General features: G+C 48.5%; 55 protein-coding genes, 4 long non-coding RNA genes, 1 other non-coding gene and 1 pseudogene across 162 annotated transcripts in view; 28 read left to right on the forward strand and 33 right to left on the reverse strand.

Moving 5' to 3' along the window:
• The window catches only part of LOC123603708 (junction plakoglobin), a 24259-nt gene extending 7206 nt beyond the window's left edge, over positions 1–17053 (reverse strand). The window contains exons 1-8 of one of the 4 annotated variants that reach the window (XM_045488859.1): positions 16880–17053; positions 6105–6317; positions 4220–4479; positions 3764–4002; positions 2808–3009; positions 1853–1997; positions 1639–1742; positions 1–208 (exon numbers count right to left, since the gene is read on the reverse strand). The exon at positions 1–208 is cut by the window's left edge and continues 131 nt beyond it. In XM_045488859.1, the coding sequence (XP_045344815.1) occupies positions 1–208; positions 1639–1742; positions 1853–1997; positions 2808–3009; positions 3764–4002; positions 4220–4479; positions 6105–6309 (1363 nt within the window). In that variant the 5' untranslated portion in view covers positions 6310–6317; positions 16880–17053. Of the gene's footprint in view, positions 209–1638; positions 1743–1852; positions 1998–2807; positions 3010–3763; positions 4003–4219; positions 4480–6104; positions 6318–16309; positions 16377–16795 lie in introns of those variants that run through there. The other 3 variants (XM_045488860.1, XM_045488862.1, XM_045488861.1) reach the window with 3 other exon arrangements.
• Positions 17054–27946: 10893 nt separating this feature from the next.
• Positions 27947–34276, reverse strand: P3H4 (prolyl 3-hydroxylase family member 4 (inactive)). Of its 2 annotated transcripts, XR_006714978.1 has the most exons (9): positions 33719–34243; positions 33209–33361; positions 32911–33082; positions 32111–32239; positions 31043–31188; positions 30318–30401; positions 28702–28846; positions 28222–28387; positions 27947–28126 (listed from the first exon to the last, which is right to left on the reverse strand). XR_006714978.1 is itself a non-coding variant. In XM_045488868.1 (8 exons), the coding sequence occupies exons 1-8, from the start codon at positions 34196–34198 to the stop codon at positions 28365–28367; spliced, it is 1332 nt and encodes a 443-aa protein (XP_045344824.1). In that variant the 5' UTR covers positions 34199–34276; the 3' UTR covers positions 27947–28364. The 2 variants fall into 2 exon arrangements, 1 of the variants encoding a protein (XP_045344824.1); XM_045488868.1 differs by having other exon boundaries at positions 27947–28387; positions 33719–34276.
• Positions 34277–34335: 59 nt separating this feature from the next.
• On the forward strand, positions 34336–44872 carry FKBP10 (FKBP prolyl isomerase 10). Its single transcript, XM_045488867.1, has 11 exons — positions 34336–34447; positions 34603–35598; positions 39694–39839; positions 40279–40468; positions 40588–40733; positions 41127–41316; positions 41473–41618; positions 42346–42538; positions 42952–43094; positions 43295–43458; positions 43813–44872. Exons 2-11 carry the CDS (start codon positions 35354–35356, stop codon positions 43996–43998), a joined length of 1749 nt encoding a protein of 582 aa, XP_045344823.1. The 5' UTR covers positions 34336–34447; positions 34603–35353; the 3' UTR covers positions 43999–44872.
• Positions 44873–46234: 1362 nt separating this feature from the next.
• Positions 46235–54614, reverse strand: NT5C3B (5'-nucleotidase, cytosolic IIIB). Its single transcript, XM_045488869.1, has 9 exons — positions 54532–54614; positions 54185–54283; positions 53534–53603; positions 53401–53447; positions 51255–51340; positions 50676–50765; positions 49580–49742; positions 48256–48456; positions 46235–47142 (listed from the first exon to the last, which is right to left on the reverse strand). The coding sequence occupies exons 1-9, from the start codon at positions 54541–54543 to the stop codon at positions 47008–47010; spliced, it is 903 nt and encodes a 300-aa protein (XP_045344825.1). The 5' UTR covers positions 54544–54614; the 3' UTR covers positions 46235–47007.
• An 839-nt stretch (positions 54615–55453) lies between these two features.
• Positions 55454–61126, forward strand: KLHL10 (kelch like family member 10). The gene is made up of 5 exons (XM_045488866.1): positions 55454–55647; positions 57998–58487; positions 59203–59820; positions 60335–60484; positions 60715–61126. Exons 1-5 carry the CDS (start codon positions 55454–55456, stop codon positions 61087–61089), a joined length of 1827 nt encoding a protein of 608 aa, XP_045344822.1. The 3' UTR covers positions 61090–61126.
• A 181-nt stretch (positions 61127–61307) lies between these two features.
• Positions 61308–72684, reverse strand: KLHL11 (kelch like family member 11). The gene is made up of 2 exons (XM_045488865.1): positions 72066–72684; positions 61308–66773 (listed from the first exon to the last, which is right to left on the reverse strand). Exons 1-2 carry the CDS (start codon positions 72608–72610, stop codon positions 65192–65194), a joined length of 2127 nt encoding a protein of 708 aa, XP_045344821.1. The 5' UTR covers positions 72611–72684; the 3' UTR covers positions 61308–65191.
• Positions 72685–74212: 1528 nt separating this feature from the next.
• On the reverse strand, positions 74213–119750 carry ACLY (ATP citrate lyase). 2 transcript variants are annotated; one of them, XM_045488864.1, is made up of 29 exons: positions 119573–119741; positions 114519–114700; positions 113276–113398; positions 111038–111100; positions 110253–110443; positions 109694–109773; positions 108414–108544; positions 107520–107638; positions 105863–105999; positions 105102–105163; positions 103567–103684; positions 101895–102049; positions 101182–101272; positions 99813–99842; positions 97095–97236; positions 96629–96797; positions 94412–94516; positions 93154–93350; positions 88899–88980; positions 87389–87499; positions 83023–83150; positions 82282–82375; positions 79942–80096; positions 78508–78658; positions 78165–78308; positions 76667–76780; positions 76228–76310; positions 75622–75698; positions 74213–74977 (listed from the first exon to the last, which is right to left on the reverse strand). In XM_045488864.1, exons 2-29 carry the CDS (start codon positions 114675–114677, stop codon positions 74883–74885), a joined length of 3306 nt encoding a protein of 1101 aa, XP_045344820.1. In that variant the 5' UTR covers positions 114678–114700; positions 119573–119741; the 3' UTR covers positions 74213–74882. The 2 variants fall into 2 exon arrangements, with proteins under 2 accessions (XP_045344820.1, XP_045344819.1); XM_045488863.1 differs by lacking the exon at positions 99813–99842 and having other exon boundaries at positions 119573–119750.
• Positions 119751–129129: 9379 nt separating this feature from the next.
• On the forward strand, positions 129130–152666 carry ODAD4 (outer dynein arm docking complex subunit 4). 2 transcript variants are annotated; one of them, XM_045488871.1, is made up of 12 exons: positions 129130–129387; positions 130999–131130; positions 131333–131483; positions 132166–132227; positions 132526–132691; positions 134010–134234; positions 134411–134618; positions 141075–141161; positions 142988–143184; positions 145477–145577; positions 149436–149520; positions 151949–152666. In XM_045488871.1, the coding sequence occupies exons 1-12, from the start codon at positions 129274–129276 to the stop codon at positions 152485–152487; spliced, it is 2067 nt and encodes a 688-aa protein (XP_045344827.1). In that variant the 5' UTR covers positions 129130–129273; the 3' UTR covers positions 152488–152666. The 2 variants fall into 2 exon arrangements, 1 of the variants encoding a protein (XP_045344827.1); XR_006714979.1 differs by lacking the exon at positions 145477–145577 and having other exon boundaries at positions 129178–129387; positions 151949–151975.
• A 1308-nt stretch (positions 152667–153974) lies between these two features.
• Positions 153975–160726, forward strand: LOC123603718 (2',3'-cyclic nucleotide 3' phosphodiesterase). Of its 3 annotated transcripts, none has more exons than XM_045488875.1 (4): positions 153975–154122; positions 155314–155983; positions 157693–157832; positions 159209–160726. In XM_045488875.1, exons 1-4 carry the CDS (start codon positions 154120–154122, stop codon positions 159656–159658), a joined length of 1263 nt encoding a protein of 420 aa, XP_045344831.1. In that variant the 5' UTR covers positions 153975–154119; the 3' UTR covers positions 159659–160726. The 3 variants fall into 3 exon arrangements, with proteins under 3 accessions (XP_045344831.1, XP_045344832.1, XP_045344833.1); XM_045488876.1 differs by lacking the exon at positions 153975–154122 and adding an exon at positions 154176–154290; XM_045488877.1 differs by lacking the exon at positions 153975–154122 and adding an exon at positions 154973–155152.
• Positions 159745–189154, reverse strand: DNAJC7 (DnaJ heat shock protein family (Hsp40) member C7). Of its 3 annotated transcripts, XM_045488873.1 has the most exons (15): positions 188818–189079; positions 184771–184929; positions 177469–177557; positions 176595–176719; positions 176010–176123; positions 175286–175360; positions 170924–171042; positions 170271–170424; positions 169575–169739; positions 168663–168754; positions 165533–165606; positions 164993–165139; positions 164364–164516; positions 162761–162823; positions 159745–162321 (listed from the first exon to the last, which is right to left on the reverse strand). In XM_045488873.1, the coding sequence occupies exons 2-15, from the start codon at positions 184797–184799 to the stop codon at positions 162284–162286; spliced, it is 1437 nt and encodes a 478-aa protein (XP_045344829.1). In that variant the 5' UTR covers positions 184800–184929; positions 188818–189079; the 3' UTR covers positions 159745–162283. The 3 variants fall into 3 exon arrangements, with proteins under 3 accessions (XP_045344829.1, XP_045344828.1, XP_045344830.1); XM_045488872.1 differs by lacking the exon at positions 184771–184929 and having other exon boundaries at positions 188818–189154; XM_045488874.1 differs by lacking the exons at positions 184771–184929; positions 188818–189079 and adding an exon at positions 180471–180594.
• Positions 189155–191595: 2441 nt separating this feature from the next.
• On the forward strand, positions 191596–195828 carry NKIRAS2 (NFKB inhibitor interacting Ras like 2). 3 transcript variants are annotated; one of them, XM_045488900.1, is made up of 4 exons: positions 191596–191736; positions 192705–192808; positions 193209–193450; positions 194131–195828. In XM_045488900.1, the coding sequence occupies exons 2-4, from the start codon at positions 192715–192717 to the stop codon at positions 194368–194370; spliced, it is 576 nt and encodes a 191-aa protein (XP_045344856.1). In that variant the 5' UTR covers positions 191596–191736; positions 192705–192714; the 3' UTR covers positions 194371–195828. The 3 variants fall into 3 exon arrangements, with proteins under 3 accessions (XP_045344856.1, XP_045344855.1, XP_045344854.1); XM_045488899.1 differs by having other exon boundaries at positions 191597–191736; positions 192701–192808; XM_045488898.1 differs by having other exon boundaries at positions 191601–191757.
• LOC123603722 (transmembrane protein C17orf113) lies at positions 195769–246539 on the reverse strand. 13 transcript variants are annotated; one of them, XM_045488892.1, is made up of 9 exons: positions 246445–246539; positions 224198–224449; positions 204765–204913; positions 202790–202900; positions 201211–201376; positions 198826–199119; positions 198071–198264; positions 197680–197790; positions 195769–197201 (listed from the first exon to the last, which is right to left on the reverse strand). In XM_045488892.1, the coding sequence occupies exons 2-9, from the start codon at positions 224445–224447 to the stop codon at positions 196965–196967; spliced, it is 1512 nt and encodes a 503-aa protein (XP_045344848.1). In that variant the 5' UTR covers positions 224448–224449; positions 246445–246539; the 3' UTR covers positions 195769–196964. The 13 variants fall into 13 exon arrangements, with proteins under 13 accessions (XP_045344848.1, XP_045344851.1, XP_045344850.1 ...); XM_045488895.1 differs by lacking the exon at positions 246445–246539 and adding an exon at positions 246384–246435; XM_045488894.1 differs by lacking the exon at positions 246445–246539 and adding an exon at positions 231969–232107.
• Positions 246540–248417: 1878 nt separating this feature from the next.
• Positions 248418–256713, reverse strand: DHX58 (DExH-box helicase 58). Its single transcript, XM_045488880.1, has 13 exons — positions 256483–256713; positions 256185–256353; positions 255778–255979; positions 255204–255394; positions 254339–254455; positions 253605–253731; positions 253257–253448; positions 252322–252575; positions 251657–251806; positions 251408–251569; positions 250494–250684; positions 249325–249421; positions 248418–249029 (listed from the first exon to the last, which is right to left on the reverse strand). Exons 1-13 carry the CDS (start codon positions 256500–256502, stop codon positions 248844–248846), a joined length of 2058 nt encoding a protein of 685 aa, XP_045344836.1. The 5' UTR covers positions 256503–256713; the 3' UTR covers positions 248418–248843.
• Positions 256714–257079: 366 nt separating this feature from the next.
• On the reverse strand, positions 257080–266886 carry KAT2A (lysine acetyltransferase 2A). Of its 2 annotated transcripts, none has more exons than XM_045488878.1 (18): positions 264258–266886; positions 263995–264118; positions 263515–263660; positions 263319–263408; positions 262847–263028; positions 262560–262751; positions 261549–261667; positions 261248–261358; positions 261029–261165; positions 260734–260942; positions 260397–260523; positions 259429–259539; positions 258821–258964; positions 258443–258557; positions 258311–258347; positions 258168–258231; positions 257947–258031; positions 257080–257812 (listed from the first exon to the last, which is right to left on the reverse strand). In XM_045488878.1, the coding sequence occupies exons 1-18, from the start codon at positions 264594–264596 to the stop codon at positions 257619–257621; spliced, it is 2526 nt and encodes an 841-aa protein (XP_045344834.1). In that variant the 5' UTR covers positions 264597–266886; the 3' UTR covers positions 257080–257618. The 2 variants fall into 2 exon arrangements, with proteins under 2 accessions (XP_045344834.1, XP_045344835.1); XM_045488879.1 differs by having other exon boundaries at positions 261561–261667; positions 264258–266881.
• HSPB9 (heat shock protein family B (small) member 9) lies at positions 265916–266420 on the forward strand. The gene has a single exon (XM_045488901.1). It carries the CDS (start codon positions 265916–265918, stop codon positions 266399–266401), a length of 486 nt encoding a protein of 161 aa, XP_045344857.1. The 3' UTR covers positions 266402–266420.
• A 249-nt stretch (positions 266887–267135) lies between the features above and the next one.
• Positions 267136–290866, reverse strand: RAB5C (RAB5C, member RAS oncogene family). Of its 2 annotated transcripts, XM_045488897.1 has the most exons (7): positions 290734–290824; positions 287104–287208; positions 271801–272055; positions 270131–270282; positions 269802–269924; positions 268793–268886; positions 267136–268055 (listed from the first exon to the last, which is right to left on the reverse strand). In XM_045488897.1, the coding sequence occupies exons 3-7, from the start codon at positions 271964–271966 to the stop codon at positions 267940–267942; spliced, it is 651 nt and encodes a 216-aa protein (XP_045344853.1). In that variant the 5' UTR covers positions 271967–272055; positions 287104–287208; positions 290734–290824; the 3' UTR covers positions 267136–267939. The 2 variants fall into 2 exon arrangements, with proteins under 2 accessions (XP_045344853.1, XP_045344852.1); XM_045488896.1 differs by lacking the exon at positions 287104–287208 and having other exon boundaries at positions 290734–290866.
• A 1654-nt stretch (positions 290867–292520) lies between these two features.
• KCNH4 (potassium voltage-gated channel subfamily H member 4) lies at positions 292521–310216 on the reverse strand. Of its 2 annotated transcripts, XM_045488903.1 has the most exons (17): positions 309623–310171; positions 307504–307737; positions 307027–307173; positions 306764–306897; positions 305711–305954; positions 305206–305363; positions 302258–302465; positions 301064–301258; positions 300471–300670; positions 298590–298839; positions 297758–298002; positions 297070–297108; positions 296513–296865; positions 296132–296238; positions 295447–295520; positions 293517–294224; positions 292521–292748 (listed from the first exon to the last, which is right to left on the reverse strand). In XM_045488903.1, the coding sequence occupies exons 1-16, from the start codon at positions 309696–309698 to the stop codon at positions 293829–293831; spliced, it is 3060 nt and encodes a 1019-aa protein (XP_045344859.1). In that variant the 5' UTR covers positions 309699–310171; the 3' UTR covers positions 292521–292748; positions 293517–293828. The 2 variants fall into 2 exon arrangements, with proteins under 2 accessions (XP_045344859.1, XP_045344860.1); XM_045488904.1 differs by lacking the exons at positions 292521–292748; positions 293517–294224; positions 295447–295520; ... (1 more) ...; positions 296513–296865; positions 297070–297108 and adding an exon at positions 297115–297277 and having other exon boundaries at positions 309623–310216.
• Positions 310217–312072: 1856 nt separating this feature from the next.
• HCRT (hypocretin neuropeptide precursor) lies at positions 312073–313492 on the reverse strand. 2 transcript variants are annotated; one of them, XM_045488911.1, is made up of 2 exons: positions 313384–313492; positions 312073–312547 (listed from the first exon to the last, which is right to left on the reverse strand). In XM_045488911.1, exons 1-2 carry the CDS (start codon positions 313402–313404, stop codon positions 312173–312175), a joined length of 396 nt encoding a protein of 131 aa, XP_045344867.1. In that variant the 5' UTR covers positions 313405–313492; the 3' UTR covers positions 312073–312172. The 2 variants fall into 2 exon arrangements, with proteins under 2 accessions (XP_045344867.1, XP_045344866.1); XM_045488910.1 differs by lacking the exon at positions 313384–313492 and adding an exon at positions 312885–313203.
• On the reverse strand, positions 313468–319882 carry GHDC (GH3 domain containing). 5 transcript variants are annotated; one of them, XM_045488907.1, is made up of 10 exons: positions 319766–319882; positions 319489–319573; positions 319023–319303; positions 318610–318731; positions 317961–318462; positions 317371–317563; positions 317199–317270; positions 316992–317125; positions 316278–316363; positions 315250–316010 (listed from the first exon to the last, which is right to left on the reverse strand). In XM_045488907.1, the coding sequence occupies exons 3-10, from the start codon at positions 319288–319290 to the stop codon at positions 315792–315794; spliced, it is 1596 nt and encodes a 531-aa protein (XP_045344863.1). In that variant the 5' UTR covers positions 319291–319303; positions 319489–319573; positions 319766–319882; the 3' UTR covers positions 315250–315791. The 5 variants fall into 5 exon arrangements, with proteins under 5 accessions (XP_045344862.1, XP_045344863.1, XP_045344864.1 ...); XM_045488908.1 differs by having other exon boundaries at positions 319023–319334; XM_045488906.1 differs by lacking the exons at positions 315250–316010; positions 319766–319882 and adding an exon at positions 313468–313562 and having other exon boundaries at positions 319023–319334; positions 319489–319759.
• A 5981-nt stretch (positions 319883–325863) lies between these two features.
• STAT5B (signal transducer and activator of transcription 5B) lies at positions 325864–391060 on the reverse strand. 3 transcript variants are annotated; one of them, XM_045488913.1, is made up of 19 exons: positions 390895–391058; positions 352415–352552; positions 348554–348710; positions 347336–347425; positions 345983–346157; positions 342604–342734; positions 342194–342345; positions 341540–341695; positions 340932–341111; positions 340461–340548; positions 340260–340382; positions 338701–338793; positions 336186–336392; positions 335033–335127; positions 334802–334932; positions 333770–333940; positions 329478–329529; positions 329039–329146; positions 325864–328508 (listed from the first exon to the last, which is right to left on the reverse strand). In XM_045488913.1, the coding sequence occupies exons 2-19, from the start codon at positions 352540–352542 to the stop codon at positions 328382–328384; spliced, it is 2364 nt and encodes a 787-aa protein (XP_045344869.1). In that variant the 5' UTR covers positions 352543–352552; positions 390895–391058; the 3' UTR covers positions 325864–328381. The 3 variants fall into 3 exon arrangements, with proteins under 3 accessions (XP_045344869.1, XP_045344868.1, XP_045344870.1); XM_045488912.1 differs by having other exon boundaries at positions 342194–342734; positions 390895–391060; XM_045488914.1 differs by lacking the exon at positions 390895–391058 and having other exon boundaries at positions 348554–348682; positions 352415–352527.
• A 9409-nt stretch (positions 391061–400469) lies between these two features.
• Positions 400470–424584, forward strand: LOC123603732 (signal transducer and activator of transcription 5A). 5 transcript variants are annotated; one of them, XM_045488915.1, is made up of 21 exons: positions 400470–400649; positions 401470–401607; positions 401951–402107; positions 403412–403501; positions 406531–406705; positions 411836–411966; positions 412225–412376; positions 412881–413036; positions 413465–413644; positions 415446–415533; positions 415635–415757; positions 416119–416211; positions 416693–416899; positions 417483–417577; positions 417673–417803; positions 418284–418439; positions 419164–419215; positions 419547–419654; positions 420684–420781; positions 423810–423885; positions 424329–424584. In XM_045488915.1, the coding sequence occupies exons 2-20, from the start codon at positions 401480–401482 to the stop codon at positions 423872–423874; spliced, it is 2385 nt and encodes a 794-aa protein (XP_045344871.1). In that variant the 5' UTR covers positions 400470–400649; positions 401470–401479; the 3' UTR covers positions 423875–423885; positions 424329–424584. The 5 variants fall into 5 exon arrangements, with proteins under 5 accessions (XP_045344871.1, XP_045344875.1, XP_045344873.1 ...); XM_045488917.1 differs by lacking the exon at positions 424329–424584 and having other exon boundaries at positions 400521–400649; positions 423810–424006; XM_045488918.1 differs by lacking the exons at positions 419164–419215; positions 419547–419654; positions 420684–420781 and having other exon boundaries at positions 400539–400649.
• On the reverse strand, positions 423314–492112 carry STAT3 (signal transducer and activator of transcription 3). Of its 5 annotated transcripts, XM_045488922.1 has the most exons (25): positions 491796–492025; positions 482982–483138; positions 454804–454954; positions 453743–453887; positions 452546–452644; positions 446224–446319; positions 445961–446042; positions 445641–445735; positions 445338–445489; positions 442092–442250; positions 441869–441961; positions 440953–441012; positions 436424–436453; positions 436231–436324; positions 436071–436118; positions 433352–433435; positions 432425–432523; positions 431942–432077; positions 430818–430870; positions 430495–430589; positions 430239–430378; positions 429520–429732; positions 426504–426546; positions 426108–426220; positions 423314–425435 (listed from the first exon to the last, which is right to left on the reverse strand). In XM_045488922.1, the coding sequence occupies exons 3-25, from the start codon at positions 454929–454931 to the stop codon at positions 425380–425382; spliced, it is 2313 nt and encodes a 770-aa protein (XP_045344878.1). In that variant the 5' UTR covers positions 454932–454954; positions 482982–483138; positions 491796–492025; the 3' UTR covers positions 423314–425379. The 5 variants fall into 5 exon arrangements, with proteins under 5 accessions (XP_045344878.1, XP_045344877.1, XP_045344879.1 ...); XM_045488921.1 differs by lacking the exon at positions 482982–483138 and having other exon boundaries at positions 491796–492112; XM_045488923.1 differs by lacking the exon at positions 482982–483138 and having other exon boundaries at positions 429523–429732; positions 491796–492054.
• Positions 435250–435322, reverse strand: TRNAK-CUU. Its single transcript has one exon. It is a non-coding gene; the product is annotated as a tRNA-Lys (tRNA).
• A 12050-nt stretch (positions 492113–504162) lies between the features above and the next one.
• CAVIN1 (caveolae associated protein 1) lies at positions 504163–517330 on the reverse strand. The gene is made up of 2 exons (XM_045488927.1): positions 516439–517330; positions 504163–506683 (listed from the first exon to the last, which is right to left on the reverse strand). The coding sequence occupies exons 1-2, from the start codon at positions 516907–516909 to the stop codon at positions 505982–505984; spliced, it is 1173 nt and encodes a 390-aa protein (XP_045344883.1). The 5' UTR covers positions 516910–517330; the 3' UTR covers positions 504163–505981.
• An 18667-nt stretch (positions 517331–535997) lies between these two features.
• ATP6V0A1 (ATPase H+ transporting V0 subunit a1) lies at positions 535998–595338 on the forward strand. 10 transcript variants are annotated; one of them, XM_045488928.1, is made up of 23 exons: positions 535998–536127; positions 538292–538455; positions 552508–552586; positions 554069–554166; positions 554724–554852; positions 560840–560943; positions 561313–561439; positions 563736–563818; positions 564434–564527; positions 568037–568249; positions 568918–569068; positions 570182–570321; positions 570656–570813; positions 571269–571359; positions 575186–575304; positions 576031–576247; positions 576788–576895; positions 577704–577778; positions 581594–581701; positions 582687–582704; positions 587619–587736; positions 588051–588222; positions 593723–595338. In XM_045488928.1, exons 2-23 carry the CDS (start codon positions 538339–538341, stop codon positions 593814–593816), a joined length of 2613 nt encoding a protein of 870 aa, XP_045344884.1. In that variant the 5' UTR covers positions 535998–536127; positions 538292–538338; the 3' UTR covers positions 593817–595338. The 10 variants fall into 10 exon arrangements, with proteins under 10 accessions (XP_045344884.1, XP_045344887.1, XP_045344886.1 ...); XM_045488931.1 differs by having other exon boundaries at positions 560861–560943; XM_045488929.1 differs by lacking the exon at positions 535998–536127 and adding an exon at positions 536433–536451.
• Positions 595339–602459: 7121 nt separating this feature from the next.
• Positions 602460–609149, forward strand: NAGLU (N-acetyl-alpha-glucosaminidase). The gene is made up of 6 exons (XM_045488939.1): positions 602460–602906; positions 604243–604390; positions 605105–605251; positions 605439–605524; positions 606503–606759; positions 607700–609149. Exons 1-6 carry the CDS (start codon positions 602524–602526, stop codon positions 608908–608910), a joined length of 2232 nt encoding a protein of 743 aa, XP_045344895.1. The 5' UTR covers positions 602460–602523; the 3' UTR covers positions 608911–609149.
• Positions 609150–609264: 115 nt separating this feature from the next.
• HSD17B1 (hydroxysteroid 17-beta dehydrogenase 1) lies at positions 609265–611476 on the forward strand. Of its 2 annotated transcripts, XM_045488941.1 has the most exons (6): positions 609265–609771; positions 609879–610046; positions 610189–610368; positions 610474–610567; positions 610977–611154; positions 611243–611476. In XM_045488941.1, exons 1-6 carry the CDS (start codon positions 609675–609677, stop codon positions 611456–611458), a joined length of 933 nt encoding a protein of 310 aa, XP_045344897.1. In that variant the 5' UTR covers positions 609265–609674; the 3' UTR covers positions 611459–611476. The 2 variants fall into 2 exon arrangements, with proteins under 2 accessions (XP_045344897.1, XP_045344896.1); XM_045488940.1 differs by having other exon boundaries at positions 610189–610567.
• A 3242-nt stretch (positions 611477–614718) lies between these two features.
• LOC123603741 (PSMC3 interacting protein) lies at positions 614719–631203 on the reverse strand. 2 transcript variants are annotated; one of them, XM_045488951.1, is made up of 8 exons: positions 630168–631197; positions 629976–630076; positions 629707–629796; positions 627562–627673; positions 626894–627039; positions 626727–626780; positions 626542–626601; positions 625781–626455 (listed from the first exon to the last, which is right to left on the reverse strand). In XM_045488951.1, exons 1-8 carry the CDS (start codon positions 630199–630201, stop codon positions 626399–626401), a joined length of 654 nt encoding a protein of 217 aa, XP_045344907.1. In that variant the 5' UTR covers positions 630202–631197; the 3' UTR covers positions 625781–626398. The 2 variants fall into 2 exon arrangements, with proteins under 2 accessions (XP_045344906.1, XP_045344907.1); XM_045488950.1 differs by lacking the exons at positions 625781–626455; positions 626542–626601 and adding an exon at positions 614719–615144 and having other exon boundaries at positions 630168–631203.
• Positions 616629–620824, forward strand: COASY (Coenzyme A synthase). 3 transcript variants are annotated; one of them, XM_045488942.1, is made up of 10 exons: positions 616629–616733; positions 617161–617871; positions 618505–618719; positions 618972–619103; positions 619228–619417; positions 619502–619566; positions 619751–619835; positions 620005–620102; positions 620192–620338; positions 620440–620824. In XM_045488942.1, exons 2-10 carry the CDS (start codon positions 617172–617174, stop codon positions 620488–620490), a joined length of 1683 nt encoding a protein of 560 aa, XP_045344898.1. In that variant the 5' UTR covers positions 616629–616733; positions 617161–617171; the 3' UTR covers positions 620491–620824. The 3 variants fall into 3 exon arrangements, with proteins under 3 accessions (XP_045344898.1, XP_045344900.1, XP_045344899.1); XM_045488944.1 differs by having other exon boundaries at positions 619231–619417; XM_045488943.1 differs by having other exon boundaries at positions 616723–616780.
• On the forward strand, positions 621413–626172 carry MLX (MAX dimerization protein MLX). 5 transcript variants are annotated; one of them, XM_045488945.1, is made up of 8 exons: positions 621413–621763; positions 622166–622202; positions 622688–622777; positions 623054–623160; positions 623409–623508; positions 623700–623799; positions 624141–624342; positions 625049–626172. In XM_045488945.1, the coding sequence occupies exons 1-8, from the start codon at positions 621428–621430 to the stop codon at positions 625103–625105; spliced, it is 1029 nt and encodes a 342-aa protein (XP_045344901.1). In that variant the 5' UTR covers positions 621413–621427; the 3' UTR covers positions 625106–626172. The 5 variants fall into 5 exon arrangements, with proteins under 5 accessions (XP_045344901.1, XP_045344903.1, XP_045344904.1 ...); XM_045488947.1 differs by having other exon boundaries at positions 621413–621601; XM_045488948.1 differs by having other exon boundaries at positions 621413–621601; positions 624984–625130.
• A 643-nt stretch (positions 631204–631846) lies between the features above and the next one.
• On the reverse strand, positions 631847–654505 carry RETREG3 (reticulophagy regulator family member 3). Its single transcript, XM_045488952.1, has 9 exons — positions 654107–654505; positions 640575–640681; positions 638779–638809; positions 637714–637840; positions 636972–637056; positions 636020–636157; positions 634933–635015; positions 634185–634317; positions 631847–633769 (listed from the first exon to the last, which is right to left on the reverse strand). Exons 1-9 carry the CDS (start codon positions 654343–654345, stop codon positions 633312–633314), a joined length of 1401 nt encoding a protein of 466 aa, XP_045344908.1. The 5' UTR covers positions 654346–654505; the 3' UTR covers positions 631847–633311.
• Positions 654506–654539: 34 nt separating this feature from the next.
• Positions 654540–659515, forward strand: TUBG1 (tubulin gamma 1). Its single transcript, XM_045488953.1, has 11 exons — positions 654540–654792; positions 655081–655193; positions 655415–655582; positions 656566–656634; positions 656912–656991; positions 657427–657553; positions 657789–657875; positions 657982–658131; positions 658519–658671; positions 658763–658924; positions 659114–659515. The coding sequence occupies exons 1-11, from the start codon at positions 654744–654746 to the stop codon at positions 659309–659311; spliced, it is 1356 nt and encodes a 451-aa protein (XP_045344909.1). The 5' UTR covers positions 654540–654743; the 3' UTR covers positions 659312–659515.
• A 3130-nt stretch (positions 659516–662645) lies between these two features.
• Positions 662646–669389, reverse strand: LOC123602921 (annotated as a pseudogene).
• A 7942-nt stretch (positions 669390–677331) lies between these two features.
• On the reverse strand, positions 677332–692410 carry LOC123603751. Its single transcript, XR_006714983.1, has 3 exons — positions 692371–692410; positions 687479–687564; positions 677332–677679 (listed from the first exon to the last, which is right to left on the reverse strand). It is a non-coding gene; the product is annotated as an uncharacterized LOC123603751 (long non-coding RNA).
• A 106-nt stretch (positions 692411–692516) lies between these two features.
• Positions 692517–697846, forward strand: LOC123603748 (tubulin gamma-2 chain). The gene is made up of 11 exons (XM_045488962.1): positions 692517–692795; positions 693074–693186; positions 693407–693574; positions 693888–693956; positions 694966–695045; positions 695457–695583; positions 696186–696272; positions 696379–696528; positions 696916–697068; positions 697160–697321; positions 697449–697846. Exons 1-11 carry the CDS (start codon positions 692747–692749, stop codon positions 697644–697646), a joined length of 1356 nt encoding a protein of 451 aa, XP_045344918.1. The 5' UTR covers positions 692517–692746; the 3' UTR covers positions 697647–697846.
• A 915-nt stretch (positions 697847–698761) lies between these two features.
• On the reverse strand, positions 698762–707309 carry PLEKHH3 (pleckstrin homology, MyTH4 and FERM domain containing H3). Of its 3 annotated transcripts, none has more exons than XM_045488957.1 (13): positions 706674–707307; positions 704654–704709; positions 704233–704312; positions 703939–704130; positions 703697–703854; positions 703469–703589; positions 702380–702686; positions 701618–701825; positions 701272–701399; positions 700859–700991; positions 700205–700666; positions 699716–699907; positions 698762–699150 (listed from the first exon to the last, which is right to left on the reverse strand). In XM_045488957.1, the coding sequence occupies exons 1-13, from the start codon at positions 706833–706835 to the stop codon at positions 698974–698976; spliced, it is 2376 nt and encodes a 791-aa protein (XP_045344913.1). In that variant the 5' UTR covers positions 706836–707307; the 3' UTR covers positions 698762–698973. The 3 variants fall into 3 exon arrangements, 2 of the variants coding, with proteins under 2 accessions (XP_045344913.1, XP_045344912.1); XM_045488956.1 differs by having other exon boundaries at positions 701263–701399; XR_006714982.1 differs by having other exon boundaries at positions 699058–699150; positions 700230–700666; positions 701263–701399; positions 706674–707309.
• Positions 707310–709325: 2016 nt separating this feature from the next.
• Positions 709326–711912, reverse strand: CCR10 (C-C motif chemokine receptor 10). Its single transcript, XM_045488963.1, has 2 exons — positions 711382–711912; positions 709326–710558 (listed from the first exon to the last, which is right to left on the reverse strand). Exons 1-2 carry the CDS (start codon positions 711403–711405, stop codon positions 709491–709493), a joined length of 1092 nt encoding a protein of 363 aa, XP_045344919.1. The 5' UTR covers positions 711406–711912; the 3' UTR covers positions 709326–709490.
• A 77-nt stretch (positions 711913–711989) lies between these two features.
• CNTNAP1 (contactin associated protein 1) lies at positions 711990–727075 on the forward strand. Of its 2 annotated transcripts, none has more exons than XM_045488954.1 (24): positions 711990–712334; positions 713215–713316; positions 713411–713604; positions 714061–714208; positions 714286–714489; positions 715140–715324; positions 715891–716034; positions 716709–716970; positions 717436–717585; positions 717845–718016; positions 718464–718570; positions 718717–718836; positions 719190–719393; positions 719591–719747; positions 719831–719958; positions 720270–720455; positions 720924–721145; positions 721402–721641; positions 722881–723234; positions 723827–723954; positions 724405–724498; positions 724697–724942; positions 725051–725098; positions 725715–727075. In XM_045488954.1, exons 1-24 carry the CDS (start codon positions 712271–712273, stop codon positions 726005–726007), a joined length of 4152 nt encoding a protein of 1383 aa, XP_045344910.1. In that variant the 5' UTR covers positions 711990–712270; the 3' UTR covers positions 726008–727075. The 2 variants fall into 2 exon arrangements, with proteins under 2 accessions (XP_045344910.1, XP_045344911.1); XM_045488955.1 differs by lacking the exon at positions 711990–712334 and adding an exon at positions 712691–712800.
• Positions 727076–727359: 284 nt separating this feature from the next.
• On the reverse strand, positions 727360–757440 carry EZH1 (enhancer of zeste 1 polycomb repressive complex 2 subunit). 3 transcript variants are annotated; one of them, XM_045488961.1, is made up of 21 exons: positions 757383–757440; positions 749490–749581; positions 748746–748866; positions 748304–748405; positions 746149–746268; positions 744169–744289; positions 742977–743153; positions 741949–742051; positions 741299–741462; positions 740823–740914; positions 737252–737432; positions 736545–736741; positions 734933–735024; positions 733998–734038; positions 733389–733514; positions 732168–732346; positions 731552–731647; positions 731046–731127; positions 730511–730591; positions 730013–730097; positions 727360–729736 (listed from the first exon to the last, which is right to left on the reverse strand). In XM_045488961.1, the coding sequence occupies exons 2-21, from the start codon at positions 749492–749494 to the stop codon at positions 729676–729678; spliced, it is 2226 nt and encodes a 741-aa protein (XP_045344917.1). In that variant the 5' UTR covers positions 749495–749581; positions 757383–757440; the 3' UTR covers positions 727360–729675. The 3 variants fall into 3 exon arrangements, with proteins under 3 accessions (XP_045344917.1, XP_045344915.1, XP_045344916.1); XM_045488959.1 differs by having other exon boundaries at positions 748277–748405; XM_045488960.1 differs by lacking the exon at positions 757383–757440 and adding an exon at positions 756641–756903 and having other exon boundaries at positions 748277–748405.
• An 11752-nt stretch (positions 757441–769192) lies between these two features.
• Positions 769193–772223, forward strand: RAMP2 (receptor activity modifying protein 2). 2 transcript variants are annotated; one of them, XM_045488964.1, is made up of 4 exons: positions 769193–769463; positions 769812–769967; positions 770430–770538; positions 770666–772223. In XM_045488964.1, exons 1-4 carry the CDS (start codon positions 769364–769366, stop codon positions 770919–770921), a joined length of 621 nt encoding a protein of 206 aa, XP_045344920.1. In that variant the 5' UTR covers positions 769193–769363; the 3' UTR covers positions 770922–772223. The 2 variants fall into 2 exon arrangements, with proteins under 2 accessions (XP_045344920.1, XP_045344921.1); XM_045488965.1 differs by having other exon boundaries at positions 769222–769463; positions 769902–769967.
• A 3015-nt stretch (positions 772224–775238) lies between these two features.
• On the forward strand, positions 775239–780304 carry VPS25 (vacuolar protein sorting 25 homolog). The gene is made up of 6 exons (XM_045488991.1): positions 775239–775369; positions 775583–775728; positions 776659–776712; positions 777329–777417; positions 778198–778273; positions 779674–780304. Exons 1-6 carry the CDS (start codon positions 775317–775319, stop codon positions 779784–779786), a joined length of 531 nt encoding a protein of 176 aa, XP_045344947.1. The 5' UTR covers positions 775239–775316; the 3' UTR covers positions 779787–780304.
• Positions 780305–780422: 118 nt separating this feature from the next.
• On the forward strand, positions 780423–797010 carry WNK4 (WNK lysine deficient protein kinase 4). Of its 9 annotated transcripts, none has more exons than XM_045488969.1 (19): positions 780423–782054; positions 783459–783631; positions 784621–784841; positions 785169–785326; positions 785800–785888; positions 785985–786201; positions 788149–788413; positions 788663–788784; positions 789012–789070; positions 789163–789280; positions 789554–789670; positions 793869–794006; positions 794583–794637; positions 794741–795336; positions 795416–795476; positions 795576–795984; positions 796068–796267; positions 796434–796531; positions 796678–797010. In XM_045488969.1, exons 1-19 carry the CDS (start codon positions 781284–781286, stop codon positions 796684–796686), a joined length of 3876 nt encoding a protein of 1291 aa, XP_045344925.1. In that variant the 5' UTR covers positions 780423–781283; the 3' UTR covers positions 796687–797010. The 9 variants fall into 9 exon arrangements, with proteins under 9 accessions (XP_045344925.1, XP_045344930.1, XP_045344927.1 ...); XM_045488974.1 differs by having other exon boundaries at positions 796434–796489; XM_045488971.1 differs by having other exon boundaries at positions 794744–795336.
• Positions 797011–797573: 563 nt separating this feature from the next.
• LOC123603759 (cytochrome c oxidase assembly factor 3 homolog, mitochondrial) lies at positions 797574–798697 on the reverse strand. The gene is made up of 2 exons (XM_045488992.1): positions 798443–798697; positions 797574–798097 (listed from the first exon to the last, which is right to left on the reverse strand). Exons 1-2 carry the CDS (start codon positions 798654–798656, stop codon positions 797991–797993), a joined length of 321 nt encoding a protein of 106 aa, XP_045344948.1. The 5' UTR covers positions 798657–798697; the 3' UTR covers positions 797574–797990.
• Positions 798698–798793: 96 nt separating this feature from the next.
• Positions 798794–806494, forward strand: CNTD1 (cyclin N-terminal domain containing 1). 2 transcript variants are annotated; one of them, XM_045488986.1, is made up of 7 exons: positions 798794–799219; positions 802173–802248; positions 802496–802664; positions 803651–803813; positions 804741–804885; positions 805485–805581; positions 806161–806494. In XM_045488986.1, the coding sequence occupies exons 1-7, from the start codon at positions 799051–799053 to the stop codon at positions 806326–806328; spliced, it is 987 nt and encodes a 328-aa protein (XP_045344942.1). In that variant the 5' UTR covers positions 798794–799050; the 3' UTR covers positions 806329–806494. The 2 variants fall into 2 exon arrangements, with proteins under 2 accessions (XP_045344942.1, XP_045344943.1); XM_045488987.1 differs by lacking the exon at positions 802173–802248 and having other exon boundaries at positions 799117–799219.
• Positions 806495–806934: 440 nt separating this feature from the next.
• Positions 806935–819705, reverse strand: BECN1 (beclin 1). 2 transcript variants are annotated; one of them, XM_045488984.1, is made up of 13 exons: positions 819550–819704; positions 819147–819275; positions 815522–815589; positions 814562–814620; positions 814043–814111; positions 813797–813887; positions 813547–813683; positions 813192–813386; positions 812137–812283; positions 809889–810038; positions 809059–809119; positions 808477–808619; positions 806935–807761 (listed from the first exon to the last, which is right to left on the reverse strand). In XM_045488984.1, exons 2-13 carry the CDS (start codon positions 819271–819273, stop codon positions 807593–807595), a joined length of 1416 nt encoding a protein of 471 aa, XP_045344940.1. In that variant the 5' UTR covers positions 819274–819275; positions 819550–819704; the 3' UTR covers positions 806935–807592. The 2 variants fall into 2 exon arrangements, with proteins under 2 accessions (XP_045344940.1, XP_045344941.1); XM_045488985.1 differs by lacking the exon at positions 814043–814111 and having other exon boundaries at positions 819550–819705.
• Positions 819706–827507: 7802 nt separating this feature from the next.
• Positions 827508–834530, forward strand: PSME3 (proteasome activator subunit 3). Of its 2 annotated transcripts, none has more exons than XM_045488989.1 (11): positions 827508–828144; positions 828840–828872; positions 828993–829055; positions 829254–829358; positions 830258–830306; positions 830848–830960; positions 831227–831295; positions 831436–831503; positions 831603–831657; positions 831779–831865; positions 832746–834530. In XM_045488989.1, exons 1-11 carry the CDS (start codon positions 828103–828105, stop codon positions 832824–832826), a joined length of 765 nt encoding a protein of 254 aa, XP_045344945.1. In that variant the 5' UTR covers positions 827508–828102; the 3' UTR covers positions 832827–834530. The 2 variants fall into 2 exon arrangements, with proteins under 2 accessions (XP_045344945.1, XP_045344944.1); XM_045488988.1 differs by lacking the exon at positions 827508–828144 and adding an exon at positions 828632–828735.
• Positions 834531–835044: 514 nt separating this feature from the next.
• On the forward strand, positions 835045–863582 carry LOC123603754 (retina-specific copper amine oxidase). Of its 7 annotated transcripts, none has more exons than XM_045488978.1 (5): positions 835045–836338; positions 856225–857380; positions 861220–861505; positions 862214–862343; positions 862587–863582. In XM_045488978.1, the coding sequence occupies exons 1-5, from the start codon at positions 835907–835909 to the stop codon at positions 862860–862862; spliced, it is 2280 nt and encodes a 759-aa protein (XP_045344934.1). In that variant the 5' UTR covers positions 835045–835906; the 3' UTR covers positions 862863–863582. The 7 variants fall into 7 exon arrangements, with proteins under 7 accessions (XP_045344934.1, XP_045344938.1, XP_045344935.1 ...); XM_045488977.1 differs by lacking the exon at positions 835045–836338 and adding an exon at positions 841567–842928 and having other exon boundaries at positions 856984–857380; XM_045488982.1 differs by lacking the exons at positions 856225–857380; positions 861220–861505; positions 862214–862343; positions 862587–863582 and adding exons at positions 838914–839001; positions 839875–840004; positions 840329–840968 and having other exon boundaries at positions 835045–837494.
• A 15216-nt stretch (positions 863583–878798) lies between these two features.
• On the forward strand, positions 878799–888115 carry G6PC1 (glucose-6-phosphatase catalytic subunit 1). 2 transcript variants are annotated; one of them, XM_045488993.1, is made up of 5 exons: positions 878799–879271; positions 881911–882020; positions 883200–883305; positions 883958–884073; positions 886519–888115. In XM_045488993.1, the coding sequence occupies exons 1-5, from the start codon at positions 879042–879044 to the stop codon at positions 887028–887030; spliced, it is 1074 nt and encodes a 357-aa protein (XP_045344949.1). In that variant the 5' UTR covers positions 878799–879041; the 3' UTR covers positions 887031–888115. The 2 variants fall into 2 exon arrangements, with proteins under 2 accessions (XP_045344949.1, XP_045344950.1); XM_045488994.1 differs by having other exon boundaries at positions 878800–879101.
• A 19489-nt stretch (positions 888116–907604) lies between these two features.
• Positions 907605–912855, reverse strand: LOC123603761. The gene is made up of 2 exons (XR_006714984.1): positions 912181–912855; positions 907605–907702 (listed from the first exon to the last, which is right to left on the reverse strand). It is a non-coding gene; the product is annotated as an uncharacterized LOC123603761 (long non-coding RNA).
• Positions 912856–918823: 5968 nt separating this feature from the next.
• On the reverse strand, positions 918824–927502 carry LOC123603764 (alanyl-tRNA editing protein Aarsd1). Its single transcript, XM_045488997.1, has 12 exons — positions 927350–927502; positions 927069–927200; positions 925124–925283; positions 924376–924433; positions 923790–923946; positions 923578–923694; positions 923224–923354; positions 922561–922627; positions 922327–922418; positions 921814–921868; positions 920709–920803; positions 918824–919062 (listed from the first exon to the last, which is right to left on the reverse strand). Exons 1-12 carry the CDS (start codon positions 927386–927388, stop codon positions 918927–918929), a joined length of 1239 nt encoding a protein of 412 aa, XP_045344953.1. The 5' UTR covers positions 927389–927502; the 3' UTR covers positions 918824–918926.
• A 2720-nt stretch (positions 927503–930222) lies between these two features.
• PTGES3L (prostaglandin E synthase 3 like) lies at positions 930223–935524 on the reverse strand. 4 transcript variants are annotated; one of them, XM_045489003.1, is made up of 8 exons: positions 935053–935524; positions 934562–934675; positions 934389–934455; positions 934185–934283; positions 932331–932420; positions 931123–931176; positions 930591–930618; positions 930223–930415 (listed from the first exon to the last, which is right to left on the reverse strand). In XM_045489003.1, the coding sequence occupies exons 1-8, from the start codon at positions 935058–935060 to the stop codon at positions 930408–930410; spliced, it is 468 nt and encodes a 155-aa protein (XP_045344959.1). In that variant the 5' UTR covers positions 935061–935524; the 3' UTR covers positions 930223–930407. The 4 variants fall into 4 exon arrangements, with proteins under 4 accessions (XP_045344959.1, XP_045344961.1, XP_045344960.1 ...); XM_045489005.1 differs by having other exon boundaries at positions 934562–934697; XM_045489004.1 differs by having other exon boundaries at positions 934562–934861.
• A 69-nt stretch (positions 935525–935593) lies between these two features.
• On the forward strand, positions 935594–944681 carry RUNDC1 (RUN domain containing 1). Its single transcript, XM_045488995.1, has 5 exons — positions 935594–936091; positions 939285–939443; positions 940678–940876; positions 941919–942038; positions 942429–944681. Exons 1-5 carry the CDS (start codon positions 935594–935596, stop codon positions 943292–943294), a joined length of 1842 nt encoding a protein of 613 aa, XP_045344951.1. The 3' UTR covers positions 943295–944681.
• A 4244-nt stretch (positions 944682–948925) lies between these two features.
• Positions 948926–952038, forward strand: RPL27 (ribosomal protein L27). Its single transcript, XM_045489006.1, has 5 exons — positions 948926–949043; positions 949286–949368; positions 950303–950472; positions 951724–951834; positions 951938–952038. Exons 2-5 carry the CDS (start codon positions 949288–949290, stop codon positions 951984–951986), a joined length of 411 nt encoding a protein of 136 aa, XP_045344962.1. The 5' UTR covers positions 948926–949043; positions 949286–949287; the 3' UTR covers positions 951987–952038.
• Positions 952039–953604: 1566 nt separating this feature from the next.
• IFI35 (interferon induced protein 35) lies at positions 953605–964201 on the forward strand. 2 transcript variants are annotated; one of them, XM_045488998.1, is made up of 7 exons: positions 953605–953830; positions 961867–961968; positions 962315–962462; positions 962535–962641; positions 962740–962926; positions 963022–963128; positions 963342–963691. In XM_045488998.1, the coding sequence occupies exons 1-7, from the start codon at positions 953810–953812 to the stop codon at positions 963531–963533; spliced, it is 864 nt and encodes a 287-aa protein (XP_045344954.1). In that variant the 5' UTR covers positions 953605–953809; the 3' UTR covers positions 963534–963691. The 2 variants fall into 2 exon arrangements, with proteins under 2 accessions (XP_045344954.1, XP_045344955.1); XM_045488999.1 differs by lacking the exon at positions 963342–963691 and adding an exon at positions 963714–964201 and having other exon boundaries at positions 953613–953830.
• VAT1 (vesicle amine transport 1) lies at positions 963800–971102 on the reverse strand. Its single transcript, XM_045488996.1, has 6 exons — positions 970488–971102; positions 967303–967510; positions 966729–966899; positions 966528–966617; positions 965518–965759; positions 963800–965367 (listed from the first exon to the last, which is right to left on the reverse strand). Exons 1-6 carry the CDS (start codon positions 970893–970895, stop codon positions 965284–965286), a joined length of 1203 nt encoding a protein of 400 aa, XP_045344952.1. The 5' UTR covers positions 970896–971102; the 3' UTR covers positions 963800–965283.
• A 1230-nt stretch (positions 971103–972332) lies between these two features.
• RND2 (Rho family GTPase 2) lies at positions 972333–978228 on the forward strand. Its single transcript, XM_045489000.1, has 5 exons — positions 972333–972557; positions 973043–973130; positions 973935–974044; positions 974812–974946; positions 975190–978228. The coding sequence occupies exons 1-5, from the start codon at positions 972456–972458 to the stop codon at positions 975442–975444; spliced, it is 690 nt and encodes a 229-aa protein (XP_045344956.1). The 5' UTR covers positions 972333–972455; the 3' UTR covers positions 975445–978228.
• Positions 978229–978590: 362 nt separating this feature from the next.
• LOC123603770 lies at positions 978591–987287 on the reverse strand. 2 transcript variants are annotated; one of them, XR_006714987.1, is made up of 2 exons: positions 987147–987287; positions 978591–978716 (listed from the first exon to the last, which is right to left on the reverse strand). It is a non-coding gene; the product is annotated as an uncharacterized LOC123603770 (long non-coding RNA). The 2 variants fall into 2 exon arrangements; XR_006714986.1 differs by lacking the exon at positions 987147–987287 and adding an exon at positions 982936–985514.
• A 1294-nt stretch (positions 987288–988581) lies between these two features.
• On the reverse strand, positions 988582–1051414 carry BRCA1 (BRCA1 DNA repair associated). 7 transcript variants are annotated; one of them, XM_045489010.1, is made up of 23 exons: positions 1051335–1051414; positions 1049390–1049475; positions 1040454–1040507; positions 1032562–1032639; positions 1031493–1031581; positions 1030781–1030920; positions 1029498–1029600; positions 1028504–1028549; positions 1026772–1026848; positions 1022720–1026157; positions 1022234–1022322; positions 1015962–1016133; positions 1009953–1010079; positions 1007315–1007505; positions 1005817–1006127; positions 1002950–1003037; positions 1000216–1000293; positions 999683–999723; positions 996873–996956; positions 992731–992785; positions 991086–991159; positions 990660–990720; positions 988582–989809 (listed from the first exon to the last, which is right to left on the reverse strand). In XM_045489010.1, exons 2-23 carry the CDS (start codon positions 1049467–1049469, stop codon positions 989664–989666), a joined length of 5622 nt encoding a protein of 1873 aa, XP_045344966.1. In that variant the 5' UTR covers positions 1049470–1049475; positions 1051335–1051414; the 3' UTR covers positions 988582–989663. The 7 variants fall into 7 exon arrangements, with proteins under 7 accessions (XP_045344966.1, XP_045344965.1, XP_045344967.1 ...); XM_045489009.1 differs by lacking the exon at positions 1051335–1051414 and adding an exon at positions 1050811–1050914; XM_045489011.1 differs by lacking the exon at positions 1051335–1051414 and adding an exon at positions 1050454–1050663 and having other exon boundaries at positions 1009953–1010076.
• NBR1 (NBR1 autophagy cargo receptor) lies at positions 1051057–1079573 on the forward strand. 8 transcript variants are annotated; one of them, XM_045489016.1, is made up of 22 exons: positions 1051552–1051649; positions 1052161–1052314; positions 1055023–1055133; positions 1058399–1058461; positions 1059169–1059187; positions 1060908–1060930; positions 1063843–1064037; positions 1064586–1064663; positions 1065093–1065307; positions 1065845–1066012; positions 1066283–1066492; positions 1067876–1068035; positions 1068131–1068421; positions 1069102–1069251; positions 1069727–1069802; positions 1070450–1070560; positions 1070749–1070913; positions 1072313–1072739; positions 1073500–1073594; positions 1074273–1074345; positions 1075055–1075163; positions 1078060–1079573. In XM_045489016.1, exons 3-22 carry the CDS (start codon positions 1055032–1055034, stop codon positions 1078231–1078233), a joined length of 2904 nt encoding a protein of 967 aa, XP_045344972.1. In that variant the 5' UTR covers positions 1051552–1051649; positions 1052161–1052314; positions 1055023–1055031; the 3' UTR covers positions 1078234–1079573. The 8 variants fall into 8 exon arrangements, 6 of the variants coding, with proteins under 6 accessions (XP_045344971.1, XP_045344974.1, XP_045344973.1 ...); XM_045489015.1 differs by lacking the exons at positions 1051552–1051649; positions 1052161–1052314 and adding an exon at positions 1051057–1051295; XM_045489018.1 differs by lacking the exons at positions 1051552–1051649; positions 1052161–1052314 and adding an exon at positions 1051057–1051295 and having other exon boundaries at positions 1074288–1074345.
• A 331-nt stretch (positions 1079574–1079904) lies between these two features.
• Positions 1079905–1088178, forward strand: TMEM106A (transmembrane protein 106A). 2 transcript variants are annotated; one of them, XM_045489021.1, is made up of 8 exons: positions 1079905–1080458; positions 1081290–1081516; positions 1082036–1082099; positions 1083137–1083290; positions 1083789–1083929; positions 1084034–1084077; positions 1084591–1084644; positions 1087694–1088178. In XM_045489021.1, exons 2-8 carry the CDS (start codon positions 1081306–1081308, stop codon positions 1087719–1087721), a joined length of 696 nt encoding a protein of 231 aa, XP_045344977.1. In that variant the 5' UTR covers positions 1079905–1080458; positions 1081290–1081305; the 3' UTR covers positions 1087722–1088178. The 2 variants fall into 2 exon arrangements, with proteins under 2 accessions (XP_045344977.1, XP_045344976.1); XM_045489020.1 differs by lacking the exon at positions 1087694–1088178 and adding an exon at positions 1084988–1086505.
• LOC123603776 lies at positions 1087680–1089248 on the reverse strand. The gene is made up of 3 exons (XR_006714991.1): positions 1089138–1089248; positions 1088610–1088668; positions 1087680–1087875 (listed from the first exon to the last, which is right to left on the reverse strand). It is a non-coding gene; the product is annotated as an uncharacterized LOC123603776 (long non-coding RNA).
• Positions 1089249–1107748: the final 18500 nt, after the last annotated feature.

Below are 1107748 nucleotides of genomic sequence, written 5' to 3' on the forward strand. Positions count from 1 at the left end.
CCGCAGGCTCCGTGATGTCGTCCTTGTCGCCGGCACGCAGGATGGCGTGGATGAGAGCCTCCACGCCGCTGTTCTGGGTCACCAGCGTCTTGTTCTTGCTGTTGTTGCACGTCAGGTTGGACAGCGTGCCCGTGGCGCAGGTGAGGACATTGACGTCATCCACGCTCAGCTGGTTCACCAGTATCTTCAGCACGCTCTCCAGGCCCTCCTGCGGGTTGTGGGGGAGGCAGTGGAGAGTGAGGGGGGATCCCCCACTCCCAGAAGTCTTTTCCCAAATACGTCCGAGGGCAGCAAGATGAACTCACGGTCTGAAGCCCACCCAGCTGACAGCCACTGGGTCCTGCCTGCGTGCCCAGGAATCTTCATCCCTGTGATTCTGCCAACACCCCATGGGAAGGTGGTACTATCAGGGCGGTTGAGGGGCTTGCGCACAGACCCACCGCCGGCCGGCCAGCTCCAAAGCCAGGCCTGACTCCAAGTTCGTGCTCTTCCCTCCACCCCCCTCCTGCCCCTCTCTGCATCCTCAGAGCCAGGCAGGGCCAGGAGGAAGTTGTTGAGGAGGCCACATGCCTTGGTGGCCCAGCTGACCCATTTTTCCCGGCTTCTCATCTTTCTGGGCCTTTGCTGCTGCCCCCTCAGCGGTCCCCAGACCAAATCCACTTTCAGGAAACATTCTTGCCCCAGAAGCCGCACTTCTCCCAGCGGAGCCACATGGGCCTTGTGAACAGAAGGCCCCCAGGCTCTGGGATGACAGTTCTTGGTTCAAATCCCATCTCGGCCAATTTACTAGCTGTGAGCGAGGGCCATCATGTAACTCCCTGGGACTCTGTTTCTTCACCTAACCAACTGGGTCCCACATTCCACCTCCAGTTGTTGAGAGACATAAGCGAGCCAATGTTCACAAGTGCCTAGCAGAGTCCAGCAAGTGGCCAGAGCTGAATAAACAGCCTACGGATGGGGGTGGGGGCCTCTTAGGAACGGTAGTCAGGTTGGAAAGGGAGACCAGGAGTCTTGTCCTAAAACTGCATTTTTCTTTAAGTTGTGTTTTTAGCCAGCAGAGGCCCCAAGCTGTCTCTTGGTATATTACTGTTCTTCGCCACCGGGTCTAGGTCAAAACTATTCCCCTGGTACCATCTGGGAACGTGTGGCTTAGAAACATCAGTGCCTTCATCTATTCTCCTTCCTGAATCTTTTTTTTTTTTTTAATTTTTTTAAATGTTTATTCATTTTTGAGAGAAAGAGAGAGACAGAGACAGAATGTGAGCAGGGGAGGGGCAGAGAGAAAGGGAGACGCAGAATTCAGACAAGGCTCCAGGCTTTGAGCTGTCAGCACAGAGCCCAATGCAAGGCTCGAACTCACGAACCTCGAGATCATGATCTGAGCCGAAGTCAGACGCTTAACTGACTGAGCCACCAGGCACCTCTCTTTCCTGAATCTTTAACAGTGATTAGAACCTTAAGCTAAAGGGATGAGGGTCTGCAGGGTATTTCCAGCCTCAGCCACAACAGGGCAAGACTGCAAAGCCTCAGGCCTCCCACGGCTCCTGAGGTCAGAGTCCCAGACAGGAGCGTGCATGTGGCAAGAGGGGAGGACAAGGTGGCTGAAGAGGTGGACCCAGGCCCGAACGCCTCCCTCACCTGTTTGGTGGCCACGTCCGAGAGATTACGCAGGGTCCAGAGGCAGTTCTGTACGAGGCGAGGGCTGTTGCTTGTCAGGTGTTTGCCCAGGGCCTGCATCCCACCTGGGGCACGGAACAGGGGGCATGTCAGCCACAGGGAGCATGGCTGGCCAAGCCTGGCTGCTGGACAAGGCCTTCACCCCGCCCCTCCTGGCCACATGGGCCATACTCACCAGCCTCCACAATGGCGGGCTTATTGCTGGGACACACAGACAGCACCTTGAGCACGCGGCTGGTAGTCCAGAGCAGCTTCTCATAACTGTAGTTGCGCATGATCTGCACGAGGGCCTGGGGTCCTCCGTTGGCTAGGATGATGAGCTGGGGTGGCGGGGGAGACAGTGGAGAACAAGTGTGAGACAGACAGGAAATACGACAAGGAACAAGGAAAGGATTGGGGGTGACAGAGCTGTCATTACTGAGCTTCAGCCAAAACCCGAATAGCTTTTGTGACTGGCAAAGAAATCCAAAATTTTGAAAAAAGGATAATACACAATGCTGACAAGGATGAGGTGAAATGGTACTAACATACACCACCAACAATGACATTGTAAATAATACAATCCTTTCGGAAAACGATCTGGAAATCTGGGTAAAAGCTCAGAAACATTAAAAATCCTTCGCCCCACTGATGAAAAAATTTTCTATTCCCTGGGGAAAGCTGTGTGCCCAAAGATGTTCATTACAGCACTGTTTATAAGGGTGGAAAATTGAGAGCAATCTAAATGCCCTCAGAAAAAAGTCTCGGGCCTCCACTTAATGGGATGCCATTTGCCCCTACAGAGGGTGCTTTTGAGGATGATACAGCAACAACAAACAAAAAAGAAAACGTAGGAAACAGATGCAAAGTTGCACATTTGCCATGACTACAACCACGGACAAATATGCCCACAGGACAGCACTGCAGGAAGCACGCGGAGACAGCAGTGGCTGTGTGAGGACGGTGCCTTTTTTCCTCTCCTCTTCCTAATCCTCAAAATATTTCAGTTACATAATGAAACATGTACAGCTGCATGTACTCATGTATTTAACCTAAAAATGGTGAGGGGGCAGTGGCCGGAAGCTGCAGCGGGACACAAGGCGATGCGCGGGAAGGCTGCGGCTCTCGGCTGGGGGCGGGGCGCAGCCCACCTTGCTCTCCTGGTTGCCGTAGGCCAGGAGCTGCAGGCAGTCGGTGGTGATGGCCAGGAACTTGGGGTTGTTCTTGTTAAGCAGGGGCACCATCTTCTGCAGCCCGTCTGCCAGGCGCACCGCCATCTTGGCGCCCTCCTGGTAGAGCAGCAGGTTGTGCAGCGTGGTGATGGCGTAGAACAGGACCGACTCCACGGGGGAGCTGGGAGGGTGGGCAGGGGGTTAACAAGAGTTGGGTCCCTGGCACAAATGCAAGCTAACCTCCCCCAGGAAGCCCTCCCCTTACCAACACCCCTGTAGACATAGCCCTTTACTAAAATCTCATTGTCCCCTGAGCCCAGCCCCACTCTTATGCATGGAGCACGCAGCACCGTCCCTCTCCCCACTGGGAGACCACAACTCTTCCCGCTTCTGGGCTCCTAGCCCAGTGCTGAGTGCCTAGTAGGTCCCCTGGACATCTGTCTCTACTAACTAACTACCATATGGGAGGCCGTGTGCTAGAGAGGTCCTGCGAAGGGGGGGGCGGGGGGGGGGGTCAGAGTATCTCCAACCTCAAGGAACTCACAGCCCAGGGTGGAGATAAGGAAGAAGGCCAATCAATATTAACAGGATGGGAAAGATAAAGGTGGCAAGGGACTTTGCACATGCTGTTCCTTCTGCCTGGAATGGCCTTCCCTTCACCTACACAGGCCAAGCCCCACTCATCCGTCAACCCCCTGCTGCTAAAGTGCACAGTGTCTCGCGGCTCTGAGAAATCCTGGACAGACCTCTGCCCTAGCCTATACTGTATCCTAATAACTAATGTGCCAGTTACATGCCTGCCTCCCCTGCTGGGCTGTGAGTAGCTGAGCACCAGGACTGGGCATGGTTCTCTACCTGGCACATAGAAGGGCTTCAGTAAATGTATGAAAGGGAGAGGAAAGCCCCAGTATCCCACAGCAAGCAGGGGCAGTCACCTGAGCATGCGGACCAGGGCAGGGATCCCGCCTGACTTGAAGATGGCAAGGAGCCCCTCGCGGTGGTGGGAGAGGTTATGCAGGATGCTCGTGGTGCAGCGGGCCGTGTCCAGGTCACTGGTGTTCTGCATCGTACGCACCACGGCTGCCACCAGCTGGGGTGAGCCCATCAGCGCCCGCCGCGACGCCTCTTTCTTGGACAGCTGGTTCACGATCATGGCTGCCTTGGTCACTACCACCTGAGCGGTAGAAGGAAGGATGGGAAAAAGTGAGCAGACGGGCCGGGCTGGCTGACACTGGAGACGGAGGGGCCAGGTGACCCCTCCACAGAGCTCGGAGGGACCCGGGTCAGTCTTTCCCCGCTGATGGGGCCCCAGGTAGGGCCATCCCCTGCAGACACCTGACCTTTACCCCCCTCTCTGCCCTGCCCCCACCCTGGCCAGGCCCCTCACGGACCGGGTCCTCATCGTTGAGCAGTTTGGTGAGTTCGGGCAGGGCCCGGGTGGCCAGCTCGGCGTCGTCCTGGTAGTTGATGAGATGCACGATGGCTGACTTGAGCAGCTGGGACGGCTCGGCCAGCCGCTGCAGGTTGGTGGCCTGCCCCTCCACCTGGGTGGCCAGCAGCAGTGAGCTGTCTTCACCTGTCACGCCAGGACACATGGCCTCCCGCACCCGCTTGGCTCTGGCCGTCGTGGACATCTGGTACTCCAGGTCTCCTGGGGGCCAATGGGCGGGGACTGAGCTGCAGGAGGTGGGTTGGGTGGGGGGACACTGGGGAGCAGGGCAGGCCTTGCGGACAGCCCACCTGGGTTCTGTGGCCTCGCTCCCCCCCCGCCGCCGACCAAAGCCCCGGGACACCACTCGCAGTCCCGCCTCTAACAGAGGGGAGGTCACCATCGCCTCAGTTACATCAGCTGTAAAATGGGGTGCCACCTGTTCTGCCCGTCACAGGGAATTCTTATGGGAATTAAGTGAGATAATAGTTGTAAACTGCTCTGCAAAGAAAAGATGTAGTGCAAATGTCACTACAAAACCGTGAGTGAATATTACTATTCACAGGAATAATTAACATTTTTGGAGTATTTGCTATGTGCTTAGCTGTGAATTAAATGCTTTCCTTCTATTTTCTCAGTTAGTCCCACCATACCCCTACAAGATAAGTACTATTATTATCTCTACTTTACAGATGGGGAAACTGAGGCACAGAGCGCTTTTTGGGAGCCCAAGCTGGGGTGTGAACTCAGACAGCCTGACTCCAGAGCCCAAACCCCAACCCAAGGCCCCTCCCTTAACAATCAGGTCGGGGTAGCATGAGACAACCTAAGTCTCCTTTCAAGTCTGATATCTCATGACTCTAATTATATCCTCATCATCTCTAAAGGAGGCAACTCTCCCATTACACAGGCTAGCAAATAGAGGCCCAGAGGGCCAGCCAGTATCACACAGCAGATCAGAGGGAAAGTCGGGACTGTGGGTTTCAGAAAGCAGGAGGTGGGTTCTCAGCTCAGACTGCAGGTTCCAGCCATCCCTGGGTGGGTCCAGGAGTCCCACGGATAGGTGCCCACGCTCCCCAGGCAGCCCTACCCTGGCAAGTGTCCCAATGCCCTGGGGGGAGACAGGCGGAGGCTCCATCCCCCAGTTAGTGGGGGAAGGAGACACTGCTGGGCTTTCCCACCTGGGTGCTGTACTTGTAGCTGTCAACACGACGCCCGGGCCGGCCCTGCCAAGCCTGCTGTCCCGGAGGAGACCCCCAGGGGCAGGGGCTGAGCTCCACCCACACGGCCCACCCTACACCTTCCCCAGCTCCCACAGCTCATCCCGCTCAATGTTCGGAGCCCTGCGGACAGCTGCAGACAGCAGTCCTAGGGCTCAGATACTCCTCTCCCTGAGAGAGGCTTGTACCCTGGCTGGTGTGCATCCCCACTCCTAAGCCCCAGAGCTCAGAGCCAGAAGCCAGGTTGTCACCACCCCCCCCCCCTGGCCTCAGCCTATCTACAGGTCTCCTCCTAGCCCCACCAGGAGTCCTGTCTCTGCATCAAACTTGAGGCTCCTGGAACAAAAGGACCATCTTCCCCTATAGTGCAGGGGTCCCCTGAGGGCAAGGACCACACAGGTGGGCAGAGTCTATGCTTCCCCCTCTGTACTAGAAGTTCAAGAAATAGGAATCTGCCTCCCTCTCAGATGGGGGGCACCCTGAAGTAGCTGTGCCTCCTCCCTCAGAGGCGGGGCCCCCTAAAGTCTGTCTCCTTTGGCCCTGACTTCCCTCCAGTGTCCAGGCTGGTTTTCTGCTGAAATATTTCGATGTAATAGTTTCCATGAAATAGTTCCCAGGGATCCTGACCTTGGCTCTGGGGCACCTGAGTGTAGGTGGTGGTCTTCTTGAGCGTGTACTGGCGCCCGCAGGCCTCATCCTCCTCCATGATGCCCTTGCTACTGACCGAGGGCACACAGGTGTTGGCCCCCGAGTGGATGCCAGAGTCATAGGTGTATGTCTGTTGCCACTCAGTCACCTTGATGGGTTGTTCGATCAGGTTCATCACCTCCATGGTGGCTGCTGGGGACACAAAGGAGGGGCAGGAAATCAGCTGGCTCCAGTGAGGCATCCCATCATCTGGCCCAGCCCCCAGCTTCAGCCCATCCGCAGGCCCAGGGAGGGACCGCCCACAGTAGGATACCCAGGTGTGAGTCCTGGGCTTCGATCTCTGACCTCCAGCCCAGGGTGGAGTGAACCCCATGGGGAGTGGGGCAGTAAGAGCAGTTGCCACAACCCAGCCTTCAGCAGGCTCACCTTGCCGTCCCTGCCCAATGCTCCCAGAGCAGGAGGCACTCGGGGCCTCCGGCAGCTTCTGGGGTTCTGCGGACCCACCCCCACGCACTGGGGCTCCCTGGGAAAGTCTGTGGTGAGGCAGCTGCACTCTGAGCATTGGACAGGAAACTGGGTGGGGCAGGGAAGCAGTCAGACAGGTTTCTCTGGAGAGCCCCGGAGGCTGCTGGGAGAAGTCCAAGGCTCCCTTGGAGATTCTGGGATCTCAGGATCTTTCCTGAAGATGGGGCTGGATCACAAGTGATCCCAGAGGCCCGAGCCCTAAGACCCCTGTCTCTCCAGCATCCCAGTTCCTGCCAGACTTTTCCAGAATTCCGTGCCCCACTGACCGGTTCAAATAACAGCCACATACCAATTCACCTCTCCGCAGAGCCCAGCCCTCGTTTGCAAAATGGGGTAACAGCACCTCCCTCGCAGGTTGTTGTGAGGCCCAGATTGGTGAAGGACCCAGCCTGGTGCCTGGCACATAGTAGGTGCTCCGTGTTGGCGGCCACGGCCATGTATCAGGGCTTCCTCTACCTCAGGGATGTTTTCCCATTTCTAGTCTTCCTAGAACCCAGGCTAGAGATGAGGGGTGGGGCAGGCCTCAGGAGGGGTCACTGCTTTTCAGGCGCCCCTCCTGCTCTTTGCAGGGACTTGGGGACCCTTGAGGTTAATGAATCGCTGGCCCTACTCTGTTCCAGGGTGGTGAATTCCCACTTGGCCCACTTGCCTTCCCTGCCTTGGGAGCTGATTCGGGAGGAGAGGCGAGGCAAGGCGTGCTCTGGTTGAGGGCCGGCCTTGTGCCAAAGCTTTCACTGATGCCTCAGCCCCACAAGCGGGTTTTGAAGCATATGCTCTGCCCCCACCCCATTTACACACGGGGAAACTGAGGCTCCCCAGGTGAGGTGGCACAGTGGAGAAATGGCAGAGCTGGGACCAGGCACGGGCCTGAGTGACCCCCAAGTCTGTGGCCTTTGCACACACAGTGTGGCCTCAGACAGCAAGCAGACCACGGGCCAGTCCACCCATGACAGGGGACAGTACTCAGCACCTCAAACCCATGGTCCCGTCGTGATGGGGGACGGGGTGAGGCCAAGGGTGGTTCAGCTGGTTTAGCCTGACCCCATCCCAGGAACAAAGATCACCAGGGATACGTCTTCCCAGCGCTACCCTCGAGGAGGAGGCTGACTGAGCCTTCGGGCCTCCCTGCCTTTTATGGCGACAAGGGCTCCTTCCCTGCCTGTGAGCACACCTGGAGCAGGCAGAGGCAGGAGCCAGCCCAGCTCCCAGCCGCCTCCTCCTCTCCTCCCTTCACCCCGAGTGACTCAGAGTTTCGAGCTGACAAACAGAAGCAGGCCCAGAACACCAGACAGCAGGCTCCGTGCCACCAGATGCACCCAGCTGCTTCCCAGGCCTCGGCCAAGTGTGGCTATTTCAGGAGGAGCCCCCTCCCCCGCCCCCACCCTAACCACACACCGCCCAGCACTCCTGCCTTCCGGGGTGGGAGAGAGAAAGAAGAGAGAAGTTTGGAGGAGCAAGCTTGTCACTGAGCCGCCATGGGGAGGAGAAACCTCCAGGGAGGGGGCAGGGGACATCCGAGCTCTGCAGAAAGAAGGTGAAACTGTATCAGGATATGCAGTTGCGTTAACCCTGTAAGTGCCACCACGCGGGGGCAGAGGGCTGAGCGGACATCTGGGCACTGAACCTCCGTCGGATCTGCTCCGGACAAACTGGAAATCTCCAGTCCTGATCAGGAAGAATACCCCATCGGAGCCAGAAAGAGCCCCTCCCCAGCAGAGATCGCAGCCTACCCCTGCAGCTTCTGGGCCCAGGCAGGGGGTCGCGGGCCTCACCCTGAACCTCAGGAATCAAACACCCTTCCCTCGCCACCCCCATATCCACCGGGACCACCAAAGTCAAGGCTGGCCATAGGTGGGGCGTTTTGCCAGCAGGCCTGTCACCACCACTCCCAGCTCAGGCTTGGAGCCAAGAGAAGCTGAGGGCTGGGCAGCTGCCCAGGGCCAGAGAGGGGCCACACGGAGGTCAAAGGATCCATGGGGGAGGGGACACTCAGCTGCTTTTACTATCAAATGAGTCTCATGCTTGCCTCAAGGCTACCAGGCAGGCATTTTATTATTCCCAATTTCCAGCTGAGAAGACTAAGGCACCACACTGAGAAAATGGCAGTGTTCCGCTCAAATCCAGGCCTGCCTCACTGCACACCAGCCCACTCAACAGGGCAGCTCCCCTCGCTCCTAACAAGGGACCTGGGGAAAGAGAGACACCCTGCAGTCAAGGAGGGGCAGCCAGGCCCAGGTGTAGAAGAGAAGGCGGCCCAGCTGATCTGGGAGGAACGATGATCCCTAAGATTCTGGGCATAAGGAACCCCGCTTCCCACGACCAACGAGAAGGCCGAGAGGGTGGGCAAGGTGAGAGTCGGGACACAGTTCAGAGCGGATACACTCCAGAACTCTTCTGGAGGAAGGGATCCGGGGAAGAGAGAGCTACTCCGGCAACAGGAAGGTCTAGAAGTCAGATGGCGCAGGCAGGACAGTCAACCCGCCCCACCTTTCTCCTCACCGACTCCCAGGAGAGGCGGAGGAATTCTCCCACAAGAAGCAAAAATGCCGCTTTGGCAGTTCCCAGGGCGGAGGGGGCCACACCCAGCCTGGTGTCGCCCCTCTCCACCCTGGACCTGGAGTGAGACCCGCCACAATGCCCCTGGACAGAGCCAGGGTGGAAGTGGGTGAGACAGACATGGCCCTGCCCAGGCACTCAGGCCAGAGATGGGCAGCGCCAGACACAGGGCGGTTTTCTGAGTTGCATGGGGGGCCTTTGTTGAGCAGCACGATCTATTGTTGGCCACACAGGAGGCCGAGAAGCTGGCTCAGAGGTCACAGGGTGGGGTGGGGGACAGTACAAGGGGCAGGAAGAGAAGCCTGGGCCCTTGATGGGGAGTGCAAAGGAGCCTCCCTCCACTGGTCTACACCGGAATCTGCAAGCAAGCTTTGGACACACCCTGCCCTTCATTCCTGCTTCCTCCCCAGCATGGCCAACCCGGCAGGCCAGCAGTAGGCACTCTAAATCCAACACGGTCCCAGTCCCGGCAGAGTGTGGTCCCAGTCCCGGCAGAGTGTGGTCCAGTCCGGGCATTAAAAACAACTGCCAGCAGCATGATCTCACAGTTCGAGAGTTGGAGCTCCCTGTTGGGCTCTGTGCTAACAGCTCAGAGCCTGATTCCTGCCTCGGCAGGAAGCTGTGACTCCTTCTCTTTCTGCCCCTCCCCCACTCACGCTGTCTCCCAAAAAATAAATAAATGTTAAAAAGTAAAAATACAAATAAAAATAAAAATAAATAACTGCCACCGGGGTGCCTGGCTGGCTTTCAGTGGAGCATGCGACTCTTGATCTCAGGGTTGAGGGTTCGAGCCCCACTTAGGGTGTACAGATTGCTTACAAATAAAATCTTTTAGGGGTGCTGGGGGGGCTCAGTTAGTTGAGCATCTGACTCTGGCTCAGGTCATGATCTCACAGTTCGTGACTTCAGGCCCTGCATCGGGCTCTGTGCTGACAGTGCAGAGCCCTCTTTGGATCCTCGGTCCCCCTTTCTCTCTGCCCCTCCCCTGCTTGCACTCTCTCTCTCAAAAATAATCATTAAAAAAAAAAACAACAACAAAAAAGAAAGAAACCTCTTTTAAAAAATCTTTAAAGAAAATTTGAAAACAAAAAACTGCCACCAGAGCTACCTCAGGCCCCTGCCACCACCAGCACCGCCATCGGGGTTGGGCTGGGCTGGGCTGGGCTGCAGGATGCCAAGTGTCACTAAAAGACCTGGGAACGAGGATAGGAATGGGCCGCCCAAGAAGCGTGCCGGAAGCAGGCTTAGACACACTGCACGAGGGAGCCAGAAGTGCAGGCAGAGCCCTCCAGAAGCTCTCTGGGCCAGTGGCCAGCATCCTATGCAAACTCTGATCACGGGCTCAGACAGTGACAGAGGAAGGGGGCTATGGGTAGGGCAGGAGAGCATGTGAGTCAGGGAAGGGGATCCATCCATCTGGCTGTGTGCCCACGGGCAAGTCGCCCGATTTCCTTAAGCCTCATATTCCTCATCTGCAAAGTAGAGATGATCAAGCCGCCCCTTTCTTCAGACCGTATGTGGATCGTGGATCTAACACAGCCGTGACCACGGAAGCCCACTGTTGGCGGTCAAGACCCAGGGAAGCCTTCTTCTATTAGCAAAGCAAAGAAATGGCAGAGGAGGAGGCCAGCAGAGTCGGGCCTGCTTTTTGGGACCTGGGAGCCAGGACCCAGGGAGATCTGCCTCCCAACCTTAAGCCAGAGCCCCGGGGTGGGGTAGGGGGGCTGGGTAGGAGGAGTTCTATCCGGTCTGGGAGAGGAGGCCAGGTGGAGACACTGCTCTGCCCTCTCCCCTCTCCCCAGTCACATGTGCTGCTTCCTGCAGCCAGGGGCGGTGAAGCCAGTGAGGCCTGGACATTCCCCACATAGCAGCCCCAGGAGAGGCTGGGCTGAGCAGGGTCACAGCCCCCACCCTTCCCCACTGTCTCTGACTCCAGCAGAGATTTGACCAGCCATCCCAAGCAGACAGAAGCAGACCCCAGAAAAGGCCAGGGACAGACATGACTGCTTCCCTTGTGAGCCCTGTCTACCTCATCGGGCTGGGACTTCTCAATTAGGCCTCTCCCCTCAGACTAGGGGCTCCAGGAGGAAACACCCCACCAGACTAGAGGTTCCTTAACAGAGACTGCGGTCTCTCCTTTCAGAATGGTCATCCCAAGCTGGCAGAGACCGAAATGGGTGCCACCTGTGGCCAGGGCACTGGGGACAGGACAAGACAGAGGAGACCATCCTCCCGGATGCTTCCAGAGGATAACCCTCACTTCCAGTCTGGAGGACAGCCCAAGCTGCTGCCCAGGACTGGCTGGGGGTGGGGGAGGCTCAGGTCAGACCGTCCCGGCCCAGCCGCTGTTTGTTTTCTTCCTTCTGGGCTCCTTCCCAAAGCAAACAAACCAGGGTGGGGAAATGAAGGGAACTTGGAGGAGAGGGAAATGCAGGGCCAGGTGGCTTGGCCCTGGGAACCTCCGGGCTCCCCCCCTGGAGAGGGCTCCAGCTGGGGCTCCGGTCTCTGCTGGTGACCCTCTGGGGACAAAAACCTCAACCAGCGGATGACCCCAAACCGGGGCTCCTGGGAATGGAAAAATACTTCACCCAGCCTCAGAAAATAGCCAAGGGTGGACCTGCGCCAGGGACCGTACGGCACACAAGTGCCCCCAGGGGGGACTCGGGCAGCCCTGACCCCAGCTGGTATCCTCTCCTTAGGGGGTGGGTCCCCAGGGTTTCATTCTGTGAGGATCTGCCCCCAGCCCCCCCCCCGCCCCCCCGCCCTTCTCCAGGAAGTACAGGAAAAAAACCCACTATTAGCTCCCTGTTCTGCATTTGCTGGAGAAAACTAGGATTCGGAAGAAGGTTTGGTTAAAACTTTGTTATTGTAGTCCGAGCATGAGATCATCAAGATCGAGGCTAAGAAAGGAGAGGATGCTAAGAAAAAGAGAAAGGAAAGAAGTGTTAGCGGCGGGATCATGGGTGGTTTTCTTTTTCTTCTTTTGTAAACTTTTCTAAACTTTCCAACTGTTTGTTGTTCACAATGATCAGGTATTACTTTTTCAATCAAGAGGGAGGAGGATTCACATGGACCAAATTCCTCCTCACCCCCAAATAAGAAGCAGGCTGATTGCCCAGTGTCATCCCAACTCTCCCTGTCCCTGGCCAGGCCTGCCACTCAGTCCAGTGTCCCCACAGTGGGGAAGGGACGCAGACCTGTTAAACCCATACTCTGCGGGTCACAGAAAGCTGAGCTTCCTGCCCTGAGGTCCCCCAAAGGCTGAGGTGCCGGGAGGCTGAGCAAAGAGCTTTCTCTTCAGGCCTGGCCAAGGAAGTTGCTAGAAATTGGGGCAGTCCATGCCCCCAGACCTCCACCAGATTCAACCGTGTCCCAAGAGAGAGGCCTCAAAATGTCACTTGCAGGGACACAAACCCGGGTGACCTGGCCCAGCCACACTTCTCTTTCTCTTCACAGGAGTCACAGGGCCGGCCGGTTCATGGATACCTGTCCCTCTCACTGCCAGGACTCTCTTCTCCCCAAAGACACAAGACTAGGAGTTTCCCCAGGGACCCCTGCAGACCTCAGACTGGCACCAGAGGTACTGACTCCTGCCTGCCCTCTCTCCTGGGCAGGACGGCCCCCCTCCAGCTCCCATAGACAGAGCCCTGCTTCATCCTCCTCAGAGAAGAGTCTATTCTGATCTTTCATTGCTCTCTCTCACTCAGCAATGCAAGATCTCATCTCTAACAGACAGGAAGTCCTTCCTCTTGTCTAGCCTCCACTCCATCCCTAAGAGCATCAGTCCCAATTGCTCGTGTCCCCAGGGGTGATGGAAAACTGCAAGCCTGGCACCCCCTTTATAGCATCAGCCGGGACTGAGATCATTCTCTTTCCTTCTCGGTCACATCAAGTACCCTCAGCCTTCCATTCTCCAGGATCAATAATCGCCATGTCTTGGGTCCCCTCTGGACCTCAAGGGATCCAGAAGCCCAGTGCTGATGACATTGGAGCCCAGGCTGCACCCACACAGACGGAGGCCCCATTTCCCAGGCCCACCCTGGTGTCAGGTGCCCAGTGGGCAGAGGTGCCAGGAACCAGGTAGCTCTGAGAGGACCGTGACACCAGTGCCTCCCTCAGGGACCAAGGCTCTGGTTGACCCCACTCCCATCATCAGAAAGGCCTGCCTGGCCCCTCAGTCACCTGGCCCCAGAGCAGCCTGGCAGCACGGACTGGTACAATCCTGCAGGACGTGGCCCAGTCCTAAATCTGACTCTCATTTCTGTCTACTCTCCAGGGACCAGCCCCCCCCCCCTTATCTTGGCACAGGCCCAGCCCCCAGCAAAGCAGGAAGCCCCACTTCCTCTACAGGGACAAACCCAGGACAGCCCAGGGTCTGGCCCAGCACAAGCCCAGAGGCAGCAGCAATTTTGACCCCTGCCTCCTCTCTCCCCCACCAGCCTCTTCCAGACATGGCCACTGCCCCTGGCCTTGGGGAGATAGCCCCCTCCCCCAGGAACTAAAACCCAAGCCAGGGAGGTTTCAGAGGGCTGGAGGCTAGGACATGAGTCACCCCCTCCTGACCAACCTGCCCCCACCTTCACCACCCACACATACCTTCCTGGGTCATTCAGAATTCTCCTCTCCCCAAACTCCCAAGCAGAGGCTCTCAAAGAGAGATCACAGATTCATCCCAGGGCTGTAGTGGGGCGATACAGCAGGATGAGATCTGGGCTTGGAACCAGAGGATCCAAAGGCTAGTCTTGGCCCTGCCTAGGTCTCGCTATGCAACCTTGAGCAAGTTACTTAACTTCCTTGAGTTTCAATTTCCTCATCTGCTGAATAGGATAATGATACCTGCCTCTAGGGATAGTCATGAAGTGAGAACAGTTGATGAAAGTGCTTGGTATCTGTAAAGTCCTCCCTTACTTTTTTAGCCACCATTTATCAAGTACTTATTGGGTTGATTATTCCCATTTTGCAGAGATCACCGAGGCTCAGAGAGATGAAGTGACTTGACCAACACCACACAGGTTAATGAGTGACAGAGCTGGGATTCAAACCCAGCTCAGTCCACGCCCAAATCACTGCGCTCAGAACCGCCCTACTGTGACATCTTCCCAACTGTCCATGGACAATCACTCTGTCTCATTCTCAGGTGGATCCTCTCCGCAACCCCTCATCAGTACCTGCCCCGGGAGGGAATCCTTCCTACACACAGCCCTGAAGCCCAAACAGAGGTTCCAGAGGGCTGGAGATGGGGGCGGGGCTGGGGCTGGGTAGAGAAGGCTCCTGTCACCCAAGCTAGGGCTTGATCTAGCAAGAAATGACTAATTGGGGGGGCACCTGGGTGGCTCAGGGGGTTAAGCCTTGGACTTCGTCTCAGGTCATGATCTCACAGTTGGTGAGTTCAAGCCCCAACGTCGGGCTCTGTGCTGACAGCTCAGAGCCTGGAGCCTGCTTTGGATTCTGTCTCCCTCTCTCTCTCTGCTCCTTTCTCGCTCATCCTTTCTCTCTCTCTCTCTCTCTCTCTCAAAAATAAATAAACATTAAAAAAAAAAAATGACTAATTGGGTCCTACCTTTTCCCCCCTCTACCTCCCATCCAGTGAATCACCAGTTTCCACCAGGTACCCCTAGAGATACCTCCTCAGTATTACCTTTTCATCACAGCCACAAACCAGATTAGCTAAACTAATCATTTAACCGATGTAATTATAATGCCTGCCTCTCCTCCACTTTGGCCCACAGAAGAGGGAAAACAGGTTATTTTTGCCCAAATTCCATCTCCTTGTGGTTCCCCAGAGGTATACTACCCACTAGAGCAAAAGAATGGGTTCCCTCCTCCGCCTCCCCCTAACCCAGGGCATTCTATGGGGGCTGGTCTGACCCCTTCCCACTGCCCCAACTACAACCACCAGAGAGGTGGTAGGTCTTCCCAAAGGAGTTAGGCGAAGCAGCCCTGATTCCCCTTCACCCCAGGACCAAGGGAGAGCCTGGCTTTTTGTATTTTCCCTCTGTTCCCCAGGAGGCTGGCATCCAAATCCCTACAAAAAGACCACACTTTAGATTTTTAAAAACCAGTGCTGAAAGCCTGGTGATCTCCAGCTCTGCCCAGGGAAGGGGTTCTCAGGAAACCAGGATGAGGGCCCGTGCTCATGTTGCTCTCCTGAAACCTCCCCCTGCCCCCATACCTTCCTCCTGTCCCACTTTCCCCACGCAGCTCTCTCAGGAAGGAATAGTTGGGGAACGGACTGCAAAAGCCTCCAGAAGGAATGCACCTTCAAAATCCAGAAATCAAATGGAAACCAAGCCCCAAGCTCCACACTCTTCCGCCTCAAAACCCAGCCAGCTATATAACGTGGGGGGATGGGGTAGAGGAAAAAAAAGGCTAGAACAATCGCTCCCCCCACCCTCGTCAATTTGGCCCTGCCCTGCCCCACCCCCATTCCTGGGGAGGGGGGCAAAGCTGGGGAGAAAGCCACTGGCGCCGGGCTCAAGCGAGGGGGTGTGGTGGTCCCCGGAGACAGGAAGAGAAGGAAGAAGCTGCTTCCCCTTTGCCCCCCTCCCCCCACTGCCCCCTCGGGCCCCAGGGGCCCAGCAAACAGGATGGATGTGGGGGCAGGGAAGACAGGGTCAGAGCGCAGACACCAGCCCCGGTTCAGCTTGGCCAGCTGGGAGAGGAGGCCTTGCCCCAAGACGGACCCCCTAAGCCTGGGGAAAGCCCTGGAACAAGGAGGCAGGAAACCCCGCAGTGAAAGCTGCCGTGAATACTTCCTTCTGGAAAGTTTGTTTGGGGTGATTTGTTTCGACAATAAGAGGTTAGAGAAGAAGAGTAGTCCCGTTCCCCTATCGACACTCTGGAAGCAGCAGCTACTGGAAACTGGGCCAGTGAATTTTCCAGCCGTGCACGACCCCTCCGCCCAGACCCCAGTCCGAGCCACGGGTGCCAGACACCAGCTGGGCGCGGAGCCGGGCCCCGCGCCAGTCCCGCTGTCATCGCATCCCACCTCCGCCGGCGCAGCCCTAGCACGGCACCCACCGGGGCGGAGGGAGTCGCCGCAGGTACAGTACCGACGAGGCCCGGGAGCTGGAGGGCAGGGCCTCTGGACTCCGTGTGCTCACCTGCTCCGCAGGTGGGGCCCGCGTCGCTCGGAAAATGTGCGCTCGGCCCCCACAGTTGGGCAAGCCGGGCGCAGACAATAGGGCCCCACCCAGGCCTGGGGGAGTAGAGAGGGAGGGAAAGCGAGGATGACGCGTGAGGTGGGGTGAGAGTGGCCCCAAAGACACCAGCGGCAGCAAGTTTCCCGAACTGTGCATTCCTGACTACAGAGTGAGCCCTGGGACGCAGACGAGCAGGGCAAAGTCTCCCTCGCCAGAGTCGGGGCGAGAGTCGGGGACGCGGCGTCGGGCGAGCTCCACGGGCCCCAGGTCAGGCGCGACCCCACAGCCACCTGCGCTCATCCCTCCCCGCCCTTCTCAGATCTCCAGCTCACGCAGCCCCCAGGGCAATCGGCCCGAACCTCGCGCCCCCTAAGTGGCCGCGCCCAAGGGTCCCAGCGCGCCCCCTGCCGCCGGTGCAGGGTGGCGCTCCCCGGCTCGCGCCCTCACCTGCCCCGTGACGGCGGGGATCGGCCTCTCGGCCGCTTGCCGCCCTTCCCTCGCCCTAGCGATCCCTGCCCCGATCGTCCGCACCTGCGTGTGGAGCCTGGCCGGGCTGGGTAAGGGTCGGGCCGGGCTGGGAGCCGGCGCGGGCAGCGAACTGAGCTCGGCGCGCTCGGGCGGCGGCTGCTCCGGACTCTGGCCAAGGCAGCAACTCAGTAACCGAACAAAAGGCGAAGGGACCTGACAGCCAAGCCACGCCTCTCGCCCCCTCGAAGCTCCGCCCCTAAGGAAAACGCCCACCCGCTGATGAGGGTTCACTGGCTGCCTCCCCTGACTGTCCCATCGAGGGGCGGAGCCTCACGCCCAGTTCTCTTCCACCGCCGCCTCTGTTTATCCGCTGGCCATTGGCCCCAGGGACTGCTAGTCGGCTCTGGGGACGGCCTCCAACTTGAGGTTCCATCCTCACTCCGCACCTATTGGCAGACAGAACGTTACTTCCTCCTGATTGGACAAGGAATTGTCAGTAAGACTAAGGAAAGAACAAATGGGGAGGATGGGGTGTGTCTTGCCCCACCCTAGCTCTGAGCAGGTGAGACTCATTACTCTCCCCTTCCCCCTACCTGTCCAACAGGTGAGTCAGGAGGCGCCATGGGAAAGGACAGACGCCTTCACAGGGCAGCCAACTCAGCGTCAGGCATGATGCTTCTTTGGGCTTATTCACCCTTGCCACAGAGTGGTAATAACATATTTGTATGGCATTTCATAGGCTTTTTTTTTTCTGGGTTGGGATTTTTTTCCCCCCAAATATGGAGCGCTCATGAGATTTAGCATTAGGAGGCCTGGGTTTGGGTTCTGCCACTTAGTAGCTATATGATCGCAAGCAAGTTACCTTCATCTCTCATCCTGTTTCTCCTCATCTGTAAAATGGGTACATTATCTGGATCTCTCTCATGGAGGGGTGGGAATAAAATCAAGGTTTGTGAAATCACTTGGACGACTGCTAAACGTTAGAATTTAATGATATAGGGTTTTTTTTTTTTTTTAGTTTATTTTTGAGAGAGAGAGAGAGAGAGAGAGAACCAGCGGGGAAGGGGCAGAGAGAGAGGGGGACAGAGGATCTGAAGCAGGCTCTTCGCTGACAGCAGAGAGCTGGCTCGAACTCGGGAACCGTGAGACCATTACCTGAGCCGAAGTTGATGATCAACTGACTGACCCACCCAGGCGCCCCCAATGATATGGGTTTTTTTTTTAATTTTTTAAGTTTGTTTATTTATTTTTAGAGAAAGAGTGAGTGGGGGGGGGGAGGCAGAGAGAGAGAGAGAGAGAGAGAGGGAGAGAGAATCCCAAGCAGGCTTCACCCTGACAGCAAGGAGCCGGACTCGGGGCTCGAATCCATGAACCTGAACTGTAAGATCATGACCTGAGCCAAAACCAAGAGTTGGGTGTTTTTAAATTTTCATGACAATTCTGAAAAAAAAAAAAAAATGTAGGACATCTAAATGAACCTCATTTCAAAGATAAGGAAAGTGAGGTTCAGAGAACTCAGGAAACAAGAAAGTGGCCAAGAACCCCATTCTTCTCATTTCCAGGCCCACCAAACACATGGTCTCCTGGTGAAATAATAGCATAGACATAAAATGCGAAAGCAGCAGGGAGGGGTGGGGGGAAAGGCAAAAACAAATAACCTGGGCAGAGACAGAGAACAATGATTTGGAACAAAGATAGAGAAAGTATGGTGGATTTGGAAAAACTCAGGCAGTAGATCTCACAGCCCCCTCCGTGGTAGAAGATTGTGGGCTGGGTATCAGAAAGAACTTCCCCACAGGAAGTTAGGAAGGTGAGGGTCTTTCCTTTCTGTGGTTAATGAGATGAATGCCTGCCGGTGGATGTACAGCATGCTGAGTGTACCATAGACATTCATTCATCAACACTGAAGTCTTGAGCACCAACCGTATGCCAGGCACCGAATTAGACCCTGGTAACACAGAAAACCAAAACGATCCCAACCCTCAAAGGGCTCCCAGAGAGCTAAGTGGAAACAGGTCCCCTTAGCCACATGGAGTGTGTGGGAATTTGCAGGCCGGGGCGGGGGTGGGGGTGGGGGTGGGGGTGTTCAGGAAAAGGTCCTCCTTCAGACAAGTTCTATAGCCCCAAAGTCAGCACCCAGGGTGGTCTGGGTCAAGGCACCCCAGCAGTATCCTTGACCACTTTCCCACCAAAGAAAGGAATGAAGGCCAAAACGGTCTCACTTCTGAGGCTGTGCCATCCAAGAAGCCTTCCTGGAGGAGGCCAGGGAGACCATCAACATCCTTAACCAGATACCATCCCACATGCCAGGGTCACTCCCCTTTGCTTAGTTTCCTTGACTCCCCCTCCTCTTGCTTTTCTAAGTGTCTTCCTCCCTACCTTACCCCTGCCCCACCTGCTCTCTCCCTCCCCTGCTCCAGCCAGGCAGTAGTGGCCAGCCCTCAGCTCAGAATAGAGCTCCCAACCTTAGGGATTCACTTCCTTCCTCTCCCACCTCTCCCCATCCCCTACCCACCTCCCCACACCCACGCCTGCACACAGACACACACACACACTCCCCAGACCCAAGCCTGGCTTAAGTCCTTTCTTCCCCCTTCAGCATACAGGCTGGGAGGACTGGTTGACTACAGAGGGGTGGAAGAGCCTGGTGGAATAGAGGGCCACAAATAGGGCTTCAGAATAAAGCCTCTGTGCGTGTGTGTATTCCCAGAATGTTCCCTAATGTCAGCCTGGAACGTGCTGCAACACGCTGGCCCCAAAGCTAAGCACTCAGGGTGGGACCGGGTGGAGGTAACACCCATAGCAGCAGGAAAGACTGGAATAAGAGCTGTGTCTCCTCCCAGATCAAGGGATTTTCTGCACATTTATTAAGGACCTACTGTGTGCCCACCAGGCACTGAGGAATCATCTGTAGGATACAGAAAAGAATCTGAAAATGATGTTTACTCCAATGAGCTGTCTGTCTAGGGGATTTGGTCTCAAGGGGGGAGGAGGAGCCAAGGGACAGGGATGAGAATCACTGCAACCACTGTCTCCTCAGTAGCTTGAACTTGAAGGAAAGGCCACAAGAACATCCTACCCAGTCCCCTGCCTCCAAGCCTTTAAAGGCAGGGATTTCTCTGACAAATCTCCAGGAAGGGAGATTCTCCAGCCTCCCTTACATGAATACCCTTGTCTCCTTATTCTAAGCTCCTTCTTATGGCTAGCTTCACTTTGTATTCCTGAATTTCGTGTTTTTCTTTTAATTTTTTTTAATGTTTATTTATTTTTGAGAGAGAGAGAGACAGAGCACGAGTGGGGGAGGGACAGAGAGAGAGACAGACAGAGTCCCAAGCAGGCTCCAGGCTCTAGCTGTCAGCACAGAGCCTGACGCGGGGCTGGAACCCACAGACGGCCAGATCATGACCTGAGCTGAAGTTGGACGCTTAACCGACTGAGCCACCCAGGCGCCCCGACTTATTCCTGAATTTTAAACTCATTTCTCTTGCCCAGAGCTCAGTGGAAGCAGACTTCTTGAGCCGCTAGGAACACAAATGGTTAATTCAACTTTGCAGCTCCCTGGGTTCTCCAAGTAAAGAAGGAAGGGGCACCCAGTGACTCATCCCAAGTTTCCCCAGAGACGGAAGTTACTGGCAAAGAGGGGTCTGATGAGGGTCCAGTGTTGGGGCAAGGGAGCTGGTGGGGGATGGGAGGTGCTTCCCTGGGGGAAGGTAAAGCACAACAGCAAGGCCACCCTCCTCAGTTCGTCCTCCACAGACCTCCGGGGCTACAGAAGGAGGTAGAAGGGATGCGGTTGTCTTCTTCGCCCTGTCTCTGCGGGGCCCCTTCCCCACACGGAGGCAGGCAGGGGCTTAGATCTGGACACACAATCTTCTGTCCTCACACCTCAGGGGTATGCATCGATGGGCACAGATTCAGACACACAAACACCAGGCATGTCAGTGCTGTCTCCTTAGCGTGCACACACATGCACTCACACACATCCTTCTTCCCTCCTCTTCCGCTTACGGTGGTCTCAGGGATGGCCACCTCTATAAATGAGGATGGGGTGAACAGATGGGTAGCTAAGCTTCAGGTTGACGATGTTGCCTTCCCACGGCAGGAAAGAAGCTGCTGGAAGTTATTCCTGGTGGGCCAGACTAGAATCAAAGGCAATGCAAAGAGCCAGCGGTATCTTGAGCCTGGGCCTTCTCTCAGCCTTGGGGCAGAGCCATCCATAGCCACAGGGAAGGCACCTCTGCCCTGGGTCCTGCCTCTGCTCTGGTCCTCCCAGGGATGCCCCCCGCCTCCGCCACAGAGGGGTTGGAGCCTACACGGCATTCGTCCCTCTCCCCTCTGAGACCACACTCCGGACCAGAAAGGAATTCCCTACCCACAGTTGACCCTGCTTTGGGAGCCCGCACTTCTCTCATTCTGGCTCCTTCTCCCGACAATGGGCAGCAGGAGCATGCGTGTTATGGGCACACTGAGGCAAAGGGGTGACAGGGCAGTTATGGGGGAGGGATGGACACCGCACGGACATGCCGCTGGGGTATCAACACACATGTGCTGGAAGCCCTTTGTAGCCTGCTGGGTGTGGGACGGAAGGGCAGATGACCCAGGGGCTCAGGGCCAGGGGACCTTCTCCCCAGGCCGCTGCATTCCCATCCTGAGAAGGAGTCAGAACTCTCAATTCCATCCCGGCCTTTCAGATCATCGTGGGGCTATCCTTGTCAAGGTACATCTTACTTAAGGGTGGCAGCTTGGTCTGTAACTAATTGAGATCTCTGTATGTGGGCCTCCATTTGCCCTCCGGCCCCTGCCTGCTGGTGTTGGGGTGGGGGGACTTGCTCACTGTGATCGCTTCAGAGCTGGGGAGAGGACACTGGTGGCAAAAGAGCCTCTAGCTCCCAAGCTCTTCCGGCTGGAGGGGGCCCAGGCATCCTGAAAGCAAGAGCACATAGAATGGTGCCTGGCGCCTGGGGTGGGGGAAGTGATCGTGATCACGGGTTTTTTTATGCTGCCCTTTGTCCAGGGGAGGAGCCTGGAGGCCAGAGACTGCCTACCGCCTGGTCCTGAGGGTGTGTGCCCAGCCAGCCCAGGGGAGGGCTCTTAATTATAGAGGTAGCTCCCAAGACACTTCACTGGAAGGCGTGTGGGCGGGGATGGAATGTCAAAGGGAAAACAGGGAGACAAGAAAACAGAGATAGGGTGGCTAGAAATAGCCCAGGCCAGGGTGAGATACCAGGGGCTGGAGGGGGCGGTGGAGGGAGAGGAGGTGGAAGAGAGAGGGTCAGGACCTCTCCAGGGAATGACTATATCCGGGCAGGTACCCCCTCACCTACACTAACCCCCCACCCTTCAACAATTTACAATTCCAGTATTTCGGGGACTCAACAGGGTGGGCTCCAAGCAGTGGGATTGTATTCTAGAGTTGTGTCTCCCTGGCATTCTGAGTAACCCCTCCTCCCCCTTCTGAGAGTTTGGGTCGGGGGAGGGGGGGGACCTTGCCACCTGAGTCACCCCTTTGCTGTTCCTTGTCTGGGCGACTCCTGGAACAGGCTGACACAGCTGAGGCCCCACCCGCCTGCCAGCCTGCCGGCCCCTCCCTCTCCCAACAAGCCAGGAGAGATGCTTGCCCTGACAGGCACCCTTCCCACGGACAGGCCACCCCTCCCCTGGCACACACACACACACACACACACACACACGCACGCACGCACACACACACACACACACACACACACACACACCCTGATGGCAGGAATTTCTCCCACACCTGTAGAGAGTCCTTGGGAAGAGGAAGGAGAAACAATCAGAGCCCCCTTCTTTGTATATATGGGGAAACTGAGGCTAGAGCCAGGAGAGGAACTTCCCCAAGTCACACAAGCAAATTCCTGGCAGGCCTGGGACTCAAACAAACCTGGTTTCCTGCCCACCAGCCCACCAGTTTAGGTCTTTTCCATCCCAAACAAGGTGGGGTGCAGTGTGTGTGTGTGTTGGGAGGAGAAGAAGACCAATTTTGTGGGAAGTCAGCTCAAAGTGGGACTTGAGGGGAAAAACTTGCAGATTCAAGAGCCAGGGCTGGGGGGTGGGGTGCGGTTAGTGGGGACTTGCTGACCCCAGGGGTCAAAATCAGTAACCTCTGCTCACTGGCGCTGAAGCCTCTGAGGGGGAGGGTGCCACCCAGAGGCACAGCTGAGGGCGGTGCTGAGACCTTTCCCCCACCTCCCTAGTCTCCCTGCCCCAGACTCTGGCAGGGTGGGAACTGGGGCCAGGGCTGGGAGGCCTGTCTTCCCCAGTCCCATCCTGTGGCCACCAGGGAATTTGAGAGTTGAGATCTCTGAATATTTCATTAGCACTTCAGCCTCCCGTTGAAGACGCAGCCAACTTACAGCCCATGGATAATTTATGGCCCCAGAAGAGAGTCTGGAAGTGGTGGGAGGGAGGGGAGGGAGCGTGGGGCGGGTGAGGCCTGGACTGCACTGTGGGAAGGGTGCCGGACAGAAGCCAGATCCATCCAAAGTGTGTGTGTGTTTGTGTGTGTGGGGGGGGGGGCTGCTCCGAGGCCAGGGACATTTCCATTTTTGAGGATTCTAATATATTACAAAAACAAAACAAAACAAAACAAAACCAACCACCATCACCGACCAGGTTTGTCAAAATAATTGTGCTAAAGGTTAAAGTCATACGACAAGCATTTTCTGACTTCATTCGTATCCCTGTGTCTCTGTAACTATGAGCATAACCTCATTTGGAGATACCAAAACCTTTTTTTTTTTTTTTTAAAGATTTTTAAGTAGTCTCTACACCCAATGTGGGGGCTCAAACTTACAACCCCAAGATAAAGAGTCACATGCTCTACCGACTGAGTCAGACAGGTGCACCTCAAAAGCTTTTAATGGGATGTCCTTCATGGCCACGAGGCCTCTAAAAGGCCCCCTGCTCTCCACACCACCACGGCCAGGGAGAGAGACCAGACTCACCACTAAGACTGGCTGAACCTTGCTCCTTCCCGGCTTCCTCCAGGAAGGCCACCAGGATTTGACCAAGTGGTCAAGGGAAAAGGAGGGCATCTCATGTGGCCACTCCTTACTTTGCTCCAGGAACACAGCATCCCATTCTTCTAAAAGAAAAGATAAGGGGCGCCTGGGTAGCTCAGTGGTTAAGCCTCTGACTCTTGATTTCCTTTCAGGTCATGATTTCCCGGTCCTGGTATCAAACCCTGTGCTGGAGCCTGCTTAAGAGTCTCCCTTTCCCTCCCCCTGTGCCCCTCCCTTGCTAGTGCACACACTCTCAAAAAATAAAAATAAAAATAGATATATAAATAAATAATAGGAAAGATGAAAAAGGTGACCCCAAATAGAAAATGTTAAGTTCTCTTGGACTTTGGGAGTGACTTACCTTAGTGAGTTCTTCCCAGATTCAGAGGATTAGGGTGGGGTGTGTATGAAAAAGCAGGTATGTCCTCCCCCTTACCTCAGTTTCCCCACCTGAGTCATGGGTGTGAGAGGCGCTCCCACCCCAAGGGCCGTTTAGGGGACAGAAGAGATGCTATCCAGGTGCCCTGGCGCCCAGTGGGACCCAGGCAGGTGGTGGTTACAGGTGACGTGTCCACAGGTCGGCCCGGGGTTTGGGCCGGGGCTGGCTCTGGTGGGTAGCCTGGGGCCCCAACATTTATTCCCACCTCATCCTCGAGCCATCTTGGGGCCAAGCCAGCCTTCTAGCCTCAGTGGGCCTCGGTTTCCCCATCCATGAAGGTAGGGCCATCTAGACCTGGATGAAGAGCCCAGAATAGGGAAGCTGCAGGGAGGTGGGGGCGCTCGGGCCCTGCAGGTTATGCTGTTGGTACCAGTGCCAACTGGACACGGCCTTCTGCCACAGGGAGTCACCCTCTGTCCCCAGGGGGACCCTACTCTCCCAGAGAAAGGGGAACACCAGGGTGAGACTTTAAGAGCTGATTCTCGGGGCACCTGGAGGGCTCGGTCAGTTAAGCATCCGACTTCGGCTCAGGTCATGATCTCCTGGTTCATGGGTTCAAGCCCCATATCGGGCTCTGTGCAGACAGCTCAGAGCCTGGAGCCTGCTTCGGATTCTGTCTCCCTCTCTCTGCCCCTCCCCTGCTCACGCTCTGTCTCTCTGCCTTTCAAAAACAAATAAAAGCATTTTTTTTTTTTAATTTAAAAAAAAAAAAAAAGAACTGTTTCTCAAACCTAAGGGGGGAATTTTTTCCATTGGAATTCACTGGAATTTTGGAAGAGCCTTGGGACTTTCCCCCTGCATTGGCCGTGACTTCTCAGCATTCAAGACCCCCAAGAGTCTGTACCCGGGCTCCCTAACATGGGCCCAATTACCAGGAGCTGACAATGGTGGGGGAGGGGGCAGGCTCAGGAATCCAGGCTGGGACGCAGAACCTGACCGCCTGCTCTTCCTTCCCCCTCCCTCCCGGAAGCCCTCGCCTCCCTCCGCGGGATGCGGCAATGTGGGGGCTTTGTCCACACATCTTGCCCCAAAGCCGACACCTTTCTCTTTCTCTGAGCAGCACTGATTTGGGGGAGAACAGTTTCAAACCCAGCTCAGCCACCACTCAACTTAAGGAACCTTGGACAAGTTGCTTCTCATTCCTCAGCCTCACCTGTAGCACAAGGGAATTGCTATCTATGTCACAAGACTGTTTTGAGTACCTGCCGAGTGCCCAGCACGTGGTAGGCACTTGCTACATCGTTGCAGTGATGCTCACCTTAGGATGGGGTCTTTCCGGGTCTGGGCACCTCTGTGGCATCTGTCTGGCCCTACTGTGTGAGGTCATCATCCCCCATGCCTTTTTGGCCTTCCCTAACCTTCTACCCATTATACTACAGATGCTATGACTGATGAGGTGCTGGGTGGGGTGGTGGGGGGTAGGGTAAGGAGGGAACAGGTGAGACAGATGTGGAGGAGGCGAGGGCATCCCCACGGGGTGGGGTTGGGAGAATGGGCTGGAGGGCCCACGCTGGGACTCGGTCTCACCGGTTTGGGGAGCTGGCCTGGCAATGGGGAGACGCTGGCATCAGGGAGAGGCGGGAGGGGCTGGTGGCTGCCTAGGAAAGGAGAGCTGAGTAAGGGACACGGGGCTACAGGGCCTGGGCAACAGCCTGGACGTGGGGGGAGCACCTAGGCAGGAGCTGGGGACATCCCCATCACACCCACACTCTGTCTCGCCACCACACGCTCAGAGAAGCCACTCGCAGATGCACACTTAGACACACACAACACACGTCTTAAATGGCCACCCCTCAGGTCTCCCCTTCCCTCCTACCCAGCTCTATTTTCCTGTCTTGATTTATCAGACTAATCGTGTAACTTATTTATTGTAACACCTATTGCTTATTGCATAGCTCCCTGCTGGAACACAAGCTCCATGAAGGCAGGGTGCTTGGCCTGCTTGGCCCACTCTTGTATGCCCAGCAACCTACAGTGGGCTTAGCACATACTAGGTGCTCAATAAATATGTGCGGAGGGGCGCCTGGGTGGCTCAGTCGGTTGAGCGTCCAATTCCTGATTTCGGTTCAGGTCATGATCTCATGGTTTATGAGATCGAGCCCCGTGTTGGGCTCTGTGCTGACAGTGTGGAGTCTGCTTGGAATTCTCTCTCCCTCTCTCCGCCCCTACCCCACTTGTGCGTGCTCTCTCTCTCAAAATAAATAAACTTAAAGCAAACAAACGTGTGCTGAGTGAGCAAACCCCTCTAGAAACACATTCATGAATGCGCACACTCATGTGCAGAAATACAGTCACCCCCCCCAAACTGCCACAGACATTCTCAGACACAGGTACACAGGCTCACAGGCTCACACCCAGACCCACACGTCCACGCAGCACACAAGACACAGACCTTCTCGCTCCCGAACACACACCCTTTCAGACTCACACCCAGCTGTCCAGATTCCAAAGCTCCTACTCACAGCAGGCACGCTCCAGCGCATCCCAGCTCCCCTCCTCCGCAGTGCCAGCCCCAAGGGCAGCCCCTCCCAGAACCAGGGGGCGGGGCCTCGGTGGAAGCTGACAGCACAGCAGCTAGAAAGGGGTGGGGCGGGGCAGGGCCACCCCGGCACCCGGGAGCTCTGAGGAGACGCTGCCACTTTAGACCCACCTACGTGGAGAGAAGGGAGTGAGGTCACCGGTGCCCTCAGCCTTGACCCAGCCCTGCTGCAGCCCGACTCTGGCCTTCCTGTCTTTGTCTCCACCAAAGACCCAGGGGAGGGGTTTGGGGTGAGGCAGAGAGTCCTCCCGGGCACAGAGATGGGCAGGGCCCAGAACAGGTCCCCTGGCCCATCAGTAGGGAAGGCAGGGGTGTGGGCAGTGAGAACTGGGCCTTCCCAGCATCAGCTCCACCCTCCAGTAGCAAAAGAAGCCTCCTACAGCACCTTGCCCCCCGGGGCGGCCTGAAACATGGGGAATCGGGCAGAACTGTTACCTGCCTTGTCCTGGCCCAGGGTCCTTCTCCAGAGAGGCCCTTTTTGCCCCCACCTTCCCACTGTGGAACATGGGGAGGACGCTGGTGAGTCACAGCGCCGAACAGCCACCTGAAATCATCCTTACCTCTGCACCTCAGGACTCTCTGCCCCCCTGGGGCTGAAGCAAGATTGGGCAAGAGGACCTGGCAGTCCCAATGCCACCGTTAGGTCTCATGTTATCAGACTGTGTCCTTAGGGCCCCTCTGGCTGTTCCGACGGAGCCCCAACCTCTGCTGAGGAATGGGAGAATGGGCACACAGCAAGGCAGGGCTTGCTCGCTCAGACCCTAGAGAACCTGGGTCAGTAAATGCCTGAAAGTAAAAACCGGAAGTAAATGTCCTTAGCCCCCTCCCAACGCTCACCACACTCCCTGAGGGGAAGTAATGCTGGACTAGGAAAATACAGCACAACCCATGTTAGAAATCTGAAACCATCTTCCAGGGACCAGGAAAGGAACTGTGTGCTCACGCCCCCTGGTGGCAGATCTGCAATTGCACTCTGCTCTCACCACCACCCAGGGTCCCCCGAGGCCAAAACTGTGCCTTTGGCCCCCTCGCCCACCACTTATTTACAGATGAGAGGAGATGGACGCGGAGGGAGGCAAGGAAGGATCTGCACCCTCAGCCCAGGGGAGCCTGGAACCCAGGTGCTGCAATTCATTCAACAAGAAACTTTTATTGAGCACCCACTGCCAGCGTGCCAGAAACCGCTGGACTCCTGGTCCAGTGCTCTTCGTGACACTGGCTGCCCCTCTGCTGTCTCTGAAATTCAGGCTGAGACCCCAACTTGGAGGAGCAGGAACCTTCTTCAGGAGACTGTCTGGGTGAGGAGAGCCCTGGGGAGGAGGAAGGGCCATCAGCAGCTGTAGCACCACCAACTTGGGGTCCAGAGACCCAGAGAGACAGGAGGGACCCGGGGAGCAGCGCTCACAGGTGGGATCGGATGGGGCCTGGTCAGCTATGTCCATGTTACGTTTTTAATAAATAGTTCTTGCTGCTGCCCAGGCTGGTGAGGGTGGTCCCATTGGGCCCAGGCTTCCCCAGCAATTCAGGGGTGCAAGGGTAGCTCTCTTCTCATGCTAGTTCAGGCTCCAGCTCTGAAAAGGAAAAGAGGGAGCACCAGGTTAGTCCCCCCACCCACTCCCAAAGAGCATCTGGGGGCTGTCCTGGGGGCAAGGGGGCAGGCAGGAGTGAGGCTCCCTAGGACAGGTCTCAGCTGGTCCCGGCTCTGAGAAGGATGCCACCCCCTCACACACAAAGTGGGACAGGGTTGGCTAACAGGCTAGAAGCCCCCCGAGGCGGGAGGTCCTGGCGCTCCGACTGCCTCTGCAGCCCAGTATGTGGATCCTTCTGTGGCCAACCTCCATCCCAGGTCGCATCCCCACCCTCCACCCAGACTCGAGTCACTGACCGGCCTCCGCCTCATCACCCTTGGCATCCGGTTCCTGCCACCAGTCAGCATAGATGCCCTCCTCGTAGTCCCCCTCCCCCTCGAACTCGGCATCGGATGGGGGATCCTTGGGCTCTACAGGCGGCACTGTCTCTTCCAGTTCCATCTACAGCAGCCCCAGGGTAGGGAAAGAAAGGAGGTCACAGCAGGCACAAACCCAGGCCGGCTCCCTTCCTGGCCGAGGGGCCCCCCATCCCATCTCAGCCCCCAAAGCCCCTCCTTCCCCAGTCTCAAGATCCCACACAGGACTGATCTGAGGGTTTCTCCCACAAGGTCCCATTCCTAAACTGCCACTCCCCGCGCCGATGTATGGGGCTCCCCCCACAGAGAGTCAATGTTAGCGTAAGCACTGCTGTCTCCAAGGCCATCCTTTTAAGCATAAATTCCATAGCCATAGCGGATGCTGCTACTCCCTGCATGCTGTCTGCTCATGCAATTTCTTGGCCAGAAACACGGTTGCCCCCCCACCCCCACCCCGTGCCTGGATCGCGCTCGTTGACTCACCAATGCCAGGCATCAGCTCCAGGATTCAGCCCTGGCCGATGACCCTGGCTGGATCTGGAGCCCTCCTCTGGTGCCCCGTGCTGACCTCTCCCGAGCACTGTTTGTGCCTCTCCAACTAGACTGTGAGCTGCTTGAGAAGGGGACTGTACCTTTTCATCAACCTACCCCAGCCCCACACACTGTCTGGCAAACAGCAGGCCACAAATAAGTGTAATCAAAATGGCCACCATTCACCGAGCACCTGCTCTGGGCCAGCTCTGGGGAAGATGCTTTCCATACTTGATCTCATTTCACGGTCACCACAATGCTGTGACACCGCATCACCCTCCCCATTCGAGATGCAGGAACCGAAGTTCAAGAGCTACCTGAGACTTGCCTGGAGGCTGCCCAGCTGGTAAGCAGAGGGGCCAAGTCTGGCTGTCACCAAAGCCGGAGTGCAAACAGCGTAGCCCCTCCCCCATGTGTGATGAGTGGGGGCACGGGTGAGTGAACAAAGTGGGGGATGGATAAATAAAGAAGCGCCGAGCAGCCACACCTCACAGAAATTTGGACTCCCAAACCCTCATTCAGGATCAAGGGATCACACTTCAGTCCTTCCTTCCTGGCACCGGCATTCATTCATTCACTGGTTCATTCAAACTCAGTTTCCCGGTGCCAGCTCTGGGGCAGGTGCTGTGGAAAAGCTGGGGATAACCTGGTCCCCCGTCCCCAAAGCACGAGCCTCTGAGAGACTGGCTGGAGAAGGGATGGATCAGGGCTGCAAGTAACTCCGGGGCCAGGGAGGCACAGAGGGTCACAGTTGGTGTTGCAAGCCCGGAAGGCAGAGCCAGGACATGCAGGGAGGGCTTCCCGGAGGAGCTCCCACTTGAGCTGGGCTGGGGGAGTTATGTGGCAACATTCAGACACGCAGAGAAGGAGAGCATGAGAACACTGAGTGGGGAGCAAAGAGCAGGTATAGATAAGGAGCAGCTGACTGCCCCCGGAGGTAGGGCCGAGCTTTGGCACAGAGGCCCTCCAGGAAAAGATCAAGGGTCCCCGCCATGGCCCAGCCTAGAGAGCAGGTGGCCACTTACCTCATCATCTGGCTGCAGGTACATATGTGCGAACTCCAGCAGTTCCCGAAGCTCCGCTGTCTGATTGTGGTAGAGCGTGGCCTCCTGAGAGGAAGGGGGGGAAAGTGAGGTAAGCCAGAGCCTGCCGCCAGATGGCAGAGGAGCCAAGTTGGGATCTGGGTCCCCCCCCCGCCCCGCACGCTTTTTCAGCTCAAGGAGCAAGGAACAGGTATCAGTCACATGCTGACTGAAAAATCATAGCTGTTTGGAGAGGTTAGGGAGGATTGGGAGGGCTCTGTTAGAAAGAGCTCCTTAATCGATTAGCCATGTCTGCCACTAGTAAGGAAATCGAGGGTGGCACCATTGTGCCCCATGGCTGCCAGTCTTGCCCTAGATTCCCGGGGGTTTCCTTAGTGGGTCCAAGCTAGGGAGTCCCTGGGAAGGAGGGCAAAAGCCAGCAGTGAGAGTGGTGAGGGTGGGGAGGGGAGCAGGTGGTAATGGACGGGTATTTTTGCACCTCCCACAGCCTGGGTGCTGTGCTACCATTCTGTAGGTGAGGCAACGTATTCAGCAAGGATCAGTAATGTTCCCAGGCCCGTTCAGCGGGTGGGGCTGGCTTTGAACCCAGGACTCCAATCACCACCCATAGTCTTTCTTTTCACTTCCCACCCTGCCTTCCAAAGAAGCCAGGATTTTTTTTTTTTTAAAACACCTGTCCCAAGAGTGCCTCCAAAGGCAGTGCCCACCTCCCGGGGCTGGAAGTCCTCCTCCTCCAGGCCCCAGCGAGCCCGGTGGAAGCGGTAATACACCAGGTTCTGCTGCATGACACTGTCGTCAGGGTCGAAGAGCATGTAGCTGGCAGCACTGCGGGCGGCCTGGCGCACGTCATTCACTGCGGGCAGGACAGGAGTGAGGAGTAGCCCCCGCACTTCCCTGCCTTCAGGGACAAGCCCTTCCTAGACCGTCCCCCTTTCCCAATTCAGTCCAATGCTCCTGGCTCCCCAGCTGTCCCCCCCCCCCAGTATCTTTTGGCCCCTTCACCCCACCCAAATGATAATGCAAGCTAGAATGTACTGGGCACTTACCACGCGCCAAGCCCGTGTAACTCATTTAAGCCTCACCATTATCATCCCCAATATACAGACAAGAAATCCGAGGCACAGAGAGGTTAGGTAAACTGCTCAAGCTCACACAGCTGGAGAATAATGGCACTTGAGAATGAGAGCCCAGCAGCCTTGCCCTCAACGTCTTCACCAACGGACCCATGAATGGTCTCCTGGCCCCTTGGTCCTTAGCTCCTCCACTCCAACTCCAGCCTCCATCTGAATTTTGGCAGCTCTGCATGGCAAGAACTCTGGAGTTCGTCAATCCCGGCCCCCGTGGATGCCAGGCTCTCCCCCAGACGAGGAGAGCCATAAATCCTGGTGCTACTTTTCATTGGCCATGTGACTAATGGCCCCTTGAGCTCTATGAGCCTCAGTTTCCTCATCTGAAAAATGGGTCCCGTAATGTCAGCTGCAGGGGATGGGTGAAAGCACCAAGTGAGATCAACAGATGTGGTAGGCCTTTGTAAACTGTCGACTGTGGTGGAGTCGTTGGCTACCCATTTACCCAAGAGGTTTCTGAATTCTCCTAAAGTTGCTCTTTGTTCCTCCCCCTCCTCTCACCTGTTTGCCACCCCCAGCCTTCCCTGCCGTCACGCAGGGTCCTCACATATGAGGGACGGCTCCCCACGACGCTGTAACACTCTCAGGGCAATGCTTTCTCTTCCCCCGCCCCCCCCCCCCCCATCCCAAGCCCACCAGGATGCTCACACTTGTAGTAGGCAAACTGCAGGTAATGATACATGGTGGCCACGAACTTCTCCACGAAATAGCCGCCCACGTTGGGGGTCAAGTTGGCCTCACAGTCCACCTTGCACTGCAGGGACTCTGCAAAGAGATCTAGGGGGTGGGAGGCAGCGGTGAGGAGCTGGTGCCTGCCCAGCCGATGCCACCACAGGAGATAAGGCCAGTAAAGACTTGGCTCAGGTTACAAAGGGCAGTGCTGAGGGCAACTACTGTGGCCTGGGCCGCCTTACCACCCCCGCAGCTCAACCCCCACCCCAAAACCGGAGGGAGTTGGGGCATTCTGAGGCAGATGAGGTTTGGAGGTGGGAAGCCTAGGTAGAGAAGCTCAGGAGAGTTCTTTCTGTCCCCGCTGAGGCACCCCGTGGTCAGGGATCCCTAACCAGGTGCGATTTCTGGCCACAAACTGCCTTCTGCACACACCTGCTGGGCTGTTTCTGTACACGACCACGGCACCTTTGCACCTGTACTGCCCTCCGCCTGAGGCCTGTGAAACCAACGTCCTCAGGCCTTTTTGGGATGTCACCACCTCTCTGCACCAACGCCTAGCACCTTGGACACTCAGGACTGTAGCCTTTCTCACTGACTGAAGACTCCCAGGGCAGGGATAACACCTTACTTCTGTGCACCTCCCAAGAACCTCCTGGGTGCTCCATACACGCGTATGGGATGAATACTTACAGGTTAAGAGGCCTTAGGAGCGCTGGGAAGCAGGGCCCTGTGGGTGAGAGGGTCACCCACAGGGATCTGGAGGGGGAGGGGAATACCTGCTATGGCCGGGTAGAAGTCCTTGAAGTCCACCTGCTCGTGGGCCCCCTCACAGCCAGCCAGACACCGGGCAAAGACGGACAGGTACTCAGCCAGGGCCCGCTCCATGTCCTCGGTGCTGCTGCGGAAGTCTCCACTGTTGTAGAGCTTCACGGCCCTGAGGAACACCGCCTAGAGGGGTGCGTCAGAGGGGTCAGGGAGACCCCCAACACCTCCCCTCCGGTACAAGCCCCACGGGGGGCGGGGGGACGGTGGTCAGGAAGGAGCGTCAGGGCCAGCCCTACCCCTCCAGCCCACCTCATAGGGCTGCGCCTCCAAGTCCGTGAAGGGCTCCTCGGCGGCGTCCAGCAGCCCCCGGTAGTAGCTGAGATACTTGGCGGTTAGCTCGTGCTTCGGGTTCCTCTGGAGGAAGGTGTAGGCCGCGGCCGCAGCCTTCTCCAGCCGGTTAGCCTGCGGGACAGGGACAGAGAGGGTCGGAAGGGCCAGAGATCGAAGCCCTGAGTGCACAAGGGGGCTTGGCTGTCCTTGGTTGTGCGATCGATGCTGCTCCGAGACCGGGCGGAATCAGATGCCGGCTCCGAACGACGCGCCCCAGCTGCGCCCAGGAGACGAGGCGGGGCAGGGGGCGCCAGGGGCGAGGGGCACCCGGCCTAGGGGGGCGAGGTGGGACGGTGGCTCCAGGACCGGGGGCGCGGCGGGGCTGGAGGAGGGCGAGGCAGGGCGGGAGGATCCGGGACTGGGGGAGCCCGGGTGGGGCCGGTGGGTCGCGGGGTGGGGGGGGGGTGGGGCGCAGGGGAAGGCACCCACCTTGAACAGCGCGTAGTGCAGGTACTGGTAGGGCAGGCGGCTCTGGAAGTCGCGCAGCAGCTGCCGCGGCGGGTAGGGCACCTGGAAGGCGGGCAGCGTCCGCTTGCAGCGCCGCAGACAGGCGGCGCGTTCCAGGACGTGGCCGAAGAGCCGCAGCTCGCGGGCCCACTCGTCGCCGCGGCCGCCGTCGGGGCCGGGCTCGAGCCCCGGGAAGGAGGCCGCGGGCGGCGCAGGGCCGCTGCAGTTGGCGTGGCAGAAGGCCTCGCTGTCCCGCAGCAGCCGGTGCAGCCGCAGCGCCGCCTCGAGGTAGCGCGCGCTCTCGCGCCAGCTCTCGCCCTCGTACTGCTCGAGCGCGTGCCCGTAGGCCGCGGCCAGGGGCATCAGGTCCTCGGGCGGGAAGCCCCGGAAGCTGTACTTCTCGTACTGCCCCGCGGCGCTGCCCAGCAGCAGCCACAACAGCCCCCACGCCGCCCGCCCCATGGCCGCGCCGCGCCGGCCGGCTCTCCCGGGCCGAGGAGGCGTCCAGGCCGCGCGGGCGGGCGGGGGCGCCGAGGGGGCCGGGCGGGGGCGCCCGCTGGGTCTTAGCGCCGGGCAGCGACGGCAGGAGGGCGGAGTCGAGGTCTGGGTCAGCTCTCCCGAGGGGCACAGGGCCCACCCGGGCCCTGAAGCCCCTACGTTGGCCGACCTCCTGTCCTTTGGGGGGGGGGGGGGTCTTCCCCTTGACAGATGGTAAGTGGGTGGAGGAACGCTTCCCGCAGGGAAGGGGACCCGCAAAGCCCCTCCGCACGCAAAGACAGTCCCCCACCTTAAGATCAAGACATTGAGGGAGCGCCGCCTCCACCACTCTGCCCAAACCTTGGCATCTGGTCTTCTTTCCATTACAGAGTCCCTCCTGCTCCTTCTCCGCCCCTAGCCCCGAAGCAGTCACTTCTAGTGTCCCTCCGCTCCAGTCCGCGACTCGGAGGCGCACTCCTGGTTTCACCCCGCACACATCACTCTAGCTGCCGCCCACCTATGTCCATTCCCGCGCGGGATCGTCCTGACTGTCCAGCTTTTGCGGGACCACGCAGCTCGATCCTGGAGAGGCCATCGCTGAGACAGTGGGGATGTGGGGCGGGGGGAGTACCGAGACACCCCCTTAGATTCTGGAGCCTCACCAGCCACCTGGAGAGGCCTAGATTTGGGGAGGAGGCCAACGAAAGAAACAAGGGATACTTCAGTCCGGCTTTAGGACCCAGGGGTTCGGGAAAAAAAGACACTGAACTTTTTTCTTTTTTTCTTTCTTTTAATGGGGGTCAGCTCCAACTTCTCCGCTTTCCCGAACCTCCCTCCCAGGCTGAGGCCCCAGGACGCTGAGCCCCGGGAAATAGGGAGGGGGGATCTGGATCTGGAGTTCTTTGTGGTGCATTCCTGGACTCCTACACTCAGCCTTGCCCCCTCCTCCCATTCCACCCTCCGTCCTCCGCCCCGCCAGCTCTTTCTCCCCTGCCCCCATTCCACGTGGACTAGCCAGGGCGGGGGTGGGGACCAAGGACAGGAAGGGGGGGAGCCAGCTCCGGGAGGAGGGGGAAAGGAGGTTGTCGGCGGCGACTCCCTCGCTCGCCCTCATTGCCGGCGGTCCCAGCTCCAGGCACTATGTTCCGCACGGTGCCCCCCAGCCGCACCTTCCTCCGGCTCCCCCTGCTGCAGTTGTTGCTGCTGCTGGTACAGGCAGTGGGGAGGGGGCTGGGCCGTGCTAGCCCGGCCGGGGGCCCCCTGGAAGATGTAGTCATCGAAAGGTACCACATCCCCAGGACCTGTCCCCGGGAAGTGCAGATGGGGGACTTTGTTCGCTACCACTACAACGGCACTTTCGAGGATGGCAAGAAGTTTGACTCCAGGTAATGGGTTGGGTGCCCTCAGACTCGCCCCTCCCCTTGGGGCCAGGCTATCTCTATCCTGGGGATCCCTAATTGCCCTTTTAGGATGTGTCTGCATCCCCTACTTACTCCATGATCTCCTAAACCCTAACACAGCACCCTGAGGCTGGGGGCTCCCAGACATCCATCTTCCCAAAGGTTTCCCTGCCCTTAATTTCAAACCCTCACCTCTTAAAGGACCCCAGTTCCTTTCACAACAAACTCCCCACATTCCCCAAAGTGTTTGATGATCAAGGTGAACTGCTCTATTTACTCAACAGTGCTTTATTTAAAGACATGGCAGGGAGGAGGTTCTGGTCCCCAGCGTTGGGGGGAAGGGCATGGTCCCTGATGCATGTGAATCCTCCAGTGGTCTCAGCCTGGGACCCCCTCCCTTTCCACCCGGGCTGAATCCCTTCTGGTTCCAGCCCCAGGTTTCAGTGCCTTTGTAACCAGAGAAGAGTCAATAGAACTTTTTTGGAGGCGGTGGGGGTTATAAGCAACCAGCATGTTAAAGAAGGGTGAACATTGTAAGACAGCAGGATGGATCTAGGGCATAGCTCCGTGTAGGACAGATAGGGACCCTATCTGTCTACGTGTCACATGGCTGGGCATTGCCCCCCTGGGCTCCCGGAGGGTTCTCGTACCTCCCTCTCTGGGTCTCCCTGCACCACCGCCCCCCCACCTCCCTCCATCTTAGCTCTGCCAGGCCAGTGCTGCCACCCATCTTGCCAGGCTTGGGGTTCAGATCCGATCAGGCCTTTTAGTCTGCTCTGGCAAGTCACTTTTGTTGGTGGGGGCAGGGCAGGGCTGTTCCGTTAAACCTCAGGTCCCAGTCACACCGCATCCTTAGAAGTCAGTCCCTCTTAGACCCTTTCCCAAAGCACACAACTCAGCCCACGGGAAATTAGCTTCCATGGCTTTGGAAGGCAGGCAGTGTGTTAAGAACTTGAACTCCAGAGTCCAAGACCTTGGGTTCAAATCCAGCCAATGACCGTGGACAAGGAATTAGGCCTCTTTAAGCCTCATGTTCCTTATCTGAAAAAATGGAGATGAAAAACAATCTGGAAAATTAAGTCCTCCCTTCCTAAGGCAGATAATAGGGCTTAAGCAAGATGATGAATGAAAGAACTCCACATAGTGCCTGCAAATACCAAGGCAAGTTCAGGGAACATTAGCCTTGACTCTGGGGAGGACTGGGTGCCCTTATCATGTTTAACTGGTAGGGACTTTGTGCAGCGCTTGGGCCCTCACAAGAGCACCGTGAAGGAAGCAGCTCAGTGGGCAGAATGAGGTGTGGACAGTGGCCAGAAGCACCGCCCAAGCCAGGGAGGGGTTGAGAGCAGGGGATGACTTCCTTGGTGGGACTCTAGGAGCCAGACTGGCCCCAGTTTGTGCACTGCTGAGCTTGGAAGACTTTCCTAACCCCTTAACCCCTTTGATCAAAATGAAAATCTCTCAGGGCGCCTGGCTGGCTCAGTCAAAAGAACATGCATCTCTTGATCTTGGAGTCATGAGTTCGAGCCCCATGTTGGAGGTAAACATTACTAAATAAATAAATAAATAAATAAATAAATAAACTTGAAAAAAAATAAAATAATTTAGGGGTGCCTGGGTCAGTTAAACATCCAACTTTGGCTCAGGTCATAATCTCATGGTTCGGTTCTTTTTTTTTTTTTTTTAACGTTTATTTATTTTTGAGACAGAGAGAGACAGAGCATGAACAGGGGAGGGGCAGAGAGAGAGGGAGACACAGAATCCGAAACAGGCTCCAGGCTCCGAGCTATCAGCACAGAGCCCGACGCGGGGCTCGAACTCACGGACCGTGAGATCATGACCTGAGCCGAAGTCGGACGCTTAACCGACCAAGCCACCCAGGCGCCCCTCAGTTCTTTTTTTTAATGTTTCTTTTCTTTTCTTTTTTCTTTTCTTTTCTTTTCTTTTCTTTTCATTTTTGAGAAGGAGAGAGGGCACAAACGGGGGAGGGGCAGAGAGAGAGGGAGACAGGATTTGAAGCAGGCTCTGTGCTGAGAGCCTGTCGCTGTGGCTGGGCTCCAACTCACGAATCATGAGATCATGACCTGAGCCGAAGTTAGAGGCTTAACCGACTGAGCCACCCAGGCGCCCTTCTTGGTTCAGTTCTTGCAGAGCCCTCTAAGGATCTTCTGTCTCCCTCTCTCTCTGCCCCTCCTCTTCTCCACTCCCCCACTCTCACGTGTGCATGTTCTCTCAAAAATAAACAATTAAAACAGTAAAAAATAAAATAATAGAAACAAATTTTAGGGGCGCCTGGGTGGCTCAGTTCGTTGAGCATCCGACTTGGGTTCAGGTCATGATCTCGCGGTTCGTGACTTCAAGCCCCACGTTGGGCTCTATGTTGACAGCTCAGAGCCTGGATCCTGCTTTAGATTCTGTCTCCCTTGATCTCTCTGCCCCTCCCCCATCTGTGCGCACTTTCTCAAAAATAAATAAACATTAAAAAAAATTGTTTTAAATACAAATCTCCCATCCTCCCTTAACTTCTGAAAACTTAAAACTGTAGCTAAAAGCAAATAAAAGCCTGGCGTGCCTGGGTGGCTCAGTTAGTTGAGCCTCTGACTCTTGATTTGGGCTCAGGTCATGATTCCAGGGATGTGGGATCAAGCCCCACATCAGGTTCTGCACTGAGCATGGAACCTGCTTGAGAGTCTCTCTCTTTCCCTCTCTCTCTCTCTGTCTCTCCCTCTGCCCCTCTCCCCAGCTCTCTCTCTCTAAAATTAAAAAAAAAAAAAAAAGCCAATAAAAGTCAAGAGATACAGGGGCGCCTGGGTGGCTCAGTCGGTTGGGCGACCGACTTCAGCTCAGGTCATGATCTCACAGTCCGTGAGTTCGAGCCCCGCATCGGGCTCTGTGCTGACAGCTCGGAGCCTGGAGCCTGTTTCAGATTCTGTGTCTCCCTCTCTCTCTCCGACCCTCCCCCATTCATGCTCTCTCTATGTCTCAAAAATAAATAAACGTCAAATAAAAAAAAAATTAAAAAAAAAAGTCAAGAGATACAAACTTCCAATTATAAAATAAATAAGTCATGGGGATATAATGTATAGAAAATAGTATTGTATTAACTTTGGACAGTGACAGATGTTAACTACACTTATTACGCAGTAAGTATGATCTCATATGTAAATGTCAAATCACTTTGTTGTACACCTGAAACTAAATCTTGTATGTCGATTATACTGCAACAAAAAGTAATAAATAGAAGTAAAATAAAATAAAAATGAAAGCCATGGCAATTTTAGAATAGGTCTTTCCAAAATTGGAAACCAATCCCTACCCTCAGTCAGCTCTGCTTCCCCCTCCTTTCCCTGGAAAAGCCATTGGTGCAGTGGCACAAACACAGAGTTCAGCAGACTGCATATTAGCTGTGTGACCTTGGGCAAGTCATTCAGTCTCTTGTCTCAATTTTTGTCATAAGGAAAATGAAAACAGGGACACCCGGGTGGCTCAGCTGGTTAAGCGTTCAACTTCAGCTCAGGTCATGACTTGTCTGTCGGCCTGGAGCCCACTTCCGATCCTCTGTCTCCCCCTCTCTGCCCTCCCCTGCACACGCTCTCTCTCAAAAATAAATGTAAAATTTTTTTTCAGAACAATGAAAACAGTAATGCCCATTTCACAGGGGAAAGGATTAAGTAGGTGATTGTAAAAGAGGCTAAGCATTTATCTGGCACATCGTCAATGCTCAATAACTGCTCCCTTCCCCTTTATGCCTTACTTAGCACCCCTTTGCTGTCAGCAGATGGTGGTAGCTCCCAGGCCTGCACAGCCCTCCCTTATCCCGGGCAAATAAAAGCTCCTGGCCTCCTGGGGGACTCCTCTTGTGTAACAGCCCATCTTGTTAAGGTGGGAGTCATGGCTGACCTAGGGGGAGGCGTGAAGACGAGACAGGAGCATGTGGACCTACACCTGTGATAGGGAGGGGGCTTGAGTGTGTGTGTGTGTGTGTGTGTGTGTGTGTGTGTGTGTGCGCGCGCGCACCTGTGCATGTATGCGATCAAGGCCCGAGGCCAGTGTCTCCCATCTGTTTCCGCCCTCCCCCAGCTATGACCGAAGCACCTTAGTGGCCATCGTGGTGGGCGTGGGGCGCCTCATCACCGGCATGGACCGAGGCCTCATGGGCATGTGTGTCAACGAGCGGCGACGCCTCATTGTGCCTCCCCACCTGGGCTACGGCAGCATCGGTGTGGGTGAGAAGGGTCGGGGCACCCGCACGGGGATGGAGGAGACAGGAGTCAGAATCGAGGACCCCAGGGCCAGAAAACTGAAGCGCGGAGCAGGAGAGCGACTTGCCCAAGGTCACACTGAATATGCAGTGTGGATAGTGGCAGGTCTGGGACTAGAATTTCAGTCCCCTGGCCCTGGAGTCGGGGGAAAGGCGATGACAAGGCCCTGGGTGGGATCCAAGCTTGACTAGGGAGAAGGGGCACTAGGAGTGGTGGAGGGAGGGGCCGAGCTGGACATTCAAATGTCCATTCCACCCACCACCGTGGGGCTGCAGCAAATGTGGTACCGCCTCTGATACAAGGTAAGGGCCGGAGGGAGTCCTGGGGCCCTAGGGACCGTGGCACGGCGAGGGGTCTGGGGGAGCTGCACCGAACATGAGCTGTGGCTGCTGGACCCTCACAGCGGGGCTCATTCCCCCGGATGCCACCCTGTACTTCGATGTGGTCCTGCTGGATGTGTGGAACAAGGCAGACACTGTGCAGGTGAGCACCTTGCTGCACCCAGCCCACTGTCCCCGCACGGTCCAGGACAGCGACTTTGTCCGCTACCACTACAATGGCACGCTGCTGGATGGCACTGCCTTTGACACCAGGTGAGGGCTGGAGGGAGTCCTGGGGGGCCGGGGACTCTGTGGCATGATGTGGAGGGTGTCCGGGTCCCATCCGGCCTCTCCCATCTCCAGCAGCATCACTTCTACCTCATTCTCTGCAGCTACAGTAGGGGCGGCACTTATGATACCTACATCGGCTCTGGCTGGCTGATCAAGGGCATGGATCAGGGGCTGCTGGGCATGTGTCCTGGAGAGAGAAGAAAGATCATCATCCCTCCGTTCCTGGCCTATGGCGAGAAAGGCTATGGTGAGGGCAGACAGGGACTCGGGGATTCCTCAGAAGAGGGCTGCCGTATACAGTTGTTCAGGTTGTGTACTGCACAAGGGCACTCAGCCAAGGAGGCAAGTAGGGTAGGGGTGAAATCTAGCTCTTGGTGGTGATCTCACTAAGAAGGGGTGCTTTATTCTGATTCACACAATCATTTAGGATGGGCTGGTGGTGGCCCGGGGGAAAATCCAGCTCACGCCTTACAGGGAGAGCAAGAAACAGGGCTGCTGAGGGTATGGAAAGGTCTCTGGAGAGCAGAATTAGCACCTTTTTACAGGGTGCCCACATGGGCCTTCCTGAGTCAAGAAGGAGCCCTGGTTTGTACCACTCCGGTTGTACCACTTGTATGGTTCAAGTCTATCCCTTCCCCAGGGACTGTGATCCCCCCACAGGCCTCCCTGGTCTTCCACGTGCTACTGATTGATGTCCACAATCCGAAGGACACCGTCCAGCTGGAGACACTGGAGCTACCTCCTGGCTGCGTCCGGAGAGCTGTGGCTGGAGACTTCATGCGTTACCACTACAATGGCTCACTGATGGACGGCACCCTCTTTGATTCCAGGTGTGTGGTTGGTTGCGGGGGAGGCAGGAGGAAGGCCCAAGAAGCTGAGGCAGGATCTGGGGTCACCCGGGCCGCAGCTGGAGGTGGCTCCATCCTGCCTGGAAGGGCAGGGGCCCCTTTGACCCCCTGGCCCGCCCTCCCCGCCCTGTATTGCAGCTACTCCCGCAACCACACCTACAACACCTATGTGGGGCGGGGCTACATCATCCCAGGGATGGACCAGGGGCTGCAGGGCGCCTGCATGGGGGAGCGCCGGAGGATCACCATACCCCCCCACCTCGCCTATGGGGAGAACGGGACTGGTAGGCATGTCCCTGTGCTCGCGGTCACCGCCTTGGCAGCTCCACGGACTGCCCCCCCCTCCTCCCCAGCACAGGGCCGGTCCAGCCACCGCTCTGCCCCTCTCGCCGCGAAACCCATCACCCACCCACCTTCTGCCACACAGATTCCATCCTTTTCTCCAGGGGCCCTCCCCTCATTTCTCCCTTCAATCCTGGAGAAGGGCAGCCGACTCCTGAGCTGGGGAGGCGGGGGTGGCTATGGGAGGACAGAAACAGTGTAGTCCTAGGAAGCAAAGAAAGCTGGACTTGACTTATGCTAACTACCTTGGATGTAAATTGAAAAATAAATAAGTTATTAATAAAAAAGAGAAAAGAAAGAAAAAGATGATTGAAAAAGGAAAAGAAAAAAAAGAAAGAAAGAAAGCACCTGGACTTGAGACCCAGCTCTGCTGGAAGCCTCAGTGTCCTCACCTGTAAAATGGGACTAAGGACATTGACCAACAGGGTAAGTTACCGGGAGGTTGCGAGACGATGTGTGTAAAGGGCTTTCTAACTGGCATCGCCCTCCCCTCCCCTCCCCTGCCCCTCGCCCCCACAAGAGGTACTGAAGAAGAATTGACCCTGGGGACGAACACCCCATCCCATCCTCGTTGGAAAACACAGGGCGGGGAAGGTCTAGGGGCCTCCGTGGAGGCCTGAGCAGCCCCTCCTGGATTCTGAGCCGATCCACTCCCCGTTCTGGCCCCAGGAGACAAGATCCCTGGCTCCGCGGTGCTGATCTTTGACGTCCACGTCATTGACTTCCACAACCCTGAGGATCCAGTGGAAATCAAGATACTGTCCCGGCCCCCTGAGACCTGCAACCAGACCACCAAGTCTGGGGACTATGTTCGCTACCACTACAACTGCTCCCTGCTGGATGGCACCAAGCTCTTCTCCTCGTGGGTCCGGGGCGGGGCCAGGGCTGGGCAGGTGGGTGGGCCCAGGCGTGGGGAGTCCCCCAGCACCTCCACTCATGCTTCCCCCATAAGTTCCCATCCAGCGAGCGTGGGGTGGGGCACGAGGAGCTGAGACTCTTTACTGGCGGGACTGGAAGGGTGAGGCTGGCAGTCTGGAGGTCTGTTTGTGGAGGGGAAACCAAAGCAGGGAGAGGGGAGCCCTCCAGGCTACACTTCAGGGGCAGCGGCAAGACGGGGAGGGCGCCCCATCTCTGAACTGTCGGTCCCACGCTCTGCTGTGTGGGGCGGGCACCGGAAGTGACTGGGAAACGGGGAGGGCCGGGCTCCCTAGGGTGTGAACCTGCCTGGGACGAGGATGGGTGCCGAACTGGGAATCTGCTCTCCCCCCGCCCCAGCCACGACTACGGGGACCCCCAGGAGGCTACCCTGGGGGCCAATAAGGTGATCGAAGGCCTGGACACGGGCCTGCAGGGCATGTGTGTGGGAGAGAGGCGGCAGCTCGTGGTGCCCCCGCACCTGGCGCACGGAGAGAGCGGAGGTGAGGGGCAGACTGGTCCTTTGCCCCCGCCCGCCTTGGGCCTGGGCGGTTGGTGGGAGGAGTGAGGGAAGCCTTCCCAATGGTTCTGTAAACATCCCGTGTGCCCAGTAGGGGAAACTGAGGCGTGTGGGCTAGGGAGCACACTGGGCTCAGACCCTGGCCTGATCGGGACGCTTTCCTTCTGTCCTCCCTCCCTCCAGCCCGGGGTGTCCCGGGCAGCGCAGTGCTGCTGTTTGAGGTGGAGCTGGTGTCTCGGGAGGAGGGGCTGCCCACCGGCTACCTGTTTGTGTGGCACGAGGACCCTCCTGTCAACCTGTTTGAAGGCCTGGACCTCAACAAGGATGGCGAGGTCCCCCCGGAGGAGGTGGGTGAGGAGCTCACTCCGTGCGGTCACCCCAACAGAAACCACCACCCCGTGTGGTGGCATGAAGCAAACACAGTCTACGTCTGTTGTCCTGTCTGTGCCTGTTTCTGCCCTTGCGCTGGGTCACTGTGCCTTAGGTCCCCTGTCCCTGCCTCTTCTTCATGCAACCCACCCCACCCCCCCAGTGCTGCCTGTCCTCCACACCCACCCTCTGCCTGGGCCCCACCCGGGCCCCCAGCACCTGCTTTTCTCTCCTCTGTGCCTCCCTGTGCCCCGGGGCCTTTCCCAAGGCCACCCACCGCCACTCAGGCGAGACCCTCACTCCCCTCTCCCCTCGGCTGTCTTGGCTCCTAGTTCTCCGCCTTCATCAAAGCTCAAGTCAGTGAGGGCAAAGGACGCCTCATGCCTGGGCAGGACCCAGAGAAGACCATAGCAGACATGTTCCAGAACCAGGACCGCAACCAGGATGGCAAGATCACTGTCGAGGAGCTCAAACTGAAGTCAGACGAAGACCAGGAGCGAGTCCATGAGGAGCTCTGAAGGGCAGGGGCCTGGGCCCAAATGCAAAGGCCCACTTCTCGGGGGGGGTGGGGGGACAGTGGGCGGTGGGGCTGACCTTCCAAGGGTCACCGTCCCCTGTGCTGGCATGTTGGCTGGGAGCATCTAAAAAGTGGTCAGAGATGACTCTGGTCTTGCCACCAGCCCGAGAGTAAAATCCACAGCACAGACCTCTATTCAGGTTTTCTCTTCCCACCCCACACCCCTCACTTACAAGTTTTGGAGTCACAAAGCCAATCCGGTGATTGGTGGAGTCTAGGGGCTGGATGCGGCCACTGCTGGCCCCTCACCCATACCTCCCCTCCGCATCACCATACAATGAACACGGCCAGCCGAGCTCACCATTTCATTTCCCCAAGCTTCCCTTTTATCTGTACTTTTCCTTGCTGTCCCCAAGCACCCCCCTACAGCCCCCATTTCTGTGTCGAAGCAGCTCCCAGGAGTATGAACCAGGACTGTCCAGACCCTCAGCCTTCCTCTCTCAGTTCTGGCTGGCTTCTAGGAAGGGCCTCCCCCCTTACTTGTTCCCCCACACCTATCCCATCCCCCCTCACTCCATCCAGTAGCAGGCTGAAGGCCCCTGGGGTGCTGCAGTCAGGGCTGGGTTTGCGTTGCCTTTCATCCCTAAGGAAGGCTGCTTTCTCGAAGGGACAGAGAACCGGAAGAGTAGGAAGGGTAACTACTGGGATGGGTCTTAGGGCTATGAAATCCTTGGGAAATCCTGGTTTCAGGGCAGAGTTAAACTTGGAAGAGGGGCTCGTTTGGGGTGAGAGGGGAGTGGACAGAGCTCTGCACACTCAAAAGGCTAAATTGGTGTCAGATCCCTTTCTCCTTTGTGCCAAATAAAAGACTAAACGAAACACCTCAGGCTGTGCTCTTTCCTTGTGTGTATGGCGGGGAGGCCCTCAGACCCAAAGATTGGGGAAGAAAGGGGAACAAAGCGGGCCGTCTCTTCATACCTCATCAGCTCAAGATACTGTATCCCTCGGTCTCAGCCTCCTGCCCCTTGAGGCCTAACCGGGGCCCTCCCCAAGGAAAGGGACCCCCAGTCTGCCGGAGGGAGGGTGCAGAGTGGGCATCTACAAAGGGGCCTGCCAGGAAGGTGTGGAGAGATGATCCGGGTCTCCTAACCATCCCAGCTGAACAAAGAGGTGGTCCCTGACCTCAAACATGACTCAGGGGTTAGATCAAACCGCACAGGTCAGAATCCTCTCTTCCATGTAAACTGTTCCAGTACTCAGCTATCCCCACCTCTCCTTGCTCCTGGCAGCCAGCCTTTCCCACCTGCCGGATCCACCCTCCTGCCTAAAGGAAAGGTAACAGAGTTGCAGTCTGCAGGCCATCTGCCCCTCACCTGCCTGGCTGGACTCTGGCCAGTGCAACAAAAATGACCTGAGCCAAGAGAGGACAGGGGAGCCGGGGAAGCTTGGGAGAGAAAAAGTTGGTGCTGGACTCCCTGGACCGACCTGTCCCCACAAGCACCTGTTTCTTATCCAGCACCCTGAGACACAGGACTTCTCTTCCCATGGCCAGTAATAGACACTCCTGGACCCAAAGCATCCAGAAGGCACCTCCGGATCTGACGGTGGCTACAGACCTGGCCTCGCATAGTAACTGCCCCCTTCCCAGAAGCTAACAGGCCTGCCCTGAACTGTAGCCCGTTTGAAGGCATGATGCAGAAGAAACAGTATGGCTTGGGTCAGGAACACTCAAATCCTGGCTCTAGCTCCTAGCTATGGAGTTTGGGCAAGTTTCTGGTCTTCTTGAAGCCACCCGGAAATGAGAAGTATGCCTGCTTTCAGGGACCTTGTAAAGGATTAAATGGCACGCACCTACAGCAAGCACTACCTGTCCCTTCGGACCTGCAGGTAAACGCAAGTGTCCCACAGCCAGCATCCTCTGCAGCAGGATGAGGGGGTGAATCTCTCGGAGGACAGGCTAAAACAATGCCGGGTGAAACTGACTGCTTTACATTTTGTCTTCAAAAGGTACCCTAGAGAATTCAGTTAGTCCTTGACATCCAAGTCAACAGGGAAGGGACACAGGACAGGAGCTCTGAAGGAAGCCTAATGATGCAAGATGTCAGAGCAGAAATCACTCCCACCTGTCACAGAGCATCTTCTCCCTTCAGGTCCCGGTCTTGACTCCCCTTAATTAAGTCACCCATCTTGGTGGTCCTGGATCCCTCTGAGGATCCATAAAGAGGGAACTCAGCAGATAGGACTGGCCAGATCCCACCAATCCCAGTGGGATTTCAAGTTTAATGGATACCTCAGCCTAAAGTCAAACCGTTCCAGGTCAGAAACACACCCTTCCAACCCCGCCTGCCCACCCTGACCCCCAAGCACGTTTCATGCTCAGAGGGTCTTGTGGGTGAATTCAGTGTTGTTGTTGTTGTTGTTGTTGTTTTATTTTATTTTTTTAAGTGATCTCTACAGCCAGCGTGGGATTCGAACTCATAACCCCGAGATCAAGAGGCACACGCTCCACTGCCTGAGCCAGCCAGGTGCCTGTGAATTCGGGGGTTTTGAAATTCTGTGCCATAGAGCCCTCGTGGCTTCTTGGAGATTCCTGCTCCTCCAAAACCAAGAGGTACGGGCTCTGCCCTGCACCCCCTGAATCAGAACAGCTGGGTTTTTTTTCCCTTTTTTTTTATTTAGATCTGTTTCACACATTAGATTTGTTTGAAGAACAGCTTTCCGTGTTTAAAAATTTGGGGAAAAAAGAACCCCTGGGCTAGATGGTCCCTAGTTAGAGTGGTAACACCCTGCAGGTCCCGTGTTCACCTGGTGGGCCCTCCCACCGCCGGGCAGGGCTTCCCGGAGCCTGGAGCCTGGGCGCTGGGAGGGGAGGGAGGGGCACGGGCTCCCCAGCCGCACCACCCTGGACTGTTCACTGCCCGCCCTGGGAGAAGCAGCGCCCTCGGCAGGACGGCCTCTTGGCGAGGCTCCCACCTCTCCACAGCCCCCCGCGCCTGACCCCGGCCTGCACTCAGGAGCCCTGCATCTCTATCCAGTCCCCGCGGTGCAGGATGTGCTGCAGGAGCCCGTTGACCACGTCCAGCGTCTCGTCCTTCTCCAGCACGATGTCATAGGAGTCCATGTAGCGTTCCCGCCGCTCTGCCACCTGCCCCGGGGAAGGGAAGATCGAGAGGCCCCAGAATGCCCTGACTTCTGCCTCTGCCTCCCTGGCACCTGGGGCAGGGGAAGGAGGGCATCCGAGCTGCTTCTCGACGTTCCAGGGACCTGCCCTTTGGATGGCAGTGGGTACAGGGTGCCACAATTGACCCTTGGGTCAATGTCCAAAGGACAGCACAAGGATTGAAATTTAAAAACCAGATGTACTTCTAACCCATCTGGATTGAGTTTTCCCAAGGCTCAAGCACTCTGGAGGTCTTCAGCCCCTGCTGGCTGAGGGGAGGACTGGTGGCCTTCTAGCCTGACACCATACTGTGCCCCCTTTTGACCATTTCACCCCCTGCCAGCCTCTGGTCTGTCCTTGTGTTTTTGTTCTCTGAACTGCAAACCCACCTCCTGAATACTGACATCTCCTATTTCAACCATATCTTACAGGTATGACTTAGGAGGACTTTAATCAGCTCTACCAGTTCCTAAACTATGTCACTGTGGGCAGATGAACCTCCTTGCCTCAGTTTCCCCATCTGTAAAACAAGGCATATTAGTCTCTACCTCAAAAAGTTGCTGTAGGGATTAAATGGGCTAAAACGCCTGGAACATGGTGGCACCAAATAGTAAGTGCAGGCTCCAGTGACCCTGTCTCTGAGTCCCACTGGCATGCCATGTGCCGAACCCAGCTGTCATCACGGGGTATCTCTTTTGTTTTCCTGCGAACATGGCTCGTAGCTCACCTTAGTACCTCTAATACTTAACAGTGACTAGCACACAGAAGGTGTTCGCTAGGCATTAGTTAACAGGGATTGAAAAAGGAACAAGCCAGGGCGCCTGTGTGGCTCAGCTGGTTTAGCATCTGATTTTTGATTTCGGCTCAGGTCATGATCTCATGGTTGGGTTGAGATCGACCTGCATTGGGCTCTGTGCTGACACGGCGGAGCCTGCTTGGGATTCTCTCCCTGCCCCTCCCCTGCTCACACTCAGGGGCTCACATGTGTGCACTGTCTCTCTCTCTCTCTCTCTCTCTCTCCCCCAAAATAAACTTTAAAAGAAAATCAAAAAAGAAAAAGAAGCAAGCCACTAAGATAGGGTCTGGTCCCATACCCACCTTGTCATTTAAGAAGCCAATCTTGAGAATGTTCTCCACGCCAGGAACCCCATCGGCCATAGTGAGGTCCCCCATGGAGTCCCCCAGCAGGAGGATGTTGGTTTTGCCCTGAAGCTGCTGGAAGTACCCGGAGTTCTCACAAACGGAGCTGTTCTTGTTGTATGTGTGTATGAGCTGGCCCTTGAATCCCTGTAGGAAACCCTAAATAATCAGGAGACAGACAGAAGGGCTACAGGGACCCAGCTAGAGCCAGTGTTCCACCGTCTCTGTCGCAGAGAAAGGGGAATCCTGCGAGCCACAGAAATGCCAAAACCTCGCTGTAGTCTAAACCAGGGGTCGGCAAACTGGGTCCTATAGGCCAGACTGGGCCTGTTTTTCTAAATTACGTTTTACTGGAATACAGCCAGGCTCATTTGTTTCCATCTTGTCTGTGGCTGCTTGTTCTTTCACAGCAGAGTGAATTTACATTGTGTAAATTTACATTGTGTAGTTGTGACAGATCATAAAGTCCACCCCACAAAGCCCAAGATATTTACTACCTGGCCTTTTACAAAAAAAGAAGTTGTTGCCCCTGATTCCAACAAACAAGGACCACCAAATAGTATTGATCACCTACTCTGGCGGAAGCATGAAACCCATGAAACAGGCGCTGTTCAGGCTACATGTGTGCTAACCCCAGCTGCGGGCCACGTCCTCGCCACAGGTTTAAGGGACGAAAATTCCAGCCATTGGTTTTAAGGGGAAGAAGTCAGAGCAAGGGTGAGTTGGAGCAGCTGACCTCTGGCTCTAGGAAAACAAGTCAAAGTCTAAGCCCTTGAGTACCTAGGATGGCATAGGACCTAGGGCAGTGACCATGGGGCCTGGCTGAACCCCGGGGCAGAGAGCTGTCAGCCAAACACCAAAAGGTAGGTCCTTCAGAAGTAACTGTCTCTAGGGGGCGCCAGGATGGCTCAGTGGCTTAAGCATCCAACTCCAGCTCAGGTCATGATCTCACGGGTTCGTGGGTTTGGGCCCCGCGTCCGGCTCTGTGCTGACAGCTCAGAGCCTGGAGCCTGCTTCGGGCCCCCCCCCCTCTCTCTCTGCCCCTCCCCGACTTGTGCACGCGCATGCGTGTGCTCTCTTTCTAAAAAATAAACAAAAACAAAAATAAAGAGGAAATAACTGTCTCTAGCTGGCATAAAGAAAGAAATAACTGCCTGAAGCAAGAAGCCAGCATGCCTTCCCTCCCTTCCCTCCCCAGGTCAGGGCTAACGTTGCGGGTGCTGCCCCCAGGGCTGGCGGTCCCCATCCCTCTCCATCCCAGCCTAAAGAAGATCTGGCTCACGTCTTCATCAAAGTCCATGTAGTTAGACACAATGTGGATGTTGGGGTGGAACACTTTCATCTGTCGGATAATCTCCTCCAGGATATCACCAATGCCCGCAGAAAAGATGAACAGGGGAATGTTGTTCTGGTAAAGGGTGTTGAAGAACGTCTTGTATCCCTCCCTGAAAAGAGATGAACGGATTCCGCCTCTTCCACCAGTCTTTCTTTTCTCCTTGGGTGATATATTTTTAAGTTTTTTCTTTTTAAAAACATTTTAGATTGCGGCATAAAATACATATAGTAAATGGTTAACGTGCACTAATCTTAAGTGTTCGACTCAACTAATATTTACATACGTATACAACCGTGTACTTACTAACCAGATCAAGGTTCCCTTGTGTCCCTTCCCAACCAACACCATCCCCTCTCATTCTCCCTTCATATCACCGCTGATTAGCTGTGCCTATCCTTGAACTTCATATAAATGGGCTTTTGGTTGGTTGGTTGGTTTCTGCCTTATTTTGTTCCAGCAAAATACAACCAGGCAGCTCTCTGGGGCAGCTTCATTGAGGAAACACCCCAACCCCACCCAGGCACTTGCTGGATCTGCATGTGTCTCTACTCTCTTGGCTTTTCATGGCTCTCCCCAGTTAGGACACCCAATCCTCGAGAGCAGGCTCTTCCCTCTCTGTGCCCTCACCCCTCCTCCAGTAAACATGCCAGCAGAGAGAGCTGCACTGGGAAGGCCACTAATGATCAAGCGTCCCAGGCCAGCCAACTCCCACGTCTAGATTAAGAACGCCAGCCACCATGGTGACCCCAGTGTCTTTTTACCATTGGAGAAAATGAGCTAGATGCTGTTTGTTCTAGGAGAGCAAGGCTTGGTCATATTCATAATATATCCACTGGCAATAGACAGCTTCCTAGGATGCACCCAAGGCGGGAAATCCTTCAGCTGTATCCCGAGAGGAAAAGCAAGACCTTCTTTGCAACAGCCACTCATGGTGCTATGTCTCTTCTGGCTCCCCCAGCAACTAACTCCCCTCTACTCCTTCCCAGACTCTTTTTTTGGTGAGCAAACCAGTTTCAAATGGTTTCCAGAGCAAGAAGCTTACCTCAGCATTGCATTGGACTCTCTAACCACCTGGGCGATCTGAAACTTCTGAATCTTCTGCTGGCACAGGAGATCGTGAGCTTTGGTCCACCTAGAAATGGACACCCCACCAAAGACCAAATTCAAATCACTAAGTAAGTAAAGTGTCCTTTCTCTTTTCAGGGCCAAGTCCCCTTCTGGAAGGATTAAGGGAGGCCTCATCCACCACGCCACTTCCTGAAGACTCTGGCTGTCCTTAAAAGGAAGAGGGTAAGAAAGCCACACCACAGCCACAGGAACCAGGGTTGGGTGAGCTAACTGCTGAAGTCAGAACTCTTCTGAATCCCTCCCTCGGTGACCCCCACGTTCTGGGGAACTGGGGCTCCATCCAGCAATACTGGTTCCAATAGGAGAGTTATCTCCCAAAGCACTTATCCCCGCCCCCCAAACCAAGGGGCTTCTACCTCATTCCAAAGACTCTCAGTGGGGCCCCACTCTAGCAGTGGCCACAGGTCGCCCCACTGTGGCTGGACAGTTTGTTCTAATAGGTGGACCAGTCCACCATGAGGGCCAGGAGCGGCTCAACACCATCGTCACTTACCATTCTACCATATGAGGTAACTTCTCTTTGACGGTCCGGTGTGGGTCAATCTCAATTGGGTAATAGTGGTGAAGGAGCGCTTTGAGCTGGAACATCCCAATGAAGACAAAAGCCGTTAGTCTGCATCAAGTTTTCCCCAGCAAAGTCCCACCGATTAGCCTGAGAAAAAGAATCACCTAGAAGACGCAACTCTGTGTAAGGGAGTGACCGATCTGCACAGCTGGTCATCCCATGAGGTCTAAGAATCAACGAAGACCTTTTGCCATCAGGTGAGAAGTTTATTTACTAGGATTTTGTTGTTCTCACTAGCTCAGTCAGCAGGGTTTAACCAGTAAGAAGGGATTAATGCTATATTTCCCCAAACGGGATACACTTTCTCAGGGGGGAGGCGAGGTGACTTTAGGGGGTACGTGGATAAACAGTTTTCATTTTAGTAGTTTTAGATTCATTCTAGTGCATATTAAGGAAAAAAGAAAAAAAAAAAAAACACCCTAGCACATCAAACTCATGCTTTCACAAAGGTTTCTTTTCTAAGTGAACTGCATTCAGATTTTTAATAATAGGCCAATTTACGGTAAAATATGTAGTAAAAATCACCAAGATATGGCAAAAATCATGAAAATGGAAGTAGAAAAATCATAGAAGTCAAGTTTGGGACCCAGCGTGTTAGTGGATAACCAACACAACACCAACATCGGGTGAACCACCTCGCGAGTAGGTACATGTACTTCTTCTTACTAAGATTTCCTTCCACAGGCCAGGAACTTTGGCTAGGGAGGCCACGTCGGGAGCCATGTGTCACACAGAGTCCGTCAACAACAGCACCCAATACAAACGGGAACCGATTGGGTAAAGGATTTTAATTTTAATACAGGCACAATCTCAGAATATTATGAGAGCTAATGTGGAGTCCCTGACCACAGTTCCAAAAGAGAGTTAAGTACAAAGATCACAGACAAGGGGAGAAAGCTCCCGAAATGTATTGAGGTTCTCAATGTGTGCGTTTTTGGGGGTGTGAGAACAGTCTTCTAAAAGCATAAGAGAATTCAACAGAAGAATAGCATTTTTAAAAAAGAAAAAAGATTTCATCCATAAGCTTTGCTTTATGACTTTTTTCAGGAGCTCATCAACACCCAGAATCTTAGTTTTCCCTAGCCTCATTATCCTAGAGAGGGGACCCAAACCTGCTGTCTTATTTGTGGATACAGCTCTCTGGAAGCTGATAAGATCAGACACATGAGGAGCCACAAAAAGTGACTTGCTAAAGGTAATCGGTGTGAGAACTTATGTAAAGCTAAAAGTGTATCTCAGAGAGACAGGTTTTAGAAAAGGAAGAGTTATCTAGAATTTGTTGCCTATCTTAACAGCAAGCAATCATGACGGAGTATTGGAAAAGCTGACCAATATGACAGACCGAAAGACCACTTAGTGTATAACTTAGTGAATTTCCTAACGAAATGAAGCTAAATGACAGAGTTACTCAGCAGCAAGAGCTCAGCAGAGAAACGCACGGCGGGCCCGGCTCTATTCTTTATATCATCAAAGAAATAGCACAATGCAGTCAAGTGAGTTTGGGACAGAATCGGATCTATGGGAAAACCAGGCTCTCCATGTCTTGCCATATGACCCTTGAATGACATGCTTCTCCTTTCCAAGCCTCTGTTTTCAAAAAAATTTTTTTTATGTTTATTCATTTTGAGACAGAGAGAGACAGAGCATGAACGGGGGAGGGTCAGAGAGAGGGAGACACAGAATCTGAAACGGGCTCCAGGCTCTGAGCTGTCAGCACAGAGCCCGACGCGGGGTTCGAACCCAGGGACCGCGAGATCATGACCTGAGCCAAAGTCGACCGCTTAACCGACTGAGCCACCCAGGCGCCCCTGTTTTCTCATCTGTTAAATGGAGGTAATAATGGTTCTATCCACCCCTCGGAGTTGCGGGAGGATTAAACAGAAAATGTTGAAGTCCCTTGTAAACTCCACAGCTAGCAACAGGCATCACATCCATATTCTAACCACCAATCATCACATGTGTTGGACATAAAGGAAACACTACCCCAGTGTATGACACAAGGTCCACCTGAGCCACCAAGAACCATCTGCAGTAGCACCTGATAGCAGTCTCTGAACAAAGGGGGGTGACGTACCTCATTCCGGCACTCCTCACTGATGATCTTGCTGTTATCCAGAATGTCTGCAAAAACACAGAACTCCTTTTATTTGCCACTTAGGAGCCACCATCTTGTTAAGCCCCACATAGCAAGCTAGTATGTGACTTACTGTAAGAAGAAGGGCATCGCTTTCCGTTATATGCAAACCTGCTCAAGGTCATGTCAAAATCAGAAATAACCTAAAGTGCAAAAGAGAGATGCTGTCTACACAGGCTCCTTCCAGTGTAGCCCTGTCTGGTGGGGGAAGATTATGCAAGGCAAAACAGCTCAGGGCCCAGCCAGTGGGCAAAGCCCTGCAGTAGATAGGAAAGGCCAGAGGGGGGAAGGGAGAACTAATCCTAGGTAGTAGCCTGCTAAGCCTGAGGAGGCCCAGCCTCTTGCTGGAGGCTGACAGGACTCTGACTCTTGCCTTGCCATCTCTATGCCCTGGGTCCTTCCCAAGGTGACCTATCTCCATATCTGCAGCTTCCTGGGGAGCCCTTTGGCCGGGCTAGTGTGGAAATAAGGCCTCAGGGCCTGGTGCTGGGTGCTTTCGACCTAATTAGAGGAAGCAGCAGCAGGACATGACTGACAAATTTGAAATCTAGGTTTTCGGGCAGGTGGGCTCTAACCCAGGGCAAATCGGGCGGGGCAGCCTGCTTGCCCCCCAGGCCGCTGGCCTTTTCTAGGGGCTGAGGGCATGCAGTGTCCGCCGCAGCGCCGGCAGGCCCCCTGGGCAGGTCACCTCCCCAGCCGCCCCACCTCGCCCCCCGGGCCGTACCTGTAAGCGGTCTCCCCCGCCCCTGCGGAGGGCGCCCACGATCTCCTGCACCCGCCCGGGCTGCCGCATCAGGACCGTGGCCTTCATCAGGGTGCTCACCTGTCCCGAGACCCGAGAGAAGCGCTGACCCCCGCACCGCGCTGGGCCCAGGGGGAGCCCGGGGCCGGCTCGACAGGCCTGCGAGGCCGGGCGGGGTGCGGGGAGCGGAGGAGGGGCTCGGCCTGGCCCGCGGCGCCTACTGGCCGGGGTGGCGCGGCGCGGCCCAGGCGGCCCGCTGGGGGCCTCGGAGCGCCCCGGGGGTCGGGGCCCGCCCCACGCCCCACGCCGGACGCTTCCTCCCGCCTCACCTCCTCTGCCATGGCGCTCGCTGCCGGGACGACGGCGCCGGGACAACGACCGCCCCGCCGCCGCACTGCGCAGGCGTCGCCGGCCGCCGGTGGCCGAGGGACCGCGGGCCGAGGGCCGGGCGGCAGGCGGGGCCGGGGGCGGGAGGCGCCCGCGCCGGGGAGCACCCCGGCTGAGGGCTCTGTGTTGAGGCGGGTGAGGGTCCCAAGAGCTGGGGTTACCGGGTACCACTGCCTAGAGCAAAACCCCTGGCCGGAGAGGTCGTTTCCCGACTTAAAGTTTGCATGACAAAAAAGCCGCAGGAAAGGAGCGGATCTGAAGGAGCCATAGAGTGATTTCTGGAAAACATCCAGAAGGTCCTTAACCGGCCCCACTCCTCATCACAGAAGAAAACGCGCCGCTGACACAAGTCCGCAGGGCAGGAAGGCCCTGGACAGCTGGGCCAGCGTGAACTCTAATCAGCTTTACTCCCTTCTGCCTCCTCTGACTCGGTTTCCTGGAATTGAGGGTCTGGGGAGACAAGTGCTCAGCAGTGGAAGAGGGCAGCTTGATGCTACACTCACCCAGAACTGGACAACTGAAGCGGGCAACAGGAACTAGAATAAATAAAAACTCTTACATGGTGTGGGTGATCACAGTCCTGTTCTGGATTCAAGGGCTCGGAAGGTGTGGGGTGGCCTTCAGCCTGAATGGTGGGGGAGGGGAGAAGGAAGGAAGACAGGGACAGGAGAGAGTTCCAGAATCTGAGAGCACAATCCTGAGAGTGAGCTCACTGCGAGCCCAGGATCCTGGAACTTGGGCTGCCTGATGGGCCCTATATGAAAGATGTAGTAGGGAAAAGGAGCGACAGCAGGCTAAAGGGGCCCCCCACAACCCTCCCGACACCCTAGGAGAGCAGTCTCTCTCCGCTGGTCCCAGGGTGCCATGGAGATGGAGAGCGCGGCGGCCTCCACACGTTTCCACCAGCCTCACATGGAGAGGAAGATGAGCGCGATGACCTGTGAGATCTTTAACGAGCTTAGACTGGAGGGCAAGCTCTGCGACGTGGTCATCAAGGTCAATGGCTTTGAGTTCAATGCCCACAAGAACATCCTCTGTAGCTGCAGTTCCTACTTTAGGTATAACAGGGTTGCCAAACTAAGCCGAAGGGGTACTTGGGCTTATTCTGAGACATTTTGGTTCATTTCATGTTTCCCAACCTGTCACCTTACATGAGGGACACTGTCAAAACCCTGGGCTCCTGTAGGCTGGTTCCTTTGTCTTCCTGTGTCTCTTCTGAAGAGACACAACTGGGGCTGGGGCCTCTTCTCTCTGGTTTTCAACCGGATTCCAACCAACTATTGGTGGGCCAGGTGCTTTTTTCCCTTTGATTCTCACCCTAGCATACCTTTGGGAAGGCAACCATACTGGATTTCCTACTTAAACCTAGAGGACAGTGCCCCTTCAGCTGCCCCGTGTGCCCCTATCCCAGTAGAGACCATCTCAAACAGGGCGATAAATTAACAAGGATTGAGGAGATGGGAAGGAGGATGCGGGAAAGCATCAAGGAAATATTTACCAGAAGATAAAGGGACTTTAGGCCACAGCCACTGTCACCCAGGAAATGGCAGAGCTATTTTGTTCATGAGCCGAAAATGTTTGAGTAATCAATTCCGATGAACATAGGATAAATGTGTCCCATCTATTGCTAAAAATGCTCATTCATCTAGACCTACAACAGGGTCTACAAAAAGACCAGAGAGTGAATATTTTAAGGCTTGCAGGCCATACGGCCTCTGTCACAATGACTATACTTTGCCTTTATAGTGGGAGGGCGGCCATAGACAATACTAAATGAAAGGGCATGGCTGTGTTCCAATAAAATTATTTACGGACACAGAAATTTGAATTTATTACAATTTCCAGGTGTCACAGAATCTTTGTATTCTGTTCCCCCCATTTAAAAATGTGAAAAACATTCTTAGCTTATGGGCGGTACAAAAAAAAGAGAGGGTTTGTAGACCCCTGCTCTAGAGAAGAATCTGATCCATATTTCTTTAAACCACCTAGAAAAAGGAAGCAAAAATTTATTAGGGTAGGGACTTCTGTCTTGTTCAACAACTTAAAAAGTACCTAGCTATACAGTAGGAGCCCAATACATAGTTTTGGGATCGTACTCATTTGTTCATTCGATAATTATTTATTGAGTGCTTATTTTGTGACGGGCACTATTCTTGGTACTGGAAATGATGAATAAAGAGAGAAATATTTCTGTTCTCATGAAGCTTACCTTCTAGTAGGAGGAACAGGCGTTCAATAAATAAAACACAAAGCAGATTAAGTGCTGGGGGAAAAAGGAAGGTATGGAGAGGAGGGTGGTGATTTTAAATAGGATGATCTCTTTGTGGACAAAATGACATTTGAGCAAAGACTTTAAGGGGATGTGGGAGTGAGAAATGAGGTCTGCCGAGGGGGAGCCTTCCAGGAAGAGGCAACAGCATGTACAAAGGACCAAAAATGAAGCAACTCTGGGTGCATTCAAGGAAAGCAAGGCGAGTGGGACTGGAATGGAATAAGGGGGAAGGTGGGAGGAAGTGGCCAGAGGTATCACTGGTCCCGATCTCAGAGGACTTCTGTGCTCTCTGAGAAGCGCTTTATATAATAATACTCTGAGCCAGAAGGGATCTCAGTGGAAGGTTCTGAGTGGAAGAGGAACATAAACTCGTAAGGAGGTTGGGGTAGAACTGTAAACTCCGGAGGCATCAACAGCAGAAGCAGGGGGATCAGTTAGGAGGTTACTCCCAATCATCTAGGTGAGAGATGGTGGTGGCTTGGACCCAGGAGATAGCAGTAAGAGGTGTGATCAGATTCTGGGTTATGTGTCAATTTAAAAAATTTTTTTTCAACGTTTATTTATTTTTGGGACAGAGAGAGACAGAGCATGAACGGGGGAGGGGCAGAGAGAGAGGGAGACACAGAATCGGAAACAGGCTCCAGGCTCTGAGCCATCAGCCCACAGCCTGACGCGGGGCTCGAACTCACGGACCGCGAGATCGTGACCTGGCTGAAGTCAGACGCTTAACTGACTGCGCCACCCAGGCGCCCCTGTGTCAATTTAATAGTGCTCGTTAAAAAAGCGTTACTGCTCAAGTTTAATTTCCTGAAGGAAGGTAGACTTCAGTTGGGATAGAAGAGACCTAGGTCTTACTTCCAGGTCTAGAGCCCAATTTTTCCATCCACAAAATGGGGGAAAGTTTTAGTTACCATGAGGAGAAGAAGAGTGACCAAAGTCAAAGTTCTTGGCAAGGTTCTCTTGCCCACTGTATAAAGCACGCACTCTACCCTCCCCTTCCCCTTCTTCGCACCAATTTGTTTCCGGCATACTCACTGTGCACTAGCTGGGAAATTTCCAAACTCTCAACAAACAAAGGTGGGGGAGAAACTGGAGAGAAATGTTTCAGTGGCTACTAGTTTCTTTCTTCTTTCCAGAGCTTTGTTTACAAGTGGCTGGAACAACACTGAAAAGAAGGTATACAACATTCCTGGCATTTCCCCGGACATGATGAAGCTAATTATTGAATATGCATACACCCGGACCATCCCTATCACGCCGGACAATGTGGAGAAACTGCTGGCTGCTGCAGACCAATTCAACATCATGGGTATTGTTAGGGGTTGCTGTGAGTTCCTCAAGTCGGAGCTGTGTTTGGATAACTGTATCGGCATCTGCAAGTTCACAGACTACTACTACTGCCCCGAGCTGAGGCAGAAGGCCTACATGTTCATACTGCACAACTTTGAGGAGATGGTGAAAGTCTCGGCCGAGTTTTTAGAGCTCTCAGTCAGTGAACTGAAGGATATCATTGAGAAAGACGAGCTCAACGTCAAACAAGAAGATGCTGTATTTGAGGCCATTTTAAAATGGATTTCTCATGACCCCCAAAACAGGAAGCAGCATATTTCAGTTTTGCTTCCCAAGGTCAAGTTTAGTTATTTTTTTGTGGGATGCTTACTTGCTCATGTTTGGTTCATTTATCCCGGAGGGACTGTGCAAAGAGCCACGTTCAGATGTTTCGCAGATTCCGGGGCCGTATTTACACACACTTACATAGAAGGCCACCTCCTACTATTCTGCGGAATTGTGCAATTTTCTTTGCTCTTGGCATTGCTAGTTCCTTCTGTTATATTCTTTGACCAAAATTCTCCCTGGTAGTGGGGGAAAGAGACGGCAAGGCCTTCAAAAGAATTCTAAAGGGCCTTCTTTTCACCCTTTTTTCTTGTGAGTTTCCCCAAACCCCAGGCAGAAGTGGGACTAGACACCAAACCACGAGTGTTACACACAATTGGAGCCATCCGGGGCTAATTTGTGTTATTTATACAGAGAAACGTAAATATTCAATGACTGAACAATTGCCACAGCCTTTTATGGTCTAATAGTACTGCCCAGTGGCCAAGGAAGGGGCTAGCTCTGTGACCTTCTATCTAGCTCATTGTCAGCATCCAAATGTATATATACCACATCTGAAAAACAAATATTTAAAACTGTGAGCTGTAAACACAAAGTAAACACAAGTAAACAAACACAAAGTAAGATAGGACCCTGCTGCAATTCAAAGGCAGACTGTAAACAGGGAGTTAAGGACATGGGTTTTCCAGGTACCTTCACCTCATCTGACTTTGTGTTTCCTTCTCAGGTTCGCCTGGCCCTAATGCATGCTGAGTACTTCATGAACAATGTTAAGATGAACGACTACGTCAAAGACAGTGAGGAATGCAAGCCAGTCATCATTAATGCCCTAAAGGCCATGTATGATCTAAACATGAATGGACCCTCCAATTCTGACTTCACCAACCCACTCACCAGGCCCCGCCTGCCCTACGCCATCCTATTTGCAATTGGTGGCTGGAGTGGTGGGAGCCCCACCAATGCCATTGAGGCATATGATGCTCGGGCAGACAGATGGGTGAATGTCACTTGTGAGGAAGAGAGTCCCCGTGCCTACCATGGGGCAGCCTATTTGAAAGGTTACGTTTATATCATTGGGGGGTTTGACAGTGTAGACTATTTCAATAGCGTTAAGCGTTTTGACCCAGTCAAGAAAACGTGGCACCAGGTGGCCCCGATGCACTCCCGTCGTTGTTACGTCAGTGTGACAGTCCTCAGCAATTTTATTTATGCCATGGGAGGATTTGACGGCTACGTGCGTCTCAACACTGCTGAGCGCTATGAACCAGAGACCAACCAGTGGACGCTCATCGCCCCCATGCACGAGCAGAGGAGTGACGCCAGTGCCACCACGCTCTATGGGAAGGTAAGAATTGGGAGGGGGCAGACCAGGCCCAGAAGTACTTGTTTGGGGGTGGATGGAAAATAGACGTGGCAGCACCCACACTGCAGTACTGACTCCGCAACTAGTGCCCCTTTGTAACTGTCCTTTTAGGTTTTACTCACTAAAAAGCAATACATGCGGGGCGGGGCACCTGGGTGGCTCAGTCGGTTAAGCGTCCAACTTTGGCTCAGGTCACGATGGTCATGATCTCACGGTTCACGGGTTCCGGCCCCACATTGGGCTCTCTTGTCAGTGCAGAGCCCGCTTCAGATCCTCTGTCCACTGCTCTCCCCCCCCCGCCCCGCCCCTTCCCCTCTCACGCTCTCTCAAAATAAACATTCAACGAAAAAAGCGACGCGTGCACACGTGGGAAAAAGATCCTCAGAGTGTACGGACTGGTATCAGAGGGGTCCCTTTGCCACCACCATGCGTACACCCTTTCTTTCTGCTCCCCAGAGGTAACGATTTTAATAACCATGGGCCCCTCATCACACAGGTCTACATATGTGGTGGTTTCAATGGAAATGAGTGCCTGTTCACAGCAGAAGTGTACAACACTGAGAGCAATCAGTGGACAGTCATAGCACCCATGAGAAGCAGGAGGAGTGGAATAGGCGTAATTGCCTACGGAGAACACGTATATGCGGTGAGTTTATCTTGTACCACACAAAAACGATAGCTCTGGATTTTTTGTTCGCAAATTGGTTTACACTATTATCGGCCAGCATTTGGAAAGCATTATTTTCCATGGAAAATAATGGAAAGCGGGAGGTATGAAATCACTGGTCGTCCCCCCCCACCCCCCCAAGAAGGCCTCTTCCTTGGTGAACAGAAGCAATGGCTCACAGTCAACCATGTTTCCCTTGCCGTCCATAGGTAGGTGGCTTTGACGGAGCAAATCGACTTAGGAGTGCGGAAGCCTACAGCCCAGTAGCTAACACTTGGCGCACGATACCCACTATGTTTAATCCTCGTAGCAATTTTGGCATCGAGGTGGTAGACGACCTCTTGTTTGTGGTGGGCGGCTTTAACGGCTTTACCACCACCTTTAACGTGGAATGCTATGATGAAAAGACAGACGAGTGGTATGACGCCCATGACATGAGCATCTACCGCAGCGCCCTGAGCTGCTGTGTGGTGCCGGGGCTGGCCAACGTCGGGGAATATGCGGCTAGACGGGACAACTTCACAGGATTAGCACTGCGAGATGAAGTAAAATACTCCGCTTCGACAAGTACCCTACCTGTATGAGCCTCTTCATTTAGCTAATAAAGAGTCTAAGCAATAAGAATTACCTCTTTTTTTTTTTTTTTTAATAAATGCAGTGTTTAAACTTGTAAGCGTACTGGAAAATGTTCAACTTAAGGGAGCCAAAGGTTGGATGAATGAGGGAGTAAGAGGGAAGGAAGCAAGCATTTGTATCCAACAGTGTATCATTAAAAGGGAAAAGTCACACGGTACAAACCAGCTCTAAAGAAATATGTTTATTTAAAACTTACATTGAGACAACTGATAGCTTCAACACAGAACAAGATAGTTTTAGGAACATAAAACAGGCTATTTTACAATGTGATGTCTCAAAAGCGTCCTAAATTCTACATCTCCTCTGACTTAAAGGGAGATAGCCAAGATTAGACTTTGAGTAGAGTAGGGGCTTGGATACTGATAGCCCCCAAAAGTCACTGTGTATCAGCTTGAACTAAATATGTATTTTACAAATAACTCAGTGAGCCCTAGCACATGGACCATAGTCTTCAAACATCTAGCAAGCTTAATTTTTCACAAGTGCATTATGAAGGAGGATTAAGTGAACAAGTGCTCTACTGTATGTGCTTCAGTGTCAGACATTCGTAGTGATGCTCAGAGAGTAAGACAAAAGCCCTACGAAGGTAATCAACAAAGAGCAGTTATTTGGCTATCTAATTAAATTCCTTGAAGCGAGATGGCTACTATATTATGTTATTGTTATTGTATTATGTCACTCAACTATGAGCTGTTTGGTTTCCAATGACCAGAGCACGTTATAATGTAGGCATTATAACAACAAAAATGGACTATTCTCAAGAAAGCAACAAACTGGAGTGATGGACTGTGCCAAAATGTTTGATAATTAAAGGAGAGACCAAAGCGTTTCTCAAATATTCTACAGTTAAATGGGAACCTAGAAATACCCTATTTTGCTAATGGAGGCAGGGAACCTACTTCACAATTCTGTAGACTTTCAAAAGACAGGAAATGTGGCCAACACACCCTTTTAATTTAAGCTTAATTTGAGGAAAGTACAAAAAAGTCCCTTTATCCATGTTTGATTAGGCCAAGTAACTAAAATATATGTTTAGTTTACTTGTCTACCTACAGTACAGTGTCTCGTTAGAATTATGAAGCAGAGAATGAAGTATTTAAACATATGACATGCTACACTAGTCAAGAAACAGAGAAAAAAGAGTGCCCTAGAAACTGCCTTACCAGTAGCCTGAAGAGTTTAAAGAGCAAAAGCACACAAATCTTCGATAAACACTATCTTTCCAGCTTCAAACTTCTGTTCTATGTATCTTAAAAGTTTTTGGTCCCAGCAATACTATATAAAACTAAGTGATAAAAACAAAACTGATGTCAATCAATTTTGAGATTTTTCTTTAGCAAAATATTTTGGAGTTGGCACAGCAAAAGCAAAGTTGGATATACAAGATCTACAAGACATCATGCAAACGTCTGCAAGTGAGATGTACCACTTACACACTAAGCTCATGACTGACATTCTCAATATACACCACGGGTTTGTTTTTTTAAAAACCACGGTGGGGTAGGTGGAGGTGGAGGACCTCCATTCCAAGATACAAGTCACGCTAGGGGTTAGGTAAAGGTATTACTTTTTGGTCCTCTTTTATCCTTCCACAAAACAAAAACAAAAGCAACAACAACAAAAGGTTCGCTTGAATACATGTGAAGCTTTTTAGAAGTTTAAATGACCAAACACATTCTTTAAGTTTTTCATCAGAAAGGAAATTTCTTTCCCAAAGAGCCACTTTAGGCTGGGTGTCATAATCAAAACCTTTCCAAATACTCTGGAAGTTATTTCCAGTTTAGAATTTCAGAATGTCAGCCTTGAACAGATTTAAGCAAATCTGGTTTCCTTTCCTATTAACAAGTTAGTTAGGATATTTCAGAGACACAAGTTATTGATGTGAAGTCACACGTGTGAATTCAAATATGAAAATTAGAAATTCAGTAATCAGGAAAACCTGCACACATCATCATGCAAGGAAGGACTTACCCCTTCTTTTCAGCCATGGCCTACGCTGCCTGCTGAGTTAAAAAACAACAGTTTCAATCAAGTTTTCAGAACCAGATTATACCTAAATCTTATGAGTTATAATTTGTCGCATCATGTGAAAAAAGGCCACCCTCCAAAAACTTGGTAGTGACAGTCTCAGAAGACAACTCAGAGATAAGATCCAAAAACCTTACATCACACCTCCTGGACAGAAACTGCCATTTTAGTGAGCTGCTGAGTTACTTCACCACTAAGAAGAGGGAGTTTGCTAGGCGGCATAGTCTATCAGAAATGAGAACATCACTCAACGAGCTTTTCTGCCTCACGTGCATAGACCTCTCACAACTAAGAATGAGCACTTCTCAGAATTGAAATGGCTTTTATTAAAATAACTACAAATGGAAATTGATAAAATGGTAGAGGTGGTGTAGGATAATATATCCTCATACAGAAATAGGACTTGAAGTTTACGACCCCCACTCCAATCTAAATTAAATGGTTTTAAAGCAGATTTCCGACACATTTATTGAAAAACTTTGTCCTAGGCAAAGATACCAACTTAAAATTTTCAGGAAAGCTCTTAGTATAGAGTCCAGGGACTAAATATTAATAGTCTTGCAGCAAATTGAGAGCCAAAATTTCTGGTTGTGCTTTTTTCCTTTTGATGTTTGATACAGTAAGAAGGTTAAGTATAATGGTCTAGGGAAAAAAATAATCACTGCACTTGGAGTTCAACTCCTAAAACAGTATCCTGGAATGTCTAAGAAGATGATATTCTGAAAGAAATAAGAAACATATACATTGGAGCCATTTTGCAAACCATTAGAGCAGGAGTCCTTTATGTTAACTGAGTTCTCATTTGTATAAAACTTGGGAGTGTGTTAGAGAATCAGAAGAATGCATAAGAATAAATAAAAGATAACTAAAGCGATAAATTTTTAAGAGCCTTAATTATGCACCTAAATTTGGTATTCGAGGCTCAGGTAAAGTCTGAATAAAAGTCTAGGGAAACTGGATAAACTACTAGAACAGTCGGGGCTGAGAAACAGTAAGGCTTCTCTTACGCAACATTTCTCTCAATTGTCACTTCCTTCCCATTTTGAGAAAAGTTTCTTTTAGAAAGAATGAGGAGGACTCGATACAATATACTTTAGAGGACAATTTAAAACTGAAGGCATTGTTGTATCGATTGTCATAGGCATTATTTACACTCATTAACTTATCCTCAAATACGCCTGCAACTTCTGAAAAAAGTGTTTACATGTTTTAATGCCTTTGCTCAGTCTACCTAATACTACTACTTTTCTTCTTAGAAAAACAAATTTCATATACATAACGTCCTCTGTATTAAATCAATGAGCTAAAGATCAACACTCTTGCCAACTACCATCATCTCAGAGTGATGGCTCCCAGTCTAGAACAGTTGCTGAAGAAATGGAAAATATTCAAAAAATAATGGGGCCAACCACAAATTTCTCACTAGTCATCTCTTCTAAAAATAAACAAAACAGCATTTCTAGATAAACACATACAACAAAACATCAATGCAAATATTCAGAAACCATCCTGCCGAAACATTGTGCTTTTCCCTTCAAATCTCAGTCTCACTATTGCACATACCTCCTGCAGATGAGGGCTCAATGCGTAAGTTCTGCTCTTTTCAAAACCACCAACCATTCAGGAAAAAATTAAAAGGAGTATCAAAGTAAACGTGCAAATAAAACTGTTGCTTAAAGCATGTTCAAAACATCAAGTCCCTAAGACAAAGGAGTTTTCACTTGTTGGCAGAAAAACAGCCAAGTAACTACACCTGGTTCTTCCACTTGTCATTAATAAGATCTAACTTGGCTAGCACATCCACACAAACCGAAGACAGACAAAGACTGCACACCAACAAAAATTACCACATATTAAATCGTGTTTCCCATTCTTCAGTTTTTAACTGTGTTTCCTTTATATGGGGCAATAATCAGGTTAGGTAGAAAATAAGTTATCGACATACTTTTTCAAGTAACAGTCTGGGGATCTTCAGCCTCACAAGACAGGTACAACTGTTTTAAGCCGCACCTGTTAGAGCACCTAGCATTCAATCTGAGAGCTTGGCACTCTTCGCATGTTCAGGGCATGCCGATGTATTTCTTGCATCTGTCTGATGCGGTCCTTCTGCCACATTAAGTTTTGAGGCATAGGATATCTCTGTGTGCCATGCAAGTACCGGTACGGGATCCTCACGTGGCAAGCAGTGGCTCTACAACGAGGCTGTGGCATGGGAGGAAGAAGCATCCACCGCTTTCTTTCAGCACAATATCGGTAGGCTTCTTTCCGGTACTGTTTGTCGATATCATCGCTGTTTTTCCAGCCTCCAATAATGAAAACATCATCTCTGTAATAGCAGATAGCCGCTCCTTCGATGCTTAGGACTTCGGGAGGTAAGCTCTCAAGGATCTCATCGGACACTTGGCTGGCAATTTTTCTTACTGCCTCTTCATTTTCTAAAGAATAACTCTTGGGACAGCATGATGCCGTCTGGTAAAAGTTTGAATTGACCACAGACATTTGGAAAAAACAGTAATTGTCAATAAGCGGCAAAGATTCCACATCTTGCCACTGTCGAGTCTCCGTATCATAGCAGGTAATTACAGCCTTTAACCCATCTTCGGTGTCCCGGTCCACGGGAGTGCGGGCAGCGATGTACACAAACCGGTCTTCGATGGCTAGTGCTTTGACATCCCGGAGGATCTTTGGTGCTGATTCCAAGTTGTGCCATTTATCAAGCTCAGGATTATAAACAGTCACGTCTTTGAAGCCAGGGCTGAAGTTGCCATGCCCTCCAATGCTGTAGAGCTTCCCTTTGACTTCTGTTAACCCAAAAGAATGCTTTCTTGTCATCAGACTACAAACATGTTCCCACGTATTCAAATTTGGGTTGTATCTTTCCACAGTTTTAGCAAACCCTGGTTCCATCGATCCAGCAACATACACGTAGGACTCTGTTACTGCAACGGCATGTCCATCAAGGTGATTATGAATATGGGGCAGGTTTACCCATCTGTCCTCATCGACAAAATACCCCACACATTCACTTAAATAATCCCCTCCTTCTGACACGCCTCCAATAACCATGATCACGTCCATGTTTTGCCCGTAGCGAGGTAATAATGAGACATGAGAGGCAGGATGCTGGAAGGTGCCAGACTGTATGTTTTCAGCTCTCAGAGCATGCCTCTCCACTGCATCGGCCACTAACTTGACGCAAACTTCATTATTGGCCACCAGCCTCTCTGGTTTGACATGCCGAGTAAGGTAAGTAGGTTTCATCTGGGACAATCTGAGCAATTTAAAAAGTTCTTCAAAGTATCTCTCTCTCTCTTCAGCGTTTCTCTGAACCCACTTCAACACTGTTTCAAAGAGAACCTCTTCAGAATCAACCGTGATTTCCAAGTCCGACAGCCAGTCTCGAATGAGATGGAAAGGTAAAGTATAAAATTCTTCATCCTGAATTACTTTGTGGAAATTTCTCCGTATCATATCGGCAGCTTTCAGAGCAAGTTGGCTCAGAGTATACATGTGAGCTAAGCTATGAATGGCCACACAATTAGAGAGATGAAGTTTCTTCTTGAGAAATTCTCCACAGAATTCTTTTAAACGAATTAACAGGAATCTAAAATCAAGAAAAGAAAAAAGAATTTTCAAATGTGCACATTTTATGTGGCTGCATTCTGAGAACATGTTATACATGTTAACATGTTTATACAAACTGAAATGGTAAGCTTCATCTCATTTTATGCCCAACATCTGAAAAAAGGTAAATCCCCCCAAATTAAAAAGGATGATGCTGAAAAGTGTATTTATTTTTTAATAATTTTTTAAAGTTTATTTATTTTGAGAGAGAGGAGAGAGAGAACAAGCAGGGGAGGGGCAGAGACACAGGGGGACAGAGGATCTGAAGCAGGCTCTGTGCTGATAGCAGAGAGCCGAACGCGGGCCTCAAACTCATGAACCACAAGATCATGACCTGAGCCGAAGTCGGATGCCCAATTGACTGAGCCACCCAGGCGCCCCATTATGCTGAAAAGTATATTTAAAAGCATATATAAAGTCATCTTTATATATATATATATTTTTTAATTATGTATATTATATAATATATATACAACTATACATGATACATGTAACATACACACAGTGGTGCTCTTTTCATTATGTAAGTTTTTCTGGAACATATCCTTTAATAAAAAGTACAACAGTCAGAGAAAGAAATACCATAGGATTTCACACCTATGTGGAATTTAAGAAACAAAACAAACATGCAAAGGGGAAAAAAAGAGAGACAAACCAAGAAACGGACTCTTAACTACAGAGAACAAACTGATGGTGGGGGGGTGGTGAAATGGGTGATGGAGATTGGGGAGTGTACACTTATTATGGTAAGCACTGGGTAATGTACAGACTTGTTGAATCACCATGTTATACACTTGAAGCTAATATAACACTGTATGTTAACTATACTGGAATTAAAATTAATAAGGGCACCTGGGTGGCTCAGGCAGTTAAGCGTCGGAATCTTGGTTTCAGCTCAGGTCATGATCTCATAGTTTCTCAAGTTCGAGCCCTGCATCAGGCTCTGTGCGGAGCCTGCTTGAGATTCTTTTTCCCTGTCTCTCTGCCCCTTCCCCACTTGTGCTATCTCTGTCTCTCTCAAAATCAATTAATAAACTTAAAAAAAAAAAAACAATAAAAAATAAAGTACAATAGTTCCATACTTTATTTTTATTGGCAAAGGCAATTCCCAATCCAAACTTGTCTATGCTATTCCTGTCCTAATCCCTTGTCAGTCACCAGCCTTTTCTTTGAGGCAGGGTCTCAGCAAGATACTTTATTAAGCCTTGACTAGATGGTATAGGAACTGTGGTTCCTGGGAGGCTCTGTCTGTTCAATATCAGAAGGAACAGCAGTGGAGGCCTTGTGTTGAAGGTTTCAATCTCCTCTTCACTAGAGCTTTCTCCTTGGGCAGATGATGGGGGGAGGGGATGGCGAGGAAAACTCAAACAACAGTAACGAACATATGGAAGGGGTCTGGCGTGTTGCTGACTAGAAGTTGTCTGCCCTCCTAAATTCTTTGAAGTTAAATTACATACCACAAGTTTCAGCTAAATCCATAAATCTAGCAGAACTCAGTCCCAAGGATGGCCACTTTGAGACCACTGCTTTAACAAGAGTAAGTCCCCAGAAGTGAGAACTTTAAACAAAATATGGACTTTATCAGTCCAGGCCTCTCAATTCAGGGCTCTCAATTCAACCATTTGTTATTACAGTTATCGCGCTTAGTACCCATCTAACTAGGATATAAAGATGAGTACGACAGGCTTCCTTCACCATCTTCAGGGAACATACCATCTTAGAAGACAAAGACAAGGTAGAGTGGTAAGAGCTCTAGTGACTCTCAAAGATGTCTGGGTGCCAGGGTCACTAGATTCCCAGGCTGCTCGCACCCCCTACCTGGAGCTCCTACCTTTGGCATGGCGCTCCAGATAATTCTGACACATATTCCCTTGGATAGGGTGTTTAGAAACATTGCTCGATGACAATAATAGCTAACGTATACTAGGCATGTTCCATGTGCTAGGCACTTCCTATTATTTCCTTGTAAGTGCCCTTGAAGGTAGGTATGATCGACAGAGTACTCGGGCGGTAGGGAGAGAGCTCTTGCCTCAGAGCTCATGGGTAAGGTTAGATATGACGGTTGCCAGGCACTTAGTGCCCATCACAAGGCAGCTGCTCAAGCAGGTGACAGATGGACAGAAGTTCGACTGCCTGAGATGTTCTCTCCTAACCCCCAACTCCCCTAATAAAGCAGGAGCAAATCTGAAAAATGAGCCCACGTGAGACACAAACATAGCTTGAGTGGGTGCAATGACCTTTCTCTACTCATTTTCATTCAACAAACCTCTCTCTCAAATCTACACCTGCCCCACCCTACCCCACCCTCTCATGAACGATCCAAACTTGGGCTATGAGAAAACAAGCAATCAGAAACTTCATCTTACCACCACCCAATGTGCCTGTAGCTTTACCCTATATTCTGCCTTCCCAGTCCAACTTTTCCATTATTAATACCGATTCTATCCCCTTCTTGATTTCCAGGACTTTGCTCCTGCAAGAATTCCCCCACTCGTGTAACATGAAGTTCTCCTCTTCCACTGATTCATTTTTCTTCAGCACACAAACAAGCTCTAGTATCTCCTATCTTAGATGGGGGAAAAAGACCTCCCTGGACTCTTCTCCAAACATGTCCATGTGTACCATTATTCTGACCCTCTTTTTTTTTTTTTTTTTCCAACGTTTATTTATTTTTGGGACAGAGAGAGACAGAGCACGAACGGGGGAGGGGCAGAGAGAGAGGGAGACACAGAATCGGAAACAGGCTCCAGGCTCTGAGCCATCAGCCCAGAGCCTGACGCGGGGCTCGAACTCACGGACCGCGAGATCGTGACCTGGCTGAAGTCGGACGCTTAACCGACTGCGCCACCCAGGCGCCCCTATTCTGACCCTCTTTATACGAAGACTTAACTTAAATGGCTCCTGCTAATGCCATCAAGGGTCTCTATATTGCCAAATGCAGGGATCACTTACGGTTGACAGTTGACAGGATAGGCTACTCCCTCCTCTACACCTTTTTTTTTTTTTTTTTTTTTTTAAGGCTTCCTGTGAGACCCATCTCCTCTACTGGTTCCTCTTTAACATTTTGGAACCTCAGGGCTCAATCCTGCCCCTTCTCTGTCTACGCTCTCTTCCTAAGTAATTTTTCATCCAGTCCCATGGCTTTAATTACCATCTTATATGCCATATTCCTCCCAATGTTCTTATATCCAACTGCCTATTCAGACATTTCCTGGACCCAAACCAAACTCCTGGTCTTCCCAAACTTGCTTTCCTACACTCTCCCACATCTTAATAAATAAATAACTCCATCTTTCCAATTGCTTGTATCAAAAACCAGCAGTCCTTTCCCTTACACTCTGTATCAAATCCATCAGCAAATTTGTCCCCTCTACCTTCCAAACATATCTAGAACTGAAGCACTTATCATCTTTACTTCTCCTTCAATCCAAGCCTCTGTCACCATTCCAACAACCCCCTAATCTTTTTGCTTCTGCCTTTGCAGCCCCTTCCTCACTGCCCCATCCTTTATTCATCACAGCAGAATTCTTCAAATCACATTTCATTGTTCCTCTGCCCCAAACCTTCCTATTTCATTCAAAATAAGAGCTCAAGTCCTTCACCAGGCCAACAAGCCCTATGGAATCTGGATCCATCCCCCATCACCACCCTGGGGCCTCTCCCACCCCTCTCAACCTGCACCCATTTGATCTAGCCATGCTGGCCTCCCGCTATTCTCTAACATCCAGATAAGCCCCACCTCAGGCCTTTCCACCTGTGTCCTCAACCTGAAGCACTCTTTGCCTCACCTCCTTCAGTTCTTTGCAAAATTTCTTCATGAGGCATTCTCTATCTACCCAATTAAAAAACACAGCTCCTCTCTACGAGCACTTTCTATGCTGAATTTCTCATCAAAGCTGTAACAATCGTCCAACACGCCATCTATTTTAATTATTTATTGCCCATCTACCAGTGTGAGCACAACGAGGAAAGGGACTTTTGTCTGTTTTGTTCACCAGGAAGTCCCAGCACCTTAGAACCCAGTGTCTGATCTGACGCATTAACAGGCACTCAGTAGGTATTTGTTAAAATCATGTTGCTGGTAATATAATACTGCCAAAAGGGAGTCCTCCACATCTCTAAAAATGGCATTCACCTGCCTCCTAACCAGTCTCTGAAGCATCCGTTCCTGCTCCGTACAATCCATTTTCCACTGTAGCAGAATCCTCTTTTAAAATAATGAAATCAGGGGCGCCTGGGTGGCTGGGTCCGTTCAGCATCTGACTTCGGCTCAGGTCATGATCTTGCGGTTGATGAGCTCAAGCCCTGCGTCAGGCTCTGTGCAGACAGCTCAAAGCCTGGAACCTGCTTCAGATTCTGTGTCTCCCTCTTTCTCTGCCCCTCCCCCACTCATGCTCTGTCTCAAAAATAAATAAATATAAAAAATAAAATAAAATAGGGGCACCTGGGTGGCTCAGTTGGTTGGGTGACCGACTTAGGCTCAGGTCATTATCTCGCAGTTTGTGAGTTCGAGCCCGGCGGCGGGCTCTGTGCTGACAGCTCAGAGCCTGAAGCCTGCTTCGGATTCTGTGTCTCCTCCTCTCTCTACCCCTCCCCTGCTCACACTCTTGTGTCTCTCTGTCTCTCAATAATAAATAAACGTTAAAAAAATTAAAAATAAAATAAAATAATGAGATCAGGAAGTTTCTTTACTCAGCTTCCCACCTCACAGTAAAAACCAAATTCCTTATTCCAGAGCATTTCGCAAACCCTTCACCCATTAGACCCAGCCCCATTGGGTATTTCCTTTAGTTCTTTAAGCCGAACTGGATCCTGACTGAGGGCCTTGGCGCTCTCTGCCTGGAATGTTCATCCCCCATCTCTGCATGGCCAGTTCTTTCTTGCCGTTTAGAGATCGGTCTAAACGTCACCTCCTCAGAAAGGTCTCTCCTCTACCAATCACTGTCCTTTCATCCTTTTTAAACGTCAACACAGCGCTGATTACAGGCAGACTTTCTTTTCCATTGCCTTTGTCCCTCCACCTGGAATCTGAGCTCCCTAAGCGCAGGGCGCCCTCGTCAGACCGGCCGCATCCTCGGTGCCCAGCGCAGTGGCCGCCCCACAGCACACAGTAGACGCTCAACAAGCCACAAACAAACGCATCTCGTACGGGCTCCCTCGAGTCCCACCCGCAGGCCCTGCCTCCCCGCCTCCCCCGACCCCTCCCGGGATGCGGCCCTCGGTGGGCGAGCCTCTCCGCCGCCCGGCGCGCGGCCCCCCGCATCCCGCCTACCTGTCGGCCAACTCCAGCACCTCGTGCACGCTGCCCGTGCTGACGCGGATGCGCCCGGTGTACATGTATTCGATAACGGCTTCCACCGTGTCGGGCTCGGGCCCGGGCTCCGAGCTCCACTTGCGCATCTCCACCCTGCCCGAGCGGGACTCCGAGAACTGGCCCGAGAGCAGGGGCGTGAAGTATTCGGTGGCGGCGGCCAGCACCGAGCGGTGGGCCCGGAACTCTCGGCCGCCCGCGCCCCCGAAGCACAAGGTAATGTCGCAGAAGAGGCCTTGGCGCCGCTGCTCGTTCTGCCTCCACGACAGCTCCGAGCAGTGAGAGCTGCACTCGAAATCCTCGGCCTCCGGGCCCGGATCGCCCCCGCTCGCTTCCATTGCAGATATGCCGGGCCCAGACCCGAAGTCCACCGTGCCGCTGCCTCGGACTTCGGCGGCCAGCCCTGCCGATCCGGCGGCGGCCGTCTCCATGCTCTCCATCTCCAGCACCTGAAGAGATGCGGCCGCTGCCGCCGCCGCTGCCGCCGCCACCGCCGCCGCCGCCATCTTGACGCCGCCGCGCCCGTCCTCCGCAGTCTCGGAACGATTCAGCCGTTCTGGTGCGACACAGAGGAATTCTGGGAATAAATAGTGGGCGCAGGGCGGAGCTGGGCGCTGCTAGTGTGCGCACGCGCGGCCGCTCCCGCCCGGAGCCGCGCCACCTTGGAGAGAGCTGGAGAGAGCTGGAGAGGGCTGGGTAGGGCTGCCCCCCCCCCCCCCCCCCGCCGACCTCCCTCCCACGTGTCGGGTCTCCTTCCCGTCAGAGTGGCATTTTGTAGGACAAAAGCCACCCTGGCCCGTCACCCATTGTTAGTGTCTCGGGTGGCGACAGTGTATTTTTAAAGATTTAAAATGGCTTTGGAGTAAACATGAAAAAAAAACTTGAGACCGAGCCCCCGCTCAGTGGACGAGGGCGAGCAAGTTACTCAGTATATCAGAACCAATTCATCTTCTACAAATTGGATAGTATCTGTTAGGAGAACGCTTAGGGATGCTTGTGTTTTACCTAATGTTTGGTCCGTAGTTACTGTTGCAAACATACTTGTTTAAAAGATGAATAAAAGTCACTTTGGGGTTTTATTAAGCAAGGGAGTGGCTCCATTAGATGCATGCTTTAAAATATCACTGGTGGCTGAAGAAATAATGAAAAAGTGGAAGTAGGGGCATTAGTTAGCATATAGATAGATCAGAGGGATAATGAAAGGCTGAATCCATAAGATGGGACAACCAGAGAAGTGGAAGAGAGGAGGACTCTTGAGCTTTTGGCTTAAGCATCTGGGTTACAGCTTTGTTCCTATTCACTGAAAATGGAGAGGTACCGATTCAAGGGAGAAGGCAGGGTTGTTGTTTTTTTTCCCCAACATTTTTAAGAAGTTTTTTTTTTTAGTAATCTCTACACCCAACATGGGGCTCGAACCCACGAACCCAAGATCCAGTTGCATGCTCCACCTACTGAGCCAGCCAGGGCCCCCCTGAGCAGGGGGGTTGAAGCTAGTGTTTTGATTAGTTCTGTGTGCGTGCGTGCGTGTGTGTGTGTGTGTGTGTGTAGAGATGGATGAACATTTTTAAAATGACATGTAGTGAAACAATTAGCACCGTTCAAAGGAATGCAGAGGAAAGGATATGGATGGCATGAGACAGTAGCGTGTCTTTATTGTTACTATATAGTTTATTGAAACCAAACTGATAATACAGAGAAGAGACTGAGCTGGCAGCTGCCAGAATCTTGCTGGATTATAGATGCAAACTGGCTGGAGACGAATCCTTGAACCCACACTTCATTAGCAGACTGATAAATCAGTTGCATAAATACAGAGGACATAGAACACGAAACATTTCACAGCTTTTTTTTTTTTTTTTTTGCTTTGCGTTTCCATTTTAAGATAGGGTTTTTTTTTTTTTTTTTTCAACGTTTATTTATTTTTGGGACAGAGAGAGACAGAGCATGAACGGGGGAGGGGCAGAGAGAGAGGGAGACCAGAACCGGAAACAGGCTCCAGGCTCTGAGCCATCAGCCCAGAGCCTGACGCGGGGCTCGAACTCACGGACCGCAAGATCGTGACCTGGCTGAAGTCGGACGCTTAACCGACTGCGCCACCCAGGCGCCCCTGCGTTTCCATTTTAAACATATGTATGTTACAACTTTACATTTTAAATTACTACTCCACATGTTTTGTGACAATGGCTAAGGATGCAACCGTCCCATCCCCCTGACGTAAACAGAGTTTGGTCTGCAACATAGAACATTACAGTGAGATACCAAACAAACCCTTAACACATAACATACATAAAGATCTTTAAAAATCAGATTAACACAATGTTCTTCAGGTTATGTGAGGAGGAAAGGAAAGTGGGAAAATAAGACATTAGGGATGCTTTAAACTGATAGTACCTTGAGGTCTTAAAAGTTTCATTCTCTTCCTCCAAGGGAAAAAAATTTTAACTAAAGGAAAAAAGAAAGCAACGTCATAACACCCTACAATGAGGAACACTATCCTTACAGTGCTTAGATGCTTCCATATAATAAATACAGCAGGTAGCAGAGCAAAGGTCACAAGTATTGGCTTGGTTTTTATTTCTATGCTTATAAAAAAAGTACTAAGCTTCCTGGTGTGGAATGAACAGTGTTAGCCTGTGGATGTCATCAGTGCCTGTACACCAGCAGCTGTTTACATTCCAGGCCCATTTTCTAGCAAGCTCCAGTGCCAGCCGTGTGCACGCTACTTCCCAGGGGATGAGTTCTTGTCTTCACTTCACTGACATATGGTTCCGGGCTCAGTTACATGCTCATGTGTTCCGGAAGAACATATGAAATATCATCCCAAGGGTGACGATACAGCCCCTGCTTCAGCCTCTTCTGATCGAGATAGTGTCCTGAAATGGGGCAAAGGCATCTTTTTGTTAAGAGTTGGTGAGTAGTCGGGGGCGCCAGGGTGGCTCAGTCGCTTAGGCCTCCAACTTCGGCTCAGGTCATGATCTCGCGGTTCCTGAGTTCGAGCCCCACGTCAGGCTCTGTGCTGACCGCTCAGAGCCTGGAGCCTGCTTCCGATTCTGTGTCTCCCTCTCTCTCTCTGCCCCTCCCCCGCCCGCACTCTGTCTCTCTTTCTCTCTCTTTCAAAAATAAACAAACAAACAAACAAACAAAAAGAGAGTTGATGAGAGATCTGCTAAAAGTTTGGCGAGGGGGAGAAGATGAGGACAGAAAATCTAATACAAAAAAAATGAGGAAGTAAATCCAGATCCACCACACAAGCAGATACCAGCCTGGCTAAAAGGCAACTGTGGGATTTCATTCTGTTTTCCTGGACTAGCAATCAGCCATTTCCAAGAACAAAGGAACCATGGAATGAATATAAAGGGGGAAGTTAAAATAAGAAAGGAAGGATTAGAAATGATGATGAAGATCATGTGACTTCTTTCTAGTAGAAACTTGCCACCCAGGTGTTACAGCTGAACCATTGGGGGGGGCGGGGGCTGGGACCAAACCAAACTCTTAATAACAACAACTACCAACTCACCAATGAAGCCCATACTCCTTCCCAGCACAAAGATGCCATTGAGGGCTCCAATGTCAATATATTCATCAGCTTCCTCCCTGCAAACACACAATCAACCTGTGGTTTTAAAACGGCTCACATGACCCCCCCCTCCTCCCCACGGACAGTACGACTTCTGCCCAGGAACGAGAAAGTAGATCTCTTTGGTATCAAAGGAGAAGAAGGGTGCTCTGGGTGGTAGGACTACAGACAATTTTTGTTTTCTTCTTTATACCTCTCCATACTTTCTAAATCCTCTGTAATGAGCATGTATTGCTTTCAGAACTGGAAGGAAACCGCAAGCAAGCATCAATAAATGTAAAGAAGAAGAAAATGGGTGGCTTAATCGAAGTGTCCAACTTCAGGTCATGTCGTGATCTCACAGTTTGTGAGTTTGAGGCACACATCAGGCTCTGCTTGGAGTGTTGTCTCCTTCTCTCTCTCTCTCTCTCTCCCTCTCCCTCTCTCTGCCTCTGTCCAACACGCTCAATGTCTGTCCGTCTCTTATTTAAATAAATAAATAAATAAATAAATAAATAAATAAATAAATAAATAAATAAAGTAGAAGAAAATGACCACAGAGCTCACCGAGTGAAGGACCCACAGTTTCTAAGCATGTCTACAAAGGCAACTCCGATGAAACCGTCTACGTTCAGGATAAGATTTGGTTTCTGGGAAGGCAAAAAATTCAAAGCACTTCTCATCATTTCTCATTTTTTCTTTGTAATTTTCCACAATTACTACTAGTAATAGAACTACAAATTCTGACCACAATTTAAAAACCTCCCACCAAAACATCATAGCTGGTTAGGAAAGAAAGAGTCAGTTCAATTCCCAATGTCTAGCAAAGGACCCAACACCTAGTTGACAGTATGTATTTGTTGAACTTAGTAGTACAACAGAAATAAAATTTCCCAGAACACCAGATTTGATTTTGGCTGCACAATCAGAAGCTAGGCTGGCTCTTGTTTTCCCCAAGAAATTCACCCACAACAATGAGTTGGAAATTAGGGATATTTTCTTTTACCTTCGAGGTGGTAATCTTCTCGACTTCCAGCGCATAGTCAAGCAGGGGGGTGGCAGGGAAGTGCTGTTTGACATAATCTTTGAGGATCTGCACTCGCATGTCTGGGTTGTTTATCTAGAAAGTGACCCAAAGTTACAGAGGAACCCACCCTGACACTGCCATTAAGAGACCTGTTGGGGGCGCTTGGGTGGCTCAGTCAGTTAAGCGTCCCATTCTTGGTTTCAGGTCGTGATCTCGCTCAGGTCGTGATCTCATGGATCATGGGTTCAAGGCCCGCACTGGGCTCCGCACTGAGAGTGCAGAGCCTGCTTCAGATTCTCGCTCTCTCTCTCTCTCTGCTCCTCCCACACACTCTCTCAAAATAAATAAATAAACTTAAAAAAAAAAAAAAAAAAAAAAGACATGTTTGTGCTCCTGCCACAGATGGACACAAATGTTTATATTTTATCCAGGAGGTGTGTTTTAGGGACCTGATCCATGTGTCTTTTTTTTTTTTTTTTTTTAATTTTTTTTTCAACGTTTATTTATTTCTGGGACAGAGAGAGACAGAGCATGAACGGGGGAGGGGCAGAGAGAGAGGGAGACACAGAATCAGAAACAGGCTCCAGGCTCTGAGCCATCAGCCCAGAGCCTGATGCGGGGCTCGAACTCACAGACCGCGAGATCGTGACCTGGCTGAAGTCGGACGCTTAACCGACTGCGCCACCCAGGTGCCCCATGATCCATGTGTCTTGATTCCATGCAGCACAGATTATGACCCTGCTGTAGGACTTAAGGTTTCTAAAGTCCTCTTGAATCTCACTTGAGCCTCAAAACAAACTGTAGGTTCTCCCTTTTATGTTACAGACAAGGAACTGAGACCTGGAGATGTTAACTGAGTTCAACAACAGGCCTCGGTTTAAGCAGCAGGGGGCTCGGGGCTCACCTACTCTCCAACCAAAAGTCTTAGGTTCTAGCCACGAACCATGCTGCCCAAGAGTTCAGTGGCCCCGGCCTCCTCCAGCTGCAACAAAGTTCTACAGAGTTCTTAGTTTTTAGACTGGCAAGCACTTGTTGGCGTGGGGCAGCAAAGCACCCCTGAGATCTCAAGAAAAGCTCTGCGCCTGCACCATCTGCTAAGAGACCCACACTAAACCATAATCGGTCAGTGGGGCAGGGAAGTGGTTCAGATGCCAGCCAACTCCCAACACCCAGTTCCCAAGCAGATAGCACTGCTCCAGTCCACGGCACAGGGCCTCTTTCAGACAGAACATCACACTTATACTGCCACGCTCAGGCTTCTACGTTCCTTCCTTTCTGGAGTCCATACTGACGTGGTTCTAATGGAAAGCTGTTTAAAGGCATTCTGCATTATAACGGAAAAACAGCTGCCTGATCTTTGACATCTGTCAACACAGCCAAAGCTTTGCACATTGAGAGTCAAGGGCCTGGGTGTTCCCCACTAAAATAATGCCTCCACCTGCATGCAGGTCAGTCCTTAAGGAGAGCCACAACTTACCGATTTCACTCGGTGACCAATGCCCATAATCAGCTTTCCTTCCTTCTTCATCTTGTTCACAAACTCCATGGGGATAATGCCGCTGTCAAAGGCTTTGCTGAACATCTTGGCGGCTGCATCCAGGGCACCCCCAAACCGGTCCCCCTGTAGGACAAGCAAGCCCACATGCCCTGAGCTGGAAGAGACTCCCTCAGCTTCGCAGACCAATCCAGCATGCCCTGAACCGCCCCAGCACGGGGTTTTACACTCTGAGGCTCCTTCTAGGACCCTGTGACAGCCAAGTGCATGTCAGCATAACCATGTGTCCCCTACGGACCTCACCTCCCGGGAGGCCAGTACTCACAATAGTAAGTAGCCCCGAGGTGAGGCTGGAAACCAGGTCCTTCCCAGCCCGAGCACAGATGATGGTGTTGTGAGCCCCAGACACGGCTGGCCCGTGATCCGCCGTCACCATCAGGCACATCTCAATGAACTGGCAGGCATACTTGGGCAACCTAGAGGGGGAGGAAAGGGGCACTAAGACGAGGGTTGGAACAGAGGCGAGCCGCTGAACAGGAGCTATGCTGACCCACAAAGCCAAGCACCTGCTGGCTCCCATGTCTACTACTATATCAAGCAACTCTAGAGGCAAAAACCTCCAATTCTTGAGCAGCTCGTAACTCACTGATAGCAAATACTGCTTTTAATACAGAGTTAGCCACTGGGGGTTGACAATCTCTTCTTTAGACAATGGCTTCCAGCATGAGTCGTTGCAACAGAATTTAACTTGTACTTGTGACTTCCTTCTACGTGCCATATGGAGAAGTGAGACTCCTGTCCCTTTCCCAGTGTAGGAAGCCCCAGGTCTCCTGCAGTGTTCAACCTCTCAACTGATGATTAGGAACGAAGTCTGGGGGCGCCTGGGTGGCTCAGTTGGTTAAGTGTCCGACTTTGGCTCAAGTCATGATCTTACAATTCGTGGGTTCGAGCCCCACGTCGGGCTCTGCACTGACAGCTCAGAGCCTGAAGCCTGCTTTCTGTGTCTCTGTCTCTGCCCCTCCCCTCCCCAAAATGAAGAAACACTTAAAAATTAAAAAAAAAAAAAAAAAAAAAAAAAAAAAAAAAAAAAAAGTCTGGAGATACAGGGATGCAAGAACAGACAGGGAAATCTGCAGAGGTGTTACAACGCCATGAACTTCTCCCAGGAAGGGCCCAAAACTGGGCCAAGAACTATCTCTGCAGCTGAGGGCATGACACAAACCAAGACATTGGGCAGAGCCCAAGGCCACCCCAAGCCAGGGCTCTGTGAATTAAGTATTATTCACTGGCCCCCTTGCCCAGCTGTCAGTCCCAGGGGAGGGCTATGTTTGGGAGTTGCAGAGAACCCAATTTATTCTAACGCTCAGGCTGATAAGAGAGACAACCTAATATATAAGGTACTTCATGCCTATTTAGCAACTCTATCAGGCCTGCACTCTGAGCTACCAGACCCATCCAGACCTCTCTCAAGAGGCCTACATTTACTCTTATTTCTTTAAGAGCGCCAAGGACAGGGGCTGATCCAAGATCCCTGATGAGGTCACTGCTTTCTACTTAGTTGAGACTGGCCTTTCTGTCCTTGGAAGACCCAGGAACAGCCAGTATCTCTTCTGGCCTTGCAATTGATCTGTGGCCATAAAGATTAGTCCTGGACGGATTCCCCAAGGCTACCCAGCCCCCACTCTCTTTTCAGGGGAAAATCCTTAACTCTGAGTCAAAGATGGAAATGTCCAGCCATCTTCTGACCTCCATGCCTCACCTTCTCTGGAACCAGAGGAGGCCGAGGACCCCGCCAATGCCCATCTCTTCCTTGAAGACCTCGGTGATGGGCATGCCCGCGTAGATGAGCTCCTGTCCTCGCTCGTCACAGATGCTGGTCATGAATGAGGCAGGTTTGCGGATCAAGCCCAGCTCCTGAGCAAAGATGGGGGCAGGGGGAAGCAGCACGATATGACCACAGAGATTCTTCCAGGACTGCCTCACTGTCTGCACTGCCAGAACCAAAGTGTTCCAGGTACCGACGCTCAAACTCCTCCCAAGAAAGAAGCACAAAAACCCTTTCGTTGTATCATTTCAGTCATAGAAAATAGGAGTGCCATGCGCGATTTCCACCCACAGGTTCATTTTCGCCTCACAAAGATGTCCCAGCAGAAGCCAACCCAAACTCACCCGGCTTAGAAATGCAAGAGTGAATCTGAAGGGAAATTTTTCTAGCACTCCACGTTCAGCTGCCAAGCCCCCACCAAAACGTAATGAGCAGGGGGCTGTGCAAATAGGGGATTCCCTCAAGATGTCCTTCACCCAGGGGAAGGGACTGAGCTGAACTTCCAGCTTCCAGAGTTGGGGTACCATGGGGACATCGTTGCCAACTCTGCATAAGCCCATTTCTCCAATTATCCCTGATCAATTTTCATTGTAAAATGCCTTTCTGCCTTAGTGTTTGTCAGCTTAAGGGCCATCTGTCTGGCCTTTCTCCACTTTTATCTATATATAGACACATGGAGAATACATAAAGTGTTTTTGTGTACATCGGTTTTTCATAATCGTGATATACTATCTCATAATACTCCATTTACTCAATGAATTTGAGCTCCATAAATGTAGGCACATACATAGATGTGGTTCATTCCTTTTAACTGCTGTATGATATCCTATCCTATGGCAAAACCACAAGTTAGCCGTTCTTCCGCTGATAACCATCAGGTGGAAAAATCTTGAACACATTTCTGTGAATGTGCGAGCACTTCCCTGAAATAGCTTTCTAGATAGGAATTACGCCATCAGGTGTGAGCACTTGTTTTTTCTTTTCTTTTCTTTTTTTTTTTCTCTTTTCTTTTTTTAGTAATCTCTACACCTAACCCGGGGCTTGAACTCACAAGTATCAGATCAAGAGTCGCACACTCCACCAACAGACACAGCCAGGCACCCCAGGTGCCAGCGCTCTGAAATCTGATATTACCCAATGGCCTTTCAGAAAGGGTGGTGCCAAATTCCACACCCACCTTCAAGGAACAAACACACAAAGTTCCTCACACCCATACAAACACAACATATTATCAAAGAACTGTTTCCTTTGTTGACCTCAAAAGGGGAAAACTGGTATCACAGCTTTTACTTTGGCACCTTCTTATAATGAGTGAGACTGAGCATTTTTTCAGGTTGAAAGGCCATTTCCTACCCATTTTTGTAGTGGTCTTTTAAAAACTGATTTCAGGGGCACTTGGGTGGCTAAGTTGGTTAAGCGTCCGAACATCAGCTCAGGTCACGATCTCCGTTTGTGAGTTCGAGCCCCACATCGGGCTTGCTGCCGTCAGCACAGGGCCCGCTTTGGATCTTCTGCTCCCTTCTGTCCCTCCCCGCTCCTGCTCTCTTTCAAAAATAAATAAAACATTGGGGTGCCCGGGTGGCTCAGTTGGTTAAGCGTCCAACTTCGGCTCAGGTCATGATCTCACAGTTTGTGAGTTCGAGCCCCGCGTTGGGCTCTGTGCTGACAGCTCAGAGCCTGGAGCCTGCTTCGGATTCTGTGTCTCCCTCTCTCTCTGCCCCTCCCCACTCATGGTCTGTCTCTCTGTCTTAAAAATAAATAAAACATTTTTTAAAAATAAATAAATAAAACATTAAAAATAAATAAATAAAAACTGATCTGATCTCAGAGAGTTCTCGTGTACTTCAAACATTAGCTCTTCATCTCTGCCGCTTAGACAAGCAGGCAGAGTAGACACTCTACTTCACCCGGAAACCCCTCAGCAAGTGCAAACAACTCTAGGGGGCGTTGTCTGTCCTCAGCCCCCATTTCCAACCAGGCCACAAGGCTGTGGGACATACATGCTGCCCTTCGCCCTCTTGGGCCCTGTATCTGTTTTACCCGTTGGTCAAAGGGGCCAGCTCACAAGCTCCAGCATACAAGGAGGGGCTGGAATCAAAGAATACTCGCTGTGGGTTTTTTCTAATCTATGCCCTTGGAGTAGAGCTGCCGTCGGGGGCATGGTTTGGAGGCCAGAGCAGTGATTATAGGGTTGCCCCCAGCTACTAGGGCAGGGCCTGGTATCCAGGGACTGCAGCCAAATCAACAGGAAACCCACCCCTCAGCGAAACCTACCCTGGCCCAGGAGTAGTCCATTGGCACCGTTGGAGGCGGCACCTCCTGAGCAGGTACGATGACTCCTTTGGCCACAAGATCTTCATACACAGACCTGAGAGGCGGGGGAAGGGAAGGAGAGAAGACATCCATGTGCATTTTATGCTTCTGGGCTCTTCTAAGCCATCCTAGGAACGTTGCTCCATCTAACCCCAAAACTCCAGGTTTCCTAGCTTTGTAGCCCCTCCTGGCAATGCCCTACACCAGGTGGATTCCTAAATGAAAACAGGTTCTGGCCAAGACTCTCCCTCACCCCCCCACCCAACCCCATGGGGCTTTATAGAAAGCTGAATCTGGAGGCCAAGGAAGGACAGAGGGGAGGAAGGAGAAGACACAATGGGTAGCCATTGTTTATCAATCGATTAGGGCTGACACCTTCTAAATGTTTCTATGCTCATCTCTTATTTAAGGGACAGCCAAATAGGTAGGCTCAGAAAGTGAACATGTTTTAATAGCAGTCTGAATGGCCTGTAACTGCTGTGCCTACAAACAAAACAAAAACCGAAAAGAGGGTAAAGATTTCAGACTATCTCAACAGTTACACTCCACACCTAACACCTCTAACACTCCAGCACGCTGACACACTGTGTCACTTCTGTGTCACAGCAGCTGCTATCCTCGGGGGGGGGGGGGGGGGGGGAGGGGGAAGGGGGTGTCTGGAAAGGGAACCGGAGGCTGATGTCCTCCCCACGGTCCACTCACTGGATGATTTCTCCCAGTTCATCGAAGCTTGGGGGCACAAACACCCCTGCCTCCTTCAAAGCCTGGTTCTTGGCTACTGCAGTTTCAGAAGCCTGGTTGGCACAAGCTCCGGCATGGCCAAACTGTACCTGGAAGGCAACGGGGAGCAGCTTTTACCCAGCTTGTGAATCCCTCCGGGGAAAGGCCACAAAGGCTCCGGAATGTCGGTACTGATTACAGGCCGGACCCTGTTAAACACTCTACAGTGAATCGCCTCATTCAAGCCTCACACAGCCTCACTCAACAGGGACGCCAAATAATGCTCAATTTACAGAAGAGGAAACTGAGGCACCAAGAAGTTCAGGAGCTTACTGAGGGTCACACCACTGGTGTGTATGGGAGCCAGAACACAAAGCCTGGCGGCCCAACTCCACAAACACCTGCACTCAGCTCTCCCTGCCCCGCTGGCAGCGGTTGAGGGGGAGGATGGAGAACGGCTGGTAGTTGTGAACCGCTGTGAGAAGTGAAGGCGCAGGCTGGCAACCACAGGTTGAGCTGATCGTCACAAACAGGACCTGACTGTCCTGCGCATACTTTGTATAAAAGAAGTCCAATAAAAAAAAAAATTATCATGTAAAAGTACAAATTCCTAGCTTCTTTTTAAAAAGTCACATTGTGGGGCGCCTGGGTGGCGCAGTCGGTTAAGCGTCCAACTTCAGCCAGGTCACGATCTCACGGTCCGTGACGACTTCAGCCAGGTCACGATCTCGCGGTCCGTGAGTTCGAGCCCCGCGTCGGGCTCTGGGCTGATGGCTCAGAGCCTGGAGCCTGTTTCCGATTCTGTGTCTCCCTCTCTCTCTGCCCCTCCCCTGTTCATGCTCTGTCTCTCTCTGTCCCGAAAATAAATAAACGTTGAAAAAAAAAAATTTTTTTTAAATAAAACGGTTTTAAAAAATATAAATAAATAAATAAATAAATAAATAAATAAATAAATAAATAAAAAGTCAGATCGTGCACCACCAGGTCTATATTCCCACAGGGCAACAATCACCTGGAGCCGATAAGCAATGCCCCCTTCTGCCTGGGCGCACAGTGAGGTAAACTCTAAGCCCAAGGGCACAGGGGGTGACTGGCTACGGGAAGGGAGCAACAGGGAAGAGAAAACCAACGCGAAGAGCTAAGTAATTGTGTCTTTGACCACGCAATGGGGAAAATGAGGTAACGACATGAGATGTACTACAAAGCCCCAGTCAGGGTGGGGTGAGGCAGGTAATCATAAAAATACTTAATCTGTTTGAATAACTACATCCACTCACTCTTCTGTGTGCTTTACTCGCTTCATCTCTCGGTAGCTACGGCTACTTCCAATAAGAAAAGAAATAAAAGTGGTCAATAAAAGAGGTAAAGTAACCTGCCCAAGGCCACACAGGTAGGATATGGTAGCATCTGAAGTCAGGCAATATGGCCTCTCCCAGTGCTCTTACCCACTAGACATAACAAAAGGGGCCTTAAGTGTTGAAAATCAGGTCTGAACTACAGCTCTGGTTAGCAACACCCAACCCAAAAACTTATGCTTTAAATCGCAGGCTCCCAATGCATTCTTTATAGGACTGAACTTGCATGGTGGAAGGGGTGGGAAGGAAAAGAGATTCTATATGCAAACAAATAGAAAATGCTGAGTTCAAGGAAGTTCAATAGGTTTAATTCTGAGATTCCTCAAAGCTAAAATCAAAGTTTTAAAAAGGGAGGTTACACTACATATTCATAATTTATAGAAGCTCTCCTTTCTGGTTGGTTTTTGTTTTGAGGACCACTGCTACTGGACCGGTGTTCTATGGAACACAGTTCTGAAAAGTGCCACCTTGCCAATACCCCTGGTCTCTACTCCCATTGCCCAGTTCTGAATTCTGTCTTCCTGAGGAGCAGACTCTGCTTGCCAACATGTGGAGGTTTTGTTGTATACCTATCTTACCTCCTCTACAGGGCAGAAAGTTCTGCAAGGTCATGTGGCCTGTTTAAGAAATCAAAAATCACTCATTAGCTAGGTAGTCACTGTACTATACTCCATTTGTATACGCCTGAAATTTTGTAATGTTTTAAAAAGTTAATTGAGGGATGCCTGGATGGCTTAGTCCATTAAGCATCTGACTCTTGGTTTTGGCTCAGGTCACAATCTCACAGTTTGTGAGTTCGAGCCCCACAGAGGGCCCTGCACTGGCAGTGCAGAGCCTGCTTGGGCATTCTCTCTCTGCACCTCCCCAGCTTTTACTCACATGTGCTCTCTCTCTTAAAATTAACTTTTAAAAAATTAATGGAAAGGGGCGCCTGGGTGGCTCAGTCGGTTAAGCGTCCGACTTTCGCTTAGGTCATGATCTTGCGGTTTGTGAGTTCGAGCCCCACATCAGGCTCTGTGCTGACGGCTCAGAGCCTGGAGCCTGCTTCGGATTCCACGTCTCCCTCTCTCTCTGCCCCTCCCCTGCTCATGCTGTCTCTCTCTGTCTCAAAAATAAATAAAACAATAAAAAAAATTAATGGAAAAACAAAAATAAAACACCTTGAGGACCTGTCCTATCCCTGGGGTGATGAGCAGTGCCCAGCCAGAAACAGAAGAGTTAGGTCCTTGACCTCTTGGGGGTGTCCTCAGCATAGTAGGGGTAGGGAGGTGAAGGGCTGGTAATGGAGAGCTGGTTAAGAGAAACAATGCAGGGGGAGGGAGGAATTATTTTTGGCTGCTGAGGTGGAGAGAAAAACAGTCCAGAAGGATCATGAAGAGCTTCATGGAATAGGTGAATTAAAGAATGGAAACAAGTATCTGCTAAAACCTGTATGTGCCAGACCTTTCCAATTACTTTATTTAAAAAAAATTTTTTTTTCTTTTACATTTTATTTATTTTTGAGAGAGAGAGAGAGAGAGAGAGAGAGAGAACATGTGGGGGAGGGACAGAGAGAAGGAGACACAGAATCTGAAGCAGGCTCCAGGCTCTGAGCTGTCAGCACAGAGCCCGATGCGGGGCTTGAACCCATGAACCGTGAGATCACGACCTGAGCCGAAGTCAGTTGCTTAACCGACTGAGCCACCCAGGCGCCCCTCAATTACTTTCTTACGTAAGCCACACAACAACCCAGAATCAGCCCCATTTTACACCTCAAGAAACTGAGGCACGGAGAGGCCAAATGACCTGCCCTGGTCACACAGATCCACCTAGAGCTGATTCTAGCATGTGAGAGTAGAGGTCATGTCTGAAAGACAGGCATGATTCTATGACTTGCCCCCTTTCCTCTTATTTACTTGGGAAGAAAGAAAAAAAAAAAAAAACTCGCACCATTAATACTTGATGTAACATATTCTTTCTATACCAACACATCAAGATCTACCTCATTCTTCTCCTGCCTGCCCAGGTTTCTATCACATGGCTGGCACCAGGATGACATACCCTCTCCTGGCCAGCAGCATTCAGGCCGTTCCGCTTTCTGCCCTTACAACATTGCGAGTATCCTTGCACGCATGCTGAAATATTTTTGCATGCAGACCCCAATGGCAAATCTGCAGGAACGGAACCGCTGGTTTGAAGGAGAGGAGCATTTTGCAACTACACAAATACTGCCCCTGTGACGTGGGTATGGAATATCAGAGGGGAAGGCAGGCATTCCAGGGAGAAAGAACAGGGTGACAGGCTTACTGGCAGGAAGGGCGGAGGGCTTCAGCGTAGGGATTATCACTGTTGCAGGAAGGCTTCTGGCCAACTGTTATCTCCATCTGCACACAGCACTTATGGCCTCACACTCAGAGCCTGCCCAACTATTGATCACTCATCAAGGACAAGTGTTTGTTTCCTCAGTTTTGTCATCACTGGATGGGCCATCTTCACGACAGAGGGTCCTGTGAGCTGGAGTACTGGGGCCGCAGCCTGGCTTGCCATACTCAGCAGGAGCCAGGCGACCCGGGAGCATTTCTGTTGGATGCCGGTGACAAGCTGCACTCACTTTATGCCTCCGGGCACTTTCACATACAGCCTCTCCCCACGCCCTGCCCCAGCAATGCGTCTGGGGTGCGTGCTCTCCCTCCTCTGTGTCCCTTTCGCTCAGCAAACTCCTTCTCAGTGCAAGCGTTACCTTCCCTGTGAAGCCATCTCAACTCCTCCAGACAGAAGTGTGCCCCACGCCAAGCAGGGACTCAGAGCCTTGTTCTGGCCTTAATCTGTTGACGACTGCCTCCCCCAACTGGATTTAACCTCCTAGAGAGCAGGACCCTGACCAGACCTTGCAGTAACCAAACAAGTAAATATGTTCATTGCAGGAACCAGCTGCTTAATGAGAGGACCACACGGTTCACCTCGAATGCCCCTCTTCGGGCTTCCTGTCCAGGAGTGACCTGTCCCGGCCGTACCTCAGAGGAGAACATGGTGGCACAGGTCCCAATGCACCAGCAGACCACGGGCTTGGTGATGCGGCCCTCCTTGATGCCCCGGCAGATCTTATATTCCTCAGTGCCCCCGATCTGCCAAGGAACAAAAAAAAGCCCATTAGTTAGTGGAACCCATCCAGAGTTGCTGTGGGCAGCACCACAGCAGGAAAATCTGTTCCAAATCAGGCAGGGCTCAGAGGCACCAAGAGTCCTAACTGACAACTTGGCTAGAAAATGAAGAGACGCTGGCTTTGGTCAAATAATAGCCTGGAAAATTGAGATGGGGTGCAAGAAAGAGTTGTGAAAGGGCAGTGGGTACCCTCTGAAGTCCCTGATCTAACCAGAATCTCATCTGATTGGATCTGACCTGCTCAGAGGCACTGGCAAGGACAGAGGTCCTAGGACTCTCTCAAACTAAAAAAGTACACTTCTGGGACACCTGAGTGGCTCAGTCGGTTCAGCATCCGACTCAGGTGGTTCAGGTCATGATCTCACAGTTCAGGAGTTCGAGCCCCATGTCGACTCTGTACTGACAGCTCAGAGCCTACAGCCTGCTTTAGATTCTGTCTCTCTCTCTCGCATCCCCCCGCCATGGTGCTCCATCTCTCTCTCTCTCTCATTCAAAAATAAACATAAAAAAGCAAACAAAAAAAAGTACACTTCTTACTCCAGCTATGCACTTCCCTCCCAAGAGACCAAGGCCAGCCAAAAGTTTCTTCTTTATGTTTTTATTTATTTAAAAAAAAATTTTTTTATGTTTATTTTTGAGAAAGAGAGAGAGGCTGGAGGAGTAGAGTGAGGGAGACAGAGGATCTGAAGCAGGCTCTGCATTGACAGCACAGAGCCTGATGCGGGGCTCGAACCCACAAACCCACAAACCGTGAGATCATGACCTGAGTCGGATCATGAGACATGAGTCGGACGCCCAACCGACTGAGCCACCCAGGCGCCCCCTATTGGCACTAAAATGTCTTGTGACACCAAGAAGCAAGAACTTTTTCAGTGTTAACAGTGACAACCTCTAAGCCCCAGAGTGTAGGCAGGGAGCGGAATTACCAGGGACCGTCACTTTACGTTATATATAACCAGGGGCGCCTGGGTGGCTCAGTCAGTTAAGCATCCGACTCTTGGTTTCGGCTCAGTTAGTGATCTCACAGTCATGAGTTTGGGCCACACATCAAGTTGTGCTCACAGCATGGAGCCTGCTTCAGATCTCTCTCTCTCTCTCTCTCTCTCTCTCTCTCTCTCTCTCTCTCTGTCCCTCCCCTGCGTGCACATGTACTCTCTCTCTGAGATATAAATAAATGTTAAAAAAAAAAATTAAAATCAATCAAACAAACAAAAAACAGGGACTCAGGTCATGATCCCAGGGTCATGGGACTGAACTCCATGTTGGGCTCCATGCTGAGCGTGGAGCCTGCTTAGGTATCTCTTTCCCTCTGCCCCTCTCCCCCGATCACGATCACTCTCTCTAAAGAAACCCAAAACTCACCTCTCCAAGAACCACAATCATTTTGACACCTGGTGTGTCCTGGTAACGTAGCACGTGATCCATGAATGTTGAGCCAGGGTACCTGGTGACAGCAGAGAGAACACACAGGGTCAGGAGGCTCGGGGAGGTGTGTGTACATGTGTGGGAAGCATGCTGGTACCAGGAATGCTCTGAGGTTCTTCGTGAGTGTGGGTGTCCGGTGAAGGCCCACAGATGCCTCAAGAATAATGGCGGGGGTGGGGAGGGTGGCAAGTAAATGAGGCACAAGGGAAGAGAAAGCGGGGAGGGGAGGTTCGCTTGGCAGTAAGAGATGATTGGAGAGCACATGTTTGGGGGTTTTAAAATATGGCTGCAGGGCGCCTGGGTGGCTCAGTCAGTTGAGCGTCTGACTCTTGATTTCAGCTCAGGTCATGATCCCAGGGTCATGGGATCGAGCCCCATGTCAGGATCCGAGCTAAGCGTGAAGACTGCTTCAGATTCTCTTTCTTTCCCTCTCCCTCTCTGCTCCTCCCTCCTGCTCGCATGTTCTCTCTAAAATAATAACTAAATAAAATATGGCTGCAAATTCTTTTAAGAAGGTAGAACCTCATGCTTCTCTTGCATACGGGTCAGACTTAATGATTAGCTTCTAATAAACAAAATGTGGCAGAAGCGATTCTAGGACAGTGACTTCCATCGCAGGGTTATAAAGACTAGCTTGTCTGGCACTCTGTCTTGAACTGCTCACTCTGGGGGATGCTGGCCATTATGTCCTGAGGACATTAAGCAGCCTGTGGAGAAGCCCACAGAGAAGAACCACCTTGCCAGCCCTGTGGATGAGCAACGTCCACCTCGGGCCCGCCATCAGCATCGCTGACACCTCACACGTCACTGCAACCCACCCCTCCCCCAAGCCAGAAATGCCCACCTGAGCTGCCCTGAATCCTGACCCACGGAAACTATAAGGACAAATGTGGGGTTTTCTTGTTGTTTCAAACCTTTATTCTAGAGAGAGAGAGGGGCTTGATCCTATGACCCTGGAATCATGACCTGAGCTGAGACCAAGAGTCGGACACTCGACTAACAAGCCTCCCAGGTGTCCCACGAGTGTTTTACTATAGTTTGAAGTCACTTGGTTTGCATGATTTTCTTCGAACACAGCAATAGATAATACAGTGTGCCACCTGATGTCCCAGGATAGGCAGGCTATTGCTAGGTCTATATATAGGTCCATATACATAGTTGACCCTTCAGCAATGTGGGCGTTAGGAACGCTAACCCTCCACCACATGCAGTTGAAAATCAAACTACAATTTCTGATTCCCCAAAAACTTAACTACTAATAGCCTATTCTTTTTTTTTTTTTTTTTAAATATTTATTTTTGAGAGAGAGACAGAGAGCGAGCAGGGGAGGGGCAGAAAGACAGGGAGACACAGAATCTGAAGCAGGCTCCAGGCTCTGAGCTGTCAGCACAGAGCTCAACACCAGGCCCGAACCCATGAACTATGAGATCATGACCTGAACCAAAGTCAGATGCTTAAATGACTGAGCCACCCAGGAGCCCCCTAATAGCCTGTTCTTAAAGATTTTTTTTTTTTAAGTTTCTTTATTTAAGAGAGGCAGAGACAGCATGAGTAAGGGAGGGGCAGAGGGAGAGACAGGGAGAGAGAAAGAGAGACAGAGAGAGAGAGACAGAGAGAGAGAGAGAGAGAATCTCAAGCAGCCTCCGCACTGTCAGCACAGAGCCCAATGCAGGGCTCGAACTCACCAAACTGTGAGTCATGACCTGAGCTGAAACTGAGAGTTGGGCGTTTAACCGACCAAGCCCTGCAGGCACCTCCCTAATAGCCTATTCTTAACCAGAAGCCTTACTGATAACAAAAACAGTCAATTAACACACATCTTGTATGTTTATGCATTATATACTGTATTCTTACACTAAAGTAAGCTAGAGAAAAGAGAATGTTATTAACAAAACCATGAGAAAATACATGTAGAGTGCTGTACTATATTTTCAAAAATCTGCATATTATAAGTAGACCTGTGTAGTTCAAACCCACGTTGTTCGAGGGTCACCTGTATTTTTTTTCCTCCTGTCATAGGAGTTTACAAAAGGATTGTTTAAGGCAAAGGATGCTTCTCTACAGATCTTCAAGACCATTTTAAATCCCAAGAGGACAGTGAAACTGCCCAGACTTATTTGAGCCAGAGCCCGTTGTCAGGGAGCACCAGCGCCGAGGGTCCCACAGGCCATAGCCCCCAAGACCTGGGCAAGAGACCTTCCTCACTCGGGAAGTCCATCTGACATGACAGGGGAGAGCCAGGAGATGAACAAGGTAACAGGCTCTCCCAACAGCGTCTGGTTGAGGCAAACAGCAGCAGCAGTAATAATGAATAGCAATGGCTGGGGCACTTGGGTGGCTCAGGTGGTTACGTGTCTGACTCTGTATCTTGGCTCAGATCATGATCTCACAGGTTCGTTGAGTTCGAGCCCCAAGTCGGGTTCTGCATTGACAGCGTGAAGCCTGCTTGGGATTCTCTGTCTCCCTCTCTCTCTGTCCCTCCCTCACTCATACTCTCTCAAAAATAAAATAAACATTAAAAAAAAAAAAAAAGCAATGGCTAACGCATGTTATGGTATTAAGTACTAGGCATTACTCCAAAATAGTACCCTATTGATGACCCTACTAATTACTATTACTGTTCCCACCGGCAAAAACAATGAGTATGCTATTTGTGAAATAAGAAATATCTACTGGGTCCCTGGCCCCAGTTCTTGATGCAGAGCTCCTAAAACCCTTGTAATCTTCTGAGTGACAGGGGTGCTACAGAGAGCTCCTGAGTCTGTTGGAATTTCCCGGGTGACAGGAGTGTCTTGTTCTCACAAGGCAACTTGGTGGATGCCTGCATAGTTCCTGGGTGGGGGCTGGTCTCTAGAAGACCTTGAAGTCATGGGGCGCCTGGGTGGCTTAGTCGCTTAAGCGTCTAATTTTGGCTCAGGTCATGATCTCATGGTTCGTGGGTTTGAGCCCCGCATCAGGCTCCATGCTGACAGCTTAGAGCCTGCAGCCTGCTTCAGATTCTCTCTCTCTCTCCCTCTCTCTCTCTCTCTGCTCCTTGCCCATTCTATCTCTGTCTCAAAAATGAATAAACATTAAAAAAAATTTTTTAGAAGACCAAGACATGATCAGAGTCCTGGAATTTTCAGCCCTACTCACCACTCTATGGGGAAGGGAGAAGGGCTAGAGATTGAATTAATAATCACAATCATACCTACATGATGAAGTCTCCATAAAAATCCCTACAGAAAGGGGTTTGGAAAGCTTGTGGGTTGGGGAATACACCAAGGTGCTGGGAGGGTGGCATGCCCAGAAAGGACATAGAAGCTCCATGTACTGCTCCCTATAATTTGCCCTATGCATTTCTTTTATCTGATTGTTCCTGGGTTCTACAATCCATTCTAGCAAATTACCAACCCAAGAAGTGGGGCGCAGGGACCCCCAGTGTATAGCCGGTTGCTCAGGAGTACCGGAAGCCCAGACTCATGATTGGCATCTGAAGTGGGGGCAGTCTTGTGGGACTGGGCCCTTCACCTGTGGGATCTGGTGCTGACTCCAAGTAGATACTGTCAAAACTGAAATGAACTGTAGAACACCCAGCTGGTATCTGCAGAGAACTGGAGAACTGCTTGGTATGGGGGAAAAAATCCCAACATTTGGTAGCCAGAAGTGTGAGTGTGGTCATGGTAGAGAGTAAAGAAACAGTTCTTCCTTTCAGTATTACCAACTACAGTTAACACCTGCTGAGTACTTGCTAAGTGCCAGGCTACCTTCTAGAAACACCTCACTAAATCCTCCCAACGACTCCATGAGGTGGGTGCTATTGTTTTACCCATGTGATCTGTAAGGATGCTAGAGCTCCAGGGAAGGTAAGGGACCTGTCCAGAACGCCTCCCTGGTAAACAGAGCAACTGGGACTCGAACCCCATGGTCTGATTTCAGAATTGGTCCTGCCAACCCCTGCACTCTGCTGCCTCCCTATGGCCACAACACAGAGACAGCGTACAGAATTACCCCCAAAGCCCAAATACCTTTGAAAAACACCTTTTCCTGTTTTCTTCTGATATTATGCCCATGTCAGACCTGAGACAGGGTAGAGATGGCCCGTTTTATGGACTTAACTCAGTGGTAGCAAGCAGAGATTGGAGGATCCCGCTCCCCTCTCCCAGCCTGCCCCTCCCAAATGTAAGAGGCCCGCCTTGGCCCAGCTGATCACCTGTCCCCGCCAATGGCCACACCCTCATAGACGCCATCTGTGGTCCGAGAGATGATATTGTTGAGCTCGTTGGACATGCCCCCAGAACGTGAGACGTAGGCCACACTGCCAGGGCGGTACAGCTTGGAGGCCAGGATGTTGTCCAGCATCCCACCTGTATTCCCAATCTTAAAGCACCCAGGCTTGATGCCTCCAACCTGCAAGGGCAGAAACAGCAGTCAGGGAGGAAAGGTAAGCTCCCCACAGAGCTCAGGAGAATCCCAAAGCCCAACACTACCTGCTCAACCCCCTCTGGTCAGGACGGGGAGAAAATGTTCCAAGAGAGTTAACACCTACACACTGAGTTTCTGGCTTAAGAATCTCATCTCTCCCGCGTGCGACATTATGCGGAAAAAAAGAGAACCTTACTTGTAAAACACGGCTCACTACTACTGCACGTGCAGATATGTATACTCAGGGTTAAGTCACCTTGACTCTAAAAGGGTGACAGCACCCATTAAAGTGTGAAACACAGGTGTATGCCTCTGCTCAAAATCACCCTTGCCTCTGAGATGAAAGGCCCCTTGCTTCACTAAAAGATCTTAGCTTCGGACAAAATTTTAACTCAACCACTAAGTAAAAACAACAACAAAATAGTCACAGAGCAGTTTCTTTCTATGTTGAAGACCTTTGGGCAAATAAAACCCCTAGGTAGATTTTCCTTTGGTTTACAATTAAAGTAATAAAGATTATGCTATGGTTGTATGGAGGTGGACAGAGAAAATCTCCCAGTTAGCCCCTTAAAACTATAAAAGTGACATGGCCTGCAGAGAGTAGATATGGCCCGTTAAAGTAGATATGCACTTTCAATAGGTACTCTCTGAATCTTTTCAACCTAACAGGGAAACAGAAGAGTCAACAACTTAGTTTTCTGTGGGCCCAGAACTTTATAAGATAGCCTTGAACTTAAAAGGCTTGGGGCAACTGGGTAGCTTAGTCAGTTAAGTATCTGACTTCGGCTCAGGTCATGGTCTCACAGTTCCTGAGTTCGAGCCCCAAGTCGGGCTCTGTGCTGACAGCTGGGAGCCTGGAGCCTGCTTCAGATTCCGGGTCTCCCTCTCTCCCTGCTCCTCCCCCACGCACATGCTGTCTCTCTCTCAAAAATAAATAAACATTAAAAAAGAAAGAAAGAAAGAAAGAAAGAAAGAAAGAAAGAAAGAAAGAAAGAAAGAAAGAAAGAAAGAAAGAAAGAAAAGGGTCTCTGGAAAAGGACACTCACAGTGGCAGGTCCAATGATGGTCACTCCCTTCTGGTCTGCCTTCTTGATCAGCTTCCTTGTGAGGGCCTCAGGGATGCCTTCAGCTATGATGGCAATGGTCCGGATCTAAAGAACAGTCCCTTCCTGTTAACTCTGTGCCTCAGATGAAGCAATGAGGAAGCAACCTATACAGGACCAACCTTCCACGCCCCCTTCCAGGCTCTAAGAACAAAGTAATGTTAACAGTATGCACCCCTTCCTCCCATAGACCTCTGTTCCTAGCCTCATCACTCCAATCCTCTTCCAAAAGGAGAGGCGAGGGGCATAGATACCCGAAACCAATCTCCATTGGTTAACACCACAGTAATTCAGTAACCCGAGCAGGAACAAATGTTTCTGAAAACCCATGACCATCAAAGTGGCTACATTCTCTCCCATCCAAAAACCCTCAAGACTCAGACCCACCTGTCCCCCCAACCTGTCCTGATGCCTGCTCATAAAGCAAGTATCTACGGCTTTCTCCACTGTACCCTCGGAGTCTCCAACTCTATGTCCCAGGGCCAGCACGGGACACGAGCTGCTTCCACACACAGACCAGAGACTGGGCTGGGGGAGAAAGCCAGAAGGGGTAGGGGTGGGGGGGTGGGGAGGAGGGTTGGGCAGGAAAGATCAGGAACCATCTCTATCTGGCTCTCAGGGCCAGCAAACTTTTTCTGGCCTTGTCGGTCATATGGTCTCTGCAGTAACTACTAAACTTTGCCTGTGTAGCATGAAGGCACTCATGGACAACATGTATATGAATGAATATGGCTGTGTTCCAATAAAAGTTTATTTACAAAAACAGAGAGCTAAGTTTGACCCTTAGGCTATAGTCTGTTAACCTTTGCTCAAGAATAAAAAAACAACTCATTTTCAGCAGGTGTGTTTTTGTTTTTGTTTCACTGAGATGGGAACAAAAGTTTACATTCTCCAGTCATAAGCTGAACTAGGCCAGTCTGGGATCAGACAATAATTTTGAACAGAAGAATCAATATCTTAATCTATAAAGGCTCGTACAGAGGGACCTGGGTGGCTCAGTAAGTTGAACATCTGACTTTGGCAGGTCACCATCTCACAGTTCGTGAGTTCAAGCCCTGTGTCGGGCTCTGTGCTGACAGCTGAGAACTTGGGAGTCTGCTTCAGATTCTGTGTCTCCCTCTCTCTCTGCCCCTCCCCGCTTGCGCTCTGTCTCTCTCTCTCAAAAATAAACGTTAAAAAAATGTTAAAAAAATATATAAAGGCTCATACAAATCAGTAACAAAAATGACAAATACCTCAACAGAAAAAAAGGAAGGGAGAGCAACTCGTAAAATATAAATGGTCAATAAATGTTTTTGAAAGTTCATCTTAGTTAATGATCAAAGATACACAAGTTAAGTAGAATGCCTATCACTCGTCAAATATGTGTTTTTATAACGCAAACATTCAAGTGTTGGCCAGGGTACAGGGAAGCAGGCATTCTTGGACTAGTGATGGAGATTACGTCCATACAATTTTTCCGGAGGGCACCTGGGCAGGATGGATCAAACAAAGGCTTTCAAATCTGTACCTTCTGATGCAACAGTCTGACTGGTTTAGACATTTGTGCTGGGGAAATAATTAAGGATATATGCAAATGTTCATCTAAGATGCTCACCATAAGACCTGAAAAAGCAAAACCGATGTTGCCAATAAATATTTATTGATGTAGAAAAAGTAACTGAAAACAACGGATTACAAAATAGTTACATGCAGTATTATTCCACCTGTTGAAATCCAGAAAAAGGTACCGATAAGGATACACTCAAACGTTGGCAACCGTGTTTCTGAGAAATAGGACTTACTTAACTGAAGCATTTATGGTCTTCTTTTTATTTAACAGTATTTAAGTTTTCTTTGTAATAAATATGTAATGACTTCATAAGAAATTGCTTTTGATTCTATTCTTAGAGCCAGTCCTAGCAGCACAGGGAGGTTCTGGCAGAGGTAGATGATCCTGAACGGACTCTTTGTTAGCCCAGGTAAGCAGCCCTGTCTGGCTTGCCCGCCCTCAGTTACCACCCTACCTCCCTAACCCTACCTTCCGAAGATCAAGTGTATCCAACCACTTTCGATCGCCAGCCAGTCCCGAGTGCCAAGCCCTTTAGCCCAGGTGGCGGTGCTGGCTGACACCACTCAAGGGCTTTCCCTGCTTCCCCACCCCAGGACCCAGTGATCTACCTGTGAGTAGTTCATGGTCTCGATGGTACTGTCATAGGCTGAGCGGAGAGAGGCAAAGTTGATCAGCACGTCTACTTCTGGGTGCTTCTTCATGGCATCAGCCATGTTCTTGAACACAGGGATCAGGATCTCCTTGTGACCCCAGTAAAACTTCTGCTTGTGGTCCCCGCTGTGAGAGAGAAGGAGGAGGGGTCAGGACAGCCCCAAACTGTCGGGGCTGGGGAGGGCGGAGCCAAGGGAGGAGCTTCATCTAGAAGGTGGAAAGACAGGGCCTCTGTCCTCAAAGAGTTCCAAACTCTGGGGAAAAGATCCCCCAGGAATACGGATCGCCCCAGTCTGGGATGGCAGGTGCTTCCCCAGCCAAGCGGATAATCTTGCTGGCTCCCCCCAGCTCTTAGTGAGGGGGATGAGATGAGGAAATCCCACTTGGCAGCCATCTCTAGTTTCCCGCCCTGGTGGGACTCACGTGAAAGGGTACACCATGGCGGCCACGGAGGGCTCATCTCGGGAGCAGACGTAGTCAAAGTCCAGCATGCCCTGTACAGCCCGGGTCTGCATGCCCCACACGATGGCCTTTGTGTGGCGGCTGAAGAGGGTGGCACTCTTTCCTGGTGGGCAAAGACACAGCGAGTGCACCCAGAACACACACCCCCGGGGGGCCCTCAGGGGCTGCCACACCCCTCCATGCCCAGTCCAGGGAGGGGGGCTCATCACCACCGCAGAGCAACGTCAAGAGGATGGGGTTCTGAGAACTTGGGGAAGACGTGCCTTGTTTTTTCTGGAAAGAGGGGGCAGAGAGAGCAAAGAGAGCTAAGAGGACCTGCCTGGCTGGTAAAGAGCTAGCAACGAACACAGAAAGGACTCCCATGCAGAGAACAGGTCCACAGGCAGAGAATCCCTACAGGACCTGCTCACCTTCACAGGAAAAGAGTATAATCAGCATTTTGCTTATATGCCAACAAAGGCTTGATAAATTATTTTTAAAGTCACCAAGAAAAAACTAAGCTCTCCTAATTCTAGGTACCTGCAGGATTTTAAACAACCCAACAATCACCACCTCTAAAAAGCTGGACATAAATCAGCTTGGGTCAGGATCCGAATCCTCATGATTCTAGGTCAGTGTAGGTCCAAAGTAGAGGCTGGCCATGGCCTTACTATTTCTACCTGAGGTTCTGGCCTAAGCACACTGGCTCTCAGCACCTCCCCACATTCTCTGTGCTGTTCCTCCTGCCCTCCTCCCTCTGGCCCTTTCCTGATCAGAACAATGCTCTGGCTGGTCCCACAGGGCAGAAAGGAGAGGCAAAAGAAGGGAGGGGAAAAGGGCTCAGAAATGCTTCCATGCCTTGAAGGGAAACGCTCCTTCACCACCCTGCAGGCAGGTGACCGGACTCTCCCTTCTCTGCAAGTCCTGCTGGAGGAAAGTAGCCCCCCAAGGGAGGTTCTCAGCTCCCCCAGGGAAATCAATGCACTGAGCTCCGTGGCCATCTGGTATTAATTAACCTAGTGTACTAGTCTAGTGTGGGCTTTGCTAATCAGGCTCAAGATGTGATTTAATAAATTTAAGATCACTCTCCCAAGGCATGTGGGGTTCTCATCCCTACACAGGCTTGCTTCTTCCCTCCCAGCTGTAAGCTTCCCATTGCACAAGGCTCCTGCTGTTCCAAATACCTGGGACTTACTGTCACCGGACCCATCTGGGTTCTCACAAGACAGGCGATCACAGAACAAAGGAAGCCACCTAATCCGGTACCCTCACTTCCCAGTCCCAGGAACCGGAAGCTTGGAGATGACAAGTGACAGAGATCCTGTCATCTAGCATCAGAGCCAGATTATATACTAATTTAAGGTGCAGCTCAATTGTGCAAAGGAGGAGGGGAGATACAAACCAGAGTGGCCCGGCCCCTCCCCACCCTCGCAGGAGGGGGGCCCAGACGGACCCAAGTCAGAGTGCGAGCAAGCACACATACACACATCTGTCTACCCAAAAGGCTACAGAAAGGGGACAAAGCCTGGAATCTCTACAGGCCCAACTGTACCTCCAGCGTGAAAGGCGCAGAATTAAGAGCACAGAGAAGGCTGTCATCCTCAGCTAACCAGCAGTAAGGGCCTCAGAGAACCCCTGCTGCAGGCCTAACACCCCCAACCAGACGCCCCTGCTGGCTGCACTATTTGTCCTCCTCTCCCTCCCAAGTCTGGCTCAGGAACTAACAATAAGATAAGCCCACCCCTTGGGTGGAAGAGCTCTCAGAACTGGAGTAGACCCCTGTTCTCTCGGCACAGTGCTTGGGTCATTCAGGTAATAAAGGATCTCGCCAGAGACAGGAACCAGAGGGATTAAAGGCAGATGGTCAGAGGTTTGCATTCCTGGCCTTTCCAGGGGGATACCTGACCCTAGCCTAGGTGCCCCTTCCCCTCCCCTTAGCAAGGTATCAAAGGTCATCATCAGAAATTTTTTCCCCCTCCCCTGGAGCAAAATCTCTCATAGCTGTGAAAGTCAAAAAGTCAAGCAGAAGCAGAAGCCCTGACACTTTGAAGCAATGAATCCATTCACTTTAGGCAACAGGTGAATGTGTCTTTGCGTGAACGTGTGAGTGAGCACTGAAAATGTCCCTCGTAAGCAGTGACCTCATTCACCAGACCAAACCCAGATCCCCTCCACAGATTTACCGCACATCCATCCAGGCTTCTACATCTCCCCTTGTCCAGCCTGTCTTCCCCAAAAACCCAGAGAAATCTAAACCCATGGCTGGCACTGAGAGCTCAGGGATGCAGCGGGCAGGGGTGAGGCTTGGCAGGAAAAGAGACCATGAGACCCAGATGGGAATTGGGAGAGCTGAGGCTGCCCTCCGTGCGCCTGTGCTGCCACCACCCTCCACCCCACTTCAGTGTCCATGGCTCCCTCCTTCCCAGGACTCCCCTCCCTCGTCAGCAGGCGCCACCCCTACTCTCCAAGGCGTTGGGCCCAGCTGTTGCTCCTGCGCTCCACACCATGTCCTGTCCTGAGTGTAGAGCCAGAGACAGCCGGCCAGGAGAGTGCTGAGTAGGGGTGGGAGTGACTAAGCAGGGGTGGGAAGGGGAGGGAGAGCAAGGACTAGGACTTGGGGGGGAAACAAAGCACACAGTTAAGACTATAACCCACTAACAAAGCCACACACAGAGCTGGGGCGGGGCAGGGGCATCCTACCTTGCAGGGATCTTGGACTTGGGACTGAATCTGTCAAAGAAAATGACCAAGGCAACTGAGTCACCTGCTGGTAGCTGGAGGCTTTAGAGGGAGAGGGTGGGAAAAGGGAAGGATCCCAAGGACAAGCCTCATAGGGCTGACGCCCTCACCAAGTCTTGTCTATTCCACAATAGACAGGAGTGAAGCCGACCGAAGAGGAGAGAGTGCTGATCAGCACAGCAGAAGCAAGAGAGAGCAAAGGGCCAAAGGGGCAGAGAGGGGGCAGGAGGAGCGAGAAGGCTTGGAAGGTGTGCTGAACACCAAAGCCCCCAGGCCTGGTGGAGGGACAGCTGGCCCCATCACACCCTTATAATGCCAATCCCGTTTTGTCCCCATGAAGCCCAGTAAGAGGATCAGGTTATCGTAGGGTTGGACTTGTCATTCTGTGGACAAAGCTGCTGGTTTGGGGACTGCGGGGAAACAGGGTACAATCTTGAGTGCCTGGAGCCAGTGTAACTATTTCCCAAAATGCCTCAAGTGCAGACTTCCTGTACCAGGAAGGGGCTGCATTAATTAACACTGGCTGTAAGAGCTGGGTGGTGGCAGGGGTCGCATCTGATGAACCAGAGGACGGACAGACACAGAAGGCAAACTGCGGATGGGCTGGTAAATGACGTGTGCTCTTACGGTGGGCTCACAGGAAGGGGGGTCTTTGTAGGAGCCCCAAGAGGTTGGGCGGGCAGGAACCACTGTGAGGGCCCTTGCTCTGCTGGACCAGCTCTAGGCTCCTGCTCTCCACTTAGAAGTGGAGTCTGGGAGGGGCGCCTGGGTGGCTTAGTCAGTTAAATGACCAACTTCGGCTCAGGTCATGATCTCCCGGTTCATGAGTTTGAGCCCTGAGTCAGGCTCTGTGCTAACAGCTCAGAGCCTGGAGCCTGCCTTGGATTCTGTGTCTCCCTCTCTCTCTCTCTTCCCCTACCCCACTCATGTTCTGTCTCTCTCTCTCTCTCTCTCTCTCTCTCAAAAATAAATAAACATTAAAAAAAAGAAAAAGGAAAGAAAAAAAAGAAGTGGAGTCTGGGAGGCCTTGCCACCCCCAGGTATTTCTGTCACCCTGTCTCCTTCGCCACCTCACACACCCCCACGGAAGTAAGGGGACAGAGGGGAAGACAGTGGGGAGCGAGGTGACCCAGGTGCAGCGTGGGGAGCCCACAGAAAGGCTCAGGAAGGTTCAACTCTTCATGTCCTTGTGTCCATTTGGCCCATGTGCCATGCACACTCTTACAGCACAGCCCAAACCATGTTCCGGCACCCCAGCAGGGCCCACCCCAGCAGGGCCCAGAAAGGACAGGCAGACAGGGAGTGCCTGAATCTGCTGGCTGCCACTTACCTTGTGGCATGGCAGGCTTGGCCTTCTTTGCAGGTGCCACCTCATCAGCCCTGGACTCAGAAAAAGATGCCGTCCTACTGGGGGCTGGAGTCTGGGGTGGGACAAGGAGACAAGATAAGAGTCACAAGTAGCAACTGGGAAAAAGAACTATTAGTCCTTGAGCTTTGGAGCCTTATGGCCCCAAAGAAATCAGGTAATAAGAATCCTGTGCAGCACTATCTTCTACTAAGTGCTTGCAAAAGTACTACTACAACAACCCTCTTGAGATAGGAATTAGTATTGTTCTATGTCACAGATAAGCAAACTGAGGCTCTGGAGGGTAAGACACCTGCCAAGGTCTCTCTCTCAACAACAGGATTTGAACTCCAGTCTGATTTAAAAACCCCTGGTCTTGGGGCATCTGGCTGGCTTAGTCTGTGGAGCATGAGACTCTTGATCTCGGGGTTGTGAGTTCAAGTCCCATGTTGGGTAAAGAGCTTACTTAAGAAACTAAACTAAACTAAACTAATAAAACCCGGTAGGCTTTCCATTATACTACCTTGATTGGGCAGAAAAAAAGCCAGCAGAGATCTAGAAACCAACCCGTCTTTCTCCAATGCCCACAGACGACTAGGAACAGAAGAGGGGCACTTGTGTCCTGGATGGGAGGGAGGTAGGAGAGGGTAACAAAGATGACAAGGCAGGTTTTAAGGCAGAGGAGAGGGGGCACCTACCGAGGTACTCCCACTGGCATTAAGGAGGAAGTTTGCAGTGTGGGCCGCTGTGGGTGGCTGGTTGGGGATGGGCCGGTGGCCTAGGGCCATGCCCACAATGGCTGTCATGTGAGTTTCAGTCCCAAAGACATGGATGGGGATCCCAGTAGTCTTCCCTGTGAGGAAAGAAAAGAATCCACCATTCAAGTCTTCAAATAAGTGTCCACGTCCACACTTCTCTGCAAGGGGCCCTGCCTGGCATCTAGTGCCTTCTGCACAAGGCCAATTATCCAGGATAGACCAACCGTCATATTTTTACCACCAAACAAATCTTCATAAAGACCACCTGCTTTGATAAGAGCAAGACCTGGCTTTACCGACACCCTGAAGTGCAGCCACAAGCACCGTCCTGCTGTGGGCAGCGAGACCCTGGCCCTCCCATCCCTCGACCTCAACTTCCGCCCGGCCTGGCCTCTGTGCCTGAGCCTTGGGCTCATTTCCTCGGGGCTCCAGCCCCCCTCGGTCCTCTGTGTGGAGCTCTCTCGTCACTCGCCACCTCCTCCTCCGTCTCCCCTGCCACTTCACTGTACACATCCCTAACGGAGAGGGATCAACCTCTTAGTAAGTGTTTACTTATTTAATGTTCTGTGAGTTTAATGGCCAGACCATGACTAACATTCACCATGCTGTCCCGAAGGCTGGACCCATGGCAGGAACTCAGCTGTGGGTGAAAACGAGGATCTGGCACCCCTTCAGGTGATTGAGGCAGGTTCCTATTTGCCACGGATACCAGATTTGCAAAAATGGGAAGATGGCAAGATTTTGCCCCTCCAATCAAAGGGTATGGCACGCGTCTGTCACCCCTCCAACGCTTCATGTGAATCCCTGCTCCCCACATAAGTGCTCCTAGCAATGAGGTCTGCACTCTGCTCTCTTGTTCTACCAATTAACCGATCGTCCCCATCTCTCCCCCCACAGCCCAAGTGGTCTCCACCCTCCTGCCCCTGAGCCCGAGCTCCACCCAGCAGCCAAAACAACCCTTCTAACCCAAAATCAAGTTGTGCCACTTCCTCAAAGTCTTCCAGAGGCTGCCAGCCCAGGGTCACGGCCAAGGGCTCCCCCATACCTGTACCAGTCCCACATAGCTCCCACTGCCTCCCACCCTTACCTGCCAACACCCTGCCCTTGCTCCCTCGGCCCTGCCTGCTGGTCCTGCACAGCAGCACACTCCCATTCAGGGCCTTGGAACTTGGCCTTCTCTCTGGAGACACTGCTAACTGCTCTCTCCTCTCCTCCAGGTCACTGCTCAAACGTCACCGTTTTGGTGGGGCTTTCACCGATCACCCCATTAAAACCGGCCCTGTCCCCTCCCACGCAAGCTATCCCTTTACTCAGCTTTGTTTGCCTTCATGTCACCTAGCGCCACCTGACATTACTGTCAATGTTTTTAACAGCACGAGGGATTGCTGTCGGTCAAATGTACAGCTGCAACCCCAGTGCTTGGCACACAGCCCACACAGAGCAGGTGTTCCGCAAATATTTGTTAAATGAACAGCTGAATGGAAATGTTTTCTGAGCGATTGTGAAGTTCAGGTCGAGCTCTGCATCAGAGGAGTGCACACACTGGAAGTAGAAGCCAAGTGTCCGAAGACCCGGCACAGAGCGCTGGGGACAGAAAAGGTCGCCATCTTACCGACTTCTCCCATCACCCGCAAGCCCTCCTGATAGTTGGGGCCGCCTCTTCGGACAAAGATCGTGACCTCGTGCTCCTTCAGGGGACCCTGGTAATCTCGAATTGCTCTCACGATGCCCTGGAAGCAGGAAGGGACGACAGACATGTGCCTAAAAATAAGGCAATTATTTATAATCACGATGAACGAACATCCCAGGTGTACCTAACAAGGACTGCTTCTCACGAAGAAGCATGGCAGGCCCCGGCAGTCAAGAATTTCACATGTGTGGACTGGACTACGCACAAGCAACCGAAAGGCCCAGGATATGCAGTCACTTGTGATGTTGCTGGGGCAGCAGTTTGGAGGCCCTGGGAGTCACACCCCTCAACGCACAGGGTGCCGTCTCCAGTCATTCTTGTTATCTCTTATTGCAGCCGGGGCAGGTGGTGGGGATCTAGACCAGGGTCCTATGCAAGGGTTCTCAGAAGTATCAGGATCTAGTCCACTTAAATATCAAAGCCCTACTAAAGCTTCTTCCAGCGATTTTGGAGAACAGCCCTTGCAATGGGTATCAACTCTGGAAACAATTTGGGAGAATGAACAGGTGTGCACCAATGCGGTCTCTCCTGGGTCAGAAGTCTAATTTCCAGGGGCGCCTGGGTGGCGCAGTCGGTTAAGCGTCCGACTTCAGCCAGGTCACGATCTCGCGGTCCGTGAGTTCGAGCCCCGCGTCGGGCTCTGGGCGATGGCTCAGAGCCTGGAGCCTGTTTCCAATTCTGTGTCTCCCTCTCTCTCTGCCCCTCCCCCGTTCATGCTCTGTCTCTCTCTGTCCCAGAAATAAATAAACGTTGAAAAAAAAAAAAAAAAAAAAGAAGAAGTCTAATTTCTGTCCCCCAAGGCATGCCACCTGGTTGCTGTTCCAGAAGTAACCATCCATATCGACAGGGCTGCCTTTGTTATAGGGCTGCTCAAAAGTTAAAATAAAACTGCCAAGGTTCACCGGTTTCAGATTGGTCTGTTGAATCAGGACCCATTAGAGAGACTCTGTTTTTGGCAAGACTGACAAGGCCTGGTCCCCCACTTCATGAGAGCTCAGACTTTCAAGGTGGACATTTATTTATCCATCATTCTCAAATACGCGCTACCAGAAGGGACATTCCCTGAGCGTCGGACAGTACAGAACAAGAAATGGCCTCCTGAGGACTCTCGAGCCAGGTTAGCTCTGTCACCCTTTCTGACCAGCAGTCACACTCAGAACTGTGTGCCCTCGCCCCTGACCTGTGCACAGGGACCAGGCTGACAGGCCTCAGCTGGATGAGCAAGAGCCTCAGATCATCGATCCATTTTCCTCATTCTGACCTTTTGGAGAAGACCCAAATCTATCCCAGCGTCTTCTGCATCCCCAACAAGGGCCCCTGGGACGAGAGCCTCTACTTAGCTAGGTAAGTCATGGAAACCTGCTTCTGCCTCAAACTTTGCTTGCAGAAACCTCCCTTCCTGGCTTTTCCCAAACCCACATTCCCCAGAGACTACACGGTCCCCGGTGGCTGGTTACCTTGAATGTGGCAGCCACATTGGTGAAGTTTGCAATGCTGCCTCCAATGATGAGGATCTTGCCTGTGTTGGGAGTAAGAGAGGTCAAAAAAGGGTTAGAAAAGTAGAACATCCTACCAGAAATCCAACCGAGGGAGTTCTCTCTTCTCTAAGCACGGATCCCTCAACTGTTAGGAGGTGTCAGTGCAGAGGCTGGGTGGGGTGGGGAGCAGGCTGACCTCCCTTGACATCCGTTCAGTCTTAACCAACTCAGCTCTCCATTACCCATGCCACTGAGCAGGTGGTTAATCCAAACCCACAGAACCTCTACGTCATTCCTGGCTGCCACTGAGAAACCCGGTTTAATTTCTGGATACTCCTGGTAGGAATCTCTATTGGCTCAAAGGAAAGGGAACTGGTATGTGTAGCCCCCAAACACTAGACAGGCGGTAAAGTGAAGCTGGGAATCCCACAGCCCAAACAGTAAGTGTAGAAGTGGGCCGCTAAGAACTGAGTTTCTACAAGTCAGTAAGAGCACATTGCTACCTCCTCCCTTGCACCTGCCTACAGGACTTTATGTACATATCACTTCCTTGCCTCCCCGCAGCCTCCATCTGACAGAGGCCACATTGCCCACTGTACAGTTGGAGAAACAGAGGTCCAGAAGCTAAATAGCCCCAGGCCGCAAAAGGAGCAGGACCACAACCCCAGTGCCTCCTCGCCCAAAGCTATTCCCACTGTGGCACAATGGGCCATCCTGGGGAAGGAGCGTGTGCGTCTCACCATCTGGGTGCTTCTCCCGGGTCATGAGGGAGAGGATCGTCTTGGCATAGTCATAGGTCTGCTGCTCGCTGGGGGCGCCTGAGTATTCCCCGTAGTTTGCCAGCTCATTGACACCCCCTAGGTCGCAGATGGTATCACTGTCAGGGAGACAGGGGAAGTCAGTGCTGATTCTGACTCTAGTGGCTGAGGGTGGCAGCCTGGTGCCGATGAGGACACACAGATGCCCCGAAAGCCCCATAGTCAGCTTATGGAACTGACCTCTCGGGCCTCAGACCCTCAAGGTCCACAGAAGTCACACTTGAAGTCGCATCAGGCTCTCCCAGGCAGCACTCTCTGCCAGCCCCCAGCCACAGTGGGGTCCTGGATTGACAACATTAAGTAAAAGGAACAAGGAGCACCTCCCAACACAAAGAAGAATCACATATTCCAGGAGTCCCTCCTTGGCTGCCCAACGAAGTAAAATGGTTGCAACTAGAGGAGGGCTCAGCCAGGCGTGGAAGGGAACGTGGCAGATTACTGCCTAGAAACGAACAGATGTCTACTGTGCTTTAAGTGAAAAACCAATTACTGCAAAGACTGTGGAATATGATCCCAATATTCTTATAAACTGTTGAAGTATGAATACTTATACAGGCATTAAAACAGCTGGAAGGACACACAGCAACGTGTACACTGTGGTGACCTACTAGCAGGAGAGATGGGGAAACAGCCAAGCGATGCTTACTATTGGGTTCTTTTCTGCATTTATTGTATCTCTGCAGGAAGCCCATAGCACTAACTATAAAGATTTTAAAAAATAAAAATAAACAAGGGGCTTCTGGGTGGCTCAGTCGCTTATATGTCTGACTCTTGACTTCAGCTCAGGTCGGAATATCACAGTTCATGGGATCGTTGGACTCTGCTGACAGCACAGAGCCTGCTTGGGATTCTAGCTCTCCTTCTCTCTCTCTCTGCCCTTCCCCCACTCTCTCCCTCTCTCTCTCAGAACAAATAAATAAACTTAAAAAAAAAAATAAGAGGGGCGCCTGGGTTGTTCAGTCGGTTAAGTGTCCGACTTCGGCTCAGGTCATAATCTCACAGTCCATGAGTTCAAGCCCCACGTCGGGCTCTGTGCTGACAGCTCAGAGCCTGGAGCCTGCTTTGGATTCTATGTCTCCCTCTCTCTGCCCCTCCTCCGCTCGTGCTCTGCCTCTCTCTCTCAAAAATAAACATTAAAGGGCGCCTGGGTGGCGCAGTCGGTTAAGCGTCCGACTTCAGCCAGGTCACGATCTCGCGGTCCGTGAGTTCGAGCCCCGCGTCGGGCTCTGGGCTGATGGCTCAGAGCCTGGAGCCTGTTTCCGATTCTGTGTCTCCCTCTCTCTCTGCCCCTCCCCCGTTCATGCTCTGTCTCTCTCTGTCCCAAAAATAAATAAACGTTGAAAAAAAAATAAATAAATAAATAAATAAACATTAAAAAAAAATTTTTTTTAAGTAAGAAAGTTGCAGGGAACAGTGTACAGGGCAGGCTTTTACCAGAGCCCTGCTTTACACCAAGGGAAGAAGATGAAGACCCCCCCCCCACCATCCCCACTCCAAGGTAAGGCAATCTGATCCAGGCTGTGCACACATGGACTCGGGGTAGGCCCAGCTGCCATCCTTTCAGTAGCCCCTCAGTCACCTGTACACGACAGAGGCACCACCTCCGGCGACCATGGTCCAGATCCTCCCCCTGGGGTTCAGCAAGGTCAGCTTCAGGCTCGCCCCACTTTTGGCATCCAGGTCTGCAATGTAAGCTTCCTAGGGACCAGACAGCAACAGGTGGGTCCTAAGCATACCCCCTTCACCAGGTCCCAGCACCTGGGACCCTGTCCCTTTCCCTGAAGACACATGAAGAGGTCCTCCATTGTCTCAAGAGGGTCAGGGAGAGGGGTTGTGCAGGGTCCTAAGTACCTGGGACAAAACACGATGATGTCCTCAAGGACCAGAACCACCCATAGCCACAGTCGCTGCCTGGGGACAAACTTCCCAACTCCTTTCTCTCTGTCCTCAAGTCTCTGACCCTCTGCCCAAGTCCCAAGTCTCACTAGGTCACCCTGCTTCTAAACAGCCCCCAATCCCAATGTCTGCCTGCCTGGTTCACCACACGCCCCTTCTTCCGGCCCAGCCTCTTGCCCTGGCCTGGGTTATGACTCACAGGCCTAATCCTGCTGTGAAGACCTCTCAGATGATGTGGTGGGAAAGAGCAATTAAAATTCTCAGCAAGTGGCCAAGAGAACTACCTTCCCCTGGCAGGATGAGCAAGATCCACTCAGAATTATCAACAAATCAAGTTAAGAGCCCAGGGAGGTTGATTGAGAGAGAAGTCTAAAAGGATTTCTGGCCGGGATTCAGAGGCTTGGCTGACTCCCACCCCCACCTCCTTTGGGGGTTTTAAGAAAATTAAATGGCTCTTGACCTTCCCTTCCTGCCAAATAAACAGCGCACAAGGGGGGCCCGATGCTCCTCTGAGATTAGTCACCCTCCCCCAGGTCCCCATCACGTTCCATCTCCTCCCCAGAGCAGCCAGCCTTACCTCTGGATAAGCTTCCCGCCCGAAGGGAGGAGGGAACTCTATATCACCCCACTTCACTTTGCAGATGTAGTCGGCTGTGGCATCTACCTTGGCCGCCAGGTCAAGGACATAGACGCCATCTTTGGTCACAACTGTGAGAAAAGCAGAGGTACTCAGATGCCAGCACCCCCCGGCAAAGGCGTCTACCACCAACCTCCAAACCCCTCCACAGGCTTCCCCACCACCACCTCCCGGGGTCCCACCCAGACCTAACAACTGCCCAGCTCTGCAAGAAACCGGACGGCCCTTCCACACAGCTTTTCCCCCGTTAAAAGAGAAATCAATTAATTAAGACCACTCCCCTCCCTCCCTGACTTACAGGTAATGTGACAGGGATGTCGTGTTTAGTTGCCATGGCAATTTTTTAACATTTTTTGAAAAGCTACACTCTATGCCTTAAATATCTAACCATTCACCCATCCACAGCCCTACCACTAAAACATAAAGTGTTAAGGTATGAGCTGCTGTTGGGAGGCCCCCCCCCCCACCCCAACCCTTAGGTGTATATATCTGCGTTTCTCGAGGTTGGCCAGGAGAAGCCTTAGTTGCCTGGGGGAGTGGGAAACCACTGGGTACACTGAGCCCCCAGCCAGCAGGATTCATTTACTGCCCATTAACTGGACATCCATCTTCCCTTTACCCCTGGGTCGTTTAACTAATGAAGTCAGCAAACAGCCATCTGGTCCATTAGAGGGGCTGCATCCCCAGCTGGAATCTGGAATCTGGACTTTGCCCTGAGCAGCCCTGGCCAGAGCCAGCTCACGCCACCTGCCTCCCTCACAGCCTGAGGGGCCTGGACCAAGATCTTCCCAGCTTGGGGATCAATGATCGACCAACTCCTGGGGAGTGCTCCAAGGGCCTGAAGAGGAAAGAAGGGCCTGAACGGTCAGACCAGTGAAGGCGCAGCCCAGGTCCTGGGAGAACAGCCTAACCAGGAATAGCCAGGAATAGCCACTAAGCAGAGTCAGATCAAAATGAGGACTTCCCCATCACAGAACAAAATAAGAGCAAAGAAAGCTGGAGGTGGTTAAACAGGAATTATCGTTGTCTTCTGAGAGCTGGGAAATGAGAGACTGCACTCCACGAGCCCAGACATCCCTCTACACACCGCACACCCGGTAGTGCCCTCTACGAGTTGGGGGGGGTCTGGTGTGTCGAACGTCAAGGCCAGGGTTACCACAGGCACTGAGACCCTGTTATAACTGTCCTTTGCCCAGGCCCACGCCAGCAGAGCCAGTTACCAAGGGGGTTGATCTCGAGGTAGGTGAAGTACAGATCCTCATAGAAATTGAAGAGACCAGAGATAAAGCTGGCCAGAATCCTAGAGCGGGGAGGGAGAGAGGGACGGTCAATCTTCAGGGAGGGGGAACAGGCTCGGCAGCACGTCCCAAACCTCCCTCTCCCCGAGGCCATCTCTTACTGACAGCTCCTCTTCCCAAAGCCTGCCCTGCCAACCTCTCGCTTCCCTCTGTAAGCCCTGCTCCCTGGACATCGCTCTTTAGCCACTGAGGCGGAAAGGAGCTGTCAGGCATGCAGCCGGAGGTGTTGGTACCAGACAGACAGGGCCAGTGGGGTGAGGGATGCTTACGGCATATTTCAGTCTGAGCCAGCCTCCTGTCTGCCCCCTGCTCCCCTCCTTGGGACAGGGAGGCGCTGTGCCTTCCCTCTCACCCAGACGCTGGGGCAGGGCAGCGGATGCCCACACAGGGAAGACCACCTTGCTTTCCCTGCCCTGTGTCCGGAGCTCTCGACCTTCCCCGCTCCCCCGCTGCCACCTGCCTGCCCTCCCTCTCACTCAACTCTTTCTTCTCTTCAGGAGCGTGGACTAACAGGTGTTTCTTGATGTCCTCAGCATTCAGTTTCTTGTCCACGCCAACGAGCAGTTTCTGGGCTTTGGTGTCCACGTCGCCCACGTCCACCCCACCTTCATGGTGGAACAGGACATAGTCCCCTTCTCGGGTAGCATAGATGCAGACGTAGAACTCCTCCGCCTTGCAGGGGAAGACAGTACCACGTGGGGGAGGGGCACTGAACTGGCGAGCCCAACCCCTTTGGGTGCGTTTCTAAAACCCTAGTAAAGGGGCACCTGGGTGGCTCAGTCAGTGAAGCATCTGACTCTTGGTTTCGGATCAGGTCATGAGCCGGTTCGTGAGTTTGAGCCCTGAGGCAGGCTCTGCGTTGACGGTGGGAAGCCTGCTTGAGATTCTGTCTCCCTTCCTCTCTCAAAATAAATAAATGTAAAAAGTTACTGTCTTCCCCTCGGGGACAAGAGGAGAGCAGAGGCCATTGCCTAGCTGACAGTCCAGACTCAGCCACTGTGACCCGGTCTGGGGGAGGGTGCCTGCCTTCAAGTCTTTCTCATCCCAGCACCGAGAAGTCCCCTGTTACCAGCCCTGACTCCTCCCTGCTACAAACTAAGCCTTTCCCTTCATCTCTGGACTCCCTGCTCCATGGCACCCTCAGACCCTCAGAGAGTCTGGTCCTTTTCACTTTTCTCCAACAGCTTGATTTCTCCTTTCATCATTTTAGAGTCGACAAACACAAAGTGGGGGAGAAGACCCGGCTTGGAGTCACGTCACACATACCTGACTGTGGGGAACAAAGGGTTCGATCAGAAAGTTCTTGAGGAAGCCTTTGGCCTTGCCAACCTATGGAGATTGAGAAAAATAAAGCTTAGATGGACCAGCGGGTCTTGTCCCCCAGGGCAGGAGGACTGCCCTCTGCTCCCTCTACTTGGCTGTCCCACCGGAGCCGGGGCTCAGGTACTACTGCCACGACATCTGGCAGAGAGAGATTTTCCAGAAACCAGGGCAATGGGGTCACAGACCCTAAGCTGAAGAAGTCTTCACGAGATACTCTTTCACCCACTGCCAGCCACACTGCAGTGTACTGACCTCACACGTTCTTTCTCTGCCTCCTCTGGAGGGTGACAAATGAGCTAGGCTAACAAATGTTGCCCCCACCCCCACAGCACAGACATCAGGACTCCTCTCCCTCCTGCCATCAGTAGCACAAGTTAAAGAGCACAGACAAATCAAGGCTCTCCATCCCCGAGCTCAAGCAGAGAGACCCAGCCCAAGGACAGAAGTCTGGGCCTGGGAACAGCAGGGATGGGGGGAGCGGGGGGCAGGGAGAGCTTGACGGGGAAAACTTCACGCACACTTTCCTGGCTGAGGACAACAGGCCTGCAGAGCTAATCAGTTTGAGTGGGTCCCTGGCGGCTGCCGAGGCGAGACAGCCTTCATCCCAGAGTGTCTCAAAGCCCCCCCCCCCCCGCCGCCCGTGTGCGTCACTGCTGAGTCAGGGACCAGACAGTGATCCCTCAGAGGTAATGAGCCGCTCCTGCTGAGGCGGACACTGTTGCCGGCCCCGACACGGCTGACAGCCCCCTCCCAACAGCAGCTGAGGAGAAAGAACACAAGGACCTCTCTGGGGACACCACTCAGCCCCCAGTCCTGCCGTCCTCTCGCCAAAGGCCTGCAAGCAAAAAGGCCAGTAGGGATCCCTCCGGCCCCAGGTCCACATACAAGTTTAAGAGGCCCTCTTTAGTTCAAGAGCCAAAAACTGGGAAATTACCACAAAGAGCTGATTGGAGACAGCCAGGAAGAGAGGAAGACAGCTTCGTTGTCATCCTCACCCTGCTTCCAGGACGGCCAAAGAAGAGAACAGCTCAGCCCTGGTGACAGTCACCCAAGATGGGGCAAAGCTGTGCATGGACAGCACACCCTTCCCGGCCTCAGGCCCGCCTCAGCCCGCTCCCCCTCGCCTGTTCTCCAGTCCCGTCCAGGAGTAAAAAGGAAAAGAAGTGCAATTTTATTTCTGAGCCTCTCCTAGCCTCCCTAAACCACATTTCACTTCAGCTCTCTCATCTACAGAGTTGACATTAATCACCAAGCTGGGGGAAGCCAAGAACTGAATTTCCTCTTCAGTGTTACCAGTCTCATCCTCGGCTCTTGGTCTAATAACGTCTCTGCCTAAAAGATTCTGCACCTGCCTTCTGCAACTTTTTCTTGCTGGCCCTCTTAGGCATACATGTCACGACAAGCTGCTGTGCCCTTTCTGGAAACGGAAAAGAAAGGACTTCCCAGAATGAGCCTCAGAGTCTCATCTCCGTGATGGGTCTGTTAAAGAAACAAACCATTTCATGGGGCGCCTGGGTGGCGCAGTCGGTTAGGCGTCCGACTTCAGCCAGGTCACGATCTCGCGGTCCGTGAGTTCGAGCCCCGCGTCAGGCTCTGGGCTGATGGCTCAGAGCCTGGAGCCTGTTTCCGATTCTGTGTCTCCCTCTCTCTCTGCCCCTCCCCCGTTCATGCTCTGTCTCTCTCTGTCCCAAAAATAAATAAACGTTGGAAAAAAAAAAAAAAAAAGAAAGAAACAAACCATTTCCGGGGCGCCTGGGTGGCTCAGTCAGTTAAGTGTCCGACCTCAGCTCAGGTTGGAGCCCCACGTCGGGCTCCACACCAACAGCGTTGACCCTGCTTGGGATTCTCCTCTGCCCCTCCCCCACCTGCGCGCCTGCTCTCCCTCTCTAAATAAACAAACAAACAAACAAACCAATAACAGACCATTTCTACCTGGCCATGAACTGGACTGGGGTTACTTTTGTAGCCCATCTTGCCATTCGCTGATGGCAGAGCTGGGAGCGAGCACCAAGACTCGCCCTGCTACCAGGCAGCTCTGCGGGACCCAAGGCTGCAGTGTGGCCTTCCCCAGGCCACAGTGTGGCCGAGTAGGCAGTGAGCCTACAGGGCTGCTCATCTGGAGATGACCACATCCACTTCTGTTCCCACAGCACCTCCACCCCAACCTATAGCCGTACTCACGGTGGCCTCCTGTCCCAGCCGTGGTTTCAGCCAGGACTTAATGCCTTCCAGAGTGAGGTTGACCCCAACGAGGCCCAGCTTTCCACGCCGTTTGATCAGCTGGTCTGGCTTGACCACCAAGTTCTGGAACAAGAGGAAAAGCAAAGAAACGGGAGAGTAAGAGATTACAGTCTGGGGACCCGAAGCACAGGACAGTCTGCATGGCTTCCTATCCACCCATCCATTCTTCAGTGTCAACTCCTGGAAGCTTTTCTCACCTATCCAAGCCTATACCTTTCTTTTGACAACCAGGAATCTGGAGCCATCCGTGCCCCGAATGGGGCCTGGCACAGTGTAGATACTTACCACATACCTGCCGCATGAGTGATTCCCTACCCTCCCTATGCGACATCTTAACTCCACTAAACCATGAAGCCCTCAGAATATGGACCAGCACCTGTGTTCCAAAAGGAAGAACAGGGGGACAGAGCCTTGTGGTGACCAAGGACCTTAGAGGTCTGGTCAATCCCATCCGTGGGCCTGACCCCGTCTACAGGCCCAGCAAGCAGCCCCTAAGCACTGCTCACACGCTGCCAGCCAGGAAATGCGCCACCTCCCGCGGCAGCTCCTTTCATGGGTGGGCTACCTTGCGCTGGGAGGGAATGTGCACCCCCAGAACCCGCTCTCCTGGCCCTGCCCAAGAAGTCTATGCCTCCCAACAATGGTCCCACAGGGACCAGGACAGAGGAGCCTCTACTCTGGGCTGGCTGCCACACAAAGTCCGCAGCACGCTTCCTCACGGCCCGAACACATTCCTAACATGCTGCACTTGGGGCGAGTGGAGCCCACACCCACTTTTACTGAGTACCTACCAAGTGCCAGGTGGCACACCAAATGCTTTCCAGACATTACTGCTAATCTTTATAGCTCACAGGGTGAGTGTTCCGCCCATCTGACAGATGGGGAATCTGCCACTCAAGAGAGGTAAAACAGCTTGCTCCAGGCCACACGGTTAATAGACAAAGAGCTTTGGTCTGGACTCCAGTCAGTCAAGCTCCAAGCCCTTGCACTGTGTTCCCTGCTGGGGCGCCTCAACACGTGGGGCCCGGAGCCAAACACAAAATCCCGCTCAGCCCACTGCATGCTGCCCACTGATGTGGGCAGTCTGCCATCGTGTGACCCGGTGGGACATCTCCACCAAACCGACCATCGCTATTCCTCTGACCCTGGGCCCGGAAGAAGGGCCTGGGGAGGGTGGGCTCACCTGGCTGAGCAGCCAAGGGTGGTCCTGCAGCAGGCGGGCCCAGTCTGTGTCAGGGGTGACCCGGGCATACTTGAACCGGTTCTGGATGGCTGAGGTGGTGCAGATGAACTTGTAAAGGAGTTCTTTGCCCGTCTGCTCCGAAATCGCCTTGGCCGACATGGCCGCAGAGGGACCTGCTCTACCTGTTGGGAGGAACAGGAGCTGGTGGGCAGGGGAAGAGACCCGTGTCCAGCTGCCCCCAGACGGTAGGACCAGATCTCAGCACTTCTCAGGAGGCGGAAGGAGGACTGGCCCAGCAGGAGGGAAGAAAGCGAGATCTCAATGAACACTTCTTCTTTTTTTTTTTAATATGAAATTTATTGTCAAACTGGTTTCCAAACAATATCCAGTGCTCATCCCAACAGGTGCCCTCCTCAATGCCCATCACCCACTTTCCCCTCCCCGCCACCCCCCATCAACCTTCGGTTTGTTCTCAGTATTTAAGAGTCGCTTATGGCTTGCCTCCTTCCCTCTCTGTAACTTTTCCCTCTTCCCCTCCCCCCGGTAAAATTTTGTTGAGTTTCTCAGGATCCACATATGAGTGAAAGCATATGGTATCTGTCTTTCTCTGCCTGACTTATTTCACTTAGCATAACACTCTCCAGTTCCATCCACGTTGCTACAAAAGGCCAGATTTCATTCTTTCTCATTACCAAGTAGTATTCCATTGTGTATATAAACCGCATCTTCTTTATCCACTCATCAGTTGATGGACATTTAGGCTCTTTTCTTAATTTGGCTATTGTTGAAAGTGCTGCTATAAACATTGGGGTACAAATGCCCCTGTGCATCAGCACTCCTGTATCCCTTGGGTACATTCCTAGCAGTGCTATTGCTGGGTCATAGGGTAGATCTATTTTTAATTTTTTGAGGAACCTCCACACTGTTTTCCAGAGTGGCTGCACCAGTTTGCATTCCCACTCAATGAGCACTTTTGACATCAGGGAAGGAGGATCAGGAAGTGAAGGGAGAGAGAAGGTGGAGATAAACAAAGGTGGCATGTTCCCCAGGTCTCTTGGCCTCAACCTTGTCTCTACTTCCTCTCGACAAACCAGCTCACATTCATCTTGGAGCAAAAGGCAGCTGGCTGGGGAGACAGGAATACCAGTGGTATGACCCAAACCCATGTGCTGGTCCCACCCGAGGTCCCACACAGACACTGAAACACACCCTTTGGTTCTGTGACCTACGGGGCGCACAGCCAGAATTGTGCAATCCTGCCCTTACTCCCCTCCCCCTACAGGTTTCGTCTCCCCCACATCCAGACTCACCCATTTCACGCACTTACACTCACCATCAGGCTGTAGGCCAGGCAGGTGAGTTTACTTAACCCCAGGCAGGATCAAACCCTCGAGGAGCAGAGAGTCACCTCAGAGTCCATTTCTCCCAGGACACTAGACTCCCACCCCCGAGTTCAGAGCAGGCACTGGGCAGGGAAACTGTGACCTTCAGTACATCCCACCCGGCCCACTGAGTCACTCAGCTTGCTAATTTAGAGCAAAACAGAGGCCTCTCTGGGGACTACCCTGTACTGGTCACTTCTAGCAGAGCCGAAGCTGGGGGAGGAGGCAGCAGTCATCCCAGGTCACATGGATATAGAAGTCATCTCATACAAACCCTGTGAGGTACATAGAGATTCATAATCCTATTTCTTAGATGAGGAATAGCAGCTCAGAGGAGCTACCATACCTTGCCCAAAAAGCCAAACAAACAAGCAGGGGACCCAGGACTTGAACCCAAATACTCTTATTCCTGCTCCCCAGAAAACCCCACACTCGTCAGCCCGAGAGAAAAGACCATTTCTCCCAGGACCAGGCCATGTCCCCCCCTTCACCTCACAGAAGGGTCTGTGATGACAATTTCTTCATTTTCCGTCCCCACCGCGTTGTCCTGACACACCCATTCTCCCATGGTAGCAAGTTGGGGAGAGGATCAGGGGAAGGGGGAGGGAAAGGAAACCAAGTCATTCAGACTAAGAACTTGGCCTCATCAGGAAAAGTCACTCCAATCTCTTCCACAGAGATCCAGAACTCAAGTTGCTGAATTTGCTGAGAAGAAAAGTCAAGTTCAAATAAAAGAAGGCGGACCCGGGGGACTAGCTGGTTTATACACACAGGAAGGTGGGTCTCCATCCCCAGCTCAGGGAAGGCCAAAGTTTCAGAGGCTACTCTCCACCTCCCTCCCAACCGGCTTGGCTGGCCCCCTCGGCCTCCCAGCTAGTCTCCAACTCAGCACAATGGGTGCTTTCAGTCTGGTGTCTGGCCCAAAGTGGGGTAGCTGGGAAGGGGCTCAAAAGAGATGGTCCCTTTTCTGGCCTTCCCCTGGGATGACTTCCGGCTCCTCCTCAGCAAGAGTTTCCAAAGGTGATGCTTCAACCAGCCCCTGGGTCCTGCAGCCCTCCACCCACCCCCCCCCACCCACTCCAGCTCCATTTCCCAACCTTCTTGACTTCAGACCAGAAAAACTGGTCCTGAAATCAGATGGGTACACCTGCCCCCACCCCCTTCCCAAACAGAGCGCAACCTAGGGCAGATGAAGCAGGGAAAGGAGGCGGCAGCTGCTGGTCGCACTCCATGGTTCAGAAACATCAAGCACCTGTGATCACAAACTCCAGGAGTTTGCTAAGCCTCCCCAAGCAGAGAACAGTCTGACACTACCAGAACAACAACCCCCTCAAAGCTGGCACCTCCCAAAGCAGACAAAGAAAGGGGTAAGAAAAGGGCTGTTCTGCAGCTGAAAAATCACAACTTTCTTGAGTCCCAGGCAAGACAAGAGTTCACTTCCACAGGATGGTTGGAGGGGGGCAGGGGGTGGACACAACGAGGGGATGATACAGGATAGAACAGATTCACCAGCTTACCAAAATAAGATATGCCACCAGAGCACGTTGGCGTAGATGGCTGGGCAGGCCCTTTCAAGGCCAAGACAGGATTTATATGATGGAATAAAAGTGGGGAAAGAATCTGGCCTCTGCATGTTCACCAAACGCAGGAAAGAAGGCTCACAAACCCAGGGAGGGGTCTCGGTGGAGAAAATTCGCAAAATTAATCATTCAGAAGGGTCTTGGAAGTCTCTCTAGGGCAGTGGCTCTTAACCTACTTGAGGCCTCAGATTCCTGAGCGCATGATGAAAAGCCCCGAAAAATGTGCGCCTCATTTCAAGATGCTTATGATTATGACCACAGACCACCAGTTAAGAGCATCTACTGTAGTGACGGTGCGGCTGAAAGTGTATACTAATCTGGATCTGGGGATCCACTCCCCCAGAGTCCTAGGCTGCCTCCTCAGGAACTGAATATGCTCTCGAACTGGTGATAGGTGATTTTAGGACAAAGCTAAGACCCCAGGGGTCCGCTCTGGGGCCCTAGGAACTGTCACCTAATAACAAGTAAAGTGTAAACCATGTGGGGAATATCATGCCAAGGAACCTGAACACACACACAGACACACACACACATCACACATATCCTCTCTCTCCCCTCAAGGGAAGGACTTTATGAGCTGAATGGGGTCTTTTCTGCAGACAGGGTGAGTGACCCAGGATTGAGTTCATCCACAGCAGCCACTGAGAACTGAAGCAGCCCACAGGGAAGGCTGAATGAAAGCAGACTGTTTCCCAGGAATGTATCCCTGGGACATAGCCAGTGCAGAGGAACCACTGGAGATGCTACTTAGGGTCTCCCCCGGGGAAAGACAAAGAGCACTCCTTTATAGGTCAGTATCCATAGGACTGGTTTTTGTGTTTTGTTTTTTCTTTTTTTTTTTTTTTTTTTTGGAGGGGGGGTTGTTTTTAAGAGGACAAGCAATTCCTGGAATAAAGGGAAGAGGCAGAATTCTGTGAGGGTCCCCCTAGTGCAGCAAGCATGTCAGAATGGGATGGAGACACCAGCTGCCTGGTTTCCAAGGGCTCTTCCTGTCATCTGGCCCAAGCTTCTGAAGTTCTCTAAGAGATAAAAATTACCACCCCCCCCCCCCCACCCCCCCCCGGGTAGCTGGGGTCTACCAGCTTTTCCTCAAGCAGTATTTCAGAAATCCAAGATCTGAGCTGGCTGAAAGACCTCAGAGCAAAGTTAGTGAGTGGAAGGCGTGGGCTGGTTGGCCAAACTGGTGCCATGCACTGCTCCTCCCCTCTCCAAAATCCTCCTGCCAGGCCGACCCTGGGGACCACCCAATGGCAGAACTCCTCGCTACTGCACAGTATCTGCCAAGGTTGGAGAGGGCAGCAGGCGCTGGGTCTGGCCCTCTGCCAGGCCCTACAGGAGGGCGGCGGCAGCATCCTCAGCCCTCTCCGGGACCTTGCCTTGGCCAGGCTCGGCACAGGCGTCAGCGCCAGGGGTGGGAGGGAGACGGGCACCCCGGCCATCTGTCGCTTAGAGGCTGGGCCCGACGGCACCTCCTGAGCGAGGAGGGTCCTTCCCGCGCCGGTGCTCCACGGCCCGGTCCTTGCGGGCGAGGCCAGGCCTCGGGCACCCTGGGACAGCCCGGCGCCGCGTGGCCCGCCAAGGCTACGCGCCGGGCTCGCTCCCTCCACTTTCGGCGCGGGACTCAGTCGCTTCTTCACAAAAAAAAAGAGAGGAAGCGCCCGGGCCCGGATAGGAGTGGGGCGAGTGGCCACCGGTGACCCCGATGGGGACAAGAGGGAGGCCCGCTAAAGCCCGAAGAGGCTCGAGGACTGGCCCCGGTCGGGGTGAGAGGGGCCTGGTTGGTGCAAATGCAATTTAGCGGAGGGAAAAGAAGCCAGGGCGGCGGCACACCCTATGCAAACTCCCTGAAACTGGAATGTGGGAGAGTGGGGGTGGGGTGGTCGACACGCTGCCACCAGTCGGGGTTCCGAGCGAAGGCTAACCTAAAGCGAAGTCCCCCCCCCCAAAAAAAAAAAACTTCCAAGCAGAAGCAGGGAGGACGCGTGAGCACTAAGACGGCGCCGGGGAAAGCGGTTCCGGGTTGGGGGAGGGAGGCGGGAAGCTCCTCGGGCAGGTGGAGTACCCCGCGCGAAAGCAGCCGCCCGCCACTCACCTTTCTGCGAAAACCCGTGCGCAGCGCTCCCTCCGCAGGCCCCGCCTCGCCGCCCAGTGCCCGGAGCGCTCCAGCCTCCAGCAGTCGCCCGGGAGCCGGCTTTTGTCCGGGCCCCTGCGGGCTTCTCCCCGCCCCCATCGGCACACGCGCGAGCGGCCCCGCGATTGGTCACACGCGTTCCCTAGCCTGAGCGCCAAGGCTCCTCCGAATTTGCTGCACGGGATAGCTCTGCCCCCGGAGGCGGGACTCAGGGGCTGCTGGGACTTGAAGTCCAGCTGGCGTGTCCGTCCGGAGGGCTGGTGGGCACCGCCTCTCCGGATCCGGTAGGGCCGGGGGGGGGGGGGGGGTGCGGGGGCGGGGCCGGAGGCGGGGCCTCGGGTGGGGAGATGGGCCGGGCTATGCCGGGAGGAGAACGGACGGGGCGGGGGGCGGTGGCCTGATCACTTAGGGGCTGGGCCGACCGCCACTCCGAAGGAAGCGGTGATGGGGGGGGTGAGGGGGAGGGTTGGCAGAACAGGCTGTTGCACAGTTTTAGAGACCTGGAGTCTCCTTCTCTTCCCCTGGGAGAAACTAACCTCCGCATCCCAGCCTCCTAAAATTGGTGACACTGAACACAGTTGCTTAAACCCGCTTTTTCCGTAGCGATGGCAGACTGCTTTTGCATTTGAACGTGGGCTCTCTCTATTGAGCCGGTGGGGCTAGACTGAGAGATCAGGTAAACCTGCCAATGTGGGATAGGGCAGGGGATGAGGTGAGCAGGTGGGGCTAGTTGGGTGCCAGTCACATCGCTTTGCGTCCCACTCGCCTCACCTCCAGGCGGAGCTGAGAATTCAACGGAGAGGTTCTAGCACAAGGCTGGGGTCATCTCTGCAGGTCTCCTTTCCCTTACCCACCATCGCAAGCTTCCACACTGGAATGAATGAACTGTTGCCTCCTCCTTCTCCATTACCTGTGAGACAGGCTATTTTCCAAACCAAAAACTGGGACACCCGGTCTGACAGGTGCTGGTGAATTAGGTGGAGCAGAATATTTGAAATCAAGCAGTCCTGAAAACCAGGACATATATTTACTGCTCTGACATTCTGGAGCTTTCACCCCAGTCCTGAAGGTCTCGGGAGCCGCTCCAGGACCCTAACAGCTGCCTAACTAGCTCCAGGAAGGAGAATCAATGGAGCACTGATCAACTCAGGTGAAGGGGTCAGCCCAGTATGCAGAGAATCACCATGCTTGAGCCACTGCCAAGCACTCCGGTCCCACTGACACACTGCAACAGTGTTGCAACATTCTTGTGGACAGAAACTTTTGGAAGCCCTCCTTCCTCCAATTCAGCTGTAGCCAGGAGTGGGTCTGCTAAAGTCACTCACTGCCCATGCCTGAACTAAGTGATCCCCGATGATGTCACTTTCTGGTTGCTTCCTTCTCAATGGTCCTTTTCAAAGAACAACTCCTCACATCCTCTCTCCTGTTGGTCCTGGAGACTGACCAACAATCAATCTATGGATTGAGCTCCAACCCTATCAAGAATCTCCCCAAAGATCACAAATCTCAGGGAAGTGTCACCTCTCAGTAGGTAAAGAAAACATCTCTTATGAGGGGCCCCTGGGTAGCTGAGTCGGTTAAGCATCCAACTTCTGCTCAGGTCATGATCCCGTGGTTCAGGGGTTCAAGCCCCACGATGGGCTCTGTGCTGACAGCTCAGAGCCTGGAGCCTGCTTCAGATTCTGTGTCTCCCTCTCTCTCTCTCTCTCTCTCTGCCCTTCTCCCGCTCACACTCTGTCTCTGTCTCTCTCTCAAAAATAAATAAACATTTAAAACATTTTTTAAAAAAGGAAAGAAAGAAAGAAAACATCTCCTAGCCTTGGGGGACAGAAATTCCAGGTCTTCAGGGGCTAGCAGGAAGATTGTAGTCAGTGCCCTGATTATCCCTCTGGCTAGAAAGATACAACTCATCCAGAAACAGTCACCCAGGTAGAACATAAACTGTAAGAAATGTTCATCAATTTGGCAATATCGATAAAAATTTTAAATGCACATTCTTTTGCCCCAGCAATTTCATTACGAACAATTTATCCTTCACATATACCTGCATATGTGCACGAAGATGAGCCTCTTTGCTTTGTTCACTGCTGTGTCTCCAGCACATTGAATAGGGCCGGGTACATAATAAATACTCAATAAATATTTGCTGAATGATTAAGTCCCCCATATAGATATTGCTGGGCCCAAATGTGACTAGCCCCAGGTGGGGGCAACAAGAAAGGAACTGTCCAGGGAGTGAGGGGAGGAGAGGTGCTGGCCCGAGGGTCCGTGAGCCAGCCAAGCACTGGGATTTTTCAGTTCTCTGAGTGGTTCAGTGCTAGGTCCTTCCCCACAGCCTTCAACCTCCCCAGGAAATACTCTCTCATTACTCCACCATGTTCCCACAGAGGCTCTTCTGCTCTGAATTGGTCAATTCACAAACGGTGAGATCATGACCCGAGGCGAAATCAAGAGTCGGACCCTTAACCGACTAAGCCACCCAGGTGCCTCTGTTTTTGCCATTTGAATCACCTCTCTCCTCTTCTAGATCGAGCTGGAAGACAAGTCCATGCCCCCCGACATAGGATATGGACACCATCTCCGTGCCTGGATTTCAGGCACACCACAACAGTTTCAGTGGCCTTAGACTATCCAGTGGCTCCCTCCTGGATTTTAATCCACTTTAGCTAATATTCATTGAGCACCTACTATGTCAAAGTCATGGGTGCTAATGCATACTCCTCACAACAACCGCTTGAGCTAAGCGTCATCATTTTGCAGATGGGCAACTGGCCCTCTGCTGCCGGGTCCCTTGCCCTGTCCACTACCACCTGCTGCAGGTGAGAAGGAAGAAAAGGAAATCGTATCCAGTGAGTCTCCCCAACTTGGCTAGAAGCTCCTCAAGACCCAGGACCATGCCTTGTTCCTTTTGGCATCCCCAGGGCCTATAGGCACTCACTGTATACATGACTGAATAAATGCTGCAAAGAACATGTGAAGGAAGGAAGGAAATTGTAGAAGTCAGGGGAAGAGGGAGAAGATGCAGCCAAGATGGGGGGTCCTACCTGAGCGTGCGCTTCTAAACCCACCTGTTCCCTTGCGACAACCAGAGACAAGGGCTTATAGCAGAGGCCCATCATGACCCACCCTGTGAGGAACCAGGGAAGTTCTCACTCCTGCAGCATTCACTTTTTGCCCAGCACTGAGCAGTCTCTAATTGGAGCCAAGGGCCAAGAGCCCGTGTATCCTGGGGTAAGCTCCCCAAGGAGGTATGGCCAGAGCCAGAGCCAGCTTCTGTGCTCAGGAAACATTCTCCAGCCAGCCCAACCAGCTCCTGTCCAGCGTCTTTCCAGAGTCACCCCCCCAACTCTGCCCTCACCCTGTCTTAAAAACTGTCACTGCCTCGTGCTCACCAGGTGTGTTCCTCTTTAATTGCCTCCTCTTTCAGGAGGCACTCCTCCACTTTATCACTTCTTATCCTAAAACAGAACCTACACAGCCCCTCCCCGCCCCCCCCACATTACTTAACCTTGACTTTCACTTGACGTCTTTAACCTTCTCTCTAAATGAACTCATTATTTTTGTTGCTTGTCTCTCTTTGCCACGCTCTGTGTTTGGAAATTCTCTCAAGGGCAGGCAGAAGCAGGAGTCATGGTATGGGGACGCCTGGGTGCCTCAGTCAGTTAAGTGTCTGACTTCAATTCTGGTTGTGATCTTACAGATCGGATTGTGAGTTCCAGCCCCACATCAGGCTCCCTGCTGTCAGCACAGAGCCTGCTTCAGGTCCTAGGATCCTCTGTCCCTCTTTCTCTGCCCCTCCCTGCCTGAAGAAAGAAAGAAAAGAAAGAAAGAAAGAAAGAAAGAAAGAAAGAAAGAAAGAAAGAAAGAAAGAAAGAAAGAAAGAAAGAAAGAAACAGGAGTCATGGTATATGAATGAGAATTGTCAGCCTCCATGAAGCTGTCTCTACCTTGACACCAGTCTTAAGAGTTTAGGACTGTGCTTCACCCTAGGGGGCTTTGAAGGCCTCATCCCAAGCACAGGTTGTGTCTGCCTCTGTCCCTAATAACTTAGGTCCTGCCTTGAGGTTGTGAAGCCATGAGTGCTGCTTATTTAGGCCTCCTTGATCACAGAACCACAGAACATCAGAACCAAAAGAGACCTCAGAAATACCCTAGTCCAATCCTCTTATTTTACAAAGGAGGTGCAGGGGAAACTGAGGCCCAAAGAGATAACCGTACTGTAGATAGGAGGGCAGATGGATTCAATTACCTTGGAAACCATTGGCATTATCCCATAAAACTGAAGAGTCACATGCATGAAGGCCATACAGCTCCACTCCTAGGTATGTACCCAGGAGAATCTCACACATGTCAGGAGATACATGGGAGATTGTCCAAATTTCCTTCAACAGTTGAATGGTTGGATGGGTTGTGATATGCTCATACAAGGAAAAACTTGACAGCTGGGGGAAATGAATGAATTGCAGCCACATGCGATGACACGAATGAATCTCAAAAACATAATGTTGAGCAAAAGAGTGGAACATAAAAGGTGTGTATATAGGATGCTTCAATTTACATAGAGTTAAAAAGAGACAAACCTTGGGGCGCCTGGGTGGCTCAGTGGGTTAAGCATCTGACTTCTGCTCAGGTCACGATCCTGTGGTTTGTGAGTTCGAGCCCCGCATTGGGCTCTGTGCTGACAGCTCAGAGCCTGGAGCCTGCTTCCGATTCTGTGTCTCCCTCTCTCTCTGCCCCTCCCCTGTTCACGCTCTGTCTCTCAATAATAAATAAACGTTTAAAAAAACCCGATACATATAAAGTTAAATCACTTTCCTTACATTTGAAGAAAAAAAAGAGACAAACCTAAATTATATTATTTAGAATGGATACACAAAGGTGGAAAAACTACCAAGAAAAGCAAGGAAATGATTATCACCAAAAACTGCATTCTAGTTCTTTTATTCAATACATATTTACTGAATGCCTGCAGTGTACCGCGTACTATTCTAGACACTGGGGCACCAATGAATGAAATAAGCAAAGATGCTAAGCCTTGTGTAGTTCACATTTCATCAGGGGAAACAGCAATGAACAGGGCAAGTAGGTTGCAGTTTTAAATAGGGTGGTAGGGGGAAGCCTCATTACAAAGGAGAAATTTGAACAAATACGTGAAGGAGGGGAAGGGGTCAGTTAAGTGGCTAGGAGGGAGCATTCCAGATCAATTCCAAGGCATTTGAAGCTGAGAGAACACCCAGAGCCCTGTGAAGGAGCATGTCTGCTATTTTCCTGTTCAAGGAACTGTAAAGAGACCACGTGGCACAGGGAGTGATGGACAGAGTAGCTTTTATTCAGAATGAAATGGGGGACCATTGTAGGGTTTGAACAGAGAGTGACAGGATCTGACTTGTATTTTACAAGGAATATCTGTATATAAGTGTCCCTGGGTCGCTCAGTCAGTTGAGCATCCAACTTCTGCTCAGGTCATGATCTCACAGTTCATGGGTGCAAGCCCCGTGTTGGGCTCTGCACTAGGCAGCTCAGAGCCTGGCATCTGCTTTGGATTCTATATCTCCCTCTCTCTCTCTCTCTGCCCCTCCCCTGTTTGTACTCTCTGTCTCTCAAAAATAAAATAAATATTAAAAAAATAAAAGGAATACATATATTTTTTAATAGGACAACTTTATTTTTTTTACATCCCCCCCCCCTTTTTTAAGTAAGGCTTATGCCTAACGTGGAGCTTGGACTCATAACCCCAACATCAAGAGTCACTTACTTTACCCACTGAGCCAGCCAGGTGCCTCTTAAAGGAATATCCTAACTGCTATGCTGAGAAGGAAGGGAGCAAGGGTTAAAAAAAAAAAAAAAAAAAAAAAAAAAAAAAGAGAGATCTAGTTAAAAGGATATTGCAATAGGGGCACCTAGGTGGCTCAGTTGGTTGGGCAACCAACTTCGGCTCAGGTCATGATCTTGTGGTCCGTTGAGTTCGAGCCCCAGGTCGGGCTCTGTGCTGGCAGCTCAGAGCCTGGAGCCTGCTTTGGATTCTGTGTCTCCCTCTCTCTCTGACCCTCCCCCACTCATGCTCTGTCTCTGTGTCTCTCAAAAACGAATAAACGTTAAAAAAAAAGATATTGCAGTAATCCTGGAGGGAGCCCATGTGGGCTCAGACTAGGGTAGTAACCAGGACGGTGGTGGTTACCTAGGGAGGAGCTAGTGCAGGGATGAGATTGTGATTGAGGAGAGGCCTCACAGCGTGCCCCCTGTTGGCAGTGTTTCTTGACTTGTGTGATGATTACATGGGTGTTCATTCTATAATTATCTAATAAAACTGTGTATTTTATGCGTGTTTTTGTACTTGTGCTATTTTTCATCATAGAAGGAGCTGTAAAGGGAGAAAACGGAGATATAAAGAGGTAACATAAGGAGCCCAGGTAATAAATGGCTGAGATATGTTGGGAACTAATGCCAGTGCTTTGAACCCTAACCAATCCAACCTAAGGCATGGGCCCCAGCCCAGACCACCTATTTCCTGGTGCTGTGGCTTCTGGCAAACCCTGTCACCTCTCTCACCCTCACTGTTCCATCTGTGAAACCAGGAAAATAGTGCCTGGCTCCCTTCTTCATCTGGGTGCTGTCAAGACCACAAAATACTTTGTCACCTGCCCAAAGCACACATTGTTATTGCTATTTAACTGTGCTTTTTTTTTGTTTATGACTTTATTGATACGTAATTGATGTACAATAAATTGTCCATATTTAAAGCGTACAACTTGATGAGTTTTAACCCAGGTATACACCGTGAAAACATCGCCACAATCAAGATAGCGCACATATCCTTCACCACCCCCCAAAGGCTACTTGTGCTCCTAGGTCTTCTATCCCTTCCTGCCCTCTGTCCATATTCCTAGGAAGCACCCTTTTCTTTTGGGCTTAACCGACGAAGCTACCCAGGTGCCCCCGTATTTTCTGGAATTTTATATGAATGGAATCATAGAGTCTTTTTCATCTGCATTTTTTCACTCAGCATTATTAGCTTGACATTTATCCATATTATGTATGTGCCACTGGTTCTTTCCTTTTCATTGCTGAGTCGTATCCCATTATGTGGTCTAATTATGGTTTGTTGATCCATTTACCTGCCAATGGTTTGTTTTTAGTTTGAGGCTATAAAAATAAAGCTGCTATACATGTTTGTGTACGGCTTTGAATTCCCTTAGATAAATTTCCAAGAATTGAGGAATGGCTGAGTCATAGGGTAAGCATATGTTTAACATTTTAAGAAGCTGCCAGACTGTTTCACAGTGATCATACCGTTTTACATTCCTACCAGCGGCGTTTGAGAGTCTAGTTGCTCAACATCCTTGCCAACATCTGATAAAGTCAGTCTTTTATTTTAGCCAGGCTGTGTAGTGGTGCCTGATTGTGGGGTGTTTTGTGGTGGTTGTTGTTTGCTTGCTTTTGGAGATGAAGATTAGTTTTATTGTTAGAAGTTGGTTGGTAAGCTCTGGCAGAAAGAAATTCTTACCTACAAGCCATGCCAATATCATAACACCCATTTGTGAGGCCACCAGCTATGATGGCCACTGCCTGGAGCCCAGATGAAAACTGTCTATGACAGTGGACAAAGGCAGTCTCTGGGGTGTCACTCAGAAACTGAGTGATTTTGACCATGATTGCTCTGGCCCTGAGCTGAAGCACATTTTCCATGCAGATAGCCCCCAGCTGGGCCCGGCTTAGCTTGACGGCCGGGGAAACTGTGGTCTTGATGGCCAAGAGAAGTTTGTCAGGGGTGATATCCTTGAAGTTGCTGCGGCTTCTTCAGCCTGTGGCCGTTAGCCACCTGTGCAATGCCACCATCATGTCCTCAGGTCCTCCGTGAACACCTGTGGAGCACCGCTCCAGCATGGCCGGGCCTGGGGCTCCAGCTCCCCACCTGAATTGAATCAGCTGGCGGGTCAGGTGGCCCAGCACCACCTCTGATTGTGGGCGTTTTTTTAATGTTGTTGTTGTTGTTGTTTTTTTTAATATTTTAAGTTTGTTTTATTTATTTTGAGAGAGTGTGTGTGTGTGCCAGTAGAGGACGGGTAAAGAGAGAGGGAGAGAATTCCAAGCCAGATGTGGGGCTCAATTCCATGGACCATGAGATCATGACCTGGGCTGAAATCAAGAGTCTGATGCTTAACCAACTGAGCCACCCGGGTACCCCGGAAACATATTATTTTTTTATCTTGATATTAAAGACATTCTTGATTACACTTATTTTGAGATAATTGTAGATTCATAGGCAGTTGTAAGAAATAATAAAAAGATTCCAGGTACCCCTCTACCCATTTTCCCCCAATGGTAACACCTTGAAAAACTTGAGCACAGTTAACAGTTAACTTGAGCACAGTTAACACAACATAAAATAGACGCTGATAGGATTCAGTGATCTTACTCAGATTTCCTCAGTTTTCCATGTATCCATTTGTGTGTACATGTGTGTGGTTAAGACCATCTTTTTACTATTTAAACTTCAACAATGATTTATTTAGCTCCTACTATGTGCCAGACAGTTGACTTTTGGAAATACAAGGTTATGACAAGGCCCCTGCCTTAATGGAGGTCACAATCTCATTGGCTTTGGAAGTTGATGTTTTGGGGTTTTTTAATACTTTTTTTTTTAAAGTTTATTGATTTATTTTTGAGAGAGACCAAGACAGTGCAAGTTGGGGGGAGAAAGACAGAGAGAGGAGAGAGAGAGAATCCCAAGCAGGCTCCACACTGCCAGCATAAAGCCGGACACAGGAACCCAAGAACAGCGAGATCATGACCTGAGTTGAAATCAAGAGTCAGACACTCAGCCGACTGAGCCTCAGGGGCCGCTGGAAGTTGACGTTTAAAAAGTAACGTCGCAGGGGTGCCTGGATGGCTCAGTCGGTTAAGCCCGGGACTCGTGGTTTTAGCTCAGGTCATGATCTCATGATTGTGAAATGGATCCCAGCGTCACAGTGCTCTGCTCTGACAGTGCAGAGCCTACCTGGGATTCTCTCTCTCTCTCAAAATCAACTTAAAAAAAAAAAAAAAAAGTAATGTCGCAAAGGCAGGTTGTTTGTTGTAATCTGAAATAATCTAGTCTACCTTGTTGACAGAGAGAGTGAGGGAATGGGGAAAGTCAGGAAAGGCCTCGATCAGACCCTGCCCCTAGCAGGTGCTCAATAAATGGGTTAAAGTAAGGTTCAACCCAACAGTATCTTCCGCTGTCTTTTGCAAACCCTCACATCCTGAATGTGGCCGTACATGGTACACACATCCTTGCCACGTATGCCTTATCCCTACTTGGAATTCTGCCTCCAATCCTCTTCCCACTTTGCTGGCTGTAAATTCTGGACACGATGCAACCTGGGAGAAAACCGACGGAGCAGGCAACAGTAAACACGGCCTAGCGCAGCCGCCTTGCAGCCACCTTGCAGTCACCAGCCACGCGCCGGTCACGCCCTCACCCAGTGCGCTGCTGGGCCGGCGCATGCGCACGCTGGAAGCGGTTGTCCCGGGGACTCCCGCCCCTAAGGAGCGAGGGGAGGGGCCGGAAGCACCTCTACGCTTCCCGGTTGCTAGGAGACGGGGCTTCTACACGCCACACACAGGTTCTCTGGCTTCTTTTCCTCCCTTTCTCTGCTTCAGCGTCACCGCATGCGGTCACCATGTCGGACCCAGAAGCTGACACCTTGCGAAGCACCTTTCCCTCTTACATGGCGGAAGGCGAGCGGTTGTATCTGTGCGGGGAGTTCTCTAAAGCTGCCCAGAGCTTCAGCAATGTGAGTTGCGCTCTGAACGTACCGATTACCCATCACCCCTTCTAATTCCCGGTGACACTGAGGTCCCCGTGGTGCTGGAGGACCCTATTGTTTCTATGATTCAATTGTGCCTAATTGACGCACTACTGGCACCGCTCGGCCATTTTCTACCAATTCTCACTTGCCTTCTGCTGTTAATAACCATTCTCTGCATTAACAGTGACTTCTACTTCTTGCTGAATGTTTTGGGACTCACTGGCCTCTTTCCACAGAGCAGCCTTTATTACCCTTGGAGGCTGCATGTACAAGTGGTGCAATCTCTGGCACACAGTTGCTCACAGATGGTCAGTATATCACTAACGTTGTACATAACCTTAGTATGACTCGATCCACCCCGTCCTACGGTGCTAAGCACAGTATGACCCTATGAGGGAGGTTCTGTTATGAATCCATTTTATGGACGAGGAAACTGATGTAGAAGTGGATTACGTGTCCGAGATTCACTGAACTGGCAAGAGAAAGGATTCAAACCCAGGCAGTCAGATTCCAGGGCTAGATACTAACCACCATACATACTCCCTCACAAGTAAGCTGTTAGATGTTCTTACCACAATTTCTTTTACAACCAATCCTTCTTATTCCAAAGGGAGTGGCAGGATAGCCCTCTAACCAGTCCCAAGACTCCCCCTAAAGTCAAGCTTCTCCACTGCTACCCAAAGTCTTTTGTCCCTTTGGCTCACCAACCACACCCTAAAACCAGAACTGGTTGGCCAGATGGGTTAAGGGTTGAGTTCAGGATCCCTGCCTCCACCCAGTCTCCTCTTTCAGGATCGGATTCCATCCTAGAGAAGCTCAGGCAGAGTGAAAAGAACACCCTGAGGGAAAATAGCTTTGGTTGAGAAGTAGCCTTCTTCTGGAAAAGCCAGTAGCTGCTTCCTGTAAAAAGTAGGTCTTAGAAAGGTGTGAGTAGAGTCTGATGCCTCAGGAAGGACAGTACGTCAAAGCACCTATGATGATTTCAGACAGAAGAGAGGACATGGGGAGAAGTGTTCCATTCTCGCCTTACTCCCCAAATCACAGTTTCAGTTTTGCTAGCATTTTCTTCTTGATCTCCTGAAATAGTGATTCCTTCTCAATAAGGGAGTAAGGAAGAGAGAGTTGGGGAATGGATGCCTCAAGTGGCAGGTGTCCTGAAACCCATTTCGTTAGCCTTCAGAGTGCTTAGCCTCACAAATGTATTTTGAGTGTAGTGCAGCCTTTTGAGGTTTGTAGGTGAACTCAGTAGGCGCAAAAAAATCCTAAGCTTCTGTCACCTGAGTGGACCGGAGGAATCCGAGACGTTTTGGGGAAATTCCATATATCCACAGAGTGGTATCTGCATCTCTCTCAGCCAGTCGCTTCCACAACAGCTAGTGATTTGACCTTGTCTGAGAGGAGCTACGTGCAGACAGTCAAGTTGGCTGAGCGAAGATCAGTGTTATGCTGCTTCTGGTCTGATCAGATCCAGAGACATGTTTGCTGGCCTGAGGAATCCCCCGGAAGCCCTGGCAGGAGGGTTTGGGAGGCCCTTTCCGGTCCCGCTTCTACCTCATGCTGCCCGGTGCCTGTCGACCTGGGTGGTTCGTTTCTTAGGCTCTTCACCTTCAGAATGGAGATAAGAACTGCCTGGTTGCCCGGTCCAAATGCTTCCTGAAGATGGGAGAGTTGGAGAAATCCCTGCAGGATGCTGAGGCTTCGCTCCAGGGTGACCCGACTTTCTGTAAGGTGACTTTACGTATGGGTGGGAGGACTCAGGCTAACCAGATTGCCTAGGGTTTGATGCCGTTTTCTCGCCTTAGGTCACTTATCTAGCTACCTGCCCCTGCATCCCAACCTGGATCCTCAACCCAGGACCCTCTCTGTTCCACCATGCCTAAGTCCCATAAAGCCTTGTCTGTCCACCTCATTTTGACTTCTCTCATTTCAGGGGATTTTACAAAAGGCTGAGACCTTGTACACCATGGGGGACTTTGAGTTTGCGCTGGTGTTCTATCATCGAGGCTACAAGCTGCGGCCTGACCGAGAATTCAAAGTTGGAATTCAGAAAGCCCAGGAAGCCATCAACAACTCAGTGGGAAGTGAGTGACCATTGGACCTGTGCCCTTATCCAGGGAGGCTCTTGGAATCCTTAGGCTTGGAGATACGAGTGAGCAGCCACCACCAGGCCTGCAGGGGGCATGCTTGGATTTAGCTGCTGCTGATTTTGTTGGAGATTAGGAACTGTCTACCCAGAGCACCAGCTCCTGAGCCACTGTACTCAGCTCTGCAACTTCTGGCTCTCCTCCAAGGGCAGGCTGTTCACATTAGGCCTGTCTTCGGCCTGGTTTCATAGGGTAGGTTGGGGTTCTGAGCATAGCCTGCCCTAGGACCTGGCCTCCTCTCTTACCACATCTGCACCAAGGACTGGACTTACCTGTCAGGTTGGTGGCAGGGGAAGAGGGAGGAGAGCACGAGTTTGCCTCCTTGGGTGGGCGGCAGAGTGTGGAAATGCCTGGGGATAGAGAGCTCCTCCAGTGCTTAGGGACTGCCTTCCTTTGGAAATTTGGCGGCCTTGGCCTTGGGCTAGAGGGGGGTGCCCAGCTCTTAGGAGGCTGTAATTCCTTCCAAGCACCCGGGTACCAGTAACCTGCTGGGCTCACTCAGAGCCAGCTTTGCCACAACCTCCACCACCCCCTGCCAAAGGCAGCCATTTCTACAAAAGTAGGTGATAGATCATGCCTGAGGGCCTGGCAGACCTGAGCCAGACTTCTCTCCTTGCAGGTCCTTCTTCAATTAAGCTGAAGAACAAAGGGGACGTCTCCTTCTTGAGCAAGCAGGCTGAGGTGAGGGCCTTGGTTCTGACACCACAGCCCGCCCAAGGAGAAGCCCACATGGGCCTGAGCAGCACAGGTCTCGGTGACCTTCTTACCTGGGGACGGTCAGCTCCTGCCCATCACGGGCGGCCATGGGATTCTGCCCCAGCCCCAGAGAGGTCTTGTTCCCAGACCAGACACACTCCGTGGTTCTGGGTGCACAGAGAGGGCCCTGGAGGAGATGTCTGGGATCATAGACTCTGGGGCCATGACTGGGTACTCTGTGATCCCTGTTGAGGCTCTGTCGGGTGTCATTCCATCTTCCCAGAGTATGAAAGCCCAGCAGAAGCCTCATCCCATGAGACACCTTGTACACCACCGCAAGATAGAGTCCAAGCGGAAGGGCTCGTTGAAGAGTGAGAAGATTGTCCGCCAGCTCCTGGGCGAGCTCTACGTGGACAAGGAGTATCTGGAGAAGCTCCTTTTGGATGAAGGTTTCAGACACTTTGTTTGCGACAGGGAACTTGGGGCCGAAGAAATCTGGGACGGGTGCTTAATGCACGAGTGGGAGACAGAGCCTGTCGTGTAACATGAGCCGATATGCTCCTATGGACAGGTTTTCCTAGCATTCTCATTTACAGATGAGGAAACTCAGGTGCAGAAAGGTTAAGTAACTCACCTAAGGTGGCGCATAGGTAAACAGTGGACTTGAATCTTAAGACGTCCAATTTCAGAACCAGTGCTCTTGGCATTATGGTGCCCTGCGAGGGAACACCAGAGATGTGGGTCCTTGGAGGGGCATCCTCTGAGCCTTCAATTTGTACAACAGGCAAAGGAATCTAGCTGGGACTTGCTGGGGGGAATCCTACGATACTAGTACTCGAATGTTCTGAAACCTCATCTGGTCTAATCCCCCCTTTTATAGATAAGGAAAGAGAGACCCTGAATGGGGAGTAACTTGTCCAAGGTGACAAGCAAGATCATGGCAAAGTTGGCACCAGAGGCCGGCCTCCTAACCTCAGGTCCAGCGCTCTTTCCACCATACTGCTGGCGGTGGAAGAAAATAGGGCAGAGCCTTGAAATGAAATGGGAGGGTGGGAGTCTTGCCGTTAGCTGATAAGCCTAAGCAGGATTCATCCTTGAATCAAATGCCTTTTCTCCAGAACTGACTTCCTGAGGGCATCTGCAGAACGCCCTGCAGGTCTGTGTCTCGAGCAGCTTCACTGCTGGCCCATCTCTGAAAGAGGCCTGAAAACTTCCTTCCCTCCAGAGGATCTTCTGTGGAGGAAGGGGTAGCCTGAAAATTATCCCCAAGAAGCCCTGCAGTTTTGCTACCAGCTCTAACCTCGGATCAGGCAGGCGGGCAGAGCCTGGGCACGCCCCCACTCCCCCACCCCGGCTCCCAGCTTGCACTGACCCACTGGCACCTGGGGAATCACTTGGCACTGGTAACCTGGACCAGGTTGTGCATTCATACTTAGTCTTCTCAGAGGACACAACCTGAAATAAGGGAGCCCTGCGGGTTGGGGTCCTTTCAGAAAGCTATCCGCCAGCTGCCCCTTCTGCTAGCTCCTTCTATCTTGCCATAAGAGGCCTGTGCACTGAATTCGGCACCCTGGGAGTGCCTGGAAAGGGGGCTCTGGCCTCACCTGGGTCCATATAGAGCTACTCTGTCACCTATGTGCCCTTGCTTTCTCCAACTCAAAACAGAGAGCCCCACAGGGGCCCCCGCAGCAAGGATCCCCAGCCAAGAGGAGGTAGCTCTCTTACATGCCTGTTCTAGTTGGTTTCTCCTCACACCCTTCTCCCCAGACCTGATCAAAGGCACCATCAAGCACGGCCTGACCGTGGAGGACCTCATCATGACAGGCATCAACTACCTGGACACCCGCAGTAACTTCTGGAGACAGCAGAAGCCCATCTATGCCAGGGAGCGGGACCGGAAGCTGATGCAAGAGAAATGGCTGCGAGACCGCAAACGGCAGCCCTCACAGACAGCCCGCTACATCCTCAAGAGCCTCGAGGACATTGACATGTGTGGGTAGTGTTCTTGGAAGGGCGAGGCCTTCGCCAGGCGGTGGAACGCAGCACTGTGGCCTGAGACCCTGGTTTCGCTGGCCTATGGATGGTATCCCCTGTGGGGAGGTGGGTTCTCCCCTCAGCCTGAGGAAAGAGGCTGCTCCCGCCTCCATGTCCCCTGTTCCCCTTCCTAGTGCTGAGCAGCGGCAATGCTGAAGGGAGCCTTCAGAAGGCTGAGAAGGTGCTGAAGAAGGTGCTGGAATGGAACAAAGAGGAGGTGCCCAACAAGGATGAGCTGCTTGGAAACTTGTACAGCTGCATAGGGAACGCCCAGATTGAGCTGGGGCAGATGGTCGCAGCCCTGCAGAGCCACCGGAAGGACCTGGAGATCGCCAAGGAACAGTGAGTGTCCAGGAAAAGCTGAGCGGCTGAGGCCCGTGGGCCTGCAGACAAGGGGGGCAGGGGCCGTGCCTGGCCTTTTGCCAGGACTGCTGGTGGGTGAGCTCCTAGGACCGAGGCTAAGAGGCGGACCTAGACTGTCAGCTTTTTTGCCGCAAAGAGGAAGGAAGTGGCCCCAAATACCAGAAAGCTCCCAGAGGTTTGGCTCTGAGGGGTATTTCTATTCTTTATTTTTTTAAGTTTTTATTTATTTATTTTGAGAGACAGAGAGAGAGAGAGAGAGAGAGAGAGAGAGAGAATCCCAAGCAGACTCCACACTGTCAGTGCAGAGCCAGACTCAGGGCTCTATCTCACGAACTGCAAGATCATGACCTGAGCCGAAATCAAGAGTGGGTGGCTTAACCGACTGAGCCACCCAGGTGCCCCAAGGGTATTTCTGTTCTTAAATCATCTCAACAAGCGTATATCAACCCCAGACTTGCCACATGTTGCTAGCATTAAGAACACAGCAGTGACCCAAAATAAGGGTCATCTCCCTGCAGATGTAAAACAAAAAAATGACATAGCTAATAAATGGTAATTGTGGGACGTGTCACAAAGGAGAAGTACAGGACCCAGTGCTATGAGGAGTATATTCCAGGAGGATAGGACTGGGCCCTGGGGAGCACACTTGGTCTGTGGGAGGACCCTGAAGGAGGCCAATGGAAGCTTGATGCTGGAGAGCACAGAGTATTGCCAGGGGAAGAGTGACCAAGAGGAAGCCAGGCGAAATGGCAGGGGTCAGATCGAGCAGGGTCTTGGAAACTATGGTGCTGACCAAGAGCACGGGGCTCTAGAGTCCACCTCACCTGGGCTTTGGAATTGTACCTCGTAGCCAAAACCACAGCCATGGGGCCTTAGGCAAGGGACTTCCCCTGTCCCAGCCGGGTGTCCTCTGTCAATGGGCATAAAAGTAGCCCCTTCCTGATAGGGGGGAAGGAAGAAACCACGCAGAAGTCCATGTAAAGATCTCAGGACAGTGCCAGGTATCCATAATAGTGCGAATACCAGCTATCAGCTCTTCCCAAGACTTGAGGGTCCCTCTCAAGGTGCCATGAGTTTCCAGTCATCCTGAATCTAACCTGTAGAGCCCTCCATGACGTTCCCCTGCTCGGTTCCCATTTGTCCACAGTCTGAGCCTCTCTCCTACCTCCCATTATCCATTTCTGGTCACAGGTCAGGGGCTCGGCTGTCTCTGCCTCCAGCTGCTCCCACACCTCACCTCCAGCGACCTGCATTTCATCCCCCAACCCTTCTAACCCTGTTGACACACTGGCCTTGGCCCCTTGTTGTCTGCGGGTTCAAACCACCTGCCTTCACTTGGCACCCAAGGCCTCTTGTGAACCCACTTCTGCACAGTGCTCCCTGTCACTCCTCCATTTGGGTCAAACCCTATTTCTTCTTCTTCTTCTTCTTCTTCTTCTTCTTTTTAAAAAATCTTTTAATGTTTATTTATTTTTGAAAGAGAGAGAGAGAGAAAGAGAGAAAGACAGAGTGCAAGTGGGGGAGGGGCAGAGAAAGAGGGAGACCCAGAATCTGACGCAGGCTCCAGGCTCTGAGCTGTCAGAACAGAGCCCGATGCGGGGCCCACAAACCACGAGACCATGACCTGAACCGTAGTTGGATGCTCAACCGACTGAGCCACCCCGGCGCCCCTGGGTCAAACCATATTCCTTGAAGGCTCCTGCCTCCCACCCTCTCCTCACTCACCGGAGCCCCATGTGCTATTCGTTCCCAGTTCATCTCTCACTGGCCTTTGCGTACTGAGCAGAAGTATCCCATAGTGGCTGTTCTGGAAGTCGAAAACAACCCAGCAGCTTTGGAGACAGGGCCGGGTTTGATTCCCAGGTTTGATTCCTGGCTCTGGCACTCCGAGGCTGGGTGGATTTGATTAAGTTGCTCATCTCCTCGGTTTGCTCATCTCTGATGAAGGCATAATAATACCGACTCAGGGACTATGAGGATGAAATGAGATATGTGTTGACAGTGCCGTGAATCCAGCTGTCTCCCAGGCCCTGAGGACTTACTTATTACCTTTGCTTCTCACCACCCCTCCCTCCCGAGCCCCAGGCCCGCATAGCCAACCGAATCCCAGGCATTTTCACTTGGGTGTCCCACAGGAATCCCAAATTTAACATGTCCAAAGTGGAACCCCTTATCTTCCTCCCCAACCTCTTGCTCCAGGGTTCTCTGTCTGCGGGGATGGCTCTCTTGGCCACTCAGTCCCCAAGAAGGAGCCCAGGCAGCTTCTCAGATTCCTCCCTCCCTTCCGTGCTCATGCCCAGCCAGCCTACGTCTTGTCTGGGCCTCCTCCTTCCTGTCTCCTCGGTGTTTTTCCATTTCCCTCCCACAGCTCAGTCCAGACCCTCCTCATTTCTAGACTGGTTCCTCCATCCTGGGTTTCCTGGAGCCCACCTGGCCCTTCTGTGCAAAACAAGTCCAGTCGTGGGTCGGGATGAACTTCCAGCTCCCAGTTCTGCTCAGCTTGGTCTGCCCTTCCTGACCTGACCTGTCCTGGCCCCAATTGACCTAGTTCTCTCCAGGCCCCTGGGCGTCTTGGGCCTCAGCCAGCACCTTGTGGCTCTGTTCCTGCAGCCCCTAAAGAGGACTTCCTTCTCTCTAGCCAGCACTTTCTTTATCAGCTCCCTCCTTCCCATCCTTCAAATTTTGTTTATTTAAGACAATTTTTTCAAGTTTATTTGTTTTGAGAGACAGCGAGCATGAGTGAGGGAGGGAGAGAGAGAATCAGAAGCAGGCTTCATGCACTGTCACCGTGGAGCCCAATGTGGGACTTGATCCCGAACCGCGACCTGAGCTGAAATCAGGAGTCCACTGCTTAACCAACTGAGACACTCAGGCACAGGCACCACCACCCCCTTCAAATTTTAAATGTGTGTCCCCTGGGTGATATAGAAATCCCCCTTTAATGTTCCCTCTCCACACTCCATGTGGATCTTGGCTCCCCTTGGACTTTGGAAGGGACTATCATATATCCCTTTCCCTTTCCAGCAGCTGCCACTTAGTGGGCATGTGATAAATGCACGGCAAGTGGCTAAACAAATAGAGGTGCTCTTTTGATAATGTTAGGCCCTTTTTAACACCCATGAAGGGGCCTCCAGTCTTGTTTGTAAGTTCAGGTCCTCCCTCGTTGTAATCAGCAATGCCCCGCATGTGCCTCCCACCTCCAGAGCCTGCCAGCCCTCATTTCTCCCTTCAGACACCCTAGATTGCATGCTTTATCATTGCTATTATTTCTTGTTACACGGTGTTATGAATAAGTTAGCATTCATTCATTCATTCATTCATTCATCACACCATAGCAGAGCACCCTCTCTAGAAGGGGGAGGCTGCCATCGGGGGTGCCATCAGAGCAGCAGGTGCACAATGTGGGTGAAGGTCCAAGGAGAGGCAGGTGGGAGCACTGGCGGGAGCTGAGGGGGCCTCGGAGAGGACAGGTCAACCCAGTGGACCAGCGGAGAGGGAGGAGGGCACCCTAGGCGGAGAGAGAGAAGAAGCAGGGGTGGAAGCTGCGGGGGGTGGGGCGGGACCTATGGGGAGTGGCAGTCTAGATCCCATGCTGAAGAGGACTGAGGGCCGAGTCTGTTTTTACGCAAGTACTAATGTGAGTGTGGTACTTGGTCCAGAGCTCTGTGGCACGGAGAGCAGAACTTGGAAGTCCCCCCCTCCTCCCCCACCTGCCAGGACCACACCCCCCTCACTTCCCTGGGGTCACGTAGACATGTGGTCTTCTGGCCCCTTTGCAATATATTTACCTGTGTATTTCTGTACATAAGCACATACCTAGGATTCTCAAAACAAAAGCAACTCGTTTTTATGTTTTTTAAAAAGCATGTGCCTTGGAAAGGGTCTCGTCCTTTAAATGGCTCCAGAGAAAGGAATTTCAGCACACAACGTACTTTCTTGCACTGTGTCCCTGTGGGCAGACATGCAGGATGTTCCATTTTTGTCATCACGCACAGCAATACAGTGCAACTCGGTGCTTTTGTGTGCATGGTTCTGCGGGGAGAGCAATGGCCTGATGAGATGTGCATGTTTGAAAGGCAGGCTCTGTTCACACTGGGGAGAATGAGTACAAGGTGCCAAGTTTCATGGGGGACACAGGAGCCCGCTGGATGGCAGGGCCTTGGGTGAGGACGAGGGAAAGAGTGGGAGGAGATGCTGGGGGTGACGGGAGCATTGGAGGAGGGTTTGCTTATTTTCTTTGTTGCGGGGGAAGTTTTTGACAGATCAGAGTGTTCGTATGGTGGTAATGGTAAAGAACCAATGTAAGGGGAACAATTGTGTTTTTCTTTATGGAAATATATTACTCTCTTTTCTGTTGTTACAAGAATACTGTACACAATTTAAACAATATGGATAAATAGTTTTCCTCATACTCTCATTTCCCCTGGGTAATCACTGTTAATAGTTAGACTTACATCCTCTCAACTTCTTTTTTTTATTAAAAAAATAATTTTTTTTAATGTCTATTTATTTTTGAGACAGAGAGAGACAGAGCATGAATGGGGGGAGGGTCAGAGAGAGAGGGAGACACAGAATCAGAAGCAGGCTCCAGGTTCTGAGCTGTCGGCACAGAGCCCGACGCGGGGCTCAAACTCACGGACTGAGAGATCACGACCTGAGCCGAAGTCAGACCCTTAACCGACTGAGCCACCCAGGCGCCCACCTCTCAACTTCTTTTAAAAATGCCCACTAAAAAAAAATTTTTTTAATGTTTATTTATTTTTGAGAGGGAGAATAAAGGATGGGCAGAGAGAGAAGGAGACACAAAATCCAAAGCAAGCTCCAGGCTCTGAGCTGTCAGCACAGAGCCCCACATCGGGGCTGTCACTGTCAGCACAGAGCCTGATGTGGGGCTCGAACCCATGAACCATGAGATCATGACCTGAGCTGAAGTCGGATGCTTAACCAACTGAGCCACCCAGGTGCTCATTTTAGGTGCCAAAAAAAGGGCACCTGGGTGGCTCAGTCCATGGAGCATGCAATTCTTGATCTTGGGGTTGAGTTCAAGTCCCACGTTGGGTGTAGAGATTGCTTGAAAATAAAATCTTTAGGGGTGCCTGGGTGACTCAGTCGGTTAAGTATCCGGCTCTGGATTTCAGCTCAGGTACTGATCTCACAGTTCATGAGTTTGACCCCCACATCGGGCTCTGTGCTGACAGTGTGGAGCCTGCTTGGGATTCTCTCCCTCTCCCTGTCTCTGTCCCTCCCACGCATGCTTGTGCTCTTTCTTTTTTTTTTCTCTCTCTCTCTCAAAGTAAATAAATAAACCTTATTAAAAAAAAAGAGAAAAAATCTTTTAAAAACTGCCCACTTTTTATTCATTCACTTCTTTTTTTGGTGAGTGAAAATAACACACGCTCATTCTCTTACAGATCTGAAGGGTAGAGTCGTCAGCCATTGTCACTGGGCCAGAACCAATGTTTTGGCAGGGCTGTGCTCCCTTTATAGGCTCTAGGGAGAATCTGTTTCCAGCCTTTTCCACCTTCTACACTTGTACTCCGTGCACTGAGCGTAACTCATCCATGGCTCCTTCCTCCATCGTCAGGCCAGGGGCACAGCATCGTGCCTCAGGCCTGCATGTTTATTTTTGGCACAAACAGGGTAATAGACCTGTTTGGCACAAACAGGGCAATAGACCTATAATCTGACTTTTTTTTTAGGTTTATTTATTTAGTTTGAGAGCGAGACAGAGCAAGCAGGGGAGGAGCAGAGAGAAAGAGAGAGAGAGAGAAGAGAGAGAAGAGAGAGAATCCCAAGCAGGCTCCACACTGTCAGCACAGAGCCCGATGTGGGGGTCAAACTCATGAACTGTGAGATCAGTACCTGAGCTGAAATCCAGAGCCGGATACTTAACCGACTGAGTCACCCAGGCACCCCTAGGCAGCATGGAGCCTGACTCTGGGCTCGAACTCACAAAATGTGAGATTCATGACCTGAGCCGAAATCAAGAGTCAGATGCTTAACCGACTGAGCCACCCGGGTGCCCCTATAATCTGGCTTTTTAACTTAATATGTGAGGGACTTTTTTTTTTTATACACAAAAATTGCCAGCACTAGGGCACTGGTTTAGATTGTTTCTGATGTTTACCATTATAAAGAGTGCTTTAAAGAATGCCCTTCTCCAGGTAAATTCCTAGAAGGGAAATTGCTGCATCAAAGGACATGTGGTAAGCTCTTGAGTGATTATTCTCTGGAAAGATTCCAAAGGTGTTCATTCATGGCCACAGGGCCCGAGAGGGCCTATGTGCCACAGCCTCGCCTCCTGGATATCATCCCTCCAACCCACCCTACCCGAGTCCTGGAGGCCAGAGGCCCTGTCTTTGCTTCTTTTCAATTCCTACAGCTCGAAGAATGGCCAACTACTAGTGAACAACTTATTCTGCTTCTTCCCCACAGTGACCTTCCTGATGCTAAGTCAAGAGCCCTTGACAACATCGGCAGGGTTTTTGCCAGAGTTGGGAAATTCCAGCAAGCCATCGACACGTGAGTGCTCAGGGCTGTCCCTACCCCACCCTCGGGCCAGGATTCCCCACTTCCCACCAGACTCCCAGCCAGGGGCCAGCATGCCAGGCAAAGAGGCATCAGAAGACCCAAGTTTGCCTCCAGGCTCTGCTAGGTGACCAGGGGCAAGCCGTTTTGTAAGCTCTGAGGCTCATTTGTTAATTGGCTGGAATCAGCATCTTCTCAAAATTTCCCAGTGACAAGAATCCCCTGCAGTACAGGTATATGAATACCTGTCTCTGCACTGGAAATTCTGATTCTACCGGTCTGGGTGGGAGCCCAAGAACCTGGTTTTAACAAAGCCCTCCAGATGGTTCTCACCTTGGGCAAGTTCAGGAACTGCCTGACCTTGGGGATCTCTTCTGAGGCTCTTCTGTGACTCTGGGAAGTCAACGTGGACTCCCTGGGAAGGGAGGCTGAGTTCTCCAGGTGACCCAATCACTGAAGTGTTGATGTGCAACCCTGGGCCAACAGTCTGCTCCAATGGGGCAGCTCAGCCCCGGGGAAACTCCGGAGAGAGACTGGCCCGCCTGGCGACCAGCCTGCATGGAGAGGTTCCACGGGCCCATTCGCTTAGCCCTGAGAGCAGCTGTCCTTCCGGTGCTCAGTGCTGGATCGGAATAGACTCGTTCACCAGGACCCTGTGCTCCAGGCAACTTGGTTTCCTGAATGGCCCCTGGTGTCTATGTGCCAAAAGATGGAGGAGTTTGAGAGTTCACCCACCCATGTGCATCTTTTTATAAGAAAATGTTTTAGGAGCTCCTGGGTGGCTCAGTGCGTTAAGTATCAGACTCTTGGTCTCAGCTCAGGTCATGATCTTACGGTCATGAGTTCATACCCTGCATTGGGCTCTACACTGGGTGTGAAGCCTACTTTAAAAAAAAAAAAGAAAGAAAGAAAGAAAATGTTTTCTAGTAAATCTGTGCTTATTGTTAAAATATTAATTTGGAAAATATGGAAAAGTAGCAGAAAAACTACTCAATCTCACCCCTCCGAAGACAATGATTAACTCTAATCTTGCTCTTACTTTATTGAGGTCTCGCGGTTTTTTTTATTCTAATATTTTCTCGGTATTGATTTTGTCTTCTGTATACTTAATGAGATGCTTCAATGTTATTTTTATGTTATTTTTAAAGATAAAAAATTTTTTTTTTTATGTTTTATATTTGAGAAAGACAGAGACAGAGACAGAGACAGCCAGGAGGGGAGGTGCAGAGAGATGGAGAAAGAATCTGAAGCAGGCTCCAGGCTCCAAGCTGTCAGCACAGAGCCCCATGTGGGGCTCGAACTCATGAACTGTGAGATCATGACCTGAACTGAAGTCACATGCCCAACCGACTGAGCCACCCAGGCACCCCTTAAGATTTTTAAAAAACGGTTATTCATTTTTGAGAGAGAGAGAGAGAGAGTGCATGAGCTGGGGAGGGGCAGAGAAGAGGAAGACACAGAATCCCAAGCAGGCTCGAGGCTCTGAGCTGTCAGCACAGAGCCTGACGTGGGGCCTTGAGATTATGACCTGAGCCGAAGTTGGACACTTAACCCACTGAGCCACCTGGGTGCCCCTATGTTATTTGAAACGCAAGTTTGTAAACATTATCTCCAATTGTATCAGATTCGATTCCGTAAATGTACCAAAATAGCTTTGTTAGTTTGAAAATATCTTCATGCTTATGGCTCCATCCCCGTGTCTGAAAGAGCTGGTAGTTGGAGCACAAGTTCTGTTCTGCCCCGGGAAGGAGCCCTGGCCTCCTGTGGCCGAGTAAAGGGTTTGGGTGGAAAGAGCCGACTCTGGTTCTTCGTGTTCCCAGGTGGGAGGAGAAGATCCCTCTGGCAAAAACCACGCTGGAGAAGACCTGGCTGTTCCATGAGATTGGCCGCTGCTACTTGGAGCTGGACCAGGCCTGGCAGGCCCAGCATTACGGCGAGAAGTCCCAGCAGTGTGCTGAGGAAGAAGGGGACATCGAGTGGCAGCTGAACGCCAGCGTTCTGGTGGCACAGGCACAAGGTATGGGCACAGAGAGGACTGCCCTACCTTTCCCAGCCCTCAGGGCCCGCTGCCATGCCATGGCCAGAAGCTTTACCATCAGTGTATCCCTGGCCAGGTTAATTTTTTTTAATGTTTATTTGTTTAAAAAAAAATTCTTTTTAAACGTTTATTTATCTTTGAGAGACAGAGAGAGACAGAGCACGAGTGGGGAAGGGGCAGAGAGAGGGAGACACAGAATCCGAAGCAGGCTCCAGGCTCCGAGCTGTCAGCACAGAGCCCGACACGGGGCTTAAACTCACATACCGTGAGATCATGACCTGAGCCGAAGTCAGATGCGCAACCGACTAAGCCACCCAGGTGCCCCGTAGTCTGGCCAGGTTAATTCTGACTCTGAGGGTGGACGATAAACCCCTCTGTTTTGCCCAGCGTGTGGTAAGTGCCTTCTTTAAGCTACGCTCAGATAGAGCTTGGGGCACCCCGGAAGCTGGCCCTGCCGTCGAAGAGCTCGGCCACAGACCAGCATAGCACCGTGCCATCGTCAGAAGAGCGCCACTTCCCCCAGCCCTGGTGCTCTGTGCACATGCATTCTAGCACTTACTCACCATGTGAGCCAATGACGAAGGTGTTATCTTCCTCATTTTGCAGACAGTGGGTGGGAGGGGTAGGGGGAACGAGACGCTGAGTGGTTCAGCAGGTTGCTGAGGGACCTTTATGGAGTAACGGAAGTATTCTGAAAGTGGGTCATGGGGATCATCGCACGCCTCCATAAAGTTGCCAAGAATCACTGAACTGTGTACTTACAAATGGTGCGCTTTATAATATGATAGTTACATCTCAATGAAGTCGTAAAAAGCAAGCCAGCAAGGGGCAGGGGTGAGGAGGAATAGATGAAACAACATCGGTGGTAGCTTGATCATTGTTGAAGCTGGGTGAGTAGTGGGGGCTCATCAAACTACTCCATCTACTTCGTGTATATTTGAAATATTTCATAACACAAAGTTGAAAAAGAAATGGCTGCAGGTCACGGGTTAGGACGCAATGAAGCCGCGACCAGAGCTCAGTGCCCTGCCCCGGGTGAGCAGCTGATCCCCAGTGAGGAGGGAAATGCAGCGGGTGCTATAATTAAGGGCATCATCATTCACTCACTCGTACTGCAAATACTTCCTTGGCACCTTCTAGGTGCCAAGTTGGGCATACAGTAGGGATGACCACTGGTAACCGTTTCCTGCCTTCATGTCCAAGGAAGTCACTTTTAGGCAGAAACCTGAAGGATGAGAAGGCACCAGCTGCTCCGAGAGCTGAGGACAGAGCTTGCCAGCCAAAGGGACAGCATTTAGAAGCATTTAGGAGCTTGGCTGATTTAAGAAGCTAGGGGAGACCAGTTCCAGCTGGAACCCCTGGGGGCCGGGGGTGGGGGTGATGAGGGGCAGATCCACAGGGCCTCATGGGCCTCATTTACAAATCAGATTCTTCCCTAAAAATATGGGTAGAAACTTCCAATGGAAGCTTTAAGCTGGGGGAAGTTGTGATGACTGGAGCTTTTCCTGGAACTCTTTCCTTTTCTTAGGAGGTCATGGTATAAGCTCAAGGGGAAATGCAGTGTACCCGTCAGAGCTGACATTGCCCTGAGTCGACTCTCGACTCTCTCGACTCACTTGCCCCCGAGGGCCGCTGGGCCCCTCTCAGCTTCCCCTCTCTGGGATGGAAAAAATCAGATGCAGCCGCCTGGGAGCCACCGAGTTCTAGAGGCCGTGCAGCCCTGCGGGCAGAGCTTGGGCTTTGGGCATTCCGGGCTCAGAACCTTGGGGAGTTGGCCAGTCAGTCAGGGATTGGGTTCCAGCTCCAGCACTAACGAGCTGGGTGAGTGAGCTCAGACAGCGCCACTTCCTCTCTGGGTTCAGATCGCGCAGGTGCAGGGGCTGGACTCCAGCTGCTGGTCCGTGGGTCGCATCCAGCCTTTTGATATTTCCGTGGCCTTCGCAGCGTTTTTGCGCAATTTGAATGAACATTTTTAAAATACGGATTTCCACTTCTGGAACAATCTTAAGTTGGGAGAAGATGGGGTTGTCCCACTGCCCTGGAGTTTCCTCTCTGACCTCTCTGAATGGCCTGCTGTCCAAGACTGAGGCTCCTAGGTTCTGGTCCTTAGTGGTGAGATGGCCCAGGAAGGTGACGGAAAGGGTGGTGCTGGCCAGTGATGCTGCCTGAGGCCTGGGGCTTCTCACTGACCCCGGAAGCAGCCAGGCAGCCGCATTGTGCAACACACAGTGTCACAATCTACCTGTGCCGTGCCTCCTCCCTGCTTTCCAGTCAAGCTGAGAGACTTCGAGTCGGCCGTGAGCAACTTTGAGAAGGCCCTGGAGAGAGCGAAGCTGGTTCATAACAACGAGGCGCAGCAAGCCATCATCAGCGTGAGCTGCCCACCCCCCTGGGCCCTGGCTGTGGGAAGGGGTGGGTGGGCCTCAGCCCCTCAGCCCCTCAGCCCCTCAGTTAGCCAGTCCACAGGTATTTATTACCCACCAACTGCAGGCCACATTCTAGGAGGGATAGTGGCTTTCGAATGCTTGCTACTGCCGTCAGTTTATTCAGCAACCCCAATACTCTTCTTTCTTTCTTTTTTTTAAAGTTTATTTATTTTTAAGAGAGAGTATGAGTGGGGCAGGGGCAGAGAGAGAGGGAGACAGAGGATCTCAAGCAGGCTCCACGCTGACAGCCGAGAGCCTGATGCGGGGCTCGAACTCACGAACCGTGAGATTGTGACCTGAACCGAAGGCAGACGCTTAGCGCCCCTATTTCTATTTGAAATAAACAATAGAGGGGCACCTGGGTGGCTCCGTCGGTTAAGCGTCCGACTTCGGCTTAGGACATGATCTCACAGCTCGTGAATTTGAGCCCTGCATTGGGCTCTGTGCTGACAGCTCAGAGCCTGGAGCCTGCTTCAGATTCTGTCTCTCTGTCTCTGTCTCTCTCTCTCTCCCTCTCTGTCCCTTCCCTGCTCTGCTCTCTCTCTCAAAAATAAACATTAAAAAAAATTTTTTTTAATTGAAGTAAATAACAGAAACGAATGTTTTACAAAACATATTTCCCATTACTATGTATGTTGATATTTCCTATTATATTCTCTTACAGTTTTCATTTTTTCTTTAATGCTGGTTGAAATCTTCTCAGTTGATTTTGGGACTTGACAGTTTGTAAAATGCTGCCTCCTCCAGGAGACAACAAGAAATACAGTGTGACAGCCTCCCACGCCTAGACCTGCACTGCTCACTCTCATTAAGGCGGCCGCCTGCCACATGCTGCTATTTAGATTAAAACGCATTAAGAGTAACTAAAATGTAAAATTCAGTTTCTCAGTCACACAAGCCACATTTCAAATGCTCAGTAGCCACATGTGGCTTGCAGGTACCACATAGCGCAGATCTAGAGGATTCTCACGGTGGTGGAAATTTCTGTTGGATAGTGCCAGCCTAGACTGCAAGCTTCAGGACGCAGAGACCATAGGGGAATCCAGGGAAGCCTGCAGGTGCATCAGGCTGGCCACTGCTCCCAGAACCACTCCAGGCAAATACACACCCTCAGTAGGGTCTGCGCACCGACCCTCGACAACACAGGCAGTTTGGCATGAATCCCCTGGCCTCCCCACCTCCCACTGCCCGCCTAGGCTGCCCCGTGTTGAAACTCCAGAGCTACGACCAGCAAGCACCTGGCTGGACCCCAGTAAGCATCTGCTGGTGTGAATTAAGCAGGGCCCCTGTCCCGGGGCACCTAGGTGGCCCAGTTGGTTGAACATCTGACTCTCGATCTGAGCTCAGGTCTTGTATGTATGTATGTATGTATGTATGTATGTATGTACATTTATTCTCTAGAGAGAGAGAGAGAGAAAGACAGAGTGTGACTGGGGTTGGGGCAGGGAGAGGCAGAGACACAGAATCTGAAGCAGGCTCCAGGCTCTGAGCTGTCGGCACAGAGCCTCAATGCAGGGCTCGAATTCACAAGCCGCAAGATCATGACCTGAAGTCAGACGCTCAACTAACTGAGCCACCCAGGCACTCCTATCTCAGCTCAGGTCTTGATCTCAGGGTGTGAGTTCAAGCCCCGAGTTGGGCTCCATGCTGGGCATGGAGCTTACTTAACAACAACAACAAAAAGCAGGGCCTTGTCCTTGGGGAGCTTGCCCCCGTGGTCAGGAGAGGCCAGGCATGGTAACTAGGGGTACCACAAAGAGCATGGGTGGCCTTAGGGACCAAATTGAAGGTTCAGGCACTCGCGAAAGGGAGCAGGGACCCTGGGAAGTGACAGCCAAGGATGCTGCAGTTGGAAGCGGGCCTCATTCTGGGCTTCGAAGGACCAGGACAGCAGGGTTTGGCTGGGCTGAGAAGGGGTGAGGGCTCTGAAGGCACAGGAGGCCATGGGCACTGAGGAGTCTGTGGGAGGCAGAGAAGAGGTCCTGGGCCTGGGTGCATGGGCTGGCTCACTGTGGCAGGAGTAGGGCCAGAGGACCCCAGACGGTCAGTGGACCAGCTTGGACTCGAAGGGCTGGGAATGGCAGAGGAGAGACCTGATGTACTCAGTTTTTTTAGGACGTGAGCTTGTGGTTTGTGAGGACCCTGGTGGGACTACCCCTTTCCTGTCAGGGGGAAATTGCTCCCAAGAGAGTCCACCATGAGGCAGTCTGTGCCCTCCCTTCACCTGTCCCAGGGCAGCTCAGGCCCGTCATACCGCTGTCTTCTTCCTCTGTTGGGGGGTCAACTCCCCAAATGTGCACCTTGCCCTCCAGAGGAAGAGCTCTCCAGTCACACTCATGGTTTCTCCCACTTGATGTCCTTCTGTGCGATTGCCCTGCAGATGGAGCTTGACAGTTCAGTCCAGTAAATATTTGCTGACCACTAGCTGGCTCTGAGCTGCCCAGCCCAAAGGTGATGGCTATGGTCCTGGCCCTCGGGAAGCTTGCTGTCAGTGGGAAGTTTAAGGCAAAAATCCCTATTCTTGACCAGTGCTGCAGGGACCAGGGGATCTGGAGTGAGAGAGCCCAGGGCGGGAGGCAGGGCTGGGCTTTCCCATCTTGGAGGGTCTGGGGTCGCCTTGAAGGCAGGGCAGTGTTTTGAAAATGAGAGGCACGGGGAAGTCTCGGCCCTAGGTGACACCTCAGGAGACCAGGTCCCTGCCGCCTCACCTTCCTGGACCGGCAGCCCTGGGCAGGAATGTGTACTAGCGGGCAGACCAACGCTGAACAGGAGCATCCAGGCCCGTGGTCTTTCTGCGGATGGTTCCCGCGTGCTTACTGCTGCTCTGCCCGCAACAACACGCACACAGGCTGAGGCCCAGGCCCCTGGGGAAGCTGCAGATGCCCCGGAAGCCCCCTCTGAAGACAGGCCAGCACCCCAGCCCCACCCACGGTGTGTTTCTGAGGCCTCTCCATGGCTCACTGCCTTGCTGAGTGCTTAGAGGCTTTCCACTCTACACTGGCTGAAGCCAAAAGAAGCTTTTGGTAAGGAGGTCAGAATGAGCAGAGGCAGCTCCCAAATACACAGCTCAGCCCAAGGGAGGTGAAGTCCGAGTTCCCCGCAGTTGTGTATCCCCTGCCACTTAGTGTGGGTAATTCCAAGTCCGGAAGTCTAATTTTTATTTTTATTTTTTCAACGTTTATTTATTATTATTATTATTATTTTTTTGGGGGGGGGACAGAGAGAGACAGAGCATGAACGGGGGAGGGGCAGAGAGAGAGGGAGACACAGAATCGGAAACAGGCTCCAGGCTCTGAGCCATCAGCCCAGAGCCCGACGCGGGGCTCGAACTCACGGACCGCGAGATCGTGACCTGGCTGAAGTCGGACGCTTAACCGACTGCACCACCCAGGCGCCCCCAAGTCCGGAAGTCTAAATTAGCCCCAGGGCAGGAGTCTACAGAGGAGCCAGGGGACAAGGGATGGTGGCAAGGCTGGTGCAGAGCCTTGCCTGCTGGGGAAGGGGCCTGGGTGGAGAAAGGGAGCTGCTGATGCCAACAGGGGTTAAGAGAGTTCACCCGGGGGGGGCGCCTGGGTGGCTCAGTTGGTTAAGCGTCTGACTTCAGCTCAGGTCATGATCTCACAGTTCGTGGGTTCGAGCCCCGCGTCGGGCTCTATGCTGACAGCTCAGAGCCTGGAGCCTGTTTCAGATTCTGTGTCTCCCACTCTCTCTGCCCCTCCCCTGCTCACACTCTGTCTCTGTCTCAAGAATAAATAAACATTAAAAACAAAAAAAAAGGGTTCACTGGCTCCTCTCCACCCACAGGCCTTGGATGATGCCAACAAGGGCATCATTGAAGAGCTGAAGAAAACGAACTACAGGGAGACACTGAAAGAAAAGAGGGAGAAAGGTGAGTGCCAGGGGGTAGCTTCAGGATTCTCTTCTGCCTTCTTTTCTGTCAGTCCTCCGCCGCACTTTCCAGCAGCTCCTCCAGTGCCGGGTTGGCACGGCCCACTGAGCGTTCTGGCTGCGGTGCTCCCCTCCCTCTGCAAACCCCAGGCCTTCCCTGGGGCAGGAGAGGTGGGCGGTCCAGCCCTTCTGGGGGGGGGGTGCTCAGAGCCCACACCGTGTTCCCCGAGAGCCCACCCCTGTATTTCTCCAGTTCATTCATCAGATATTTGTTAAACACTTGCCATGCACTGGGAAGGTGTGGGATTTGGGGGAGACAGAGGCTCAGCCCCTGCCCCAGAGGAGCCCACAGCCCGGGGGCGAAGTCAGGTGATTTGAGTTGTCAGCAAATGGGCTCCTGCGGGCGAGCACTACTGACTGGGAGGCATCGCTCTTCTGTGGGCACCAGCAGAGAACTCCGGCTGTCTCTGGGGAGAGCAGGAAGGTTCCAAAGAGGAAGAATCATCTGCTTTAGGCTCCAAAAGATGCCCAAGGGCTTTCTAGGCATGAGGAGGAAGGGGGAGGGCACTTCTGGTGGGCAATAGCAGGGGCGAACACACAGGGGCAGAATGACAGCAGCTTACGCTGTAAGCACGCTTACACTTTGGGGGCTCTTCCTGCATTCCCGCACAGGGTTAAGCATCAGACAGGAAGGATCTGGCTCAGTCCTCGCCACCTTAGGAGTAGCTGCTGGTTTTTTTGGGGAGGCAGTGGAGGCTGAGTGAGGTTGGGTAACCTGCCTGGGTCACACAGCAGTCTGACTTGGAGCCACACTGTCCCCTGCTGCATCACACTGCTCTCCTGGCTGGCATGTTAAGGCAGGGGCCAGGTGAGGGCACGCAGGAGTCTGGCCTCCAGGGAAGCCTCAAAAACCCCCCTTGAAACCTCCCCCCTCACCCACCCCCCAGCTCTAGGAAGGATTGAGGGAAGAGGAGGTGGCTGGAACCCCAGGCCCCACGGTAGTCAGCAGGGATGGGCCCCAGGGGGTTGGGGTGATGAAAGAGGCTGTTCTCCATTCAGTGCTTCCTGTGTGCCAGGCCCTCCTCTAAGGGCTTGATGTGAGCTGACTCTCCTGATCCCTTCGAGAACACTATGAAATAAGTATTACTGGTTTTATGGATGAGGACACAGAGGCAGAAGGGTTCAAGTCCCACCGTGGCTTTCAGTCTCAGGCAGCCTGGCCCAGAACCCATACTGCTACCCACTTTCTGCCTCCCCCTCTGTGGTGGTGTATCATTCCAGCTGCATCGCAGTGAGAGGCAGCCAGGTCTGGGCTCCGTGTCCCCAGGAGGACAGAGACCCTCCAGGCACCAAGGCCGAAGTCCTCCAGTAGCAGCAGCGGGAAGCTGGGTGTGAGGTTTCTGGGCACCCAAGCAGCCAGATCACAGCCCTTTATTATCCAGAGCCTGCCATGTGGTGGCTGGATCTCCCCAGGGAGGGAATCTGCCCCTGCTCCCACAGGCCGTGAGAGCTGCTCTCAGAAGCCGCAGGGGCAATCGATGTGAAGAGATACAGCAGGGAAAGGGCAGATGCACCTTGCAGCTTCCCATCCCCTTGGCGGGCCACGTGCCCGGGGAAGGTATCCTGAAAACCCACTGGGAAGGCCCTGGGGCCAGCGGCCGGGTACGGCTTGGCACTTCCCTCCGGGAACAGCAGGCGGCAGCATTGCACATGTGTTCACCACCAAATGGCGGCCTTTTCCCTGCTGTGAACTTCGGGTATTGGGGTGGGGGCGGGGGGGGGGGGCGTGCTTGTAGGCATCTTAGAGACCAGGGGCTTCCAGAAAGAGAATATGGAGGAACTCAGGAGGGGATTGTGACTTTTCTCTGTAGCTCATAAAAACATGGGGCAAGGATTTGCACTTTGGTTGTAAACATAGCTCTCCAGCTGAACTTCCTGCTAACAGTCTGCTCATATTTTGATAGGGAACCTCCCAATAAATGATGAATGTGTTTCCCAGGGACAAAGAGAAATGCAGAATAAGGGTGCTGGAGAAAAGAACCCCTCTGTGATTTTCCAGTTCCTATGTTATTTTTCGTAGGGAAAGAGAATGTGCTCCGAGGGCAGACTGTCCTGGGTTCAAATTCTGGTCCTGCCATTTATTTATTTGCAGCATGACCACTGGCTGCGATTTCTGTCATCAGTCTCGGGTCCTTTGCGAACTTGAATCACCGACACTACGCAATTCCATGACAACCGAATGGTATCACCTCTGCAGCTCACATGATGTCTGGAACAGGGCTGGCGCTCAGGAAACAATGATCCCCTTTCTCTGCTTTTGGAAAGGCGTGCTATCTCTCAGAAGCACAGGCCCCTATAGGTTGAGGTTCACCCAGGCCCAGAGATGAACAAACTTTTACTTTTCTTCCCTCCTATTTCCTGTTTTTCAGAAGAGGCCATTGCATTGGAAAATAAGATCATGATGGTAAGGGAGAAGGAAATAATGAGAAGAGAAAGAAACGAGCCTGAGAAGGTGATGAAACATTGGGAACGAGAGCCAGTTGAGAACGAGAAAGAGACAGAAGACAAGTTGTCTCAGGAGATTCTGAGGATCACAGCAACTGGACAAGAAGAAAACGGGCAGAGAGAAGTAGGGGGAGCCCGTTCCTTTCAGAGAACAGGGCTGGGAGCCACGGGGCAAGATTCAAGAGACGTTGCCAAGAAAGCATCCGGAGAAGCAGGCGCAGAAAGAGCGGGAAATGTGAGCAGAAGGGACTCGAGAGAAATTTACAGGAGGCCTTCAGAGCTGGACCAGAAACTCTCAGGGGACTTAAGTGGAAAGGAGTCGGAGGGACTGGAGAGGAAAGTTTCAGAAGCCAGCAGAAAAGAGTCAGAAGAAGCGGAGCAAACGGAACTGGGAGGAACAGCAGAAACGACCACAGCAGAAGATGCTGAAGAAATGGAAAAAGATGAAAAAGCAGATGAATGAAGCAGTCAGCAGCTGGCATTAGAATCAGGGGCTTGTGTTCCCAGGGGCTGTGGGGATCTTAAACTGGACTTTCGAGCTGAGATTTGTCTTGAACGGGAGAACATGGGGACTAGGCTCCGCAGGTCACTTCTGCCTAATTCTGCTACTGTTTTCCCTTTTAATAGATACCTTTCATTCTTACAAACCCCGAGTCTGTCATTTTGCCTCCCTTCTCTCCCACAAGAGCCTTAGAGAACGAATAACCCAGCTCAACCCAGCTCGAGGTACCGCATTCAAAGCAAAACTCTGACCTGACCCTGACCAGGTGACAAACACAGACCCCCAAGCAAGGGCTGACCCAGAGCGTGTTCAAGGTGGGACGGGTGGTCCTCTCCCCCAAGCCCTATCCAAGGACCGCATGGAAGAAATGAGAGAGGTGCTAAGAAGAAAGGGTTTCAGGAGGGTGAAGAAACAGGTAAGCTCCAAGGAACCAGGCTAACTTAAAGAGGGGAATAGAGGTATGTCTGTCCAGGCACCGGCCATCTGTTCATCTTGCTGAGTGCCTACTGTGTTCAGGGCACTGTGGGAGGCTTTATGGAAGAAATAATGATGGGACAGCCTCAGCCGTCACAGTGAGGAAGCCCTACTTGTAAACCCTGAAGCCTGGAAGGCAGAAAGAAGTGAATGCTGGCACTGACAGGGGCACTGTGTTCTAGAAACCCAGCTGGAGAAAGTTCCTGCCCAAGTACAGGGAGCAGCCCCAAGTAGGAGTGGCAGCTCGCCTGCACCTGCGCCACTTCCGGGCGGCATGGTCAAGTAAATCAGGCTCCCACAAGCTTGTTTCCTCCTCTGTAGAATGGGTATCTGTCTCCCGGGTTGGTGTGAGGCTTCTAGGGGTGCTTAGCAACAGCACTTGGTACACGGGAAGCTCTCAAAAATCCAACCGAGCTTTCAGTGGCTTCCCAGAGGTGGTAGTGGCTGAACAGCTACCTCAGGGGATAAGCTAGGATTTCACTACGTTATCCATCTGTCCCTTGGCTATTGCCATCCTTGTTCCATTTCTGCAGTCCTTGTAGGTGTTAGGGCTGACGTGACGCTAGCTAGGACCAGGCCCCGACTAGGGTGAGGCGAGTGAGGCATTTCAGATGCAATTTTTCATCAGGTGCCAAGAAACTCAGTAAGCGACATAACAGTATTTTAACATAATATTGTAAAACACACACAAATTAACGCAAACCCCCACGATGAATAAAATACCAAAATTTTAAATAAAGACAGGATCTGCCTTTGCCCTTGCACGACCCTGCTTCCCTGGCTTCACCCTAATCCCGCTGTGGGACCAGGGAAGGGTGACTGCCTCCGTCTTTCTAGAGCTCGGCTGGAACTCTGGAGGACACAGGTGCGCCGCGGCCCAGCTGGGCGCTGGGCGGCCGCTTCCTCCCGCGCGCAGTCAGTTTCGGGTTTCGATTCGCCGCGCCTGCGCCGAGAGCCCCGCCTCGGCCCGCCCCGGCCCGCCGCGCGCTCCGCCCGCGGGCTATATAAGGCTGCCCCGCGGGGGTCGTGCCACCGCTGGACTCCGTGTCCCTCCGCGCAGGCGGGCGGTCCCGGAGAGCTAGTGCCTGCCTAGGCGGCGACGGCGGCGCCCCCCTCATCATGGTGAGCGGGCGCAGGGAGGCGGGAGCGGAGGGAGCGGGCAGGGCCGGCGAAGTACCCTTACGGAAAACGGGAGTGTGGGGGGATTTTCGGGAGGAAGTGCCATGCAAATGAGCACTCGAAGTTCCGGAATTGAGCTCTGGCTTTCTGGGCCGTGGAGTGCAGCCCGAGGTAGGGGAGACGCGAGCCGAGTGGGAGGGCGGCACGGCCGCCGCAGGAGGGCGGGTGCCGGGCGCCGCGGGAGCCGGGCAGACCGAGTCTGGGTCGGGGGTAGCGCGGGGTAGGCATTCCTCGCCTTCTCCGGCCCGCGGGCCTTGTCTGAGAAAAGCGAGGGCCAGCGCAGCGCTCGGAGTGCTGCTGCCTGGGGGCGGAGCCGCTGTGGGAGACCGCGTACCGCAACAAGTGTTACCACTTGTGGCTTTTAGCGGGGCGGAAAACAAGTGGCTCAGGGAGGTGCCGCTGACAAAGTGGTGGACAGAGCTGGATCCTGGACGCAGGTGCCCTGGACCGCGCGGTCCTGGGGCAGGCACAAAGACCACGACTTTGTTGGGGGGGCCAAGGGCAGAGGAGGAGGTGGCAGGCGTGGTGAATGAGGCCCTTTGTGTGGCGCTCTCCTGCCCTGCCCCCCACCAGGCCTTCTGTGGGACCATTGTCCCCCCCCATCCCAGACAAGAGAGTATTATCTGTTGCTGCCCTTGTTCGGAGGAGGGAGGCAGTCTTTGGGTAACCCTTCTCCACCCCCACCCTCCTCTGCACACCCAGAGCCAGGGCAGCTGTGGCTTTGCCCAGACATAGCAGCCCCACCTCCAAAGAGGTCATCCTTAATAGGTGCCAGGAATATAAAATTAGGGTCCGCTCCTAGAACCACAGGCGCACACTTCACGCTTTCCCTTGAGAGGTGGCAGCTGTGGGGGATCCTTGAAGCTATAGCTCCAGCCAGAGGGAATTAAGAGTTGAGGAGCGCCCAGACAAGCTCTCCCCTCCCTCCTCTACAACCAGAAGCCTACGGCTACATACTACAGAGAAGGGAAAGGTCCGAGCTGCCGCTCGGCAGGGTGCCCGCAACCCCGGGGCTGCTTGTAACTCAGAGCTGGGAGCCCCGATTCTTCGAAGGAGGCCAGAGACAAGGGGCGAGAGACTGGCGGGGTGGCCCCAGGCGAGCTGGCTGACTCTGCTCTTCCCCTCCTCACACAGAATAGAAGCTTCTCCCGAAAGAGCCACGCGTTCCTGCCCAAGATCTTCTTCCGCAAAATGTCATCCTCAGGGGCCAAGGACAAGCCTGAGCTGCAGTTTCCTTTCCTGCAGGATGAGGAGACGGTGGCCACACTGCAAGAGTGCAAGACGCTCTTCATCCTGCGAGGCCTGCCGGGGAGCGGCAAGTCCACGCTGGCGCGGGTCATTGTGGACAGGTACCGCGACGGCACCAAGATGGTGTCCGCCGACGCGTACAAGATTAACCCCGGCATTCGAGGAGACTTCTCTGAGGAGTACAAGCGGCTGGACGAGGACCTGGCGGCCTACTGCCGCCGGGACATCCGCGTCCTGGTGCTGGACGACACCAACCACGAGCGGGAGCGGCTGGAGCAGCTCTTTGACATGGCCGACCAGTACCAGTACCAGGTGGTGCTGGTGGAGCCCAAGACGGCGTGGCGGCTGGACTGTGCCCAGCTCAAGGAGAAGAATCAGTGGCAGCTGTCGGCCGACGAGCTGAAGAAGCTGAAGCCGGGGCTGGAGAAGGACTTCCTGCCGCTCTACTTCGGCTGGTTCCTGACCAAGAAGAGTTCCGAGAGCCTCCGCAAAGCCGGCCAGGCCTTCCTGGAGGAGCTGGGGAACCACAAGGCCTTCAAGAAGGAGCTGCGACACTGTAGGTGGCAGGCTGGCCAGGGTGCGGGCGGTTAGCCTCATTTGTGAGCCTCCCTCGCTGGGCACGGGGTGCTGTGTTCCCCGGGACCGCGTGGTGTCCCCGTGTCGGGAGCCGGCTGTGGCAGGCAGGTGGAGGCTCACCTGGTGTGAGGCACAGTGGGCTGTGGGGGGAGGCGCTCCCCGGGGCACCTCTCCTCTCACTGCACCCTTCCTGCCCCCCCCCCCCCCATAGAGACCACTGACCCTGTCTTCGGGGCAGGAAACACAGACAGGAAGTGCATCACCATTTCGTATAACCTTAGAGAGAGGATCTGGTCCCGTTGTCTTCTAACTTGTTTTTAGCCGCAGAACCATCTTTTGAGATAAAGTATTCCACGGAGGGGGCGCCTGGCTGGCTCAGTGGGAAGAGCACCCGGCTCTTGATCTGAGGGTCATGCATTTGAGCCCCGTGTTGGGCGTAGAGATTACTAAAAATATAAACTTAAAATATTCCATGGAATCCTAAGCTGCCCAAAACTGACAGGACTGTTGTGACCTCGTTGAGGATGGGTCCCAGGTCTCAGGCTGGTTTCCCCCCATTTTGGACCATCTTTCTACTTGCAGTGTCCCCACCCATGTTTCTGTGTTACCACTCAGAGGCAGGTGATTTGTAACTGCGCGTTGCTCAGAGACCCTTCTTGGCTTCTAAGGCTGGAATGCTGGGAAACCAGGGAGCCGTGGAGCCTACGGTGACATCGTCCAGGTGTGACCCCTGTGCCCGGAATGGCTTGGCAGAAAAGCACCGGCCAGGCAGGGCTCCTGGTTAGAGCTGGTGGCTCTGCCTTGGAGAGTGGCTGCCTCTTGAAACTGCTTTTACCGTTAAAAACTACAATCCTTTTCTGCCTGCGACACAGCAGGAGAAATGTAATGGGCCTGCTCTCGGGTCTCCCTCCCCTGGGGAGGGTGAGCGACATCCTCGCAGGGACTAGACTCTGGGAGTAAATAGGACAGACCTAGTGACTCGGAAGCTAGCCACAGGCCTAGAGTCTGGAAATTGAAACCCCAGATACTCCAAGTCTTGCCACGTAATATCTCTTCATATCCCAAGCATGGTCTCCTCCACCAAACAGGCCTGCAAGGTACATGCTCTGGTGACCAGGTAACTTCTTGTCCAGGAAGCTCCGAGTGCAGTGGGGCACGACTCGGAGTGACCCTGGGGAAATGGGTGTATAGTCACCCTGATGGTACTTGATATATCAAGACAGATAAGGGTGGATCACTTGCCCCAGGCCGAAGGGCTTGTGAGTGGGCTGGGATATTAATTATGCTCCAACTCCTTCCGTCGTGCCGCACAGTTCCAACACTCCTTTGCCTTTCTACCCTATTTTTCATGACTTGCTTCCCTCTTTCAGACGTGTAGCTGCTGAAGCCGATTCCCTTGGCCTCTGCTGCCTGTCCCTGGGTTATAAGTGCCTTAGTTTTCAAATCTGGAAAAGAGCTATAAAAATCTGCATAACTAACGTGAAGTCCGGGAATTTAGACACCTTTTTGTATCTCTGGCATGGCTGTTTGACCACCTAGTAAATGAGTGAATTATCGTGGATTACTGAGGAACTTCTGTTTGATCTCCAGTTTTTTGTTCTTTCCTCTTGAGCCTCCATGGCTGTGGTGACAGATGTTGGGATGGCCCCTGCTCTCCTGCCCTGACTGCCCCACTCTCTCTCCCTGCAGTTGTCTCTGGGGATGAGCCCAGGGAGAAGATTGAACTGGTCACCTACTTTGGGAAGAGACCCCCAGGCGTGCTGCACTGCACAACCAAGTTCTGTGACTACGGGAAGGCTGCTGGGGCAGAAGAGTATGCCCAGCAGGATGTGAGTGCCCCCCAGGGACACCCAGCTGAGGTGGGGAGAGGGCAGGGTCTCCTGGAGATGGGTGCCGGCTCAAGGCAGGGACCAGAAACCAGACAGCCTCTCAGAAGAAATGGCATCTCCTGCTCCCTTCACCCCTCCACAGGCTTAGTCACACAGATGTCACCTACCCTTTCTGGGGAGCATCCCCCTGCCCAGCATGCCACCGGCCTGTGCATTCACCCCGAAGGCCCGCCCACCAGAGCATTTTACTTTTGATGCCCGGCAGCAGACTCGTGCTCTGGCCTAAGCTTGTATGGAGTCCCGAAGGCCAGGTGTCCCCTGCCCCCAGGGAGCCTGGTACTCTGACGTCCCTGTCCCCGGGTCCTAGGCCTGGTCTTGCCCTGGAGTAGGGCGCATGGAGGGATAATGAGGCTTGTTGGCTTTGAGGTGCCAGACCCCTCCCTCCCGCTCTGCTGCCGCCCCCAGCCTCTGCCGTGTGGTCCTTCCGCAGCAGGTGTCGCCCAGCCGCACACTGCTGTCTCCAGCCTCCCTGGTGTCTCCCCTGCTCGTCTGCCTAGGTTGACGCGGCAGCCATCTTCCTGTTTATTGGTCTCCCCAACTTGCATTCTTTACTTTGGTTTGTGGTAGTGTTCTTGGCACCTAGCACAGCTGCATGAATGAATACGAAACATTGGCCACTACCATCCCAACCACTCATGCACGTAACGGTATTTATTAAGCACCTGTTCTGCGCTAGACACAAGGGATTGTGAGCAAAAGTGGAGACGTGTTTATGGTCAGTCGGGAAAGATGGCCTTTTTCAGAGAATCAGATACAACCAGACATGTAATCAGATGTAAACCAAGGTGTACGGGGTAGATTCTGGTTGAAGGCATTGACTTCTGGCCCCACCCTGTCCTCTGGGATATTGCCTGGGTACCAGGGTGGCTTATTACCAGGATGAACCGAATAGCAATGGCATTGGCACTTGTCACATGCCTGTTACTCTTCTAGAGTCTTCACCCAGATACTCCTTTAATCCAGGCACCGAGGTAGGTTCTAGCATCATCCCTGTTTTACAGGTGAATAAGCCAACACAGCAAGGTTAAACAGCTTGCTCGGAGCCCTGTAGCTGGTGGGCAGGGGCAGGGGGATGGCAGAGTTCAGGGAGTCTGGCTTCCAACTCCGCCCATGTCTGGCACCTCTGGTACCTTGGCTTTGTCACATTAGCCTGAACGGTGTCTGTAGAAAGATGTCCTCCTGGAACACACGGGCTGCGTGCGGCTTTCCCCCCAGGGCTCGGCTGCCTCGTGCTCACCTCTGTCAGGTCCATCCTTGGTCAGCTGTCCACCGCAGGGGCCACCACCTCCAGCTTAGCTGTCGTCCTCTCCCCACAGGTGGTGAAGAAATCCTACGGCAAGGCCTTCACGCTGACTGTCACTGCCCTCTTCGTGACGCCCAAGACTGCTGGAGCCCGGGTGGAGCTGAGCGAGCAGGAGCTGCCACTGTGGCCAAATGATGTGGACAAGCTGTCCCCCTCTGACAGCCTGCCCCGGGGCAGCCGTGCTCACATCACCCTCGGCTGCGCGGGGGACGTGGAGGCCGTGCAGACGGGCATTGACCTCCTGGAGATTGTGCGGCAGGAGAAGGGGGGCAGCCGAGGCGAGGAGGTGGGTGAGCTACACCGGGGCAAACTCTACTCCTTGGGCAGCGGGCGTTGGCTGCTGAGCCTGGCCAAGAAGATGGAGGTCAGGGCCATCTTCACGGGGTACTACGGGAAGGGCAAACCTGTGCCCACGCACGGCAGCCGCAAGGGGGGTGCCTTCCAGTCCTGCACCGTCATCTGAGTGTCCTTGCCGCGGTCAGCCCCTTGCTCCTTACAGGGAGAACAGGGAGAGGGAAGCATGCCTTCTGCTTCATCTTTAAGATTTTCTTTTTTTTTTTTTTTTTTTTTTACTCAAAGTTAACCTTCTTGTAACTTTTTAAAAACTTGTAACTTTTCCTGCCCACCCTCGACCCGCTAATGCCCAAGCTTTCAACACAAGGTGGGGTAGGAGGCACCATTCAGGAACCCAGAGCAAAGCTGCCCAGGCTGAGCCAAGCTGGGCCTGGAACTGCAGCCACAACCCCGAGCCCAGCTGCCTGTTACTGGTTCCCCTGCCCAGAGCTGGCCAGTGGGGTGGAGGGGGTCACCTCAGAGCTGCAGGTACGCAGAGGGCGGTCACTGCGGCTGTGGGAAACCGGCGATGGATTCAGGGTCGGGGGGGAATCCCTGGGCTTAGACCCTGGATCTTAATCATTGCAGCCCCAGGAAGTCTGGGGCTTTTTACCGGAGTAGAAAAAGGGGTGTACGTCCCACCTTTGGCTCTAAGTGCCTGTCCTCTCCTCCTCCACACTGTAACTAGGGAACAGTTGGATAAGTAGGGGAGAAAAGAGAACAGTAAGCAACAGCCACTCCCGGATGGCCACAGGGCTTCCCCCTTCCTGGGATGGGGACGGGCTGGCCATCCTTTCCAGCGGTGTGGCTCTGCTGTGGGGATGGGGAGATCAAAGCCAGAGAAAGTACCTTGGTGGGGAAGCTCCAATCTTGCCGTCTGCCCAGCCCAACTTGCCTCCTTAATGCCTCTGCAGGCCCGTGTGCCTCCTCCAAAGGGCGTCAGTTGGTGGGGACCAAGAGCCAGTTGGGTGGACGCCTGGCTGTTAAGGGCCAAGCCCTGCCTGGTGCCTCCGGGAAGGGGTTTGGAACATCGGTGCCTGTGCTGCGGTTCCTGGGGTGCCCTCTGCTGCCCCCTGCTCAGTAATAGGGCCTTGCTCATTGAGTTGTTACTGGACGAAAGTGCTCGAGTTACTATCCTGGCTTTGCCCAACCTCAGTGACTTGTAAGACTGACAGTGAAATAAACCGTGTTAATCCTGGCCGCGTGCAGTCTCTCTCACCCCTTCTGTGCCCAGCTCAGGCCTCCCTGGGGCCGGGGTTGGCGTATCAGGACTGGCTTTGTCCCGCAGCGTGGGGCCATCGGTCCTGTCTCCCCTCTGCTGGCCGGGCACAGCTGTGGTGAGGCTGGGCAGCTGAACAGTGTTGGCTTTCATGAGGAGGCAGAACGGAGAGAGGCTGATCTTAGACGGGCACAGAAAGTGGGGGCTGCCTGGGTCTGAGGGACGTGGAGCAGAGCCTGTCTCCCCCACTGACTGCAGCAGTGGGCCCACAGGTGTGCCAGCCCAAAGCAAGGAGAGGGCCTTCCCAGCAAGACCCACAGTCCCTAGCCTCGGTCCCTCAGTCCTCTAGGGACCACCCTTAAACACAAGGCAACACCTGACACTGAGGAGTTTTATACAGGCCAGTAGGAGCTTATCAGGCCTACCTCGGGCATCCTGTCACCATGGCCTCGGCGACAAAGGGGGAAGACTGGAAAGAGAGGGGCAGGGGCTCAGAAGGAAGAGAAGCGTAAGTTACCTGTTTGGTCCACAGTCTTTCCCCAGCCATCGCTACTACCGAAGCGCCAAAAGTCTAAGCTTCAGCCAAAGTCTCAAGTGTCTCTGCCTGGACTCCTAGAAAGATTACTTGCAACAAACACTAAACTTGACCCGGATAGCAGGACCCTGACCACTGTTTCCTTCCCCAGTTTGCCTCCCACACAGAAAGGGACACCAGTGGAGAAAGTGAGGAGTATATGCTAAGAATGCTGTCTCTAAGCGTGTGAGTTTAACGTCTGTGCCCCAGGAGCTGCACGTCCCACCTGGAATGGGCCTGGGGGTCAGGGAGGCCAGGATTTTGTCCTGGTCCCCAGCTCCCTTAGCCTACACTGGCAACAGGACAGCAAGGGGGTCTGGGTCAGCCCAGCCATGTTCCATGTGGGCTCTGGACACACACAGCCTCTGGTGATTTGTGGTGGCCCTTACATCAAATAAACCCGTTGTCTGAACTCAACTTCCCCATGACTGACATCAGGCTGGGCCCAACAACATACTCAGGGCCTGCTGGGTACTCACATGCTCAACAGGTTTGGGAGTGGCGGCCAGCATCCCACTGCCATCAGGCCCTAGGTGCCCACATCCCCTGTGGGGCAGCTTGCTGAGCCTAAAATCCATGCCAGCACCAGCTCCGTGCTGGGGGCTCAGCTCTGGCCCACCGAGTCTGGAGTGACACAAAGCAGCTGCCAGAGCAAAGTGCCAGAAAGGGTCAAAACATTTTATTCTCTTAGTTTTTTTTTCTTTTTTAATAAAGTTAAACAGTAAAACAAAAATTCACAAGCTGCCTCCCTGTCCACCCCCCGCCTCCCTCCCCTCCCCGCAGTCTTCGGCGCTGGCTCCCTCTCCTTCCCCCCACTCACACAGACACAGGGCATCCAACTAAGAAAACGAAACTGCTCTAAGGATGGGGAGATGAGATGAAGGGAGGAGGTGAACTGTGCCCACGTTCAAGGTTACACTGAGCAAGTCTCCACTTTCTGGGTTCTGGATGGTTTCCTCTCCTTAGCCAAATTGAAAAAAGAAATTCCCTGGACCAGATGCTGTAAGGGAAAAGAAGGGCTTGTTAGTTGGCTCTGTGTGGGAAGATCACTTTGCTCTGATTATGGGAAAGTCTTCAAGGGCTGCTTCAAGTTCGAACAGAAAAGCTGCCAAGTCAATCAACAGCCTGGGCCTGGGGGTATAAAGGGAGCAGGTGAGCAGCTGTCTGTGCAGCTTCTAACCTTCACTCTTGGAGAGGCCCTGGTACTAGACTGCGTGAATGCCTCCCTGGCCCTGCAGAGGTGTGGCACCAATGGTCCCGAGGCATGGTGCACCCAGGAACTTCCCTACCGCCATCCTCAGCAGCACCTGTGTGGATCGGTACCCTGCTGGATGGGGGTTCTGTCACCTCTACTTAAGGGCCCCCCGACTCTCCCATAGCGGGGAGCTGCATTATGGGCCTGTGATCTGGAAGCTCCCAAGAGCAGCGGGCATACCCACCTTCAAAGCTGAAGCCCCCAGGACCGCCAAAGAATGCCTTGAAGATATTGTTTGCGTCAAAATCTGTGCAGCAAAGTGAGAAACAGGGAAGGGGCAAAAGGTGAACAAGTTAGACCTGTCTGAAAAGGAACTTAGGATGACATGGCAGGTGGGCCCCCAAGCTTTCCCAGACACACCCCTCACCTCCTTTCCCTAAAGTCATTGATGGCGGTGGGCACACGTATCCCCACCCCCATGCCTAATCCCACTCCTGGGACATGTTCCCTACTCCTTCCCAGCGCAAACCTGAAGGAAAGCTTTCTTCACCTCCACCTACTTTGCTGGACCTTCTTCACAACAAGTGGGATGCCATTTGCACTTACCTAAGACTTTCCTCACACTGTCTCTCTATAATGCTGGGCTGCTACTGAAAAGGCTAAAATCTATCACTTCAGTGCTACCAACACTAAATGTAAGAGTAAGTTCTAAGATTTATTGTATTCATTTGATTCCATGCTGTCTAGACTAAATGCCAGAAAAAAAGCACCATGGCTTATGAAGCACCTACTAGGTGCCAGTCGTGGTGCTCGGTACTCTGCATGCCTTACATCATCCCCAGTTTATACTCAACAAAACCAGGTAGGAGCTCAAGTAACTTGCTCAAGATCACATGGCCAGTGAAGGCAACAGAACTGAACATTCCAACTCCTGCCTGACTCCAGTACTGTGCCCTCATCACCAGGCCACAGCACGTCTGCTGCCCCTACCCGCGCCTCCGTTGCTAAAGTCCACAGAGGACGCATCTCCATCAGTTGATCCAGCAGGCACATTGTATCCAGATGCAAATTCTTCCTTGCCTCTCTGTATCTGCTCATCTTGGGCCCCCTAGCTCAGGTAATGGCTCCATCCAGTCAGCCATCCAAAGCCACTCAAGTTCATCCTTCCCCTCTTCCAACACAGACATGAATCAAGCCCTGCCCTCCCACTGTGCCCTCCGATTCTCTCCCCCTTCACCGCACCAAAGCGCCTCTCCTCACCGCCACCACAAATATTCTGCCACCTAACTCTGGTTCATAGTTCCCCTACTTAGGATCCTTCAACAGTGGGGGAAACTTCTAACCAACAGGAAAGAAACCCATATTGCCTACTCTAGCCCCTGCAGGGGGATCCAGCTACTCTGGGGCTTCATGCCTTAGCACCCCCTGCCTCAAACACCCTCTATTCTTCTACATTCAGCCCCTTACAGCTCCCCAACGGTATTATTTCTGCACTTCCAAGCCTTCCCTTGCTAGTGCTTATGTCCTCTGCACCCTGGGCACCCACTACATTTGACTGTACTTGTTGGGATTTCACATACAGGGGTCAGAGGTCAGAAGTGGCTTGTGGGCCAGTTTGCAAAGCCCTAGACTGGGTTCTCAGAGCACAGGGAACCTGTTTGATTCACCTTTGTTATTTCCAGCACCCATCACAGTGCCTCACACGTTACAGGTATTTATCTAGGGTGTGCCTTACAAATCACTATGCATCACTAGCTACTATATAGACTCCCCGTTGGAGTGTCTTAAGAAAAATTCTAAAGATCCACACTGGTCAGGTTCGTCCCAGGCTGCCCCAACCAACTCACCACCCATATTCATGCCCTCCTCATCCAGGTCCTGTCCACTGTCATAGCGAGTCTTTTTTTTGGGATCAGAGAGGATGGTAAAAGCTTCTCCAACTTCCTTGAACTTTTTCTCCTCCTCCTTCTGAACTTCGGCACTGGCTCCACTGTGCCGATCTAAAGGGAGGAGTATAGGAAGAACTCAGGGTCACAAGAAAATAAAAGTTGAAGAGAAAGACCACTTTATGTCCAATTTTAGAATTTGGTACTTCCAAAATTTGGAGGGTATGGAACTTAGCAACACCTTATTACCGATCAGCTGAAGGGCCAGAAACTTTCTTCCTTTCAAAAGTTTATTTATTTTCAGAGAAAGAGGGAGGGAGAGGGGGAAAGAGAGAGCAGGTGAGCACAGGGTAGAGGCAGAGGGGGGAGAGAGAGAATCCTAAGCAGGCTCTGTGCTGTCAGACTGGAGCTTGAGGCGGGGCTCAATTCCATGACCCGCAAGATCACGACCTAAGCCGAAATCAAGAGTCAGATGCCCCATCAACTAAGCCACCCAGGTGCCCCAAGAGCTGGGAACTTTCTGGACCGAGTGCAGCAGGGCCCTCCTGGTTCGTTCTTCCCACCAAGTCCCCTCCCCACACCCACTCTACCTGGATGGTGCATCAAGGCCCGTTTCCGGTAAGCTTTTTTGATCTCATCCTCAGAGGCATTCTTGTCCACTCCCAGAATTTTGTAGTAATCTTTCCTCTTACTCTTCTTCAGTTCCAGCTGTGCATTTTTTAGGAGCTGTTTGTGTTCTAGAAGGAGACATCTAGAGTCAATGGACAAATCTGACTCTGGTTTCCCTTACTAACCCAGATGCCTTGCAGTCAGAAGCCTTGTTAACCATACATACCCGGTGCTTTTATGGTGTTTTCTTTCTGAATATTAAAAAACAAATCTACTCATACTTCAGTTCGGCACATCAGCCTCATTACACATAAAAGGAAGTAAAAGCAATAGGATATAGGGCCAGAAAATAAGTGCCTTGTCCTGCACTTGGGGTCTCTGTTAATTTCTTCCTGGCTGGTGATCAACTAAGCCCCAGGTATGTCCCTGATCTGTGAACCAAACTACTCCTATGTCCAGTTTTAGGGCCTATGAGTAAGACCTCACATTTCCCTGAGAAACAGGCTCTCAAACACCTTTACCTTTTGTTTTCTCCGTCTGATACACTTTTTCATAGTCCCGCACTGCTTCCTCATACTGTTCTGTGTCCATGTAACTGAAAAGGAAATACAGGGCGGTCCATCATCATAAATAGCAATCACCTTCAGTATCACTCTGGGAGAAGAGGCACGGCTCAAGCAAGAGACACACACTTTCGGTTGAGATGCTTCATGAAACAGGAATCCTTAAGCTAGCTGTGAGAAAAAATTAACTACCAGTTCCTCAAGTAAAAAGACACAGGTCTCATGCCACTTGCACCCAACCAGCAAAGTGATACTCTGCTGTGAGCAGAAAGCAACTAAGGGGAGAAAGTTCCTTCTGATTTCAGAGCCACCAAAAGGCATCTGGATTGCCACAGGACAAGGCAATGTGAAGGCTCCTACTTGACTGATTACTTGGGATTAAAACGCAAGAGAAAAAGATCATGAAGTGAGAGCGGTGAATATGGAAAAGCTTTGAAACCTGCAGTGCCATAAACATGCAGGGCCAGCTCCAATCCAGAGTACAAGTGGGATTAGTGAGCCACTAGAAGGATCAAGTTCAAGATGGTGGCTGCTGGCAAATGCCTCCACTAAGACTAATCAATCTGAGAGATGGAGGTAAGTGAGAGAAAAAGGAGACTCTAAACGCAGGCTTGCTTTTATTTCAGGAGTGTAGAAGAAAGGGGGGGGGGGGCTGCCCCAAGATGGGCGGAATCTAGCTTGAAAGGCTGATTGCCAGACCTGTTAAGACCTTCTTTTCCACAGAAGCAAAGTGGCATTTTCCATGTCCCGATGAGATCACTGGTGTCAAGACTGGCCTACCGATTAAACAGACTGTGTAGGAGTTCCAGAGACAGACCCCATCGGCTGGGGAGCAGGAATGACTGTGCGGCACAGCTAGCTGCTGCCCGACAAAGACCAAGTTTACTACACTGCCACCACACATCCATCTTTGCAAACATCAGAACCCCGGTGGGCTTAGAGGCCAGAGCAGAGGGGTGCTGCTGATGTGGCTGGCAAGACAGAGCCCAACTTCTTAGGCATCTCTGATTTTCTGGCAACATCTTGATTTACAATTTTAATTAAACAATGGTGACAAAAACCAGTGCCCTGTGGACACTGGGCACAAATGTTACCAGGAGCTCAGAGAACCCATTTACAGCATGAAGAGTAATATAAGCTGATGGTCCCAGGTGTAGAATGATCTGTCAAATAAGTAACCTTAATGAACTTTCAATGCCCTTTTGGAATGTATTAAACAAGCTTGTATTACAATGATTTACATTTTTACTTAACGTGTTTTTTAAATTCAAGGACATCTTTCCATTTAAATTTTTTTTCTATTGTCATACACCTGAAACAACACTATGAAAACTATACATCTATTTTTTAAAAAGTATTTAAGTTGAAGAAAATGCAGAGAAGTAGAGCTTTAGGGAAAATGGGAAACTACAATGCATGATGGGAGATGTAGCAGAAATCTGGCATCTCCCCGTCTTTAGGGATAAGTTGAGGTAGCAATCAGGACTCTGGTAAGGGTTTGGCCTGAACTAATCTCCACTACTTCACGTCAGTCCCAGCTGCTTGAGGGGACTGTTTGCCAAGTTCTTGGCCAACTGTGCCCCAAAGTGCACGCTGTGCCCCGTGGTGGGATCTCAAAGGCAGAGCCACTCAGAGGACAGTTCTGTTTCTACCACAAAGATAAGCTGTCAGTTGTCTGATTAAAGCCATTTGATTTTTCTTTATTGAACACATATCAAGATAGAATTGTCCACCCCTTTATCTTGCTAACAAACCAAGAATATTCTCTCCCCATTCTCTGTTCAAACACAGCAGAGTATCCACTGAGTTGACACAGTGTCATATATATAGCCACCCCTGCCCCACTAGACGCTTAGGGGATTCTCCTTGTTTGCTCTTTCAGATAACATCACAGTAAACGTGCACACAGCATTCTGGATCTGTTAACATTAGTCTTTGGCTGGATCACAGGGTACTTGCTGTCTTCCAAAGCTTCCATGTTTGCCTGCCAGCAGTCTGCAAACATGAGATGATAGACAGCTAGTTTCAGGATCTATAATACAATTCTGTGTACGTTTCTGTTTAATAGACTTACTCATCTACTTAGAAATCCACTTGGAAAAAAAAAAAGCACCACGTACAGGAGCACTTTTCCTGTTTTCAAAAAAAGTGGATCATTTTGGGAAAACTAAAGGGGAGGCAGGCCACACCCTGCACCAATGAGACTGAGGAGCTTGAAGAATGAAGGGCTCATCAGGCATCAGTAGCAGCACCTCTTTGGATGTGACATTTCAGGACAAGGAACGGAATGAACGAATGCTGGAGAATTAGTATACAACAAATAGGTCTTCCTTCTGGAATTTTAAGATAGAATTGTTCTTCTCTATCTGGGAAATAATCTGAAATAAGAAGAAATGGATTTGGGGGAGGTCTCTCCTAGCCCTTGCTAAGGTTCCTGTCTGCAGAAAAGAGTCTGGTGGGTCCAAGAGTAAGGACATGTAAGCTGGGAGCACCCCGATTCTGAAGGCGAATCCGGGCACTAGATCTAGGCAGGCACATCCTGGCTCCTAAGTCTCCAAGTCACAGAGGTATTTCAAAAAGGGTTTCCTTATACTGCTGGGAGGCTGAGCCAGCTTAAACTCCTTTCTGTCTTCTGTAACCCGGAACAAACAGGAGAAGCAGAACTCTCAACTGTCTCTGTCTTCCTCTTTCAAGCAACATACATTCATTCGACAAAACATTTATTGAGTGAGCACCTACTGTGTGCCAAGCACTGTGCCAAGTTAGAGCAAAAGTGTACAATACAAAATACAATCTCCAAAGGAAATGGATTTAAACTTTAACAAAAGGAATTTGGGTCAGGCATCAGAGGAAACTTACTGACCGTGAGGGGCGTAAGACACAGGCATGGGAGACTGAGGGAGCTGTGCAATCTCCTCGGCTGGAGGTCTATAAAGAGAGTCTAGGGCTGGAACAATCCCACCTAGAGGCAGGGGGAAGGACCAAATGACCTCACAACATCCCTGGGGCTGCTTCAGCATCCATAACGCAATCCCCCTGGCAGGCCGGCAGCAACTCCCTCTTCCCCTCACCCTCCAGCACCACTTACCACTGAGCTCTTCTCAAGTAGGCTTTTATATAAGTGTCATCGAGCTTCACTGCATTTGTGCAGTCTTCTATTGCACCATCTAGTTTCCTAAGCTTCAGGAGAGAGAGAGCAGTCATACTTCACACCTTCGGTGACTGAGGGAGCCCAGAAGCTGTGAGCACGGCTTCACAATTCTAAGAGGATCAGTCATACCAGGCCCCTGTCACACTCATTTCTGGTCATTGAGAAAGCCCTCCAGTATCTCGGAGGGCTACGGACACCGGGTTCAAAACTGGTTTCTCTTCTAAGGGATGGAAGCCAGGCACACTTATGGGCAAGGATAAGCCACCTCTGCCATTCCAGGGTGGTGCCCAAACACGACATGGAAATAGTAAGGGTGGTTCCTGCCCTCCACTCTCCAAAAGGCTAACTACAGGAGTAAGAATCACTGATTTCTGACCACTGGAACGCTACAAGAGCAAGAGCTTGCTCTGGTTTCTCATGGTATGCAGCACTGCAGTGGGCGCTTAGACCATTTTCAGCTGAGCATGCTGGACAAAAAAAACTAAGCCTGCTTCATACTCTAATTTCCTCCAAATCACTCCCGAGAAAGCCATAATCACTTGCTTTGGCAAAAAGCAGCAACAATATTTGCTTAAAAAATTATCCCAAAGCCTCTAGCCATTCCCTTAGTGGAAGGAAGGGATCTTGAGGAAGACCAGATAGGAATATCCTTCCCAGCTGTCCCTCAAGTGCCCTGCAATTCTAGGAAAAAGGTAAAAGCTTGCTTCTCAAAAGGAAGTTCCTAACAAGCTGAGATCTCAACCAAAACCACTATTCTCCTTTCGTGTGGCTTGTCCTTATTAAGCAGACTCCCCAAGATGCCCCTTAAACATATCTCCATAGGCCCCAAGACCCAGACCGAGTGCTTACCTTGGAATTAACCGTACCCCGATTACAGTAGAGTTTAGCATTTGTTTTTATATTGTTAGGGTCTATCCCCAGGGCTTCTGTGTACAGTTCATAGGCTAGCTTGTAATTTCCTTCTTTAAATGCTTTATTCCCATCTTCTTTCTTTGCTTTAAGTGCTTTGGCATTCTACAGGCAAAAGCAAAGGGAGGTTAGTTCACATCCAGGAAATCTCAGACCACCGTACAGAGAGGCCCAAGTCTATTTTCAATTTCTCAGATCCCTGTTGTTTAGCATCTTACAGATCCTTATCCCCCTCCCCTCCAACCCCACCACCTAGGCTATTTGCTGTTCACTAGTGCTTCCTACGGAGTGGACAGGGGAAACCAAGATTTACAAGAGAATACCAATGAGACCTGTGTCACCCAGGGTTTACCTCCACTTCCCAGAATAAGCATTACTATTTTTTCTTTACCGAGGGAAGAAAAAAAAAACATACCTAGTATTAGGAGGATCATATATGATCACATCTGCCTTTAGGCAAATAAAAGTAGTTCTGAAATAATTTCTAAGGAAAGGACCAAGCATCCTGGCAAGGTGGAAAAAGCATGTCCAGCATGCTCACATTTCATGTGGTCCTAGAATCTTCTATTTGTGACTTTCTTAAAGGCTCAAAAAGGAAGCTTTCTTTCCTACTCAGATGTGGGGCCTAGAACTTACTCTGCAAGCCACGCAGGCCTTCTCATGGTCAGGAGCCATCCTGAGAGCCTGTACAAAAAACTGAACCGCCTTCTCAATACAATCTTCATAATAAAGGCAAAGACCTCGTACGTACAGAGCATCTGCGTTGGTAGAATCCATTCGTAGAATGTCACTGCAATAGCCGTAAAGGGACATGCTCAGCTGTGGTTTGGATCTCTCCACCAACGCTAACATTTGTGATTACTATAGCCAGTTTTTCTCCTGACCATGTGTCTAGTATGGAAGTATCCAAAGGTAGACAGATCCCAATACCTTCCCCGAATAAACCACCTATATTTATCTCTAATACACTTCATGCATCTCAGTCTTTATTAGAACAGTGGTTGGTAAATTACAGCCCACAGGACCAAATCCTCCCTGCTACTGTTTATGTAATAAAATTGTATTGAAACCTACCCACATCATCCACTTATCTATCATCGATGGCCACATCTGCACTATAGTGGCAGAGGTGAACAGTTGCAACAGAGACCATATGACCTGCAAAGGACTGATCAGCCCAAGCTGGCCTACCTACAGGACATATGGTAGCTCCTGCTGTAGAGAGCTGCCAGACGGCACCTGTCCAGTGGTATCTGGTGTGTCAAGGCTGAACTGGCCCGACTTCATACCTGGCCACAGACTGTGCTTCCGGATAACGACCTAGCATTGCTAAACATTCTGCTTTGAGGATTTTGAAGCGATGGCAGGCAGGGGCAAATTCTAGGGCACGGTCCATGCAGAAAACAACCTATGGGGAGAAGGAAAGCAAATAACTCTCTTCATTCTGGACTCTACAGAAACATCTTCATTTTAGTTTCGCCACAGGCAACAAACAGATTCAAAGGAAAGTGATATCAGAGTTTAGGAACATATCTAAGTCATTTGATTAAACCACTGAAACAAGGAGAGCAGGTGATCCAAACGATAATGATGACAGCAAACATTAAGTACTTTATATACTGACCCACTTAATGCTCACAACAATTTTATACAGTAATTTCATGAAGTTCCTTATTTTGTTAATGAGAAACTAAATGAAAATGCAGAAATAAAGTAATGTGTTCAAGGTCAACAAAGCTAGTAAGTGATAGAAACAGGATTGGGTCTCACACTGAGACTCCAGAGCCTGTAACTGTAATCACCATGCTAAGCTGCCTCCACACTGAATCATATCCAGTGACTGTGGTCAGAATCACATTCTGCTAATGTAGACTCATTTGCTACTCTGCCTAACTCACCATGTTTAGCCTATTATGTAAGACAAGGATACCCCAAATAACCTGATGTAGATTCATTACTCCTTGTATGATCAGAATGGCTCACAGTTCCTTCCTCCCTGTGCCACCCTTCCACTTCTATCTTAGTACAGAAATATACCAATAAAATGGCGCATTTTAAATGGTCCTAATAGACTTAATCAGAGTACCGCACCCAACATGTTGCTACACAAACTAAAAGGCAAGTTTCTTTCTCTCTCACACACGCACATGGCTGGGATTACTTCAATCTTTCAGCTTGATAAAGACGCTCCATGTATTCCCATTTTCTCTTTAAAAAAATTTTTTTTTAAACTTTATTTTTGAGAGAGACAGAGCATGAGCAGGGGAGGAACAAAGAGAGAGGGAGACACAGAATCTGAAGCAGGGTCCAGGCTCTGAGCTGTCAGCACAGAGTCCAACGTGGGGCTCGAAGTCACAAACCAAGAAATCAGGACCTGAGCCAAAGTTGGACGCTCAACCAACTGAGCCACCCAGGTGCCTCCCCGTTTTTTTTTTAATGTTTGTTTATTTCTGAGACAGAGAGAGAGCGCAAGCAGGGGAGGGGCAGAGAGGGAGACACAGAATCCGAAGCAGGCTCCAGGTTTTGAGCTGTCAGCACAGAGCCCGAAGCGAGGCTCGAACTCACGGACTGTGAGATCATGACCTGAGCAGAAATTGGTGCCCCCCGCCCTCACCCTTTTTCTCTTTTCAGAAGTTTGTTCTCTGAGCTTTCAGTTTTGGGTTAGCTGCTATTCCTGGGAGATCCTTGCTGAATCACCTTCTTGTCCAGTAATAAATGACCCAAAGGAGAAATGTGAAATTAAGGGACACCCATTTCCTCTCAGAATCTGGCCCTGGGGATCAGGAAGAGATGAAGTCTGAAAACTCAGAAGCAGAAATAGGACTAATTCCAGCAAACAGGCAACTGGTTAGGCATTCATATAATGGGATACTACATGCCTCTAAAATACAGTAAAGACGTTCTCCATATATTAATAAAGATTTCAAGGTCTAAGTGGGAGAGGGGGGAAAACAAAAGGTATAGAACAGTATACAGCATTATTTCCTTCCTCTCATGCAAAAAAAAAAAAAAAAAAGAAATCTATGCTTCTCTTTGCTTATATGTGTACAACTAAACTGGAAGGGAACAGAAGAAACAAGAACAGTGGTTACTTTAGTGGGTGAGAACTAGGCAGATGGAAATCAAGTTCGGGGGGGAATACCTATCACTGAGTATCTGTTTCCACTTCTTTTAACGATGAATGGCACCTATTCAAAAATTTTAATTTGAAAATATGTGGAAATAGGAAAACCCCACGAGCTGCTCTGCTCCACTGGGGAGACTCCTTGCAGGGTTCAGAGCAGTGGTGGGGCGCCTCTCTTTCAGGGCACGGGTTACTATCCTGGAAGTCCCAGGACTGTATGAAGTTTTAGGTATGATGTAGAGTCATGGTGCTGACTTTTTCTCCCTTCGGCAGAAAAATAATTGGGGGGGAGGTGAAGCAGTCAAATGTAAGCAGCCACACCCTGCTGCCTTCGCAACGCTCTGTGCGGAGATGGTTCTGCCCATCGGGTCAGTGGAGTGTGAGCCGAAGCTCAGTGCCTCACTTCCCACCCCCTTCTCCCCACGACCAGGGACAGCTGCAGGCAAAGAAGATCTTTGTTTCTTCCAAGTTCATCTGCTTCCCCTGCCAGGATCATAATTCTTCATTTGTGACATCACCATGAGCTACAGTGGGGGGGCTGGGATGTCACAAACAGAGGATTCTGTCACAAACTGGGGATTCTGGCTCCAGAGTGGGCAAGAGAGAAAAGAAACTCAAAAGATTGCCTTTTGAGACAAAGCTTTTGCCTATGTAAACCTCAGAAAACATGACAGAAGGCAGAACTGCTTTCCAAATACACACACACACCAAAAAAACTTATGAATCACTGTGGTTATTACAAAGACACTGTGGTTATTAAAACCAATGGACAGAAGAGGGATGCTGATAAGTTAATGCTGGGACTCTGCATAAGCTAATCAGAAATATTTATTACCAAATAAAAGACCTGCACAGTTTTTGACTTATGAATAATTCTTAACTGTATCCTTTTATCAAACATTTATTGAGTCCCTTTTACAGAAAGCACTGAGCAAATTCTCACATGTTCCCTGGATAATACAAACTTTTTTTTTTTTTTAATTTTTAAAGTTTATTTTATATTTTTGAGAAAGAGCATGAGCACAAGCAGGGGAGGGAGAGAGAGGGAGAGAGAGAATCCAAAGCAAGCTCTACAATGTCAGCACAGAGTCTGACTCAGGGCTCAAACCAACCATGAGGTCATGACCTGAGCCAAAATCAAGGGTCGACCACTCAACCGATCAATACAAACCTCTTTTAAGTGATCCTGAAAACTAATCAGTGGTTTTTAACTTTTTTGGGAGCCATTCACTGTCCCTTTTGAAACCAATGAAAGCTACGTCAAAATATCATCTAAAGAAGGGAATTCAGAACTATACAGATGAGGCATAACCACTATAAACAAGATCTAGAAAGATATCTCAAACTTTTATACCCTTCGCATGTTTTCAGACAGGGCAATCTTTTTGGCACGTTAATTTTCATGGGACTGTCACACGGCCCCATAAAGAAGACTAGTGGGTTTTCATAGAAAGGCCTAACATCAATGGGGCCCCTGGGTGGCTCAGTCGGTGAACCTTCCAGCTTTGGCTCAGGTCATGGTCTCACAATTCGTGGGTTTGAACCCCACACTGCGCTCTGCGCTGACAGTGCGGAGCCTGCTAGGGAGTCTCTCTGCCTCTCCCCCACTCACGCTTTCTCTCTAAATAAAAACTTAAAAAGCAAAAAAGCCTAATATCAAAATGGTACTGATGACAGGTTACATACACTGTTCAAGAATCTAAAAGGAGCCTCTACTTTTTAGTTACAGCTGCATCCAGTTCACATAAAGCAAGAGTTAGAGCTAGCTCCCATTATTTAAATAAAAATGGATTATCCAAACATAATACTTAATTCCAACCAGTGTTTCCTCAATTAGCAGCACACTTTTAGGCTACCATCTTATATCAAAACCAGGAACAAACTCAAGTAAACTATTATTGCTTTTCATCATAAAGCCAAATATTATTAAGAAAATAAGTACCTTGGCCCAAAAAATTTTTAGATGCTGGTGATGATGTGGAGCAACAGGAACTCTCACTCATTGCTGGCGGGAATACAAAATGGTACAGCCATTTGGGTGGTTTCTTGCAAACTTAACATACTTCTACCATACGATCCAGCAACTGCACTTCTTAGTATTTACCCAAAAGGGGTGAGAACTTATGCCCACACAAAAACCTGCACACAGATGTTTACAGCAGCTCTATTCACAACTGTCAAAAATGTGACTGTAACAAACGTACCTCTGGTGGGGGAATGTTGATAATGGGGGAGGCTATGTATGTGGGGAGGGGGGGTAGAGGGAATAGGAGAACTCTTTTTACCTTCCTCTCAATTTTGCCGTGAACCTAAAACTGCTCTTAAAAAAACAGTCTTTAAAAAAGAGAGAAAAAAAAAAGAAAAAAAAAGTCAAAATAAAGTGGTAACTGATTATTCTGGATCTTGTGGACTATACCACACACACACACACACACACACACACACACGCACACGCACGCACACGCACGCACACATACGAAACCTTGTGACAAAGGGTAGGTGAGATCTCCCCATAGTTATACTTTACCTTCCGAAAATCCCGCTTCTCAAAATCCGTTTCTGCTATTTTCTCATATTCTATGACTGCATTAGCATTCTTGAACTATACCAGAAAATCAGATAAGGAAAGTTTTAATGAAGTTATAGGTTCAACAAACACAAAAATTAAGGCTTTGATGAATTATTAGTTCAAGAAAACCAGAACCACAGACTTTACAAATCAAGTTGGTGAAGATGCAGCTAAAAGGGTAAAGCCCAACCTGCACCCTCAGTTTGAACTTAAAGTCAAGAATACAAGAATCATGCCTTGAAAGATATAAAATAAGGGCAAGGCATTGTCAGAGGTCGAGCAGAAGTTTCCAGATTCTCACTAAAATGCAACCAGAGGTAAACAGGGTATATATGGAAACGGAACTAAAACATGTTTTAGCTGCTACCAATTTAATCAGGATTTGAATTTACTCAGATTCTTCAACTTCATTCAAATCAGTTCCTTGCAGCATCTGCCCACCCCCAAGAATCTCAGAAACCCTCCAATTTTCACAGATTCCTAAACCTATAAATCATACTCAAAACTGTCTACATACACAAAATCAAGCCTCAGACAGACTATGAGACTGCCTACAGTTAGCCAGGTGTGGCCGATGGCAGGAGTGAAACTAGCTCAGTTCTTTTTTTCCAGCTCTCAGTTCTGACTTTCAGGTCACTATACCACATTGTCTTTTTCCCTACACACAAGATCAGAACCATACCTCCTGTTGTGCCTGAGCATTTTTGTGATCCAGTTCTAGGGCTCTCTGGAAACTACGACATGCCGCCATGGCATTCCCTAGAGATAGGTGGCATTTACCCTCTCGTAGATGTCCCTAGAAGAAACAGAAAGAGGGAAGAAAAGGAGCATGATTGGCCAAGCACAAAGCAATCAACAGCAGCAAGAAACACCCACAGAAAACCGACATGGGATGAAAATGGCCAGAGCAGTGGTTCTTACCAAGGGAGATTCTGCCCTCCATGGGATGGTTAGATGGTTAGCAATGTTAGAGACATTTTTGGTTGTCACCACTGGGGCCAGGGTGGGGGTAGGGGGGTGCTACTTATACCCAGTGGTTAAGGGCCAGGGATGCTGCTAAACATCATACAATGTACAGGATAGCCCCCCATGACAAAGAATGATCTGGTCCCAAATGTCTACAGTGTCTAGACTGAGAAGCTCTGGGACAGAGAATTTAATTGAAACAACCGGTCCTCCCCAGCTGATCCTTCCCCAACCATTTCTCCCCAGTCAATCCCCCCCGACTGCTGCCTCTCTGCCCCAGCCAAGTGGTCACATCACGTACCCGGACGAAACTGTCATCCAACCTCACGGACTGCTGTGCATCTCCAAGAGCTTCCCGGAACTTTCCAAGCATCATCAAGGTGGCTGCTCGATTCCCATAATAGCTAGCATTTTTAGGACACATATCTACAGGAAGGGCAGAAGAAAGTAAAATACAGCTTAGCCAAGTCACTGCCTCAAAAACTGCGGGGCCATCTCCCTCAGAACTGTATCAAGGCAATCAAACTCTAACAGGAATGCTGACATACTCTGTTTAAAAGGCCATGGCCAAATTTTTGACTACTTGTGCAAATGGACAGCAGCAATGGTGCAACCAATGAAGAAGGAAGTTGCTTAAAAATAATTTACACTTAGCTTTAAAGTGCTCTGATTATCTTTTTAGGATAAAGATGGGAGATGTCAGCATATTCATCTTCTTAATGAATTGTATTTTATGTAATAAGACATGAAAATGAATTTGCATTTGTTGAATTAGGGGTAGAGAACCTGTAAGCAAGTTAGGTGAGAAACATGCTGACATGGGATTAAAATATGCTGGCAAATTGAGCACGGAAGTAGTTAAGGCTTGATAATATCTACAAGGGCCATTTTCTAAGATAGTTAAATGAACTGGAAATGGCTGAGATGCATTTAGCGGTTATCTTTTTGCCATTAGACCTAGAATTTCTGGAATTGCCTTTAAACTACCCATTTGAGCTAGAAAGCGTCATCCCTCATGAAGCCATTAAGTCCAAAAGAGTTCACATGCCATTAAGTCCAAAAGAGTTCATAACAGTTATGAACCCACTACGCCAAAGGCTACTTCTTCGAGAGGGGCTACTTATAATGGTATTCAGCAAATTTATCTTTCAGCATAGGCAGTAGGTCCTTCTCACCTATGGCTTTTGTATAATAGTTATAAGCTTCATTGTAATCTTTCTTGGCATAGTATGCATTTCCTTGTTCCTTGAAAGACTCTGCTTCCCTGAAAAGGAAAGAGAAAGAAGGGCACATTATTTTACACAGGGAATAACCTCTGTAATCTCATGGGAGCAATCTTTGGTCTACAGCTCTGGGCATAATGAGCTGCAAGTTAGTGCGATACTTGAAGGAATTTATAGATTTGTTCGATGCTGTTTTTTTGGGGGGCTTTTTTTGGTCAGATACATTTAAACTAAATGAAGAAAACCTCTCTTGTGTTGCCTGCCTTTCCTCACTATTCTGGCCTACAGTCACACCCCATACAACAGGCAAATTTAGACATCCTCTCACAGAAATTAAAAATTTTTTTAAAGTTTATCTATCTATCTATCTATCTATCTATCTATCTACCTACCTACCTACCTACCTACCCACCCACCCACCCACCTAAGTAATCTCTACACCCAACATGGAGCCTGAATTCGTGATCCCGAGATCAAGAGTTGCATGTTCCTCCAACAGAGCCAGCCAGGAGCCCCAGAATTTTTCTATTTATTTCCTTTCCACTGTGCCACAACTTCTGCCTCTTTAGCAACCATAAAAAATCAGTTACAGATCATTCCATTCTGGGGCAATGACTTCTTAATGTGAAATGGGTCACATCTTTAGAGTTCTAATGATCTGTTCTCTTGAAAACTGGCTCATGCATTTGTCACTGAAAGGACAAGCAGAGCAAAAGCAGGTGGCAAAGGAGTTAAAAGCAGAGCATATTGATGTTTAAGATGGAGGACGGAGTTGAGTGACAGCAGAGACCAAGAACGTGGGTAACAGGGACATACGAGGTACATACAGCCTGCCGGGGATATGCTTTGAGAAGTACCCATCTACTGACACTCTCTCTGCCTATCACATCTGGGTGGGTTCTTACTGCCCCCTATACCGTTCCTACTGTACCTTGTATAACCACCAAGTGGGTAGTATCAGAATTTTTGCCCTACTCCAAGATCCATTTTTTGAAGCTGTACCATTAGACAAATTGTTCTTTCCAAAAGGAACAATGTTATGTGAGAATTATACTCCAGACCAAGGAACTAGAATTAAGACATGACCAACAATGTTTCAGAAGAACTACTAACCTCTATCAAAGATACCCCAAATCATTCTAATGACTCAATTATCTTTGAGTGACAAAGATAATTCTTTACCAAAATGATTACTGCAATATAACTAAGTATCTGAGCATTTTTGCTATAAGGAAGAATCTTGTTTCTTTTTCTGTCCTCTACACACACACACAAGAGAACCCAGTTCAAGGGAAGCAAGGACAAAAGTACCTAGTTCTTAACTTTGGTGATGGTATGGGAGTTTACAGCTTGATTCTACAGACATCAGCATTGGGAAGATTTGTGATTTTTTTACTTACATATTTTAAACTACAAAGTAGCAAAGCTGCTCTCCTTTTAAATTGAGGCCCTCTCCCTTTCTATTCTTCTCCATCACTGTTCTGGCAAGCCCTACTAACATGAAAAGGCTGCCAGAAGAAAGGAGAAAGAAAATGGGAATGATCTACAAATGCTGACAGATTTGAACTGTGATGGACATGAATCTGTTTGAATAATTTTATTACACCAACTGTCACAATGCTGTAAAGAGGCCATCTGCTATTAAGTCCTCAAGAAGGATCCCCCAGCTGCCAGATTTACAGGACCAACTGCAACCTTTCTACATGGCAGACACCATCCTGTAACTCTATAAATTAAGCAAGGCACTATAAAAACTATGAGGAGCCTATCTTTTAAGAGCAGACATGCCAAGAGATCTGAAGAAAGGGTTTCCCCAACCCTGGATGCCAGAAGCTGAGTCAAACTACTGTGAAGACATGAAGTGGTAAATTCAAAGGAAACACTGAAGATGTACCTGAAAAGACCTAGCCTTCTCTTTTAGGCTAGTGGCTAAGAATACGCAAATCCTAGAGGAAAGCCAAAGGCATCCAGGCATGTGAACAGACACTGTATCAGCAGTATAAAACTTGTTAGTCAAAGGTGAAGCAATCTGCAGAGCTACAGAAAGGTGCTCTTTCTTTCCTGAAACACTAACACCCATGGATACAAGGAAGTTCAGCACTGGCTTTTAGTAAAAAGGCAAAGGATGATTTCTGTGGAAAGTCAGTATTAATTACTGAAGTCTGGTACTTTCCATATGTTATCTTCCCATCAGGTGTTTCACATTATTCCCCTTTCTCATAGGAGTAAAATAAGGGGTAGAGATTAAAAACTGGCCCAAGGTCAGGATGTGGAGCCACACCTGTCAGATTTCAAAGCCTGTGCCCTGCGCTATCTCCTACGCTTAGCTTTCTCTCTAATGCTCATCTCTATCTATTGCCTAACTAAGACTTTAAAAATTAATCTGTCTTGCTAGGAACAAGACATGGGCAACGAGCGTGAATTTCTTCAAACTAAGACATAAAACAGCCACAGCGTGTAAAATCCAACTCCAGCACTACAATCTGGATCTAAACAAGCTAAATGACATTCCTAACAATTAGTCACAGAGAGCAGAGCTCCTTTCTCTTTAAGATGCAAGACCTAGTGAACTGGACTTTGCCTCCCCCAAGAAATGCATTTCATTTTAGTAAATGGTGAGTAGATTCCATTCTAGAGCAAACAAAGCGAGTAATGTAGAGTCAGCCCACAGCAGAAAGAACAAGAAGAATTGTGTTGTGACAAGTTACCATGTTTTTAACCTCACACTGCACAGCATCAGGCCAGAATTAGCTATTCCCACACAATTGCCTCATGAAAAGGACTTATTTTCATAGAAACATGGTTGATTAACAGCTGCCTAAACAATGGGCACTTAGTGCTTTTAGGCTGAAGGCTTATTTTTTGCCTCCAGGTCCAACTCCCAAAGTGGAGTCCCTCCTCCATTTTGAACCTCCCCACCAAGTACGCGACAAGCTTTAACCAATGGGCCTGACCCTGTGACACCAGTCGAGGAAAAAGTGGATCTTTGGAATCCAGCATGGCAGCAGCAAGAACTGAACAAGGCTGCATCAGGAACAATTCCAGGGTCAAATCCATTCAAGTCCTGCCCTGGGAGTCTGAGAAAGGGCTGAAGCTTGTTCAAGTTGCCCTTACAGCAAAGGGACTGAAGGATGAGATGTCAAAGGCGTGGGACTGGAAAAGAAGGAGAAGAGCTGGTTAACACCGGAATTGAGGGCAATCTGGCACTGGTATCTGTCACACCGCTTGCTGCCAGAGTCGATGGGTAACAAAGTGAGGTTACAACACGTACCTACCAAAACACATGGGCACTGAGAAAGAAGAATTAGGATTAATTAGGCTCACCTGGACTAACCAAAAAGAGGAAAGGATTCCAAAAGGGACTAATTAAGCTACCAATTATTTTCTAAGGCCACAAAACGAAATTCAGATCAAACCTTGAAATATAATATCACATCAAAATATAGACTTGGCCCTAACTGACCTGATGGAACTATTAATAGCCACACTGTATCTCTAGTGCTTTTTCAGATTTTCAAAGCATTTCCAAGGAAGATCCTGGCCTCCTGAAGTGGTTATGGTGATACTATCACATGTCCTTCGGCAGAGGAAGAGCCGGAGAGGCATCCAAGGCAGCTGCACACGTTCCCTAACTCCAACAGTCTGGTGTTTCTTGCCCACTAGATCCTGTCAGCTGGCATCAAAGTTTTTAGATTAAAACTAATTTATCTAGTTTCCCACCCAATCTCTAAGCAGAATAAGCTTCGCCACTCGGACTCACCAGGAGACACAGGGAAAGAAAGACTCTAACCTCCACCAAACCAGTCCTTTCCCTTTAACAGCCAGCAACAAATTCCTGTGAAAAGAGCCACTGAAAGATTTTCAAAACTCTCTATCCCCTTTGGAGGTTATAGGGAGGGTCCCAAACAACAGGATCGTACCAGAGGGCCCGGCAGGCCTTCTCTCAAACATACAGATAAGCAGACATTCTGCTCTTAGTCTGCTTTGCTTTTTTAAAATGTACTTATTTTTTGGAAATAACTTCATCAAACTTCAGAAAACTGCAGCCTCATAACCTGCTCTTCTACACTACACACGTGTGAAAAATCTGTGTGTCCTCTGATCGTGCAGTTATACTCTCTCTCCCAATTTAGCATCACAGATGCTAATTACTCCAACAAAAGGCCAAGGGAATCATTTGGTATCACACAGGTCTTAGTAGGGCTCAGCATTATGTGATCAAGTCAGACAACTAGGGCTTACAATCACCAGTCAACTTTGCACATTTACAGCTCAGCTAAATTAAACATACCTTAAAACACTGCAGCTGACATTGCGACATGACCCCAATTAGATGCTCTACAAAAATCTTCATTTTCTCTCTAAATATTCCAACTTGAACACTTAAACAAGATCTTTGCCTTAGGCAAACTAGTCTGTCTTTTAGCAATTAAAGAGTTATGCAGAGAATTTTACTCATCCGCTTTCATTAATGCAGGATTCACTGGGTGGCAGTTTTTAAAACATCCTCAATGACTTGGCTCTCTTTGGAACTGTTTCATGTTTCAGTATTTGTGAATTATTAAAAGAGGAATGAGATGCTTCATCACTTGTACCGTATCATTTTAAGATTTAATTACCTCAGTGCATGAAAAATACAGACTAACATAGGTCACTATTCTGTAATATTTGCAACCTAGGAAATACTAATCTGATTTTTGTATGACAAAAACATACCAGACTGCTTTTATCTATTTCAAGTATTTGGCTACAATAATATACTTTTAATAACATTCAATTCTCCAAAAACCATTTATAGTAGTTTAAATCAAAAGAAATGCAGAAGCTTGCTTTTTTTTTTTTTTTTGCATTTTCTTGACGTATTCTGCTACTCTTAATGTGGAAGAAACATCTAAATGCTAAAATTACAACTCAGGACAAGATGACTACTTTTGTTAGAGCAAAGGAGTGTTTCAGGGCCTTTGATTTTGGAGACTATTTTATTGGCAGAAAGAATCTTAGAAAAAAGATATCTAGGGGCGCCTGGGTGGCTCAGTCTGGTTAAACATCTGACTTGCGCTCAGGTCATGACCTCACAGTTGGTGGGTTTGAGCCCCATATCAGGCTCTGCGTTAACAGCTTGGAGCCTGGAACCTGCTTCGGATTCTCTGTCTCCCTCAGTCTCTGCCACTCCCTCACTTGCACTCTATTTCAAAATAAATAAACGTTAAAAAAAAAAAAGATATCTACTAACAATACTTTATATTGCCCATAAATCAACCTTTATGCAATCTTACTATAATTACTAATTCCAAAATGTCACCTTCACTCTGTGATTGTTGCACCCATTTCTTTTTTTCAGTCAAGTTTACTAGTTGCCCGTTGATCTAGAAATGTCTTGGGGCGCCTGGGTGGCGCAGTCGGTTAGGCATCCGACTTCAGCCAGGTCACGATCTCGCGGTCCGGGAGTTCGAGCCCCGCATCGGGCTCTGGGCTGATGGCTCAGAGCCTGGAGCCTGTTTCCGATTCTGTGTGTCCCTCTCTCTCTGCCCCTCCCCCGTTCATGCTCTGTCTCTCTCTGTCCCAAAAATGAATAAACATTGAAAAAAAAAAAATTAAAAAGAAATGTCCTCCACCCTTTAGAATTTACGGGATCTTGGCCAGTCTCCGAGTAGAAATTCCTTCCTCCTTCCCACAGACCAAGACCTCTTGTCCCCGAAGACATGTCATGGGCCTGTTTCATGCTGTACTCTCTCTGACCTCCACGACAATAAAGTAAAAAGAGCCCAGGAGCCTTACTTTTATTCCATCTCACCAAATGAGTAAACTGTTCTTTCTTTTGTAACTAGTCTAGGGATGAAGCGACAAGTTTTATAGGTGGAAGCCACATGACGTGGAACAATTCCACAGATTCAGTGCTTGCTAAATGCAAGTGCTATATGCTGAGTGTGAATAAAGGCTTCATAATGGTCCAGCGAAAACAGAGGGTGGGCTGTCCAATGGCTACCAGTTGGTAAAAGTGGGCTACCCAGCATCCTTTACCCAATTTGCTTTAGAATAAACAGCTTCTGCTTTCACTTTAAAGCAAAATTAAAATACCCAGCCTTCTCCTAAAAAAGAGGAGATCGAGATGAAGAAAACTCATTAACAACATACCAGTTCAAAGTGTTCTCTTTCTGGACATTCGGGGGAAGCCTCAACAGGGGCAGAACCAGAAGGGACCAAGAGGCACCAAGTGGAGTCACAGATACAGGCTACACAAGGCAGTAGCACTCTCTACTGCTCAAGCAGGGAAGGACACCAGGCAACACCATGGAGTTGGCAATGTCTTATTCAGTGGGGGGGGGAAAGGCAAACAACTAATGGATCCATCCAGACGGAAATCCCATTAATGCAGGCAGAAAAGATAGTCATATGAAATAGCTGACTCAACCGTAATACATTTATGCTAGTTCCTTAAATGGGAGGTATCACAATCTGTGGCATCTACCTAATCTTCTTTACTCCGGGGGAGAGGAGACCTGGGGAAACAAGCTTCTCAGAAGCCACTCTTGAGTTCACATGGCATTGGCCTTTCAGCAATAGCCAGAGGCTTGTTTTCATAACACACTCCCAAACCCACCATTTTCTATCCCTTGGTTCCCCATTCTGTGAGATCCACTACTTCCCTCATGGGGACATTAGTACACAACAAAAATCTAGAACTTAGGAACTATAATTAAGAAAAAAGCTGCTGAGGTTTTTTTCTTGGGGGGAGGGGGGGGAGTGAGTGGGTAGAGATGAAAACCAGAGTGCGGAGTCTAGGTTGTCAACTGGTATGTTGCTTCCAGAGTTCTCTTGGTTCCTTATTTTAACAGGAGGTTGACTATCTCCAACTGCCAGAGGAAAAACTCAGGACAGACCAAAAACAAGAGAAAATGCTGCTTGCCTCATACACCCCTCCCCCAAAGGCTAACAATAGAATCAGAAGAAATGGTTAACACTTTGTTGATCTGACAATCTAGCTTCCCCACAAAAACTTTAAGTCACACAACACCAGAATATTAGGTGTCAGAATTAGACTTTGAAAGTCAAATATTCCTCCCCATATTTTCATTCTCAAAAGCCTCAAACATTCATCCCCCTGCCAATGGTGGGATAAAACAGAGGAACTGTTATTTTGATCTGGATGGGGAAGAAAACAAATTGTCAATCCAATAAAATGAATAAACACTGAGATAATTTGCACGACGAATCCGGTCTTACTGCTGAAATTCAGACAGTTTAAAAGAATACCTGGAACGACCTCTAAGTAACTTCCACATCACTCAGCACTGAAGAAAAGGGACCAAACATTAGTGGAGTAAGGGAGAAATGGGCTCTCAGAGGGACTGTGCATCAGACCACAAGGCACCTAGGCAGCCGCTGACCATTGTTCTCCAATCTTCTAAAGTCCTAGAGAAAAAAAGCAAAGGCAAGTGCCCAGTACTCAGCTTTTAAAAACTTTTAAAATACTAGCTTCAATGACTACACTCATCCCTGATTGGCTAGAATGTTCAAAAAGCCTGGGTTTTAAGCCAATCAGAGTTCTGGTCATTGGAATGGACTAGACACCAGAGCAACTGCCACTCAATTTGGCTCAATTTGGTTGGTATCTGGTTCTGGTTAGTATGTGGACCTGAATTAAAGCAGCAAGGATAGAGAGATCCTTCCTCTGTGCTCTACCTTTGCTCTAGTTATGACTTAACAATTTTTTTAAAGATTTTATTTTTAAGTAATCTCTATACCCAATGTAGGGCTTGAACTCGACCCTGAGATCAAAAGTGACACTGAGCCAGCCACGTGCCCCTGATTTAACAATTTTGCCACTTGTTAAAATCAGATTCAATTAATTTGGTTTGGGATTCTGTATTCCTAGGTTTATCTGTTCCTTAACCATGACTTATTTGTCCCGCCTCTCATTTCTTCACCACTGACCCCGCACTTAAGAGTATACCAATATGAAAATGAAGGCTGCAAACAGCGTTTTCACTGATTTGGGTTTAAGGTCAAAGATAATATCCCATTCAGCTTGCAGGCTTACTGAAATGTCTAGCTTCATTTCATGACCTTGAAGACAAAGTTTAGAGAGACAAATGTCTAAGAATTTAAAACAAAGTGAGGAAGAAGAGCTGGGGAAGACAACGAACGCTACAAGCTCTTCGGCTATGGCCACAAACACCAAAATGTGCCAGGAATCTGTAGTAAAATAAATAGCACCTACTGCAGACCCTGGGATATGGATTCAGGGTTCAGTGCTTCCCAGCAGCAATAGGAAGAGAAATAAAAAGCAAACTCTACAGAGCTTACAATCCTGGATACTAAGAAGGGACCTAATGTTCTTGCATGCATTCACACAGATATGGAAAATATTATCAAAGAATCAGAAAAGGATGTTCTGTCTTCTAAATCTATGGCTTCTGTTTTCTTTTAGACCCTACTGTCCAGTCATGCCTGATATACGCTGAGACACAGGAGTGTTTCCTCTGTGGAGGAACAACTTGAAATCCTTCGATATTACCATAATAAAGACTACCTACGGTGACCTCCCCAGCCCAGGAAATGTGACCAGACAGCCTTCACTCAAGACCGGTATTCATACATTACATAAAGCAATCAGCATCTTCCCAGGAAAATGTAAGGCTTGAAATTAAATTAAATTAGCTGAATTGTAAAACCTCTGAAATTTAGCTCTCTGGCTCCCCAAGTAGCTTTATCTGTTTTGGTGGGCAAAGAGAAATAAATAATCTTCATGTTCAGAACCCTGATCTATTTTGGATGCCAACTAATACATCTTTTATTTTAGCCTCTCAGCTGCTATGGAGGAAAAAGAACTCTGTCAGAGTGACAAGCAAAAAAAATTGAAGTACATTTGTTTTCTCTCTAGAGACACTAAAGTTAATGAAATAAAACACGTAGCCCTTTAAAATGCTGCAACCATGAGGCCCCAAGTCTTGAAAGCTCCTCTCGTTTTTGCCGCTGTGGGACCATAACAATTTAGCAGCAGCAGCAAGCCCTTGAACCAAGATGCACAGAAGGAAGGATTCCTTGCTGGACTTCACAAAAACAACCCAAGAGACCCATCAACTCCGGTGTCCCCAAGTGAACTGGTAGTAGGACTGTAATAAGAGACACAAACTTGGCGAAATGACTAACCAAGCCAGATAGTAAAGGGCATCTGTAAGGGATGTTACTATCCCTGCCTTCTGCTATGGGTACACAGCATTCCAGGACACATGAAAAATGTAAAACCACCTTCCTCCAAAACTTCTACATCATCACTCCATTTTCAGCATTGGAAAACCATACATAACATGGTTTTTTCCTTAGATTCCAGTGCTTACTTACTCTCCAAGGATGCCTTATATGGCAGAAAGTCAAACTGTAATTTTTTTTTAAATTTCACTATACTTTCCTTTTGATTGGCTCACATAAGTGATATAAATATCCATTTTTAGCCGTATCTAAAAGAGAGCATATAAATATGTGTAACACGGAAGTCTATTTAGCAAGGATGTATCTTTTCTTAGTGGCAGATAAAACAACTGTGCGTTTTACAATCAATGACATCTTAAATTCCATGTAATAAGGCAGAGTTAACCTACATTGACACCTCTTCTACCAAATACCATGTTTTTGTGTGATGTGGTCACATTACAGCATCACCCATTTTGTGTTTCTTAATGTATCTTCAGGTTCATTTACTATAGTTTTATGTTAGAATATCCTCTAAGGCTGTGTGTTGTTTTCGTTTTGTTTTTGTTTTTTAAGGAAAAGGACCTGCTTCAGATAGAGGGCTTTGAAGTAAAACCCAAATTAGGGACAGTCCCTACATCAGAGATCTATATTATGTAAGAGAAGGTTTTTTTCTAAATTACTACACATAGCCCAAGTCTCTATAGCACCAAAAAAAAAAAAAAAAAAAAAAAAAAAAAAAAACCCGACTGAATTCTTCACAATCCCAAGTAAATCCTTGCAATTAACGTAAACTCGGTATGTACGGGAGGGGGAGGGGGCGGTTGTTTCCCGTTGTGTAGTTCCTTAATGATGCTTAATCCTCAACACCTGAGAAATAGGTACGCTGTGAAAACTCAAAACCAAGAAGAGAAAGAGACTAGACTCTGGTATCCTGCCTTCTCTAATCGTCCCAAGGACTTACTACAACACTGTGCCAAGCCTCTCAGTTCTCAACAGACCTTGAGACACAGGCTGCAGTAAACTACCCTGAAGCTTGATAACTATTCATTCTGCCACCCTGAGTACCTCCCCGTATTTTAACTTGGATAATAAAAAATCCTCAGAACCCTGGTTTCAGATCTCAGGCAGCCAGAATGAAGCCATACAGACAGGGTTTGGTACAAAGATAAGAAAGACAAGGGAAGGAGACTGAGGGCACTGTAGTCAATTAATCTGCAGCTGATAAGGAAAGGGCCCCGCGCTTCCAGAACCATTTCGTTAATTCTCCTTCAGGATTAGGACAAGTATGACTACCCACAACTGTGTTCCAATAACCTGCCTTAGCTGTAGCCAGAATCCAGAGTGTTCTCGAAAACCACTCACTCAGCAGCTCCCTTGGCTAGTCCAGACTGGCAATCTCGAGCCACTGCGGCGGCCCAGCGGTGCCAACAGCGCCCAAGCAGTTGCCTTCCTCTCTGCTGCTTAACTTAAGAAAGAACAGTCCTGGGAAGAATGAGGATCTTACTCCGGAAGGACGGAAGGGCCGGAGTTTGACGTGTAGAGCATGAGACAAACCCCTCACTCTTCCTTCTTTCTCTTTCATCTCCGATTTCTGGGGTACGGGGAGGGGGCACCAGGTCAATAATGGAGACACGCTCGGACCTAGGCTCGTGGTCGCTGGGATACATTACTGAGGAGAGGGAGTGAGGAGAACACGGGCTTCGGAGATGCAAAGTGCTGATAGACAACAATGCACAGAAGTTAACAAGAGCAGGCGGGGGTCGGGGCGATGTAAGAAGTCGTCATCGTCGCCGCGCAGCCTCCCCCACCCCACAACAGACCTCTGGGGTCCCCTCCGAGACCCGGCCTCTACACTAAGAGCGACATTCCTCCCTGCTTGGAAAACCAGGCCGTGCCTCAGCTCTCCAGCCAGGCGGAAGCAGGAGGGGAGGGCCGACCTCCGGGAGCGCCCCTTCAGGGGGTCCATCCGGACTTATCTCAGATGGGGGGGGGGGGGTCGCGGAGGGCGGGGCGTCGCCTCAACACGGGCTGCATCACGGAAGGGACGGGTTTCCCGGGGCCACGGAGCTGAAGGTCGCCCCTTCCACTACCCTGCTACCCGGTTACCTCTTTGCTTCCTCGTCGTCGAGCAGCTCTGGCTCGGTCGCCGCCATTACCACATCGCACTCCGCGGCAGCCGCCATCTTACCGCCGGGACCAAAGAGGCGGGTGGGAGGCAGGCGGTGAAGAGCACTTCCGGCTGGAGCATCGAGCCGCTCGGCGGCGTTGCGCCCAGAGGGGCTCCCTCGGGCCCGTCTACCATCGAGAGGCTCCGCTTGGGGCCAGAGAGGCCTCCCGCCTCCGGAGGTCCACGGTGGTCTCCGTGCCGGGCCGGTGGCCCAGGGACGGTTCCTGTGCGTAGGAGGCGCCACTTTACCCGTGCGTCGGAAGTGAGGGATACAAGAGGGTGATGCCTCTCTAGGCCTGAGCTCTTCTCAGTATTCTGAGAGCCTCGTTGCCATAGCAACTTCCAATCCTAGAGAGTCTCCAGTAAGGTTCAGGAGAGTCTGGGTTGGGTTGGGGACTCGGTGACCCAGGACTCTGGAGGGAAAGAGCCCCCACTACTACCTTCCTGACCTTGGAGTGTGTTCACAGCTTCCTACCGGGAAAGGCAAGAAGAGACACTTTGAGCCCAGTTCCCCTAGCTTTCATCGGCCCTTGGAAGCCCTGCCCAACCAAGCCAGGGGAACGCAGGGCGTCTTCACCCCGCGCCTTTCATCCCCACTGGATCTCCAAGCAACAACTGGTTCATCACCCTAATGATGCTGACCCTTTAATGAGGCTGCTTTCATGTCAGCTGCCTGGGAGTGCCATCTCAGCATTAAGCCTAGGAAGGGTGGCACGGCGCCCCAGACCCTGCCCTGGAGTTTATAAGGCAGCTCTCAGGGTGAGGTCCCTGCTCCATAGTGTCCCCAGTACTCATCCTTTATGGAAACACCCTGCTCGGCACGCTTGTTTTGCCGAATGCAGTCTGGACTGGGAACTCGAACCAATAGTATTCGTGGGTTTGAATAAAACCGGGGTTTTGTGAGGTTAAATTAAATTGGAGGAGTTTGAGGTTAAAACTTTTAAATTGAGAACTAAAGAAGGGGACAAGTGAATTTGGAAAGGATCTACTCCTTTCCTCCAGTAAAATAGTGTCATCCTCAGTAGGCTTCTTGAAAGGCCTCTGCCTATGGCAGTGCTAAGGAAGCAGAAACCACACCCACCACTGGCTAGAGAAGGTTGGGAGAGGCTGGTGGGTGGGAAGAGAGCAGTCATTCAGCCAGCCAGTCATTCACTAGTCTCTCCAAATGGCCTACTTGGGGAGTGTGCTAGATTGGGTGGATACTCACAGACCACCTGCCCTGCCTGCCAATGGGTCACAATCTATGGTCTAATGCAGGAAGCCAACCTGTCTGTGGACCATCTTCCCGCTGTGTGTTCTTTGCATCTAAGCCAATTCATTTACTCCCATAGCTTTCATTTGAGCTGTAGATGACCCTCAACTTTGTCGATATTTCCAACCTAGACCTCTCACTTGTGAGTTCTAGATCTCTATATCCAATTATCTACTGGATGTCTTGTATGTTTCACAAATCCTGGAGACATTTATATTTAAGTCAAGTTTGTCATTCTCTCATTCCTCAACAACAACAACAAATGCTTATTTCTCTTTTCCTGAATTCCTTATCTTGTCAAGTGGGTTCACCAATTGGTCACCGAATTAGAAAGATAGGAGACATCATGAACGCCCCCTTTCTCACTCCTGACTCCCAATTTATCACCAAATCTTGTTGATTTTCCTACCAAATGTCTTCCAAATCTATCTGTCTCCATTCCATACCAAATCAGGCTCTCCTCATTTTTATTTTTAAAACTTGGAATACTACCATAGTCTCCTAACTGGCCCCTTGTCTCATCTCCATTCTTTACTCTTCTGCCAATGACCTTCCTAAAAGCAAAAAATGATCATGTCACTTCACTGGCATAAAACCTATCAATGGCTTTCCACTGCTGTTAGGATCCAGTTTGAACTCTTTGACCTAACACACAAGGTCTTCAATTATTTGCCTCCTTTCCACCAACAATATTGAACCAAAACACTTGTAGTTCCAGAAAAATGCCATGACTTTTGCCATGTTTCCTCCACTCTTTCCTCCCAGACCCTTCAAATCTCAAAACAGGCATAACCTCCTCCAGAAAGTTTTCTGTGATGCCCACTGTCCCTGAAGTCCAATGTTTTTTGCTGTGCTCCCATAGCACCTCCAAAATAGTTTTTTTTTTTTTCAACGTTTATTTATTTTTGGGACAGAGAGAGACACAGCATGAATGGGGGAGGGGCAGAGAGAGAGGGAGACACAGAATCGGAAACAGGCTCCAGGCTCTGAGCCATCAGCCCAGAGCCCGACGCGGGGCTCGAACTCACGGACCGCGAGATCGTGACCTGGCTGAAGTCGGACGCTTAACCGACTGCGCCACCCAGGCGCCCCCAAAATAGTTTTTACCATGCTGCCCTGTAGATATCTAGCTCCTCTAGACGGTGACGTTCTCATGAGCAGCTACCTTGTCTAATTACATTTTTTCTCAGCATGTGGTTTTATATCTGGCACAGAGTAGCTGCTCAGAAGACATCTGACTAATAAACGATTGAATAAATGAAGCGTTACTGCACTATGGTAGCCTTTAGAGAAAGAACATTTGGGCATTAGAGACACCAGCCCCCTGTGTCCAAGTTGCCTAGAACCTTGTGCTCACGTGTGCAGCCAGCCCTGGTGCTGGCTTTCTCCCCGTCATTCTCCCTTCCTGCCTCTGGGGGCGCTGTGTGCCCGGCTCCTGCAAGCTGCAGCCGGAATTGGTCCTGAAGGACGGAAGCTGGGGGGCGGGGCCAGACGGAGCCTGGAACGACCCGGGAGGAAAAGCGGAGTGCTTGTGGCTGTGCTGCCCCTCCCCTGGTCCCCGCGCGCCTGGAGGGGCCCAGCCGGGGTGCTGCGAGGGCTCCGGGAGGTACGGAGGTGGCAGGCCAGGGTCGGTCACCGCATCCGGGCCGCTTTAGGTGGCGGGTCTCTGCCTCCGATTCCCTCTAGGGGCCCCCTCGGGGGTAAATCGGTGGCGGAAGCCCCTCTAGCAGTCTCACTTGGGGTATCCTTTCATTGTGGGGCCCACTATTTGGGCCCCGAGCGGGGAGGGGGTCTATATCGGGAGTTTACTCGAGAGGTCTCTGTTTAAGACACCTCTTGGGAGTGCCCTCTGTATCTGCTCTCTGAGGCAATCCTTGTCTGGGGTTTCTTCTGGGAAGCTTGTGTTTGGAATGCCTTCGACGAGATCTCTGTCCGGGAGGTTTCTGTGTCTGAGCCTCATTTTGGCTTATGAGTTCAAGAGCATCACAGATTTTCTCCTTTTCCCCTTAGATTCTTTCACTCTTTCTTGTGTGATGTTCTTCATCTTAGCCATGGACTTGACTGGGAATTAGAGGGAATTAATTGTCCAGATGAATCATACAGGAAAGCAAAATCCCATTCTCATTAGCTCGCTCTCCAGACGAAGAGCGGCTTAAGACCAATCCACACAATATAGCATTCTTGTTTATTTCTCCATGGAGGCATGGCTCAAGACAGGAAGCTGAGTGGAGCTCCCTCCAGCTACTGGTCTTCCACATCCTGTGCACAGAAAGGAACCGGCCAGTGGTTCCTTTAAACCAAAGACTCTCTTCCCCCTTTATGGCAACAATTACTGAAAACCTGCTCTGAGCCAGTTACTGATCAGGTGCTTGGAATGACAAAGATGAGTAAAGTACAGCCCACTGTCCAGTAGCGGACAGAGACACATCACTCCAATACACCCTGACCACAGTAGGGGACAGACAGTGCTGAATCCCTGAAGTTCTGAGGTTCAGAACCTGGCTCTCAGTTATAGGAGATCTGCCCTCTGTTTTCATCCCACCTCACCCAGTGTGCTTCTGTTCTTCAAGGCAGAAGGCTAAGCATGGGGAAGAGCTGCAAGGTGGTCGTGTGTGGTCAAGCATCTGTGGGCAAAACTTCAATCCTGGAGCAGCTTCTATATGGGAACCATGTAGTAGGTGAGTATTGTCGGGGGTAGGGACATGGTGGAAGAATAAGTAGGATGTGATCATAACATGAAAAGGCTAAAAGCTGCTGCTGATGGTTATTGTACCCCCAAAGAGTGAAATCTACATAACGACCTTAACCCCAGCATATTGAAATCTGGAAAGAGGAAACCCAGTATTTGAGATAGCAAGGAAAAGCTCTCAGGTCACGCTTTTGCTTAGTATGGCGTTAGCATGAGATCCATGCTGTTCCCCAAGTCATCCAGTCCTGCCTGTCAGTCCCTGGCCCTCTGTCCCCAGCCCCACATTCCTTTCTTTCCCTGGCTGATTGGCCTGTTAGGATATAGTCAGTCACCCACGTTTCCCATCTTCCTTCTTTCTACAAACAAGTTTTTTCCTCATTTTGCCCCAGGTTCTGAGATGATTGAGACACAGGAAGACATCTACGTGGGCTCCATTGAGACCGACCGGGGGGTGCGGGAGCAGGTGCGTTTCTACGACACCCGGGGGCTCCGGGATGGGGCCGAGCTACCCCGGCACTGCTTCTCCTGCACTGACGGCTATGTCCTGGTCTACAGCACGGATAGCCGAGAGTCCTTTCAGCGTGTAGAGCTGCTCAAGAAGGAGATCGACAAATCCAAGGACAAGAAGGAGGTGTGTGTGGGGATCCCTTCTCCACCTTTCCAGCCTCATTCCAGCTTCTGGGGCTCTGAAAGACATATCCACGGGTGGGGTTAGGAGAAAGAGTGGGCCCTGGGCTGGCTCTGGGGAGCCTGGCATGGCTGTTTTTCATTCATATCCCAGGAGGTAGGGTAGGAGCTAGAGGGGGGATGGAGGCCACTGGAGGGTGTCTTCACCCCTACAGGTGGCTGTATGTTGAGGCAGCTCAACCAAAGGGGCTTTCCTTTAGTTTTAGAGGTTTCTGACCTAACTTTGGGAGCCCCCACTAATCTTTCTTTATGATGGTTCTTTGCTCTTATCCTTCTGTTCCCAAATCCCCCTTTAAGCTGCAGGTGTTTGGGGAATGTTCCCTCACCAGTTGTTTAGCCAGAAACAGACTGATTGCTCGTAATGAGCAGGCACGGGTGACCCAGGGCTTATAAGAGAACTCCTGGAGGGAGGGCCAGATGGAGGGTAGAACTTAAACAGAGGAAGGAGAATAAAAAGCAACCATCTCCCTCTCCCCAGTCATTGTTTCCTATATAAGAAGAGGCAAAACGTTAGCTGTTGAGACTTTTTCTTCTGTTAGGACTTCTAGGTCGTTGCCAACCCTCACACCCAACTCTGAGGCCCATGGTACATCCTCAGGCCTCTACTCTGTCCCTCTTCCCCAGGTCACTATCGTGGTCCTTGGCAACAAGTGTGACCTACAGGAGCAGCGGCGTGTAGACCCAGACGTGGCTCAGCACTGGGCCAAGTCCGAGAAGGTGAAGCTGTGGGAGGTATCTGTGGCTGACCGCCGCTCTCTGCTGGAGCCCTTCGTCTACCTGGCCAGCAAGATGACCCAGCCCCAGAGCAAGTCTGCTTTCCCCCTCAGCCGCAAGAACAAGGGCAGCGGCTCCTTGGATGGCTGAAGACCTGCCATCCTTCCTCCACCTTCCCAGCCTCATTCCAGCTTCTGGGGCTCTGGGAGATATATCCAGGGGTGGGGTTAGACAAGCTGTCCTTCCCAGGCCAGGCAGCTGGGCTGTCCCAGGCTCAGGTCGCTTTTGCTCCCTCCCAGCCTTGGGAAGTGGAGATGATCTAGGTTAGTGCCCCCAAAGCTCCCTCCCCACCAGCTCTTATCATACCTGCCCTCCATGACCTGGGGCAGTTGTGGTCAATGTCCCCTTCCACCTGCCCTGGACGGGAAGCTGAGCTGCCATGCACAAGTGCCCAGTCTAGGCTCTGGTTCCTGTCACAGGGGTCCCCCACCTGGGAGCTTTCTGCCAGTGACAGACAGACAGACACACACACACACACACACTCATACTCATGGCACCAGACTGGACTCCAGAGGAAGGGCGTCCAGGTATTATGTATGTGCGTGTAGACGTGTGCACATGTGCATGTGTGTGCATGCTGGTGTCCAACTCTGACCCCCTCACCTTTCTCCTGTCCTCTCCTTGGCTGGAAGAAGCCAGCCTCCTGGGAAGTGTAATTTTCTGCTTTAACTCCCCCCCTCCCCCCCCCCCCAATTGTTTTGCTTCTTCTTCCTGCTCAGGGAGCACATGGCCCTTATTGGCTGAGGTGGAAAGGAAGGATGGCTGGGCTTCACCAGCTGGCTTTGGGACCCTGCAAGTCCTTTCCTCTCTCTGGGTTTCAGTTTTCTCATCTGTAAGGTGATGGGAGTTGCTTAGATGATCTTCTGGATCCTCTCCAGCCCTCTGATTTTATAATACCTGTGGCTTGGGGCTGGCTCTTACTGTACCCTTTGCTTCTCCCTCTTCAAGGTGCTATGCCCACTGGCCCTGGAGGCTGAGACACTGCTCTCCCCCAACCACCAGGGGGCAGGCGTGCACTGCCTCTAGCTGCCAGAGCGGCCGCCCGCCCAGTGCCCAATCAGCCCACCTCACACCTGGTGGGGCCTGGCCTTCACCCCTTCCTGTGGTTGTTTTCAGCTGATAGCTGGACTCCTATTTATAAATTACCTGTGTTTATATGCCTGCTGCCATGGTGAAGGCTGGACAAGGTGCTCCTCTAGCCCTTCCTTACCTCAGATGCCTGAATAGAACAAGGCAAACCAATAGCAGCTTCTCAGGAGCTGACAGATCTGTCGGGGCTCAGAAGGGTGGTTACACTTTCAACATGCTATCAAGTGAGCTTGTAACCCACGACTTCCCGTGTCCACGTCATGCTTCTAATGTGCACACCCAGCAGAGATGAGACACCAGAGCCAGAGCCAGGTGACCTCTAGTCCACACCCCTTCTCCCCGGGATGGGAGAGGTGAATAGGGCAGGGCTGGGTGAGTCGAATTAGGGCATCTACAGGCTCGGGCTTGAATTCATTTATTGATGCATTGGACACAATAAAACCACAACTGTTATCAAAAGGTTCCCCTCCCCTCCCCCCTTCTTGTCCTCCCATTGGAAATATCTAAAAAAGGAAAAGATACAGGTGGATACTGGCAAAGTCCCATATTGTGGGGTGACAGAGCAGTGCTGGCGGGTGGGATGGAGGTTGTGACATTAACTTTGACAGCATGAAAATGGGTCTTGAGTGTGTCAGCCTGGATCCCAACACTCAGCTTCACAGTGAGGGGGCAGGATTCTGCTTGGGAGGAGGGGAAGCTGGATTTAGTGCTGGGGACCGGTTTGGGGTGAGGAGCCTGAGGGGAAAGCTCTTCTTTTGGGAGCCCTGGGGGAGGGGGGGGGGTTGGTGTTAGCTGGGTCCATAGTCTGGAGAGATCCAATGCCCACCACCACCCTCCACCCCCAGCTGGGGTTCAGGAGAGATCAGTGAAAGGCTGAGGAGAGAGCTTGTGTGGGATTGATGACCTCTGTTAAAACTGAGCCCAGCCAGAAAATCACCCTCCCCTACTCCTCTCCCAGCCCTGTCTGATCACAGCAGAGGAACCCCAAAATCTCTCAGCCCCAGCCCCACCCTGGCTTTGCTCCCTGCCCCCCCTCCTTTCTCCTCCACAGTCTTCTTCCACTCCCCCAGGGTCACCTTGTCCAGATAGCCTTGAACCCTGTCCAGCTTGAGACCCCATCTGCCACCAGTGATTCTCCAGAGAGTCCAGTGAATGGAGAGGGCCTCTTCTCTAGACTTCTTGCCAGGTTCAAAGTTAAGATTCCTCGGACCTTTGACCATGGGGTTCTAGGTCTCAGGTGGGGGAAATGAGAGCACCATGGGGCTGGGGCTAGGATTTTGCATAGATCTTTGGGATTTCTCAGTTTGCTCCCTGCAAATCAGGCTGGGCGATGCAGGGGAGCCCAGTGCCAGCTTGAGGAGGCTGGGGAGAGGAGGGTTGGAAGGTCTTGGGCCAGGAGGGTTGTAGTTGAATCCGTAGTCCAGACTGGGCAAAGGGCAGCTGCCCTTAAAAGTAGCCCAGCTCTTCCTAGATTGGGCAGGAAGCTTTGGCTGTAAATGGCAGTCTCCTAGGGGATGGAAGAAACTGAGGCATCTCGGGAAGAGGAGGCAAGGACAGCGACTGCTGGGTGCCAAGCCCCGGCCTCCCCAGGAAGCCTAGTAGGGGGCAAAGACGATCGGCCCTGTGGCAGGGCGGACGGCTCCTGCTGGGGTGCGAAACAGAGCCGGGCCCAGGATGGGAGCTGGGAAGAGGGTGGTGGCTGCTGTGGGGGCAGGCCTGAGAGCCAGGGGCCCTGGCAGCGCACAGATGGCTGCGGCAGCGGCGGGGATCGGGCTGGGCAGGAAGCGGGCTGCAAGTGTCTTGGTGAGTTGCTTCTGCAAGGCTAGCTTCGACTGCAGAGGAGAGAGAGAATGGACACAGTCTGACCCAGGAAAATCCCAGCCCTCCCAGGGCCCCATCCTTGGGCGTTCTGTTGCAGGAAAGACGTGCCTTTTAGGGTTCCAAACCTAAACCCTTCCCACCCCCAAAACATCATTCCAAAGGGCTTTCTCCAGCACCTGTCTTCCTGCCCAGAGGAAGGAGGCTATGGGGGGTGGGGGCAGAGATGGTCTCTAGGAGATGCACGCCCACTCCTCGCTCTTGACCCAGAGATTACTATCCTCGGTCCACCTCCCCGGAAATTCCACTGGGCAGATCCCAAGATGGTCCAAAACCCGAGCCCGACTCTCTGCCCAGGCAGCCTTAAAGGGGGGGTGGCTTCCTTCCTGCCCCACCCCCACCAGTCCCCACCAGTCCCCCCCAGCTTGCCCTTCTGGCCCATCCTCTCCCCTCTTGACCCAGGGCCCAGCCCTGTTGCCGGGAGACAGATACCTTGAGGATACTCACAGCCAGCGCTGCATGTTTCTGCAGCTTGCTGTGCTGGCTGGAGGTCTTGGGGGGCTTCCCAGCCAGGCGGTCTTTGTGCCTCCTGCTACTCAGGTGCTAATGGACAGACAGACAAACTGGCAACAGGATAAGGAAGCCCAAGGACCCCTAGATGACTCTATCATCCTCCACTAGCTAACCCTTCCTCACCCATGAGTCACACATCAGACGCATACCTACTGGATACCTACTGGGTATCACCGTGGGAAGGGGAGGTGAGACCCAGCCTTGGCCCCTCCAGGAGCCCACTGCCCCTCCAGCCTCCCTCTTCCTCCCTGGCTCCCTCCTGTCACCTGGGACCGGTCCCACCCCTCAGCCCTGCTCTGGTTTCTCCCACCTGCTTGAGTTGGGTCTCCGAATTGACCTGGAGCTGACACAGGGCACAGTGAAAGGGGGGGCTGGGCCCCTGTCGGCCGCCCTGGCCCCCTGCCACTCTCTTGGCCTTGTGTCCGCCTCCCCGGGGCACAGGGCGGCCGCGGCCCCTTCGAGGAGCACCTCGCTGACCTTCCACCATCCACCGGTGCTTGGCTCCTGAGAGAGAAGGAACGACAGCCCCAGCCTGTCAGCACCCAAGAAGGGCTCCAGGGCAGCGGAGATGCCTCTGAACCAGGTCATGCTGGCTGCCCCCTTAAGCCGCCTGCACACGCTCTCCCCTCCAGCCACCTGAGCGTTCTCTTCCCCACCTCCGCTGGGGCCTCCCAGCTTCTCTTGTCCCCCCCACCCCCAGCCTCCCCAGAACGCCTCCCTGCAGGGGAGCCTTGTGGCTTCCCTTTGCTCCCATCTCAGTGCTTTCCTTCTGGGTCTAAGATAGATGGAGGAGGACCTTCCTGCCTTCTCCCAGCGACCCTTTAGTTCCTGCTGCCACAGACTTCTCTTCCCAATTCTCCCGCCTCAAGCATTAGTGGGAGGACCCCAAATGCCCACCCAATCACAGCTGGACACAACACCTCTGTCATGAAGCCCTTGGGCAAAGTGCCCAGAAACTCCAGCCTGCCTGCAGCTGTGGAGGGGGTCTCCCTGCCCCACTCCTCCCTGGACTTGGGGGGGGGGGCGGTGAGGGTGGTGGGGGAGGGAGAGGGGCACGGAACTGACCTGTGTTGTGAGCCTGAAGCTGGGAGGCGGAGTTCACTGTCACCTTGCACGTGGGGCAATAGAGGCGCCCCTTCTCGCTCCTGCCCTCCCCGTTCACACCGTTTCCCACAGCAGCCACTGCGGGCTCAGGCCCTGGCGCCTCTCTCCCAGGCTCTGGGGAGCAGGGTGGGCAGGAGGAAGAAGAGGAAGAGGAGGCAGCATCCAAGAGATCTGAGTGAGCCGGCTCCCTCGGCGTGGGGTCCAGAGTCAGCGGTGGCTGGAGTTGGGGGCCAGGGGGTGGGGCTGCAGGAACGGCTGGGGAGATGGAACGCATCGGGTTAGAATCATCTGGAGGCCATGATTTTAAGTAGTGACATATTGGGGGTGGCATGGCAGAGTGGAAGCATCCCTGGTGTCGGGATGACCAGCAGTGGGTTCCAGACTCCACTCCCCAACCAACTCACTGGGCAGATTTGGGCCTCTTTAGGCCTCAGCTTCCCCATCTGAAAATGTAGAGTTGGACAGAGTGGTCTCAGATAGCCCTCACAGCCCCGATACTTTACAGTTCTTTGCTAACTGTTAAATAAGCGGAAGTTGCCAATAAGATGTGCTGTTATATTCATAGAGCACTATTCGTAATAGCATAAAACTGGAAACTGTCCAAAAATCCATCAACAGGAGAATAGATTTAAACAAAAAAAGAGAGGGGAACCTGACTGGCTCAGTCAGTAGAGCAGGTGACTCTTGATCTCGGGGTTGTGAGTTCAAGTCCCATGCTGGGTATGGAGATTACTTTAAAAACAAAAATATATATTTTTAAAATTTCTTTAGGGGTGCCTGGGTGGCTCAGTTGGTTAAGCGTCCGACTTCAGCTCAGGTCATGATCTCACAGTCCAGGAGTTCAAGCCCCGTGTCGGGCTCTGTGCTGACCGCTCAGAGCCTGGAGCCTGTTTCGGATTCTGTGTCTCCCTCTCTCTCTGACCTTCCCCCATTCATGCTCTGTCTCTCTCTCTCTCAAAAATAAATAAACGTTAAAAAAAATTAAAAATAAAATAAAATTTCTTTAATGTTTATTTTTGAGAGAGAGAGAGACAGAGCATGAGTGGAGGGAGGGGCAGAGAGAGAGGGAGACACAGAGTCCAAAGCAGGCTCCAGGCTCTGAGCTGTCAGCACAAAGCCCAATGCAGGGCTCGAACCCATGAACCTTGAGATCGTGGCCTGAGCCGAAGTCAGACGCTTAACTGACTGAGCCAGCCAGGCTCCCCTCAAAACAAAAAAACTTAAAAAAAAAAAAAAAAAAAAAAAAAAGACAGCATTGTACGGTCATTAAATGGAGCACTACACAGCAATAAAAAGGACAAACCACAGGTGTATGCAACAACATGGAAGAGGCCAGGCACAAAAGTTCCATGCGATAGGATTCACCAAAACCAGGTGCAATGGATCGGTGGCAAGAAAAGTCAGGATCACCTGGGGGAGGGTGGTTGAATTCAAGTGGTTGATTAGCATCAGCCCAAAATTCACATCTGCATGAAACCCCAGAATGTGATCTTTGGAACTAGGGTCTGTGCAGATGTTAAGTAGTTAAGATGAGATCACAGTGGACTGGGGTGTGCCCCAATCCAATGACTGGTGTCCTTATAAGAAGACCACATGGAGACACAGAGACACGGGGAGAACGTGATGTGAAGACACAGGCAGAGATTGGAGGAATGCATCTACAAGCCAAGGAATGCCACGGCTTGGCAGCAAGTGCCAGAAGCTAGAAGACAGGCATGGGACAGACTCTCCATCTGAGCCCCCATGAAGGAATCAACCCCATCAACACTTGGATTTCAAACTTCTGACTTGAGCCACCGAGTTTGCAGTCATCGATTATGGTAGCCTAGGAAGCTACTACAACAAGGTGGTCACCCGGAGGGGACCAAGGAGGGCTTCTGGGTGCTTGTTTCTTGATCTTGGTATATTCAGACTGGGAAAATTCATCGAGCTCAACACTTGTGATGTGTGCCTTTTTCTGTATGTATGGAATACCCCAACACACGCAAAAAATAATAACAATATGCAGGGGTGCCTGGGTGGCTCAGTCAGTTAAGTGTTCGACTTCGGCTCAGGCCATGATCTCACAGTTCGTGACTTCGAGCCCCACATCGGGCTCTGTGCTGACAGCTCAGAGCCTGAAGCCTGCTTCAGGTTCTGTGTCTCCTTCTCTTTCTGCCCCTCCCCCACTCAACTCTGTGTGTGTGTGTGTGTGTGTGTGCGCGCGCGCGCGCACGCACGCGCCTGCACGTGTCTCAAAAAAATGAATAAATGTTTTAAAAGTAATAATAATATGCAGAAATCTCCCAACCCCTCGCCAGAAACCAGATTTGGATTGGGGAGAGGGGAGAAGAGTTCAGGACTGACCTTTGCTGTGCGGCTCTCCAGGGGATCCACTGGCTGGAGTCAGGGTGGGGGACACCAGCACCCCATCCCGGGCCAGGGTTTGTGGCCTCTGCTTGCTCTTGGCGGCTTCGACAGCCTTGAGTTTTCTGGCATGTTTGTGGCCTTTGTAATGTGCTTCAGCTTGGTTCTGGGGAGGGGAGGACTTGGGGTCACCATTTTTTGCTGAGTCCACATGCCCCATCCATGAGCTGGCGAGGGGCAGGGGGCAGGTCAGAGGGGACAGGGCTCTGGCCAGACAAGAGGTGAATCCTTGTCATCACAGCATTTGTGTGGCCTTGAGGTTTACAGAACTCATTCTCAAACATGAGCCTCCAGGCAAGCAGCCTCTGGCTTCAAATTCTGTCTCAGCCACTTGATGAGCTGTGCATCCCTGGGCAAATCGCCTCACTTCTCTGAGCCTCATTTTGCTGACTTGTAAACTTTGTGATGACAATACTGACCTTGAAGGGTTGTGAGAATTAAAAAGAGAACATGAATAACAGGGGCCTAGTACATACAGCACGTGCTCAACGATGTTAGTTACCAGGTTCAAAAATGCACGAATGGAAAAAATAGAGCAGTCCTCATGCTTCGGGTATGTGCACCCCAGAACATTCATCTCTTTGTTCAGTTTTTCAGCAAATAGTTGTTGAGCATTCGCTCTTTGCCAGGCTCTGTGCCAGGAGCCCAGCATGGAGAAGACATGGTCCTTCCCTCAAAGTGAGGTCTTTCTGTCCATCTCTTATAAGGTTCATATAACCTGAAAGCCTGGAGGAAACCCCTGAATCTGGCCTGTTCGTGTCCTCCCCCCTTCACCTAGGGGTCCCTGCTTGTTGCTCCCAAGTATAGGAAAGACAGGCCCCCATGGCCCCTCCCTAGACCCTTTCACCAGAGCAGATCTCTCCAAGCCCCACAGTTGTCCAGATAGAAGGTAAATCTTCCCTGGGAGGCCAGAATGAGGCTTCTCCACTATCTAGGGGCAGGCTGTGGTGGAAAGTATGTGGGCCTTGGGGTCAGCCAGGCCTGGGCTCAAATCTCAGCTCTGCTACTCACCAGCTGTGTGACCTCAGACAAGTCACTTAACGTCTCTGAGGCTCATTTTCCTCATCTGAAAAGTGGGGATGATAACAGGGCCTCTATCCATCTAACAAGGTGTCATGAGAACTAATTAAGATGATGGGCATGAAAACGTTCAACACGTTAACTGTCAGATGCTTTAAGAACTCAGCTCCAGACTAGGAGCTGATGGTGTCCCTTGGGACCCAGAGCAGGAAAGGTCAGTCTTCTCTCCTGCAGAAGCATCCAGGACACAGGAGAGAAGCGGGAGGGAAATGGAGTCCCAGGACCACTAGAGAGGGAGGGAAGAGGCAGAGGAATTTGGGGAGAGGAGAGGGTGGGATGGGTAAAGGACCAGGAGTGCCTCTTCTGCACCCAGGGACAGAAAATATGGACCCCAATCCCTTTGCCGGCCTTATTCCTCCAGGAAAGACCCCGGAAGCCACTGTCCAGCCCCCTCCCTGCCCAGCCTCCTCCCCAATCTGTTTCCACTACTCCCTCTCACCGCTGAGTTGAACCTCAGGTGACAGATGTTACAGGAAATGAAGAGCTTCTTCTTCAGAGGGGAGGGGACCCCAAACGTGTGGCTGATGACAGCTTTCTGGATTGGGTCCATCTGTGAAGGGGGTGGGAGGGCACAATAACTCTGGGGTCGGCTTGGTGGGGGGAGGGGGCAGTGCAAAATGCCAAAAACTAAAGACTATTGAGGAGGGCAGGAATCAGGCCGTAGGAAGAACTTCCCCATCCTTGTGGATAGGAGACACACAAACAATCTCTTCCCCGGGTTTCTGCTTGGAGGCAGTGGGATGGCCAGGGTGGCCTCCATGATCGGGAGAAACAGAACCATGTCCTGGTGATCACCTTGGCATCTCTTGCAGCCCCTCTGGTCTCTGGTTTGTTGTTGTTGTTGTTTTCCTCATTCACAAGAATCACAACTATTGGGACAGAGTTAGAGGCAGGGAGAAGCAGGGAAGGGACAAAGGGTCTTCTGTTGGAAATCCTGTCCCACAACCCAGCTTTGCGCTGGGCCCATGGGCTGGGACAGAGAAGGCTGATCTCATCAGCTCTGCCACTGTCACAGGGCCTGAGAAGGGGAGTGAGAGCAGGGCTGGGGCAGGTGGGGGGCCGGGAAAGGACAGGCAGCAGCACGTGGAGGCCAGAAGGTTCCCCAAGCAGCAGGATCATTTCTTTGGAACATTAATTTATGTGGTTTCTTTTTCCCTTTTCCTTATTTTAACTATTTTTTTTTTCTCTTCTATCAAACCAAGCCTTCCTGTTCCCTTTTCTCAGGGCCTGGCTTGTTGGACCAACAGCAGAAGTGGTCTCGGCTTGCTTATCAAGAGGAACTTTCTCAACCTTCCTGAGAGAAGAGAACAGAGGCTTTGAGAAAAAAGCATGCCTTCAGAAACTTTCCTGAGAACGGAAAGAGGTTCGAACCCTCACCTAACAGCACCGAGGGCTGGGGGCAGGCAGAGGACAGGAGAATGGCCAGCAGGGCCCCCAGCGAGGAGGGCGACAGAAGCTTTACCCACTCCCAAGGGACTGTGTGCATGAACAGTGAGTGTGTCAGCAAGTGACAGACGGGACTGAAGAACAGGGGACCCTCCCCAAAGGACTCAGGCTCCTTCAGATCTCTGTGTGACCTTGGAGGTTGGAAAGGGGCTCCAAAGAGTGACTGAGACTGAATTTCCCGCCATCTTGTCAGGTAGGGTGGGCTCCTTGATGATTACATTTGATTTTCCAGAATTAAAGAAAGCAGGGAGTTACTCCTTATCACTCATGGAGTGAAGTAAAATTCAGGCTCCCTACACTTTCATTCACACACATGCACACATGGAAATACACAGACTGGTATACACACACATAGCACATAAGCCTACGGGCAGTTACAAATCACAGAGCCATGCAGAAAGATACACACTCACATGCATACGAATGGCACACTTGCATAGACACACAATCACCCAAACCACACAAACACACACACGCTCAGAGGTCACACACATCAAACACATACAGAGTTGACACAAAGACACAAAAATATCTCTCAGATACACAGGCAGACACATTAATTACATACAAGGACCCAGGCCCAAAGAGATGTTTACAAACACACACACACACACACACACACATTCACAACCACAAGGAACACACAAAGACCCACAGACACATAAACTAAAATAGAAGGGCATACCCCAAATGCACACAGACGTACACAGATCACCCATAGATGTCCCTATACAAAAATTCAAGTATAACCTACAGACGACAGGCCCAGCAGGTGTTACTGGAACCATCCTCATTCCCTGGCCCAAGGAAAAGCTGGGCCAGGGGTCCCCGTTTGGGGGGCACCTAGTCACTCTTGGGGATGTCGTTTCTACTTATACCCAGCTTCTGAGAGCCAGCCCCTCTGAGCCCACCTTCCCTGCCCACCCCAAGCTTGGCCGCATGCCCCCACCCGCCAGCCCAGCCCGTACCGTGCTGAAGTTGGGGGTGAGACTGAGCGGGGTGGCGCCATTGAAGTGGAAGGCGAGCAAGTGCTTGAAGTCCAGCGGGGGCTGCAGAGGCCTGGCAGGCAGGGGCAGGGAGGCCAGCAGGGGGCTGGGGGCGCTGGAGGCCGGGCCTGCTGCAGGAGGAAGAAGGGCAGGGTCTGAAATGGGGAGCCACGGGGCTCACATCTACCTCCACAGCCAGAAAAAGAGGCTGATGGGCTTCTCGGGTGTGGAGCTGGGGCAGAAACTCCTGTCTCCCTCTTCACAAAGTAGCACTGGCTAAGCCCAGGGCAATTACCGCCCATTTCTGTGCCTCTCCTCTCCACAACCAGGGGAGCAGAAGCCCACAGTTTGTGGTTCCCAGTCCAGGAGGATGCCCCTCCCATCCCCTATAGAGGTAGCAGAAGTACCCCAATGAATCCCAGGCCAGAGGAGTCCTGACACACACACAGCACCATGGAGACTGCGAGATGCACTGGGTTTCCAGTTTATTGCAAGTTAAACCCCAACCCCTCTTACTAATGCCCACACAGTCACAGCAAGGCTGACACAGGGGATGGGAAACCCATTGGAATCTGAAGGGATGTGTCCTCCCCACCTCCCCACCCCAGCTCTGGCAAGGCTCCAGCTCCTTCTCCCAGGAGGCAAAAAGCCCTCCAGCTCCTGGGTGTGGCCTGAGGCTGATCCTCAGAGTTGGCCCTTCCAGCCCTGTGGTTTTACAGTCTTTGGTCTTAAAGGTCTGAGGCAAGGGCGGGGGAAGGCTCAGAACTTTGGGGAGCAACCAGACTTTGAGGAAGAAAAACATTAGAAATAAATGCAGTCCCTTGAAACTTTTCTGGACTCTGTCATTGCAAAGCCGGAAGAAGTCCTTTTCGATTTTTTGTGTGTTAACGATATGCAAGATAGGATAGATTTATTTTACATTTGTAGATGTGTATATCTATATACACAGCCACATACAGGCAGCCTACCAGTGGGTGGGGGAGGTAGGGCACCACCCCCACCTCCCTTGAACTGGTAGCTTGTGCACAGAGAGGGTGCTGTGCTGTGTCGACACCAAGGAAGTCATCTGCTGTCTAGTCCTATCTGAAGAGAAGAGATGCTGCCAGGCGGGGAGCTAACAGCCAAGGACCCGTTCCTCTTTCCCTCAATCCCTCAGACCCAGTCTTCCTTTCTCCCTCCAACCAAAACTCCTCAGCTTTTCTATGGCCCAAACCTGGGCTGGGTCCAGAGGGAAAATGGTGAGCTACTCCTCCCCAAACTCTGGCAAGGGCAGGAGTGATACTGAGGGTGTCCCCAAACCCAGCATCTCCGTGGGCTCGCCCAGGACCCCCTCGGCACAGCCCTTCCTCCACAGCCCACGGGGCTGGGCTAGTACTCAGCGTGGAGCGGAGGAAGCACGCGGCAGGTGGTTGGAAGGCCACAGTTAGGGGGTCAGCTTGGGTGCAGCACGGTCACCTAGAGTCTGTCTTGGCCCCTAGAGTGCTCAGGACCCCAGGCTGTCTGGGCGGAGGGAAGGGGGCCGCCCTCACGTGAGCTGTGACCCCAGGAGCCCCTCCGCCCACCCACTCTCCAAGAACTCCACGGCGAGTGCAAAGTCAAACTCGTGCAGCGGGGGCCCATCCACGGCGATCTTCACCGCCGGGCCGCCCCGGCCTTCCCCTGCCCCGCTCTGCCCCCACCACCGCAGCTCCCGGCTGCGGCCCACCTTGTCCAGGAGGCCGGCGCCCGCGGGCAGCGCCAAGGCCAGGGCGGCAAGGGCGGCGAAGTCCGGGAAGAGCTCGTGCAGCTCGGAGCGCGCGCAGGCCAGCTTGGCGCACAAGGCCCGCGGGCCCAGCCGCCCGAGGCTGCACACCACGCGCTTGAAGAGCGCGAAGTCGCCCAGCGCCCTCTGGCGCACCACGGCGGGGGCGAAGGCGCGCAGCAGCACCCGCAGTGCCCCCTCGCCGTGCGCGCCCAGCTCCTCGGGTGCCTGCGGGTAGCCGCGCGAGTCGAAGATCGCCGCGAAGGCGGCCACGGCGTCCAGCGAGGGCCCGGGGTAGGAGTCCCGCAGCCCCCGCCGCATGGAGTCTAGGAAGGCCCCCCGCAGCCGCTGCAAGCCCCGCACCGCAGCCTCGGAGTAGCCGACCAGCTCCACGCCGCGGTAGGTGCAGCGCCCACCGCCCAAGTCAGAGCTGGAGGACGCCAGCTCCTGCAGGAAACCCTGGAGGCGCGCCCCACCCGAGCTGCGCAGGGCTTGGAGGGAGGCTGCGGCTGCCATCACCAGGGGTTGCAACAAGGCCAAGTCCGGCTCTTCAGGCTGCAGCACAAGGGTGAGCTTCTGCATGGATGGCAGAGTGTCCAGCAGCAAGTGGGTGAAGGCCACGAAGGTGAACTGGCGCAGGGCGAGGGCCAGTGCCCTGGCTGTAGGGGAGGCTGGAGCAGAGGCCTCCAGTGTGGGCACCAGGCAAGGCCAAGCCTCAGCCACTGCTTCCACGATAGGCAGCAAGGAGGCCCAGGGCACTGGCCGCGGTCCTGCCAAGTCAATAGCTGCAAGGTCCAGTGCTGCCCGCAGCTCAGGGACCATGTGAGAACTGGGGCCACCATGGAGGCGGAATAGGGCATCCAGCACACTTTCATATTCGCTTAGGTAGGCAGGGGGCTCCGGATCTGTCCGGCCAGGGAGGCAGTGTAGTTCGGTGAGCAGCGGGCAGGCGGCCCGGAGTTGTGGGCCCACATGCCCAAGGCGGTCACTGGGGATGCTCGAGCTGAGCCAGGCCAGCTTGGGTGCAGACACGCCGAAGGCCTGCAGGATGTCCAGGAGTTGGCCAGCGGTGGCCTCACCCTCCTGTAGCTCCACACTGCCCAGGAAGGTGGTAGTAGGCTGGCCATCACAGGGGGACACCGAAGTGGCAAACAAGGCCAGACTGTGGGACTCGGGCCAGTCCCTGGTCTCGTCCAACACCAGCCCCACATATGGGGATGCCTTCAGGCGCTGGCAGGCCTCTGTGTGCAAGACACTGGCAATGGCCACCTGGGACAGCCAGGGAGAGAAAGGAAGGGACAGAGTTAGGCTCCTCCTGCAAAGGGGAGGCAGCAGTACTGGGGAAAGAAAGGGCACAGACCTTGGGGGCAGACAGACCAATCCTAGCTTTGCATCTTACTGGCTGTGTGATCTTGGGCAAGTTATTTCACCTCTCTGAGCCTCAGTTTCCTCAGCTCTGAAATCAGGCCACTGCCTGCCTCTAAGCTCTTAAAAGGTTGCTATCAATTGGGGCGCCTGGGTGGCTCAGTCAGTTAGGCGTCCGACTTTGGCTCAGGCCATGATCTCCTGGTTTGCCAGTTCGAGCCCTGCGTCAGGTTCTGTGCTGATAGCTCAGAGCCTGGAGCCTGCTCCAGATTCTGTGTCTCCCATTCTCTCCGCCTCTCCCCTGCTCATGCTCTCTCTCTCTCAAAAATGAATAATTAAAAAAAAAAAAAAAGGGTTGTTGGCAATTACAAATGTTGCTGTGCTTGTAAGTGTAAAAATGCTTTAGGAACCATAAAGATTCTATAGCATTTTATGTGTGCTTTTATGGCATTGCCCTAGTCCGCCTTATTCCTGGGAGTCTCCCTCCACTGCTGCTCAGGGATTAACTGATAGACATGTTCCCTCCCAGTTACATAGAACCCCAACTGTGTGCTCCGTTTGTCTGTCTGTCATCGATCACTCTGTAGGATGAGATCGAACTCTCCCACCCTCACCCCAGCCCCTAGGACTCACACAACTGGTACCTAGGACAGAGCTGCAACTTGCATGCCCCCTGGGGCCACATGGGCGGTACTGGGCTTGAAGTGGGCCAGGGATACACCAAAGGGAATGGAGAAGCCCAGGGTCTGCTCTTCATGCCCTGAGAGCATAGGGACCTAGCTTTTCAGAAGTCACAAATCCACATTTTTATGTGTAATCTCTCACTTTTTCTTTTTTTTTTTTAACTTGGAAATTAACTTAGGTTTTCCAAAAGCACTGTGAAAATCAACAAAATGTATCTGTGGGCCGATCGAGGCTCCAGGCTTGCAACCTCTGGCCTAGACAGCGAGGGAAAAACCTCTGTGCCCCTGAGGACAGGGCCTGGTCTGGCCTCTTCCAAGCTGTGCCCCCAGCAGCTGGCCCAGGGCCTGGCACATGATACGCCTCAGTGAAAGGTTCTGCTGGGTGAAGGTATGAATGAAGCGTTCTGGCTGTTGCCCGGGGGCCTGGCATGCTGGCGCTGTGCCCAGACAGCTCCATGTCCTCCCTCCTCGAGCCCTCCCCCACACCTCTGGCTGCCACCCACCTGCATGTCCCTCACCCTCCTGGGGCTGTAGTAATCGCCATGCTCCGTGCCCAGCAGCGCCTGGCACAGGTTGAACCTCTGCAGCTCAAGCAGGGCAGAGCAGCGGTCGTCGGGCACGTCCTCCTTGGCCATGCAGTACACCGTGGTCAGCACCGCCACTTTGGCCGGGTCCACCTCCACCTTGACGCCCGTGGAGGTGGGGGTGGTGGCCAGGTCTGGGTAGGCCCCTCCTCCCTCAGCTTGGCCCTCAAAAGTGGGCTGGCCCCGGTTGACAGCCAGAGCCTGGCGGTGAGCCCCCGAGGTCACGTGGCGCAGCAGGGCGTGGCGCTGGAAGTTGTCGGTGCCCACGGTGAAGGCGTTCTCAGCTTTGCCGTGCTTGTTCCGCACCAGGGCCTGGCGGCACTCGAGACAAAACATCAGCTTCCGCTCGTAGTCGAAGTCCAGCCAGGGGAACTCCTCTTTCCAGTGCTCGTTAAAGTAACGCTTGCATTTTTTGTTGGAGTTGGAGGCCTCTCCGGCTGGTTTCTTCCCCGGGGGTACCATTCCTGCTCAAGGGGCAGGGCACCCCCGACCCCACCCAAATGCTCTGGTCCCCCAGGCTCCCCCCACACACACGGCAGCACCTCCCTTGACAATGGAAATTGTGGGGGGAGGAGGGGAGCAGCGCGCCAGGCTAATGGGGACCATCCATCTAACTTAGCTGGGAACGGTTATTCCCGCTCTGCCGGTGGGAGACTGGAGATGAAAGAGACAAGGGAGAGGCGTTAGGGGGTCCGCGGCGGGTTCATGCTGCCCACAGAGCACTCCCCAGCTGACGGGTGGACTGCACCTAATGGGGAAGGGCTATTGGGAATGGGTGGGGTCATGCAAAGGGCCATAGAATGTTATCCAAAGTGGGGGAGGTTTGGGGGTCCGCAGCCCACTCTGAGGGTCTCCCTCCATCCAGGACAAGGCACTGACTAACTTTGACTGCTGGAACATGTCAGAACTCAGCTCTGAAAAGACTGGCGTCATCTATGCAACCACATTTTATAGGTGAGGGCACTGAGTCCAGGTGACAGCGGTTCTCAGGGCCCATGAATAATTCGTGACGGAGCCAGGACTCAAACTCAGACCTTGACTCCTCACTCAAGAGGATGGCCAGTGTCTCCAGTCCACCATCGCTTATTTCATCAGAAGGAAGTTAGCACAAAGCTGAGCTCCCGGAGTCACAGCACCAAGGAATGTCCTTTGTTTTCACTGGACCTCCCTTCCCTGAACGTTCACATGGGTGCACTCACACTTACACACACTCCCTGATAGTGGGGTTCTGGGAAGGGAAGCCCAGAAGTGGGGGCCAGACCCCAGACCAAAGGAGCTAGCTGCTTGCCTGTACCTCGCTCATGCTTCCACCGTCCCAGGCACGATGACAGGTGAGCCGTTCAGGACCAGAAGGCCACGTCCAGCCAGCGGCCAAAACCAGCCAACTTCCTAACTGTCCTTCGACCCTGTCCCCACCTCTCCCTGCCTACTAATAACAACAGCAGTAACTACCATTTGTCAAATGTGAACTTCATCGGGCCTTGTGCTAAGGACTTTACAGTGACTCCATGAGAAAGCCAAGATTCTTCTTTCAAGTACTCTGAGGGTGGTATCATCCTCATTTTGAAGAGGAGGAAACCGAGGCTGGGGACTTCAGGTGATTTGCCCAGGGTTCCACGAGCAGTAAGTTAGAGTAAGGCTGAGGCAGAGTTAGAATCTAAGCCCTCCTTATAAAAACAGGGAGGGGGACAAAACAGAAGAGACTCATAAATATGGAGAACAAACTGAGGGTTACTGGAGGGGTGGTGGGAGGGGGGATGGGCTAAATGGGTCAGGGGCACTAAGGAGTCTACTCCTGAAATCACTGTGGCACTAGATGCTAATTTGGATGTACATTTTAAAAAATAAAAAATGAAATTAAAAAAATAATAAAGTAACTCTAAAAAAAAACCAAAAAAAAAAAAAAAAAAGAATCTAAGTCCTCCTGACCCCAAAGGCCATGCTGAGACTCTGGTGACACCTGGATGATACATCTGCCTCCACCTCTGCAGGCATGCCCCCAGATACGTCCCTTGTCCAGCAGCCAGAGGGAGAGCTCAGACACAGATCCCTCTCTCGCTTCCACCTCTTCAGTGGCGTCCTAAATGGTTGCCTGAGTCTACACACCTCACCATGAGCCAGAGGGGCCCTCCCCAGCCTCCCGCCGCTCCCGTCTGCTCGGCCAGCAGCTCCAAAGGCTTACCATTCCCCCCACACACCCAGCTGTTACTTTGCTCCTGCCTCCATCCTCTGTGCCCAGAGTTTCCTATCCCTCCCCATTCCCTGGCTAATCTCCATTCATTCCTGGAGAGCAGTTCTGCATCCCCTCTGCCACCCTGCCCTCCCCTGCCCCCAGCCCCCAGCCGGGGCTGGTGCCTATCCTGTAGCTTCCCATAATTCTCTGCGCATGGGTCTTGGTGATACAATATGGTAAACTCAGGGACTCTCTGTGTATCTCTGCACTTGGTTCCCAGAAGGCTAAGATCACATTTGTTCAGTTTGGGATTCCTAAGTCCCTGGGCATGCACGGCTGGGCATCCAGATGCCTTTCAGCACAAGTTTGTTGTTTAAAAGACTAAAAGGATTTACTTGGGCCCTATGAAAGAACCTCATGTGTCTGAGGCTATGAGTTAGATGATTCTGGGCTCCAAGAAAGCGGTGACTGTCTTGTCCTCCAGATATACCCAGCACCCTGCAAGGGAACCTAGCATTTAATGGGTAAGTACAATGGCAGATGAGCAGAATCCCAGGGGTAGCCTGTTCAGTGCAAGGGAAGGTGCTCTCTGTTGCTACGTGTGGTGAAATTCATCAATTCTCTCCCCCTAGACTGCTCACCCTACCCTCCTTGAAACATGCTTTTCTCTTGGCTTCCAAGACTCTATGTCCCCTGGGTTTCCTTTCCCTCATCAGCACTCCTCCACCTCTGATGACACTTCCTCCTCCTCTTCCTAACCTAAAACCGTCCAAAAAGTTCAGAACCATCCTTGCCAGTCACCCTGAAATAAACAAGCCTAGCCTGAGCCATTCCTCTGGGCTCCATACCTCTCCATCGAACCACGTTCCTGGCTCGTCTAGATGGAATTGTCGATCTGTCCCTACAAATATGCTCCTCTCCCAGTCAGCCCAGCTCAGGAAATACCTGCTCTCCTACCCGGGTGCTGTGGCCAGAAACCTGCCCCTTCAGCCCCCGCTCTCTTCCACCTTCTGGACCCAGTCTATCCACAGGTGCTGTCACTTCCACCTCCACAATCAGCTTCTCACTTGTCTCTTCTCTCCACTGCCACCAGCCTCATCCAGGGCACCTGCATCTCCTGCCTGGACTACAGCAGTCACTTCCTGATGGCACTCTGGGTTTCCACCCACTCTTAACCCTCTCTGAGCCATCTGGACCTATAGCAGCTGGAGGGGGCTTTTTAAAACATACTGCCTAAAACCCCTCTATGACCTCTTGCTCTCTGAGGCCAATGCCAGGATCCCTTTTGAGGTCTGCCAAATGTCCAGGCATTGCTGACCTCTCTGGTGGCCACTTGTGCCTCTCTGCCCTTCCAGCTACATCCCTCAGTTCCTCCAGAGTGCCAGGTTCCCATCCCCAGGGCCTTTGCGCATGCTGTACCTTCTTCCAGAATGTTTCTATCCTCCCTTCTCAATACTTTGCCTGTTTCACTTCCTCTCTGGTCTTAGTTTAGTTGTCGCCTCTTCCCAGGAGACTTCTCTACCCCTTCCCAGGAGGTCCCCTTCTTTTCTGTTGCTGCTTCCTGTTTGTTTCCTCTAATGTACTCCCCACAGTTTACAAATCTGCTTATTTTCTCTGCATTTCTGTTGCTTGGCATCCTCCCCCCACCCCCAGTCTCTCTGTCTCCCTCTCAAGAATGCAGGCTTCCTGAGGGCAGGAAATGTAACCAACTTGTTCACATCTGGACCCCAGAGAAGGGAGCACTGCCTGGCACCCAGCAGGTGCTCCACAAAATTTCAGGAGTGAATGAGTAAGGAAGCACCAGCTTTGGGGCAGAGAGAACAATGGAGTGAAGCCTTGGGTACCTCTTGGGTGGCTAAAACAGCTGCCTTTGACCTCTCTTCCTCCTAAGATCCCATGATTCTGTGTGACCCTATCCAGCCTACCACCCAAGGGATCTTAGGATGGGGAAGAGGTGCAAGTCCAAGGTGGTACCCTTCCAAAGTTTGTCAAGTCCCTTCCATATACCTAGAAACTGGCTATCCTGTCCCATTCTGCAGAGGGATAAAGTTACTAGGGGACCTGGGATGTTTTTGATAAAGGCACAAAAGATTGGTAGGGAGGAAGCATGGGAAGATGGATTCCGAAACTGCTCTGTCAGATATGGTAGCAATAGTCACATGTGGCTGTTCATCAGAATTAGATAAACATTTTAGAATTCAATTCCTCAGTCTCACTAGCCACATTTCAAGTTCTCAATAGCCACACGTGGCTACTGGCTATCGTATTAAATGGCCCGGACAGAGAACATTTACTTCATCCCAGAAAGTTCTACTGGACAGTGCTGCTCGAGAGCAACCCAGCCAAAGCATTGGCATTCCCCTCCCTACCTCAACCTGAAGGAACCAGGCTGGATGGGGTGGAGTGTAAATCAAATGTGACTATATGACCAAAGCTGACCAGGGGTGTGCACCTGTCAGACCCAGGTCCCTCACACCTCTCTCTCCACGCCCTGGCCACCTGGACGTGAGCTGGCACAACTTGTGGGGCCCCTGGGGTGACTATGTGTTGTTCTGCGGTCCCCATTCCACCCTGGCAGGTCAGCCTCAAACACGGTGCTCACCTGGCCCCAGGATGGCAGTCCCCAGCCTCCTCCCTAGTCCCCTCTGGGCCCCTTCCCTTCGGGAGCCCCTAGGAAGGTCCACGCTCAAGGCAGAGGACAGGCGAGGTAGGGGCTCTCTGCTCGCCCTGGGCCGGACACGGAGGGCTGGGGAACTTCCTCTGGGGGGCGCGTGGTGGGGGGGGTTCCCCTCCCCCCCCTGCCTCCCCCCCCTGCTGCCCCGCCCGCAGGGCCCCCACCCGTCTCCCGCCCCCTGCCGCGAAGCTCCTGGAGGGGGCGCCCCGCCCGGCCCGGCCACCGTGCCCGCCGCACACACTCACGGAGACTCGGGAGCCACCATCTTGCGCGGTGGACGCTCTGGCCGCGGTCTCCTTGGGCTCCACTGAGCGACAGCAGCCACTAGCGGTAACCGGGGCGAAGAGGCGCCAGCAGCCGGCGAGGGCCGGGGTGGCGGGCCGGGTGGCGGCGCCCCGGGGCTCACCTGCCCCGGCTGTCGCCCAGCGCGCGCTCGACCTCCTCCGCTGCGGGCGCTGCAGCCGGAGCGACGGAGGCGAGACCTCAGGAAAGGTGTCCCGCCAGCGGGAGGGACAGAGTCATTCATTCATCACGTGCACCGGTCAGTTCTTAGAGGAGCTCACAGGCGAGAGCCAAAACAGGGCGCTAGGAAGGCACCAGCAAAATGCTTTGGGATCACACAGGAGCGCGTGGAAAGCCGTAGGTCTGCGGGGGAGAGTCTATTAGGTTTCACTGCAGGAAAAGTGAAGTTTCACCAGGACAGGGGCATCCCAGGCAGTGGGTGGGCCTGGCCCAAGCTGAAAGTGCAGGGCAGGTTCACGAAGTCACGGCAGAGTGGAGGTATGGAGGGGAGGGGGCGGTGCCTGCGGCTGGAAGGCTCTGCAGTGAATACTGGGGATTTTGACCTTCAGGCCTCGTGGGGAACCTCCGGAGGTGTTGGAGCTGGGAGCTCAATCTTTAATCTAATGAGTTATTTGTAATGGGGATGCCAGAAGGGGAGGGCTGGTGGAGAGAGGAGGGGCATCTTCCTAGAATTCTCAGACGCACGGAAGCCCCTCACCCCTATGTGGGTTCCCAGGGGAGGGAAGGAGAAGGTGGAGGAATGTGGAATTGTGGCAGACCATCCCTCCCAGACCTGCAGTCCAGAGGCCTGCATTGGAGTTCCAGAGGCCTTGGGCTGTACACTTAGTCTATGAGCCTGTTTCCTCATCTGTGAAGTGGGAATTATGGCTGGGTGAGGAGGAAAGGGCAGGACAGGAATGGGTCTGAGGAACAAAGGAACTAGGTGTGGAGGCGATTTGAAGAAGGGGTGCCAGGGCACTTAGTGATTTAGTCTCTCCCTCCAGTCAACACAGTCGCCCAGAAATGCCTTCCAGGCCCTCCTCCCAACCGGGTACACTTTTCTCCCACACAAGGCCTAGGGCACACGTTGATTTGAGGTCAGGACCTCTCCGGTGGCGTCTGGGTACTCCCCCAGCACCCTTCCCACATCGCTCCTCTGTGCCACCCACCGTCTGCTGCTGACATTCACAGTGAACCCTGGCCCCCAGGGCCGCTGGGATGATGCATGAGTCATGTCACATGCACACACATGCGACCGCCTGGCTGTGGGTACGCTCAAATGAAGGGAGACACTGCAGACCCCAAGCCTGCCCCAGGATAGCACCACACAGCCTGGCACCCACGATAGGGTCAGATATGTGTGTGCGAGGGGGAGGGGAGGTCTTCTGTGATGGTCTTTTGCAGCAGAACACCCTCGCTAAGCCCCTCTCCTCCCAACCCTAGCCAGAGGTCCACGGCTGGGACCCACGGCTCATTGGATGGCTGCCTCAAGAGGGTGGGTTATTGCTCTGGTCAAATACAAACAAACTGAGTGGCAGAGAAGAGGCCACCCCTGGGGGTCCACCTGAGGCCGAGGCAGGGGCACAGAGCAGGTGTCTTATGAAATAACATCACTCTGGCTGCCACCCAAGGGAGAAGGTCTGGACAAACCACATCCTGCTGCTTTGCCATCACTTGGAAAGATACACAGAAGAGCACAGGGACTCACACCCCGAGATCCGTGGGCACCCACACAGATGGCAATAGGCACAAACACCACGCACACACTTACACACATCTCCTCGTGATGAGTCCATCTTGGCACACTGAGGTGGGCCCGTACAGAGGTGGTACCACGCAGAGATGGCCAGATACCCATGCTGGCTGGGGGCAAAGGCGGACCCAGAGGCCACGCACAAGGATGCACGTACACACAGACAGGCAAGATCAACAAAGACACAGTCAGACCGCATATACCCAGAGAGACAGACATACGAGGACACCCAGACCCCTACTAAGGGATATGCACATACTACGAAACCACAGGCAGGCAGCGGCAGGTATCGTTACAAAGAGATACGTATATACGAAGATCCATATACAGACACATTTACCCAGAGGTAGGTGCCTGGCGCACACCCTCCCTTACAAAATTAAATGCATCAGACATGGACACAAGCTCATGTAGCCAAACTCGGATTCTCTCTCTCTCGCCGCACCACAATTCATAGGAGCAGATGAGAGGGTCCTCCCTGAGGCGGTACACACACACACACACACACACACACACATGCACGCACGCACGCACGCGCACACACACACACACCCTCAAATAGTGAAGCTACCCTTCCTATCATAGATGAAACCAAAAACTCTGTGAAGAAAATGGGAGGGAGAGAGAGTCAAAGGCAGGGAAGGGGGGGAGGGGAGGGAGGGTTGATTCAACATCTCCTGCCTGCCCACTCCCCTGTAGGCTTAGGATTCCCACCCCAGCCACATTCTCTAGAGCCCCCAGCCACTTCTGGGTCACCCAGCACCTGGGATGGGACGTGTTGATGTTCCAGACTTTCCCCTCTCCGCAGGCTGGAGGAAGACCCCAAGACCAGTCACAAGAGCTCTGCCCCAGCCCCACAGCCTCCAGCCCTTGCCCCCGTGGAAGGGGTTCCCCAAAATACCCCTTAAAACATAATGGCTGTCTCCCTCAGTGTGCCAGACAACCCCTGTGTGGATAGGTGAGCTAGGAGACCATAGATAAAGGTGGGGGGCAGCACAGTGACCCCAGCACGGTGGCTGGACCTCAGTTAGGAGCCACTCAGATTTCTGCCTGTCTCTCTGTCCACTTCTCTCTCTCTGCTGAATTAATAACTCTCTTTTCAACACCCCTCCCCACCCCCAGCACACACACAACCCTCCTTGGAGGCTCCTGGCAGCCCCTTGGAGGCAGCAGAAGGTATGATTTGATACAAGGAACCTCTGGCACAGGCTTCCTGAACATGCATCTGCCCCAAAGTGTCGCTCACCTCCCTCCTGCAGGGAACACCTCCAGTTTCTGAGCTGGCCCTGCCCGCCACCCCCACCCCTGCCTTTGTTCCCAGCCAGAATGGCCCCCCCCCCACCCCCAGCCCAGCCCTGGACCTGGGAAAAGGTACCAAGAGTCAACTGGCTCCCAGAATCTTTCGACAGCCAACTTTTGGGGGCCAGCAGTAGCAGGAAGAGGATAGGGCAGATAGAGGAGAGACCCACCCTTGTCTGAGCCCCCTCCCCACGCTCCGGCATCCTCAGCACTCACCCAGGAGCATTTTCTGCCTTCGGAGGCACCGCAGAGCGCGCCGTCTGAGGAGCAAATGAAACCAGCCAGAGAGTGACAGAGGGAAGGGGTGGGGATGTGAGGGACAGGAGGGGAGGGCGGAGGGAGGGACTCCTGTTGCCGCTGGAAAGCAGTGGGTGCAGGGCCCTTTCTCCCTTTGCCTGGAAGGAGCTGCCTGTTCCCTAGTTTCTCCCATCCTGACCAGGGTGGAAAGCACAGGACTCTTCCTGCCCCCACGGTGGGATATGGGGCAAATGTGGGGACAAGGGACAGAATTGACCCTGCCCATACAGACCTCCAGAAAGGAGATTCTGCCAGCCACTTCTCAGCCTGCCAGAAAGTTCTTGCTGGACTTTGAAGCCTTGCCTCAGGGCTTGCTGCTACAGGAGCCCCCATTCTCCTGTCCAGCCTCACTCATCCTCTCCCCACCGTCCCCTTACATTGGATTCCTTTTGCTGAAGGGGAAACTGAGGCCCGATTTCATCCCAGAGCATTGGCCATGCAGGTGGGGGAAGGGAGCGCAGGCGGCTTGCCCCTCTTAGTCCAGTACCTGGACCATTGGACCTGCTCCCTGGGCAATGCCAGGTGGGGTGGGGCATGGTCATCTGATCAGCTAGAACTTCTGACACCCCTCCCCTGCCCATACCCTTCCCTACCCCTCAGTCTCTGTCTCTCCATTTGCTCCCTCCTCCCCCTCCTCTTCCTGACTGAGGGCCAGCTCTCTACTCACCTGGGCACCTGGTGGCTGGGAGGGGGCGGAATGGGGGAGAGAAGGCAGCCAACCCCACAGCTGGATCCAGTCTGGCATTCCAAGCCCAGTCCCAGCGCTAGCCCCCCACCCCCTCAGCGTCCTGTCTCCGCCAGACAATAACCTGTAATCTCTGGAGCAGCCAGTACAGCCGGCAAAGGGTCTGGGGAGGGGTTGGCGGCAGCAGCTCCCGAAAACAGGTTTGTTAGGAAGAGGCTCTAGGGGGAAGGAGTTGCTTGTTTGGGGAGCGGAAGGAAACTCAAGCCCAGAGCTAATTAACCCACCCAGACACAGACAGAATCTTTGTCTTCTTGAGGGCAGGGATCTGAGCTAAGCCCCCTAATTCTCCACCCAGACAACCTTGCATTTCCTGGTGGTCCCTTGGGGGGGGGGGGTGGGGAGGAAGTGTCCGATGGTCAGGTTCACCCCTGGGGGAGGGGGATGTGATGGCTGTCCAGGGACAGCAAGGGGCACTTCTATCACCTGCCATTTAAGGAGAACAGCAGCGGGAGGTAGTGGTTAGACTGCAAGAAGAACTTCCCAGTGGCCTTGGGGGAGCAGTTTCTCTGAAACATGCACCCAAAGGCCTCGGGATGGGTTGGGGGCACTGAGGAGGAATCGGCAGCCCAGGGAGATACTGAAGCACTGGGGGCACAGGCTGGAGGGCTTCCGGGGCTTCCTGATGAGACTGAAATTAATCCATCTGCGGGGAATGGGGGGTGCGGAGCTCATCAAGCCAGCGACTCAGGCGTGACCTGAGTTCAAGGTCTTTGATCTCTGAGGCTCCGAATGCAGCAAGAGGCTTGTGCAAAGAATCGGAGAAGAGATGGAAGGTCTGATTAGAGCAGGAGCTGGGGGAGGTCTCAGGGTGCAGGGCAGGGGACAGCCTCCGCCTGCCACTCTGATCCCTCCCTGCCCCCAAAGACACAGCATCTATGCCCTGAAATCCATTATAGTCTGAGTTCATCTCTTGTTCTCCTGTCCCCCTTAGTGTCTACCCTGCATTCCCCACTCAAGGCCCCCCTGGCCTGTCTGGAACTTAAGTGATTTCTGAAATCCCCTTCTCTCTGCTCTGGTGTCATATTGCAGTCCTCACGGTGGACCTGGGGGTGGGCCCTGAATTGTATGGCTGGGTCAGTCCTGCCAAGAGAAGGGAGGGATGGATTGGCCTTGGGAGGCTCCCCTCCCCTCCCCAGCTGGGCGAGGCCAAGGAGGAGTTGGCTGGCATCTCCCCATTTTTCAGTGGAGGATACCAAGGCACAGGGCAGAGGAGAGGCCATGGGTTCTAAGCACCGTGGAGTCATCTGGGAGCCAGTCCACCTTCTCTGGACATCCCTTCTCCTCATTCCTAAAATATTAAGGCCCAATATCTTTTATTTTTACTTATTTCTAATTTTTTTTAATGTTTGTTTATTTTTGAGACAGAGACAAGAGCGTGAACAGGGGAGGGGCAGAGAGAGAGGGAGACACAGAATCTGAAACAGGCTCCAGGCTCTGAACTGTCAGCACAGAGCCCAACACGGGGCTCAAACCCACGAACTGAGATCATGACCTGAGCTGAAGTCGGACGCTTAACCGACTGAGCCACCCAGGCACCCCTAGGCCCAATATCTTTTAATAAGTCCTGCTCTCCTCAGCAGCAAAGTGGGTAGGGTGGGTGGGTCAGGCATGCTAGGATCTGAACCCAGCTGGGTATGTTGCTTAAACACCCTAAGCTCCAATATCCAATGTAGAGTGAGGACTGGGGCACCTGGGTGGCTCAGTTGGTTGAGCGTCTGACCCTCGGTTTTGGCTCAGGTCATGATCCCAGGGTTGTAGGATCGAGCCCCGCGTCAGGCTCTGTGCTGAGCGTGGAGCCTGCTTAAGATTCTCTCTCCCTCTGCCCATCCCCTACTCGTGCTCTCTCTCAAATAAACAAGCAGATAAATAAAGTGAGGGCTGAATGCCATCATCTACTCCTGGCTTGGCTGGGTGAGGAGGGGATGCCTTGCTGCACGTGGCAGTGCTTTCCAAACAGCTCAGGTCCTAAGTAGATGCTTACGTGTTCCCTGTGCCAGCCCAACATCCATACTAGAGGCTGGAGCTAAGAGGATTGAGCCGGCAACCCTTTCCGTGGATGTTCAGGAACCACCTAACATTGTTTAGAGGCGTGTGTGTGTGTGTGTGTGTGTGTGTGTGTGTGTGTGTGTGTCATGGTCAGTAGGGTCATTGAGTTCAGCCTTATTGGGGTGGAGGTGCCTGGTGCCCACACTTCCCACCCTGTGGGAGGCAGCGCAAGGAGCTGGGGAGAGATGGCTCAAGACACATTCCTGAAGAATGAAAGGGCTCACTGTGTGGGAGACAGATGGGGCGGAGCATGGGCAGGGGAAGTTGCAGAGGTATCTGGAGAGGGGAGTTGGGGGAGTGTGGGGTACCTGCCACTTCCTCATCCTGTGCCCTGTCCCAAGAGTTCGAGGCTCACCTAGGTGTGGCAGAGTCAGGAGGCCTCTGACCCAAGCATGGGGAAGGAGGCTCAGAGAGGGAAGAGTCCCCCTCCCAAGGGGGAGGGAGCCTCCCCCTCCCAAGGATGGCCTCGGGCACATGAGCAGGAGAGGGTCCCTGCCTCGCTGCCTGTGACGGCCTGTCGCTGTGCAGGCCGCCAGCCCCACAGACCCCTAATCAAAGTGACAGTTCCAGGAGGCCTCCCAGAGTGGCTGTCCCACCCCCACACCTTCAGCATCCTGCCAGGGAAGCGTGGTCCTCCTGGCTGCCGCAGGTCTGAGACCTCACGTGTCTAGGAACAAATCAGTGTGTTAAAGGCTCCTTATACTTTGCCTGGAGCCTCTTGAAAGTTGAGGTGTGACTCTGTTTTTCCGGAGCTGCACCCCAAGGGCTCTCTGTTCTGGCCCAGTCCCCGCCAAGGGCTGGGAAAGGCCTTCCGCATGCCTGAGGTCTTCTTACCCCCACCCCTCACTGCAGGGCAGTTGCTGGCATCCTCTTACGGGGGCCTGCCTCTCCCACCCCAGCCCTCAGAGAGACAAGGAGACAGGAGAGATCCACGGGAGTGGGTGGGTGTTGGGGGGTCACGGCCTGGAATAGACTCAGAAACAATGAGGCCGATGGAGAGCAGGTTCTTGGCTGGAGCCCCTAAATTCCAGGGTTCCTGGAAATCCGAGGACCCTTCATCCCTGCCTGAGGCACGGCCATCCCTGTCGCATGCTCCCACAGTGCTGCTCACTCCCTCAACAAGACGGTTAGAAAGGTCTGGCCCCATGGCTGTCTCCCCCTCTAGACTGTGTGTGTGCCTGACTGTGTATGTTATCAACACATATGCAATCATAAAGATGCAAGGGGTTGCAGGCACCAAGCATGTCTCTGTGCAGAATCCCGGCACGGGCCAGCACAGACAGATGACTGGAGGGACAGTGACTCACTTCTCCAAGCACCATATACCCACCTCTGTGAAGACTGTTATTATCTTGGACAAACTTGTCTGCGTGTGTATTCAGACAACTCTTTTTTGACAGGTAGGTATGCCACCTTTGAAAAATATGAATTCCCAGACACACACTGTATGTCCTCAATTACATGCAGAATCTAAAAAAGCGAGTCTTTAGACTGAATCCAGGTGGCTCAGTCAGTTAGGCATCTGAATCTTGATCTTGGGTCGGGTCATGATCTCACAGTTCGTGGGTTCGAGCCCTGCATCGGGCTCCATGCTGATAGCATGAAGCCTGCTTGGGATTCTTGCTCTCTCTCTCTCTCTCTCTCTCTCTGCCCTTCCCCTGTGCACCCTCTCTCTCTCTTTCAAAATAAATAAATTAATTTAAAAAATTAAAAAGCCAGTCTCATAGAATAGAAATTACAGTGGTGGTTTCGAGGGGCTGGTGGGTCAGAAAAACGGGGAGATGTTGGGCAAAGGGTACAAATTCCCAGCTTTCAGATAAGATCTGGGGATCTAATGCACTGCATGGTGACTATAATTAAAAACACTGCACTAGATACTTAAGTTGAGAGAAGATATTAAATATTATCAACACAGGGACTCCTGGGTGGCTCGGCTGGTTAAATGTCCAACTTCGGCTCAGGTCATGATCTCACAGTTCGTGAGTTCGAGCCCCGCATCGGACTCTGTGCTATCAGTGCGGAGCCCACTTTGTATCCTCTGTCTCCCTCTCTCTCTGCCCCTCCTCCGCTCACACACTCTCTCTCGCAAAAACAAACATTAAAAAAGGCTATCAACACATGCACAATCATAAAGATGCGAGGGGATGGAGGTATTAACCTTATCGTGTATATGTGTAATTGTTTTATAATATATATATATGCATGAAGTCATCACATTGTGCGCCTTAAGCTTACATATGTTCCATGTCAATAATATTTCAGTACAGCTGGATAGAAGTACAACTATGAATCCTCTGAACAGCAGCTTGCACATAGGTTTCCATAAATATCTAATGAATTAGTGAGTGGCTTTTGAGCTCAGACGTATATAGACACACACACACACTTTGGAAACATCCATACAGATACACTCTTACTCAGAGTCACAGCGTTGGCGTCCAGCCCCAAGTGCTCAGGTGGACAGCAGTTACCAGCCATCAGACCATTCCCTGCCTTTGCTTTACGCAGTGACCTCCGCCTGCAATGTCCCTTCTTCCCGTGTGCCTATTCCAGAGTTCAGTACATCCCCCTTCTTTCAGGAGGCCTTTCCTGGTGTCCCCAGGTATAACTACCCTCTCTCCTTTGTACCCACATGTGGCACCCACAACACTCAGCTGCTCTTTCTGTGTCTGTCTCAGACCAAAAGACGGACTCAATCCTGGCGCAGGATGGTGAGGGGTAGGACCAGGATTTGTCTCCAGTCCCCAGCACAGTGCAGGGAACACAATGGGTGACCCATGACTATTCACCAAAAGAACGGGCGGCCTTGGGGCACCTGGGTGACTCTTGATTTCCGCTTAGGTCATGATCTCCCGGTCATGAGATGGAGTCCCGTGTCAGGCTCCACAATGAGTGTGGAGTCTGCTTAAAATTCTCCCTCACTCTCCCTCTGCCCCTCTCCCCGGCTTGTGATCTTTCTCTCTCTCTAAAATTAAAAGGAATAAATAAAAATATAAGAACAGGCAGGCTTGTTACAGCCCTCTGGCAAAGCTGCCTACCTGGGCTGCAAAGTAGGTTTCTGGTGCTGCCCCCAGGAACCAGGCGGAAGTTCTGGCCCTTCCGACCTCCCACACTAGGCCTGGTTCTGAACCTTTTCTCCCTGTCAGCCAGCAGCCTGCCTCTCCTTGCTTCTCCCACGGCCCCTATGTGCCTGTCAGCTGGAATCACCCTCACGAATGCATTCACCCATTTCCCCCAGAAATCTGTCTTGTAGCCAGCGGCCCCTTCAGTGCTTAGAGCCAAACCTCTGCAAAGTCACCCCAGCCAGGGAGAGGCAGAAATCCCGGCCAGGAGTCCAGCCGCCAAAGGAAGAGAGGCTTCCCCTGCCTGTCCCTTAGCTGGAGTGTTCCACAGCTTGCCGAACCTGGCCTTCAGGATCCCAGGACACCCCGCAGGTGAGACCCTTGTCAGATAGCCTATCCCTGCCAGAGGACTCCAGATTGGAGAAATGCTGCTTAGGGGTCCGGCCCCAGAAGTCTCCCCAGGGAGAGCTCCCAGATCCCAACAAGACCTCAAGAGAAGTCTTCAGCCCTAAAGACCCTCAAGATCCTGAAAGACCCCAAAGAGGGTTGTCCAGATGCAAAATAAAACTCTACGGTATCAGGGGGACTTCAGACCCTGAGACCCCCTTGGGGGGATCCCAGACCCAAGACCCCACAGAGAGAGGCCACAGACCCAGTGCCGCTCATGGGGCCCAGACCAAGCCTGTGGGAGCGGCGCCCCTCGACACTGACCTGGCCCGGCAGGGGTCTTTCCCAAGCCGAGCTGCCGAAGCCGCCTCTGGTGGGCGCGCCCCCCGCAGTGCACCTGGGCCTGGGCTGCTGAGTTCAGCTGGATGTTGCAGACGTCACAGAGCGTGTAGGATGGCCGTTTTCTTTCCCGCTTGGGCTTAGGCAGTTCTGGGGGCCGAGGGGGGCACTCAGTAGCTCCAGATGTGGGCGGCTCCTTCTCACCCGGGGGAGATGGGCTCAGTGGCCGCTTCATACCTGAGCAGATAGAGAGGGAGACAAGTGAACCAAGGCTGGGTGTTGTGAATACAGAGAAGGAGCAAGAGGGGTTCAGGACTCAGGAGATACCTGAGTCCCGTGTCCCAGATGAAACTCCCCAGCTTTGGGGCGTCCCCAACCCAAGGGTGGCAAAAGGGAGCGTAACAGGGTCCATTTCAACCAAAGCAGGGTTAAAATACAGGAATATTGGGGCTCCTGGGTGGCTCAGTTGCTTAAGCGTCCAACTTTGGCTCAGGTCACGATGTCACGGTTTGTGAGTTTGAGCCCCTCGTGGGGCTCTGTGCTGACAGCTTGGAGCCTGGAGCCTGCTACGGATCCTGTCTCCCTCTCTCTGCCTCTCTGCCCCTCCCCCACTCATACCTTGTGTGTGTGTGTGTGTGTGTGTGTGTGTGTGTGTGTGTGTGTGTGTGTCAAAAAATAAACATTAAAAAAATTAAAGAAAAAATACAGGACTGTCTGGAAGAGTGTCACAAATGCCTACACACCAAGAGGCTGACAGCTGGGGACTCGGCCGCTGGGCAAAGCTCAGAGAGGAAGCCTGGAGACCAGACTGGGCGGGCACCGAGGGGCAGGCGGCAGTGAGGTTAGGGGAGTCACGTTCGTGGAAGCCAGGGCCCTATTCTGGGCCCCACAGCAGGCGCTGACAGTCCTGATGCAGGCAGGCATGTGGCGCTTTTGCTGCGGCCGCTAGCCAGAGGGGTGACTGCAGAAACCCTACCTCCCTGTGTCCAGTGCCCGGCCGGGTGACATTCACAAACGTTGACAGTGTGTGAAGCCATCCCCACCCCGGCCCCACGTGGCTCCAGATGTCCCTTGCTGTGTTGGCGACCCAGGGCTGTGGCAACAGTTGATATTTTCAGTTGCGACCTGGGCCCTACTGCCTGCGTCTGCTGAACACAGCTTCTCCTCCCTCCCCCCTCCTCCCTCTCTTGCAGACACATACCCCACCCCTCCATGCCCCTCATCTGCCACCCACAGTCTTCCCTTTCCAACTCACTTCTCTGAAATTTTCTTGCCTGACTCCTCAGCCTCTCACTGGCTCTATTCTGGGGGTGGTCGACCCCCTTTCTCACACCGAGCTGTGTTAATTTTCACTTCCTTCCTGGATCAGTGTGTGTGCTCTCCGCCTGTGCTGCATCCTGGGGGCTTCCTGAGGACAGGGCCTGAGCCTTCCTCGTGGGGCCAGAGAATCCCTGAGGTCAGGGACCTGTGACTTCCTCGCCACCCTCGGAAGGAACCAACACTGATGACCCCGTGACTTTGGACCTCTAGCTTCCAGGACCGTGAGGCAATGCATTGCTGTTGTTTGGGCCACCTGGCGTGTGGTACTTTGTTGCAGTAGCCCTAGAAAACGAATCCAGGGAAGGTCTGACTCTTGGGCTTTGGTAGGTGCCTGGTGGTTTCAAGGCAGCCGTCCCAGAAGCCTGGTGGGGTGGCTGGGGTGCAGTACCAGTGACAGGCTCCAGGCGGCGCAGCGAACATCTAGCTGGAAGCTAAGAGGTGGAACTCTATACCCCTCCCCGCAGGGAGGACCCCACTCCTCCACACTTTTTGGGGGAACCAGGCTGCCTCCCCACCCTGAACCACACCAAACCTCCTGTGCACCGTCTGGGGTCCGGGGCACAGTTCTGCCCACAGAGGGCACACTGGAAGGTTACTCCCCTCACCCTGTGACTGACCCCCCTCTTATGCAGCACTGAGCCCCCACCTACATCCGGCTCTCTCTCACCTCTAGGTGGAGGTCATCAGGGTTATGTGGCTGCCTGCCCAAGTCTCTCCCCCCACCTCCCAGCAGGAGGAAGGAGCAGGAAGAGAGTACCAGATGCAAGTGTTTTGGAGGTGTGTGTGGGGGGGGGGGGGGGCGGGGGTCCAACCTGCCAAGGGGGGAAGAGGCTTCAGGGGAATGAGATTTTCCTGGCCATGCCTAGGAGCACGGCCTGCCCACCAGCAAGGAGACAGGGGGTTTTTGAAATCTCGGAGCAATTTATGACAGGCGGGCCGAGGACACGGGCCACGAGAGCAGACAAATATCTGCCATGGGGCTGATTAAACCCCTGTGATATACAGCCTCTGGGCTCACAGGGCCTGCCTGGATTCCGGGGCTAATTGTGTTCCCCCGGCCAGGCTGCTGGCCTGCTGCGGCCTGCCCTGCTTGACCCAGCCTTCCCAGCTGTCCCTTCAGGAGCCACCCTGCTCTAGCCAAGCTCTGACTCCCAGCCAGAAAATGTGGAGGGGTGGGCATTTTTTAGGGCATGTACACATTGGTCTAACCCCAGGCCAGCACCCCCTGCCCTGGCCCCTGTAAAGAAGCAGCACGACTCACCCTAGCTGGACCTACACTTGGACAGGACCTGGTTCACACGTTCTCTTTAACAGAAGAGGAAAACTGAGTCCCACGGTAGGGGAGTGGACTTTTTTTAAAGTACATGAAAAGACAGGGGCATCTGGGTGTCTCAGTCATCCGACTTTGGCTCAGGTCATAATCTCACGGCTTGTGGGTTCAAGCCCCACGTTGGGCTTTGTGCTGACAGCTCAGAGCCTGGAGCCTGCTTCAGATTCTGAGTGTCTCTCTCTTTCTTTCTCTGCCCCTCCCCCACTTGCGCGCATGCGTGCTCTCTCTCTCTCTCTCTCTCTCAAAAATAAGTAAACATTTAAAAAACAATAATTAAAAAATAAAGTACATGAAAAGACAGTGAAGAGCTGTTTCTAGAAGATTCCTTGCCTCCCCCTTTACCCAGCTACCCAGGCCACCTCTTTATAATTACAGCCCTGTTTATTGAGAGCTTACTATGTGCCAGGTACTTTACACATAGGATCTCTTTTAAGCTTCACAACAACCCCATGAGTTGGGCACTATTATTAACCTATTATCCCACTTTATGGATTCGAGAACAGGCATTGAGAAGTTTCACAGCCAGACCAGAACCTACACTTGTCTGACCCTGGAGCCCAAGTCCTCAGCCACTGCCCTATCCCACCTGTCCTTAAGGCCTGCCAAGCCCTCTTTTGAACTTCTGGGTGGGGCAGGGGGTGGTTACATTCTGGGAAGGACTCCTGGGGACACCTGGGGGTGCCCAGCCCCTGACAGGCTGGAGGGCCAGACAGGGAGGTGCCACACCCTGGCAGGAAGGGGCCAGAGCCAGAGAGGCTGGGAGAGGGGGATGTGAAGAAAGGAGAACTGAACCTGAACAGAGTTCTGAAAAAGACCAAGTGAAAGCAGAGAAAAAGTGCATGCATGTACTCAGGTGTCTGTCTGTCTGATTTGCACAGGAAGGGGATAAAGCTCCTTGCTCCCACCTTCCCTGAGAAATAGTTAAGGGCTAATGCGGGGGGTGGGGGGGCGGGGGTGCTGGACGGTGGAGGGGGCCATCCTCTTAAAGGCAGGCTCACACCAGAGCTGGAGAGCTGATGGGGCCAGGGTTGCTGTCTGTCTGTCTGTGTGTCTGTCCATCCATATGGAGCTGGAGGGGGTGGGGAGTGGAGGCAACAGTCAGGCAGGACCCCAGGGCTCCTTCTCCACCACTCTCTTGCTGAGTGATGAATGGACTTGGGACTTGGCTTTCAGTGGGGCCCTCAGGCACTGCGGTGAGGCAGAGCTCTTGGCCTGCCCACCCACAGAGGGCTGGATGGAAAGGGACCTTGGAAGCTATAAGGTACAGAGAAGGGAGTTGTTTCAGATGCAGCCTGGGGAAGGGGGTCCTCAGGAAAGAGCTGCTTTTGCCAGAGGGTTAACGGGAGAGGAAGGTTCTAGGCCTGTCCCCAGCCTTTGGCAGGGCATGAAGGGCTCCCTCACTAAACCCTTAATGAGCCCAATTACACTCTGGTATTTTCCCCCCCGAGTCTGCCAACATCTGCCCTCCCACCTTTCCCAGCCAGGTCCCAGGCCCTGCCTCTGAGCGGGAGCCTGGCTGGCTGGCCAAGCTGGGGCTAGTCCCCGTCCCTCTGGGCTTCAGTTTTCTGTCTTTGGAGAGGGAGGATTGGGCTGGGCTAATCTCTTAGGTCCCTTGCAGGCAGTGTCGCCACTGAAGCACCCAGCAGCTGTCTCTGAAGCAGGGGGTAAAGAGAAGGCCGGGTTGTATCTGTTTCTGTCACCAGAGAAAGGCAGGCGGGTACGGGGCAAGAACTGCCCGCGGTGAGTGCCTACTGCCCTCTGGGCCACTGTACGAACACCCTCTCCGTTAACCCTCACAACAACCCCGTGAGGCTTTACAAATGGGGAAGCTGAGGCTCAGAGTCAAAGAGAGAGGCAGGTGAGTAGGACGAGTTCTCTCCCATTTACAATGCGGGAGCAGGGGATGTACCCTAACAGCCCCCATCCCAGTCGCTCACAGGATCACCAGCAGGGGTAGGGGAACCTGCCCCACCCACCAACCCAGCTGCAGAGAGAAGTGTCTGGAAGAAGAGAGGTCTTGTCTGTTCTTGGCCTAGAAGAGTGTGAGCCTTCCTGGGCCCAGCTGCCCCCCTCAATACCCCACCTCCCCTCTCCCAAGGCTGACACCTGTCTAGGGTGAGCAAGGGGGAATAAGCCACTTCAGTGCATGGCCACCACAGGGTGGCAACCACCCCAGCCATCCTGTGGACTCAGAGAGCTGGCGTCACCCCAGGGTCACACCCCAGAGGAGCCAGAGACCCACACCTAGAGGAGTAGGGTGGCCTGAGAGGCTCAGGAGGCCCTGGGATTGGGCAACAGCTGTTCCAGATGTCAGGGGCCAGGTGGGGGGTTTCCATGAGGCAAACCAAAGTGTCCATGTCTGTCTTCCCTTTCAAAGTGGTGACAGAGGAAGCCCATCAGCTTCTCCTGGGGGTGCCGGGTGCTGGGGATTTCAAGAGTGAACTGACTAAGAGGTGCTGAAAGTCAACACTCAGCCCCAAGGAAAGGAGAGAGAGGGCACGAGAGGAGAGGGAGAGCCATGGTCCAGAGATGAGGTCACCGTCTCCCACCACTTCCCCTCCCCCAGTCTGCCCGGTCCTCACCCCCTATCGGCTGGGTGTCCCAGGGGGGCCTCCTGCCATCCTGACACCCCCAAAGGCAGGGGCTGCCTGTTCTGGGCAGCGATACTCCCTCAAAAGACCCTCAAGCCACCCTCAGGAAGGAAGTCCTTCTTGCTATCTAACCTGCATCTCTCTTTGCAGGGGCCACAGTGGCCACACAGCAGCTGCTTCTAAGATTGTGATGGTGGGGGTGGTAAGGAAAGGAATATTAGCCTCAGCACCCCTTTTCCTAGCCTCCGCTGCCAGGCAAGGCCTGGGAAACCTGACTTGTTGTGTAGGAGATCCCCTATGCCCCCTCCCCCCTCTCTTAGCACCAGGGCCCAGGATCTTGGTGCACTGGCCTCCTTGTCCACAGCCTGTTCTCCCCGTCCAGGCCGAGCAGTAGCTCCCCCAAACCCCGTTCCCTGCCGGTGATCCCACCATCGGCACTCCCAAACTAGGGCTGGGAGCCAGAGGGAGCTGGAGGGAGGATGGTTGGGAGTCCCCAGACTGTTTGAGAGTTGTGGGTGGGAGGCCAGCCAGGAGGGCCCAACCTATGCTGATTGCTGAAAATGAGGCATTGGGCTTGAGAGGGGAAGGGAGGACAGAAAGGCCTCCAATGACTGGGGATCATGAGAGTGGAGAGGGGTGGTGAGTGTGCTCTCTGCACCCCTCAGAAGACAGCAGGAGACCTCCCCTCCCCTACTCCCTCCATTCTATTCTATCCCAGGGGCTGATAAGGGTGGGGTGATTTTGGGGTTCTCTCTAAACTCCTTAGGAAAAGGGGAATGATTTTGTCCAGCTCCCTGTCTCCAGACAATGGTCCCCTCCTTAGAGTGGGAGTCTCACCCTCTCTGCTCTGTGGCTCCCAGCCTCCCTCCCCCAGGGGAAACTGGAAGTCCTTCCTGCCATCACTCTTGCCCCCCTCCCAGCGTCCGTGTTTGGCTAAGCTGCCGTTTTTTTGCCTGCGCCCCCCCCCCCGTCCCGCTGCACCCACCCCCCGCCAACGTGGGGCAGGGTCCTTGCCGCTGCCCGCAGCCCTACACCCCCACCTCGGCGCGCGCAGGCCCCCTCAGGCGCTCAGCCCCAGCGGCGCTCGGTCCGGGATGGGGACGGAGCCCGAGTGCGGGCCCCCGCCCAGCGCCGGCGCTTACCTGAAGGGCGCTGCGGACCCGAGCGGGGCTGCATCTAGCGGCCCACGGCCACCCGCCACCCAGGGCGATCCGGATTCCCGGCTCCTGGAGGTGCGTGGCGGAGGAGTCCCGGACTGCGAGTCCCGGGGCAGCCGCCGGTCTCCCGAGCCCGCCCCCGGCCGGCCCGTGCGGAGCAGGTGCCAGGAGCCGCGCCGCTCCGAGCGGAGCGCAGGAGAGACCCCGGAAAGGAGTTGCGCGGCGGCTCTTCCCAGGAAGAAAGGCGAGGGGGGACCAAGCGGTGCTCCCTGTAAAAGGGCTGGGCCCTTTGGTGAGTATCCTCCCTACTACCCCTGGCCCGCTAGGCATAGAATGCTCCTCAGCGTCTGAGGGGTCCTAGAGCTCCGGGAAGGGAACCCCAAAGTGGCCACGTCCCACTGCTCTGCTGTGATCTCCCCACCCCCTGCAAATTGCCCCTCTTTTGGGGGACAGCTCAGAGAGAAGGAGGAAGCTGACATTCAGGGAGCACCCACTGGGTGCCAGGAGGGATCGCATTCAATCCTCATAACCACTCTGCCTGAATTGGTTTGATCCCCATTTTACAGACCAGGAAACCGAAAAGATTGGGATGTTAACTGGCCCAAAGTCACACAGGAAGTGAGCACCAAGTGGGAGACTCCAGACTGCTCCTAGGATCCCCCTCTGGGGGTCTGGGGCAGGGGGAGGAAATTTCACCCGTGTGTGTGTGTGTGTGTGTGTGTGTGTGTGTGTGTGCGCACACACACACACACACACACACACCTGGGGGTCTTTTCTGATTTCTCCCAGGGAGTCAGTGCATGGTGTCTGGCCCAGAGTGGGGGCACAGTGCAGGAGCATGAAGCCAAGCAGGGGAGGGCAGGGGCTGGAGGCAGGACTTCTGGAGAGTGCTGTTAATGGGGAGGCAGTAACAGGGTCAGAAAATTAGTCTCAGAGGAAGGAGACAGAAATGGTTCTTGTATCCAAAGAAGAAGTGTCAATGCTGCTCACCCTTGGTTGGGGTAGGGCAGGCCTCCTGTGGACCAGGCCTGGAGAGAGGAGGTCCCACCATGAGGAGCCCTGGCCATACCCCGCCCACTGGGGCAGGGCACCTGGCAGCCACTCAGTTTCCCAGAACTGCTTGCTGGGCCTCACACCCACCAACTCACTCCTGTCTTGAGGCCTTTGCTTCTGCTGCTCCCTCGGCCTGGACTCTCCCCTGACCTCTGCAGGGTTGTTTCCTTGTCGCTCAGGCCTCACCTCCAATGTCGCCTCCCCAGGCCCCGTTGCCCTAGCACCATTATTCTTTGCTCCAACCCCTGCTTTATTTCCCTCTTGGCACATCTCCCAAGATGTCATCCTTTTGCTTGGACACTTACCTGTCTCCTCTGTGAGGACACAGTCTTTATTTCCCAGGTGCCTGAGGCACCAGCACAAAGTTGGATGCTTAGCAAACAGACGCCGGGTAGACAGTTACGCATGAGTTCATGTCCACTCTACAAGCAAATCCGCAGTGCGTTGCACACTTCAGCTGGGTGAAGTGGATGCTGTGTGAATTATATCTTAATAAAGCGGCTATTATAAAAAAAAAAAAGCCCATCCGGCAGCACACCCGCCCTCTCACTTGATCCAGTCACACCTCTGTCCATCCCAGTCCACATCCTGTGTGTGTCCACGGAGAATCACAGTTGCTCAGATTTGGAAGGGGTCTGAGAGGTCATCCTGTCCCTTTTGTAACTTGCCAGAGTTACCCTCTGGCCTCTGCTCGCACATGCCAATGACAGGGAGCTCACTGCCTCATAAGACGGCCTATTCCATTGTTGGAGGGTTCTCAGTGACAGAAGTATGGAGGCCTGGGAAGCTGTTTCCCTGTAACGCTCACGCTCACGCACAGGCCCTAGATCTGCTCCTCGGTGGTGCTGAAGGAATGCACACCACCTTCCACAGCCAGCTCAACATGGCTGGCAGCTTCGTCCGAAGGGGTCTCTTCTCCAACTATTGTTCCCCTGACATGGCCACCTCCTCCAGGAAGCCCCTCCTATGTTCTCCCTGGACACCTTGTATTGGTTCCTAACACGGTATTTATCACACTGTATTGACGTGTCTTCCCCAAATCCTGCCCCAGCCACCCCTCTGCACCAAGTGGGGTAGTTCCAGGCTTTTATTTATTTTCTTCCACCCAATACCTTGCATGGTGACCAACTGAGCTGAACTAAGCAGCTTAATAAACATTTGTTTCCAGGGGCTTTATTATCCTAGTCACATCCCTCTAAGCTAATTTAGGCTTTCGATGTCCTCTTTTAGGACAAAAAAAGAGAGAATCACTCCCCTGATCCTCAACCCTGTTTTCTCCTAATGCTGCCCAGTCCTTAACTTTTCTGCACTCTTGAGTCAGCACTATACAGAACTGAGGGTCCACAAACCCCCCCCCCCTGCCCACCCCAGGGCTATTTCACATGATGTGCTGGCAAGTTCAGCCACCCCATCTCGTCACCAAAAGAGTGATTTCTTGAACTGGGAGCACCAGGCCTTATGCTTAGGCTTACTGGCGCTCCGTTTCTACCCAGCCTGTTGAAATCATTCAGCAGGAACACAGGTGCCAGCTTAGTGCCACCGCAAAGACGTGGCTTCACCTAGACACCTGGGAATAACATGCCCCTAAACTCCAACCCCACACACAGACAAAAACATTGCCATTAGTTGAGGCCCTTCTGTATTCTGTATTCTTCCCACACCTTTATCCCTCCCCCAGCCCTGAGGAGTGTTCCTCTTCTCCCTTTGAAGATAAGGACAGGGAGGCTCTGAGAGGTTAGTTCACCCGCTCAAGGTCACACAGCTAGAAAGGGGTAGAGTTGGAACCCATCTGGTTGACTCCAAGGTCTAGGCTCTCTTTGCTCCATGTCATGGTGGCTCTAAAGGCCTGGTGACTTTTCCTGTAACGTCACCTGTGGGGTGAGGAGGAAGGAAGCATGGAAAGCATTTTCATGAGGGCTGGAGGGGCCAGGCCGTGCTCCCTTGCCCACTTACCACTCGTCCAAGGAGGGATTCAGGCCCTGGGTATTGCCTTCCTCTGGCCAGAAAATGACCCTTAGTCTAAATAAAGCTGCTTAGTCTCTAGTTGGGCCACTCAATTCTCAGGGCAGCCCAGTCTCACTCATCCTGTTATCTCCTCTCCCTCTGTCTTGTCTGTGAAGAATGTCCAGCCCTAGAGCAATGCTTAGCCCACCAAAGGCAATCAATACTTATTGCTGGACTTGAGGAAAGAACCGCCCCTCACTGTGAGCACCAGAAATGGAGTGGGTTCCTTACTCTGGCTGTGTGGGCTCGGGCAAGTTACTTTCCCTCTCTGAGCTTCGGTTTCCTCACCTGTAAAACAGGGCCATTAATACATAACAACACACAGGGTGATGTGAGATCATCCCTGCAGAGTGCCTGACGTAATATGTGTCCAATTAATGATATGAGTATCATTAATGAGGTGTTATGGTCCCCGCTTGAGAGACAGGGCAGTGGGCTCAGAGGGGGAAGGGACTTACGTAACCCATGGTACCAGCTTGGAAGCAGCCTATATAGGACAGGAGCCTGGTTGTGCCTGCCTTAAAGGCTGAGTCTTTTCCCCAGCCCCACGGGGCCTTCCCTGAGTGCTCAATAAATTTAATTTCTACCACTAAATGATGAGATGGCTACGCTAATCATCCCTACTAGTGAATAATACCCAGAGCTCCAGCTAAAGCAAAGCCTGTAGCAAAAGGGCTCAGGCTTCTATTCTGATCATGGCCCCAACTAGGTTGGGGTGTGCAGAGTAATTCTGGGCCCCCGGGTTCCAGGAGGGTGAGAGAAGCCTTACCCTCAGGTGGGCCTGTCTCCTCCACCACAGGTCCTTTCTATGCCCACCGAAAGGACAGAATCACTAATGGCTTGAACAAGTTCGCCATGATCCCTCCCCCAACGGGGCCAGCCTTTTGCCTCCTAAAATAGCCCAGAGCCACCATGTGTCCAGGGCGGCTCCCCACTGGTTGCAAATCCCCCTGAAATTAAATCCCCATCCTGCCCCAAGCAGGATGGCACCACCTCCAGCCCTGCTGAGCTCCAGGGCTGGCCAGGCTCCCCCCAGTGGAAACTGGGACGGTTGTCCTTCACGGTGACCGAGACATAAATCCCCAAATAATGAGACAGGCGCTGGGAACACAGAACCAGACACGGTGTTAATTGGTTTACTTCTGGGCAGGCGTGATGTAGAGGCAGTAGCAACAGGCCTCGGTTTCCCAGCCAGTAAAATGGAGTGGGGGGCTGTGTTGACTTCCGGCGTCCCTGGCCGGGGTTTTCTATGCCCTCTGACGGGTCTCCCACCCAGATTCTCCAGCAGCCCTTCTTACTTTCCTAGAACACTAACTTCGCATATGTAAAAGGGAGGAAGTGGGGTCCACTTGTCCCGGTCTCGAGGTAGGGAGACCCAAATTATCCTTACCGTGATCTAGAACCACCTTCTTTCCACTAAAACCAAGCCGAAAGGCTCAGTCCACCTCGGCACGCATCAGGGTGGGGGTGGGGAGGCGGGAGGGCCCAGTGTAGCCTTCCTGCTCATGGTATGAGGCCGGTGATGGATTCTTGGACGAGCATGAGGGCCTCAGTTTGCAGTGATCAGGATGAGATTATCACATTAAACTTTAAAAGTCTTTGCTCAAAAAGAAGCAGCAGCTGACACCCTTGACTCCCCCAACTGCCACCATCATCCTCCCTTGGATCATGGCTGCAGATGCTGGCCACTTGGCGGCTCCACTGCACTGGGCTAGAGGCAGGGGGATGGACAGAATGACCTCTCCAGGCCTGGGCTGCTCCTGAGTCGTGGAGAGATGGCAGGGGGAGGAGCCAGGGGAAAGGGATGAGCCTTGTCTGTGGGAGTAGTTTGCAGGGCCTCGGGGGAGCCCAAGAGACTTGGGATCAGCACTTATTACAACTTCGCCACTTACTATCCTGTAACTGGGGACACGCCCCTTTGCTCCGCACTCAGTATCCTCGTCTGTGAAATGGGGACAGCAGTAACAGTAACTACTACTAACTCCCCTGACCCGAGGCTGACAGCTGAGAAGATTAAATAAGATAACATACGGACAATTCCCTGCAAGCTGGAAAGAGCCATTGCGGTGTGAAGGATGGCATTGTTAGTTACCGCAGGAGGGACGGTGACAAGGCTGCAGAAGGAACTTCCTCACGGCTGTGCATTGGAAACCAGTGGGGCAAGAAGAGAGGGGAGACAAATGGGCCTGGGGGGAACCCCCAAAATGTCACCCACGATGCCCCCTCCCACCCAGCGTGCCCATCCCCGTGTCTAGACTGACCCCCTCCCCTTCTGCCCATCGTCTTCCCTCGCAAGGCTGGCAGCCCACCCCCAGTCTTTCCCAGTCCAAAGCTGTATCCAGCTTGTGTTTGTTGCCAACGCAACGGAAATTATTTCAACCTCCTCACCCAGCTTGGCAAAGCTGCCTGGGTTGTATAGGAGAGGCTGGAGCTGGAGGAGAGGAAGCTGGGAACTGGGGTGCCCACAGCAGGGTGGCCCCCTCCCCAGAATATTAACTTCGATAGCAGTAATCAAGAAGGCAGTCAGCCTACTGGGGGGACTTCCCCATGCTGCCCCATGGGAGGGAAGGGAAAGGCTGAAGGCCCCGGGGTCTCACCGGGACCTTGGCTACCTTCCCTCTTACTTAAAGAGCTGCATTCAGAGCAGGCCGGGAAAGGCCCTGACTACCAGCCAGGATCAACCCTGCAGAAATTAAGATCTTTGGATTTTCCCGACCCACTCTTCATTTCCTGATGTTCTTATTTAGTTAGTTTGTTCGAAAGAATCCTCCCACCCCAGCCCACCCCACCAGACCTTGGGGCCCTTCCCCTTCCTCAGCATAAGAAGCCGAATCCAGAAGGATGGAGGCAGGGAGAAGCTGAAAATGGCCCTGAGATTCCGGGGTCACCCTGAACAGGAGGGAGGGAGAGCCTCCAAGCCCACTGTGGCTGAGGGAGATGGTGGGGTGGCCACGGTCCACCTTGCCGGCCAGGGAGAAGTCCCGACCACATCAAGGTGTCCTCCTCTCAAACTGGCTGGTTGGTGGGTGGAACCACATGGCCGTTGCAGGCCATGAAGGAGGCCTTTCAAAACCAGCTGAGAGGTTCCAAGAATGCTCCTGGGATGGGCTTTGTCAACATGACCCATGCCCCCCTCCAGATCCTCTGTCTGGCTTCCTATAGCAAGGCTGCTCAGTGACCTTAGCCGGGGAGGGGGAGGGGGCATCGTGGGACCTGGGACAGAGACCAGGCTCTGGAGTCGTCAGACTTTGGGCAAGTGGCTTCACCTCTCTGATCTGGAAAATGGGCCCAACGGTATCTACCTCGTGAGATTGTTGGGACAATTAAGAGATAATGTAAGGAGAACGCCTCCCTTTGTGCCCAGCACAGAGTTGGGGCTCAATAAACTCACTAAGGAAACATTTGTCGGACACCTACTATATGCCAGGCCCTCCCTCCATTCCTCGCCCAGGGGACCCAGCACTGAACAACAGTCCTGAGGAGCCCTCATGGAGCTTGCCAGCCAGGGACAATGGTCACAGCCACTAAGTAGCTAACCACACAGGTCAGGGAGGATGAGTGGCCAGGAATAAGCCTCTCTCAGGAGGGGACAGCTCAGCCTAGACCTGGCTGACTTGAGGGACAGGCCTGCCTGAGGGTCCTCGACTGTAGCTGCTCACTGGAATCACCTGGGCAGCTTTGAAAACTTCGGATGGCTGGGCCCCTCCCCAGGGATTCTGACCGGATGGGGCTGGGGTGGCGCTGAGGCAACAGGATTTGATTTAATTTCTGCCCAGGTGATCCTGATGTACAGCCAAAAGTGAGATCCCCTTGCCCTGCACTTTCCCCAAGTGCCTGTCCATGTGAGTATCACCTGGGGAGCTTGTCCGGCATTGCGGGCTGGGCCACAACCTTAGGGGTTCAGATTTAGGGGCCGGGCTAAGGCCCAGCATCTGCCTTTCTAACAAGCACCCAGGTAATTCTGAAGAGCAGACAGGTCTAGCGATGTGTCTAGGAGAGTAAGTCTCAGGTCAGAGCTTGGCACGGAGCGCCCCCCACCACGGACCCCAGCCACGCCCACACAGGACCACCTGCCACATTGGTTCCCACTGCCCCATCTCTGCCCTCAACCTGAGAAGTGCCTCCTTTCTCAAACAGGCAAGTCCCGGGCATGTTCCTAGGCTTATCATGAAGCCTGAAGGTCCCCACCGCTGTGGGCGTGGGGTCTGTTTCCCTACTACCCTCGCTCGGCCCCTGGGCCCAAGCCCCTGTGCCATTCTGTCCATGCTTCATGCCCGGCCAGACCCTGGTCTCTCAGGGGTAGGGCTGGCTTCTCCAACCACATGGCGCTGGGCCTGGCATCCCACAGGGTATGCCTCGTCTTAGCTGAAGGAGTACCAAATCTACCCCAGCCTCTGCTGGGCGCACTTGCCCCCACAACTGAGCCACAGGTGGGAAAGTTGTGACCCGCCCTGAGAGATTCGTGCTCCGCTCCTTCTCCTGGGTCTCTGATCCTGGATTCCTCTTGTGGAGTCTGACTTCTCTCTCTCCTATTTCACCCTTAGCCCTGCCCTACGGGCCAGGCCCTTAGATGGGAGACATGGCCCAGTTGTGCTCCCCAAGGCAAAGGTGTGCCAGAATATACCCCTATCCCTGCTGAAGAATCAGGGTCACCCTACTCCAGGCGCCTGGCATGATGCCCACCCCTTCCTTTTGGGAAGCAACATAGTGTAGCCATAATGCCTGGGTTAAATCCCACCTCTGCCACTTCCTGTGTGACCTCGGTCTGTGCCTTGGTTTCCCCATCTGCAAAATAAGAATAAATAGTACCTCTCCTAGAGGGTCACTATGGGATTAAATGAGCCAATGGTCATAAAGTGTTCAGCAAACAGGCACATGGTAACCACTGTGTGTGTTTGTTAAATAATGTTTAAAAATACATGATTCTCTGAAGGCCATGCTTTCGTCCGTCAGCAAAGTGGGTCCTGACAATGCACCAGATCTGGAAGGCAGGGATTAAGATCCCATTTTATAGGCTAGGAGACTGAAGCTCAGGAGAGAAAGGGACGGTGTCAGATGACACCCAAGCCTCGGGACTGTGGGCACTTCAAGTCTGGTCTCTCCCAGCACCCCTGGGCCCACCTCCCTCACTCCTCAGGCGCCTGCCCTGGCCCAGGTGGGCTCTGTGCCCTGCACTGACAGAGGCCCCTTTGTACCCCTGCCCAGGGCCACACCCTGAGCTCAGAGCAACAGCCAGACAAGCGCCCTGTGTGTTGGTCTGTTTCGCCGCCAGGTCTGCGGTCACCCTGGCCGCTCCAGCCACGTGCTCTGGCTGGGCAGATCTGAGGGTCATCCCCCACCCCTTCCAGCCCCCCATCTCAACCGCGGCAGGGCATCCCTGACCCTCCCTGGGCTGCATTCAGCCAGGAGGCAGACTGGGAGGCAGCCCCAAGGAAAACACCCTCATTCTTGGTCTCCACCCTGTGCAAATTCCAAGTGACCAGACTCTAAGGTGTCTGGGGCCCCAGAAGAAGGGACAGGCAGGAGCTGAGGGGGTGGGGCATGACATGGAGGTTACTCTGGTTACCCTTTCTATCTCCCTAAATCTTTCTTCAATCTGTTTGCTTCTCTTTACCACCTGGACTGGCATGACAACCTCCTCACTGGCCTCCCTGCCTCCACTTCTCCATCTCTCACCTTCCCAGTTTGTTCCCCACGTCCCAGAAGGAGCCTTGCAAAAAGGCAAATCCGATCACATCCCTCTCCTGCCCCAAATCTCCAAAGGCTTCTCCCTCACCTTAGAGAATTCCTATCATAGTCTGGAAGATCTGGCCTCTGCCCACCTCCCCCAAACCCTTTTCCTCTTCCAACCTACCCTTCCACTGGCTTCCTCCCACAGATTAATGGAGATATAAATACAAGTCTCCGCCTAAGAATATTACCGGTAGAGCTAACACTGATAATGGCTAGAATCAGATACAAAAACACTCCTTATTGACTAAAAGGGACAGAAGAATCCAGTCGTGACCACAAATCTTGTTTAAAATTTCAACCTTCCCAAATCGGATGAGTTTACCCAGTCACACAGTGGCTGAGACTAAGGTCAGGAGCCTTTGACTGATGCCACATTGACTGATGGATCAAATCTCGGCAGCAAAATTTATATAGCATTGATGCCAATGAAAATAATTCCAGTAAAATTAAAATGGAATGGAAAAAAATGGAAATGTGTTTAACTGTACCATAGAGGAAAAATTGAAAAATCTGATCAAGAAATTAAATCGGATGAAAAGAGTTCAAACTGGAAACCACTTGCTAAAAACGTCTTCAGTGCTGGTATGTTTGGGTTTACAATGTTTGCATTCAAAACATCCTGGGGTCAAAATGTCCAGGTCAAAAGATCCTGTGCCCCTCTGATGTTTTCTTACCACTCCCTACACCGCTCATGAGAACTCCAGCCACACTGGGCTCTTTCTCTCCCCAGAGCACAGCAAGGTCCCCCTTCAGAGCAGAGCATATTCTCAAAACCCATTCTTTCTGCCTGGAACACTCTTTTCCTCCCAGCTCCTACCTCCCCTACTTGTGGCTGATGCTGAAATAACAGCTCCTGGAGATGCCTTCCCTCACTGCCCTCCTTAAGTCAGATTTCCTTCCTGCCTCCTGGCACTCACTCTTCGCCCTGTCTTATCCCCCCACCTTGAATTCCCAGGGCAACTTCTCCCTGTCTTACTCCCCCTTGGAATCCCCAGGGCAAGCCTAGCAAGTCTAACACATAGTAGGCCCTCAGTAAATATTTGTTGAATGAATGGATAAAACAGTATCACTAGGGTGAGGGGCAGGGGAATGGGTTGGAGCTTCCAAGGGCCCCTGGAAGGGAAAAGGGCAGAGCAGAGACATATCTTTCCATTCTACCTTTATCCCCCCCCAACCCCTTCCCCCCCCCCCCCAACCTGGCCCTCTTACTCCTGACACCAAATTCCAGAGGAGCCTGTTAGCAGGAGAGACAAGAAAACAATACCAGACCTGCTTCATTCATGCTCCTTGTTCAGCTTCCCAAGGCCCAGGTCCCTGTGCCAGCTGGCCAGCTGCCCCCCTCCCTAACCCCGCTCCCACTTTTGGCTGTGGGCCGGGCTATTTGGGGAAACTTCCTGATGTCCCCTCTGGCCTTTCCACCTCCACCCCTCATCCTGAAGCCCCGGAATAGCTGTCCCAGCCTCAACCTAGGAACAGTCGCGTTCCCAATTAGCACCCAGATGGTTGAAACCATGTCTAAAAGCTTCTCCTGTCCCTCTCCCCTCAGGAAGCTGCTAACTAGGGCAGCCGATCTCAGAACGAGGTCACAAGAATGCTACCTGCCCTTATAATCCCCTCCCAACCGGAGAGGAGACACGGGTGGGGACCAGGAGTCTCCATTGCAGGCCAGTGAAGACAGAGGAGATGTGGGGGAGGCTCAAATGCAGGGAGAAGTGGGTTCTTTTTGCCCAACGGGCAGCTCTGGTGCAGGCTGGGGAGTGAGGAGTCCTGGGTTCGAGTCCAGACTCCACCTCAGTGGGGATTTCGTTACCTCTCCAGGCGCTCAGAGGGCAGGATGATGCAGTTCTATGTATGGGTCGGTACCACAATCCAGGAATGGACTTCAGCATCCCAGGGAGGTCATTCTGGGACAGATCTTGGGAGGCCCTGAGCCCATTAGAGCATCATTTCTCTGCTGAAGACTCACGCTAGCTCTGGCTCAAGCCTCAGCTGTGAGAGTGGATAGGCAGGGGGGGGCAGACCTTCTCCCACCCTCTGAAGACCATAGCCCATGTGCTCCTCTTTGGGAATCCCCCGGAGAACCCAAGGGATCCAGTTCCCAATACCCTCCCCTCAGTGAGGGATAGGGGTGGTGAGGGGTGTGGCTCACACCTCCCCAACTTGCCCGTCCAGTGAGGTGGGGGGTAGCCAGCCTCGGATGGAGGAATCACAGACCGAGACCAGGAGGATAGAAAAGTCTGGGGCCTGAGGATAGAGAAGAGGCGAGTGGGACCTGGGGGAGGGCAGTCTGGCCTCTTGCCTAGGCATCTGAACTGGGGAGAAGTATCTGGATTCGGCCCTCACTCCACCCAAGGAAACCTTAGTCAAATAAACAAACAGCCAACACAGCCGCTCCTGTGCGAGAGGCCAGGGCAGTGGCGAGGAGAGGCCCACTGAGGTGGGGATGCCCGAGGAGAGAGCAGGGAGGCTGTTTGGGCAGGCCCCTCGCCCTGGGGCAGTCAGCGGAAACCTCTGGAACAGGGTGGGGAGTAGCCGGTGGTTTGGAGCAGGAAGCGGGGGGCCTGGGGTGGGTGCGTGGGGCTTGGCTGCTTCGAGGGAAAGAAAAGCATCGAGTCCAGCCCCACTCTGGTCAGCGCCTCTGCGGAGTGGGGACTCCAAAGCCCCAACACCCTTCCTTCGGCTCCGGGTCAATCAGATCAACCGGACAGACAAGGGGCTCTCCTCTTTGTCACTCTGAAGCCCTGGCCCTGTTCCCAGTCCGTGACCCTGGGCCTGGTGGCTGAAGAAGGAGTCTGGAGCCAAAGCCCCCCAAGTTCTGAAGTTCTTGACAGAAGACGTGGGGGAGGTGGGCTGACGTCCGTCCTCTCCCGAACCTGATCCTACTCTCCCCCCTCCTCGCCTGGCAGAGGAGCAACCCACAAGCCATAGCAGCACACACACCCCCACCCCCACTCCCCCGCCATGCTTTGTCACCTTCTTCTACACACTCAGAGACACTTGGCTGTCCTGTCCCTCTGGGACACCTCGTGAGAGGAAGACAGAGATCTCAGAGGCACAAACCCGACTCAGAGGCAGAGATGGAGAGCTGTAAAGACAGAAAGATGAACCTGAAAGACGTCTCACAATTGGAGACACAGAAATGAGAGACTGAGGGTGAGGAAGTGTGTGTGTGTGACAGAGATAAAAGGGCAGAGACACGCAGAGAAAAAGAGACTTAGAAAGAGAGAGACAGAGGTGCTCATACAGAGAAAAAGAGAAAGAAAGACACACAGAAAAACAGATGGACCAGAGACAGGGAGGGAGGAGAGACAGAAATGGCAGGCACAGGAGCTGGGGAAGAAGGACTGAGCAGAGAGCACGCGGGGGACACAGGGACAGACGCACTTACACGCTGGGAGGCAGAAAGAGGCTCACAGAGCTACACAAAGACAGACAGACTGAGACTCAGGGCCTGGGGACCCCCCTGACAGATTTGGGGGACCAGAGGTGCCAAATGTCAGGTCCAGTGGGTCCATGGGAAGTCCCAGGAGGGCACTGCTGCCGTCTTCTGTCCCCGGCACTGAAGCGCTGCAGGCATCTGGCCCCCAGCCACCCTCGAGTAAGCCAACCCTTGGCCACTGGAGCTGGCAGGTCACCCAAGGTGAATGAAAAGTCACCGACCGATAGGGGAGGGTGACACCGTGGCTGTGGCGAAGGCACGCGGGTGGCCCAGGCGCACACGTCAGGGCGGGTCTGCGGGGACCCATCCCCGAGATTGCACTCGGAGCCGTGTTGAGCGTGCAACCGTGAGCCGGTGCAAACGGGCACGTGTGCCTGGCCGTGCGAGGGCATCTGAGTGTGAACCTTCGACCAGTGCCAATGAGGCCAAAGCGGCAGGTCTGACCCTCAAACAGCCTGATCACAACGGATGAGCGTCAGAGACGGCCACACAAAGGCCGCGTGTCTCTCTCCCGCGAACAGACGGTGTGTTCAGGTGCCACGGGGCACTCAGCTGTAGTCGAGACCAGTGTGCCATTCGTTCCCGCCGGGGATGACTCCCACTGCCCGGCCAGCTGGCCTCCATGCTCTTCTCCATCCAAAGCCCAAGACCTAAACTTACAGGAGGACCCACGTTACAGACCCACGGCTCCTTCTTGGCTCTGGGCGCGTCTCCCTCTGAGCAGGACAGCGGGAAGGGTGGTGGGGTCCAGCTCTGACCTCCCCCCCGGCTCCCACTGTCACATCCATCCCCCATCCCGCTGCAGCGCCGCTGACCTCCTGGGGCCCAGCAGGGGCCCACGCCCTGCCCCCACTCAGGAAAAAAGCGACCGTGCCCCTCTCATCCATTCCCTCTTAAGCATCACAGGACATTTGAAAGACACTGTCCCACTTTTGGGGTGGAGAATGAGGTCAGCAGGCCCAAGCGGGGACTGCTTGTTAGTGACAGCTGACAGTCTTCATGTCACCTTGAAACTCCTTCCTGGTCCAGGTGGGCGTGTCCTCTGCCCAGTTTCACAGGGCGTGCCGCTTTACTCGGGGGCAGCGCCAGCAGGGAGGCAGGGAGGAAATTCACCAAATACCAGTTTCAGTCACGGATGCTGCCGGGCCCACCCTGAACGCTTGCAGGGCCTAGGGCAAGCCAACAAACTGAATTGAAATATGTTCTAACCTCCCATCTTGACAAGTACACTCCATAACAACCTGGAAGGCCAGGTTCCAACTTAGATTTCTCTGACTCCCGGGACTTTTGCAGGAGAACGACGCTATGGAGGGAGAGCTCCTTTCTGCACCACAAGAGACTCAGGTGCGTGCGTGTGGACACCGAGCCTCACATCCTGGTTCCATCCTTACGCCTGGCAAACAGCTGCCCCTTAGCCATCTGCAGTCGCCCCTGAGGCCGAGGGGTGCACACGTTAGTGGCACGACCTACATTGAGAACAGGCCCGGGGTGGAGGCTTGCAGGGGCTGGGAGCAAGCTGGGTGACCATCTGGGCAGGGACTTCCAGAGTCACAGGTACGGGGAATGTGATCTTGAAGGGAATGCACAGGTTCATCCCCGTGGCCTTCCTGACGCCTCACCCCACAGGGAGAGGAATGGCCAGAGGAGGATGAGAGCGGAGCCCTTGAAAGCACCCAGTGAGGGCAAGGACACTCCCTCCCCTGCCCAGGTTTAAGGGTGCTTACTAGATCCAGCCTTCCCAGCAGCTTCCAGAGCGCGGGCCAGGGACTGAAGCTGCCTTTGGAGGGTAGCTTGGACAATCCCCAAACAGGACTCTCAGTCACTTGTATTATTTATCTTCCTGGAAAAATTTAGTGAGGCTTGATCCCAACTTGTGGATTTCTGGAGGTGGGGAGGGCAGGGAGGTGATGACAAATGGGGCATTTTTTTTTTTTTTCAGTTGGTTCTCTAAGCCAGTCTGTTCCCTTGAGGCTTAGCCCCAAGTGGGCTCCTGCTGCCACTGGTCCCTGACCTGTTGGGGTCCCTCTCTTCCCTCTGGACGCAAAAAACCACGGCGACTGAAAGAGAAGGAGGAGAGGGTCCCTGGGCAGCCCAGAAGAGTCCAACAGGGATCCAGGAGCCAGCAGGGGGCAGGGGCTGGAGGGGTGGTGGTGGTGAAGGGCACTCCTCTCTCTGGCCAAGTTTAAAAAAAACCTTCCAACCCCCACCCCCACCCCCTGCAGATCGGCTTTGCTGTCCTACACGGAAGGGGACACTTACACTTGTTGAGCTCTTACCAGGCGCCAGGCAGTATGCAAAGCGCTCTACATGCGTATTCGCACTTAATCCTTACAGCCACCCTATGAGGTGGGTTCTATTATTATCCCCATTTTACAGGTGGGGAAGCAAACTCAAAGAGGTTAAGTAACTTGCCCAAGGTCACACAGTAGGTACAGGTGATAGAACTCAAGTCTAACTGACCGCAATGACCCCACTCTTTCCACTACAGCACATTGACTTCCAGAAGAGGCAGGCACAGAAGCAGAAGGGATGAAGGTCAGCTATGAGAAAGAACTTCCCAACAATGACAGTTTGTGTGGTGGGAGGAGACAATGGAATGGGGAAACTAGACATACAAAAGAAGCCCTCCCACCTAAGTTGGATCTCCGTCCATGAGCTTGTGATGATCTCTAGAATGTCTTGGGGTCCTGGCTGGATCCAGAGGGCAGCATCCTGACCTCTCTTTTTTTCTACAATCTGGGATCCTCTGCTGTACCCCAGCCCAGCACCAAGGCCCAGAGTCCGACCTTCCCTTGTGGCTCAGAGCTCTGAGCATGACATCTGAGCTGTCAGTCCAGGACCTCCTCTTCCAGGAAGCCTTCCTTGAGTACTAGGAGGCAGGACCCCTTTCCTACAACCCAAATCCCAACACGGAAGGTACAAATGCACCCCACGTCTGCAGTAAGGCTCCCTTCTGTGATCATCTTCTCCGACTGGCTCTGGGACATGAACACAGAAAAGATCTACTCAGTCCCCCCGGCTCTCTGGGTTCCCCAGACCTTCTGGATGATCCCCTGCTCCCTCATCCGCGTTACCCACGTGTATCTGTACCCAGGTGTAACAAATGATGCGGATGCGCCCTGGGTTTATGGGAAAACCCAGGTCCCAGCTCAGCTATGTGCCCTTACCTCATTTACCCACACAACAGAAGCTGTTTGCTTCACCCTATCCCTCCCGAAGGGTGGGAATAGGATGCTACACTTGGATGAGGCACGGGGCACCCGGAGTCCGCGAAAGGGTCCTCACCCGGAGCCCTGCAGTCACCATCCCCGACCCGCTCTCCTTCAGAAAGCTGCGTGCCTAATGCTCTGTCTCCTCTCATCCCTCAGAGCCCACGCCGGCATCAGGGATAGCCAGCCAGGAGCCTCTAAACTTCGCCAGAGTTTTTAGTCCCACTAGCTAGACGCCCAGCGTCGGGGCGCGCAGAACCAAAAGGGTTGTCCTCACCGTCTCGTGGGGCCCCCCAGTTTTGAGACGAGGGCACAGGACAGGTGGAGGGGGCTACCTTGTTCTCCCGCGCCGCCCTCGAGGTCCTCAGCGTGGACCAGCCCGCGTCGCTGACTTACCTGCAGGGCAGAGACGGAGCCCGCCGCGGCCACCTGCTCTCGCTGCGCTCGGGAGCGCCACGGCTCCCGGCTGGCCGGGGGAGGGGGCGGGGCCCGGCTCGGGGGGCGGGGCCGCGGAGAGGGAGCCGCGGCGGAGCCCCTCCCGGAGCCGCGGTCGGGTACGGTGGGCGGGCTTATTCAGGGGGACCGAAAGCGAGGAGAGCTTCTGGGCCACTAGGGAGGGTCTGGAGCTGAGCTTATCGAAGGCTGAGAAGGTAGGATCCCCCCGCTTCGGGCAGCCTCGCCCACATGGCCTGGAGGGAGTGACCATGTGAAGACCCTTCACCAGAAGAAGAAAGCCTAGGAACCCCTCCTTGCCTGAGTTCCCCCTTTCATCCTAGCTCAAGAAAGCTCTCCCAGCCTGGCAAGGTGGGTGAGAGGACACCTCCTCTGAAGTCAGGGTCTCCCATCCAGGGGTCAGCTGTGTAGGGGTTCAGGCCACTGAGGGTGCCCAGGTCATCTTTATCCTCAATCCATCACTCCTTGCAACAACATCCCCTGCCCCCAACACCAGCTCAGGCCCCTCAGCTGTCACTGTTTAGCCCTGGAATGACAGGCGTCCAGACTCCGTGCGTCCAGCCGCATTCAAGGCCATTGAGCTTAGCACCCCTGGGCCCCTGCCACCCCCCCTCTGCCCCCAGTCGCTAATTTTATTGACCTGAAAAAGGCACGTTGCTGGCAGGGGAAGATAACAACTGAAGGCGAAGTGGGGACCGGATGGGCAGAGGACGGGCCCCAGGAGGCGGAGATGTGACAGCAGGGAGAAGAAGGGTGACTCCTGGAACCAAGGCCGAGGGATGCCTCCAGGAGAAGATGAGGAGGAAGAGAGGCCCCGGGGAAAGGGGTTCCCTCTGGGGCAATGGAGGCCAAAAAAGACTGGAACTGGACTTTCAGCCTCAATCAGACAAGAGACAGATCCAAAAGGAGGTGCTGGGGAAAAGAAAGTGCCTTATTTCCATCTACCCTTAGGCAGGACCCAGGATGTAGCAGGAAGGAAGGAGATTAGACGGCAGGAAGGACTGCCATCCTGCTTTCAAATCTCTGCTCTAGCCCCCTCCCTTCCTCTTGAAGGTGACTCCTGCCTGCTGGGCCTCTTACTACAGAAATAGCCCTTTCCCTGAAGAATCAACCTAGATCTTGCCTTTCTTTTTCTTCCTTGTTAAAATGAGAACAGAAAATGTAGGCCTTTACAAGTTCCCCCGCTCCAGTGCCTACCTGAGCACCACCCCTCCAATCCTGGATTCTCAGCCTCTCCCCAGCCCAGGGAGGTGACCCCGGGGCTCAGGAGAAGATGGAGGGGTGTTGCTGGGGTTGGAGACTCTCAGGAGTTGGAGGGGGCAGGGGGACCATTCTGGATGGCTCTCAAATGGAGGCTTGGGGTGCTCTCTCCAAATAAGGTTACCTGAGAGCCATAAAGAGGGGTGGTTAAAACACCACCACCACCACCACCACAACTTTTAACCTTAAAAATATCAGATCAGTGCAGGGGGAAGGGGAGGAGGGAGGAGGGAGGAGGGAGGAGGGAGGAGGGAGGGAATACATGGGAACAAGGAAACTTTTGAGGGTGATGGCTATGTTTGCTGTCTTGATTGTGGAAGACAGGTTAAGATTTATCAAATTAGGGGTACCTGGGTGGCTCAGTCGGTTAAGTATCCGACTTCAGCTCAGGTCATGATCTCACAGCTCATGAGTTCGAGCCCCGTGTCGGGTTCTGTGCTGACAGCTCAGAGCCTGGAGCCTGCTTCGGATTCTGTGTCTCCCTCTCTCTCAGCCCCTAACTCACTTGCATTCTGTCTCTGTCTCTCTCAAAAATAAATAAACATTAAAAACATTTTTTTAATAAAAATTTATCAAATTATACACTGTAATTACGGAGTTTATTTTATGTCATTTATACCTCAACAAATCTATTTTTAAAAAACCGTAACTTTTCTACACCAATTTTCTACTTCTTTATTTTCAATTTCTGAGGAGCCTCCAAAAATAGAAGTGGCCTTGGCAGGGAAGGAATGTCAGGGGGTCAAGGGAAGTTGTGGTGATTGCTAGTTTAGTGGGGCTAGCCTCCTGCCTCAGTTTCCCTCCCAATGCCCCCCAACCCTCACGTCCATCTAGTGCACTGGAGTATCTGTGAGTGTGCAGGAAGACTGAGGCTGAGCTGTGGCTCTCCAGTTGCTTCCTTGGCGTGGGAGTCTCAGCCAGCCTGGGTGCCCGGGTTGTCTGTGGCTGGTCCGCAAAACACCCCGAGCTGGTGACTCAGACAAGAGGGGCCTGGGCCCGGGCTTCGCCCCGTGGAAGACGGCAGCTGCCACGGATTCTCCCGCCCCCTGCAGCCTGAGCCAGGCACTGCAGGGACAGGAGGCTCAATCCAGGGTGAAGTCAGACAGGTTCTGGGTACAGTGTTGCAGGTAGTCAAAGTCAGGCACGAGGAAGGGCACGCGGGACCATTTCTTGGCCTGGACTCTCCCTCGGGGTGTCTCTAGAAGCATGCTGCGAACTTTGAGCGCTGGCAGCTTCACTGACTTGTAGATCATCTGCAGACCCCAGGCCTGAGGGTGGGACAGAGATGGCTGCTTTGGGCCACCATCCTCAGACTGGGCTTTTTCTCCTCAAGTTGGGGGAGGAGAGAATCATGCATCCATGAACGCAGGGCCTGGGTCTCCCACCTCAGAGCCGTCTCCCCAGTCACACTGTGGTTAGACCTCTCTCCTCAGATGAGGGACTCCTGGGGCAGAGCTGCTTCCCCCATCCCCGTGAGGATGTCCTGATGGCAGAGGCTGGGCCTCCTCTCTCAGACTGGGGACTTCTGAAGACTGGATTCAGGGCCATGGCCCCAATACTTACCTCCCCACAGTTCCTGCAGTGAATGGCACCCCCAGGCTTCCAGTCCTTGAAGGTTCTGTCGATGACCACAGGCCCCCGGGAGACAGTGTAGTAGATCCTGGAGGGGAATGGGAGGGACCACAGTGCTCAGGATGCCCCCCACTTAGCCCCCGATCTTGTGCCCTCCTGCTTGCTGGGCCTCCACCTGGACCTTGGGCTTTTCTGACTGCCAAGAGGCACAGAGAGTTCCCAGGGCCAGAAGACCCAACCTTCAATCAGCCCTGTCTGTGCTGCCTCGTTGCATGCCCTCCCACCAAGTTCAGGCCTCAGGACTACCCACCGGGATGATTCCAACTACCCCCCAACAGATCTCCCTGCCCCACCCTTCCATCCCATTCCATCCGCACTCCCAACCCACGCCATCCTTCCGCCAACTGCCAGGGTGATCTTCTAAAAATGTAAATCTGACCTTGACATTCCCTTGCTCAAAATTCACCCAAGACTCCTCACTGCCTCCCAGACAAAGGCTAGACTTTCAGGCCTGACCTTCAATGCTCTCCACAGGCTATTCTGTCTTCTTCAGTCTCATCCTTCATGGCCTTTCCCACTCAAACCAACCAGAATCAGTCCTATCACATCATCCCTGCCTGTACGCATCCCCCCTTCCAGCCCAATCCAGCCTGCAAGTCCTGGTTGAAGTGCTACCTCCTTAAATGAGAGAGCCTGCGTGGAGATCTTTGGCACAGTGGCCTGGCACACAGCGGGTCCCTAATCAATCCTTAATGAATGGATGGACAAATGGAGGGGGGCGGAAGGTTCCCCTCTAGGGGATGGAGGATGACAGAATGGCTCAGGGACAACCAGCCCTTCTGCCTTCAGAGTAGGTAGGACGGCGGGGGTTCGGGGGGAGGAGTTTGTGGCCCCTCAGCATTTGGTGTCCTCAATTCCAGCTCTTGCTCAACCACATAGTGGCTGTGGGAGCCTGGACAAGTCATGTAGCCTCTCTGAGCCTCTGTCACCTCACCTGCAAAACGGGGTGGCGATAAAACCTGTCCGCAGACTCGGTACTTGTCAAAACGCTGTGTAAGCTCGCAAACCCTCAGAGCTCTGTCTGGATGGGAGGGGTTCCCAGTCCCCCATCCTGCCTGTGCCCTCCCTCCCATCCCACCGGCCCCTCCCGCTGGTCTCACGAGAAGTTGGGGTTCACGTTGACGTGGTGGGCGCCCTCCACCTTCCGCAGGTCACTCCCGTGGCCCACGGCCACCATGCAGTTGATGCAGAGAAGCTGCACCTGCTCGGCCAGGAACTGCTGCCGCTGATTCTCCCGCTGGGCTGCCTGGGCGGCCCGCTTGACCAGGGCTGCCTGCTGCAGATCCCGGATCTGGAGTCAGAGGGGGACACAACATAGGTGGGGCCCCTAGAGGCCTGCCCCCCGGAATGTGCTCAGGGAACAAAGGGCTCCTGGAGGCCTCAGATCGTTAGTACCCAGAAGAAACTTTCCTCAACCTTCCCTGGGGCTTTTAGAAGCAGCCCTGTGGAGGAAAAGAGTATGGAACGGGGGCATGGTGGGGGCATGGTGGGAGCAGAGCGAGTGTTGTCACTGAGTCTCTGCCTCCTCTTTGGAGGATTTTGTGCAAAGCTGCTTCTTTGGATCGAACACGGGGCATCACTAATAATTACGCTGGATAACAGGTGTAAACGGGGGCTGTCCCGGGCAAGGCTGGATGATGGTGACCCTGCCTCAGGGGAACAGATTGAAGTCCTGGTTCTGGGCTTATTTTGTACATGTGTCTTTGTCCCTCCCTCCCCCCGCCTGGTGCCAGAAGAGCTGTAAGACAGCTCTCACAGATGCACAAAGTATTTGGTGATGAGGAATTAAAAGCTCAGACGAGGCCTGTTCTCAAGGCGTTTGGAGAAGAACCATTGCCTTCCCTGGCAGCCCCACCCTTGGCCTTTACCCTTCACGTCCATTTAAGCCTTCCCAGGTGGGCCAAGTTAGCCCCCAGAGGAAGAGGGAGCAGGGGTGTGTGTGTGTGCGGAGACCTTCCAGGCAGAGCGTCCTCCGCCCCCCTCTGTCCGCAGGGCATGCAGGCTGCCCACAGACCTTGGCCTGGTACTCGGCCTCATCCATCTTCTGCACGGCAGCCACGGCCCGCTCCATCAAAGTCTCCAGCGCCTCGTTGGTCAGCTCCCGCCGCAGCTCCCGACTGCCTTGGGTCGCCACAAACGAGTACACACTCTGACCAGCCCGGGCACGGCCCCTCGCCTGAGGAAGGAGATAGGGAGGAGCCTGAGCGGGCCTGGGGTCCCACAAGGATCTCTGAGGGCTGTTGGCATCACGGGGTTCACACACCTGGACCATGGAGATCTCGTTGGTCAGGAGCCCATAGCGCACCACCACATTGCACTGGGGGATGTCTAGCCCCTCTTCCGCCACGCTTGTAGCCACCAGGAGGTTCAGGATGCCAGCCCGGAACTTCCGGATCACTTCTTGCTGGTCTCTCTGGGGCGGAGAAAGAGCATGGTAGGCCAGGTGGGTTCAGGCCTGCCCTCCTGGTTCCCAGCCTCACCTGGTTCCGGTTTAATCACAAGCCTGGCCCCTTCCCCTAGGGAGCCTAAGACTCCACTGCTACCCCCAGGGCCTTGCCCATCTTCCCAGGTGACCACCTAACCCCTGTCTCCCCTAAGGACTCCTAAGGATCCCCACCGCTTTACTCTAGAGCTCTCAGGACTTATTCTTCTCTAGCAAGGGACCCCAGACCTCTGATCCTCTGTCCTGAAAACATCCCTTACCTCTTTCCCTACAGATCCACAAGCTTCTGCCTCTCTGCCCCCAGGGACTCCCAGATGGAGGAAACCTTCAGTACTGGGGATCTCAGTGTCCACCTCTCTCCCCCAGTTCTCTACCCTCTGCCTGGGGAGAATCAGTCCCCCATATCTCTGTGCTGAAGACTCCGTCCCCACCCTTTCTCCCCTAGGAACTCCTTCAGCCCCGGCTCCTTTCCCCAAAGCCCACACCTGGGTCATATGGGTGTTCTGGCTGCTGTTCCCAGCCCCAATCAGCAGGTCAGCCCTGATGTCCAGTATCTGCAGGCCCGGCTGCTGCTGAAGCCAGAGCAGGAGAGAGTGAGCGCTCTGGCGGGTCTGGGTGAAGAGGATGCCCCGGCGGCCGTCGGAGCTTCCGAACTGCTCTTGCAGGATCTGTTCTAGCATCTCCAGTTTGGGGTTCTCCGGGCTACGTGTCGCCAGGTCGGCCAGCTCGTTCTTGTAGTCTGCCAGAAAAGCCCAAAACAGAGGCACAGAACTCAGGCCTGGAGGTGGGCAGGGCAATGGGAGAGGGCATGGTTCACAGGGATAGGGCTGCAGGTGGAGAGGGAGCCTGAGGATCTCGGCTCCTAATTCCCCCTGAATGGCACCAAAAGGACATTTAAGGCCGCCCTCTTCCCACCCAGCCAGCCAGGCTTCCACAGGGACCTGCAGTATAGAATCCTTTGCAGACATAGCTCACCCAGCACCCCTCTTCAACCCAGCTACCAGGATGACACTTGACCTTTCCATGCTGACCTCTGCCACCCAGGATTAACTAACTCAACCTCAGGTCTCTTCAGAAAGATCCTTGCCCCCCCCCCCCCCTTCAGCCCCTCAGCCTTGCTGAGGTCTCTTGCCTTAAACTTTACCCTCTGACCACCTCGCTTGCTCAGGTTAAAGGTACCACACACCCCAGACTTTCAAGGGACAGTCCCTGAACTCAATGGCTTTTAAAAAATCTTTGGCAGTATCATGAATTCGTTTTCATAGCTATGTAAACTTCCACAGATGAGGGCATACATCTTTTGCCCTATCCACGGCCTCGACTTTCGGTTAGAAAAATAGGGCCCCAGTACCCTCACTGGCACCCTCCCAACCTGTGTTGACTCCTGTGCCCCGACCAGTACAGTTCCCACGAGCCTCACCATTGAACTGTGCCAGCAGCCAGCGCTCGGCATGCAGGACCTGGGTCTTAGTGGCGCGCTCCCTGTCGTAGAACTCCCGCAGCGAGGCCAGTGCGTCCACAGCACGGACCGTGTGGTGGATGAGCAGCGCATCGTTGTAGCGCCGCAGGTGAAGCGCGTACACCCGGCGCTGCTGGAGCCCGGCCTCGGCCGCTGCAGGTGGGCAGAGGCCTCAGGGTTTGAGCGGCCACGCCCCTTCAGGCCTCCAGCGGCCTAGACTCCGCCCCCCGAGAGGCTAAGCCCCGCCCCAAAGGCTCCGCCCAGGCAGGTCCCCGCCTCCTCGCCTTCCGCGTCCACAGCCCCTCTCACCATCCTGGCTCAGCTCCACCACCTGCTGCTCGTAAGTCTGCGTCCCGAAGTCCCGGCTCAACTCCGGCATATCCAGGCGGTTGTGGATTCGCTCCATGAGCTTCTTCAGCATGTCCCCAAATGGGTCCTGGATGAGAAGAGGGAGTGAAGGGATTCCCATACACATGGGGGAGCAGTGAACACCCAACGGGAGCGCCGATCTCCACGTGAAGCCTCACCGCTCCTGCTGCCCCTGACCCGTGGTGTTTGAGAAGGAGCTCCGGAGGGAGGCCTGCCGGGATGTGAATGAGTCCCGACTGGAGGCAGGGGTCAGGTTGCTGCCCCTGGTTCCTGTTCTGCCTCCACCCGCTACGTGCCCTTGACCTCTGGCCTGAGAACAGCAATCTCCAAGCCCTTGTGCAGCCCTGTCATAGCAGACGCCAGACAGTGTCTGCACCGTGGGAGAGCCTCAGCACAAAGTGCTCCAGGTTTAAAGTTTGCAAAGCACCGGACAGGGTGCTGGAGGGTTTTGACAGGTGCCCAGAGAGGCGTCGGAGTCAAACCAAACAGCAGGCTGTGGGCATGGGCTGCGACTTCCCCATTTCAGAGAAGGGAGAAACAGAGGCTCGGATATAAACGCAAGTAACGGGAAGTCACAGAGCTAGGGGAGGTGGAATCAGGGCTCAACCCCAGGTGACCTAACTTCATGCCAGCACCCCCCCCCCCCCAATGCCCGTATCCCTCCTTCCACTCACCTGGCTGCGCCTGTGGCAGAGGTTGTACTGTTTGCAGGGCTGAGGACTGTGCTCCTGCAGCTGGGGGCGGTAGTTCTGGGGTGACATGATGCGCCACGTGTCCAGGTTGGCACAGAGCTGGGGCAAGAGATGGAGGTTCACCAGACTGGGGTAGAGTCCTATGAGGACAACGGGCAGAACTTTGGGACAGGACAGGTCCCAGGTACCACTGAGCAGGGCCATTGGAAGTGGGGATTCATTTACTCAACAAAATATTTATTGCTCGTCCTCTCTGGGCCCAGTGCTTTTGGAGGCAGCGGGGATCCAGAAGGTCTTATTTTGGTGTCGGGGAGACAGATCGACAAAGCAGGAAAGAATAACAGAATGAGAGGGCTTCAGGCCGCGTTAATGAGCTCTGAGGAGAATGAAACTCGATGATGTGATAGCGTGCAGTGGGGGAGGTCAGGGAAGAACTCTGAAGAGGTGACAACTAAGCTGTTCCCTGAAAGGCAAGAAGGAGCCAGACAGGCCAAGTGCAGGGGGAAGGGCATTCAGGGCAAAAGGAACGGTGACCACAAAGGTCCTGAGAAGGGGGACAAGCAGGACATGCTCCGGAGACCTGGAGAAGGCCTGTGGGGTAGGGGTGAGGGGAGTGTGCGGGGAAATGAGGCTGGGGAGGTCGGCAGGGCTGGGTCGTATGGAACTGTGTAAGCCACAGTAGACAGATGGGAGTCTATTCTAAGTGCAGGAAGAAGCCACTGGAGGCTGCAGCTTCAGTGACAAAGGGGCCCAGACGGTCACTCAGGAGAGCCTGGGTAGGGCTGGTGGGCATGGGGCAGGGCAGGGAGGACTCTGGTGGCAGGAGGGTCATAGGAGCCAAGCTGACCTGCAGGATGTGGTCAATCGCCCCATCAAGTGTGGACGCCCCACCAGTGCCTGGGGAGGCTGTGAGACCCAGCACCTGGGGCAGGGGCCGTGTCCTCTGGAGTTTGTGCTGTAGATACCGGCTCAGGATGATGTTGTAGACGGTGTCTTTGTGCGTGTGGTGACACTCATCCACCACAAGCAGGGAGAAGGCTGGGGGCGAACACAGGGGAAGGCTGTGACCTTTGCAAAGCTTTTCCTCCCCCATCAGCTTTTCTCCATGTAGTCCCCACAGTTCATCTAACTCCTTCCTCCCTTCACAACCCGCAGCCAGGCTCCAGAGACCGGCCGAGGCAGGGATGATTTACCTCCATTTTGCGGATTAGTAAACTGAGGCTCAGCGGTCGGGCTGAGGCTTGCCCCAGATCCTGCATTCTAGCCAGATCTGCTTCTACTAGGGTGTATGCTGGGGTTTGGCGAATGGGGATCCCCTCACTCCCACAAAACATCCCAACAGCCGTACTAGGAGAGATGCCCTGGGGCTGGCAGGTCGAGGTGCCTCAGGTGTGGACTCTTTCCCCTGGCTCAGCCCTCACCGTTCAGCTCCACGTGCTCCTCCTCCTCGGGGCTGGTCAGTGCCATCTGTAGCAGCTCGGCCGTGCAGATGAGCAGGTCATGGCTCCGGGCCAGGTGGCCAAAGCCAGCTCGTGGCCCCATGTCCCCACTCAGGGTTGTAATGGCCCAGCGTTCGTCCAGCATGCGGCTGAACTCCTCGCAATGCTGGGTCACCAGGTGCACCTGGGGGTGGGGAAGGAGTCAGGGAGAGGAGGCTGGATGGGGCGATGGGGAGGAGGCAACGTGACCCCCAGGAACTGGCTGGGGACGGGAAGGGGAGAAAAGCCAGGTGAGCTTAGAGGTGGCCACAGCAGCCCTGGAGATCTGGCGGGCTTTGTGAGGCACCTGAGGAACTGAGACCCCAACGAGGGGAGAGTGGGCTACTCACCCTGTTAACCAGTACGACCACCTTGGCTCCGTCCACAGTCTCTAGATGCCTCTTGGCCACATAAGCAGCTGCCCGGGTCTTCCCAGCCCCCGTGGGCAGCCATATGATGATATTCCTGCCCTCCAGGGCAGGCATGATCACCTCCCACTGGTAGGGTCGCAGCTCCCTTCTGGGAATGGAAGGAGGCTCAGATGACTGGCCATCCTGGCTCCCTCCCCGCTCCTGGCCAGCCCACTCTGGTGCAGAGCTGTCCCCATCCCACTGGAGGGAGGTGGAGCAGGGCACCGAAGGGACCTACCTGGAATCTGATCTGATCATCTGAAGGGGAGACGAGTAACACAGACTACACCTGACCCCTGCCCTGCCAGTTCTTATCTGCACCACCTGCCGAGGCACAGAGGGTGGTTAGCCCCAATGCCTGGTGTTGGTCGCCTGGCCCCGGCCGGCCGGGGTTGTGCTGAGATCGGAAACAGAAACTGAAACTCAGGGGAGGAGCCAGCTCTGTCAGAGATCTGCCTTAGAAATCCCCGTTGCCTGAAAAACCTGCAGGAAAGCACCCTTTCATTCCTCCCGGGTCCTGCCGGCCCCTCCTCCAAGAGTGGTCTCCACCCCACCCCCCACCCTTCTGAATCAGCTGTAACCATGTCCACCCAGGTGAAGGTGGCCCGGTGATTGGGACCGCTGCAGCACCCACACCTGGGCAGGAGTGGAAGTAGGGCTGTGGCCAGGCAGGTGCCATCGTCCCAGGGGCGTGGCACTAGGTATGAGGCTTGTTGGGGAGGGTGGCCCCAGGACAATCTGGGGTTTAATAGACTCCAGCTTGTAGGAGGTACCGGAAACAGGGTCAGCCTGTTCAGGCTATGGACTCTACCAAAGAAACAATCACACAGAGGGGAAAAAGAAAAAAAAAAAAAAAAGCTTTATTGTTCCCTCTGAGGGATTAATGCCAGGAAATGAATGGTCCGCAGGTCCCCCACCCCTGGGGGACAGACAGAACTGTGCAGGGTGAGGCATGGCCACTCCAGTCCCAGTTAACTTCCAAACCCTGAAGCCCCCTCCCACGAGCTAAAAGTGGCAGTCTCAGCCCTCAAGCAAACAGTGGGCCAGGCGAGGCCGAGGCCTCCAGGACTTCGTGGCTCTGCGCACACAGGGCTGGGGGCCACCGGGGCCGGGCAGGGTTTATCCTCTAGCCACCAGCCACTGTAGAGGGGCTGAACCCCAGATCCAGGAGATCCCTGCCCAAGGTCAGATACAACGGAGAGTGGGACAGAGCTGCAGGCTTGGGGGTGCCTGAGGATCCAGAAAGGGCTGCAGGGCCCGGGGCTGGAGTGCTTTAAGCTGAGAGGAACCTGGGCGCCAGGGGCACCCCTCAGGATGGGATCAGAACCCAAGGTGGAGACATTCCAGGTCAAGGCTGCGGTCCAAAGCCAGAGGCTACTTGTCAATGAGGCCACCCTCCTTGAGCTTGAAGTAGAAGAACTTCTCCAGGGCGCTGGCACAGCGGCAGTACTCGCTGTCCGGGGGGTTGTACTCGCGGCAGTTGGCAATGACCCGCTGCAGGTCAGCCACAAAGAGCTTCCGGGTGACGTAGTAGCGGCTGCGCAGTCGCTCCGTCATGGTCTTCAGGTCTGGGGCAGCAGGAAGTAAAGGCATGCTTTTAAGAGGCTGAGGCGAGCGGGGCTGTAGGGTCCAGTGAAGGCAGGAGCAGGAGTAGATTTGGGGGCCAAAGAGGAAGGAAAGGGTCGGAATGGAGTGTCCTCACCAATAGGGAAGCGGATGACCTCATAGTAGTCAGGGGCCTCTGACTTCTTCACAGGCTCCATGAAGGGCCAGGCACTGGGGTGTGACTAGAGAGGAAAGCTGAGCTGGAGCCAGGCCCACTGTGCCCCAAGCCCACCTCGTGACCGCCACCCACCCCAGAATGGGTCATAAAGCCAGAGTCGCTGATGCAGGCACCCCCAGAAGGGAACCTGGTCTTCCCACCTTGATCTGGGCCAGCAAGTTTTTGAGGGTTGTGTAGAGCTGGTCTGGATCCTTCAGCTCCTTCCTGGGGTGAGAGACATCACGTCTGAGGCCCTTGGCCCTTCTGCCTCCCCCAACACCCTCTCCCTCCACACAGCACTCACCCCTTCTCCTTCCCCAACGGCTTCCAGCCTGTCTCTCCTGCAAAGTGGGGAGTGGGTGGGGAGAGCATCCCTAAGAATTTGAGAACACACACCGAGCAGGGTGCCCCCTCCCCCAGCAAGACCCCTGCTCACGAATGCCGGGGACACTCTCCACAGGGATCTGCCTCACACCCTCCTTGAAGCAGCTGAGCCCGGGGTAGACCTTTCGGATCTGGGCTTGTTTGCGCTCAATCAGCTTCTTGATGATCTGAGGGAAGGCAGCGTCTTGAGGGGCCGACTCCAGCCCCAGCGGAAACCCTCCCAAGGGCCACAGTCAGAGGCCCTGCCGCTGAGTCCAGGCGCCTCGCCTCCTAACTTCCTTGGGAGGGAAAGCAAGAACCAAGATCCCGGCCCACCCCAGGCCTGGCTCACACACGCACATACCTGTGGTACACACCCACACATGCGTGCTCTCCCCCACGTGCACACGGTAAGCCCCAACGATGAGTGCACGCACATGTGCACACACACCTCCTTCTGCTTTTTGATGATGTGGGACAGCTCCGTGTAGGGGATCCGGGGATTCAGCTCACACTCCATCAATGTTGCACCCTCATAGTCCTTAATGTAGCCCAGGTAGCGGCTCTTGGGAACCTTGATGTCCTTGGAGAAGCCCTAGGGAGTGGACAGTTATGACCCAATCTGTCGACAAGGCTTTTCCAACTTGAATAGCTCTTCCCCCAGGAGCCTCTGAGGGGCGGTGCAGGCCTTGTCTGTTCTCCCAGGTTCCTGGATCCCCTCCTGTGGTGGCTGGTACAATGCTCTGTGTTGTGTGGGTTCAATCACTCTGTCCCCAGAAAGGTTCCAGGTCAGCTGCCCCTCCCGACTCCCTGGCAATGTTTCCCTGGATGGGAAACATCCCTCCAGCCTGCCCTACTGCCCTCCAGGCCCTCACTCTTCACTGGGGCAGCAGCGCGGCAGGGGGGGAGGAGGGGCAGGAAGATGGGCGAGAAAGATCTCGCAGGTGCTGGATGAAGCAGGGGACATGAAGGGACTCCCATTCCGTCCACAACAGGGGGCTGGACAGAATGACCCCTAGCCCCAGGCAGCAGGCAAGTGTGCAGGGAGGGGAGGGTCACCTGCTTTTTGAAGTAGCCAATGGCGTACTCGTCGGCATAGGTGAGGAAGTAGAGAATGTTGTGTTTGATGTGATACTCCTTCAAGTGGTTCATCAGGTGAGTCCCATAGCCCTGTGGGGGAGGCGAGCAGGGCTTACCAGGGGGGCCCCAGAGAGGAAGGAGCAGACTGGATAGGATGTAGAGACAGCTAGGGGATCCTGGACATACAGGAGAAAAGGCAACTGGCAGAGGAAGGGGAGTTTGTGGGAGAAGGTGAAGGAGACTTTCTGAGCACTTATTCTGGGCCAAGTGTGGTGCTTGGTACTTTACAGACCGACTCTCAAGCCAGTCCATGAGGTAAATATTATTACCTCCATTTTTATAAAAACAAAAAACTGAAACTCAACTATGTTAGGAAACGTGTCCAAGGTCAGACAGCCAGCCACGGTTAAGGCCAGGATGGAAATCCCAACCAGGAAGTTGCCGTCCACGTGTCACTGGTTCCCAGTTCCCAGGCGTCAGAGTTGGGGGGAAAGGGGAAGAGGAATCACAAGAGCCCCACTCAGTGCAACATTTGAACCCTCAAGAGAGTGTCTTCCACACACGTCAAGGCCAGGGAGGCACCCTGCAGATCTGGGTTATGTAGAACAGGAGAACCGGGAACCCTACCAGTGGGTCTGTTGTGACAATTCCAGGACAGAACCCAGGACGATCACCCAGCCCAGGGCTAGTGTAAAAATTATTAACTCCCCAGTGTATGTGAATGTTCTTGTGAAGGAAATTCAGGTCCATTTAAAAGCATTACTGGTTTTGGGCCTCCATCTGTCAACAAGTGTCTTAATACGCAGTTATCAAAGGACAAATGCCACCTTGTGGGGCCCGGAAGAACTGCCTGGCCACTAGAAGAAGGGTTGGGATTATTGCTCTGACCCAGTCCAAACTGAGAAGCAGGTGGCCGGAAGGGGCTGGGGCCAGGAACATGCACTCACCTTGACTTGCTCATTTGAGGTGACAGCACAGAAGACAATCTCTGTGAAGCCCTGGGTGGGAAACATGCGGAAGCAGATCCCACCAATGACCCGCCCATCCTTGATCAAGGCCAGAGTCTTGTGCTTCCTAAGGGGAGAGGGGACAGGTCACTGCCCCTACCTGTTGTTCCCCAAATGCTCCCGGGATCCCCACAGCTTTGGAGGGCGGGGCCGCACTCAGTGCCGAGAGCGGAGGAACAAGTATTCCCACAGGTTGGAGGAAGAGGAGGGGGTGGGGGGACATAGGGGGGCCAAGGACAGGTGCCCAGGTGTGGTTGGGGCTCTTCTGGGGACGCACGGGTCAAAGACGAGGCGGGCGATGTACTCCTTGGGCATGCGCGGCAGCTGGTGGGAGAAGACATTCTGCAGCCCCACGAGCCACAGCAATACCCGCCGGTTGGCCTTGGGCGTCAGTGAGTTGCCGATGACATGGAACTCAATGATGCCGCGGCGCTCCTCTAGGCGGGCCGTCTCGTCCCGGGCTGCGTTGGCAGACAGCAGGCTCGTCTGGGCACCAGAGGAGGGCTGGTGAGCCAGGGCCTCAGGCCGGTGAGGTCCCCTCCCCACACTGGTCAGCGAGCCGGGCTGCCCACCTCAGGCCCCAGCATGGCGGCAGGGTCGGTGATGGTGAGCATGACCTCGTTGACCAACTCCATGGGGATGTCGCCCATCACGCGGAGCCGCTTGGCATCCTCCAGGGTCAGGTTCTCTGGGAGCTTCCTCTTCTCACCTGCCGGGAAGGTTGGCAGGGTCTCCCATGGACAGCAAGAGGTTAGGGGAGGGGTGAATGAGGGCCAGGGGTCAGTACCCACCTGGCATGGGCTCAGCCCCTCCGGAATCCAGACTCAAGGAGCTGTTGCTGCCCCCACCCATGGTGGGGCTGAAGATGGGGGCGCTGGGAACAACTGCCGCGCTGACCGTAGCTGAGTGAGCGAAATCAGGGGGAGCGGGGGGTGGTCAAAGGTGGCGATGGGTCCCACAAAGGGATCCGGGCCCTCTAAGCCCCAGACGCACCCTCCCGCATGTCCCCGCGGCTGCCATCCACAGTGCCTCCTCCCCGGCAGGAGGCCAAGCTCAGCCAGGAAGGCCAAGCCGAAAGCCTACAGAGCCTACCAGGGCGTGTACCTGGCCTGGGCACCAGCTGGGTCCCCTCTGAGGGCGGCATGGTGAAGCCCGACTCCCAGATCGGAGAGTTCGCCCCATAGATCTCCTCCTCCAGCATGGACAGGAATCTGTGGGGAGGGTACAGTCTGTCTCCCAACCCTGTCCTCCGACCCACACAGCAGCCTGGACCAGACGCCAGAAGAACTGGAGGCAGGTCAAAGAAACCGTGTTCTCAGGGGGCTGGGAGCTGAAGAAGAGAAACAACCTTTGGCCTGGGGGCAGGGGGCGGCGGGGAGAGACACTCCCCTGCCTCTCTTGAGCCCCTAGTCAAAAGTAGCAGGACTGGACAATCCAGGACAGAGATCAGAGGCCCAGTCTGCCACGGGGTGTAGCACAGGGCGACCGGGTGTGTGAGCCGGCGCCATCCTGTGCTATGTGGCCAGGCAGGGCACCGAGCCACCCTGCACCTCAGTATCAAAATGGGGGCTCAGAATCTACTCCCTCCTGTCACCTCATATTCCCACCTGGTGGCAGAGGGGGCACTGAAGGGCCTGGATTAGTCAGTAACGGCTTCTCAAGCTGAGCAGCTACGATCCTGGTTTCAAATGAGAGGAAAGTGTTGCAAAACAGAGGAAAACTTTACAGAAAGGTCTACAACAGGAGTGGAAATCGGTTTCACCTCGAGTGTAACCTCTGGTTTCTCGGCAGGCTGTGGTGGGAAGGGTTCTGAGGCTGTGTCCAGGCCCCGTGGGAAATGATTAGTCACATCTACCAGGGGTGTGGGCAGGGGTAATGTTAGCACTCGGGCAATGTACCTGCCATCCCCAGTCTAGTACACGCAAAGGCAAATGCCAGCAAGTTGCATCTGGGCCCCGGACAAGTCTGCCAGGTAGACACCCAGATCCCAGAAGGCTCATGGAGGGAAAGGAGGGACCATTCCAGGAAGCCTTCCTGGAAAAAAGGGGACAACAGGCGGATGTGAACTGGGGCAAAATCCGGATAGGCCAGAATGAGCCTTACTTTGGGAAGTGGGTGAGGATGAGGGTCCTCTTCTCAGGCACCAGCTTGTCCTTTTCCACCCGGAATTTCTCTAGCAGCTGCCGCCGGGTCACAGTGAAGATAGAGCGGAGAAGGCTTCGCCCAAAGATGTGAGTGGTCTCGTAGCGGGGGAGGCTATCACAGCTCTGGGGCACGTGGCAGTAGCAGAGCCATCTGGAGCCAGTGGGGAGGTGGGAAGTGAGAATGGAGACATTGAACCTAGGCTGGGCCTACAAGCCTCTCCTCATGCTGCCCTTGGCTGGGCCTACCTGGTATAATTGACCTTGTAGGTAGCCACGTCCTCGGCCTGAGACCGCTGCCGAAATTGGGCAGGCGTCTCAAGCTTCCAGTAGTTAAGGCAGAGCAGGAACATCTTTGAGAGCTCAAACATCGTCTGCCGCTCCCGAGGGGCGAGGTGACTAAACTTGTATTGCACAAAGTTCAGCACACCCTGAGAAGGGGCGGGCAGGGGACAGAACCAGGAAGGAGACGTGAGCAGCAAGCAGGGGCTTCTAATCCAAACGCTGGTGCTTCCCGAGGGCAGGGTAAAGCTCTCCTCTCATTCTGGGGCTCCCGGTGAAGAAAAACTCTGGCCCACTCCCACCCCCATGTCCACCTGAAGCACAAAACATCCTCTCTTCTCTGAACTTCTCCCTTATTCTCAACTTGACAGGATGGGGAACACAGCCTCCTCAGTCCTCCAAGATGCCCCCAATTCTCTTACCACCTTCCTCATCCCACCTGTTCAATATTAGGCTTCTCAAACGGGGGACTGCCCAGGGAGCCCTCCACCACTGGCCGGGTCATCTGCAGGATGCATTTCCGCAGAAGCTGGAGGAAGAGGAAGAAGGAGGGGCAGAGGTCAGCAGAGCTCAGAGCTGCCGACTCCCTAGCCTTGTCTACCGTGCTCATCCACACTCACTTGGACAAAGCTCACCTTGAAGAGGTAGAAATACACCTGCTTAGTGTCTGTGTCCTCCTCCTTATGAACAGACATGAATAGGTTCTCCACGTCCACCACCATACCCAGTAGCCGGTTAATCTCCTCCTCTGACACATTCTCCAGGTGGGATACGTGGTCAGCTGCAAGGATAGGTGGTAGGGTTGGGAAGAATGGACAGATCACCAGAGCTTCCTGTCCCTCTTCACCACCAGGCAATTTACACCCTCGGTCCCTCCAACCAGCGTGACCAGCAATGAGACTGACTGCTCCTACATCAGTCCTTGGGTGGCCACTGTCTCTTCAGGGCTGGCAAATTTCCTTTCGCTTCCCTTGGGGGATACATGTTCCCAACTCAATCCTTCCTTAGGAGGTATTTTTGGTTCCACAAATGAAGCTCTGTGGCACTTAAATCATCCTGTCCAAGCAGGACCCAGCCTGACCCCGCCCTAGCTCCAAGGGCACTACCTGCCTTACCCAAGGGGTGCTCACAGCTGCGGCATAGCTCGCTCAGGTTGGCAGCTGGCTGCTGTAGGTCCATGCGGGGTGCAGTGGGGGGCTTGGGGTTTTTCCAGCCATTACACTTGCAGGTTTCATTGGCCTGGAGGCAGAAGAATCAGTCAGTAACCCTGTAACCGGGAAGGGGGAGCAGATCCCCAGCCAGAGATTTGCCCCTATTCCCACCCGGGCCCTGGGATGCCCCAGGCCCCGCCCCCTCTCACCCCAGGCCCCGCCCCCACCTTGCAAGCCGAGAAGACCCCTAGCTTCTCAAGCTTCTTGGCGCGCGGCAGCCCCCGGACTTGCGCCTTCCTCTGGCTGGCGCGCTGCTGCTGGCTCAGGCCAGGTCGAGCCGGATCCCCTCCGCTCCCGGTCCCCCCACTTCCTACCCCGGGAGCCCCAGTCCCTGTGCTCCCGGCTGGGGCTGCAGCTGGGGCGGGGGCTGGTGCCGGAGTGGGAGCCGGAGTCGGGGCTGAAGCCGGGCTGGGGGCAGGAGTCGGAGTTGGGGCAGGGGCTGGAGACTGAAGGGGACGGGACTGCGTGGCCGGCGCCGGGGTTGAGGCCTGGGTAGGTTCCGCCATGGCCTCCCCCGCAGCGGAGCGGCGCGGCGCTCCCAGCCCTAGGGCCGCATGGGCAACCGGCGCACAGTGCGCAGGCGTCGCTGCGCCGGGGCATGACGGGAATTGTAGTCTTTCACTGCCGCTCCCTTTGCCTCCGGCTTCCAGACTTTTCTGTCTTGTCTCTTGGTCCCGGACAAGCGAGTGAAGCCTGAGCCATTACCCTAGATTGGCTCCTCCTCACTTCATTCTCTCTTGGAGGCTTCTGGGACAGTGGAGATTGCTGTTTTCTTGGGGACTTGGAGAAGCATCTGAGAAAACAGGCTTCAGTTGAGGGGAATCGTAGGTTCTGCCCACGAGGATGCAAGTGCAGCTCTGGGGACTGGAGTTGTGATGGCTTCCTGGCACATCCCCTCCTGCCCCAACCCCGGCCCTGGCCTGCACTGCGGACACAGACTTGCCCCTATGATGGAGATTAAAACGCAGCAGTTACCTTTCTGAACCTGTGAAGTTGCAAGGGTGGTGTTGTCTTTGGGATACTTCCCCTCTACTCTTTGGTGGACTTTTCTGTATATACGTGATACTTCAGCAATAAAGGATTATTATAAAATCACCGAGCGCCAGGGGTATGGCCATGATCACGAGGGATACTGAGACGGGGATGAGGTAGAAGTAAAGGAGGGCACATCCCAGTGTTTGTGAATGGCTCTCCCCGTAACCCCGTGGGCACCTCGAGGGCAGGGCCCGCCTCTTCAATTTTGTCCCGGAACCCAGCCCTGAGCCTGCCATAGAAGGCCCAGGGTCTGATGAATGCAGGAAACCGGGAAGTCGCGTTCATCTCCCAAGCCCCATCTGTCATCACAGGATTTGTGCACGGTCAGAAAAAGGGGTTTCGGAGAATGTAAGACCCCATGGTCACATCCCGTTGGCTCTGTCCCAGGGGACAATCCTTGTCCTCGGGACAGATTCTTGGAAGGGCAAGAGCGCAGCGGCTCAATCTCGTCTTCGCCCGGTGCTTGCGAGCGCTCCAGGGTCCGGATCGTACGTCCGGCGTCGTTCAGCGTACGTAGGCGGGTCACAGCCCAGAGCCGTGGGGCCCTGTGACCGAAGCGGGGAAGGGCCTGAGAGTGGGGCAGGAGTCAGGATGAAAGCAGCAGCGGTGCCCCATGGTGGCTGACCACCTGGCCTGTGGAAGCAGGATTCGCGTGGCTGACCCCAAACTGCTGAAGCGGGCCGGCCCGGGGTCACTGAGGGAGCCAGGCTGCGCGAGTACCTCCCCGGACGTGCGCGCCGCTGCCCGCGTGCCTCGCGCCACTGCCCTTGGATAGCAGTTGCTCACTCGGATGCAGCGGGTCGGTAGCGGTCTCCCCAGCAGGAGCCGGGTGGCATCCCCCTGTCCCAGCGCAGCCCTCGCTGAACAGAACCAGGTGGCCACGCTACCGGTACGGCTGCTCAGGGACGATTCGGCAGCTTCGCAGAACTTCCCTGTGGAGGATGGCTTCCAGATGAAGGTGGATACCTACGGCTTCACTCCCGACGAGCTGCTGGTGCAAGTGGACGGCCAATGTCTGATGGTGACGGGCAAGCGGCAACTGGAGGGCCGCAACCCGGATGGGGCCGGATACCGCATAGCGCAAAGGGTGCACCGGCAGATGCAACTACCACCGGACCTGGATCCAGCCGCCATGACCTGCAGCCTGACTCCCTCGGGCCAGCTGTGGGTCCGAGGCCAGTGCCGGGCGCTGCCTCCCCTTGAGGCCCAAACAGGACCATCCCTGAGACTCCAGGGCCGTGGCTCTAATAAGAGTCAACCTAGCCTGACCCGATAAACAACCCTGGTGTGCAGCAGCAGTCTTGGCGTTCCGTGGTCTTTTCTTGGGGTCGGGTCAGAGGTCGAGGCATAACGGAGGTAAAGAGGGCTCGGGGAGGCAGGAAAGGAACTTTAAGGTGGTAGTCCACCAAGAATCGGGCCTCTGTGGTCCTGGGAGAAGCTGGGGGCCCGCTCAGTGTGGCCCACTCAGCTTAGCTCACTGCCTGGAGCAGTAGCTCCAGCAGGGAGCAGTAGAGGTCCAGGAGGCTCCACAACCAGCAGAGGGCCCTGACAGACCAGGGACCAGATGGCTTGGACCTGGTGTGGTCTTGGCCTTCTAAACAACACAAGGTTTCAGAGGTCACCTGGGCGGAGGGTGAGAGGACAGAGTCCTTCACAAGCCTGGTCCAGACTAACCGAAAAACCCCAAAGAGGTTGTTTCTGGTGTTTCAGAGACCAACTATTTTCAAATACAAACTGTACATCACCCCAGTAGAATCTGGAGGGAGTGGGGGAGAGGCAAATGCGGGCCCCTCAACTTCAAACTTGGTGAGGTTCAGCCCCAGGTCACTCTCACCCTACCCTACCCCTTAGAGCTGGTAGAGCAAGGGCCTATTTCTCTTGGTTACCATCACCACCAGCATCCCTTCACTTTTGTGGGGTGGGGGGTGGGGGAGTGAAGTTTGTTCAAGTAAGCTGGAGCAGATGCGGTCTGATAAACTGCCAGAGAGAGACAAGGAAGACAAGTGGGAGGTCGATCGATCGGCTGACTATATTGACAAGATACTGATTGGTTACATGTTGAAGAAAACATACAATACAAAATACAGAAAAAGTTGGTTCCATCCCCTCCCACCCACCCCCCCCTTACCCACCCACCCCCAAATACTCATCATCGTGATTTGGTCAGAACAGGGCTCAGAGCCAGAGGTCAGGGTGACGGAGGGGGAGGGAGGTTATGGGGAATGGGTTGGTGGCTGTCACAATAATGCTGTGGTAATGCTGTGGTTTCTCTCCCAGCTGTGCGTCAGGGGGTGAGGGGGGGGGGCTGCAGCCTGATGACAGCCAGCTGAGGGAAGAGCTGCCTCTCCCTTCCCTCGCCCCTTAGGGCCACCACCCAGAACCAAACCCACTCCAAACACAGTAAGGATATGGATGCTCTTGCTGAGTCTGCTAATCAGCAAGAGGGAAAGAAGGGTAACTGCTCCAACCCCCGCCTCCCCACATACAAGGGTGGGGGGGAACAGGGGCACGTGGCTACTACCAGCAGAGGAAGAGTGGGAGAGCAGTAGAAAGGGCTGGAAGTGGGAAGAGCAGAAGATCATATATATTAAAAAAGTGACTTAAGACTTAAAATTGAATTAGTATTTGTACAGAAAGGTGCAGGTGGAATAACTCACTCCGGCCTATGATCAAAATTCTATGGAGAAATCATGGCGGACCCCTCCCCCTGCCCCCCCAGTGGTAGCCCGAGTCGTTAAGTGCGATTGGTTAGAGTGGATTCCAGTCGGGTCGGTCAGGCGGAGGAGGTGGGGGCAGCGGGCAGGCAAGGGGGGCTCAGTTGCTGCAGCACTGGCTCCGGCTGGCTGGGTTGTTCTCCTGGAGGTCCACGCCTCGGTTCCGGCCTGGAGCACCAGCTGCATTCTGGGGCTCGTTCTTGGGAAGCTTCTTAGCTGTTTGGAAGAGGAGGGGAAATATGCACTTGTGGGGCTACCCCAATACTCTTCCAAGTATGCTTGAGTGGAAGCTGGCCTTTGTACCACCCAATCTGGGATAACCCATGGGGGAGCTTCGCTTCTTTGCGCCAGGTGCATGCATTCTGAGTGTTTCAAGAAACTGAGGCAAAGAGGGTGCCTGGGTGGCTCAGTCGGTAAAGCGTCCAACTTCGGCTCAGGTCATGATCTCACCATTTATGAGTTCGAGCCCCACATCGGGCTCTGTGCTGACAGCTCGGAGCCTAGAGCCTGCTTTGGATTCTGTGTCTCCCTCTCTCTCTGCCTCTCTCGCTCTCTCTCTCTCTCTCTCTCAAAAATAAACAAACATTAAAAAAAACAAACCTGAGGCCAAGAGAGGTTAAATAACTTGCCCCAGGACCACAGAGTTAAATGATAAAACAAGGATTCAAACCCGGGCAGGATGCCTCACTACAGAGCCAGATCAACCTAAAGATCCTAAGAAGTGGGTAGGGGGATGGCGATGTAGGGTTTTCAGTGGGTGGTAATCTAAAGGGTCAGAAAGTGAAATGTTGAGACTTTGGCCCAGGCTGTAGAAACTTCCGGGGTGAACTCTCTATATCTGACAGTCAGATAAAGTGACCCCACAGACTTACCACATACTACAAAACAGCAGCCAGGTGATAGGATAGGACCCTGGTCAGGGGAGGGGAGGGGAGGGAAGGAGAGCAACTCACCTATTGCCATGAAAATTTCATTCACGTTCATCGCAGTCTTTGCTGATGTCTCCATGAACAGCAGACTGTTGTCTTCCGCATAGGCTTGTGCTTCCTGGTTTAGATGGAGGTGAGAAAGTGGGTAGGAGGGAAATGATGACAGTTGGCAGGGGCCAGGGCCCAGGATAAAAATCTTCCCTCCTCACAGTCGCCTTACACACAATAGAGACAATGCAGGGATTTTTCAGTCCCGAGGCTCTCCTGCTCTGGGTCCCCCACAAATCTGCACCACACCCAAGGACCCCACTTCACATACAGCACCTTTCAGTTCACAAACACTGGCAGATGTTTTACTCAGGTTTTCCTAAGTCCATTCTGCCTTTTGCCCTTCAAAATCACTAAGCTAAAAAAATACTTCTAGAAAGTTATCCTACAAATGCACATGCACATTTGGAAAAAATACAAAAGCATGTGGATGTTGACCGCAGTGCTGCTTCCAGTCGTTTGCTATTACAAACAACCTACAAGTCCATTGGTTAAGGCCCTGGTAAAAAATACACAGTATTATGGGGCACACCCTCATCGATGTAAAGAAAGGGATTCATTCGCATGGGTGTATTTCTAGAAAAATAAGAAACTGTGATGAACTTGGGGGAAGGGAGACTGAGTGTCTGGGTTGGAGATTTAAATTTCATTTTATGTATCTTCCTGTACTGCGTAAACTTTACCCGTGCGTGTTTTATGTGGATAAAAGTAATTCTTTTTCAGTAAGTTTCATTGAAAAGTCAGTTTACACAAAAAATAAGCGGAAGCTTCAGCTATCCTTATGCATACACACGCCACCAGCCGATGACAAAGAACAAGGAGAAGCAGAGAAGTCCTTCAGGCCCACATTCAAGTCACGAGAGGACAGCAGATGAAAGCGCCCCGGCCTCCCCGCTTGGCCCTCCGCACAGCCCCTGAGCAGCCGAGGCTGAGCCAAGCGTGGAGCCAGCTTACTCCTCCCCACCAAGTCCTGTCCTCCCCCCACCTGGAACTCCACGGCTCTCTTGCTGGCCAGGTCCGCCTTGTTCCCTGCAAGTGCGATGACGATGTTGGGGCTAGCCTGCCTCTGTAGCTCCTTCACCCAGTTCTTGGCCCGTGCAAATGTATCCTGGGGAGACAAGGCCAGAATGTCAGAGAGACAGAGGCGGCATTCTGCCCAGGGCCACTCACTTAGGGAAGCTCGAGCTGGCAGAGCCCAAGTGTCTAAGATGCTACCGCCCTGGAGATTCTGGTGAGACACCCCCAAACGACAGAGGAAATCTGCCCACACCCCATCCAGGAACAAAGTGTTGAGAAGTAAGGGGAAATCTTTACTGTGTTGGTGATGTCATAGACCACGATGGCAGCTTGGGCCCCCCGATAGTACATGGGGGCCAGGCTGTGATACCGCTCCTGTCCAGCTGTGTCCCAGATCTCAAATTTGACTGTTGTGTCGTCCAAACAGACCGTCTGTGTGAGGAAGGCCGCTGTAAGAGGCAAGGTGGTGTTATAAGGCAAGAAGGAGCTCAAGAAGCCATCCCCACATATCTCCCCAGTACTGCATGTGGACTCTTTGCTGAGATGGGCCCAGAAAAGCCCCCAGCCCAGCGGCTGAAGCAGGGTAGGTGGTGTTTGTATGTTTCTGCCATGTGTCAAGGGGACTGGGGGTTGCACAGGCCTTACAGACCCACACTAGGCAAGGGCAGAAGGGATGTCTGCCCGCACCTGAACCGTTTTAGGAGCACCTCCGAGGAGGACTGGCAAGGGGCAGGAGAGGGAAAAGCCCAGGGGAAAATGGACTCCCGAGCACAGAAGGGTGGGCCCACCACTCCCCCCGTCCCCCTCCCCACCTCCCCTCACAGGGGACAGTCAGGCTGGAAGCCTCCATAGTCCCTCAGTTTGCTCCGGCCCAGGGGTGTTACTGGCCTTCGGTTTCCTGAGGACACTCACACACTTAGCTACACTGGGGCCGCCTGAAAGTACACGCTGTTCCACTGCCAGGCGGAGGCTGGGTGGCTGGCTTCCCGGCTGCCCCTGCCACCTCCAGGCATGCTGGCTAGCCTCCACCCCCAGCTTTGACCTTGACCCATTCCTGATTGGCCACCCTGTGGTTCGACCTTCAGGGAACATAGTGACCCTATCTTTGGTCTGAGGAGACAAGGGAGCATGTGGCGCTTGTGCACATGCTTCAGGAGGAGTCCCAGAGCCGGGACAGGCAGGTGGGAGTCCCCTCCCCGCTGGGAACCAGGGGAGGATCCCAGAGAGCTCAGAGTGGAAGCCGGCTCCCTGCTCTGCCCTCCCCCCACGCCCCTGAGGGCCCAGGGTGGGGGAAACTGCCTCACTTCCCTGTCTCCAGCTCCTGACTCGGGTGCTGAGGAGGCAGCAGAGGACTGCTGACTCGGCCCGTTTAGTTTCCAGCTGCCTGGAAACCTCCTACCAAGAGGGCAGAGAAAGGGTGACTCAAGCCCAACGTCCGCCCTGGCCCCTAAGGTTTGTACAGGACACTGAGGCAGGGAACTGAGCCCACACCCTCACGGGCTACATGCTGACCACCAGGAAATCAATGATAGGCTCTGAGCTCGAGGGTAAAGGTCAACTTCAGAAACGCTGGCCCACTCACCAGGCCATTTCCCCATTCTGCAAAGTAGGAGAGGCCAGGACAGATGCACTGCCTGGTACAGTCAGAAGGACCCTCAGAGATCCAGACCGAGCCTCTCCCTTCCAGAGGCCGGGTCAGTAGAAGGCCCGTAGCCAAGGCCGCGCAACAGAACAGTGGCATAATCGGGAGGAGAAGCCAGTTTTGGACTCCCAGCTAAGTCTTACTGGGTGGCGGTGGGGACTCCGGCATGGAGACCAGCTGTTGGATTTGATTCCAGGGCCCAGGTGAGGAAGAGGTGCTGCCACCACAGGCACGTTTAGTCCCTCTGGGCAGGCGGCTCCCTTCTCAACGCCAAGGCATTTCTTTGGCATTCCTGAGGCTGCCCCACTCCCTTGTGCCCACTCACCTCCAATGGTGCTCTCCTGGTACTCATGGAACTGTCCCTTGACAAAGCGGAGCACGAGGCTGGATTTGCCCACTGCAGACTCCCCGAGCAGGACCAGCTTAAACTGACAGATCTTGTTCCCAGCGGCTGGTCCGTTGGGTCGCGCTGCACCTCCCCGACCCGCCATGGCCCGTCCTGCTGTAGTGGTACCAGTGAGCGTGGGGCGGGGGCCGGTGCTGCGCGAAGAGGCACTTAGTGAGGACGGGGGACCTCCAACTGCAAGAGAGATCAGCAGTACTGGTCAGGCCAGAGACTGTCGCACAGCAAGTCCTTCTTAAATCACTCTTAAATCACAGGTCTCTCCCGCTGCCCTCCCTGAGGACCTAAATCCTCCCATCCTGCCAACCCCCTGGCCCCCACCTCCCAGAAGTTAGGAGAAGAGCCCGAACTAGGATGTACTACACATCTATTTGCCCTACAATCATCTCAGCAGTGAAAAGTGGTCTCCCAACTCTAAGTTCATGGTTCTGAGCAAACATATTACTTCCCAATCCCAAGTATCACGTACACACAGGAGAACAATGGGCATATGGCAGCCTGGTGACAGTTAAGTCAACAGGCTCCTTGGAGTACCAAAAAAATCACGCGGGAAGACGCCAGGATCCAGATGAACAAACAACGAACCTGTGGTCCCGTAGCTAAGATCACAGCGCACCTCGGTGCAAAGCCAGAGTGGATGGTGAGGCTGACCAGGGCACAGGGAGTCCAGATAGAAAGCTCATCAGACAAGGTGCTTGGCCAACCTTGTGGGCACTCAGGGACCAGGGACTGGCCAGTGCAAGTTGTATTCAAAATAGCCATTTTGTCCTGCTGTCTCTAGAAGGACTAACTTTCTCAGTCGGAGGCTGGACTGTGCACTGGAATCAAAGTCCCATTTCACTCCTTCATCCCAAACCTCTTCCCCCTGGTTCTCTCATTTTTGATGGACCAGAAGTCTCACACACATTAAAACACAAAACACACACAAAACCAAACACACACCCAAGCCAGAGAGCTCTGCTGGCAGTCAGAATGGCTGCCAAATTTCCCTTTTCAACAGAGACCTCAGTTCCATTCTCTACTGGCAGAGGCAGAAGGTGACGCAGAGAAGGAACAGGGAAGTATGGGAGGGCAGACACAAATGAGGGACACCGAGACCTCGCACCCCAAGCAGCCGGGGTTCCACACTGACATCTTAGTCACCCTGTTAGTGATAGCTTTGGAGGCGCAAAGAAGGATGAGGAGCCTATTTCCAGAAGCCTCTAGAAGACTTATACTAAAAAATACCAGAACGTTTACAGACGAGTACTGTGACGAGGTATTTCATCCTAAACATCTGTATAGCGTCTGAACCTAAGCTGGAAAGAAAAAGCTTTGATTCAACTACCCTTAGCAGAATGGAGTCAATGCAGAGGGGTCTTCAGAACAAGAGCCCAAGGAAGTACAGCCCAGAGCTGCCCCCTCGGCAAGGGGAGTGCATCCCCCTACAGTCAGAGGACGGGGGCGTGAATGAAGAGAAGGGTATCCGTGGGCAGCGATGGGCTATGCTCATGCAAGAAGTTGACGGCAAAGGGCTTGCTTTGTTCAGTCTGAAATCCCTTTTCGCATCCCCGTCCTCCTAGCAACTCATTTAAAAAGTGAGCTTCAGGAAGCATGATTCACTAGCCAGGAAAAACAGTTTCCTTTCTGGATAGCACCAAGGGAAAAGAGGTTTGAACCGGGAGCTACCTCTTCCCCAAGAATACAGGAAGGCAGGCAGTACGGGGGGGGGGGGGGGGGGGAGGAGGGGGGCTGGGGAATCCCTATTAGTAACAAGAAATGCTAGTGCTATGATATTTTACAGTTTTACAGCTTTCTCTTTTAAAAAAAATTTTTTTTAATGTTTACTTATATTTGAGAGAGAGACCAAAACAGAGCATGAGCAAGAAAGGGGCAGAGAGGGAGACACAGAATCACAAGTAGGCTCCAGGCTCTAAGCGGTCAGCACAGAGCCTGACGCGGGACTCGAACCCACAAAGTACGAAAACATGACCTGAGCCAAAGTCAGCTCTTAACCAACTGAGCCACCCAGGTGCCCCTACAACTTTCTCTTTTCACCCCAGTCACTGATATTTGCGAGACTCTCCGGCCCTTGAGGCAGGGTCTGTGCTTCTGGCTTCTTTGAGAGCCTTCCTCATAAGGCCTTACCAAAGAAATCCTTTTCAGAGCCGGCTAGCATTCACCGAGCAATTGCATAACCATCATCTCCCTTTAGCTTTAAAACAATCTCCCACTTTTTTTTCACATAAATAGCCTGCCTCTCAGGTGTTCAATGCCCTGTTCAAGGCCACCCAGCATATAGGTGAAGACCTGGATGCGGGTTGCCTGTGTGCTCCTTTACCTCCTGTGCTCCTGGCCCATCTCCCTGCAGTGGGAAGAATGCTGCAGACAACACCCACCCTGTTTCCGGTCGCTGGCTGAGCGAGACCCTGAGACCTTCTTGTGCGGCAGCAGCCGGCTGGCCTGCAAGGTGTGGCTCCAGCCCACAGTCACAGTGATCTTGCAGGCCCTGACTCCTTCCAACTGTGGGAGGAGCCGCCCAGGGCCAGGCAGGCGACAGCAGCAGAGGGAAACCACAATGGAATTACAAGTTGGTTATTACCACAAATCCACGTGACACATCGTCCCGGCTGGGCGGCAGAGTGTGGCTGGGGCACTACAGAAGGAGGTATGAAGGAGTGGGGAGAGGGGAACGGAAGATCAAGTCCCCGATTCCAACAAAACCAAAGCAGCTGGGGCTGAGGGCTCCTGGGGTGGGAAGTAATCAGCACCCATAAGTCAAGAAATACAGAGATAACATCTAAGTCTTGTCCCCATCGAATCAGTGGGTTTCCAAACCTGCCCAGACAGAACTTGTATTTTTAACAAGCCAGGAGAGACAAGTAACTCTTATCCAGTGGTTCCTGACCTTGTCTGTACTTCAAAATCACCTGTGCAGCCGGCCCCTGGAGGTTCCTACAAAGGTTTGGAGGAGGGCCTGGGATCTGTATTCTTTTTTTTAATGTTTATTTTTGAGAGAACCCGAGTGGGGAAGGGGTGGAGAGGGAGGGAGACAGAGGATTCGAAGCAGGCCCCTTGCTGACCGCAGAGAGTCCCATGTGGGGCCTGAACTCACAAACCATGAGATCATGACCCGAGCCAAAGCCGGATGCTTAACCAACTGAGCCACCCAGGAGCCCGAAGTAACTGTATTTTTTAAAAGCGCTGTAGGTGCTCCCCCCGGCACAAACTGGCAGGTGACATATTCTGCCTGGATATTGATCCTGCCTTCCAGAGGCACATGAGCAGGCACACAAGGCACTTTTTATGGCCTCCGTTGCCTCGTGGTACTATTCCTGGCCCCACTGGCTGATCACATGAACAAAGGTGTTGACCTTCCAAGACAATAAAGACACGGAGGAAGCTGATTTTGCCACAAAGGGCACGCGAAGACATGGGCGTGTTTAGGACAGGCAAAGGCCACGCCCAGAACCCCAGGAAGCTTTATACCCTCCCCTCCCAAGATTAGGAAGCTGAGGATGCACCCAGGCAGGTGGAAAAGGTGAATTCGCACACTGAGCTGGCCTGCCAGCTGGGGGAGGGAATCTCACTGTGGGAATCTTCTGAACCAGAGGCAAGAATTACCCACGGGTACGGGCAGGTAATGGAATTATAACCAAAAATGCCATAGCAAAAATCTTCTTTCAGATAATAATCAAATTCTCTTTAAGAGCTAAAGTTGTAGCCAGAGTTTCTTATAAGATACAGAATGGGCCAAAAGATTTTTTTTTTTTTAAACCAGTTTCTCCAACACCAGGAAAAACACACCAGTAGGATGGATTTCCTCCTGGATATTTTCACGAAGCTGCTAAAATGGGCAGAGCTTCAGACCCATGGCAAAAGACTCACCTTGACGTGACTGCTCCCCTTACGCTCCAAGTCAGAACCTTGGTTTGTTCAGAGGCTATGGAGTATAAGCACCATCTCCAATCTCATTATCTTCATAGGAAATGGAAGAGATCACAAGGACTGGGGGGCACCTGACACTTTCCCCCACAATGTACATGAAAGGGCAGAGGGACCCAAGCTCCTAAATATATGCCCAGCCAGTTCTGGAGCCAAGGGCGGGAGAGAGAGATAAACAGCAAAACACTACACTTACTCTGGCTTTTCTCTGCTCTGGACACTAGAAGGTCAGTGGGTACCAAACTTTTTTTTATCAGAATCACCAGGGCATTTAGAAATAACCCTGACCGGGGCGCCTGGGTGGCGCAGTCGGTTAAGCGTCCGACTTCAGCCAGGTCACGATCTCGCGGTCTGTGAGTTCAAGCCCCGCGTCGGGCTCTGGGCTGATGGCTCAGAGCCTGGAGCCTGTTTCCGATTCTGTGTCTCCCTCTCTCTGCCCCTCCCCCGTTCATGCTCTGTCTCTCTCTGTCCCCAAAATAAATAAACATTGAAGAAAAAAAAAAAAAAAAAAAAGAAATAACCCTGACCAACTGAATTAAAATTTCTAAAAGTAGAGTCCAGAAAATGTTTTTAAAGTAAGTTCCCCCAGTGATTCTAGGCAGCCGATTTATGCACAAGAGCTACAGCTGAGGGCACCTGGGTGGCTCAGTCGGTTGATTGTTGGACTTCGGCTCAGGTCATGATCTTGCAGTTCATGAGTTCGAGCCCCACATCGGACTCTGTGCTCTTCAGCATGGGGCCTGTGCTTTAGGTCTTCTGTCTCCCTCTCTCTCTGCCCCTCTCTCTCTCTGCACGCCCTCTCAAAAATAAATAAACATTAAAGAGCTATAGCTGATACAGGAAGGAGGGAGGAATGCCAGAGACAGAAAGGCACCCTTCCAGATCAGTGCCATGGACAACACAGGTGGATCAGACCGTGGGTGGGGACTGATTCCTGGCTTCATGCAACTACTGAAGCCTCTAAGATGCCAGATGCTGCTGCCCTTCACCCTAGCCTCCACTAGATACATCTCTTCTCTAACCGTGAAGTCACCCACTTCATGCTTTTTGTCCTTCCTGGTAAAAGAGTGAGCAATTCCAGCTGATGGGCGTCTCTCACACTTCCTGTTTGCTTCAGAGACTTCCTCTAGCTGACAGTCCTGGCACAGCCTGGACAGTGAGCTGATTAGGGAAACCAATCAGACTCCGTTGACCAGAGGCTGAGAAGGGCTCACTCAAGGTTAGCCCCTGCGGGGGAAGGACGGAGAACCAAGTGACCCTGCCCAGGGCCCCCTAAAAGGTGGTCCTGGCCAGTGACTCTTCAGCTATACTCTAGATGAAAGCATTCCTGAATATCTAACACCACAAGAGCTGGGCAAGAAACGATGAGAGCAGAAGCAATGTGTTAGCCTGCAGAGAATGAAAAGTGGGGCACAGGAGAAGAGGTAGTTAGGTTCAAAGGTGAAGCTAGAAGACACTAAAAAGCTCGAGTCAGCCAGGGAGATGATTTACCCACAGGATCCAGAACACAGGCCTTCCTCAAAGGGGAAAATCACCACTACCAGCACACAGGACCAGAGGGCAGACTCACAGAAGGACTACCGGGCCTCTGACTGGCTGCAGACTCAGAAGGAAGAAAAATCTGAAGCAACACAAGCCATGAGCCACAGGAGGTACCCACTCACCATTCCCCAGCACAGCTCACAGATTAGGACTTGGGAGACTGGTTTAGTTAGAGCCTGGCTCCACCGTTTACTAGCCGAGTGACCTTGGCCAAGTCAGACAGGCAACTACTGTCAGCTTCAGTCTCTTATCTATAAAACGGTATTGTTTAATACCAATCGCATGGGGTTGTTGTCAAGGTTAAATGAAACAATGCATAGTTCGCGTAACACAGTATTAGGCCGAGGGCGAGGCTCTCGCAAATGACAGGTTTCTTACAGTACTAAGGGCCCAACTAACTAGTTTTGACTCATTGGTTGCCAAAGCTCAAGGTCCTTGAAGACCTCATCCTCCTCTTTCCAATTACAGAGGAAATGAAGTTGAGGTGAGGTGGCCTGCCTGCAGTCACAGTCAGGTGGTGGCAGAACCCAAGCCCAGGACTTGTAATTCTAGCAGGGCTTCCTCGTCACAGATAGAAAACCCGACAATATTAACAGTGTCATCACAGCCACTACAAATAACAGGGGTTCTATGTACAAATAACAGCCTTCTAGGTAGGCTTTAATGGAATATGGCTTTTAACAATGGAAAAATGAGTTCGTATCAAACTGTAAAAAAAAAAAAAAAAAATACTGCTAGACAGGAATATTTTATATTTTGATTTGGGAGGTAGACACACAGATGTACACAAATGTAAAAATCTATCAAGCTGTCCAAGTGAGATGTATAAATCTTACTACGTGTAAGTTACACGTCAATACAGAATGTTTCCGGAATCCAATTTTGCATACAACAGTGAGAAAGTGAAGCTTACAAATGCTATGAAACCATTCTAGCTACCCTGTATAGAAGATATTTTCTGCCTCCTCTTTAGTATAACAAAATTCAGAATAATAAAGACGATCAAAAAGATGGATGCCTGAATTAGAAGAGGACTAAAAGAGGGGAGCCTGGCTGCCTCAGTCAGAGGAGCACGCGACTCTTGATCTCGGGGTTGGGAGTTTGAGCCCCATGCTGGGTGTGGAGATTGCTTAAATAAATAAAAAAAAAAAAACAAAAAAAAAAAAAATAGAGGGGGTGTCTGGGTGGCTCAGACAGTTAAGCGTCCGATTCTTGGTTTTGACTCGGGTCATGATCTCACAATTCATTAGTTCAAGCCCCGCATCTGGCTCTGCGCTGACTGTGCAGAGCCTGCTTGGGATTTTCTCTCTCTCCCTCTCTCTCTGCCCCTCCCCAACGAACGCATGTGCTCATGCTCTCTCTCTCAAAATAAATAAACATAAAAAAAAAAAAATAGAGGGCAGAGAAAGAACAAATCTCTCTCAAAATAAATAAACGTAAAAAAAAAAAACATAGAGGGCAGAGAAAGAACAAAAGTACCCAGCTAACAAGGCGCAAGCTAATAGGATTCAATACAAATAGGACTGCTACACACATACTAAGAATATATTTGCACTTAACTGTGGGCCGAAGAATTTTAAAGTTGCTTAAAGCTTCATAATAAAAAGGGAAGGTGACATTTATGTCTTTTCAGTGAGCAGAAAGGTTAGCACAGTGACGCTGTGCACTCTCCAATCAGTCCAGAGGGAGTCTGCAGAGTCTGCAGGGTTTAGGGGGTGCAGGTTGGGGGATGGAATCAAAGAGAGGGGCATCTTCCCGTGTGACCAGTACTATGGGATTGCAACACAGAGGACCTGTGTCCCACCTGGAGGATAACAGAGGAATCTTGGCCCTGGAAGCCAGAGGCTTAGAAGGCCAGGTTGAGATTTGGGGAGAACGCTGATGGGGTGTGTCAGGCCAGGGCTGGGGCCCCTCATCCCACCACAAAGTAGAGGATTCAGGATCAGGAGAGCTGGCAGCAGGGGAGGAAGGGGTGCCGCATTTACACAGTCACAGTAAGAGGACTGCCTTTCCAGGGGGAAGGGAAGGAAAGCATCCCAGAGAGAGCTGCCCAGGGTGAGCTGCGCCCCCTACCACTGCAAGATGCCCTTGAATCTGCCCGAGCCCTTAATCCATCTCCCTTAACTGGGATCAGTTTCAGCTCACTCCCCTTTCAACGAGAACTCTGCTGGGGCTGGCTGCCTGGACTTCCCCACCACAACGGGGCCCTGACACTGTCCACAGGGGCTCCTGCTGGAGCCACTAACAGCACTAACACCTGCAAAAGGGGCCAGGGTGCAGGAGCTCCAGGAGTCTGAAACCCTAGAGGCACATGACCAAGCGGTCCTTTCCACTCTCCAGGCAGAACCGGGCTCCACAGCCCTTTCTCCTGGGCAGGAAGATGCCAAGGTGAGTGAGGCGGAAGCCACCCTTGAGAGACAGATCCCCAGCTTCCTAGAGCCCTGCCCCATTAAGAACATCAAGAAAGCCTTCCCTGAGCTTCGCGCTGCTTTCTTGGCTCTCGACAACAGACGATCCTGAGAAGCTGACAGAAGCAGACTCAGCGCTAACTTTCAGGCAGAGGATGGAAACCTCCAGCCCCTGTGCCTATAGGGAGGATGACTGATGGGGGCCGGGCTGGGGGGGGGGGGTGGGGGACATCACATATCTGCTGACACAGCTTGGTCACTGTGGGCTGCCTGTACTGTCCACAGAAGGGCCCCAGGAGTCATGGGTAGCTCTGAGAACCTCATTCACTGGTCGTGCTGGCCAACAGAGCCAGACGTTCGGGCGGCAGACAGTGAGGAAGGCCAGACAGACAGGGGACCACCTGCGGCTGCACCAGGCAAAACTCGTCCTGTCTCCTGACTCTAAGAGGCACTAGGGGCCCTAGGTGCTGACACTGACACTCCTAAGAGACTATTCTCCCTAAGGGGACCCAATCTCCCGACTCAGCACACCCCAGTCGGCAGGGTTGGGGTGGACCCTCTGGCCCCAACGGGGCAGCTAAGAAGTCTCAAGCAAAAGCTGGATTGAAGTGTGGTACCTTCTGCGACACAAATCCACAGGCAGCTAGCTACAAGATGTGGTGGGAACAGGACTGAAGCAGAGCAGTGGCTCACGGGCCACCACCCAGCTCTTCACTTGCTAGTGCCAGAGAGAGGATGCGAAGAGAGCCGGCCAAGGCACAGGTTCTTCCCTGCTGTGATCCCAGGACAGAGTGCGAGTTATGTGAAAGCCAGTGAGTTCAGACATGGGAGCCCTGCTGACCCACAAGCCTCACAACTACCCTGTATTTGTTCTGCTGGTGCAGTTACTTAATTAATCAATTAATTAATTAATTTACTTACTTACTAATTATTTAAAAAAAATTTTTTTAGTGTTTATTTTTGAGACTGAGCAGGGGAGGGGCAGAGACAGAGGGAGACACAGACCCGAAGTAGGCTCCAAGCTCCAAGCTGTCCACACAGAGCCTGACACGGGGCTCAAACTCACGAACCATGAGATCATGACCTGAACCAAAGTTGGATGCTTAACTGACTGAGCCACCCAGGCGCCCTCATGCAGTTACTATTTACTTAGGACAGTTCTAGCTGGGATCTCAGCAACGCAGAGCCCATCTTCCCCTCTGGCTCTGGAGGGTCTCTGCGGGGGCCAGGAGCACCAGCCAGGCCAGCTGCCACTTCTGCTCCTGCCACATGCCCAGAAAGATGCCAAGAACCTCTGCCGAATGTCAGGGTCATCAGCCACACCTGTTTGTTGGGCTACTCATACCAACAAGTGACCAGCAACTGACATCCCTCACAAACCCTTCCTGTCTTTACCAAAAAAATGAAAACAAAAGAAAGCCAAGTGAATTCACTGCCCTCAGCTCCTAAAGAGAGAGCAGAGGGCAGAGACCGTGTTTGAGAAGTGAATGGGGAAAAGAGAATCAGGTGTCAGACACCAGCAAACCAAATTCCTCTTGCTCAGACATCACATACACTGTGGTTCAGAGGCCGCCCAACTAACAAGAAACAAGGTCAAAGTTCCCACTGTGAGATCTGAGGGACGAAGGCAACTCTCAAGAGCCTGGATACAAAGCACAGTATTTTAGGCGGGCTTTTTCTTTCTCTTTTTAAACGTTTATTATTTTTGAGAGAGAGAGAGAGAGAGCAGGAGAGGGGCAGAAAGAGGGGGGGTAGAGAGGATCCCAAGCAGGCTCTGTGCTGACGGGAGCGAGCCTGATGCGAGGCTCAAACTCAGGAACCCGAGATCATGACCTGAGCCAAAGTTGGACACTCAACACACTGAGCCACCCAGGCGCCCCTGACTTTTTCTTCCTTAATCTTTGCTGAACAAAATGCAGAAAGAGTGCCAGGTGAAGAAACCAGGCAATGAATGAGTCTAAACAAGTTTCAATGAATGAGTCCTACTTCTACTTCCATGGCCCCAAATTATCATAAGACTGGTACAGGTGGCAAGAGGTTGGAGAACTTGGGGGCTTGAGATGAGGAGTGAAGAGGGTAGAGAAATTGAGGGCACTGTTACAGATGAAAAGGAGCACACAACAACATTCTCCGAGGCTGCACTACGGGTTTCCTTTGTTTTAACAGCACATGATATCAAGCCAGACACACAGTAGGTGCTCGTAAACAGAGACTGCAATACACACACAGTAGGTGGTGAACGGAGCTGCAATACAGGCCTGGTTGGGTCTGGCAAGTGATGCGGCAGTTGAAGGCTTAAATCCACGTCCACCTGCCAGGCTGCTCACACCCCATCACAAGCCACAGCCCAGCCCAGCCCAGCCAAGGAACCTCTTCACTACCTCAGACAGGACCTCTTAGGTTCCTTCTGCATAGGGGCTAAGAGCACAAGTCTTGGAGTCAGACCAACTCCAGTTCAAGTCCCGGAGCCACCACGTACTGGGGTGACCTGGTGTTGTCACTGGACCCATTTTCCGATACATAAGATAGGAAGACTAATGCCCATCTCCCAAGGCTGCTGGGAGACTTGGCAGAGGGCCTGGCTCCAAGCAAGCCCTTCATAAATGTTCCTGGGGCGGGGAAGCCCCTGACCCTAGAGGTCCCTACGAAGGAAGGAGATCCTCAATCAGTATGTTCACTCCCTGTTCACACGTTCCTTCTGCTTGCAGTCTCCTTGGACCCCATTCTTCAATGTCCCTCATTTGGAGAGAATGCTGAACACATCGACTACGGTCTGAATGTCTGTGCACCCCCCCCCCCCAACCGCCGCGTTCATACGTTGAAATCCTAACCCCAATGTGATGGTATCTGGAGGTGATTAAGCCATGCGGGCAGCACGCTCATGATTGGGATTAGTGCCCTTTTAAAGGAGGCTCCAGAGAGCTCCCTTGCCCCTCCCGCCATGTGCGGACATGGAGAGAAGCTGGCCTGGAAGAAGGCCTTCACCACAGCCCGACCATGCTGGCTGCCCCTCTAATCTTGGACTTCCGGCCTCTAGAACTGTGAGAAATAAATGTCCTTGTTTATAAGCCGGGCAGTCTGTGGCATTTAGGTATGGCAGCCTGAACAGACTAAGACGGCGCCTTTAAACAGTGTTCTAGAAAAAGGACCAGTTCACCCTCGATGTCCTGTGTCCTGTCAATAACCCTCACCCTGTATTCTCTGGAGACTGGCTTCCAAAGCCACAAGAATGGAGAGGGGACCACCACTATCCGGAAAAATCAGCAGGGTTGAACCCTCAAACAGGTAAACAATAACCCCTTAAAAAAAAAAAGAAAAGAAAGAAAAAGCCCCACAAGAGAAAGCATCTCAAAGCCCAAATGCCCTTCCTTCCATTTCAAAGCCTCTTTCAGGAAAGGGAAGAAGCAGTTCAGTTGTGGAAGGGGGGGAGGGGGCAGGACTAGGACAGCCGACAAAGAAACCAGAGTTCCTTTTAAAGAACCAGGCTGGAAATGCTAGAGGTTCGGAAATTGGCGTCATTAATCACCACAGCCTCTGAGCAGCTCAGAGAGCAATGTGATGACTAGGAGAGCAGCCAGGGTGAGGAAGGCCACCCACGCCCTCCCCCACTCCCGGGATGCTCTGACAGAGCCACCTGAAGAGGACACACAGGCAGCTAGGAATAGAAGACTAGAGGCTTGTAAACCAACTCCTGTTAAGATCCCAAGTCAGTGTTGCCAGAAGGGCTCAAGTTACACATCTTCAGAGGGCTGACAGTACAACAGAAGGATTTAAGCTATTCAATGATTCAGGACCACAGCTCAAAGTGACAGCCTGCCCTGGGCCTGCCTAGAGCCACAAACCCTCCCAAAGGGGAGGTCTGTTCTTGAATGGCAGCAAAACAACACCGGCCCAGGCCACAGGGACTCCCTTCTAAGGCCGAGTTCTGGAAGGTCTGGCTGGAGCACTTGGCACCTGAAATAGAGGACAGTCATGTATCTTATCTTCCTAAATGGATAGTGAACTCCGGAGCAAACACCAAATCTGACCATTCGGGGATCAGTCCAGTTGTTGGATCAGTCAAAACATCAGGCAGGGGTACAAGAAGTATGAATGGGTGAGTCGAGAAGCAACAGTCTGCTCCTGGGGTCAACTTGCCGGGAGTCTCCCACACACCTTTCCCAGGGGCATCTTCACCTTGTTGAACTCTGGTGTCTTCAGTGACTAACCAGCAAGACAAGAAACTAATTGAACCCAGCCACACAGGTCCGTATCAACATACTTAGAGGAAACAGTTGCTAAAAAAAAAGGCAGTGGTCTTGAAGAGATAGCCGATTCTAGGACTGGGGCAGGAAATATGCAAGGTGAGCCTGGAGCATCTATAGTAGTGACGAAAAATAAAGAAGTGCTCAAAAGGGGCACCTGGGTGGCTCTGGGGTCAAGTGTCTGACTTCGGCTCCAGTCATGATCTCGAGGTTCATGAGTTCGAGCCCCGCATCTGGTTCTGTGCTGACAGCCCGGGGCCTGGAGCCTGCTTCGGATTCTGTGTCTCCCTCTCTCTCTGCCCCTCCCCCACTCCCGCTCTGTTTGTCTCTCTCAAAAATAAACGTTAAAAAAAAAAAAAAGTGCTCAAAAAATGAACCCCCCCCCACCCCAATGATGGGGTGGGTCAAAGGGACCTGAGAGACCTCCCAGTGACCAGACCTGGAACCATCTGAGCAATAAAATAAAGTAGTACTGGATTACAAACCAAAATATAAATATCCTCGAGTCCATACTGTTATAAATAAATGAATAAATCGGGGCGCCTGGGTGGCTCAGTCGGTTAAGCATCCAACTCTTAATCTCAGCTCAGGTCATGATCTCACGGTTTGTGGGATCGAGCCCTGCATCGGGCTCTGTGCTGTAAGTGCAGAGACTGCTTGGGATTCTCTCTCTCCATTACTCTCTCTCTGCCCCTCTCCTGCTCACTCTCTCTCTCTCTCTCTCTCAAAATAAGTAAATTAATTAAATTTTAAAAAAAGAATAAAGAACTGAGGGACAACAAACAAATCTCTCCTATTCCAGAATTCCAAATAATTCACGTAGATACACTGCCCTCGAGGAGAGAAGCACAGGCCCCCACTCGAGTGTGCGCTATACATAATGACCTCCTTCCAAAGAGGACAGTACAGAAAGGGGAGGGGAGACAGCGACTTTCCAGTGGAGAGACCTGACGAACATCACCTCAGCCAGGTGACCAAGGCTGACATCAACAGAGATAAGTCACGTTAACTGCATGTACTCTTGATGTGTGATGAAAGCAGCACTTTACCTGTGTGGTCTTCCTTCCCCTGACTCATAACCCCAGTGTAATCATGAAGAAAACATTAGACGAATCCCAACCGAAAACACACTAAAAAATACCTGAGCAGTATTCTCAAGATGGTCAAGCTCATCAAAAACAAGGAAAGCCTAAGAAACTGGCTCAGCCAAGAGGAGCCTAAGAAGACACACCAACTAAATGCAATGTGGTGTCCGGATGGGATCTTGGAACAGAGAAAGGACCTTAGATAAAAGCGAAAGGAATCTGAGTGAGGTGCGGACCTTTCACGAACAATTACGTATCAAAATTGGTTCACTCAGTGTGACAAATGTGCAACATTGATGTAAGAGGTTAATAGTAGCAGAAAGTAAACAGATGAGAAAACTGAAAGCTGTGCTACCTATGAAGTTTTTCTAAAACTATTCTGAAATAAAGTTAATTAAAAAAAAAAAAAAAAAAGGCAGTGGCTCATCTTGTGGCAAAATGAGATCCAAGGACACCAGTGACCATGAACTCATGTTCCTAAGACAAGTGAACTCTCCACGGAGCCACACTGAGGGGTGCGTGGGAAGAGGAGTGGCAGGAGCCGCATCAGTGGTCCCGAGGTGCCCCACCCCACAGGCACAGGGCCTGAGAATTTGAAGGCCATGGGAGTAGGTCACAGAGGGAAGGCTGCTCTCACCACTCCTGTCCACGCAGCTGCTGGTGCCACTTTCTTAAGATCTCCCCCCTTCACGAATGAGCCCATGCAGATGTGCAAAGCAGCAGCCCCGCGTCAGAGGTGAAGTCACCCCCAGTGATCTTGCTGAGTCCCAGCCTGCCATTGGTGCCACCTCGCCACAAGCAGCCACCGAAGCACAGCTACCGGGTACACGTACTGCAGAAGGTGGCCAGCGGAACTGTGGATGGCCAAAGCCATGGCCGTCTTTCCCCATGAAACCCTTCACTGGAAAGATTGGAGCCTGGGAGATGGCAACCCTCTGGAAATTTAGTCTGTGACCTGTCCCCACCCCCATGTCATCTGCACTGTAACATTCATCCCGTTCACCTGTTTGCTCTCCTGCGTGTGAGCGACTTGTTGGAGGACAGGCCAAAGATATGGGCCAGGCTTCGGGATCCACACTGTGTGAGCTCAGAAAGTGTGTGTTAAAAGACGTGGGCAGACAGACATGTGCTTCAAGGGCACCTATGAATGTCTGCCCTCTTCTTTAACAACCCCAGCAGGGGGCCTTCCACGATGGGGACCATGGGAGGCCTGGACACACAGATAAAACAGGACATGACCCCTCCAGGGCTCAGGCACTAGACAAGGGGTACTAAAACCAAAGTGCAGGGAGGGGAAAAGCCCTCAGCCTACTTAGAGGAAGGGAAGGCTTCACAGAGGAAGTGATGTTCCAACGGCCAACTGGGCTTTAAGAGGAAAAGTCAGGAAATGTGCCTCAGAGGCAGGTGAGGCAGAGAAGAGCCTTGGAGGCAAAGGGAGGAGCACACAGCCCAGAAATGGGACCAGAGGGGAATCCAAGCACAGACTCGATTCTGACCCGACTGGGAGTTCCCCACCATAACGAGGGGATTAAACACAGTACCACCCTCCTGGGGTTGTCAGGAGGATTAAGGAGTCAGGACATCTGAATGGCTAAGAAGGGCGTAGCAAAGCTCAAAAAGTTGCGTTTTTACTTGTATTATTATTCCAATATACAGGAGACGGGGTATTTAATCTGAGAACTACTCTCTTAAAATACCAGGCTATTAATGTGGAAGACTCCTTAAGATATATTCCAATTCTCTGCCATGACTCTTGGAAGCACTATTACCTGGACTTGGTGACATCCCAGTTTATAAATCCTATCCTACAGGGTGCCTCAGGTCATGATCTCAGGTCATGATCTCAGCTCAGGTCATGATCTCAAGGTTATGAGTTGGATCCCTGCGTCAGGCTCTGTGTTGATGGCATGGAGCCTGCTTGTGATTCTCTCTCCCTCTCTGCCCCTCCCCCGCTCATGTTCTTTCTTTCTCTCTTTCTCAAAATAAGTAAACTTAAAAAAAAAAAAGTATTATAAATCCTACCTGAAGCAGTGCTTCTCAAATAGCCCCAACAAAAGCACCCCTGATTAAAGTCAGGGGAGAAGAAATGCAAAACTTCAGGAATCTGGGAATCGAACCCAAAGCAGCCTGCCACAAACAAAATATTGTCTTTAAGTTTCTTGTGTTAGCTTAAACTCATGTAAACTTCGCATTCCAATCTGTAATAGATCCATGACTGTTTTAATACAAAAATGCTTAAAACTAAGATGGAAGTGCCTAGAAGATGCAAAGACCCCTCTTAGTCGGTGGCTTGGACTACCCACAGCACAGGACCCCCGCAGGGTCCAAGGACCCCAGATGAAGAAGCACAGTCATGGCCTTAGCATTCTCTTCTGCAAAATGGGAATCCAACCCACACCGATTCTGACTGGTATCTGTGAGATGAGACAACATGTAAAACCATGAAGCAGAGCACCAGGCGACACAGCCAACACTTATGCTGTGGTACAAATGCTGAAGCAGAATCTTCGGGATGAATTATAATGTGCCTTCGAAACCCCACTGATCCATAAAATTGCTATTTGTGGGTATCTGGCTATCCTGTGCCAGGCACCGGACTAGCTCCTTTACCCCGTTTCTAATTCTGCAAAATACTTCGTATCCCCATTTTACTGGAAGAAACAGAGGCTCAACAAGATCAAGTCACAAGTCCAAGGCCAGGCGGCTGGTAAGTGGGGGAGTCCAGACAACAACTCAGCTCTGGCTGACTCTATAAAGCTGTGCTTTCCACCCTACCATACTACCTCTCTGTTTACTGGGCAAGGCTCAGAAGAAGGATGTCTCTAAGAAGGACTTTCTTCGTGGGGCTGAATTTGAATTTTGACCTTGCTGTTTCCATGTAAATTCTAGTGAAAGGAGCTACTGGTGGACAGCCACATTCTTCCCACCCGCGAGCAGCAAGGGGAATCAGGGGGTGAAGCAGAAGCCGCGCTGCTGGCTCCCAACACCCATAACCCGGCCCAGAGAGACCCCTGAGCCCACTCACTTTTACTTTCATTTTCTAGCCATCACGACTTTCCCAGAAGTGAATGCTACAGATGTCAGCAAACTCCCGCCCCGAAGAGTACTGACTTGGGACTCATAACTACCATGGTCCCCAGAGGCAGAGGAGATGGGGGTCATGGAGGATAGGAAGGTGGTGTGGGGGTGGGGAAAAAAACAGAAGCAGAGGAGGGCATCAATGACACGGACGCTAAAGGGTCTGCAGCGGGGCCCCTGCCTGCTCACCCTGCGTGCCCATTCCTTGAAGCAGCCCGAAGAAGGGCCCACTCTTAGGGAAAAAGAGGCACGTGGATTCCTAAATCCCAAGCCCCGGTTCTACCACCTTCTAACCAGATGACCTAAGGCTAGCTACTTTAAATTCCTTCAGCATCATCTCTAAAATGGAGATACAAAATCTCATGATCTCCCAGGACTCTTGTAAGGAACAGGTATGAAAAGAACTTCGTTTCTTGGGAGGATCATGTGTGAAAAAACCCTGCAGCTTTAAAATGATTTCTAAAAATCCATCGTTATCACCTCTCTATTGCATGAAGGCAGGAAAGGCCAACTAGTTGAAAGAGGCAAGAGAGGAGAGGCTTCTGTGGCACACAGAGCCCTTCCTCTTTTTGCCAAGCAATGTCAGATCTCTGCTTGGACTCTACAATCCCTGGATACCGGAAGCGGCTGCCTGACTACCGGGGGCACTGATGCCTTCCACATCTCTCTGAAAGGGAGAGCTTCTCCTTCAGAAACCTGTTTCAGAATTCTGGCCGGGAGAGCATGTCCAGACAAAGAGGGCCCCCTCAGAAGGCTGGCAGCCTCATCCTGTGACTCTCAAAGAGTTCCAGAAACCACAACCCTCGACAGGGGAGGTAAGTTTGGTCAGAGACGGATGGCCAGTGAGCAGTCAGGCCTCTCCAGCCCTGCCCCTCAGAGGCACAGGCTGACCAGATTAGAGAAACTAGACTGGCCACAGAAGTCTCCAACCACCTTCCAAAGAAGACCACACTAGTGGTCCAACTGTTGACCCCAATAAGGTAGGCTTTTTTGTTGTCCAATAAAAAAACGAAATGAATGCATCCCAGGTCTAGCTCAAAAGTTTGTAGGAGTGAGACACTGGTGACTGACTGTCCAGAAGAAGTCAGAAAGGTCTCAAGGCAAAAAAAAAAAAAAAAAAAAAAAAAAAAAACGTTTAGCACCTGTAAGGGCAGTAAAGACGGTGCAGAACACTGAAGAGCTACAGAAATTCCCAAAGACCGCATGGCCTTTCCTCCCTTCCTCGGATGTGATAGCAAGGGTCGGTCATGGCCTCAAAGAGTCAGGCTACTCTCGTTAAGGTACAGTCTTGGCCTGTACTTTGGCCACATAACAAAGAACCTCCCAGGCTGGCCTGAGACAACAGCCATTTCACACACCTAAGTCCCAAGCACTAGACAAGGATCAGATGTCAGTACAGGCTGCCTCTTGGAAAGGCTGGGGGGAATCAGCCCTTTCTGGCATGTATGGGAATCCCTTGGGCTACAAAAATCAGCACATCAAGAAGCCAGAGGTGCCACTGTGCTCTCACCTTGCTCCTCTATAATCTACCATTTGTCCAAGCCCAGAAGGGACTGGAGAGGCCCTAGGACTAGAAGTGGCATAGACCTGTTGATCAAGGAGATGTGTGTGTGTTTGAGAGTGGGAAAGAGATGAGCCAGGACGCTTTGATTCCAGATTCCTAATTTTTGGTCTTTTCCCTCCGCCCTAAAGACCAACAGACAGCAGTCCTAGGAGGAGCAGTCCCTCTGAAGCAGCTTGGAAACCACTCACGTGCTCTGGGAGGACAGGGCTGAGCCTGGAGCAAGGGGGAGGGGGAGAGGGGGGAGAGAAAGAAGATAATGAATGGGCAGATCCACCCTGATCTGTGATCTGTAGCTAGGATTAAGCAAACCTCAGCTAAATTTTTCAGAGGCAGGAAGAGAAATACACTCAGAAAAACACAACTAGGGAACAACATAACTAGAGGACAGATATGGGGGTGGAGGGGGCAAGACAAGAAGGCAGTTCATCCCTAAAAAGTGGCCAAGACTTCAAATTCTGCTGAGATCCTGGCTGGCTCCCTGGCTCGAGGAAAGAGGGGAAGGGAGGAGCTATGGGAGCCTGTGAGAGTGGAACGCTGTCACCCAGGACCCCTCCGCCCCCCTCCCCCCCAGGAAATCGAGATAAAATTTCCCTAGGGCTGGAGGGGACAACTGTTTTTGTGGGACGGTGTGGGCCGGCGGGGAGAAAAACCGCGACAGACAGCACTCCTCGCCACCTCTATAGAGAAGGAAGACCGCCTCCTTCATACCTAGCAAAGATTCCTCCAGTTCTGGGAGCAGAGGGAGCAGAATTTGGGGTCTCTCCCTCCCACAACTGGACTGGACAGGCCAGAGGAGAGCCCTGGGGGTGTCCCAAGGCTCATAAAGGGCCGGCTAGAGTGGGTAAGAAGGGCCCCCCTTTGGCCCGACGCCTGGGGAGCCCCTTAAGAGGGGGCTACGGGTCGGGGGAGGGGTCACTATCCCCCTAAGCCGGGGTTGGGCGGGAGGAAGTGCTGCCCCGAAGAGGGTTCAACGCGAGCGAGACACTGGGTCGCAGGACAGGCACACTCACGGCGGCTCCGGGGCGGCGGCGTTACTTGGGGCCGGGGCTCGGACAGGCTCCGCTCCTCTCCCCCCGGCGGTGTCCCAGGCTCCGGCCTCCACTTCCGCCTTTCAGCCGCTCCGGATCCGGATCTCCACCTCAGACCCGCCCCTCAATACTCCCAGGTGACTGACAGGGCGGAGAGACCAATGGGAGGCACTCTTGACCGATTTACAGGCGACGCCTGTCGGGGGCACGGGCGAGGCGGGAGAGCGCGCGCGAGGGACGGCGGGACTTGTAGTTCAGAGAACTGGGAGGAGCCGGTGGCCGCCTGGGACTTAGGGTTAGGGTGGAGCCCGCTGCCGGCGAGGCGGAGCCCGGCCGGGAAAATTTTAAAGCCAGGGCTGCCAAACGCGTCACCCTGGGTTCCAGAAGCCCCGAGGGGAGGCGGGTGGCAGAGCGCTGGAAGAGGGCAGACGACTGTGTGAGCAGAATTGGGAAAGGAAAAATATGGTGTGAATGAATAATGCACATGAGGCCGCAGTCCTGAGCACTGGCTAAACCGGAGAAGCCTCTGTCTGCACAGAGCTGCCAAGTCAGCTCTGGGAGCCCGACTGTTGGGGACATTCTGTAATGAGGAAGGTGACGGAAGTGCTATAGGAAGGATTCTCTGGAGGTGAACCAGAGAGATCAAAAGGAGAGCTCCTGCCACTGCTCAGCCGTAAGCCAGGACCCTCCTCCTTTGGCTGAACATCAAGACACACCAGGATCACCTCTACCTCTGCCTCCCCCGACCCCGACCCCGAACCAGCTCCTGTCTCTGATGCCAAATATGGAGCCGGACTACTTCTGCTTTGGCTCTCCCCATCCATAAATATGGATTAGAACCATTTCTGTTTGCCTCCCTCACCTTGACCTCCATATGGATCAGGACTATTTCTATTTTTCTTTTCTTCTTTCTTTCTTTCTTTTCTTCTTTCTTTCTTTCTTTCTTTGCTTCCCTTAATGTGGATTAGGACCACTTCTGTCTCCGCCCACCCCCCTCCCCCAACACGGACCGGTATCTCCTCTGCCTTTGCATCCCACTCCCAGGAATACTACTCAAAACTTGTATGGAATCAAAGCTCAGTCCAGAGACAGCTGTGGGCGTTGTTCCTGTGACACCTGCTGACACCAATCATGCTTTGGAGCCTGAGCTGAAGAATCAACCTGTCTGGGACCGCCTGCCGCAAAACTGCCCACACCTAGTTCCATCTGGTCACCAGAGCGCTGCTTTCTAACAATAGCCGTAACCCCCATCTCCCCACCCCTGCATCCCTGCAGTGATCATCTGAGGAGTGAAAGCTAAGAGGGAAGAGAGGACTTAAGAGAGCAAAGGAGACGGGCAGAGTGGAATTCCTAGCAGGTTCTTGGCTAGTGACAAGCTTTCCCCCCCAGACCCTGCTGTACCTAGCCTGTAGCAGGTACAGGATTGGTTATACAAGATCAGTGGGGCGTCCCACTGGCTACCTTTCCAGAGCTGGAGGTGGGTCTGAGTCAGGACTCTGTGCCTCTCACACACTGTGTCTGAATCTGTGGCTGTCATGGGTGGGAGGAGGAGGGGTATAACGGGCCCGCAGTGACTCATTAAGGTTTCTACCTCATCCCTGGGGCTTCTGGTGGCGTGAAGGTGGTGCCAAGTGGATTGCTCGGCGCCTTTGCCCTTCCTAGAGACAGCAACAGGGCCCTGGGGTGCGGTGGGGAGTGACTGCCCTGTAGGCTCCTCCAAAGCCCTGGAGCTCTCAGACCAACCCCCAGAAACAGCCAGAGCCAACAACTACAAAAATAAAGCATTTATTTCCTATCCAAAAGTGAGCCTTGGGTGTTGGGTGGCAAAGGAGAACGGGAGAACAGGGTGGGTTTGTGAGAAGTCAGGGCCCTGAGTGAGACCGTGTTGGGTGTGGGGAGAACAGGCTCGGAAGAGGTCTGGTGAGGGGAGGGGTAGGGAGTGCCGTGGGGACTGTTTCAAGTTGCTGGCAGCAGAAAAGACCACCTTCAGGGACAGCCTGCGGAAACACAGAAACAGAGATGTTGACAGGCCCAGGGGTAGAAGCTGACATTTCTGGGCCCAGAAAGCACTCTCTGGAGCTCAGGAACCCGGAGAGGACACTCCAAGGCAGGAACTGCAAATCCAAATACCTACAGAGACCAGACAAAGAAGTCAAAGGAGGGAAGCCAGCTAAGTGTCAGGAGATGATCCAGAAATGTGGGTACTGTGAAAAAGTGGCGAGCACAGGCCCCATCGCAAGAGGACTGTGGCCACTCAACACCAGTGGATTATTGCCAGTGGAATGTTGGCCCAGGGTTGCCAGAACGCCCCAAATTTTTTAGAGAAACTGGAATATCTGGATATTTGTGTGAACTCTGATTTTTAGTGTCAGCAACTCATTCGTATTTTACCACACACACACAAATCTGCGAGAATCGAAGAATACATATCTGCGGGCCACCCGTTTGTTTCTTGTGTGGGTTGAGGGATGGGGTGAGCCCCTCCAGCCTGGGCTGGTAGGGGGAGGTCTAAGGAGTCTTGGGCTCCTCAGATGCCAGCTGCGATCTCAAACCTACCTGTCTCAAGGTGACATCACTTCCAAGGTGTCCAGCAGAATCCAGGGGCTGGGATAGAAGGCCTCACAATATCACTAAGCTATCTCTGCTGCAGAATCTGCAATCTGTCCCTCTTGCCTTAGACACCAAGATCCTGCCTGCTCTTGCCTCAGTCTTCGTGGGCTTGATCTGGGACCCTCCCCCAACCCCCGGTGCTCCCTGGTATCTACCTGCCTCCAGATCCTGGGGAGAAAGCAGGACATGTCATCTGCCCAGCCGGATCGGCACTGCATTCTGTCTCATGCCTGTTGGGTTCCACAGCCTCAGGTGGCTCCCCCTCACAGAGGGGAAGGATACGGGAAGGTTTAGAAAAGGGAAGAGGGTCCAAAGTAACCAGGCTTTGTTAAAAAGTCCAGAGAATGCAGAGCCAACCAGACCAGCCGGTGGCTGTTGACCGGAGGCAGGAGGCCAAGGGGCCCAGTCCCTCCCTGGATGGCAAGCAGCAGTGCCCACCCCAGACGGGCCTGGGCCCAGGGCCAGGGTCAGTGGAACGTGTCTGACCTGGACCGAAAGCTGTGCTGCATGAGGCTTGGGGTCGGGGATGGGGCCTCTGGCACTGGGGAAGGTCCCAGAGGCTCAGGCTCTGAGGGGAAGGGGGACAGCACGGAGAGCCTCAGGTTGGAGGGGGCGGCCCCCATCTCTGCTGTCCCCACACTGGCTGGGCAGTGGACCTCAGCAAAAGTAGTATCCTGGAGGCTGGGCGGTGGTCCAGATAGACAGGGTGAGATGCGTGGAGGCCTCAGCTGGGGACCAGGAGGGTCTGGGAGCCGAGCCGAGACTACTGGGTGGACTGGGGGACCCAGCCTAGCCTGTAGCAGGCCCATGATGTGTCGAAGTTCCCGGCTCAGCTGAGACACTTCCTGGTTGAGGCGGGAGATCTGTTGAAAACACAACAAATCGTTTCCCAGATGCCACAACAATCACCGATCTCCCGGGTGCGCCCCCCTCCACTGTGTACAAAACTCTTTCCCAGCCACTCCTGCTCACGGCCACTGCGAGAAAAAGGCAGGGCAGGGGTTATCTTTGTCTAGATGTAAACACTCAGCTTGTTTCCAAAAAGGCTTTGGGACAGCAGGTATTGCTATCCCCTCTCCTCCACTTTTACAAGAGGCAGAAAAATAGGCTCAAAGAGGCCACAAAGCTGGAAGTGACAGACACAGCAGCCTTACTCTCAGGTGACCCCAGCACACAAGCTCAAGCATCTATTCAGTGTTTTGCAAACTTCAGGGAATACGAATCAACCGAGAAACTTGTCAAAATGCAGATTCCTGGGCCCCGCCCCAGCCATTCCAAATTGGGTGAGGCTCAGGAGTCTGCAACTTAATGGTGCTGACAGACACTCAAGTGTGGGAAACACCACCTAGAACAGTGAGCCCAAGCAGGACCGGCCCTCCATCTGGCCCAACAGGGCCTGGTCCCACCCCCCAGCCCCAGGGGCTGCCCTCCTGGGATGCAGATGATGTTTATCAGAACCCAGGGAAGGCCCACTCCCTAAGGGCTGGGCCTGACTGTGCCCTGATGACAGCTCAGAGATCCCCTGGGAGGAGGCAGAGGCAGAGCCTTGGCATACAAGATCTGGGCTCTTCCTGACCAGGGTTTAGACATGAGGATCCAGGTCTCCCAGGGCTGAAGGCCTCTCAGCCTCCCTGTCCTCTGACCCCTAAGTTTGCTGAGCATTCCCTTCCCAGGGCTGGGGAAGGAAAAGGACTTGGTAGGGGGCAGGTCCCCAAAGGAGAGAACCCCACAGTGGAGGAGGGAGGAGAGGCTGTCTTTGCGGGCTAGATAGCCTGAGCCAGCCGGGAAAGGGTGGAGGCAGCAGGCACTGAGTACTTACCTGTGCCAGGGGCTGGGCCAGGCATGTGAGCACTCTTATATCATGCTCAACAACTCTGGCAAAAACGGGTTATTTTTCCCGTTTTTCGATGAGGAAATTGAAGTTTGGGGTGGTTGTGGGACTTGCCCAAGGTCACCCGGCTAGTGTGAATAAGTGAACTCAGGACTCTGGCTCCAAACCCTCAAATGCTCTTACATACGAGGCACATCGCTGATCCCAAGATGCTATCTGCCAAGGTTGGAGGGAAGGAGTCGACCCCAACCTACCTCCTGGTTTAGCCTGCAGACCTTTTCCTTCATCTCCTCAGCCTCAGTGGCCAGTTCCTGGCTGGGCCTGGTCCCTGCAGCCAGAATGGGGTGGAAGGGTGCAGGGTGAGTGCAAGGAGCGGGAGTCTACGGCTTGGGCTGGGTCCCCTCCTCTTGCTGGGCAGGCAGAGAAGAGAGGAGAAGAAGCTCTGGGCTCAGGATGATGGGAAAGCCAGACTCTTCCCTGCCCCTTCCCCTGACCCCTGCCCCAGCTGTACATGCAAAAGCTTCTCTTTAGCATCTGAACACAACATGCTCTTCTCTCCTGCCTTTGTCCCAACAACTGCCTTGCTCCACCCCTCAAACTCCTACCCAACCCTTAAGACCCCCTACAAGTGTCCCCTCCTCTAAGAAGGACAGTTAGGGGTGCCCTCCCCTCCTACCTCAGAGCCTTGTTCCTGTCTCGGTTGTGGCACTTGACACCCTGTTCTGGAATCGTTTATCTGAGGACACAGGTGTGTCCCCCACTAGACTGGAAGCTCACTGAGAGTGCAGGCCAGGTCTGACACATCTATGCTTTCCCAGCACAGAGTCCGGCACGTGGTCAGCCCTTACTACACATGGGATGGACGGCTGAAGGGACGGACGGGTGGACGGATGGCGGGTGAATGGGTGACGGAGAGTGAGGTCTACGGCTGGCCCTTACCTGAAGGAGGGGCCTGTGAGCAGGGCCTAGCGTGCTCATGCCTCCTGCTGAACCGAAAGGTAGGGGCCTCCGCTGTGCTGCCAGAGTCCTCAATGCCATCCACTATCCTGGGATGGGGGCAGTGATCATCAGTCCCATGCGGAGAGGGCAAGGGCCAGAGCAGAGCAGGCGGAGGGTAACTGGGGACAGCAGTGCCAGGGAGCTGGGGAGGAGCAGCAGTCAAAGAGGGGTGGGGTTGCAAGTGTGGTGGGTCAGGAAGGGCGGGTGGGCAGATGGGGCAGAGATAGGAAGAGCACTGGTTGGAAGGCTGGGGACGGAGCCCAGAGAAGGTTCTGGAAGCCAGCAGGGGTATGGGGAAGGCAGGGGAGGCTGGCGTCTCACCGGGGACTGAGGTCCGGAGGTCCAAAGGTTCCCAGTGGGGGAATGAGAAGCTGGGGGGGCTTCCAGGCAGCAGAACCCCTGGGGGGGCCATGAGGGGAGGGGCTGTGGCCCCGGCCAGCCAGGGCAGGGGAAGGGAATGGGGACAGGGAAGGGGAGGAGACAAGGGCTGAGAATGGGGGCAGCTCCTCGCCCAAGAGGCTGACCAGGGAGCCCCGGGGCCGCGCTGGGCTGAGGTTGGGCAGCAGGAGGGGCCGGCGGGGCCTGGAACCACCCCCAGACTCCACCCCAGTCTCGGCCTCTGTGATGGATGGTAGGGTCTTGTCTGAGGAGGAGCCAAGGCTTTCAGAGCGGGGCTGTGGGCAGAGGGCAGCTGATGTCAGGACAGTGAACAATAGGCCCCTTCATTAAGCAACAGCCTTCACTGGCAGATGCAGCCACCCATCCCTCCCCCCGCCTTCTCCCTGCAGCAGAGGAGCCACGGAAAGGTGCCTCCAGCTCCCAGACTCCCCCATGCAACCTCAAACCCCACCCCACACCTCCCAGGAAGATGGTGTTACCTGGGAGAGGCGAGGAGATCTGGAAAAGCGGCTGAGGCCCTGCGGGGACATAGGGGGGATTCAAGCTGACTCACACCTCCCCCCTCTCCTGGTGCAGCTCTTCCTCCCCATCAGTGCTGTGGGCTTTGAGAATGTGGGGCCTTTTTGTGGAACTGAGTCAGAGATACTTCCAACTCCAACTCAGAGATGTCTGAGTGGCAAAGTAAGTCTGAAAAGCAGTGAAAGACAAAGGCCTAGGGTGTAAACTGTAGACCTGGCCCAGAGGCTAAGCCAAAATGGGGTCAGGAAATATTTGGTGAGTGCCGGAGAGGAAACCCAGGGGATGATGCCCAGTTCAGAGACGGACTTGGAGGAGGAGCACGCGAGGGGGACTCTTTCCAAAGTGAGGTCCCTCTGAGGGGTCTGAGGGGGGTGCTGAGGGGTGGCCAACAGGAAATGATGGGTCAGAGGAGTCGGAAGTAGAAGTGGTGAGAGATGGTCCATGGGGTTGGGTGATGGCCAATGAAGAAGGGTCAGGTGGGGGTGGAAGATGTTAAGCGTGGAAGGGACAATGGAAGGGGGTGCCGGGGATTGAGAAATGATGTTCTCCGGGTGGAAGGAGATGCATGAGACTCTCTCTTGGGATGGGGAGGTCTGCCCTGAAGGAGGGGACCTCGGAGGAGGTGGAGGCCATAGGGGGTCTACATACATTGGTGTCAGAGCCCTGGCGCAGGTTGAAGGTGAGGTCCCGGGGCAGGCCAGCCCGGAAGGCAGCCCCGTACTCAGGATAGAGTCTCAGGACCTCAGCCAGCCCTCTGCTGCTCAGCTGCTGCAGGCCACAGTAGGTCAGTGCCTTCACGTCAGCGCTGGTCTTCAGCACGCAGCTTGGGACTGCCCCTGACCCAGGCTCCTGCCCCGGCTCAGGGATATCTGCCCCAATCAGGTCCCCCTTCCCTGTGGGTAAGGGATGGGGATAGTCAGCCGGGGCAGAGGGACCAAGAGGATATCAGCGGGAAGTGGTCAGTGGAGCTGGGGGATGGTTAGTGTGTTTGAAGGGCGGTCAGAGAAGGATCAATCAATGGGATTGGTGGAAATAATCAATGGAGTTGGGAAAAAGTCAGTGGAGAGTGACTGATGAAGTTGGGAGTCAGTAAATGGGAAAGGTCAGTATAATCAATGGAACTAGATGATCAGTAAAGAATGGCCAGAGGGGTCAGCTAAAGGGTAAAGGTCAATGGAGTTGAGGGTCAGTGGGGAAGAGTCAATGGAGTTGGGAGATGGTGCAGCGGGAAAGGATCAGTGGAGTTGGGGGAGAGTCACTGGGGAAGGGTTGACGGGTTGATGGCCCATAGGATTAGGGGAGAATCTGAGGGTATGGTCAAAAGGGGATGGTAGTAAGGTGAAGGCACCAGGAAAGAGGACCCCCTCAGCAGGAATTCCACATACCCACTAGGGTATCCCAGGCCCTAGATTCCTGGCCACACCTAATGCCTCTGGAGGCAGGTTCTGGGGTAGGTAGTAGGTGGTGGTGGGATCCTCACCCAGGATGGCCAGCACCATGTTGTCTCGAAGCACCTCAAGCGAGCCGGAGCAGACGTAGTAGTGTGCCTGCAGGGCGTCCCCACGGCGCAACAGGTACTCGCCTGGAGCGCAGAACGAGGTCTTGATGTGCAGGGAGAGGGCCCGCAGGCAGCCTCTGCTCGCTGCTGCAAACAGCGGCAGCTGCAGGATCTCCCGATTCAGGTGCATAGCGATGTCAGCTCTCAGCTCGTCTGGGAAGTCACGCAGTAACTGCATAAGGGGCATAGGTCATTCTGGCCATCCCCCTGCAGCTGCTACTTGAGTTCTATAAATGTGCTGAGCTGTCTCCAAGGAGAGAACTCCAAAACTTGCCTTTTGCTTTGAAGTTACCTGTGTTTGACCTTCAAGAAGACCTCTGTGTATCAAACCTCAATTTTGCTTGTGTGTGGACCTCTCAACCCAAGTTCAGGAGCAGAGACTAGGCCTTTTCCTATGTATCCACTGCCTGTGACTACACACGGTGGTCACTCACACATGTCCTTGGTTACTCAACCCCGTACAAGGATCGGCCCTGGTGGGTCAGCTTTCAACCGGGAGTCAGGAAACTAGAAGTCAGCTCTGCCCCTAAGTCCTTGTGAACCTTGGGCAATCCATCTGCTCTCTCTGGGCCTCAATATCCCCATCTGTAAAACGCAGGGTTACGCAAGACCTTGAATATTACCAATGATCTCTGAGGAGCCAAACAATGTTCATAGTTCTATCCTCATCTTATGGAGCCCCTAGGCCACTTGGGCTTGCTGACCTCTCCCTCTTGTCCCCATTTCCTCCCCAGGCTCCTCTTCTAACTTTCCACACTCTGCCCGCATCATGGCAGCCAGCTCCATGACTTCCCTACTCCCTGTGAGCCTGGAGCCCTACCTATGGGTCTAGACCTGTATTTTCAACTACTGATGGAACAGCCTCCACCTGGATCTCCCACAGGCACCACACCCTCATCATGGCCTAATCCTGGACTTTCATTTTCACACCTTCCTCCTGTGATGCCCCCATCATGCCCCTTTGCCCAAACCAGGGACCTGGGGCCCATTCTGAGCTCCTCTCCTGCAACCAGCCGATCACCAGGTCCTCCGGCTCCGGCTCTCAGAGATACCTCCTAGATCCTTAGGTCACTGCCCAGCCTAAAAGTTTTGCAGAATACAATCTAAATTCAAGACCACCCATGAGCTGGCCTGACCCACCTCCCCAGTCCTGTCTCTTGCACTCCGGTCTCCCTCCTCCCCTCCACAGCACTCACACACCCAGTCCTGAAGGCTCACCGACTTGACTTTCAGTTCCCTGACCTCCCCTGCTCTTTTGTGTCAACATTTCCGGGTCTGTGTTCCTACTCCTCTTTCTGCCTGGAATGGCCTCTGGTAGCAGGCTGATTTCCTTCTTGCCCCTCACAATGTCCCCTCTTCCGTGCCACCTTCCCTGACTCCTCTAGGCCCAGGCACAACGTCCCCTAATTGCTCTGCCATCCCTCCAGCAGAGTCCTATTCACTGCGTAATTATTTGTTTACCTGTCTGCCTCCTTCACCCAACTGGTGTCTCCCTCAGGACGAGGGCTGAGTGTCATCATCTCTGAGCTCCCTGTGTCCCGCACAGAGGCTGGCCCAAAGCGAGCGCTCAGGAAAGGCTGGCTGAGGGGAGTGGGGGTGGGGGGTGGCATTAGCTAAGGCCTGAGCTCCCTCTCAGCTCCCGTGTTCTAGTGCCAAGGAAAAGGGATGTGGATGGGGGTCGGTGCCTTGCCCCTTTGAGCAGGGCTTCGCCTCCCGGGACCCCAGGCGTCTCCATCCCAACCCCAGAGAGACGGCGACCCCTCTCCCACTCTGACGCCACGCGCCGGGGTCCTGGCACACTACCTCGTTGGCGTCGATGCCGCTGTTGACAGCCCACGTGGTCTGGAAGGACTCGAGCATGCGCTGCTTGAGCGGCCGCGGCAGGCGGTGCACACGGATGAAGTCCTTGAGGTCCTTCATGCGGCGGTGGTAGAGTGAACGGCGCGAGTACATGCGCTGGATGATGGCCGTCACGTTCCCGAACACCACGGCGTGCATCAGCGCTGCAACGGCGGCAGCGGCAGCGGGTTAGGGACGGCCACCCCTCCCGCCTCCTCCCCCGCCCCAGGACCCACCCTGCCTGTGGACGGCTCTGGGCGCCTGGGGAGGGAGGCGCAGGAGAGCCAGCGGGCTTGGGTTGGCGCAGGGAATAGCCAGACCTGATGTTCCTCTCCTGCCCTCCAGCTAGGTCATGAACTTGGGTTTCCCATTCCCTTTGCAGAAGGCCAGCACGGCCCCCCCGGGGACCAGCATGTAGTAGATGCTGAGGAAACGGCTATGAATGAATGCACGACTGTCTGGACGTGGGTGGACATCTTGCCTTCTCTGAGCCTGTTTCCCCATCTGCACGCTGGGCTTAGCGGGGCCACCCCGGGGCATGGCGGGCCCGGCCTCACCGCCTATGAGCATGGTGCAGATGGAGAAGATCTTCTCCGCGTCGGTGTTGGCGCACACGTTGCCGAAGCCCACGCTGGTGAGGCTGCTCAGCGTGAAGTAGAGGGCAGCGATGTAGGCACTGCGCCGCGTCGGGCCGCCCGCCGAGCCATTGACGTAGGGCTCCTCCAGCCGCTTACCCAGCTCGTGCAACCAGCCTGGGGGGGTGGGTAGTGGAGGGAGGCAAGGAGCGGCGGCCCAGGCAGTGGAGAGCTGGCCTTCCCTGAGCTGCCTGCACTTGACTTTGGGCAAGTGTTTACAGAGGCGAGGGGAGGTTTGCACCCGCAGGGACAGAAAATGTCCCCGGTGGTCTGGGCCTGGGACTCCCCACAGTGAACTGGTTACAGCTGCAAACTTCCTAAGCTCCTGAATGTTTGGGGGGACCCTCCTCACTCTAACAGTTTACTGAGCACCCCTGTGTACAGGGTGCTGGAACTTGACCCCACCATTCTCCCTGCCCTGATGGAACCTGCCGTCTGGAGGGGAAAGACACATGAAATAAATGACAGGTGGGCAGTGAGTTACTAAAAGGGAGGTACAGGGCATCCTAGGAGCCATAATGGGTTAGGGAGAGTTAGCTTAGTGGTGATTGCAAGGAATAGAAAAGTCACTTAGGGGAAGAAGGGAGGGAAGACAAAGGGAGAAGATTCCCGAGAGGAAAACAGGTTCAAGGCCGTTGTGAGAAAGCAGTGCATCCCGGGGAGCTGGAAGGAGGCCAGCGTGGCTGCAGCACAGGGCACAGGGAAGAAAGGGAAACCAAGTGGGGAGAGAGAAGGCAGCAGGGCTATGCAGGGTGTGGATTGAGTGGGGACTTTTTTTTTTTTTTTTTTTTTGAGTGTGGACGTTATTTTGAGGGCAGTGGAGAACCACTGAAAGGGTCGGGGGGAGAAGGAGCACTACCTCTGCCCCAAACACCCTCCTGACCATGAGAGTGTTTCCTGTACTGCTTTGATTGCCTGTCACCGGTCTTGCTCCCCTGCTAGGCTGTGAGGTCTGCCCAGGCAGACCCCTGGTCTTCACTTCAGTACCCCCGTGCCTGACCCAGAGGGAAGAATGTGGGGTGGTGGGTGTGGTGCCAGAGGAGGCATCAGCCCGGGGGCCTGAGTGGACAGGGCAGGTGGACGGATGTCAGCGAAAGCCTGGGGTCGGTGGCTCACCGATGTCCCAAAGCAGCGGGTCATTGGCCTCCATCTCCCGGCGCCCGATGACGTACCAGATGCAGGCCATCCAGTGGGCGAGGAGCGCGAAGACGGACATGAGCAGTGTGAGGACCACGGCGCTGCACTGTGAGTATCGCTCCAGCTTCTGCAGCAGCCGCAGCAGCCGCAGCAGCCGCACCGTCTTCAGAAGGTGCACCAGCGATGTCTGCAGGAGTGTGGTGGGGGAGGCTGGGAGCAGGCACGCCTCCGCCTCCTCGGAGCCCCTGTGTCCCCTCCCAGATGCCCTGGAGCCAGGGGAAGCTGCAGCAGGGGAAACCGTCCCTGCTGTCCTGAGAAAGTGACCAGGGAATGTGGCCAGGAGAGAATAATACTAAAACCAATAAAGGCTAACACTTACTATATGTGTACTTGCTTACTTATGTAAGTACTTACTATATGTGTGCCAGGCTCTGGGCTAAGCACTTACGATCCTCATGACACACTCATGCCTTCAGTTCAGTTATCATCATTGTTCCAGTTTGCAGATGAGTAAACTAAGGCTCAGAGGCAGGGGAACAGACACAATGATCTCTGGCCCCTGCTTGAAGCCCTCAAAGTCTTAGGCACAACCAGCTGTGGACAAGACCTGGTTGTTGGCGATGACAGCAGTTGTGATGGGAGCCGTCCTCAACCCACAGAGTAGCAAGGTAAGGCGCGAACAGGCAAGAGGCTTGGGGACAGGGGGAGGTTAGGGGCCATGGCCATGGTGGGTGAGCTGCTGATGAGAGGCGCATACCGAAGTGCTGGGGGAAGGAGAGCAGAAAGTGAAGGAGCCTGGGTTTCAAGGTCTTAGCTATTGTGGGGCTTAGGTGGGGGTTATGGAGCTGGTGGCACCTCGTAAGCATCCTGTGTTAGCTAATATTACCACCACGACTGTTGTCGTTGTGGTCACCAGTGCTTCAATTAGCCCTCCAGATCTTGGACACGAGGAGCAGGTACGGAAACTTACCCTCTCACTACTCTGGGAGGGGGCAGCTTGGAAGCTAGGGCTGGGGGCTCTGGGGCAGCGCCGGGGGAGCTTGGTAGGAGGGCCCTCTCAGAAGCCTCCGCCAGCATCCCCCACAGCCCTGGCCCGGCACGGCTCCTGAGCCACCTCCTGTCCTTTTCTCTAATTTTAGGTGAAGGAGCTGGAAAGGAGGTGGCCCTGCTTCCTCCACATGGACCGTCTCCAGGGCTTAACGCCTGCCTCCAGCTCCCAGAGCTTCTGCTTCCAAACTTGAGTCCTTCAGAGCTTCTCCTAGTCACCTGCCTCTGAGCCCCACTCCCTTGGGGCCCTCCTCTCCTTCTCCTTGGACCAGAGTGTCCCAGGCCTGGCTCCTTCATGTCCGCAGCTCTGCCAGTGCCTACTCATCCTCTATCTTTGCTCTGTCTCCCTCCAGCCCCACACTGCTCCTCCTCTCCCCTTCTGCCACATCATCGAGTTGGGTGCATGGGGTTCCTGAGAACCGGGGTGGTACGTTAGAAAGAGGAATAGACTAGGAGTCTGGAGGCCTGGTTCCAATCTCCTGCCTGCCGCTGCTAGCTGTGTGACCTGCGGCAAGTCACTTAACCTCTCTGAGCCTTTGCAGCTACCTCTGAAAAAGAGAATCTGCCCTGAAGGGTTACTGTGAGGCTCCTATGTGATGATGTGGGCGAAAGGACTTAGTAAATGGAAGATGCTCCTTAAGGTATCAGAGGAGGGGGACTGCCTGGGAGGAGAGACAGGGGATTCTCTGTAGCTCTCCCCAGGACAGCTGTCCGGCTGGCTGACACAGCCTGGTGGGCACGGGATGGGAGAGTGCAGTCACAGGGAGGGGTGGGGAGCTCTGATCGGAGTGGCCGGAGCCTCAGGGCAGACATACACACATGCACGTGTGTGGGAGTGTGCACACACGTGTACCCAGCCAGGAGAAGAGGCCCACAGCCCGTTGGCGGCTAGTTAAATCCGGCTGTGTGTAGGTGGTTTCCCACTATAGCTGAGTGTGGCAGAGAGAGGAGCGCACAGGGAAACTGCTCTCCACCTCCCCACCCAACAGCCAAGGGGGTCTGGGGACACAGGGTGGGACTCCCTCACCCTGGACTCGAGAGCACCTGCTATCTGCTGGCTGGGTGCAGAGCTGACCACTCAGGGCACCTCCGGGCAGTCCCCGGGGAGCTGAGAGGGCCCAGGACCTGGCACTGTCTGCCTCCAAATCCACCCCACAGCCTCTGCCTCCTTGTCTTGGCTTACAACGCTCCCCCCAGATGCTCTCTCCCCATCTTCTGCCAGCCAAATCCTGCTCTCTGTCAAGGGTCTAGCTCTGCTCTGTCTCCTGCAGGAATCCTTCCCAGACCACCCCTGGCCTTTTTCCAACAGCAGTGCTTTGGCCTCCCAGGTGCTGGCTAGATTTCAGATCATTTGTACGCACGCCCACTTTCCTGCCTGGAACTCCAAGGTCGGCTAGCTCCTGCCCAGCTGCCAGCAACACCTGGGCCCCATCTTCCTCTCCATTCACCTCTTCTGTTCCTGCTGTCCCCTCCACCAGTCCTGCCCCCTCACCAGCTTAGCTGCCTGGAGGCTGAATCCTTGTCCCTTTTCCCCACCGTGACCATGCTCCACACAGTGCTTTGCAGACAGCTAAATGCTCATCGGTTGTTTGTTAAATAAAAATGTGAAAAGTACCACTCATTTGGCATCAGACCAATGCCGCCTTGGTAGCCCTAGTTAGCTTTTCATTTGTCTCAGCTTCCCTCAGTGATTGTGAGCTGAGCTCCCCAAGAGCACAGACCCTCCCAGCTCCTTCTGAGCAGCCCACGGCAGGTGTCTGACAACTACATGCAGATGGATGGATGGGAAGGACTGAGTCTGAGTTGGGGTCGGTGCCTTCATAGGAGATGCTGGGCTAATTTGGGAGGCTGGGCTGCAGGGTGGCCTGGGGGTCACTCACCACGGTGATGTTGAAGACATAAAGCAGGTCAAAAGGCAGAGCAGCAATAAGGTCAACAAAGAACCAGGTGGCCAGGTAGTGAAGACCGATAGAACGAGGAGCAGAGACCACCTGGCCGGACTGGGACACATAGGTGGTGCGGAAGTTCAGGATGATATCTGGGGGTGCAAGAAGCTGTTGGTTACTAGGGGGCTTTGTGCCCAGAAACTCAGGCCGAGGGGCCAAGGAAATGAGTAAGCTGGGAACAAGCCTGAGGCCCAGAATGGAGGTGGGGGCAGGGAAGAGGAAGAGAGCTTGGGCTCCTGGCTGGTCTCCAGGGAGGAATGGTCTAAAGGTTGAAGGCTGAAGGGGTCAGAGGTCAGGGCACATGGACCATTAGGACCTAAAGACCCAGAAATGGTTGGGCTCTGAATGCCTGGGTACTGCAGGCCCAGGATCGAGCAAAGGTTGGAGGAGTGGGTCCCTCCAGCCCACCCACCAGGGTATGTGGGGCAGAAGGTCTAACCCAGGATGAAGAGCATCTCCACGGCGATGTCGCTGACAAGGGTGTGTCGGGAAGTGATGGGGGTGTCATCATCGCCCAAGAAGCAGACATTGTAGGGAACGGTGACCGCAACGTAGAAGGTAGCAAGGAGGATGAGGCCGTCCCACACGGCCTTGGGGACGCTGTAGTGGAGGAGGAGGCAGCGGGACCCCCCCACGGAGGCCACCTTGTACTCGGGCACTGATGGCTTTGGCTCAAACACGTTCTAGGGGGAGAGGGGTGGCGGTTGGGGACATTTAAGGGAAAGAGGAGCCGAGGCTTGGGGAAGGGAGAGGCAGCGGATGGGGAAGGGGGGAGTGGGTGCTGCAGGCATGATCACGACAGGAGATAGAAGGTGCAGGGGAGAGGGTCAGGGGCTGGCACCTGACACTTCCTTCCTCTGCCAAGCAACTGCTCAGGCCCCCTGTTGATCGATCATGTTTTGAGAGGGGATGGGCCTTCCCCCTACTTGAGAGGGAGATTACAAATCAGGCACACGCCTTAGCTTGAGGGGTCACTAACATCTCCCTTAAGTTTCTCTTGGTATTTGGGGGCCCTGTGGGGGACGGGGATATCCCAGAGATGAGGGGAGGCTGGCACGACACACCCCATTCCCTGTAGCCCTCAAAACAACACAGAGGGCTGGACAACTGATCCCAAGGCTTTATCAGGGTCCTAGGGCTAGACAGCAGGACCCCACTGGGGGCTCTCTCCCTAGGACCACAGCTTGTGATTTCACTCCTCCCCCGCAAAGGTAACTCTATCATCCAGAAGTAGGTGATGTAATTGCTGCTAGGTCCCTGCCCTTATGATATCATCATAGTAGAGTAATGTCAATCAGAAGGAAGCAAGGGAAATGGGGTTGGAAGATGCGAGGGGACATGATGGGACACAGCAGAGAGTCATACGTGAGAAACGGGTGGACAGAGGAATAAGCCACGGGAGGGAGATCAGATAGGCAGGGAGACGGGGAGACAGTAGCAAGGCTGTCTCAGAATCACAGCTGGGAGACGTTGGGGTGCAGACAGGACTCACATTATTGGTTTTCATGCCTCCCTGGCCCCGGCGGCCAAAATGGCCAGTCAGCCGGTGTAGGACAGTACGGCTCTGCCTCCTGGCAGATCGAAGTCTTGAGCTGGCTCCCCTCCTACCAAAGCCGCCCGAGTTTTCTGTTGAGAAGAAGGGTGCAAGATAAATGGGGGCGCATCCCGTGAGGCCCGGTAGGGAGAGGTCTTGTGTGACCTTCAGCAAGCAAGGACCTCTGACCATTAATGCCTCCTCCCCAGGCCTGCAGTTACCATGATTACTGTCACCATGGCCTCCTGAGGGGCCAAGTCCTGGGCCTCCACTCTGAGTGATGTCCTTGAAGGAAAAGAGGAAAAGCACGACCTCTCCCATCTCATTCTTGATGGGCATCATGTCCAAGAGGCACCAAAAGGCTGAGCCTGTAGATGTGGAGAGGTGGAATGGGAGGGTGAGCAGTCCATGGCACCCCTTTCCCCTTAACCTCCCATGGTTCCTGAGCATAGTCAAAGGGCTTGGCAAAGGTTTAGATCTGGAAAGAACCCCAGAGATTATGTTAGCTGACTCCTTCCCTTCCAGATGGGAGAACGAAGTCCTCGAGAGGATCAGGGATGTACTTGGCGTCACCTAGTCAGCCTGTGGCAGTGGGTGGACCAGCACCCAGACTTCTGCCATGCCAGGCAAATTCTGGATAAGGCACCTAGGCAGGGCTGTGGGGCTGCAGGACTGCAGGGCAGGCCAGGCCTCCTTACCATCCTTTCGATAGAAGCAGATTTCAGCCCGGTGCTCCTGATGGCCCTCCAGGGCCTTGTGCAGCCTCTGCAGTGCTGGCTCGCTGGTCTCCGGACCATAGAGAAAGCGGCAGCTGCAGGTTTTCTGCATGACCTCGGTACGGCCGTAGCCTGTGAGCTCACAGAATCCGTCAGAGCAGTACACAATGGGAAAGCCCCGTGGGCCCTGTGCGTTGGCCAGCAGGAAGTTGCTGTCTGTGGGAAGAAGAGGTCAAGGTTAGGTCAAGGCCAGGAGGGGAGCTTAGCTTCAAGGTGGGTAAGTACCTCCCCCAGGCTGTGGTCAGAAGTCAGAGCCAGAAGCTTCCCAGGCTTCATTTGATTCCTGGGTCCCCTTTGGGATATTCTGAAATGAGAGTGCGAAGAGATAGAACAAAAGGACAAGGACGTAAGGGTGGCCCGGAACCGGCACAGGGATCACTGGGGGGTTGGAGAAGGTCATGCAGTCCTTCTGCCTGCATTCAGGCTGGTGAGCTTATACAGAGGACCTATAGTAGTAAGAGCATGGGCTCCAGCACCACATCCCTGCCGCTTTCCAACCGTAACCTTGGACAAGTTAATGAACTCTCTTCTGTGCCTCAGCTTTCGTATCTGCAAAGTGGGGGATAATATATCTTGTTCACATGGTTGTCGTGAGAGTTATATGAGTTACCTGGGGAAAACAGATCCTAGCACTCACTAAGTGCTACACTGACAAGGTATGACAATACCCCCCCCACCCCCCACCGCCCGCCGCATTCCCACAGCCTGCAAGACACATGCATAGCTGCTACCCTGTCATCCTATTAGAGAGTGGACAGGGCAGAGATTCTGGTGATATCACACCCATTGTATTGATAGGAAACCAAAAGATGGAGATTATCCAAACTCACAAATCCCCTTTGTTGGGGGAGAGAGACAGTGATGAGTAGTGTCCTCATTCTTTGCCTTCCAGGAAAGGTCCTCTTTTTAGCATCTCTTTAGGTAATTTCAGGGGGTCTGTCCCAGTGCTCAAAGTCGGACAGGATTGGGCGCTGAAGTTTAGTCCAGCAACCCCAGCAGCAGAACCTGAGCTGGCTCCCTATGGCTCCAATGTGTGGAGGTCGAAGAGGGGCTCTGTGGGCCATCCAGGGGCAGAGTCTCCACTGAGGGAAGGGGCCTGAGACACAACCAGTACTGGGAGCTAAGAGGGGTGACTGTCTGGGGGTGGAGTGGCTGATGGGGGCTGAAGGTGCTTGGGAGGCTTTGGGCCCTGGGCAGCAGCCTCCCTCTTCCATCCCAGGGCCCGTTGCCCGGGTGATGGGAGCTATGGAAACAAGGGAGGTGTCTGTGGGGGGAGAGTGGGGAGGCGGCTAAGGCCCCGGCGGCTCGGTTTCCGCCCGCGGGTACCGCTCCCGCTACCTTCCAGATACTGGCTAGGGTACCCCAAGGGGGCAGGGGGAGATCTCTCAGCTCCAAAGTAGGAAAAAGGAAAGGCGGGAGAAGTGGCAGAGAAGGAGGAATGTGGCTGTCCAAGGTGCTGAACCTGGAATCCAAGCTGGGGGTGGGTGAGCAGAGAGTTCCCTCCGTCACAGGGACCACCCCCTCCTCCTGCCTCACCTCCCTCAGATGCAGACGCGCCAAGATTTGGGGGCGCGTGACCTTAATCCAAGCAAGGTGCTGCCTAAGTCTGATCTTTTCTCTTTCTTTTTTCTTTTTTTTTTTCCTGGGGAAGGAGATGCTGGAGCCTTCTGGAAGTAGACTCCAGAGCGCCTGACCGCTTCGTCCCACCTCTGCGTCTCGGATACCCCCCCATACGTCCCCAGCAGAGCTCTGCCCCGCAGCGGGAGGCTCCCACGGCCCCCTCCTCCGTTTTGCGGCACAAAAAGCATTTCCTGATTCAGTCACACTCCCAGTCTTAGCCCCCTGCACTCTTGGCCCTTTCCTCGCCTCCCCTCACAGGGCACTGCCAGTCCTGTTCCTTTCCCGGCGACTTCGGGAGTTCCTAGACCGTCAAGTCCACTCTCCCCGCCTCGGGTGTCACCATATCCAAGAGACCCGGCGCCGGCGCCGAAGCCGACTTGGCCCCAGCTCCAACACCCAGCCCCAGCCTCGCCCCACTCACGAGTGCCGTCGAAGCGGGTGGCGATGGTGTCCAGAAAGGTGTTTTGCGGGGCCAGCAACCCCTTCATGACCGGCATGGCCTCGGGGCGGGGGTTCGAGGCGCGGCGCTGGGGGGCGTTCAGCGCGGCGGGGCCGGAGGGGGCGCGCTGCCGGCGGAGCCGGGGCGCCCCATGCGCCCGCCTGCCTCCTCCCCTCCTCTCAGCGCCGCCGCCGCCGCTGCCTCTCGGTTCCGAACCTTGCAGCTCTCGGCTAGGCTTGGCGCCGCCTCTGTCCCCCCACCTCCCCACGGGCCAAGTTCTTTCCCCCGGGCTCGGCCCGCACCCGCCACGTGGCCGGTACGGGGAGGGGCCGCCAGCGACACCCTCACCCTTCTCCGCGTTGCTCCTCCCAGGGGGGAGCGGCCCACGCGTGTCTCTCCCAGAGAGATTTCGGGACACGCCCACCTGGAGCAGAGACCACGGAGGTGGGGCGGGGCTTGGTTGGCAGACACTCCCCTTTCCGGGGTGACCACGCCCCCACGCGTGGTTCCCAGGCGACTCCTTGTGGCTCCGCCCTACGGGTTTCCCCGCGCGCCGCCCACGCTGCGGATGGTGTTTGGTTCACAGTGCCGCCTGCTGGAATTGGGATATTTCAGTTCCCTGCGCTCCAAAGTGTGATAACAAGGTTAAAGAGATTCGTTTGGCCGGCGGGGGGTCGACGGGACGGCTGGAAATGAACTTCTAGAATAGCTTAACCCTCACTCGCGCCCCAGTTTAGGTAGGGAACCTTGGCGAGCTCTGTCTCTGAGTGCAGCCTGGTGGATGAAAAGAGCTTTGGAGTCCATGGGGTAGAATCCCAGCTTTGCTACTCACTGATTGTGTGATTTAGCCTCGTCAAGCCTCCCTTTCCTTATCTGTAAAATTGAGCTAATAATTTTCACCTCATGCGGTTGTGAGAATTTAATAGCATAATGCATGTTTTTGGTACACAATAAGTGTGCTGGAGAGCAATTGTCTCTCTCTTCCTGTAGTCTTGATTTAACCTTCCTTCTCTCAGCTGCCATTCAAGTGGAAGAGAGGCTGGAGGCAAGTTGGGGGCTGAGAAAGATAGTTTCAAGTTAGGCAGAGTCAGTTTGCAAATCTTTAAAGGTGTATTGGTGGTCTTTGAGCTCCATCTTCTCCAAGAGGGAACCAGTGCAGCAGCAAGAAGGACCCAGGTGAGACCAGACATCGGACTTTTTCACTACAAAAGCAGAAAATCACCAGGCGGGGGGTGGGGGTGGGGGGTGGGGGGCAGCTGAGGGTGGTGGCTTAGGGTGGCTGCTTTCCAGAACAAAGCAGCTAAAGCCAGTGAGAATGGGAAGATAGGCTGGTGGTCATCTCAGGCCCTCACCAGTGCTCCTCATCCCCAAGTCTGACCTGGGCATTATCTGGAATGTTAGATTGCTTAAAAGTCCCACATCCTTCTGTGTCTCAACTTTTGGATGTTATATTAGTTTCCTAGGGCTACTATAACAAAGTACCACAAACTGGCTTAAACAACAGAAATTTATGTCTCAGTTCTGGAGGCTATAAGTCCAAGATCAAGAGAAGGCAGGGCTGGTTCCTTCTGGAGGCTGTGAGGGAGAATCTGTTCCATGCCTCTCTTCTAGCTTCTGGTGGGTTGCTGACAATCTTTGGTGTTCCTTGGCTTGTAGATACATCACTCCACCTCTGTCTTCATGTTCGCATGGGTTCCCCCTGTGTGTGTTTCTGTAAGTCCACATTCCCCCTTTTTATAAGGACACTGGTCATATTGGATTAGAGGTCCACTCTACTCCAGTATGACCTCGTCTTAATTATATCTACTATTTCTATATAAGGTCATATTATGAAGTGCTGGGGGTTAGGACTTCAACATATGAATTGGGGGTGGGGAGGTGAATTCGGCTAAAGTTGCAGGAAAATCTTGCCCCATTTCTGATTAAGAACTCCTGCCTCCCAGGTACCTACAGAATGAAGTATAAAGCCTTCACAGTCCAGGCTGCAGGAACCTAAGAGCCTTCCCTCCAGCGTCTCCCCGCGCCCCACACCGTCAACCCCGTGCTGCAGCCACTCGGGAAAATTCATGTTGAATCTCAAATTCTCGGTCTTTTGGGCAAGCTTGGCTCCTCTCCCTTTCCAGCCAGACTCCGCTCCTCTGTGCAACATTCCTAGCTACCTCCCATCCCTGTCTGTCTGTAAAGGTCGAGATACAGAATGACGAGGAGAGAGCATTGAGAGATGAGTCTGCCCCCCCTCCTCCCCCTCCATGCGTGCACACGTGCGTTTCTCTCCGTACCACTGGGCCTAGCACAGTTCCTTGCTCTGTGTTTTGTGTTCTACCAGCCAGAGCTGAGATGCTCCAGGGCCGGGCTGCCAGGCCCTCGGGCTCTTTACAGACTCTCACGCCCCCTGCAGGACGGGATGCGACAGCAAAGGAACAGAGACCAGCTTCACTAACAGAGACTCGTCTTTATTGCCCTTTTTCTGAGGGCTGACACCCGGCGGGCAGCGAGGAGAGGGCAGGGTCAGAACCCGGCCAGAGCAACGGCTCAGACTCCAGACCGTCCCCCAGGCGCCGCAGAGGGAGCGGCCAGGGCGGGACATCTACGCCCGGGGCAGGGGCGCGGCGCTGGCTCTGCGCCTGCGCGGCGGCCCATGGTCAGGATGCCGGCCGCGTGGTTGCCGCTGGCCTGCAGGAGGCGCTGCAGCCGGCCCTGGAGGCCAGGGGGTCCCGGCCGCCGCTTGCCCAGCGTGAGGATGCCGGCCGCGTGGTTGCCCGCGCCGTGCAGCAGCTCGTAGAGGCGGCAGGAGCACGTCTTCTGGCGGCAACAGTCGGGCAGGGGCTGCGCTGCCGCTCCCGGCGACAGGAGCGCGGGCGGTAGCAAAAGCAGCAGCAGCAGCAGCGTCACGGCGGCCCAGGGGACCTAGGGAGACGCGAGGCCAGGCGCTGGGGTGGGGGCAGGGCGGGGGGGGGGGCCGAGGGTTTCCCGCCGCGCCCACCTTCAGCCCCCTGGCCCAGGCCCCGCCCACTTGGTTCTGCTCCCCCTCCCTCCTGCGGTCCTAACACTCTGCGTCCCCTAGTTTCCCGGCCTCTGTCTGCAAGACTGTATTGGAGGGCTCCTCTCTGGCTCTTTTACCTACTCATCTCTCAAGCCCCAGCACACCATCTCCTCCAGGAAGCCCTTTGAGACTCCTGGGCAGAGTGATTCCCTCTTTTCTGGGTACCCTTAAGTCTCTCGTTACCCCCATTAGAGCGCTTACCACTCCACCTGAAAACAGGGTGTGTGAGTCTGCACCGGAAGTTTGTTCACTCGGGGAAACACCCAGCATAGTCCCAACATGGGCAAACCAAGGACTGGGGTGCAGTCAAGGACCGGCAGGATCCAGGTTGTCTTGTCTGCCTGCTCCCTCACAGGGGAAACTGCATTCTGTGGCTTCTGCACCAGTTTCCTACCCTCTTATGGGCACAACTTCCTCACTTGTCAACGGGTTAAGTAATTCCTATAGTGCAGGCTGCCAGGAGGAGGACATGAGAGACTGCAAACAGCACCTGATACATGAGCTCTCAGGAGCTGGGCACAGTCCCATGCTAGCAGAGGCCGACCCTCCGCCGAGGCCCCACCCAGTCCCCTGCCTCAGAGCCCCCCCGGGAAAAGACCAACAGTAGAGACATCTCAGACTTCTTTCCAGCCCCCTGAGCAAGCAGTCTCATTGCCCCCCTGGGATGATGAGTTACCTCTCCATCCCCAGGTATCTTTACCTTTGTAGAGGGAGGGTTCATGGCGTCTGGAGCTCAGAGTGGGGTAGCCAAGAAAGGTGTTGTCTGCAGTGGTCCAAATAGCCAGGAACTTTGAGCCCGTTGACTGTGACCACTGATCAAGGGCCTGGGGTTTATAGTGCTCTGAGGTGGTGCAGGACAGACGGGTACTTGCGTCTACTCTGGGGCCAGACAAAGGCAAGTCTAAGATTAGCTTCCCACAGGGCAGCCGTCTCCAGGTTGGGCCCAAAGAATGGCCGCCAAGGCTCTCAGAAGCGGGAGTTCGATCACTGTGCCCAGGGTCCCCCCCTTGTCTGTCTGCCTGCTCCCTGGAGATGGGGCGGTCTCCGGGCATTAATGAGGCCACCTTGCACCCAGGAATCTGGGAGCACAAAAGAGGCCCTGGCTGGGGCGCTGGCCTGGGACAATGTATGTGTGTTTGGGGAGGGTGGGGGGGGGGGCAACTGCTAATTAGGGCAGGAGAGAAGGCAGCTGTGAGACCCACTCTCCACATGGTGTATGTGGTGGGGGGAGGGCAGCTAGGCAGCAGGCCTAGCTCCTTGTTGCTGTCCCTGGGGTCTGTCAGGCTCCACGGCCCTCTTCCTTAATGGAAAAGTCTTCTTACACCTCTCCCTTCCCCCAGTTCTCTCCTTCCCTCTGCCCCTTCCACGAACCTCCGAGGGGGAAAAGCTTGGAAACTCAACCTGGGTAGGGGGAGGAAACAGCCAAACCTGGTGTTGTTCTTGGACCTGCCCAGTTTCCCTCCTGTTCAGGTGGCCTGGAGTAGGGGATAGAGTCCCAATTCTACCATAGGAGAGAGTGAACGACCCGGGGCGGGGAGGACCGTGCCATCTCCAAGCCAGAGTCTCTTTTATTCAGGGCATGTCCGTTATGCACCTGCTCTCAGCCAGGCCCTGCACAGCACTGGAGGGACAGTGTGCATCAGACATGGCCTAATTTTCCAGGAGCTCCAAAGTCCAGGTGGGGAGGCAACCTAGCATAATGATAGCTTCATGGGAGAAAGGACCCCCAAAAAGGCCTTGCATGCCAAGTAGATTTCCATCAGCTAAGATTGGGGAGGAGGCATTTCACAGAAGGCACAGCTTGAGCAGAGACCTGGAGGTGACAGTGCTTAGCTCATGCAGGATAGTAGGGTGTGGTCATCATAGCTGTGGCTTCCTTCTCAGGGGAGAGGTGGCTGGACAGGTAAGTGAGGGCCAGGGTGGGTCAAAGGGTCTTGCAGGCTAAGCTGATTGGTCTGAATCCTGTGGCCACTGGGGAACCACAGGAGGGTTTTAGCAGGAAGAAGTTGTGGGGTTGATGGGGGGTTGGGTGGCCTGGATGTGGGGCATGGAATCCAGCAGTAATTCAGAGGTAGAACTGGTGACTTGGCAACTGATCAGGAACAGGGACTGTGTTACTTAAGAGGAGCTTGTGGGGCCTTGGGCAAGCCTCACAGCCTCAGGAAGCCTCAGTTTCCCCACTGCTAAGATGGGCAGTTAACCCAAATGGTCTCTGAGATTGCTTCCTGTTGTGATACTTCCTGACTTGCAGTATAGCCCCTGCCCATGGAGGTGATTTGTGGGTATTGGGCCAGACAGGCACCTGTGCTAAGCCAGCTAAGTTGAGGAGCAGTCCTTCCCCATTTACGGTAAGCTTGGAGTGGAGAGAGGGAGGAGGAGTGGGCTCTGGGTCTTCTGGGTTGACCTAGGCCATGGTAGGGGTCCCCAAGACCTACCCCAACCTGGAGTGGAGCGTGGGGGGAAAGCCTTGGTGTCCAGAGCTGAAGGTGGGGGAAGCCAGCCTGCGGCAAGAGCAGGACGAATGAGACTACTACAGTTTCGCCATAAGCAGACTCTGAGTCCAGAATCTGGGTGCAAGTGGTTTATTTGGGAGGTAATCCTACAAAGCACATGAAAACATGGGGATGGGCAGGGTGGAAGGAAAACCAGTAAGAATTGTGTTAATCAGAGGGTTACCACTACGGGCAGCCGGTGCAGAAGACACTTGAGAATTGTACTCAGGGACAGTGACGCTGAGGTCTCTTTCTCTGACTCCTGTCTCTTATTGACTGAGGGTCGCTCCTGGGGAACATTAACAGTTAACACGTCCAGCCTGCCCAGTGACTGGGCCTGGAGACACAGGAGACATCGGCAGTATGTGGGAACTCTAGCAGTGTCCTCCGGAGGGCGCCATGGGACTTCAGGGAGGGCACTGGAGGGGCCAGTTGACATGGGCTCCTCAGAAAGGGCTGAACAGCTTAGACCTCCCTCAGGCCTGGGGTTCTGATGGGCAACTGTCACGTGACACAGAGTCGAAGACCCTGGCCAAGACTTCCCATCCAGAGAGACCACAGAGGAATGTACCAAGTGGCCTATGAGGGGGATGGGGCAGTGGGCAGGCCTCTCAGCTCAGGACACCACCCTTTTCTGCAGACACTGGGCCAGGTGCCTGTGCCTAAGGACCCGGGGCATCTCAGGAGGATAGGGGGACGAAGGGCAGGCTGCAAGGGCCACCCGGAGTTCTCTGAAGGCCCCTTGCCCCACCAGGTGGACTCTGGCAGGGCCCACGCTGCCCCAGAACCGCAAGGACTTGTAGCGGGGAGAGACTTCCTGAAGGCAGTGATCAAGCTGGAAACAGAACGGCCTGAGTAAGGCTGGTGTATAGCTGTGTGGCATGTGGATGAGGGATGCCTGATGGTGCCCAGGGTATGTGTGGTAGGTGTTTCATGTGTCCATATGTGTCTGTGGAATTCATCTCTCCCTTCCCAGAGCCTCAGGGAAGCTCTCCTCCCCGCCCCCCTCCTCCCCATCACTCCACTGCGCCCAGGGCACCTGGAGTCATGCAGGGTAAAGGAGACACGCAGTCCCGTCCTGTCCTATCCCTGTCTTGTTTACCTTGTCTCGATTTTCCTCTGACAGGTTTCTCAGGCCCCTCAGCGCCACAAACACCTCATAGTGGGGAGCCGAGCCCTCGGAGGAATCTGCAGACAAACCCCCATGTTCACACACTTTTGTCAACAGGGCAGCTCCTGGGGCGCCTGGGTGGCGCAGTCGGTTGGGCGTCCGACTTCAGCCAGGTCGCGATCTCGCGGTCCGTGAGTTCGAGCCCCGCGTCGGGCTCTGGGCTGATGGCTCGGAGCCTGGAGCCTGTTTCCGATTCTGTGTCTCCCTCTCTCTCTGCCCCTCCCCCGTTCATGCTCTGTCTCTCTCTGTCCCAAAAATAAATAAAACGTTGGAAAAAAAAAAAAAAATTAAAAAAAAAAAAAAAAAAAAAAAACAGGGCAGCTCCCAACGCCAATGCCGGTGCTCCTACCTGTTCCACCTTACTCTGAGGTTCATGGGAGAAGAGGGATCCCTTGGGAGAGAGGAGGGTAAATGGAGAGGAACCCAAAACCTAATCGTAAATATGAAGCAGGCCGGGAAGGGAAAGGGGGAGAGACTGCAGCAGGAGGGATGGGAGTTAGACCTGAGTGAGCTAGGACTTGTGTTAGGAGCAACCAAAGAGGCCAAGTCTTCTGACCTCTTTTCTAAAGTTCTTCCATCCGCATGGAATGGCATGGGGGGCAGCCAACTCAAGAATGGGGGGCAGGAGCTGATGGAGAAGCTTACCCAGAATGCTGCTCTCCACACAGCTGTGGTCTAACAGTTTCGCCCCTGGCCACTGCCCGACAGCCCGGCCCAGGGCCTCAGAGAACACATCCTCTCGAATGTCTTCTCCTCTCACACTCAGGGCCTGGCCCAGCCTGGGGAGGAGGAAGGAGACAGAGGAGCCTAGGGCACAAGGACAGCCCCTCAGCTCCCCAGGGGGTCACGTACCTGCAGACGAACCTGACGACTGGACACCGATTGTAGGCACCAACCACCTGTACCACATCACCCAGGCAGCACCTGACAGGTGGAGGAGTGCGGGGCGAGGTCAGCCCCAGGGGCCCATTCGCTCATATCCCTGGCCTTCGATAGGGTCCCAGAGGGGTGGGCAGGCGATCACCTGGTAAGGCTGATGTGGTTGGTCAGCACCAGCTCATACTCCTTGCCCTTCTGGGCCTCGGCCAGCAGGACGGTAGAGGTAGCCTCTTCCTGGGCTCCTTTGTTGACTGGGAGCAGCTCAATAAAAGGAGCTCCAGGGGGCAGAAGGTAGAGCCCGCGGGGCTGCTCTGGCCACAGGTTCAGGCCCACCACCCCTGTGGGGAGCAAGCAGCCCTTCAGTGGCCGGTGCCCTTGCTTTCTGCTAGGCAGTATCCCCTCCCCCGGGCCCCCAGGCCCCAGTTCTCTGAGCAGCTGTTCCCACTGCTGCCCTCCCACCCCTCCTTCCTGGCTCCCCCAGGCTCAGTGTGCCACCTCTGAGGCCCTAGTTGGGAGGAGGCGGTGGTTCGGGGGGTGGCAGACCTGGCGCCAAATGCTGGCACCGTGTGAATTTGTGCAAGTCTCTTAACCTCTATGAGCCTCAGTTTCTGCATGTGTATAAACGGAGCTGTTGGTGTTGGGGGGATTAAATGATTAGGTAGGGCTCAGTGTTTGGCAGCTAGCCGTGTGACCTCTGCCCCCTGCCCCAGCTCACTAGCCTTGAGTCCTGCTGACCTCCAGAGGCAGAGTAAGCCGGGGAGAAGAAGGCTAGCCCTTGGCACCACAATGCCTCCAGGGCAGCCACAGCCTCGGCCTGGCCTCCTGCGTCCAGAGTCACCACCACCTGTAGCTTCGGCCAGAGCCGAAGGGCCAGTCCTCGGGGCCCCTGCTCTAGGGCCTCCCGCAACTCAGCTGCCCGTCTGGGGAGAGGCACCCCCGGGTTCCCGGCAGCTATTGTCTCAGCTAGCTCTTCACCATCCGCCTCCAGGCCCACAAAGACGTCCAGGAGTTCGGCTGCCGTCCCACCTTCCAGTGCCCGCAGCCCTGGGGACCTCAGTGCCTTCAGCAGCAGGGCCCCAGGGTGCTTGGCTCCAGGGGGGCTAACCTGGCCCAAGGCACGCCAAGGCCAGGGGAGAGGGCAGGGCCAGGGGGACGTAGGGGTCACACAGGCGGTGCCTCCCGGAGCCAGCACTTCTGGATAGGCCTTGTTTAGGGCTGCCAGACCCAGCAAGGTGGCCTGGAGGGAGACAAGAGAGGGTGTTGGCCCTGGGCCTGAGCCAGTCCCTGAGCCCCCAGTTTGGGGGTTCTTTGCCCACCCTGCTGGGAGGGTTTGGCTGCAAGTAGGGGTCTCTAATGGGGCTAGGCTCCAGCCTTCTCAGTTTACCTGCAGAGAGGCCTCCCCGTAGTACTGGGTTGAGGTAGGAGGCGAGAGCTGCCCCTCACTTTCTTCCTCCTGGGCCTGGCTGGCCTTGGTCAGTGGGAGATGGTTCCGGAAGGTGCTTATATCTGTAGCCCCAAAGACATCATAAACTCGTCCTGAAGCCACAGTTTCCCAAGAGTTTCAGGCAAGATGGGTGAGACCCTTAATAAGGAACCCAACATAGGCTTAGGCTGAGCGGGGCTACTGGGGCCCAGGAATGGAAAATTCATCTTGAACAATCCTGAGCCTGGGTAGGGTCTTTCTTTGCGTTGGGCTGGCGGTAGAAGGTGAGAGGGAATCCTTGGGTTCTGAAATCTGACTATCCTGTGGGGTTTCTATCTGTTTGGGGCCACCTCCCCAGCCCCTTGGAAACACACCTGTGTTCCCCCTGAGGGGACCGCGGGGCCCCTGGGCTCCCTGCAGACACCACTTCAGGGCCTGCTGCTGGCTCTGGCCCGCGTGCAGTGTGCTCTGTTCTAGTCTCCGCTGCTGCCAGGCGGCCGCCCAGCACAGGGTCCCTGCTGCCACACGGTGTTGGAGGCCAGCAAGCCAGGACAGCCTGGCATCTTGGGGCTGCCGCTGCCAGAGCACGGCCAGCAGTGGCAGCAGCAGCAGCAGGAGAAGGAACAGCAGCAGCAGCAGCATCTCCAAGCAGCTCCTGGGAGGAGGAAGGGACCCAAGTTCTGGTCCTGGGGGGGAGGAGAGGATAACCCATTTCTCCCTCACCTTAAGCCCCCTCTACCGCACAAGAAACCCAGGAAAAAGGAAGTCTGGGAAGAGGCCAGGACCCGTCAGGCAGGTGATGCAGAGGAGACAACATCAAGGCCTTGGAGTCACACTGACCTGAGGTTGGACACTGGCTCTGACACTTGGTTAGCTGTAGGGCCCTGGGTAAGTCAGCCAGCTGCTCTGGGCTCCGTTCCCCTGTCTGTAAAATGGGAATAATAACAGCTTCGCAGAAGATATAGACAGGGTTTGACACAGTGCCTGGCACACAGCGGCTGCTCAATGACATGTCCTGCCCACTCCTGGGTGGCTCTGCTGCATCCCAGGATCCACCCTGTCCCCGCTCCGGGCCCCTCCTAAGCCCCGGGGAAGTGGTTCCATGTCCCACGTGCACCTGTCATAGCCCACTTGCGCAGACTCTCAGCACCCAGGGCCCCCTCAGCGGTGGGTATTTGGGTCTCTGTACACAGCCAGTCAGAAAGATGGAGCCGTGGCTTTAAAGGGAGGGGCCCTGATGGGGAAATCCGGTCACGGGCCTGAGGGAGGAGCTGGGGGTGGGGGGTGCTCTTAAAGGGGCAGCTTGCCTAAGGGCCCAAGCCCAAGCTGGCAGGTGGGAGGAAGCTACCGCGGGAGACTTCAAACTCCTGCTGTCTTCAAACTCCTGCAGGTGAAGGAAGAGAAAGCTGAGTGTGGGAAAGAGTTCAGGAAGCAGCTTGAGTTGGGAGAAGGGTGCACCCCAGGAGAGCAGGTTCAAGCTGGAGAACTGTGAAAAAAAAAAATTTTTTTTTCTCCCATCCAGAAACCATGTCCACAAAGATCTACCAGCTTTCTCTCACAAAGGTGGTAGAGAAATAAATCCCCACCCCTGGCATAAGCAACCACAAATCTAGTTGCTCTCCATATAGATTTGTCTGTTCTGGACATTTCATATAAATGGAATCAGAACACATGGTCTTTTGTGCTGGCTCCTTTCACTTAGCATGTTTTCAAGGTTCTTCCACGTCGTACCGTGTAGCAGTAGTTCATTTCTTTTTATTGCCAAATGTATTTCATGGTATGGATATGCCACACCACATTTACTTATCCGTTCATCAGTTGATGGGCATTTGGGGTCATTTCCGTTCTTTGGCTACTATGTATAACGCTATTATGGATATTTGTGTACAAGTTTTTCTGTGGATATATGTTTTTATTTTCTTGCATAAAAATGTGATGAATGCAAGGGATTTACTGCATTCCAATGAATAGAATAGCTGGGTTGCATAGTAGCTCTGTTTAACTGTGTAAGGAACTGTTAAACTGGTTTCCATAGTGGCTGCACCATTTTACATCCCCACCAGCAGTATATGAGGGTTTCAAATTCTCTACATCCTTGCAAACACTTGTTATTGCCCAACTTTTTGATCACAGCTATCGTAGTGGGGTGTGAAGTGACTTGAGTCTGTTTTAATTTGCATGGTCCCCTATGGGGCGCCTGGGTGGCTCAGTCGGTTAAGCATCCGACTTCAGCCAGGTCACGATCTCGCGGTCCGTGAGTTCGAGCCCCGCGTCGGGCTCTGGGCTGATGGCTCAGAGCCTGGAGCCTGTTTCCGATTCTGTGTCTCCCTCTCTCTCTGCCCCTCCCCCGTTCATGCTCTGTCTCTCTCTGTCTCAAAAATAAATAAAAAACATTAAAAAAAAATTTGCATGGTCCCTGATGACCAATGACCAAGCATCTTTTCATGTATCTATTGGCCATTTATACACTTCTATGGAGAAATGTCTTTTCAGATCCTTTACCCATTTTTTATTGGGCAATTTGTCTTTTTATTATTAAGCTGTAAGAGTTCTTTATATATTTTGCAGTCAAGTCCCCTGTCAGATAGATGATTTGCAAATGGATTCTTCCATTCTGTGGGTTGTCTCTTCATTTTCTTGATAGTGTCCTTGAAGCACAAAAATTTTAAATTTTGATGAAGTCTAATTGTCTACTTTTTCTTTTGTTGCTTGTGCTTTTGGTGTCATATCTAGGGACCCATCGTCAAGTCCAAGGTCATGAAGATGTACTCCTATGTTTTCTTCCAATACTTCCATAAAATTAGCTCTTACATTTAGGTCTTTGATTTGTTTTTTCTTGTGGTAAAATATGCCTAAGATTTACCATTTTAACCCAATCAGGTATCCACTTCAGTGGCATTAAGTACATTCACACCATCGTGCAACCATCACCACCATCCATTTCCAGAACTTTTTCTTCTTCCTACACTGAAGTGTGACTCATGAAACACTAAACTCCCCATTCCTCCTCTCCCCAGCCTCTGATGACCATGATTCTATTTTCTGTCTTCATGAGTTTGACTACTCCAGGTAGCTAACAGAGGGCCATCCATACAATGTCTGTCCTTTTATGTCTGTCTTATTCATTCAGCATAATGTCTTCAAGATTCACCCATGTTGTGGCATGTGTCAGACTTTCCTTCCTTTTTAAAGCTGAATGATATTCCCTTGTATGTATAGACCACATTTAGTTTACCCATTCACCCACCGATGGACACTTGTGTTATTTTCACCTTTTGGCTTTTGTGAATAACGCTGCTACGAACATGGGTGTACAAATATCTGTTTGAGTCCCGCTTTCAATTCTTTTGAGTATATACCCAGAAGTGCCGGATCACATGTTTAACTTTTTGAGGAATCTCCGTGGTATTTTCACAGCAGCTGCTACTTTACATGCCTACCTGCAATGTACATGGGTTCCAATTTTTCCGCATCCCCTACAACAGTTGTTTTTTTGTTTTGTTTTGATAACAGCCAATCTAATGCGTAAGAAGTATTTCATTGTAGTTGTGATTTGCATTTTTTTTTTTTTTTTAGAAAAAAATTTTAAGTTTCTTTTTATTTATTTTGGGAGAGATACAGAGAGCAAGCGGGCAAGAGATACAGAGAGAGATGGAGACATAGAATCTGAAGCAAGCTCCAGACTCCGGGCTGTCAGCATAGAGCTCAACTCGGGGCTCCAACTCACAAACGGTGAGATCATGACCTGAGCCGAAATCAAGTCAGATGCTTAACTGACTAAGCCACCCAGGTACCCCATGATTTGCATTTCTAACGACTGAGCATTTCTTGTGTATTTATTGTCCACCTGTATATCTTTAGAGAAATGTCTACTCACATCCTGTCCATTTAAAAATGGGGCACCTGGGTGGCTCAGTCGGTTAAGCGTCTGACTTTGGCTCGGGTCATGATCTTGCATTTCGTGAGTTCTAGCCCTGCATCGGGCTCTGTGCTGACAGCTCGGAGCCTGGAGCCTGCTTTGGATTCTCTGTCTCCCTCTCTCTGCCCCTCCCCGGCTTGTGCTCTCTCTTTCTCTCAAAAATAAGTAAACATTTTTTTTTTTTAATTGTTGTTGACTTGTAGGAATTCTTTATATATTCTGGATATTAATCCCTTATCAGACATATAATTTGCACATATTTTCTCCCAATCTGTGGGTTGTCTATTCACTCTAACAGTGTCCTTTGATGCACAAAAGTTTTTGTTTTGATGAGGTCTACTTTTTTTTTTAAGTTTATTTATTTATTTATTTATTTATTTATTTATTTATTTTGAGTGAGAGAGAGAGCACGAATGGGGTTGGGGCAGACAGAGAGGAGAGAGCGAGAATCCCAAGGAGACTTTGCACCAGGGCGGAGCCCAATGAAGGACCCAACCAACAACTATGAGATCATGACCTGAGCCAAAGTCGGACGCTTAACCGACTGAGCCACCCAGACACCCCGATGAGGTCCAATTTATCTTGTGTTGCCTGTGGTGTCATGGCCAAGAAATCATTGCCAAATCCAATGTCATGAAGTTTTCTATGGTTTCTTCTAAGATTTTTATAGTTTTATCTCTTACATTTAGGTCTTTGATCCTTTTTAATTTTTGTACATGATGTAACATAAGGCTCCAACTTTATTCTTTTTTTTTAAATGTTTTTATTTTTTTGAGAGAAAGAGTACGCCCACGTGCATGCTCAGGAGAGGGGCAGAGAAAGAGGACAGAAGGATACAAAGCGGGCTCCACGCTGACAGGCTGACAGGCTGACAGCAGCAGCCCGATGCAGGGCTCGAACTCCCCAACTGTGAGATCACAACCTGACCCAAAGTCGGACACTCAACTGACTGAGCCACCCAGGCGTCCCTCTCCACCCTCCCCCCCAACTTTATTCTTTTGCATGTGGCTATCCAGTTGTCCCAGCACCACTTGTTGAAAAGACTATTCTTTCCCCATTGCATGGTTTTGGCACTCCTGTGAAAAATCAGTTGACCATGGACACATGGGTTTCCTTCTGGACTCTGAATTCTATTCTATGGATCCATACCTCTATCCTTATGCCAGTATCACACTATGTTGATTATTGTTGTTTTGCACTAAGTTTTGACCTACTGTGACATGTGACTACTTCAACTCTATTCTTTTTCAGTTGGTTATTTAGGAGTATATTGTTTAACTTCCATATATTTGTGAATTTTCCAGGGGTTGTCTTGTTATTGTTATTTGGGTAGTGAGTGGCTGATCATTTTAGTGAGTCCATATACTTCCCACCCCCCACCTCCCTACAGTGCAAAGCCTCTGCTATTGCTCATTCAGGGGGTGCAGACTTGAGTATGCCCAGTCACCCTAGCATGACAGTGATTTTCACCTGTCTCTTTCCCTGACCACACCCAGCTGTTAAGCTACACGAATTGTTGGCTAATCGCTATATATTTTCCAACAATGCTTTGGGGGAAGAAATGGCTCCATAAACTGATCCAATCAAATTCAGGTTTCTTTGAAGGGACAGTTTCACGGCCAGTGTTTGAGATTTGTTCTGACCCCGAGAGAGCTCCTCCTGGCTGTCTCTTTCCCCATCTTTCTCTAGCACACTCGCTAGCCCAGCTCAACCTCTACCTCCGATAAAGCTATCATTCTCCTGACACTTGCCTTTCACAACCTCCAAGGTTTCAGAGAGCACCCTTAAGCTTGAACTTCCCTTGCAAATGAAGTCCGTTCTTTTGAGGAGAGATTCGAAGTTTTCTGTTTCAGAGCCTGCCTCTCTGTCCCGCCCCCCTCCCCTCCTCCGTATCTCTTAGCCCTGATCATTCTTAAGCTGCACACCCACGTCTCCTTGGACATTCCAACGTATCCGGATTTGTACTCAATCTTCCTCCCAACCTGCTCCTCTCCCACATCTTCCCCTACCCATCTCACTGAGGAGCATCTCTATCAATTACTTCCCAAGCCAGAAACCTGGAATTACTCTAGACTCCAATCCTGCTCTCCAGCATTGGTCACAATGTCTGCATAGTAGGCCTCAGGGCCACTGCTGTGGTATCCTCATCTAGAACCTCCTCTCCTCTGACCCACACTGTTGAAACAGCCTCCCCGGATCCCTGCCTTCCTCTTTTGCCTCCCTTCAATCCATCATACACAGTGTCGCTATAGTATTTCCTAGAGACTCTGGCCATTCCTTTGCTTGAAGTCTGGTAAGGTTTCACTTGCCATCATGCTCAGGTGAAGTTTAAACTCTTAGCCTGGCACACTAGGCTTCATCACTGGCCACAGTTCTCAAAGTGTGGTCCTTGCCCCCGTATCACCTGACAACTTGTTAGAAATGCAAATTCTGGGGCACGTGGGTGGCTCAGGAGGTTCAATGTCTGATTTCAGCTCAGGCCATGATCTCATGGTTCGTGAGTTTGAGCCCCCAAAGGGCTCTCTGCTGTCAGTACAGAGCCCGCTTTGGATCCTCTCTCTCTGCTCCTTTCTTGCTCACTCTCTCTCAAAATAAATAAATTTTAAAAAAAAAATTCAAATTCTGAGGCTCAACCCCAGGCCTACTGGCTGGGACACTCTGGAGAGTCGCCCAGCGATCTGCACTTTAGCCAGTTTTCCAGGAGACTGTGATGCAGGCCTGAGCTGAGAAGCAGACGTCACCCTCTATCCAGCCGTATCTGGCCCTCGTGCATCTCCAGCCTCTGCCTGCGCTGGTCTCTCCACCTGAGCGCCTCTCCTAACTCCCATGTGTTCTTTAGGGGTCACCTCAAGCTAACTGGTGCCCTTCTTCCATGTTCTCTTGTATTCCCTTACGGCCTCAGGACAGCTTTATTGCAGCGCGAGCCAATCTCCTATCATGTTTGGTTATGTTTGTCATCTTTCCTGGCCACGATCCTCTTGAGGGCAGAACAATTTCTCCTCCCACTCACAATGCCCAGCTCAGAGCAGGCAATTCGAAATGTGCTTGAAATTTAAGGGTAAGCTTTGTAATGGGAACAGTGTGGAATCAGGAGGCTAGGAGGTACAGATGATCACTCTAATTTTTAAAACATATGAACAGGAAGGTAAGAAATGCCCCCTCTGCCATCAAAGCTAGGACACACTCTCTGAGGCCATCAGTTCCGTTTTTCACAGTCACACTGATGATCGCAAATATTTCCCTATCAAAGCCACCCTCCCTCACCACCTCGATGGAAAAAAAACCAGAACTCAATATTGTCCCTTCAGAGGAAGCCTTTATTGTAACATAAAATACACAATTTTGTGACTGCCCCAGATTGTACACAATACTTTTTTGGTGGCTACATACTAATCTGCCTCAACACTAAAATATGTATCTGAAATAATTTCACAAAGTTTTAAAAAGAAAAATTATAAAAAGTATACTTCCACTTTAAGTTCTATTCACTTTTAGTCTCCCCACCCCCCTACAAAAACCCGGCACATACCACACATTGAAACATTTGATGACTTATGTGTGTGCGTGTCTGGGGGTGAGTGAGAGGCAGAGGAGGTCAAGACTTGCCACTGCCTCTTTTGTGGTTTGCAGGAACAGGGAGAAAAGAGAAAACACAACGCAGATAGCGAGCATACCTTTCAGTCAAACATCTCTCCCATCTATCGGCGCAGCCTCAGGAAAACGGAGGACAGGTCAGCGACCGTACCAGCATGGGACCCCTCTGCTCGGGGCAGCCACGCTCTTCGTCTCCTGTCCCCCCAATCTCCAGTGCCAACCGTCAAGGACAAGCTCTGCCCACAGCACACCCTGGGGCTGGGTCCCTGCCAACGTGAAAGTATGTCAGTCCCGCCCCGTCGGGGCCGCTGAGCTCCCGGCCGGCCTGCCACGGCACTCAGGGCACTCAGGGGCCGGTGCTGGTGAAGTCCAAGGGGCAGGCAGGGAAGGGCTCTTTCTGACTGGGTCCGAGAGCGGTCAGGCCTCCTCCTCCCGCTTCCCCAACACTCATCCTCATGGGTGGAATTTTAATCAAATCTTGAGGGGTATGTAAAGGGCTTAGCGACATCCTATGTCACTGCTGGTATCATGGAAGGGTTGGCCTGCTCCTCAGAGGCAGAGAGATTCTACTGCCTGGCATAGAAAAATAAATCAGTGTATGAAACCAAGCCAGGGCAAACAGCAGCTTTTAAAAAGTCATCTTCCAATAAATAATTTACTACAGAGAAATATTTTCCTTTAACATCAAAACACTGATAAATTCAGAAGTCATTTTTGTAAAAAAAATATGTTTATTTACTCACATGTATAAAAATAAGGTTTTTAGGGCCATTCTCTCCTGGTGTGGTCATTCCTTCTTTTGGAGAAGGGGGCCGGGGGTGAGTGACCTTTAGGCCTACCCCGAAAGCTATACCTGCTTCCCCCTCTTCCCACCTGACTGCGATAGACCGTTCCTTCCTTCTGGGGTAAAGCTATGGAAGAAATCATGGACGTTGTACTGAAGCTGTTTTGTTTGGTTTCTGCAGCTTACCAAACTTCCTAGGAAACCCACTGACTGTGTTGCCCCAGATTACCAACGCTGACACCCAGTGGCCCGTACCAAGTGGGCAACCACGTCGCTGAGCACGCTGGCCCCGGGTTCGAACTGCACCCCCACCGGCCCCTCCCTGAGATGGCCCGTGTGGACAGTGAAGGGAATCGAGGTGACCTGGGTGTGAATGGCACAGGACCTGCCACAGGAAGAAAGGGCTGTGATATCAGATTACGCTGGGAAGAGCAAAACAAGAAGTCCCGATTTAGAAACAAAACACCAGTCAGCCTGTGCGAGTGGCCACCATCAGTAAGCCGTGGGGTAGCCGTGCTCGGGCGGAAGGACGGGCAGACCAGAGGGCAGCTGCCCCGGGTGGCAAGGCAGCTTTCTCAGCGCCTGTGGGTCACAGCCTGGCCTTCCACTCTGGCTGCGACACAAAGGACATCAGCACTGTAAGCTGCGGTTATGTGACCCTCTTTTCTTTTCTCTGGTTCATCAAACGTGTCTGCGCATGTGCACACACACAGAACTGAGGGGCAATTCACACAGTGGATGGAAGGAGGGGGAAGGAGAGAACATGTAGACGGGTTCAGTGTTACTTAAAAAGCAACTACCCATCAGACAACCCGTGACTTCCCTTGCCCCAACAATCACTGTATATCCCCGCTTTTTCCCATCCCTGCCCAGGAAAATGGGAGTCAGGGAGAGGGAAGGAGGGAGGACGGCTTTCTTTTTCAAAAGGCAATTTGTACATTTCAGAGGAAAGCAGAGACAATCACGGTTATATATCAATTGCTTTGCAGACACAGTGACAAATCTCACAGGAGAGGTGCTTTCTCCTCCCTTTGTCCTTCTCTGACTTGAACAGCCACATGTCAAAGTTCAGCCACCCTCTGGACACATGGCCAAATTCCAGGGTTCACGGAACTACTGCCTTTTACACAAGGTTAAAACAACCACAGCCACTGTTTATGGCCCCAGTGCTGCAACTAAACTCTGGACAGCAAGGGGGAGAAACAGCCCAATGTGAAAACTCACCCACACACACACCCACACACCCTCACACTCACACACTCACACACGTTCCCTTCACTGGTGCCACCATGCACAGAAACACTAAAGTCACAACTAGTATTAACACTTCACATTATGAGTATTGTTTCCAAAGAGAAGCGATTCATGGAATTAAAACATCCACAAGAGTAACTCCTCTGGCGAGGACGAAGAAGCTAAAGATGGAGATGGGGGCGTCATGACTGCGCGTGAGGGATCCACTGACTGTCCATAGGTCGGCCCAAGAGCTCTTCCACACGCCGCGCCACATCCATTGTGTCATCCAGATCAAAGTCCCCATCATTGTCAAGGACGGGGTCAGGGCTTGGGAGAAAAAGATAAGAGATAAAGGGAAGGGGAAGGTTGCCCAAGGCCAATGATGAGCCACAGAGACCACCCCAAGCCCCGCACCCCACTGGGTGAACAGCCCAAGATGGCCTGTGCCCTTGGCCTAGGCTTCAGGGGAAAGATGCTCCTGATCTGAACAGTGGGGAGTAGAGTCCTTTGCTATCTGGACGGAGAGGCTCAGGCTAGAACACCCACCCCAGCTGTCCCTAACCCTGGCTGTCCACACATGTAAAGCCCACGTGCTCCTTATACAAAGCAAGAAAAATTTACATTTTGAGAGAGAAGAGTAGTTGACATTTGCCCAACCCTATTCTAAACTACCAATACCTTCTGTTCAAATCTCTGTCTCCCACCTGGGCATATGCTGGTGCCTGGCCTGGGTGGTCTCAGACCTACAGGAGCTCTGGGTCCCTTTGTGCACCAGCCCCCCGGGGCCCAGCCTGAGCCCCAGAGAACACAGCCCAGCCCCAGCTCCTCCCTGCGGAGCCCCAGAGAACACAACCTACTTCTGTGGGTACATGTTATAATGAGCCTGGGGGCACACGGCTGGGGAGGGGGCCTGGTCCATGTAGGTGGCGTTGGCCCCGGCAGAGTCTGCAGACGCATTCACAAACCTGCAGGAGGAACAGGAGAAGCCTCAGTGACCTCAGGGCAGCGGCTGACCTGGGGAGGGCTCAGGGGGCATGTTTACATCTCTTTGGGGTGTGGAAGCACAAAGCGCCCCCTGGGCCTGGGGGTCCGGCTGCGGGAGTGGGGTCCTGGGTCCTAGTCCCATTGAGACTAAGCTCAGTTCCCTCTCCGGGGGCTGAGCCAGGTTTCAGAGGGCCGGGGGTGCTGGGCCCTACAGGGCCTATAAGCGGGAGGGGCAGTGGTGAGGGGAGGAGGGGGGGCGGGGGGAAGGGAAAGGAGGCAGCAGAAGACCAGGGCTGGACCCTGGACACTTACTCAGGGACCACTTGCTTGATCTGTGGCTTCACGTATCCGTCCGCCGCTTTAGCTGCCGAGGGGGGGATGGTGATGAGAACCAAAGTTCTCAAAGAAATGAAAATGCAATCTCCCTTAAGAATCACAGCTTTTCTCATGACAGGACACAAACACCTAATTCTATCTTAGGATCTGATACAAGCACTTAATATTTGAAACTGTTAGGGGGACCTGGTGTAAGAGAAGCCTTAATATTAAAACTGCAAGTTAAGATATCTTCCGAGTTGGCTTGGATGTGTTGATAAATTCTTCAAGCCACAGAAAATGTATGCTCCAGGACAAATCTAAACCAAACATTAATTGCACACTAAGTGTAAAAAGAAAAAATATCTTAAAAGTTTAAAGTCACAGATGTGGCAGAGTGGCAGGATTTGCTTTGTGTCCCAGGCAACAACACTGGGAGGAGATCAGAAGAGAACACAAAAGGGAACACATCGTCAATCACAGAGAGAAGAACACTGTCGTAATTAGAACTTTAGAACTGCCCACAAAAGAAACGGGTTGTCTTGGGAAAAACTGATCTCCTGACCCCTGGAGATCTTCAAATGGAAGGAGTACAAACACTTGTCAGGGGCTGCACAGAGAAATCAAAGAAAGGAATGAATTTGACTTGGTGGTCCCTGGAGTTACTCTGACTCTGAGAATCTCCTCTTTTAGGAAAGGGAGTGTCATGCAGGTGTCTGTGTGCTTTCTACATTTGCGGGTAATCTGATGGTCACTCATCCAGGTGAGTGCTATCCATGCCCTGTGGCTGGTTAAAAGAACGTCCGTGTGTCTCTCTTTCACTCTCCCCAGAATCCCCACTGGGATGTGGGAGGCTAGGGGACAGATCGGAGAGTGGTCTGGTCAGCCATAGTTACCTTTTTAAGAGGCTGACTGTAGAAACCCAGTTAAGTGAGTAGTAGGAATGTGATAGTCTGAAGTCGGTGAATGAAGTCTCATTTCTTGGGTATGTGAGTATGAGAATACATATAATCCTAATGATGTCGGACAATGAAGACGACACTAAGGTCAAGAGGATAAAAAGTTTGTCAGTGAAACAGTCCAAGATAATGAAATGGCACACGGGGCACAAGTTTGCTTGTTACCCTAACCTGCTTCTTCTAAGCCTTCAAATGTCAGGAGCTGCCTTTTTATAATACTGCACGCTTTTTGTGCTTTACAGTTTCTAAAGAATTGTATGGATTGGCAAAAAAAGATAAAACCCAAAGAAATGCTGTAAAAAATAGGATTTAAAAACCTAAACTAGCTGTGCTAACAGAAAAAGAAACCATGGTAGATTTAATCCAAAATCCCGCATAAATCCGAAAAATTTTGGCTTATATTCCCACCTAGAAATAGAATCATCCTTGCAGGGTGGGAAGGCATGATATAAAAGGCTCTATACAGGAAATAGGTTGATGAATGATTAGACTGTATAGAAAATACAAGTTTTGCACTTCAGCAAAATAAAACTTAAATGTTAAAAGAACAATGACATACTGAGAAAAATATTTGCTATATATAGTAAAAGGCTTATTTACTATATAAAAGTTCTTACACCTTATTAGGAAAAGATGGAACCCCGAAAGAAAAATGGACAAGGAATAGAAACACACTTCACAGAAAAAACAGAAACAGCCAGTAACATGGACGTGAAGAAACAGACTCTGGAGCTAGACTCTTTGAGCTCAAACCCTGGTTTTGTCACTTTCTAGCTGTGTGGACTTTGGCAAATTATGTTACTTCTCTGTGCCTCAAGTGCTCCTATGTAAAGTGAGGAGAGTAACAGACGTACCTCCCAGACCTGTTCTGAGGATTAGATGAGATACTATATGAAAGCTGCCCAGGAAGGGCCCAGTGCACAGGAAGTACTCAACAAATGTCAGCTGTTATTACTCTAGTTACAATTTTGCTATTATCATTATGCGAAAAGACATTTGGTCTTGCTTAGAATCAAAGAAATGAAAATAAGAACCAAGACACCATTTTTATGCCAGTCAGACTGGCAAGAATGAAGCCAGTGAACAGAATCTATGACTGGCAGGGGATATGGAGGAGCAGGTGGTCCAACAGACATCGGTGGGAGTGAGGACGGATTCCCCATTCTGGAGGGTGATTCTGCGAAGATCTGTCAAAATGCTTAAAAAGCATGTATATCCTTTGATACAAATTCTACTTTAGGAGTTTATCCCAGGGTAATAGTTGAACAAGATTAATGTACCAGGTTATCTCAATATTTTTTATTTCTTTATTTTTATTATTATTAGTTTTTAAGTCAGCTCTACACTGAACACGGAGCTTGAACTCATGAGCTCGAGATCAAGAGTCACACGCTCCACCAACAGAGCCAGCCAGGCGTCCCCAGCTTATCTCAATATTAATTCACAAGAGAAAACTGTGAATAACTTAAATTGTCGGTCTCAAATATCCTATGACTTCACTCATAGGAGGACTTTAAGATACAAAACAGATAAATATAAGGAAAGGGAAGCAAAAATAATATAAAAATAGGGAGGGGACAAAACATAAGAGACTCTTAAATATAGAGAACAAACAGAGCGTTGCTGGAGGGGTTTTGGGAGGGGGGATGGGCTAAATGGGTAAGGGGCTTAAGGATTCTACTCCTGAAATCATTGTTGCACCATGTGCTAACTTGGATGTAAATTATAAAAAATAAATTATAGAAAAAGAAAAAAAAATTGTCAGTCTCTCAAATCAGTGACATCGAATCACTCACTGTACATGGAATTCCATGCAATCATTATAGTGATGTTGTAAGATTATACTTACAGACCTGCAACTCTGCCTGTGGTATATATAATTTTTAATTTATTTAAATGTTTTATTTATTTTTGAGAGAGAGAAAGCGTACAAGCAGGGGAGGGGCAGAGAGAGAGAGAGAGAGGGAGACATAGAATCTGAAGCAGACTCTGGGCTCTGGGTTCTGAGCCCAATGCGGGGCCTGAACTCATGAACTGCAAGCTCATGACCTGAGCCAAAGTTGGACGATTAACAGACTGAGCCACCCAGGTGCCCCTGCCTATGGTACATTTTTAAGTGGAAAAAAAATCAGATCACAAAAGATGATGGATAATACGACCCAAACCATTTACTGAACTCCAAGCCTGACATGATCTGGCACCCCTATTGCTATGCCCTAACCTCCCACACTTTCCTGCTCATTCAGCTCTGGCCTACTGGGCCCCCCTCATGGGGTTTTTCAAATACACCAGTCTTACTCCCACCTCAGGGTTTTTGCACTTCTCTCAACCTAGAAGGTTTTGGTCTACATCGTTGTATGGCTAGCTTCCTCATTTCAATCAGCTCTGCGCTGACAGCACCTTCTCAGAGACCTTGCCTGACCACTCCACTGAAATGCTACCCCCATCCTCCTCCCAAACCCATCTCTACCCCTTGACTGTGCTTTCTTGTCTTCATAGCATCCATCACTAAATACACGTATTTGTTTGTTGTCCTTCCACTACTAGGTTGTAACCTCCACACAGGAAGTCCCCAACAAGCATCTGGTGACTGACTGAAGAATACATATCTGCACAGACAGGGAGAATATTTGCTACACTTTTTTTTTGGTGGTCAATCTCTGAATGAGAGATGCCATATCTATTTTCTTCTCCATACTTTTCTGGAAATTTTACAATTAATACAGAATACTTTTACACTCAGAAAACAATAAAACCATCTCTGTTTTGAAGAACAAATTTCACCTTTCTAATTTTATTTGATCTAAACTTGTTTTAAAAGCAATTTGAGGGGTGCCTTGGTGGCTCAAGTCGGTTAAGCGTTGGACTCTTGATTTTGGCTCAAGTCATGATCTCGTGGGTTTGTGAGATCAAGCCCTGAGCTGGGCTTCACATTGACAGCATGGAGCCTGCTTGGTACTCTCTGTCTCCTCTCTCCCTTCCCCTCCTTCCACCTGTGTGCTCGCTCTCTCTCTCTCTAAATAAATAAATAAATAAAACATTAAAAAATAAATAAATAAAAGCAATGCGAAAAAAGATAATAAAAGAAATTTGTTCCCTTCAATTTGATATTTGGGGTCAGCAGCAGATATGTTTTCTATATGACTGAAGAATATAGCCAAGGATTTACGACTGCCTTGAATAATACTCAAACAGCAATAACTAAATACTGAATGTGTAGGTTTTCATGCAAGACAGACAGACAGACAGACACACACACACGTACACACACAAAAAACAAAAGAAAACTCAAATCGCAACAAAACCAGATCAGAATGCGAACATTGTTACCAGTGGCAGGCTCGCATGGAACTGGTGTGTAGTATTTGGAGTACACTTCATCTTTTGGCCGATCAGGAAATACGTAGATAAGGTAATTCAGGTCCCCTAAGCGGTCAGCCAGGGACCGGATGGAGAAGTCTCTGGTGGTAAAAGGCATCAGATTCCAAAACATTCTTTCCTCTAGAGCAATAAACAGAATAATCGTGTTCTAAACATGATTTCTGAACAGGAAATCTTAAAAAATCCAAACATGCTACAAATTAAAGACTCTCCGTTAAAACTGTCCCAATAAAGATCTCCATTTAAAATTAACCACAGGTTGTAGTTCAAGTCATTTATCAAAGCCGGGGGGGGGGCGGTGGGAAGCAGGTAATGCATATGGCACTTCCCTAGAGAGCCAATGATCTCAGGTAGTTTCAAGTTCAAATGGTTTTTCGGTCCCTCTGTAGAAGAAATAGTTCTTATGGACTCCAATCCTTGATTGTTGTACAAAAGCATCTGAGTGAGACAGGAAGCCTGCCGACAGCCAGAGGCTGCAGAGAGCTGTGAAAGGCTGGGAATATTTTTAAGTTGCAAAAAAACTAGCAAGCTACTCTTATCTTATGTTGAGGATCAGAGGAAAAAACGGTTCTTGGATGGAAATAATCTGTGGCCATGCCTTTATGTGGATTAGGAGAAAGGAATAATTAAAATGACTCCAACTCATCCAAGTAATTCTTCACTGAAATAAGCTCAGGGTCGAATAAGGCGGCAGACATTTCAAAAGGGAAGCAGCTGAGATTGTGGACACAATGCTGCATTACAGGTAGCCATGTCAGGGTTACACAGTTTCGTTTCTCAAAATCAGTTAACTGTGTTTCCCGTGATATGATTCTACAAGGGCTACCTTAGCAGCAGCAACTGGGTCCTGGTGACACCTTTGCGCTCCCTTCCTCAGAGCTGACCACATCACGAATATTCAGTAAGTCATTTGTCAAAGTAATTTTGCAACAGAAGCAGCTAACTAGAGCCGAGATATGTTTTAAAAAGGGAGGAACTCACGAGAATCAAACTTCCAAGCAATGGTGATGCCACCGATTTCAGAGTCGCTGAATCTCAGCAAGAAGGTCCCATCAGGCTTGTTAATGAGTAGGTCATGGGCCTGTTGCTTGTTCACGAAACCCAAAATGGCCCTGGATTGCAAAGGCCAAAGGAGCAGAGGCAGAGTGTGATGTTTTAACAGAGGAAAGAAGAGCTTCAACCTCTACTGACTTAGGAAATAAGGATTCTCACCCATCATTCCAATGAGGCTTGAGATGTTTTTTTAACACTTCCATCACACCATCAAACCACTGCCAGAAAGTGTAATTTCGTCCTGGCAAATTCTCCTGGTTGGAGATACAACAGTGAACACAAGAAGGCCAACAGTAACACTTGGAACATTGCCTGCATATGATTTAACTGAAAAAAATCAAATGGAAAACAAACATCTACACTGTCAGAATCGTACAAACATACATGCCTGTCCGAGTTTTACCAAATGGTCCTACAATCAAAAAGCTGAAGAGAGAGGAGGAAAGAAGGGAAAAAACAACAGAACGATTACCAACACCCAGTGGACCCCTGCTATAAACACCTCCACCTGGATCTGAGCTGACTTTCTTTGCTGTTTTTGAATTAGGTCATGTAAAACACCTGGGGGGTGGGGGCCGTAAGCAAAGAAATAAAAGTTGGATTTAAAGTCAAAGATGTGGAGCACCTGGGTGGCTCAGTCATTTGAGCGTCCGACTTCAGCTCAGGTCACGATCTCACAGCTTGTGAGTTCAAGCCCCATGTCGGGCTCACAGCTGTCAGTGCAGAGCCTGCTTTGGATACTGTCCCCACCCCCTCTCTTTCCCACCCCTGCTTGCACTCTCTCAAAAATAAAATGCTTAAAGTATACACACACACACACACACACACACACACACACACACACACACACAAAGTCAAAGATGTGATAGGTGACATCTGAATTCCCCGATGCTAGAGGAGAAGTTTCCTCTACCAGCATTCCCTTTTGTGGGCTGAGGGTCTTGGGGGGAGGTCTGGTTTTGCAGGGTCACACAGCAGCGAGCACCAGCGAGTCCATGGGAAACAGCCATGGACTTCTGGCCACAAAAGCTTTACTTCTTTTGAGATATGTTACCTTTTGCTTTGCTCTGTTTCCTTTATAAAGGAAAAAAATGCACTAGCTGCACACAAAGCCCAGCTTCCTTAAATATTCAAAGATCTAGTTTTCTACACAAAAAAAGCTATGTGCTTATCCATCTATTCAGAAACTGGTGATTACGCTGGGCACATTTTATTAGCATCATGAAGAACAAGTGCCCTGGGGCAGGAAGACTCTGGAAGGCATCTGGTTTGGAAGGACTGATCTAATGGCAGCTGGCGGCAGGTCCCTCACCCTGTTGAACTGGGACCAGGACACGGACATGCCATTATAGTCTTCAAGGTGGCTGCTGCTGCTGTTGAACAGTTTCTGTGCCAGGAACACGAGGTTCTCCTTGGTCAGGCCCCGGTTGCTCTGCACTTCGGCCTTGAATTTCATGTTGAGCGCCTCACACAGCTGCGGCCACAGCACTTTGTCGGGCACGGCAAATGGCACCCTGCCCTGCGAGGGAGAGAAGCCAGGATCTTAGGAGAAAACAGTTGCATGATTTATTCATTCCACCCACAAAACAAAAACAGTGATGGCTCAATGTAGTCACACACATTTGTCTTGCTGAGCCTGAGGATAAATTCTAACTTTTACGGCATATGCAGCTCTGTGAGATGCAGAAGGTTCCATTTTGCCTTCTTTACACACAGCCTAGAAGGTAACCTCACACTGTCTATGGTGTTTTGTAAATGAGCTGCTGAACGTACAGTTTAAGCCTACGTTCGAAAGGCTGCAGAAACAAAACGTGACCAAAGGTCTGGTTTACGCCGTAAACCCCGTGGGAACAGAAATCTGAAAGACTGGTTCTCTAAGGGCAGGCAGAAAGAATGGGTGTGTGCTCACACACGTATGTGCACAGGTGTGATCTTTGCCCTCGAACTCCAGCTCAAACTGAAAAAATTTCATGCAGAAGAGTGGAAACTGTGAGTTGGACCACTTTATTCAGAAACAGTTTACAACATTAATTTTTAATAAAACTGTTTTTTTCATCCTATTCGGCCATACTTCCTCCTCTTCTTTTTTCATTATTACAAAAAATTGTTTTGGAATAGGCAATTCCACCACATGATATAAAATTTAAAAAGCATGGGAGGGTATCTGATGGAGTCACTTTCTTAAACCTGTGTCCCACCCAGCAGGCCCAGAGCATGTAATCTAGTTGACCGTGTATGCCTCCACAGGTATTCAATGCTTACCAAGAAACACACATTTTTCCTTTCAAAAATTATAAGTAGTAGCATAAAATCCACATGTTCTGCATCTTCCTTTTGTTCACTTAATTCTATCTCTGCAAGATCTTACTTATAGCAGCACATTCAAGAAATTTCTTTTTGTGGCTGCTAAATACCCCACAGTCTGGAAGAACAATACGATATTTAACCAGGCCTCCGTAGACAGACATCTGTGTGTCAGCCTAGCAATCTTCAGCTATGACAGACAATGCTGCGATGCACGTAAGTCATCTGACACATATGCAAATATATCTGTAGAATAAATCCCCACAAGTGTGTATTTATTTTAAAACAGTGTGAGATGTACGCCAGTCATTAACACAACTGAAAATGTTAAAAATGCTTATTTATTTAGGCCAGGCCTAAATAAACTTAGGCAATTTATTCAGTAATGGCATGCTGCAGGAGATGTCGAAGTCACATGGGGAGCGAGCTTGGCGGGCAGGGAGGGAAGGGAATGAGAGAAGAGGGGCACTTCTATCCAGGAGGCTTATTAGGAAGCAACGCAGGCAGAGAGTTTTGAGAGGAGACTCAAACTCAAGATCTGTAGAATGGGCACAGTAGGATTTCTGCTAAAAACCTCTCCTTTTGCAGCCAAAATATTGTTCTCTAAAGAGGACCATTGAGATAACTCGGTTAGACTCTTCACGTTAGAGTCACGTTAGACAAGCAGTAACTTTTATGTCCTGAATACCTACCATATGGACTACTCTCCACTGTAAATGTACAACATCTACAACTTTTCCTGATGAAATGTTCTGAAAATGCTCAACAAGCACACGCTAGTGGTTTTCTGATAGGATTTGATGTATAAGTCAACAAAACCATATTCATTCCCTCAGACAAAACATCTCGTTCTTGGAGAGACGTGGGATGAATCACATAACCTAAAATTTGGAGCACATTGAATGGCACCCTCATTTATTGGAGGGAAGTTGACAGGAAGCAACTGCTAAGCTAAAGTAACCTCCTGAGAGGTCTCACTTCTGGAAGGAAACTGGGAGTCCCAAATTCCATTCATGGTCTCACCCAAAGATTCAAATTAATATTTACTAAGTATCGACTATATGACAAGCATTTTGTATTTTGTACGTTACCTAATTTCATTTCTTTCTTTTTTTCTTAAGTAAACTGTATGCCCAACATGGGGCTTGAACTCATGATCCCAAGATCAAGATTTGCATGTTCTACTGACTGAGCCAGCCAGGAGCCCCTGAATATTACCTAATTTCATCTTCCTAACAGCACTATGAAGCATTATTATCCCTGTGGTGCAGACACTTAGGGAAACTTAGGCTCAAAGAGGGAAAGTGAACTCCCCATGGTCACAACATGAGGAAACAGTAAGGCGTGAGTTCAGCCCTTGGCCAGACTCCAAGCCTATGCTCTTTCCATTCTCCACATACTCTCTACCCGCCCACTGTAGAAAACTACAGTTTTCTATGCTTTCCTGGGGAAGAACACATAAAAGAGATTCAGGACACCAGCATCAAGATCTTGAGACCCACAAGTTCGAGGGATTGACTCACAGGCTCTGCAAAAGCATTGTCCCAAAGAACAGTGGCCGTCGCATTGTTGTCCTGGCTGCCATGGACAATCACCACCACCGGGAGGGAGAGAGTCTAGAAAGACAAAGGAAAAGGGCTGAGCACCCAGAGCGGCACATTCCTGTCTTGCTTTTGTTTTCCTCTATCACAACATATTCATTCTCTCTTCAAGTTTCAGTAAATGTCACCCGTGAATACAGAATCTCAATGGCTCCAAGAATCACAGGACTTTACACAATGGTGCAATCTTAGAGATTTTTGATATTTTATTTATTTTTTTAACGTTTATTTTTGAGAGAGACAGAGCATGAATGAGAGCGGGGAAGACAGAGATGGAAACACAGAATCTGAAGTGGGCTCCAGGCTCTGAGCTGTCAGCACAGAGCCTGACGTGAGGCTCAAACTCACAAACTGTGAGATCATGACCTGAGCCGAAGTCAGACACTTAACTGACTGAGCCACCCACGCGCCCCTTAAGTTTACTTATTTATTTTCGGAGAGAAAAAGAGAGAACACAAGCAGGGGAGAGGCAGAGAGAGGGAGAGAGGGAATCCCAAGCAGGCTCTACACTGTCAGCGCAGAGCCTGACACAGGGCTCGAACTCACGAACTGGGAGATCATGTCCTGAGCTGAAATCAAGAGTTGGACACTTAACCAACTGAGCCACCCAGGCACACCAATGTTTATTTATTTTTCCCTGTGCAAGCAGGGAAAGGGCAGAGAGAGGGAGACAGAGGATCTGAAGTGGGCTCTGGGCTGATAGCAGAGAGCCTGATGTGGGGGGTGAACTCACAAACCCGGAGATCATGACCTGAGCTGAAGTCGGATGTTTAGCTGACTGAGTCTACCCAGGCATCCCCAGATTTTAGATACTTTAAAAGAGATGTTGCTACGACTTCACTCATATGAGAAATTTAAGATACAAAATAGATGAACATAAGGGAAAGGAAGCAAAAATAATATAAAAACAGGGAAAGGGACAAAACTTAAAAGACTCTTAAATATAGAGAACAGAGGGTTGCTGGAGGGGTGGTGGGAGGGGGGATGGTCTAAATGGGTAAGGGGCATTAAGGAATCTACTCCTGAAATCATTGTTGCACCATATGCTAAATTAAACAATAAATAAATAAATAAATAAATAAATAAATAAATAAGATGTTGCTTGGATATTTCTGAAGGATACACTAAGTTTCTCAAATGGAGAACAAGAGAAAAAAGAAAGAATATAGAGACATTTCTACGAAAAAAGAGCAAGTAACAAATGTCTAAAACTTACTACAAACTGTTACTCAAATTCATCTGGAGTGATGTTTCTCTAGACTCATTCCTACCTATTTCTCCAGCTATTTTAGTTTATTACTGTAGCTCCTAAGAGAATCTAAGAGATACAGTTTTAAGGATGAAGTCTCCCCAGTTTCTGTTCATTAACAGTAAAGACACTATGTGATCAAAACAACTTTTTTCTTATATAAAGTACACACACATGCACACACACACACACACACACATACACACACCCCACAGCTGAGGGAGGCCTTTACCTTGACCTGAAAAACCAGCTCATTTCCACCAACACTGAACTGTGATTCGAACAGGATTGTAAATTTTTCTTCAGTCACTGACTCTGCTCCACGACGGTCAGACCTCTTAATTCGCTTCAAGGACTGCAAAGGAGAGAAATAAGAGGACAAAGCCCTCAAACAACCAGGGAAAATGTGTTCTTCCTCTTCTCCCATCCTCACCATGTTCCTGAAGTGCGCGCTCAGGGTGCCGGTGGCTTGGTGGTATTCCATCACACAGCAGTTGTTCAGGATCTCTCCACTGTAGTCGCTGCAGAGAAGAGAGACACTCGACTCTAAACTCACGCATCTCAGTAAACGTGGGGTAGAAATTATATAGGGGGGGCAATAAAGAACGTTGTAAAAACCGACGTCATTTAGAGGAAATGGTAGCTGCTGAAATATACAAGAAATAAATATACATTAACATAAAGAAATTTTCTTGATTTATCCCTAGTAAATGGAAGATAATCATGTTTCTTTTCACAGAAGAAACTCCTTACACTGTTTCTCTGAGAGCCAGAAGGGGACAGCGGGGCTAATGGGGCTCGTATAATGAATGGCAGAGTCCAGCGTGTGGGCTAGGAGGCCCGAGCACTTCTTCCTGTAGTAAGGACGGAGAAAAGAAGCAGACCGGGGGAAGGGCACACGTACTTGCGGGTATTCTCATTCTTGAGCAGTGACTTGGCCTGCTGCTCACTGATGATGGTGGCCTTCACCTGGGGGGGGTTCATGTGCACGTTCAGCTTCCCGCCCACCAGCAGGCGCACCGTCGCTGCAAACTTGGTCTGGGTCTTCAGGACCTGAGGGGGCTGCTTCTCGATGATGAATGTGCTGCGGGGACACAAGTGACCACACCAGACATGATGCCGGCTCAGGGCACAGGGTCTGGTTCCCCTGTGGAGGGAGGCTGCCGGGGCTCAGCAGGCAAATGAAGGCACATGGCACCGCCCCTGTTCCCAGGGAGGCCACTGAGAGTCAGAGGAGATGGCTGGAGGGGAGGCAGTGAAACGACTCAGCAGCTGGCATGGGCTGCGGGGGGACAAGGGCAGTCCACATGGTATCCACAACAGAAACTGGGCAAGGTCAACACCAAGCAGCTAAAGCAACTGAGGACAGAGCGGGGACGGGGACCCGAGGCAAACAGAGACGAGGACTCAAGCAAGAGCCCACCCACCCCCACCCCCACCATCAGCAAAGCACCGCCTGCCTCCCCCATGCCAACCGCACGGGGGCTGGGTGTGGCCCGAGGCAGGAATTACCTGGTCACCAGGGCTGAGATGATGTCTGTGATGGTGGCATTGACCTCAGCTAGCATCTCCTCCACTGGGCCAGGGATGGGCAGCTGCTGGCAGAGGTGCTCAGCTCTGCGGATCTGCTGCCGGTTCTGCCAGATGATCTCGGCCAACTTTTCGCACCTGCATGGGAGCCCCAGGCCAACGGGAGGACAATGGCATCACGCCATCCCCCAGGCTCGAGGCTGGGAGGCTCCAGTCTGAGGAGAACGCCCCAAGACCCAGCTCCAGCCTCACCCAGCAAGGCTTTGCGCCTAAGCCGCCACTCCCGACCACGACCACGGAGCGGAGCGGAGCAGAGCAGAGCGCCCGCCTTCCAGAAACACAAGAGAAATACACAGAGGCAGCAAGCCTGAACTGGGTCCAATCGGCCCGAGCGTCACTCTGCACACCCAGCCCTGCCCCACTCCCCAGCAGTGACTCCCTTCCTGGGCAGGGGGCACAGACGGGGGCCCCAAAGTCCGCATCAGGAACCAGAACCCCTAGTGAACTAAGTCTTGCCGCAGGACAGAGGGAGCCGGCTGCTCGTGGAAACGCAGGAGGCACAACGAGCAGCTGCTTGCACCACTCCCAGCCCCTGCCGCCCCCTCCTGCCCCCCGCCACCCCCCACACACCATTACCAGGACTGCAGCACATCCAGGCTGCCCTCGGGGGGCCCTCCGTTCCCCGCCAGCTGCTGCCGCCGCTTCCACTGGATCAGTTCATCATCCAGAATGATGGTCTGCTGCTTCCGCAGCAGCTGCAAGGTCTTCTGGTGCTTCTCGGCCAGCTCCTGAAGGCAAGTGGGGAGAACACGCCCAACTGCAGGCCGCGGGAGGCAGGGCTGGGGGCCAGGGACCAGGCCCCAGGCCCAGGCCTTCCCCTCTTCCCAACCTGCTCTGCCCACATGCCCCCCACGGAAGAGAACGATCTGGCCTCCAGCTCTGCTGGGTCCTGCTCTCTTCCTGGCTCTAGCCCTCTCTCGGCTTCCCCGCGCCCCTTGGGATGTGCACCTCAAGGCTTGGGAGGAGAGGACGCGGATCCCACTCACCACACGGTACTGCTGCAGCGTCTGGGCCTCCCGCTGCAGCCAGGCCTCCAGGGACACTTGCTTCTGCTGGAGGGCCGTCTCCCGGCTCAGGCGCTCCTGTGGATTCAGCTGGGCCAGCTGGGCAAACTGAGCTAGAGGAGGGGACAGGACACCCATGACCATCATCTCCCAGCTTCCTGCAGGAAGCCCAGGGGAACGCACACACCTGTTCTGGAGGCCAGACCCTCAAGGGACACATCTGACCGATGGCAAGCTGGGCTTCTGGCAGCCAAGGGTGCCAGAGATGAGCAGGCTCTGGTCTCTGGCCTCTCGCCTTTGATCTCCCCTCCTGGGGGTGTGTAGGTGGAAACCTGAGGGTATAGCTGAGGAGGATCCTGCCCCACGGCCTCCCCTCCCACCTCAGTCTACACAGCTGGCTGCCCAGACCTCCTCACACCACACGGGGTTCAGCTTGGAGCCTCACTGCCTGGTTTGATGTGTGCCCTCACCGTTTACTAACTGGGTGAACTCGTGCATCACGCTTCTGTGCCTCAGTTTGCCCATGTGCAAAATGGGAGAATCCTGGCCCCTGCTTCGGTGGGTGGCTGAGGATTAAATATGTGGGAACACAGAACACGTTCAAGGAACTGCCCGGCACGCACACGCTGTAGGGATGAGCGTGTCCTTACTGGTCAGGGGGTCCCAGGGCAGGCTTAAAGGGTGACAGAGACCAGTAGCCGCTCAGCCCCACCCCACACATCAGAGCCCCCTCAGGGCAGCCCCTGCCTGCTGGCTTTGTCCCATCTCCAGCTTTGTCCCATCCCTGGGAGCACAGCAGTCTCTCCTAGGAAAGAAGGCATTTCTCTAGGTGCTGGGAGGTGCCTAACATGTTTGTCTGTCCAGGTTGGGTCACCGTGAGCTCAGCTGACCAACTGGAAGGAGACAGAGAGGGAGAGACCGGGGGGGGGGGGGGGGGGGGGGGGAGGGAGAGGGAGAGGGAGGGAGAGGGACAGAAAGAGAAGGGGCAAAAGGGAAAAGGCGAGGGAGACGGGGAGACAGAATGCCCAGGGCCCACTGGCAACACGAAAGCAGCAAGATCCTCTCAGGAGAGGGAAGGTTCTAGCACCCAAGGGTGCCAGAGAGGGAGGCAGATTCTCTCCACACTAGCTGCTGGGAAGCTCATCCATGGCAGGAAAGGGGAGTTGGTGAGGCCTCAGTACCCTCTTACAAAACATCTATTATGAAATTCTCAAGACCCAAGGAAGGCAGAAAGTATGATGCAAGGAACACCTGTCTTTCAGTAACCCGGCTTAAAGAAATCAAACATTTCTCGGGGTGCCTGGGTGGCTCAGTCGTTTAAACGTTTGACTTTGGCTCAGGTCTTGATCTCACGGTTTGTGAGTTCTAGCCCCACATCGGGCTGTCTGCTGTCAGCACAGAGCCCACTTTGGAAACTCTGCCCCCCTCTCTCTGCCCCATCCCCGCTTGCATGCACATGCATGCTCTCTCTCTCACAAATATAAACATTAAAAAAAAAAAGAAATCAAACATTTCCACGTTGAAAACTACCTGTACATCCTTCCCTGCTTGCACATCCGTCCCTGCCTCCAAAGGTAACCACTATCCTAAATGCTGGGGTTATTACGCCTTGCCGATCACCTATTTGAATATCCCAGTGTCGGGGTGCCTGGCTGGCTCAGTCCATACAGCATGCAACTCTTGATCTCAGGGTTGTGAGTTCGAGCCCCATGTTGGGTGTGCAGTCTATCTAATTTTTTAAAAAAAGAATATTCCAGTGTCCTTACTTGGGCCTGAGTCAAGAGGAGGTGAGCATCAGCATGTCTTGGGCAAGTTCCTGGCAGGCTGCTGAGGGCCCTCTCACACTGACCTATGTCCTGCCTCATGGACACACAAGCTGTGACACATAGACTAAAGCAACTCTAACAGTCAGGAAAAGCCCAGAGCTAGAAGACAACTGGAAATATGGTTTGGATTCCACTCTCGGGGACTGAGAGAGAAGAATACTGTCCAGGCCTGGAACACAGCAGAGCAGTCTGGAGCCACCTCGGAAATCCTGCCCCCATCCCCAGGGAGGCGGTGGTGAGCCCCACACCTGGGCCCAACCTCCCTATGCAGGTGATCCACTTAGGTCTCTCCTGGCACTTTGCAGAAGCTTCTGGGAGGGAGGCCAGCAGACATGAGGCAATTGTCTGCTCCACTGGATGAAGCTGAGCCTCCCCTTGCACAAATAGATCGATAGTCTGTGTTTCTGATGGGTGAACTTGATACATGCGACTGAACTGACATGGCATGATGGGTACAAACCCAAACCAGAATCAAACCCAAATCCATAAATAGGAAACAGAAAACCCAAGAATAGGATTGGAAGTACTGTCAACCAGTCAAAGGCTTTGGGTAGAACTAATAGCCTGAATTCTCCCATTCCCTAATCTAGGAAGAGGGCCACCCTTTCTCTTGCGTCAGTCTGAGATGGATTCAGATGGAAGAAAACGTGCTAGAATCATCTCATCAACACTTATTCATACCTACTATGATTCAGCCAATGTGCCAACCTCAGGGTACAGAGATAAGACACAATCCCTTCTCAAAAAATTTATAATTAGTATGGAAGACTGAGTTAATAATAATAGCAATATCGCTGTAAAATTGAGCCCACAAGCATTGTGTTAGAGGCGCACATGCTACATAGATGGGTATGTGTCTGTACAGCTGGTCAAGCAGAGGCTTTTCTGAGATTCTCAGCTGGGCATGCTTGCAGGGAGACAAAATTAGTATTAAAGTCACTCTGCCAAATTCTTAACAAGGCCAATAGGGGGCGCTGGTGGGGCTCCAAGCGTCAGCCTCAAGACTGACGTTTTCAGTACTTAAGTACCTAGCAGGATTTATACCAGGAAAGGGACCCTTTGCTTATCAAGGCTAACTGAGGTGCATTAGCAGGCTCTGTGTCAGGACAGCCTCTCTGAATAACTGCACAAAACATTAAAGGTTTGTCACTACAAACACAGCCTTAGCCCTTATACTTTCCCTGCTTGGAGAATTTAACAGTTCAGCAAAGCAGCATTTATGAAACACCAATTATATACAAAAGTCCTGTTTACTAGACTGTGAGCTTCTTCCCACAGGAGGAAATTCTTCCCCAGCAGACCAGGAGCTCCCTGGGTGTGGGAAGCCTGAGTGAGACCCACACTCTCCAAAGGCAAGCTCGTGACTCCTCCCCTTCCTAAGTCTCATCCTCCCTGCCAGATCTTTAGTGCACATGGTCCCGGCTACTCCACAGAAAGGGGAGTGCCTCTGAACAGAAACCCCATTCTCTTCCAGTTTGACCTGAATTTCCTTGTAGCCCTCACAACACACACCGCCCAGGCGGCCCTGGCCTCACCCTGGATCCTCAGGCTCTCCTGATACTGGATGATGAAGTACTCTTGAGTCTGCTGCAGCTTCTTCAGCTCATTCTCTGTGTCCTGTGTGACCAGTCGCAGCTCCTCAAACGTCTGGTTGATCTGGAGGTGTTTCTGGGACATGGTGTCAGCAAGACTTCCAACTGGAGAAGTACCCTGAGGACATATCAGGGGAGGAGAGTGTGGGCGGAAGTGAGCTGGGCAGTGGGGATGGTAGAAAACCTCAGGCCTTGGGGCCCCTGGGTAGCTCAGTCGGTTAAGGATCCGACTTCAGCTCAGGTCATGATCTTGTCATCCATGAGTTCGGGCCCTGCATCGGGCTCTGTGCTGACAGCTCAGAGCCTGGAGCCTGCTTCAGGTTCTGTGTCTCCCTCTCTCCCTGCCCCTCCCCCACTCACACTCTGTTTCTCAAAAATGAATAAATGTTTAAAAAAAAAAGAGAGAGAGAAAGAAAACCTCAGGCCTTAATCTGAAGAAAAAGCCAATGCTAGCACCTACAACCTAGCGAAAACCCCAAAAGCAAAATTGTGAGTCAGAGGAATTGCAAACATCATTTGTGAGAACTGGTGTGGAGGGGAGATAAAAGGAGGGGGAAATAGGTGACCTGACCAACTGTGGCACCTTCATATGCCACAATAGAAAGTTCTTTCACAGTCTGGCCTCCATCAGAGTTGCCCAAACAGGGTCCATCTAATTCCCTTCAGAGATACTAGAAGTGAACACATCCAGGATATACCTGGGTTTTTCTACTAATGATGATGACGCCTCATTCCATATTCACGCACTGATCCAGGGCTATGGACCGTGTGAGGTGCTGGGGACACAGTGGGGAAGAAGGCTGTGTGAACGTACATCATCTGTGTCTTCACTCAAGACCTTATTCTAACTGAGGGAAGAGGCTGAATCTCTCACACATGGTATCATGGAGACCCCAAAGTTCTAGGGCAGGCACAGCAAGGATTTTATGGATCCAGCCATTTAAGTGACCTGGTCTGAGCCATTCCCTCTATGCTTGGCTAAGAGAGGGCTCAGCAGAAATCCCTCTTAAGTAATCTCACCTGAACATGAGCATGCCTTTACTCAAAAACTGTTCAGTTGGGGTTAAATTATTTTGCACTTGTTCACATTGTTTTGTGGTGGTAATCTCACCAAGGTCATGAATCAATTAAGATCAGAGACTAGTGTTGTACTTCTTTTGTGCCCCTTAGGACAATGCTCTGTTTATAGAAACATCAACAGATGCACACTGAGTTGTCTTGAGAGATCTGGGTCCAGAGAGAAGGGGGCAAGGAAGGACTTCCCAGCTCTTCTCCCCACATCCATGGGACACTCACATTGTTGGCTTCGCGGACCAGCCTCTGCTCGTTGTACAGAATATGCCGGATGCAGCGGACCAGCTCCATGGGGCAGCGGTCATATGTGTTCTGAAAGAACCCAATAGCAGACATCACTTTGTTCCACTCTGTGCTATGGGGCCTAACCCTACCTCAGAGCAGGGGTAAGATTTTATGATGAGGGGACTCCTGGAGACATGATGACGTAATCATGAGCAATGTGGCTCCTCCAATACTAATGGGGGACAAGAAAAGCACATCATAGGAAACCCAATTACAGTGAGAAGGTAAGGTTATTTTATTTCTTGCCTCCTAATTTGCCTAAAGTACTAGGGTGTCATTCTTGGAAACAGAATACATAAATTTCAAAAAGGCCACGTAAGAGGAGAAATGACACCACCTCGACCGAGCAGTCAAAATTACTACCCCCAGTGCAAGGAAGATGGACGGTGTATGTCTTCAGATGTGATACCCTGGGAAGGACACAACATCACTTACTCAGGATTCTCATCAGGGATGTGTAACCTGAATCTAATCAGAAGGAGACATGACACAGACCCAAAAAGATGTTCATTTTATCTTTAAAAAACAGATGAGTTGAATTATTTTAAAATGTCAATGTAAGAAAAGGCAAAGAAGGTTGAGAACAGTTCCAGATTAAAGTAGATTAAACAAACATGACAACCAGATGCAATATATGGTCCTGGGCTGGTGGGAAAAAAATGTCCTAGAGGACTTTATTGTGACTCAACTGATTGTTGACAAAATGGAAATACAGATACAAGATTACTGAAAAGTGTTCTATCAATGTTAAATGTACTAAAGATGATAACTGCACTATAACTATGTATAGAAAACGCACACTAAAGTACTCAGGGGCAAAGGGACATGACGTATGCAACTTACTCTCGAGTGACAAAAAAAATGTGTGTGTACGTGTGTGTAGAGACAGAATATGACAAAGCAAATGTTAACAACGGGTGGATCTGGGCATATGTACGGGTTCTTCGTATCAATCCTGCAACTTCCTATAAATTTGAAATTGTTTTCAAATAAAAAGTTTAAAAACAAAAGGCTACAACCACAAAGCCAAACAGTAAGAACTTTATACGGCGAACATGTAAGTCCACAACACTGGGTTACAGAGGAGAAAGAAAATCTCTACGGGAAGCACTGAATGAAGGAGAGGATTAAGTGTGACCCAGCCTTCACACCCACCTGGAGCTGCGTGGCATAGTGCCCCAGCTTGATCTTCAGTAAGAACCCATCTTCCCCCACTTGGTGCTCCGCCTTCTTCTGCAGCTCCTGCACCAGGCCCTCCAGGAGCTGGGTGGCCTTAATGTTCTCCTGTGGATTATCAAGATCTATTGAGTCCCTAGGGGAAAAAAATTACATACATATGTATACATACATGCACATGAGCCTGTATAAATGCAGCCTCAACGCATCACGCCTTTTCTTTAGCTAAAGTGATTTCTTCATAATGCTCACTGCAAATTTTAGGAAGCAGTTCAATTCAAATCGACTAGATGCCTAATCGACTATATTAATCTATCCCTAATCCACTAATTAGCTTAGTGGACTAGATATTTTCTTTTCTTTTCTTCTTCTTTTTTTCTAAACAATGTACTGCCCTTTCTCCTTCCTCCTACTGACTTCTCTGTGCTTATGCTATCTGCTTCTAGAAATGAAGGGAAAAGGAAAGTGCTTCGTGTACTCTGAAGGAAATAAGGGCTCTGATAACTTCCTATTTATAGTTACCCCTTAAGGGTGTAAGGGGGCACAAGGTCAAGAATGTTCTACATGCTTTTTCCAGCCTTGACTAGTTCTATGTGCTAATTCCACATATAGTATTTCTTAAGTAAAGGCAGGTGAAACAACACTACTATTTCTAAGGAGCCCTGGAAATGAGATATTAGGACAGAAAGTGCCTGCAACTATGTACACAAATCAGACATTTCTATCTATCACCAGTTGCAGATCTGGGACCTGCAGGCAGTGCTAACTCTTCTCGTGAGGCAGAGAAACCACTCCATGGACTTTGTATTCATTCAGAGGCACTGAACTGGTGACAGAGGTTGGATGGCTTCTCTCCCTTCCTGCCTTCCCTCTTTTCCCCACTCCCTTCTCCAACTCTTTATTTTTTAAAACAATTTAGGCAACAATTGCTACTGGGCAGTACGAAATCGCTTAACTCAGCTCACTGAAGAAACCGAACAGCTGTCAGATTGAAATAACATTCAATTACTGCTGACCGGTCTGGAGCCAAACGAGATCTAGAGGTAGCTAAAAGGCTCCGTCACCTCGAAACCCCTGAAGTCAGTTAGCAAGTAATTTCAAACAAAGGCACAAACAGGTGTGCCACAACACTGATAATGTAGTTCATCACAAAATACGCCCAAATCTGCACCGTAAGCAAAGACAGTAGAGAAAACCAAATTTTAAATACGTGTGCTCTCTGAACTAAATAAAATATGTACTAAACAAAAGCTAGGAGGAATGGAGGGCAGCTGTACCTCTGTTTTGGTTGGCAATAATGCTCCTTGTCTGAGGAACCCACTCTTGAGAAGATCCTGTCTCTGAGCAAAACTCATGGAAATCAAGCACTGGTTCTGGTACTTAAAAACTTAATTCTCGGGGCGCCTGGGTGGCTCAGTCGTTTGGGCGTCCGACTTCGGCTCAGGTCATGATCTCACAGTTTGTGAGTTCGAGCCCCACGTCAGGCTCTGTGCTGACAGCTCGGAGCCTGGAGCCTGCTTCAGATTCCGTGTCCCCTTCTCTCTCTGCCCCTCCCCAACTTGTGCTCTGTTATGTCTCTCAAAAAATAAATAAATGAAAAAAAAAAAACAAACAATTCTCTGCTTAAAAGAAAAAAGAAAAGAAAGGGAAAAAAAGCCTTTCTTAGCTTAAACATGAAGAACTGAACATTTTTTTATTGAAATCTTTTTTTTTTTTTATTTAAAAAAAAAATTTTTTTTTCAACGTTTATTTATTTTTGGGACAGAGAGAGACAGAGCATGAACGGGGGAGGGGCAGAGAGAGAGGGAGACACAGAATCGGAAACAGGCTCCAGGCTCTGAGCCATCAGCCCAGAGCCCGACGCGGGGCTCGAACTCACGGACCGCGAGATCGTGACCTGGCTGAAGTCGGACGCTTAACCAACTGCGCCACCCAGGCGCCCCTGAAATCTTTATGTTCTTAAGAAAACCAAAATAAATAAAATTCAGGCTTTCCTTCATAGCAACACAAGTCTTTTAACATTCATTCGGTGAGAAACTACATGGGAAATCTACTAAATGAAATTTTAAATCACCAGAAACTTTCTACTAACAGTTTTCTGAACTCTCCAAATCATTAAGACAGAAAAGAAAATGAAAAGGAAATGGAAAAGCACTAAGCAAGGTGCAGCCGACATGCTTATATTGAGCTCTTTTTTTTTTTCTTATCACTTCATTACACGAGGCTGAGATTTTTTAAATTGCCCAGAAAATTGCCTTCCTTTGGTGCTTTCTAGTTTTCAAACAGAAATCTGTTACTAACACATAACCTCAATTATTCCAAGGCAGCATTACTGACAGGTACCCAGCTCTCCCCAGACAGTCGCATAGTGGCCGACTTCTCCTGGGCTCTGCCAGAGAGGACCCCACCCCGCCATGATGGTGGGGGGCCTGAAGTAGCTGATGAGCACGTCAGATCAGACAGACAGGCTGGTGGCCTCGCAACATGCTCCCGGACCCTGAGCAGAGCAGCAACAGCCTGCAATAATGTTGTCAATCTACTACATTATACTAATTCTGAAAGAATTTAAAAACAATTTTATCTCTGCGCATATAAGCAGGAATTCGGAAAATAAAAATAAACACGCTTGTTAAATCTGCCACCAAGACATGACTATTGTTAATATTTTGGTGTACTGGCTTTTAGCCTTTATGGGTATGCATAAACTTTAAAACATAGGGGCATGTGGGTGGCTCAGTCGGTTAATTGTCCGACTTTGGCTTGGATCATGATCTCCCAGTCGGTGGGTTCGAGCCCTGTGTCGGGCTCTGTGCTGACAGCTGAGAGCCTGGAGCCTGCTTCGGATTCTGTGTCTCACGCTCTCTCTGCCCCTCCCCTGCTCACACTCTGTCTCTCTGTTTCAAAAGTAAATAAACATTTAAAAAAAATTTTAAAAACACCAACATCTCCATTGTTAATTTGTTATCAATACATTTTATTAAGTGATATGCATATGCATACCTTAGCTGCCCCATTAAGCACTAAATTCTTTGTGGACATGGGCTTTTCTTTTTTTTTTTAAGTTTATTTATTTATTTGTTTTAAGAGAGAGAGAGAGGGAGAAAGAGTGTGTGCACGAGTGCACGCCAGCAATGACAGGTGAGAGAGAGAGAGGGAGAGAGAGGATCCCAAGCAGGCTCCTCACTGTCAGCACAGAGCCTGAACACAGGGCTCAACCCCATGAACCGCAAGGCCATGACCCTGAGCCAAAACCAAGAACCAGACGTCCAACTGAGCCGCCCAGGCATCCCTGTGGACAAGGGCTTTATCTGTTCCTATCTTACACCCTATAGGCACTCAAAACATATTTGTTAACTGTTGTTTATTAGCAGCAATACTCTAATGCTTTTAGCCAGAGTTTACTAAAGGGGGGAAATCCTATTTTAAAAATCCTAAGAGTTATTCCACCTGCTTAAAATCTAAGCTAGGGTTAAATACCTTCTTATGGGTCATGTCGTTTTTGTTTTTTTTGTTTTTTTTTTTTTTCTTAATGTTTTTATTTATTTTTGAGACAGAGAGAGACAGAGCATGAGCAGGGAAGGGGCAGAGAGAGAGGGAGACACAGAATCGGAAGCAGGCTCCAGGCTCTCAGCCGTTAGCACAGAGCCCAATGCGGGGCTCGAACTCGCAGACTGTGAGATCATGACCTGAGCCAAAGTCGGACGCTCAACCGACTGAGCCACCCAGGCGCCCCCACGTCGTTTTTTAAAAAATGTACAACTTTTAAAGTCTCCATCATGTTTTCCTTCCCATATGCCCATGTTTCACTAAATCTGATAGAAAAAAATTCTGTTCACTTACCAAGCTTGGCTTTCAATCCACTGGGATAAATAATGTCGCACCTCAATGGGGAAATGCTGACCATATAATGCTTGCATCTGATGAAGGGCATCGCCTTGGAGCTGCTGGGCTTGTATCCACACAGCCATGGTTTGCAACCTATTAAACAAACAATCAGTGGTTTGGGTGGGGTTTTTGGTTTTTTTTCCCTTCAGCTTTTAAATCCACTAGACTAAATATTCACAGTTATAAAACCTATAGACAAATGCTTTTAAGCCCTTCTTGGTAGATCAGTATTTTTGAACTGAATTTTAGCTTTAAAAATGTTTCAAAATGTACACATTCAACGTGGCCATGGGAAGGTATATAACTGGGTCTATGAAGCGCTGACTGTAAAACAAACTGAAGTCCTACAAGTAAAAGTACAAAGCCAACATTAGGGGAAGAACTGCCTATAGCTTTGATATCACATATTCTTTACTTTTGTTCCAAACTTGAAGTAATAATAAGCAGTATTTCTGGGGCGTCTGGGTGGCTCAGTCGGTTAAGTGTCCGACTTCGGCTCAGGTCATGATCTCACGGTTCATGAGTTCAAGCCCCACATCGGGCTTGGTGCTGACAGCTCAGAGCCTGGAGGCAGTTTTGGATTCTGTGTCTCCCTCTCTCTCTGCCCCTCTGCCACCCTCTCTCTCCCTCTCAAAAATAAAGAAACATTATAAAAATAATAATAAGCAGCATTTCAACAGGATAAATAATTAGCAAAGGGATTTTTAAAAGAATCACTTGTTTTGGATCTGGTATTCTGACTTTTAAGAAATATAATAAATGTGCTATTTTGAAAAAGACCCAGTAAAAGAAGAGTGAAAATATCTAAAGCATGAATTGAATCCTATGTGTTATTACTAGTTACCTAAGCTGCAATGCTTTACACATAAAGGGCACAGATTTACCTGGAAAAATGCCCCAAGTGTCACTTTCTGAGTTACTGTGAAGGAATTTATGAAACAATCTTCTGTTATAGTATTTAAAAATCTCTCTGACATGAAAACAATACATTCCAGCTAAGAGTTAAAAACAAGAACCACTGTATTCCAATAGTAGGTAGATTTTTAAAACATGCTCTTGACTCTAGAAAAGGTTTTATAAAACTACCAAGATGCCTTCTCAGATTTACCAGAGAATTTTTTTTCAATATATGAAATTTATTGTCAAATTGGTTTCCATACAACACCCAGTGCTCATCCCAAAAGGTGCCCTCCTCAAAACCCATCACCCACCCTCCTCTCCCTCCCACCCCCCATCAACCCTCAGTTTGTTCTCACTTTTTAAGAGTCTCTTATGCTTTGGCTCTCTCCCACTCTAACCTCTTTTTTTTTTTTTTTCCTTCCCCTCCCCCATGGGTTTCTGTTAAGTTTCTCAGGATCCACATAAGAGTGAAACCATATCGGGGCGCCTGGGTGGCGCAGTCGGTTAAGCGTCCGACTTCAGCCAGGTCACGATCTCGCGGTCCGGGAGTTCGAGCCCCGCGTCAGGCTCTGGGCTGATGGCTCAGAGCCTGGAGCCTGTTTCCGATTCTGTGTCTCCCTCTCTCTCTGCCCCTCCCCTGTTCATGCTCTGTCTCTCTCTGTCCCAAAAATAAATAAACGTTGGAAAAAAAATTAAAAAAAAAAAAAGAGTGAAACCATATGGTATCTTTCTCTGTATGGCTTATTTCACTTAGCATCACACTCTCCAGTTCCATCCACGTTGCTACAAAGGGCCATATTTCATTCTTTCTCATTGCCACGTAGTACTCCATTGTGTATATAAACCACAATTTCTTTATCCATTCATCAGTTGATGGACATTTAGGCTCTTTCCATAATTTGGCTATTGTTGAGAGTGCTGATATAAAAACATTGGGGTACAAGTACCCCTATGCATCAGCACTCCTGTATCCCTTGGGTAAATTCCTAGCAGTGCTATTGCTGGGTCATAGGGTAGGTCTATTTTTAATTTTTTGAGGAACCTCCACACTGTTTTCCAGAGTGGCTGCACCAATTTGCATTCCCACCAACAGAGCAAGAGGGTTCCCGTTTATCCACATCCTCTCCAGCATCTATAGTCTCCTGATTTGTTCATTTTGGCCACTTACCAGAGAATTTTTAATTCATTTGGCAGAAACTCTCTGGGATCAACCCGATTGCGGCAGCAACATCACTTTCATGTACACAAGGTAGTAAAACTGAATCTTGCTCTAATACTATGATCCACAGTGTAGAATTTGATGTCAGGCAAGGCTAACTTGAAATCCATCCAAAATGATTTGGCTACTGATTTGCACAATTCTCTTAAGTATATTATGGTTAGGGTGCAGTAAATCAAATCTTGATTTTGTTGAGTACCAGAGACTACACATGTGTGTTAGGAAACAAAAATCCCTTCTCTGTTAGTTGTAGTTGCGCGATCGTATAACACTGAGCTATTTATGGGACAAGTCAGTTAGCCAACAATGAGGTGTGGGGTGGATGCCAGTTACCTATTTTAGACTTGTGCAGTGCTATAGAACACTTGAGCGGTGTACAATTTTATTTAGGGCTTTGGGCATTAAAGCTGGGATCACTGTAAGATCACCCAAGACATCAAATTTCAATGGCTGGGAGTTTACTAGGAGAAAGACTCAGATAAAAGAGCTCTCTCCGGAAGCAATCCCATGTTATAATCCAACATCTGGAAGACATTTAATTGTACAATATAATTTTTAATTAAATGAATCATATCCCAAGATTTTGGAAAATTGGAAAAGATATCAAAGGCTTGTTTTTTGGATAAAAGGTGAAGGGATGGATGGGTTGGGTGGAGGTTCTTAGGCACTGAAGTGTATGGAAGAACAATGAAGGAATGAAGAACATAATTCAGGCACTCATCTCTTTTGGTGGTAAGGAACTGGAAAGAAGTAGGACCTCACTATAGCAGTCTTAATGAGTATGTGAACAATACCAACAGATACAAAAATTTTCTTGAATCTTCCATTCATTAGCTGAACTGACCCAAGAGACAAAAGAACAAAAACTGGGGGGAAACATTGATCTCCTCAGAGGCTCCTTAGGCCACTGAAAGAACGTAGTATTTTCTGGTCCATTGTATCCTCTTGGTCTACTTGACTTTTCTTCACATGATTTATCATTCCCGACATTTATCATATATTTGTTTACTGCCTTCTCACTACGGTGAAATCACCATGAACACAATGGCTTTGTTTTGTTCACTGTTTCTCTTGGGCCTAGAACTGTGCCTGGCACATAAGCATTCTGTAAATTTTTGTTGTTGGTGAACAAATAAATGTATACACACAATTTGGTCAAATACATCAGGTCTTTTTTTTTTTTTAATTTTTTTTTTAACGTTTATTTATTTTTGAGACAGAGAGATACAGAGCATGAACGGGGGAGGGGCAGAGAGAGGGAGACACAGAATCTGAAACAGGCTCCAGGCTCTGAGCTGTCAGCACAGAGCCTGACGCGGGGCTCGAACTCACAGACTGCAAGATCATGACCTGAGCCGAAGTCGGACGCTTAACCGACTGAGCCACCCAGGCGCCCCCATCAGGTCTTTTTAAAGTTATTGTGGAACAAGGTATCAGTATAAAATACCAAGGTGGGGCACCTGGGTGGCTCAGTTGGTTAAGCATCTGACTCTTGATTTCGGCTCAGGTCATGATCTCGTGGTTCGTGGGATCAAGCCCTGCATCCAGCTCTATGATGACAGCATGGAATCTGCTTGGGATTCTCTCTCCCTCTGCCTCTCCCCACCACACTCATGCTTGCTCTCACTTTCACTCTCAAAATAAATAAACATTAAAAAATTGAAGAAAAAAAGAAAAGGAAAGAAATATAGTACCAAGGCCAGAAAAGGGAACAGATTTTACAACTCAGATGAGTCTGTATTAACAATACTCTATTTGTTCCTTAATAACATATGCCACAATGTGTAATTTTACTTTTTAGTTTTTGTTAACTTATTTTTGTTTATCTTCCCCACTGAAGTCTAAGAACAGTGAGTAAAGGGAGGGGGGCCTGGGTGGCTCAGTTGGTTAAGCGTCCGACTTTGGCTCACGTCATGATCTCACAGTTCGTGGGTTTGAGCTCCACATCAGGCTGTGCTGACAACTCAGAGCCTGGAGTCTGCTTCAGATTCTGTGTCTCCCTCTCTCTCTCTGTCCCTCCTCTGCTCACGCTCTGTCTCTCTCAATCTCTCTCTCGAAAATAAACATTAAAAAAAAAAACAAAACAGTGAGTGAAGGGAGCACATTTATTTACTACTGTGTTCCCTAATGCCTAAGTATAATGACTGCCATGGTAAGGAAGTAATCAAGACATATTTGCTAGTGAATAAATACATACGTGGTAAATATTTCACATATCCTGCTGGTTGAGCATATTCCAAGTATCCATTATTGCTTTAAGAAAGAAATACAATGGTAATATGCCATATATATAGGGGTACTATATAAATATCATACCATTGTGTCTTAAGTTTTATATTAGTTTTCACTTATTATCAAAGAGCAGAATGCTGAACTCTTAGAATCTGTCAGAATGTTTTTTATGGTTCTAAATATGAACATGTTGTAATATTTTCTAAAATGCTATTTGAAGAATAGCTGGTAAATATAAGGTGGTAACCACCTTATTTTGATAAGTACAAAATACTTTTAATTTCACTACATAAAAATGCTTTGATAGAGCTGGAGAGTAGATTTTGCCTACTAATCAAAAACATATAAAATAAAGGTACAATAAATAGTACAGCATCATTTTCATTTTACTTTTTAACTAAGAATTATATATGCATGGAATAGAAGATGAATTACTGCAATTGTCATGTAACAATTTAAAATATACAATTTGGAGACAAAACCCACCCCACCCCCACTGTATCAGTAGAACCTAGAACCTAAGTAGCGCTTTCCCTCCTTGTACATGCCCAAACTCTTCACACCCATCATTAAGCTATGCCTACGCCTGGCATGAGCCGAGACCCTGTCCTTTGTCACCAGTATTCATTCTGCCACCAAATACTACTCTACATATGCAGTAACTGTCCTCAATACAGGCTTTCTTTTGCTTATTTACAGGCAGCTCTGTCTTCAACGTGTGATGTTCTGACAAGGAAGTGGTTTGTATCTTTGGTAAATCATCACAGGGGCTTCTCTAAAGACTGGGAAATGGATTCACAATCTTATTTTTAGCCAAAGATGAGAATCAGTTGAGTTTTACTTAGTTGCATTCTTAGTGTTCATAAGCATTCCAAACAACCCAAATTAGCCTTGGATGCAGAATGTCATACTTTCCAAAAGCCTAACGTGCGGAAATCAACCTTATATATTTGGATATATCCTAGGAGTCTCAAATAAAGCAGACTGTCAGGCACTTGTTTAAAAAAAGTTCAAAGTCTAATAGCTCATAATGTTAGTCTTACTGAAAACCATAAAAATGAATGTCCACTAATAAATGGTATGTGTGAGTGGGATTTAGGAATAATCTTGTCTCAATAATAAATACACTCTTACTAGATGCCTTCCCTTTTAAAAGTAAAATATAAACCTTTGTCAAGAAAAATATCACTCTAGGGGCGCCTGGGTGGCTCAGTTGGTTAAGCATCCGACTCTGGCTCAGGTCATGATCTCGTGGTTCATGAGTTCGAACCCCATGTTGGGCTCTGTGCTGACAGCTTACAGCCTGGAGCCTGCTTCGGATTCTGTGACTCTCTCTCTTCTCTGCCCCTCCCCTGCTCATGCTCCCTCTGTCTCTCAAAAAATAAATAAACGTTTAAAAAAGAAGAAGAAGAAGAAGAAAAAGAAAAACATCACTGCCTCTGAAGACTTCTAGAACACTGTGGCCAAGGTCATGGTGCCAAGGTCCTCCAAGCTAAACTGTGGAGGAAGATAAGTATAGAGTACATGACAGTTGAAGGCTCCCAATGCATAAACGCCAATTGAGTGAATATATTCTAGTTTGGGGTGGGAGTGGGAGGCGTTAAAATGTGTGTAGGGATCTGTTGCACTGGGCTTGTGTGCATAATTTTTGTTGTTTTTTTTTTTTTTAAGAGAGGAAGAGAGAGCACGGGCCTGTATGCAAGCCAGGGAAGGGCAGAGAGGGAGAGAGAAAGAGAATCTTAAGTAGTCTCCATGCTCAGTGCAGAGCCCAATGCAGACTTGATCCCACGACCTTGGGATCATGACCTGAGCTGAAATCAAGAGTCGGACGCTCAACCGAGCCACACAGGTGCCCCTCATGTGTACCTTAAAGCATTAAAAAAAAATTTTTTTTAACATTTATTTTTTGAGAGACAGAGAGAGACAGAGCATGAGCAGGGGAGATGCAGAGAGAGGGGAAGACACAGAATCAGAAGCAGGCTCCAGGCTCTGAGCTGTCAGCACAGAGCCCGATGTGGGGCTCAAACTCACGAAGTGTGAGATCATGACCTGAGTCGAAGCCAGTCGCTTAACTGAGCCACCCAGGCGCCCCCCTTAAAGCATTTTGTAACTCCTACTCTCCATCCCACCACAACCACCACCCCATCACATCATATCCCGGGACTAAAGTCTCTAAAATGGGAGTTAGAGTTTTGCAGATCATGGCAAATTCACCTAAATAGAGTTCTGTGAGATTCAACTTCTTGTACCTCTCTGTGCCTCAGTTTCCTTATTTATAAGACAATGCTAATAATACATCCCTTGGGGAGTTGTAAAAATAAGTTAATATGTATAAATGCTTAAAACAGTGCCTGGTTCATCATAAGTTCTCAATTATTATTCTGACTTTACAACCTTAAACTTACAAAGTTGGCTTCCCTCTCCCTGTGTCCAGTTTTTTAATGTTTATTTATTTATTTTAAGAGTGAGTGAGCACACTGAGAGGGCTGTTCTCCCACCACTGAATTAGAACCCCAAGAATTGTGAAGGGTAGTGTAACAAGAGCAAGACTGAGTATAATAAACTCAAAAAAGAAAGAAAGAAAGAACATCCATTCCAATGTGCTTTTCTGACAGAGAAGACCAGGCCAGCAGGAAGTTGTGCCTTTTCCAAGGACACACCTGACCCCTACTAATTAAAGTATGAATTGTTAGCAAAAATATTTTGATTCATCTAATAAATAAAAAATAAATTTCAGAAATCAGATCAAAAAATGAATTAAAATAACATTTACTACTGTTATTATCCACCATCCAGATTTATCATTTACTATCATTTACTGGATATCTACTATATTATTTATAACAGGGGCACCTGGGTGGCTCAGTTGATTAAGCGTCCGACTTCAGCTCAGGTCACGATCTCACAGTCCGTGAGTTCAAGCCCCGCGTCGGGCTCTGGGCTAACGGCTCAGAGCCTGGAGCCTGCTTCCAATTCTGTGTCTCCCTCTCTCACTGCCCCTCCCCCGTTCATGTCTCAAAAATAAATAAACATTAAAAAAATTATATATTATTTATAACAGTAAATGCTTTTATGAATCTACTCATTTAATCCTCACACAAACAGGAGGTAGACACTATTATTATCCCCAGTTTACAGATGAGGAAATCAAGGCTCAACAAATTAAACAGGATTGTAAAATGGCATAACAACTTTGGAAAACAATCTGGCAGTTCTTCAAAGCTTGAATATGGAGTTACTATATGACCTAGTAGTTCAGCTCCTAGGTAAATGCCCAAGGGAACTGAAAGCATTATGTCCAAAAAAATTTGTACACAAATATTCAAAGCAGCATTACTCATAATGGCGAAAAAGAGGAAACAACCCAAATGTCCATCAACGAAGGGATGGATGATATGGATATAAGTGGAAAAATAAAATGGATAAAATGGAATATTATTCAGACATAAAAAGGAATGAAATACTGACACATGCTACAGCATGGATGCACCTTAAAACATTATGCTAAGTGAAGCTAGACACAAAAAGCTACCTATTATAAATTCCATTATATGAAATGTCCCAAACAGACAAACCCACAGACACAAAGAAAATTGGTGGTTACCAAGGGCTGCAGTCATGGGAAGTGACTCTTAATGAGTATGTATTTCTTTTGGGGATGAAAAATTTGCTCCAGGTCCCACACCACTGGTCTGTGTTGGATCTGGGGAGTCTACCGCTTTATCAGGTGGCCTTTGCCCTGAGAACTTGTCGTGGTTTGTCATATTATTTTTTGTACTTTTCTGTATGTTTGTTATATTTCATAACTTAAAAGAAAAAGAAATTAGAGTAAGAAACCTAATATGATAAGGCTCTGATTTGGGCAAAGGCTTGGACTAGTTGGCAGATGAAATAAGAGATACATAAACATTGCTTCTGATCTGAAAGGTCTAAGGCAAGGAATCAGGATTCAAAACTGTTAACTATATCAGCACCATTTAATACTTAAAGACTTTGGACAGAATATAAAGAGCAGTTCCTTAGTTATGTTTACTGCATTACTGTCAATACCAACATTATTACATATACTAAGTGGCGGTGGTCACCTAACCTAGTAGTAGAAACTTGGAGGGACAGAAAAATGTGAAATAGCAGTAACAGTGGGTTAAAACTTTACTCATATTAAACTGAATATCAAGTAAGGTTTGAGTAAAATGATCCCATCTAAAAGTAGGTCAATACCAGAGCCATCTGCTCTTTAAAAAAATTTCTAAACACTACTTTATAAGCAATCAGGAAGGCAATTCTCTAACAAAATCAGATTATTAAACAGATGGGAAGAGAACAGAAAGAATCAAAGCATTTGGCTCACAAAGAAGCAAACAAGGAAAAATTTGCCCAGGCAACATAGAGATGATAATATTCTGGGAAGACAATCAGTCATAAATCTTCATGTCACAGCCAAATCATTACGTACTACTCTGGGAAGAAGAGTGAGAGGAAAGGGGGTGATGGAGAAGCAGAGGAAAGGTAGAGAGAGGGAGCTATCTGTGAAATATACAGATCAAGTCTTAGTGGATTATCATATATTTGAAATGCTCACCTAAATATAAGGCATCTTAGTGAAAAACGCAACCTCAAAAATAAAGAGAGTAGACTCAGACAAGGATCATATCATAGCAACTAAAACCATTAGGTGGTACTTGTTGGGGAATAGGATATTCACAGTCTCAAAGTGTTACCTCACCTATTACTTATTATTCACAAAGGGAAAAGTATATTTTCAGTGGAAGAAAATGATGAACAACCAAATAATCAAATATCCTCAATCATGGAACAAACTGACATTAGAGTAGTCCCCCCGCTTACACGCAGGGCATATATTCTAAGACCCCTCGGTGGATGCCTGAAACTACAGATAGCACAGAACCCTATATATACTATGTTTTTCCTATACATACATACCTATGATAAAGATTAATTTATAGATCAGGCACAGTAAGAGATTAAAAACAATAGCTAAAAATAAAACTGAACAATTGTAACAATGTAGTATAATAAAAGTTATATGAATGTGGTCTAAGTATCTTATTGTACCACACCCATCCATCCTGTGATGTTAATGCCTACATGAGATGAACTGAGGTGAATGACGTAGGCAAGGTGATGTAGCATTAGGCTACTATTAACCTTCTGACAATATGTCAGAAAGGCCGTGGGTAACTGAAACTGTAGAAAGTGAAACTGTGGATAAGGGGGGCTGTTGCATATGCCTCCAAATGTGATCTACTGAAAAGAATACACAAATTAATGTTTCACTTCTACTCATGTAACAGTCAGACAAATCCAAATTGTAAGACTCTTATGAAAGACAGAAAAATGGTAAAGGAGACTAGGAGTGACTGGGTGGCTCAGTCGGTTGAGCGTCCAACTTTGGCTCAGGTCATGATCTTACAGTTCCTGAGTTAGCCGTGCATCAGGCTCTGTGCTGATAGCTCAGAGCCTGGAGCCTGCCTCGAAGTCTATGTCTCCTTCTCTCTCAAAAATAAATAAACATTAAAAATTTTTAGATTAAAGGAGACTAAGAGACATGATAACTACCTAGGGCATAATTTTTAAAATAAACAAAACAAACCACATCTCTAAAGGACATTACTGGGACAATTAAAAATTAAAATTTTAAATTCAAATTGAATTTAAATATAGCCTATAGATTGGATATTACTCTGTCAATATTAAATTTCTTGAGACCGATAATGGCATTGAGGTGACACTGGACTTGTTCTTAGTGGATACATACTCAAGCATCTAAGGATAAAAAATGGTCATGATGGCTGCAGCGGGCTTTCAAAGGAAAGAGGGAAAGGAAGGTGGTGGTAGGAAGGGTGATAAAGGGAAGGTAATAACTGATCAATGTAGGCAAAGTGTACATGAGCGTTCGTTCATTGTTCTGTCCTTTCCATTTTTCAGTAATTTAGAAGTTTTTCAAAATCAAAATTAAGGGCAAAAATTGCAAGAAAGAAAAACAAAAAAACAGAGCAGAGGTTTGACTGTCATCTTGAAATTGTCCCTGGCAGTACATAAAAGTCTGGACTTCTGAGACATTGTGCTGAAGCTGGTAGGACACTGTTATACAAACTGGACTCCTTCATGCCACGCTGGCCTACGGCTCGAATACACGTGCATTATCATCTGTGTTGAAATCCATTAAGCAACCTGAACAACCCATTTGGGAAGAAGCTACATCAATGCCATTTTCCAGATAACTAAAAACATTTTCTGTAGCCCACAAATAATGACTTCTGCATTATGGAAAGTAAGAAATGATGTGAGACTGCCATGTAGCCCTATGTTAGCCTCAGAATTTCTAATAAATGTTTATAGCTGTACCCATCTTATACTGTTAATCAAGACCAACTCATCTTAGAATGTGGCTTTTGGGGGCGCCTGGGTGGCGCAGTCGGTTAAGCGTCCGACTTCAGCCAGGTCACGATCTCGCGGTCCGTGAGTTCGAGCCCCGCGTCAGGCTCTGGGCTGATGGCTCAGAGCCTGGAGCCTGTTTCCGATTCTGTGTCTCCCTCTCTCTCTGCCCCTCCCCCGTTCATGCTCTGTCTCTCTCTGTCCCAAAAATAAATAAACGTTTAAAAAAAAAAAAAAAAAAAGAATGTGGCTTTTGTATAGTTTGGATTAGTTCAGGAAATAAAAATTCCTACCGCAATATACTCAGTTTCTGTACCATTTAAATGAAAGATAATCCCTTCCTTCTTGTTTTGATTCAAAAAGGGCAATTTATTAATAAATCTATATATGTTCCCAATATTTTCCTCATTAAAGTTCACATCTTCCCTCTTACCATTGAGAATTACAGTAGCATTAAGTTTCCATTTAACAAAATTTGCTCTGAAGAGCACCTTACTCTAGGGCAATTCCCAGGGGCAAGCATTAGTTAAATTAGATAATATACAACAGTAAGAAACTGGAAACAACCTAAATTCAACATAGGAGGATGGTTAAACTATAATATATTAATCTGATAGAGTATTGTGTGACAATTTAAATAAAGTAGGAAGACAATATTGAGGTATAAGGCAATGTACATATATTTTTTAAATATAAAGAAAAGAATATTAAATGAAAAGTATACACAATGTGTATGCTAAAGAACAAATAACAGAGCAAGGTCAAAGAGAACTATAAACAGTTGTTCCATTTAGGTGAAGGCATTTTGGTACAATTTTTTTAATAAAGTTTTTGATTTATTACATTTTGTTTAAAATGTAAATTTGAAATATAAATTTAATGAGCATGAGCAATTGGTACTACTCATCCCACAAGAACCAACCACAAAGGGACACACAAAAGACATAGAAACAAATACTTCCTACATGACAATATCCAGGTTATGGCACTTTCTTACAAGTCAGGTAGACTTGATTTAAGTAGGGCATGAAATAAAAATTCAGAATCGCAATTCTTTTTTTTTTTTTTCAACGTTTATTTATTTTTGGGACAGAGAGAGACACAGCATGAACGGGGGAGGGGCAGAGAGAGAGGGAGACACAGAATCGGAAACAGGCTCCAGGCTCTGAGCCATCAGCCCAGAGCCTGACGCGGGGCTCGAACTCACGGACCGCGAGATCGTGACCTGGCTGAAGTCGGACGCTTAACCGACTGTGCCACCCAGGCGCCCATTTGTACCAATTATTAAACAGAATGGAATACACAGAAAACCACTCACAGCAGTGCAAGATTTCCCTTTCAAAAACTACACTTCTATTATCCCTAATGATGCACCTGAACACAACTGGCCTAGGTGAAGGCCCTTGATAGTTCAAAGGTAACAATTCAAGGCTATAGAAGATTATACTTACAAGATCAGATCCTGGAAGGCCTTAGCCATCAGTTCCTCACTGTGCTCCTAGGCCAACAGAACTGGGGGAAAGTCTTCCTATTATGTTGATATTGACTGACTTTGTGTCAAGAACTTACACCCAAAGCCTAAGCAAGGTTTGCACTCCCTCTGGGATTCTTCACTATCTCAGGAAGGTTGAACAAATCAGACCAGTTTCCAAGAACAGAAAAGAAGCACTGTAGGGAAATCTTGCTAAGGAAGCCCTGAGCTAATTCTCCCTCCCTACACCTTTTCTGCACATCAACACTAATGCTCACCTATCAACAGTATCTTTACTATCAACAGTAAACACTAGGAGAGAAACCAATAATATGTTGGAAAAGCACACCTATCCAGTGAACCCCAACTAAATGGAGAACACAGTATTCCGCCCTCTTTTCATGTAGCTGTATTCTTCGCATTTACCAATAATCATAATCAACTTCATTTTTGCTTACAGTTACTTAAATATAAATCATTTCAAAAAACAAAACAAAACAATGAACCTAAATATGCTTTGGTTTGGGGCGCCTGGGTGGCTTGGTCGGTTAAGCATCCGACTTCGGCTTAGGTCATGATCTCACGGTCCGTGAGTTCGAGCCCCGCGTTGGGCTCTGTGCTGACAGCTCAGAGCCTGGAGCCTGTTTCGGATTCTGTGTCTGCCACCCTTTCTGCCCCTCCCCTGTTCATGCTCTGTCTCCCTCTGTCTCAAAAATAAATAAACGTTAAAAAAAAATTAAATATGCTTTGGTTAAAATAAGGGAAGACTAAAATCTGCTCTTTAAGAGAGAAATGTCCCATCAGTTGGTTCCTTTGTTACTCACTGGCTGATAACCCATTTATGAAGCCCGACTGCAGCTTTTGGAAAATGATGTCAGTATGTGGGGTAAAATGCTCACTGTGTTTAAGTAAAACAAGTCCTGTAGGAAAGGTGGTCCCACAATGGATAGCAGGTATGTTAAGAAGCTAATTCTAATTCTGAGATAAAATGACATTTAAATAAAAGCTCACACTGGGGCACCCGGGTGGCTCAGTTGGCTGAGTGTCCGACTCTTGGTTTCAGCTCAGGCCATGATCTCACAGTTTGTGTGTCTGAGCCCCACATCAGGCTCTGTGCTGACAGTGCGGGGCCTGCTTGGGATTCTCTTTCCCTCTCCCTCTCTCTGCCTTCCCCTGCTCAAGCTCTCTCTCTCAAAATAAATAAATAAACTGAAATAAGTAAGTATATAAATAAATGCTCACATCTCAGAAAATCAAAATGCAAAACGTTTGTTCTCTCAGGAAAAAAAGGTTGTCTGGTATAAGAGGTAATACTGATATCAGAACGTTCAACACTAAGATGAGTTAAAATTGTGCACCAAGTAATTGTCCACGTATACCACAGCATTAACATTGGGTCTCTGCAATACAATTACTTTTGCTAAAACAAACTACTTTTTCTGGAAAAGCACTCTCTCTCGCTATGTACTGAGGAGGATATTTCTACACAACTTAGCACCGTGAACTTGAGTGCACAGAACAGAGGCAGTGAAAGCGTAACAGCTTATGCCCCAAGACATCAGCCAGGATAACGGCAGAACCCTCCTGTGCATATATGTTCTTTCACAGGCTGCACTGTTACAGGAAGAAGCAAAGAGCAGCGATTTCCTTCCAAAAGGTCAGCTGCCTCAGACAGACCAAACAGAAAGCAGTTAATTCTTGCCAACTTCCCCTCCTGCTTCTGCAGCTAGTACGCAAGAGCATTTGGTTTCCAGTAAAGCTCCAAAGAAAAACAAAGCAAATGTGACACCCAGAACTGAGGCAATGTAAAGTGTCTCACTTGACTAAATTAAAGACAATAAGATCACACAGAGCTACACTTTTTAAATGGCAATGGAACCGTTAAGAACTACCAGATTTAATGTGGACTTAATATGAGGAAAAGAACAGACTTGGAACCATCCCAGATTTTATACCAATGCTCCAGAGTTCTCCACCTAAAAATAAAATAGTATTTTGACTATAATAAATGTGACAACATATAAGCTCCCTAAGTTGATATAAAAATAAATCTTTAGCTTTCCTTTTCTCAAACTGAAGTCACATCAGTTGCCAAACATGCTAAGGCAATGGCCAGGTTCAATGCTGACAGTCAGCAGAAGCGCATATATGATTATATAGTTTCTTAGATCAGACATGGGGGGAGAAAAGGCTATACGACTAATAACAAAAAGGGGAAGAGGACAGAAAATATGATTTTAAATCCTCTTTAGGTAGTAACCCCTAGCAGTTATGGAGTAAGACTGAATATTAATTCTGTAATTAATTACTGAATAATTAATATTAATGGAATAATAAGACTGAAGTCTTCCCACTCCCAAAGAAACAACACAGCATTCTCATGTAGGCTTCTTTAAATTAAGCAAGCATCCATACTTTCAATCTTCCTAAAGGCAACAAAATTAGACCCTTTTGAGAATAAAAGTGAAGGAGAAGGAAGGAAAAATGAAAACTTCTTTAAGTTTCCTCAACCAGATGGATTCCTGGCTTAACTACCTATGTACAGCCTAGAAGAAAATGTGACGGGTCCTTCGCAAGGGCTCCTACAGCATGTCATAGGTCTCTATGTGGTTTCTACCTCGTTAGTTTCAGATTGTGGTGGCAACGGAGACAGGAGGCTTTTTCTGAGACAAACTCTTGTTCTAAAGATTCTAGGCTTTGATGATGAAGAGAATGTAACCCACTCTTGACAATACCTCGCTTGAAACGAAGAAATTTGGGGTTTAAGGAAAAACTTATTAGTTTGTTACATACGCTATAACCTAACTGCAGTTAGGTTATAAAACTGTTTCATGTTGGAAACAAAAACTGTTTCATGTTGCAACCAAAATAAACTATTAAATTCCCAAGCCTTTCCTATACTTAATCATCAAAACTTAAATAATAACAAAGGAATTAGCTTGGGAAAGGAGAAAAAAGAGGGTCCAAGCCATAGGAGTAATAAGAGTAACTAACAATAGTAATGGCTAACGTTCAAGGAGCTCTTACTACATTATGCACTGCTGTATGCATATCACATACTCATGACAAACATATGAGGCAGTATGATTAGTATCCCCCTCCTATAGATGAAACAGGCTCAAGAGGGAATTTGCCCAAAGTCCTGCGTCAAGCAAGTGAAGGTGCAGGGATTAGCACCTAGGCTGCCCACCTTCGGGGCTCATGCTCTCAACGGTCCACACCTAGCTCCTGACATGATACCTGTGGCCCAAGACTGCTTTATGATAAACACTACAAAATGAATTAACAAAAAGTACAACTCACAAGTAGATGTGAAAAATTATTTGACAATCCAAAAATGCTTTAAATGGGACTCCCCTTTCCTAAAGGTCAGAGAACATCGAGATGACAAACCTTCAAACAAATCAAAAGAAGCCATGTTAGGTGTTTGGGGGCTCACCTTCACCCCTCTAACTCAATCAGAAATCAGCTAAAAGCTTCAGATTGTAAAATGGAGTGGGAGGAGAATAACGAGAACTGTTCTGGAGGTGAGTAACTTTCCAAAGAGGCCAAAACCTAGATCCTGACCACCTGTGGTCAGAAATTAGCACTGTGACATTTCCTATAAGCAGCAGAGTGGTTACATTTGTTACATTTGTTCCTGAATTCCTCAGTTGGGTTTCCCTTAGATACGTCACCACCCATCATCAATATTTACCAGAGATCATCCTAAACTCAGGTTTTTCTGCTGGAAGAAAACATTTCTCATGAAAGGGACAAAATCATTAATACAAATGAGACAACAACTAGTGAAATGTTCTAGGAGGTAAGACAGGATCTTAAAAGCTACTGAAGTCAGTTATCTTGGTAACTGTTTACATTATATCAATAATTACACATCGACTTACCTAACACTGATGCACACATGAAGTTACAAACAAGGTACAAATGATAAATTCCTGCAATAGTTGATACATGCTAATATGACAAATATAGAAACAATTATGTGAGTGTGCACAGTGCACAATAAATATTAATTCAATGTTAGGAGATCATATGGGTTCACTAAGCCATGCCATTAAGTAGTAGTTACTCTGATGTGAAAGACAACTTCTGAATTTAATAGCGCTGTGCAATAAATCAAGGGAAAATCTGGGACAAGGACACCTGGCAATTCCATACTCTTATGAAAGGTGCCCCATACAGTCTTCAATAACTCTAGCTGAAAAAAGAATCAACATAATACTTGTATCCTATGCCTTTTATCATTTTGATCATCCTATTTTTAAAAAGAGGCGATGCTTTATCTCTCTAGAATTAGAATTTACCTTACACTCTGGACATAAGAACCAAGGCAACTTTATCTGTTGTTCAACTACTAGACTATATGTTATCCCAGGGCAGGAACCATGTCTCATTCATTTTGATCTCCTCAATACAGTACATGGTGCATAGTAATCAATAATTGCGTGTTAAATATAATTTTTGTAGAATTCTGTGTTACCAGAAAAACCCTAAATTGGGGGAAATGAATAGTAGGTCAGTTATTTCCTTCAGACGTTATTTTTAACACTGTGGAAGTCATTAACTTGAATCCTTATTACGGGAATAATGGGACTGAATCACACTTTATAGAAACTGTGATGGAGGTTTTGACTCATCATTGGTGCTAATCAAGGTAAATATAATCGCAATGTACCATTCCATAAATATCGTGACAAGTTTGTAAAATAGAGCCAACACCTCATTGCAGCAATTTCAAAGAGAATTACATGAAATATGATGGTGCTAATATTAAGCTGAAATTCCAAAGAAAGCTTCTCCTTTATGCAAACCAAACCATTTCTTTCCTTTAATTATGTGTCAAGAAAGAAGTTGAGTATAAACGGAAGGCACAACGTTTATCAACAATTCGTTCCTTCGGTTACCATGCATACTACCAAAGACAATCCAGAAAGGTTTTATTATTATGCCAAAACAAGATGATGAGGCTCTACATCCAGAATGTAGATTAACGTTAGAAGGATGACTCAGGACTAATGGCATCAGTCTGATAGACACTGAACCTATTTTTTAATCTCCTGAGAATTCTTCAACTATAGGACTGAATGCCAACTCAGGAAGATATTTCTGTAAATACAGCCACCTTTGGCTACAGACTATTTTTTATTTAAGATGTATTTCCATGGAGCAAAGTAAATTTAGTAAGTGAAAATATAGTCTTGAATTGCTATGGATGTCCCCTACCCCTGCCAAAAATGACAAGCTGCTTGCTCAAAAGCTGTCACTAATTAGCAGCTGCTGCTGTAAAGAAAACCAAAGTAAGGCCAATAAAAGCATATTGAACTGCAAGAGGGCCCTATGACAAGAAATAGGAAATGCAAAAATCTACTTATGACCAGTAAACTAGAAATACTGGCAATCTAAATTTGGGAGAAGTGGGGGCAGGGCAATAATGGCAACATATAACCATTAATACTTCTTTAAATGTTTATTTATTTACGAGAGACAGAGAGAGAGGGCACACAGAGGAAGCGCAGAGAGAGAGGGGGACAGAGGATCCAAAGTGGGCTTTGCACTGACAGCAGCGAACCCGATGCAGGGCTCAAACTCGTGAACTGTGAGATCATGACCTGAGCCAGAGTCGAATGCTCAACTGACTGGGCCACCCAGGGGCCTCTATATTCATTAATATTTAAACAAGAACTGGAATATTCCCCCAACATCCTGAAAGCCACAGAAATCCCAGAAGACAGTTATTGAATTCCATGACAAATATTTCCACCTTTCTAACAGGAACTAATCTTGGTTTTGGATAATTTCTCATTGTCAATACTTCTGTCTCTGGCATAGTAACACTTGCATTTGCAGATTAAAAAAAAAGTTGAATTTAAAAAATACCTTCCAGGGGCACCTGGCTGGCTCAGTCAGTAGAGCATGCAACTCTTGATCGCAGGGTTGTGAGTTCAAGCCCCATGTTGGGTATAGAGATTACTTAAAAATAAAAATTTTAAAGTAAATAAATAATCAAAATGGCTTTCATATTCTAATGGCTTCGGCCCAAACTCCGAAGGTTATGAACCTAACTGGTGACCCTCTATTTTACAAGTCGAAAAAACGGAGTCAAGGATAGCAGAAAAGATCTGCCCAGAGTCAGTGAGCAAGGCATACAGTGGTAGAAAATCTCTTTACTGGCTCTGTGTTCTATGTTCTGTTTAGGAGGTTCTAGAACAGTACATACATTAAGATTAAGATTCTACTTAAAATTTAAATTGCACAGGTTGCGGGGCGCCTGGTTGGCTCAGTCGGTTAAGCATCTGACTCTGGCTCAGGTCATGATCTCGCAGTTGGTGAGTTCGAGCCCCACATCAGGCTCTGTGCTGACAGCTTGGAGCCTGGAGTCTGCTTCAGATTCTGTGTCTCCCCCTCCCATGCTCATGCTCTGTCTCTGTCTCTCAATAATAAATAAACGTTAAAAATTTAAAAAATAAATAAAGAAATTGCACAGGTTGCTTTTCAAATCATTCTCCAAGACTATCCCTCCTCTCTCTTTCTTTACCCATCAGACAAATATAAATATACTGGGAGCAGTATATTTCTCTTTTCTCTCAACACACCAGGTTCTGTCCTTTAAAAAACTTAGGGATATTTCCTCCTTCAGTTTAGTTCTCTTACTCTCTTTCTCCCTCTCCTTCCAGGTAGAATGATAGAAAGCCGTGGACTGTTTTATTTATATTTGGGCCATAGCATCTGCTTGTCTCTGCAGCAACTACTCAGGAAAATAATAATGAAAAAGAAAGAAAGAAGGAAGGAAGGCAGGGAGGGAGGAAGGGAGGAAGGAAGGAAGGAAGGAAAGGAGGAAGGAGGAAGGAAGGCATGGAAAGGAAAGGGAGGGAAGGAATGAGAAGATATAATGAGAATAGAAAACAGAAAAGAAACAAGTTATGAACATAATTTTTTAATGAAGCAACAATTAAACCTCTCTCAGAGCTGCTGTCCCTTAGAGTTTGTCTTAATGTCGGTATAAACAATTACAACAATGTACCAGTAATTTTCCAGTTCATCATCAGGTTATAAGAAGAGAACACTTTGCTTTATGAAACATGAAGAAAGACTAATCTCTGCTATTACTGTCAGTGCAGGTTTATCAGCAAGCCCTGGAGGAGATAAGCCTACAGACATAAAGATTAGGAATCACATTTTCAAAGCTTTAATAACCCCCTAGTGGTATGAAACAAGCTGCTGAATTAAGTTGTCTGGATACTTATTTTGTATGCATCACTGGCTAGGTCTAGGTACAAAGCAAAAACTAAAAACTCAGGGGAAAGACAAAAAAAAAAAAAAAAGACACAAAGGGACAAATGTTATATGATTCCACTTATATGAGGTACCTAGAATAGTCAAACTTCTAAAGAAAGTATGTAGAATGGTGGATACTGGGGACTGCAGGAGAAGGGAATGGGGAGTTACTGTTTAATGAATAGAGTTTCAGTTTGGGATGATGAAAAAGTTCTGGAGATAGACAGTGATAGGTGCACGACAATTGTTGCAAGACAATGCAAATGTACTTAACGGAACTGAACTAGTTAAACCGGTAAATGAAATCCAAAGGAAATATAGGGAATTGGCTTTCCCCTCTCGTTTTTCTTCCAGTAAAAGGCATACACTTTCAGCCCTACTGAGGGCTGAAGCGGTCTCTGGATACACACCCTGTCCATTGAGATTAAAGGGGAATAAATGAAATGGAATTAAGGTATCTTCAACACCAGCTAATGTTTTTGGCTGTCTACTGTATCTGTCTACTGTCTCTGTCTACTGTAAACAAAAGTGGATCAAACCCCCTCACAGAAACAGTAAGTATTTATAAAGAGCACCTGTTAGATGCCAGGTTCTGTTCTAGGTACTGAGGATACAGCAGTGAAAAAAACAGACGTGACTTTTATTAAACTTAGACTCTAGTATCAGATATTAAACACTTGAAAATTCAAATAAACACACACTATGCTATACTTCCTAATCTTGGCTTTTAATTTTCTTTCCTTTTTTTTTTTTTTTTTTCCGTTGGGCGTAAAGGATACCACCTGACTATTACAAAATCTTACAAGTAAACACTAAAAGTCTGTGTATTCAAACGAACATTTGGGGAAAAGTTTGAAAAGCACCTCAACAAAATCAGATGGAGGTTGAGGACTGGCTTTTGTGAAAGGCCTGGCAATGTGAAAGCAATTTCTGATAAAACCAGGACATCTGTTCATCCCTGTCGAAAGCTGGTCATCTCTACGGAGCTATGTAGTACATGCAAAACAAATCAGGTCTAATAAAGGATTCCACAGTTAAGATCATTTCAGTGTGGTATTAGTCTAGCTTTTTTTCAAGATATTCAGTTTGATATAGAGGATAGCTTTCCTGCCTGATACAATCAAATCAAATCATTTATCTTTCAAAGATGATTTGCAGATTCCATCTCTACAAGGTACTAAAAATATAGGGCAGAGAGTTAAAAACTCCATAGGACTCAAGTTTCTACCTATCAATGCATAGCAGCACAAGATGGTAGGTGACTAACAAACACTTCGTTTCTTCTTTTTCCCACGGAATAAAATATAGGTCACATTCTACTAAAATAACAAGTACCATTAGGGTGAAAACCTAGGTATAACAAAAATATTTTGAAATACTTGAAAATGCCCCACCTGTTTCTCAATTCAACACAACAATCTTTTGTGCAACATAATGAGTAGAATGAATTTTAAAACAAAAGAATCAGACTCCCTGAAGCACAACAATTTTTTAAAACTTTCATTTTTAAGGAAATATCTTAAATATTCTAAAATAGGCTGTCATACTTGGAAAAAAAGGATTTTTTTCTTTATGGAAATAATCCTCAATTTTATTGAGGAATAATTTATATTCAGTAGACTTTATCAGGATGTTTAAAATACATATATTTAATATAACTAACGTATTTAGACACCAAACTAAAATAAAGGGGTTCCTAAGGCCTACCTAGTAGTAAGAGCTAGAATGTTTTATTGAACATTAAGAAGCCAACTAATATGCCTTTGAGGTCAGCCAGTATTCAAAGCAACATAGAAGTTCCATCCATTTCTTCAAAGGTTCCTTCTACAATCAGAAATCTAAAAAGATCATTAAGATAAACTAAGTAGAAAAGACTGAAGAATGGAAGGAAGCGGGGCTTAGGCATTACTAGGTTCTAGAATCTTTCTATCAAGTCAGCCTTCTGAAGCTCTGTTTGTTCAGTCTTTCACACACAGTTGGAGTTATCATCTCATCTCCAGAGAACAAAAAATTACTCCCCTCCTTAGGTTATCTCCAAAGATTAAACTAACATTGGAGGAGAAATCTCTTTTGAAAGGAAAAAATTTCATCTGTAACCAGAAGATCTCAAATTCCAAGCACCAACTTTATGTACACCATAAAAATGAATAGTAGCTAAGATCAAAAAATTTTCTTTTCTGGGGCGCCTGGGTGGCGCAGTCGGTTAAGCGTCCGACTTCAGCCAGGTCACGATCTCGCGGTCCGTGAGTTCGAGCCCCGCGTCGGGCTCTGGGCTGATGGCTCAGAGCCTGGAGCCTGTTTCCGATTCTGTGTCTCCCTCTCTCTCTGCCCCTCCCCCGTTCATGCTCTGTCTCTCTCTGTCCCAAAAGTAAATAAACGTTGAAAAAAAAATTTTTTCTTTTCTAGGAAAATTCAGTTTAAACAACAACAACAACGACGACGACGACAACACACACACACAGAAGGAAAACAAAATAACAAAAAACTCTACCTAAAAGTGATTTGATAGCTGAGTTATACCTACAACAGAATGAGCTGTTTTATGTTTTAGTTCCAGGGTTGTAGGGTCATAGAGGTGACGAGACAATTTAGGTCAACGCATCAAAGTTCAATACTCAGGCCCTTACACCTTTCTGTAATAAAAACAACAGGCAACTCCTAACATCTTCCCCATATCCTCTTCCTGATCACCTTACAAATGGACTCATGTTCCAAAACTCATTTGCACATGTGTTGTTTGGAACATGGAACATTTTCCCATAGGAACAAAGTTATAGTGAGATGAAAAATACCTAGGTAAACCCCAAAACCTCAGTTGATCTACAATCTTAGAAAACTTAGTTACCCTTTATAATTTTGTTTCTGAAGGAAAAGATGTTAAAATTTCTAGTCAGGAATACCATTAAGTAACAAAATAATTCCTCTACCCCTGTCTATTCTCCAGCCCAGCTACCACACAGCACAGACTAGTCTCCTGTTCTCAAAAAAAGAGAAGGACTTCCAGGAGATAGATAATGCTTCAACCATGCCTCAGGGTAGCAGTTTAACAAAAAGGAAGTGCATATGTGTATGTTTCTGTGTACTATGGAGTGGGGGTCTGGTAGGAAGTTTTAGGAATACCATCTTCTTCAGGTAAGAATAGCTTCTGTTCCCAGAGGGCACGAGATCCTATTTGTTTTTGTTTTTTAGTTTTTTTAATGTTTATTTTTGAGAGAGACAGAGACAGAGCACGAGGGGGGGAGGGGCAGAGAGAGGGGGAGACACAGAATCCGAAGCAGGCTCCAGGATCTGAGCTGTCAGCACACAGCCCGATGTGGGGTTTGAATTCACAAACTGTGAGATCATGACCTGAGCTGAAGTCAGATGCTTAACCGACTGTGCCATCCAGGTGCCCCAATTTCTTTTTTTTAACGTTTATTTATTTTTGAGAGAGGGAGTGTGTGCAAGTGGGGGAGGAGCAGAGAAAGAGGGGGAGAGAGGATCCGAAGCGGGGTCTGCACTGGCAGCAGGGCTGGTGTGGGGCTTGAATTCACAAACTGTGAGATCATGACCTGAGCTGAAGTCGTCAGACGCTTAACCATCTGAGCCACCCAGGCGCCCCAGCAAACCTAAGCTTTTAAGTTAAATTAAAAAAATAAAGTTTTACTATACTTACTGAAATGTCAGAATGAAATTACACTATTTGAGTTGAGTGGACAAAGTATTGTTTTTAAAAAATTACTTTTCTGTTACCATCTCTGTAGGAAGATAGGTTTAAGACTAAATCTAGTGTTATCTTTAATGGAACTACTGGTGATTATCTACCATCTACTCAAAGAATGTGAAATTCACTTTGAGTCAGATTAAAAATCTATCCTAATGCATATTTCAAAGGAAGTCCAGGGGCACCTGGGTGGCTCAGTTGGCTAAGCATCCGATTCTTGGTTTTAGCTCAGGTCATGATCTCACAGTTCATGGGATAGAACCCCACATTGGGCCTGCACCGACAGTGTGGAGCCTGCATGGGAGTCTCTCTCTGCCCCTCCCCCGCATTCTCTCATTCTCTCTCTAAAAATAAATAAACATTAAAAAAAAAACACCTAAAAAAAAAAAAAGAACAAAGAAGTCCATGAAAATTCTCACCTGACTTCTCTGAAAAAAAAATGTAATGATCTGGGGCGCCTGGGTGGCGCAGTCGGTTAAGCATCCGACTTCAGCCAGGTCACGATCTCGCGGTCCGTGAGTTCAAGCCCCGCGTCGGGCTCTGGGCTGATGGCTCAGAGCCTGGAGCCTGTTTCCGATTCTGTGTCTCCCTCTCTCTCTGCCCCTCCCCCGTTCATGCTCTGTCTCTCTCTGTCCCAAAAATAAATAAACGTTGAAAAAAAAAATTAAAAAAAAAATGTAATGATCCAAATAAAATGTCCAATAATTACAACAATGTGGTATATGCAGAGACAAACTGATCTCTGGAACAGGAGAGAGAAGCAATGGATCTGAACAGATATAAGAACTTAGAATATATGATAAGCATGTGCTTTATCAGTAGAGAAAGAAGGAGCTGATGGGAAATGGTGGATTTTTTTCTTTTGATAATTGGCCAGATATTTGGAACTGACTTAGGTTAAAATTGTTAATACATGTAAAACATTTAGCTCAGTGCTTGGCACATGGTGAGTGGCCACTAAATATACTGTTTTCAGGAATACAAAGCTACAATTCCCACCTCACTTCTTACAGAGAAATAGATTCCAGATGGATGGAGAAACTTTATGCAAAAAAACACAAAAACCAAACCCAGAACCACTAAAAGAAAATACAAATGAAAATTTTATAATCTCTCAGTAGAGATGGTTTTTCTAAGCATGTCTTAATAACCAGATCAGAGAAGAAAAAGCTGTTAGACAACATAAAAATTTAACATTTTGTACTGCAAAAAATACTATACAAAGTTGAAAGCCAAGAAGAGAAAAAACTGGGAGGAAATTATTTGTAATATGCAAGACAGAAAGATCTTTGGGAAAACTCAAACAGCTATATAGAAAAACAGGCTAATTATATACAAGGGCTAATCACAGGGGCTCTTGGGTGGCTCACTCTGTTAGGCATCTGACTCTTGGTTTTGGCTCAGGTAATGATCTCATGGTTTGTGGGATTGAGACCTATGTTGGGATTTATGCTGACAGCACAGAGCCTGTTTGGGATTCTCTCTCCTCTCTCTGCCCCTCCACCCCCTAAATAAATAAATGTTAAAAAAAAAAAAAAAGGCAAATCACAAAGAAACAAAATGGCCAATAAACATGTGAAGCACTATCTAACCTTGCTGGAAATCAAAGAAATACAAATATGAGAGACTAGCAAAGATATGAAGGTTACCAACGCTCAGTTATGGAAGATGTGGGGAAATGGCCACCCCCTTCATGAACTAGTTCTTGTTAGGCATGTTGACTGGGGTGGTCTTTTGGGAGGGTGGTTTGGCACTATCTATGCGGAGAGCTCAGCAACCCCACTTGTAGAACTTACATTAAGAGGATGGTACAGTAAATGCAAAAAACACACTCAGACTAAGAATCTGCACCACACTGTTGTCTATAAAGAGAAAAACTGGAAACAACTTAAATTTTTTTTTTTTTTTTTTTTTGAGAGAGAGAGAGAGAGAGAGAGAATGAGAATGCACGCAAGCAAGCAGGGGAGAGTCAGAGGGAGAGACAGAGAATCTCCAGCAGGCTCCATGACCAGCACAGAGCCTGACATGGGCTTGATCCCATGACCCTGTGATCATGGCCTGAGCCAAAATCAAGAGTCCAACGCTTAACCAACTCAGCCACCCAGGTGTCCCCAACTTAAATATCCATGAATAGATATTAGTGGGCTAACTAAATTATGCTGGGGCTATCCAATGGAATACAGACCTTTAAAATGTTGAAGTAGATTGATATTTATTGAGTTCCTGGGGGAAAATAAATCCCTCTTGAGTCCCCAGGTAACAAGATCAGACTAGAGGTTTCTAAGTCAGTCCACATTTTATAAATTTAGATCATCTATCTCTTCTCCATATGTGCCCACCTCCACCACCACCTGTGTTAATGGAGGGCTGGTTGTTTGTTTATATTAGGGGCTTGTAACCTGAGTCCATGGACCTCTTGAAATGTATGCAAAATTTTATGTTTATGTGTATTTTACTGGGAAGAGAGTCAATGGTTGCATTAGAGTCTCAAAAGGTCCCCTAATCCCCAAATGGTTAAGAATCTCTGGCAAATATAGTTTAATGGGGTATCTTGTCTAATTTTGCCTTAAAAGCATATGTGATTATACAGCCCATTCATTTACCAGTCAACAAATATTCACTAAGTTTTATCCTGATTGGTAGCTCAATTACTGGAAAATTTTGGAATAAATTTCTTTACTCACTTTGGAAGTGTATTTATTTTTATTTATTTTATTTTAGAGAGAGAGAGTATGCATGAACAGGGGAGGGGGAGAGAGGGGGAGGGAGAGGAGGAGGGAGAGAGACAAATATACAGGGAGAATCCTAAACAGACTCTATGCTCAGCACAGAGCCTGATGCAGGGCTCGATCCCAAGACCCTGGGATTATGACCTGAGCTGAAATCAACAGTCAGACACTCCACTGACTGAGCTAGCTACTCCAGTCGCCCCAGAAGTGTTTTTAAATACACAGATGTACACAACCTCAAAAAGCCCTCTGTGGGAATGCAAATTGGTGCAGCCACTCTGGAAAACAGTATGGAGGTTCCTCAAAAAATTAAAAATAGAACTACCCTACAACCCAGCAATTGCACTACTAGGCATTTATCCAAGGGATACAGGTGTGCTGTTTCGAAGGGGCACATGCACCTCAATGTTTACAGCAGCACTATCAACGATAGCCAAAGTGTGGAAAGAGCCCAAATGTCCATCGATGGATGAATGGATAAAGAGGACGTGGTATATATACATACAATGGAGTATTACTCAGCAATCAAAAGGAATGAAATCTTGCCATTTGCAACTACACGGATGGAACTGGAGGGTACTATGCTAAGTGAGATTAGTCTGAGAAAGACAAATATCATGTGACTTCACTCATGAGGACTTTAAGATACAAAACAGATGAACATAAGAGAAGGGAAGTAAAAATAATATAAAAACAAGGAAGGGGACAAAACATAAGAGACTTAAATATAGAGAACAAACAGAGGGTTGTTAGAGGGGTTGTGGGAGGGGGGATGGGCTAAATGTGTAAGAAGCATTAAGGAATCTGCTCCTGAAATCATTGTTGCACCATATGCTAACTTGGATGTAAATTAAAAAATAAATTATTGATTAAAAAAAAAGCCCTCTGGCAGCTAAGAGACAAAAAGCAGATTACAGAGTTTCAAACAAAATTATAATGTTAACTTCTGAAGGAAGTAATTTTTCTACAGACTTTTGAATCTTACATATATTTGAACTCCATTAAAGAGGTAACCGTAAGACTTACAGACTTGGAAAAGAAATCTTTGTGAGGATAACCAAGCTCTCAAAATCAGATAAAGACTAGAACACAATCAAGTATCTAGTTCTAAATGAAGAAAGCAATGAATCATTTTGTATATTAATATTCAAATATATTCTACAATTTACTGATGCCATATTATAAAATATATATGCTAAATTTGAGGCCCCAAATTTATAGGATTTTCAAAATATCTCATGATTTGGTAAAAGTGATTCAGGTACATAAAAGAAGAAAGAGAATTATTCTAACTGGTCATAATAATATCACAGTGATAAAACAGATTACAGAGAAAATCAGCAATGATAAATGAACTGAAGCCAAAGGAAAACATAGTTTTGGGTTAAATAAGATTGATCACATTTTCAGGAGGCAGAGGAGGTAAGAATAAGCAAAAAGGAACCATAATATCAACAGGATCTATTTATAAAGGCATATTGAGCAATATGTTTATGGTTTTATCTTTAATACACAAAAATATTTATTTGTCTTTATACATTTGAATTAACTACTTATGGATTTAGGTTTAAAACGCACTAAAAAGTACTATATGATTTCTTTTATGTTTTAGTTTTCTCAAAACTGACTTAAAGTTCTGTCACAGCAAGTTCCATTATGATAAATTACAAGGCACAATCCAGGTGAAGTAAGATTTTTACCAAGTTGTATTATACATAAAGTAAGTTGGGGGCACCTGGCTGGCTCAGTTGGTAGAGTGTGCAACTCTTGAAATTGAGGTTGTGAGTTCAAGCCCCACGTTGGGTGTAGAGATTACTTTAAAAAAATTTTTTTAATTAAAAAAATAAAAAAAATAAGTAGGTCATCTTCTAGGCTTATTATATATAAGCCTATGTATATGTGTATATATTGTACATATACCTATATATGTATACTATATATACATATACACGTACATACATATTGTATATACATACATACATATGTACATATATGTATACATAGTCTTAAAATCATATATAATCTTTAAAAATCATATATATGTGCATATATATGTACATATACAATCATATATAACCTTAAAAATTATATATATGTACATTTTATTGTACATATATATGTATATATATGTATATATGTATACATGTGTGTATATATGTACATTTTATTGTAATATTATTTGCTGCAAAAGTGCTAAGACCTAAATACTTGTGCTCCAGAATTCTCCTAAAACATCAAGTTGTAACTTATTTTCATCTTTCTTCTTTAAACTTCTTAAAATGTTAAAATGCTTTTAAACACCAAATTTAATTACAAAGAAACTACTTAATGTGAATTTAATTAAGGCAGAACACAAGTCTCTTGTATTAGCAATGACATATACCCAAGAGAAAGTATCTTTCACTAGAGATTTCCTTTACCACATACTCCCAAATGAACACATAATAAACATTTAGAGAAGTCATTAAGCATGACTAATGGAATGACAAGGACAAAAATCCATAAACCTAGCAATCTTTGTAGGTATCATCATGACAGAAAAAGCAACACAAAAGCAAATACAGAAAATATACTGAAATAATACAATGTTTAGGGTCACCAGAACTTAAAATAAATTAGACCTAAATTTTTTTTCAAATGTTGAAACAAAACAAACACATCTTCAATATGAAATGAGTGGTAACTTAGTAGAGCTCATACACAGGTAAAGCAATATAATCTCTTTATCACATTTATAAAACAATATAATTCACCATCAGCTTATATATAAAAATATGGACCATTCCAAAGTATAGGAAATAACTCGGTCCTCAAGTCAAATTATTTTAACTCTGAAAACATTAAATGTAATTAGAATGATTTTAATACAGTTCTTCAACAAAAGATGTCATAAACCATACCAAATAAGTATACTAGGCCAAATATTTAACACAAACATCACAAACTACGTATTTTCTGCTCCTAAAAAGGAAATACTAACTGAAAATAAAACAAGTTTCTCATTCTAAATCAACACACAAAATTCATTTTAAAAATAACTTTTTCCCCTAGCTTTATTGAGATATAACTGACATAAAACATCATGTAAGTTTAAGGTACACAATGTAATAATGTGATATACATATATATTGCAAAATGATTGTCAAAATAAGGTTGGTTAACCGATCCAACACCTCACATAGTTACAACTTGTATATGTGTGCCTGTGTGGTAAGAACTTTTAAAATCTCTCTTAGCAACTTTAAAATACACAATACAGTTAACTATAGCCATCATGCTGTACATTACATACTCAGAACTTACTCATCTTATAACCGGAAGTTTGTACCCTTTGGCCACTTTCACATAGTCCTCTGCCCCCTGCCTCTGGCAACCACCCATCTGCTTTTTTTTTTTTTTTTTTTTTATGAGTTTGATATTTTTAGATTCCACAGATCAGGGAGAACATACAGCATTTGTCTTTGTCTGACTTATTTCACTTAGCGTAATGTTCTCTAGATTCATCCATGTTGTCATGAATGGCAATGAAAGATTTCCTTCTTTTTTGTGGCCAAATAATATTCCATTATACATATTTCTCTCATATTTTCTTTACCATTCATTAAAACTAACATTTTTTCTTGACTACAAAGTATTCCCTGTTCATTATTGTTTATTACAGAAAAACGGGAAGATACTAGAAACCACACATACACACACTCAGAATCCTAGAACCCAGAATAATTTTTTAACGCCTACACTTTTTTCCAAGTACAACTTGCATGCGATTGTTTTGCAATTTGCCTTTTCATTTAGTAATATATTGTAAACTTTACCTAAGTCATTAAATATTGTTGTATAACATGACTTGAAATGGCTAAATAGTATTTCATTATTTAAGATATCCTTCAATTTAGTTAATTAATCCTCTAATGCTGAACACTGTAGTTGTTTCCAATTTGTTGTTATTTTCAACAACACTACGAGGAACATCCTTATATAGTAATCTTTGCACATATTTCAGATTATGTTATCTAAATGGAACTGTTAGGTCAAAGGATATGTACACTTTTAAGGCTTTCAATACATGTATATATATCAAACTGCTCTTCAAAAAAAGCACCAATTTACATCTGACCAATGAATATGAAGGTACCAGTTTCTCCACATTCCCAAGCAACATGGCTTTTATTTTTTCGATATTTTTAGTTTTGTAAATCTGTTAACTGGAAAAGTCATGTCATTGTTTTTATTTGCATTTCTTGATCTCTAGTGCAGAACATAATTCTATATGAACATTGACCATTTGTATCTCTTCTTTTTTCATTTTCTCTGTGGGAGATCTTCCTTTTTCTTATTTTTTTTTATAGTATTTAAAAAAAAATTATTTTTGAAAGAGAGACAGACAGACAGAGTGTGAGCTGGGGAGGGGCAGAGTGAGAGGGAGACAAAATTCCAAAGCAGGCTCCAGGCTCTGAGCTGTCAGCACAGAACTCAACGTGGGGCTCGAACTCACGAACCATGAGATGGTGACCTGAGCTGAAGTCGGACGCTTAACTGACTGAACCAACCAGGCATCCCAACTTTTTTTCTTACTTTTGGTATATAGTCTTTATATATAATAATATTAACTCATAACCTTTTGTCATATATGTTTACAGTGTTTTTCTTATTTTGTCATTTATCTTTGGCTTCTGGCATTTTTTCTCATATAAGAAAGTTTTTAATATTTATGCACTTATGTATTTTTTTCCTTTCATGAGTTATTCCATAAAAGCCACAAGGTTGGTATTTCTTATGTTTGCCTTTTTCAAATTTACCAATAGAACAGGAACATAATGCTAAGTTCTTTTCAAACTAGATCTCTCACATTTGGGTAATAAAAATTCAAAACCATAAATTTTGACAATGTCACATTTCTAGGACAAAATTTAAAATGTGTGCTTAAGGTAACAACTTACTTAAGGACCCATTCCTTTCAAATTATGTGCTCTGCTCTGGTATTGCAAAATCAAGAAATCATGCTTCATCACCAACTCAGCATGTAAGTTGTAGCCATGTCATTCAGGAAGCCAAATATTTTCTATTTTGTTTTAATACCTTCAACAGTTAAGGAGGAAGGTAAATCTATACACATAACAATGAATTTAGTGTTTTAACTTGGTGTTTAAACTCGTTACAAGATAAACTCATCCTTAAAATATGCTTAGGATATATATGTTTCAGGGTTTCCATATATCATTACAAAATGGAAACAGTAACAACAACACGAAAGGAAGGAATATGTGCGTTGCATCTCTAGGTATTAGACCTTCCATACCTTTTGGAATAAGGCTCTATTATGTCCAATTTTCACTATAATTCTCCCTCACTTTCTACCAGAAACAGATCATAAATTGTGAAAACATAAATCCACAAGGTAGATCGTCTCATTTTATAAAGAGCTGTATAATGCTGTAGATCTCTAGTTTGCTATTTTTCTCAAGCCTAAAAGATTACCAAAATATTTTAGATACATGAAGCAAAACAAAAACATAGAATTAACATTATTTCTGAGAGAATGGTTTACCTAGTTCAAACTACAAATGACTGTATTATAGAATGCTATATTACAAACCTGATAAATTCTAATTTTTAGTACTTTAACAGATTAAGGGCTCAACGGTTTCTATTTATAAACGTTACAATGACATTTGTGAATGTAGCTTATTTAAAACATTTTCCCCAGGTTGAATTTTTAAGTCCCATTCTTTATAAAAACATAACGATCTGCACAGGTTACAGGCTCTGAATTTTAGACAACACAAAATAGTTTTTTCACAAACTTTCTAATTTACTCTCACCTAAAGGCTGGAAAACCCCACTGAAGGTTTTTAAAAACTCCTCAGACATAGAGAAAAAAAAAAACTGCTTTAATTGTAGGATCTCACTGACACAAACATAAGGAAATTCTGAGTTATAGATACTTCGCATTAAGCTTTTTCCACTGACATTGTAACTTCTGTCAACATTCAAAGAAAATTCAACCCTGGTCAAAGGTGACAGTTTGACAATCCTGGAAGACAACATCCTCTGTTTATTTGAACAAGTTTATACTCTCTGCTCAGGGATTTGAAGTTTTTCTCCTCCCTGACTTGACCTCTCAAATTCAAATCAGCACACTTTAGGGTAATAAATTTTGGCCCCAAGATTTAACTTTACCATCTACCTCCAAGGAAAAATGCTGAGACCATCACATATAAAATGGAATACATTTCTGAGACTAGTTTCCAATGGCCTTTGCATAGCTCTAAAACACAGAATAATTGCTTCGGTTGCCTTAAAAATTAACTTCCCAAATTAAAACTCTTTAGTCCTTCTATCTCAGAAATCACGATTAGTAACTCTAAAAAGCTTCAATAAAACAAGAAGAGGGCTGCAAACCCCTTCAAAATAAAGTTGTAAATAAAATGAGCTGGATACTTGCATTTTCAGTCAACAAACACATGTTACATGCTAAACTGGCATAAATGATCCTTCTGTTTGTAATGACAGGCCAAGGAGATAGCTTATAGCTCTTCTCCCATGATGTATATGGTAATGTTAGTGGAAGAACAACAAAGGAAATTTATAGTTAGAATTAAGACCTTCTCTGTTTTTACATAATTTCCACTAGGATTATATACATTAGTTGGAAAAATACTTATAATTACCTTCATAAACTTTAAAAATTTCTAAATACATATAATTTTTTTTCTATTAAAAACAAACAAGAGTCCATTTGGGAACACAAATAAAGAAACAGAAGTCTCAAAGAAACCAAATGTCCTTTTGCAGTGCAGTGGTCAGGAACACAGTCTCTGGAATCAGCTTGGTCTGTGTCTGGATCCAGCTCTGCCATTATTACTAGCAATGTGACCTTGGACAAGTTACTCAACTTCTCTGTTGCCACTTCTTCATCTTTCATCTGAAAATAATACCCACCCTCTGAAGATATGAGTTAAAACATGGCAAGAGCTTATAATAGTCTCTGCTTGGCACACGGTAAGTGGACAATGTTAGGTATCATTTTTATTATCTTTCTACTTTTAAGTTTTAGACCTAATTTGAAGTACTTTTTAACTAATTTTCTGATCACTTTTTGAAAGAGGGCATAATTATTATATAGGTAACTAGTACATCTTCCCAGATGAGCCCATAGTAGGTAGAGCTATAGCCCACAGTGGTAAATAGTTGTTTTTAATACAAACCATGGATGTGGCTGTTATTAGTAACTCTGGCTTGATCTCCCATATGCAGAAAAAATCCCCTACAAGGGGAAAACAAGCAGTATTAGAAAATACTTGGGTTTGTCCTACACCATTGCAGGGTAAAGCCAAATTCACTTTACTAGCCTGATGGACATTGAAAATATTAGTCATCGGAGCGCCTGGGTGGCTCAGTTGGTTAAACCTCCAACTTTGGCTCAGGTCATGATCTCACGGTTCATGAGTTCAAGCCCTGTGTGGGGGGCTCTGTGCTGAGAGCTCAGAGCTTAGAGTCTGCTTTGGAATTTGTGTCTCCCTCTCTCTCTGCCCCTCTCTCTCTCTCTCTCTCTCTCTCTGCCTCTCTCTCTCTCAAAAATAAATAAAACATAAAAAGAAGAAAAAAAAAAGAAAATATTAGTCATCAAATTAATCCCAACAAATAACAATAATTGTGATGTATTTCCCCTTGTCTTCCCCAACCTTTCTCTAACTAGTCAGAAAGGAAAGTTTTCATATTTTCTGAGAATCTCATTACTGCTCTCAAACCATACTCTATATCTTAGTAGAATTTAAAAAATGAGTCAGCACAAGCACCTCAAAAAACTAGCAGTGCATAGAATGTGGAGATATTTCTCTTCATAACAGAAATCTGTAAAACATTTTTTTAAAAAAAGAGTTAGAGTGCCAAAAGCAATGGAAGAATAAATGGAGGGTGAGTGTCGGAAAAGATCTTGCAAGCTAGCTTCCAAAAGATAAATGTTATGAATCAATATATGTATTTTTCATCTTAAAAGTATTATAATACATGGGAAATAGATGTAATTGTTACAAATAAATCCAGGGAAGAAAATATCCAGTGTGTGACAAATTATTACTCTCCTTTACTGAATATGGGGGGGGGGGGGGGGGAGGAGTGGGAGGTCAAGACACTCTGTATTAAACTCGACTACAAAGTGCACTATGCATAACTGTGCAACATGCTAATGCAGTATTGCCTTCAGTAATGTGATCCAAAATAAAATTTAGGAGAGATAAACTGTCCCTAAACTGCAAACATGTTTGAATCCCAATTTAATTAGGAGTCTATTTAGTCATTTATACTTCTTAGAATAAAGTTAGTTGAGGGTCAGGGAAAGGCCACTTGCTTTAATCACTGGAACAATACTATATGTACTTCTTTCAAGGATGTACTTCTCAAGGCTCCACATAACTTGTATTCCAACATTTATATTAAAGGTGACATACTGTGTAAAAATTATCTGGGAGGGTCAAGGAAGAGTTTTATGGCTGAGGGTGATTTCTCTTAAGTTCTACTACCATACCCTAAATTTGTCCTAATTCTTATTTAAATTCTCCATGACATTCTGTACGACTTAAGTTGGTCAGAAAAACTTCTATAGTCACTAGTTAATAGGCGGGTTCTATATTACATAAGCCCAAGGCAACCCCTCTTTAAAACTCTGACCTTCAAGACCCCACAGAACACATTTCAACTCTTAGTACTATACGTTATGTAGGTACCTGGAAGGAAACGGATAGCTACAGCCCCATTTTTCTGTTCGTTGCACCTTTGTTGTTGTAAGAGTCCTTCAGTTGGGAAAAGATTCAGGAATGTCCTGCCTTCCCAACTGGGTATTTAGTCTGAGTTCGGTAAGGGAGTCATAAAGCAGTACAATGGACAAAGATAAACCACATGGCATCTGATGCTTTATATGTTTAAAATAAAAATGTGACACTACAAGAAAGTTAATATGTGGACCTAATTTTGAAAATACAAACAGGAAGCACCCCCACCCCAATATTACCATTAAAAAAAAAAAAAAAAAAAAGGAAACCAAACCTCAAAGATACCTTCCAAGGAAGTCATGGGTGTGACCAAAACTAACAAAAGTAATAAACGTCATCTAAAACCCTGAAAACACCAAAAGTGAGGGTATTTAACCACCTAAAAATCTAACTCCTGTAAAGTACTCCTCTCTTTGATCAGTAAAAATAGCATAGATTTACATACATAAAGTCTTCTCCAAACTGGCTTAAGTGTTTCAGTAACAGGAACATCATAAGAAGAAAACATCCGATGTCAATATTCTACTTAAAATAAAGACAGAATTATTAAAAATGAATATAATTTTTTTAAAAAGTTTTTATCACTGTGACACTCATGACTTAAATGTACAGAAAACTGTCTGATCAATGGAAACTAGATTGTTAAATTTGACTTTCTTATTCCCAGAAATAAGCATAAAACTGTTGTGTTTCCAACATTGCAGGGGAAAAAATACTTCTGATTTTAGAACATTTCTATTAACAAAGCCAAGACTTAAAGAATTTTTTTTTTCCTTTAACCACTACACAAAATTGGGGACAGTGACACTTGAGAGCTAACTTTTCAAGATAATTTTTATTAAGTTCCGGAGTCAAAGTATTCTGCCACTTTATTATGAACTCAGTAACCTGGAACTGTCAAATTAACTTGTTAAAAGAATAAGTTTCAAATACTCAAAACAAGTTAATAAAAACTGGAAGTTTTTTGCTTCCTTTTTTTGTAGGAATAATGCGGTAATCTACTACACTCTAATAGAAGGGGAAAAAATGTCTCACTTGGTAGGTAGCACATCCAGAGATCTGTGAATACTTTTGTGAGATACATACATGTTTACAGGGCAGTAGTAAGATTCCTTTCATTCTACCTTCAACCTGCAATCTAATCTTGCATGTGCTATTTACCTATTTATAACATATTCCTTTTACAAGACTGCTTCTATCACCTACCTACATAAAAACAAGCCAAATGAACCACCACACGCACGTTCGTAAATATAAACCTAACACAAATCACAAATAACTTGAAAACCAACACTAATATAACTTGAAAAACTTGACATAAGTACCAAAAGAGCAATAATGACACCCTTTGCTAGTCTGGATGTGGTTTTTGTATATGTAAAGAACATTTTAAAAAATCAATTGAGAGCAAGCAAATGAAGACGAAATGAGAAGTTGGGGCACAATAGGAAGTGCTGACCAAAATATTTATGTTGTAACACTTCAAACAATGATAGCACTTCCCACCACCCCCCCCCCCCACCTTCTATCACATATATCACGGAGTACCCATTGAAGAAATACATCCACCTTAAATTTCTTAATAGAATCCATATTAATATCCTGTTGGCAAAAACATGAATGCTGAAAAGGCCAGGACTAGGGAGAAGGTGGGATAATTTATTGAGTTGGGTATACAGCAAAGATTTTATGTAGTTCAGCTCCAAGTTATGCAATAACCAAACTGCTAGTGATAGAAATCAACTTTTTTTTTTTTTTTTTTTTTGCTTCTGAGGTTTTGCTTTTTTGAAAAAAGATCTCTCCATTCCTTCCCTGTATCTCAACCAGGTGCTTGAAATTTTCATCTTCCAAAGGCTACGGAACACAAGCAATCTACTAGATAACGCTTACCTGACCAAAGGTGTGGTGGTGTTTTAACTGAACGTGACAGACATCACAAATTGTCTCATGGTAAATTTTTCTTAAAATTGGCAGCCCCTTCTCCCATTTATACTATCAATTCTAACAACTGTAATCTTCCATGAGATGGAAATTGGTACCAAAACAAATAATAAACCCAAAGCCTTGATATAAAGTCAATCAATAGGATTCCACCATGTGAAATGATCAGAACTGATCCAATGTTCACGGTGTTACGACATAAAATTAGAAAAATGTGAAAGGTACACAAAATAAAATACATTGTTTTCTAACAGCCATTAAATATAAACAATACAATATAAACAAATGAACCATAACAGAAGAATGTTGAAGAAAGAGGCAAAATTATATTATCTTCATCGAACAATAACAGAATTATTTGAGGTAATATACACAACAGCTGAAAGCTTATTATGGCCCAGGCAGCTATCCAACCACTTTGGAAACCTAAGATATCAGTGGATGATAAACATCATTTGAAGACTGAGAAAATGACATAAAGCTCAGTTTAATAATTTGGTGACACACGGCCCTTTCAAGGGGCATTTCCCAAGGACATTCCAGAGACAATTAATGGAACTGTATTTAGGCAAAAATCCACTACTCCATAGGGTTTTGGGCAGAGCACTGATTTAAGAGTCCTCAGACCGACATTTCAGTCCCAGGACGACTGAACAGCTGCGTGAACCGAGCAGATCACCTTCTCCATCTACCTGGGGCCTCAGTTTCCTCATTTGTACAATAAAAGAGAGCGCCATCATTGCCAGGGTCCTTTCCAGCTCTTAACATTCCATGACCCACTTTCAGTACTATGTGTTTGATATAAAGGTCTGACAGGAGCATGGGGGACAAGAAGAAAAAGAACTGGGCATGGTTCTCCGGGAAAGAGAGGATCGCTATCTCTTTTTGCCTTTAACATTCTTGTGGTTTTCACTAATCTCATCTTCCTAAAAGCTGACACTTGTTTTTCTTCCTCGCCTTTTCCATCACTGCTGGCTACAAGTGTCTGCAAACGCCTCTTGCCCCACACAAGTTCTTTCCTCTTTGATCAGCGTGACCATCTTGCCAGATTCCTTCAGCCTCAGACCAGCTTTTGTGACACCACGACTCCCCTTCCGACTCTCCATATCTACCCCGACACCAGGCGCACTTTTTTACTCTTTAGCCCTGGCTAGCAAAAAAAAAAAAGCAAAAAAAAAAAAAAAAGGGCACGCCACATCCCACCGCCTCACGCACCAGCCCGGGCCTTGGCGGGTCCTGATGTGGGATCCCGCACCCCAGAGCCGTATGGAAACATTCGTATTTGTTGTCTTGACTCCTTATAAGGCACTGTTCCTCGAGGCTAGGCGAACACCTCCCACCCCACCGGGCACCCCCCGAGCTCATCCCACCCCCGGGAGTCGCAGATCCTTCTTTCGAAAAAGGAGAAAAAGCAAGGGGACGCCAGCGGCTACTTGGCACTGCAACCCGGAGGTGTGAGGTGGCCCACAGCAGCCCCCTCCGCTGGCGGGGGTCGGCGCCGGGGCCCTTCACACGCCCACCCCGACACACGCGCCCGCACGGTCCCCACACTCCACACCCTCGGCCCGCCACCGCCGCGGCACGACGCCCCTCGCGCGCCCCCAGCGCCCTCGCCCCCTGAGCCCCCCGCCCCCGGCGCGCAGTCACCGAGGCCGCCTCCCGGCCCGCGGAGCGATGGCGGCGGCGCGGCCCTGCCGGGCGTCTGGGCGGCCGGGGCGCGGGGCCCCGCCCGGGCGGGCTCCCCGGCCTCGCTCTCCGGCCCCGAGCCCGGGAGTCTCCCCGCAGCTCCTACCTCGCTCGGCCCCTCGGGCGCCAGCCGCCGCCGCCGCCGCCGCCCGCCCGCTCGCTCGCTCCCTCCCTCGGCCGGGCCGCCGCGCGTAGTAGCCTGCGCAGGGTCCCCGCCCGGGGTGACGGCTCCAGCCGCCGAGTCTCCTCACGCCGGGACCCGCGGGGGCGCGCGCGCCGCTCGCGCACCGAGGCCCGAGCGCGCCCCGCGCCGGCGCGCGCCGCTTCCTGGTTCCGCCCGGCGCGCGATCGCGAGCCCCGTGATCCCTCGCACCGGGTCCGCGGCCGCCCTGGAAGGACCCGGAACCCCTCGGCGCGCCGGGCTGGGAGCGGAGGGGTTGGTGGGGGGGAGGCGCTGGCGCCACGCGCAGCCCCTTGTCGCTCAGACGGGTGGCGTCCCCTCTCGGCTCCCCAGCCGGGTCCCCCGGGGCCACGAGCACATGGTGCTTTGTTTGGGTCGACTCGACCACCACGAGCAGGGCTCGGGCCAGACTGTTGTGGTCGCGTTGATTGGCACCCCCCTCCGCGGCCCGCCACCCGCCCTTCCCCCGGGCTGAGGCCCACGTTCCGGGTCCTATCCCTCCCAGGCCCAGGTCAGAAGTCCACCGCTGCCCCATCAATAATTATCCCGGGTTTGTTCCCTGGAGGGCGTTTCAGCCAGAACTGCCGCTTACCATCCGGGCGGAAAGCCTGAATGGACACAGCGGGAGTTTACACTCGCCCAAGTCAACTGGATCGGTCCACTGTTCCAGAGTGAATGGGGGAGGGGGGGGGCGGCGGGGGGGAAGGGGCGTCTGACACCATCTCCTTCCCTGGGGACTTTTGCTCGCTCCCGCCAGTTAGAGCTTCGGGGAGGGACTGGCTGCGTTATCAAGAGAAGGAAGAATAAGCACCATCACCTTTGTAAGATCCAGGGAAAGGGGTCTCTGAGAGCCTTTTCCATGTAATGGGGAGGGGGTGTGGTATCTGAGAAGGCAGCCTGAGTCACCCACTCTCCTCTGGCTACATCTCTGGAGCTGGCCAACCGTTTCCCTGGCAACCCGCCAAGGGCCAGCACCAAAGCAAGGCATGTCAGATCTCCAGAAACCTAGCTGCAGGGGCAGAAGGAGAAGGACTCCACACATACACCCAGAGCTTCCCTTCCCTACAGTCTGCAAATCTTCACGTCCAGAGATGACCAAGATCTGCAAGGCCCCAAGTTCTCCCATAATCCTCCTTTGGCAGCTCTTCCCAGCGGCCTTCCCTTCCCCTCCAGAATAACACCAGCCACAAAGATCTTTGTGTCTGTAGCTGATCACAAAGTCCTTCTCCCCCACCCAGGCAACTGCTTCTATCCCACACTCTGGGCCAACACCTGGCACAGTGCTTTGCCCAGAGTTGGTGCAGGGCATTTGGAGGCTGGAGCAGGAGGACAGGCTGGAGCAGGAAGCTGGATAGAAGCACCAGCACTGAGCATTCTGGCACCTCTCTGGCAGTCACTGTGCAAGATGTTTCAACACTTGAGCACACTGCATTTCTCTCGAAAGTTTTTGCACCTGCACGCGTGCTGTTCCTCTGCCTGGAATGTACCTCCTGCCTTCGGTGACAGTTGGTCCAGGCAGTGAGAACCTCTCTCCCCCTGTTTCCCTGATGTTCATGCCCCTATTATGGCACCTCTAGTGTTGAAGGACAATCTCTTGTTTATATGTCTCTCTACCCCTGCCAGCACACGATATCCCATGTACCTTTAAATCCACCCCCTGCCCAGCGCAGAGCAGACACCCAATAAACATTTGAGGAACAAACTCTCCACTCTAGGAATAGAAATGGAAACCAGGAGGACTGTGTAGTAATTAAGAGCAAAGAATCTAAAAGCAGACTTGGCTGTCAACTCCTCGAGCTGTGTGATCTTAAGCAAGTTTTTGGCCTCAATTTCCTCATTGTAATGTGGTAATAGTAATAGGACTTACCTTGTAGCATTGTTGTAGGAATTAAGTGAGGTAATATGTGTACAGGGCTTCAAATGCCTTAAAGCACTATACAGCTGTTAACTACTATTACTGTTTTCAGTAAAGGCTAAGATTTACACCACTCTTCCTAGGACTGGTCAGGTCTAGGACTGGATCCAGCTGCCTTGACAGATAGCCGCAGGGTGCCCTGGAGGGTGGGGCAGGTACACCTCTTTATTCCTTCGTCTCATAACCCATCTCTGACTGACCACTATGCACAAAGCTAGATCTGGCTGGCTGTGTGTACAGACACGAAGGACAGAATGTTCTGAGTGACTACCTCAGCAAAACAAGAACATTGTCAACCTGAGAGGAAGGAAGGTCTAACACCTACCTCTCCCTACTTGCCAATCCGGATGAGGTGAGAGCTTCTTCTCTTGGGCCTCAGGGACATAGTCCCCTACGTGGAGGAGACACCAGACTGAGACGTATCACAGAAGGAGTCCTAGAAAGAAAGAAACTGAACAGGAAGCTAGGATCCAGAAAGCCCTACAGAGAGCCCATATAGAAAGTTCTCAGAGACATACCCAGAGATGTAGTGACATCCACTGGAGAGAGAGTTGGTCATCTCTTAGCCAACCCTGTCCTGACCCAGGAGAGAACGACGCTTGGGGAGAGCCTGGAAGTCTGGTGGGTAGCCCTTGTCCATATGTCCAGCCTACTCTCAACCGGGGACTGACTTCAGCCTCCTTCCCTTGCTCTGGAGGACAAGCATGTGGCTACCACAGAAAACAGCTCCCTACTTCACACCTCCCTCAGCCCAGCCTGCCCCCAGGGAGAACGTAGGCCATTTTCTGGAAACATCATTGAAACCACAGCCACAACCCCCTCTAGTTAGAGACCCATGCTCGTGTGGTTTCCTTCTCCAGAATGCTCTGAACCCTGGGAATCAGGCTGTCCCTGGGGAACCACCAGCCACACAGAAGGAAGGACCCTTGTGGGAACTTTTCTTTCATAGGGGCATGACTCCTCCTTATTAAGTCAATACAGGCATTGGACATTCAACGGACAGGAAGGCAGATCTCCAGGGCCTTAGAATGGAGATTTGTCACAGCCAGTGGTTCAGGAGAGGCTTTGTCAATGCCAGGGCTTACCTCTGCCAGAGCGGGGCGGTGAAAGGAGCTGAGTTTTTCAGTTAGATCTGCTTCCAAATCCCAGCTCTGCCAACTTACCAGCTGTGTGACCTTAGTCAAAGTACTTCACTTCTCTGAGGGCCTCATTTTCCCTCATGTGTGAGTCATGGGAAGTAAAGTATAATAGACATTTGCAAATGCATAGAATCTTTCTGGGATGCATACAAGACTGGAGTAATTGTGGTTGCTCCTGCAGAGGGGATCTAGGGGACAGGAAAGGAGAAAGACTAATTCTTCACCATTTTGAATCGTCTGAGTTTTATACCATGCGCTATACTACCTATTAAAATATTAGGAAGGGGCCCCTGGCTGGCTCAGTTGGAAAAGTATGCAACTCTTGATCTCGGGGTCATGAGTTCAAGCCCCATATTGGGTGTAGAGATTACCTAAATAAATAAAACTTAAAGAAATAACTAAAACATTAGGAAAATGAACTTTCTTTTAGTGAAGAAAGTGGGGAGACAATGTTTGTGAAAGTAACTAAGCGTCATGGCTGGCTTGCAGAAAAGGCATTTGATAAATGTGTGTTTCTCTTTCCTTCCTTCAGCCCAACCCCAGCCAGCTTGCTGGGCCAGGAGGGCCTGGGACGGGGGTGAGGTGAGGGTGGGGAGATGGGATGTGAGCAATGGAGGCGCAGGTCCTTAGACTCACCTGGGGATTCTCACTTACTCTCTGTCTTGCCCTTGTGCACCTCACTTACCTGGGCTCCCTTCCAGCCAGAACTAAAGGGGTGGCTGGCTCTCTGGAAAGCCGAAGGGGCTCCCACCTGGCTTCTGGGACAGGGTCAGCCTTCCCTCTCCACCCAGAGCTCCAGGGCAATGCTGCATTATCCGGTGATGGCAGGGCTGACACAGAGGAGAGAAGAGAGCGTCACCCCAGGCAATATCTTGCTGGCTCGCTGGGTAGGATTAAGAACTCAAGGGGCGCCTGGGTGGCTCAGTCGGTTAGGCGGCCGACTTCGGCTCAGGTCACGATCTCATGGTTCGTGGGTTCGAGCCCCGCATCGGGCTCTGTGCTGACAGCTCGGAGCCCGGGGCTTTCTTCGGATTCTGTGTCTCTCTGCCCCTCCCTGCTCATCTTCTGCCTCTCTCTCTTTCTCTCAAAAATAAATAAACTTAAAAAAAAAGAAAAGAAAAGAATTCAAAAGTCAGCCCAGCACCAGACAAGGATAAGGCGGCGGCTGCTGCTGCCATGGGCAGGAAAGCAGGTCAAGTGGGACTAGAGCTGTCAGAGGCCAGGATGAGAGAGGAGAGAGCCTTCTGGGTGCTGTGGGTCAGGATGTGTGAAAGGGAAACAGGGGTCTGTACTAGTGTAAGGGAACCCCGGAGGTGTCGGAGCGTGGAGAAGCCCTGTCCTGTTTGAGGGAACTTCACTAAGCCAACAAATATCTGTGAAGCCTCTACTAGGAACCAAGCAGTGGAACACAGCCCTTTCAGCAACTAGTTAAGAGCCACAAGAAGTGGCCTGAGGTACAGGATTGAGAGCTGCAGGACAGCAGAGGAGAAAATGCCTACTACCTCCACTGGCCAGGGTCCCTGAACACCTCTTAGGTGCTCATCGCTGTGACTGACAATCCTTCACAGCAATCCTACGAGATGGGTCTTGCTGTTCCTCTTTTACAAAGGAGGTGGCTCGGCCCAGAGAGGCGGACTGACCTGCCCAAAGTCACACAGCAGAGCAGGCTTTGTACCAGGTCCAAAGCCTTTGCATTTTTCTCTACACCACACTGACCCCCATGAAAAGGGGGTTGGATGTTACCAGATGGCCAAGGGAGGATGGCATTCCAGGTAGGTGGAATGGCGGGGGCGCGGGGGGCATAGCTTGGAGTGAGAGAGGCCAGTGCACTAGGGGACTGCATGACTGGAGCAGGAGTAAAGGGAAGGCCCATGCTTAGGGTGGATTTCAGCACCAAAAGAAGAGCAGGCCAGTAGCCAGCGAGGCAGGGATGGAGCATTGGCCTGGACATCATTTGGGAGCCAATTTTGGAGGCTGGGAGCAGGGGAGTCGGCAGTGAAGATGTGGGTGGGTTTGTGACATAATACACCAGGGAACAATGAGAACCAGGGACAGGGAGAAAGGAAGCCCCTCTAGTCATAACTAAGGAAAGTGGCCAAGTGGTGGGGGTAGCAGGGAAGGAGTCCTCTCCCGAACGTCCCTCCGAGGGCTTGAGGTCGGCTACTGGGCTGGCTAAGGCACAGGAGATTTCTTGTTGGCCCGGAAGGAGGAGAAATGAGGTGAGTGAGAAGAGAGACCTGGTGGTCTTCGTGGAACAGGATGGGAGCCAGATTCCAGCCAGGGCTCTGCTCAAGACGGCTGGCAGCCCTGCTAGGGGACCCAGCTCTGTGCCCACCTCTCCTCTCTCCACCCCCCAGGCTCCAGGGCTCCAGGACCCTTCTGTGTAGTGAGAAGGAACAGCAAAGGCTGGACTTCATCCTGTTCTCCCGACTGGGGAGGAAATGTGTGCTAAGCACAGACGTTGCACCCCCTCTTCTCCTTGTCCCACAGGTGGCTCTCCCTGGGCAGGTGGCCCGGGCAGCTGGACAGGCTCTCCCTCCCACCCACCCAGTGAGTCCTGAACCCCTCCCGCCCCTATTCTCAGAAACAGAGCAGAGTCGCTGTGCCTCAGGCAGGATGGCCTTGTGTTCTCTGGTAACTTCACTGTAAACTGACTTCCCTGAAGAGGGATAGAGGACAAGGGACAGAGGCAGGAAGGGCAGACAGGCTTCACCCAGGACCCAGCAACTCCTTCCTCTCCCCCAGATTCACACAGAATTACTTACCCTCGGTCCTGCTGTGTCTCCAGGGATGAGAATGGGAACAGCTGGGGACAGCATTTCTACAGGGAGGTACCAGGATATGGAGACGGGAGAGGCAGGGACAGTGGTCTTAGGGGTGCTGTATATGCTGAGTGTGGGCCTGTGCCCTCCCCCCTTTCCAGGAGCTTTGGGGGCGGGGCTGGAGAGAAAGCAGACAATCCCAGCAGAGGCAAGGTGGGGGTGGGGGTGGGGGCGGCGGGAGAAGCCGGAGGTTTAAGCCCAAGGCTTCAGCTCTCCTTCTGCCGGCACAGAGATACTTCCTGGAATGCCTCCAGCTTTCTTGGGAAGGCTCTTCACCCCCACCCTGCCTCCCCTCTGGCTCCCACAAGATGGGAACTCTCCTTGAAGAAGGGACTTGGAGCAGAGGAAACAAAGACATCTCTGTACCGCCTCCCTCCACCCCCAGGGCCAGTTAGGTCAAGGTGACCTTGATCTGTTCTCCCCAGGGAAGGGGGCATGAGCTCAGCCTTCTGGGCTAACCTTGTTTCCAAGGGCAGGCTAGAAACGGGACTCGGGATGACTCTTCCCTTCCTCCATAAACTTAAACCCATCTTCATATAACGCACAGGTCAACAGAGCAGGGGAACGGACTGGCATGGAGACGGTGTGCCTCACTCCGTGCCACAGAACCGTGATGGGCTAGCCCAGCCAAAGGAGACGTCCTCCCTCTGTGGCATATGCTGGGGTTGCTGGCAGTTGAGGAAAGCTATCCCGAGACCTCTCCGTGGGGCCGTCCACTTGGGTCCCGGTGTCAGCTATACACTTACTGGCCAGACAGCTGTGGACAGGTCTCCTTTCTGGACTAATCCAAGGGGATGAATGTGACTCTGCCTCCCTCTGAGGTTGTTGCAAAGATCAGTACAACGATGTTTGCACGTCAACGTGCCACGATTCAGTTCAGGCTGTATGCGTGGTGTGCAAACTACAAACGAGGCTAGGGATTATCGTCATTCCTAATAATATTTTATGGTCAGTCTTCCTTTAGGGAATGTATTCCGTGTGGTTTTTTAAAATCCTTCCTCACTGCCCATGTAATGCTATGTCTTGGAATTGGGAATGAGAGGCAATTAGCAGAGGCCTGGGATCCCAACTCAGTCCAGACCTTAGAAAGTTTCTGATCTTCCTGAACCCCATCCCAGAGGCCTCAGTTTTCTCCTCTATAGTCTGGGCCCCTAAAACCACTAGGGTGCTTTGTGGTGGGAAATAGCAGAGACCAAAGCAGAGGATTGAAAGCAAAAAGAAACCCCAAATTTGACATTTCCGGGTAGTTGTGTTATCCGGAGCCACGACCACAATCACCTCTGCCCCCAACCCAACTTTGACACCCTTCCCTCCTTCACTCCCTTGGGTGGCCTTTGCCCATCCTGGGAAAGCTCCAAAGCTCCTCCTCCTCCCCCACTGCATTGCAAAGGGAGGACAGAGGCACAAGGAAATGGAGAGAAACCCAGACAGAATCAAAGAACCAGAGACAGAACAGACACCTAGACAGAAAGAATCAAAAGGTGGAGAATCAAAAAGCAAGAGGAGGCAACATGCAGCGAAGGACATTGGGATTCAGGGCCTCAAAGGCAGAGGCCAAATGGGGAGAGAGTCAGAGTCAGCGGGGTGGCGGGGGGGGGGGGGGGGGAGAGGGGGGACAGCTGCAGCCACTGGACACAAGGTGGGGGCACAGCACGTGAGCTCACAGAAGGTGCTAGGGCATCTCCACTTAGGCCAACCCTTCCAGTTTTGCTCACTGGCACCTCAGTCCTGGTTTTTTAGGACCCAGGACCACCCTCCTTCCAGTCCAGCCCAGCCCAATCTAGCCAGATGTTTGGTGGGGGCAGCTGCCAGCTGGAGCAGCAGGCCCCTGCAGGCCCTGGGGAGCTGGCTGGACAGGCAGCTGCCTGGAAGTGGGCAGGCAGAGCTCCCACTCTGGATTTGGCACCCCAACAGCACCTTCTCCAGATGCCTAGAAGTGGGTACATGGCAAGGGTGGTCCTCTGTCCTCCAGATGTGGCTCAGAGGACTTGGAACCCAAGGAATCTCCTCCCCACAACTGGCTTACCCATCTTCTGGAAGCCAGAGGCTGGAGGGCACAGAGGCCAAGGTGGGCCCACCCTCCGTGTAGCAGTAGGTTTGGATCTGCCGCTAACAGGTTGTGTGACACTGACCAAGTCTCTTCCTCTCTCCAGCCTCTGTTTCCCCATTTGTAAAATCATCTTTACAGGTCTTCCCAGCTCTGACACTTGACTCTCGTTCCAGGTGGTCTCCTAGCTCTGTGTGTCTGGCCCTCCTCTGCCAAATGAATCGGTCCGGAGGGAGGCAAGAAGCAGGCAGAGGCCATGTGCTTCCTCCTCCGTGAGACTAAGACGCTGCAGCCACACATGGAAACGTGTGTGTGAGACCCAGACATCCCAGCTTCTGCAGCTTGAAACTTGGCTTTTTCCCTGAAGTACAAAGAATGAAAGTGCAGGGGGGGGAGGTTTACTGAGGGGCAAGAAGGTGGGGTGGGGGGGGGGGTAAGGGGGAGGGAATGAAGAGAAAAGGGCAGATCCAAGAAGGCATAGGGAGGAAGGGAGATAGATGAGAATGATTCCCTCCAGGACACATGGTCTTGGCCCAGCTGGGCCCTCCCTTGGTGCTGCCAGTGCCGACTGCCAGGCCGAGGGGAGGCCCAGAGGAGAGGAAAGCTGGGCAAAGGTGATGGAAGGCTTCCAGCCCAGCCTTGCCCAACTCTGCAGGGGCTCTCAGGGAGGGGGCTGTGACCCATGCAAGGCTCAGGGAGGTTGTTCCCTGCTCTGGCAAGGCCTACAGGCAGTTGTGAGATTGTGAGGATTCAAAACAGCCTCCCGGACTTCCCAAACCTTTCTGAAGGTAGGACCAACCTCAGATGTGACTGGGCGGGGTGAGCAGAGGGGCAGGATCATTTATGGATCACAGTCTGCCAACTAGGCCATATGCCCACTCTGTGACCCTGGGCAAGCCCCTTCCCCTCTCCGGACTTCCATTTCTTATCTGCAAAATTTGGGGGAGGGGTTCGAAACATATGACTGCCAAGGTTCTTTCCTGTTTCCACTGCAGGGGCGAGTGCAGGGTGGTGGGAGTAATGGAAGGAGGGGAGGGCAGGGCCTTGGTGGTGAGCCGCCTTCTCTGGAATCCCCAGTCTTTCCCCTCCCTACGGCTTTGCCACTGAGGTCACAAAAAGCTGTGTCCCCAACCCACGTAAACACACATACACACGCACATCCACATTTACATTTAATCTAGAGTCTCAAGATATGACAAAGGCAGAGCCAGAAGGCATCTCCACCTAGTCCACCCCTTCCCTCCTCCCTATTTACAGGTGAGAAAACTGAGGCCCTGAGTTGGGATTTCCAGAGCCCGGGGGTTTCCCGGCACTCCCACCCCCATCCCCGGCCACTCCAGAGCCTGCTGCCCGCCGGTCCGGGGCCGCCGGCTAGGGCTGCCTGGGACTCCCGGGGGACCCCGCCGTCGGGGCAGCCCCCAGGCGCGGCGCCGCCCAGCCTCGCCTCCAGGGGCCCGGCCGCGGCCGCCGCTGCGCACTCGCGGGGGAGCCAGCGACCGAGGGCGGAGGCGGGGAGGGAGCGACAGAGGCTGGGAGGGGTGTTGGCGAGAGCTCGCGCGCTGTGTATGGTCTATCGGAGGCAGCTGACCTTCGAGGAGGAAATCGCTGCTCTCTGCTCCTTCCTGTAGTAACAGCCGCCGCCGCCGCCGCCGCCGCCGCCGCCGTCGCCGCCGCCGCCGCCGCCGGGAGCCCGGGCCGCGAGCGAGAGCCGCGGGGCTGACAGCCTGCCCCGCCGCCGGACGGCTCGGCGCCACCAGGTGGGTGGCCGGCAGCGCGTCCCGAGCGGCGCACGCGGAGATGGGACGCTCGACTCCCGCCCCGGCCCCCCCGCGACCCCGGAGCCGGAACCCGACGGCCGGCCGGGGCGCGGGAACCGCTGTCCCGGACCGAGAGGGAGCCTGGGCGCGGGCGCCGGCGCGGGCGCGGACGCGGGACGCTGGCCGCGGACCGAGGGAGGGGGCCGAGGGTGGGCGCCGTTCCCGCCCGCAGAGGGCAGGGGGCGCTGTCGCGCTGGACAGTGGGAGACCGTGAGGCACGGCTTGGGGTTTGGGGGGGCGGTCAAGGCGGCGTCTGTCACCGCAGCTCTCCCTTCTTAACCATCCCAGCCACGTGCCCGCGGGGACCGAGCCGTTCAGTGGGAGCGGTGGGTGCCGTTGCCCTAACTTTGGTCTGGAATAATACACACCCCTCCCGCCAGAAATGGGGACTCGGGGTTCGAGGCAGGGTGGGGGGTTCTTGCAGCCCTACCCAGAGGGCCCGTGGGCCTCCGCGTCAAGTTTCTCTTTCAGTTTTCTAGCTGTCCCCCTCTGGGGAAGCCCCGGTGGGGCGAGGGGAGAGGAAGAGGGGGAGGGCACCTGACTTTCGAGAGCCCCTCCCCAAGCCTCCGCGGGTTCCTTGTTGGAGGGCAGAGCGGCCTTCCCCTCCTCACCGTCTTTCTTCCCGCACAGGAAAGCTTGTGGGAGGGGAGGGGCCTGGCCTGACCGCGGTCCAGGGACGGGTGGGCATGGCAGGGCCAGAGACAGGCCCAGCCCTTGCCTCTGTCGTGGAGACGCCTCTGCAGCCCTCCGCTCGCCCTAGGTGAACGGACATGGCGGGCTGGATCCAAGCCCAGCAGCTGCAGGGAGATGCGCTGCGCCAGATGCAGGTGCTGTACGGGCAGCACTTCCCCATCGAGGTTCGGCACTACTTAGCGCATTGGATCGAGAGCCAGCCGTGGTAGGTGCCCCTCCCCTGCGCCATGCTCTGCGGGTCCCTACCACCCACCCAGGCCCCTTGACCTTTAGCTCTCCTCTTTGTGGTTTCGAGTGATTCTAGTCCCGTCTGTCCCTCCGTGCAGAAGGGGTGGTGTCCCTGGGAAAGGGGAACAGGGAAATGGGACCCTGGGAGGGGAGAGGGGGTGATTCTGGACTCTGATGCTTATGGGGTTGCTGGGAACAAGGCTTGTGGGTTCTGGAGTGCCCTTAGCCTGGAGCCTGGGATTTCCCAGTACCTCTTGGTGCCTGACCTCTCTGCCCAAGGAAGCACAACAGTAGGCTTCTCTCCTCTGCCCTGCCCCAAGGGATGCCATCGACCTGGACAATCCCCAGGACCGAGCCCAGGCCACCCAGCTCCTGGAGGGCCTGGTGCAGGAGCTGCAGAAGAAGGCGGAGCACCAAGTGGGGGAAGATGGGTTCTTACTGAAGATCAAGCTGGGGCACTATGCCACACAGCTCCAGGTGGGTGTGAAGGCTGGGTCATCAGCAGGGAAGCAGTGTCTGCCTTCTCTTTCCAGCCTCAGAACCCCTGGGTTTTTTCCTGGCCTGGTCACTGACTCACCATGTGACCCTGAGCTAATCGGCAACTTTTCTGCTCTTCAATTTCCCCCACCTCCTCTTTCTAAATCAGACCTGTCAGATTCCCTTACCATACGACAAAGCAAGGGGTAGGGTGTGTTTGTCCCCAGGAAGAGGAAGGTGGGCATTCTAAACAGATCGAGCAAAAGGGATGGAGGTGGACTGAGTCCAGGTTCCTTTGCTGGCGAAAAGAAGACTGACAGCTCCTAGAAAGGAGGGAATGAGTGAGCGGGGGAGGGGCAGAGAGAGAGGGAGACACAGAATCTGAAGCAGGCTCCAGGCTCTGAGCTGTCAGCACAGAGCCCCATGCAGGGCTCGAACCCATGAACTGTGAGATCATGACCTGAGCTGAAGTGGGACGCTTAAGCTGAACCGACTGAGCCACCCAGGCGCCCCCTCCTAGGACTCTTTTAAAGGTGGGAGGACCGCTGAAGTCTGGAGTTGGGTAGGAGAGGAACAGAGTTGCCCTGGAGGCAAGAGCTGGATAAAGGAAGCTTTAATAAAAGATTTAGATGTAAGAGGCACCTTCTCCTTCACTGGGGGTCTAGGGGAGGAAGGGGGAGGAGTATAGAGGAGAGAGAAAGTTTCTGTGGAAGTAGGAAAAAGGTGTAGGTGATAAAATAGTCACAGTCAAGCATTTATTGGAAGTTAACTTGTATTTCTTAGAGAGCTCTTCTTAAGTGCAAGCAGCAGGGTGCCAGGGAAATAAAAAGTCCATCCCAGAAGAGGGAGGAAACAGGAGAAAGCTGGAAGAGGAAAGCAAATAGGAACCCAGGGCCAGGGGTATGGTAGAAAGTACATTGACCTTGGCATTGGATGCCGCAAGTCTTGAGTCATCTGCAAACCCGTTTGCCTCTGGGCAAGTACTTAACCTCTCCGAGCATCAGTTTTCTCATCTGCAAAATGCGGATAATAGTTTCTGTGTGTGTCATACTGTCCATATAGTCAAAGGAGATGGCAGATTGGAAGTGCTTTGTAAACTGTGGGTTTCTAAACCAAATGTGAAGATCTGGGAGGGGAAATCGAGTCAAGGAGAGATAAAGATGTCTGTTGACGGCTCCTGAGGTTTCTCAGGGAAAGCCAAGGCAGAGGCTGGAGGAGAGGAAGGTGGTGGGGAGCACGTGGCACTGTGATGGCATAGTGGGAGTGGCGGGTAGCCAGTGGTAACTGCCATTGGGTTCTTTCAGAACACGTATGACCGCTGCCCCATGGAGCTGGTCCGCTGCATCCGGCATATTCTGTACAACGAACAGAGGCTGGTCCGAGAAGCCAACAATGTGAGTGTCCCATGGGTGTGGGGAGAGGAGCTGGGAAGTCCTTCCACACGCCTTTTTCTCTAGACACAACTGTGTGGGTTTTTTTTTTTAATGCTTATTTTTGAGACAGAGAGAGAGAGAGAGAGAGAGAGAGAGAGAGAGAACAGGGAGGGGCAGAGATAGAGGGAGACCCAGAATGCAAAGCAGGCTCCAGGCTTTGAGCTGTCAGCACAGAGCCCGACATGGGGCCCAAACTCACGGCCGGTGAGATCACGACCTGAGCCGAAGTCAGACGCTTAATCAACTGATCCACCCAGGTGCCCCAACACAACTATGTTTTATAAACGCTGGCAAGACAGCACCAGGGAAATAAGGGACATGGACAAGTGTGAGAAGCAGCAGTGCATGTAGGTACAGTCCTTGGCTTCATGCCCCGGTTGGCCACTTACTAGCAGTGTGACTTGAGCCTCTGTTTTTTCAATTATAAATGGGGATAGTAATAGTATCTACCTTGTAGAGTTAGTGTCAGGATTAAATGAGATACTGTGTGGGCCAGGGATAGACAGACCAGTGAAACAGAAGAGGAAGCCCTACACACACACACACACACACACACCTGGAAATTCAACCCACGTTATAGATGAAATCACAAACCATAAGGGAAAAGATTTATCATTTTTTTTAATGTTTATTTTTGAGAAAGAGAGAGCATGAGCAGGGAAGGGGCGGGGCGGGGGTGGGGGGGGACAGAGGATCTGAAGCAGGCTCTGCACTGACAGCAGAGAACCCGATCTTGCTTAAACGCAAGAACCATGAAATCATGACCTGAGCCAAAGTCAGATGTTCAACCGACTGAGCCACCCAGGTGCCCCAAGATTTGTCGTTTAATAAATGGTGCTGGGGGTGGTGCTCCTGGGTGGCTCAGTTTGTTAACCGCCCAACTCTTGATTTCAGCGCAGGCCATGATCTCACAGGTTTGTGAGATCGAGCCTGGTGTTGGGCTCCGTGCTGACAGTGCAGTGCCTGCTTGGGATTTTCTCTCTCCCTCTCTCTCAGTGCCCCTCCCCTGGTCTCTCTCTCTCTCTCTCTCAAAAAGCAAATAAACATTAAAAAAAAAATGGTGCTGGGGTCAAAATTAGAAATGTTCTCCGGTGGTGCCTGGGAGGAGACATGGGACTGAGTTCTGTGTCTGAAGAGCTAACCCTGGCAAGCTCAGAGAGGCGAGGCCCAGAGAGGCAGAAAGGGCCTCACCCCCCAAACTCTGCAATCATGAAGGCATTGAACACCTGCTCGGACAACAGGGCAAACATTTTATTATCTGCAGTAAAGCCAGATGACTTTCACAAAATGACATCACTCGGTAAAGACCAGAGAATAGTGCCTGGAGCTTATTTATTTGTTGTGGCGGACACCGATTTCAGGAATTTTCCAGTTCATCCAGTAAACATTTATGGAGGTCCTGGCTAGGACTAGAGAAACAGATGAAGGCCCAGTTCCCACCTAAAAGGAATTCAAGAAATGATAGATTCTCTAGGGGTAAGCTGGGTACTAAGGAGGCACATATGGAAAAAGTACCTAACTCTGACTGGGGCAGCCTGGCAGGGGGATGTCCTGAGGACAGGGCCGTCTAAGCTATGGGGGTGGGGGAGGAAAGGGGAAGAAGAAAGACACAGGAGCAAAAGTAACAAAGTATATGTGTGGGCAGGAAGGCAGGAACCATCTTAACACATTTGAAGGATTGCAGGAACCCCCCCCCCACCCCGCCCCATGGTCCTGGGGAGAAGGGGGCCACCTGGGGAACCCCAGTGGGTAAAGCCAGAGAAGAGGCAGAAGGCAGGTCACAGAGTCTTCTGGGAAAACTATTGTGTCCCTTATTGACTTATTGCCACCACAGAGCTATCTGTAAACATATGAATGAATTTAACTCCAATTAAGAACTACCTGTCTATGTACAGGTGTTGTCATGGTCAGGGGGGAAATGATTCCTTCTCCCAACCATCAGGCTGTTCTTGAGAACCTTTGATTTTGGTTCCACCTACCCCTTGGGGATTTTGTGGTACACAAAATAGACAAGGTCCTAGCACCGGGGGAGGTTACATCCTGGTGCATGGGGGCAGACACGAAAGAAAGAAACACATATAAAATCAAGACACTTTCAGATAAGAGTGGTGTTATTTTAAATTGGCCCATCAGGGAAAGTCACTCTGAAAGGGTGCCAGTTGAAATGCCCCCCTTGGGAAGCTTTGGTGCCAACATGTTCCAGAGTAATGGAACAACAAGTGCAAAGGCCCTGAAGCAGGAACGTGTTTGTGTATTTAGGAACAGAAAGTAGCCGGTGTGCTTGGGCAGCAGTGGAACTGGGAGTGGAGTAGGCAGAGGCTATCAGCTAGTGCAGTGGAGGCTGTGGAAGGAGTTTGAATTTTATTCTGCGAATAGTTTACTGGAAAGACCCTGAAAACTTCATCTCCCCTCAGCCAGATGTTGAAAGAATAGATCAGACTAGGTCACCCACATGGCCAGATCCAAGAAAGTGTTATTGATAACCTTCCTTGTAACTCCCCTCAGTTACAAGAATGTCTTGAGTGAGGACACAGATGATGTGTGTTCACACAGCTTTGTTCCCCACTGTGTCCCCAGCATCTCACATGGTCTGTGGCATTGGATCAGTGAGTGAATGTGGCATGAGGGGTCATCATCATTAGTAGGAAAATCCCAGGTTTCCTGCTCCTGGGACATTCTGAGTTTTAGTCTCTCCAAAGAGAGTTTAGGCGGACCCTGTGTGGGCAAGTCTGGTGGAGGCCAGGACCACACGAGAAATTTCTCTGTGCTTTATGAAGTTGCCATAATCTGCCAGGTCACCTGCTTCCCTCCTTTCCAACTCCACACCGATTCAGGCAAATGACTATCCTTCCGACTCAAATTACCCTTACCTCTTACCCTAGATTTGAACTTTGCAGTCCAAAGAATTAGCGCTCCCCAAGGCCTGAGGTTTTCTGCCGTCCTCACCGCCCAGCTCACTGCTGCCCACACTCTCCCCCTAATGTCCCCAGGGTAGTTCTCCAGCGGGGATCCTGGTGGACGCCATGTCCCAGAAGCACCTCCAGATCAACCAGACGTTTGAGGAGCTGCGACTGGTCACACAGGACACAGAGAATGAGCTGAAGAAGCTGCAGCAGACTCAAGAGTACTTCATCATCCAGTATCAGGAGAGCCTGAGGATCCAGGGTGAGGCCAGGGCCGCCTGGGCGGTGTGTGTCGTGAGGACAGGAGTGACAACCACTTTGTGAGCTCCTGCAGGGTTGGGGCAGTGTCAGCGTCTGTCTCCATAGAAACCTTACCCAAAGCTTTAGAGAAGTAATGGCCCCTGTGACTGAGCCCGTGCTATGGGCCAGGCTTCGGGCCAAGCCCTTTGCGTGCATTTTTCAATCCTACCTTTACAACAGCCCCAGGAAGTAGGTAGCTGTATTATCCCTATTTTGCAGATGATAAAACTGAGGTTCCAAGAGAACAAGTAATTTGGCCCAGATTGCTTATAAGTTGTAGAATTGGGGGTGCCTGGCTGGCTTAGTGGGAAGAGCACGCAACTCTTAATCTCAGGGTTGTGAGTTTGAGCCCCATGTTGGCTGTAGACTCTACTTAAATAAATAAACTAAAAAAATAATAATAATAAGTTGCAGAACTGGATCTCAATTACAGATATGTCATAAAATCCCTGCACTTTACTAAATAATATTCTCTCCCTAATTGTCGGTATTCAGTGACTACCTCAGTGAATGAATGAATATGGACAAAGTGTTTCCCATTCAGGGGAGGACTTAGGTTGGGAGTCTCCTCGTTGAACCAGGCTGGGGACAGGCAGAACTCCAGAAATGCCCTTTCTTGAGCCTCCCTGATAGGAGATGGAGCTGGAGGGAAGAGATTACAGTGGAAAATTCTCCTGTCTCCTAGGGCTGTAGTTTGCCAACGGCTGTCATGATAAGCATGTGGGGAAACAAAATTTAACTCAGAGCCAATTAACTTCCGGTATAATTTGAGAAGACTTGAGACAGGGCCCATCTTCCCCAATTCGAGACTGACCCCAGAGCTGTTCCATCCCAACCTAGCAAGAATAGGCAAGTATCAAGTGGCCTTTGCTTTTGTTCCTCTTTCTGTACCCTCTTAAGATAAAACCTTAGGTCATTGACTTTAGACCTTTCTTTTCTGATAGGTATATTTAGAGCTTTAAATTTCCCTCTAAGCAATGCTTTAGCTACATCTCATGAGTTTAGATACGCTGTACATTCATAATTATTCAGTTTGAAGTATTTTCTCTCTTTTTCTAAGAGATTTTATTTTTAAGTAATGTCTACACCCGATGTGGGGCTCAAACTCACAACCTCAAGATCAAGAGTCACATGCTCCACTAACTGAGCCAGCCAGATGCCCAGTTTGAAATATTTTCTAATTTCTTTTCTGAATAATGATTTTACCCACACATTATTTAGAAGTGTATTGTCTCTTAGAAGTATATATTTGGGGTTCCTTTTCTAGATGTCATATCATTGATTTCATTTGCTTTTTATCATTGAATTCCACGATTGTCAGAGAACATACTCTGTATGATGTCAATTCTTTCAAATTTAACGAGACTTGTTTTATGGCACAGCTGATACTCTAGCTTGGTGAACGTATCTTTTGGGCTTCAAAAGAATGTATGTCTCACAGGTTGTTTCATTAAAAAGTAGCAATTTTAGGGGCGTCTGGGTGGCTCAATCCTTAAGCATCTGGCTCTTGGTTTTCCGCTCAAGGTTCCTGAGTTCAAGCCCCACCAAGCTGATAGTGTGGAACCTGGGATTCTCTCTCTCCTTTTCTTCCTGTCCCTCCCCTGCACACCTGTGCTCTCTTTCTCTCTCTCAAAATAAGTAAGCTTAAAAAATATATTATATTTAATATTAGTGGACTAAACACCTCATTTAAAAGCAGAAATTGTCAGAAAGCACATGAAAGCAAGACTCAACTACATGCTATCTACATTTTAAATTTTAATTAAAAAATTATTTTAAGATTTTTTTTTTTAATTTTTAAGTACTTTCTATACCCAACATGGGGTTCGAACTCACAACCCCAAGATCAAGAGTCACATACTCTACCCACTGAACCATCCAGGTGTTCCTACATTGAAATGTTTTAAATGTTTATTTATTTTTGAGAGAGAGACAGAGAGACAGAACACAAGCAGGGCAGGGACAGAGAGAGAGGGAGACAGAATCTGAAGCAGGCTTCAGGCTCTGAGCTGTCAGCACAGAACCTGACATGGGGTTCAAGCTCACAGACTGTGAGATCATGACCTGAGCAGAAGTTGGCCACCTAACCGACTGAGCCACCCCTTAAATTAAAAAAAAAAAAACACACGTATAAAGATATGCTGTGCCAAAATAGAATAAGAAGTCTAGGGTAGTCATATTAATACCTCACAAAGTGTACTTCAAGACAAAAAGTATTATCAGAGATGAAGAAGGACACTTAATAATTATTAAGGTATTAAAAAGATAATAAATTTCTATGCATCTAATAACAATGCTTCAAAATACACAAAGAAAAACTATTTAAAAACTATTTAAATACTATTTAAGCTCTCCTCCTTTCCCTGCCCTGTTAGTTTTTTCAGTACTCTGGGTTCCTCAACAGATTGCCTACATCAAAGTAGATGTTGAGTAAAAGTTGGTGGGATGATTCTAGCATGTTTTCTTCCATCTGAATCCATCTCAGACTGATGCAAGAGAAAGGGTGGCCCTCTTCCTAGATTAGGGAACGGGAGAATTCAGGCTATTAGTTCTACCCAAAGCCTTTGACTGGTTGATAGTACTTCCAATCCTATTCTTGGGTTTTCTGTTTCCTATTTATGGATTTGGGTTTGATTCTGGTTTGGGTTTGTACCCATCATGCCATGTCAGTTCAGTTTCATGTATCAAGTTCACCTATGGGAAACACAGGCTATCATCTGTTTGTGCAAGGGGAGGCTCAGCTCCCTCCAGTGGAGCAGAAATTGCCTCATGTCTGCTGGCCTCCCTCCCAGAAGCTTCTGCAAAGTGCCAGGAGAGACCTAAGTGAGTCACCTGCATAGGGAGGTTGGGCCCAGGTGTGGGGCTCACCACCGCCTCCCTGGGGATGGGGGCAGGATTTCCGAGGTGGCTCCAGACTGCTCTGCTGTGTTCCAGGCCTGGACAGTATTCTCTCTCAGTCCCCGAGAGTGGACTCCAAACCGTATTTCCAGTTGTCTTCTAGCTCTGGGCTTTTCCTAGCTGTCTAGAGTTGCTTTAGACTGTCTGTCCCAGCTTGTGTGTCCAAGAGGCAGGACCTAGGTCAGTGTGAGAGGGCCCTCAGCAGCCTGCCAGGAACTTGCCTAAGACGTGGTGATGCTCACCTCCTCTTGACTCAGCCCCAAGTAAGGACACTGGAATATTCTTTTTTTAAAAAATTAGATAGACCCCACACCCAACATGGGGCTTGAACTCACAACCCTGAGATCAAGAGTTGCATGCTGTATGGACTGAGCCAGCCAGGCACCCCGACACTGGGATATTCAAATAGGTGATCGGCAAGGCGTAATAACCCCAGCATTTAGGATAGTGGTTACCTTTGGAGGCAGGGACGGATGTGCAAGCAGGGAAGGATGTACAGGTAGTTTTCAACGTGGAAATGTTTGATTTCTTTTTTTTTTTAATGTTTTGCTTATATTTGTGAGAGAGAGAGCATGCATGTGCATGCAAGCGGGGATGGGGCAGAGAGAGGGGGGCAGAGTTTCCAAAGTGGGCTCTGTGCTGACAGCAGACAGCCCGATGTGGGGCTAGAACTCACAAACCGTGAGATCAAGACCTGAGCCAAAGTCAAACGTTTAAACGACTGAGCCACCCAGGCACCCCGAGAAATGTTTGATTTCTTTAAGCCGGGTTACTGAAAGACAGGTGTTCCTTGCATCATTCTTTCTGCCTTCCTTGGGTCTTGAGAATTTCATAATAGATGTTTTGTAAGAGGGTACTGAGGCCTCACCAACTCCCCTTTCCTGCCATGGATGAGCTTCCCAGCAGCTAGTGTGGAGAGAATCTGCCTCCCTCTCTGGCACCCTTGGGTGCTAGAACCTTCCCTCTCCTGAGAGGATCTTGCTGCTTTCGTGTTGCCAGTGGGCCCTGGGCATTCTGTCTCCCCGTCTCCCTCGCCTTTTCCCTTTCGCCCCTTCTCTTTCTGTCCCTCTCCCTCCCTCTCCCCCTCTCTCCTCTCTCCCCTCTCTCCCCTCTCTCCCCTTCTCCCACTCTACCCCTCTCCCCTTCTGTCCCTCTCCCTTCCTTGCCCTTTCTCCTCCTCTCTCTCTCCCTCCCTCTCTCCCTCTCCCTCCCTCTGTCCCCTCTCTCCCTTTCTCCCCCTCTACCTCTCTTCCCTTCTATCCCTCTCCCTTCCTTGCCCTCTCTCCTCATCTGTCTCTCCCTCTCCCTCTCCCTCTCCCTCTCCCTCTCTCTCTCTCTCTCTCTCTCTCTCTCTCTCTCTCCCTCTCTCCCTCTCCCCCCCCCTCTCCCTCTCTCCCTCTCTGTCTCCTTCCAGTTGGTCAGCTGAGCTCACGGTGACCCAACCTGGACAAACAAACACGTTAGGCACCTCCCAGCACCTAGAGAAATGCCTTCTTTCCTAGGAGAGACTGCTGTGCTCCCGGGGATGGGACAAAGCTGGAGATGGGACAAAGCCAGCAGGCAGGGGCTGCCCTGAGGGGGCTCTGATGTGTGGGGTGGGGCTGAGCGGCTACTGGTCTCTGTCACCCTTTAAGCCTGCCCTGGGACCCCCTGACCAGTAAGGACACGCTCATCCCTGCAGCGTGTGCGTGCCGGGCAGTTCCTTGAACGTGTTCTGTGTTCCCACATATTTAATCCTCAGCCACCCACCGAGACAGGGGCCAGGATTCTCCCATTTTGCACATGGGCAAACTGAGGCACAGAAGCGTGATGCACGAGTTCACCCAGTTAGTAAACGGTGAGGGCACACATCAAACCAGGCAGTGAGGCTCCAAGCTGAACCCCGTGTGGTGTGAGGAGGTCTGGGCAGCCAGCTGTGTAGACTGAGGTGGGAGGGGAGGCCGTGGGGCAGGATCCTCCTCAGCTATACCCTCAGGTTTCCACCTACACACCCCCAGGAGGGGAGATCAAAGGCGAGAGGCCAGAGACCAGAGCCTGCTCATCTCTGGCACCCTTGGCTGCCAGAAGCCCAGCTTGCCATCGGTCAGATGTGTCCCTTGAGGGTCTGGCCTCCAGAACAGGTGTGTGCGTTCCCCTGGGCTTCCTGCAGGAAGCTGGGAGATGATGGTCATGGGTGTCCTGTCCCCTCCTCTAGCTCAGTTTGCCCAGCTGGCCCAGCTGAATCCACAGGAGCGCCTGAGCCGGGAGACGGCCCTCCAGCAGAAGCAGGTGTCCCTGGAGGCCTGGCTGCAGCGGGAGGCCCAGACGCTGCAGCAGTACCGTGTGGTGAGTGGGATCTGCGTCCTCTCCTCCCAAGCCTTGAGGTGCACATCCCAAGGGGCGCGGGGAAGCCGAGAGAGGGCTAGAGCCAGGAAGAGAGCAGGACCCAGCAGAGCTGGAGGCCAGATCGTTCTCTTCCGTGGGGGGCATGTGGGCAGAGCAGGTTGGGAAGAGGGGAAGGCCTGGGCCTGGGGCCTGGTCCCTGGCCCCCAGCCCTGCCTCCCGAGGCCTGCAGTTGGGCGTGTTCTCCCCACTTGCCTTCAGGAGCTGGCCGAGAAGCACCAGAAGACCTTGCAGCTGCTGCGGAAGCAGCAGACCATCATTCTGGATGATGAACTGATCCAGTGGAAGCGGCGGCAGCAGCTGGCGGGGAACGGAGGGCCCCCCGAGGGCAGCCTGGATGTGCTGCAGTCCTGGTAATGGTGTGTGGGGGGTGGCGGGGGGCAGGAGGGGGCGGCAGGGGCTGGGAGTGGTGCAAGCAGCTGCTCGTTGTGCCTCCTGCGTTTCCACGAGCAGCCGGCTCCCTCTGTCCTGCGGCAAGACTTAGTTCACTAGGGGTTCTGGTTCCTGATGCGGACTTTGGGGCCCCCGTCTGTGCCCCCTGCCCAGGAAGGGAGTCACCGTGCTGGGGAGTGGGGCAGGGCTGGGTGTGCAGAGTGACGCTCGGGCCGATTGGACCCAGTTCAGGCTTGCTGCCTCTGTGTATTTCTCTGTGTTTCTGGAAGGCGGGCGCTCTGCTCTGCTCCGCTCCGCTCCGCTCCGTGGTCGTGGTCGGGAGTGGCGGCTTAGGCGCAAAGCCTTGCTGGGTGAGGCTGGAGCTGGGTCTTGGGGCGTTCTCCTCAGACTGGAGCCTCCCAGCCTCGAGCCTGGGGGATGGCGTGATGCCATTGTCCTCCCGTTGGCCTGGGGCTCCCGTGCAGGTGCGAGAAGTTGGCCGAGATCATCTGGCAGAACCGGCAGCAGATCCGCAGAGCTGAGCACCTCTGCCAGCAGCTGCCCATCCCTGGCCCAGTGGAGGAGATGCTAGCTGAGGTCAATGCCACCATCACAGACATCATCTCAGCCCTGGTGACCAGGTAATTCCTGCCTCGGGCCACACCCAGCCCCCGTGCGGTTGGCATGGGGGAGGCAGGCGGTGCTTTGCTGATGGTGGGGGTGGGGGTGGGTGGGCTCTTGCTTGAGTCCTTGTCTCTGTTTGCCTCGGGTCCCCGTCCCCGCTCTGTCCTCAGTTGCTTTAGCTGCTTGGTGTCGACCTTGCCCAGTTTCTGTTGTGGACACCATGTGGACTGCCCTTGTCCCCCCGCAGCCCATGCCAGCTGCTGAGTCGTTTCACTGCCTCCCCTCCAGCCATCTCCTCTGACTCTCAGTGGCCTCCCTGGGAACAGGGGCGGTGCCATGTGCCTTCATTTGCCTGCTGAGCCCCGGCAGCCTCCCTCCACAGGGGAACCAGACCCTGTGCCCTGAGCCGGCATCATGTCTGGTGTGGTCACTTGTGTCCCCGCAGCACATTCATCATTGAGAAGCAGCCCCCTCAGGTCCTGAAGACCCAGACCAAGTTTGCAGCGACGGTGCGCCTGCTGGTGGGCGGGAAGCTGAACGTGCACATGAACCCCCCCCAGGTGAAGGCCACCATCATCAGTGAGCAGCAGGCCAAGTCACTGCTCAAGAATGAGAACACCCGCAAGTACGTGTGACCCCTTCCCTGCCTTCCCCTCCCCAGGCTCTGGACTGGGATCTCAGATCTATTCTACAGCTAGGGTCCTGGACATTGGGGACAGCCTCCCTCACTACAGCCATGGACCAGTGTCTCTCCAGTTCATCCCGTCTGTCCTGTTGTATACTTTGTTCTGCTTTGACATGTAGTAGGTCAACATGGGTTGCACTGTTTGGTTGTTCAAGTTCTTGGGCTGATCACTGGGACGTAGCTGCAATCCGTGCAGAGTTTGGCTCTGTGGTCTCCCAAGCCAGCAGAGCAGGCCTCAGTCATGAGAAACGTAGTGGGTTGGACAGGAGAGATGTAGGGCTCTGTGGAAGTGAGATTGGTAGTTGTGGGGCAGAATGATAGTCTCTGGACGCAGGACCAGTGAGGGTGGCTAGTGAGAGCATGTGGAGAGAGGAGAGGGAATACCTTCAGATACAGAGAACATGGGCCTTGTCTGGAAGGAGAGCATAGAGCAGGTGGGCGCAGCTGGAGAACCTGGGGTCCAGGGATGAGGGCCGGCCCCCCACAAAGGATTCAGGGAATGAATGAACGGACGAATGAATGAATGAGGGAGTGAATGAGTCGAGTGGGAGACCTGGTCCCATGCGTTGAATGTCTGTTTTGGGTTCTGGGAATGGGATGATAAAGAAAGCGAAGAGGTTCTCACTCTCTTAGAGCTTACAGTTTGGCTGGGGAGGGAGATAGTTATATGCTTTTCGAAATACGGTGATGTCAAAACATGATAGATTCTCGAAAGATAATGAAAACAGAGTGATATCATAGTGTCTGGATAGATGTGCCATCACCACTCGGGTGGTCAAGGAAGGCCTTTCTGAGGAGATGTTTGAGTTGAGACCTAAACCAGAAGGTCAAGTGTTTCTGGGCAACGGGAAGAGCAGGTGCACAAGTCTCGAGGTAGCAACAAGTTTGCATGTTCAGCAAACAGACAGGCAGCATGGCTCGGTCCTGAGTGAGGGGAGAGGAACCCACTGAGACCAGGGAGCTGGGCAGGGTTTGACCATGACCATGGGGATCCTTGTGGGCTATGGTCATGGTTGTTGGTTTTTTTGGTTTTTTTGTTTGTTTGTTTTTTAGAGAGAGAGGGCACAAGCGAGCAAGGGGCAGAGAGAGGGAGAGAGAGAAGCAGGGCTCACCCAAAGCGGGGCTCGAGCTTACCTGATGCGGGGCTTGAACTCACCAACCCTGAGATCGTGACCTGAGCCCATCTGATGCTTAACCAATTGAGCCAGTGAGGCGCCTCTGTTCTTTTTTTTTTTTTAATGTTTATTTTGAAAAAGAGAGAGTGCACGAGTTGGGGAGGGGCAGAGAGAGAGAGAGAGAGAGAGAGAATCCCGTGCAGGCTCTTCACTGTCAGCACAGAGCCCGATTCTGGGCTCGATCTCACGAACTGTGAGATCATGACCTGAGCCGAAACCAAGAGTTGGATGCTTACCCGACTGAGTCACCCAGGTATCCCATGGTTTTTACTTTAAGTGCACTAGAAGCTGCCAGAGGGCCCTGAAGACCCCCACATCAGTTCCAATGCTGAGGGAATTTTTAACCTAATGACAGAGACCCAGACTTTGGGTAGACTTTGAAGACTTTGCTGTACCCTCAGGTTAATGAGAAAGTAAGCCAGAGACACGGCGAGGAACACTCTCAGGGGATGGGGCAGGGGCTGCTGGCAGGGCTTTCTGGCATGAACATCTGGCTGAGGGAGCGCACAGAGCCGTGCTCCTGGCCTGGGGCCCATGTGGCGATGGGGCTCCCCTGTCCTTCACAGCGACTACAGTGGAGAGATCCTGAACAACTGCTGTGTGATGGAATACCACCAAGCCACCGGCACCCTGAGTGCGCACTTCAGGAACATGGTGAGGACAGGGCCTGAGCCCTGGAGGGAGGGTCTGCCCAGGGCTGAGTCCTCATAACCAGCCGCTTCCTCCTCGTCCCCCTCTGACCTCCCACTCTGCAGTCACTAAAGAGAATTAAGCGTGCTGACCGGAGGGGTGCAGAGTCTGTGACGGAGGAGAAGTTCACAGTCCTGTTTGAGTCTCAGTTCAGTGTCGGCAGCAATGAGCTTGTGTTCCAAGTAAAGGTGAGGCCCCGCTTCTGCCAACCCCCTCAGGTCACCCAGAAAGGTGAAGACCCACCTGAGGCCACCTGGCTGGTTTGGGGAAAGCCAGAGAGCTCTGGATCCTCACGTGGTCACGGACCATTTAGCCGTGAGGCTGTCAGAAAGCCTGCTCGCTAGGTTATAAGCTGGCACCAGCCACAGAACTTAGGCCATGGACCAAGAAGAAATGTGTTCTGGGTTTTTTTGTTTGTTTGTTTTTGCTTTGGTTTTGTTGGGAGGGCCTGTGGGTGGGATTGTGGGTGAGGAGCGAGGGCTGGGAGTCTTGCCTACGTGAGGGCAAGGTGGTGGTCGTGTGCCTTCTACGTTCACTCCTTTGCCATAGACTCTGTCCCTTCCCGTGGTTGTCATCGTTCATGGCAGCCAGGACCACAACGCTACCGCCACTGTGCTGTGGGACAACGCCTTCGCTGAGCCAGTGAGTACTCGTGGGACCGCCACTTCTGCCCCCTCCAGGCCCTAGGAGTCTCCCTGCGTCAGCCCCAACCACTTGGGCCCTGCTGGGTGGTCCCCTGCCAACCCCAGGGCCACACCAGAGCGGAGTTGAGGTGACGGGCAGCTGGTGTGAGTGCACTGCCCGTGGCATGTCCTCGGCTCCATCTGGGCTCCCGGGACTCGGGACTGGGATCTCCCGGGTCTGTGAGCTTACTCAGCCTTTGGGCTCTGGTCTCTGATCTTCCTTTGGCTTGTGTTTTGGGTCCCTGATCTGTCCCGGACGCCTGGTCTGGGTCTGTATCACTGCGTGCCTAGCCCCTCTGCCTTTCTTTTGCTCGTGTTTGTGTCGCCTTTTCCGAGTCAGTCTCAGTCCCTTCTTGCATCTCGTGGTATCTGTGTATCTGAGTGTGTTTGTGTAAGTATTTCCTACGCCTTCAGTCTGCCTTTTCTTCTCTCCCTCGCAGGGCAGGGTGCCATTTGCCGTGCCCGACAAAGTGCTGTGGCCGCAGCTGTGTGAGGCGCTCAACATGAAATTCAAGGCCGAAGTGCAGAGCAACCGGGGCCTGACCAAGGAGAACCTCGTGTTCCTGGCACAGAAACTGTTCAACAGCAGCAGCAGCCACCTTGAAGACTATAATGGCATGTCCGTGTCCTGGTCCCAGTTCAACAGGGTGAGGGACGCGCCGCCAGACTGGGACCAGTCTTTCCCCACCTCACAGACAGGTTACTGGCTTTGGCCAGCACCCCATCCTTCACCCCCAACTGCCCTCTCCTACAACCGGGAGAGACGAGGGCTAGTACCCCAAGGAAAGGAGGCAGGGGGCAGCAAGAAAAACACACTCAGCTCTGAGAGCCAAAGCAGAATAATGGAAGGAGCTGGGGGGCTGGGAGTCAGGATCCTTGAGTCCCTGTCCTAGATAGGTTAACTAAGTGGCCAGGCCCTTCCCTTCTCTGTGCCTCAGTTTCCCCATCTAAACCTTTGGGCAGAAATGACTTCGGAGGTCTTGCCCAGCTTGGACAATTCTAGGCACCTCCTACCCGCACCCCTGTGTCTGAAAGGCAAGAGGCAGTTTCCCCTCTCGTCCCTAAGCTACGGGTTGGGGGCCACGTCCATTTATGGACCGCTGGAGTGCTGGGCAGGTAGGATGAGGAACTGGGAGAGGGTATTTGTGAGGACAAGAGGGCACTGTTTCCTGGGCCACCTGTGACAGCGGGGCCACATACCCTGACTTGGGGTATCCTGGGGGCTCTCAGGAGAACTTGCCGGGCTGGAACTACACCTTCTGGCAGTGGTTCGATGGGGTCATGGAGGTGCTGAAGAAGCATCACAAGCCTCATTGGAATGACGGGTGAGAAGCGGAGGGGCCTGGGGGTTGGGAGGGCATGGGCTCAGGGGACACGGGCTGCTGGCCTGGGAGTGACACTGTATGCTCCGTATTTCTAGGGCCATCCTAGGTTTTGTGAATAAGCAACAGGCCCATGACCTGCTCATCAACAAACCCGATGGAACCTTTTTATTGCGCTTTAGCGACTCTGAAATCGGGGGCATCACCATTGCCTGGAAGTTTGACTCTCGTGAGTGCCCTACTTTGCCCACACTCCAGCCCAGGAGCCCTGACGACCATTTCCTTGCTTCCCATTCTCCACCAGGCCTGCATCCTTGGAGGGTTCCCCAGGGGAAAGATCAAAACAGACCTCAAAGTAGAAGAGTGTTGCTCAGAAATACATTCCCTTTCTACTGTTTTCCATTGCGGAGAACCTAAGATCACTGGCCCCATAGCCTCTGGAGTTGCCAGGGGACTTCTTCAGCAGTTCTGAGTTCTCCCTTCTCTGCCCTGCCCTAGTCTTGCTGGTATCGACTTGCTTGGTTTGCCGGGTAGAATGTTCTTGCGGTCACTTACTCGCCTTATGCCCAGGAGCACAAGACAAGGAGGAGGGTCGCAGAGCAGGCTAGTAAAGGCCCAAATGTCTCTGCAAGTCAGATCTCAAACCCCATCGCCCTGACCCTCCTCTTGAGGGCAGTGAGTGGTGGGAATGAGCTTGTCCTTTTCACAGCTGACCGCAACCTTTGGAACCTGAAGCCGTTCACCACGCGGGACTTCTCCATCCGGTCCCTGGCTGACCGGCTGGGGGACCTGAGCTATCTCATCTATGTATTTCCCGACCGACCCAAGGATGAGGTCTTCTCCAAGTATTACACCCCTGTGCTCGGTGCGTCCTGCCCTGATACTCCCGAGCCCTTCCTCAGCCCGTGGGCAGAGCTCTTGGGGGCTTAGGCAGCCGTGACTCCTCAGAAGAAGCCAGGGGCCATTTCCCCCAGGGGGGCTGGGCCCATGGTTTGGTGCCGAGCACGTGGAGAGGGTATCGGGGCTCACAACTGAAGAGGGCAAACAAAGCTTCTGACCCAGCTTTCTCCCCAGCTGGGTGGATTCTCACGTCTGCACCCCTGAAGGAGGAGGCTGCCCCACTGGCAAAGGAAGGGGGGGGGTAATCATACCACAGATAGTGCACAACTCCCATCTTAATCAGCTGCTCTCACGGCTCCCCACCCTCAAACCTACCTGTAAGGGGAGAGTAGGAAGCAAAATGGACAGGTTTTTCTCCTTCAACCTGTCCCCAGTCCACTGTTGGGTTTGCTCCTTTGTGTTGATTCAGTTTCCTTGACAGGGGTGGGGCGGGGAGAGAGAAAGCAAAGGACCAGAAAAGGGAGCAGGAGAAGGGATGAGATTGAAGCCAGAGTTCTGGGTGGCTGTCAGGCTGGGTCCACCAGCAGCTGTTTATGGGAGTCTGTGGGAAATCTCATCCCCGCTGAGGCCCCGCAGTGGTGCGGGTGGGAGACCGACTTCATGGGGTAGGTTCCCCTTCCTGGGAGCGCCCAGACACTTTGGTTCTCATCACCCACCCCCCACCCCCGCCACTTCCCCCACCCCGGCAGCTAAAGCGGTGGATGGATACGTGAAGCCACAGATCAAGCAAGTGGTCCCTGAGTAAGTGTCCAGGGTCCAGCCCTGGTCTCCTGCTGCCTCCTCTCTCTTCCCCCCGGGTTCCCCTCACCGTTCACTGCTGCCCCTCCCGCTCACAGGCCCGGGGGGGCCCAGCACCCCCTGGCCCCCTGAAACCTGGCTCGGCCCTGGAGAGGGAACTGAGCTTAGTCTCCATGGGACCAGGACCCAGGACCCCACTCCCGCAGCCGGACCCCCAGGCCCAGGGGGCGCTTTGTGCTTCCACACCCCAAAGAGATGTAAACATGCCCCCTGAGCCCTCCCCAGGTCAGCCGCTGCCCTGAGGTCACTGAGGCTTCTCCTGTTCCTCCTGCAGGTTTGTGAATGCGTCTGCAGACTCTGCCGGGGCCAACGCCACCTACATGGACCAGGCCCCCTCCCCAGCCGTGTGCCCCCAGGCTCATTATAACATGTACCCACAGAAGTAGGTTGTGTTCTCTGGGGCTCCGCAGGGAGGAGCTGGGGCTGGGGCTGTATTCTCTGGGGCTCAGGCTGGGCCCCGGGGGGCTGGTGGACAAAGGGACCCAGAGCTCCTGTAGGTCTGAGACCACCCAGGCCAGGCATCAGCATATGCCCCGGTACAGGGAGGAAGATCAGCTGGTAAAAAGCATAGAGCATAAGCTGTATATAGCAGGGTCCTCACTCCTGGTGCTGACTAGCTGTGTGACCTTGGGAAAATTATTGAACCTTCCCTCATCTTTAAAATGGGGGCAAGAATACCTTTCACATGGGACTGGGGTCAGGATTGAGGTAAAGCATTTAGCTCAGGTGAGGCTGTTGTAAGGACGGCTATAGACGGGATGGGATGGTTGTTCTTAGGAGTTGAGTGTTAACAGGGTATTAATTGCTTCTCTCTGGAGTTCCCAAGGTAGAGAATTAATTCTCTTCTGGGCTGTGGGTGGCCCCAGCTGGATGTCTCGGTACCTGGGAGATACAAGCTACAGTGGGATGATGGCCGTAGGCTTGAGGGTCACAAAGACTGCAGTGCCAATCCTGACTCCGTTTGCCAGCCAGGGGGCCCTGAGCAAGTTTCCTGCCCTGGCCGAGCCTCAGTTTTCCCCTCTGTAAAGTGGACTAAATACCCATCTTACAGGTGGCTAAGGATTGGGGCAACGTGGTTAAAAGGCCACTGTAGACAGCCTATGACTGAATGGAATGGCGTTGTGGTGGGCAGAACTCCCTGACCCAACTGCCTCGTTGTGCAGAGGAGGAGAGGGACAGGGACAGGGGAGATGAACTCTCTGAGCCCACTCAATGAGCCAACGAAAGTTGAGACTAGCACTTGAGTGTCTCCCGGTGAGCCAGTGACTGACGTTTTCAACTTGGAAATGGTGGTGGTGTCCAGCCAGAGCCGGTCCTATTCCCATGAGGCTGTGGTCTGAGCGGGGAGCGGGCCAGGGCCTGTGACGCATGCCAGCTCCCTCCGACCTCCCGCTCTCTCTCTCTCTACCAGCCCTGACCCCGTCCTTGACCAGGATGGAGAATTTGACCTGGATGAGACCATGGATGTAGCCAGGCATGTGGAGGAACTCTTACGCCGCCCGATGGACGGTCTGGACCCCCGCCTCTCCCCGCCTGCTGGTCTTTTCACCTCTGCCCGAGGCTCGCTCTCGTGAATGCTTGAATCCCCCACTTCTCTTTGGGAACAACGCTCAGTGTGAGGGGTTCATATGAATTGTGATGTTAGCATTGCTGTGCATACTGATGCCTCTGCTGGCAGCACATGTGCAGGTGTGTGTGCGCACGGGCGCATGAGGTGGGCCTGCCTTGCCTTTGCCCTCTGGGTACGTGGTTGCGGCGGCACCACCACCTTTCTCTTCAGATCAAGGCATCCCAACAGCCCGCCGGGCCCATCTCTGTTGTGGAAGGGGGCTCAGCTTCCTCTGCTCAATGCAGGCAAACCTATTCTGCCGCCGGGGCCTTTACTGCCTAGCAGCTGTTTGAATGAAATTAGTCAAGAAGGGGCACGGAGACAGGGAACTGCCTCTAAGCTTAAGTTTTGCTCCTGAGTTAGAAGCTTTGCCTCCCAAATGCGCGCGTACGCTTTTATGTACGTGCATCTGTTCTCATGCACGTGTGTTGGTCTGTTGATTCTTTCGCTCGGGAGGCTGGGGTTCAATTTTGTGTAATATTTTATACTTCACATAATGAATATGGACTCGAGACTTTTTGTGAATGGAGAGCTTATCTGGACCACGGCCCTCACACAGCGCAGATGGGTCATTTGAGTCTGGGTCTGTCCGAGCTGCTCTGAGTATGTAGCTTCTTAGCCTCCTGGCGTCCAGCCAGGGGACTTGGGCGTCCCATCTGTGGTGCTGTTGCCCGGTCCTGCTATCTCTTTTCAACCGCTATCCCCTCCCATGCACCCGGCCCCAACCTTCTTTCCCCGACTGTCTACAACCTTGGTTGCAGGAGAGGAGGGAGAGGGGCAGGGACTGGTCTAGGCCATGGCAGGCAAACAGAGGGCCAGGGACTTTGCAGGGTGGATCCCCTCCCCTCCTGGAAAAAACCTGCAGCGAGACAGCCGCAGACCAGCCGCACGCTGCCTGCCTGTGGAGCCTGGAGTGAGGGGTAAAAGCTGATCTCGTTCCCCCTCTGCCTGGAACAGGCCTCGTCACAGTCGCAGAACGTTGAGGTCTGAGAAGGCCTTGCTCCCAACCTCACGAGCTCCTCCCTCTGGGGCAGCAGGTGGCGGAAGGTCGAGTCTCAGGTTTAAACATCTCTGAAGGAAGGTGGGGACGAGAAGAGGGATTCTTGGGTACTTTGTACATAGGCCACCAGTGTTTTTGAGTAAAGTATTTTTTTCATAAATTTGCTGGTGTGGCTCTTAGTTGGGCAGCCTTGGGTAGTGTGGGGGGCGGTCACTGGAGCCAGTTATTTTCTTCCCTCCCGCGTGGCTGATGCCGTACCCTGTACTCTGCTCCCTTTTCTGTGTGTCAAGGGTGCCCACCAGCCCTGGAACGCCGTCTGTGCTTCTCAGGAGACGAAACTAGGGTTTGAGGCCTGGGGAAAGGTGGGGCAGGAATTCTGGGGTGGAGGCAAAAACCGTGCTTGGGGCTCGCCTTATCAGCTGCTGCTATAAGCAATCCCGAAGTCTTTGGCCCAGGGCCAGGCCAGTGCCAGGGGCAGCAGAGAATCTCACCGTGTTCCCTTCTCCCCGGGCCTCTTCCCGAACACCAGCAGGTGGCACCATCCCGTTGCCACCAGCGTTTTTCAACCGACCAACCGGCGACCGACCGGGAGGGAAGGAAGTTGGGCCAGGAGGATGGTCTCCCCATTTGGACCCCCTGGCACGCTGCCGATCCAGGGGAGGTCGCTGAGGCCCTTGGGGGAGCGGGCTGGGGAGCCAGGACCTGCTGGTGAGGTTTCTTCAGAGCTCAAAGCAAGGGAAGAGGGGTTTGCAGCCTGCCCGAAGGAGGCGCAGGGGCCCAGCGAGGGGGCTGGCGGGGGTGAGGAGGCAGGGAAAGCAGCCGCTTATCTCCCCTTCCATCTCTGCAGGGGGAGGTGGCTGGCTGCTATCTCACCCAGCGGCGGTCTCCATGGCACTCGGCACAAGGGGAGGGGGTGGGGAGACAGCCGAGTGGGCGCGTTGATGTCTGTGAATTATCACCACCGGCTGCCACGCCGCCGGAGGCAGCCAGTTAAGTGCTTACGTCCATCCCCACTGAGAGAACTGAAGAGAAAGTGATAATGGAACAACTGTGGAGGGGAGGCCTTGGGTGGGGTGGGAGTATCTACACCCCAAGCCTCCTTTGGTAGCTTATCTGACCCGAGACAGGTTGGTGCAGCTTGCAAAGGCCCGAGGAGAGAGTGGGGGGAAGGAAGAGGGAGCAGGGAGGCCTCCGCGGAGACCTTTGTGCAGAAAGAGTACAAACCTGGCTCCTCCCGTCACCCCTTTACTTGGAAGCTGCCGGCCGACCTGAGATGGGGGTGGCACCGTGCCCCAGGGCGTGGGCTAAGGTAGCAGCCTGGGAGCAGGGGCAACCTGGGAGCAGGCTCGGCCTGGGTGTGAGGCCCCCCCCCAGAACTCGGGCAGGGGAAGGGGACTCGCCAGCAGCCAGAGGCAGAGCTGCCACGCCCTCAGACAGTTCCTATATAACTTTTATTTCTGGAAGTTAAAGTAGATACAGCAATATACAAAACAAAAACAAAAAAACTCCACAATAATATAAATTTTTACACTATGAAGTATACATTGGAATTTGACGCAGTGACCGGGCCAGTGGCATACAAACCACTGCGCCGGCAGGTTGAGCCATCTATGGGAACCCCTTGGCTGGGCAGGGGACGGGCAGGGGGAGACAGTGGAGAGAAAGCGGGCAGGTCCTGGAGGGCTCCGTTCTTTTAGGGAGGGGCCAGTCTCTGCCCCTCTCAGAACTCTTGCTACTATCAGAGTTAAAACCTGATACACATGCTACCTCAAAGCCATGAACGTTACAATATCTGCTCCAGGGGAGCCTGGATCCTTGCCCCGGGTCCCTCTGATCTAAATCTCTCAATTTCTGAGTTAAGCTTATTATAAACTGAAGAGTGTTGCTGGAGAAGGGAGAGCTCTGTACTACCTCCCAACTGTTTCTAGGCAGGACGACAGGGATGGCCGAGCGCAACCTGTTTGTCTTGGAGAGAAGGTCCTCATCCCCTTAATTCTGAAACTGGTGAGCGTGGGTAAAACAAATAGAGCTCCACAGAAACTCTGACCGACTGAGATAAGGTGGTCTGGGACCACCCAAGCTAGTCGGGCCTCCGGATTGGGGCGGGGTGGGGGGGGGGGTGGACCAAATATCAGAGACCATGAAGTGTTTCGAAATGCACAGTAAATGGGAGCTGTTCTCCCTCATTCGCGGGGCCTCAATGGGGAGGAGATGGTCACCAGCACTGGGGGGGAGGCCAAGGTGCACACCCTCACACGAGGGACAGACTTCGAGTTTATCACTAAGCCTTTGCACCTGGGTTAACCACGTGAAGTGATTAAAGGTGCCTCGGGAAACCACCAAGAAACCAGGATAAAAACCATATTCCCTGAGCTCAACTAGACCCTTGGCTGGGGCCCCACAGTCTGAGTCATGTTCGATCTCTAACTCTCACCTTCTTATTCCAGGATTCCTAAAGCAAACAGGACAAGGGGGCCTTCAGACACTGGAAGGAGCCATACACAAGGGGGGTCAGGTGGAGAAGGAGGAAGGAAGGATCATCCCATCCCTTATAAGGCACCCACAGGAACAACCCGGGCTCTGGAACAGGAGCACAAGTCCAGGCAGACGGGGGACAGGTTGTAAGCACTCCTCTGCGCAGCCTTACCTACTAACAGGCCGACACGTTAAAGGGGAAAATAAAAACTTTGTTTATTAAAAAAAGTCTAGAATGTTTCGGTTGTCCTTCAACCTTCCTATGTCAAAACCAAAGGCCAAGCCACAGCTTCAGATGTCTTTTAAAGAGCTGGATCTGAAGCCCATTTCTGGATTTCTATAAATTATCTGCCTGAAGAAAGCTGAATGCCTAAAGCACCAAGAAGGCTACTGACTGAGTTTTCTTAAATACAGAAAAGGCTATGCCGATACAGTGTTTTTTCGCCCTTGAAAAAAAATTTTTTTTTTTTTTAATTTAAAAAGAAACCTCGGGGCTGTGAAAGTCCTATCTTCTATTTGGATGTTAGCAAGGTTAAAAGTGCAATGTCAGCAGTAGCACAGCTACAGGCAGCCTGTGGCGGCCGCTCGCAGGAGCAGGCGGAGGGCTGTGCGGGCACCGGGAGGCACTTGTCTAACAACGCAAGCTGCTGAGAAAGGAGGGCGGGGGAGCAAGAAAAGACAAGAACGTTTCCTTTCTCCCCCTCTTGCCACCCCTTCCGCATCCCCTGATGGCAGTCTCAGAGAACACGTTTCTTATTTGCATTTAGGTCAAAGCGTATCACTCACATTCATTCATTTCTCTATTGTGAAAAGTGCCCAGGTTGCTCAAAGGTAGCAGGAGTAGGAGATTTAAAAAAAAAACAACAAAACCAAAACAAAACAAAAAACCCAACAAAACAAACAAAATCTGGAAGCACAGAGTTAGAGGAGTTTCAGACGATCTGGGGGTTGGCTGTTTAAGGGGTGGTGGGACACAGGGAGGTGCCTCCGTCATCTCTGTCTGCAGCCTCAGCCCGCCGCTCCTCACATTGGGGAGGTGGCGCACTCCGAGGTCAACTCCATGTCGAACGTGAGGGATTCTGGGGGGGAAGACCGGGAGAGCCAGTTCAGTTGCCTGAGCCCCAACAGCTGGCAGGGCACCCCCGTCCCCAGCCCGAGCCCTTCAAAGGACAGAGGCTCAGCCCACTGCCCCCATGGCCAAGACAGGGTCGGATCGTCCAGATTTACACTCCTCCCTACAAAGTCTTGCCTTCTGGAGGGGCTTGGTCCCCTTCTTCCCTTAACTCGTTCTCAACCGTCCACATGTAAAGAAGATCTAAGGCTGTCCCGTTGAATGTGGCCGCCTGGAAACACAGGTGGCTACCGAGCATCAAAATATGGCTAGTCCCAGTCGAGGTGGGTGTAGCTGTGAAACACCTAGCACGTTTCAGAGACTTAGCACAAAAACAAAAATCTCATCAACGTTTTCTTACGTGTTAAAACGCTAGCGTTTGGGATTTATTGGGTTACAGAAAATGTATCATTAACGTTAACCTCCCTTGTTTCTTTTCACTGGTTTTAATACGGTTATTAAAAAAGTCGCACTTACGTGCGTGGTGCACGTTTGGTTTCCAAGGGACAGCGCGGCTCTAGGACCTCTCTCTACCAGTCTGCGTGGCCAGCTCTGGGCTCTGTGTGTGGGACCGTGGGCCCGGCACACAAAGGGGGCACACTTCCCTCCCAAGGACAAGGTCTGTCGACCAAATACTCACCAAACTGCCCTCCTGCTGAGGGTTCAGCACCTTCACCATTATTTCCAAACTGCATCAATGAATCTAAAGTGCGGGGGGACATCGGCAGGTCAATGGTATTGCTGCAGGTCGTTCTGTAGGAAATGGGGAGCAGCAGGAGGGGAAAGGGCCGGGTTGACAAGACACAATGGAGAAAAAAAAAAAAAGAACAAAACACACACACACAAGCCATCAAACTCTGGTCTCCAACAGAAAAATAAAAGCTCAAGCTTTTTAAACACACAGGGTCACTCTGAGTACTACGCGTAGCCCAGGGCATTCCAGCCCCTCTCAGGGTAGCTCTCACCCAGTGTCCTACTCCCGGGATAACTGAGGACACCAGAAATGAAGGCCAAATTTAGAAGGGAAGCCACTTACGGTGTCACACAGATAAACTTGGTCTTCAGGTATGGGGCAGCACCTGGGAAGAAGAAAACTGGGGCTTACTATGGTGACCCCACTGTGGGTAGAGGGCAGGTGGAAGCCGGCCGCCTCATCAGGGCAGACTTGCCCCTCCCTCCATCCTTGAGCGGAGATGGTTTTGAACCCGTCTCCCCTCAGGGCTGCCCCCTCCACCACTATGTACTATCTGATGTTCTGGGTGCTTGCAGCTGGGTAGTTCAGTTCTTGCTGCTACGCTTTCCAGAGCTGCAGAGACTTCTGAGCACACACCCTTGTCCCACCTGAGCCTAGACCAGTGCCATCTTTGTGTGTTCATTCTTTCCCTAGATGATGTGAACATTTAACTGCCCGTGTGTGGTCTGAGGATCGTATTCTGGCCTGGTCGGCTCTCTTAGGTAACTTCTCTGCGTGCAGGAACGGAGCCTATGCAGTCTGGGCTCCAACACCCCCGTCCTGCTGGGACACCAAAGTCACCAAGTCTTGAAGAGAATATGCAGATTGCTAATGCAGTTCCAAAGCCCAGGGTCACACCTTCCATTCCTATGGCACTGATCTGCCTCTACCACATTTTTAGGTGAGTATAGGAGTAACCCCCCCAGTTGGGTAGCTACACCGCACAAAAAGCGACCGCTTTATAAAGGGAGGCTGGCTGGTATTGCAGCACCGTCGACTCTGGGCTGGAAAACAGGAGGCCAAGGCCTCATGATGTCTTCGGCAGCTAGGAGACCTGGAGCAAAGCACTTTCTACACCAAGAGGGAGGCGGAAGAGGGAGGCATCCATCTCCGTCATTTGTAATTCTTGTTCCATGCTTAGAAATGTGAGGACTGGAATAAATGAACTGTAGGTGCTCAATGTTTACACCAAGAGGTCCAGGAGACTTGGAGATACTGGCACGACATCTGGGAGAGTCAGGTGAACAAATCACTTGGGGGGCATGGGGCCCGGTGGGTGGGCTGACAGAAGCACAGTTAAAAAGTTTGAGGTTTACAGACAGACCGAGGGATCAGCAAGTATGGTGACAATCTGAGAAAAGGCATTGTCAGGGGTCGTTGGACTGCCAACCAAGGTTATTTTTGGCCAAGAAATAGATTCATACGGTGCAGAATCCAAAGATGTACCCAGGCAGGGTTCTGGTGTCTTCTAAATCCACTGTGGCGCAGACCTGAGGGGAGCTGACATCTCAGACAGGAAAGGATTTAGTTCCCCAGTGATTCAGGTAGCTGAGAAAACTAGCTTCAGCCTCAGATTCAGCAAGAGCAGAAGCAAAGGAGAAACAGGACTAAACGCCGAGCTCTGGCTGTGTACAAGGTTGTACATATACTTCATCCAATTTGTAAGGTAAGGGGGTTGTCATTTCTAAAAAGGGACTCTCTCCCTCAAGCCATCGGGAAATACTGTGTGGGGTCTGGTGGAGAAGTAAGGAGGAAGGAAGGGTCCTGGGAAGATCATCTATCCCTGGGGACAAAAATATTTTCATGATGGAAAATGGGAGGAAACGGGCACAGATCCACGTCCCCGAGGACTCCCACTTTAATGCAGGGGCTCCACTGGCACGCCGCCCCTCCCCCCCCATCACCTCGCTCCTGCCACCCCAAGCCCCTCAGTGCCCACTGCATACACCTGCCTCCCTGGGAGGCTGGCAAAGCACTCAAGTCACTAGTTCCTCTCTCTTGTGCTGGGGTGGGGTGGAGGGGGTGGGGGGTCTTGCCCCTGAGAAAACACTAGTGACTCCAAGCAGGAAAGGACCTTGCTTCCCGGTCACACAGGATGGGTGATGATAACAGAGGACACAGCCTCAATTGGGAACTTGGATCTTGAAAGCAATATGAGCCAAAGGGACCAGCACTTGGACCTAAATGTCCTCAGCAGAAGGAACAAAGAGTGTCAGGGCTGATAAACAGATCTCCCAACTGAAGCCCAGCTGGAAAGAAAGATAAGTAGCAGACAGGAAGTGAGAGTTAGCTCTTCTACAGTATGAATAAAACCCAACACCAGAACAAAGGGAAGAGGAAAGTCAATTGCCAAGTAACTCAAGTTCCTTCTTCCAAGTCCCAGTCTTCCCCATCCAAGAAATTCCTCGCACGGGATCTCTGTGAACAGGTGGGAATGTGCGTGTGAGCTCTTTGCACAAAGACAATTTTTCCAAAAGCAACTGGGGTGGAAGCTACCCTCAAAGGATCACTTCAAAGAGCTCTCCAACTAAGGGAAGTTAAATAAAAACAAAGAATGGCAAATCACAGACTCCCCAACAGGATCTGGACAGAGAAGAACCCAGAGAGCCAAATCAGCAAGTGCCAAAGGCACAGACCAGAGGGGCTGCTTCTCCTTGCGGAGGACTAATGGTTACAAGCTTACTATGAAACATTTGCTATATGATTTACACCTGTGCTCTTGCACATTCAACAACCGCTTTATTTCAATAGCTGCATGTTCTCAATCCCAATTCCGCACCCTCCCACCGTTTACAGGCTCCTCTTCAATCACCACGCCCCCCACCCCTCCCCGCTCTGCTCGTAAACCACGTTCCAGTGCTGCTAACACTCATTTCCTCCAGAAAGCCTTTCTCCATCCCGCTCGACACTGCTCACATTGTTCAGCGATGGGGAAAAGGAAACATGCTAGACTCAAGTCTGAGTCGCAAACCTTCCAGTGTAAGAAGCGGTGTGCTGGCAGGGCATCCTGTTACTTAAGAATTCTGTCCTCGCGCTCTCTCGGCAGTATTTTAGATGTTTGGGGTGAGTTGAGTGTGTGTGTCTATTTCCCCGTTTAGCCTGCTGGGTTCTCTGTAGGACAGAGACAAGTGACTTTGATGCCCCTCCTCTCTCCAACCCTAACAGCCACGACCAAAAAGCACTCACTACTGAGTGCTTATTTCCCATAAGAGGAATAAAGGTCACCAGGCTCTTTGGGCAGTGACCTACCTATCCTCCAAGAATCCTGCAATTTCCCATTTTTTCCCAGAAAAAGTGCCCAACGCGGAAAATCAACAACTACCTGGGTCAGCTTCAGGATGCTCCTGGCTTTCTGGTCGACAATACTTTCCAAACGCCTCCTCCTTAGGAATGTCCGGGTAGAGATAAACCAGCGGAGACACGAGGATGTTGGTAGCATCCATGATCTTATAGCCCATGATGATTTCAGCAAACGACATGTTGTTCAGCTGCTGCTTGGTATATGGTTCCACGGACTGGATCTGGGTCTTGCCTGTCATCGGATATGGGAAGGGAGGATAATGGCCAGGTAATCTTAGAGAAAACTACCCGATTTATTTTTTCTTGAAAGGGAATGGCTTATGCCAACTTAGTTCTTGAGCCTCAGATATCCTGCCCAGTCACCTGGCACTATAAAAATGTTCAGCTGGCTTCTGGAGGGGTTACCCAGTTGGGTCGTCAGCAATAATACCTGAATAACTACTTGTATGAGATAGATTAACAGGGTAAATTAGAAAGGAGATGAAGAATGAGATTTAAATCGGAAATATGTAGGCAAATATTAGCTCCTGAAGAAAGCAAAACAAAATTGCCAAACAATCCTCCAGCTGAAAGAATTTGGAAGAAAAGAAGTCACTGAGAAATGTTTTTACAAGTCCAAGGCAGGGGAGTGCAAAGCCCATCTTTGCCCACTAGGGGGCAATAGGTACTTGAAACTAGTAGTGGCCACAGCGGAAGCAGCAACTGCCACCAGGTGGGGCGGGTGAGAGTCAAACTTACCGCTGATGTCCTTCTCCACCCAAGTGAAGGTGACACCTCCTTCTTTGCTGCTTTCACTGAATCTTAGCAGGAAGGTGCCTGGGGGCTTGGTGCTCAAGATGGCCCGCTCCCGCTCCTTACTGATAAAACCCATTATGTACCTGGAGCCAAAGAACAGCAACAAGATCTGGGCTGATGGGGTCCCGCCCCTGGCCTGCTGAGAGCAGGTGACGTGTTACACATGTGCACTCTGCCGGACACAAGAGCTTCAACCTACCCTTCATTCCAAAGAGCCAGGATGTACTTTTTCACAAGATCAATGATATTGTCTAGCCAGACCCAGAAGGAGAAGCCTTTGCCGGCCATGTTTTCCTAAAGAGAAGAATAACGAGAAAGCCAAGTCTACTATCCCAGCCTTTTCCTTCTTAGGGACACAGTGCCACCAAAATCCCCAGGCCCATCTACCCTCAAGTAGGGCCTACGGGCCGCTAGACCACGAGTCTACAGCCTTCAGGCCCAGTGCCGTCCCCGACAACTTCACGGGTGGGCGTCCCTCCCGCTCCCACTCGGCAGCGACAAGGATTTAACAAGATGGCTTACTTTGCAAAATTTAGCCCACGTAATCTGACACCCTGAATAGTTCACACCAGGTCCTGCAAGGAAAAGAATAAAGCAGTGTAACTTCCAGCTTCAAATCAAGGATTTTATTTCTTAAGACAGAACATACATTCATGCACATCTGTGCCACAGTGGGCCAAGTCACCATCGGTTTTCATGTATTTAAAGGTTCCCACCATTGTGTCCATGTATGTGTGCACACACAGGTACACACACGTACACAGATGTACAAAATCCCATCGTGTGATCACCTGCGTTATTGTTTAGACTAGCAGAGGTGGTGGATGACATATCGAGGGTCCGTCCCCCCACCCCCCCAATCTTCCTAGCCTCATGTGGTGGCAGCTGGTGCTCAGGGACCAGCAGCACACAGTAATAAACTGACAGTGTTAGAGGGTCACATTTGGCGGTGGCACAGGATAAGGCTACTTACAGTCCAGGTAGCATGTAAAATAAAACAGTCCACTAAATTTTTTTTTCCCAGAGGAAAAAATAAAAACAAGCCTACAGTTTACTGAAGAAATGGACATGGACGTCAAGCTTTTGCCTCTGTCTTCTAACATGCACTTAAAAAATAGCTTCCTGGGGTGCCTGGGCGGCTCAGTCGGTTGAGCGTCCGACTTCAGCTCAGGTCATGATCTCACTGCTCATGAGTTCGAGCCCCGCGTCGGGCTCTGGGCTGACAGCTCAGAGCCTGGAGCCTGCTTCAGATTCTGTCTCCATTTCTCTGCTCCTCCCCTGCTCGTGTTCTGTCTCTGTCTCTCTCACAAATATGAAAAATAACTTAAAATAACTTAAAAATAACTTCAAAAAATTTTTTTTAATTTAAATAGCTTCCTAAGGTTAGCCAAAGTAGTGCTCTGGAAGGGTGAGGGGTCCAGCCACCGAGAGAAAAGAAATCTGCCTCCCACCTCAGAAATGATCACCAGGAGGCAAGCTTCCCGTGCATCTCTATCTCTACTCCACCCCACCTCCCCAACTACTGGAGCACATGTTTTCAGGCCCCAGGACAGTGTCTGGCTCAACAAATTTTCCTGAATGAACAGTCCCACAGGCCAGACTCCTTCTCTGAAGAGGGCAACAGGGAAAAGGGGGAAAATGCTGACCTAAGAGCTTCTCTGCCAGCGTCGTCAACTGCTCAATGCTCAGGCCTCGCTTTGTGGTGGAGGAGAACTGCCAGCTCAGCACCTCAGCCACTTGATCCCAGGTTCCAATCGGGGGCTTGGTGAAAAAGTTCACGTTCTGTTGAAAATGACACATTTGCTCGTTTATTTAAAAAAAAAAAATTTTTTTTTTAACGTTTATTTATTTTTGAGACAGAGAGAGACAGAGCATGAACGGGGGAGGGGCAGAGAGAGAGAGGGAGACACAGAATCTGAAACAGGCTCCAGGCTCTGAGCTGTCAGCCCAGAGCCCGACGCGGGGCTCGAACTCATGGACCGCGAGATCGTGACCTGAGCCGAAGTCGGATGCCCAACCGACTGAGCCACCCAGGCGCCCCAACACATTTGCTCGTTTAGATGGAGACGATGGTGCTTGGTGACCCACGCTAGGACCGCGACAATGGTTTCCGAAGGATGGGCACTTACCTTGGGGTTGTTGGTCAGCATGTTATACCACAGGATAGATGCCCAGGCATTAGGCATCTGACAGATGTTGGAGATCACCACAACCGGCAAGGAGTGGGTCTGTGGAGAGAGTGGGGAATAAGCTGGGGAGGCAGAGGGCCCTCACAGCTTCAAACGTCTCTTCAGTCAGACCTGCAGGTTTCGAATAAGAGAATGTGCCTTAAATCACACCTACTGCCAGCCCTTAGGGAGGAACTCGGCTGAGTCAGCTCAACGCCCAGAGTGGAGAGAATGCCAAGTGCGGGTCACAGGACACAACAAGGAACTTAAAAAATCTGACGTGCTCAAAGCTGGACTCACAGTCCACAGACTCCCCGTTTATAAAACCTGGGAGGCACTCTCCGAGAATTGAAGCTGCATCTGCCCGTTAAACAGACAGGTCCCAGTAGGCAAAGACTAGGATTCTTGCTTTTCCGGGTATAGCTTTAATTTAAAGATGAAGAAAGTTGATAGAAGAGAATGCAAATGCCATGATTTCCTGTACACTAAAAACAGTGGCTGTCTAAAATGCCTATTTTGCCCAAACATTATAGAGTCCATTATAATTTCTATGCACAGATTAATAATATATTAATTAATTACAATTTCAGCACTTTCATATACTGAAAGCTGAGTACACAGTTGACCCTTGAACAGCATGGGTTTGAACTGCATGGGTCCGCTTATACATGGACGATTTTTCTTGATCTAGAGTACTGTCCTATAAACGTATTTTCTCTTACAATTTTCTTAGCAACATTATCTGTTCTCTAGCTTACTTTATTGCAAGAACACAATATATAAAGCATATACATCATTCTACCTTCTGTAGAAAAAATCCCAACTAGAAGTTCTTGTCCTGAATCACCCCTGCATGCAGCCCTGTCCCAACTCTGTGGCAAAACTCACCTCAAGGTCAATCTTGAGGCCCTGGTGATACACCTCAGTCTCAAAGGTGATCAGGTGCAGCTCCTCGGTGACAATCAGGGAGGCCTACAACGAGAAGGGCACCCTCTTCCTCAGAGAGAATGGCCTTGGATACTAACAGCCATAGCTGAGGAGAGTGAATGCCACAGCCTCATTGCACCAAGAAGGGTGATCCACCGGGAGGCCATGGACACACGAGGGACACAACACTGAGAACACACCCTCTTCAGTGCTACGACCTTCAACCTCATCTTTTACTGGTTTTATTACAATGCTATAGACCCAATAGGTTATTTACCAAATGGGTAAGGTGCACAGAAAATCAAAACAATGAACACCTGTACCCACTACCCAGTTTAAGGAAAAGATCATCACCATGGAGATGCTCAGGATGCCCTTCCCCATGCCCTTCCCCGGTCCCTCCTCTCTCAGATGTAACCGCTATTTTATCTTTTGGGGTTTATCGCTTCCCAGTTTTCCTTTAGGGTTTTACTGTATTTATATCTCTAAATACTGTATGCATTGTTCAGTTTTAGAGGTCTGTGAACCTTACACAAACCATACCCTATATATTCTTTGGTGACTCGCTTTTTGCATCCATGGGGTTGTATGCATTTGCTGTTGTTCATTTTCACAGCTCTAGAGTATTCCATCATAGGACTCTACCACGAATCCTTTATCTACTCTAGCAGCGATGGTATCTGGGTGATATTTAGGGTTTACAATCAGGCTGCTGTGACATTTTGTACATGTCCCCTGGTGCACATGTGCAAAGATTTCTCTATTGTTAAATCCTGGGAGTGGCACTACTGGTTTGTAGAGTACGTTCATTTTTTTATTATGTCCAGTTGTTTTCTGAAGTGACAATTTATACTGCCACCAGCAATATGGCAACCTTATTTTCAGTAGGACTTCTCAATGAATTCTCAGAGACACAATTTCAATTCGTTTTTAAAACACTATCTTTTTCTTAACTATAGAAATAACATATGTCCAGTTTAAAATGCAAATATCACAGGGCGCCTGGGTGGCTCAGTCGCTTAAGCATCCCGACTCTTGATTTTGACTCAGGTCATGATCTCACAGTTCGTGAATTCGAGCTCTGTGTCGGGCTCTGTGCTGACAGTGCAGAGCCTGCTTGGCATTCTCTCTCTCCCTTAAAATAAATAAACTTAAAAAAAATAATAAATCAACTTTAGAATGCAAATATTACAGAGACAGCATAGTCTTAGATACTAACAGCAAAATAAATACATAAGCATTGTTTGGTATACATTCCTCGAGAATGTTGTTGTTTTTTTTAAGTTTATTTATTGGGGCAACTGGTGGCTTAGTGGGTTAAGCATCTGACTTCGGCTCAGGTCATGATCTCATGGTTCATGAGTTCGAGCCCCAAGTTGAATTCTGTGTTGACAGCTCAGAGCCTGGAGCCCACTTCAGATTCTGTCTCCCTCTCTCTCTCCCTGTCCCTCCCTCACTTGCGCGCGTACACATGCGTGAGCTCTCTCTCTCTCAAAAAGAAACATTAAAAAATAAATAAAATAAAGTTTATTTCTTTATTTTGTGGGGGGAAGAGGAGTTACACTTGTGAGTGGGGGAGAGGTGGAGAGAGAGAGACCAAGAATCCCAAGCAGGCTCTGCGCCAACGTGGGACTTGAAGTCACAAACTGTGAGATCATGACCTGAGCCAAAATCAAGAGTCAGAAGCTTAACTGACAGAGCCAACCAGGCACCCCACCTCCCCACCTGGAGAATTTTGTATTGCATATGTGAATAGAACAAAAACAGTATAGTACACTTTTTAAACAAATATGCTAATATTCTACTCGAATTATTTTGCATCTTGCTTGTTCTTTCTTTTTTTTTTTAAGTACGCTCTATGCCCAACATGGGGCTTGAACTCACAACCTTGAGATCAAGAGTCACACACTTTACCGACTGAGCCAGCCAGGCACCCTGCATCTTGCTTTTTCTAAACAAATATGCCACATACATTTTTCTATGTTGTTGTATATAGACTCCTTCACTCTTTACAGTCAAGCATTATAAATGCACTTTTTCTCACTAAAGGCCTGCTACATTTTAGAGAAGAGGAAAGAATGGGCAGGGCACAAATACCAGAAAAAGAATAGACTATCACAATCTTTTAAAATGATTAAAAACTAGTTTTGGTCACATTTGCCTATTTTATTTAAGTTTATTCTTGACACTGAGAATCCCATAATCTGAATCAAATGGAGGAAGAGAATAATAGAAATAAGGGGAACAGGTTTTATTCTTTTTCTTAAATGTCTAATTCAGATTTATTACAACCTTCTATCCCACCTCAGTGAGCAAATCAGGACACCAAAAATGAAGCCAGGCAGTCTCAGCGGGCAGGAGTTGGAAGGGGAATTTGGAAAGCCCCAGGCAAGGTGGAAGCTTCTTTTCCACTAAATGGGTGTGGGTAAGTCAGCCAGGGACTTTCCACCCCTCCTTAAAGATGAGCCAACTCCCAGGACAATCAAGAAAATGCTCCAAGCCATAGAACTCCATGGCAGAGTGACTTCTGACCATGTCATTTTTGACACATGGTGACTTTTCCAAATGACTACAGCTTAACCACAGGTTGGGGTCTCTAATTCAGGCCAATAAGAAGGTTCTTTTTCTCTCCCCATTAAAGAAAACCCTCCCAGTTGGTTTCGTCCCCCAAAAAACTTACGTCACAATTGGCTCGGCCCCCGTTACCACATCTTTGCTCTCTCAGGGTCTGTAGGAAAAGCAGAGAGCACCTGGGTCACGTGAGGCTCCCCCCCCACCCCCACTCCCCTCTCCCTCCGCCAGGTGCCCTTGGAGAAGGGGATCCAGGCTTCTCCATGTACCAGATGTTTGAATTCTGCAGAGAGGCTGCCGTTGTTGGACTCTTCCATGTTCATCACTTTCGTGTTTGTGCCCAGAATGTTAAATTTCCGGGATCTGAATCACAGGAGAAAAACCAACCACACAGGTGATGGAGCAGCCAGAGGACAAAGTCAGATTAAACAGATCAAAAGGAAGCCTTTAGGCTGAACTCACCCTCTGAGCGCTGCAACATCCCCGGAGTCTCTGTTAAGAACATAAACTGGTGTTAATAAGACTGGCCCCGTTTCTTCGCAAAGTCTACTCTATCCATAATGTACTCTGCTGGAAAAAAAAAACCACTGTTCTCCTGGGAATTTCTGTAAACGATTCAATTACATTTTGTACGTGAAATACGACAACCCTGTACAAGCCTGCCCAATATCAATTTCCCCCTCCCAATAGACCCTTGCATCTGCTCAGGTATCCTTCCAGTCCCCGCCTCCAGGGGATCCTGATTGTTCATTAAGTACATCAGAACATAGCACTCCACGGTGTGGTGGTCCCAGGGCGAGGACATGACCTACGCTGTCTCAGACTGGGAAGGAATTACAACACGGGCTGGATTTATTTTCCATAGCTTCAACTGAACATGAGCAAGGAAGCATATGACCTTACTTATACTGCAACTCAGAAGGGAACCTCACAAAGCCAGTGACACTTATGATGGCGGGGAAGGCACACGGAAGATTCTGGGTCCAGGATGACATAAGTGAGTCACTGATCTCACTGTCAGGAACTTGCCCTAACTCTGCATTTCCAGTTATACTGGGCTGCAAATTTCCTTATTATTTAAGCCACACTGGGTTTTCTGTAAAGGTTTACTACTCCCTGTAACTCAAATCGTCCCATTTCATATTAGCTGGAAACAATCTTCCTAGCCTGTCCGGTCTTTCAGCTCTATGTGTTTGAACATACAGCTTTTTATATAGTCACATTTCTCAGTCTTTTCCTTTTTTATTATTTTATTACTTTTTAAAGTGGTTTTTTTTTTTTTTTTTTTTTTTTTTTTTGAGAGAGCGAGAGTGAGAGCGAGTAAGCGGGGAAGAGGGGCAAAGGGGTAGAGAGAGAGAATACCAAGCAGGCTCCACACTCAGTGAAAAGCCCGACGTGAGACTTGATCCCATGACCATGAGTTGGACGTTCAACTGACTGAGGCACCCAGGTGCCCCTATTATTTTAGCACTCTTTTAAAAGTGCTTCTCCATTGCTACATATTCATGAATATAGCTACTATTTATTAAATAGAGTATTTCATGTCGGTTTACAGATTAAAATTGGTCAAATTTTAAACCATTCAGAAGATATCTTTCCATATATCACAGGTTAAAAAAAATTTTTTATTAATGTTTATTTACGTTTGGAGACACACACACACACACACACACACACACACACACACACACACAGCATGAGCAGGGGAGGGGGCAGAGAAAGAGAGGGAGACACAGAATCTGCAGCAGGCTTCAGACTCTGCGCTGAGCTGTCAGCAGAGTCCAACGCGGGGCTCGAACTCAGGAGTGGTGAGATCATGACCTGAGCCGAAGTTGGACACTCAACCGACTGAGACACCCAGGCGCCCCCCCCATATATCACAGTTTATAACTTAAGAGTCCATGTTACCAGGAAATTCTCTCTCATGTTTAACCTATATAGCCTTTTTTTTTTAAACTTTTTTTTGCGTCACAGCTTTGACATGTAATTGATGAATAATAAAGTACACTATTGAAAATGTATTTGGATAAGATTTGACACACACCTATATATACTACACACACCTATGAAATCATCAGCCCAAACAAGGTGATAAACATATCCAACGTCCCCAAAGTTTCCCCAAGCCCATTTGTAATCCATTTCCCAATCCCACACTCCACCCCACCTTTGTCCCCAGGCAATCACTGGTCTGCTTTCAGTCACTATAGGTGCATTTGTATTTCTAGGATTCTATACGAATGGAAGTATGTATTCTTTTTCTTGGTCTGGCTTCCTTCACTCAGTGTAATTATTTTGAGATTTCTCATGTGTGGCTGGTATCAACGTTCAGTCCTCTTTATTGGGAAGTGATATTTCATTTACGGATAGACCACAAATTACGAAGCAACAGTGGAGCAATCGGTCAGCGCAAGCTACTTACAAATATGCCACAAGGTGTCTATTCACTTGCCTGTTAATGGACATTTACGTACAGCCCTTTGCGTGCACATATGCTTTCGTTTCTCTTGGGTTAATACTGAAGAGTGGAATGGTAGGCTTATAGGGTAGGTACATGTTTAACTTTGTAGGAAACTGCCAAGCTCTTTTCCCAGAATGGTTGTACCATTTTGCCATTTTACCGTCATTATGTTATACGTTCACCTATGCTTTTAAGATACATTAGCTGAAACATATAAATACATCTGATGGACAGCAAAACATAAAACTCTAATTTCTCATTCAAATCCCCCCTGCCCCCAATATCAGGTTGTCCCAAAACTACTTCCTAAATACTCCATCCTTTACTAACTGATTTGACATGTCATTTTTAATGTATATTAATTATTTATATAAACTTGAAGCCCATTTCTGGACTCAAGATTTTGCTGCCATGATCAGTTTATTCCTGCCCTAGTAACACACACATTTAGTAACTGAAACTCTGTGATACATTTTAATGTCTGGCAAGGCAGCTTCCCATTATTTTTAGTCACTAAAAAAATGTTTTTGAAAGTGAAATGGTGGTTGCCCGGGGCTAGGAGGATAGGGAAATGGGGATTTGTTGTTCAATGGATGTAAAGTTTCCATGTCGCACAAGGAAGTAGTTCCGGAAATCTGCTGCACAGCAGTGTGAATATACACAATGCCATACATTTAAAAATAATCAAGAAGGTAAATTTTATATATTAATTTTTTATCATAATTAAAAATAACACACCCTTTTTTATTTTCATTATTTATGTTTATAAATATTTTTTTTAAGTTTATTTATTTATTTTGAGAGAGAGAAAGAGCGCACACATACGTGAATGGGGAAAGGGCAGAGAGACGGGGAGAGAGAATCCTAAGCAGGCTCCACACCCAGCGCGAAGCTCTATGCTGGGCTCCATTTTACGAACTGTGAGATCATGACCTGAGCCAAAACCAAGAGTCTGATGTTTAACCTATTAAGCCACCCAGATACCCCCCAAATACATCCTTTAAAAAAAAAAACAAACAAAACAAAACAGGGGCACCTGGGTGGCTCAATCAGTCAAGTGTCTGACTTCGGCTCAGGTCATGATCTCACAGTTCCTGAGTTCGAGCCCTGCATTGGGCTCTGTGCTATGGAGCCTGCTTTGGATTAGCTCCCTCTTTCTCTGCCCCTTCCCCCACTTGCACTCTGTCTCTCTCTCTCAAAAATAAACGTTAAAAAAAAAATTAAAAAACCTTTCTTTGCTTATTTTTCTCATCTAAGATACAACTTGAAAAGCAAGTCAAAGGTTTAAAAAATTCTATTCACATTTTGCTTGGTGCCATATTAACTGAGAAGAATTAACATCTTTATGATAAAAATCCACAATCCAGGAATATGATCTGTCTTATCACTTTTTACAATATCCCCTCCTCATAAAATTTCATAATTTTCTTCAAATAGATCTTACACGTTTCTGTTGTTTATCACAATATATTTTTTACTTTTGTTGCTTATTGTGAGATTATGCTAATATGTGGTTGAAGTTATTAATTTTTGTTTATTTTTATTAAGACTACCACCTTCCTGGGCGCCTGGGTGGCTCAGTTGGTTGAGCGTCCGACTTCAGCTCAGGTCATATCATGGCTTGTGAGTTTGGGCCTCACGTCGAGCCCCTGTGCTGACAGCTCAGAACCTGGAGCCTGTTTCTGATTCTGCGTCTCCTTGTCTCTCTGCCCCTCCTCCACTTGTGCTCTGTCTCTATCGCTCAAAAATAAATAAATGTAAGAAAAAAAAAAAAAAAGACTACCACCTTCCTCAAGTCCCTTATTTCATTAGTAATTATTTTCCAGTTCATTCTCTTCATGATTTCCAGATAAATAATTACATCACCAAAAATTAAGGATACATTTTCCTTTTTCAAACCTCTTCAAAGTATATGTGCATTTTAATTTTTGAAAGGTATTGCCAAATTTTGAAAAGTATGTACCCGAGGGGTGCCTGGGTGACTCAACTGGTTAAACATCTGACTTTGGCTTAGGTCATGATCTTCCGGTTCATGGGTTCGTTTGATCCCCACGTCAGGCTCTGTGCTGACAGCTTAGAACCTGGAGCCAGCTTCGGATTCTGTCTCCCTTCCTGCCCTTCCCCTGCTCACGTTCTGTCTCTCTCTCAAAAATAAACAAACATTAAAAAAAGAAAAAAAAAAAAGAAAGAAAAGGATGTATTCCATTGCGTGGTGAAGTGTGGAACAATAAAAACCGTCAACTTTTCCCCATATAGTCAGGGTTTTATATGACATGCATAAATTACACTTACAAGTAAAAAATTAAAGAAAAAGAGGGACCCAGAGTCACAATAGCAATTGAAACTCATATCTGTACCACTAGCTTTGTGGTTTTGGTCAGCGCAAGGCTTCTGACAATTTTTGTTCAATAAATGAAGCTCCTTGAATGGAAATAGTCTCTAAGTTCACATGGTATCTGTTAAAGTTCTCATTTCTCTGTCTCTCATTTGAAAAAAAGAGAAAAAAAGAGCAAAGATACGGAGTACTTACTTGTCAATGCACACTTTAATTTTAAGCTGATAATTTAACTCAGGGAATTTGACCAGCAATCTATTTCAAAAAAGAGGGGAAAAAAGTTTCTGAGTAAAGGAAAAAAAAAATCAGTTTCAAAGAAAAGTCAGTAGGCTCCCCCAGCAACGTCTACTTGAAGGAATATAAAATTCACAACGCTTTATTTCTAAAAGGTGAATGAAGCACAATCCCAAATCCCTCTTCCCTGCTTAGTGCCGTCTTTGACCTTATGTTGAGTATCACCCCTTCAGGTCAAGAGGTCCTGAAAGAAAGCCTAAGAAATCCGAACTTGGACAAGGTTGTGAGAGATTCAGGGAAGGATAATAAAAGCCATTTCATGAGAAATATTATGGGAATACGTGCTCTGCAGCTGGTATTCCTTCTATTAAACCTGAAACCTAACGCCATACACCGAGCTTCTGAAGAGGGAAATTTCACTACGGAAGGGCAAACCCCAAAGCACCTGTTCTGACTTGGGTGTGAAAGTCACACCCCACCCTCCAGGCTCACCACCCACCTGCTCTAATTACCTGTTAGCTTCTAGATCACTAAGCCTTTCTCTTTCCCTTAAAATCCTCAGGGAAAAGTAGGCTCAGAGAACAGAAAATAACCAGCATTATTTTGCCTCCCTTGCAGGGCAGAAGGAGACACAATGAACTAAGACCGTGGGCTTGACATTTCAGGAAGATGCCCACGTAACCTCGAAAAGAGGTAACCGTTCCTTCACTTCTGACAGAAGAGTCAAAGAGCAAGTTGATATTATGCCAACAAATTCCATACCCACCATACTATCGCCTGTGATGCCTGGAAAGAACAACCCTGGCCACCAACTCTCTTTCATCCTAAGAGCATCTCTCAGTGATGTATCTACCAGAAGAGGAAGGACAGGGCCCACCTGACTTTGGTAGTGAACTGGACGCCAGTCTTGATGACCAATGGCCGGTCGGGATGCATGGGCATGCAGGGCTGCCGCTCAACCACAAAGGCACTGAAAGGCACAGAGAAGGACGGCAGTCCATAAGCTTCCTGGTGAAACGGTCTTTGTCCTGTGCCTCCAAAGTGAAGGAGGTGTATGTGGCGGGGGAGGGGCAGTGATGAGAGAAAGAATTCTAAGTTACCTTTTCATTAAGTTTCTAAACAGCTCCACAATCCTCTCCTCCAGCATTGGCCGGTGCTGTACAATGGGATCCCCTTTGTAGGACACTTTTTGCTGCAACTCCTCCAGTTTCTTAATTTGTTGGCGGGTCTGAAGTTGAGATTCCGCTAACGAGGTTATCCTGCCAATAAAATAAGAAAGCTACCAGTCACCTGAGTGCGGCACCAGTGAGGGTTAGAGAAGGGGAAGGGAATCCCACCACCATGCAGTCCCTTAAAATAAGAAAGGGTCATTTTTTTTTATTGTGGTAAAATATACATAGCATAAATCATTGGCATTAAATAAGGAAAAGTGGCGGTGGGTGGGGGGAGCCTGGCTGGCTCAGGCGGTAGAGCATGTGACAGCTGACCTCTGGGTCAAGCCCTGAGTTCAAGCCCCACGTTGGGCATAGAGCTTACTGAAAAATAAAATAGGGACGCCTGGGTGGCTCAGTCGGTTGAGCGTCTGACTTTGGCTCAGGTCATGATTTCATGGTTCATGAGTTTGAGCCCCGCGTCGGGCTCTGTGCTGACAGCTCAGAGCCTGGAGCCTGCTTTGGATTGTGTCTCCCTCTCTCTGCCCCTTCCTTGCTTGCGCTCTGTCTCTCTCTGTCTCTCTGTCTCTCTCTCAAAAGTAACTAACATTAAAAAAATGTTTAAAAAGTAAAATAAAACAAAAATAAGCAAAAGGGAATTTCTTTATTATTATTATTATTATTATTTAAAAAAAAATTTTTTTTTCCAACGTTTATTTATTTTTTTTTTGGGACAGAGAGAGACAGCATGAACGGGGGAGGGGCAGAGAGAGAGGGAGACACAGAATCCGAAACAGGCTCCAGGCTCTGAGCCACCAGCCCAGAGCCTGACGCGGGCTCGAACTCACGGACCGCGAGATCGTGACCTGGCTGAAGTCGGACGCTTAACCGACTGCGCCACCCAGGCGCCCCATTATTATTATTTTAAATAATACCTTCCTCAAATTTAACATTTCAGAGAGGGAGCTAGGCATAAGGAAGAAGTGTTAAAACATACCCCTAAGAAGCATGAACGGAGTTATCATCAGGAGGTAACAAGCATTAGAACCCAGCAATGGAGAATGTGAAATATGAAATTTGGCACTGTCTTCATCCTAACCTGTCTTTGGACCAAAATGTGGGGACTGGGGAAGGGCTGACAATTAGGTGGCCCAAGAAGATGGGTTTGAGCTCGTTCTGCCGCTCACTGTCTGAGCAATCCTGGCCAGGTCCCTTCACCATGCGGACCTCGATGTCCCCTTGCATGAAAGAAGGGGTTGAACTACATGATTAATAAAGACTAAAAGACCTCAAAGAGAGAAAGTAAAAGATTTTAGGGTTGGGGGGGGTGGTAAGGAACAGGGCAGCTGCTGGGATTTCTGGGCTCCCTGACTCTCCTCTGGCACTTCCATTCTCCTATTTCCAGAACTCAAGCTTTTTGGTTCCCTGATCAGAAAGCACTTAAAACAGCTTTCAGTAAGTTGACAAAACTCAGGGTTAGTGAGGATATGAACAAACAGGCTTTCTCAGGCAGAGCTGTCCTAAATTTCCAATTTCATGCTCTACGTGTCTGGTGGTTCCCCCTTATGTCAAGTTTCTCATAATTTAAGCTGGTGCATCATGTTCACTGTTGGGCCTTGCACATCAAGGATATTCACCAAGACCTGCTGCATGAATGAAAGCAGAAGAGCAGATAAAGAATGATCCCACTGGGGCGCCTGGGTGGCTCAGTGAGTTAAGCGTCTGACTTTTTATCTCGGCTTGGGTCATGATCTCAGCGTTGATGAGACTGAGTCCTGTGTCGGACTCTGTGCTGACAGCACAGAGCCTGCTTGGGATTCCCCCTCTACCTCTCTCTCTGCAACCATCTCAAAATAAATAAACAAACATTAAAAAAAAAGGTAACCAAGGGGCGCCTGGGTGGCTCAGTTGGTTGAGTGTCTGACTCTTGATTTCAGCTCAAGTTGTGCTCTCACAGTTTGTGAGATCGAGCCCCACATAGGGCTCTGTGCTGATGGTGTGGAACCTGCTCGGGATTCTCTCTCTTCCTCTCTCTCTCTCTCTCCCTCTCCCTCTCAAAATAAATAAATAAACTTAAAAAAATTTTTTTAATTTAAAAATTTTAAAAAGATAACCAAAATTTAAAAAGAAGACGGGTGCCTGGGTGGCTCAGTGGGTTAAGCGTCTGACTTTGGCTCAGGTCATGATCTCACAGTTTGTGAATTCAAACCCCACATCGGGCTGTGTGCTGACAGCTCAGAGCCTGGAGCCCGCTTCAGATTCTGTGTCTCCCCCTCTCTCTGCCCCTACCCTGCTCATGCTTTGTCTCTTTCTGTCTCAAAAGTCAATAAAAACATTAAAAAAAAAGAAAGAAAACGTAGATGACTCTCTTTACATATATATGTACAATAACAAACGTCCAGAGGAATGGTCATCAAAATTTTAACTATAGGTACCTCTGAATGATTGGTTTTTTAAAAGACTTTTCCTCTTTCTATTAATTTTTTGTATTTGAATTTTTTTCCTTTATAAAGAGCATGTATTATTTTAGATTATTAAAATAACTAAAACTCAAACTTTAGTCTGTGCCACATAGTTACACCAAAAGCTTTATTTAAGCTATTAAATAAAACATGCTTATATGTAAGAGACGAATCACTGGGTTCTATTCCTGAAGCCAATACTACACTGTATGTTAACTAACTTGAAATAAATTAAAAAAAAATAATAATAATAAATATATATATATATATATATATATATATATATATATTTATATGTACTTAAAATATAGTAACATAAACACAGTTTTATCAAAAAGGTGTCCAGGGGTGCCTGGGTGGCTCAGTCAGTTAAGCATCCGACTTAGGCTCAGGTCACGATCTCATGTGAGTTCAAGCCCCACATCGGGCTCTGCGCTGACAGCTCAGAGCCTGGAGCCTGCTTCGGATTCTGTGTCTCCCTCTCTCTCTCTGTCTCTCCCCTGCTCACGCTCTCTCTCTCTCTCTCTGTCTCTCAAAAAAATGAACATTTAAAAAATTAAAAAAAAAAAAAGGTGTCCAAAAAGGTGAAACTCTTTAGACTCTTAGACTCGATTTGAATATAAAAAGTCTCCACCTTGGAGACGGAGCACCAGCCCCGGAGGCCTGCAGTTACGACCAGGATTTCAGCACAGCTTTCTAGAAAGAAAGGGAAAACGTCTCTGTCATCTCTTACCAGTTTTCTAGGCGGTCGAGGCAGATGTTGGGCGGGCCCCCGATGCACGCAATCTGCTGCCGCCTCTTCCAGTCAGCCAGCTCTTCATCCGTGAGCGTCTTCTGCACATACTCCATGGCTGACAACAGCCCCGCCAACTCACTCACGATGCTCTGGTTGGAAACCCAAACAAAGTCAGAAAACATTTCCTCAGACCGTCTCTAACCACACTCTTTAGTCACTTCCAGAAAAGGAGCTTATTAGAAACCAGGCAAGGTCTGCCACAAGGCGTGGCGGCCGCGCAGGTGAGGGGGATGCTCTTACGCGCCGCATCTGGTCCAGCGCCGTGAGCATCTGTTCCAGCTGCTGCATCTTCTGCCTGGTCACGGACTGGTTGTTTCCATTCAGATCCTGCATGTCTGCGGATGAAGGAAAACCTCCTTGACCTGACGGGATACTGGCACACTTCGCATCTGGCTCCCGGAGGCACCGGTTACCCCCCCCACACACACCCCCACCTCCGTGTGCCAACGCCCGCCCCCGCCCCTGCCACAAAGTCTGAACGGGACGCCAGACACAGAAGTCCTGAAACTCAAGTCACTCACTTTCTACAGCAGATTTTAACGTCTCTAATAGTCACTTGCCTCCTTGACTCTTGAGGGTTTTATAGTTGAAGTCAAAGTCATCCTGGAGGTTCTCTACCACTTTCATTTTCTGTTCTAGGTCCTGTTTAAGACAAAACAAAAAAGAAAAATAGAAGTAAAAAAAAAAAAAAAGATTTTCCCAGGGGAAGAGGGAAAAGAAAGTTTCTGAGAATTAAAATGAAGCCAAAACCTCAACAGAGACACACGCAGGACCCACAGGCAATGTCCCCAAGGAAAGGCTTCCTGCCCACGACTTGCTTCACCTGTACTCGCTTCCGAACATCTTGCAGGTGCTGCTCCAGCATCTGCTGCTTCTCCGTCACCACGGCGGCCGTGGGGTGGTTGGCCTGGCCCCCTTGCTGCCAAATAAGGGAGCGAACACCCGTGTGAATGCAGGAAACGTGGGGGAAAAAAAGCACCTCTGTCCAGTCTCCGTCCCACCCACACCCTTCCCGTCTGGCCGAGGTGCTGCTGTCGCCGTGAGGGGAAGGGAAACAGAGGCAGCGTGCCGGGCGTCATCAGCACGGTGCCCAGGAGGCTCTCCCGTAGTTTTGCCCGTGTCCTGGCCTTTTTTTTTGCCCCAGGCCACACTAAAAAGCCACTCTGTGTCGCCCTAGGAGACCACATGTTGAGCTAAGACATGGTCCCTACCTGCAAAAACTTCATTCTAGGTAACGTATGTTAAAAAATTCAGAACAATTATGACAGCAGATTTTCGATGCCCATTTAGTGTAGGTGGTGCCCGACACGTTTTTGCGGGATGATAAAAAACCACTGTTCCAGAGGCGAAATGCTACATGAAGAGAGAATACCTCAGGGGAGAAGGGAAGGGTGGTGCCTTGAAAAGGTCAGAGAGCCCCTGGAATATAAACGTGATAAATTCTGTCAAAGTAACAGAAAATCTGGGCTCCTGACTGGCTCAAAGGAGCGTGTAGCACTTGATCTCAGGGTGGTGAATTTGAGCCCCATGTTGGGTGTAGAGATTACTTAAGACGAATAAATTAAAAAATTTTTAAAAGACCACATAAAAGCTGCAGTGATCAAGACAGTCTGTGCTGGCATAGGACTGAGGAATCCATCAACAGAATGGGATTGAAAGTCTAGGAAAGACATTATAGACCCAGTTTTTCAAAGCAGAAATTCGCAAAGACAGACTTCACACTGAGTCACCGGATTCTCCTGGCTTTAGGTTCTGTAATCTTGCAAACAGATCTCTATTTGTGCCACTGGCTCATGTCAAGCCCCAACTACTGATCTCTCTGACTTCTAATCTGTTCTCTATACTGCTACCAGGAGTCTTCAAAAGTGATCCAAACATGCCAGTTCTAGAGGGATCCATCCTCTCCCTCTCCCACAGCCCCCATCCAAGTCCAGAGAACACAAACTTCCCTGAGAAGTTTAGGGAAGGCAACCTCCACCCCTATTTATTCTCTTCATAGGGGGAGTGACTCATCTGATCGGTGAGATTAAGAGAAACACTCTGCACTCACAGATCTTCGAAGAACCCAGCATGTTAGCTGGTGCCTCTCTCCTCCACCTCTGCCTTCCTGGGGCACACCCAGGGCAGGAACGAGGGCCTGGTTTTGATCCATCTCTCAGTGTTAAGTGGGTATTAGTCTATGGTCTCTGAAACTCCACACGGATGTATACTGCTCTGCAAACCCAATCTCTCCATCCGAACATCTAACACAGGGGCAGGCATCTGGAATCCCTCATGGTTACCTGCCCAAACTATGTTTTCCAGTCTCATCTGACCAACAGCACAGCGGATATTTTAGTCTGTGTTTGACTGCCACGTCTATTTCTAAATTGCCATTGCACTCAAAGGGGAAAGGATGTGATTGATTACCACCCACAGAAGCCCGCCTCTAGTACCCTTGTAAGAACTACTGGCTCCCCGCTGATTCCAGGTATATCATCTCAGCCCAGCACAGACAGACGTTTCACATAATCTGGTAACAAGCTCAGCCTTCCCTCCCTGTCGGTCACCCCAAACTACCCACTCTTCCCCACATACAGCATGTTTTTCACACTCTACCTCCCCACACACTGTCTGCTCTGCCTGACATGTGCTTCTGCACAAGCACACCTGAACTTATTCACCTTCAAACTCAGTGCCACCATTTGCTCTCCTGTAAAACCTTATTCAACTACTGTAGGCAAGATTACTCACATCTTCCTCTATGTTTCTCTCACTTTGACTGTATACCTTCAATCCCAACTAGACTGAGAGCAATGATTAGCAGGGATCACATCTACTCGTCTTCCTATCTCCTGGTGCTTTACCCATAAGAGACACTTCAAAATATGCCAGATGATGACAACAGAGAAAATAACAGTAGGGCCTGGCTGAAGCCTCAAATATCCAACTTGTAGTTCTAGATCAAGGGCTGCAACTTTTTCTAAAAAGGCCAGGTGGTAAATATTTTTGGCTTTGTGGGTCACACAGGCTCTGTTGTAAATACTCAGCCTTGTCACCGCAGCACGAAGGCAACCACGGACAAGGCATACGTAAATGGGTGTGGCTGTGTTCCCCAAAATTTCGTTTGCAAAATCAGGCATGGCAGGCTAGATTTGAGCCACGGGCATAGTTTGCCAATGCCTGATCTCTAAGATTGGGAACATCCTTAGGGCACCTACCTCTCATGATAAATAAAGTTGGAGCCTCTACCCAAATTGGCTTAAATCGAATATTTTTATCTTATGGGACAGGGTGCAAACATAAAGGTTCTCCCCAACAGAAAGCTCTAGTGATGCCTGGACAACCTCCCTATCTCCAGTGTCTCGAACAGTGAGTGTTATCAGTTACCCTTTCACCCATATCGGAACACGCCAGTTTCCACTTAAAGTTCTTCCGTGGGTTCCCGTTTCTTACAGGAGTGGTGACAGTGATCATGATGGTGACAGTGATTGTGACGGCAGCAGCAGAAAGCAGTTAATGCTCATTTCACATGTGTCAGGCACTGTTCTAAGCATTTTACAGGCATGAATTAATTTAGCTCCATGAAGTAGGAACTATAGTCATTCCCACTAGAGGAACACCCCCATTGCCTGAGGCTCCACAGCAAGTGGCAGAGCTATGGGGCTCAAACCCAGGCAGTCTGGCCACAGGACCCTTGCAGCAAACTGCTCTTCCAAAGCCCAGCTGTTGGGCATGACTAAAGGGATGTTCGCAATATGGCCCTTGACTAGCTGATCATTCCTTATCCAACCAGATGCTGAATTTTCCGCACTCCTCCCAAGAATACACACGTTAAGGTTTCCCTGTCTGAACACGATCTTCTCTCTGCCTGGAGGGCTCTCTCCTCATCAGCCTGGTGCACATGTAATCAGCCTTACGTCTTGGCTCAAACACAATCTCTCTCTCCGTGATACCTTCCCTGACTCCCTCAGTTAGACTTAAATGTCCTTTCTTCTATGTTCCTGCTACATCTTTGTCTTGTAAGAGAAAACAATGGTACACTTATGTTCATAACAGCATTATTCACAAGAGTCAAAAGGTGGATGTCACCCAAGTGTCCCTCAACAGACAAATGGATAAACAAAATGGGGTATACATACAGTGGAATATTATTCAGTCTTTGAAAGGAAGGAAAATCTGACATGTGATATAACAAGGATGAACTGTGAGGAATTACGGTAAGCAAAATAAACCAGTCACAAAAATACAAACAGTGTTATGATTCCACTTCTAATAAGGTCCCCAGAGTAGTCAAATTCACAGAGACAGAGAGTAGAATGGGGGTTGCCAGTGACTAGAATAAAAGGGGAATGAAAAAAGAGCTACTGTTTAATGGGTACAGAATTTTACTTTTGCAAGATGAAAAGCATTCTGGAGACAGGTTGCACAATAATGTTATTGAACTTAACACTACTGAACTATACGCTTAAAAATGGTTACGATGGTGGGGCACCTGGCTGGCTCAGTCGGTTGAACGTGTGACTCTTGGTTTTGGCTCAGGTCATGATCTCACGGTTCCTGAGTTTGAGCCCCACATCGGGTGAGCTCCAGCCCCGCTCCGGGCTCTGACTCTCTCTCCTTCTCTCTCTGAACCTCATGGGATTCTCTCTCTTTCTCTCAGAAAGAAATAAATAGGGATGCCTGGGTGGCTCAGTCAGTTGAGCATGCAACTTCAGCTCAGCTCATGATGTCATGGTTCGTGGGTTTGAGCCCCATGCTGGGCTCTGTGCTGACAGCTCAGAGCCTGGAGCCTGCTTCGGATTCTGTGTCTCCCTCTCTCTCTGCTCCTCCCCCGCACTCTCTCTCAAAAATATAAAATAAAAATTATAAATAAATAAATAAAATTAGATAAAATTCTTAAAATATTTATCCTGAATGCATTCATCTTCCTAAACTCTTGTTAGTTCTAATAGTTTATTTATTTTTCTTTTTTTTTTCTTAGCTTATTTATTTTGAGAGAGAGACAGAAAGAGCGTGAGCAGGGGAGGGGGAAAGACAGAAGGAGGGAGAATTGCAAGCAGGCTCCTGTCAGCATAGAGGTATATGCAGGGCTCGAACCCAGGAACCGTGGGATCATGACCCAAGCCAAAATCAAGAGTCAGATACTTAACTGACTGAACCACCCAGGTGCCCCTCCAATAGTGGTGTTTTTGTTTTTTGTTTCTTTTTAATTATTTCCCTTGGATCTTGTAGGAAGCCCTATCCATCTATAAATAATGACAATTTTGTCTCTATCTTTCCAACATTTATGCCCTCTTTCCTTTTTCTGTCTTACTGTATTGGCTGAATCCTTCAGAAAAACATTAATGGCAAGAGGCATCCTCAATCTTGTAACTGCTTTTAATGAGAATAGTTTAGTGTTCCATCATGTGCATACTGTTCTGTTTGGTTTCTGACAAATATTCTTTATTGTGTTAAGAAAGTTCTGACAGATATTATTTACTGTGTTAAGAAAGTTTCTTACTTCTTATCTAGAATGGACACTACATTTGTTGTCTAACAAAAATGAGGGTTTTTCTTCTTTATCTTACTAATTTAATGAATTACATTAATAGAATTCCTAATGTTGAGCCATCCTTGCACTCCTAGAATATAAGCCATGGTTGGTACACAAACTAGGATACCAAAATCATAATCATTTTCTTTACTTACACTGTCTTTTTGGGGTTTTGATATTAGGATTATTCCAGCCTCATAAAATAAGTTGGAAACATCTCTTTTCTTTCTAGACTTTGGAAGAGTTTGAATGATAACAGAACAATCCACACCATGAAAGTCCGTTAAAATAAAACTTTTAAACCATTGGGCCTATTGGCTTTTTTTGATGGGAAAGGGAGTGTACAGTTTTTTAAAAGTCTTTTTCAATATATATTTATGGTCACTGGTCTATTTAAGTTTTGTTCTTCTTTTTTAGTATATTTTAATTTTATATTTTATTGCATTATAAAATTGTTTGATTTTTCTGTTTCTCCCAGACCACAACCTCCTCTAAAGCAAGGGGTCATGATAACTAGCACAACACAGTAAGATATATCCACACATACACACATAATAGATTGGATGTTATAGATATTTTAGATATTCTACATAGATAATATATTAGATGTTCTAGATAGATATGTCTATCATATATCAATATAAGTGATATGTCTGTCATATAACAACAGAAGTGATGGGGCCAGTGGCATGGAACTGTTTCCCAGTGGAAGTTAGTGTCATGTTCTCTCTATCCCCTAGGCTAACCACATCTCTAGCTCCAGTGAGGATATTCTCAAACGTAAGCACACAAGAGAAATGCACATGAACCTGAATGATTCAGTCTCAAATAATATCCAAGGTGGCACCCAGGAACAGTACCTTATCATACCCTACTCGTGCAAACGTGAACTGGTACAGTCTTTAGAGAAGGGAATCTAGATCTATAAAACTAAAATATATATACCCTTTGACCCAGCAATTCCATATCTGGAAATTTATCATAGAGAAATCAAAGTGCAAACATAAAGTTGTATAGGGAGACACTGCAGTAGTGTTTATAATGGGGGGGAAAAAGCCAGGATGAAGCAAATGTCAAAGAAAGAATAATTGAATAAAGTATAGCAAATCTATACTACAGAATATTATAGAGCAAATAAAGAAAATGAGTTAGCTTTACACTACTGGACTTAGAAGGATTTATATGACATGATATTAAATGAAAAAAGCAAGAGGCAGAGAAGTAAAACCATTTAAATATGATATGTGTGTGTGTGTGTGTGTATTTTCTGTAATCTATATGAGTCTGGAGAAAGGTATGAAACCATATATACCACACTATTAATGTTGGTTTCCTGGGAAGAGATAATAAAGGAAGGGAGTGACATTGCAGATTTTTGTAAAACTCTCTTCCCTGTACCATTGTGTAATGTTAAAAAAAAAAAAAATTTTTTTTAAAGGAGAGTGCATTATATACTCAAGAAAAAAAAATGAATTCTTTTCATTGGATAGAAGAAAAAACACCAAAACACCCACTTCTACCATGGAGGTCGGTGCACGCCCTAACAACTGGGTAAGAGCAAGCACATCTTTGAACGTCAGAAGGAAAGCACACCTTCAATAGTGCTTTGCTTCTTCCCACGGCTCACCTGGGCTGCAGTGGCTGCAGTCTGGAGCAGGCGGGACTCTTCCCACAGGCACCGGGCCACAATTCGGGCAATCTCCATTGGCTTCTCCAGATACCTGCTCTGTAGGTGGGAGAGAGGGATGAAAAGTAGTAGCAGCAGACTAAGGAAATGCGGATCCAATTTTGCTAACTTAAAGCTAACTTCCTGGGGCGCCTGGGTGGCTCAGTTGGTTGAGCATCCGACTTCAGCTCAGGTCACGATCTCGCGGTCCGTGAGTTCGAGCCCTGCGTCAGGCTCTGGGCTGATGGCTCAGAGCCTGGAGCCTGCTTCCGATTCTGTGTCTCCCTCTCTCTCTGCCCCTCCCCCGTTCATGCTCTGTCTCTCTCTGTCTCAAAAATAAATAAATTTTTTAAAAAATTAAAAAAAAAAAAAAGCTAACTTCCTTATAGATTGATGAGCATTACATCTACTATATGAAACAATAAAATGAGGGCCTCAGAGCCTGACCCCCACCAGTGGGAGATGAAGGGGCGAACAGGTAAAAGATTGTCACAATGAGCTGTACACCTGTGACTGAAGACATGTTAGTCTGAGTCTTTGGACAGTATGTTATCCTGGTCAAAGGCAACAGACTTTGTCTAAGAGTATCCAGTTATGGTCAAACATTTAACATTTAAAAATAAGTCACTGGAGCGCCTCGGTGGCTCAGTCGGTTGAGCATCCGACTTCGGCTCAGGTCATGATCTCACGGTTCGTGGGTTCAAGCCCTGTACCAGGCTCTGTGCTGACAGCTCAGAGCCTGGAGCCTGCTTCAGATTCTGTGTGTCTCTCTCTCTGTCCCTCCCCTGCTTGTGCTCTCTCTCTCTCTCTCTCTCTCAAAAATAAACATTTTTTTTAAGTTTCTTAAAAAATGAATAAAAATTAAAAAATAAAAATAACTCATCTTCCTATGAAACCACTAGTTACTGATCATGTTATTAACATGCTAACATAATATAATTAACATAACAATCCTAGCATTACCTCAACAGACAAAAGAAGTAGATTTCAGGTATACAGGTGGTAGGTGGGTATACAGAGGTTTGAGAAAGGGCTACTAGCTTCTCCTTTGATTGAAAGTACAAGATAGGATCTCAATACTTAGCCAAATGAGAAAAGAAATACTTCCTGGACAGAGAGTGAACACCCTACTCTGCGGGGTCAAGTTTCTCATCACACCTGAAGGAACTGCTTGATTCTTCGCAGATTGTGCTGATAGAGAACATTCGATTCCTGTAGGAAACGGCTGTACTGCTGGTCAATCTCACCCAAGAGATTATGAAACACCAAAGTAGCATGTGATTCTTTGCTGGCCGCATATGCCCTAGGAAAAGGAAGAGGGATACAGAATGATTCTGAAACCTACACACACACATGTGCATGCACACGCATAGAAACCACCATCAAGGAGGGTAGAAAACAAGGCAAAGCCGATGCTTTAACCCACTCATCACTTAGATTCACCTTGCTGAGCAACAAGAAATATTATGAATTCAATGATTATTAACAATTATTCTAGATCCCAGTAGCCACTGTCAGAGTCTATACTTATAGAAATATTCAGGTGAAGTGGACAGATATGCTGTTGTGCTTTTAAATTCTTAGCTCTGAGGTCAGATTAGTAGTAGCTAATAAGCAATCCCAGGCTGGCACGGTCTATCTCCATCCTCTCTGCATCATCTCCCTGGCCCCTCACCAAACTCTAGAAAAACTAGGTCACAGGCCGGAATTAAATGAAAATTAATAGGTGGATCTGAACACACTAAAATGAAGGAAACAGTCATTGGAATTCTGTGCCATTATCTCCTCTACGAAAGAGTCTATTTCTCTTATCTGTGTCTCTTCCTATAACTAAAAGGGAATCAGAATTATGGGCCCGAATCTCTACCCATGCCAGAACTTTCATTGAGATAAAAAATATTTGTAGCACATGCCTGGAGTGTCAGAACACACAGAGGATCTCACCAAGTCAATGAGATCCAAATCAGCCTTCAAAACATCCACCACCAAGCAGGCTGCTTCAATGTGCCAAGAGACAGTTGCCCGCACACACTTCTAATACAGAAAACGTTTTTACAAGACCGAGAGTACCTCTTTATCTCCTGATCTCTTTCACCCCACCACCTACACCCCTAAGTTTTTTGGTGAAATAGGTAGCACAGAATGAAGCTACAGCACGTTACGTCTCTTGACTCAAACCAAAACCTGACAATTTGGGGAGTTTCTCAGGAAGGACTTACCAATCTTGACTCTCAATCCAAGGGGCCAGAAACTGCCGCAGCTCCATTGGGAAGCTGTCACTGTACAGCTGATGAAGCTGCTCCAGGTACCGTGTGTCGAGCTGCTGTAGCTGATTCCATTGGGCCATCCTGCGGGAGTCAGGGGTCCCAGCTGTAAACCAAAGTGTTCATATGGTCACTGCAAGCCCAAGTAGGAGTCAATAATCTAGAAACACCCCACCTACCCAACACAGGCATCAGGTCTGTGCCTAGGAATAAAAGATGCTTTGGAAAGGATCCTGCGTGTTTCTCCCCGTGTACAACAATACGTACACATTCACAGTCTCTAACTCTGGAACCACGTCGCAACTTCTTATTGGCTAGGATGTCAAGGTCAGCATGGCCTCTGCCAAGTTCCAGAATCCATTATCTACCAGAAGTATGTGAAGCTGAAATATTACATAACTTCCAGGTTTCCACTTCCTCATCAGAGGAAGAGATCATAATTTCTATTTCTCATGGTTGTTGAGATATTTCCAAAGAACCCAGCCCAGTGCCTGGCACACAACAGATGCTGAACAGATGTTAGCTCCTTCCTTTCCACCCAGTCCCCCCTTTTCAGTGGGTGTACTGGAAGGAATATACACCAAACCCTAAACTAAAACCAAAATGCGGAATGTGGCTGCTCAGGGAGGACGGAGAGCAAAACTCAAGGAATACAGGTTTAAAAGTATAAGCAAGGACCTGCCTGGGATTCTCCCACTCAATGAAAAGTAATTTTGTTTTGAAAGTTCTCATTCCGGGATGAGAAAGAAGAGATGCTAAATACCAGGCATACAAGTTTTGTCCCCAGGCATACAAGCTCATGAATACACCAGGGAAATGCTCGGGTATGAGAAACCAGCCTGGCTAACCACCTTTAGTCTTCTTTCTGAATAGCTTGGGTCACGGAAATATCATTTTTTTTTTCCAAAAAATTTTTAATGTTTGTATTCATTTTTGAGACAGAGAGAGACAGAGCATGAGCAGGGGAGGGGCAGAGAGAGAGAGGGAGACACAGAATCCAATGCAGGCTCCAGGCTCTGAGCTGTGAGCACAGAGCCTGACGCGGGGCTCAAACTCATGGACTATGAGATCATGACCTGAGCCGAAGTCAGACGCTTAACCAACTGAGCCACCCAGGCGCCCCCCCCCCCTTTTTTTTTTGAGAGAGAGAGAGAGAGTGCGAAAGCAGGTATTGGGGCGGAGGGAGGGGGAAAAACAGAATCTTAAGCAGGCTCCATGCCTAGTGAGAGCTGGACAAGGGCTCTATGCAACGACCATGAGATCACGACTTGAGCCAAAATCAAGAGCTGGACACTCAACCAACTGAGCCACCCAGGCACGCCATGGAAACATCAGTACAGACCAAACAGTCTTAAGAAGTTGTAAAAATGACTACGAGTAATAGCCAAAGAGTGACATATGCACAGACCAAAGTATACTGAGATGGTTCTCTGGGATTGTGAGAACATTTAATGAAAGACTGAAGGCACACAAACATGTACACTTATCCAGAGTTCTTTATTTATTTCTCAGAGGAGGCATGAAGAAGCACCCTTATAACTGCCCCTTTCATAAAAATTACGGAGTCAGGGCACCTGAGTGGCCCAGTCAGTTAAGCATCCAACTTTGGCTCAGGTCATGACCTCACGGTTTATGAGTTTAAGCCCCACATTGGGCTCCGTACTATTAGTGCAGAGCCCATCTTGGATCCTGTCTGTGTCTCCCTCCCTCCCTCCTTCTCTCTCTCTCTCTCTCTCTGCCCCTCCCCTACTCACTCTCATTCTCCCTCTCTCTCAAAAATAAACATAAATAAACAAATAAATATTTAAAAAATCATAAAAATTACAGAGCAAACTGGTAACAAAACCAATAGGTCTTGGGGTGCCTGGTTGGTTCAGTTGGTTGAGTGTCCAACTTCGGCTCAGGTCACGATCTCACAGCTTGTGGGTTCGAGCCCCGCGTCGGGCTCTGTGCTGACAGCTCAGAGCCTGGAGCCTGCTTTGGATTCTGTGCCTCCCTCTCTCTCTGCCCCTAACCCACCTGCATTCTGCCTCTGTCTCTCTCAAAAATAAAAATTAAAACAAAACAAAACAAAAAACCAATAGGTCTTCTGTTCCCCAAGCAGCAAGTATAATGGCAGCTAAGTGGTTCAGGATCAGGTTTTCATACAGAAACTAAGAGGCCTGTGCTGCAGGTTCCTTCCCACTTTTGTGGGAACACACACAGAATAACCCACCCGCTACTGCCAGGGTGCAGGATCCCAAAGGTGCTATCAACTGTCAAGCTCTCAAGCATACATTCAGGAAAGCACAGGCAGGACCTTCCCAGTGGTCTTTTTTTTTTTTTTTTTTTTTTTAATTTTTTTTAACGTTTATTTATTTTTGAGACAGAGAGAGACAGAGCATGACGGGGGAGGGTCAGAGAGAGGGAGACACAGAATCTGAAACAGGCTCCAGGCTCTGAGCTGTCAGCACAGAGCCCGACGCGGGGCTGGAACTCACGGACCGCGAGATCATGACCTGAGCTGAAGTCGGCCGCTTAACCGACTGAGCCACCCAGGCGCCCCCCGCAGTGGTCTTTTATACTGAACAATGAACAATCTAAGGAACACCATCCAAAAGAGATGTAATGCAAGCCACATACAGAAACTTGGGTTTTCTAGTAGCCATATTAAAAAACTAAAAAGAGACAAGTAAATTAAAGTTTTTTAAATTTAGTTATTTTTTTTCTTTTGAGGGAGAGACAGAACGCAAGTGGGGGAGGGGCAAAGAGAGGGAGAGACATGGAAACTCAAACTCAAACTCACAGAGAGTGAGATCATGACCTGAGCTGAAGCTGGACACTTAACCAACTGAGCCACCCCAGGCGCCCCACGAGAGCATGAAACTCTTGATCTCAGGGCTTGTGAGTTCAAGCCTCGTGTGGGGCACAGGCTTACTTAAAAAAATAATAAATAATAAAATTAAAAACACTTAAAAATATATAGTATATATATACATATCTATGTAGATATATACATAGGTATATATATCTACGTAGATATACATAGACATACATATCTATCTACATAGAGTATAAAATGTTATCACTTCAACATATAACTGTACAAAAATTAAAGAGATACTTTACATTCTTTCTTTGGTACTGACTTCTCTAAATCCGTTGTGTACTTTACACTTATAGCACAGACCTGAGGTATTTCCCTCCTCATGTACCAAGGGCTTAAATTCCACTGATGAAAAAATTCAACAAAGCAAAGAGATGAGAATTTCAGAATGAGATATTTGCCCCAATCAGACCAATACGTTTCCACAAATAAATTCAATTTTCCAACAGCATTAGAGGGGAATTAAGTAAGTTTCCTGGGTGCTTGGGAATTTTTTTTTTTTTCTAAACAGTGTCTTCTCTCCTCTTAGGAACCTCCCAAACACGTTCATCTACCATGCCTTTGCGGTTGCCCCCTCTCCTTGCCACCCCCAAGACCAACCTGCCACAGGACAGATGCTGCTTGGACAGTGGTACATGTATACCAAACACTGGCTGGAATGAAAGGGGTAGTTGAGGCATTATAACCGTGGCGTGTGTTACCCTCAATAAGAAATCAAAGGCCATTAGGATTCTCTTACAATATTCACATTAGGGCCGAGTTAAAATCTGCCTCAGAACTGAAAGTGTCAAGATCTGCCTTATGTTTCTCAGGATGTGATCTGCATAGAAATCTGTATAATATGTCAATTTATGTAGAGTCTACTGCACACAAATGTGTTGAAACTCTACATTTACATTAATTCAATATGGTGGCCACTAGCCACATGTGGCTAGTGAGCACTCAAAATGTGGCTAGTTCAAACTGAGATATACTGTAAGTGTAAAATGTACAGTGGGTTTTGAAGACTTAATACAAAAAAAAAGAATGTAAAATATCTCACTAATGTTGGGGCGCCTGGGTGGCTCAGTCGGTTAAGCGTCCGACTTCAGCTCAGGTCACGATCTCGCGGTCCGTGGATTCGAGCCCCGCGTCGGGCTCTGTGCTGACAGCTCAGAGCCTGGAGCCTGCTTCCAATTCTGTGTCTCCCTCTGTCTCTGCCCCTCCCCCGTTCATACTCTGTCTCTCTCTGTCTCAAAAATAAATAAACGTTAAAAAAAAAATTAAAAAAAAGTATCTCACTAATGTTGAAATGATAATATCTTGGATGTACTGGGTTAAATAAAATATATTATTAAAATTAATTTCACTAAATCTTTCTACTTCTAATGTGGCTACTAGAAAATTTAACATTACAGGGGCACCTGGGTGGCTCAGTCTGTTAAGCGGCCGACTTCGTCTCAGGTCACGATCTCACAGTTTGTGAGTTCGAGCCCCGCACCAGGCTCTGTGCTGACAGCTCAGAGCCTGGAGCCTGCTTCAGATTCTGTCTCCCTCTCTCTCTGCTCCTCCCCCGCTCATGTTCTGTCTCTCTCTCAAAAATAAACAAACATTAAAAAAAATTTTTTTTTTAATTAAAAAGAAAATTGAACATTACATATGTGACTTGCATTCTATTTTTATTGGATACTGCTGCTCTTGTGTAACCAAAAAGCTACAGTTTTCCTAATAAAGGATTTAAAGAAATAGACAACTTTTTTTTTTTTTTAAGTACACTCTATCCCAATGTGAGACTCGAACTCCCAACCCTGAGATCAAGAGTTGCCTGCTCTACAGACTGAGCCAGCCAGGGACCCCTAGACACTCACTTTTTATAAAATTCAGTGTTATAAATTGATAAAAAATAGACTAATTATTTAATTGCTTATCTTGGATACAAATGTAGAGCCATCACAGTCTATTCCCTGATGTTCCATGTTAGAGCCACAAAGCAACATCCCATCACACCTGCTCAATTAGAGATGAATGTTGAGGTCACACATGAATTGTCTGCATTTTCAAACCATTAAAAAAATTACAAGTTCTTGAAAATTGCCCAATTCATTTCAAGTCCACAACTCAGAGGGGTTTTTGTTGTTGAGGTTTTGGTTTTAGTGGGGAGACAACACAAATGGGATATAGTTAAGTAGTACAATAATTATGTCATTACTTAGACCAGAAACCAGTTACTAGTTTTTTCCCATAAAATTGAAGCAAAAATGACTGACGTTATGCTCTGCTTCTTAGTCTAATCACTCTAGGTAATATCGTAATAGCTATCCTATTTTTTTTTAATCAATGTAAATTGAAGGCAGTGAGCAGGTAGTATTTTTAAGGAGAACATGGGCAAAGAGTCAAATAGTGCTGATCTCCTTACAGGCTGCTTAGCTACAAACCCTATTTCATTAACAGCAGCTACAGGGCAATCAGCCCACATGCTCTTCCTAAGAATTGCATATCCTTAAGAGATCACTAGCCAGATTGTCTATGAAAACCATTGCCAACTAGCTTGTGGCAACTGTTTTACTGGAAAAAGTTTTACAAGAGCCTACTTTATTTCACAATCTCAGTTCTGGTTTTTCAAATCACAAATTAATCTAAAGAGCTCCATGTAAGGTCTAACTAAAGTGTTTCTCATCTGCAGAATAGGGGGAAGCCTGTGATTTAATAACCACTTTCACTGAACAGCAGGACACACAGAAAATGATTTGCACAATTTGAATGCCAAGTATCATTCTGGGTGCACAGGAGAGAAATGAGTTCATTCCATACAGGGGCTGGCTTAGGGCATGACATTGGGCGTCGTTCTCTCAAGGTGTAAGTGCTAACTTTAGGTTAGCAGACAGGAGGTGCCAGCATAGGAGGGGAACCTCAGTGTGATCGTGTTCTCTACAACTTTAGAGAAAAGAAAAATAAAAATGAAACAGTAAGTCACCAAAGACTTTCCGGACTTTTCAAAACAGGAATTTCTCAACCCCTTGGGGATAACTTACCAACAAGTCATAAAGCAAACAGCTATTGTCTAATGGGGAACTTATTACTGTAAAGATCACTAAAAAGTTTATCCAAAGTCACAGTTCTCATTTATGTACTGCATTCTAAGGAAACCAAGAGATGTGTTGAGAAACACAAATCAGGACTGCTTACGAAAGGGATTCATTACATCACTATATAAAACTTCATTTTAAATTCAGATTTGCACTCCACATCCATGCATCCAGTGCGTTTATGAAAGGGGCAGTGGAGTGAGGGGCCAAAGTGAGGAGAGAGACAAAACCCAGGGGCATACAACAATCCAAAACAGAAAGTGATCTAAAGATAATTTCTGTTCCACCTTGCAATGTGTCACAAGATTCTCCTTTGGGTGTTAGCCACAATCTATGTTCGAAATACCTATATTATAAATAGAGCATAGACATATTTTATTGGTTGCCTATTCTAACATCCTCTTTGCTGTTAGAAAAGGCCAGTGACTAAGGCAACCAAAGTGTAAAGTAACAGAAATCCAACAGATAAAATCACCCAGGGGCGCCTGGGTGGCTCATCCAACTCTTGGGTTTGGGTTCAGGTCATGATCTCATGGTTCGTGGGCTTAAGCCCTGTGTCGGGCTCCACACTGACAGTGCAGAGCCTGCTTGGGATTCTCTCTCCCTCTCCCTCTCTAAAATAAATAAAATAAACATTAAAAAAAAAAAAAAAACAAGGGGAAAAAAAAAAAAGATAAAATCACCCATATCCTACCATCCCACTCTCCAGAACTACAATTGCCATGTTCATGTAATACCTTTTAACCTACTCAGAGTGTGTATATATTTTCTCTCTTCTAAAATATTAGGGGTGGGGTGCCTAGGTAGCTCAGTAGGTTAAATATCCAACTCTTGATCTCAGCTCAGATCTTGATCTCAGGGTCATCAGTTTAAGCCCTGCATTAGACTCCACGCTGGGCATGAAGCCTACTTTGAAAATTAATTAATTAACTAATTAATTAAAATATAAGGGGTACCTAGCTGGCTTAGTTGGTGGGGCATGCAACTCTTGATCTTGAGGTTGTAAATTCGAGCCCCACATTGGGCTAGAGATTACTTAAAAATAAATCTTAAAACATTAGGACCATTGTAATTTTACAGCTTTATATTCACTTTTAATTTTTTTTAATTTATATATATATATAGAGAGAGAGCATGTGAGTGGGGGAGGAGGCAAAGGGAGAGGGAGAGAGGGAAAAAGGGAAGGGGAGGAGAAGAGGGAGGGGGAGGGAAGGGGGAGAGGGAAAGAGGGAGGGAGAGAGGGAGGGAGGGAGGGAGGGAGAGAGAGAGGGAGGGAGGGAGGGAGGGAGGGAGAGGGAGAGGGACAGAGAGAGACAGAGAGACAGAGAGAGAGAGACAGAGAGAGAGAATCCCAAGCAGCCTCCATGCTTAGCACAGAGACTGACAAAGGGCTCAATCTCACAACTGCGATATCATGACCTGAGCCCAAAATCTAGAGTCAGACACTCAACCAGCTGAGACACCCAGGCACCCCACAGAGCCTACATTTAAATATTACAACTTTAGGGTGCATGGGTGGCTCAGTCATTTAAGCGTTCAACTTCGGCTGAGGTCATGTTCTCGCCATTTGTGGGTTCAAGCCTTGCATCGGGCTCTGTGCTGATAGCTCAGAGCCTGGAGCCTGCTTCGGATTCTGTGTCTCCCTCTCTCTCTGCCCTTCCCCTGGTCACACTCTGTCTCTCTGTCTCTCAAAAATAAATAAATGTTAAATTTTTTTTTTAATATTACAGCTTTACCTATTTAACCATTTATAATTTAACTATTCATAATTACCTTAGACATTAAGACTCTGCAATTTCAAATTAGAAAAAGATAATTCAAAATAAGTATGCTTGTATAGTAAATATATAATATCGTTGCTTACAAATCCAAATAGTACCTTTATAAGGTTGAAGATCAAGTGTTTGCCTTTATAATAAGTTTATATATAAATCTAATTTTAATTTCCTTAAAAGACAAAATATTAACAGCTGAGTGCCCAATCCAACTACACCTATTGTAATATTCAAATATATTTAGTTACAAATAATAGGATTTGCTTTAAAGTCAGAAACCAACTCCTCCTTGTAAAAATGGACACTGAGATCTAAAAGAACGTGAATTATAGTTCCCTACTAACGTGACAAATTTGAGTATATAGAAGAAGTACTAAATTACTGGGGAGTAGAGCTCAGAAAAGTGAGAAAAAGGACAATTTTTTTATTAAAAAATTTTTTTAATGTTTATTTATTTTTGAGAGAGAGAGAGAGAGACAGAGCATGAGCAGGACAGGGGCAGAGAGAGAGGGAGACACAGAATCCGAAGCAGGCTCCAGGCTCCAAGCTGTCAGCACAGAGCCTGACGTGGGGCTCGAACTCACAAACCGTGAGATCATGACCTGAGCCACAGTCAGACGCTCAACCGACTGAGGCAACCAGCTGCCCTATATCATCCAGTCATCTTTGACAAAAGGATTCCGAGAACTATGCATTACCAAGGTCTCCAGTTATTTCAGATCTAGTAAGTGTCAAGGAATTTCCTTTTTTTTTTTTAATGTTTCTATTTATTTCTGAGACAGAGAGAGACAGAGCATAAGCGGGGGAGGGGCAGAGAGACAGGGAGACACAGAATCAGAAGTAGGCTCCAGGCTCCAAGCTGTCAGCACAGACCCCGATGCGAGGCTCAAACTCACAAACCGTGAGATCACTACCTGGGCCGAAGTCAGTCGCTCAACCAACTGAGCCACCCAGGCGCCCCTCTTTTCTTTTTTTTTTTTTTAAGTTTATTTATCTATTTTGAAAGACAAAGACAGCACAAGCAAGGAAGGGTCAGAGAGAGAGAATCCCAAGCAGGCTCCATGCTGCCAGCATGGAGCCAAACACAGGGCTTGAACCCATGAACCTCCAGATCATGATCTGAGCCGAAACCAAGAGTCAGAAGCTCAACCAAACATGCCACCCAGGTGCCCCAGTGTCAAAGAATTTTTAAAAAATGGACGTATTCTCCATACTTGATTTGGGATCGGCACCATATTTGATCACAAATATCTCAGATGAAAGGCGCAACAATATAAACATAATTCCCTCTAAACTGAAAGTAACACAATTAGACAAGCTTCATCAATTACTCAGTACTCAGTTTATGGTTGAGGCTGCCCGATCACAGGTCTGAGCTCTGGATAAAAACCACAAAACCGACCAAATGTGTGCGTCACTTGGTGACACTTCCACTCCCCCAACCAGACAGACTCCTCCGAGGCAGGGTGGTGTGAGGTCAAGGAGGCTCTGACACTGGATGGGCCTGGGTGCAAACCCTGCCTGCCATTTTATCAGCTATTTCTTTTAAAGACATTACTTGACTACTGAACAGGCTTTTTCTTCAGTAAAATGGGGAAGGACCGCTCTTTTGGAAGACTTATAAAAGTTTAAAAAAAAAAAAAAGAAAAACAAATAAATAACAATGGCTTTAAAGCATGTCCCCCATGCGTTGCTGGGGGTACAGTAGTGCTGGCTTTTTCCTTCCTCCCACAACATTCCTTTCATGGGTACTTCTTATGCTAAATCCACTTCCTCAATGCCCTGGGGAACAGATTAATGTATCAGATTAGCCATGTTAAATAATAAAGTCAGTTTACCCTGCCATGGGTCTTTGTGTCCTATGCTGAGGGAGGGAGTTTGTAACACTGATTTAGTGTAAGTATGTAACAGGAGAAAAGAAAGACAGGAGGGTCCCGTGGTTCTTTGATCAAGTTATCTCCTTACATAGTTCACCTAAGGATAGCTCCAGGTCCTAAAAAGACTAAAGGTGAAAACAACTATGTGATATCCAAATGAAAGAAAAAGATGGAAAGTAAGAACCTTGGTTTAAGAGCAGGCCAAACAACCAATGACTATCACTAAATTTATATGGCACTTACGATGTTCCAGGCACTGTTTTAAGCACTTGCCATCTATTTATTTACTCATTTCATCCTCACGACAACTATGTGACCTAGATATATTTGTATCCCCATTTTATAGAGGAGGAAACTAGGTACAGAATTTTAAGTGATTTACCCAAGATCATACAGGTAGTCATGGCACAGAGCTGGAACCCTAATCCACATAGTCCGTTTTCAGAATTCCTGCTCTTCACCATCAGCCCAGAGTGGGAGTTTTCATTGATTTTTAAGTAACCCATGAGTCAATCATGATATCAAGCCAATGTGATCCTATGGTTTTGTTTTAAGTAAGCTGTCTGCCCAACACGGGACTTGAACTCAAAACCCTGAGATCAGGAGTCACATGATCTACCAACTGAGCCAGCCAGGTACCCCCATCTTATGGTATTTTAAACAGGCACATACAGTGTTTGAATGAAAGAATCTATCCGTCCCATTGTAAGTGGCCCGCATCTAGACTGAATCTCTAATTACATCACAATTTAAACGGTGCACTAAAAAACAAGCACATTCAGAGCAGGCAATCAGTGTGGGGAATCCGAGAACTTGAATGTTTTGCCCAGTAAGAAGACTCGGGGAACAGGAAGTGGGGTTCTAAGAGGGTAAGACAATTACAGAAGTTTGGCTCTTCGATACGTGGAGATCTGTATGTGAAAGGGTGAAACACTTCAGAGCCAGCCAATCTGCTTCCTCGTTAACACCTACCCCAGATCCTGCCCTCTGGAGTATGCCCTCTGCCAACAGAGGTTCCCGACCCTGGCTGCAGATCAGAATTACAAGAGCAATTTTTTTTTTCTTTGAAAGTAGAGGTGCCTGGGAAATCAAACCAGATTTGTCAAAGTGGAATCACTGAGGCAGGGATCCACGTTTTGCTATTTAACATCTCTCGGATGATGCTAACGTGTGGCCACTTTGAGAACCCTGGAGTGAGAGTAGGGATCAGGGTTCAACTCTGGAATCACCTGAGCGGCTTTCAGAAGCCAGATGCTGGCCCTTACTCCGGATGTACTGAATAATAATCTCCAGGCCTGGGATCCAGGCAGTTGTAATGAAGCAGAACACTGCAGTGACTGTATAAAGCCTATGGCATGAGATGAGGTTGGAGAAATATGAACCCTTGTCCAGGGGCAATAAGGAAGTCTGAAAAGTTTTAGGCAGACTGGTGACAATTTGATTTATATTTCAGAAAGATCCCTCAGGCTGCCATAATCAAGGTGAGATTTGGCAGTGGCCTGAACCAGGGCAGCAGCCTCAAAGCTGTTTTGAGGTGGACATCTTCCAGAGATATTAAAGAGGGAGGTGGGAGGGGGCTTGGTGACTGTCTCAAGGGCAAAGGTGACCCAGACAAAGGGAGGAGTAAGGGACAACCTCCCAGGTTCCTGCGGCCTTTGGTGTTCAAATATAGGTTAAATGTTCACCCTGAGAAATGTCGCAGCAGTAACTCTGACGCTGGGAGAGCCGCGGGGCTGGGTGGCCTCCAAAGACTATTCGGTCTGTAAATTACAATCAGGCTCCATCCCCTCAAGACATTAAGATTGCTGCAACCCAAGAATAAATGCTTTGGGGGAAGTAGCACATTGCTATTTAACAGAAAGGGTCTGGGGCTTGTACTCTGACGCACAAACTCTCCCATTCCCCGCCCAGAAAAAGAGTCAGGAAGGGAAAAGAAAATCAGCTAGAAAGCTCAGAGCCAAAACACACATGGGCCATGATGAGAGCTTCTGACTGTCTCCCTGCATGTGCTTGCTTGCCACCAGTCCATTTTCCACATCTGATCTGAATACTCCCCTACGTTAAATCCCTCTGATGACTCTGCATTGTTCTGGGGCCGAGAAACAAAATATGTAAAATCAAAGCAGACCAGCGTTGTGCTTCCGGCACGGATCCAGGTGCCCCCCCTTAGGTGTGTGGGAGCAAGTGGCAGCCAGTTAGCCTCCCTGTGCTTCAGTTTCCTCACCTGTGAGAAAGGACAGACAACAGGACGTCACAGGATCACCGTAAGGACTAAATGACTCAATGTGTAGAAGCACTTAAGACACAGCTGGCACAACATGTTAAGTGTCTGTGTTATTAATGTGACCGATGGCCTGGTGAGCCCTGTCTTTCTTGCCTCGGCTGGCACCAGCCTGCTGGCTGAGCTCCCGGCGCTCGCTCTGCTCTTCTTTTAGCTGCTCAAAAACACCAAGACGCCCCTCACCTCCCACCGGACCCTCCTTCTATCCCTGCCGCCGCCAGGGACCCGAACACCAGGACTCCATAACCGACGCGTAACCACCACCGCTAGATGCCAGCTCCACGAGAGCAGGAAGAGCCTTGGCTGCTGCCCAGTAGCATGTTCTCCCCCACACCCCCCAGCATCCAGCACAGTGCCCGGCTCGTGACAGGTACTCCAAAAACACGCACCGAACGAAAAAACCACGGGGATATTATCCCTCTGTTGAATCAGCCAGATTCTCCCAGGCGAGGACACTGCATCTAGGAAGAGTTATTCTGAGGGCCAGGCCAACCAACCTCAAGATCAAAAGTCGCGTGCTTTACTGACTGAGCCAGTCAGGCACCCCAATTTTCATTTTTATTTTTTTAAAAAAAGTTTTTGAATGTTTTATTTTTGAGAGAGAGAGAGAGAGCGCGAGCATGAGTGGGGAAGGAAAGAGGGAGAGGGAGACACAGAATCTGAAGTAGAGTCCAGGCTCTGAGCTGTCAGCACAGAGCCCGATGCTGGGCTCGAACCCACGAACCATGAGATCATGACCTGAGCTGAAGCCGGACGCTTAACCAACTGAGCCGCCCAGGTGCCCCTATTATATATTTTATTTAAAGTAGGCTCCCGCCCAATGTGGGGCTTGAACTCAAAACCCCGAGATCAAGAGTTGGATGCTCTACCGACTGAGCCAGCCAGGAGCCCTTTGCCAACTCTTTAAAACAGAAAGAATATAGTCCTTGAGAAACAACTGGATTGGGCAAGCAAAGTGTCATGACAAAATTTCCAGGCTGGAGGGCAACTGAAGGGAGATGAAGCGCAAGAGGCTGGTAAAAGCCTGCGGGTCTTGTATCTTTGGACAAAGCCCCAATTACAAAGTCAGAAAAGCATCCACTGATCTGGAATGCTATGCTATTAATATTCTTCAAAGACAGGAAATTGAAATAAACCAGAGAAAGGGAGCTTAAATTTCTGAGTCTCGGTATCACAGACCCATAATATAGCTCACTACTTACTGGAGAGAAGCAAGAACCTTTTCCCAAGTTTATTCAGGCCACTTTCCCCTAAAGAGATATTAAGGTAACCCTGGTCACTTAGTACGCAGCAATGCACAACTGGGGCTGACAACACACATCCATGGATCCTGCGTTAGAACTCCTTCCTTCAAAGTTACTGTGGTTTAGGGCAGAACCTCAAATTCAAAGGGCATTTGTGGTGGTTATAAAACACGGCCCTAACTTCTTTAATACTCCTCCAATTGAGACAAGAGGTCTTTGTCCCCTCCCCTTGAATCTGGCCAAGGCCACGACTACTCCAACCAACAGAGTACAACAGAAGTGTCGATATGCAACTTCCAAGCCTCCCGTCTGATTCTCTTAGAAGGCTCGTTCCCCAGAACCCAGCCAACACCCTGTGAGAAGCCCAAGGCAGGAGAGGCCACGTGAAGGCATTTGGTCTGCAGTCCCAGCTGAGATGAGCCTTTGACTCATCCCAGCCTGGGCATCAGGTCTGTGGGTGAAGCAGCCTCCGGACGATGGCTGCCCTGGACGTTCAAGGCAGCTGTGGGCCCAGACACTGTGCAGCAAAGACAGCCACCCCTGCTGTGCCTATCTGAATTTCTGCCCACGGCATCCGTGGACGTAACAAAACGGTCGGGGCTTTGTGCCACTGAATCTGAAGGGGGTTATTGCATTTGATAATTACAGCAACATCTTTACTAACACAGTGATAGAATACCATGTTTACGGAGTCTATCTTCCATGAGAAAAAGAGTTTGCGGGTTTTTTTATTCTAATTTTTTAAAATATATAATTTACACCCAAATTAGTTAGCATATAGTGCAACAATGATTTCAGCAGTAGATTCCTTAGTGCCCCTTACCCATTTAGCCCATCCCCCCTCCCCCAACCCCTCCAGTAGCCCTCAGTTTGTTCTCCATATTTACAAGGCAAAGAGTTTGCAGTGTTAAAGGAAAAGGCTTCACTGTTAAAACTAGTTTAATAGTAAACCCCTTCTCTCTCTGTGCACTCACTCTCCATCTACAAATTGACAATCCCCAAGTTTACATCCCCAGCCCTATCCTCTCTCACGAGCTCCAGTCTTATACCTGACTGCCTGCCTATTCAGCATCTCCACTTGGATATCTAAAGAGCACCCCAAACCAACCCCCTCATTAAAGACCTCTCCCCGCCAACTTCCCCATTTTCGCAAATGACAACTCCATTTTTGCATGGGCTCAGGCCACAAACCTTGAAAATAAGCCTTGGGGCGCCTGGGTGGCTCAGTCTGTTAAGCATCTGACTCTTGGTTTCAGCTCAGGTCATGATCTCACAGTTTGCGAGTTCGAGCCCCGCGTCGGGCTCTGCACCACTAGTGTGGAGCCTGCTTCAGATTCTCTTTCTCTCTCTCACTGCCTGTCCTGTGCTCTCTCTTTCTCTCTCAAAATAAATAAATAAACGTTTTTAAAGAAAAAGAAAAGAAGCCTCGATTCCAACCTCTCTCCTCTTCCTCTCCCTTCCAACATCCAATCCATTAACAAATCCTGTTGGCTCTACTTTCAGAATGTATCTAGAATGTGAGCACCTCTCACCATCTCCTCTGCTGCTACAATCTTAATCTGAGCCAGTGTCACTTCTCACCTAGCCCACCTCCTACCTCGCTGCCACCATGTGCTAAATTCCTAACTGGTCTTGGTGTGCTCACCCTTGTCCCTCCGCAGTCTAATCTCCACATTACAGATCCTTTCAAGAGAGAAGTCCTATCATTCCATTCTTCTGTTCAAAGCCCACTCAGAAAAAAATCCAAACCCCTACCTCAGCCCACCAGACGACCCATTTTGCTCCTGAAGGCCTCTCTGACCTCCTTTCCCACTGCTCTCCCCTTTGCCCACACCGGTCCCCTTTCTACTTCTGGAACATACCATGCCTGCCTGGAAAGCTCCTTCCCTGGACTACTATGTGGCTCGCTCTCTGACCTCACTCACACCTCTGCACAAAATATCCCTTCACACCACTCCATGGAAGAGAGCACATCTACCCCGGCTGAGTTTTTCTTCACGGTACTCGACAGCCTCCAACATACCATGTATTTTTTATCTCCTTCCGCCACCGCCTGCTAGGGGATGTGAGCTGCACAAGAGCAAAGACTCTCTTTTACTCACTGCTACTTCCCCAGTACCTACAGGATGTTCAAACATTTGTTGACTAAATGAATGAAAATTATATAAGTGTGTGTGTGTGTGTGTGTGTGTGTGTGTGTGTGTGCGTGTTTAATCTGCAACATTCTTCTAGCACAGAGAAGACTGAAATGCCTTAAAAAGCTGATGAACTTCATGGAAGAACATACACTGGTCTTCCTTCAGCATGAGCTAATAGGTGCAATGATTCATGCAGATTTACCAGAAGAGACAAGCAAATGACAAAATTTCCCAAAAGAAGAGCTTATATTAAAACGCAAGCCTCAGAAGAAAAATTTTTGAAATACAAAGCTAGGGACACCTGGCTGGCTCGGCTGGTGGAACATGGGACTCTTTGATCTCGGGATTGTGAGTTCAAGCCCTATAGTGGTCTTAGAGATTACTTAAGGAAACAAAAATAAAATAAAATTTGAAAAAACCTTAAAAAAATAAAATATAATAAAGTTAAACGGATATAGTCGTTTCTCCTTAAATGCAATAATGAGACTTTAGCACCCTGATATCATCTAAAAGAGGGTATATTTCACGGCATGTGCCTGTTGGTAGTTATCTGGGAACCTAAGAAATTACAGCCTAACTTAATATTGACATACAGACACTGAAATAAGGCATCTCAGAAAACAGAAAAACACTTGGATGAGTAAGTTTATTTTGAGATATTCCCAAAGTAAAAGGTCTAAGACCCAACCTACAGTCATAGTAAACTGCTTTACACAGTAAATCAATTGCCTGCTCTTCAATGCTTTGCCCTCAAGACACTTGGGCTCCAACTCAATAACAAAAAAACATTTCTGCTATTGTTGTTCAAGAGCTCTTAAAATATATAAAATCCAACCTGCTCACTTTACAGACATGGAAACAGACCATTGACGTGAGCGTCGGGAACAAAATCCAGCAGGCAGCCTCTTGACTTAGTTTCCGGTTCTTTCCACCACACTATGACTTAAGAGGCAAGGAGTGGATCGAGCCTTAAACTTTATAACTGGAAAAAATGTGGTTAGAGAGGAAAAGACGACTGACTGCAAAGAGAAAATCATCTACCCAGGCAGAAAATGAGGGTCATAGTTGTTATTCTCTTGAAGAGGTATTTTGTTTTTGGGCTTAAAAAAAAAAAAAAAAAAAAAAAGTTGACCACATAAATGTGACCTCACCAGAGAAAAATGCACAGAAACAAAATGCATCATTTCTCAGAGGTTTTCTTTCCTTGTTGCTCAGTGTTACTGAGATATAATTGACACATCACATCATGTTACTTTTAGGTGCACGAACTAATGATTTGATATTGTGAAATGACCACCAGAAGCTCAGCTAATGTTTTTTCTTGAGATGAGAACGTTTAAGATCTATTCTCTTAATAATACAAGACAGTATTATTAACTATGGTCACCCTGGTATATATTATACCATCTCACAGGTTTTCTGGCCCATCTGTGACATTTAAGAGGACACATGTAAAGGTGTCACTGGTTCACTAAACACTTGAGTGCCTCTGCCAAGCCACGAGGGACAGAAAACTGGAGAATTCATAGTCCCCAGCAGAGCAAGAGGAATGTACAACGTCGGGGGCCACACAACTCTAAAACAAGGCAAATAGTGCTCATGGGAGTTGTACAACCTGGTCCGTACTGTCAAAGAAGATATGGTTTTGAAAGAAGAGCAGACATGTAACAAGATAATTACATGTAAATGGAAATTACATGTAAATGGACATGAGAAGGCAGATACTTTACAAGGTATAGAGTCTCTCCAGGAGAAATGGTAACGCTAGAGAGGAAGGGGTAACCAGTCTCAGCACTGGGAATTAGCATGTGCAAACACACAAGTGCTCCAGAGAACATGACATAGGTCTCTTGGTTCACCAGGATCCAAAACCTCACGAAAGTGGTAGTAAAGCAGGGGCAGTGGGTATAAACCCACAAGGACAAAGAATGGGAGATGACGTAACAGTGGACAAAAGCTATCAATAAAGTTCTGGAATCCAGAAAGTGGAGACATGATCACTGACCTAGAACAGCTGAGAAAACTAAATAGTAAGTGCCTGCAGAAGGGATTTCTAACCAGAGGTACACTGTATGACCCCCCCAAAAGTTCAAAGTTGGAGAGGGTAGGTATGGTTGATGGCAGGGATGAAACGTTTAGCTGAAAATAAGAGAACTCGTTGAAAAATCTGTATTATTGAAACTCCCCCAAATAATTACCTCTCTCTGAACCCAGCAAGAGACAGAGTACTTACTGTCTGGAGAAAGCCAAGTACAGACCTGGGGACACCAGACACAGATGAGGGCGAGACGTTCACTGAACTAAAACAACAGAGATTAGGTGAGAAGCTACATACATCAGGTCCCAGAATCCCGGCAGCCAGGGCTTTCCCCAATCACTCCACAGTGAAGCTCGACAAGCACATAAGACCATTCAACTTGAACTGAGAACTAAAAAGTACTACACTTTTTGTTTCAAGTAAGCTCTAAGTCCAACATGGGACTTGAACTCACAACCCCGAGATCAAGAGTCTCATGCTCTATCGACTAAGCCAGCCAGGTGACTCTAAGAACTACCACACTTTTGAAGAAAACCTCCAACGTGAGAGAGAAAGAGAGCGAGACAGACAGAGGGGGGAAGGGAGAGAGAGATGAACACAAGAGGAACCCAAGAATCGGAGAATACTAGGAGCATATAAACATTTCACAAAACTATGAAATCTTCAGAGAGACAAGTTATACACATTAAACAGGATTAGGATGAAAATAAAGATGAAAAAGACAATGATAACTGAAAAAGGACTCTGGAAATTGAAAATGACAGCCAAACTTAAAATTAAGTAGATGGCTTGAAAGATAGAACCAAGGAAACATCCTAGAAGATACTCTAAAACAAAAAAGATGGAATACAGAAGCAGAGGGGAGACAAAACAAAACTCTGATGATCCAATATCTGACCAAGAGGATTCCCACAAAAAGAAAAGGGAAAAATGGTAAGGCAGGAATTATCAAAAGAAAGAATACGAATTTCCCTTTTCAGATGGAAAGGGGCCCATCTACTACCCAGTCCAATGAATGAAAACTGACCCACACTAAGGCACATCCAGTGAGATTGCAACACAGGAAATAAGTTATACAAGCTTCCAGAGAAAAGAACCGGGTCTCTTGGAGAAGATAAGAAATCAGAACAGCATCGACTTTCGGCACAAACACCAAAAGATTCAAAGCCAACTGAGCCAACAAGGCCTTCAGAATGATGAGCAAATGATGTGATGCCTAAATAATCATCCAAGTGCGAAGAAAAATAAAAGATATTTCAGATAACTCAGGTACTCAAAAAACTGACTTTCCACACACCTTTTCTTGATAGCATGTTACTGGAATGTGTGCTTCAGCAAATGAAGAAGACAGGGGATCTGGGAAAAAGGGAATCCAACATAGGAGACCCTGACTGTAGCAGGACAGGGATGGGGGTGGGGGTGATTGCCAAGAAAATAAAGACTAGATGGCCAGTGTGTTTAAGCATTTGAAGTAAACTGCCAGGCATTTGAGAAACCTGCCGGAGCATTTTGGGGAAGTTGGCAGTAGATATAAAGAAAACTAAGCAAGTTTTAAAAATAAAAATATTGGGGCGCCTGGGTGGCTCAGTCGGTTAAGCGTCCGACTTCAGCTCAGGTCACGATCTCGCGGTCCGCGAGTTCGAGCCCCGCGTCAGGCTCTGGGCTGATGGCTCAGAGCCTGGAGCCTGCTTCCGATTCTGTGTCTCCCTCTCTCTCTGCCCCTCCCCCGTTCATGCTGTGTCTCTCTCTGTCTCGAAAATAAATAAACGTTAAAAAAAAAAAAAATTAAAAAAAAAAAAAGAAAGAAAAAAGAAAAATAAAAATATTAACTCCAGGAAAAAACAAATATTTGTATATGAAAGGAAATGCAATCATAATACGCTGCTTGGCTTACCAGTGAGCAATATTTAGTCAAAATAATACACATCGTTGGCAGTTTAGCCCAAGTGGATTAAAACTTATGACCACTCTACTATAAGGGATGGGAAGGAACAGTGGTGGCGAAAGAAATACATCCTCACCAATGACAACAGGAAGTTAAACAGTATCTAAAATTTTGATAGGTCAAAAACGGCAGTGTAAGCACATTACTGAAAAGCACGAAAGTAAATATGAGCAGAAAAAGCCCAATACTTGGAAAGTGGCAATCTGGGAAGCACTCTGCTTAGAAGTAAGGAGGAGTGGGACAGAGGACTGTTGTTTACAATGTAAGTCAACGTCTTCAATTTCTAAATTATTGGTATGCATTTTTGGGTAAGAATCATAATTCTGTTTTCAAGTGAAATGCTTAATGCCAAGATAAAATAAAATGTAGGTACCATCCTTTCATCGTCCCTCGGAAGGAACCTCCTTACTTGACTCATTCGTCCATCTGTTCATTCAGAAAAGAAAAACACACCAGTCAGGAACCAAGAGCCAGGTATGGAGTGACGAACGAAACAGGTCTCTGCCCTCCTTGAGATGGAGGAAGACAGACAAGTAAATAAGGAAGTAATTACCATTTGTGGTAAGAGCAATAATATGACAGGATAGTGAGTGACTGGGGTCAGGCTGGCATGCTCTAGATAGTCAGGGAAGGCATCTTGGAGGAAGTAACTATTTGTCCTGGCTTCTAAAGGAAAACAGACCTCTTGATGTTAAAACCTTAGCTTCGAGTTTCCAGGACCAAAAAGACAGTGTAAATTCAAATGTTAAAATGGCAGGCGTATGCATAGGAATTCTTTTTTTTTTTTTAATGTTTATTTATTTTTGAGAGACAGAGTGCACGCGGGGGAGGGGCAGGTGGAGAGGGAGACAGAATCCGAAGCAGGCTCCAGACTCTGAGCTGTCAGCACAGAGCCCCATGCAGTGCTCGAACTCCGGAACCATGAATCGTGAGATCACGACCTGAGCCGAAGTGCAGCTTAACCAACTGAGCCACCCAGGCATCCCTTAGGAGACTTGGCTGCTCCAACTCCTCACCAAGACCAAAGGCCTGGTCTCCTGCCCAGAGTGGCCTTTAAACTAAAAATCCTTGGTAAAGACATAGATAAATGCCACACTCCCAACCCCATGTTAAGCCGTTGTCTTCTCCCTTTTTTTGGTAAGGTTCCATTTGCTTTTTGCCTCTGTAGGTTTCCCCAGTTTTTTTTTTGAATGCTCAGTTTATCCAGCATTTCTTGGTGTTTTGCACAACAGGGTTTTCAGGGTATCCAGTCTACCACAGAGCTGGAACAGAAGTCAGGATGAGACAACAACAGGAATTTAAGAAAACTTCAGAGGTAACGCTGACAGGATTTGCAGATGACTTGAAGAGAAGCAGGGGTATGAGGAAACAGGGAAATGAAAGAGATTCCCAGATTTGGGGTTTGCACAATTGGGATACATGATGATGCCATTTACTTCGACTGGGGAAAACTGAGTGGGGAGAACAGCACAAGCTTGTGACAAGAAACTTTAAGAGTTGTGTTCTAGGCAAGATGCAAGGGAGACAACACCAAGCTGTCTGAGGGGAAATGTCAGGTAGGCAGCAGGACACAGGGATCGGGAGTCCGGAGAGGCCCAGGTTGGGAGTACACCCCTGGTAATCATCAGAATGGAGATGATGTTTAAAGCCAAAATAATGGATGAGATAACCTGGGGACAGAATATAGAAGAAGGAAGGGAAAGAAAGCCCCAGACGGAGGCCTGAGGTCCTTCAAACATGAGTGTTCAGGTAGAGGATGAACCAGGAAAGGAAGCTGGGAAAGCCCATTAAGACAAAGAAAAACCAGAGGAATAGGCTGTCACAGAAGCCATTTCATTTCAGTTCGTTTTGTGAGAGAGAGAGAGAGTGGGAGCAGGGGAGAGGGGCAGAGGGAGGGAGAGGGAGGGAGGGAGGGAGAGAGAGAGAGAGAGAGAGAGAGATACATTTAGACATTTGAGAAATATGGGCAGCTGCTCAACCAACTCAGCCACCCAGGCACCCCCACAGTGTTTAAAGAAAAAAGGTTATTTGGGGCGCCTGGGTGGCTCAGTCGGCCACCCAGTCGGTGTCCGACTTCGGCTCAGATCATGATCTCACAGCTCATGAGTTCCAGCCCCACATCGGGCTCTGTGCTGACAGCTCAGAGCCTGGAGCCTGCTTCGGATTCTGTGTCTCCCTCTCTCTCTGCCCCTCCCCCATTCGTGCCATGTCTCTGTCTCTCAAGAATAAACATTTAAAAAAATTAAAGAAAAAAGGTGTTCACTTGTGTCCAATATCACTAAAAGGGTGAGCAAAATGGTGACAGAACCCATCCAATGTGGTACTGCAGAAGTCTCTGGTAATACTCCAGCCCACCATACCTAGTCTTTCCATCAATTAGGTTAACGTTTCTGAACCCCAAGACAAATTCATCAAGATCACAAAGGTACTCAAGCCACTCTTGTTACTTTTCTTCCTAAAAGAAAAGTCCTACTGGAAGACTATTTTTTCACTTTTGTCACTTAATCTGACACACACAAAGTAATTTTTTTTTAATTTTTTAAATGTTTTTATTTATTTTTGAGAGAGAGAGAGACAGAGCATGAGCAGGGGAGGGGCAGAGAGAGAGAGACACGGGATCCAAAGCAGGCTCCAGGCTGTGAACTGTCAGCACAGAGCCTGATGTGGGGCTTGAACTCACAAACCATGAGATCATAACCTGAACCGAAGTCGGACGCTCAATCAACTGAGCCACACAGGCATCCCAATAAGTAATTTAAAAGGGCCCAAGAAGAATGACCTCTAGAGATAGTGATTATTCTCCCTCAAGAGATTTAGAAATCTCCAGAATTTCTCCACTATTCCAATCTACCTAGGGTCAGAAATGTTCAGGTCTTAAGGAATCAACACTATCCAACGTATTACATGTAACAGCAGAGAGATTACTCTAAACATAAAGATCAGTATTTAAGTCTGTACTCTGGACTATGGCCCTCTGGCCAGCCCTAGACCCAGGAGGTTCTGAAAATTAAATTTAGGGGGAGGAGGGAGGCAAGTACTTCATTTCATTGTCCTCAGTACACTAACCATAAGCATCCCCAAATTTGTTTCTGTATGAGCTTGAATTCCAGAAGAGATATTTATGCCAGTTAAAAACGTTTTAAGGAAGAAAAATTAAATACATCCAAAATATACATAGAACTCTTAAAACTCTCTCAAGAAAACAACCCAACTTAAAAATGGGCAAAAGATCTGAACAGGCATCTCATCAAAGAAATACCCATGGCGGGGCGCCTGGGTGGCGCAGTCGGTTAAGCGTCCGACTTCAGCCAGGTCACGATCTCGCGGTCCGTGAGTTCAAGCCCCGCGTCGGGCTCTGGGCTGATGGCTCAGAGCCTGGAGCCTGCTTCTGATTCTGTGTCTCCCTCTCTCTCTGCCCCTCCCCCGTTCATGCTCTGTCTCTCTCTGTCCCCAAAATATAAATAAACGTTGAAAAAAAAATTAAAAAAAAAAAATACCCATGGCAAATATGCATATGAAAAGATGCTCTTCATCATACACCCATAGGGAACTGCAAATTAAAACAATGATACCACGACACCCTTATTAGAATGGTCAAAATCTGGGGCACCTGGGTGGTGCAGTAAGTTAAGCATCCAACTCTTGATCTCAGCTCAGGTCATGATCTCACAGTTTGTGAGTTCGAGCCCCACATCGGGCTCTGGGCTGATGGTGTGGAGCCTGCTTGGGATTGTCTCTCCTTCTCTCTGCCCCTCCCTTGCTTGTGCTCGCGCCTGCGTTCACTAGCTCTCTTTCTCTCTCTCTCAAAAATAAGTAAAAAACTTAAAAAACTTAAAAAAAAAATGGTCGGAATCCAAAATACTGAGAACAGCAAATGCTCATTCATTGTTGGCGAGAATGCAAAATGGTACAGACACTTAGGAAGATAGTTTAGCAGTTTCTTATAAAACTAAACATACTCTTAACATATGATCTAGCAATCGTGATCCTTGGTATTTAACCAAATTAGCTGAAAATGTGTATCTACACAAAAACCTGCACATGAATATTTATAGCAGCTTTATTCATAATTGCCCAAACTTGGAATCAATCAAGATGTCCTTCAATAGGTGAGTGGATAAACAAACTGTGGTACACAGAGACAATGGAGTATTAATCAGCAATACAAAGAAACGAGACTATCAAGCCACAAAAAGACAGGGAGTGTTGCTAAGCGAAGGAAGGTACTCTGAAATTGGTACACACTGTCTAATTCCATCTATATGGTATTCTGGAAAAGACAAAACTATGGAGACAGTAAAAACGATCTGGCTGCCAGTGGTTTGGGAGAGGGATGAGACAGTTTGGGAGCACGGGATTTTTTGGGCAGTGAGATTACTTTATGTGACACTGTAATGGAGGATACAAGTCTTCATCCATTTGTCAAAATCCACAGAATGTGTAACAAAGTGAAATCTAATGTTAACTGTAGGCTTCGGTTAAGAATGTATCAATATTGGCTCAAGGGGCACCTGGCTGGCTCAGTCAGTGGAGCTTGGGACTCTTGATCTTGGGGTTGTGAGTTCAAGCCCCATATATAGTATAGAGATTGGGGCACCTGGGTGGCTCAGTCAGTTAAGTGTCTGACTTCGGCCAGGGTCACGACCTCACGGTTCATGGGTTCAAGCCCCACGTCAGGCTCTGTGCTGACAGCTCAGAGCCTGAGGCCTGCTTCAGATTCTGTGTCTCCCTCTCTCTCTGCCCCTCCCCCACTCATGCTCTGTCTCTCTCTGTCTCTGTCTCTCTCTCTTAAAAATAAATGAACTTTAAAAAATTGTATTTAAAAACATATATATACTGGCTCATCAATAGTAACAAATGTACAGCACACTAATGCAGGATGTTCATAACTGAAGAATCTCTGGGGGAGAGAGAGGAGAGGGTATATGGGAACTCTCTACTTTCTGTTCTATTTTTCTATAAACCTAAAATGGCTCTAAAAAATATATGCATATAGTCTATTAATTTTTAAAATGTCTGAGTTGGGAAGCCTGGGTGGGTCAGTCAGTTAAGCGTCCCTCTTTCGGTTTTGGCTCAGGTCATAATCTCATGGTTCATGAGATCAAGCCCCACATTGGGCTCTGCACTAAATTAGCGCAGAGATTGCTTGGGATTCTCTCTCTCCCACTCTCTCTGGCCATCCCCTGAGTACACGCTTGTACTCTCTCTCTCAAAATAAATAAAACAAAAAAAAAAAATGTATGAGTTGATGGGGCGCCTGGTTAGCTCAGTCAGTGAAGCATGCAACTCTTGGTCTCAGGGTTATAAGTTTGAGCCCCACGTTGGCTATAGACATTACTTATACTTAAAAATAAAAAATCTTATGGGACACCTGGGTGGCTCAGTTGGTTAAGCGTCCGACTTTGGCTCAGGTCATGATCTCATGGTTTGTGAGTTCAAGCTCCATGTCAGGCTCTGTGCTGACAGCTCAGAACCTGGAACCTGCTTCAGATTCTGTGTCTCCCTCTCTTTCTGCCCTTCCCTCACTCACACTCTGTCTCTGTCTCTCTCTCAAAAATAAATAAACGCCAAGAATTAAAAAATAATAATAATCTTAAGGAAAAAATAAAAAAACAAAATAAAATAAAATGTATGAGTTGAGCTTTATGAAAAATATTTTTAAAGATAAATCTGACCCATGGGGGTGCCTAGGTGGCTCAGTCAGTTAAGCGTCTGACTTCGACTCGGGCCATGATCTCTCAGTTCATTGAGTTCGAGCTCCACATCGGGCTGTCTGCTGTCAGCACAGAGCCCTCTTTGGATCCTTTGCTCCCTCTCTCTCTGCCCCTCCCCTGCTTGTGCGCTCTCTTTCTCTCTCTCTTTCAAAAATAAACATCAAAAAAAAAATTTTTTAAGAAAATCTGGCCCACAAAGTTTAAATTATATTCAAGATAGAATATGAGCTATCTCCCCATAAATAAAAATTTTCTATTGAGTCTTCTCAAAATGAATAATATACTTGGAAAAATAAGTCACCTCATGTACATCATAGTTTTGCATGATGTAAGCACTCAGAAAAGATGATCTTATCGCATCCACATAAGAGGTTATGAAAAGGCTCAATTACTCATGAAATTATAATTCAACAATGTGAGGCAGTGGACATGGTTTAAAAAGAGAAAGAAAAAAATGAAGAATTTAGAAACATCACTGCATCGGGGGCAGTTCATGATCTAAATTCTAAAAACCACACAGGGATGGATGGATGGATGGATGGATGGATGGATGGATGATCACACCCATGCAGAACCTGACCCGAAGCATGAATTCAGGTTGGATTTTCCAGTCAATCACTCAGCCAAAGAGAACCCGGAGGTGGCTAAGATAATGTAACAATCCTGTCAAGTAGACTTTGTTCCCATTTTACAGATAAGGACAGAAATGTTAAGTGACCACAAAGATAATTATACAAGCAGAACACAAACTTGGGAGTCTTCAAATTCCCAGGCTAGTGGAATCAAATTATCTGTTTCTAAGTCTTATCTCTACTGTGTGATCTCTGACACGAAAATTCCTCCTCTAATTGGTTATACAAACAATTACAAGAAAGGAACATGAGAATTTTATTTACATTACATGCAATAAATCAAAGCTAACTTCATTATAAAGACACGTCTGAAACAGATACGTCTGAAATTTATTATAAAGACGTGTCTGAAAATAATTAAAGCAGCCAGAAACTGTCTTAATATATATAGCCCATCAGTAAAACAAGACTAAACATTAATCTGGTAAAGGTCATGATTCTTTCGGTAACCATAATCCACCACTGATTAATATTAAGGTCCATAAATACCAAGAGTAAACAGAATTAAAAGAAATCTCCAGGGGCACCTGGATAGCTCAACTGGTGAAGCGTGTGACTCTTTTTTTAAGTTTGTTGTTTGTTTGTTTATGTATGTATGTATGTAATCTCTATACCCAGCATGGGGCTCAAACTCACAACCAGGGTGGTATGCTCCTCCCACTGAGCCAGCCAGGCACCAAGAGTATGGGACTCTGGATTTGGGGATGGGGTGTACAGATTACTTAAAATCTTTAAGAAGAGAAACAAATAAAAAGAGAGAAAGAAAGAAATCTTTTTTTTTTTTCTTAGTAAACTACAGTTCTATCGTTTATCTTTCTCTCTAAAACAACAACGATTTCTAAACCCTGTAAACATGACTTCACCAATCTGAAAGAAGACTTTACAGCTTATTGGCCTTTAAAGCGGTGTTTCTCAAACTAAGGACCACCTGCATCAGAATATCTGACTGCCTGTTAAAATGACCTTAGATCTAGTAAATCAGACTCCCTGGGGCAAAATCATAGAGTCTTCTTTTTCTTTTTTACAACAAGTACGGTGGGGGTTCTTGTGCTAAAATCTTTAGACCAGCAGTTTTCAAACTTTTTGCTCTCAGGACCCTTTTATATCCTTAAAAATAAGGACCCCGAAGGTTGCGCCTATCTGTATTTACTGTATTTGAAATTAAAACAGAAATTTAAAAAATATTTATTAACTCATTTTAAAAATAATAAACCTATGTTAACATAAGTAACATTTCTATGAAAAATAACTTTATTTTCCAACACAACAACAACAAAAATTAGTGGAAAGAGTGACACTGTAAAAGTTTTGGAAATTTCTCTAATGCCTGGCTTAATAGAAGACAGATGGATTCTCATATCTGCTATTGCACGCGATCGGTTGCAGTATGTTGCTTTGAAGCACATGAAGAAAATGTGACATCACGCTAGTTGGAAGAGGGAGGAGAGTATCTTAATAGCCTTTTCAGATAATTTTTGGATATTCCTTAACACCACACCCAAATTCAACAAGTGTAGTTTCTTTTCTTTTCTTTTTTTTTTTTTTTAATGTATACTTATTTTTTTTTTAATTTTTTTTTTTTTCTCAACGTTTTTATTTATTTTTGGGACAGAGAGAGACAGAGCATGAACGGGGGAGGGGCAGAGAGAGAGGGAGACACAGAATCGGAAACAGGCTCCAGGCTCTGAGCCACCAGCCCAGAGCCCGATGCGGGGCTCGAACCCACGGACCTCGAGACCGTGACCTGGCTGAAGTCGGACGCTTAACCGACTGCGCCACCCAGGCGCCCCAATGTATACTTATTTTTGAGAGAGAGAGAGAGAGAGAGAGAGAGAGAGAGAGAGAACGAGGAGCACAGGCTAGCAGGGGAGGGGCAGAGAGAGGAAGGCAGATAACCAGAAGCAGGCTCCGCCCTATCAATGCGAAGCCCAACTTGGGGCTTGAACCCATGAACTGTGAGATCATACAAACTTGAGCCAAAGTTAGACGCTCAACCAGCCGAGCCACTCAGGTGCCCCAACAAGTGTTAGTTTCCTTCTTTCTTTCTTTCCTTCTTTTTAATGTTTATTTATTTTGGGGAGAGGGAAAGAAAGAGCATAAGCAGGGGAGGGGCAGAGAGAGAGGGAGACACAGAATCTGAAGCAGGCTCCAGGCTCTGAGCTGTCAGCACAGCCTGACGCAGGGCTTGAACTCATGAAATGCAAGATCATGATCTGAGCCAAAGTTGGATGCTTAACAACTGAACCCACCCATGTGCCCCAGCAAACGGTAGTTTCTTAAAGATTTGATGCAATGTGGATTGCATTCTGTTGGATTTCAATGAACTTTTCATACTCAGCTGCATTGAGATCCATTGGTCTATCCTGCATTTTGAATAGAATGTTTTCCCAAGCATGATTTAGTAATGTACTGCATTAATCATTTGGAAAACACTATTTCAGAGACACATAGACTTTGAGATGTCAACACATTTCATTATAATAAAACTATTAAAAAGTCACATTTGTTTTACCATAAAAAAATTACATTCATTAATATGGGAAAGCCGTCAAACTCACAATTTTTCTTGCGAATTTTCTCAAATTCTGATTTTCATTCGAAAGCTTAAACTTTGTCATTGGCAACAAACATTATCGTTTGTTTTCCTTGAAGAGACAGCTTCTTTTCTTTCTTTTTTGAGAAAATGTCTAACAATATCCCAGTTGGTCTGTCATTCTTTCAAAGAAAAAATGAAAAAAGCAGCTAGTTGGAGACTGTAATTGAAATGTTTCCACAAGAGCTCTTCCTTGAGACAACCATCATACTTCCTTACCCAGCAGAAGTGTTTTTTATACATGCCTCCCATTTCATCACAGAGTATCAAAAAGGCACATTCTCCACAGTTGAAAGATAATGAAATTAATATTGTTTACTGTTGTATCATGGACATTCTTAAGTGAAGTCAGTTTTTCTTTCTGAGAGCGCACTAAGTACAAGAACTAGTGTAAATGCAAACTAAATAAAAGGCACAAATAACATTATGTAAATGGCTTTGAAATTGAACTCAAAGACACCTCCCCACCATCGCCCACCGGGCGCTCCCCCCCCCCCCCCCCCCCCGAGATCTGTGGACCACACTCTGAGAAGTGCCCCTATAGACAACTCAAACAAAAACATCAATGAGCAGCTCCTGCAAGGGAACAATACAAAAACTAAAAAAACGGCTCCTGTCCCCATTTCCCCAAGGACACAAAAGAGGGTGTTGTGTTTTAGGCCTGGCGTGGTAGAAATTAATGGAAGCTGGGCTCTGGCATCACAGGTATATGAACAACACGCTTTCAAAAAAATTGAGTGGGCAGCAGGCACCACGTGAGGGTAGGGGAGTTGCGATATTCCTACCTGCCCAAGTGACAGACTGGAGTTTCATTTAGTGACACAGCTAGGCTTCTCCCTAGATAGAATTAATGCTTCAGAAGAAGAATGTGCATTCTGTTAACAGAAAAGCTACATTTCTAAACAGTATGCGTACGATGATTAAAACATTTAAAGTACAGATGTACAGATTTATTCATATGTGCCTGAAGACAAATATAAGGATATTTACAATATTGTTTTTTCTTTTTTTTATATGTTTATTTATTTTTGAGCGAGAGAGAGTGTGCGTGTGTAAGCAGATGAGAGGCAGAGAGAGAGGGAGACAGAGGATCTGAAATGGGCTCTGTGCTGAGAGCAGACAGCCCAATGTGGGGGTCGAACTCAGGAACCATGAGATCATGACCAGAGCCGAAGTCGGATGCTTAACCAACTGAGCCACCCAGGTGCCCCCACCATATGGTTTTCTGTCTTTATATTTTGCAATCTATGACTATCATTAGATTAAACAAATTATTAAAATAAAAAAAATATTTTAAAAAGGAGGGGGGGGCACCTGGCTGGCTCAGCCTGTAAAGCATGTGACTTTTGACCTTGGTGTCCTAGTTTGAGTCTCATGTTGAGGGGCAACTGTCCTTAAAAATAAAAAAAAAAAAAAACTAAATAAATTATGACACCCACAGCCTGAATACTACTATGCAGGTCTTAAAAACATGAGGCAGACATAAACACATTCACATGGAGTGTTTGATAAAGTGACAAAAAGTAAGAAACAGAGTTATGTGTATAATGTGCTACTGTGGAAAAATTAGATGTGGGTAACTAGCTGCCCCTGGGAAAGAGATTTCAGAGGATACGGTGAAAAGAAAATTCCACTAACTACAAACCTTTTCGTACTGATTAAACTTTTTTTTCCCTAAAATATTGCTTTTACCATAAAGAAACCTGCAGTCTGGGCACCGAAAAACAAGACTGATATATTCTTGCTGCAAATCTGTGGTTAAGACTAGCATTCATCTTTCCTAGGGAAAGGGGAAGTGGTTAAATCCACGGACTGGATGGTGTGTGGGTCTTCTCTCTGCCCCACCTGCAGCCTCATTCTCCCTTGCTTGGAAGATATTCTCACTGGGTATATAAGAATGGTACTCTCATTGTACATCTTAAGGTAAACTGAGGCAGGAGTCTATGGCATCACACAGCTGTATAGAGGGCACTTCTGATCCTTGGGATATTTCTGCAGAAATAGGATTTTTTTTAAAATGAATAAGCTCTGGGGCACCTGGGGTGGCTCAGTCGGTTAAGGGTTCGACTTCAGCTCAGGTCATGATCTTGCGGTTGCCGAGTTTGAGCCCCGCATCGGGCTCTGTGCTGACAGCTCGGAGCCTGGAGCCTTCTTCCGATTTTGTATCTCCCTCTCTCTCTGCCCCTCCCCTGCTCACAACACTGTCTCTCTCTCCCTCAAAATAAAGAAGCATTAAAAAATTAAAAAATTAATTAATTAATAAGCTTTACTTTTTTGAGCAATTTTATTCAAAGCAAAACTGAGCAGAAAATACAGAGTTCCCATAAACCTCCTGTCCCCCAAAAGGCACATCCTCCCCCACTATCGACATGTGGCACCACAGTGGTACACCGAGAAGCAGGGATTTTAGATGGCTCCATGAACCCAGTATTCTCCAACACAGTTATTAGGACCCTAAAGTGTCCCACATGCTTCTAACCACTTACAGTCCACCCTTATTTATGCACTTAAACACAAAAGGATAATAACACACAGAATTTAGAATAAATATTGATATGGCTTCAGAATGCTTCAATTATTCCACCTGCCCCTATCCATAAGACAGTTACCACCCTAACTATGCTTTATTTGTGTTAAAGTTCCAATAAATTCGCTTTCCCTAAACATATTGATAAAACGGGGCCCAAATACAAAACTGATTTGTCAGACAAAATCAGATTAAATATTTATCGTGTCTAAACCACAAGTAGAAAAAAAATTCAAAGGCCGACTATTTTAATGCTAACCTGATGCAATATTGCACTTTGTTTGGTTTACCGGAGAGGTAATTACTCGGCTAACATCTGGGCTTTGGGGTTTTGAGGATTACACTGGTGGGGAGAAAAAGGGAGAACAAAGGAAAGTGTAATGCTTTCCGTTTGGTCAGAAAAAGTGTTTGCTCAGCAGCAAAAACAAAATTAACATTAGAAAAGATGTGAAAAAAACATGCATTTTAGGAAGATTTCACCTAAGCAGGTGCTCAAGTTCAGACTCAAATCCTCCATTTCTCATAACCAGAATGAGTGGTCAGGAGGTCAGGACACCGAAAACTAATAAAATCAATCGACAAAGCGGGAAAACAGGTGGTTAACACCAGACTGGGCAGGGTTTTCCTAAATTGAGCTCACCTTCGCTAATCTAAATCAGTTTTCAGAAACGGCTTCTACAAAAACTACCCAAATATCCCCCTAATAATTTGTGCTCCTCCTCCACAATAGGGAAGCCATTTATTTACCAGAAAGTTTACTTTCTCTTTCAAGCTCTGCTGGCTTCCTCCTGCCCCACATTCGGGCCAGAAGCAACGGGGCGGCCTTTCTTTCCTGACTTCTCGGATCCCAAACTGGAGAGCTAGTGTGAGAAAACCAGTTTCAAGGAGAAGCTGAGTGGTTCTTCTTAACCGCAAGGCTATTCTGAATAACAGATGCGTTTGCAAAGGAAAGTTGCAAGAAAACAAAGCTCTACTCCTCCCGTGAAAACATATGCACTCACACACATACACTACGTTTGCGCGCGCGCGCACACACACACACACACACGCACGCGAAGGGACAAATCACCTCCCAGCCTCAGACAGATCATTCATTCCACTTGGGATTCCGCCACACCCCCAAACCGTGGGCTGCCCCACCTTCCTTGTCCGACTCCTCTACCCCTCAAACCTTCAACATTATCTGTACTTTTGGTGTTAGGAAGAACTCCAAGGGACTGTTAAAATTCCTAAGTGGTAATACATTTTTAATGTGTTGAGTATTACTTAAAATAAATGGACCACAATCACAGGCTCTGGAAGACTCAAAGAGACCTATCACAGGGGCATTCGTGTAAACAGAAATTTACAGTTTGCCTATTCCTTTTACATGACAGACTCCATCTCCTCCACCACAATGTAAATCCCCCTGGTCCCTATTCATTTAGTTTCTTTCCTATTAGCTTAGAATCTCCTAATTACTCCTTCTTTCCTTTGGGTTATTAATGGCTACCATGAATCATAACTTGCCCGACTTTGTAGGTAGATACTGCAGTTTTTAATAATATTAATTATTAGCACTCACATTTTAGCTATCTGCCAGGCACTGTGCAAAGTACTTTCTATACATTATCTTACTTAATCCTCACAACTGCTCTACAATGGAACCTGGTATCTGTATTTTATGGCTAGAGAAACTGAAGCCCACAGAAGTTAAAGCAACTGACCCATGGTCTAAGAGGTGATGGATTTGGGATTGAAGCCCAAGGAGTCTGACCTCATAGCCCATTCTTTCACCTCCTATAGCAACTTTGGACCACGAAACCCTTAAACACACAGCCCAAGCATTTCTACACTTATAAGAACAGTTACCTTAGGACTGCTCAAAATAGAAGTTCCTTGTCCAATGTAGTTGAAAAATCAAAGGTCAGGTAAAAGTTCAGTGATTAGAAAAGACACTTATTCTTATGGATGGGTGTAGCAGACAGAAAAGCCACATGATGCGTTTTTGGAGTGGGGGGGGGAGCAGATTGCCTTCCTTATTGTTCTTTCATTAGGTGATTAAAAAGAAATTTGCAATAAATATGTCCAAGATATACTGGTAAGTAGAAAAAGAAAAAACCGGGAGAAATACAGACCAAACTATTAACAGGATATATATAAAATACACATAGTTTATTTTTCTACAAATTTAAATTGCTTATAATAGCATACTGTTCTTTTGTAAGCAGGACAAAACAATTTAATGAAACATGAACCCAATAATGAACAGAAGAGAAGGGGTAACAGCTTCCTTTCCCCTCCATTCTGTCCTCCTAAATTAATAACTTCCACTTGTAGCTCCCTGGACACCCTATGCTGTTTTAAGCTTCTGCCCATTCTCGTTCCCTGGCCTTGAATACAACTGTTCATTACTCAACTTTGTCAGGAGAATTCCTATTCATCCTACAAAACCCTATTCATAGGTATTCCAACCTGACAGAGCCCCTCTGTGATAGAGCCTTTTTCTCATCCCTGAAGAGAATTAATCTCTCTTCTGGGATATTTAATAAGGACTTAGATTTATGGAGTTCCTGGGGCACCTGGCTGGCTCAGTTGGTAGAGCAGGAAACTCTTGATCTCAGGGTCGTGAGTTCAAGCACCATGCTGGGCATAGAGATTACTTTAAAAAAAGAGGAAAAAAAAAAAGATTTATGGAGTTCTTACAACGTGCCAAGCATTACGCAATATAAAATACTTGCCGATAATAAATTAATTAAAATAAAACAGAACCGTTTGCCAATCTCACCTAAGATCTGCAGTAATCCTAACATGATAAATGAGAACTGAGCAGAACAGAAATTCATTCTTCCATATGCTATTCCTTTTAAAAACTAGAGACTTTTCAAACAGCTGACCACTAACGTCCCATCTGACCATCCTGAAGTGTGCCCTAGCAAGCCAAGGTTCGTACTGACAGATATGTAACCATGAGATTCGTTCTTTTCATCATTCGTTCTTTTCATCATACCAACAAAGACTGAAACAACCCAGCAATGTCATAAAATGTGAATGGTCATTTGCAGCCAATTAAAAACCCTAAAAGACACTTCTGCACTGAAGAACATGAATCTGGTAAGTCAGAACACCTCTCTTTGGGAGCTGGCCCAATTTATAAGGTCAGGCCCAACGACAGCTCCCCCAGGGCAGAAGCCATGTGCGCTGATATACTTTGTACAAATTAACCAATGCCAGGCATGTGCTTGACACATAGTAGGCACTCCACAATTAAACACCAATAGTTGGCCTCAAAAATCTTTAAAAGGACAAAAACAACTTCCATGGTCTGGCATTCAAGGCCTCTGGTGAGTAGATACTCCTCCCCTACTTACCTTACTCATCTATCAGGATTTTGTTGGTGTTGTATCACCATACCTCCTCACCCTAAATTCTTTATCCCTATCAAATTCCAACCATTATTTGGGACCCAGATCAAATCTCTCCTTTGGCAAGAAGACTTCCCAGACCACTCCAGGCCTCATAATCTTTCCTTCCTCTGAAGACCTGTAGTGCTTAGTGCAGCACTGTCTAATAGAACTTTCCAAGATAATGGAAATATTCTCTAGTTGTGCCATATATATATATGTATATACACACACACACACACATATACACACATTTTTTTAAATATATAATAGCTACCTTGTTGGACAGTACAGGCTCAATGTCTCACCAGCTCTTTGAGGACATGCTGCACTGTCTGCATAAAGCATTTATCACATCCCCTCAGTGGACTGCAAGTTCTGTGAACAAAGCCTCTGATTCTTCATAGCAACTTTGCATTGCAAAAAGTAAATATCTGGTGAATCTGTACACCACCTCTGAGGAAACTATAAGGTAAAAAGGTGCTATAGACTCAGCATCTGGAATGCACTACGTCTGCCCCATCTCATATCTGAAAGTCAAGCATAGGCGGGGAGGGGGAGAAAGCAACTTTCTGGAGACACAAATGATCACTGATCAAGCCATAAGGCACTCTGGATCAAATGGCATTTTAGGTCACCACTATCCTTTACCCTACAAACTTGCCTAAATAAGTATCTCTTTCCATTAGCAAATAGCTAAATTCTGATGATAATTATGCTAACTAAAAAGTTACTTCCCAAGTCAGACTCAGATGCAGCAGACGGAAAAATAACCTAAACAAAACCTACTTGTACTTCTTTTTCCACCTGTTTGTTGGCTATCTCCCTTGGAGTCTTCTAGCCTGTCAGTGGTATTTCCCTGTCCAGATATATGTTAGCATTTCAGTGACACTTTTCCCAGCAGGGCCTACAATCGCTATAAATTAAGACCTAATACTTTCTCTTTTATGGTTGACTAATATTCCATTGTGTACAACTGTAACACATCTTGTCAGTTCATCTGTCAATGGACACTTGGGCTGCTTCCCATATCCTGGCTATTATAAATAGTGCTGCAATAAACATAGGGGTGCAATAAAACAAAAAAGACCTAATACTTAACATAGATAATCAAAATAATACAAAATATACTTAAGGACAAGTTCTACCACTATGGCACTCTGCTGCCTTGGGCACGCACCTTGTTCCTTTAGCCTCAGTTTCCTTATCTATAAAATGAGATTAATGTCATGTGAACAACCTACCCCTTGTATGGCAAGTCATAGCTGTGGATAGTTCTAAATACTCTCCCCAAAAGTACTATATACAGAAATAGAAGATTCATGAATTTGCTGGTGGTTCCCTGTGCCGGATATGCTAACAAATATAGTGACTTTAAGATCAACCCTCCAATATCTACAACATTTTTTTTTTTTTTTTTTTTTTTTTTTGTATTCCAGACTTCTTTCTCCCATCCCACTATGCAAATGTCTGAGCAAAAATTCTGCTAGTATTCCAGTCTGGCACATGTAACAAGGAAATAAATGTGTTGACTCAGGGAACACAGACATATTTAATATAAAATAAAACAGAAACTTGGCTGAATCAAGTCATAACACAGTCTAAATCCACATATAAAAGACTGAGATGATTTATAGTTCTGATTTATTTAAACCAATGGTTTACCAGCACAGCCAAGCCAAAAAGTTACAACCCATACCCAGAACATAGCCTGCAGATGCACACATGATAAAAACCAGCAGGTATACATTATGCACATTTTTAATTTAAAAAAAAAGTGTGTCAATACCATACACCCACTTGATATAACACAGATGTACGCTAAACATGGAAAAAGCAACTTGGATGACGGTTTGAATTTTGCTAACTTAAGCCCAACCACACCTCCCAATCACAGGTAAAGTTTGCACACATGGCTTTGCCAAATCCAGCCTGTCTTTGTTTCCCTCTGCGTTTACCCAAGATCTTGGCTCTAAGACAGAAAACTCCCACTCTCGATTGGTTCATTCTGTCCTATGCAATTAAGCAACACCACAATCCAGTAAACGCAAGGGCTCAATTATTTATCTTCTGGCCAAGTTTACCAGGTGTTTATAAAAGAACAATGTCAAGAAGGAAAGAGGTTTATTTCTTTCTAGAACTGGCTTGATAGGGACTTTGTTTTTAGAAGGGGAGGAGGGAAGCAGGGTTTAACCTAGAAAAAAAGACGGGAGGGAATTTAAAAAGAGTACAAGACTGTCAATTTCCCTACAGGAAACTTGATTCTTATGCAATAATCTTACCCACAGCCAGCGGGGCCGTGGGGGGAAGACACCTATTTGTACCTCTAGAGGGGTACAGCTGGTTCCCAGAGGAGAGGGAACAGGGCAAGGCCGAGGAATTGGCTCAGCTGGGAGCCACCGGGCGCGCTGGGGAGCGGGGAGAAAGCTCTTTCCAACAGCCCCCCCCCCGCCCCCGCCCGTGATCTCTGCAGGCGTGACAGTTGCTCCTGTGGCCGGAACGTCCCCAGAGCCCCGGGGAGCAGGAAGTCGGGGGGCTGTCCCTCACTTCTGCCACCCCCACCCTAGAGTGCCCTCGCCCCACTGTTCTCCCCTCGAGCCCATTCTCTCTTCCTCAGCGTCAGCCCTTTCTCCAAAGAACGAAACTTCCTCCCAGCGCCCCCTGTCCTTTCAGAGGCCCGCTCCTGTCATCCCGGGAGTTGTCCCTTCTGAGCGACCCTCGAATCTCCACGTATTTCCCCCCGCCCCACTGAAGTTCGCATCCACAACTCCCCCAAACACTGCAGAGGCTCCCGGCCCCTCCGGCGCCCTCCGGGATCCCCAGACCTGGGGGCCGTCGGGGGGGCGGCCCCACCCTTCACCCCCTTCACCTGTTTCTCGGGCTCAGGCCCGATAGGCCGGGGCTGCGCTTGCGCCGGAATGTGGGTCGCGAGGCTCACTCAGGCCGCCGGGCCTCTCCTAGCAGACGTGGAGAGACAGCGCCGAGCAGGGGTGCTCGTCAAGGATCCGGTTCGGGCTTGCTCGCTCCGCGGCGACGTCGGAACCCCAAACTCCCCCTCCCCGTCTACGCCGCCGCAGCTCCGGAAACCGCTGAATTACAGCCTCTCCAACCAATCCCCGCCTAGCCCCAGCCTGGCACAGACACGCCGCTTCTGCATAATTCATGAGACGGCCAGTTTTCCCGGCCACCCAGAGGCACTGGTGCAAGTACAGTACACCCGAAGCCCCACCCGCTAACCAATGAAAAGAGCCTCTGGGGGGAAGGGCGGAGCCAAGAGTAGACTGGGAACGCCCCAGTGCTGGCTGTTCCGAGCGCTTAGTGCTCCTCCCTCCGCTACAGCGGAGAGGGAGCAGCGGCCTTGGGCACAGAAACCGGGGGGAGGGAGGGAAAATGACCGGAATGTCCTGCTGAAAACTCAGCTGAGTTCCTGGCAATGCGTGACGTCAGGACACTTTAAATGCCCCTGATGCGGCTCTCTTCTGCCCGCTCTCCCTTTTCCCAGCTCTTACCTCCACGTGGGGGCGAGGTTGCGAGCCACTTACCACGTGGGAATCAACCAGTTAGACAATCCCCAGGTATCGCCAGATCCTCAGGGGGCCCAACGCCTGAACTGGGTTTCTGGGGACAGCAAAAAGAACATGGGTGACTCCCGCCTGCTTTGAACTTCAGTTTCTGCGTGAGTCGGGACACACACACCCGGAAACATGACGTGGAAATAGAGTAATTACTAGAGTGCGTGGGGAGAGGGTAGTGGATTTAACCCTGTCCTCCGTTCCGCCGCTTCAAGCATCAAACGCCAACGGCTCGCACATTGGCGGGTTCACAAGAAGGCAGACGACAGTGCATAAGAGGATTGACACATGTACACATTGTTTTTATGGGTCTGAGCTGAAATACTTGAAATTGCCTGTCTTTTTCTTTTTCGTCCCGTCTATTTCAAATCCAAGTTTTACTGCATCGAAGCCAGTAGTTTATAGGAAATACAGACATTTTATCTTACAAAATAGGGGATGTACTTTGCATAATGGAATGGTGTGTGTGTGTGTGTGTGTGTGTGTGTGTGTGTGTGTGTACCCATGCGCACGTGCTGTCACTATCAGGGTTTTTTCCTTAAATTTTTTTTTTTTAGTGTTCATTTATTTTTGAGAGAGAGAGCGCGAGCAAGGAAGGGGCAGAGAGAGAAGGAGACAGAATCTGAAGCAGGCTCCAGGCTCTGAGCTGTCAGCACAGAGCCCGATGCGGGGCTTGAACTCACCAGCTGTGAGATCATGACATGAGCTGAAGGAGGATGCTTAACTGACTGAGCCACCCAGACTCCCCTATCAGGATTTTTTTTAAATCACAGCTATTAATATTCGTACTTATTGTGTTTAATACAAAAAGGTATAAAGATGAAAGATGGTTATGGCACCATCCAGATAAGATAACCCCCGATAAGTTTTTTTCAGTGAAACTTTTCATTTCGTGTTTTTTTTTAAAAATTTTTTCAACGTTTATTTATTTTTGGGACAGAGAGAGACAGAGCATGAACGGGGGAGGGGCAGAGAGAGAGGGAGACACAGAATCAGAAACAGGCTCCAGGCTCTGAGCCATCAGCCCAGAGCCCGATGCGGGGCTCGAACTCACGGACCGCGAGATCGTGACCTGGCTGAAGTCGGACGCTTAACCGACTGTGCCACCCAGGCGCCCCTCATTTCGTGTTTTAATGAAACATGTTCATGGTTCAAAAAATCATACAGTTCAGGAAATTCAAAAATTAAAAATGAACATCTGTTGCCTTCTGCTACCAGTTCTTCACCCCAAGAATGGTTATTCTTAATTTCTGATGAGAAAATCAATGACTCTTAACCTTTGGGGAGGGAGGGAGCATTACAGATCCTTCTGAGAGTCTGCTGGAGACTATGGATTCTAGCCCCCAAAGTACACAGCATGACTTTTACGCACAAATTCTGATGGCTGCCCAGATACCTGAAGCCCAGCCAAAGACTCCTGATTTGGATCTTAGGACCACCTTAAATAATCCAAGTGAGAGGTGAGAACATCTACAAGCACAAGTGGGAAAGTTGCTGATGGTGGAATTGAGTTACCCATTGCCCTCCTGTAGACCCAGCCCAGTATGGAAATTACTGAATTTATCTGATGTGCATGTTTGTGTGTGTTATCAATCACTGTGTTTATTTCACCACAGAACAGATACCCTTATCTTCCATCTCACCTAAACTCTGCTTTAGCTGTACTAAAGCATGCAACTACCATGCAGTTGACTGATGGGTCTGATATTTGTTGCATTATTTACTGCATACAAAGCACCTACGGACTCATTACTTCTCTTCTTTTTCACAATAATTATGTGTAGCAAATAGAAGAAGCCATATTATTTACCAATAGGAAACTGAGGACAAAATAGTGTGATGTTCTCAAGGTCACAGAGATACTCAGAGGTATACCAGGTGGGTTTGGAGCCAGGTTTTTGGACTCCCCATCCCATAGCTTTGTTCCACCCACTCAAACCCTGGCCTCTTCCCCTGACTCCTCGGCAGATGGCCATTGTTTCCCTCACTGCCCTCCCCCACATGCACACATAAAATCTACCCCTAAGCCTATCTGTTCCACCTATAAAACCTCTCTCCAGCCCAGCCACTGGCTTTTCTCCACCCTCTACGGAATCCCCCCAGCTTACAGATGGCAGTTTCTCCCACGTAAGCCAATGCTTTGACCTGAACTTTCTTTTCCAGCCTCCTTCCCTCCATAACAACACCTTAAACTCCCACACTGAATTTATCACCTTCCTCCAAACACGTCAACACCTTCTGTTACCTCACGCTTTTGTAGATCTGCTTCCCTCCTCCTGGAATATCTTCTCTTTCCTCATTCACAACCGGGAAACTCTTCAAAGTGCAGTTCCAACATTACCTCTTCACGGCTTTCCGAGATTCTTCCTGGCAAAGTTAATCTCTTCTTCTGGACTCCTTTAACAGGTTGTATGCCCCATTTAGTACAGCATTCTTCACCTTGTACTTCATTAGCCTACTTCCTGATACACAAAATTAATAATTAACATGTATTAAGTAATTACCATGTTCCAAGAATTATGCTACGCTTTTTATGTAGATTATTGTATTTGATCCTCACCAGAACCCCAGTGAGGCAGGTACTTTTGTAATTCTCGTTTTCAACTGAGAAAACTATGGCTGAGAAAGTGAAAGACTGGTCCAAAGTCCCACAGCTAGCAACTATGGACGAGCTCAGAATGAGAACCAGGTCTGGCTGACTCCAAAGCCTGGACTCTGCCTACATGCTTAAAACATATCCCAGGGGTGCCTGGCTGGCTCAGTCCGTGAGTGTGCAACGCTTGATCTCGAGGTCATGGGTTCAAACCCCATGTTGGGTGTAGATATTTCTTAAAAACAAAAACAAAAACAAAACAAACATATCCCCCCTGAGCTGTAGGTTCCTAGAAGCTTGAACCCCCTTCGAGCTCATTTTCATAATTCCAGCAGCTAGCATCTGGCCCAGTTCTGGGCTAGAACTCACCGAAGCATGAATTAAATATTAATAAACATATTTTGAATAATCATATCAGTAATAGCTAGCCACGGAGTATTTACTATGAACTAGCCACTGCTCTGAACATGTACTATGTAACCCATCTATTAACTCAATCCTTATAATGACCCCATGAGGAGGATAGTGTGATTTTACAGATTAAGAAGATGAGGCTTACCCAAGGTGAAGTGACTTACCCCAAAACATCAAGCTGGTAAATGGCAGAGACAGGATTGAAATCTACGTGAGTCTGATTCAAGAACGTGAATAGCTGCTCTTTCTTGACTATATCCCCAGGTTTAACCCTCCTCCTGGATCCCCAAGGAAGAGTTTAAAGGAGAGGAAAAGTGAGGCTCCCACCCTCCACCCAACAAATAAATAAAGGCAGAATCCCAGCCCCAGCTCGTTCAAGCATATGGTGGTTTATAAACATGTCTGCAAATTCCTTGATACTTCTCCCATTTAAAGGAAGAGTCTGCTTCCACTCCCTCAGTAACTTACTTCTAATAAATAGAACACAGTGGAAATGATGCTGCGTGACTTCTGAGTGTAGGCCATAAAACACGATATAGCTTTCACCTGACTCTTTCCCTGGGACACTCGCCCTTGGAAGTGTTGTGAGGAAGCCCAGGCTACGCGTAGAGGCCACATGAAGGTGTTCTGGCCAACAGTCTAGCTAAGGCCCAGCCGACAGCAGGCATCAGCCATGAATGGAAGCAGCCTCCAGATGATTCCAGCCCCCCATCTTTCAAGCCACCCCAACAGAGGCCAAGTGAAGCAGAGGTGAGTCATCTTTACTGAACCTTACACAGATTATAAATTCATAAGCAAAATAAATGTTGTCGTTGTTTTAAGCCAGTAAGTTTTTGGGTGGTTTGTTACATAGCGATGGGTAGGGAGGATAAGTTTCCATTGATCTCTTCAGAGAGACTCAGGAACTATAAGCTAGATCAGGAACTGAGACTGATCAGACTTTGTAAAGTTCTAGAAACTTTATTTACTCCCTCTTCCCTGGAGGAATTAGCAGTTGAACTCTAAATCAAGAAGAAGGCATGGCAAAGAAGAGATTTAGACAAGAATCTCGGGGGTGGTAAATGGGTGGCGAGTCACTGCAGTGACCAAAGGAGGCATGGGGCAATCTGTGTATGTGATAGGACCCCCGTGGGGCTCGGCAACAGAAGCGCTCACCAGGACTGCCCAACTCCCCCTCACTCAAATAAGAGAAAAGAGCATCTCTTTTTCCTCCTGTCTGAAGAACAGTCCTCCCTCCTCAATATTTTCAAGGCTAAGCTCTTTCCCTGTGCTGCTTAAAACATCATTCATGTCATTCTGTCCCTTCAGTGGCTTCCCATAGGGTTTAGGATAAAGGAGTTCTGCTTTTTCTCATTCCTGTCAAGGCCCTGCCTATCCCACCAACCTGCCTCCTGCCCACTAAATTCCAGCTAGTCCATTTCCCACCTCAGGGCCTTTGCACATCCCATTCTTGTTCCTTCTCCAGCTTTGGCACAACTAGTTCCTCCTCACCCTACTGGTCTCACTTGCTTAGAGAAGCCTTGTCTAACTACTCCCACCTACAGTTGCTCCCAGAGTGTCAATCACTATGTGCTATTTCCTGTGGAACTCTTATCATACTCGTCATTTTATTTACCCGTATACAGTCTCTTATCTGTCAGTTCCAGGAAAACAGATCTTACCTGTTTGCTGCTCCCTTGCCTCCTCAGTGCTGGGCATATACTAGGTGCTCAATAAAGACTTACTGGGGCGCCTGGGTGGCGCAGTCGGTTAAGCATCCGACTTCAGCCAGGTCACGATCTCGCCGTCCGGGAGTTCGAGCCCCGCGTCAGGCTCTGGGCTGATGGCTCAGAGCCTGGAGCCTGTTTCCGATTCTGTGTCTCCCTCTCTCTCTGCCCCTCCCCCGTTCATGCTCTGTCTCTCTCTGTCCCAAAAATAAATAAACGTTGGAAAAAAAAAAAAAGATTAAAAAAAAAAAAGACTTACTGAACAAATAGAAGTGCTCTTGGTCCCACTCTTCCCCTCTCTGAGTTTTATTAATTCCCCTCTGCCTCCTGACCTTCTCCACTTATTCTTCACTTCTGTCTCTGAAGATATTCCTTCTTTCCTATCTCGACCCTCAAGTTATCCCTCTTTCCCATCATGTTCCCCATGTCCCCACCCCCGCTTGTGCTACCAAAGTGGCTTCTGCCCTCTTTCTCCATAGGACTGTGCTCTTGAGGGCCACCAAGAATCTCCTCTTAATCAAAGCTAATGTCTTCTTTTTGTCATTTTATTTAACTTTGCTACAGAATGTGGTACTATCAACCGTTTCCCCTCCTCTCTCCTCGACATATTTTCCTCCCTTGACCATTGCAGCAGTCCATAGAAGCCATTGCATTAACTAGAAAGCTAATGGAGCTAAAGTGAGACACACTGGGTTTGAATCCTGGCTTTGACACGGAATAAACTGTGGAGCCCTGGGCACGTTCCTTACCCTCTCCGAGCCTCAGCACCCACATCTTCAAATAGAGAACATGATTCTGACCTTGGTTAGTTTGCGTTAAGATGTTTGTTTTTTGTTTGTTTGTTTTTTTTAACGTTTATTTATTTTTGGGACAGAGAGAGACAGAGCATGAACGGGGGAGGGACAGAGAGAGAGGGAGACACAGAATCGGAAACAGGCTCCAGGCTCTGAGCCATCAGCCCAGAGCCCGACGCGGGGCTCGAACCCACGGACTGCGAGATCGTGACCTGGCTGAAGTCGGACGCTTAACCGACTGCGCCACCCAGGCGCCCCACGTTAAGATGTTTTTGATGGGGCTCCTGGCTCGCTCAGTTGGTGGAGCATGTGACTCTTGATCTTGGGGTTGTGGGTTTGAGCCCCACATTGGGTGTAGAGATTACTTCAGAAAAAATAAAATTTTTTTTTTAATTTTTTTTTTCAACATTTATTTATTTTTGGGACAGAGAGAGACAGAGCATGAACGGGGGAGGGGCAGAGAGAGAGGGAGACACAGAATTGGAAACAGGCTCCAGGCTCTGAGCTGTCAGCACAGAGCCCGACGTGGGGCTCGAACTCACGGACCGCGAGATCATGACCTGAGCTGAAGTCGGCCGCTTAACCGACCAAGCCACCCAGGCGCCCCTAAAATATTTTTAAATAAAAGAATAAAATGTTTTTGATTGGAAGATACTCTCAAGTTAATTGTGAAGCATGGCAGGTAGAAGCCAGATCCTGGCAGGGTCCACTGCTCGGGCACCCCACCTATGCAGCAATGTGCCCCTGGGCTGGCTATTTAACCTCTCTGAGACTCATTAGAGAAGTTGATGAGTATCCTCATCAATGAAATAGGAACTATGAGAGCATCTCCCTCATAGGTTGTTATGACGATTAGATGAAGTAACAAGCAAAGCATTCAATAAAGCATCCGGCTCATTGCACCCCTTCAATTTATGTTAGCTATTATTATCTTACGCAAAATAAAAAAAATCAAAAAATTGGAGAGACTTATCAGAAAGAAACTGAGATGGCTTCCAAATTTCAATAAAGAGTTGAACAGCCACACCTTGGGAAGAGCAATTTCAGGAACCTCACCAGAGAGGGTTTTTGTAGAACATCTCACTAAAGCTCTACCTTTCCTTTATTATGACCTGAGGCTGCTGCTGAAAATGTTCAGTCTCTGTGGCTGTTGGTTCAAAATTCTAAATTGATGGCATAGAGGATTTCATTGGCCCAGAAAGGACCAGATATCCATCTTGACAAGGCAGCTGTGAACAGGGGCAGGGGTCCTGGTCACCCAGCAGAGACACAGCCCTGGAGAAAAAGGCAGGGACTTTTCTGAGTAGAGGAACATCCAATACCCATCAGAATTACCTGAGATAATGTTTATGGAAGTGCCTTACCCATAAAGATGTCCTTTTCCCTCTCTGACCATCCATGGTCGACTTTGCTGCCCCCACCCCACCATCCCCACGACTTCCTAAGGTTGGGCACTTCTGCCTTTAACTTTTTTTAAAATTTATTTATTTATTGTAAGAGAGAGAGAGAGAGAAAGCGTGGGAGGAGCAGAGAGAGAGGGAGAGAATCCCAAGCAGTCACCATGCTGTTAGTGCGGAGCCCTACACGGGGCTTGAACCCATGAACCGTGAGGTCATGACCTGAGACGAAATCAAGAGCTGGACGCTTAACCACCTGAGCCACCCAGCACTCCTGCTTTTAATTCTAAATTCCATCCTTTTCTCCCTCTGACCCCCCTCCCTTGGCAAACTCATCTATTCCTAGCACCTCAAAGGAACACCTCTCTTCTGACAACTCTTTTGTGCTGAGTCTTATTAGGTGCAGATAAATTACTTGATCTCCTGGGTCTGCAGAAACTTCCTCTGTAAAATGATTCTTACTGTTGCCTCATCTATAAAACAAAACCTCTTTCAGTTCCAACATTCCACAATTCTATTAACTGTTCTTTGGTTATGCCTTCTGCTTTCCTGCCCTCTTTGCCTTTCTGCACACTCTTCCCTTTGCCTGGAGAACTTTCCCTGTCCCACATCACTGCTTTCACTTAATTACCACTTTCTGAGTACCTACAATGTTAATGGCTATCTCTTGGGTCCTGCCTGGCTCTCAACAAGTCCTCCTTTCCTGGGGCTTGCTCCTCTCCCCACTTGCAATCATCTACTGAAATGGGTCCTTTCAGCCACGTCTGTATTACATGATCCTTTCCTCCTGGCCATAGATTATTAAATCCAGGATGAACACGGATGTTAATTGCCTTAATCAGATTTTCTTTGCCAGGAATCTGGAATTTGAAACTGAGAGGCATAGAACCTGGGAGCCCTTAGAGCGGAGTTCCATTAATGTCAGCATGTTAGAGAAGGCTATCCATCAACTCCCTCTCAGAAGTCCCTGGAGATGCCCTGATGCCTATTCTTCCTAACTTAGCCATTCAGTGATCCCTTGGAGTCCACAGGGTATCTTGGCAGCCTTCCAACTTAAGCTCCTTTTTCCCATTTGGCCAATGTCTTTTTTTCCTTATATTTTCAACCAAAGAACCATTAACCACTGTGATTGTATTTGAGACACTGTTAGGCTCTGGTGACACAAAAATCATCTAAAATACTGTCTCAGCTCTCTAGCAACATCTATTGAAATCCTACCCATTTTTAGGATAGCAGCTTAGAAGCCACCTTCCTACTTTAATTGTCCCCATATTCCCCAAGCAGGATTAATCCCTTGCCAGTGTCTTGCCATTGCATTTTGCTTTACCTCTCTTACAGTCATCTCTTTGAGCTCTTTTGTACATCTGCCTTTCCCACTAATTGCAAACCCTTTAAAATCAAGAGCTAGATGTGTTGTTTTTTTTAGTTCTTGGCTTCTAGCACAGTATCACAAACAGATCACTGGGAAAGAACATCTGTTGTTTTGTCGGCCTATCATCCTCTCCCCTGTCTGTTGATAACAGCAACCCAATTTTCATTTGGGAAATCAGCCTTTCTCACTCTCTATTCCACGGCTCTAGAAGTGATACATACCCTAGATTTGGTCAGAGGCACAGTGGTTTGGATCTATGACCTAACAGGGCCAATGGACATCATATCTGTGATTCTGGCCAGAAGGATTTGGAAAGAAACCCTCTTAACTAGGGTTGTTTAGCTGTTAAGCCACAAGCGTGAAGTTATTGATGACCATCTTTACCAGCACATGGGGAAAATCTGATTATTAATAAAACAAACACAGTGGAGGGGCACCTGGGTGGTTCAATCAGTTAAACGTCTGACTGCTGGTTTCAAGTCAGGCCGTGATCTCACCGTTTGTGAGTTTGAGCCCCATATTGGACTCTGTGCTGACAGTGCAGAGCCTGCTTGGGATTCTGTCTCCCTCTTTCTCTGCCCACTCTGCTTGCTCTCTATCTTTCTATCTCTCGAAATAAATAAAAATAAACTTAAAAAACAAAACAAAACAAAACAGGGCACCTGGGTGGCTCGGTTGTTAAGTATCTGACTTTGGCTCAGGTCATCATCTCATGATTCATGAGTTCGAGTCCCACATCAGGTGAGCTTCAGCCCTACCTCGGGTAAGCTCTGCTTCCCTCTCTCTCTCCCTCTCTCTCAGTCTGTGCCCCGAATTGGGCTCCATGCTGACACCTCAGAGCCTGGAATCTGCTTTGGATTCTATCTCCCTCTCTGCCCCTCCCTGGTTTGCACTCTGTCTCTCTCAAAAATAAATGTTAAAAAATGTATATATGTATTTTTATATATACAAATATATACATTTATACATATATATATTTATATTTCTTGGAGTGCCTGGGTGGCTCAGTTTTTTGAGCATCCGACTCTTGGTTTTGGTTTAGGTCATGATCCCAGGCTCATGGGATCGAGCCCAGCATCAGTCTCTGTGCTGAACATGAAGCCTGCTTAAGATTCTCTCTCTCTCTTTCTCTCTCTCTCCCCCGCCCCTCTCCCCTGCTCTTTCTCTCTCTGTCTCTAAAATAAAGGGAAAAATATATATTCCTCTATCTTTACTTATTCTATCTCTGTCTGGCAGTAGTGTGGAGAATGGATTGGAAAAATAATCTATTTTTAAATTATTATTTGAGAGAGAGAGAGAGTGCATGCATAAGCAAGGAAGAGGGGCAGAGGGAGAGAGATTCTTAAGCAGGCTCCACACTCAGAGTGGAGCATGATGTGGGCTCAATCCCACCACCCTGGGATAATGACCTGAGCCAAAAACCAAGAGTCAGAAGATCAACTCACTGAGCCACCCAGGCGCCCTGGAAAGAGAATCTAAAGTCATTTCAAATACTCTGGGTGGGAGCAGATGAAGGTCTGGACCAGTCTAAGACTGACTACAGCTGTTTCCTTCTGACCCCAATGAAAAGTTACCTCTTTGGAATAGGACTTTGAAGGTACCATTTAGAGACCTGATAACTCAATCTGAGACTGTACGGGAACTTCCTTTGATCCTGGGTCACATTTGATGGGCTCCTTCGAGAGACAAAACCCTAGTTTATTGTCTGCTTCTAACCCATGGAAATACTGCTAATGATGGGTGGGCAAGTTCATGACTGGTTGGGGGAAAAAGGGCTTTGTAGCTGTGGGACCTTGGAATTCCATAAAATCCGATTGGTAGGCAGTTGACTCTCTCATCAGTGCCTGAAACCAGCCCTCCTCCTCCCCTCAGCAGCAAGGGAAGAGGAAAAGGAGTAAATTCTGATTCAAGGAAGTTTCGGCCCCACACTGTTACGTAAAGAAGGAATGCCATGGAGCAGGAGCCAGCAGAAATGTGGCTGTTCAGAGAATTAGGACTGCTCTTAACAAAGTGGTGCCCGGAAAAACACTGGGTAGGGAAGTTACAGCCGAGTCATTCTGCTGCTGGTGGACCAGTGAGGGGCATGGCTTCTAGAAGGAAAGGGGTTTGTGTGTGTCAGGTGCTTTACTGTAGGTGGGAGAAGTAAATGATGGCCCCACTACCCCCAGGGCTTTTCTGGTTTCCCTTGTCCTTATTATTCCATAGCTGGGGTCCTGACATCATTCCCTGCTTCTCACAGCTGTACATCTGGATCCCAGAGGAAGAAGGACCCTCTCCTGGCAGGAGGGAAGTTTCCAGGCTCCCGTGCTCTGAATTTTCAGCATCAGTTTTCATTTCTTTTGGTGGGAAGCCAACCCTTTCTGGGAGATTTAGAACTCCAGACTCCACTGTGCTTGTTGCTGGGGGCAGGGGCAGGGGAGTCAAATGCATGGCTCATGAGGAAGGACCCAGCTTGTTTGAGGTAGTGGCAGAAGGCTGGGTTGGAGTCCCAGGAATGACGGTATTTTCATTACGGTGATTCTGATGCGGGCAGAACCCACGTGATGATTTGAGTCCATTGCTCTAGGAAACCCATAACTTGTGGACAAGGTAGAGCAGGCTGCTTACTCATGGGGAAGAGAGGCTGCACAGCGAAATCCGTGCCCATCCCAGGATTTTGGGGAGAATTAAATATGCTGTGTGACTATGACTGGCACATATAACACGGACTGGAATCCTTTCTCTAGGACATTCAGCCCTCTGAGTCAGGGCCTCTGATTTTTCCCCTCCCCAGACTGCCTCCTCTAGGCCTATGATCTGGAAATGTACATTTGGGAGGAAGCTCAAATTGAGTAGAGTAACTGAGTGTGTCTGGAGGGCTAATGCCTTGACATCAGGGAAGTGGATCTAGACAGTACAGGGTTATAGATTCTTATCAGTCAGACTGTGGAACCAGGCTGCCTGGTTTATAATCCCAGCTCTGCCACTTACCGGGGACTTGACTTTACCAGGTACTTGACTTTAGACGAGTCACCCTGTGTTTCTTCATCTCTAAAAACAGGGATGATGGTAATACCCCACTCCCACTCCCCACCCAGGCAAATGAGGCAGGTTTAAACCACTTGTCTGTGGGGCACCTGGGTGGCACAGTCAGTTAAGCATCCACCTCTTGATTTTGGCTCAGGTCACTATCTCACGTTGGTGAGCTCAAGCCCCGCGTCTTGCTCTGCACTGACAGTGCGGAGCCTCCTTGGGATTCTCTTTCTCCCTCCCCCGCCTCCACCTAAACAGATAAATAAATAAATAACTTTAAACCAACAGCCGTCTCCCTTTTCCCCTCCCTGGCCCCCTCCTGTCCTCTGCAACTGAGCCTATGTAACTGCCTTCAGAGAATATAATCCAACGCAGATCCTTTTAGAAAAGCAGGTTTATTGGTCGGGCTGCTCACCAGGACACAGCAACATGACAGGCTCCCCAGAGCCCACAGGAAACTGTATCTGCCCACAACTCAGGCCCCTCAGCCCATCAGCACCAAGGGACCTTGTCCCACAATCCCCATCCTCCCTCAGCTGAAGAGTCTCCAACCGTCCAGAAGAGAGAAGGGAACCAAGAAAACGAGGGGAGAGAAGCAAAGCTTTGTATTGTAAAAAAAAAAAAGTTTGTGTCCCCAGGCTCCCTCCCTCCACCCCTTAAAACAATTAGCTGCAATTCTAAAAAGCAGAGCAGGGAAGAGGAGGCAGAGGAGGTGGGGGAGAAGGAAGCCCTCAGCTCTCTCTGGGCTGTGCTTGAGGGGGAAGGGAGTTGTCCTACCTTCTGACAAGCCACCTTTACTGGGGAGGAACAGGGAGTACTGAAGTGTCCAGAGAAGAACCTGTCAGTGGACTACAGAAATCAGGCTTTCGGACTGGAAGTAGCATCCCTGTCACCACCACCAATTCAGGAGAGGCACCCACAAGAGTAAGGAGGGCTTGACAAGTTTTGTAGCTCCGATACTAGCTCTAGGGAAGGATCTTGAGAAGAAACTGCCAGGAGTGAGCCAAGGCTGGGTTGCTCCATACACTCTCCTCCCCTTCCCCCCTCCAGCTCTCAGCTTGGTGCCCTGGCGGTTTGCACCTTGCTCTCTTTTCCTGGCTGCCTCCCTCCTAACTCCCAGCTCTCCACAGTCTGGTGCTGCCCCCTTCTGGGACCCTCCTTTTCTGGACTTTGAGACATGGGCTGCCACAAGGGGCACCACCATTCACATCTCAGTTAAGGGACAAAGGTGAGGCTTCCCTCTCTCTTGCCTTTGGATCATTGCTTTCTCATAACTGTCCTCCCTCCTTATTCTGAAAATTGTCCTGCTGTCCTCTGAGAACCCCTCTAAGATGGGAGTCTCGTCCTGTGTTTCTCAGGCTGCTAATGAGGAGAATTCTCCTCTCTTCACCCATTTCCACTTTCTACTATTTCCCATTCTCCTTCCTAAAGCCATAGTCATGTGCTGCTGCTGCGGATGCATAAACATGTAAGTGTTCTCCACACCAGCGCCCTCCTTCCCCAGGGTGCTACTTAGCTCCAGGCTTCCTTGTTGGGACGCTTTACAGATACCACCTGTGCTTGACTCTCTTTCCAGAATCATAGCTCACTCTGCCTTCTTCCCACACTGCCCCAGGTTCTCCCAAAAGCTGCTTTTAAGTCCTTCCAGTATGGGGCTTCCGTGTGGGCAAGGGTCCTCTTTGAGATTCACTCTTTCCTTTTATGGTAACTTTGGCTTTGAAGTCTCCAGGGATCAGGATGAGGAAAAAAGAGCTCAGTGAGCAGGAATGACAGCAGTTGGCTGTGAGTGTGAGGTGGAGGTTAGGGGGAAGGCAGCCTACCCCAAAGGGGGGTGGGGGGTGGGGCAACCATGGAAATGACAGCAATTTCCTTTACGATCCCTGACTTGGACGACCAGGACACGGATCACTCCCCCTCTCCATTCCCACCCAGACTATGCCCAAATTGGGGCTGTTTGTAGAGGAGGCTGCCTCCCTCTCCCATCTTAACAGCTTTAAGACTTGGAGGGGTGCACCTTGAGGGGCGGCGTTGTCAATTTAGAAACATCTCAGCCCATTTGGGGCCGAGAGAGAATGCGATAGAGAAAGTTCCGGGCGGGGGGCGGGGGGGGGGGGCGGGAGAGGAAAGGCTTGGGGAGGGGGCAGGGAGAGGCGGGGCGGGGTGGCGCGGCCTCCTGGGCAGAGCCCCGCGTCCGCTCAGTCGCTGTCGCTCTTGTCCACCAGCACGGCGTCCGACTCCTCGGTGATCTCCAGCAGCGTGTGCACGTCGGGGCTGCTCCCGCGCAGCAGGTCGGCCGCCTCGCCGCGCTCCGCGCCGCCCTCGTCGTCATCGGCACCCACCTCCACCATCTCGGTGGCCTTCAGCACCTCCACCTCGCCCTCGCGGATCTTCTTGACGTGGAAGGTGAAGGGCGGCACCTTGTACACCGCCGTCTTGGAGCGCGCGTAGACCACGTGGTCGGGCGTGAAGGACTTGCGCAGCTTGTCTCGCGAGGTCTTGAGCTTCTCGCGCCGCTCGGCGGGGACGAGGCGCGTGCCCAGCTTGTTCATGCGCTTCTCCAGCGTGTGCCGCGTCTTCTCCAGGTTCTCCTTGGTCTTGAGGCGGGTCTTCTCCAGGTTTTCGCGGGTGCGCACCTTGGTCTTCTCCATCTTCTCCTTGGAGAAGGCCTTCTTGAAGTCGTCCACGCGCCGCAGGCCACTGCGCTTGATGCGCTCGGCACGCGACTCCTCGATGACCTCCTCCACCTCCACCGCCTCGTCGGAGGACAGCTCGAGCGCCGCCGCGTCCTCCTCGGGCCGCTCGCCTTCGCCCAGCTCGTCGCCCTCCTTCTCAGGCAGCGCCTCCGCTTCTTTCAGCGACTTGCTGATGCTCACCTTGGCTGGCAGTTTCACTTCATCCTAAAAGGAGAGCGGAGCGGAGAGGTGAGGGGCAGAGCGGAGGGTTGGGCAGGGACGTGGGGGACACTGGACGAACGTGAGGCAGGGTGGGGGTGTTCCTGTGGAGTGCCTGGTAGCCGTGAAATCGGCCTGACTCCTTCATCGGTGTAACCCCAGAGCCTCGACCCTGAGCTGGACACACTGTGTTGGTGTCCAATAAAATGTGTTGAATGAATGTTAACTATGCATACAGGGCGAGGAGGGAACCGAGCTTCCGGTCAGAGATTGGCTTGTAGTGTAATTGCGCTGGGGCTGATTATCTCTGCAGCCCTCCAACCCTGTCCTATGCCCTACATCCCCCCATCTTATAGGAAAACCACTCCTTACCAATTGCGTCCCAGGGAACACAACTTTTAACTTTGGGAATGGGCAGAGCGCCCTCTGGCGCACGGAGTCCCACACTGCTCTAGCCAAGCCAAAACGCAAAGGGGTTTGGGACGCGGTTGAGGGGTGGAGGTAGGAGGGGGTGAGTTCACAGCCAGTGTCAGGTGACCCCCAGGTAGGGTAGCTTGAAGGCAAGATAAAGGGAGTGCGTTTCCCAGGCCTCAGATAATTTCAGAACCAGTTGTAGGGAAGGAGAGCTGTGCTGCGCCCATGCTCCCCACCCTTGACCTCCACATACTGATTTGCTCCAGCAGTGGTCATTCCCCCCGCTTCCCCGCCCCCCCCCCCCATGTAGAAATTGAAGGAGGAAAGAGGAGGAAGCTGGCTGGCTGGCAGCCAAGAGCATGTTTTTTCCCCAACATGGACATTAATGGTTCTGACTTCCCAGCCTTAGAATGGAAGGGAAGCATTACTTTTTCCATTCTTGTTTCTTTTTCCCCCAGACTGGAGCTCAAGGAGACAGGAATAGGGTAGTGGTCCCAGATTCCCTGAGATCTGGAGTTCAGAGCCAGTTCTTCCCTCTTCCCCTGGGAGTACCTAGCACCAACACTGTTTTCCATTCTGGGAAGATTTTCCAAGGTCTTGACTCTGGGCCAACATTTCAGAATCCCAGGATCATCCCCCACAAGAAGGTAGGGGAGGCTGATTATAGAAAGGGAAAGAGGGCACAACCCAGAACATAAACATAAACCCAGATCTCTTTGGCCCAGACTCTTTTTAGGGACTTCAGATGAAGGAATGAGAGACCGTCGTTTTGCAAAGGGTTTTCTGAAGATTGTTTCCCAGAATTGTAAGGAAATCCCATCTGAGAAAAATGAGGCAACATGAGTTGACCCCTCTCATAACACACACACACACACACACACACACACACACACACACACGCCACTTGGTATCTCAGAGCCACCTGCTACAGAAATTCCTTCCCCAGCCCCCAACCTCTTTCCTCTTCCCTCCCATCCACATCCCCGCCAGAGTTTCCTGGTTTACACTGAAAACTAGGAACACCCCCTCCCAACTTCCTTCCCTCCCTGTCAATAGCATTAGCAAGGACAAAGACAGAAAGCTAGCTCCACCTCTTCTCCCAAACTGGGCACAGCACTGCTGGGCATCAAGCCACCTCAAGCTCTCATTACTCAACTACACCTCCCAGCAGGCAAGGTGATCTGGGCTCAGGGCATGCTGGGACTTGTAGTCTCCACCTGCCATAGCTGGCTTGGTATAGTCATTCTGTCCATCCCTCTGCCTCTTATCATTCACAGAGGCATTGAAGGGTGTTTTCCTTGATCTCAGTATAAGAGTGTCCCAACCTGTCTTAACATTCCTTCTAATTTGCAGTTGTACCCTTTGGGTGCCCTCTTTACAGTCACGTCTCTCTGCCTGCTGTTTGAGTCCTCTCTTTTACACACCATTCTACGACTCTCCATGATCGAAACTCTGGGCTACGTCTTCATCCCTCTCCACCCAGCATTTACCTGCAGCTCCACTATCAAAAACATTTCAGCTCTGATCTCTCCTTCACAAGCCTGTCTGACTAAAACCCCACACACGCTCCACCAAAGGGTAGTGGAGAACCCCGCCTTTCACTAAGCTCAGACAATGTGGATGGGGTAGGGAAGGATTAGGGTGATGGGCGGGGAATAATCAGGAAACAGTCCCAGCTGCTGGAAAACAAATCAACATTGTTTCCCTGCCCCACTCCTAGCATCCCTGATACCCCCCTCCCACACCCACTCCTGTCCCTCCCCACCCCCTAAAGGCTGAGCTGACTGGTTTTCCTGGCCTCTGGCTTCCTAGATTAAAGGTGTTTGCCAGCTGAACTTGGAAGTGAACAGGGCTAGGGACAGCGTTGCAGGCTTCTTGTAGCCAGTTCCATCTTCCTCGTTTCTGATGAAAAGTCTCAAATATAACATCAGGGAGTATTCCCAGTGAAAGGAGGTTTATTCTTGGATTTGGAGGTGTCTCCCCCAGTCCAGAAACGTATGTGGGAATATAATAACCCCATTCATTGTAGGTCTCCTCCAGAGTGATGGTTTACACCGGAGGAGCTGCCTTCTTGGTGGAACGTCCCTGGGGATGAGGGAAGAGACAACTCGACCTAAGTCCCTGGACAGTGTCCAGTAGACTGGCTCTGGAAAGGGTATACCACCATGACTTCAGCTTTTCTCCTCCATTAATGGATTTTCTCTTTTCTCCCCCTTTCCAGGCCAGGTTTCCCCTATGACTCACAGCCTTGGAGTGCTGTCTTGGGCCCACCCAGCCTGCCTGTTGCTACAACAACTACCAACACAATTCCAAAGCACCTCCCCTCACCCTGGGCCACACACTGGCCAGGCATCCTTGTCCCACCCCTACTTCCCTGGCAGAGCTCCTTCACCAAAGGAAGGGCCTCAGGCAGGGGGGGAGGTCTCTGTGTGTTCTGTTTTCACGTTTTTATTAAACAAAACCACCACTCCCAACAGGATTGGTTTCCAGAGTTACCTTTAATGACCAGGTCTGAGCAAAAGCATGCATAGATCCCTTTGCCCCCCACCAAGCACACATAGCTCTCCAACCCAGGAAGGCACCAGTCCAGGGTGAGTTTCAGGAGCCCCAGGGAGGCTCCCCGCCCCTTCTACTCCTCTCCCCAACCCTGCTGTATAAACTGAAGATCCTCTGGCTTAGGAAGAAGACTGTAATATGATTATAATTTAATCGAGCACCTATTATGTGCCTGATCCAGGCATTCACATTTGTCAGGGAAAAGGGGACAATGTCATATGGATATAAGTATGAAGGGTGTTTTCCTTGATCTCTTTCTTTCTTAAAAAAAAAAATTTTTTTTTTTTAAGTAAGCTTTACACCCAGCATGGGGCTTGAACTCACAACCCCAAAATCAAGAGTCACATCCTCTACTGACTGAGCCAGCCAAGCGCCCCAGGAGCCTTTCTTAGCTTAGAGCTCTGTCCCCAACTTCTGCCCGGGAATGGCCAGAGAAGACGACTTTGGAGAGGTAATTCAGAGACCTAGGATCTGCTCAGAGACTAAGTTAGAAGAGGGTACTAGACTTGGGGAGAGGTGGAAGAGAGGGAAAGTTGTAAAAACTCAGGATCATTACTTTAGATTACTGAGACAAGGGGTGAGCAAAACCAAAGGCAAAGGGTCCTTTCTGTTAGAGCAGGATTCTCAACAGGGGTAATCTTGCCCCCAAGAGGGTGGAAATGGATTATTGAGGGGAGAGGGGATTTTAGTGCAATAGTTTGTAGTGCTCAGAGTCCGGTGCATACGCAGATACGTAGCATATCTGTAGTATTAAGATTTCGTGGAGGAGGATACTGGGGGAAAAGAACATCTAAAAAGACTCCTTAGAAGGATGGTTATGGGAGGAAAAAAAGAAGAAAGAAAGAAAAAGTTGAGGAAACACTCTTGTACTATAGGGAAGCCAAAGGATCCAAGCCAGAGGCAGTTAAAATGCCCCTCCATCCGGCCTCTCGGAGTTGGCAGCTTTTGGGTGCCCCGCCCAAGGCAGGATCTGGCAAACATAAGGGATCCCTTTGCAAAACATTTTCTAAAAAAAATGGAAAATATCAGTGTAAATGTTTTCCTCAGCTACAGGGAGGGGGTGGACAGGGCACAGAACAGACCCCAGGCCTGGGCCTCCTGAGGGCCCTCTCCAGAGAAGCTTTGAGCCAAGCTGGCCTGTCCCAGAGGAGGAGTCAGAAGGGGAGTGGGAAGGAGAATCAGGTGCCATGGCACAGTTTCATGCAATTTCATGCAGAGCAACACTGGATGCAGCTCAAGGATGGTGTTTGGAGTGTCTGCTATTAAGACAGAAACCAAGAGGTAGGGGAGGGCCCCGTCCCTTCACCTCCCACCCCATTGCACACAACACATTCCCCTGAACTCTGCATAATGCGAGAGCGTTTTCACATGCCCGCCACCCACCCATGCTTGGAAGAGGCCTGCCATCCGGACACTGACCACCGCTAAGCAGTGAGCTGATGGTGGACTGGAGTGACCCCCCATGCCCACATCACCCTGGAGACCCTAAGTGCCCCCACCGGCTGCTGGCTCCTCTGGGGTGGGCAGAGGCACAGGCTCTGGGTAATAGGGTAGTGTCCTAGGCGTCTGGTCAAAGGGTGGGAGTTCAGGCACTGTCTCAGGCTTCAGGTCAAAGGGCTCAGTCTCAGGCAGAAGGTCAAAAGGCACGATCTTGGGTGTGGCCGGGTCAGAGGGTGCTTTCAGCTTCTTCTTGGGCTAAGATGAGGAAAAGGGGTTTAAATGGGGCTTGAGATGGGTGCGGATGGGGTTGAGAGAAAGAGGCCTTAGTGGGCATGCGGAGTTGGAGCTAGTGAGTAGGGGGAGGGGAGTACAACATGTATTAGGATGGAAAGGAACCACATTTTAAATGCTTCATCACAAGGGCCCTGGGGTTGAAAGTGGGACACACTCAAGCCCATGATTAATAAACACAATTTAAACAGATGCCTCTCTCCCTCCCTCTAGAATCTTCCCCAGTCCCATCCTTGGCCTCCTACCTTCTATCCCTACCCAGCTGTGGTCTTGGGATGATGTTATTGAAGGCTGGCGTGAGGGGGTAAGAGGCTGCTGGGGGTGGAAAAGGAGTTCTCTAAGAGGCCAGTTATTGACTGTAGCTGTGGAGGCTCTGATGAGTGAAAAAGAAGGCGAGTAGGGGAACAACTCCACCGTCTTCAGAGTCCTATGCTGCTGATCCCAGTTCTTGTTATTCCCCTGGGGCAGGGTGGGCACTGGGTGCCACCCCGGATAAGGAGAGGGAGGGGCTTGGAAGAGGGATGTTCTGGCTATTTCCCTTTGGCCACATCCCCACCTCTTGCCTCCCTTGCCACCCCTCTCCCTCCCCACGCCTGGGATATCAAAGCCCAAAATGCACAGAGAAATCAGGAAAAAAAAAACAACCTATTTTTATGACAGGTGGGAACCTATGTAGGTCCTACATCCTGGGGACCTAGTGTTAGCTCCTATTCTCCCTTCTGAGGGGCTGAGCTGCCACTCTTGCTTTGGACCATCAGAAGTCAGGGAGAGGGATAGTTAGGGGCATCACCAGACTCCAGTGACAGGGTAGGGGCCTACAGCCACAAAAACAAAGCAGCAGATGCCAGCCCACCCTGTGGAGTACAAGGAGAAGGGGCAAGTGACAGGGAGGCCAAGGAGAAAGCCAGCTTGGTGCTGTCATAACTAGATGCAGAGTCCATGCCAGGGGACACCCCCATACTGGCCAGGGAGCTCCACGCCTTGTCCTCTGCACCCCTCCCCTCCCACTGTCATTCGGCCACTGTCATTGGTCATTGCCTCTACTTCGGCACTATGAGGCTGAGCAACTAATGGCCACCAACCTTAGCCACTCTTAGCCAATATTGCATATGTGTGCACATGTGGATCTACACACACACACAGTAGCCTGAGTGCCAGAACCCTACAGCTATCTCCCTTACAGAATGAAGGAGCCAGAACTAATCCTCTGTTGGAATAACCTGCACCCTGACTTCTGCTGCAGAGCCCGGGAATGGAAGGAGGAATTGGGGAATAGAGAATATAGCAGAAGAAGGGGTACACTTGGATTCTTGCCCCCGCTTTGACCCTCACTAACTTCAGCGACAGTAGGCAAGTGACTTCCCCTCTCTGGGCCTCCACTTCCCCAGCTACAAAATGAAAGAGCAGAAATTGATGATCTCTGAAGTATCTTCCAGCTTAAAAGTCTGTAATGACAGAATAATGAAATATTCACAATAGTATGGTTCAATAAAATGGAACAAACCACCCCTCATCTCTGAGGTAGGTTGCCTAGCAACAGTATCCTTTCATTTCTATCAGTTGCTTACTCTGTGCCATTGCATCCCTTTTTGATTTTGACCTTTACAATAGTCACATTTTACTTACTAAAAAAAAAAAAAAAAAAAGAAAAAGAAAGAAAGAAAAGAAAGGGAAAAAAACAGAGGGAGGAAAATTATTTTCCTTTGGTCTTAGGAATGCTTCCCAAAATACCCTCCTGCTTTGGAGCCAGTGACCAGGAAAAACTCCGCTTTTTTGAGGAAGGATGTGGTAAGCACTCTTCCCGTGGCCACTAGGCTTAGAGGGATGAGAGGGACAAGAGCCCCACATTGGAATATTTGGGGACAAAGCTTATGAGTTCTTCTGGAACGAGGGAGCCCTGATTTGCTTCAAGTCCAGGAAGAAGCTAGAAGTTAGGATTTGGGAGGAAAAGCCAACAAGCCCTCATTCCAGCCTTGGTGCCCTCGCTTTTAAAGCCCATGAGGCTTTAATCCCTTAAGTGCTTCCTGGTTCTATCCTCAAGCCCTTGGAGCAGGTCTGATGGGTCCATGTGTAGGTCACTGTCCTATCAAAACTGCTCCAGAAAATGTTTCTTTCCATTTTAGCCCCCTTTTCTGTGCTCTAAACACTAATAGTATCCAAATCATTGTCAGGAAGAGTTGGTTCTTTAATGATCACTACCCCTCCTGTTTGTGGTGTGCCCACAATCTGCCTGATCTTCCCAGCAGTTAGTTCTCAGTCCGCTGACCCCTAGCCACTAGTAGAATTTGCTCTTTGCATTCACTGGCTGTTGCCTAGCCAGGTGTCACCTGATAGGAAGGGATGCCAAACTGCTAGTTTTTGTTAGGGAGATAGGGAAATGCCAGAGGACAGTAATGACTCAGAAGTGGGTTCAGGGTGGAGGCTCTGATATCCTGGGATGGAGGGTGCTGAATTTCATGGTGGCGGGGTGGGGGGATCAAACATAAACTTAACCTATGAACTCACTGCGCCTAGCAGTTCCTTGAATATGGGGTGAAGCCACATAAGTCATTCCTTTCTTTATCCCCCAGGAAGAAAATATAGGAGGCCAGATGACCTGATCCCACAGCGGGGGCCTTCTCCCTCCTTTCATTCACCCCTCCACCCTGCCCCCAGTGCCACATCATCACCTCCTACATCTGCAGTGGGGAATACAGCATCCCCTCCCCTGTCGCCACTCTGGAGAACTCACACTCTCCCAGGCCTTTCTCCAAGCCTCTCTCTCAGCTTGGCCACCCAAGCATCCTACCCCTCAGCCTGACTACCATAAATGCCGCCGCCCCCAGTCTTCCCTATTAGGTCTGCCAAGGCGCAAAGCTATTTTTACCTCATTCTCTTCCCAGGCGTCCAGACTCAGGGAGGAGCAGCCTCTGCTTTTCCTTTAGCAGCACAGTACCCTACACCCTCACCCCTACCTGGGACATCTGCTCTGCAGCTCAGGGAAGTGCTGTTTCAGGGAAGCCCCACCCCTGTTGCTGGAATCTTTTCCTTACCTCTGAGCTCCTCTCCAGGTTGGAACCATGTTATTTCTTAGTTATCTCTCCTGTGGTTTGGGGACTTAGGTCCCCGGCTTGTGCCATTCTTTCTGCCTCAGCCTTCTGCCTCCCACTGGCCCTGGTTTAGTCCAGATGCAGTCAAAGCCACCCTGTGATTAGACCCCCCTTCCCCCACCCCCACAGACACAAGGTGTATAGAACCCTGCCAGCTGCTAAAGGGAGTCATGGAGATGCCACTGGCCCCTGCACAGGAGTTTTTCTCCTCAGTACCCGCCCTTCTCTCAGCATCTCAACCTTTGACAGGTTTACCTCAAGGCTGAGAACTTTTCCAGGTTCTGCGGTCTGGGATATTTAGAGTGAGGAGGGTAACCTATCCAAGCCCTTCGTGGCAACCTTCTAGCACACAAGGCTCTGGAGAAAAGAGCTGGCTGGCTGTCCCGGACCCCTGGGTGTTCTTTCCTTAGTGCTCCCCCCCCCCCCCCCGTGCTAATCCGATCTCTTTTAAGAATCTTTCACACACACATTCCTTGGAGCAGTTAGAGTAAGTGGAAACAGCTCTAGACAAACATTTTCTACCAGATGGTGCTATATGGGGGGGGGGGGGGCTCACTTCTTGAGCCACTTGGGAGGAGTCCCTGGGCATTGGAAGGAGGGGGAGAGCACCACTTCTGTCTCTGTCCCAACACCACCTCCTCAGGTGCCAGTTCGCCTTTCTCCCTGTGTCTACTGGTCTCAAACACTGCATCTCTCTTAGTTCCTCCTAGAGAGACCAAGGCAAGGACCTCACTGAATCCCAGAGGTTTACTCAGAACCTAGTTGACCAGGCCCTGGTGCAGTCAGTGAAACCACAGATCCCTGACAGGTTTTCTCTCCTAGGGGGTGTGGGAAATCTAGCCTTCCTTTTCCTTACATTCCTTCTGTAGGGAGAGGAAGGGGCAGAGGGAGCATAGACTAACCCCTTCACCCCCTTGGTCTCACCTCCTTGGGGTGGGAACAGCAACCAGGCCTGCAGGAAGCAGAGCAGGCGACACTGGGCACATTCCCGCCCCACCAAAGATCACCAAGCCCTTAGCTCAGACCCACTTCTAATGGGATCGGGGAGAGATAAGCGGAGAGGACCAGCAACACTGAGATTTCCAGGTTTATTTGGGGTTATGATTAAAAAAAAAAAATTTTTTTTAACAGGGCGGGAGAAACCAGGAGAGGTGCATAGGAAGCAACAAGCGGCCTGGGCGGGGCCTGGGGCGCGCCAGACTCCTCCCGCATGTCTGCCTGCGGCTACGCGGTCAGGGAGGCAAGCGGGGTGATTCTCCGCGCCTAGATTGCGGGACCGGCCGGGGCCCTCTTGCACTTCTCACAAAGCACCCCGCTCCCCCTCCCCTCGCGCCTGCTTCCATCCGGCAAAGGGTTCGGGCGCGCTGCCAGCATCCTCAAGGTCCTGAAAGTGCCGGGAGGGCCAGGGGCAGATCGCAGCGAGGGGACGCGGCGGTAGCCGAGGCCCACGCGAGGGCGCGGGGTCCGGGGGCGTGTGCTGGCGGTCGCGTCCCTCGCCTGGCGCAGCCCCCGCCGGTGCGTGCCTGAGCCCTGAATCACCCGCTATATCGGGCGAACAGCGCCGGAGGCCCCAAACCCGGGCCGCGCCGCCAGTGTCCGTTTACAGCGGGCCCACCGGCCGCCAGGGACCCCTGGCTTTACCCAAAACCTCCGCCAAGTAGGTAGACTTGACAGAGCCGAGCTGGGAGCGGTCTGTGATGGGGAGCGTCCCCGAGTCCAGCCCCCTAACTCGGTTGCGAGTTTGTCACCCGAAGGAGGGGGTTAGGTGATCAGGCACGGGGTGCACAGCGCGCCCCTCCGCGCTCCACAGAAATCCGCCACCCACCCCACCCCTCTCTAGCGGCGCTCGCCGGAAGGAGGGTGGGTCCTCCGGGCCAGGCCAGGCTGGCGGGAGCGCAGCACCGCGGGCAGGTCCCCCCACCCCAAGCCCCAGAGACGCTGGGCCGGGCGCGGTCCTTCCCGCCAGCTCACCTGGTAGATCATGACTTTAAAGTTGCGGCGCCGAAGCAGCTCCGCCTCGTTGACCTCCAGCTTCTTGATCTGGCCTGCCTGGCGCTCCAGGCTGCCGCGCACGGTCTTCACGTTGACGCTGACCTTGCGCACCTTCTCCAGCAACTTGCTCACGGTGTTGCTGGTGGTGGCGTGTGCCTTGCCCAGCTTGCTCAACTCGCCCTGGATGCTCTGCACGGCGCCCTCCATCTCCGCCTGCCGTTCCTCCAACTGGGCTTGGGTCAGCTGGATCTGGTCGACGGCGCCAATGATTTTGTCCAGAAGGCTCAGCACCAGCACGCCGTTCACCTGGTCTGACTTGATCAGCTCCTCGGAGCCGGCCCCTGACGGCTCCTCGGCCGCTGGCGCCCCCGTAGGGGAGGACCCCGGGTCCCCGACTTCGGGGTACCCGGGAAGCGGCTGCTCGATGATATGGAGCTGGGTGTCCTCCATGACTACCCGGAGCCGTGCGGGGCCGGCCGGGTGGAGCTGGAGCTGGAGCCCGAGCCCAGGAGAGGAAGAAAAGCGGGAGGGGGAAAAGCGAGAAAGAGCGGAGAGCCGAGGAAACTCGAGCCACGTCCGTGCGCACCGGGACGGTGGCCAGAACTGTGGGGCGGGGAATCGGTGAGCTCCCGGGCTCCAGGGCCAAACCCCGGAATCTCGTCGCCCATTGGCTGGCCCCACCCCAGAAAGGGAGGGACCGGGGCAGAAGGGGAGACCGATGGTGGGGAAGGGGGGCGACCGAGGGGGACCCAAGAGCCGAGCGCCCCACCCTTCCCAGGATGGTTGGAATAGTTGGAGCGGAGACTAGGGCCTCGGCTGCCAGCGGAGGCCGCGCAGCGGGACTGGGGCGGAGGAATGTGAGCTGGAAAGGGAAACAGGTCCTAGAGTGGGCCTCTCCTTTTCCCTCCCGCATTTTTTTTTTTTTTTTTTTTTTTTTTTTGCTTACCCACAAACCCACCTCAGCCTTTGAAGTTCTAGAGCGGGGAGTCAAATAGAACTTGAGATCCTAAAATCGTGTGGAGAATATCATATTTGCCTGTGCACAGTTTTTGAGAGGGAAAAAAATCCATGGCTTTCACAGTATTTTCCAAGGTGCCAATACCTCCCCCACGACCAAGTTACCACCCAGTGTTCTAAAAGTTTGAAGGGTTCTGGGGTGTCTGGCTGGCTCAGTCAGTAAAGCTTAGGACTGTTGATCTTGGGATTGTGAGTTCAAGACCCACTTTGGGTGTAGGAATTACCTAAAAATAAAATCTTAAAAAATAATAATAAAAGCTTGAGGGGTGGTTTGGGGAAGGGAGAACTTAGATTAGGTGGTGAGGGGCTGTGAAGTTCCTCTATGTTTCTCTTAGAAATATGCTAACAGAGTAGGAGTGAGATGGACAGTAAAATAGGAAGCAAAGCCTTTTACCAACCTCTCACTCTCTTTAAAAACCACTTTTCCGGGGCACCTGGGTGGCTCAGTGGGTTGAGCATGGGACCTTGGCTCAGGTCATGATCTCATGGTTTATGGATTTGAGCTTTGCATTTGTCTCTCTGCTGTCAGCTCGGAGCCTGCTTTGGATCCTCTGTCCTGCTCTCTCTGCCTCCCCTCCCCCAAATAAACAAATATTAAAAATAATCACCTTTTCCTGTGTTTCTCCCTGCCAGAGGCCTAGCTGACATTAACTTCAGAGAGCAGGACCTAGGAGTTTATCTACCTCTCTGATCCCAGAGACTGGCCCTTAGCAATAAGAGAGATCATCAAATCCCACCTCCTCATTTGACAGACAGGAACACGAGGGCCTAGAAAGGGCAAGTGACTTGCCAGAAGTACCCACAGGTTAGCCTTGGCTTGGTGCTTGGTGCTCTAATCAGGCCCCTGGACTCCTCTCTTGCTTTTTCTACCTTAACACTCTACCTTTCTTTGAGACAGGGATAGGCAGACATGGCCACCCATGCATGCTGGTTTTGAGCACGCAGTCCTGAGTATTGACTACAGATATATTTCCAACCGTGATGGGTACCAAGGACCAGAACCAAGGAGGACTCAGAAGTCTAGAGAAAAAGAGGCTGCCCGTGCTCCCCCATTTTGCTCTCCAGCACAGCACTAGACCATGAGTTCCCTGGAGTGACACCAGCCCTCTTTCCCCCAGAAAAGCTACAAACCTTTTCCCTGGTTAGGAAACCAAGCTTGGGTTTCCCCAGCTGGATAGATGATGGCCTTGGCAAAAGGTCACTTCTAGTCTGGCATGCATTATCATTAGGAAGAGTGAAAAACTGCCCAGTGGGGGCCTTAGACCACAACAATCCATTCAGAGAACCCACCAAGTCAGAAAGGAGCTGAAGAGTTCAGTGTATCTGGGACAGTCCAAGATAGCCCCAAGGACTAGCAGATATATATCTGCAAGAACTGACAGATTACCAACTTATTTTAGAATTTAAGAGAAAATGTATTATAGCAGTTTAAGTTGCTTCTGTTGAGGATTGATAAGACTTCTAGAAAAAAGAAGAGTGACAGTAGAAAACTTTATAGCCCTTCATAAGGTTCTTATTTTTTTTAAGTAATCTCTACCCCCCAATGTGGGACTTGAACTCACAACCCCGAGTTACATGCTCTTCCGACTGAGCCAGCCTAGTGGCCCAGTTTCTTATTTTTTTTTAATTGGTTAGATTATTTTCACAGGTGACATACAAGATACAGATTTTGAATAGGACACAAAGAAATGGAGTGAAAAGAACTTTTCTTTCTACTCTTGTCTGCACAACTAATTTCTCTCCCAAGAGACAAACTGTTACTATTTTCTTGTGGAACCTTCTATAGAAATACATATTTAAATATACTGCTACATATGTATGCTCAGCACTTTGCTTTTTTCAGTTAATAACATACCTGGAAGATTGTTCCATGTAGCGTGTAGAACTGACTTGTTTTCCAATGTATGGATGTACTAATTTCGCCAATTCTGTATCAAAGAAGATTCAGACATTACGATTTAAACCTCACAGCAGATGAGGGAGACACTGAAGAGGAGTTTTAGTGGTTGATTTTGTGGTTGTATGCTTTCTAAAAGGAATTAAGTCTATGCCATTCTGGCTTTCACATTAGGAAAATATTTCTGTTCTTCAAAAAGGAATGTCAGTGTTTGTGGATGAGTCAAATTATGTCCCGGGATAGTCCAGTGAATACATCTCTGACTCATCTGACGCCTTAACAGAGAATTTTGCAGAAAGGGCCCTACCCCTGCATTCCAACCTCCAAGAAACGTGTGCATCAACAAGTTTCTCTGCTCTTCTTCCTACTAGATGTCAGCTAAATCCAACAGGGGGCGTGCTGAGCCTTCTTGCATTGGCTTTATCAATCCTGATCCCAAGAAATGGAGCCCAAGAAGAGCCTTACCAGAGAGGGCTTCACTCCATTTCAGTGAAAATAATCACTTTCTCTTCATTTGCAATTGTGTTCAGTATGCCATCGCTTGCATTCAGGGTTGATGCTTTGCATTTTCCACTGCTGTCTCTACTTGCTGAAAGGCATGCTGTTCCATTGTGTACTTTCAGCTGCTGAGGCAGTCTGTAAAAGGGATGGAGAGATGGAAACAAACAACCCTTTGGCCCAGAAAAAGAACACGGGGATAACAACCACGTCAGCCACTGTAATCTCACAGAGCTCTGTCATATTCCTCCATCCATTCATTTGTTCAGAAAGTGTGACTACTTCACATGAGCCAGCTACCAGACTGGGGACTTTAAGGAGATTTAATAAAGCCCAGTCCTTCCGGTTGAGAAGCTCAAAGTGTAACAAGGGCGATATATGCATAAATAATTTCTTATACAAAGTGGAAAATGCTCCAGCAGTTCAAGGAGTATTGCCACCACTTTCTGGGAGAGGGGGGAGAGGTTCACAGAGGGGAGAGTCTGTAGGTGGAAAGGAGAAAGGGTACACCCTCCCCACCTCACCCTGCAGCAACTACGCTTATTGTGAAAGTGTGGGGCTGGGGCGAGAGATAACCAGGCATTGTTCATCTCTTACTGTGGTGCTGCCATAGGTCTTATGAGTATATACTTAGGGAGATCCAGTAAGGTGTGAGGGGCACAGTGTGCAGTATGTTCCATTCAGTTTTGGATCCCTCCTGGGAGCGATCCTGGGTAGACAGTATGTTTTGTTAATAATAAGTGGTTGGGATGAATGTGTCTTCAGGAGCTGGCTCGCAGCTGCCACAGACAGCAGCGATGTTTTTCTCCCGGGATTTATAGGCACTATTCTTGTCCCTCCGACATAAACAAAAAATGCCTATAGTATTTGTATATTTCTCTGCCTCAAAAATTCCTTCCTTTCTTCTCCTTCAAACATTAATGTATAGGGTAGCTTTCCTGAGCCAGAAAACAGTCAAAATTATTTTTTTTTAATTTTTTTAACGTTTATTTCTTTTTGAGACAAAGAGAGACAGAGCATGAATGGGGGAGGGTCAGAGAGAGGGAGACACAGAATCTGAAACAGGCTCCAGGCTCTGAGCTGTCAGCACAGAGCCCGTCGCGGGGCTCGAACTCACGGACCGCGAGATCATGACCTGAGCCGAAGTCGGACGCTCAACTGACTGAGCCACCCAGGTACCCCTCAAAATTATTTTTAAGTGTAATTTATGCGTAGTTTAGTGCAAGAAACCATTGAAAGGACACAGCAAATTTGCTGTGGGGGGAGAGTTTTTAGTCTCAAGGAAGCAGTGATGCGGCCTAATAAACATCAAGAAAATAAATTAATGGAAATGCCCTAAAACCTCTCCTCCTTCTCTGCCTTCATCATGCACTGGTCTCTTATCCTAAAAATAAAAAACAAAAACACACAAACAAACAAAAACTGCAGTCTTAATTGGTTTTACCTTCCTGTCTCCTCAAGTTTGGGTCCATCTGTTTTCTACTGTTCAAATTTAAGTGTTTTCTAGAACTGCTGCTACAGATCCCTCACCCCCAATTCAGTTCTTAAACTTTTGCTATTTATCCAAAAGTATGGCTTCCTCTCTACTACAAGAGCACTTAAAAGTCACTAATAAACTCCATATTCTACCTATTACCTCTCCTTTTCTAATTTTATTTGAACCCTGCAGCATTTAGCACCACTGACCAGTTTGTCCTTGCAACTCCCCCTCCTGACCCTTGTGAGATTTTGTTCGTTAACTTGTGTCTTGTCCCATTTGCTATTTTTTCTTCCTTTCATCTTTTTCTTTAAAAAAAACACAGTTTTTAAACTGCTCCAAGAAAAAGTAAAAACAAAACAAAACAAAAAACCAGCTTTATTGAGATACAATTCACATTGCATAATTCACCTATTTAAAGTGTACAACTCAGGGGGCACCTGGCTGGCTCAGTCGGTTACGAGTCTGAGTCTTTTTTTTTTCTTAAAAATTATTTATTGAATATATAAAAAGGAATATAGACCTGGAAGCACATCTAAAAATGGATTGATCGAGAAGATTTAAGCATCCTTATCCTGAAATACTTGCTGAATCCCTGGATAATATTTTAATTACCCTTTAATGGTAATCATAGATTTTAACACCAGGTCTTATTTGCATCTTCGAATGTTTTGATGGAATAGTTTTCTAAGATAATTGAACTGTTTAAGCCCATCTCTAGTGGAAATGAAATCATTTTTTATTTTCATGATACCTATGAGTTAGCGTCTGGATATTGTCCCATGAAATCTTTAGTAGACATCCTGACATAGCTTTAAGGGAAGCTGATATTTTCTTTCTTTTTTTTTTTTAATTTTCTTTTTTTTATTTACATCCAAATTAGCATATAGTACAACAATGACTTTAGGAGTAGATTCCTTAATGCCCCTTACCTATTTAGCCCATCCCCCCTCCCACACCCCCTCCCATAACCCTCTGTTTGTTCTCCATATTTATGAGTCTCTAATTCTGTCTCCCCCTCCTGTTTCTATATTATTTTTTTTTATTTAAAAAAAATTTTTTTAACGTTTATTTATTTTTGAGACAGAGAGAGACAGAGCATGAACGGGGGAGGGTCAGAGAGAGGGAGACACAGAATCTGAAACAGGCTCCAGGCTCTGAGCTGTCAGCACAGAGCCCGACGCGGGGCTTGAACTCACGGACCGCGAGATCATGACCTGAGCCGAAGTCGGCAGCTTAACCGACTGAGCCACCCAGGCGCCCCTATTTTTATTTCCCTTCCCTTATGTTCATCTGTTTTCTCTTAAAGTCCTCATATGAGTGAAGTCATATGATATTTGTCTTTCTCTGACTAATTTCACTTAGCATAATACCCTTCAGTTCCATCCACATAGTTGCAAATGGCAAGATTTCATTCTTTTTGATTGCCGAGTAATACTCCAGTGTGTGTGTGTGTGTGTGTGTATACATATATATATATGTATGTATACACACACACACACACACACACACACACACATCTTCTTTATCCATTCATCCATCGATGGACATTTGGGCTCTTTCCATACTTTGGCTGTTGTTGATAGTGCTGCTATAAAAATGGGGGTGCATGTGTCCCTTTGAAACAGCACACCCTTATCCCTTGGATAAATACCTAGTAGTGCAATTGCTGGGTCGTAGGGTAGTTCTATTTTTAGTTTTTTGAGGAACCTCCATACTGTTTTCCAGAGTGGCTGCACCAGCTTGCATTCCCATGAGTCCGAGTCTTGATTTCAGCTCAGATCAGGATCTCACAGTTCATGAGTTCAAGCTCCAGATCAAGCTCCACACTGACGTTGCAGAGCCTACTTGGGATTCTCTCTCTCCCTCTCTCTGCCCCTCCCCCGTACTCTCTCTCTCTCAAAATAAATAAGAAGAAATTCTTTATGTTGGTTTATATATTTGTAATTGATCTCTTTCTTTATATAAGTAGCAAAGTATGCATAGAAAAACATTGTTGGGGCGCCTGCGTGGCTCAGTCGGTTGAGCATCCGACTTCAGCTCAGGTCATGGTCTCACAGTCCGTGAGTTCAAGCCCCACGTCGGGCTCTGTGCTGACAGCTCGGAGCCTGGAGCCTGCTTTGGATTCTGGGTCTCCCTCTCTCTCTGCCCCTCCCCTGCTCATGCTCTGTCTCTCTCTGTCTCAAAAATAAATTAAAAAAACATTTTAAAACGTTAAAAAAAAAAAAAAAAAGAAAAGCATTGTTAATTTACTTTTCCAGTTGTTTGGTTTCAGGTAATGCACATCAAATATGTTTAAATTGATGAGATCATAATGATGCTAAACAAACAAAAAACTCCTTGGGAATCACCTTGGAAAATACTAGAGAACCAACTAATTATTCTACTAAAAACTTGAAATAAAGAGAAATAAGCATTTATCCTGCCTTTTCTGTTTGAATTGTACCTCAGAGTAACCAAATATTTGGTGAGGGAAAATTCTTAGTAGTGGCTCAGTCAGTAGAGCATGCAACTCTTGCTCTTGGGGTCATGAGTTCAAGCCCCATGTTGGGTGTAGAGCTTACCCTAAAAAAAAAAAAAAAAAAAAGAACTTATTTATAGAATAATTTCAGCTCATAAATGAAGGTGGAGCGATGAAATGTCACCATTTTGTAACCTCTAGTAAAATAACGATTTAGATAATGATCATTAATGCCTGCTAAAACTCTGACATGGAAATGAATGGGGAACTCTATAATTGTTGTATCAGTCTAACAACACCTAAGCCCCATGTTGGGTAAAGAGTTTACTTAAAAAGGGGAAAAAAAAAAAAAAAGGAAAAGCCAGTCAACCAATTACAATGTATGGATCTTATGTAGATCCCGATTCAATCAAACATTGTAGGCAAAACAAAACAAAACAAAAAGGTTTATGAGACAGTTGGGGGAATTTGAATATTGATATTTGCTGACATCAAGGAATTATTAATAAATTTTAAAGTGTGATACTGGCATTATGGTTATACTTTAAAAATAATCCTTGGGAGTGCCTGGTTGGCTCAGTCAGTGGAGTATGAGACTTTTTTGTTTGTTTGTTTGTTTGTTTTTTATTTTTTTAAATTTTTTTTTAACGTTATTTATTTTTGAGACAGAGAGAGACAGAGCATGAATGGGGGAGGGTCAGAGAGAGGGAGACACAGAATCCTAAACAGGCTCCAGGTTCTGAGCTGTCAGCACAGAGCCCGACGCGGGGCTTGAACTCACGGACTGCGAGATCATGACCTGAGCCGAAGTCGGCAGCTTAACCGACTGAGCCACCCAGGCGCCCCGAGTATGAGACTTTTGATTTGAGGGTTGTGGGTTTGAGCCCCATGTTGGATGTAGAGATTACTTTAAAATAAATAAAAATAAAAATAATCTTTAGAATTAAGAGATACATACTGAGTTATTTACAGTTGAAATGATATTTAATCTAGGATATGATTCAAAATAAGTCCGAGGGGAGTGGATAAGCATACAGATGCAAGCAGGTTGGCCATGTGTTAATCATTGTTCAAGCAAGGTGATAGGTGCGTAGAGACTCATTATATTACTCTCTCTACTTTTGCCTACATTTGAACTTTCCCATAATAAAAAATATGAAGGCTGTTTTGAGGATGAAATGTGTTCATATATGTAAAAGGACATGTCAGAGTTGCATGTGCATATGCAAAGTTGACATATCATCGGTGGCAAAAAATGTGCATAACACTTTTCCCTATCATGCACTTGAACCAGTCAAGAACTGATGGTATTCAAGACAACTTTCTGTTAAACCCATTCTGTGGCACACAAGAAGACCTCCCCGACTCCTTCCTTTCAACTTTCCAGTTGGAATCAAGAGCAGATCTTCAAAACAAGACACTCAATAAGTACAGTAAGTGTTTAGCAGCTGTGCACATTTAAGCAAAGCCATTTAATTTGTGAAATCTGGCCCTTTTCCCAGGAAACCATATTTCCATTTCACAATGTAACAGAGCAGGAAGAATGTGAACTCTTGTTCCGACATAGATTCCTTGTGTTTCACTCAGATTTCCACATTTTCATTGTGCTTTGGGTGTGAGAGTCCAGCTGTGCGTTGGTGGAGTGACTCATTTTTCCAAGACACATATTTCCATGAATCCCACAGGCCACTGATTGGTGTGAAAGAGCAGTCAGCACAGATTTGGTTCCTGGATCCATCATATGACTTAAGAGAGATGATTTAAAGTTTTTCAATGGGCTTATATTGTAAGAAGCAATTCAACCATTCAGATAATTCGTGTTCCAAAACATTTAGCATTTTCAAGTGGTTATTACGAGCAGCTATGTGATACTATAAGGGTATGCAAAGGAAATAGAAGCATAATATATGTCCTTTGGGGGTTTAATAATCTCATTGAGGGGCACCTGGGTGGCTCACTCGGTTAAGCGTCCAACTTTGGCTTGAGTCACAATCTCACAGTTCGTGAGTTCAAGCCCCGCATCGGGCTCTGTGCTGACAGCTCAGAACCTGGAATCTGCTTCCAATTCTGTTTCTGTGTCTCTCTGCCCCTCCCCTGCTCACATTGTGTCTCTCACTCTCAAAAGTAAATAAACATTAAAAAAATTAAAAAAAAAAACCAATAAGCTCATTGAGGAAATAAACATGCAAGAAGTAGAAAGATTCCCAAATAAGTAGATGATATCCAATACAAATGTATATGAGATATATCCATCAATGTTTAGGAGTTCTAGAGTAAAAGAGTGATCAAAATGACAAGAGGCTATCCGGAGAAAAGTTTCATTTACAAAATTTTTAAATTATTTAAAATTTACAGAAAGGTTTTTTTTAAGTACAAAAAAAAATTTTTTTGACCCATTTGAGAAGAAGTTGACAACTTGATGTCTTAATCACCCAAATACCTTAGTATGCATTTTCTGCATTCTGATACATAACCAGAGTACAACCATCAAAATCAGGCAATTAACTTTGATACATTTCACCATCTGATTCTCAGCAGCCTATCAGATTTCATCATTTGTCCCAATAATGTTCTTTATAACTCAATGATCCAATCTGAGATCACACTTGGAATGTTGTTGTCACATCTCCTCAGTCTCCTTCAATTAGGGGCACAGTTCCTCATTTTTCCCTTGACTTTCATAACTTTGACCTTTTGACCTTTCTGAAGATTACCACACAGTTATTATGTAGAATGTTGCTTGATTTGGGCTTGTCTGATGTCTCCTCATGATGGATTTAGGATATTTATCTTGGGCAGGAATAGCACCATAGGAATGCTGCGTTCTCATCGTCTTCAATCAGGTGCTACATGGTTTTGATTTGACCATTGCTAGAGATGTTAACCTTGATCAGTGGTGAGGTGGTGTCTATCGGACTTTTCCTGTGTGAAGTTACTCTTTTCCTCTTTGTCATACGCAAGTTATTTTGTAGGGTGATATTTTGAGACTAAATAAACATTCCACATTTCAATGTCTTGAAAAGCACCAATTACCACAACTTACCCAATAGCAAATAGTTTGGATAGCTCTAGAACTATTAAAGAAATTTAATTTATAATTTAAAATATAATATAATTTAATTAAAAAAGGAAATCTCCAGGTCCAAGTGGTTTTAGTGAAGAAATCTACCAAACATTTAAAGACTAGAAAGCTTCTAAAATTCACTCACCTTGGGGTGCTTGGCTGGCTCAGTTGGTAGAACACACAATTCTTAATTTCCACATCATGAGTTTGAGCCTCATGTTGGTTGGAGAGACTAAAACAGATAATAATGAAATAAAATCCACTTACCTCACAGGTTTTTACTCAAGTCTCTTGTTGTCAATAGCTATACATATTGCCAGAAAATTTTAAGGTTCCAAAGTGTGTGTGTGTGTGTGTGTGTGTGTGTATTTGTGTGCACACGTGTATTTTTTAAAAATTTTATATTTCAGTAATTTCTACACCCAATGTGTAGGCTTGAACTCACAACCCCAAGATCAAGAGTTGCATGCTCCACCAATTGAGCCAGCCAAACACCCCCAAGTATATTTTATTTTTTAATAGAAATAATTGTTCACCTGTATTCATAATCTCGAAACCTCCAAGCCAAAAGAAACTTGTAACAAAAATAGGGGCTCAAGGCGGTGGGGAGGGGGGTGGTGGTGCCTGGGTGGCTCAGTTGGTTAAGCGTCTGACTTTGGCTCAGGTCATATCTCACGGTTCGTGAGTTCGAGCCTCACATCAGGCTCTGTGCTGACAGCTCAGAGCCTGGAGCCTGCTTCAGATTCTGTTTCTCCCTGTTTCTCTGCCCCTCCCCCACCTGCACTCTGTCTCTCTCTCTCTCTCTCTCCTTTAAAAATAAAATAAAACATTAAAAAAATTAAAAATAAATAGGGCTCAAGGCAATATCCAACTGAAGGTTCCCTTTTGGGAACCTCTTTCTCCTTCTCCTAAGAAAAGTTTTCTTCTCTGCAGATCATGCCCTTGTACATTCTCCCTAAAAATGTCCTGCAGGCTCCCTTTCCCACAACTCCCTCCTTAAAATACCACACAAACCTGGTAAACTGCTATATAAAACAAAACAACTCAACTGTAAAGCATAGCAAATCTCCAGCCTTAAATAAGGATGTGATCACAAATACAAAAAACCTACATCAGTTTGTCACAAGTTAAGAAAGTGCATTTCCAATTTTATTTTCTTTCTTTCAAAAATATTTATTAAGTAAGGGTGCCTGGCTGGCTCATACGGTAGAGCATGCAGCTCTTGATCTTGGGATCATTGAGTTCGAGCCCCATGCTGGGTGTAGAGTTTACTTAAAAAAATTATTAACTATATATCAAGCACTAAGTGGGCAATATGACCGTTCAAGTTAAATACATCCCTTGACCACTGATCCAACCAGATCCTTTCTACTGGAATTTTCCAATGCATTTCTTCATTCCAGATCTCGCCTTCTTTTTCCAAGTTACTAGAAACCCAATACAGAAACATTTGCCAGATTCTCTACTTCAGAAATCTCCTTGAACCAGTTTCTTGTTTCTCTGACAAATATTTCAGGCCTGATGTCACAGAGGGTCTTCTCTGCCCTATGTCAATCAATCCTTTCCTTTCTTGCCATCTCAAGTTTTCTGAATTAAAAAAAAATTTTTTTAGCATTTATTCATTTTTGAGAGAGAGACAGAGAGAGAGAGAGAGAGAGAGAGAGAGAGAGAGAGAGAGAGCATGAGTGGGGGAGGGGCATATAGAGAGAGGTAGACACAGAATCCGAAGCAGACTGCAAGCTCCAGGCTCTGAGCTGTCAGCACAGAGCCCAACGAAGAGCTCGAACCCATGAACTGCGAGATCATGACCTGAGGCCAAGTCAGACGCTAAACCAACCCCCATGCACCATCCCCCCGCCCCAAATTTTTTTAAATGAAGAATAGTTGACACACAATGTTGCATTAGTTTCAGGTGTACAACATAGTGATTCAACAACTCTATATGTTATGCTCTGCTCACCAAAGTGTAGTTACCATCTGTCACGATAAAATGCTATTATAATATCATTGACTATATTCCCTATGCTGTACCTTTTATTCTCATGACTTATTTATTCTATAACTGGAATCTTCTGTCTCTTACTCCCCTTCACTCATTGTCGTGCATTCTCCCCACCCCCATCTTCTCTGGAAGCCATCAGTTCTCTGTATTTATGGTTCTGTTTCTGCTTTTCAATTGTTTATTTGTTTGTTTTTTAGATTCCACATATAGTGAAATTATATGGTATTTGCCTTTCTCTGTAAATTTCATTTCATCAAGAGCTTTTTTCCATGACATTCTTAACTTTCAAAGTTAAGAGGTTCATTGCCCCATGTGTTGGTCACAAGAGTCTTGAGGGTTACATAAAATGTCACATGCCTCAGGCTCATTCATATCTCCTTGTGGATGTAATCACTAGCAGAGCTAAAGGAAGCTGACATTTCTTTGAGCTTCAAAGGAAGCCTCAAAATCTATTATGAAGGGATTTTTACTTTTTACCAAAAGACTTTTATCTTAAACATTGAGAGGCTTTGAAAGCAGAAGCAGCGTGTTATTTTGGGGAACAAAGGGTGAAACGGCAAAAGGGACCACTTCTATGGAAACACGCTGCTAATCAGTATTTCAAGAATGATGGTCAAAGGTAGATTATAAGTCATCTAAAGGTTGTGGCAGGGGAATTCTCTCATTCAACACTAAAATCAGTTCCTGGGGCACCTGGCTGACTCAGTCGATGAAGCATGCAACTCTTGATCTTGGGGTCATGAGCCCCATGTTGGGCACAGAGCTTACTTTAAATACATACATACATACATACATACATACATACATACATACATACAATTGGTTTAAAATGAGTTCCATGGTAGAATAGTTTAAGAACTAGAGTTCATTTTGGGGTGCCTGGGTGGCTCAGTCAGTTAATCGTCCGGCTTCGGCTCAGGTCATGATCTCACAGTTCATGAGTTCAAGTCTTGCATCTGGTTCTGTGCTGACAACTCAGAGCCTGGAGCCTGGTTGGGATTCTGTCTCCCTCTCTCTCTGCCCCTCCCCCGCTTGCACTCTGTGTCTCTCTCTCTCTCTCTCTCAAAAATGAATAAATGCTAAAAAATTTTTAAAAAAAGAACTAGAGTTCATTTTTACACAAAAGGGAAAAACAAAAAATCATTTTACTAGACACAAAACCATCATTAAACTGAGCAACATCTCAGAGGATGCAGACAAGCGAAAGTAAAATTTTATTTTATGTTTTTAAACAACTCAAATTCCTTTTTTTTATTTTTAAAGTTTTTATTTATTTATTTTGAGAGAGAGAAAGTGCAAGCAGAGGAGGAGCAGAGAGAGAGGAGAGAGCTAGAATCCGAAGCAGGATCTGCGCTGCCAGCAAGGAGCCCAGTGAGGGGCTCGAACTCATGAACCACGAGATCATGACCTGAGCTGCAGTTGGATGCTTAACCAACTGAGCCACCCAAGCGCCCCATGAAAGTAAACATTTTTTTTTTAATTTTTAATTTTATTTATTTATTTATTTTTTTAATTTACATCCAAATTAGTTAGCATATAGTGCAACAATGATTTCAGGAGTAGATTCCTTAATGCCCCTTACCCATTTAGCCCATTCCCCCTCCCACAACCCCTCCAGCAACCCTCTGTTTGTTCTCCATATTTATAAGTCTCTTATGCTTTGTCCCTTTCCCTGTTTTTATATTATTTTTGTTTCCCTTCCCTTATGTTCATCTGTTTTGTCTCCTAAAGTCCTCATATGAGTGAAGTCCTATGGTATTTGTCTTTCTCTGACTAATTTCACTTAGCATAATAGCCTCCAGTTGCAAATGGCAAGATTTCATTCTTTTCGATTGCCGAGTAATACTCCATTGTATATATATACCACACCTTCTTTATCCATTCATCCATCGATGGACATTCGGGCTCTTTCCATACTTTGGCTGTTGTTGATAGTGCTGTTATAAAAATGGGGGTGCATATGTCCCTTCGAAACAGCACACCTGTATCCCTTGGATAAATACCTAGTAGTGCAATTGCTGGGTCGTATTTTTAGTTTTTTGAGGAACCTCCATACTGTTTTCCAGAGTGGCTGCACCAGCTTGCATTCCCAGAAAGCAAAATTTTAAATCACAATTTTCCTGTTTGCTGCCAACTACTTGCAGGTGAAGAGTTGGAAAATTACACAGACAAAAATTTTCTTCCCAAGGTTGGTAAGCAAAGTGTACTAGGTTGAATTGTAATCCCCCAAAACTCATGTTCACTCAGAATCTGTGAATGTGACCTTATTTGGAAAGAGCGTGTTTGCAGATATAATCAAGTTACAATGAGGTTGTAGAGGATTAAGGTGGACCCTGATCCAATAGCTGGTGTCATAAGAAGAGAGAAATTTAGAGGTGCCTGGGTGGCTCGGTCAATTGAGCATCAGACTCTTGATTTCAGCTCAGGTCATGATCCCAGGGTCATGGAATCCAGCCCAGTGTCTGGGTCCTTGCTGAGCATGGAGCCTGCCTGGGATTCACTCTCTCCCTCTGCCCCTCTCTCCCACTCGCGCTCTCTTTCTTAAAAAAAAGGGGGGGGGGATTTGAATCTACTGACACACAGAGCAGAATGCCGTGTGAAGATAGAGGGAACGACAGTAGGGATGCACCTACAAGTCAAGGACTGCTGAGGATGGCAGGCAATGACTACAAACTAGGAAGAGAGAATGAAGGATTCTTCTCTAGAGCCTTCAGAAATATGGTTTCAGCCTTCCAGTCTCCAGGACTGTGAGAGAATAAATTTCTGTTATTTAAACCACTCAGTTTGTGCTAATTTGTACAGCAGCCCTAGGAAACTAATACAGGAAGCATATGGAAAGGAGAGACACTGAGTAAATATGTATTTCAAAACACTTGGCTTAACTTTAATACTCTCCTGTAAGCCCCATCTAGGAATTTAAGTTGGATGAACAAACATGAGCTGACCTTTCAATACTGGGACTTTGGACAATTGTGGTGCATTCATTCAAACTAAAAAATAAAGGGAAAAAAAGAAAAAACATTTATTTTAATCATTCCACTATAGTTACAATTCTTGAAGATTTTTGAGACTCTGCAAGATCACTGCCTCTGTTGTCTGCTTTGTCGTGGTAGTGAAGAACTAATTTTTGTAGATTTTATTGAAACATTTTCAAAAATGCTAGGCAGCTCAGTTTAAGACACCCAGAACTGCATTACTTGCTAAGCTTCATTTAGAATTGCTCACATTTTCCATGGATGTGTGATCAACAGCATTTTATATTTGATCTCGTTGGACATACGCTGCACTTGTTCAACAGAAAGACGAGCACAGCCCAGAAGATCCTTTCATCTTCTTTCTTTCCTCCAGAAGCATACAGGTAATCAGAGATAAAATCAACATAAATGCTTGATTATTCTGGATCAAAGTATTTCTTTCATTTTTGGGCTAAGTTGGTGTATTTGCCTCCTATGATGAAAATAGAATCTGATTTTGGTCTAATATTAGTACTATTTCTCTTCTATTTCATTAGCCTTTGTCTCCTCTTCTAAACAAAATTCTACTATCCTTCGATGCCCATCTTGAATGTCATGTCTTCTTAAAGCCTTCTCTAGGGCCGGCCAATAGGGCCAAATGGTAGCTCTCCTCTCTGGGTTTCCATAAGCTTTTGTTCTAATCTCTGCTATCTTACATATGTTACATTACAGTTAGTTGTTTGTCTGACTCCTCTGATGGACTGTGGGCTCCTTGCTCATTTTTGCATTTCCAGCTTCCAGCATTATGCCCAGTATATAGCAAGCACTTAGTAGATGTTTGCTGAAGAAATGATGGATTTTTGATGACTGAAAGCTATTTTTAAAAGTATTCTTCATCATGGAACTTAAAGAGTGTTATACCTCATAGGTATGCTTTGATGCAGAAAAACTTTGAGAACTGTAAATGGAATACAAACATTAGCACTATTGTGCTGAACTTGATCCTGCAAAGTTGGCACTGACTCCTCACACCTTTTTTGATTTCTAGCTTCTGCTCTGAACCTTTCCCAGCTGTCCCTCATATCTCTGTTATAAAAATAGAAGAATCTGTTACAAGCTCTCCTCCCCACCGGTAATGAAGTCCATAAAATAAAGGGGATAAAGAAAAGAGGCAGGGGGTGATCATATTCTTTTTTGTCTGATACCTGTGTTTTTTTGTTGATAGTAGATTTCTATTAGGAGGCCCCCATTTCTTTCAGGGTCATTCATTCATTCATTCATTCAAGAAATAGTACTTACTATTGAATGAGTAGGCCCGATGCTAGGGGAGAAAAGGAATTTATAGTTTGGTGATAGAAAAAAAAAAAAAGCCAGGTAGAAAGTACTGTGTTTTCTAAAAGAGACACAGACAAGTCCATGAGAATTTCAACGAGGAAAATGAAGCTCAAGAACCAAATTGCTCAAGTTCACACACCTTGTAATCGTTAGAGCTGAGGTTTATTTCTCTTAAATTTGACACTAGATGGAATAAATGGAGGAACTGAGATACAAGCCTAGGTCAGGCTGGTACAAAAGCCTGTGCTCTGTGACACTACACCATGCTGCTTCCCATTGGTTCCTGCTTTAGTCATCTGAAAGAGGCTAACGGACCTACTCTACTAGGATATCAGCAAAGAAAATAAAAAGGGTAAGCGGGTAGAGGCAAGAAACAAATGCAGGACACACAATTAGCATGACATAGCAACTGACTAAATGTGGAGAGAAAGAGAAAGAATGGAATTAGAGATGGCTTAAGCTTGGAACCTGGGTAGCCAGGAAAACAATAATGCCATCAGTAGGATTAATGATCTCAGGGAAAGGGCCAGTTTTTTATTCAGTGAGAGTTCTGATCCTTCGAAACTCTGCTGTCATGTCACCTCCTCAATGTAATCTTTTCTGAGATTCTCAGGTCCATTATACGGTATTTTGTATCTCAATGACAGTAAGGTAATGGCGATGATAATTAACAGTTTTTGAATGCAGACTGAGGGCTAAGTGTGTACTAAGTGCCTTTTATTCCTCACAATAACCATGTGATGTAAGTATTATTATTAACCCCATTTTACAGAGGAGGAAACTGGGGCTTAGAGAGTCCTAATGCTATAAGTATGAAATGGCAGGGGCACCTGGGTGGCTCAGTAGGTTAAGCAGCCGACTTCGGCTCACGATTTGTGAGTTCGAGCCCCACATCAGGCTCGCTGCTGTCAGCTCAGAGCCCACTTTGAATCTTCTGTCCCTTTCTCTCCACCCCTCCCCCACTTGTTCTCTCTCAAAAATAAATAAACATTAAAATTTTGTTTCAAAAAAAAGTATGCTTGTTACATAATAAGTATGAATCATTGCACTCATCTCTCTCCTGTAATTACTGGAACTTTCTTTCTCACTGAACTGTGAACTCCTCTAGGATGGGAAGTGTGTCTGTTCCATTTTTCCTTTCCCCAGCAGCTGGCACCACGTTCGCCACAGGTTCGGCCTTCGGCAAGCATCTGTTGCCTGAATGGCATTATTCAGGCGGCTTGAAATTCCATCTCTGAGCCTAGGAGAAGGGAGGTGGATGGAAAAATAGGTATGAGTTCCACACATAGACATTTACACCTGACAAGAAGCAGGACTGCCAAGGTAGAGAGCATGGAGGGAATAGAACACTGGAGAAAGATTGATGGCAGGAGATGACAGAAGCCAGAAAAGGGACTTGAGAGGATATACTTTCAAGGAAATCATGAGAAAAAAGAGAGTTCAAGGGGATTGAGGTGAGTCCAGATGAAAGCCTGTCTTAAAGGTGGAGTATGAAAAATTTGTGGTTAGCAAGCACCTGACTCTGAGGTTTAAAAAAAAGGGGGGGGGTGCTTTTTTTGAGTCTCATAAAAAGGAAATGATAGTCATTGTGTAATAGTATTCTAAACCTTGGCAGGCTTTCAAGTGTGAGTCTCTATCTGCCTTGCCGGGAAAGTTGAGACAGCTAGGGGACGTTGAAGATCACAGGAAGATCACATTGAGGACCATGTTGAAGATCACCTCTCCAAGGTGCTACTTCTCAACTAAATCGTAATGGAGTCGAGTTATATCTTCACTCACAATATGAGATAGAAAATTCAAATAAAACGTCCATTTTTTGCCCTTCATTATTAGTTTTAGGCTGGTAAAGCAGGATTGATGCTGTCTGTGCCAAGTGGACAAAATTATCAGCATCAGGTTTTTATCCTAAGTATCTTCTTCACCACACTTCAATCTCAGTAGGGTTCCACCACCCACAGAGACTGAATAACCGGTTTCCCAAGTTTTTCCTGATGGAGCTCTGGTTACTACCAATGATTTGGGATCCCTACTCCTCCTTAGGGAGTCGATATCAGTATTGAAAAAGGCGTTTTTTATAAAGAGTAGGTAGCACCACTTTTGCGTTAAAAAACCCCAAACTTTAAGTTATTCTTCTAAGGTTTTTGAGGAATAGAAAACTCTTCAGTGGTCAAATGGGCCCGCAGGAATCTTGCCGAACAAGATAAAAATTTACTGTCACAACACATGGTCTTATGGGGATTTTCCCACTAACTGGAGGAAAATAGAGCCTGGACGCTTGGTGGAGGGACTGAACCAAGCACTTTCCTAAAAAGGGCTTTTCCACACTTAGGTGAAAGAGCCCCTGTTCAAGGCTCTACAACGGATCTGGCACCTTGAGCAAGGTGTTGCTCACTCCGGGGCTTAAATGTTCTCTTCTATAAATTAAGGGTAAAGGGTGCATGTGTATGTAGAGGAGCCTGGACTGGAAGCGCTTTTAAGCTCCTCTCCAGGTCTCTGGTCATTTCATAATGATTTCTCCCCTTCCTTTATGTTTCTTCTGTCGAAAAAAAGCTGTGAATTCTTCGGATATGAAAAGAAAAAAAAGCAGGCAGCCTCGCCTCAAGGGTAAGTATTAGGGAGAAGGGATTCTGAAGGGCGCGGGGACTCAGGGCCTCCAGCACCCGCACCAGCAGGCCCCACTGGAACCCCCGCCCCGCGGGACCGGGTGCCACGGCCGCGCGCACAATATGGCGTCAGCACTCTGGGTCTTGCCCGCGCCCCCGCGACTCTGCACTGCGGCAGCCGGCCGAGGCTCCACCCCATTGGCTGACTGCAATGAGGTCATCATGGGGGCGGAGCCAGCCGCTACGCGGGGGCAGGGCTTTGCGGACGCACGCACGTCGAGCGCAGCTGTCCCGAGCCGCGGAGGCTGCGGGCTTGGTCTGGGGCGGCTGCTTTGGCTGCGGCCCGGTCCGCGGCTGAAGGTGAGCCGGGGATGTAGGTACAGCGCGGCAGGGAGCGGCCCCGGAAGGGCACAGGAAATCGTTCTAACAGCCTCGTCGCTTGTCAAAGGAATTAGCAGGGATCTTAGGTCTTTGAGAGGAAATGGGGTTCACCCCTCTTTGGGCGCCCCTCTTGTGGGCAGAGGAATTGGAGGTTCTCTCCTCTTTGGAGGCCCTGATCCCTCCCCCCCATTTAAGGTGGAGGCGGAGGAACTGAAGGTTATTGGGTAGGCAGAAGAATTTGGGGGGCTTCTTAAAGGGGCTCCCCATTTGAGGGTTCCCCCCTTTTAATCGTCCCTTCTGGAGGTAGGTGTGCCTGGGCTCAGAGAATTCCTGCTTTCTCACTGGGTAGACAGGAAATGAAGCAGGTGAATTTGAGTACCTCGTAGGAGACGAGGACTGGATGACAATAATGAGGCAGGCGCCGGGCGCTTTATTTGTATTCATCTTGTGCAGAATTACTGTTTCTTCATATTTTGTTTTGTGACATCGTCCCACCCCAGAATCGCTTTGGCCTGGTTTTCTGTTTGGCTCCAGTGGGGTAGAGATGTTCTCGGGAGACTTGTAATCATTAAAGAACAGAAGCAGGGAGGCAACTCTGGAGGCTGTCATTATTGACAGCCCCTGAACTATGCTGATCAGGCATAATTTTACCGGCTTTAGAGGCTGTGGAATCTCTCCTTGTTTGGGGGGAAGATGTGGGAGGGTTGATAACAGCTGTTTTGAGTGACTCAGGTATAGACGATTTTAAAGTCAAGCTACGTAATCTCTTGAGAAATCCTTGCTTATATATGAGTGTGTTATTGTGTGCCTTGAACATCAAATGCACAAAGGTTTTGTCATTCAGATTTCTCAAAATGTCTTCCAGCCTTGCAGAGTAGCTCTTTTTTGATGCCAGTTTCACCTATCATTATGGATGCCTTCGTGATACTAAAAATGCTGTATGGTGTGCTGAGTTTAGATACTGTGCAGTCTGTGCCTTACAATAGCTGATTGCGAACAAATAATTGCAGTTTCAGGACCACTGATAGCGCCATTGTCTTTCATACCGGGCGAGAATAAGACAGCCCTAAAAGAAATCTTTATTGGCTTATGTATGAGAAGCTTTAACAGATGGAAGAATGTAATTAATCTTGAAGGATGGGGATAAGAAACGGAAAGCTAAGGAGGTGGCCAGTTTATACCCTGTGGCTTGATAAAAACTGCTTTGTCATTATCAATGTACTCCTGGCATGCTGGACTTGAAATCCAGCTTAATATGCAAGCTGGCTTTTTTTTTTTTTTTTTTTTAAGTAGGCTCCACACCCAACCTGGGGCTTGAACTCATGACCCTGAGATCAAGAGTCACGTGCTGTACCCACTGAACCAGCCAGGCGCCCCTCTCTCTCTCTCTCTCTCTCTTTTTTTTTTTTTTTTTTTTAAGTAGGCTCCACACCCAACCTGGGGCTTGAACTCATGACCCTGAGATCAAGAGTCACGTGCTGTACCCACTGAACCAGCCAGGCGCCCCTCTCTCTCTCTCTCTCTCTCTCTTTTTTTTTTTTTTTTTTTTTTTTTTTTTTGTAGATAATGCTGATGTGTTTAGATTCCTTAGGGAGAAAATGGTGTTTTCTGAGAAGTTGGAAGGTTAAACCCTTTAAGGTAGCCTTAGTTCTAGGGTAGTGCTGGGACTCTGAGAGTTAGAAATGGGCAGTAGAGTGTAGAAAACTAATTTCAAGGGAGACATCCTTTATGAGAGGGTAATCTAGGTCTCTTCTGTTTGTTTCCTGACACAAACCAAAAACAGGTTGTGTGGTGTGAACACCACTGAGTCATAATACCCTGTCCAGGGTATTTAAAGAGCTGTTTGGGAATCCCAGTTCCTGTTTTTAACCTGGATACATTCTTATGTATTGAGATGCCCCAAAGTATTGTCATTTGATCCTGGTGTTGACTGCAAAGGAAGTGACTTTTCATCTGCAGGAGAGGATTTAGTAACAGTCTTTTGCAATTTCTCCTTTCCATCTTTCTAAGCAGGATGTTAAAAATCTGTCTGCAAGGGGTAGAAGATATGGAATGCAAAACAAAAGAGCTTTACTGCAGTGTTGTTTGCTCTTAGCCCTCTTGGTAATATCTGAGGTCATTCAGTTTTCTCTTTTTGCTTTAGGTTGGAGAGAAATCCATACACTCCATTGACTGGCACTTTCTGCCACCATGGGGGAGCTTTTCCGGAGTGAGGAGATGACGCTGGCCCAGCTTTTTCTACAATCAGAAGCTGCTTATTGTTGCGTCAGTGAATTAGGAGAACTGGGAAAGGTTCAATTTCGTGATGTAAGTAGTTGTGGGGCTGCTTGTTGAATACCGCTAAACTCTGTTTTTTCTTGTCATGGCTAATTGCCTTATGATGAATGTTGGGTTTTATTTGCAAAAATAACATTATAGCACTGGCTGACTGTTGGTAGAGTGTACATTTCGAGTTGTCTCTCTAGAGGTGAGAATGTTTGTGCCAAAATTTCCATGATATTACTAGTTCCCCCTTTGCAAATAATCCTATACAATCTCAAGGTAATTGATTGGGATGTGGGTAGAGGACACACCAAGGCTTGCACATTGCTTTTGGCCTCTTTAACACCTGTGGCAGGTTATTTAAAAAATGTCATAGCTCTTCCATACAGTAGGACATGTTTATTACAAAATCTGATGCATCAACGTACAGATATATGAGTAAGTATATACTAAATATCCATTATTTTGAAGCATTATGCTGAGCACTTAGAGAAGATATCTAAAGAAAATCAGCAGTCTAAGAGTATAAAAAAGTATGCCCTAAGGGTCTTGCAGTCTGCTGAAGAAGGCACAACATACCCTGTTGAAAGGAAAGAGGAGTTAACAGTTCCCTAATTACGCATCTCAAAGCTCCATGTACTTTCACTGATAGCATTCACGGTAGTTGTGGTTTTACATTCACTAGTGTTAGTAGTTGATTATCTCTGTCTTCTACTGTCATCTTAGGATGCTGAAGACAATCATTGTATCCTTTGTGTCCACATACAGGATACTGTCAGCATTTGTTGGAATGAATAGGTGACAGAGGAGTGGTCAGAATGGGGTGGGATTAATCAATATTGGCTTCCTGGAACTGGCACACTGAAATTACACAAATAGAGTCCAGTGACATAGTATATTTTTTATTATCTTTGAACCTTCTTACGCCTTCCCTCTTTGAATGTTCTCCTACCTGATTCTGATTCCTTTTCTTACCATTCTGAGGGCTCACTGTTATCTTCCACTAACCTCTCTTATCTTCTCCATCTTGGCTTTCTGTGTCATTATTCCTCAAGCTCTCTCCTCTGCTCTGTCTGGAGAAGCTTGTCCATAGCCACATCTTCCTTTACCACCTTTTTTGATGACCTCATCTATTCTCAAATCTTCCATCTTATTCATTGAGCCCCAAATCTATGTCTCTGGCTGTGACAGTTCTCAAACACCATCCGTAAATTTACAACTCTCTAAGAATTTTGTCATTTCTACTTCTCATGGTAGCCTGTCTAAATCCCAGCACCTTACCTTCTCCCAAACTATTTCTTCATCCTGACTTCCTAAGTTTGAGCTAATGTATTGATAGTCTTCCAGTTTTCTAGATTTGAGACCTAAATCAAACCTAAGTCACCCTTAATTTGAAACCAAAGGAAGTTGGTCCTACAGTGTCTCCCCCTTCCTAACACCCATTGTATCTATTCAGCATTTTTTTTTTTTTTTTTTTTTTGAGGGAGAGAGAGGGTGGGAGGGGCAGAGAGTGTGGGGGAGAGAGAATCCCAGGCTTTCAGCGCAGAGCCTGACATGGGACTCAAACTCACGAACCGTGAGATCATGACCTGAGCTGAAATCCAGAGTTGGATGTTTAACCGACTGAGCCACCCCTGTGCCCCTCTCTTCAGCATTCTTAAATTTTACTTATGATGTATTGCAATCAGACAAAAAATTATAGGGAATAACATAATGAATACCTCCATTTCTACTGTCTACTTAAGAGATAAACATTCATGTAATTGAAGGCTCCCGTGTAGTCTTCCTGCATGCTATTTCTCTCCCCACCTCCCCACAGGTAACCTTTGCAATGATTTTTGCCTTTTTTTTTTTTTTTTTTTTTTTTTTAAGTAAGTCTATGCCCAACATGGAGCTTGAACTCATGATCCCAAGACTGAGAGTCACATGCTCTACTGACTGAGCCAGCCATGTTTGAGCCAGCCATGTTTTGCTTTTATCATTCCCATGTATTTTTATTTTTTACTCTTGCTACATATGTGTGTATCGCTAAATAATAATGTATACTAGTATGATTTTGCATGTTTTAAAACTATATGCATGGCATATTGTATGTATCTTTCAGCGCTGTGCTTTTGAAATTCATTATTTGTGAGATTTGACCACCTGTTACAGGCAGCATTAGTTCATTTCTTAAAATTGCTATATAGTTATTGTAAGAATATATACAGTTTATAATTTTTTCCTTCTGATGAACATTTAAGTAATTGCAGTTCTTTGTTATTACAGTGTTGCAAGGAAGATTCTTGTATATGTCTCCCGGTATACATGCGTGATAGTTTCTCCAGGGCAGTGGTTCTCAAAATTTTTGGTCTAAGGTCCTCTTTACACTCTGAAAACATGATTGAGGATCTAAAGAGCTTTTATGAGTTATAGCTGTCAATATTTATTGTATTGGAAATTAAAATGAAGATATGTTTAAAATACTTATTTAAAAACTCACAATAATAAACCTGATATGTGTTATCATAAGTAGTATTTTTTTTAAATAATTATATTTTCCAAAATAAAAGAATTGCTTTGCTTTTATATTTTTGAAAATTTCTTTAATGTCTGAATTAATAGAAGGCAGCTGGATTCTCCTATCTGCTTCTGCAGTCATCTGGCTGTGATGTATACCATGAGCCTCTGGAAAACTTCACTGAATATTCATGAGTGAGGATGAAAAAGGCAAATGATGTTTTAGTGTTACTGTGTAAAGAGTATTGATTTCACGGACTTGTTGCTGCTCTGGGGATTATAACTAAGAGGGGCATTGCTGAGCATCCTGTGCCTCTTTAACTGTTAGATGTTGTGAAGTGCTGTATTTTTGTTGTTTTAATTTGAATTTTCTTGATTAGTATGCTCAGTATCTTTTTATCTGGTTATTGGACATAGTGGGTTTCATTCCCATGAATGTCTTATCCATATCATCTGCTTGTTTTTCTATTGGGTTGCTTACCTTTTGCTTACTGACTTACAGAATATGTAAAAGTTCTTCATGTATTTTTGGAAGCTAATCTTTTACTAATCCTTTACTGATAATTTGCCTTGTCTTTTCCCTTTGTTTAAAAAAAATTTTTTTTTTAACATTTATTCATTTTTGAGAAACAGAGTGTGAGTGGGGGAGGGGCAGAGAGAGAGGGAGACACAGAATCTGAAGCAGGCTCCAGGCCCTGAGCTGTCAGCGCAGAGCCTAACACAGGGTCCGAACTCACGGACTGTGAGATCATGACCTGAGCTGAAGTCAGGTGCTTAACTGACTGAACTGCCCAGGCACCCCTGTCTTTTCTCTTTGTTTATGGTATATGTGGTCACACGTAAAATTAATTGTTCTTTTTTGCTTATTAGTATTTTTTCCCTAAATTTTTATTTTTAAAAATTTCAAAGCTGAATACTCTGCAGTCGATTCACCACTTGTTAACATGTTGCTACGTTTGATATAATCTTTTTTACTGCACTATTGAAGAGTAAGCTGTTTCTTCCTTTCAAGTCCTTATTCTTTTTTTTCTTATTTTGCCGTGTACCTTAAGACCTTTACTAACAGGCAGAAGAAGAGTAACGGCAAACTAATACTGGTTAGGATTGTGTTCAGCTATATGTAACTGAAAACCCAAGTGATAGGGGTGTACTTTCTCACGTAACACGAGGCCCAGCTTCACACTATCACCAGTGTCCTGAGATCATCCTGTATTTCTTTTTGGCCATCCTGGAGCATTTGGCTTTTGTCCTCGCAGAGGACCACCAAAGCTCCAGGCATTGCATGCGTATTCTAGGCAAGAAGAAGGAAGTGCAGGGAGAAAGGAGAAGTACTTCTATCAGGAGAAAAAAAAAAAAAACCCAAAAAACAACTTTCTTAGAAATCCTCAGAAGAGTTTCCTAATTTTTGTTGACCAGAATTATGGCATAGTCTAGCTGTAAGGGAGTCTGGGAAAAGAGGCTTTTCAGCTGAGTAGTAACTGCCTTAAATGAACATTTTTTAAGTTTATTTATTTATTTTGAGAGAGAGAGAGGGAGGGGCAGAGGGAAGAAGAGAGAGAATCCCAAGCAGATTCTACATTTTCAATGCGGAGCCTGATGTGGGGCTTGATCCCATGAACTGTGAGATCGTGACCTGAGCCAAAACCAAGAGTCATATGCTTATCTGACTGAGCCACCCAGGTGCCCCTGGGGTTTTTGTTAATAAGAAGTGAGGCTATGTATGTGTCACATGGCATTCTTGTCTATGCTCCCGACTTTAAGGGGAATCTTTGTTTGTTTGTTTGTTTCTTTCTTTCTTTCTTTCTTTCTATAATCTTTACATTCAATGTGGGGTTGAACTCAATGACCCCGAGATCAAGAGTTGCATGCTCTTGCAACTGAGCCAGCCAGGTACCCCAATATTTCACAATTTTATTTATTTATTTATTTATTTATTTGTTATTTTCAAGTAGGCTACACACCCAGCACAGAGCCCAACTTGGGGCTTGAACTCATGACCCCGAGATCAAGGCCTGAGCTGAGATCAGGAGTCAATGCTTAACTGACTGAGTCCTCCAGGTGCCCTATTATTTCACAATTTAAATAAGATGTTTACTCTTAAGTTTTTGGAAAATTCTATTAAATTATTCAGATTCCTTTGAATTTCTGATTTTCTAAATTTTTTTTTTTTAATGTTTATTTATTTTTAAGACAGAGAGACACAGAGCATGAATGGGGGAGGGGCAGAGAGAGAGGGAGACACAGAATTGGAAGCAGGCTCCAGTCTCTGAGCCATCAGCCCAGAGCCTGACGCGGGGCTCGAACCCACGAACCGTGAGATCGTGACCTGAGCCAAAGTCGGACGCTCAACCGACTGAGCCACCCAGGCGCCCCTGAATTTCTGATTTTCTAAAGTTATTGCCACAAATGATTGCAAAATTTTATTGAATGCCTTTTTCTTCATTTGTTGAGGTTATCATGTTTTTTTCTGTTAATCTATTAATTTGGTAAATTACATATCCAGATTTTTTTCCTACTGTCTTTTTTAAACAGCTTTACTGAGATATAATTTGTCCATCCGAAGTGTATAATTCAGTGATTTTTAGTATATTCACAGAGTTCTACAACCATCACCACAGTCAGTTTTAGAACTTTCATTACCCTGACAAGAAATTCTGTCGCCATTAACACTCACTGCCTGTTTTCGTCCCAATCCCCCTCCTCCACTTCTACCCCCTGGAAACCACTAATCTACTGTTGCTGTGAATTTGCTTATTGTGAACATTTCATGTCAGTAGAATCCTATAATATGTAGCCTTTTGTGACTGACTTCTTTCATTTAGCATGTTTTCAAGGTTCATCCATGCTTCAGCATGTATCTTTAACTTTATTGTATCTATTTTTCATTTGAAAATGGGCAACATCTTAAAGTGGGTGGTTTCAGTATAAGATAGAGCTGTTGCCTATCTTCTCTGCAAAACATACCACCACTCTGGGTTTTAGAGAGGATTGAGTGGGACATTTTCCTCGCCCAACTTGTTCAAAATCTTGTGTGACTCATCTGTCCCCCCATCCACTCTTCTCTTTGACATGCTTCTCTACTCTTTAATCCCTTGCCGTTTAACACTTACAGTCACAATGATAGTTTGCATTTTTTTGTTGCCATATTGAACATTTTACATTATTATTTTAGGCATTCCTCGCAGCAACTCTGAGAAGTAGAACCTACTTTTGAATAGTGGAACTTGCCATTCTCATATTATAGACTAGTACCCCAGGCCACAGATGAAAATATCTACCCAAGACAGACAGATCTGTACCCCCAGACTACTTTTTCTTAAGTTTATTTACTTATTTGTGGGGGGGGGGGGGGCCCACACAAGTTGGGAGAGGGGCAGAGAGCGAGGGAGAGAGAGAATCTGAAGCAGGCTCTGCCCTGTCAGTGTGGAGCCTGATATGGGGCTCAAGCCCACAAACTGTGAGATCATGACCTGAGCCGAAATCAAGAGTCGGGCACTCAACCAACTGAGCCACCTGGGCACTGCTGTCCCCCCCAGACTGTCTGACTCTGCTGCCTATGATCTTTTTAATTGAGATAGGCAAAAAAAAAAAAAAAAAAAAAGTCACCATTTTACAATGTACAATTCATTGGTTTTTAGTGTATTTACAGGGTTGTGCAACCATCACCACTATCTAACCAGAACATTTCATCACCCCCCAAAAAAGCCCTGTATCCATTAGCAGTCACTCCTCATCCTCCCTTCCCCTAGCCCTGGCCAACCATCTAGTCTATCTCTGTCTCTATGGATTCTCCAGTTCTGGACGTCATACGTAATTGGAATCATACAATATGTTGCCTTTTGTGTCCTGATTCTTCCACTTAGCATATTGTTTTCAGGATTCATCAAGATTGTAGCACGTATTAGGACTTTGTTCCTTTTTATGGCTGAATGATATTCCATTGTATGCATATACCGCCTTTTCTTTATTCATTCATCACTTGAACATATTGGGGTTGTTTCCATTTTTTGACTATTGTCAGTAATGCTGCTGTAAGCATTTGTGTACAAGTATTTGTTTGATTGCTTATTGCTTTTGGGTGTGTACTGATGGGTGGAATTGCTGGATCATATGTTAATTCTATGTTTAGTTTTCTGAGGAACCTCCAGGAGACTGCTTTTTACAGCAGCCACACCATTTTCGTTCCCAGCAGCAACATACGAGGGTTCCAATTTCTTCACATCCTCACTGTCACTTGTTATTTTTCATTTAAAAAATTTTTATGATAACCATGTTAATGGCTATGAAGTGGTATCTCACAGCAGTTTTGATTTGCATTTCCCTCATGGCCAATTATGTGGAGCATCTTTTCATATGCTTATTGGGCAATTGTATAGTTGTTGGGTTTTGTTTGTTTTTTTGTTTTTTTAATGTAAAATCATCCTTGCAAGCCTGTGTAAAGTCAACTCGCTCCTGAGGTGTATTTCAAAAGAATTTGGGGATTCAGTTTCCTAATATTGTATTAGGATTTTTTTCTCTTACACAGTAGTCCCCCTCCTTATCTATGGAGGATATGTTCCAAGATCCACCATGGGTGCCTGAAACCACAGATAGTACTAAACTGTGTGTGTGTGTGTGTGTGTGTTGTTTTTTACTATACAAATATACATGATAAACTTTAGTTTATCAGTTAGGCACAGTAAGAGATTAACAACAATAATAAAATAGAACAATTGTAACTATACTGTAATGAAAGTTATGTGAATGTGGTCTCTCTGAAAATAGCTTTTTCTACTGTACTCACCCTTCTTGTGAGGATGTGAGATGATGAGATGCCAATGTGACGAGATGAAGTGAGATGAATGACATAGGGGTTGTCATGTAGCGTTAGGTTACTGTTGACTTTCTGACTATATGTCAGAAGGAGGATCACTTGGTTCTGGACCACAGTTGACTGCAGGTAACTAAAACTGGAAATAAGAAGGGAGAGACTACTGTATTGATAAGTGATACCGGCTTGTAATTGTCCTTTGTCAAACTATTCTCACCCTGTATCAAGCTTATACTGGCCGGTCTTATTTGTTAGTTGAGGAGCGTTCCTTCATTTTGCCTCTGGAATAATTTTCTAAAGATTTGGGTTTATCTAGTCTTTAAAAGATTAGTACAGACTATCTTTACACCTTCTAGGCCTGATGTTTTTACTTCTTTATTATTTATTTATTATTTTTCTTATTTTTAAAGTAAGCTCTATGCTCCATGTGGGGCTTGAACTCATGACCCCAAGGTCAAGAGTCCCACGCTCCACTACCAGCCAGGCGCCCCTAGGCCTGATATTTTTTAGATGGATATATTTTAACTGTTGAAATTTCTTTACTGATTATAGGCTTATTCTGTTGTTGTTTTTTCCTTGTCAGTCTTGGTAAATTATATTTTTCTAGAAAATTGTTTTATTTATTTCTTTTAATTTATTTATTTTTTAATTTACAGCCAAGTTAGCATATAGTGCAACGATTTCAGAAGTAGATTCCTTAATGCCCCCCTCCCAAAACCCCTCCAGTAACCCTCTGTTTGTTCTATGTTTATTATTTTTGCTTCCTTTCCCTTATGTTTATCTGTTTTGTATCTTAAATTGTTCATATGAGTGAAGTCATGTGATATTTGTCTTTCTCTGACTAATTTTGCTTAGCATAATACCCTCTAGTTCCACCCACATAGTTGCAAATGGCAAGATTTCATTCTTTTTGACTGCAGAGTAATACTCCATTGTGTATGTATACCACATCTTCTTTATCCATTCATCCATCGGTGGACATTTGGGTTCTTTCCATACTTCAGCTGTTGTCGATAGAGCTGTTAAAACATGGGGGTGCATGTGCCTCTTTGAAACAGCACACCTGTATCCCTTGGATAAATACCTAGTAGTGCAATTGCTGGATCATAGGGTAGTTCCATTTTTAATTTTTTGAGGAACTTCCATACTGTTTTCCAGAGTGGCCGCACCAGTTTGCATTCCCACCAGCAGTGCAAAAGAGATCCTCTTTCTCCGCATCCTCACCAACATCTGTTGTTGTCTGAGTTGTTAGTGTTAGCCATTCTGACAGGTGTGAGGTGGTATCTCATTGTGGTTTTGATTTGTATGTCCCTGATGATGAGTGTCGTTGAGCATTTTTTCATGTGTTGTTTGACCATCTGGATATCTTCTTTGGAGAAATGTCTATTCATGTCTTTTGCCCATTTCTTCACTGGATTATGTGTTTTTTGGGTGTTGAGTTTGATAACTTCTTTATAGATTTTGGAGACTAACCCTTTATCTGATATGTCATTTGCAAATATCTTTTCCCATACCGTTGGTTACCTTTTAGTTTTGCTGATTGTTTCCTTCTAACTTAATTGCATTATCATAGAACATTGTATAGTGCCAATTCTTTTCTATTTTTCTTTCTTTTTTTTTTTTTTTTTTTTTTTTTTGAGAGAGAGCAGAAGCAGGAGAGGGATAGAGGGGAAGGGAGAGAGAGAATCTCAAGCAGGCTCCACGCCCAGTGCAGGGCTCTATCCCATGATCAAGAGATCATAGCCTGAGCCAAAATCAAGAGCTGGATGCTCAATTGACTGAACCACCCAGGTACCCCAATATCAATTCTTTACTGAGATTTGCTGTATGACCTATTTTGTGGTCAATTTTCATAAAGAATTCTTTTTTTTTTTTTTAAGTTTATTTATTTTGAGAGAGGGTGAGAGCAAGCATGGGGGGGGTGGGGGGGGGAGAGAGAGAGAGAGAGAAAGAATCCCAAGCAGGTTCTGCACTGTCAGCACTGACCTCTGTGCAGGGCTCAAACTCATGAACCGTGAGATCATGACCTGAGCCAAAACCAAGAATTGGACACTTAACCCATTGAGCCACTCAGGCACCCCTTCATAATGAATTCTTTGAGTTCTTAAAAAGAGAACTGTAGAGGTGCCTGGGTGGCTGTCGGTTAAGCGTCTGACTCTTGATCTTGGCTCAGGTCTTGATCTCACAGTTTGTGAGACTGATCCGGAGTTGGGCCCTGTGCTGAGAATGCAGAGCTTGCTTGGGATTCTCTCTCTCCCTCTTTCTCTGCCCCTCCCCCACTGTCTCTCTCTCTTTCTCTCTCTCTCTCTCAAAATAAATAAACTTTTTAAAAAAGAGAGAACTTTGAATGCTGGGATAAAAAAAATCTGTCTCTTTCTAAATATATATATACACGCATATATTATACATATATATGTATATACATATATACATATGTGTGTGTGTGTATGTATATATATATATATATATATATATATATATTAGATTAAACTCATTTATTAGGTTCACATTTTCTCTATCCTTATTAATATTTGGTAGACTTAAGGCACCTGGGTGGCTCAGTCGGTTAAGCATCTGACTCTTGGTTTTGGTTCAGGTCATGATCCCAGGGTGGTGGGCTCGAGCCCCAGGTCAGGCTCCTCAGTCAGCATAGAGCCTGCTTAAGATTCTCTCTCTCTCTCCCTCTGCCGCTTTCTCCCCTGCTAGTGCTTTGTCTCTCAAATTAAAATATATGTATATATTTGGTTGACTTAATATATCAATAATTTAAAATTGTATTTAAAATTTCCTATACATAGATTTGTCAGTGTCTCCTTGTGGTCCTATTAATTTCTGTTGGAAATATTTTGAGGATGCCTTCCTTGCCCATATGTTTTGGGGTGCCTTACCTGAAACTGGCTGCCGTTGAACTTTGCCTCCAGATAATGAAACCAGTAAAGTTATCAGTCTTGTGGCTACTTTAACTTCAGTGTCATATTTATTGAAGTAGAAATTTCTGAACGAAAGGCCAAGATACTGCCTGCTTAGTGGAAAAAAACGTTTTATTAGAAATATCTAAGTTTAGGATTATTGCATCTTCCTGGGAATTGTTCTTATTACCATTTTGTAATGATTCTCGTACTCTACTAATGTTTTTTGCCTTAGATTTCCTCTGTCTAATGTTAATATAATAATACAAATAATGTCCTTAATAGTTTCTCTATCATCAGTCTGTCTCTCTTACAATTTATTCTTCATGCACAGTATTAGTCTTCAAAAAAGTAAACTTTTAAGAAGTATTTTTTAAAAATCAGATTATTTGATTCCGTTTTGCCTGCGGAATAATTTTTCCCCTTCTCTGAATATATGATTTTTTTTTTATGTCTCTGAGTCACTTGTCAAAGTCTTTCTGCTTCATTCTGCCTGTTTCTGCTTGGTGAATTCTGTCTTATCTCCCAAAGTCCCAGCTCTGGTGTTTCCTTTGTACATTTATTCCACTTAGTTACCCATTTTTTCTCATAGTTACTCCTACATATGTTCATTTCTTTCTTTCTTTTATTCTTTTCTTTTTCTTTCATTCTCCCACTTTTTTTATGGATGTAAAATTTATATTCAGTGAAATGCATAGACCTTAAGAGTACAATTTGATGATTTTGGTAAATTTTTATACCTTTGCAACTACTACTCCAGTCAAGATATAGAATATTTCCATCATCCCAGAAAGATATCTTATGTGCTGCTTCTGGTCATTCTCCACCCCCTGTAGGTAACCTCTGTTTTGATTTCTACAATCATAGATTAGTTTTGAACTTTATGTAAATGGAATCATACATTGCAAAGTCTTATGTCTGACTTCGTTCACTCAACCTAATGTTGAGATTTATCTGTTTTTTTTTTCATTTTTTAAAATCTTTTTTAAATTTATTTTTGAGAGGTAGAGCACTAGTGGGGAGGGGCAGAGAGAGGGAGACACAGAATTCAAAGCAGGCTCCAGGCTCTGAGCCATCAGCACAGAGCCTGACGTGGGGCTAGAGCTCACGAACTGTGAGATCATGACTTGAGCCGAAGTCGGACACTTAACCAACTGAGCCACCCAGGCACCCCAAGAGATTTATCTGTTTTTATGTATGTCTGTAGTTGCTTCTTTTTTTATTGCTGAGTAGTATTCCGATACACCACAATGTCTTCATCTGTTCTCCTGTTGTTGGATATTTGGAACATTGCCATTTAGGACTATTATAAATAAAGCTGCTGTAAACATTCTTTTTTTTTTTTTTTTTTAAATTTACATCCAAATTAGTTAACATATAGTGCAACAATGATTTCAGGAGTAGATTCCTTAATGCCCCTTACCCATTTAGCCTATCCCCCCTCCCACAACCCCTCCAGTAATCCTGTTTGTTCTCCATATTTATGAGTCTCTTATGTTTCGTCTCCCTCCCTGTTTTTATATTATTTTTGTATCCCTTCCCTTACGTTCATCTGTTTTGTCTCTTAAAGTCCTAATATGAGTGAAGTCATATGATACTTGTCTTTCTCTGACTAATTTCACTTAGCATAATACCCTCCAGGTCCATCCACGTAGTTGCAAATGGCAAGATTTCATTCTTTTTGATTGCCGAGTAATACTCCATTGTACATACATACCACCTCTTCTTTATCCATTCATCCATCGATGGACGTTTGGGCTCTTTCCATACTTTGGCTATTGTTGATAGTGCTGCTATAAACATGGGGGTGCATGTGTCTCTTCGAAACAGCACACCTGTATCCCTTGGATAAATACCTAGAAGTGCAATTGCTGGGTCGTAGGGTAGTTCTATTTTTAATTTTTTGAGGAACCTCCATACTGTTTTCCAGAGTGGCTGCACCAGTTTGCACATCCCACCAACAATGCAAAAGACATCCTCTTTCTCTGCATCCTTGCCAACATCTGTTGTTGCCTGAGTTGTTAATGTTAGTCATTCTGATAGGTGTGAGGTGGTATCTCATGGTGGTTTTGATTTGTATTTCCCTGATGATGAGTGATGTTGAGCATTTTTTCATGTGTTGTTTGACCATCTGGATGTCTTCTTTGGAGAAATGTCTATTCATGTCTTTTGCCCATTTCTTCACTGGATTATGTGTTTTTTGGGTGTTGAGTTTGATAACTTCTTTATAGATTTTGGAGACTAACCCTTTATCTGATACGTCATTTGCAAATGTCTTCTCCCATTCTGTCGGTTGCCTTTTAGTTTTGCTGATTGTTTCCTTCGCTGTGCAGGACCTTTTTATTTTGATGAGGTCCCAGTAGTTCATTTTTGCTTTTTGTTTCCCTTACCTCCAGAGACATGTTGAATAAGAAGTTTCTGCGGCCAAGATGAAAGAGATTTTTGCCTGCTTTCTCCTCAAGGATTTTGATGGCTTCCTGTCTTACATTTAGGTCTTTCATCCATTTTGAGTTTATTTTTGTGTATCGTGTAAGAAAGTGGTCCAGGTTCATTCTTCTGCATGTCGCTGTCCAGTTTTCCCAGCACCACTTGGTGAAGATACTGTCTATTCAATCGGATATTCTTTCCTGCTTTGTCAAAGATTGGTTGGCCATACGTTGTAGGTCCATTTCTGGGTTATTCTGTTCCATTGATCTGAGTGTCTGTTCTTGTGCCATGCTGTAAACATTCTTGTACGAGTCTCTGTAGACATGTTTTCATTTCTCTTAAACAAATATCTAGTAGTGGAATGCTTAGTTGTGATGTACCTAGGGATATGTTTAATTGTATAAGAAACTGACAACAATATTTTCTTTTTTAAAGTAGCATTTATCACAACAAATTGCATTTATTAGTTTGTGTCTGTCTCGTCCATGGATCTGATAGCTCCTCAAAGCTTGGACATATCCTTTTGTACTTATAACAGTGCCTAATACAGTAGTGTATATATGGTGCTCCATAAATGTTGAGTGAGTAGCTATAGTTCTTTATTGGTATTACTTTTATGGAATTTATCACATGCTCTTGTTGGTTGTGTGTATTTTTTTTTCTTTACTAGATTTCAGGCTTCTTAGTAAGTAGGACCTTGTTTGTGTTTCCCAGAATATCTGTCACATTGCTTTGAAAATTACTTGTGATGTATGAATGAATAAACCAGCCTGTCTGGTAGGAAGTGAAGATCCTGGGACAGAAGAATAAAAGATGTTTGCCTTTTGTCTCTTCTGATTGGGAGGAAGAGAAGGAAAACTGGGCAGAGCTTCTGGTATACATCATTGCTCAAGTTTTTGGCTGGGGGAGCTCACTGAGACTTTTGCCTGGGAGGACCATCTTGTACCTTGGTGCTTTGTCTAATTTGCCTCCATTCCAATAATGTGGTGCCACAGTGAGAGAGGGGTTTTTATCTTCAGTTGGTGTGATTGGCCCTGAAGCAGGTTATATAGGACAGTAGACCATTTTTGCATCGTATGATTGCATCATACACTGACACAAAATTAGGTTTCACTTTGCAGAATGTGTTGCTTGTGACACAGAGGAAATAGATGCAGTATTTAAATATTTGGGGAGCACCTGGGTAGCTCAGTTGGTTAAGTGTCCCACTTAGGCTCAGGGCATGATCTCACAGTTTGTGAGTTTGAGCCCCACATTTGGCTCTGTGCTGACAGCTCAGAGCCTGAAGCCTTCTTCAAATTATGTCTCCCTCTCTCTCTGCCCCTCCCCCGCTAGCGTGCATGTGCACGGGCTCTCTCTCTCTCTCTCTCTCTCTCTTCTCTCTCTCTCAAAGATAAATAAACCTTAAAAAAATTTGTTTTAAATATTTGGTATTGTGTTCTTATTTTGCAGTTAAATCCAGATGTGAATGTTTTCCAGCGGAAATTTGTGAATGAAGTTAGAAGATGTGAAGAAATGGATCGAAAGCTTCGTATGTGCATTTTGGTCCTGTATGATGTTCCTATAATGAGTCATTTGTCTTAAATTAGAGATGCTAGTCCTCTTAACAAAACGAGAAAATACTACAGGAGAAAAAGAAAGGAGGAATAGTCTTGGGATCTTGATATTAAGATGAATTTCTCATGTACAAGTGGATTTTATGGTATTGGGGCTAGGTGGTGCTTAATGGAAACTTTGAGATGACAAGATTGCAAGCTGAACACATTGGTTATTTTTTATGGGAAGGGTTTTATAGCTACTGCTATAGCTATTGCATTATAGAATTCTGAGAGACAGGACTCAGACCACTATTTTTATTTTATTTTTATTTTATTTTATATGTTTTTTAATTTAAAAATATTATTTATTTATTATAATTTTTAAAGATTTTATTTTTAAGCAGTGTGGGCTTAAACCCACAACCTTGAGATCAGGAGTTGCACATTCCACCGACTGAGCCACCAAGGCGCCCACCATCTATTTTAGATATCAATATAACCACCTTTTAATTTGAGCTTTTTATGAAGGAAGAAACTAACACATTTTTAGGGTACTGTTGAGAGTTGGGGAGTACATAAACTTTATTTCATTCATTCCTCACAATATTCCTTCAGTTGGGTATTACCTCATTTAATAAATTAGGAAGCCAGGATGCCTGGTTGACTCAGTCAGTAGAGCATCTGACTCTTGATCTCAGGGTGGTGAGTTTGAACCCCACATGGGGTGTAGAGATTACTTAAAAAATAAGTATTAAATAAATAAATAAACGGGGAAACCAAAGATCAGAGAGGTTAAGTGACTTGCCTGGGAACATAAGCAGTTGTACTGGAACCAGTATTTGAATCCAGGTTGTTCTCTCTGGCTCTGAAACCCGTGATCTCACTACTATACTATGCCAGCTTTTAGTTAGCTGATTGGTGAATTTGGTCCCTGCGCTAAAAAAGTTACTAGTTGTCACTTTTCTCTTCTGGTATTTTGGGACCTTATTCCGTGTCGTGCTTTTTGGGTTTTTGTGTTGTTAAAACTGATCTGATTGTTTTTCAAGTTTAATGGAACCCTTTTGATCTGGAGTTGTCTCACGAGTTTGCTAAATGTCAAATATTCTGTTGAATCACCCTGTTCTGTAACTGTTCTACAACAGTATCTACAAGCAGAACCATCATACTCTGGGGCAGTAGTTGCACAGGGTGGAGAACTGAAGCAGATGAGGTCCAGTTTTAAGATCAAAAGAGGAAAGGAAGACAGTAGTGGGATGATAATCCTCTCTGGGGTAGCTGCGGTTGTTATAGAGTGTGCAGTGGAGGAAGAGGAACGTGGAGAAAAAAAGGATTTACATGTTCTGCTTCTTTTATATGAGAGTATCTTTCTGGGAATGAAGCTCTTTTTAGCCAGGTTTGGGATCTTATTTTTTTTCTCAAATACTGGCAATTCCAGGCCTATGCTATACATGAATATTTTGCTTCTGTCATTTCAGGATTTGTTGAGAAAGAAATAAGAAAAGCTAATATCCCAATTATGGACACTGGTGAAAACCCAGAGGTGCCCTTCCCCCGGGACATGATTGACTTAGAGGTAAACAATTCTTCTGAGGAAGCCAGAAGTTTCTTTCTACTTAAGTGCAGAAATTATTTTCCTGTGTGGGTGGACAGTAGAGGAATTCTTGCTGTCCTTGTCCACATTGTCTCTTGCTTGTAAATATCTTGTGAAAACTTACTATAGAGCACTATCTTGAACAGTATCACATGCCACCAAATAAATGTTTACTGCCTTATCGAAACCTTATTGGAATAACACCAATTTATCTAGTAATTTATTCATCTCATAGACTAAATGAATAACCAGTAGAGTTTTCAGTATTTTTTTCCATCCAAAGTCCCCTGAGAAATTCAACTGTGTAATAGAACCTATAGATAAAGACAGATGATGTTAAGCAAAAAAATTTCATAAAGAAAATTGCCCTGGTAAAATCACACATTTGCTGGGTAGATATAAAATTATGTTTGAACCATCAGGGTGGCCAAGAGTTCTGTGGGATGGATGAATTCATCCGTCTTTCACATCAAGCATATTGAGCTTAGTTTGAGTTAATAGTTTGATTTTATTTATTTATTTACTTATTTTTTCTGTAGGCCAATTTTGAAAAGATTGAAAATGAACTGAAGGAAATCAACACAAACCAGGAAGCTCTGAAGAGAAACTTCCTGGAACTGACTGAATTAAAATTTATACTTCGCAAAACTCAGCAGTTTTTCGATGAGGTCAGACTATTGTTTCTTTTAGTATTTGAGCAGCTGATATTATACCTGCACAAGTGGGCCATGCTGTTATTCCAAAAATTATTTTAATTTGCTAGTTTGAAAGCAATACCATTTTCGCACTGTTTTAGTTGAAGGAATGTCAGATTATGTTCCATTTCTCATGCAGTACACAGCCAGTCATGGTTTTGTATGCTTTTGCATTTTCTGCAATTTTTCATCACAAGATGGGGAAAGGAACCCGAAAGTAGTTGTATATATTATAGTTGAAATTTTGTCATTATATTTTGAGGTAAGTAAATGCTTAAGGTAAAAGTTGAAGCAACAAGAAACATTCAGTCATACATGAAATTATAACAAAGGCTTAACCTCCAAAACTTTTATCATCAAATTTTTATTTTTATCTTATTCTCCATGTTTGCTTATCTACCATGAGTACATTTGTAACAATCCACATAGCACAAGTCACACTTTAATTTTTCAAGAGTTTCTCGTTATGTTCTATGGAAATAGAACTGGTAGGATGCCTATTTTGAAATTCCCGGATTTTCATGGAAACTCAGTCACACTACCTTATAGGGAAAAATGTTAAGTCACTTTCTAGGTTAAAAATGTAGGTGATGATGACAGATGACAGTTTGCTAAGGGGAGCCCACAGAAAGGCTTTAGAGCAAGACTTTCAGAAGGATTCCTTCTCCTCATTAAACGTGGAGAGGAGTCTTAGGTTTGAGCCTGGACTTGGCTTTGTTGATGGCCTAAGGTATCGAGAATTCTCTTTTTTTACAGTAAGGTGTCTTTGCCACCAGATTAGCAATATCAGACACTTCTGCTACTGTTCCAGCGACTCTTTAGTGTGCCTTCCATAAAGTCCTTCATATTCTTTGCTCAACAACAACAAAAAAATTGGCAAAGCTTTTTAAAAAAAGAGGGCCCATTTTAGTTAGCATCTGATGTATTCTCAGTTCCATTTTTAATATAGGTCTTTTAAGGACCGGAGCAGGGGCTCTCTAACCAGCAGCATGAGCCTCACCTGGGAACTTGTCAGGATGCACATCATTAGTCCCCACTCCAGATTTCAAACTTGGTGAATCAGAAACTCTGAGGGTGGGGCCCAGCAGTCTGTTTTCACAAGGTGACTCTGAGGGACAGTGGTTTGTGAACCCCTGGGCTGGAGAACGTCAGCCGAAGATGTGATACATTCCTCAATAACTAAAGATGGACTCAGAGAAGCCATGCTAATTAAAAAAAAATCTATTGGGGAAAGGGGAAAAAGCTCATATGAACTTAATTGCCTGGTCATCCCAAGAATCAGAATCTGGCTATATGTCAAGAGAGGTTTGGTGTGAATATTCGGCTTGCTCACTGAGTTGAGAATTTTGAGACTGATGAGGACTTCTTTCACCAGTCCCTGATATCTCATCGAATTAGAGGTTGTGGGACAGTGTGATCAACTCTTTCCAAGTGTTTCAGGTCTTTTGCAACAGGCATGGCCACTTATGTCTCATGGTTTTAATGAACAGATAATCTGGAATTCTAGTTGCTCATTGCCTAAACATCAGTGTATTTATATTCACTAATTCACTGAGCATTTGGTGAGCACCTACTCTTCGTGAGGCACAAGATGAGTAAGGCATGGCCCCTGTGCTCAAGGAATGTATCACTTAGTCATATCAGAAAACATCCCAGGGCACAGTGTCTCCATAGGCTCACAGATGTGTGCTTTCCTAAATGCGTCCAAGCTGCTCTCTCACAGATCCAATTTAAACTGGCCTCAGAATCGAAGCTCAGGTACTTTTAACATCATTTGGGGCTTAATTCTTTTGCCCCCCCTTTCCCTTTTGATATAGTCTTAGTTTATTGCTGGCATGTTGCTGAAATGTATGACAATGTCTTTCTTAACCTCCTGAGTTTAAGGAATAGAATAGGCTTCTTTGTCTAGTTCATTCTGGAGAAATTCTGAATAAAGACTGACAGATGGACTCCCTTATGAGCAATAGTTACTTGAACTGGTTTTTTTTCATGTTTATTTCTTTTTTGAGAGAGAGTGTGCGCACATGCACACGAGTCGGGGAGGGGCAGAGAGAGGGAGACAGAGGATCCGAAGCGGGCGCCACACTGACATCAGAGAGCCTGATGCTGGGCTCGAACTCACAAACCTTGAGATTGCGACCTGAGGAACATTTGGACGCTTAACCAACTGAGCCACCGAGGTGCCCTGTTACTTGAACTATTAATGTTATTAAAAACAAAATATTAAAAAAAAATAAGAGAAATTACTTGGAAAGATAACCAAAGTGTTAAAATCATGAGTTCTTTGTGAGTAATAAGTCTAAACATGAAACCCCCATGCTGAGAAGGCAGGCTGGAAGTCTTTACGACCTTCATGCCCAGTCAATCCATGGTGGGTTGTTTTCCCTTTATTCACGCAAAACATTTGCAAAACATTTCTTTTCTTTCTTTTTTTTTTAATCTCTGAGTACTTTTGAGCCCAAGTCCTGGGCTGTAAGAGGTTCTTTGACTGCTCTTGTCCTCAACCCCTCTTGTTCCTACACCCTCACCGTAGTGTAGGGAGGCTTCTGGCAAGAGCCACTCGGCCTTTCCTCTCTGAGTGCACGGTCAGTGCCTTGCCTGCTCCTGCCACTGGCTCAGAGGTTCAGCCAGGTCCCTCTCAATGGTACCTGCCCTGCTATTGCCAAGCACCAGTCTCAGCTGTCGCTGCCATGGCAGGTGATAAGACCTCACAGAGTAAGTGCATCTGGGCATGTGAGTGCGCACGTTAAATAATACAAAAGAAAAAGAAACATGGGACCCTCAAATCTCAGAAATGGCACTTTTTGCGTGAGATTGTCTTCCATGCCTGAAATCACAGTTTGCAAATGGCCTAAAATACAACCAGTTTTGAGTCCTTCTTTTTTATATAATTTGGTGAACATGATCAATAATTTATAATAATGAGTTAGCAGAAAATGGCCAAATCGGGAAAGGGTTCTTTCCGTCTTTAGGCATAGCAGTCACGATTGGCAAGGCATCTGGAAGGGGAAGAGTAAGCGTAAATTCGATATTCTTATGATTTAAGATGATTACAAATTCGACTTAGCCATTTCTCATCCAGAGCAATTAAAATGACTTGTTAATGATTATCCTTTTCTCAGTCTTCTTGCTTATGAAGAACTGTGAGAGCTGAAGAGTGCTCTCTGCATCTTTTACCATAAGCACCCTAGCCCATGAGAACGTAAAGAAGACTGGAAAAGTAATGGTTAATGGCATGCAGGTTCCTGCCTTCCTTTCCTCCTGAGTCTTCCATCCATCTGCTCTTCTTTACTTTTCTTTCCCATCTGCCTTCTCCTTTGGGGCTTGGGTGAATACCGGAAGTGATGAAATGCGATTTCTCTCTCACTGGAGATGGAAGTAAGAGTGTTTGCTCTTGGTAATTAATGCAGCTGGATCCGGATGTGCTACTTCTATTTCAGTGAAGACAGGGAGCCTCAGAAATTCTGCCGCTTCCTCTTTCAGGGCATGGTTTCAGTGTTCCGACTGGGGGAAAGGGTAAACCAGAGAGCATAGCAAGTCATTTAAAGGCACGTTGGCATTGTTGTTATTGTTATTAGGGAGGCCAGAATAGGATTTAGGTACCCCACAGTGTGGTTTTAGAGATTGTTTTAAAGGCCCTCAGTGAGCGGTCTGGTCCTCCTAGTTCCCCATGAGGCCCAATTATTCTATTAAAAAAAATTTTTTTTTTTTACTCCCTTCTCTAAGATTTAGGATTCTTAAGTATGAAGTGGTGAGATTATTAATTAGAATATCATCACAAGTTTCCATTTAATTTTAATTCCTCTGGGTTCTTTTTGTGCCCAGAGTCCCCAGATGCAGTTTTCAGAGGAGTCTAGTTGCTCAGCACTTTTTGCTGTTATAGTGGTTGTCCCCTTTAGAGCACATAGGCTTGCACTGAGTCTGATCTTTTGGGTTTACTTTAGCCAGGCCTTGTGAACCGCGTAGGGAAGTAGGCCGGAGTCTTGTGTGTAGCAGTCAGTTTCACTGGTTTTTGCCAGGGGACATCCCAAGAACCAGTTGAAATGAGGTAGTCATCTAGATCCTTACAATAAGTTGCCTGTGGCTTGCAATAAACTGATCTGATATTAGGCAGAAACAAAAAAAGCCCCCTAAATTTCCACTTGAGAGCAAGTGGAAACCCGTGCCCCCATTATCTCATCTTAAACTTTTTCGTATATCATGACAATATTTCTCTGCCCTCTGGCATACTCAAAGCCTGCCCTACCTTTTCTTTCTTTCTTTTTTTTGAAGGGGGTGGGGAGTTGAATGTTGATCCTGCATCAACTTTTAGATTTCACTTCCCCAGAAAATTGCTTTCTCTTTTTTAGGTTCTCAACCTAATCATTTGGTTTATATTCAGGTTTATTTATACTCAATCCTAAAGCCCTCCCCCACCCCCCTTAACTTTACATTTCCTATGACTTACCAAGTGAGGTTCCCTTGATCAATTTTTTGATCGCAGAGTTAACAGGAATAGAATGTTTGGAATGAAGATGATAGAGAAAAATTCTCCTGATTTTTTTGTTTAGTTCTGCTTTTGAAAAGGAAGATTTTTCTGGCATATTTCTTGTCTTTGGTCAAACAAGTAGCGCGTGGATATTAAAGTTGAGGAGATCAGGCGGTAGAGAAGTTGATTGGCCTTTATTTTTTAGAGAGCTTCTCAGACCTTCCTGATTGGTAAGAATAAAAGGTGTTAGAATGTGGTGGGTAGAGAGAGTCTAGGAAGTATAGACCTCCATCTGAGAAGGTCCCTCTCCTCCTTCATTTCATTGTATAAACTGTCATGGTGGAAATCATTTTAAATCTAAACAATTAAATTAGCCCACATGTTCTATATTGGCTTATGATTGGTTACTTTTTCTCACTTGATTTAGATTCCTGGCTTCAGCTATGTTCTCAGTGACCCTTAAACTATATAGCCTAACATGAACTTTTTAATATTCCTAGATTCCTGGTTAGAAATGAAGGCATTCAGATAGGTTTTCACTTTTTCTTCCCTTTATTGATGCAGTCAAGGCCAGGCCTGCCCAGCCAATATGCTGCTGCTTCTTTTGGAGAAAGAAATACTATTTATTATTATTACTATTTATTTTAGAGAGAGGGAGAGCACACAAGCAGTGGAGAGGGGCAAAGGGAGAGAGAGGATCTTAAGCAGGCTCCACACTCATGGAGCCCGACACGGAGCTTGATCCCACCTCTCTGGGATCATGACTTGAGCTGAAATCAAGAGTCGGACACTCGTCCAACTGAGCCACCCAGGCGCCCCGAAAGAAATACTCTTTAAAGCTCATGGCTTGGAGCATTTTTTTTACAGTGGCCATGCTGAAAGTTTTCATGTTCTGAATTTTGAAGAGCATGGAAAACCCAGTCTCGTGGAGACGCCCCTTCCGCCTTTCTCCAGTCCACACTGTGCTCAGGACAGTGGCGGTGCCTTGCTTTTCTCCTTGGAAAGAGTCTCCATCTTTCACATTCTCACACAGGGAAAATTTTAGTTTGTAGCTACCTGGAAATTTGATGTTGAGAGTATCTTCAGAGCTGCTTTGGTCTTGCTGAAAATGAAGAAACGTTGCAGCTTCCATCCATATGCAAAGGTATTTCCTGGTACTTTCATGGCTCATTCAGGGAAACAGGAAAAATGGTTTCCACCTAAGTAACAGATTTATACATGTCATCATTATTTAGTGTTTTTTCTTTATTCCTTATTTCAAAAACCATTTCCCCAGATGCCTTTACTGGGGCAACAAAGCTTTCTTTACCTCTTGTTTCTTTCCTTTGTTTTCTTCCCCTATTCTTGTCTTCTTTTTGTAGCTATGTCTTTTCTTTTGGTGGTTTTTTTTTTTTTCCCCCTCGTCTTTATTTTCTGAACTTATCTCCCGGTTCCTCGTTCCCTGCATGCCACTAACTATTTTCATTAGATATTAATTGATTTGTGAATTCAGGCTGAATTGCATCATCAGCAGATGGCGGATCCAGACTTGTTGGAAGAGTCCTCGTCCCTCTTGGAGCCGAGTGAGATGGGAAGGGGCACACCGTTAAGACTTGGGTAAGTACTACTGCAAGCCTCCGTATGTCAGTGGGGTCAGTTCATTTTTGGGGGGGACGGGGAGCAGCGGTCATGTTCATTGTTGCTGTTCAAGAGTGGTGAGGCTGGCCCGTTCACTTGCTTCCAGGATGTCTTCTCTTCTGAGCCTCTTGAGAGGTGTTCCTAAGTCACTTGGATTCAGTTCCTGATTTGTCCTGTCAACCCTATCCTGGGGTCCAGGAATAAGACTTTGGGAGCCCTTTTGGCGTAACATTGCATAGCCTTGTGTTTGTCGTTCGTGCCCCTCTCCTTTCGCTTCCCTTCTTTGTCTTAAAGCCCTCTGTCCCGTGGCATGGAATCGAGTTCCCCATCTGCCTCTTCTCCCCACAGCTTCGTGGCTGGTGTGATTAACCGGGAGCGCATCCCTACTTTTGAGCGCATGCTTTGGCGGGTGTGCCGGGGGAATGTGTTCCTGCGACAGGCTGAAATCGAGAACCCCCTGGAGGATCCTGTGACTGTAAGACTAGGAAATTGTGTCCTGTGGAGTAGGTCTTATAAAGGGAGTCCAGAGCAGTGACACTGCATGGTACCACCTGAATCTGACACTCCCACAGAGGAGCCCTTATGTTTACTCCTGCTTTGACTTGCACATTTAAAATACTGCTCTTTTCCTCTTAACTCCCATTGTGTGTGTACAGATGATGTATACTGACACGTGCCTGGACATTTTCAAGCCCCACTTGTGTAGGTATTATTTGGATTATAAATGTGTTTTTTTCCAGTTATCTTAAACCTCAGCTTTATTAAAAAAAATTTTTTTTTATGTTTTTATTTATTTTTGAGACAGAGAGAGACAGAGCATGAGCAGGGGAAGGGCAGAGAGAGAGAGAGTGAGACACAGAATCCAAAGCAGACTCCAGGCTCTGAGCTGTCAGCACAGAGCCCGACGCAGGGCTTGAACTCACGGACTGTGAGATCATGACCCGAGCTGAAGTCGGACACTTAACCGACTGAGCCACCCAGGCGCCCCAAACCTCAGCTTTATATGCTTTCTGTTACTTATCTGAGACCAAAAGAAAATCAACTTTATGAAAATTAAAGCAAGATATCTGGTTCCAAGTTCGGTAATATCCATATAAGGAGAGAGTTCCTCAACTGTGAGCTCGATAAGTTGATGAAATTTTTAGTTGGTAAGGTTTTTTTTGTCTACTTGTTTGTTGGGAGATTTAGAAACTTAATTTAAGGATAACATATTGTACAAGGTAGAATAATCTTCCCCACCCAGTGCTTTGCAGAGTAGGAATGGCTGAATCTCTTAGCATTTGACATAACGGGCCAGAGTTCTTAACATCAGCCTACACTAAGTATCGTGAGTCCTGATGTCAAGGATCACAAGCAAGGAAGATTAAATGTATTGCAAAAAAAAAAAAAAAAAAAAAAAAATTTACTTCCCTTTTGTATCGGTATTATTTAGAAGCCTGGGCTTGGTTTGTCTGTTGAAAATGATCTTTTGGATTTTCTTAGATTACCATTCTTTGTCCCACCTAAGAAGAGAGATTGAATTTGTGACTCCTCAGAGTGGATGGGTCGTGCAGCTGAAAACCTGAGGCTTTCATCCTTTTATCCTCCTAAACAGGAGGGTGGTGGCACTTAGGGCACAGCGAGCCCCCCAGAGGAGCAGTTTTACAGACTCACTGAAGCCTGTGCTTGGCTTGTGGAGACATTGCAGTCTGCAGTCACACCTCCTGTGGAACTGTTCTCAGGAATCTTCAGCCAAGTTTCTGGGCAACAGAAACACTATTATCAACAAATTGAGGAAAGGGGGTCTGGCTAGCTACAGCAGAGCAGCTGCACAAAGAATGCGCTCCACTTTATTCCTGGAGAATGAAGGAATTTGAGACACGTAGCGTCATTGTCTTCACGCCGCATCTCCTTTTATCCTTCTGAAGTCTGTTTGCTTTTTATTATAAAAACTCTAGGAATATGAGAAATACAGGCAACCAGAGACAATACTAGTTAACACCCAGTTAAGCTTATTTTTCTGATCTTTCCCTGCAGTCCTTGCATCAGACTTCGCATGTAAACTTGGTATTTGGAAGAGATTGCCTTCCTCCCTGCTCCTTAGATCAAACTTAGCATGAAGCATGAGATTCTACATCAACATTCTTCCCACCTCTGTTCCTTAGAGTTACTCAGTCCCCTTTATCTGGGAATTTCTAAGCATGGGAATAAGCAGGAATGGCTTCCTCTCCTCTCTTCCATACTTACTCAGGTAGTATAAGGTTTGAAGTTGAATTGGTAATAAGGGCTCTATTGTGCTACGAGGAGAATCATCTGAGCATCTGTGTTCAGCTCACGGTTGAGTTTAAAAACAAATACAGGGGCGCCTGGGTGGCGCAGTCGGTTAAGCGTCCGACTTCAGCCAGGTCACGATCTCGCGGTCCGTGAGTTCGAGCCCCGCGTCAGGCTCTGGGCTGATGGCTCAGAGCCTGGAGCCTGTTTCCGATTCTGTGTCTCCCTCTCTCTCTGCCCCTCCCCCGTTCATGCTCTGTCTCTCTCTGTCCCAAAAATAAATAAACGTTGAAAAAAAAAAATTTTAAAAACAAATACAGAAAGTTTTTTGTGCATTACGGATTATAGGACAAATGTTCTTATAGTGGAGCTTAAGAAATGGATGGAGGATAATAGTTGGAGTGCAGGGTTGCCGTATCCTTAAAGGACTCCCGTTCCTATATCACCAAGAAAGTAGGTTATTCAAGAAATATTCTTCCAGAGTAGAAGTCTAAATTCTCTGTTTCTGGTTTGGGGCCCAGGGTGACTACGTGCACAAATCTGTATTCATCATTTTCTTCCAAGGCGATCAGCTGAAAAACAGAGTCAAGAAAATCTGTGAAGGGTAAGAGAAATGTGCCTCCCTGCGGGTGCAATCAGAATGCCTTGACTGTTAAGCCTTAGGATACAGAATAATGAAACAATAGCCCTTTTAGTCTACCTTAATGCAATACATATATCTTCCAATAATGTTAGGGCTATTTTAAATAATTAGAAATGGTCTCAGTTCATTTTTAAAAGTACTGTCAAAACCACAATTTCCTTTCTTTGGAAAGAAAGTAATTAGGACTCATGGTTTATAAATGCTGCATTGTTCTAGGACAATGGGTTTGTGTACCCAGCAGTGTGCCATAGGTATTGCGCCTGTAAACTTTTCTGAAATTCTGCCTATAAGATCTCTTTTCCATGCCATTTTTCTCTAGTAACTTATAATATGATTTGTATTACTGAGTTTTATAATTTTAATCTAAGGAAATTTAGTAGCTGCAGAGAATGTCGAGATTGTTCAAATGTTACTGCTCTATCTATAGGACACTTCCTAATTATTCATGATCAGGGCACCACTCTGAACTAATCCTGTTTTGGTCCTTCTAGTACATTAAGATTACTTTCTGAGGTTATTTAAATTGGATAGGTTAAGAAACTTCGATGTTTGTCAGGTTGTGTCTGTATGTTCCAGGTTCCGGGCCTCACTCTATCCCTGTCCTGAGACACCACAGGAGAGGAAGGAAATGGCTTCTGGAGTTAATACCAGGATTGACGATCTCCAAATGGTAACAGAGGGCTGGAGGGCATTTTGGTGTGTGTAAAATGATGAGGGTTTTTTTGGGGTGATAGTGGGGTTCATGGGGTCTGGAGCCGACAACCAAGAAAGAATTCTTGAAGGTGTCTTTGATGCAAAAAGGTGATTTTATTGAAGCACGGGGACAGGACCCATGGGCAGGAAGAGCTGCCCAGGGACCATGAGGAGAGACTGGTTATATACTATGGGGTTGGAGGAGGTAGAGTCCAGGGGAAGTTTCCAGTGAGATTTTCATATGCTACAGAAGACTCCCAGGATAGTGGAGGCCTAGCTATTGTCAAGCTAAGGTGGTTCTTCCCTCTAGCAAAGCATTAATATTAAGACAGTAAGGAATTCCTGGAGAAACATTTTACTCTGTCAGCCTCAAGTATTTGTCAATGGGCTGCAGGTTATAAGGAAATTGAGTTCTATCTGCCATTTCCTTCTGCCTTTGTTTCCCACATCACTGTGGAGGGGTGATGGAGGCTTAGGTCCTGCAGGACTATGATCTCTATCAGTTAACCTTAGTTTTCCGCTTTCCTTTGTTCTTGGGCAGCCAGGAGTGCTGGAGGAATATCACACGTATCCCATCTAGGAGTTGGGGGGAGGGTGTTGGCGGCCTGTCAGCTTCCTTTATGCTCCCTCATCAGAAATACTATAATAGAAAACCATTCTCCTTCCTTGAAACACTAACAGTTTGTTAGGCACCTACAGCAGCCAAGACACCAAAAAAAAGAAATGTCCATGGGTAACTTGTGCCCTTGGGAGTTGGGAAAAAGTTTCAGGGAATGACTGTTAAAAATAGCATTAATCATCCTCAAACGCGGCAGGAATGCTATCCATCCGAAATTGTCGTTGCTTAGTGTATTCAATTTCCCTCCTCATGAATTTGAGGTATTTTTACAATTAAAAAAAGTATGCTTAGTTAAGAAAAAGATCAAGTAATAAGTATGCATAAAGTCCATTCCGCTGTCACAGACACTCCCCCTCCAGAGGCAGCTGCTCTTGACAGCTTGGTGTGTATCCTTCTGGTCACCTTAGATCTTAATCACACAGTCTAGGCAAAGGGTCCTAGTATAACTCTAGTACCCAAGAAGAGACTGCGCTAGATTTTTACCACATCACCAGTTGGCTTATACACTCCATTGTCACAAAGTCCTAAGGAAGGAGTCATGATTGATGCATACATGGAAGGAAAGGGTGGCCAGTTGGAGCTTTGTTTTCTGTTGGAAGACTGTGATGATTGCCCTCTTGAAACATTAAAACATACAGTTGCCGCCCTGCCACCCACGAGTTTGCTTTCTGAGATTTCAGTTACCCAAATCAACTGTGATTCAGAAACAGATGATCCTCCTTCTGATGACATCAGAAGGTCAGTAGTAGCCTAATGCTGGTCACACACCTAACACCACTCCCCGTACTTCATCTCCTCATGCTCATGTAGGCATCTTTTCCTCTCATATCATAAGAAAAAGGGTGAGTACAGTACAGGAAGATATTTAGAGATAACACATTTACAGGACTTTTATTATAGCATGTTGTTACACTTTTATTATTAGTTATTGTCAATTGCCTAATATAATTGCCTAATTTATAAATTAAATTTCATCATGGGTATGTGTGTATAAGAAAAAACCTACTATCTATAGAGTTAGGTACTATTCACCGTTCCAGGCACCCACTGGGGGTCTTGGATGATGTTCCCTACAGATAAGGGGCGCCCTCTGTACTTAATCCCAAAGACCGTTCTTTTCAGTGGAGGCAGAATCACCAGAGATGCTGTAACTCCCATCTCAACTCCCTTTGTCCTTTTTCCCTCCAACTCCCATAGTGTATGACCCACCATCTTGACTTATTGCTGGCTCCTTTGAGAAGCACTCACCTCTTTAACCAAGGGACGAAAGTTTTTAGAGCTGCTGGTGGGTGGTGGGCCAATTAGTATGTTCTGGGTTCTAGGCCCGTCTTATCCCCTCCTAGACTCATGGATAGATTTTTAAAAGGCATTGGCAATATGGCCAGAATTCGATCTTTAAAGTACCCAGCTATATGAACTGAAACTTTAAAAAGGGATTGACTGTCAAGGAGTAAGATGTGGGTGTGGGGGATGGGGAAAGAGAAAAGCAAATAGGGCATTGCTTACACATTTATCTAGCATTCTTCCAGAAGTTTGAATGGTAATTGTAAAATTGTCAGCAGCCAGAAGGAGAGAAAATAACTTTGTTCCTTTATTCTTAAGTGATGTAAGAGTTTCTCTAGCCTGCAGGTTTTTTAGAAACCTGTATGGAAGTCCCCACCTACTGCCCTTCAGAAAGTAGTTACTACTTTTTTCTGAATTGACTTGATGAGCCGAGTATGATGGAGCCTTGTGCTAACGTGGCTAGTGCATAACTTTTTCCTCTGTAAAGAAATGTGGAGATTTAAGGTCAGTTTGCATACAGAAGTGTGAGTGATGGGTTACTCGCCCTTTGGCTTAGCCCCTCTTCTGCTATTGAAATCTTAAATGGTGATTACCGAGGCAGTGGAATGTAAAGTGTCCCTTCCCTTTCTTCTACCGTGGTTTCGGTTTCGGCAGCGTGATCACTCTGAGGAAAACCTGTACTGATTTCCAAAGGATCAGCACTGAAAATGTTTCCCTCCCCTTCCCCCAAGAAGCCTGACAGAAAAGGCAAAGCCTCATCTGCCCCATGATAACAGTGGTATGTGGCTGTCTAAATCCCCCCTAAGGCCATGAGTCCTCCTGACCCCACAGTGTCTCCTGTCTCTTGTTCCCTGGCATGGAGTCTCTTCTGGCATAGGTAGACAACGGTGCTTAGCCCTGCCTCTTTCCCATCATTCCCTGAGGCTGGCTTATGTTCAGGGGATTCTGCAGCTTACTGTTCTTAAGTATGGATTTTATCAACTCCCGGGCCTATGATGATGCTGACTTCTTTGAGTTTGAGACTCCATATGGAAAGCCATTGCTCTTTAATGATCCAGGTAAAAGCCAATGACCTAATTGTGCTGTGGACTTGGTGGGAAGATAAAATATAGAAGAGCTAAAAACAATTTCCTCAGGTTTCTCTTCAGATTGAAGCTAACAGAAAATGAATATTAGTAACTAAAACTGTAATTTCTTATAATTTACCCCCCAAAAAAGCCATTCTATTTTTTTTTTAACGTTTCTTTATTTTTTGAGAGCGAGAGAGACAGACAGAGCACAAACAGGGGAGGAGCAGAGAGAGAGGGAGACAGAATCTGAAGCGCTCTAGGCTCTGAGCTGTGAGCACAGAGCCTGACGTGGGGCTCGAACCCACAAACCGCAAGATCATGACCTGAGCTGAAGTCTGATGCTCAACTGACTGAGTCACTCAGGTGCCCAAAAAAAGCCATTCTAGTCTGAAGAAGAATAGATCCCTAGCAACTCTTCTCAGAAAGCTGTGCGTCTTTCCCATTTATATGCTGAGATCTAAGACTGGTTCTGTGTGTAGAAGGATCTCTCCTTGTTCCCTTCTCTCCCAAAAGGTTCTGAATCAAACAGAGGACCACCGCCAGAGGGTTCTGCAGGCGGCTGCTAAGAACATCCGTGTCTGGTTCATCAAGGTGCGGAAGATGAAGGCCATCTACCACACCCTGAATCTGTGCAACATAGACGTGACCCAGAAGTGCCTGATCGCCGAGGTCTGGTGCCCTGTCACTGACCTCGACTCCATCCAGTTTGCGCTAAGAAGGGGCACGGTGAGTCCCGCACCACTAACCATGCAGCCAGGAAAAGAGGTTCCCATCAACAATAACAAGAATTAATTACATTTTTTGGCATTTTTACTTTCAGAGTTCTTGACTATACTCACCTTGTACTCCTCTTATATCCTAACCATACATTTTGTACATCTTGGTTTTCCGAATGTGGAAACTGCAGTTCAAAAAAGATGAAATGACTTGGTCGTATACCCGTGATTCTTCAGGGTAGCACATGACCACAATGTCTGTCTCCTGATCCATTCTTTCTGTCCAGCAGACCACTTCTGAGGGATACCTCTGGCAGTCCCGCTTAGTAGTTAGAGTTTGAAAACATTCGCTGCTTTCTCCATAAAAGGAGGAGAGAACAGCGATAATCTCAGAAAGGCAGATGATTGTCTTCAGACAAGGAAGTGCCATATTTTCTTTGGTTACACATTTTAGAACTGAATTTTTTTCACAGTAAGGATATTCTTCCCAAGACTTAATGTAAATTTTTCATTGTAAATTTTATACCTAGTTCCGGTTTCTCCCAAAGATGGGAAGATTGAAAAACAACTCACATAGAATAAAATGCACGCATTTTATATGTACAGCTTGAGGAGTTTTGATGAATATGTCATGGTCAGAATGATCTAATTTTGCTATGTGTGCTCAATGTTTCCCAGGAACACAGTGGCTCCACTGTGCCCTCTATCTTGAACAGGATGCAAACAAATCAGACTCCCCCAACCTATAACAAAACGAACAAGTTCACATACGGCTTTCAGAACATAGTAGATGCTTACGGAATCGGGACTTACAGAGAGATAAACCCAGGTAAAAAGAGCTTGAATCTTCTAGAGGTTTGATTTTTTGTTTGTTATTTCTTCTAATGCTTCCCTTCAAATGTTCTTGAATAACTGGCTTAAAACTAACAGTGTTGTCAAGATCTCAGCTCTAGTGTCATTCCTGTAAAGACGTGCCCACTTTGACACAGAGAGGGAGGTTTGTTGCTGGGTGGCACTCTTTTAAGAGGTGGTTTTAGGGGCGCCTGGGTGGCGCAGTCGGTTAAGCGTCCGACTTCAGCCAGGTCACGATCTCGCGGTCTGTGAGTTCGAGCCCCGCGTCAGGCTCTGGGCTGATGGCTCAGAGCCTGGAGCCTGTTTCCGATTCTGTGTCTCCCTCTCTCTCTGCCCCTCCCCCGTTCATGCTCTGTCTCTCTCTGTCCCCAAAATAAATAAATGTTGAAAAAAAAAAAAATTAAAAAAAAAAAAAAAAAAAGAGGTGGTTTTATAGGAATGAGCTCAGCGGATTGGATTCTTTTGTGTGCCCTCACAACTATGAAACACCTGACTTTCTCTAGCACACCATTTGCAGGAAGTACTTTAAGTTTTTTCTAAGATATCTGATATTTTTAAAAGGCTTCCCTATACCAGGTTAGACAGAGAAAATATAGACACAAAGCAGATTTCACAAAGCAAAGCCAGGAGAGTTAATTATTAAATCAAGAGTCTGGGAATTTGTTTTTAGCTGGAGTCTTCTACAGGACTGACTTTGCTCTGGGTTCCAGGCTTTCTCCCACATACCTGAGAGCTTTATTCAGCTGGGAAATGGTTGCTGCACAAGAGAAGAAAGCTGGCCTGTCAAAGGAGCAGTGTCCCAGGAGTTAGAGAAAAGGAATCAAAGAACAAATTACACTGTTGCCAGGGCTAGGGACAAAACTTGCATTTCCTGTGTTCTTTGTTTAAAATGCTAGCAGTAGGCCTAGATGCCATCAGAGCTGCTTTGTGAGGTCCTGTCATGGAAGGTTTTCCCTGAGAGTCCATCTGACCAACAGCTCGGGAGTAAGTCCCCTTGTACAGATCTTAGAGTACGGTGAGGAATGTGATCTTTTGGTGGTGGGCACAGTTGTCTGTACTTTGTCTTTTTCCTCCTTTGGTTTCTTTATAGCTCCATATACCATCATCACTTTCCCTTTCCTGTTTGCTGTGATGTTTGGGGACTTTGGCCATGGCATTTTGATGACCCTCTTTGCTGTATGGATGGTGTTAAGGGAGAGCCGGCTTCTCTCCCAGAAGAACGAGAATGAGGTAATGTTTGTCACATCTGTGTCGGACTGACACTTTGTAATTCCTCAAGCAGTCACTATAAAATTAAGATCTGGAAGTCTTTTATTCGTTAAGTTATAGAGAAGTTACAGAGGCCATGTCAAGAATAGAGAAGTTATATTCATTTTAACACTGAAGCGGCCATGTGCTGTGAAAGTAATTTCTTGTTAGCATTGTATTTTGACCTTTACGTTAAGCTCTCTGACCCAGGGTGGGGTAAAGTAGTGTGAGAAGAAGGGTCTAGTATATTCTCAATATTGTCACGTCATGAGCCACCGAGAGTACATTTCATTGACTTCTTTCTTCTGCTTTCCAGATGTTTAGCACAGTGTTCAGTGGCCGGTACATTATTCTACTGATGGGTGTGTTTTCCATCTACACTGGCCTCATCTACAATGATTGCTTTTCCAAGTCTCTTAATATCTTCGGGTCATCCTGGAGCGTACGGCCAATGTTCTCTTTGTATAATTGGACGTAAGTTGCGAAGAAGACGAAAGTCAAAGCTTTTTCCTTTCCTGTTCAGCTCTGATCTTCCAGACAAGTGGTAAACTTCTACTTCTTTCAGAAGTGGCTGACAGTGTCTCTGTTTCAGAAGAATGCAGTGTCCCCTCTTATTTATGCCCCAGCCTGGGAAGTGTTTTGTGATTCTTTCAGTACTCTCAAGAAACTGAGACTATAAATGTAGGCGCATTGATTCTTTCTGCAAATTGAAAGCAGATTCCCCAAATTCCCTGCTTGGTTATGTAGGTGTATTTGTTTGTTGTGTTCTTTTGTTATTGCTGATCCCTTCTCATTCTCAGATGCTAGTCCCTCCTCTTTTATTGAAGAGACAAGACAGTTGTAGTAGTTTCTTTTAGGACCAGTTTTTGGACCCTAGCAGTTTCCCGCTCTTGATAAAAACAAATGGAACTTTTCTTCTAACATGGTAGGGATGAGACACTTCGGGGGAACCCTGTTCTACAGTTGAATCCAGCTGTCCCTGGAGTTTTTGGTGGACCATACCCTTTTGGCATTGATCCAGTAAGAGCACTTCTTTCCTATATGTTTAACACCAGAGTTTTAAACTGTAACCTTGAAGTGAGAGAATTAAGTTGAAGATAAATGATTATTTGGTTTTCAGCTGAAGGTTGTTTTTTTTTTTTTTTTTAAGTTTATTTGTTTATTTTGAGAGAGACAGAGCACACACATGCAAGCAGGAGAGGGACAGAAACAGAAGGAGAGAGAGAATCCCAAGCAGGCTCTGCACTGTCAGTGCAGGGGCTCAATCCCACAAATGGTGAGATCATTGCCTGAGCCGAAATCGAGAGTCGGACTCGTAACCTACTGAGCCCCCCAGGCGCCCCTTCAGTTGACATGTTTTTGGAAAGCCTTTTGTGTATTTGTCCAGAGTACTTCCAAACCATAAGAGACCCAAGTGCCTTGGGGACCCAAATAATTTTTCCTGTACTACTTATTTCAGAGATGGCTAATAATTTTGACCCTGGGAAGGTTGATTTTCAAGACTCCTTCCCAATTTATTTCTGTTTAACTTAGTTTAGCAGGTATTTTAACAAAGCAGAAATAGTCCTTTCCTATGGGTTTTAGATTTCCATTCTTATCTTTATATACTTAAAAAACTTATTTCAGAATTAAAAAAAAAAATATTTAGGCAAATAAAGTGTGATCAAATCTTTTGTATTGTGTGCTTAAAAGGGGGGTGGAGGGAGATTTAAGAATGATTTAAGGAGTACAGCATTCCAGAGGAAAAACACATCATTATGGGTCAGAAAGATCAAGGTTTCTTATAAAAAATGGGTATTAACTTGGCCTTTAAAAAATGTTTCAGATTGGTATAGGTGAGAAATGTGTACAAAATCATATAGGTGGGGAAATACAAAGTTATTTATTTTTATTATTATAAGAGCAGATGTTACAGAAATGCTTACTGTGGGCCAAGCACTGAACTCTGCCCTTAGCATATCTGATTTCCCCTCCAACGGTTCTTTTTTTTTTCCTTCCAAATTTTTATTAAATTCTAGTTAGTTAACATGTAGTGTGATATTAGTTTAGGAGTAGAATTTAAGGATTCATCGCTTACCTGCAACACCCAGTGCTCACCCCAACAAGTGCCCTCTTTAATACGCATCACAGTCTAGCCCATCTCCCACCCACCTCCCTCCATCAACCTTCAGTTTATTCTGTCTTTAAGAGGCTCTTACAGTTTGCTTCCCTCTCTCTTTTTTTCTTCCCTTCCCATATGTTCATCAGTTTTGTTTCCTAAATCCCACATACAAGTGAAATCATCTAATATTTGTCTTTCTGACTTACTTCACTTAGCATAATACTCTCTGGCTCCAGCCATGTCATGGCAGATGGCAAGCTTCCATTCTTTTTGATGGCTCAGTAATACTCCATTTTATATATACCACATCTTCTTTACCCATTCATCAGTTTACAGACACTAGGGCTCTCCCCTCAAACAATTCTATCAGGGAAATACTGCTATCCCTATCATGCAGATAAGAAAACCAAGGCTTGGAGAGGTTGGATAACAGTTCACACATGCATTTAACAAATGTTTATTGAATCCTTGTCTGCAGGCATAGTGCTTGCTGGGGGAAACACAGAATTGTAAGATGTAGCTCCTGGCCTCAAGTAGCTTAGAGTCTAATAAAAATATTAGGTAACATTTATATAGGGTTCTGTAGTTAACAGAGTGTTTCGTTGTTGTTGATGTTGTTTTACGTACATCTCATTTGACACTTAAGGGTAGGTGTTGAGTTTGATGTGCCTGTGGGATGCACAGGTGAAATGTCCATCAGGCAATTGGAGCTGTAGAACTGAATTTCAGGGAAAATGGGCTGGAGAGAGAACCAGCCACATGTTTTGAGATTAGAAGTCACTGAGGATAAGCTCCTTGCAAGGAGGCCAGTTCAGAAAAAATGCCAGGCTCGCTGGTGGAAGGTCTGGCTTATCAGGTTACTGAGTTCACACTTTATCGTAGAGAAGACAGTGGGGGTGTGAGGTAGGTTTGGGCACAGGGAAGTGACTACATCAGAGTCAGTGATTTAGGAAATGTGATTTGATGGCCAAATAGAGGCAGAGAACTGCGGGAAAATATTGCAGATGTCCAGGCCCTTAGGTGACAAAGCTTAAGGCAACTAATATTTAAAAATAGATGGAATGACAGCATTAAGGGTACGTGATCAGTAAAACACAGACCGGGGAAACATCTACAAAATAAATGTTCCAACTTTTTAAAATATTTTGTAAGGAATTAAAAAGGAGAGCTGAAAGGAGAATTTATAGATTAGAGATTTAAGAGCTGTGTCAGTAATCAATGTAGAGACCTGATCTGTACTCTACTTTTGAATAAATGAATTATTTTTAAAAATTGGGGCACAATCAGGGAAATTTAAATACTGAGTGTATGTTTCATGGTATTAAAGAATCATTGTTAATGTTTTTGGGGGTGATAACAGCATTGTGGTTATGTTTTGATAATGAGTGCTTACCGGGGCACCTGGGTGGCTCAGTTGGTTAAGCATCCGACTTTGCTCAGGTCGTGATCTCGCGGTTTGTGAGTTCAAGCCCCACATTGGGCTCTGTGCTGACAGCTTGGAGCCTGGAGCCTGCTTCAGATTCTGTGTCTCTGTCCCTCTCTCTCTCTGTACCTCACCCGCTCAAGCTCTCTCTCTCAAAAATAAACATTAAAAAAATTTTTTTAAGTAAAATAAAAACGAGTGCTCACCTTTTAGAGATATGTACTGAAGTATTTACAGTTAAAATTATATGATATCTGAACTTGGCTTCCAAATAATAGGGAAGTGGGGAGTAGGTTGTGTGATGAAATAAGATTGACCTTGAGCCGATAGTAATTTTTCAGGGGGGCAACCTGGGTGGCTCAGTCAGTTTAGCATCTGACTCTTGATTTTAGCTTGGGTCCCATGATCCCAGGATCATGAGATTAAGCCCTAGGTTGGGCTCTGCATTGAGTGTGGAGCCTACTTGAGATTCTGTTTCTCTCCCTCTGCCCCTCTTCCCCACTAGCGTGTGCTCTCGCTCTCTCTCTCTCTCTCAAAAAAAAAAAAAAGTATGCAAGCTGGATCATAGGTAAATGGGAATTTGTTATACTCTCTACTTAAGTCTATGCTTAGAATTTTCATAATTAAAAAAAGCTTTCAAATAGGTAAATAAGGGCTCCTGGCTGGCTCAGGTGTTAGAGCACATGACTCTTTCTTGATTATGATTTCAAGTCCCACTTTGGGCATAAAGCTTACTTTAAAAAAAAAAAAATTGGGTGGCTCCTGGGTGGCTCAGTTGGTTAAGCGACCGACTTCAGCTCAGTTCATGATCTCTCCCTCTGTGAGTTCAAGCCTCGTGTCGGGCTCTGTGCTGACAGCTCAGAGCCTGGTGCCTGCTTCAGATTCTGTCTCCCTCTCTGTCTGCCCCTCCCCCACTCATGCGCACACACGTGCGGTCTCTGTCTCTCTCTCTCTGTCTCTCAAAAATGAATAAATGTTAAAAAAATTTTAATTAAAAAACTAAAAAAATAAAAAATTGGTGAGGGGCACATGGGTGGTGCAGTTGGTTAAGCGTCCGACTCTTGATCTTGGCTCAGGTCATGATCTCAGGGTTTGTAAGTTCGAGCCCCACATTGGGCTCTGAGCTGATGGTGTGGAGCCTGCTTGGGATTCTGCCACTCCTTCTCTCTGCCCCTCCCCTGTTTGTATGCACATGTATGCACACATTCACTCTCTCTGTCTCAAAGTAAGTAAATACTAAAAATTTTTTTAATATTGGTGCATAATAATGTCCCATTCATGAACTCTTTATAATGCTTTTTTGTTTCCTTGGATTGTGATAGATCTGGAACATTGCTACCAATAAACTGACCTTTCTCAACTCCTTTAAAATGAAGATGTCTGTTATCCTTGGCATCATTCACATGATGTTTGGAGTCAGCCTGAGCCTCTTCAACCATACGTGAGTTGCTGTATTTCTGTCTCAGGAACACGCATAATTTAGATAATGCTTTTGCCTAAAGAAATCATGACATCTTTGGAGAGGGATTAATAACTCAGAACCCTATTCTACATTAAAGAGGTGCTTTTTATAAAAATCTCATATTCTTAAATGAGGCTTAATTAGCATTAGTCCCTTAACAATTTACATTTGTAGTAAAGCTCTTTGAAAAACTTTATGTCATTTTCATCAAAATGAGTGAGGTATTTTTTTTTTCTCTTGATGTGTAACTCACATAAAATTATAAACTATGGTCCCAGAAGGTACTATATTTTCCAGTCTCTTTCTGATGGGAAAAGTTTGGTGGCGGGGGCGGGGGGGGGGGGGGGGGGGGGGAGGGGGATGGTGGTACTGGAACTGTCCAAGGTCCAAAAATTTAGAAGTCACAATTAATCCTGCTTCTCTCCGTTGCCTTCAGTGCATCTGGCTGTTGCTTCTTAAAGTGATAAAGACAGAATTGAGGGAAGTGTAGGTAGGAGATCTAGTGAGTACTCCATTTGGTCTGGGGGTGACCCTGGGTCTGTTCACTGTTTTGTTTTTAATTTTAATTTTTTTAAAAGTAAGCTCTATATCCAATGTGAAACTTGAACAGACGACCTTGAGATCAAGAGCCACATGATCTACCGACTGAGCCACCAGACATCCCTGGATCTGTTTGCCTTTAACATTTTTTTTCTCTCTTTTTAGCTATTTCAAGAAACCCCTGAATATCTACTTTGGATTTATTCCTGAAATAATCTTCATGACCTCTTTGTTTGGCTACTTGGTTATCCTCATATTTTACAAGTGGACAGCCTATGATGCTCATACATCTGAGAAGGCACCAAGCCTTCTGATTCATTTCATAAACATGTTTCTCTTTTCCTACGGTGACTCTAGTAATGCGATGCTTTATTCTGGACAGGTGAGTCAACCCAGAGGTAGACTGGCTTAGGTGGTTCTCTCAATCAGGAAGCCAGATAGTTCTCTTCTTTTCTTTTTTAATGTTTGTTTAGTTTTGAGAGAGAGAGCGCGTGCATGCACAAGTGGGGGAGGCTCAGAGAGAGGGGGACAGAGGATCAAAGCGGGCTCTGTGCTGACATCAGAGAGCCTGATGCGGGGCTTGAACTCATGAACTGTGAGATCATGACCTGAGCCAAAGTCAGATACTCAACTGACTGAGCCACCCAGGTGCCCCAGGAAGCCAGATATCTGCAAAAGCCTTTAAAAATCTCTTTCTGTGGTGTTGGTGTTCAGCCCATACCTTCAGACCTAAATTCAGCCCATCTTCCTTAGCATCCTATCAGATAATTCTTGGGCTTTGCCACAATATCTGCTAATTAGTTTGAGAAACTGGATGGTGTCATTCATAGATCAGTAAGAAAATACTGTTTGAGGGAAATTTGTGTTAGAGTTGGAAACTGCATGTTTGATTAATGTGATGTGCCTTGTCCTTACTTTGTAGAAAGGAATTCAGTGTTTCCTGGTAGTGGTCGCGCTACTGTGTGTACCTTGGATGCTACTATTTAAACCACTGGTCCTTCGCCATCAATATTTGAGGAGGAAGCATTTGGTGGGTGTATTTTTGTTGCTGAAAGATACTAGATTTTTTTTCCCCTTGAGAGCAAGGCAATTCCTCATCAGATATAATGAATTGTGCATAAGACTACATCCTCTTAAAACGCACTTGTGTCATATCCCAGCATGTGCATTGGACCTGATGAAAAAAAAAATTTTTTTTAAACCCATGTATTTGCTGCTCGAACATCTGGATTCAGCTTTGAGTAGCTTAGGTACAGGAAACAAGTCATAAGTTTCTGCCTTTCTTGGTCATGCTTTGCTCATGCTGTGCTCAGCAAAATCCAGGTCTGGGCCTGCTTAGATGCAACCTCAGCCAAATCAGGGCTGCAGGAGCTACAGGTGGGTGAACCCACTCATGTGGTTTGCCTGGGCAACCACAGGGCTGACGCTGAGACATTTTCGTTTAAAATGAGACCATGACACTTTCACCAATTGAGACATCTGGGAAAAAGATTTTTTTTTTTTAAATGCCACACATAAACTTGTGTTTACTCAATGTATGTGTGCTTATGAATTCTATACACACACACACACACACACACACCCCAAATTTTCATTTCTGGCTATGCAATAATGATTACTTATTACACTGCCTAATAAAACCCAAAAGATCTTATTGCATGACTCTCATACGGCTGTTAGATTATTATTCCTGTTGGAGAGCAGCTGAGTTACAAGACCCTCCTTCTCCCTTTTCTGACCATCTTCATCCTTCCATGTACCCTCCATTCGTCTCCCCGCCTCACTCCCGCCCTCTTTTGTTTCTTTCTCCCTTCCTCTTCTCTTCCATTCACTATCAGGAAGGGCAGCCTGTGGAGGCCCCAGTCAGCCCAACCCCGAGCCAGCAGGGACTAGAGGCAGCAGCGGCTGCAACAGTGAGTGAATTAAAACTGACAAACCATCACATTTTGTGTAAAGAGGTGGCAAACAGTGCAGCAGAATTCTTTTCAGTTATATGGAGAGCATGGGACATGTGTGCTCTTGGGAAGTCCATCCTTTTATCTCATTGGGACAATGATAGAAAAGACTTCCACCTCTTACGAGTAGATTCTAATATCATCTTTATCATTGGTCTACTAAGTTTCTATTCAAATTTGTAAGTACAGTCATGTCTATGGGAGGAAAGTGGCCGTTGTACCCTCTCAGAATCCCATCATCTTAATGGGATATATTTTGTGACCACGTATTAGATGCTTCTTCTGCATGGAGCAAGAACATTTCTGTGATTCTTGAATAAATCTCCCTGCTCTTTAAACTTCTGCTTCGGAGTGATGCTTGGACATTTGGTCCATTTTAGCTATGACTTACTCTCCTGCCAGTCAGAGCTTATACATGTCTACTTTTTTGCGAGAGACTCAGAAGCCCTCATGTCCTCAGCTGTTCCATTGAGACCTCCACTCCGCCATGTGTCTCGTGTGTCTTCTGCATCTGGTACAATAACCAAAGTCATCTGTTTCGACTTTCCTTCTTCAAATACTAACTCATGATTCAGCAACAGCACTTTGAATGTTAAGTATTTCAATATTTTTCCTGAAAAACATCTCTTAACCAAACTGTTTTAATGTGCTAATATCAACTTAGCCCGGTGTATTCTAGGTAATCAGTAAGATTTAAAAAATCTCACCAGCAGTAATCACACATGTACTCTTATGATCTAGTGGCATCATACTCCTTTATAAGAAAATGAAATATTTAGATGGATAGCTCTTTCCTTCATTAGGTGTTTCTGATCATTTTAAACCTAGAAAACTGCTGTAATCCTTCTAGAACTAATCTAAAAGGGCTGATATTTTGGATCAGGAGATAGTTTAATGTTACTGTTTAAAATTATTTTCAAACAGGGATTTACTCTCTCCTTTGAGAAATGTTTTAAGTTCACAAACCACATACTATCCATTTATTGACATTCTTTCCACGTGCCCTTCTTTCTGTTAGTCTTAGCATATTTAGGATGTGCTTCTGATGCATCCGTTTTGGTGCTTTTAACTCTGTTACCCTCTTCTACGATATTGTCCAAGTGAAACGTCTGGAAACCTGCACCTTCATAGAGTCTTCTTAGCCCACTGGTTCTTCCGCGAAACGTCTGGTTCTATTGAGCCTCATGAAAGCTTCAAGATGATCATTTCACAAGGACTCTGGATTCTTGACCCTAAGGGCTGAGGAGACAATCACTGATCTGTGTTTGTTCTGTTCTTTGTCCTTTGGGTTGTCTGTAAGCAGTGTATCATGGTTTAATGTTTTCTTTTTTCTGCTGATGTGTATGTCTCATCCCCTCTTCCTGTAATTTTCATGTCCTGTGTCCTGAAAGGACACTTGCTAGTGTCTGGCTGAGAGGTTTACCCTGTCTGCCCCTCACTCTGTCTGCTGGTTGGGAAAAGCTTCAGAAATGACCTTCCGCTTTAGGATCCTTAAAGCCTGAAGCCTGCCTCAACCCTGTAACCCGTGCCAGGATATGCTGGGGTCCTCTCCTGTCACCAGTGCCCTTTTTGTACTTCCAGTCCACCTGCTGAGGTCTGTCAGGTGTAATGTTTGCATGACCTGGAGGTGCCCAGGGTCTCAGTGCTTCCCGAATCTGAGTACACATCAGAATCACCTGGTGACCTTTACGTTTGTTTCTTAGAGTATTAAAACAGAAGAAGTAATAAAGATAGTCCACAGTTCCATGACCCAGACAATCCTCCACTGACATTAAAAAGTAAAATTAAAGCAATAGGTTAGAAAATGCAAATAGTACTGAAAGTGAAAGTGCCCCTGTCCCTGGACTCCTTCTCCTACTCAAAGGCAGGGGAATTTTGCCTCCAATATTTTTCTGCATATATCAGCATATTGCTATCATCTATTGATATAAATATGTGTATGTATTTGTACATGTGTATGTATACACGTTTAAAACATACTAGGAATTGTGTTTTAACCTGTGGCACTCTTTTGCCCCTTGATTTATTAAGTTTAAAAATTTTTAGTGTATCCTGGGAGATTGTTTCACTCTTTTTTAAAAAATTTTTTTGTTTTTAACGTTTATTCATTTTTGAAAGACAGAGAGAGACAGCATGAATGGGGAAGGGGCAGAGAGAGAGGGAGACACAGAATCTGAAGCAGACTCCAGGCTCTGAGCTGTCGGCACAGTGTTTCACTCTTTTTTATAGTTGTCTAGTATTCCATAGAACATTCTGTTGGATATGCTAAAATTGTGTAATCACTGTCATTGATGGATGTGTTGGTTGTTCCCAATTCTCTGCTATTATAAATACAAATGCAGGGAACATCCTTGTCCACATATCTTGATAAAATTTCATAAACATAGATGTTCCCAGTGGTGGGGGTCTCAAAGCGTATGTGCATTTTTTTGTGCTTGAATTTTCAAGGTAGACAAAAAAAAATGCTTATACAGTTTGTACGTGGGGAAGTATTTTTTAAAATACAGATTTTCTGGGCCCCACCCCAGATCTACTAAGTATACAATTTCCGGGGGTAGTATTTGAGAATCTCTATTTAATTTCAAGGTGATTCTGATGCAGCTGGCTCCCTGACCAGCACGGAAGAAGCCCTGCTTCAAGGAGAAGGAGAATTTGCCCAAGCACTGAGTTCTGGTGGTCAGTCAGCTGTAGTAAAAGCTGCACACCAAAAGGTGAAGCTGCGAGTAGGGACCTCCGGGCAGTGGAGCAAACCTGTTGGCACATTGTGCTGCTGCCCAGAAGGCCGATTTGCAGGAGAAAAGTTTTTTAACTCTTGCCTCGTTTGGGGTCCCTGATCAGAAACCATAAGAAGTGGGCCCAGGACCTGTTTCTTTAGCTCCTGTTCACTCTGGCGGGTTAGCACTCATTGGTATTTGTCTGACTTAACCCCAGTTCTGCCTGGTTTTGTACTCAAAGAGTCCTTTTGTCTCAGTAAGCCCAAGCTTTTCCAAGTCAGGTTGACTTAGAAATTCTGGTTCTGGAGAGCCTGCTGAACACTATGCCTGGGAAACTGGAAGCAAACACCCATTTGGCATTTGGCATTTGCCCACATGCCTGGAAGAGAGTTGTTGTAACACTCCAGAATCCTCCATTGAAGGAAAGGGGACTTTTTCATTCCCTTTTTTTTTTTTTTTTTTTTTTTGACCTCAGTATTCTCTGGCCGCAAGCTGATGTCCATAAAGATTTCTTCCTTCCCTGATCTAGGAAGTCCTTTGTTCCTGGGCAGAAACCCAGTATGCTTCTGGGAGAAGTTGCTGGAACTCTTGGGTTCCAGTTGAAAGTTTATCAGACCAGGTTATGGTCACCATGTCATTTGGCTCCACTCCCTCTTAGAAAGTCTGATCTTTAGTTCTAGAAAAACTTAGACCACTGACAACTTTACAGATAGAGCTACACTCATTGTAAGAGTCCGTTCAGGTTAAGCTTTTCATTCAAGCAGTCATCTCAGTTAGTGTTGACGAAGGCCAGGTTGGTGAGTCTCGGTGCAGCAGGCTGCATGTTTCCTCTGATCAGAATGAGGTGGTAAATGTAGTTGGGGCTGGGGCTGGGGTGGTGCTGGTTGGGGTGGGAACAGTGGTTTGTTTTTACTTGGCTGTTGGATCAGCGGGTTTTGATTTTGTTGTTAGAATATATGCTTTTCTGAGGTTTGTATGTACTAACCATCACCCTTCCCCACTCACAGAATGTCACATTAAAGCCCAGGCAAATTCTACTCTTTCTGTTCATCTGTGTAGGGAACTCTCAACTTTGGTGGGATCAGGGTGGGCAACGGACCGACAGAGGAGGATGCTGAGATTATTCAGCATGACCAGCTCTCCACCCATTCAGAGGACGCAGAAGAGGTAAGATCCAGTGGCGTGGGCTTCCTCTCCTTCTACTGTGGGTCAGCCCTAGGCTTACGTGCATAGGAGGCCTCCCTACAGTCTTCTTAGAAAATGAAAATACTAATACTAATGATCAGCCTGCCTTCTGGGCCTCTTAGGGCACCACAGCTTTTTCCAGTGGGCCTGCTCTGAACTCTAGGTGTCACCGGCAGCGCCCATAGCAGTTTTGCTTCATGGTCCGAACTTGAATTCCGAGTTGCCTGCAGTATTCTGCGCGCAAATCTCAATTACTAACTGTGCTCCTGGGGACCGAGGGCAGCGGAGGCCCCGGCTTCCCAGGTCTTATTACCAGAAACATAGGCCCTTTAGGGCAGCCTCTTCATCCCTTGCCCCTTCCAGGAATGGTTCCAGTTGGAACTGTAATCGCTGGTCCTTTTAAAGTCTTGTCCCACGAATCTGCTCTCTGTGGCAGATACATTATTTGAGCTTTTGAAAAATGTTATTTGCCTACTTTTTACAGGGAGGGTGAAAAGCAGTAAGGTCAAATTAGACTTTTCCTTAAACCACCACCTCCAAGCTGCTTTTTAAAATCCGGTCTGCTTGCCTTGACCCCTCATGCCACAGAACCTGTGAACTGAACTTCTGAATGTCATCTATTTGTTATATTCTTTTTTCCCCCTTGTTATGTTCTTTTTCAAGCAAATAGAATAGGAGTTGAGGACCCAGGTGACTGAACTTTTCAGTCTAACTGACCACTTCCACTGTGTGTATGACATTTGTAAAAAGGAATTGCAAGGGTTGGGGTGCCTTTAAAAAAATATGTATCTTCATGCTCTAAATCCTGCTGGTTTTGCTCTCTGTATGCTGAGCATGTCTGCCTCCAGCACGTTAGACCCATTTAACATTAACGGTCTTCCCCAAGAAACAGTCAGTAACCTTGTGCTTATGACTCGTGACCTTATGTGGCATGGCTTCCCACTAAGTGTAAATTTGTGTTTTCAAGCCTACCGAGGACGAAGTGGTAAGAAACAAGCTGGCTTTGCCTTCATGTTTATCTGGGGCTTCTCTTCCCATCCTTGTGATCACTCTGCTGACCCTGCCGCAACCCTGGGGCCACACGTGACACCTGTGTGTCCTGCATCTCACTGGCCATTTCTAACCAGTCCGTGAACCTGTGTTCTGAGAACATCCGTCTCCATTAACTGCATCTCATGTCGGTCACCTCTGTCTTTGTTTCGTTGACTTTGCTGATCTAATACCTCTGAGAATGGCTTTGAAAGGAGCTACAAGTAATGTCTGCATTGGCATTCTTGAAGTGACCCCCTTGGGGGTCAAATCCCATTGGTCTTTGCCTTCCTGTCCTGTGATGTTATGTATGGTATGGTCGCTCTGCTGCTGGGAGTAGCTGTTTCCTCCTTGCTCCTCTGAGAGCTTGTGAGTAAAGCTCACCCTTCCTCCCTGTCTGAGATGCAGCCACCCTCTTCCTACTGTCCTCATCAGCTTGATGATGCTTGAAGTGAGAATTGCTGGACCCTTGCTTGGGATCAGTTGTACCTCCACTATGACCCAGGTGGAAGGGAGACAGCTTTCAAGAGGAGGCTTTGCCTCTCCGATACATCCCAGAAAAAACAATCCCAACTGCATGAAAGGAGTTCATGTTAATACCAGGTAATAGAATCAAAGTTGGCTATTCAGGCCACATTTGGAGTAGAAGGCCTTTGAGCTCGGCAGTAATTCATTTAGCAATACACACATTTTGAATTGGGTGTTTTAAAGGCCTTGCTGCACTGTTTGCATCTTCCCCCAAAACTTTTCTCTAAAATATCTAGACCCATGAGCTCTTCCCTTTCCTGGCTCTCCTGGTCCTCTCTAAAGGGGCAGTGGGATGGGAATGGGAAAACCTTTGCTGATTCTGTGAAAAAAAACAAACAAACAAAAATAAAACAAAACAAAAAAAAACCAGGCAGTGCTTGATCTTCCTGAAGGCTGGAGAGCCTCTTTTGCTGGCCTCCAGGAGCCTCTGGTTCCTTTGGACTGCTCATCTGTTCACAGTCAATGGTGGAGCTGCCTGGAAGGGCTGGCTGGGAGTGTGTTCCATGATAGTGAGGAGCCCAGCCCTCTCCCAGTAACACAACCTCCAGCAATACTGCTCTTCTAAGTGCCTTCCTAGTTGAGCACCCAATGCCATGGTCATTGTCAGAATGGTCCTCGTTTGTAGCCATTCCCCAGGGGTGTTGGATATCCACACCAGATGGACTGTGATTTGGCCTCCCGAGTCTCTGGCCCCTCAGCTCCCTCAGGGGTTCAGCTTCCCATGGCTTCCTAAATAATGATGACATTTTATCAGGCACATGGGCAGTCTAGTTCTCCACAGCCAGATTTAGATCGGGTTAGAATTATCTAACCTAAAGATTTCAAACCTTTTTTTTTTTTCTTAATCCAGCCTGGAAGTTCTTCTAGAACTTCCCGTTTTTGCTTGGCTGTGAAAACCCATTTGCCCCATGGAGGCCATTATTCCAGCCTGCTAAAAGCAGCAACCCCTCTCCCTGGGGAGCACTCAGTCCAGTTGCAAAGCAGGGCCAGGCTAGTTGATTGTCTGGGAAATCTTTAAAGGCTGTAACCATTCAGCAGGGGTCAGTCGCCCCTCTCCCTATTGTGTCATCTCACCAGGTGTATTCATCCCACCCATCCATCCCCACACCCACGCACCCGCCCATCCATCTGTTCATTCATCCTGCCCATCCATCCATCTGTTCATTCTTTTATCCCACCCATTCGTTCATTCATCCTCTATGTGTCAAGCACTCTGTTTGGTATACAGAAACTGTGGGAAGAAAAACATAGTCCTTGCCCTCAAGGAACTCCCAGACAAATTGAGGAAACAGTCTGGGTGACAGGTGGTGTGACTGAGGTGTGCCCAGGATGCTGTGGGAACACAGAAAGAGGGCACCTGACAGGTGCTGGGGTGGGAGTGGAGAAGAGGAGACCAGGAAATGATTCCCTAAGGAAATTGTTGCTAAGCTTAGTCTGGTCAAGCAGGAGTCTCTTTGGGAGGATGATGGGAATGCAGACCCATCGGTGTGTATAGTTATCTTAAAGACATGGGCCTGCGGACCCATCACATTTGGGGCATAAGCAAGTTCATAGCTTGGCTGGAGCTTAGGGCCAGGAGTTGGAGACCAGTGAGAGGTGAGCCTGGAGGTTGCAGAAGCAAGCCGCAGTAAAGTGTTTGGATAACAAGGAGCCATCAGGGGACCATGAAGCCGGAAGTGTCACAACACATGTGCGTGGCTCTAATGGGGGTGTTATGGGAGGTAGTGGATTGGGGAGGGGTCACAGTCTGGAGGCATGGAGACCAGCTAGTCCGATAGGAGTCGTGAAACAATTGGGAAGCCTCCAGTGAAGTGAGGCGTTTGCAGGGAGTTGGAAAGGGAGGGACCAATAATGAGATTAAGGAAGAAAGAGCTACAGGTCCCAGGGCCTTAATGAGTGTAGGCAGTGAGAGTGAGTGAGGATTCAAGATGGACTTCCAGGCTTGGGTGCCTGGGGCCCTAGTGGTGACACTCCATCAAACATGGGACATGGAGTAGAAGTCGTGGTGGGGTCAGAGGAGAGCAGTTAATCAATCTGCGTGGCACTAGGAAGAGATATGGCACGGCCAGTTGGAAATGGGCAACACGGAGATGAAGACGTCCATTTGGGAGTCCTAGGGGCGGCCGTCAAAGCCCTGAGTGGCAGCGCTGCAGGAAAGGTGTAAGAGCTGAGGCTGACCCTCCAGCATTTAGGGAAGAACCAAGGAACACCCAGGGGGTCGGAGGAAAACTGAGGGGAGGCGAGTGTCTTGAGAGGGAGGCGGAAAAGGCGACGGTGGCAGAGACTGCAGAGGTTCAGTCAGGACACACAAGGTCTGTTAGACCTCACAACTGGGAGGCAAGGGAGGGGGTGCCAGGAAGGTCAGGTGGGCGGGGCAGAGAGGGTGGAGGGCAGGGCGCAGGAGAGGAGTAGCGGATGGGCCCTGCAGGTGGAGTGGAGTGTAGACAGGGAGTCTACAGCGATTGCTCCTCAGTCACCGCTGACTCATGAGGCAGTGATAGGCTCCTAAGTGCCTGGCTGATTTCTCACTAAATCCTCACCTCTGCATCATTGTCCCTCATTGTATAGAAATGAAAACTTGCCCATGGTCTAGAAGAGAGGCTTTCTCCACGTTCTCCATTCTTGTGGGAAGAACTCCGGGTAGACTAAAACTGCTGACAAGGGGCTGGCTCTGAGGAAGCCCGGCAGTCCCTACTTTCGTAGAGCTCTTAGGAGCAGACACCAGTGCCCCTCGGAGCCAGTACCCTTCCTGCCTCTGAGCATGGGTTCTGGGTGATGGCCAACAGTGGTGGGAGAGCTCTTAGCGGCGCTGTTGGGATTGAGGTAACTAGGATTATCTTAGTTTTCAGAGTAACTAGGAGGCTTGAAGAACCTACTGCAGAAGAAAAGCCCAGAAATACTCAGAGTGTAGATGGTCAGAGGTGAGGGAAACTGAGGTAGTCGCCCAAAGGTGGTGTGTTGGAGCTGGCCTCTCTCCACACTGAGGACCTGGGCTGTTAGCACTTTACCAGCCAGCTCCTCCTCTCGTTCTGCAATTTCCCAAGACGTTTCTGGTGTCCTTTGGGAGTGGAGTCATGTGAGTCTTGAAAGAAACTGGTAAAAAATAGACTCTGACCTGAAGGCAAGGGGAGGCCCTGTGCTTCTGGGGTTCTAGGCTGGGCTGTGTGGGAGGAGCATGGGAAGAGCCCGCCTCCTGCTCTCTGGCGGCTGCTGATGGCTCCACCTGGCCACAGGAGAGGCCTGAAGTATGCCTGATGCTTCTAGAGCATACCAGTAATTCTTCCCTGGCTGTGCTTGGAGCAGACCTACAAATGAACTCCTGAAAGCTTGTTCTACCCCTACCCCTTTACTCTGGAAACAGTTTTTATTTATTTTTTTACTTATTTTTTAACACATTTATTTTTGAGAGAGACAGAGCATGAGCGGGGTCGGGGCAGAGACACACACACACACACACACACACACACACACACACACACACAGAATCCAAAGCAGGCTCCAGGCTCTGAGCTGTCAGCACAGAGCCTGACTCAGGGCTCAAACTCAAGAAACGTGAGATCATGACCTGAGCTGAAGTCGGACGCTCAATCGACTGAGCCACCCAGGTGCCCCACTCTGGAAACAATTTCTGATGTTGAAAGGAAAGCTGGGAGAAAGGGAGCGTGAGAAAAACAAATACGAAAAAACAATAGATGTTATGTTTGGTCTCAGTCAACTGTAGGATTTTGTGAAACTTTTGCCAGAATTTCCCTGTGCAATCTTTTCAGAAGTGACAAAAGAAAAAGGAGGTTATCTTGTTCCCAATAGGTTATCGGAATAATGAGTGAAGTGGCTGTGGAGGCTTAGTCTTGCCTCAGCAGCTCCTGGCCTGTTGGCCGGTGGCTGAAGTGTAGCCTGGGAAGAGGCCGTTCTGCTCTCATGGCTCAGTTAGAATAAAGCACTTCACTCAGGCGCCATAAAGAGGAAGTTGGCTGGAGCAGGCCCAGCAGCAGGGCCCTAAGAGTCCTGGGTCCGGACAGTGCATTTCTCTGAGTGCTCTTAACTCGGCATACATTCCACCCTTGGGCTTATAGCCTAGCAAGGTAAAGAGAAGAATCTCATTAAGATGTAGGTCATTAAAATGTAGCGTATTAAGGGAAATGGGGTATCCAGTTGGGGAGCTAAGCCAGGCAGGATTTCTGGGGACGGCTGAAGACACCACCTGAATTCAACGCTGGGATTCCTGTTCCGTGTAACTGTTAGTGCTCGGGCCCAGGCCCAAAGTGCCAGGTGACCATCACGTCCTTTCTGCACATCCCCTCCCAGCCTTATATCTTCTCTCTGGTTTTTCTCCCACGAACAGTTTGACTTTGGGGACACCATGGTCCACCAGGCCATCCACACCATCGAGTACTGCCTGGGCTGCATCTCCAACACCGCCTCTTACCTGCGGCTCTGGGCCCTCAGCCTCGCTCATGCACGTGAGTGTGTTTCTCCCAGATTGAAAATTAGGTTTTCCCCTTCTCTGGGCACTCTCTCGGATGCGGAGCTTAAATAGAGTGGAAATAACATAAAGGCGCTGGAATTATTCAGACTCCTGAGTCCCAGGAGAAAGATGTCCAGATGGGAGGACCAGCACTTTTGCCAGATTTAGCTATGCACGGTGGTCCTGCCCAGGTTGCAGGAAGCCACGGTGCCGCAGACACTTCAGGAGAGTGATGACGGAGCAGAATGCAAGGCCCGCAGCACCTCTTGGCAAACTGAACCGGATGTCCTGTCTCTCCCCATTCCCCAGAGCTGTCTGAGGTGCTTTGGACCATGGTGATCCACATCGGCCTCAGCGTGAAGAGCTTGGCAGGAGGTTTGGCGCTGTTCTTCATTTTCGCCGCCTTTGCCACCCTGACCGTGGCCATCCTCCTGATCATGGAGGGCCTCTCGGCCTTCCTCCATGCGCTGCGGTTACACTGGTGAGGAACAGCGAGTTCGGGGGCTGCGGACGTGTCCTTGGCTGCACTGAGGGTGGCTTTACTCTTGTACAGAATCCAGAGACGCTAAGAAGTGTCTGCTTTCATTCACATCATTCTTCCCGATGACCTATGTCAGGAGTGAGCATCAGGAAGTGTCCCCACAAAAGCACAGCTCACCTTTCAGAGCCCCCCAAGGGACAATTCTCTGGTGGATGTTGTCAGATTCCTTCTCCCTTTAGCATTCTTCACTGCTCTTGAGTATGGCTTAAAAGACTGAGGTTGTTGGTTGGTTTGGTTGTGTGTTGTTTTTTTTTTTTTCCCCTTTGGCATAAACTTTCTCCTGTCTTCAGAGCGATGCAAGCAACTCTGGAGTAGATTCGCAGTCCAGGAAAGTGCTAGAGCACACTGTACCCCAGTTTTGTTCCCCTCGTTCTGTCATTGTGCCAGTGTCTTTGGGGCAGACCCCTAGCAGTTGACATAGGTAGGGGGATTCCTGGTTCCATAATGTGGAGCTCAGTTCACTGAAGCAGCACCTTCACAAGGGCAGGTTTGGGATTTGTTTGTTTTCTTTAATGTAGTTTGTGGCTCTTAATGGCTCTGCACAGAGAGAGCCAGCTCAGCCCCAGGGAGTAGGAGAGCTGGCGTCTGGTCCAGGCAGTGACCCTGTGACCTCAAGGTAGCGTTGCCAGATTTAGTGAATAAAATTCCGGGACACCCAGTTAAATTTGAATTTCAGATACACAATGAATTTGCATTGGGACATGGATATGGGACATATTCGTGCTAAAAACTAGGCATCCGGTACTTTATCTGGCTTCCCTACCTTAAGCTCTGGAAGCTCTGGACCCTCTCCCTAGAAAAACATCCCCCACAGCAGTTTTACCCGTTTAGGGGGTCACAAACTCACTGGCCCTACATTAGGAACCCGTAGACGAGACGGTCTGTGTGGTGCTAGTGATCTCAAGCTCAGACAGGGCGTGGAAGTTTTCGTGACATCAGTTTCCTAAACCTGAACGCAAGGATCGTCTTCCCCAACCCCCTTTTCTTTGACTTTTCTCCTGACTTGGTTATGCTGAGCCCCCTAAAAAATTCCTGTTTGCTGTTGTAAATGACAGAGGGGACTGGGAGGCATGTAAGGACAGGCCGTAGCTGGGACTTACCCTTCCCTCAAAAGCTCCTTTTAAAGAACCCATCCTGCTATGTCGGTCAATATTCTTTCTCTGGCTGGCTTTCCTCCTCCTTGCCGCCCTCCTCCCCACCCAGCTGTTGTTTATTTACTGTCCAACCAGGAGGTTAGGAGCGCTGTGTGGCTCAGGCTGCTGGCACGCTACCCTGTTCTCAGCTTATCAGCGTTCTCTCCCCAGCACACTTCCTCAGCTGCTCGGTATGAGGGAATGTCTGTGTAACCAGCCTGTGGTGACTCACTGTTTCTTCCTTCCTTTCCCGGTCACTTCTCTGTCTCCTGAGCCCTGGGCTTGAGGGGCCAGTCACTACCCCACCTGAATTCCAGCCCAAGTGGGGAGCCTGTTGCCTCCTCCCTGGGCGGGCTGGGGAGCAGTCAAGGTGCTGGGTCAGAACCGTCTAAGCAGCGAGCTGAGCATACCCCAGGGCGAGGAAGGTCACCTGGGCTTGGGGCTACTTTCCAGAGTGAGCTGAGGCAGCTTGGGAGGTCATGTTTTGTTGCCAGAAGGATTATTTCTTCCTCGGGCTCACCTGTGGCCTTCAGGTGAAGGTGTCTTCTCATGTCCTCACCAGTGAGCCCAAAGACCTGATGAGTGACAAGAGAGCAGACTTCATTCAGAATTAGGCGCCACTGGGTTTGAATTCCAGCTCTGCTGGATCTGGCTGGGTGACCCTGCGGAGAGCACTTACCTCCCTGAACCTCAGTTTCTCTCATATGCAGAGAGGAGGGTATCCATGTAACATGGTTCCCATGATAATTATGAAATTAATGCATATACCAAGCGACTGTCACTGTGCCCAGACACATCGTAAACTGGTGTTCAAGTGCGGGTCACAGCCACCCTGCTTAAAAGTGGGGTGCCCTGTGGGGAGGGCATCTTGGCTGTGGTCCCTTCTAAAGAAACTGCATTAAGTCTGTTGAGAGAGAGGGGACACCCCAGGGGGAGGCACATCTGAATGCCTGTAGTTTTCAAGAACAGGCTCATCAACAAACTTGTAGGTTTGTTTGTTTGGGTAGTGGAAGGATTGCATAGAGGAGGAAAAAAACCAAACAGCAAAACTCCTTTATAGAGCTTTCAGAATCCCATCGTTGGAAGCTTATTTGGAGAATCGCCCTTAGTGAAAGGGGGTGAGTGACCCGGGTGCTCATGCTCCCCCTTCTGGCCGAACGAGGATGTGCTGCAAGGATTCCCAGGTCTTCTAGTCCACCAGGACTGCAGGAATTCTGAGTTGTGGCCATCTTGTGAGACGGGACAGCTGGTCCTGCTGCAAGTGGCTGCAGGGACATTGCTGCTATTTTTCCTGGTGTCTGGCCTGGGCATCTTCCAGCCTGTCACTTTACTCCTGGTTGTCAGCTGGGGTTTCCTGATTCTGATGTAAGGGCTACCCATCTTACAGGTTTGGATGTCTTCAGTGAGGACAAGAAAAACAACATCTGCTTTGGTAACAAACAGAATCTCACTAGTGAGATTCATGTAGGGTCCTTAGGTGGTGGGTGATATACTTGAAAACATTAGTGAACAGGTTACTTTACCAACTAATTCTGTTGCCTTCTGTGTTACACGTCTATTTTTGCCTACTATAATTAGCTGTCTTTTCTTTCTCAGAAAAGGCAAAGGTAGGAAATATGATTTGTCGTTGCAACTGTGGACACCAAACTGACTTTAGTAGAAAGACTGTTGCTCCATGGCCTACCTTCAGGAACCTAATCCCTTCTTATCTAGCAAATTCCACATATGTATAGATGTGCACACTTGCACACTTACAGATTGGTTGAAGGCCAAAGGAAAATGGGGACCAAATTGCTGTAAGGAATGTAGTGGGGCCACAGGAGGACACCATGGGATGGTTGCAGGAATGGCTGGCCCAGGAGAAGTAGGAACGCCTGAAGTAGAGTTCCTGGCTGCCATTATTGCCTTGACATTTGGGCCATCAGACAGATATGTGTGCCAGGCCCCAGACTACTCAGAGAGTGGCAGAAAGGGCCAGTGAAGCGGCTCAGCCCAGAATCCTCTTTCTAAAACTGCTTCCTTTCAGCCACAACCTTGCCAGGAAAGGGAGGAGGCCCAGGACTCCTTTCTCCTTCCCTCACTCAAGGAAACAAGGTTTCCTGTTACATAGCAGGAATGAATGCTCTGTGGACTCCCACTTACCCTTCTGGGTCACTGGGTGGCCTTTGCCAGGTCCTGGAGCTGGAAGGGGTGACACAGAAACCCATCCGACTTCCTGAGGCCCTCCTCCCAACTGTGGAATTCTAGAGGTACGTTTCAGTGACTTGGGGCCCTGGAGGCTCCCTGAGTAGTATAACAGGCCCTTAAAATAGGAGGGACCTGCAGGACAGCCAGCAGGGCCCTGTGGGCCCCAGTGCAAAGAACTTTGTGTTTGTACTTTCTCAGGAAGCACACATTTCCCTGGTTGGGAGGGAGAAGCGGGCGGGGAGCCCGACAGGGAGATTGCTTTCCAACTTTGTTCTGGGAGGATGGGGTGAGCGAGGCTGAGCAGGGAGGTGACGTCAAGCTGACCCCGAGATGCCCAAGATGGCCCTGGACACGTGCCCCCCTTCCTACCCACTGGGCCCCATGGATAGATGAGGCGCACAGAGGAATGGCAAGAGAAGGATGGTGATCCCATGGGCATCTGAAAATTTTTGACGCTTCTACTTCATTCGGCCAGTTTGGAATTTGAATTGTTTGTGTGATTAGCCAGCCAGGGGATCTCCTCATAGACCCTAAGGTGACTTACCCACCATCTGGCTACATATTGTTGAATGCAGATGGGATGTGATGCTGTTTTTAGCTGTTCAGAAATGCCCTTCCCATATGCAAACAGCCTACCCAGCATGAAGCATTTGAAGCATTTGGGCCCAGCAGCAGCGGGTGAGAAGTGGGAACCGACCTAATTCCCACAACAGAGGCCTGAGTAGCTGTAGCTTGTAGGACTTCTCTGGGTGTTAGGATATGAGGATGAGTCCAGATCCTGGTTTGGAATCGCTCTTGCCGGGAATCCTGGGACTGACTTTAGTTTGAAGCCCCCTCCCCCAGATCCTTTTTCCCTGAGGGGCTTGGCCCAGGGAACTCTCCAGAGTCCAGGAGGCTTGGGGACCTGGGCCCAGCCTGTGGAATGTGGGGCTGGGAGGAGAAGGCTGCCTGTTCTTACACCCACGCAGAAAATTCTATTCACCTCTTGTTCCCAGAGGGTGGAGCTGGCAGCTCCAGTGTTCTCAGCCAGCACCCCAGGGCTGACGGGGCCTCTGAGGACCTCTGCTTGCAGACAGCCCTTCCAACGTGCAGGCACCCCACCCCCACCCCCACCCCTGGTTTGGAGGCAGGATGAAGCCCTGCCCTGCACCAGAGCCCTTGCCTGAAGCCCGCCCCCGCCCGCAGCTCTGCCTGTCCTTGTGGGGGCTCTGGTGCCCCCAGGGGCACACTGCACTGAGTGGAAACTATTCCTCAGGGCAGCTCTCCTTGGCTTTTTTGTCCTCTGAATCATGCATTTTTCTGCCCATATTTGGTGGTGATTTGGTTGCTGGGCAGCCATCCAGGGAGTGTGCAGGGGGAGGCACGGGCTGAGCCTGGCTCTGCTGCCGGGAGCGCGGTCTTCCTGCCCCTCAGAGTTTGAAGGGGCCCCAGGGAGACCATTGGGGATGGATCCTGAGCTGCCTGGGAAGGGAGGTGAAGCTCTGCTTTTCCTTTCAGCCCCTGGGAGAAGAATTCGTTCTCAGATGTTTTTGTAGTTGGAGAATATTTTGGCCATTGCTTGGAGAAGACTTCCCCTCCTGATTCCCCCCCCCCCCCCCCTTCCTGGGAATTTCCTCCTCTAAAGCGCCCATCGCCCAGCGTTTACTCGCAACCCTCCCTTCTCCTTCCTCCAGCAAGAAAAACAAACAAGGGTGCTTGCCAGAGCTCCTGCCGCCCAGGGGCTTCTCAGAGAGGTCTACTGGGAGCCCCTGCCAAGGAGGGGGGTGTTTAGGGGACACTTCTTTGTTGTCGTTAGAGACCCAAGCCAATCATTTAGCACATGGCTAGACAGAGTTTTGCAGAAACACTCTTGCTCAGTAGGACAGAGCGAGAATTGAGGACAAACCAGTGTGGAGACGTTCTGCACTCTCGCCCAGGGCAGGTTTGGGGCAGGCCCTGGCTGCAGAAGTGGGGCCTGTGTGCACGGTGGGAAGCGGGCGGGGGCCGGGGCTTGGTGGGCGGCTGAAGGCTGAGCTCAGCTAGAAAAATGAGGGGAGGAGCATCAGAGCATCTTTCTAGCCCAACTGTGAAATCCCAAGAGGATTTTGTGGAATGACAACCTTCTTTTTCCCTTTCCCCAGGGTCGAGTTCCAGAATAAATTCTACAGCGGAACCGGTTTCAAGTTCCTACCCTTCTCCTTTGAGCACATTCGGGAAGGGAAGTTTGACGAGTGAGCCCCATGGAGGGCTGTGTACCACAGGCCACCCCCCCACCCACCCCCCATCCCTCCACAGCTGTTAACTCTGCTCCTCTCGCCTGTCGGTTGTGATCCCTGGGTATCGGGGCATTTGTGTCATCCCAGCCACCCTCCCATCTGTGAATCATTTAGATAGATCCAGCCCTCCCTGGGTTCCCCACCGCCACCAACTTCCTGTGTAGTATAGTGATTTTCTAGAGAGAAGCTGGGCTCTGGCTGTCACTCACGCCTACTGGGCACCGGCCTCGCCCTCCCAGCCTCTGTCCAGCCAAAGACAGCCTCTCCTCTGTCCCCTGGTGGTGAGCAAGTTTGCATTTTACGTGTGAGCCCAAAGCCCATGGAAGAAGCACCTTTCACATCCACACTCAGACTTTGAGCCTCCTGTTCCTGCCACTCTAGTCACTGGTTGGGAGTAGGGGTGCTCTTGAACATACCCCACTCTTGGGTTAGCAGGTGCGGGTCCAGGAAGAGGGCACTTCTGTTCTCTGCCTATCCCTCTGGCCTTCAGAGCAGTTGTTAATCGGGAATTTAGCTGGACCCAGCTGTGCCGTCGTGCATGGCTTCTCCCTGTCACTCCCAAGAGTCCCAGGGTATACCCAACACTACCTCCCTAACCCGCACCCTCTCCTCCTCCTTCCCAGAATCCCCTCCTTCCCCCTGCTCCTGTTTGTACCCGGTGTAACAGCACAGCAGGGAGTGACCCAAACAGAGGTCCTGGCTGCCTGCTGTGGTTGGCTGCTGCTTCTCAGGCCATGTGCGGGCCCTGCCACAAGCATGCCCTCCAGGCACACGGTTCAGACAGAGGCTATTTCTGGGTGCAGACCCCACAACCTTTCCCCACCCCTAATCGTGAGTCTCGAGGGCAAGACTGTAGTCATTAGAGGTGGTTCTGCCTACGGACCTGCCTTGCTCTGCCCTCCACTGCCCCTCCCCACTTCCACTGGGGTCCCAAGTCAAGGGAGTGGGGTCCTGGGCAGGGAAGGTCGGTGCCATTTACAGTTTGCTGATTGGAGGCGACCGCCAGGGCCACAGTACACCTGGTTGTGAGAGCCCTGCCCTGTGGGCCGATGGTGAGCACCCCCAAGGGCCACCTCTCCTGTGCCCCCCATGCCAGGCTGTGGCTTTCAGGGCCTTGTAATCATGTGTTGGCACAGCAGCCCGGGCTGCTTCAGTCAAATCGAACCCCGTGGCCCTCAGTGGTTTAGATAATCCCCTGAATTGGCCAGGCCCCTGCCCTCCTCCTACCCTGGCTTTTCTGAGTTACTTAGAGCTGCTCACGACTCTCCTGGGCATGGGTCACCCACCCCCGCTTCACCATGTGCTGGCCAGTGTGACCTGCCCCGAGTTTGTGCAGATTCCCTCCCCTCCGGACTGGTGGTTTACATGATGCCCTTTGCTCTGTTTACAGCAGGGTTTGCCTCAGAGCTCTTTGTCCAGAACCCTGCCGGAGGCCCTTCTGTTCACACGTTCCCGTGCTGAATAAAGTGTGTTTGACTCTACCAGGGAGGCTGTCTGTCCCTGTGCCCCGTGTTGCACGCCCCTGCCCCTCCTCCAGCGTGTCTGCTTTCCTGTGATCAGAGGCCACAGCTGCAGTGGCCCGGCCGGGCCGTTTGTGAAATTGTCACCTCTCAGGTTTCCCAGGCGCGTTCCCCTCCCTCGATCCCAGCAGCTTTGCAGATCCTGCCTTCGGTGGGGAAGGGACTTGAGGGGATCATCCTCACCCCCCTTTCCCACACTACCCACCCAGACAGCGGGGGAAGGGGGAGCCTGGACATCTGCCCGCCCTCCTTTCCCTCTACTCCAAGTGTGCTTTCCAGGACTCAGTAGCCTGGCTATCTTGAGCCCTGATGCCCTTGGCCTTGGTGTGAGTGGAAGCTCAGTGTCGTGTTCCTCCAGGCAGCGGGCGAATGTGAGGTGCAGAGGCAGGCAGGCAGGCAGCTGAAGAGCCAGCAGGCGGGGTGGGCTGGGAGGGTGCTGGCTCCCTCCTAACTGCGATGTAAGGCACCCACATTCTCGCTCGCCCTCCCTCTCCATGCCTCCTGGGGCCTCCAGGACAGGGCTGCACGGGAACGTGGACAGCGGGCCGACAACTGCTGCCCCAGGAGGGGTGAGCAGGGGCAGGAACACCCTTTCGTGTTCCTTATCTCCCCCACCCCCATCTTCGAACCCTCTCTTCCCCGAAAGGCCACTGCCCCAGAGTAGGCTCTTGGGTGCATCACCTCCCGCTGGCTCCTTGCGTGAACAGTCCAGGATGAGTTTTTTAGCCTCTGCTCTGTTACTGACTCAAAAGGGAGGCTTACTAAGAATAGATATTTGGAATCAATGGCATAGAATTGAATTCAGAGTCCAGAAATAAGCCCTGTTTATGGCCGATCAATTTTCCACACAGGGGCCAAGACAATACAGTGTGGAAAGAACGGTCTGCAACAAGTGTTTGTACAACTGGGTATCCACGTGCAAAAGAACAACTTTGGCCTGGAGCCCTCGCACTATGTATGTAGGTTAACTCAAAGTGGGTCATAGACCTAAATGTAAGGGTTAAAACTAAAATTCCTAGGGGAGATTAAAGGAAAATGTCTTCATGACCATAAGTTAGGCGATGATTTTTAGTAGACCCCGAAAGCAAACAGATAAAAAGAAGATATGGGCTTTGGTCTGACAAGCTTTTGTGCTTTAAGGGACAGAACCCCGACAACCCTCATGCTGGGAGAAACTGTAAGTCCTATCTAATAAAGGATGTGTATCTAGAATTACAATTCAGTCAAAAAGGCAAATGCCTTCATTTAAAAGGTTTAAAAAAAAAATTAGGGGCCCCTGGCTGACTCAGTGGGAAGAGCATGCGACTCTTGATCTCGGAGTCATGAGTTCCAGCCCCACGTTGGGTGTAGAGATTACTTAAAAATAAAATCTTAGGGGCGCCTGGTGGCTTAGTTAAGCATCTGACTCTTGATTTGGGTGATTTTGGCTCAGGTCATGATCTCGCAGATTCAAGAGTTTGCACATCAGGCTCTGCGCTGACAGCAAGGAGCCTGCTTGGGATTCCCCCTCTCTCTCTGCGCCTCCCCCACTTGCACTCTTTATCTCTCAACATAAATTTAAAATAAAATCTTAAAAAATAAAAGGTAAAAAAATACTCCTTAATTTAAAAAATGAAAGGATTCGAAAAGGCATTTCTAGGAAGAAAAACACGAGTAAGCAATGAGCCCGGGGAATGACACTCGGCATCATTAGGGAACCACGGGTCAACCACAAGGGGATCTGCCACATCAAACCTGCCAGGAAAGGCGGTAGTAAGGAAGGGACAGTTACAAGTGCAAATGGTGCAGCTCCTTCAGAAAGCGGTCTGGCGGTTCCTCAAAATGTTAAACATAGAATTAACCTACGACCCACCAACTCGGTTTCTACATCTCCAGCCAAGAAAAATGGAAAAAAAAGAATGTGCTCAAACTCGGGCACAAGTGTGCATCGTGGCACCGTTCATTCCTCCAAGATGGAAACAACCCAGATGTCCGTCAGCTGGTGAATGGACGAACAGAAAGTGGTGCGTCCATACAAAAGGTGCTCTTCCACAGTGAAAGGAACGGAGAACTGACACGGGCTGCAGCACGGATGAACCTCAAGAACGTTATGCTGAGAAGCCAGACACAAGACCACATATTGGGTGATTTCGTTTGTGTGAAATGTCCAGAATGGGAAAGTCTGTAGAGACCAGACAGTGGATGGGCTGGCCTAGGACTGGCTCTGGATGGGGCTGGGGCAGGATCAAAATGGGAGTGACAGCTAAGGGGTGCAGGTTTTCTTGTGGGGAATGATAACAATGTAAAATTAGATAATGGCGATGGTTGCACAACTGTGAAGTTGCTTTAAAAAAAAAAAAAAAAACTCATTGAGTTGCACGCTTTAAATTAGTAAACTTTCTGGTATATATCAATAAAATGGGGCAGGGGGCGGGAGAACTAGGGCTTCCCCAGGGAGAAATTCGTCCCTCGCCCAGGCGGAAAAGACCTGAGCTGGCAGGTCATTGGCTGAGCGGAACTGCTGGGGTCTCCTGGTCTTGCGCCGCCTCCAGCCCAGCCAGCTAAAGATGGACTGACCAGGACCTGGGCCATGGAGGGTGTGGGAAATCCCAGGAGCCCTCAGGTACTGGTGGGAAGCAGGATGGATCCATTGCTTCTGTTTTTAAGGGACATGCCCTGTATGCTGCTCCCCTTCTTGTGGAATCCCTGGACCCCAGACCTCTGCTGAGTGAACCTGTGCTTTGTTCAGGGAATTCTCCTCATCTTGAGGTCATGGAACAAGTGTGGGAGAGAGTGGCTATGGGCCAGCTTGGTGTTATAGCGCCAGGGGACAATGCCATCGCCATTTTCAGGATCCTACTCCCCGTCCTGTCCTTCACTGGGACTGCGCCTCTTTCTGCCCCCAGGAACCCTGTGTGGAAGGGACATCGGAGCTCCACTCAGATTCTCAATGACTTGCCTGCTCTCCCAGCTCCCCAGGCATGTCCTGGGTGTGGGCTGTCCCCTGGTGGCGAGATAAGGAAGGACCCATTCCTCCTCACTCGGAAGGTAGGTGGGATCCTGCGGGCTGTGACAGCTAGGCAGAAAGGGATAAGTGACCCTGGAGGTATTCTGGGGTGCATAGGCAGAAGGTCAGGCTGGCTAAGAACAAAAGAGGAGACAGATGGAGAGCGGAGTGCCCAGCTCACTTGTTCCACGCACAGTAATTGAAAAATAAAATGTGTCATGGTAAAATGATCAGACAGTACAAAAAGCCCTGTTACAAAAGTCCTCCTCCCGCCCTGAGAGTCCCAGTGCCCCACCCACAGCAACCACCGTTTACATGACCTATTAAAATTTTATTTTGAGAGAGGGAGTACAAGTGCGGGGAGGGGCAGAGAGGGAGAATCCCAAGCAAGTTCCGCACTGTCAGTGCAGAGCCCGATACAGGGCTCGAACCCACAAACCGTGAGATCGTGACTTGAGCCGAGATCAAGAGTTGAATGCTTAACCGACTGAGCCACCCAGGCGCCCCTTTCGTTTTTTTAAAGCACAAATGGGAGCTTTCCGGGACACCCAGGGAGGGGTCCCTACGGGCATTGTTTTGCGCTCCTGTCGTAACTTAAAGGGAAATTTCACAATGTCCAGAGCCCTTTATGTCCCGCAAATGAAGGAGGAGGATGTCCTCAAATCTCTTGCAACAGGAGCCCGCTTAGGTGGCACCCGCCCTGACTTCCGGTACATCTACAAAAGGAAAGGGGATGAATGGTATCTCCATCATAAATCCGAAGAGAACCTGGGAGAGAAACTTCCACTGGCAGCTCATGCCGTTGTTGCCATTGAAAACCCAGCTGGTGTCAGTGTCACATCGTTCAGTAGTCCTGACCAGCGAGCCGTGCTGAAGTGTGCTGCAGGGGCCACCCCTGTTGCTGGCCGCTTCGCTCTGGAACCTTCTCCATCCAGATCCGGGAAGCCTCCCCAGAGCCACGTCATGCTTGGTCTCTACTTCTACAGAGATCGTGAAGACATGGAAAAGCAAGCGCAGGCCGCTGCTGAAAAGGCTGTGACCAAGGAGGACTTTCGGGGTAAACGGACGGCTCCAGCTCCTGAGTTCACGGCTACTCCACCGGAAGTCGCAGACTAGTCTGCAGGCGTGCTGGTGCGCTCTGGGCCCACTCAGCAATTCCCTGCCGAAGACTGGGGCGCCCAGCCACCACCGAAGACTGGTCTGCGGCTCCCACTGCTCAGGCCACTGAATGGATAGGAACAACCCACGGAGTGGTCTTGAGCTACTGTTCCACAAAGGCAAACAAAAAGAAATAAGGCTGACAGAAAATAAACAGTCGGGTTTGTTTGTTTGTTTTAATATCTGTTTTTGAGAGACAGAGATTGTGAGCACGGTTGGGCAGAAAGAGAGAGGGAGACACGGAATCCTAAGCAGGCTCCAGGCTCTGAGCTGTCAGCACAGAGCCCAATGCGGGGCTCGAACCCACAAACCATGAGATCCTGACCTGAGCCAAAGTCAGATGCTTAACCAACTGAGCCATCAAGCTGCCCTTCAGATTCTAAAAGTTGGAAAAAAATAGGGGTGCCTGGGTGGCTCGGTCAGTTTAGCATCAGACTCTTGGTTTGGGTTGGGGTCTCACTGTGGGATCGAGCCCCATGTGGGGCTCTGCACTGGCCATGTGGAGCCTGCTTGGGATTCTCTCTCTCTCCTCCCTCTGCCCCTTCCCCGCTCACACTTGCACACTTTCTCTCTCTCTCAAAATAAATAAATAAACATTAAAAAAAAGTCAGGGTGCCTGGGTAGCTCAGTCGGTTAAGCATCCGACTTTGGCTCAGGTCATAACCTGACAGTTCCTGGGTTCAAGCCCGGTGTTAGGCTCTGAGCTGACAGCTCAGACCCTGGATCCTGCTTTGGATTCTGTGTCTCCATCTCTCTCTGCCCCTCCCCAACTTGCTCTCTCTCTCTCTCTCAAAAATAACGTAAAAAGAATTTTTTTTTAAACAAAACAAAAATAAATGTTGACGGGGCACCTGGGTGGCTCAGTCAGTTAAGTGTCCAACTTCGGCTCAGATCATGATCTTGCAGTTCATGGGTTAGAGCCCCCACATTGGGCTCTCTGCTGTCAGCACAGAGCCCGTTTCAGATCCTCTGTCCCCCCCCCCGCCCCTCCCTCGCTTGCGATCTCTTTCTCAAAAATAGACATTGAAAAAAAGTTTAAAAAATAACAATAAAATAAAACACAAATGGGAGTTTGCTATACCCACTGTAATTAAACTATATATAGAACTATATATGTATAGTTTGCAGAACATCCTGAATCAACACCACACATTTTCCTCATCCTTTTTTTTTTTTTCCAAGCAAATGCTTGATATTTCATCCAGTCGATGTAGCGTAGTTTCGTCATCCAGCCCCCTACTGTCCTCAAAGAGTTCCCAGCCTGGTGGGAAAGATGAGCAAAGAGACAGTGTGACATGTCCACTGTGATCAGTGAGGCTCCTGCCCAGCACCCATGAGCTCAGGCTTTGAATGTGGACGGTGTCCCTCATCTTTGGCCATTGCCAGCAACCCCTGCCAGACCCCACAGAGAGGTGGACCCAGACCCCACAGAGAGGCACGCTGAATCCTGACGATCTGCAGCCCAGCTCCCCCAACGCTTGTGTTCCCTAAGATCTAGAAATGCTGGAGGAGAGTCTGACAAGTCTTATCCAGAGCAAGGAATGTTTGTAGGGAGAATGGGGGGGGGGGTTTCTGGAGGGTAGTGGAGAGGGGCCTGGGGGGCTATAGGCTAGGGCCCCATGAGGGCACATCTCTCTGGGCTGGTGTTGGAGCTGCTCCCTGGGATAGGGTGAGAACCTCCTGACACCAGGAAGTGACTGGGAGCAGGGCTGCACCTCCTGCAGAGGCTGCTGGCTGAGCTGGGAACAAGGCAGGGGGACTGCAGCTTGTGCCTGTGCCCAGGCAGGTGGCAGAGGAAAAGGGCAAGCTCAGTGGACTCCCATGTTCTCTTCTGGTCCAGACTCTGGATTCTGTCTCTGGGCTGGCAACTCTCCTCTGACCCCTCCCCTTTCTCTAAGCAGCTTCACTCCCGCCTGACAATCTGGAAAAACTTACATCTGCCTCCAAAAGGACCCAGAATCCTCTCAGAAAGTGTGGTCCTCCTAAAGGCCCCATCTCTACCTGCCACCACATAGCCCCGCCTAACCCCATCCTGCCCAGGCAGGCAGCCTGAAAAGTTGCGTCATTTGGGAACAGTGGCAAGAACGCCAGCCTGGGAGTTAGGAGGTCTGGGTTCTAGTCCTGGACATGCTCTCCTACCGGTTACTGAGCTTGTCCGAGTCACATCCTTTCTCTGGCTTCAGTTTCCCAATATGTAAAATGAAGGTAACCCCTGACCTGTCCTGCTGCGGCTACCCTTTAAGGATCAAATGGAGAGCCCCTAACTCACCCACCAGACCCTGCCCCACCACAGCCAGACCAGGCTCACATGACCCACTTCTCCTCCAACTTCCGAAATTTTTAGTTAGTTCCTCAAATCTGCCCAGCTTTCTTTACCCTTCCACAGTCTTCCTATTTACATGTTCTCTGCCCAGAATTCTCTCTTCTCTTTTCCTAGTCATTTCCAATTTAATTCATATTAAATGTCACTTCCTTTTAGAAGCTTTAGGCTTAATCGCTTCTCAGCCTTTTGGCTAAGATCAAGTGTGGAAGCGTTAGGTCGGGTACCTTTGTATTTCCTCACATTGAGGTCTTTATTTATGTGAGTGTTTGGTTTCTAGGTCTCCCCCAGAGAAGGGTGGCAATGCCTGCTACAAAATAAAACCACACATAAAAATATCTGTTGTGGACAGTTGCCTGGACGGAAGGACAGTGAATTGCATGCGAAAGCCCTTCAGATACAACGGCGTCTTGGCGCTCGTGAAGGGCAGCGGATCACATCCCGGGCTTTTGATGACAGTGGGATCATGCGCTCCCGCACCACGTGCAGTCGGTCAGAAGACACCCTCCCGGAGCTGGTCCGGGACCCGGAAGCGCGGTCTCTCCCGAGCTTCCTGGTGCACTAACTTTTGTGCCACGTGGCCTGAGGCCCGCAGCTGATTGGACGGCGGGTCGTCCCGCCCCTAGCCTTGAGTCCCAATGGATGCCCGGTGGGGCCGCAGCCAGCCTGAAACCGCCAGACCATGGGGGCCGCTGTGGCTGGGGTCCTGGGCTTCCTGCTCCTGGCCGCCGCGGGGGGCTCGGCCGGGGACGAGGCCCGGGAGGCGGCGGCCGTGCGGGCGCTGCTGGCCCGGCTGCTGGGGCCCGGGCGGGCGGCCGCCTTCTCGGTGTCGGTGGAGCGCGCCCTGGCGGCCGAGTCCGGCCTGGACACCTACCGCCTGAGCGGCGGCGGCGCCGGGGCGCGAGTGCGGGTGGTCGGCTCCACCGGCGTGGCCGCTGCCGCGGGGCTGCACCGCTACCTGCGCGACTTCTGCGGCTGCCACGTGGCCTGGTCGGGCTCTCAGCTGCGCTTGCCCGAGCCGCTGCCCGCCGTGCCCGAGGAGCTGACCGAGGCCACGCCCAACAGGTACGGGGCCCGCCCGCCCGCCGGGCTCCACGCCCCCCCCCCCCCGCGGTTGCCGGCACCTGCCTCCCGTCCCGGGGCGCCGCCCCTCGCTGAGTCCCCGCCCCACCCCGCGCTCTCCTGGTCGCTACCGCAGCGACCGAGACTGAACGTAGCGCCGGCCTTAGGGTGGCACAGCTCTGGCTTCAGATCCCAGAGGCTCTGCCTCTCAAAGCCGTGTGTGTCCTTGAGCAAGTCACTTAGCCTCTCAGAGCCTCGGCTGGCTCATCTGAAAAGTGGAAGTAATGACCTCTACCGCGCAGTGTTGGTTGTGAGGATTTGCACGGTGACGGGGGTAGAATTTGTGGTGCAGAATTAGTGACCAAAAAACGCTAGTCATTTCCCTCCTCACCTTCTGTTGGAAGATGCACCACAGAGGAATGGTATCCACCCCCTCGCAGCCTCCGTTCTGGAGCTTGTCCCACCGCAGGGAGGTCGTGTGTTCACTCATCTGTCTCCCCTTTAGACTGTGGGGAGAGAGACCCGCCCCCCCCCATTCCAGGATAGGGACCGGTGTTGCCATAGAGCACTTAAACACGGTGCAGAAGGGGGCTCTAGAAGGGTCAGCTGTGCTCTCCCAGATACCTGTCTGGCTACAGGTCGGGGGCACGTAGGAAGCTCCCGTACTGATGCCCACAGTCCGAGGCCCCAAATGGGAGGGTCTCAGGACCCTCGCCAAGAAAGTTCTTGGCTTTTGGGGAGGAAGATTCAAGAGCGAGCCGTTTAGAGAAAGGGACAAAGACTTAGGAAGTCTAGAAGTAAGAAAGGTGCTACTTCACAAAGTAGGGATCTCTCCTCCCAGAGGAGGGGGACGACACACACCCCTTTGCTTCTAACGAAGGGATTTATAAGTTTTTTTTAAATTAGCTATCCATATAGGGAGAGGCTTTTCACTTTGGCTTTAACCTTTACATTGGCTGGTTAGCTTTTCCATTGTTTCAGGGTTGTGATTGGGTTGTGGATTTACCCATAAGGAGCAGTTTTAAGAATGTCCAGCCTTTGTGGCTTTTACTGCCCGAGGGAGTGGGGTTTTGTGACTCTTTTTATGACCTGCTGACTTTTAGATTAAGGGTCAGCCTAGAACCAAAATGGCTTTACTTTGGTCACCTTGTCACCTGAGTCTCCCTTCCCTCCTGCCTCAGTACTGAGTCTCAACTCCACCTGGGGTGGGTCCTGGAGTGAAGCAGGAGAGGGGTTACATTTGGGACCCCTCCCCTCTGGGCTAGATCTGGGGTGGGGGGGGTGGGGGACATCCCCACTGCCCCCAGGGACATGCCGCGGCTCATGCCCCTGCCCGCAGGTACCGCTATTACCAGAATGTGTGCACGCACAGCTACTCCTTCGTGTGGTGGGACTGGGCCCGCTGGGAGAAGGAGCTGGACTGGATGGCACTGAATGGCATCAACCTGGCACTGGCCTGGAGCGGCCAGGAGGCCATCTGGCAGCGGGTGCGTGCCCACCACATCCTCCTTCCCCCTGTGTCCCTGCCTCCCCCACAGCACAGCGTCTGGTACCCAGACTAAAGGCTTCAGAAGTGTCTGTGGCGTGCACGGTGGCCCCAGCCCTCTGGAAACAGGCTTCTATTCTGAGCCAAAACACAGAGGAGCGCTCTTTATCCTTATTTGTGGCCCCAGTCACGCAAGAATGAATGACCCTCTTCCCCACAAGAGCCTCTGAACAGGACTCCTGGCTCCTGAGTTCCAGCCACGTCCTTTCTGAGGTGCAAATCTGGCGGAGACCTGCTGCTGTCACACTCAGGAGCTCCTGTCCCCTTCGGGCTGTCCCCAGCCTGGGCGCTTCTGGGCCTGGGCCCTGAGGGCTCTGGCTGCCCTGGGCCCCGTTTCGGCCCCTGTGGAGCTGGCCTCACCCATCACTCTAGCCAGCCTCGTTCCATGAGGCCTTCTAAGGCCCCTTCCCCATTTTGGGGAGAGCCCCTTTGTGCCTCACCTCACCCTGGCGACAAGGCTGACAGATTAGTAAACTCACCTGTTCACAGGTCTGTTTCTCTTGGACTCTGGGCTCCTGCCAAGGGTCACATTTTGTCTTAGTAACTCCAGGGCTCAGCACAGAGAAGAGATGAATGTTTGTGAAATGAATGAATCAATGAATGGAGACGAATGTATCTATGTGTACTCATGTGTGGCGATCGCCCTCCTCCTCAGGTGTACCTGGCCTTGGGCCTGACCCAGTCAGAGATCGATGAGTACTTCACCGGCCCTGCCTTCCTGGCCTGGGGGCGCATGGGCAACCTGCACACCTGGGGTGGCCCCCTGCCTCGCTCCTGGCACCTCAAACAGCTTTACCTACAGGTAAAAGGACGGAGAACGAAAGGGGGCAGAATTGGAAAGTGCTAGAGAGTCATGGGCCAAGGAGGGTGGTATTTGGCCAGCCTCAGGGCTCTTAACTGGGCCTTGAGGGGAACTCTGTGTGCCCCGGGGGAGTGAGGACCTACGCCCTCAGGGCCATGCCTACCAGCTCCCCCTCCATTGTCCCCAGCATCGGATCCTGGACCGGATGCGCTCCTTCGGCATGACCCCAGTGTTACCTGCATTTGCAGGACATGTCCCCAAGGCTATCACCAGGTAAGGTTCCTCCCCCCACCCCCTGCTCGGCTCAGAGAGGAAATTTCTTCTTCCCTGCAAGACGTAATTAAAATAAAAACTGAAGTTCTGGATGTAGGCGTGGGCATGATTCCTGGCTCTGCTACCGACTAGCAACATGAACTTGGACTCAGATTACATGACTGCTCTGTGCCTCCGTTTCCTTACTTGTAAAGTATATGTGGCTCGGCACAGTCTTCGCAAGTGGCCCCTCTTATTTAGTGACACTTGGGGTGCGCCAGTCTTCTCTGTCCTTTCTGCTTCTCTGTGCTACTGACTCTTCCCCTGCTGTGACCGGAAAATTCCTCAAGGTCCAGCTGAGACCTCCCCTCCTTCAGGTAGCTTTGCTGAGACCCCCAGCATTGGTTACCACCTCCTCCATGCCCATGACAACCTGGTTCCCACGACTGTCACAGGGCTTAGTGCATGCTGCTGGCCTTACTGGCCACCCCTTCACCTCCCGCCTGGGTGGCCAGATCCTCATTCATACAGTCAGAAGACATTTGTCAGACAAGGCTCAGTGCCGGGTCCTGGGGATGCAGCGACAAAGGCGCGCGCTGCGCTCTGCCCCTGCTGGGTGACAGGTTGACAGGGGGAGACAGGGCAGGGATAAGGGCGGGAATACACATGGGCCCACTTCTCTGTCTGGGCCGCCTCTGCGGGGAAGCCAGGGCTCAGCACTGGGCCAGATCTTGAAAAGCTGAATGTTGCTTGTTTCAGCCCGTGGGAGGGGGAGAGACAGCAGAAGCTTTTCCAGATGAGGTGAAACTCAAAGGAATAACCAGCTAGATAAGCAGGGAGGGAGGAGGAAAGGACTCCAGCCACAAGGCACAGCATGTGCAAAGGCACAGAGGCAGGAGAAACTGGGATGGGTTCCAGGAACTGCAGAGAAGCTAGTGAGCTGGCCGCGGATACCCACATCAGCCTCCGGTAAATGTCTGGATTGCCCCCCGCCACTAGGGTGTTCCCTCAGGTCAATGTCACCCAGCTGGGCAGCTGGGGACACTTCAACTGCTCCTACTCCTGCTCCTTCCTCCTGGCTCCGGAAGATCCTCTATTCCCTATTATTGGGAGCCTCTTCCTGCGGGAACTGACCAAAGAGTTTGGCACGGACCACATCTATGGGGCCGACACTTTCAACGAGATGCAGCCCCCCTCCTCGGAGCCCTCCTACCTTGCCTCAGCCACAGCCTCTGTCTACCAGGCCATGGTCACAGGTTCGGTGCCAGGGGGAGGTGGGAAGGGGAGGCGTGGCACAGCTTGGTGGGGTGGGAAAAGAGACTGGGAGCAACACCGTCACACTGACTCACATCACCTGATGGTCTACCAAGTACTTGTGCACACACACACCATCTCATTTAATCACACTGTGGTGGAGAGGTGAGCTCTGGAGCCAGACAGCCTGCTCCAGCCCTGGCACTGCCACTTTCTCCCTGTCAGTGCCTCAGTTGCCTCGTCTGTAAAATGAGGCTCCCTCGTAAGTAGAATGATGCCTGGCCCAGAGTAAAGTCACTAAGTGCTGGCCATTGAAAACGTTCTGTTTGGCCTCTGCCTCCGAGCTGAGGTAGGTAACACGGGCCAGAGGTTAGGGGATGTGTTCCAAGCCGGTGCATGCTCCTCCTGGGGCACAGATGTGAACCCAGTGCTCCTTCCTGCCACTTGCAGGGGTGGGGCAGAGAGGGGCCAGGTCGGGAATGGCCGGGGGGTAGGGGTGGGTGGGCTGTGTGTTAGCCAGGAAGGGAACCCCTTGGCTCCGGCTTCCTTGAGAGTGAGCACCTGCTCCAAGCGTGATCCAGGACTGGCGGCATCAGCATCACCTCAGAGCCTGTCAGGTCTGCAGATTCTCCTGAATCAGAATGACTTGCGCTTGGGCCCAGGAATCCGTTTTAGCCAGCCTTCTGGGTAATTCTGATGCTTCATAAAGCTGGACAACACTGGCCTGGAGCTTCTAGCTGGGAGGAGGAGCTTCTAGATGGGAAGGCTGTGTGGGATGCTGTGCCCCGTGGGCTGGGGGTGACCGGAAGGAGTGTCCCATGATAGAGTCATTCAACTTCTCTGGACCTGTTTCCTCATCTGTAGAATGGGGTGAATGTTCCCCTGCCCCATCTCCTCTCATCAGCCCTCTTCTTTGTCTCTCCACCCCTGCCCCAACCACAGTGGACCCTGATGCCGTGTGGCTGCTCCAAGGTTGGCTTTTCCAGCACCAGCCCCAGTTCTGGGGGCCTGCCCAGGTGAGCGCTGTGCTGGGGGCCGTACCCCGTGGCCGCCTCTTGGTTCTGGACCTGTTTGCTGAGAGCCAGCCTGTGTACATCCGTACAGCCTCCTTCCAGGGCCAGCCCTTTATTTGGTGCATGCTGCATAACTTTGGGGGCAACCACGGTCTGTTCGGGGCCCTGGAGGCCGTGAACCGAGGTCCTGCCGCTGCCCGCCTCTTCCCCAATTCCACCATGGTAGGTACAGGCATGGCCCCGGAGGGTATTGGCCAGAACGAAGTGGTCTATGCCCTGATGGCGGAGCTGGGCTGGCGGAAGGACCCAGTGGCAGATTTGGAGGCCTGGGTGACTGGTTTTGCGGCCCGTCGCTATGGGGTCTCCCACGGAAATACGGAGGCCGCCTGGAGGCTACTTCTCAGGAGCGTCTACAACTGCTCTGGTGAGGCCTGCAGTGGGCACAATCGCAGCCCCCTGGTCAGGAGGCCGTCCCTGAAGATGACTACCACTGTCTGGTACAATCGATCAGATGTGTTTGAGGCCTGGCGGCTGCTGCTAACAACCACTCCCAGCCTGGTCACTAGCCCCACCTTCCGCTACGACCTGCTGGACGTCACTCGCCAGGCGGCCCAGGAGCTGGTCAGCTTGTACTATGGGGAGGCGAGGACGGCCTACCTGAACAAGGAGCTGGTTCCCCTGCTGAGGGCGGCGGGCATCCTGGTCTACGAGCTTCTGCCCTCGCTGGACAAGGTGCTGGCTAGTGACAGCCGCTTCCTGCTGGGCAGTTGGCTGGAGCAGGCCCGGGCAGCGGCCGTCAGTGAGGCCGAGGCCCATTTCTATGAGCAGAACAGCCGCTACCAGCTGACCCTGTGGGGGCCCGAGGGCAATATCCTGGACTACGCGAACAAGCAGCTGGCGGGGCTGGTGGCTGACTACTATACCCCGCGCTGGCGGCTCTTCATGGAGATGCTGGTGGAGAGCCTGGTCCGAGGCGTTCCCTTCCAACAGCACCAGTTTGACCAGAATGCCTTCCAGCTGGAGCAGACCTTTGTCCTCAGCACACAAAGGTATCCTAGCCAGCCCCACGGTGACACTGTGGACCTGGCCAAAAAGCTCTTCCTCAGATATTACCCCCGGTTGGTGGCTGGCTCCTTGTGACCGATTAACCACCCCCTGGGCGGCGTTCTTCCCAAATTCCGGGCCTGGGCAGGTTCCCAGGGCCTGGAGCTAGACAAGCATCACAGGAGGGCCCCAGGCCTGGGCAGAGGAACTCAAGGCCCGCTGGGGGACCAAGCCTGGGAACTGCAGAGGGAGGTGAGCTGCTCTCCTCCCCCACTCCAAATTTGGGATCAAAGTACTGTTTTAATACGACTTAATAAACTGGTGAATCACCTGGGCCTATCTGTCCAAACGTCACTACCGAGATGGCTGGGAGGACTCCCGGCTACAGCATGGACACTGGTGTGGATGCCATTTCCCTCTGCCCCCTTGCCTCAGCCTCCCTGTACATAATACTGACACCTGACCTTGGAACTGATAATACCCTCCCCAAAATGTATACTTTCACACCCTCAGCAGCAAACTTTGGAACCTATCGTTGTCCCTATGGGACAGAGGCACACACAGGGGAAGGGTGCCCAGGGCACTCAGTGCCCACAGGCGAGCCCACATCTGCTTGCAAACTTTGCCCTCCCTCTGGCCAGTAGCTGAAGAAGGGGTATGCCCAGGAGTGGCCTCAGCTCTGCTTTGACCAAGATAAAGGGTGGGGAGAGCAGGCCCCAGACTGGCGGGAGGGCTCAGCCTTGAGATTATGCTGGAGACACAACAAGGGGTGGGCATGCCCTAGGCGGGTCAGAGCAGGGGCTCTCGAGCTCAGAGACCCAAGCCTTGCATTCCCGGCGCCCCTCCAAGCTCCTCTCCCCATGGACCGCACTGTGGTGCTCATCACGGGCTGCTCCTCCGGCATCGGCCTGCACCTGGCTCTGCGTCTGGCATCCGACCCCTCCCGGAGATTCAAAGGTATATGAGGGGCTGCGACAGAGAGAAAAGAGCAGTCGCTAGCCCAAGGAGACCCAGGTAGGGGTAAGCAGGGAATTCAGATCCTTGTCTTCTCCCTGAACCTCCAGTGTATGCCACGCTGCGGGACCTGAGGGCGCAGGGCCCGCTGCGGGAGGCGGCCCAGTCCCGAGGGTGCCCTCCTGGCTCCCTGGAGATGTTGCAGCTGGATGTGAGGGACGCAGATTCCGTGGCCGCTGCCCGGGCACGGGTGACCGAGGGCCGCGTGGACGTGCTGGGTGAGCCTCCCTGCAGCACGTATGCAGGAGCCTTCCCTACCCTATGTCCAAACCAAAATGTCCTGAGGCCCCGGGAACACAAGGGGACCGGCTGGGTCTGAGGAAGGCGAGGCAGGTGGGGTTCGGCGTCTCTTCCCCGCAGTGTGTAATGCGGGCCGGGGCCTGCTCGGGCCGCTGGAGGTGCAGGAGGCTGGCGCCGTCGGGTCTGTGCTGGACGTGAACGTGGCAGGGACGGTGCGGACACTGCAGGCCTTCCTGCCGGACATGAAGCGCCGCCGCTCGGGACGCGTATTGGTGACGGGGAGCATGGGTGGCTTGATGGGTGCGTGGAATGGGGCAGGGCCAGCGGGAGGAGTGGGGCCTGGTGACAGTGCCAGGGGCTACAGTGGGCTCCGGGCGCCTCCAAAAGCTTCATCTCCCCTGGAAGGGCTGCCATTCAACGCCGTTTACTGCGCCAGCAAGTTTGCGATCGAAGGTCTATGCGAGAGTTTGGCGGTTCTGCTGCCTCCCTTCGGGGTCCAGTGAGTCACCGCCCCACCCCCAGAGCCCTCTGAACCCTAACTTTGGGAACCCCAGGCCCCTGACCTGTTGGAGCCACTCTCACGCTGGTCCCTCTCCACTGCGGCTCACATTTGTTGTGTGCCAGGCGCAGTACTGGGCACTTGGCACTCGTTATCTCACTTCTGCCACCCAGCTGGGAAACGGAGGCCCAAAGAGGTTAGGTGACTGGCCCAAGGTCACACAGCTGAAGGGAGCCTGCCAGGTTAGAATTCTGACACACGGCTCCCTCACACTCCGGGGGGCCTTTCCCGCTGTAAGCCGCTTTTCAAACGCTCCCGAGGCCCACGCGCATACCCCTTCCCGCCCGCCCCGCCCGCCTAGTCCGGCTGCTTATTGCGCCCCCGCCCACCCGGCGCTCAATGCCCGCAGCGTGAGCATCATCGAGTGCGGCCCGGTGCGCACCGCCTTTCAGGAGAAGCTGGAGGGCGGCCCGGGCGGAGCGCTGGACGGCGCGGACGCCGAGACCCGCGACCTCTTCTCCCGCTACCAGCGCCATTTGGAGCGGATCTTCCACGAGGCGGCGCAGGACCCGGAGGAGGTGATCGAGGTAGGCGCCGGGCGCGGCCCTGGGAGCACGGACGGCGCGTGGGGGTTGGCGGCCAGCCCCGGCGAAGCACCTCCTCCCGCTGCCCCAGGTCTTCCTCGCCGCGCTGCGCGCCCCGCGCCCCGCGCTGCGCTACTTCAGCACGGAGCGCTTCCTGCCCCTGGTGCGCATGCGTCTCACCGACCCCAGTGGCCGCTGCTACGTCGCCGCCATGCACCGCGCGGTGTTCGCCGACGAACCCGCCGAGGAGTCCGCTGCCGACCTGGGCGGCCCCGCGCTCGGCGCTCCTCCCGCCGCCCCGCAATAAAGGCTTGGCCCGCCGCTGTCTGCCGCGCCCTCCTTTGCGACCCCAGGGGCGCGCGGTTCTGGGGGGGGGGGCGGGGACGTATGCGACAGGCGGCGCGTGCAGCGGGTGGGTGATCTGGAAAGACCGTGGCTAGCCCGGGTTATACCAACGCGGAAAGCGAGGCCCAGAAAGAGGAAGGAGCTAGCCCACCGAGGGGCAAGGTCGAGAGTGAGTCCTGGATTCCCGCAGGGTGTCTGCAGCAAGAGTGAGGCGGACCTGGGAAGGAGGAGAGTCCTTTTGTGATTTGGCCCCCACTAGTCAGGAGACTTCAGGCAAGGGCCTTATCCTGAGTCTGTTCTCTTAACTGTAAAATGGGTATAAGACCTATATCATGGGTTGTATGAAGGGTTGAGATAATTCCTGGAAGTGCTGGGAAGGAGGTTTTAATAGCAGGCACCGCTATTACCGCTACTCTTAGTGGTGTTACTATTATGTGTTCGTATGCAGAAGCCCGATGTGTAGAGAAGAAACAGGCCAAGTGAGTTATAAGGCTACAGCTCCACACATCCTCCTCCGTGTCCCCTGCCCTAGACAGAACTCAGCTGGAGGGATCACCACCAGCCCAGAAGCTGCCACTCACCAGGAGGTTCAGCTAAGGCTCCAGGGCAGGCTGGCCTGCCCAATGGGCTATCCTTCCTGAAGCCAGAGGCAGAAGCCAGAGAAAGGGCTTGCAGGGTTGTGGGGTCAATTTCCTGCTAACTTCCTGAGAAGTAGTGTGCTGAAGAAGGGGTGAACAGGGAGGGTACTAGATGAGGAGGGTGCGGGTAGAGGACAGGGGTAGGGGTGCCTAAGAGATGGGGGAGAGGGAGGGAAATGACTACTTGGAATGGGCAGGGCCATGGCTACAGAGATCTTGGGAAGCCAGAATAGAGGGGAAACTGCTGGGGGGTTGTTTGGAACCTGGGGGGAGGGCAAGGAGGTACAGCATCTGGACCTGCCACTACCTCCGGGTAGCCATCCACTCTGGGCGTTGGACTGCTGGCTACTCCTGGGACAGGGCGCCTCAGCCAGCTCATCCCTGCTGTCTCCCTGCCCTGCTGGCCCATATGGTTCTGCTGTCCCTTCAGGATCCAGAAAGGCCACCGGAAGGGGAGAGGGCCAAGATGGCATGAATCTCTGAGACCTGCTCTCAGAGCCCAGTTCTTGTCCCCCAGTCTGTTCCTTTGCACCCCAGTGTGAGTGTGTGTGTGTGTGTGTGTGTGTGTGTATGCATACACTCACAAGGTCGCACCCTGGGGTGGGGACGCAATGATGAGAAAGGTAAAGTGTGACCCCTCCATGAATTTACATTCCAAATGTTTTTAAAGATTTTATTTTTTTAATTAAATTTAATTTTTTTAATGTTTATTTTGAGAGAGAGCGAGCGAGCCTGTGAGCAAGGGAGGGGGCAGAGAGAGAGAATCTCAAGCAGGCTCCTTGCTATCAGCACAGAGCCCGACTTGGAGATAGGGGCTTGATCTCAGGAACCGTGAGATCACGACCTGAGCCGAAATAGAGAGTCAGACACTTAACCAACTGAGCCACCCAGGTGCCCCTAAGATTTTATTTTTAAGTAATCTCTGTACCCAACGTGGGGCTCGAACCCTCAACCTCAAGATCAGGAATCACACACTCCACCAACCGAGCCAGCCAGGTGTCTCAATTACATTCATACTTTTTTTTTTTTAATGTTTATTTATTTATTTTTGAGGGGGGGAGAGAGAGAGAGAGTGAGAGGAAGACACAGAATCCGAAGCAGGCTCCAGGCTCTGAGCTGTCAGCACAGAGCCCGATGTGGGGCTCGAGCTCACAGACCACTAGATCATGACCTAAGCCAAAATCAGACGCCTAACTGAGCCACCCAGGCGCCCCACATTCATACTCTTAATAGTCTCCTGCAGTCCCATGACTTCGAGGACTGTTTATGCACCCATGAGCCTCACCAAAGTCTCCAATATCTCCAACTGCATTGCTTCCCCAAATTCCAGACACACATCAACTTCCTACTCAACAGCTCCACTTGATCCCTAATAAACTTAATGTGTCCAAACGCAAGTTCTGATTTCCAGATCTCCCACTGCTCCTGCCCCAGTCTTCCCCACTTCAGTACCCGACAACTCCACTCTTCCTTCTTGCCCATCCCTCAACCAACGCATCAGCAAATACCTTCAGTCTTCAAAGATTGGAAGGTATTTTGGAATACTCTGGAAATCACTCCAGTCTATGCACTCTGGTCTACCATCACCGCACCTGGATTATTGCAGTGGTTTCCTAACTGGTTGCCTTGATGCGACCCATGCCCACCAAATAAAATTTCCACAGAACAGCCAGAATGATCTTTTTTTTTTTTTTTTAATTTTTTTTTTAACGTTTATTTTTGAGACAGAGAGAAACAGAGCATGAACGGGGGAGGGGCAGAGAGAGGGAGACACAGAATCGGAAACAGGCTCCAGGCTCTGAGCTGTCAGCACAGAGCCCGATGCGGGGCTCAAACTCACGGACCACGAGATCGTGACCTGAGCCGAAGTTGGACGCTTAACCGACTGAGCCACCCAGGCGCCCCCAGAATGATCTTTTAAAAATGAAAGTTATTCCATGTCTGTGCTTAAAACACCTCCTGTGGCTTTCTAAGTAAAATCAGAGGCTTTTCTCCAAGACCTCCAACACATTCTTTGATCTGGCCCCCACCTCCTTTCTGACCCTATCTTTCATCACTTACCATCATCTGATTCAGCCCTACTGGCTTTCTGCCCCAGGGCCTTTGAACTGGCTATTCCTTCTATCTGGTACAGTTTCCCTAATCTCTGATTCTTCTCTTCCTTCAGGTCTTTCCCTGGACGACCTTATCTAAAGTAGCATTCCCTACCCCCGCCCCCCCACGCCAGTTATAGTTCCCTTACCCTGTTTCATTTTTCTTCATAGCGCTTATCACCACTAGATGTGTCAGAGATTTCTTTATTGACCTGCTGACTTTATTGTTACACATTTATCTATAACTTTCACCACCCTATCCCAAGACACATAAGAACTTAAGCTCCAGGGCAGCTCGTTGGTTTGTTTTGTTCACTGGTTGATCCCTTATACCTAGAACCATTCCTGATCATGGGAGGCACTAAATCCACATTTACTGAATAAAACTGACTGTTGGTTCACAACCTACAAGTTCCCTGGGTGAAATCTGAAACTGGCTCCCATACACAGAGGCCAAGGAGAGACCAAAGAAAGAGGCAGAGCACTCCAGATTGGGAGGTGGGGGTTTTAATTAGCAAGGGAACTGACATATGAGACTTGTCCTGGGCGACTACAAGACAAGTGGGTCTCTGCACTTGCCCACCAGAATCTTAATAGTTTATGTAGAGGCCTTAAATAGGTTCCGCCACATATACCATCCAGATGGTCTCGACGACACATTGCTCTCTCAAAGCTACTGCTGTGGGAATAGTGTATACTAAGGACAACCTTCAATTGCCCAGGGCCAGCTTGAGAGTCAGCTGGCACTCACATCTCCACCAGTGACTCTGTGAGATTGCGCCCAGATGTTTCAGGGCATTTCCTGAGAGGCTGCAGTTTGCTTCTTCATGTGGGGTCCTCTCTTTAAAATCCAACCTAAGTCGTCTCCTGTCTGAAGCTGGCTTCAACGCCTTTGTGGCTCTATAACTCTTCCAATCCTTGACTCCAGGGGCAGATCCAGGCTCTGTGGGGCCAGAGGCTTATACACCTTTGGGACGTCTCTATTGATTTTATTTTCTTTTTTAAGATTTTATTTTTAAGTAATCTCTACACCCAACGTGGGGATTCTAACTTACAACCCTCAGATCAAGGGTCGCATGCTCCACCAGTTAAGCCAGCCAGGCGCCCCTTGGGACACCTCTTTAAGAATACAAAAAAGGGGGCACCTGGGTGGCTCAGTCAGTTAAGTGTTGGAATCTTGATTTCGGCTCAGGTCACGATCTCATGGTACCTGGGTTCGAGCCCACATGTGGGGCTTCGAGCTGACAGCTCAGAGCCTGCCTCGAATTCTCTCTCTCTCCCTCTCCCTTTCTGCCTCTCCCTCGCTGGTGCTCTCTCGCGCTTTCAAAAAAAAAAAAATAAAAAAAAAAAAAATAAGTAAACTTAAAAAATTTTAAAAACTCCACATAACTATGAAAATGAGCATTTGCTTAGTTTGGGGAAATAAACCACAGCACGATACTGGAATCTTGGGAGATTGGTTTCCCTCCCTCTTGAGATCTCTGTGAACAATTTACTTGAAATATTTCCTGATGGCAACCTGGTTTCCTCTCTGCACGGAGACTACCGACTGCAGCCTTTCCAGCCCTATTGGCCTCACAGTAAACCCTTGACACTAGGTCTCCCTCCTTCCTCCCCTTCTCTCCTGTCTGAAGACCATCCTCTGGCAACTCTACCCAGCTGCCATGCAGAACTCTCCTCCTCCTCCTCCCTCCCTCAAACTGGTTCTGAGTGGTGTGGAGAGCATCCCACGGAGCCATAAGACCAGGCCTCTGTCATTACTTCCTCGTATGTCCTTGGAACATAGAGGGCCTCAGTTTCCCCAACTGTGAAATGGGGACTTGGACAGAGTTGTCCTGTGGCTTCCCACAAGAGTATCCTTGGAGTGGATGGGCACCAGGAGGGTTCCAGGGACTCTGAGTCCTGGGGCTCCCACCTCCGTCCCTGTAATTTATTTCTTTTAATGTTTATATTTATTTTGAGAGAGAGAGAGAGAGACAGTGAGAGTGGGGAAAGGACAGAGAGAGAGAGGGAGAAAGAGAATCCCAAGCAGGCTCCATCCACACTGTCAGCAGGGATCCAGATGCGGGGCTTGAACTCACAAACCGTGAGATCATGACCTGAGCCAAAATCAAGAGTCCCACGCTCAACCGACTGAGCCACCCAGGTGCTACGTCCTATAACTTACTAAGAGGAAACTCAGGTGTGTGTTCTGCCTTCGCCGCCATCTCCTGGGTAACCAGGCTGAAGCCATTCTCTGCTGTCAGGGTCAAAAGGGCATCCGTGAAATCGGCTTTCAGGTCCGCCTTGCCCTCCACCAACTGACCTGCGAATAGTTGAGATCTGGAAATAAATAGCTTCACCTGCTCCCCCAGCCTCCGAGCTCCGCCCCACCTCCTCAGCAGGACCCGCCCTACTCCTTACAAAATCTCGCGAGGTTCCCGAAGCCAGTAAAGACTTTGGCCTTTCTGCCGTTCCGTAGCTCGGGGCTGCAGGCGTTGAACTACTGTTTCCGGGTCGCAGCCAGGTAAGGCTCCGCGGCGGCCCTAGGGGAACCTAAGCCCAGAGGTCTCAGTAAGTAGAAGACCGCTCAGAGCCTGAGTGTTTCCCTCTAGTATCCTCCTTTGATTCCTTTAAGACCCTGGTACAGCCTGGCAGCAGGGCCCAGGATTTCTGGATCCCCAGCCCTATGACTCAGGGGCTTTTGTCCAGTTTCCCTGCTCAGGATTTGGATTCAGTTCAGCAGCTTCACCGCTCCGTCTGAGAGATGTGGAAACCGGGGCTTAGCGCATAGCCCCGAGGCCCCGTGCCCTCCCCCGGGTTCCTCTGGATCAGCACTGAGACCCCGTCCCTGCGCCAGGTCCCCTCTCTTGGGCCCACGGCCCCGGACTGCCTTCGGCCTCAGCCACATAACCCCTCGGTCACCCACATCTCGTCTTCCTGGCTGTCCGCAGGCCTGGGCAGCATGGCCGTATTCCGGTCGGGCCTCCTGGTGCTGACGACGCCGCTCGCCTCCCTGGCCCCTCGCCTGGCCCCCATCCTGACCTCGGCGGCCCGGCTGGTGAATCACACGCTCTACGTACACCTGCAGCCGGGCATGAGCCTGGGGGGCCCGGCCCAGCCCCAGTCCAGCCTCGTGCAGGCCACGTTTGAGGTCCTGGATTTCATCACACACCTCTACGCTGGCGCCGATGTCCACAGGCACCTGGATGTCAGAGTTCTGCTGACCAATATAGGAGCCAAGAGCGCCTTTCTCCCTCCCCTTCCCAGCTCAGTCCAGAACCTGGCCCACCCACCGGAAGTGGTGCTGACTGACTTCCAGACACTGGATGGGAGCCAGTACAACCCGGTCAAACAACAGCTAGAGCGTTATGCCACCAGCTGCTACAGTTGTTGTCCCCAGCTGGCTTCGGTGCTGCTATACCCCGATTACGGGCCCGGAGAGCTGTCTGTGGAGTCCCTGGATGTCCCCTTACCCTCCACCATCAGGCCAGCCTCTCCCGTGGCCAGGTCTCCAAAGCAGCCAGTGCGTGGCTACCACCGTGGGGCTGTGGGTGGCACGTTTGACCGCCTGCACAATGCCCACAAGGTGTTGCTCAGTGTCGCGTGCATCCTGGCCCAGGAGCAGCTTGTGGTGGGAGTAGCGGACAAAGACCTGTTGAAGAGTGAGTGAGAGATACTCTGGAGTAGAGCAGGGGAGGACCCTCAGAACTCCTTAACCTTGCCCCCAGTGCCAAGACTGAGGAAGGGGAGGGGCATCCTTTACTTCCCACCCCTCCTGTATGTAACAGCACCTGGCACCCAGTGGGTGTTGAGGAAACTATGTTAAACGAACCAGTGCAGCTTTCTCTGTGTGTGATCTACTCACCACTCAAATCAGAATTTCCCCAAATGTGGAACTAAGGAAATCTGTACTTTTGAGAAGTTCTCCGGGTCACGAACCCTAAAGATTGAGACCCTGGGAGTAAATGGATGAGTGGGTTGTGGGTTGTAGGTAGTGTGTTAGAGCTACAGCAAGAGGGGACTCGTGGTTGGGGTGGTTCTTGGAATTCTCCACCTGACTCTGATGCTCCCTGGCACTGCTCGTTCTCTGGACACATGCCAGCCCCTGCCATGACTGTCGTGCTTGCTGGCTGCCCCCTCTTCACTGCTCCCCTGACATACAGCACTTCCCAGCTTAGCCCTTTCTTCCTGCCACCCACCCCCCTCTGGAGATTGGATGCTTAGGGATAGTCTTCCCCAAACTTGACTATACCTTTCCTCCCCAGTAAAAAGATCTCACTGGGCTCCTTCCCCAGGCAAATTGCTCCCTGAGCTGCTCCAACCCTACACAGAACGCGTGGAACATCTGAGTGAGTTCCTGGTGGACATCAAGCCCTCCTTGACTTTTGATATCACCCCCCTGCTGGATCCCTATGGGCCCGCTGGCTCTAACCCCTCCTTGGAGTTCCTGGTGGTCAGCGAGGAGACCTATCGTGGGGGGATGGCCGTCAACCGCTTCCGTCTTGAGAATGTAACCCCTGAGGGAGACTGGCAGAGGGAGTGGATGGGGCTGGGGAAGGCCACGTAGGGGGCTGTTGGGAGTACCGTGACCCTAGAGGAGGGAAGAGAGGACTTGGGGTGGTGAGGAAGAGGCGAGAAGGAACTGTTTCCCAGCTTGCCCTTGGAGGTAGGCTCTACCTCTGGGGAGGATAAGGGGGCCGCTCAGATGTCATTGTCCTCCTGCCCCTCGTTCCCTCTCCTCACCCCTCCTCTTTAACCTCAGGGTCTGGAGGAGCTTGCCTTGTACCAGATCCAGCTGCTGAAGGACCCAAACCATACAGACAATGAAGAGGACAAAGTCAGTTCCTCCACCTTCCGCCAACGAATGCTGGGAAAGCTGCTTCGGCCTCCATATGTATGCCTGTCCTCTCTCCTCTCCTTGGGTGGGCTGGAAATGCTGGAGAGTAGACTGAAGATTTCAGTCTCAAGCATGAGTCTGAAGACCCTAGTAACTGGGGTTCCCTCTCCTCTACCTCCAGAAGAGGCCCGAACTCCCCACACAGCTCTACGTGATTGGACTGACGGGCATCAGTGGCTCTGGAAAGAGCTCAGTAGCTCAGCGGCTTAAGGGCCTGGGGGCGTTTGTCATCGACAGTGACCACCTGGGCCATCGGGCCTACGCCCCAGGGGGTCCTGCCTACCAGCCTGTTGTGGAAGCCTTTGGAGCAGGTAATGCCTGGGGAGGGCTAGAAGTGGCCTGAAAAGTGAGGGGATGGCCTGGCCTCCTTGCCCAGTCCTGTGTCTCTCGTCCAGATATTCTCCATAAAGATGGCATTATCAACAGGAAGGTCCTAGGCAGCCGGGTGTTTGGGAACAAGGTAAGCATGCTTCTCTCCAAGGACTCCTCAGCTGCTACTAGAACCAGAGGTTGGGACCGAATGGACCTTGCTGGTCTGGTTCAGAGTGCGTTTCCACTCATCTGTTCCCCACCACCTCCTCTCTCGGGCTGGCTCCGTCTCCAAGGGAAGGTAAATCGCCTGCTTCCTCTGTTCCCCTCCTCAGAAGCAGCTGAAGATACTCACGGATATTGTGTGGCCAATTATCGCGAAACTGGCTCGAGAGGAGATGAACCAGGCTGTGGCTGAGGGTGAGTTGGAGGGTTGATGGGAGCAGCCAAGGGGGACATTAAGCAGATTCTCCTCCTAGGAGCCTCCTCACCCCAAGCCAGACCCTCCACTTCCTTGGGACTAGGCTTCACCGGCTCTCTGGTGGCAAGTGGCAGTGTGCTGCTGGCAGTGACTGGGGTCTCCCCGCAGGAAAACATGTGTGCGTGATTGATGCCGCCCTGCTGCTTGAAGCCGGCTGGCAGAACATGGTGCATGAGGTGTGGACCGTTGTCATCCCTGAGACTGAGGTATCTGGACCCGTCTCTCACCCCATCCCCACTGCACACCACAGCCCGCTCTGAGCCAGTGGGCTGACCGATGCCTTCTCCGTGCCCAGGCTATACGACGCATTGTGGAGAGGGATGGCCTGAGTGAAGCTGCAGCTCAGAGCCGGTTGCAGAGCCAGATGAGTGGGCAACAGCTCGTGGACCAGAGCCACGTGGTGCTGAGCACCCTGTGGGAACCGCATGTTACGCAATGCCAGGTTGGTGCCCAGGAAAGGGCTGGGTTGTAGGGAAGGAGTCTCCAGTGGGTGCCTGCCTGACTCTGTCTTCTCTTCCTCCTGACACTCTGTCCTGCTCAAAGGTGGAGAAAGCTTGGGCTCTCTTGCAGAAGCGCATCTCCCAGACGCCGTAAGGCCCATGGCTGACAATGTGTTCTCTGTGGGGCCACAGTGGCCCTGGAGCCGCCCAGAGATTCAGCGGTGAGGAGGAATGGGGGCCTGGGTGCTCGTCCTAGCTTGGGCCTAGAGACTCTGAACCAGACTGGGAAGGGCAAGGCTGGGCCTGGTGGACACAGGAAGTCTACCCAGCTTGCTGGTGTTTGGCCATCGCTGAGGATGAGACTCAGAGGGGAGCAGGCCCCTCTGGCATTTTGTGCCTACTCTTGCCCACAGTGTCTGTGAAACCTTCGGCCCACTGCAGCCAGGGCAAACACTGGAACTTGTAACAATTAAAGGTGAATGTTGCCAGGTGCTGCCTGTATGTCTGCGTCCTGCCCCAATGCCTCTAGGTATCTTTCTTTGGAAGCCTTGAGCTGGAAGCCTGGAGTGCAGTGGTTCTGAGCATAGCTTTTGCAGCTAGCCAGATTGAGGTCAGCCTTGGCCCCATCGCTGACTAGCTGTCTGCTTTGGGAGAAGCTACAGACTTTCTAGGTTCCTCGGTTTCTGTATCTGTGAAGAGGCTTAACTGGGCTAACGGGCTCTTTGAAAGCGTTTCTTCCACTGGTCTCCTGCCAGGTACCAGGCTACGTGTTGGAGGACCGGCCTTCCACGAGCCAGGCGGGGCCTCCGGCCTCACGGACTTGGCAGCCGTGCTGGGTCGGCCGAGGGGGCCAGGACTGCAGGGCCGGCAGGGTGGGGTTGGACACAAGTCCCTGGAAGCCGCGGGTCCAGCACAGCGCGTGCACACAACTCTCGGAAATACTACTTGGACGAGCCTTTTGAGGGGACTCCATTTTACAGAATGTGTCATGTCGCGGTGTGGGCGAGTGAGGGGAAGGACAACGTCTGTGTCAGCCCCGACGCCAGTCTCCGCAGCTCCTGACCCTAGGTTTCAGAGTTTTCCGGGTGCGCATGCGCGGGCCGTGCCCCGCCCTTCGCCTCTCGTTCGTGGGTTGGTGGATTTGGGTCACGTGGAAGTGCCTCGCCTCTTCCTCGCGGCAGGGGGCCCGCCCGCTGGCTGGTTTCCGGTTCGGTGGGTCGGAGATGACGGAGCCGGTCGCCTCTCCGGACGACCCCTGGGTCAAGGCAAGCCCCGCGGGCGCGCACGCCGGCGAGGGGAGGGCGGGTCGGGCTCATGCACGTGGGGGGTCCCGAAGACTAGGGGATTCCCTGCAGTCCCCAAAGGTCCCCCCGCCCTCCGGGCCCCGGGGCTGCAGAGAAGACAGCCCTCACCCTGCGCGTGCCAAGGTGGGGAGACAAGTGAGGCGTGTGTGCACGAATGTGAGGGGACCGGGCTTGCGGGGGGGTGGGGGGGGACGGTGGAGGAGGGAGGGGGTGGGGGCGGAGGGGCGGTGCTCCTATGGCCTATCTGCTTACTGCTATTGGGGGCAATCCTGCAAACCCCTGCGCACCCCAGGCGCGCGCGTGTGTGTGTGTGTGTGTGTGTGTGTGTGTGTAAGTCTAAGTGAACGTACGCGCGTGCATCCTGCAATTGCCTGCGCTCTCAGGGTGGGGGTGGGGTGTTGGGGCGGGTAGAGGTGTGTGTGGTAGGGGTGTATGGTGTGTGTACGAGTGCGCACGCGCTCAGAGTGAGAGGAGGTGCCCAGTCCCGGCCGGAGGTCTGATGAGCTCCTTTGCTTGGTGTCACAGGTGGAGTATGCCTACAGTGACAACAGCCTGGACCCCGGTGAGTACCTCTCCCACGGTCTCTAGCTCCCTGGTGACACTCCTGCCACAGTCCTGTGGATTCCCGTGGTCTTGCCAGCCACACCTGAGCACAGCCCACTGTCCCTGAGCGGAGTTCCTGCCCTGAGACAATGAGGGAGGAGCTGCATAAGGGGCAGGAAGCATAAGGGTATAATTCCTGCTGCTCTGAAACAAGGAAATGATGAAAATAGTGGGAGCTAGCCATTCTGTCACCCTCGTTGTGCCTAGATGCCACTTTGTGAACCGGTGGTATCATTGCAGGCCCCTGGAGCAGTGGAGACACCAAAGACAGGAGCACTGTGGTGGGGCACAGCAGGAAGTGGATGACCCAATATGGGTAGCTTTTGGGTTGAAAGGGAGAGGTCAGCATTTAAGGATCAGGAAGCCATTGTACACACAGGTGTCTGAAGGTCTAACAGTGTCCTCCTGTCCTACCCCTTAGTGATTGGGACCTCTCTTTTACAGGGCTTTTTGTAGAAAGTACCCGAAAGGGGAGTGTAGTGTCCAGAGCTAATAGCATCGGTTCCACCAGTGCCTCTTCTGTCCCCAATACAGGTAGGCAGCAACATGCCCCCACCTGGGGGGGCTCAGATATACCATCATTTTAGTATATTTCCTAGACAGGAAGCTCCAGTCATCCACACGGGGGTGCTGGAGGCCTAGCGTTAGACACAGGGTCTCACCATCTTTCACCTCATCTAGAATATTAGACGGTTCTGTCCGTTTGCTGTCTCTGAGCACCAGTTTTTTCTTCCCCACTGGGGCAAGGTGGGTTAGCTGGGCCCACTGGGCTTCAAAATGACCTCTTCCTGCCCCCAACTTTGAGCGTAGATGATGAGGACAGTGATTACCACCAGGAGTCCTACAAGGAGTCCTACAAGGACCGGCGGCGGCGAGCACATACTCAGGCTGAGCAGAAGAGGAGAGACGCCATCAAGGTGACTGGGGAGGCCTGTACCTCAGCCAATGCAGGAGGGCCCTGTGTATTTCGGATCTACCCTGCCCTCATCAGTCCCCAGCATCCTTGGTGGCAGCTGCTCTAGTCCCCGGATATGAACACCTTTTTTCTAGTCCCCTACCCCTTTGAGTTTGTGAGCACGGAACTTGGGTTCACAGAAAGTTTTGTGCCAGTTTGCCTGAATCCCTTGGAGTTAAGGAACCCTTGTTTTCCCTCCTGTCTCCACAGAGAGGCTATGATGACCTCCAGACCATCGTCCCCACCTGCCAGCAGCAGGACTTCTCCATTGGCTCCCAAAAGCTCAGCAAAGCCATCGTTCTACAGAAGAGTATGGCCAGGGAGAGCACTGGGAGTGGTTGGGGCCAGTGGTGCTGTGAGGAGGCCAGAGCCTTACACTCACTTTCGGCCTGGCCCCGGTGGGGTGATTATAATGGGAGAGTTGGGGAAAGGGAGGAAGGGGAAACAAAGTAAACCTTGTCCTTCTGGCTGAGACATCCTCTGTGCCCACCCTCACTGCAGCTATTGACTACATCCAGTTTTTGCACAAGGAGAAGAAAAAGCAGGAGGAGGAGGTGTCCATGCTACGCAAGGACGTCACGGCCCTAAAGATCATGAAAGTGTAAGGGGGGGGACGCTGAGCTCGGGAAGCCAGGGCTTCTGAGGGGACTCTGAAGCTGACTTCAGTTCATACCTTTCTCTTGTTTAAAGGCCACATCAGATAATACAGAACAGATAATCTTCTCATTCCTGTAGGTGGCCACTTAGGGGTAGGACTCTGCACCCCAACAGTCCCTGATACCCAGCAGATACTCAAAGTGCCTGTGGGATTAGCGAGGGGTAGAGAGAGGGGTCACCCATTTCTGTCCCAGCAGCTCTCGGGAACCCCTTCCCAGGGCCGGGGGAGTACATAGGGTGACCTGAGCTGCTATAGCACCTTAGCCCTGTCCTACTCGCTTTCAGGAACTATGAGCAGATTGTGAAGGCACACCAGGACAACCCCCATGAGGGAGAAGACCAGGTCTCTGACCAAGTCAAGTTCAATGTGTTTCAAGGCATCATGGACTCACTGTTCCAGTCCTTCAATGCCTCTATCTCCGTGGCCAGTTTCCAGGAGCTGTCAGCCTGTGTCTTCAGCTGGATTGAGGAGCACTGTAAGCCTCAGGTATGGGGCAGCAGTGGTCAAGGGGTGCGGATTTTCTATCTTCCTTCAGGCCAAGTGACCCAAGTCCTAATTTGTTCAGAGAGGGAAGGTGGCAACTTTTAGGTTTCTGGAGGGTCTCTTCTTTGCTTCCTGGCCCACATTTTCCTGTTAAGGTTTCATTTGGCAAGAATGATGTGGGCACTGAACTCAGGCAAGGCCTCGCTCTGGCCTTTGTTAGCTCGCGTTATGGCTGCCTAGTATGTAAGCCCTCATCACTCATAGCAGAATCACGTGGAATTTCTAGAAAGATTCCTGGCTCCCACCCCCAGGCCCACTAGTTTTCCCTGGGGTTTGTGATTATTTGTAATGGAGCCATGTGTTAATGGTATTGCGTGGAGTTTCTGAGGCTTGACTTGCATCCCACTTTTTTTGTTTCCTGACATTTTCTGGAACCACTTTAAGTGTCCTGTGACACAGAGTGGACACTCCTGTGCCCACCACCTAAATGCTACCATTCCCATTTCTTGTATTTGCTTTACCACATAGCTGTCCATGTCTCCATCCCTTTCTCTGTCCTGTCTCGGGGACATTTCAGAGTCGACTGTAAACGGTGTTTCCCAGGGGCTTTTTCTGTTGTACTCTAAAGAGCACGACTGGTCCAGGCAGGTATCTGAGCCTCCGTCCTCACGTGAGCATCACTCGTGTCTTCCTCTGCTGCCCCCGCCAGACCCTACGGGAGATTGTGATTGGCGTGTTGCACCAATTGAAGAACCAGCTGTACTGACTGGGTTTTGGAAGCTGCAGAAGAGCCATCAAGAGGCCAGAGTCTCCTACTTGGCCTCGGAGCCACTGGGCTTATGAGATTGGACTGCGACACTGCACACCAGTCAGCTGGTTCTCGGTGTTTGGTTCCCCAGCACCCCTTCATCCTCACTGGGGCTGGGGTATTTGTTTTGTGAAAGCTTTAATTTATTATACTGACCACAGAACTTGAGCTTACTGTCTTTCCCCTTCTCCGTAGAAGTCTTCGGGAGGGGGGACCCTGTTCTGGGGACACCCCCCCTCCCCCCGTAAGAGCTCCTGGTCTCTCCCCTTCTAATCCTCAGATTTTTGCTCCTGATGACACATATTGGGAAGCTACTGTTTGCATTTGGTTTGGTCTCTTGGGCAACATTTGGCCCAAGTTTGGCCATTTTGGCAGTAGTTGGATGGGAAGGGAGGAACATGAGGAAATACTCCCACAGCCAAGAGGGGTGAAAGGCCTCCTTGTGCCTCGGCTAGGGCTGCCTGGTCAGCCCAAGGTGAGATCAGGCCTCTTCTGGTCAGCTCAGGGCAGGGCTACTGGGTTCCTGCCCTCACTTGCTACTGCATCCCCTCTCCTTCCTCCCCCACATACTCCTGCCCCCTCTGTCCCCACAGGCAGGAGCATAGCACAGAGAAGTTACATGTGACACAGCACTACATATTAAATTTTTTTTTTAATATTCTAAACACCAACATCGCAATTTTGCTAAAGTTACAATTTTTGAAAGTGAACTGGGCCTCAAAATCACTCCCAGCCATCCTGTTGAGCATATCTGGGTCTCCACCATCTCAGTGCTGCTGTGTTTCTCCCAGGACTTGGGAGTGGCATGAAGGGGTAGAGAAGATACTTTAAAGGCCTCCTGGGGTACAGAGCCCAGAAAAGTCCTGGGTAAAGCCTTGGGCTCCTCGAATGCTGTGTATACTAGCTTCTCTCTACCCGGTAGCCTTCCTCAGGGTTGACATCTGGGAGGTTTGGTTATCCAGAGGAAATTAAGTATTTTTATATCAAATTATAGTACAATAAATATTGCCAAATGCTTTCCTTTAGCGTTGTTCCAAGTTTAAGTGCAAGCAATTGGAATCTAGATGATGAAACAAGCATGACAGCCATCCACTCTGGGCTTGCTCACTCCCTGAGCCCTGTATTCTGGTTCATGCCCCTCTCCCAGCTGCTCTGCTCAAAGGTGGAAAGCAGCAGGAACAAAGAAGCCAACCTGAAGGAGGCAGCCAGTCCAGGACGTCGCTTCCATTCCCCCATCCTGCAGAGGACTCCTCAAGGGTCTGGGAGCTTCACGTTGTAATCTTCATCAGTCTCTATCCCAACTTCCTCCTGGGGCAGGGAGAGCAGTAAACGAGACCTCCCTGGACGAAGACCCCAGGGTGGCAAGGAGGGGAGAGACAGAGAGAACCACTTACAAAGAACTGCTTCTTGCTCTTGGGGTATCCTTCAAGGATCGCATCAGACAGTTCTGTTGCCTGACAAGAAACAAAACCACCCCTTTTCAGACGGGCGGCACTGCCTGGCGGACCCATGACCTCAGGCAGCAGTTTCTCCGGTGGCTGCCATTTTCCAGGGCCTGCTGCGGAGCTCACGCACTTACCATCCTCTTCCGCTTCCTCCATTCCTTGCAGTACTTCTGCCTCTCTCTGTACACCTGCACAGGGAAACAGCTTGCTCTAGCCCCTCGGGCTGCTGGGGGGCAACCTCGGCCTCACTCCAGACCTGCACAGGCAGACCTCCCCGCTACCACCCTTCCTCCTGACTCACCTGCTCTTTCTCTTCTGGAGTCACATGGTTGGTGGCTGCTTTGATGTTCTTCAGTCTCTCTCTGTAGCCAGCACATTCCTTCTTCAACTCCTGGATCTCTTTCTGCATCTCCGGTGTGGTCAGGGTACTGGTTAACTCCTTCAGCTCTGAAACCACATCTCCCTGAGGTTGCTTCTTACCCTGATGATGGGGTTTTGTCTTTCCCAGTGGGTGCTCCTTGAGGTAGGAGACTGGGCCCCTACCTTGCTCTAGGTTCTACACCCAGGGTCCAGAATGAGTTCCATATTCTGGAAATTGCACTCAGCAGAGATTAAGGCTTACAGAATTACCAGTTTAGTCTGCTTTTCTTTCCTCTTCCATCTACAAGCAGTGGTAAAGTGTGAGGTTGAACAGACTGTTCCCTGTAGCCAGTTAAAGAAACAGGCACAGAGGGAGTGTGGGCACAGTACACTGATAATGTCCGGGAAAGCAAATGCATGTCTTGCCCATTTATATTCAAAAGCCATTAGCTGTTTACGTCTCTTGTAACATAATGCCTGTGGCGGCCCAGCCCAGCTCTCCACTGCAGCGAGACAACATTGCAGTCAGCAAACCATTCACTTAGGGATTCCTGCCCTCTGGACTGACCCTCGCGCCAGGGGCCCCTTCCGGCATTCGCCCAGTCCTACCGGCCTCCATGTGGCGGCAGCTCTGCTGGAGGCTCTGCACCTTGGCAGTGAGGGCCACGATTTTGGTGTCCAGGCCTTGGAGGTCAGCGTCACTCACCATGTCGAACTGGTCCTGCCAGAGGTGAGACGACAAACAGAAGTGGGTGGGTGTGATGTGAAGCCACATCTGGGCAGGCCACATCACATCCGCTCAAGAACCTGGGGCTCCCCAGCCCTCCAGGGGGCCTGGGAGAACAGTGGGAGGGTCCCTGTGAGACACCATTCAGTTCGGTACTGGTCCCAACAAACAAAAAGGTATAAAAAAGTTAAAACCTGATGTCTGTCCTCAAGGGGCTTCAGGATACTGAACAGGGCAGAAATCTTAGTTTAGTGGTAAAACCACTCACTGGGCTAAAAGAGTAAAGGAACATTCTTCCTAAGGGAGTGATACCTAAATTACACATTTCCACAGTAGGAAGAACCGGGGCAGGTCAAGAGTCGTGGTGGGTGGTATTGAAGGGACTCCAGTAAACGTCTGAGGGGCCCCTCCCCTGAGAGAGACCAGCTGCCGCAAAGGACTGTGGTGGGGCTCAGGATGGGGGGTGGGATGGTCTTGTCAGTGATGTCAGGGAGCAGGTTAGAAAGAATAGGAATGCCAGCCTGGGCAGTTTGGACTCTTCATTAAAGCAAAGTAAACCTTTATAGCAGAAGGCAGCAAACTACAGCCTGCACGCCAAATCCTGCCACATTCGGGGCTGTGAAAACAAAAATTTCTGGAAACACAGTTACACCCACTCGTTTACATGTTTACTCGTTTACAGGTGATCATTTACATACTGCTCTATAATGACGGCCCTCAGTGGCTGTGACAGTTGTGTAGCTATGACAAGAGGCCATCTGGCTGGCAAAGCACAAAATTGTCTTTACAGAAAAAATGCTGCCAAATTCTCCCTTAGGGACTCTTCGTTAGAGTAGTAACGTAATGAAACCTATTTCAGAAAAGTTAGTCTTGATGGTGGTGTGGTTCAGTTAAACGAGTATTCGGGGTCTACTGGACATTAGATACTGGGGTGGGGGGGGTTGTGCTGAGCAAAGGAGGAAGAGTGAGAAGTGGGCTCAGCCCTGGAAGGGCTACAGTCTAGTGAGGAGATGGGTAAAAAGACCACCACAATATAGCATCCCTCAGGGAGGTGAGTGCCTGAAGAAGAGGCGAGGAGAGAATCCGGGGAAGGTTTCTGGAGGTGATGCCTGAGGGAGAACCTTGGAGTAAGAGTTCGCTGAGCAAAGAGGCAGAAGAGGAAGAAGGGATTTTAAAACTCCAGGCAGAGGAAGGACACAGGAGTAAAACACACCTAAATGGTCTAGTACTGGTGAAGGGACAGGTGAGGCTAGCAGCAGCCTGGAGCCAAGTCTCTATGTAGATTTCTCCCTGTTGTAGGGAGTGCTGGAGTTTCAAGTAGGGAAATGGCCCCAGATTGTACTGACGCAGACCATTCTGGCTGCAGCGTTTAAGATGTGTAAGGAGGCCAGGAGATGTGAGGAGGCTATCGAGATAGATGAGGAGCACCTGAACTCAATCAGCAATGGCAGACAGAAAGGGGAGGGTGGATTCAGGAAGGGGGAAAGCCAACTGGATTTGCTGGCTGCCTAAGCTGTGAGGTAAAAGTGACTCCCAGTCTCTGAGTTGGGTGAGGAGTGGCTCTGAGGGAGAAGCCTGTAAAAGGAGCCCATTTAGGGGAGATGTGCATTCTACTTCAGCAATATTGATTCTGCAAGGTCTGGAAGGCATCCGGGCGGTGGTCTGGCCTAGAGATACAAAATTAGTGTCATCTGTGTTGGGAGGGGTGGGGACAGAAGGCAAATCATTTGGCAGATGATGGTTCTGATCTAGATGACTGGGAAAAAGAAACCTCCAAGCGGAAAGGGACCTTGGTAGGAACAATTCAGGATCTTCTGTCATCGATCACATCTCAGATCTGGAAGTCTCCCTGAGTCTGGATCACTGCAAGGGGAGTACCCACTTTGATTTAAAGGGTGTGTGGGGCCCTTTTAATGGCGTGGGCTAGCTGAGTTTCACGGGATGCCTCAAGTCAGAGTTCATTCTAGAGACTGATTGACCTAATGTCGGGTCTCACACGGGTGATAATCTGCACAGGTTTCCCTCACCTGGTCCGCAAAATAGATCTTCTGCTTGCCGTACATCTTCTCTTTGATTTTGCCTTGTTGGGCCAGCTGCTCCAGCGCCTTCACCACCGCCTGGCAGAGGGGAGAGGCAGAACCAATCAGAGGGATGATTTAGGGCCCAGGCAGCGGGAATTAGGGCCGACCAACCTTAGGAAGCTCAAGGCTAGAATGGCTGCCTCGAGAGGGCAGCACTTCAGGCTGATTCGAGGGGCCCCAAGGGTAGGGGGGCGGTCCCAGGAGAGGGTCCTCACCGCCTTGCCCAGTCCATGTTCCCGCTGCAGGTTCCCGAACACGTCCTGGGCGCTGTAGGGCCGGTTCTGCTCCTGCAGGTATCTCAGGAGAATCCCGGGGGCTACGAGGAGACGGGGCATGGCGGGAGGCCACTCAACCGACCCCTCGCCCGCCCCCCGCCCGGGTCTCCCCCGTGCCCGCGGTCCGTTTACCTCCCGCCGCAGCCTCGGCCCGGCCTTTACTCATGGCCTTTCCCGCCGCCAACTTGGAAAGCCGGACGTTGCAGTTGCTCGGGGCAACGGCTGCTTCCGGCGACGGGAAGGGCGGGCCGCAAGCGGTGATTGGCGGAAGGGGAAGTCTTGGCGAGGAACGAAGCGACCCTTCCCGGGCGCCGTAGGTCAGTGCTGTCGGGAGTCGGGTGCGAGTGTGGTCCCTCGCACTTCTGGGTCCATGCAGCGGAGGTGGGGCGCTTGCCCTGGACTTCTCCCTCCCTGCTCCTCGGGACGCAGGCCGTAGTAAATCACGCCTTCACGTTGCGAGACCCGCTTCCAGCGGCAGCGGCTGAGCTCTCGTCACCGTGAGCTGGGCCGGTGTTCCAAGGGGGAGAAAACTTGGGATCAACTCCCGCTGGTCTAGCGACCTGCTCAAGATCACAGAGCCAGTTACTCACAGGGACGTGCCCTGTCCCACGGCCCGATGCCCTTTTCGTCGGTCTCATTTGCAAAATAGGAAGAAGAGATACTAACAGGAGGGTGGTTGGAAGACAAAAATGCGTAGAAACTCTGGAAGGACAATAGCGGTATCATTCATTGCCCGTTACCGGGCCTCGCACACAGGGGGCGCTCAACACGTGCTGTGGTGTGAACGCCAAGGCAAGGCAGGGTTGGGACGGGGCTACGGTTAAGCCACAAAGCTTGTTAGAAAAGTTTCCTGTTGGCCGAGTCAATCTTATGGCAACACCTGGCAGGTGTTTTCCACTTCTGCCCACAGTGGCCAATGGGACAAAGCCTGAAATAAGTGTTTCTAGTTTCTGAGGTCAGCTGAAGGCCAAAGAGCAGCTGTCCCTGCAGCTCAAACACTCCAGAGGAAGAGCATGGTGTTAATCTTTACAGCCTTCTGTTACCTAAATTCTCATTAGCCTTTGAAACACATAGTTGTCTTCACATGTCTAAGGAACAATATTAAGAATTAAAAATGAGGGGCGCCTGGGTGGCACAGTAGGTTGGGCATCCGACTCTTGATTTCGGCTCAGGTCATGATCTTGAGGTTCGTGGGTTTGAGCCGCAGGTGGGGCTGCATACTGACAGTGCAGAGCTTGCTTGGGATTCTGGCTCCCTCTCTCTCTGCCCCTCCCCCGCTTGCTTTCTCTCTCTCTCTCTTTCTCTCTCTAAAATAAACAAACATTAAAAAAAAAAATGATGGAACTGCTGGCTAGATGCCAACCAAGAGTGCCAGTTATACTGTCTAGGCTCTCCAGGGGAGGGGAAGTGGCTTCATACCATGGTGATTATTCTGACCATCACAAAGGAAAAACAGGGCAGGTGGGTCGCTCACAGCTGGACTTACTATTCTAAGGTTGTCACCTGAGAACACTATCAAGGGTAAAACACCATTCAACATCAGTCTCTTAAAGATTGTTCTCATATAAGATTTATTCCCCAGCACCACTCCCTCCCTCCCCCCTCCCGTCCATCCCCACCCCAGTTCACAGTGGAGGACTAAGGAGATTCAGAGCAGGATCCCCCAGGTACAAGAAACACCCTCTGAAGATTTTGCTCTCCTTCCTCCCTCCCTCTTGCCAACTTCCAAGGCCTGAAGCTACACACACTTATGCAAACACACCAAAACCCGCTCCTCTCCCACACTCCTGTGTTTTTCCCTATCAGAGTTCACCTGTGAGACATCTGGGCTCTGAGAAGAGAGGAGGTGTCCAAAGTCTGAGAACCCTAAAGTGGGGAGATGCCATTACCCCGAATCTTCACACACAAGTGACTATGAAACAGGCGCCTAGCTCTTCTCCCTTCTCACTCTTAATTTTCACTCCCGGCCTCTACCTTGTCCATCAACCAAGAGCAAACATGTTAGCACACTCCCACCTGCAGCACATGAAAATGGGCTCTGTCCAACATCCCTTGCCCAGGTATGGGAGTGTTGGGGGAGTGGTCCCTGAGGATCAGCAAAGGGTTAATGCAGAGGGCAAGAGGACAGAAGAGTTTGGCCTGAGCTCTGATTGGGGAAGCAGAGAGAGGCTGTAGTCTGGCACAGGTCTAGAATTGCCATTTTTAGTTTTTCTCTTGCATGACAGTAGAACAGATACCCCTTAGAGGGGTTTCTGACTACAGACACATTCTTGCTAACTGGGCTCATCCTTAAAAGAGGCCCTGCCAAGTGGGAAGCAACTGAAAATGAAACTATTAAAGGAACTGAATCAGGAGTAAGAAGAGCTGGTGCAAGAAGAGCTGGTGGCTCCTGGGGTGAATGCCAGTGAGCCATTTGTAAAGTGCTACTTTGACACCCCCCATGCAATTATTGCTTCTCCAAAGGAGGAGCAGGGGAAGGAACGGGAACATGGAAATGGATATGGTATGGTATTGCTTTGCTCGTTGCTCAGGCTGATGGTCAAATGGAGCCAGGGGTTAGCAGCACCAAAAATAACCAGGCAGCTTCAGAAGATTCCGTGAGACCATGAGATATAGAGGCACCCGCCCTCTCAGCCAGCTGACCCCACAGCCCAAGGTAATGTTGAAGAGGCTGACCCTCACATCATGTTCACATTTCCTAAATTTCACAAGCACTACTTTGGAGCACTGGAGGTTAAGCCTCAAGAAATGAGGATGGGCTGGGGCAGAGGGAGCAGGCCTGCTCTGCAGAACCAAAAAATTTGCTTAGAAAAAGACAAATCAAATCATGGCTTAGCAAAAGAGGATGGCAATGTAACTCTTCCAGCTGCTGCCTGACTTGGAGCTCCAGGGAGGAGATGAAGGGAGGAAGGAAGGAAAGGGTGGCTTCTATCACTGAGGGCCCCCGAGCACCCATACCTAGAAGCAAACAGCAGCACCCCCTCAAAGGGGAACCAATACCCCTGATTACTTTGTTCCCCAAAAGTACCATTCTGATGGAGAAGCCTCCCCTGGGGGAGCACTCTCACTGCAGTGATTGAGCTCAGAAATGGGCGTCCAGCTGGTAGCCGGGGAGCGAGTATCCTCTCTCAGCAGGCCTGAGCTTCAGCCAGGCCACCAAGCATACATATAGAATTCAGTGGATGGGACCTGTGTTCTTCCCTTGCCCCTTCACCTTAAGTGGGATAGGGAGAAAAAAAACCTAAACCACAGTGACCCCCAAAAGGAGTCTCTGCCTCAGTGGCTCCTGGAACTGGCAGGGTCCAGCTGATTCAGCTCTGACTGGTCCAGAAGTTCAAAGTCATCCCCCTCAGCATCAGTGTCCAGGTCTGAACTAGGGGCCCGAAGGAAGCCTCTTGTTGCTCTCCGGGGAGGTGGGCCAGAAGGGCCTGGCTGGGAGGCCCCTGACAGGGCCAGGTGAATCATGCCCTGGGAGACCAGGCTGGCAAGGTTGCTGGTGAGGTTGGATCCTGCAGGCAGGGCACCAAGCAGGAGCTCCGGCAGTACAGCCTCGTCCTGGCTGGCAGGAGGGTTCTGGAGCTCCTCAGCTCCTGGTGGGGAACGGTACATCAAGCTGGGCATCCCAATGCTGGTATCGTCCTCATCATCCAGGCCAGCAGGATCCACATTAATGGAAGGGAAGTCTGGAAGGTCTCTGGCAAAGGATTCTTCTGGATCACTGTGACCATCTAGGTCTGGGAGAACAGAGGGGTGTCTGAGACATGGCAACAACCTGGCACTCCTGTGCCCCAGCCCCACAAAGTCAGCCCCATGTAACCCGATTTTTGTACCCTGTATTTCTCAGGGTGAAGCAAAACCTGTAGCACTGGTTGGCCTTTCCCCTCCACTTACAGACTGCTATGATCTCTACTGACCAAAGAACTCCCTCCCCTCCCTCCAGTATCCTCCATATGAGCCTAGAAACCTGAGGCTACTATGGGAGGATTTCAAGGAGAGCAGCAGTACCATTCTGGCTGTAGCCATATGCCAAAGCTGTTCTGCCACCTGATCTACACCTCAGAGAGGAAGGGGCAGTATCCCCTTCTGCCCAGGGAAGCTAAGTGGCAACAGTCAGAGTCATTATCAACTTGGGTCCAAGGTTCTCCTCACCTTCAGAGCCTTCTGTTAGAGGTGTCTGTCCCCGTGAAAGATTGAATGTGCCATTGTCTGTACAGGAGACCTCAGCATCCGAGTGCTCGGAGTCTGTGATGGCCAATTCCCTGGCAACAGTAGAATCATCCAGCTTAGGAAAGAAAAGACCAACAAGCCTGAAGAGAGAATGCCATTAGGAAAAGGTGCAGTTCCCCAGTTATAGCTCTACTAATTAACCAGCCCTAAAGGCTACCCTAAAGCCAGCAGTGCAATCAGGCACAATAGGGACTTCAGGCAATATCTTTACCCCTTTTAGGCTGCTCCCCCAAGGAAAACACCCTTATTTATCAATCTTGAGCATAAGAAGGAAAGTAGTGTGGGGAGTCAACCAGCCACTTACTCTTAAGCAAATAACTGATCCAGAGATAACTTTTCACAGGTGGCCAGGAAGATACATTGCCCAACACAAGGTGGGCTGGGTTGTTTAAAAGATGATCACGCCAGTTCCAGAAGTTCTGCCATGATGGTAGGGGTTAAAAGGAGACACGGAAGAGGGTGTGCTGGTCACCAGGCTCAAACTAGGATCTATGCACACAGTCCCAATAGAACACTAGCTTCTCTCCTCACTGTTCTTTGGGGCAAGGGGACGGTGGGGCCTTGAAGCACCCATAATGAACTTGAAAACCTATTCACTGCCTAAACATGAGCTGCCATACAGTTAAAGGGGGCTAACTGGCCAGTGGTGCACCTTCCACACCCAAGATACCTGAGGACAGAAAGCAGCAAGCTCCTCTTCGCTGTCACTGTGGTTGTCCATTGCACGCTCTGGGTGTAGAGCTCTGCGGCGCACTATGTGGGAAGAGCAGAAGGCCTTGATGCCTTCCCTTAAGGGGAAACCCCCACCCGCCCTGGACTTCAAAGGCATAAAATCAGAACAGAACAGAATGAATCCTCTGAATATATCCTGAAGCCCCCATCACAATGCCTGAGGGTGGGGGTTGCTGAGCCTAAGTAACAAGGTAAGCTGATAACTGGGGAGAGAAAGATCTCTCTTCCATTGCCTCTCCTCCACCAGCCCCTCCACACTTTTGTTCTGATCAGATGATCAACAAATTGCAGGATCAGCTAGGGGCAGACAGGATGTCAAGGTGGAAAGTGGAGGCTGTCATAGAGAGGGCAAAGGGAGATGCTCCACCTTGGTTAAATTAGGCTTTTGAGGACTGATACTATTTAGCTGGCTGTGCCAGGGGGTGTTGGGCCTTGATGACCTTGTGTGTGCAGGGCTCTCTGAAGGCTAGGGCTTAATGAAATATCTAACCTGACCAGCCCACAGGAGGGAGGAAAAAGTTCACGGAACTGTCATTCATGTGTTGGAGGATCTTGGATCTTCTGGCTTCTCAGGCAGCATGAATCACCTTTGGAAAGCAGCTTTCAGTAGTAAAAAGAGGCCTGGCTTAGAGGTTGCCATTTACTAACTGTGAAGTTCAATTTCTTTTCTCAAGGTTGTCAAGGTTAAATAAGACATGTATGCAGAGCTGCCGGCACAGTGCTCGGGCATAAGGAAAGTACTTCCTAAAAAGCAGCAAACACTAGGGATATCTTAGCTGTCTGACTTTTATTCAATTTGGAAGAGCTTTCCCCAGATTTGTTTAAAATGAGAGTGTCCGGAATTCTAAGTGGGAAAATTGGTAAGCCTGCACAGACTTCCCGGAATAAAATATTACTTTTACCTACCACCGCCCCCTACACACCAACCACACCTCACTCACTTCTCCAACTTCTGAGGACTCACAGGCTTCTCCTTGTCTTCCCCAAATTGCCCAAGTGGAAAGAAGCCTCCCCTTGACACTTACATTGTCTCTCTCTCTGCTTCGACATCATGTAGCCACGGACACTGAAATCTAGCCGCTGCAGAGCTGGCTTCAGCCGTACATATGCTCGATCCCACAGTCGGTGGTACACAGCAAGGGGCCACATCATGACAGTGACAACTGAGAGAAGGAGTGGGAAACAGCGGCAAGGTGGAGAAGGGGCTGTACGAAACAGTCCTTACTGTCCTTCTGTCACTGTGCCCTCTGGACACTCAGTGGGAAATAGTTCTGTTTCATTCTGCTGGTCATCCATCTTTACTAGGCTCCCCCACTACATGAGGGGGTTTTGGGGGGCAGAGACTTCTGCAGCCACCTACGTGGCTGTGCACAGCAGAGTGTGCTGCCGATACATTAAGAACAGAACCAGGCAGTGTGGTCACATGCATACAGGTGTCACTGAGCCAAACAAAAGGCTAACTGGTAACAATGCCTCAGAAACTAGACAACAAATCATGTGAGCTTCTGGCCACAACCATAACTACTCAGTTCTTCCAGCCCCACACAGAGTTCAGGCCAACAGGAAGTAACTAAATTTAAAAAACTGTGCTCCAGAAGAAAAAAAAAGTGCTCCAGAATAAGCAGAATCTAGTAGAGAAACCTCTAAGAATTGTGTTCTGCTATTACACAGTATTCGGACTCTAAAAATTTCCTCCTAAATAGGAACAGACAGTCTTTATAGTTGGTAATACAACATAGGTTAGTGAACCCTCAATGATTTCTAAAGCTGACTTAGTAAGAAAAGTACTTTATGTGTGGGGAGCCTGTTATAGATAAGAAGAAAGATACTTTCATGACACCAAACAGGTTATGAAAATATAAAAAGATCATTTCCTGGAGAACCAAAATATAAAAGTCCTCTTTCTAGACCTAGAGTTAGCTGTGGCTGGAAAAGCTAGCAGGGTAAGCTCAGGGGAAGGTTATGTGCCATACTTACGTATTAAGTAGGACAGCAAGAGCCCAGGGATGTAGCGGCCCAAAACGGCCAAAAAGGTCAGTATCCCACAGCTCAGCAAGCAGAACTGGAGGAGTCAGGAAACAGTATTAAGTTTCTGTTACATGGAGGGAGACTGAGGTGGGGACAGGGGATAGGTGGAGATGTGATTAAAATGATTCTTTATGACCTATGAGTGGGCATGTCAGAATCACAGCTGTGTCTAGCCACTGTTGCATCCCACAGTGATTACGTCTGGGATGGAAAGGAGGATGTCCATTCTATTCAAACTCCTTTTCCGTGGCTAACCCAACAGGGCTGCACCTTTCCTGCTAGGAAATTGGTCTGCATGGGCTTAGCCAAAAATTCTCTCTGAAAGCAAGTGTTGGTGGTGGGGTTTTTTTAATTTAAAAGAAACAAAAAAGGTAAAAAATTAAAAAACCCAACAACCTACCACGTTTACTATGACACAAAACGCACACAAGCAAGCTTTCTTTGCCATCTTGGGCCTCAATCTAAGGAAGATGGCTCAATCTAAGAGGCAAGCACCCAAAGAAGGAATCGTCAAGCTCTTCCCCTAGTCCTAGTGGCTGGTCAGAAACCCCTTCCTATAACTTCCCTTTGTCTCCACAATCATCGGGGTCTTTCCTCTCTTGAATGAGGATATGCCATCACAGGACTGTCTCAGTTTAGCATGAACTGAACTGAGAAGCCAGAAATGAAAGTGAAATGGGAAGAGTCTTACCTTGCCTGGGTTTTGCTTTTTGAAAAGCAAAAGATTCCTTATGAAAATGGTCCCACTAACCCAGACTTCAGCTACGTGGTGGCAGAGCTCGGGCACGCTGAGCAACCGAGGGTGCACAAAGCCCCAGCTATAGGAGAGAGAAGGGGGAGCTGTGAAAGGAGGGTGTTGAGGGATTTCCCCCCCCCCGCCCCATCTTGCTGTGTAGGCAGCCGATGCTTCTAGGTTTCAATTGGAGCTGGGGAGTGGCTAGTCCTAGGTGCTCTGGAAGTGAAGTGGGACTTTCTTCTTGTCTCACAGGTTGAAACTTGAATTTAGAGACTAGGAGGGCACGCTTGTTCCGACAGCTCCACCCTGTGAGCAAGCGGCCCAATCCACGTGTATAAACCTGCCACCAGCTCCAAGGCCCTTTGTGCTTAGAAACATCTTCCCTGCACTCGGACCATTGCAATTCACTGTGATTGCAATTCAGGGATAAAAGTAAAGCACAGTCTGACACTGCTGCTGCTGAGGGGAGGCAATGGTGCATGTGTCCATCAGAGAGAAAACAAACAAAGCAAAAGCAAAATAAACCATAGCAGAGGAAATTCCTTGGATCAAACGTATGGGATGAATGAACTGAGAAATGAAAGCAGGAGCTGTAAGACATAAGAGGAATCTTTGGCTTGCTGATGCCTGGAATCAATGTGTTTTCTGACCAGGAACTTTAAAAAGCCAGAGGTCACAGAAAACACTAAATGACCTGGTATAAAAGCCAGGAGACAAATGAAGTAAGTTGCCTCGAAGTTTTCACAGTAGGGCTAAAAAATGCAGCTAATTTCCTGGCGTGTTAGATTACGGGGCACTACAACACTTCTTTTTCAAAACTTTTCTTAATAGCAGAGGACACTAGCCATCTCAACATATTGCTGCCTGAATTTTAGATTTGTTAAAATGATTATGTGGAACAGACTAGGTTCTCAGCTTATACTCTGTATCCATAACATGGGGTTAACAACATGGAACCAGAATATTACAACAAGAGAATCAATCAGAGCAACGAAAAGGGATTTAATTAGTGTTCCATACCTCTCATTGTCTAATGCGTCGGGTCTTGGCACTACAATATTAAAACAAACACCAGCATTAGTTGGTAGGGAAAACTAAACATAAAAATGTTAGGCTGTTGGTCTGACAGCTCAAGTTTTAATAGGTTTGAGGAAAAGAAAATGCTAATAGCCAATAAAAAGGAGACACTATGTTACACTGACAGAGTTAGGGAACTGCAGACACAGGGATGATGGCTGATGCCTGCTCATTTCTCCAGTGGGCGGGTGAGGGGATCCAAATGGAGCATCAGGACCCCTTCTACTTTCTACAACTGAGAATCAAGGTGCACATGAAAAATGACCCGTCCCACCCCTCAAGTGCGTCTTGGTTGTTCATACATATCAAGGTGCACCAGGTTACTGAGGCAGGTTATATTTACTCCAACCCTAGAAATCTGTCTTTTCTCTTTAAAAAGAGACCTATTAACTATAGTGAACGATGTCAAGTCTTTTGACGTTCACCAGCCATAAAACAGGTGAATGAACTACATGACTCCTTAAAGTCTCTGCAAAATAGGATGGGAATGTATTTAAAAGCTGTATACTTTGGTGTAAATATCCTGCCAACACTTCAAAATTAACATGTCCAAAACCTACATCAATTTTCCTCGCTCTCAACCCCCACCCCAACGGACTCCCCTGCCTGCTGCTACTGTATACGCTGACTATAACCCCATTCTCCTATTCTCCTAGCTTTGAACTCCCGCAGCTGGCTTTTATCCCTTAATTCTTCTAACCCCCTATTTACCAGTCTTAATGTGTCTTCCTACTTCTCAGCTCTTGAAGCCACCCATCATTTGTTTCCATGAATACTTCTCTGACTACTTCTCACACATACTGCCATAGTTTCCTATCAGGTCTCTCTCCTTCCTCATTTTCTTCTCTGTGAGCTTGCAAAATGCTATCAAATTAAGCTTTAATATCACTTCAGCATATAAGCTTTAATAAAACAATGTTCAATGACCACCCACTAGCTATAGGATAAAGTCTAAACTTCTAGGCCTAACTCAAAAGCCTTGTAAAATCTAATCTCAACATGTTTTCAGTTTTATTTCCTAGTACTCCTTTCAGTGACCTCTTCATTAGGGTGAAAGTGACCAATTCCCTGCTCTCAGAGATGCTTTGCAGCTTCTGGTTTCTCAGACTAATCAAGCTACTGGCCCCTCTAGAAACACACTTTTATATTCAACTGTTCAAATCTCTTGCTTCATTCAAGGCCTGAGCCAGAGCCAAAATACATAATAAACATACCGATCACATACTGCACCGTGACATATTTGGTACTGTATTACAACTGTCATTTCATTTGTCTTCTGTTTATGTATGTACAATCTTTGAGAAAAGGAATCATGTCTTAGAGTACTATATATAAGTCACAACACTTAGCTTACTGCTTTATAAATAAACAAGTTAAAAGAAATCCCTGAGAGGCAAACGGATACCACCTCAGTAAAGATGTAGTATGCAATGAGAATCTTTTTTTTCTTTTTTTTTAACTTGAGGACTACTTACTCCTCAGACCAATAATGAAGGCTAGAACATCTCAGGTGGTGGGTACAGGTCTCCTGAGCTTAGTAACAATGGGAAGGGTGGAGCACAGCTCCACCAAACTACAGAAGGAGCACCAGCCCTTCAAGTGTCTCCTAAAGCAAATAATTCAGGCATCAAAAGGTATTCGCAGTTCTATATACTCCCCCATAAACCCCCCAAAATAAGGTAAAAATTAAATGAAAGATCATTTCCAGTTCAGATTGTTCTAAATGCTATCGAACTCACCTTTTATTTCAGGCCAGATTTTGTTCTTCCATTGATCTATACACACAATGATCATTGAGCTGAACGCAAGTAAAAATACAAGACGAAGGGATGTCAGTGCAAAGAACCTATAGAGAAGGAAAAACAAGATTATTATCTAATTAAGCTACTTTCAGAAAGGACCATATGTATACTTCAGAATCTAGTAAATAGACTTAAATCCTAGTTATATAGCTTGGGAAAATCACTTAAACTTCCTGAACATCAGCTATTTTACCTATGTGGCAGAGGTAATAATTTGCTTCTGTAAAGGCAGAGGACTAAGTCAAATAACCTCTTATAGCTCCTTCCAACTTATAAGTCTGTGATTCCATTAATTTCAGGGAGAAGAAATTCATTCCTGATAACAAGTTATTATAAGGATGAAAGCAAACACCTTTCTACCAGATTAGACCCTAGTGTAGGGCAACAAACTGATAGAGATGTATTAAGAAGTATATAATTCAATTAGATATTCTTTTACAGACGGAAGAACTGAGGCCCAAAAAAGTAAAATGATTTGGTCAAGGTCACACAGAAAGTTAGCAATGAAGCTACATCTCAAGAGCCAGTTCTTCAAAATTAACACTAATACTTCTTAAACATTTCCTTAAAATTGAAGAGAGAACACTTCTTGATTGATTTCATGAGACCACATTACTCTAATACCAAAGCCAAAGACACTACAAGAAAACTACAGACCGAGACCTCTTATGAATACACATGCAAAAATCCTCAATAAAATACTAGCAAACTGAATTTGGCAGCATATTAAAAAATTATATACCATAACCAATTCCTGAGATTTATTTCAGGAATACAAGGGTGGTTCAACACATAAAAATCAATAAATATAATATATCATATTAACAGGATGAAGGAAAAGTTCTTTCTTATTTGAAGGAATCAACCACAAATAGATATTTATGAAAAATCTGGGAAATCTTAACACCTACAGCACACCTGAAGATATTAAGGAATTGTTAGTTTTTTAGATGTGATAACGTTATGGAAAATAGGTTTTTAAAGAGTCCCTATTTCTTAAAGATACATACTAAAATATTTATGAACACAATGATGTGATATCTGGGATTTATGTCAAAATAATAGAGGTTGGCAAGGAAAAGGGTGTAAAAGAAGAAGAACCAAGATTCACCATGCATTGATAAATGCTAACATCTAAAATCTTTCAGGGGCACCTGGGTGGCTCAGTCAGTTAAGTGTCTGACTTCAGCTCACATCATGATCTCATGGCTCTTGAGTTCGAGCCCCGCGTCAGGCGGTGCTGACAGCTCAGATCCTGGAACCTGCTTTGGATTCTGTGTCTCCGTGTCCTCCCCCCCGCCGCTCACACACTCTCTCTCTCAAAAATAAACACTAAAAAATTTTTTTAATCTTTCATAATATATTTAATAAAAAAAAATTAGTTCTAGGAGTGTTTCTATACCCCAGCATAAGGCCTCTAAAGCAGTGCCTTTCAGTGTCTGTAGTCCAGTGCTGGCCCACAAACTGATTCTGGCAGTCTGTGAGGAAGTAAGTACAAAATTTAAAGTAAGCATTTACAGGGGCACCTGGGTGGCTCAGTTGGTTGAGCGTCCGACTTCGGCCAGGTCATAATCTCATGATTCACGGGTTCAAGCCCCACATTGGGCTCTGTGCTGACAGCTCAGAGGCGGGTGCTGGGAGCCGGGAGCCAGCTTCAGATTCTGTGTCTCCCTTGCTTTCTGCCCCTCCCCCACTCACGCTCTGTCTCTCTCTCTCTCTCAAAAAATGAATAAACATTAAAAAAAAATTTTTTAATAAAGTAAGCATTTAGAAATTTTTATAGAAGTTTGACCAAGTAATTTGGAATCTAAGAATACCTTTGGGTTTATATTTTCTGTCCCTTTTTTAAACTTAATTTTTCTAGTAACTGATTTGTATTGTACTTTACAAAAGTAATGATTTGCCACACATCAGGGAAGACACCACCACTAGCCCTCACCACAGATGGTTTGAGAAACCATTCAGTTTTTTTTTTTTTTAAGTTTATTTATTTCTCTGAGAGAGAGAGAGAGAGAGAGAGAGACAGAGCATGGGTGGGGGAGGCGCAGAGAGTGAGAGAGGGAGACACAGAATCTGAAGCAGGCTCCAGGCTCTGAGCTGTCAGCACAGAGCCCGATGCGGGGCTCAAACTCACAGACCATGAGATCACGACCTGAGCCGAAGTCAGATGCTCAACCGACTGAGCCACCCAGGCGCCCCTAAACCATTCAGTTTCAAGAGGGAAGCTGAATGTATTGGAGAGATGGTTCGGCAGGGCAGTAAGACATGGCTTTTAAAGTCAGACTGGTTGGAGTCCAATTCTCTCAACACCCGCTTAGTCCTGTGACCTTGAATAAACAAGCTTAACCTCTTTAAGCCTTGGTTTCTTCATCTGTATGTAGTGGTAACAATAACAAAACATGCAGGATTGTTTGTAGGTAATAGAAACAACATACTTAATTGCCTATAAAAATACCATACTTGATCTTGCTAAAAAGAAAACACAAGGCACCAAATACATGCCAAACACACTGCTCTATTCAATTTTACAATGTAGCAGTGTTATTAGCTTTATAACAACTGATCAAACAAGGGTTAGGATGACCAAGGTTTGGTTATAAATGAGCTCTTTTCTTCTCAACTCAACACAAGACCTCATGACTTGACATAACCACAGGATATTAAGAATATAATCCTTATATTTAAAGAAAAAAAATAGCTTTATCTTGTGTGTATCTATGAATACCTATACATATGCAGGGATTGGCAGAGGAACTTTTTGTCTCTAGACATTTTTGTACTTGTATTCAACAAACGTGAATCCACGTTACGTAGTTTTTAAAACTATACAAATAATGAAGGATGGGAGGAACCAAGAACTGAAAAATCCAGACACCAATGATAACCTATTCCGATTTTTCTACCCCACCACTTAAAGGACACTGTAATTATATATGAGATTAAAGAATGAAAGCAGCTTAACAAAAATAAGCCTCTGGAGCTGCCCCAGGTCATTAATCTTTTCTCCAAAGCCAGTTCATCACCCCAGCAAGCAAAGTTAACAAGGCCAAGGATAAGGGCTCTAGAACTCCTTGCTCCCCAGTCCTGCTGCTTCTATATGCCAGCATAGGAGGAAATGGCATGACCACTATTTTCTCCAGAGTTCTTGAAAGGGCTCCCTGGGAAGGCAATTTTCAGACTGTCTACAATCTCCACTTCCCAGATCATAATTACTAACACAAATATAAATTGCGGTAGGGATAGGATATTAAGCTCTCCTAAGGCAGGCCGGTTTTCCAAAAATGATGGCAGTAAAAATACTGTTTCTCCAAGACCTGAACTATTTTAGTAGCCTGTTATAGTGCCCACCTATGCTTCAACTCAATCCAACAAACGTGTACTGAATGCCCATTTTATGTGGAGGCCTTGAGGTAGGCAGCCCAGTTACAGAAAACAGTAAGACATGGACCTTACTCTCAAATGTATTTATGTGTCTACGTGTGCTTGTATGTAATATGACAAGATAAAAATAACAAAGAAGAGGACATTTAAGCTGGGATTTAAAAGATAACTGGTAAAGGGGTGCATAGGTGGCTCAGTCAGTTAAGCATCCGACTTCTGCTCAGGTCATAATCTCATGGCTTGTGAGTTCGATCCCCTTGTCAGGCTCTGTGCTGACAGCTCAGAGCCTGAAGCCTGCTTGGGATTCTGTCTCTGTCTCTCTCTGCCCCTCCCCAGCTCACGCTCTGTCTCTCTCTCTCACATATAAACATTAAAAAAATTGTTTTTAAGATAATTGGTAAGAATGGGGTACCTAGCTGGCTCACTTGGTGGAGTGTGTGACTCTTGATCTCAGGTTGTGTGTTGGAGCCCCACACTGGGTGTAGCGATTACTTAAAAAATAAAATATTTAAAGAAAAAAAAGGTAAGTGGTAAGAAAACAGGGCAAAAGGATGTGGGGAAGGAAAGGACATTCAGATAGGGACAACAGCCAGCTGGCATGACATATTTAAGGAACAACAAGCTGTTTCATATAACTGAAGCACATAGAATACAAGGAGGGGATGGATATGGGGAGAGAGGCAGAAGTCAGATTATGAAGAGCCTTTTATGACAAGCATATTGATTTTATCCTGTAGATAAAGGTGAAACAGTAACGAGTTTTACAAAAAGTTTTTTATTTTTTGGGTCATGAAGGCTAAAACTGTGAACATCTTTTTTTTCCCCCTTAATTTTTTTAATGTTTATTTATGAGAGAAGGGAGGTGAGGCAGAGAGAGAGAGGGAGAGAGAGAATCCCAAGCAAGCTCTGCACTGTCAGCACAGAGCCCATGAGATCACAACCTGAGCCAACATCAAGAGTTGGATGCTTAACTGACTGAACCACCCAGGCACCCCAAACATCTTTCTCCACAAGATTAATCCTGACCCATAAATTAATTTCAGGACCAGATTTATCTTTTTCTTGAACAAGCCAATGTAGGAACTCAGAAAAAGAAAAGTTTTTCCGTGTGGTATAAATAAAATAACATTTCTTGGGAAAATAGTTTCTTCCATACAGATAAAAACTTAATTAATATGATATATCACCTCAATATACTGCAGTTGACCCCTCCAAGGTAATAGATAATTAGCATCAATGTTCTCTTAGAAGTCTGACTGTCAAACATAAAATATGGATAAGTGTGTGCTTTTTTCCTTCCAGGCCTCAACACTAAATCCCTCAACAAAAAAGGAGTATCAATCTCAGATTAGTGTGCTTTGTTTGAAAAGAGTTCAGAAAAGAGTAAGACATGGACCACGTGAAAAGAGGTCACATTAATGCTTATCATTTTACAGATGTAACCCGGAAGCACACCTGTAAGACAACTCTGCAACCATGTGCAAAGACAAAACATAATTGAAGAAAGTATTTTTGAGATCAGTACAGATAAAGGATGGATGAAAAATATGGAGGACTCTCCTGGATTAGTTTAGTCCTGCAATGTCTTTTCATGCACGCCAAAAACTTCACAGGCAGATATAACAGTGTACAAGTTTGATACGACAACATGTGAAACATTTCTTAGCAACTATAATCAGCATGAGAACTTCCCAACTTAGCAAAAACAACTGCAAATGAAGTCAATTCTGAATATTCACATGTAAATTATTCAATTTGGGGATTGCCCACAGCCCATTACTCCTTGTATCCACTGTGGACTCACAATCTATTCTTTCTTAATGATACGTTTTTTTCTTTTTCATAAAAGCAACCATGTTTATTGGAGGAAATTTAGAAAATGTGATAATTATAGAAGAAATTAATAAACACGAGGGGCATCTGGGTGACTCTGTTGGTTAAGTGTCCAACTTCGTCTCAGGTCATGATCTCACGACTAGTGAATTCGAGCCCGTGTCCGGCTCTGTGCTGACAGCTCAGAGCCTGGAGCCTGCTTCAGATTGTGTCTCCCCCGCTCTCTGCCCCCCCCCCCCCCACTCACGCTGTCTCTCTCTCTCTCTCAAAAATGAATAAACGGGTGCCTGGGTGGCTCAGCCGATTAAGCATCCGACTTTGGCCTAGGTTGCAAGTTCATGCCCCGCGTCTGGCTCTGTGCTGACAGCGCAGAGACTAGAGCCTGCTTCAGATTCTGTGTCTCCCTCTCTCTCTGCCCCTCTCCAGCTCATGCTCTGTCTCTGTCTCTCAAAAATAAATGTTAAAAAATTAAAAAAATTTTTTAAATAAACATTTATACATACACACACACGCACACATACGATGAAGTTAGTACACCATCTATGAAAGTCTTACCAAAAAAAAAATTTCTTGAACCGGAATCTGATCAATCCTCTAGATCCAACTACCAATTTACAGGAAGTACAGAGCACAAGGGGAATATGCATAGGGATACAATAAGTAAAATCCACTCTGCTGCTTTCTTCAACAAATTACAGAGGAAGAAAGACTGAAAGGGAACAAAGAGTAAAAGACATATAAAAAACAGATCAGTCACAATATGTGGACTTCATTTGGATCCTAACCAAGTTTAAAAAATAATAATATTTCTTTTTTTTTAAGCTCAAGCCCAAATGTGGGGCTTGAACTCACCACCCTGAGATCAAGAGTCACATGTTCTACGGACTGAGCCAGATAATTTCCCCTAAACACAAGTAATATTTGAAAAAATTGGAAGTTTGAACATTGATTAGAATCATTAACTTTCTACATATGGTAATGGCACTGGTATTTTTTAAAGTATTTTTCAGAGATTTTTCACATTCTGAAATACTTAAGAGATTACATTATAAGACACCTGGGATTGCCTCAAAACAACAAAGGAAGAGGTGAAAAAGAACTGAGGCACAGAAGACACAAAACTGGTCATGAATTGAAAAATTAAAAAAAAATTTTTAACATTTATTCATTTTTGAGATTGAGAGAGGAAGAGCATGAGCAGGGCGGGGACAGAGAGAGAGACACAGAATCTGAAGCAGGCTCCAGAGGCTCTGAGCTGTCAGCAGACCATGAGAACTCACAGACCATGAGATCATGACCTGAACTGAAGTCGGACTCCCAACCAACTGAGCCACCCAGGTGCCCCGAAAAATTTTAAAACTGAGTAGGTAGTAGTACATAATATTATTCTACTTATGCATGTTTAAATTTTTCCATAACAAAGTTTTTTAAAATGACCCGTTATCCACATACATGCCCTAAAATGTGAAGAGGTTATTTTCTTCCATTTATTTTTATTTTATTTTATTTTTATGTTTATTTATTTTTGAGAGAGAGAGAAGCAGAGTGCGAGTGGGGAAGGAGCAGAGAGAGAGGGAGACACAGAATCTGAAACAGGCTCCAGGCTCTGAGCTGTCAGCACAGAGCTGGATGCGAGGTTCAAACTTGTGAACTGTGAGATCATGACCTAAGCTGAAGTTGGACGCTTAACTGACTGAGCTACCCAGGTGCCCCTATTTTCTTCTATTTAAAAAAATTCACATATAAAAACTCCATGGAAATATATGTCATATCTGGTTTAAAAACCTCCTTCTTCATTTAAAAATACATAGATGAGTTTTCTTGTATCACCAGAAAAACATCAAAAACGATTATATCATACATACATACAATTAGTCTGTTAAATCTTTCTCTAATTGAACATGTCTCCAATTTTTGATATAAAAAAGTAAAGCTGAATTATATATCACTGAGCATGTATTTTTGTCCTTACTTCCATTAACTACTTCAAGTGGAAATACTGTGAAATACTTTTTAAAATTTTTACCTTCTTTTTTTTAAAGTTATTTTTGAGAGAGAGAGAGAGAGAGAGAGAGCAAGAGAGCATGAATGGGGGAGGGGCAGAGAGAGAGGAATAGAGAGGATCCCAAGCAGACTCCACACTGTCAGGGTAGAGCCCAATGTGGGGCTCAATCTCACAAACCATAAGATCATGACCTGAGCAGAAATCAAGAGTTGGATGCTTGGGGCGCCTGGGTGGCTCAGTTGGTTAGGCAACTGACTTCAGCTCAGGTCATGATCTCATAGTTTGGGAGTTCGAGCCCCATGTCAGGCTCTGTGCTGACAGCTCAGAGCCTGGAGCCTACTTCAGATTCTGTCTCTCCCTTCTCTCTACCCCTCCCCTGCTCACGCTCTGTGTCTCTCTGTCTCTCAATAATAAGTAAACGTTAAGAAAAAAATTAAAAAAAAAAAAAAAAAAAAGAGTTGGATGCTCAACTGACTGAGCCACCCAGGCACCCCTTGACTTTTTTATTTTTTAAATTTTTTTTTTTTCAACGTTTATTTATTTTTGGGACAGAGAGAGACAGAGCATGAACGGGGGAGGGGCAGAGAGAGAGGGAGACACAGAATCGGAAACAGGCTCCAGGCTCTGAGCCATCAGCCCAGAGCCCGACGCGGGGCTCGAACTCACAGACCGCGAGATCGTGACCTGGCTGAAGTCGGGCGCTTAACCGACTGCGCCACCCAGGCGCCCCGACTTTTTTATTTTTTAATAACAGAGTTACTGAGATATTTCATATACCATAAAATTCGCCCTTTTAAATTGTCTAATTCAAAGGTTTTTACATTTTTTTTTTAATGTTTATTTGTATTTGAGAGAGACAGAGCACAAGCTGGGGAGGGGCAGAGAAAGAGGGAAACAGAATCCAAAGCAGGCTCCAGCACAGAGCCCAATGCAGACTCAAACTCCCCAGCCATGAGATCATGACTGGAGCCGAAGTCGGACGCCCAACTGACTGAGCCACCCAGGCGCCCCTAACTCAATGGTTTTTAATATATTCAGAGTTGTGTAATTATCACCATTATCTAATTTAGAACAATTTCATCAACCCAAAAGGCAACCCATACTCATTAACAATCATTGTCCATTTTCCCCCAGTCCCTGAAAAGACATTAACTTCTTCTTTTTTTTTTTTTTTTTTTTTTTGTTTTTTGAGACAGAGTGTGTGTGCACATGCAAGCAAGCAAGCAAGCAGAAGGGCAGAGGGAGAGAGGGGGAGGGGGGAAAGGGAGAGAGAGGAAGAGGGGGAGAGAGGGAGAGGGAGAGAGAGGGAGGGGAGAGAGGGAGGGGAGAGAGGGAGGGGAGAGAGGGAGGGGAGAGAGGGGGAGGGGAGAGAGGGGGAGGGGGAAAGGGAGAGAGAGGAAGAGGGGGGGAGAGGGAGAGAAAGGGAGGGGAGAGAGGGGGAGGGGTGAAGGGAGGAGAGAGAGGGGAGAGAGAGAGGGGGAGGGGGGAGAGAGAGGGGGAGAGAGAGAGGGAGAGGGAGGGAGAGAGAGAGAGAGAGAGAGAGGGAGAGGGAGAGGGAGAGAGAGAGAGAGACAGAGCATAAGGAGGGGAGGGGCAGAAAGAGAGGGAGACACAGAATCCAAAGCAGGCTTCAAGCTCTGAGCTGTCAGCACAGAGCCTGACATGGGACTGAGCCACCCAGATGCCCCTTAGGTGTCTTAATACATGTTGCCTAATTACCTTTCAGAAAGATTATTGAATTTATGTTGCTATCGATCATATACCAGCTTTTACATACTTTCCCCAGAATTAAATACTACCATTAAAAAAAATAAGCAGAAATTAGTAACTCACTGCCATTTACATTCAAATTTTTAATTACTAACGAGAGTGAAATGTTATATATCCATTGATTCATTATTTTCTACTTTTTTTTTTTTTCAACGTTTATTTTATTTTTGGGACAGAGAGAGACAGAGCATGAACGAGGGAGGGGCAGAGAGAGAGGGAGACACAGAATCGGAAACAGGCTCCAGGCTCTGAGCCATCAGCCCAGAGCCTGACGCGGGGCTCGAACTCACGGACCGCGAGATCATGACCTGGCTGAAGTCGGACGCTTAACCGACTGCGCCACCCAGGCGCCCCTACTTTTTTTCTTTTGTAAACTTTTCACCCCCTTTATTAGGGGTTAAAATTCAATTCTCTCTGAATAAAAAATATTCCTTGGAAAAACAACCTGGTTTCCAGAAAAATCACGAGAAATTCCAAAACCAAACAATTTTCTTTGAGGTTAATTATACCACGGATCCTCATAATTAGTATAGGTGAATTAGAGTTTGCTATATCATAAATAAAATAAAGAGCACATGTCTATCTTCAACCAAAGAAGATACTATTTCTGGGTTTCTTTGTTATTACAGAGTAGGCTTGTCTCACTGGCACTTCAGAACAAAGCATCCCATCCTATAGGGACAAAAAGCCCATTATTGTACGGCACTTGTGGCCATCTGGTTGATGAGCTAGTCACTGGTAAATCAGTATGAAAAAAATTAACCCAACCCACATAATTTAGTGATAGTTGTTGCTTACACAAAACCAGAAATGAAACCAGCTAGTTGCTAAACACCTACTTTATGTTAATGGACAGAAAGCACCCAACCTTAAAATTAGGACAGATAAAAACTAATGGCGGAAGACAGGCAAAACAGTAAGCCAAGGCACCCCTGGGAGTCTCCTTGGCTACCAAAAGCAACAAGAACCCTCCAAAGACTAGCATGAGAAGCATTTGCTCAGTATGTTTCATCTGAAATTTGACGTGTAAATTTTTCTCACAGAACAAATGCCTCTACTTAACTGGGCCCTGCCTTCCATTTCCTGTCCCTATTATTTTTTATTCATATTCTAAACTTTTAAATCAGAATTGCTTTAATCACTACTCGGTCATTTTTGTATTTGGATTCTTTTGGGGGGAGAGAGAACATCTTTATTTTTTTAATTGTGAAAACAATAGATTCCATGATATCCCTAGAAGATGGTATGGTTAACTGAGACAAATCATTGTAAAAGCAGATCTCAATAGGGAATCAGCTTGTGAGTGCTCTAAATCGATATCCTTAATTGAAAGACGGTCTAGAATCCTAGAATGTTAAAGACTGGAAAGGAGCTCTGAAGCCATCTAGCCCTCCTTGAATCATGTGGGCTTGGAATGCACACACATGTCCAGGGCTCCTTAGTGCTCCCCTGATCTCCTAGATCTGAGTTAAACCAACAGGTTACTTCAACCTGTTTTTTTCTGATCCTGTCAGGATACACTCTGGCTGACTCCAATATTCTTCCCCCAAATCACTCCTTTACAGGTGGTGCTGAGGTTAATGAAAACACAAGCTATTGGAAAGGAAGGCCTGACACTTCTGTTATTATCCTAAAGAGAATAACATGTCAGTAACCGGAAGCAACATAGGCTGAAAGATTTCTGATATAATCACCATAATTGCTCTGAAACCTGAAGAAAAAATAAAAAAGACTGAAAGCCCTGAAATACTCTAGAGGCAAGGCATTTACATCCATCTCTTTTACGCTGCTGTTGTTTTTGTTTTATTAAGATGTAAGAGGGCACATTCACACGTACAGAAAAACCTTGACTGAGAATACAGAACACTGAAAATTAAGAGTTACTACCTACCTGAATTTGGATTTTTTGTACTCCTATCCAATCTTCTAACACCTCAAAATGTATAAAACACCACAGTTAATGATGTACCGTCATTTAAAACAAGGGAAAAAATTTTCAGACAATTTCTCTGTGACCTGAGCCAATGATCCTCTTACATTTTCTAAACATTTATAATGTCCGAGAACTAAACAGTCAGTCTTTGACATTCCTAACTGAAATATCAACACATGTTGACATGTACAACATGATGCTACCAGAATGTCAAGTCTAACTTTCATTTTGAGCCTCGAATTGTCTTCCAAGGAAGCTCATTTCCTAAAACAACAATGCTATGAATTCCAATACCAAACTACCTTAGCCTCTGAGGGTTTAACACTATCAGTCACTCTGTAGCCTTCATGGAGATGAGTCCTCTCTCCATAAAGTATAAGAGTCTCAAGAGTCACACCTTTATTTTGCTATAGCTCTTCTGTACCTACATAGAGAGTGATGGGAATGTAACAACAGTAACCATGTTCTGGATACTCAGTAGGCAACCTAGCAGGAAATGCCAGAGACAAAGACCAATCACAACAACGCTTTAAGAGACCAAGACTACAAAAAGGGGAGCTGAGTGAGATTCTAAACATAGAATATTAGTAAACTTATGCAAACACTGTTGGGGGCCAGCAAATTAAAGTTAACTGTAACATTCAAAGATGTGCCTCAATCACATAGGAGAGCAGCTCCCTATAAACACAGACCTCCACTCCACATTCTACTTCAAAAATCTCTCAAGCAGGGCACCTGGGTGGCTCAGTTGGTTGAGCGTTCTCAGCTCAGGTCTTGATCTAGCCATGAGTTTCAGCCCCGTGTCAGGCTCTGTGCTGACAGCTGGGAGTCTGATTCTATGTCTCCCTCTCTCCGCCCCTCCCTCACTCACGCTTGGTCTCCATCTCTCTAAAAAAATGAATAAATATTTTTAAAAAAATCTCTCAGGCAAGGGGCATATGGAAAGTCCCCTCCTCAAAAATAACAACATACATGCTGACTCATTTGTATTAATAAACCTTGATGAAGTTTTTATATATTAGCCAATCACACTTGGACACAAACTGGTTTATTAAGGGCCAATTTTTTTCCCCCTAGGAGTACAATCTCAATGTAGGAAATGAAGTTTTGGCTGAATGGTTTGGGGTTAGGAGTTGTGATGGGGGAGGTGGGGGAAAGGAAGAAAACGTCATTTTGGGAAATGCTCCTGATTGAGGTGCTACACTTAAAGATTTCTGCCAAAGAAAGAAAAGGAAGGAAGTAGGTACCTGGGGATCAGAGAAGCACAACCAAAAATAAATGAAGAATGCTGTAGGAAAATTTTATCATCAAGTTTGCTAGAGACTCCGGAAGCAACTAATGCCAGAGACTGCTCTGACACCTCAAACCTGAGTCCCCTTCAAACTGTGAGAGGCTTAACTTAATAGCTGAACCTTGTGTCTATCAATGAATTTGACATTAGTTTGCTCCAGTTCACTGAAAATCTTTCAGACAAAGGATAATAAATGTTTTGGTTCTAAAACCAAGAATTTCAGGAAAACGTACTTTTAGCAAAAAACACATTTTCTTTGGAAACACATACTTCGTTTCATTTCAGGTTCATCCAGAATAGGTTTATTTCATTCAGCTGTAGAAGCCCCCCTATACTTCAGTTCCCTTGGAATTTGGTGAATAATCCTTTCCTAGTTATGAATAATTCCAAACTATGCTTAGCAGACCGTATGAAGACCTATGTCCTCTTTAGGGGATGACAACTGAGAAGCAGCAGTTTCATTTTCGCACAGCACGGCACACAGACTCTTAAAGCATATTTATAGTTTCCCTTTTGCAGCTCAGGAAAACTCACACACGCTATTAGGCATCCTCAATCTCCTTGCCTATAAACCGTGCCTAAGGATGTCTAATTCCTTGGAACAGGAAGGAGATGCAATCGTTAAGTGGCTTTGAGACGGGTGAAATTTACCACTATTCCATAACTGTTCTTCAAAAGCTTATAATTTTCTTTCAAGTTGCAGCTCTGGAGGCTCTTATTGACGCTCAGACTTCATAAACTCCCTTGAGCAGGGAAAGGATAACTAACGTGCTAATTCAGATCACTCAAGCTTGTTTTCTTATCACACCTTTGGATACTTTTGCAAGACCTCACGCCTCACGCCTCTACCCCAATATAACAACTACTAAAATCAAAGCTCTGAGAATGGTCTTCAAACCACATTTGAGCGGACAAGAGACGGGAAGTGATGGCCTTAAGTGACACAGCTTTCCCTAGCCAAAATGAGGCGTCCTCGCTCGCTTCGAGCGACTCAAGATGTTACCAGAAGCTCCTGCCAGATGTGCGGGGCAAGGGTGCGGGAACAAGTAAAGCAGGGAAGATAACTGGAAAGCCCTGGGGAGAACTGCGATGCCAAAGCCTGCAGGAGGAATGGACTGTAAGGAGGTGAGGCAAAATTAGGCAGGTACTGGAAGGAGCCAAGGCAGCGAAGAAAACAGGAGAGGCGAGAGGTAGAGCCCTAGAGAAACCTGACGAATTCGCGCCTGGAAGGGTTTCCGAGGGTCCAGTTCTCTCACCAGAAAGCCGCGTTCAGCCCCAGGCACCACAGGGCGCTCCTGGCTGGCCGCTCCCACACCAGGGCTGCCTGCACCCGGCTCAGCAGAGGCTCGTAAGGCCCCAGCACCTCCACCAGGGCCCGCTGCGCCGCCTCAACCTGCTGGTCTCGCTCCCAGGAGCCTGACATAGTGCGGCGACCCCTCAAAGTAGGCCCCGAAGCTGGGCCTGGGGCCGCGGCCACCCCCTCTGCCTCCGCCATCTCCCCCCCGGGAGCCACAACATCCGGGGCCGCGGCCCGTCGGTCACAATAAACACCGACTGCGCAGATGCGCGATTCCGCGGGGGAGGCCTCGTCCCTCCATAGTGCGCCTGCGCACAAGCTCTACCTCACGTCCTCCCAGAGAAGAGAACGCTGCGTCAAAGTACGTCCCCCGCGCCGCGCCGCGGCGCAGAGCCCGACCAGGAGCTGCACACGCGCAGTCTGCTTCACTGAAGCCACATGAATGAGGCCCTGCCATCGCCAGAACTCAGTTCTCATTGGAGCGGAGAAAGTTCGAGGGCGGAGCGGGTTGTTTGGCGCCTGCGTCGTGCAGCTAGCGGCTGGTGAGCCGCGGCTTGGCTGGCGGGAGCGGCTGCAATACCGGTGCTGGAGCGACGATGCCGAGGGAAATCATCACCCTACAGTTGGGCCAGTGCGGCAATCAGAGTGAGCGAACCTCCGGCCCCTCCACTAGTCAGGTTCCTTAGATTCTATGGGATCTCACTGCGGGATCCTGGACTCCATCCGCCCTTCCCACAATCGTAGTTTTCCAAAGGCGGGACATGCCTGACCCAGTGTCCAGTTGCCCAACCCTGAGGGGCCCTCCCCTCCCAGTCGCTGGCGTACAGCCCTTTCCTCTGACATGGGAGACTCGCGAGCGCTCAGTCCCCCAGTTTCTGGTTGGAATCTGCCCAGACCCAGACGTCCTCTTTCTCGCCCCTCCCCCCCTACCAGTTGGGTTCGAGTTCTGGAAACAACTGTGCGCTGAGCATGGTATCAGCCCCGAGGGCATCGTGGAGGAGTTCGCCACCGAGGGCACTGACCGCAAGGACGTCTTTTTCTACCAGGTGCTCCCAGCGACTTTGCCAGCCTCCCCCCCCCCCCACGCGCCCCCACAGTGGCCCCGGGGGGCCTGAGGGAAGGGCAGTGGCTTGGTACCAGGAAACCCTCTGGGCAAAGGAGTCAGGGCGGCTGGCTTGAGGAGGGAGGACAGGCAGGAGCCAGAGTTGGGAGGATGGAGGACTGGGCCTTAGCTGACTGGACCACCCTGCTGGTCTCCCCTTGACAGGCAGACGATGAGCACTACATCCCCAGGGCCGTGCTGCTGGACCTGGAGCCCCGGGTGATCCACTCCATCCTCAACTCCCCCTATGCCAAGCTCTACAACCCAGAGAACATCTACCTGTCAGAGCATGGAGGAGGGGCTGGCAACAACTGGGCCAGTGGATTCTCGCAGGTCATTTGCTATTGCCTGGCAGAACCCACAACTCCCTTCCTGTGTGAGGGCAGGCGGTATGACTTGCCAGAGAGAGAAGAAACCAGATCAAGGATGTAGGAGTAGTAGAGCGAGAGAGAGATGGCTGAGGGGAGTTCTTTTTTCTAAGTCAATATGGTTAAGACTGCACTTGGCTAGTGCTGTGTGCCAGGTCATACTAAGTGCTTTACATGTAACTTACTTAACCCTCCCAACAACCCTAAAGATAGGTATTATAGGTTCGCAGTCTCTTATCTCCTTTTTCAGATTCTAAAAAACTCTGAAACCAAAACATGATTTATAACTTGTTTAGTAGCAAAACCAAATCTCAGGGCACCTGGCTGGCTCAGTCAGTAGAGCATGTGATTCTTGATCTTGGGGTTGTGAGTTCAAGCCCTACTTTGGGTGTAGAGATTACTTAAAAATAAAATCTTAAAAAAAAAAAAATCTCAGTGAAGACAGGCTATTTTATAGTTTTTATCTAACTTGTCATTACTTATACAGTTCATTGCAGAAATATTAATACATTTGATTAGCACACACCAGATACCCACTGGCATTTTACTTAACATACATCATGCGTACCATATTACCTTTCTAGAATTGGAAATATTTGAATTCTGAAACATAGCTGGCCCCAAGAATTTTGAATAAGGGACTGAGGAGTTGTATCACCTTCATTATTCAGATGAGGAAACTGAGTAACCTGCCTAAAGTAACCTGCCCAGAGTCACTTGGTTAAATAAAACTAGACCTAATACATGAATCCAAGCAGTGTGGATGTTGAGTATCTGCTCATACTATATTGCCTGTACTATATTGCCTCTCAGTGCAAATAACAAGCAGGGCCACTGTGCTCCAAAAAAGGACTTTTATGTTCTATAAGAATTCAAGGTGGCTATTCTGAGGTCAGAGTCCTTGTCCCATGGTCCTGTCCCACTCTGATACTCCCCGTGTCTGTACAGGGAGAGAAGATCCACGAGGACATTTTTGATATCATAGACCGGGAGGCAGATGGCAGTGACAGTCTAGAGGTGAGTGTCTTAGGAATGCTGGTGGGAGCTGTCAGAGGGAAGGCTTCACAACACCCTTTAGAAGCCACCTGTTAAGTACAAGACCTACCCATGTACCCTTTGCACTGGACAGAAGTCACTGGGCTTTGCTGGACACAAGGCAGAGTCTCCTGAGCTGTATGTGTGGGGTAAGGGAAGTGGAGGAGAGGGCTTGGGAAAATAGGAGTCCCAAGAAATTGTAGGATGGGTCCAGTCTGAAATCCAGTACCTAGACACTGACTGCACCTTCCCCCTGTAGGGCTTCGTGCTGTGTCACTCCATTGCTGGGGGGACAGGCTCTGGCCTGGGCTCCTACCTCTTAGAACGACTGAATGACAGGTAAGTCTGTGTTTTAAGGGGCAGGAAGGACTTGGTTTCCCAAGTAACCGGAATGCCCTCCAGATACACCTTCCTATTTGCTGGAGCAATGAAAAGGCCCTTCTGTTAACTCCTGTAGTGAGAAAGAGAAGATAAAATAACCAAGAACCTGATCACACTCTGAGTGGTTGGATCCAGAGCCTAGAATCTGAGCCCTAGATGAAGAAGGTTCAGGGGGTATGGCTGGTTTAGTTAGAACCCTAGGTCCTAAGATTGTCTCTGCCGTTCCTTCCCCCTTTGGGGTTGCAGACTTCCAAAAGTCAAGTCTTTCTCTGCTGATCCTGTGTCCCACCCCAATTTCGCCATTTAGATTTCACTGCTTTCTGACTATTGTGAGCCCCATGTTTACTAAGCCTCCAGTCTCTTGCCCTGACCCTCTCCTCTCAACCCCACCAGGTACCCCAAGAAGCTGGTGCAGACATACTCAGTGTTTCCCAACCAGGACGAGATGAGCGATGTGGTGGTCCAGCCCTACAACTCCCTGCTCACGCTCAAGAGGCTGACCCAGAACGCAGACTGTGTGGTGCGTCCTGGATTCTGCCATTCTCCAGTGCCAACCCCCTTGTCTATTTCATCATTTTCCTACATTTAAAAAGTCTATTTTGAGCCCCTCTGTGCCTCAGTCTTGTGCCACTGCCTTTTGGATGGGTCTTTCTGGCCATGAAGCACCAAGGAAATTAAGCTTCAGAGCCCAGATTCAAGCAGAGCTCCTGTCCTTTCTGTCCCCATAAATCTGTCACCCTCTTCTGTCCCCCCAGGTGGTACTGGACAACACAGCCCTGAACCGGATCGCCACAGACCGCCTGCACATCCAGAACCCATCCTTCTCCCAGATCAACCAGCTGGTGAGCCCCTGCTCCTGGACTGGAAACCCTCCTTACTGGAGTGCCACCTGGGGAAGGGAGGCCCCGCCCCAGGCCAAGGCCCATGACCCGGCACCCCCGTCCCCAGGTGTCCACCATCATGTCAGCCAGCACCACCACCCTGCGCTACCCTGGCTACATGAACAACGACCTCATCGGCCTCATCGCCTCGCTCATCCCCACTCCTCGACTCCACTTCCTCATGACCGGCTACACCCCGCTCACCACGGACCAGTCGGTAGGAGCAGCCCCAGCAGGCCCTGCCCTAGCCTTTCTGTCCCCCTGCTGCGCCCTCCAGGAGCCGCTCTTTGTAGCCCCAGAGGCTCTGTGCTCAGGGACAGGCACAGACCGTCCAGCTCCGTGCTGACTTGTTCTCCTCTTCGCTACACCCCTGGCTCCCTGTAGGGCCCGGGCTATGTGGGGTCTGCTGATGCTCCCGCACAGGGGCATGACCTTGCTGAGCTGAGGAGGGCTAAGATTCCTGGTCCTGCAGCCAAGGCTCAGTGTACACCTGAATCTCAAGATGCCTCCCAGAGAGCCCATCCTAGCCTGAGTCTGATGGGGGTCAGCCATTGGACCGTGCCCTGAGTGCTGGCCTGGTCCCCGTGGCCCGCTCTCCCGTCAGGTGGCCAGCGTGAGGAAGACCACAGTCCTGGATGTCATGAGGCGGCTGCTGCAGCCCAAGAACGTGATGGTGTCCACGGGCCGGGATCGCCAGACCAACCATTGCTACATCGCCATCCTCAACATCATCCAGGGGGAGGTGGACCCCACCCAGGTAGGTGAGGCCCCTTCGTGCCACCCCCGGAACCCACAGGGGTAGAGGAGAGGCTACCACCACCACTGTTGTGTCCACCCCTCCCCGCTAGGTCCACAAGAGTCTGCAGAGGATCCGGGAGCGGAAGTTGGCCAACTTCATCCCCTGGGGCCCTGCCAGCATCCAGGTGGCCCTGTCAAGGAAGTCTCCCTACCTGCCTTCGGCCCACCGGGTCAGTGGGCTCATGATGGCCAACCACACCAGCATCTCCTCGGTGAGGCTTAACGGTTTGCACCTGTCTTCCCATACGCACTTTCCTGGTTAGGCCTCACCTCTCCACATCCTTGGTGCCCCTGCTTCCAGGTCTCTTAATGTGCAGATTGCCCAGCACTGGTTCCCTGGCTCTCTGGGCCATATTGTTACTTTATATTCTTTGTGACCCCTGCTTTCTGCACACGCCAAGCTCTTCGAGCGGACCTGTCGCCAGTATGACAAGCTGCGGAAGCGGGAGGCCTTCCTGGAGCAGTTCCGCAAGGAGGACATCTTCAAGGAGAACTTTGATGAGCTGGACACGTCCAGGGAGGTTGTGCAGCAGCTCATCGACGAGTATCATGCAGCCACGCGGCCAGACTACATCTCCTGGGGCGCCCAGGAGCAGTGAGTCCCCCAGGACCAGGACCTTGTCTGCCTTACTGGTTGGCCCAGGCCCCGCCTGACTGACCACCCCCTCAGAGCACAGATCAGGGACCTCACACATCTCTTCCTCATAAATACACATGCACGTACTCTGTATTGGCCTGGGGACACGTTTCTGTCTCCTCTGATGAGACTATTTATGTTTAATAAAGCACTGGACATAAATGAAGTTACTGGTTTTCTGAAGGCCTGTAGATGTGGGGGAGGGGGTAGTGCCTGTTCTTTCCCCTATTTCCAGCCTCTTCAACTCTGAGCAAATGCCTCCCCTAGCTTTTCCTTCTCCTTCCTCATTTTGGAGAACATAGGTGGTGTCTACCCATGTGAGACATGCCTTCCCAGGGTAAGAAGGCCAACAGATATTACCTTACTCTTACTGACATTCCGGGTCCCAGGTCCCTCCCACCCTTCCCTGTATCAGGTGACCCATCTGCCAGTTTCATGTTCCCACATCAGAGTGTCCTGCTAATCATCATAGCAAGCAGGCCTGCAGTCACCACCCCCACCGCCAGGCCTGGGCAAGCAGTAGAGTTGATCCAAGTGCCTTTAATCTTGTAAGCAGGGTATGCCAGAGAGCCAGTCCAAGAAAGCCACTGGGCAGGCAGCTGGAGTCTAGGACAATCAACTCCTGAGACCAAACCCAAAGCCTAGACTATAAGCAGGGCCCGAAGCGGGCCCATAACTAAGGCTCCATAATTCTGTTTACAGGTGGTCTACAGAGCCCTCCCACTTCTTGTGGAAAACTGCAGGGAAGTAGTAAATATATAATGACCTAAATGTTCAGAATCAAAAGGGCAAAGCAGGTTGTCCCTAGATCATGGTGGATTGTCAGGGCCCCTCTTAGGCCTTTATGCACCCTAAGGGTGAGGTTTGGGGAATAGTAGCAAACATGCACGTGGACGCTCTGCTAGGTACTCCACATTATTTTGTTCAATCCTCATGACAACTCTATGAAGTGACAGATGTTATTAGTATTGTTTTATAAACAAGGAAACGAAGACTAACCATGGTTAATGTACCAAGTCACCCACCTGGTAAATGACAGAGTTGGAGTCCGATCCTGGTTTGACTGGCATCAGTATCCCTGACCATTGCATGTCCTGCCTTTTATGATATCTTTTGGGTTAGTGTAGAATCCCATCTCTGAGGTCTTTTGGAGCCATTGGATGAGTGCATGGTTGTCAGAGAATGTGAGGACTTTGAACACCTGTGCAGACAGGGCAGGTGCAGTCTCTCTGGGTTGGTGGGACTGTCAGCCTCAAGTTGCTTCAGGTATACCTGTTAAGTGTCCCCATCACCCATGTCAGGGTAGCTGGGGACCTGTGCCTGCCTTCTCATTACTGTCACCACCAGCATGCTTGGCCAAAGCCAGAGGGCCAGCCCAGTGGATCAGAAGGATTCGGGCTGGCAGAGCTCAGCATACAGGTGAAGGACCAGCCCAAGAAGGTGACTGTGAGTCCCTACAGAGGCTGAAGATTACCCAGAATCAGTATTCTTAATTTGGGCAAATTAAGATCTTTTTCTTCTTGTTCATTGTTGGCCTGAGGACACACTTTTCCTTCCATGAACCTATTTATCTTTAATAAAGCTTTGACATATGAACAGTGAGCAACATTTAGGCCTAACCCTTATGAACAAAAGTGACGGATGGGCAGGGAATGGGCAGTCAGAGGCTAGGCTCTGGGCTGCCTGATGGGTGGCAGGGAGACCATAAGCCTGTCACCACCACGAAGCATGAGCTTGTCACTTGCAGTTGCCAGGCCTCTCCTGAGTCAGCCTGGTCAGTGTCAACCAGCTGCCTGTCGTCTGAGCAGAGAGAGGGTGACTTCAGGGAAAACCGGCGTGCACCTGGTGCCTTCTCGGCTCCACCTCTGGCCCCTGCACCACTGGGCACCCTGCCTTGCTCCTTTCTCCCTTTACAACCCCTGCCCCAGATGAGAAACCTTTCATCACCTGGGGTATCTGTATGAGTGACTCATGCCGAGTAGGGGTCATGCGTGCTGGCAAAGGTAAAAGGCTGCTATATGTGAATCGTTGGCTAGACCCCTCCAGGCCACAAGCCCAGGGCCTGCCTTCCTTTGCCAGACCCAGTTAAAGGGCGTGAGCCCCAGGGGGAGGAAGCACCAGCTAGCCCAGAGTAGAAGTTTTCTATCACCAACCCAGAGGGGTAAATACCCTGTGCAGGGGGTCCTCCCTGGAAAGAAGAGCTGGATCTGCAAAGTTGCCTCCTTCTGACGGCTGAGTGTCAGACACTAGGAGCACAGACACACCTCAATGCCAGCTTCAAAGCCAGGCCCCTCCCCCAAGGCTATTTCCAGATCACCCATCACCCCACACCAACGCAGCCCCTCCCGGTTCTTGGCCAGTGGCAAACCCCAAAGTATGTCAACTAGAGGGCAGCGAAGAGGCCAGGTGGAAAGGGAGGAAAGCCTCTGGGAATCAGGGCAGCAGGTGGTGCTGGTGGTGAAAAATCCCTGTGGTCTGAGAGACTGCAAACCACAGAAGTAACTGTCCTGATGAGACACAAGCTGCAGTAAAGCTGGAGAGAGAATGAAGGCTCATGCACAGAACAGGAACCTCGTTTTGACTAAACAAAATTAGAGAAAATCAGCCATTTCAAGGTAATATTCCCAGAATTCCCATGTGATGTGACTCAGGGACAGATATCTAGTATGAGGAAGCACTTTATAATAAAAGTAGAGTGGTGTAAACGAATCTGGAACTTAGGACTGTCACTTTGGAAAAGCGTACCGGGATGAGGTGAAGAGGTTATGAGCACAAGAGTGGGTTGGGAGCTCACAGTAAGCACAGATGCCCCACAGGGTGGGTGAGTCAGTCCAGTATGTCTCATCTGTGGTCGCCACTGGTCAAACGCATGCTCCATCTCCCTAGAAAGGGGCTGTCTGCGGTGGAGACTCAACTAAAATCCAACATCAGTACACACCTTCCAGTAACGCTCACCTCCACCACTTGCTCACTTTCCATTCCCTCTTGGGTACCTTAAGCAGGTAAGGGGCTGCCCTAGGAAAGTAACAGGAACATTTTACATTGATGTTCTGATTTACTAATCCATCATTTGTAAGTTTTCGTGAAATTCCCTAGGATCTGATCACTGCAACGTGAATTGGTAAAATTGAGTTTCTTGCAAAGCTATAGGCTCTGTCACTCAGGGTCTAACACCCCCATGAGACCCAGCTGGAAATACTCTCCTCAGATCTCCAGCATTGCTATAGTAGTGACCGTGGCCATCGACTCTAGAAGCAGGCGATTCATCTCTCTATCCCTCAAATCCATTATGAATCTTTTTTTTTTTTTTTGAGGAACAAGAACCAAGTTTTTTATTTGTTCATTTCTTGCATTTGAAGTATTCCCTGATAACATCCTTGGCCTGAGACTCTTTGCCATAGTCCTTAACCACCACACAGCTGCAACCAACCGCTTTAGGGGTTTTTCTCTCTCTGTCAACTTTACAGAAGCCTACCCATTCCCCACCAACCTTAATTAGGTTGATTTAGTGTTCAGCACAGAGCGCCTCCACCAGCCTCCTACATATAGGCTCATCACAGTTGGATGCAACAAAGACGGGCTTGGTGCTTGTCTAAGGCTTTGGCAGCTTCGTGAATTCCATGCGCTAGGCCATCAATTCCACGTGCTAGGCCGTCGTGGATGAGGGCAGTCTTTGACACCTCTTGTAAACCAGTATGAATGGCCGTTACACCTCCAGCAGCAATTCTCCCTCTGCCACAGGGGTGGGGGACCCGGGGGGTTACAGGTGGAGACGAACCTTGACTGCACCCGAGCCTCCGCCTACGCGAGACTCAGTGGTGCAGGGAAAGAGGTGTTACGAATTAATAGGGTGACCAACTCATCCTGGTTTTAGCACTGAAAGTTCTGAGTCTCAAGACCCCCCTCAAATTCGGTTTTAACTAAAACTCCCACGCTCCCTCAGTCCTGAGAAAACTGGGAGGGTGGGTCACCCTAAATTAAAGAACTCCACAGAGAATGATCGGAAAATCTTGAAGCAGTATATGTGAATGATCAGGGCTGAGTTAAGGTCCAGTAGACACTTGCGAATTAATTAAGCAAGCAATTATTAAAAATAGAGACCAAGTTGCTCATAAAGCTTCATAGTGAATGCCTAAGGGGATTTCCAATTTTATTGGGGGTAGGGAATATAGTCTATAATATAATTAATTTATATGAAATATATATCATATGTTAATAATATAATCTATGCATGTGATCATATATTGTATTATTCTGATTTTTTTTTTAATTAAGTATGCTCCACGCCCAACATGGGGCTTGAACTCACCACCCTGAGATTATGAGTCTCATGTAGTCTCATGCTCTACCGACTGAGCCAGCCAGGTGCCCCTGTTATTCTGTTTTTTAAATTAAATGTCTGGGGGAACCTGAGTGACTAAGTTGGTTAAGCATTTCCTTTTTTTTTTTTTTTTTAACATTTTATTTATTTGAGAGAGAGAGCATGAGTAGAGGGGGGCAGAGAGAGAGAGAGAGAGAGAGAGAACCTCAAGCAGGCTCCACACCCAGCACAGAGTCCGTTGCTGGGCTTGATCCAACGACCGTGGGATCATGACCTGAGCCAAAATCAATAGTCGCCTGCTCAATCAACTGAGCCACCTAGGCGCCCCAAGTGTCTTACTCTTGATTTTGGCTCAGGTCATGATCTCATGGTTCATGGGATAGAGCCCAGCATCAGACTCTGTGATGACGGCGTGGAGCCTGCTTGGGACTCTCTCTCCCTCTCTTTCTGCCCCTCCCTTGCTCTCTCTCTCAAAATAAATAAATAAATAATAAATAAATTAATTAAATGTCTCAAAATAGAAGTTGTCCAATTTTAAGTGCTACATGTAAAATATAATACAAAATAATATTGAAATCATTATTGAGCGTTTAATATACACCAAGAACTGTTCTAGGCACATTATATATATGAGCTCATTTAATTTTGACAACAACTCTATAGATAGGTACTGTCTTATCCCGATTTTTACAAACAAGGAAACTGAAGCTCAGGGTCACACAGCTGGGAAGTGGTCCTTCCCTCCCTGGAAAGAGAAAACTTAGGAAGAGATGCATTAACTGCCAGATATATGGTAGACTGTCAGCCGCAGGAGGGAAGGGGCTCTTTTGTGACATTCTGGAAGCAGGACAGGGGGCCAGTGGAGGGAACTACAAAGGGGAAGGTTGCAGCTCCACAGAAGGAAAAACATCCACAGGATTGCTGCTGTCCTCAGGTAGAATGAGCAGTCACATGGACCATGAATCCCCCTCCACTGAATTCAGTCAAGCAAATTCTACATGATGACTCTCGCCTGGAATGGACGGATCCTAGGAGATGGATGAAGTGACCTTTTTTTTCTTTAATTTTTTTTAATCTTTATTTTTGAGAGACAGAGCACGAGCCGGGGAGGAACACAGAGAGAGGGAGACACAGAATCTGAAGCAGGTCCCAGGCTCTGAGCTGTCAGCACAGAGCCCGACGCAGGGCTTGAACTCACAAACCGCGAGATCATGACCTGAGCTGAAGTCGGACTCTTAACCCACTGAGCCACCCAGATGCCCCTGAGGTGACCTTTAATATGCCTTCTGGTCTTAAGGATTTAGGCATTTCTTGGAAACCAATATCCTTTATAATAAAGCATATTCATTCTTAAAACAAATTTATCAAGGTCTGCTGTGTGCCTGAACCTTTTCCAGGAACTGGGGGTTACCTAGGTGTATAAGTTAAGATTGTGAATCTCAGAAAATTCACAGCCTAAGACATCTATGCAGCAAAGTGGCAGCTAAAGTGGTAAGCACACATCAGCGGGATCACAACAGTGTGTGCTCAGTAAATATTTATTGAGTGTTTGCAAGAATGAAAGGCTATGGGAGGCCAGGGTGGGAGTCACACAGAGGAGCGATCATTTGACAGGGTCTTGAGTTCTGAGGGAAGCTTTCCAAGTGGAGACATAAGAGAAGGTAGGGGGACTAACATGTGCTGAGGCCCAGGCTAGCAGGGAAGCATGAGATGGACTTGACCTCTCTTCTGCAGCTCAACCATCCCCTTCCTGTCGACTGGGGAAGGGAAGCTCACACCAGGCAAATGAGGCCACCAGGACCCACCTGGGGCTCACGGAAGGCCAAAGACAGAGAAAAGGGGTTATGACCCAACCCAGGTATGAAGAAGGCTTCCCAGAGACAACCTAGCAAGGCCTTGTATGCAGGGAAGCAGTTAATGTGTTGACATTCAGAAGGAAAAGCATGATAGGCAAAGGGAAAAGAAACTGAGAGGGCAGGGAGGCCTAGAAACAGGACAGTGGGTTCTGGAAACTGCAAAGGCCCAGAAGGTGCATTTGGGGGAGCAACAGAGGACAAGGTCAGGTTGATACTCCAAGACCAGACAGGTCACGCAGGGCCTTTTATGCTATGTAGAGTTTGGACTTTATTCTCTGAACAAAGGGGAACCCTGAAGGCCAACTGGGAAGCTACAGCCACCAGCCCGCCCCTTCTGGACTTTTCACCCAAAATGACACTGCACTCTGCCCCCACCCCCTGCTTTCTATTCCCTCCTGTTCTCTAACTCTTTCTGCAAACCAGTATTTGGCAGAATCTGATATCAGAACTCTAGCTCATGTTCTGCTCCCTCCTGAAGGTGGGTTCTTGGACGCTGTTGCCCACACTGATGGCCTGCTCTTTATCATTCCGTTCTCAGGCACCATAGCCTGCCCTGCCCTGTCCTGAGCTGCCCTAGACGGGCTCTGCTCAGCAGACTGCCTCTCTGTCTTCCCTGCCCCAAAGCCCTCACAGATCAGTCCGGACCGTGCATACTTGGGGCTTCCTCGCCAAGCTCAACTGCACCATTCCTCTTTCCATCTCCAGTCCACCACATGCATAATTTCACGGTATTTTGTTAGCGTTATAATTGTATCTTTCTCATGTAATTTCCCTTTCTGAGCCTCTCAAATACAACCCCCTGTGTTCTATAGAATATTCAGCATTCTGGCAATAATTATGTTCCAACAAATAATAGATTTAAAAATATGTACCCTCTTCTTAACAGTTAACTCTGAAATATATTAAGAGAGGTTTTTTTTGTTTTTTTGGTTCATTTTTGAAAGCAATCAAGACCTGTGGATATGAGGGGCGCCTGGGTGGCTCAGTAGGTTGGGTGTCTGACTTCGGTTCAGGTCATGACCTCAGGTCATGAGTTTGAGCCCTGTGTCAGGCTCTGTGTTGACAGCTTGGAGCCTGGAGCCTGCTTCGGATTCTGTGTCTTCCTCTCTCTCTGCCCCTCCCCCACTTGTGCTCTGTCTCTCAAAAATGAATAAACGTTAAAAACATTTTTTAAAAAGACATGTGGATATGAAACTTGGACCTTCTCTTTCTAAATGAAAAAAATATATGTTATATATATAATAAAATACATGTAAAAGGGAAATGGAGGACATGACTCTAGCTACATGCTGATTTTCTTTTTTTAAATAAGGATAGATTGGCAGGAAAGTGCAAAGAAATGTACAGCAGGTCTCCCCCATGTTAACTTGCATGACTGTAGTACAATATCAAAGTCAGGAAATTGACACTGGTACAATCCACAGAGCACATGCAGGCTTCACCAGCCATATAGAGTTCACTCATTTGTATTTTATTACATCTACCTTCCGTGACCACCGCTGTAATCAAGATATTTATTTGTACCAACAGTTCAAGACCCTCAACAGTCTCATGCCACACTTTAATATCCACACTCCCCTCCCCTCCCACAGCTTGATTTAAATATGAAAAAGTATTAAATGGAGCACAGAAAAAATGCTACAAGAAAATACACTGAAATGATTACCAGTAGATATTTGGATTGTGAGATAAAGCTTGATATATTTTTTATTTTATTTAAAAATTTTTCAGCTGTTTCTGTTTTTTTTTTTTCAGGGAGAATGTATTATTATTAATTTTTTAAAGATTTTTTTTGTTTAATCTTTATATCCAACGTGGGACTTGAACTCACAACCCTGAGATCAGGAGTCACACAGTCCACCAACTGAACCCTCCAGGTGCCCTAAGAATGCATTACTTTTGTGAGAAACTTTCTTGAGAAGAATTTATAACATATATCCTAATGTTTACTTATAATAGTGTGATCCAACAAGTTTCAAATTGGAAAAAGATCTGGTGGATTTTAACTTGTCATATTAACTTAAAATTTACTTTACCAGCAGATTGAAATACTCCCTTCTATTCCAGTGTACAATTTTCTCCATCTCCCATAGAGCAATTTAAGTAAAACACCCACCCATTGTTCGTAATTCTATCTTAGCCTGCCTTTAAAGCGAAACTTGAACAATGTAAAACGACATTGTTTCCGTTATGTATTACTGCCTAAAATTCACTGTGAAACACAGAGGCATAGAACACTGATTTACTGTTTCTCTACGTTCTGTGAGTTGATTGGGCAATTCTTTTACTGGTCTCCTCTGGCTCTCTTGGTCTATTACAGACGGCTAGAACAGCTGGAAAGTCCAAGTTGGCCTCATTCATATGTCTGGCAATTCGTGGTGGGTAGAGAGGCTCAGCTCTCCTCCTCACAACCTCCCAACCTCCAGTGGAGAAGACCCACTTCCTTGGATAGCAGTCCAGGATGGTGTTCCAAGAGGGCCAGGCCCAGTGCATAAGCACTGCCCTGCTACACTTGTATCATACATATTGGCCAAGGCAAGTCTTTAAGATCCAGCCCAGAATCAGTTCTGGAGGGAGCTGTACCAGGGCATGAACACTGGGAGGCAGAATTCATTAGGGCCATTGGTGCAACAATCTACCACAGTTATAAAGGCTGGCCCCTTTATAAGAATTTAAGCATGGATGAAAAAAAAAAAAAAAGGATTGCTTTGGGTTCAAAGGTAAGGTTAAGTAAGCATCATAAGGCAATTTCAAATCTGCATATAACTCTGATTCATTGAAGATAATAGAAAAGGCCAATTTCCCTGTAGCTAACTTAAGAACTAGTGCCTCATGAGCAAATTGCATAGTCTTGTTACACAATCAATTAATTTGCTGTTACATCCAGTTACACATCATGGCCTAAACTTCATAAACCTATTTCTATACGTAGAAAATAAGAGATAAGAACTTTTGTTTTCCTAACATCCTCCAAACATAATCTTGTTCTTTATTTTGAAAATGATTTATTGTTTAAAAATAAGTATTTGGGAGAAGTCTAATTCCCAAAAGTTATACATTAAACCAGCTTTTGCCTCAGGACTAATTTCTGCCAATATAGGAAATATGAAAATGGGTACATTTAAAAAAATTTTTAATGACTACATGTCTTTTTTTAATATCTTTTCTAAAAATTAAAAAAAATTATTTTTTAGAGAGAAAGAGACAGAGCACAAGTGGAGGAGGGGCAGAGAGAGAGGGAGACACAGAATCCAAAGTAGGCTCCAGGCTCTGAGCTGTCAGCACAGAGCCTGATGTGGGGCTTGAACCCACAAACCACGAGATCATGACCTGAACCAAAGCTGGACGCTTAACTGACTGAGCCACCCAGGTGCCCCTGAATACATTTCTTTGTTTCCTCAAAGCACTTGAGCAAATAAAACTTAAGATCCCACTGGGAATTTGGGGGATCAAATGTTTCAACTGATCTTGAGACTACAGTAGTTCCTCCGACATCTGCCATGATGCTTGTTTCATCACCTTGAAGATGCTCTCTCCGCGCCACACCTCTCGTTGGCTCTCTTCACTCCAGTCACTTCGGGCTTCCTCCAGGTCCTTCAACCACTCACACTCTGGCTTTCCAGCTTTCTCCACGTGTCTCCTCCTCTGGCATCTCTCCTCTTCACCCCACTTCCTTCATCTGGCTGGCTCCTTACTTAATCTCTAGGTCACTCAAGTGTCACTTCCAGTAAAGATTTCTGGCTTCTCCATAGATGTTCCACCAGCACCCTGTACTTTCTTTGCCATAAATGTCACCACACTTTATTATTTTATGTTTTTGCTTTTGTTTTTTTCTCCTTGAGGGCAAGGACTGACCTGTTCATGGCTGTATCTCTAGTGTCTGACACATGCTGGGAATTCAAAAACATCCCCCAAAGGAATGTAAATATCAAGCAGAAAGAAAACTACAAAGAGGGCGCTCTGGGTAACCACATTCACATACTCAAGATTATGTACTTTACCTATAGGTGAGCCTGTCAAGTCTTGACTCATAATCTACTTACTCTTATTTTATTTTTTTAATTTTACTTATTTACTTTTAAGAGAGAGAGAAGCAGAGAGAGAGGGGGAGAATCTCAAGCAGGCTCCATGCTGTCAGCCCAGAGCCTGATGTGGGGCTCGATCTCACAAACCCAAGATCATGACCTGAGCTGAAATCAATAGTTGGATGCTTAACTGACGGAGTCACCCAGGCATCCCTACTTACTCTTATTTTAAACAAAAGTCTAACCTGTTTAGATGTATGAATTCCTAGACCAACACAAATTTGCAAGGAGAAAGGAGAGGGGTACTAGGGACCTTAAAATAAAAGCAGTTAGGACCACGGTTATTGCCCTGATAAGGAAAAAAGAGACAGAAAAGTGACAAAAAGCCATAAGGAAAGGATCATCTAGCTTAAGGGTGAACATATCTCCAAAGAAGTCTTTGGGCAGCTCAGCCAGATACCGAAGGCTGGTGTTCATGCCCATGCCTTGAGTCAATGAGAAAAGATTGAATTTCATTCTGTGTATTCCACTTAAGAAAAGAAAGGAGTAAAGAATGCATTTTACAAATATTCCCACCAAAAATAATTTTTAAAGTGTTTTCTTTTCTTTTTAGGATTTTGCTTTTAAGTTATCAATCTCTACACCCAACATGGAGCTCGAACTCGCAACCCCGAGATTTAACGTCACGTGCTACTGACCAAATCAGCCAAGTGCCCCCAAAATAATTTTTAAATGTTTTAAGTTATGAAATCTAGAGAGATAAGCTGGTTATCTGGGAAACTCACTTATCTACGTGGAAAATCTTTTTTTTTTCCTGATAAAAAGGTAACAATGGTTAAAAATAATAGTAAAAGAATGAGGGGTTACTGCTTTTCCACTGGAAGAGAGTAGTGACCTTCTTCAGAGATACCTGCACTCTGTTCCTGCCCTCCTAGCAATTACCCCACTATATTTCTTTAAATATATTTTTTAATGTTTTTATTTATTTTTGAAGGAGAGAGAGAGAGAGAGAGACAGAGCATGAGCGGGGGAGGAACAGAGAGGGAGGGAGACACAGAATTCGAAGCAGGCTCCAGGCTCTAAGCTGTCAGCACAGAGCCTGATGCGGGGTTCAAACCCACAAAGTGTGAGATCATGACCTGAGCTGAAGTCGGACACTCAACCGACTGAGCCACCCAGGCTCCCCCCACTATATTTCTTTTTTTTTTTCTTTTTTTTTTTTTAAATTTTTTTTTTCAACGTTTATTTATCTTTGGGACAGAGAGAGACAGAGCATGAACGGGGGAGGGGCAGAGAGAGAGGGAGACACAGAATCGGAAACAGGCTCCAGGCTCTGAGCCATCAGCCCAGAGCCCGACGCGGGGCTCGAACTCACGGACCGCGAGATCGTGACCTGGCTGAAGTCGGACGCTTAACCGACTGCGCCACCCAGGCGCCCCATATTTCTTTAAAAAATTTTTTCTAATGTTTATTTTTGAGATAGAGAGACAGAGAGACAGAGACAGAGTGCCAGCAGGGGTGAGGCAGAGAGAGAGGGACACACAAAATCTGAGGCAGGCTCCAGGCTCCGAGCTGTTAGCCCAGAGGGCTTGAACTCACACATGGCGAGATCATGACCTGAGCCAAAGTCAGACTCTTAACCGACTGAGGTATCCAGGTACCCATACTCCACTATATTTCAATTAATGGTTGACTTCCCTGTCTTCCCCACTGGCCTATGCATTTCTTGTGGACTGGGACAACATCTTTTATCTCTGTATCCCTGATATCTACCACAGGTCCTAGTATATTGTAGGTGTTCAACAAACATTTGTTGGACAAATGAAGAATGATGTCAAGGATGTGGCTTCCCTTCCCTGCCTTTCCTTTAACAAGAAGACATTAAAAGACTTGCCACACAGGGGGCACCCAGCTGGCTCAGTTGGTAGAGCATGTGACTCTGGATCTTGGGATTGTAAATTCGAGCCCCGTGTGTTGGGTGTAGAGATTACTTAAAAATAAAATATTTTTTTTAATGTTTATTTTAAGAGAGAGAGAGACAGAGCATGAGTGGGGGAGGGCAGAGAGAGAGGGAGACACAGAATCCGAAGCAGGCTCTAGGATCCAAGCTGTCAGCACAGAGCCTGATACAGGGCTCTCGAACCCACAAACCGTGAGATCATGACCTGAGCCGAAGTCGAACGCTTAACCGACTGAGCCACCCAGGCGCCCCTTAAAAATAAAATATTTAAAAAATAATAAATAAAAGACTTGCCACACAATCAGATAATAGTGTACCCCAGGATAAATTCATGTGTTCACCACATTGGCCTATAGATCAGGCATATTGCGACTTTAATTCTAGACAGTTTTCAAAGGGAGGGGAAATGGGGGGAGGGTGGGAAGAGAGGTCATTTCTGCAACTTTAGAAATGAATTTTTTCAATTCCTTTTATGCATGACATAAGAAAAGATATCCTACCATTCTTACAGGGAGTAGCTATGGTATCAAGGAACCAAATGGCATGATGTTGCTGAATTTCTGATATTTGATCCTTTGGAAATATTCCCAATGGATACATTATACAATATTCCATTAGCACCTGAATGGAAACAAACTAGCGATGACAAGTACTTTACTTCCTACAAGATCAAATAATAGTCACGAATCATGAATTGGATCTGTGGACAGCTGTACCAGAACATAAAATCAGTGGAAGCTATAGGGCAATTTCAAGGCCTGACCTGCAAAGGAAGCTGGGAAGAGGGAGCAGTCAGAACCAGTCCAGCTAGAAGGTCATCCACAGGGTACAACAAAGTTGCCAACCGGATGTGTTCCTCTAAAACAACTTTGTGGTAGGGGTGCCTGGGTGGCTCAGTTGGTTAAGCTTCCGACTTTGGCTCAGGTCACGATCTCGAAGTTTGTGAGTTCGAGCCCTGCATAGGGCTCTGTGCTGACAGCTGGGAGCCTGCTTTGGATTCTGTGTCTCCCTCTGTCTCTGCCCCTCCTCTGTGCATGCTCTGTCTGTCTGTCTCTTTCTCAAAAATAAATAAACATTAAAATAAAAAAATAATAAAATAAAACAACTTGGCAGTAGCTTGCCTTGCTCCAGGAGCACAGCCACTGTCAGGAGATTGCTGGAAGTTGGTGGTTAGGAGTGAGAGCCTCAGGGGACCACCAAACTACAGCTGGGCCAATAAGGAAACCTGTGGGCCAAAAATCCCCGAATCTTGCCCAAAGATTTGCAAATAATCTATCTTCCTTTCCCAAACCTGCAGTCCTCTCTGAGGATTCCCTGAGGATTCCCGTTCCCTTTATGGCCATCCTTGTTTAGAATTCCTGAACTCAGAGGGAATTTTGCTTCCCCAAACTTTCCCTTTGCCCACTCAGATTCCAGTTCTGGAAAAGGTACTATTCTGGGTATCCCATCAGCCTGAGCCCCAAGGATGGAAATCAATCACACAGAGCACCAGCCATAGGATGGTATAAAAAAAACACCTGGTTCCCTGAGGTTCGTGGAAAGGATGAAGCAGAGAGGAACCTAATAGTGTTTAGGGGCTAATGAAGGCCAGACTACCACCTCTGCTTCTAGGACATAACCATAGGCAATACAGCTTAAGGGGCCAGGGAACAGTCTTAACTGAAGTCTAGTGTGGCCCCTGGAAATCCTTGTGACCTGGCCCTCTTATGGACTGTAAACTGAATCAATCCTAAGAACACAATAATACTCTGTCTGCTCTGGTATCCGGTTGTGTTCAGGGATCTCCCCACAGTGACTATTCTATTCCAACCAGCTATGTCCCTTTGGACACATAGTATTCATTTCTCTGTATGCACTGAAGTTGTCCCCTGCTCATTCAGCAAGTTTCTGACCACTACCTCTAACCTGTATGTGTGTGCATGCCTTTGGATAACTAGTATTGTCAGGTGATACAACATCTAATCCCCAGGCCCTGAGCCACCGAACGGATTATTACTACACTGTCATACCCCATTCATTTACATCCCTGTCATGTGAACAACAAGGACCCATGAACACAAACATTCCTTCTGCTGTGCCCTACATCAATGGTTTCTTATCCTTTGCTGATTCATGGATCTCTTTGAGAATCTGCTATGAATCTCCCCAGAATGAAATAGCCATAGGGATTTGAAAACAATTTCAAGAAGTTCTTGACTCATAAAGCCCATCCTTCAGACCCCAAGCCAATGCTAACGATTCCTGATGGCAAAAAATGATGGCATTTCTAAAGAGAGAGGTAGTCAGAAGGGAGGGAACTTCAGCTTAATTCTTCCCTACTTGTTTCCCATATGCATAAAAGCCTGGAGAGGATTTGGGAACAAAAGTTGGTCAACCTCATCGGTGAGGTACAGCCAGGTGACCTCACCTGTCCACTTAGCTGAGGCAGCAGGTCTCATAATAACCCACTAAGGCAGCAGCTCCTCTCTGAGACTGACATGGGCCCCTCCCCTTGCCCACACTAACACACTCCCACCTATGAGTCTGATCCAGACCTACACATCTTTCCCCATGGCCATCTAGGCAAGCCAGGTGACTCTGATGCTCACCTTGTCACCTAGGAGTAGTGGATGAAAAGGACTTCTGCTGGGTAAGCTGGGCCATACCTTCTCTACATTTCCTTCCTCTCTCTCTTTCTCTCTCTCTCTCTCTCTCTCTCTCTCTCTCTCGCACACACACACACACACAACATACACACACACACACACACTCACGCACAATGCACACTCCAGCCATCACTCAGAAGAAGATCCAGGGTCAGCATCTTGAGGCTTCCCTGTAGCAGATTTCCCAGAGCACACCTTCAGGTTGGACTCTGCTGAATTCAATGATAACTGCCACCCGGCTGCTGGCCAGACTACATTTTCTGGGTCTCCCTGACCTCCTCAAAGGCCAAGCATTCTCATCTGATATCTCATCTGATACTCCAACCCTTTCTGCCTCAAAAACAACAACAACAACAACAACAACAACAACAACAACAACAACAACAATGCTTCGATCTTGGCACAAGACTGAATGTTCATCACACACACGCACATACACACACACACATGCACACACACACGCATGTGCAGGATTGCCACCAGCCATCCCCAACTTCTGCCAAAAATGATTACATATTTCTAACAAAGACTGACCATGAATATAAACAAGGGTCTGTGGATCCTGGGAATGAGTGGGAAGAGGTCTCTCTGCCCTTCCATAGATTAGGGGATTCTCCCATTCTAGCCTTTCCCAATCATGGCAAAGACAACCAAGGTGGCTTCCTCCTCACCACAAACACAAACCCACCATTCTAACTGGTAGACTATTAGCAAGAGAAGCAAAACTCGAAGGTACCAAAAACACCTCTCAAGATGGACCTCAGAGTCAACTCTTGAAGCTGTCACATGAATTTCCAATCCTGTGAATAACCAGTCACCAGAGTTTTATTCCAAGATGAGTGTAATTCTGGCCTCTCACTATGTGCTTTCAAGTAACGCAATGTAATTAAAATGTTATCATAACCTACCTCTCAGAACGTTACTAACTAGACTTGTGATCTTGGGCAGGTCACTTCCTGTCCCTGGGCCTTGGTTTCATCATTCATTCACTCAGCAAATATTTATTGAGAAGCTAGTAAGTTCCAGGCACTGTGCTAAGTGCTGAAGACAACAAAGATGAGCAAGATACAGTCTGGCCGAAGAATGTCTCACTCTATTGTTTATGTGTTAATGTAAATAACTCCTCATGTTGCTGCATGATTAGGGTGGTAATAAAGGTTGGACAAGGTACAAGAGGAAAACTAGGAGGGGAGCACCTGTGTCTGATGAGGGGCATAGGGGTTTGTACAAATAAGGGAGTTGGACTTCTTAATCAAAGAGTCTGTTATTCTAAGATCGTGATGCATTCCAAAAGGACACAGAAGCCATTTGGATATTCTGCTCCAGGGAAATGTGTGCAATACCAGCCTTCCACTAGTGTAGATAAGGAGTTTACCATTGGCAGTTTACCACTTGGCATGAATACCTCTTTCAGAGTGAATAGAAGCCAGATTCTCTTTATCAGACGTTTGCACTATCTAATTCTAATGATCACCTAGGAGTGTAAATGACACTTGGTAAAATTAAATCCCTTCCAATTCAAAGGTCAGAAGAGACATTAGGTATACTTGTGCCATATATACGCTTAACCAGCTGATGAATAATATACAAACACGTCATTTAGGAGGGGAAAAACCAAACCCAGACATATATAAAATGAATCCCTCATATGGTTTTCTCTCAAACAAAACCAGAAATAAAACCCATTAGCCCGTTATTGCCGGAAACTCAGTAGTCCCCCTGAGATGGTATGAGCAAAAGTCTGATAATTGTGGCTTATAATTAACTCATGCACCAGCTAATATTATTTAAGTCCTCAAATACTGAAGGGAACAGAGTTATCAATTCCTAAAAGGTCAAGATCAATAATATCCATCCTTCTAGTTTATTTTTTTCCTGCCTACCTATATTTTCTATATTTACTACAATAAGTATGTTTTGATATTGTAATGCTTAAACCTGGTAGACCTATTATTTTACATAAAGTGTGTCCTCTCCCATTAAAGTATTTATTAGTTTTTTTTTGTCTTCCCAAGATAGTGCATGGAACCTGATACTGCCACACGCAAACTGCCTGGTAGATTAGTTATACATAGAATTCAGTTCTTAGGTTTTGTTCTAACTTGAAGTAGAAACGCAGGTAAAACATGAGGCCTTGCCATTCCACTTTCAACTCAAAGATATATAGACACACATATATATACTCATATATACATACATATGATATATTTAGTGATAAAAAATTTTATATATTAAGAAGCCATCTTCATGGTTGTATATCAGTGTGGATGTACTTAATGCCACTAAACTGCACACTTAAAAATGACTAAAATGGAAAATTCTGTTATGTATATTTTGCCACATTAAAAAATAGTTTAAGAGTTTTCTCAAATTAAAAAGTGCAATTGACTTGTGTGTATGGACCCTGTATCTTGTAACCTTTCTAAACTCAGTTATTGGTTCTAATAGCTTTTTATATATTCCTTAGGATTTTCTATGTACAATCATGTCTTCTACCTTCTGTAAATCAAGACAGTTTTATTTCTTCCTTAAAAGACAAGAAAAGGCAGATGAGCACTGACTGTTGTATATAAGTGATGAATCACAGGAATCTACCCCCCAAAACCAAGAGCACACTGGATACATTGTATGTTAGCCAACTTGACAATAAATTAAATATATATATATTTTTTTTAATTTTTTTTTCAACGTTTATTTATTTTTGGGACAGAGAGAGACAGAGCATGAACGGGGGAGGGCCAGAGAGAGAGGGAGACACAGAATCGGAAACAGGCTCCAGGCTCTGAGCCATCAGCCCAGAGCCCGACGCGGGGCTCGAACTCACAGACCGCGAGATCGTGACCTGGCTGAAGTCGGACGCTTAACCGACTGCGCCACCCAGGCGCCCCAAATTAAATATATTTTTTAAAAAGGCATCTCTACCTCAACAAAGCAAAGGCTACCAGAGCGTAAGATCTTTTTTTCTGTACCCTTAAACGTTTGTAAAATATGCCAAGGAGGAGGAACCACATCACACAGATGTCAACTCAGATTAGGGAAGATAAGATTTAAATTACTCTGATTCCAACATGTGAGAACGGTTTGAGAATGACTTTGCTTCAACCTGTGATTAACAGAAAAACACAGTAAGCCATGTATCATTTCTGAGCCATGGAGGTGTTATAGCAGAGGGAAGTGGACACAGGTTGTTTCCAGGGTCCCTTGGTTCATCAGCTCCTTATTTGATTGCAGGGTGATTTAACCAAGGAGCATTGACTGCTTCAGCCTGTTTGGCCTTGATCAATCCAGAAAATACACTCGCTGATTTCCTTTTATCGATAGTTTACAGGTGGCAATCAGGCAAGTCAGGGAAGGGACCCTGACAGTTTTCACTCGAGAATGCTCAGAACAGTCACAGAAAGGCCCTGAACACCTACCGAAAGGGATGGCCTGAGACCTGCCGGCCCAGGGTCAACAGCCAAATTAAACTGGAGAGGTGAGGAGCCAGAGGGACAGGCAGGCCAGGATTAAGGGAACAGGAGCTCTGAAACAAGCAAACAAAAACTATTCATAAAAAGTGCTAAAAGGTGAGAGGTGCCTGCCTGGCTCAGTTGATAGAGCATGAGACTTGATCTTGGGGTCATGAGTTCAAGCCCCACATTGGGTGTAGAGTTTATTTAAAAATAAAATCTTGAAAAAAAAAGAAACCTGCTAAAAGTGAACAGAAGGGTGGACCTTCCAATTTGCGATTAGACTGTTAAATAACTATTAGAACCTTGTCATGTTGATTTAACAAACCAGAGATAGAGAGCAGGATACTAAAACCATGTCAAAAGTTAATTTTTAATAGCCTCCTAAACAGTTTCAGTCTTAAAATTTTTTATTTGAATATAGTTGACACACTGTGTTACATGAGTTTTAGGTCTACAACTTAGTGAGTGACTCTCCATCTCTATATGTTACGCTGTGCCTAACTAGTGTTAATTAGCCAAATACACCAGCCTGGTATAGCTAGAGGGATGCATTGATAGCATAATAAACATTTATAGAGTCAAAATGGACCCAAAATTTCAACCTCCTACAAAAACAATGGAAGCTCTAGAAACAAAGGAAAAATAACTCAATCCCAGACACCTGAAGAGATCAATTTATAAAATATAACAACACATTAAAGCAGTCATAGGAGGGGCGTCTGGGTGACTCAGTGGGTTAAGCGTCAGACTTCAGCTCAGGCCATGATTTCATCGTTCGTGAGTTCGATCCCCAGGTCGGGCTCTGTGCTGACAGCTCAGAGCCTAGAGCCTGCTTCGGATTCTGTGTCTCCCTCTCCCTCTGTGCCCCCCCCACCCCCGCTCTTCTCTCTCTCTCTCTCTCTCTCTCTCTCAAAAATAAATAAACATTAAAGCAGTTGTAGGAAATATTCTATCTAACCATGTTGGAAATATTTTAAAATTTTATCAGAAAAAGAAAAAATTACAACGTTCACAATAAAAGAAAGGAAAACAGACCGAGCACAATAATACTATGACTTGTAGATCATGCAAAAACATTTATTTTTCTAAAACAAAACAAAACACAGGCTCTGCTTCCTCATTTAGGAAATTAAATGTTGAAATAGATTGGGTACCTTATATGAGCTAGAGGTATGCTGGTCAGGGACAGAGGCCTCCAGGCAGCTCTCTGTGTAGCCAACTGCCTCTTCCCCTCCCTTTCCTTGGGGCGCTGTAGGACATCATCATTTTCTTTCTTTTTTTTTTTTTTTTTTTTTTTGAGATTTTTAAAAATGTTTTTTATTTATTTTGAGAGAAAGAGAGAGAGAGCAAGAGCATGAGTGGGGAAGGGGCAGAGAGAGAGGGAGAGAGAGAATCCCAAGCAGGTTCCACGTTGTCAGCACAGAGCCCAATATGGGGCTCGAACTCACACCATGAGATCATGAGCTGAGCCGAAATCAAGAGTCAGATGCTTAACTGACTCAGCTATCCAGGCACCCTGGACATCATCACATTCTATGTGAATACTGTGGGGCGAGGTTGGGATAAATGATCCCCACATCCCATCCAGCTCTAGGATGCTATCACTGTACCCCCGATAAATCAACGCTGCAATGCATGGTCTCGACAAAGTGAACAGACAGAACCTCTGTTCTACACACAAGGTAGAACATATAATGGAAATGGCAGAGATATTCCTATCTTTCTAAAAGCTACTTTTCTGGAAAGTATGTTTAAAGAATATCGACTTTTTTTTCTTTTTAAGTTAAATACATTTTAAGGCAGGCATTCCTAGCAAACTGTGTTCTGAGGAAGACTGGAATGAGGGCCTAAGGTCATACACTTTATGACTGACACTGTAGCTATTACCAAGGGTGAGCATGGATGTGGCAATTGGGAGTAACATGGACGTGAACTAAGGACAGTCATGGAATCCGAAAAATGCCATCATGAAATACATCATTTCCGGTTAAGTGCTATGAAAAAGGATGCAAAAAAGACAGAAAACCTATCACTTAAGTTTCCCACATCCCTTCTCCAATGGGCATAAAGATATTATGACAATCAATTATTTAGCAGCGCCTGGGTGGCTCAGTCGGTTAAGCACCCAACTTCGGTTCAGGTCATGGTCTTGCGTTTCAGGGGTGTAAGCCCCGCGTCAGGCTCTGTGCTGAAAGCTCAGGGCCTGGAGCCTGCTTTGGATTCTGTGTCTCCCTCTCTCTCTGCCCCTCCCCTGCTCATGCTCTGTTTCTGTCTCTCTCAAAAATAAATAAACATTTAAAAAGTTTAAAAAAAAGAACAATTATTTGAAAAACATTGTGTGGGGGCACTTGGGTGGTTCAGTCGGCTAGGCACCAACTTCAGCTCAAATCATGATCTCACAGTTCATGGGTTTGAGCCCTGCGTCGGGCTCTGTGTGCTGACAGCTCAGAGCTTGGAGCCTGCTTCAGATTCTGTGTCTCCCTCTGTCTCTCTCCCCTCCCCGGCTTATGCTCTCTCTCTCAAAAAATAAATACATAAGCATTAAAACAGACACACACACACACACACACATGCACACATTGTATGATTTCTTTCACAGAGGCACTGGCAACATTCACAAACTTACTTCAGCTTTCAAGAGATTCCTAAAAGAATGTTCTCAAATTTACACTTGGCCTAAGTTTTCATTTAAAATCAATTGTGAAGCACATGGGGGTAAATACATGATCCTTGCTGCTTTCTGTAAGTTTTTAAACTTCCAAAATCAAAACTTTGAAAGTTCAATCATGGGGCGCATGGGTGGCTCAGTGGGTTAAGCATCCCACTTTGGCTCAGGTCATGATGTCATGGTTCATGAGTTCAAGCCCCACATTGGGCTCTGTGCTAACAGCTCAGAGCCTAGAGCCTGCTTCGGGTTCTATCTCCCTCTCTGGCTTACGCTTTGTCTCTCTCGCTCTCTTTCAAAAATAAACATCAAAAAAAAAAAAAAAAAAAGAGTTCAATTGTGGACTGTATGTATTTTTAAATGTTTAGGTTGTTTTTGTTTCTGTTTTGTTTTGTTTTGTTTTGTTTTGTTTTATGTGAAGTACTAAGCTGGATCCTGAGTGCGTGGTTTCAGCCTGGTCAGTCATATCACTTTTCAGCACTCGGGTTTCTATAAGAGAAATGAAAAGACTCACTTAAGCATGTTGTAGAACAGTGCTCCTTACGCTTTTATGCACGTACAGAGAACCCCAGGATCTCCTAAAAATACAGATTCTGATTCAGTGGAACTGAGGTGGGATCTGAGATGGTGTCTTTTCTCGAGCCTCCAGGTATGCTGAGGAGGAGCATAACTGGAGAACGGTGGCTCTCAAAATTGGTGTGTGAGAATCACCCAGAGGGCTTGTTAAACCAGATTGTTGGGTTTCTGACTTAGAAGTGTAGAAATTCTGTCTTTCTAGCACGTTCCCAAGCAATGCTGGTGCTGCTTGTCTGGAAACCACACTCTGAGAACCACTGCTGTCAAGGAAAGACTATTGGATTGTGTGAGAGAGGGAAAATGTGGGGTTAGCATCCACTGTGGCTAACTGGCCCTATGACTCTATCAGGTAGAAATACATTCGCCTGCAATTAACAGAACAGTCATCAGTAGCCTAAACAAATAGTATAGTTTGTTTTTCTCTCTTGGTAAGTCCAGAGGTGGGCAGTCCGGCGTTTGGGACATCTATTAGGAAGCCACCAAGGACGCCTGGCCTTTCTATCTTTGTGTTCCACCATCACTCACATGTGGCCTTTGTGCTGATGATGACTGCTGGACCAAGTTCCAAGCAGAAGACTAGGAGCAGGGCAGAGGGGGACGGGGGCCTCCAGCTTCACTTGCCCTTTTGGAAAAGTTTTCCCAGGAATCTTGCTCCATGACTTCTGCTTACATTCCACTGGGCAGAACTGAAGCAACCATAGACCCATCATTGACTAGGGAGAGGGGGTTGGATTCGCCAACCAACATTAATAACCACAGTGGCCTCAGACACACACACAGATCTTAACATCATATCAAGACTACAGAAGTTCTAAAACCTAAGGACATATCTCAGCTCTCTGAATCCTCGCCTCCTCATCCGTAAAGTGTATGGGGTGCACTATGGGCATTTTGGGCAGGACAGTTCATCCCTGTGGGGCTCTCTTGCACACTGCAGGACATTAAGCGTCTCTGATCTCTGGGTACCAAATGCCAGGATCCCCCACCCCTGCTATTGCGATGAAACCAAATAGGCCTCTCGGTTGGGGTGGGGCATGGGAGGGGACTAGCCTGTGGGATTGGAAGCCACTGTCCTAGATCGGGTCTGGTCCACAGCTGTCTGATTCTCTCCAGCCTCTTTGATAAAAGCTAGTTATTTTTTGAAGCCCTGGCTACACAGCAGGAGCATGGGTCCCCATTCTCCACTCCATGGTGGGTAGGTATTGTTTTATCTCCTTTTAAGACAATCATTATTTTACCTTATTAAAAAAGCCCTCCTCCTCCTTTGGGGCACATGTTAGTCACCACCATCACACTCTTCCCCTACTTGTTCCAATGATCTACGTATTTCCAAATCACTCTCCTATCCAGACTTTCCCCTCTAAGTTTTACCTTCCTCCTAGGCAACTTTTACATCCACATGGATGGTCCTGACTGGACTTGACCTCCTCACCTCAAAGGCCCTTTACTACTTGTCTCCTTGTCACCCACACAATGGACAGACCTCAGCACTTGCCCTCCTATGAACTGCTCCTTAACCTTAAACTTGCCTGGCTCTCTCTTGTACCGCCACTTCCTGTACCTCCACCTTCTCGTTCCCTTTGCCCCATTCTTCTTCCTGATGTTGATTTTAGTCCAAGCTAGCAGCCCCTTCCTAGCTTCACATCCTTCTCCACGCAGCCTGGACAAGCTGATCCATTCCTCCTGCATTCCCCTAATCTTCACCCCATTCTCCTGGTTAAACCCCAGCCCCAGCTCTAGCTGACTTTCTGCCCTCTGACTCCCACACTTGAGCAGCTGAACGCTGCCCCGAGACAGTGCACACCCACACAGACTGTTGCCGTGACAACCTGGTGGTGGGCTGGTGGTGGTCCCTCTACTTGTCCTTGTCAGCCCTCTCCTGTTCCCTACCTTATCATCTCCCCTGTCATTCGCACTCTTAGCAGATAACTTCACTCCTACTTGACAGTGAAAATAGAAGCCATCAGTCAGAAGCCCCCTCAACTTCCTGCCCCCCACTGCCACCCCACTAAAGCACTTATTTTTATCTACTCATCCTTTCCTCCCTTTTATTGTGGGAAAAGTTTCCTTCCTGTGGTTAATCCCTCCACCTGAGCCCTACATCCCAATAGCTCCAGCCTCCCCAGGGACCTTGGCTCTCAGAGTCTCCTCTCTGTGCCTTTAGTATTGCCACACTGAAACCTCTCCTCTGTTCTAAAAAGCAGTGTTCTCCAGACTCCACAGACCCATCCCCACTGTACAAATTTCCCCTTCTCTCTTGTCCTTTGCAGCCACACTTCTTAACCTTTCTCACACCATGGATGCCTTGGCCGTTGGGTGGATAATGTTTTTGAATGCATGCAATATATATAGAATTACCCTGGAAGCCAATTATAGTGAAATCCAGTGGTTACAATATATTTTTTAAACTTGTGACATAGCAATACATGTGCTTCTTTCTTTTATTCTTGTGTGTCCTTTATTAAGGCATTCAATAACAAAATCTTGTGTTACCTATAATAACCCCTGTATTGTTAAGTAGCGATGATTTTAAACACTATTTTGCAACATCTGCATCAACTGCAAGGTGAAGTAAATATAGCTGTGATTTTTCCAGGTAACAAAGTCACAGGCACTACTATACTACTGAAGAATAACGTCTGCAGTCATAATTGAAGGGAAAACTATACTCTAAATTTTATTGTATTTCTTTTAAAGTTTATTTATTTATTTTGAGACAGAGAGAGCGAGAGTAAGTGGGGTGGGGGGCAGAGAGAGAAGGAGAGAGACGATTCCCAGCAGGTTCCATGCTGTTCATGCAGAGCCCAATGTGGGACTCCACCCCAGAAGACTATATTTTAAAAACAGGTGAGTGAGGGGCACCTGGGTGGCTCAGTCAGTTAAGCATCCAACTCTTGATTTTGGCTCAGGTCATGATCTTACACTTGGGAGAGCGAGCCCCACATCAGGCTCTGCACTGGGCATGGGACCTACTAAAGATCCTCTCTTTCCCTCTGCCTCTCCCCCTCTCCCCCACTCAAGCTCTCTCTCTCTCTTAAAACTAACTAAAATAACTAAATAACTAACTAAGTAACTAACTAAATAAATAAAATGTGAATGAAAAATCAACATGAAATTTTTTCCCATCCAAGTTCATGGGTCCCCTGAATTCTATCCATAGATCCCCTGGAGGGGAGCAGTGGGCACCAGATTAAAACGCCTGTTTTAAAGGCCATCCTCCCTGCCCACCTCCTCATCTTCCTCACATCTCAATTTTATGAGTCTTCAAGTATCTGTTAGTGCCAACTACGTATAAGGGTAAGTAACCTTTAGCAATCAGGTTTTTACTCTCATGGCCCAGGCTCAATATCCTCACCAAAGTCACCAATGGTTCCCCAAATTTGAAGGTCTCTTCTCTATCTCCATATGGCTCCAAATTATTTCCTTTTTAGAATTTTCTCTTTCCTAGGCTTCTGCAGTATCCTTCTCTATGGCTATGCCTTGAGCTGCGAGTAAAAACTGAATCCAAATGAAACAGATTAAACCATAAGGAAAAATAGATCATACATTTTAAGAAGTGCAGATATGGGGTTGCTGTAGGGCTGATTAATGTCCTGGCTTAGCAATGTCATCTGGGACCCAGGGGCTTGGCATCTTTCTGCTCTACCAGCCTCAGCATGATGGCTTATCCTCAAGATGTTCTACCCTACATATTAAAGGACTATAGCAGGCCCAGGTGCCATATCCAAATGTGAGAACGTGCAGCTGAAGAATAGAGTATGTCTCTTCCTGTCTATTTCTTTAAAAAAAAATTTATGTTTATTTATTTTGAGAGAGAGGGAGCACAAGTAGGGTAGGGACAGTAGGGACAAAGAGAGGGGGGAGAGGGAGAATCCCAAGCAGGCTCTGTACTCTCAGTGCAGAGTCTGACATGGAGCTCAAACTCATGAACTGCGAGATCATGACCTGAGCTAAAGTCGGACGCCTAGCCGAATGAACCACCCAGGCACCCCCCTGTCTATTTCTAATCAGGGAGGAGACCTTCCTCAGGAGCCCCCAGAAATCTTTCCTCACATCACATTGACCCGAATTGCATCATATGTCCCTTCCTAAATCATTCCCTGGCAAGGAAATGGTGACGGCCATAATTGGCTTGGATTAATCAGGATTTATTGCCAAACCACTTGGAAGAAGGGTGGAATGCAGAACAAAACCAGGGGCTCTGCCAGAAGTGAATAGGCAATCAAACCTCACTGATACACACCAGTTTTTCTTCTGCTTTTTGCTCGCTCCTTCATTTTTCTTTGAGATGCAGTCTTCCTACCCCTTAGGTGTTGTGTTCTATCAGGTTCTATCCCAGTCCCCTTGCAGGACCATCCCACACCACAAAATCGCCCTGAGTGATCCTATTCACGCCTATGGCTTGAACTGCCACTTGGGTATGGCTTGCTCTCCACCTAGAACTCACTCCTTGGCTCTAGGCCTGTGAATTCTCTGTCGCTTACTGGGCCCCAGCTCCACGTGAATATTCCCCTACTCAAACTCAGTTTGTGCATCCATGCACCCCCTGACTTCCTTGTGTCTCAGACAACAGCCCTGCCTTCACCCAGTAATTGAAATCTGTCCTCTCAGAATCCTTCCTCTCCCTTACCCGCATTACATAATCAGCCATCCTAAACTCCTGTAGATTCTCTCCACTCAAGTGTCTTTAGAATCTGTCCCCTCCTCTCCATACTTGGGCAGGGCCCTGCTCATTTCAGGCCTGGCTGATAACCTTGCCTCTTGCTTTACTCCAGCATACCTGTGTCACTGATGCCGGGCGGATCTTTCTCCACTCCTGTTCACCAACCTTCAGCAGCTTCCTATTTTGCAAGGCACATCCAGGTCTGGTCCCTGCTGACGTGTCCAGTTCACTACCTGACACTTTCCGCATTCACCCTAAACCCAACTTGGCATCTCTCACATCCAGCTCACACACATGTTCTACTTCCGCGCCATCAGCCCTCTCAACACAGACACATGTGCAGGCACATACACACCTTTTTTTCCCCTCCACATATACTCAAAAATACTTTCATGTTTTGACAAAAACTTATTTTTGTCACCTACCATGTGTTGGTCACCTTTCCATGCTGATGATAGCCCTACCTGATATTTTTTACAAATGACTCCTTTATGTCCCTTATTAGGGATCACTGTAATTTATTAAGAACACCTATACATGCATCCTTGTCCATATGTCCTAGCACATGTCCCTAGTTATAAGGGACTCAGGCAATTCCTGGAAGCAGAATGGCTGGGTCAAAGATTATGTGATTTTTACATATCAAGAGAACTGCCAGCTAACCCTCCAGAATGTATCCATTTAAACTACCACCAAAGGCATATAAAAATACTGTATAAAAGCACCCATTTGTCAGAACCCCCATCCACACTAGATATCTTTTTTAATTTTTTTTTTCAACGTTTATTTATTTTTGGGACAGAGAGAGACAGAGCATGAACGGGGGAGGGGCAGAGAGAGAGGGAGACACAGAATCGGAAACAGGCTCCAGGCTCCGAGCCATCAGCCCAGAGCCCGACGCGGGGCTCGAACTCATGGACCGCGAGATCGTGACCTGGCTGAAGTCGGACGCTCAACCGACTGCGCCACCCAGGCGCCCCCACACTAGATATCTTTAAATTTTTGCTTGTCTAATATTTTGCCCTAAATCTGTATTTTTCTGACTACTAATGAGACTGCTATTTTACATTTTTAATTTATCATGAACCATTTATTCCTTTTACCCATTTTTTAGTATTTGTTTTCTTCTTCCCCCCCTTTTTTATTAAGTAAACTCTACCCCCAAAATGGGGTTCAAACTCACAACCCCAAGATCAAGAGTCACATGCCTATTAACTAACCAAAATTTAAATAATAGCTTGAAACAAAACAAAAAATAAATACATAAATAATAAATCGTAAAAGAGAAGAAACAAAGAGTCACGTGCCCTACCAACTGAGCCAGCCCGACACCCTCTTGCTTGTTTTCTTCTTACTGGTTTGTCTGCCCTTCCGTTTTCTCCACCTGGCCAATTACTACCAAACTTTCAAGACTTAGGCCAGGCACCACCTCTTCCAAAAAGTTTTCTCCAATTCTTTGGCTTCTCCCAGCACCCACCCTCAAGTTAAGCCCCCCTACTCTGCACTCTCTGCTAACCTTGCTGTGTATTTATCTCTTCCACAAGGCCATGAACACCAAGGCTTGTTACCTCTACTTCTCCAGTTCACATTAGTGTGCCCCTGCATGGGATAGGTGCATAATCCAAGAATGAAACAATGTGCAAATGATCCACAAATAGGATCACTTTTAGGCTTATTTCCTTTGTCCTGTTCCTTGAGAAAACAATTCAGAACAAAATAACCTGGTTTGTTCTATTTCATGACCAAAATGTGATTTTAACATAACTCCTTCATACAAAGAGCTTCAGCCCTTCACGTTTATTGTTTTAATTTTTCTTTGGCTTCATTTTGAAGGTGAAACCCCCTGGGGTCATAGGATCCCAGTCTCAAGACCTGAAGCTGCTCCAACTAGCTCTCTTCCTCCCAGTCCCTGACACACCCTCCTTTCCCTACCTCATACCTCTGCCTCCTTACCTCCCCAACATACCTGTGCTTCTGGCATATCTGTACTCCTGCAGGCCAGGTGTCCAGGAAGACCAGAAATGAAGGTGCAGCCAAAATATTTCACTCAACCTGGAATATCCAATAAAGGCTTAGGACATTTAACAAACTTGTTAGTTTACAAACGCTGCATTTATTATCAGAGGCAGACCAAAGCCTCAGACAAAGGAATGCCACAACCCCACTACATTATCATAACCTGGATCAGAGAACACGGAGCCAAGCAAATTGAACTCAGTGCTCAATAATCAATCTCTGGGTAATGACCTCGAGCCCCTGGATCTGAAACCCATGAAAGAGACCATGAACCTAGTCCTGTTGCTCAATAGAAGGTAGGTCTGAAACCGAATCTGTAGGATCATGCCAAATAATATGAGGTTTTAATTTTTTGCAGTTTATTCAAAGGAACCACTTATTTTTTTTTTTTTTTTACCCTGAAAAAGATCTTTCATCTGTAGCAACAGCCAAATTACACTTCAGTTCCCACTGCATCTAGCAGTAACCACAACAGTGGCTATTATGTGTTGAAGGTTTTCTGTGAGTCTGGCACTGTGCTAGGTGCTGATGTATCACCTCATTGAACCAACATGGACTGGTCAGTTCTCAGCAGAAATGGAAAGCATAACCTGTTAATAACTGGGGGGATTTACGTTCAGCTCTATACATAAGCACATCTCCAACCCATTTCTACAGGTGAGGAGGAGCCCCCAGCTTGCCAGAGATGGCTTCTTCGAGGAAACTTACCTTGCAATTTCTCCAATTCAGATCAATTCACACGTTCTAACCTGTTTGTCTATAAACTAGGATTTGAAGGAAGTTTTCCCACTTCTGGGAGACCAGAAGGAGGAGCAAGGCACTATTATTAATCCTCAGAAAAGGTTGAAATTAAACTCCCTCATTTCACAAGAGTTCATAAACTGCTTCCAGCTTATTATTTTAAAGGAAGCAAACAGCCATTCCAGACTCACAAGGACGGGAGGCCTGGCAAGTTTACTCTCATCTCTAAAGCCTCCCTCTTCACCTGGGCACTCAGAGAGGGGCCTAGTGAAGCCTCTGAAGACAGCCAGCCCTTAGGAGCAGTTCTGTCAGGGGAAGGGAGCCCCAAGGAGGAGATCTGACCCTACCTCAAACTTCAAGGGGAGCACCCAGACCCTCCCTGAAAAGGCGAGGCTGCCAGTCCTCCTGAGGGACATCCCTAACAGCCTGGCCCAAATGGAGGAAGCAGGCTGGGGGACTGGGGTAGGGTGAGGGGAGGGGAACTGAGCAGAGGCTTGGGAGGGGACAGGTATGGGGCAAGCCAGAGCCTTCTAAAGAAGCCCAGAGGATTCATGGCGGCCAGCCCTGGAAGGTGGCCGAGTTCTCATAAAAAAAGAGAAAGTGATAGAGAAAAGAATACAAAAACCTTTGTCTGAGCATGACTCTTGCCAGCGGTGCCTCTGCCAGAGCCTCTGCAGCAGCTCCCAGAGAAAGCCCTCCAGACAGGGACAGACAGACAGCCCAATGGAGCAGAAGAGCAGCCAGAAGCCAGCCTGCATCAGAGTGGGGGTTTGGAATGTGCTGGCGCTGGGGGGCACCGCACCCACTCTTCAATAATTGGCTGGGAGACCACTGGCCATCCATATGGAAAAGATAAAGTGGATCCCTATCTTACAGCAGGCCTCCAAATAGGTTCCAGATGAACTAAAGACCTACAGAGTGTTTTGTTCGGGGCAAATTATGCTCAGAGACTAAGTTTGTCCTTGCCAATAATTTATTTAACACAGGTTCACTCTAAGAATTACAATTTATAATAATAATATTTCACAAGCCAATAGCATACAGGATGATGTCTCTTAATATGCCAATAAAGAAATAACATGCTCCAAATCAATGATAGATTAATTACATTATTGTTCCAGGTAAAAGGGAGATGGAATAAATAAAGTCCAATATTAGCTGAGGTGTACCTTTCTACAAGTTGGTTCTTGGGAGTGTCAGTCCTTCCAACTAAAAGCTGGGTATCAGCTGCCTGCTTAGGACCCTCACTGCTGGGGCACTTAGCTGGTGGGAGACGGAGCCAGTGTTGGCAGGCAAGGTAGGCTGCTCTGAAGATTATTACTGCAGGGACTGCTACACAGCTTGGACCACTGCCTATGAGGAGTAGCCTCACTAAGGCAGAAGCAGATGTCCCTTCTCTTCCTGAGACTGCTGCATGGTTTAACACCACTGCTAACACCAAGGTAGCCTTGCCATCGCAGCCACAGTCCGAGTAAGTGTCTCAAGATCCCCAGAGAGCTATTAGATCATCAAAGAGTAGCCTTGTCCAGACCAAATGCTTTCGAGTTGCTGGTCATTCTTCTTAATTTTTATATTATTTTATTTTTTATTTTTTATTATATTTTTTTCAATATATGAAGTTTATTGTCAAATTGGTTTCCATACAACACCCAGTGCTCATCCCAAAAGGTGCCCTCCTCAATACCCATTCCTCTTAATTTTTAAAGTTTAAAAGTATACCACGTGATGGACACCATGGCCTTTACTATGGTGTTGATGATGTAATGGTCCTCATCACTCCAGGTGCTAGAGTTTGATAAGAAAGTTCTAATATCCAACTTCAAAACAATTTCATGAAAACAAGTTCAAACCACAAACAACTTTGTCCAAAACAAGCTTTCAAAACATGGATTTGAAATCATAACAAGTCAGCACACAACACGGGGAACAAGCAAAACTACTATGGGGCTTCTGGAAGAAAACATAAAAGGACAGCTTTATGATACTGGGAAAGGGATGCTATCTTTAACAAGGTATAAAACATACAAAACAGAAAGGAAAATAAGGATAACTGTCTACATTAAAATCTTCTCTAGGCCAAAAGACACCACATGCAAAGTATAAAGACAAGCCATAGACCAAGAGACAATATTTGCAACCCATACAACCAGGAAAAAAATCTGTGGAGTATCTTATTATGTCCAAAAGAAATAGACCAATAGAAAAATGGGCAAAAGATATGAACAGGCAATTCTCACGGTACTAACAACAGCAACAACAACAAATCAGATGAACTTCACTTGTGATCATAACTAGAAATTATATAACCATGAGATCCCCCTGGGCATCCATGGGATGGACAAAAATTAAGATCTGACAATCCAAGTGTGGATGCAGGTTTAAGGAAATGAAAACTCCATTGCTGGTAAGGGTGTACAACCATCTAGGAAAAAACATGTGAAACCTTGTAAAGTTTGTAAACCTTCTAAAGAAGATGCACATGCCAGTGGTAGAGATATTCTCCTTCACGTTCACAAGTGACAAATCCTATATTCACTCTATGTAACAGGGGATAAGTAGAAACAATCTAATCACCCTTGTGTGGAAATAGTATAAACTAGCTTATTCATCCAATGAAACACTATAAAGCAGTTAAAAAGAATGAAATAAATCTACATGCATCAGCATTGCTAAATCACAAAAATATAATGTAGGGTGAAAAAAGTAGGTTACAAAAGTATAGTATATATACTCTAATACCATTTATAGAAAATTTCAAAACAAAAAAATATATAATAAAAGTACAGAATCATGCTTGTATGTTTGAAACTTTGTAATTTAAAATAAAACAGAAACCACAATGAGATATCACTTCACACTCATTAAGATGGCTATTATTAAAAACCAAACGGGGGCGCCTGGGTGGCGCAGTCGGTTAAGCGTCCGACTTCAGCCAGGTCACGATCTCGCGGTCCGTGAGTTCGAGCCCCGCGTCAGGCTCTGGGCTGATGGCTCAGAGCCTGGAGCCTGTCTCCGATTCTGTGTCTCCCTCTCTCTCTGCCCCTCCCCCGTTCATGCTCTGTCTCTCTCTGTCCCCCAAAAAATAAATAAACGTTGAAAAAAAATTAAAAACAACAACAACAACAAACAAACCAAAACAAAACAAAGAACGTAACAAGTGTTGGTGAGGATGTGGAAAAATTGGAACCCCTGTGCATTACAGGTAGGAATGTAAAATAGTGCTGCCACAATAGAAAATGGTACCAGGGCGCCTGGGTGGCTCAGTCGGCTATCATCTGACTCTTGGTTTTGACTCAGGTCATGATCTCTGGGTTCATGGGTTTGAGTCCTGCATTGGGCTCTGCGTGGATGGTGAGGAGCCTGGTTGGGATTCTCTCTCCCTCTCTCTCTCTCTCTCTGCCCCTCTCATGCATGCATTCTCTCTCTCTCTTTCTCTCTCAAAATAAATTAAAATACAAAAGAAAGAAAATGGCACAGCAATTCCTCAAAAAATTAAACATAGAATTACCATATGATCCAGCAATTCTGCTTCTGGGTGTATACCCAGAATAATTGAAAGCAGGGACTCAAACTTATTTGTACACACCCATGTTCATGGCATAATTATTCACAACAGCCAACCCCAGCGTCCATCTACGGATGAATAGACAAACGCAAAATGTGGCATAAACATACAACGGAATATTATACATCCTTAAAAAGGAATGAAATTCTGGCACATGTTACAACATGGGAGTAACCTTGAGGACATTATGCAGTGAAATAAGGTAGACACAAAAGGACAAATACTATGCAATTCCATTTATATAAGATACCTGGTCAAAGTCATAGAGACAGGCAGTAGGATGTTGATGGGGATGGAGATGGAGAGTTATTATTTATGGTACAGTGTTCGGTTGGAAAGGTGACGAAGTTCTAGGGATGAATGACAGTGATGGTTGCGCAACGGTGTGAATGTACATTATGCCACACAACTGTCCGATTAAAGAGGATTAAAATGGTGAATGTTATGTTAGGTATATTTAACTTAAAAAGAGAAATTGAAAAAAAGACTGGCTTGAAGCCAGCCCCTCTATCCAGAAGAGCCGCCAAGCCGCTCACCCGTCTGTAGCACGCAGCTGACTCGATACACCTGGACCGCCCCTCCCCGCCCCCACGCTCGGGTCGCTACCCCGCAGCCCCAAAGAGTTTCACGGCGCAGGCGCGGTGCTGGGGTGGGTGGGCAGGAGGGGGCGTGGCCTCACACTGCGCCTGTGCCGAATTCCAGCTGTAACTGTAGTGGGGAAATCATGTCCAGGTTGGGCTCCCCGGCCCGGCGGCAGTGGGGAGGCCCGCACTGCACACGCGCAGACCGAGCACTCGCGTCAAAAGACGAAGAGAACGCGCGCTCCCCACGTCCTGCGAACCCGGCTGCCAGGCGTTCGTCTCTGCCGTGACTCCCGCCGGGCAGGGCTGGCGCGCCCACGTCTGAAGAGCGATGCCCCGGGAGATCATCACCCTGCAGCTGGGCCAGTGCGGCAACCAGAGTGAGCGAGCGAGCGCCGGGCCCTTCCAGTCTCCGGTTCTGCCCCTTCGGGTCCCACCCAAGTGCTTGGCATCCTCTAGTCCCCCTTTCCCTTCCATGAAACCCCTGCCCTATTGCGCATGATGAACAAGGCCCCGATGGAGAGCCGCGCCTGGGCTGTGACAGCTCCCAGACCAGGTGTCTTGGGCCCAGCCTCTGAGTGTGACAGCCTCTGAGCCTAACCCTGGGCTGCTGAGGCCTTATGACTATCAGACCCAGGCATCTCTCCCCATCCCCCAGTTGGGTTCGAGTTCTGGAAACAACTGTGCGCTGAGCATGGTATCAGCCCCGAGGGCATCGTGGAGGAGTTCGCCACCGAGGGCACTGACCGCAAGGACGTCTTTTTCTACCAGGTGCTCCCAGCGACTTTGCCAGCCTCCCCCCCCCCCCACGCGCCCCCACAGTGGCCCCGGGGGGCCTGAGGGAAGGGCAGTGGCTTGGTACCAGGAAACCCTCTGGGCAAAGGAGTCAGGGCGGCTGGCTTGAGGAGGGAGGACAGGCAGGAGCCAGAGTGGGAGGATGGAGGACTGGGCCTTAGCTGACTGGACCACCCTGCTGGTCTCCCCTTGACAGGCAGACGATGAGCACTACATCCCCAGGGCCGTGCTGCTGGACCTGGAGCCCCGGGTGATCCACTCCATCCTCAACTCCCCCTATGCCAAGCTCTACAACCCAGAGAACATCTACCTGTCAGAGCATGGAGGAGGGGCTGGCAACAACTGGGCCAGTGGATTCTCGCAGGTATCTGGGTGGCCATCCCAGAAACCCTTGATGTTCCCTCCCTAGGGCAAGGCAGGCTCAGGCAGCCTGGGGATTTGACCAGACCGGATAGACAATAAATAAGAGACAAAGGGATACCCTGACAAGAGGGAGAGCCAGGGAGAGGTGTATGCAAGCTGCAAATCATTTGAAAAGTAGCTTTTTTGGGTTGAGGGTCACAGCTGAGGCTCTGTTTGAGGGTGGCAGTAGTGTCCCAGGGGGTGTTCTTGGTGCTGAAAAGAGGTACTCCCCAGAACCTTCATCCTTACCCTCACTTCCATGTCTCTCTATACAGGGTGAGAAAATCCATGAAGACATTTTTGATATCATAGACCGAGAAGCAGATGGAAGTGACAGCTTAGAGGTGAGGTTCAGCCCCACTGAAGGAAAAGAAAAGGCTGATAAGTGCTGGGGAAAGGTCGGGAGGTAGCCCGAACAGGTGGTGTGATGGGGGCAATTCTATTTAAAACTAATTTTTGGGGGCGCCTGGGTGGCGCAGTCGGTTAAGCGTCCGACTTCAGCCAGGTCACGATCTCGCGGTCCGTGAGTTCGAGCCCTGCGTCAGGCTCTGGGCTGATGGCTCAGAGCCTGGAGCCTGTTTCCGATTCTGTGTCTCCCTCTCTCTCTGCCCCTCCCCCGTTCATGCTCTCTCTCTGTCCCAAAAATAAATAAACGTTGAAAAACAAAAAAAAAAAATTAAAAAAAAAATAATAAAATAAAACTAATTTTTGGAGCATCATATGTGAGATATTAAGGTAAATAAGGTACAGAGGCTCCTGGGTGGCTGAGTCGACTGACTTGATATCTGCTCAGGTTATGATCTCATGGTTCGTGAGATTGAGCCCCAAGTCAGGCTCTGCACTAACAGCTCAGAGCCTGCTTGGGATTCTCTCTCTCCCTCTCTCTCTCTCTCTCTCTGCCCTTCCTCTACTTGCTATCTCTCAAAATAAGTAAATTAAAAAAAAAAAAAACATTTAAAAAGAAAGGTACAGGGGCACCTGGGTGGCTCAGTCATTGAGTGTCCTACTTCAGCTCAGGTCATGATCTCATGGTTCACGTGTTCGAAACCTATGTCAGGCTCTGTGCTGACAGCTCAGAGCCAGGAACCTGCTTCAGATCTCCCTCTCTCTCTGCCTCTCTCTCTCTCAAAAATAGATATTTAAAAACAAATTTTTTAAAGAAAGGTACAGTACTTGTCCTCAAGGAGATCCTAATGTGGATGGCATCAGCTCCTTAGGCATGAGTCTTCCTTCCCAAGGAGCCTCAGCCTGGATGGACAAGCAGCCTTGAGACAGGAGTGTGTTGGGAGTGGGGAATGAGACAAGCCTAAAGCCTCTTCCCCAGATCCCTGGAGACTGCCTCTCCCCATGCAGGGCTTTGTGCTGTGTCATTCCATTGCTGGGGGGACCGGTTCTGGCCTGGGTTCCTACCTTCTGGAACGACTGAATGACAGGTAACCCTGTGTTTGGGGAGAGGGCATTAGCCCTGGCTCCCTGGGTAAGGTCTTTCCTTTTTGTCACTTTTTTCTCTTGGACTGAACGGCTTGGCACTATTGCTTTGAGTCACTGGTAGAAATAGAGCCTGGCCATCCAGGGAACATCTAGGAAACAGTAACTTCCAGAAGGGGGGTTGCCTAGGGAGAGGAGGGACCTACAGGGTTTGGTGGGTTTGATGCTTTAGGTTTATCCTTTTTGGCTCCTGGGCTCTAAACACTCAGTTCTGCCCTCACCCGCCTTTTGTACAAGAGCTTGGTGGCACTTGGAAAGGAATGACCCTATTATCTCTAGAGAAGACCAAGGTGGGCAGTGATGGGAATCCTTCCAGTTCACTGTCACCTTCCCCTTTCCCTCTTCTTCACCCCCAGGTATCCCAAGAAGCTGGTGCAGACATACTCAGTGTTTCCCAACCAGGATGAGATGAGCGATGTGGTGGTCCAGCCCTACAACTCCCTGCTCACGCTCAAGAGGCTGACCCAGAACGCAGACTGTGTGGTGAGTGCCAGAGAAAGGAGTGGGGGGTGGGGTGGGGGTGCTTTGCTCCACCTCCTCAAACCAGTGGGACATGTACACCCTGCCCTTCCCAAGCCCCTGCCCAGAGAACAGAGGACCAAATAAAGCCATACCTGGTGGCCCAAATTATGAAATAAGGACTTGACCCCAAGTTGCTCTCAACAAAGTGATTACCCCTGACATGTGTCCCCATTTAGCCTATTTAATGCCTACTCATGCTTAAATTCTCAGCCCAAGGGACACTTTCATAGTAAAACCTTCTCTGACCACGCATTCAAGGTCAAATTCCTTTGTGCATATTTCAGGCTGTAACTGTACTTTTCTGTAGACCTGGTGAAGGGGACAGACCGTGCCTGTTTTACCCTCCATGGTGTCTCCAGAACCAGGCACAGTGGATGGCACATGGAGACAATTTGTTTACAGTATGGTAGAAAAGTATCTTGTGATGCCCCAGGGACAGTATTTTCCTTTTTAAGTTAACACACTTCCTGGTTTTTAGAATTTAGAGGGGGTAAAGCTAATAACTTATCTCTCTGCCCCCTTTCTCCTCAAAAAGGTGCCGTGACCCTCTTCTGTCCCCCCAGGTGGTACTGGACAACACAGCCCTGAACCGGATCGCCACAGACCGCCTGCACATCCAGAACCCATCCTTCTCCCAGATCAACCAGCTGGTGAGCCCCTGCTCCTGGACTGGAAACCCTCCTTACTGGAGTGCCACCTGGGGAAGGGAGGCCCCGCCCCAGGCCAAGGCCCATGACCCGGCACCCCCGTCCCCAGGTGTCCACCATCATGTCAGCCAGCACCACCACCCTGCGCTACCCTGGCTACATGAACAACGACCTCATCGGCCTCATCGCCTCGCTCATCCCCACTCCTCGACTCCACTTCCTCATGACCGGCTACACCCCGCTCACCACGGACCAGTCGGTAGGAGCAGCCCCAGCAGGCCCTGCCCTAGCCTTTCTGTCCCCCTGCTGCGCCCTCCAGGAGCCGCTCTTTGTAGCCCCAGAGGCTCTGTGCTCAGGGACAGGCACAGACCGTCCAGCTCCGTGCTGACTTGTTCTCCTCTTCGCTACACCCCTGGCTCCCTGTAGGGCCCGGGCTATGTGGGGTCTGCTGATGCTCCCGCACAGGGGCATGACCTTGCTGAGCTGAGGAGGGCTAAGATTCCTGGTCCTGCAGCCAAGGCTCAGTGTACACCTGAATCTCAAGATGCCTCCCAGAGAGCCCATCCTAGCCTGAGTCTGATGGGGGTCAGCCATTGGACCGTGCCCTGAGTGCTGGCCTGGTCCCCGTGGCCCGCTCTCCTGTCAGGTGGCCAGCGTGAGGAAGACCACAGTCCTGGATGTCATGAGGCGGCTGCTGCAGCCCAAGAACGTGATGGTGTCCACGGGCCGGGATCGCCAGACCAACCATTGCTACATCGCCATCCTCAACATCATCCAGGGGGAGGTGGACCCCACCCAGGTAGGTGAGGCCCCTTCGTGCCACCCCCGGAACCCACAGGGGTAGAGGAGAGGCTACCACCACCACTGTTGTGTCCACCCCTCCCCGCTAGGTCCACAAGAGTCTGCAGAGGATCCGGGAGCGGAAGTTGGCCAACTTCATCCCCTGGGGCCCTGCCAGCATCCAGGTGGCCCTGTCAAGGAAGTCTCCCTACCTGCCTTCGGCCCACCGGGTCAGTGGGCTCATGATGGCCAACCACACCAGCATCTCCTCGGTGAGCCTAATCTCCTGGCCTTCTTTGGCCATTCAGTTCCAGTAGACACCCTTATCATTCTCCCCCATTCCATTCCAGCCCCTTATCATGCACTGGTTCCCATCCTGGAGATTTCTATCTCTTTCAGCTCTTTGAAAGTTCCTGCCAGCAGTATGACAAGCTGCGGAAGCGGGAGGCCTTCCTGGAGCAGTTCCGCAAGGAGGACATCTTCAAGGAGAACTTTGATGAGCTGGACACGTCCAGAGAGGTTGTGCAGGAACTCATCGACGAGTACCATGCAGCCACACGGCCAGACTACATCTCCTGGGGCGCCCAGGAGCAGTGACTTCCTCCCCACCACTTCCCCTGGACAGTATGCATAGTCCCCATTGTGCCTGGTCCCTGTGACCCAGATTCTTGTCACCAAAAACCTTTCTAGGTTTATCTCCAGCCCAGGAGCTGGTCCTACTTCCACCCTTCTCTGACCTGACCCTTGATATTGCTCATTTAGCTTGAATAAAGCAATAAAGCTTTGTCGTGAATACAGTCAGAGCTTGGTTGTGGATATAGTCAGGGCTTGGTCTGTGAATATGGGGGATGACCCATGCTCCCTCCCAGTTCCCAGGTATGTGGCCTTTATCTTAGTCCACTTAGTCCAGGTCTTAGTGTGGTCACTATTTCCACTGGCATACCTTGTCTAGAACCAGGCTGCTTTACTAGAGTCAGCCCTACTCTCAAGATTACAGAGGTTTACTGAGGTCTGCTATGTCCTCAGTGCCTACGCTCCTGCCCCAGGGTGGATCAATATTGCCCCAGCCTCTTCCGCTAGCGAAGAGGCTGTGGGGGCTAGAGAAGGAGGGCCTGCAGCATTCTGAGCAGGTCAGGAAAGCCAGAACTCTAGATTCCCAGTGCCCAAGGCTATCAGATCCTCAGGAACGCAACCCGATTCAAACTAACTTGATAAAGCAGGAACAGAACTCGGGAGTAGGACTGAGCCCATCCCGATAAGGTATTATCTGTGCCAGAGACGTTCTTGGGTCTGATCCTGCCCCAGGCTTCTCTCCATTCCAGGCCCAAAGCAGTAGGCACACAAAAGATGGACCCAACTAGGGCCCAGAAGCTGGACACCAGGGTAGGAACTGGGTAGTGCCAGTCCTGATGACTCACTGCCTTCCGGCCTTAGAGACGCCAGGAGGCCACCCCTATGCCACTCAATGGAGAAGCAAGGGTGAGTAATTGCCAGCCTCCAAAACTGCCCTCTTGCCTGCCCCACCCACCACCCTGTGGCAGCATGCTGGCGAAGAGGAGGTTAAATTCAGAAGGTCAAGGAGGGTGGAGCCCTGTGGTGTCCAGACTCCCTTCAGTGCTGGTAAAAGCCCACAGTGTGGGCGTCCCCAGAGGTGGAGCTCTGAGCTCTGGGGACTCTAACTTGTCCCACTGACAACACTCCCACAGGAAGGGTTTGTGTAAATAAGGATTTTTTTTTTCTTTTTGCTTCTCTTCTACAAATAAATTAAGAAACAAACTAGAAAATTGTCTGCACTCATTGCAGCCCTTGGGTGTGGTGTGTGCCCTGTCCCTGCAGGGCCAAAAGGGTCCACGGTTCCCTCAAATCTCAGAACAGTCCAGGTCCAGGCTGGAGGCAGAAGGGAGGTCGTGACCTCTTGGCAGGCTCAGTCCTGCAGCTGCCCCAAACAGCCAGACTGTCCCTGGGGCTCGTCCAGGCCCGGGTGCTGGCTGGGAGGGGAGGTGTCTGGCAGGTCTTGGCATGGAGGAGAAGGGCTGCGGCAGGGCCTCTCGGGGGAGGGACTGGGCAAATAGGCATTCACCAGCTGCATGATCTCTTCCACCTAAGAGAAGGCAGAGGTCAGAGTGCAGTAGGGGCCACTGGGTTCTCCTTTGTCTCATCCTCCACCCGGGCTCCTTACCAGGGCCTTACTAGAGCTGCCCCCTACGACCTTTCCTTCCTCATCACCGCTCTCTCCCTCACTCACTATGTGCCAGTCACACTGGTGTCTTTCTGCTTCTCAAAGATGCTAAGTGGATTGTCATCTCAAGGCCTTTACACTTGGAATATCTTCTACCTGGAATGCTGTTCCCCCAGATCATCCTGTGGCTAGCTTAAAGGTCACTTTGAGTATCCTTTCCTGACTGTCCTACCTAATGCTATGACCCCCCTCCAGTCACTTCCTGTCACACTATGCTTCCCGTTTATCACTTTCTTATATGGTTTTTGATTCCTTGTTCAGTGTCTGACACTCCTGCTCTAATTAATGTCAGCTCCTTGAGCCTCTCTTTGATCACAGGTAGATCCCCAGTGCCTAGAACTGTACCTGCCCCATGCTCAGTGTTTAATAAAATGTTTCTTGACATCCTTTCTGTTCCTTCCACCTTCCACACCCTCTTTCTACTCACCTGGGGACTCTGCAGGAGGAGCTGGCTCTCTCCCACCCTCAGTGCCAGGGTGTGGGGGCCCATCAGTTGGCAGGCGGCCACATGGCCATAGCTGACACAGTGGATGGGCTCTGTCTCACCTGGCCGGGAGAGGGACATGGCCTTGGCTCCCAAGCCCAGGCATAGCTTCTGTGGAGTGCCCCCACCAGGCTCCTATGGACAGACAGGCAGAGTCAGGGTGGAAGGAGGGAACCCTGCAGCATTAATTTTGGTGGGGGAAGATGGCTGTGAGCAGGGAGTTTCCCAGTCCCCTCTATGATCCACATTGCATGGAGGGGCTTAAGGCTCTGGAGAGGTGAGAACCCAAGGGCCAGGGAGTGACTCCTGAGATTTGGGAGGGGCAGCTGTGCTGGGTGTCAGGAGTGACTTGACCCACAGTGGGGCTTGTGGCTCTGGGGCAAAGGTGTAGGGCTCGGGCCGCCAGAGTCCCCTCTCCCTTCTCCCCCTCACCGTGCTCAGCTCCAGAACGTCATACCGAGCAGCGCCGAACCCTGGACACTGCGCCGCCAGAGCCAGGTAGGCAGCCATGGCCTCAGCTCGGCCCATGCCCCGTAGCCGCTTCCAGCCGCCCAGCACAGCGGCCGCCGTGCCGGCGCCACCTCCTCCCTCGCGGGCCACGCTTCCCGCGGTGCTGCTGGCCCCGCCGCCGCGCCTGGTCCTCTCCGCCCGCCTCTTGGCCAGGCCCGGACTCCAGATTGCCCCGGCCAGCAGGGCGGCGGAGGGAGGAGGCCTGGGGACTGGGCGGGGAGGGTCTTCACGTGGCGGGGCGGGGGGCGGCAGCAGGCGGTCCAGGGGCGGCAGGGGCTCCCTGGGGGAGAAGTCTCGGTGCAGGCTCTGCAGACGCAGCGCCGCCAGGGCGCGCAGCGTGTCTTCGGGCGGGGGCGGCCGGCCGCGGAGCAGCAGAGCGTGAGCCTAAGAGGAGGCAGTGGGTGTCAACGGGGGAGCGGCGGCGAAGACACCTCGGGGTGCAAAATCCGAGGTCTGGGTTCAAGTAAAGCCTCCCGCGAGGTTGCCATAACTATGAAATGAGACGGCCCAGAAAGGGAGGGGTTCAGGCTCGCGAGTCTTTGGGGGGGTGGGGGCGTGAACGCTGGAGATCCTCACCTGCTCAAAGAGGAAAGGCAGTTCGTGACCGTCTGGGGACAGCCCCTCAGGGTGCAGAGGCCCGTGAAGACGCAGGCATAGTCTCCAACCAGAGTCCGTCGAATCGTCCAGCCCGGCTTCCTCCGCTGCCAAACTAAAGAAGAGATAAGGACTCGGTGCGAGGCAGAAGCGAGACTCCCTTAGGCGCTGGCCGTAGGCGGGACCAAACGGGGGGGGCGGAGCCAGAAGTTTGGGACGCCTTAAAGCCAAACAGCAAACTGCCCGAGGGCAGGCTCCGTGTGTGAACCAGCAAACGTTACCGTGCAGGGCAAATGGCCAGGGCTTCATAAAAGTTTGCTCAGGGATTGACCAGAGCTGAGAGGCTGATGGGTTAACGGAGAGCGGGGCTGGGGCTGGACATTTACTTCTCAAACCTGGTGAGCACGTCGGCCACGAGAGTGCTCCCAGCCAGGGCTCGCTCCTGGGCCCCTCGCTGCTCATACAGCGCGAATGCGTTCCGGCTACGGGCCAAGCCCAGCCGTCCCACGAGCTCTCGAGCAACCTGGATGGGAGAAGGCATGAGGGGAAGGTCAGACCGCGCAGGGGTCTTGCCATCTGGAGGGTTCTTTCAGCTCTCTCAGTCCCTCCATACACATCCCTGACTCAAATGATGAATCTCAGGCTTGGGCAAACCTACGGCCCGGGGAACAGGAGAGCCAGGCATGGGAAGCCGGGGTCGGGGGGAAGGGTTGTGGTTTCAGGGGTCTTTTCTGGCCTTACCTCCCCTGCTGTGGTGTGAGAGTCTATGGCCACAGGGCAGGCACCAGCCCCCGGACAGTGCACGGTGCACAACAGCTCCTGTCGTCGGCTCAACGCTGAAATCTCTGCCAGAGAAGGCACCAGCTCTCGGCCGCGCGTCCGGCCCAGCGCTTTCCGGATGAAGCGCGCATATTCCGCCAGTTCTGTGTCCGGGAGTGCCTGCTCGGTCCTGGGGTAGGGAAAACCCGAGGATCGGTGCTCGGAGAGCTTACCTTCTCCCCCTTCCTTTCGCCCTCTTATTTTATCGTTTCTTTCATCTAATCGGTTCCCTTCCTTCCAACTCTAAGTTCCTTGAAGGCAGCGACCCTCTCTCTTCTGGATCTACCCTTGGCACACCACGTGGATCTGAATTATTTTCTAAGGCCCTGACAGCTTGCTCCTCACTGCCCCCTCCCACTTCCCAAAGTCTCCACGATCCTCCTTCGGGTTGGAATCCAAAATCCAGCCTCATTCCGCTTTGCAACTGGCTGCCTCAGCCCGGAGGAAAAGCAGCCTTTAGTAATTCCTCTGCCCAAAGGGGGCGCCTTTTCTAAATCCTCCCACCGAAAGTGGGATCAGATCTTTAATTCCCACAGAGACGGTGTACATATTAGCAGCGGTCAAGTCTCTTCCCTTCGCTGGGCCTAAATTCTCCCTCCACCAAACAATTTGGCAAGGCCTGTCATTCTCTCCCAGCCCTGTCAGCTCCCTTGCCTTGGCCTTACCCCACCCCTCCCCTCTCACCTTTCCAGATGCCCCAGGAGGTGCCCCCTCACAGCTCCCCCAGGCCGGAAGGTGCAGCTCATGCAGGTGAGGAGCTGCCAGTACCGAAGGGCTGCGGGGTCTTGGGTAGCTGGGGGCCCAGGGGGGCCTGCGGGGCCCGAGGTCTGCTTAGCCAGCTGCAGGAAGAGCTCGTCGCGGAGCGCAGGCAGGTCCCGGCAGGTTTGGAGCACACCCTGCATCAGGGGCCCGGGGCGCCGCGCCCCCTCCAGCGCCTGCAGCGCCAGGAACAGCCGCACCGCCTCCTCGCGCAAGGGTGCGTAGCCCGGACCTGTGGGAGGGTGGGGGTGGAGGGACGGTTTGGAGAGGGGACACAGAGCTGGGCCCTGGAAGGAAGGCATGAACCAGGGAAAGGTCAGAGGGAATATAAGGGGACAGGGGATGGCAAGGAGGGGAGAGTTCGAACGACAGGAAGAGTGAAGGGAAAGCAATGGTCCCCACAGAGCCAAGCTCTCAACCCCTACCTCCCAGGCATCTCCACCTCGGGATCCACTGAGGCTGCTCTCTGAGTTTGTGAGCTACAGGGGTTGACTAAAAGAAATAGGCTCAAACCCCAGATTCTGCAATTGGGCACTAAGAGCCATCACCATGAACTAGAAAACAGGCTGGACTGGGAGTCCTGAAACAAGGGTTTGTCTCCCAGCCCTCCTTAATCTTCTAGCTTTAGGACCTGACTAGTCACTATTCCTTTTGGGGAAGAGGTGTAGCTGAATGAGGCCAGCACATTGTCCCAAAGTTCTGGCCTGTCCAGCAGTTGTAAAGGCGGTATGACATGGTCTTAAGAGTATACTGAAAAATAGGACAGAGAGTGTAAAAACTCATGAAGGAATATCAGTAGGCAGAATGAGACCCACAGGGAAGGTGGTCAAAGGGAGCCTCTTTTCCTGTACTGGCTTCCCTCTCCTCCACCCTGGGTATCAGTTTGGTCAGCTTCTATTTTCACCTTCATCCTTGGAAAAGTGAGGGGCTAGGTTTGCTTTGGACTTCTAAGTCCCTGTCAAGTGAGGCATTCAGATTCCCCATCCAAGGGACTTGGGCCATGGCACCACTCACCTGGGGCGCTCACACCGTAGGGCAGGGGCAGGAGTGGAGCGTACAAGGCCCCACTGGTGTGCCTCAGAATTGGGTTCCGTCGGTAAATAAGGGCCACAGCTTCCGGATCCCCGCAACTCTCCTAGAAGTTAAGGAGTCACAGGGATGGGAAAGGGGGCTCTCCAACAACTCAGACAGCTTCTGGATTCACCACCCTCCTCTTTCTCGACGAAGTCCCTTCTTTCACACCTGAATGTCCCTAAGCAGCAGCTGGGTAGGGGTCTCCAGTGGTGCCTTGGAGGCGATCACTTCTCGCAACGCCACCCCCCAGCGCTCCGCCTCAGCCTGGCGCGGGGAGCAGAGCCGGATGCTGTGCTTCCGGCCAGACACGGTCACTGACCACAGACCTGGGGAAAAAGAGCCCGCGGAGGGCAATTAGGGCCGGCGGGGCTGCTGCCCAGGGAGGTACAAGAGTCCCCACGAAGTCTCACCGGTCTCTTTGGGTCGGCGCTCCGGGCCGGTCACCGAGCACAAGCTGGTGAGCACGAGGCTCCCGAGGCGCCGCGCCCCCTTCCCGCTGCTGCTGAACTGATCCAGGGAGTCCCTGGTGAGCACGAACCAGGCCCGGCGCGGGGGCAACCAGGGCCGCGCCCCTCCTCCGCGGGGCTCTCGGTACAGCCAACCTGGAGGGCAGAAGAGGGAAGGAAAGGAGGTGAGTAGGAGAAGACACTATCCCCTGGAGGGTTGGGATTGGGGCTTCCAGAGTGCATGAGGTGGGTCCCCACCTTTCACCACGACGTCCGGGTCCTCCTCCGGCGGCCCCTTCTCTGGGATGAGACTTCGCGTCTCCTCCCAGCTCTGCAGCCTGGGCCAGAGGGGAGGGAGGGTTGGGCGAGGCTGTCGGTCCTGCACCCCGCCTCCAGGGGGCTCCTCAGTCGGGGCTCCCCAGACTGCAAGCGCCGGGACACCCCTCCCCCAGGCTGTGGGAACCGCTGGGCCGTTCTGACCTCGCACCAGAAATAGCCCAGACCCCCCCTTTCTCCCCGCGCCCCCAGTCGGACCGCCCCCCCGGGACCCCGGCCAAACCACAGCGTCCGGCGTAAGGCCTCTCCCTTATTGCACAACTGCGGGAGGGCAGACGGCGAGGATTGGGGTCCCGGGAACGGGCGGGGGTCTCCAGACCACGAGACTCAGGGACGAGCTCACCTGTCAGAGGCTGGCCCGCTCCTCACCGGCTGAGTCAGCGTCACGTCCAAGGGGCCCTGGGGAAACAGGCGGGGGCAGCCCTCAGGATCAGAGCCGTCATCGCAGGATGCCGGTGGCTTCTGCCCCCAGGACAGCGTTGCTCAGGGAATTGAGGAATCAAGGAGTAGGGTCATGACTGTGAGGGAGCGAGTAGAAGCTGAAGGTCGCCCCTTCTTCCAGTCTCTACAGAACTGCCTGAGCTAAGAAGCGAAGCCTCCCGCCTTGTCTCCGTTTCCCTTTGAAGACTTAAATCAGGGCGGGATACAGTGGAAAGAACACTGTGCAGGGAGTGGGGAGACCTGGGTTCTAGTAACAGCCTGACCACTAACTCGAATCACTAACTGGCTGTGGAACCTTCACAAGTTGGCAGAGCCGTTGGGCCTTGGCTTCCCCATCTTTGAAAAGAGAGAGGTGGGTGAAGTTTCTTCTTGCTGGAAGTCACCCCCTCCTCCTCATTTTCCCTTCATTGGCTGGCAGGCAGGCAGGTGGTGGGCACAGAAGTGGATGAAGGGAAGAAGGACTTTTTCGGTATAGGGCTTTCTCCAAGAACTACTTTTGCCCTTCCATAGACACCCCTCAGACTCAATGGTAAGCAGACCCTCCCCCTTTGCTGGGGCTCAGGAAGGGCAGGCTGGAAAATGGCACAGGCTCTCCAGGGGAGATGCAGCTCAGGAGTTTGCCCTTCTCCCCCTTGTCCTGGAACTTCAACTGTAGACTGGGGTCTGAGAGAGGCCAAAATCCGTCCAGGAGCCAGGTCAGGCAGGAACGGTGCCATCGTCCCTTTGCTCCCACACTGCTAAAGCCAGGAGGGGGAGGTGGGGGAGGCAGGGACACCTGTCCCCAAGCTCAGTGGAGGGGGGTGGAGGTGGAGCATGAGGGAGGCAATGGCGTGGTTCACACTGCCGACCCTGTCCAGGCTGGAAGCTTGGGGACGCCTGGGTCCTGTGCCTTCCTGAGTGACAGATCAACCTATTTTCTGGAGGGTCTAAAAGGAGTTCTTAGCCACACCACCACGGGGGCAGGTGCTGACCACTCTCTTAGACCAACTCCCCTAATCGCCGTCCCCTGCTTCCCTCCCTCCACCCCCCTCTATATTTATCTGCCCTCCGCCTCCGCCAGGTGCTGGCGCCGGCCCCAGCGGCGCAGCCCGCCCCACCCGGGCACCGAGCCACCGGGCCTGCTGGGGACCCCTGAGTGGGGGATGGGAGCCTGACCCAGGCCATAGCACACGGGAGTCTGGTTGCCGGTGTGCAGGGGAATCGGGGAGGGGACGTCATGAATTGGAGGTCTTCCAGACCAACGAGCCTCAGTTTCCCCACAGGGAGATTCCACAAAACCGGGGAGCCGTGTCCCTCACCATCCCCTCCGGAATTCCCCAGGAGCCTCACCAGGGAGGGCCGAGAGTTCTGTCTTGAGTGGCAGGGTAATGACGATGGGTCCTCGAAGAGCGGTCGCCCCCAGCTCCCTGTCCGTGGGGTCCCTGCCACGGCCCCCAATCTGAGGATGCCTTCTCCCCCTCTCCCACGTCCCCGCGGCGGGAGCTCCGGCATCTGGCCCCAGCACTCAGCGCTCACAAACTGGGAGCGGAGCGGACCCAGGCGTCCGAGCCGCCCAGCCGGCCTCGCCACATTCCTCGGCGCTGGCGGAGGCGGAAGGAGACGGGATGGGACGCGGGCCCGGCGGGGAAGGGAGAGGCAGGGCCAGGTCGGGCCACGCGTGACGCCTCCCCTGCCTCAGGGCCCCTAGCAGGTGGACAGCGCCCAGCATGAGGCTCGAGGCCCACAGGCACATCCCCAGTAGGACTGTTCCTTGAGCTCCGGGGGGGGGGGGGGGGGGCTCCTGGCCCCCAGGCAAAAACCTCTCCCACGTCCCCGGTCCGCCAAGAGCACGCCGTTTGGCTGGAGTCTGGAGCAGGATCAGACGTGACGGCTGGTTTTGGTGAGAGGGATTGAGACAAGGCTCCAAACCCCCCGGGACTTACCCTCCCGCCGCCCGCTGGACTCGGGGTCCGCAGCTCAAAGGTCTCCTCGTCCTCGTCCTCGTCCCCGTCCCCGCTAAGCTCGCCGTCCCCGTAGTCCCGGTGCAGAAGAGTAAAGCCTCGACGGCAGCAGAGGAGCCACCACAATCCCCCGGGGAGAGGCATCCGGGCGAGCAGCCGGGGGATGGGGGCTCGGGCAGCCGGGCCGAGCTGCAGGGGGTCGGAGAAACTGGCGGGGCTCCGACCCGAGCGAGGGAATGATGCAGCGGGAGGAGGGGAAGAGAGAAGGGGACAAGGAGGAGGCAGTGTCAGACGCTGGGGTGCAAGGGGTCTCTTGCTAGCGCCTGCGGGGTCTCGGTGTCTGCGCCCCCAGAGGGGGAGGGGGAAAGCGTCCAAGGCTGGTGGGGGAGCAGTGTCCGGAGCTGGGAAGTAGTGTCCGTTGTAGTGTCCAGCCCTGTGGGGGGCAGTGTCCGGTGCAGTGTCCGAGGTGGGCAGTTGTCCAAGCTCCAGGGAGGGTCGTGTCCGGTAGAGTGTCCGGTGGCCGGGGCCCGGGCCGCGCGCGCTGCGCTCCCTGCAGCCCCGGGACTGGCGCGCTAGGGGCGCGAGCACAGCTCTGGGACCCCGCCTCCCCAACCCCCTCCCCTCCGACGGCCCCCCCCCTTTCCCTCTTCTTTCTCTCCTCCCTTCTTTACAGGGCAGGGTGCAGTTTTCGTCACAGCCTCTCCTGACCAATCCCTGTGCCTGGCGCCGGGCGCGGCCACCAATCAGACCACTGAAACCGCGGCGGGTTGCATCATGTGCCCCTGGCTTGGTGACAGCGGGGAGGAGCAGAGGAATAAGGAGGGAGGGGGCAGTGCGATGTTAGCCACGCCCCTGTCTCTGAGGTCGGACTCGGAGTGCTAGTGATGTCACGGAAGCCCGCCTTCATGCCCGTTTTAACTCTTGGCTCACCAACCAAGAGATTAAAAACCCTCTCGAGGAGCTTTATAGAAGGAAGAGCATAGGGCACGAAGGAAGGCCCCGACTGCTGCCCTCTGAAACCCTGTCTCGTCTCAGGGTCCCAGAGAAAGGAACGAGACTTAGCTACCTGCGCCAGGCTCAGCTCTAGACGCAGCTAGCTCTCCGCCCCTGGATGGAGTAGTCCAATTCCTTGATGTGAGTCGCTGTAAAAATTAAGGTGACTCGGGAATTAAGAGACTCGGGAAAGTGAAGACCTAGGTCGGAAATGAAATCTAATTTAGAGCGCACAGCTCACTGAACTCCAGTGGGGAGAGTGACTTAAGATTCAAGGGAATTCTGTGGTCTTCGAAGAGTGGAGGCCTCTTGGGGTGAATAGCCTGGAGTTCTATGTCGGAAGGGGTTAAACGAGGCGCTAAATGGCCGGGGCGGGGCGGGGCCGCGAACGGGGCGGGGCCAGGGCGACCGCGGGCGCGCGCGTGCGTTGCTGACTCAGCGGCGATTCCCGCGGTCTCCGGTGGAGGGTTCCAGGTTGGCCCCCAGCGACTGGCTTGTGGGACCTTCGGAAGATCGGCGCCATCTCCGGGCCTTCCCTGGATCCTGGCCCCTAGTGGAGGTGGCTCTTGGTCTCAGCCGCCGGAGGCTCTAGGAAGGAAGGCTAGCCTGAGCTGGGCGGGGCGGGACAGGGCGGGGACGTCAGGCCAGCGCCTCCCATGAGACCTCCCTGCCACACCCGCCCTTCTTGCCCGGGGTCCCCAGACTCCTGGCTGGAGTGGTAGGGGCAGCTTTGCTGACCGGATATTAAACTGCGAGCCTTGTCGCACGTGAACACCATCCTGCCTATCGTGCTTGTGTAAAACAAAGACCAGGAATCAATGCGACCGTCTCTAGAGGCTATATATCCCCGTCTTGTCCTCACCCCGGATGACAGTGACCAGCACTGAGATTTCCTAGGGATGGAGACATTCAAACCATATACTCGCTTCCCTGTCTAGATCCCGGGTCTTTGCAGGAAAGTTCTTTCCGATGTCTAACCTCTCTCTTTCCGGCAGGCTCAGTGCATTTCCTCTGACCCCGTCCCCAGGGAAGATGGAGAATGGCAGTCACCCCCACCCCCACCACACCCATGATAACGACTCTGGAAATTTTCAATTTGGAATTCTCTCCTTGGTTTTTCTCCAAGGTGAAAAACTCCGACTCAACTTTTTAAATAACCTTTTTCTTTCCGCCACAGAACTTTAGAAGGGACCGTAAAGTGGTAATCTAATCCAAAAGCCCACCCAAAACGGAAATCTCCTGCCCATTGTCCCTACCCCCACACCAGGCACAGGCACACACAGTCCCCAACAGCCTTAGCCTGAACATTCCAGAGGCCAGGAACCCGGTACTTCATAAGGCAGCCATTACTGGATAGCACTGTGGTTGTTAGAAAGCTCGTCCTTATGCTACTTTAAGAGGAACCCCAGCCCCTCGTTGCCTGGCAGCTTTCCCACCTCACCTCTTGTTCACAGAGACCTGGTGAAGGTGGAGGGAGTGTCAGTGCCTAGAGCTTCAGCAGGCTCAGCAGCCCTGCACCCCCACCCAGATTCTCAGCGCCTTCCACTCAGAGCCAAGCGCACTGAGGGGGAGGGGGAACCCACCGGTTCTGCCCTGCTACAAATCACTTCCAAGTCGGTGACTCAAAAATAGTAACAGTTGTTGGGTTGTATCTCATTTCCATGTTATCAATTTAATGTGGCAAAGTACAGAAGCAATTCCTTTAGGTCCCTACCTCCTTCTCAGGGTCTCCCCACCTACTCCCCTTTCCCACTACCCTCCCTGGAATCATTTCCTCAGCCCGCCCTCTCCCCTTGATTCGCAGCCCTAGTAGTCCCAGGAGGAGACACTGTGGGTCTCAGTGGGAGCTGAACAGGAAGAGAGGCGGGGCCGGCGGGGGCAGCGGCCCCGGGGGCGAGGCCCTGGGCTGCAGCTCCCACCCCGCAGCAGCCTCCGCAGGTCCTGGCGGAATCGCAGGCCCAAAAAGGCGTAGAGTACGGGGTTGAGGCCGCAGCGGGCCAGGGCCAACCCTCCGGTCACGAGCAGTGCCAGATCCTTGCGCTTGCTGGCAGGGCAGCTCCGCTCGCGGGCAGCCAGTAGGTCGGCCGTATCCAGTAGCAGGGCGAGACTGTAGGGCAGCTGCAGGACCACGAAGGCCGCCACCAGGGCCACCACGACGCGCAGCGCACGCCGGCGCTCGGGCCCCCTGGCGGCCAGCAGCGTGCGGCCCAGGAGCGCATAGCAGGCGGCCATGACGCCCAGCGGCAGCGCGAAGCCCAGGACCACCTGCGCCACGGCACTTGCCCCCTTCACCGTCTGCGTGAGGCCCTCGGGAAAGATGAGACGGCAGCGCCGCTGGCCTTCCCGCTGCCCATCCTGGCTGAAAAGGAGAGCAGGCAGCGCGAGAAGCAGCGACAGCAGCCATACGATGGCTGAGACCACGTGTGCGCGGCCTGGCGCAGAGGGCCTCGGTCCAGCGGGGAGGGCCCGCGCGATGGCCACATAGCGGTCGGCGCTGATACAGGCCAGGAAGAGGAAGCCAGCGTGGAAGGAGGCCGAGTAGAGGCCCGAGATGGCGCGGCAGGTGGCACTTCCCAGACTCCAGCCCTGCAGAGCCCCGGCTGCGGCGAAGGGCAGGGTTAGGGCCAGCAGAAGGTCGGCCAGGGCCAGCTGGAGCAGGTGGGCAGAAGTGGGTGAACGGACAGCACGTCGGGCTGCCAGGTGGGTGGCCAGGACCAGGCCATTGCCGGCCAGACCCAGTGCAGCCACTGCCAGGGAGACACTGGGTTGGAAGGCCCGACTGAAGGCCTGGACATCTGCCTTGTAGCAGAGTTCTGGCAATGGCTCAGCCGAGTATGCCTCCTCATCATACCCAGAGTAGGGGCTCCAGGAGACCTGGGGAGGTCAAAATGAGAGGAGAGGCCTTATGAGACACCTCCCACACACCTCCCCTTCCCACACATACCTTCCAAGCTGGGAGCTTCTGTGACCGTCGTGCAGAGGGAGAAGATACAAACTCTTCTCCAAACTTCCTAGCACACCCTCCCAACAGGTCTTGGCTTCCACTGCACCCCTCCTGCCTCTGCATGCAGCTTCCTGGCTGACCTTGACCTGTCTGTATCTCAGTTGCCTAATATGTAATGTTGAGATTAGAAACCCTGACCAGCCCAAGCGGCAGAGTTGTTTGAAATAAGGAAGAGGTAATGGATGTGAAGCACCTGGGCTCTCCATGAGCCAAGGTTTCTGTCACTAATAGATCTTGGGGATTCAGTTCTGTTTGCAGCGCCCTCTCCTGGAAGAACACCCACATTCAGGCTTTGCCTCAGGGCTGGTCCCTGGACTCCGGGCATGGTGTGGAGAGGGTTTCTAATGTCTTTTTTCCTTTCTCCCCTCCCTGCCCCATCTCTACCTCCAGTACAGGTACACTGAATGACTCATGGCAAGGCGGGGGGTCTCAAGGGTTGGGCCTCAGGTTTTCTGGTCTCGGTTGCAACCTGGGACCTCTAGGTTCAGCTCACTATTCCCCTCAGTCCAGTCTCATCCCCCAACCCCAGCCTCACATCACCAGCCCCATCTATCTGGAAGGTCCTGATCCCAGATGGCTCCAGGCATCCTGGATAGGTCATAGCATGGCAGAAGCTTGTTACCAAGTGGGGAATCCCATCCCTTTGCCTTATCCTCCCTCTCTATAACCCTTCCTCCCTGCCCCCACTCCCACCTGTTCTGCAGGCTCCGTCCCCATCTCTGGCTACACGGGTTTCTGAGGTATAGCCACTAGGGAGAGAAGTTAAGCTAGTGGGACAGGAAGGAAGGGGCGGGGAGAGGGGCCAAGAGGGCGGTGGGGATAGGGTCTGTGAGCCCTTTTTACCTAACTTTCCCATTCCAGCCTCTATTTTTTTTTTCTTTTTTACCCTGCCAGTAGAAAAAGAAGGGGTTTTTGGAATATCATTTGCTAGCTACTTGCGTGATCTTGAGTACGTTTACCTCTTTGAGCCTCAGGCTTTTCATCTGTAAAGTGGAGTAAGGTAAAAATGCTGAGTTGACTGGGTAATGAGAGTGCCTAGCACGGGTGTTTGGGGGCACAATTTGCCTTCAGAAAATGTTAGATTCTTTTACTTACTTATCTCCCCATCTCCAGGTAGCACCCCACCCCCCCCGCGCTTTTCTGGGATTTTTGAGGACCTCTCGGCTGGCCCTAGCCTTCCTTCCCCCATCTCTGCGGCCACAGTCCCTGCCAGCCTCGGGTTATTCAGGGTATTTCCCAGCGTCTGGAGGCTCTCTACCCCCGCCCTTTCGCAGCAGGGCTGAGGCGCGCGCTTGCGCGGGGTCCGGGAAAGCGGCGCGTGCCGGGAGAGAGAGGCTGGGGAAGGGGGGAGGTGAGAGGAGAGAGGGTGGGAAGGAGAGAGAGACCAGCGGAGAACCAGGAACGACAGAGAGAAGGGAGAAGGGTTGGGGGAGAGAGAGGACAGAGCGAGGAGTGGGTTAGGAGAAGAGACGGCGATCCGCTGCGAACCCCAGAAGGAGACTGGGGAGCCCAAGCTGGAACTGGAGCCCTACCCGGAACCGGGCACTGGGAGGCGGCCGCCGAGACCCATCAGCCCTGCACCATGTGTCTCCGGCTCTTCTGCATCCTGCTTGCCGCGGTCTCAGGAACCCAGGGCTGGGGCTACTGTGAGTGCCGGGCGCAGGTGCAAGCAGGGTTGGGCCGGGGAGTCCAAAGCCTGCAGGGCGGGTCTAGCCGCATTGCGGCTAGGTGGTCGCGGGTCCCTTCCCGGCCGGCGCGCGCTCGCTCATTCCCATCCTTTCCTGCCTCTCCCCCGCGCTCCGCAATGCAGCTCCGAGGCTGGCGCGCGCTCCCGGGGTGGTGCTGGGCTCGGAGGAGCCGAGGCTCGAGTCGGCCCGGGGTGGGGATTTGGGACTGGGATCCAAGCGGAAGTTGGTCCTCGGTTTGAGGGTTGGCGATAAGGGTGGTACTGGTGACCCGGCCAGGGTTAAGGTTTTGTTAGGGGCTGAGGCTGGGCTTGGAGCTGGCCCAGGGGCTAGGGTTTGGGGCTGGGGTGGATTTTGAGGCTGAGATCCAAGCAGGAGTTGGTGACCCTGATTGATGCTGAGGTTGGACATGGAGCTGGTGATGCTGGTAGGACTGGCTGGGGTTGGGACCAAGGCCTGGATTGGAGTTGGTGAGGGTTGGGGGTGCTGATGAGTGGGATTGATGATAAGGCTGGGGCTGGATTGGTGCCTTGGGCTGACTCAGGTTCTATAAGATGCTGAGGCTTGGGGTTGTGTTTGGGAGAGTACTAAGCCTGGGCTGGTACCAGAGCAGTCACAGAGCTAGGGAAGGTCTGGCTTAGTGAACCCCCCAGGAGGACAAGGCAGCCTCCCCGGAGTGTGCAGCTGTTGCTGCAGCCCAGATTGGGTAGATGGCTTAAGTTAGGGCTGGGCTGGCCGCTGGGGGACAGAGAAGGAAGAACTCCAGTTGCTCTGTGTGCGCGGCCTTTGGAAGGACCTGGGAGGGGTCGCCCTGATCAAAATGTCCGTTCCCCCAACCCAGACGGCTGTGACGAGGAGCTGGTCGGGCCTCTGTACGCACGCTCCTTGGGCGCCTCCTCCTACTACGGGCTCTTCACTGCGCCTCGATTTGCCCGGCTGCACGGTGAGTGAGGCTCCGCCCCAAGGCGTGGTGGGGGACTCTGGAGGGCTAGGGAAGAAGGGAGAGCCGGGGGTGAAAGCCCTTGCCTCTTCTATAGGCATAAGCGGATGGTCTCCCCGAATTGGGGACCCGAATCCTTGGCTCCAGATCGACTTAATGAAGAAGCACCGGATCCGAGCCGTGGCCACCCAGGGCTCATTTAACTCGTGGGACTGGGTCACGCGTTACATGCTGCTCTACGGGGACCGAGTGGATAGCTGGACGCCGTTCTACCAGCAAGGGCACAACGCGGTATTCCAGGCCCCCTGTGCACACACTTGGAGAACCTCCTCAACTCTGCAACCTGGGCTGGGCACTAGCTTGGGGGGAAGTGGAGGAGGAGGTGGTGTGGACACAGATGAGCAGTGACTTCCAATCAGGGGGTTCAGTTCATAGGGACGGTCAGTTCGCCATGTGTGCGAGACATTCTCAGATGACAGGGTTTAACATACTTTAGGGTAAAATCTGGGAGAGCTTCTTGAAGGAGGTGACATCTGAGTTGGGCTCTGAGGAAATAATAGGATGGTGGGAGAGGACATTTTACGCTAAGGCACCTGTTTTCCTAAAGCCATGAGGGCCGAGGAAATCAAGGAGAGTTTGCTTTCTGGAAGTCTAGATTGGCTGGGTGTGGCAGCTGTGGGCTGGGAGGCTGTGGAGAAACGAAGTAGAAAGTGGGGACCTGGTCTCTCCTCTCGCCTTCTCCCTCAGACCTTTTTCGGTAACGTGAACGAGTCCGCGGTAGTGCGCCACGACCTGCACTATCACTTCACCGCGCGCTACATCCGCATCGTGCCACTGGCTTGGAACCCGCGCGGCAAGATCGGCCTGAGGCTCGGCCTCTACGGCTGCCCTTACAGTAAGGATGCGGAGGCCGTGGCGGAGCTCCTGGGAGAGTCTTCCCGGTCCTCGGCCCACCTACTGTCCTTTGCGCAGAGTCCGACGTGCTCTATTTCGACGGCGACGATGCCATCTCATACCGCTTCCCGCGAGGGGTCAGCCGGAGCCTTTGGGATGTGTTCGCCTTCAGCTTCAAGACGGAAGAGAAGGACGGGCTCCTGCTGCACGCGGAGGGCGTCCAGGGCGACTACGTGACATTGGAGCTGCAGGGGGCGCACTTGCTGCTGCACATGAGCCTGGGTGAGTTCAGCCACCCGGGGTGGGACCCCGGAGGCTCTGCTGCCACGCCCCTCGCTGCACCGCCTACGCGAAGCCGCGCCCACTCCCGATCTGGCCTTTCCTTACTGTTTGGATCAACCCGCCTTCTTCGTGTAGAATTTGGCGCTAGCAAAACACTGGACTCCGAGTCAGGAGATCTGGATTCCAGTCTCAGCTCCACTACCCGTGGGGCGACCTTGAACAAGGCACTTACCCAGTTTCTTCATTGTAGAAACCTTATATATACTACAAGTACATATACATATAAACCCAAAGAGTTGTTATTTTGTATCTCATTAGCCTTTATAACATCCATATGATGAGGGAGAAGCAGCGATCATGCCCCAAGTTTTACTGATTGGAAAACAAAGGCTCAGAGAAGTTAAATGACTTACCCTAAGTCACATATTCGCCAATGGCCACCGCTCCATCCCAAGCTAAAGTCCAGTCTCTATATGCCCACCCTCCCTGGCTGCCCTGGGCCCTGTGCAAACTCTCTGTGCTCCTGGCTGCTGCTTCACCTGGGGGCTAAGCATCTCCACCTGGGGGTTCTCCAGGTTGTAGGTCTGACCCTGCTCTCCCTACCCACCCCCCCCCCACCCCCCCCCCCCCCCCCCCCCCCCCCCCCCCAGGCAGCAGCCCTATCCAGCCAAGGCCCGGTCACACCACAGTGAGTGCTGGTGGCGTCCTCAATGATCAACACTGGCATTACGTTCGTGTGGACCGATTTGGCCGAGAAGCAAATCTCACCCTGGATGGCTACGTGCAGCGATTTGTGCTCAATGGAGACTTTGAGAGACTGAACCTGGACAACGAGGTGAGCAGAGTGGTTCATTCAGTTGAGTGGGGTGCTGGGTGGGTCAGTGGGGGGACAGTACTTTTCTCCACCAGAGGTAGGACCTTACTTTCTGGTTCTTGAATATCCTAGCAGCTCTTGGCAGACCTGCGGCCCGTAGGCCTAGGTTTTTGTCACTGTTGTTGCTGTTAACAGGCAGATTTCCTGGGCACAACCCCAGAACTACTGACATGGGAATTGAAAATCTGGGTTTGGGGGATCAGGCAGGATGAGAAAATTGCCCCATTGGATTGCTTAACTCTGTGGAGTTGGTAAAGACCGTGGTTTGGATCTGCAGATAAAGAATCCCAGACAGGTTAATTGACTTACTCAAGGGCACGCAGCCAATTTGTGGCAGAGTCAGGGCTAGAACCCAAGTCTGGGGAAGCCCAGCGAACTTCCAGCTTTAATACTGATGATACTGGGGAAATGGATATTTCCAGTCTTCTATAAAGCCAGGCCCAGAGCCTGGGAAAGTGTGGGGCGGAAGAGCATGGGCACAGGCTCACATACCCAGGGAGCCTCACCACCCTCACCCTGCCCCGCAGATGTTCATCGGGGGTCTAGTGGGCGCTGCGCAGAAGAACCTTGCCTATCGTCATAATTTCCGCGGCTGCATAGAAAACATAATCTTCAACCGAGTCAACATCGCAGACCTGGCCGTGCGGCGCCATTCGAGGATCACCTTTGAGGCCAGTGGGCAGGGGGGATCAGGGAGGACGGGACATCAAAGCTGCTTGGAAAGCAAAGAGGTGGAGCAGGAAGAGATCTTGAGAATCAGATAAAAGCCGAGGATCCCTCTCTCCCCTGCCACATCCTCAAGTGGGGGCATCACCGACTCACAGGAGGTGAAAGGCCACCCCTCCCTAACCCCCAGTTATGAAGCTGTGGTCTGGCCCAACCACATCCTCAATTAATGCTTGAGGAAAAACAAGTGCAGAGACCGGAGTGGCTTGGCCAGAGATCACACAGTTGTGCAGTGGTTGAGTAGGGACTTGAACCCAGGGCTGTTTTGGTGTGACCCCACACCCCAACTCTGCAGCGGGCATTCTAATGTCGCTGCCTGGAAGCCAGCAGGAAATTGCCTCTCCAAGCTGGAAGGAAGGGAAGGAGGTGGTCCCCTGGAGACGGCGTCGATCAGCGTTAGCCAATGGAGAGCCTTGAGGGCAGACTTGGTTGGAAACTCCGCCCCCCGCCACAGCTGGATATGTTTGTTGGGGGGGTGAGGTCTTACCCCCTCCCTTCCCCCACACACTGCGAGGGAGTGCCTCAGAGGGGTCTTAGACCAGTATGAAAATTGAATCCCAGCAGAGGCAGATGCCTTCCATTCTCTCCGGTGCTGATGGATCCTTACTTTCGCCCTCAGGGTAAGGTGGCCTTCCGTTGCCTGGACCCGGTTCCTCACCCCATCAACTTCGGAGGGCCTCACAACTTCGTGCAAGTGCCTGGCTTCCCGCGCCGTGGCCGCTTGGCAGTCTCCTTTCGCTTCCGCACCTGGGATCTCACAGGGCTGCTACTTTTCTCCCGCCTGGGGGACGGGCTGGGCCACGTGGAGCTGATGCTCAGTGAAGGGCAGGTCAACGTGTCCATCGCGCAGACTGGCCGAAAGAAGCTTCAGTTTGCCGCTGGTGAGGGGCAGAGGGTGGGGGGAGACGCCAGGAGGCCAGAGGAGGGCAGAGGAGGGGCGAGTGTGGGCCTGCACGGAGGACTTTGCTTCTTGGAGAGGGGTGAGGGAGGGACCGGAGCAGAGCAGGAGGACCCTGGGCCCTGGGAGAAGGTGGGAGTGGATGGTGGCAGGGAGTCAGATCTGAGGAGCTAAGGGTGCTGGGAGAAGCAGGAAAGCCGAGAGCCCTGGTACCCTCTAGTTCCAGGGGAGGCTTGGGAGTTGTTTGTTAATTCATTTACAACTTTACACACTGCATCAGCTGCTAGGGTTAGTGAAGACAGACATTCAAAAATGTCACACTCAGTGTGATAAGTGTTAATAATGGAGGGCACATAGGCACAGAGTGGGGTCGTTGCTTCCCCACTAAAGACACTTCTCTCAAAGTTTGGAGCTTCCCTCAGCCACACCATCCTCTTCTCCCATCCAGGGTACCGCCTGAATGATGGCTTTTGGCACGAGGTGAATTTTGCAGCACAGGAGAACCATGCAGTCATCAGCATTGATGATGTGGAGGGGGCAGAGGTCAGGGTCTCATACCCGCTGCTGATCCGGACTGGCACCTCATACTTCTTTGGGGGTAAGTGGGAGCCAGCCTGGCCAGACTCCTATCTCTGGGTGGGAAGGCCCCACCAAAGTCCCCTCAGATGGGGCTACATGGAGCGTTTTGTGGGGATAAATCCCTCTTTTTCCCTCTGGTGCCTTGGAGACTGGAAGGCCATTGCCATTGTCTATTGGCCCCCTTCCTTCCTTCATGTCTGGCTTTCCCTTGGCATCTCCCTGGGGGAGGGTCTCTGGGGTCTCCCCTGGGGAGGGCCTCACAGGGGTGGTTGCTCCAGGTTGTCCCAAACCAGCCAGTCGATCGGGATGCCACTCCAACCAGACGGCGTTCCATGGCTGCATGGAGCTGCTCAAGGTGGATGGTCAACTGGTCAACCTGACTCTGGTGGAGGGCCGGCGGCTTGGATACTATGCTGAGGTCCTCTTTGACACATGTGGCATCACTGATAGGTATCCAGAAGCCCCTCTCCCTACAAGAGGTGACCCCTGCAAAGCCCCCTTCTGTAGTCTCCCCATGGGAGTGGCCATTCTCAATAATCTCCCTTCTGGTCCCAGGTCCTCAGTCTCCCACCTGGAGATGATTCCTCCTTGACTTGTTATCTTAACCTCTTGTCCTCCTTTACCTAATCCTTCCATTAAAGTGACACAAGCTCAGAATGGAAATGAAGCATCTGTTCTTGGCCCTAGGGGGGTTTTCTTCTGGAGGGGGGTGGTGGGAGAGGGGGCCAGTAGAGGGTGAAGAGTCCTTGAGCCCCAAGGACTCATGCACCAGCATTTAGGCTTCTACGAGGCTGGTTCTGGTGCTCTCAGGAGCCTGGAGTGAAGCTTGTAGGGATCAGACCCCATTCTCACACTCACAGTAAGGCGCCTGCCCTTGGTGCTGGCCCTCTTCCCTAGGTGTAGCCCTAACATGTGTGAGCATGATGGACGCTGCTACCAGTCCTGGGATGACTTCATCTGCTATTGTGAACTGACAGGCTACAAGGGGGAGACCTGCCACCAACGTAAGCGCAGTGGGGGATGGGGGAGATTCAGGGGCAGGGGAGGCCAAGAGGTTGCTGGGGATCATGAGGCTGCTGGAGACAGTAGGACTGGCACTCCTAGCCCTCTGACCCCATAAATGCCCTTTGCCCACCCCCCGACCTACCAGCTCTGTATAAGGAATCTTGTGAGGCTTATCGGCTCAGTGGGAAAACTTCTGGAAACTTCACCATTGATCCTGATGGCAGTGGTCCCCTGAAGCCATTTGTAGTGTACTGTGATATCCGAGGTAAGTGGCTCTGATGAGTGGTGAAGGGGCAGCTGACAAGGCTGTGTGGGGGTGTGGGGAAAACAGGGGGTTGAAGGGGGGACAGGGGCCAGCAAGATCAAACTGTGGTAGGGGTAAAGGATGGCAGAGGGGAAAGGGGACACTCAGGAATTTGTAATCTAGCCTTGCTGATAAATTCCAGCTTCCTGATCCATTCCAGCTGTCCAGCTGTCACATCTCCAGCCGACAGTGGGCTGGAACGGAGCTGCTGGTCACATTTATTGGCTCTGACTAGCAGCAGCAGTGGTGGAGGTGGGGAGATGGGTAGAGAATGCCCATCTTGAGCCAAAGCTCTGTCCATTCCCCTCCCCCAGAGAACCGGGCATGGACAGTTGTGCGGCATGACAGGCTGTGGACAACTCGGGTGACAGGTTCTAGCATGGAGCGGCCATTCCTGGGGGCCATCCAGTACTGGAATGCATCCTGGGAGGAAGTCAGTGCCCTGGCCAATGCTTCCCAGCACTGTGAACAGTGGATCGAGTTCTCCTGCTACAATTCCCGGCTGCTCAACACTGCTGGTGAGGGCCAGGGTCACCGAGGGTGAGGTGCAGAGCTGGGGGAGCGACCCATGGGGACTTGGGAGGAGAGAACCAGAAGTTTCAGCTAGAGCCCTCGAACATTCAAGCGAGGATCGGGGCTGCTTGGAAAGGCGAGAGAGGAACCCAGGGGCTAATGGAGGGATGGGGCCTGGAAACTGCCTGCACGTCTTCCCCAGGAGGCTACCCCTACAGCTTTTGGATTGGCCGAAACGAGGAGCAGCACTTCTACTGGGGAGGCTCACAGCCTGGGATCCAGCGCTGTGCCTGCGGTCTGGACCGGAGCTGTGTGGACCCCGCTCTGCACTGTAACTGTGATGCTGACCAGCCCCAGTGGTGAGGGGCGAAGGGACAGGGCATTCAGGATTCCAGGGGCAGCGGAGCAGCAGGGGCTGAACCACTGCATCCTGCCCCCACAGGAGAACCGACAAGGGACTGCTGACCTTTGTGGACCATTTGCCCGTCACTCAGGTGGTGGTGGGGGATACGAACCGCTCCAATTCTGAGGCCCAGTTCTTCCTGAGGCCTCTGCGCTGCTACGGCGATCGTGAGTGGCAGACCCCTTTTGTGTGCCCTCCCGGGCTTGGCTCTCCGGTTTCCAAAATTTAGGACACCTGGCCCACTGTGGGTCTCTAGGACATACTGCCAGACACCCAGCTCCTGCTGTGATATGACCCCTGTCTGTGTGGTTCCCCTGTACCTTATTCTCTTTCGCTATACCTGTTTCTCCCCCCCGCCGCCCCCACCTTGGACACCCCTAGCTGTCCCCTTTTGCCCTACTTTCTCCCACACCACCCAAGGCTCCCCGCTCCACTCTCCAACCTCCCTGATCCAGCCTTCCTCCTTCTGGTTTTATAGGAAATTCCTGGAACACCATCTCCTTCCACACTGGGGCTGCTCTGCGCTTTCCCCCCATCCGTGCCAACCACAGCCTTGATGTCTCCTTCTACTTCAGGACCTCGGCTCCCTCAGGAGTCTTCCTAGAGAACATGGGGGGCCCTTACTGCCAGTGGCGCCGACCTTACGTGCGGGTGGAACTCAACAGTGAGCAGGCAGACATCAGGAGGGATGTGGGCTAGATGAAGATCTCGGGGGGGATATGGGGTAGGCAGGGGCTGGGGGAAGGGACAAGGGCAGATGCCCCTCGAAAGGCAGCATGGAAAGGGCTTTAGATAACTGTAGGGTCCAGACCAAGCTCTGTTTTGGTAGCTGGCTTTGTGAACTTAGGAGCTGTCTTCACCTCTCGGGGCCTTAGGCCCCTTGTGAATAAGGCAGCTGGACTCCTGAGGGGTTTCCGACATGACTAGCTATGCTTCTAACCTCAGAAATGGGGGTGTAAGGAACTCAGAAACCAGGGGTGTCAGGTTTCAAGGAGTCTATGGGTTTTGTCCCGGGCCGTAGACACATTGGAGGGACATTCAAGGAGCTCCAGAGAGTGAAGAAGAGAGGTGGTCTGGGGTAAGGGATCTGTGAGGTCTGAGTCCTTTCTCCCCACCCCACTGCATTGTCCAGCGTCCCGGGATGTGGTCTTCGCCTTTGACGTGGGCAATGGGGATGAGAACCTGACCGTACACTCCGATGACTTTGAATTCAACGACGATGAGTGGCACCTGGTCCGGGCGGAGATCAATGTGAAGCAGGCCCGGCTCCGTGTTGATCACCGGCCTTGGGTGCTGCGGCCTATGCCCCTGCAGACCTACATCTGGCTGGAGTACGACCAGCCCCTTTATGTTGGTAAGAAGCAGCCCCGAGGCGGGTCTGAAGCTTCCTTTACCTTCCCACCCCCTCCCAACCGTTCTCCTTGTTTCCAGGAGCCCCATGTCTTAGATCCTGATCCCCTCTGCTGCAGCGTGACCCAAAGGCTCACCTTTCCTCTCTGGGCCATGGATTTTATCCTATAATTACATTCCCCTTGGCTCCCTTCCAGACCCCAGTACTTATCCCTGTCTCTGGCTTGACACCCTTTTTTTGACCTGCCCACCCTTCTCAGGATCTGCAGAGCTTAAGAGGCGCCCCTTCGTGGGTTGCTTGAGGGCTATGCGTCTGAATGGAGTGACTCTAAACCTGGAAGGCCGTGCCAACGCCTCGGAGGGTACCTCACCCAACTGCACAGGCCATTGCGCCCACCCCCGGTTCCCCTGTTTCCACGGAGGCCGCTGTGTGGAGCGTTACAGCTACTACACGTGTGACTGTGACCTCACGGCTTTTGACGGGCCATACTGCAACCACGGTCAGTGCGGCTGCTTGTGCGAGACTAGGGAGCCACAGGGCACAATGGGATGTAGGGAGGGCAGGGAAGGACGGAGAGAGCAGAGTCAGCGACAGGGAAAACTAGAGTTGTCCCTGGGTTCCTGAGCTCTCATCCGGGGTGTCAGGCAGCTGAAGATCCTGGATGACTCCAAGTCATAAAGTGGGGCCAAGAAGGGATGGTTCAGCTAGCTGGTACTAAAAGAACTTAAAAGCAACAAGCAAATAACTTCCCCATCTTCCCACTGTCACTAAGTTACCGCAGGTTACCCCTCTTGCAAGCATAGTCACCTCAGGCTGCGCGATGCCCTCCTTGGCCATTTCCTGTGCTCCTAAAACATGTCTACAGCCTGGCTCTTGGTTAAGGCAAGCCTTGACATTCACCATAGCAAGATTCTGCACATACACCCAGACTGCATCCTTCCTAAGGCTGGTCTAGGAGGATGCACGCGCAGGTAGGTTAACGGTGAGAGATGTCTGGTGGTGCAGGAAGACACAGGAACTCCGGTCAGCTGAGGACCTTTGGTCTCAGTTTGGAAGTGTGAGTAGTGGGGCGCCTGGCTGGCTCAGGTGGAAGAGCATCCGACTCTTGATCTTGGGGTTGTGAGTTTGAGCCCCACGCTGGGCGTAGCGATTACTTAAAAATAAATAAATAAACTTAAAAAAAAAAAAGTGTGAGTGGTGGCGAGTGTAGCAGATGGGGTCATGATACCTTGATACTTTTTTTTTTCTTTTTTTTTTAATGTTTATTTACTTTTGAGAGGGACAGAATGTGAGCAGGGGAGGGGCAGAGAGAAAGGGAGACACAGAATCCGAAGCAGGCTCCAGGCTCTGAGCTGTCAGCACAGAGCCTGATGTGGGGCTCGAATGCACAAACTGTGAGATCATGACCTGAGCCAAAGTTGGATGTTTAACCTACCGAGCCACCCAGGCGCCCCATGATACCTTGATTCTAATCTTGGCTCTCCATAGACTGCTTGCCCTTACGGAAGTCACTAGCCATTCCTGTGCCTCAGTTTCCCCATCTGTAAAATGCGGGGGTTGCGTTAGATGATCTTTCCCATTTCTCACAGTTTTGAGATTTCCCTTCTGTGACATAGAGGCTCAAGGGGACAGAAGAGTGAAGTTCTGACAGTGTGCTGTGGTTCGAGGGCAAGTTCCAGGGTGGGGGTGCAGATGGCGTAGTGCCTGAATCCCTGACCTCGTAACCCTCCGCCTTCAGATATCGGAGGTTTCTTTGAGCCCGGCACCTGGATGCGCTACAACCTCCAGTCAGCGCTGCGCTCGGCCGCCCGGGAGTTCTCCCACATGCTCAGCCGGCCGGTGCCCGGCTACGAGCCTGGCTACATCCCCGGCTATGACACCCCTGGCTACGTGCCTGGCTACCATGGCCCTGGCTACCGTCTGCCGGACTACCCCCGGCCCGGCCGGCCCGTGCCCGGTTACCGTGGGCCTGTCTACAATGTCACCGGTGAGGAGGTGTCCTTCAGCTTCAGCACTGACTCCGCCCCTGCGGTCCTGCTCTACGTCAGCTCCTTTGTGCGGGACTACATGGCCGTGCTCATCAAGGAAGATGGTAAGCTCGCATAGACTGTCCCTCGGCTCCCTCTGCGTGCAGGGCGTCCTTCACTTTCACGACTGTTGGTTCACTAGTAGAAGGACCCAAGCATTCTCAGAAGATGGGGGCTGGGGCACCTGGGTGGCCCAGTCTGTTAAGCATCAGACTTTGGCGCAGGTCACCATCTCATGGTTCGTGAGTTTGATCCCGGGGTCGGGCTCTGTGCTGACAGCTCAGAGCCTAAAGCCTGCTTCTGATTCTGTGTCTCCCTTTCTCTCTGCCCCTCTCCTGCACATGCTCTGTCTCTCTCTCTCTCAAAAATAAATAAACATTGGGGCGCCTGGGTGGCTCAGTCAGTTAAGCATCCGACTTCGGTTCAGGTCATGATCGCATGGTTGGTGGGTTCGAGCCCCATGTCGGGCTCTGTGCTGATAGAGCCTGGAGCCTGCTTCCGATTCTGTGTCTCCCTCGCTCTCTGCCCCTCCCCCGCTCCTGCTCTGTTTCTGAACATAAAAAAATTAAAAATAAATAAACATTTAAATAATTAAAAAAAAAAGACGGGGGCTGTGGGAGCCAAGAGGAGACTCCCTTTGTCCTCCCCATCCCACAGGGACCCTGCAGCTGCGGTATCAGCTGGGCACCAGCCCCTACGTGTACCAGCTGACCACGAAGCCGGTCACAGACGGCCAGCCACACAGCGTCAACATCACCCGGGTCTACCGCAACCTCTTCATCCAGGTGCGTGTGGAGGGAGGTGGACGAGGGAGGTGAGCCGACTCAGATCGTGACCTCGTGATGGTGCCCAGGAAAATGTCAAAGAGTTAGCATGAGTAGAGCACATCGCAATGTACAGAGGATTCCCATGGGTATTACCTCATGCAACCCTCACAACTCCGGGAGGTGGTTCGGGTGGGCAGGAGTTCTTATCACGTCTGCTTTATAAATCAGTAAATGGGCTCAGAAAGTAAAGGGGTTTTCCACAAAGTCAAGCCACTGGTAGCTTCAAAGATGGCTCAGAACGAGGCCGTTGGGTTTTTAATATGAAATCCTTCATCCGGGCCCAGGGGTTGTCCAGCCAGGACTAGGCCGGGACTCACCACCAGTGTGGACAGAACAGGACTTCCTGCGTGGTCTCGGCCTCGTCGGCCTCTGGTTCTCCCTCCCTCAGCTCCTCTCCCTCCCCCTCAGGTGGACTACTTCCCGCTGACGGAACAGAAGTTCTCACTGTTGGTGGACAGCCAGCTGGACTCACCCAAGGCCTTGTATCTAGGGCGTGTGATGGGTGAGGCGTGGGTGCCATCATGTTTGGGCTAAGGAGTTACGGGTGAGGCCCCCGGAGCCTAGAGAGCGAGGGACCTGGGAAGGGCTGGGAAGGCGGTGATAACAAGGCGCAGGAACCCTGCAGACGGCGAGATGGGTGAGAGGGGCCAGGCTATGGGTGGTCCCAGCCCCTCTCCTTCTGGGCCGGCCTCTCCCTCAGAGACGGGAGTAATTGACCCGGAGATCCAGCGCTACAACACACCGGGTTTCTCGGGCTGCCTGTCTGGTGTTCGATTCAACAACGTGGCCCCTCTCAAGACCCACTTCCGAACCCCTCGACCCATGACCGCCGAGCTAGCTGAGGCCCTCCGAGTTCAGGGAGACCTGTCGGAATCTAACTGCGGAGCCATGCCCCGTCTTTTCTCAGAGGTGCCGCCTGAGCTGGACCCCTGGTATCTGCCCCCGGGTACGTCCAGGGCACATGGAGGAGGGAGGGCAGTGAGGGACGGCAGGGAAGGGAAAAGATTCTTTACAAGGAGGGGGTTTCTCCTAACCGGCGCTCTCTCCTCTCCAGACTTCCCGTACTACCACGACGAGGGATGGGTTGCCATACTTTTAGGCTGTGAGTAGCGTGATCACTACCCTGACCTCCTAATTCTACCCTCTGTCAGCATTCCCTTCCCCGTATCCCCAGGGTTGAGGGGTGGCGAAGGCACTCAGTGCGGGGTGGTGCAAACAAGGATGAGCCGGGCTGTGCTGACGGTAGTATGGCATTGAGTTGGAGATTTTTATTAATTTTTTAATGTTCATTTATTTTTGAGAGCGAGTGAGCACAAGTGGGGGAGAGGCGGGGGGGGGGGGGGGGACAGAGGATCCGAAGCGGGCTCCGCGTTGACAGCGGCTAGCCCGATGTGGGGCTTGAACTCACAAACCCTGAGATCATGACCTAAGCCTAAGCCCGACGCTCAGGCGCCCCCAAGCTGGAGATTTTTAAACGAGGACGCTACAGACTTTTAGTTGAAATGAAATATTAAAAGGGGGCTATGGCTAAGGGATAAGGAAAGGGGGGTGCAGTAACACGTAGAGAGGTGAGAAATGGGTAACAGGAATTCAGACCCGCCAGGCACTTGGGAATGGCCTGCCACGATCGAACAGCAGCCAGTCACACGCGTATTCTTTTGGCCCAAAGCATACATACGTTCAGACCTGCCCTGAACTCTTCCTTTTTCCTTTTTCAGTTTTGGTGGCCTTCCTGCTGCTGGGGCTGGTGGGGATGTTGGTGCTCTTCTATCTGCAAAATCATCGCTACAAGGGCTCCTACCACACCAATGAGCCCAAGGCCACCCATGATTACCACCCTGGCAGCAAACCTCCCCTACCTACTTCAGGCTCTGCCCAGGCCCCAGCCCCTACACCGGCTTCCACCCCTGCCCCAGCCCCAGCCCCAGCCCCAGCCCCAGCCCCAGCCCCAGCCCCTGGCTCCCGGGACCAAAATCTCCCCCAGATCCTGGAGGAGTCCAGGTCTGAATGAATCAGGAAAAGGGCTTTAGGGACCACGTCCATCTCCTCTGAGTTCCCCAATTCCTGCCTCTCCCCACCCTGCCAGGGACATTTGGCTCCTCTTAGCAGGTTCTGCTCATCCAGAGGATGCCCCTCCTGCCAAGTTTGGTGGGCAGAGCTACAGATGGGACCAAAGAGAGTGGCCGAGCCTCACTGCCTAAACCAATGCCCTCCCCGTCCCCGCTTCCCCAGGCTCCTGGTTGTTTGCCTGCCCCAAAGGAGAGGCTCCATGGGGTTGAGACAGGCCCTCCCTGCCATCCCTGTCCCAGCTGCTGCCAGGGATTAATGACAGAGTGCAAGAGAGATTAACTGCTTCCCTTCAAGTATTCAATCTCAGCAGGGACAGATGTGTGGGATTGCAGGGATGCACAGGGCATGGGGGGGAGGAGGCTGCTAAATTACATCCCCTAGCCTCCCCCCTGCCCTGCAGAATGCCTTCCATCTGCTTCCACTCAGTTGGGGGTTAGGGAGGGCTTCATTGCTGTCCCCCATCCTCTCTTTTTTGTTTTTTACGGAGACCGAGAGGCCTCGGTTTTAGCACCTTAGTACCTCCGCTGCTTCACATGCTTTAGCCAAAGCCATAAAAACAACTTGCAATGTAGAGAGAATAATGCAGATGCCAGTGCATTAGCCTGCCCTCTATTGTTCCTCCCTCTTCCAAGATATGCAATAGCCTTGGTGCCTGTCCAAAGGCTTGGCCCCCTCTCCAGTGCATGAGGAGCCCTCTTTCCTCCGCTCAGAGATGCTGCTTCGTTTGCCCAGGAGGTCATGTTCTTTATATATATTTTTTGTTGCAAAGTCTCTCTCTAGAGAAACTCTATATACTACTCTAATTTTTTAATTATCAGTTTATATATAAAAGAAAAAAATTGATCGACTGTCCTGTCCTGTGCTGTGCCACGGTCTGTAGTTCTTGCTTTTCCCGTGTTGGAAGTCTCGTGAGGTCGGCTGGCCACTCGGCCAGCCTGACCCAGCCTCCACTCTGAAGCCGTGCTCGCAGAACCAGAACCGTTCTAATAAAGCAGAGTGGCAGAGCCCCGGTCTGTGCGTGGTAGCTGGCGTCGTGGCTGGGGGTAAGTGGGATGACTTTCAGGGAACTAACCGGAGGGCTCAGAAATTTCCACCGGGAATCCTCTGAATCCTTGCATCGCCTGCCCGGGGCCTGACCGGCTCTTGCCAACCTTCCTCACCACCTGCCCCCCAACCCCAGATCTCAGTGGACAGGAGGGGATCTGAATGCTATCGCTTTAGCCCCAGCTGCCCCTGTGCTGCCATCCCTGGATCCTTCCAGCCCCAAAGTACACAAGGCAAAACTTACCAAAATGGACTCTATCACTTTATTCAGATAAGAGGTCACAAGCCACAGGACTTTAAAGTGCGTGAAATTCACTGGCGATAAAGCCGCACATATACCAGCCTCCCCCACCCCAAGTCCCCACCACCTTGCTCCATCCATCAACCATGTCTGGGGGGAGGGGTTGAGACCCGTCATTAAACGTGGGGGACAGCAGGGAAAATAGGAATGCTGGCAGAACAGGAGTATCAGTGGTCTGAAACTGGGAAGGACAGGGTTCCGCATGCTGAGGGAAGAGTGGGGTCAATCTAGCCTCTGAGTGGCTGGATGTAATTTTTTCCCCATGATTTCCTCACAGCCAGCCCCATTTTCAGACAGACCTAACTCCTGCTTCTTCATTTGTCTCTGATTTTCCCCTCTAATTTACGAGTACTTCAGAGCCCAATCGGGCTAGAGGGCATCCCTGGTACAAAACGGATACAAACCACAGCAGATGCAGATTTCGGAATGGTGGCGGGGCTGGCCGGTCAGATGGGAAGAGGCTTCCGTCAGGAGCTGGCTGGGTGTGTGCTCAGTGCTGAGTGCATGAGTGCTCACAAGTGTGGCGCGTGGAGATGTGAGTGTGTGTGTGTGCACGTCCCACCCAAATCCCCAGGCGACAGTTTGGCCAGAGGGAACCCCACTCCTTGCTTCGTGGGACAGCCAGTAGGGATGGAGGAAGGGAGTGGTCAGTACAGACTGAGGAAGAAAGGCTTGGATTCCCTAGAGAAAAGAGAAGCCTGCTCCCTATGCTGATATTCCCTAGGCCAGCCTGTCACTGCCACGTCCTTTTTACCCAGCACAATGCTCCTTATTCCCTGTCAGCTCAGCATGCCAGCCACAGACACAGGGCTGGCTCCTAGAGCTGGCCCCATCCTCATTCACTTCCTGTGTGTCAAGGAAGCTCCTCCTGCCTCCACCAGGAGCTGAGACAGAACTGGAGGGGAATCTTCCAACCCCCTCTCCTTCCCTTTCCCTTAGGAATGGGATTTGGGCAGGGATCCCAGAGACTTTAGTTCAAACTCCACCTCAGCTACAGACCTTCTCAAAGAAATAAAGTGCTTTGCTCTTCAAGAATCCCAGAGAGAACGGCACCATGCAGTGGCACAGGAGGTTGGCCTGCTTCTTCTCAACACTTCAAATACCCTCCGCCAGTGTGCACTTGCAAGCGTGGTGCCATCCTGAACACGTGCAACTTGGGAGCCCCTCACCCATCTCCAAACACATGCTGTCAACTCACCCTCTCCAACAGCAGGTGCTACAGACAGGAAAGTAAATCACCTTGACAACCTTCCCCCTCTCTAGTCCAGGCTTTCGCCCATCTACCCGGAAGAGATAAGCAACAGAGGCCCCATGGGCTTGGCCTCTAAAGGGAATGCAAGGCCTGAAGACGGCCTCCATACCCAGGACCAGAGCGCGCACGCCCGGCCTGGCCCGGCATACCTCCTGTGCGTCTTCAGTAGCAGCATGATGCCTGCCTGCGGTCGCCAAGCCCGAGCTTTGGAAGGAGCTGACAGGGCGCTGGCACCTGCTTTCAGGAATCTGAAAACTTATCCATCCATCTCCAGAGTACAGAGAAGGTTTCTGAAAGCCTGTTGGGCCCCAAGCTTAGCAGCTGAACTGCTGTCATCAGGATGGCTCTCGCTCTCTGTCCGTGGAAGAACGGCACTTAGCTTTCCTTCTCCCAGCATTGAATTTCTATAGTCAGAACCCACACTCCTTCAATGTGAACCCCGCCAGGAGGGAAGAGGTAGTAAGGTAACCCGTCTCCCCTCTGAATTCAGTCTGTGCCACCCGCCAGGCTTGCCTTTAACCCAGGCCACTCGTAAGCTCCAGGTACCAAACTTCACTTAGCCCGTCCTCTCTGGCCCTACGACCTACCACAGAGACAGAGGCTGGCGACCCAATTAGACAAGGACCCTCGACTTGGAAAGTTAGAATTACAGGCCAATGCTTGTTAGGAACTGCCCAGGTTGACTGCTGAGGCCCAAGACCTACGGAACGGACAAGAAACCACGCTGAGGCACCCACCCCCAGCCTGTGCTCTCTTCCTCCAAGGCCTGAGACGCGGTCTCCCGCTTCCACAGCTCTCTCCTGGGGAGCCCAGCCCTAGCTGCCTCTGTCTCCTTTCTCACTGAGACAGTCTGTCCCCACTGGACACAGCGGAGGCCTCGCTGCGCAGGGAGTGGGTGGGGGGTTTCTCGGTGTGGGAGACACGTAGTGCAGGAAAGTCGAGCAGCGGTGCTGTGTGCATGAGAGCAAAGACAATGCTGCTACCATAAGCGCTGGCGTGGGGCCCAGGAGGGCTAAAGGACATCAGTCTCCCGCTCGATCCCCACGTACTTGAGGGCATCAGCTTGGCTGTACCTGTCCCGGGACAGGAGGAGGAATGAGATTACTGTCAAGGCTTCTGTGACTGAACAGACAGAATCCCCTCTATTTTGCTTCCCCATCTCTCAGAGCAGTTTACAGTGCTCCCGCTTCTGAGGCAAGGCACCAGGGAGCAGAACAGAGGGAAAGACTTGACCACCACAAGACCCTCTCCTTCATCGGTATCGCCCACTTTATGCCCCCAGATCAATTCTAACAGCCACCCTTCTGCCTTTGGAGCTACCTCCCAAGGATCATTTCTGGCTGCCTCACCTGTAATCAAAGAAGAGCTCTTCACCAGCTTGAATTGCCCTTTTAGCAAAGATTCCAATGCGATGATCCCCGTTCACCATGACCACTGCAAACAGGACAAAGCCAAGGCTAGGTTCCTAGTCAGTTCCAAGCCAATAATCGGCAGGTTCTGGGCTGATTTTCTCCCAGTTCCCAGCGAAAATATAAATAAAGTGGACTTTAAAAGCAGTCAGTAAAGACAGTTGCCTCTCTGCTTTTAGATCTGTTATTCGGGCTGGTGATGTGGGAAAAGACCTATCTTTAAAAGATTCTTGTTTGTGGGAAAATCTTTATCATGTATTCAGTGAGAGAGCCAATTAACAAAATAGAGACGGAGACGCAGAACGATACCAGACATTAAGCATGGTTGTCTTTGGATAAAAAATAACTCGGCAATGAAAAAAGACACATAATGGATAGAAACAATAGTAAATAAAGCATCCATCATCCACCCTACCTCCCAGGTCACTGGGAACTCACCTTTGGCATAACAGTTGGGGTTCACTGAATGGTTTGCAAATCGAATTTTGTTTCCTTTCCGGGTAGCATCTACTACAAAATCTATATAACGTAAAGAAAGATCATGGGTTCATCAGGCAAATCCACAGCTTCTCGAACCTGGTCTTAAAATCAATTAAATAGTAACAGAAATAATCCAGTGGGGGACTTTGAAGTCCAGCAGCATGCAGCATAAGAATGCAGCCTCATGTGGGCGCGTTCCCTTTGGGTCCCCCCATTTTGCTGGAATTACAGATCCCCTCTTCCCATCTACTGGGTAGGGAGATTTCTCAGGTGTAAGTGCTCAGTGCTCCGATTATAAACACAACCCAGAAACGCAGGTTCTCCCAAAGCAAGTGAAATGTGGCTCGTGGTGTCTTGAGGTTCAACGTCCCCACCTTCCTCTGCGCATCTGCTGGAGAAATCACAGCTGATCTGAACGTGGACTACAGCAAGGGCAATCCGGTAGAGAGACGTGCCTGAGACCACCATGGGGCAAGAGAAAGAGACTCCTTACCATTGTTGAGGTTGAAGAGGAAGCTGGACATGTATTTGTCATAGACCTTCCCCCGTCGATCAGCCTCGTCTTGAGAGATAAGCTGCAAAGACAGATAAGGAACAATCGGGGGATAAGGCTGTCTGCTCAGGGCATGGTACCCTGCCCTCAGAAAGGACTGGGAGGGGGCACTGTCACACACACATGCTTGCTGAGTATCAGGATGAGAGTCACAGGAGACAGAGCTCAAGTTACTGTATTCTATCTAAGCCCCTCCAGGCTGACCAGTATTAAGACTGAAGAGCATTCCCCGCCCACCCCTTTGTGTGGCCTGAATTGGCAAAGACTTTAAGAAGAGTGGTTTATCTCAGGATTGCAAACACTTCTGTGGGATCCCCCAAGAAGCCACACGGGAACTCAGCTGAGTTATTTAGAGAGTAAGTCACAGAAGTCTGGCCCACAGAAAATCAGGGTTTCTCATCAGTATCTCCCCAGAAAGGAATGTGGTCCAAACCGATAGCACTCACCTCACCACAGTATTCAGAAATGAATTCGTTCTTTTGCACAGACTCCTTAATGAAGGTGCCCCATCCGGCCACATCTGAGGGGGCCAGCAGCAGGTGCTGGGGAAGAGGGAGTCAAACCTCAGACTACAGGGCATGTGTGAGTGGGCGGTGTGTGTACTGGATGTGCACGTGTGCAGGGGGTGGGCAGGGTGGAAAGAACTAGCAACTGTTAAGAGGATCTGAAAACAGAAAAAGGTCTAAGCCATTCTGTTCTGGGGAGAGGCAAAACAGCAAAGGGAGGTGAGGAAAGGAAACATGACACCTCCTCCTCTAGGCCCGGGGACCTCCTAGACCTGAGTCGCTAGGGAGTCACTGCTATGGGTCAAGTACAAACAGACAACATCAATGATGCGTCCATCCTCTCTGCTCCTCTTAGTCTGGCCAGGTCAGGGGTCACTTTCCTAACTCCTCACCGGGACAGCAAACTTCCTTTATCTCAGTACGTGTGTGTCCTTTAGGATTTACCAAGCCCTTTCATGTAGAAACCCCCTAAGGGACCAATGGAAAGAGGCTGCCGGGGAAAACTCAGTCTTTTCCCCTCCACCATCTGGCTCGCAGTCCTAAGAAAAGCCCTCACCTTCTTGAGGCCTCGCTGGATGCTGCAGTTTTTGCAGGAAACCACCTTGCAGTCCCAGTGCTCCGAGGCCCCGCAGGTGAGGCACAGGTCGGGGTCGCACTCTCGCACTGCCAGGTAGCAGGGACACTGCTTGGTATTACACTGGGTCTTACAGCGACAGCCAGGGAAACGATTCTGACCTGGGGAGGAGGAGAGGGGCGGGGGGAGGGGTGGGTTAGGAAAAGTAGCAGACTAAGCTGGCGCTCAGGTCTGACTCAGGGGTCAGCAAAGAAGTACATGTGATGTGTTCAAGGAGATCTGGCAAGTAGGAGAGAAGCTCCCTGGCTTCGTATGGTCAATTTTTTGTTTGTTTGTTTGTTTGTTTGTTTTCTTTCCTGAGAAAATGGAGTGCCTCCCAAAAAAAGCAAGTTTGACTATGGAGATGTGTTTCCTAGAGATTCCTCAACAGTGCTCTTCCTTCCTCTTGTGAGTGTAATTTGGAAGGGAGGTGGTTAGGGGCCCAGAGAAAATGAAATCAGTGCTTTTCACTGGTAAATCATCACCATCAAAACAAGAATCATTTTGAGAACAGAATGCATCCGTTCTATGCCACCCTCCTCCACCCACTGCCCTCCCCAGCACAAGCACCTCTCTTCTGTGGCTAAGATTGATATCTGCTATGGGTTAGGAGGTATTTCCAGCACAACTGCCTGGGCACCTAGTTCTGCAGGCTCTGGAGGCTGCTATTGAACTTCTCAGCCTTGAGTGGGGAAGGGCACAGTGTGATAAGAAGTCAAAGAGAAGCATGTTTAGCCTTTATCTTACTTCTGCTGACATCCAGACTGACCTGATAGTAAAACTCCGGATACTAAACTAAGATGGGCATACGCAGTGTTGTAACCTGTACATGTTGTAAAACAACACCTTAAAAAAGGAGGTCTGTGACGGCACCTTAAGGGAAAAAATTCCCACGTTTCTTAATTCTTCTCTGGAAGGTAAAGATGGGAATGTTTCTGATTTCTGTATAGTTGTTGCTTTTAGAATCAAACACCTATGGGTTTTTAAAACAATGACTTTTCCAGATCTTAAGGATCTTGTTTCCTCTGCAGAATGCTTAGAACACGGCAAAGAGGACATCAGAAGGCCCAGGGGCAGCAAGGGGCATGGGCGGGGAGGGAAACCTGGGGTGCACGGTGGCTGGCTGTTTCGGGAGGACCACAGGGGAAAACAGTGGAAACTTACAGTCCGGGTTGCACTGGCAGAACTTCTCACAGAAATTCTGCGTCATGATGCAGGGGCAGGTGCTGTCACAGGGGCGGTCTGGATGGTCGCAGGGCTGGTAGTTATACACTTGAGTGGAAGAGTTATCTGGAGAGAAAAGAGTAGACCAGGACACTGCTGTGCCCGGGGCCCCTTACCGCCCTCCCTCCCACCTGCCCGATCGTCTCGACTGGAGGAGGCTGTCCCAGTCATGATCTTGGACACACGTTTAGCACCTGAAGTGAGAAGCCATCAGAGATGATGGTTGTTTGTCAGCTACAACGGGGTGATTTGCCTTGTGGGGAGAGTGTGGAAATGGTCTGGGACTATAGGGTAGCCCATTCCAAACACTAAACGAAGTCTGGAACCTGGCAGATGGCGCGCTATGAAAGTCAGAGACCACAAGGCTCCTAGCTCTACCTCCTAAGAGGTGCGCTCAGCTGCAGTGAGAAGCTGAGCTGTTCTCAGCTGCTGCAGAGAAATCTGCCATCTGCGGAAGCAGTACAGGGTCAACAAGAGCGGCTGTAGGTGGGGCGGGCGGGTGACCACAGGGGTGAGACCTCACGCTGAACTGCCGAAGAGCACCCTTACCTTTCTTCAGCTGAATTTTCCTGCAGTGTGCAGCCCACAACCTGGAAAAGAGAGGCGGATGGGCCTGGGTCATGGCTCTGCACATTTGGGTAAATAACAACATGGCCTGCTTTGAGGGACTGTGGTTTGATCACCAGGGAGTATCCGCCCCGAATCCTTCCACCAGAGGCCCCTATCCTGCTAGATGGAAGCCGGAGTTCATCTGGAGTCCAGCTGGTCTATGCTTCAAGATTTAAATATAAAACAAACAAAGATGTATAAAAAACAAACACAAAACCCAACCCTCTGTGTCTATTATGACGCTATTGTTTCTCCCTCTCCCCCCTCCCTCCCTCCTTCTCTTTGGGGAGGTGGAGATGTGGAAGAATTGCAGGATGGGGAGGTGGGAACTTTTCAGGAATCTGCTGACTGAACAAACCGAGAGGCAGAAGCCACAGGGACTTCCTTCTATATCTAGAATTGGTGTCAGTTCCTTCCTTGAGTAGGTGATAGTCATTAGGGGACCGAGGCAGGCAGAATGTTGAATTAAAAAAAAAAACCCTTCCAACCCTTAGCAAAGGCTGGCTAAAAGATGGTGTTATTGTGCAACTTAGAAAAAACAATACAAGAGCCAAAAGGAAAAACTCTGGTCAGAGTTGAGAAGTGAGAACAGTGGTCACCAACCACCCAATGAGGAGAAATGGCCTCAGGGTGGAGCCATGAGGCCAGCTCTCACCCTACTGGCCAGGAGCTTAAAGGGACGGCAGACGGTTATCTCCCAGTCCACAGCGTCTAGGGATGGGAGAAGGAAGGGCTGGTCCAAGTCACAGACCCACAGGGAGCACTGAGAAGGCTGGCCCTCAGTTGTGCAATGCTAAACTCAAGAGGGAGGCAGTTGGGAAGTCCAAGGGGAGGTCAGAGCACAGGGAACAGAAAGTCCTTTGTCCAACCCTTGCCTGTGCTTTCTTTTCTTCTTCTGCGACGGGTTCATGAGCTCATCTGTTGGCAGCTTCAGGATAAGTGATTCTTTGACTGCAAACTGAAAGACCTGGAAGAGAAATCCAACAGGACTTGTCACTCCTTCTTGAGCCAGGTGGTCAGATAAGTGAGCCAGCCAGGCGCTGGGCTTGGGAGCATTCTGGAGAGCTCGAGGGCGGCTGACTGAGCGTCTCTTCAATGGGGGGCGGGGGGAGGGGCACAGAGTGGGACTGAGATATCAGATCACTGGCCCTGGCATCCTGACATCAATTCTTAACTATTTATCCTGACTCTAGAAAAGAGAAATACTGAGCACAGTTACAGCTCTCCTGGTCAGTAGCTTTTATCTACACCTTTACCTACCAAGCCCTGAATGGAATGATTCTTACCAACATTATATGTCTCTTCTGAGGAAGGGCAACTTTGGGTCCCTTGTATAACCGAGTGTAAGACAGGACAGGAGTGGTACCCCTTGGCTAAGCGCTAGCTCCCTCTGTTGGTATGAAGAGGCCAGACCCTTGTCTATTTTCATAGGCCAGCATTTCTGGAAGACTGGTTCCCTTCCAACATGCTTCTTCCCTTATAGCATTCGTTTTTGGCTTTTTTTTTTTTTTTTTCTCTCCTTTTTGGCTATAGGCCCTCTTGAGATTCCATGAAAACTACAAATCTTCTTCTCAGGAAAATACAGGCAAAATTGTTTTGCCCACAATTCTGTTGATTTTCCGGTTAAGAACCTTTGCCTCAAGGAAACAGGCAATGAGCTCCAAGTGAAAGGGCACTTCCATTCATGGTTCTAGTGCATGTTCTAAGTAGAGGCATCATGAAGAAGAGGCCACAGAGACTCCTCCTGAAGTCAGGCTGCTAAGCAGCATGGCTCAGCTCGAGCATTCCTTTCTTATTGGATCGGCCCTAACACCCAACTGCTCCTTGAACCCTGTTTTTTAGTCTGTCTTGTCACTGCAGTCAGGCGGAGACTGATTGGGACATCAGGTCCCACGGCCTCCAAGCATCAGTGGCTGCTATCAAATTGTGATTCTAGTAACGGCATGAGTGAGAAGGGTGAGGTCCAGGCCCAGCTACTGGGGGTGGCAATTAGAAAAGCTAGCGATAGAACATCTGGAGAAGAAAGCAACCGAGGAGACTGACAGAGGGGGTGACCGCAGCAGCTACAGAAGCAGGAGCAGGCCAGATGAGAAGATCCCCAGAAAGACGTGGGGGTCCCTTTAGGAAAGGGGTACACATTTAGAAAGAAAGGCAGGAACCAAAAACAAAAAACAACAACAACAACAAAAAGCTAAGAGAGGGCAGAAACACCCAGAAGAGTCAGATAGTGGCTAGAGACAGAAATGAGAATTCAGCAAGGAGGAGACCAGATTCCCCAAGCACGGCTAGGCCTGGCATCTGCAGAAACAGTCTGCAGAAACAGTCCCATGTTTGGGGAACCCGCCTCGTGGCTCAGAAGCACCTGCTCATGAGGGACGGAGCCTAAGACAGCTCCTTTTGAGACAGGCCACACAAGATGGCAAAAGGGCTGACAGAGCAGTGGATGAAAGGAGGGCCCTGCCTGTCCCAGCTCCTCTCCGAGAGTACCTGCTTGCATGTCTTAGTTCCCAGAAGTCTGGCTATGGAACAGAAGTTGTTGAAGTAGGTGCCATGAAACACTCGAAAGAGAGATTCCTCAGCCCCAGTCCATTCCACAGGCTCCGAGGGTGCTTCCACTACACAGAGCTGAGGGGGGGCCGGACTAGCCTTCTGCTTTGTGGGGGTCTGGCAGCGAGAGTTGGCCTCTAAGAGAGGAGGAGATGCGAGCAACAGGAGGAGAGAGAATGCAGTTGTCATCAGTCATTTGCCATATACTCCGAAGTACATCATTCTGCTTTAAATGGCAGAGTAGTTAGGAATCAAAATATTCCCTGTCTCTACTGCCAACAGGTGAAGCCATAGAAAGGACTAACCATCTTTATGGGTGCCTGGGTGGCTCAACTGGTTAAGTGCCCGACCCTTAATTTCGGTTCAGGCCATTATCTCATGGTGCAAGAGTTCAAGCCCTACATCAGGCTCTGCACTGAGAGCATGGAGCCTGCTTGGGATTCTCTCTTTCTCTCTCTCTCTCTCTCTCTCTCTCTCTCTGCCCCTCCCCACCTCTCTCTCAAAATAAATAAATAAACTTTAAAAAAAAAAAAAAAAAGGAAGAACTAACCATGTTAAAAAAGTAGTAACGTTAAGTGTTAGGCAGTGATCCTGCGTTTCCCAGAGGCCTTGCATAGGAAGAAAGGATCGCTTTCTGTTCAGTGTACCTGAAGAACTGGAGGCCCAGTCATTGCCTGTGTCCCTGTCACTGTCCCCTTCTTTAGTCTCAGCCACAGCAGAGGCTGAAGTGTTGGAGCAGGAAGCACTGACCATGTGGTGCCTTCGTCGGCGACGCCCGGAGCACTTAGAGCGAGGGTTGTGGAGCATGGCGTACTCCTTCGCTCCTTCCTGCAATGTACACGTTACAGGTGGGAGACAGGAACAGGCCCAGGGTCGCCATACTGAGCCCATCATTACAAACCCCCTTCTTCAACGCCTGTGCTTACATGCAATGACACTGTCTATGTTTTGCTCTGTGCTATGTAAGTGTGACTATGTAAAAGCTGCTTAACCAGCATTCTAAAACTTACAAATTTATACCTCTTCACAGAAGAGCTGCCTTGTAAAGTAATATTAAAACAGATATCATCTGTGCATCTTCAACTTTCCAGTGAGTTGGGTCTAAAACTCATTTGCATGTTAGCTATTTGGAATTTGAGAACACATTCTCCTGTGGAAGAGGAAATGAGGTTCAGAGAGGAAGGGACCTGCTTGAGCATATGTAGCTAACTGTTCCAGAATGGGTACAGAATGAGGGCTCCCCATCCCCTTGGCCACACTGTTTTTTTCATTCTACTTGCACTGCTTCTGTTTCAATAATAAAATATGTAGTCCCTAAATTTGTCCAACATCACTACTTACTTCTCCCAAATCAGTTTATTAGACTTGGAAGAATACTGCTTCATTACTTTATAGCTATGCTTTATTTAAAAAAAAAAAAAAAAAAAAAAAAAGACCCAATAACTATCACACAACTTGATCATCTACCTTCTCACCAGACTTGGTTCCCAAACACTTCTAGCTGTTTCTGAAAACTAAATCTACGTGCAAAGGATAAAGATTTGCCATTACTAAGGATATTCAGACTAATATCCTGTAGGCCCTAAAGGAAATTCCAAAAGTGAAGTTTTAAAATTAACTGAATGCGAAGTTTTAAAATTAACTGAATGTGCTCATCCTACAATGTGACGTACACAGCATCACTTACAATGTATTCGTGATCAAAAGATTTAACATAAATATAACTAAGGCTCCAGAGCTAATTCTAGTTCATGGGAAAGAGAGGATAGAAAAACAAGTTCAGTAACACCAGGAGAAAACCAAAAATTCAGAATTTGGGACAGTATCCTACTAGACAATGAGCCTGGATTTTTCAAAAAGGAAAAAAAAAAATGGTGTGATTACTTGACACTAAAGGAGACTGAAAAGACATAATAACCAAATATGATGTATGACTGGATGAACTTGGTTAAAAAAAAAAAAAAAAACCCAAACCCAGCTACTCTTGGTACAGCTGAAAAAATTTAAATATGGAACTGACAGATGATATTATTAAATTCTCTGAATTTTTTTTAGGTGTAATAATGTGGTTATATAAGAGAATGTCTGTATTTTTAGGAAGTGCATGCTGAAATACTTAGCAAACAAGTATCTCAATGTCTGCAACTTATTTTCAAATTGCTCAGCAAAAGATATGCATATACAAATAGAGGGACGAAGCAAATATGGAAAAACTATCATTAAATCTAAGAAGATATCTTTCACCTTCCTTCCATGATCGAGATTGAGGGAAAAACAGTCCAGCATTATATTTGAAAAATGCACTGATTTCTAAAAAGCAATAAAAGAAAAACTGTGCACAGACAGTTCTGTAAGTTAAACACATACACATAGACACACATTTTGGGCACTGACAGCATCTTTTGAAACATGTACAGGGTCTCAGGGTAATTGCTGTGAGAAAGACAACGTCTTTTTACTTATATAAATGCTGGTGTTGGGGCGTCTGGGCGGCTCAGTCTTCAGCTCAGGTCATGATCTCAAGGTTCGTGGGTTTGAGCCCCACATCGGGCTCTGTGCTGACAGCCTGGAGCCTGCTTTGGATTCTGTGTTTCCCTCTCTCTGCCCTGCCCCTGCTTGCACTCTGTGTGTCTCTCTCTCTCAAAAAAATAAACAGTAAAAAGTAAATAAAAATAAGGGGCGCCTGGGTGTCTCAGTAGGTTAAGCGTCCATCTTCGGCTCAGGTCATGATCTCGCGGTTTGTGTTTCGAGCACCCCGTCAGGCTCTGTGCTGACAGCTCAGAGCCTGGAGCCTGCTTTGGATTCTGTGTCTCCTTCTCTGCCCCGCCCCCACTCACACTCTGTCTCTCTCTCTCTCAAAAATAAGTAAACATTAAAGAAAAAAAAAAAAAAAACGCTCTTTAAAAAAATATATATAAGAATAAAAAAATAGGGGCGCCTGGGTGGCGCAGTCGGTTAAGCGTCCGACTTCAGCCAGGTCACGATCTCGCGGTCCGTGAGTTCGAGCCCCGCGTCAGGCTCTGGGCTGATGGCTCAGAGCCTGGAGCCTGTTTCCGATTCTGTGTCTCCCTCTCTCTGCCCCTCCCCCGTTCATGCTCTGTCTCTCTCTGTCCCAAAAATAAATAAACGTTGAAAAAAAAAAAAAAAAAAAGAATAAAAAAATAAATGCTGGTGTTGATGTAACACAGTGTAATTTTTTTTAAGTGTGGAATAACTTAAAAAGTATGGACTCTGGAGCTAGACCAGAGCTTGAATTTCATTACTGCCAAACCACTGACATTAACAAATCTTGGACAAAATATGTAGCTTCTATAACCCATAGTTTCTCCACCTCAGGATGTTGTCGTAAGCAAGAATGTAAGATAATATATGTTAAGGGCCAGCATGCTACTTGGCACACAGGAAGGAGTCGACCCATATAGGAGAAAAAGTAGAGAAAGTCTGTTTACTCTTTTGCTATTATCACATGGCTCATTTTCCAGATGTATACCCAGTGGCACTTTTTACCATCTTTTCTTCTATTATCCCACTAAAGATGGTCCCAAAGGCACTTGGCTCTATAACCTATTTTTAATTGGTAGCAGAAATCAAGGTATTTCATTCTTTACCTAAGCTCACTGTAGTGTGCAGAAAGCAAAACTGTGCCTTTGGCTGGTCCAAGTGAACCTATTCCCTTCTCGTTCTAAGTGTACTGCCTTCCCACACGAATGCAGGAGAATTTATGCTGCCGCATAAAGTCTGTCCATCAGGGAAGGGCCCATCTGGCTGTTTACCTTACAATAAGACATGGGTGCTTTCATGTGTTATTTCTCGTATGTTTCTATGCATTTAAAAGAAGACAGCAAAGAAAATGCCGTCACAGATACACACATGCCCTCCTCACTCCACGAGACTAATTTCATAGTCCTTAGTACTTGGGAGCTCCTTAAGAGCAGAAGTCATGTTTTATTTGTGTTTTGTGACCCCCCAGAGTGCTACATACTGGCTCATCTGGTTTGTATTCCCAGGAGCAGAAAACTGAAGGGCCATTTCCTGCTCAATTTTCTACAGATTTAACAATGGCAGAACAGTTCAAGAACATATCAGCAAGGAGTGACTGGCTGGTTCAGTTGGCGGAGCGTGCAACTCTTGATCTGAGGGTCATGAGTTGGAGTGCCAGGTTGGATGTAGAGATTAGTTAAATAAATAAAACTTAAAAAAAAAAAAAAAAGAACATACCAGCAAAAGGAAGCAGTCTGTGCCACATGGTTCTGGTTCAATCTTGATCTCTTTGTTCTTGCGTTTATATACATTAGGGGTGGCGTGAAAAGCTGGAAAACACAAAACTGTCCTGTTTCCAATGGTTCATCCACTTGGCAGGATGGGGAAGAACAAAATCCAATTAAGGAGCCATGGTGGGAAAATTTAGATATAAACAGCTACCATCAAGGTGTGCAAAATTTAATCATTTCTGACATCAACACAACCCTTTCAAAGCTAACAGGTGCTCAGGGACTCGTATGTTGCTGGTTATTCTGTCCTGACCATGCGAAACACATTGCACCGCAACGGTACAAGTGAATAGAGAACCCGCCCTTTGTAAAACCAGCGTCAGGTCAGAAGCCAGGAACTCTGTATGATTAACTAAAATAAACAGAAGGACGCAGTGGTTGGGGATGGAGAACAGGAGAGTATTTCAGAGTAGCCCCACTCACGGTGAAGGAAGCAGTCGTATTTGAAGCAGCGTCGGCAAAAAAGTGTGTGGAAGGAGTGCAGAGACTGCTCCCGCTGCACGGACTTGGCGTTGGGGCCGTCGATGTTGGGTGTGCACTGAGGGGGAAGCGCATTGGGGTCTGACATCTCCGTCAGCTCCCGGTACCTATTTTTAAAAAGAGAGAGAAGAATTCCTTCCAAGGAAACGTCTTCACTGAGAAAGTACAGATCGCGCACTGACGGTCATCCAGGTACGGTCGGCCAAGGGAGCATGGGTGCTTTTTTACGGGGCTTGCTGATGGCAGGGTGGCGTATACCTAAGTGGGTGCACCACTGCACCTGTGCTGGGCTGGGCACATGTCTGCAAGCAAAGAGAGAGACAGATTTGGAAAGTATGGCGCTGGAGTAACTCTCCAGAAAAATGCAGAATTTTAGAAGTTCGCTGCCCGAAATTACTTCAAAGCCAATGAACAACGCCCTTTAATATGGGAACGGGTATTTAGAGGCAAGCAAATGAAGTAGGAAACAATCAGAAGTGTGAGCAAATCATAGCACACTTACCAGAAACAAGGTTTTTTATTAACCAAATTTAGGCTTGAATAAACGTTTGCTTGAGCGCTCTACATGGCCTGAATGGAACGGCCTTCCCTACCTCTCCTTCATGTCATCCGGGACACCGTTCTCAGGGAACATCGAGGCAATTGCACTGAAGATCATGTCGTTTGGGAACTGTTTCTTGGAACTCTTTTTGTTGCCTGAGTTGGAAATGACAAAGAGCTCCTGAGCTATAATCAAGGATGCAAACAAAGCTGTTTGGTCATTTTCCCTCTGTCACAGCATTTTGATTACAGCTGCTTTGCTAACCCAACCGCTGACTGTTTAGGAACACATAAAGAAAGTCAATGCTACCTGGGTTTATCTAATAGGTTACCAGTAATAAGGAAATCAGCGTCATCTATACATTAATGACAAAATCCATGTTCCAAGAGAGAATCTAGAGGGGAAAACAGGAGTTTTCATGGAGAGATGTGGATATTGAAGAATGCCATCATAATGATGAGGCTGAAGAACAAGACTGATGTTACAGCTTTGTTGTAACAAGACAGAGACACTATGTCTCTGGACGTATAGTATAAGTAAGTACCATGGCACATAATTAAACATTAAGTTAATTAAATATTAACAACATGGAAAAATGCTTACGAGAGAAGATCAAATAAAAAGGGATGTAAAATTGTGTATGTGTGTGTATCTGTGGCATGATCCCATTTCACATAATGCATATAAAACACGTTGTTTTGTATGTGTACTTTTTTTTATTATATATGTACTTTTAAAAACTTGAGACACAGTTGACATACAACATTATATTCATTTTAGGTATGTGTATGTGTATATTCTGTGTGTGTGTGTGTGGATACACACACGCACACACACACACACACACACACACACATTTTTTAGGTCTAGAAGAAAACATTAATGCTGGTTATTCCTAGGTAGTAAAATTATAGGATAATTATATTTTCTTCTTTATAATTTTCCATGTCTCCCAAACACACTACTCTGTTTCCTTCAGAGTGAACCAAGTGAGAAGCACCAGCAGCCTTTAATAATCAACAAACCTTTCTGTTTCTCCCTTTTTCCCTCTCCCTGTCACTTTCAGAATGGAATATTTACCTTCAAGAGCGTGTCGTTTTCTCTTTCTTGTCACTGGCAGATCTTCTTTGCTGTCATCTTGTTTCCCATCTGAGGTGTCATTGTGCCCTTCCTCCTCTTCATCTGAGTATTGATTCAGAGCATCTACCAACTCCAGGAAAACAGCATCACTAATCAGAACAGATCCAGGGATCATCTCTAAAACATAAAGATTAGATGGCTGAGCTGTGGTCATTTCATGTTCCCTTAGTCCTCCTAGGAAGGTTTTCTCGTCTTCACTCCTGAAGTACAACTTACGTTATATAACATAGGTACATTTTTATATGAACAGTCAGGAAATTACAATACTTTGATTGTCTCTTTCAGCTGCAACAATCGAGCTGGCTAGAGTGGGAAATCCAGTTATATAGGCTTTACTCTAACTGGGATAGTTCACTTCCTCAGTCACAGATCAACCTGTATTTATGGTCCAAAATCTCACAAAGGTGTACAAGCAATACAAGTGGGACCGGAAAAGAATGATAACATGAAAATTTACTTGGTTTTTCTGCTGATGGGTTGCTAGTGACGTCTTTGAGTCAAAAGACAGCATTATCTTCTTAAAATCATACTCTGTGGGGTTACACTAATTTAGGATAAAGTCTTTGAACACTAGGGGGCGCAGTAGATAAATAATGCATTTTCAACAGTACCCACAACTGTCAAAAGAGCTGGTGAGGCTATTGGTCTGTAAAGCCATAGGGAGTCTCTCCCCATCTTCCCACTTACGCACTGGCAGCCTTTTCTAGAACTACAACTAAATCCAAATGACTCGCTTTTAGGAAAATCAGAATGTTACAATTTCTGGGAGATCTAGGATATATCTGGATCAAAGTAGGACAGAGAGATTATGCTCATTGCCATTCTCAGAGAAAGAGAAATGAAGAACAAAATGGCTTTGGATGGATTTATGGAAAACTCCTAAGACCATACTTCTTCGTGCACTACACTATCTCCTCAGCCACAGATTACCACATATATAAAATCCTTTTATGTCGCAACTCCTTTTACAATTTAACTGGGGACATTTTTAATATAAAATTTTTAGTCCCAGCAATCGAAATATTCTTCAGTGTGTACACCGTGAGGTAGCAAATAAAAGCAAGATGATGATGTACCAAAGAAGGGGCACCATTTTAATAAAGTTTTCTCCCAAAGAGCCCAGTACCACTACCTTCTTCACCGTGGACTTTCCCATCATAGTTATTGATGAGCTCCTCAATGAAAGTCTCATCTTCTTCTTTCACCTCATCTCCCATGTAGGGAATATTGCACAAAACTGTCTCATCTTCTACCTGAAATCAAACCAGATGTGATTCATTCCATGAATTCACTAGGCGGCTCCTCTTTCCTGTTTAATAAAATCTTTGCTGGGCCTTTTTTGATGCTTGAATTTCCTGAAAACACCTTTGGTTACAGAGTTTCCTGCATTTTTAAAGACTGGCCATTCTGTGCTGCCAACAAAACTTCAAACGGAAGGGGGCAATGCTACTCTTAGGGAAAAAAGTCAGTTTAACTACTTAAGGATATTAACTACCAAATGTTTAGCCTAGTACTGACAATGATGTTTCCAACAACATTTAGAATTTGCCAGCACATTTATTTTTCACAGTGATTCCATCTATTATCTATAAAACATCATTGTAAAATAGGTACAAATATCACTTAAACAATAGTCTAAAAAGTCTTCAATTCTAATTCTTATCATAAGTAGAGATACATAAATGAAAAGGAAGGCTTCCAAGAGTATAATCTGCAATATAACCAGAATATTCAGAACAGAACCTGAGCAACCATAGAGTTTCTGGGTAGTCTCTTATACATACTAGGACTAAACTCCCATAATCATAATAAAAAATTATGATTACAACTCAGGTCGATCACACTCGATGGGAACCTAAAGTCAACTGCAGTATGAGCTATGAATATTTCCTGGCTAAAGAAAATACTAATGGATGGGGCGCCTGGGTGGCGCAGTCGGTTAAGCGTCCGGCTTCAGCCAGGTCACGATCTCGCGGTCCGTGAGTTCGAGCCCCGCGTCAGGCTCTGGGCTGATGGCTCAGAGCCTGGAGCCTGTTTCCGATTCTGTGTCTCCCTCTCTCTCTGCCCCTCCCCCGTTCATGCTCTGTCTCTCTCTGTCCCAAAAATAAATAAACGTTGAAAAAAAAAATTAAAAAAAAAAAAAAAGAAAATACTAATGGATTTTTGTTATTGTTGTTGTTCAGCAGAAAACACAGCCATTCTTAATTCCCCAAGTAGTAAGTAAAATTACTGTGAAGTTTTATTCTAAGAGAGGATTCCCTTCTGTAAACCTGTATCTTATTCCTGCTGTCACCAGGCAGATGATAAGCAACGCCAGTATTTAGACAGGACTGATCATCAGAACCAAAACTAACCCTAGCAGGAGTCAGCATAAAGGCCCAGATGTAAGGCTCTTGAATCCATGTGCCCCTCTATTATTTCAGTTGCTTTCACAGCATCTTGCCTTTAGGGGGTTCAGAAAGGATCGCTCCATCAGCAGGGAGATGTCAACCTGCTTAAGCCTCAAGTGTCTGATTTAGACTGCATTTAACTTCACATGTTACAAAACTGGGCCAAAGTAGTAAGGGAAAATTGGAGTCTTGCCCAGTCTCATTCATTCAAAAAAGAATAAGCATTGGAGTGCCTGGGTGGCTCAGTTGATTAAGTGTCCAACTCTTGATCTCGGCTCAGGTCATGACCTCAATGGTTTGTGGGATTGAGCCCCTTGTCTGACTCTGCTGACAATGTGGAGGCTGCTTGGGATTCTCTCTCCTCTCTCTTTGCCCCTCCCTGGCTCACATGCTCTGTCTCTCTCTCTCTCTCTCAAAATAAATAAATCTTAAAAAAAACAAAAACAAAAAACCAAAAAAAACTAGCATCAACTTAGAAGGACACTTCAGAGAGCACAAAACCTAATGAGTTAGAATAACGTGTGCTATATGTACGTGTGTGTGTGTGTGTGTGTGTGTGTGTGTGTGTAGAGAGAGTAAATAAATTACAAAAACAGTCTGTCCTGCATGCCCAAGCTTTGTTAAGTACAATCTGACAGTCTTTACCCTAAGAGGAGTGCCAGCACACCAACACAGGATAATCATACAGTTTATACAATCACCACAGTGCTTTTAATACATACCATAAAGTTCTGCTGGAGAGGGGACCAGGAATACATGATGGGAACCAAGGCAACTGTGTTCAGAGACCTCATTAACATATGTTGGCTTGCAAATCCTGGGAAAATGCTCTCTATGGTACACTGAAATATAAGCAAAGACATGGGGAGGGAAAGGCAAGCACACGACCCGAGAGAACTGGAGCGGGGCACCTAGGTGGCTCAGTCAGTTAAGTGTCCAACTGGGATCGAGCATTGGGCTCTGTGCCAACAGTGTGGAGCCTGCTTGGGCTTCTCTCATGGGCTCAGGTCATGACCTCAGTGGTTTGTGGGACTGAGCCCCTTGTCTGACTGTGCTGACAATGTGGAGGCTGCTTGGGATTCTCTCTCTCCCTCTCTCTCTGCTCCTCCCCCATTTGTACTCACTCTCTCTCTCTCTCTCTCAAAATAAATAAACTTAAAAATTTTTTTTTAATTTAAAAAAATTAAAAAGAGAACTGTAGTTTCCTTCCTAAAATGGTCCCAGTAGTCTTCTAATTCTTACAAATTAATAGGTTGAGGATTTTGCAACAATCAGCTCCTAAAAAAGGAACCACTGGATTGTAAAGCTGTGGAAACTGTCTCTTATTCACCTTTGTATCATCTACAGACTCCAGCATGGTGCCTCTCACACCCAACTGGTGTTTATTTCAATGTAAAATTGCTGGTCTCCTTGGACTGTCCACAACAGCAAAGGGCCTCTGAAAGTCCTAGGAGATGAGGAAGTTTTCCCGAGTACCTACACTTTAAGACAGTTGGCCTCAACTTAGCTGTAGAGGTGATGGAGACAGTAGGGGGAAAGCAAAGCAGTACAGAAATTAGAGTCATATTCTGCTTTGGAGAAGAAAATTGCTCAATATACTATCCACTTTTTACATCTTAAAAATATTATCTCGGGGTGCCTGGGTGGCTCAGTTGGTTAAGTGTCCGACTTCGGCTCAGGTCATGATCTCACGGTCTGTGAGTTCGAGCCCCATGTCAGGCTCTGTGCTGACAGCTCAGAGCCTGGAGCCTGCTTCAGATTCTGTGTCTCCCTCTCTCTCTCTGCCCCTTCCCCGCTCATGCTTTGTCTCTCTCTGTCTCAGAAATAAATAAAAACATTAAAAAAAAAATATTATCTCTTAGGGGCACCTGGGTGGCTCAGTCGGTTAAGTATCTGACTCTTGATTTCAGCTCAGGTCATGATCTCATGGTTTGTGAGTTCAAGCCCTGAGCTGGGCTCCTTGCTGACAGTAGAGGCTGTTTGGGTCTCTCTCTCTCTCCCTCTCTCTGTCCTCTGTGTCTCCCCTGCTCATACACGCACGTACATTATTTCTCTTCTTCTCTCTCAAAATAAACAAATAAACTTAAAAAGAGAGATAAATTTATTTTAAAAAATATTATCTCTTTAAGACTAGAATGATTTTTAGATTTATAACAAGGAACATTCCTTTGATCAATATATTCCTGCTCATTATCCTGGGTCCTCTCTTTCCAATATCAAAGCACCGAGGTGCCAAACAAGGCATAGACAGGGTTGTTTTGAAGCTTGTACACAGAGCCTAGTAAAGTAGACACTAACTGTTTCATTTTTCTGTTAAAAAAAAAAAATCAAAAGGGGCACTTGGGTGGCTCAGTTCATGATCTCACACAGTTCGTGAGTTCGAGCCAGCCCCACATCGGGTCCTCTGCTGTCAGCCTGTCAGTGCAGAGCTCACTTTGGATCCTCTGTCCCCCTCTCTCCACCCCTCCCCTGCTTGCACTCTCTCAAAGATAAATATTGAAAAACAAAAAACACTCAGGGGGGCCTGGCTGGCTCACTTGGAAAAGTGTACAATTCTTGATCTCCGGGGTTGTGAGTTCAAGGCCCATGTAGGGTGAAGAGATTACTTAAAAATAAAATCTTAAAATATAACCCTCATGATTATACCCACTAACTGAGGAGAATAATAGGTGAATAGGCTATTCTTTAAGCTACAGATTTACCACCCCAGTTATTCAAAATTGACTATAATAACTATATCCATTATCCTTACTTATTTTCTAATAAGTCATAAATACAGAAAAACAACAACAAACAAACAACTTAAGTCCAAGGAAACAAGGAAGGCTGAGCTTAGACACCTGGAAGTACCTTTTTGAGAAAAGGATGCCCACTCACAGGCTTCATCAACTGCACAGGTTGGACACGAAGCTTCTTCCATTCTTCATTGAGGATCTGGGTTTTTTCTTGAACCTTTGCAAAATTTGCTACATATAGAGCCTGGAAAAGCCAAGGGAACAATGGTTAGAATTTTAAGAGAAGAGCCCAGCCTAGGGCACCTGGGTGGCTCAGTCAGTTAAGCATTGGACTTCAGCTTAGGTCATGGTCTCACAGTTTGTGAGTCCAAGCCCTGTGTTAGACTCTGCACTGACAGTGTGGAGCCTGGAGCCTGCTTTGAGTTCCGTGTGTCTCTTTCTCTGCCCCTCCCCCACTCACCTCTGTCTCTCTCTCTCTCTCAAAAAATAAATAAACATTAAAAAAAAAATTTTAAAAGCCCAACCTTCTACATTAGATCAATATATTAAAATAGATAACTCATCACACGGGAGCTAGTTTTTACCTTCGCGCCCATATTTGCCTGAAGCCGCTTCAGTTGTCGGAGTCGCATGTATTCAGATTTAACTTTTCTTTTCCAGTAAGTGATACATTTGGAAGTTGGGGGGTTTGAGATATCCATTTTGCTGTAATCCAAGAAGAGTCAGAGATGAGAAACAGCATTTTACGACCTGGAAATGAAGAATTCCTCAAACTCAAATCAATGTGGTCAGTCATGCTTCCCTTCCCATGGCATGTATTCATAAAAACACAGTTTAAAGAACCCAAATCTGTGAGCGCAACAAAAGGTTTCAATTAAAAAAAAAAAAAGGTTTCACATCAGCACTTCCTGTTCTGCAGCCTCCGTTCTCCTGTGGCACCTCATTTTTAATTCAGTATTCTCAGAAGTTCTCTCATGGGTATTTGAGGATGTGGATTCCTTGGACATTTGGAAGCCCACTCAATACCTTGTCTAAGAGAAATGTTCTGCAAGAATCAAGTTAATACCAAAGAGCTTCAGGGAAAGATCCACCCACACTACAAAACTGTACCTGCCAAATTGTCTCAACCCACCACATGCCTAACAATAAAGGTAGGATATGACAACAGCATAATATCATCTCCAACCCAACAGCAAGGCACACAGAAATAGAACACTGCAAATCACTTTTTTATTGGACGGGGGGGGGGGGGGGGGGGGGGGGAGGGGGGTGTTTGAATTAAGGTTCAAAGTTCTAAGAAAGTACTTACTGTAACACACTCTACCTACCTCATAGAATGCAAGGGGAACTGTCTGGTTTTATAACGTGCCTTCTGTTCTTCAGAGGGATGGCAAGACACTAAGGCAAAACGAATGTTCAGCTTTTCAAAAGAGAACAGACAGTGATTTTAAGTCAACGGAGCATATTTAGACCCTGATACCTTAAGTAGGATGCTCACCCAGAACTACAAAGACTTCGAGGTCTCTGCTACCACTATTTCTGCATGGAAGTCAGGCCCCGATCATACTGGATGACCCTTTATTTTATCAAATTGTAGTCTTCCAGGCATGTGTACAAATTTATTCTCACAATTACACAATCGAGTTCCCTGCTTCCGCTTTTTCTGAACCAATTTCTAGGCTCAGCCGGCAGCCCCATCAATTGTTTTAGGGAAAGAACAAATATTAAGTACATGTAAAAATTCAGTAACATCTATAAGGTTATGCTTTTGCTCTAACTACTGAGGTTTCCTAGAGAACTAGTTCTATTCATTTCACCTAGCATTTTAAGTTAATGAAAACATTATAAGGGGCTATGAAGAGCCAATATTTGAAACAAAAACTAAAGTTTCAGGCCTTCTTTTTTTTAACTTTATAAAAAAAAATTCTTTGGGGGTTTAAGAACATATTTCTTCTTTTTAAAAAAAAAATTAATGTTTATTCATTTTTGAGACAGAAAGTGAGCACAAGCAGGGGAGGGGCAGAGAAAGAGGAAGACACAGAGTCTGAAACAGGCTCCAAATGTGTGAACGAAGAGATCATGACCTGAGCTGAAGTCAGATGCTTAACTGACTGAGCCACCCAGATGCCCAAAGAACATATTTCTTCTAAAGATGCATTTTTCAATTACCTGTTTTTCCCCATAAGAAATGACAGCACTGACAAGAAAACAGCAAAATATAACCCACTGTCTCACATCTGTCACAGTCAAACATGATTATAACATCTCAGGCACGTGAACTTTAAGAGACTGTACCTGATTGTTTCGTTTGAAGAAACAAATGGATCGGTGAAACATGATGTTAAATTTAGTAAATTTAGAGGACAGAAGGAATAGCAAAGAAGCAGGCAGACTCACTGTGTTTACTATTAACTCAATCAAGTGATTCAAACTCTTAAAAACAGAATTCCCTGTGAGTTAACTATTATCTCTCTGGGGGAAGGGAATGAAACAACAGCATAATCTAAGACTCTGAATCCCAGGCTGCGAAGGTGTTGAGTTACAAAAAAGAAAAAAGTTACACAGACTTGAATTTCTTTCCCCACAAATTGCACTGTCTCTCTTCCTCCGACATCTTTTAAATACTTCTCATTCCTCATGGAATGGGGCCAAAGGAGGGACCATAATTCAATGAGACTTCATAACCTCCTAAAAAATGGTTTTGAACTGCAACCTTTCTGACATTTTCTGGGGGAGCTCATCTCCCTCTTTGAAATAGTAAGCTTATGGCAAGTTGCTCAGTCCATTTAAAACTGGGGATCAAGGGGCACCTTGGTTAAGCATCCGACTCTTGACTTCGGCTCAGGTCATGATCTCATGGTTTGTGGTTTCAAGCCCCACATCAGGCTCTTGTGCTGACAGCACAGACTCTCTCTCCCTCCCTCAAAATACATAAAAATAAAATCTTAAAAAAAAAAAAACCTGGGGATCAAATAATGGAAAAAGAATAAAATCCACAGCTGCTAGGAGGTGTGTGTGTGTAGATTTTAGAGATGCCCACAGAAAAATACCAATTTTTTGTTAAAGAAAGGAATTATAATTGTGGGGTGCTTGGGTGGCTCAGTCGGTTGGACGTGCAACTTCGGCTCAGGTCATGATCTCGCAGTCATGAGTTCAAGCCCCACATCAGGCTCTGTGCTGACAGCTTAGCCTGGAGCCTGCTTCGGATTCTGTGTCTCCCTCTCTCTCTACCCCTCCCCACTCACACTCTATCTCTCTCAAAAATAAATAAACATTAAAAATTTTAAAATAAAAGAGAAATGATTTATAATTGAAATGTGATCTACAGTCTGTCAAAAGAGATGACAGGACACACAGTCCAATAATTAATGGCACTATTTCTAATTTTACTCAAGTGTTTTATATGGCCAGAGGAGTACACACATATACATGAAAATGCCATTGACTTTTAACCAATCACAGTGTAAAATAAGCCACACTTCCTCCTTTTACAATTAATGTGATATTTGAGTCTCATGTGACCATGAGCTAATATTTATTTTTCTCGGCTTTTGAATGGGTCTCCAAAGTCTCTAAAAGTTTATTTGGCAGTTGGTCGGCCCCCACAGAGTGTAGAAGGAAGACGAGACATACTGTTTGGAACAGATAGGTATAATTTAAATAAACACCTGAAACACAGCCATAAGATGTGTTTTCATAGCGGCAGAATGCTGACCAACAACTACCACTTCAAAGATTTTATTTTTCTTAATTTAAAAAGCAAACAAACAAAACCTCAACATTCACTAGAACGTATTTGGATAAATGGGTTCATGTAACTTGGGCAAAGGGGGTGGCACATAAAAACTACTTTATATTTCTACTAGATTGATTCTTTAGTTCCTGACACATACAAAACAGCCATGTATATTCCAGTTAAGTGCGAGGCCAGTCCTTAAGAGCTTTTCATTATATTCACTTATACACTGAAAATAAACATATGCTGGGGCGCCTGGGTGGCTCAGTCGGTTGGGCATCCAACTTCAGCTCAGGTCATGATCTCACAGTTCCTGAGTTTGAGCCTCGCATTGGGCTCTGTGCTGACAGCTCAGAGCCTGGAGCCTGCTTCACAGATTCTGTGTCTCCCTCTCTCTCTGTTCCTCCCCCGCTTGCACTCTGTCTCTCTCTCAAAAATAACATTTAAATAAATAAATAAATAAATAAACAAACAAACAAACATATGCTGTTTTGATCTAGAAATTTAAGAGTAAGTCTTTATATATATAAATAACTCCTCTACAACTCAACAAGATTACCCAATAAAAAGTGGGCAAAAGATTTGAACAGATACTTCCAAAAAAGATACTAGAATGGCAAACAAGCACACAAAAAGATACTTAGTATCAATATTAGTCATTAGGGAAGTGCAAATTAAAATCTTAAAATCAAAATGATGGATTACTATACACCTGTTAGGATGTCTAAAATCAAAAAACTGGTAATACCAATTGGTGAGGATGTGGAGCAGCTGGAATCCTTACAGGCTGCTGATTAGGAGTGCAAAATGTAGAGCCACTTAGGAAAACAGTTTGCTAGTTTTGGGGGTTTATTATTAAAGTTAAACATACACTTACCACACAACCTAGCATAGAGTTTTTATCATTTATCCAAGAGAAATGGAAACATAAGTCTGCACAAAGACCTCTACACAAATGTTCACAGCACCTTTATTCATAATAGCCAATAGGTAGAAACAACACAAATATCTATGGAGTGCCAAATGGATACAAATGACAGTTTGTCCATAGGATGAAATACTACTCAGCAATAAAAGAGGAGGAGTTCCTCATTCCTACCTGCACAATATATCTCAAAAGCATTACGCTAAGTGAAAGAAACCAGGCACAAAAACCCATGTACTATATGAATCGTTCTACTAGAATGATTCTACGAATGGCAAATCTACAGTGACAGAAAGCAGATCAGCGGTTGCCAGGTGCTGAGGTTGGAGAAAGGGATTAAATGGAAAAAGCATGGGGCGCCTGGCTGGCTCAATTGGTAGAGCACGTGCCCCTGGATCTCAGGGGTTGTAATCTCAAGACCTACACTGGGTGTACAGATTACTTAAAAATAAAACATCTTTAAAAAATAAAAATAAAATAAATGGAAAGAAGCATAAAAGAACTTTTTTGGGATGATGAAAATATTTTATACCATGGCTGTGGTGTTGGTTATATGACAATGCACTTTTATGAAAACTCCCTGAACTGTATACATAAAATGTGAATTTACCATATGTAAATTTCTACCTCAGTAAAGCTGATTAAAGAAAAAACTAAGTCTTGATGATATATCAATCCAGTAATTTTCTAGACTTCTACTCTTAAAAATCAGCAGGCAATCCTACCTTTTAAAAAAAACTTTGAGTGACTTCTCAATGAATAACTACGGTGGGATGATCAATGCTGATTCATTAACTGTAAAAAAAATGTTACACATATGCTAATATGTTAATAAGGGAAACTGGATATGGAATTTATGGAAACTCCTTGTACTGTATATATTTTTTCTGTAAATTTAAAACTGTCCTAAAAATTAAGTTTATTTTTTTAAAAGATTGATAATTGGAAATAAAAACTACCTTATTTACATATCAAATCTCCACAAAAAAGAAAACTATAAAAACTTGGAAATCTTTCCCCATAAAATTGGATCTCAATTTCCTTCAAAGGCTAAAACTAGAATGCAGTCTGTCACTAGCTGGAAATGGGAAAACTTCATTGAAATGTTCTTAAATTTAGAGAGATTGAGATCAGAACATAAAAGTTCCAAACTATGAAGTCCTTTCATCCACATAAAGGGTCTCTTTGCAGAAACAGCTTCTCCTTGGAGCAAGTTCAATGTCTTTACTACCTTCTTTTACGACAAACAATTTTATTAAACAGCAGGCTAAGTAAGGCTTCAGAGGCAGGTGGCACTATAGATTTTTTTAATTTTCCATCTCATTCTTTCCTTTTTAGTTCATGGTGGAATTGAAGCACAAACAATAGGGGTGAACCCACCTCCGAGAAGAGCTCTAATTACACAACTGAATCATCCCGTGATCACCAATTTCATCAACACTCCATTAAAATCAACTCTGTGGCTAAGTACACAACCTGATAGATCCTTCAATTAGGATTTTAAAGGCCATCTTTAATTTATACCCTCCCACTTATCCCAGGTATTTACATTTGTTATCAGTTTGAGCGTCTGGGCACTATATATGTAGAAAGAACCTTACTTAAAACAGGAAGCTGTGACCCTGAATTCTTATTTAAAATAAAATTATAGCATTAATATTTTCTAGCACTGCTTGATTAAGAGAATCAAGTTATTTACACTAGAAACAATGGGGATACAAATCAAAGCAGGATTCGTTTTTACGAGACCCATCGGAAAATGCTGGCTCCTAGAATATATAATGCTGACTTAGAAGGGTTAAAGCAATTTCCTAACAGGCTAGAGCCTACCTTGGCTGATTCTGTACTATGCTAGCACAAAGCCTAATCTTTAGTGATTATCACTATCATTCAATCAAAAGACTTGTCAGTTACTCCATTTCTAATCAAAGTATTAGGGCAAATGTGCCAGAGGACATAACACACCAGAGGCACTAAACCCCAACTACCCATGCAGTAGCTCCTGACTTTAAGGTTTGGACCACTGAGGTCCCAACTGACAGGCTGATGGAGTAAAGAGGTAGGAAGGAGCTCGATACTCAGTTTGGACAAATTTAAAAAATTAATATTTTTTAAAAAAGAAAAGAAAGCTAGGGACTTTCTGGAATGGAGGTATTCTCTGAGAGCAGTTTTTCCTTTTTAAACATTCCCCCTCAATCCTAATCCTTCTCTTCACCTTTCTCCACATGTTTTCCTTCTTTTCTCTTTAGTTTACCCTATATAGAAAATGTAATGTGTTTTTAGTGTTGCTGCCTCACACATTTTTTGGAAAGTTGCTAGTCAATAAGTAGAAACTTAAGATATACTTAATGAAGTGAAATGAATTGCTCCATGTCTCATACAAGGCACAAAGCAAGGGCCGGAACTATTACGCACAGGACAAAGGACACTAAATTTCTGATCTCAAGAATTAAATAGACAAAATGGATTATTTTAAATCATTTTTAAAAGGCATGCTAATTCAAAGGCAAGTTAAGCAGAAGAGAAACAAGTCCGACTACATTTTCTCACTTTTTCCTTTCTCACCAAAGTCTTCTTGGGAGTAAAATTTCATTTTTTTAAATCCTCCTTATTCTATTGCTGTTTCAAAGAGAATTAAAATAACACCATAGAAGAGGTCATTTCCACCTCAGGGAATTTTAAAGTTACGCCTTAGCCTCAAGCCCCCTGACTGGTTTACAAGTACTCTGCCAGTTAGTAGCAGAAGTAGGATCCAAACTACTGGACTCCAGGTTCCAGAGATCTGCCCACAAATTTATTTAATTATTTAATTATTAATTTAATTATTTATTTCACAAAATATGTACTGAGCACCTACAGTGTGCCTGCACTGTTTTAGGTGCTTAGGATACATCAGTGAATAAAACAAACATCCTTGCCTGGGATGCTCACACACTAGCTGTGCCCACACACTTGTGCCCCACACTAGCTGTGAGACACACACTCATCATAATAGTATTATTACATTTTTACAGGGGTGCCTGGGTGGCTCAGTCGGTTAAGCTCTGACTTCAGCTCAGGTCATGATCTCATGGTTCGTGAGTTTGAGCCTCACGATGGGCTCGGTGCTCACAGTTCAGAGCCTGGAGCCTGCTTCAGATTCTGTGTGTGTGTGTGTTGTTTGTGTGTGTGTGTGTGTGTGTGTCCCTCTCTCAAAAATAAATGAACGTTAAAAAAATTTTTAAAAATTGCATTTTTTACAGAGGGTCCTTTTCTCAATTATAAGTGTGCTAAAGAGGGGGGAAAAAGTACTTATCTTCTGACATTACCTTCTGCTATGTAAGAAAGTAATCTCTTTTATCCCTGCCACACCATCCCAGCCCTAGGGATTCCAAGGTTTAAAATAGACAAGCTCTTACAGAAACCTCTGATAGAGTTAGCACCTTCTCAGGCTGGAAACTTCCTTCAGTGCCGGTTTCCTAAACTTAAAAGCACCAGTGGGGGTGGGAGTTCTCTTCAAAGACCTCACTGCAGTAACCGTGGAGGAAGAGACCACACTTTCGCCGACGTCCTCACACACACCCAGTTGCTCATCTACCTCGGCTCTTTCCCCTCATCCGCACCCCCTCTATCGTTAGGCTCACCACCCAGCTACCCCTTTTACAATCCTACACGTCACATGTCACCCATCAAAGCCCACTCTCCGTGTTCCGCCGGGGGCACTAACCTCCTTTCACAGCCCTTCCTCTCCCCGCCCCCGGAACAATTTCTCAGCAGTCACTTTTTACCGAAATAAGTTTGTCCTGCATTTCCTAACAGCCTTGCCCCAAATACAACACCTTGACTTTGCTTCGAAGCGCTTCCCATTCTGTCCTCCGAGCCTCAGGAGAGTTCTGGGGTGGTCAGACCAAATTTGGCGCGAGACCAAATTTAGAGACAAGCAGCCTCAAGCTCGGGCCCGGGAGCTGGGCGAAGCGTGCGAGGCGCCCAGCGCGCAAAAACGTAAGGAGGCACTCTGCACCCGTTGGACCCCGAAAGTGAGAGCCCCTTTCATTTTGCGCCTAAGAGCCTCACTCGCTTCACCCTGGTCCCAGCCCTGTTTTTACTGCCACCCTTTCCTCAACATCCCCCAAAGTCATCACAAGCTGAGCCCCCCGGCGTGTCTAGCCCTCCCCGTGCACAGCCCCAAGTCCTGGGGAGTCCAGCTCGCTAAGGGCCCCCGCAGGTGCCACCGCCCACCCGCGCGTCCTCCCGGCTCTGGGGCTCCCGCCCACCCGGCCCACCCCGCCCTCCAACGGGAGTCCCCAACCCCGGGCCCGCCCCCGCCGCTCCTCCTCCCGGACACACCGCCCTCCCCGCGGCAGACGCGGTCCTAGCCGGGGGCTCGCTCGTCCCATCGCCCCCTTTCGTCCAGCCCTCGGACGGGAAGGGGGCGCCCCGCTACCCCCGGCCAGGCAGGTAGTTGCCCCTCCGCTTCCACCCAATTCTCTGATCCCTTCGCCTCTCCTTCCCTTAGGCCCCGCGTGGCGAGGTGCCGAGGCCGGGCCCCACCGCCCGGCCCGGGCTTGTTTACTCACTCACCCTCCATCCCGAGCCGCAGGGACCCGCCGCTAGGACGCCTGCGCGCCGCGGCCCCGCCCCCGCGCTGCGGCCCCGCCCCGCGCCCCCTTTCGGCGCCTGCGCACTGCGCCGCCAGCGCCCCGCCGGTGGGGCCACCTGGGCTTCCTTCTTCGCACGTCTGTCGTTTGGCGCCAATACCCCGACCTCAGGAGTTCGAAGTGATGCCTCCAGAGCACGACGTTTTCCAAGACGGTGCTGTCAGGGGACAGGGAGGGTTCTCGGGGAGCCTCCCAGAGCCACTAATATCTTGTTGGAGACCTTATCCAGCTGTTGTACCATCCTCACACGCTGGCGACGAACCACATTTCGCTTCAGCATTTGCAACCAACCCCGAACCCCTTCATACTGATCCCTCACACCTACCAATACCTCCCGACACCCGTCTATGAGCTCTAAATTATCCTTCTTGCTTTATTTCCATGAAAAGTTTTCCCCGTCACTTAGGTTCAAATGAATAGCCTTGTATCAAAGTATCTTCTGCAATTGCAAGATACCTGTTAGTTACAAAGGAAAAGAATAGTAACTTTACAGGGCAGAAAGCTGGCGGATATCACGTTAAGCCAGTGATCAAAGTTCGCATCACTAGTGATGAGGTACCCCTTAGGTACCCCTCAATATGAGGCAATGAGAAAGGCACAAAATCCCTTCTGTAGTATTCTTGAAGAAACGCATAAGCTGAATTTAATCACGAGGAAGCATCAGACAAATCCAAAATAAGGGGCAGTCTACAAGATAACTGGTCAGTATCTTTTTATGTATATATATAAGCACATTTCTGTCTTTAACTTTGTTTTTAATGTTTATTTATTTTTGAGAAAGAGCGAATGGGGGAAGGGCAGAGAAAGGGAGGGAGACAGAGGATCCAAAGTGGCTCAGTGCTGACAACAGAAAGCCCTATGCAGGGCTGGAACTCAGGAAAGGTGAGATTATGACCTGAGCTGAAGTTGAAGGCTTAGCCGACTGAGCTACCCAGGTGCCCCAACTGGGCGCTATCTTTTAAAAATGGGATGGTCGTGAAAGACAAAGAGTGAGGAACTGTCCCATATTGTATTGGAGGAGATTGAGGAGACAGGACAATTAAATGTAATGTGTGATCCTGGATTGAATCCTGGTGGGGAAGAGGGACACTGGTGGGATAATTGATGAAGTTAGAATAAGGTCTGTAGACTAGTTAAAATTATTTTATCATCTCAGTTCCTGGTTTTGGCAATTGTACTTCCTCAACATTTGAGGAAGTTGGCTGATGGGCATATGGGAACTGTCTGCTATTTGCAACTCTTTTGTAAATCTGAGGTTGTTTCAAAATATAAAGTTAAAAAAATGAAACCTTAAAATACAGAATAACATTACCTTGAAATTTTCTCAAAGTGCATAATTACAAAAGCCTATAATGTGCTTTTTTTTTTCCCAGAGAATCTTCATAACTCTGTGAAATAGGGAGGAGTTCAGTTTTACACACGAGACTGTTCTGGCATAAAGAACTTAAAAGACTTGCCTTACACAGATGAAAAATATCTCTGTCAGGTCTTACACTTATGTCTCTGAATTCCAGATTTTGTGTTCTTTTCCTTATATCCAAAACTTTGGCTTTGCCATTTTTTCTCTTGCCTCTCTCTGATTAACTACCAAATCAAAGCAACTATTCCTTCATAAATAGCGATTTGCAATAATATCCCTTTCCATTCCCCCTGCCTTCTACTTCAGTGGTTTTCAAGCTTGGATCACATTTACATTACCTGGAGAGCTTTAATAAGTACTGATGCCTGCCTCCCACCTCCAGAGAGTCTGATTAATTGGTCTGGGGTATGGCCTGGGCTTCAAGAGTTGTAAGAGAATCCCAAATGATCCCATTGTGTAACCAAGTTTCAGAACCATTATGCTACATAAATAATTGTTGATATAAGGAAGGTAGTTAAAAGAGGGAGAGGTAGGCAGCAGGTGAAAGAAAGGAAAGAAAGAAAGAAAGAAAGAAAGAAAGAAAGAAAGAAAGAAAGAAAGAAAGAAAGAAAGAAAGAAAAAGAAAGAAAATTCTAATTATCTAAGGAGAGATGTTCAGATGATTGTCAGGACTGAGACTGGGGAGATTTGGGAACCATCAGCTCACTGCTGGTAACCAATACCATGGGAGTGGACAGCGTTGCTCTAGGAGAGTAAGCCAAGTGACAAGAGGAGAGACATAAGAAATTTTGTGATTACAAAGAAAATATGGTTACAGAAAGATTTTGGAGCAGGATGGTGAGGAGGTTTGTGTCAAAGTTGTAGATCAGAGTCATGCAACCCAGTTCAAGCTCCACCTCCTAGCTAAGCCTCCCAACCCTCCTGGATCTCCCTCTGCTGCGTTCCCAGCATCACTTCATGCTGTTACCATTATGCTACATGATACTTGACACAGGACTTTCATATCCACCGTGATACTTGACACAGGACTAAATCAGGCTTTAGTAAGTGATTAGTGGAAGATTTCGAAAGCAACTTCCCACATCACCACTAAGCTTGGGGTTCTTGGGGGAAATTTGTCAATTGGTTCCTCCTCATTGTGATGGGAGAGGGTTTTTTCCCTGAGACCAGGGTCTTCCTTAGCTGACCATGGTCCATGACACACTATCGGCCAATGCTTGTTTGGCCAACTCTTCCAACCCTTCAGGTCTTTGTCCTATAAATTCATAGAAAAACTGTTGGCAAGTTGTTGGCAACTGGAGCTTTGAAAAACAGTACCATCACCTCTGCCCCACTCCTCCCAGCCCCACCCCCAGGCAGTTAATAGGAGAAAGGAATAACTATGTCACTCCTGGCTTCCAGTTGCTCATCTTGCTCTTAAATCCAAGGCCTCTGGGGCCGAACGGAACTGGACAAAGTGTGCTGAGTAGTCTAATAGGGCTGATTCTTTTTCTGAAAGTTTCTTATTGTGGAAAAATAAAATTATGTGTTTAATTTCTGAAACCTGATGCCTGATTTGCCTTGGCAGCCATTCTCCCAGGCTTGGCCAAGAGTCCAGCAATACTAGTATACTGATTAATACCAGCTCAGCTTGCTCCCTGGAGAAGAAGAGCATTATTTACTTGACCATTTTCTTAAATCCTTTTTAATTTGCGTGTATTTTGACATGATCTTATTGGCTTTAACATGCTGTATCTGACCATGAGCCCCAGTGAAGCCCTGGGGAAGATTGTTCTGCTTTGTGCGCTCATGTCCCCATCACAAAGCAAGATTTTGTTCTATCCAGTGATTAGAAATGACATGTCACGTGTTCTGTTCCTTTTGGGGCTGTCACGTTCTAAGTGTACTTTTGTCCCCTGCTGGTCTTCAGGCCACTGGTAGAAAGGGAAGAAGATGATGCTTCCCAGAATTCAAACAGAGCTTTCTGTACTATTCTCTCCTCCTTTCCAACCTCTCTCCCTTCCTCCTTCTAGCCCCCTTTGGATGGTGACCCCTGGGCCCATAATGCCCCTCCCTCGTGAAGCCCACAGGGAGATCAAATAGCGTTTCTCCAAGGGGACACAGGGGACCGAGGAAAGGTTGGGCCCCAGACAGTCCCTGACAGGGAAGCATAAACACAGCTGTGGAGATGGGAGCAGGGAGCAAACTATCCTCCCTTCCCCCTCCCCAGTTCCCACCCAGAAGCAGGGGAAGGCCACCCTGCTGTGGAGAAACAAACAACAAAACAAAGCAAAGCACAACCTAAAAGCCTGCATGAAGGTCACCAGAAACTGGGGCTGCTGCCCAGGCGTTGGTGGGGCCAGCTGAAGTGCCAGACCCCTCCCTGAACACTTACAGGCAAAGGCAGCTCTAAAGCAAGTTGAGGTCTGGACATTACTGAGCCTGAAAACATGGCTCAATTTTTGAAGCCTCTCCACTCCTGGACATTTTGTCCTCTGATCTCAAAAAACCCAGCTATCCGCCCCAGGTACTTAGCTCCTGACCCCTAGTTGCATAGGGATCATAATAATGCATTCAATTCAGCAAGTAAGAACAGGCCCACAATAAACCCTTGTTTGTGGCTGTTTGTTATAAGTTTAAACTCTGAACCTCCAAGCCAAAATTCAGAAAGGGCCTCCTTAGCCTTTGTTAATTACAAAATAAATAATTCCAGCAGGAAGGGACTTTCTCTTTTGGGGTTTACTTGGGTGGGATTCATGCCTCACTTTGCACATACTCTGAAGGCTCCAACCCCACAGCTAGGGTGGTGCTGCCCGTTCTTGCTCCCTTGGCACAGTTAATGCAGGGCCTTGATCTCACGGGACACGCCTTTGGCACAGCCTTGCCTGGGAAGTAGCCCTGATCGGGTGGACAGCTAATGAGCTATGCTTCCTTTCTGGCCATCAGGGTCCTCAACTGTAAAACTGCAGAACTAGAGAAAACATGACAGTCTTCAAATACTGTCCATTCGGTATGTGCCCGGCATTATGCTGAGTGCTTTACAATTGGTCATCTCATTTCATATGAAGCCAGTAATATTCTTATCCTCATTTTATAGCTGAGAAAACTAAGGCTTAACGAGATTCTGGAACTTGCCCCCAAGGTTACCCAGCTGGTGTGGCCAGGATTTGGGTCCAGTCATTCTGACCCCCAAACCCATGCTCTGAACCCTGGCCACTCTACTTCCTCCTTTCTCTGAGATCTTCTAGCTCTGACATCATGATTCTGGATTCTCTCCATGACTTTCTGTTCTCACCAGTGGTGCCAGAAAGAGAAATGTGTTTGGGACTCTGCAAGTTCAGAGGAAAACAGTTCCTGAAAGGCAAGGGGCTTCTTACTCCCTCTGTACTGGAGATACCAATCAAAGCTGGACACTCGACAGACCCCCATATCAGTAGGGAACAGCCTATGTGGAAGACAAAAAAAAAAAAAAAAAAAAAAAAAATCCTAGCCAGACAGGAAAGGGGAGTTCCTCTTGGTTCTGTAACTTCCCCTTCTCTCTTCCCTGGCTTATCAGCAGGGTCTCACACTGCTGATACTATGGCCCTTTGAATCCTAGTCTAGCTAGGATGGAACACCAGGTCACAGAGACACTTTTAGAGCAAGAAAAGTACATTACATACATCTACAGATTACATCCACGACACTGTACATAAAGGAACATAGATTACATTTATTTACGTGTTTAACAAATCACCTTTAACATTCATGTAATCATTAGATATTGGACTGGGTGTGAACCTACGTTATTTTGTGTAATCCTTGCAAGATGCCTGAGAGGTGGGTATTGTTGTCCCCATTTTACAGAGAAGGGCATTGAGAGGGAGACTGAAAACATTGGACATGGCCACATGGCTGGTAAGTAGGAGAGCTGGAATTCTATCTGGCTTTGAAGTCTCTATTCTTTTAAATAAAGAGTACTGTGTAATGAGGGGTGCCTGGGTGGCTCAGTCAGTTAAGCATCCAACTTTGGCTCAGGTCATGATCTCACAGTTTGTGAGTTTGAGCCCTGCATCAGGCTCAGTGCTGGCAGTTCAGAGCCTGGACATTGCTTCAGATTCTATGTTTCCCTCTCTCTCTCTGCCCCTCCCCCCAACCTCTCTCTCTTTCCCTCTCTCTCTCTCTCTCAAAAACAAATAAAATATGGGGCACCTGGGTGGCTCAGTCGGTTAAACATCTGACTTTGGCTCAGGTCATGATCTCTCGGTTTGTGGGTTTGAGCCCCCCCATTGGGCTGTGTGCTGACAGCTCAGAGCCTGGAGCCTGCTTTGGATTCTGTGTCTCCCTCTCTCTCTGTTCCTCCCCTGCTCGTGCTCTGTGTCTCTCTCTCTCTCTCTCTCAAAAATAAATATTTTTTAAAAATTTTTAAATAAATATATAAAATATTTAATAAAATAAAATAAGCAATAAATAAATAAATAAATAAATAAATAAATAAATAAATAAATAAAATTGTGTATTGAAAAGAACAGAATTATAGAACTGGAAGGATCCCAGAGTATCTTGGAAATACAATTGTCATAACCATATATGTTACACCTTATGATAGTGACTATCATTTATCAAATGCTTACTAGCACCGGGCATTGGGTCAAATGCTTGACCTGCATTATCTTTACTGCTAAGTGAGATACACAATGGTAACCCTATTTTGCAGATAAGAAAACACGCCGAGAGGAGTTAAGTAATTGCAGAGGGTCACATACAGCTACATAAGTGATGGAGATGGCTCCAAACTCAAGTCTACTTGACTCCAAAATGTGTTCTCTTAACCACTAAGGTAATAGAAATAATAATAATAATAATAATAATAATAATAATAATATATAATATGTAATTAAATATCATTATAATTATATAATAATTGATTATAATATATAATTATATAGCATTATATAATTATATATTATAATTCTTTATAATTATTGTAATTGATTATAATTATATGATAATAATAATATTATATACTGCTCTAAGTGCTTTAAATCTTACAACTTATAGGTATTATTACTATTCCCATTTTACAGGTGAAGAAAATCTTGCCTTTTGTAGTATTAAGCTCACATCACAGATACCACAAGTGTTCAACACAACATCTGTGGGATGTTAATATCTAGAAAATGTTTTTTGTGTGTGTGTTTGTTTTTTTAAAATGTTTATTTATTTTTGAGAGAGAGAATGTGAGCAGGGGAAGCCAGTGAGAGCAGCTGTCAGCACAGAGCCTGATGTGAGGCTCAAACTCATGAACCACGAGATCGTGACCTGGGCCAATAGCAAGAGCCAGTTGCTCAACCAACTGAGCCACCCAGGTGCCCCAAAAATGTTTTATTTCATAATATCATGAGTTTTTTTCATTGTCCATCTAATGCATTAAGGTGTTGGGGGAAAGAATGTGAAAAGATGCTGTCTGTAAGTGAAACAAGCATAGTCAGGAGAGGGATCATACAGAGGGAGGAAAGTCCTCTGGCATGAGGAATCCTGTCTGGTTACCCTTCCGGCCTGTCTTTTGCATCCCTTTCTATTTGGTTCTTTCTAGCAGGCTGGCTAACGAGTTCTATCAGGTATTGTGGAGCAGAGGTTAAGTACTCTGGCTTCAGCATTAAGAAGACCTGGATATCTGCCAATATTAGTTGCATGAGCTTGGATACATTACTTAACTTTTCAGTTTCCTCATCTGGAAAGTGGATTGCTATGGTACCTGATTTAATAGAGTTGTGAATTTTACTCTATCTATCTATCTATCTATCTATCTATCTATCTATCTATACTTAGGCTTCACACCCAGCATGGAGCCCAACTTGAGGCTTGAACTCATAACCCTGAGATCAAGACCTGAGCTGAGATAGAATCGAACACTTAACCAACTGAGCCACCCAGGTGCCCTAAGTCATGAGTTTTAAATGAAACAATCTGTATGAAGTACCAAGGATACTGGTGGGCATCATCAGGGCATCTTCATGTTACTTAACATCTAAACTCTTGGGGTGCTGGGAGCAGGTAGAAGCGTTCCTGCGGATGGTTTCATAGGACAGTCCTGAGGAACGGAGGAAGAGTGAAAGCAACCCTGGCGTCTGGCAGTGGGTCCTGAGAGCAACCATGAGTCAGCCCCAGGTGCCGAGGGACCAGCAGTGTTCTCAGCACTGCTGGGCGTGGGCTATGGTCACTTGGCCATGGTCCTCTTCAGTCATGCTGTCTGAATGTCCTTCTTATAAATCTGGTCTGGGTTTTTTTTTTTTTTTTTTTTTTTTTTTTTTTTTCCCTTTCAGAAAAACAGCCTCCACCATATGATGTCATGGTCCAGCCTGGATCTGGGAAGGAAGGGAGGAGGAGGTTGTATGTATGTAGTTGGGTAAAGCAGCATCTTCTTATTTCTGGAGGGGTCTATCTGGCCCTGGAAGAAACTCTCTATCCTTTTCTCCTCTTTTCAACCTCATTTTCAAGACCCTGTAAGAAATCAATATTCAGATGTAGATTGAGAGGGAGGTGATACATCACAATGGTTAAGACATGAAGCTTAGCATCAAGCGGTCCCAGGTTTAAATCCTGACTGTCAGTTGCTACCTTTGAGGCCTTGGGCACATCATTCCTGTTTCCCCATTTTACCCACAAACAAGATAATTCTAATGTTACGGTGGTAAGGTTTTAAGACATATTTGCAAAGCTCAGCACATGTGTCAGAGAACACACTATGCATCACATAGTAATTGTTCAATAAATGGTAGCTACATTAAGAACCAGCATTTGATGAGGAATATGGCCTAATCATTTTCTCTGCTTCTTCTAACTTGAGAGCCAAAGTTTTCTCCAATAACCATTCTTCCCTCTGTGGGATGGCCATACTCACACTGAGTGTTCCATCATTCTGGAGATGAGGAGATGGGGAAAGATGGAGCTGTGTCCCTACATCTTTGTCTTCCCTCCCTTAGCTAGCTGGCTCCCCAGCTGCAGCTCTTCTGGTTCTCTCTGCTACCTCCCTGCCCTCTAAAGAAATCTGTTTCCTCTCTCCAGCTTGGAAGGATCAGCCCCTCCCAGCCAGGACTTCTGGCTCCCCTGACCCTGACTCTCCCCCACATCCTCTCCTGAGCTCTGGTCTTTATTTTGCAGACAGCTGGAGAAGAGGCCAGCATATGTGAATGTCTCTACATGGTAGAGATGCTGGTTCCAGGATGCTCTGCATGCAATTTCATTGTGTAGGAGGCCCCCAGTGCTTTTTACTCCACACTATGTTGTTCTGGATTTGGGTGTAGGGGGAAGGGTGAAGATTAAAAATGGCACTTCTTTTAAGGATCAACTCACCTGTCTTCTTGTTTCAGGCAGGATGTCCCTTCCCCTGTAACAAGAAGGGGAATTTACCTGGCAGTAGGATCCCTATCAAGGAAAAGTCAGTCTAGGTTGGGGCCATAAATCTCAGGTTAATGTCCAGCTGGACCAGAACTAGATCCCTCTCTTCCTAAGCAGTAGGAGTGGGTGTGGAATATGGACAGAGGACTAAGGAAGTGTGTAGGAAACAAAGACCAGACTCCACTGGATATGAGACAAAAAGACTACAGATAATATTATACTACAGTTAAAAGAAAAGAGGCACATCTGTATGTGCTGTTGTGAAAAGAAGCCCAAAACATGTTATTAAAGTAAAAAAAAAAGTCATCAAACAACAGAGATATTATATCCCATTTATGTTTTTTTTTAAGTCCAAAATATATAGGGAAGTGAGAAAGGAATAAAGGTATAAAGTTTTCTGTGTTTAAATATTTTGCAATGAGTATATACTTGTGTATTACCTGCAATTAGAAAGTATATTTTTGGGGTGCCAGGGTGGCTTAGTTAAGTGTAAGATTTTGGCTCAGGTACTAACAGCTCAGAGCCTGGAGCCTGCTTCAGATTCTGTGTCTTCCTTTCTGTCTACCCCTTCCCTCCTCACACTCTGTCTCTCTCTCTGTCTCTCTCAAAACAAATAAACATTTAAAAAAATTAAGTATATTTTTATAGCAGAAAGTATGTTTTTAAGGCAGCAGTAGGTTTTAAAAGGGAAGGGAAGAGGGCGTCCATGGGTGGAATACAGGATTTGCATAAAAGAACCAGCTTCTGTCCTTAATGAAGCCCTTCTCTGTCCCCTCCTTGCAGAACATGGGACTGTCTTCTATGGCAAAGCGAAGTCTCTGGTCCTCTTTCAGCCCCAGAGTACCCCAATACCAGACCCCCAGTTACCAGGATGCCCTCAGGAGTCAATGAAACAGCCAAATGTCCAACTGGTAAGGAAAAGTAGGAAGAGGAAAATCAGGAGGAGGGAAAATTCCCAGATTCTCCAATGGGAAAGTTAGACTCCCAAGTTCAGGAATGACTACATCAGACTTCCCTTTGGAGGTCTCCATGTCATGCTCCAGGCTAAAGATAACATTTTCTACTGAGTCACCTATATTTTCCCTTTTGATTCTAAGGTCATTTTATATATGAAAATGTTGACCTCCAGAGATATGAAATGACCTGCCCAAGATTACACAGCAACACAGAAGCAGAACTTGCCTTTAGAATCCCAACCAATGCTTGTTTGTGTTTGTTTGTTTGTTTTTATCAAACGATACTATACTGCCCTATTTAAAACCCAGCATTTATTTTCGTCAACTTTAATCTTGACCCCCAACCCCATTCCTAATTCATGGTGGGCTCAAGTGTTTCTGGCCCCAGCCCCGTGGAAATAGTTTGTTTTGTTTTCTGTCCCTCCATGCTTTCCCTTCCCATCTTATCACCCAGAAATCTCCCTCTTGACCATGTTTCCTTCTTGAAAAGGGCAGTCATGGGTGGGAGGAAACGAATGGATTCGGTCCCTGGCCTGATGTGGCTCTGAGGCTGTCTGGCTCTTTCCTGCACATTGCAGAAGATGACAATCACCAGGAGGGCTTTGGGGTTCCTGCCAACTGGGCCACCTCCTTTCTTCTTTGGGATGCCTTATCAAGGCAACCTCTTGACCCTAGTGATGGAGGAGGACAACAGGCTTTTAGTGGCCATAATTCAAGAGCCTAAGACCCTGAGATGAAGATTTGAAGAGAGATCATGAAAGATAATTTATGGTGGGCAGAAATCAGTAAACTGGGACAAGAGCAGCAGCTGAGTCCAGGGGTCAGTGTCTGGGAGTAATTTAGGAAAGTTCAGTGCTGACAGCTGTGTCTGGAGTTGAACGCCAGGGCCAAACCAGCTCCTGGGCTGCTCGGCTGCTTCAGGCTAATGAAGCTCTGGCTCAGGACACAGAGACAGCTGTGGTATGGCAGAAGTCAGGGCCCCGGGGGCCCCAGGCCCAGCCTGGCTGCTTCGTAGCAGTGTAACCTTAGGCAAGTCCTTAGGAAAGAAGGAAAGGAAACGTCCACTGAGTGAGTCCAATGCCCTTTCACATACATTGTCCTCAGTACAGTTTATCCAGGAGGATGATGTATGTCCTTATCTTACAGGAGAGTAAGCGGAGATCATCAAGGTAACTGAGATCATTCTGGGCTATCTGGCTAGGGAGTGGGAAGACAGAAATACCAGTCAGAGCTTCTGAACTCAAGTTCTGGGCTCTTTTCCCTGAGCTTTCGCTTTTTTCCCTGTAAAACAGGGACAATAATGTACCCACCTTGTGAATGAAGTCACCCATAGTAGGTTCTAAATAAACCCTTCCCTTTTCACAACCTTGGTCTTGAAGAGTAGTGGCCACTTTCTTCCTAGGAATGGAGTAATCTTTTACTTTTGCCCCTCCCCCCCCCCATCCGGTTTATGGCACCTTTTAACTAGGAATGAAATAATCTTACTTTTGCCCTTCCCCCCAATCAGATGTGTGGATCGAGGCCCCAGGAGGTGCCTCCGAAGGGAGGGTATTTGGATTTTGGTTTCCCCTCTGCCCGGATCCCCAGGCCTTCTCCTGACTCTGGAGGGCTGGCTCCCTCATCTCCTCCTCCCCAGTTTTGGCGGGTGAGTTGACATCAGTGGGTGTTCCCGGGGAAGGGGAACTCTGAGCCCAGCTCCAGGAGCCCCTTCCCCCACGGCCCAAGACAGCCCCAACCTCCTTCCTTAGATACTGCGGCGTGGAGAGGCCCTCTGAACTCCCAGCCCCTTTCTTCTGCAGGTCCGCGATAGCAATACGCTAACCCCCTTCCTCAGCCCCCGCATCGAAAGAGAAGGGGACGACTAGGGTCCCGGGAGCGGATGCTCAGAGACCCGGGAGAGTCCTTGGGCGCCACGCGGCTCAGCCCAGGAAATGCGTCCCGGTTCTGGGGTTACGAGGGGAGCTGTCCAGCCCCGCAGGGTGAACTGGAAGAAAGAGTGGGCCAACGCCGACCCGCCGGAGGGAGCGGCGGGCGCCGGGGCGGGGTGGGGCATCGACTCCCCCTCCGGCCCGCGGGCCCCGGGCGTCGCCCCCGCCCCCCACGTGGCCGCAGCCGTCCCAGCCCCTGCGAGGAAGCGGCGCGGCTTCCTGGGGCTTGGGCCGGGGATATAGGCGCCCCCGCCCGGGCCCGGCTCAGCGCCACCGCCCCTCCTCGCCTGCTAGCCGCGCGATGGCCTCGCTCCGGGCAGAGCGCGCCGCCGGCGGCCCGCGGTTCTCTACGACCCTCGCGGGGCGACCGGCAGCGCTCCGCCTCCTCCTCCTGCTGGGCGGTGAGCGCTGCGCCCCGGGGCTCGGGCGGGAGGCGCGGGAGGCCCGGAGGGGAGGGGGGGCTGGACCGCCGAGGCCGAAACGGCCCCGGGGTGAGGGCGGAACAGCGCTGTCCTCCGACAGTCCCCGGCTCCACCTCGGTGAAGGCGCAGCGCGAACTGCTTCCCACTTGGAGGAACGTGGGGTGCCGGGGGCCCGGCGGAGAGGTCTTGGGAGATCTGGGGCTGGCCTGGAGGAAAAGGGTTTGGGGTCTGGATGTGAGTGGGAGGGAGCTGGTATCAGCCCTCTCTTCCAGTCACTGAAGCGCCCCTTGGGAGCCTGGATTATTCTTCTTTCTCTTCTGCGAGTAGCTCTGACTTCCAAGGGTCTCAGACCCCTCCTCCAGGCTCCACCGCCTAGATCCCCGCCATCCTCCTTCCCTCCCCCATTTCTGCTCACAGCTGTCCTGAAGCCCCAGGAGTCCCTGGCTCAGCTTCTTCCCACTGAAGGCAGCTTGAAGTCAGAAGGTGTGTACCGCGCGACTCTGGGAAGGTGGCCGAGGGCAACGAGGAGAGCTAGGTCAGTGGGGAGGGTCCCTTTCCCACAAGGCAGGCCCCAACCCCAAATGAAATCGCACTAAACTCCCTTCCGTTCTCTCCTGGGGTTCCTTGTGATCTTTCTCCCTCTCAGCCCACAACCCACCCTCTCTGCCCCTACCCCCCCCCCCCCCAGCTCTGAGCTGGCTCACCTCAGGTGGGTTAGAAGACCCCAGAAAAAAACGTATATGGATGTTCCCGTCAGGCTGGGAAGTGCTGAGCACATGGAAGGCATTAACATTTTTCTGAGCTGAGACTCTCTCCTTGGGAAACTTTCTGAGGCTGTTCCTGGTGGCTGCCATGTCTGAAGACAGGAACAGTGGAAGTACCTGGACCTGAGGGCTTGGAGGGAGGGCCAGGGGTGTGGTCAGTGTGCAGCATCTGTGCCCACAGAGAACAAGATCGAGGACTATAAGGCGAATGCCCGGTTTTGCTGGCAATCTTATAAGGAGCAGATGGACTCTATCCCCAAGGACTGGTGCGACTGGACCATGATTAGCAGGTAGGGGCAGTGCTAGGGCAGCTTGGACCAGGGGTGGGGCCTGCTCCTTGTGTGTGGGCCTTGAGTGTGGGGTATTCCTCTCTCTGGGCCCAACCCCATATTCACTCTAGTCTTCCCTTGCTTCCAGGCCCTATAGCGACCTGCAATATTGCTTGGAGCATTTTGCAGAAGCATTTGGCCTGGGTTTCCCCAATCCCTTGGCAGAAGAGATCATCTTTGAGACTCACCAGATCCACTTTGCCAACTGCTCCTTGATGCAGCCCACCTTATCAGACCCTCCAGAGGATGTGCTCCTGGCCATGATCATAGCCCCCATCTGCCTCATCCCCTTCCTTGTCACCCTTGTGGTGTGGAGGAGTAAAGACAGCGAGGCCCAGGCCTAGGGTGGTGGTATGAGCTATTGGCAGTCATCTTACTCCTTTCCCCTGCCACCACCAGGTCTCTCTCTTCCCCTCCCTGCCTCCTTCTCTCACTCTCACCCCCACCACAGACCCTTGAATTGCTGGAAATGGAAGCCCAGTGGTGGCACAAGTTTTGTAATCTTCAAAATAAAACTTTTTTTTTTTTTTTTTTTTGGTACTATCCCCTCCCCATCCCAGAGTCTCTACCATTTCCCACAGCTCTGGGCAGCAGAGCTGGAAAATCTGGATACCAGCACTGTTTTGTTCACTTGCCTGCTCCTCACTATTCCTCTCCCCCCACTTGAAAGCCACCCCCTACACTGCTTCCTCCCAAGGCTGGGCCTTTCCTGTCCTTATCCAAAACCAACACCAGGAAACCTGCAGGAAGAGACTCCCTTCCGGCTTGGATGGCAGCTGGGGAGGTGTGGGGGAAGGGGCAAGGGTGGAATCTCTGCTGTGACTCCTGTGAGAAGGAAGGAGGACTGCCTAGGGGCTCTGAATTTTCCTCTTTTTCATGCCTCAGTTTACTCCCAGGGCCTAGGAATAGAAACCTTGATATGACCAAAAAGAGTTCATTCCTAAAGAGCTCAGGATTGAAGGGAAAGGCAGTGGGACTTATTCTACTAACTCCACCACAGAACTCCCTGTCCAGGTCCCTGGCCCTCATCCTACATTGTCCTGGACCCTGGGGGTGTGGCCTACAGCCTGTTAGCACACTGCCCCCTGGTGTCCACTGGAGCTAACAGCCAGAAGATAGATATGACCTGGAAGAAGCTCAAAGCTGAGGAGACTGGACCCTGGAATTAAACATCTGTCATCCCCATAGCAACCATTAGTTCTTAGCAAACCCTTCTATCAGCTTCCTAAGCCATACTGATACTCCTCTAAGACACCTTCCCACTTTCTAGGGACATACCTAGCCTCTGAACTCACCATTTCTGTATATGAATACTGTTACATGTTCCCTGGACAGTGAGGCCCAGTTTTCCCCAGAGGACCTTCATCTTCAGTTCTTCCAGATCATCAAAAATACTAGAGAACAAGGACAGCTGGATGGCTCAGTCAATTAAGTGTCTGACTTTGGCTCAGGTCATGATGTCATGGTTTGTGGGCTCGAGCCCCACATCAGGCTGTGTGCTGACAGCTCAGGCAGAGCCTGGAGCCTGCTTTGGAGTGTGTGTCCTCTCTCTGCCCCTGCCCTGCTTGTGCTCTGTTTGTCTCTCTCTCCCCAAAACAAATAAACATTAAAAAAATACTAGAGAACAACTTTGTTCTCCATAAAGACACCTGTTTATTTTCTGTGGCACGTGGAGCCTTGTCAGGGACTTTCCTTCCCTCCTTGCTGAAATATTTGCCTCCCTGAGTACATGCATATCCATTTCCTTGGGACATGCCTGTCTATTCCACAGATAGATATCTGTATGCTTCCTAGAATGTATCTACTCATCCTCTGAGATAGACTTCTCTCAGGGCATATCTGTCTCTCTAGGGGCATACCTGTTCCCTAGGACACTTTGGGTTTTCACCTGAGATAAGTCTCTGCTCTGTTCCCATGAATGCATTGGTCTTCCCCAGGGATATATCTATCCTCCTTTTGGCCCATATTTGCCTTCATGTGTTTTACTAATGTACATCAAGGGCATACTGGTATAAAATACTGTGTATGGTATATTGTGTTGGAAAGATAAGTTAGGACTTGGTTTCTGCTCTCAATGACTTTCCATCTAGTACAGGAGCTGACGTGTACCAATCAACGAAAGCAATGGAGTGTGTGATTAGAGTCACGAAAGGGATACAAACCAAATGTTATCTAAGTGCAAAAAAAGGAGGGGTCACACCTAGCTGAGGTGTGATCACAGGAGGGTGATTGCAGAGTTTGTACATGACTAGGCCTTAGGATGGAGTGCATTTCCCCTAGGGAAGAGAATAGGAAAACAGGTGAATTAGGAAAATATTGTGCTAATCCAGGCTTGAGAAAAAGAGGACATGGGTCAAAGGAGTGATGGATGGGAAATAGAAAATAAAAAGTAGAAGAAATGATTAAAAACAGGGGAGGGACTTTGGATATGAAGGAGATGAGAGGAGAGGTTAGAGCTGATTGAGGCTTTGCATCTGAGTTACTAGGACAATGATGGAAGTAATGGTAGAAAATGGCCATTAGGGAGAGAAGCTGGCATGAAGAAAGGGATTTACAATATGAGCTAAAAATGGAACAAGCTTTTATGTCCCACAGAGAGTTAGAAATGGGAGGGGTGTTGGTGGTGGAAAGAGATTGGAGCTGGAAATACAGATTTAGGAATCTTTTGCACAGAAATGTCAAGTGAAACCATGAGAAGGATGAAAGTTCTCAAGACAGAAGACGTATTGAAAAGAAAGCTAAAAGGGCACCTGGGGGGCTCAGTCGGTTAAGCTTCCAACTTTGGCTCAGGCTATGAGCTCGAGGTCCATGAGTTCAGGCCCCATGTTGGGCTCTATGCTGACAGCTCAGAGCCTAGAGCCTGCTTCAGATTCTGTGTCTCCCTCTCTCTCTGCCCTCCCTCACTCACACTTTGTCTCTCTCTCTGTCTCAAAAATGAATAAACATAAAAAAAAAAAAAGAAAGAAAGAAAAGAAAGCTGAGAGGGCACCTGGGTGGCTCAGTCGGTTGAATGTAGCTCAGGTCATGATCTCATGGCTCATGAGTTTGAGCTCCAAGTCGGGCTCCGCACTGACAGTGCAGAGCCTGCTTGGGATTCTCTCTCTCCATCTCTGTACCTCCCCTGCTCGCATGGTTCTCTCTCTCTCAAAATAAATAAAAGAAAAAAAGAAAAGGAAAGGAAAGAAAGCTGAGGTTAGGTTCTTAGGAAATGTGCACATTTATTTTATTTTTTTTAATGTTTATATTTAAGAGAGAGAGAGCGCAAGTGGGGGAGGGGCAGAGAGAGAGAGGGACACAGAATCAGAAGCGGGCTCCAGGCCCTGAGCTGTCAGCACAGAGCCTGACACAGGGCTCAAACCTACAAACCACAAGATCATGACCTGAGCCAAAGTTGGATGCTTAGCTGACTGAGCCACCCAGGTGCCCCATGGAAAATTACACATTTAAAGAATGAGGGGGGAATGAGACAGAAAGATCAGAGAGACAGTAGCAGAACAAGGATAAAGCAGTGCCATGGAAGCAAAGGAGATAGTGCCTTTTGAAAGAACATTGTCAACAGAATGGTCCATCCATTCATACAACAAATATTTGCTGGGTACTACTGTGGATCAGGAACTGTGCACAATGAAGGGTGAACTTGGGTGGGGGAAAGGTTAAAGTTCGGATAGGAAATTGAGAGGGTGACAGAGTCAAGGAAACTGTACATATTTTCAAGTAGGGATGGCCTATGCATATTTGTCAACTAGGGGAGAGGAGCCAGAGGAAAGGAAAAGAGGGTAAATGACACCCAGAGAAGTCCTGGAGGCACTTGGAAAAGAGAGGCAAGAAGATATGCCAAAGGTTGGCCTTGTAAAGGAAGAGTGACACTTCTTCCTTTGAATCCAAAATGAAGGGGTAAAAGTGGAGAGCAATTCTTGTGGGATGCATTAAGTGTGGTGACAAAGAGGGACAAAAAGGGAAAGATTAAGAAGTTCACATGTTCGGCCTCAAGTTCACAAAATAGAGAAAGGCATTCTGCAGAAAGGAGGAAGACGGAGACAGGTGGAATGACTTGACGACTGGAAAAATGTGAAGAGTTACCTGGAGGGATGTGACAGGGAGTCAATAAAAGTGTTGGGCTGCACCGAGAGCCGAGCAGTGAGGTTAGTCAGGGAATCTGGGGTTCAGCCAGCATGTTCAGACAGAATTGGGTAGTCAAGGCTGGGTAAGGAGTCAAATACGACCACAATGGGTCCGGAGTCTTGAGACTAGGAAGGTGAGGATGTGAGAGATAGATGGCTGTGGTGCAAAACGGCAGCAGTGAATCATGGAAGCTGACCCATTTTCAGCAATAAAAGCTACAAATATGCTCCCATGGGTGCTGCAGGAGACCAGGGAATGGTGGAGTCGAAGGACACAGTAATTGAGGAGGCTGGGGAATTGTGAGTGAAGTTAAATGCAACTAACACGTGTTAACATTAAAAGAAGCCTTAGCAGAGTGAAACAAACTATCAAGCTATGCCGCTTTGGGGGAAGTCACTGCCCATTTCTAGAGCTGAATGAGACTTCTCTAGGCTCTAAACGGTACGGATTTTTAGGTTCATAGCAAGAGACTGGCAGAGAAGCAAGATACCTTCCGTTGGGCAGCCCTTCTCGGGAAAGGCCTCCGGAACCTTTCTGCTGTGCTTTTTGCCCGGACGTGCAGAAGCGGAGGCCGGAAGTCCTTTGCCCGGAGGTTCCGGGTTTCCTGGGCTACTACGATGGCGATGAGTTTCGAGTGGCCGTGGCAGTATCGCTTCCCGCCCTTCTTTACGTGAGGCTCAGACCCCGAGAAGCCCCGCTGTGCCTCCCTCCCCTGCCCCGGACCCCGGGCTCGGCCCTGATGCTTCAAATGGGGAGGGGGAGAAAGGACCCGGTCGCCACCACCCTTAGTCCCTCACTTTGTCCCCCAGACGCGCCTGCGTCTGTGCTGCCTCTCGCCCTCTCACGCCCTCTAATTCTGCGCCCCACCCCCTTCACCCGGCAGGTTGCAGCCGAATGTGGACACTCGGCAGAAGCAGCTGGCCGCCTGGTGCTCGCTGGTCCTGTCCTTCTGCCGCCTGCACAAACAGTCCAGCATGACCGTGATGGAAGCTCAGGAGAGCCCGCTCTTCAACAACGTGAAGCTACAGCGTATCCTCCCTCAGGCTCTTCCACAGCCCACACACACGCACTTCTGCACTTGCACACATGCCCAGGCTTCACACCCCCTTCACCCCAGTAGGCAGGTTCCCACCCAGACTGGACTTGGGAAGGAGCCATATGTGTAGCTGACTTCCATTTTAGCCCCAACCCCCAATGCAAATGCAGCATCAGACCCTCCAGTCCTAAGTAGTGATGAATACCCAGGTGTCATTCCGGGCTTAGAATCTCTGACCCAAAGCCAAGTCCCCGGTTTTCCAACCTGAGCCCTTTTGACTCTGAATCTCCTGTCCTCTTCTGAGTGAAGCTCAAACTCTGGTACTACCTTAAGTAATTTTCTCCACCTACTCTCCTTCTCCCAGGAAGTAAGGGTCATTTGTTTTTGCTTCCTGATTCATAGCTAAAATATCTGTGGAGAAAGTCTGAAGGAAGAAGAGGAGACAGATGGTGACAAAAGGGAGTGACTTTCATTTCTAAAGCTCTTCCTTTTTTTTTTTTTTTTTTTTTAATGTTTATTTATTTTTGAGAGTGAGAGGGCACAAGTGGGATAGGGACAGAGAGAGAAAGAGAGACACAGAATCCGAAGCAGGCTCCAGGCTCTGAGCTGTCAGCACAGAACCTAACTCGGGGCTTGAACTCAGGAACTGTGAGATCATGACCTGGGCTGAAGTCCCACCCTTAACCGACTGAGCCACCCAGGTGCCCCCATAAAGCTCTTCCTTTTAATTGAACTAGTATCTCTTTACCTTCCTCCCCCCTTTATCCAGGAAGTGCCAATTTATAGCCTTTTGGGGAATTGCACATATATGTGTGTGGGAGGGAGAGGAAGGGGACAGGTGGTTCTTCGCATGAGACTGGCCTCAAGAGTTTTTATCCCACGTAATTCATTCCATCAATGCTGTTCCCTTAACTTTAAACCAGGGAAGCTTCCTGTGGAATCAATCCAGGTTGTATTAGAGGAACTGAGGAAGAAAGGTGGGTTCAGGTCCTCAGATTTCCTTATTTTTCCTCCTAGTTGGGTTTTCCTGAGGGCAGCTTGGCACAAGTCTTTGCTTTTTTTTTTTTTTTTTTCTTTTAACTTTTATTTATTAAGTAATCTCTGTACCCAACATGGGGCTCGAACTCACAACCCCTGAGATCAAGAGTCCCATGCTCTACCAACTGAGCCAGCCACGTTTCTCTGAGATTTGAGTTTTAAGTAATCTCTCTCACCCAGCATGGGGCTCGAACCCACAACCTCAAGATCAAGAGTCACCCACTCCACTGACTGAGCCAGCCAGGTGCCCCACGAGTCTTTGCTTTTAACAACTTTCTTTTTCTCTCCCCTGGCTTGGAGCCCATAGTGTTCTATATAGAAGATAGTCCAATTCCCTGGGTCCTTTTCCCTATTGGTATTCATTATTGAAATCTCTCCATCTGTGTTCTGAGACCTGGAGAGGTGGAAGGAGAATTGGTGCCTTGCAGATAATAATAGTAAAACAATTCTTGGATTTCACTTCCTGAAAGCTGAATCTCTTCCACTCTTTATACCTTGGTTTTGCCTTTTGTCCCTTCTTAGCGTAAGATACTTTCATAAGTATCTTTTTTGTAGGAAACCTGGAGTGGTTGGATAAGAACAAATCTAGCTTCCTGATCATGTGGCGAAGGCCAGAAGAATGGGGGAAACTCATCTATCAGTGGGTGAGACTGTTCTGCCGCAGTGACCCATGGCAAAGGAGAATTATATCTGTGTTCAGCAGATACCTGGTGTTCCTAGGTCTGGACTGAGCAAAGTGGGAAGGGGAAGAAAGAGGAAGTACAGGTCTTCCAGGCAAACCTCTTTCAATGACTCAATTTCCTAGGCTGCATAGAACTTCCCTACCTTTGTAGGAGGCCAGAGGCTACGTGAGGCCATGTTTGGAGAATGCAGTGCTGGGAACCATGAGTACTATTGTTGGCTGGCGTCTCTGGCCACAGAAGATAAATGGGGAAAGGAAGGGCAAAAAAAAAAAAAAAAAAAGAAAAGAAAACAACCCTGGGGCCCCTCCCCCACTAGGTGCTTTGGGGCTGTCCACAATATGAATGAGACATTCTGAACCAGTATGGGTGTGGGGACAAACTGTCTTCCCCAAATTCCTAGCCACCACCAGCCCTAAACTTTCCCAAGGGAGAGAAGAGGGGAAGAAGCATCAACAACCTAAATATAACAAACACATGCCACCTATTCCTGAACAGGAAAACAAAATGAGAGGTCACTTCTCAGACATGTGAAGGCCTGTGGTTTAGTGGTTCCGTATATGTGTGTACACGTATAAATATAGCACCTGTAGGGGTTGTGGTTTTTAGGCCACTCCTGCCGAGGTGACAGTGAGCCCTGGTTTGGGAACAGGTATCATTCGTGGGTCAGATAGGTGGAGTCAGTGAGCTCACCTTCCAGGAGATCCCTGGTCCTTATTCAGTCACTGTTTTCTGTGTCTATAGGTTTCCAGGAGTGGCCAGAACAACTCCGTGTTCACTCTCTATGAGCTGACCAATGGGGAAGACACAGAGGATGAGGGTAATGCTTCTCCCTTTCCCTCCAGTTTTGTCATCTGAATCCTCCAGTCCTTGTTCAGCTGACATTCAGACTTCCCATCCCTGCCTTTGAATTCCAAATACTACATGATAGAAGGGCTCTTAACCCATGTCCAAGGTTTCCCTAAGCCACCTGAATTTACATGCAAAATACCCCCAAATTTTGTCAGTGGGATATGTGCATTTTTCTAGGGATAGAGTCCATATTAAAAGATTGTCAGGGGCATCTGTGATCCATGAAAAGTTAAGAATTCCTGGTGTAGATACTGAATGAGGAACCGGCGCAGAAGATTAAGCCTGAAATCTCATTCTTTGCTGACGCTGGCTTTCTTTCACCCTTTATACTTACAGAGGGCTCAAGATTTGTGGGTGTCAGCTGAAGGGATTGGGCCAACACCACCATCCCCACCCCTAGGGCTTTTAAATACTTTAGTTTCTAGCCAGGTGAGGATTTATATACTGTTTGATTTTTACATAGTGTAAATATACTCTTAGCTTTTTTATCTCTGACTTCATATTCTGATCCCAGGATCACCAAAAGTTCCAATCTCAGCTGGGGAGGAAAGGGCAGCTCCCCTTTCTGCCAGGCCCTGGCTGCCGTAACAGAGTTTACAGCTCTTGGCTGTTCCCCCCTGCCCTACAGGCCTCTGCTTGCTACTCCCACCATTGCCCCATGACTTCAGTGCTGCAACCATGCCCAGCCCACCACTCATGCTGGGCAAAACTGGAGGCTTCCTCAGAAAGCAAGCTCCCTGACTCAAGCCGTAGGCCCCCGCAGGGAGTGAGGTGTGCGAGCCTGTTAGGGCTTGCCACCTGCTTCTCACATCTCCCTGCAATATCTTGCCATATCTCCAGATATTCAGCTGGCCCTTGGCTCCCAGCCTCGTTCCTTTTAACTAGGAAAGGGCAGATATCTGTGCTGGCCCTTAACAGTCTCCTGGTCAGAGGTATGGCTATACTTTGTGTTAGGACAGGTGCTCTTAATGGGTACAGGTGTGCAAACTAGGGTCAGTGTCCAGTGTCAAGGACCTTGACGTTCCTAGGTTTAATTTTCCCCCGCTTTGTGGCCCAAAAGTAGATGGTGTCACTCTCATACATCAGATACTAATGGCACATGGGTGGGGGATACACATGAGGGTTGAGTCCAACAGAAGAACCCAGAAGGGGAAAATAAGTGTGAACTCACATTTTGTGCAGACTCTGGCTTTCTCTCACCCCTTACTCTTAAGGCGTACCCAGAAAGGATTGGTGGCAGCGGCAGCAGTATAGGTGGTACATGTCTACCCTGGCCTCAAGGGGTCCCAGCTTCCAGCTAGACTTCTCCTCAGGGGCCTTGAGCCCCCAGGAGCCAAGTGTCCCTGACTACCCATCTCTCCCTTCCAGAGTTCCATGGGCTGGATGAAGCAACCCTACTCCGGGCTCTGCAGGCTCTACAGCAGGAGCACAAGGCTGAGATCATCACTGTCAGCGATGGCCGAGGCGTCAAGTTCTTCTAGCAGAGACCTGTCTCCTTTTACTTCTTACCTCCCACCCTTCCAGGGCTTTCAAAAGGAGACAGACCCAGTGACCCCACAGACTGGATCTGTGACTCCACCAGACTCAAAAGGGCTCCAGTCCAGGGATGGGTTTCCCACTTACCCCACGTTTCTGTCCCTGGGGAAGGGCGAGGCTGAGGCGCCTGGGAGAAAAGATGTGCTTCTCCTTGCCCTACCTCCTGTCCCATCCTAGACTGTCCCTGAGCCAGGGTCTGTAAACCTATAACTCCACATGTGTTCACACACGTAAGTACATACACACGCCTGCACAAGCTTCTGTCTCTTCCCCTTCCCACCCCCTTAGCTGCTATTGCCTCCCCTCTCAGGCTGGTGCTGGATCCTTCTTAGGGGATGGGAGAAGCCCTGGCTGCAGGCAGCCTTCCAGGCAACATGAAGATAGGAGGCCCAGGAAGGGGCCTGGCAGTGAGAGGCCAGGCCTGACACTGATTTTATGATATTAAAAAGCTCATCCCCACTGCCTCCTGTTGGAAGTTACTACTGGAATGGGCATAGGGAGGGCTGTGAAGTGTTGCCCCCTGAGTGAATCCCAGCCTAGGAGAGGGTAGAGGAGGCCTATGGCCTTTGTAAATGAAAAGGTGCCCCCGTGCTGGCAGGCTCCAGGGGGCCTGTGGTTTTACATCTGCTGGGTGGGCTGTGTGGGGGAGTGCTGATGGGACATAGCTTAGGGACAGACTGCTTTCTGAAGTGGAGTAACTTCATGGCTTCCCCTTCTCCTCCATGAAAGTCCTGAACTGCTCTGAAGCCCCTCCCTCCATCCCACTGGTCCGGGGTGGGGTAGTTGAGGCCAAGGGGAGCTGAAGGGGTGTAAACCGGATATGGACTTTGGTTTATTGGGAACTTGGGCAAACAGAAGGAGGAGGAAGGAGAGCCCACAGAGCAAAAACAGCTACTGTGGCCAGGGCTAGGCTGCGGCCAAGGTAGGAAGGCGGAGGGGATGGGTGACCGGGTCCTTGGCTTGGGGGAGGGACTTGTCCTGGGGTGCACACACCCATCCCTGTGCAGCCCAGAGGGTCAGCGGCTTGGGAGAAAACCAGACCTTTCCATTGACCTCTGGATTGTCGGCCTGGGGCTACTCCGGACGAACAGGAGGGGGTGGCGCTACCTTATCTGGGGCTTGCAGGCGGGTGGTAACCTTCCCTTAACCACCCCTCTCTCCCCCCATGCTTCTAGGGCCGGAGGGCCGCCGTCACGTTTCCTCTCCCAACCCCAGCATCGTGCCTCCCCCAGCTACCCCCGCCCCCCGACAGGTTTGCTCACTCTTAGTGCGGGAGGACACACGGCCGCCTCGCACCCGGTAGACTTCGGAATGAGCCTCCGGGCGGTGCACCGGGAGGCGAGGGAGAGGAGGGCCTGCGGCCGGGGGCGGGGCGGCCGAGGTGAGGGGCTGCGCACCCGATTCCGCGCGGCTGGCCGCTCCGAGGGGGCCGCCCTGGGGGGATGAGGGCGGGGCCGGGGGCGGGGCTGCAGGACGGTCTAGCCGGGACTGGGGCCCCTGTAGCTCAGCCCGAGCGCTGCGCACCCAGCCAGTCCGCCTGTCAGACCGCCTCCTCTCCAGCCGCCCGGCTTGCTGCCCTGCGGCGCCGGCCCTTCCTCATGCTGGCACCCCCGGCCTCCGAGACTGCGGTCCCCATGTCCCAGGCGGAGGCCGACCTGGCCCTGCGGCCCCCGCCGCCTCTCGCTGCCGCGGGGCCGCCCCGCCTCGGGCCCCCTCCTCGCCGGGCGCGCCGCTTCTCCGGGAAGGCTGAGACCCGGCCGCGCTCTTCCCGTCTCAGCCGCCGCAGCTCAGTCGACTTGGGGCTGCTGAGCTCTTGGTCCCAGCCAGCCTCACCCGCTCCGGAGCCCCCTGAGCCTCCGGACTCCGCTGAACCCGGCCCCGCGAAAAGCCCACCGCCTAGCTGCCCAGAACCCCCCGAGGGCACGTGGACCGGGGGAGCCCCCGCGAAGGCTGCAGACTCAGCGCGTCCAGAGCTAGCAGTCTCGGCAGGAGGCCCGGGGTCCCGGGAACCGCCGAGGGTCCCCGAAGCCGCGGCTCGGGAGCGGCAGAGGGAGCAGGAGGAAAAGGAAGACACGGAGACCCAGGCAGTGGCAACGTCCCCGGACGGCCGATACCTCAAGTTTGACATCGAGATCGGACGTGGCTCGTTCAAGACGGTGTATCGAGGGCTGGACACCGACACCACGGTGGAGGTGGCCTGGTGTGAGCTGCAGGTGCGGCTGGGCACCCCCTCTGTGGCACCTGGGATGGGACCCTTTGGAGGTCTGGGGATGAGAAACCTAGGGGACAGCAGCAAGGGAGAGATCTATTTTTCCAGTCAAATGTCTGGACACTCCTGCCCCACCTTGCTCTGATGATTAATGGATCTGACTGATTCTGGGCTGCAGAAGGAAAAACTGAGGCAGGGGGTACATGGAAGCTCCCCTATGGGTTGTGGACATTTTAACTTTGAAGTCTCTGTACTCAACCCTGAGAGGTGGAAGATAGGATGCTAAATCGGGAAGGGAGCCAGTTTGGGTCTGAGGGGGACCAATTTCCCTCAGTAGTAACAATCTCTTCCTTTCCCATTCCCCTTAGTACTGAGACACTCAGTGTGACCCTGGTCCTCCTCCTTCACCCTGGATCTTTGCAGATTAGGAGGCTGGGATGATGGAAGCTAGAAGCTGGGGCAGGGTCCTCTCCATTTCCAAAAGATTTAGAGTGGTGGTAGCAGGATGGGGCCCCCCCAGGCCCCTTCTGGAACAGACTTCTAGACTTCTCCACAACTGGGGGAGGGGGAGACAGAGAGCTCCAGCCCTGGCCTGAATCCAGTCCTTCTCATCTCACTGTCTACCTGGGCTCTCCCTTCCCAGACCCAAAGGCACTGAACCCAATGGGCTTTAGGGGGATGTTGGTGTGAAGGATTTCTTCTCATGGAGGGAAGAACCCAGTTAAATCTGGGCCAGCAGCAGCTTTGGGCAGAGCCTGGGTAAGGGTCCTCCCCTCCAGCCCTGGCACTGGGCTCGCCCCTTGCGCCTGCCAGTGGCGCGCCCTAGGCTGTAAGCCAGGCAAGGAGAGGCAGCCAAACCAATGGGGTGGGGGGGCGGGTGGGGAGGGATATGAGAGGGGGGCGGGACGGCCAGGGGCAGGGGGCGGTCTCCTGGTCCTGGATCTTTCTTTCTCTCTCTGCAACTCCCTCTGCAGCCCTCGGGCCTCCTGTCTGGATCTAGCAGTTCCCAGTTTCTGGGGCCAACCCCGTTGAGGGCCCCAATTCTCTGCCCGCTGTCAGCCTGCTGCCCGCCTGCTGCCTGCCCGCTGCCAGCCCCTGGGGCGTCCCCTCCCGCCCCACGGCTGGCCAGGGAGGCCACAAAGGCGCTATTGAGCTCAGGGCTCCTGGACGGGGCTGCATAAAGGCCCTTGTGTCCAGCGGGGGGTCCAGGGGCGGCCCCAGGCCCAGGATGGGCGTGTCCTTGCAGCAGCCGGAGGGGGCGGACCGAGAATTCGGGGTATACAGCTCCTTGGGCGAGCGATGACCTAGCCCCATTCGCGACCTAGGCCCTTCCTCGTTTCTGGGGGGGGGGGGGGGGGGTCCTGGGCCTGATGTGATCTTGACTCCCACCCATCCCCTACCCCCACAGACTCGGAAACTCTCTCGAACGGAGCGGCAGCGATTCTCTGAGGAAGTGGAGATGCTCAAGGGGCTGCAACATCCCAACATCGTCCGCTTCTACGATTCGTGGAAGTCGGTGCTGAAGGGCCAGGTTTGCATCGTACTGGTCACCGAACTCATGACCTCCGGCACGCTCAAGACGTGAGCTCTGCGCCTGGTGGTAGTGTTGGTTGGTGGGTGAACTGGTGGTGGGAGGTCCCCACTCCTTCTGGAACTTCTCCCAGGCTCCCCAAACTCCAGATTTAGGTCCAAAATCAGGCTCTCACCCACCCCTACTGCATCCCTGCCTTGGTGAGTGGCAGTGTCTACCCAGCACTCCAGCTGAAACTTGGGCGTCTCCCCAGATGCCTCCTTTGTCTCCGCTCTGTACATCCACCTTCTCCACCAGTCTGTCTCCAAGGCCCTTCTTAAAATGCCCCACTCTGCTTTCCCTGTTCCATGCGCTGCCACCTCAGTGGTCTGGAGCCCTGCAGCAGCCCCCTAAAGGGCCTTCCCCCACTCTGCCCTCACCTTTCGGAGCAGTCCTGTCTTCCCGCAGTCTGGTCAGCCTCTCTCCATTCCTTAAAACCCCTTAAAGGTTTCCCACCACCCTCAGGAAAAAGTCCACACTCCCTAACCTACTCACAAAGTCCTTAGGATTTAGCCTCCTCTTGAGCCTAAATTCTACAAAAACTGAATTCCCAGCACCTCCTCCCACCCTGCCCTATCACCGCCTGCGTGCCTTGGAGCACAATGTCCCCTCGGCCTGGAAAGTCTCCATCCCTTCCCCTTTTCACCCTTGAACCCCTACTCATCCTTCAAGATGCAACATAAAAGTTATTTCCTTTCCGAAGCCCTCCCCCACGCCCAAGGCAGTTAGTCATCCCTTCCGGCACCCCCACAGCCCCTTGGCGCAGCCTTATCTGTGAATTTATGCCTGACCCATTTTGTAATCTCGGGTCTACTACCACACCCCCGACTCAGTTTCTCTGTGGGGCGCACCGCGGACTGAGCTAGAATAATGCTGGGAGAAAATGTGTACCTGGCGGTGCCGGTGGAACTAGGGTAACTTCCCAGTGGGGGTCTCCCCCCCCCCCCCCCCCCCCCCGCCATGTCTCCGCCCCGACCCTGGCTCTGCGCCCCTCCCCCAGATACCTGAGGCGGTTCCGTGAGATGAAGCCGAGAGTTCTTCAGCGCTGGAGCCGCCAGATCCTTCGGGGGCTTCATTTCCTACACACCCGGGTACCCCCCATTCTGCACCGGGATCTCAAGTGCGACAACGTCTTTATCACTGGCCCTTCAGGGTCGGTCAAGATCGGGGACCTGGGCCTGGCCACGCTCAAGCGCGCCTCCTTTGCCAAGAGCGTGATAGGTGCGTTCCTCCAGGAGATCCTTGCTATTCCTACCTCCCCCGCGTTAGAAGAGACCCTGGGGGCCCACTCTCCCCAACAGGGTCCTTGGAGTTGCACGGAGTTACAAGAGCATGGGGAAAGTGGGGAGACTTATGGCATCCTCTCTGCCCCGCACCCCTCCCACACACACGGTGGGGAAGGGTCCGTTACTAGCACTCCAGAACTCGTGAGGTTGCTCTCCCTCCCCGTCCTCCCCCCTCCCTCCCACCTAGCCTGTGGTACGCCCAAGAGGAAAGAGGAAGCCAGAGAGAGGCTCTGCAGCCTAATGCCTGCTGTGGATCCTACAGGGACCCCGGAGTTCATGGCCCCGGAGATGTACGAGGAAAAGTACGATGAGGCGGTGGACGTGTACGCGTTTGGCATGTGCATGCTGGAGATGGCTACCTCAGAGTACCCTTACTCCGAGTGCCAGAATGCCGCGCAAATCTACCGCAAAGTCACTTCGGTGAGAGGGGACGGGGAGGGGAGACAATTCCAGATCTCCTCCCATTTTCCGACCCTTACCAGCCCGCGTCGATGCCCTTTCCCTTAAAGAAAGCAGGCTAGACGCAAAGATGCTGTGGTAAACACTGAAGGATATTGGATGCACACACGCCCTATCCCCTTACTAGCTGTTTAGAATAACGATGTCTGTAGCACTCTCTAGAGTTTGCAAACGATTTCACATCTGATCTTTCACCCGCAGCGTGAGCAGGGCGTCTCGTCCTGCCCTGCGCTTTACAAATGGGAAAACTGGCACACTGGGAGACTTGTTCAAGGTCATACTGTCAATACTTGGGCTGGGATTTGAAATCAAACCGTCCAGTAGCTGTCGCGGTGCCTTTGCGATTGCATGCTCTGCTGCCCCAGACGGGGTGAGGGGCAAGCAGAGAGCTGGGGCGCAGAGGCCTGGAGGCCTCATGCGCCCCTTTCCTCTAGGGCACAAAGCCGAACAGCTTCTATAAGGTGAAGATGCCTGAGGTGAAAGAGATCATTGAAGGCTGCATCCGCACAGATAAGAACGAGAGGTGGGGTGGAGGGGGCAGGGTGGGGGTGGATTCAGGGGCCGGGGCAGGGGTGGGGGGACGGCGGCAAGGCTCGGCTCACCGCCGCACTTCCGCCAGGTTCACCATCCAGGACCTCCTGGCTCACGCCTTCTTCCGCGAGGAGCGCGGCGTGCACGTGGAGCTGGCGGAGGAGGACGACGGCGAGAAGCCCGGCCTCAAGCTCTGGCTGCGCATGGAGGACGCGCGGCGCGGGGGGCGCCCGCGGGACAACCAGGCCATAGAGTTCCTGTTCCAACTGGGCCGGGACGCGGCAGAGGAGGTGGCGCAGGAGATGGTGAGCAGAGGACAGACTGCCCTGCGCCTGGGCTTGTGCGCGGCCGGTCAGTGCCATGCGGGTGGGGCGCCAGGGTGGTGGGAGGGGCACCCAACCTGCCCCTCTCAGAGCGTCTGGTAAGTGTCCCCCTGGCCCGCGCGCCTAAACACACGCACGCCCCAAGTGCGGGCTCGCTGCACATTTCCTTTTCCAGAGCAAGCCCTGGGTCCTCCAGCCTGCCTTGCTCTGCTTCCTGCTGCTCTGATTTCCCTGGAATGCTCTTCTCTCCAATTTATTTATTTTTCTCTTTTCCACCCCCCGCCTTTGTTTTTTTTTTTTTTTTTTTCTCCCCTCTTTCTTCCTCCGTGCTCAGAACCAGGAATTTCAGGAAACCTGTCCCCTCTAGGGTCAAAATTAAATGCTTCGTTCCAGTTCAACCAGTCCTCCATTACAGGACCCACCACCATTGGTCCTGTTTTATACCAGGATACACTCCTGTCTCTCTCCTCCACTGGACTATAAATTCCTTGAGGGCAGAGACTGTGTTCTATTGATTTTTCTATCTCTGACAGTGCTCGGCACATGGTTGGAGCTCATTAATAATCCCACATTTGTACATGGCTTAGAGCACTTTCACATGCATTCGATTGTTGTTACCAACCCTGCCGGGAGTGATTTTATCCTGATGTATTGATGAGGAAATGGAAGCTTCAGAGAGGTTGAATATCTTGTCCAAGGTCCTGAGCAAGTAAGTGGCAGAGCTGGATTTAAACTCAGGCTGTTCAGATCTTAAGTCAGATCACCCTGCCCCACCTCCCTTACATGTGCTGCAAAGTTTGAGATGAATAAGGAGTTGATGAACAGAAGCTGCCAGCGCAGGACAGGCATACATGGGAGAGAGAAGATGCAGGACTGTTTAGGAAGGCCTGAGAAGGGGAGAGAGTATGAGGTTCTTGATAGAAGAATGGCAGTTGAAAGTGTGGGGATCCTCTGTGGTAGGTCTGGATAGGGAACCCGAGAATGTGTTTTTAAATGTAGCAGAACAGGTGTCCTTAGCACAGCTCAAACCTGACGTAGGATCAAATCTTGATCCATTATGTACAGGGATTCTTTTCTTTTTTTTTTTTTTTGTTTATTTATGTATTTATTTTTGAGAGAGAGAGGGAGAGAGAATGCATATATGTTGGCACACAAGCTGGGGAGGGGCAGAGAGCGAGGGAGAGAGAGAATCCCAAGCAGGTTCCACACTGTCAGCGCAGAGCCTGACATGGGGGCTTGAACTCATGAACCATGAGATCATTACCTGAGCTGAAATCAAGAGTCAGATGCTTAACTGACTGAGCCACCTAGGTGCCCCCCACTTTTTATTTGAGAGAGAGAGAGAGAGGGAACAGAAGGAAAGGGGCAAAGAGAGAGGAGGAGAGAGAGAATCTTCAGCACGTTAGGCTTGATCCCATGACCCTGAGATCATGACCTGAACTGAAATCAAGAATCAGCTGCTCAACCAGCTGAGCCCACCCAGGTGCCCCAAACAGGGGATTCTTGATGATGACACACTATTGATACCTTTAGTTGGGAGACTGTCCTGTGTATTGTAGGATGTTGAGAAGAATTCCTGGCTTCCACTCACTAGATGCCAGTAGCACTGAGGTGTGACAACTACAGGTGTCTCCAAATATTGCCAAATGTTCCCCCTTACCCCTGAGAGCAGTTGATCTACTAGATAACCATGAACTAGTCACGGCTTTACTTATTTCTAAGACAGGGCTAAGCCCACTTCAGAAGGTTGTTGGGAGGATTTAACGATGATAATGTAAAGACTTGCCAGTTAATGGACACAGTGCATGATCAATAAATATTAGTGTCCTTTCTCTAGGAGAAATATCCCGAGGCCTCAAGAAGGTGTCCTGATGGGTCTTTGAGTGGAGTCCTCACCTCAAACCGTGCTCCTCACCCTCTTAACTCCAGGTGGCCCTGGGTCTAGTCTGTGAAGCTGACTACCAGCCAGTGGCCCGCGCAGTACGTGAACGAGTTGCTGCCATCCAGCGGAAGCGTGAGAAGCTGCGCAAAGCTAGGGAGTTGGAAGCCCTCCCCCCTGCACCAGGACCCCCACCAGCAGCTGTCCCCAAGACTCCTGGTCCCCCCAGTGTCTTCCCCCCTGAGCCTGAGGAGCCAGAGGCAGACCAGCACCAGTCTTTCCTCTTCCGCCATGCCAGCTACTCATCTACCACCTGTAAGCCACCCCTGACCTTGGGATATGGGATGTGACCTAGGTCCCAGAACCCTTGGCCTCTGCCCCCGCCCCACCCAGAAGTCCAATCCAGCAGCACTGTCACTTACCCTGCCTTCCACAACTAGCCACGAAGCTCCTTCTGGGAAAGAACTCCCACAGCTCCAGGCCCCTTCTTGCTCAGGCAGCCCCCCCCCCCCCACTCTGCCACCCTTTATTTCCCCTTTTTTGATCCCCTCCCTCCCCCACCAGCGGATTGCGAGACTGATGGCTACCTCAGCTCCTCCGGCTTCCTGGATGCCTCAGACCCTGCCTTTCAGCCCCCTGGGGGGGTGCCATCCAGCCCCGCTGAGTCCCATCTCTGCCTGCCCTCGGTGAGAGGGGGTCACGTGGGGGGCTCCCAGACATTCCAAGCCTGTGACCTATCTTTCTCCTTGTAAAACCCAACCCCATGACCTAGCCCCATGTCCCTGGAAATCCACCACTCTGTCCTCATCTTCCTTAATTCCCTCTGCCTAGTACCCCCAGCATCCTCGACACCATCTCCCTGAACCCCTACAATTGTCTTCCTCTGACCTCGTGAACCTATTTCCCATTTCAGGCTTTTGCCCTGTCCATTCCACGTTCTGGCCCTGGCAGTGACTTTTCCCCAGGAGACAGGTAGGTTCTGGTAGGGGTTGGGGGGCAAGGGTGAGACATATGGCGGGTCCCAGTGTCCATTCTGACACTCCTACCTCCTTTTTCTTTTCTAGCTATGCCTCAGATGCAGCATCAGGTCTTAGTGATGTGGGTGAAGGGATGGGACGCATGAGGAGACCCCCAGGGAGAAATCTCCGGCGTAGACCCCGATCCCGGCTTCGGGTCACTAGTGTAAGGAAGGGGCATAGGAGATGGGGAGTAACCTACGGGACCGGGAGGGAACTGTCAGGGGCGGGTGAGGGAGGTCAGCCAAAAAAGGGGAGAACAGTGTGTGACTGGTACCACAGAGGCAGCCAGTCTGGTTTCTAATCTCAGACTTTGGGGGCAGAGTCTGCTTCTGTCCAGTTCCAATCTGGCCACTGTCACTTGGTTGGAGTGGGGCAGGGGCACGTGATGAGGACAGAGGGCTTGACCTCCTCTCCTCTGCTGACTTTGAATCTGAAGGTCTCAGACCAGAATGACAGAGTGGTTGAGTGCCAGCTACAGACGCACAACAGCAAGATGGTGACCTTCCGATTTGATCTGGATGGCGACAGCCCGGAAGAGATTGCGGCTGCCATGGTGAGGGGGGAGGGAGAGGAGGACAGAGTCTTTGGGTCTAGGGCAAGAGTCTCCCTCCGATGTCCCCTGGTACTGAACTATCCCTTCCTCCCACCCAACAGCAAGGGTTTTTAAAGCATGATGACACTGAAGACATCTGCTCTTGGTTTGAGGGCAATTTTTATTTATTCAGTGAGGTTGGGATCCTCAGCTAGAGCAATTTCAGACTAACGTAGGGTACACACAGATGCTGTGGTGAGGTACACGCTAGACACATGATACTGTGGCCATGAGTAAAGGGTGGTCTGGGGGCAACAGGGAGAAGTAGAACTTATTTAAGTCGTGACAGATGGTTAAGAACAGCAGTGAAGACTGAAAAGGGCAGGTCTAGAGGAAGTACAGCATCAGGACAGGCATGGAAGCAGGGAGTGATTTGGAATATGGGGTGGGGGAGGGGGGCTTCATGAGGAGACCACTGTCACTAGAACTAAGAGTTCCTCTAGGAGACTTGTGGAAGCGAGGTCGGGCATGTGGAGTAGGCTCAGATTATAGACAGTCTTAAGAGTTAGATGGAGTGTAACATGGTGAGAATAGGCTTTAAGAAGACCATTCTGCCATGGGAAGTGGGAGAGGGTCGGGGGTAGGGAATCCAGTTGGCAGATGGATACACGAAGCCACAAATGGTCCAAGGAGAAGATGGATTATGGGGGAAGAAAAGAAGAAAAGGGGAGCATCTGAGGGTTGTTTCAGGAAAATAAGTTACTCTGTAATCCAGTTTTTTATTCTATTTTTTTAAGTTTATTTATTTATTTTGAGAGAGAGAACGAGCTTGAGTAGGGGAAGGGCAGCGAGAGAAGGAGAGAGAATCCCTTGAGGGCTCTGCACTGTCAGCACAGAACCCAATGTGGGGCTCGATCCCACGGACGTGAGATCATGACCTGAGCTGAGATCAAGAGTTGGACGCTTAACTGACTGAGCCACCCTGGCACCCTTCCAGACATTTACTGATGTAATACAATACAAATAATAGATGCTCAGGAAACGTTTGCTGAGTTGAAATGATAGGGAGTTAGGGAGAGAGGATATCATGGGCAACTTGGAGCGTGGAGAAGCTAGTGGGAGTAGACCGTTAAAGGAGAGAGGAAGCTGGAAAATGAAAGTAGATGTTCTTAGGGGTCATGATGAGCTTGAATGACAGAGAGGCAGGCAAGATCCTCCCTGGGAGCACAACATGGTCAGGCAGGCCTGGAGGCAGAAGTGTCAGCATGGAAGGGAGAGTGAAGGGAGACGAGCTTGAGAAGCCAGAGGCAGAGAGGGTCTGAGAGTGGGTCTCAGTGGATACCCCCATTTCTGGGATGGGTGAAATAGGTCATCAAAGGACACAGAGATGGAGCCTGAGAGGTAGGAGGAGCCCCAGAAAATGTTAGGGAAAACTGAGGGAAAAGAGTTTCAAGGAGGTGATGTGGGGTAAAGCCTGAGGCGAGCCCACACTGACTTTTGTCAGGAGAAGGTCTTTGTGCGAAACCAGCTTCCCTGGAGTGGGGGAAATGGATGCCAGCCTCTGTGGTGAAGGAGTGAGGGGAAGGCGAGAAGCATCAGGCTTCGGGAACTCTCTTTAAAGCTTCCCCTCCATCATGTCACTCACCTTGCATCCAGGACAAAGACAAAATATCACTCGGCACACCGGCTTATCATCTTCCATCAAGCCACTTGACCCTTCAAGAATCTTTCCTCCGGCCACACTGGTGTCTGAATGGTCCCCTGATGAGGCTGGCTGCCTTTCCGCTTCTGCCTGCTCCATCTCCTCAGGGGTCTCTTGCCTTGAAAGGCTTCTCTACGAGGCTTTCAAGCACACTCAGATCCCACACAGCCAAAGAGACCCCTCCCCCTGACCACAGGGGTCACCCTCCACGAGTCTACAGCAGACTTGGGTCTGCTCTTCCTGCTGTTTGTCCCTACATTTTTTTTAAAGCTTATTTATTTTGAGCAAGAGAGAGAGAGAGAGAGAGAGAGAGAGAGAAAATCCCAAGCAGGCTCCATGCTGCCAGCACAGAATCCAATGCAGGGCTTGAACTCATGAAACCCTGAGTTCATGACCTGAGTCAAAACCAAGAGTTGGATGCTTAACTGACTGAGCCACCCAGGTGCCCCCTTGCCCCTACATTGTTAATGGCTGCCTGTGGCTACAGAGTAAGGTCCCAATTCTGGAGCATGGCCCTTTTTTTTTTTTTTTTTTTTTTTTAAGTTCTTTTCTTTTAATGTTTATTCTTGAGAGAGAGACAGAGACAGCGCATGAGTGGGGGAGGGGCAGAGCCAGAGAGGGACACAGAATCCGAAGCAGGTTCCAGGCTCTGATGTGTCAGCACAGAGCCTGACACAGGGCTTGAACTCACAAACTGGGAGATGATGACCTGAGCCGAAGTCGGATGCTTAACCGACTGAGCCACCCAGGCACCCCTGGAGCATGGCCTTTAAAACTCCCAGCACTCCCCGCTCTGCTCTGGTCTTGACTGTTTTGTGAATGTGCTATGTCCTCTCATACCTCACAGCTGTTAATTCATGCCATTCTCTCTGCCCTTCTCTTCCCGACGAACAGCATGGAACAGAGGAAAGGGTGGGCTTTCACTTAAGACCCGAGTTCAAATTTCAGCTCTGTGATTTACTGATTTGGTGAATTGGGGCAAATTTCTCAAGCTCTCTGAACCTCAGTTGCTCATCAGTAAAATGATAGTACTCATTTGGCAAAGGTGTTCTGATATGATATGTAATTTATGAGAAGTGAGATCACATATGAGATATGAAATTATACGAGAAGTGTCCGTACATGGTAGGTCCTCGATGAAGGGTTGCTTCGAGGCTCAGCTCTGTGTGGCCATCCCAGCTTCCCTTATTCCCCCTGAGTGGCATGACCTGCTCTCTCTTTGGAATGGCATTTAAAAAAAATTGTGGCAGAAAACACATACCATAAAATTTACCATGTTAACCATTTTTAAGTATACAGTTCAGTGGGGTCAAGTATATTCACTTTGTCGTGAAACAGATCTCCAGAACTTCTTCATCTTGCATATCTGAAACTGTACCCATTAGACACCTCTCCCTATCTGCTGGTATTGCATTTGATCTGTACCTTGACCACAGTGCCTTTCCTACCACGGACTGACTTGCAGTAAATCGAGTTGTGTAGATATGTGTCTCTTCTACTAGATCTGGGACTTCTTCGGGACTAGGACTTTGTTACATGCTTTTCTGCATTCCTCACCTAGAATAATGTACCCGTACCCACAACAATGCCTGGCACATAGTATGTGCTCCAGTGTTTGTGAAATTGAATGTTACATTTACCGTTTATTGCCTTATTTTCACTTAGTGTGTGTGTGTGTGTGTGTGTGTGTGTGTGTGAGTAAGCCTGCATGGTTTATGAGCCCTATGAGAGCAGGAGTTATGTCCAAAAGCATATGATGCAACCATGGGAAGAACTCAGGCTCTGGCTTTAGACAAGTCTGGGGGCAAATCCTGTGATGTTAGGCAGACTGAACTTAACCTTTTTGAGCATTGGTTATCTTAACTCTGAAATGGGGTTGTTGGGGCACCTGGCTGGCTCAGTCAGTAGAGCATGCAACTCTTGATCTTGGGGTTGTGAGTTCGAGCCCCATGTTGGGTGTAGAGGTTACTTAAAATTAAATCTTTTTTAAAAAATCAATAAAATAAAATGGGGTTGTTAACACAGACCCGAGAGAGCTGTTGTTGGTGTTAGATGAGCTCAGACATGTAAAGCATCTGGGCCATGATGCATCCTAGGGATGTTAGCTCCTGTCCTCTAAGGTGTATTTCTCCTCGCACCACATGGTGCCTGGCATACAGTAGATACTTACTGAATACTTATTTTAGGTGGGTGGTTGGCAGAGCAGTGGGGTAAAGGGTTGGTTTTTAAAAACTTTTTTTTAATGTTTATTTATTTTTGAGACAGAAATACAGAGCCTGAACGGGGGAGGGTCAGAGAGAGGGAGACACAGAATCTGAAGCAGGCTCCAAGCTGTGAGCACAGAGCCAGATGCGGGGCTTGAACTCACAGACTGAGATCATGACCTGAGCTGAAGTCTGATGCTTAACTGACTGAGCCACCCAGGCGCCCCGAAGGGTTGGTTTTTAAAGATCAGTGCAGGGGAGAGAGATGAGTGAGATAACAGCCCTCTGTCCCCTTCCTGCTGACCCTTGCCAGGTGTATAATGAGTTCATTCTGCCCTCGGAGCGAGCCGGATTCCTGAGCCGCATTCGGGAGATCATCCAGCGAGTGGAGACCCTGTTGAAGAGAGATACTGGCCCTGTGGAGGCTGCTGAGGACCCCCTGGGCCCCCAGGTCAGACCTCTTAGATCATCTTCGGTGGGGGGGGGGGGGGACAGACTCTCTGCTCCAGACTTCATTACTCTCTGCCAACACCAGCCCCCGTGACTCTAACTCCGTCATCTGTGTGACCCTAACACAATGGTTCTTACCCCATTTGAGTATCTGATGAAAGCCATGGGCCCTTGTTCTAGAAAAATGTGTTCAATGCATACTTTTCTTTTTAACTCATTATTCTGGTAGAATTTCAGACTTACAGAGAGAAGTTGCAAGAATTGTACAAAGAACTCCTACTCTTTGCCCAGATTTGCCAACTATGACTGTTTTGTCATGTTAGCTTTATTATTCTCTTCTTCTCTCCCGTCTCTGTATGTATGTGCACATATTATTTTTTTCTGAACCATTTGGGAGTGAATTGCAGACATCATACCCCTCTACCTGTAAATATTTTAGCACATGCACTTTTGAGTCCCTTGAAACTCCTCTTTAGGCTCCTAGAAGTTCATGGGCCCTAGATTAAGCCCTGGCTGAACTGCCATCTAAGACTCAGCTCTTCCCCACTGTGACCATGGGCCCCTTCCTCTCCCTCAGGTGGAGCCAGCACCATTGCCTGCCCTCTCTGACCCCCTCCCAGACCCATCCCGTGGTATGTACTGCATTCTGTCCCTACTCATCACAACCTTTGCAGCTGCTCCTGGGAAGGGCTTAGGGATTGGGGGACAGGGAACTCAGCACACCTTTCTCGCCAGCAGAGCTCCAGAGCAGCACCTCCCTGGAGCAGAGTTGCTGGGCAGCCTTCTCCACCTCGCCGTCTTCTCCTGGAACCCCCTTGTCTCCTGGAAACCTGTTTTCCCCTGGAACTCCTGTCTCCCCAAGTCCCATTTTCCCCATCACTTCTCCCCCATGTTGCCCCAGTCCTGTCCCATTCTCCCAAGTCTCTTCAAATCTCTCTCCACAGACCCTCAGCTCCCCACTGGCATTCTCCCCCAGTGCTGCCCAGCTCCCTGGCCCTCCCTCTCAGTCTCCGCCGAGTTGCCTTCTCCCTTCTCCACCTGCCTTCTCTCCCAGTTGTTCTCAGGTCACCATTACTCCTCCTTCCTTTCCCCACTGCCCCTCTGCTTCCCCCCTTCCCTCCACCACAGCAGCCCCTCTCCTCTCTCTGGCTAGTGCCTTCTCACTGGCTGTGATGACCGTGGCCCAGTCCCTGCTGTCTCCCTCACCTGGGCTCCTGTCCCAGTCTCCTCCAGCCCCTCCTGCTCCCCTCCCTAGCTTGCCCCTGCCCCCTCCCCCTGCTCCTTGTGGCCAGGATAGGCCTTCACCCCCAACAGCTGAGACCGAGAGTGAGGTGAGTAGGAAACCAAGAGGGATGGTTAGGGGAGCTCCACTCTGGATCATTTCCCTTCTCATGGACCCACACTTTGCAGGTCCCACCGAATCCTGCTCGGCCACTCCTGGGCGAAGCCAGACTAGCGCCCATCTCTGAAGGTGAGGCCTCTGACCACTCACCTTCCCCTGCCACCTTCCACTTCATACCCTGCCAATTTCTCTCCCTTCTTTCATGACTCTTTCCTTCTCTCTCGACAGAGGGAAAGCCACAGCTTGTGGGGCGTTTCCAAGTGACTTCATCCAAGGAACCAGCTGAGCCTCTACCCCTGCAACCAACATTCCCAACTCTCTCCAGTTCCCTGAAGCCTCCAACCCCTCAGCTGACCTCGGAGAGCTCAGACACAGAGGATAGTGCTGGAGGCGGGCCAGAGGCCAGGGAGGCTCTAGCCGAAAGTGACCGTGCAGCTGAAGGCCTAGTGGCTGGAGCTGAGGAGGAAGGGGACGATGGGAAGGAACCCCGAGGTGGGGGCAGCCCCCCACCCCAGAGCCATCCCAGCCCAGTGTGGATGAACTACTCCTACAGCAGCCTGTGTCTGAGCAGTGAGGAGTCAGAGAGCAGCGGGGAGGATGAGGAATTCTGGGCTCAGCTTCAGAGTCTTCGGCAGAAGTGAGTCTGGGGAGGAAGGATAAGAGGTGGACTTGGGAGAGCAAAGCATGTGGCTAGCCCTCATGGTCCTGGTGCTTCCTCAGGCACTTGTCGGAGGTGGAGGCACTACAGACACTACAGAAAAAGGAAATTGAAGACTTGTACAGCCGGCTTGGGAAGCAGCCCCCGCCGGGTATCGTGGCCCCAGCTGCTATGCTGTCCAGCCGCCAGCGCCGCCTCTCCAAGGGCAGTTTCCCCACCTCCCGCCGCAACAGCCTGCAGCGCTCTGAGCCCCCGGGCCCTGGTGAGACCACAGTAGCCAGGCTCCCTTCTTTCCCAGGTCCCCTTCCCTACTGATCTGGCTTTCTTCCAGGCCCTGGGGGTCTGCCCCTTGGTTTGGGGGCATTAGCCCCCCTCTCCCCGTGGCCCCTTCCTTCACTCAGTGCTCTCCCTCCCCATCCTGCACCCAGGCATCATGCGAAGGAACTCCCTGAGTGGCAGCAGCACCGGCTCCCAGGAGCAGCGGGCAAGCAAGGGGGTGACATTCGCCGGGGATGTTGGCAGGATGGTGAGGGCGGGCCCAAGGGAGGGCGAGCCCAGGGAATGGTAACTGGCTGCAGCTTCACCCTTCTCCCATCCTGAAGGTTTCGTCAGTGTTTTTTCTTTTCCCTCCAGTGAATTCAGAACAGAAGCCATGTGTCTCTCCCATACCAGGGCCCATGATGGAGTTCGTGCTCTCAGAATCTGCTGACCAACACAGCTCCGCAAGAAGACCCCAGTACTGAGGAAGTAGAAGGCCAAAGGGGCATGGAGAGTGCTGCTCCATTAGAGGGAAGAGCCAAACACAGGGAATGATTTACTGTGTAGAAGGTGTCAATTCTGCAGCCTACCATCCTCATTCCTCCACCTCCCCAGCCAAAGGTCAACCACTAAGCAATTCCACTCAAGCCCTAATGCTTCTAGAGAGCACACTCCCAGCTGAACAAGTGTAGGGCGTGTACTCACATAGAATTGGCAACAGTCAATTAAAATGGCGAAAACTAGGAATCTGTGATTCTGACTCTGTTGTGTCTTAAGAACTGGGAGTAAAGGCTTGTGGGGTAAGGCAGGGGAAAATTTAGAAGGGACTCTCCTCACAATGGGAGCAAGGCTAGAAGCTGCCCCGCTTTCTGGCTTCCTGCCAGCAGTTCATGAGGAAACTGCAAGATCAACCAATGATGCACTTGCCCAAGCTAAGATCTCATCTAGACCCCACCTTAGGCCTACAAAGCAAGGTCCAAGTGGAAATTAAAAGAATTTTAATTCCCTCATCTTTCATCTACACCTCTCAGAACGGGTAAAGGCAGGAAAGTTGGGAGTAGGGGTGTATTGTTTTTAAGGGTAGAGGACAAAAGAGTGACCTTCCCTCCCTGGACACATAGTTTGGTCTCACACAGCCCAGTGACCTACCATGATCTCTCCCTTAAATCAGATGGAAACATCTCATGGAAAAAAGTAATTCTAGTTAAACATTTACAGCTCCCTGGGGCAATGCCACTGCTGCAGCTACTGCTTGTGGAGCTTTCCAGCATGGTCATGCCATCCCTCAGCCTCAACACACTCATCTTGGCTCCAAGAGAGGTGACTCAGTTTATTATTCTCAACCTAACCCCATCTTTTCCACTTTAGGTTCCAACACCACACAGAGCTGCCACCCCACCCCTATAACAGCTAAGCCCCTGGGAGGTGGAGAAGGTAAACCACAAAGTTAGAAAGACCGAGAAAAGCCAAGGTCAAGGTTGTACAACTCTCAAATAAGGAAACATACTATAAGAAGGGCTCAGTGACTGGACACAGTGAGCATGAAGTGGCCAATATTCCCTTGACCAGGCCAAACGCAATAAATCCCTGGCTTCTTGGGCTCATTCATCGTCCAAGGTTGAGGCCAGCAATGCTGTGTGCAGGCTTTGATTTCCACAGGGTCATGGGGCATCATCCACCATGTGAAGGGGCTCCAGCAGGTTGGAGATGCATAGTGCCCATCTGGTTCAGGGTCCCGATGCCCTCTCCATGGCTCGGGCTCGGGCAGCTTTGGCCTCGTCCTCCAGCTCATCTAGGAAACGCTCCTGGGACACGGAGTAGAAGGTGTAACCATCTGGGGAAGTGGGTTCAGGAAACCACTCGGAGTATGCACATTGCCTTTTCCTAGCCTTGTTCCACCACCCTTGTTATTCTCTCACCCTCCCAAATCAGTGATTGGATCTTCCGCCCTCTGCTTTTCTGAGCCTTGATTATTCCGTTATTATTGACAAAGCATATTAAAAGAGCATCTTACAGTGACAAAGTAAGGTACATTAAACGCTTGGCTCAGCATCAGGAATGGCCAAGACTTTCACGGCTCTGGCTCTTTTTACCACCCCCACACTACCTAGTACTCGCCACTGTTCCCCTGTCTCTGCCCCCATATGCCGTCTCCTGAGCCTACAGTTTGAACGGATACAAATAGCTAACACCAGGGCCCCGATGCCCAGGCCGGTCACGATGTTCCGGGTCCGCCGCTGTGGTAGAGTCTTCTGCCACTGGGCGAGCTGCACCTGCCGCATGAACTGCAGCTGCGCGGGAGTCAGCTTCTCTCGAGTTGGGTCGATGCGCTGAGCCACGGGGGCCTTTCCACTCTTAGCATCGAGAGAATCACCAGCTCCTGGCGCCGCCATGTTGCCGCTCCGCCCTTCGTAGGCCCCCAAGGCGCGGGGCTTGCTGGGAATAGCCGTCCTTGGCCGCAGCAGCGGACTCTGGGAATTGTAGTCCGCGTTTTCTTTCGCGAGGGGAGGGCGGCTCTTGGCTTTAGGGGAAGGGGGTGGGGGGGTGGCAAACCAGCCGAGCTTTCTGATTGGCTGAGGGGTCCGTGGCCGTTAGGGCGAGAAAGGGCTGTAGAAGGCTCGAGGCAGTGGGGGAAACTGGGTTTTCCTCAGACTTGAGGTGAAGACAAGCACACAGAAGGGGACGAGGAGTCCCAGACAGAGTGTGGCGGAAGACTCTGGGGTGAAGCTAAGGGGGTCGGTTTATGGATCCCGTGAGCCGTCCGGGTGCCCCCAAAGGCTTCTGAAAATGCAGGAACCTGTGAGGTCAAGATTGGCCTCCCTCAGTGACTTTCAATTTGGAGCTGTTGCCACAGAGATGATCGAAGACGCTCTGCTTCACCTGGCGCAGCAGAACGAGCAAGCCGTGCAGGGGGCTGCCGGCCGGATGGGCAGCTTCAGGGAGACCCGGATCGTGGGTGTGGACCCAGGGCCCGGGAGATGGTTTTGTGGGAGACTGGGGCACCTGTCTGGGAGGCACCCCAGCCTGGAGGTTCTGTTTGCCTTCTTCATTCAAATAAGTGTTGTTAGTAACCACTATATGCGAGGTACAGGGGATACAGTGATGAACAAGATAACACCAGCACCCTACCCTTGATTTCAACCCATGTAGAGTGCTTCTCCACACCGCTTGGCACAGAAGGACAAAATAGAGATTCAGCCCCTGCTTTCAAACCATGCCTAATCTTTAGAGGATATTAGAACAAATCTGTAAATGACCAGGTACAGGTACTGTTAGTTAAGTGACATAGCAGATAAAAGAAGCTTTCTGGGGATGGAAAGGAGCGATAGTGTGAGGTGAGGTTAGGAAGATTTAAGAGTGTTCTCCAGGCATGGTAGACCTCAAAGCAGGATGAGGTTTTGGTTGATGAAGGTGGAGGAGGGGGGCAGCATTTCTACCAAAAGGGGCTAACCTGAGTAAAGCCATGGAAACAGGGAAGCTTAGGGTGAGTGTGGGAACAGTGGTTAAGTCCAGGTTGTCCAGAGCATGTGGAAGAGGAGTTGAAATTAAGACCAGAAAAGTAGTTTGGAGACATTCCATATGGGACTTTGAATGCCAAGGGCCGGGGTGGGGGACTGTTTATACTTGGCTTAGTAGGAAAACAAGAAGGCATTGAAGGTTTTCAAATAGGGGAGTGATATGCCTGTAACCTTCCCCCTAGAAAAAGTTATTTTGGCTGCGATATATAGAATGGAGTGGAGTAGGGAGAGATAGGAGAGAGGTAGACCAGTAGGAATCTTCTGTCACTAGTTTAGGCAATAGGGCAGAGGGAATGACAGGGGAGGATGGATTAAAAACATTTCAGAGACAAAATCTTGGGTTCTGCCGTGGGTGAATTTAAGAGGTGGAGAAGGCAAAGAAGACCATGCCAAAGGGTTGAGTCTAAGAGAATGGGAATATAGTGGTGCCATTAAGAGAAATACATACATCTAGTAAAAAATAATAAAACAGGGCATGACTTTTTTTTGTGAAAGAGAACAGCTTTGGTTTCAGATCCACTGAGTTTCAGGGGCTTGTAGAACCTCTAAAGGAAGGTTTCTAGTAAGATGTTTAAAAAAAAAAAGTCAGAAGAGAGGTCAGAACTAGAGATAATGGTTTTGGAGTTATCTCCATAGTGATACTGTTGAAACTGGTAGAGAATGAGTCTGAGAGGGAGAAAAGAGAAGCAAGTCAAAGACATTTCCTCCCTTGGGAAACATTTTGTGTTCAGGCAACTGGAGTAGGGAGAAGAGTCATGAAGGAAATTCTTAAAAATAGGGAGATAGGAACAGAACCAAGGCACCTCTGGAAGCCAAGAGGAGAGTTTCAAGAAGGATGATGGTCAGCAATTTCAGCTGCCTCAGGGATATGAACGACGGGATTGAAAGTTGCAAAAAGGTGATGATGTTTAACAGTTTGGACCTGTTTTCTGGCCTTTGAGACCATCATTTCGGCAAGTTGATAAAAGTAGAAGCCAAACCACAGAACGTCAGGGAATTCACGAGGAAGTGGAAGCAGCAGGTTTAAGCAAAGGCTCTCAAGAAAGTTAACAGTGATGCAAAACTAGCTTAAGAGGATAGAAGGGGAGGGTCTTTCAGGTAAATGATGTATGTTTTTAAGTGCTGGAGGGAGAGCCAGCAGGAAGGGAAAGCGTAACCATCACCTATTGCATCTAACCCTAGCTCAGTTTGCTTGGCAAATTAGAAAATAGAAACAACTGCCCAGATACTTCAGTCCCAAACCAAACCCAAACAACTACACACACACACACACACACACACACACACACACCGAAGAAGTAAGGCCTAACCTCCAGCAAACAAAAGGACTAATAACACACAGTTCCGTGTGCTAGGGTATTTTGCTTAATTGCTTAAACTAATTATCTTCTGCATTGGGCACTGCTAGCAGGGCTTTAGTTTCTATAACAGCCAGGTTTTGTACATATGTGTAACATGTGTTGGGCAGACTGTTCAACTGTCTTGCGCCAGCTTAACTTTTATGTGCCTAAGAAAGGCAAATTTTCTCTGAAGACACATGGTCATTTGACTATGCATAATTCGTTGCTAACCAGTGCTAAAAGTCCCAAGTTCTGTGGGAGCTTTCTTTGTTGAGAACTAACATTTACCCTTGTTTCCACCCTCTGATGATAATGCAAACTAAATAGAATTCTATCTGGGGCTGTTCTTTCAAAGAGAAACAGAGGCGGCCTAAGATTTTGCCAAGGTATCTTGCCCTTCCCATCTTCCCAATGCCCTTGCCCCCCTCACAAAGTGGGCTGTGGTCCCTGACGTAGGGGAGATTTCTTCAAAACAAGCCACTCCCCAGTAACAAACTTGCTCCTGCGGACAGGCTCAGCCACTGCAGATTTACCCAACAAACTGGTGGTGGAGAGATGGTGTCCAGCTGTAAGGTGAATCCTGTTTGTAAAGCAATGGGAGTTCTCCAGAGGGTGGTTACTAAACAAACACTGTTACGAAGAGTATTGAAGCTCCAGGAGGGACTTTTCTGTTCCTGTCAACATTCCACTGAAAACAGAATATAGGGGTTAGGGTTTTTATCCATCCAAGAATCTCTCTTGAAGCTAGAGGTTCCCAGCATGGTGTAGAGGCCAACTGGACCAGCTGGTATGTTTGTGTGTAGCTGGCCAAGCCTTTTATCAGCTGAGACCCACAGGAAGGCTCAAGGGTCACCAAGGGGGCTCTGTCAGCTTGGATCTGCCTGTTGGCAGGAAAGGGAACTAAGCTCAGCTTGTGTTGTTCCAGTCTCCCCCTTCTCAGCCCCTGACCCTCTTCCCTCGGCCCCCTCGTGGCTTTTACACAATGCCAGGAGTTCACGGAGTGGTTTTGGTTGCACCTTGTGAATTAGGCTCTTCTTTCCTGTTTTGGCAGAGTTTGTTTTTCTCCTGTCTGAACAATGGTGTCTGGAGAAATCCGTGAGCTACCAGGCTGTAGAAATCCTAGAAAGGTAAAGCCCTGAGCATAGGTCTTTGTGAGTGGTACCTCTCAGAATAGCTAATGTCTCCAAGTCTTAAAAAAGTACAGTTGTCCCTTACCATGAGACCTGGTTTTACACCCTCTGTTACTTGCAAATGCACATGTCTCACCAAGGGACTGATATTGGAGAGGAGGAGATATAGCATAGTTTGATAGCACAAACTCCCTTTAGTTTGAGTGAGTGCGGATGGTTTACTCTCCCCTGCCCTTCCTTACAGGTTTATGGTTAAGCAGGCAGAGAATATCTGTAGGCAAGCCACGACCCAGCTGAGAGAGAAGACGGAGCCTCAGAATTGGAAAGCTCTGAAAGAACAGCTTTTCGACAAGTTCATCCTGCGTCTTGTGTCATGTGTTCAACTGGCGAGCAAACTTTCCTTCCACTACAAAGTAAGGAACTGGGGTCTCTCATGGGCACCTGAATGTTAGGAGAAACCAGCTCGTCCAAAGGTGACTGTGAGAAACCTGCTCCTAAGCTAGGTGTTACTACTCCTGTGGAAATTCCAGAGTGTGATTATGCTTCCTAGGCATACCTCCTACACATGCACAAACACACACACACACACACACACACACACACACACACACACACACAGTCACACAGAGGCAGTTATTAAATAGCCTGAAGTTCTGTTCCCAAAGTATAATTGCTGGACAGATGCCATCATTCATACAGGTCACCTTTCCTCCCCTTGGACTCAAGGACAGTTTACATAAGGTGCCTGAATTACCAACAGACCTATCAGTATTAAAGACAAATGGTCACATTTATAGGGGATAAAATGTTTCCATACCCCTACCCAATGCCTGTATAGTAAAATACCATTCACTCAACGAATGTTCACTGTCTTCTATGGGCAGATGCTGCACTAGGTGCCATGGGTACAACATTAAACATATTGCCTGCGATCTCAAGGAATTTATTATCCAATGAGAGAAGACATGCAGGCAAATAATGTGGGAGAGTGCTCTGATTAGTGTAAATACAGATGGCTATGAATGTACACCCACAGCCTTGGAGAGTCAAGGAAGTATATTTAGAGACCATGACTTTTTGAAGGGGGTATGGGCAGGAGATGGGAAGGTCCTTAAAAAAGATGGAGAGGAGTTAAGGAAAGTGGGGAGAGAGGAGGGGGAGGAAAGGGAGATCCAGACATAGGAAACAGCACGCATACAGGCCTGGAGAGCTGGACGGGCTCAGAAACTGTAAGTAATCCTATATGACGGCGTGGGGGCGTAAGGGGCAATTACTAAGAGAGAAGACGCGATGAAGGCATGGGCTGGATTGTGAAAAGCTTTGTATACTGTGCCAAGATGTATGACCTTTATTCTGACACCCTTCTCTTCCTCTCACTGTTTTGTTTTTCTTTGCTCAGATTATCAGCAACGTTACAGTCCTCAATTTCCTCCAGTCTCTGGGGTATGTGCACACTAAGGAGGAACTGCTGGAGTCAGAGCTTGATGTTTTGAAGTCCCTGAACTTCCAAATCAATCTGCCTACTCCCCTGGCATATGTAGAGATGCTTCTGGAGGTTTTAGGTACTTTATTACGTGCGTCAGAGAATATGGGTTGGAGTCGCCCATAGAAGGCAACAAGAATGTGCCCAGAGGTTTGGAAGCCGTGGAAAGAACCTGCCAATGAGAAACAGCAGGAAGTCTGGGGTGGGGGTGGGGGGGGGAGCAGGAAGACTGGGGACACAGTCAAGTGTCCCCTCTGGTACTTGTCAGGGAAGGAAACTCAGGTCTCAGCACCTGGCTTCTATTTGGACTCACTAGGCACTCTTGCTGTAGGATCAAAGAGGTGATTTTCTAGAGAGGTATGAGATAAGATGGGAACAACCAAATATACGCTTATCTGTATATATACTGTAGATGGAGATTTCTCTACCTCTCCCTTTATCCTTTTTTTCTTTAACGTTTATTTTTGAGAGAGAGAAAGAGAGAGAGTGTGGGGGGGAGGGGCAGAGAGAGAGGGAGACACAGAATCTGAAGCAGGCTCCAGGCTCTGAGCTGTCAGCATAGAGCCTGACATGGGGCTCAAATGCGTGACCCGCAAGATCATGACCTGAACCAAAGTTGGATGCTTGATGGACTGAGTCACCAGGCACCCCTCCCTTTATCCTTTAAAATTGACCTCCTGGGGCACCTTGGTTTAGGCTCAGGTCATGATCTCATGGTTTGTGAGATCAAGCCCCATGTCGGGCTCTACACTGGCAGCACGGTGCCTTCTTGGGATTCTCTCTCTCTGCCCCTCCCCTGCTCGAACGCACACACTCTCTCTCAAAATAAACATTTTAAAATTGACCTCCAAAAAAATAAAAATAAAATAAAATTGACCCCCCAACTAAAGAGATTTCCTACAGAACTCATTATCATTAGCTCAAGAGCTTTATGTCACATGACAACGGTGATTACGGTCAGAGAAGATGCACTTAATGTTCTTTACCATGCCCACACTCCATCTAGGATACAATGGCTGTTTGGTCCCAGCCACACAGCTGCATGCAACCTGCCTGATCCTGCTCGACCTTGTCTATCTCCTGCACGAACCCGTATATGAGAGCCTGCTCAGGGCTTCAATTGAAAACTCCATACCCAGTCAGCTGCAAGGGTAAGGCAACTCCTTTAGGGTAGGCCTCTTCCAGAAATAGCGAGTTAGGAACATACCTCGAGAACATACCATGGGAATGGAATTTCCCCAGTAAGGCATCCAGGCCACAGATAACCTGCACAGGTTACCTGTTTTTAATTAACTTCCAGTATTGCTTGGATGCAGATGACTAAGCCCAATCAGTATTTCGTTTTAAATTTAAATGACTTCAGGTAATTAACATGCTTTCTCTCTTAGTTCTTCCTTTATGGCTGCTTAAATTTGAGATTACTGGACGGCCCTTATAGTCACAGGGCTGCAACTTGGACAAAAGTGTTTGATTACTGTGAAGTCAGACTGGTAAAAAGACTCACGGTTACATTTGTTAGGAAGACCGATGGGACAACAAAAGGCCCATAAACGAGTCAGAAGGCTCAGGTTTTAATCCCAGTTGGGCTGGGGAGGGGGTCAATTAGCTATTATTTGGCCATTTCCTTCCATATCTCAAAAAGTCCAAGATGATCAACATAAACAACTCTTAATTGAAGTTCCATGACCCTCGGGTTTGGAAGATCAAATTTCATTCTAGCTCCAAAATTAATATGGTTTTAATCACTCAGGGAAAAGTTTGTTTCAGTGAAGGAAGACTTCATGCTGTTGGGAGTAGGAATCATTGCGGCAAGTGCTTTCATCCAAAACCATGAGTGCTGGAGCCAGGTACGCACCACTGAGCAGGACCAGCACGGTCAGAATTCACTTAATAGAAAGCATTCTCCCATCAGTTAAAGGAAAAGAAAAGACAACTTCTAAATGATAAGTCAAGACCCAGGATTAGGATGAATAAGCAGGATTTGGGAGAGGAAATGCTAGAGTAGGTCTGAAAAGCGCTCTCCAGTTTTTCCCTTATGGAGCTGGAAATGGAGGTCTGTGTTCAGCTCGTTCATTTCCCTTTCTGACAATATCCACTATCATGTTCAAGTCCAATAAGTATATCGTCCCAAATAGAAGACAGTGTCAAGGCCCAAGTGTCCCATTTATATTTCACAGACCTTATCTCCAGCACAATGAGATGTCTAGCAGAAACTTTCCAGGCTAACACTATCAGGGTAAAGGTATCCATCCTAATGTAATTTGGCCATTGGCAAACACTGGGATCTGGATTTAATCTTCTCGGTAAACTCAGAGAAATGAAAAAATTTACATCTGGCTTGAGAGAACAGCATGAGCGATGTGTCTGTGCACTAAAACACGTGGAGATTATTTAGTAATAAAAAAAAAATCCGTCTATTTCTGAAGGTTGTGGAGCATTTGCAGAGCATCACTGGCATTGCCCTGGAAAGCATCGCTGAGTTCTCTTACGCAATCCTGACTCACAGCGTGGGCGCCAACACTCCAGAGCGACAGCCTGTCCCCCCCCACCTGGAGGCCAGAGCTCTGCGGGCTGCCACTTCCTCCAACACGTGAGGTGGGCTCCACCCGCCAAGTATTCAACAGCCTTCACCACTGCGCTTATCCCTCCTTTTGTTTACTCTTCAACTCAGGGTACAAAAGTTCCAAGTATCTTTTGGACTATGTTTTGTGTTCCAACTTCATGTGCACTTTTCTGCATCGGACAAAGAGTTAAAGTTGACAAGTATGTCTTTTTGTTGTATCAGACTGAAAATGTCAAGGAGCTGGGAGGAGACAGAACATTAGTGAAGTTGGTTCGTTTTTGTTTAACAAGGTATTTATAGCTTTTCCTTAACTGTTCATTTCACTGAAAGAGAACATAGGATGTGGAAATTAGTGTTAACCAGGGGCTTGAAAACCGAGACTGTTTGGGTGACCTTGACTGAGCATCAAGGAGGCAGCCTTTATTTCCCCTTAAAGTTAGTTTAACATCTCTGTTCTGTCATTGACATGTACACAAATAGGGCTTCCTCCACAGCTGTCTATTGCCATTAGTCTTTTTTAAAACTAACACCAATCCATCTCTAAACATGTTTCAACAGAGCTTTCACATACCTGCACTTGAACTCAATACTCCCGGGATACAAAGTGCTCTATTTTAGTCAACAAAAAAACCAGCAGTGCACTTCTGGGCAGTTATCAGACTGCAGTAAATCTTTTATTACAAATAATTAAATCTCTCCATAATGTCTCAAACAATATCAAACACCATTTCATATCTCTAACAGAGAGCAGAGTAGGCATTCAGCACTGGAAGCAAGTGAGGACAAGTGTTAAATTTCAAGCTTCTGATCACATCATCTGGTGACCAAAGCTTATGTGTCATTTTCTCACGTTATCCAGCTGTACGTCTCATACATCTCGTCGTCTCAGTGGAGACAAAAGTTTCTATTTCATATTGTAAGTGCAGGAAGTTGAGAGAGATAAAACCCAGTGAAAACACATTGATCTCAATTCAACTCAGTTAACAAAACAAAAACAAAAACAAAAACAATTTTAAATTAGTTGTTTTGAGGGGAGAGAGGGAAAGGAAGGTTTGGGGTTAAGAGTCAAACCTATGACAAAGGCTGATAGCTGTACATGACACATTGTAGCTCTGGAAACTATCTGTCACATGATATCCTGAAATAAAGTGGCTTTTGTAGATTTTTTCTGTTTTGGTATTGTAAACATGTGCTGTTAATAGTACCCGAATTTAATTTAAAACGTTTTTTTTTTTTTTTTTCAAACAAAACAAAATTTAAAGCCTTTAAGGCAAACATCTCCCTAAGAAAAAAAGTCATTTGTTATAAAACTGTGAGGATACCCAAGCAAGACCCCACTTAAGATTCGTCAGCATGAACTTGAGAGCTTTTGTCCACTGTTCCTCAGAGTTAAACTGGGTTTTGATGGAATAGGAGCCGCCACTGCCTCCTGTGTCTTCAATCTTGCCTTTCTCCACATCCATCCTGCAGATGCACACAGCAGAGCTCATTAGTAACTGAGATCCGAGTTAAGTCAGTTCAGGCAAACGGGCAGGGACTTGATCATGGGACCATTCACGTCATTTTATCTATTAAAGAACTCTTGGCGAGGAATGGTAGTGTATTTTGGATTTGCTTAAAAGCCAAACATCAAGAAGGCTGTCACAAGAGCCTCATTGTCATTGCAGAGTACAGGGACAGGACACACACCCAAACAAATGAGAAGCCTGGAGCAGAGGGTAAGTGAGGGTTACAGTACCCCTGACTGTTTTCCTAGGCATCCCTGAACTCATGGGGAGAGAAGGGAGGCAGGAGAAAAGAAATGCTTTGTTTTGGGGTGACGGAAGCAGCTCAGCCTTGTTCTCTTGAACTAAGGTCTGCATCTATCACTGGGCTCCTACAACATTTGACCAAAGGAAGCATTCCTATGTATTTCCAAGGGCTTAAGAGGAAAGCTTCCTGAAGTTAGAGAGCCAGCTTGAGCTCTGTGCTAAGAAAATCCCCCAGAGCACCGAAGAGAATATGTGACCGGATGGTCATATTCTGTCCTGCTTATAGTGTTGAATCACTCTTTGCCCATCAGTGTCATGATTTTGCTTTCCTACCATTTAGACTATGTTTTGCCTCCATTCTTACTGTCCCTTTGGTTATGCTCTATTTGGTCCTACTCTAGGTTCATGGAGCATTAGGGAATACTGACCTGTAAGGAAGACAAAAACGTGTCTCGCCTTTCTCAACCTCTTCTTTGAACTGCTGCACACAGTCCAGGAAAGCCACCATGGCATGGTCAAACTTGTTGTCCCAGAAAAACCGCAACCCCCCGGAACAATATAATGGCAGCTCCTGCCCAAGAAGAGAGAACTGGCTGAGGGTGTGGCACCAAGACAGGCTACCAGAGAGTGTTCCCAAGACTCTCCATTTCTCAAGTCCTGTTTGTCTGTATTTCACTGGAAGCAGTAATCCTGGGCAAATGCAATGCCCAGGAACTGTTTTATCACCAGAGATGTAGTAAATACCTCACAGTGACTCCTTTCGTAGCCTACCATACACATCCCCCTCTGATCCGCCCTTAGCCCTTTTCGACAGACTGTAAAAACCTACTTTTTGTCTGTAGGCCCCAAAGAGCTAATCCTGAACTAGACAAGGCATTGAACAAGACACAGGGTCATGAGACACCTCCACCTAAGGAACAAACTAAGAAATGCTATTATCAAAAGCAAAGCATTTTGTCAGGAGGTACCAGGATTCTGCATCCCACTGAAGATGGGGCTTCCCAGAGTACCTTAGATTTGTCTGTCAGAGACTCCAGATATGAATGGTTTCCGTAGGGAACAAGTCGATACCTAAAATGGAGACGCATACAGAGGTGGATACAGGGCTCCTCCTGAAGCGATTATTGAAATGTTATAACCCAGTGATTTTCATGCTTCATCCTATCCAAGGACTACTTTTACTATTTCCACCTCTGTCTCTCATCTCCCCATAGACTCCCATGTTTAAAAGGTTCTGTTTACTGAACTACATTTATTACACAATTGTCTGGGGGTCTCTCACAGGTAAATGTAGGTTTTGGTTTAGGCTGAAAAAAAACACAAAAGCTAAAAACAGCCTGAGGAACCCCCAAGGTTCTGGAGACGATGGGTTGGGGACCACAGCTACGGTCATGCAGCTCAAGGACTGCTTGATGAGTGGAAAGCGACTTTTCTGGGAGTCTCTACCAGAAGCCGACCAGAAGCCGACGGGAGTCTCCACAGGCAGAAAACTCTCGGTGTGTTGTGAACAAGGGTTCTTGCCGCAGCAGAGGAGAGTACCAGGCTGGAAATACAAATTACATCAAAGACATGCCACACCCGGGGTCGTCTGGGTGGCTCAGTCGGTTGGGCGTCCGACTTCGGCTCAGGTCATGATCTCGCGGACCATGAGTTCGAGCCCCATGTCAGGCTCTGTGCTGACAGCTCAGAGCCTGGAGCCTGCTTCAGATTCTGTGTCTCCCTCTCTCTCTCTGCCCCTCCCCCACTCATGCTCTATTTCTGTCTCTCAAAAATAAAAATAAACGTTTAAAAAAAAAAACCAAAGACATGCCACACCCCAAGAAAGGGGTGCACTTCTTACCTCTGGAATTTCAGACCCATCTTATTGGCCAGGGCATGGAGTAGCAGCACTGTTTGGCCCCATGCAGCATTGATCTCATTCCATTCCACAGGAACACTGGGCAGGCGACCCAGTCGGAAGTTATTGATTGTGCCAAACTGTCCACTGTGCCTACGGCAGGAGGGCAGGAGAAAATACAGGGAGAACTCAACACTCGGCAACTTTGAGACTTCCTGTTTGCACCTAAACGCTGGTATAGATCTCCCTCATCTCCAGATTCATGGTAAGCTTTATTTGGCACTTTATTTTTTCTTAGGTAAGCTCTACACTCAACGTGGGACTTGAACTCACAACCGTGAGATCAGGAGTCATATGCTCTACTGACTGAACCAGCCAGGCGCCCCTCTACTTGGCACTTTATTTATTTATTTTAATTTTTTTTTTTAACATTTATTTATTTTTGAGAGACAGAGAGAGACAGAGCATGAGCAGGGAAGGGGCAAAGAGAGAGGGAGACACAGAATCTGAAGCAGGCTCCAAGCTGTCAGCACAGAGCCTGATATGCGGGGCTCAAACTCAAAAACTGCAAGTTCATGACCTGAGCCGAAGTCGGACACTTAACCGACTGCGCCACCCAGGCGCCCCTCTACTTGGCACTTTAAATACACGTCTGGGGCGCATGAGTTGGCTCAGTCGGTTAAGCATCCAACTCTTCATTTTGGCTCAGGTCATGATCTCAGTTTGTGAGTTCAAGCCCTGCACTGTCATTGCAGAGCCTGTGTGGGATTCTCTTTCTCTCTCTCTGCCCCTCCTCTACTCGTACTCTCTCAAAATAAATGAACTCAACATGTTAAACAAATACAAACATAGATAGGTAGGTAAGTAAATAAATAAATATATGTCCAAATGTGAGCTGTCATCTTTACCCCTTGTGCTCAGATGCCAAAGTAGAAACAGGGGCATCACCCTTGAATGCTCTCTCCCTGCTCCCTACCCTCAAAAACCACCAAGCTCTCGGGGCGCTTGGGTGGCTCAGTGGGTTGGGCGTCCGACTTCAGCTCAGGTCATAATCTCACAGTCTGTGAGGTCGAGCCCTGCGTCGGGCTCTGTGCTGACAGCTCTGAGCCTGGAGCCTGTTTCAGATTCTGTGTCTCCCTCTCTCTCTGACCTTCCCCCATTCATGCTCTCTCTCTGTCTCAAAAATGAATAAACGTTAAAAAAAATTAAAAAAAAAAAAAAACCACCAAGCTCTCTTGATTGGACTTCCTAAATCTCTTCAATTTGTCCATTTTTTTCCAAACTCCATGCCACTGCTCTATCTTTTCCTGCTTAGAGTCCTACTGACAAGTCTCCTTACCAAAGGCACTGTCCTCTCCCCACCCCGCCCCCATCATCTCCCACATTGCAGGTGAAACTATCATTTACAAATGCAAAAGTAATTATGTCACTTCCCTGCCTAAAATGCTTCAGTGGTTTCCAGTGCCTTTTGGATGAAGTCCAAATCCCTTAATGAGGCCTACAAGGTCCTTGGGGGAACTGGTCACTCTCCAGTTTCATATCCTGTCACTCTCCCCTTCACACTCGATCTCCAGTCACAATAAGCTCCTTTCAGTTCTTCGGATGCCCCACTCCTCCGTGTCTTTGCACATGATGTTCCTCTGCCAGGAACAAGCCCCCTCCCTCTGCAAACTTCCACTTTGTGCCTCAGCTTAAGCATCAACCTCCCCTGGGGAAAACTCTGCATGCGGCCTTCCCAAATTGGGCAAAGTGTCTTTAGGTGGCCCCAGAGCACCCGAGGGTTACAGCTATCATACCGCATAACAACAGTCTGTCACGTATCTGTCTCTTCCACGAGGCTGTAAGCAACCAGAAGGCAGAACGCATGTTGTTTGCTGTTGCCCTTCTGGCGCTTAGCATAGTGCCTACCACGTGTGAGATACTCAACAGATACTAGTTAAATGGATGAAATGTCGAATAAATACATCAATGACCCTAGGGGTTAAGAAATCAGCACCAGGCAGATGACAAAGTTTTCATGGGGCTGGAGGGCTCAGATCTTTCCCTTTCCTTGGGAGAGTGAATGTCACCAAGCTCTAGAATTCCAACCCCCTGAGACGTCTATCCCATCACAAGGAATGAAAGCAACCTGGATGGGGAGACGACGCACAGCCCTATTTCATGGAGGCGGGCACCCCGGCTTGGCGGTCACCAGCTAAGGCGCAGGCGTGCAGTGCTTTCCGGGTACTCCTCACCCTCCAACCCGCATTACCAGATGTGGAAGGTTGCATTAAAGACGTTGGTTTTCTTCAGCTTGTCCAGCTGCATCTGGGCGTAACGCATCTGGTTTTCCACACTCTTCAGCTCATCGTCCAGCTCCAGCTGCTGTCGCTTAAATTCACTGTATTCCCTCTGATACCTGTGAGCAGCAAGGTGGCCACTGAAGGCTGCAGGTTCAGGGCTAGAATTTCTCTCTCACCACCCCCCAGAACGATGTATTCTAGTGGTTATGGTTAGACCTAGTTACAGCATCCTTTCCATTTGGCACAGATCCCATTCAAAGGAACATACAGATCCTAGCTGTTTTGCCTGCGAGGGACAGAAATGTCTCAAATTCCAGCCGCCCACGTGCAAAAGATAGAGGCAAACAGGACTCTTCCTAAACCAGGACCAATGCCTCTTGTATTTCTAATTTTTTTCCAGAAGTGGGGTCAGGGCGTTAAGAGTGGCTTCTTCCAGGAACTGACCACAGGTGAACTTCCAAAACTTCACTTCTGTGCACTCACTGTCCTTCTGTATAGTTGGCATACACCATTTCCAATGTAACTTGTTCACTCCTTTGAAAACATTAACTTTTTTCTCTGTCCATCACTCCCCCAACTTTAGTTAATGTGGATACTATGTCTCCTCCACTACACAGGGGGTTCTCTCAAGTCAAGATCACCAGTGACATTTCCGGGCTGGGAAAGAACGAATGTAGGCCAACACGTCCATCTTTCCAGAGGAGGATGCCAGCTTCGGTGGCTGACTTACCCAAACGAGCTCAGCTCCCCCCAGGGCAGCAGTGCAACCTAGAACCCTTCTTTCTCTGCTCTCTATTCAACCAACATGCTTTTTTCACTTAATCATGCCGACCCTTCACACATAACCCTCCCAACAGACCTGGAGAAGCAGGGCCCGCAAACAGTATGTGGGATCTGGAGCAGACATGCTACCAAATGACAGGCGACTGCAGCTGACAAACTGCTCAGACACATTCAGTCAGAAGCCACTGCTTCTCCTGGAGCCTCGTGGGAAGGGAGACAGAGGAACAGGGTGACCACTCACTGAGCTTCCTCCTGATCCAGTCTCTCAGCCTCAGCCTGGACCTTCTCGAGATTTTCTGCCACTATCTTGCGGTTCTTTTCCACGTCTTCCAGCTCCTGGATCAGCCTCTCCTCCTCTAATGCCAGCTCCTTCAGCTCCATCTGTAGCTGTCCACTGTCATCCTCACTCATTTGCTCTAAGATCTCTAAACAGCGTCTGCCAAAGACACGGGCAGAATACACTCACCGCGGGGAACCTGTCATTCTGTTCACCTGAGCGGAGCACGGCGCCTGGGTAAGAGCCAAGCAGTCTCCGAGCGGTGACAGCTTCACGGTCCAGATCTCCGTTTCCGGGCACTGGCTCTAGAGGCACTCACTTGTAGTTCTGACACTCATTTTCAGTGACGTTGAGCTGAGTGTCCAGCTGGTCTAAAAGGGTATCTGTGCATTCCTCACACAGTGGGTGATCCACATCTGTCTGGCCTGACATGATGTCAAAAAGGTCCCCAGTGACCTGGAAGCGTGGGGTGTGGGAGAGTCAGGGGAGGGCCTGCCCCAGGCTACCTGCCCGGCCACCCCCTCTACCGGCCAGGCCCGCCGCCTGATGCTGCTACAGTGCTGACTTGCCTTCAGTCTTCGGCTGAGGTTCTCCATGGTGCCGCCATCAGATGCCTCCCCGATCAGAGTGAAGCTGTTGGCACTTTCTGTGGACATCATCCTGCAGACAGCCCCCCGCCCAAGGGCCACATGAGGGAGCAGAGAGGCCTCCTCCACTCCACCTACTGCAGTGGCAGTGGCAGAGACTCTCAAGCACTGGCTGAGGGGCCTCAAGGCGCATACCCACTCCTAGCCCGACTGACCTCCCAAGGGTACCTCTCTCCCAAGGGAAGGCCATGCTGGTCTTCCACAGGGGCACTCAGCACGAAGGTTGGCCTGGATGGACTAAGGAGGGAGAGGGGGCATCAAAAACTGACATGTGTGTGTGTCTATAGTAGAAAAGGAAGGAGAATCAGGAAAGACCATTTTTAAATATCATACCCCTCACCAGCAGCCTTCACATGCATCAACGATTAAGAACTTGAACATCTAACAACATCTGCTATTTTAAAACTTTTCAAGAGCCCCTCTCTCTTATTAGTCATTCACTCCCTCAACTTTTCTTGATTCTTCGTCATGAGAGCTACCGTCCCTTCCCACTGTGTGAACGGCTACAGGAAAAAATCAATACTGGAAGGTGACGGGCCAGGTATAAGAGAATACGTCCTTTCTGGAAGGGCCAAAAGGCTAGATGAGGATTTATTTCCATCACCTGGCTCCAGGTCTCAATTCTGGGTTCCATTAAAATTCTACTGGCCTTTGGCAAGGAACAGGGGGCTGAGGAGTAGTAGGCACCTGGCTGGGGGGATGAATCTGCGAGAGACACCATCCTGGCGAGTTTCAATAAATGGCTCCTGGGAAGGAAATAAGAGGGCATTAGAATTCTGGCAGCTTACAGGGGGAGTCTATTTCCCAAAGAGCCTCAGAACCATTTGGCTTTACCTTTGATTGATAACCACAGGACCAGATAAACCAGAGATGTAAGAAATGGGTATGATCTAGCCAATCCTTGGTATATGTGCACTAAGAAAGGACCCCTCATACAGACAAACCCCAAGTCCCATGTGATTTTTTGTGGCAAACCATGTGATATCTATGTGATAGTAGTTATTGTGTGGTTAAATCTGCATTTTCTCAACACTGACCAGTCAGGGGTAGGGGAGAGAAGGCCCTAAATCATGGCACAAGGAAAAAGGCAGATCAGACTGCAATGAAGTTTGCCATGGCATACGACAAGGTAGATGATTTATATGTTTTTGATACTTTGACATAATTGATATGTCATCAAACTCTTATGACATCTACCTTCAGCAAAGAAAATTATTACTAACGTTACCGCAGCTTAAAAATGACATGTTCTCTGATACTGACAATCCCTTCTGGCTAGCGTAATCATACTCTAGTCCAAACTAAGACACTTTTGAGAATGGGGAGCAGTAGATATTAATAATTAGCTAAGACAATAGACATAAACCAGGCATGCCCTGGGATGACCTGGACACATAGGTTATCTCACCTCCTACCTCTAATGGCTTGTAATTCTGCTTCAAATAAAAAAACCCCTCCCCACATTTTTAAACTGATGCCTCAGTCAGTAATCCTGTAACCTCAGGTGTACTTCTGTACCTCCCCAACGACCCACAGTGGTCTGATCATGTAGAATGTCTCTTGTTAACCAGAGTTTCCAAAAGTCTGGGCACTCTAGAAGCACCAAGTACCCTGCAGAAACCCAGTTTGCATTCCAGTGTTTCATACTTCTCCTGAGTTAGCCTCTTCCTCTTGGGTCTCTCCTGGTTTCACCTGGGCTGTGGCAAGTAATGGAGCTAAGGACAAGGAAAATACTGAGTTAGAGTCTTAACAAAGCCAGATTGTGTATGAAAATATAGGAAATAATAAAAACAAATTCTCATCACCACTCCCGCCTCCACCTTTTTAATTTTTAAAATTTATTAAAAAAAATTTTTTTAATGTTTATTATTTATTTTTGAGAGAGAGAGAGAGAGAGAGAGAGAGAGAGAAACAGAGACACAGCACAAGTGGGGGTGGGAGGGTTGGGGAGAGAGGAAGACACAGAATCCAAGTAGGCTCCAAGCTCTGAGCTGTCAGCAAAGAACCCGATGTGGGGCTCGAACCCAGGAACCGTGAGATCATGACTTGAGCTGAAGTAGGACGCTTAACTGACTGAGGCACCCATGCGCTGCCTTCCACCTTGTCCTTAACGTTTATTTTTGAGAGACAGAGTGTGAGTGGGGGAGGGGCAGAGAGGGAGCACAGAATCTGAAGCAGGTTCCAGGCTCTGAGCTCGGCACAAACTGCGAGAGCACGATCTGAGACAAAGTCAGAAGCTTAACTGACTGAGCCACCCAGGCGCCCCACCACCCTTTTCTTAAAGCACCATTTGCACATAGATGAAATCTCTTATCTTCTTCCCCTTGCCCCCATTAAAATCAGATTAAGGAACTGTTAAATTTTTTCCACTATATGGTGTCACGATTGTGTTTTGATTTTTTTTTAATGTTTATTTATTTTTGAGAGAGAGAGACAGTGTGTGTGTGTGTGAGAGGGGACGGGGCAGAGAGAGAGGGAGACACGGAATCCAAAGCAGTCTCCAGGCTCCGAGCTGTCAGCAGAGCCCGATGAGGGGCTCGAACCCACAAACCGTGAGATCATGACCTGAGCCAAAGTCCTATGCTTAACCGACTGAGCCACCCAGGAGCCTCTAATGGCTGTGTTTTTAAAAAGACACCTTATTGGGGCGCCTGGGTGGCTCAGTTGGTTAAGCGTCCGACTTCAGCGCAGGTCATGATCTCATAGTTCGTGGGTTTGAGCCCCGCATCGGGCTCTGTGCTGACAGCTCAGAGCCTGGAGCCTGCTTCGACTTTTGTGTCTCCTTCTCTCTCTGCCCTTCCCCTGCTCACACTCTGTCTCTCTCTCAAAAATAAACATTAAAAAAAATTAAAAACAAAAAGATACCTTGTCTTTCAAAAATATTTACCAAAACATTTACAGTATTTTTATGTTTGGGATTTGCTCCAGGGTGGGAGGGGAATAGATGGGGCTGTAGATGAAACATGATTAAATAGGCACTGATGATTGTGGAGGTGATGGGTATGTGAGGGCTCATTATACACTTTGAGGTTTTCCACAACAAATGTCAACATCCCCTTTCCTCCAGAATAACTAGGAAGGAAAGTGAGGGAACATGAGGAAACTTTCTACATTACCATGATCTGAGTTATACTGAGTTATCCATTTTGTCAAAAATGCACAGCTAAAGACGACTGGCTGGCTTGGTCAGGAGAGCATGCGATTTAATCTCAGGATTATGAGTTTGAGCCCCATGTGGGGTGTCGAGATTAAACAAATAAACCTTAAAAAATTTTTTTTAGGGGTGTCTGGGTGGCTCAGTCAGTTGAGCGTGCAAATTCGGCTCAGGTCATAATCTCATGGTCCATGAGTTCAAGCCCCGCATCAGGCTCTCTGCTGTCTGTGAAAAGCTTGCTTCAGATCCTCTGTACCTTCCTTTCTCTGCACTTCCCCCCTCCCCCCCCAAAATAAAGATAAAAAAAAAATTGTTTTAAAGCACAGCTAACACTTGTGCATTTAAAGACATGCCAATTCACATGAAAAGACGCTCAACGTCGCTCCTCATCAGGGAAATACAAATCAAAACCACATTCATATACCACCTCACACCAGTCAGAGTGGCAAAAAGGAACAAATCAGGAGACTATAGATGCTGGCGAGGATGTGGAGAAACGGGAACCCTCCTGCACTGTTGGTGGGAATGCAAACTGGTGCAGCCTCTCTGGAAAACAGTGTGGAGGTTCCTCAAAAAATTAAAAATAGATCTACCCTGTGACCCAGCAATAGCACTGCTGGGAATTTACCCAAGGGATACAGGAGTACTGATGCACAGGGGCACTTGTACCCCAATGTTTATAGCAGCAGTTTCAACAATAGCCAAATTGTGGAAAGAGCCTAAATGTCCATCAACTAACGAAAGGATAAAGAAATTATGGTTTATATACACAATGGAATACTACGTGGCAATGAGAAAAAATGAAATATGGCCTTTTGTAGCAACGTGGGTGGAAATGGAGAGTGTTATGCTAAGTGAAATAAGCCATACAGAGAAAGACAGATACCATATGTTTTCACTCTTATGTGGATCCTGAGAAACTTACCAGAAGACCATGGGGGAGGGGAAGGAAAAAAAAAGAGGTGAGAGAGGGAGGGAGCCAAAACATAAGAGACTCTTAAAAACTGAGAACTGAAGGTTGATGGGGGGTGGGAGGGAGGGGAAGGTGGGTGATGGGCATCGAGGAGGGCACCTGTTGGGATGAGCACTGGGTGTTGTATGGAAACCAATTTGATGATACATTTCATATTAAAAAAAATAAAAAATAAAGACATGCCAATTTATTTTTTAAAAAGAATAAAAAGCAAAATAATTGAGCGGGGATGGGAGGTGAGTGAAGATATAGAGAACACAAGAATGGCAGAATGTGGCTAATTGTTGAAGCTGGGTCACAGATACAAGGGAGTTCATTACGCTGTTCTCTTGACCATACGATGGAAATTTTCCATAATAAAAGGCTAAAAATGTAGAGTTAATTCTACTCAAAAAAGAGAAACTGGTAGTAATGATAATAGCTAACATTTATTGAGTACTATTTGCCCAGTATATTCCTAAGTACTTATGTTCATCATATTTGATCGTTACAACTATCCTGAGGTCATTTTACATTTTACAGATAAACCAAGAAACCAGGGCTTAGAAAGTAGAGTAACTTGCAAAAAGTCAGTCTGCTAGTAATTGAGTTATGATTTAAATCCAAGCAGGCTGACTCTGGACCCTTGAGCTTATTTAAACTACCTATTCAGCCTTTTTGTTCCTTTTCTAACTTCATCTTACTGTGGGACTTTAAGACTCTGCTCCTCCATTTACCAGCTGTTGGCCACTGATAAGTCACTTAAGCTCTCTGAGCCTCAATTCCTCATGTGTAAAATGATGATTGTACTCTCCCGTAGGGGCTGTTGCACAGATGAAGTAATGCACGCACTGCACTTGGTATATGGTAAGCCCTCAACAAATGGTGCTTATTATTATACACACACATTCCTTTACTCTGAAACAGCAGGAGCAGAACACTAAGGACCTCTCCTTAGAATAGGAAGCTCTCAGAAGGATACAGTGTCAGAACTTCTTCACGTTCCCAAAGAGAAAATAGGGAGCCCGAGAGATGAAATGACTTTCCTAGGTTCATACAGCGAGAGTCTATGGCCGACTACAAAGATAGCTACCTTAAGACCTACATCTCTAAAGCTGCCCATTTTCCACGATCTTGACCACCCTCTTTTCAAGGGTCTCGCTGACCTGTGAGCTCCTGGATAGTGACACGGTCCAGGATCTTGAAGCTCGTGTCCAGTTTCAGGGGCTGGCTGCAACGCTGGCACACGAAGCTCACCTGCATGGTGCTGCTGGACGTTTTAGACCCCTCCATCCCTGCGGCGGTGGAGAGGAGGCGATGTTAGGGAGAATCAGCGCCCTCGAGCCCCTGGTCCGGGGCTACCACCTGCCTTGCTGGTGTAGTCAAGGAGGCAAATCCTCGCCCGCGCCGTTCCCTGTAGGAACGGTCTGATACCAGCCAGTCCTGTTTCCGGGGCAGCGCTGGCAAAGGCAATTTACCAGCCCAGAGTCAGGGAGGGGCTGCAACAGGGGCCGTCAGGGTTCCCAGGCTCCCTTCTAAGGCCCCGGCTCAGCCCCCGACGCCCGTCACCTTGGAACCCGGTGCCCGCCACCGTGGTCCGGTCTACCGCGGGGGCACCGTGGCGTCGGGTCTGCCCCGGAGGGAGGCCTCCAGAACTGCCATCGCCCAGTCTTCAGCTACTTCCCGGTCGGCCAGGGGAGGACTTCCGCCCGGACCGGACGTGACGCCACGACCGCCCTGCCGGCGCTCCAGAGGTCAGAACGGGTCCACTCGCCTACGGGCCCCGTCGCGCCCCCTAGAGGCTAAACTGGGAAGCGCGGCAGGCGTCGGCGGGTGGGCAAAGGTAGCGAGGGGAGGTGAAGGACGAGTTGAGAATGAGGAGACTGCCGGTTTGTAATTCTGTGACTTTTCTTTAGATTTGTCACTTCCGAGCGGAACCACTTTAATTCTTCTTGCAGTATCAGTTTTAAAAGTTTCTCCTTGGGAGAACCCGGCTTTCTTTTAAACACCCCTGAAAGTGGTAGACACACTTGGAGGGTAAGGTGAGAAGGTAAATTTTATTGTTTATTTTAAATTTTATATTTTCAGTTATTAATCAGGGAAAACCGAGCCCTTATGATACTAAATATTCAGATATTAAAATTATAAAACGAAAACCTTTTTGTCTTGGTGCAGGAATAGACCGATCAATGGAAATAATATAGTTCAAAAATAAACCAAGTGTACAGGGTATTTAGTAGGTGGTAAAGCTAGTATTCCATTTCAGCGGGGAAATGAACTACTTAATAAGTGATGAATGGAGCCAAAGAGCCTGAAGATAGTAGATAGTACGTAGTAGTGAGCTGAATCTCTGTCTCCCTGGTTACACCAAAGAAGCTTCAAGTTTGGTCACAAATTTAAGCATCAAAAATACAATGATTGGGACGCCTGGATGGCTCAGTCCTTAAGCCTTTGACTTTGGCTCAGGTCGTGATCACATGATTCACGAGTTCCAGCGCCCCCATCCGGCTCTCTGCTGTCAGCACAGAGCTTGCTTTGGATCTTCTGTTCCCCTCTTTTTATCCCTCCCCTGCTTGCTCTCTCTCTCAAAAATAAATAAACATTAAAAATATTTTTTAAAAAAATACAATAACTAAAGGCACTCGATGAAAGCATTTGGTGAATATTTTTTATAATCTTGGAGTAGAGAAGGTCTGTCTAAGCAGGACATGAAAATCAAAACCCGAAAAAAGGAAAATATTGAATTTTACTCGTTAGAAATTAAAACTTTCTGCACCATCAATGACACTGTAAAAAAAAAATTTCAAAAGAAAAATGTAGAAAATGGTTGCAGCTCAAGATAGAAGGGAATTTCCTCAACATACAGAACTCCATAAAAATACCAATGGGCCTGGAATGAAATGGGCAAAAAATATGAAAAAGCAGCTCACAGAAAAACAAATGATTGATAAAGAAATAGATGTTTCATTTAATTTGTAACCAATTCAATGGAAATTAACTAAAGTGAGGCAGCATTTCTCATTTATGAGATTGATAAAAGCTGAACCGGTTGATATCATCCACTGTTAACATTCGCACAACTATAGAATACCATTGGCTGGGAGTGTACATTAGTATAATCTTTCAGAGGTCAAATTGGAAATGTCTATCAAAATTTTCAATGTTCGGGGCGCCTGGGTGGCGCAGTCGGTTGAGCGTCCGACTTCAGCCAGGTCACGATCTCGTGGTCCGTGAGTTCGAGCCCCGCGTCAGGCTCTGGGCTGATGGCTCGGAGCCTGGAGTCTGTTTCCGATTCTGTGTCTCCCTCTCTCTCTGCCCCTCCCCCGTTCATGCTCTGTCTCTCTCTGTCCCAAAAATAAATAAACGTTGAAAAAAAAATTTTTTTCAATGTTCATATTCTTTGACTTATAAAATCTCTAGGAATTTTCCTAGTAGATATTCAGGTGCACAAATGTATATGCACAAGAATGTTCACTGCTAAATGTCTTTCAGCAATAGGGGATTGTTTAAATAAATTATGGTGTTATTCATTCAGCCGAATACCATGCAATCATTAAAAGAAAATAAAGTAAACTTGCTTTTTATTTGGTTCATTTGGCCACTTTGAGAATAGTCTGAAGCAGGGCAAGGGTGGAAGCAGGGAGACCAGCTAAGAGGTTTTCCATGAATTGAGGCAAGAGATGATTGTCAATTGAAATAAAAGTTATAGGCAGTATACATGGTATGATTTTATTTGTACAAAAAAAACCATGGTATATGATATGATGTTACATGTTACATGTTACAGGAAGTGATACACAACAAGCTGTGACTGTAACTGAACAATAGGACAGAGACTTTTTCTTCTACTTAATGCAAATTTGTATTGCTGGGTTTTGTTTTGTTTTGTTTTCCACAATAAGCCTATAATTCATTTACAACAAAATTAAACCTTTATAGAAAGATAATATAACAAATACAAGAAGTTATTATTTTTATATTTTCCATTAAGGTGTGTTTTTCCTATGGATTTTAACACAGTTGTATTTGTACTTATAACCTATCTGCAATTTTTGTATCCTGCTTTTAAAATTTAACATTACAGGGGCACCTGGGTGGCTCAGTCAGCTAAGTGTCCGACTCTTGATTTCAGCTCAGGTCATGATCTCAGGGTTCATGGGTTCGAGCCCTGCATTGGGCTCTGTGCTGACATCGCAGAACCTGCATGGGATTCTCTCTCTCCCTCTCTCTCTGCCCCTCCCCTGCTCTCTCTCTGTTTCTCTCTCTCTCAAAAAAACAAACTTTAGGGGTACCTGGGTGGCTCAGTCAGTTAAGTGTCCAGCTTTGGCTCAGGTCATGATCTGGCAGGTCACACTTTTGAGCCCCACGTCGGGCTCTGTGCTGACAGCTCAGAGCCTGGAGCCTGCTTTGGATTCTGTATCTCCCTCACTTTATGCCCCTCCCCCACTCATACTCTGTCTCTCTCTCTCTCTGTCTCTCTCTCAAAAATAAATAAAAAAATTTTTTAAACCTTAAAATTTAACATTATATATTATTTTTCATTTTGCTACATAATTTTCATAATTGTCATTCTCATGGCTGCATTACATCCAATGAGTGACCTTAATGTATTTTTTTAATTTTAATGTTTATTTATTTTTGACAGAGAGAGAGAGACAGAGACAGAGACAGAGACAGAGCATGAACGGGGGAGGGGCAGAGAGAGAGGAGACATCAGAATCCGAAGCAGGCTCCAGGCTCTGAGCTGTCAGCACAGAGCCCGACGCAGGGCTCGAACTCACAGACCGCGAGATCATGACCTGAGCCGAAGTCAGACGCTCAACTGACTGAGCCACCCAGGCACCCCAATGTGTTTCTTTTTTGCTGGAAATTTCCATCGCTTCCAGTTTTGGTGGTTACATTCATGCTGCCATGAAGAGCTGACTGATGCCTTGTGATAGGGTCTCACAATTGGGATTTCTGAATTAAAAGAGCATGGCTATTCCATGTCTACTGATTAACATTAGCAATTGCTTTCAAAAAAGGTTGCACATAATTACATTCTGCCTCCAGAATGAGAAAGCCTGTTTCACAATGTGTTGGCCAGTATTAGGTATCATGTATCTGAGGAACATGGGCTAAAAAATGGCACTTGCCTGTCATTTTAATTGGCATCATTTGTTACTTGTATATACTGGCTTGCTGTAATAGTTCCTCTTTTGTGAATTTTCTGTTTCCATCCTTTGCTCATTTATCTGCTAGGCCCTTAATATTTTTCTCAATATTTTTCATCAATTTGTGTGAATGGTCTATTAAGGTGTTTTCCAGATGTGGAAAAGTTTTAAAGTTTTATGAAACCAAATCTTTCCTTTTTTTTCTTGGTGACTTATATTGCTTAGAAGGTTGTACTAAATAAATAAATAAATAAATAAATAAATAAATAAATAAATGTTAAAATTAAATTCTATTTTAAAAAAAAAAGACAGTTGTTCCCACTTCCAGAAATAACTTTCCTATTATTTTAAGTGTATGTGACCTTTCTATAACTGGTATTAAATGCAGTGTGTGGGACTAGATTGCTCTTCTCCTGGTATTGCTAACTAATTAGAGATTACAACCTTTTTCCTCTTGGGTCTTTCAGCATGACACCCCCTCCCCTCCAACACATACACAACCTGGAGGAGGTGAATGGAATCATCCCCAAAGAATTCTCACCTTGGCCTGGTTTGGCCGGTTCATAGTTCTACATTTCTTCCTGCTTGGCTGCCATCAACACCATCTCAGAAAGGTCCAGAGATGTAATGAGCTTCTAAAGCGAAGAGCATAGGGACACCTGGGTGGCTCAGTCGGTTGGGCGTCCGACTCCGCTCAGGTCATGATCTCCCAGTTAGTGGGTTCTGGCCCCACGTCGGGCTCTGTGCTGACAGCTTAGAGCCTGGAGCCTGCTTCCAGTTCTGTGTCTCCTCCTCTGTCCGCCCTTCCCATGCTCATGTCTTGCTCTGTCTCTCAATAATAAATATTTTTTTAAAAAACTAAATAAAAACAAAGAGAAGAGCATATAGAGATTACAACTAGGGATTTAGAAGTCTAGACTGCCTGGGTTCAAAACCTATCTTTGTCATTCCCCAGCTCTGACCTTGAACAAGTTGTTCAACTGCTCTGTGCCTTGTTTTCTTATTTATAAAATGAGAATAATAGTATATGTCACATAGAGTGATGTGATGATTAAATAAACTATTGATATTAAACACAAAGAGCAATGCCTGGCACTTAGTAAAGTGCCTGTGCCCTGCTGCTTGGGGAATATGTGACAGTCAGCATGCATAATGCTTGAGGGATTGTCAATAATGGACAAAATACCCTAAGTCATTGGGGTGCTTGGGTGGCTCATGTGGTTGAACATCAGTCTTGATTTTGGCTCAGGTCATGATCTCACAGTTGTGAGATCAAGCTCCACGTTGGGCTCTGCACTGGGCCTGGGGCCTGATTAAGATTCTCTCTCCCTCTACCGCTTATGTTCTGTCTCTCAAAAAACAGTACCCTAAGTCATCAATTCAATAAATATTTATTGAGGACCTACTATGTGCTAGTTACTCTTCTACCTCTGTAAGGATACACTAATGAACTGTTCTAGTAGTTTATATTCTGGAGGAGAGAATTTGACAATAAACTTATAAACAAATAAGATGATCGATAATGGTAGGTATTAAGGGTGGAATTGTGTCCCCACAAAATATGTTCAAGTCCTAACCCCCCAGTACCTGTGAATGTGGCCTGATTTGGAAATAGGGTCTTTGCTGATGATCAAGTCAATCAGGTCATTAGGTTGGGCCCTAATCCAATTTGACTGATGTCCTTTAAAAAGGGACAATCTGGATACAAAGATGGATGTGGGGGTGCCTGGGTGGCTCAGTCGGTTAAGCATCCATCTTCGGCTCAGGTCATGATCTCACGGTTCATGAGTTCAAGCCCCGCGTCAGGCTCCGTGCTGACAGCTTGGAGTCTGGAGCCTGCTTCGGATTCTGTGTCTCCCTCTCTGTCCCTCCCCTGCTCACACTCTGTCTCTGTCTCTGTTTCTCTCTCAAATAAACATTAAAAAAAAAAAAAGATGAGACTAGTCTACGGTCCTCCAACCCCACCACCATCTTCCTTGTCTTCTCCATCTGGCGTACTTAAAACAAACAAAACTGTGAGGTATAAAACACATATAGAAAAGGACAAAAATCCTAAATGTACAACTCAATGAATTTTCACAAATGAACACACCCATGTAACTGTCCCTCGACTCCCCTCCCCCATGTCCCCTTCCAATTGCTACTCACCCCAAGGGTAAACAATACCCTCAGTTCTAAAACACCATAGATTAGTTATGTTTTGAACGTCATGTAAATGGAATCATACATTATGTACTCAGTGGAGATGGGGGAGGGAGGGGTGATAAATGATTAGGGAAATGACTTTGCAGTGTGGGAGAGTAAACTTGTCAAGAGCATGCAGTAGGCTCTCAGGCAGTGTTGTGCACCCATTTGAGATCTGTGAACATGAATTTAAAGTGAGACCAGTCATCGGTGATCACGTTTGATTCACAAGCACCAAGAATGAACAGAGTTTGTTAAATATAGTGGTGCCCTCGACAATTGGTCGCTGAATAAATAAATAAAAAACGAGTGGAGTATTACATAAAACATTTGGATAGGAGAGGAAGGGAAATAAAGAAGGAATGTGTACCCTGTATCCGTCTTCTTACAACCTATCTGAAGACAAAATACAATTATTTGAGAACAAAGTCATATTTCGACAAGCACAAACATATTAAGTTTTCAACTTGAAGTTACTGATTCTGAAAGAAATGCAGGGTAATGGCATACTTAACATAGGATGAAGTTGATTTGGGAAAGGATTCCTGAGGTTCCAGATCAGAGTTCAAAAGTTACCAGGTGCAAAGTGTTAACAAAAAGCAGAGGTAAAAGAGAGAAAACCAGCAGACGTTAATAAGCAAGATCGGCAGTATGGGCTATGTTGTATGTAGTCTTGAAGAAATGGAAAAGGACTTTGAGTTTGGAAGCAGGGATGATAATAATTATATAGTTTAAGGAGTAACCTCTTCATGCTAAGCACTAGCAGGAAGCATATCTGACCGGTGGCTGCTATTTATCTGCTGCCTGCCTTGTGTTCAGACACTGTGCTAGCTCTTTCACATATTCGTAATTTCCAATATTCACAAACACAAGAGTTACATATTATTTATTCGTTACCAAAATTCCATTTTATGGATGGGGGATTTGAGACTCAGCGTTTCAGTCATCTTCCCCAAAATATCAGTTAGTAAGGAGTTGAGGTGGGATCTGCAGCTAGGTCTGATTCCGAAGACCCCAGTCAGTGGCACTTCATTTAACCGCGTATTCCCACCATCTCTCTTGTGCTTCCCACATTATTCCTGGCCTGCCCAGGAATAATGCTGAACGGCCAGAATGACCCCAAAATGTAAATCAGACGACCTGCCTTTGCACTTAATCCAAAGGGTTTTCCTAACAATCCTGCCACCCCACTCCCACCCACAGTTCACTAAGGAATCTTTCAATTTCTTCAACAGAACAACCTCTTCCCCTCCCCAGGGCATTTGCCTGTGCTGCATCTCTAAGTACCTTGTGCTTTCAGAGCCTCTTCCCCTCACTCTTCCCCAGTTAAACCCTTTACATCCTCTAGATCCTCGCTTGTCACACCATCTGAGAGGCTGTCCTTGTCCATTCTACGTAAAATCGACCCCTGGTGTTCTCTATGTCAGTCACTTGTTTCCTAATATTTACCATACTTTGCAATTATGTTGTCAGGTTATTTTCTAATGTCTTTCCCCAGTATTAAGACCCAGGAGGCCAGAGAACTTGAGGCTTGTTTACCTTTGATGTCCCAGAGATGTGCTTTTCAATACAGGAGTGTGGCACCTCTGAACTGAGATGCACAGTATGTATAAAACTCATACTGGATTTCGAAGACTCAGCATGAGAAAAGAGTGTACAAGATCTCATTCATATTTTTATATTGATGACATGTTAAAATGATAATGTTTGGATAAACTGGGTTGAAGCACTGATCAAAATTATTTTCACCTGTTTTACTTTTTAATGTGGCTACTATCTAATTTTAATTATATAAATAACATTATTTCTAGGCTCCGGGACAATGCTGTCCCACGGCCTAGTGCAGTGTGTTCTACTTTATTGAGTGAAAGCACGAATGTTAAGAGACAGACCGAATGAATGGATGAGTGAAGAGATACGGTCTCTGCCTTTTATTAGGAGAATGGATATGGCGTTTGTCGTGGAAGTCAGGAGATCTGGGTTCTGGTCCAGGATTTACTGGAAACACTGTGTAGCCTTGGACAAGCACTGCCCAACTCTGGGCGCCAACTTGCCCATCAGGCAGGCAGCTGTTCTCTGAGGTCTGGAAGTGTATGAGAGTAAGTGGCGGAGAAAGGCGGGGAAGCCTGGTACAACAGAACTTGTCTTCAGTTGGTTCTAGCCTAACACTAGAGCTTGGGCCGACGGGAGGAGGCAGCAAGAGTCACAGACTAGAACCCCCGAGCCCAGCGCCGGGACCGCCGGCTTCCTCGGTCCCACGTCACTGGGGCGCGACGGCGTTGTCCGTCCTGTCCTCGAGGCGGCTGCGGTTCAGAAGGTCCCTTCGGTGAAGGCGAGTGCCGAGCCGACAGAGGGTCAAACAGTACTCGAGTCTCTCTAATGTTCAGTTTTCAGCAAACTACCTTCTGCCGCCCTCCCCACTTCTCCACCCTTACCCGCTCAGGAAGCCGGGAGATAAGACTCCAGCCCGCCGCGTCCAGAGCTAGACCTCAGCGCGGCTGCGCAGGGCACATGCTCATCCTCGCCGGAGTCCCGGCGATTGGCTGTGACGTAACTTCCGGCGTGAGCGGCGAAAGCCGGGAGGGCGAGCGAGAGAGCGAGCAGGCAGCAGGCAGCAGGCGGGCGGGCGGACGGCACGGAGGGAGGGTGCAAGCGAGCAGTGAGTGAGCCAGCGAGGGCGGCCGAGTCCCTAGAACAGCCGAGATTCCTCCCGTCCCTCTGACCCCCTCCCCGGAGCCCACAGCGCCTCCGGTCTCCAGTGGAGCGGACACGGCCCGGCCCGGCCATGGCCTCGTTGCTGAAGGTGGATCAGGAAGTGAAGCTCAAGGTAGCGGCACCGGTCCGGGCCTCCTTACCCCTCGCTTCGATCTCCGAGCAGTCTGACCGGCTCCCCACTCCCCATGGCGTCTTTGTCTCCCTGGGGACACCAGCTCTGAGCTTCCGCTCGGCTCAGCCCAGCCCCCCACTCCCAGAGATGGCATCGGGGGAGAGGATATTAGAGGGTGGCCTTCTAAACCGCGTCTGGTGGTGGAGAGCCCCTGGGAGACCTCCGCTGACACGTGGTGGACTCAGCACTGTAGGCCAGTGACAGCTGGAAGTCCCCCAGCCCAGAAACGTCCCCCCCCTCCGGATGCTACCGCTGCTCTCCCCCTACCCTTGGCGTCAGGCCTGCCTGGTATCAAAGGCTGGGTCTGGATGGGGGTTGGCACGTTTGTGAGCTCACACCTCCCCTCTCTACCTGTCTTTTGTTTGCTCTCAAATTCAGACAGCTTCAGACACTGGAGGGAGGGTGGGAGGGAAGACAGGTGGGTGCTGCTCTTAAGCCCCGCTTCCCTCTCCCGAGATGGAGAAATGGATCCTCAAAAAAATAAAGTATTTACAGTCTGGGGGCCTCTCAGCTTCTCATTACAATTACAAGGTGAGGGGAAGACAGCTGGATTTGGGTTTTCCCATCCTGCCCTTACCTCTTTTGGCCAGGTACTGACTTGGCTGTTACTGAATTGCTCTCTTTGTTAATTTTAGGTTGATTCTTTCAGGGAGCGGATCACAAGTGAGGTGAGTACAATAAACAGAAACATATGTGTTGGTTGGTAGTTGGGAGTTTCCAAAGAAGAGATCTGTAGAGAGAGACCATCCCACAATTATTAATTGAGCTGTATTTTCCTTCATCTGTAGGCAGAAGACTTGGTGGCAAATTTTTTCCCAAAGAAGTTGTTAGAACTTGATAGTTTTTTGAAGGTGAGAGACCCTTTTCTTTTCTTCTGATTCCCCAATTTTTTTGGCACTGGTCTTTCAGTCAAATGGGACAAATCATGTGTTGATTCTATTTTGTTTTGTACTGTAAAACACTCTCATTTCTTGCCCTTCAAATGAAATACTTCTTTGTTCATTTTGAAAAGACTAATGTTGTTTTGGGGGTGGGTGTCTCTCTTTCAGGAACCAATCCTAAACATCCATGACCTAACTCAGATCCACTCAGACATGAATCTCCCAGTCCCTGACCCCATTCTTCTCACCAATAGCCACGATGGACTGGACGGTGTGAGTGTCCTGTGTTTTTCTTTGTATTCTGAAGCAATAGGTTCTCTATTCTCTGTTCTCTATTTCCTGGTCAGTTTGAACATGTACGAGGAGACAGCGGGATTCGGATCTAGGAACAAGGGCTCTTACAGACATGATGATTCCAGTACACCCCTTTTCAACCCTAATTTTCATTTATAGCATGAAGTGTATAACCTAATGCTCCACTGTCCTGGAGTGAGTTCCAAATAGGACTAATAGCTACAGGTTCCCTCAAGTTATCTGGTCTGTCCCTCTAGCTCTAAGCAAGATTTTTCTTACCCATCCGAATGTCTTGAGCATTGTTTACAGGATGAGTAGTTCTTGCTATAGAATTGTAGTCCCTGTCTTTGCCCCTGCATCTTTAGCACCTAGCGCTTGTCAAGTTGTTCGTTCACATTTTAAAATAACACTGATAACACTGTATTGTTGTTTGAATTACTGTCTCATCGATAGAGCTTGCAATTCTAGAAAGCAGAAACTGTCTTAATCATCTGTATCCCCAACACTTAGTACTGTACCTGCTACATGTATTAAGTGCTAAATACATGTTCGTTGATTGAATATTGTGCTTCTTTGTGGAACCAGAAGATTTGTACATATTCCCTTAATTATCCTCATCTTGCATTTAATGGTTCGTTTTCCCTGTTGTGTATAGTATCCACCCCCTCCCCTAATTGCTTAATGTGTTATTTGAAAGGAAAAAGTGTAAGTTGTTTTGTGGCAAGAATGTTTTCTTAAAGCCTTGTGTGTGCTTAGTAAATTGTGCATAAATTAATAAAAAAACTTATGGGGCCAAAGAAGGGATTGGACTTGCTTGAAGGGTGACTTGTGATGGGGGTATGTCAAGAGCAGGCTAATTCCTGTCTCTGTGTCCTTAGCCCACTTACAAGAAGCGAAGGCTGGATGAGTGTGAAGAGGCCTTCCAAGGTAAGAGCCTGCCCCACCTTACCCACTCCCTGGCTAGCAACCTGAGCAGGAGGATTGGGTCTGGTGGTCTCCTGGTCAGGAGATAGAATCAGATTTTATTTTTCAGAGTTAGCATTCTCAGATTCTCCAAACATAATCATTATTTAGCACCCAAAACCTAATTTCCCAATAAACAGAGAGGGTTTAACGTAGTGTGGACTGCCAAGGGAAAGAGATTAGAAGTGGCTACACATCTCAGATTTTTCACAGAAGTCCCAGTTTTGTGTTATTTTCTCTTCCTTAGTAATATTGGTACATTAAATCTTTAGAGCATATTTTAATTTCTTTATTCTTCAGACTTTGGTTATACTTTAGACACTCCTTTGCTAATACGTACATTTTCTCTTTTTGATTCTCTTGGTGGTGTCATGGTTTGCAGATAGGGTTGTGATAGATAAAAGGCAGAGGTCATAGCATCTCATGGGTTTGGGAAGAAGAGAGAAAGGTGGGGGGTGTTAATGTCCTCCCTACCCCAAGCATTTGACCTTCGTGTCCCTGCCAGGAACCAAGGTGTTTGTGATGCCCAATGGGATGCTAAAAAGCAACCAGCAGCTGGTGGACATTATTGAGAAAGTGAAACCTGAGATCCGGCTGCTGATTGAGAAATGCAACACGGTGAGGCGGGGGCTTGTGACCTATGGGCTGACCCCATAGCCCCAGACGCAAATAGCCTGGCTTGAACTGAAAAATGTTGGATGTGCATTGGGAGGCATGGACGTTATAGGGGGGTTGGCACATTAAGTGTCTTGGCTCTTGTGCTTCTGGCATGTGACCCTAGCGGCATGGATTGTATACTTTCATGGCTTCAGCAGAAAAGGCAAGGGTCCTCATTTATATACTGTATTATTTATCATATGTATTCTGGTCCCCTCACCCTCCAGGTCAAAATGTGGGTACAGCTCCTGATTCCTAGGATAGAAGATGGGAACAACTTTGGGGTGTCCATTCAGGTAACGTGCTCGTATTACAAACTGGAGAGGAAGGTTTGGGAGGTTTACTTTCCTTTCCCCTGCTTTGCCTGTTTTCCCTTTCCCTTTGGTCTGCTCTCTGGGTGACTTGGAAGTGACTTGACCCACTTGGTTTTTTTTAGGAGGAGACAGTTGCAGAACTAAGAACTGTTGAGAGTGAAGCTGCATCTTATCTGGACCAGATTTCTAGGTAGGGCTGCTTGGGCCTGGCCCAGGAATCAGGGACTGGTGACGTGGCAAGCACTGTCCAGGGTCTCCTGCAGCTTCCTCCTCTTCTCTCTCCTTCCAGATATTATATTACAAGAGCCAAATTGGTTTCTAAAATAGCTAAATATCCCCATGTGGTAAGTAAGGGTTTGGGGGTCTGAGGGTGGAAGTGGAAGGAGAGGGAGACCGTTTCTGGGCAAGAGCTGCCTGTGCGCAGTCTGGCGTCGGGAACTAGCCTGTTCTCTGCCCTCCTTTCAGGAGGACTATCGCCGCACCGTGACAGAGATTGATGAGAAAGAATATATCAGCCTTCGACTCATCATATCAGAGTTAAGGAATCAATATGTAAGTAGCCTGACATATTATCTGACTGCCCACGGTCACCCTGGCTATTAGTTCTGGGGATCATTTTCTTGCTGTGCTCTGGGGGTCAAGACAGGGGATGGAGTACGATAAAATGAGTAGGATAAATTCTCATCAACTGAGTGTTGAGAACCATGAAATCTTTGGGAGCACGTAGTTGGGGACCCCCTTTCTCTTTGGGCAGCAGGGAGTGCAGTGCAGTGTAGGCGTGAAGATTCGGGCATTAGAGTCAGACAGGCTTAGGTTCAGAACCAATTCCTCCTGTAATCTGTGGCCTTGGGCAGGTTGTTGAACCTAAAACTCCAGTTTCTTCATCTCTAAGATGAAACTTAGAGTATCTACAGCACCCAGGTGGTTTTTAAAAGTGAGTGAAATAGGGGCGCCTGGGTGGCTCATTCGGTTAAGTGTCTTGACTTTGGCTCAGGTTGTGATCTCGCAGTTCATTGGTTTGAGCCCTGCGTCGAGTTCTGTGCTGACAGCTCGGAGCCTGGAGCCTGCTTTGGATTCCGTGTCTCCCACTCTCTCTCTCTGCCCCTCCCCCTGCTCACACTATGTCTCTCACTCTCTCAAAAATAAACATTTTTTAAAAAATGAGTGAAATAACACATCAAAGACCCAGTATAATTGTTAGTACATTAGGTGCTCAGTAAATGTTAGTTGTTGCTAGACACTTGGGTCCTGGGAAGTACCCGGGAATCCCGTGTGTGGGTATTAGAGAGGGGAGGTGGCCACCCTGAATTTGCATTCCGGTGAGTGAGATTGGGATTATGCGTATGATTGCCTAGGGATTTGTGGTTGGTATCTTGTTTCCTTGGGAAGTTGGGGTGGAATAAATGTGTGATTTTCTGACCTTTTCTCCCAGGTCACTCTACATGACATGATCCTGAAAAATATCGAGAAGATCAAACGGCCCCGGAGCAGCAATGCAGAGACACTGTACTGAGGCCAGGGCCAGGGCCAGGGGACTCTGTGAGTCTGGCTCAAGACCGACATTGCCTTGGTTTGTTACATGACTATCGTGATGGGGAAACTGGCTGGAAATAGTAATCACACCTCTCTCTGTTTTTAGTTAGAGTCTAATGAAACTCTCATGTAGTTCTGTGACGTGTTTACCTCTTTTTTCAGGCCTCAGGAACTCTTCTATTTCCTTCCCTAATACCCTACACCCGACCTGTCCTAATTTCTGGAGAACTCCAGGTTTGTGTGTGCAGGATATCAGCACAAGAATATTTGTGTTTTCTCTCCCTGCCCTTTCCCTCCTGTGTCTTGGGCTTTGTGTTTTTTTCCTTCTTTTGATTAGTTGATTAGAAGCTGAGGGAACTGGAAGGAAAGTGCTAGGTGTTTTTTAGGAACTGGAGTCGGGGGGGACCAGCTCCTCTCCTCTGACATAAGGTTAGTGTCTCTTGCCACTGTGTGGGACATTGGATCCTCCCTCCCACAGTTTCCCTGGTAATGACTTAGGGTTTCCCATTCACATACCTCCCACCTTGAACCTGATCATGACAAGAAACACCTTAGGCCTTCAGCCAAATCCCTAGCTCCTTGAGATGTTTTTATAACTAGGATTTTCACATACACATATGTGTGTGGTATACACAGACAGACAGAGCATATGCCTTCCTACTCTGTTACCTGATTTCCCCATCCCTTCATCATCTGTGGTGTTGTCCCATACACCCCCCCCCCCCAATCCCATGAACCCTGTCACACATCATTCAGAAAGTGATAGTTGTCTTAGTCCTCACCCCCCAGGGCCCTTTGTTTTGCTATTATAGCCTCTTGGTGCCCAGAGGCTGGTAAGTTGGAGGAGAGCTAAGAGATGAGAAGCAGAGGATTTGGGGAAGGCCCCTTTCTCTGTGACTCGGGTCCTTTTGGGCGTTATTGCAAAGGATGGTCCTCTGACTCCTGGTTGCCTCTTCCCAGGCCAGTTGTAAATGGGGTGGGGCTGTCTGCAGCTGTGAGGGCCAGATGCTGCTGCTCCTGCTGGGCTTTCCTATGGGAAAAATATTTCTCTTATTTATAGTATTGTGCTTCCAAGGAAAGCAGCACCTGTGTGTGTGTGTATGTGTGTGTGCGTGCACACGTGCACGTGCGCATTGTGTGTATGTGAAAATCTGCTGGGCAAGTCAAAACTATAGAAGAGTTGCCTATCTCTCTAATCTTCCAGAGATATCACTTGATACAGCTTTTCTGTTAGCCGTCATCAAACCCCCACTTTTTCATTCTGCCACTACTGGAGAGTCCGTATCTGCAGTCAGCCTGCCAGTGACTCTCAGTATCTGTTTCTGACTTTTATTCTTCCCCTGTCTCCTTGCCTTCAACCCCAATCACATTTCCGCCCAGATGCATCATTTTTACTCCCAGTATGCTGTAGAGAAGGAGTCAGGATGCTGCCTTCCCATGAATAGTACTCAGTAACAAACCAATTGCATTTTAGTTGGGCAGTGCCCCTACCCACCCTCCAGATCCCTTCCAGCTGAAACCCTTCCCTACTGCCACCATGTGTTTCTCAGTTTCCCTTTTTGTTTGTTGGATTATTCTGCCCTTTCTTCTCACTCTACCACCCTTGGATCGTAATGTAAAATTCTTTTACCATGTCAAGAAATTATTAAAAATGCAGGTACTTTGACCTCTTTCTAAAGCTGCAGATCCTGGTGCGATACTCTGGTGACTAGGGACCTACCCGTACTCAAGTGCGTGCACATGGGCACACCCACCTCCACATACACCGCCAGCCACCCTGTTGGGGATTTTTATACCAATTGAGCTCTTTTCCCTAAAATAATGGGAAGACTGAGATTTCTGCCAACCCAGAGGCCGGGGTGGTCCTTCATTTGTGTTCAGTCTGAATTAACGTGAAAGTTTGCTCTTCCCGAACCTAAGCTGCTTGTCTCTCTCCTTTCAAGATCCCAGCTCCTTCCTCTCTTCCTTGGTGATACCCATGAACTGCCAGTAGAGGCCACTCTAGTTCCACGTGTGGGGAATCACCTGGCTCAAGGCACACCCTACCCTGTCATTTTCTATACCTTATACTAATTTTCCCCACTGAGTAGTGGCTTAAATTTCTTGAGGAGATACCAGGGACTCCTGGTTTTGGTTTTCCAATGACTTGGAGGGCTGTTTAGGACTCTAGCTGAAATAAAGTTTCCTTAACTTCTACCTTGCAAAGTAGCCTTCTGGTATCCAGCGATCCCCTCATTGTCTGCAGAAAGAGATTTGAGATCTTGAACAGAGGAGGAACATTTGCTGTATTTGGTTTCAGAGCTTGGTACCAGTAGCTAACAGTTTTTGAATGCCTCCCCTGTGTTGGGCTCTGTTAAGCACGTTATGTGCATGACCGTGTTTCATTTTCATGAATCTTGGGTAGATTACCCCTTCTTTGTAGGTGGGAACACTGAAACTCATGATAAGTGACTCCTCTGAGGTCCCACAGCTTAGGGATGGGGTGGTGGCGGTTGGTGTACAAATCCGACTGCTGAGCCCAGGTGCTCACTGCTTCTGTCCCACTAACTAGGTGGGAGGCCTGATATTACAAAGCAGGGGCTTGGCCTTTGGCAGCTGGCCAAGTGCTTCTTGCTGAACTGGGTCCTGGGAATATCGGGGGTAGTGCCCGCTAGGAGGTAGGAAAATGGATAGTTCCGTGCCTGCTTGTAGCACACAGCACTTCACTGGGCATCTGAGATCTGCATTCTGCCTCAGACCCATTCTGAGTGAAACGTAGAGCTTACAGTTAATCCCTTGAGTCTAGTCTAAGTGATAGTGATCAGAACTCTTACCAGTGCTGCCACCAGGAGTTCAGGGGCAGGGGACAGGCTGTGCACGTGGATGTAGTGCCTTGAGCCAAACCACGGAACAGAAAATTGGAACAGAATTATATAAATTAAAGTCAGAAATTTCCTGTCCAGCCCACAGGGTGGAGTTTTCTCCATTCCTATCCATCCTACTGAATATAAACCCTGATTTGATGTCAGTAGGGGGAAGGAGCAGCTGGTAGGACTCACATTTCAGCTTTCTGAGTTCACCATGAATCTCAAGGTAGTCCTTGTGTTCCTGGCACTGTCCCTCATTACCATCTTTGCCCTGGCCTATGTTTTGCTGACCAGCCAAGGTGGCTCCAGCCAGCCTCCCCGCTGCCCCTCTGTATCCCCCAGTGCCCAGCCCCGGACACCCCCCAGCCAGAGCCAGCTGTTTGCAGACCTGAGCCCAGAGGAGCTGACGGCTGTGATGAGCTTCCTGACCCAGCAGCTGGGGCCAGGCCTGGTGGACGCAGCCCAGGCCCGCCCCTCGGACAACTGCGTCTTCTCGGTGGAGCTGCAGCTGCCCCCCAAGGCTGCTGCCCTGGCCCACCTGGACAGGGGGAGTCCCCCGCCCGCCCGGGAGGCACTGGCCATCGTCTTCTTTGGCGGACAACCCCAGCCCAACGTGAGTGAGCTGGTGGTGGGGCCGCTGCCGCACCCCTCCTACCTGCGGGATGTGACGGTGGAGCGTCACGGGGGCCCCCTGCCCTATCACCGACGCCCCATGCTGGGAGCGGAGTTTGCCCAGATGTGGAAACATTTGAAGGAGGTGGAGCTACCCAAGGCACCAGTCTTTCTGGCTTCTGTCTTCAACTACAATGGCTCCACTCTGGCACCTCTGCATGCCACCCCCAGTGGCTTGCGCTCAGGGGACCGTGCTACCTGGATAGCCCTCTACCATAACATCTCAGGTGTTGGGATTTTCCTTCACCCAGTGGGGCTGGAGCTACTGCTGGACCACAGGGCCCTGGACCCTGCCCGCTGGGCTGTCCAGCGGGTCTTCTACCTTGGGCGCTACTATGCAGACTTGGGCCAGCTGGAGTGGGAGTTTAAGGCTGGCCGGCTGGAAGTTGCTAGAATTCCTCTACCCCTGCCGGATGGGGCTTCATCCCTGAAGTCCCGAGCCCCCCCAGGTCCTCTCCCCCCTCTTCAGTTCTCACCTCAGGGCTCCCGATACAGTGTGCAAGGGAACCTGGTGGCGTCCTCCCTCTGGACATTTACGTTTGGTCATGGGGTGTTCAGCGGCATGAGGATTTTTGATATTCGGTTCAAAGGCGAGCGAGTGGCCTACGAAGTCAGTGTCCAGGAGTGTGTGTCTGTCTATGGTGCCGATTCACCCAAGACAATGATGACCCGATACTTGGATAGCAGCTATGGACTTGGCCGTCACAGCCGGGGCTTGGTTCGGGGAGTGGACTGCCCCTATCAATCTACGATGGTGGACATCCACATATTAATGGGCACTGGGGCAGTCCAGCTGCTCCCGGGTGCTGTATGTGTGTTTGAGGAGGCCCAAGGACTACCCCTTCGGAGGCACCACAATCACCTTGAGAGTTATTTCTATGGTGGTTTGGCTGGCTCGGCCCTTGTAGTCAGGTCTGTGTCATCCGTAGGCAACTATGACTACATTTGGGACTTTGTATTGCACCCAAATGGGGCTCTGGAAGGGCGGGTCCATGCCACAGGCTATATCAACACGGCTTTCCTGAGTGGGGGTGAGGAGAGCCTCCTCTTTGGGAACCGCGTGGGCGAACGAGTGCTGGGGGCCGTGCACACGCATGCCTTCCACTTCAAGCTGGACCTGGACGTGGCAGGTGAGTGCTTGGGTGAGGATTGAGAGTTGGGGTGGAGGAGAGGGAAGGGAGACCCCCAAATCAAGCCACAAGCAGAGAGTGTCATGCTAGCACCACGATATATTGTGGCAACAGAGAGGGACTGGTGTGTATTCAACTGCAGTCAGCCCGAAACACCGGGCTGACCTGGCACAAGAGGAGGGATGCCCTCACCCGGCTCCCCTGACTTGCTGTGAAACTAGCGATTGTGAAACTAGTTTAAATGCAATGGCTGTGCCTGGCTGCCTTAGTCTCGAGTGACTCCGCGGGTAGTGAATTTGCCCCGTCATTTGGGGCTGGAGTTGGGGCTCTGAGATTTTCCTAACGGATTCTGAGGGTCAGTGGTTATGGGGAAAGCAGGAAAAGGAAACAGTCTAACAAGGTTTTCAGAGTAGAGGTGGTCCTGGGGCATAAGAAGGGTGGGGACACTAGTTGGGGGTTGCCTCACAGGATTTCGTAAAACTAGACAGAGTACAGTGGCCCCACCATCCTCCTGAGGAGGGTCATTTCATCTCTGCCAGCACATGTCATAACCAGCCCTCCAGTGACACAGCAGGCATGTAAGTCGTGCTGCAAGTGTAGAAAGGGATTTCTCAAGTGGGCTCAAAGCAGAGAGGACTTACTGTTCCTGGCAGATTTTTATCAAGAACAAAATAACTAACTTACTAAATCAAAGACTAGGAGACCCAGAAAGGAAAATAGAAGTCTCCGGCCCTTTGGCCTAAGGAGGGTGGGGGGAGATAGGACAAGAAGGGACTGGCCAAGTATAATGCTCTGTAACTACACATCTTGTGACACATTTTCTTATCCTCTTGATTATAAAGACATGATTTGGGGTGGGAGGAAAACTAAGAACATTCCATGTTTGAAATGAGCATATTAATTAACTATTCTTTGACGTATTTGGATCAGGACTTTTCTGATGTGAAGTTTCTCTTGAGCGTTTCTGGTATTAAAGAGCCTGTCTAGGGGTCCCTATAGTGCGCAGCCCAGGCGCCTGCGTACAGACAGCCTGCAGAGGCACTGGGCTCGGTGCAGCGCTCTGTGCACCATGCCAGATGCCTTCACGATAGGTCCTGTTTAAAGGAACGGACAGCCTGAGTCTGCAGAAAGAGTATATGCATGTGCCAAGTGGGAAGAGGAGTGTACATTATGAGTGCAATCGAATCCCGGGGAGGTTTCAGCCAATATAAAATCTAAATCGACTCACTTCTGAAAAAGAAAAACCAAAGTGGTCCCCACCTTGTGGAGAAAGGAAGCGAAATATCAGAGCTGGGAGAAATATGCAGAGCACCCTGGGAAGGGGATTGGGTGTTTCCAGCCAGCTTCTCAAAGACAAATCTCTCTTTCATAGTTAACAAGAGTGTAACTAGCCACCTGCATATTCTTGTCCACTTACAGAGCTCAGCCACAGAACAGCTCTTACTATGCCCGCTGTAGAGATTCAGAAAGAATCAGAAGAGCCAAGAATTGGTCCAAGATCTACTAGGTAGACCAGTTGCTAATAGAACTTTCTGCAGTGATGGATATTCTCCATCTACGTTGTCGGATACGTTAGCCACTAATCACGTGGCAACTGAGCACTCAAAATGTGGCTGGTGTGACTGAGGAACTGCATTTTTAACTTAAATGGGTCTAGCCATTTGTGATCTTAACCGTACTGAACAGGGCAGGTTCAAAGAAGATGGGCCAGCACTCGAATCCAGACCTGGGTCCCAGCACAGAGTGCTCTCTGATGAGCTCTGCTGCCCCTTGTGAGGCCAGTGCAGTGGGCATCGTGGGGGAACCAAGGGACCGTCTCACCTGGTGTGGACCTCCTTTCCCTCCTCCTCCCCCTGGCAGGGCTGAAAAACTGGGTGGTAGCTGAAGACGTGGTGTTTAAACCTGTGGCAGCCCCTTGGAGTCCAGAGCACCAACTGCAGCGCCCACAGCTGACTCGGCAGGTCCTGGGAAGGGAGGACCTGACAGCTTTTTCCTTGGGAAACCCCCTTCCCCGCTACCTTTATCTGGCTAGCGACCAGACTAATGTCTGGGGTCACCAGCGCGGGTACCGAATCCAGATCCACAGCCCCCTCGGCATTCACATGCCCCTGGAGAGCGACATGGAGAGGGCCCTCAGCTGGGGGAGGTGAGGAGGGCTCTGGGCACTGGGTGGTAGGGAAGGACTGGTCCGCTTCCCCATCCCAGCTCTTGGAGACCCCAACTCACTACCCTTAGCTTACCATTCACCCCCCTACCTCTAAGATCCAAGTAGATATGGAATGGGGAGTGGTCTCACACAGAATCTGATCCAAAAGACTTCTAGGCCAGTAACGGACCCTGACATTTTCTGACACCACCTTCCTTCAACATTCCTGGTCAGATACCAGCTCGTGGTGACCCGGAGGAAGGAGGAGGAATCACAGAGCAGCAGCATCTATTACCAGAATGACATCTGGACACCCACCATGGCCTTTGCTGACTTCATCAACAATGAGACCCTCTTAGGAGAGGTTGGTAGCCCTAGAGGCAGAGGAGAGGGTCAATTTATGCCCAATGTCTTGGCTGCCCAGTCCCTGACCGTAGGTTGGAGGGCATGGTAGGTTTCCAGTTCTCAGATTCAGGGGCCAACAAGGGTCATTCCTCTTGGGGTGAGATTAGCTCTGAGACCCTGACCACTCCAACGCTTCTCACAGGATCACCCCGCCTACAGTGTGGGTCCAGGGCTGGGCAGAGGTGGAAGCAAGGCTGAGGCTAGGGGCTGGGCATCGTGGCTGAGGGGGGTGGTTCTCTGGGTCTTGCCTCCAAAGTCTTTCAGCCTCTTCCTCTTCCTGCAGGACCTGGTGGCTTGGGTTACAGCCAGCTTCCTGCATATCCCCCATGCTGAGGATGTCCCCAACACTGTGACTCTGGGGAACAGAGTTGGCTTCTTGCTCCGACCCTATAACTTCTTTGATGAGGATCCTTCCATCTTCTCCCCTGGCAGCGTCTACTTTGAGAAGGACCAGGATGCTGGGCTCTGCAGTGTCAACCCTGTGGCCTGTGTCCCCCACCTGGCGGCCTGTGTCCCAGACTTGCCCCCTTTCTTTTACCAGGACTTTTAGCCCCAAGGGTGTGGTGGGACATGGAGGGAGGTTGCTGAGATGTTTGTACCTTTCTCTCTGTTCTCTCTTCCTGCTCCCTTGACTCTTACCTATTAATGTTCCTTAGGAAACAGCCTCCCATACTATACCCTTATATATCCCCTCCATTAATTCCTATTTTCAGTTCATTTTAAATGATGAATTTATACAAATGATATTATTAAAATATTCAAGCAAAAACATCACAATTCTACCACTCAGAAATAGCTAGTGTTCACATTTGGTGAATGTTATGCCAGACATTTCTTTATGCATATGCATCGAAATGGAAGAATAGATGGAATTTTGTAAAAATAGATGGTGTGTGTGATTTATAATAAAAGGTATTACAAGATTTTTATTGCTTGAATTTCTTCTATTTGACTTTTGAAGTATCTAGAATCTGGCTTCCCCCCTCTCCCCCCCCCCAGCCCCCGTGCCCCCTCCAACCCTCCCTCCCCCCCCCCCCCCCCCCCGGGGAATATTAAGGACTCTGGCTAAGGAAATTAGCAATGGAAGAAGAGAGGGCAAGGGGGATAGACCTGGCCCAGGAATGCTGCTTGGGAAGCTACAGGGCTGGCGGTGGGGGTTTCCTTGGAAGGAGAACAATAGCTCCAAGTTACAGGAAAGGGAACATCTAGCCCTGGGAAGGTGGGGGTTGGGGGAAGAAGCCAGGCTGAAGGGGACGGGGGTCTGCTCTGTGCAGACCCACCCAGCTCCTTACTGGTGGTGCTTTTCCAGGTTCTGGCTGATCAGTTGCATTATTTTGAAATCCCACTCTCCTCTGCCTACCCCAGCTCTCCCCAGTTCCAACCCTGACCCAGAAAGCAGAGTCTGATTTGGAGCCTGGAAGACAAAGCCATGTAAGGTCTGTGGAAATCTCTGCCGCCCTGCTTCTGGCCCGCCCCCCAAACCCAGCCTGCCCCGCCCCCTCCCCAGCCTTCCCATGTCCTTCCCACCCTCCCCACCCTCAGTATCCTGAACCGCTGAATACCCGGAACCTTAGCCAGAATCCAGGAGACCCCTGTATAGAAGCTAAGAGACCTTCCTCTGCTGACCTGAGAATACACATCTCCACTCCAGCTCAATTCTCTGTCCTGCTGTCACTGACAATGAACCAGAAGACCACTCTGGTGCTCCTCGCTCTGGCTGTCATCACAATTTTTGCCTTGGTGTGTGTCCTGCTAGCTGGCAGGGGAGGAGATGGGGGTGAACCCGGCCAGTCTCCCCGCTGCCCCTCTGTCTCCCCCAGTGCCCAGCCCCGGACACCCCCCAGCCAGAGCCAGCTGTTTGCAGACCTGAGCCCAGAGGAGCTGACGGCTGTGATGAGCTTCCTGACCCAGCAGCTGGGGCCAGGCCTGGTGGACGCAGCCCAGGCCCGCCCCTCGGACAACTGCGTCTTCTCGGTGGAGCTGCAGCTGCCCCCCAAGGCTGCTGCCCTGGCCCACCTGGACAGGGGGAGTCCCCCGCCCGCCCGGGAGGCACTGGCCATCGTCTTCTTTGGCGGACAACCCCAGCCCAACGTGAGTGAGCTGGTGGTGGGGCCGCTGCCGCACCCCTCCTACCTGCGGGATGTGACGGTGGAGCGTCACGGGGGCCCCCTGCCCTATCACCGACGCCCCGTGCTGATGCGAGAGTACCGGGACATAGACCGGCTGATCTTCGACAGAGAGCTGCCCCAGGCTGCTGGTCTCCTCCACCACTGCTGTTTCTATAAACGCCAAGGACGGAACCTGGTGGCGATGAATGCGGCCCCCCATGGTTTGCAGTCAGGGGACCGGGCCACCTGGTTTGGCCTCTACTACAACACCTCAGGGGCTGGGTTTTTCCTGCACCCCGTGGGGTTGGAGCTGCTGGTAGACCACAAGGCTCTGGAGCCTGCCCGCTGGACCATCCAGAAGGTATTCTTTCAAGGCCGCTACTATGAGAGTTTGGCCCAGCTGGAAGACCAGTTTGAGGCCGGCCTGGTGAATGTGGTGCTGATCCCAGACAGCGGCACAGGTGGGTCCTGGTCCTTGAAGTCCCAGGTGCCTCGGGGTCCGAGTCCTCCTCTGCAGTTCCACCCCCAGGGCCCCCGCTTCAGTGTCCAGGGGAGTCAAGTGGCCTCCTCATTGTGGACTTTCTCCTTTGGCCTTGGAGCTTTCAGTGGCCCAAGGATCTTTGACGTCCGCTTCCGGGGAGAACGACTAGCGTATGAGATCAGTCTCCAGGAGGCCTTGGCCATCTATGGTGGAAATTCCCCCGCAGCATTGCTCACCCGCTATATTGATGGCAACTTTGGCATGGGCAAGTACTCCACTCCCCTGACCCGGGGGGTGGACTGCCCCTACCTGGCCACCTACGTGGACTGGCACTTCCTTCTGGAGTCCCAAGCCCCTCAGACAATGCGTGATGCCATTTGTGTGTTTGAACAGAACCAGGGCCTCCCCCTGAGACGACATCACTCAAATTTCTACTCCCACTATTTTGGGGGCCTTGCAGAGACAGTGCTGGTCCTCAGATCTGTGTCGACCTTGCTCAATTATGACTATCTGTGGGATATGGTCTTCCATTCCAGCGGGGCCATAGAGGTCCGATTCCATGCCACCGGCTACATCAGCTCAGCATTTCTCTTTGGTGCTGCCCGAAGGTACGGGAACCAGGTTGGGGAGCACACGCTGGGCACCGTCCACACCCACAGCGCCCACTTCAAGGTGGATCTGGATGTAGCCGGTAAGATGTTCCAGCAGAAACACAGATTCCAGAAGAGGGGACTGAAAAGTTGTCTGTTTGCTTTGGGTTTTCTGGAAGTTATCAGGAAAGGCAGATCTGAGCATGAGTTGTGGTTTGGGAGTTTCATACTTCCACTTTTGTTGGACGAGAGAAAGTTGGCTGCTGAATTTTATTTGGATCTTAGCTCATTGGCTGAGAGCAATGTCACCCTCCCTCCACATGACCTCATCTGAAAATCTTGAGAAATGGCAAAGCTCAGGGAGGAGGCAGCCTCTGGGCTCACAAGGTCCCCTTTGCCCTCCTCCCTCCCTCCCTCCCTCTTATACAGGCCCCACTTCAGGGAGGCAGCCCTTCATTTTTCAGTTCATTTCTCTGTGTGTGGCCTGTGGTGCTGAGGTTTGGGAGGCTCTGTCTGCATTGTGCCAAGTCCCTGGCACATGCAGGCCCGTCATGGAATACCCCAGGTTGTACATTTCCTTGGGAGATGAAGCCCCCCTCCTCCCTGAAATTCCATGTCTCTCTGGGCACAATACACTTTATAGCATAGGTGCTGTGGAGTGTTCAGATAGATCCTGGGGTTGGTGGTGACCGAGAGCGCCAAAGATACGTGAGGTCTTGGAGTCTGTCTTTCCACTTTCCTTCCCCACATTAAGTCAATCACCCATTTTTTTTCTGGTCTGCCTCCAAAATGTGTCAAAGCCTTGCTGGGCCAGCCTTCTCTCTGCTGTTTCCACTCTTCTTCCTCTCAGGTCCAGGGGCCACCTACCAGCCTGTGCCTGCGTGCTCCCCTGGGTAGCTCCAAGTTTCCCCATCACCTAAAAGATCGGCACTCAGAGGGTGCAAGGCCCTTCCCCTCAAGAGTGCGGCTCCAGCCCGCCTTTCAGGCTCCTCCCCCGGCTGTCTTAGCCACGCCCACCCCTTCCGAGGCCCGGGACACACGAGTCACCCCAGTCACACGCGAGTCAGGCTTCTATGCTTTTGCTCATGTTTCGTCCCTGCCTAGAACGCCCTGCTGTGCTGGTCGTATGTCCTGATACAAGGCTGAAAGGCACCCAGGAAGGCCCCCTTTTCCGGCCTGCGCCTGTATTCCTGTGACCTTGGACCGTGAATGTGCTCCTCTCGCACAGCAAGCCAGCCAGGGCTTTGCCTGCTGCAGCCTCCGTGAGAGCAGGAGGGAAAGCACAAGATTTCATTCCTCCGTGTGTCCCAGGGCTGAGCACAGTCTCTCCATTAATAAGTGTGAAGGATTAATGAATGAAATCCTTGAGGAAATACTTTACAGGTCAACAGCTTTGGCTGAAAGATCAGGGATATCTTGGGGAGAGGGAAGGGGAGCAGGGGGCACACCCAGTTCTGGGTTTCTCTTTGGCCCCACTGTGAGGCAGTGAGTGGAGGGGAGGGGACAGAGTCCAGAGGGGACAGGGCAGCTGCGTGACCAGCCCTCCCTCCCGCCCACCTCCACCCCACCCCGGCAGGACTGGAGAACTGGGTCTGGGCTGAGGACACGTCCTATGTCCCCACGGCGGTGCCCTGGAGCCCCGAGCACCAGATGCAGAGGCTGCAGGTGACCCGGAAGCTGCTGGAGACTGAGGAGCAGGCCGCCTTCCCCCTGGGAGGCACCCCACCCCGCTACGTGTACCTGGCCAGCAACCACAGCAACAAGTGGGGTCATCCGCGGGGCTACCGCATCCAGATGCTCAGCTTTGCTGGGGAGCCGCTGCCCCAGAACAGCTCCATGGAGAGAGCCTTCAGCTGGGGAAGGTGAGCGGCAGGGTGTCAGAGAGGGGCTGGGGGAGGAGTGAGAAGGAGTGGGAACCCAGCTGAAACTGTATCTGAGGGAGAGGTGGCAGCTCCGTTAGGATTTCCCAGTTGCCAAAATGCATGCACCGGGCATATGTTCCCTGCGGAAGGCCAAGGCCCAGGCGGGAGACCCCTTCCTCATTTTGGATGGGGGGAGACGCCATGCTGTGAAATGGCAGGGGGATGATCAGAAAGGAGGATGTGGAAAGAGGTTGGCTGACCCACCGAGGTAGCACCAGAGTCATGGTACGAGTGAGATGGGAAGCCGGAGGTCTGTGCACTCAGCCCCCCTTCCATCATAATCAGGCAGCAGGACAGGGTTAGTGACCATGGAGGCCTGACCAGTGCCTCCCTAGGTACCAGCTGGCAGTGACTCGGCGGAAGGAGGAGGAACCCAGCAGCACCAGCGTCTACAATCAGAACGACCCTAGGGCCCCCACTGTGGATTTCACCGACTTCATCAACAATGAGACCATTGCTGGAGAGGTCAGTTGACTGCGGGAGGGTGAGGGGAGGGAGACAGGGGCACAAAGAGGAACCCCACCTTTTCTTTAGTTCCCTGAAACCCATCTGGTCCCCCAGGGGCGGAGCTGACTCCTGCCTTCCGTGCTTTTGCGGATCCACCATTACCTCATGGGAGTTCATTTGCAGACACTGGCCGAGGCCCCAACCCATCCTGGAGACCCTGTGGCTTTCTGAGTCTTAGCTTCATGGACTTTGTCCCTTTGGGGCCTCAGGATTCAAGGAGGGCTGGAAGACCACACTTCTTGTGTGTACAGCTTCTCTCATTTCTGGCTTGACCTCTAAAAGATTAATTTCTGAATGTCAGACACTTTTGCCTCCTAAGCCCTGGTCTCCCCACTCCACCCTCCTCTCAGTCATAGCTGGGGACACGTGGAGAGGGGGAGAGAGGCTAGCTAAAGTAGCCTGTGGGCGTCATTCCTCTGGGGGTGGATAGGCTGATGGTGGCTTGATGAAACATGTCTGAAATGGAGAGCACAGGCTGGGACGGGGAGGCAGGGGCTGCTCCCAGTATGAAGCTGACTATGCTCGGACTCCTGGGCCAGTGGGAAAACTGTTTAAAGACTTAAGATCCTTTCAAGGAAAGGTGGGCTGGCAAGGTGGATCTGTACACACAGGGCTACTGGAGGAGGCAGGCATGTCCTTCGCAAAGCCAGGCCTCAGGATCTTCTTTCTTCTCCCCTGCCAGGACTTGGTGGCCTGGGTGACAGCTGGCTTCCTGCACATCCCACATGCAGAAGACATTCCCAACACGGTGACTGTGGGGAACGGTGTGGGCTTCTTCCTCCGACCCTACAACTTCTTTGACCAGGACCCTTCCTTCGATTCTCCTGATTCTGTCTATTTCCGGGGGGACCAGGATGCTGGGGCCTGCGAGGTCAATCCCATGGCCTGCCTCCCCCAGGCTGCTGCCTGTGCCCCAGACCTCCCTGCCTTCTCCCACGGGGGCTTCTCTCACAGCTAGGGGGGGCCCTGGGATGGGGAATGTGGCCAGGGGCTCCAGGGCCAGGGTGTGTGGGGAGGGGAACAGTGGGCACTGGGCCAGGCAGCCTGGTACCCTCTTTTCTCCCAAGGCCCCTCTGTATGGCCCTCCCTGACACCCCCTCCCTGCTGGGAGCATCCTGAGCCTGTGATGCCTGACCCTGGGGGAGGGGCAGAGACACAACTCAGCTTTGTTGGCCCCAGACCTGCTGGGTTCCTGTCCCAGAGAGAGTGGCCAGCCGAAGCCTGGACTGATGGCCAACCTTTTTCCAGAAGACTCCTGTTTTTTGTGGGTTTGTTTTTGTTTTTGTTTTTGTTTTTTATTTCTGGCTTTCCCAAATCTTTTTCATCCATCTCCAGGTTTCTCCTGAGCCTCCTCAGTCCCTCACTTGGGAGGTGAGGGTGGCGTTTCTGCACTGGGGATAGTCCCCTAGAAGCCCCAGGGCAGGGTTCCTGCCAGGCCTACATATCCACGGATGAGCTAGAAGGGGTTCCTTAGCCCATGTTCCTCTTATACAAGGCCTCCTTCTCTCCCTCCTTCTCCCTTTTGCCTACTGTTTCTTCTTCATTTCCCACCTGTTCTTATATCCTGAGATTTCCCTCCCAGCCCTGAGAAGATGTTCCTCTGTCCCGATGCTCCCCTAGCCTTGACTTCTCAACTTAGGTCTCCTCCCCTGGCTCTATGCCTGTGGAAGTCTCAAAACGCAAGGGACATCTAGTTTGAGAGGACAATCCCTGTCTGTCCCCTGTGTCTGTCACAAACCGGACTAGGAGTTGTCCCCACCCCTGTCCTGGGGCAGGCTGTAATTCCCCGAGAAAGTTCCCTCCGCCCCTTTGTATTCACCTGCCTCGAAGTTTCCGGCAGAGGATGGTCACACAGACAGCAGCCGCTCAAGTTAGTATTTGAGGTGGATTTGTGGGTGCAGTGGTCATGAGGAGCGGTCATTTTTGCCAGCGGTGTATGTGACCAGTGACCTCTACCCCGCAGCAACAGACATGGAAGGCTGGTGGGCACCAATGGTGAGAAGCAGTGAGACCCAAGAATTCCAGCAACCTAGAGGTGTCCAACACAGGTGGCCGTGCAAATGAGCTGGGCGGGGCCGGGGGTGACTCCCACCACGCTGTCCTTCAAGGGGGTCTGGGCAAGGGATGGGTATACCAATAGTGAGAGATTGGAAACAACAGAAACATCCTTTCCTAGAGGATTGGTTAACTTAATTCTTGTACCGCCTTACTATGCAGCTGTAAGAAGAATTCTCCCTCTTTGTATACTAATATGGAATGATCTTCCAATGCGAACAGCAAGGTGTATGTAGTGCCCCTCCCCTCTGGGTTGTAGAAGGGAGGAAACTGTAAGTACATATTCACGTGGGGGCGCCTGGGTGGCTCAGTTGGTTAAGCGTCCCACTCTTGATTTCAGCTCAGGTCATGATCTCCCAGTTTGTGAGCTCAAGTCCCACATTGGGACTGTCAGTGCAGAGCTTCCTCGGACTCTCTCTCTCCCTCCCTCTCTCTCTCTCTGCCCTTCCCCCACTCTCTCTCTCTCTCTGTCTCTCTCTCAAAATAAATAAACTTTAAAAAAATAAATAAATACATATTCACTTGTATATGCATATTCACAAGAGACTAGTGATACTTTTGGGGAGGGGAACTGGGAGGTGGGGACGGGGCAGGGAGGAGACTTAGCACACTATATACCCTTTTGTATATTTTGGATTTTGAGCCATGTGACTGTATTACCTATTCAAAATTAATAAAAAATGGACCCAACCAGGACCTGACTTTTTTTTTTTTTTTAATTGACAAGTCTTTTAGGAAGGGTTGAGGGTAGGTGGAGGGTTAAGTAAGTGAAGGTATGGACCCAGGGACTCAATTTGGTAAAGTTTCTGAGACCCGGAGAATGGATGTGGCCTCTGGTAACTCCTTTGCACTTTCTGGTCTGTCTATCCCCGATAACAATGCGAAACTTCAGCCACCCTCTCTCACTCCCTCTCTGTCTCTCTCTCTTTTTTCCTCCTCTCTGTCTCTCTTCAAAGAGGGGACAATGAGAAACAATGGCGAGAAGTGACCTCTGCCTGCTGGAAGCCTAGGCCAGGCCAGGAGGTGAAGTTCAGGAAACCAGTTTGGGCTTCCGCTCAGCCTCTGACCAGAGGGAGACCCTGTCTAGGGAACTCAGGCATCACAGAAGCTTCTGCTACCTTCTGTGCTGCCCCAAGCCCAAGTTCACTTCTAGGTCAATGAAACAGTGGGTGGGGATACATCAGTAAGCTGGAGAGAAACTAGGCTCCAAAGAACAGGGAGGAAGACCTCGGCGAGGACAGCGGGCCAGTGACAGCTGCGTTACTTTGTGGCACTGCCTGCCTGGGGTGAAAGGAGTGACAACACAGAAGGAGACTGAGGACAAGCAGTGACTGAAGACTGAGACACAGGAGAAAAAGGATGTCATGACCAGCTGTGGACTCTGACACTGACTTTCTACTTCTCTTTCTCCGACCTAAGTAATTTAAGTTCTCCGCTACAGGCTGACTCTTCTTATGGTCAACTGCACAGTGGTCACTGCTGGGGGAAATGGAATAAAGGGATGCTGGCATCCACCCCTCCCCCCTCCCCATCACACTGACATGAAGCTTATGACCTCGAAACCCATGTCCACACCAAAGAGCGTGAGCGTTTGTGTGCCGTCATATGTGTGAGTGGGTGCAAATGCTCACCAGCATTTGTCTGAAAATGTAACTGTGTGTGGTTGTGTCTCTACATGTCACCGTAGGGATGACACCACCTGCCCCAGCCTCAAATACGAGGAGGTAAGATGGACCTGTGGATCATTAGAACGTCCACCCAGCTGAGGTCAGGAAGGCTACAAGGTGGACCTCCAGCCCCCTACCCCAATCCAATCTCTTCCTTAGACCACTGAGGCCAGCTTAGTGTGTTGGCATCACATTTGTGATCAAGCGATAGGAGTGAATACTTATCAAGGATGTTAAATTCTGAAGGGACGGGTGCCCCAGTGCTAAAATCTTTAGGACATGGACTCATCGCCCTAAGAGGAGCTGGACAAGGGGAGCCCTGAGGCTTGGGTCAGAGGGCATAACTGGGACTTCTCTGGGAATGGAGACACTAGAACGCCCTGGAAGGAGCACACGTACTCACCTGCCTCTGCTCTCCTGTGGCCCCCAGGAAGGGCCCCAGCTCCAAGTACAAGAAGATTCCTTCATGCTTCCAACAAAGATTTACAGCGTGCCTTCTAAGGGCCAGGCACATGCAAGGCACTAGGATGCACCAGTGAATAGGAGGCATATTTTTTGTCCTCGGGCAAGTGAGGCCAGTAAATGATAGTTGCAGGCAGGACCGTTAAAAGGGAGGTGGGAGGGCGACAATAGCAGGGGCTCCTGACTTGGGTTTGGGAAGGGCTTCCTGTGAGACATGATGTCCAAACTGGGGATAAGGAGGACAGTGGAGAGAATTTTCCAGGCTGAGGAAACAGCATGATCAAAGACCAGGAGGTGACAAGGTGGCACCATCCAAGTACCCAAGTTCAATGAGAGGCGTGTGGGCTATAGGGAGAGCCCAGAGGGGCAAGCAGGGAACGATGAGGGAGGGAGTTCTTGCAAGCCATGGTTCCTCTAAGAGAAACGGGAGCCATGGAAAGACTTGGGGCAAGAGAGTGACAAGTGTCAGATTTGCCTTTTAGAACATTCCCTCTGGCCCACATACAAAGCACAGAGTTGACAGAAGACCTGGCCATGGGCAGTGGGTCAGAAGTCAGAAATGATGGTGGCCTGAACTCCTGTCAGGGCCTGGGGGAGGACCCCTGTGGGGAGTCTGGCCCGATGAGGCCGTTTCTGAGCTGCTCCAGTCAGAACCCCACATCTGCATGCCTCCCTCCTCCCTCCTCCCTCCCACACTTTCTGCTGAGGTTGCTGGGAAAATGAGGAGGGCTCTCTGGCCACTAACTGGTCTTTTTCCTCCAGAATGGAAGAGCATTTTATTTAACAAGCACTTAACAGATCACTTGGGAAGGTCAGATGCTGATTGAAGAAAAATCCCAACAGTGTGGCTCTTCTATAGTTGGTGCAGTTATGTGATAATTGGTTAACTCATCCTTGTAGACTTTATACAATGCAAAGGGGGTTTGAGAAAACTTAAACCCCTATAAAAGAAAAGGAACTTGGTGCCCCCGTGACAGCTTCTTTGACTGTTCCGTGATGAGGATGGGCTCATTAATTCCACAGCCTTTTTACCTGCTTAAGCCCACCCTTCGGGCTCCCCCCAGAAGGTTCTCCTTCAGTTACCCTCTCCTCTGTCTGTATCTTTTATCTCTCCCTCTTTATTGGCTCTTCTTCTCGACGCTCATCTTGCTAAGCCTTTCTGGGGACCCTGCATCTCCCTGGCAGGGTCTTCTCTCTCTCTCTCAGTCTGTGCCTTTTCAAAAACCCCTTCTTCCGAGGCATGTTCTATCCTTCCTGGGTCTGCTTCCTCTGCCTCCCCAGTCACTCTCGACCCATTGCCCTCCCTCTGCCGGCCCACAGCCACAGACATTGCTCTGACAAAGGTCACCAGTGACTTCTAAATGTAGAATCGACGGGCTTTTCCAGGCGCCTACTTTCTGGACCTTTTGGTGGCATTTGACAACACCACCTACTCCTGCCTTGGCTTCCCCACATTCTGACCCCTCCCTGTCCATGCTGCTTCTCAGTCTCATATGCTGGCTCCTTTACCTCTGCTCCCCCACCAGCCCACATAGGCCCAGACCTTGGCATTTTCCAGGATGCCATCTTGGGCCTCCTCTCTTCTCTTTCCAGAAGTCCTCCCTGGGGTGATCTCAGCCTCTCTTTCACTGCTAATACTGTTGTTGGCTGAAATGTCTATGTCTAGCCTAGAACGTCTCTCCTGTGCTCCAGACCCATAGAGCCAATTGCCCTATTTCTAAGCCTCTGTGCTGGGACTTCCCATGAGCACCTCAAACTCAACCTCGTTGGTTCCCCCTTAAACTTGCTGCTCTTCGGGGCGCCTGGGTGGCTGGGTCGGTTGAGCGTCCGACTTCGGCTCAGGTCACGACCTCACGGTTCGTGAGTTCGAGCCCCACGTCGGGCTCTGTGCTGATGGCTCAGAGCCTGGAGCCTGCTTCGGATTCTGTGTGTCCCTCTCTCTCTGCCCCTCCGCTGTTCATGCTCTGTCTCTCTCTGTCTCAAAATAAATAAAAACATTAAAAAAAAAAAAAAAAAACAACTTGCTGCTCTTCATGTATGTCCTTTCTGGTGAAAAGCCCCGTCACCCATCCAGTCACAGGAAACCTTTGTGTCACCTAAAACACTGTGTTCTTCGCCTACCCACACCCAATTGGGCACCCAGTCCTGTCACCTCTGCTCTTCAACATCTTAGACTTATTCCTTTTTCTCTGTCCTTGAGGTCACCGACCTCATCGAGTCCACCCCACACCCCAGCGCTGCTCCACACCTCCACACTGTTGCCACAGCTGTCGCCCTACACTGCAGACCTGCGTGGAGCATGACCTGTGTGCACAGGGTTGACCCCGGGCTTCTGTAGCAGCAATCCGGCTGAGACACAGCGTTCTGGGGCCCAGTCTTCAGCCTGCAGGCAGGGGGTGGCCTCTGGCTCCAGGGAATAAACTCATCCTATTCACAGAGGCCAGGGGTCAAGTTTATTCAAAGGGAAATAAGACCTAATGAGAGGCACGTGGTCCTGTCTCCGGAGTAATGCTTCAAAAGGGACACCTTTTGTGGCAATTGCGAAGAGGTATCAGAGGGAACAGTGTGACAGCAAGACACCTAGGGAAGATGGGGTGGCATCTTTTATACACCTGCTTCCCCACCAGCCAAGGCAAAGGGCTCTCCCCCAGTCATGACCCACCTCCCCACATGAGAGCCCTGTGATACCTTACTGGAGCCAACGTTCTTTTATTTTTTTTTTTAATGTTTCTTTATTTTTGAGAGAGAGAGAGACAGAACATGAGGGGGGGAGGAGCAGAGAGAGAGGGAGACACAGAATCCAAAGCAGGTTCCAGGCTCCGAGCTGTCAGCGCAGAACCTCGTGCGGGACTTGAACCCACAAGCTGTGGGGTTATGACCTGAGCCGAAGTCGGACCCTTAACAGACTGAGCTATCCAGGCATCCCTGGAGTGAACATTCTTGACTTCTGCTTGGTAGGTCAAGACAAAGAAACGTGAGCCATCATAATGATGCGCTCTTAGCTGGGAGCTGGGACGATAACTTACCAAAGAGCCTGGACCCGAGTTCCCGGGGTTACGCGCTGCCTGTGGCCAGGGCTTAGGCCTTGGCATTAGGTTCTGTTTCCTCTTATCCCACACAGGCCCATTTCCAATGACCCCTTCTGCCTTCGTGGTGGTAATCCTGTTGTCTCTGTCTTGACCACAAGTTCTCCAGTCCCTTGTCTCTATGTTACTGCTCAGTTGATGGGAGCCCTGGGTGTGGATTCTACTCCCAAGCACTCAGGGGTAGGTATGAAATGTCGTGTTTCTTTATGCTTCTATATCAGATAACAAGCTTGGTGCCCTTGTACCTGGTTGGCAGGAAATTCATTCACGGGCATGCTTGTGGGGGTTCTCATCTTCAGGGTTAGGGAAGACCCTGTAGTCTGAGATTTGGGTGGGGGTTGGGGGGAATGGTCAACTAGTTTTCAGGTGACAGTGGTCACTGCTCTTATGTTCACTTTCTGCGGCCCTGAGGCCAGCCTTGCTGGGGCAGAGTTGGGAGGCGGGCCCTGTCCTGGGATTGACGGCACACCCACTCTCCTGTGCAAAAGCCCTATTCTCTCCTTTTTCTCTCACCGACAATAGCCCTGACAAGAGCCCTGACAATAGCCCAGATGACCCAAGAGGTACTGGTTAAAGCTCTTGTTTTGGGGAGGGGACTGTAGAGGGGACCTGAAGGATGAAAGGGAAGTGGATTTGTCACAGTACATTCCTTTATGCTTTCTACATGTATTTACCAACTGCTTTGTGTGTGTTCATCAAAATGTTTTCAAAACATTTTTTAAATCAAAAATTTTTTAAATACTTTCTTCCGCAAAGAGCTTCTGCAGAGTACGAAAACCAGATCAGAGAAAGAAAAACCCAGTTCTGGGGCGCCTGGGTGGCTCAATCGGTTGAGTGTCCGACTTCAGCTCAGGTCATGATCTCGCAGTTTGTGGGTTTGAACCCCGCATCGGGGAGTTCGGAGCCTGGAGCCTGCTTCGGATTCTGTGTCTTCCTCTCTCTCTGTTCCTTCCGTGCTCAAGCTCTGTCTCTCCCTGTGTCTCAAAAAATAAAATAAAACGTTTAAAAAAAGTTACAAAAGAAAGAAGAAAAACCAGTTCCATTTTCCTTGAGGACCCAACCCCAAGGGCTTGCTTCCCTGGGGAGGGAGGTTATTTTGGGATGGAGGACCCCAACTTTCTCACCATTTTAGAGAGAGCACCTCTACTCCTACCTCTTTAAAGAACAAGAGAAAGGAAAACCCTTTGAGTTTCCATATCAAAATACAACTGGATGAGGGGACCCTGTGTGGCTCAGTTGTGGAACATGCGTCTCTTGATCTCGGGGTTGTGAGTTCAAGCCCCACACTGGGTGTGGAGATTACTTAAAAATAAAATCTTTAAAAACCAAAACCAAAACCAAACTACAGCTGGATGTACAAATATTTCTGGATAAGCTGACCTTTTTATTATCAATTTACCTGGTTTAACTCTCCCAGGCTCCCAGATACCTCACCATCTACCCACAATTACTGCCTTGCTTAAAACATGTACCACACAAAGTGGGTGATGGGCATTGGGGAGGGCACCTGTTGGGATGAGCACTGGATGCTGTATCGAAACCAATTTGACAATAAATTTCACATTAAAAAAAAAAAAAACATGTGCCACACAAAACTTCCCTATCTTACCTCTTCTGCCCCCATTTTGTCCCCACCTCATACCAAACTCAACGACCTTTTGGCCATTCCCTGCCCGTGCTGAGCTGTTTCGAGTTTCTCTACCTTTGTACCTTCTGTTTCCTTTGACTGACATGTTTTTCCCCTTCTCTGCCCAGAGAACGCATTCTTCCCGCAAGGTCAGTCTCATGTCTGTTTCTGGGGAAATCTTCCTGGGCAGGTCCATGCTGGGAAGGATTCTCCTCCAGGTTCATGAGGCAAGCATCTCCCCTCCTTGGAACCTTCGGTCTCTCCTTGTTCCTCTCAGGACCTGGCTGCCCAGGTGACAGTGGCCTCTTGCACATCACCTGGCAGAGAATGGAGGTGGCTTTGCTCTCTGCCTCTGCAACATTTTGGAGGAAGTTTTCCTGGAATTGAGGGCTATGGGTTGCCAAGGTAACTCCACAGCCAATGTTCCAAGTCCCCTGACCTCTGACCTGACCCGTCAGTCCTGCTCAGAGGATCTCTGTTACACTGTGCACCTGCTCCCTGCCCCCACTTCTGACTGGTTGCACACCCTGTGTACCCCACCTCTAGTGATTTAGGGTGCTTGGAGCCTCCACAATGTTGATCTGGTTCAGCCCTTCACCACCCCCAGCTCCTCCCAGGTGCTTTATGTTCTCAGCATTACTCCCATGCCTTGCCCAGAGGGTTCTGGTTGATAGCTGGTGGGGAGCAGGAGAGAGTGATGAGAAGCAGAGCCTGGAGGGAAGAGGGGAATCTGGCTGGAGCGGTCTGGGCAGGTGAATTTCCATTGCAGCCTTATAGCCAGGAGAAGGGTTCCATCTGGAGGGTGGAGGGAGAGCCCAAGGACAGTCCCTTTCTGTCCCCTTTACTTCCTCTTGATTCTACCTGTGTTATCTGCAAAACCTACCCTTCCCCCTACTTGGTTCCCCAGCCTTGACCCTAAGTGTTTGATTTGGAACAAGAGGACAGAGGCTTACATGGGCCACTTAAAGTCCAGGTTCCTATCTCAGCCCCACCTCCCAAGCTTGGCCTGACCTCTGGCCCCCTCCAGCTTCACCCCCACCCCCACCCACCCATCTGCCCTTGGCTGCTTATCTTCAATGTGTCCATCATGCCTCTTGCCCAACAGCTCTGCTCAGAGACCAGGAACCTCCAGAGACTCAAAGAGGCATCCTGCTCCCAAGTCCTGTCTGTCTTTTATCTTTCTATTTCCCATTTTGCATTCTGATTCAGGAGCCTAAGGACAGTCCAGGAGATTTACCTATGGCTATCTTCATTATTTTGTCCCTGTGTAGTGTTCTGGTGACTGGCATGGGTAATGGTGGGAGTGAAAAGGGATTGGAGAGGGAATATGAACCCAGCCAGCCTCCCCGCTGCCCCTCTGTCTCCCCCAGTGCCCAGCCCCAGACACCCCCCAGCCAGAGCCAGCTGTTTGCAGACCTGAGCCCAGAGGAGCTGACGGCTGTGATGAGCTTCCTGACCCAGCAGCTGGGGCCAGGCCTGGTGGACGCAGCCCAGGCCCGCCCCTCGGACAACTGCGTCTTCTCGGTGGAGCTGCAGCTGCCCCCCAAGGCTGCTGCCCTGGCCCACCTGGACAGGGGGAGTCCCCCGCCCGCCCGGGAGGCACTGGCCATCGTCTTCTTTGGCGGACAACCCCAGCCCAACGTGAGTGAGCTGGTGGTGGGGCCGCTGCCGCACCCCTCCTACCTGCGGGATGTGACGGTGGAGCGTCACGGGGGCCCCCTGCCCTATCACCGACGCCCCGTGCTGATGCGAGAGTACCGGGACATAGACCGGCTGATCTTCGACAGAGAGCTGCCCCAGGCTGCTGGTCTCCTCCACCACTGCTGTTTCTATAAACGCCAAGGACGGAACCTGGTGGCGATGAACACGGCCCCCCGTGGTATGCAGTCAGGGGACCGGGCCACCTGGTTTGGCCTCTACTACAACATCTCAGGGGCTGGGTTTTTCCTGCACCCCTTGGGGTTGGAGCTGCTGGTAGACCACAAGGCTCTGGAGCCTGCCCGCTGGACCATCCAGAAGGTATTCTTTCAAGGCCGCTACTATGAGAGTTTGGCCCAGCTGGAAGACCAGTTTGAGGCCGGCCTGGTGAATGTGGTGCTGATCCCAGACAACGGCACAGGTGGGTCCTGGTCCTTGAAGTCCCAGGTGCCTCGGGGTCCGAGTCCTCCTCTGCAGTTCCACCCCCAGGGCCCCCGCTTCAGTGTCCAGGGGAGTCAAGTGGCCTCCTCATTGTGGACTTTCTCCTTTGGCCTTGGAGCTTTCAGTGGCCCAAGGATCTTTGACGTCCGCTTCCGGGGAGAACGACTAGCGTATGAGATCAGTCTCCAGGAAGCCTTGGCCATCTATGGTGGAAATTCTCCCTCTGCTCTTCGAAGCCGGTACACAGATGGTGGATTTGGCTTGGGTCACTTCTCTTCAACCCTGACCCGGGGGGTGGACTGCCCCTACCTGGCCACCTACGTGGACTGGCACTTCCTTCTGGAGTCCCAAACTCCTAAGACAACACGTGATGCCATTTGTGTGTTTGAACAGAACCAGGGTCTCCCCTTGAGGCGACACCACTCAGATATCTACTCCCAGTATTTTGGGGGCCTTGCAGAGACAGTGCTGGTCCTCAGATCTGTCTCAACCATGCTCAACTATGACTATGTGTGGGATATGGTCTTCCACGCCAATGGGGCCATAGAGGTCCGACTCCATGCCACCGGCTACATCAGCTCAGCATTTCTCTTTGGTGCTGCCCGAAGTTATGGGAACCAGGTTGGGGAGCACACGCTGGGCACCGTCCACACCCACAGCGCCCACTTCAAGGTGGATCTGGATGTAGCAGGTAAGATATTCTAGCAGAAACAAGGATTCCAGAAGAGGGGGCTGAGGTCCCCATGCCTAGCCTTAAAAATTGTCACTGAAACATGAAAAATATAAAAGTGTATGAAATAAACGTGAAAGTCATTGGATTCCTGAGAGATTTTCACCCTTAGCAGATCATTCTTCCATACTGAAAAAAAAAAAAATTGGGGCTCCTGGGTGGCTCAGTCGGTTAAGCGTCCGACTTCAGCTCAGGTCACAATCTCACGGTCTGTGAGTTCGAGCCCCGCGTCGGGCTCTGGGCTGATGGCTCAGAGCCTGGAGCCTGCTTCCGATTCTGTGTCTCCCTCTCTCTCTGCCCCTCCTCCGTTCATGCTCTGTCTCTCTCTGCCTCAAAAATAAATAAACGTTAAAAATTAAAAAAAAATTCTTCCATATTTTAAGATGTTGCATCTGCAATATTTAATAAATTATAACATTTATGATATTGTATACTATCTACAAATAGGATATATTGATATAAATATTTAAGGTTTTTATTACCAAATTTGGGTCATAATGTACATATATTTTGCCACATCTGTTTTTTCACATAACAGCGTATCACTCATGTAAGCAACAAATATTTACTGAATGCATATTTGTGCCAAGCACGGCATTAATGCAATTTAACAAAAGAAACAACATCCTTGCTCTTAAGAGGCTTGCATTCTAATGGGGGAGTGGAGGGCGTGTGCAGCACCTTGAAAAATATGTGTGATAGAAACATCTTTATGTTTAACTGCTCTACACATAGGTTTACACAAGTGTAAAAATGGTATAACAGTACATTCTTAGTAAGACTGTTTGAGGATTAGTGATGAGTACTTTAAAACACTGTCTCTTAAAAAAAAAACTTATCCATGCATTCATTCATTTAAGTAATCCTTATACCCAACATGGGACTCGAACTCACAGCCCTGAGATCGAGAGTCACATGCTCTTCTGACAGACCCAGCAAGGCGCCTCCAAAACACTTTATCTTTTGAAATAATTTTAGACTTAAGAAAAGTTGCAAACTTCGTCCAGTTCCCATATACCCTTCACCCAGCTCCTTACATGTTAACATCTTACATAACCATAGTATGGCCATCAAACCAGGAAATTAACATTATTACAATACTATTAACTAAACTACAGACCTTATTAGGGTTTCATTTGTTCTTCCACTAATTTTCTTTTTCTGTTCCAGGATCTAATGCAGGATCCTGCACTGCATTTACATGACTTATCTCCTTAGTTTCCTCCAACCCGTGACAGTCTCTTAGGCTTTTCTTGTCTTTCATGACCCTCACACTAGGGAAGATATTGGTCATTATTTTGCACGATATCTCTCAAAGTGGGGTTCTCTGTTATTTTCTCATGGTTAGATTGAGACTGTACTTTTTTTTTTTGCAAGAAAACAAGAGAAATGACATTATGCCCTTCTCAGTCCATCATATCAAGAGATATAGTGATGTTGACCTCAAGCACTTAGTTAAGATGGTGTCTTCTAGTTTTCTCCATTGTAAAAGTTAATATTTTTCCATTTCCTGTTAATAAATATCTTGGGGCAATTACTTTGATGCCATGTGAATATCCTATTTTTTTTTTTCTTCTCAAATTCTTGCCCACTAATTTTTAGCATCTATTGGTGGACTTTTTTTATGCCACAAATATTACTGCAGTGTTACCCTACTGGTCATTTCAAATTTTTTTCCTTATTCTTTATTCATTTATTAATTAGAATTCCTCATAAGGAAGGGCTATCCTCCTTTTACATTTATTTATATATGTAATTATTCACAACTGCATGGATTCATGGATATTTATTTTAGTCTAAGGGTTATAACCCAGCACTATCGTTTATTTTGTTCCTTGAACTGTTCCAGTTTTGGCCATTGGGAGATGCTTCAGGTTGGTTCCTGTGTTCTTTTGATGTGCCTCCAACCTTTTTTGAGCACTTCTTTACTTTCTGGCACAAGATGTTCGAATTTTTTTTAATGCTTATTTTCTTTATTTTGAGAGAGAGAGATAAAAAGTGAGCAGAAGAGGGACAGAGAGAGAAGGAGAGAATCCCAAGCAGGCTCCGCACCGTGTGGAGCCTGACGCGGGGCTCGAACTCATGAACCGTGATATCGTGACCTGAGCCGAAAATCAAGAGTCAGATGCTTAACTGACTAAGCCACCCAGGTGCCCCACAAGATGTTTGAATTTGATCTTGTAGTTTCCCTGATCCAGCCCTGGAATCAACCACTTCTCCCAGGTGTTCTGGTTCCTTCTAATTGGAAGATACTATTTAGAAACCAAGACCTGGGTACCCAGAGTGCTCATTGTCACTGGGATGTCATTGCTTTTAGGATCGTTCATTGGACTTAGCTAGAAAATATAGGTATGTATTCTGCCCGACACACACACCTCTCTTTAGCTCTGCTCCTGAACAATATCTCTTCAAGCACTTTGAACGGTGCCTGACGCATAGTGAGGAGTATTAGCCATTGTTGCTGCTGTTGTCCTCCACATGAGCCCGTGTGGATGTACCAGAAAGAACTCTTGGCCTTTTTATTTATTTTTATTTTTTTTAATGTTTATTTATTATTGAGAGACAGAGAGAGACAGGGCATGAGCATGGGAGGGGCAGAGAGAGGGGGAGACATGGAATCTGAAGCAGGCTCCAGGCTCTGTGCACAGAGCCTGATGCGGGGCTCGAACTCAGAAATCATGAGATCATGACCTGAGCTGAAGTCGGATGCTTAACCAACTGAGCCACCCAGGCGCTCCTCTTGGCCTTTAATTATCACCTATGGGTAGAAACCCTGGGGTGTGGGCTAGGGGCAGTGACTCCACAAAAGGAAACCGAGAGTGTGCTTCATCAGTCTCTGCTGTCCTCTGGTCCTTGGAAGGTATGGAGGGAGTTTCGGCATGTTTTGGTTTACTGCTCTTTGTCCCAGATCACTTAAGTTGATTCCTAATATGGGATCTAGTTAGATTCTAATAAAATCATTCAAAATTCCCAGAGTTCAGGGAACAGACTGTGCACTTGGCCTTGCTCTTAATTCCTTGCCAAGCCTCAAATGATAAGAAATACCCCCAAGCTCCAGCAGCATTGGGCCCGGGGTCTGATTTTCCTTCCCTCTGGCCAGCATTTCTGCCGTCCATATGTGGTGGGGCCATTCTATGTTGCTTTCCTCTGTGTGCTGCTGTGTGGACGATACAGAGCCAGAGTAAGACAGGGGTCCCCAGCACTACCATGATACTAACCACATGCCCTTGATGACAAACTAGAGCACATTCTTTAAATCTCTAAGCCTCAGTTGTCCCATCTATACAATGGGGACAATTGTGGTTCCTCCTTCATAAGGTTATAGTTCAAGTAAAGCACCAGTGCCCTGCCTGTGCAGAGCTCCTCGAGGAGGAGGTACAACCATTTTTATACTAATGGCAAGGTAGTTCCGGTGATGCTATAGGGCTTTAGACATGAGGCGTAGACCCTTTCCTTGGGTCAGGAAGAATCTGACTCCTGCACATTGCCAGCCAGGCTGCTCCAACCTCAGGGAAACCATCCTCCCTGGCAGGTCCCCAGCAGGAGAAGGTCAGTGGAGATCCAGTCACAAGGCATCTGGGATTATTACCAGAGACGACATCAGTCAGGACCTTCTCCAAATCTCTGGATAGGAGATATCTTGGGGAGAGGGAAGGGGAGCAGGGGGCACACCCAGTTCTGGGTTTCTCTTTGGCCCCACTGTGAAGCAGTGAGTGGAGGGGAGGGGACAGAGTCCAGAGGGGACAGGGCAGCTGCGTGACCAGCCCTCCCTCCCGCCCACCTCCACCCCACCCCGGCAGGACTGGAGAACTGGGTCTGGGCTGAGGACACGTCCTATGTCCCCACGGCGGTGCCCTGGAGCCCCGAGCACCAGATGCAGAGGCTGCAGGTGACCCGGAAGCTGCTGGAGACTGAGGAGCAGGCCGCCTTCCCCCTGGGAGGCACCCCACCCCGCTACGTGTACCTGGCCAGCAACCACAGCAACAAGTGGGGTCACCCGCAGGGCTACCGCATCCAGATGCTCAGCTTTGCTGGGGAGCCGCTGCCCCAGAACAGCTCCGTGGAGAGAGCCTTCAGCTGGGGAAGGTGAGTGGCAGGGTGTTAGCGGCTGGAGGAGGTGGACTATAAGAAGGGCCCCAAGTTGCTCAGAAGCCACTTGCTCCCACCTCCCACAGGTGTGCATGCACATACACAATCATGCACACACACACACATTCCCGCAGCCACAATCTTAGTGGTATTCAAGATGCAGCCTGCTGGACGGAGGGATCAATGGAGAGTTATGTGCCAACTCGAGTATAATAAAATGTTGAAGGTGGGTTCTAGGTCATGGGTATATGGGTGTTCACTACGCCACTCTTTCAACTTTTCTCTATGTTAAAAATGTTCACAATAAAAACTGGAGGAAAAAACAGTACGAGAAGAGCACAGATCTGAGGGAATATGCCCTAAAACCCAGGCAGGTGACGCGCTGAAACTGACTTAAGATCGGAATCAGGCCATGTCTGCACACATGCATCCAGGGCGCAGGCTCAGATCTGGACGGATGCACGAGGATGACATTCCTATCTGAGATCTGAACAACGGGTCAGTTGATGTTTGAAATACGAGACACTGGACACACTCAGGAAGTCTCAGGACAGAAAGAAAGAGAACAAGTGGAGACAGAATAATAAAGAGGCTCGACGTTGTGAGATCTTTGTGCTCACTTCCTCTTTGTGCTCCCTCTCCAGTGTCGTTTCGGGCAGTAGGACAGGCTGATGACCTTGTGCATCTAATCCAAATCTCCTGTAGGTACCAGCTGGCCGTGACCCGGCGGAAGGAAGAGGAGCCCAGCAGCACCAGCATCTACAATCTGAATGACCCTTGGACTCCCACTGTGGACTTCACTGACTTCATCAACAACGAGACCATTGCAGGGCAGGTCAGCTGAGAGGATGGAGGGGGAGGCTCGATGGGGAGGTGAGGGAAGCAGGGATGAGCTACTTCATCCTCTCCCAAGCCAGATTTCTTGGGGGTCCTTAGAACCCACTAAAGAAAAAAGCTTTGTGATTTCACGTTTTTCCTGGGCTAGTGAGCTGAATCCGTACACACAGGGCTACTGGAGGAGGCAGGCATGTCCTTCGCAAAGCCAGGCCTCAGGATCATCTTTCTTCTCCCCTGCCAGGACTTGGTGGCCTGGGTGACAGCTGGCTTCCTGCACATCCCACATGCAGAAGACATTCCCAACACGGTGACTGTGGGGAACGGTGTGGGCTTCTTCCTCCGACCCTACAACTTCTTTGACCAGGACCCTTCCTTCGATTCTCCTGATTCTGTCTATTTCCGGGGGGACCAGGATGCTGGGGCCTGCGAGGTCAATCCCATGGCCTGCCTCCCCCAGGCTGCTGCCTGTGCCCCAGACCTCCCTGCCTTCTCCCACGGGGGCTTCTCTCACAGCTAGGGGGGGCCCTGGGATGGGGAATGTGGCCAGGGGCTCCAGGGCCAGGGTGTGTGGGGAGGGGAACAGTGGGCACTGGGCCAGGCAGCCTGGTACCCTCTTTTCTCCCGAGGCCCCTCTGTATGGCCCTCCCTGACACCCCCTCCCTGCTGGGAGCATCCTGAGCCTGTGATGCCTGACCCTGGGGGAGGGGCAGAGACACAACTCAGCTTTGTTGGCCTCAGACCTGCTGGGTTCCTGTCCCAGAGAGAGTGGCCAGCCGAAGCCTGGACTGATGGCCAACCTTTTCCCAGAAGATTTGTGTTTCTTCTAACAATTTTTTAATCTTTGTTTTGTTTTGTTTTTTAAGTAGGCTCCATGCCCAATGTGGGGCTCGAACTCACAACCCTAAGATCAAGTCGCATGCTCTACCAACTGAGCCAGCCAGGTGCCCTTCATCTTGTTTTTTGTAACAAGATTTCTTTTTAACGATTCACATGTCGTTAAATCCACCCTGCCAATATGTAAGATTGAGTGGGTTTTGGTATATTTACAAAGTGTGCAACTGTCACCCCTATCCAATTCCAGAGCATTTTCATCATCCAAAAAAGAAACCTCAGGCCCGTTAGCAGTCGCTCCCTGTTTCCCTCCAACCCCTTCCCAGCTCTAGGCAACCACTAGTGTTTCTGTCACTATAGATTTGTTTACAATCTGGACATTTCATATACAAACAGGTTCACACCGTATGTGGTCTTTTGTGCTGCTTTCACGCGGCATCTTGCTTCTGAGGCACGTCCATTTTGTAGCTTGTGTCGTGGCTGAATGCGATTCCACTACATGGACAGACCACATTTTGTTCATCCACTCTTCCACCGGTGGACATTTGGGTTGTTTCCCCTTTATGGGTAAAGCTGCAGTGGGGGCGCCTGGGTGGCTCAGTCGGTTAAGCCTCCGACTTCGGCTCAGGTCATGATCTCGGTGAGTTCGAGCCCCGCGTTGGGCTCTGTGCGGACAGCTCAGAGCCTGGAGCCTGCTTCGGATTCTGTGTCTCCCTCTCTCTCTCTATCCCTCCCCTGTTCGCGTTCTGTCTCTCTCTCTCTCTCTCTCTCTCTCTCAAAAATAAACATTAAAATAAACAAACAAATAAATAAAAGGTTATTTTAAAAAGCTGCTGTGAACATTCACGTACAAGCTCTTATGAGGACATGTGTTTTCATTTCTCTTCGGTACGTACATACCTGGGCATGGAATTGCTGGGTCGTATAGCAACCTTGTCCCTAACCTTTTGAGGAACCGCAGGCTGGTTTCCAAAGTGGCTGTATCATTACTTTTCCTTTCCTTTTCTTCTTCTTCTTCTTCTTTTTTTTTTTTTTTTTCTATTGTGCTAAAACATACATTGCCTAAAGTTTACAAATTGCCCAAATTTAAACATACAGTTCGGGGGGCGCCTGGGTGGCTCAGTCGGCTAAGCGTCCAACTTCAGCTCAGGTCATGATCTCGCGGTCTGTGAGTTCGAGCCCCGCGTCAGGCTCTGTGCTGACAGCTCAGAGCCTGGAGCCTGTTTCAGCTTCTGTGTCTCCCTCTCTCTCTGACCCTCCCCCGTTCATGCTCTGTCTCTCTCTGTCTCAAAAATAAATAAACGTTAAAAAAATTTTTTTTAAATAAATAAATAAACATACAGTTCGGTGTCACTAAGTACATTCAGAAGCTTGCTGGGGCCTCCCCAGCTCCTCCTCTGCCCTTGGGCCTTGAATTTGAAGATGAGGCCTCTATGGACCACCTGTTCTTTCAAGTACCAGGGCAGGGTCCCCACTAGGCCTGTGTCCTAGAAGCCAAGAAGGCGCTTTTCTGTCGTCATGTCCCCTTGTTCTTGCACATTCCTTCTCCTCCCTTTGTTCCCCCTCTTCCTCCTTCCCCTCCTCTTGCTACTTCAGCTTCTACTCCCTGCTATTTCCCTCTTCTCACTATCAGAACAAAAATGCTCCTCCTGTCATCTGTCTACACTGCCAAATGTTCTTCAGAGTTCTTGCCATGTACGTAACCATGTGGAGTGTGCTTTTGAGAGGGGGCAGGATGGTCAAGTGACGGCAACAGTTCAGGAGGTTTTGTGGGTGGAATGGTGAAAGGCCATCTGTTCTCAGGGCCTATGAGTGACAGTGGCCTCTACTACTGTGCAACAGCCAACACGAATGACCAAAATGTCACCAAAGCTAGGAACCAAAAAGCATCAGGAGCTTGACTCCCAGGCCAGGAGCTGTCTGGTCAGGGGAGGGCATGCCAATGAGCCAGGGGTGTCCCAGTGAGGACTGGCCCGGCCTGGTCTGGCAATAGCCTCCAGAACTTCCCATCCCCACTGGCCTTCCTGACGTGTGGACTATGGATGGGCATAAATAAGAACTGGAACATTTTCCAGAAAAGAGTATGGGGGCAGGAGTAAGGTGGGGAAGAGGTAGGGCTCAAAGACCAAGCTTTCTCAGGTGCTTCCAGACCAGAGAAACCATGTGTTATGTGGTGTCTACACCTCTGCTCCTACAGCATGCCTACTTCTCTCAGTCTCTTTTCTAGAAAAAGGGGTTGTCAAGTCAGGAGGAGAGGGGGTTCCTTCCCCAGGAGGAAGCCCAAATCACTGACCCAGCCCTCAGGGAGGGCAGGCTGGGGCAAGAGGGCAACTGAGGGCACAGAAATTTGGATCCAGCTCGGCTTGTGACCAGAGAGAAATGGCAAACCCAGAGCTCAGACACCATGGAAATCTTGTGGTTCCCTCAACAGCTGCCTACACTCTCAGGCTCAACCAGGTGAGCTGGAAAGGAACTAAGTTCTGGAAAAGGGGCCTCCATACAAAGACTAAAAGCCATGGGAGCCAATGAGGGGAACAACAGCAAGAGAAATGTAACATGAATTAAATCTGTCTCTCAGCCCACTGGTAGACACCTGAAACACGCAGAGCATGACCTTGGTCAGGGAACTCATGGCTGCCTTACTGCCTTACTGCCTTAATGTTTTGGTTTTATTAAAGACTAAAAGTAACCTTATCTTAGCAGTAGCTAGCCCCTCAAGGTCCTGAAAGCCTTACTTTCAAATTCGTTAGAGACTTACGCTACCCCTAACCCCCACTAACTTAAAAGTATATAATCAGTCACTCCTCACAAGCCCCATGCAGCTTTTTCTGCCCAAAGGTCCTGTCTCCATGCTTCAATAAAATCCCCTTTTTGCACCAAAGATGTCTCCAGAATTTTCTTAGCCTCTTGCTCAAGAACCCCATTCAGAGCCACACTCTCAGTTCGAGAACAGCAACAGGGTATCGTGAAAAGTGTTCAGATGGGGAAGGGGTTAAGGCAGAGCTGGTTAAGGTAGTTGCCGATGCGTCCTTCCATTTGTTTCTAGGCTCAGTGATTTAGTGTCTCTTTATTCTTTCAGCCCAGATAATATCCTGTTTTGACTTTCTTGTGTGAAGAAATTTGGACCAAGATGGGTATAGATGCTCTCATCTTCCCTTCCCTCATGGCCAAGCAAATGTGGTGGAGGGAGCCAGGGATGCTTCTCTTGGCTGTTCCACCTCTGCGTCTTCACATGCAGGGATGGGGGAGGGGACATGTGTCCCCCAGGCTGAAGTCTGTGTGAGGGGCCCTGCTACTGTGGCTCACCTGCTGACCGGTGAGTGTGTAATAGGGCTCCCCACTGGGGTCAGAGGGGACAATTGGAGCCACTACAAAAGAGTGTGTGCACAGAAAACTCTCAGGAAAAGCCTCGAGGCAGCCCCGTTGCATAGCCCTACTGGGAACACACCCTTCCAGCCACAAGAAAATAAAACAACCAGACACTGAGGAATGTAGCCCACAGAGATCTAAAGGGTGAGAGTAGCAAAGTTATAGGAGGAACCCAGTGAGGGGGAGAAAACTTTGGGAATGTGGGCCCTCTGGTGACCCTCGGGCCTACAGACCCCACTAAAAGGACCTCGACCACTGTCACACACACAAATACACATTATCCATGTGAGCTGACCTCTTAGTGGCACCTGCTTCATGTCCCCACTCCAACACTTGGCCTGTGGCCAATGGCTGGCCATGTGTGCTCCACTCAGGCTCTGCGGGTGGGTATCTGCAGGTTCAGTAGAATTCTTCCTCCCCACATCTAAATCGATTATGAGGCTTATATTCTAGGCACCTGTCCTTGGCATGTTTCTCATACTCTGCAACCTTATGTCTGTGGGCCAGAATATGATGGGGAAACTCCCCCTTTCTTAAGGACCCTCAAGGAAAGTGATATCTCAGTCTTTCCTGCTTCTCCCATTGAAATGAAGCCAGTATGGTGGAGACTACCACGGGTGAGCTTATTTCCATCTGTTGCCTCATAACAACCTTGAGAAGCAGATATTATTATTCCCATTTTACAGATGGGAAAACTAATATTCAAAGAGATTAGGTAACTTGCCCCCAAGTCATCTGGCTAGTAAGCTGCGGGGCTGGGATTGAACCCAGGTCTTCATGGAATTATACCTGGCTGTTTTCTCCTGTATCGCTGCTCTTCACTGGCAGGCAGGTGATGCTTGAGAATCATTGTTGGATTTGGCACCTGATGCATGGTAAATGACCCTCTAAGAGCAAAATCAACACTCAATGGACCAGAGCAGAAATATGCACAGTTGCCTTAAAAAGCAGTTTCTCGACCTTAACTGTGTATTAAATCATTGGCGGAACTTGTAAAACTCCACATACCCAGGCTGTACCTCAAACCAATAAAATCAGAATTTCTGAGAATGAGGCTCAGCTATTAGCAGCTTTTAAATCCCCCCTGGTGATTCTAACATATATCCAAAGTTGAGAAAACCCTGAGACAGTAGTTCAGTTCCAAGTCTCCCAGAGGAGCCTTGATACATAAAAATATAGAAAGAATGTATCTAAGATATATAAATAACGTGTTCATTGGAAGACACAGAAGGCACAGAGTCTGTCCTGGCAGGACAATCCGACCATGTCTAGAACAGAGGACCCAGCCCAAGGCCAGTCCAACCCTGGAGGCACAGTAGCCACTTGGATGGAGGCACAAGTCCCTGCAAACCCATCTCATGACCAACTGCTGATTCTGATTCACAGCTCCTCGGGCTAGTTTCCCACCACACCTTGGTCATGGGAAGAAAACAGGCAAGTCAATTATACCTCTTGTGTAAATGAACTAATTGGTATTCTGATAAAAATTGCTTTTGCCTTGACAGTTACTATAAATGAAGATTAGCCTGTAGGTGTTACTTTGGTAAAGTTAGATCTTCCCGGAAAGATGAACCGCACCCCTCTTGGTGATCTGGTGAATCCGGTTTCTGATTTAGTTTCTTCCCTTGAATTGTGGTGAATTCACCAAAGAACCAGGGTGTCCTGGAGACATCAGCCAGACTCTCTCAATACAACCCACCCAGCCTTGCCTGGACTTCACTTTTAACTTCCAGAGCAGAAATTCACTGTAAGCAAATCCCCACCTTCCTTCCCTTCTCCTCCTATAGTTTTCCTTCAGCCAACTGATGCTTATAAATCTTTGGAGCTCCGGGGCGCCTGGGTGGCGCAGTCGGTTAAGCGTCCGACTTCAGCCAGGTCACGATCTCATGGTCCGTGAGTTCGAGCCCCGCATCGTGCTCTGGGCTGATGGCTCGGAGCCTGGAGCCTGTTTCTGATTCTGTGTCTCCCTCTCTCTCTGCCCCTCCCCCGTTCATGCTCTGTCTCTCTCTGTCCCAAAAATAAATAAACGTTGAAAAAAATAATAAATAAATCTTTGGAGCTCCTCACTCTCTGCCAGGTATATCAGTTTCAGCACCTCTTGCCATCATGGTGTCCTGCACTCCAGATGGCCCAACCGTGTGTGCTTCCCCAGTCCATTCCCATCCATTCACACCTCTGCCCATGCACTCCCTCCTGCCTTCCTCTGGTTCCTCCCTCTTCTGCCTTCCTCCCTTCTTCCTCTGGTGATGCTTATTCATCCTCTAAAACCCAACTCAAATACCACCCCCTGAGCAAACCTAGTTGGTTTGTTGTCCCTGGTGTCTCAATACTTTGGACAGAACCCTATAGAAGAGGTTCATGCACTGGATTCTAGTTCATTATCTACACATATCTTCCCTTCACTCCCCATCCAAGAGACTGAGCTCTCTGGGGCAAGAACCATGTCTTGTTGGCCTCGTTGGCCTGGTGCTCAGCATGGTGTCATGCCCATTATGGGTGCTTAAATACATCTTTGTTGCAATCTGAGCAAACAATAACTGTTGGTATATTCAAGTAATTCTTGGTCTTGTAAAAAGCCATTTCGTATCCAATTTTTCCTTTGACTAACTCAGAAAGAAAGGTCTAAGGAAGCCCAAAGATTCTGAGTCTTTGGAGAAAATCACCCTGGCTGTACAGGTTAAGCCAGGACATGGGGCCAAAGGGCGATACTGACACGCTGAGCCTGAGCATTCCCTCTCCAGATGAGACCTCCACCACAGGAATCAACAACCCAACAAAGGTCGCAGGAACAGAGGAGATGGGACAGAAGGGTTTCTGCGTGGGTGTAGATTGGCAGGTCTGGAAATCAATTCCCCATCCTGGGATTTCCCTGAAACAGACAGAAGAGGCTCAGAGCCTGGAATAGACCCAAAGGAGCATGGGGTGAGAGGGTTAGAGGCAGACACTGAGCACTGGACCCCAAAATGCCATAGAATTTGGCATGCATGTGGGGAAGGGTGTTTCTGAGGCAGCAACTCCATGAGTTCATGGTTTCCTCATTCTGCAACATGGTATAATGGTTTTATAGTGTGGCTTCTGGCACCAGATTGCTGGGGTTTAGATCTGGTAATTTTTACACCTTGGGCAACTCATTTGACATCTCTGTACCTCACTTTCCTCACGTGTAAGATGAGGACAGTAATAAAATCTACCTCAGAATTCTTATGAGGAGTAAATGAATTAATCCATGTAATTTTCCAAAACTAGTTCTTGACGTATAGTAAATGCTCAATGAATACTAGCTAATATTTAATAGTTTATTAACGAGCACCTGCTGGGTGTTTCTGTTACTGCATAACAAACCACCCTGAAACTTAATGGCTTAAAACAACAAACCATTTTATTTGTTCAGTTTTCCGTAGGTCAGCCATCAGGGCTGGGCTCATTTGGGAAGTTCTTTTGCTGGAGTCACCTGGGATCACTCACAGGGCTGCAGATATCCAGCAGATGGACTGGTGCTGGATGGTCTAAGACGGCCTCACTCACATGTCTGATGGCTGGGGATGGCTTTCAGGTCACTCACAGCAATGAGTCTCCACAGACCAGCCTTGACTTCTCCCCTCTGTGGTCCAGGGTTCCAACTACAATCCAAAAAGGACAAATCCTAGTGAACGAATACTTTTCAAGCCTCTGCTTGCATTACATTTGCTAAGGTCCCATTGGCCAAGGCACAAGATCAAGCTCAGATTCAAAGGTTGGAGATAAAAAGTTCACATCTTGATAGGAAGAGAGGCAAAGTCACAACACAAAAAGGCATATGTCAATGATGGGAAAAACCATCACAGCCACCTACACAGGCTACCATACTGATATCAGATCTACAAGTAGAGCTCAGTTCTGAAGTCTGGAAGAGATGTTTTCTTGGTCCTCAGGGCTCAAGATAGCAGGAAAAATGTTGAGACATATGCGAAACAACTGTAATGCAAGGTTTGAACAGGATTAGTGTCCCAAGATAGAATAGTAAAGTGCTAAGGGAGTTCAGTCAGTGTGATCCTTTATATCTGAGGAAGGGTGCACATCAGTGGGTTGAGAAGGCTTTATTAGCTTGGCCTTGAACATGGTTAGAATCTGGACACCTGGAGATGGGGAAAATTGTACTCCAGGTAGAGGGAAGTGCAAATTTAGGAAACCCAAGGTTCCTCTGGGGAATCCAAACCATTTGATATATAACTGGAACAAGGGATCCATGAAGGAGAGATTGGAGATATAAGGCTAGAAAGATAACCTGGGTCTGATTGTGAGTCAGCTTGAATTTGAACTTCACTCTGGAGGCAATGTGGAGCCACTGGAGATTTTTCAGGTGACAGGTGAGAAGAATTGTGTTGTAAGAAGGCTCTTTTACCAGTAGTGTATCAGATGGCTTGGGCTGGGAGTGGGAAAGGGAGTAGGAGATCATTAGGTAAGGGAGGGGCTAACAGGTCTAGGCAGGGAGATTGACAAGGAGCAGCAAGAGTGGAAAATATATGGTCAGAACCCGATGAGGCAGCGTCAAGGATGACCCGAAGGTCGTCAGGCTCAGTGCCTGGAGGATGGCAGGAGAAGAGGAGGTACACAAGCAAAGCAAGAAAGTCTGGAGGAGGAACAGGTCTGGAAGGAACCCGTGGATTTGGGGAATGTATGGGACATCCAGGTGGTGTCCAAGAGGGGCCCAACATCATGCTATGGCAGGAGGAAGAGGAGAAAGGAAAGAAGAGCTTGCTGGAGTCGCCCTGAACACAGAGCGGGTGAATGTTTCAAGGTGGCCGTCAGAAGTGTCAGTGAGACGGTCATGGTGACTTCCCAGTAGAGCAGAGGAGACTGACATTGCACGGGGTTGAGGAGTGAGCAACAGGCTTCCTGCTCTCTGGAATTCAAGGTTGGAGAGATCCCCTGGACTTACGTGACCCCAGTGCCACCCTCCTTCAAACCTTCTAAAGTGAAGGAAATCTTTAAAATCCTAAAAATAAAACAAACAGTGTCTTTCCCTTTCATCCTAGAGGAGGGAGGCACGCAAGAGTCTCCCTGCCTTTCTCCCTGTTTCCTGCCTGCTGGCCAGAGATCGGGTGCTGTCAGGACTCGTGTCCAGGGAGACAGGCGTTGGCGGGACAGACGGCTGTTTATTTCCTAGCAGAGCCCTGCTGTGTTTTCATAGCTCAGAATAGTTCCTTGGCCCTCTCCAGGCCTGGGGGGCGGGGAAACCTCACTGTTTGTTTTCAGGACAATTCTGGGCCTCACCTCTTCCTCTTTCTCTGCACTGTGGTCCTCATTTGGGAATTCTCAGAGGGGGGGTAAGGTGTGGGTTAAGAAGGTCCAAGACTACTGATTTCCTAATTATCTCCCCCCAGCTAGGCTCCGGAAGAGGGAAGGCCTAATAACTGACTTACAACATGGTGTTTTTGTTGGGATAAAAATTCTGCAGCCATTAAGAAAGAGTTGATTAGAGGACTACCGGGTGGAGCTGGGGGAGAAAAAGAAGGGGGGGAGGGAACAGGGGGAGGGGATGGCCCCCTCCTCCAACCTACATCTGGGCTGGATGCCAGCATCCGTGCAGGGAGCTCGCTGCCACTGGAGATCCCCTAGGGTTTCTCAGTGCTCATCAGGTCTCGGCTGGGCTCCGGCAGCCCTGGTGTCTGGAAGGTGCCCAGAGGTGGGTGGAAGAACTGCCTTCACTGAATACTCCTTTGAACTTTGAAATTCTAAAAACTATGTGACTACATTACTTTTTTTTTTTTTTTTTAAGTCATCTCTACACCCAGTGTGGGACTTGAACTCACTACCCGGAGATCAAGAGTCACACGCTCCACCGACCAAGCGTGCCAGGCGCCCCGTGACTACATTACTTTTCAAAATATTTTAATTAAAAAGATATGAATACATTTATCTTTTCCTTCTGGCAGGAATGAATCATTTACTTCTGTTAGATTATTAAAAGTCAGGCACCGCCTCACTGGAGTCACTTTCGAAGGAGCACCTAAACTCAGAATGTTAACGCTGAGTGTTATTACTTAATTGTTGACAAAAGTAAAACCCAGACAACTCTAGTGACTCAGTCAAGGTCACACAGCTCTTTAATCTTCCTTTGTAATCTTTTCTTTTCCTTTTAAATCTTAGTGGTAGTGGTGGGGGGGTGGGGAGGGGCAGTCTCCTGGGCTGCCTGCTGGAGGTCTGAGGGTGTTTCTGAAAATCTTCTAAGGAAAACCAAGACCCTCCTTCTGCCCTGCACCCCCTCACCTCACTCCACTTCCCACCAGGCTGAGCCCTGGCTGCGACCTGACTTGGTTTCCCTCCCCTCCTTCTTTCCTTGGTCCCCTGGATTCTTTGAAAGAATCCAGTGAGTGGAAGCAAGGAGGGGACAGCTGTTTGAGGCTGGATTCTCAGCTTGAGTCACATTTCCCGTCTCTCCTCAGACAGCCCCTCTTTGCTTCTGAGCTACGGACCAGAACAAAGGGGAAGATGAGCTTTTTGCAAAAAGTTCTGACCAGTGTTTTGGAGGCTTACTTCCCTTGCCTCTGGTGTGCACCATCAACAAAGTTTAACCCCTGGTGGGGGAAGATTGCATTTGACAGCAGGAACTGTCCTGAACGTTCACGTGATCTGGCAGGGCCAAAGGGTTGAAGAAGAGTGGGAGAAATGTCTACCACCCGGCGGTGAGGGGGCTGGTTGACCATTTGTGGAAACAGGATATTCTCTGGAAGAAGCAACAGCTCCTTTGGGGAGGACGGTTAAGCAAGATGGGGGCAGGCAAAAGATAGGAATCTGTGATTCCTGCAAAAGTTCTGATGATTCATCATATGTTAGTAGAAGACAGACCTTAGGGTGGCAGGAGAAAGGTAGTGAGAGGGGAGTTCTTAACTGTTTACAAAGAAGCAAATGCCCTCCAGTGTTTTTCCGTGGACAAAATGTCCAGCCCATCCTGAGACATGAACCATGCTCCCCCAGCCTGGTCAATCGATGCACAGTTCAAGGTCCTGAAGCTGAACTTTCTCACCAAGCCATAGATAAGTCAGCCATTTTCACTGGTTGACAATGATTAATCCATATCTCCCTTTACCTATTTTTCCCAACATGTTTTTGTAAAAAATGAACTGGGTCACTCGCTTAAAAGGTGACAGCAGTCAATCCAGCCAGTGTCTACTGTCTACCCATAAACTCCTACCCCCAGTGATCACTTGGTAGGGGGGGGAACCCACCCAAAAAACAAATAAATTAGAAAAAAATAATAAAGCTATATCTTGTACAGTTTGGGCCATTACCCTTCAGAGAAGTCTACCCCGCTCAAAGCTCCAGATCAAAGCTGGGTTTTGCATCCCTGCTACAGTGTGTAGACAAGACCCTCGCTGGTGATACGAGATAAAGGCATCTCCTTCCTCAACAGAGACTGGAGCCCCGACCAGAATACAGGACTTGGCTGGAAGTGAAGTCAGAATTTCTTCTTGGTAAGAAATGCAGTTTTTGGATGAGGTGTGTGGTGAATTCTGGCTCCTTTTCCTCTTTACTTTCCTGTCGGCTAATAAACTTGTTTGAGTGAATGAGTCAACCTTGTTCTTGGAGAAGAAGGTGCCAGGACACTGGAAGCAGCTGTGCTTTTTTAGTAGCAGACCAGACTGTACTTTCTGGCCCCTTTCCTTCGTGTTCTTCCCAAACCAAGATCTCCAAGCCTCTGAGTTTCTGTTTGTGGAGAAAGTGCCTGAGGAGTGCCCGGCTAGTATACCTGTCAAAAAAGGGCCTCTATAATTTTCCATTTTCATGGCTTCCCAGACTCAGCTGGTCATTTCCCCAGAAGGCTTAGTAAGTCTTGAGTCATCTCCACTGAGGACAAAATAATAAGGACTCTGAATCCACTGAGGACTCCGCTTTGGTTTAAGGATCCCCCAACTGACATAGCTGTTGAATACCTGACCTCTCTGCCCCACTACATTGTCAAGGTCCCCCGAGAACACAGGGGATTTGACTCTGGATCCTCAGAGAGCCAGGCAAGGTGCTTTACTCAGGAAACGTTTGTTTAGTTAAACTGGGAAGCTTCTTGAAGAAGCTGACAGGAGGTAGGGGAAATGATGGAACCCTGCCTCTGGGAGACAGGTCTTCAAATGAGTGGATCCTCACCCAAATCTCTAGCAACTCAAATGCTTTCTCCACAATATTCACCTCAAATATCCACAAGTCCTTTGAGGATCTGAGAACTCTACAATGTCTCTCTTCAGTCAGCTTTCTAGCTGACAGAGTTCTAGCTCAGGTCTTTTGGGGCCTCATTTTTTCCTGCACATGATACAAATTTGCCAGAGGCAGCAGGAAGGAGCTGGAGGGTGGAAAGATAAACACTAGCAAATGGTCTTATGATGTACACAATTGCTCTGACCAAGAGGGTCCCCCTCCCTGGCAGGCAGCCTGCCAGAAGGCTGCCCCGTGTGCCCAGAAGGGGGTATCAGCTCCATCTTGACTCTTTATCAGCACGAACATTCTCTCTGTGGTTCCTCCAGAAGGTAAGGCTGTCCACTGGCTCCCCATCTGCTGAACACATGATGGAACTCCACTCGACTCAGAGTCTCTGGCTCCTAGCAACCCTGTGGAGACCCAGACAGTGGCCTTTGAGTGTTTGGTCAGAGGAGCTGCCCTATTCACCCTCGAATCACCTCAGATCATAAAAACTCCAGGGATCACCACAATAGTTACTCAATACTTTTGAGGAAGGCTTATCTGAGTAGAAGGAAGGGGCCATCTCTTCTGATGGGGCCTACTGTCTGTGGCCTCACAGTCCTGACATTGCAGAATGCTCTCCTCCACAATACTTCCAAGTACATGCCCAACTGCATTGCCGCCACAGTCACCACGACCACTATTACCAGCTCTCTAGGCTGGAGGTGGCAGGGTAGGGTTGCTTGGACCAGCAAAGACAATGTGGTCAAGGGCAGTTGGAGTTGGCTTGAGCTGGGTGGGAGACCAGGGGAGGTGGGGATGAAACTCCAGATCATACCTCCTGGATGATGTTTTAATCATTTCCAGCATGGAATGTTGTCAACCTTTGCTACAGACTCATTGGCTCCGAGTTTCTTTTCCTTGTCCCCGACCTACCCCTTACAATTCACAATATGTACTTGCTGAAGGGAAATCCAAGCAGGTTTCGAAAAGCTTTATTCCCAGTAGCTCTAATCCTTGAAAATGTCAGTCTGTCACCTGATTCAGCCCCTGCTCCGTTCAGAGTTTTAGGTGACCCAAGTGTGGGAGGTTTTGATCTGTGCATTGCTACACAATGATTTCTGCTCGTGCAGGTGAGCAGGTAGCATTGTTTCTCATAACTTAGTACTTGTTACTTTTATTTATTCTTTGTCTATATCCAGGACTATAACAAAATTGTATTGACTTCCTGGTGACTATTTTATACATATATAATATAAATAAAATAAATATATAATATATAGATATTTATAATCTCCAACTACAAATGAAAGAAAGCTCAAAATACAGAATCCCCTAAGGAAGATGCGGATTAAAACCATAATAAAATATCACTTTACAGGGGGGCCTGGCTGGCTCAGTCAGAGGAGCATCTGACTCTTGATATTGGGGTTGTGAGTTCAAGCCCCACACTGGGTGTAGAGATTACTTAATAAGTAAATACTTTAAAAAAGATATCAGTGTGGCCAACTAATCTTTGACAAAGCAGGAAAGAATATCCAATGGATTAAAGACAGTCTCTTCAGCAAATGGCGTTGGGAAAACTGGACAGCAACAGGCAGAAGAATGAACCTGGACCACTTTCTTACAGCATACATAAAAATAAACTCAAAATGGATGAAAGATCTAAATGTAAGCCATCAAAATCCTAGAGGGGAAAGCAGACAAAAACCTCTTTGACCTTGCCCGCAGCAACTTATTACTAAACTCGTCTCCAGAGGCAAGGGAAACAAAAGCAAAAATGAACTCGTCAAGGTAAAAACTTCTGCACAGCGAAGGAAACAATCAGCAAAACTAAAACGCAACCAACAGGATGGGAAAAGATATTTGCAAACGACATATCAGATAAAGGGCTAGTATCCAAAATCTATAAAGAACTTATCAAACTCAACACCCAAAAAACAAATAATCCGGTGAAGAAACGGGCAAAAGACATGAATGACACTTTTCTAAAGAAGACATCCAGATGGCCAACTGACACATGAGAAAATGCTCAACGTCACTCATCATCCGAGAAATACAAATCAAAACCACAATGAGATCCCACTTCACATCAGTCAGAATGGCTGAAATTTACAATTCAGGCAATGACAGATGCTGGTGAGGATGTGGAAAAAGAGGAACCCTTTTGCACTGCTGGTGGGAATGCAAACTGGTGCAGCCACTCTGAAAAACAGTATGGAGGTTCCTCAAAAAAATTAAAAGTAGAACTACCCTACGACCCAGCAATTGCACTACTAGATATTTATCCAAAGGATACACATGTGCTGTTTCAAAGGGGCAAATATCATATGACTTCACTCATATGTAGAATTTAAGATACAAAGCAAATGAACAGAAGGGAAAGGAAGCAAAAATAATATAAAAACAGGGAGGGGTACAAAACGTAAGAGACTCTTAAATATAGAGAAAAAACTGAGGGTTGCTGGAGGGGTTGTGGCTGGGGGATGGGCTGAATGGGCAAAGGGTATTAAGGAGGACACTTGTTGGGATGAGCACTGGGTGTTGTATGTAGGGGATGAATCACTGGATTCTACTCCTGAAATCATTGTTGCACTATATGCTAATTTGGGCGTAAATTTAAAAATACAATAATTAATTAATTAATTTAAAAAAATCACCTTGCACCTGTCAGAATGGCTAAAACAACAACAACAACAACAACAACAACAACAAGAAATAACAAGTTTTGGCAAGGATGTGATGAAGAAGGAATTCTCATGCACTGTCGATGAGAATAAATGCAGCCACTGTGGAAAACAGTATGGAGGTTCCTCAAAAAATTAAAAATAGAAATACCATATGATCCAATAATTCCACTACTGAGCATTTACCCAAAGAAAGGAAAAACACTAGTTCAAAAAAGACATACACATCCCTATGCTTATTGCAGCATTATTTACAATAGCCAAGATATAGAAGCAAACCAACTATCTATCAATAGATAAATGGATAAAGAAGACACACATGCACACACACACACACACACACACACACACACAGAAATATTACTCAGCCATAAAAAAGGATGAGATCTTGTCATTGATGACAATGCAGATGGACCTAGAGGGTGTTAGGCTAAGTGAAATAAGTCAGGCTGTGAAAGACAAATCTCATATGATTTCACTCATACATGGTGGAATCTAAAACACAAAACAAATGAATAAACGGACACAAAAAGCAGAATCAGGCAGAAAAATACAGACAACAAATTGATGGTTGCCAGAGGGGACGGTAGGGAGGGACATGGGTAAACTGATTGAAGAGGAATAGGAGATACAGACTTCCAGTTATGGAATAAGTTACAGGGATGAAAGTTGCAACATAAGGAATATAGTCATTGACATTGTAATAGCATTGCGTGGAGACCGATAACAGCCACACTTGTGAGCACAGTGTAACGTCTAGAGATGTTGAATCACCACATCGTACACCTGAAACTAATGTAACATTGCATGTCAACTACATCCAAATACATTTTTTCAAAAAATAAGCCCTTTCCCTAGTCCCCATTGACCAGTTTGCTGGTGGTTTTATTAGGAACCATATATTCATCATATTGTTTTTGCAGGAGCACACATTCATTCTACCGTTTAAATTTATGTGTTAAAACCCCAAAGGTCCTAACCTGAAGGACATTAAATGAATTAATCAGTGCATTCGAAGATGATTCTTTTCCTGCCCTAAGAGATACAGAGCCAATACTAGGAAGAGGGTTTGATCTCCCAAATCAGAGGCACTTCATAGACTCTATGCCGTTAAGAAAGGCCCAGCAAGGTGAGGGCTCCCAGTACAATAGAATTTACTGTATTTTAAAAGTGATACTCTTAAAACATGATAGCTAGAGTACCAAGACTTTTCTTTGTCCTCAGATAAGTGCACTTGCAGACAGGGAATCAGGATCTTTGCAAGAACCATGGCAGATTTAGACTCTGTCCTGTGTCTCTGGCTGGGTTTCAGAGCCAGGAAGGCAGCCCCTGAACTATCAAGCAGCATGCCAAAGTTAATCATTGGCCCTGCCGAGTACATGGCAGATCAGGCTGTTTTTGTGTGCCCGTTTTTCTATTTTACGTAAATCACCCCGAACATGTTTGCATCAACCTACTGGTGATGCACCTTTGATCAATAGATTTTAGACAAAAGTGGTTTTTGAGTCCAAAGAGCAGGGCTGGGTTGACCTGCAGACTGGATACAGGGTGTATAAAAACAGGGGCAAGGCACAGGCTGATAGCAGAGCAATCACCACCAAGACTGTAATAACTGCAAGGGCTCAGCTGAAGGGTGCCCGAGGGGCCACGGAGTAAGGATGGAGAAAGGAATGAATGTTCTTCATGACTTTGGGATCCAGTCAACGCACTACCTCCAGGTGAATTACCAGGACTCCCAGGATTGGTTCATCTTGGTGTCCGTGATTGCAGACCTCAGGAATGCCTTCTATGTCCTCTTCCCCATCTGGTTCCATCTTCGCGAAGCTGTGGGCATTAAACTCCTCTGGGTAGCTGTGATTGGAGACTGGCTCAACCTCGTCTTTAAGTGGTGAGTAAGAGCCAGACAGAGAGGAGATCGGCAAGGGAAGAGGCTGGCATTCTCTCTGGAAATGTCTGTCCATCGGAAGTTGCCTTCTCCATGCTATTTGGGGAGCTACAGGTTACTCCCCTCCTGACTTTGGATCATCTACATAAAGAGGGAAGACAGAGAAAACCCTGTCAATGAGTTGAAGATACAGGCAAGGCTATTTCATATGGATGGAAGGCCAGCTGGACTTAGTGAAAAGTCTGAAATTCTAGCTTATAAGCAAAGAAGTACAGTTTTATTACTTTGAAGTCGAATAGGTAATGTAAAGATAGATGCAGGAAAGAAGAAAGATGATGTATGAAAACAGGAAGCATGTAGATAATTTAAAAACCTATTGCATGGACAAATGAGAAGTAACCCAGAGAACTGGGCTCCAACCCTTGTTCAGCCACCTAGCAACTCTATGTCCTGGGCAAGTCAAAGCAACTCTCTGAGTTTCTGTTTTATAATCTGTAAACTTAGGTTATCTCTGGGACCTTAGTAATAATTCTAGTTAACATTTATTGAACATTTAGTAGGTACTAGGTCATGTGCCAAATGCTTTTCTATGGGATGGTTACTACTATATTACAGATGAAGAGACAGAGGCACTGAGTTAAGTGACCATAACTAGATCAACATAGACAGTCAATGTCAGAGGCAGCATTTAAGCCCAGACAAGCTGGTTTCAGAGGACAGGCTCTTAAGAACTACGTTATGTTCAGTGCTGATGAATTGACTCTCTCGGGGTGCAGGAGGAAGCCCTAATTTTAGTGTTTGTCAATTTCTGCTGTATATATATATGTGTGTGTGTGTGTGTGTGTGTGTGTGTGTGTGTGTATTGTGTGTGTGTATATGTATGTATTCCCATTGGGGCCACTTTCAATCTACTCATCAGTCAAGCTTGCAAAAATCCTAAATATTTCTCAATTGTTAGCCAGTACCATCGGACTCTAGAACATCACTGGTTTGGCTTCTATTTCCTCATCTAGACAATAAAGAGATTGGGCCAAGACCTTTAACATCCTTAAAACTGTCTATGTCTACGTCAGGTAATTCTGAGAACTTTTTAGCTCTAATATTCTTTAGTCATAAACAATAAAAGTCCTTTAAAAGTAGGGTAAAAAGTTGTCATGGGGCTCAGAGGCCCAAGGCATATTGATGTGGTTCTGAAACTTCTGTTGAAAAATCGACTAAGTTTTGTCTGTAATGTCCCCTTATTCAATAGCATGATCCTAAAAAAGTAAACAGCTAAAGAGTTACTTCAAATATCTGATCTCGGTTGAAGAACCATAGATTTTCTCTGAGGTCAGAGTTAGTGACTGTCTTTGATTTCGGTGAAAAATCACTATTCCACCTCTGGAGTGGCTGACCTTTGACACCTGTTTCCACAAAGAAAAACGTGTCTAGTACTTTTAAAGGCAAAGTGGTTTGTGTGAGATGCCCTGTTCCAAAGCAGAGAGGATACAAAGCAAGCACTTGAAGCTATATATGTCTTTACAGACAACAATTCTTATAACAAGGAGGCCAAGTCTCCTGAGGGTGCTTCTCCCTAGAATGCTAGGGCACATTCTCTGATGTCAGAGGAAACCCAAGACTCCTGGAGGCCTGACGAAAGAGAATAGGGACCTAGAAAGATATGCAAGTCCAAGCTGCAAACTGTAATGTATGCATCCTTCCAGACAGATTCTTGCTGGGGTTTTTAAAAAGTCACAGAGCTGGGGCACCTGGGTGGCTCAGTCGGTTGGGCGTCTGACTTCGACTCAGGTCATGATCTCACAAGTCTGTGAGTTCGAGCCCCGCGTCGGGCTCTGTGCTGACAGCTCAGAGCCTGGAGCCTGCTTCGGATTCTGTGTCTCCCTCTCTCTCTGCCCCTCCCCTGCTCAGGCTCTGTCTCTCTGTCTCAAAAATAAATAAAAACACTGTTTCCGATTCTGTGTCTCCCTCTCTCTCTGCCCCTCCCCCGTTCATGCTCTGTCTCTCTCTGTCCCAAAAATAAATAAAAACGTTGAAAAAAAAATTTAAAAAAAAAAAGAAAAAAAGGGGCGCCTGGGTGGCGCAGTCGGTTAAGCGTCCGACTTCAGCCAGGTCACGATCTCGCGGTCCGTGAGTTCGAGCCCCGCGTCGGGCTCTGGGCTGATGGCTCAGAGCCTGGAGCCTGTTTCCGATTCTGTGTCTCCCTCTCTCTCTGCCCCTCCCCCGTTCATGCTCTGTCTCTCTCTGTCCCAAAAATAAATAAAAACGTTGAAAAAAAAATTTTTTTTTTTAAAAATTAAAAAAAAAAATAAATAAAAACATTAAAAAAATTTTTTTAAGTCACATAGCTTCCATTACTATGGATTTTTCGGATCTTGGGTTTATTTATTTCTGTTTGAATAAATAATACATTCAAATATTCAAAATTCAAAAGTTTTATAAAGAACGTACCAGAAAAAGTCTCCCTCCACTACCGCTCTCCAGCCACTCGGTTCTCCTTCTTGGAGGCAACCAAAGCTAACAGGGTTTTGTTTAGGATCACATGAATCTTCTCCCCAAGCTACTCTCTTTTCTCAAAGGTGTGGGCTTTGAGCAAAAAAAGGGTTCTTTCAGTCACTCCAGACGCCAGGTCTGCTTTTTTACAGGATTCTCTTTGGACAGCGTCCATACTGGTGGGTCATGGACACCGACTACTACGGCAACACCTCCGTGCCACTGATAAAGCAGTTCCCAGTCACCTGCGAGACTGGACCAGGTGAGAGTCCCAGCCCCTGTAGAGACAGAAGCTGGGTGCATCTTGCTCACTGTGGACACCTATCAGTATTCATTGTAGATGAAGCTGTCTTTGAGGGGACATGAGGAGAGCCACTCCTTCAAGCTTTTGTCATGGTCTTCAATTGGGTACAACTCCATTCTAATTCAATTCAAGAAGGCCTTCTGAATAACATATTGCTGCTACATTAGGAAACACCTAAGAGGGGCGCCTGGGTGGCTCAGTCAAGTGGCTGACTTTGGCTCTAGTCATGATCTCATGGTTCATGGGTTCAAGCCCTGTGTCGGGCTCCGTGCTGACAGCTCAGAGCCTGGAGCCTGCTTCAGATTCTCTTTCTCTCTCTGCCCCTCCCCTGCTCGTGCTCTGTCTCTGTCTCCCAAAAATAAATAAGCATTAAAAAAATTAAAAAAAAAAAAAAAGAAATCACCTAATATTTCCAGAACATAAATTGTTAGTCCAGAGAGGCAAGGGCACTCTCCAAGCACTCTCATGAGAGTAACTGCATTATGGTCCTTGGTCCAGGGAAGGGAGTAGAAGCTTGTGCCCCTGGCTATCCTTCCCCAAGGACTGGTCAAGTAGATCTATCTTCCTGAGCTGACTGTACAACCCCCCACTGTGCTTGTACTTTACTAGTGACAACCAGACAGTTATTGTAAAATCGAATGATAGATTTCCTTTTTCAGTAGGTGGTGGAATATCCAACCCCTTTGCTCACCCTTAAGTCTTGGCTCTAGCCTCCCTTCCTCAGGGACCCTATCCCTGACTCCCAAACTAGGGCATGGACCTTAGTTATTTGTTCTCATAAGCCCTTTGTTCACTTCAGAGCATATTCATTCATTCAGATGTTATTCATTGAGCACCTCCTCTGTGCCAGACACTGTTCCAGAAAGTTGGAGTACCTCAGTGAATACAGCAGACAAAGATTCCTGCCCTGGTGTAACTAAAATTTGAGTGGTGTGCCATGGGTGTAGGCATGCAAGTACAATATACAAAATCATAATACATAAGTAAAATATATAGGATGTTAGAAGATGATAGTGAAGGAGGAGGAGGAGAAGGAGGAGAAGGGTGGGTAGATGGATAGACGACATCCCCTAGCAGTCTCCCAGATGGAGACTTTTCACCTTTAGTTCATCCATTCATCTCTTCCCTATCCTTTAGGAAGTCCCTCTGGTCATGCCATGGGTACAGCAGGTGTATACTATGTGATGGTCACATCCACCCTCTCTATGTTTCGGGGAAAGAAAAAGCCAACCTACAGATTTCGGTAAGAACCCCCAGCACTGGGGTGTGGGTGGTGGAGGGCAGGAGGTGACTCTGTAACTGACACACCCCTTGCCCTTCCTCACATTCCCCACCCCTAGCCCACCCTGTCTTGGGTTGGTCCTGAGCAGAGTTGTGGTATTTCTGCAGAGAGCAAACATTAGAGTCACAGAATGTCAGGGTTGGAAGGGACCGATGAGAGCAACCCTGAATTTTACAGATAAGGAAACAAAGCCTAATATGGTAAAGGAGATTCTCAGGGTCAGGTAGTGCAGTAGTGGCAGGTTTAAAACAAAAAACAAAAACAAAAACAAACAAGCAAACAAGCAAAAAAACCATTTCTGTACCAACCAAAGAGTCACCTTGTTCAGGTTAAAATAGAAAGAGAAACATAAGACATTCCTGTTACAGGGAATTCCGAGAATACAGCCACTGTGCAAAAGCTTAATTATCAAACATAAAATATTTAACATTCACACATGTAAGGGTTCACCCCATGACACCAGTATCTCTGAGCTTTTGAGTATGGGCTTCAACTTACAAAAATTCCACTGACTGTACCTAAGTCTGCCAAGCGTCAGCATTCCTGCCAGAGCTGTTCTTTTTGCTGAAAGATCTGTATCTGGGCTCTGTTATGACTGCCTCTTCCGTTGCAGGTGCTTGAACGTCATTTTGTGGTTGGGATTCTGGGCAGTGCAGCTGAACGTCTGTTTGTCCCGAATCTACCTTGCTGCTCATTTTCCCCATCAGGTTGTCGCTGGAGTTCTATCAGGTATCAGCTGCTCTGGCTGTCTCCCTTCCTCCCCTCCTGTACCATGTCTCCCAAACCAGGACAAAATCCCAGCATTCCAGCCATGTTCTGGGCATAACCAATTCTGTTAGCATTTCAGTGGGTTGAAAGTCAAGGGTGGGCAACTTGAAACTATTCATTTCTATAGGACTGCCCAGATCTACATAATTAAATATGCTTCAGAAACGTTGCAATACATCAAGTTAACTTACCCACTTGAATTAACATGAAATTTTCTTACTTAAAAAAAAAAAGGTTTTCATGTGTATTTATTCCTGAGAGAGAGAGGAACAGGGAGGGGCAGAGAGAGGGGGAGACACACAATCCGAAGCAGGCTCCAGGCTCTGAGCTGTCAGCACAGAGCCCCACATGGGGCTCGAACACACAAACCATGAGATCATGACTTGAGCTGAAGTCGGACGCTTAACCTACTGAGCCACCCAGGTGCCCCTAAATTTCCTTACTTTGTATATTCTTTATTTCTTACCGATCTTTGAATGGAAATGGCCCCTAGTTTAGTTTTAAGGGAGTCTACCAAATTAGCAGTGTCCTAGAAAAGCTCTTTATTTGGGTAAATTAATTTGCAAACCCACTGTTGGGTTTTCTTATAAGGTCAGAGTTCTTAATACAGTTGATACTTGAATGATGCAGGCATTAGGGGCATTCACACACACACACACACACACACACACGCACACACCGAAAATCCACATATAACTTTGACTCCCCCAAATTTAACTACTAATAGCCTATCGTTGACTGAAAGCTCTACCGATAACATAAATGGTCGACAAACACATATTTTGTATGTTATATGTATTATATCCACATTCTTACAATAAAGTAAGCTAGAGAAAAGAAAATGTTACTAAGAAAATCAGCAGGAAAAGAAAATACATTTATATTACTGTACTGTATTTATTTTTAAAAATCTGCATATGGGGGTGCCTGGGTGGCTCAGTCGGTTAAGCATCCGACTTAGCTCAAGTCATGATCTCATGGTTTGTGGGTTCGAGCCCTGTGTCAGGCTCTGTGCTGACAGCTCAGAGCCTGCTTCAGATTCTGTGTCTCCCTCTCTCTCTCTCCTCCTCCGCTCATGCTCTGTCTCTCTCTCTCAAAAATAAATAAACATTTTTTTGAATCTGCATATAAGTGGACCCACCTAGATCAAACCCAAGGTCAACTATACTTCTGTTTTCTTAGATCCCATTAATAAGGGGCAGAAAAGACTTAGGTTAAGTGTAAGAAAGAATTTCTTTACTTTGTGGGAGGTACTGGAATATAAGACCTTAGGGAAATTGTAGAATTTCCCCCCTGGAGATGGGTAAGAGCAGAATACAGTAACATTACAAGAAGAGTGTTGAGTACAAGGGAGATAACAATTTCATGACAGCCGTAATTGTAATGTAGCATTGAGTACTGGGTGCCATATTTGAGGAAGAGCTCAGAAGCCATGTTATATGAAAGACCTGAGAATGTTTAGGTTAGAGAGGAGAAGAACTGTCTTCACATGTGTTAACAAGGCTCTAGATTTACTTAACTCCTATGGAAAGAACTGAGATCAACAGATGGCATTAGAGGGGGCCACATTTCAGTTTAGCACAAGGAAGAACTTTTAACATTTTTTTTTAACGTTTATTTATTTTTGAGACAGAGAGAGACAGAGCATGAATGGGGGAGGGGCAGAGAGAGAGGGAGACACAGAATCGGAAGCAGGCTCCAGGCTCTGAGCCATCGGCCCAGAGCCCGACGTGGGGCTCGAACTCACAGACCGTGAGATCGTGACCTGAGCTGAAGTTGGACGCTTAACCGACTGAGCCACCCAGGCACCCTAGGAAGAACTTTTAAAATAATCAAATCCATTCAGGGTTACCTGGGTGGCTCAGTTGGTTGAGCTCTGGCTTTTGACTTCAGCTCAGGTCATGATCTCATGGTTCCTGGGATCGAGCCCCAAGTCAGGCTCTGCGTTGTTAGTGCAGAACCTGCTTTGGATTCTCTCCCTCCTCTCTCTCTGCTCCTCCTCCACTCATGCTGTCTCTCTCTCTCTCTCTCTCTCTCTCTCTGTCTGTCTCAAGATAAACATTTTTTAAAAATTGAATCCATTGAAAGATGAAATGGGCTGCCCAAATGGGAGTGAGTTCTCCATACCTGTGGATATTCAAGTAGAAATATGAGAACTCCCAACAGGAAATATGCATGAAGTAGGAGAATGTATGTGACATGACTCTTCCATTTGAAAGAGTCTATGGCTGAGGACAGAGTGGAATTACATACGGGAATAAACCAGGTGACCCTCTGTTCTAGCATCTGTGATTTAATGCCACAATGACAGGATGGATGATATGTCACCCATTGCTCCAAACCCACCCATAGCTGAAGGTTCAGAGTCTTCCCCAATTTTTCACTGTCATTCTTTCTTCCACTCAGGCATTGCTGTTGCTGAAACTTTCCGCCACATCCAGAGCATCTACAATGCCAGCCTCAAGAAATATTTTCTCATTACCTTCTTCCTGCTCAGCTTTGCCATTGGATTTTACCTGCTGCTAAAGGGGTTGGGTGTAGACCTCCTGTGGACACTAGAAAAAGCCAGGAGATGGTGTGAGCGGCCAGAATGGGTCCACATTGACACCACGCCCTTTGCCAGCCTCCTCAAGAATGTGGGCACCCTCTTCGGCTTGGGGCTGGCTCTCAACTCCAGCATGTATCAGGAGAGCTGCAAGGGCACACTTAGCAAGTGGTTCCCATTCCGCCTCAGCTGTATTGTGGTCTCTCTCATCCTCCTGCACCTCTTTGACTCTTTGAAACCCCCATCCCAAATTGAGCTGATCTTCTACATCCTGTCCTTCTGCAAGAGTGCAGCAGTGCCCCTGGCATCTGTCAGCCTCATACCCTACTGCCTTGCCCGGGTCCTGGGCCAGCCAGACAAGAAGTCTTTGTAAAGGATGTGGAGTCTTCAGTATTCAAAGTCAATGACTGTGCCAACGATTGAGGATGGCTAGGATCTTCTGCCAGCCTGTTTTGTGGCCAGAGGTGCTAGAGTCAGCTGAGAAAGCCTTGTCTGTTAAAAGTTCGGTCATTCTGGATTTTTCCCTGAAGACTTGCTTGTTCTTTTAGACATACAAAAGCAAGACCTCCAGGAAGGGTCAGCTCATCATCCCAGGTGGGAGATCCCCACTGAAAATTTTCTACCTGTCCCCATCCTTACCCAGACAAGGGAAAGGAGCAGTGAATTTGATAGGGAAAGCAGGACCATTAAGGAAGACTTTTTAGGATCTTGCATATCATGCAATTTATGCTAAACAATACCTAAATGGCTTTGTTCATATTTGAATCTTTAGGTAAGGGACTCTCAATAGTGGGGGACCAACTTAAAGTCTAATTATAGGTAGTTAGTGGGGTAACTCTGCTTCTTGTATTTTTCTATTATATATCTATGATCATTGTATTTACGAGGCTTTCTGAATGGCCACAGAGACCTAGATTTGTACTAGGTCGGAGCATTCAGGTATAGTCAGCTTCTCTTCTATCACACTAGATCTTCCTCCTTGTTAGCTCAGCTCTGCTTTCCCTAAAATTTTCCACTAGCCCCACATCCTGTCGGATGCTCAGATGCCTAAAGGCAACTCTGGGTAGTGCTTTGTATGGTTTAGTTAAGTTCTGAAATCTTGGGCAAAAAGGCGAGGAGAGGGCAGGGAGAGACAAGGATTCCTCTCTCCAAAAGGTCACTCCAATGTTACTTTTGATTCCTAGAGGGTAAATATGACTCCTTTCTCTATCCCAAGCCAACCAAGAGCACATTCTTGAAGGAAAAGTCAGCTCTTCCTTGTCTGTTCTTCAGTCTCAGTTGATTTGTAGAATATGCCTTAAAAAAATGTTAAAGTCTATTTATTTGAGAGTCCTTGTTTTTGCTACTAATTATACAGTTCGCCATATATTACCATTCACACCAATCATCCTGGTCATAACATCTTTGAAAAGAAAAATATATATGTGCAGTATTTTATTAAAACAACATTTTATTTAAGAATGAAGTCTTACTGATTACTATATTTTAGATGCCATGTGATCTGAAGGTTCTAATTCTGGCTCAGCTAAATTTCTAGCTCTTTCTCTATTTCCCTAAACAAATAATTTAGTTTCTGTGTACCTATGTTTTCCCTTTGGAGAAAGAAAATCTTGGGCTGGCCAGGAGTCCCAGTAGAGCTGGGGGACATACAAGGTGTCCACGGGGGCACAGATAGGGTTGAGTATATCAACATAGGCACAATATCATTGGCCAAGATTGAGCATTAGTTGCCAGACCACAGGTCAGCATGAGCTGTTCTAAGGGATCAAATTGCAACTTAAAGGCAAACAGACAGAATCATTACCAAGCGAAGCAATCAGGGAATGTAAGTCATAGCAACAGAAAAAGACTGGGTAGACTCTGGAATCCAGTAACCCAGCATCAGCAAGCAGCAAGGTTGGGGGTTATAGTTAAAGAAAGTCTAAACAGAGCAAGTCAAAGCAGCAGAGAATGCTCACGGGAGCTACTTCAGTTTCCCCTCCTATTCCCTACAATCCCCTATGATCAATTTCATCCTAGGTACATGGTGCCTCTTCCAAAGGCCTGGACTCATCAGCATAACCCTGGATCTACTGAGGATGAAATGCTCACTCACTTCGGAACTTTGGAATGTGTATGTTTAGGAAAGTTTAGTCTTCCTACTGGATTTGGTTTCTTCAAGGGCATGAGGCCCCTCAGAGACTCTGTCTTACCAAGGGAGACTCTGTCTTACCAAATGGTCTTGTTCTCTCTAAATTGAACCCCAGTGCTCAGGCATGACCCCGATCCTTGATGATTTATTCATTCCCAGGGACCAAGTCCAGATCCCTTGCAATAGGATTCTGGCAGAGAGTAAATAATGTCCCTGCCCCTGGCGGTTGGTGAGGTTGATAAGGACACATAACAGATAAAATTTATTTTATCTATTTACTTACTATTTTCCAGGCTCTGTTCTATGCATTTTATTTATTTCTACAATTAATTCACTTAATTCTCCCAACATCTCTGTGAGGTGGGTGCTATAATTTACCCCCACATTACGTGTGAATAGCGCAGAGATGGTAGGTATCTTGCCCAGAATAATGAAGCAAACCAAGTCGTCTCAGGACACCTGGGTGGTTCAGTTGGTTAAGCATCTGACTTCGGCTCAGGTCATGATCTTGTGGTTCACAAGTTGGAGCCCTGCACTGGGCTCTGTGCTGACAACTCAGAGCCTGGAGCCTGCTTCGGATTCTGTGTCTCCCTCTCTCTCTCTCTGCCCCTTCCCCACTTGCACCCTGTCTCTCTCTCTCTCAAAAATAAACAACAAAAACATTAAAAGAAAAAAGAACCAAAGACCAAGCCGTCTCACTACAGAGTCCACGCTCCATCCTGTAGCCCCCTCACACTCGTGGATGCCAGTAAGCCTGGCAGCAGTTTCAAGCCATCCTTCGGATGCCAGATACAACTTTTAATTCAGACCAAGGAGTATTTGTTTTCTTATGGTCAAAGGAATTCCAAAACTTAGAGTGATCCTCCCAGTGAGTTAGAAGTAGTTTTCAAGTATGCAGATACCAATGTCAAAGGCAATTTCATAAAATAACTATTGAAATAGGCATAACCATATTAGTTTAACTAGCTCTTTCTTTCAAAAAAAAAAAAAAGACTTGGGGCGCCTGGTGGCTCAGTCGGTTAAGCAGCCGACTTTGGCTCAGGTCATGATCTTGGAGTTTGTGGACTTAAGCCCCACATCGGGCTCTGTCCTGACAGCTCAGAGCCTGGAACCTGCTTCGGATTCTGTGTCTCTCCCTCTCTCTCTGCCCCTCCCCCACTCCTGCTCCGACTCTCTCTTTCAAAAGTAAATAAACATTTAAAAAAATAACAATAATAAAAGAGTTTAAAAGTCATGCTCAGACTATCTGGGTCAGACAGTAAGTGACTTACTATTTCTACAACTGAGATAGAACAAGAAGACAATTACCACAAAGAACTTTCGGTATAGAGCCCTGTACAAGGGTAGAAAACAAAGAGACGTTGTGAGGACCATTTAGGTCAGAGAATCCCCAGATATGTGATTGCTACCTTTCTTTGGGATGGGCAAAGTCTGAATTTGTGATGGGTGAGCAGAAAGATTGTCCATGATCAATTCATAACAGCCAATAGCCAATGTGTTAGCACATTCTGATCACGGACCGCCTGCCCAAGTTACAGAGGTATGTTTGCTTTAGAAATGACTTTGTGAAGGGATGCCTGGGTGGCTCAGTTAAGCGTCCGACTTCAGCTCAGATCACGATCTCATGGTTCATGAGTTCGAGCCCCGCATCGGGTTCTGTGCTGACAGCTCAGAGCCTGGAGCCTGCTTCAGCTTCTGTGTCTCCCTCTTTCTCTGCCCTTCTCCCACTCCCACTCTGTCTCTCTCTCAAAAAATAAATAAACATTAAAAAAATAAGAAAGAAAGAAATGACTTGTGAGTCCTCAAGATGGAAGTCAATGTAAGTGATCAATGACAGATTTGAACCAAGATCTATGTCATGTTATAGCGTAATTTAATAGATTGTTCTAGCAGTCTATCAGTTTTGAAGAGGTACATTTAAGGATCACACACACACACACACTACGATTTTATTATTGGCCTAGGAAAATAGACCCATTAAGAAAGTGCAGCTTCTGCTGCTGTGGTCAGTGCTGCTGCACCACAGAGAGATTACAGGCTGAGGGCTTTGGTTTTTAATAAAATTTATAGTAGTTTTTTAAAATTTATAACATCTTTATTGAGATATAATTCACATATCATACAACCCCCCCCCCTTTTTTTAGAGATAGTGCCTGAGAGAGCAAGGGAGGAGCAGAAAGAGAGGGAGAGAAAGAATCCCAAACAATCTTTATGCTGTTATCGCAGAGCTCGATGTGGGGCCCCATCCCATGAACTGTGAGATCATAACCTAAGCTGAAGTCAAGAGTCAGACCCCACCACCCAGCCCCCCTAATTCACCCATTTGAAGCATACAATTCAATGGGTTTTAGCATCTTCAGAGAATCGTACAACCCTCACCACAAATCAATTTTAGAACATTCTTGGTCACTCTGTAGAGAAACCTCGTACCCATTAGGAGTGACTTCCATTTACCCCCACTCACCCAGCCCTACGCTACCACTGATCTACTTCCTGTTTCACAGATTTGCCTGTTGCAGACGTTCAATATCAAAGGAATCATACAATATGTGACCTTTGTGTCTGACTTCTTTCACTGAACATGATGTTTTCAGGCTTCATCGGTGTTATAACACGTATTAGTACTACATTGTACGGATATACTAAATTTTGTTGATATGTTCATTAGTTGATGATATTTGGGTGGCTTCCACTTTGAGGCTATTATGCATGATACTGCTGTGAGCATTTGGGCACAAATTTTCGTGTGGATGCATGATTTCTTTTCTCTCGGGTACATACCCAGGCGTGGAATTGCTAGATCATACGGTAACTCTGTTTAACCTTTCAAGGAACTGCCAGACTATTTTCTCAAAAGGCTTAGCAAAGGAAAGTTTTACAGTGTTTTTGTTTCTGCCATCTCTTGGGATTTATGACTCTGAGAAGCATACCTTGTGTGATAGCTTTGTCTAATTCTTTGCTCTAGAAGAGTTTCACAGAAGGATTGATGAGGGGCTCAGATTTACATGATGAAATGTCCATGGGCTCTTACTGTTTTTGTTGGCAATGGCTTTATTGTGCCAGCGGGCATTCCAGGATCATTTCATTCGAAGGCATGTCTGGATATTTGAAGTTCCAATCAACTGGCTGGTTGGTTGTAACTGGTTGCTTGTCAAAGTTTGCCGACTTGTTTCCTGAACACCGTGACTTTAGCTGCTGAATTATTAATATCTATTGATTGTGTTCTATAGTAATCACTGAACTAGGACAGATGACTTTAAGGCCTCTGTGTAAATAAAACAGGACAACATCATGTGTAACCAAGGGTTTTTCAAGAGCCTCTTGAGAATGGAAAGCACTCTGGCCAAATAGCCTTCAGATAATGTTGTTAAGGAAAGAATTGACTAGAAATGGTAAGAAGGAGCAGCCGACAGAAGTCACTTCCATTAGCGAACCAAGAACCTAATTAATCTGGAAGAGAAACTAGCAATTGCCTAGTCCGGTGATGGGCAGCCCAAAACCCAAAATCTAACTTCAGAGTGAAAGATTAAAAAGCTGCCTCTGGAGCCAAGAGAAAAAGCAGAAACCCATAAATACAGAGAACAAGCTGGTGGTTGGCAGAGGGGAGGCCGTGGAGGGGTGGGTAAAATGGGTGAAGGGGAGGTGGGAGGTACACTCTTCCAGTTATAGACCGAATAAGTCAGGGGATGAAAGGCATAGCATAAGAAATATCGTCAGTGTTATTATAATAGTGTTCTATGGTGGGGCGCCTGGGTGGCTCAGTCAGTTAAGCAGCCGACTGTTGATTTCAGCTCAGGTCATGACCTCACAGTCATGGGATCGAGCCCAGGGTGGGGCTGGGCTCTGTGCCGACAGTGCAGAGCCTGTTTGAGATTCTCCCTCTCCCTCTGCCCTTCCGCCCCCTCAAAATAAATAAATAAACTTAAAAAAAATAGTGTTATATGTTGACAGATGGCAGCTACACTTGTGGTGAGCATAGCATAACATAGAGACTTGTGGACTCACTCTGCTGTGTCAACTATACCTCAATAAAAAATTGAGGTGCCTGGGTGGCTCAGTGGGTTAAACATCCAACTTCCGTTCAGGTCATGATCTCGTGGTTGGTGAGTTCGAGCCCCGTGTTGGGCTCTGTGCTGACAGCTCAGAGCCTGGAGCCTGCTTCAGATTCTGCCTCTCTCTCTCTCTCTCTCTGCCCCTCCCCCAAACTGTCTCTCTCTCTCTCTCTCTAAAAAACATAAATATTAAAATAATAATAATATAGATTAAAAAATAAAAGAAAGAAAGAAAAAGAAAAGAAAAAGCTGCCTCTGGGCTGCTGCTTCTTCACAAAAAAGAAAAATGTCTAGGGGCACCTGGGTGGCTCAGTCAGTTAAGTGTCCGACTTCAGTTCAGGTCATGATCTCACTGTTCGCGAGTTCAAGTCCCACATCTGGCTGCCCTACTGTCAGCCCAGAGCCTGCTCTGGATCCTCTGTCCCCCCCTCTCTCTGCCCCATCCCCATTCTTTCTTTTTACCTCTCTCTCTCTCTCTCAAAAATAAACATTAAAAATTAAAAACAAAAAAAAGAAAATAGTCTATAAATATTTTTATTTTTCCTGAATGGGGCCTTTTTTTTTTTAATTGCTCACTATTAATCCTTTTCAAAATTTTTTTTCATTTCCTAGATCCAGAAATGAAGGCCTAGAGAGGTAAAATAGCTCCTCTAAGTTATATAAGTAACCTGTCCTCAGGTCTCCTGATTCTTAGCAGACAGCAGTCTCCCCTTCGCCTGCCTCCTGCCTTTCCTTGGGCTGCTGTGTCAAATGCAGCTGTTGAAACAGAAGTGAACAGCATAAATAAACAGCAGAGCCAGCTCACTGGAACCTGAACCAGGGTTGTCAAGCAAATGAAAGCCACAGCTACAATAACTGTGCTCAACGTGGCCTGTTCTTAATTACGTTATGCACGCCTCTCTGCCTTTGCTCTCAAACGTCTTTCCAGGGCAGAAGTGTAACTACGGCAAGAACTATGAAGATTTAGGTTTTTGTTTTGTTTTGTCTTGTCTTGTTTTTTTTTGTTGTTGTTTTTTTGTTTTTTTGTTTTTTTGTAGCAGGAGGGTGGTTTTCCAGCCAGCACATTTTTGATATTTTTCTTTCTTCTCGCCTCCATCTTTTGCTTTCCGCATCGCACGGTCATTGCCTTCACACCAGCTGGTAGGACTCCTCTGGTTTCGGCTCCAACACAGGACTGGGAATTCAAATCCTTTGTTAGCTGCGTTGCCTTTTTTTTTTTTTTTTTTTTCAACGTTTATTTTTGGGACAGAGAGAGACAGAGCATGAACGGGGGAGGGGCAGAGAGAGAGGGAGACACAGAATCGGAAACAGGCTCCAGGCTCTGAGCCATCAGCCCAGAGCCCGACGCGGGGCTCGAACTCACGGACCGCGAGATCGTGACCTGGCTGAAGTCGGACGCTTAACCGACTGCGCCACCCAGGCGCCCCAGTTGCTTTCTACCCAGAAGCAAAAAGAAGACAATCTAACTCCTTCCCCGCCATGCTGCACTGCTTGGACTCCTCGACTGGGGCATGCTGTCAGAATTCCATCTTCCCCACTAACCTCCTCCTTAACCTCAGCCTATTGGCAATGCTGTCACTGACCCCTGCCTGATCACTCTTGTGACAAACGCAAATGAGCCTTTTGAGACAGGTAATTTGGCCTAATTGATTTAATAGCCCAAGTAGCATAAATCAATTTTCTTTATTTTGGTTACGTCTTTAGACTGCCAGGGCTCCCCTTACCCATCCACATCCCCCTCCCCCCCAATACAATGACTGCAAGGGAACGACAATGGCATCATCACTCCCTAAAAACTGCACCAAAACCACCATGGACACCAAACCTCCAAAGGGTTTCCTCGTCTTGGGAGCTTTGGGTGAGGCTCCCTCTCTCCTGACAGGTATCAGCGTTGATTCAGAAAAAGCTGACGCGAGCGGCCCATCTTTGATCTCGGTCTCCAAGCTTTGCCAACGGACCCACTCTGTACAGTGGCCGCCAAACTATTATCTCCAGAACTATGCTCTCTCTCCTTTTCTACCTACAGTGCCCTGCACAGGCACAAAATATGCTTCCAAGAACTTCCAAAGGGTAAATGACCCCAAACATTATGATTGTCAGACTGGTGAGTTAATTCCTCAAGGTGGGGGATGGCTGAACTTAACCCATTTTAAGAAAAATGAAAGACCTTGGGGCACCTGGGTGGCTCAGTTGGTTGAGAATCCAATTTCAGCTCAGGGCATGATCTCACAGTTTGTGGGTTCAAGCCCCGCGTGGGCCATCCCCACTCATGCTCTGTCTCTCTCTGTCTTAGAAATAAATAAAACATTTAAAAACTTTTTTTAAAAAAAGAAAGAAGGTGCTGGAGAAGAGTTCAACGAGGGGAAGAGCCTCCCTCAAATTTTACTTGGGGCTAAGCCTCCTGGGAAATGACGGGCAGAGACCATGAAGCTGGAATATTCCATTGCTTCACAAATAGTTGATAATCCTGTGCTATTGCCCCAATACCATTATTTCCACACAAAATATCTCAACCAAAACCGATGGTTCTCAACTAGGAGTGATTTTGCCTCCCAGATGATATTTAGCCATATCTGGAGACATTTTTTGGTCGTCATAATTGGAAGAATTGCTAGTGATACCTAGCAGGCAGAGCCCAGGCAGGATGCTAATCATCCTACAAGACACAGCCCCCCACAACAAAGAATTATTCTCCCCCAAACGTTCACAGTGCCAGCACTGAGAATCCCTATAACAGACCAAAGAGAGGAGGAGAATCAATCACAGTTTACTTGAAAGAATTTTCTGCAGCGAACGGTTTTCAACTCAGCACCAGAGTACTGCTTTGCGAAGGGGCTGTTGTGCCAAGCAGCCCCTCCTCCAGTCCTGTCTCAAGTGGGAGATTTCTCATGCTCAATTCTTTTTTTTTTTTTAACATTTATTTATTTTTGAAAGAGAGAGAGAAAAGAAGATAGAGTGCAAGCAGGGGAGGGTCAGAGAGAGAGGGAGAGACAGAATCCGAAGCAGGCTCCAGGCTCGGAGCTGTCAGCACAGAGCCCGATGTGGGGACCGACGTGGGGCTCCAACTCACATGACATGAGACCGTGACCTGAGCTGAAGTCGGACGCTTAACCCAGTGAGCTACCCAGGCGCCCCTATCGTACTCAATTCTAACATCTTTCCCTCCGACAAGGTCAACTTGTTAAAGTAACTAGAGTCGTTGTATCTGGGTGCCTGGAAGTAAAACCATTCTTGACTCCAGGCTTTTTGCAGAGACCCTGAAGCTGAACGTGTTCTACGTATCCACAAACGTGGCCATCATTAAATACAGGATATAGGTATAGACGGATTGGGAGTTTTAGCCAAAGAGGGTGAGATGAGTGAGGTCTGACAGGGAGCCACCTAATATAAGACTTTAGTAGACAAACCGCACTCACCCGAAAAGGCTCTGGATGTATTTAACATTGTTGTCAAATCACCAGGGAGAGGAATGAGTAAAACAAAACACATTCTTAGATGGGCAAACAAAGAACGTAGTTAAGACAAACTGCATAACTCTGGTGCTTAATTCCTCAGAGTTTGGGCTTGATTTATTTAAAGAAGGCAGAAGAGATGCTTCTTTGATGTCTCATCGCTACAAAACTCAGTGTCTGTTACTATTGCTACAACCTCCTGTTGTGTTTTTTTTTTTTTAATTTAAAAAATTGTTTAATGTTTATTTAGTTTTGAGAGAGAGAGAGACAGAGCGCGAGCAGCGGAGGGGCAGAGAGAGAGGGAGACGCAGAATCTGAAGCAGGCTGCAGGCTCCGAGCTGTCAGCACAGAGCCTGACGCGGAACTCGAACTCACAAGCTGTGAGATCATGACCTGAGCCGAAGTCAGATGCTTCACCCAGGCGCCCCTTAAGTTTTGTTAATTGCTGATGAAAACAATCCTAATTGGATTGTGTCTCGCTGCACAAATTCAGATTGAGAAAGGAAAAAATTCAATCCCAGGCCAAATAGCCTTCTGAGGATGATGTTAAGAATCCACCAGAAAAACTGATTTTAAATGATATGTAAACTTTAAGAATAGTCCATTCCAGTGAATATGCTTCCTTGCTTTCTAGCGGTTAAATATTAACTCATACTCAAGATAAATTATTTGAAAAAAAAAAACCACACTGAACTTGCCACAAATACTTATTCATCTCCTTCCTGTTTTGTACAGATCCTTGATTTCATGTCCTCTTAGCTTCTTGATGTGATTGTCCAGTTTCCTACTCTGAATTCTCTGCGTTCCCAGGTTTTTTTTAAAAAGAAGTGTCAGAGACACCAGGTGGCTCAGTCGGTTAAGCGTCTGACTTCAGCTCAGGTCACATGACCTCACTGTTCACGAGTTTGAACCCCCGATGTGGGCTTTCTGCTGTGTGCGCACAGCCTGCTTCAGATCCTCTGCCTCCCTCTCTCTCCTCCCCTCCCCCTCACACTCTCTCTCTCAAAATGAATAAACAGTAAGAAAAAAAAAAGTGCTAGTCTACTGTAGACCTGACACTGCAATAGGAGCTAAAGAATCGGTGTTATTTTTTTGTAAATGTTCCTTTGGCCTCTCTGATTTATTCTGGCTTCTGAAATCGAATTTCTTCCTCTCTCCCCACGAAAAAATCGGTCCTTGCCACTGGCTGCTTACTAGTGAGCCCTCGGCATGATCTGGGGACTGATCTACCAGGGGACAGTGGACAGATTCCAAACAGGATTTTATACCCAGCATGTCTTTTTCATACGCACAGCTCTCCAGTCCTTCTTAGGTGTCTCTAGATTGTAGAGCAAAGAGCTGTGATGCCAGAGCGTGGCATGCCTTTGCTCACATAACTGTTGTAGGCTCAAAACGGTCAGCCCCCAGCCTGTCCCGCAATAGATATTGCGATTCACACGCAACTTTACAGAAGAGGTATCCAACTCACCTCTAAACTACATTCTTCCTTCCTCAAACCTCACGTCCGGATTTTTTGGCACAACACTCATTTTACATAGTTATAAACTTTCCATTTGGTGTTCTTTGTCACTGAAAATAATTAAATCTACACATTCCCTAGAGCCAGCAGAGACCGCATTCCTGTCATTTAAAATCATTCACTGGCGTCCCCTTATGTCACTATACCATACTTTGCTCAGCCATTTCCTTATTTGGCATTTGGGTTATTTGGATTATAAATAGCAGCACAGGAACATCTTTGCACAAATTACATTTTTTCCCTTTTGGGTTATTTCCTTGGGGTATATTCCCAAAACTGGTATTACTGGGTCAAAGGTTTGAAAAGTTTCGTAGCTCTTGTTACCCACTGCCAGAATATTCTCTAGACAGATTGTGGTATATTGGAGCACTTCAACTGTTTCACCGGGTTTCCCACGATATACGGTAAGAGTAACTCGCATTGAACTTCTCATAATCTTCAGTGAAGGAGGGAGTTCTAAATTCCAAAACTAAACAGCCAAGACAGCAGCACTCTTTCTGTAGCCAGAGATGAGCTCTTTTAGGCTACCTTGGTAAAATGCACGCCACGAGGGCTGGGTGACATATCTGTATTCCAGGCAGAATGGAAAAGGAGCCCCAGGTTCTTCTGTGAAGTCCCATCAGCTCCTATCTGAAACTGAGTAGTTTTCCGGAGAATTTAAAGCCGGCATGTGACAGGTGATGAAGAAGATTTGGTGAGGAGGGTGGGGAGAGAGGTAGAAAATAAAAAGAAGGGACGTGCTCTCCTGTCATCGTTGCCTTTGTGGTGATGGCACCAGCACTGAGAGAAATAAGCTGGTTCTGAGCCTTGGAAACTCAGATTATTTACCCGCTGAAAGTGACTTCTAAGAATTGTGATGCTTCGGGACCATGGTAGCCTCCGTTTTAGAATCAAAACCAAACAAACAAAAAATAACCCACTGAGTCATTCTTGCCATCTGGTTCCTTGAGCTAATAATAGCAACGATAATGATGGTGACCATGCACCAAGTACTTACTACGCGCCTATCACTTTTCTAAAGGCTTTGCATATATCACCCATTTCATCTCCCCAACTGCCACTACTATTCCCACTTTACAGATGAGAAAACGGAATCAGAAAGCTAAGAAACTTCCCCGAAGTCACAGAGCTAGTGAATGTCTGAGCCAGACTCAAACCCTGACAATTGACCACCATACCTTGTGCTCTGACCACTGCACCGCACTGCCTCCGGTGTGGCAATAGAAAGATGGCTCAGAGATGATTAAATGATGCACTAGGAGGGGCGCCTGGGTGGCTCAGTCAGTTGGGCATCCAACTCTAGGTTTCGGCTCAGGTCATGATCTGGCGGGTTTGTGAGTTCGAGCCCCGCATCAGGCTCATGCTGGCGGTGCAGCGTCTGCTTGGGATTCTCTCTCTCTCCCTCCCCTTCAAAATAAATAAACTTAAAAAAAATTTTTTTAGGGGCGCCTGGGTGGCGCAGTCGGTTAAGCGTCCGACTTCAGCCAGGTCACGATCTCGCGGTCCGTGAGTTCGAGCCCCGCGTCGGGCTCTGGGCTGATGGCTCAGAGCCTGGAGCCTGTTTCCGATTCTGTGTCTCCCTCTCTCTCTGCCCCTCCCCCGTTCATGCTCTCTCTCTGTCCCAAAAATAAATAAACGTTGAAAAAAAATTAAAAAAAAAAAAAATTTTTTTTTAGGGGAGCCTGAGTGGCTCAGTCGGTTAAGCATCCGACTTTGGCTCAGGTCATGATCTCTCAGTTTGTGGGTTTGAGCCTCGTGTCAGGCCCCGTGCTGAGAGCTCAGAACCTGGAGCCTGCTCCAGATTCTGTGTCTCCCTCTCTCTCTCTCTGTCTCTCTTTCTCTCTCTCTCTCAACCCCTCTCCAGCTCACGCTGTCTCTCTCTCTCAAAAATAAGAAAACATTAATTAAAAAAAATTTTTTTAATGATGAACTAGGATATTCAATTTTATGTTCTTTTAAAAACCTCTGAATATGTAGGGGCACCTGGCTAGCTCAGTCAGTAGAACATGTGACTCTTAATTTCAGGGTTGTGAGTTCAAGCCCCATGTTGGGCTTAGAGTCTGCTTTAAAAAAATAAAGTAATAATTAAAAAACACTTCTGAATATTTAAAATTATTTCTGCTTCCTGTCTACTCATCTAAATTGAAACAATTCAAACATGTCTTCTTTCAATTTAAACTATATGTGTCTATAATGATCAAATATGATTTTTAAATGCCTAAGAAAGACTGAATGGAAATGTACCAAAATGTCTACAGTGACTATCTTTAGGTGGTGGAATCCTGGGTATTTTTTTCTTCTTTCCACATTTCTATTTTTTCTTAATTTTTCTATAATAAGCATGTGGTATCTTTTTTCTTATTCTGTATTTTTTTTAAAAATTCAAATCAAAATGAAGTGCAATGAACCTCTATATACTTCATCTGAATCATCAACTGTTCACATTTTGCCCTATTTGCCTTATCACTCTCTCTCACTGCATATATGTACATATTCTTATGTTTTGATCAGTCATTTAAAGATAATTTGCAAACATTGTGACTCCTTTACTGCTACGTGCTTCATGTAGATCCCAAGAACAAGGCCATTCTCTTACATAACAGAACACATGTTGTTTTTTTAATCCAAAAAAACCCTCAGTTTAAGAAAAACAAGTAATTGGGGCGCCTGGGTGGCGCAGTCGGTTAAGCGTCCGACTTCAGCCGGGTCACGATCTCGCGGTCCGTGAGTTCGAGCCCCGCGTCGGGCTCTGGGCTGATGGCTCAGAGCCTGGAGCCTGTTAACGATTCTGTGTCTCCCTCTCTCTCTGCCCCTCCCCCGTTCATGCTCTGTCTCTCTCTGTCCCAAAAATAAATAAAAACGTTGAAAAAAAAATTTTTAAAAAAAAAGAAAGAAAAACAAGTAATTAACAGTAAATTAAGGCAAACTAAATATTTTCTGTTTCATTACCATGACTGCAGATTAAATGGCCTTTACTTGCTCACTGAAGCTCCCTTGCCCTGTCTAATCCTTGTCCACATGCCCAGCTATACCCAATCTCTGCTAGGGAACTTTCCAGAACACTCTTGACTCCTTGACATTGTTGAGCCTCAGTTTCCTGTCACTGTTATGAGTGTCTTACTATCAACGTATGTACTTCCTTCCTTCTCTGAAAGCCAACAAGTTGTTTATTTATCATAACACTTAGATTAGTTTCAAGTTAATACATTTATTACTATAATGGAAATTTTTTTAAGTTTATTTATTTTGAGATGATGAGGGACAGAGGGAGAGAGAGAGAAAGTCCCAAGCAGTCTCTCTTCTGGCCGCACAGAGCCCGACACAGAGCGCATCCCGTGACCATAAGATCATGACCTGAGCCGAAATCAAGAGCCAGGCGCTCAACTGACCGAGCCACTCAGACGCCCCACTGTAATGGAAATTTTAGAACCCTAAAGGTTTTTAATTATTTTTTTTTATAAAATCTCTTATAATTACCACTTTGGTAAGGAGGGTCCCTCTTTCAATTTAATAATTTCTCAACTAAAATAATGTATTCATTTAACTAGTACTTATTGAGGATCTACTATATCCTAGGCATTGATGGAATTAAAGTAGCTGGCACTTTTGAGCAATTAATATGTCCCAAGGACTTCACCTGGATACCTGAGTTAATCCTCACCACTAACCCCATTCCCATTTTCCAGATGGGCAAACTGAGAAGTTAAGTAATTTGCCCAAGGTTGCGCAGCTAGCCAGAATTCCGACCCGCGCAATCTGCCTCTGTCCAGAACCCATGCTCACAGGCGCCAGGTAATACTGCTGGGAGTGTCTTAGGGGAGGCTCATTTGTGGGGTCAGCAAGAACACCGGCACTTGTAAGATAGCAGGGATGCCTTAGATGGGATTGGTTGTGGTCGAGGGAGAAACCCAAAAGGCAGTTCCATTTTCCCTGCTTCTGGTCTCGAGCAGTCAAAATAGAGAACAGCAAGGAAAGTATGCCTCTGTGTGGGTAGTTATTTCCATAAAAACTGACAATGGAGCCTTGGCCTCATTTAACTCGGCTTCCAGGATATTCTTGGTGTTTCTGCTCCTTCTAGCCACTCCTCCCGTCTCCTTTGCCGGCTTGTTCATCCTCCTTCACCTTGGCTTTCAACAACGTCTCAAGGACTCAGGCTCTGTGTCCAGTCTCTTTTCCCTCACATCCTATCCAAGCTTTAAACTACTGTCTGCTCTGTGTATTTCTGTTTGCCCTTTTGCCTCCTGCTCTGGGCTCTGAAGGCAGCCCTGGATGGACTGCATCAGGCTCCCCTTCCCTAGGCTTCCGTTTGGGTTTCGTATGAGAGATACAAACAAGGGACCAGATGGAGAGTGAGGCCAGGGTGTTGATTCCTGAGGGGTCACTGAGCTATGACGGCATCCCTTATGGAAGTCCACAGCTACTGTCAAGGCACCATGTAGCTCTCATTCTGGTTTCCAGTGAAACCTCAGGCCTGGGGAGTAGTGGGAATGCCCCCCCACCTTGTCTGCTGGCCCCAGGATGCTGCACCCTTTTTAATCGATCTCCTTCCACCTTACCCACCCTTTTATTAACAACACCCTTCTTACACTCTCCTCAAAGTATCCAGCTAGAGGATGGCCTCTGTTTCCTGCAGGGGCCTCTGCCTAACCCCCAGTCACTGCCAAACTAATATCCCCGATCCAGACCAATCTCCACTGTTTTCCAGAGCTGTGGATTCAACTACTCATTCGACTCCTCTACTTGGGTTTCTCACAGGTGCCTCAAACTCAAAACATACAAACCTGGTGTGGCGTAATAAGAAATACATATGGTCTTTGTTCCCCATTTGTGGCACCAACCTCCTAAAACCCTTGGAATTTCTAAGTAATAAGAGTGATAAAGGTGTCTCATTCATAACAAATCCCTTTGAACCACACCTGAGTTCAGGTTAATGAGGTGACTTTTGGAAAGCACCTAAGGATAGGTTGCCCGGGGAACGAACCACGTGATCAGTGGGTTGGAACCTGCCACTACCCCTGTGACCTCCGGGAAGGGAAGAGGAACTGGAGGTTGAATCACCTGCCAGTGGCCAATGATTTAATAAATCGTGCCCGCGTCATGAATTCTCCATAAAACCTCAAAAGGACGGGGTTTGGGAGCTTCTGGGCTGGTGAACCCATGGAGATGTGGGAGAGTGGCACCCAGAGGAGGCAGGAAGCTCCCCACCCTTCCCCCATACCATGCCCCCTGTGTCTCTTCCATCCGGCTGCTCCTGAATTATATCTTTTTTATAATCAACCAGTAATTTAGTAAGTGAAATATTTCTCTGAGCTCTGTGAGCCGCTCTAGCAGATTAGTCCAATCCAAGGAGGGAGTCGTTGGAACCTCTGACCTATAGAACCACAGCCAGTCTCTCAGAAGCACAAGTGACAAGGACACCTGGGTGGCTCAGTCGGCTGAGCGTCCAGGTCTCCATTTTGGCTCAGGCGGTGATCCCAGGGCCGTGGGATGAACTCCATCACAGAGCCTGCTTGGGATTCTCTCTTTCTCCCTCTGCCCCCTGCTTGCACTCTCTTTCTCACACTCTCTCTCTCCCTCTAAAAATTAAAAAAGAAAAAAAAGAAAGAGGGAAAGAAAGAAAGGAACACAGGTGACAACCTGGGCTTGCAAATGGCATCTGAAGGGATGAGGTGGGGGTGGGTCTTGTATGACTGAACCCTCACTCTGTGGGCTCTGACACCACCTCCAGGTAGACAGTGTCAGAATTGAATTGAATCGTAGGACACCCAGCCTGTGTTAGGGAATTGCTTGTAGGATGTGTGGACCCTCTCTCCACACACTGGAACTATGTCCACAACCCAAATAGCGAGGAGTAGGGACAACTACTAAAGGGTGTGCGAATTCTATGAGGGGGTGCGATAAAAATGTTCTAAAGTTGATCATAGTGATTATTCAACCCTGTGAATATACTAAAAAATCAACAAATAGTACCCTTTATTTTTTTTTGTAATGTTTATTTCTTTATCTTGTGAGAGAGAGTGAGAGCAGGGGAGGAGCAGAGAGGGAGGGAGAGAATCCCACAATCAGGCTCCAGTCAGCACAGAGCCTGACGTCGGGCTCAAACTCACAAACCCTGAGATCCTAACCTGAGCCAAAATCAAGAGTCAGATGCTTAACCGACTGAGCCACCCAGGCACTCCCAAATAGTACACATTTTTTTTTTTTTAATTTTTTTTTTTCAACATTTATTTATTTTTGGGACAGAGAGAGACAGAGCATGAACGGGGGAGGGGCAGAGAGAGAGGGAGACACAGAATCAGAAACAGGCTCCAGGCTCTGAGCCATCAGCCCAGAGCCCGACGCGGGGCTCGAACTCACGGACCGGGAGATCGTGACCTGGCTGAAGTCGGACGCTTAACCGACTGCGCCACCCAGGCGCCCCAGTACACATTTTTTAATATAAGTTTTTATTTATTTATTTTGAGAGAGACAGAGAGAGACTATGAGCTGGGGAGGGGCAGAGAGAGTGGGAGAGAGAGAATCCCAAGCAGGCTCCATGCTGTCAGTGCAGAACCCAATGCGGGGATCAGACTCACAAACCTTGAGATCATGACCTGAGCTGACATCAGATGCCCAACTGACTGAGCCACCCAGGCACCCCCAAATAGTATACTTTAAATGGACGAATTTTGGGGCACCTGGGTGGCTCTGTCAGTTAAACATCCAGCTTCGACTCAGTTCATGATCTCACGGTTCATGAGTTCTAGCCCCACGTTGGGCTCTGTGCTGACAGCTCGGAGCCTGGGCCCTGCTTCGGATTCTGTGTCTCCCTCACTCTCTGCCCCTGCCCCACTCACGTGTTGTCTGCCTGTCTGTCTCTCTCTCAAAAAATAAACAAACATTAAAAAAATTTAATGGATGAATTTTATGGCATGTGAATTATATCTCGATAAAGCTCTAACAAAAAAAAATAAATAAATAACAAAAATCTTTGTATGACCTCCATGAGCCGGCTTGATCTGCCACCTCACCTGGCTCCTTGTACGACAGCCTAGCTTCTCCATGTGCCACCTTGGCCTCCTCTGGACTTCTGCTCAGACCTCTTCTCAGAACTCTCTCCCCACGTCACTTGGTAGATCCCTCGGCACTCCATATCACTTTCTCGAGGAAGCCTCCTTGCCCGCCCACCCCCGGCCCAGATCGAGAGTCCTTGCTGGGTCCAATGACAGCTCCCCCTTCACCTTGCTCTCCAGCAAGTGTCAGTTAGTGATTGAGCCATGTCTGTCTTCCCCACTAGACTCTAAGCCCCACGAAGGCAGCTCTGCACCTGCTTTGATCACCGCTGTGCGTGACCTCGGGGTCTAAGGCAGAAGGAGACCTCAGTAAGTCTTTGCTGAATAACATTGAAAAATATACAGCTATTTGCTGAAGAGTTGGAAAACCGGCTAACAAATTATAGATGCAAGTAGCTTAGTGTTCCACAAATGACTCAATAAAAAGATTCTTAGGCACTCCCAACGCAAAATTAGAAAGAGGTTGAAAACCCAAAGGACAAGGCAGACTTATGCAGAATAGAAACACTGGCCTCTTCCCAGAAGTTGACTCCCGTAGGCAGGGAATAAACTCTCTCAGCCACTGATTCTAGGAAGACGTGACTAAGTCTTGGTTCTGTTTTGCAAGATAGAGACTCACCCTCCAAGGTTCTAGAATAAGAGAGATAGTGGGAACTGAATCTTACTTCAACCCCATGGGCTTTCAACGTAAGGTATGTGCTTTTAGTCGGTGGTCACAGACCTCGTGGTGGCTCGACCAGCTGTTATCACATTGCCTCAGCCCCCGTGACTCCAGTTCCCTGTCACCTCTCCAATGCTCTGGACATCATGAAAGCAGAGAAAACACACACAAAACACTGCAGTGATAACAGAACTCATTATCATACAAGTAAATATTAATACCATGATGTCAACTTTCATATTCACTATCGCTAAATATACTTTTCTTACTTTCCTGAATTCCCTTTCCAGGGTTGTTTGACACTCTATCAGGTAAGAGCGATTTTTTATTCTTATATCTCTGCAGAGTTACAGTAATCTTCAGAACCAAGAGAAAAAATAATAATGTCCCTGAGAAGCCAAGGTTCAGTTTCTGCATTGTAAACCACTTGATTTTGGACCAGTGTATGGACCTAGTCATACTTTCCAAACCAAGCTCCTGTTTCCATTTAAGATTGACTAGATACATCAATAAGATTTTAAAAATTCATTCCTTGGGGGGGCGCCTGGGTGGCTCAATGGGTTGAGTGTCTGTCTGACTCTTGATTTTGGCTCAGGTCATGATCTCATGGTTTGTGAGTTCTAGCCCTGAGTCAGACTCTGCACTGAGAGCACAGAGCCTGCTTGGGATCCTCTCTCTCCCTCTCTTTCTCTCTCTCTCAAAATAAATAAATAAAGTTAAAAAAATTATTTTAACTTAAAAATTCATCCCTTGGAAGTTGGTATCGCTCACCAAAATAGTGCTTTCTACTAATCTTGTTTGCTTAGCCAAATCCCACTGTCTTATCATTCAGATACGTAATATTGACTGGGTCTGCAACAATTATTAAAAATAGACCTTATCAGGGGTGCTTGGGTGGCTCAGTCAGTTAAGTGTCGGACTTCAGCTCAGGTCATGATCTCATAGTTCGTGAGCTCGAGCCCCGTGTTGGGCTCTGTGCTGACAGCTCAGAGCCTGGAGCCTGCTTCGGATTCTGTGTCTCTCTCTTTCTCTGCTCTTCCCCCACTCGCACTCTGTCGCTCTCTCTCTCAAAAATAAATAAACATGAAAAAAAAATTTTTAATGGACCTTATCATATATCATTATGATAAACAGTGAGCTCTGGGGATTTTATCATTTCTCTTTAGAATATTTGGGTAATTCTTCATCTTGGAAAAATTTGGGGTTGATCGGCTGTGAGGTGCCTCCCGCATATTTTGTTTATTGTGTGTGACCACCAGTCTTGATCAATCTTTGTGGTTCTTGTACAATTTCTACCTTTTTCTAGAACTGGTTGTCTCACAATAATTTGTTTTACACTTTCCTAATTGCACAGTAAAAAACATATAAACTCCTTATACTTTTAATCCATATTTATTGACCCTCCTTTATTGATGAAAATTAACATATCTTGGTATATTTACTCTTTTCATAAATCATATATCAACTTTTTTGCTTTGAGGTCTTTCACACACTTATTTTAGTTAATTTAGTAATTTCATAATTACTTTTCCGGTTTTTTAAGTCTGTTTATTTATTTTGAGAGAAAGAGAGTGTAGGGGAGGGGGGAGAGGGACCAAGAGAGAGGGAGAGAGAGAATCCCAAGCAGGCTCCACACTGTCAGCACGGAGCCCAACTCAGGGCTTGAACTCACGAACAGTGAGATCATTATTACCTGAGTGGAAATCAAGAGTCAGATGCTCAATCGACTGAGCCACCCAGGCACTCCAATTCCTTTTCCGTTTTTAGTGACAAAATTGTGGCAGTTTGGTCAGTGGCTTCCATACACTTCCACCATGACTGGTCTGCAACGCTTGTTTCACAGTCCCATTCTTTTTTTTTTTTTTTAATTTTTTTTTCAACGTTTATTTATTTTTGGGACAGAGAGAGATACAGCATGAACGGGGGAGGGTCAGAGAGAGAGGGAGACACAGAATCGGAAGCAGGCTCCAGGCTCTGAGCTGCCAGCACAGAGCCCGACGCGGGGCTCGAACTCACGGACCGCGAGATCGTGACCTGGCTGAAGTCGGACGCTTAACCGACTGCGCCAACCAGGCGCCCCTCACAGTCCCATTCTTAAGTCTCCTTGCTCCAGGAGCAGAATCATCCTCTGATGAGTCAATTCCTTGTAGTGAGAGTCAGGAGTTAGCACAAGTGCCGCTGTTGATGGGCCACGGTCAGGGTCAGAACCAGAAAAACAAAAACAAAACGAATAAAACAAACCAACAAAAAGAGCCAGATAAACACATTTTTGTTAAAGGTCATGAGGTCACAGTAGTGTCTCCCATCAAATGTACCTTTTTTTACCCAATATAAAATCTTAACTTATCGTCTCCACAATACTTCTGCTTCACGTTTTAGTCCTTCACCAATAATGCCATCACATTGCCTTCTCTTGTATTACTCACATGCCCTGCCAGCCGCCATTATTGAGCCACCTTTGTTGACTATAATATCTGTTGATATGGTCTCCTTGTTGCTGTGGACCAACCTGTCCTCACTCCATAAACATCAGAAAACACAAACTTCCAAGTGCGCACACACACATGCTGACCAGAGCCAGAATTCCTATGTATATTGTTCCAGGCAGCCTTCTGACAGCTAGATACCCTTTAAGACAATGACTCTGGAGTCCAATCATAACTGAGAGAGTTTCAGGGAACGTTCAGTTTTTGTTGTTACTGTTTGGCTAAGCTGTCCCTTGGGAAGCTGGCATTTATTCTCACCAGATATTTCAATTTGATTTTTTAACATTCTTGTTTTTTCTTTTCTTTATTTCTTTTTTATTTGTTTAATGTTTATTTCTGAGAGAGACACACAGAGTGTGAGTGGGGGAGGGGCCGAGAGAGAGGGAGACACAGAATCCGAAGCAGGCTCCAGGCTCCGAGCTGTCAGCACGGAGCCCGACGTGGGGCTCAAACTCACGTACAGTGAGCTCATGACCTGAGCCAAAGTCAGACGCTTCACCAACAAGCCACCCAGGGGCCCCCTAACTTTCTTGCTTTTTCTGATTTGAAAAGGATCACCCAAAGGCATGATAAAGAAGACTGTTTCCTTTCAGAAGTGCTGGGAATCGCTGAAACGTACAAAGATGAAAATGACAATCACTCGCTCACCACCCAGAAATAACTCCTGCTAACATGCCGAAATAGGAAGTGTTGACTGTAACGAAAGGAACCCACAGGTACCTGAAAGAGCTGTAGAACCTCAGGCAAATATTTCATCCGAGATTTCTTACAGTTTCTCTAAAAGGTTCAAAAAAGGGAAGAAATATTAAGAGATATAGTTGGGCCACCCTGCTCTTTTTTTTAATCCCCGACCTTAAGAGTCGTAATGAAAAGTCTTCAATGATGGTATAATTCTGACTTAAAAGTATGTATTTATGGGGCGCCTGTCTGGCTCAGCTGGCATAGCAGGAGACTCTTGATCTCTGGGTTGTGAGTTCCAGCAATATGTTGGGTGCAGAGATTACTTAAAAATAAAATCTTCGGGGTGCCTGGGTGGCTCAGTTGGTTAAGGGTCCGACTCTTGGTTTTGGCCCGGGTCACAATCTCATGAGTTGTGGGATAGAGCTCCGCGATGGGCCTCACAATGGTCTCCTCGCCTGACAACTGGGAACTTACTTGGGGTTCTCTCTCTCTCTCTCAAAATAAAGAAATAAACATTTAAAAATAATAAACAGACAGATAGATAGATAGATAGGTAGATAAATAAATAAATGAGTTGTAATGAAAAGTCATCAATGATGGTATAATTCTAAATTTTTTAAATTTTATATTTTTAGTTTACACCCAAATTAGCTAGCATATAGTGCAACAATTCTAAATTTTTTTTAATGTTTATTCTAGAGAGAGAGAGAGAGAGACAGAGTGTGAGTGGAGGAAAGGCAGAGAGAGGGAGACACAGAATCCAAATCAGGCTCCAGGCTCCAAGCTATCAGCACACAGGCCAACGTGGGGCTCAAACCCATGAACTGCGAGATCATGACCTGGGCCGAAGTCAGACGCTTAACTGGCTGAGCCACCCAGGCACACCATACATACTTTTATTTATTTATTTAAAAAAATTTTTTTACATTTATTTATTTTTTGAGAGACATAGAGAGACAGAACACAAGCAGGGGAGGAGCAGAGAGACAGGGGGAGACACAGAATCAGATGCAGGCTCCAGGCTCCGAGCTGTCACCACAGAGCCCGAGGCGGGGCTCAAACCCACAAACCGTGAGATCCTGACCTGAGCCAAAGTCGGACGCTTAACCAACTGAACCACCCAGGTGCCCCATACTTTTAAATCAGAATTATACCATCATTGCGGCACCTGGGTGGCTCAGTCAGGTAAGCGTCCGACTTCAGTTCAGGTCATGATCTCGCAGTTCATGGGTTCGAGCCCCACGTCGGGCTCTGTGCTGACAGCTCAGAACATGCAGCCCACTTCGGATTCTGTGTCTCCCTCTCTCTGCCCCTAACCCACTTGCATTCTGTCTCTGTCTCTCTCAAAAATAAATAAACATTTTTCTAAAAAGTATGTGTTTATGAGAAAATGCCATCCTTTACAGTCAAAATGGTAGGATAAAAACTGTGGGGTCCAAAGGTCTCAGGCTTTCCCTAATTTTGTTCTCTTTTGTTTACCGTACTTTGGGTTTTTATTAACACAATTAACTAATGAGAAACATTTCTTTCAAGGTAAACTTAGTCAACTGTCCCATAAAAATCAGAAGACTTCTCTGATCTCTAACTGGATAATCAAAACCTATTTTTTAATTAAAAAAAAAAAAAAAGTTTAAGATCCATACCTACTTTTAGGTTCGTTTGCTGAGAGAAAAGACTAGAGGAACGCAGGGCTGTCAGCAGGTAAACCGGGCAGAATAGACAGGGGGCTGTGCAGAGCTCCCCAGGCACCCACTCAGCTACCGTTGCCTCCCCCCACCACCCCCCCACCCCCAGACTGCCCCCCAGCAGCGCCAAAGCTGTAGCCGCCAGTGGGCACCACCCTCCAGCCCTGGTCTCTGTCTCCCTCACCCCCACATCCAGTGGGTCAGGAAATCCCTATGGCTCCACCTTCAAGTTTATCCAGAACCCATTTGTATTCTAGCCTTAGCCTCCTTCCAGACTCCCCTGCTTCCCACCAGGCCTCCTACAGTCTTCTCTCAACACAACAGTCCCAGTGTCCCAGTTTCTTTTAAAAAAAGAAAGTCAGAGGGGCGCCTGGGTGGCTCAGTCGGTTAAGCGTCCGACTTCGGCTCAGGTCACGATCTCGCGGTTCGTGAGTTCGAGCCCCGCGTCGGGCTCTGGGCTGACGGCTCAGAGCCTGGAGCCTGTTTCCAATTCTGTGTCTCCCTCTCTCTCTCTGACCCTCCCCTGTTCATGCTCTGTCTCTCTCTGTCTCAAAAATAAATAAATGTTTAAAAAAAAAAAATTAAAAAAAAAAAAAAAAGAAAGAAAGTCAGACCCCGCCATTGTGCTTTAAACACTACGGGGGGTGGGGTGTCTCTCAGAGTAGGAGCTGCACTCCTCTCGGGAGACACACAGGCCGCTATCTCTCTGAGCTCCTCTCCTTCCACTCCGGCCCTTCCTCCGGCCATCCCAGCTCCTGCTCCCTGGAGCAGGCCACACATGCAGCAGACTCAGGGCTAGGCACCAGGGGCTCCCTCTGCCCACCCCTCGAGCTAGGCCCTCCAATACCTGCTTACCAGACGCCCTCCCCTCTGTCAAGTCTTTGCCTGACTCTCATTTTCTCAACGAGGCCCTTATGACCACCCTATTTAAAACATCCTCTCCCCCTATGACCCTCTGCATTCCCAGTCCTCCTTCTCTCCTACTTTCTCTTTTGCTTTCCCGTGTTGATCAGATTTATGGTTTGTTGTGTGTCTGCATCACTAAAATATAAGCTGTACCAGGGCAGGAATTATTCTGTTCACTGATGTGTTCCAGGCGCCTAGAATTGTGCCTGGCACATGGTAGGCACTTGGTAAAAATTCGTTGAAGTTGATCAGTTCTCATGCCATAGAAATGGGTAAATTATTTGAATTTGTCAGCTAAAAATGCCCTACAGGGGCACCCGGGTGGCTCAGTCGGTTGAGCATCTGACTCTCCATTTCGGCTCAGGTCATGACCTCGCGGTTTGGGAGTTCAAGCCCCACATCCTTTGCACTGACAGTGCAGAACCTTCTTGCGATTCTCTCTCCCCCTCTCTCTCTCCCCTCCCCTGCTTGTGCTCTTTCTCTCTCAAAATAAATAAATAAACTTAAAAAAATTGTTTTTTCATGTTTATTTATTTTTGAGAGAGACAGAGCACAAGCGGGGGAGGGGCAGAGAGAGAGAGGGAGACACAGAATCCAAAACAGGCTCCAGGCTCTAAGCTGTCAGCACAGAGCCTACCGCAGGGCTTGAACCCACAAACCGTGAGATTATGACCTGAGCTAAAGTCGGTGGCTTAACCGACTGAGCCACCCAGACGCCCCAGAAACTTTAAAAAAAAAACACCCTATAAAACTATCTTTTACAAGGCAGCCAAAAAAAATAACAAAGCACATCATGGGGAATCGATTATGGCTGGCAACTATTATAAATCCGAAATGACTGTAAGCATAATTAGAGTACCGGTCATCCCTCTGCCCTGCCACCCACGCCCTGAATTACCTGACCAAAGGCGGCCTGGCCTTGTCCGCATGAAAAACGCTGCTCCTTCCGCTTTGTCAGGTCTCAAGTTCATTTTGGAGTTAACAGCCTGCTTTATTTCAGATAGTGGCTTTCTTGAACAGTGTGTCTTTTTATTTTTTGCAAGTTTCTAATCAGCTCTTGGAGGATTTCAATGTTCGTTGTCTTGTGACCCAGCTGTTACTCGAAATTTCTGTACCTGAAGTTCTTAGTCAGTTTCAGCTTCTCACACCCTCGGTTTTCCTCTCTCTTGAATTCTTCTGCTTTGCTGGAGTTTCTCCAACATGTCAAAGCAACTCAAATGCTATTTGTTTGTTCCAGAAAGGGAGCACAGGCAGTAACCTTTCTGCGTCCTTCTCTGTCTGCCCGTGTCCCTCTTTGGTTCACGTCTAGAGTGTTGTCAAGTTTACATTCCAGGTGACTGCTGATGCCACAGAGGCCAGTCTTGGCTGCCACAACTTCCTTCATCGCTTGCTCAAGCTCCCTGTGCATCCCCCTCTCCCTGGCCCTCCCAGTGGCTGTGAAACTGGGTAGAAACAGCTAAAGCCAGCTTTCTGAGATAGACGTTCTCTATGCTTGGAGGAAGTAGTGAGCAAATTCAGTGTGTGTCCATCCGATTATATTATGAACTCATCGGTATGTCTTGCCATCAAAGCCTACTGTGAAGAATTTTATAAAAACAAATCACCTACTGACTTGTCACTGGAGAACATCTAGGCTCTTATAAAGCAAGTTTGCCTAGAGCAAAAGATAAGTGAAATAGCCAGAAATATGGAGCATTGCTGCTTTCTATCAACGATCCAGAGGTAAAAGGGCTGTAGGAAGTCAAGAAGCGGGAAAAACTGATGCAGAGTTTCAGGAAAAGGGAGAAAAATTGAGACACAACCTGGAGGTACCATTCAAGCCTCAGCTTAAAAGGAAATGAAAAAAGAGGGGCGCATGGGTGGCTCAGTCTGCTAAGCGTCCAACTCTGGATTTCAGTTCAGGTCATGATCTCATGGTTCATGGGTTCAAGCACCCCCCCCGCCACCCCGTCGAACTCCATGCTGATGGTGTGGAGCCTGCTTGGGATTCTCTCTGTCCCCCTCCCCCTTTCCCTGCCCCTCCCATGTGCTCACTTGCTCTCTCAGTCTCAAAAATAAAATAAAATAATCTTTCATTTAAAAAAATGAAATGAAAAAAGAAAAGAAAAAGTCGTCTGTTGTCTTGTAGCCATTGATAGAATCGATACAAGGAATTCCGTGGGAGTCTTGGAAAATGGAAATAATGAATACCGTTTTCTGAATTAAGTTAGGACTCAGCACTATTCAAAATCTCTGGTCTTGGGGACGTACATGCATAAAATACCAAGCATTTATTTAATCAGAGAAGGGTTAAAACTCTCAAAAACACAAACAACAAATCATTTCCGGAAGGTCACACCTCATCTCTTGATTCCTTGTTTGCATTTGGGGAAACGTCCGATAACCCCACATTCCATGGACAAGGTCTTCAGAGCAACAGGGGAACAAGATGATTAGAAACCCTCTTTCAGGGGGCACCTGGGTGGCTCAGTTAAGCATCGACTTCGGCTCAGGTCATGATATCACAGTTTGTGGGTTTGAGCCCCGTGTCGGGCTCTGTGCTGACAGCTCAGAGCCTGGACCCTGCTTCGGATTCTGTGTCTCCCTTTCTATCTGCTCCTCCCCCACTCATGCTCTGTCTCTCCCTCTCAAAAATAAATAAGCATTAAAAAAATATTTAAAAAGAAGAAAGAAAGAAAGAAAGAAGCCCTCTTTCAGGCTGGCTGAACAAGGAGGAGCTCTTTTACCCTTTTTTTTTTTTTTTTTTTCTTTCCTGGCAGAGTCCTGGGCAGCCACAGGCCCACAGCACCCTCTGCTGTTGAGTTGCAAAGGACGGTGCCTGGGTGTTAGGATGAAGACAGCTAACGGATTCTGGTCCTGGGCAAGATGCAAATTACAAGAGCAGAAAAAATTCCAAATTAGTTTCCATGCAAAACCTCAGGATGAGTTCATCTTGCTGGTAACAGAGCAAAGGCTAAGCAAAATAAAACCGGGCAGCTGAACTTTTCCAGCGAGGCAGCTTTTCAGCCTTTTCCAAGCGGAGTGGAAAGCTCCAGTTCACCCACACCAAGGCTCCAAGACAGGAAAAATACACCTTTTCTAGTGTCGTTTGCGAAGCGCATGTAATACTGTCTCCATAGAGATTGAGCCCAGAGTAACAGGGAGGGGGAGACCAACAGGCTTAGAATTGCATGTAGGGATTTAGGAGCTTATCTTCTGGACCCCAAAAGAATAACCCCCTAGTTTTTCAGTCCTGGCACTATAATGTACGTGCAGGCCCTAACAGAGGTAAAATAGAGGCTACGTGGCAACGTTATAATGAAAGGTTTTCATTTCTATTTGTAGATTGCTTAATTGATCCTTTTTCCTTGCCAAAGGCACCAGACAGCCTTCAGATCCTTAAATGCTCCCATCTTAAAATCATTTATTTAACCATGAGAGAGATACGAGTTTGTAAGCAAAAAGATATTCATCATATACATAAAGCTGTGTCTTTTAAAGTATATTCGTAGACTCAGAGAGGCCAAGCAGCATGGTGGTTAGGCAGGCTGCCGGTTCAAAATGCGCCCTGTCCTTTACTACCCTGAGTGACTTCAGGCAAGCTCCTTACCTCTCTGCGTCTCTGTATCCTCACCTGTAAAATGGGGATGACAATAGGATCTATCTCCTGGAGTTGTTATGAGACTTGAGTGAGTTATTTACAAACTGCTTTGCACCATGTCTGGCAGAACTAGGTAAGTACAGGTTTAATACCAATCAATAAGTAAACAATACCAAACAATAGAAAATAAAAAGTGCGCGGTGGCACTGAAGACTGCTTTTCAATACCTGTAATTGCAATCAGCAGAGTTTTTTTTTATCAAGCGAGCCTTCCCTGTGCTCATGAGGCCTTCAATGGTGATGTCTTTGTCACCCTCTTTCTGCTTAGGGTGCAACACAGGGTTTAGCTTCCGCTAATGGGGAGAAAGGTGGCCTCTTGGGGTCAGAAAAAATGGCCCAGCAGTGATGGGGAGAGGTCCGTTTGGATGCAGAAGGAAAACGAGCTTCATGTCTGTCTTATTTTTTGCCTCCTTATAACAGTCAGGTGAAAGGCATCCAAAATACAGAGGGCTCAGCAATGAATCCAGCAGCCTCTTCAAGACCCTGGTCACCTTCTGGGGCTAGGGGACAATTTGCAGCTCCAGAATTTCTTTTCAATTTATTTTTATTTTTTAGAATTTAATTATTTATTTATTTATAGAGAGAGAGAGAGAGAGAGAGAGAGAGAGAACGCATATGTGAGCAGGGGAGAAGGGCAGAGGGAAAGGGAGAGAGAATCTTAAGTAGGCTCCCTGTTCAGTGTGCAGCCAGACATGGGATGGGGCTCAGTCATGACCTGAGCCGAAATCAGGAGTCTGAACTCAACCGACTGAGCCAGCACCAGAATTCTATCAAGGGGCTCGACGATGGCCATCTGGTGGGAAGGGAAACCAGCAGAGTTGTCAAAACAAACTGGTTTTGTTTGCCTATTCAGCACACCGCTTTATTTGCGGTGCCATGGATGCTGGCAATCATGGGGGCCTACCTTCTCCCCGGGCCTCCCCTGTCACTGCCATGACCCTTCCCTGCTCCCCTCGCCCACATTACCCTGTTTTACTTTGCCCTGTTCTTTTCCTTGGTGACTTAACAGAGCGTATAATTTTACATTTATTTGCTCGTCTCTTTCCTGTCTGTCTCCTCCATGGCAGTAAATGCCGTAAGCACAGTGACCACATCTGTTATTTACCAGTGTGGCCCAGTTCTTACATCAGTTTCTGGCACACATTACCTTCTCAGTATCTGTGGAATATATGGACAAATGAATTCTGTGGTTGTTTATCATATGCACCAGTTAACAACAACAAAAACAAGTTAGATGACATGAAAGGAAAAGGGAGGGAACGTTCACAGAAGAAAATGTTGATTCCTCCCTTCTTTCTGAAAACCTTGGCTTTGAGGTTGGTATCTGAGGACTAGCAGGGATATTGACCAGCAAGCCTTGATTGCAGGTTGCTTCTGCAGGGAGTTTATGAAAGGGCAAAAGAAAGAGAAGTCTGTCCCTACGAGAGCCTCTTTGCTCTGGACATGGGCCCCCCTCTTGTTCCTTAAAGTTGAGAGTCTGGCTTTCTGCCGGCAGTAGTCTGCACAGAAGGTGCAGACCTTTCTGGAAAAAGAGGGAAATTTCTCCGTCACTCTTTCCCGAATAGCCTTGGTTGCCCTCCACCTAAGGTGCTTTAGTCATAGTTTGGATCTAATTCAGGAAAGGAACCAGAGATGCAAGCTTTATGCAAAAGAGTTTTTCATTAGGGCCTGTAGAGCCGTCTGTTTTCCCTGTGAGGCCCAGGACTTTAAGTTCTTAAGGAAAAGACCTGGCATTCTAGCATAGCTTAGCTGACTCACTGGTTTCCACTCAGGACATTTAGGCACGCTGCCTTCTTAAATTCAGTCTGCCTCCTGCTCTGCGTCCATCTCTTATCTGACATTTTTTGTTTCCCATACTAACATCAGACCCAATACCTATACACGCACCTGCAGGCACACGGGAGACCCTCGCCTTGGTGCGAGCCACAGTATCAAATGTCTTCAGCAATTCATGGGCACTTAAGTCATAAAACTTAAGAGGAAGGAGCCCCTTCTCATGATTTCTATGCTGTAAAAGTGGGTTACAACAATGTTCCCGAATATATAATCTATGTGTGTATGTGTACATTAAACTCTATCACATTTTGTGCTGATTAATAAAATACCTATTGTTCTGCTTGTGCTCATTTAATGTTACTCTAATAAATGATTAAACTCATTCTGCTTCATTTTTGGGTGAACCTCACAAATGACAATCGACCCTGTATTTTTCATATTTCAGGAAGTTCCTTCTTTCTTAGGTGCTGTGTTCACATCCCTATTTTGAAGTCAAGAAACTAAAGCTCAGGGAAGAGTCTCAGCAGGGAGACCATCCTGGTTTGCGACTGTGGTTCTAGTGTCATGTGTGGAGCACCCCCTTCACCCTTTGAGGTATCTGAGTTTGGGTAATAAATGATATGGTTATCCTAGGTCTTTGTGAGCAGAACGCACATGAGCGATGGCAATCAAGGGTGGCCTCCAGTCCACTGCTCTCGTATCACACCCTGATGAAGCAGAAACAGAGGACAAAGGGAGATCTCACACACACACAAGAAAATAAATTCAAATGGGTCTCTGTTGGGGCACCTGGGTGCTTAGTTAGTTAAGTGTCCGACTTTGGCTCAGGTCATGATCTCGAATTCTGCGGATTCAAGCCCTGTGTAGGTCTCTGTGCTGACAGCTCAGAGCCTAGAGCCTGCTTTGGATTCTGTCTCCCTCTCTGTGTCCCTCCCTCACTTGCACTCTCTCCCACAAAAATAAAAAACATTAAAAAAAAAAATGGGTCTCTGGGGCGCCTGGGTGGCTCAGTAGGTTGAGTGTCTGACTTTGGCTCAGGTCATGATCCTACAGCTCGTGGGTTTGAGCCCCCCATCGTCAGGCTGTGTGCTGACAGCTCAGAGCCTGGAGCCTGCTTCAGATTCTGTGTCTCCCTCTCTCTCTGCCCCTCCCCTGCTCACACTGTGTCCCTCTCCCTCAAAAATAAACATTAAGTTTAAAAATAAATAAAATAATCACTTTCTTTTTTTCTGGTTTCACCACCCATGGGTGCACAAAGCCAGGACTTCTACTGGGGTCTATGAAACTCCAATGTCTTTGTTCTTAACTTCGAGATACTTCCTCTTGATCTAACAGTTGCTGAAAGATTGGTTTAAATCCTCCACCAAGCATGGATTTGTGTTTCTTCTTTTAGCTGTCAACTTCTGCTGTACATATTTTGAGGCTGTTATTAGATGCAAATTTAGAATACTTTGTCTTCCTTTTATCATTACGTATCCCTCTTGATCTCTAACAGTGATTCTGAAAGTCTCAATAATATGACACCAGGGGTGCCTGGATGGCTCAGTCAGTTAAGCGTCCGACTCTTGATTTCGGCTCAGGTCCTGATCTCGCAGTTAGTGGGACTGAGCCCCACGACAGGCTTTGTGCTGACAGTGAGGAACCTGCTTGGGATCTCTCTCAAAATCCATAAACATTAAAATAATAATAATGTGACACAAGCTCTCTTTGGGTTAGTCTTCCGGGATACCTTTTTCCATCTCTTTTCTGTCTCAGTAACACACTTAGAGCATCTTTCTACTATATTTGTGTGGCCTCTTGACCTATTTGCAAAGTCATCAATACTTTTTAGTTCTAAAACACAGGACTAGGAAAATAAGGAAAAAAAAAAAGAAAACGAGGAGATATGACTGAATCTAAGCCCTAGGTTGAACCTCCGGACTGACTCGCCCTCCCCTAGACAGTCACATTTCCACAGGAAGAAAGGTTGCAGCTGCTCTTTAGAGAAATTAGTACACTTCCTCAACATAATGCTCCCTTGTGGAGGTTATGACTAACAGGGGCCAAATTAGAAAGCTGTTTATTCACAGATACTCATCGCGTAAACACACCAGAGAATACTGAATAAATCAGTCATATGCATGGGGTACCATAACCATTTCAAGTCAAGCTATTTTATTGTCCAAGAGACTCTGTGGTCACAGGAGGCCCGTTCTCAACAGCAGGAGCCCCAGGGAAGTGTCCAGATCCTCACTCCTCAGCACTCTGAGTGCTGATGTAGTCCTGGAGAAGCGCCTGCACCTCTGCCCGCCGGCTCATCTTGGTGGCCTTGCCCTGGAAGCGGCCTTTCTTCCCAGCTCCTTTGCCTTCCAGGACCTCAGCCACCCTGGGGAGCAGAGAGACATTCAGGCAGGAAGTCTTCAAGGGAAAGGCCACAGAAAAACCAAGGGCAGTTCAGAGTCCTTCCCCACAGCCAGGGCCGAGGGGAAAGAAAGATGGCTTCTAGAAACCCTTCTTAAAAATACTTGCACATATGCAGAGATATATGGGCCATGTTTACTGTAAGAGAGAAGAACTTGGGGAACAAAAAATGAACTAGTATTTGTTGTTCTACAAATTTTTTTAAAAAGTGTGAATAACTGGATACAACAGAAGAGTCTAGAAATGGGAGGCTAGATAAATTATGGCAACACTCCTGGGAGTGTCCACTAGGGGTAAGGAGCTACGGACACAAAAGCCTGTGGGGAGCAGCAGTGAAGCAAGCTGGGGGGGGGGGGGGTGAGTGAGAAGGGAGGGGAATGTGGACAGAGGGACAAGCCTGTCCTGTCTGAAGCAGGCAGTCACCACCCAGTTCCTCGCAGCTATTGCCATGTGGGCCCAGTGTTGCCAGAGCATGCCTTTCTTTTCCTTTTTTGAGAAATGCTAAAACTCTACATTTTTATGTATAAATCTCCTAGGTTTAAAATGTAGCAACTAACTTTGAAATTTTAAAATCAGGGTGCCTGAGTGGCTCAGTCGGTTAAGCGTCTGACTCTTGATCTCAGCTCAAGTCCGGACCTCAGGGTCCCGAGCTCCTGGCCTGTGCTGGGCTCCATGCTGGGCATGGAGCCTACTTAAAAAAAAATAAAATAAAAAATTTAAAATAGTAAACAGCCCAAACTAATCTGTAGGCCACATCTGGCTGCCTGTCAGGAACCTCCGCTTTAATTTCTTATGTTTTCCTTTGAAAACTCATCAGAGCCAATCAGGACTTTGAAAACCCTAAACACCAGAAAGAACAGGGGATACTACACTCTGTATCTAATTTAAAGTGAGAAAATATAGGGGCACCTGGGTGGCTCAGTTGGTTAAGTGTCCTAGACTCTTGATTTTGGCTAAGGTCATGATCTCACAGTTGGTGAGATCGAGCCCCAAGTCGGGCTCTGTACTCACTGCACAGAGCCTGCTTGGGATTCTCTCTCTCCCCCTCTCTGCCCCTCCCCCGCTCAAGTGCGCATGCTTGCTCTCTCTGAAAATAAGTAATGTTTTTTAAACATTGAAAAATAAAGTAAGAAAATATAAGCAATGAGGGTAAAGAAATTCAACAAAGTTCTAATTTTCCCATGACAATTACATCAATGCTGATTTTTACTTAGTCTTAAAATCCTAATCTCTTCTCCAGAATAGTTGGTCTGTGTCTCTGCTTTGCTGGTGCCTTAGTCACCTGTTTTATTGGCCTAGTGATAATACAGCACCTGAATTCGTGCGTCATTTATGTTATCTCAATTTCTAAAAGAAAAAACAGAAAAGCATAGGAGATTTGGAGCAAAAAAGACCTAGGTTTGAGTCTCAGTTCTACCAACTGTGAGATCTCAGGCACATGATATGTAGTCCCTCGTCTGTAAAATTAGGAATGACTGCGGTAATAATTGTTCCTGCTCAGCCCACCTCATATGCCTGTGATGTGAATCAAAATGAGATCACAGATGTGGTGGCCCTCTTTGTGGGTCAAGGGCTCTACTAGCAGGTTAGTGCAGACAGTCCACAGATTACCTGGGGCCCAGGGTTTCCACAGCTTCAGCTGGCCCTGCCAGTAAGAAGAGCCCAGCACCTTTCTCATCACCCACAGTTAAGAACAGGAGGGTCTCCTAGGAGGTAAGATAAAGAGAGAAGTCCTAATACTTGAGAAGTAGGGTCAATCCCCCTAAATGCTGCCCTCTCCTCACTCTCAAGATCAGACTTTTGCCCTTAAACCATGAGTGATGTTCCTGATGAGAGATAATGCAGCCCCTATGCTCTGGCCCACCAGGGCCAAGAAACTTTTTTGAGAATGACTATAGGAACTTAGGTTAAACATTAAGAAGAAGGCAGAAGGCTGCTGACCATGGCCAGGCACTAAATGCCTTTTGAGACCTGACTCCCATCAACTTTTGCAGCCTGCCCACCGCTTTCCCTCACACAGCCTGAGCCTGACACTGCCTAAAGCTGCCTGTCTCCCTCTGCCTGGCTACCTTTGCTTCCTCATCTGACGACCACTAGGCAGTTCTGCAGGCCCCTCCCCTGGGGGCTCCCCACTCTTTCAGGTAACATGTTGTTCCACTTCCAGCATTCACCACCCGAAATTAAAAATGTCACCATACAGTACATTTGCCTCCCAGACTGGAGAGTGAGCTCCTTGAGAATCAGTATGCTTTACACAGGACTATAAAAAGAGACATGTACACAGTTTGGCCCGGGGCAGGTACCCCAAAGAGTGTTTTTTGGAGTAAATGCAAAAGAGAGACCTGGAAATCATGAAGTTGCAGACTACCAGGATGGCACCGGAAGCCAGAGGAGAAGGAAAATGGAAAGGATGGCCTTCAAAGGGCCTAGCCAGCCCCATCACTTCTAAAACCAGGCCCTTGGCACATATAAATGTGGGTGGCTTGGAAGAGTTTCAGCTCTGATAAAAGGAACTCAGAAGCTGGTAAATATTGCAGCCCCAGAGAGGTCACTATCACAGATCTCACAGCTAGTGCTAAAAAAAAAAAACAAAACAGTACCGAATGAATTTCAATTCCCTACTCTTCATGCATTCACGGGAGGGACTTCAGCTAAACTAATGCCCCTCACTTAGGTCTCTACCCAGGAGAGATCAAGAATCTCATGCTCCTCTTACCTCTGACCCAATCTCATTGGCAATGATATTCATGAACTCAGAATCCCCCTCCTTCCTACAACAAAGGACACAGACGTCAGATCCAGCTTGGAGCAGGAGATGGGAAACTGCAGGAAGCCCCTCTCCTCCTCATAAGGCTGGCCTTGCGGCAGGCTGTCTGTACAAAGTCCCAGACTCTCTCAGCAAAGACAGAGAGTGCTGGCTGAGAGCCAGCAACATGTCCTTCTCGGCAGTTTATAGCATGCTTTGTATTTATTTCTGTCTCCCTTCAACAAGATCGGTCAGGTAAGGAGACATCTATTAGACGGTGAAGGAGGTGAGGGAAGGTGGTAATGAAAGTTACAGTGTTACTATGAAGATGCTCTTATAGAACCCAGGAAATCTGGAAGGTAACACATCCCCTCAGGTCTGCTCAGCCTTGAGAAAGCAGTGAGTGACCCACCTCCCACTAGGCACTGCACCCAGGGGAGAGGCTGAGCCCCAAGCCCAGCAGCCCCATACCCTGTCTCTCACCTATGTAACGTGACCACACCTCCCCAGTCCGGGCTGTTCCGCAGGCTGTGGGCAATGTGCACGGCCAGGTCTCTGAGCAGATTCAGGTTGTTCTGCAACAGATGCCAGAACTCAACAGACAGGAGGAGTAACAGGGGAGCTCACCATCTTCGCCCCACTTCATTCCCCCTCACTCCGGCTCTGATGAACTACACAACTGGTTAGGCCCTCTCCAACCTCGATGGAATAAATCACCTTCTGCAAGAGCTTGGTAGAGTTCTGTAGCTTCTTCACTGCTTCCACGTGATCCTCTGCTCCACACCTGCAAGAGAAAGGTGTGTGGTCACCTGCCCGGCTTCCCAAACTGCTTTTGGGATGAGGTGTATATCCATGATGCCTTTCTTTCTTAAAAAAAAAAAAAAAAAAAAAAAAAAAAAATTTTAACGTTTATTTATTTTTGAGAGAGAGACAGAGACAGAGAATGTACGCAGGGGAGGGGCAGACAGAAAGGGAGACACAGAATCCGAAGCAGGCTCCAAGCTCTGAGCTGTCAGCACAGAGCCTGACGTGGGGCTCGAACTCACAGTCCATGAGATCATGACCTGAGCTGACATCGGACACCTAACCGACTGAGCCACCCAGGTGCCCCACCATGATGCCCTTCTTGATAGTCTCCCTCCAGATGGGGACCTGGGGACCTTCCAAGGAGGCTGCCTAAGCAACTGACGAAGAAGATATAAAGGAATAAACCATTTTACATGGGTCTGACTTACCATCCAAAGTGCTTCATCACTTATGATTGCATCTTACCCCCCACCCCGTCCGCCCCGAGATAAAAGAGAACTGTCTACCCCACAGGTAGGAGAGCTGAACTTGGGGTGGCCAGGACCTGAGACATGGGGGCAGCAGGGGGCATACTTAAGCAGCGTGGTCAGTGCTTTTTCAGTTCCGTGGCTTCTCTCCATCCACTTCAGCACCCGGTTCCCAGCCAGAAATGCCAGGTTGGTTTTGTTCTTTTTCCCCTTCTCGGTGCCCAGAATTTTAATGACCTACATGAGGCAAGGGAGTAACACAAGCACAGGTATAAACTGAAGCAGGTGCCAGAGCCGAGGGGAGGAGATCCCTAGACCTGTGCCCCAGCTGGGAAGCACTGAAGGAGTGACTTCAGCCGGGCCTCCTCAGCTGTCCCCCTCGATCACTCTCAGCCCTCTCGTGATCCCCACTTCCCTAACACCCTCTCTCCCAACCACTCAAGAGCCCTTCTTTACCCACCTGAAGGTCACTGAGATTGCTCACGTGGGTCCCACAGCACATGTTGGAATCAACGCTCTCGATGGTAACAACTCGAACGGGCCCAGCATGATCGTCGGGCAAACCCCGGCCCCTCACCTAGAACGCAGCAGAAGGAGAAGGGCTGTCTGAATTTTGATGACAGGCCCTTGGAGGGCCATTCTACAGACGCTGCCGCACTGGCTCTCTCTCACCTGCTCCACCTCAGGGTCATCCAGGCTCAGCTCTCGCACATTCACAGGCAGGCGGTCTCTGATTTTTTCATTGACACTCTGCTCAATGGCAGCCACCTGCTCTGCAGTCACAGAGGGGCTGTCCAGCTCAATCACACTCCGGAGCCGCCCTAACTCCCTGCCGGAAGAAGTGCAGCCGTCACAGGGTGCTGATGATGACAGTAAGAATATAACAAAGTCTACAAAGAATGGTCACATAAATTATCTTATTTAATCCTCACAAAAACCCTCCAAGGTAGAGACTGTCAGTCATTTCCTTTTTTATGGGTGAGGAGTAGGAAGGAATGTGATCAAGATCATGCAGCAAGAATTCACCCCCTGGCTCTCTGGGCTCCAAACTCCATGTTCTTTCCTTCTCGCATCCTCATGCTTCCCCTGAGACACACAAGGTCACCCACCACCCCCACCCTAAGGGGAACAGGAGAACACAGCAGATTTTGAACCCTATCCTTTCTTTTATCCTCCTACCCCGACCCATCACTGACTGGGAGAGGAGCTGCCAGTCTGGGACCTGCGACCTATGGTTAGTCTTAGGTCCCCTGCTCACCAGGATGTGGTCTTCAACCCAAACAGATGGTCGGCAACTGCTGTGATAAGATGCTGCCCTGAGCGGAGAGAGCAAGAGACAGGGTAGAGTGAGAAGTGCAGCCAGCCACACGCTCCCTGATATCATCACAGAGATTCTCCCCGTGGAAGACCTGCCGGGTACTGGCTAATAATACTCTTATCAGATATTTTACTGAAAATTCTCACGAGAACCCTACAAAAAACTTTATGATGCCGTTTCACAAATGACCTCTATCAGGCGTCTGGGGGAAAGACAATGAGAGCTGGGACCAGGGTGACTGTGCTAACAGTGGAAGGAAGTGGAGAGATGTTCAGAAGATAAACTGCCAGGACTCAGTGGTTGGCTCTCCCCAAAGAGGTGTCTGCACTGACTTTCAGGATTTGAGCAACCAGGTGGATGTTCACGAACACCTGGTCTGGGGGAGGAAATGCCTCTTTAAGTCCATTTTGAACACGTTGAATTTAAAGAGCCTAGGAGATATTCAAGTAAAGCCAAAAAGTGGGAGGTTGGTAAAACTCAAATCCAGAGGTTATTCTAATACTTTTACTTTAATTGTTCACATTGTTATAACATTTTTCACCTACTGTCTGAAACGGAGCTGATTCTGATCACATCTGTCCTTTCCAAAGGTTAACCCCCAGAGAACCCAAAGACGTCCCAATCATTATGGCATTTCCATCCATGGCAACAGCCCCTCCTGCAGATCCCCCCAGGCCGCCCCGCCTACCTGAATGCTGCTGCATGTGGTCAAACCTTCGCTCCCAGTCCACCCGGACCTGGACCTCAGTCCCTGGGGCCAGGGCTGTCTGTGTGAAATGATCAGCCTGAGCCCCGCGGCGGGTCACTCGCAACACAGAGATGTCATTGATCTTACCGTGGTCATCAGGCTGGGGAAAGAAGTCAAACTAATCAGCGGTGGGAGACAGAGCTCACCTTAACTCCTGGATACAAAGACCCTCTAGGGAATGTATGTAAGAAACACACCCAGAATCTGAGATTCCCTAAGGGACAAGGAGCACTGTCCAGTGAGGTGGTCCACTTTGTTCTGTGAGGGGATTCTATTCTCTTCACTCTGAACACCCATATATTTTGTTCTTGAGAACAAAACAGCAGACTTAAAACAGAGATTATAACTACAAAAACAAAGATTTTAGTAAAACCCAAAGAAATGTAATCGTTACTCTCACTGCCTTTAGATTCTTATCTTCCAACAGTTTCTAAAATGGTTTGATTTTCCTTCCATCCTCCGCACTATTACTAGAATTAGATACAAAAATATTCACTCATTTTAAGGACGCCTGGCTGGCTCAGTCAGTGGAGCATGCGACTCTTGATCTCCAGGTCATGAGTTCGAGCTCCATGTTGGGTGTAGAGATTATTTTTTAAAAAATAAAGAACAAAAACATTCATTCACTTAAAAAAATATCTAGTGCCACCTGCTTACAAGATCTGGCCATGACCCCAGAATACAATATAAACAAGACAAAGCCCCTCATGGATCTTAAGCGTCTGGAAAATAAATACAGACACACACACAGGTCACTGCAATATGATCTACAACACGCTATAATGTAAAAAAGTACACTGTTCTAGAGGAGTTCACAGGAAAAAGACCTAATAGTCTCAAGGAATTAGGGAAGAAACGTATACAATGAGTCTTTCTATAGTTGCCTGAGGTTACAGGTCTTCCTTCAGCAGAAAACCCCTGTAATAATGACGCTGAGATGAAATTGGAACTTTCTCGCTATCAAGTTTACTGACCATGTTCTCTCGTTTCACTTCTTTGCCTAAGTACTTCATGGTTCACCACAGCTACTTGAATGAAGTCCACACACCTTAACACATCCTTCAAGTTCCTCTGAACTGACCCCAACTGACCTTTCCAAGGTCACTTCCAGCCTGTCATCAACACACACCATAGGCTCCAACTATATTAGACTACTTGCCTTTAACTAGACCTGTCGGATTCCTTCAGCCTTCCCTGCCTTTGTCTGTGCTATTATCCCTGCTGGAAAAAGCCTCTCCCATAACGCCCACCTTTTTGCTGTTATTACCCTCCTTTCTCCAGTTCATGTTGGACCTTGTCCTTAACCCATCACAGCACAAATAAGCCTGTCCTCTGTTGTGCTCCCCCAAGGGGAGCATTTCCAGTCCCTGTCAAACACCCTAAGCTAATTCCTAATTCCTTTGCACTTGTTTTCTCGCTGCCTGGAATACTTGCTCCTTTCCCACAAACACCATTAGGTAACTGCAATGGTTTACCCACTCCCTTCACTTAGGTCTGTACTGAAATAACTTCCCCCCTACTTAGGAGAACATCCCATGACTGTCTTTCCCTCAAGCTTTAATTTTCTTTAGAGCACTTACCAAACCAAGCCCTCTATTTTATCTATTCACCATTTGTCTGTCTTCTCCGATAAATATTCTCTGTATGTAGAGATACTGTCTTGTTCACCCCTTATCCTCAGAACCTGGAGTAAGTACCCAGGATATGTTATGACCCAATAAGTATGCGTTGGTAAGTATCTGTTGAATGAACAAACGAGCTGAATTGAACTAACTTCCATCTGTATTCATCACGGCTGGGGCAGAGGAGGAAGAGGGCATTTCCTGAGCAGAAAGGAATGAGGGGCTTCCTGGGAGCGGGTCGGGGTGAGGCGCGGGCCTGGTACCTGTCCCCCGCCCTCGGGGAAAAGCAGCGTGTCTTCCAGCACCACTTGGAAGCCACTCAGCACTTCCTTCTTGCCGTTGCTTCCTTCGGTCTGTAACTCCGCGGGACGGCAGGAGACCACGGTGGTGGTGAACTGCACAGAGAGGGACACATAATAAGGCGGACCCCAGCCCTCAAGACACCGGGACTGAGTCTCTCCCCGCAGCCCCTGCTCGCGGCTCCATCTTCCCGCACCGCCCCATCCGCCCGGCAGCTGCAGGTGCCTCGCCCAGCCGGCCGCACCTCGCGGGCATAGCTGTCCCGCTGACACCGGAACGCCATCGCCGCTGTCTCCCGGGACGCGGAGAACGCGGGAACCCGAGCACACTGGACTGTCCGCGGGCGGACGGAGAGCCGTGCGGGACAATCTTCACCGAGAGCGCGTCTCCGCGCAGAAGCACGAGGATAAGGGACGGGGTGTGGCTTGGACAAATTTACCGAAAACGCGATTTGTAGACGTTCCGGGGCGCCTAGCAACTGTTTGAAGACTTTGGAAAAGACCTGAAAACAAAATAAAACTGCGCTCGGCCGGGACTTGTCAAGGCACTTAGTTCAGCCTCCCGCAGTCTCGGCTGGGGAAAGACGAGGTTGGGGCGGGGGGTACTGACATGGATACAGGGCACTGCTGCCCAATAGAAATTAGTGCAAGCCATATACGCTAATGTTTCATTGAAACCAACAGATCCAGAATATTATGTCATTTAATATTTGTAAAATTAAGTGAGATTTTTTTTTTCTGCACAAAATTTTCAAAAGCTGATGTGTATTTATGCTTATAGCACATCTCAGCTTGTACTAACCACATCTCGGTACTCAATAATCACATGCACTCAATAACCACATGTGACTAGTGTTACCTAACTGGACAGTGTAGAAAAGAAAGGCTAACAGAAATTAACAAACTGTAATCAGCGCCTTAAAACGTTAAACAGATTAAATGTTAGAATTAACTTCCTGCTTTCTTAAATCAAATAATAAAAAGCTTGAAGATGCCAGGTGTATCAGAATTTAGGATTTTTTCAGATTTTAGGCAGTAATGCAGAGCATACCCACCATGTGTTTTGTATGTGAATGTATGTATGTGTTATGAACCCCATGTGTTCCATTTGGAATTCTGGAGCAACACCATGTCATCCAAAGCATTACTATTTATGCTGAGAAATAAATGCACTAAATAGAATAAACGAATACTATAAATAGCTTCACATCATTTTAGGTCAGGTTTTGCTGTCAAATGAGTTTTGCTGTCAATTTTTTTAAGTGGGTTTTCAGATTTTTTCTCGGTTTTCAGAATTGTGGATAAGGGAGGGACATATGCTATACAAGTTCAAGTCCCAACTCTGCCACGTATTGTTACCCGTTCAATCACCTATGAAGAAAACCTAATTATAAGATTGATATGAGGTTCAAAATTTTTATTAAGATAATATATAAAGACTTAGTAAATTGTACAACATGATACAAGTACAACTTTGTATTATCAGACTTTTTAAAAAGCTTAAGAAGTAATGTCAATAGCAAAATGGGCAAAAGGTATGGACAGAGCACCTTAAAAGAAATACCAATACTAATAAAAATAAACAACGAACAATCTTATAATTAAAAGTAAATTAAGTCAAGTACAATTTTTTATCTTTGTGAGTATCTAAAAGGTTTTGAAGAACGGGCCACTCTGTTGGTGGGAGCAGGAATGGGTCCAGTTTAGCTAAGAGCAACTTGGGCAACAGCTATCAAAACGTTTAAATGTATCTACTACTCTTTGACCTAGCAATTCCACTTCTAGGAATTTACCCTACAGATATTCTTGCCAAACATATAAAGATCTATTTTTGAATCCTTGTTGCAGCATTGTTTGAAAACTGAAAAAGACTAACAACAACCTAAATGTCCCTCAGTGAGGAATCAGTTACATTGTGGAAAGTATGTTTAGTTGAATACCATGTAGCCATGAAAAAGAGTTAGATCTATATACACCAACTTGGAAACAGCCCCAATATATATTAAGTTTAAACAAGCCGGGTTTAAATGTACATAGTATGATTTCAATTGTGTACACACACTGCATTTGCTTATAGGTCTATTAAGTTTTAAAAAAATTTTTTTTTATATTTTATTTATTTTTGAGAGAGAGAGAGAGAGAGAGAGAAAGACAGAGCACAAGTGGGGGGGGGGGGGGCAGAGAGAGAGGGAGACACAGAATCCAAAGCAGGCTCCAGGCTCTGAGCTGTCGGCACAGAGCCCGATGTGGGGCTCAAACCCATGAACCGTGAGATCGTGACCTGAGCGGAAGTCAGTTGCTTAACCAACTGAGCCACCCAGGTGCCCCAAGATTTAATATATATTATCCTATATGTAAGTAACTGTATGTTTGTTTCATATGTATTGTTTTATATATCAGCTAACTATATAATACAATATGATTACATAAGCTATAAGTATTAATGCAAGTTATGTGTACAGTGTATATACATATATAGATATATCAATTTATCAGAGAAACTATTAACAGTAGTTACCTCTCTTAAAGGAGTACAAATTCAACTTTGAATTTTATACCCTTCTATACTATTTTAATTTTTAAACTGTATCTATATATGATTGACATAAACTTTTGAAGTTTAATTTTTTAAACAAATCTCAGTACTTTACCATGAGTTCAAGGGCAAAGTGTGGGTACGGCATTTTGTCTAAGTCACAGTTTAAGTACACATTAGGCACTCAAAAAAATGTTTGTGGATGAATGGGGTAGATAATGGATGGAAGAGCAAACAGATATAGGCATTAACTAATGTAACAATTAGCTATTAAAGTGCAAAGAAATTTCTGGATTATGCAGAAAGCTGAGGTGGGTTTCTGGCTAGTTCTAGGGGTGGCAGAATTTACATGGTTCTAGGGGTATAGAGAAAGGCTGGTGTCTGGTCTGAGACATAAGCATTGATCTAGGCATGGGGAAGTCCCATGTAGGTTACAAGCCTACTCCCAAGATCTTTCTGTTTCCAATCTCAACAGGGAGGACCAGGATCTGCAACACCCACCCCACCCCTTGAGAGGAACGATAAAGGTAGAAGAGGTCTGCCTCCAGGAGGAAGAAGTGCAAGAAGAAAGGAGACAGAGAATTGTTCTTACAGATTTATTATAACCTATACGCTGCTTCTTTGGCTTTTGCTCTACCACACACACATGCTCGAATACTCAAGAGAGCCCTGATGAGTGGCCCAAGCACAAAGATTACAGCCAATTGGTAGGAAGTCAGGAGCCCCACCAGTCTACTCTCCTATCCTGCCATCTGATGGAGCCATACTCAAGTGCCTAGGAAAAAAGAAATAAAACATAAAAGGACATGTAAAAAGAGTTTCTAGGAAAGTTCAGAGATCCTGGAGACCCCACAGCTAAGAGCTGGCAAAGACCCCGGCCCTAGCTTTTCAGAGCGACTGGAAGATGCCCCAGCTTCCTCCCCAGCTCTGCCGTCACAGAAGTTAATTACTTGTTGCATCAGCACCGTCAGAATCATCCTAGGGAAAGAAAAAAAGACAAAAGCGCCTGTAGAATCTGCAAAGAGTGAACATTTGTGTTCACAAACTCTACTCACTCCCTCCCGCTCACCAAGTTTTCTTTTGTGAATTTCTAAATCATACCACTTCCTGGTAGGCTAACAGAAGGATTTATACTTTCAAAAATAAAATAAACCACTGGCACTCAATTAACAACACTGTGTCAACCATCACATGGTTTCAGAATTTCAATTCAGGCCACTGCTCCTTACAACTGTGAATGCAGTCAACAGGGCCAGGTCTGCTCTAGGATAGAGAAGTAGAGGGGAGATGGGAGGGAGGAGGGTCTTGCTGGGGTTTTCTACAGCCTGGAGAAGAATATTCAACCTCCTGTGTCAAATCCAAATTTGGCTGACATGCACTGAGAAAACTATGGTGTGCCAAGGACCATAACAAGAGCTTTCTAGTATCTTATTTTTTAGGGCTAAAAGGAAACCAAAGGGTTGAAAGGCAGGCTTTACTCACATCCAGGTCATCCATGCCAGGGGGAGGTCTCTTGATGCTGACCTTCTTCAAAAGCTAGTAGGAAGAGAAAAATGATTACAAAAGAAAAGAAGGGCAAGGGAAGAGCAACCTGTATGTTGATGGACCACAGGAGAATGGTCCCAGCCAGACAACTGCCTTATCTGTACAGCCCCTAACACATCACTGGAATGAACTGGAGGAAAGTAAATCGATCCCCTTTTTAAAAGGATGTTGAAGGGGCGCCTGGGTGGCTCAGTCGGTTAAGCATCCGACTTCGGCTCAGGTCACGATCTCGCCCGTCCGTGAGTTCGAGCCCCGCGTCGGGCTCTGGGCTGATGGCTCAGAGCCTGGAGCCTGCTTCCGATTCTGTGTCTCCCTCTCTCTCTACCCCTCCCCCGTTCATGCTCTGTCTCTCTCTGTCTCAAAAATAAAAAAAAATAAAAAATAAAAAAAAACGTTTAAAAGGATGTTGAAACACACACACAGCATCCTTCTTACTAACGCAGGTTACAGTCTGTTAGTATTTTGGCAAGTTGAATAAATAGTAGCTGAAATTCTAAAACAAAATAATATATGGCAGGGTGCAATTTATTTATTTTATGATGTAAATTTTTTTTTTAATTTTTTTTATTAACTTTTTTTTTTTTTTTTTTTTTTTTGAGACAGAGACAGAGCATGAACGGGGGACGGGCAGAGAGAGAGGGAGACACAGAATCGGAAGCAGGCTCCAGGCTCTGAGCTGTCAGCCCAGAGCCCGACGCGGGGCTCGAACTCACGGACTGCGAGATCGTGACCTGAGCCGAAGTCGGACGCTCAACCGACTGAGCCACCCAGGCGCCCCTATGATGTAAATTTTTATACTGCTTAGTTTGAGCTTCCCATGAAGTTGTCTGGCTCAGGAAACACACACACACACACACACACACACACACACACACAGAAAATAGAAGAGAGAACAAGAATGACAGAAAAGTTGGTAAAGGTTTTGCCAAACTTTTTCAGAATTCTGTGACTAATGCATGAATCCAAGTGTACAGTTTCACTAATATTAATTTCTCCCATCCCTCCTAAATAAACATCGCACAAAATATGTAAACAAGATGAGCACGAATGAGACAAGCTCATCTATCTCTGTCTAGCCCTGATGACAGTCCTCCGTATGAGCAGAGACACAGAGAATGATCAAGATGGGCAGAAAATGGCATTACCTCTGCATAGTGTTCCACCTGAGCCAGCTCCACCTCTTCATCCCCCTCCCAGTCTCTCCAGTTATCAAAGTCCACAGACAACCACACCGGCTGCAAGAGGAAAGTATAGAGCATCACAAGTGCACAGAAGAACATGGCCGTGTGCACAGGGGCATGCTTAGGGGCAAAGAAGGCCATTGGGGTACAGTCTTCCTTCCCCACAGCACCTCTTTGACTAGCCCCTTTCCAGGATGCCATCATCATCATCCGCAAAGATTTGCCAGGAATCTACTAAGTGTGATGCACAATGCCAGGCATTGTAGGAGATGGAAAAGCATAGAAATTTGGCCCTCCAGAAGCTGATTGAATAGAGGTATAATACCTCTAGAAAGATAAGTGTGTCATAAAATACTATAGGAATCAACCAAGCAAGACAGACAAGCTGCATCCCCTGGAGTTGGAGATAACCCTTGGAGGCCTGTGTTCTAAGTTCTTATAAACAAGAAAAGAAGTTACTCACTCATTGATTTTAACAGCTATTTATTGAACACGTACCATGGGCCAGACTCTGAGCTTGGCATTGCGATTCTAAAAGGTTTAACAGAGGGGCACCTGGGTGGCTCAGTTGGCTGAGGGTCCGACGTCAGCGCAGGTCATGATCTCACAGTTTGTGGGTTTGAGCCCCATGTTGGGCTTTGCAATGACAACGCAGAGCCTGCTTTGGATTCTCTGTCTTCCTCTCTCTCTGCCCCTCCCCTACTCATTCTCTCTCTTTCTCTCCCTCTCAAAAATAAATAAATGTTAACAAAATTAATTCAAGAAAATGTTTAATATATATAGTCCCAGCCATCACAAAGCAAGTGGGGAAGGGAAATTTAAATAAATCATTCTAATAATAACAGCGTGGAAAGGGTGGTGGTGGCTTACGCAAGGGATATTATGGAAACACAGAAAGGAACTATAGGAGCCCGGGCTTCTTAGAGTAGCAGAGACTTAAAGGATGTGCAAGGGTTAGGTGGGCACAGGTAGTGATGATGGCTTTCCATGAAGAAGGCACAGCATGAGCAAAGGTAAAGTAATGAGAAATAGCCTGGTGTGTGCAAAAGAGTTGCAAGACATTTGCTATGGCTAGAATGTAAAGTTTAGGGCAGAGACTAATGGGATATGATGCTCCAGAAGGGAGGAATAGTTTATATGTCACGCTGTGGTCCCTGGATCTCAACCCAAAGAGCAGAAGTGACAAGTTCAAATGCCCGAAAGAGGGTGCTACTGAAAAGGAGTAAAGTGCGGTGCACATGCTCCATTTAAAGCTCCATTTGGGAATTTATTTATTTATGAAGTAATTCTCTACATCCAGTATGGGGCTTGAATTCACAGCCCCAAGATCAACAGTCACATGCTCTACCAACTAGACCGGTCAGGTGCCCCTGGCATTTGGGAATTTAGGCCAGTGTGATCAGAATCTCCATTTTCTTCTTCTTTTTTTTTTTTTTTTTCAAAGATTTTACTTTTAAGTAATCTCTATACCCAACATGGGCCTCAAACTCACAACCCTGAGATCAAGAGACGCATGCTGGGCCGACTGAGCCAGCCAGGTACCGTTCAAATGCGTGTTTTAGATAGGCCATGCTGGGAGCAGTGCAAAGGATGGATTGAGGGTAGGACTGAAAATATGCAATAAACCTCACCCAGTGATGGATGAGGCCTCAATTAGAAGTGATGAAGTAACAGACTCAAGAATGTTTAGGAAGTCAAGTAGGACCTTGTGAGTGACTGAATGTTGATGGGAAAGGAGCCAAGGGTGATTCCCAGATCTATGTCCCCAGGTACACAGAGAGCAGAGGAGAAAGAGCAGGCCATTCCCCACACACCTACTTTGATGTCCTCTTTGGTGAGTCGAGGCCAGGCCACCTTCTCCTTCCATTTCCTCACAAAACAAGTAATGGAACGACCGGAGCGTTTATCCTGGGAGTCCTGCCAGATAGACAGCCTCATTGTTAGGATCTGAGGTGTAGAATGAATCTCCAATTTCCCAAGCAGCCTTTCCATCCAGACCTTACTGTCCTGTCCCACCCTTACCTTGGAGTTCACCTTAGCATAGAACTCAATCTCATTGTACAACTCCACTCCATCCGCATTCTTGCAGCTGAGGAGACAATGCAGCTGAGGAAATGCGGCAGGCTGAGCATGGGCGCATTAGGAGAAAGGAAAGGTTCCTGGAAACCAGGCCCTCCAGAGAGGAGGGCCATTACCTGAACACAATGCGGTGGTCTTCGATGAGCACGTGGACATCGGTGCTATCCTCAACACAAAACTCCATGAACACATATTTGGGCCTGTCATACCACAGCGTCCTGGCATGCTGCCTGAAGAGGAGTTGCGGTGGGGCTTCATAGGGGTGGCAGAGGGAAGACAGGGGGCATTGGGGAAAGGTTGGGGAGGGGGGAATTTTAGGGACGTTTTATGCCATGGCCCTGTCAAAGTGGAGCTAAGTGAGACAGAAGGAAGTGAAAGGGGCGTGATGGGAGTGGGGAGGAGGGGGGAGGGTGAACCTGGGGAGAATCGAGAGTGCGAAAGTTGAGAGGTAGGGAGTTATGGAGAACATTCAGGTCACTTCCCTCACCACCCGAAAGTTACAGAGACCCGGAGTCTGGGGTTTCCATGGGACCTCGCAGGGCCCAGAGCGCCCAGAAAATGGTGGGACAAGGAATCTCCAGGGAAAAGGGCGACTGGAAACACTCACCTTGCCATGGCGGCTCCTGCTACCCGGTGACGTTTGGAGTCTGAAGCAGAGGCCGCTATCTTTAGATACTGGGGACGCCCCAGCAGCTGCCTCTCCTTATATGGTCGGGGAAGGCCTTAGAGGAAGGGGGGATGTGGCCACATAGCCAAGGGATCTGCACTCCAGAGAGAGTCTGGGAGAGCATAATCCCGGCAGTCCTCACATCTCTGGGTCTCCAGAAATGTTCAGGTTAGGAATAGACCACCTACCCACGGGGACCAGGGCAAGAGCCACACTAGATAATGTGCACACCGAATAACTTGCTCCTGGCTTCATTCACTCGTTTCTCCAACGCTCAGGGCACTCAGTGTTTGATTCACGATAGGCGCTCAATAAAAAATTATCAGCCCCAGTTAAATCCCCTGGGAAGGCCCGCCCCAGGTGACGATAAACTATCTGACGTATGTGCCCCGCCCACCCGCTCCAGCGGGTTTCCCAGACAGCGCGCCGTTGCCATGGCAGTGAGGGGGCGCGGCTGACGTGCGGCGGCGTTTCCGGGAAGATGGCGGCTGTCGAAGCGTCTGCGGAACCGGTAACGGTGGTAGCTGCCGTTGGTCCAAAGGCGAAGGACGAAGAGGAAGAGGAAGAGGAGTCGCCGCCACCTTGCGAGGCGGTGCGCTGGGCCCCGGTGGGGGCAGTGGCGGAGGCCGGGCCTGGGACAGCTGCGTTCTCGGAAGAGGCGGCAGCCGAGGAGCCAGGCGCGGCCCCGGGCTCCCCTCCCGACTCGCCCGGCCGGACGCTGCGGCGGCTGCGGGCTGAGCGGCGGCGGCTGGACTCGGCGCTGCTTGCGCTGTCCTCGCACTTCGCGCAAGTGCAGTTCCGCCTGCGCCAGGTGGTGCGCGGTGCGCCCGCGGAGCAGCAGCGCCTCCTGCGCGAGCTTGAGGACTTCGCTTTCCGCGGTTGCCCGCACGTCCTGGGTTATGGGGGGTCCGAGGACCCCGCCAGCGACGATGGCGATGGGTTGCCAGGGGACCGGCCACGATTGCGGGGCGAGAACCAGGTGAGCATCTGGGCCAGACCCCGAGGGACAGGGGCATAGGCGGTTGGGTGGGTGGCGATGCTGACGCGGACCAAGGTAGCAGCGGTGAGAAGCCGGCTGGTCTCGGTGGGTACTTCGCGCGTTGGAGACGAGGAGATAAGACAGGTGTGCGAGGTTTGCTGAAGGGCAGGAGGACCCCGAGGCCTGGGAACCTCATCGTGAGGGGTGTCCACCTAGGGTGTGGAAAGAGATGCAGGTGTGGTGACGTGCGGGACAGAAGAGTGGTGAGCAAAGAGTATTCAAAGGGCAACAGAGCAACCAACCAAAGCAGTGCTGCTTCCCCTCACCTTGCCGTGGCCTCATAAAGTACCCAACGCCCGAGCACATTTGTTGATAGAGTACCCCGACCTGGGGCTGAGAACATTGGCTAATGAAGGGTAAGTGAATTGGAATCCATGGAAATGTAGACCTCCTGCCTGTTCCTACTTTCCTGGAATCTAGAAGACGTCTTTAATCTTTAGGCTTTTGTGGGGGCAGAAGCTTTGTTGAACAGCAGGATCACTTAGTAAATGAAAAAAAAAAAAAACACAACTCCTGATTATAGCCTTTCCTACAGCTGGAATTTTAAACCTCCTTGCCCATCCTGCCTAATAACTAGGTATTATATAGGAAGCCCCTTTGGTAACTGTGACAAGATCAGTTAGCATCCACTGAGTAATGGGAATCTGTATGCCAATGCCATTTCCTTAACAGTCTTTGAATCTCTGGAAGTGCACAGTTGCAGATAGCTTATTGGAGGTGTTGAAGAGACTTGGCCGTCTTCTCCACATTTTCATTCTTCAAGTTACTACCTATACGTGGCTTTCTTCCCGCTTAAATTGGGTTTAACCAAGGCTTATCAGTAGCAGATACTGACTTGCTTATTTTAACCTGAAATGTTTCCAGTGCAATCCTGTGTTTGCTGTTCCACCCTCCTCTCCATATACCCGCAGCTCCTGGCACAAGGAGCAGCCACCTCAAATTGCCAGACTTTTAAGGAGTAGAAAGGAGTAGAAAGGATTACTGTAACCAGGCCCTTGTTCAGGAGCAAGAAGCATCAGAGTTTCTGTGTGGATGTGGTGCTCTTTTGGTTGTTCATTTTCTCTTTCAGAAGCAGAGTACAACTTTAAAAAAAAAAAAAAAAAGTGCTCACCGGGCGCCTGGGTGGCTCAGTCGGTTAAGTGTCTGACTCTTGATTTCTGCTCAGGTCATGATGCCATGGTTGGTGAGATCAAGCCCCACGTCAGGCTCTGCACTGACAGCACAGAGCATGCTTGGGATTCTCTCTCTCTCTCTCTCTCTCTCTCTCTCTCTCTGCCCCTCCCCTGCACATGCTCTCTCTCAAAATAAATAAGTAAAAATTAGGAAAAAAAAAAGCGGTGCTCAAAATACCACTTTGGTACCACCTGTTTATGCGTTAATGAATGCACAGAAGATTACATAAAATATCTAAGTGGGGGGACATGTTTGAACCAGATGATTTACTTCTTGTTAGTTCCAGATTTTTTTAAACCAGTATTTCCTCTCACTTCATACTGGAAATCATTTCCATTATTTTCTGCCTTGAACCAGAGCTCGTTTTTCTCTATTACACTTGTTTGCCCACATTCCAATCAATAACACGCTGTAACTGCCATGGTGCCATGGCAGGAAACAGAGTTCAGCAGACATACTCGTGAAAACAGAATCAGGATTCATGGCTGTTTTTTTTTCTTCTTCTTCCTTGGCTTAATGAAGTTAGGATACAGTGAAAACACAAACAGAGCTTCCCTGTACTTTCTCCTTGGGCTGGCTAGACAGCTTCCTCCAGTCAGAGCTCATTATTTGGAATGTGTCGTTCTGTACCTGTTTTATAGTTCAGTAACATACAGCAAATGTGTATTGAGAGTTTATCCTGTGCCAAACACCATGCTAGGCAACAGGGGTACAAAGTCAAGGCCTTTGCCCTTAAGGAGTTCATAGACTGGGGGAGACAGAATCAGCAGGGGATGGGAACAAGGTTCTAAGACATGCCAATACTCAGAAAGGTTTGGAGAGGAAGTGTCCTGAGAAAAGGCTTGCTGTCATGTTGAGTAAAGCGAAAGGATTGCTTTTTAAAGAGCTTGAACAAAAAGTTAATTCATTGTTTTTCATTTGTCCTATCTCATATCTTTTGGAGGGCTTGGTAAGTTCCATTTGAAGGTTAAATTTAATGTCCTATAGGCTGCTGGTTGAAAATGCAGCCTTATACCTGCACCTGACTTGCTAGTTTTGGTTTGTTTTGTTTTTGATAATCAAGAAAGTTAAGGAAGAACTAGTATTTGAGAATGCATTGGCAAGACTTCACCACCCTGAAGGATTTTTTCATCATTTAAATGCAGAATCTGCCTGGTGGCCAACAATGGAGAAAGGAGTCACTGGTCAGGGAAACTTACCAGACTCTTTTTTTTTTTCTCTTTCTTTGTTAACATGGTTACCTTCCCACCCCTGTTGCTTGGCTTTTGGATTTTATTTTTCACTGCCCCAGGCACCTGCTTTAATTCTTTTGATTGTGCGAACATCTGTAATACATTGGAGGGGCTTTGAATCTTAAGAACACTGGTTATGAGGGGTGCTTGGCTGGTTCAGTCGATAGAGTATGCAACTCTTGATCTCAGGGTTGTGAGTTTGAGCCCCTTTGGATGTAGAGATTATTGAAAAATAAAATCTTTAAAAAATAAGAATAAAGAAAACTGATTATGAATTATAAATCTTTTCTCTACACCCTTATCTCTAGATTCTCTTGCAAAATTTGGCCGCAGAAAGTATTCAGGAGTTGATCTGTGGTAATTGGCTGTGGAGGATGGCATGTTTAATTTCTGGGGGGCTGTCTTGTCTAAAATAAATTGTCTCTATCCTAACTAGGCCTTTGTGGAGGGGGTGGGAAGGCTGTCTTAACAAAAGGCCTCATTGTATTCATATTCTGTTTCCAATGAGGGACAAATACCTTTTTAAAGAAAACACATTTAATAAATTACCCTGGATGAAATCGTTATTCTCATTTTTGAACCTATGTATGAATTCTGTATTTCCTTGGGATTATTTGGAAACACTTTGTTTCAGTAGTCATGGTTAGCTTGTGAGGATTCTTAATGTGCCCTTGTGCCCTGATTTTTCCTTTTCCTATGAAATAGACCTAAGTATTTTCTTGTCTTAGAGTGAGCAGGAGAAACGGGAACGTCTGGAAACCCAAAGGGAGAAGCAGAAAGAACTTATACTGCAGCTCAAAACCCAGCTGGATGACCTGGAAACATTTGCCTATCAAGAGGGCAGTTACGACTCCCTGCCACAGTCCGTGGTCTTGGAAAGACAGCGGGTGAGCAGACACCAGAGAGGCGCCCACCGCTACCTAAGGCTACCTTGTCCCTTCCTGTGTTCACAGGACGTTCTTTCCTAGCTCGTTCACCCTTGGTCTTACTAAGAATCCCTTTGCTGGCCCAAATCAAAGGGAAATGGGACAAGTCTTCATTCACACATGGAAACACAAATTCCAAAGCTTTATAATATGTTAACTGAGCTCTTTTTGGTGGTTATACTAATAGTAGTGATATATAATAATAATAATAATCGTTTTGGGGCGCCCGGGTGGCTCAGTCGGTTGAGCGCCCGACTTCGGCTCAGGTCAGGATCTCACAGTTTGTGAGTTCGAGCCCCGCCTGGGGGCTCTGTGCTGACAGCTCAGAGCCTGGACCCTGTTTCAGATTCTGTGTCTCCCTCTCTCTGCCCCTTCCCTGCTCGTGCTCTGTCTCTCTCTGTCTCTCAAAAATGAATAAACGTTAAAAAAAATTTTTTTTTTTTAAATAATAGTTTTTCATTTGATCATTAAAACAGTTCTACTTGGGCACCTCCTCCAATGTAAATTAGCTTTTCCCCACTACCAGTTGATAAGTATTCCAGGAATCCAGACTGGTTTTAATGCCATATTTATTTAAGCAACACCTGGGTAGGCAGGTAAATCTCTGGCAGAAATACAGCTACAGCCTCCCCTACAAACACGTTTGTCTCTCACCGTGATGTGGCTGTTTCTCTGACTTGGCTGGAGTTACATTAACTGGATTTCAAACTGTTCCAAATATTGTCACTAGGGCATTTTGGCTCTAATGCACTTTGATGTTTAGTAGAGATTTTTTTTTTCTTTTAGTTGCCTTGAGTAGGGCAAGAAGGGATGAGGAGAACTAGAAACTAAAGGAAATCCATATGTATTCTCTTGGAGGCTTTGGGGAAAGCTAACTATGAGCTTTTTGGACTGTCAACCACTTTGGATTATTCACACTGTTATTCTCCTGAAAGTTGCCTGGCCTGGTAGAGAATGTGCAGTGAGAGGAGCCATTTCTGTCTGAGAGGAACCAAGGGTCCTTGTTACTGTAGGAGAAGGAGCTCTGTGCTCTCACCTTGATCAGCAGTCGCATCGTGTCCTCTCCCAGGTTTGGGAGTTCTGTCTGTCGTTGATTTCCATTCAAAGGTAGGAAGCACTCCAGCAAATAACTCCCTTTTCAAGCCCTCTCCTTGAAAATTCTAAAGGGTGTGCCCATTGTTTGTGGTCTTGATAGGTGATCATAGATGAACTACTAAAGAAACTGGACATGAATCTGAATGAGGACATCAGTTCACTGTCCACTGAGGAGCTGCGGCAGCGTGTGGACGCAGCTGTGGCTCAGATTGTCAACCCGGCCCGAGTGAAAGAACAGTTGGTTGAGCAGCTGAAGACTCAGATCCGAGACCTCGAGATGTTCATCAACTTCATCCAAGGTCAGAGGAAGGGATGGGAAGAGCAGGGTGGACAGATGTCATAATAATTACATGTAATCCAAGTACTGGTTCCTAAAGGTGCCCGTTCTTCATGTACTGTGTAGGAGGTTTTGATCACTCAGTGAGGGAGCCAGCACGGTAGAATAGAAAGAACGTGGATTTTTTTTTTTTTTTTTTAAGATTTTATCTTTGGGGCGCCTGGGTGGCTCAGTCGGTTGGGTGTCCGACTTCGGCTCAGGTCACGATCTCGCGGTATGTGAGTTCGAGCCCTGCGTCGGGCTCTGTGCTGACTGCTCAGAGCCTGGAGCATGTTTCAGATTCTGTGTCTCCCTCTCTCTGACCCTCCCCCGTTCATGCTCTCTCTCTGTCTCAAAAATAAATAAACGTTGGGGCGCCTGGGTGGCGCAGTCGATTAAGCGTCCGACTTCAGCCAGGTCACGATCTTGCGGTCCGTGAGTTTGAGCCCCGCGTCAGGCTCTGGGCTGATGGCTCAGACCCTGGAGCCTGTTTCCGATCCTGTGTCTCCCTCTCTCTCTGCCCCTCCCCCGTTCATGCTCTGTCTCTCTCTGTCCCAAAAATAAAATAAAAACGTTGGGAAAAAAAAAAATAAAATAAATAAATAAATAAATAAATAAATAAACAAACAAACAAACGTTAAAAAAAAAATTAAAAAAAAAAAAAAGATTTTATCTTTAAGTAATCTCTACATCCAGTGTAGGGCTCGAACTCACACCCCTAAGATCAAGAGTCACATGCTCCTCCGACTGAGCCAGCCAGATGCCCCAAGAAGATGGGTTTTAGAACCAGATAGTTCAGATCCCAGTTCTGCCACTTCCTAGCCTTGGGTCCTTGGGGAGGTTCCTAACCTGTTTAGCCCCACTCTCCTCACCCCTGAAATGATGATTCACGCTTCCTTCATTCAGCAAATATTTATTGAGCCAGTCACTGTGCCACACAAATCAGCTGTTATTTGTAAAAGTCTTACATGTGGTAGGCACTAGTAAATATTCATTTTCCTCCTCTTTGTAACTCCTGCTTACAGATGAAGTGGGAAGCCCACTGCAGGCAGACAGTGCACACTGTGAGTGCAAGGCCAGTGGGAAGACAGGAAGCGGCTCCACCAGAACTGACAGCGGCAGACTGCCTCCAGGAAACAGCAAACGTAAGTACAGCTTCCAGAATAGGCGAATCCAGAAAGGTAGGAAGTAGATTAGCAGTTACTTAGGGCTTAAGGGGCTGGGGAGAAGTGGGAATGGGAAATGCTAACGGTACAGGGATTCTTTTGGGGATGATGGGTGCACAGCTCTGTAAATATACTAAAAATCACTGAATTATACACTTTAAGTGAGCGGATTATTTGGTGTGGGAATCACAGTAACAGCTATTATTAACCCAAAACAGTTAGGTCCAGCAACATCCTAGGTGGCTCTTGGCTTCCTGTGGGACGTGTACTGTAGCTCAGAAGCAGGACCGGATCCCAGCCCGTGACTTGTTGAATGTACCTCTGTGCCAGCATGGCCCTAACTGATGAGTCGTTGCATTTTCTGAACAGCAAAGGCAGAAGACGTGAAGAAGGTTCAGGAGACGGGGCTGCACCTCATGCGGCGTGCACTCGCAGTGCTCCAGATCTTTGCCGTTAGCCAGTTTGGTTGCGCCACGGGCCAGATCCCACAAACCCTGTGGCAGAGAAGCCAGGCTGACAGGGACTACTCCCCCTTACTGAAGAGGCTGGAGGTATCAGTAGACAGAGTGAAGCAGCTCGCCCTGAGGCACCAGCCGCACGACCACGTCATCACCTCCGCCAACCTCCAGGACCTCTCTCTGGGAGGCAAGGACGAGCTGACCACGGCCGTGCGGAAGGAGCTGACAGTGGCTGTAAGGGACCTGCTGGCCCATGGACTCTACGCCTCCTCACCGGGGATGAGCCTTGTCATGGCCCCCATTGCTTGTTTGCTGCCAGCCTTCTCCTCAGCCCCCGAGGCCATGCACCCGTGGGAGCTCTTTGTAAAGTACTACCATGCTAAGAACGGCCGTGCTTATGTGGAATCCCCCGCACGGAAGCTCTCCCAGTCCTTTGCCCTGCCGGTTATGGGAGGCACTGTGGTGACCCCCAAGCAGAGCTTACTGACCGCCATCCACATGGTGTTGACGGAGCACGACCCTTTTAAGCGCAGCGCAGACTCAGAGCTCAAGGCCTTGGTGTGCATGGCACTCAATGAGCAGCGGCTCGTGTCCTGGGTGAACCTGATCTGCAAGTCGGGGTCACTCATCGAGCCCCACTACCAGCCCTGGAGCTACATGGCGCACACAGGCTTTGAGAGCGCCCTCAACCTGCTCAGTCGCCTCAGCAGCCTCAAGTTCAGCCTCCCTGTAGACCTGGCCGTGCGCCAGCTCAAGAACATCAAAGATGCCTTTTGAGGAGAGTGCCCTGGCCCCACACCAGTACCTTCCTCAGTAGGGTAGGAACAGATGGTTAGTCTTCTAGGAAAGAAACAAAGAGCAAGAGGAGGGGTTTAAAGACAGTTTCCCTTGCCAAATGACTGCAAAGTCTGTTTTCCAACTTAGCATATCAGAAAGAAATGCCGGAAACCCTCCCGCTAAAAGGTTCTGCCCCGGCATGTAACATCTGGGCACATATGTTAGAGCTTATGTAAAAGAAATCAGCTGTGGCACACAGCGAATGTACCACCGCATCGTGCCACATCTGAGTTTTACAAAACCCAGGTCACTCTAACCATTCTCTTTATGGTGGTGAGTGACAACATGAGTGAATTGTCGGTCCTGGAAGACATTCCACTTGAGGCTCTTGCCATCCAAGCTGGGAGCCGTATTCCTTCACTTGGAGCGGGTTCAAGAGAGTCCTAAGGCCGGAATTTAAATTCCCTTTATGAATACAGACACCCCTTTTCTTCCTGACCCCAAGGTCAGGGAAGGCCTTGTATATTCCTTAGTTGCCTCTAAAACTGGGAATGGGGATATCTGATAACAGTATTTCTAAGGGAGTTCGTTAACCACTGTTAGGCTCAGTGTGAGCCCCTTTTTGGGGGGTAAGAACTGAAATCTGTTCCCGACAAGGTGGCGGCACAGATGATGGTCTTTTGATTCTGGAGCTGGTTATTTATGAGGAATGACCACCATTGGCTGGTACCATGTCCTCTGGCAAATAACCTTTCCCGTACACAACTCCCAACAAGATGCAGACACAATCTTTTTAGAAGTAAATATGTTAGAGCTGTCCTCCTCAAGAGAATCCTTGCCCCTGAGTCAAGTGTGAATGGGAACACACTTCAGTGACCAGCAGCAGCTCCCCCCAGGATTGTGAGTCCAGTTGTCCCGGAAGCTGGATGATGGAGGCAGTCTGACCATATGTAGGTACTGCAGCAGAGGTAGGGACTACAGATCCCTGTTGACAGACAAGGGACTGAGCATTTCCTTGTAAAATGGACTCTAGAGTGATCCTATTTGGTCTTCAGTATTTTAGCCTTTTTAGTTCGTATTTATCATTCAGCTTGCATACTGCTTCAGGACTGACCAAAGATGGGCAAGGTATATTCCTTTCTGGAAAACCAAATGGGATCTCAACGCTACGGATTCAGCATTGTTTCGTGTATTAAATTGCCAGCTGCACTTTGTGTCTGCACTATTACATAGTGCATTTTAACTTAATTTTTTTTCAACAACATGTTATTTAAGATGTATTATTGATAATTCATTAGAATTAGTCATCCTGTGTGAAGCAGGATAATTGTAAAATGTGGAAAATGATAGATCTGTGGTTGCTAATAAAATCATAGTATTTTATGTAGCTTCTCTGAAAGACCGTGGAGACTCTTGGCTTTGGTTTATAAGTCTGTGCGTTATTAGCCCATCCATCCAGATCAGTGTTTTCTTGAGCAACGTCTGGCTCTTGGCCTTTCTGCCTCTTCTTGGCCCTCTATCCTGGACCAGGTCAACTTTGGTGGTGGTTTGTTTCTCCCAAATGTTATCATCCCATCTCGCCCAGGCGTGCAGTCTGTTCCCACGGCAAATCTCACCTTGCCTGCCACTTTTGGAGCTGGCACTTTTAAGTCCATTTATCTAAATATCATCCAGGGTGGATGATAACTGCCGTGACTATGTGGCACAGCCCTGAACCACCCCAGTATTTTTCTAATCCTCACAAAGACTAATTTGTATCAAGGTTTTGATTCTAATTTGTATCAAGCATCATGGGAAGCTGTTTTAGGCCATCCTAACTGAATCCTCACTACTTCTTTTTTTTTTTTTTTTTTTTTTTTAATTTTTTTTTTCAACATTTATTTATTTTTGGGACAGAGAGAGACAAAGCATGAACGGGGGAGGGGCAGAGAGAGAGGGAGACACAGAATCGGAAACAGGCTCCAGGCTCTGAGCCATCAGCCCAGAGCCTGACGCGGGGCTCGAACTCCCGGACAGCGAGATCGTGACCTGGCTGAAGTCAGACGCTTAACCGACTGCGCCACCCAGGCGCCCCAAATCCTCACTACTTCTAAGACAAGACCATATTATCTCCATTTTATAGCCGAGTACACTGAGGTTAAACATTTTGTCCAGGTGTATGTGATGGAAGAGCTGAGATTTGTACTCAAGTTGCCCGAATCCAAATCCTATGGTCTTTATATTCTATCATGTTACCTTATTGTATCATGCTGCTTCTAGATCTTTTCTTCCCCTTTCTCCTTTATCCACCCCCTTGCTCCACCGTCACTTTGGGGAAGAGAAGGTATTTCCCACATACCTACCAGAAATTTCAGCTGCCAAGGGACTAGGCCACAAGGAGATGGACAGACAGCCACCGTTCTGCCGAGTTCTTCATGAAACAAAAAGACAATATGTAGAGACGGAGACAATGCTGCCAGCATCCCAGCAGTCAGATAGCTGCTAGTCACTGATCATCTGCATTATTACTTAGGACAGAACTCTGTCCTTGGCTTGGGGTGAGGCACACAGGACAAGGGAGGAGAGAAGGGAACAGTCAGCCTAGGTCTAAGCATATGCAAGAACAGGATGAAAAAGAATCATGGATATGTATCTGTGAAAGTGCAGGCTGCACTGTTATAAAAGTATGATCTGCAAAGCATTTTTTTTTAATTTCTTAAGTTTATTTATTTTGAGAGACAGAGCGAGCGGAGAAAGACAATTCCAAGCAGGCCCTGCGCTGTCAGCACAGAGCCTGACGCGGGGCTTGAACTCCTGAACCATGAGATCTCGACCTGAGCCGAAACCAAGAGTTGGATGCTTAACTGACCAAGCTACCCAGGCGCCCTTGCAAAGCATTCTTAAAGGTAGAGGCAACTGCCTGGCTCAGTTGCTAGAGCATGCAATTCTTTATCTCAGGGTAATAGGTTCAAGCCCCAAGTGGGCTGTAGAGGTACTTAAAATCTTAGAAAAAAAGATTTCTAAGGCGTTCTGCATTCATTCATCCTTGAATGCCTGCCAACTGCCTGGGCCAGGCTAGATACTGAGGAAAGAGAGAAATAAAACATACTCCCTGCCCTCAACAAAGACACGATCTAAGGAAATTGGGGATTTGGGTAGCTTGTTAAAAATTGCTCGGTCCCATCCTACAGATTTTTATTCCGTAGTTCTGGGGTGTGGCCTGAAAATTCACAGTTCTAAGGTTCTAAGCATCCCAGACTGATGCAGCCGCTTTAGGGACAACACTTTGAGAACCATTGATCCAAACCCAATAAGATGTTCTCTAATAAAGATGAGTATGGATTGGATTGCTGACGGAGCACAGAAGGAAGAGATTGATTCTGCCTGGGAGAACTCTGGAGTGGCCTTGAAGGATGGATCTGGACAGGGTTTTGCCTAGCTACAGTGGAGGAGAATAAAGGCACATGGACCCACCTGAGTAAAGACCCCAGGAATCAAAAAGGTTGGATATTTCAGTAGTGGGGGGTGGGGGTGGGGAGGGAGTGGTTAGGTGAAGATGTGGAAAAGTAAGGAATTTAGGCTGCAAGAAAAGAGAGGTGAGTTTAAACTTCGGTACACAGAGCCAATGAAGGATTTCAAGCACAAAAATGGGGAATTTAAGAGTTACGTTGAGGGAAGCTCCCCAAAATAAGCTCTATAGATCATATATGGCTCCACTCCAGACTGAAATTGTTATCTCCTAGGTTAGAAATCCATCTTTCATAAACATAGCAAGCAATTCAGATCCACATAAAAGTTTGAGGAAGAGGGACGCTTGGGTGGCTCAGTCAGTTAAAGCATCTGACTTCAGCTCAGGTCATGATCTGGCGGTTTGTGAGTTCGAGCCCCGCGGCTGGCCTGTGCTGACAGCCCAGAGCCTGCTTCGAGTTCTGTGTCTCCCTTTCTCTCTGCCCCTCCCCTGCTCATGCTCTGTTTCTCTGTCTCAAAAATAAACATTAAAAAAAAAAAAAAAAAAAAAAAAGGTTTGAGGAGGAGAAGAAAAAGATCTGAGGCTGGATCAGTTAGGGACATTTTCCTTTTCTGGAAAAGCACAGAAAAGATTTAAAAGACAAGGAAAAATTCAGAAGATTTAGTACTAATTTGGGAGAGTGTTTGTGAGAAGAGTCCAAGGCAATTATGAGATTTCCGGCTGTGGTTTCTATTTTCCAAAAGATATACAGCAGAAGAGGCAGCAGCAGGCTGGGAGCAGACCATGAAGGTGGAAATGGACAGGGTGGTGTAGTGTAATAAGAGCACCAGATCAGGAATGAGAACTTGCACTTGCACCACCATCTCTGTGACTTTGCTGCTCTAGAGCTGTCCTCTTAGAGGCCAGAGTAGATGATCTCTGGAGGTCCCTTCCAATTCTAAAATATCTTCCGATTTGAAACAAAAGATCTTTTTTTTATTTAAAAAAAAGATTGTTTACGTTTTTTTTTTTTAACTTTTTTTTTTTAATTTATTTTTGAGACAGAGAGAGACAGAGCATGAACAGGGGAGGAGCAGAGAGAGAGGGAGACACAGAATCGGAAGCAGGCTCCAGGCTCTGAGCCATCAGCCCAGAGCCCCACGCGGGGCTGGAACTCACGGACCGTGAGATCGTGACCTGAGCTGAAATCAGACGCTTAACCGACTGAGCCACCCAGGCGCTCCTGTTTACGTTTATTTTTGAGAGAGAGACAGAGAGAACAAGTGGGGGGCGGGGGGAGCGCAGAGAGAGAGATACAGAATCCAACGTAGGGTCCAGGCTCTGAGCCGTCTGAGCAGAGCCCAATGGGGAGCTGAACCCACCAATCGCGAGATCATGACCTGAGAGGAAGTCGGATGCTCAACCGACTGAGCCACCCAGGTGCTCCGAAACAAAATACTGTAATTGAATATAGATATGTAAGTACATAATTATTGTGATAAACCACTGGCATGGGGTGTTGGCTGCAGGGAAAACTGGTCCCTGGAGAGGCTAAGAAGAGAATTGATGAAACCCTGATTTTTCTCATATCTTGCCCAAGACCAATTGTATAGATTCTTCCATGTTCAGAAAAGGAAAAACTGTAAGATGGTTTCCCTTTCTCTTGAACTCCGAAGACAAGTAAAGAACCATCTAAAAACAGTCTTCCAGGGTCACCTCCTGTATCATTTGGTGAAGCTAGGCTACCTAAAAAGCCTAGCACAGAGTAGGTGCTCAGGGATTATCACCATCATCCTTCACCTTCCTCACTGCTTATTCTAGTCGGTAATGTCTGTGACATCACTAGATTCTAAATATTGGGGGTAAGCACCTTTGCCTAACTGATCTTCGTCTCTCCCCCCTTACGCCAAAAATGCACACTAATACAAGTCCTATTTTTGCTCTCTGACTCTTTCAAGTCATAAAAATCTATTTCAAACTGTGTCCCCTTCTAGCGCCAGAAAAAGGAACTGCAACCAAGGGGTGCGGCAGAGCAGTGGAGTCAAAGGTCTGCGCGCTTTAGAGCCTTCCTTGCTCTTCCCACCTACGCGGAAGGAAGGACTTCTTTGCTTCTAGTGGAAGCTACTGATAAAGTTTGATTTGAATAAATGAATGCGCAAGTACTGCTCTCCCCGCCAGAGCTGCTTCCGCCCGTAAAGGATTTCAAGAGGTGGGGCGAAACTTGCGGAGCGGGACCGGATGTGAGGTCACTCTCCCCGAGGTGAAAGGTTAGCGGAAGTGGGCTTTCTTCCTTTCTGCCGTAGGCTCGAGTAGCTGGTGTCGGTGAGTAGAACCTTGGGCGGGATGTTCCAATCCGCTGCCATCCGCGGCCTGGGGGTCGAGATCCGGGGTGGCGCCGGGCGCTTTCCTTTGCCCGGTCTCCGGAGGCTTCGTAGCGGTCCTATCCTGCGATCAGGGGCCTGCGGGCGGCCTGGACCGAGACGGCAGTGAGCGCAGCCTTGGCTTCTGGGCCCCCATCCTCGGCTTGGCAGGTTTCTGAACGGCCCCTTCTCCTTCCCCTGCAGAGATGGGCAAATTCATGAAACCCGGGAAGGTGGTGCTGGTCCTGGCCGGACGCTACTCCGGACGCAAGGCGGTCATCGTGAAGGTACCCTCCTCGCGAGCCTCTGCGCGCCTACATCCCAAGAACGGGGCTGGTTTCGGAAGGCCTGCAAGCGTGGAAGTCAAGAGCTAGCTTGGGGGCATTGGTCACTGAGCATTGCGGGTGGGAGTGAGTGATCGGGGCTCTTGAGAGAGAAAAATGCAAAATACAAACAGATGTGAGTTGAATTGGGCGCCTAACATATAATGGGTTCTCTACTAAAGAGGCTTTAAAAAATAATAATGCCCGGCGTTTATCGAGTGCTTGCTTGGTATCTGGCACTGCTTTCCAGGTGGTGTCATGCCCAGTGCTTGTAACCGTAGGGGATTCTTTTCTACTGCTGGTGTCTGGAGACGTTAAGTAACTGAACTGAAGTAAAACATTAAGTGCTGCAGCTGGGATTCTGTAAAAAGAGGAGAAATTGTTTCTAGGCAAAACGATCACTTAGCATATTCTAGTCCTCCGTTCTTTGCCTTCTGCCTACATTTTGTGGCCTCTTGTGAGATTTTGCTAAGCTCTGGCCAAGCACTTGCTTTTGGTTGTTGTGGGACCACTGGGACACCCTTTGTTTCCCTTCCCTCATCTGTCTGAGACTGGTTTCTGGAGTTAGACCACCAACTAGCCATGTAATTGTAGAAGTTAAGAGATGTTAAGTCCTAAGAACCAGTGCTTGATAGAAAGCAAACACTCCATAAATGCTAATTATTGTTAGTTTTAAATCACTTAGCTCCCACAAGCCTTTCCAGATTCTTGGTGGGAATGAATACGATCTAATACTGTTTGGGCATCTAGCCTAGCGCTCAGAATGTCTGCTTTGCGCAGTTTTTCCAGTAGCGGGTCTCAGATTGGGAGTGGGGGTATTCTTTTTATACGTGGCCTGCATTTAGCACAGCGCCTCAGTAGGCCCTCGATTACTAACATGTGATTCTTGCTTGTTCAGAACATCGATGATGGCACCTCAGACCGTCCCTACAGCCACGCTCTGGTGGCTGGAATTGACCGCTATCCCCGCAAAGTGACAGCTGCCATGGGCAAGAAGAAGATCGCCAAGAGGTCAAAGATCAAGTCTTTTGTGAAAGTTTATAACTACAATCACCTCATGCCCACAAGGTGAGCATATCAAGAATGGTTATGAAAGTGACTTTCTTTTCTCCCCTCTGGCCTGCTGAATAAGGAGACAACTTTCAACTTTGCAGCCATTCCAGTGTGGGGAAGAGACATTTTCATGTGTGACTGACAAAATGGTCGTGGTTTCAAGTGCTGCCTCTTTTTTTTTTTTTTTTTTTTTTTTCTTCTTTTTAATGTTATTTTTGAGAGAGCACAAGTGGGAGAGAGGCAGAGAGAGACAGAATCTGAAGCAGGCTCCAGGCTCTGAGCTGTCAGCACAGAGCCCGGCGTGGGGCTCGAACCCACAAACTGAGATCCTGACCTGAGTGGATGTCGGACACTCGGCTGACTGAGCCACCCAAGCGCCCCCCCAGTGTTGCCTCTTTAATTCAATGTGGAGCCGTGTTCTGTCATTTTCTGTGGTGACTTCCCTGACTGGGCCAAGCAGGATTGAAAAATCTTTTCCAAGCTTGCTCTTGATCTGTCTCCTCACCTGAAAATCCTAGAAGTGTTAGGTAAAGATTGCTGCATTTGTTTGCAATCACGATAAATACAGGCACGGGATCTGGCCTGCTGTCTTCCACTATTCCACTTTCAAGGATAGTTTTTATAGGCTTTCAAAAATTGTTGATAAATAAAGGAAAGCAAACCTCCCCCCAACTGATTCCACTTGGCTCTCAAGCCCCTGAGTTCCTGGCCGTTCACAGTATTGTGTGCCATTCATGCTATCTTGGTGTATAGGTTATAAGGAAATAAAAATATTTGAGAGAGTCCTGAACGATAATTGCCAAAACCCAGCAGTGTGTGCCTTACAGTTTGCTACCGGCGGCTGCATGTTTACTCTTAATGGGCTGTCTTAAAAGGGCATTGCTGTTTCTCAGGTTTGGGAAACAGACCTCGGTAACTAGTCACCCAGCTTTTGCATTCTCATAATGAGGCTAACCCTTCCCCGGACACAACTTGAACACCACTAAATAAAATGGCTCCAAATAGGAAGCTGGCCAACCACCATGATTAAAGTGACAATCCTTAGCCAGAAAAATAGTCACTGTGGAAAGTTGAGAATGAAACGTGAAGTATTTTCATGGCTTGAGTCTTTTTAAATTGGCAATTTCCAAAAAATATCATCAGGACTTTGGCACAGCTTTTGTGGATTGCTCCTGTGGAGACAGACCCTGCCATCCCAATGTCCCAGACTGTGCGAAGGCCCTGGCCGCATGTGGGCTGATCTTCCCTCCCCACTGTTGTCCCCAGGTACTCTGTGGATATCCCCTTGGACAAAACTGTTGTCAACAAGGATGTCTTCAGAGACCCTGCTCTTAAACGCAAGGCCCGACGAGAGGCCAAGGTCAAGTTCGAGGAGAGGTAAATAGCTTTGGTAGTGGATGTTGGGAATATGGTATCCATATCCTCCGTGAAGGGAATTTAGTTTCACTGTTCTCATTGGTGTCCTTTTCTTTCTGTCTAGGTACAAGACCGGCAAGAACAAATGGTTCTTCCAGAAGCTGCGGTTTTAAGTTTGTTTTGTTTCAGTCATTAAAAATACCAAAAAAAAAAAAAAAAAAAAAATCACTGTCTGCTTGTAGCATGTATTATTAGACTGCTGAAGAACATTCGTATGATAAGACGTTGGGTGGTGGGTGAGAGGAGAAGCTGTGGGAAAGTTTATAAAATAGCGCTTTTGTGAGATTTGGACTACTTCTGTCCTCCTCCTGATAATCCTTTAATCATCTGACCGCCCTCAGTGGGTAAGGCATGAGCTACTGAATGATTTCCCAAAAAAAGACTACTACTGATGTGTAGGTGCAGAGTTGTTTAGCATCCCTGGCTTCAACCTGTTACCTACATAGAGAACCTGGGCCGCTCTCCTCCCTCCACCCTTCATTGTGAACACCCACAGGCCCCTCTCAGCAGGCACTGATTACTTTGGATTGAGAGCCACTAATCTGAGGTTCTCTGAACAATGACAAGGTGCTGAAGTCCCACTCTTGAGGGTTAGTAGGTCAGAATTTCAAGCAGGTTGTCCAGTGATCCCTGTGCTGCTGTGATGAGGCCCACACTGGAGAACTGCTCTAGATAGCAGTGGGGACTAATGAAGGCCTGACCCCTAGAGCACCCATTGTTAGTGAGATTAGAAGAGGTCCTCAAATGGCCTGGCTAGCAGAACAACAAGAAAAGGTGTGGTTCAAGGGTCTTGGGCATGGGTATGTCCCCACAGTTGCAGGAAAGATAATTTGGTCCTTTTATTTGGCATTTTACCTTTCATTGGACCCTAAGTGTTGACTGTTTTACTGGCAAAATAGGCTCTCCATTTGAATTGGTTCTGTCACTAGATGGAAGGATTCAAACAGGCACATTTGCCAAGCCTTAACACTTGGCACACATCCCCCTGGGATGTAGGAAAAGAGATTGAGAAGGGCTGAGTATAAATTACTCTGGAAATACCATGGACTAGATAATAGGAAACGTCGTGCACTGTGTCCTGTGTAGTTTCATTTGATTCTTCACCTTTATCGAACATCTCTCTTGAGACAGACCCCTCTAAGTAGCTTGCCTGCTCAGTTACAAATGGAACTGAATTTAAGCCTTCTGCCTAAAACTTCCAAGTTCCTTCCACTCAACCTCAAGGCTCAAGTTCAAGTATTGTTCTAACCAGGTTTAGATACATGCTTCCTAGCAATAGGACCTCTAAGCAAGTTTCTGCACTTCTTTGCCTCTGAAGTTTACAAGCTCATCTGTAAAATGGCAAAAATGGAACCAACTTTGTGGGGTTGTTTTAAAGATTAAGTTAATTCATGTAAAGCAGATCCAGTATTGGGCACAGAACAGCTCCCAACAAATGCTGGCTATTAGTACAGCTCTTGTGAATTTGGTGGAAAGGCTTTAACCATCCTGGTTGCCTTTCTCATTCAATTAATCTTAATTTGTGTGTGCCTGGCATCTTTCTAGGTTCCAGGGAAATAACAAAGACACTATTCTACCAAAAGGCTTGTGTTAGAATGAGTGGTAGGTTGGGGCCCACATTCTGTTTGCCTATGTTTATGGGTAGATTCCCCTGAGACCTCCTATCTGGGTGAAGTCAACTTCCCAGACCAGAAAGGCTCCTCCCCGGGGTGGGGAAACCAGCTGGGGGCGTGTGAACACCGAAGGGCAGGGATTTTGGTGAAATGAAAGTGGAAGCAAAGAGCCTGCCGGTTCTACATCAGAAGTGTATTTCAGGTCCGGCTTAGAGGAGACTAAAGCCCATCAGAAGGTACAAGCAAGAGTTCTGTCGCTGTGGACGCTGCCACTTTGTGCCCAGCTCTGAAGCCTCAACTCTTGCCAGCCGGACCCCAGGCCCATGTCAGTGACACATGATGCCGTAAGTGAGGAGAGTGTTGGGGGGAGGGGCGAGAAGCAGAGGAGCATTTCGCTCAGCTGGAAATCTGCAGGTATCTCCGGGTCTGGTGGCCAAGCCCCTCTCTGCTCATCTCTTAGACTTGCTGAAGGACTGGGGAGAAATGTGGCGGGGATTACCTCTCCCCTAACCCACTGCCTCAAAGATAGTTCTATAACCTACACCTCAGGAGCTCAAGCATTTCTTGCGTGAATGTGCATTTTTCTGAGAATCCATAGTTGTTAGATACTCAAAGGGTTTTATGACCCAAAAAGTGTAAGACTTGTTCACACCCTTATCTCCTGAGATCTTGCCCAACAAACTTGCCTCCTTATATTTCATCTTAGAGTTGAAATAGATAGTTCCTCACCTTATTGTTGATGTCAGCTGAATCTTAGGCCCTCTTCCAGGTCACAGGGAGACATGTCTCTCCTCTGAGAGCTCACCTTCCCACTGTGTGCTGTGCTCCTCCCTTTCCTGACCTGTGAATGATCCTACTCCTGCTAGACTAAGCCTGGTCCCCCGTCCAGCCTGTTCACCATGCCAGCACTGTGCCTGGCATGCACACAGCCCTCAATAAACAGCTGTTAAATGAATGCATCTCCTCCCCTCTCCAGTTTCTTCCTTTTCCCCCCTCCCTGATACTACCCCATCTGTTATAAATACACAGATGTCTTGCTTGGGAATTTTTCATTTGCCCCTCAAATGTAGTAAGAAAGATCACAGGCTCAGGGCCAGCTGAGCCAGTGGAGCATGAAACTATTAATCTCAGGGTTGTAAATTCGAGCCCCACGTTGGGTTTAGAGATTACTTTAAAAAAATCTTTGGGGCGCCTGGGTGGCTCAGTCGGTTAAGCTCCCAACTTCGGCTCAGGTCATGATCTTGCGCTCCGTGAGTTCTAGCCCCGCGTCGGGCTCTGTGATGATGGCTCAGAGCCTGGAGCCTGCTTCGGATTCTGTGTCTCCTTCTCTCTCTGCCCCTCCTCCACTTGTGCTCTATCTTCCTCATGGCACAAAAATAAATGTAAAAAAAAATTTTTTTTAATTTAAGCAGATAATCTATAAATCAATATAGTAAAAACTTAGCACACCGGTTGGCACCTCCTAAACGTACAATACGTGTTTGTTATTCTTAATATTATTGCCAACCTTTCAGAACCCCTATCCCCCAAGATTATCTTGATTCACCTCCATTTCATTCCTACCTCTAAAATGGGTGCAGGAGACTTTTTTTATTATGACTTTTTTTTTTTTTGTTTATTTTTATTTATTTTGAGACAGTACGAGTGGGGGAGGAGGGCAGACAGGGAGAGAGAGAATCCCAAGCAGGCTCCACACTTTCAGAGCAGAGCCCGACCTGGGGCTCGATCTCACAACCATGACCTAAGCCAAAAAGAAGAGTCAGACACTTAACCAACTGAACCACCCAGGCGCCCCTATGACTTTTTTTTAATGTCTATTTTTGAGAGAAGGGTGTAAGGGTCAGAGAGACAGGGGGACAGAGGATCTGAAGCAGGCTCCAGGCTCTGAGCTGTCAGCACAGAGCCCAATGTGGGGCTCAAACTCACAGACCTGCAAGATCATGACCTGAGCTGAAGTCGGACACTTAGCCAACTGAGCCACCCAGGAGCCCTTCAGGAAACTTCTTTTTTTTTTTTATGTTTATTTATTTATTTTGAGAGAGAGAGAACAGGGAAGGAACAGAAAGAGGGAGAGAGAATCCCAAACAGGCTTTGCACTGTCAGCACAAAGCCTGACGTGGGGTTTGAACTAAAAAACCATGAGATCATGACCTGAGGCGAAATCAAGAGTCAGATGCTTAACTGACTGAGCCACCCAGGTGCCTCTGAAATGAAACTTTTTAAATCAACAGACTAGAGATCACACTCTGTACAGTTTTATTTTGTATTTTGCTTTTTTAGCTTAGTGTATTTCTTCATATTGTTAAATGTTCTTTAATGTCTTCTAATCGATGGGGCGCCTGGGTGGCACAGTTGGTTAAGCGTCCGACTTCAGCCAGGTCACGATCTCGCGGTCCGTGAGTTCAAGCCCCGCGTCAGGCTCTGGGCTGATGGCTCAGAGCCTGGAGCCTGTTTCCGATTCTGTGTCTCCCTCTCTCTCTGCCCCTCCCCCGTTCATGCTCTGTCTCTCTCTGTCCCAAAAATAAATAAACGTTGAAAAAAAAATTTTTTAATGTCTTCTAATCGCTACATAATATATTTATTAGGCTATTCCTCTATAGTTGGACATGTAGATTTATTTTTGACTTTTTTTGTGTGGGCTTTTTTTGTTTTTTGGCTTTTTTTTTTCTTTTTTTTTTTTTTTTTTTTTTTTTTAATGTAAGCTCTACCCAACCTGGGTCTCAAACTCAGACCCTGAGATCAAGAGTTGCATGCTCTACTGACTGAGCCAGCTAGACACCTCTCTTTTGGGCTGTTTTTGTTTTTTTTCTTTTTTTTACCCTTTTTTTTTTAAATGTGTATTTATTTTTGAGAGATAGAGAGTGTGAATGGGGAGGGGCAGAGAGAAAGGGGGACAGAGGATCCAAAGCAGGCTCTGTGCTGACAGCAGAGAGCCCAGTGCTGGGGCTTGAACTCACAAACAGTGAGATCAAGACCTAAGTCAAAGTTGGACGCTCAACCGACTGAGCCACTCAGGTGCCCCAAAGATTACAGTTTTAAAGCTCTGTCCCTCACAGAGCCCTTCCTTCCTTTTGACTTCTTCCATTACACATGCTGCTCCAACCCAGAGTCATTTCCACCAAGTCCTGTCCCTGACCATATGTGTCTTCAACGGCCTCGAGTTTGACTTACTTTGGCTCATTAATTAACCCTGACAAACCTCAGGTTCCTCCTATAAAATGAGGATTCATAAAATAGGAAACATTCAACATAGCACTCATCATGTGCCAGGCACCACTGTTCCCAACAAAATTATAGGTGGAAATTGCTATTATGTCCATTTTGCAGATAAGGAAACCAAGGCACAGAGAGTTAAATAACTTGTTCGTTGTCTTGCAGTACTAAAAGGAGCTGGATGTAAGCGCTGGAGGTTTGTCTCCAGAGTTCGTGTTCTTAACTGTTATGCCGAACAGCCTCCCAATACCCTATGATGAACATAAACAGCAGTAGATTTTATCTTATGGGGTGGTTAGGTTGTAAATTTCGCAAGTAAGGCAGAAGAATGTAGGTAGTCAAAATTAACCTTAAATCATTAACTCACCCCTACAGTATCCAGAATTTACAGTCTCTCAATGAGCTCAATGTAGAATGGATTGCAGTTTTTTTCGGTTAAGCACCAGATGTACATTGGCTTACATTTAGGAGACCATGTTATCATGTCACGCAAACAATAGCATGTATAGTTGAATTCATGTAAATGACTACAGTCAGCTTGTGTTGTCCTTAAGAGGGTCCTATAAGAGAGAAGTTCCAGTTGGAACTTGGAGACAGGAGGCAGTTCTGTGATACTTAAAATGAGATGGAGTCCAACTGTGCCCAGCACCTGGCAGGCCCCCAATAACCACTTGCCCTCTTCCCTTGCCTGCTGGGTCAGTGGATTCTACCAAATTCTTGACACCCAAGTCTACAACCTTGGCATTGTCTCTCCAGTTTGTCCTCTCTGTCTCCTTAATATAAACATCCACAGAGTCTGGAGGCCTGCTTCCTGAAATGTGCTCACCCGTGCATGCCCATTGCCAGAGGTCCAGCTCAGCTTCCGTCGTGTCGGGAGGAATTAGAACCTCAGAGTGTCCCTCCCCAGTTCCCGCTGCTCCAGCTCATCGTGCCATGGCTGCCAAGTTGCTCTCTTAAACACCATGTCCACCACCTCACCCCCCTCAGAAATCTTCACTAGTTCTCCATCCCCTACTTATATTAGATCTGAACTCCCCTGCTCCAATGGTTCTTTTAAAAACTCTACATTTAGGGGCGTGTGGATGGCTCAGTCAGTTAAGTGTCTGTCTCTTGATTTCAGCTCAAGTCATGGTCTCACAGTTCATGGGATCAAGCCCCAAGTGGGGCTGTGCACTAACAGCATGGAGCCTGCTTGGGATTCTCTCCCTCTCTCTCTCTGCCCCTCCCCTGCTCATGCACCTACACTCTCTCGCGCTCGCTTGCTCAAAATAAACATTAAAAAAAACTCTATAGTGGGGCACCTGGGTGGCTCAGTAAGTTAAGCATCTGACTTCATGGCTCATGGGTTCGAGCCCCACATCACACTTTGTGCTCACAGCTCAGATTCGGATTCTGTGTCACATCAGAGCAAAGCCTGATGTGAGGCTCAAACTTATAAACCGCAAGATCATGACTTGAGCCAAGATCAAGAGTCGGATGCTTAACTGACTGATCCACCCTGGTGCCCTTTTTTAAAGCTATTTTATTTTATTTTATTTTATCTTTATTTTATCTTTATTTTTAAATTTTTTTGTTTATTTATTTAGAGAGTGAGAGATAGAAGTGGGGGAGGGGCAGAGAGAGAGAGAGAAGAGGAAGAGAGAGAATCCCAAGCAGGCTCTGTATTGTCAGTGCGGAGACCAATGTCGACCTTGAATCCACAAAACCGTGAGGTCATAACTTGAGCCAAAACCCAGAGTTGGACACTTAACCAACTGAGCCACCCAGGTGCCATTAAAAGCTATTTTATTAAATAGCATTGCTAATTACTAGATTTTCAAACAATTATGTATATTTAGATCAAGATTTAAAGCAGAAGTAAAAAGAGAATGAACTTAGGACTGAATCTAGTTGAAAACATCTTAAAATGAATTTCTTTTTTTTTTTTTTTTTTTTTTTCAACGTTTATTTTTTATTTTTGGGACAGAGAGAGACAGAGCATGACCGGGGGAGGGGCAGAGAGAGAGGGAGACACAGAATCGGAAACAGGCTCCAGGCTCTGAGCCATCAGCCCAGAGCTTGACGCGGGGCTCGAACTCACAGACTGCGAGATCGTGACCTGGCTGAAGTCGGACGCTTAACCGACTGCACCACCCAGGCGCCCCGAATTTCATTTTTTTTAATTTACTTTTTCATATATTTTTAAATTGAATTATCTCTTTCAAATAAAAATTCAGATTTTTATTTCCCTTAAAAATGGGAAGATATGGGGAGGGGCACCTTGGTGGTTCAGTCAGTTGAGTGTCTGACTTCGGCTCAGGTCATGATCTGGTGTTCGTAAGTTCCAGTCCCACATTGGGCTCACTGCACAGAGCCTGCTTCAGATTCTCTGTCCCCCTCTCTCTGCCCCTCTTCTGCTTGTACTCTCCCCCCAAATAAATAAATATATATATATATTTTTTTTTTTTTTTTAATTTTTTTTTTCAACGTTTATTTATTTTTGGGACAGAGAGAGACAGAGCATGACCGGGGGAGGGGCAGAGAGAGAGGGAGACACAGAATCGGAAACAGGCTCCAGGCTCTGAGCCATCAGCCCAGAGCCCGACGCGGGGCTCGAACTCACGGACCGCGAGATCGTGACCTGGCTGAAGTCGGACGCTTAACCGACTGCGCCACCCAGGCGCCCCTAAATATATATATATTTTTAAACGGGAATATATGGGGTACCTGGCAGCTCAGTTGGTATAGCACATGACTCTTGATCTTGGGGTTATGAGTTCAAGCCCCATGTTGGGCATAGAGCTTACTTTAAAAAAAAAAGAAAGAAAGAAAAAGAAGAAATGGGATACAGGAACCACATTCCCATGTGAGAAAATCTTGGTTGGATGGGGTGCCTGGGTGGTTCAGTTGGTTAAGTGTCTGACTCTTGGTTTCAGCTCAGGTCATGATCTCATGGTTTGTGGGTTTGAGCCCCACATTGGGCTCCACACTGTTTTTGCAGAGCCTGCTTCGGATTTTCTCTCTCTCTTTCTCTCTGCCCTTCCCCCTTCCTGCACATGCTCTTGCTCTCAAAATAAATAAATAACTTAGAAAAGAAAAGAAAATCTTGGTTGGAGCTGAGAAGAAGTTGCTACTTTAGCGGGGACATGCTCTCTCCAGTTTGTGAGTCCCTAGCACTCCCTATGGTCTACACTGGCTCCCTGGACTCACCGATGTCATCTAACTGGCCCTTAAAGACACCTTGTTTGTAGGCATATAAAGAACTAGGTACCTTTCTCACTACTCATAAACCAGCATTATTTGGTCAAGACCTAGTTTTTGTCTGTTTAAAATAGAGTGAACTCACACTGAATAATTCAATGCCCTCTGTAATATATTCCCATTCTGTCATTAATTCACTTCATTCATTCATTCATTCATTCAACACACATTTACTGAATGCCTGTTTTGTGCCAGGAACTCTGCTGAACACTGGGGATACAGAGATGACTAGGACAGAGTCCCGCCTTCCCCAGTGAGCTCACACTTCTCTGAGCTGACCTTATTTATCAGGCTTCCCAACCACAGAGTGAACTCTGCCAGCTAACATCTACTTCATCCCGCAAACAAAGGTGCATTTATTCATATCCCTGGTGTCATTCCTCTGCCCATGTTGTCACTCTCTGTCTCTGGACTTGCTCCAAATCACACCCAGCCTGAAAGGCTGCTTGCTGCAGTGGAAAGAATGGCAGTCAAGGGACAAGCTAGGAGATGTGGGGTAAATTGTTCCCCCACTCTGGGCTTGATTTCTTCACTGTAAAGCACAGATTAGCAGTCTGGAGTCAGACTGCATAGGGCTGAATGACTTCAAGCAAGTCACTTAACCTCTCTGAGCTTCAGTTTCCTCATCTATAAAGTAAGGATAAGAGGGAATTTATTTCACAGGGTTGTTTCAAGAATTGAGCCATACAAAAGCCATAAAACGCTTAGCACAGGGTGTCTGCATGGCTCAATTGGTTGAGCATCTGACTCTTGATTTCAGCTCAGGTCATGATCCCAGGGTCATAGGATCGAGCCCCGCATTGGGCTCTATGCTGAGCATGAGGCCTGCTTGAGATTTCTCTCTCTCTTCCCACTCCTGCGTGCTCTCAAAAAATTTTTTTTAAATTAAAGCTTAGCGGGGCGCCTGGGTGGCGCAGTCGGTTAAGCATCCGACTTCAGCCAGGTCACGATCTCGCGGTCCGTGAGTTCGAGCCCCGCGTCGGGCTCTGGGCTGATGGCTCAGAGCCTGGAGCCTGTTTCCGATTCTGTGTCTCCCTCTCTCTCTGCCCCTCCCCCGTTCATGCTCTGTCTCTCTCTGTCCCAAAAATAAATAAACGTTGAAAAAAAAAAAAATTAAAAAAAAAAAAATTTAGAAAAAAAATAAATAAATAAATTAAAGCTTAGCATAGTGCCTGACATATAGTAAGTGCTCAATAAACATTAGCTGGGGCACTGGGGTGGCTCAGTCGGTTGGGCATCCAACTCCAGCTCCAGTAATGATCTCACAGTTTGTGGGCTCGAGCATCATGTCAGACTTTGCACTGACAGTGTGGAGCCTGCTTTGGATTCTCTCTCTCTCTGTCTCTCTCCCCCTCCCCCGTTCATGTGTGCATGCATGTGCATGCAAGCTCTCTCTCTCAAAAACAAATGAACATTAAAAAAAAAAAGTTAGTGAATACTATGACATTTTGCCACTCTAAGCCCCCACTCCTCCCAGAGGCCTCCCTAGTTATGTTAAGCCCTATGGGACTGTCCCTCCTCCATACTCCTGATGTCCTCCACAATCTGTCATGTGAGGGTACACTGTCTTGGGTGGTGTTTTGTACAGACCCGAGGGCTAGCCTCTTCTCCCCCCTTGCCCTGTGTCAGTGCCCAGCACCACACAGCAGGAGCTCGGTGTCTGTTAAATGCAAGCTGTCCTGTAACAACGCAGCTGTGGCTGCTGCAAGGGCTCCTCCGCTTGTCCCCCTCCCCCAGCTGAGATGAGGCCAACCAAATGCTGAGGAGAGTGGGCCAGGGCCAACCCCGGGACAGGGGAAAGGGGTTGGGCTGTTCCGGAGCTGAGCATCAGCTCTGCTGTGGGAGAGTCCAGGATCGGGTCCCTTTCCCCTGGGCTCATTCTCTGGGAAGGCAGATGGAAGTCTGGTTGTCTCCCCCACCCCAATAGGCTCTCCGTGCCCTTCGGGAGGAGCAGGCCAGACTAAAGAGGAGGCTGCAGCAGCTGCAGCAGCGGAGGAGGGAATTTGGGGACTTCTCTCACCACGACCAGGTAAGCTGGGAGAGGGGTGTGGTGTGGTAGAAAGAACCAGTTTCTCTCCTGGCTCTGCCACTTCCTCACTGCATGACCTCCAGTATGGCACTTGAACTCTCGGGATCTGTTTTCTCATCTGTGACGCTGAGCTACCAAACTTGCAGGCTTGTGAGGACAAAGTAACATCTTGTGTGGAAAGTGCTCCTACAGGCTTGACCTACCTTCATCCACCCGTTTATCCAGCACTCCTTTCAATAAGTGTGCTCATCCCCGGCCTCAATTCCATGGAACACTTTCCTGCTAGGGGTGGTGGGGCCTCTCCCACCCTTGAAGGCTGCATCAGCCTCCCCTCCCCCACCTCCAGGTCCCATTCCCGGTGCCCTTGGTCCCCCTGGTGTTCCGAGGACACACTCAGCAGGGCACAGAAGGGTCCAAGCCTTTGGTTTCCAAACTACGGATCTGCTACCCTCTGCCTGGAGGCTCCGCTCTGGTCACCTTCGATGATCCCAAGGGTGAGCTCTCACAGAGGCCCTGGGAGGGAGGCTGGGAGGCTTCCCAGTCCTGACCCTGCTTCCCCGCCCCAGTGGCCGAGAGGGTGCTGCAACAAAAGGAGCATAAGATCGACATCGATGAGTGCCGGCTGCGGGTGCAAGTCCAGTCCTTGGAGCTGCCCGTGGTGACCACCATCCAGGTGATAGGACTGCAGCGTCCTGGGACATGCAGGGGGTGCCATGCACTTGGGCACAGGGGATGAGTGGGGCTGTACCTCTCCCTCCTGTCTGTCCCTAGGTGTCCACACAGATAAGCAGGAGGAGTGTGTTGGTCAGTGGGTTTCCTGCAGGGCTCAGGCTGAGTGAGGAGGAGCTGCTGGACAAGCTGGAGATCTTCTTTGGCAAGTCCAGGAATGGGGGTGGCGATGTGGAGAGTCGGAAGCTGCTGCAAAGTGGTGTCGTGCTGAGTTTCACTAAGGATGCAGGTAAGGGTCTTGCCGACAAGATTGGGGCTGATGCATCCGGCCACAGGGGAGAAAAGCTCTTGATGCTAGAGGTCCATCCCTCTCTGTCCCCACAGTGGCCCAGCACCTGTGCCAGGCTGGCCAGTTTACAGTGCCACTGGGCACGAAAAGCTTCCCTTTGAGAATCTCTCCCTTCCTAAGTGGGGAGATCCAGAAGGCTGAGGTAAGTGGGAAGGTGAATTGGTGGCTGGGCCAGGAACCTGTCTGCCTGGCAGAAACTTGCCCAAGAAAGGATCAGAGTCCCCAGACTCCACTGCCCTCCCCATTGCCAGCCAGCCTCTCAGGCCTCCCGGCCCTTCCCAGACCCCCAGGGGCACTGCCTGCCCCCAGTCCCTGACTCTCATGAACCAGGCCCATCTCCTGGCTCCTTTTCCAGATCATGTTCCGGCCAGTGCCCCAGTCAGTGCTGGTGCTCAACATTCCTGACATCCTGGATGGCCCGGAGCTTCAGGACATCCTGGAGATCCACTTCCAGAAGCCCTCCCGTGGAGGTGGGGAGGTGGAGGCCCTAACAGTTGTGCCCCCAGGACAGCAGGGCCTGGCGGTCTTCACCACCACGTCAGGCTAAGAGCCTGCCCTTCTCATCCCCTCCCCCGCACCCCTGCCAAGCCTCTCAAACCAGGCTGGATTTGGGCGCACAGGTGCAAGAGATCGTGCTGGTCAACAGCGGCATGGATTATGGCTTATGAAATGCTGCCCAAGAACAATAAAAGTGGCGTGACCCTCTTCTCATTTCATTTCCTGAAAGGAAACTTGATGTGAGCACAGAAGGAGGAACCCTCACCTTCCAGGAGCCCACCTTCCCCTCCACTCTCGGAGGCAACATCCAGGACCCAGGGTTTGGCTTTTTATTGACACAAACACAAAGGCAGCTTCGGTAACAGTAACGGGGTGGGGTACACAAAAGCAGAAATCGCCCTTCACACATTTAGGCCTCATTTAGACTGAAGAGGCTAAGCCCCTCCCCCCACCTCCCATTGGCAATAGCTGGGCAGTAACCCTCCCTAATTCCGTATCAGAGAGCAGAGGGAGTTGTACCCCTGCGCCAGGAAGTCCCCACTTTGGTTCCGGTGGCCCAGGTCCTAACCACCCCCCTCCTTATTCCCCTGTTCCATCTCCCCACCCATGTAAACAAAGTTTGGGGCTGAGTTTGAAAAGCTGCCCTCCTGCTCCGAGAAGGCAGTGGGCCTCCCTTGACTACACAAGAAATGTGCTTCGATTTTTACTTTGGTCCCAGAACAAGAAACAGATGGCATTGCCTCTCAGAGCTCTGGCTGGTAAATGCCACACTTATCTGCAAGGCTGAGAACGCCACCCTGCCTTTTTCTCCTCAACCACCCAGAGAGAAATGACAGCCCCAGAGACGGGACACGGCACAGACCCCAGGAGGCTAGGGGCTGCCCCCCGCCCCCACTGGCACACACACAGATTTTTGGCAGTGTTGTGGGACAGCAAAAGCCCACCTCCACCAGAACGAGGAAGGCACTGGGGAGTTCAGGGGTGGAGGAGGAGGTGTGAGACAGGGACCCCCCACCCACCCACACACGCAAGCACAGGTTTTCCGTTGCTAAGGCACTGAGAACAAATCCACTAGAACTCAGTGAAGGATGGGGCGGAGGGGGGGGCTCTGTGTCCCTCCCACAGAGTCATGACCTAGGGAAGCAGGTCAGATTCCCACCCTTGTTGTAAGAGGCAACCTTGGTTAAGAGTGGCAGAAAACCTGGAGGTGGAAGAAACCCAGCTGTGCTCAAGGAGACGGGGACCAGAGGACAAGGCCATGCAACGAGGCAACAGAGTTCAGAGGTGGGCGCCAGTTGGCCTGGGCTGAAGGGACAGGAGGGCGAGACAGGGACATGCTGGATTCACACAAATTGGCCCCATATCCTGAGCTGACATTTTGATTCTTTGGGGAGGGGAGTGTGGGGCAGGGGCAGGAGGGGAGATGAGGCAGAGGTGGAAGCACACAGAACTGGACGGAAAAGGACTGGCTAACCTTGGCACAAAAGCAGCACAGCAGGCCCAGGGAAAGGGTGGGGGCAGGAAGCAGCCGGCCTCCCTCTGACCCTCCCTGTCCCCTTGGCAGGGCCCAGACATCCAAGTGGTCACTTCCCAACCTCTTCGGAGGGCAGGAAGGGGGGAGGGGGCCCTGCCTAAGGAGAAAGAACAGGGCAGGGGAGAGGTCATCACCACGGAGACCTTCGGGGGCAAGTGGGCAGAGCATTATGAGGAGGATGAAATGTAAGAGAGTCTGGTGACCAACACAACGTGGCTCCCTAGCTTCTCTCTTCCCAGGTCCCGAGGGTCTGCCAGCCCCGGCCCTAGTTCTCCTTCTCTGGTCCAGGCACCAGGACGACTTTGCCCACATTCTTCTTCTCCTGCATCTGCCTCATGGCATCCGCCACCTGGAGAGGAAGACAAGACCCGGTGCCATCCGGCCCCTCTAGAGAGCCAGCCTAAAGGGGTCAGCCCTCCTCTTCCCAGGAATTCTACCCCTGGGAGCCCAGCCTGCAGGGGCCCTCCTCCGGCCCTCCCTGCACAGCCATCACACTCACCTTCTCAAAGGGCCACACAGAGTCAATGTGGGGTTTGATGCGGCCCTGGTTGTACAGAGCCAGGAGGCGGGCCACCACACCACTGACTAGCTCCACCTCACCCTCCAGGTAGCCCAAGTGGAAGCCACACACAGCGCGGTTGGTCGGCAGCAGCTGCAGCGCAGTCACACTGAACTGGTTCCACCATGTGCGCGCCAGGGCCATCAGGTTCCGCTTGGGGCCCGTCAGCAGGTTGGCCATTCCTGAGGGATGAGGAGACGCGGCCCGTGAATCCAGGTGCTGGGCACATCCCTGTCCAAATCCATGCTCATCCACCCCCTCTGGGCCTCTTACAATCATCCACAGCAGTGCCAGGGAGTGACAGGATAATCCCCCACCTGCTGGCTGCCAGGCCCAAATGGACTCCAGCTGACTCAAAAATTGCCTGAATCTTTATTCACTTGTTGATTTTGTGTGTGTGAAATAGTTTTTCTTTCTTTCTTTTTTTAATCTATTTTTGAGAAAGACAAAAAGAGTGTGAGCGGGGGAAGGGCAGAGAGAGAGAGGGAGACACAGAATCCGAAGCAGGCTCCGGGCTCTGAGCTGTCAGCACAGAGCCTAATGTGGGGCTCGAACTCATGAGCTGTGAGATCATGACCTGAGCCGAAGTCAGATGCTTAACCAACTAAGCCACCCAGGTGCCCCATGTGTGAAATCGTTTTGCAAATGAAAATGCAGCCTGACCAAGAAACCCAGGAAGGCAGGACAAAGGAAGGCAGGCTGATTGATTTTGCATCTGGAAAAATCCCCAAACAGGAGCACAGAGAGAACACAGAATGCACTGTGACTCACAGGAACAGTAGTGAAAGAGAATGAGAGTAGCTGCCCCCCACCAGAGGTAGCAATCTGAATGCATCACCCAGGCCAGTCCTAACCCGATGCTCCCTCAAGCACTGGAGTCCCTGGGCCCCTGCATCCTACCCTTCAGACCCACCCTGCTTCCCCCCTCCATCCCCAGCCTACTAACTCACCATAGATGACCACTTTGCCCATGGGTTTGAGGAGGCTGTAGCCCTTGGCAGTATCTGACCCACCCAGAGGGTCCATGACGATATCCACTCCTGTCACAGAGTAGGGGGGCCCAGAGGCAGCATTAGGATCCACAGATCTGGAGTGTCCCATCCCTGTCCTGTGCCATCCTGCCCCTGCCCATACCCATACCCCGATCCCACCTTTGGGGGAGACCTTCTTGATCTCATCCACATAGTCAGTCGTATGGTAGTCGATGGGGTGTGTGACCCCGTTCTCCTTCAGCACCTCGTGCTTGCTGGCCGAAGCCGTTCCGAACACCGTCACATTCTCCACTGTGCGACACAGCTGCACGGCGGCCATACCCACACCCCCTGCAGCAAGACACTTTCATAAGGAGGGGATGTGGAGTCACCCCGCCACCGCTCTCCATTCTTGCCTCTCAAGGACTCCGTTTATCACCTTCATTTTGCCTGGGCCCATTTGAGGCTTTCTCTCCTCATAACCATGTCCAATTTCCATGATTGAGAATTGGGGGGAAGGGTAGCTGGCAAAGGAGGGGGTGCCGGGTGAGGGCACGTTGCTATGGATAGCACACCAGGCTGGACCTGGTGCCTGAATGTTACCACGGCAACAATACTGCAGAGGCCTCTGGGAGCCATAGGCCGAGGCAGCCTGGTGTTGCCATGACAACCGTCCAGACAGGCTGCAGGGAAGGGGCCCGAAGGAAAGCAGGGTGGGGTAAGGAGGGGGGCATAAAGGGAGGGGGCCTGTCACCTGCAGCCATGTGTACCAAGACGCTGTGGCCAGGCCGTAGGTTGCCGAAGTCAAAGAGGACCATGTAGGCTGTGATGTAATTGACCAGCAAGGCAGCGGCTTCCTCAAAGGTCATGGCCTCAGGCATCTGGAAGGTCTGGGCTGAGGGCACAGTCACCTCCTCCTGCCACATGCCTGACCGGATCAACACCATCACCCGGTCCCCCACCTTGAAGAATGGAAGAAGAGCAGCATTCAGTCCCTTGCTCATTCACCCATTGGTGATTTATCACCTGCTATGTACAAGGCCCTCTTCCTGGCAATGAAGTAGAGATAGAAGCAGTCACAGTAGTCATGGTAATAGTAATAATAATAATACCATCAAAAACAATAGTAACTTACCTTTACTGAGTGCTTACTAAGGGCCAGGTCCTATTATAAGTGCTGTAGGTCTATTATAATTTTTTTAATGTTTATTTTAGAGAGAGAAATCAAATGTGAGTGGGGGAGGGACACTGGGAGAGGGAGACATAAAATATGAAGCAGGCTCCAGGCTCTGAGCTGTCAGCACAGAGCCTGATGTGAGGCTCGAACTCGTGAACCGTGAGATCATGACCTGAGCCAAAGTTGGACGCTTAATGGACTGAGCCACCCAGGTGCCCCTAAGTGCTATAAGGCTATTATATATAAACGCTCAATTAATCCTTACCCGCTCTTTGAGGTAGAGACTGTCCTTATCTCTACTTTACAGATCTTATACTTCACTATTGTGTAAGATCCCTGAATGCCACAAGCTTACAGTTATGGCAGCATGAAGTATTGTTAAAGAGATCAAACTGTTTTGGTTAAAGAAAGATGGGCTCTGCTGTTTACTGAACAGTGTGACCTTGGGCAAATAAGAACTATTTAACCTTTTCGAGCCCCAGTTTCCCTGTCTGTAAAATAGGGTAGTTATGATGAGTAAGTGGCAAAAAAATCATTTGGTAATTTTTAGCCCGGTGTCTGGAAGCAGTTCGTAGTATTAAATAATAAGAATGATGAAGTGCCACTAAAGATCTCTGAGCAGCTAGGGCTGGGTGCAATCACCTCCTGAGCCAGTACTGGGGGCCCAGAAAACACCTTCACCCAGAGTCAGGGGGAGAGGTGATGGGCAAGGACAGCTACACAACCCTATCTACCAGGAAGAAGCATTTTTCCCCCACTCTCTCAGCCACCTGCACAAGAGCCTCATTACAGGAGGGAAAGGGGGCAAAGAAAGCAGAATCTTTCCCTCCAGCTTAGCATCTGGAGTCAAGAGGAGAGCAGAGGAAAGGTGGCAATCTCAGGAGAAAGGAAGGCCTCTCCTCACTCTCTGAAGCCCATGGAGAGGGAAGTGTGAGTGCTATTCCAGGACAATCCGAGTCTGTCTTTGTCCCTGCCAGGAATGATGGAAAGTCTGTATATTAAGGAGACTTGGGATGCATGGGAAGAGGGGATGGGACTCCCACACACACCCCTTTTCATGTCCCCACACTCCATTGACAAAGAGGATGCAGGTTGGGATCTTTCCTTGCAAGCACTGGCCTGAGATGAGGTCTGGGGAATGGAAACATCCCACCCTAGGACCTCAGGACCAATAGACTCGGAAATGGCCCAGGAGTGCTGGAAAGTGCAGTGTGGTCAGCCTGGGTCATGACCAGTCCGGACCTGTCATGATCTGACTCAGGACAAGGCTCACTTACCCAGGCTAATACCCACCCCTCGCCCATCACAGAGCAGAGCCATGAACCTCTCCCCAGTCCAGACATCAGGAGGGAGGGAGGGCTCTCCCCACAGAATCCAGCCTCTTACATCAGGTTCTTGCCCTGGACAGGATATCCTGTATTTACTAAGCGGAAAGTGTGGGGAGGGAGGTTAGGTGGGTGGCCTTCAAACATGAACTACAACTCCCCCCCCCCCTCCAACACACACACAAAATTCCTTAGTATCTTCTCAAGAATTACTAAGGAGTCAGTGGAAAGGGTGGGGCCAGAGCTGAATTGAGGGAGAAGTCCTTTAAGGAGGAGATGTTTGCATACACAATAAATCCAAGAATTCCAGCTCTGGGATCTGGGACTAGCAGGTCGAAGAGGATGGCTGCATCTGAGGGGCCTGTCTTGCAGGGGGCTGATTTAAAATGAAACCCCCAAACAAAAGACGTGCAAAGGCTTCACCCCAAGTCTCTCAAAAAGTTGCTCATTTGGAACTCTCTCTCTGGTGTCCGGGTTTGTGGCCAAGATTAATGATAAACAAAAAGAGACACAGACCGGCAGAGCTGGGCCAACCTGCTCCCGGTACCACACCCCCCACCCCCCACCCAGTCCAAATGGACACCGCTGGGGTTTCCGAGGTGAGGGTCCTCCTCGAGGAAGGCGGAGGGGTGTTCTCTGTCCTCCCTCCGATGTTCCCAAGGGTAGCCTAGGGTCGTGACCCTCTGGCTGAGTCACTGGAGGAGGAGATATTGAAGTCACGGGATACGGAGAGCCTAAGACAATGATCCAGAGACCGAATCTCGTCCCGCCAACCCCAAGAGCAGAGGGGCAGCGTGAGGCCGGCAGGAGGGCGAGTGGCAAGCTCCCTCTCCTCCATGATGGGCGTGCCTCATCTCTTTGGCCGTGCTCTGGGAGGGGCCTCCTCACACCCCCACAGACCACGGGGCTGCATGTGACTGGGGCTCTGGCAGGGTCATGCGTCCCCGCCCAACCCTGACAACATAGCTCCTTAAGCTTCCTCGGGGAAAGAGGCGCTAATCGGTACTCAGGGTCACAGACCACAATTACCCAGGCAGTGTTTGGTGGGCCAGGGTACAGGTGTGGTTTTAAGCGGGGGGAGGGGGGCGAAGAGGGGGTGGTGGCAAGGTCATTGTGCGCATGCGCGTGGGTGCCTTATTGTGTTTCCCCCCCCCCCCCCCCCCCAATACACAGCCACGGCCGCCGCTTCTGGGCGGCGGCCGCAATTGAAATGGTTGAGGAGGGGGCGATAACTCCATCTTCACTCCCTACCCCCCAATATCCACCCAGTTCTCCAGGGCCCTCGGAACACAGGCTCCCTTCCTAAGCCTTCCATGCCCTTCTATCGGAATCAGTGCCAGTTTCCCCCGCCCTGCCACACCCCCGGCCCCCGCCCACTCGAGCTCCACTGCCCCAAGGCCTGGGCAGCCTCTCCCTGCCCTGCCGTGGCCCGCTCACCTTGCGGTCGTTGACTCCCTCGCCCACTGCGACCACGACGCCGGCGCCCTCCATGCCCAGAGTGAGGGGCAGCGGCGGCAGCCTGTCGTACAGCCCCTGCCGGGCCATAAGGTCGGCAAAGTTGAGCCCGCAAGCCCGGACGCGCAGCGTCACCTGGCCGGGGCCGGGGGCCAGGGGCACGGCCGGCCGGCTCTGCAGCTTCACCTTGTCGTAGCCGCCGAAACCCGTGAGCACCAGGCTGCGGAGCTGCGGCGGCGACGCGGCGGCGGCCCCCTCGGAAGCCGCGGGTGGCTGGGCGTCGCCAGCTGCCTCAGCTTTCGGGGGCTGAGAAGAGGCGTCTTCTCCGGCCCCTGCTTCGGCCGCCGCCACCACGGTGGCCGCCTCGGCTACCTCTCTCTCCGCGGACATGTCTGGGACTCCCGACGTGCGCGCAGCTGGACCGAGGGTGCACAGCTGGGGAGGGCGGGGCGCGCGTCGGGAGAAGCTGCGGCGGTGGACTCCGAGCGGGAGGGGAGGGGCGCCGGGCCGGGGGCGGGGCCTCGCGCTCCGACTTAAAGGGCCACAGCGCGGGTGTTGCAGGAGCGCGAAAAGTGAAGACCTGGAACATCTGGAGACAGACACTGGAGAGGGCATTCTTAAGGTCATTCAGACTGCTGCTTAATTTGCTTATTTATTCATCATAAACCTTACGCAAGTTAAACAATATGTAAAAGGACAATCTGAAGAACGATCCCCAAACCTCAGCTTACATTAGATTTGGGGAGCCAGCCACCTGTGGACTAGAACCCAGCTAAGTTGTTCCTCAAGCTCTGACTCTACCCATATGTAACCCATTCGTGTGGTCTTGCAGTGGCAACTTGGAGCAGGGAGACCGAGTCTTTAAAACTTTCCATCCGACTGTTAAAGCTCTGTGCCTCAATTTTCCCTTCTGTAAAATGGTGATATTGCTCGCTCTAAAAGATAAAATTAAATCGAGTATAACCGATGTAAAACAAAGCGCCTTTAAAAGTTAAAGATGCCATGCAAATACAAAAACAGTTGTGTAGGAATCATTAGACTCTGGATCAAGCCTTAAATGACTTTAGGGCTTGTCTCTGGCTCCAGCAGGGCTGTCATTCTGGGCAGTTTTATTTTCCTCTTCCTCCCCATCTCTGTCTCCCCGAAGTATCCACCAGAGGACGCAGCTACCCCAAAACTTTCCACCCTGAGCCAGGCTGGAGAAACTCAGTCCACACTTGGCTGCTAGTCCAAGCCCTCCGTTAAGCCACCCCAGCCCCAGACTAGGCCGGTCGTTGCCATGGGGACTGGAAGCCATGATGTCACCACTGTCCGGGTGGGTGTGTTGGAGTCCATACCCTCCTATCCTCAAGACTCCCTGCCGGGACGTGAGAGTGGAGGGGTGGGGGCTGAGACCAAACCAAAAAGACTCCCTCCTTCTCCTACCATCTCGCGCCCCCCTCCTGTTCAGGAAGTGGATGGCTGCCCCCGCGCGTGTCCGCACTAGCACACCGGCGTGCACGCGTGTGCACGCAGAAGGCCCGAGCCTCGCGCGTTTGCAGCTTTCACCCTACCCCTCAGAACTTCGCTCAAACTCTGCCCCGCGCCCATCCCCAAAGCAGTCAAAACAGTCAAATAAGCCCGACTCGCCCTGCCCCAAACCCACAGGGGTCCCTCATATCACACCCGAGCGCTGGAACCCAGCTCCCAGCCCTGGCATTCCCCGGGCCCCGCCCGGCTCCTCTGGGCCCCGCCCCCTCCGGCTGCGCTGGCGGGAGGCGGGGCCGGAGGCGCGGCCGTCGGGCTGGGGGCGGGGCAGAGGGGGGGGGCCGCGGCCCCGGGCGGGGGCTCGGCGCGGGCCCGCGAGATGCCGGTGTCGGCGGCCCGAGCGGCTGCAGCTGCAGCGGCTGGGGAGGCGGCAGCGGGGCCCCGGAGGGGGGCTGCGCAGGGGGCCGGCGCGTAGCCGGGACTATGGAGGGGCAGAGCGGCCGCTGCAAGATCGTGGTGGTGGGGGACGCGGAGTGCGGCAAGACGGCGCTGCTGCAGGTGTTCGCCAAGGACGCCTACCCCGGGGTGAGGGACCCGCGTCTAGGGAGGAGGGCGCTGAGGCCGCGGGGGTGGGTGACTAGGGCCCTAGGGACGGACGGAAATGGGTGCCAGGGTAACCAGGGTCGAGAGAGAGGGGCTCGGAGGACCGCGGACCAAGGGAGGCGCTGGGGACTCTGGAAGGACTGCAGAGGATTGGGGTGGGAGGAACTGGGGAGCAGGGAGAGATGAATGGGGCTTCGGAGAACCAGAGGATCCAGGAGGGGACGCTAGGGGAATATCGGGGGTCCTGGGCATTGGAGAGAGGAAGAACTCGGGGCCGAAGGGACCGGGAGAGGGTCTGGGAGCCTAGCACACATTCCGCTGAGGCAGCCGCTCCCGGGATCTCCCCTTTGCCCAACACCAGACCAACTTGTGTCCAGGGGCCGGGCTGGACGGTGTGTGGGAGTGAGGAGGGCATTTGTCTGGGATGAAGACTGGAGGATCTCATCTTGACCCATCCCTGTCTGCAGAGTTATGTCCCCACCGTGTTTGAGAACTACACTGCGAGCTTTGAGATCGACAAGCGCCGCATTGAGCTCAACATGTGGGACACTTCAGGTAGCCAAGTCCCTGGGGTCACCCTGACTTCCAAGGCCCCTACCCTCACCCATCCCTTGGCTAGATCCTTAGGCTCCAGGTATGCCCAGCCCATCCATCCAATTTTAGAAGGAAGGAAAATCAATTTCCTACTTAAAGCAAGAGAAACTGAGGTAGAGTTTGCAGAGACACATAGAAACCTTGTCCTGAGGGAGGGAGAAAGCCCCGTATCTGATCTTCTCAGCTGGATTCTGCCTACCTGGGAAAGTTGTGAGGAATGGATTTATTTTGGAACATGTTCCTTAGGAGGAAGGGCTGGGTTTAGGAAAGGCATTTAGGATTTCTTCGGGGAGTGAGGAGCTGCTTCTATAGACAGAAGTATAGAAATCTGAGCTGTCCCAAGCCTGCGCGAGAGCTCTGCCCCTGCCCCTCCCCCTCCTCCAAAAAAGGAGGAGGTTTTTATTTTTACTCAGCTCCCCCGGGGAGGGCTGTAGAAGACGTCAGTCAAAGCTCAGAAAGCACATGCAAAATTTTGAGAATGTGGAGAGATTTCATGAGCTTCTCAAAGACTCAGAAAAGATTAAGAATGGTTACTTTTAAAGAAAACCCTAGGGAAGTGGAGAGCTGTTCTCTGCCATCTAACCTCCCTCTGCCAACGCCCCTCCTTGAAGAAACCCAGACTCCTTGATGGGTTCCAATACCTGCTCTCTTCCATCCTCTGCCCCTAGCGTCCCCTGGTCAGGATTGGTAAGGTCTCCCATTCCCTTCCAGGCCTCCCACCCACACAGGACCCTGTCTGTCCCCTCCCTCCCTGTCTTCTCTCAGGTTCTTCTTACTATGATAACGTCCGGCCTCTGGCCTATCCTGATTCAGATGCTGTGCTCATCTGCTTCGACATTAGCCGACCAGAAACATTGGACAGTGTCCTCAAGAAGGTGGGAGCCTGGGGAAGCAGGATGGCTACACTGAGGGGAACCAGAAACCAAGGTTCTGACACAACATGGCCTGGAGGAGGGAGTGATGCCTGGGGCATGGTCATCAGCTAGAGAGTTTGTGAAGCTCTCCTCTTTCCCCATCCTCCTCACCCATCCACCGCTCACCCCCCACCCTTTCTTCCTGGAAATCAGTCCTCAGAGCTGGATCCAGCATCTAGGGGGAGATAGAGGAGAACAAGGAGAAGTACTCAAGGGATTCCTTATCCTTCCCATCTCCTTGGGTGTGGGAGCCCCAGATGGAGGGGATGGGAATGCTGCTCCAGGAGCTCAGAAGAGCCCTGTGGTCTCCTCTTGAGGCCTCTATTTCCAGGAGAAAAGCCCACGTTGAATGGACAGAAGTCAGCTAAAGCAGCCCTAGTTTCCAGGTGGAGGAAGGGCAGATTGGTCTGTTCCCAGGAACAAATTTGGGACAGGGGGCGGGGATGGGAAAGTTTCAGACTGCTAGACCCTTCATGGCCACTGAGATAGAAGCAGGGCCCCTGACCCTAGAGCCCCTCCCCGGCCCTTTCCTCCCTCCCCTTCTCCTACACCGCATCGGACTTTCAGCCAAAGGCCACCATCCCTACCTCCTTGCTCACGCGGGGGTGTCCAGATGGAGGGGTGCATGGTTTCTGCATGATGTGAGGAAGGGTGTTCTCCTGGCATGGAGCAGGGTTCACCGTGTGCCTCTACCTACCCTTCCATAACCGTTTTCTTCCCCCAAATAGTGGCAAGGGGAGACTCAGGAGTTTTGTCCCAATGCCAAGGTTGTGCTGGTTGGCTGTAAACTGGACATGCGCACGGACCTGGCCACACTGAGGGAGCTGTCCAAGCAGAGGCTTATCCCCGTTACACATGAACAGGTGGGACACTTGACCTCTGACCTAGTCCCAGCCTAGACCTCTCACCTCTGCCCCTCTCTATCTCTGATTTGAAAACATCCTGCTTGGCTCATCCCTTGTACTGGCTTCTGACCTATGACCTGATCCCTTGACCTCACCCCCCCCCCCCCGCCATGCCACCCCGCACTGCCCTCAGCCTCCCTTGCCCCTTGCTGAGCTGCAGGCTAAGCCCCATAACTTCCTCCATGCACTCCATCCTTCCAGGGCACCGTGTTGGCCAAGCAGGTAGGGGCTGTGTCCTATGTGGAGTGCTCCTCCCGGTCCTCTGAGCGCAGCGTCAGGGACGTCTTCCACGTGGCCACAGTGGCCTCCCTTGGCCGTGGCCATAGGCAGCTTCGTCGTACTGACTCACGCCGTGGACTGCAGAGATCTACTCAGCTGGCAGGCCGGCCGGACCGGGGGACCGGGACCGAGAGCGAGATACACAAGGATAGAGCGAAGAGCTGCAATCTCATGTGAGGGGCTGGGGCGGGGCCGAGTGTAAGGAGCAGTGGCGAAGGGCTCAATTGTTCCCCTCTGCACCTGGTTCCTGACCTCCTGACTCTGGCAGGGACTTCAGGACAGGCCAAGTGAGGGATTCTCCTGGTCAGGAGAGCTGAAGGCAGAAGGGGCCACCATCCCCACATCCTCATCCCCCTCCTCTCCACAGGAAGCTGAAGAAGCTAGCAGGACAGGGAGCTGGGCTGGGAGCTGGGGGGCAGGGGTGGAGGAAGCTGGCATCAAGTAGTGACTTTGGTTTGAGTCTTAGTATATGAAGGGTGCCTTCCCTCCCCACCCCCAGTACCCATATCCTGGCCCTGGCTTCCTTCCCTAAGGAAAGTGTCCATTCTGTGACCTTCCCTTTTCCTCTCCTTTCCCTTCCACAGCTGTTCTCATTCATCCTAACCTCCAGGCAACATGCACTAAATTAAAAAGCAAGTTGAGTCCTTCCCCCTTCTACCCACAGTCCTAGCTCCCTCAATCCCTTCCTGCAACTGTCCCCAAATAAAGCCCATGTCCATGGAAAACAGCTGTGGCTTTAGTTTTGTTGCTTTCTAAAAACCCAATCTATCAATCTCTAGCAGCAGGAGGGAAAGTTAGACTTCAGGAAGAACTTTCTTATCTATGCCCATAGTTGGAGCAGAGGAAAAAGCCTTGGGTCAGATTAGCAGTGTCCTTCTAGGAGCCAGAGGTGGGGGAGTGAGAGGTCTTGGGAATATTCATCTCAGTTAATGAGCCAGACAATCCTAAGGCCATTAGGGGTTTTTAAGTGGACTGATGTGCAATTCATTCCTCAGCCCAGCTGGGGCCACCTGCTTGTGTGGGAGGGGTCCTGCCGAAGTGGTCCAGGCCCCTTGCACACCATCTCCATCCCCCAGCTTGGAATCTGCTGGTGTCCTGGGAGTTGTTGGGGTAGGGAGAGTATCAAAAGCCTCCACAGCACAGAAGCTGACCCTTCTGTGCAGTGAAATTACTCAAGGAGACAATGGTTTGATTCTGGGGTCCCTTGGAGGTGAGGGCAGGGGCTCTCACCTTCTTTCCATCCTGAGCTCCTTGATGATTTTGGAGGGAACATCAGCCGTGAGTTAGGGTCACTGCCCCCCGCCCTCCACCCCCCCCCCCCAGAGGGGGAAAGCCAGTGGAGGGGCTGGCCAGAGCTCTTGTTGTCAGGAAAGACAGTACTGGTCTGTTTCCTTGGGAGTCTGGTTTCACATTGTCCTGTATTCCCTCCCTGGCTCTGGTCCCACTGGCCTCTTTTCGGTGACATTCTCCCCCAGGAACCATCCCTGGCCATCCCCTCCCCCCCAGCCCCAGCCAGTCCTTCCAGACACACTCTGGGAGGGCACACAAACCTTATCCTCCCATCTGCTGGGTTCCCCCCTAATTCACAGCCCATCCTTCCCTCGTTCATTCAGTAAGTATGTACTGAATACCAACTGTGTACCAGACACTGGCTTGGATTCTGAAAGGACCAGTTTCTGTGCTCTGGAGGCCAGCCCAATGAGAGGTATCCCAGGTGTGACAGTACCTTGTCTGCGGGAGCTCCGAACAGCTTCAGGAGCCAGTCCTCTGAGCCAGGTCCTGAGGGTTGAAGAGCAGTTTGCCAGGCAGGGAAGGGGTAGGAAAGGCACTCTGGGCGGAGAGGGTACAGCACGTGCAGACACATGGAGATGAGAAGGAATGTGGCACGGTTGGGGCTGCCATGGCGAGGAGGGCAGAAGACAAGCCTGGGAAGGTAGATCAAGGGCACTTCAGGGCCCACAAAGGAGCCAGAACTTCATTCTGGGGATATGAGGAGGCACCAGGGATTTCAAGCAGAGAATGAAGTGACCAGATTTGGTTTTGGAATGGATGCGTATCTGGATGAGGTGATGGGGGCTGGGGGATTTGGCTCTGAGATGTGTCATTTAAAACAGATTCTCCTTCCCTATGCCAGGGCCCAGTCTTGAGAGGAAAGGAAATCCCACCTACTGCTGGCTCATCAGACACCCCTTTCCCTCCCTGTCCTACAGGACCCTGTCCCAGTCCATCTCAGCTAATCTCAAGGATTCTGGGACAGCTTCATGGGTACTGGGCACCCAAACTGAGGTTAGGGGCTGACTCCAGGACCCTCCTCCAGCACCCTGAGGCGTGGATTGGGGCTGCTGGAGAGGGCTGGGGCCCAGCTAGGTGGCTCTCAGTCTGGTCCCAGAGGACTGACCCCTCCCCCACAGGGACCTGCCACACCATCAACTTGGGATTTTGGCCATGGCTTCTTTTCTCCTTTTCGGTTTGATACAAAGCAGACTCAAGCCTATAGCCACCAATGCGCAGAGTGTTTGGGCCTCTCTCTTCTCCCAACTGCCCTCTCCTGCCATGCTCAGGGAATGCAAATGCATTTCAATATCCGCCTAAAGCAAACATAATTAGGAAAATAAATCATTGGGGGGAACCCCCAAAGTTTAATACACTTCCAATACCGCCGGGAACAGATTGTGGTCTCCTCTGCAGGTCTGAGTTGCCAGACGTTTTATTTCCTGGGAGGAGGCTGTACCACTGGGCTGAGGAGCCCAATGGGTGGGAGAAGGGAATGGGGCTGTTTCTAGATCCTCAAAGGCCCCTGAAAGCTGGAGGGAGGGAAATTTACCCCCACCCCCACCCCAGATGCAGGAGTCAGACCCAGCTTCCTCCTCTGCAGCTGTTTCCCCCACAAATTAGACACCCGTTTGGGAAACAATGTAGCCTCGTTAATCATTTAATGAAATAAACAACTAATCACGCTGAGATGCTGCCAGTGTTTCTTAACCTCGCAATCAGCCTGCTCTGGAGGGAGGAGGGAGGAGGGAGAAGGAAGGGGTGGGGGGTAGGGTCAGGGACTGGGTCTAACCCCTGAAATGCTTCAGCTGACTGAGGGTCCTCCCTCTGGGACTCCAGCCTTCCCAGAAGGGACAGTCCTGGAAAGAGCTTGAGATTTGGAGGCAGAGGGCCTGGGTCTCAGCTCTGCCACTTCTTCCCTGGGGAGCCTTTGGTGAGGTTCTGCACCTGTCTGACCTCAGTTTGCACACCTGGAAAAGAGCCGATCACCGCATCTGTCTCATTGTGTTGAGGAAGATTCGGAGAGGAGAACGGATGCAGAAAAGCTGTTCGACCCTTTATAAGTGAACCTTTATTCCTTACAGCTTAGACATCCAGGCCTGACTGCTTCTGATCCGGGCCCAAGGGAATCAGGAAAGGCCTCTTGAAGGGGGTTTCTTATGCTCTGGATTCAAAGGCTGGAGGAAGGCCAAAAGACAGGAAGGGGGAGGTCTCGGTAGATGCTCCCACATCTACCCTGAGGGCAAGAGAGAGCTTTAATGACTCCAAAGGCTGAAGTCCTTTGGCCCCCATTTTTCTGAACTCCCCCATAAACTGAAGTCTCTGGGTGAGAACCCCACGTTGCCATGGTGACCTCACCCCAGATACACTCAGACTGAGTGTACATTGCAGGCTGAGGGAGGTTGGGGGAAAAGGGTCATGTCCCTGAGGTTCCCAGGGGACACCAGGACCCTGGCTGGCAATCCTGGTACAGCTGTCTCCACCTACCCCACACTTGGCTCCCCAAGAAAGGGGTTCAGCTCTTCTGCACTATTCCCCACTTCCCTCTCTGCCAACAAAAGAGTTCCTTCTACACAGTGCAGCCCTTCTCCCCGCTTTCCCCCCTCCAGCTGAGTTCCCAGGTCTGCCTCCATCTCTAGTAAATCCCCCGCTCCCTCTCCTCGTGGGTGGGGGTGAGGGTCAGAGGGAGGAGAGGCTCCAGGTCCAGGCGGGTGTGGTGATTCCCAAGCAGCTACCCACCCCAGCAGCCGAAGAAACAAGGGGCACGTACATAAGTGCTCCTCCCCCCAAGAAAATGCTTCTGCTGTTGACTCCTGAATAACAGATGTCTGTCTGCATATTAATGAGATTGGACGAATAATTGGTGAGTTTTTCATTCAGTGTCAGAATGAACCCGGAGGCCTTATGTTCATGCACACAGACACCCACTCACCCCCCGACTCTCCCCTTCCCCCAGAGCACAATGAGACAGACGCAGATGCTGGCAAGTTTGACCCACAAAGGGGAGGGACAAACAGAGAACTGGGAGGGGGTGTCAGCAGGAGGGAGACCTCCAGGGTCTGGCTAGGTTTGTGGGTTTTCTCCCTCTTGATCTGCTGCCTTCCCAGACCCCCAGGGGCCTAAGCTTGCATTTGTGAGACTTCACCACCATGCAGAAGGGGCGCAGAGGAAGGTGGGAGCCAGAAGGTAGAGATGGTTGTGGGGAAAGGCAGGTGCAGCCTAGGGGGAGCAAAAAAGCAGTGGCCTCTTTCAGAGAGGTTGTGCCTCCCATGAGCCCAGAATCAGTGGGCCCTGTACCCCGCTTTAGCCCCTATGCCACAGTGTGGGGTGGAAGAACCGGGATATGGGAGTTAGACAGCTACCATCTGCCAGCTGGGTGTTTCCAACCTCTCCAAGCCTCTCTTACTCTGTCTCTAAGAATATCTACCTTGCAAGATTGAACAGATGAAATAAGATAAACTATGTCAAGTGTCTGTCATAGTGCCTGGCTTACAATAGGCCCAACACAGGGCACCCGGGTGGCTCAGTAGGTTGAATGTCTGATTCTTGATTTCAGCTCAGGTCATGATCCCAGGTTGTGGGATTGAGTCCCGTGTCAGGCTCCGTGCTGAGTGTAGAGCCTGCTTGAGATTCTCTCTCTCACTGCCTCTGCCCCTCTCCCCCACTCGTGCTCTCTCTCTCTTAAAAGAAACAAACAAAAAAAAGGCCCAACACATATCAGTTCTCCCCCCATCTATCTCCCAAACACAGACACACCAAGGCGGTTTCAAAATTGCTGCCTCTACTGCCAGACCCACCCTTGTTAGGGCAGGGGTTAATTAGAAGTTTAGTCATTATCCTGGCTGCCTGGAAATCGGAAGGAAAAGATAGGGGGAAGGAACGAGATGAAATAGACACAGGAGAGAAACTGAGGGAAACCAAGGCCTGGAACAGGATAAAAGAGACTGCAGCAGCACAGAACCACAGGCCAGGAATGGAGAAGGTATTGTAGACAGGTGGAGTGAACCCTGAAATGAGAGGCTGGAATTTAGATCGTACATTTCAAACCCCCCAGTTCTGCCTAGAACTCGACCTCAGAAGTCTCATCCACTCTTACCGTTTCAGTCTCCTCATCTGTAAGATGAGGGAGTTGCCTTGTTTTCTAAGGTCCCTGCTCAATGTGTAAGAACATGAGATTCCCAGAGGCCTGAGGGAGCAGGGGAGGGGAGGCGGCTACCTCCACACCTACCCCCTCTCTATGGCCCATCAGTCACTCTTGCTCTGTCTCCTCTCTCCCTGGGTAAATGGATCTGCTGCACCAGCAAACAACTGTCCATTGTGTCCTAATGAGGGACGAGCAGGGAAAAGCAATCACTTATGATGCAAATGAGCGGCGGCTGCAGCCTCCCGGCTTTCACTGAGCGCCTCTCTTCTGCCCAGACCCCTGCGCTGCCCCAGTTGGACCTTTCTCCCCAGCCCCAGTTTCCATCTGGTCCTGGAGAAGGAGGGGGAGGCCCAGACTGGCCTTCCCATTGTGCTCACCGCCACTCCCTGCAAGGAGCTTCAACCCTCACAGCGGCCAGGCTTCTCTCCCCACCCCAAAGAGCATCTAGCGCGGCTCAGTTTGTGTTAACTGGGGTGAGATTCATAGGACATACAATGAACCATTTGAAGGTGTACAGTTCCATGGTATTTAGTGCACTCACAAGGTTGCACAGCCACTGCCTCTCAGGGCTCAGGGGTCACGCCCCTCTGCCTGGCGCTGCGCCCCTAGCCTCCAGCGACACAGGAAAGCTGTTGAGAAGTCAGCAGAGTCTAGGAGGAATAGAGGCTGGTGCTGGGCTAAAGGCTGGGAGTGAAGGGGACAAGCCCTGGGCTTTAGGATGGAGCCAGCAGAGAAGATCCAGATTTTGGTGGTGATAGGTAAGATCATCACCGCTTTCCCCAGCACAGCCCTGCAGCCTTATCTTTAGGAAATGGTCTCTTGAATTTTTTTTTTTCTTCTTCTTAATTCCTCCAGCATCTGGTTAGGAACCGGAGGAGGTCCAGCACAGATCCTGGTTTCCATGGCTTTCATAGCCCCCGTGGGCTTGGGAATGATCCCACAGCAGGTTTCTTACCTCGGCAGTTACACAGGGGCCCTGAGACAGCCCCCAGGGACTCTCTGCCACTAAGAGAGGCCGCCCCTCCACAGGCTCCAGGGACAGGCTTCACCAAGGAAAGATTTTCTACTTATCTGGCATTTGGTTTATCGCACAGACCTATAGCCTAACAGCTGGGAAGATTCCCATAAGTTGTAGTTTGAGTTTCCCTTGCTAATATGCACTACATTTTAGCTTTATGTCGTTTTCAAGAGAAGATGGCAAACATCTGCTTACCTGTGTGTCTGTGTTACCTTCAGCTTCACTCTCCCCCTACCCCCCACCCGCCGCTTCCCTAATCTAGGACATGTGGTAATGTTTTTAAAAAAACAAAACTCTTCTGGAATCAACCAGTGCCAACTGCTGCAGCATTGCAGAGAAAAAAAACCTTTACAGGGTCACAAACTTTCTTTCATCTTCTCTGGCCCTTGTCCCCACTCAACAGAAGTCCACACTTCCTTTCTCCCAGACAAACACAGCCCAGACAACATAATGAGGGCATTTTCGTCTGCGTTCTAATGAATAGGGAGTCCCAGGCTAGTAAGTTTCAGCTCTGCCACCAACTCACTGGGTGACCTTTGACAAGGACCTCAGTTTTATCACCTATAAAGTGGGAATAACAATTTTTGTCCTAGCCATCTCCCATGGAACTAGTGAGGAGGAAGAAATACTAGTTGTGCCAGTGCTTTGAAGTCGCAAAGAGATTATCATGAACATCATAATTACTTCTCCAGGGATGGCGGCAGCAGTTTGTGTCTGGAGCATCCAGCCTGGAGGAGGCTTTGCTGGAGGACACATGGAGAGGGGAAACTGATGTCCTCCGTCTGTGTGGGTGTTGGCTTGATTAATCACAAAGGAGTAGGCTTCATGGCAGGCAAAAGAGAATCAAGGAGGGAATCCATAGGTGTGGGCTGAGACGAGGAAGTAATTCTCGGACACTTAGATCTCTTACAGCTTTTGGAGTAAATTGGGGTGCTGGCAAAGTGGGTGGGAAGGACTGAAGGAATTCGCACTCCCAGTGGCAGAATGTGACTAGTTTTCCAGGGACTCAAGTGGGGGGGGGGGGAGTGGGGGACCAGCAGTTGGATAAGACCTTCACTCGATGGATCCCTTCATTCATCCGCTAATTCGTTCATTCAGCATATACTTTTTGGGTGCCTAACAAGTATCTGCCACATACTGGGGGCTGGGTTCCAAATAAAGATAAAGTGATACTAATCTTCTAAGGACCTTCTAGTCAAATGGACAAAATAGAATATACACACAAATAACTTACTAATGGAAGAAAGTGTCATAAATAAAGCAAACTGCTGAGGTATTCTGTAGGAGGAGAGATTCTGGGCTGGAAGGCTGGTGAAGGTTCTGTGGAAAAGCTGGGATGGACAGGATTGGGCCTGTGGAGATGGAAGAACAGAACTCACCGAGGTCAAGTTACAATGTGGGTGGAACCTGCGGGTCCCCATGTTTGGTGGCCAGGGTGCCTGAGAGGGAGCAGCAGGTGAGGTTCTGGAGAGGTTGGGTTTCAGCTTGGGGTGGATGGTGTAGGAAGACCACATGGGTCAGGGAAATGTATCCTCAGAAGACTTTCCCAACTCCTCTTTGTGGATCGTGTGCTCCTTTCCCCTAGTCCTAGTTCTGCCGGCTGGGGGGGGGGGGGGGTTCTTATCCAGGCCTTCTGCAATCTCCTGGCTTCTTTTTCACCAGGCCAAATCCTACCCAAGCTCCAGGGGTCAGCTTGAGATGCTTCAACCGGAGGTCCTGCCACACAGCCCCCAGGGGGCTTCTGAACCAGAAGGCCAATTCTGCAAGGGTTTTCTGTGGCTTTCTTGCCTCACCCATTGAATAGTAAGCAATATGAAGGCCAGAAATGGATCTCTTCTCCCCTCCCTTCCACAACCACACATATAGAAGCTATCACAGAACTGGGCTCATAGTCTCCCCTCAATCATTAACCTTATTGTCACTCACCAACTCCTAAGGCTGGTTCCCTGCAGTTTAGCCTCACACAAATCTATGTCTGCATCAAGGCTTTGCCACCTCCTTTTGTTGTGTGACCCCGGGGCAAGTTGCTTGACCTCTCAAAGTGTCATTTTCCTCATTTGTATGTTGGAAATAGCGCATGGCACTTCGTAGGAATGTGGCAAATGATAGTCATTAATGATTATTACTGCTGTTGCCCCCAAGACCTGGCAAGATCAGATGGTCCCCAGAAGCCAGGGCTGGGTTTCCATTTTTCTTCCCTTTCAATCTAATCATCTTCTCCCATCTGCCTTCTTCTGCTTTGTCCTCTTTGGGTCTTTCCTATCCCTCTTGACGGGTCTTGCCTGCTTTCTCCCTCCAGGCCAGCTGTCTCTTCTCCCCTCCGAGAGCGAGAGCACACTGGTGGCTGGCTCTCACTAGGTAAGGGTTGTCTGTTCACCTTGCTCTCCATCAGTCAATAAAGATAAATTACAAAATCATTTGTTTTATTTGTTCTTGTTACCTTGAGGGCTGTCTGAAATTGCCTTTCTTTAGAAAGCCCCATTTGCATATCTCCACACTGGAGTCAAAGGCTGCAGCTGTGGTTTCACTGCAATTTAAATATTAATAAAATCTCTAGCTGGTTTTTTTAAAGCAATCTGGCCCTTCTGCTCCTAGGCTGCTAATATAATTTAATCTTTGTCCTTTGTATTTATTTAAAGGGCCATTTTGGAGTCAACTGAAGCCAGCTGCTGCAACCTTGTAGTTAAGAACCACTAACTAGCCCATAAACCTTCGTTTTCCTTAAGAGGTACGAGAGCTACCTCTCCTGGAGACAAAATAGACCTCAGGTGACATTTTATACCAATCGGCAGCCCCTTACACTAAGCCAGTGGTTCTCAAACATGAGCTTCCTTCGGATCGGATTGGCTGGGCCCCACTCCCCAGTTTCTGATTCAGTATGTTGGGAATAAGGCCCTGGAATCTGCATAGCTAACAAATTCCTAATTGTGGTGTTACTCCCCACCCTCCTTCCCCATCAGGGGATCATGGTTTGAGAATCCCTGCACTGAGCTGCTGGTGAAACTGCCTTATCATTCTGGGTCCCTGAAACAAGATCTCCAAAGTTCATCTGTGCCAGTCCTCGTAACTTGTGGGGAGACTTTCCAGTTGTCCGTTCCTTCCAGACCCTCCAACCATTGCTTAGGTTTTCCTGATCATTCGGACTCATTTCAGGATCAGCACCCCCTGCATCTCCCCAGGGCTGCTCTCTACAGGAGCTGGCTGTCTCCAGTTCTCCTTAATTTTCTATTTGCCCAGATTCATTTCTCTAATTTTCCCCTTGTTATGGGCAGATTTACAGGCTGTGTGAGGGAGCCAAACCAAGCATCACTGAAGTACGGTGGTAACAGGGCCTGTGGCTCAGCCATTCCACAGACTTTGACAAGCAAGCTCCCTCGGTCTCTGGTTAGCAAGCCCTCCTCTTGGGTTTCTGTGGGTAGATCTGTAGCTCCCCTCACGCTGCCCTTCTTCCTGTGCCGCCTGCCTCTGGGGCCCTGCTTATCTGCTCTTCGCAGCCTTCACAGGAGACATTCTGGGCAGCTCGGCTCCTTCCGCTCCAACCATCCCAACACTGATTCCTTTCTTTTTCTTCTGCATGTTTTTGAGTCGATACTTTGTTGATGATTTGGGTTGCATTTTTTTTGGGGGGGGGGCGATAATCTATGGAGCTCTTCTTTAGGTCCCCTCCCTGCACCTGCATGATAATCCATCCTCTTCTCCTGCCTTTCCAGCTCCTTTGCAGAAGTTCATTTCTGAGATGAGATAACAGCAGCACAGGAACTAGTTCCCCAAATGCTTCTGTGCCCAGAGAGGGTTAAATTGTGGGATGGAGAAGGGAGAGGCCATCTTAAAGCCAGAGGTCAGGGGCGCCTGGGTGGCGCAGTTGGTTAAGCGTCCGACTTCAGCCAGGTCACGATCTCGCCGTCCGTGAGTTCGAGGCCCGCGTCGGGCTCTGGGCTGATGGCTCAGAGCCTGGAGCCTGTTTCCGATTCTGTGTCTCCCTCTCTCTCTGCCCCTCCCCCGTTCATGCTCTGTCTCTCTCTGTTCCAAAAATAAATAAACGTTGAAAAAAAAATTAAAAAAAAAAAAAAAAAAAGCCAGAGGTCAAAGGAGCAAGTAGATTTGCTCCATCATCAGAGAAGTTTTTTTTTTTTTAACTTTAATGTTTATTCATTTTTGAGAGAGAAAGACAGAGTGCGAGTGGGGAAGGGGCAGAGAGAGAGAGGGAGACACAGAATCCAAAGCAGGCTCCAAGCTCTGACTTGTCAGCACAGAGCCTGATGTGAGGCTCGAACTCGTGAACCATGAGATCATGAGCCTAAGTGGGACGCTTAACTAAGCCACCCAGGTGGCCACACAGATAAGACTCTTAAACCCAGCTAGGCATCATGAGGCCAGGGCCAGAAGCTGACTTCCGGAAAAGGTTACGCAGAGCTGAAAAACCGGATGGGTGTGTGTGTGGATATCTGTTAGGAGACCTCGAGAGATCATTACAGAAAACTTTGAATGTGTCTCAGTCATCCCTGCTTTTTCCCAAGATTCCTGGGAAGGCATACTATATTACATGGATGCGGCTTTTCTACCAACCTGTCAGTGATTGGACACCCCCAGGATGTCACTGGAAATGAGACATCCCTGACTGAAGACTGGGCCAGTAGCACTTGCTTCCCACCTGCCCTTAGGTTATCTAGACCCAGGGACTCCCTGGTGGGCTGCCATGAGCCCTGGAGAGGTGGTGCCATACGTGAGGCTGGACTGGAAGTTTTTTTGTTTTTGTTTTTTTTGGGCTTTTTTTAAATTTTATTTGATTTGATTTTGATTTTTTAAAAGAAAAATTTTTTTAATGTTTGTTCATTTTCAAGAGAGAGACAGAGAGAGAGCAGGGGAGGAGCAGAGAGAGAGGGAGACACAAAATCTGAAGCAGGCTCCAGGCTGTGAGCTGTCAGCACAGAGCCTGACGCGGGGCTCGGACCCACGAACTGTGAGATCATGACCTGAGCTAAAAGTCAGACGCTTAACCAACTGAGCCACCCAGGAGCCCCATTTTATGATTTTATTTTTAAGTAATCTCCACACCCAATGTGGAGCTCAAACTCACAACCCAGAGATCAAGAGTCGAATGCTTCACCGACTGAGCCAGCCAGGCGCCCCTTGAACTGGAAGGTTTTAGTCACTGAAAGATAAGCAGTCATAAGACACAGGATGGATGGAGGTGGAAACAGGTCGCCATGAGCCAATCCTGTCAGTCCCTTTGCCGAGGGCTGCTTTCCCAGGGAGAGCTGCCACTGGGAAGCAGGAACATTCTATTGCGTCCCACCGTGGCCCCAAAGAGAGTCTAGAGAGTGCTAATTCCTCTCACGAACCCCTGTTCTCCCCAAATTCCCTTGAGGCTTGAGCCAGTACCCCTGACCCAGGACAGCGACTGATGTGGGTGGGCAGGGTTCAGATTCCCAGGTCGTCACTTACTAGCTGTGCAAACTCTGAGCAAAATCTTCTATTTCCCATTGTCATTCTTCAAGCGAGGTGACAAATACTCACTTCCTAGGGCTGTGATGAAGACTCCATGAGATAAACATGTCATAATGCCAGTTTGTTCCATTTTCTTCACTCTCCCCTCACCCATCCACCCTGTTTACAAATGTGGCAGTGCTGAATCATGTGAGGATTTAATTCTCTTTGCCTCAAAGAGGATCCTACTCTCTGAACATGTGAAGACCAAAAAATGATGATACAGACTCTTATCTGTGGATTAAGTATGTTAAATAGGAGTGGTTGTCAGGAATCTCAAGATACCCTCCCCAGATTCTTGTCCCCTGGTTATTCAATCAAACACTAATCTAGGTCCTGAGGTGAAGGGGCTCTGCAGCTGTGATTAAGGTTATGGACCTTAAGATATGGAGATCACCCTGGATTACCTAGTGGGCATGATCTAATCACCTGAGCCCTTAAAAACAGAAATTTCTCAGGGTGCCTGGGTGGCTCAGTCAGTTAAGCATCCAACTCGATTTTGGCTCAGGTCATGATCTCATGGTTCATGGGATTGAGCCCTGCATCGGGCTCTGTGCTGGCAGCGTGGAGCCTGCTTGGGCTTTTCTCTCTCCCATTCTCTGCCCCTCCCCTGCTTGTACTCTTTCTCTCTCAAAATTAATACACATTAAGAAAAAAAACCCAGAGGGGTGCCTGGGTGGTTCAGTCAGTTAAGCGTCCAACTTCGGCTCAGGTCATGATCTCACGGCTCATGGATTCAAGCCCTGAGTTGGTCTCTGTGCTGACAGCTCAGAGCCTGGAGCCTGCTTCGGATTCTGTGTCTCCCTCTCTCTCTGCCCCTCCTCCACTCGCTCTCTGTCTCTGTCTCTCTCTCTCTCAAAAATAGATAAACATTAAAAATTCTCTGGCAGGAGTTAGATCTGGCAGTCAGAGAGATGAGGAAGGGGAAGTCAGAGAGACTCCAAACATGAGAAAGCTTTGACCATGGTTGCTGGCTTTGAAGATGGAGGTAGGGGCTGATGAGCCTAGGAATGTGGAAGAAGCTAAGGATGACCTCTGGTCAACAGCCAGTCATTAAACAGGGATCTTAGTCCCACAACTGCAAGGAACATTCTGGCCAACAACATGAAATGAGCTTGGAAGCTGATTCATCCCCAGAGCCTCTAGAAAGGAACACAGCCTTGTTGCCTTGATTTTGGTCCTGTGAAACTAATCAGTTGAGCCAACTCGGCTTTCTGACCTACAGAACTGTGAGACAATAAATGGCTCTTATTTTAAGCCACTAGATTTGTGACAATTTGCAATGGCAGAAATAGAAAATATGATAGGTACCAAAGCCCCCTTGATAACGCTAGGAGTTGGTACTAGGGTCTGAGTAAGTCTGTAGCTGTAAGCTTCAAGAAGTCACGCTTGGTGAAAGTGAAAGCAAATTTATTTGCAGGTGAACAGCAACAACATTTACAAAATGTATTTTGTATAGTCAAGTCTGCACTGCCCTCACACACTAGGGGGCTAAGGAAGACCTAGTCCTTCCAACAGCTATAAACAGGCTGGATAATGAGTTTATGAAAAACACTTTCTCTTCCTTCAGCACACAAAATTATTTATGAAGCTGTACAGTTCGGCAATAGGAAGCAAAAAGAAGAAAATTACCTCAAGGAAAGCAACAGCTCCTTTCCTGGTGGGAGCCGTCATTTTATAGGCATGAAATATCCCTGTCAGAGATCTTGTATTTCAAGAAGAATGGGTGACATATCAGAGCTACAACAATAAACATTGTATTTATTTCTAATGGGGAATTAGAAGACCCTCTTTGGACATCAGTTCTGGAAAAGATTCTGCTATTTCAGAGCATATCAGTGCTAAGAAATCTTTTAGAAATCTGGATTTCTAAAGGGCAGGACGACTCCCTTTTCCTCAAACCCTCAAGGTTCACATTTATATCCATTACCTGCCTCTGAATCCCTCCAGGCCCCCACCCAAGCTCCATCCACTCCAACATTTGAGAGCCGCCCAAGGGCTGTTCTGATTTTAAGTCACATCACAGATTTCCCCAAGTACTTGCTTCCCACTGAAGGGTCTAACTCTTGGCCTTTATGAACACAGGATTTTAGGGAAGCAAACTTAGGGAGACCAGCTATTCTCCTGAGGCCAGCCATTCTGTGCCTCCAGCTCTAAGCCAACATCCCCAGTACGAAGAATAGGGCTGATAAATAATGAATCAGCATCTTGCTCAATTGGCGGCGTTTAAATGGTTTTAAATTCTTTTCAGGTGAAAAATTACCACAATTTTGTGCTCATGGTAGATTTCAAAGGGAGACTTGAAGCAGAAAATCTTTAAGGGCCCCTTGCATACCAGAATTTCTTCTCAGGCTGATGTATATAAAATATTCAGTAACCGGGACTGTGGAAAGACTGAAGAGGAGCTCCCAGGGCCTGGAAAACGACTGCTTCTTACGATCATTTTCGGAGTCCTGTGGTGACAGGCCCTATACGCTACACACATGGCTGGCTGAGGTCAGCAGTAGCTCTGGGAATCTGGGGGATCAGGTAGGTGTCCAGCTCCTGGCACTGGTAGAGGGCTACACTGTCCAATACCCACTCTCGGGTCACCACAGGTGCCTCACACATCTGCCCAATCGCTGGGGACAAAGAATGCAAACAGAAATTAGTCAATTCACATTTTCCCAGGCCAGACTCTTGTCAATCTACTCCTGGGGACCTGGTTGTATGAGTTCACAGCGTTACTCAGGTAGGTGCAAAACGGTTGATCTTAAGTAATGCTTCAGGACATAGGACCTTATTTAGAAGCCTGAGGAGTGACTGCTGGTGAAAGCCTACAGCCTCTGGCAACTTTAGTAACATGAGCTCCAATCTGTTAAAGGAAGTCACCAGAGAGCAAAACAGCATTGCAGTTTAATGGTTTTGCAACATCTTAGGAGAGAAAGCAAAACAGATGATGAGCGCGATCACATCTGTGTGAAATACATGTGTGTACATATATACGCACGCATGCCTCGTAGAATTTTACCATCACCATCTTCAAGTGGTGAGATTACTGGGATTATTTTGTTGTGTTTGTGTTCATTTATATTTTATGTGATGAACATTAATTAATATTTAACCTCCACCAATGGAAACAGTTCATGCCTTACTTTTATAACACAAAAGGCACCACGAAAACTTTTAAAAAGTCATTTTAGGCATGCATGCATGCATGCATTCATTCATTCAAATATTCATTGAGCACCTAGAAGATGCTGAGAACTGTGTTAATCAAACAATGGGTGACCTGTGGTGACCCAAACTCATCACACAGATCCCATATGTCATAGGCACATTCCTATGGCCTTCTAAAGCCCCACACAGGTGCACCATCTACTCCGGTTGATCAAATCAGGACATTTAGACCTAAAATGACCATAGTCTTCATACTTAACCTGGGCCCTGCAACCCATACTCCTCTGGACAAAGGCTTATAGCAAGACTTACCATGGAAGCCACTGTCCTCTGTCCAGGCATCCGGTTGCACGACCACAATTGGGTGAGTAGCCTGTATCCCCGGGAAGGAAACAGCATTGAGGGTATCAGAGCAGGGCTTTTAGAACAGTCACTTCACCATTTCTTGACGGTTTGCTGAAGCAGACTAGTTTAGGTGCAATCACAGAAAGGAGGGGGATGGGCACACGGCAAAAAGGAAGGGTTGGAGGGAGAGTCTTCCCTCAATAAATTAAATACTCGGAGAACTCAAGCCCTTACTCATCCTCCACAGATGGCATCTTCTGGCACTGGTACATGGTCAGAGAAGATTCAGGGCAGAGAGGCTTCTGAGGTCCACTGGCAGGGTTCGTAGGGATGGATGGGTACCAACCAGCCTTGCTCAATCATAGGACAGATATTTGGCAGGGCATCACTTACCTTGCTGAGAGTGAATAACGAAGGCCTCTTCACCACAGAAGCCCCACAGAGGCGCACCATCCACTCTAGTTGATCTAAATAGCACATACAGACCTAAAATCACCACAGTACTCTACACACTTAACCTGTGCCCTCTACCCCATGCTCCTCTGGATGAAGGCTTACAGCAAGACTTCTCAGTGGGAGAATCTCCACCTCTCTGCTCCAAAAGGACAGAGAGGCCTTGACCTAGAATCTATACCAGGTATGGATTCTAAGTCAATTTGCCACCAATATGCTACCTACTCTGTTTATTGGTCCCCAAAAGACCACTTGGCAGATAAGGTTTGACAGTCTCTCAAATAAAACACTTTGGAAGAAAAGAATCCAAGATCTAATTTCCCTTAAATTGCTAAATTGCTGGCTAAGATACTGTGAAAAAATGCTCACTTGCCTTCCCTCCCTCCCTGCCTAATTCTGTGTTGGTAATTGATAATCACGGCCACCAAGAGCACCATACTTGGTGGTAATTACTGTAAATGTCAAGAGACAGGAAGATAATTCATTCAGTAAAAAAAAAAATACACATCATCCTGGACAGAAACTCAGCACATCAGTGGGGAAGGGCTACGTGCTGAGCTGGAATCAACACATTCGGGGGAACAGAAACCAAAAGGGATTATACAGATGTTCCCCTTGCACCTGGAAAATCAGCAGAACCGACCAATGAATGGCTTCTGGGCCTCTCTGGGGATTGCTGAGGTGCTCCTATTTGTCTGAATAAACCGAGGTCAACAGACTCATCTCTAAAATGATACCTGCTAGAGACCTGGTTTTCATTACACCAAAGAACAAAAACACTGAGAAATCCTCAAGTGGCACTTGGAAATTTCATAAAAATCCAATCAATAACCAATAAAGAAGACAGAAGCAAAATTACTTTGCCAGGCCCTCTTGGGGCTGCTCATCTGTCCCTGACTAGATGCCAAGGCCATCTTCTGAGGAGCAAGAGAACCTGATCCCTGGGGTGGAAGGGGGCACAGAAGCAAAGGTGGGCGGACTTTGTTTTGAAGAGAACAAACCAAACCTATACACATACCAGGGCCTCAGTGCTACACACTGCAGAGTTGAGCCCCACAGCACTCCTAAACATAACATCACATTCAATGTCAAAGTTAATTAGAAAATGTTCATGCAGAGTCTTCCCCTGCCTGCTCTGGGCCTGTGTGGGGCCCCAGGCCCACAGGGCTTATGCAGCCGCTGTGTTTGCTTCTTAGTAACAAATGAAGATGGTTTAGAAGAGCAGAATTCCTTCTTAACATTTACAAATCTGAAAGGTATCTTCTCCCTAACTTATGACTTCCCTCCTTTCTTAAAGCAAAGGGCAAGAAGGGCAGCTCTACCCCACTTGAGCATAGAACACTGTATCCTAGAACCTAACTTTTCACTGACTTCTAGCTCTCAGGAAGGGGCACAGGGCTGTTTTTTTGCCACAGGGTAACGTTTAAGCACAGTTTTGCCTGACGGGTGGTAGAGAAATAGAAAAACCTCTAGAACACCTCACCAACCTGAGGAACCCCCTTAAAAGGGATGGCCTCTCCTGTAACACTTTACCATGTAAGGGGAAAGGCTGGTGCTGGACTCGCCACTTCTCCCGGTCTCTTACCTGTGGCCATGTTGGAAAAGGGCCCATAGCAACAGATTTCTAGGCCCCCGAAGATCTGGGAGAAGAGTGGCACAGAAGGAGGAAGGGAAAGAAACACCAATTATAAAAGAGTATGCATTTTATAAAAAACAGCATAAAGAGACTCTCGAAAATGAAGGACTTTCTTTTTTCTTTACCACCTGATAACTTCTGCTATGTCCCGGAGACAATCAGTGTAATGTCAGAACGTGGATGGATTTTAGAGAACTTTTTTTTTTTAATGTTTATTTATTTTTGAGACAGAGAGAGACAGAGCATGAACGGGGGAGGGTCAGAGAGAGAGAGGGAGACACAGAATCTGAAACAGGCTCTAGGCTCTGAGCTGTCAGCACAGAGCCCGACGCAGGGCTTGAACTCAGGAACCGCAAGATCATGACCTGAGCCTAAGTCGGACGCTTAACTGACTGAGCCACCCAGGCGCCCCTCAGAGGACTTTTTAAAAGTGTGTGAGTAATTGGTCCACACTTCGGTCACTCTTTGTTATTCAGAGGCTGAGCTTTCCACTTCGCCACCAATCAGGCCCGGGCTCCTTCCTGGTGACTTCATTTCTTGTTAGAGACCCAAAAAACCTGGGCCTTCTTTATATTTAATAAAAGTCTTGGATGGCTAGATATTCAAGCTTTTAGCTGCAGTTTGGTGTTTTTATGCAGACTTGGTACATCAATACTAACCATAATTCTAACTGTCAGAGAGGTCTATGTTGATTTTACATGCTCTTTTTCTCCTCTTTCTCTGGTCTCTGAACATCTGTTCCTGCCTTCACACTGCTTTAAGAACAGCCATTGTTCCTTTAGGCAACCTAAACCATTTTTAATCTAGAAGTTAATCTAATCTAGAAGTGAAGCCTGGTTCTGCCTCTCCTCATTGAGCTGACCTGACTGCCTGGTTTCCAGGAGACACAGATTATACTGTGCCTCCAAGGTGCCTCTTCCACTTACATACAGTGCTGGCTGGCACTGCCCAAAAGAACTTTCTGTGATGATGGAAATGTTCTCTATTTGTGTTAATAAGGTGCCCAAGTCACATGTAGCTACCAAGGTCTTGAAATGTGGTCACGGTGGGTGAGGACCTACACTTCCTATTTTATTTAGTTTTAGTTATCTAAATTTCAAAACGGCGGCATGTGGCCGGTGGCTATGGTGTTGGACAGGCAAATTCTTACACACGAATTGGCACAGATTCTTAGGCAAGCACTAGCATATCATTTAAAAGAAATCTCAAGTTGTGTCAGTTGGCTGGATAGATACCATTTGGGTAAACGTCAATCTCTTGACCCTCTTCTCCCCATTCCACTAAAAAGACTGCCTAGGCCTGGAACTCACCTTGTTTAAATAAGAGAGATGGGGGTACAGAAAACTCAGGAGCTAAAAACTCATCATGGCCTTTTACGAAATGAGCCTCCCCACCCCCATTTTAACTACAGCCAAAGGAATAAGAAGAGCAGCAGGACAAGTCTGTTTCTGTTTCAAGTGACAGCCTCCATATATGCCATTCTCCGTATCTGTATGAATAAACTGCATCCCCAACCTGTTGACAGGATCTAGATGCTCCTAATGCTAAAAGCTGTCCCCAAGCAGCCGTCTGGAGCCCAACATTGCTGTGAAAAGTACAAAAGATTAGGAATTTTTGTATCCAAGCTGACACTCACTGATGAGGATGGCTAGTTAGGAGATGAGTTTAGAAATCTGAAGTTTCACTTCTACAACTACAAATACATTTCTCTTCCACAGGAAAATATTACAGTGACATTTAGTATTTTCAGAACATCATTACTTTGACCGGGCAACTTCCATCACTGCCATCCCAAATTTAGGGAAAACCCTCAAACGCTGGAATTTCCTTTGAAGGAGGAAGAATCTGGTGCTAATTCGGCCTTGCGTACAGTGGAATAAAAACAAATGGCAGGCTCACACAGAACTCCCCTGGAGTAAAGGCAGAAGCAGAAACAGGGCCAATAGCTTTCCTTGGCATCTGGAAGTTACTCGATAGGTTCAGAGGCTGGGGATGGGTTCAAGGGTTCAGAGCTCTCCCAAAGCAGTTTTCCCTAGAAAATCTCCTCCACTGGTTCTTTCTCAAGTTCTATAAAGGGACAGACAGTGCTCCGTATGGGGATGTTCTAAAATGCCCATTTAAAAAAGGAAGAAAAAAAGGCAAACTTTTAAAAAAGAAGAAATGCAGACTAGGCATGGAAGTGCTCAGTCAGTGACCCGAGAAAGCAGCAGGTTCAGGCCTGACAGGCAGATGCAAAACCATGCTTGGACTTCTCCCTGACAGAGAGACAATGCTTTGTCTCCATAATCTGCTACAGTGTGATCTGGGAAAAATCATGGAGTCTTCCTGGGCCTCTAGGCCTTCATTTGTAAAACTGTTAGAATAACCTATTTTTTCCTCTGTGAAATCTATGACTTTCCAAGAAACTATGGTATTGTACATTTAAGATTTTTTAAAAGTATATATGTATGTATATATGTATGTATTTAATCTCTGACCCAACATGGGGCTTGAACTCATGACCCCAAGTTCAAGAGCTGCATGCTCTTCCAACTGAGTCAGCCAGGCACCCCTAGTATTGTTTCTTTTTTAAGATTTAAAAAAAAGTTTATTATTTATTTTTGAGAGAGACAGTGTAAATGGGGTAGGGGCAGAGAGAGAGGGAGACAGAGAATCCCAAGCAGGCTTCACACTGTCACCACAGAGCTCGATACTGGGCCCGAACTCACGAAACCGTGAGATCATGACTGAGCTGAAACCAAGAGTCAGACCCTCAACTGACTGAGCCACCCAGGTGCTCCTCTTTTTAAGACTTCATTTCATTTCATTTCATTTATTTATATTTGAGAGAGAGAGGGAAAGAGAGAGAGAGAGAGAGAGAGAGAGAGAAAGAGAGTGTGCATGTGTGTCTGAGCAGGGTAGAGGGGCAGAGAGAGAGAGAGAGAGAGAGAGAGAGAGAGAGACTCTTAAGCAGCCTCCATGCTCAGTGCAGAGCCCAACACAGGGCTCAATCCCACAACCCTGGGATCATGACCTGAGCTGAAATCAAGAGTTGGATGCTCAACCAACTGAGCCACCAGGTGCCTCAAGATTTTATTTTTTGTTTATTTTTGAGAGTGAGAGTGCACATGCACAGGGGGTCAGGGTGGTGTGGTGGGCGGGGGGGGGCAGACAGAGGGAGACAGAGGATCTGGGTCCAAAGCGGGCTCCACAGTGAGACAGCAGAGAGCCCAATGTGGGGCATAAACTCATGAACTGTGAGATCATGATCTAGCCGACGTCAGATGCTTAACTGACTAAGCTACCCAGGAGTCCTAAGAGTTTACTTTTTTAAGTAATCTCTACACCCAACGTGGGGCTCAAACCTATAACCCTGAGATCAAGAGTCACATGCTCCACGGACTGAGCCAGCCACATGTCCCAAGAAACTATGGTATTGTTAAGAACTCAGATTCTGGAGCTTGACTGCATGAGTTCAACTAGTCATGGGTTCCCAACTAGCTCTGTGAGCTTGGGCAATTTACTCAATCTCTCTGAGCTTTTAATTTTATCATCTATAAAATAGGTATAATTATAGTACACACCTCATAGGGCTACTGTAAAATTGTTAATTAGTTAAAATATGATCGAGTGTTTAGAGCAGACCCTAGCATACGGTGTAGGTTATAAAGATGTTAGCTACTGATTAACAAACACTTTCTCTTCTGTGCTTCCACAGACAGCACTGTACATCCCCCTCACAGCAGTGACCACATTACCTTAGAGGAAGACAGCACAGTGAAATGGAAAGAGCAACGACCTTAGATTCACATCTGTTTCAAATTCCAGCTCTGTCCCTTATCAGCTGAGTTTTGAATCCTAGACTGGGGTCCAAAGTACATAGCTTCTCTACACGTCTAAGCTCCTTCATTCATAAAATGGAGATAATACTTATTTACCTTATTACAGGGCTAGGACAACTAAAAAAGAGCCTACATGGAAGCACCTAGTTAGAACTCCAGCAAGTGAGTATCCAGTGCCCCTCACAGATGAATGAGACCATCTCTACCAAGGGGACTGGAATGCAGGGGTATGGGTGGGGTTTCTGACAACAAGGCAGAGGGGGACTTTACCTTTCTGTCCCGAGATTCTCTTGCTCGCTTCGGACCCTGGTGGTTTCTTCCATTGACAACATCTCCTCTGACTTCAAAATCATGCTGGAAAAAAACCAATGCACACCACAGGGATCAGAGAAAGAGAAACCTCCTTCAGTGGAAGTGGAGTAGATAAGTCGTATTAAGGAATTCAGTACTGTCAAATTTTGACAACCCTACTCCCACCCCCCAAAATCATTCTTTTTGGTGGACTGAATGAAATGACCAGCATCTCAGCTGCTGAAATCAATTCACTGAAGTAAATCTTTGTGGGCAGAAATTAACAATTGGCTTTTCACCTCATTGGGACTTAACGTATTTTAATTTTTAACATCTATCTCTTCTCAAAACATTCACTTAGCATTTAGATTAAACTGCTAATACTGTGCTGTTATAAAGATAACTGGAGAATTCCTGATCTCTTAAATCAACTGTGTATTACCATCTAAAGAAATAAGGGCTTCTCAGATTTCCATTGAGAGATTTACAGTTAATGAGACCAAAATGATAAAATATAGATTTAACCCAGTAAAGAAAGTTAGAGGCTTTTCATAATCACTATTTTGACTGGTCAAGGACAAGGAAGTAAAGAATAACTGGGGGAGTAAAGAATGACTGGGGAGGTTAGAGCTTTTGGGAGAATTTTGGGGAAGAATGCTCGGGAACAATTCTGACTGACACTTGATTGTAGGGAAGACAAAGTCATGAGTGTAACTACAGGCTGTTATTAGAGGAAAGAACACTTAACATTTCGTAGTCACTTGAGTGAGAAGAGTCCAGTGCTAAAAATGTCATCTATTTGAAGCTGACCCTCAAATTCCTTGTCCTGATTGCACCCCTGTGCCTACTTAAGCTCTCTACCTGGAAGTCTAATATACATCCCCAAATTCACAGTCTAAAACAGAGCTCTTGATTCTACTTCTTCCCCCTCAAGGTGCTCCTCCTCCATATCTTCCTGATCTGATTTACTATTACTGGCACCCATTCTTGTTCAGGCCCAAACCCTAAGTGTTAGCTCCTGAATACCTCCCTTTACCTCATCCTCCAAATTTAACCCTTCAGTAGGTCCTATCCCCAAACGTAAATCAACCTCTTCTTCCCACCTCCATGCCTCCAATTACCCTACAAATAAAAGTCAAATTCTTTACCATGACTTCCACCAAATCCTATGTGATCTGGCCCTTGTCCGTGATCTTCTCCAACCCCTGGTCCAACCTCTGCTCTCTGTATAGAATTTGGCAATTACTACTCTCCAGCTACACTGGCCTATTTTTCTTTAATAAACCAAACTCATTCCTACCTCAAGACATTTATGCTTGCAGTTCTTCTGCCTGTTAACATTTGTTACCTACATTTTTCCAGGCCAATTCTTTTTATTTAGGTCTCGGCTCAAGCTTTCAGAAAGCTTTCGCTGGTCTCCTTAAGTAGTCAACCTCTGTCCCTAGTCAGCTGCTAGTCTATTGTTCTATATTATTTCTCCATAGTATGTATGTATGTATGTATGTATGTATGTATGTATTTTTTATTATTTGGCTACTATCATTTTTTAAAGTTTTTATTCCATAGTATTTATTGGTATTTTAAATGTATCTTTATTTATTGTATGTCTCCCCTCAATAGAACATGAATCCCACCAGAGCAGGGACCCAGCGGTCTTATCTACTGCTCTATTCCTGGTATCCAGGACATAGTAGGCTCCCAACCACGTTAGGTCACTGAATCAAAGTTAAAACCAACAAAATGCCATTTAATTAATTATAAATATGCTAAATAGTGCATAATAGCTTAAAACTGCTTTTGCTAATTTTATTTTGCCTTGTCTGTTGTCACCAGCAGTTCTTAGATGGCTCTATTCTAAAATGATTCTTCCTCCTACACCCTGTCTTATTTACCTCTCACTGTTCTTAGGATCATAAAGAGTAACATCCCTTTGAAGGAATCTGATTTTTAAGTAGATACATCTGCATGTTAATATGAAGGATTTCTCTTCAACAACAGTTTTCTACCAAGGTATATGAATGTAAGATTTAGGTGGGCCTGTTTCTTAAGCTTACGGGTCTTTCTTTATGCTTTATAAATTCCTTTTCCTGGGGTGCCTGGGTGGCTCAGTCGGTTGAGTGTCTGACTTCGGCTCAGGTCATGATCTCACAGCTTGTGAGTTTGAGCCCTGCGTCAGGCTCTGTGCTGACAGCTCGGAGCCTGAAGCCTGCTTCAGATTCTGTGCCTCCCTCTCTCTCTGCCCCAACCCACTTGCATTCTGTGTTTGTCTCTCTCAAAAATAAACAAACAGTAAAAAAATAAAAAATAAATAAAATCTTCATGTTTAAAAAAAAATAAATTCCTTTTCCTTCCTCTGAGAAAAGGATTGTTTCCATTGACACTTAATTTTTTTTTAATGTTTATTTATTTTTGAGACAGAGAGAGACAGAGCATGAACGGGGGAGGGTCAGAGAGAGAGGGAGACACAGAATCCGAAGCAGGAGCCAGGCTCTGAGCTGTCAGCACAGAGCCCGAAGCGAGGCTTGAACTCATGGACCACGAGATCATGACCCAAGCCGAAGTCGGACGCTTAACCAACAGAGCCACCCAGGTGCCCCTCTATTGACACTTAAACAAATGAGTGAGAATGCAGAATTTCCTGGTTTGCTCTGCGTAATTCTTGATGGTCCACATTGTCAAGGAAAGTCTTTGGAAAGCAGTATAAAAAAAGGAAACAGAGAAGTATTCAATGATTTTGTGACTCAGTGGCACCAAGTCTTTCTGACTAGTTTGTAAGATCAAGTACCTACCTCATCTAGCATCTTTCTTTCTTTAATGGACTGGGTCACCCCTAAAGAGAGGACAGAAAACACAGGTCACACAAAGGCAGAAGAACATGCTCTTTTCACGGAGGTGGATGGTGAAGCGATACCGTACAGCACAGAGGGCAACACTGAGTAGAGGTCCTCTCTCTAAAGCAATAGCCCCTTAATAGATTTCCTTCTGGAGACACAGTGGTGGCTTAATTTAAACATTATAAAAGTGCCTGCTGCACATGGATTTCTGCCTGCTATTAAATAAATCCTCAGTTCCTATGCTAACATTGCTAGGAGCAGATTAGGTCGTATTACTTATAAAAAGAAATCCATTTTCCCCAACATCACCAGCTTTATCCGAACAAAGAGATATGCGTTCAAGATAAAGCTAGTTTAGTGTTACCATTAAAGACCTTTTGGTAATTCAGATTCAGCATCAGCAAAAACCTTAGGTGTTAAAATGTTAGGTGTAAAAATGCAATTCTGAGGTGTTAAAGGGAGGAGGGGGGACATTATATTGTACTTACAGAAATAGCTAACTACCCATTTTCCTCCTGCAATACCCAGAAAATATTTCAGTGTCCGTTCACACACAAACTCAGCATCTGCAGGATGAAAAACATCCAAAGGATTAGCAGTTGAAAACAAAAATCAGCAAGTTCTGCTTTAAGAAGCTAAAGTGCCCCTAGCAACTTATGCTACTTGAGATCAATCCGGATTGAGGACTCTGACAGCCCAGGTGATAGGCTCAGAGGCCAGAAGCACCCTAATTATAAGCAGCAAGTGTGCATCTTTGGAGGCCTGGGAAAGGCTGATAGAAGGTTGAGACACAGGAAAGGTCTGCTCTATCTTCCAGGTGCCAACGTTGGCTAAAGACGACTGTCATTGTGTTGAAGAAATCACCCTTATCAGTAGTATTGATACACGTGGCTAGGGAAGATCTATTTTACTGGATGGCAAAATGTGAAAGGAGACAAAAGCAGCATTATTGAAATCCTGAATCTGAAATGTCCATGTAAGTGACAAGGTTTCACCACCCAGAACTTCTACCTGGGGAATCCTAACCCCTTAATTTCTAAGTCCCCTGAGAGGCACAGGAAAAATAGACTATTTTCACAGCTTTTCTCTTTTCTATGTACTTCAGAAGGTAGTAGCTGAAGAATCAGTTCTGTTTTTCTTAGCATTTCAAAGGCCTCCTTTGAAGAACTAAGCAAACTGAGGAAAGAACACTTAGTTTTTTAATTTTTTTTTTTCAACGTTTATTTATTTTTGGGACAGAGAGAGACAGAGCATGAACGGGGGAGGGGCAGAGAGAGAGGGAGACACAGAATCGGAAACAGGCTGCAGGCTCTGAGCCATCAGCCCAGAGCCCGACGCGGGGCTCGAACTCACGGACCGCGAGATCGTGACCTGGCTGAAGTCGGACGCTTAACCGACTGCGCCACCCAGGCGCCCCAGAACACTTAGTTTTAAACAGGAGAAATGTATTTAACTAAATCCTAAACACAGTAGGCCATCTGCCAGTAGAAGCAATAGCCATTCTCTCTCCCAGAATCCTTCACAGATTTTTAAAAGCCCTTTTTTTTCTTCAAATTTTAGAGCTTTTTACCTGTTGTACAAGTTGATTTAGTAATATGCTTTAAACCCAGAAATTTTAGCTCCTTTTTAGGTTAAAAGTAGCAAATGTTGTATTGTCTTTGAGTTTAAAGACTGAACTACTTTAGATTTAATATACATTTTAAAGTTTTCTTTTCACCTTTCAGCAGCTTTGATCCACAACTATAGCTAGCTTAAGCTATATTAAACTTTACTGACATCCATCTCTAAAATGTTACTTCGCTCAAAGTATCTTGTTGTGGCACTTGATGCCTGTGAGCATTATCCTCTTACCCCGTGGTACGGTCTTTGTACAGTAGAAACCTACGATCTTAAGAGGTTTTAGGGCAATGTGTCCCTGCCAAGGAGTCTGGACCCTATGCTCAAGTGCCTGCAGCTACATGACAGAAACACCCTGGAGAGGACCACTGTATTTCCAGAGAGTCAGTTTTGCGAGAAAGGCTTTGAGAATTGAACTCCAATCTGCATCTTTTTGGAGCCCAACAAGTGAGTCCACCTCCTCTTCCAGAAATCAGCTCTTCAAATTTTGGAAGACAGCTGTCTTGTTCCCTTAAGTCTTTCTGTTCCTTCACCTGTTCTTCAAATGACACTGCTTTGAATTCCTTTCCCCCATCCTCATCATCTACCTCTGGGTAAACACTCTAGTCTGTCAGTGACCAGCTTCAAAAGGAAGTATGGTGCTCAAAGCAGAGCACACACTTTCCAGGCAGCCCCTCCAGCAGAGAATGCGGTGGGGGGGGTCAGGATCTTCACTTCGCTTGTTCTGGACACTAGGCTTCTATTAATAAGGCCCAATTTCAAATGAGCTTTTTCAGCAGCCCTGAAATGTTTACTTAGATTTAGTTCAAAGCCTCTGAGGTCTCCGTTATCACAAAAGCCATAATTAAGACTGGAAAAGGGGAAGGTGTAGGACAAATGAATTTCCCCTTCTCTTTTTCCTGTTTCCTATGCTTGGCTACCTCAGAACTGACAGTGGACTTGGATCCTGAAAAACTCCCAACCGCACTCAAACTGGGTGTGCGGAGTAGAGCTAGGAGACAGAGTGGACAGGGAGCTAGCATTTCCAACTGCCTGAATTTTGAGCGCAGGCTCGCTTCATTCTCCTGTTTGCCCCATTTGTTCCTCCAGGACTTGGGCTGTGCTTTATCAGAAAGCCCTTCACACAGTGTGGTCCAGGCAGGGTGGACTAGAAGTGGTTCATCGTTTGGGCTCCTGATTCTCCAAATCTTAACCCAAACAAAAGGAGGCCAGGAAGTAGCAAAACTTTTATTTTTCTCTCATAAATAATTGGCTGACTACTGGAAGACTGCCAGCCATGCTATGCTGAACAAATATTCCCATTTCTTCATGTGTTTTTTTTTTTTTTTTTTTTAATTTTTTTTTTTTCAACGTTTATTTATTTTTGGGACAGAGAGAGACAGAGCATGAACGGGGGAGGGGCAGAGAGAGAGGGAGACACAGAATCGGAAACAGGCTCCAGGCTCCGAGCCATCAGCCCAGAGCCCGACGCGGGGCTCGAACTCACGGACCGCGAGATCGTGACCTGGCTGAAGTCGGACGCTTAACCGACTGCGCCACCCAGGCGCCCCTTCATGTGGTTTTATACAACAGATGCAACATGCTCTGGAAAAGCTCTTGGTATACCTGTTTTCATAATGACATGAGTAGTCTCTTCAGAAATTACATTAGTTAAGGTGATTTGGTGTCTTCTGGCAAACTTCTGCACAAGCACCTGAAATCAAATTCAAATATTACATCATAATAAATCACTTCTTGTATAGAGCTCAGACTATTAGTTACCCTAGCTTTGAGTCTTCATTTTCCTCACAAAAGGTACACCCCTTTTATTCTAACATGCCTGAAGTCCCAAAATAAATAGCAATTTAATAAAAATTATGTATAAATCAGAGGGAAAAATTCTAAAATAGTCTGTGCTAGTAGCCATGGAAATACAACCCAGGATTCAAAATAATAATTTTTCCCTTTAATAGCAGCTATCATTTGATACCCTAAGACAGTTTCTTTGCAGAGCAATATGCTACTATAATTTAGATTTATCAGCCTACACTTCGTAAGCCAAGAGGTAACCAGCCTGTTCAGAAAGTTACGCCACAGATATGCGGCTTAAAAACCTGATTCAACCCTCTGATAGTTACAAAACATTCAAGGCAAGATGCTTCTAAAGGTCAGTGTAAAAACCATCAATTTCTCTTAAGGATAAGGATTGGAAGAGATTCATATGCTTCCTGAAAGAAAGCTAAAGCCTTCTAGCTATTATCTATCAACCAAATTAAAATCAATAGGCAGTAAAAGGAATTAACCAGATCCGTTATGGACACGGTTGACACAATCAGTGGCTAATGTGTAGTAAACCACTTTGTTTACCGAGGGCCATCATTTACAAGCCATCGCCATCCATGTCAATATTTATGTGCTGCACAACCCTGCAACGGAGATCAGGCCATCTTTCTTTCAAGCTGCCTCACTCCATACTGCCACAGGGCACTGAAAAAGGGAGGCTAGAGAAGCTAATGACATCCTCCCCCTTTTGCCACTGCCCTCTGCCAGGATCATTAGCAATTCTGAACTGATTAATTGTTGAAATCCCAGCCTTGAAACAGTGTTTAGTTAGAAGAGCAACTGCTGAAAAGATCATCTTAATATGGGCTCCAGAATTAATCATGTGTACTACAGTCAGCAGCTTTCATAATAAATTTACCACACTTCAGCAAGTCTGAATAGAGCTGAAAAGTTTTCTTCTTTGGTTGTTTAAAGACAAGACGTACCCGAGTCCCTTACAGTCTAATGTGCAGCTCCGAATTGTCCATGGCAAGAAAAGATTAGATCATTTTAGCCTTCTCTGAAAAGCTGAACTGACAAAACAAGGGAGGATGGAATGCTAATTTTCAATGAATAATGGGAATTCTAGATGCATAAGCAAATGATCAAGAACAATATAAACAGGCACAGGTATGAATTTTCAGGGCAAATAGCTGATCTGGGCACGTGCTTGTGAGATTGGAACCCTAGCAATATTGATGAGAATTTATTCGTCGTATCTACTAGGGCAGACACAGCTTATTTTACCTTTTGGTGGTGAGATACATTTGGCCACACAGAATATTATGCTGAGCCACTACCAATAGAGAAGTTAGGATGAGAAATGGTTCTTAGCCTAGGAAGGATATATTAAGAAAGATACTTAAGAATGACTCAGTCGTTTCTCAGTGTACAATAAACGGCACCCACTATTGCATCCATCTGATATGCTGGTGTGTTATCTTATGATTTTAAAGAAATATTCACTCAATTATTTTTTTTTTCACTCAATTATTTTATTATGAAAGGATACCAAAGGTGATTAACTACAAGAAGGTCAATGTCGTAGGATGTCTGAAATCTATACTCAGCCCAAGGAGCAACAAGATTTCAGTGGTATTTTAATAGGTATTTTTCTACAATGTAAAACAATTCCTATTTGTAGCACCATGAGCCCAAGGGCATGTCAAATTAGAGGGAAGGGTGCTACAGGGTAGAAACGACAGAGCAGGCTATTGAATAATTGTTACAAGCCAAGATAGAGACAAACCCTGGAGAAAAGCCACCATCTGGCAGTTTGCTTGGAACCACTTTGGATTTAGTTCATTATGCTCATAAGTTCACTCAGATGTAAACCAAGGTGTTTCCTCTGGGGAATAAAACTATACTATACAGGGGGGCCTGGGTGGCTCAGTCGGCTAAGCGACCGACTCTTGGTTTCCGCTCAGGTCATGATCTCACGGTTGGTGAGTTCAAGCCCCACATTAGGCTCTGTGCTGACAGTGTGGAGCCTGCTTAGGATTCTCTTTCTCCCTCTCTCTCTGTCCTTCCCCTGCTCGCTCTGTCTCTCAAAATAATAAACTTCAAAAACAATTTTTTAAAAACCCCACTATACTATACCTACTTGCTTTTTTAGATAAAAAAAATTTAAAATTAAAAAGTTCTATGTTATATCCCAAACTACAACATGCTAATATTAATGATTATTTACTTAAGTAAATATACACAAAATAATCTATGCTATAACTTTATCTAGGTCCAATGATCAGAAATCAGTAATGGAAATTAAATTACATTGAATTGTTCTTGGTACCTAGATTTTTCCTCATAGGTTATTCACTGCTAGTACCTATTTATTTATTTATTTATTTATTTATTTATTTATTTATTTAAAAAAAAATTTTTTTTTTCAACGTTTATTTATTTTTGGGACAGAGAGAGACAGAGCATGAACGGGGGAGGGGCAGAGAGAGAGGGAGACACAGAATCGGAAACAGGCTCCAGGCTCTGAGCCATCAGCCCAGAGCCTGACGCGGGGCTCGAACTCACGGACCGCGAGATCGTGACCTGGCTGAAGTCGGACGCTTAACCGACTGTGCCACCCAGGCGCCCCATGCTAGTACCTATTTAAAACTATTTGTACTACATTAAGAAGTCTCAGTTGTTAGGGAGATACATATGGATACACTCACCAATTCTTTTGGAGTCAAGCCTGATGCCACCATAGATATTCTTTTGTTGACTCTTTTTGTTGAAGACATCGTTTCTGGCTTCTCCTTGCCCTCAATGTCTTCCCTCTTATTATACCCAGCAGTATTAGTAATATGAACAGCAGCTGTACTCTTGGCTGATTCTTCAACTTGAAATTGGGGTAATTTCAAGGCAGAGGTTGAAGTTGGCATGCTGCTAACATGAACCGGTTCTGGGGCTCTGTCCACAGAAAGATCAGACTCAGGGTCATCAGAGAAGAGGCTGACTCCAGATTCAAAGTAAGGGGTTCCCTCTGAAAGGCATGAGGAAAGAAGTTTAATCCACACGACAATGAATTTGAATTATAAATAGTATTCATCATAATTCTATATTTTAAAAATGAAAGTTTAAGTCAACAGACTAAAGAAATATAACAGCATTTCATTGCCAATGACGGGAATACAAGTAATTTTAAATATTCCTTTGAATTTTTATTACCTACATTCTCCAACTGTTTAACAATGAACATAAAGAACATATAGTACTTTTGTAAGGGAGGAGAATAATTTTGAAAAAAGAAACTAATACTTGATTTTTGTTTCTTTATCCACAACATCATTGTCTTCTTGACTTAATAAATCATCAGATACCCTTACCAAATTAAAAACAGGAGACCATTCCTGAAACATTGCAGAAAATGTCACTCCATAAGGAAGTAAGCATAGCTACATAGAATTCATGAGATTCCTAAAATGACCTTAATGAACATGGCCAAATACTACATTTAGGTACCAAAGTGTACCTTTCATGATAATGTGTTTTTGAGGACTATTTAAAACTTTCTTTACTGATTAAAAAACTTTGATTTATAAGCCATAAAACACACCATTCAGTTATAGTGATTTATAAGGCATAAAATACCTAGTCATTTATATTCATTAACTCATAAAATAAGAGCTTACTTTGTGGAGATTTGACTCATTTTTCAAAAAAGGGCAGGCCGAAAACTTTATCCTAGGGCCCTAGAATTCTTTTCTTTTACCTTTTTTTTTCTTTTTCTTTTTTTTTAAGTAATCTCTGTGTCCACCATATCTGAGTTCCGGGTTGAACTCACAACCCTGAGATCAAGAGTCACATGCTCTACTGACTGAGCCAGCCAGGTACCCTAGGACCCTAGAATTCTTATTTAACAGTTGAAATAAAATATTTACAGTACACAAGACTCTCCCATTCTCAAAACTGTTAGAGCTAAACCAATACAGATATATTAACAGCTGCAATAATTTTCATGTAAATTCGGATTAACATTGAAGCAATTTTTCTAAAATGGGTTTAAGTATAACAGAAGCCCTCACGATAGACTACACATGCTAGACACCTGAAAAGTTGATTAACTGAAATATCTTTAGGTCAGAGTAAAACAGAAGTGTGCTCGCTTCGGCAGCACATATACAGAGTAAAACAGAAGTGTTTTCTCCACTAGAACAGATAAAATATTACCCAGATCTTGTCTTGGCAAATAAGACTGCTCCATGAAATCTCGGGGCTCTGACTTAGTCAGTTGTAGCTCCTCCCCATCGACAGCCTTAATTAGCTCCTTCTGAGACAGGCAGTTTGTGCTCTGAAGACTGCTTGAGTGGCTGCGCACACACTGCCTAGTATCTAACAGCCGGGATTGAGAAGGAGAAGACCTAGAAGAAGGATGAAAGGAGAAAGGTGCCAGCATAGCTTCTGAAAGGGCTCATCATACTTCCGGGGCAGCTAAAGCACAGGTCGAACAGCTTACTGCCAGAGAGACGGGGAATGACTAGTGAAAAAAAACCCGAGTGACTGCCCAGAAGTCTGGATCCACGATGCCTGCCAACATGTCAGGGCTGACAGACAACATCTCCTCTTAGGGTCTGGGCCAAGGCAGTATATCTCTCAGCTGTTTAAAAGCATGTCAGCAAATTTCTGTGTCCCTCGCTCAAATTCTATCCACTATTCCATTTGAGTCCAAATGGATGTTTCAGAATCAATCAGATCTCTCACAAAAATACAAAGCTGATTAATTTTGACATTTCTACACTCATTCTTTCTACCCAGTTTTAGCAGAATTCATAGAATCATCCCTACCTAATGCCTTTTCAATGTCCAAAGCCATTCTAAAACCAAAAGCCAGCTATAAAGTATTGTCAGAAGAGTATATGCACCCAGTGGTTTATTCCTCTGCTCTTTCAGGTGTTTAGGACTTTGCAGAATAAGATACTTATCAACAGATTTAAAGGACACTTAACAGATTCAAAGAATTAATACTCAAATGCATCATTTATACTTGTCTTTAAATAATAAACAATGGTTATTAAAATAATCATAAAATTATTATAATTATAATGGGTTATATAATTAAAATAATATAATCGATTATGGCATAATATAATAATATAAATTAACAATGAACATACATTAAATAATTGTCAACTAAATAATTATTGGGTGGAGTTTACTACAAGTCAGGCAATAAAACTAGGCCCTGTGGATTAAAGATGAGCAAAACCTGAGTTGTAAAGGGAGGATGCTCAATCAATGTCTAGGTTCTTTAATAGAAGACTCTGGAGGGTACACTGGGGAAGAGGGGAAGGAGGTATAGAAATATTTAGTCTAAAATATATATATATATATATATATATTTTTTTTTTTTTTAAGTTTATTTATTTTTGAGACAGAGAGAGACAGAGCATGAACGGGGGAGGAGCAGAGAGAGAGGGAGACACAGAATCGGAAGCAGGCTCCAGGCTCTGGGCCATCAGCCCAGAGCCCGACGCGGGGCTCGAACTCACGGACCGTGAGATCATGACCTGAGCTGAAGTCGGACACTTAACCGACTGAGCCACCCAGGCGCCCCAGAAAATATATATATTTTTAAGTCTACTTATTTATTTTTGCGAAAGAGAGCATGAGCAGGAGAGGGACGGAGAGAGAGGGACAGATTATCCCAAGCAGGCTCCACGCTATCAGCACGGAGCCTTATACAGGGCTTGAACTCATGAACTGTGAGATCATGACCTGAACTGAAATCAAGAGTTAGACACTTAACCAACCAAGCCACCCAAGTGCCCCTTAGTCTAAATATTAAATGGATGGTTAGCTCAATTGATTAAATGTGGCAATGAGGTCATTACCTCTAAACATGAGTTAGTGCCTATAGAGGCCAGACCTCTGTCTCCTCTGTAAAAGCCACAATGTCAGTCTCCCAGCCTCAAAAATATATCCTCAGTTCAAGAGGCTTGAAAGATAGTATGATTAGATTATTGACAGCTATCACTATTTTCAGAAAGATAAATAAAAAATAAAAATATATGTATACACAGTAGGAACCCAATGAATATGATTCCTGGGGTACTTTGGTGGCGAAGTTGGTTAACCACCTGACTTCAGCTCAGGTCACGATCTCACGGTTTATGAGTTCGAACCCTGTGTTGGGCTCTCTGCTGACAGTGCAGAGCCTACTTTGGATCCTCTATCTCCTTCTCTCTCTCCTACTGTCTCACTCACACACACTCTCTCTCTCTCTCAAAAATAAACATTAAAAAAATATATGATTTCTTTTCCTTCCTAGAGTGGTGAGGTGCAGGACTCTAATGGGTCTGAGATTCTGTCCTGAACTATCAAGTAGGAACAACAGTCCAAACTTGTCCTTCTCCCCCTGTAGTATTGTAAAGATCCAACCAGAAGGTAGATAAAGTGCTATACAGTCTTATCTCAATAATGATTTGAACAGACATCCCTTTAAAGATATTCTGAATTTTCCTGGGTAAATCAATAGCTAAACTTTTTCTAGAGAGACAAAAACTTTGATTAGGGCAAGGGCTGCCTTGGAGAAGAATACCATCAGCCCTCAGGCTTGTTTAGCTTTCAGTTCTGAATTTTATTCCGACCTTCAGGAGGGACAGATCGTGCATTTCTTATCTCGTAGCTCATGCCTTGTATAGACCCAGAAAACCTACATACAATTAAACAAGAGTGTCCTGGAACAATGAGAGGTCAGAAATGGCTCTTTACAAAAAACTAGAGCAGTATGGTGAAAAGACTTAATAAGAGCTCAATATAAGTAAAGATGTTACTTAGAAACCACAAATTGACATTTATTACTGCTTACCTTCTCATTCCCGGTTCTTTAGTTTTACTGGTGGAACTATCCATAGATACTTGAAATTTGTCAGCAGAGAGGCTTTCGGGATTCTGGCTTATAAGGCAGTCACTACTTTTCTCTGAAGTTAATACTGCTTTAAATGGAATGAGAAAACAAAGAAATCTACTTTACTGCTCTGTCTTAAGGGTGATAATTCAGGTGAGGATATCGATTCTTTCAAAAGCAGCAATCTGTAACGGTCAAATTAGTTTTAAAACAAGTGTATCAGACAGAATTTTATAAACATAAGTGATGCAGCACCAAACGAAACAAAATGACTAAAAAATAGTAATGACAATAAAGGACACACTTCAAGACAGAAGTAAATGAAGATATCCAGCTGAGACGAGGCTGCAAAAAACATATATTTTTTGGCCCTGGATGATAAGGAAACAAGAATAGGAAATGAATTTTTATCTGTGCAGCAAAACAAATTATTCTGAAATCCCCTCAGATAACAAGGAAGAGAAAGTACTGGAAAGCACAAAGCACATTCCCTACTGGCTCCACATCAAAGACTAGAGGATGGGGGTTTGAGCTTTTTGTATGTATGGGGAATTAAGACGGGAATGGTCAGATGAGAAAGAAAAAGCAGGTGACAGTTTGCTCTCCATTTGCAATGACTAACAAAAAAACAAACAAACAAAACTAATATATACACAAAAACCAAGGTGCTGACTGATAAGGAACCTTGAAGTAATCTATGGAACTAATGATGAAATGGCACCAGAAAGGAAAAAACATACAACAGACCCAAGGCAAAGTTCTGGCATGTTAGTGCATTTTTTTTATTTATTAATTCCTCCAAATGTATTCTTGTAGCACTGCTTTCTAGGAAATGACTTAAAGGCAGAAATCTTTAAAAAGCAAAAGCAAATACTTAAAATTACAAATGTTTTCTACCCACTAAAAAGTCACTGACAATTGTAATTTATTTTGAGCCTTTATTAGAAAAGCTACAATGCATAAATCAAGGCAGAAAAACTTAAATAAAAGGCTGTATTAATTAACCTGTGTTTTAAGTCACTGGGTAGCCTGGAGGGAAATCTAATCCTCAAATGTACTATTTATAGTTTCCTTCATGTGCATCTTTTCTGGACCTGTACATCTCTAGGAACCCAAGAACTCCCAACTGCTGAAAGAAAGCAGAGTCTGACCATGAACCAGCAGGTTTTTCTTCCAACTGTGTATGTAAAGCTTTTTAATTCAGGTATCATTCCCTCCCAAGTCCAGGGTGATAATTGAGAAAAGGTAGTGTGTGGTTTCAAAAAAAGTGAAAGGGTACAGAGCAGGGTAGGGGAGCTTCAGACACAAACAGAGATGTTAAAATCATTCCACTGCCTGAACGTTTGGCATAGGAGTTGCTCTTCTCAATACAATATGGCTCAAGCTACAAAGAAATGAAGCTAACCTGAGTTAGGATTCAATAACTCAACAGTACATAAAAAACACGGAGCAAAACTCTTCTGCTCTTCTTCCTTTATCCGTATTTCATAAATACAGGATCCAGAGCCCAAGTCCTGGAACAGTCCCTCTTAAATCACCCCCTCCTCTGGGGGGTCTTAACATGTTATATTCTTCATGGCTAGGGAATATGGGCTAGACCAAACATTTAATAAACTTATTGACTATTATGTGCTAAGCATTATGCAAAGTATTGGGAGGGGAAATCAAAGGAAAGGACATTGGGGAGAAAGGAAAGATATTAAGAAATGATAAACTACAAAATACAGAACCTACAATGAAATTCAGTTTTAAAAAGTACATAACCCATCCATGCCAACTGATTCAGAATTTCTGGGGCAGGGACCTAAGAATTTTGAACAAGTGCTTCCGGAAATGAACGTACTGCCAGACGGAAAAGCTCAGCTATGTCTGAAAATCACTTCCGCTATAATAGGTTATAATCTTACAAATGCTAATGTTTGCTTTATGAATGACAGGTAATTGGAAAAAAAAAAAAAAAGTACCTGATAGGAAATAGCTTTACTTGTAGAGGAAAAGTACACATAATTTATAATGGGTAAGGATACACATTTGCACAAAAATATGCAGACTTGGGAATGACCCCTAGATAAACCATAGGGCAGATCTATGCTGAGGGCAGGACATTTGATGTAAAGATCCTACAAAAGGAGCTTTCTTCATCTTTAAGGATATTGGATCTTAAAAATAAAAACTGGTGAAATCCAAATAAGTCTAGAGTTCCATTTGTTACTAGCAATGTACCAATGTTGGCTTCTTAGGTCTGATAAAAGCACCATATAATGTAGGATGACAACATTAGGGGAAACGGAAACTAGATAAGGGGCAGAATTCCTGCAGGAACTCTCTGTACTATCATTGCTATTTCTGTAAGCCTAAAACTATTCAAAAATAAAAAGTCTATTAAAAAAGATGTCAGTACAGCTAAAGGTAAACAAAATACCCCTCCCAGGATCAAGAAGCTCGCTTGAATTTCAGTTCACCTCACACCAATTTAAGAAAGGAAAAGGCACAAAACTTGAATTGATATTAAGTTGATACTCATACTCTTTCAGAAATAAAGCCACAAAATTCCAGAAATCATATCCAGAAATCTCCTTTCAGTAAGTCTGGGGTGTGTTTCAGGGTTTTAATCATGCAAATTAAAACATTTACGGAGTGGGGGCGCCTGGGTGGCGCAGTCGGTTGAGCGTCCGACTTCAGCCAGGTCACGATCTCGCGGTCCGTGAGTTCGAGCCCCGCGTCAGGCTCTGGGCTGATGGCTCAGGGCCTAGAGCCTGTTTCCGATTCTGTGTCTCCCTCTCTCTCTGCCCCTCCCCCGTTCATGCTCTGTCTCTCTCTGTCCCAAAAATAAATAAACATTGAAAAAAAAAAATTTTTTTTTTTAATTAAATTAAAAAAAAAAAAAATTTACGGAGTGACTACTATGTTCTAAGAGTTCTCTGCCCTGTGGAATCTACACTCTAGTGGGAGGTGAGGAGTAACTCTACACAGTAAGCAAAACAAATTGTGTATAATTAAAAGCTAATAAGGGTTATGAAAAAATAACAGTATAACAGGGGAAAGTGGGGCTGGAAATGTCAGAGAGGTAAAAGTTACAATAAAAAATATGGTGGTTTATGGTAGATCTTACTGAGCATTGCTCAGTAATTTAAGATCAAATAAGTAGCATTTGAGCAATTCGTACGACATATCCCAGTTATGCCAAAGAGATCATGGAGGACACTCTCTGTGGAGCTGGGAGAAAGGACTTTTTTCTTTTTCTTTTCGTAGTAATCTCTACATCCAATATGGGGCTTGAAATCCGAACTCTGAGTGGCCAAAATGAACAAATCAGGAGACTATAGATGCTGGAGAGGATGTGGAGAAACGGGAACCCTCTTGCACTGTTGGTGGGAATGCAAATTGGTGCAGCCGCTCTGGAAAGCAGTGTGGAGGTTCCTCAGAAAATTAAAAATAGACCTACCCTATGACCCAGCAATAGCACTGCTAGGAATTTATCCAAGGGATACAGGAGTACTGATGCATAGGGGCACTTGTACCCCAATGTTCATAGCAGCACTCTCAACAATAGCCAAATTATGGAAAGAGCCTAAATGTCCATCAACTGATGAATGGATAAAGAAATTGTGGTTTATATACACAATGGAATACTACGTGGCAATGAGAAAAAATGAAATATGGCCTTTTGTAGCAACGTGGATGGAACTGGAGAGTGTGATGCTAAGTGAAATAAGCCATACAGAGAAAGACAGATACCATATGGTTTCACTCTTATGTGGATCCTGAGAAACTTAACAGGAACCCATGGGGGAGGGGGAGGAAAAAAGAAAAAAAAAAAAAAAAAAGAGGTTAGAGTGGGAGAGAGCCAAAGCATAAGAGACTGTTAAAAACTGAGAACAAACTGAGGGTTGATGGGGGGCGGGAGGGAGGAGAGGGTGGGTGATGGGTATTGAGGAGGGCACCTTTTGGGATGAGCACTGGGTGTTGTATGGAAACCAATTTGACAATAAATTTCATATAATAAAAAAATAAAAAATAAAAAAATAAAAATAAAAACAAAAAAAAAACAAAAACAAAACAAAAAAAAAAACAACAACAAAAAAAAGAAATCCGAACTCTGAGATCAAGAGTTGCATGCTCTGCTGACTGAGCCAGCAAGGTGCCCAAAGAATTTTTTCTTTTAAGCCAGGAAATTTTCTTTAAACTCTTTAAAAAAATTAATTGAGAGAGAAAGAGAGAGAGAGAGAGAGAGAGAGAGAGAGAGAGAGAGAGAATCTCAAGCAGGCTCCACACTGAGCACAGAGCCCAATGTTGGGCCCGACCCCACAACCATGAGACCATGACTTGAGCCAAAAGCAAGAGTTGGATGCTCAACAGACTGAGCCACCCAGGTGTCCCAAGCCAGGAAATTTTCATAAGACTCTCCTCCATCCTATCCTCTCAACATTTACCCATCCACCTGATTAAGCGCCTGACTTTGGCTCAGGTCACGATGTCATGGTGTGTGAGTTCAAGTCCCACATGGGGCTCTGCTGTCAGTGCAGAGCCTCCTTCAGATCCTCTGTCTGTCTGTCTGTCTCAAAAATAAATATTTTTTAAAAAAGGTTTTCAAATCCATAGTAAACTAGAATGTATAAAAATATAGCATTTATGAAATTTTAAAATGAAAGAAAGCAAGCCACAAGAAACATGTCATCTGCAGATTTTCAGGAAAAAATAAATGCACAACCCCACCTCATGTCAAAGAGGAGACAGTAGATTTACACACATATTCAAAGCCAGACAATAACATTTTCTGCATTGTGCATTAACATGGAAAGTCTAGTCTGTTTTTAGACTGAAGATAGTGAAAGCACCCCAAAGAAGAGAACCGTGCTGGGGACGAGACTTTGGGCTTCGTTATCTGGGAGATGAACTAAATGAAGGTACAGTTACAAAGAAAGCATTTAAGGAAATACATTTTGAACCACTGCCATAGCAACAGAGTTCCCAGCTTCTCATGCATGAGCTACTGTTTCTCCCTGAACATGAACATACTGCAAGGCGCATTCTGGGATCGGAGCCACAGTATTCTGGAGAATTAAGACTTGATTTCCTAGAAAGATGAAAAGGAAGGCCCTAAGGCCCCCAGCCAGACTGGGGAAGGAAGCAACAAAGAAGGGACCTGCACACTAAATTAGCTGGGTGGGTATCATGGAGACAGTGGGGAAGACCAGTTTGGGAGGGCTCACCACACCTGCCAGTCCCGAAGCAGCAACACCCTCTGTGGCACCCGTGCCTGTGCATAGCCTCTCATCTCTGTGTCTGCAGATCTGCCCCTATTTAAAACCTGCCCGATGTGCTGTCTTCCACAAGGCTCTCTCCAATCAAAAACTCAAATTTTCATCTCACTTTCCTTCATTTACACCACATTATTCCTCAGCTCTGTGCTCACTTCTTACGGGCAGTCAGCTCTGATCAATCCCAACCTGCTTTGTTATTCTAAATGCCTTCTCTCAAAGGTCTTGTGGTCTTGTTGATCACTAGAACACTGTTAAGTTCTGACTCTCCCTGACTCTCCCACATAACTAGGCTTTCTGTGGATCATGGTGCAATTCCTGACACCTAGGACATCTGTCTCTCAAAATTGGAAAGCACATTAAATAGGGCTTTGGGATCTGACACCACTGTTATAAGGGATGAGGTCTTGTTTTTTATGTTTTCTAGAATGATGGAGTTTCCTATTTCCAATCTCCCCCAACTCACTCAGCTTCCTATGGGCTCCCCATAGCTTCTCCTCATTGTGGGTACTCAGACAGTGACACTTCATGACTGTCCTGGTTACCTTGTAAGGCAAATTAGTTGTGAGCAGGGACTAGAACCAAGGCTCAAAATAAAATTACCCATGGAGTGACTCAGCAAACCTATGCTGAGCAAAGAACATAAAATGTTGGAGTTAGGCCCACACTTTGGGAGGGGAAAAACTTTGCTTTGGCCAGTATTACAAACCTTTCTCTGATGTGTTTTGTCCCAGATTGAACAGGTCCTCAGGGGCATAAGAATCTGTTATGAGGGCAGGGGAGCTGTTAGAAGGCTGGCTCTCGTGCTGCTCTAACACGGCTTCCAGTTCGGCCATTTCCTGCTGGAGCTTGATCAGGTTGTCTTGCATGGTATCCCTCTGCTACAAACATTAAGAAATGACACCAAGAAAGTCACACTCTTTTAGCAACTTGCCAGACAGCAGGAATATGTCACACCAATTAATTTTAGCATGGAAACCGAAACCATCTTGAATGGAATTATGAGTTCTGGTTGAACACCTTTTCATCCAACCATATTCCTGCAGTTAAGGCCCATGAAGCTATTTCAGAATGATGTCAGAGCAGGGAAAAAATGCCTCAAACTCTCCCAAACAGACTTGTTTTATTGTGATCCCCTTTCAACGTTGGTTATTTTCTCTTAAAGCTAGGGAGCAAATGGGGTGCCTGGGTGGTTCAGTCAGTTGAGCGGCCGACTTGGGCTCAGGTCATGATCTCACAGTTTGTGAGTTTGAGCCCCGCATCGGGCTCTGTGCTGACAGCTCAGAGCCTGGAGCCTGCTTCGGATTCTGTCTCCGTCTCTCTGCCCCTCCCCCACTCATGCTCTGTCTCAGAAATAAACAAACATCAAAAAAAATAAAAATAAAAAAAAATAAAGCTAGGGAGCAAAAAACCAAAATATTCAAATGCTTTCAATATTTAAAATTAGCAAGATTCTGTAACATTTTACCCAGGCCATGTTTCACAGACTTGGTGCTGTGGGACTTACAAGAGATTTGAGTTAGTCCATATAATAATGTCTGCCTTCTGGCTTATGAGGACTCTTCCTTTTCTGGGATTCTTTGAACATTTAGTTTCCAAAAGAGCGAGCAAAGAGCTAATTCACTGGTTTATCTATTCATTCAACAACCATTTGCTGACCATCTATTATATGCAAGGCACTGTTCTAGGGGCTTACAGCCCTCGTGGTGTTGCCATTCTGGATCCAGAGAGGGTACCAAGAGATCACAACAGACAAGGACCCGCTAGAGGGAAGGATTTAGCAGAAAGAACCTTAGGAAATCCTATAAGGACTGTTACTGTTTTTAATTCAAGATAATGGCTCTTCTTGCTTATGGGACTTCTGATGTTTATTTCTCCATTTTAAGAAGGTATCTGCTAAGTCTTAGGTTTTTAATAAGCAAAGTATTTGGTAAGTAAGGAGCCCTGCAAAAAATACATGTCTTCATTACTATTTGAAGGAACATCTATGGTTGCCAGCAAACCCCAGGGAAACAGATTGTTTGACCCTCCCTTTCCTCTGATCCTTGAAAATGACTTTGCCCTCTACTAAAAACAAGCCATCTACTTTCTCCTGCTACACTGTGTTCATAGTTTTCAGATGTTTATGACCAGAAAATGTGCTCCCAGCGTCACAAAGGCTTCCGCAGCTGCCCCGAGATGCCTTGCTGCCAAAGTCTGCAGCAGCGCCATTGCCACCACGTGGTGCTTGTGGGTAGTTCTGTCAAACCCTGGCCATGGGAACTGCCTCAGTAAATCTGGAATGAAACCACACACAGGTATCTGACAAGCTTCAGAAGCTGTATTAGTCACTTCTGCCATGACGACCACATCTAATTTCTCTGTTGCCATTAAATACGTTAGAAAATCAGGAAAAATAGTAATGGGAGAATTGTAATTAGAGAGCTTGCCTTTGGGTTTTCCCAAAGGAATTACTTTATAACCTAAATCCCCTTGTAGGTAATTGCCCAGACACATTTGGGAGACCAAGACCAAATTGGTTACTGAGGGTTTGTTTTTTTTTTTTTAATTCTAATTCTTAAATGTTTCTGGAATTACCCCTATTCTTCTTTTCTATTCCCAATATGCTACTCTGATCTCTTTTAATACAGCTGCATTACTGTGGAAGTTCTTTAAAACTCATTATTGCCCTCAGGATAAAGCCCAAATTCCTAAGCATAGCATTCAAAAGGCCTTTCACACTCTGATTTTTTTATTACTTCCCCAAACCACCCATATGCCCTGTTTTCCAGTTACACAGGACAACTTTGTGCTTTCTGGACATATCGTGCCTCTGTGTCTTTGCCTTGATTGCTGCCTCCCTTTGCTTTCTACATGGAATAATTCTTCTCATCTTTCAAGGCCCAGCTCAGATAGCCCCTTCAGAAGTCCCCACCAAGAATACATCTACTACCCGGAACAGATGATCCCTTACTACTTCACTGGCTAACACACTTAGTATACCAAAGTGGAATACTGAACCCTTCTTAAATTTTATTTTATTTAATTTTTTAAATGTTTATTTATTCTTTAGGGAGAGAGAGCGTGCATAAGCACAGGGGAGGGGCAGAGAGAGAGGAAGGCAGAATCCCAAGCAGACTCTGTACTGACAGCCTCAAACTCACAAACGGTGAGATCATGACCTGAGCCGAAATCAAGAGTCGACGCTTAACCGATTTGAGCCACCCAGGCACCCCAGGACCCTTCTTGATAGGTGGAATCCTTCTTAACCATTTTTGTATTCCTAATGCCTAGCAAGTAGTAAGTACTCAGTAAACGTTTAATGCAGAAATGAACTAATGAATGAGTATAGTTAATCAGTCTTTAATTAAAAAAAAAAAAAAAAAAACAAAAAAAAAAAACAGGGCACCTAGGTGGCTTAATCACTTAAGTGTTTGACTTTGGCTCAGGTCATGATCTCACGGTTCGTGGGTTTGAGCCCTGCATCGGGCTCTGTGCTGACAGCTCAGAGCCTGGAACCTGCTTCAGATTATGAATCTCCCTCTCTCTCTACCTCTCCCCTGCTTGTGCTCTCTGTCTCTCAAAAATAAATAAAATGTTAAAAAAAATTAAATGGTACCAAATTAGGTTTCTCTATCTCCTATATAGTTCTTCTTAGTTCTGTTAAACAGTTGGAGGGAAAAGATCCTGCTCCCATCATTTTGCCTGTCTGTTACTTTAAATTTCAGTTAGCCGTGAAAACTGACTAGCTCTGTTTTGAGAAGATTCTTGATGAAAACATTTTGCAAAATGAATCTTGAACAAGTAGACACATCTCTAGGAAGAAGATCGGGAATATGAAAACAAAGGGGTAGTTTATCGAATGTCAAATCTAATGCACTATAGCTAAGCCCAACAGAATTAGAAGCGGGAACCTACAACCTTAAAACACAAGGGACAAAAAGGTGAAAGGCACTGGTGAAAGTTTGACAGGGCCCCAAATCCACCTAGGAGTTGCAGAGAAAAGGCCTCCTTAGTCTTTTCATTCATTTTGTCGCCATGGCAATCCTGTAGGGCGGAAAGAATATTGGTGACAACTCAGGTACGAACAGACTGAACAGGCCACTGTCTCAAAGATTTCTTCCTGACTGCAGCAGGTTTCAGTCCTAGAGGGATCTGCTCTGTACAGAAAACGGGCAGAAGACCAGCCCTTTCTTTCTATGGCCCTCACAGCAATGTCAAGAATTAGAAGATTTTAAAACTGGATACCACCTGGTGTTAGCAAAGGTGCAGGGAAGTGAGAACCATCAAGTACCACAGGGGCTGCAAGAGTATGGATTTGTTCAATCTTTCTGAAGAACAATTTAACAATATGTATCAAAGACGAAAAATTTCAGTTGTAGGAATTTATATTAAGGAAATCATTGGGGATGCGGGCAAATCTTTAGCTACTATCAAGATACTACTATAGTGCTGTACATAACAGCAAACTGGGTCTCTTACTTTGAAACCCTCATATTCATTAATAGGCCAAATAAATCATGGCTTACCCAAAGGACAGAATACTATATAGTAATCAAAAATGAGTCATTGAGGGGCACCTGGGTGGCTCAGTTGGTTAAGCCTCTGACTTTGGTTCAGGTCATGATCTCATAGTTCGTGGGTTCAAACCCCATGTCAGGCTCTGTGCTGACAGTTCAGAGCCTGGAGTCTGCTTCAGATTCTGTGCCTCCCTCTCTTTCTGCCCCTCCCCCATCACACTCTGTCTCTGTCTCTCTCAAAAACAAATAAACATTAAAAAAAAAAAAAAAAGAATCACTGAGGAAAACTGAATGACATCGAAAGAAAAAAACATTACAGTGGGGTATTATGTATTTTTAAAATTTTTTAAATATTTTTATTTATTTTTAAGACAGAGAGAGACAGAGCATGAATGGGGATGCGGCAGAGAGGGAGACACAGAATCCGAAGCAGGCTCCAGGCTCTGAGCTGTCAGCACAGAGCCCAACCGGGGCTCGAACTCACGAACCGTGAGATCATGACCTGAGTTGAAGTCAGACGCCCAACCGACTGAGCCACCTGGGCGCCCCATGGAGTATTACGTAATTTTTAAAGATAAGGAGTACACCTATCTTTGTGCATACACAGGAAAATGGAAGAATATGCATGAAGAGTTAATAGTAATTATTCCTGGGTAACCCATAGAATTTAACCTTTTAAATAATTAATGTAAGCATATGGCATAAAATTCAAGGCACGAAAGGACATTCAGAGAATAGGCCTTCCTCCTCCTTCTCCCAGTCTGTTTCCCCACTCCAAGGGCAACTACTATTAGCTGTTCAGTGAAGATGGTGGTGTTAATCTTTATTTATTTATTTATTTATTTATTTATTTACTTATTTACTTATTTATTTTTTTTATGATGGGTGTTAATCTTTAAATACTGTGATAGAGAGTACTTTTTCGAGGAGACTGTTCTGCCTGTAGTACTGAAACATTCATGTTGCCAAATGTTATAGATAGGACAACGCTCCTATCCCCTTCATAAGTAACCACAATATTGGTCTTGGCCACGAGATACAGGAAGTAAAATTGTGTTACTTTCTTTTTCAAAGAAAAAAGAGGACTTACAGGCACCAAAGAACAACTAGCAGATTTAAAAAGAAAGAACAAAAAGAAATCTCCACAAAACAACTAAAGGCTAGATCATCTCTAACAGAACGAGAACTCTGTGGGTTCCAATTTGGAAACAAGAACAAACAAACCCCTCTCTTTAATACAGTAGTGTCTTCATAGATATTTTTGCTATAGGGAAAATTGCTTTTTTTAAAAAATATTTTTTTTTTAATTTTTTTTTTTTTTAACGTTTATTTATTCTTGAGACAGAGAGAGACAGAGCATGAACGGGGGAGGGGCAGAGAGAGAGGGAGACACAGAATCGGAAGCAGGCTCCAGGCTCTGAGCCATCAGCCCAGAGCCTGACGCAGGGCTCGAACTCACAGACCGTGAGATCGTGACCCAGGCTGAAGTCGGACGCTCAACTGACTGAGCCACCCAGGCGCCCCTAAAAAATATTTTTAAAAAATATTTATTTTCGCCTGTTTCGGATTCTGTGTCTCCCTCTCTCTCTGCCCCTCCCCCGTTCATGCTCTGTCTCTCTCTGTCCCCAAAATAAATAAACGTTGAAAAAAAAAAAATAAAAATAAATAAAAAAAAAAAAGGGGGCGCCTGGGTGGCGCAGTCGGTTAAGCGTCCGACTTCAGCCAGGTCACGATCTCGCGGTCCGTGAGTTCGAGCCCCGCGTCAGGCTCTGGGCTGATGGCTCAGAGCCTGGAGCCTGTTTCGGATTCTGTGTCTCCCTCTCTCTCTGCCCCTCCCCCGTTCATGCTCTGTCTCTCTCTGTCCCCAAAATAAATAAACGTTGAAAAAAAAAAAATTAAAAAAAAAAAATATTTATTTTCAACAGAGAGAGAGAGAGAGAGTGAGTAGGGGAGAGGTAGAGAGAGAGGGAGACACAGAATCTGAAGCAGGCTCCAGGCTCTGAGCTGTCAGCACACAGCCTGACATGGGGCTCAAACTCACGAACTGTGAGATCATAACCTGAACCAGGCTCTGAGCTGTCAGCACACAGCCTGACATGGGGCTCAAACTCACGAACTGTGAGATCATAACCTGAACCAAGGTCAGTCACTTAACCGACTGAGCCACCCAGGCGCCCCTAGGGAAAATTGCTTTTGAAGGTTTAGCTTATTCATTAAATTCAGGATGTAGTATTCACAGTCAACCAGATGGGGTGTGTGTGTGTGTGTGTGTGTGTGTGTGTGTGTGTGTGTGTGAAATAAAAGGCAGCCTGAGTTCTGTTCAGGTGCTTACCACCTACTCTGAGGAGACAAGGTACCACATACAACTGTTATACCATTAATTCTAAAGCATGATAAAGCAAACGTCAGAACGTGGGGTGCCTGGGTGCATGCTACTGAACACAGAGGACACAACACACACACATCCACATAGGCTTTTTACCTGAGTGGTTAAAATATCACTCTGAGAGGACACCCCTGAACAGTCTTCAGAGAGGCTTGTTTCACTCTCGTACCCAGATGCCGCTTCACCTTAAATGATGATAAAAATAGCTTCAGATGTGAAAACAGCACATACTGCAACTCGTATCCTTCTCTTCCCATTGGTGGGACAAATTTCACTTTCATGTCATTCAAAATGATTACATTCCTTGTTTTGGGACACCTGGATTTCCTGTTGGAAATCATAACAATGAAAACTAGAAACAAGTCCCCCAACAACTATATCTCATTCAAACAGAGAAGATGTTCTAGCTGGGTAAAGGACTTTTAAGGAAAGGCACCTAAGGAGGAACATGTATAAAGTTTAAGAAGCAGTTACTTTAGTTGCACTTGTAAACTTGTAAAATGTACTCTCCCAAAAGGCATCAACATTTAGCTCATTTCTATACTACAGATGGTGGCAAACACAAAAACCTGGTTCCAATACCTAAGTTTGAATCCACACTCTGCTCTTCTTCGTGATTATCCTCTTCCAGGCCAGGTTCCCTTTCATCATCATATGAAACCAATTCCTCATCACTCAGAACGTCCACATTTTCGGACTGATGCCTCACTTGTTTGGAAGGAGGATCAAACATCAAGAAAGGATCCTGGGTATTTGTATTAACAGCCGAGTCTTCCGATGCACTGCACTGTGAAGAAAATAAGCTACCGGAACACCTCGCTTCCTCACTATGGTGATGTTCCTGGGACTCCTTTGCTGATGTTACCTGGTTACTGCAGTCATGTAAGCTATCCTTCAATGATTCTAGGTTCGCCTCTGTTTTCTTAGACAGACCCTCCGTGGCAATGGCATTATGGCTGGTAGACTGAGAAGGTATACTGGTTACTTTACCAAATAGTAAGTGTTGGAAGCAGGGAAGCTCTTCCTCCTCACTAGACACGTTCTCTTCTGAGGACTCTAACTTCCTGGTCTCTGTTTGGTGACCCTGAGCCAGATGTGTATGGTCTAAAGGGCTAGGGCTCCTTCTGAATTCTCCTTTCTGGACACTCTTGCGAAAAACAGCAGATCTTTCCTTAGCACTTTCAGCAAAGCTGATTTTTCCCTTTATTTCATCACCATTTAATAGGTCATTGGGTGTCTCAGAACAAACCTGAGAAGCACGGCTACTTTCCATAGGTTGTTCTACATTATCGGAAATTAGACATGGAGAAAAATCTGCATTAACAGACTGAACTACTCCTTCATTTTCTCCTTGCCTTTTCATTTCTGGACATTTACAATTACTTATAGGAAGACTTTGCTCATAGACTTCAGGTTGCATAAGACCTAACCTGAGCATAGCACTTAACTTAGGTCCTCGGTTTCTACCCAGTTCTGTTTGAATGTTTTCACCACTGGAACCTACTTCATTAATGCTAGAGCCTACTTCATTAGCACTGGAACCTACTTCATTAACACTGCTTGAGCTAACTTCTTTAAAAGTGTTTTCTCTAATGTTATTTTGGCTAATTGTGCTCACTGTACTTTGAATGACGCTCTCATTTCCCACTGCTCTTTCAGGTGACATTGAACGCTGCTCAAACTTTTCCTCTGACAGGTTTTTCTTACATACAGCATTAACAGATGATCTGATGGGAGAAAGTGGTGGTATATGATAAGGGTTTTTTGAAATGTCATGGTTATTTGCAATAAAGAGTTCAGTTTCATTGCCTCTCAACTGAGATGACTGACAGAGCCCAGGGACTCCTTTTATGCTACATTTGGCATAATCACCTGGCTTCTCCACTTTCTGACTGACTGCAGAAAAGCCTGCAGTTGCACGGACTGCCTGCACGTGCTTGATTTCGGACTGTTTCTTTCCCTGATTTTCTTCTTTTTGTTCATATTCAAGAGCGACTTTTGGACTTTGTTTCCTTAAGGACGTGGAACGGGCCCAGACTGTAGCACATTCCTTTTCTGGATTTCCTGGATTTGAAAACAGAGCAAATGACTGACGTTTTGAAACCTTGAACATATTGTATAAACACTGCGTATCAAGTTCATTCTCTTCCATTTCTATACTTGTCTCCTGAGTATGGTTATCTTCACGTCTCAGAGGATCTGTAAAACCCTCTGTGCCATTTCTAGTATCTTTGGAACAACCATGGATAGCTTCCTTGGGGTTTTCAATTGCTGCACACAGACTCACATGTTGATTTGGTGCTGTTTTTGCCTTCCCTAGGGTGTCAGCTTCCAGTAATGAGATACTATCCTGAGTGCCATAATCGGCATCAGGTACCAATGAAATACTGGTACTCTCTACAGATCTTTCAGTTTGCAAACTTCTTCCTCCACTCGATACCAGCTCTTTGGGATCTCTGGTCCTATTAGACACATGAATCGTTCCTCGGCTCTCTTCTAGTTCTTCTCTTTGAATGCCAGGGTTGACAAACTCTTTAAGTGTATTAGAACTTGAACAGTTAGTAAAAACCCCAGGTATGTTTGTTAAATTTAGCTCCGGAAAAGTGTTACTGGCAAGTCTTTTATTTATTTGTTTACTTGGCTTGTTACGCTTCTTGGCTCCAGGTGCAGGTTCTTTATTTTCCACGAGTTGAAGTGTTTTGCTGTGTCTGACTAGCATTTGTTCCGAACTTTTTCTTTTCACCATCTCTTCACTGCTAGAACAACTATCAATCTGTAGTTCGGTATGATCAGGTGGGCTTGGATTTCTATTGACTACTAATTCCAGCGCACGCATGTGCCTGGTAGAGGACTTCCTCCTCAACCTGTTCTCCTTAGGTGCCCTTGAACTGTGGCTATTTAATTCTGATTCCATATTACTTATATTGCTGCTTATTGGTTCAGCTTTGGTTCTAAAAGCAGATTCTTTTTCCAATGATTCTGTTGGCTTAGCATTTTTCTCTTTCTGAACATAATCACCTTTTGTCCCATTCTCAGGACCATTATTTGTTATATTCATCACATGACCGTTTTGCCCTATTCGATCAGTTCCCTCAATTAGCTTTTCAGGAGTCTTTTGAACAATGGCCAAATCTACTTTCTTGATAAAATCCTCAGGATGAAGGCCTGCAGTAGATCTCCTTTTACACTTTGTTTTATTTGTGAGGGGATGGGCTTGCGTTATCTGAGGTTCTATAGCACATGCTCCTATAATGAGATCTTCACTTGTGTGGCTCAAGTTAGGAAGGCTTGCCTTCCTCCGATAGGTTTTCCCAAATATTTTATCTTCAATATTACTCTCTACTGGTTTGGTGTGGACTCTTTCACTTTCACATATCAAAGCATCATGAGGATCACTGGCCATTAAGTCTATTTTCTCAGAAGAACCAGAATATCCATCCACTACATTTGGAACTTCTACTGCACCAGCTACTCCAGGATTCGATTCAGATCCCCCATTATGTGAGTCATCAGAAGTTAACATTTCATCACTTCTGGAAAACCACTCATTAACTTTCTGTATGCTACTATTCAGTGTTATCCAAGGTACATCTTGGGAATCTCTAGGACTGTCAGAGCATGGAGATTTCTGCTTACTCAGTTTTCTCCTACACAGGGGATCAGCATTCAGAACTACCTTTTTCTCTGTGCTGGGAGTCTGCCTATCATTACATGTTTCCTTACTTTCAGCCCATCTGCTCTGTTGGCTCCTTGCTACGCCAGGCTGTTTGCTTTCATTACAGAATTCAGCCTTTTCTACATTCATTCTGTCTTTAGTGAGTAATAAACTGCTGTTCTCATGCTGTAATGAGCTGGCATGAGTATTTGTGGCACATGGCTCCACATGCAAGTTTGAAACAGAAATACCCTGATACTTTTCTGGATGCTTTTCAGTTGCATGCTTCTCAGTGGCGGTCAAATCTTTATTACTGGGTTGACGATGTTCAATATTTGTTAGGTCCTCAGAAAATTCACAAGAGGCTGAAAGTACACAAAAACAAGGTGCTTAAAAACTGAATTATCATGAAAAAATAATGTCCTTCATACAACTTGCAGGGTAGAAATAAAGCAACTGGCTATTTTTAGAGAAACTAACCTCATAAACCACCAAATATACTGAAGATGTAGCTCATGCCCTTTCCCAGAATTTCTATTTATCTAGATTCTCCTTATTTCCACTCAAGATACTTAAAATTTTAATTTCAGAATTCCCCTTATTCATAAAACATACCTCCTATTTCTGTAACCTCTGACAATGAACTTAAAGCAGACTGGGCATCAGACATACAGTGCTCTATCTTCAGATTCATACTCTATTTAAATACCAGTATACAAAAGATGAAATATAAACATATCAATTAAAAGTAAAAGGCAACAATCAGTTACACAGGCTACTATTATAATCACATCAGTCTAGTGCCATTGAAATAGATCAGGCTGTACCATGACATTTGAAAAAGAAAGATATTCTAACTCTGCCAAGAGATGTTGTGAATTATAAATGTGCCAAATGGTCTTCAGAATAATCTAATTACAGTACTGAATCCACCCATTCTCTCTTCATTGCCCATTAAGTTGGGAAGACTTGTCATTACCCTTTTTTGCAGGATTCAAACTGGCTTCAGCTCTGGCTCCTTGAGGGGTGATTCCTAACAATTCGTCATCTCCCACACTATAGAGAAGAGATAGAAGCCTTAATGCGAAATGCTAGTTACATGCTCACAGAGTTGTCAAATGAGCAAGATCAAGTATTTTAGCTCCTCTAGGTACTATTGCAATAAGCTGATCAATTTAATTCACTTTCTGAAATTTGCTCTCTCCTTTAGTAACTTCCAGTCATAGTGAAATGGTCAAAGACTAAAGAAGGAAACACATTCACAAAAATCAGAGTAGTGTAGATACATTGCTTTACGGATGTGCAAAAGAGAACCAAAATTTAAATGGTAGCCGAACAACAGCCAAAAGATGGTAGAGAAAAATACCCAATGAAATTTAAAAGTGTATGTTAATGAGGGGCACCTGGGTGGCTCAGTTGGTTAAGTGTCCGACTTTGGCTCAGGTCATGATCTCACGGTTCTCATGTTCAAGCCCTGTGTTGGGCTCTGTGCTGACAGCTCAGAGACTGGAGCCTGCTACAGATTCTGTGTCTCCATCTCTTTCTGCCCCTCCCTTGCTCGTGCTCTGTCTCTCAAAAAAAATGAATAGGGGCGCCTGGGTGGCTCAGTCGGTTAAGCGCCCGACTTCAACTCAGGTCACGATCTCACGGTCCGTGAGTTCGAGCCCTACGTTGGGCTCTGGGCTGATGGCTCAGAGCCTGGAGCCTGCCTCGGATTCTGTGTCTCCCTCTCTCTCTGCCCTTCCCCTGTTCATGCTCTGTCTCTCTCTGTCTCAAAAATAAATAAACGTTAAAAAAAACAAAATTAAAAAAAAAAAAGAATAAATGTTAAAAAAAAATTTTTTTTAAGTGTATCTTATTGAGAACGCAAGAGCAAAGATATTTAAACAAAGAGAGCACTGGGATGGAGTAGACACTCCAATAGAATGCAACACTGCCTCTGTGCTTCTTTTCCAACTAAAAATCATTTCCTCCCAATTGAGAGATTAAGAAAAAGTCATTCGTAAACAAGATCTGATTGGCAATGACAATCACCATAGATCACCAAAGCCACCACAGATCTTAGAGTCAGGCAATAATTCCTAAGGAAAGTAATTTGACAGGTAACCCAATTGGGGTGGCTTGTAGATTACTGTAGAATTGATGTAGACAAAGCTTGAGGGATAGATGGAATTAAGGAAGAGAAAAAGAATTGAAAATTAAGTCCTTTAGTATTTTCATGAGCCAAAATTACCACTGTGTCAATACTACTGTTCAAGGAACTAAGTTAGACATGACCATGGGCTGGAAGCAAGTTTGACTGGAGTTCTGTTATTTTAAACTCTTTTAGACTCGGGGCACCTGGGTGGCTCAGTCGGTTAAGCGTCCGACTTCGGCTCAGGTCATGATCTCACGGTCTGTGAGTTCGAGCCCCGCATCAGGCTCTGTGCTGACAGCTCAGAGCCTGGAGCCCATTTCAGATTCTGTGTCTCCCTCTCTCTCTGCCCCTCCCCTGTTCATGCTCTGTCTCTCTCTGTCTCAAAAATAAATAAACATTAAAAAAAAATTAAACTCTTTTAGACTCTACTAAGATAGGCTTTCTCAGCTATAAAAACAAACAACCATCAAGGTCTATTCCAGTGCTATGATCCTAACCGAAACACCAATCCTTAATACTAATTAAACAAATATAAAAATGCTGGCTTCATAGACAAAGGCGCTCTTCAACTCACCTGAAATAACTTGTCTTATTCACGGTATCTTCAGAAGAATCAGATCCTAAAAAATTCCCCAGATGACCAATCAATAAAAGGATTTTTATTAAAAGGGCTAAACTCAATAAATGTACTTGTTGCAAAACAGATATTCATTCAAGAAATATTACCGCACACTCACTATACACAAAATTTGCAGGCACAATGATACATATGGCAGCCAACACAGAGACGTAGTTACAAACACAGGATCTGACACGAGAATTCCTAAGGTTGAATCACAGCTCTGCCCCTTGCTAGTTTTGTTATCTTGGCAAAATGTCTTCACCTCTGTGTGCCTTTATTTCCTCATGTGTAAAATAAGTATAATAATATTAACAACCTCAGAAGTTTGTCATGCATTTTAAATGAGTTATAGAAATAAAGCCCAACAGTGCCTAGACCACATAAGTGGTCCTAAATATTCACTATCATAGTTATTTTGTTTATTTTTATGACACAACATCTATTGTCTTGGAACTTATGATCCTAAGACGGGAAAAGATTTACAAGTAATTTCAAGAGAATCTGGTAAGTGTGATGGTAAACATACAGTGGTGTTTGGGAGCCCAAAGACGACCGGTCATTCTTTCCAATTATAAAAACGTTCTAAAAGATAAGACAATCAGAGACCTGTTTGAACTGAGCTTGGCTTCTTAAAAGTCTTCCTAGCCTAGTACAATGTATCTTGGATCCCTCTAAATGCTGTGGCCATCCCATTAGGTTATTTCTTATCCCTACTCTCCATCCTTCCAAAGCATATTTACACATCTTTTTATAAAATAAGTCTTCAAGGTGAGAGCTGCATCTTTTACATTATTTAGAACACACCATAAGGCTGGAAAAATAATAATATTTTATTTTCACTTTCCAAAGCTCCCTGCCATTGTACAAATTATGAGGATTTGGTATAACTATAAGACAAATAATCCAGCAACTATTATTCTGAATTTACAAAATCTGTGTCTCTTACCCAATTCAATGTAGACAGACTTATTCTGTGGTTGTATCTGCTGCTTTGTCCTCAGAGATCTCACAATTCCAAAGTTAGAGAGTTGGACACTAAGACTGGTTTCCTGTTAAGCAGTAAAGAATGATCAACTATTTGTTGGCCAGTCCTGTGTTTCTTTTCTTAAAGAGAAACTCCAGACAAAACAGACGATCATAATTAGCTAACATTTGACACCTGGAAAAAAACACTTGGCAAATTGCACATCAAAATGTACGAGTTATGTGTGGTTTGAGTATTTTTTCCTCTCTCTGTTGTTTTAAACTTCTCTAAACTGAATGTTTTATCTATGTGATTTTTTGAAGTAAAGAAAAACAGATTTTGAATCTAATACTTTATATTATAGCATAGAAAGGGAATGAGCTTCATTTAGTACACATCCCCAATCATATCTGATAACAGGGTTATGAATAAAAACCCAGCAATCCTAAGAACATTCAGAATGGGTAAGAATATTTAAAACTCCAACATTATTCTGATGGAGGTTTCCTTCTTTTTGAGTCCTTAAACATCTACTGAAAAATGAATGCTGGTACCATGAGAACTATTACTTTAAGATCTGCATTATTCATTCATATACAAGCAACAACAGAGCAAATCACTGCATTTTCTCTGACAATTGCATCTTTTAAGTTGAAGTAATTTTCAAATGGTAAAAACTGATTTTTTTTCCAGGCAACTTTTCAAAGGAAACAAATTAGGACATACTTCCTCATGCCTGGAGAATTACTGTAAGATGGTTATTTTAAAAACTAGCGAGTAGGGTGCCTGGGTAGTTCAGTCGGTTAAGTGTCTGACTCAGTTTTGGCTCAGGTCATGATCTCCTGATTTGTGAGATTAAGCCCCGCGTAGGCTCTGCGCTGTTAGAGCACAACCTGCTTGGGATTCCCTCTCTCCCTCTCCCTCTGCCCCATTCTCTTTCTCTCTCTCAAAATAAATAAATAAATATTAGAAAAAATAAAAACTAGCAAGCTTAAAACTTAAAGCCATCAGTGACCTTGCGGTTAATTTAGACAAGCATCAAAACGGATAAAGCTGTAAAGCAGGGGAAGGGCCCAGAAGGTCTCTCTTGCCCACACTAGGTATAAAGACCTTCTCTTGGCTCTTCTAACTCTTGACCGACCACTTAATTTACCATCTTACCTTGTTTACTGACTTTTTATGTAAATCCACAAGCATCTAGCACCTTCACTAATTCACAACGCTCAATAAACAGATGTTACTAGAATAAATGAAAATGGCTTTACCAAGCTAGGGTTTTCAGGTTCACTCTGTCGAAGTCTTTTAGCACGGTTTCGATAGCCCATACTTTGGATAATAGAAACCTCCTCCTTCAGATGCTCAGGAGAGTTATTTTCCTTTTTTGAAAAGTTATAGCTGTTTGCAACTGTGAATTAGAAAGGAAAATGTTATTTTTGTAGTTAGAAAAAATATAGTAATTGTATCAAAGAACCAAGAGAAATTCTGTGTATACTGTTTTGTTAAGACAATGCATTAAAGACTACCTCTCATTTTTTTTTAATCAACTCTGGAAATTCTACTCCTAGGAAACACACAGACTGTCAAAGTTATTTCTAATCTTTTTTCCCTACCTCAATACTAACAAATTTACCTATTAATACCATATTTCCCTAAATCTAAGATGTCAACAATGCAAGAAGCACCATTATTTTCTGTACCACTTAGAAAACACATTACATTAAGCACTAACACACCACAGGTGGTAAATTGCTCCCAATTTGGGAGATGTGAAATGTGAAAAATGCACATCTCAGAACCTATAAAATAAGGGGTGAGACCAGTGGGAATAATTTAAAAAATAAATCAACAGATAAAGATTTAAAGTTAACCTAGACCAAAAGATCTTATTGCTTATTCACAGAAAATAATTGTGAAAACTTCCCGAGTTTTAATGGACAACCACTTGAGAACTGGCCCCTAGGGCTATGCAACACTTACACTGCAATCCTGTGTCAAGCTCAAAAGCATGAATGATGTTCAACAGCTCTTCAACAAGTTGACTAAATCTTGTACTTTCCTGTAGGCTTCTGAAATTAAATTGATTGAGAAACATACTCAGCAAAGGATGATCAACTTTTAAAGGACACTAAAATAAGGAACAACATGTAAACAAATAAAGTAAATGTAGCAACAGTAGAAAAATTATATTCAGAGAATACAGCTATTAGTGACATTACAGTATAATCAAACATCACCCACATCAGAAGGTACATAGCAGTATCGGTTGTTCTTTTCTCTCTCTCTCTCTCTCTCTCTCTCTCTCTCTCTCTCTTTTTTTTGGCTATTCAAGCCTATCAAAAGCCTATAGCTATCTAAAATAATAGTACTCTGAATCCATAGTAGATATAAGTCTACTGGATAGAGAACTTCCCATTCTTAACACTTGAACCTCATCCACTCAACCTCCTAATTTGAGCTTTCAAGGATTTCTGTGAAATGATGATGACGTTATTTCAAAAGCACAGATGATAATGTCCGAAGAGAGATTTTGGTTTAGGAAAGTTGTAGGGCAATATAATTCATTTATTTGTTTAAATATCTCTGTGACTACTATGTGCCAAACACTGAAAAAACAGTGTTGACTGAGACAGAAAAAGCCAGTGCCCCAAAAGAACTTACATTCTGACCAGAGGGACCCACAATATGTAAACACACTGTGTGTGCGTAAATAATTAAGTGGAAACAAATGCAAGAAAAATAAAAGCAGGACCAGGAGACAATGAGGGCAAAATGATATAGTCCCACTTTAGATAAGACTACAAGTTCTTGTGCCATTCAGAAGCATTAGAAAGAGGCAATGAATTCCTAATACCTTTATAAGACAGATATACAATAAAACTTTCAAGAAAATGACTTTAGAAATAATTTATTCTGTCAGCTGAATATCCATTTGTACATTTTTCTAGTGATGAATAGTTTGACAGGAACACCAATATATTATTAAGGAATTTCTACTTTTCCCTACTGTAGTTGCATCCAACCTCCCATCACTACCCAAATCAGATACCTTTTGGTTATATCATTCTTACACAAAGGACACTGTGAAGGCCCTTTCCTCTGGTTGAGAAGTTTCAGCATACAAAATCTATAAATTATAAGGAATGAAAAGAACACTTCAAGTTACTTTTTTTTTGTACAGAGAGTACTCAGAAGGCAAACAGCCATGAAAAGATAATCTCACCACTGCCCTTAAGAGCCATTTTCAAGGTAATGGCAGGTGAATTACAACCAATGGCTTTCTTTAATTGTTTTTAGATGCTGCATAAGCAGAAAACCAAACTACATAAGCAACGATCTATGAAAACTGAACTTACATGCAGATGGCTTGCTGTTATGATCAAATAAAACATATTAAAAAGTTAATATGGCATATTTAGTGATATATTCATAATTATATCATGCTGCATAATTAGATATAAGTGGTAAATAGTTTAAAACAATTATAATTAGTTTAAAAACTCAGCACATCGCTACAAGACAGTGTGATGTTGGCATAAGGACAGACATGTATATCGATGAAACAGAATTGAGAGTACAGAAAAACCCATGTAGCTAAGGTCAATTGATTTTCAACAATGATTTTCACCAAGACAATTAAATCGAAAAAAAAAAAAAACAGTCAACAAATACCAACAAATAGTGCTAGGACAACTAAATATTCACATGCAAAAAGAAGAAGCTAAACTCCTAATATATAATACAAAAAAATTAATTCAAATGGATCACATAATTAAATGTGAGAACTAAAACTATAAATCTTTATGACCTTGGGTTAAGCAATGATTTCTTTATTTTTTTGAGAGAGAGAAAGAGCACGAGAGCGAGTTTGTGCATGTGAGCAGGGGAGGGGCTGAGGGGGAGAGAGGAGGAGACAGAGAGAGAGCGAGAGAGAGAAAGAGAGAGAGAGAGAGAGAGAGAGAGAGAGAGAATCTTAAGCAGGCTCCACACTGGGTGTGAAGCCTGACACAGGACTCGATCTCACAACCATGAGATCTAAGCCACCCAGGCGACTGAGCCACCCGCACGTCCCAGCAATGATTTCTTAAATACACAAATAAACAAAGAAAATGTCCAGATACACTGGACTGTATGAAACTTAAAAACTTTTGTGCTACAAATACCATGAAGAAAGTGAAAGGCCAATTCACAAAATGGGAGAAAATATTTGCAAATCTTTTATCTGTTAGGAGACTTGTATTCAGGATATACGAAGAACTCTTACAACTCAATAATAAACACAGAAATAACCCAACTGAAAAATTGGCAAAGGATTTGAATAGACATTATCTCCAAAGGAGATATACAAATGGTCAATAAGCACATGAAAAGATGTTCAATATTATTAGCCATTAGGAGAATGCAAATCAAAGCCACAATGAGATGCTACTTGACGTCCACTAGGATGACTATACTCAAAAATAAGTACTGCAGAAGATGTGGAGAAACTCAAATCCTCATTCATTGCTGGTGGGAATAGAAAACAAGGCAGCCACTTTGGAAAAGTTTGGCAATTCCTTAAAATATTAAAGAGTTACCATAGGACTCTGCAACTCTACTCGTAGGTTTCTTCCCTGGGGAAATGAAAACATAAGTCCACACAAAACCTGTACACAAATGTTCAGAGCAGCATTATTCATAATAGCCAAGAAGCAGAAACAATCCAAATGTCCATAACTGATGAATAAATAGATAAAACGTGGTATATCCACCCAATGGAATATTATTCAGCCATAAAAAAGAACAAAGTACTAGGGTGCCTGCTTGGGTAAGCATGTGACTCTTAATCTCAGGGTTTTGAGTTTGAGCCCCACATTGGGTATAGAGATTACTTAAAGATAAAATCTTTATAATTTTTTAAAAATATTTATTTCAAAGAGTGAGAGCAAGCAAGAGCAGGAGAGAGACAGACAGAGAGGGGGACAAAGAATCCAAAGCAGGGTCTGGGCTGACAGCAGAGAACCCGATATGGGGCTGGAACTCACAAACCATGAGATTATGACCTGAGCCGAAGTCAGATGCTTAATCGACTGAGCCACCCAGGTGACCCTAAAATCTTTATTTTTTTACTTTTTAAAAAAAAAGTAGCTGCCATGCTCAATGTGGGGCTTGAACTCATGATCCTGAGATCAAGTCACATGCTCTACTGACTGAGCCAGCCAGGCATCCTGAAAATTAAATCTTTTTTTTTATTTTTATTTTTTAAATTTATATATTTTTGAGAAACAGTGAGACAAAGTGTGAGTGGAGGAGGCACAGAGACAGAAGGAGAAATAGAATCTGAAGCAGGCTCCAGGCTCTGAGCAAGCGGTCAGCACAGAGCCTGATGCAGGGCTCGAACCTACAAACTGTGAGATCATGACCTGAGCTGAAGTTGGACGCTCAACCGACTGAGCCACCCAGGTGCCCTGAAAATTAAATCTTAAAAAAAAAAAAAAAAAGGGAATGCAAACTAGTGCAGTCGCTCTGGAAAACAGTATGGAGGTTCCTCAAAAAACTAAAAATAGAACTACCCTACAACCCAGCAATTGCACTACTAGGTATTTAGCCAAGGGATATAGGAATGCTGTTTCAAAGGGGCACTTGCACCCCAATGTTTACAGCAGCACTATCAACAATAGCCCAAGTATGGAAAGAGCCCAAATGTCCATCAACAGATGAATGGATAGAGAAGATGCGGGATATATATACAATGGAGTATTACTTAGCAATCAAAAAGAATGAAATCTTGCCATTTGCAACTATGTGGATGGAATTAGAGGGTATTATGCTAAGCGAAATTAGTGGGAGAAAGACAAATATCATTTGACTTCACTCATATGAGGACTTTAAGATACAAACCACATGAACATAAAGGACGGGAAGCAAAAATAATATAAAAACAGGGAGGGGGACAAAATATAAGAGACTCTTAAATATAGAGAACAAACAAAGGGTTTCTGGAGGGGTTGTGGGAGGGGGAATGGGCTAAACGGGTAAGGGGCATTAAGGAATCTACTCCTGAAATCATTGTTGCATTATACGCTAACAAACTTGAATTAAAAAACAAAAAAGAACAAAAGTACTGATACAGGCTACAATACAGATGAACCTTGAAAACATGTTAATTGAAAAGAAGTCAGACACAAAAGACCAAATATTGTATGATTTCATTTATATGAAATATCCAGAACAGACAAATCTGTAAAAGACCAAAGGTAAATTTGTGGTTTCCTAAGAGGAGGTGGGAGGCAGGAATGGGTTAGCTGCTAATGGGTACAGAATATCTTTCTGGGGTGATTAAAATGTTCTAACTTAGACTGTGGTGATGGTTGCACAACTGTGAATATACTAAAAGAACACCCTGAACTGTACACTTAAAATGGGTGAATTTTATAGCATGTAAATTATATTTCAATAAAAATGTTAAAAAAAAAAAAAACTCAAGGCAGGGAGAAAATATGCTCATATTTTATATTCACAGATGTGGTATCTGGCATAACCAAGTGGCTCACTAGCAGTCTAAGGAATGAAGAAGGTGCCAGCCTTCTGGGACAGTTGGGTTGTTAGACCGGCTCTGGAGAACAATTTTGTTGGTTATCTCAGACAATGAATATGGCTAAGAAGACATGAACACATGCACCATATTCTAATAAGTTTGCTTCCTTAAAAACAAAGAAACAACAACAACAAAAAAACAACTCTTGCCATTGACTGGTGGTGTCTGTAAAGATCTAACGTTCCCTTAGGACGAAGACAAAAGACTCAGAGGAAAAAGAGGTAGAAAGGAAATAAAGGAAAAAGAGCAGTAGAGATTGCTGTGGGGATGATAGTTAAAAGTAGGGGTTCACTCATACCACTGATATTTACTAAATGTCCAGTACTGTGTTAGATGCAAGGGATTCAGTGGAAAAGCAAAATAAAATCCTTGCAATCATGAAAAACAGAATATTCCGGCGAGGGAGGTGACTGGGGGAGGGAGCAGACATTGGCAGTGAAAAGAACCACGAAAGAAGAGATTAAGGGAGCTGAAAAAGCAGTAGGAATGGTGAACCAGCAGACACAGACAGCACTGCTTACTGGCCGTGTCCTTGAATGTGCAGTGCCCTCTCTTAATCTACACAACAACCGTGATGTATTATCTCCATTTTACAGTACAGATTTGCCCCAGAACACACAGTAATCAAGTGGTGAAGGTGATACTGGATCAGGACTGAATTGCAGCCAGGTCCACAGTCTTTCTACCAGAGAAAGTGAATGTAGTAGGTATGGTCAAGGACACCAGGGCCTTTCTTCACCTATACAGATGCTTAACGACAACTCTATAGTATAGGGGACAGGGGTGTCAAAAACCTTCCCGTATTGTATATAAATCCCCTTTAAAGAGCCACAGACTAGGCTAGGCTACCACTCCTCGAGAAGATGCAAATCCTACCTATACTCTACCATAATGGCCCTAGGAGGCAACAGTGAATTACACTGGCAAATGGTACAATTAAACAATTCATAGTAGGGATAGGGAGGGAATTTCCTGAACAGAGTACTGCAGAATACAGTAGCTAAGCCATAGTGACCAGCTAAGTTACAGAGTGTTGTAGCCTGTACAATAATTACATAAATAACGCAGGGGAAGTAGTTAAGTAGAAATCAACTAAGATACAGGTTCCGATTTTTCCTTACGCTAGAAAAAGAACAGATTCTTCATGGTTGTTAACTAAAAAGAGAAAATGAGCTTGTATATGACTTGAAAAGACTCAGTTAAGGAAAGAACCAACAGGCCAATAGAACACTGGCATATCTTTGAGGGCTGAGAAGAATTTGTTAAATTCTGTTTTAGAGCTTTGGGGAATCTATGTGATACACCAATCGAATGAGAACACATACAAAAGTTCTGCATGAGGTTCTCAATAAAAATGTCTGAGACAAGTATGGGGCTTTTTTTTTTTTTTTTTAAGATTTTAAGTAATCTTCACACCCAACGGGAGGCTTGAACTCACAACCCTGAGACCAACAGTCATGTGCTCCACTGAATAAGCCAACCAGGCACCCCAAGTTTCTGGCTTCTTGAATTTCTAAAGCCCAATGCTTAAGGAAAGACAATACATTAAAAATTTTTTTCTTTAATGTTTACTCATTTTTGAGAGAGAGAGAGATAGAGTGTGAGCGGGGGACAGGCAGAGAGAGAGGGAGACACAGAATCCGAAGCAGGATCCAGGCTCTGAGCTGTCTGCACATCTTGATGTGGGGCTCGAACTCACAACCTATGAAATCATGACCTGAGCTGAAGTTGGACACTTAATCAACTGAGCCATCCAGGTGCCCCAAGACAATATATTTTTTAAGGAAATGTAGTATGTTTTCTGAAGGGTGGCTTCAGATTTTTAAAGCTGATAAAAGCCAGTAAAATCACAGTGGCACAAACTAATTTGGGGGACTTTCAGAGTATTCATTTCTTTTCCTTTTTTCATTATTTTATTTTATTTTTTATTTTTTAAAATTTACATCCAAATTAGTTAGCATAGTGAAACAATGATTTCAGGAGTAGATTCCTTAATGCCCCTTGCCCATTTAGCCCATTCTCCCTCCCACAACCCCTCCAGTAACCCTCAGTTTGTTCTCCATATTTATGAGTCTCTTCTGTTTTGTCCCCCTCCCTGTTTTTATATTATTTTTGCTTCCCTTCCCTTATGTTCATCTGTTTTGTCTCTTAAAGTCCTCATATGAGTGAAGTCATATGATTTTTGTCTTTCCCTGACTAATTTCACTTAGCATAATAGCCTCCAGTTCCATCCACGTAGTTGCAAATGGCAAGATTTCATTCTTTTTGATACTCCATTGTATATATATCCCACATCTTCTTTATCCATTCATCTGTTGATGGACATTTGGGCTCTTTCCATACTTGGGCTATTGTTGATAGTGCTGCTATAAACATGGGGGTGCATGTGTCCCTTCGAAACAGCACCTGTATCCCGTGGATAAATGCCTAGTAGTGCAATTGCTGGGTTGTAGGGTAGTTCTATTTTTAGTTTTTTGAGGAACCTCCATACTGTTTTCCAGAGTTGCTGCACCAGCTTGCATTCCCATTTCTTTTTTTTTTTTTTTTTAATGTTTATTTTTGAGACAGAGAGACAGAGCACGAGTGGGGGAGAGGCAGAGAGAAAAGGAGACACAGAATGGAAGCAGGCTCCAGGCTCCGAGCTGTCACACAGAGACCAACACGGGGCTCGAACTCATGAACCATGAGATCATGACCTGAGCCGAAGTCCGACACTCAACCAACTGAGCTACCCAGGTGCCCCAAATACTAGGACTTCTAAATTTTGTTTTACAAAAGTATCAATCTACAAAGAAACCAGTTTTATACCACGATAGTTTGATAAGCTTCTCTCTAGGGGCCACAAAACTAAAAATCCTCAAAGCAGAGTAATAAAGCTGTGCTGCCTTGGCACCTGACAGGGAGAAGGGCCTGGGGAATCAGAAGGAAACTCATGGGAGCAGACCAGTGGGGTGGTGTGTGAAAGGGGTGAAGGGCAATAGGAATGGGCTCTGGATCCCAGCTGGGACAGATGAATGGGAAGAATAAGGCAGAATTCAGAGGAAGGAAGGGGCCTGCCAGACTTGAGTTTGCATATCCCTCCAGGGGAACAGGTTTCCTTCAGCTTCAGCCAGCCCTCTTTATCTCAGAAGCACTTCACATTTTTTAGGTTATGGAAACATTCTAAGAATCTGATTAAAATTATGGACTATCTTTCCTAGGAAACTGCACATGTCTATAGCTTTTAATATAATTAAACTTAAAACTGAATATAATTCTAGGAAATTCATGAAAACCATTCATGAATCCCAAGTTAAGAAGTCCTGAATTAAAAAATTCCTGAGGAGACACCTGGCTGGCTCAGTTGGTAGAGCATATGACTTGATCTTAGGGTTTAAGTTTGAGCCCCACGATGGGTAAAGAGATGGAGGAAAGGGGGAAGCAGGGGTTTGCGGGTAGGAGGGAAATACACATCATATAACCATTTCTGCTAGTAAATGGTTATATAGTACCATGGACATGCCTTGCTTTTCTGATCAAAAAGGAAAAAAATACCCAAAAACAAATTAGTTGGCATTTAGGGCAAGTCTCAATCACAGCTTAACAACAGGGAGAGGAGAGAACCCCTCGTTTTACCAAATTGCCTACCAAACGTTTTCCCAAATTCTTTCATCAAAAAACATTTTAGGGGTGCCTGGGTGGCTGTTAGTTAAGCGTCCGACTCTTGATTTAGGCTCAGGTTATGATCTCACAACTGTGAGATCATCCCCTGTGTCGGGCTCCACACTGGGCCTGAAGCCTATTTAAGGTTCTCACTCTCCCTCTCCCTCTGCCCCCTCCCCCCCCAACGCCCACGCTCAAGCTCAAATAAACAAACAAACATTTTCAAAAGGCAAGATACTTAAAAATGTAAATATAATTCCAATCACTGGTATGCATGAATTTCAGCCTAAAAATAAACTGGTATCAGATCCTTTCCTATCTTCACAAGGATTATGAAGCAGGCAAACACAGCACCTTAGAAGGGAGAAAGCAGAGGGACAAACAGAAAGCAATAACAGAAAGGAGAAACAGGGAAAGCTGGAACACAATTTGCTTATTGCACAATCGCTTGCAATCTGCCTCCACCCATGGACACAAAAACAAACAGCTGTTCAAAATGATTTCACATCCCACCAGATAAATGTGCCAATATTTTCCCAAGAACTATGGTTACAACCAACTTCCAGTGACTTTCTAAGTACTCTGAGGCAGAATGAAGCAGAGTTAGATTTTTCTTTTTCACTTAACTGGTGTAGCAAAAGCTTGTACAAAGTTAGGTATTTCCTATGTTGTGAATAAGCGCAAAAGCTAATAATGGAGCCACATAAAACATTCGAACTTACTTGCAAAATATGTGATCACACTTTGTGGAAACAGGCTCTTTGATCAACTCCAGACTAGAAGGATACAAAAAATAAGAAATGAGGCTCAATAATTCATTTCAAAATAAATATAATCTTGGTAAAGAAGTTCAACTTTAAGTTGCTATAACTAAGTCAAAGTAAGGCTTTAAGTTCATTTCATAAATATTTATTAAATGTCTGCTGTGCTAGGAGCCAAAAATACAGCAGAAAACAGGATCCTTCCCTCCTGAGCTTCCAGATACCAAAACAGAATATATTACTCTAGTCAACACTCTATATTACATTATATTATTATTATTATTATATTATTATCTTTAGCATTTAAAAGATTAGCTGACATTGCTCCATTATTAATAAGTTTTCACCGATACACTTTTTTGAGCTATCTTTGGGAGGAAACATCCTATATATATCTTACCTAAACTTTAAGCTCTACAAAGACAAAAAACTTCTTGTATTTCTTTTGGATTCCCTCACAGCACTTTTTTCACATGTGACTACCTTTTTATTTTAAATTTATTATTTTCTTCTAAAGTAATCTCTACATCCAACATGGAACTCAAACTCAGGACCCAGAGATCAAGAGTTGCATGCTCTACTGACTGAGCCAGACAGGCGCCGCTTAAATTTCTTAGTATGGAAAATTTCAAGCATTTACACAAATAAAATAGTAAAATGAACTCCCTGTACCATCACTCAGTTACAACAATTTTTGACTTAAAGCCAGTCTTATATACACACCAGTACCCACTCAAGGCCCAGATTATTTTTTTTAAGTTTATTTATTTATTCTGAGAGAAAGAGAGAGTGGGGAGGGGCAGAGAGAGAAAGGAAGAGAGAGAGAATCCCAAGCAGGCTCCACACTGAAAGTGTGGAGCCCAATGAGGGGCTTGAACTCACAAACCTATGAGATCTTGACCTGAGCCAAAGTCAAGAATCGCTCACTTAACCCACTGAGCCACCCAAGCACCCATGAGCTCAGATTACTTTAAAGTAAATTCCAAGAGGGGTGCATGGGTGGCTCAGTTAAGCACCACTTCGGCTCAGGTCATGATCTCACAGTTTGTGAGTTTGAGCCCCATGTTGGGTTCTCTGCTGTCAGCATAGAACCCGTTTCAAATTCTCTGTTTCCCTCTCTCTGCCCCTCCCCTGCTCACGCACGTGCACTCACACGCGTGTATGCTCTCTCTCTCCCCAAAATAAACATTAAAAATATTTATAGGGGCGCCTGGGTGGCGCAGTCGGTTAGGCGTCCGACTTCAGCCAGGTCACGATCTCGCGGTCCGTGAGTTCGAGCCCCGCATCAGGCTCTGGGCTGATGGCTCAGAGCCTGGAGCCTGATTCCGATTCTGTGTCTCCCTCTCTCTCTGCCCCTCCCCCGTTCATGCTCTGTCTCTCTCTGTCCCAAAAATGAATAAATGTTGAAAAAATATATATATATTTATAAATTAATTCCTGGAATCATTCATTTCAATTATAAATATTTCAAAACAAAGTTTTTAAAAAATAAAGATCTTTTCAAGATGACCATGAAACCATTACTCTTAAAAAAACAATTTCCCTTATACCATCTAATATGTAATACTCCAATTTCCCTCATTATCTCTTAAAATTTGATAATTAAATCTGTTTAGATCAGGATTCAAATAAGATCCATACATTGCATTTGGCTGGTATATCTTGTCTTTTTTTTTTTTTTTAAATGTTTTTTATATTGAGAAAGAGAGAGAGAGAAAGAGAGATCATAAGTGGGGGAGGGGCAGAGAGAGAGAGGGAGACACAGGATCTGAAGCAGGCTCCAGGTTCCAAGCTGTCAGCTCACAGCATGACTCGGGGCTCGAACTCACAAACTGGGAGATCATGACATGAACCAAAGTTGGATGATTAATCGACTGAGCCACCCAGGCACCCCTCAAATGTCTTTTAATCTATAGATTTTCCCTTCCTTTTTTCCCCTTGTCATTTATTTTAAGAAGTATGTCAGCTGAGGGTGCCTGGGTGGCTCAGTTGGTTGAGTGTCTGACTCTTGGTTTCAGCTCAGGTCATGATCTCACAGTTTGTGAGTTCAAGCCCCACGTAGGGCTCCACACTGACAGTGTGGAGCCAGTGTGGAGCCGGCTTGGAATTCTCTCTCTCCTTCTCTCTCTCTCTCCCTCTCTCTCCCCTGCTCATTCTTTTTTTTTTTTTTTTTTTTTTTTAATTTTTTTTTTTTTCAACGTTTATTTTTTTGGGGACAGAGAGAGACAGAGCATGAAGGGGGGAGGGGCAGAGAGAGAGGGAGACACAGAATCGGAAACAGGCTCCAGGCTCTGAGCCATCAGCCCAGAGCCTGACGCGGGGCTCGAACTCACGGACCGCGAGATCGTGACCTGGCTGAAGTCGGGCGCTTAACCGACTGCGCCACCCAGGCGCCCCTCCCCTGCTCATTCTATCAAAATAAATAAATAAAAAGAAAAAAAATTTTAAAAAGTACATCAATACGTCATTTGATCTACATCATTTCCCTCATTCTGGATTTTACTGATTGTAACCCTATGATATGGTTTAGCATGTTCCTCTTGCCTCTATTTCCTATAAACTAGACTTACAGGCTCGATCAATTCAGGTTTGGTTTTTTTGGCAAGAACACTTTACAGGTGGCACTTTTATTATGTCACTTCAGGAGGTACATGATGCTTGGCTTGTGATCACTTTGTAAAAAGAATGTAACAAACACTGAAGAAAATTTAGAAAATAAAAAACAAGCTTAGAAAACGATTAAAATTTTGAGAAAAGAAAATTGGTCACCCAAATTCCCATCCTTGTGGGTCCATTCACAAAATCTTTCTTATTTTCTAGAAAATCTTAAGATCTTCTTGAGACTCTTTCATTTATTAATAGAACAAATGTTCATTGGGCACCTACCGTATACAAGTACTGTTCCTGGGGATGTGACATACAGCAGTGGACAAAACAAAGCCTGTCCTCATAGAACTTTCATTTTAGCTGTGGTAGATAGTTAATTGAGAATTAAACAAGAACATAGGAGAATAAGGGCTAGAAATAAAAATAAAGCTCAGTAACAGGAATAGGGAGTGCTGGGGTGGGAGATGTATACAGAGTGATCAGGAAAGGCCTGATTGAGGTGACACTGGCAGACAGTTGCATGTGAGGAAACAAGCTGTGCAACAATTGGGAGAAGAACATTCCAGCAGAGGGAGCAGAGAAGGCTGACTCTGAGCAGGACCATGCCTGGTGTTTTTGAAGGACAGTGAGCAGGCCTGCAGGGGAAGCACTAGAAGAGCTCGGAGAGGCAGCCAGGAGCCTGAGCAGGTAGAAACCTATAGGCAATTTTAAGTTTTTATCTTTTATTCTGAACGAGAGCTTTAGCAACGGATTTCTGGTACAGTTCAGCCAGGACATCAAAAAACAGGTAACCTGTGTGTGACAAGAATGTGGGTCTTTTCATTAAATGTTAACTTTTTAGAAAAGGATCACAAGAAAAGCTGGGGGACAATAGTCTCGTTGTGAAAGGTTTGGTAACACAACTCTTGTGATCATGGGGCTTCTGACGCAACACAGGGTAACGGAGAAAAGAATATCAGAGTAAGTCAGAAGGCCAGGTTTCTACTATCAGTTCCCTTTTTTATTAGCAGAGTGACCTCAGGCCAAGCCCTCGACCTGAACATCAGGTTCCTTCTCTGTCACCCACCCTACCAGTCTCTTTAGGTGATTGTCAGAATAAAATTAAACGCTACTTGGGAAAATGTTCACAACCTGAGATGACTTCTATCAATGTGAGAATTATTATCCAGACCTAATGTGATTTTAAAAAGAAAACCACCCAACAAAGAGAACTCGATTTGCTACTAAATCACTATTCCTCAGATAAGCTACATATCAAAGAAATTCTCGGCAAAGGCGAAATTGGATTTAGCTATGATGCCAGATGGCTTTCATTCTCACCACTGCCTCAATTCTGAAATAATTATGTTTCAGCATGGTAATTATGAGCCAAGCTATACAAACATACTGTAAACACAAGCTTTAAATGGATGAAAACTCCAATATGTAAAAAGGTAATGACTGTTGAAAAAAACCTTGAAAAGGGAATGGGAATAAAAAGAAAAAAGTCAGTCCTCTTTTAGATACTGATGAAAGTGAATGTTCACTATAAAGATGATTCAAATATTTTATTATTTTTTTAAGTTTATTTTGAGAGAGAGTGTGCATGGGAGGGGCAGAGAGAGAGAGAGAGAGAGAGAGAGAGAGAGAGGGGAGAGAGAGTTGAAAGAATCCCAAGCAGGTTCTCAACTGTCAGCGTGGGGCTCAGTTTCACCAACAATGAGATCATGACCTGAGCCAAAATCCAGAGTTGGACCACTTAAGTGATTGAGCCACCCAGGTGCCCCTCAGATATTGTAAACACTTTTTGACTCAGGCAATTTAGACCTCCTGCATATTTGCCTTTGGGCTTCTGACATGGGTAAGTGATTGGAAAAAGAAGCTAGGTTAGGGTTGAAAAACCACCACCACCCAGCAGGATACATATTTTAGCAAACTCTTCTGAAAGTCAAAAATTTTATATGGTCATGTGCAAAAGGTTAGAAAGAACTACTAATTATCAGAAGTAAATATCAATAACTTAGAGGTCAGCAGAAGTGGTTTTAGCTCAAAAGGCCTCAAAGAAGCTGGAAACCTATCCTCTAGCTACCCTCAATAATACTTTGCAGTCACTATCAGGAATCATTTATTAAGACATAATGGCAAATTCTACTGTTCTAGCTAGGCACTGGTAAACAAACAACAGGGGCGCCTGAGTGGCTCAGTCAGTTAAGCATCGACTATTGATTTCAGCTCAGGTCATGATCTCACGGTTCATGACTTCAAGCCCCATGTAGGGCTCTGCACTGCAGCTTAGAGCCTGCTTGGGATTCTTTCTCTCCCTCTCTCTATGCCTCTTCCCCACTCATGCACATGTGTGTGTGTGTGTGTATGTACTCTCTTCCTCTCAAAATAAATTTTAAAAACTTTAAAATAAACAAAAAGTGGAGTAGGTAGGATTCCCATCCTAGAACTTCCCCCGTGAACGAGTTTAAGGTTTAACAATGACCAGAATGAAAAGCTTTAGTTTAAAAACTTAAGTCCATTGCTAGTAGAAAATAGATCTTAAAAAGTAACAAGGAGCCAGAAATAACAGGACGGCTAACTGAAAATGAAAATTTAGCACTAACTTTCATTCTTGTGTCTTTACTTTTTACGTATTTGAGTTTTTTAATTGATGGTTTAATTTGCCAGAGTGAGAAAGAACATTACATTTCTATAACTGAGTCCCATGGAAATGTAAAATAAATGGACCCAGATGCCACACTATTGAGGACTTTTTTGATCACTCTTTGTAATTATCATGAATAAGTTTTGCTTTTTCAAAAGCAATTTTTTTCTAGTTGTCATTTCCTGCTTCTCCGGCTCTGATGATTCATAAAGTAGGCTATAAATCTCATTTAGCTCTTGTTTTTATTTAGATGAAATGTTGACGGGCAAGGGAAAGGAGGGTTACTTATAAATCTTGTATCTCTCTGGAAACACAACTTGCATGTTCTTTAATTTTATTTACTTGACTCCAAATATGAAAAACAACTTTATGAAGCACAAAGGAAAATTTACTTGAATTTACTCTCCTTTATTGAAGGTAAGGGGCAATGGGTGCAGCTTTCCAATTTATTTTTTGAATGTTTACCCACCACTAACCATCACCATATTAAAACCCATTAAACTAACAAAGAACCAATTTAATTAATGTTAATTAATATTTAATAACTTCAACAAACGTTTACTGAGTGGCTACTATGTCCCAGGTATATAACTACTAAGGATATGGAAGTAAATAAAACAAAAATTCCTGCCTTCGTGGAGTTTAAACTCTGTAAGGGTAGAGAAAAAGGATAAATTATAAGGAATGTTAGATAGTAATAAGACCTATGGAGAAAAAAAAAACAGGAAAGGGAAATAAAGAGTGTGTTGGGGGTTAGGGTGTTTATTTATTTATTTTTTTTTAATTTTTTTTTTCAACGTTTATTTATTTTGGGACAGAGAGAGACAGAGTATGAACGGGGGAGGGGCAGAGAGAGGGAGACCCAGAATCGGAAACAGGCTCCAGGCTCTGAGCCATCAGCCCAGAGCCTACGCGGGGCTCGAACTCACGGACCGCGAGATCGTGACCTGGCTGAAGTCGGACGCTTAACCGACTGCGCCACCCAGGCGCCCCAAGGGTGTTTATTTTTTTTGAGAGAGAGAGAGAGTGTGCAAGTGAGCAAGGGGCAGAGAGAGAGAGAGAGAGAGAGAGAGAGAGAGAGAGAGAGAGAAAGAGAGAGAGAGAGAGAGAGAGAGAGAGAGAGAGAGACAGGAAGCAGGGCTCAAGCTCACCTGATATGGGACCCGACCTCACCAGCCGTGAGATCACGACCTGAGCCAAAGTCAGATACTTAAGGACTGAGCCACCCAGGTGCCCCAGGTGTTACCATTTTAAATAGGGTTGTCTGGAAATGCCTCTGTGAAAAGGTGGTATTTCACTCAAGATTTGTAAGCCATTCAATTATCAAGGGTAGAAAATTCCAGGCAGAGGGAAGAGGAAGCATAAAAGCTCAGAAGCAGGAGAGTATGTTCTAGTCTGAAGAAGAGTTAAGAGGCCAGAATGACCAGAGTAAAGAGAAGAAGAAAGATTCTAAATTTCCTTTCGGGCTTTTCACCAAGACATTCTGAGGTATGGTTTTTAAGTAGACTTAGTGACTACCATAGATATCACCTAGTGACTGCCTGGGGCTCATAACCTCTGGCAGCCAGTGAAGCGCATGAAGGCCCTTCCAGAGTAATGCTTTTAAATGCATAAAATAAAAAATATAAAATTATACAAGAAACTAATTATATTGAAATATAGTTCTAGCCATAGGCCTCCAAATGTCATGAAGGGTCAGCAAGTTAAGAGCTCCTGAACTTTCTGGGGTGATGGAAATGTTACACAGATATATACAATGGTTAAAACTCATCGACTTGCACACTTAAGATCTCTACATTTCACTGTATGTAAATTATGCCTCGACTTAAAAAAAAAAACCTTGAATATTCCTTGTTGTTGTTGTTAATGTTTATTTATTTTGAGAGAGTGCATGGGGGTAAGCACAGGAGGGGCAGAGAAGGGGAGAAAGAATTCCAAGCAGGCTCCATGCTGTCAGCCAGAGCCCAATGTGGGTTCAATCCCACAAACCACAAGATCACGCATGACCTGAGCTGAAATCAAGAGTCAGAGTCTTAACCGTGAGCGCCCCAGGCGTCCCAAAACCTTGAATATTCTAGTCCCCTCTTTATTTTATAGATGAAGAAAAACAAGCTCACTCAAAAAGTCAGAGACTTACCAAAGACTTTGATGATTCGCAGTATTCTTTTTTTTCTTTAAAGATTTTATTTTTAAGTAATCTCTACACCTAATGTGGGGCTTGAAGTCAACCCCAAGATGAAGAGTGGAGATCAAGTGGGGCGCCTGGGTGGCTCAGTTGGTTGAGCATTTGACTTCCGCTCAGGTCATGATCTCACAGTTTCTGAGTTTGAGCTCCGTATCAGTTTTGCTGCTGTCAGCACAGAGCCTGCTTGGGATGCTCCGTACCCCTCTCTCTCTGCCCTCCCCTGCTCATGTTCTCTATCCCTCAAAAATAAATAAACATTAAAAAAAAAAAGTGGAAATCAAGAGTCGCATGCTCTATGGAGTTCTTATTTTTTTTTTTTAATTTTTTTTCAATGTTTATTTATTTTGGGGACAGAGAGAGACAGAGAAGTCCCCTGTGGACTTCTTATTTAAATATACAGGACTAGGCGCCCCTGTGGACTTCTTATTTAAATATACAGGACTAGGGGCCCCTGTGGACTTCTTATTTAAATATACAGGACTAGGCGCCCCTGTAGACTTATTTAAATATACAGGACTAGGGGCCCCTGCGGACTTCTTATTTAAATATACAGGACTAGGGGCGCCTGGGTGGCGCAGTCGGTTAAGCGTCCGACTTCAGCCAGGTCACGATCTCACAGTATGTGAGTTTGAGCCCCGCGTCAGGCTCTGGGCTGATGGCTCAGAGCCTGGAGCCTGTTTCCGATTCTGTGTCTCCCTCTCTCTCTGCCCCTCCCCCGTTCATGCTCTGTCTCTCTCTGTCCCAAAAATAAATAAACATTGAAAAAAAAAATTTTTTTAAATAAATAAATAAATAAACAAACAAACAGGACTAGTTCCAACTGGAGACCTACCCATTCACAAGCACCAATCATTGGTGATTTTATTTTGCCACTATTAACTATGCCCATTCCAAGTGATCTAGCTGTTTTTAGAGCCTGGATGAAAAGGCCACTTACTCCAAACCAGATCCCTACCCCAAAGTAGAACCAATCAAGACAGTCTGTGGGCTAGGAAAGATAGGGAGCTGAATGTGTTAAGGCAGTAAAAAGGGAAGGGGAGAAGCAGAGTGGAGAAAAAGGAGTAACTTCCTATATTCCCAAAGCTCTTGAGTTAAGAAAAGCAGCAACTTTTATAATTTAATTTTAATAGATAGTATAATTTTATTCTCCTTAATATGTAAGGTGAATTCTACTTATTTGCATAGGATATAATCAAGAAAGGAAGAATCTCAAATGAAGAAACCCTTCTGTTGGGTGCCTGGGTGGCGCAGTCGGTTAAGCGTCCGACTTCAGCCAGGTCACGATCTCACGGTCCGTGAGTTCGAGCCCCGCGTCGGGCTCTGGGCTGATGGCTCAGAGCCTGGAGCTTGTTTCCGATTCTGTGTCTCCCTCTCTCTCTGCCCCTCCCCCGTTCATGCTCTGTCTCTCTCTGTCCCAAAAATAAATAAACGTTGAAAAAAAAAAAAAAAGAAAAAGAAACCCTTCTGTTGACTTACCAGATTGGACACTCTAAGATTTTCTGCATAGCATTAAGGACACTTTGTACTTCTTCAACACGATCTGCAGATAAATCCATTTCTCCCTGTTCCAATGAATTTTAAGGCATCAACTTAAATATATATGGATATACACACGCACAAGTCACTTTAAAAGATTTATAAGAACAGACTAGTTTCATTATATGTCATTTTTAAATAAGAGAAACTTAAGACTGGAGTGCTTCCGGATCATACCAACCATAGAATTAATGACAAAAGCTTTATTTTTTAGATTCAAAATATTGTTTTTGTAATTAAAGACCATTATTTTCTCTATTTTTTTTCCCCACATACAGCCTCCAACCACTTCCTTTTGGTGTTTTCCTCTCTCCAAGAAAAAGAAAGCCACAGTGGGGTGACTGAGTGAGTGATGGTAGCCTCATATTTCTCCAATCACCTGGCTCCTTTCTTTGTCTTGTGTTTAAAACCAAACTCAAAAAACAAAACCAACACCAACCAACGCTCCCCACCCCTGCCCTTCACCAGTGTTTCTCACTGGTCTGCATCCATCTCAGGATCCTCTTTAGGCACGTTCATACCAGCAATATGCGTGACTGCTGACGCCCCTCTACTTTCTTCTTGTCCTTTCTCAGAAACGTGTATGAAGCCAGTTCTTTCTTCAGGGCTCCCCCTCCTTCACAATCCACCCTCCTCCTATTCTCCGACACATTCCTGCTCCCTTTCCTCCTTCCTCAGGATACCCTTCTCACACACCCCAGCCCATGTTTTTACACTATATATTCCCCTCGGGACACATTCCAGTTCCTGTCATCAGGATTCCCCCTCGGACACACCCTGCTCCCTCCCTTGTCCTCAGTGCCTCCTCTACCCCGGGACCCACAAGGCGCCCCCTCCCCAATTTCCCCAGACTTAACTTCTTAGGCTTCTCAGGTTTCACCCTCCGCCCGCCCCTGCCAGCCAGGTAATGCCCATCTTGTTCTTCCCCACTCTCTCCATACCTGTTTCCTGCCTATCCCTCGGAGCACCCCTTGGGCCCTGTCCCTTCCCGCGAGCTCTCTCACCTTTACCCAGAGCAAAGCGTCGGGGCTTCCCGGGTCCAGGGCCCCACTTATATAAAAACCTCCCGGGCCGTCCTCAGTTCAGAAAAACCTCAGCGAGCTCTCGCCGCACAGTCGCACTTTCAATTTATCTGTAATTCCCGCGCTTTCCTGTTGCCACGGAAACCGTCCGCGGCCGCTAAGCGAGAACCTCTCAGAATACGAGATCAAAACACGTTACGGAAGGGAGGAGCAGAAAGAGCCGAGAGTCTTTCCGGGCTCCCGATTGGTCATCCATTCTTCCCCGCGTTACGTAATTAGAAAGAGACGGAAGAGAAAGAATTCTCCCCCCACTTATATGTGAGGCCCCTGCCCCCTCACCTGTACGCTTTCAGTTGCGGCTTATTACGTCACAGAGACTGCGGGACTAGGGTCGAAATCAATACCTGAGGCCTGAATAGGAGCGCAAGATAGTGCCTGAAACATTCGCAAGAAGAGGCCCCGTTCCCTCCCCATTTCCGCCGCAATGAAAGTCTCCAGTTTAGGTAAATAAAAGGATTGGGGGGGGGGGGGGGGGACTACGATTTCCAGCATGCATTGCGGATCGAAAGGCCTTCGACACAGTGTTCCTTGGAAACTGTAGTCTTATGGAGAGGCGCTTCCAACACCGGAAGCGGGCAAGAGTCTCACGGCAATCCAGTTGACAGATTGAAGAGCTCTGTGCGCTTACGCACGTCAACAGATATGGATTGGAGTGTTAGGTTTTCACATCTTGAGAGCGGAGAATAGGCTAAAGAACCTACAAGTCCCAGGAAGACTACAATTCCCATCCAGCCCCGCAAGTCTCGGGCAAGGAGTCCACTAAGGTCAGTGACCTAAGGGAATGCAGTGGACGCCGAATTTACCTGGGAAGGGGAAATGGGCCGCGGCCCACGATTGCGCACTTGTAGTTCCGCCCCTCTGCCCCAGTGTTTGTTGTTGTTGTGCTGTTATGGCTGCTGTTGCCCAGCCCCTGCCACGCATGCTCGGCCAATCAAGGGGGGTGGTAGTTTTGAGAGACAACTGTTAAGAGCCAATCATCTTGTCGGAAACTCAAACTGGGGACTAGGTCCTATTTCTATCCGCCATGTTAGATTCACCCCGCGGGGAGAGCAGCAGAGCTGGCAGCGAACGGTTTTTGCACTGGCCTCCGGCAGGCGCCCCCCGGGGGCGGGGAGCTGGTAAGGAAGTAGCGGCGGTTACAGAGGGGTGGGAGCACGTCGCCACTGAGAGGGCTAGGGGAAGTTTACGGAAGGGATCCTGCAAGAGAGAAGGCGACTTTTTCCGTCTCTGGGGGCAGCCAGTCTTTTCAGTGACTGGATGAGAGAGCCGTTTGGGCCAAGGGGCCGAGGCGGCGGATACTTCCAGAGAGATGGGGGGTCCGTGGCTCAGAACGCTTGGCATCTATTGATGGGAGGCTGAGACTCTCCAGCAGAAAGAGGGCCTAGGCAAAGAAAGCGAGATTCTTCAGGGGGTGGTAACACGGTCTTGGGGGCATGGAGTGCTAGGGAAACGATAACTGGAAGACAAGGATAAAGTCTGCAGGGAAAAAAAAAAAAAAAAATGACAGTGCCCACACAGCCTCCCATCCCCATCCCCCTCCGCTTGTTGAGAACCTTGTAAAGATGTCTCCTTGGTCAGGGACCTCTGGTTTGGGAAAGGCACCGTTTTTCCTTTTTGTCAAACACCCAGCTATAGGTCACATGTTTTAACCCCCGGATTAACAGTCAGGCCTTTGGTGGAGACGGTAATCAAAGCTCAAGTTCCCAGGTCTGCTTCATTAAAGGGATTTTTGGTATCCTGAAAAATTTGACGTAGAGGAAAAGCTGACTTGTGCCAAGCAAATGTGAGCCAGTGGCATGAACGTGTAATAATGCCAGTTTTGAAAACTGAAGGCCTAGGACCCAGCCGTCAGACTTTACTGGCTTTAAAGCTACAAGGACAGATGGTGCTAACCATAGCTTTGGTATTTCAAGTTCAAGATTAATGCTCTTGCTGAAAGAATTTTCACATAAAAGCCAAACAGAAATAGGCATTTCTTTATGAAGACCTGGGTATGGTCCAGCTAAGCTAGAATCCCCCACTTCCTGTTTTCTCTCATCAGCCTACCAGCTGGATGAGCTCCAAAGTATCTACTAATTTTAATTGTGTATGTAATTTGGAACAAGGGAGTTAGATTAGTTTCCTTCTGGACTCTCAAAAGTGTGGAAAGCATTTCTGGGAAGTTGAAAAGTAAGAAGGTGATTCAGAATATCCACTTTTTGGCTGACTGAATCAGTTACTTCATTTCCCAGATTTTTTTTTCTCCCCAAGAATCTGGGAAGTTGACCTGGGGAGGCATTCTGTCCAAATGTTAAGGACTCCAAGAATTGCATTCCATAAGAATGAATACTAGATGTCAGCAGATTGGTGCTAGAAACTGGGTTTGGTTTTTTTTGGGTTTTTTTTTGTTTTTTTTTTTTTTTTTGGTTGTAAACTTGACTGTAGGTAGAGACAAAAAATGGAAAAAATTGGAGGATGATTGGTTTTGAATTTTAAAAAAACCCAGATCCTCAGAAAGTTCAAAGTCCTCTTTTTAAAATGTTTATTTATGTTTGTTTTTTTGGAGAAAGAAAGAGAAAGAGAGAGAACATGCAAGCAAGGGAGGGCAGAGAGAGAGGAGGGAGAGGGAGAATCCCAAGCAGGCTCCACGCTGTCAGCACAGAGCCCGACGTGGAGCTTGACCCCGTGAACTGTGAGATCATGATCTGAGTCGAAATCAAGAGTCAGATTCTTAACTGACTGAGCCACCCTGGCACTCCCAAAGTCCTTTTTAATGACACTCTCAATGTATTATGGAAAAACAGGTCTATTTTGGCTTCTAAAGACTGATTTATTACAATAATTTTTGTGTTTGAGTAATGTTCTCAAAGAACTTGGACACACGTTTTTATTTGACCTATTTTACAGATTAAGGAACTGAAGCTCAGGTCAAATGACTTACTGTTTTGTACATGGCTAGTTATGTGTCAGAGCTGTGTCTGGAGCCCAGCTCTTCTCAGCCCTTTTGCTCCCTCACCATTACACTGCAAATTCCTGAGACATAGTTGTTCATCTCCTTTCTCCATTTGCCTAGAGCAGAACCTGGTTCTTTGAAGAGATTTCTTAAAAGATTTGCTGATATGTTTAAAAGATGACCTTTTTCATTACAACTTAGGTTCAGATTTTAGTAAACTATTTTTTCACAGAGTCATAAGAACAAAATCTAGAAGTCCCCGGGTGGCTCAGTCAATTGAGTGTCCAACTCTTGATTTTGGCTCAGGTCATGATCTCATTGTTCGTGGGTTCGAATCCCACATCAGTTTCCATGCTGATGGTGCAAAGCCTGCTTGGGATTCTCTCTCCTCCTCTCTCTGCCCCTCCCCCACATGTGCATGTGTGCAGGCTCTCTCTCTCTCTCCAAAATAAATAAATAAACTTAAATAATAATCTAACAACTCATCAGTAAATAAAATCCTTAATTAAAAACAACTGACCAGAATAGACATTAAATTATAGAATTGTTAACTTCTTAGGCATGATAATGGTATCGTGGTTATCTTTTCAAAAAGTCTTATTTTTTTAAGGGTTACATACTCAGTTATTTTATGGATGAAATAATGGCTGTCAAAATAATCCTATTGCTGTAACAAGATTAGTCCTGGGTTGATGATAATTATGGAAAATTCCTGATGGGTCCTCAGGAGTTCATTGTATATTAATCTTTATTCATTTGTATATGTTTAAATTTTCCCTTAATAGTTTGTTTTTAATTATGGTACTATAGTTTGGTTAAAACATTAGTTAACTATGGTCAATCTATATTGGGGGATTTGGGGACAATACAGAATTATAGACAAAATGACGATAGCTTTGAATTGTTTACTATAGTTATATGTCCATGACACTCCACTTTTATGCATGAAATGTTCCATAAAAGAAAAAAAAAGTAAAATACAAAAACAAACAAACAAAAAACACCACATGAACTTGGATGAAAGGTGTTGACTGCTACCCCTGTGTAGTTTCTTGGCTAGTGTCTTGGCCTCTGAATTGTTAAAACTGATCTTAACAAAGAACCTGGGTTGCTCAATTTAGGAAAAGGCTGTTTTTCTAAGAAAAATGTAGAATATTGCTTTCAAGCTATGAGAATGTAAATTCCCTGAGGGTAGAGACCTGTGGGTGTTCATCTTCATTGGTATCCTGCCACTAGTGGATATTCAGTAGTATCTATTGAATTAACTAATCATATAAAGTTCCATAAAATCCAAAAGAATTTAACAGCTGTTAGAGGACTTCTGCGGATGTGGCCAAAATTTATACTGTTTCAGCAAACGTTTAACAGTGAGATTTGTTTTAAGCTACCCACCAGGTTGTAAATAGCATAAGAGCAGAGACATTGTGTTCTCATTCACTTCGGTGTCTTCCTAGCCTAACCCATATTAGGCCTTCACAAGTATTTGCTGAATGAATGCTTATGCAGTTTTATAGAACCCTTTCCACTGTTTTCTCTCTCACCCATCCTCTCAACTCTAGCCCCACAGCATGGAACCACAGGTTACTCTAAATGTGACTTTCAAAAATGAAACTCAAAGCTTTCTGGTTTCTGATCCAGAAAATACAACTTGGGCTGATGTTGAAGCTATGGTGAGTGTTACTTTGTTTCTCCATCTTTTAAGCCTAATTTTTCCAAAGATAGCAATTTTTAGCAATGTTGTTTCATAGCTGTCATATTTACCTTTTCTAGGACTTTTGGAAAATTACTTTTGACAGGGGTTCAATATTCATGTAGGCGATGTTCTCCCCACCCCCAAGAGAATAAACAAATTCCTTAATTTGCAGCTAGACTTGGAAAACCTGTTAATTTTAGAAACAGTCTAAGGAATGAATTGGTGTGGCTTCCACCCTAACCAGGCCCCAGGGAAATGTTCTCCTGCCTGAGAGCAGATATGTTACTGTAGTTTGTGAACCAGCAAGGATATAACCTAAGTTTTGCAAGAGCTAATTGTTGTTATTGCTAGCTCAGAGGTCAAGTATCTAAAAGTTAGCAAAGGGGCCCCAGGCTGGCTCAGTCAGCAGAATGTGTGACTCTGGATCTTGAGGTTGTGTTTTCAGGTGCCTAGTGGGGTGTAGAGATTGCTTAAAATTTTTTAAAGATCTTAAAAAAAAAGTTGAGCATGGGGCACCTGGGTGGCTCAGTCTGTTGAGCGTCCAACTTCGGCTCAGGTCGTGATCTCAGGATTCGTGGGTTCGAGCCCCATGTCAGGCTCTGTGCTGACAGCTTGGAGCCTGGAACCTGTTTCAGATTCTGTGTCTCCCTCTCTCCCTGCCCTCCCTTGCTTGTGCTCTATCTCTATCTCTCAAAAAAAAAAAAAAAAAAGTTGAGCAGAAAAAACTCCCACAGGTGCTTAGCAGTTCATCTGTTCTTTTGTTGTTGTCAATGCCCTCCCTCCTCTTGGTTTGCCCTTTGTACTCCTCTGGTTTTTGTTTGCTTTGCAGTAGTGAATGTTTTACTTCCTGTGTAACTGTTTATCCAGCAAAACCCTTTGGTAAAAACCTGCTTTTATTTGGTTATGTGCTATGAAAACTAAAAAAAAGAAATGGTGGAAAGATTTCAAAAGATGATCTGAACTAGTCCTCTGTCTTCCAGCAAATATTTCTTTATTCTGGCCTAAACAGATGGTTATCCAGAAAGTTGGGGTGTTTGTCAAATGATCTGAAAACCAAACACAGTTATTTTTCTTTTTCTAGTAGTTAAATGAGTTGACAGCTTGCCTTTTTTCCTTACTGTAAATTTTAAATTATAAAAGTATAATATACATGCCCATTATAAGAAGTAAAACAATCCAAACACATACTAAGAAAAAGTTAATATCCCTCTCTTCATTTCTCTTCCACCCACTGTTCCCACCTCTTTGTTAACCATTGTTAACAGCCTTGGATATAGTTACCCACATTTTCCATGTTCATACAGATATCATCTTAGGAACATACTGTAAACATAATTCTGCAGCTTGCCTTTTTTCCCAGCAGGATGTTATAGACAGTTCTCAATGAATAGATAAGGATCCAGGGTCATCCTTTTTAAATCTATAGATTTTCCGGGGCGCCTGGGTGGCGCAGTCGGTTGGGCGTCCGGCTTCAGCCAGGTCACGATCTCGCGGTCCGGGAGTTCGAGCCCCGCGTCGGGCTCTGGGCTGATGGCTCGGGGCCTGGAGCCTGTTTCCGATTCTGTGTCTCCCTCTCTCTCTGCCCTTCCCCCGTTCATGCTCTGTCTCTCTCTGTCCCAAAAGTGAATAAACGTTGAAAGAGAAAAAATTTAAAAAAAAAAAAAATAAATAAAATAAATAAATCTATAGATTTTCCACAGTATTTTGGTGTTGTCATACCATAATTTAACCATTTCTAATTGAAAGATTGTTTCTAGTTTTTTTTTTTAATTGAGATATAATTGCCATATAACATTATATTAGTTCCAGGTATATAGTATAATGACTTTAAATTTGTATATATTGCAAAATGATCACAATAAGTCTAGCTAACATCTGTCACCACGTGTAGTTAAAAAATTTTTTCTTGGGGCTCCTGGGTGGCTCAGTCAGCTAAGTGTCCGACTTCAGCTCAGGCCATGATCTCGCAGTTTGTGAGTTCGAGCCCCGCGTCGGGCTCTGTGCTGACAGCTCAGAGCCTGGAGCCTCCTTCGGATTCTGTGTCTCCCTCTCTCTGCCCCTCCCCAGCTCACGCTCTGTCTCTTTCTGTCTGTCAAAAATAAATAAACATTAAAAAAAAAATTTATAAAAAAAAAAAATTTCTTATGAGAACTTCCTTAGCAACTATTAACAACTATATTCAGTATGCTGTACATTACATTCCCAGGACTTATTTATTTTATAACTGATAGTTTGTACCTTTTCACCACCTTCACCCATTTCACTCACCTCCCACCCCCTGCCTCTGGCAGCCACCAGTGTGCTATCTGTATCTGTGAGTTCATTGTTGTTATTTCACTTACTCAGTACCCTCAAGGTCAAAAGGGTTTTTTTGTTATTGTTCGTTTTTCTTTTCACCATTATAAAATAAACTACAGGAGAGATCTCTTTGTGTATAAAACTTAAGCACTGTTTTGTAGGATAAAGTTTTCCAAAGAAAGATTAATGGGTCACAAGGCATGTGATTTTAATTTTTGATAGATACTGCCAGGTGCTTTACAGAACAATTGTAGCCAGTGCAGAAATATATGACAGTGCCCTGAATTTTTGACAACACTGGATGTTATGGCTTTAAAATTTTTTTTACCATTCTATTGAGATGACATCTCATTGCTTTAATTTGCATTGCTGTGACTAGCATTGAGGTTGAACATCTTTTCCTATACTTGTTAGTCACATTTGATCTCTCTTGAAAGAAATCTCCATACCTTTTTGCCTACGTTTACCTCGATTGTTTATCATAATGATTAGCAGTTTTGCAGATGATTTTTGTGTATTGCTGATAATAACCCTTGGTTATGAGTTGCAAATATTTCCCATCTATTGTCTTTTGACATGGTTTTCTTCTTTTATGCCATTTAAATGTTTAATTTTTTAAAGTTTTTTTTAATTTATTTTGGGAGAGAGCATAAGTGCACATGCGTGTGCCAACTGGGGAGGGACAGAGTGTCCCCAAAGAGAGAGAATCCCAGGCAGGCTCCGCACTGTCAGCATGGAGCCCAGTGCAGGGCTTGAACCCACGAACCATGAGATCACAACCTGAGCTGAAGTCAAGAGTCAGACGCTTAACTGGCTGAGCTACCCAGGCGCCCCTAAATGTTTAATTTTTATGTAGTGAAATATGCTCACCCTTTCTTTTAGGACTTCTGGGTTTCTGTTACAATCTGCCTTTTTGATATGATGTATATACATTTCATTTGCAGGTAAAAGTTTCATTTGATCTGAACACTATTCAGATAAAATACCTGGATGAGGAAAATGAAGAGGTAAAGTATACGATGGTACCCATGGCCAGGTATCCAGAATAGGGATCTTATTTCTCAAGAATGATGGGGGATTGAAAAGTTCCAACTAATGTTTTCTCATTTGTGTAGTGGTTTAAATGTACTTGATAACTGCATGTTCTTAGCTGACTGTGGAATCTGAGATGGAGTTGAGAAATAAGGAGTAAACATTGAAGAAGGAAATTTGGGAGATAACTTTTAAAACTATATAGTCCTATAGTTCAAATATATCATAACTTGCCATTTAGCTTATAATAATAAAAATAATGACAAACCTTTATTGAGTGACTGCAATGTGTCAGACTAACAACAGTACTATGTATTGGGTATTACATTATTATCTCTTTTTTACCCATGAGGAAACTGAAGCCCAGAGAAGCTAAGTAACTTGCCCACAGGCACAAAATCTTGGAAATAGTAGAGTAGGGGTTCCTTCCATATACTCTGACTCCAGAGCCCAAGCTCTTAACCTCTATATTATGCTGCCTCTTAATGTACCTGAAATAAAGGAGGATACAGGAGTTAAGCAATAAAAGTCCTTAATTATTATTCACAGTTAGTTCATGATACTGGAAAAGCTGAATCCCTAACCTGAGATTGTTCATCTTACGTGTGAGGCTGGTCCTAGTAACAGAAATGTTACAATGACAGGAGGTTTATAATTCCCTGTTGCTTTTGTCCTTTTACAGGTATCCATCAATAGTCAAGGTGAGTTCCTAAGAGAACCTGCTTAACTTTACTTAAAAGCCTTAATCTGGGGGTGCCTGGGTAGCTCAGTCAGTTGTGGAACCAACTCTTGATTTTGGCTCAGGTCTAGATCTCAGAGTTGTGGGATCAAACCCCTGACTGGGATTCTCTCTCTCCCTCTCCCTGACCCACACATGCATGCACATTCTCTTTCTCTCTCTCAAAAAAGAAATTTTCAAGCCTTAATCTGTTGATGGGTGTATGCATTTCCATTTACACTAAGATCTTGCTGCACTATTTATTTTAGACTCGAATTTAACATACAGTAAATTGACATCATACTCACTTGTCCATGGGCATTAGTTACATAGCAGATTTTTATTTTGTAGCAGTTTTTTGTATATACATTAGTGCCTTTGATTGGACCCTAAGGACAGCTTTAATGGAAGGTTCTCTTATGTTTAAGATGTTAATCTTTTGAAAATATGCTTCCCAGTTCAACACATACAACTCCATTCTCCCGATGTTGCCTTTGTCCCTGACTTGGTATATATGTTAATGTCACCTTACAAACAAGTGGTATCCCAGAGTGTATTTCTAAGATGGTTTGGTTGTTCAGAGCTTGGAGTTCATTTTCCCATAGGAACAATGTTGCGTTTAAAGGCTAGGCCCCGGGGCGCCTGGGTGGCTCAGTTTGTTAAGCGGCCGACTTCAGCTCAGGTCATGATCTCTCGGTCTGTGAGTCCGAGCCCCGCGTCGGGCTCTGTGCTGACAGCTCAGAGCCTGGAGCCTGTTTCAGATTCTCTGTCTCCCTCTCTCTGACCCTCCCCTGTTCATGCTCTGTCTCTCCCTGTCTCAAAAATAAATAAAAAACGTTAAAAAAAAAATTACAAAACAAAAAATAAAGGCTAGGTCCCTAGGCTAGCCCCAAAAGCTTATTTTAACCAGCTGTAATGATAGAACAGGCATATATCATTTTATTGCATTTCGCTTTATTGTGCTTTGAAGATACTGCATCTTTTTTTTTTTTTTTTTTTTTTTAACAAACTGAAGATTTGTGGCAACCCTGAGTCACTTTTTCCAGCAGCATTTGGTCACTTTGTGTCTGTGTCACATTTTGGTAATTCTCGCAGTATTTGAAATGTTTTCATTATTATTATATATAACGTGACAATCTGTGATCAGTGTTTATGACTTGGCTAAAATCTCAGATGATGGTTAGCATTTTTTAGCAATAAAGTATTTTTTAATTAAGATATGTACTTTTTTTTTTTTTTAGATATAATGCTATTACACACTTAATAGATTGCAGAGAGTGGAAACATAACTTTTATATGCACTGGGAAACCAAAAACTTGATTTGACTTGCAATTTCCTGGTATTCGCTTTATTGCAGGAGTCTGGAACCAAACCTGCAATACATTTGAGGTCTGCCTGGGTTAGCACTATCCATGAAGTCCCTTGTATCCCTCCCTAGTGGGAGGGAGCTGGGTTGAGGTTTTACAGCTGGAAGTCTCCAGTAGCAGAGAGAGGGAGAGAGATTTAAGAGGCAGAACTAATCTACATGTGGCTTCTATTTGCAATGGGACAGGAAGGGAGTTTGTCAGCAAAAAGGCAGTAGCTGTTCATGTATAAGGATTGTAAGCAAAAAATTCTTAAAAGAAAGGATTGGCTGTACTTAAATAGAATCTTTTGGGGTGGTGAAGAAATAACACAGTATATTTATTCTTTGTCTTTTTAGGAGAATATGAAGAAGCACTTAAGGTAATGGTTATTTCATCTTATTTGCAAATAATATTTGTTAACTAAAACTTGAACCTGAATGCCATTAGCCGTGAGGGGAAACTAACAAAACACAACAAAAACAGATTTTCAGGGAGATTATGATTAGTAGGGCATATCACTCAGCAAAAGGCAGCTCCTGATATAAAGATATTTTTCCCTCTCGTTGTTGATCTTGGTGTCACCATTGTAGGATTTAAAAATACAAGGAACTGTGTAGAATTATGCTTTCTGGTTCACATTTTTCATCTCCTTCCTTCACCTTTTGTTTTTGTTTTTGTTTTTTTAAGTAGGCTTCATGCCCAGCTTGGGGCTTGAACTCATGACCATGAGATCGAGTCAAATGCTCTACTGACTGAGCCAGCCAGGTGCCTCACCTTGTTTCCTATAGAATGTTATATATAAAGTGGGAGCATTTAAGGCATAAACTATCCAGTTAACGATCTCTTGCTTGTCAATAATGAAATAGAGCGTTCCTCAAAGTCACATCTTTAAGGTGTGCCCAGCTGTCCTTTCATTACCACCTTTGTAATTAAGATTTTTCTTTAAAGTTTGACTATCCTTTGGACGTCTGGGTGGCTCAGTTGGGTAAGCGTCCCAAATTTGGCTCAGGTCATGATCTCGCAGTCTGTGAGTTCAAGTCCCACATCGGGCTCTGTGCTGACAGCTCAGAGCCTGGAGGGTGCTTCAGGTTCTGTATCTCCCTCTCTCTCTCTCTCTGCTCCTCCCCTGCTCGCTCGCTCGCTCTCTCTCAAAAATAAACATTAAAAAAAATTAAAGTTTACTATCCTTTATGAACTTCTAGTCCACAACAAAACTCTTTTCTATAATCACTTTTGGTCTAGGGAGGAAAGGGCAAGATTTTTTTAATTGGGAGCTGGATTTACCCTTTCTGTTGCCTGGTTAAAATTGCCATTGTGGGTGCAACCTGATTCAACAGTTCAGCCAGCCTGCTTGGTTTTTACTCAGAAATCCTTATTTACCAGCCAGTCTCTTGGTTTTGGACATTCAGGCCCTTCCCTGGTTTCTCTTAGTTGAGCTGCTCATCTCTTAGTTATTTCATGCTTCATCATTTCCTTCTTCCCTAGTTTTCACGTGCTCTTCCTATTTCATCTTTGCTTTTAAGCTGTTGTAACATGCTTTTCCCCACATTCTTTCACCCTTGTCCCACTGGCTTTTCTCTTTCCCTATTCTCAGAAGCTACAGTAGTTTCACTAAAAAAAAAAAAAAAGTCTTCTACAGGCTTCAAAACTTTTCTCTTTCCCATGATCACTGTTTATCTATGCAGTCAGAAATCTCAGACCTCAGGAGTCTAGATGTTGTATAAGCCTGCCCTGTCTCAGGAAGCAAGAGTTTTTATACGTTTTTGCATGGTACTATATGATAGTTAAGATCCCATGTTTATATTTTGACACATTTCATTATACTAACTTTTTGAACAATTTTGTCCACAGACTTTGCCATACATTTTATTAAATGTCTCTTGGTTTATGGTCTAGAAGAAAGGCTGGCAGACCAGCCCGTGGGCCAGCCATATGTTTTTATAAATAAAGTTTTATTGGAACCCAGCCATGCCTATTACGTATTGTCTGTGGCTGCTTTTGTGCAGACTTGAGCAGTAATTGTATGGCCTGCAAGCCTCAAATATTTATTATGTGGCCTTTTAAGAAGATTTGCTGATTCCTGATCTTAAAATAATACCTGTCAAACTTTTTGGCCATAGAATGCTATTTTTATATGGAAGCTTGGGGCACCTGAGTGGCTCAGTCTGTTAAGCATCTGACTCTGGATTTTGGCTGAGGAGATGATCTCATGGTTCATGAGTTTGAGCCCTGTGAGTTCGGGCTCTGTGCTGGCAGTGAGGAGCCTACTTGTGATTCCCACCCCCCCCCCGCCCCTCCCCTGCCCACTCTCTCAAAATAAATCAGCTTTTAAAAAGTAAAATAAATGGAAGCTTAAGATTGTTGTATAAAAATAGATAAAAGAACAGTTCATCAGGGGTGCCTGGGTGGCTCATTTGGTTGAGTGTCCAATTCTTGGTTTTGGCTTGGGTCATGGTCTCACGCTTTGTGGGATTGAGCCCCGTGTCAGGCTCTATGCTAACAGTGCAGAACCAGCTTGGGATTCCCTCTCTCTGTGTCCTTCCCCTGTTTGTGTGCATGCACATGCTCGCTCGCTCTCTCTCTTAAATAAACATTAAAAAAAAAAGAAAAAGAAAAGTAGTTCTTCTTGTCACTGGGTGACAAGTGGGGAGAGCTACGAACTCATAGACTTAGCCCCTGATCTCTTTATGCACACTGGAGTACCTTCATAGGACCTCAGATGCTCCTTGAAGTAGTTTTCAAAGTAGCATTTTTAAGAAGATGCTTTTCAAAAAGAGGTGACCACTCAAGTATGCTTTCCACAGTACTATTCTTAATGGAAAAGTAAGTGCTTAATTATAGCATTTGGCTTTAAGTTTCTTGGGTTCTGGTAGTCTGGGATTGACTTTTTCGAAAAATTGAGATTAAAATCCATAAGTGGAATCCTACATAAAAACCAGTTATATAGAAAAGTTGTAACCCATTAATGAGAACATTTCACCTCACAAAGTGCTACATTAAATGTACCTAAGTGGTACATTAAATGTACCATTAAATGTACATTAATGTACATTAAATGTAATGCTACATTAAATGTAACACAAATGTTACCATTCCTAGGTAACATTTTGGTTAAAGAAACAGCAGGCTGACTAATAACATAGTATATGCCATTTGATTTAAGAAAATAAAGGTAAATGCTAATATTTTCAGCATAATTCACCCTACCTCTTCTGATTAGATGTCTTTGGAATTTCATTTGGGAAAGGAGAATCACACGTTAACGTGTTTATTCCTAACATATGCTCTCAGATGGCGGTTAAGCAGGGAAACCTACTGCAGATGCAAGTCCATGAAAGCTCCCGGCTTGTCGAGGAAGCCCCACTCCCAGCCGTTGCAGAAAAACGACCAGTTGTGAGGGCAGGGAAGAAGCCACTGGCCCATTATTCTTCACTGGTGAGAGTCTTAGGATCAGACATGAAGACCCCAGAGGAGCCTACAGTACAGGTATGAAGGGAATGGACCCGTCTCTACGGTTTTTCTAGCCTGAATGTCTTGTCCATAGTCTAACATTTGAGTTGTCCATCAACAATTTGGGAGTTGTGACAATCTCTGCCTGACTTTTTGAAACTGGTAACTGGTTACTTCTGGAGAAGGGGCAATAGGATGATATACTTTGTTTTCCTTTTATACTTCTTCATACTTTTTTTTTAACCATTTATATTATTTGACAAAAGAAACCTCAGAGTACCACATTTCAGGAAAATTGTTATTTTTTTTTTAAGTAGGTTCCATGCCCAATGTGTGGCTTAAACTCATGACCCCAAGATCAAGAGTCCCATGGTCTACCGACTGAGTCAGCCAGGCACCCCAGGAAAATTATTTTAAACAGGGGCACCTGGCTGGGTCAGTCAGTAGACCATGTGGCTCTTGATGTCAGGGTTGTGAGTTCAAGCCCCATTCCATGTTGGGTATAGAGATTACTTAAAAAAATAAGAATCTTTTTTAAAAAACAAAAAACAGTCTCCAAGATCTTGGGTTGTGTTTCCTTGCAGCGGCTCCCACTTGTTCCCCATAACACAGACCAGCCTCAAGACAAGCCCCCAGACTGGTTCACGAGCTACCTGGAGACAGTGAGTGTTCTCTCTGGGTTGGGTTTTAGCAGCAGTGTTGGCACAGGTGGAGTAGGGGAGAAATAGTAAACCGAACCCAAATGGCTGCTGCCTCTGGTGCAGGCGAATGAAGAGTGATAATGGTTCTGGTCAAGAAAGCTCCTCACTTCTACCGTGATTGACTGGGAAAAGAGGGAGCCTACTTCTAAGGATGTAAGGGAAAGGAACTAGTCTCTGTGCTTGAGAAGGAAGAGGTTAGAAACTTTCTCAGCAAAACAATTTCTTGGTGTCTTCTTTGAACCTGGTTAGCTGTGGAAGAGAATAGACCTTTTGCTACATTTCTTTTTGTTCAGTAGCTACTAGGTGTTTTATTATGTTCTTATGCTATACCAGAGACAGTGAGGTTTGTGGTATAACTAAGGTTTTCCCCTCTTCTGCTCTGTATTCTAGTTCAGAGAACAGGTGGTCAAAGAAACAGTTGAGAAACTGGAACAGAAATTACATGAGAAGCTTGTCCTCCAGAACCCATCGTTGGGTTCCTGTCCCTCAGAGGTCTCCATGCCTATTTCAGAGGAAACACTGTTTCTGCCGGAAAACCAGTTCAACTGGCATATTGCTTGCAGCAGCTGCCAAAGGAGGATCTTTGGTGTGCGCTACCAGTGCAGGTAAACAGTAACTTGGCTATTAGAAGACCTTTGAGCAGGCCTTTCTGGCATCCTGGATAGGTAAAAGCAAATTAGCACGTACTCTGTCTCTGAGCATCATGCATAGATAGCACCTCTGGATTGGAAATAAGCTATTCTCCACCCACAAGAAATATAATAACTATTTGAAGGGTAACTATTCAGATTGTTGTGTTCAGATGTACATTGAACTAACAAAACCAAAAACGATAAAAAAAAAAAAAAAAAATGACAGAGCCAGACAAACTTACATTCCCCAAAGCAAAATTATATCACCACGGATTATCTCCCTGTTGTTCCAGGTGCTTTCATATCTTGCTTCCTCTCATAGATTGTCTTTTGAAATGCATACATGTTAAGTCTCTTAATTCTCATTTTGTTAATAAGGAAACTTGAGACATGGCATGGCCAGGTGACATGCTCAGGTTACTGCCTAGCTGGTAATACAGTCAGTATAGAAGTCTAGTCTCCTATCTCACCACCTCTGGTACTTCCCACTCGCCATGCTTTTCCCCACAGCCTATGTCCATCCTACAATATCTGTGAAGATTGTGAATCAGGGCCATATGCCCATGACTCCAACCACATCCTGCTGAAGCTACGGAGACCTGTTGTGGGTTCTTCTGAAGCATTCTCTCACCCAAGGTTCTCTGCCCCTCGTCTTCCTGCTGCTCTGGAACAAGCCAGGTAAAACCATAAGGAAAGGAGGCTTGTTCTTTGATGGGAGTCTTGGTTCTGGTGATGGGACGTGAATCACAAAAATGCACAGTCTCCTTAGTTCCTATTCATTTCCAGTTGATGTGTGATGATGAGGACGATTACCCAAAGCTAATGAGACAGAAATGAAAACTATAGAAAGAAGTTAAACTAGAGGCTGGCACTGATGGAGGCTACAAATGGCTCAGAATAGCTTCAGGATTTGTGAGGATTTGACACTTTTCATTTGTTACCTCACAGGCTCCAGAAACAGGTTGACAAGAACTTTCTTAAAGCAGAAAAGCAAAGGTTGCGAGCCGAGAAGAAACAGCGAAAGGCAGAGGTCAAGGAACTCAAAAAGCAGCTTAAGCTCCACAGGAAGATTCACTTGTGGAGTTCCATCCACGGACTCCAGAGCCCCAGGTCCCCTTTGGGCCGACCCGAGAGCCTGCTGCAGTCAAACACCCTGATGTAAGCCCAGGGCCTGGGTGGGCACCAAGGTGGAGATCCAGCCTTCCAAAACCAGAACTTCAGCCAGGTTTTCTCTTATTTTTTGGCAGCCCCTAATAACACCCAAACTCTTAAAGCTTCCCATTCTCTAATCCTAGCATTCTTTTTTTTTCTTTTTTAAGTTTTATTTATTTTGAGATAGAGGGTGCAAGTTGGGGAAGGGCAGAGAGAGAAGGAGAGAGAATCCCAAGCAGGCTCCACACTGTCAGCACAGAGTCGGATACATGGCTTGAACACACCAACTGTGAGAACTATGACCTGAGCCGAAGTCACACACTTAACCTACTGAGCCACCCAGGCGCCCCTGATCCTAGTATTCTTACAGGGTGGTTTGGTAGTCATTGTTGACACTTGCTTTGTTGCGTTCTTCAGAAGGACAGCAACTAACAAGGTTCCAAACTGGCTGGTGTGACTTCTCTTCACTGGAGGCAGTTGGGATTTAAAGGACCTGACTCTCTAGTTCTTTTATTTATGGACCTTTATCCTCACCATAGTTTTTCAGCTCAGGAGTCACATCTGTCTTGTTTTTCAAATATTTTTAGAGGCACCTGGGTGGCTCAGTTGGTTGGGCATCCAACTCTTGACTTCCACTCAGGTTGTGATCTCACTGTTTTGGAATCGAGCCCCAAGTCAGGCTCTGCGCTGACAGCACTGAGCTTGGTCGGGATTCTCTCTCTCCCTGTCTCTCTTCCCCTTCTCCGCTCATGCACACATGTGCGTGCTCGCTCCCTCTCTCAAATAAATAAACTTTTTTAAAAACTACAGTTTTTTAAAAGATTTGTTTCAAGTAACATCTGTACCCAGCGTAAGGCTCAAACTCACAATCCCAAGATCAAGGGTCGCATGCTCTTCCAACTGAGCCAGCCAGGTGCCCGTAAAGATCTTTTTTTTTTTTTTTTTTTTTTTTTAATTTTTTTTTTTCAACGTTTAGTAATTTTTGGGACAGAGAGAGACAGAGCATGAACGGGGGAGGGGCAGAGAGAGAGGGAGACACAGAATCAGAAACAGGCTCCAGGCTCTGAGCCATCAGCCCAGAGCCCGATGCGGGGCTCGAACTCACGGACCGCGAGATCGTGACCTGGCTGAAGTCGGACGCTTAACCGACTGCGCCACCCAGGCGCCCCAAAGATCTTATTTTTAAGTAGTCTGTGTACCCAGTGTGGGGCTCGAACCTACAACCCTGGGATCAAGAGTGTCCCACATTCCACTAACTGAGCCAGCTGGGCGCCCCCTATTATTTTTAAGGCAAACGAAGAGTCACTGTCAGCCTCTTGAATCACGGTGCTAGATACTCAGAAGCCATCATACCCAACACAAGTGACTACTATCTGAATTTCTGTTCAGGCTCCCTTTGCAGCCCTGTGCCCCAGTTATGCCAACCCTCAGTGCAGCGTTTGTGGATGAGAATTTGCCTGATGGGACTCACCTTCAGCCAGGAACCAAGTTTATCAAACACTGGAGGATGAAAAATACAGGAAACGTCAAGTGGAATGGAGACACAAAGGTATTTTTTTTTTCCCACCCAGAATGTAAAGATGTGATTAGAAGTGACAGTGCTCAGTTTACAAGCTTGCTTTCTCTTGTCACTGTTCTTTTCAGCTCAAGTTCATGTGGGGAAACCTAACTTTGGCTTCTACAGAAAAGAAAGATGTTCTGGTTCCCTGCCTAAAGGCCGGCCATGTGGGTGTTGTGTCCGTGGAGTTCATCGCCCCAGCCTTGGAGGGAACGTACACTTCCCATTGGCGTCTTTCTCACAAAGGCCAACAGTTTGGGCCTCGGGTCTGGTGCAGTATCATAGTGGATCCTTTCCCCTCCACAGAGAGCCCTGAGAACGTTGAAAAGGGCATGATTAACTCAAGCAAAGCTGATGAGCTCACTTGCCAGCAAGAGGTGAATATTGGAAGGGTAAACTAAAGCTAAAACAACCCACACACAGCTAGTTTTTCCTCTAGACATCTGGAAAACGTAGCTCCTCCCCCTCCCCCCAGCACATTAGTAAGCTTTTATTAGGCCTAGTCCTCAGGGGCTTTCTTTGCATGTCCTTAGGATCTTGGTGCAGGCATCCCTCAGTGCTTTTGTATCTCTTTGTAATGATGTTTGGCCAGCCTCTGCTGCAGGAGGGAAGGTAGGGCTGGCTGGCCTGTTGAACTGCTGGACTAATGGCTTTGCTCCTTAACCCTTACCTCTCCTGAATATCCACGTGTGTGTTCGTAAATACTAATGAAGTCTTGCCTTTTTTTTTTTGGTTGGTGCAGTTTTTTTAAGCAACTTCCATTTATTAGTGTGTTACTAGTTTTTAGAGCATTTTACTGCTTAGATTTAGTTAACCAAGTTAATTTCCTGCTTTTGACTGTCGTCAACTATGGTTAACCTGACTTGTCGTTAAAGGAAGTTAGGTGAAGGGGATTATTATTTTTACAACTTTTCTGTAAGTCTAAAATTACATCAGAACAAGTTTTAAAACATGTAGAGGTGCAGCAGTGTTTTGTTTTTTAGGGAGGCAGCTGCCACCTTACATTTTGAGTTCATTTGAGGGCCTGACATTTGTCCCAATGGTTTTGTCTGTGCAGGAAGCTTTTCTTCTGGCTAAAGAAGACATTCAGCTTGATGAAGTAACTGAGCAGTCACAAGGGACAGGAACCTGCATCCCACAGAAGACAAAAAATGTTGCCAGTGAGAGGGAGCTTTACATCCCCTCCGTGGATCTACTGACTGCCCAGGTGGGAGACTGAACACTTTGGGGGGCAAAGGACAAGGCAGTGGAGAAAGAGGCCTTACCCCCTTGAGGAGAAGGTGATATAGCCACAGGCAGTGCCCAGCAAGTTAGGCAGATGCCCACTTTGATCCATTCAGATGCAGAGTGGGAAGGAGGTCACCTGTGGAAGGAGGCCTCTGAACTAAATGTTTCCTCTCTGAGTTGGTAACTCGCATGCTTCCCCACAGCTTCCCTTCAGTTGTCTCTTCACTTCTGCTTCTCTAGTTCATTTTCACCCCCACTGCATTTTCTCTCTCTCCTGCCACTTGGTTATTTGAACACCTAGTTCCCATTTCGCTCTCCTTGATTTCACTTGACTGAGGTGAGGCATGAATTTGGTGAGGAATGTGTGATGCTCAGTGGCCTACACATCCCAGCAGGACAAAACATGACTCCAGCCTCCATGGCAAGTAGCCTAACATTGCCCTTTTTTCCTCCAGGACCTGCTGTCCTTTGAACTGTTGGATATAAACATTGTCCAAGAGTTGGAAAGAGTGCCCCACAATACTCCCGTGGGTAAGAATGTCATTCAACCCATATTGTTCATTTTATTAACGGACACAAAAGTGCTATACCCTAGACTCTGATAGGTAGTATCTTACTCTGAGAAAATAGATGACAAGGATTTCTCCCACCGTGTGACAGTAAAATTGCACCCATTCATCACGTCCCTTCTTTTTTTCTGTTGTCTGTCAGAGTCAACAATACATGGTGGTGTAAGACTTCCCCACGATAAAGGGACCCTTGGGGCGCTTGGCTTCCCAGTTGGTGGAGCATGAGGCTCTTGGTCTTGAGGTTGTGAGTTTGAGGCCCACACTGGGTGTAGAGATGACTTAAAAATGAAATCTTTAAGAAGTGGGGTGGGGGAGCCCTCTTCTCCATTTTTCTGTAAACATTATGTCCTTTTTTCCCTTTACATTCCTGGTTCTGTGTCTTGGCCGTGGTTTTTAAGGCCAGATGACTGATCTTTCCTGCGTTCGTTGATCTGAGATAACTTCCATACCTGATGGTCTGGAGAATTTTCTTTACAACAGGCCTTGAAGCATACTTAGGTTTGTTTTAGCCCTGCAGGAGGCAAGAAGCCTGTGAGCCGCTGCTTCTGAACCCTGTTTACGACGTGATGCTTTTTCTTGGTTGATGATTCTTCTGTCTTCATTCTGCAGATATGACTCCCTGCATGTCTCCTCTGCCGCATGACAATCCTTTAATAGAGAAGCCAGGCTTGGGGCAGATACAGGAAGAGAGTGAAGGGGCAGGATTTAAAGCACTTCCTGGTAGGGACTTCAATATTTGTAAAGTTTTTGCATTGTCTCCTTCCATATTATACCGTTTTCATACATACTCCTCCTAATCTTCATATGGCACAGATAGTCAAGGCTATTCCTTGGCATGGTATCAGCATGGGAACATGAATGGAAGAAGCTCCTCCACACCAAGTGCAGACAAGCTTTGTGTCTTTCAGATCCCACAGCATCAGTTAGGAGGAAGGCTAAGAACATTTCCTCAGTGGAGGAAGCAGAAGATGACCTGAGTGGGACCCAGTTCGTGTGTGAGACTGTAATCCGATCCCTTACCTTGGATGCTGCCCCGGATCACAAACCACCTTGCAGACAGAAATCCCCACACAGTGAGTGTCCCTGGGTTCCTCCACCTAGCAGGGTGGTGCTTGAATTGTGGCTGCCTGACCAGAGTAGAAAGAAGTGCTCTTCTTCACTGAGAGTGGAGGTTAGGTGATCTTTGTTAGACTTCAGGTCATGGTTGTTTCTTTAGACTCCACACACTCTACCTGACCATTTTAATTGTAGCCTCAAGAGCAAAGCAACCACCATAACACATTTTCACACTTTCTTGGGGGCAGAATTACAGCTGTACGATTCAGAGGAACAACAGCGACTTGTGCTGCCTGGATTCTGCTGTGAGGAGTCTTCCTGTAAGTTGACAGAGCTCTTCAGCAGAGACCTCCATTGACAGCTGAGTTTTGTCATTTCTCCCAGGACACAGTCCAGGAAATAGCGTGCAGAAGCTGGGGTACCAAACTAAGTTTCACGAGGTTATATTCTGTCATAATCCACTTTCTTTACAACAGATACTTCTAGATCAGATATGTAGAGCCCATACTGTGTATTTCAAGAACTATCCAAAAATTCAAATTCTAGTGCATCAAAATAATGTGGGAAAATCTCTTGTTTGTTATAATGAAATTTAACCTATACCTTTAAATATTTTTTGTCTCACTTTTGTTTAAAATACACACAGGCGCGCAAGTGCGCATGCACACACACACACACACACACACACACACACGGAGGTGGGCGGGGGGATGTGGTAAGTAGGTGATGGGTATTGAGGGCACATGTTGTGTTGAGCATTGGGTGTTATATGTAAGTGATGATTCACTAAATTCTACTCCTGAAGCCAATATTACACTGTAAGCTAACTAATAAAAGTAAAATAAAAGCTGAAACTAAATAAATGGAAATAAAATATGTAACACACTTATTTCACCCACATACACTTATATATGAATGCATAACAAAAACATCTGAAAGGACTTACACCAAAAGGTTCACAGTAGTTATCTCTGATAGGATTATAGGTGTCTTTTTTTCCCCTCATCCATGTTTTGCCAATTTTCTACCATGACTACCCATTACTTTGCAAAGAAAAGGAGGAAAGTAGACATACAGTCCGGCAGCACTCACCACCTACCATTTGCTATTGTTCTAGCACTGTTAGCGAGTATATCAGTTTTGATATGTTTCTAAAATTCATGGTGCTTCTCGGAAGCTTTGGTGTTTCTACATACCTTGTTGTTATAAGCTTCAGTTCTTCCTGGCTTTGTACAGGCTTCAGACTTAGAATGTGGCCATAACTGAGGTTCTAGCAGCAGCCCTTCCCTCCGGTTCGTCCCCATCCTCTGGCTTTCACGACTGTAGCTCATGACCCACAAAAGACTTTATCAGGGAAGGACAGCACCAGAGGCTGCTTTTAGCTGTAGCTGAAAATTGATTGCTTTCATCCTTTAGTGAAATTTCCCTCCCCTGAAGAGGGACCACTTGGAGTTGAGCAGGAGGAGGTTGTCCATATCGCTGAAGAAGCTGTTGTGGAGGAGGAAGTGGAAGAGGAGGAGGAGGAGGAGGAAGAGGATGATGAGCTCAAAGATGAAGTTCAGAGTCAGTCCTCTACTTCTTCAGAGGATTACATCATCATCCTGCCTGAGTGCTTTGACACCAGCCGCCCCCTGGGGGACTCCATGTACAGCTCTGCACTCTCACAGCCAGGCCTAGAGCGCGGGGCTGAAGGTGAACCTGGGGTTGAGGCTGGGGAGAGAGTCGCTGGAGGGGAGAACCAGCCGCAGGGACAGAGCATCAACGACATCCTCATGACCTCACAGACTCTGGACACCGTGCCCCTAACCCCAGAGGTGGTGGGGCCTCCACCACAGCTGCCCAGGTACCATCCACACCCCCCCTCAGCTGGGCTGTTCTTCACAGGCAGAGTAGAGAGGAAGGGACTCGATCTCAAAACCTATTTTTTTGTCAGCATGGGAAAAGACTATTTCCCATAAAAGTCTGAATTTAGATGAATAAAAGTTGTATTTCCCAGAATTTGTGGATTCTGGATTTAAAGAAACGCTTGTTTTAGTTCATCGTAATTATCGGAGTACAGTCTATTTATGTTTTGGTCGTTGAGAGCCAGTTTTTAAACACAAACATCCCTGGATCTTCTTCGCCGTTCTGTTGACTCATGGGTAAAGGCACTCAAAACTTATTTTCATGTTAACCCAAACAAAGTAGTAGAAAGCTTAATCTCTTATGGAAAAAATACACTCCAAAATCAGAAAACAATTATTTTTAATTATTTACTGATCTATCTGTGTCCTTGCTCTGTCATAGTAATGGAAGATGGTGGAGCCTTGACTGTAATTTAAACCACTCTCTCAGGGAGCTAGACATTTCCCCCTATCAGTACCAATTGATGTAGGGGGGAGTGACCTGACTGAAGCTGGTCTTTCTAGCTTGACTATGGCTAAAGAGGAAAACCAGAAGTAGAATGAGCCCTTTCTACCTGATCCCTAAATTCAGACATGAGATCTGGATCAGAAATGTGAAGCCTCTGTAGAGAATCAGTCACTTCTATGCCATGTTTACTGTTTCCACCGTTCCCATAGGTGCCTTTTCAACTGACTTTCAATATTGTGTCTTTCTGAAAGGAGCCCTTCTTGTGCACAGCATGATGGTTCTCCAGGAGTGGATTTACCAGTCACCATACCAGAAGCTTCTTCAGTCCCTGATCAGATCAGAGGAGGTAATGACCAGCCTAAGCTTTATATACTTTTCTGTGCTCCTTTCTAATGAAACCAGGTATAAAGGGGCACTGTCTCCATGACTCTTGGCATTATTTGGAAACTTGCCCTTTCTTTCTCTCTGTGCCCCTCCCTCATACTGTTTTCTATTCTCTAGTAAATATTCTTAACATTTATGAAGTGAGACCTTACAGAGGTGGGCATTGTGCTGCAGTGGGAAGAACACAGGCTGTGGAACTAGACCAGTCTAGATTCCAGGCCCAGCTCCACCTTTCCTCACTGTGTGACCTTGCAGCAGGTCAGCACGCTCATACCACCTGCGAGGCTGTTTTCTTGTCTCCAAAATAAGGAGAATAGCATCTTGAAGTTGCTAGTAGACCTTCAAAGTCACATCCCACTCCACCTCAAAAAAACGAAACTTAAGGAACTGAAAAAGTAATAAATGGACGTGATAGGATTATAGAATTTTTCTGATTCAATAAACAATCACCTTGTATTACATTCTGGACAGTTCCCTGTTATCACTTAAAACCACCTGCAAAATTTCCCAAATAGTTAAAAAATAAATAAGTAAATAAAAAAATAAATGCTGTGATCAGATTGCTGCCTGCCTCTCAAAAATAGCTTCACTATGAGTTAAGAAACACTAGGCACTTGTGGACGCTACATCTAACCAATAGCTCTTTTGCTTTTAGAGCCCAGAGGCTCATCAGGAATTGTAAACAGCAGACAGAAGAGCTATGACCACTCAAGGTAACTGGACCTTGTGCAGCCTCTTCTTCAGAAGCAGGTGGATATCTTAGTATTGCTTCTGCTTAAACAAGCCTCTCACAGCATGTGCCACCTCCAGGAAGCAGAGGAAAGCCGTCACTCCTTATGTCTCCTGAAGCTTGTGAGCAACATTGAACAGAGGGCTAAAACATTTCAGAGTGTTCACATTTCAGACCAGTACCCTCAAGTTCAACTCATCCTTAGTACCAGAGGAGAAGGCAGAAAAATCAAGCCCACTATGCATCTTAGTAACAGTTTCTTAGACCTACCTGCCTCTCTGCTCCCAATCGGCTCAGAGCAATGGCAAGCTGGGCTCCTCCCTACAGTACCCAGAAAAGCACATTGCCTTTGGAGGTGTTCCCTCTGAGATGGTAATTGTGCAGACAGACTGCCAATACTCTTCTGTGCTCTTGACCATGTAATTTTCAGCTGAGACAGAAAGCTGGTATACTAACCAGAAGGGTGCATTTTCTGCACAGCCTTATCTTGCAGCAGTAGAACTAGGCTCTACTACATCAAACCAAGATTTTGTAGGTATAAAACTAATAGGAGGGTGATCACATCCTCTTTTTACATCTGACTTTTTTTCTCAAGGAAATCCATTTTCTTTCAAGGATTAGAACCCAGATTATCTTGTAGGAAGATAATAGTTTGTGATTTTTTAGGGAGATCATTTGGTTTTCCTCTCCAGACACCACCACCATGGGAGCAGCATTGCTGGAGGATTGGTGAAGGGGGCTTTGTCTGTTGCTGCTTCTGCATACAAGGCCTTGTTTGCTGGGCCACCAGTCACTGCCCAGGTCAGTGTATGTTTTATTTTCCTGTAGCAAAGCCAAGTCCCCAGTGAAAATGATGCTGCCTGTCTGAGTTGGAGAGTAGTATAGCATTCTACCACTTTCTAGCTATATGACTTTAGCCAAGTTACTTAAGGGATGAAAGGGAAAAGGTCTAGTGTTTCTTGAGGACCTATCGTGTGGGGAGCTCTTCCAAGTACCAGCACTACAAGGTGAAAAAGACACCAGTCCCTGCCCAAAGACAGGAAAACAAGCAAGGTACACAGACTTCTGCAGTGCAGTGTAAGATCCTATGCCCATGTTCTCGGGTGGGACATCTCGGCCTGCTGTGGGCCCTTGCATGGGGCCAGAGAAGGCTTCCTGGTAGATGGTGCCTGAATTGAGTCCTTAAGGACAAAATAAGTATTTGCCAGGAAAGAAGAATAGAAAGAGCATTGCAGACAGAGCCTAGCCAGTAAGAAGACTTGTAAATGTGACTCTGAATTGTGAATTTGGTCTGGGAAGAGTAAGAAGAGACCAACTTATGTAGGTGGGGTGCTCTGTTAAGTGGTTTGGGTGTTACTTTAAGGCTAATGGGAGGAGCCAGTGAATGGGTTTTAGGGAAGTAATTAACATCAGATTTGTACCTAGTGAGAGAACTCCAGTATAGTGTGGAGGTTGGGGGAGACCTAAAGAAATCGATTTGAGGGTCTTCTGGGTGGCTCAGTTGGTTAAATGTCCAACTTGATTTCAGCTCAGGTCATGATCTCATGGTCTGTAAGATTGATCCCCGGAATAGGGCTGCAAGCTGACAGCGCAGAACCTGCTTGGGATTCTCCGCCCCCCCCCCCCATTCCTCCCTTGCTCACACTCTCTGTCAAAATAAATGAATAAACTTAAAAAAAAATCCATTTGAGATGGAAAAGGGGTAAAAGAAATAGCAGAACTTGGAGACCATGATTAAAAGGCTAGAAAGAAGTCAAAGAGGAATCCCATGTTTCTGGCTTCAGGCAATCAATAGGACCATTCATTAGGATGTGCAGGAATAAGGATATATTTGGGCAGGGGAAGAAGAAAATTAGGTACATTTTGGAAGGTATGGAATTTGAGGCATGTCCAGGTAAAGTTACCCAGAGTGCAGTTGGGCCCGTGCATGTGGCTCACAGAGGAGAGATTTGGCCTGGAGGTAAAGTTATTCGTACAGGTTATAACAGAAGCCATATGATTGGGTGAGAGTTTCCAGGAAAAGGGGGTGTAAAGCAGAAAGCAGCCTTTAAGGATCCTGGAAAGGAGGGCCCTGCAAAGAAGACAGAGAACTAGGAGGAAAATGAGAGTCTGTGCTGGGCCTCGGGGAAGGGAGCTTTAATGAGGACCTCGTGGTCAATGCTGCAGAGAACAGGGAGGGAGTGGAGAGGACTTGGAGAGTGCAAGTACACCTCATTTTCAAGTAGCTGGACCACAAAGGGGGAAAGAGCGAAAGCAAGGATGCATAAGGCAGAGGGAGAGGTTTCTACAGTTGAGTGAGCCAGTAGTAAAGGCGGTTAACAGTCAAGATGAGAGGATAAGAGGCACCTGGCTGGCTCACTCAGTTGGATGTCTGGCTCTTGATTTCGGCTCAGGTCATGATTCCAGGGTCATGGAATCGAGCCCCACGTCGGGCTCCTTGCTGAGTGTGGAGCCTGCTTGGGATTTTCTCTTGCTCCCTCTTCTCCTCCGTGCACACTTTTTCTCTAAAGACAAAATAATAATGAAAAGATGAGAGAGGATAATTCATAGAGATTTCAGAGATGGTGAGAGGTAATGAGATAGCAAGCAAAGTACCTGTGGAAGGATTAACCTGAGAGGAGGTTGGATAATTTATTTTGAAATAAAAGAGAAGGAAGGGAACAGTTGAGTTAGGTGTAGAGAGAAATGCCAGAGACTGTGCTCAACATGCTTATACACTCTCTTCTTAATCCTCTCAGCAACCCTGCAAAATAGGTATTTTATATCTCCATTTTCATACATAATAGAATTAATTGGTAGTCAACACAGATGGTAAGTAAATGATAAGAGAGTGATCCGAAGTGTTAAGATTTAAGAAGGTTATGTGTCCACCATAGAGCTTGACCTAAGAGGGAGAGGTAAATGAATATTAGTTTCCTCTCTTCTGGATTGCTTCTGTTCTTTAAAAAGAAAAAGGAGAAAAATGCCAAGAAAGTCACCCAAGATGTAATTTCCCAAGCAGTTTTTTGTTCAGCTCCTTTGTATTTCTTTTTTCTTTTTTTTCTTTTTTTTTTTTTTTAATTTTTTTTTTCAACGTTTATCTATTTTTGGGACAGAGAGAGACAGAACATGAACGGGGGAGGGGCAGAGAGAGAGGGAGACACAGAATTGGAAACAGGCTCCAGGCTCTGAGCCATCAGCCCAGAGCCCGACGCGGGGCTCAAACTCACGGACCGCGAGATCGTGACCTGGCTGAAGTCGGACGCCCAACCGACTGCGCCACCCAGGCGCCCCTCTCCTTTGTATTTCTGACCAAACCCTCTTCCAATAGCGGTCTTGGCTCCTGCTTATACTTGCCCCATCACCACAGTTACCTTTTATCTTCACAGTGTTTCCAGTGTTTGCATCTCTTGCTTCATCAGGTCAAAGGATGCTTCCTTCGGGAAGCCCCCTCCGAAGCATCCTCCTCCTGGTTCTGAGGACAGTTCATTAGTTGCCTGGTTTCGGGTACAAATATACTGAATCTAGAGCAGGGCATTCCCAGTCCTCCCTCAGAAGGTCCATTAGTGTCAGGTGGACAGGAACACCATACCCTTGCATTGAATTTCCTAGTATTTTAAACAAATCTGGAAAGATTCGTATGATTTACAAGATAATAACAATTTACAAGACCCATAAATGATACAGAAAATGTTCTGCTTTTCTTGACTCTACACAGCCAATAGTTTCTGAAGATCAGACAGCAGCCCTGATGGCCCATCTCTTTGAAATGGGATTCTGTGACAGGCAGCTGAACCTAAGGCTGCTGAAGAAACACAATTACAACATCCTGCAGGTTGTGACAGAACTGCTTCAGGTCAACAACAATGACTGGTACAGCCACCGCTACTGAGGAGTGACCCTGTATTAAATAACTGCCTGCTGCTCAGAGATGATCTTTATTCTGTCCTTGGGGCATGGGGGAGAAGCCCTTGCTTATTTTTTAATCCGATGAATCTATATAGAGCCCATTATTGAGTTATCAAGACAGCACCTGCATTACAGTATTTTTTGGAGCAAATGAAAGACCAGGACTTAAACAGAGACATTGAGTTGTAGGAAAACGGTTTTTCAGTTGAGTTGGATAAAGCTCCTCTCTCCATTTTAGTGCATTGAAGAGTATAACTTGAACTTTCTATAGAACCGTTTTTCTTTCTGCTTGTAATGAGGTTGAGTATTTTTTTTGGTTAAATGTGGATGTTTCTATGGGGATATCTGTTGGCAGTTTTTAAAAGAAATTAACCTTGGAAGTTGTTTTCAAGAACTCTTAACAATTTTTCTAGCCTACCCCAAGCCTCATAGCTGTACGGGATTGAAATGACACCCAGAGCCCCAAAGGAATGTTGTTACTCTTCCTTTCTCCAGGACAAAGTCCTTTCCCTTGCAACACTGAGTAATGGACCGCTGTTGTCTAAAGACCCCACTGGTACATTCAAGATGATCCACCTTCAGGGTCTCTGCACTTCAGTGAAAGGAGGAGGGAATGTGCTCATTAACCCACCAGCACCTGTCGAGCAGTGTTTACTGTAGTAATTTTGCATACATTTTTCTTTATTTAAGGGAACAAATTTAAGTAGGTAGTGTGGAATATTTTGCTAATCCTATAAGGGAAGAGAAAACTTCTATTAAAGGGAAAATAAATGTAACGGTTACCTTTTTTCTTAATGTCAAGGCAGATGTTATTTACAGTCAAGTGAGGGGAGATAGAAACATGAAAGGCAGGGCCCTACATTAATCTGTAAAGTTAGTTCAGGGGCGGGCAAATGTGTGTGTGAGGCATTAGAGATCCTGACGACTTCCTGAATGTTTGAAATCTGCTCAAAAGTATCTAGAACGGGGCGGCTGTTTTGCAAAACTTGGATGGGGGCAAATTCTGAAAAAGTTTTGGTTTAACCTCAAAATGAATGAAAAAGCTTGCTGCCTGCGGCCCAGGTCCTCATTCTGTTTACAGAAAGGAGTCTTTGGTACAATCGGTGAAAAAAAAAGGTAACAGAAAACACTAAAAGCTAGTATTCATGAAAATGACTTCCAGAAAAAGACCCTCATCCAGGAGGAGGAAGGGTAGTAAACTAGTATTATTTAACCTGGTTGGTATTTATAATGAATGGTAATGTTAATTAATCATTAGCCATCACGATGTTTATTTACAGTATAATTCTTGACCTATTAAATAAACCAAAATTCAGACTGCAAGCCAACCAGGCTGTTCATTATTTAAAACGTTTTTATCTGGGCTTCTGGGTAGAGGCTGAGCTGCAGGGTGCGTGTAATTAATTGGGTTGATATCGGGCGAGACCTGTTCTGACCTCCTGAGTCATACTGTAGGGGTCCAGGAGGACCTTGGGGTCCAGTCGTCCGTCCAGTTGTACATAACCGCTTAAAAAATGGTGGAATAAACGTTCTTTGAAAGGCCTACCTGGACTGACTGGTACTTGAGAAAGCAGCGTCCGAGATGCGGGGCGATCTTTGAAGAGCTGAGCGCTTCTCTGGCAGCTGAGTAGGGAGGGGGCGGGCCCCTGCGGGGTGGGGCGGGCCTGGAGGATCTGGGGCGGAGCCTCCCCAAGCACGGAGTCAAAGCCTGGGGTTAGCCCCTGGGCTCCCGCACTTTCGATTCTGCTTGCATCGGTTGCTGACGTCCGGGGGTGGGGTAAGGCGCTCCTAGACCTTCCTTCCTTTCTATCCCTTTGGGAGGCAAGGGTCGAGGAACCTTGTGTGTCTCCTAGCCTCACGCAGGCACTCGCGGGTAACAGGCTCGACTAACGGCCTCGGTGTCTGGCCGTTGAAATTCTCCTTCAATGAAGTCCCAGCTTCTGCGCTCCCCAGCTCGGGCTCCTGGCTGAGCCCCGGAATAGGGCAGGAAGCGGCTTAGCCCTCTGAGGAGGCCGGTGTCGCTGCTCCGTCCTCCCTCCAACGTGGGCTGTTCGCTCCCCCAGGCCTCTGCTGAAGGGGGCCACTAGCCTGGCCAGCCCCAGCCGTGGCCTCTCTGGTCACCCTACCCTACAAGCCCTTCTCTCCAAAGACCATTCCAGAAATCTCACTCTTGGCTGACAGGAGCCCTGGATGCCAGACCTGAACCAGGTGAGGCTCTCTTGATTTTTAGCCCAGTAAGGTCTGTATGCAGCTCACCTTGCCCACTCATTCTGACACCACTCCTGAGCCTTTGGAGAAGAATCTGGATTATTAGCCTGTACCATTCCTTAGTGAAGTATCCTTCACTATCAGCCCGGACCAATGCTCCCACTCTTCCCCTGGCATTCTTTCCTGTCTCACAGAAAGCAGTGAGGAAGAGGTTTCTGTTCCCTTCCAGGCTATTTTAAGGTTCTTAGCGCACCTGTGACCAGTCTAACCTTCTTTCTCTTATTTCAGAGAATCCCTGCCTTCCTATTAAGCCAGCACCTGCCACGGCTCAGGAATGGAAGCTTTCCTTCCACGCCCAGGCTGGGAGATCTCAGGCATTTCTTCCCGGGTGTTCTAGACAACTCTTGAAAGTCCTCTTGTTGCAGAGGGTGAAGGGACTCTGGACTGCTGCCTCCCTCCACCACACCCCCACCCCCAGCCCTGTCCACTTCCTTCTCTTGAAGAGAATGACAGCTCAGCAACTTTCCCAGAAAAACAATAAGTGCTCTGCCATTCACTTCTGGAAATCTCTTCTAGTGAAATAACTTCTGCTTTTCTCGTCCCTCTTGCAGGCAGATTGAGCTCCCCTGCAGTAATGAAAGGAAACACACTGCGATTTCTGATGGGAGAGTCCCATGTAACTGCTCAGTTTTCCATCTCCTAGTTTCCTTGGGCTGGAGCTTGCTGACATTGTGATGGCAGTCCTTGCCAATCCTGAGAACCCAAAACCAGAGTTACATCCAGTGTCCGTGCTAACAAGCTTAGCAGTGAATTCTGTTCTTTTCTTATTAGTGAAAACTCCCCCTGAATGATGGGTGAGACATTCTCCCAGTTGGGTTCTCGGGAGGATGAGAACAAATCGATCCTGCCCCCCAGCCCAGCCATTGGCAACAAAGCTGCCTGCTACTCCAGCATCCGAAGCAGCAAGTCTTTCTGTTCCTGCATGCCTCGTGAAGGAACTGCCGGTGCCAGCTTTGTGACTTGTCCCACCTGCCAGGGCAGTGGGGAGATCCCAAGAGGTGAGTGGCCCGAGGCTTCGGAAATCGCCTGGAATCCAGAAAAAAAGCTCTTAGCAGCCAGCTGGGCAGGCCCCCCTGAGCCTCCTTGAATGGGGTTGGGTCTCCCAGCTCTTGGTCCCCCAGTTGCAGCTGGGCCAGCAAGGAGCTAACTCTCCCTGGGCTCACTGCAGAGACACCCCCACCCGTCCTGACCTGGTTGTTCTCCCCAGCCCAGGGGTCTCTGGCCTCCCCACTCCCTGAGCAACACTGTGCCTTAGGACTCAGGAAGTTAACAAATGACCTCTCCAAAGAAGCTAGGCTTTTCTCATCTGCTGGTGTCTTACAGAAATTCACGCCTGCTAATGAAAAGCTCGCTTCTATTCTGAGCTGCCCTCCCTGCCCTGTGTTCCCAGTTCTGTGGGGCAGAGGTGGCATGCTTCTGACCCTACTCTGTGGGGTGTAGGGGTGCATCTGGGAGGCAAGCACAGGAAACATTTGTCACGAATACTTCCTGGCCCTCTCTCTTCTTTCTCTCTACAGAGCTAGAGAAGCAGCTAGTGGCGCTCATCCCCTATGGGGACCAGAGGCTGAAGCCCAGGCACACGTAAGCCCCTCTTCTCCCCTCAGTTCCACAGGACGTCACCCCTGGGGGCTGTTCTCTTTGTCTCCCCCATTCTGTCTCCCCCTGCGATTTTTCTCCATTGGTTCTCCCCAAGAAAGCCTCACTGGGTTCATACGTACTAGCTGCATTTCCAGAGATTTTCCTGGTTTAAGAAGACAGGCATAGCAGATGCCACCTGAGGGTGGCCCTGAAAGGAGTGGCCCTGGCTGCAATTTGGGGAAATTATTTTTCCTAAGAGCCTCCCTTGCTGTGGCAGTTCAGAGCTGCTTGGTCTCTTCCTGGCTGAGATGGAAAACTAGCTGCTCCCTGTTCTGAGATGCTTCAGAACCTCACAGGCGGCCCTGAGTTTCACTGGGGGTGTTATAACCCTGTTTGTCATCTGGGTCTATTTGGCAGGAGTCCCTGCAACCTCTTCCCAAGTTCCTCAGCTTCAGTCTGGGAGCCTCCACCCTGCCCTCCCCAACCACTGTACCAGAATCTGAATCTAGCAGTGCCCCTCATAAGATATAATAAGGTGCTGTCTCTTTAATGCATATCTCAATTTTGAATCAGATGGACAGATGATATCCTGTTCTGAATGTTCATATTCAGATTCACATCCATGTGGATGTTTCTTCCAGTGATGATAGCTAGCATTTGTTGAGTTTTGTTAAGTGTCAGGACCTTGCATTAACAAATTCTGTGAGGTAGGTACACTTCTCTCCATTTTACAGACAAGGAAACTAAGGCTTTGGGAGGTTAAGTAGCTTGCTTAGAGTTACTGGGCCAGTGGGTACAGAGAACTGGGAGTGGAAGTCAGGTCACTTGCCTCCCAATCCTGTGCTCTGACTCACTTTGGGGCATATCTGAACCTGGGCTGGTCCTCCACATCTGGGTGGGGGGTAAATTTACGGTTATGAGGGGGCTAGTGCAGGGGAGAGCCTTGTATATGGAGAGGAGTGTCTGAACAGCTCCCTGCTCAAGTTTCCTTGGTGTTCAGACCACTCCACTCCTCTTTCCCGCATCCTGCCTTCCCACAGGAAGCTCTTCGTGTTCCTGGCAGTGCTCACCTGCCTTATGACTTCCTCCCTCATCATCTTTTTCCTGTTTCCCCGGCCCATCTCCGTGCAGCCTGCAGGCCTCAACTCCTCCACAGTGGCCTTTGATGTGACTGATATCAACCTCAACATAACGGTGGGTGGGTGGATGCCTGCACCCCTGGGTTCAACCCCGCCTTGCCGGCAGCTCTTCTCTATAGCCCTTATCTGGGGTTACAATCCTGGGCACAGGTTGACAGGAATTTTATGGCACCCAGGGGGTGTGGAGGGCTGGGGAGAAGCAGGGGCAACCATGAGCCCCATAATAGATTGTGTAGGATTGGGACTGTACACAGTGAGGGGTCAGAATCGGGACCAGAGGAAAAAAACACAGGGTGCAGCCAGGGGACATGCCTGAGACTCCTGGGGGGCGGGGCGGCAAAACTGAAGAGAAAAGCCTCGCAGGGTGAGACTGGATCCTGTGCCAGCTTAATGTCTTCCAGTGACCCTTTGCCAGTAAGAGCTCTTCCAAGGGGCTCCTGGCATGTGGTGGGAGTGAAGCTCAGCCAGGCCTGGCGGTTTGGGAAGCTATTTGACATCTCCTTTCTAAGGATGGTCACCCTCTCACTTCCCTTTTCCTTCTCTTTCTCCTCAGAATATCTTAAACATCTCCAATAGTAACTACTACCCCATCACCGTGACCCAGCTGACCATCGAGGTTCTGCACCTGTCCCTCGTGGTGGGGCAGGTCTCCAACAGCCTCCTCCTACACATCGGCCCTTTGGCCAGTGAACAGGTGACTCCCTCCCCTTGGACAGCCCTGCCCACAGGTGTATGGACACTGGTGGTGGGAAGGGGCAGCTGGGATTGGGGCTTACCCTATGCCCATTTGGTTGACAGATGTTTTATGCAGTGGCCAACAAGATAGGGGATGAAAACACCTAGTAAGTATCCCTTGATCTCTTCTCCCTTAGCCTCTTTCCTGGTTGGAAACCCAGTTTTCATCCCTACCAGATTTCCTGATGGCTTAGCAAACCCTGCAGCCAGCACTTGGCCTTCACTCTCATGACCAAGACTGCAATGTGAGGGGGCTCAGGGTCCCCAGCCTCTGCCTGTTTAGACCTAGGTTGGAATGAAAACAGGCCAGAATTTGGTTAATTCTTACAATATGTGACCTTGAGCTTTTCCACCTGAATCGCTGAGGAAGATGAATGTCTTTGTTTTCTGTTGGTGGAGGGGCTAGCACATACCTGGGCCAGGCCTGTGGGGCCTGGGGGAATGATATTGCAGCAAGGGTGACATTCTCACCTTAGGCCGAGGGAGGGAGAAAGAGTGGGAGTGGCATTTGGGACCCCTGATGGAAAAGAGCCCAGGAAGCAAGGATACTGGGACCTGCAGGTCTCCTCTGAGCCGACAGGCTGCTCAGTGTAAAATGTCCCATGTTCTTTCTCTCTCAGCAAAATCTGTTCCTGGATGAAAATCAAAGTCCACCATGTACTTTTGCACATCCAGTAAGTAGGGCTTGGAGCCCTGGTGTCCCCTCTCCTACTTCTGACTCCAGTCTCCCCTCTGCTCCACCTTGTGGGAGGAGTCATCCAAAGCTAACTCCCTGGATCTTTGTTGGCTCATGGGAATAGCCCCTTCCCTATATCCCACCTTGCTTATAAGCCATTGATGTGAAGCCACAGGACTATCTGGACTACAGGTGGGACAACTATCCCAGGTGCCTTGGCAGAGTGGGGAACAGAAGGAAGAGGGTGGGGTGTCTGAGGGATCCTCACCTCCCGAGACAGCAGAGTAGGTCCAGAGCTTTCTTCCTCCCAGACACAGCCACAAAGCCTACTTCCTCTCTAGGGGCACCCTGACCTGTTCCTGCCTGAGCCATTCAGAGCAGCTAGTCTTCCAGAGCTATGAATATGTGGACTGCCGGGGAAACGCGTCAGTGCCCCACTTGCTGGTCCCTCAACCGACGTGACCTGTCTGCTGCCCCCAAACTCCAGGCCGCTGCCAGCCTGGGCTGGATCTCCCAGTGCCTAAGTGACTTTGCCAAAGGAAAAGCCCTGCTTTCTTATACCTCCCCCGCCACACATACCCCCTCAGCACAGGAAGCTCTCTGTGGAAGTTAACTTTACAGACGTGCGCACACGCATCCCCTGATGTCCACAAAAAAAGAAGTTTGGTTCTTCTAGGGGTTTTCCCCTTGGTCTGTCTTGAGGAAAGTCTGACCTGATGTTCTTCAGAGCTGCTGTAGCATCCCTTGAGTGGCACCTGCCCTTTCAGTGCTGAGCACCTTGGTTGCCCAACTTCTCTAGGGCTGGCCTTCCTCCTGCCTGAATGAGGAAAGCTTTAATTTTATCTGGGTCTTAAAACATGGATCTTTTTTCAAGTTCTCCACCCAGGGATGGGATTGGGACTTGAGGGACATCCGTGCTGTCTCATGCCTCCCTGCTTTGGTCATGTGACAAAGTGATGGTGATGGTCTGCTTCTCTCCTGGTAACTTGTCCCCTCACAGCAAGATTGGCTAAGGCCCTTTGACCCTGCATCCTCCCTGGTTAAAGACTGTTCCTGTTCCTAGGAAGACAGAGCCATTCTCTGGCTAAAGCTCTTCCTGCCACAAAATAGTTTTATTATTCTCGCCACAGCCGGAGCCAAAGTAGTAGGGGAGGAGAAGGAGGCACCCCCTCTGCCTAACTAAGAAAAATGGAGATGAAACCAGAATCATCTGATAAGTTGTTTATTGAAGGAAAGTTTCTGGCTGGTGGTGAGGCGACAATCCTGAGTCCATGTGGGGACACGGGTAGGTCAAATGGTGGTCCTGGCTGCTCTCCCATGAAAGCCTGCAGAGGTGAAGCTATCGCGATTCTCAAGATTCCGCAAGCTGCTGGGTTGTGCAGCATCCCTGGCTTAGTACCAGGTCCCGTCCTGCGCACCCAGAGTCCTCTGCTTTCCTTCAGGAATTGACAGTATGGAGCTGGATATCAGTAGGGACTGGTCTTGACCTCGCCTCTTTGCTGTCGCTCAGATGAAGCTAAGTCCCAGATAACCCAATTTCCCACTGGGCTCCAGGTGGAGGCGGTTTGTTTTGTAGTTGAGCCAGAATGGTAATTGCTCCCTAAAGGCGGCTGTGGTTTTCCTCAGGCAGGGAGATGAACTTAGGTGGTGGGGAAAGTGAATGTGAAGCTGGATGGCTGGAGAGGGGGAAGTGTCACAGCACCTGGCTAGTTGGCTGGGGGGGGGGGGTGGAGTCAAGAAGGTGCCGGCAGGAGCACAGAAGTCCAGAAAGGCCAGGCTGGAGTTTCTGCTGTATGTAGGTTGCCGAATGTGTAGGGTTTATATTGTATTCAATAAACTGTACTTGACAGTGTTAAAAAGTCTCCTGTAAGTGGGCAGGGAGCTGGTGTACACTCCCAGCCTGTTTCTTAGTGTCCGGGTGGGCGTCAAGCTCTCTTCCCCAGGCCCTGAGCTCCTCTGATAACATGTACAGCTTTTCTGGCTTCTGAGAGATTGCTCCCAGGAGCTCGCTCTCTGCCTTTCTCTCATTGTTTGTCTATTAAGCTCCCTCCCTACTTTAAAAAAATTTTTTCTATGTTTGTTTATTTCTGAGACAGAGCATGCGTGGGGGAGGGGCAAAGAGAGCGTGAGACACAGAATCCGAAGCAGGCTCCAGGCTGTGAGCTGTTAGCACAGAGCCCGATGCGGGGCTCGAACTCACAAACCGTGAGATCATGACCTGAGCTGAAGTGGGTCGCTCAACCGACTGAGCCACCCAGGCGCCCCAACTCCCTCCCTACTTTAATATTCCTGTTCTGTGTCCCCTTCCCCCCTCCCCAGCTGCTCCCGCTCAGGAAACACTGCACTGAGGGGCTCCTTCAGCCTGACCCACAGGCGATGCTGTGTGGGCTACAGTGAAGGGCTCCAGGCATCCCCTCACCAGTCCAAGGCGGAAAAGGGGGCAGCCTAGGGGGTCCCGGGTGCCAGCTTCAGGAAGTGGTAAGAGGGCTGCCTGAGGTCTTCGGAGCCTTTTGACTGCCTCTGCCACACACGGAAGGAAGAGGCCTATGGGGTTTTGTGGGTGAGTTCCCCGCCTCCCCTTCCCAAGGTCAGGTGTCCTGTGCTTGAGGCTACAGCCTCCCTTACTCTGAGCTCTTTTCCACCCCTGCCTCCCATCATGCAACCACTCAGCGCCCACTAAGGGCCCAGCACTGGGGGGGCCCTGCCTGACACCTCTAATGCTGCCCCAGGCTTGCTGTGGTGTGATGCAACCCCTCCTTCCCCAACCGTATCTCAGTAAGCATTGGCTAGGGGGTAGGGGTGATGGCTCCCGCTAGCATCCTAAACCTAAAGCCCCCCCAAAGACCTATCCTTGCTAAACAAGGGCTAGCAGTGGAGCTATGTAGACTTGGGAGGGCCAAGACCAAGTTCCCCCGATGGCTTTGCCTACAGAAGCATGAAATTCCTGCCTTTCTTCTCCCACCCAGTCCGTCCCCTTCATGGGTCCTCATGCCCCTGTCCCTTCATCCCAGTCTCACAGAGCTGACCAATCTCTTGATTCTTTTCAGGAGACCATCACATTTTATTCCCAGCTAGCCTCCTCTTCTAGAGTGGATCAGGAGGGGCCTTCAGAGTGGAGATGCCAGGGATGAGAAAGTGTGGGGCTCCTCATCTGGGTTATTTTTTTGCTGATGGCCAGTGGGGGTGGGGGTCTATCTCTGGATCACCATTGCTGTGTGTAATTCGTTGACTGGGAAGAGGGAGAGACAGGAGGCAAACCAGGTTAGTTAACAGTTTCTGGGCCTGCTGATTCCTGAACATTGTATCAAGCCCTTTGAGGCCAGAGGATTCAAAGTAAAATGGAGCAGCCCAGTCCTCATCCTAAAAGGGCTAGAGCATCAGGGTCTCTCATCCTTTCCACCTGTGTCAGAAACTTACTTTCCAAAGCCTGTACTGTTTTGTGTCCTCGTCAAGAGTGACCGCCCTGGGTTTGAAGGCCTGCACTGAGCCAGGTTCTAAAGTAAACACTTTTGATGCCTTCTTTTTTAATTGCCACATTCAGTGGTCCTGATGCCTCTATTAAGGAAGTGGTATTATCATTCTCATTTTCTGGATGGGGCAGATGAGGGACTGGCGATCCTGAGACTCCCAGCCTCTGGCTTCATGTCTTACCTTCCTCCTGCTCCAGCTGCCTCTGCCCGGATCAGCACTTAAAACAATAGATTGTCAATCCCTCCATTTATGTTTAGTGTTGAGCAACAGGCCTTCCTTGGACAGTTTTGTGAACACAACAAATGGAGGAATGGACCATCCAGAAGTGACTATATAATTGCATATCAAGACTTTATATAATTGACTTTATAAAATATAAATAATTGCAGCCCCTTCCACCAAGAAAGCTTCTCTAGGATTCCATCCACACTTACACACATACACACTCTCAGACACACAGCCAGAGTGTACCTGTCTTTCACGCTGTCTCACCGTGAATCGTGAGTGCTCAGTATATTTATCTGGATTAGATTGGAATGATTTCCTGAAACCTAATGATGAAACAAAGCACAAGTTACTCATCTGACAGTTTCTGCAAATGGATCATGGCAGAGCTGGGCCCTTTACTATGTGTCTGGCGGGGGGGGCGGGGGCAGGTGGCAGCCCTTACCTAGGGCAAGGCACCCACTGAGCCCACCCAGAAAATTCCCAACTGGGAGGCTGTGCCGGGATTCCCTGTTCCAGCCCTCTCAGGGCACACTATACTGCTGTTAAGCCTACAACTCAGATCCCACCCTCTGACCACCCTCAACCTGGAGGAGGGGTCCAACTTCTTAACCACCCTCTGCAAAAGACAGCAGCCTCCTTCGCAGCCCCAGAGTGATGCAACGGTACCCACAGGAAGAGATCCTCAAGTAAAGGCCAAAGGTACTGGGGAGAGTCTGACACAGTGGAGGACAGATGTGGATTCTGGACTATAGGGCACTCTCTCCTCACCACCTCCCTTCCCAGGCATCTCACCAGGGTTTTGAAGGAATTTGTTAAAGTTGGATTGCCCTGGCAATTGATGGGCTCCCACTGAGCTAAGCTGGGGACCTGGCCTTTGGGAATCCTGCAGAATGTGCGCGGAGGTGCACTGAGTAAGAGAGTCTTGGGCGTTCTGTGGCCTTGGCGACGGTGGTGGCTGTGGCGGCGGCGGAGGCAGGATCTGGGACTGTTCTGCGGGCTGTGGCCGCTGGGGCAGCTGTGCTCCGACTGGGGTCCCCTGCGGCTGTGGCTGCGCTGGTGGAGGCCCCAATGGCCACTGCTGCTCCTGCTGAGAATCCAGAGGTGGCTGGGTTTTTTCCTCAGACTGGCGTTCCTCCTGTTGGAGTTCCTTCAGTTCCTGGCAAGAAACCACCCCCCAGCTCGTGGCATCCTCCTCCCTCCTCATTCATCACCCATCTGCCAGAGACACCGTGGAGAGCCAGGCAATGGAGGAAAGGAGAAACAGGTGGTCGGAAGGTCTCTATTCCAGGGACTGGGAGGCTAGGCTCCCTTCACCCACCACAACACCGAGAACTATTTCTTTGGTGACTGTGTCCCCTGGCAAAGCGCTGGCCCAGGAAACAGCAGCCTCTCAGCACCCACCTCCGAGCTCCGGAGCTATGCACTGAAAAGTTTTCAGTGCAGGAGAACAAAGGATACTTTCTTGCAAACACTTTGAAACAGCACTGTCCAATTGAAATATAATGCATGCCACAAGTAATTTAAACTTCTAGTAACCACATAAAAAAGTAAGAAATAGGTGATGCTAATTTTAATATATTTTAGTTAACCCAGTACGTCCAAAACATGTAATCAGCATGAAAATATTAATATTAATGAGATTGCTTATATTCTTTGTTTCTGTTCTAAGTCTGCAAAACCCACCATGTATTTTATATGTAATAGTACCTCTTAATTCGGACACTAGAGTTTGATCGAAACTAATTGCTTTATATTTAGATTTCATAAAATGTATAGTTGAAAAAGATTTATGGGGCACCTGGATGGCTCAGTCCATTAAGTGTCTGACTTCAGCTCAGGTCATGATCTCATGGTTCCTGAGTTCCAGCCCTGCATGGGGCTCTCTGCTGGCAGCATAAAGCCTGATTGGGAATCTCTGTCTCCTCCTCTCTCTGCTCCTCCCCTGCTCTTACTCACATGTGTCCGCACTCTCTCTCTCTCTCTCTAAATAAACATTATAAAAATAATAAAGTTCTTTAAAAAAAAAAAAAAAGATTTATCGGAAAGCCTAGGTGGCTGGCTCAGTGGGTCAGTCGGTTAAGTAACCCACTTCAGCTCAGGTCATGATCTCATGGGTTGTGAGTTTCAGCCCCACGACAGGCTCTGTGCTGACGGTGCAGAGTCTCCTTCGTATTCTGTCTCCCTCCTCTGCCTCTCTCCCCCGACCCAAAATAAATAAAATAAAGCATTAAAAAAAAAAAAAAAAAACCAAAACAAAAAAAAACAGGGGCACCTGAGTGGCTCAATCAGTTAAGTATCAGACTCTTGATTTTGGCTCAGGTCATAATCTCAAGGTTGGTAAGATCCAGCCCCCGCGTCAGGCTCCACGCTGACAGTGCTGAGCCTGCTTGGGATTCTCTTCCTCTCTTTCTGTCCCTTCCCCGATCGTGTTCTCCCACTCATGCTCCCTCTCTCAAATAAACATTAAAAGAAAAAAAAAAAGAAAAAAAAAAACACTTCAATGGGATCTCTAAAAAAAAAGATTTACGTATCCAAGTTGTTTTAAACATACTTAAAAGCTTTCCAATATATAAAAAGAGTATTAGTTTTTAAATTTATTTTTAAATTAATTAAATGTATATAACATTTAAAATTTAGTTCCTCAGTCTCACTAGCCACATTTCAAGGACTCCACAGCACACAGGCTAGTGGCCACCCTATTGGACAGCACAGCTTTAAAACCTCTCAGGTCTGGGGCACCTGAGTGGCTCAGTTAAGTCTCCAACTCTTGATATCAGCTCAGGTCATGATCTCATGGTTCTTGAGATCTAGCCCTGTGTCAGACTCTGCACTGACCGAGCTGAGCCTGCTTGGGATTCTCTCTCTCCCTCGCTCTCTACCATTCCCCTGTTGTGTACATGGGCACATTCTCTCTCTCTCTCTCTCTCTCTCTCTCTCTCTCTCTCTCTCTCAAACTTTAAAAAAATAAACATTAAAAAAGTCTTTTTTTTTTTTTAATGTCTATTTTTGAGAGAGACACAGAGTGCAAGCAGGGGAAGGACAAAGAGAGGGAGACATAGAATCCCAAGCAGGATCCAGGCTCTGAGCTGTCAGCACAGAGCCTAACACGGGGCTCAAACTCACGAACTGCAAGGTCATGACCTGAGCCAAAGTCTGATGCTTAACCGACTGAGCCACCCAGGTGCCCCAATAAATAAAAATTTTTAAAAATAAAATCTCTCAGACCTGACCCTCCCTGGATCCCCCACTAGCCCTCAGCCTAGTACAACAGCAAAGCTGAGTTACCCTAATACACACACATGCGCACGCGCGCGCGCACACACACACACACACACAGTGCATCCCTGAGAACATCAAAGGACCTTACTTTCCTCCTAACCCCAGCAAAACATTGACCAAATACCTTCCTAGGAATCTATCTTCCCTTCCCATTCCCTTCCTGCCCCGGGAAGCCCTGATGAAACTGGCCCCTCTCATGCACCTGCTCTTGCTCTTCCTGCTGCTGCTGCTGCTGCTGTTGCTGCTGCTGCTGGGCCATCACCCACCTCCTCCTGTCCAAAGCCATCTGCCTGCGACGGGCCTCCCAGTGGTAAGCGCTGCCCATGATGGTGGGGACAGCAGAAGGGGGTGGGGGCAGGCAGAGCCCAGGTTGCTACCACTGCCCCCATCACCTGTGTTTCCTCTCCCACCCCATTGCCTGTAACCAGAACCACCTCACAATGTGGCCACTACCGGGGCAACTGGGCAGGCCTCCTCTGCCCTGGGGAGGAGGGAAGCTGTCCTCCTGAGTTGCCTAGGAAATGCCTGTAAATTACCTTTCTCTCCAAGGTCCTGTGCAGGCAGAAACCTTTCCACCTTAGCTTTGAGTTTCCATGGGCCCCAGGGACAATTTCTGAGTCAGCTGGCTTTTCTCTCTGATTTCTTCCTCCCACCCTTCCTAGGATTCCTGGATCCTCATCTGGCCCTCTGCTGACCCCTCCCTCCCCACTCCCAAAGTTTTCAGGCGTTCCCTCAGTCTTCCATCTCCTACGGCTGTGCTGAGTCAAGAGGGAAGAAAATGTAAAATCCATCTAACCTTCACTGGAGTCTGAGCCCTGTGAAAGCAAGGTGGCTAATTAGCAAGTGGCCTAGTCCTGGGGATTTATAATGCTGGGCTCAAGCCTACTGTCTACCTCTTCCTCTGACCCTGGAGACCCTACATAACTTCTCTGGATGTTAGTTTCCTTACCCGTAGAACAAGAAGGATATTATTTATTACCTCCTTCACAGGACTGGTATCAGGACCAAGTGGATTCGTGGATGAGAAATGTTCAAGACAAAGTATAAACTTGTGTAGCTACAGGTTAATATTTATTATCCTTCTGATTTTCCTCCCGGGAGGTGGAATTGGCCAGAGGAAGGGATCATTTCCTGCAACCCAGGAAGGCTTGTGGAGGCAGGGACTGGATAGGCTATTGACCTACCTCCTGCCCTTACCCACAGATAGCAGTCTTCCTCTAGAAGCAGCAGAAGCTGTGTCCAGCTTCTGGTCTAGAGGTAGGGGAAGGGCATGAGTGAAAAAGGGCTTCAAACCCAGTCACAGCTTCAAACACTGTGCTAGTGGAAAGCAGGGTGGGGTGGGAAGGTGACAAGAGAAAGCAGCCCTAGAACCAGAGAACGGGTCCCTAGAGAACCTGTCAATTCAGGTGACCCCTGTAGTGGAGTCAAACAGGCTCAGGATTAATTCTGCCTGTGCCACCTACTAGCTGCTGGTACCTAGGTAGGTCGCTCAACGTCTCTGAGCCTTTCCTGTGAAACTTAAAAAAATTTTTTTCACATTTATTTATTTTTGAGAGACAGAGAGACAGAGCATGGCGGGGGGGGGGGAGGGGCAGAGATACAGAATCCAAAGCAGCCTTGAGGCTCTGAACTGTTAGCACAGAGCCCGACATGGGGCTCGAACTCACAAACCACGAGACCATGACCTGAGCTGAAGTCAGATGCTTAACTGACTGAGCCACCCAGGCACCCCAGTGTTTTTTTTTAAGTCTCTACACCCAATGTGGGGCTCAAACTCATAACCCTAAGATCAAGAGTTGCACACTCTACTGACTGAGCCAGCCAGGTGCACCAGAGACAGTGCTTTGAGGGTTGTCTTTCTGTCTCCTTGCTTGTAATAAGTAATAAAAAATTCTTTACTTTCAACACTTCTGTGGGCTGTGTTCAATTTGATGCACCCCAAAGAGAAAACCGTTGAATTTGGTTACAAAAAACACTTCTATTAGTCTACAGTTGGGCAAAAATCATCTAACAAAAGCCTATTTTATAATAAAATGTTGAATATCTCATGTAACTTATTGAATACTGAAAGTGAAAAACAAGATGGTCATACAGGTCGACAGTTACACTCAGTTAGGCTTCCAACTTCGGCTTAGGTCATGAGCAGGAGAGGGGCAGAGAGAGGGAGACACACAATCTGAAGCAGGCTCCAGGCTCTGAGCTGTCAGCACAGAGCCCAACGAGGGGCTTGAACACATGAACCATGATATCATGACCTGAGCTGAAGTCGGACGCCCAACTGACTGAGCCACCCACGTGTCCTGAACGTCCAGCTCTTAGTTTCATCTCAGGTCATGATCTCACGGCTTCATGAGACAGTGCAGAGCCTGCTTGGGATTCTCTCTCTCTCCCTCTCTCTGCCCCTCCCCTACTCGCTGTCTCTGTCTCTCTCAAAATAAATAGATAAACTTAAATAATAATAATGGGATTGTATAGTACTATCAGAAATATTTGTTGTTTGTCCTGGCTGAAACATGACAAGATTTTTGAAAGGATTCGAAAACTATTGGTGAGGTTTTGGGGTGATGGTGGGGTTTGGAACTGATGGCCAAGAAAGAATTCTTGAAGACATCTATGGCACAAAAAGGTGATTTTATTAAAGCACTGGGTCAGGACCTGAGGGCAGAAAGAGCTGCCCTGGGGTTGTGAAGAGTGGCTCATTACATACTATGGAATCAGGGGAGGTAAAGACACAAGGGAGGCCTCCAGAGGGACTTTGATATGCTAAAGAGGACTCCTAAAATACCTAGGCCTTGCTATTGTCAAGCTAACAGTATTTTCCTCTAGTAAGGCATTAACATTATGACAGTAGGGAGTCCCTGGAGAAGTATTATACTCTGTATTTGCCTCAAGTATTTGTCAATGGGCTGCAGGTTATAAGAAAATTTAATTTTACGTGCCATTTCCTTCTTGCCTTTGTTCCCCATATCACTATGGAGGGGAGGGTGTGTAATGCCCGAAGTTCCTAAACCTCCCACAAAAGACCACCAGAGTCGTGAGTCAAAGCCAAGCGGCAAGGGCGTTTATTGCAGGTTCGAACCTGGACCTCTGCGCACTCGTTGCTGGTGACGCTAAGAGGCCTCGATTAGGGTTGGTACAGCGTTTTTATAGACAGGGACAAACAGCATGGGTGAGGTTTCAAATTATGAGGGTCCTGATTGGTTGATTTTAAAGTAAGGCCATTTGTTGTTTTCTGACTGGACTGGGCGTCCTTTGTCTGTCCTTCGGCGGGAAGGCTCTGTCCGTTGATTGTGGCGGGAGAGAGAAGGGGGAAGGGGAGGAATGTGTTAAGCAAGCAAGATTACAGAAGCGAGAGACGCCAGTTGGTTTAAGTACAAATTACTCATTTCATTACATATCAGACTACATTTAGGAAGGTTTACAACCCATTCTACTACACAGCGGGTTACATTCAGGAAGGGTCTCACAATGCTCATAGCAAACAGCAAGCAAAACAGACTTCTCAGCAATTGTATTCCTTATCAAAGATCCATAATAAGCAGAAAACAGAACCTAGCTTTAAACTAAGACAGGGCTGTCATTTGGATTGCTCCTTTCATTCCCCCCTTTTTCTTGTGCCTAAAGAGCCAATCTTGGATCTTCAGTTTTCTATTTGTAATGTCTCGAGTGGTTGGTACTGAGTTCGTAAGACCATTAATTGTATAGCATTGAACCTGTCTTGGACAAAATTAATAATTTTGTTTATGATGCAGGGTCCGAATGTGAGAGCGAGAAGTAGGATGGCCAAAGGCCCGAGTAAGGCGGAGAGCAGGGTAGTTAACCATGGGGACGCCCTGAACCAGGATTCAAACCATCCAGCCTCCTGTTCTCTTTCCTTTTTTCGTTTATTTAGCCCTTCTCGGACCTTGGCCATAGAATCTCTTACTATTCCTGTGTGGTCAGCATAGAAACAACATTCTTCTCCTAGTGCTGCACAGAGACCACCTTGCTGTAGGAACAGCAGGTCTAATCCTCTCCTGTTTTGTAAAACTACTTCCGAGAGGGAGGTTAGGGATTTTTCAAGCGAAGTGATAGCAGTTTCTATTTTTTCTATATCTTTGTCAACCGCTTCTCTAAGTATACTAAATCCTTTGTTTTGTATAGTTAAGGCCGAAATCCCTGTCCCAGTTCCGATGGCCCCGAGTCCAAATATGGTGGCTAAAGTTAGAGTCCCTGCAGTAATGAGTTCTCGTTTAGTCACTTTTTTAGGTGCTATCCACATCTGGTCTACATATTCAGCTGTGTGGTATATGATTTTTGGGAACACAATTACCATTACACAGAATTCTGACTGATTGAACATATCTTTATAGAGGCAAGGGGTTAATCCCGCATGAGAACAAAGCCACCATGCGTTATTTGGTGGAATAATCCAGTTCCCTGAAGTATTGAATATATTTCTGTTACTTATGCATAAGTGGCTATATTTTGTTGGTACTGCTCCTATACATGTCCCGTTTCCCGTAAGCACTGGTAGTGTGAGGCCGGGTCTTTTCTGTCCCCAACTGCAAGCGTCTGAGTTGTTTGCAGTGCTATAATTTCCTATTATTGCTACCGACTCGTAAAATGGAGGTTTTGTGGAATAACACAGCCAACAAGCTTCTGTTTCATTGGGTTTAGTATGGTTTAAGGCCTTATAAGTGGTATTCATTATTACCCATAAGGGGTCATCTTTGAATGGGATTTGAATTTTCGGGGCCTTTTTTTGGGGGGGCTACTTGGGTGTCCGAGGAGCCAGTACTCCTGCCTGTGATGGTATGGGGCCTAGTAGTGGGTTTTGGAGATGGCTTGTTAGGGCCCTTTCCCATGGGGCTTGGTCCCACTAGTACTGGTGGGACTTTGGGCTGTGCCTTTAATTTTATCTGAATGAGGGTTCCATAGAGAGGATACTGATATAAATAGAGTCCCCAAGTCAGCCCGTGAACCCATCGAGGGTCCTTTTTTCCCTCTTCTGTGAACTGCACACGGATGAGATTACAATTTTCATTATACCTAGTGCGAGTACATGGTCGAACATAGGACATTTCAATGAATTGGGAGGTTACTTTCCACTTCCATTCCCCATCATTAGTTGTGACACAACTCCATGCGGCGCAATAGAGAGATTCTATCCCCCCACAGGTGCGTTTCATCTTTCCTGGTTCCCTAAATCCCGGACATGCATAAAATCCATTTCTACTGATTGACACCCTTCGCTGTTTCTTCCTCCACTCACCCCCTTCCATATCTTCTAACGGACTGACTTTTTCTAGATTAAAATATAAATCTGGCCACCAGGTATTCAGGGGGACATCTGTCTTAGTGGTGACATTATATATTTCATGGGTTTCTAGGTTAGTAATTTCCCAGGTTAAAGTATAGGGTGTATGGGGGTTACTTGCAATGCTTATCAGTCCGTAGGAGGTGAGCAGGAGTACGCTAATGAGGGTTCCTCCGATCATTGTAGGTCCGGAGCTACTGCAACAGTCCTGGTATGGGACACCCAGGCCTTTGGTCTTAGCTGGTTTTCGGGGTCAGGTTTTCGACGCAGAGTCAATTTTAAAGGATGGGTCTTACTCTGGTCAACCGTCCAGGCGGTGTTGGCTTCCGGCACGAAGTCTTTTTGAACCGCAAAGGTATCAGCTGGTCGGGCGTGGGTGTAATGGATCCAGGTAGCAATTCCGTCGACTTTGAGAGCAGTGGGTGTGGTTAGGATCACAATGTAGGGTCCCTTCCACCGTGGTTGGAGGGTCTCTTGCTGGTGTCTCCGCATGTATACCCAATCTCCGGGTCGGTAGTGATGCGGCTCGGGAGGGGGCCCGTTCTCATAAATGGCTCTCAATCTGGGCCAAACTTCCTGGTGAGTGTGCTGGAGTTCCCTCAGGGAAATAAGAAGTTCATGATCATCAATTTCAGTTAACACATTAGACTGTAGGTTGGGAATTATAGGGGGGGGCACTCCATACATGATTTCAAAGGGGGTTAATCCAAGTTTGTAAGGGGAATTCCGCACCCTGAACAGAGCGTAGGGGAGTAAGACTACCCAGTTAGCGCCAGTCTCCATGGTCAATTTGGTTAGGGTCTCTTTTAGGGTTCTATTCATTCTTTCTACCTGTCCTGAACTTTGGGGTCTATATGCACAATGTAGTTTCCAATCGGCCCCAATAAACTGCGCTATCCCTTGTATTACCTTTGAAATGAATGCTGGTCCGTTGTCTGATCCTATTAGGGTAGGGAATCCGTACCTGGGCATGATGTCTTCTAACATCTTCTTTGCTACTATCTGTGCAGTCTCATGCTTGGTGGGGAAGGCCTCTGTCCATCCTGAAAAGGTATCTATAAACATTAACAAATATTTATATCCATATTTTCCAGGCTTTACCTCGGTGAAGTCTACTTCCCAATAGGCTCCCGGCCTGGTTCCACGAGTTCTGGAGCCAGGGTTTTTCCCGTGGTTGGTGGCGTTAGTTAGTTGACAAGCTTTACAGCTAGTAACTATCTGTTTGATTTTTGTCCTAGAGTCTTTGATGGTGATCCTAGCATGTCTTGCATTTTTCTTGTGCCCATATGAGTGGCTCGGTGCATCTTGGATAAGACTTTATTTCCCATTTCCTCTGGGAGGATTATGTTACAGTCCGCTGCTTTCCACCATCCGTTAAGGCACTGAGTCATAGGCAATTTTTGGATCCAGTCTAGGTCTTTTTTAGTGTAGGTGGGGCTTTCTGGTAAACTAGCTGGACCGGGGTCTGGTAGGGTGGTCATTAAAGCACAGTCCACCTGTAAGGCCACCTCTCGGGCCACCTGGTCAGCCAAATTATTTCCTCTGGCCACCGGTGTGATCGGTTTTTGGTGGCCTGGGCAATGTATGATGGCTAGTCGTTTAGGCAGCCAGAGTGCTTTTAAAAGAGCCAATATTTCTTGTTTTTGATGGTTTTCCCCTCTGCAGTTAACAGTCCCCTCTCTCTGTATATAGCTCCATGTATGTGGGCCGTAACAAAAGCATATCTGCTATCGGTGTACACATTTAGTCTCTTGTCTTTTCCCAAAGTCAGTGCCTTGGTTAAGGCCACAAGTTCAGCCCGTTGGGCAGAGGTGCCAGCTGGCAAAGGCTCTGCCCAAACAGTCTCAGTTTCAGTTGTGACTGCTGCCCCCGCGTACCTTTGACCCTGATGTATAAAGCTGCTGCCGTCAGTGAACCAGGTAACTTCGGCATCTGGCAGCGGATGGTCCTGTAAATCTTCCCGAACTCCATGAACCTGTGCCAATATCTCAGCGCAGTCATGGAGAGGGGTATCTAAGTCCGGGTCTGGTAACAGGGAGGCAGGGACGTAAGATGCCTAAGTCTAGGAGGCGACGGATATGTGGTGTGATGCCATTTTTGGCTTCCATTGACATCGGGTATTGTCGGACCCGAACTGGATCTGCCCCCGGCTTCAGCTCTATGAATAGAGCTGGGCAATGTTTAGCCAATCTCATACCCCCGGTTTCAGCCCATGCTTCCGGAAACTGCTGGAGCCAGGGCTCTATGTTTTGACTTTGTGAGGGTGGCCCCTGATGGAGTCGATATTCATCTTCTAATCTCAGAGTAAGTATGGTAATGGGTTGGTTGTGAGGGCCAGTCACTTGGGGGCCCCCTGGCGTAAAGTGAATCTGGGCCCCCATTTTAGTGAGTAAGTCTCTTCCCAATAAGGGGCACGGGCTGTCAGGGATGACTAGGAAGGAATGGGTAACCTTCCCATTTCCTAGGTCCACAGTTCTCTGGGTGGTCCAGGGATATTTTCTTATTCCAGTAGCCCCTTGGACCCAGGAAGATTTTTCAGAAATTTTTCCATGGGGTCGGATCAAGACCGAATGTTGTGCCCCTGTGTCGACTAAGAATTGAACTGGGTTCCCCTCCACTTGTAGCGTTACCCTAGGTTCGGGGAGGGGATCCGAACCCCGTCCCCCCTATTCTGCATCTTGAGTGAAGAGGGCGGTTGTGGTTTTTGGCTGCCACGGTTTTTGACCATGATGTGGCTTTTTCTTTTTAGGGCATTCTTGGGCCCAGTGGCCTTTTTCTTTGCAATAGGCGCATTGGTCCTTATCTAGGGGCTGGTGTTTATCCAGGGGCTTTTGGACAACAGTAGCCAGGACTTTGGTCATTTTCTCGGTGGCTTTAAGTTGCCTGTCCTCTGGAGTTTTTCTATTATTATAGACACGCTGGGCAATGCGGAGTAAGTCCTGAATCTGTTTTCCCTCCAGGTCCTCTATTTTCTGGAGTTTCTTTTTAATATCAGTGGCTGCTTGATTTACAAAGGCCATTACAACAGCAGCTTGATTTTCGGGGGCCTCAGGGTTTATGGGGGTATACTGTCTGAAGGTTTCCATTAATCTTTCTAAATAAGCGGCAGGGCTCTCTGTCTTACCTTGTATTATTGAATACACCTTTGCCAAATTAGTGGGGTTGCGTGCAGCAGCCCGGAGACCCGCCATTAGAGTCTGGCGATAAATGCGCAGCCGTCCCCTACCTTCTGCCGTGTTGTAGTCCCAGCCATCCTGTGGGGGTCAGGTCAAGGGAAAAGCTGCATTAATGAGATCAAGGTTAGCAGTGGGTTGGCCGTCATCTCCAGGAACCAGCTCTCTTGCCTCCAATTGAATTCGTTCTCGCTCCTCGGTGGTGAACAGGATTCGGAGGAGCTGCTGACAATCATCCCAGGTGGGTTGGTGAGTAAACATAACGCTGTCTAAGAGGCTTATTAAATCTTTAGGGTTGTCAGAAAATCGGGCATTCTGGGTCTTCCAGTTATATAGGTCACTAGTAGAGAAGGGCCAGTATTAAAGTCGGGAATTCCCCGTATCATTGGGAGGCCCTATTTCCCGTAAGGGTTAAGCTACGGTGGAGTCAGGAAGGCGGAGTCCTGGCTCACGTGGGGCCCACCTACGGGTATGTCCAGCCGGCCCTTGGATTTCGCCCCCACTAGGCATGGGAGCGGGTTGAGCCTCCCTATTCTCCAGTTCTCCTATTGGTAGGGCTATGGAAGGCTCTGCCGGCGCAGCAGGGATAGGGGCAGCTTGCGGAGTGCGAGGAGGAACCTGATAAGGGGGAGGGTCAAGGAAAGGTAAATCTTGGTTGTCGGGGAGATCAAAGGGTGCAGCTGGAGTTGGCGGCTTGGGAGGGTTTTTTACTAAATCTTGCCACACCAGAATATAGGGAATCTGATCCGAGTGACCTTCTTTCCCTGGTAGGAAAATTTTTGATTTTACTTTAAGGACCACAGGGAGGCAGAAGGTTCCCTCTGTAGGCCAATTAACCCCAAAGGTGGGCCATTCAGAGCGGCAATAGGTAATTAACTTCCTTTTGTGAATGTCTAGGCTTAAGCTGTGTCCTCTAGCTTTTACATCCCTGAAGTTGGCGAGAAGGAGGGAGAGAGGGGTGCTCTGCGTTTGGCCCATATTATAATTCTGAGGAAGAGGAGAGGAGAAGGGGGGGGCGCCGCTGGCCAGGGGGCAGGAAGGAAAGCCGCAGGGAGCTGAGAAAGGAGGAGAGAGAAACAAAGGATGGAATAATTAATTCTGATCAGCCGAGAAAACACTTAATTCCAATTTAAAACATCCGACCCATGAAAGAAAAACAAGAACTAACAAAAATCTTTCGCAGCGGTTCCAACTTTCTTGGCTAGCCCGACAGAAAGGGTTACGGCGGTAATTACAAGGGCCCCGGGGTGACAATACATTTAGACTGACAAAGAAGCACTCGCGTACTCGCCCGTCCGCGTCCCTCGCGGGAACTTAGGTGCCTCTTAGCATGGGCGGGCAGGTATAAACCCCCTGCTCGGATCAAAAAGATTTTGACCGCCTTAAGCCGTATGAGGATCACCGCGGAAATCGGGTTAGAGCCCACTCGAATCCCGTAGCTTATGCTGTGGGACTACACATAGGGTAAGTCAGGCGCGTGCCCCTGACTCCCAACAATCATTCCATTCAACAGACAGACACACAGACATACATCACATCAAAATACCGGTAACAATTGGCATGCCTAGATGGTTTTTCTTCTTTTTTTTTTTTTTTTTTTAGACGCCTAGAGATATTTTTTTTAGCACTCTGGAGGTTCATAAAGAAAATGAAAGTATTTAGTTCGCAGGCGCGTTGGGCGTAAGCAGCCCACAGAAAAGAATCCAGATGGGCCAAGCAGCCCCCAGATGGACCGAACAGGTCCCCAGATGGGCCAAGGAGCACCAGATGGACCGAACAGGTCCCCAGATGGGCCAAGGAGGCCCCCAGATGTCAGTGGATGTCTCCAACTGACCCCGGCTGGGTGCCCTATAGCGCGTCCACCAGGGTCACACCAGCTTCCAGACAGAACCGGTTCTCCAGAGAAGAAGCACAGATCAGAGAGAAAAGGAAGAACGTTAGAGCCGGCTTACTTACCGATCGGAATCAGATACGACCCATTGATCAGAAGTCTGGTGGGCTCGGGGGAGATCTCGGTGGGACCTCCAAATGTAATGCCCGAAGTTCCTAAACCTCCCACAAAAGACCACCAGAGTCGTGAGTCAAAGCCAAGCGGCAAGGGCATTTATTGCAGGTTCGAACCTGGACCTCTGGGCACTCGTTGCTGGTGACGCTAAGAGGCCTCGATTAGGGTTGGTACAGCGTTTTTATAGACAGGGACAAACAGCATGGGTGAGGTTTCAAATTATGAGGGTCCTGATTGGTTGATTTTAAAGTAAGGCCATTTGTTGTTTTCTGACTGGACTGGGCGTCCTTTGTCTGTCCTTCGGCGGGAAGGCTCTGTCCGTTGATTGTGGCGGGAGAGAGAAGGGGGAAGGGGAGGAATGTGTTAAGCAAGCAAGATTACAGAAGCGAGAGACGCCAGTTGGTTTAAGTACAATTACTCATTTCATTACATATCAGACTACATTTAGGAAGGTTTACAACCCATTCTACTACACAGCGGGTTACATTCAGGAAGGGTCTCACAATGCTCATAGCAAACAGCAAGCAAAACAGACTTCTCAGCAATTGTATTCCTTATCAAAGATCCATAATAAGCAGAAAAGAGAACCTAGCTTTAAACTAAGACAGGGCTGTCATTTGGATTGCTCCTTTCAGGTGATATTAGGGGCTCCAGGAAACTGAGTCTATAGGTTTCTGGAGATTAGGCTAATGATAAGATTGCCATTTTCTTATAGTTTACTAAGATATTTGTAAACTAATGGAAATTCATGTCTTGCATGACTATGATCTCTATCAGTTAACCATTTGTTTTCCCCCTTTCCTTTGTTCTTGGGCAGCCAGGAGTGCCTGAGGAAGGTCACACATATCCCTGGGTGGGGGGGGGGGGCCTGGACAAGGTGTGCCAGATTGTGCTTTGCCCTCAGCTTGCCTTATGGCCCCTCATCATCACAACCTCAAGATCATGACCTGAGCCAAAATCAAGAGTCAGATGCTTGGGGCACCTGGGTGGCTCAGTCGGTTGAGTGTCTGACTTCGGATCAGGTCATGATCAGTTTTGTGAGTTTGAGCCCTATGTTGGGCTCTGTGATGACAGCTCAGAGCCTGGAGCCTGCTTCAGATTCTGTGTCGTCTTCTCTCTCTGTTCCTCCCCCCGCTCACACTCTGTCTCTCTCTTCTCTCTCAAAAATAAAGATTTTTAAAAATTAAAAAAAAAAAAGTCAGATGTTTAACCAACTGAGTCATCCAGGTGCCCCATGATAGGAAATGTTTAAGGCCTCTCCCCTAAGCCAAATGTACCCAGAGGGAAGAAAACCCTTCCAACAGTTAGTATCATTAAAGTGGCAACCCTGTTCTATAAGGAATTAAAAATAGCTGTCCTTGCTTTTCAAATCTATTTACAGGCTAGAAGATTGGATGGCTCCAGATATTTCCAGAATTGTTATTCAAAGTCCATCTATCCTTTTTATCAATCCCCAAGTCTTTCCTATTTATCTCAAAAGGTATGTAGGAACTTGCATTTTTTCTCTTGTACCTTTGAGATGTAAAAATTCTAACAATGTTCAGACCCTCTCTCTAATATGCAAACTTCAGGGAATTCTTTTTTTTTTTTTTTTAATGTTTATTTATTTTTGAGACAGAGAGAGACAGAGCATGAGTGGAGGAGGGGTACAGAGAGAGAGGGAGACACAGAATCCGAAGCAGGCTCCAGGCTCTCAGCTGTCAGCATACAGCCCAATGCTGGACTTGACCTCAACGAGCTGTGAGATCATGACCTGAGCCAAAGTCGGACGCTCAACTGACTGAGCCACCCAGGTGCCCCAAACTTCAGGGAATTCTTATCAAAAGATAAAACAAAAGGAGAAAAGGTCATTTGGAACTTGATTGGACAAATATAAATCTTCAATATCTTCTCCAGAAATATTAATGGAAAAAGCTCTAGTCACCTGAGTAGGTAAACTTAACTTGTTACATTTACCAGAAAAACAACTTCGATCCAACTTTTATAAATTGTGAGTTTTGTATTATTATATCTAATACATGCCAGTATTTTTTTTTTTTTACTCTGCTCACCTCAGCATTTTTTTAAAAGTAAACTCTACCCCAAACGTGGGACCTGAACTCATGACCCCAAGATCAAGAGACATACTCTATCAACTGAGCCAGCCAGGTGCCCCAATGGCAGTAATTTTTTTTTATTTATTTTTAATGTTCATTTATTTTTGAGAAAAGGAGAGACAGAGCATGAGCAGAGGAGGGGTGGAGAGAGAGAGACAGAATCCAAAGTGGGCTCCAGGCTCTGAGCTGTCAGCACAGGGCCAAACAAGGGGCTCAAACCCACAAGCCATGAGATCATGACCTGAGCTGAAGTCAGATACTTAACCCACTAAGCCACTCCGGCGCCCCAGTAATTTTTTTTTTTTAATGCTTACGTATTTTTGAGAGAGAAAGAGACACTGTGAGCAGGGAAGGGACAGAAAGAGAGGGAGACACAGAATCTGAAGCAGGCTCCAGGCTCCAAGCTGTCAGCACAGAGCTGACGCAGGGGTGGAACTTGTGAACCTCCAAGATCATTATCTGAGAGGAAGTCAGCAGCTTAACCCACCCTGCCACCCAGGTGCCCTACCAATGGCAGTAATTTTTATTTTTTCAACGTTTATTTATTTTTGGGACAGAGAGAGACAGAGCATGAACGGGGGAGGGGCAGAGAGAGAGGGAGACACAGAATCGGAAACAGGCTCCAGGCTCTGAGCCATCAGCCCAGAGCCCGACGCGGGGCTCGAACTCACAGACCGCGAGATCGTGACCTGGCTGAAGTCGGACGCTTAACCGACTGCGCCACCCAGGCGCCCCGCAATGGCAGTAATTTTTAAATGGAAGTTTTAAGGTCTCTGTTTATATCTTTCTGTATATTTGTGTGTCTACCTGTGTGTGTATTGTAGATGTGTGGTATTTCCCATCTCCAGATGGTATTACCAAAATTAATTTGTGAAAGACCTCTATTTAATTGGCTTAAAGAAAATTAAGTTCTGGGGCATCTGGGGCGAGAAGTGATGAAGTTCTGAGGTGATAGTGGGGCTCGTGGGGTCCAGAGTCAATGGCCAAGAATTCTTGAAGATGTCTTTGGTGCAAAAGGTGATTTTATTTAAAAAACGGGGACAGGACCCGTGGGCAGGACCCTGTGGAGGGATTGGTTATATACTTGGGAATTGGGGGAGGGAGAGTTAAGAGGAAGTTTCCAATGGGATTTTCATATGCTAAAGAGACTCCCAGGATGCTATTGTCTAGCTATTGTCAAGCTAATGTTGTTTTTCCCTCTAGCAAAGCATTAGCGTTAAGATATCAGGGAGTTCCTAGAGAAATGTTTTACTCTGTGTACCTCAAGTATTTGTCAATGGACTGCAGATCATAAGGAAATTTAATTTGATCTGCCATTTCCTTTTGCCTTTGTTTCCTACATCAGGAAGTGAGATGATTCATTTTCAGAAATACCAAATAAAAGCTGTGTTGTCCAGTTAACAATAGGTTTACAATCTATTGGAAATATGTATAACCCCCCCCCCCCCAACACACACACACCACAGTGGAGTCCCAAACCCTTAGACACTTCAGTTCCTGGTTCCTCTTCCCCTCTCCATTTCCCCGGCTTATTTTTGCAGGCTTTGCAATGACCATGTGCCAAAGAACTGAAGTATCTGCCTCATCTCAAGGAATGTACATTTATTCCAGTCAGACTATTTTTTGCCTTACGTGGGCATAGGTGACTTCCGGGTAAGGCTGTAACCATAGTACTCAGCCAAGGAGGAATCAGGGGAGGGATTTGCACACTAGGAGATAAATTACCTGCTGTAACTGCCCCAAGTGTGCCTGTCCATCAGACACCCGGTCTTGCAAGAACTTTGATTAAAGCCTCACTTCACTGTGCTCCCAGTCTCCGTGTCCCTCCTTTGATTGGGTCAGTGGGCTTATTTCTCACACCTGGCTGGCTCAGTTGAAAAAGCATGCAGTTCTTGAACTCAAGGTCGTGAGTTTGAGCCCCACATTGGGTGTCAAGATTACTTAAACTCAAAAAAGGAAAAAGAAAAAAAAAAAGAAAGAAAGAAAATTAAGTTCTTATATAAATTGAGTTCTCATTAATATAATAGACAGTAACCCAAATGAATTTCAGGTTCACCTGAACTAGGGAAATATTTGGTATTAAAGCTAGTTTAAGTTTGTTGGTTTGATTAAAATAAGCATGTCTTTAGTGTTATCAGCATTAAATATAATGCTTTTATTCTACCTAGGTTTACTAAAGGTTGGATGAATTCATGTTAATCTCTTACAAAATTTGTCATCAAGAATAATAGGCTTGGGGGGCGCCTGGGTGGCGCAGTCGGTTAAGCGTCCGACTTCAGCCAGGTCACGATCTCGTGGTCCGTGAGTTCGAGCCCCGCGTCGGGCTCTGGGCTGATGGCTCAGAGCCTGGAGCCTGTTTCCGATTCTGTGTCTCCCTGTCTCTCTGCCCCTCCCCCGTTCATGCTCTGTCTCTCTCTGTCCCAAAAATAAATAAACGTTGAAAAAAAAATTTTTTTTTAAAAGAATAATAGGCTTGGGTTGATGGCCAATTTTCTCTAATATCTCATGTTTTGTGGGTAGTACAAACAAAATTGTTAAGAACAAGTAAATCAAATAGATATAAATAGGGAGCACTTGAGTGGCTCAGCCGGTAAAACAGCCAACTCTTGGTTTCAGCTCAGGTTATGATCTCATGGTTCATGAGTTCCATCCCAAATAACACATCTTTTTCATAACTTTACATCTCAGAAACCAGGATGCAATTATTACATCCCAGAAGGCACTGCTACTATTTAGATATGTTAAAAAACAAAATCCAACTGAGTAAATGGGAGAATCTAATTGACTTTATTCAGGGATTCATGAACCAGGCAGCATCCTATCGGCCAAGTAGTAAGGAGCCCCAAAGAGCTATACACAATGGGAGAGTTTTATAGGCAGAAATGGGGCAAGACAAGGAAGTTACTAAGAAAAGGATAGTTTCAGGTAAGGTCACCTTCCTTTGGGCGGTAGGGGAGGGGTCTATCATGCAGATTACCTCACTGGTACTGATCAGGAAATACCAGATTGACAGTTTAAAGGTCATTTCCTGTAGTTAGGTTTCTATTTGAGCTTATTGTTTCTTTCTTTTTTTATTTTTAACCATTCCCTCCTTTTGATCAGACTCTCTGCCTGAGAGATGTGATCAAAATTTAAGCCATCTGTGTCACTCTCAGCTACCACTATGCGGTTCTCACAACTTTTACTGATCCTTGATATGATAGTTACAGGTCCTGATGTTTTTTGCTTTATCCCTATGGTAGTAACACATCACAACTTCCCATTTGAAATTTTTTACTTTCATATTTTTTAAGGTTTTATTTTTTATTTTAATTTTTAAATTTTTATTTGTTTGTTTTGTAAGGGTTAAATTGTAGTGTAGGGCTAACCTGTAGCCTTAAAAAATAACAGCTTTGTTTTAACACCGTAGATTAAGAGATTACAGCCTTGTCCTATCAATCAAGGGAACAAAAGTTTAAGGAAAATCAACTGGTTTAGTGTTTGATTGGATTGGGGCAAGGGCATGTCTGAACTGTTTCCACCCCCATCTGGGAACTATTTCTTTGTTCTGT

Source organism: Leopardus geoffroyi, chromosome E1 (assembly GCF_018350155.1).
Source record: "Leopardus geoffroyi isolate Oge1 chromosome E1, O.geoffroyi_Oge1_pat1.0, whole genome shotgun sequence".
Classification (NCBI taxonomy): domain Eukaryota; kingdom Metazoa; phylum Chordata; class Mammalia; order Carnivora; family Felidae; genus Leopardus; species Leopardus geoffroyi.

Coding starts and splice junctions, on each gene's coding strand:
- P3H4 (XM_045488868.1), bottom strand. CDS start 34,198: ATGGGGCGGGCGGCGTGGGGGCTGTTGTGGCTGCTGCTGGGCAGCGCC. Junction 33,083..33,208: donor TGGAGGCGCAGCCCTATGAG/GTGGGCTGGAGG, acceptor GCACCCCTCTAG/GCGGTGTTCCTCAGGGCCGT. Junction 31,189..32,110: donor GCAGTTTGCCTACTACAAGT/GTGAGCATCCTG, acceptor TCCTGCCCGCAG/TGAATGACGTGCGCCAGGCC.
- FKBP10 (XM_045488867.1), top strand. CDS start 35,354: ATGTTCCGCACGGTGCCCCCCAGCCGCACCTTCCTCCGGCTCCCCCTG. Junction 40,734..41,126: donor CTATGGCGAGAAAGGCTATG/GTGAGGGCAGAC, acceptor TCCCTTCCCCAG/GGACTGTGATCCCCCCACAG. Junction 43,459..43,812: donor GCGAGGTCCCCCCGGAGGAG/GTGGGTGAGGAG, acceptor CTTGGCTCCTAG/TTCTCCGCCTTCATCAAAGC.
- NT5C3B (XM_045488869.1), bottom strand. Junction 53,448..53,533: donor GCGATGCCCTTCTTCTTACA/GTAAGTCACATA, acceptor GTGTTTTTGCAG/ACATTCTGGATAACAGCAAG. Junction 50,766..51,254: donor TTACCTCATATGGTAGAATG/GTAAGTGACGAT, acceptor GTCCATTTCTAG/GTGGACCAAAGCTCACGATC.
- KLHL10 (XM_045488866.1), top strand. CDS start 55,454: ATGGAGATGGAGAGCGCGGCGGCCTCCACACGTTTCCACCAGCCTCAC. Junction 55,648..57,997: donor AGCTGCAGTTCCTACTTTAG/GTATAACAGGGT, acceptor TCTTCTTTCCAG/AGCTTTGTTTACAAGTGGCT. Junction 58,488..59,202: donor TTTCAGTTTTGCTTCCCAAG/GTCAAGTTTAGT, acceptor TTTCCTTCTCAG/GTTCGCCTGGCCCTAATGCA.
- KLHL11 (XM_045488865.1), bottom strand. CDS start 72,610: ATGGCGGCGGCGGCGGTGGCGGCGGCAGCGGCGGCGGCAGCGGCCGCA. Junction 66,774..72,065: donor GTGCTGGAGTTGGCCGACAG/GTAGGCGGGATG, acceptor TCTTGATTTTAG/ATTCCTGTTAATTCGTTTAA.
- ACLY (XM_045488864.1), bottom strand. CDS start 114,677: ATGTCGGCCAAGGCGATTTCGGAGCAGACGGGCAAAGAACTCCTTTAC. Junction 88,981..93,153: donor GTGGCCATTGGCGGGGACAG/GTGATCAGCTGG, acceptor TGCTGTCACCAG/GTACCCTGGCTCAACATTCA. Junction 83,151..87,388: donor CCACCATGTTCTCCTCTGAG/GTACGGCCGGGA, acceptor GTTGCCTTCCAG/GTACAGTTTGGCCATGCCGG.
- ODAD4 (XM_045488871.1), top strand. CDS start 129,274: ATGTCGGACCCAGAAGCTGACACCTTGCGAAGCACCTTTCCCTCTTAC. Junction 132,228..132,525: donor TCTTGAGCAAGCAGGCTGAG/GTGAGGGCCTTG, acceptor CCATCTTCCCAG/AGTATGAAAGCCCAGCAGAA. Junction 141,162..142,987: donor TTCCAGCAAGCCATCGACAC/GTGAGTGCTCAG, acceptor TCGTGTTCCCAG/GTGGGAGGAGAAGATCCCTC.
- LOC123603718 (XM_045488875.1), top strand. Junction 155,984..157,692: donor CAAGAAGGAGCTGCGACACT/GTAGGTGGCAGG, acceptor CTCTCCCTGCAG/TTGTCTCTGGGGATGAGCCC. Junction 157,833..159,208: donor AAGAGTATGCCCAGCAGGAT/GTGAGTGCCCCC, acceptor CTCTCCCCACAG/GTGGTGAAGAAATCCTACGG.
- DNAJC7 (XM_045488872.1), bottom strand. CDS start 188,894: ATGGCGGCTGCCGCGGAGTGCGATGTGGTAATGGCGGCGACCGAGCCA. Junction 176,720..177,468: donor CTATTATACAAAAGCCATAG/GTGAGAAGGACC, acceptor CCCTTCCTGTAG/ATATGTGTCCTAAAAATGCT. Junction 162,322..162,760: donor TGGGGGCTTCAGCTTTGAAG/GTGGGTATGCCC, acceptor TTTCCCTTACAG/CATCTGGTCCAGGGAATTTC.
- NKIRAS2 (XM_045488900.1), top strand. CDS start 192,715: ATGGGGAAGAGCTGCAAGGTGGTCGTGTGTGGTCAAGCATCTGTGGGC. Junction 192,809..193,208: donor ATATGGGAACCATGTAGTAG/GTGAGTATTGTC, acceptor ATTTTGCCCCAG/GTTCTGAGATGATTGAGACA. Junction 193,451..194,130: donor AATCCAAGGACAAGAAGGAG/GTGTGTGTGGGG, acceptor CCTCTTCCCCAG/GTCACTATCGTGGTCCTTGG.
- LOC123603722 (XM_045488884.1), bottom strand. CDS start 209,617: ATGGTACCCCCGGGGAAGAAACCAGCCGGAGAGGCCTCCAACTCCAAC. Junction 207,793..209,074: donor GGAGGGTGAGGGACATGCAG/GTGGGTGGCAGC, acceptor TGGCTGTCCCAG/GTGGCCATTGCCAGTGTCTT.
- DHX58 (XM_045488880.1), bottom strand. CDS start 256,502: ATGATCAGATCAGATTCCAG. Junction 251,807..252,321: donor AGAACACCCATATGACCCAG/GTGTGGGCTTTG, acceptor TCTCCGCCCCAG/AGAGACCAGCAAGAAGTGAT. Junction 249,030..249,324: donor ACTGCAGGAACTGTGGGGAG/GTAAGTATTGGG, acceptor TCCCACCCTCAG/GCCTGGGGTCTGCAGATGAT.
- KAT2A (XM_045488878.1), bottom strand. CDS start 264,596: ATGGCGGAACCTACCCAGGCCTCAACCCCGGCGCCGGCCACGCAGTCC. Junction 260,524..260,733: donor GCCCGCCTCGTCTTTGACCC/GTGCGTCCCCAG, acceptor CTCTCCCCTTAG/GAAGCACAAGACTCTGGCCT. Junction 258,965..259,428: donor TTGGCTACTTCAAAAAGCAG/GTGACCCTCCCC, acceptor TCCACTCCCTAG/GGCTTCTCCAAGGACATCAA.
- HSPB9 (XM_045488901.1), top strand. CDS start 265,916: ATGCAGCGGGTCGGTAGCGGTCTCCCCAGCAGGAGCCGGGTGGCATCC.
- RAB5C (XM_045488896.1), bottom strand. CDS start 271,966: ATGGCGGGTCGGGGAGGTGCAGCGCGACCCAACGGACCAGCCGCTGGG. Junction 270,283..271,800: donor CCAGGAGAGCACCATTGGAG/GTGAGTGGGCAC, acceptor TGCCTCTTACAG/CGGCCTTCCTCACACAGACG. Junction 268,056..268,792: donor TGAAATTTTCATGGCAATAG/GTGAGTTGCTCT, acceptor TCTTCCAAACAG/CTAAGAAGCTTCCCAAGAAC.
- KCNH4 (XM_045488903.1), bottom strand. CDS start 309,698: ATGCCGGTCATGAAGGGGTTGCTGGCCCCGCAAAACACCTTTCTGGAC. Junction 306,898..307,026: donor CCATGGTGACAGTAATCATG/GTAACTGCAGGC, acceptor TCTTCTCAACAG/AAAACTCGGGCGGCTTTGGT. Junction 301,259..302,257: donor CCCGCTGCTTTGGGACATCG/GTGAGCCACCGA, acceptor CCACCCCCCCAG/GCTGGTTGCACGAGCTGGGT.
- HCRT (XM_045488910.1), bottom strand. CDS start 312,953: ATGCTGGGTGTTTCCCCGAGTGAACAAACTTCCGGTGCAGACTCACAC. Junction 312,548..312,884: donor CCCTGTTTTCAGGTGGAGTG/GTAAGCGCTCTA, acceptor GCGTCTCCCTAG/GTCCCCTGGGCCGCCGTGAC.
- GHDC (XM_045488905.1), bottom strand. CDS start 319,660: ATGTCATTGAGCAGCCGCTGTGTGCCAGGCACTGTGTCAAACCCTGTC. Junction 317,564..317,960: donor GGCTTACTCTGCCTCTGGAG/GTCAGCAGGACT, acceptor TGCTCCCCACAG/GGGTGGTGGGCCTGAACCTG. Junction 316,364..316,991: donor TGTGGAGAGCAGCATTCTGG/GTAAGCTTCTCC, acceptor GTTTGTCTGCAG/ATTCCTCCGAGGGCTCGGCT.
- STAT5B (XM_045488912.1), bottom strand. CDS start 352,542: ATGGCTGTGTGGATACAAGCCCAGCAGCTCCAAGGCGATGCCCTTCAT. Junction 340,549..340,931: donor AAGAATGAGAATACCCGCAA/GTACGTGTGCCC, acceptor TCTTCTCTGCAG/CGACTACAGTGGAGAGATCC. Junction 329,147..329,477: donor ATCAAGCAAGTGGTCCCTGA/GTAAGTGTCCAG, acceptor TTCCTCCTGCAG/GTTTGTGAATGCGTCTGCAG.
- LOC123603732 (XM_045488915.1), top strand. CDS start 401,480: ATGGCGGGCTGGATCCAAGCCCAGCAGCTGCAGGGAGATGCGCTGCGC. Junction 406,706..411,835: donor GGAGAGCCTGAGGATCCAGG/GTGAGGCCAGGG, acceptor CCCCTCCTCTAG/CTCAGTTTGCCCAGCTGGCC. Junction 416,212..416,692: donor ACAACGCCTTCGCTGAGCCA/GTGAGTACTCGT, acceptor TCTCCCTCGCAG/GGCAGGGTGCCATTTGCCGT.
- STAT3 (XM_045488921.1), bottom strand. CDS start 454,931: ATGGCCCAATGGAATCAGCTACAGCAGCTCGACACACGGTACCTGGAG. Junction 453,888..454,803: donor TGGATTGAGAGTCAAGATTG/GTAAGTCCTTCC, acceptor TCCTTTTCCTAG/GGCATATGCGGCCAGCAAAG. Junction 436,454..440,952: donor ATTAAAGTGTGCATTGACAA/GTAAGTACTCCG, acceptor TGTTCTTAACAG/AGACTCCGGGGATGTTGCAG.
- CAVIN1 (XM_045488927.1), bottom strand. CDS start 516,909: ATGGAGGACACCCAGCTCCATATCATCGAGCAGCCGCTTCCCGGGTAC. Junction 506,684..516,438: donor TTAAAGTCATGATCTACCAG/GTGAGCTGGCGG, acceptor CTCTCCTTTTAG/GATGAAGTGAAACTGCCAGC.
- ATP6V0A1 (XM_045488928.1), top strand. CDS start 538,339: ATGGGGGAGCTTTTCCGGAGTGAGGAGATGACGCTGGCCCAGCTTTTT. Junction 560,944..561,312: donor GGCACACCGTTAAGACTTGG/GTAAGTACTACT, acceptor TTCTCCCCACAG/CTTCGTGGCTGGTGTGATTA. Junction 569,069..570,181: donor TTACAGAGAGATAAACCCAG/GTAAAAAGAGCT, acceptor GTTTCTTTATAG/CTCCATATACCATCATCACT.
- NAGLU (XM_045488939.1), top strand. CDS start 602,524: ATGGGGGCCGCTGTGGCTGGGGTCCTGGGCTTCCTGCTCCTGGCCGCC. Junction 602,907..604,242: donor ACCGAGGCCACGCCCAACAG/GTACGGGGCCCG, acceptor CCCTGCCCGCAG/GTACCGCTATTACCAGAATG. Junction 605,525..606,502: donor GTCCCCAAGGCTATCACCAG/GTAAGGTTCCTC, acceptor CCCCGCCACTAG/GGTGTTCCCTCAGGTCAATG.
- HSD17B1 (XM_045488940.1), top strand. CDS start 609,675: ATGGACCGCACTGTGGTGCTCATCACGGGCTGCTCCTCCGGCATCGGC. Junction 609,772..609,878: donor CCCCTCCCGGAGATTCAAAG/GTATATGAGGGG, acceptor CTGAACCTCCAG/TGTATGCCACGCTGCGGGAC. Junction 611,155..611,242: donor ACCCGGAGGAGGTGATCGAG/GTAGGCGCCGGG, acceptor CCGCTGCCCCAG/GTCTTCCTCGCCGCGCTGCG.
- COASY (XM_045488942.1), top strand. CDS start 617,172: ATGGCCGTATTCCGGTCGGGCCTCCTGGTGCTGACGACGCCGCTCGCC. Junction 618,720..618,971: donor ACCGCTTCCGTCTTGAGAAT/GTAACCCCTGAG, acceptor CTTTAACCTCAG/GGTCTGGAGGAGCTTGCCTT. Junction 619,104..619,227: donor AGCTGCTTCGGCCTCCATAT/GTATGCCTGTCC, acceptor CTCTACCTCCAG/AAGAGGCCCGAACTCCCCAC.
- MLX (XM_045488945.1), top strand. CDS start 621,428: ATGCGCGGGCCGTGCCCCGCCCTTCGCCTCTCGTTCGTGGGTTGGTGG. Junction 621,764..622,165: donor CTCACCCTGCGCGTGCCAAG/GTGGGGAGACAA, acceptor TTGGTGTCACAG/GTGGAGTATGCCTACAGTGA. Junction 623,509..623,699: donor AGCCATCGTTCTACAGAAGA/GTATGGCCAGGG, acceptor CCCTCACTGCAG/CTATTGACTACATCCAGTTT.
- LOC123603741 (XM_045488950.1), bottom strand. CDS start 630,201: ATGAGTAAAGGCCGGGCCGAGGCTGCGGCGGGAG. Junction 630,077..630,167: donor GGCCGAGGCTGCGGCGGGAG/GTAAACGGACCG, acceptor GTCTCCTCGTAG/CCCCCGGGATTCTCCTGAGA. Junction 629,797..629,975: donor AACATGGACTGGGCAAGGCG/GTGAGGACCCTC, acceptor CCCCTCTGCCAG/GCGGTGGTGAAGGCGCTGGA.
- RETREG3 (XM_045488952.1), bottom strand. CDS start 654,345: ATGGCGGAGGCAGAGGGGGTGGCCGCGGCCCCAGGCCCAGCTTCGGGG. Junction 640,682..654,106: donor GGGCTGAACGCGGCTTTCTG/GTGAGAGAACTG, acceptor CCTTCTCTATAG/GTTCTTTGCACTGACATCCC. Junction 635,016..636,019: donor GAAGCAGAGAGAGAGACAAT/GTAAGTGTCAAG, acceptor CTTCCCACATAG/TGCGCCGCAGAGCTCTACAC.
- TUBG1 (XM_045488953.1), top strand. CDS start 654,744: ATGCCGAGGGAAATCATCACCCTACAGTTGGGCCAGTGCGGCAATCAG. Junction 657,554..657,788: donor CCCAGAACGCAGACTGTGTG/GTGCGTCCTGGA, acceptor CTGTCCCCCCAG/GTGGTACTGGACAACACAGC. Junction 658,925..659,113: donor ACCACACCAGCATCTCCTCG/GTGAGGCTTAAC, acceptor GCACACGCCAAG/CTCTTCGAGCGGACCTGTCG.
- LOC123603748 (XM_045488962.1), top strand. CDS start 692,747: ATGCCCCGGGAGATCATCACCCTGCAGCTGGGCCAGTGCGGCAACCAG. Junction 692,796..693,073: donor GGGCCAGTGCGGCAACCAGA/GTGAGCGAGCGA, acceptor CCCATCCCCCAG/TTGGGTTCGAGTTCTGGAAA. Junction 696,529..696,915: donor CGCTCACCACGGACCAGTCG/GTAGGAGCAGCC, acceptor CTCTCCTGTCAG/GTGGCCAGCGTGAGGAAGAC.
- PLEKHH3 (XM_045488956.1), bottom strand. CDS start 706,835: ATGCCTCTCCCCGGGGGATTGTGGTGGCTCCTCTGCTGCCGTCGAGGC. Junction 702,687..703,468: donor CTACGGTGTGAGCGCCCCAG/GTGAGTGGTGCC, acceptor ACCCTCCCACAG/GTCCGGGCTACGCACCCTTG. Junction 700,992..701,262: donor GTGCTCACCAGGTTTGAGAA/GTAAATGTCCAG, acceptor TCTCTTCTTTAG/TTTGGCAGCGGAGGAAGCCG.
- CCR10 (XM_045488963.1), bottom strand. CDS start 711,405: ATGGGGACGGAGCCTGCAGAACAG. Junction 710,559..711,381: donor GGACGGAGCCTGCAGAACAG/GTGGGAGTGGGG, acceptor TGACCTCCCCAG/GTCTCCTGGAGCCCCTACTC.
- CNTNAP1 (XM_045488954.1), top strand. CDS start 712,271: ATGTGTCTCCGGCTCTTCTGCATCCTGCTTGCCGCGGTCTCAGGAACC. Junction 717,586..717,844: donor CACCTCATACTTCTTTGGGG/GTAAGTGGGAGC, acceptor TGGTTGCTCCAG/GTTGTCCCAAACCAGCCAGT. Junction 718,017..718,463: donor ACATGTGGCATCACTGATAG/GTATCCAGAAGC, acceptor CCTCTTCCCTAG/GTGTAGCCCTAACATGTGTG.
- EZH1 (XM_045488959.1), bottom strand. Junction 742,052..742,976: donor AAAACGACACGCTCTTGAAG/GTAAATATTCCA, acceptor TTTCCAACTCAG/GCAACAAAAAGAGTTCCAAG. Junction 730,098..730,510: donor CCCCAACTGTTATGCCAAAG/GTGAGTTCCCAG, acceptor TCCTGTTTGCAG/TGGTCATGGTGAACGGGGAT.
- RAMP2 (XM_045488964.1), top strand. CDS start 769,364: ATGGCCTCGCTCCGGGCAGAGCGCGCCGCCGGCGGCCCGCGGTTCTCT. Junction 769,464..769,811: donor CCTCCTCCTCCTGCTGGGCG/GTGAGCGCTGCG, acceptor TTCTGCGAGTAG/CTCTGACTTCCAAGGGTCTC. Junction 769,968..770,429: donor AGGCAGCTTGAAGTCAGAAG/GTGTGTACCGCG, acceptor CTGTGCCCACAG/AGAACAAGATCGAGGACTAT.
- VPS25 (XM_045488991.1), top strand. CDS start 775,317: ATGGCGATGAGTTTCGAGTGGCCGTGGCAGTATCGCTTCCCGCCCTTC. Junction 775,370..775,582: donor CGCTTCCCGCCCTTCTTTAC/GTGAGGCTCAGA, acceptor TTCACCCGGCAG/GTTGCAGCCGAATGTGGACA. Junction 775,729..776,658: donor CAACAACGTGAAGCTACAGC/GTATCCTCCCTC, acceptor ACTTTAAACCAG/GGAAGCTTCCTGTGGAATCA.
- WNK4 (XM_045488967.1), top strand. CDS start 781,284: ATGAGGGCGGGGCCGGGGGCGGGGCTGCAGGACGGTCTAGCCGGGACT. Junction 785,889..785,984: donor CGCACAGATAAGAACGAGAG/GTGGGGTGGAGG, acceptor CACTTCCGCCAG/GTTCACCATCCAGGACCTCC. Junction 794,007..794,582: donor AGGACCCCCTGGGCCCCCAG/GTCAGACCTCTT, acceptor CCTCTCCCTCAG/GTGGAGCCAGCACCATTGCC.
- LOC123603759 (XM_045488992.1), bottom strand. CDS start 798,656: ATGGCGGCGCCAGGAGCTGGTGATTCTCTCGATGCTAAGAGTGGAAAG. Junction 798,098..798,442: donor GGCCCTGGTGTTAGCTATTT/GTATCCGTTCAA, acceptor CCACTTCCCCAG/ATGGTTACACCTTCTACTCC.
- CNTD1 (XM_045488986.1), top strand. CDS start 799,051: ATGCAGGAACCTGTGAGGTCAAGATTGGCCTCCCTCAGTGACTTTCAA. Junction 799,220..802,172: donor CAGGGAGACCCGGATCGTGG/GTGTGGACCCAG, acceptor CTGTTTTGGCAG/AGTTTGTTTTTCTCCTGTCT. Junction 803,814..804,740: donor GATGCTTCTGGAGGTTTTAG/GTACTTTATTAC, acceptor CACTCCATCTAG/GATACAATGGCTGTTTGGTC.
- BECN1 (XM_045488984.1), bottom strand. CDS start 819,273: ATGGAGGGGTCTAAAACGTCCAGCAGCACCATGCAGGTGAGCTTCGTG. Junction 809,120..809,888: donor ATGGGTCTGAAATTCCAGAG/GTAAGAAGTGCA, acceptor TCTCCATTTTAG/GTATCGACTTGTTCCCTACG. Junction 808,620..809,058: donor CTCTGACAGACAAATCTAAG/GTACTCTGGGAA, acceptor CTTCTTGGGCAG/GAGCTGCCATTATATTGTTC.
- PSME3 (XM_045488988.1), top strand. CDS start 828,661: ATGGAGAAATGGATCCTCAAAAAAATAAAGTATTTACAGTCTGGGGGC. Junction 828,736..828,839: donor CTTCTCATTACAATTACAAG/GTGAGGGGAAGA, acceptor TGTTAATTTTAG/GTTGATTCTTTCAGGGAGCG. Junction 831,504..831,602: donor TATCTGGACCAGATTTCTAG/GTAGGGCTGCTT, acceptor CTCTCCTTCCAG/ATATTATATTACAAGAGCCA.
- LOC123603754 (XM_045488977.1), top strand. CDS start 841,726: ATGAACCAGAAGACCACTCTGGTGCTCCTCGCTCTGGCTGTCATCACA. Junction 857,381..861,219: donor GGTGGATCTGGATGTAGCAG/GTAAGATATTCT, acceptor CCACCCCGGCAG/GACTGGAGAACTGGGTCTGG. Junction 862,344..862,586: donor ACGAGACCATTGCAGGGCAG/GTCAGCTGAGAG, acceptor CTCCCCTGCCAG/GACTTGGTGGCCTGGGTGAC.
- G6PC1 (XM_045488993.1), top strand. CDS start 879,042: ATGGAGAAAGGAATGAATGTTCTTCATGACTTTGGGATCCAGTCAACG. Junction 882,021..883,199: donor CACCTGCGAGACTGGACCAG/GTGAGAGTCCCA, acceptor CCTATCCTTTAG/GAAGTCCCTCTGGTCATGCC. Junction 884,074..886,518: donor TGTCGCTGGAGTTCTATCAG/GTATCAGCTGCT, acceptor TCTTCCACTCAG/GCATTGCTGTTGCTGAAACT.
- LOC123603764 (XM_045488997.1), bottom strand. CDS start 927,388: ATGGCGTTCCGGTGTCAGCGGGACAGCTATGCCCGCGAG. Junction 925,284..927,068: donor TCCCCGAGGGCGGGGGACAG/GTACCAGGCCCG, acceptor TTCTTTCCCCAG/CCTGATGACCACGGTAAGAT. Junction 920,804..921,813: donor CCAATGAGATTGGGTCAGAG/GTAAGAGGAGCA, acceptor CTTACCTCCTAG/GAGACCCTCCTGTTCTTAAC.
- PTGES3L (XM_045489003.1), bottom strand. Junction 934,284..934,388: donor ATGCTAAGGTGAACTCCAAG/GTAAGGGTGGGA, acceptor TCTATCTGGCAG/GACTCCCAGGATAAACGCTC. Junction 930,619..931,122: donor CTGGCATGGATGACCTGGAT/GTGAGTAAAGCC, acceptor TTCTTTCCCTAG/GATGATTCTGACGGTGCTGA.
- RUNDC1 (XM_045488995.1), top strand. CDS start 935,594: ATGGCGGCTGTCGAAGCGTCTGCGGAACCGGTAACGGTGGTAGCTGCC. Junction 939,444..940,677: donor TGGTCTTGGAAAGACAGCGG/GTGAGCAGACAC, acceptor TGGTCTTGATAG/GTGATCATAGATGAACTACT. Junction 942,039..942,428: donor GCCTCCAGGAAACAGCAAAC/GTAAGTACAGCT, acceptor TTTTCTGAACAG/CAAAGGCAGAAGACGTGAAG.
- RPL27 (XM_045489006.1), top strand. CDS start 949,288: ATGGGCAAATTCATGAAACCCGGGAAGGTGGTGCTGGTCCTGGCCGGA. Junction 949,369..950,302: donor GCAAGGCGGTCATCGTGAAG/GTACCCTCCTCG, acceptor TTGCTTGTTCAG/AACATCGATGATGGCACCTC. Junction 950,473..951,723: donor AATCACCTCATGCCCACAAG/GTGAGCATATCA, acceptor TGTTGTCCCCAG/GTACTCTGTGGATATCCCCT.
- IFI35 (XM_045488998.1), top strand. CDS start 953,810: ATGTCAGTGACACATGATGCC. Junction 953,831..961,866: donor TGTCAGTGACACATGATGCC/GTAAGTGAGGAG, acceptor CCACCCCAATAG/GCTCTCCGTGCCCTTCGGGA. Junction 961,969..962,314: donor ACTTCTCTCACCACGACCAG/GTAAGCTGGGAG, acceptor CCCCACCTCCAG/GTCCCATTCCCGGTGCCCTT.
- VAT1 (XM_045488996.1), bottom strand. CDS start 970,895: ATGTCCGCGGAGAGAGAGGTAGCCGAGGCGGCCACCGTGGTGGCGGCG. Junction 967,511..970,487: donor AGGGAGTCAACGACCGCAAG/GTGAGCGGGCCA, acceptor CCATTCTTCAAG/GTGGGGGACCGGGTGATGGT. Junction 966,618..966,728: donor CAAGAAGGTCTCCCCCAAAG/GTGGGATCGGGG, acceptor ACTCTGTGACAG/GAGTGGATATCGTCATGGAC.
- RND2 (XM_045489000.1), top strand. CDS start 972,456: ATGGAGGGGCAGAGCGGCCGCTGCAAGATCGTGGTGGTGGGGGACGCG. Junction 973,131..973,934: donor CAACATGTGGGACACTTCAG/GTAGCCAAGTCC, acceptor GTCTTCTCTCAG/GTTCTTCTTACTATGATAAC. Junction 974,947..975,189: donor TCCCCGTTACACATGAACAG/GTGGGACACTTG, acceptor CCATCCTTCCAG/GGCACCGTGTTGGCCAAGCA.
- BRCA1 (XM_045489010.1), bottom strand. CDS start 1,049,469: ATGGATTTATCTGCAGATCGTGTTGAAGAAGTACAAAGTGTCCTTAAT. Junction 1,031,582..1,032,561: donor AAGAATGATATAACCAAAAG/GTATCTGATTTG, acceptor ATTTAATTTCAG/AAGCCTACAGGAAAGTACAA. Junction 990,721..991,085: donor CGTTATTCACTCTCAGCAAG/GTAAGTGATGCC, acceptor CCGGGGATACAG/GCTACTCACCCAATTGTGGT.
- NBR1 (XM_045489015.1), top strand. CDS start 1,055,032: ATGGAACCACAGGTTACTCTAAATGTGACTTTCAAAAATGAAACTCAA. Junction 1,064,038..1,064,585: donor CAGAGGAGCCTACAGTACAG/GTATGAAGGGAA, acceptor GTTTCCTTGCAG/CGGCTCCCACTTGTTCCCCA. Junction 1,069,252..1,069,726: donor TGGATCTACTGACTGCCCAG/GTGGGAGACTGA, acceptor TTTTTCCTCCAG/GACCTGCTGTCCTTTGAACT.
- TMEM106A (XM_045489020.1), top strand. CDS start 1,081,306: ATGATGGGTGAGACATTCTCCCAGTTGGGTTCTCGGGAGGATGAGAAC. Junction 1,081,517..1,082,035: donor CAGTGGGGAGATCCCAAGAG/GTGAGTGGCCCG, acceptor TTCTCTCTACAG/AGCTAGAGAAGCAGCTAGTG. Junction 1,084,645..1,084,987: donor CATGTACTTTTGCACATCCA/GTAAGTAGGGCT, acceptor CTTCCTCTCTAG/GGGCACCCTGACCTGTTCCT.